Raw genomic sequence first — 948,735 nt, forward strand, 5'->3', positions numbered from 1 at the left:
AAAAAGTTAAGTAGAGACATGGAAAATATAGAAAAGATCCAAATATAAAGTATAACTTCCAGAGACGAAAACCAAGGTACCTGAGACACGAACACACTGTGCAGGATCGATGGCAGATGGAAGCTGCAGAAGAAAAGAGGAGGGAAGTTCCAGCAATAGAAAAGGTCCACAGTGAAACACGGGGACAAAAGAATTTTTAAGAAATTAAAAGACCATCAATGATCAGTGAGACAACATAAAGTGGGCAAATATATATGTAATTGCTGTGCCCAAAGGAGGAGAGACAGAAAAAATATTTGAAAAAACATGTCCCCAAATATTCCAAATTTTATGAAAACAACAAGCCCACAAAGCCAAGTTCAATCACCCCAAGTACAAGACACAGATGATGAAAACCACGCAGAGATGCATCATCATTAAATTGTTCAAAATTAGTGGAAAAGGGAAATCTGGCAAAGTCAGGAAAGGTAATCAATAAAGCAGCCAGGAAAAAAAAATAGACACTTTAGACAGAGGAGAATAAAGGACAACAGCAGGTTCATCCTCAGAAACAACGTGAGCAGAAAGGTTTTGGAGCAATAGCCTTAAAAGTCGACCTAGAATTCTATACCCAGCAAAACTATCCTTCACAAACGAAGACAAGCCTTCCAGCCTGGGCTCAATGAAGAGAGTTGAAAAGACCATCACGCCCATGCTTACAATGAAGGAAACATGGGAAAGCCTGGAAATGCGCACCTTCTGGAACTTATCAGAAAGCTCAGCTCTCAGCCAACCACTCATTCCAAATCTGTGGAGATACAGTGACCAGGCTCTGGATGCAAGACACAGGACCCGAGCCTTTGGTTGCCTGGCACACACTGCTGGATGCTGAATAAGCCAGGAAGAAGATCCGGCTAAATGTTGGCACATTCTAAAGTCTACGTGAGGCCAGTCTGACCCTGGGAACCTCCATGAAGACATGGGCGTGGAGGGTCTGCCTTTTGCAGGGCCCACCAGGGGCTCACAGGAAAGGTCGTGGAAAATTACAAGAAATCTTCCCTCTGGCACTAGCGGGTGAGGGGAATGGAAGCCACCGCCAGACAGCACCATCTCCTCACCCTCCTGTGAAGCACAAGACTCACTTGCAGAGGGAAGAGCGCAGAAACCGTCACCCCAGGACGCTGCGGTTGAACGAGAGGAAGCGAGAATGGAGAAGCCCTGGCCCTGGGGAACAGGATGGAAAACGCTTGGCTCAGCTCCGTGGCTGCGAAGGAACCGGCGCGCTCGCGGAGGCCACACCCCGAGACCCGAGGACACAGTGCCTGCCTGAGATGGAGCCAGAAACATTCTCCACCCTTTCACGCAAGACTAACAAGGGCTCCATGAAAATAAAACTGGAAGAGCTGAAAGAGAAGCATTCTCCCTGGGTGTGAAACCAAGAAAAGACACAAAGCCAAGGAAAAGCCATTGAGAAAACACCTGGCACACGGCCTATCCCCTAAACACAGAAGATAACCATAGAAACAACCTCAAACCAAGTCCAAGTCCTGACTTCATTGATAAAACCTCCACACCAAAGACCTAGAGAAGGAAGGGCAGGTCATCACCAAGCATAAAGCCGCTCATGGCAATATCTACTTTCCTCCACAAAATGCCTGCCTTCCTGTAAAAAATTATAAGACATGTGAAAAGCAGGAACAAACACACTCCCAAGAGGCAAAATAATCATCTAAACCAGAATTGGGCATGACACTGATGTTGGGACTATCAGGCAGGGAACTTAAATAACCTTGAGTAGTATGTTAAGGGCTCTAACGGAAAACGTAGACGATGTACAAGATGAGATGAGTAATTTCCTCAGGGAGATGGAAACGATAAGAAAGAACCAGATGGAAAGACGTCAAACCAGGCTACAGAGATGAAAAATGCTTTTGATGGGGCAGTAGACGCAACACAGTGGAGGAAAGGGTCAGTGAACATGAGAATAGATCAATACCTAATAACCAACACACACACATGCACGCACGTGCACGCCCACACACGCACACCCACACATGCACAAACATGCACTCACATGCACACCACACATGCACAAACTTGTGCACACACATGCACACGCACATGCACACCCGCACACGCACGTGCATGCCCACACACGCACACACATATGCACACACAGGCACACACATGCACACCCACACACGCACATATATGCACATGCATGTGCACGCCCACACACATGCATACACACATGCACGCCCACACACGCATATATGCACATGCATGTGCATGCCCACACATGCACATGCACACATATCCACACACCCACATATATGTGCATGTCCACACACAAATACATATGTGCATGCACACACAAGTACACACCATGCACGTGCACGCCCACACATGCACACACGTACGTACGCACACACATGCACGCACATGTACAAACGTGCACAAACATACATATGCATGCATATGCACAGTCACAGGTGCACGTGCAAGACCCGATGCGCATACATGCACACGTGCACAAACAGGCACACACACGCACGTGCACACACCCACCCACACATGTATGCACATACAAGCACAAACACGTGCATGCCCACACACACATGCACACACACGTACACACACACACGCGCACACACACGCCCCCACACACACATATGCACATGCACGTGCATGCCCACACACGCAAACACGCTAATCACACACATGCACAAGCACATACGTGCCCACACACATACACAGGCGCATGCACACACACACACATACACGTGCACACACGTGCATGCCCACACACACACACACACGCACATGTACACACAGCAGGGAGGGGAAGGCAGAGCATCCAAGAACAGAAGGAAAAGAGAAAATAGGGAAGAGCCATTTGGAGAATAATGGCTGTATCTTTTTCAAAATTAATGACAAGCACTAAGCCACACATCTAAAAAACTTAACACTAAGTAGGGCAAATACCAAAAATAACTGCCCCTAGGCATATCAAATTCAAACTTTTGAAAACTAAAGGCAAAGGTAGCCCTGGCGCAGTGGCTCACACCTGTAATCCCAGCACTTTGGGAGGCCGAGGAGGGTGGATCACTTGAGGTCAGGAGTTCGAGACCAGCCTGCCCAACATGGCAAAACCCCATCTACTAAAAAGACAAAAATTAGCCTGATGTGGTGGTGCACGCCTGTAATCCCAGCTACTCAGGAGGCTGAGGCACGAGAATTGCTTGAACCCAGGAGGCAGAGGCTGCAGTGAGCTGAGATTTCACCACTGCACTCCAGCCTGGGTGACAGAGCCAGACTCCATCTCAAAAAAAGAAAAAAAGAAAGCCAAAGGCAAAGTAGAACTCCTGGAGGCATCCATTGGCCTGGGAGTGCGGGTGTGGTGGGGACACAATATCTATAGAGGAACAGGATCTAAGAATCACAGCTGACTTCTTGTCATAAATCACTCAAGGAAGCAGACAATGGAGTAACACCTTTAAATTACTGAGAAACAAAACAAAACTGTCAACCCAGAATTCATTCGCCAGTAAAACTATCCACCAAATCTGAAGGATTCAGTCTTTCTCTGGCAAACAAAACCCGAGGGAACGCGTGGCCCTCAGATCTACTCGACAAGAAATGCTGAAGGAATTCTTCGGGCAGAGGCAGCAGCTTGGCTCTACACAAAGCAATGAAGAGTGTTGGAAATTGAGTAAAATAATTCAAAATAAAGTTTACTTTTTCTTACTTTTACTTGCTCTAAAATATAATTAACTGTCTAAAGCAAAAAACAGAAGCAAAGTATTTTGTGTTTATAGCACCTATAAATGTAAAATATGCAATAATTCCCAATATTGCAAAGGATGTGAAGGAGGACCTGAGACTGTTCAATTACTCCAAGAGAAGATTAAAAAAAAAAAAAGAGGCAAGAAGAAACCGAGCCAAATGGAACAAATACAAAATAGCTAGCAAGATGGTGGATTTTAATCCAACCATATCAATAATCACTATAAATGTGAGTGAACTAAAAGCACCAGTTAAAAATAGATTGTCGGATTGGATTTTAGGAAACAATATCTAACTATGGTGTGTGAAAAAAAGTCACCTTCAGTATAAAGACAAAGATAGGTAAAAAGCTGAAAGATGGAAAAAGATACACTATATAAACACTAAGCCAAAGAAACCTGGAGTAACTCTGTTAACATCAGAATAAGTAGCTTCAGAACAAAGGATATTATCAGGGATAAAGAGGAACACTTACCTCATGATAAAAAGGTCAGTTCTCCAAGAAGACATAACCATCCTAAATGTGTAGTCAGCTCATAACAGAGTCTCAAAATACATGAAGTAAACACTGAGAGAATTAAAAGGAGAACCTGGGAAATCCACAGTTATAGCTGGAAACGTCAGCACTCCCCCAGCAGTCACTGATGGAACACTTAGGTAGAAAATCAGTAACATCTTGGCCAACATGGTGAAACCCCATCTCTATTAAATACAAAAAATTAGCCAGGTGTGGTGGTGGGCACCTGTGATCCCAGCTACTCGGGAGGCTGAGGCAGGGGAATCGCTTGAACCCAGGAGGCAGAGGTTGCAGTGAGCTCAGATGGTGCCACTGCACTCCAGCCTGGAAGACAGAGCGAGACTCAAAAAAAAAAAAAGAAGAAGAAGAAGAAGAAAAGAATATCAGTCACAATACACATGACCTTAACAACCTCAACTAATTGGAACTAACTGACATGTATAAAACAAAATAACACACAGAGACCCAGCAGCACCTTCCTCTCAGATGCACATGGAGATTCACCAAGATAGCCTATATTCTGACCATAAAACAAACTTTAAAATTTAAAAGAATAGAAATCATACAAAGTATGGTCTTAGAACATAAAGAAATTAAACTAGAATTAAATAACGATATGTGTGAAGTCTCACAAATATTTGGAAATTGAATAGCACACTCTAAAATAATCCATGAAAGAGCAAGTCTCAAGAAAAATTTGAAAATATTTTGAACTGAAATGAAAATGTAAAGAATAACATCAAAATTTGTGGTAGGTAGGTAAAGCTGTGCTTAGAGGAAAATTTATAGTATTAAATTATTAGAAAAAGAAGAAATATTTCAAATAAGTAACCCAAACTTCTACCTAAAGAAACTAAAGATGAAGAGAAAATTAAACGTAAAGAAAGCAGAAGGAAGGAAGTAATAAAGATTACAGAAAAAATCAATGAAATTGAAAACAAAGTCAACCAAACCAAAATCTGGTTCTTTGAAAAAATAAAATTGATAAACCTTAGACAGACTGAGCAATAAAAAAAAAAAGAAAGAAGAAGGCTGGACAAGGTGGCTCACGCCTGTAATCCCAGCACTGAGGGAGGCCAAGACAGGGGGATCACTTGAGGCCAGGAGTTCAAGACCAGCCTGACCAACATGGTGTAACCTCGTCTCTACTAAAAATACAAAAATTAGCCGGACGTGGTGGCAGGCACCTGTGACCGCAGCTACTCGGGAGGCTGAGGCAGGAGAATCGCTTGGACCCGGGAGACAGAGGTTGCAGTGAGCTGAGATCACACCATTGCACTCCAGCCTGGGCAACAGAGTGAGACGGTTGCAAAAAGAAGATGCAAATTATATCAGGAACAAAAGAGGGGGACCTCACTCTCAATACTAGTTATTAAAGGAACAATAAAAAAATACTAGGGACAACTCTACACCCAGGTTCAACAACTTAAGTGGACTAATTCCTTGAAAGACACAAACTACCAAAACTCTTCCGAGGTAGTCCTATGCCTATTAAATAAATTGAATTTGTAGTTAAAAGCCTTTCAAAAAAGAAAATTTTAGGCTCCTATGGTTCCACTGGTAAATTCTAACAAACGTGTAAGGAAAGAGTAACCCACTGGGAAGTTCGAACAGACATATAAGGAAGGGGTAATGCCAGTGTTACACAATCAGGTTCAGGAAAGAGGAGTCGTTGTGTATCTGTTGCTGAGTAACAAATTGTGCTAAAACATAGTGGCTTAAAAATAATGATAACCATTTATCGTCTCAGTTTCTGCAGCTCAGGAGTCGGACGGCACGCAGCCGATCTCCACTCCCAACGTGCAGGGCCTCTGCCATAAGCCTTGAAGGCACTCATTCACTCACGCATCGGGGGCTAGTACAGGCTGTGACAGAGGCCTGAGCTGGAACTGTTGACCAGGACACACACATGGCCATGTGGCCTCTGGGCTTCCTCACAGCATGGTGTCTGGATTCCAGGAGTTGGCATCCTGAGAAACAACCATGCAGAAGCAGCCCTATGGATCCTGGCCTGGCCTTGGAGTCAGGCAGTGTCACTCCTGTGCCTTCTAACCTGGGCCCCCGGGCCCAAGGGGAGGAAATGGAGACCCCACCTCCCAGTGGAGGGAAGGCAAGGTCCCACTGTGGGGGTAGCACATGGGATACACCCATGTGGCTGCCGCTGGAGACGTTAGTTTGCCACACCCGTTTCTTCTACGTGAACATTTGCCTGCATCTCACCTTCTAACTCCTGGGTGCTGTTTGTCCATTTTCACTACACCAGGGGCCCCCACAGTATATGCAGACCAGGTTTCCTGGCCTCAGAGTCCTGGCAGGACCCGTCTGAGGGGAAGGTCCAGGTTGGTCCCCGGGCAGACAGACAGTCCTCTGAGCAGCGCCCACATCCCCACGGAGGCCACAGCACCCAGCCTGCCACTTAAAGAGGCCCCTCAGGTTCCCTCTGGCCTAGCCTGCACTGTGGAGGGTGGGGGTCTCACAAGCACAGAAGGAAGAACACAGGTGTGGCCCACAGACCTCCACCTCCTGGCTACATCTTGAGGGCTGAGCAGGGGCTGGGGGGCACTGGGGCCTGTGGCTCCTCCCAAACCCCTACAGGGGCTCCTCCATGCTCCCCTCACTCTGCCCTCCTCAGATTCAGCGCTCCTCAGGGCAGCCCAGGCAAAGCCCGCCACCCCTGAGAAGGCACAGGGTTGCGGAAGCACCTGCCTCCACACACACACTCTCCAGCCACGCTGGCCTGTGCTGGATCCTGGGACCTCACCCATTCACCTATGGCAGGAAGTGACCCCATCTTGGGTAGTGACCATCTGGGGCTGGTGTTGTGTGGGCCATAAAAAGAATTTACCAAAACAGTTGTAGGTAAAGAAAGGCAGATTTATTAGAGAAAGTAGAAAATGTGCATAGCACAGAAGCAACGGGCAGGTCAGCAAGGGAGGAGCCGAAGCAAGGGGCAGGTCAGCAAGGGAGGAGCCGAAGCAAGGGGCAGGTCAGCAAGGGAGGAGCCGAAGCAAGGGGCAGGTCAGCAAGGGAGGAGCCGAAGCAAGGGGCAGGTCAGCAAGGGAGGAGCCACTGCAAAGAAATGAGGGCTTGCTGGGGATGTTATAGGACGGCGCCTGTGCTGTGTGCTGGAGAGGGCCACAGGCAGTACTGATAACGCCAAGGTTGCAGTCAGCTAACATCCATTCTCCTATCAGCCAAGGGTCTGGCAATAGCCGGGCACAGGAAGATTGTGAGTTATTTCTTCAGGAGGGCTGTGTGTCCTGGACAGTGAAGAAGGGCAGACTTAAAGCTTCTTTGCTTCTTCTTTTTGCCTTCCCTCTGTCCTGCCAGCCCGACTCCTTTTCCCTCATTAGGATTCCACACCCCCCACCCCCACATGTCAGGGCACAGCCGGGCTGACCAGCTCCACCCGCTCTGCTGGGCCCTCACTGAGTCTCAGTCTTCTCATGTGTGACACAGGCAAGGTGAACATGGTGGACATGTGTCAGGCGGGCGCCTGGGCCTAGAGGAGGAAGGAGCAGGGCCATTGTGGGGGCGCAGGCTGGGCCTGGCTCCTGGGGCCTGGGCCCAGCTCCTGGGGCCTGGGCCCAGAGGAGGAAGGAGCAGGGCCGGTGTGGGGGCGCAGGCTGGGCCTGGCTCCTGGGGCCTGGACCTAGAGGAGGAAGGAGCAGGGCCGGTGTGGGGGCGCAGGCTGGGCCTGGCTCCTGGGGCCTGGGCCCAGAGGAGGAAGGAGCAGGGCCGGTGTGGGGGCGCAGGCTGGGCCTGGCTCCTGGGGCCTGGACCTAGAGGAGGAAGGAGCAGGGCCGGTGTGGAGGTGCAGGCTGGGCCTGGCTCCTGGGGCAATAATTGCTGTGGGCGGGGAGTGCCAGGGCTGGGCCATGGCCCCCTAGGCTCTCTGTGCACAGCCCCCCAGTAGGCCCGTGGGACTTGCAGGCTCTCAGCAAATCTCCCGTCAGAAGCTGGTGGCTGCAGGTTTGACACCCCGTCGTCCCATGGAGTTAGCGAGCACCCATTCTGCACCTGCTGTGTACGCGGCAGGATCCGGGAGGCAGTGCCAGCCCTCAGGGAGGACGGAAGGGTGGATGGATGCGTGGTGGCTGCTCCCGGCTGCAGGGAGCATACAGCACAGGCGGACTGGACACCAGCTGAATAGCCTGTCCTGCGCTGTGCTGGGGTGCAAGGGAATGAGCCACGTCAGCCCCGACCCAAGTGGAGCTGACCAGGGCTGCGTCCATGAAATGATGGAGGAGCCAGGTGTGGTCAGAATTTGCCAGGGAACAGTGACCCTCCAAGAGGGCCGCTCAGGGAAGCTTCATAGAGGAAGCAGCGCTTGGGCGAGGACTTGGGGTTGGGGGAGGGCCAGGAAGGGGAGCTGCGTCCTTCCAAGACAAGGGGGCTGGAGGGCTCGGTGGGAGCAGAGGCGGGGCCGCTCCATGAGCTACACAGCACCAAGTCTGCGCCTGGGTGGTCTCAGGTCCCAGAGCCTCCCTCTGGCAGGGCAGGCAATGAGGCAGGTGGCCCATCCGGGGATCACTGCCTGAGCAACCAGCAGGATTTGGTCTCCGGCCAGCAGCAGGGAGGAAGTTAACATAAATCCATTCCAATGCAAATGTCAAACCAACCGTGCGCAGGAAAACTTAGCAGCTCTGAATGTCAAGGAGGGAGTCCCGGCTCTAGCTGGTGGCGCGGCTTGGCTGAGCTGTTTCCTCCAGCTCCTGGGCTGTGGGAGGAGGCTGCTGGCGTGCGGCCACTGCCTGGCGCAGAGGGGCTGCCAGGACCTTTGAGAACTGAGGCACACCCGGGAGATGATCTGGGGACTCGTCGCTGGAGGGAAGGAGCCCCAGCAAACACAGCCCAGTCCAGGGACTCTTGTCTGCATAGCCTCTGAGACACGCGGGAGCTGGTGCGCCCAGGGGGCCTCCCCTTGAGACCAGGGCTGCTGATGACAGAGCCAGGATGCAGAGCAGAAGGCAAATCCTGCAGCGGCAGGATGGCATCTGAGCCAAGGCTGAGGAAGCAGCACCAGAATTCGCCATCAGGCCGGGAAAAGGCGGAGGCGCTGGTGGGCCTCAGTCCCCCGGACACCACCTGGCTGCATTATGAGAGATCTCCTGTTTGGACAGGGGAGGGTCTGGGGCCACCGCCTGGGTGTGGTGCCCGGGGTCCTGAGTCCAGGCGGGGGCTCCACCCTGAGGCGTGCGTGGGTGACGGGCTCCCAAGACATGACCACGCTGGGTGTGAAGACAAGGCCACGTGAGGCCGGAGGACAGTGCAGGCCAAACCGAGGCCAAGCGACCACTCCTCATGAGGCTGCAGGGACCAACCCGGCACGCAGAGAGGCACGAGGTGACATCCGAGGCAGGGAGCACATCCAGGGCCACGAAGGATGGCATTGCGGAGAGACCGGGCGCCGTGTGCTCTCCACCCTCAGAGCCACCCCCAGACCCTGCTCGCCCTTCAGTCCCCCTCCAGCAGGTGCGGCCTCACCTCTTTCCCTGCCCCCACTGCATGCAGCAGGTGCTCCATAGGTGCTCCTGCTCATGTGAGAGGCTGGTGCAGCTCCCTCTCTCTGCTGGCTGACGGCAGACCCAGGGGTCCCCGCCCAGGGTCACTCCAGGCAGGAGGCGACACTCGGCACAGTCCTTGTCTCCTGAGATGAACTCTTGAGATGAACCATTTTCCTTTTAAATTGAAAAAGAAATGAAGTGTTTTGCATTTTATTAAAGCAGACACGGCTGCAGCCGGGTAGGGCTCCCAAGGACTCAGCCAAGCTTGGGTGCTGGGACTTTCCGGTGGTCACTGTCAGAGAATCCCCAAGCCTGGGGACATGGCCCCGGCTGGAGGGAAGGAGGGGGAGCGGATGGAAACAGAACCAACACCCGCAGGACGCAGCTCCAGGCAGGGGACGGGGGGCGGTGTAGGGGGCACTGGTTCAGGGTAACTGGGGGGCTCCAAGGAGGAGGCGGGGCTGGAGGTGGACTGGGAGGGGCCAGGAAGTTCAGGAAGGTTCTAGAAGAGAGTAGAGAGGGAAGAAGGCAGGTATGGGGATGGCATAGAGAGCCGCCCTCGGAGGGTCCCAGTGCTGCTGGGATTTTCCCGTGGGCCATGCAGACTTCAGGGCAAGGAGCACCACAGTTGGGGGGTCCGCGGGCAGCAGCCATGAGGGAGGAGGCGGCCGGGGCTGCAGGAGGAGGTGCGGGCCCAGTGGAGGGGAGGGGCTGCAGGAGGAGGTGCGGGCCTGGCCGGGTGGAGGGGCTGCAGGAGGTCCTGGACAGACAAGCTCACAGGAGCAAGTGCGGAAGCCCAGCTCTGTACACACGGAAGAAGCTTCCGGTTAGAATCCTTAAACCGGCAGCTTGTGGGTTGGTCTGAGAAGATCCAGGTGCTTACAACTGGTGTGTGTCTTAGGGGCTCCTCCTCAGTGAACTCCTGTTCCGCCTTTGAGAGCACCTGGGTCTCTCAGTGGTGTGGACATCTGAGGTTGGTGGTTGGGGCAGGTGGGTGCTGGAAGGTGAGAGGTGCCTGTTGTCTGCCCCTCAGGGACCCCTGGTGACCTGGTGGTTCTGAGTCCTGCCAGGAGTGGGGACCGCGGGCGGCCAGACTCCGGGTTCTGCCCACAGACTGGCTATTTCCCTGGGCCCCCTTGTTCTACTTTTGGGCCTCAGTTTCCAATTCTTCAAACCAGCAGGTTGATGCTGTGGGCCCTTCCTACAGCACAGTGGTACCGCCCCAGAGCCAGGGGAAGGAGGCGAGGAGGGTGTGGACCAGGCGCAGGGCTGTGTGGGGTCAGCTCCCGGGTGTGGAAGGTGATGGAGGGGCAGAGAGTGAGGAGCAGGAGCTGACCGGGACAGGGGCTGGAGCGGGGCTGTGCTGGCATGTCCACACTGGACACAGGATGAGGCCATCTGGGAAGTGCCAGAAGGTGATTCCAAGACCTCCAGGCCATGAAGGATGAGGGAGCCCTGGAATCCCCGGCCCAGCGCCCAGGCCTCAGTATGCTCAAAACTGACAAAGTTCTTATAGCTGCTAAGCCCAGTTTTGGGCCCCAAGGAGATGACCATGGGCTTGTCAAGGTCCCCTCTGCTGGCCAAGACCCAGCCCAGGAGGAAGAGGGCTCTGCCCTTGTCGTTTGTTTAAATTGTGAAATACACAGCATAAAATGTACCATCATCACCATTTAAAGCATGAAGTTCAGTGGTTTAAGTACAGCACATTCCCACTGTTGTGTGAACTTTGCCACCGTCCATCTCCAGGACTTTCATCTTCCCAAACTGAGACTCTGCCCCCATTAAACACTCACCCCCATTTCTCCTTCCCAGCCCCTGGCACCCACCTCCTACCATCCGTCTCTGAACCCGGCTACTCTAACACCTCCTAGAGGTGGAATCGTCCTACCATCCGTCTCTCTGAATCTGAATCCGGCTACTCTAATACATCCTACAGGTAGAATTGTACAGTGTTTGCCCTTTTGCGACCGGCTTATTTCACTTTGTAAAATGTCCTCAAGGTTGTCAGTGTTGTGGCCTGTGTCAGGATTTCTCTCCTCCTGAGGCTGAGTAAATTCCATGGCACAGATGGACCACGCTGGCTCATCCTCCTGGGCTGCCTCTGCCTCTCGTGAATGACGCTGCTGCCTACCTGGGTGTGCACGTCTCGGCCAGACCCCGCGTTCAGGTGTTGGGGGCCTGTGCCCCGACGTGGGGTTGCTGGGTCGTCTGGTAATTTTATGCGGAATGTTTGGAGGAGCCGCTGCCTGTGTGTTCTCTGCAGCGGCTGCGCCATGTCACCTCCCCATCAGCAGCGCTGGGCTCCCGCGTCTGCACGCGCTCACCACGCTTGTTCCTGCCTTTCTTTCCACAGCTGTCCCATGGCCAGGTGTGTTTGTTAAGTAGGACTCAGCCCTGCACCCAGAGCACCCTCCCTCAAGTGCTCATCCTGCCCCCCACCCTGTCTGGCGGCGGGCCCCCAGCTCCAGCCACGGTCTCCTCCCAGGCATCGGAACTTCCCGGAAGCCAGTTTGCCCTCCCAGTCCAAGTTAACGTGCCCTGGGAAGCCCATTCAGACCCAGAGCCAAAACTGGGTCACCATGGGATGCTGGGTGTGCATGGCGAGCTCCGGGTCCTCCCACAGCTCCAGTTCTGAGGGGCCCACACCAGCTGCCCTCTGCTCCTCCGTCAGGAATGGGCCCCGAAGCTAGCCAGGATGGTCAAGAGAGGTCTTCCAGAGCACCCTGCTGAGCAGTGCCAGGCTGGAGGGACGCTGGCTGAAGGGCGCCAGCCGGGCACCCACCCGCCACCTCGGGCTGATGGAGAGATGACCCGCCCTGGCCCTGTCCTCGTTGGCGATGGATGCCCCTAGGGACAGCGGCGTGAAGCTCTGCCCCACTGTGCCCTCCCCCAGTCACCATCCGTGCACAGCCCAGCAATGGCCCGGGGCAGCTGCCCTGGGGGGCCCCGCACGTCCCTAGCGCCCTCCTCCCAGCACAAGTGCCCCGAGTCTTGAGCAGGCGTTTCTGTTCGCCTGTCCCTCTCCGGAGCAGCAGGCGGTGACCTGTTGAATTCTGTAATTCCTGCGCTGGGTCTGGGCTTCAGGCTCCGTGAGCCCAGGCTCCTGTTGGACTCAGTCTGTGGGAGGTCTTGGGGCGAGCGCCTGTTTGGTGAATGATGAATGAGTGAATGAATGAGTGAATGAGTGAATTCGTGCAGCCACCTGCTGCAATGTCTCTGGGCCTGTTTTCAGGCCTGTCATAATCAGGGGCAGAGCCAATTCTGAGAATTTAGGTCACAATTCTAATCCCACGTGTCCTTGGGCCTCCAGGTGCTGGCCAACCCCTGCATACCAGGGGTGCTGGTGTCCAGGTGGCTGCTGTGGCCTCAGCAGAGGGCAGGCAAGGAGCGGGCCAGGGGGACTGGACAGCCCGAGGCCACCAGGCCAGGACAGAGTCCAGGCTACAGCCGACTGAAGCCATGGAACGGCCCCTCCCGGTTCGGCCCCACAGGAGCCCCCACCCAGGAGCCAGGAGCCAGGCCTAGAGAGCCTGGGATCTGTGTGCCTGTCCAGCTTCACCCGCCTTGCTCGCGGAAGGGCACACACAGAGGGACGGGGACTAACGCATGCACCTCCGTGGTGTGCCCAGAGCTGCGGCCGTGGCCTCCCTGTGGGGCAAAGCCAGGTTGTCTCAACTCAGCTGTAGGTTTAGCCGAGCAGTTCCCGCCCAGGGTGCAGGTCGGGTGGGCCTTTCAGGGCCTCGGCTGCCAGGTGTAGTGGGTGCCCACGGGGAGGAGTGGGTGCCCACAGGGAGGAGCGGGTGCCCACGGGGAGGAGCGGGTGCCCATGGGGTTCTCCTCTGGGTGAGCCCTGCAACCAGGCAGGCTTCCTAGGCTTGGCCACCAGCTGGGGGGTGTGGGGTCTGTCCCTGGAGGGGGCCGTGGGGTCCATCCCTGGAGGGGTGTGGGGTCCATCCTTGGAGGGGGCCGTGGGGTCTGTCCCTGGAGGGGGCTGTGGGGTCCGTCCCGAGAGGGGAGCGTGGGGTCCATCCCCAGTGAGACCCCTGCAGGCCCAGCTCATGGTGGGGCTCCGCACTCTCTGGCTGGCCCTGGACAGGGGACTCTTGAGTTCCCCTGGAGACCCTTTGGGCAGATGGGCCCCCCACCATGCTTCCCATCACCACGTTGACCATGGCCCCCTCTAGCCCTTCTCAGACCCTCACACGTGCCTCTGTCCCCGTGTCCCCTTCAGACTGGAGCATTCGGGGGCTCCTGCAAATGCCCCTTTGTGAGTGAACCCGCAGGTGTGGGGAAGCGCCCAGCAGCCCTCATGGAACTCGGGATCACGGCAGGAAGGGGGCAACGTGGATGGACACCTGCACCCTGTGTGGGGGTATAAATCACCCTACAGGGCGCTCGTCACCTGGCCAGCCAGGTAGGATGTCAAGATCGCCACGGAGCCCCCCAGCTGAGGGCCTCAGCGAGCGTGGGGAACAGGAGGGCTTGTCCAGAGGCCAGAGATGAGCAGAGGAAGATTTGGGCAGGGAGTGGGGGCAGGGAGACAGACAAGCAGACGGGGGCCAGGCCAACAACAGGAGGTACCCAAGTGGACACATGGTGACCGGCGATCCTGCCCGGGCGAGCTGATGGACCACAGGTGCCCCAGCGGCAGGCCCAGGCCCCAGCATCTTTCTGGGTGGCTGCAGGCCTCAGAGGGGAGGGAGAGCTCGGCGCCCCAAGAGAGAGCCCAGGGACCACAGCAGCCCCACAGCGGCCCCTCCTCTGGCCAGAGCCCTAGGACCCAGCCGCCCCTGCTCCTCACTCACTGTGGCCCCCAGCCCCACTGTTTCACAACACCCCAGCTCGTTCGTGCCCTGAGGAGAGGGACCATCCGTCCCCACACCCGGTCCACAGCACCGCACCCGACTCAGCCCCAGCATCGACCAGAAGTCCCCGGCCCTCAGACCGGCCGCCCAGAGACAGTGGGAGTGAGGAGGCCACACACCGTCCAGGTTGAATCACTGCGTTTTACTGAGTGCACAGGTCCACCTGGCGTCCGAACTCGTCCCCGTGGCAGCAGGGATCCCCAGAACCTTCCACGGCCATCGCGGCCGCAGGACCCCACACCCGAAGTCCCCCGCAAACCCGCACTGGCGCATTCTTACGGCTCTGGCATCAACCTGTCCGTGTGAGTAAGTTAATATCTCAGCTAATCTGTTAGAAAACTAGAGTTCATTCCCTGGGCGTCTATCCCTAGAAAATGGACGGTGCACAAAGTTGAGATTGAAGTGTGCGGGGTAACACATCCACCAAAAAAAGGCCTGGTCACTACGGCACAAGGACACATACAAAATGGTCAGAAGTGTACGTCGGTACTGAAGGCATTATGAAATGTTCTTTGGAGCATGAACAAAAGTGCAGACAGCCAGAGGCAACGGCGCAAATGGGGAAGCTGCAGCCACCGTCACGGCCAGAGGATGGCAGACTGCAATGGCGTGGGGCGCGGGCATGGCGGGCACACGTGGGCCGTGTGGATCCCGGGCAGAGGGATGGCGTCCAGCGGGACCACCAGCTCTGGGCGCCTCAGTGCGAGACCCCTCCGTGAGACCCCTCCTGCCCTGCGCGTGTCTCTGGAGCCCGTCCCTTGGGCCCCTCGCCCGCCCCACCTGTTCGCAGGGTCCAGGGCGTCCGTACCTGGCACAGCCAGGGGGCATGGGGCGACCTCAGGGAGTTCCTGTCCACATGCATTAAGGCAACGACTTTGTAAAACCCAGGCGGAGTTGGCGTGTGGCGATGGCGATGTGCACGTGCCTGCCTGGTAGCCCCGGGGACCGGCCCCTCCTTGCTGGCGCCTGGCCGAGAGTCAGACGCTGAGGACCTCTCAGGACGGGGCCCCTGGCCAGAGCCAGTCTCCTCGGCCAGCCAGGGGCACCACGGCAAGTGTCCAAGCCCAGAGCACACTCAACTCCACCCCACAAACGCCTTTTAAAACTCTGAAGAGGCCCCTCCATCCCAAATGGTCCCCTCCCGTCTCTCCTCCTCCACCGTTGCCCACAACCTCCCCCGGCGATGTCACCTCCTCCCAGGGTCGGCCGTCAGCCCCCACCCTTACAAGACGGCAAAGTTCAGCAAACTGGAACCCCCATTCACTCATGCTCCCGGGTCATGGAAAGCTCCTGGGTGTGCAGCTTCTCTAGGTCTCCCGGAGGGACAGGAACCTGCGTATTCCCTCGACCCCGGAGTCCACCATCCCACATCCTTCAGGAAGCCGCCCTGGCTGTCTCTCCGGCTGCTTAGCGCTTTGCTGGGGCCGAGGTGGAGACTGCGCGCTGGGTGGGAATGCAGGATGGCTGCCCGGCACAGCCACACAGGCTCCCCAGGCGGCCATTCCGTCCTGCAGCCCCTAAAGGCCCTGACCAGGCCTCTTCACGCCACCCCCATGCCCTGGACATACGTGCATGTGACCTGGGAGTTCTGCATGGGTGTGGGGGTTGGGGGAGGCACCGGACAGGATCAGAGGACACTGGGGGCACCCGTGCACTGAGCACCCACCCCTCAGAGCTCAGCCCCCTGCTGGGCACCCTCCACAGCAGGTCCAAGCCTCGTGAGCTGTCCCTCTCACACCACGTCTGCTGGGCACCCTCCATGGCAGGTCCAAGCCTTGTGAACCGTCCCTCTCACACGTCTGCCGGGCACCCTCCACCAGGTCCAAGCCTCGTGAGCCATCCCTCTCATACCACGTCTGCTGGGCACCCTCCACGGCAGGTCCAAGCCTCATGAGCCATCTCTCTCCCACCACATCTGCCGGGCACCCTCCATGGCAGGTCCAAGCCCTGTGAACCATCCCTCTCACACCACGTCTGCCGGGCACCCTCCATGGCAGGTCCAAGCCCTGTGAGCCGTCCCTCTCACACCACGTCTGCTGGGCACCCTCCACCAGGTCCAAGTCTCGTGAGCCGTTCCTCTCACACCACGTCTGCTGGGCACCCTCCACAGCAGGTCCAAGCCTCGTGAGCCGTCCCTCTCACGCCACGTCTGCCGGGCACCCTCCACGGCAGGTCCGAGCTTTGTGAACCGTCCCTCTCACGTCTGCTTTGAGGGTTTGTGTCAATGGGGCTGTGCAGCATCAACCTGTGATCTTGCCAATGCCCCAGCCTCTGCTCTGTACGGCATTCATAGCTCAGGAGGGCGGGGACAAGGGCGTTTCTGCAAAGCTCTCACAGCTCCTTCTGCTCCTCGGCTTCTGGGAAGCAACTAGAAATAGCTGAGAGCCCAGCTCTTTCTAGAGAGAAGGGGGTGTCCTTTATGGGGGTCCCTGACTGTGGGGGACCGAGCCCAGCTGGAGTCCTCCTCCCCTTCTCTCCGGCAGCAGGTCTCTCTGGCAGCAGGGTCTGGAATCTAGAAACACTGAGACCTCCAGCCCCGAAGGGGGCAAACATTAAACCACACGCCCTGGCTGTGCCTCTCCTCCGGGCGGGACTTGGGGTGATCAGACCCACAGCTCAAAGGGTGCCCCCTGGAGAAGCCCTCACAGTGCCTGGGGTGATTTCAGCCTCCAAGGGGGGGCTTGAGACGAGGCCCCCCAAAAGGTAGGGGCATCGCTGAGGGGCAGCGTGTCCTCCGGTGGGGGGTGTTGGGCACCTGCCCTGCTCAGACGGCTGTGTGCAGGAGGCATGGGAGGAGCCCTCCCCCAGCGTGTCCCAGCCGTGGTGGCAGCTGGAAGACTCACGGACTGTGATTTTATGCAGAGGGAGAAGGAGAAGCTGGGCCAGGAAACCACAACAGGCAGCAGCACCTGCCTGGGCTGGGGCCTGGGATTCGAGGCTGAGCCACCCATCCCAGGAGGGCCCAGCACCTCCAGGGCAGACCAAACACAGGACCCAACCGGACACCCATACAGACACCGGGGCACCTTGGCATCTGGTAGAGCCCCTCCTCTGGATGGCTGCCAGGCTGTGGGAGGGAAGGGCAGCACGAGACCCTGATTGGGCTCTGCCTGGCGCTCTGCCACTGCGGACCAGGAGCCCGGACAGTCGGATACCCCACGACGGCGCTTGACATTCCAGCATCACCACGACCCCTAAAGCCACAATTACTCCTTGTAGCCCCTCCCCAGGCAGCTTACACTCAGCAGGGTCAAAGAGAAAGACCAGAGACAGAAGGGCTCCAAGGCTGGAAGTGCGAGGAGTGTGCATGCACGCGTGTGTGTGTGCATGTGTGCAGTGTGCTCTGTGCACTTGTGTGTGCTGTGTGGTCTGTGCACCTGTGTGCATGTGCTGTGTGGCCTATGCACTTTGTGTGTGCATGTGTTAGTGCTGTGTGTGGTCTGTGCACTTGTGTATGTGTATACTGTGTGTGAGCTACACGTGTGTGCATGTGTGTGATCTGTGCACGTGTACATGTAAGCGTGCATGTGTATGCCTGTATGCAGGCATGTGTATGCACGTATGTGTACTGTGCATGGTCTATACAGGTGTGGTCAGTGCACATGTGTGCTATGTGGTCTGTGTGCATGTGTGCAAGCGTGCATGTGTACGCCTGTATGCGGACATGTATGTGAGCACGTGTGTGTGCCAGTGGGCACGTAGGGATGTGCACTCTAACAAACACTGCGGGAGCTCTTTGCCATGAGGTGGCACTGGTCCTTGGCCACGCTCATTCACGCAGACACCCGAGGCAGCGCCGCACCACCTCCAGCCTCCTTCCCGCTGCACTTCTCTGAGGTGGGGCAGTAGGTGGCTGCACTGCTCAGGCTAGAGTCTGGGGGGGCCCAAGACAGACCCTCTACCCCTTTGTCTCCCAAAACAGGGCCCCGCAACCATCCCAGGACGTGCACCTTCCCTCTTCCCAGGGCCCAGAGACTTCCCAGGGGACACACCACACGTTCCTTGCTGGACATGAGTCTGGCCTCAGTCCCTCCTGCTGGGCGGCCAGCTTCTGGGAGGGAAGGGATTGGCCTGTCTTCCTCATCCTGCAGAGCCCCAACCTGTGCCCAGGTGCTCATGCCTCAGCGGCCCCATGGGAGGAAAGAGCAGGCGGGGCCTCACCTCGGGGGAGGAAAGAGCAGGTGGGGCCATACTGGGAGGGAGGAAAGAGCAGGTGGGGTCACACCTCGGCAGGGGAGGAAAGAACAGGTGGGGCCACACCTTGGGGGGGGAGGAAAGAGCAGGTGGGGCCATACTGGTGGGGGAGGAAAGAGCAGGCGGGGCCACACCTGGCGGGGGAGGAAAGAGCAGGCGGGGTCACACCTGCAGGGGGACACACAGCACAGCCTCCCTCCACTGCCAGGTCTCCCTTCTCCAGGGTCCTGGAGTCCAGGTAGCTGAGACGGAACTGGGGACACGGGGAGCGGTGGCCGGGGCTGGTGCTGCGTTGGGTGGGACGCACTCATACCCCTGCCTGTGGGCCCCGCTATGGATTCCCTGCCCCATGACGGGACGGCAAAGGGACATGGACCCCAGGCTCGAGCCAGCCCAAGGGAGACAGCAAGGGCACCGCCGTGAAACGCTGCCCCCAAAACACGTAGCGATGCCCACACCAGAAGGGATGCTTCATGCCACCGCAGGGCCCGAGGCCACACACGCTGCCTTTGGGAACAGAGCAGACAGGCAGTGGGAGCCTGGACAGTGGCTTCCGAGGCCTCCCAGTTGGCACCTTTTTGGGACAGGCTCCAGCACAGGGAGGGGTGAGGAGACAGCCCAGCGGAGGCACCTCAATGGCGACAGGGCCTGGGAGTGCCCTGGCCGGGCTGGGGGTAGGCAGAGAGGCCAGGGCAGCAGCTCCCCACAATGGACGCCAGACATGGCTCCCCGAACACCCTGAGCGCCAGGACCCCCACCAGCCAGGGGCGTACGACCCTCAAATGCTGCTTTCAAAGTCCTCTCCCTCAGGACTGGTTCCCCTGCTGGCCTCAGGGCCTCAGGACCTCCCAGCCAAGCCAAGTGCACTGAAAACGCAGGTGGAGGAGAAACGGGCCCAGGACTCCCCTGCACTTGCTCTGCAGGAGTATTTGCGCCCACGACCCCAGCCCTGCTCACTCCCAGGGAGGCCACTCTCCAGGGAGCCCAGGCCCGCCTGCGACGCCGTCACGCCAAATGCCAGATGCTCCCGGGGTCTGGTTCTTAAGTCTGGAGCTAGGGACTCGCTCCCGCATTAGAGCCGCCTGCCCCAAGGGCCACGGTGCCCACAACAGGACGGGCATGGGACGGTGCACCCGAGGCCCGAGACCCCAAGAGGCCCCGCTAAGGAATCGGTCAGTGGAGAAGGGGCCATCAGCTCCAGGGGGCAGGAGAGCTAGGGAGGGCGCACAGCTGGGCTGAGGTGGGAGTGGTTTCCTCCGGAAAGGCGGGGAGGGCGGCCCTGTGCTGACGGTGGAGGCTATCCTGGCCCGCTGCATCATGGCCCAGCCCTGCCCCAGGTCTGTCGGGGCACTGGTGGGACACAGGCGAGGTGGGGCCCTGGCTAAGAACTGTGAGGCCTGCTCACCAGGTGGGTCTCGCAGTGCCGGCACCCGGCCAGGGCAGTCAGGAGAGAGGGGAGGACTTGGGGTCCTGCCCCCCCGGTCTCCAAGGCTGGGGTGCTGCTGGCTCTCACGCACCCACAGAAAGGCCAGGGCGAGGCAGCTGGAGCCCCCAAGGACCCCCTTTTTGAAGACCCTTTGGAGCCGGCTCCCTGGCCCCACCGTGAGCCAGGCCCTCCCTCTGGAGGCCAAGACCAGAGGGCTGGACGTCCACTCTGGCTCCAGTTTGGTTCCCAGGCCCCACCCGCTCCTCGGCTGCAGGCGAAGGTCTCCACCTCGGGGCTGGCTTCCATGGAAAGAGCCCTCAGATCCCAGAAGGTACAGGGAGAAGACGCCAACCAATAGCTCTGTATTTGGGCGCCCCTGAGGTGGGGAACAGGAAAGCCCGCCGGGCAGGTCAGGTGTGAAGGCAGAGGCCACGCACAGCGGCCGGCCACACCCGCCTGTAGCTGCCCGGAAACCCCACCGGGACCCAAGGCCGCAGGTCCTCACCAAACAGGCCCGCCCTTTGCGCAGGTCCTCAGGGAACAGGCCTGCCCTTTGTGCCTCCCCTGGGCTCGGCTGAGACAACCCCCCGCCTGTTGCCACGCTGGCAACACCCCGTCATCACTCCCGCCCCTCCTCACACCGGGCTGATGTCGGCCGCGGCCCTGAGCAGAGTGGACAGGGCAGCCTTGCTCCTGCACGCTGCTCCTGGAGCCACAGGGCCCTGCCCAGCCCTCCAGCCCCTGTTGGAAAATAACTTTTGTAAAAGGTCACTGCCAGGAGCCCCCATCCTTCAGCCCACATGGGCCCCTCCAGGGCCCACCCTTCCCGCCACACTCAGTTACTGTAAGAAAAGGGCCCCAGAGGGTTCCCGCCTCAAAACCTCGGAGGCACCGTGCTGAGGAGGGCCGCGGGCGGGTCCACTGGCCCAGCGCCGCCTCACTTCCTGGGCCCGGCCCAGCCCACGTCACCAAAGGGACCCTCGCCGGTGGCCGAGCGTGGCGGGGGCCCGCACGGGGTACAGAGGTCGGAGTCGGTGTCTGACTCTCCCTCCGCAATGTAGGGCCTGACTTTGGCACAAGGCGCCACGGCCGCGTAGCAGCTGTTGAGAGCATCCAGGTTCTCCTTGGACTGGGAGATGCTGAAGCCGCTGAAGGAACGCTCCAGCTCCTCGTGGTCCACGGACGGGATGGAGATGGACGTGTCGCTGTCCCGCAGGTTCCCCTCGGGGGGCCTGCAGCCCGGGGTGTCCTCCTGCCGCAGGAACTCCATGCTGGCGCGGTTGCCCCCGCCGTAGGCGGACAGCGACCGCTCGTGGGCAGGCGGCGGCGGGATGCGCACCAGGGAGCCGTGGTCCCCCACGGGGGAGGTGCCGTGGCCCTGGCGCGGGTGGCTCTGTGGCTGCCAGGAGGTGGAGGGCGGACACTGGACAGGGGGCGCGGCCGGGGGCGCCGAGAAGTTCTTCTGGCCCGTGGAGCTGCTGGAGCGCACGATCTTGACAATGCAGCCGTGCCTGTCGACATGCTCCCGGCTGTCTTCCGGGCTGTGGTACGGCGGCGCCGGCTCCGGCTCTTTGGCCCCAAAGTAGGCCTCGGTCTCTGTCGGGGGGATGCCCATCCGCTGCATGTAGATATTCACCAGGAAGTCCAGCTTCTTCTCCATGGACAAGACCTGCAAAAGGGGCTGCTGGGCTGGGGTGCGAGGGCCCGTCCCAGGAGATGTGGGGACCCAGGCTGCTCCCAGGAAATGGGGGGGCCCAGGCTGGTTCCAGGAAACAGGAGAGACCCAGGCTAGTCCCAGGAAACGGGGGACCCAGGCTAGTCCCAGGAGATGTGGGGACCCGGGCTGCTCCCAGGAAATGGGGGGGCCCAGGCTGGTTCCAGGAAACAGGAGAGACCCAGGCTAGTCCCAGGAAATGGGGGACCCAGGCTAGTCCCAGGAAATGGGGGGGACCCAGGCTGGTCCTAGGAGATGGGGGGACCTGGACCACTCCCAGGAAGTCGGTCGACTTGGGCTGGTCCCAGGAGGTGGGGGGACCTGGGTTGCTCCCTGGAGAGGTACAGGGAGGGGGGATCCCTGCTCCCTGGAAGCTGGAGGAGCGGGAAGAGGAGGCCCAGGAGCAGCTCTTCCTCCTTCCCAGACCCCTAGGGGCAAAGCCTCCAGCTCCACGGTTGGGGCGTGTGTTCAGAGCCAGGCCCTCCTGCTGCCCACCGTGGAACCCCCTTCAGGAAAGCCCCACAGGGCAGGACCTGGCAGTTCCTTACTCACTGCTCAGGCCCGGCTCTCAGAAGCAGGCCCCAAAACAAGGGTCCTCTGCGGTGGTTCCTGAGAATGCACCCCCAGAAGACAGCGGCCAGGGTGTCGGGCAAGGAGGACAGAGAGGAGGAAGGCCAGGCAGGTACAACTTCCGGCACGTTCCACAAGGAACCCCTGAGGGATCCACCTCTCAGCAGCCCCCACCCAGGACTCCTGGGGACTTTGGCCCTTGGGTACTGTCAGGAGGGAAGGCACCCAGGCCGGGGGTGGGAGGCTCACGGTGGGGTGTGAGGGGTCTGCACAGAGCAGCTGTCAGTGGTGACAGGGCCATGTAAACCCTAGACTTGAGGAGCCCTCCGTGGCACCCAGCCCCTGAAGCCCACACTGCCACAGGTTGACGGCAGGCACCACAGCCCTCCAGCCCCGCACCCCTCCCGCCCAGCCTCTCGCACCTGCTTCTCCACCTTCCCGAGCCGTCCCATCATGCTGGGGTCCTCGGGCAGCTCCGCCTCGGCCGGGCCCTTGGTGCGGTCCTTGTCCGTGATCGCTGGGCCCCGCCCCACGATCTGGTCCACTCTACCGGGAACAGAGACCCCAAAGCATGAGTTCGGGTGGGTGCAGCAGGGCCCCTGCCCTCTCCTCCTGGACCAGGCCACAGTGCCCCTGGGTCTAGGCTGCAGGCTCAGCCCAGAGCCGACCAGGGGGCAGTGGGTGCCAGGACAGATGGACGGGGTGCGCCCCGTTCTCAGCCCGTCTTCTGGCACCGTGAGGTTCTGCTCCTGCCCGCTCTGTCCCCAAGGGGCCTGGCACATTAGCGAGGAGTAAAGTAAGGACGCTCCCACCAGGGCCGAGTCGCCCGGCTCCTCTCCGTGGGCTCCCGGCTCCATACCGCCCCCTCCAGCCAGCCCCACCTGCTCACCCTCTTCCCTGCCCAAGGCCTATTGGCCCCACAGCCCACGGAGGGTCTCCCACTGCAGGGCCTGGAGCCCACTCCAGAGGATGCCCCTCCCCCTACCCGTGCCCACCCCGGAGCTTTACTCCTACGTAATGTGCCACTGAAGCCGTCGGCCCCACCGGGTCTGATGGGGACGGAGTTAAATGTCTGCGGCGGGGACAACAGAAGCAGAAAAGGCGTGAGAGCTGCGGCTCCATGCACCAGGACAAGGAGAGAAGGCCCAGAGCAGCACAGGAACCAACGCACAAACCAGAAGAGGGGAGACAAAGCTGCGAGGGTCTGTGTGTGCACGTGTGTGTGCACTCGATGTGCATGTGTGTGCCCTCATGTGCATTGCACAAGTTTCTGTGTGCACGCGTGTGCATGTGTTCATGTGTGCAAGAGTGTGCACGTTTGCGTGTGTGCATGTGTGTGTGTAGGATGCAGAATTCAGCTGAGCTGATCTCCAATGAGGCCACAGGTCACTCATGACAATAAGAAGGGAGGGAGGCTCCTTTGCCCTCAGGGACGGGGGCTTCTGACCAGTCTGGTATCCACAGAGTCACGGCCACTGCTGGGCTGGCAGGGGCCACCACGGTGGGTGTGCGCTGAGGCCTGCAGCTACGTGGGAACTCACTTGGAAACAAAGACCCTGCAGTAAGTCTACAAAAGCCCAGCTGGACAAGGGCAGCTCAAGACGGGGTGTGGCTGAGCAGGACCCACCCAGGAGAGGCCACAAGCTCCCAAGTCTCCCCTGGACTGGGGCCTGGTACATGAAGACTGCCCCACACCAGCCGACGGGGCCAAGTCCTCACTTCCTGCCACTGGGCTGCCCTACCTGCCTCTGATGGTGGGGGAGGGACTTCCTGCCACTGGGCTGCCCTACCTGCCTCTGATGGGGGCGGGACTTCCTGCCACTGGGCTGCCCTACCTGCCTCTGATGGGGGCGGGACTTCCTGCCACTGGGCTGCCCTACCTGCCTCTGATGGGGGCGGGACTTCCTGCCACTGGGCTGCCCTACCTGCCTCTGATGGGGGCGGGACTTCCTGCCACTGGGCTGCCCTACCTGCCTCTGATGGGAGGGGGGAGGGTGGGCCAGGGGTGTTATCTTCTTTCTGTTGCGAGAAACAGAGAGGGTTTCAGGCTCGCGTCGGCCACAGTGCAGCTCCTCATGCTCCGCGGGGCTTCATGCTGGACTCATGCAATAGGGCCAGGAGGGCGGGAGGGGACGGCGGGAGGGGACCCTCTGGCTCCGAGCAGACGCCAGTGGCGATGGAGGAGATGGGAGTCCCTGGTGTTCGGGGCATCCACACAGTCCAGGCAGATGCTCAGCACCTTCGCCCCTGCCACATGACGGGCCGCCCGCCTGCTCAGTCCCAATAGGAGCCCTGGCCACGGGCTCAGCCTGGAGCTGCTGCTGGGGGCTCCTCCAAGGACCCTGTGCCCCTCCTGCCCTGGGCCCCTGGCTGGAGGAGACTTGATCCCTGAGTGCTCAGTGCCCCGTGAGGTGGGGCAAGCGCTCCAACTGTCTCCCTGGCCCCCTGTGTGAACCTGCACGTCTCCTAGCCACAAGACCGTCCGAGCTCACAGCTGTGGATGCCCAGCTGCTGTCTCTTGCGGCAAGGCACAGGAGGACGGAGGACCAGCCCCAGGGCACAGCACTCTTGGGCATGGGGGACACCACAGAGCAGGGAACCCGGCAAACTCCGTCCGGGGCTACCCTGGGTTGGGCAGTAACAGACACGGCCCTGCCTGCTCCCAGAAACTCCGTTCTCACGGGAGGAGCACGGGGCTGACATGTCCAGTGCACAGACACTTGGCCTCACAGGCAGAAACCCCACCACAGAGGGAGGAGGGGTCAGACTCACCCCAGACGCCGTCCCCACCAGCTCAGGCCTGGGCTTCATTTGCCCAGACACTGGCATTGGCTGTACCCAGAAACTGTCTGCCCTGAGCTGTCAGGGAAGGCCAGGGGTCTATGCTCAGCCTCCAGGCCTCCGCCCCAGGGGCTCTACCCTCCCTCAGCCAATCAGACTTGCCAGAAGACAGGGAACCACCGTCATCTGAATAGTCCCTGGGAGGCAAGAAGGCCTTGGAAAGTCTGAGTTAATCACTAAAGAACTGGCTTCTGCCAGCTCACGTGGAGCTGGGCCGCACCTCTGTTCTGCCCATCAGCCGGGGCTCTCGCCAGCTCCCTTATCAAAAACACTAATTAGGATGCTGGCAGCTTGAAAGCCAGCACCGGAGCTGCTGGAGCGCACGCCTGTGCCGGGCACCTGGCAGGCCTCTTCTCACGCTTCTTCCCGGTGGCTTAAGGGGTAGATGCTGTGACCGTCTGTATCTTCCACGAGAGGGAAGAGACACAGAGATGCGGCTCCACCTGCTCGGAGCCACCCAGGGCCCAGGTCTGGGCCGTGCACGTGGCCAGGCCCACCCCCACAGTGGGCAGGTGCTGAGGGGCAGGTCAGTGCCTGGGGAGGCTGGAGAGCCCTCAGCCAGGAGGGGCCTGTCCAGGGGGCACGGGCAGGGCCAGAGGGATGTCTGTGCAGGTCTGATGGCATCTGATCCTGGAGGTGCTGCCCGGGGGCCTCCCAACCCCAGAGGGAAATCTCACAGGGCATCCACAGAGCCCCCGGCTTCCCCAGGGCACTTGTCGAGAGGAGCAGTGGGGCCCCTGGCAGTCCTGATAGGGGCACAGCCTGCCTGGGGCCCTGGTGGAGGAAGGGCCTTCTCCCTCTTGTGGCTTTTTCAGGAACAGAGAAAACCCGAGTGTCCCCTCTGTCCCGGGGAAAGGGTGGTACAAGGTGCTGCCGTCATGTGGCCTGGAGCGAAGGGGCCGGCCATTCCACAGACACGTCGGAGAGGCGCTGGCATCCTAACCTAGGTGAGTACTGGGGTGACTCTCTCGGAGGGGCCGTGGGTCCTTTGGTGGGGTACTTCTTGTGCCGGGGAGTTGAAGGGGGCGGGGGACCCACAATCATATCTATCCTGGCAGAGTAAACAAGAAAAGAGACACCGGCGAAACGCATCGTAAAGCCACAGGAAATGAGGAGCTGGCCAGGAACTGGCGGAAACGGAAGCAACAGGGAGGCTCCGTCGAAACAGGTGCTCTCCCACAGAGGGTGTGGACGCCGCCTCGCTGGACCTTGGATTTGCCAAGTCCTTCCCGTGTTTCAAGCAAAGCTTTTGACTCGGGAGCGGGTGGCGGGCGGCCCCACTGCGGAGACCCGGGTGCCACGTCCCAGAGCGTGGAGTGCAGGGGAGGTGCCCGCAGCAGGAGCCGGTACCAGACAGGCCGCGGCGGGGCAACGGGAAACGCATTGTCAGGAGCCGGCCGAGGACTCCTGGGGTCCTTGGGGTGTTTGCTTTGTTTTGTTTGTTTTTCCAGAGAGAGAGGGAAGGAAAGGGAAAATTTAGGACAAGAGATCCTGGTGAACAAAAACAGCTGAAGTGAGAGAGATGTGGAGACAAAGCACAGAAGTCAAGACAGGAGGGCGTTCCGCACACACACGCACACGCACACGCAGCCAGGGTTGGCCGCTGCTCCAGAGAGGACGCTGGGAAAGAGGCCTCACAGCTGGAGCCCAGCGGGGTGAAGGGGATGGCTCAGTGGCCCCTGCACAGCAGGAGTGGGCTAAGGCCTGGAGGCGCCCCTTCCCTGGCCCCCTGAAGCAGGACTGGGCAGGAGCCCCAGGGTGGGGCTCTCGACTTCCTCAGATGAGAGCTTCACTCCCACTGGAGGGCCCGGAGTTGGGCTGTGACCCCCAGGCTGTCCCTGACCATCCCAGCCTTCTCCCTGTAACAGGGGCCCAGCCTCGCTTCCAGGGCTGAGAAACTGGTACAGCCTTGGTTGGGGGGCCTGGGAGAGGGAGGGGACCCTGATAGGCAGGAGCATGTCCCCTACTGCAGGAGAGACTCTCAACAGCCGTGTGTCCCCATTACAGGCAACATAAACACCCACTCGTGTGTATATCCTTGTTTGTATGTGCCTGAGGCTGCACATGTGTGGGCACGTGTGTGGACTTAGGGGACACCTATGCCAAGGAGGGCAGGTAGAAGAAAAGGTGCCAAGTAGCATAACTGATGCCTGGTGGGGCCCACGGGAACCCTGCAGCTTCATGTCTGAACAGAATTATTCCATCCCCAACACACATGCACACATGTGTACACACATGTATGCACCCCACACACGTGCATACATGGCAGAGCAGAGCCACACGTGCATACAACCACACACATACACCTGTGCAGAAGCATACATGTGTGCATGCGTGACTTACACACACACACATGCACACACACATTTTCAGGGACCCACACACACAGGTGCACGCACTTGCCCACCGCGGTGTGGATGGGGGAGAGATGGGAGAGACAGCAGAAATATTAAAACAGACTTTGTGAAGACACAACAGAAGCTGACAGAGGCCGACGTGGGTGGGGAGGAGGCCCCGCCCACACACCCCCTGCACTCCCACCATGGGCCACAGTGGGCTTTGTCCCAGAAGCCCACCCCGTTCTTGTCCCCTGCTGGACAGGCAGGCGGGGCTCTTGCCTGGACTGCAGGCTCTTAATTCGGGACAGCATGTCCAGGTGGCCGGCTGAGTACTGCTCGATGACGTCCATCACGTCGTAGGGCCGCAGGCTCTCCTTGAACTTCCGCTTGGACACCAGGAACCGCATGACACTGCAGGGGGGTGGGTGGGGCTGTGAGCCCTGGGCCAGAGACCCCCGGCCACAGGCACCAGGACCTTCCTAGCACCTCTGAGACCTCGGCGCCTGGAGATGGCTGGACTTGCCCCTCTTGTCTGCCGCCCACCAGCTCCACACACAGAAGGGCCTTTATGTGGCCCTGCTCTGCCCGGGACAGGTGGGGCTTGCAGGCCTGGCCATGCCCCCTTGGACTCCATGCCACAGCAGGCAGAAGGTGGCTGAGTTGCTTCCTAAGCCAGGTGGAGCCCGGCCTCAGGCCTCTTGCTGAACCGGCATCCCACCCGAAACCCGCCTGAGTCCCAGAGGAGTGCACTCCAGGACATTCAGCCAGGTCCACCCGTGTCTTAGCCCTTTCTTTTCCCAGTAGACTCTGTCTCTGGGCGGCTCTGTCCAGCACCATGAGCACCGGCAGCAGGCAGGACCACCGAGCGGGAGGCCCCTCCTCACTCCCCCAGGCTCCCGGCTGGGCAGGGGCCTCACCACACGGCTCTGATGCTGACTTTGAGGCCCGGGGTCAGGTCCTCGGTCACAAACTCGCAGGGGCAGCTCTTGTCATCCACAATGTCCTCTCCGGGGAGGCTTGCTTCTGGGGGGAAGGAGACAGGCCGTGAGGGGCCGAGGGGGCCGGGAGACCTATTCCCGGGGTCCTGCAGGGCACACCGGCTAGACAGAGCGCCAGGGAGCCCCTCGAGGCTCCCTGTGGTGCCCCTCGGGTGCACCTGCTTTTCTGGAAACCCACCCATCTGCACCCAGCTGCTCTCGAGTCAGGACCTTCCCCGGCAGGCTGTGGCCACAGGGAGTGGCCGATATGGGGCGTCAAAGGACATTCTGGCCAATGGATGAACAGAACATGGCGCATCCACGCACAGATGTTAACGGCGGAAGGTGCAGGCCTGACATCTGAGGCTCAGTGAAGGAAGCCAGACCCAACGGCCCCACGTGGGAGCCGCAGACACGCACGGCCCAAGAGCAGCGGGTGCTGGGGCTGAGGCGGGGAATGGGGTGACTACTGATGGGGTCATGGTTTCCTTCTGTGGTGATGAGAATGTTCTGGAACTAGGCTGAGGTGGTGGTGACAACTCCACCGTGAGCGTGCTACATGCCACTGAATTCCTACACTTTTAAATAGTTAATTTTAGGTTGCACAAGTCTCACCTCAATTTTAGAAAGGATAGGGGGTTCCCACTCCAAGAGCAAGCAAAAGCAGCTGCGACGCCACAGGGTGGCCACAGTAGCGTGGCCACCACATCCATCCCCGGAGAGGATGGACCAGGAGAGGATGCGGCCACACCCACCTTCTGAGTTCTGCCGTGACGCGGCACCCTTGATGCGGAAAGCCTGGCGTGCCCGGCTGCGGTCCCCGAAGCTCCAGCTCTTGGGCACCTTGCTGGGGCTGTCCTCGAGGCTCTGGTCGGCGCTGGGTGACCGCCTCACAGTCTGGGCCTGCGGGGACCCCTTCCCCTTGGCAGCCACGCCTCGGGGGCTGGAGAAGACACGATCTTTCAAACTGACCTTCTGGCTGCTCCCACGGGAACCGACAGACAGACAGAAAAACAGGGAGAGAAGTCACTCTGCAAAGAACACAGGCCGTGTCTGCTCATGGCCGACGCCGCCCATGCGCCGGAGGGAGACACAGGTCTGAAGAACAGCCAGCCACACGGGTGGCTCAGAGCAGGTGCCACGGGGACCGAGCACCCGGCGGGAGGGAGGGAGGGGAGGCCACGGGGACCGAGCACCCGGTGGGAGGGAGGGAGGGGAGGCCACGGGGACCGAGCACCCGGCGGGAGGGAGGGGGGGAGGCTACCGGGGCCGAGCACCCGGCGGGAGGGAGGGAGGGGAGGCCACGGGGACCGAGCACCCGGCGGGAGGGAGGGAGGGGAGGCCACGGGGACCGAGCACCCGGCGGGAGGGAGGGAGGGGAGGCCACAGACACTGAGCACCCGGCGGGAGGGAGGGAGGGGAGGCTGGGTGGGCAGCAAGCTCCCCCGGCTGGCTCAGGCGTGGCCAGAGGTTGGCCATGTGGGGAGAGTTGATGTCTGTGGACTCTTAAATCACTTTCCGCTACCACCACGAGGTGCCGGAGCCTTCCTCACACTGTCCTGCCAGCCCCTCACCCAGTGACACTCAGGGCAACGGGCATCCCAAACACCGGGGCTGTGGCTCTTCCTCGGGCACCTCTGTCTGCCCCGGCCCCGCCCGTGGTTTCCCCTGTGGCCTTTTCACACCCGTAACTGCTCCCAGGAAGCAGCCTCCCTCCTCCCCTCCCACGGCCTGTCCCTCTCCTTCTGCCCCAGAGTCGAGGGGCCAGGGGACAACAAGGACATTGGGGGCCAAGTCTGCGGTGGACCCTTGTTCAGCCACACTCCGGCCTTTCCACCCACCCCGGGGGCCTGCCTGGTGGGATGGGCTTCAGGAGGGCTCAGGCCTCCCCTGTCAGGCTCCCCTCCCACCAGGTCCGTGTCAGAGAACTGCTCCTTCCGGCTTCTGGAAGGAAGGAATGGATAACGGGGCTCCTCCGCCAGCTGGGCCTCACTATCCAAGTCCTGCCCCAGGGCAGGGGGAGGCAGCCTCCAAAGCCACAGCGCTGTGGCCCGGCCCCCTCGGCCTGCGAGGCGTGAAGCAGGATTTGCAGCTGTGTCTGGCTGGGTCTCCAGCTCCATACTCTCGGGGGGTCCTTGGGCCTGCCTTGCCCCCGAGTTTTTTGGTGACCGTGGAGATGGGTTTGCACCCGAGTTCTTCAACTCCAGCGTCCGCCGGGCGACAGTGAGGGGAGGGGAGGGTTCACTGTGGTTGGTGGTTGGGAGACGCCAGGCAGATGTGGCCTCCTGAGGTCTGGAAAGCATCAGAACCCCCTGGCTCCCTTGAGGACAGTGGGGCTCTCACGAACTGGGGACCCGCTCATGCCCAGCCATGCTTAGCAGCCACGGAACTTCTCAGGGTGGTTCTGGGCAGGGCCCAGAGCACTGTTGCTGGAGCCTGAAACAAGCCTTCGGGTGGGGAGGCCCCGCAGATCCCTGACACACTTCAGAGAGGAAGCCCAGTGCCTCACGGGCTCCCTGATCCCACGGCGGCTCCCCAGCCAACAGCGAGGGACTGAGGCCCCGGTCAGCAGCCACCATCAGCCCCGACTCCAGACCCACAGCCAGAGAGACACGCCCACCAGACGGCACAGAGATAACCAGCCACAGACATGAGAGCCCACCGCGCCCGTCTGCCTGGCCTGGACACGCGGATCGCTTGGCTGCCCCTCCCCACCCCATCCCCCAGGCAGCAGGTGACCGCCCAGACCATCTGTGCCCACTCAGCAGACCATCTGTCCCCACTCAGGCGTCTCTGAGAGAAAGAAAGAAGCCCCTGGGTGTTGTGCCCGCTCGGGGAAGCAGAGACGGAGTGGCCGAGATCCCCCGAGTCCCGAGGCGTCGCGTGCTTGGGGACGTCAGGAGCCGATGGTACAGGCTCGCTCAGGACCCCAGTCCTGAGTCCACACCCCTGCACTGCCTGAGGCCAACACACCGTGCCCATGGGGGCCAGGGGTGCTCAGAGTCCTGGTGCTGTGGGTGCCTCTGTCCCAACGGCCTCTGGTCCCCATCCCAACAACAAAAGCACAGGTGGTCGGGGAGAACCGGACGGGGGCCAGGGGAGCACATGGGCACAGGCTCAGCGGGACTCCTGGAATGTTCTCTCTTTCTCCACCGCACGAGCCATTTCAAAGGCAAGAATAGGCCCCTCCTGACCCCGCTCAGGCAGGCCTCAGGGCAAGTGGGAGTCACTGGAAGACTCAATTCCTCTCTCTGCGTTTCCACCCGAGGCAGGTCCAGTCACCAGAGAGAGAAGCAGCCACCTCCTTTCTCACGGCAGCTGGCAAAGCACCGGGTGGAGGACAGAGCCGGTCGGCCCAACTGTAGCTTCGGGGCTGCCCTTGGCTGGTCTCTGGGCAGAGCCCGGTGCTGAGGGCTTGCAGTGGGAAAGGCACAGCTTGAGGAATGGGCATCAGATTCCCACCTGCGGCCCCGGAGGGGAACGGGTCAAATACCCAGGCGGCCACACAGACGTGCGGGCCAGGAAGGGTCAGGCCCCACAGTCCGCAGGGAGTTGCAGGAAGGGAGTGGCGTGGATTCCACAGGCCCCAGGAGAGAAGACCCAGCCCCGACGTCTGCTTCCCATTTTTCAGGGGGGACCCCCCGCTGACCACGACAAGGAGCCACAGCCCCGCCAGCGGCAGACACACCCTGCTGGACCCGATGCCCAGCACAGCCCCAGGGGCCGCCGGGACGCAGCCCACGTGTACTGCCCCAGACAGAGCCGGCGGGAAGGAGCCTGCCCTGGCCTCGGCGCGGCCCTGCTGTCCCGGGTCTCGGGCTCCGCTCCCACCTCAGATCTGCGAGGGAGGCTCTGCCAGGAAGAGGAGGGTGGCGCGACCTGGACATGTCCTTCCCTCCCCTGGACCTCCACCATGACCCAAACTCTGCACCCTCCAAGCACAGCTGGTGAGGCTCCATGCTGCAGACACCCGACCCCGCCAGCCTGCCTCAGCTGCCAGGAGCACGCGTGGTCTCGCAGGCCCTCCCTCGGCCACAAGCCAAGAACAAGCGCACGCGAAAAGCTGCCGCCACCCACCTGGGAGGAGCCCTCGGCCAGAGCTGCCCTCTGTGTGCGAGGGGCGTCCGTGGCACCTACGCTTGGGGCTTACGGGGCCGGGGCAGGCTCAAGAAGCACCTGAGAGCGCGCCATCCCCACCCGGCCTGCCACCCTCCCTCCCAATGGTGAAATTCAGATGTGCGGTGCCCGCAGGAAACAGGAGGCTGAGGAGCATCCAGACCCCTGCCCAGCTGGTGTCCGGACCAACGACGCCCAGGAAGCGTGAGGATGAAGGGGCCTCCCGTGGGGGCTGCTCGCAGCAGGACAGGGCCTGCCCTGGGTTGTTCTCTGGCCTGGGCTCCCACCCCCACTTTCAAACCCCTCTGGTCCCCAAGCAGCCTGACCTCAGCCCCTGCCCTGAGGGACCAGCCTGCGGCCAGAAGCACCCTGAATAGATGCTCCGGACACGCAGGACAGCTGCTAGCGCCCCAGCAGGCCATGCCCCAGGCAGCCCACACGCCCGTCTCCCTCTCTGGAGCTGCCAACAGTCTCCCCGCAAGCACCAACGCCCCCAGAAGCACACAAGCAGCAAAGTCACAGGGAGAGGGTGGCATGGAGTCGCGGGCCCCCCATGGAGCAGGGTCCGAAGCATGCACGGATGCAGATAGGCAGCATGCAGCCCCACCAGCCCTCCAAGGCCAGCACCACCGGCGGCATGCACATGCCAAGGAGAGCCCCACAGGAGCACGACACAGCCACCTCCACCTTGCTGGGCTGTGCTGGCCAGGAGGGAGGGGCCCCCAGCGCAGGCCTGCACACACCCAACAGCAGACAGGGGACGCGGGGACAGGGGAGGTGCGGGTCACGGTGCAGGCCAGGAGCCCACGGTGCAAAGGGGGCGGCTCCTCCCCCGTCCTATTTCCACCTGCCCTAAACCAGGCCTGTTGTTGGGAGAGGGAGCCGCGGGCCTCTGGCTTTCTGGGGCTTCTGATGCATCAGGACCCTGAGGAGCCCGGCACACACAGACGGAGCTGCCTCCCGCGGTCGAGGCAGCCAGGAAGGCTCAGTCATCCTCAGGTACGCAGCAGAGGTGCTAGAGTGACAGCCCCAGGGGAAACGCTCCCTGAAGAGCAGTCGGGGACCCCAGGAGGCACGGACGCCTTGCTGGGTTCAGAGCCCCTGGCTGGCCCCTCTGGCTGTGCGCAGGACATCGCCTGGCGTGGGGAGCAAGAAGAAGCACCTTCCCCCAGCTCCGCCCTGCACGCAGCTGTCGGCTAGAATAGAGGGAGCTGAGCCCGCACCGCCAGGGCGGTGGGTCAGAATTGGGGTTGGGGCGCCAGCCTCCCCCTGGCTCCTCCAGAACCTCTAGTAAGCAGGGAGGGGCAGAGGAGCCGTGCAGCAGCCGTCAGTCCGTGCGGCGTGTTCCGCGGTACCTAGAGCGTCCGGGGCAGCATCCACACAGGGGCCCTCTGCACGGGCTGCCTTTACTGGAAATGAGGAGAGCACAGTTAGTCCTGGGCGCCGGCAACAGCACACGGCCGGGAGCAGGGAAACTGAGGCACTGCAACCACCCAGGGTGTTGTGTGCAGTCCCCAGCGGCAGAGCTTGCGCCCAAGCAAGGCCAGCGAGGAAGGTGCACCATCGTCTCCACCGTCCGGAGAAGAAAACACTTCCCTATTTCTGAAGGAAAAAAATCCCTGTTTTTTTTTTCCTCCAAAAATACCTTTTCCTTCCAAAGCCACAGTTTGGGTTCATGTCTTAAAAGATGTATTATTTTTTGCAGTATTCATGCTGACAAAACAATAATACATGTGGCCTCAGACGCCGCAGAAGCCCTGCTTGGGAAGGACGTGACCCCGGGAAAGGGCGTGGGTGTGAAGCACACACATTTGAGAGAGGAAAACGTGCAGTTGTCCCGCTTTGCAAACCAATCGGCGACGTTTGGCCATGCCAGCCAGTCCCCCAGTTGGAGGTGGGTCTCGGTTTACCCAGGAGGCGTGGCTGCCACTGCAGGCATGGCTATCTGGGGGTTCAAGGGCTCCCCTGAGGACAGTCACGTTGGGGCTCAGTGGATCCCCTCATTGTGAAGCCCTTCAGGAGCGCAGCTCCCCGCCGGGGCGTTCCTTAGAAAAGGCTCAGAAAACACGGAACGTTTTCCCAAGAATCTCCCCAAAAACCCTGGCGATTTAGCTCTGCATCACAATGTGCAAATGATTAAGCAAAAAATGAAACCAATCACCAAGAACTCAAGAACTCTTCCTTTTCCCCACCCCAGCCACCCCCAACCTCCTTGCCACTGCTTCCTGAGACAGCACTTCTCAAACTCGGTGCCCCAGGAACCCCAGCGTGGCGACGGCATCCACTCAGAACACACAGGCTCTAGGAAGAAAGCACCCAGCCTCCCGTCTTCCTGCGCACACGTGTGTTTAGACACCGATGTCCCTGCACGCACCCGCAGGCAGCTCTCCGAGCGGCGTCACAGACACGGCTAGCTCCAGTCACGGCAGCACTCAGCCGCCCGGGTAGGCTGAGGGCTCTGGACCCTTCCCCAAGCCCCACCAGCCTGCAAGACTCCAAGGGCGGGTGGCCGGCTTCCACCCCAGCCCCCGTGCCGGTCCGGCTTTTTAGTACACAAGCGACTTTGGGGTCCCCAGGCACGAAGGGATGTAGTGCAAAGGCTGGACTCTGTTTGCTGGTTAACCACGAACGCGACGGTGGGACGAGGCAGGAGGGAGCCGGCTCCCTGCGCCTGGCTTGAGGTTCTGGCTGCTCAGAGTCTCTCCCGCTGTGACCACCCCAGCTACGATGACACCCAGGCCTTCCTGGCAGGCAAAGACCTCAGACTCCCACCAGCACCACCCAGGCCCAAGCACAGAGCCCCTGCCTGGAGGGCCCCAGGAGACCTTCCCCACCCCAGGGAAAGAGCATGAAGGAGGCAGGGTCCCGCTTCCCCAAACCTCCCAAGGTCTCCTGTTTTGACCCCAGCATGATCGCCTTGACCAAGAGGCCCCTCCCGGGCCGGCCCTGCCGCCCGATTCTGCAATGGGATCGTCCTGTAGCCACACTGAAGCTCCGGCTGTCGCCACCAGGCACCTGAGACTCGAGAGTGAATCTCTAACCGTGCCCGTTATAATCCATGTTATTTTAACAGCCACATGTGGCTGGCAGCTCCTGTATGGGGCAACGTGGTCTGAGAGCCGGGGAGAGCTGGCAGGGAGGCGCTGCAGGCACAGCCCCCCAAGACCCCCAAAGCTTTGTGGGGGACCCGTGCAGCTGCACCTCCCCCTGGGGTCCGCAGCTGGCACTGGGCTTCCTTCCTGCCCCATCAGCCACAGGGAGCTCCACACTGCGTGAGAAGGCCCTGTGACCCGAGGTCGGACAGGCGGACAGGCCCACAGTGAGCTCGAGACCCACAGACACTGACCGAGACCCGACAGGACAGACATGCACCAAAAACACGCGGACACGTGTGCTTGAGAAGAGGAGGGGGAGCCCGAACAGGCACGGGGGAGCCCGCACAGGCATGAGGGGGCAGCCGGTGTTGGGGGCTCCTCCTCCAGCACGGGGGCAGGAGGCAGTGAGATGGGGTGTCGGACAAGACAGCACAAGTCAGAACCGCCGTGGCCAAAGAGACCCCCCGGGACCCCCCTGGGGCAGCACGGCCCGAGCCCCGCAGCCTGCCTGGCTCCCCACCCGACCCCAACGTAGACGCTTCCTCTGACTCCAGCACAGCCCCAGTGGTCCCTACGGGAACCGAGCCCCCGCCAGCCGGGTCGCCTGCCACCACGTGCCTGTGTTCTGAGCCAGGATGGGGGTGGGGGTCTCAGCAGTGAGTGAGGGTCCCTGTGTCCACACCATCCACCTGCCAAGACCAGCTGACACCAGCGGGGTCCTGCCATGCGGGGTGCGGGCTCCACCTCCAAAGGGCAGGCGGAGGCACAGGTCCCACCAGACTCACAGAGCCCAGGTCAGGCAGCAGAGGGGCGCCAGGAGCCGAGCTCCCCATCAAGCTTCGCAGAGCAGGCCCCTCACCCAGCAGCCCAGGGACGTGGCAGGCAATGATTGCGGAACAACTTCCTAAGCACGACCCTACACTGGACAGGCTGCGGCTGCCCCAGGCCAGGGAACAGAGATGCCACCCCGTGACCTGCCAGGTGAGCACCCCAGGATGGGCGGGGAGGGTCTTCAAGGGCAGAGACTGCTCCTCACTCCCACCGCACCCCAGGCACCTTCCAGAAGCCCCAGACCCAGCAGCCCCACGTCCCCCACCACAGGCGTCCCAGGAGGAGGGCCGGGGCGGGTGGGTGCTCGCCCGTGGGGGAGGGCGTGGGAGGCACAGGCAAGGACCCCCCGGACACATGGGGAAGAGACGGGGGAGGGGTGGGGAGCCACAGAGCTTACCGGAGAGCCCGGAGGCTCCCGCGTGTCCTCACCTGGAGTTCGCCTTCAGGGCCAGCACCTCATCCCCAAAGAGAGGGCAGACGAGAGAGGGGCCCGAGAAGGGCAGTAACAGGGATTAAAGCACTTGGGGGCAGCGGGTGTCCAGATGGGTGGAGTGGAGGGTGGGAGGGAGAGAGAGAAAGAGAGAGGCTGAGACGAGAACGTGGAGCGGGCCGGGCTGGGGCAGCGAGCACGAGGGGCCGTGAGGCACGGGGCGGGTTCCGGCGTCGCTCCCAGCAAGGGCGTGGGGCCCTGCCACGCGGAAGCCGTCGGGAAGCCTCGCGTCCACCTGGGACAGCACCGAGGTTCCGCCCAAATCACAGCCAAGGGTGCCCATTGTGGGGGGCACAGTGCTCATCCCCACAGCCACTCCCAGCCTCAGGGCCAGCAGCAGGGGCGGGGGAGGCAGTGGCAGCACTGGGGGCTGGCACCAGCAGAGGCTACGCTGCCGACCCAGCTCTTTCTGGGCCCTCGTCCGTTTTCTTAGCCTCTTTGAGAGGATGAATGAGCCCCTGGTGGTTTTCTTGGTTGGTGTGGGCCGGAAGCATTGCCCGTCTTTCCAGCTCAAGGCACTGACCATGACTCCCCTTCTGTGGGATGTGGGGTGGCTGGAAAAATGCAGCTCAGCCCCACTCCATCTCCCCGCACCCAAGCCCCGCAGTGTCTCGCCAGCTGTCACCCGCAGTCCAGGAGGGGCAGCCAGGCGTCCATCTCGGACCCCAGGTCCAAGGGGCCAGATTTACTCTGCAACATGTGGATGGGGCACAGGGGGCCCAGAGAAGCCTAGCACCTCCTCAGGGTGATGTGTCGGGGGCTGGGGCTCAGCAGACGTAGAATTAACTTGTGAAAGGATCTTGATTTTCTCTGTCTCCATCCTTCACCCCAGCAGAGCCCTTACACGAGTCCTGTCTCCAATCTGCCCGACCCACAGAACCTCGGGGCCCGGGAGAGGGAACCAGGCTAAGCACCTGCACCCTTGGCCCACTTTGACCTTGGCAAACAGGGAGAGGAGGCCAGCCAGAATCTCCACCCAGGGGCGTGAGACAGAGAGGATGTCCCACCCTCCTCGGAGGACGAGGGGCCCTGGTCTGTGCCACATGCTCCAGACACTCTGGACCCAGAGCAGCGGGAAGGCCAGAGGCCCACTTGGAGCTTTCACCCCAGCCGGCGTCGACTCAGGCCAGCTGTGAGCTCGGGCTATGTGCCTGCAGCTGGAGGGAGCGCACTAACAGAGACCCCCTGCCTCCGAGAACCCTGGGGCCAGACTTGTGGGCGGGGTGGGGGATCCCCCACCCCCGAGAAGCCGCCCAGCTGCCCGGATCCACAGTGCTGCAAAGTAAAACCGAATCACTGGGGAGGGGGTGAGCAGGAAGAGTGATTTAAGGGCCCACATCACCGCCAGGCGGGGGTCTGGACCCGCAGTCACACAGTCACACACGGAAGCACACACAAGGCCCTCACATCTCCATGACAGGTTGCGCACACGTGTGGGAGAGAGACCAGACGGCCGTGCACACGGCAGACACCAGGGTAGCAGCAGGGGGCACTGACCTTGGAGACGGCTCCGGCGGGGGGTCCTTCCTTCAAACAGAAGCAACAGAGAGTTAGTGGCCGCCCACTCAGCACCCATGAGGGTCCCCCAACCAGTCCAGCCCCCCACAGTCCCATGGGTCAGGGGCTGCAGGGGAGGGGGGTCTCAGAAAAGGCTGGGCAGGGGTGGAGCTGGCCCACCCACCCCAGAGAGCCCACGGCCCCAGGAACGGGCACCCCAGGGCCCACGGAGGCAGCTCCGAGAGGGAAGAGGGACTCCATGGGGCGGGGGCCTCTGCTCTTCTGACCTGGGGGTCTCTACCCCTCCACATTTACAGACACTCATTTTAATCAGAACCACACCAATATTAATAAAGTTCCAAAAAGCACGTGTTTGCTGAAGGAAGCTCTGGAAGGGAGTTTAATTTACAATCAATTTTCGAGACAGAGTGAGCTGCTCCGACTCTTTTTTCCACGCTCATCCTAATGGAATGATTCTCTTCCGCGTGACTTTCCAGGGGTGGCTCCACTGCGCCACAGTCAGTGAGCCCAGGGTTTGCACCGCTGACCAACTGTCCCGGCCTCGTCCTGCAGGCAAAGCTGTCTGGGCCTTCCGGCGTCTCATCTGGGGCTGTTTCCGCGGGTAAAGGCGTTATGGATTGAGTGAGAGATCGGCGGATCGTGATTTGGCTCATCCATGGGGAGGCCCCAGCGATCTCATTCGAACACCTGGGCTGGTGCCCCGGCTGGTACGCCGTGTTACAAGCAGGCTCTTTGGTGCACTTCCAAATACTTCATGTGACAGGGACCGTGTTGCCGTGGAACATGGTCCACGCTCTCGGGGAGGGTCCCTCATCACCTCCTGCAGCTCCCGGTGGCCCAGGTGTCCTTGGCTTGTGGCTGCACCGCCCCGTCTCTGCCTCCGTCTCTACACGACATTCTCTGTGTCTCTGTGTCTTCTCCTCCTCTACCTCTGTAAGGACAGCTGTCACCGGGCTAGGGCTCAAGCTGTCACCAGGCTCATCAGGATGTTCCAGGATGACCTCATCTCAAGATCCCAAGCTCAGTTACAGCTGCAAGGACCCTTTCTCCAAATCAGGTCACATTTGCAAATTCTGGGACATTTTGGAGACCAGCATTCAACCACTGCATTCCCCCGACCCCCCAAAATTCATGTCCATCTTACATCGAGAATACACTCACCCCTGCCAAGATCCCCCAAAATCTCCACCCTCTGCAGCATGGACTGTGTGTCCAAAACCTCATCGAAATCCCATCCGTTGGCCAGGCACAGTGGCTCACACCTGTAATCCCAGCACTTTGGGAGGCCGAGGCGGGTGGATCACCTGAGGTCAGGAGTTCGAGACCAGCCTGACCAACATGGTGAAACCCCGTCTCTACTAAAAATACAAAAATTAGCCGGGTGTGGTGGCAGGTGCCTGTAATCCCAGGTACTCGGGAGGTTGAGGGAGGAGAATCACTTGAACCCAGGAGGCAGAGGTTGCAGTAAGCTGTGATTGCGCCACTGCACTCCAGCCTGAGTGACGCAGGGAGACTCCGTCTCAGAGAAAAAAAAAAGAAATCCCACCCATTCAAAACGTCCCAAATCCCATCCTCTGAAGTCATGACAATCACTTAAATCAGGTATGTGTGAGACCGTGGGTGTGCGCCAACCTGGGGCTAAAGTCCTCCATGCATGGGCTTGTGAACTAGAAAACAAGCCATCTGCTTAAAGTATCAACAGCAGGACAGCTCTTCCCACTCAAAAAGGGAGAATGACAGAGGGGCCGCCGGCCACCACGTTTCCAATCCGGCGGGGCAAACTCCACGTGGCACAGCTCTGGGGACGCTCCTCGGGGGCTCTCAGCCCCGCCGGCCTCTGCGGGAGCCTCGGGATCGTTCCCCGTTTCCTAAAGGGCAGCTCGTGTTCACAGCTGAGGAGCGCCACCGGCCTGTTTCCTGCCTGCAGACTCCCGAAGTTCGATGCCCTCTTACCTTCGTCCAACGCTGTCTCTGCCAATCTAGTTTCTGCTGGTATGAAACTCCCCAAAACCTCTAGGGCCTCCTGAATATGCCACAGGCCGCAACGCCGTTAGACAAGAGGCCCCTCTGCACATCCTTCCCGATAGCTCCATCTTCAGGCCTCTGTGGAGACGGTGGAGGCTGCAGCCGCACACCTGGTGCCTTCAGCATGAGGCTGTCTGGCCACACCTGTGGGCTTCTCTCCAAAGCAGGCTTTGCCAACAGTGAATCTCCTAATTTAAGACCCTTTGCAAGCTGGACAGGCTGAGCACCTCCCAAACCTTCAAGTTCTGGTTTCTTACAGCAGTTCTGCCCTGAATGCCTTTTTTTTTTTTTTTAATAGTCTTTTGGCGGATCGGCCAGGTGCTGCTCTGAATCTCCCTGTTTCCTCTCATACTTTACTATGAGCAGCAGAAATAAATTAGGCTGCACCTTCCACACTTTGCTTGGAAATCTTCTTGGCTAAATATCCCAGTTCATCACTTAAAAATTCTGCCTCTGCCCAACAGTAGCGCACAGCCCAGTGGAGTCTCTGCCACCAACAACACAAGGACAGCCTTCCCTCCAGCTTCCAACACCTGCATCCTCACTTCCTCCTGAGCCCGCACCAGAAGCACCTTCAACATCCGTGTCCCCACCCACCATCTCTTCAGGACACCTCAGTTTCTTCCAGCCTGCACCTCAAAATACTCACGTCCAAAATCTCATCCAAATCCCATCAGTTCAAAAAGTCCCAAATTTCATCATCTGAAGTCATCAGAGGCCGGGCACAGTGGCTCACGCCTGTAATCCCAGCACTTTGGGAGGCCGAGACGGGCAGAGCCCTTGAGGTCAGGAGCTTCAGACCAGCCTGGCCAACATGGTGAAACCCCATCTCTACCAAAAATAACAAAACTTAGCCGGGCGTAGTAGCAGGTGTCTGTAATCCCAGCTACTCAGGAGGCTGAGGCAGGAGAATCACTTGTACCCGGGAAGTGGAGGTTGCAGTGAGCCAAGATCGCACCACTGCATTCCAGCCTGGGCGAAAGAGCAAGACTCCATCTCAAAATAATAATAATAAATAAAATAATAAAGTCATCAGAATCATTTAAATCAGGTGTGTGTGATTGCAGGTGTGCATCAGCCTGGGGCTGGAGTCCTCCACGCATGAACCTGTGATTCTAGGAAACGAGCCCTTGGCTCACCCGGTTCTGATGTCACACCCGCGCTTGTAGGCGTTTGCCACAGCCGCACGCGGCTCCCGGTATTAAAGTCTGGATTCATGTGCAACGGCTCCTGTAACTAAGTGCCGCTGGAGTGTGTAACAACAGATGTTTGTTCTTTCACAGTCCTAGACGCCAGAGTCCAAAATCAAGGTGCGGGCGGGGCCTGCTCCCTCCGAAAGCTCCAGGGAAGGGTCCTTTCTGCCTCTTCCAGCTTCTGTGGCTCCAGGCAGCCCTTGGCTTGTGGCCGCATCACTTCAGTCTCTCTCTCCATCCTAGCTGGCTATCACCTCTGTGTGCTTCCAAATCTCCCTCTCCTTGTAAGGACACTCGTTGTTGGACTCAGGGCCCGCCCGGAAAATCCAGGATGATCTGAGATCGTCCTGATAGGTTCCAGAGCAGAAGAGTGTCTCTAGGAGGCAGAAACCAGCATCCAACCCACTGGAAGCCCCTGCCCCACCAAGGGCTTTCAGACATGGAACTGCTTGGGGACGGCTCTGGGCCTGGGCAGGCCTGGCAGGTGCATTCGCCTTCCACCTCTCCTGCTCAGCAGGCCCTTCTGCAACCTACCTCGACAGCCGGCACTCTGACAGCCGTGGGCTTTGGGCCTGAAGGAGAGGCAGCAGGCGCCATCAGCACCTGAGTTACCACCAGGCACTCGAGAGGACGACGGGCTGGGACACTTTGTCGTACGACCCACGCGCCTGGGCCCCATTAGGAGCCATGCAGAGCCCCCGGCCCCATATCAACCTTCGCCCCTCCCTCTCTGCCCGTCCCCCGAACCAGCTGCCCCTCTGGGGGTGGGAGCCCAGACCAGGTCAGCAGACGCGAAAAGAGAAAGCACCACCATCACCAAGTCCAGCGTCCCCGCGCGTCCCAGCTCCCTGGAGTCCCTGGGGCACTGTCCTGGCGTGTCTTCTGTGGGCAGCTGGGGCCCCCAGGAGGACTGAGACGCCCACCCGCCCCACCTGGAGCTCCCCAGCTGACCTGAAAGCGAGTCCAGATTTACTCTTGAGGTTCCTCAGCAGCTCCAGCTGGTTCAGCGGGGGGATAAGTCTGGGGCAAGAGAAGGAGAGGGGAGTGAGCGTCTCACCCTCCCGAGTCCTGGGACACCTCCCTCTGCTTGCACAGCTCCATGGGCAGGCGCCTGCAGTGTCAGACACCCGGCGGCATGTGACGTGGCCAGGCTTTCAGGCAGCTGCCCACTGGGCCCTGGGCTCAGGCCCACCTCTCTTGGGCAGGCCTGGGAGCCATCTTCATTCTCTGGCTGTGCCTGGGGCCTTGTCAACCAGCAGGGACAGCAGGGAGGAGGGAAGAGGGCGCCTGGCCACCCATGCAGCCCCGACCCTGCAGCCTGGAGCAGGTGGAGGAGGGCGCGCAGGTAGGGGGAGGCGCTACTCCCCCTTCTAATCCCTGAACATCCTAGAGGGACAGCACGCGAATATATTTAGGGCCCCGGCCCCTCTCTACACAGCCACTTTCTCTGCCAAAGCTGGAGGAGTTGGGAGGTGGGGATACAGAAAAGGATTCTGCTTGGCAAAGAGCAGCTCATTCTGGAGTCTATAGGATGAGCCCAGCCTCATCAGGCCCAGATGCCTTGGGAATCCTCCGCAGGTGGCCCAGCTCTGCTCCGAGCCCCCTTCCCAGTCCTGGTCATACCCACCCCTGTCTTCCTGCCCTGCCGCCCACAGCCACCAGCAGGACCAAGTCCGGGCCCGCCGAAGCCCCCCAGGCAGGTATGCAGGCACCTCCTCACGTCTGGGTGGGACGTCCCCCTCTTCACCCCTCCCCACTCCCACCCACCTCACTCTGCCCACTCCTCCTCACCACCCATGCCCTCACAGCATTCCAGCTCGCTTCAGGAAGAGACACCCTCCTCTGGGGCCTCCCCCACCCGGCTCCCTGACCCACCTGAACCCCCTCCACTCCGCCTCCTCAGCCTCTGCTCCCAGGCCCTGCCATCCCATCCACGGCCTCCACCCCTCCCCACACCCACCTGTGGAGCACTCCCCACTGGGGCCACGTCCTGGTCTCTCCTCTGCGTTGGAGGCAGGACGGCCACCTCCCAGCCCAGCCCTCACCCAGCTGACTCCCTACGCGGCTATGGCCACGGCCACCCCCTGGAGATGCCCCTGCCCGTGTCCTCCCTCTGCCCCAGGCTGGGCCGTGGCCCACATCCTCCAGACTCTTCACCTGCCCTGCCTCTGCCCACCCAGGCTTACTTGGTCCTCCAGATGGGCATCCTTGCCACTCTCCTGACCAAACACTCAATGGCTCCCCACTGCCTCCAAAGCAAAAGGATGGCTGACTCCATTGTCCCTCAGGGCTTGGTGATCACCCTACTGCCGACTCCCACTTCGTCCAGCCACACTCCTCCCTCCAGAGCTGTCCAGAAGCCCCTCCCTGCACCCCACCAGCCTCTGGTGCCCCCCCACAGGCTAGGCAGGTGTGAGCTGGTAAAGCCGTGCCTGGCCCCTCTTTGTTCCCTCTGCAGCCCCAGAGGTGCCCCCAAAATGCTGGCAGGAGTGGGGCTCCTGTGAGCCCCCTCCCTGCAGAGGACAGTCCGCTGTCCAAGTCGGGATGGAGCAGGAACCAGGCAGCTGGTGAGCTGGTGTTGTGGGCGCAGCAGAGCCCAGCCTGGCCGGAGTCTGTCTGGGGGCCACAGGTGGCTCCCCACCCCTCCTTGATGGGACCCACACGCACGCAGGCCCAGGTGAGAGACACACACGTCAGCCCTCAGAGCCACATAGGAGGCCATGCCTCGAACACACAGAGCAGCAGCGCCAGGGCAGACAGGCGGGCGGCAGGGCCAGGGCAGGACGGAGCTGTGGGACGAGGGTGCAACAAGGGGAGGGGGCGGCCCTGGGAGAGAGCAGAGGCTGGGGAGGAGGCAGCCGGCTTCAGCGCCAGCCTCCTGGCCCCAGGGGCAGCAGGGCCTCTGCAGACATTGGAGATGTCTTATGGCTGAGCATGTCGGGGGCAGAGGAGCCCTGGACCCACCACTGCCCAGCACTGCACCCACTTCCTTTCTGGGAATGGAGAGTCAACATTCTAACAGTTCCCAGGAAGGGCAGCCAGGTCTCTCCTCCAGGACGGGTGACTGGCCCCTGGAGGAGTCATCAAGGGCTTCTGTGCAGGAAGCCCTTCTGGTCTATGTGGGGAGTGGCTGGCCCCAGGCTCTGCAGGGCAGTGTCATCACAGAGCACAAGCCTGCCCACCCGACAGGTAAAGGCCCTTTGTGCTGTATGGGGGTGAGGCTTCCCATAGCAGCTCAGCGCTCTCCAGTCTGAACAAACAGCCTTGTTTCCTGCTCTCAGCAGTGGGGACAGGGGTGGGACGGCCTGGAGCCCTGGGGTTCCCCTGTGATGCCAGGGCAAGACTCAGGAGAAACTTGAGTCCAGGGCAGGAGACCCTGAGGCAGACCCCTGAGGCTAGCTGGCCCGCAGAGGCTGCCCTGTGAGCCACGGTGGGACAAGGACTGTGGCTGGTCTGGGGGTCCTGGCCTGGGAGCACCCTTGGCCCCAGATGGGTGCCCAGCGCCAGGGCAGGGGAAGCCCCCCATCCATCATTCCTGCTCTGCTCACAGATGGGGCCTGTGGGGTGGGGATGGAGGCACGAGGGGAGCCAGGCCAGAAGCAGGACAGAACGAGACCACGGGGGACACAGGCGGGCTGGCAACAGGAAGCAGCGGCTGGGGGGAGGCAGGACGAGAAGGGTGGATGGGCCCTGGGAGGGCAGGGTTGGCACGTGGGCTCCAGGCAGGGGAGGGCCCAGGGTGATCTGGCCGCCCAGCATGGGGCCACGCAGGGCAGGGGGCATAGGGATGCTCGGTGGGCAGGGACAGTGGTCACTCTGCAGACCGGGTGGGCCACGGGGCTCCAGGGGCTTGCCCGGTCACAGTTCCAGACACAGAACTAGAACCACACACACACACAGGGCTTCTGTCCATGCATTTCCTACCTGGAGGCCCCGTAGGTTTGAGTTTGCGAACTTTCAAGTGTTTCCACACACACAAAGGGAAAAGAACGGAAAATTTCAAAAAGAACGGGATAAGAAAAAGAAAATGAAACAAATAGTTGAGGAAAGTAGGGGAAACAACAGAACAAAGAAAATTAGCACAAGGGCTGGTTCTGTCCCTGCCCTGGGCTGAGAGAGGTCACTTTGCAGAAACAAGGGCATGGCCGACATTCCCAGGAAAGACAAGCAGGGCCAGGCTCCTAAGGTCGGGCTTCCAGGAGGTGCAGGGGGGATGGTGCTGAGGGAGGGGTTGGGGCAGACCCCAGAGGGCGACTGCAAACATCGAGGACCGCCAAGGGCTCTGGCATCCTCCTCCCAAGTGACACCCTGAAAAGGCAGGTAGCAACTGAGGACTGCCGCGGGTCTGTCCACCCTGGCCAACTCAGGATCCTCAAGAAGAATCCTGGGCCCCACCCCAGCTTAGAATTCCCAGCCACACTGTGCACCTGCCCCACCCTCAGGGAAGGCCCCACCCTCAGGGAAAGCCCCGCCCACAGGGAAGGCCCCACCCTCAGGGAAGGCCCCACCCTCAGGGAAGGCTCCACCCTCAGGGTAGGATCCACCCACAGGGAAGGCCCCACCCGCAGGGAAGGCCCCACCCTCAGGGAAGGCCCCATCCACAGGGAAGGCTCCACCCTCAGGGAAGGATCCACCCACAGGGAAGACTCCACCCACAGGGAAGGCCCCACCCACAGGGAAGGCCCCACCCTCAGGGAAGGCCCCACCCTCAGGGAAGGATCCACCCACAGGGAAGGCCCCACCCTCAGGGAAGGCCACACCCACAGGGAAGGCTCCACCCTCTGGGAAGGATCCACCCACAGGGAAGGCTCCACCCACAGGGAAGGATCCACCCACAGGGAAGGCCCCAGCCTCTGGGAAGTCCCCACCCTCAGGGAAGGCTCCACCCACAGAGAAGGCTCCACCCTCTGGGAAGGCTCCACCCTCAGGGAAGGATCCACCCACAGGGAAGGCTCCACCCTCTGGGAAGGCCCCACCCACAGGGAAGGCCCCACCCTCAGGGAAGGCCCCACCCTCAGGGAAGGATCCACCCACAGGGAAGGCTCCACCCACAGGGAAGGCTCCACCCTCTGGGAAGGCTCCACCCTCAGGGAAGGATCCACCCACAGGGAAGGCTCCACCCTCTGGGAAGGCCCCACCCTCAGGGAAGGCTCCACCCTCAGGGAAGGATCCACCCACAGGGAAGGCTCCACCCACAGGGAAGGCTCCACCCTCTGGGAAGGCCCCACCCTCAGGGAAGGATCCACCCACAGAGAAGGCCCCACCCTCAGGGAAGGCCCCACCCTCTGGGAAGGCCCCACCCTCAGGGAAGGCTCCACCCTCAGGGAAGGCTCCACCCACAGGGAAGGCTCCACCCTCAGGGAAGGCCCCACCCTCAGGGAAGGCCCCACCCTCAGGGAAGGCTCCACCCTCTGGGAAGGCCCCACCCCCAGGGAAGGATCCACCCTCAGGGAAGGCTCCACCCACAGGGAAGGCCCCACCCTTAGGGAAGGCTCCAGGGGACAGAAACCCCCTAGGAGCAGGTGACGGGGGGCGCGGGAGCTGGGAAGTCCCGGGGCTCAGTTCCCCACCTCAGAGCAGAGGGCGGGCGGGCAAGGTGGTGCCCACACAGACGGACTCGAGGGGTCAGGCCCGCGTGGACCAGGAGAAAGGCCCTCAGAACCCCTCATCTCAGACCTTAATTTAAGCAAGAGCCAGGCAACGAAAATCCCAGCTGGCTGCCACCTGCCCTTTTGTAAAACAAAAAAACACGGGAAAGCCGCCCTCCGACCACACAGGCTCACAGGACCTGCTAGCACTGCCTCGACAGGCACTTTCTAGGCCCCCTTCTCTGCTGCCCGAGGGGCTCCAAGGTTGTCTGTGTGCTCTGTCCTGTTGGGGAACACCTGGGACCCCCAGGATAATTTGAGTTTCCTGGTCTGAAAGTCTCACTGTGATCCGGGGTTACTTTCCTGCCCCCCACGCCGGAGCCCTAGGTCCTTGATGGGGGACGGGGTCATGGTACTGGTTCCACTCTTGAAGCTTGGGCACCTCGAGCTGCCGGTCCAGAGCAGCCCGGGGAGCAGCTGTCGGTCCAGAGCAGCCCGGGGCGGGGGGCATTTACCTTGAGCTCCCTGGGGAGCGTCCTTGCAACGCACAAAACACAGCACGACCCACGGCCAGGACGATAAAGCAAAGGGGTGAGGAAATGAAAGTGAAGAGAAAGCCGCAGCTCTAACACAAAGGGCAGAAGCAACGCCTCGAAATAAACCACACACAGAACTCCTTTGTGAAAAATACATTTTAAAGAAAAAAAATCAATCAAAATAATGAACAACAAAAAGTGGGGTTTAAGAACAAATGGAAAATAAAAAATGAAACAGTTGCTTGGTGGCAGGTGCCCGGCGGCGGTACCTGTACATGGGCACGGTGACCGTTCGCTCGTAGTACTGCCACGTGGAGTGCAGGTCTGTGCGCGAGAGGTTGGTGGCGTAGAATCTCCAGGCCGACTGCGGAGGGAAAGACAAGGCAGTTGGCGAGGGGCAGGCGGCGAGGGGCGCGCCCAGGAGGGCCGGGCGTGGAGGGAACGGGGCAGAGGGGACCCCCATGCTGTAGGCCAGGCACTCAGGACTCTGGGCCAGCAGGCCAGGCCCCAGTGCTGCATCAGCCCCACAGCCTCAGTTTACCCTCTGTAGGACAGACAGGCAAGCCCGCTTGTCAGACGGTGGGGCCTGAAGGAGGGGAGCGGTTGGGGCTTGACTCGGGGCCCTGAGCGAGCTCGCAGGGAGGCTGTGTTCTTTCCTTTTCATGACTCTTACCTGGCCCCTGGCGGGTATCACCTGTCCTGGGGGTTACCTTCCTGACCTCCTGGTTGGGCCCTGGGCAACCTGAGGCGCTGGGAGTATGGGTAGGGCCAGGGACCTCAGCCTCCAACCTCCCAGGGCGGGGACTCAGCCCGGCTCGGGGCATGAGCCTGTACGTCAGACTGAACCTCGCCTGGCTGGATTTCCGTTCTCTATGCCTTTGTTTTGTTTTGCGGTGCTGAAATAGACATATCCTGAAGTTCACCATGTTAGCCATGTTAAAGCGTGCACTTCAGTAGCGCCTGCACACACAGTGCTGTGCGACCACTGCCCCTATCTAACTCCACACCTCTTCGTCGCCCCCAAATAAACCCCCTCCTACCCCCGACGTTCAGCAGGCGCTCCTGGTTCCTGGTCCCCCAGGCCCTGGCCACCGCCAGGGTGTACGGGGCTCCACGGACTTCCCCGCCCCGGGCATTTCCTGCCAAGGGCATCGCAAGCTGCACGGCCTTCCCCGTCTGGCTCCCTCCACTGAGCGTGACGTCCCCGCGGCCCATCCGCGTCGTAGCAAGGGGCAGCGCCCGCTCCTCCTGATAGGAGGATCGTATGGATAAATCACATTCCGTTCATCCATTAATAGACATTTCAGCTGTTTCCACTTTTTGGTTCCTATGAGTGGTGCTGCTGTGAAATTTGTGTGCACGTTTTTGGTTGAAGGTCTGTTTTCAATTCTTTTGTGTCTGTCTATACCTAGAGGTAGAATGGCCGGGTCACGTGACAACTCCACGTTTACGAACTTTCTGAGAAACAACCGAACTGCTTTCCAGGGTGACTGCATCGCTACATTCCTACCAGCAGGGGGGGCGGTGTCCACACATCCTCACTACGCTGATTTGCCATTTGCTAACATGTCAGCCGCCCTGGCCTGGCGCAGAGGCTCACAACACCTTGGAGGCTGAAGCAGGTGGATCGCCTGAGCCCAGGAGTTCAAGCCCAGCCTGGGAAACATGGCAAAACCCTGCCTTTACTTAAAACAAAAAATTAGCCAGATATGGTGGTGCACACCTGTAGTCCCAGTTACTCAGGAGGCTAAGGTGGGAGGATCGCTTGAACCTGGCAGGTCGAGGCTGCAGTGAGCCAAGATCACACAACTGCACTCCAGCCTGGGCAAGAGAGCAAGTCCCTATCTCAACAACAACAAAAAAAAAAAGTTGGCCATCCTAACGTGGAGCCTGAAGACGGGACTGAACTGCTGCCATCTCAGGATAAAACTCTAACAGGTGAGGAGCAGCATTTATGGATGAGCAAAGTAAGTGGTTTCTTGGGATGGACGGTGAACACTGCAGACAGCAGGGTAAGGTCACTTCTGTCAGGTCCAAACCAACCGAGGCCAGAGAGTACACGGCGGCAGGGCTCACGCCTGCATGGCTGAGATGAGGACAGTGTCAAAGACATTCTAAAATAACCCCACAAGGAATTCCTTATCAGGAATGCAGCAATTCAGACAAGATGCTCTAGGAAGAACACTGGCCCAGCAGCGGCATCTCAACCAGTGAACGGCTGCCAACTCTGGTTTTCAGCCTCAGAGCCAGTGAACTCTGTTTCCAAGCAGCTTATGTGAACTTCTCAGCCAGGGAGAGCTTCCCTGCCCCTCCCTCTCCGGCACATGGGTGGCTCGCCACACTGGCTCATCTCTCGAGAGTCCCCCACCCTCTGGCCACAGTGGTTCATCTCTGGTTATAATCCTTTCTTCTAATTCCCAAATACATTTGACATGTGTGTGGTTTCTTTTTTTTTTTTTTTGGTCGACAGAATCTACTCCAGGCAAAGATGTTGTGAACTGTGTTGAAATGACAAGGAATGAGAACATTATATAAACTTAGTTGATACAGCAGTGGCAGCATTTGAGAGGACTGACTGCGATGCTGAAAGGAGGTCCACTGGGTAAAACGCTATCCAACAGAATCGCATGCTGCAGAGAAATCTTTCGTGAAAGGAAGAGTGAATCGATGCGGCAAACCTCATTCTTGCCTTATTTTAAGAAATCACCACAGCCGGGCGCAGTGGCTCACGCCTGTAATCCCAGCACTTTGGGAGGCCAAGGCGGGAGGATCACGAAGTCAGGAGATCGAGACCATCCTGGCTAACACGGTGAAACCCCGTCTCTACTAAAAATACAAAAAATTAGCCAGGCGTGGTGGTGGGTGCCTGTAGTCCCAGCTACCTGGGAGGCTGAGGCAGGAGAATGGCAGGAACCAGGGAGGTGGAGCTTGCAGTGAGCTGAGATCGCACCACTGCACTCCAGCCTGGGCAACAGAGCGAGACTCCGTCTCAAAAAAAAAAAAAAAATCGCCACAGCCCCAGCCTTCAGCAGCCCCACCTCATCAGCAGTGGCCACCAGCATCGAGGTGAGACCCCCTACCAGCACAAAGATTGCAACTCGCAGAAGGCTCAGGTGATTGTTAGTATTTTTTTAGCAATTAAGTATTTGTAAGTGAAAGTACGTGCAGTGTTTTACTGTTTTTTAGACATAATGCTACTGCACACTTAGTAAGCTATGGCATGGTATAAACATAACTTTTTTTTTTTTTTTTTTTGAGACGGAGTCTCGGGCTGTTTCCCAGGCTGGAATGCAGTGGCGCAATCTCGGCTCACTGCAACCTCCGTCTCCCGGGTTCAAGTGATTCTCCTGCCTCAGCCTCCTGAGTAGCTGGGATTACAGGCGTGTGCCACCACGCCCAGCTAATTTTTTTGTATTTTTAGTAGAGATGGGGTTTCACCATGTTGGCTAAGCTGGTCTCGAACTCCTGACCTCAAGAGATCTGCCTGCCTCAGCCTCCTAAAGTGCTGGGATTACAGGTGGGAGCCACGGTGCCCAGCCTGTAAACATAACTTCCATATGCACTGGGAAACCACGAAATTTGTGTGACTCGCTTTATTGCCGTATCTCTACCGTAGTGGTCTGGAACCACGGCTGCAGGTCCTCTGAGGTGCGCCTGTGGAGAGGCCCAGCTGTGCTCTGGAAATGTGCACCAGCTGCTAAGAGTGACCTTCGAGGGAAGCAGGGCGCATGGGACCCTGGGTGCTCAGACGCTGCTTTTTCTGGCACTATTGTAACCTTTTCACCACACGTACGTGGTCACTTTTTAAACCGTCAATAGTGGAGTGAGATTTGGGGGCATTTTGGTTCTTCTTAAAACTCTTGCCTGGAAATAAATAGCTGTTTGTAGTTTTTATAGTGGAAGATAAATACACACCTTAAGGTAGGCTGGACCCAGAGCCAAGACCACAAGAGGCACATCCCCTGCAGTGGCCACTGACACTCCGCGGCTTGTGGCCACGTCTCCAGTCTCCGCCTTTGTGGTCACACTGCTTTCCCCTCCTCTGTGTCAAATCTCCTTCTTATAAGGATGCATGTGATTGCATTTAGGGCCCACCTGGGGTAACCCAGGATTATCTCCATCTCAAGATTTGCTGTCTAAGACAGGAGAGAGCCTATAGCCACATTCCGCTGGCAGGGATCCTGGTCAGCTCTGCGGGTCCAGTGGATGGAAGACTTTGGGGAGGAGCTGCAAGAATGGCTGGTCCCAAGGGGGTCCTGCTGTCTGTCCATATTTTCTCTTTTTTTTTGAGACGGAGTCTCGCTCTGTCACCCAGGCTGGAGTGCTGTGGCGTGATCTCGGCTCACTGCAACCTCCGCCTCCCTGGTTCAAGCGATTCTCCTGCTTCAGCCTCCCGAGTAGCTGGGATTACAGACGCACGCCACCACGCCCAGCTAATTTTTGTATTTTTAGGAGAGACAGGGTTTCACCATGTTGGCCAGGCTGGTCTTGATTTCCTGACCTCGTGATCCTCCCACCTCGGCCTCCCAAAGTGCTGGGATTGCAGGCGTGAGCCACTGTGCCCGGCCATTGTCTGTCCGTATTTTCAAGGTGGCTCAGGAATTACTTGTGGATGCCACAGTGGTCACTGCACGCTACCCACCCCCAAATGGTGGGACGGCACTGGGTGGGGTCCGGGCGGGCATCATGGGGGCCCACAGCCAGCATCAGGGGTCAGACGAGGTCAGGCACTGACTCACTGCAGTGTGTGGGCTCTAGGAGCCTTGGCCCTGCAGCTGCAGAACGGGTGTGCTCACCTCCCAGGGTGCGGTAGAGAGGACCTGATGGCCGGGCCCCAGCACCCACACAAGGCAAGGGCCACCCCAGCGTCCTCACACGAGCCACCCCTGTGCAGCCTCAGGGGTTGGAGCCATTTCTCAACACACACACTTCACATCCTCGCTCCTTCCACAGATTCCTGCAGAGGGTGAGCGCTGTGGCCCATCCACAGACAGGGCAATGCCAAAGCCCCAGCGGCCTCCACTCCTCAACAAGGTGGGACCAGGACAAGGGCTGTGCTGGTCCCCGGGGGACACCTGGACTCACCTGGATCAGGCCTGCTGCCGGGTTCCGCCTCTTCTCAAAGTGCTTCTGCCTGTGCTGCTCCTGAACCTTCAGGGCAAACCCAGACCCCAAGATGCCCTGCAATTCATCAGGGTCAGGTCACACCCCAGGGACCCCCCACACCCCAATTCATCAGGGTCAGACCATGCTCTGGGGCCCCACACCCCCCCCAATTCATCAGGGTCAGACCACACTCCAGAGACTCACACACCCCCCAATTCATCAGGGTCAGACCACGCCCCAGGGACTCACACACCCCCCAGTTCATCAGGGTCAGACCCGTCTCCACCGATCCATGCCTCCCCCACCTTCATCAAGGTCAGACTAATCCAGGAACCCATATCCCCACAATTTGTCAGCATCAAGAGGAAGGAACCCTCTGGCTTGCAGGAGACATGGCAGGACCCACACTGAACTCAGAGTGGCCTCTTTCCCTTCCACACAGAAGAGTCTGCAGGCCCATCTTGAAGGGCACACAGTGAAGGGGACACCGGGGCCAGCCTCTTGCCGTGCACCAGCTGCCCTGCCCTGCCCTGCCCTGGGGCAACAAGGGTTGACAGGGCCCCTCCACCTCCCTCTGAGCTGGGTGGGCCTCACTGCCTAGAGACCCATGAGGGACCTGTGTCACCAGCCGCCCTGCTCCTGGTCACAAGGACCTCCTGCTCAGCCCCACTCAGACTAAGAGGGGCCACCAGTGACTAACAGAGCCCCCTGAAGCTACAGCCGCAGCCTTGGGCATGCTCCTGTCGGGGCTGGGGAACCCCCACTCCAGTCCTTGGGGAACAAGGCCTCTGACCCTGAGCTGCCACCTCCAGCTCCTGGGGGCTGTGGACCTGCTGAGAGCTGCTCCTGCCCCAGGTCCCACCTAGGGAACTGTGCCCAGGGGCCTGTGGTCACCTCGGGAGCCTACAAGACCTCGTCCCCCTCCAAGGCAGGCAGGGGCAGCTGGACTTACTGCAGGCAGCGCGAAGAAGGAGACACCGATGAGGGTGAAGGTTGCCGCAAGGAGCCTGCCGTTCCAGGTCTGGGGGTACTTGTCCCCGTAGCCAATGGTGGTCAGCGTGATCTGTGGGACCGCAGGCTCTAGTCACACGAAGGGCCTGCTCACACCCCTGAGGGCAGGCTGGACGCCCGCTGGCGACTCGGGGCTTGGGATGGGACAGATGCGGGGCCACCCCCGTGTCACCATCCACACGGAGGCCCAGTGAGGCCAGGGTCGGTGTCGGCCGCCCCTCATCCCCTGAGCCCTCTCTCCTCTTCCCCTACAGGCCAGAAGCGGGGTCCAGCCAAAGGCTGTGTCCCCATCTCACATCGAGAACCAGAGGCCCAGCGACGTGACTCCCACGAGGCTCGGCTAGGACAGCAGCCCCCACTGCATCCCCGCCAGGTGAAGAGTGCAGCTGGGGAGAAGGGAGTGCCCAGAGGGACCCAGAGGAACGGGCAGGGCGTGCAGGGGGCTCGCTGAGCCTGAGCTGAGCTGAGGCCAGAGGAGAGGGGTGGGCAGGAGGAGGCCACCACAAGAGGCGGGGGAGTGGTCTCCACCGAGCCATGGCGGGGTGGGCTGCTCCTGGAGCAGGGACCCCAGGGGTTGTGCTTAGTTTCTCTAGGGGTGGTGGGCAAGGGGGAGGTCAGGCCAGGTTGGACCTCCCCAAGGGTCCCGGTGAGCCCAGGAGCACCCGACTCGGGGCCTGGATGAGGGGAAGCGAAGGACGGACACGTCTCCAAGCAGCTCCGACAAGAGATGCCTGTGCCGGGGCCGAGGAAGGCAGGGGCAGGCACCCTGCACTCAGTGCTGGACATGTTGGGGCCGCAGCCCACCCCCGCCTGCCAGAACCGCACGCACCACAAGCCACGGGCTCAGGACAGCCGCACGGAGGCCACTCTGGCTAGGACCAGAAGGTGGGCCCAGGACAGGCCCTGTGAGGGCAGAGTCTTAGATAAACAGACAGAGGGATCGAGGCCTGAGCGCAGACAGCAGGGCCGGGAAGGGGAGACCTCTCACCAGGACCTGCAGCCCCACCTTGGGGAGTTTACCCTGGGTTCCGAGGACGCTGCTGTGTGGTCTGAGGACAGGGTGGGCCGGCTGGGCCGCACCTGCTCCACACCGACAGGAAGCTGTGGCCTGGTGCAAAGCAGCGCCAGCACCTGGGGGCCTTGGCTGCCACCACCACGCGGAGCGCACAGGAGACTCTGGGAAGGAGGCTGCCACACAGAGTGGGCGGGAGGCTGGGCGAGGCCTGACCAAGAAACCTCTCCTGGGGAGACTAAGCCAGGGCCTCAGCCCTCTACACAATTTCGTTACCAAAGGAGGCGTGGTTTTTTGTTTGTTTGTTTGTTTGTTTTGAGACAGAGTCTCGCTCTGTCCCCCAGGCTGGAGTGCAGTGGCGTGATCCCGGCTCACTGCAAGCTCCGCCTCCCAGGTTCACGCCATTCTCCTGCCTCAGCCTCCCGAGTAGCTGGGACTACAGGCGCCCGCCACCACACCCGGCTAATTTTTTGTATTCAAGGAAAAGGAAGCCGGAGGCCTGGCAGATGGGGCCTGGCCTGCGGGGGAGGTGAGGGCGGGGTTCCCCCCACACTGCTGAAAACCCCCAAAGGCTGCAAGAAAGGGAAACTGGGGGTAGATCTCATCCCAGTAGGAGGTACACAGTCAGCGCGTTTGAATCAGGAAATACCAGCATCCCTATTTGCTATTTAAGACTAATCAGGTAAACCCCAAAGAAAAACACAGAAGCAGCCGCATCCGCTGCAGAGGGACCCAGAGGGGAGGGCACCGCGGCCACAGAGTGGGGCTCTATTCTCACCATAAGGCTTAGTAACTCTCTGACATTTAAAAATATACACAAGCATTACTCTGAAAAAACACCCAATCGTAAAGATAAGAAGGCTGTTGCCCACAAAAGACCTGGGGGATGGGCTTGTCCCCATCAAAAGTCCTAGGGCCCAGCAGTCACAGCTCAGGACGCCCCGGGCCCCACCCTGACCCTGTGGTGGGGCCTGAACCACACAAGATGGCTCAGTGAGTCCAGGTCATCTGTATGGTCCACAGCCTGGGCCCCGGGGCACGCTCAGCTCTCAACCCCCACCCAAGCCCCGACTGGGAAGACAGTGTCCAGGTCTCATGAAATTAATAAAATAACTTCGGATCAGCTGCATCCGGCTTAGGCACCAGGTGGAGCTGCCCATGCCTTCCCCGCAGGGCTGAGCCCACTCAGCCGGCATGTGCGGGGCTAGGCCCGGGGTCTGGTCTCAGCCTCCCAGGAGAGCACAGACCCTGCCCCTGTGCACCAGCAGCCTGAGGGTGTCTGTGGCCCCAGGTGAGGAGGAGCCCAGGGGCCAGATCTGTTCAGACCTGATCAGAGTGGGGCCTGCAGAGCCACCTAGTCTCCAAAAACTCAGGGCTGCCCAGGACAGATCTCCTAGGGATGCCTCTTCTCCCCTTTCCCCCAATAATCGGGACACGGAGCAGGTGGAGGGTCACTCAGGAGGAAGGAAGATGCCCACCACGGCTGAGCTCAGGAGGAAGGAAGATGCCCACCACGGCTGAGCTCAGGCTCTCTGGGGCCCAGCCCTCCCCACCCACTCCCCCGCCAGCTTGGCAACCACCACCCCGCCTCGACCACAAGCCATCATGACCACGGGCAGCCAGCAGGTGGCCCCAAAGAGATGTATGGAGCAGGCTCAGCCAGTGAGAGCCTGGTCCCAGCACAGGGACAGGGGTGTATCAGCAGGGAAAGGGAAAACCACAATGACCACAACTCACCAGGCCCCACCAGAGTGCATCCGCGTAGGTGTCAAAGTGGTCGTTCTCCCCCTTCTCTGCCAAGTACACCAGGAACGAGGCCAGGATGAGACAAAGGAAGCCGATGTACCAGGCAGTGACCAGCTCCTGAGAGGCAGACGGCACCACCATCATGACCACCATCACCAGAAGCATCACCATCACCACCACCAACACCACCACCATCACATCAACACCATGACCACCATCACCACCACCAAAACCATCACCACCACCATCACCACCACCACCACCACCACCATCACCATCACCACCATCACCATCACCACCACCACCACCATCATCACCACCTCCACCATCACCACCATCACCATCACCACCATCACCATCACCACCACCACCATCACCATTACCACCACCATTACCACCACCATCACCATCACCATCACCACCACCACCATCACCATCACCACCACCATCACCATCACCATTATCACCACCACCATCACCACCATCACCACCACCATCACCATCACCACCATCACCATCACCACCACCATCACCATCATCACCATCACCACCACCACCACCATCACCACCATTACCATCACCATCACCACCATCACCATCACCACCACCATCACATCACCACCACCATCACCATCATCAGCATCACCATCACCATTATCACCACCACCACCATTATCACCACCATCACCATCACCACCACCACTATCACCACCACCACCATCATCACCACCACCATCACCGGCGCCACCACCATCACATCACCATCACCATCACCACCACCACCACCATCACCACCACCACCATGATCACCACCATCACCATCACCACCATCACATCACCATCGCCACCATCATCACCACCATCACCATCACCATCATCACCACCACCATCACCATCATCACCACCACCACCATCACCATCACCACCATCACCACCACCACCACCATCACCATCATCACCACCATCATCACCACCACCATCACCATCACCACCATCACCATCACCACCATCATCACCATCACCATCACCACCACCATCACCATCACCACCATCACCACCATCATCACCACCACCATCACCATCACCACCACCACGATCACCACCATCACCATCACCACCACCACCACCATGACCATCATGACCATCACCACCACCACCACCATCACTACCACCATCACCACCATCACCCTCACCACCATCACCACCCGCCACCTGCCTCCAGGAGCACTGCAGCCTCGCCAGTCAGCCCACTTTGGGCTCTGTCTCCAGGGATATAGGGGCTGGATGGACCCGTCTCCTGAGGCCAGCAGAGGCTCCACGCCAGGGTCGGTGGCAGGGCTGGCACAGGGGAACCAGGAGGCGCCGCTGGCTTCACCATCTTAGCTACGGCAGCCCATTCCCCTGAGCCTCCTGGCCTGGGCAACAGTGGCTCGCACGGCCAGCCCACCGTGCCCTCCAGGGTCAGTAGCGTCTATTCTGGCGGCCAGCAGGGCTGGAGAATCTTGGGACTGTTGAGACCCTCCCCCAACCTCCCTGAGCCTCCGGGCACAGATGTGAAAAGGGTGCCCACTGCAGTCAGCACTCAACCCCCACAGCGTCCAGGGAGGGAGAGGGGCCACCGGGGGCTGACCCCTGCCCATTCTGCAGACAAAGCCACCACCCTGCCAGGGCTCAAGAGGGAAGAAAATGGGGAGGGGGCCATTTGAGCAAATGAGCCCACCCGTGAGCAAGGTGGAGGGACAGCACAGTCTGGCAGGATGGGGTCTCGGTCACTGGGGGGCCTGGGGCCCCTGGAACTCAGCATGTGTGGCCACAGCCACCCTCTGGGTCCCCCGGACAGCGGCCGCCGCAAGCCGCAGCTTAAACAACCACCAGGCAGGTGACTAGCACTTTGTATTGATCCAGGCACTAAAAACCCAGGAAAGAAGACACCCAACCACAGAGCCAAGGGTTCGCGGCAGGAAGGTGGGGGTGGCAGGGGCCAAAATGGCCTGGCCTGGCCTTTCGAAAAAGCAGCTTTCTGGAGACAGATGACAAAGATGGCCCAAGTCACGAGAAGAAGCACCGAGAAGAAAGGGGAGGGAGGCTCGTTCACACCTGATGGGCTCCAGCCAGAGCCACCACTGACTCCATCCCTCCACCCAGGGCTCTTGAAGCAAACCCCAGGCAGGGGTGGGGCCCGGTCTGGGCCAGGACTCTCGCTGGCTGGGGGCGCCCACCGCCAGCCTTGGGGCCGTGACTCACCTTGCTGTGGGCATAGACCACAGAGCCCAGCAGCTTCCAGGTGCCTCCCCGCCGGTCCATGCGGATCATCCGCAGAATCTGCAGGAAGCGCAGGCTCCGGAGCGCAGATGTGGCAAAGACGTTGCCCTGGGAGCCGGCGGCCAGCACCGCAATGGAGGCGATGAGCACCATGATGTCTACAAAGCGGGCGTGGAGCTGGTGAGCTGCTGGGCCGCTCCCCGCACCCCCTTGGAGAAAACTCCCCACCCCGCGTTCCAGGAGGATGTGCAGAGGGGCGGGAAGGTGTATGCCCAGCGCCTGGTGTGGGCTCTGTCAGGCCCCAGGAAGGACATTACTATCGTCCACCCTGCCTGTGGGGCCCAGGATGGGCAGCCCAGCGCCACATTCCTCTTCCTGACATTTAGGCAGAGTTAACCACAGCCTCTGACTCCAAGTCAGCAGGTGAAAAGAAACTTCCAGAAGGAGCCAGTCCTGCCCAGCCTCTCTGGCCCACGCAGACGCCCCAGCTCCCCCCAGGGCTGAGTCCGTCCCTGGGTGCCTGGCCCTGATTCTAGCAATACCACCCCCACCAGGCCTCACCAATCACACAGAACGGTTTCCGGGCAAACTTGAGCCGCCCCCTCCAGCCACGGTACCGGCAGCAGCAGCCTGCGGCCCAGATCCGCACGAAGTACTCCACGCCAAACACCACGATAGTCACGATTTCCTGCAGGGGAGGAAAGCTGAGGCCACCTTGAGGCCTGGGGGAGGGCCTGGGGGCCCAGCCTGGACACCCACAGGAGCAGTTCTGGCCCAGGGACCAAGCCACAGGGCAGGAGGCCCCCAAAGGAAACTGCAAGCTGACCCCCCCACCCCTCTCCAGCCTCTGGGCAGGAAGGGTTGGGCCCTCTGGAGACCCTGCATCCGGGAACACAGCTGAGCATGAACACCATGGGGCCACCCTCCCCACCTCCCTGTCTGAGCTGGGGACTCTATCTGGGCTAGGGGACCATGTCTGAGCTGGCAGGGCTGCCCTGTCTGAGCTAGGGGGTTCTATCTGGGCTAGGGAACCCTGTCTGAGCTGGGAGGCCCTGTCTGAGCTGGGAGGCCCTGTCTGAGCTGGGGGACCCTGTCTGAGCTGGGGGACCCTGTCTGAGCTGGGAGGCCCTGTCTGAGCTGGGGGACCCTGTCTGAGCTGGGAGGCCCTGTCTGAGCTGGGGGACCCTGTCTGAGCTGGGGGACCCTGTCTGAGCTGGGAGGCCCTGTCTGAGCTGGGGGACCCTGTCTGAGCTGGGGGACCCTGTCTGAGCTGGGAGGCCCTGTCTGAGCTGGGGGACCCTGTCTGAGCTGGGGGACCCTGTCTGAGCTGGGGGACCCTGTCTGAGCTGGTTGGGGAGCTGCCCTGTCCAAGCTGGGGGACTCTATCTGAGTTGGGGGCCCCTGTCTGAGCTGGGGGACCCTGTCTGAGCCAGTGGGGGACCTGCCTTGAGTTGGGGGGTGCACAGCAGGGCTGAGCTGAGGGAAGGCCCCAGGTAACTGCAAAGGGGGCCACAGTCTCCACCCAGACCTTGGGAAGCCCCAGAACAGAGGAGCAGGGCGGGCAGTAGAGGGAGGTGCATTTGGATGGGGACCAGTCTCCTTGAGGGCCCCCCACCCCGTTACCAACAGCAACACAGGAACTGCACTCCCGTTGCCATGGCGCCCACCCTGCCCTGGCACAGGGTTGCTGCAAGCGTCACAGCCCCCACCCCGACGCCCACGTCTGCCGTCTGCTGGGGACGCCCCACATCTCCGGCTCCAGAGATAAAGTGGGGATGGGAAAGGGAGGGTGGCCCACCCAGGGTGGGGGCGATGGAGGCGGGGCTGTCAGCCACTGTGAGGTCACCAGGAGGGGTGAGGTGAGGGCTGAGTTACAGCCAGGGTGGGGCTGGGGCATAGCCCGGGCTGTGGGGCTGGGGGCAGATGGGAACTGACAGGGCACAAAGACATGGCCAGAGCTGGGGCTGGGGGCGTCAGAGGCCCTGTAGTAACAGGAACGGAAGACAGACGCCCAGGCAGCTCCAGCTCCTTCCTGGGCACTTCCAGCCCCCGCCCTCCCTCGGGGCTCACCAGGATGTAGAGGGCCCCCTCCGAGCTCTTCTCATACTCCTTGATGGTGGAAAACACAGACAGCACGAGGCAGGAGAAAACCAGGAGGAACCTGGGGGCAGGGAACGCGCGCTCTCAGACAGGCCGCAGCAGGGCAGCAGCATGGCTGTGTCTCCAGAACTCAGGACCCCACTCCCCACCAGGCCGCAGCAGGGCACCAGCATGGCCGCGTCTCCAGAACGCAGGACCCCACTCCCCACCCACCCCACCAGAGCTCGCTCGGGCCAGAGGGCACCCCCATAGCCACCTCCCGGGACCCTGAACTCCACAGTGGCAGCTGCCCCCTCTATGCGCAGCTGCCCCCTCCAGGACGCACCCCCCTCTCCACTCTGGCCCCTGCCCCTTCTGTCTGGTTTCAGCCTGGCAGCCTCATCCTTTGGCAACGTCTCCAAAACTCTCAGTCAAATGGGAACAGCAAGGCCTGCCCATCAACTGCTACAAACACAGGAACAAGCAAAACCCCTGGGGCAGAAGGCACCGATCAGCCTTCCCCTCTCCTCACTCTCGGCCACCTCCTCCAGACCCCAACGCAGAGGGCTTCTCTCTGCCAGTTAAACCCGGAGCCAAGCAACAGGAGCTCCTCGGATCACCTTCTTTCCAGCCTCGTCCTGGCTGCCAGGAGGCTCCGTTTCTCCTTCCTCCCGGGTTGCAGGCACCTCCTCCCGCCAGTGACTTCCACCATGATTGCTCTTCCCATTCACGTCCCACGCGATTACCTCACTCACTGATCCTTCTTCAATTTCCCCTCAGATGCTCAAGTTCACACCCCACCAAAATTCCCCCAAATGCATGTGGGTATTTTTGTTTTTGTTTGTTTTGTTTTGTTTTGAGATACAGTTTCACTTGTCGCGCAGGCTGGAGTGCAATGGCGTGATCTTGGCTCGCTGCAACCTCCGCCTCCCGGGTTCAAGCAATTCTCCCGCCTCAGCCTCCAGAGTTGCTGGGATTACAGGCATGTGCCACCACACCAGGCTAATTTTTGTATTTTTTTAGTGGAGATGGGGTTTCATCACATTGGCCAGGCTAGTCTCGAACACCTGGGCTCAAGTGATGCTCCCGCCTCGGCCCCCCAAAGGGCTGGGATTACAGTCATGAGCTACCATGCTCGGCCCAAATGCGTGACTTTTTCTCAGCCCTGCATTCTCCTCTGATACAAGCGACTCTGCTACACTTGCTCCCTTGCCCACCCCAGGAAGCTGCAGACAGGAGGAGCCCGCTAGCCCCCGAAGACCCTGCCGCGGGAACCCGGCTTGTGGCTGCAACAAGGCCACCCACATAGAAGAGACATAGAAGATCTCCCAGCTCTTCCTGGGAGCAAAGCTGTGCAACCCAGAGCCTCAAGCTGCCGCTTTGGCAGGAAAGCCAACTCCCGCGTGCTGAAGTCACTGAATGCACACCAGAGAGAAACCCACTTCGCAGGAAGCAAATGCTTTGTCTCATTTACATTTTTCGCAGGTGTTCTGGGATGTGAAGGGGACGTGTCCAACGTCCAGGTCCTTCGTCACAGCCATAAAGGAGGCCATGCGTGGGACACGCCCTCATTCCAGGCAATGTGAGAGACGCCTTCACCTTGACCGTGTTGCTGCCTCTCGTTCCAACCGTGCTCAGAACCAGGAGCCGGCGGGGACGGAGCCACAGAGCAGCCGCTTCCCCGTGTCCGCGCCCCTGTACTGTCTTCACACTCGCCATCACCTTGCACACCCTGCGGCACCACACGACCGCCACGGAGCCTGTGGGGCCCTCCTGTGTCTCAAACCCGAGCCCTTCCCCGGCGCCCACATCCAGGTGGGTGTCAAGGGAGGGAGATTCCCCACACTCAGGATCTCCTTCCCTCTGTCCCCAAAGCAGTGCTGCAGTCCAGCCTGGGTTCCGGGCAGTGTCCCCGCTCCCCTCTCCCCACTCCCACAGAGGAAATATTCCCTGGATGCCCCGACCTGCAGGGCCGAGACTGGGCACAGGCACGGGCATCCTGGGGGAAGTCCCTCCAGCCCGGATACGCCCACCCCTGACCTGCTGGGCCGGGGCACTGGCCACAGGCATGGGCATCCTGGGGGGGAGTCTCTCCAGACTGGTCACGCCCCCTCATCATTGGAGCTTCGGAGCATCACAGCACCTGTCTAGACCCACCCCTCCTGTCTCAGCCTTGCAATTTCCTTTCCAGTCTGGGGGTGCAGGGATGCTCATGGGATCGAGGCTGGCCAACCACGGCCAGCGAGTGGTGGCCCCAGAATCTCTGCTGGAACTACCAGGAATAAGACACCCCCTTCCCACAAAGGTTGCCAACTAGGAGGAGGCAGGCCTGGGGCACTGGCAGGAGGACGGGTGGGCACAGGAAAACCTGCCTGAAGATGAGGTCATGAGGAAGGCAGCACAGAAGGATGGGAGAAGAGGCCTTAAGACACATAATGTGAGCACCTGGATCCAGCTGTGCCTGAAGCCCCTTGGACTTCCAGGTTATGTAAGCCCATTCCTTACAACCCTTTGCATTTGTTTTCTGCCCCTTGCAAATAAAAGACCATGACCTTTCACGCTATGAGCAGCTGACATCGGTGTGTCCCTGCTGCGAGCCCACGCCTGACTCCACCATGCTGTGGCCACATGCTACTCTGACCCACAGCTCCTCCCTGGGCAGACAAGCCACGCGGCTGTGACACAAGCTGCCACGGATCAAAAAGGAAAAAACAAGTCCTCGATGTGCGGAGCTATTTAGTGAGCACAGGTCAGCGTTGGCCGCAGTGCCTGGAGGGTCTGGAGGGTTTGGGGAGCAGAGGTCAGCATTGGCTGTGGTGCCTGGTGGGAAGAGGACCCCACTCTGCTCACGGCTTCACTGTCTTGTGGGAGAGCCCCTGGGGAGCACCGCAGAGAGAGGAGGGACTCACCAAAGGCCGAGCTCCACAGCCCGGGAGAAGAGGGAAAAGCCCCAGCGTCTGAGCTCCTGGGAGAAGAGGGAAGAGGGAAGCCCCAGTGTCTGCGGCCTGCAGGGAGACTTCTCAGACTTTTGGCCGCGGAGGCAGAAGGACAGGGCCAGGCCATCCGGGCACAAACCCGGGGCCCCCATCACCCCAGGCTCAGGCTCTGAGCCCCCAAACCAGGACCAGCCCACTGGGTGGTGGCAGCAATTGGAGCACGTAATTGGGCCCACATCTGACACACAGCACTCAGAGCAGACCCCGTCCCGCACCATCAGTGCCATCACCAGCACCCACACCCAGCACACAACCCTGCGCTGCCTGCGCCCCTGGAACCCGCCCGCCACCACACGAGCTCACTGCCTCTGCCCCTGCAGGCCCCTCACCCCGCCTCACCCCCTCCCTCACTTACAGGCCCCTCACCCCGCCTCACCCCGTCCCTCACTTACAGGCCCCTCACCTCCACCACCACTCCTCCCCCACCCCTCCCTCACCCAAAGGGACGAAGTGCCCCAAACCCTCTTCCCACTGCTCCGGAGGGACCTAGACGAAACCCTGGCTGCTCTTCCAGAGGTCACGGCCCAGCACACGTGCCGGACGAGGGCGGCCGCAGAGGCCCAGCAAGGCCACCACACATGAGGTCAGGGCTGGATCTCCCTCCCCAAGTGGCTTTAGGCTTCCAGGAATAAGGCAGCACTGATGCCTGCCCCCGCTCCCAGGGCCCTGGGGCTGCCCCAGGTGTGGGACGCTGTGGCTGCCCCATGCAAGGGCCAGGACTCCCTGAGGCAGCACTGGGCGCTGCAGTCACCCCTGGGGGCAGAGCCCCAGAAGACCTGCTGGGGGGTGGGGGAAGACTGCTGGGGGTGGGGGAAGACCTGCTGGGGGTGGGGGAAGCCAGGAGATCCCTAGCGCAGAGGTCACACAGGGTCAAGGTGGGGTCAAGGTTGAACAAGAGTGGCAGGCGCCCAGGTGAGAGCTGGCAGAGCAGCGTCTGTGGAGCCGAGGCTGCGGGGGCTTGGAAGCAGGGGAGGGCAGACCTGTGCAGAGAGCCCTTGGCATAACTAACTCCATCTTAGGAAAAGACTCCATTTTGTCTCACAGGGCACTCTACCAAGAAGGATAAGATGTCTGTTTAAAAACCAAAAAGCAAAAAAGAAGAAAACCTGGCCATGCATGGCGGCTCACGCATCAGCACTTCGGGAGGAGGCCGAGGCGGGCAGATCACTTGAGATCAGGAGTTCGAAACCAGCCTGGCCAATATGGTGAAACTCTGTCTCTACTAAAAATACAAAAATTAGCCAGGCATGGTGGCGCAGGTCTGTAATCCCAGCTACTTGGAAGGCTGAGGCAGAAGAATCGCTTGAACCCAGGAGGCGGAGGCTGCAGTGAGCCGAGACCATGCCACTGCACTCCAGCCTAGGCAATAGAGCAAGACTCTGTCCCAAAAAAAAAAAAAAAAGAAACAAACAAACAAAAAAATGAAGACCAAGTCCAACCAGATAAGGACACACACAAGCCAGTCCTCCGTGCTCAGTTCTCCCTGGAGGCCTCTGTCTTCACCGCCGCTGTCTCACAGTCACCTGCAGCAGCCCAGGCCAGGCCTCTGGGCTGGTATTAACCCTCTGTCTTGTGTCTTTTTCCTCATGATGTTAAACCTGGCTTTGGGTGGAAAGTGGAATTTGACCAGATGAGCACACGGCAATATACGGTCTGCAACACTGACCAACATGGAGTGGCCGTGACCGCAGCATGACCCAGAAGCTCTAGGGAGAACCTGCCTGCTTGGGGACTCCACGTAGCTCGTGGCTTTTGTGATTGAAACAGCATCAATAAAAGCCTGACCCTGTGGAAAGACACAAACCCGCGTGGACCTCGTGTCAAGCCCATCCTGTGTGCAAAGTGCCTCCAGGACCTGGGGACTTGGGCAAGCTCCCTTCAGCCAAGAACAAGAGGGTGGCCATGCTGTTCCAGGCTCGATTCACGACGGACACCCCCACGGCTTCCCTCTGCCCGGACCCAGTCATCTCCCCACTGAACACCCTCTGGATGTGGGGAGGCCAGCATGGCCCCCTGCAGCCCCCCTCCCACTCGCTGGAGACCCCCAAGTCCAGGCAGCCTGAGTCCTCTGGCCTGGGCAGGCGCAGTCCCCATAGCTCCACCTTCCGACTCCCCAGCAGCGGCCTCTGCTGCACGGCCCAGGGCGTCCAGGGCAGGGAAGGCGGGGCACAGGGTGGTCCTCCCAAGATCTGCCCCGGGAAGGACCACGGCCGTGCTTCAGAAGCACCCGGGACCACACAGTCTGAAGCAGAGGTGGAGGCTTCGGGCACAGGCGGCCCGGCCAAGGTCAGCCCCACCAACTGCCCATTCCAGCACCAGAGCCAACTGAGGCCTGGCACTGCTCAGCCACAGGCAGCGGCGGCAGAAACTGTGCCTGTGAAGGCTCTGGCCCAGCACCCAAACCAAAGATGAAGGCGCAGGGGCCAAAGCCACATTTTAAAGCGTCTCATGTGAAAACTGTCAGCATCTCTAGCGTGAGCCCAAGTTCAGATTCTACCCACGTACACCCCGAGGACGTCCCAGCTCCATGCCATTGAGAAGCTGTAATCCAGTGCCTGCCTCTGAGCTGAGGGCAGCAGGCTGGAAACTCAGCACGACTTCCATGTTGCGGTCTTGAGGAAAATCCTTTTTCTTCCGGAAACCTCAGTCTTTGCTCTCAAGGCCTCAGCTGCTGGGACGACGCCCACCCCCACGGCAGAGGGTCACTAGCTTCACTTGAAGTCCGCTGAGCTAAGTGTTCATGCCGAAAAACACCTGCACAGCAGCGTCGAGGCAGGTGCGTGGCCACCAGCCGGGCACCATGGCGCAGCTGCGTGTATACAGAGTGTATGCATACAGTGGGCATCACGGGCTGGGAGAGGACACAGGGGCCTCGGCCAGAGGCCTGGGACTGCAGCAGGAACGGGCTGATTCAGCGGTGCAGGCACAGAACACCCTGACTGATGCTGAAGGACAGTGGTGGGGAGAGCCAGGTCTCTCGCCGGCAGCTCGGCTCCAGGGCAGGTCCAGGCCACACACCTGCCCAGGACCCCACCAGCTGGCCTGCAGCCACAGAGAGAGGCCCCACCGGGACCCTCCTCGTGGGAACTGGGAGCCTCCACACAGGCCAGCCAGAATGCCTCAGCCCGGGACGACGCGCCAGCCGGAGCTCCAGCTGCAGGGGCAGGGGTTGGGGCGGGGGCTTCCAGGAAGAATAGTCCCTGCAGGCTGAGGGGAGGGTCCAGGGCCTAGTGAGAAGCTCAAAGCGCAGCACCGCGTGTGGAGGCCGGGTGGGTCCAAGAGCCAGAGCCTGCCCCACGCTGCACCCCTCCCCGCCACCCCCAAGACCACAAGCCACAGCCAGGTCCTGCCCTATCCAGCTGCCGCCCCGCGGTGGACGTCGGCACAGCAGCACCAGGAAGGCCCTGTGTCGGGCACCCCAGGAGACACCAGTCCTCCGCCCGCCGCCACAGGCCCACGGCTTCCAGCTCGAAGGCACTGGCCCTGAGGCACCGTCGCCAGGGGGCACTCGGCCCCGCCCACGTGTGCGACCCAGAGGCCTCCGCCAGGACCCCGAAGCTCCCGGCTCCAGGCAGGGGCGCTGGCAGTGGTGCCGAGGCCCAGGCAGACAAACCATACGCAAGGGACGTCCCATTTCCAAGCCGCGATTAATTTCCTGTGCTCGTTGGCCAAGTTCTTCAATTAACTGAGCCCTGGGAAAAATGCGCAGACATCTCGTGCGCCTTCTGCGGGCGATCCTCTGTCTGCCTAACGGGGTTTTCTCTGAACTCTCAGCGGGGTAGGAGCAGGGGAGGACGCGGGGGTCCCTGGCTTCCCAGTCAGGAGCCCAGAGGCTTGGGAGGCAGGAGGGGCGCCGCGGGGACACAGAGGGCATCACACATCACAGGAGGGGCTCAGGGACCCAGCTCAGCCCAGCAGAGCCACGCACATAATCCTGTGGGCTTCCCGGAGGAGGCGTGTACAGGGGCGGGGGGGCTACAGGATACAGAGGAGTTGGCCACAGGGGGAGAAGGGGAAGGGCATTCCCAGCAGAGGGAGGAGCCGCTGGGGAGGCCTGGCGAGAGAAGGGCAGGCGTATCTGCATCCCACCGAGGATGAGGCTGACCAGACTTGAGAACAGGGCGGGGTGGGGACAACGACAGCCCCACAGACTTGAATTCTGAGTCCTCAGTGCCGCATCCAGGAAGGCAGCTCCTCGGGCTGCAGGGAACCTTCCTCTAAACTAAAAAAAACGAGGCCCAGGTCCCAAATGTTCAGGACTCAGCCTGCTTCCTAAGGTGGCTCCGACCAGGCATCTCAGAGCATTCCAGAAACCCTGGAGACAGAATGCAGCCGGATGCGGCCGAGATCTGTGGCTCCTCCCAGCAGGCGTGGACCAGGAGGAATAAAGCCAGAATTCAGGGAGATGAATCTCGCAGCCAGGCCCTCAGAAGGCTCCAGCTCCTTCCAGCTCAGCTTCCGCCCATCTGCCCCCGCCTCGCCGGCCCGCAGACCCTGCATGAAGGAAGCAGCTGCCCCTCCCGCCGCTGCCCCTCCTGCCACAGCCCCACCCGGAAAGTGCAGGCAACAGCTCCGACTTTTGTTTTTTAAGTTTTTGGAACAGATGGCACAGATGGCGCTGCCGGGGGCGGCCGGTGCAGGGGAGGCAGAGAGACGGACGTGCGAGAAGAGCCTTGGAGGAGGGAGGAGGCGGCACGGGGTGCGTCTGGGCCCGTCTGGGGGACGCAAAGATCCCGGTGCCTCGGCCGTGGCTCCAGGCCCCAGGACAGACCAGGGAAGAAACCTCCAAACTGCGGATAGTTCCCAAACGCACTGGCCAGCCATCCGGTCGGCCGAACCGTGGGGAAGACACAGGGGCTTCCAGGCCTCCGCCTACAAACCGTGGTGTCCCCAAGACATCCACACTCATGCCCATCTTAGAGAAGGGGAAACTGAGGCTCACTGAGGCAGGTGAGGGCCTCTGCCTCTGAACCAGGGGAGGGAGAGGGCGGCAGGAGACCCCTGATGGCATCCCCCAGGCCTCGGGAGAGGAGGCTCCCCGGGAACACTGGGACACACTCCCTGCCCATGTGGCCTCAGGGTCCCAGGCACGACGAGCGTCCAAATGTGGGACACTCCCTGAGGGCCAGCTGCCAGAGGCCTCTCGGGACGGGGCCATCACCACCTCAGACCCAGGCCCACAGTGTGGGTACAGCCCCTCCTGCACTAAGCTGGGGGACACAGCCCACCACGGGGCACTCAGCTGAGGTCTCGCTGGCTCGGCAAGGGCTGCCCGCCCCCTCCTGCCCAGGCAGCGGCCAAGTCTGCAGGAAAAGAAAGAAGAGACTTCCTACGGGAGAATGGGGGAGGATGAGGGGAGGACGGCGGGAAGACGATGGGAGGATGGGAGGACGGTGGGAGGACGCTGGGAGGACGATGGGAGGACCGAGCAGCTTCTCTGCAGCCCAGAATTACAACACAAAGGGTTTCGAAGCTAATTATGATAATGGGTTCAACTTCCGGAGCTTCCCTGGCAGCCGTTGCCAAGGAGATAAGGCAAGTAGCTGGTCCCCAGCCCCAGATTCAGGCAAAGAGTCAAGGTGGGGGCAGGGAGGATCCACAGAGCCCTGGCACCCACCACTGAGCAGAGGGGCAGGGGGACACCTGGACCGCGGGCGTCGGCTGGGGCTCACCGCACGTCCCTGACGCACAGCCCAGCCCCGTGCCCATCAGACAGCCCCAGATCACAAGAGAGGCCATGGCGGGGATCAGGCACCCCGAATGCAGTCACAGACTGAGCATGGAGCAGCGGGGGATCTCCTCCTGGGACCTGGGACCCAAGTGCAAAGAGGAGAAGTTGGGGCAGGGAGGGGCCCATGGGAGGGACCAAAGGGTCACCAGGCCAGAGGGGTGCCCAGTTAAGGCCGGACCACAGTCCTGGGGCCCCCACCGCCCAGTTAAGGCCGGACCACAGTCCTGGGGCCCCCACGCTGGCACCCTCAGGCCTTGAGATGCAAAAACTCCTCTACTCACGGGGCCCCCACCTCCGGGAGACCCCTGTGCTCACGGACCCCCCACCTCCGGGAGGCCCCTCTGCTCACGGGCCCCCCACCTCCGGGAGACCCCTCTGCTCACGGGCCCCCCACCTCCGGGAGACCCCTGTGCTCACGGGCCCCCCACCTCCGGGAGGCCCCTCTGCTCACGGGCCCCCCACCTCCGGGAGGCCCCTCTGCTCACGGGCCCCCCACCTCCGGGAGGCCCCTCTGCTTCACGGGCCCCCCACCTCCGGGAGGCCCCTCTGCTCACGGGCCCCCCACCTCCGGGAGGCCCCTCTGCTTCACGGGCCCCCCACCTCCGGGAGGCCCCTCTGCCCACGGGCCCCCCACCTCCGGGAGGCCCCTCTGCCCACAGGCCCCCCACCTCCGGGAGACCCCTCTGCTCATGGGCCCCCCACCTCCGGGAGACTCCTGTGCTTCCAGGTCTCCCCCGCCTTCCTTCCCCATTCTGGTTGAAGGGGATATTTCTTTTCTGGGAAAGCATGACACAGACGCCGCCACCCCGCTCCTCACTCGCTTCATGCACTTGGGGAAGAGGACTCGACGCAGGAGGGGTCTGGGCCCCCCGAGTCAGTCCCACAGCCAGCCCCCTCGCTCTGCGACTCTGGATCCTCCAGTCAGGCCCCTTCCCCAGAGGCTGACTCCAAGTTGGCCAGGGCTGTTCATCTCATCTTGCGTATTTAGTTAAATGAAAACGGAACACGTGAAGGATGGGCGGGCAGGAGGGAAGGCGTCACCACCTCACCGCCACCCTCAGCCCCTGCCTCAGACAGAGCCAGGGTTGGGTCAGGAGGGGCCCCTGACATCAAGACCCCACTCCCACTCCACGGGCTAAGCTTCTCAGCACACCCATGACCTGCCAGGAGGGAAGCAGCCCTACAGTCACGTGCCCATTTCACAGTCGGGAAAACAGAGGCTCCGGAGACTCTCAGAGGCCCACGTGCGGATTGGCCAGAGCTGGCTGGCTGCACGGCCCCCACCATGCACCCCTCTCCCACTGCAGGGGGTCCTGGGGGGTCCCACGCAGCCTCCTTAGGCAGAAATTCCCTGTCCAGAACAATGTCCATGCTGATGAGGCTGCACCTCCCCGGGGCTGGGGACCTGGGAGCCCAGCAGGGCCCCGGGGATGAGCAGAAAGCCAGCGTGAGGCCGGAGTGGGCACCAGGTCCAGGACTGCTCGAGCCTCCCTGGGGGCCCCGCTCGCCTCGTCCATTAGGCAGCCGCCACGCTGCAACCTGGAATCTAATTTCACCATCTAATGAACTGCTCTGTTTCCAGGACACACGCCACCTCCCACCTCAGAAGTGACGGGCGCGGGCGCCGCTGACAGAGTCCAGGCGTGAACCGGGCATGAACCAAGCGTGATGGATCACTGCAGACCGCCGGGGCTGGAGGGGACAAGGGCCACGCTCCTGCAGAGCTGCACACAGAGACCTCTCGCGTGGAGCCGCCTCATGCTGAGCACTGCGTGGCTTGTACCTGCCAGGCCAGGGTCCACCCTCATTCGGAGCTTCCGGCAGCACCCACCTGAGCCTAAGGCCATGGGGCAGGGACGGGAGGTGACCCAGGTGGGACCGAGCCTCCCAAACACTGGGTGCTCAACTGGACCCTGACAGGACACAGGTCAGGAAGTCTCAGGTCCTCAGAAGGCCCAGCTGCTAGCCTGATGCTCACGGCCTCCAAACGGCCTGGGCCTGCCTATGCCCGCCTGCACCCACCTGGCACCTACAGCCCTCCTTCCAACATCCTGGGCAGGGAGGCGCTCTCAGGGGGCTCTCGATGCCCCACACTGACCATGGCCCCAGGATGGCCACTTCCTTCAGCCAGCTGTGGCTCCCTCGGGAACAGGAGTGGAGGAGCTGGAGGCGGGGGTCCTGCCCACCTGCACGTTGCTCCCTAACCACTCCCGCAGCAGACGCCCAAGGCCCACAGGGACCCCCAGCCCCCTGCATTGCTGCAGCAACCACAGGTCCTTCCAGGGCCTTCGCCCCGGCCCAGAAAGAGGGGGCATCCGCCATGCACCCCAGGGGCTCTGGGAGCTGCAGCTGTGGGCAGACTCCCAGGCCCTGGCAGGAAACCCGCTGGCTCAGCACGTGGTTAAATCAGCTCCCCGGGCACTGCCTCGTGACTTCGCAGCGCCTGCTCACGGTCCCTGGAGACGGAAGCTCCGCAGGGCTCATTTGTTCTCCATTAGTCACCTGTCCCACCCAGACCACAGGTGCTGGACAGAGACCCAGCCGGTGCACCAAGCAGGGCTGGCCAAAGTGCCCAGCCCAGCCCCATGCAGAGGTCCTGGCCCGCCCTCCCCGACCCCGCAACCTCCCTGGGCTCGCAGCCCCTGGCCTGGGGTCCCCTGGACTTTACTCTTCCTCCCGGCATGCCCCGGCTACCCACTCTCCACTGCCCCATCCCAACCCACTGAGCCCGCAGAGAAGCGCCCCTGTACCAGCCACTTTGATCCCAGAAGCATGTGGAGAAGCTGGGTGGGAATGGCAGCCAGCATAGGCGAGCCCCAGGCCCTGAAGATAGACCCCACCCTGGCCTGGCCCTCGAGGCCGCTGCAGTGCCTCATGGTGGACCCCACGCGACCCATCCACCCTGCTCCCCTCCTGCCCTCGGCAAACGCCGTCCCTGCCCCAGGGCCTTTGCACGTGCACTTCCTGCTGCCTGGAATCCTCTCCTACCCGCAGGTCCCAGAGCCGCCCCCTCATCCCCCAGGCTTCAATCTCAGGTCACTTTCTCTGAAAGGCTGCCCGACCATCCCTTCCCCGGGCAGCCCCCAAGTCTCCCTGGTGTATTCTCTCCAGGGCCCTGAGCCTGACCGAGCACTGTCCCCCCAGAGCAGCGGTCTGCTCGCCCTCCCGGAGGCAGGACCCCACATCCTCTGCTCAGACAGTGGCCCCAAGTGCCCAGCCCAGAACCTGCACAGAGGCGTCTCCCCACATCCAGGCAGGCGGCAGCCAAGACCCTGCCCTGGCCAAGTTGAACCTGCTCGAGAGCCCAGGCTGGCAGCTAGGCCTGGGGCCCACACTCAGGCGTCACTGCACCACCTTCCGCACAGCGGGAAGAGCAAGGCGAGGGCTCCGGGAGGGGGCCTGTGTGGGTCTGGGGGGCTGAGATGAGGAGGGCACGGCCCACCCAGGGCACCTGGCCACATGTGACGCAGGCTTCGTCCCAAGAGGAATGACGAAATGTCCAGAGACACTCACCGCGTGTCCACAGCAGCCTCACGGCAGACGCAACCCAACATCCAGTTGGTGGGTGGGTAGATAAACTGAGGTCCGTCCGTGCGGCCACAGGAAGGACGAGGCAGCGGCCCCCAGACACGGAGAGGATGAAGGAGTACCCTAAACACGAAGGAACCTGAGGGCAGGCTCGGCAAGGAAAGCCAGGCACAAAACGGCACCACGATGACAACTCCACTTACACGAAACATCCGAAGCAAACAGGCCAGGCCCGGCGGCCACGCCTGTACTCCCAGAGCTTGGCGAGGCCGAGGCAGGAGGACAGCTTGGGCCTAGGAGTTCGAGACCAGCCTGGGTAACACAATGAGACCCCATCTCTACAAATGATTTAAGTTAGCCAGATGTGGTGGGGCACCTGCAGTCCCAGCGACTCGGGAGACGGAGGCTGGAGGATGGCTCGAGTCCAGGAGGTCCAGGCTGCAGTGAGCTGTGATTGAGACACTGCACTCCAGCCTGGGCGAAAAGAGACCCTGCCTCAAAAATAAATAAATTAAATAAAATAAAATAACAGGCACGTCACAGAGACAGGCAGGAGACCGGCAACTGCCAGGGACAGGGTGGGGCACACGATGGCAGAGGGCAAGAGTGTCCACATGGGGTGACAAGTTTTCAAATAGGGCTGGTGGCGGCAGACCATCACTAAATTCTCCACTCTAAACGCCTCTGAATTACTCGCTTTAAAATGCTATCTGCATGTTAGGATAATTTAACCTCTATTTTTAAAAAACAAAATAAACCGTGTTGTCAAGGTCTGGGACAGCAAGCGCACACAGGTAACCTGCCTGCCCATCAGTGGCTCTGTGCCTAGGGTGTCCACCCACCTGTGCCTCAGTTTCTCTCTGAATAGGATAGCTTTGGGTGGGGAGAGTTAACACTCACCACACCTTGTCCCCTCCAGACTCCTCCAGTCCATGGTGCTGTTGTCTCGGTAGGAAGGCTGGAATGTGGACAGGTGCGTTTACACTACAGGAAGCAGACGGCACCCGGGGACCTTGTGAGCTGTAGAATCGCCCCTTCTTCTGTGGCTGAAGCTTGGCTCTGGCCCTGGCCAGTGTCCCCATCCCAGCCCAGCCTACTCCTCCCCAAACCCGAGCCCCGGAGCTTCCCTGTCATGCACACCCCCATCCCCAGCACCTTTGGGGACCCCTGCTTGGCCTGGCCTGGGCTCCTGACCCTGCAGGTCCCTCCCTGGCCTTACCCAAGCCCTTAGCAGCTTTGGGGAGCAAAGGCTTCATGAGGTCCCAGGGGAGCTGGGGTGGAGAGGGGCTCCCCCCACCCTCAACAAGGGGGCTCCTCCTGAGACATCCCACACTCCCTTCATGGGCTCAAGCTGCCTGTCAGCCCCACCCGAAACCCATTCAGGTGCTGAGGGCACCCCAACAGTGGCACTCCTGACCGAGGCTCCCAGCAGGCCTTCCCCCCCACAGCCCCCTGAGACAGCCACGCCTAACCCCCTCCCAAGCAGGCCAGTGCCCTCAGCTGGTCCACGGCTCACAGCTCCAGTCCCTGGCCCCCTACAAACGTCCTAGTGAGTGCTCTCTCTCGGCCTCCACTTGCACACCTCCGGCGACGGAGGGCTCACCCCACAGAAAGAATCTCGTTCCAACACAAGCCCCTCCTGGGCCAGCCTGCGTCCTCCCTCTCCCCTCACCAGCCTTCCTGGCCAGGGTGGCCTCATCACCTAATCACATTCAGGCAGACCCGGGGCCTGCAGGACAGCCCTGGATGGGACACATGTGGATTCCCCAAGCCTCATGTGGACACGTCCCCAGGACAGCTGTGGTGTCGACATCCACGCAGGGACACCACACAACACAGGGACTCTGCCGTCATCCATGTCCACAGGTGGCTGGACAGGTGCTGCGGCAGCCCCAGGTCAGAGACAAGCCAACTACCTGGCACGCGAGACTCATCTTGCCCATGAGAAGTGTGGACAGTATGCCGTTAACACCACAGCGGGACGGGACCGCCTGAATCCTATTCTGTTTAGAAACGCACAGGCGGGCGCAGACACCTGGAAAGAAACCAGGAAGAGCAAACGTCCTTCCCTGTTTTCCACGCTTTCCCAGTCTCCTGCGGTGGATGTGCTTACTTTGCAGTCAGAAGAAAATAAGCCACGACCAAACGTTTATTTAAGAAACGAGGGCGGCAGGGGCCGCCAGACCCCCTCACCCTGACAGACGCAGCCCTGTCCACCCGCCGCTCAGGCCAAGGCCCCCCCAACTTTCTTCACGTGATCTTAACTCAGCTCTTGGCTAATTAAATGGCACCCGTGGGAAGGGATGGTCTCAGATAAGCTGGCTCAGTGCTAATTGTAAAGGAGAGAAGCCGGTCGTGTACCTTGCCCCAGCAGCCACCCCCCACCGATCATTCCTCGGGCACCTCCCAAACACCAGCCCCTTCCCCATAGCTGCCCAGAGGTGAGCCAAGCCCCTGACTCTATGGCCTGGGCGGATGCCAAACAAGAATCACACAAGGGGATCCTCTGGCCCACGAGGAGCCGCAACTGCAGCTCCTGGTCAGGACCATGGCCAGCACCCCGGGGGCCGGCCCTCCTCCCCCATCCCCAAGAGTGGCCCCAGAGCCTAATCAGGTAGGAGGGCAGAAATATCACCTACCCCAGGCAGCAGGGAGGAGGAGGCTGCACCTACCCCGGGCAGCAGGGAGGAGGAGGCTGTACCTACCCCGGGCAGCAGGCAGGAGGCTGCACCTACCCCAGGGAGCAGGGAGGAGGCTGCACCTACCCCAGGGAGCAGGGAAGAGGCTGCACCCACCCCAGGGAGCAGGGAAGAGGCTGCACCTACCCCGGGGCAGCAGGGAGGAGGCAGCACCTACCCCGGGGCAGCAGGGAGGAGGCTGCACCTACCCCAGGGAGCAGGGAGGAGGCTGCACCTACCCCAGGGAGCAGGGAGGAGGCTGCATCTACCCCAGGCAGCAGGGAGGAGGCAGCACCTACCCCAGGCAGCAGGGAGGAGGCTGCACCTACCCCAGGCAGCAGGGAGGAGGCTGCATCTACCCCAGGGAGCAGGGAGGAGGCTGCACCCACCCCAGGGAGCAGGGAAGAGGCTGCACCCACCCCAGGGAGCAGGGAAGAGGCTGCACCTACCCCGGGGCAGCAGGGAGGAGGCTGCACCTACCCCAGGGAGCAGGGAGGAGGCTGCATCTACCCCAGGGAGCAGGGAGGAGGCTGCATCTACCCCAGGCAGCAGGGAGGAGGCAGCACCTACCCCAGGCAGCAGGGAGGAGGCTGCACCTACCCCAGGCAGCAGGGAGGAGGTGGCACCTACCCCAGGCAGCAGGGAGGAGGCTGCATCTACCCCAGGGAGCAGGGAGGAGGCGGCACCTACCCCAGGCAGCAGGGAGGAAAATGCACCTACCCCAGGGAGCAGGGAGGAGGTGGCACCTACCCCAAGGAACAGGGCATCTGCCCCCACATCAACCACCTGAGCAGCAGGCAGCCTAGAGTGGTGCCCCAGAGCCTCCTCTCCCTGCACACACCTTCTGTCTCCAGCCTGGACGGGTTTCCACAAAAATGTAACTTTTCAATGACAGGAAAAGTGAGTGTTAAACTTCTCTGCATATTTGGTCCTTTGGGATGAGAACATTTTTACAGCCACCAGGCAGCTTCTAGGAATTCATCCTGCCGACCTGCACCTTGCGTGAAGATGTGCATGGAGCCCCACGCAGCACCATTTGCAGCGGCAAAGTCCTAGCACCTGCTTCAAGGTCCATCACTGCAAACCGGTCAGAGAAGTCGTGAGCGCCCGACGGAGCCTAGAGGGGGACATGCAGGGAGAGGGGGCCACACGCACAAGGCAGGACACGGAGTGACTCCACACATGTGAAAAGAAGTGAGTGAACACACACAGACACACACATGCTGTACCGTGGCACGCATGCAGAGAACGGCTCCAGGAGATGGGCCATGGCTGACCCGGTACGGAGATGGGGCAGCGCAGAGGGGGCAAATCATACTGGCTGGACATCATTTTATATATTTCAGGGTTTCCGTGGGTGTCTTTTCTGTGTGTGTGTGTGTGTGTGTGTGTGTGTGTGCACATGTCATGTGAATTTGACCTATTCTGGAAGAACGGGTAAGAAGGGGGTCATCTCCCAGCTACTCAGGAGGTCAAGGCAGGAGGATCGCTCAGGCCCAGGAGTTCTGGGCTGCAGTGAGCTACAATCACACCACTGCACTCAGCCTGGGCCACAGAGCGAGACCCCCACACTTAAAATAAATAAATAATAGAATACGGACATCAGGCCCTGCCTGGCCTTATCTGGTCTACAAAGGGGACTCCAGGCTGCCTCCTGCTCCGTCCTGGGGTGGCGCTCCCCGATATCCCTGCCTCCCTGACCACCCTACTCCAGGAGAAGGAAGCCCAGCCGGCCGAGTGCTGCTGCCCTTCCCCAGGGCTCAGCCTCCATGACAAACTTTAAAGTCCCACACACGTGCCCTCTGCACCCTGAGTCCCAGCTTAGAACCCTGCACCCGCACACAGGGGCAGAAACACATTAACCAGGCGCCTCCGGCCTCCCGCCCACAGCCCCTCAGGGCAGACATCCCAACCTCTCATCCCTGCCCGAGGCTTCTCCCCACCTCCTCCCAGGACAGGGAGCCAGGCAGAAACTGGCCTTTTGCTCCCACTCACCCTTCTCATGTTTTTTCCAAACCTAAACAGAAAAGCAAGCTCGAAAGTTCTCAGGTGTTCAGCTTACGTCACGGGTAAGGGCTCCATGGGGAGGAACAAAACTAGAGAAGACCTGGAGGATGAGGCGGGGGCAGACAGAGGCAGCAGATGCCTCCACGCCACAGATACAGAGGAAGAATCTAGAAGGAGGCTCCCTGCAGGCTGGGCAGCCTGGAGCCCAGCCCCTGCCACACCCCCAGGAGCTGCCCGTCCGCCCCCACTGAGATGATTCAGGGATGGGAGACTCCGATTGTTCAACCCACTCCCCGCCGGACTTCCTGGAGCAACCATGCTCTCCTATGCATCCACAAAGCCATTCCCAGCAACCCAAAAAAATGAAAGACCTAATTTTGTTCAAGCTGGGTAGGCAGCAGAGCCTAATGTCAGTTCCAGAGCACGTCTGGAAAACATCCTCATCCCCAAAGCGAGGCAGCCACTGTCTGAAAACCACCACTCCCCCTGCGAGAGGCCGCCCAGCATCCCCTGTCTGGGGCCAGCACAAGCTGCTGGCCCTGGGCTGGGAGCTCTGGGCAGCTGGTGGCCAGAGAGAAGCCTTCTCAGAGGCTGGCCTCTCCACTCAAGCCGATGTCTCCTGTGGGGGTGGAGGGGCCGCCAAGTGCCCCGAGGCCTCGGGGCAGGTACCTTAGCCTCACCCACCCCAGCCCCTCACCTGGCACGGGGTCTGTGGTTTAGACAACAGAAGGGACATGAAGCTCTGTGGAGAGCTCCCGTCGCCCCGTCCTCCACCACACATCATCCTGGGGACCTGCGTGTGATGCCCCCCACGCACAGCAGCCTGCACCCCAGGGCTATGAGCCCCTTTCAAGACTGAAGCTCCCACCGGGGCCGCCTAACCCCACAGGGAGCACAGCACAGGCCCACTGCTAACAGGAGAAAGCACCTGCACACTAGCTCCCCGACGCTGGAACAGGGCCATGGCCCTGCGCCCCACACTCCAGCTCCACTCTCCACAGGAAAAGGCTCCCAGAATCCAGCCACTCAGTGTGTGGGGGCAGGGGCCCTGCTGACTTAGAAACAAGTGGCACATTGATCCGCATTCAAACTTGCCAGCCAATCAACCACAGCCCCGCGCACAGACTCTCCCAGGTGGGACTGAGGGGGTCTCCCCTGTCCTTGGCAGGGGCGTCTCCCCCACGCACCCCCAGTCCCGTCCTCTCCACAGGCTCCAGATGCCCACATCCCCAGAACACTCAATGGGACAACTCAGAGCAGGTTACAGAGAAAGAAAAGCCACACAAGCTCACCAAGGGCACGCTATTTCAGAAGTGCCTTCTCCTCCTGGAAATGTCGACCCCAAAGCTCTCACTGGGAAACCTCTGGCCTGGCCCCGGGAAGCGACAGGCGCAGGTTTGGGGCTGAGGCCGTCCCAGCAGCTCTGTGGCCTGCCAGACCTCAGAGCACTCCCATCAGGGGCCACAAGAGCAGAGAGCTCTTCAGCCCCATGTTCTCCTGGACGAATTAAAAGCACGACCCATCCCAGCTTCAGAAAACAAAAAGTCTAACCCTCCATTTCCCAGACTCCAGACCAACCTATTTGCTAAGCAGCATCCTGAGCCACTCCCTCCTCCAGCTCTGTGGGTACAGCTTTCTCAGGCTAAAGGGGAAACAGAGGGGCTTCTCAGGGCCCACCCGCCTTGTGCTGGCCGCCTCCCTCACACCCCCTCACCCAGGAGCCATCAAGGACAGAGCCTCCTCCTGCAGGGCCCACACTCCATCACCCGCTGCTGAGGCCAGCGGTCGGCAGGGCCCTGCCACTCAGAGCCCACTAGGGAGGCAGGAACCAGAACCCACTCCGAAATCAACAGAGAAAGCTCGGCACACGGGCTGGTGAGCGTAGGGGTCGCACGCAGGGGCCAGCGGGAGCCATTTCCAGAGAGTTCCTCGGCGACAAGCTCAGATCTGCAGGCCCCTCCTCCTTCGACCTTGCATCTGTTAGGCGTGTTGAACAGGTGCCGCCCACCCTACCCAGGACGCGCTTCCTCCTCTGAGGATGTCCAGGGCCCTCCCCTCCACAAAGGCACCGTTTTGAGACTCCCAGAGCTGTCAGCCAAGTGTTGTCGGAAGGCAGAGCTGAGCTCCAGCCCTGCAAAGGGCATCCGCGTTCCGGGCACCGCCGTTTCCGCTCGACGCTCCGTGCTAAAGGCGGCCTCATGGCTGGGCGCGTGTCGGTGCTGAGGCGTCCCGGCGGGTCCTCTGCTGCCGTCCCGAGGCGGCCCGGCGGGTTCTCTGGCGCGGTCTGCGTGGAAACTAGAAGCTTGCACTGCAGCTCTTTCACAGCTTAAGGGGTTCCCTGGTAAAACCTGCCCACAGTGGTTTCTCAAGCCGAAGATCATTCCTGTCCTCCAAGCCTCAACCCTCAGGATGCTGGGAACACGCCGGAAGCCACGAACAGGAAGACAATCCCCCAAACTACCCGGCACACACAGGGCAGGCACCTTCGTTCCAAGTGAACAGCCGGCATCTCCGCGGCCGGTCCCACACGACAAACAGGCAAGCTTCCCACGCTCGAGCCCGGGCCCCGCGCTTCAACCCACGACCCCCGCAGGCTTCCCACGCTCGAGCCGGGGCCCCGCGCTTCAACCCACGACCCCCGCAGGCTTCCGACGCTCGAGCCCGGGCCCCGCACTTCAACCCACGACCTGGCCCTCAACAGCAGCGCAGGCCTCTCCGTCACGGCCCAGCCGCTGACCAATGGGACTGAGAATCGGCCGGAGGGGCAGAGCGACGCCGTCCCGGACCGGCCAGCCATCCTCCCTCCTGGCCTCCACGCTCCGTCCGGGGTGAGGCCTTCCACTCTGCTGAAGGAGCCTCACGGTCACGGCGATGACAGCTACGAGCTTGGGGAACATCGCACGCATCAGGCATCGTGTGGAGTGACTCACACGTTGAATCCCGGCGGCCATCACGTGACACAGATGCAGACAGGTTACCCCCACCACGCAGACAAGGAAACTCGGGTCTAGGAGCCCGACGCTGGCCAGTCTCAGGATGACGCCCCCGGCCAGAGCCCCAGCCCTGCCCTCCCCGAGCCTCACGCCCCACGGGTCACGCAGGGTCTTCACAGGTCACGGCCACACAGGAGCACGTCTCACACGGGCGGAAGCACAGAGGGGAGCGGGGCTGCGTCCACAGACCGCGCACACACGAGCAGTTTCCCGTCTCAGAGCTGCCTGGCATGCACACTGGAAAATAGTTAAGACAGCCCCCCGTGAGGTAACACGCTTGGGCTCTGTCTGTGATGACAAGATGTCGGACACAAGGCCAAGGTCTCCCCCGGGGGACATCGCAGGCATCACCCCACCATCCTTGCCCCCCATCCTCCCAAAACGGGCACATTGCTCCCGCCTGAGCCTTTAACAGGACACGGCCTGGCCGCTGGCCCCAGCCTCCCGTCAAACCTCAAGTGGACCTTCGGAGGGCCCAGGGCACAGGCTGCCCCTCCCCTGCCTCTGGGCAAGGCAGCTCGGCCATCCCATATCCCTTCTCCCCATATTCAAGGCCCCCACAGGTCCCCCTTGGTCCTCCAGACTTGCCCATTTTCCTAGGAGGGAACCCACTCTGTGTAGCAGATTCATCTCCCCACACTGGAAGCAGCTTCAGGCCCAGCTCCTCTACGGCTCCTCTACGGCTGCGGAACGTCATTCCTACAGGGCTGAGGCTAGCCCGGCTCCTGTGCAGCTATGGAACGTCACTCCTACAGGGCTGAGGCTAGCCTGGCTCCTCTACGGCTGTGGAATGTCATTCCTATGGGGCTGAGGCTAGCCCAGCTCCTGTGAGGCTATGGAATGTCACTCCTACAGGGCAGAGGCTAGCCCCGTGCTCTTGCGAGCAGCTGCCAGACGGACTTGCTGAGTGTGCACACAGGGGCCATGGACGTGTCAGGAGCACAGGGACTAACGGAGATCCATAGATTCATTTGTTTATTGACTAAAACAAACTGGGAAAATCACTATGTTAAGCCACTCTCCACCACTGGACTCAGCCTGTGCCGTGAGAAGTGACCCCAGTTCTGAAACACTCCAGGATTTAAGCATTTTCAAAACTGGAGACAGGATTCCCACGTGGTCAGCATCCTGGGGGCCGAGAATCCTTAGTGCCCAGCAGTGCCCATATCCAGGGCGCCGGCACCTCTGGAGAGACCGCGTCTCTGCAGAGATTGGCTTGCAGTGATTTCTAATAAAACAGATTTTCTCTGCTCTCACTGTGGAATGGTCAGGAGGAGAGTTTCTGCTTATCCTTTAGCTCCTATCCTCTCACAGACACAGAATGTGCACAGAGATTGACTCCACTGTGTAACTAAGCAGCATCATGTACAATGTCTTATCACTCCAGAGTAATTTCACTTTAAATTATTTGGTGAGGGGCAGAAATCCTGCGAGGAAGCCCGAGACCTCCCAAGGGGTCCAGGAACCAGAGAAATCCAGGTTTCCCCAGAAACCACAACTCTCCGAGGCTTCTTCACCTTTTGGGAAATTTCCATAAGATTTCCTACACAGGAGGCTGTGGGAAGAAGGGGAATGTGGCCGTTCAAGCACTCGAGTCTCTTTCTCGGCACACAATGCTCCGTCAGCAGAGACTGGACCCTGGTCCTGCCAGGGCCCCGCTCTGTGCTGGGTAAAGCCCAGGCCTGCACTCACCCCTCAAAGCAGCCTGACCAAGAAGAGAGTGTCTGAACCCCACCACTGTGCCAGGCGCCTGCCCACCCCAGCCAGCCCTTCGAGGGCTCACACCAGCCCCAGAGCTGAATGAAGGGGTGGGAAAGAGGCCCAGCGGCCTGTGCTCAGCACCACCCGAGTTCTCCAGGACTGTGAGGGGAAGCGCCTGGGCCCCGGCACCGGGGGACTTGAACATAGGCCCTCCGTCCCAGGCCCTTCCCTGCAGTGAAATGGGACACAGCACCTGGTCAAGCAGCCCAGGGCCAGAGGCCCCTAAAACCCTGGACCCCAGCTGAGGCCTGGCGCAAAAGCCAGGATGGCACAGCGAGCCCCAGGGACAGGCCCTCCCCGGTGCCAGATTTCCCATCTGGCCTATTTTAAACACAGCTTCACTCTGGCCACTCCACGTGGCTGGGCTGCTGGCAAGATCAAGCAATCTGCACCCCCAAGCTCTCATCTCAGGCTGGGACCCCCCCTTTCAGTTAAGCAGGACAACTCTGGAGCTCACTCAACCTTCCTCTGCCTCAGTTTCCCCATCCACAGGAACCAGGCTGCGTGACCCTCTGGCAGGCTGTAACTAAGCGGTAACTGAGGTCCGCACCCAGCGGGAACAGAGCGGAGCTCCCTTTCCCACACCCAGCAACCCACGCGGGGATCCTGGACGAGGAGGTTCAACTCCGTGGTGGAGCAGTGCCCGGCTCCAGTCCTATGCGCAGATGGGCTGCAGGAGAGAGGCTGGAGCCCGGGATTCAGGCTCCGAAGGGCCCCCCATGGTGATCTGGCCCAGAGTCCCCTGCGGCAGCCCCAGGGGCACATCATCTGCTAGTTCGGGCCATTTCTGCAGCTCACACTCCCTTTGGGAGGTCTGGGAGAGGTGGCCCAGCACCCCGCCCCGACCAGGCAGAGAGCAGGTCTGACGCCCTTCTAACTCAGAGAAGGCCCTGTCTCCAGAGCCTCTGGGAAAGCACCCAGGCAGTGCGAGCAGAGGCCACGGCTCCCACAGAGGAGCAACAGTGGATGAAGTCCCTCTCTAACTCAGTGCTGGACGTCCCCACCTCCCCAGAGCGGGGGCAGCAGGGGCCTGGCCTGACGCCCACCAAGCCCTGGGGCCATGGGGCAGCAGCCACCGCCCTCTCTACCCCAGACAGTGGCTACCCCGGGTCCAACAGGGATGCCCAGAGAGGTTCTCACAACTTGACCTCTCCGAAGCCAGACACTGGTGGCAATAGGCAAAAGGCAGGTGGGCCTGGGGACCTGTATTCAGCCACAGCTGGGTGCGGCAGCACAAGGAGCCCTGGCCTTCCCCCCACTCCCGGCTGCCCCAGGCCCAACTGAGCTCCGTCTCCGTTTAGCTGATGAACAAACAGACCAAATGCTGCCTAACACGCCACACGGGCCAGTCCATGCCGGGCCAGAGGACATGGGGCCATCAGGCCTCCCAAGTGGAGGTGGGGGCTGCACTCCAAGGATGGGCTGGGCCACGGGGACAGCAGCAAACACCACACCAGGGGTCTGGGAGCCGGGCGGTGAGCTGCACCAGCAGTGCTGAGCCACATCCCCTTTCACAGAGGGCACTGGGCCGGCCTGGAAGAGTGTGATGCCCCCCAGCAGTGGTGTTCACAAAGCCCTGGGTTGAGAAGCAGCTGTGCCGACGTTACCGACGGAAAACTGAGGTTTGCAGAGGTTCTGAGACCAGCCCCCAGTGTCCAACCCGAGGCAGGACCAGAAACCCTGCTCTCCAGCCCCGCCGCTTAGAAAAAATCCCCCTCCCAAAGGGGCCGCCTCCCTGAGTCCAAGCCACCCCTGCCCACAGCAAAGGAGCTGAGGAGAGCCTGGGAGCTCAGGGAGGTTCAGGGAGCTCCGTGCCCACAGCAAAGGAGCTGAGGAGAGGCCTAGTGCAGGCTGGAAGGCGGGGCTGTTCAGACGTTGAGGGTCTCGCCTGAAGCCCCCGCATGCTGCTGCTCTATCTTAGAGGGGGCCCGTCCGGACTGGGGGTGGTCAGGAAGAGACGGCTCAGACCCCACATGTGCAAGTGTCCCCATGCTTTGCCCCAGTTCTGGACTGCTGCTCTCAGGAGGCAGAGACAGGAAGGAGAGACAGAGGGGCTGACCCACGCAGGCCCAGGCAGGGGGCGGCCATGCGGAGAGCTGCTGACCCAACGGGAAACCTCAGGAACAGCCACGCTGGGCCCTTGGATCATGGACTCAAAGCAGAACCAACCCTGGGTCAGACGCAGAGCGGGGCGCTGGCCAGGCTGTCAGGGCAGGAGGGTTGTGGGGGTGGGTTCTATCCTACCCTCCTCCGGGGAGTCACCTTGGGCAGGGACCTGGCTGACCAGTACCGGCCCACCAAGAGCCCCTTTGGCCCCCAGCCAGGTGGGGGCCATCAGGGGAGGCCATTCCTGAGAACACAGAAGCTCATCTGGGGATTCGGGAATGAACCCTGGACTGGAAAAGCTAGACTCACCTCCTGGGGGCCACAGGGCTTCCAGGACCCAGGAGGTCGGAGAAGCTTCTGCTTGGGGAGTCCCAGGCTGGGTGCCCAGGGGCCCTCCACGGAGACACCCTCCCTGTAAGCGGCCTGGCATTTCCCTCTGGGATCTTCTCCCTACCCCAGAACCCTCTCATATCACAGTCCACGGAGGGTCTGCTAAGGGCACACTCAAGGCCACACGCAGGCTGGGGCACACTCGTGGGGCACACACCCCTCTCGGCCCAGGTGGGCGCCCGACCAGCTTGTGACCAGTCTGCCCCTCACTCCCATCCCAAAATGCCTCTCACACAAAATGGCCGGTCCCGGAGCTCAGCGGGTCCCTTGTTCAGCTGGGATGGGAGAGCAAGCGCCCTGGCGCGGGGAGGCTGTGCACACCGGCCGCACAGGCCGCACACGCAGCGGGCCGTGCAATTCCACATGCGAACACCCAGGTGCACACGGACGCAGGCTTCGGCCGCCCCCCGCCAGCCCTGCCCCAGGAGGCAGCCGTTCCCTGAGCCTCGCCCGGGAAGAGGGGACAGCCCCTTCCAGGCCCAGGGCTGGGGGTCCCAGGTCTGCCGCAGCCCCTCCCCCGGGCCTCGCTCTGCCAAGGAGGGGTCCTGAGCCCGGGATGTGCACGGGGGCGGCCGGCGGCTGCAGAGATGGGACAGCGCAGGAGCTGAGCGCAGGAGCTGAGGGGGTTCGCGGGGCCAGGGAGGGGCGTCGGCGCCGAGGGGGCAGGACAGACAGCTGCGCTCAGCCCGGGCTGGGGTGGGGGGGTCATGGGAGGGCCCCTCCCCCATCTCAGGAACCCAGAAGCTCACCCTAGTCTGAGGGAGAGCGGCTCGGGAGGATGGCGGAGGACAGGCCAGACCCCTCCCCCCCGCCCTCGCTTGGTCGGGCGGCCCCAGCCCCGCGGGTCCCCGAGAGTCCCGGAGAGTCCAGACCCAGCGCTGCCGCCGTCCCTCCCCGGCCGGCCCTTTGTTCGGCGCAGAGGCCGCGGGGAGGGGCCTCCCAGGCTGAGGAGGGGGCTGGGGCGGCCGCACGTCTCTGTCCTGCGGGCCTGGAGCCCCCACCCCGACCTGAGCGGCCCCGACCCCGGAATCCTTCCTGCCCGCGCGCTGTACAATCGCTCTCCGGTCTCGGCCCAGCACTCCCGCCGGGGAGCGCCGGCCCCGGACCCAGACCCAGGGGCAGGGAGCCAAACCCGCCGCAGCCAGCCTGGCCGGGGTCGCCGATGGGGTCGCCGATGGGGGTCGCCATGGGGGTCGCCACGGGGGCCCCGCCGGCCACTCACACGTAGGCGTGGTAGATGAACGCCCAGCCGCGCGGCCGCTCCAGCACGTTGTAGAGGAAATTCTGCAGCTTGCGGTAGAAGGCGTTGCGCTTGGGGGGCTTCCCGGCGCCCGCGCCGCCCGCGCGAGGTTTGCTGAGGATGCTGCCGCGCTTGGGGGCCTCGGAGCCGGCGATCAGCAGCGCCCCGTCCCGGGTGGAGTCGGGCGCGCCGGGGTCCAGCCCCACGAAGCCCACCTTCAGCTTCTTCTCCCCGCTCGGGCCGGGGTATACGCCGCCGTTGCGCGACTTCTGCACCATGGTGCCTGGCGGGAGGCGCCCCGGGTCGGGCTCAGGCTCAGCGGGGGCGGAGCGCGGGGGGCGGCGCGGGCCCCAGCCCAGGCCCCCCGGCCGGGAGCCGCATGGCCGAGGCGGCGGTTCCGCACTCCTGCCGGGCTTGGGCCGCGCGCGGAGACGCTGCGGCCACCTCGCTCCGCGCGCACCTCGGCGCCTGGCCCGCGGCCGCGCCGGCTCCGCCCGCCGCCTCGCCCCGCCCCGCGTTAACCCCCGCGACGCCAGTCGAAGGAGAGGGGAGGAGAAGAGAGGGAGGGGAAGGGAGGGGAGAGGGAGGGACGGGGAGGGGAGGGGAGGGGGGAAGGAGAGGAGAGGGGAGGAGAGAAGAGGGAAAGGGAGGGGAGGGGAGGGAGAGGGGACGGGGAGAGGGGAGACAGGAGGGGAGGGGGAGGGGAGGAGAGGGGAATGGGAGGGGAGGAGAGTGGCGGGGACGGGGAGAGGGGAGACAGGAGTGGAGGGGGGAGACAGGAGTGGAGGGGGAGGGGAGGGGGGAGAGGAGGGGGAGTGGGGGAGGGGGAGGGGAGGGCAGGGGGAGAGGAGGGGGAGGCAGAAGGGACCAAGGCCCGCGGGACCAGAGCTCTGGGCTGAGCCTGCCCAATCCCCCGGCCATGTGCACACTGACCCTGCGGTCACCTTTGAGTCCGGTAGTACTAACCAAGTGGACCTGCCTGGTGGCCCCAGCGCTCCTGGGGTCCCAGAGCGGTGCCCAGCCGCCTGAGCAGGACTGGAGTCTTCTCAGCTGGGCCCTGGGAGTGGACGCCTCCGGGAAGGGATGGGGGTAGGGGCTCTCCCCAAGACTCTGTTAGGGCTCAGCCCATGGTGACCTCATGCTCTCGGTGTCAGGGTTGCCCAGGCAGTAGGACCCCCTAGACCCCAGGGTGTGTGCAGGGAGGGTCTGTGGAGGCTGGAGGCACCCTGCAAGGAAAGCAGCCCAGGGGAAAGGGGGTGGCCACAGAGGCCGGGAGGCAAGAAGAGGAGCAAGGGCCATGGGGTGGGGGATGGGAGAGAGTCACTCCTAGAGGGCCTTGAAGCCCCCCAAGGGGCCTGGACTTAGTTATGCAGACCCCAGAAGGGGCCTGTGGCAGGGGCAGGGACTGGAGGGTGGCCCCAGGGCAGCAGACAGGCCAGCAGGAAGCCCAGTGCCACACCTCGGGACAAAGGAGGCAGATCTGTGCCTCCTGGACACAGATGGGACGGTGTTTCCTTGGGGGCAAGTGCGCGGAGGTGGCCTCCCCCCTGCCGGCAGCCATGTGTCCTGGGAGGGGTCCCTCTGGAGCTGCTGCTGGGAGACCAAGGGACCCCTGCGGCTCAGTGCTGCCCGCCCTGTGAGGTGCCCCGCCACTGGGCCTTCCTCTGCACATCCAGGAGGGGTGTCATCTTCGAGTGCGTCTCTGACTACATCCAGCCTGTTTGCACGTTCGCCTGGCACCATGGGTTCTACCCAGAGAAAGGCCCTCTGCTGAATCGCTGGCGCCGTCCTCGCAGGTGACCTGCTCATAAAACAGCCCTAACCCTGGTGCAGAGTGAGCTCTTGAGTTGTGTTTGCCCTTTGGTTTCCAGAGCTAGTGGCCACGGGGCCTGTTTTTGTTGTTGTTGTTTTGTTTTTAACTAGGCTGAATACAGAAGGGTCGGTGCAGGCAGAATGCTAACCTGTACGTTATCCAGGACGTTGGGGATAGACGGCAACTTACACAAGCTTGTGCACATCCAGGGGTACTTTCTGGATCCCCGCCTCCCTGCCTCTGTGCCCACGCATTGGCTGTGATTACCAGCATGAAGTGGGCTTGCCCCAAGCGGCTGCGGTTTCTCTCGATTGTTAAGGGAGGAGGCACCAGCCTGGTGCTTTCAGGGGAGGGAGAGGACTTCAGTATGCAGAAGGAAGAGAGCACCGTGGCATCTCCCTGCACACGCTGGCTGGTGCCGCTGGTCTTTCCCACTCACCAGAAGACCCGAGGGAGCAGCCGTAGCTCAAAATGTAAACCCTGCAGGGCTGGGGCCCCTCATCCTGTGGGGGGAAGCCCCAGACTATCCGGTGCCCCTCGGCAGTGCCCGGGCTACACGTGACCTCTCCTGGGCAAGCAGTCATCTCAGGTTTGATGTCAGAGCCCAGTGGGACCCAAGGTCAGGGCTGATCCACAGAGGATGAAGGAAAAGTGACCCCAGTTCCCGTTTGAGCAGATGCACCAGAGCTGAGATGGGAGCAAGGATTAAGGTGCTCTGGTGTCCAGGACATTGGGAGAGACAAACCTGTTCATCTTATTTTTCAGAAAAAAAAGGGGAAAACCCTGCTGAGGTCTTGGGGAGCCATCGGCTGGCTTCACAGCCTCCTGGGGGTGGCCGAGAGTGGCATCCCCCGTGGGGATGCCGGGCTGGAGGGGCCGGCTCAGGATGCAGGTGGAGCTTTGCACCCTGCAGCTCGCGGTTCTCCCGTCTACAAATGGCGTTGGCTCCAGCAGCTTTGCCACACCTTGGAAGGTTCTGGAAAGTGAATCCTGCATCAAGGCTTGAAAATCCTTGCTTCCTCCTTTGTTTAGGATGTCCTTTCAAAGAGCTAGCTCATTAATCATTTATGTTTTTAATTTTGTGTCTTGCACACCCACGGGCTACATTGTCAGCAATCTGGTTACCCGCATGCCTGCCCCCTGTCCCCTCCTCTGCGCCCAGGCAAAGTGGGTCGTGAAAATGCCCAGTTGGGGTAAATTTCATCCAAGCAGGAGGAATTCCATTTATGTAAAAATAGATGGGAAAAGCGTTCAGGCTCAAACAATCTTTGCCAAGACCGCATCGACAGGACTCCAGAGAGGATGAGCAGAATTCAGACGTACGTGGTGCCCAGCTCCAGCGGAGGAGACAGTCAGTCTTCGCCCAGGCGGCCAGGGCAGCAGCGGATTCCACGCGGGCGCTGTCCCTTCAGCACCTCCAGCACCATCCTCTCCCCGGAACCTGCAAGCCCAGCCCCTTCTCTGGTCTCCTCCAGGCAAGTAACCTCAAGGCCTCCCCAGTGTCCCACGTCACTGGGCTGCACTAAGCGACCAGAGAACATGAAGATTGTACTGCCAGAACTGGCTGCTCCTGCCGATCAAGGCCAGCTCATCTGTCCCCAAAGTCCTCTGGTGGGCTCCCTCCCCAGCAGAAAGCAAACCACAGGGGCTGTGACCGCCTACTGCCCGGGCTCCCCCGGGCTTCCCGAACTGTCCTCCCTGGAGCCTGGCGCAGAGAGGGGCCCAGAGTCAATGGTTGTTGGAGGACAAACTGAAGCACATCTGGGTCACTGCCAGGGAGAACCCACAGGGTAACCCTGCCCATATGGTGCTGGTCACAGAGCAGACTCGGTGCCCTCCAGAACCCACGCCTGTGCTCTCCCTCAGGTGCAGGTGCAGTCCTGCTGGGTCATGACTCCAGTCTCACAGGCTCGGCACTGGAATGGTGGGACCAAAAGTGAAAAACCGAGGCCAGGCCAGGCGGCTCATGCCTGTAAGACCAGAGTTTTGGGAGGCTGAGGTGGGTAGACTGCTTGAGCCCAGGAGTTCGAGACCAGCCTGGGCAACATAGAAACCCTCTCTCTACAAAACTGCAAAAATTATCCAGGCTTGGTGGCCTGCCTGTGATCCTAGCTGCCCAGGAGGCTGAGGTGGGAGGACCGCTTGAATCCAGGAGGTCCCGGCTGCAGTGAGCCATGATGGCACCACTGCACTCCACCTTTGGTAACAGAGAGAGACCCTGTCTCAAAAAGAAAAAAAAATTAAAAATTAGCTGGGCTTGCTAGTGCATACCTGTTGTCTCAGCTACTCAGGAGGTTGAGGCAGGAGGCTCACTTGAGCCCAGGAGTTGGAGGCTACAGTGAGCTGTGATTACACCACTGCACTCCAGCCTGGGCAACAGAGCAAGACCCTGTCTCAAAAAAAAAAAAAAAAGAAAAGAAAAGAAGAAAGAAAGAAAAAATTAATTAATTAAATTCAAAAATGAGGGCTAGGAGCAGTGGCTCATGCCTGTAATCCCAACACTTTGGGAGTCCGAGGTGGGTGGATCATCTGAGGTCAGGAGTTCGAGACCAGCCTGGCCAACATGGTAAAACCCCGTCTCTACTAAAAACACAAAAATTAGCCAGGCATGGTGGCAGGCACTTGTAATCCCAGCTACTCGGAAGGCTGAGGCAGGAGAATCACTCGAACCCGGGAGGTGGAGGCTGCAGTGAGCTGAAATCATGCCACTGCACTCCAGCCTGGGCGGCAAGAGCAAGACTCCGTCTCAAAAAAAAAACAAAACAGGCCGGGTACAGTGGCTCATGCCTGTAATCCCAGAACTTTGGGAGGCCGAGGCAGGTGGAACACCTGAGGTCGAGAGTTCGGGACCAGCCTGACCAACATGGAGAAACCCCGTCTCTACTAAAAATACAAAATTAGCCGGGCAGGGTGGCGCTCGCCTGTAATCCCAGCTACTCGGGAGGCTGGGAAAGGAGACTCACTTGAACCCGGGAGGTGGAGTTTACAGTGAACCGAGATTGCATGATTGCACTCCAGCCTGGGCAATGGTGCGAGACTCCATCTTAACAACAAAAAACAACAACAAAAAAAACAAACGAACAAAAACCCCAGGAAACCAAGCATGGGTAGTGACTTGAGAGGCATATGAGCTTCCTCTGGCCGCCCTCCTGTGTGGGGCCGTCAGCAGCGGGATCGGGGAGGCGGGGACTGCCACTGTGAGTTTGTGCAAGACGGCTACATGGTGCTGGTGGCCCCCGCGGGTTGTGGCCCCTGCTAGAACAGGCCAGATTTTATGCTCTTTTGACGCTGTGCTGTCATGGGTGGGATCTGTGCCCAGGTGCTCAGCTTCACCTGCGTTCTGAGGGCCTCGGCACCAGTGACAATAGCCCCTGCGGACACTGGAAAGCAGGGCCTCCCAGGCCACCACCCCGTGCCTCCCAGTGGAAATGGAGGGAGCTGCTTCCCCGTCACTGCGCCTTCAGAAAAACAGACGACCCCACAGAGGCCTGGAGGAACAAGATTTAATCTGGGGAAATGAGGAGATGAGGAGAGACAGGTTCTCAGTCATCTCACCTGGGCCCGTGCCTCCCGGTGGAAACGGAGGGAGCTGCTTCCCCGTCACTGCACCTTCAGAAAAACAGACGACCCCACAGAGGCCTGGAGGAGGAACAACATTTAATTTGGGGAAATGAGATGAGGAGAGACAGGTTCTCAGTCATCTCACCTGGGCCAGAGCTGCTGCGGGTTTAACCCTGTAATTTGGGCGACAGGAAGTGCCTCCCCAGACAGGGAGGCCCAGCCCCCCCAAAGGAATTTTACATTATTAGGAGGAGGAAAGGCTGTATTTATCCGCTTGCGGGGGAGCAGGGGAGTGAGGAAAAGATTTAAGATATGAAAGCATTGATTTTTTTTAACATCTTACACTAAAGTCAATAAAAATTTAATTTACAGTTTTTTCTAAAGGACCAAGGCTCTCAATAAGCTTCCCTAGCCCCTGGCAAGCCGGCTAATTGCATGAGGGAGTTGACTTGTACTTCCCAGCCACCAATAATACCGTCAATTGAGGAGCCCGTGGTCAGCTGTGACGGCTGGGGAGCTACGGTGGCTCCGGAGGCATCCGGAAAGGGCAGAAATCCACCTGTAGCTCTGGGACCTCGAGGGAACTCTCTGCTTGATGCTGTGCCGTGGCATCCCCAAACCCCATATGTTGTCATCTCTGGTCCACAGGTGTCACAGGTGGCCTCCCACACGCCCCCTCCTATGCCTTCAGGCAAATGGAGAAGCTGTGGCAATCGTCCCCGTTCTGTGGCAGATATATCGTGAGGAACGCAGGCGCCACGCTCACTCGTGGGAGAGACCAGGCCCCACCGTGGATCTACACATCCAGACTCCCTGGCACCTCGACGCTACCCAAATGCTTTCCTCATCAAGGCCTCCTCGCTCCTGAGACCTGGCCCTGCCACACGCTCCAAGACCACCGACCCCTCTGCCCCCGTCCTCCCTTCCTGGGCACACGGCCACCCCGACATCCCTGAGCAGGCAAGGAGCTCTTGCATTTGCTGTCTCCTCTGCTCACCAGGATGGCAGACACTGCTTCTTCTCAGGGAGGCCCTGGCGCGGGGTCCCCTCCCCACCTTCTCTGGAGCTGGTCCTCATCCCGATGGGAAACTGTTTTGCCTGGCGCTGCTGCCCCACTGCACAGAGCGCACAAGGTGTGGGGGGAGGGGTGGGCACAGACACTCACAGCCCCACCTAGCCCAAGGAAGGTGCATGTCAACCTGTCAGATGACAGATGGCCACTTTGACCTGGGGCTGGACGTCGCTGGAGCCCCCAGCCAGATGTGGCCTCAGTCACAGGCCTGGGGCTTGTGTGGCTCAGGGCTGCCGGGGAGACCCCAAGAGGACATGGGCAGCTGGAGCTCAGGACTAGCGGAGCGGCCAGACGTCCTGCCCATGCAGGCTGCATCTGTGCCCTGGCTGCCCACCCACCAACGTCCTGCCCACGCTCACCAGGGCCTTGCTTGGCCAGATGTCCAGTAGGCTTTGGGCGGGGCCATCCAGCCTTGGCAAGGCCCATGGACTGTCACAGCCCTCCCCACCCCACATCCAGGACAAGGTCATCTAGCGCCACACCAGGTGGATGGTTCAGAAAGGCTGGGTTCTCCAAGCTGCACACCAGAGGCTGCACAGAGCTGAAGTCCGGCGAGTCCCAAGGCTCCCAGGGCGGCCCGCTGCCCCACACCCTCCGGCAAACACGAAGGCGCCACCCTCGGCACCCAGCAGCATCTGCCTCAGCCCCTGCAGAGGGCGGCGCTGGTGTGGGCTGCAGAGAGTATGGCCCGCAGGCAGCCGCCATGGGCCTGCCCGAGCTGAGTGGCTTTCAGCAGACCAGGCGGCCACTCAGGCCTGCGTGGACTGGATGTGTCCCCAGAATCCACATGCTGAAACCCTCACTCCAGTGTGATGGTGTTAGGAGAGGGGGCCTTTGGGGGTGACTGGGTCAGGAGGGTGGAGCCCTCGGAAGAGGACCAGCACCCTCAGGGGAAGAGACACGGGCGCTGGGTTCCCTTCTCTGCTTCGTGCCATGTGGGGACATGGGAAGGCATCGTCTGCAAGCCAGGAAGCCGGCCCTCACAGAACCGAGTCTGCCCGCTCCTTGATCTTGACCTCTGGCTTCCAGAACTGTGAGAAATAAATTTCTGTTGTTTAAGGCACCAAGTCAAAGTTACTCTGTTGTAGTTGCCCAAGTGAGACAGAACCTCATGCTACCCAGACAAGTGGAGAGAGTCAGCCCCCACCCCACGGGAGGGTGGGGATGGGAGCGAGACAGCGAGAGCCTTATTCTGAGAGGGCGTCAGGAGGAGGGCAGGAAGGTGCCCAGGTGAGTCAATTTCCCGGCTTGGACACGCCCCTCTTCCCTGGTCTCACACAGGAAGGTGCCCAGGTGAGTCCAGTTCCCGGCTCGGACACGCCCCTCTTCCCTGGTCTCTCTCGGGAAGGTGCCCAGGTGAGTCCAGTTCCCGGCTCGGACACGCCCCTCTTCCCTGGTCTCGCACGGGAAGTCGCCCAGGTGAGTCCAGTTCCCGGCTCGGACACGCCCCTCTTCCCTGGTCTCGCACGGGAAGTCGCCCAGGTGAGTCCAGTTCCCGGCTCGGACACGCCCCTCTTCCCTGGTCTCGTGCGGGAAGTTGCCCAGGTGAGTCCAGTTCCTGGCTCGGACACGCCCCTCTTCCCTGGTTTCTCACAGATCCTCCCACTGGTTGAATTGAAGAGAGCATGATGTGTCCATCCCTGCGGCTCGGACGAGCTGGCCCCATCCTGGAGACCAGCCTTTTGCTTAATCACACTTCCTGGCATCCCACCTACAGAGATGAAATCCATTTAGGTCAATTGCTCTCACCCAGGGGTTTTGTTCCCAAGGGAGCATCTAGAGAGTCTGGAGACAGTTTTGGTCGTCACAGCAGAGGGGCAGATGGTATGGCATCCAGTGGGTGGAGGCCAGGGGGGTGGGGGGGCACCAAGCACCCTGCAGGGCACAGGGCAGCCCCCACAGAGCACAGCGTCATCCAGCCCCAATGCCAGTCATGCTGACATTAAGAAAACATGGTGTAAGGCCAGTCACGGTGGCTCACACCTGTAATCCCAGCACTTTGGGAGGCTGAGGTGGGCGAATCACAAGGTCAGGAGTTCGAGACCAGCCTGGCCAACATAATGAAACCCCATCTCTACTAAAAATACAATAAATTAGCTGGGCATGGTGGTGGGTGCCTGTAATCCCAGCTACTCGGGAGACTGAGGCAGAAGAATCGCTTGAACCCAGAAGGCGGAAGTTGCAGTGAGCCGAGATCGCGCCACTGCACAGCCAGGGCGACGGTGCAAGACTCCGTCTCAAAAAAAAAAGAAAACATGGTGTAAGTTAACAATGTCCTTTCTTAAAATGCAAATAGGACGGGTGAGGTAGCTCACACCTGTAATCCCAGCACTTCGGGAGGTCAAGGTAGGTGGATCACCTAAGGTCAGGAGTTGAAGACCAGCCTGGCCAACATGGCAAAAACCTGTCTCTACTAAAAATACAAAAATTAGCCGGGCGTGGTGGTGGGCACCTATTATCCCAGCTACTCGGGAGGCCAAGGCAGGAAGATGGCTTGAACCCTGGGAGCGGAGATTGCAGTGAGCTGAGATCGTGCCATTGCACTCCAGCCTGGCGACAAGAGCGAGACTCCGTCTCAAAAAAATAAAAATAAAAAAAAATAAAAGCAAATAGTTCTGGTATGTTAGCCATTCACATTTTAGCATGAAACAGCATAAATAAATGGACTTCCTCCCAAGAGTTCCTGAATATGTAAGCCAAGGGCTGAGAATCTTCTTGAGAAAGGAGCCAGGAGTCCGGGCACTGGGTGGGGGAGCACCCAAGGAGTGAGGTTGGGTCGGGGCAGCAGTGGAGTTCAGCAAAGGAATCCTGGGCGTTCTGCATTGCTGGTTCCTAGCCTGATGGAAAAATGCTGCTTTTACATCATCGCAGGACACTGGAGCCATTGCTGTGTTTCACTCACTGTGAGCTTAGTTTGTGTGGCTCTGGGCAGCTGCAGGATCTCTCCGCACCTCCGCCTCTTTACCTGTGATGTGGGGGTGCTGACCATAGATAGACAATTGCGGTGATGGAGGAAGGGCGCAAGGTTTGTAAAGAGTCTCCAGCGGTGGCAGGAGGAGGCGTCACGTGAGCGGGAAGGTGAAGATGCTGAGTCAGCTCCTGGCTGCCCCATGGGTACCGCACCCCGCTGTGTGCCACCCGCCTCACACCCAAGATGAAGGCCTGGGTGTCGGGAGATGCAGAGTAAAGACAGAGCAGTGGGAGGCAGTTAAGGCCCCTAAAGTGCCAGAAACCCCCACCCCTGGAGGCAGCCACAGCCTCTGGGGAGGGCGGGGCCACAGGGACCCTTTTATACTTAAAGGTTCCTCCCCACACCCTGAAGGGTAAAAGGTTTACAGAGACTAGGAAATGGAGAGAGGAGATCTTACAGCCTCCCACCGTGGGACTCAGTGGATTTCTCCTTCCCCCTCGCCCGTTCCCTCCAACTGCCCAGTTCAGCACCGCCCCCTCCCCCCAGGCAGCTGAGCCCTGGAACCCCACAGCTGGCAGCTCGCTTGGCCTGACCTGGCTTCAGACAGTGGCTGGCAGGATCCTCATAGCCAGAGCCTGGGGCAGAACTGCCAGCCCATGACAGGCTGTGTGGCAGAGCCTGGGGCTCCTTCCCCCTAGATGTTCAGGGAGTGGGCAGGGCAGGGGGCGTGGGTTTCTGCCCCTCCAACCCCTCCAGGCTGGTCCTGCCTGGGAGCTCTGCCTCCTGCCACACCCACGGCTCCAGTCCTGTCCCTGCAGGAGGCCCGCAGGCTCTTAGGAACTGCTGTCCTGCAGCAGGAGGCCTGCAACCAGGCCCCACGTCTGGGCAGGGGGTCCAGGGGCAACGGCTTCCTTCCTGCTCCCACCCCACACCATCCAGGGCCCAGACCCTCTCTCCCCTCCTCTGGGTGTTGGTGCCTCCTGCCCCTGCCTCGGAGCCCCCACAGACCAAGCCAGGGCCCTGATTTGGGGCCGCTGACCCCACCTGCATCTGCTCTCCATCCTGGAGCTGTTCTCAGCCTCACACATCCTCCTCAGGGTCTTCCCCACCTCCCCCAGCCGACCCCCAAAGTAAGATGCCAGAGCGGCATGAAGCCAGGAAATAAGCCAGACCCCACAGCTCCTCCAAAGACCCCTGACGCTCCTGGTTGACCCTCTCATGGGGACGGGGCTTCTCTCCCCTCAGCAGAGCCAGGAGCTGCCTCAAGGCCCATGCACCTGCCAGTCCAGCCTGTCCCCCGGGCTGCCTTCTCCCTCCCTGGCTTCTGGATAGGGACCGTTGCCCAGTGCTTCCTGAGTCCAGCCACCTGGTGGGCACCCCCAGAGACTCAGCCCTGACTCCAGGCGGCCAGCCGGCAGCACAGGTACAGCCGGATGCCCGACACACAGACATGCAGGCACAAATGAACAGACGCACGAGCACATACATCCTGACCGTTTCCAGGGGCTCCAGGACACCCCGCCAAGTTCTCCCCTGCACCCCACACAGCCACCCACAGGTATGCACAGCTCACCCAGGTCACACACACGCACCAGGGTATGGATGTAACCCTGTGCCTGCAGCCCCACTCCGGGACACACTAAGTCACCCACAAGGACAGTCATTCCCACAGTCACAGCACATGGGAAATCCCCGGGGTCCCATTGTGGAGGCCTGACCGGCTGCCGCAAAGCCCAGCCCCTTGGCAGGGAGCCCAGAAGCCGCTGCTCAAACCCAGGACTGCCAGGGGCACCCAGGCCCTTCCAGCCACGCTGGGAACCTGCACGGGGTGGGAAGGTCCTTCCCGCCTGGGTTACAGGAGGGCACCGGGAGCCCGGGAGAGACAAGGGCAAGGGACAGATGGCATTCGGCCACTCAGCAGGGCCCCACAGCCTCTCGAGGCCTCAGGAATTTTTCGGTGACGTGCAAAGTGCAGACCAAAGCCGCCAACAGGGCGTCTTGGCGGACTCTGTTTTAAATTATTCACCAACCCGGCCGGGCGCGGGGGCCCACGCCTGTCATCCCAGCACCTGGGAGGCCGAGGCGGGCGGATCCCGAGGTCAGGAGATCGAGACCATCCTGGCTAACACAGTGAAACTTCGTCTCTACCAAAGATACAAAACTTAGCCGGGCGTGGTGGCGGGCGCCTGTAGTCCCAGCTACTCGGGAGGCCGAGGCAGGAGAATGGCGTGAACCCGGGAGGCGGAGCTTGCGGTGAGCGGAGATCGCGCCACCGCACTCCAGCCTGGGCGACAGAGCGAGACTCAAAAAAAAAAAAAAAAATTATTCACCAACCCAAGTAGGGTGGAGCTCCTTCCGCCACCCATGCCCTCCCTGACTTCAGGACCTGCTCTGGGGCCTCAGCGGCCCCAGGACTGACCCTGAGTCCCAGTGGCCGCCAGTCAGAGCCACTCTCTGGGCCTTGGCGCCCCCTTCAGCCAGACAGCAGCCCAGGTGTCCAGCCAGCTGCAAGCATCCATCAACACCCCGCTGGGGCCCTGAGGCTGCACGGTCCCACCCTTGCAGGGCTCCAGGGCACTGTCTGCCTGTGGTCCCCTGCCCTCACCCCGGCCACCGCCCTCCAGCTGTCCTCAGGCTCCCCAAGCCGACACCCACGGAGCGTTCTGTCCTGACCCCAACCCCAGTGAGCTCTGCCCCCCCACCCCCCTACCCCCACCTGCTATGGGGAAAAACCCACCCTCCTCTGGACCCCAGGGAGCAGCTACAGCTCACACCTCCACTGCAGCCCCTGTTCAGGGAGCTGGAGAGGCAGCCGCAGAGGCCGCGTGAGGCCGTGGTTTCCTTTCATCCTGGCCCGACCCTCAGGGCAGGTGCCACACAACCCCCTTTCACCGATGGAGAAGGGGCACCGCGGCGTCTCTGGCCCCATTGCCTGGCCTCAGGTGCCAGAGCTGGGACCCCACCCCTCGCCTTCCCCACTGCTCCGCCGCCTAAAGCCTCGGTTCACAAAGCACGGTCCAGGCCCCCCGGGGCTCCCGAGAACCTTCGAGAAAGCCCCAAGGTCAAAATCTGTTTTCACAATAATGCCAAGGCTTCTCTCTCCCGTCCTGGCTTGGACAGTGGAGTTCTCAGAGGCCATAAGAGGTGTGACACTCCCCTGCTTTCTCGTGTCTTAAATATCCACACGTTTAGTTTCTAGCATACTAAACAGTGGCAGATGCAACCTCCCTGACATTTAACACTGTGCAAGGGTCCTAACACGAAAGCTCTGAGCATTACTGTCCTGGAGGCAACGCAGAGCTCTGCCTGGTGTCCCCCCAGCCCCCCTTCCTGATTAACGAGCACAGCTTGCTTCCCTGGGTCTCTCACCCGCCAGAAGCTCCTCCTGCCCTCGGTGGGTCTCTCACCTGCCAGAAGCTCCTCTGCCCTCGGTGTGGGTGGCACCAGAACTCCCCAGAGACCGAGGGCTGGGGACCCCAGGGCGGCTTTGGCCAAGCCCCTGCCCTCCCCAGAGCTGACAGTGGGCTGGACACAGGGTATCCCCTGTCCGGCATCCAGCAGGGCAATCCTGGCACCCTGTGGGTGCTGCCCCCACCCACGATGGACACCAGGAGCCCAGTCCCAGATCCTGGCCTCCTCCAGCCACTGCCGGTCCCCACCCCACAGCCCCCCACCTGAGCACGAGGGGCGCAGCAAGGCCCGGAGCCCTGCCAGGCATCAGACCCAAGGACTTGGGCCTGCCTTCATTACCCCAGAAGGGGAGCCGAGGTCAGAGACCCTCCCAGGAGACCCACCCTCCAGGCTACCACGGCCAGGACTCTCATCTGCTGGGGACCCCAGTGGGAACAGGGAGTGCTCCCATCTCTCTGCCCTCCCTGTGCTCCTCCCCACCCCAGAAACACACCCACCTGGAGGGGGCCCTGTGGCCCCAGCACAGACCATGGCAGGCAGGCTGGGCTTGCCCCCCACCAGCAGTGCCTGGTGACCAAGGCTGCCAGAGTCATCCAGAGTTAGCAACTGCAACTGGGACATGGGGGTGAGGGGACCCCTGAGCACCTCAGGGACCACCCAAGGGGGATTCCTGCAACTCCAGCTGGGGGCTGTTTTTCACTTTTGTCCCATCTCAGGCTGGCAAATTTCTCCCATTTGGCCCCAGTTCTAGCCAGGTCACGTGTGAAAGGACAACTTCCTTCCAGACAGGCCCTGCAGGTCCCACTAGGCCCCTCCCATCTATGTGGCCCCACAGAGGCCCAGGATGGGCCAGGGTCCATCAGGAACACCTGTGTCCTTGGGTAGGGCCACCAGATAAAACACAGGACACCCAGTCAGATCAGAATTTTAGATAAATAAGGAGTACCATTTTTGTGTAAATATGCCCCAAATATTTTACAGTAAACAATTATTTGATATATATCCAAAGTCCCGACGTGACTGGGTCCTGTATCCCCTCCTTGGAGGCCTCGTGGCTCTGATGTTCGTGGGTTCAAATCCTCCCCATCTGGGGCCGTGGGCTGCCAGCACCACCTGGGGGCCCAAACTCCCTGGTTGCTCCACTCTTCCTCCCATTCTACCTCCCTTTTGTGTGGGTTTGAGGGACCCCACTTTGGGAATGGAGGGAGACATGAGCAGGCCCTCCAAGGGCGCCCCTAGACAGTGCCCCCATCACCACTGCCTGTCACCTGGGCTGCCTCGTTTCCGTCCTCACCTAGCACAGTGGGTCCAACATGCCCCAAGGGTATCAGGACCTCAACCCTGGAATCTGTGGCTGACTCCATGTGGCAGGAAAGGATCTTGAAGATTTGGTTGAGGATGTTGAGATGGGGGCAATCCCAGATTATCCCAGGTGGGCCCTAAGTGCAGTCACTCGCATCCTCATGAGAAGGAGATTTGACACAGAGGAGGAGAGAGCAGTGTGGCGACAGAGGCAGAGACTGGAGTGACGCAGCCACAAGCCAAGGGGTGTCGGCAGCCACGGCAAGGGGTGAAGCAGGGAACCGACTCTCCTGGGGCCTCCAGAGGAGCAGAGCCCCATCGACACCTTGATTTCGGCAGGGAGGCTGGTTTTGGCCTGACCCCAGGAGGCCTCGCCATTTGCCGTCATTGGTCGCAGCATCCCTAAGAGACTAAGGCGCTATGAGGCCCTGCGGTCAGCCTGCCTGCTCTGCGGAACCCTCCGAGTCAGGTACCCGGCTGCAGGCTGGGAGCTGGGGGCTGGGCGACAGAGAGGCCTGCCTCAGTGCTGTGTACAGGGTCAGGGAACCTGCCCACCCTCCACCCCACCCTCCCTGCATCCTCAGGGAACCTGCCCATCCTCCACCCTGACCTCACCTGCATCCTCAGGGAACCTGCCCACCCTCCACCCCACCCTCCTCCGCATCCTCAGGGAACCTGCCCACCCTCCACCCCACCCTCCTCCGCATCCTCAGGGAGCCTGCCCACCCTCCACCCAGACCCTCCTCTGCATCCTCAGGGAAGCTGCCCAACCTCCACCCCACCCTCCTCTGCATCCTCAGGGAACCTGCCCATCCTCCACCCCACCCTCCTCTGCATCCTCAGGGAACCTGCCCATCCTCCACCCAACCCTCCTCTGCATCCTCAGGGAACCTGCCCACCCTCCACCCCACCCTCCTCCGCATCCTCAGGGAAGCTGCCCACCCTCCACCCTGACCCTCCTCTGCATCCTCAAGGAAGCTGCCCACCCTCCACCCTGACCCTCCTCTGCATCCTCAGGGAACCTGCTCACCCTCCACCCCGACCTTCACCTGCTGCAGCATGACTGGCTGTGGGCCGGGGCCGCTTTCCCAGAGCAGGGAGGGGTGGAAAGGAGCTGTCCTCCCCTCTCCCCACCCCTCCACTCTTCCCAGCCAAGGTCGGGGCAGGTTCTAGCCCAGAGAGACTAGGGAAGACCCAAAGCCCCCAGCCCACTGACTGAAGTCACCAGCCTCCCGGGTTCGGGGGCTGGAGTTCCTACAACCACGTACAGAGGGCCTGGACCTGGGAGCAGGATGGATAGGTACAGGCTGCAGCCACAGGTGACCGGCTTAGCAGGAGAGTGAGACCAGGTGTGCGGGGCCAGGGGAAGAATGAGTGTGTGTGTGACAGTCACTCGCGGTGGAGGAGCCCTCAGCTCTCATGCGGCCCCCAGAGATCCCAAAACCCGCAGCCTGGTTCTGTGGATCTGAAGGCACCATTCTCTGCCCTGAGTAGCCATGGAGAAGCCCCTCAAAGCCACCCAGGCCACCTGGCCTTCGGATGGGGTCTTGCTGCTGGGCCACGGCCTGGGGGACACCAGGCCCTCCTCAGCGAGCGCTCAGCGCTCACCCTGTGCAGCGCAGGGGACCACTCTTGCAGGCCCACCGCCCACCCTGGGGTCCCCGGGCAGGGAGTGAAGGATGCTGGGCCGGCCACTTGGGCAGGGAGGGGGTCCGGGGGGCGCGGGGCCCACCCCCCAGCAGCAGGCGCACACGGCTCTGGGGTCGCTCAGTTTATTGGTAAAACGGGCACTGAGCGTGGCGAGCGCTGGGCGCGGAAGCCTGGGGCGGGGGCGCCTTTCCTCTTGAAGAACTTCCACTGGACCTTGATGGCGAGCATCCAGTCGCTGACCGAGGGCCTCTGGCAAGCGGAGGTGCAGACATGCGCCTGGCGGGGGTGCGGGGCGCCGGACCGGCGCGCGGGGCGGGGGCGGGGCGGGGGCCCGGGCCCGGGGTTCGGAGCGCGGCACCGCCGGGGAGGGTCGCGCCGCGGGCGCCCGCGCTTCACTTGCCCGCCTTCTGCGCCTTCTGCGCCGACTTGGTGACCTTGCCGGCGCCGCCGCTCTTCTTCTCCACGTTCTTGATGACGCCTACGGCCACCGTCTGCCTCATGTCGCGCACGGCGAAGCGGCCTGGGGGGCGGGGGGCGGCGTGTGGGCGGGGCCGGAGGACTTGACCCCCCCCAACCCCAGGGCTCTGGCCGGGCGGGGGCGCAACCGCGTCGGGAATGTCCTCGGAACACGCTTAGCGCAGAGCGCGCCCCTGTGAAGACGGCCGGCCTCGCGGGAGTCCTGCCTGGGCGGCTGCTCCACGGTCTGCGGGGCGGCCACGGGGCGGGGGCAGCCCTAACGCTGCCACTGGGCGACCGCGGGCCTTCCTCACTCGCGGGGCCTCCCTCACTTTCGGGGCCTCGTCTGCACACAGGGCCCACCCCAGCTCGTCTGGGCAGGGTCACCTGCACTCAGTGACACGGAGGCCGTGGCTCTCCTGCCATGCTCTGGGCCAAGCTCCGCAGGAAAGGGGGCCCACTGCTGTCCCCAGCGCCCCATCCCCGCAGTCCTCTGCCCTCAGCCTGGATCAGCCACAGCCTGGGGGCTGCACCTCCCCGGACCACCCCGGCTCACCGAGAGGCGGGTACTGGGAGAAGCTCTCCACACACATGGGCTTTCCCGGCACCATCTCCACGATGGCCGCGTCTCCAGACTTCAGGGACTTGGGGTTGTCCTCCAGCTTCTTGCCAGAGCGCCGGTCAATCTTCTCCTTCAGCTCCGCAAACTTGCAGGCGATGTGGGCTGTGTGGCAGTCGATGACCGGGGAGTAGCCGGCGCTAATCTGCCCCGGGTGGTTCAGGATGATGACCTGCGAGCGGAGCCACAGGCGGCCATCAGGCACATCGGCGGTGGGCACCGGGAGGGCGCCAGAGCGGGGCTGGGAGGCCCAGTCACCGGCGCCCCTGCACGGGCTCCTGGGCCCGGAGTGCTGACTGGAGGGGGCTCAGGCTCTGAGGACCCAGCCCCCAGACCTGAACCTCAACATCCTCATTAAGCAAAAGATAAACAACTGAGATTCATTGTTTCGAAGGGGCAGGGGCAGCACTTACACGGCCAACCCCAGCTGGAACTAAGGCGGGGGGGTGACAAAACTGGACCTCAATTCCTGTGTTTCAGTTGTATCTCAATAAAGCCACTTTTAAAAATCATATGAAGAGGCCAGGCACGGTGGCTCACACCTGTCATCCCAGTACTTTGGGAGGCTGACGCACGTGGATCACTTGAGGTCAGGAGTTCGAGACCGGCCTGGCCAACATGGTGAAACCCCGTATCTACTAATAATACAAAAATTAGCCAGGCGTGGTGGCACATGCCTGTAATCTTACCTACTTGGGAGGCTGAGGCAGGAGAATCACTTGAACCCGGGAGGCGGAGGTTGCAGTGAGCCGAGATCGCACCACTGCACTCCAGCCTGGGCAACAGAGCGAGACTCCGTCTCAAAAAAAAAATAAATAAATCATATGAAGAGGCCAGCAAAGAGGGGCAATGAAGACTGTAGAGAATAAAAGTATGACAGAGATGTCTCAGACAGTAAGTTAACAAAAGCGTTTTTCTAGGACGAATGTAGGACCTCAAAGGCTGGGCATCCCAGCAGTGCAGCGTGGAAGACAGACCCGCGATTGCACACAGGCTGGGAGCCACAGGGCCTGCACCCCTCCCAGAACTGATTGATCCCCTCGTTGAGTGCTCGGTGGCCCCCTCGGTGGTATGCGGGTCCCTTTTCTTTTTTTTTTTTTCTTTTGAGACGAAGTCTCGCTCTGTCACGCAGGCTGGAGTGCAGTGGCGCAATCTCGGCTCACTGCAACCTCCGCCTCCCAGGTTCAAGCGATTCTCCTGCCTCAGCTTCCTGATAGCTGGGACTACAGGCACGTGCCACCACGCCTGGCTAATTTTTGTATTTTTAGTAGAGACGGGGTTTCACCATGTTGACCAGGATGGACTTGATCTCTTGACCTCGTGATCTGCCCGCCTCGGCCTCTCAAAGTGCTGGGATTACAGGCGTGAACCACTGCGCCCAGCCTGAGGGTCTGGTTTTCTCCCCACGCCAGGCCACCTGCCGACAGCAGCCTCACCCAGGACAGTCCTGCTGCTGTCCAGCAGGCGCCAGCCCCCTGGACCCAGCGCAGCCCCCCACCTGGGAGGTGAACTGAGCAGCCTCCTGCGGCGGGTCAGACTTGCTGTCCCCACACACGTTGCCCCGCCGGATGTCCTTCACCGACACGTTCTTCACATTGAAGCCGACGTTGTCGCCGGGCAGAGCTTCGCTCAGAGCCTCGTGGTGCATCTCCACTGACTTCACCTCAGTGGTGATGTTCACTGGCGCAAAGGTCACCACCATGCCCGGCCGCAGGATGCCGGTCTCCACCCGGCCCACGGGCACCGTGCCAATGCCTGCAGAGGGGAGGGGGTGTGAGGGGAAGGTGGGGCCCGAGGGGATGCTGGGGCAGGATATTCGGGGACAGAGCCTGGAAACCAACAAAGCCTGGGACTGGATCCCCCCGACAGGCCTGGGGGTTGGGGCCACATGGGCGGAGTGCAGGGGAAGGGAGGCCAGGGACAAGGGCAGACACAGAGATTCCAAGGGAAGTGGGGGCTCTCCCACCCAGCTGGGGAAATAAGAGGCTGAGCAGCAGAGCTCCCAGGAACCCACGGAAAAGCCACAGGGACAGAGAAGCGGGAGGATGGGCAGAGAGGGGCTGTCTGAACCTGGGGTCCCATCCTTGCCCCCGGAGAGCACTTTCCCTCAAAGGAGGCACTATGGGACCCCTCCTTTGTCTGAGGACTCCTCCCTGTGAGTGTGGGCGGGGCGACTGACTGCTTCTGCCTGGGGCCTGGTGGCCCTGCTCCCTGCTCCCTGCAGGCCCTGCTCCCTGCTCCCTGCAGGCTCTCTGGGCCCCACTTGGATGCTGCAGGTCTCTATCACTAAAGGGGCCTCTCAGCCAGATGCAGCACAGGCACAGCGGCACATGAGCGTCCCTGGCATTTCTCATGGATCTACTTAAACCAATTGTGCAGCTGCCACATGGGGGTCTTGTCCCCCCCCAGGCTACTGGGTCTCCACCCTCACCTCCCAGGGCTGTGAGGGAGGCCTGTTGTAGCCTCCAGCCAACTTCACTGAGGCCAGTGGCTGTGCTCTGTGCTGGGGTGAGCATGATGCCCCCACAGTGCACACAGAGATGCCTGCAACATCTTTGGCTGCAGCCCACTGGCTGGGGGTCTCCTATCAGTGCCCTTCTCTAGGGTCTCAGATTTGTTTATGGTTTCTCTTCTTGGTGGGATGGATGGATGGATGGACGGATGGATGGGGAGGTGGGTGGATGGATGGATGGATGTATGAATGGGGTGGTAGATGGATGGGGAGGTGGATGGACAGAAGGATGGGTGGGGAGATGGATGAGTAGGGAGATGGATGGATGGATTGGTGGATGGATGGATGGATGGATGGATGAGGAGGTAGATGAGTGGATGGACAGAAGGATGGATGGGTAGGAAGGTGGGTGGATGAATGGATGGATGGGGAGGTGGATGGATAGATGGATGGATGGATGGATGGATGGATGGATGGATGGGGGGATAGATGGATGGATGGATGGATGGACGGACGGATGGGGAGGTGGATGGATGGATGGATGGATGGATGGATGGATGGATGGATGGATGAGGAGATGAACGGATGGATGAGATGGATGGATGGATGATGGAGGGAAGGATGGCTGGGTGGGGAGATGGATGGATAGAGAGGTGGATGGGTGGATGGGGAGATGGATGGATGGATGGATGGATGGGGAAGTGGATGGATGGGGAGGTGGATGGATGGATGTATGGGTGGGTAGGTGGGTGGATAGATGGATGGATGGATGGATGGATAAATGGATGGATGGAAGGATGGATGGATAGGTAGGTGGGTGGATGGATGGATGGATGGATGTACAGAAGGATGGATGGGTGGGTAGGTGGGTGAGTGGATGAATGGATGGATGGATAGATAGAAGGATGGATGGGTGGGTCAATAGATGGATGGATAGAGAGAAGGATGGATGGGTGGGTAGATGGATGGATGGATGGATGGATGGATAGAGAGAAGGATGGATGGTTGAGACAATGGATGGATGGATGGATGGATGGAGAGATGGATGGATGGATGGATGGACAGAAGGATGGATGGGTGGGGAGGTGGATGGATGGATGGAAGGATGGATGGATGGATAGAGAGAAGGATGGATGGGTGGGACAATGGATGGATGGATGCATGGATGGATGGATGGAGGGATAGAGAGAAGGATGGATGGGTGGGACAATCAATGGATGGATGGATGGATGGATGGATAGAGAGAAGGATGGATGGGTGGGGAGATGGATGGATGGATGGAGAGGTGGATGGATGGATGGATGGATGGATTGATGGACAGAAGGATGGATGGGTGGGGAGGTGGATAGATGGAGAGATGGAGGGATGGTTCGATAGAGAGAAGGATGGATGGGACAATGGATGGATGGATGGATGGAGTGAAGGATGGATGGGTGGGGAGATGGATGGATCGATGGATGGATGGATGGATAGATAGATGGATGGAGAGGTGGATAGATGGATGGGTGGATGGATGGACAGAGGATGGATGGGTGGGGAGGTGGGTGGATGGATGGATGGATGTGGGATGGACTGTCCCACAGAAAGTGTGTGGTAAGGGGAGAGATTGGAGACAGCCCAGTCTTGAGATGCCTTGTAGGGGCCCCTGGTCTAGGGCAGGCAGAGCTGGCCAGGCAGGAGCTCCAGCACAGCGCCCTTGCTCACCGCCAATCTTGTACACGTCCTGCAGCGGCAGGCGCAGGGGCTTGTCCGTGGGGCGCGTGGGGGGCAGGATGGTGTCCAGGGCCTCCAGCAGGGACACGCCGCTTGCGTTGCCCTCCTTACGCTCCACCTTCCAGCCCTTGAACCACGGCATCTGGACCAAAGGGAGAAAATCAATCCGTTAAGAGACATTGGTGGCCTCCCCACCCTCAGGCCTCCCCAGGGTGCTTCCAGGAGTACTGCTGTTCAGGCTAAACTTGCCTCGTGCCCTTTGAGATGAGGAATTTCCCCACCCTGCTCCTCCCCAGCCCATAGCCCCAGCATCACAGGGACTCTGGGAAGGAGATCCCTCTTAAAAGGAGGAGGACAAAGAGGGAAAGCACCCTTCCCAGCCCAGGCTGCTCAGGAGTTGCTGACACTGTGAACAAATCCCCAGTCCAGCCCCAAGTCCCCGAAACCCCGGGCCCCTGACCATCAGCTCCAGGCAGGGCAGATGACTTGACTAGGAGGATGCTGAGTCTGGCCAAGGGCCAGGCCAGGGACAGAGCTGGAGGAGCCTCGCCCCACCCTAGCTTCTGGACACCGTGCTGCCTCCGAGCTTGGCCCAGCCTTGTCCGGAGCTTCTCCTAGTGTGGCCCCCACTCCCATCCCATGAAGCCTCCCTCTGGGCCACCTGCCACAAACAGGGAGCAGGGGAGGGGGCCGGCAGCACAGTGCCCCAGCCCCCCAGGGCCTGTGTAAGCACGAGCCACCTAGCAGCTCAGGCCAGAGGGGAGTGCAGGGTCCCTGATGGCTGGAGGCCTCCCTGGGGAGGGGAGAGTGGCGTTCGCCACATGATACCCCATGAGGAAAACGCCATCACAGGTAAACAACACCGAGCCTCGTGAGATGGAGGCGGAGCTGGGGGAGTCCCTCCCAGTTCTGTCCCCAGACCTCAGCTCCAGGCTCAGTGCTGCTGGTCTGTCTCCCTGCTGTCTCTAGACTCCACACCTGCACCCTCACTGTGGGCAGCGACAGTGCTGGCAGAGCCTAGTGGTGGCCATTCTGGGGTCTCCTCTGGCTTGGAGAACCCTGGGAACAGTCTCAGGTTCTGCAAGTGTCTCCACGCGTCACCTCCAGCCAAGGCAGAGTCCCTGGGCTACAGACTGTTCGCACGTTGAGCTCCCAGGTGACCGGCCAAGAGCCAACCCTTGGCCATCCCAGCAAGCCCAGAAGCATGCACACTTCCCAAAGCCCAACCCTGCTCCAAGATCCCAGGGGAGGCAGCCAAGGAGGCCCCCACGGCCCAGCCCAAAGCCCCTGCACGGTGTCCAGGACCAGGACAATGGCCTGGCAGAGATGAAACCGACCGCCCCCATGGCAGGGCTCTGGAGACCAAGCACATGGGCCTGGTGCTGGAGGCCGCTGCCCCTGCTGTGTTGACATCGTAGATGGGCCCTGGCCCCGGCCAGCCGCGTGGGAGGCTGAGTGTAGGAGCAAAGCCCGGTGCTGAGGGGCATGGGGCTCCCCGCCGGGCCCTGAGCCAGTTAGGGAAACCCAGCAGGTTTCGAGGGGAACCTGCATTTCCCGGGGACAGGCCCTCGACCTCCCCGTGCCACCTGCCGGTGCCTCGCTCTGGGCCAGGGGGTCCAGCCAGCTCCCGTGGCCCGCCCCGCCCTAGCCGCCACTCACGTTGGGGGAGGGCTCCAGCATGTTGTCACCGTGCCAGCCGGAGATGGGCACAAAGGGCACGGTGGCCGGGTTGTAGCCGATCTTCTTGATGTAGGCGCTGACTTCCTTGACGATCTCGTCGTAGCGCTTCTCGCTGTAGGCCGGCTCTGTGGAGTCCATTTTGTTCACGCCCACGATGAGCTGCTTCACACCCAGCGTGTAGGCCAGCAGGGCATGCTCCCGCGTCTGCCCATTCTTGGAGATGCCCGCCTCGAACTCGCCCACGCCCGCCGCCACGATCAGCACTGCGCAGTCCGCCTGCCCGGCAGGGGACACAGTGAGCCCTGCCCCGCCTGCCTGGCAGGGGACAGAGCGAGCCTGGCCCCACCTCACTTCCAGGCCTCTCCAGGCAGCGGGCTGGGGCCTGAGCAGCCCACTGGGGCCTTGGGGAGGGAGGCATGGGGGTCCCCACTTCAAGGGCAGCATGGGGGCTCATCGCCAGGCCCTGGGTCAGGGGACCGAGGTTCAGCCCTGGCTCCACCACCAGTGGGCTGTGTGTCCCTGGACAAGTCACTCAGCCTATCTGCTCCTGTTCCTCACTTGAGGACGGATAGAAGTCACAGTTATCAAAGCAGTTTGGAGGTGGTGGCATGTGTCCTGCTGTCTGCAGGGTGCTGTGTCTGGGGTGTCCGTGCGTCTCTGTGAGTGCCCTGAAATGTCATACAGTCTACACCTGGCGGGTGGCACCTCTGCCCACTGCTCACTCTCCCCATCCTGGCCTCCAACCCCTCCATGTATGAAGGTGTGTCCACGTCCCCATCTGCCCCCATCTATCTGGGGACTCTGACACTGGCTGGATGCCTTCACAGGCACTGGTTCAGATGCCAGAGCACTGGATTCATCCTTAGGGGGGCTCTGAGCCAGACTGGGTGAGGGTGGCCCAGGTGAGGGGTCCCCTGCCCTCACAGGAAGCACAGGAGACCCTACCATCCCAGTGACCCCAGGGGCCCCCAGTGTCCCTTGAAGGGTGCAGCGGCCTCTCCCCCAGCCCCGCCTGCTGTGCCCTGCTCACCTGGGATGTACCCGTGATCATGTTCTTGATGAAGTCGCGGTGGCCGGGGGCATCGATGATGGTGATGTAGTACTTGGTGGTCTCGAACTTCCAGAGGGAGATGTCGATGGTGATGCCGCGCTCACGCTCCGCCTTCAGCTTGTCCAGCACCCAGGCATACTTGAAGGATCCCTTCCCCATCTGGAGCGGGTGAGGGTCACGGCTGAGGGCGGGACCCGGGACCCAGGAGTCCCTGGTGGTGCGAGCTGCTTGTTACAGCAGAGTGGCCGCGAGAGGCGGGAGATGGGCTCCAGCACCCCCTTGCTCTCCGTCGGGGTCCTGGGACGCCGGCCCCCTCCGTCGGGACCCCACACCCAGACCCTGCCCCCCAGGGCCGGCCTCCGCACCTGCTCCGAAATGGGCGCGGCTACGCAGGTCCACCAGCAGGTGGCGCAAGGGCCTGGGAGTCGCTCGCTCTACGAGCGAAGCCGCCAGATGGGATAAACCCCTCCCGGGCGAGGGCTCCCCTTTATCTGAAGCTGCGGACGCCCCCAGATCCCTTCCTCAACCAGAGGCCAATAATACCACCGTGTTTGGGGCTGTCAGATAAATAACCCTCTGTGTGTGTGTGTTTTTTTAAGGTAAGGAGAAAGGAAAACTGAATGAGGTCAGGAGGAGGGCCTGGCCACGCAGCTCCTTCCCGCTGCTCCAGCCTCCCCATCCCTCTGAGGCTTCTCCTCCCCTTCCTCGCTCTGCCGGACACGGGAAGCTGGGGGGCCTCGGCCAGTGAGACCCCCACAGAAGGGGACGGGCTTCAGTCAGGGCAGCAGCGGCGGTCACTACCCAGCTGGGCAGAACTCCTCGCCAGGGCCTCGCACAGACAGGACTCTGCCCTCCAGGAGGCTGCCCAGTCTGGAGCAGACCCAGATGGGACCCAGCTGGGGCCTGAAACAGCGGCCCTCTGAAACCCCCGCCTCCTCCTGACAAGGCCAGGTAAAGGGTGATGCAGCCCAAACTCAGGGGTGCAGCTCAGAGCACCCCCAACCCCGCCAGGGCAGAGGCTCAGCCCAGGACAGCGAGTGCCCCCACCTTGGGCCCTGGCCTCCGCCCTCATCATCCAGGTGAGAGCTCCCACAGGCCCTCCCAGGAGTGGGCTTCTCCCCAGAGTCCTGGGTGGGGGATGGGGATCAGAGAGCAGACCCCGTCTCATGACCGCTCCCCACCACCGTCTCAGCCACCAAAGAGAAATCGCTTCAAAAGGTCAGCTAGGAGGTCACCTCATCCAGGACCCCCACCCCAGGGCTGCCCTGGACAGCAGCCCTCCACAGCCCAGCACAAGAAAATGGAGCAGACGGGCCGGCTGCCCATCAATCAGCTATTAATAGTAGCGTGTGCCCTGGCAGGGCCCTAGGACAAGTGAGGGCAGTACCATCTCCAGCCCCAGCCTTGGCCCTGGGGGGAAGGGGGTAAGGCTCCAGCGCCCTCCAGCCCCAGCTCAACATGGCAGAGTTCCAGAGCCTTCTGCAGACCCTCCCAGGTCACCTCCCTCACCACAGGGCAAGTCCGGCAGCTCGATGGCCACCCCTCCCCCACCAAGCTCCCCCTAAGAGAGAGGCTGCCCCACCAGACCCTCTGAGGCCTGAGTGCCCCACAGCGGGGGTCCCTCCTGCCCTGGAGGAGGTCACCTGAGCCCCATGCCCTGGGGCTGGGAGATGCCAAGCCTGGCCACCACGGGAGTTGGGGGTTCCTTCTCAGGGGGCCAAGACCATAGCCTGGGGAGCTCACCTCAGCCGCCTCCTTCTCGAACTTCTCAATGGTCCTTTTGTCAATACCTCCGCATTTGTAGATGAGGTGGCCCGTGGTGGTGGACTTTCCGGAGTCCACGTGGCCGATGACCACGATGTTGATGTGGGTCTTCTCCTTGCCCATTTTGCTGGGAGTGTGAGGGGCTGGCGGGACCCGGGGTGCTCTGGCTCAGGGCGAGGGGGGCTGCAGTGATTCTGTGGGGCCAGTGGTGGTGGGGAGACCGGTGATGGGGAGCCCCAGGGGGAGACACCAGCAGAGACTGTCCTGGCACAGGCTGGACAGGCATCCCTGCCCACAAACCAAGCCCCCATGTTTGGTGGGGAGGGAAGGGCCCCCACCCACAGCTGGGCCTGGCCAGGGCAAGCAGAGGCTGTGCACTGCCCCCACCCCACACTTGAGCCCAAACAGCCCCATCTGCTGTAAATAACTGGGCGTTGGAGCCCGCGGGCTGCTCCTTGGGAAGGGGTTAGCCACCATTTGGAGAGACCACGCAGCGCCAGGCTGGGTACGTCCGTGACCAGCAGAGCCGGGTGATGAGTCACCTGCCCAGCGCTCCAGGGCCCTGTCCTGCACGCGCACTCCCCTCCCCGGCGGCAGGGCCAGGGACACGGCGCCCCACCCCCACCCGCTGCCACCGGGGAGAGATGGCCACTGCTCCCCACTCCCCTCCTCAGGCAGGGACGGCGCCATCTTCCCCTCATCCCTGCCCGGCAGGCTGGGCCAGAGCCCCGACGGAGATGCGCTGCCCAGATTAGGAACCCAGAATAGCTCTAGGCACCCCCCTCCCGGACTCTCACAGGGACAGACAGCGGCCGGGAGGTGGGGGTCCCTGTTCCAGCCTGAGGAAGGAGGACCCGGCCCTGCCGAGCCCAGCAAGTGCCAGGTGGAGATGCCCTCGGCCCCGTGGGGGTATAGGGGGCACCCTCCCTCCCCCCCTCCCTGTGACTCAGGACCCTGGGTCACAGCCCTGTCCCATCACAGAGGTCAGTGGAGAAACCCACGCTGCTCCTCGCGGACAGGTGGCTGGGGGAGGGAAAGAGGACAGAAGCCACCCTGGGGTGGGAACACGGGTGGGGGTGGGGAGGCCAGGGCCCCCAGATCTCACCACCTCCCTCAGCGTCCTCTGGCCCAGCGCCCCGAAGCCCGACCCCCATCAGCCCCCGGCCCGCAGGGTCCCCGCGGCCCCAAGGTCACGGCTACGGGGCGATCGCCGCCCAGGACCCGGCCCCGCCGCCCCGCGCCGCCCCCCACCCCGGGCCCAGCCCGGCCGACGCGGGGACCCCCGGAAGCCGGACTCCGGGCGCGCGCGGGGGCGGGTGCGGGGCCCGGCCACCCTCTGCCCCCCAGGACCGGCCCCGGGGGTCCCTCTTCGGAAGACGGGGGCGGGGGCGGAGGCCCGGGGGCCGAGCGTCCTTACCCGGAGCCGAGGTCTCAGCCAGAGGGACTGGCGGCGCCGGCGCCGGCGGTTTTATCTCCGGGAGGGGGTCCACCTATTGACGGTGGCGGCGCAGTGCACCGCGCCCTGCAGCACGCCAATGCGGAACCGCGCGGGAGGGGGCGGGGCGCGGACGCGCGCGGGCGGGCGCCACGGGGACGCGAGGCGATGCGGGAGGCGCGGGCTGCAAAGACGGACGCGGGAGGCGGGGGAGAAACGCGCCGCGGGCGGGGGCGGGGCGGGGGGCAGGGCAGGGAGGCGGCGGGAGGGAGGGACCGGGACGGAGACGGCGCGGGGAGAGCGCGGCGGGCCCGGGAGACGGGGCGAGAGCCGGCTCAGGGCAGGAACACGCTTGAGCCGCGAAAAGCGGTCCCCGGGGACAGGGCAGACGCCGAGGACCGGAGCCGGCAGGCGGGGGAGGGGAGCAGGTGGGCTGCAGCCTGGGAGACGAGCCTGGGTCTACCGGCCCCTCCCCGGCCCTGCTCATGGGGGACGCCCCAGAACCAACGAAGCCCGGCTCTGAGGGGCTCTCCCTAATGAGGCCCGGGGGTGCAGGCCTCAGGGTGGAAATCTGCTGGTTTCCAGTCCCTGTCCTCACGTGCCTGCCCTCCTGGGCGCACCATGACAGGCCCCGAGGATCCAGCGCAGAACCACCCTCCCCCTGAGAGGCTGGTCTCCCACGGTGCAGGGAACGCCGGAAGCCCGCTCCCAGACCCACTGACATCTTCCAGGGACCCTCCCCTCCGGGTGCGCCGACCTCCGGCTGCTGCTGGGAAACAGCGCCAGCCAAGGGCGAGTCAGATCCAGACAGACCCAGGCCCCCCCGCCCAGCGCCCCACCCCGCTGCACCTCAGCGCCTTGTAGCTGATGCTCATATGGGGTCAGGATGCCAAGCCAAAGACCGGGCCACGCTCTGTAGGAAGTGGGGAGTCCCTGAGGTCCTGGCACACGCGGGTAATGACCAACGTGGGTTGTGAGGAAGGGGATGTGGCAGCCATGTGTTGTGTGAAGACCAAGGTTAGGGGCTTTCTCCAGACCCCAAGATCCTGTCGTCTCACCCAGGTATTCAGGTCTTCCCTCCCACGCTGCCCCCCCACCCCCACGCACTCGGATCTTCCTGCCAGCGGGGTCTCGGGAGGTGTGTGCTGAGTGGGGGCAGAGCCCTGGCACCTGTCCTCTCAGCCCTGAGTTCCCACTGGGTGTTGACATGGAGGCCCCGGGTCGGGCCCAGCAGCTGCGACTGGGCAAATCCATGGGGATCCCCAGCGACTGGACCCCTACCTGGCCTGCTGGCAGGTGTGAGGAGGAAGGAAAGGTGGGGGCCCAGGGTCGGGGCCAAACAGTTCTCCCCAGCCTGTGGAGAGGGCCTCTCAGGAGGACCCTGGTCTGTGGCTGCGTCTGCCCCATAGGAGTCCAGGGACTTGGGCTCCTGGGCCACAGGCAGGAGAGGAGGCAGGGAGGGCCTGCTAGGTGCCCCGGCACTTCCGAGTGCTGCCGATGCCGTCAAACAGGAGCCAGGAATAAAAATAACCGCCTGGCAAGAAAGCAAGGCCCGCCCCACCCCACCCAGCTGGTCTCTATATTTAACGCCTCCCCTGCAGCCTGAAGGTTAGGCAGGGATTTGGAAGTGGGCTTGCTGCAGGTGCTCGAGTGGCCCAGGCCGGGGTCCCGGGGATGCCCACCCCACTCCCCCAAGGGATCACCAGGACTCTGGGCTACCTTTTCCAGACACCCCTTCCCCCTCGGCTCCCGGCTCACCCATAGCAGTGCCAGGGGCTCACATGTGCCGTGGGGCCTTGCCACCCACAGGAGTGGCCCCTGAGAGTGGAATGTGGCAACCTCCCCAAAGCACCTGTGTGCTGACTCTGGGCAAGGGTGTCGGTGGCTGCTCCAAAGGGTCTCCCAGGCGCCAGGACACGTTTGGTCCACGGTGTGGCCCCTCGGGGTCCTGGGAGCCACCGACTCAGTTCCGCAGACACTTGGAACACACAGCTAACGGGGCTGCGGTCACAAGGCTAAACACTAACACACTGATGGTTCCGAGCCACCGCGGAGACTGAACAGGACTGAATGGCTACTAACTACGGAATGCTAACTGCTGAATAACGGCAGTGGCCTGACCACGTCCCCAAAGTGCACGAGTTGTAACTTAATCCCCAATGCAACAGTGTTGGGGGCTGGCGCTTTCGGGAAGGAGTCTGGGTCATAAAGGGTTTGCCCTTCCGAATGGATTTGTGCCCTATAAACAGGACTCATGGCAGTGGGTTCTCTCTTGCTCTTCCGCCTTCTCCCATGTGAGGACACAGCAAGAAGGCCCTACCAGATGGCAGCACCTTGATCCTGGACTTCCTGGCCTCCAGACTGAGAAATAAACTTCTGTTTACTTATAATAATTTATAAATTTATAAAGCAAACTTTATAAATGTTTAAATTTAAGTAATGTATAATTACCCAGTCTCAGGTATTCTGTCATAGCACAACAAGCAGGCAAAACACTTGTCAATGGCCGGGTAGCACCAAATGACTTCAAGTACCAAGCATCCTAATTAGTCACAGCCAAGTCGCCCAGCTGTGTGAGTTCACAGTGTGGGGGACGGGGGACAGGGGGCCGTGCACGTGCACAGTGTGCGGGGATGGGGGCTGCGGGGACAGAGGCTACAAGGTAGGCCCCACAAGGCTGGCTGGAGGACCTTGAGAACCTGTGAGGCAACTGGGCACAGAAAGGCCAAGATTCCTGTCCAAGGACACGCAGCAAGTAAGGGGGCCTGTGGCCTGTGCTTTCCCTGCCCTCCCCCAGGTCAGGACTTGGGCCCCTCTTCTTGCATCTGAGTCCCTGGTCACAGTGCCGTCCTCACCAACAACCTGGGGGGGGTGGGGGGAGGGGAAATGGCGAGTCAAGAGGGCACCAGCCAATCAGGGCTTCCCTGGGGGCAGGCCCCGCCCCTCCTCGACCCCTCCCAGAGCCCCCAGGCCCCGCCCCTCCTTGCCGCCTCCCAGAGCCCCCAGGACCCATCCCTGAGCTGTTTGGGGAGACACAGGCAACCCCTTCTTTGGCTGGCTAGGGTTTCACGAGCCTCGGGAAAGAAGATGCAGCTAAAATTAACCGCTATCAAGCTGTCAGCCCTGGAAATAAACCTGCCTCCCATTGGCTGCCGGTGACGTCACTGCTGGGTTAATAATAGCCGCCGAGTGCCTAACGAACCACCTGTGCATGGGGCACAGCCAGGCCATCACCCCGGGGCCACCGTCGCAGGCAGGTGGAGGCTGGCAGCCCAGAGGCAGACAGGGGCTTGGAGGCAGGGTGGGGAGCAAGGCCAAGGCCGCTCTCTGGCCCCCAGTGTCACAGGATGACCTCAGCCCTGGCCTGGCCCCAGAGCAGGTGTGGATTCATTTTCCGGTCACGGAGCATCTCGTCTGCTGGCCCACCTGGGCCCCCTGGACGGCCACCAGGACAAGGCCCACCCCCGCGGCCATGCCTTGGGGCTGGCTCCCAGGGGACTGAGCATGCCCTTGAGGCAGCGAATTAAACAGTCTCCATGGCAGCAGAGGAGCTCCTGCCTCTGGAGCCTCCCTTAGAGGAGCAGCTCATGTCCCCCCAGATCAGAGAAGCTGGGGCTGGGCTGGCAGCGGGCAAACATGCCTGCAGGTCAGGCCACAGACCAGGGCCAGCCACGGCCCCGACAGCCCACCCTCCAACCCGGTATCTGGGTGTGCCTGAGGCAGACCTGAGTCTACCAGGGAGGCCCAGGAGGGATGCAGCCCCTCCGCCAGGGGGAAGGGCGGCCTGGCCTGCCACCCCGACCTGCAGGCCCCAGCAGGGAGCGTTGCCATGGTGAGAGGCAGCAGCAGCAGGATGCCCTCCCTCCAGGCCCTGCTGCCCGGGAGCCCAGCACCCACCCTGGTGGGGAGCAGACAGCACGTGCTCCTGCCGCAAGCAGCACTTTCTGGGCTTCTGGGCTTCCAGCTGCAGTCCCCGCTAGCCCCTCCCGGCCCCTGGCCATTACAGCCCATTGCAGGCTGGGAGGCTAAACAGGAGGCCGGGGTCACCGACCAGGGTGGGGTCACCTCTTGGACCCAAGAAGGGCAGCCCCTGGTGCCAGCACAGGGGCGCTGTGCCCTCCAGTGCCCAGAGGCAGAGGGGAGAGCCTGGGTAGGGTCTGCAGACCATTGACCCTACAGCTGCCTCCTCTGGGCCCTGGAGGAAGAGGGGGCCATCAATTGTGTCTCATTCTGCAGCTGGTCCAGAGAGAATGGGGGGTCCAACGTCTGTGGTCAGGTCTGGAGAGAATGGGGGGTCCAGTGTCTGTGGTCAGGTCTGGAGAGAATGGGGGGTCCAGTGTCTGTGGTCAGGTCTGGAGAGAATGGGGGGTCCAGTGTCTGTGGTCAGGGCCCCCTCAAGGGCCCACTAAAGCAGAGCTCCCTTCCTGGGCCCCACCCAAGGTCCCATCTCCTCTCCTATGTAGCCGGCACCAGGTTCAAGGGGGATCTCTCAAGGTGGGAAATTGCCCTGGGGAACCTGAAGTTCATTAGCAGCTCTGGAGGCCCTGTTTTCACCTCTTTGAATAGCCCTTCCCTCAATTAGGCAGCTGGGAATCTTATGAAGGGAATAACAGGACCCTGCCTGCACCCTGGGGATGAGCCTCCCAGGGGCTGCCGCCCACCATCGCCTCCCACAGAGATTCAGAGCCTCCCCACCCCTGGAGGGACCTCCCCACACGGCCAGGAACCGAGCAGCTGGGCCAGGGCAGGAGGAAGGGCAGGGAGAACACAGAGGGGACGTCTGCCTTTTTAAAGACGTGACTTTGAGCATACATAGAGAAAAGTGACACACTGCAAATGTGCCTGATGAGTTATCACCAGGAAAACACACCCAGACCAAGAAACAACATTCCCTCCTGCCCCTCGGTAAAGGTGACTTCTGACAGCACAGATCACGTTTGCCTGTTTTTAAACTTTATATAAAGGGAACACAATGCACAGTGTGTATCCTTTTGTGTGGCTTCTTTCACACACGACCGTGTCTGTGAGATGCCTCCATGCCGTCCCGTGCAGCAGGCATTTGTTCATTTTCATCACTGTACTGCATTCCACTTCCAGTTCTGAACGACTACAAATAAAGCTGCTACGAACACTTGTGTGCGTCTCTCTTGTGCGGGTGTACCTGCTCAGTACACACCCCAGGATGTTTCAGCCACATGATAGGTGCATTATGCCAACCACTAGTTTATTGTCTTTTGGCTCGAAATTTAACCTTCAATACCTGCTCCACAGCAGTGGACAGAATTACTTTAAGCATTTCTCCTTTACACTGGGCAGATTCATTTTTTTTCTTTTCTTTTTTTCTGAGACAGGGTCTCACTCTGTCCCCCAGGCTGTAGAGTAGTGGCACAATCATGGTTCACCACAGCTTCGGCCTCCCAGGCTCAAGCGATCCTCCCACCTCAGCCTCCCAAGTATTTGGGACTACAGGTACACACCACCACGCCCAGCTAATTTTTGTATTTTTTATAGAGATAGGGTCTTGCCATGTTGCCTAGGCTGGTCTCCAACTCATGGGCTCAAGTGATCCACCCGCCTTCGTCTCCCAAAGCCCTGGGATTACAGACGCGAACCACTGCACCCAGCTGAGATTCACTTTTTTGAGGAAGGCAATAAAGGGTGAATTTGCAGCTGGAAATAAATCAATTGATAATTGGCTTTTACCCCTTGAGCGTGGGTTGCATTGTCCTGTTTCTTCGTGTGTCTAGTGATTTTTGACTGAATACTGAACATCATGTGGAGAGTCTACTCTGCTTCCTCCTCTGAAGCTGTCGGTGTTTGCTTTGCAGGTTGGTTCACTGCTGGGCCCTGTGGACTTGTTCTCATGCTTTGTCAGTGTCGATGTCGAAAGCCCAAAGTGTTTCCCAAGTCCTGCTACCTTGGTAAGACTCAACCCTCAATCTCAGTCTCCCCTGCAGATCTCTGTGGGGCTTGGTCTGAACTTTCGTTAGGTGAGTGTGGAGTAGGCATTATTGTACATTGTAGTCCTTTCTCCTCAAAAAAAAAAAAAAAAAGTAAGGTCTCTCCACTCTAGCCAGGTCCAAATGCCAAATGCCAATGCCGCCCAAGTCTCTCCACTCTGGCCAGGTCCAAATGCCAAATGCCAAAATACTGCCCGACACAGCTTGTCCTCTACTATCTTTGTTCTGCTCTAACCTGGGTGGATACAACCTCAGGTAATCCCTGGTGAGTCGCAGCCTTGAGTACTTTCCTCCGAGAAACACTACGGTTTGTGTCCAGCCCATAGAACACAGAAAGGTGATAAGTCACTCTGTGATTGGCTGCATCATTCCAGGCTCTGTCCTGGGGGACGGAGCAGCAAGACACCCCTGCTGTCTGTGAAGATATGGCTGTTGGAAGGCATGGGAGGGGCCTCGTATCAGGGAACCAGTGAGTGGCCCCAGGCTGCCAGCCAACAAGAAAGCAGGGACCTCAGTCCTACAGCCACAAGGAACTGAATTCTGCCAACAACCACGTGGCCTTCAAAGAGGACCTCAAGCTTCAGAAAGAAATACCAACACCTTGGTGGCACTCTTGAAACCCCGAGCCACCCAGCGGAATTGTGTGTGGGCTCCTGACCCCCCAAAACTGAGAATAAATGCATGTTTTTTAAAGCTACTAAATCGGTGTTGATTGGTTATGCAGTGACGGATAACAGCACAGGGCCTATAGTCACTGCTCTCTGGTGAGCCTCCGGCACCTCCTCACCCTCAGCCACAGGCTTGCAGAGGTCCCAAGCACTCCCCACCAGCAACATGCACACCTAAGCCCCTCACTCCAGTCTCTGCCTCTCATCCCAGGGGGACTGCCGTGCTCTGCCTGGAGCCCTGCTTGTGGGGTTATGGCCAAGGAGAGCCGGGAGTGTGGGCGCCTCCAAGCACCCTCTCGGTCTTGTGCTGTCCTCACCCCACTGCCTGAAGAGAGCAGCGCACGAATTTTGTCTGGTCTCAGAGTCGTTTCTGGAGGGAGACGTACCTGGCAGCAGCTACTCCCCCGCAACTGGAAGCAGCGGTTGACTCCACATCAATACAAAGACAAGGTTACTTCAGTCTTTTTACTTTTATATTTTATTGTTTTACTATTTTCACGGTATATACATTGGGCCTGTCTTTTTAAAAATCTTTTATGACACTGAAACTTTTGAAGAATGCAAACCGGTTGTTTTGTAGATTGTCCCCGCATTGAGCGTTCCTGACATTTCTGCATGAACAGATTGGCACCAAGAGCCAGGCATCCTTCCCAGCACTCGGGACGCTGGCTGCCCACCAGCGGCAACGGTACCTTTGATCCTCTGGTTAAACTGGCATCCACAAGCTTCTCACAGTAAAGTTACCACTTTGCCCTTTGTAACTGATAAGTAAGCCGGGCACGGTGGCTGACACCTGTAATCCCAGCACTTTGGGAGGCCAAGGCGGGTGGATCACTTGAGCCCAGGAGTTCAAGACCAGCCCGGCCAAAATGGTGAAACCCCATCCCTACTAAAAATTCAAAAATTAGCCAGGTATGGTGGCACATGCCGGTATTCCCAGCTACTCAGGAGGCTGAGTCACGAGAATCGCTGGATCCCGGGAGGCAGAGGTTGCAGTAGCCAAGATCATGCCACTGCACTCCAGCCTGGGTGACAGAGTGAGTGAGAATCTGTCTCAAAAAAAACCCTGAAAATTAACAAGGAAGTACTTTTGATACTGGTGGCCAGGGGAGGTCCCCAAATGCGAATGGGACCTTGACCCAGGCCAGTGTCCTGCCTCTTAACACCATCACAAAACGAATTCAAGGATGAGTTAAAAAATAATGAAAGTAGAGATTTATTGCAAAGCAAAAAGTACACCCTCCAGAAAGCAGAGTGTGGCTGGGTGTGAAGGCTCACGCCTGTAATCCTAACACATTGGGAGGCTGAGGCAGGAGTTCGAGATCAGCCTGGGCAACATAGTGAGACCCTGCCTCATAAAAATAAACAAGCAAATAGAAAAAAAAGTCAAAGAAGAAAGGGGAGTATGGGTGTTCTCAAGAAAGTGAGTCGTGAGGCAGGGTTTGGGGCCCCTACCTTTAATGGGTTTCTTTAACCAAGGAGTGGAATATTCATAAAGATTTCTGGAAAAAGGTGAAGATTTCTAGGAACTGTGGTGCCACCCTTTTTTACACCAAATATGTGTGTTCCTGGAACTGTCATGGCACTGCCGAGTGTGATTTGTGTGTTGATGAGCATATAATTAGGTCACCGGTGAAACCCAGGTCAAGTCCGCTGCCATGTGGGTCCAGTCGTCTCGGCCAGCGTGGCCCAGTGGGTCCAGTCATCTTGTCCAGCTCGGCCCAGTGGGTCCAGTAGTCTCGGCCCAGCTCGGCCCAGTGGGTCCAGTCGTCTCGGCCAGCGTGGCCCAGTGGGTCCAGTCATCTTGTCCAGCTCGGCCCAGTGGGTCCAGTCGTCTCGGCTCAGCTCGGCCCAGTGGGTCCAGTCGTCTCGGCCAGCGTGGCCCAGTGGGTCCAGTTGTCTCGGCTCAGCGTGGCCCAGTGGGTCCAGTCCTCTTGGCCCAGCTCGGCCCAGTGGGTCCAGTCGTCTCGGCCCAGCTCAGCCCAGTGGGTCCAGTCGTCTCGGCCCAGGTCGGCCCAGTGGGTCCAGTCGTCTCGGCCAGCTTGGCCCATGTCCTGGTCTTCAGTGTCTGGTCACCCCCTGGCCTCTGCAGCTTTTTCAACAGCTCTCTTTTGATAGCCATGAAACTGCTACCTGGAATCATCTGTTCTCCTGCGGCCACCCTGTCGTAGTCCTGTCTCACTTTGGGTTAGGTAAATGTCCTGTCCCTCATCAGAATCCATCTCTGGACTTAGCATTCGTGGATGATTCATGGATCAGTGTTTACTATGATGGCTGTGCGTCTTAAATCATTGTTTTATCTGTCATTATTTTTTTGAATTGTCACACAGTAAGTTGACTTTTTTGGAAGATGTACGACTCTGTGAATATTCACACACACGTATTGCCACCGCCGCACTCAGGAAGCAGGACATCCCACGACTCGGAAATCTCCCCAGACATACCGTTTGCGGTCACCCATCCTCTTCCCCCTGGAAACCCCATTTGTTCTAAGAATGTCAGATGAGGCCCAGGACGTAGACGCACCGGGTTGCGTTGAGGTCTGGCTTTTCTGACTTGGCACATCGCTGTGGACACCCACCCAGGGGGTTTCACGGATCGACGGCTCGTTCCTTCTATCACTCAGCAGTATCTCGTACACGACACACCACAGTCTCTGTTCACCCGCAGAAGAACACCTGCAATGTTTCCAGGTTGGGCAGCTATGAATAGAGCTCCCATAAACATCTGTGTACCGTCCTTTAACGTAAACCTGTTTGAATTTGTCTTGGATAAATGCTCAGAAGCGGAATTGCTGGGTCATACGTCAGGCGCAGGTTTCCCTTCACCAGAAGCTGCCGACCTGGCTTCGGGAGGGAAACCCGCGCCGTCTGCACCCCCAGGGGAGTTCCCGGAGCCTCACGGCCGCTGCAGCACTTGGTGTCCTTGGTGTTTGGAAATTTTTTTTTTTTTTTCAGCTGCTCTCATAGGTGGCCTCTCATGGTGCTTTTAATTTGCATTTCCCTAATGTTGCTGAAGAACATTTCATGGGCTAGTTAGTACACGGTCTTTGGTGAAGCTCCCATTAAGTCTTTTATCCTTTTTTTTTTTTTTTTTTTTTTTTTGAGATGGAGTTTTGCTCTCGTCGCCCAGGCTGGAGTGCAGTGGTGCGATCTCGGCTCACTGTAACCTCTGCCTCCCAGGTTGAAGCGATTCTCCTGCCTCAGCCTCCTGAGTAGCTGGGATTACAGGCATGCACCACCACCCTGGCTAATTTTTTTTTTTTTTTTTTTAATAGAGACAGGGTTTCTCCATGTTGCCCAGGCTGGTCTCGAACTCCTGACCTCAGGTGATCCGCCTGCCTCGGCCTCCCAAAGTGCTGGGATTATAGGCGTGAACCACTGCACCCATCCTTTTATCCTTTTTTTAAAACAGCTTTATTGAGATATCATTTACATGCCATAATATTCGCCCATTTAAAGTGCATGATGCAATGGCTCTTAGCATATTTACAAAGCCGAGCAACCATCACCATAATCTAATTTTAGAACATTTCATCACCCCGAAAAGAAACCTTGTACCATTTAGTAATCAGTCCCCATTCCTCCTCCACCTCTAACCAAGCCCTGGGCAACCACTCATCTGCCTTCTGGCTCCATGCATTTGCCTGTTCTGGGCATTTTGTATGAATGGAACCGTGCGCAGTGTGTGGTCTTTGCTGACTGGCTGCTTCTGGGTTTGGTTTCTCTGCGTCGCAGCCTGCGTCAGTGCTTTCTTCTTTCTTATTGCCAAACAATCCTCTGCTGTAGGGACGGGCCACATTTTGTTCATCATTCATCAGTTGATGGACATTTGGGTTGTTTCCACTTTTTTTTGAGACAGAGTCTTGCTCTGTGGTCCAGGCTAGAGTGCAGTGGTGCAATCTCGGCTCACTGCAACCTCTGCCTCCCGGGTTCAAGTGATTCTCCTGCCTCAGCCTCCCAAGTAGCTGGGATTACAGGCACCTGCTACCACACTCGACTAATTTTTGTATTTTTAGTAGAGACAGGGTTTCGCCATGTTAGCCAGGCTGGTCTCGAACTCCTGACCTCAGGTGATCCGCCCACCTCGGCCTCCCAAAGTGCTGGGATTACAGGCATGAGCCACCGCGCCCAGCCTGTTTCCACTTTTTAGCTAACATGAATAATGCTCTATGGTGGTACAAGTTTTTTGTGTGTGGACACGTTTTCATTTATCCCGGGTAGATATTGAAGAGCAAAATCCTGTGACTATATTTAACCTTTTGAGGAAATGCCAAAATGTTTTCCAAAGTGGTTACACTATTTCACATTCCCAGCAGCTGTGTAGCAGGGTTTCCATTCCTCTGCTTTTATTATTGTGTGTCTTTTTATCAGAGCTCTGCTGGGTGTGAAGTGTTGTCTCATTGGGGTTTGGATTTGCATTTCCCTAATGACTAACCCTATGGATCTTTTCATGTACCTTTTAGCCATTTGCATGTCTTTTTTGCAGAAATGTCTATTCAAATCCTTGACTTTTTTTTTTTTTTTTTTGAGATGGAGTCTCACTCTGTTGTCCAGGCTGGAGTGCAGTGGTGCAATCTCGGCTCACTGCAACCTCTGCCTCCCAGGTTCAAGTGATTCTCCTGCCTCAGCCCCCCGAGTAGATGGGACTACAGGCACGCACCATCATGCCCAGCTAAATTTTGTATTTTTTTGTAGAGACAGGGTTTCGCCATGTTGGTCAGGCTGGTTTCGAATTCCTGACCTCCTGATCCGCCCGCCTAGGCCTCCCAAAGTGCTGGGATTACAGGCGTGAGCCACGGCGCCCAGCCCCTTGGCCAAGTTTTCAATTGAATTGTTTATTTTTATTTTTTGGTGTTGAGTCTTGAGAGTTTTCTATGTATTGTGGATACAAGTCCTTTGTCAGTTCTGTGACTTGCACATATTTTCTCCAAGTCTGTGGCTTGTCTTTCTAATCTCTTAACAGGATCATTCACAATACAAGTTTTTTATTTCAGTGAAGCCCAGTTTATCCATATTTTTCTTAAGTGGATCATGCTTTTAATATTGGCTGCTCAGGTCACAAAGATTATCTCTTGTACTTTCTTCTAGATGTTTTATAGTTTACATTTTATATTTAGATACATTATCCATTTGTATAGTTAATCTTTGTATAATATGTGAGATTTAGGTCAAGGTTTTTGTTTGGTTGGTTGTTTTTTGTTGTTGTTGTTTTGTTTTTTTTTTTTTTTTGCATGTGAATGTCAAATTCTTCCAGCACCATTTGTTGAAAAGATTATACTCTTTTTTTTTGAAACAAGGACTCACTCTGTTGCCCAGGGTGGAGTGCAGTGGCATGATCTCAGCTCACTGCAACCTCTGCCTCTCGGGCTCAAGCGATCCTCCCACCACAGCTTCCTGAGTAGCCGGGACTGTAGGCACGTGCCACGAAGCCCAGCTATTTTTTGTAGAGACAAGTTCTCACCATGTTGCCCCTGCTGGTCTCTAACCCCTGGGCTCAAGTGATCCGCCCGCCTCAGTCTCCCAAAGCGCTGGGATTGCATGCGTGAGCCACTGTGCCCGGCAGAAAAGATGATACTTGCTCTGTCAAATCACTGTAGTGCCTTTCTCCGAGAACATTTGGTCACATTTGTGTGAGGCTGTCTCTGGACTCCATCCTGTTACACTGATGTCTGTATCTGTCTCCTCACCAAGACCTCACTGTCTTGTTTTTTTTTTTTTTTTTTTTTTTTGAGACAGAGTCTCACTATGTCGCCAGGCTGGAGTGCAGTGGCACGATCTCAGCTCACTGCAACCTCCGCCTCCTGGGTTCAAGCGATTCTCCCGCCTCAGCCTCCCAAGTAGCTGGGATTACAGGCACACGCCACCATGCCCAGCTAATTTTTGTATTTTTAGTAGAGACGGGGTTTCACCATGTTGGGCAGGATGGTCTCAATCTCCTGACCTCGTGATCCACCCGCCTTGGCCTCCCAAAGTGCTGGGATTACAGGTGTGAGCCACCACTCCCGGCCCTCACTGTCTTGTTTTGTTTTATTCTGTTATTTTTGTTTTTCTAAGACATCTTGTTATCGCACACTGTGTTCAATATTGCGATTTTGTAGCAATTTCTAAAATAAGATCATGGCCGGGTGCAGTGGCTCACGCCATTAATCCCAGCACTTCGGGAGCCTGAGGCGGGCAGATCCCTGAGCCCAGGAGTTCGAGACCAGGCTGGCCAACATGGTGAAACCCCGTCTCTACTAAAACTACAAAAATTAGCGGGGCGTGGTGGTACATCCCTGTAATCCCAACTACTCGGGAGGCTGAGGCACGAGAATCGCTTGAACCCAGGAGGATGCAGTGAGCCAAGATTGCACCACCGCACTCCAGCCTGGGCAACAGAGTGAGACTCCATCTCAAAAATATAAAATAAAATAAAAAGTAAAATAAAATAAAATGAGGTCGTATATGGAAAGAATAGTCTTTTCAACAAATGACGTTAGAAAATCTGCATATCCACCTGCAATATAATGAAACCCGCTCTTCCCTCACCTGTCAATCAATATCATGAAGCCGGCTCTTCCCTCATCTGTCTATCAATATCATGAAACCACCTCTTCCCTCACCCGTCTATCAATACAATGAAACCACCTCTTCCCTCACCCGTCTATCAATATGATGAAGCCGGCTCTTCCCTCACCTGTCTATCAATATCATGAAGCCGGCTCTTCCCTCACCTGTCTATCAATATCATGAAGCCGGCTCTTCCCTCACCTGTCTATCAATATCATGAAGCCGGCTCTTCCCTCACCTGTCTATCAATATCATGAAGCCGGCTCCTCCCTCACCTGTCAATCAATATAATGAAGCCGGGCTCTTCCCTCACCTATATATCAATATGTGATCTAATAAAAATATACTACTATTTGAAGAAACCATAGGTGTAGGCTGGACACAGTGGCTCATGCCTATAATCCCCCAGCTGTTTGGGAGGCTAAGATGGGAGGATCACTTGAGCCCAGGAGTTCAAGACCAGCTTGGGCAACACAGAAAGACCACATCTCTACAAAAAAGTAAGAAATTAGCTGAGAGTGGTTGTGTGCCCCTGTAGTCCCAGCTACCAGGGAGGCTGAGATGGAAGGATCCCTTGAGCGTTGGAGGTCAAGGCTGCAGTGAGCCGAGAATGTGCCATTGCTCTCCAGCCTGGGCAACAGAGGAAGACTGTGTCTCGAAAAAAAAAAAGAAAAATAGGTAAATTGTTCATGACCTTCTTAGATAAGACACTAAAACCACAAGCAAAGTAAGAAAAGGTAGGTAACTGGACTTTGCCAAAATTAAAAACTTTTGAGCATCAAAGGACACTGTCAAGAGAATGAAAAGAGAATCTATAGAATGGGGGAAAATATTTGTGAATCACAGCAGATAAGGGTCCAGCATTCCGAATATACAAAGGACTCTTACAACTCAACAATACAAAGACACTCAATATCATTAGTCATTAGGAAAATGCAAATCAAAACCACAGTAAGACACCACTTCACACTCTCTGAGGTGGCTATAATCAGAAATATGAAAAATATCAAGGTTGGCAAAAATGTGGAAAAATGGGAAGCCTCTTCCATTGTTGGTAGCAACATAAAATGTTCCAGCCACTGCGGAAAACAGTCTGGCAGTTCCTCAGTAAGTTAAACATAGACAGCGATGTGTGAGCCAGCAATTCCACTCCTAAGTACAGACCCAAAAGAGTTGAAAACAGGTATTCAAACAAAAACTTGTACATGGAATGTTTGCAACAGCACTATTTATAATATCCAAAAGGTGGAAACAACTGACGTCCATAAATGGATGGAGAGAGAAATGTGGTCTATCCATACAAAGGAATGCTATTCAGCCACAAAAAATGAATCTAGAAAAGTGGGTGAAGAAACCAGAAACAAAAGGCACAACTCGTATGATTCCATTTGTATGATGTGTTCAGAATAGGTAAATTCAGAGACACAGAAAGCATATTAGTGGTTGCCAGGGGCTGGGGACGGGGACAGGGGAAGAGACTGTTTAATGGGTGTAGTTTCCTTTTGGGGAGATGAAATGTTTTGGAACTAGTCAGAGGTGATGGGTGCACTGCATTGCGAGTGTTCCATGATGCTACTGAATTGCATATTTTAAAATGCTTAATTTTATGATATGGGAATTTTACCTCAACAAAAATTATTGAGGTAGCATAATTTCTCTATATCATTATCTTTGAGATAGAGTCTCGCTCTGTCACCCAGGCTGGAGTGCAGTGGTGTGATCTTGGCTCACCGCAACCTCCACCTTCCAGGTTCAAGCAATTCTTCTGCCTCAGCCTCCTGAGTAGCTGGGATTACAGGTGTGCACCACCAGGCCTGGCTAATTTTTGTATTTTTTGTAGAGACGGGGTTTCACCATGTTGGCCAGGCTGGTCTTGAACTCCTGACCTCAAGTGATCCGCCTGCCTCGGCCTCCCAAAGTGCTGGGATTATAGGCGTGAGCCTCCGCACCCGGCCTCTGTATCATTATTTTCCAAAATTGTTGTAGTTGTTCTAGTTCATCTTTCCATTTTAATTGTGGGAACTGCTTGTCTATATCTTCAGAAAATGTGGCTGAGATTTGTACTGGAATTGCATTTAATGTATAAATCAACATGGCAAAAATCAGTATCTCTACTGTTGAGTCCAAAACCCAGGAACACAGCATGTCTCTCCGTTTGCCTGGGTCTTGATACTTTCATTAACATTTCATTTTTTTAAATTTCTGATTCTAACTGTACATTGCAGGTAGAAATACTGTATTAGTTTGTCCTTGCACTGCTATAAAGAACTACCTAAGACTGGGTAATTTATAAAGAAAAGAGGTTTAATTGACTCACAGTTCTGCAGGCTGTACAGGAGGCCTCAGGGAACTTACAATCATGGTGAAAGGCAAAGGGGAAGCAAGCACATCTTCACGTGGCAGCAGGAAGAGAGTGAAGGGGGAGTTGCTACACACTTTCAAACCACCAGGTCTCGTGAGAACTCTATAACCAGACAGCACTCGGGAATGGTGCCAAACCATTAGAAACCACCAACATGAGGCCGGGCGCAGTGGCTCACGCCTGACACCCCAGCACTTTGGGAGGCCGAGGCGGGCGGATCACAAGGTCAGGAGTTTGAGACCAGCCTGGCCAATATGGTGAAACCCCGTCTCCACTAAAAATACAAAAAAAAAAAAAAATTAGCCAGGCATGGTGGCGGGCGCCTATAGTCCCAGCTACTCGGGAGGCTGAGGCAGGAGAATTGCTTGAACCCAGGACGCGGAGGTTGCAGTGAGCTGAAATCGGGCCACTGCACTCCAGCCTGGGGGACAAAGCGAGACTCTGTCTCAAAAAAAAAAAAAAAAAAGAAAGAAAGAAAATAGAAACCACCCTCATGACCCAATCACCTCCCACCAGGCTCCACCTCCAACACTGGGGATCACAATTCAACATGCAGTTGGGGACTCACAGCCAAATCATGTCAAATACAATGGATTTTTGCATGTTGACTTTGTATATTGCCATCTTGCTAACCCCACTTATTCACTGAGTTTGCTTTTTTGTAGATTCCTTGGGATTTTCTACATAGACAATCATGTTGTCTGGGAATCGGGAGAGGTTTATTTCTTCATTTTCAATCTGTATGCCTGTACTTTGCTTCTCTTGTATTTTACTGACTAAGACTTCCAATAGATGGCTTTTTTGTTGTTGTTATTGTTTTTGTTTTTTGAGACAGGGTCTCACTGTGTCACCCAGGCTGGAGTGCAGTGGCATGATCTCGGCTCACTGCAACCTCCACCTCCTGGGTTCAAGCAATCCTGCCTAAGTCTCCTGAGTAGCTGGGACTACTGGCACGCACCACCACACCTAGCATGTTTTTTGTTTGTTTGTTTGTTTTTTAGTACAGATGGGGTTTCACCACCTTGGCCAGGCGGGTCTTGAACTCATGACTTCCAGTGATCCACCCGCCTTGGCCTCCCAAAGTGCTGGGATTACAGTTGTGAGCCACCGCGCCCGGCCGGTAAATGTTGATAATAGGAGTAGGAGTGGATGCGCTCGTCCTGCTCTCAGTCCTGGGAAAAGGATTCTCTCACCTCAGTACAGCACTGGCTGTAAATACTTCATCAGAGCTCTTTCTTAGATTGAAGTTGTTTTCTGTTCCTGCTTTGCCGAGATGTTCACCGTGAACGCACACTAAATGTTGTCCAATGCTCGCTCACTGTCCATCGCTTGATGTAAGGGGCTTACAACTGCAGGTTGGTGCATTTTTACAAATCCCAGCACCTGTGCCATCTCAGTGTTAGCATTTGCTGACTGTTTTTTTCCATTTATTTGTTTTTTCGGGGTTTTTTTGAGATGGAGTTCACTCTTGTTGCCCAGGCTGGAGTGCAATGGCGCAATCTCAGCTCACTGCAACCTCCACCTCCAGGTTTCAAGCAATTCTCCCGCCTCAGCCTCCTGAGTAGTTGGGATTACAGGCATGCACCACCACGCCTGGCTAATTTTGTATTATTATTATTATTTTTTTTGGAGATGGAGTCTTGCTCTGTCGCCCAGGCTGGAATGGTGTGATCTCAGCTCACTGCAACCTCCACCTCCCAGGTTCAAGAGATTCTCCTGCCTCAGCCTCCCAAGTAGCTGGGATTACAGGTGCCCGACACCATGCCCGGCTAATTTTTGTATTTTTAGTAGAGATGGGATTTTGCCATATTGGTCAGGCTGGTCTCAAACTCCTGACTTCAGGTGATCTGCCTGCCTCAGCCTCCCAAAGTGCTGGGATTACAGGCATGAGCCACCATGCCCAGCAACTGAGATTTTCCTGGTTCACTTATGCCAAGTAATTTTGGATTTTATCCTAAAGTGTAGGGTTTTATTCTTTTTTTTTTTTTTTTTTTTGAGGCGGAGTCTCGCTCTGTCACCCAGGCTGGAGTGCAGTGGCGCGATCTTGGCTCACCGCAAGCTCCACCTCCTGGGTTCACACCATTCTCCTGCCTCAGCCTCCCAGGTAGCTGGGACTACAGGCGCCCGCCACCACGCCCGGCTAATTTTTTTGTAATTTTTTAGTGGAGATGGGTTTTCACCATGTTAGCCAGGATGGTCTCGATCTCCTGACCTCGTGATCCGCCCACCTCGGCCTCTCAAAGTGCTGGGATTACAGGCGTGAGCCACCGTGCCCGGCCTCGTTTTCCATTTAAGTTGAGATTTTCCTGGTTCAGTTATGCCAAGTAATTTTGGATTTTATCCTAAGTCCAGGGTTTTATTCTTTTTAGAGATGGGGTCTCTCTCTGTCACCCAGGCTGGAGAGCAGGTGCCATCGTAATTCACTGCAGCTTCCAGCTCCTGGGCTCCAGTGACCCTCCTGCCTCAGCTTCCTGAGTGGCTGGGACCACAGCGCGTGGCTCTTTGATGAATAAACACTCCTTGGTTTGCTGTTTGCCTTTGGTTAAATTCCAAAGCACTGACATGGTTGTTTCTGACTTTTGTTTAGATTTACAGGTACATTTTGGAGAGAGGGTTTGTTGACCTCCTCACCCCTCCACTCTGGAAATCTTTAATATATTTTATTATGCAATTCAACCTTCCATCCAATATACATACTGGACGCCTGCCTCCTGCATGGCTGGCTCTGCCTCAGCCACTGGGACCCAGGGTGAACAGATACACCACCTTCTCCCACAGTGCTTGTGTAACCACCAAGCCAATGTCCTGAGTTACTTCCAACAGTGAAAGGTACAGGGATTAATAAGGAACTTTCGCTGAGCACCTGCCCCGTGCCAGATACTGGTCCAAGCACCTGCAGGAAGCATCTTACCCTCAAGGTGGCCACAGGAGTTAGCTATGCCCGTCTCACGCGCAGGGACACTGAGGAACAGGCAGCCTTGGCTGCTGCCCCCCGGACTTCACCTGCCACATCAGGTGCCGCCGGCATAGCAGGCCTTCATCAAATATTAGTCAGCACTTCTGTTTTCTTCTGCAGGTGGTGACACCATCTAAGAGGCACTGGCCAGAGAGCTGGGCAGCAGCTGCCACCTGGGATGAAGATGGGCAGAGCTGGGCCACCAGGGCCGTGGTGTGAACACACCACTCTCCCTCCAGGGGCCGACCAACGAGCTCCGGGGGTCCAACCCTGGCTCCGGCTTTGGCAGAACTCTCACCTCGCCCCCAGACACCTGTGGGAGGAGCACAGTGCAGGTGGCGACAGCTCCCAGGGGCCGAGCAAGGCTGTGAGCCTCCGCACTAGGGGCCTCTCCCATCTAGTCCTCCCCACACGCTGGGGTTAACGCATTCTTAACATATGTATGTTAACCCAACCATAACAAGGTGCCACCATCGTCCCGTCCACAAGGGAGGAGACAGTGGCTACAGGGTGGCAGGCAGCCCTTACAAGTGGGACTGGAAGCCTTTCCCTCCCGCCCTGTGGGAAGCCTGTGGCCGTCCCCGCCCTCGTCCAGCTGTGCCCTGTCCTCTCCAGCTGACCGTCCCCGTCAATCTCATCCCTGCCAATGATCACATCCTAGCAGCAACCGGGCCTGAACCGGCCTGCTATAGCTTGCGCACAATGCATCTTCCGTCCGCTTAGCTTTTCTGCCCCCATTTCCTACAGCCGGGGAGGCTCGGGTGCAGTGTCTCTCCTCGCTCCTGCTTCCTGACCCAGAGCCCAGACCTGGGACTTCCCAAAAGCCCCCAGACACACCAAGGGCACCGCCGAACCCCTCAGAGCCAAGGGAGAGGAGAGCTAGCGTTCCCTGAGCTCACCTTGCCTGGTGGCACGGGTCCCCTCTGTCTGCGGCCACTGTCATGGGAGAAGCCAGGCTCAGCCACTGGCAAGAGCAGGCAGCCAGCAAGAGGTGGATGTGGGTCCAAGCCCAGGCCACACGGCTCCCAGCAAGAGCCATGGCCAGGGGCCAGTCGGCAGCCCCTCTGCCCGACAAGGATGTGGGCCAGCGTCGTCTGCACTTCAGAGGAGACGAGAACCAGGAGGCGGCCCCCGAGGGCATCCCGCGGGTCCTCACGGAGGCTGCGTTCTCCCACCTTGGCCAGGATGCCCCGGGAACACCATGCAGCGTCTCTGAGGCTTCCTGTGCAGAGGGGCTCACAGAGCCCCCACCGGCCTGGTTTAGTAAATGCAGTTTTTACCTTTTCACTTTAAAGGAAAATGAAAATTCCTCCTTTCAGACGCTCTGTGACTGATGTTGACCGGTGTTGACTGGTGAGGTTGAGAATGAGGTGAGCTGGGTCAGGCCAGCCTAGAGGGAAGCGGGTGACCTGGAAGGCCGTGCTGTCAGGCGTGGTCGGCAGTCGGCCCCACGGCTCCTTCAGGGTGGGCCTGGACCACAGACACCTCACCAGGGTCTCCCGTCCCTGGGCGGCTGCATATGGGTCCAAGCAAGCCACAAAGGCTGTGCCAGCCAAGCCCAACGCAGGCCGCCCCTACAGTCCCTGCCCGGCCCTGCACCCTCCCCACCCCTTCCCAGGTGCTGATCACCAGTACTCACTCTGCACCCCAAACCCCAAACCCCGTCTCAGCGTCTGCCCCTGAGGACCCTCTGAGTGTCAACCCAACTGACCCGTCTGCCTCATCAGTGACCCCTCGGGGCTGCACACCTCTCCCATCGCAGGTCCTGGCACTGCTCTCCGGCACCGAGCTCCCCCTCCCAGGTGGGGCTCAGGCGGTTCCCTGCCCTCCGTCCTTAGACCTCAGCTGAAACCTGAGCTCTCCCCACCACCCGCCCCCGCCAGCCTCTGCACTGCTCCCCACGGGAAGGCCGTTCTCCCTTGGTTTACCGTTCCCTGCGCTTGGCTCGGCCATGTGCACATAGTAGGTGCTTACCACACTCGTGCAATGAACACACAGAGCGGTGCAGGGCCCAGGACAGCGCCTTCCCCACGTGCTCAGGGGGCACAAGGGCGTCCCTCCAAGTCTTGCTCAGGGGCCTCCCAGGGTCCCTGCCCAGCTGTGGGTCCTCACTGAGCACCCGGCGAGGACAGAGTACGGCATCCGTTGGCCTCGATCTCCGGAACAACACGGGCACACGGCCGTCCCAGCCAGCAACGAGAGCCACGAAACAAATCCACCCGGGCTGACTCCCGAAGCCCTCGGACTGTTCCGCCCCACGGACCTCCCGGACCCTCTCTTCCACGGGGAAGACACCGCCCAGCCAGGACCGGGTGTATAAAGAAACGGGATTTCCGTAGGGGCAGGCCGATTTCCCCTGCGGGGCCGAGGGAGGTGTGGGGAGGATTCTGCGCTGGGGGGAGGAGGAGAGGGAGGACGCCTTTCTGCCTGGGAAGGGAAAACGCGCCCCCTCCTGATTGGCATGGCGGGCCGTCCCCCGGGCCCCAGGGCCCTGCCGGGAACGCTCTGGGCTCCCCAAACATGGGGTCTCCGAGCAGTGGGGCCCAGCCTCTGCCTCCGGCGACTGGAGACTCACCTCACCCGCCCAAATCCGCCCCGCTCTCCGACTGGGCCCCGCCTCCCACTGCCCCGCCATCCGCCCACCCTTTCACCGCCCCCTGCGGGCAGCAGGCGCGTCCTGGGGCTGGGCAACCGGGGTGCAGGTTCCGGAGCTGCCAGAGCTGTGAGGGGGACTCGGGAGAGATCCAGGTTCCTCTGGCTGCGAAGTCCCTGGAGGCCGGGCCGGAGGGCTCCGCGCACGTAGCACTTTTTGGCCCGCCCGGCGCCCCCGTCGCCTCCACAAGGGCTGAAGAGGACGGGCGGGCTGGACCAGGCGGGGCTCCGAGACGCGTCCGAGACGGGGGCCTGGGCCCGGGAGAGGGGCGGGGGCTGGGCTCCCGGACCCGGGCGCGGGGCCTTTTAACCCCTGCAGACCCAGGACCGGCCGGGCCGCCCCAAGACGAACGCCGCAGGGCTGGGCTCAGCCCAAGCCAGACGGCGAGAGTCGCACCGAGGTGGAAGCTGGGGGCGCGGCCTCGCCGGGGCCAGGAAAGGGGCGGGGCCGGGTGGGGCCCGGGGAGGAGCCTGTGCGCCCCGCCCTCCGTGACGCGCCGCGGCCCCCGCGCATATAAGTGGGCGCGTCCGCGCGTGCGCACCCCGCGCGCGCCTCTCTGTCGTGGCGCGGCTTCCCGCGGTCTTCTCTGCAAATGGGCTCCGTGGCCTAGCGCCCCCGTCCCCGCCACCCGTGATCGTGCGCCGAGGCCCGCGAGGGGTCGCCGCCCAGGTGAGGGGCGCCGCGCGCGGGTGGGACGAGCAGGCCCGAGGGGCGGGGGGCGAGGGGCGGGGCTGGGCCGGGGGCTCCTCTCCTCTCCGCCTGGCGAGCGCTGGGCTCGGGGTCCCCGGCGGGCTCCTCTCGGGTCGGGCGGGTTGGGACGGCGCCCACCAGGTTCCCGACGTCTGGGCCGGGGCCCCGCGCACAAAGCGCCTTTGTTCCACCCGCTCGGCCGGTTTGGGCTGGTTGGAGCCGCCCGCGCCCCGCGCGGCGAAGGCGGTGCCGGGAGCTGGGGAGCCCCGCCTCGGTAAATAACCCAGCGCGGCGGCTCCACCCGCTGGGGAGCGCCCTTCATGACGGAAGGCCGCTGACCCGAGGGGCTCCTCCACCCCCATGCGCAGATCCCACCAGCCAGCAAGCTAAAGCATGGCGGCCATCCCCTCCAGCGGCTCGCTCGTGGCCACCCACGACTACTACCGGCGTGAGTAGCCCCTGCCCCCCATCCACGCGGATGCTCTGCTGGCGCCAGTGCCGGCCCCGTGCAGGCTGCGGAACCAGCGCTCGGCCTGAAGGCCGGTGGGCTGGGGGGCTCCGCGCCCCGCGTTGCTGACGGGACCTCTCCTCTCCAGGCCGCCTGGGTTCCACTTCCAGCAACAGCTCCTGCAGCAGTACCGAGTGCCCCGGGGAAGCCATTCCCCACCCCCCAGGTGAGTGCAGGATCGCCCCTTTCTCCCCCCGCTCCTCCAGGAGCTGGCAGCATCAAGACCCCACTTCGCTTCTCTCAGGTCTCCCCAAGGCTGACCCGGGTCATTGGTGGGCCAGCTTCTTTTTCGGGAAGTCCACCCTCCCGTTCATGGCCACGGTGTTGGAGTCCGCAGAGCACTCGGAACCTCCCCAGGCCTCCAGCAGCATGACCGCCTGTGGCCTGGCTCGGGACGCCCCGAGGAAGCAGCCCGGCGGTCAGTCCAGCACAGCCAGCGCTGGGCCCCCGTCCTGACCTGAGCGGTTACCACCAGCCCCAGGCCTGCGGAGGCGCTAGTCCACCAGAGCCCCTCCCCGCCCCTCTCCCCACTCCGCATCCCTCGCCCCCCTCCCCACCTCCCACCCCCCACCCTGTAAACTAGGCGGCTGCAGCAAGCAGACCTTCGCATCAACACAGCAGACACCAAAAACCAGTGAGAGCCCCGCTCTCTACCGCCCGGCCCCAGCACTCGCTAGCTTTCCTGACACCTGGAACTGTGCACCTGGCACCAAGCGGAAAATAAACTCCAAGCAGCCAGTAGCCCCGATGGTGTGTGCCTGAGCTGTGTGGCCCGAGGTTCCATTTGAGTGTGAGAAATGGCTGAATCCCTCCCGACCTCACTGCCTTGTGGGGGCTGGCCCTGCTCCCAGGCCTTTCTGGGCCTCCTCACGCTGTGAGGCTGTTGCTGGGGCTGATAAGGGTGGGGTTCACTGCTGCTTCTGGAGAGCCTTGGACAGCAGGCAGTCCTGGAGCTGGACAAGCAGGACCCAGGGCAGCCACTGAGGTGGGCCCCCGTGCCACCTTTAGCGGGGGGAAAGGGAGCAGGGAGGGCTGGTCCTCTGAGGGATTCAGGCCCCTTACCCGAGGGCCTGCGGGGCGGGGAGTAGCCTCTGGCTGTGAGCTGGGAAGCCCTCACTCTGGAGGGACCTGGTTCCTGCTGGTAGGTGTCTCCCAAGGGCCTCCCATAGGGGTGTTGCCCCAAGACAGGCTGAGGGGTAGGGGCTGCAGGCACCGTGGAGGGGTCTTCCTGCCACAGGCAGCCCAGCTTAAAGTGAGGGTGGCTGCATCATTCTGGCCTGGTATAGGCATGGAGTGTTGGAGTCCGGGAGTGCTGCAGGCTGGCAGGGATGGGGGTCCACACACAGGAGTGCATGGGCTGTGAGCTTAGTAGACTCCTTCATAACCAAGGTGGGTGGTGTCCCCACACCTCTGCCAGGAGCCTACAGGGATTGACTCAGTTCTGTTGAGAGGCAGCTTAGTGAGCAGGTGGGAGTCAGTGAGATAGCTGGAGACTTGATGTGTGGCCAGGGACATGGTGAGAGGAGGGGCCTCCGTGGGGTGGGAAAGGGTGGGGTTCAGTGGTGGGGGAGGGACTCTGGGGAGGGGTGGGGATCAGTGGGTGCTCCCTGCCTGGTACCCTGTTCCACTGCACTATAAATAGCTGTACTAGTTGGTGGGAAGCTGGTGGGAAGGCATCTGGCTTGTGGCCTCTGATGGCTGAGCCTTTGTCCTGTCCACAGGGTGGAGGCAGCCTCACCCAGCCATCCAAGCCGGTGGTCAGTGCTGAGGCTGGGTGGGGGAGCCTCCGATGGACCCAGGAGTGGGAGGCTGCTCCTAATGGCAGTTGAGCCCCCTGCAGCCTTTTGCAGTGTCCAGATGAAGCCCACAGAGACCCTCCTCCATGTACACACAGCTGTGAGGGTAGCAGGAGTTGGTGTTGAAGGGAGAGCCCAGCCACGCTCAGGTCCCCACCACACATGGCCTGGGGGGGCTCCGCCCTTGGCTGAGCTGGAGGGCTTGGGGTCAGGACCAAGGGTGGGTCCACCCTGCTTGGAAAGAAGCTGTCCTGGCTTTTGGAGTCAGCGGGGGAGGGGCACTGCCCGGGAGCTGGTGTCTTGTTGGAAGGGGCAGCTGGGAGTAGGGAGCAGCCGAGCCACAGGCTGCCCGCGGCATCGTCCCCTGCCTCGGGTCAGGGGGCCCCTTGACTGGAGGACCTCACAACCCTGGGGGTGTCCATGGCCTGTTCCTGGGAGCTGCACCCTCATCAGATTCTCTGTAGGGGGAGAAGTCATATCTTTTCCTCACCCATCACAAGCTTCATGGCTGAGACCTGTTAGAAACAAAATGCTTCCTCGGTGCCACAAAGAAATAGCACTCAAACATTAATTTTCTCAGCAAGGCAATTTTTACTTCTATAGAAGGGTGCGACTCGCGGATGGAGCAATGGTGAGAGCGCACCTGGACAAGGGAGGGGAAGGGGTTCTTATTCCTGACACAGGTAGCCTCTACGGCTGTGTCATTCCCCTGTTGGGTGGGGTTGGACTGCACACTCTAAGGTAATTCTGATTGACTATTTTAAAGAGAGCAGGGGTGTGACCCAGAGTGGTGGGGTGAGTAGTTTGGCAGGAAGGACAGGAACAGGTAGCTAAAGATGACTTAGGTCAGAGCAGGTGACCAGGGGCCGGGTGCGATGGCTCACGCCTGTAATCCCAGCACTTTGGGAGGCCGAGGCGGGTGGATCATGAGGTCAGGAGATCGAGACCATCTTGGCAAACGTGGTGAAACCCCGTCTCTACTAAAAATACAAAAAAAATTAGCCAGGCGTGGTGGCGGGCACCTGTAGTCCCAGCTACTCGGGAGGCTGAGGCAGGAGAATGGCAGGAACCCGGGGGGCGGAGCTTGCAGTGAGCGGACATCGCACCACTGCACTCCAGCCTGGGCAACAGAGCGAGACTCCATCTCAAAAAAAAAAAAAAAAAAAAACAGGTACCAGGATGAGTCAGGACGGAGCAGGTGACCAGGGGAACAGATGTGAACTATTGATTAAAACTGGTGGAAAAGGTTGTTTACTGAAACTATGCACGAGTTAAATGGAGAACAAAGAACTGAACATACATGCTGAGTCCTCTAAGAGAAATCTAGAACTCACTGTATCCAACAGACCCTTGAACAAAAGACAGATTAAACTGGGCGCAGTGGCTCACGCCTATATTCCCAACACTTTGGGAGGCTGAGGCAGGTGGATCACTAGAAGCCGGGACTTCAAGTCCAGCTTGGTCAACATGGCAACCAACACGGCAAAACCCTGTTTCTATCAAAAACAAAAAAATTAGCCAGACGTGGCGGTGCATGCCTGGAGTCCCAGCTACTGGGGAGGCTGAGATGGGAGGATCCCCTGAGCCCGGGAGGCGGAGGCTGCGGTGAGCCAAGATTGCGCTACTGCACTCCAGCCTGGGCGTCAGAGAGCAAGACTCTGTCTTAAAAAAAAAAAAGAAAAAGCATACAAACATTTAATGCGAGTTCCATGTGATGTGGGCCCCTTCAAAACAAAGACCAAAGAAATGGTCTATTTCACAGCGGAGCAGGAGTGAGCGGAGGATGGAAGGGTGTGATCAAGGCCCGACTTGACTCTGACATCCCTTTCCTCTGGTTAGGGGGCGGGACACCACGTGAGGGTCTGCAGGGAGAGGGTCTGGGAGTGGCCTTCCTGGGTTTTATGGCCTGCTTCAGGGAAGAAAGGCAGGGAGGTTAGAATGGCCTCAACGGTGAAATATTTATCTTTTTCTTCCTCCCTAATCCCAGAATTCAGAAACTGTTAGTGGGTTTGCATAAGTTCAATGAGAATCTGTTCTTGTAATAGGGCACAATTGAAAACATTGGTTATATTACCAAGGCTTTGACTGGAATGTCCTATTTTCAGATACGACTAAAGGAGTTAGGGTTGACTGCATGGTCCAATAAAGCCCCTTGGAAAAAAGCTGGCCTGGTACCTCACATACGTGGTTCCCTTACAGATGAGTAAAGAATGTCAATTCCTGGCAGGTCCCAGAATCTTAAGATACCTTAGGGACCTCAAGAAGAGAGGAATTCCCCTAAATCTGTACTTATTGCAGGCAAAGTCTGATGGCAAGTCTTTGCGATGGCTTCCTAGCCTCAAGAGGCTTTTAAAAGCCCAATCTCAGATTCCTTATAAAAAGTTCCAGTAGGCCAGGCACAGTGGCTCACACCTGTAATCCCAGCACTTTGGGAGGCCACGGTGGGCAGATCACGAGGTCAGGGGATCGAGACCATCCTGGCTAACACGGTGAAACCCCGTCTCTACTAAAAATAAAAAAATTAGCCGGGCATGGTGGCGGGTGCCTGTAGTCCCAGCTATGCGGGAGGCTGAGGCAGAAGAATGGCATGAACCCGGGAGACGGAGCTTGCAGTGAGCCGAGATCGCGCCACTGCACTCCAGCCTGGGCGACAGAGCAAGACTCCGTCTCAGGAAAAAAAAAAAAAAAAGTTCCAGTAAAGCAAATTTTAAAAGAGCCCACGTGTCCAGGTGTACCTATAATCCCAGCACTTTGGGAGCCTGAGATGGGAGGTTTGCTTGAGCCCAGGAGTTCAGGACTGGCCTGGGCAACATAGTGGGGCTCCCTCTCTACTAAAATACAAATAAATTAGCCAGGTGTGGTGTCACATGCCTGTCGTCCCAGCTACTCTGGAGGGTGGGGCTGGAAGGTGGCTTGAGCCCAGGAGGTCAAGGCAGCAGTGAACCATGATGGTACCACTGCACTCCAGCCTCGGTGACAGGGTGAGGCCCTGTTGGAAAACAAAAATGAGGAAGAACCTATGTGGTTAATCACTATTCTTGTTCCACTTACATAAATAACCACACCAGGTTTAATGAGGCCAAACTTACTCTGCAATCAAATCAATCTTTTATTATCTTTGATAGAAATGTGTTAATTTGAAAACAATCCTACTTTTATTATCTTTGATAGAAATGCGTTAATTTGCAGCCGGTCACGGTGGCTCACACCTGTAATCCCAGCACTTTGGGAAGCCGAGGTGGGCGGATCACCTGAGGTCAGGAGTTCGAGACCAGCCTGGCCAACATGGCAAAACCCTATCTCTACTAAAAATACAAAAATTAGTCGGGCGTGGTAGCAGGCACCTGTAATCCCAGAGACTTGGGAGGCTGAGGCAGGAGAATCACTTGAACCCGAGAGGCAGAGGTTGCAGTGAGCCAATATTGCGCCATTGCACTCCAGCCTGGGCGACAGAGCGAGACTCCATCTCAAAAAAAAAAAGGAAGAAGGAAATTTGTTGGCTGGGTGCGGTGGCTCACACCTGTAATCCCAGCATTTTGGGAGGCCGAGGTGGGTGGATCACCTGAGGTCGGGAGTTCGAGACCAACCTGACCAACGTGAAGAAACCCCATCTCTACTGAAAGTACAAAAATTAGCTGGGCGTGGTGGCGCATGCCTGTAATCCCAGCTACTCGGGAGGCTGAGGCAGGAGAATCACTTGAACCCGGGAGGCAGAGGTTGCCGTGAGCCGAGATCAAGCCATTGCACTCCAGCCTGTGCAATAAGAGCGAAACTCTATCTCAAAAAAAAAAAAAGAAAAAGAAATTTGTTGACTGTAGAGAGAAAAATTATGTTTCAAAATAAAACTCGTGCCCCCACTATTAGACTCTAGCCCGGTTTGCTGTCTGGAGGTTTTGTCGCCCACCTGTGGTCCGGACCGGGTCCTGAACTTCAGTTTCCTCCAATATTTGCCTACAGCTCACCAAACCACTCTTTCCAATTTTTTCTTCCACCATTCCTCATGGAGTCACTGAAAATTAAAACTGCTCTTTTCCCAAAGCCCTGTAAGCTGAAGCTGCCCCACTTGATACAGACTTCAGAGAAATTTCCCCAGCAACTCTCGTACAGACGGCTTTCGTGCCCAGGCTGGGCGCAGCAGCTCAGGCCTGTAGTCCCGAGGCAGGAGGATTGCTAGAGCCCAGGAGTTCGAGACCAGCCTGGGCAACATAGCAAGACCCTGAATCTCCTAAAAAAAAAAAAATTTAAAATTAGCCAGGTGTGGTGGTGCATTCCTGTAGTCCCAACTATTCAGGAGGCTGAGGCGGGAGGATCACTTGAGCCTGGGAATTCAAGGCTGCAATGAGCTGTGGTCACGCCACTGCGCTCCAGCCTGGGTGACAGAGCAAGACCCTGTCTTCAAAAACAAAAACAGAAACAAAAAACGTTTTCTTACATCTGGAAAACAAAATATTAAAGAACCGTAATGCTTCAGACAAAAGTCATTAAACAGTAAACATCCTCGTCAGTTCATTCATTCCCATGTCATTAATTCTTGTTCTGGTTGATCCTGGGACAGAACTTTCATGGACCTGCCAGGTCCCTCCTTCGAGTTCTGGAAATTTGCACCCAATCCAAGGCTATGACCTGAACCAGAAACCTGTGCTCCAGAGCACCTGTCAGAATCCTTCCCAGGAATCTCTTTGAAGAATAAACAATTTGGGACTAGCTGATTGCAAAGCTTTCAGAAAAAATCAAAGTAAGATAATAACTGTGAATGACCGAAGACTTAAGATAGCCATGGCTCAGGATCTGATGAGAGTTTATTATATTCGTGACACGGTTGGCAAGGAAACTTGGTTATTTCTGTGGCATGCAGCATTTTAATGTAATAACCAAAATTATGACTGATAACATTGCACCAGATTTCTAGGAATAGCATGTGAGATAGGATATATATCATAGGATAACGTATCAGATTTCTAGGAATTTTATAGAGTTTCTGCAACATTCATATCAAAACCAAACCCGTAAATAGAACCTCCAGAAGACTTAGTGTGACTTACTATTTCACACGCTTTCCATCTCATGTAGCACATCGGATAAGCCTGATTAGTCTGACATCTGTCTTTCACAAGGCAGAAGACAAATCCTTTTGAGAAATCCTAGTACCTTTCCAGAAACTCCCAAAATTATTTTTCTTTCTTTCTTTTTTTTTTTTTTTTTTTTGAGATGGAGTCTCGCTCTGTCGCCCAGGCTGGAGTGCAGTGGCGCGATCTCGGCTCACTGCAAGCTCCACCTCCCGGGTTCACACCAGTCTGCTGCCTCAGCCTCCCACGTAGCTGGGACTACAGGCGCCCACCCCCACCACCACACCCAGCTAATTTTTTGTATTTTTTAGTAGAGACGGGGTTTCACCGTGTTAGCCAGGATGGTGTCGATCTCCTGACCTCGTGATCCACCTGCCTCAGCCTCCCAAAGTGCTGGGATTACAGGCATGAGCCACCGTGCCCCGCCTATTCTTCTTTTAAACCAAAAAAACTTTCAGGTGAGTCAAAACCAAAACCAATAAGCTTTTTATGACTTAACCATGGATGAAAGAGACACCTTCAAAATCAGGTGCAAAGGAGGCAGCCCCCCCAGCCCGGAACCACCCCACAGACAGTAGAGAAGGGCCCTTGTCAGCGCAGGAGTGAGGGGCGCTTTCCAGCACTGACCCAGCGACAAAGGTGAAGGTGGGAAAAGCCCCTTGTGGACGTGGACGGTGAAACTGAGCTGGCGCCTCGGGCAGTGATGCTTGGGCTGGCAGAGACCAGGGAGAGAGTTCTCACTGGTCATAAGGCCAAGCTCTCAAGACACAAGACAAACAGGAAAGAAACACCTGCCCCTGGGAGGAAAGAACCCTTGAGCACCAAAACCAAATTTACATGAGCGTCCCGAGCCACGCGAATGACTTTCTCCCACCAAGCTGAACTGGGAAGAGCAGGAACAAGGCGTGTTTGCCTCCCACCCTCAGCCGGGCACTGCAGACAGACAGCCAGAGAGCGGGCTGTGGTCAGAGTCCCCTCTGACCTCTGCTGGCTTCGTGTCAGTCTCCCGGATCTCATCTGCAGGCTCCAGAGCAGGCTGCGTGTCAGCAGCTGAGACCCAAGGCACACACGATGGAGTAAGGAGAGGAGCACACGCGTGTATTGGACGCAGACACTCCACATTTGTGAACCTTTCCTGCACCCATCACCTCAGTAAACCCCAGGGAAGCGCGTGGGCCTTGATCCCAGGTCCAGGCCCTCTGCCCAGGCCCCTCCTCAGCAGGGCCCGGCCATGCCCGCTCCACAGCAGCTCAGGTCGGGTTCTCGTAGCTGGTGAAGCTGGAGAGCCTCTCCCGCAGGGCCTTGAAGCAGGGTCTCTGCTCGGGGTCCCTGCACCAGCATGTCAGCATCAGCTTGTGCACGCTGGGCGGGCACTCCAGAGGGCAGGGCATGCGGTAGCCGGCGTCCACCCTCAGGAAGGCCTCATGGTTGGACATGCCTGCGGCCGACAGGGATGAGAAGAGCTGGGGCCCACCTGCCTACCCTCCCCCAAGAAGCCACACCAGCCATCCACTGCCCCTTCCTGGGGCCTTCCCCGCAGCCTCAGCTGCCATGCCTTGGCGCCACCCAGCACACTGTCCACTGCTAACACCTCCCTCTGGACAGGGCTCCAACAGGCAGCTCCAGGCACCAGCCTGGGTGCTCAGAGAATGGTGCAGGTGTGGAGTTCAGGCGATGGCCCGCGGAGGGCCCTGAAGCCCGTGGGGGAGGCACCCCCCAGCGTCCCTGCCGGCTACCCAGGACCTCCCCCACTCTGCCTCTCATGCCCAGTCAGGGACAGTGGGGACAGTACCTGGGTAGGGCACCTGACCCCTGCTGAACATCTCATGCAGGAGAATCCCAAAGGACCAGACGTCGGATTTGGTGGAGTAATGGCCTCGGGAGAGCGCTTCAGGGGCCGTCCACTTGTAGGGGATATTGTGGTCATGGGAGAGGTAGACGTCCTCCTGCAATCAGCCTGGAGCTGAGTGGGCCGTGGGGGCTGCCTGTGCCCTGCCCCCGAAGCATGGACGGGCACAGCGGCCGCATTGCCCCAGCAGTGGGACGGTGATGACCCCACTGTCTGACCCACGCACGGCCGCTGCAGCTAAGGCCACACTGGGGCCTGACCACCTTCAGGAGCCCAACTTCCCCTGGGATTGCAGGTGTGTGGGGACCGGAGGGCCCGGGGGACAGGGAACTGGGAGGCTCCCAGGCCGTCAGAGGGGCCCAGGGCTGGGCCAGTGAACAAGGCACGTGAACAAGGCAGCGGCTGCGTGGTGGGCCCTGCTGTGCGTGCCATTCAGAATGGGGGCCCCACCGGACTCACGGTGGCTTCCCACCTCCCTGCCCAGCCTGGGCTCCCGAGGGCAGGGGCCGCATCCTGCTCCCAGCCGAGTCCCCAGCTCCACACACAGGAAGCCCCCAGCCCTCCGGCCACGCCCCGGCCACGACCCCAGCCACGCCCTCTGAGGGCCCTACCTTGATAAGCCTGGCTAACCCGAAGTCCCCAACTTTGCAGAGGGTGTTTTCCCCGACGAGGATGTTCCTGGCGGCCAGGTCCCGGTGGATGTAATTCTGCGACTCCAGGTAACACATGCCCTCAGCCACCTGCCAGGCGATGTCCAGCAGCTCCGAAACGGGCAGGACTTTCTCATCAGAGTCTGCAGAGGGGAGTGGAGCAGAGCCTGGGGTCAGCTGAGCCAGCTGAGGTGGGGAAGGGTTGGGGAGGCTGGGCCATGTCTCATCTGCCTCCAAGCTCTGCGGGCTCAGAGGAGGGGCCGGGGCAAAGGGCAGCTGGCCTGATTGAAAATTGGAACTGCAGGCCAGCTACCGCCCTTCTGGAAGGCAACTGTTTATCACGAACCAAGGAGCAAGCTGGGCGTGGTGGCTCACGCCTGTAATCCCAGCACTTTGAGAGGCTGAGGCGGATGGATCACGAGGTCAGGAGATCGAGACCATCCTGGCTAACACGGTGAAACCCCATCTCTACTAAAAATACAAAAAATTAGCCGGGCGTGGTGGCGGGCGCCTGTAGTCCCAGCTACTCGGGAGGCTGAGGCAGGAGAATGGCGTGAACCCGGGAGGCGGAGCTTGCAGTGAGCCGAGATCACGCCACTGCACTCCAGCCTGGGCGACAGAGCCAGACTCCGTCTCAAAAAAAAAAAAAAAAAATATATATATATATATATATATATATAATTAGCTGGGCGTGGTGACAGGTGCCTGTAATCTCAGCTACTCAGGTGGCTGAGGCAGGAGAATCATTTGAACCCAGGAGGTGGAGGTTACAGTGAGCCGAGACTGCGCCATTGCACTCCAGCCTGGGCGACAGAGTGAGACTCCGTCTCAAAAAAAAAAAAAAGAACCAAGGAGCAGTTCCTAGTGGTCTAGCCCAGCGATTTCCCTTCTGGAAGTTTGTGATGACGCGGGAGGAGCTGGACGCAGAAGGACCAGCGAAGAGGCTCATGACTGCGTGATGTAGGCAGTGGGAACTCGAACAGGAGAATGGCTGTCAGCGGCTTGCGGCCTGGTGGTGCCTGTTTTACCCCACATTCCCTCCCGGAGGACCCTGAAGGGCGTGGGGACTGTCTGAGATGATCAAGCCCTTTGTGTGAGGGCGAGGGGTACGGAGCCTTTCGCTCAGAGCGCAAACGTGCGTGGTGCCTCAGTGTAGCTCTCCTCAGACACACACGGCATTTTTCCTATACCACAACGTTCCCTCCCATTCTAACATCGGAATCCAAACTGCGCCTTCACGCACGGGCATCTCCATTCCCTGGCAGCGATTGTCTTTGGTTTTGGTGAGAAAGGAAATAATGGAACTTAGAGAGGATGAAGTCTTTGAGCCAATGTGATCTGTGTGTGTCTGTGTGTGTGTCTGGATCAGTGTGTGTCTGTGTGTGTGTGTGTCTGTGTGTGTCCGTGTGATCTGTGTGTGTGTCTGTGTGTGTCCGTGTGATCTGTTTTGTGTGTCTCTGTGTGTGTGTCTGTGTCTATGTGTATGTCTGTGTGTGTCATGTGATGTGTCTTGTGTGTGTGTCTGTGTGTGCATGTGTATGTCTGTGTGCATGTGTGTGTGCATGTGTGTCTGTGCGTGTGTGTCTCTGTGTGTCTGTGTCTGTGTCTGTGTGTGCATGTGTGTGTCTGTGTGTCTGTGTGTCTACGTGTGTGTGTGTGTAGACGTGGGGGGGGGGTGTGCACTTTATTTCCTCACGTGCCCCCGCTGCCTCCAGCAAGAGCCCCGGCCCATGCCACTCACCGCGGAGCAGCTCCAGCAGGCTGCCCTTGGCCATGAGCTCCGTGATGATGTACACGGGGTCCCCCACGGACACCACGGCGTACAGCGCCAGGATGTGTTTGTGCCGCAGCTTCTTCATGGCCTGGATCTCCGACTGCAGCATCTGCTGGTGCAGGAGGTTGTCTGCGGGGACGGGTGGCCTCGGTGGATGCAGCCCCTGACCCCCCAGGCCCCAAGGAAGAGGCCAAGGCCCTGCCCCCACACACAGCAGCCATCACACCCAGCAGCTGTGCAGGACACACAGACCTCCTGCCCCCGACAGGGCACCTGGCTCCCGAGGCCACGAAATGGCAGATGCAGCCGGCCCCACAGGGCCCCAGCCTGGCGTACCCACGGGGCTGTGGTGGCCACCCGATTTCTTCCTGTGCCCGGCCCAGACCTCTGACATAGAGGCCAGACCTCTGCTGGGGCCCAGACGGGTTCCAGGGAAGTTTTACCCATTTCCAGTGATCTATTTTAATGGCTTTCCATTACGTCAAGGATTTTAAATTTTCTTTCTTTCTTTCTTTTTTTTTTTTCCCAAGACGGGGTCTTGCTCTGTCGCCCAGGCTGGAGTGCAATGGCGCGATCTCAGCTCACTGCAATCTCCGCCTCCTGGGTTGAAGCGATTCTCCTGCCTCAGCCTCCCGAGTAGCTGGGACTACAGGCACATGCCTCCACACTCGGCTAATTTTTGTATTTTTAGTAGAGACGTGGTTTCCCCATGTTGGCCAGGCTGGTCTCAAACTCCTGACCTCGTGATCCGCCCACCTTGGCTTCCCAAAGTGTGGGGATTACAGATGTGAGCCACCGTGCCCGGCCTAAAATTTTCTTTTATAATAAATGTATTTAGGTAAAAACATAGGTGCAATTGAAAGGGAACCACTCTCGCATGGACGCTGTGGGTGCTGCTTGGGGCTCGAGGCCAGAGGTCCCTGTTGGCGGGGTGGGAGGGTGGCCCAGGGCAGGCACGGGGCCACACAGAGCCCTGATCGGGGCCCACTCACCTCGAGAAATCACCTTAATGGCCACCTGGACCCGGTCTTTCCAGAGCCCCTCGAAGACCTCCCCAAAGTAGCCGGACCCCAGCTTCCTGCAGAGCGTGAACTCCTCCCTCGGCCTCTCCCAGTCATCCCAATGGGGCAGGGGCTCAGGCTCGTGCTGGAGGAAGAGTCGGGGACACAGGGCAGGGGCTCATCCTTCAGGAAGTGCCAGTCTGAAGCCAGCACAGGGAGCCTGGATTTAGCCTCAGATTTAGGGCCACGATCAGCCTGGGTTGGGGGTTTCTGAGTGTCTGACACAAGGGTGGACTCTCCTGGGGGCTGCCCCCAGCCCAGCATGAAACACCCAGACAGACCGGAGCCAGGACCCTGCAGAGTGCCGCTGGCCTCTCCGAGAGTGGCCAGGCCCGGGGATGGTCTCCTGGCCCCACCCCCAACTCAGGCAAACACCTGTGCTCTGCAGAACCATGGGCTTCCCTCCAGTGGGCCCCAGGTCAGTGAGTCAGGACCCCTCCCATGCTGCCCGGCCAACCTCTCCCAGTAGGAAATGCCAGCCTGTGACCCCCCAGCCTGACCCCGCGTGACCAAGTCAGGGCGGAGCGGCTACCTTCCGGCAGGGCGCGGCCAGCCGCAGGCCGTGGGACAGGCTCTGGGCCCTGTGGTAGTTCACAAGCTCGGGCAGGCTGAGGAAGGACACCGCCTCGTTCAGGTGCAGCCGGCCCCCGGCACGCCGCCAGATCTTGTAGTGCCGCACAGCCTGCGTGTCCCGCACTGGGAGGGAGAGCGTGAGCTGTGTGGCCACCCCAACTCCGACGCCTCCCTGCGTCCCCAGCCCTGCTGGCCACACCTGCGCAGAGTTTCTGGGTCCCCACAGTTGCTGTTGGTGCTTCCTCAGTACCACCCCTGCCTCCCCTCCCTCAGAACGGCTCCCTCCTGCCCTGCACGCTCTGGCCAAGCTCTCTGGCCCCTCCTGCCCCCGTGCCAGGCAGCCAGTGGCCTCCGCCTGGATGGCAGCTGCCTAAAATCCCAGCCATGCTGAGATCCTCAGGGGCAGGGATGGGGTTTCTCTGCGCCCCGCACACCCCAGGCTCAGGTCTCATGCTGGGCGAGGTTCCCATGGGTGCTGAGGACCTCCCACGAGTGCCTCGGGCAGGGCTGGCTGGAGAAGCCCCTGCCCTCCCAGGGAGGGGCCCTGCCCCACGACTACCCTAGCAGCCAGTGACCCAGGCCCCAGGGAGGAGCGGGCCAGGTGGGCGGAGGGGATGGGAGCTCCCTGGAGAGGAGCCCATGTCCCCCGTCTCAGCCAGAGCGAGCCGGGTTCACCACGTGGCTGGGAGGGCTTAGAGCCAGGAGCCCCCGCAGGCAAGCACAGGCTCGGAGGCCGGGGCCGCACCCGACAGGACGTAGTCGGCACTCGGCTTCTCGCTGACCCTGATCAGGAAGGCGCCCGTGGCGTTGCCCTCGGCCTGCAGCCGACGCACAGCTTCCGAGCGGGAGATGCAGCCAAAGAACCACCTGCAGGGGAGGAGTCTGAGAACACGCGGACCTGGGCCCACCCCACGTGGACCCCACGCTGGCCCCAGCCTGCCCGCCTGGAACCCCAGCCGCCCTTGCCTGCCACCTCAAGCTCCCAGCCCTGACCACAGCTGCTCTCAGGAGCTGTCGCTGACCCAGACGCCCTGAATGTCCCGAAAGGCCAGGACAGGCCCCTGAGGACCCGGCGGGGGCAGGGGCAGGCGCTACCACACCCTGCCCTGAGTGGCCCGAGTCTAGGGGTCAGAGCCTAGGGTGGAGCTGGGGAGGGCAGCTGAGCAGGATGGCTGCCCAGAGCTGCCTGCACACACCCATGTGTGACGCACGCTCACACACACACAGTCACAAACCCCCACACATGCGCACAGTTCACCCGCACACCTGAACACACACGCGCATGTGTGCTCACTTGCCCACACGCTCACACGCACGCACACACAGCCACTCGCGCGCACTAACTCCCGGCTGCGGGGTGTGGGCCAGCCCTGGACTGTGGACTTCCAGGTGGAGCTTGCAGAAGCTCCAGGTGACCTGCGCCCTTTGTGTGTCTGACTCCCTCAGGTCACTGGAACACAAACCCCACACAGAAGACCACGGCCCAGCATGGAGCCCCTGGGGTCCACCCCCTCCACTTCCGCACACCTGGAAGCACTGCCCCACCTGCCCCTCCAACCACCTGGCCTCCCGCCCCCCCCCTCACCTGGCCTCCCGCCCCCTCCTCACCTGGCCTCCCGCCCCCTCCTCACCTGGCCTCCCGCCCCCCCCCTCACCTGGCCTCCCGCCCCCTCCTCACCTGGCCTCCCGCCCCCTCCTCACCTGGCCTCCCGCCCCCCCCTCACCTGGCCTCCCACCCCGTCCTCACCTGGCCTCCCGCACCCCCCTCACCTGGCCTCCCGCCCCCCCCTCACCTGGCCTCCCGCCCCCTCCTCACCTGGCCTCCCGCCCCCTCCTCTCCTGGCCTCCCGCCCCCTCCTCTCCTGGCCTCCCGTCCCCTCCTCTCCTGGTCTCCCGCCCCCCCCACCTGGCCTCCCGCCCCCCCTCACCTGGCCTCCAGCCCCCCCCACCTAGCCTCCCGCTCCCCCCCCCACCTGGCCTCCCACCCCCTCCTCACCTGGCCTCCTCCCCACTTCTCACCTGGGCGAGTTCTCAGGACTCAGGGTCTTTGCACCTGGGAGCTGACCAGCCTCCGGCCAGACCCCACCCCTGCACCCCTGCTCACTAACGAGGTCGTGGGTCTGCGCGTGACCCTGCTAACGAGGTCGTGGGTCTGCACGTAATAGAGGGGTCTCCACCATGGGCCCCTGCCCGACGGCCTCTTTACAGCCTCCCCTGCTTGTTGCTTGGGTCCCCCGGGAGCTAACCCTACACAGCCTGTGACTCACGCACACACACAGTGGGTGCCCAATCACTGATGAGAAACGCGGGATCTCAGGAGCGTGACCCTCCTCAGCCTGAGCTCCGGGCAGCTGTGGAAGCCAGGGCCAGGCCACACCAGCTGCTGTCTGGTTCCCCGCAGGGCACAGCAGGCAGGAAGTTTGCCCGGCAGCCGGCCCGCTCCCCTAACTAGGTCGTGTGTCTGGTTCCGGCACTTTGGAAACTGGGCAAGCTTCAAGCTTCGTTTCCCCCAAAGGCCCTGGAACGCTCCGACAGACCTTGTCACTGGCCACCGGGCCCCAGAAGTCCACCCTGGACCCTCTGTCCTCCCTGGGTCCCGGCAATGCAGCGTCCACCCCCGAGCTGTGACAAGGATGAGCCCAAGGCAGGGGCCGTGCCCTCTGACCCCCGTGCTCCAACTCCCGCAGGGACAGTCCTGGGCACTCCTGGGCGCCAGCGCATGGGGCCTGCAGGGAGGATCAAGCGGGATGCCCAGCCTGGACTTTGGGGTGCAGGAAGATGGAACCGGGGTCCCCACCTTCTTGGGCCTCCCTGAGCAGCCCAGAGCCCTGTCCCTCCCCTGTGCCTAGAGGGTGGCCTGTGCCAAAGCTCCCAGCAGCCTAGGACACGCACGGTTCCGACTCCACCGTCTCCCTCTCGGCCAGGTAGTTGTGGGGCACATAGCCCTGGGCCACGGCCCCACCCGCCTCGTCCAGCAGCGTGGCCCACCACCACTGCTCCTCCTTCCTGGCCACGTGGAAGACGTCCCCCGCGCGGAAGCTCAGCTCCTCGTCCGTCCGGGACTTGAAGTCCCAGAGGCCCACATACTTGGGGCCCAGGTGAGCCTGGTCCCGGGACACCATGGCGGGCGGGCGCAGCGGCAGGACCAGGCTGTGGCCCAGCTGGAGCACCCAGAGCTGGGCGTGGCAGGCGGGCCGTCCCACTTCCTCATGACAGGCCGGGAAGCAGCCACACCCAGCACCCACAGGCGCTCCAGAGCACCCCGGCTCCTCCTGAGGGCCCAGCCGGCCCCACAAGTCCTCAGGCCCACTGGGGCCCATCTGAGCACTTAGCGCCCGCACTATGGGAACCCACTGGGCAAGCACCGCCAGGGCCGGCCTGAGCGCAGGAGAGGGGGAGGAGGACCTCCCGGTTGGGGCTTCTTGGGGGTCCAACTTATGGACACTCAGGCACTCAGGGAAGCCAACGGCCCTCTGGGAACAAGCCTCGCAGCCTGAGGGCAGGAAGGTGAGGGCTGCAGGCGCTGCCTTCCCAACCCTCAGAGCTGCGGGGGCACAGGTGGGGGCCGCCTCTCTCCCCGCTTCCGGCAGCTTCCCCTCCACCCGTCGGTGCCCTCACCCAGCCCCAGACTCCACCCCTGAGCACAGGGCCCAATGTCAGGAGCTGCTGTGGGCAGGCGTCCTGAGAGCGGCCTCATGGGCAGGCCCGCCCTCGGGTAAGGGCCAAGCAGGGAAGAGGGAGTGGAATCAGGGCAGCGACAGCTGTGTGGGTCGGCCCGGAGGACTTCCCGGAAGAGGAGGGCCCGAGGGTTTTGGGGGATCCCCGGGGAGGCAGAGCCAGGGGCACCCACGGCTGAAGAAACGGGCACTGCCTTCCTCCACACGGACGCCAGGGGGCAGGCAAGGACCGTGAGTGCGGCCTGGAAGCGCCCATGGCGCTGGGGCCCAAGGCCACAGGTCCCTCCCAGGCAGCCCCTCCCGCCTCCAGCCTCTGCCTCCTCCTGTCCAGCCCGCAGGACCCCTGCCCCCTTCCAGCTGGCCTCCCTTCTCCCGACTCATGCCTGAGTGAGCCCTGCCGTGACCCCCACCTGCACCCGACGGCCGCCTGCCCCCCAGCCCCTGAGACTCGGGACACCCCCTCCCTGGAGGCCCCTCCCCGCCCCACCCTCCCACTGACCCTACTGTGTCCACCCGGGAGCTCCAACCCAGGGACCTGGACTGGCAGCCACAAGGGGGCAGGAAGGGGCGGGAAGGGAAATTCAAAGTCTGCAAGGGGTGGTAAGGAAAGTCCCTAAACTGCGTATTTCAACTTTTATTTTTATTGCAAAGAGAAATAATGGCACCTTCCACTCATTGTTTTGAGATTAAGAACAATAATCTGGATTATTTAACAGGCTCATAGATTTCTGGGCAGCCCAGCTCAGCGCTGACCAAGGTGGGGAGGGGCAGCGGGGTGCCGGCCTGGGCAGTGTCCCTCAGGCCCTCCCAGCTCTGTCTGGGGTCGGTTGGGGAGGATGCAGGGGGAGGGGTGGGGGGTGGGGAATGCGGAAGGAGGGTGCCGGGGCACCTGGCCGGGCAGCGTCCCTCAGAGCCCGGCCAGACTCTGGGCCCGTGAGTCTATGTCCAGGAAGCCTCGAGTATCCCTGAGTTCGGACGTGCAGGACTTTCAGTCTAAGCCACACCAGGAGGCAGGAACGTCCCCAGCCCCTCCCAGATACCCAGGAGCACCAAACCTGTTCAGCTGGTGGCTGGCGAGATGCCTAGGAGGGCACAGGTGCCACAGACACACCTGGTCCCCTTAATCCCAGTGGCGGCTGCAGAGAGCACAGAGGGCGAGGCCTTCTGTGCCAGAGGAGCCCCCAGGCTGCTGTGCTGGGGACCTGCCAGAACTGGAAGCTCAGCTCAAGGCCTCAGTGGGCCCAGGTACCAGAACCAGCCCCTCCCCTAGGTTCTCCCATGCAGATGGAGCTGGGCAGGTGGCCAGGGTCCCAAAGGCTCAGATAAAGCCTCTTGCCTCCACCATCTGCAGGGGTCCTGGTTCCTGCTGCTTCCCTCCGCTTGGCCTTGTTCCTCCGATGCACGGGCCCCAGGAAGCCCCCGCGCTGCCTCCGTTCTCGGAGCCTCCGAGTGGCCTCTTCCTTCCCCGGGGCCACCTGTCTCTGCACACGGGAGTCTCATCTCTTAGCTCCCTCCTGAGCCAGGCTTTGGCCGGGGCCTGTGGACGGCAGCCATCAGCACTTCGGCTCAGCAGGTACAGAGCTGACCCCAACTCTAGGGGACAAGGACTCAGTCAGGCCTGAACTTGTCTCCAAACTTTCTGTCCCCGAAAGCCTTCTGGGCACAGCTGCCAACCTGGGCTCCCAGGAGGGTGGGGGGCAGGGTCTCCGGGGGCCACAAACAGACCCCACCGGCCCCCTTGCTTCTTGACGTGTTTCACGAAGACCTGAGCAGAAGCTTCCCTGAGCCAGACGTGGGGAGACGAGGGCGGACCCTGCACATCCCTGCCCCCTCCTGCCTTGGTGACCCCCGAGGACTCACACCCAGAGGCTTCCTGAGCCACTTGCTGCCCAGCATACCATGGCATCTACCTCCGAGCCCCCAACCGACCCTGCCTGACCCTGCACAGGCAGAAGACTCCAAATCCCCCACGGCCCACCCTGAGGCCCCTGGAAATAGCCTCCAAGGGCAGCTCCCAGGTCACCAAGCCTCCCGGCCCACCCTTCCTGTGCCACCTGGAACCCACCCAGGGAGATGGAATCGGCAGCTCCTGCCAATGCCCTTGGGGCTCACGCTCTCTGGGCACCATGATGTCCTGGGCTGGGGGTCCGGGCGGCATGGGGGCCGCTCCAACCTGCATTTTCTAGCCACGTGGACCCGTACGCTCCAGCTCCTGGGTCTGGGTTTGGGGGGCTGAGCCTGTGTGTGATGTGCGCCTGTGTGCGTGTCTGAGTGGGTCAGTCCCGGCTTACTGAGTGCTGTGTGCGTGAGTGGGTTTGTGCACAGGCCGCCAGTGTGTCTGTGAGGGGCAGGTGACGGTGCCACCCCGTGCCTACATACCACACATCCAGTGGGGTCAACACCACGGTCTGCCTGGGAGTCAGCACTGGTCATTTCCACAAACCCAAGCTGGGACTAGGGAGAGAACTGGGCCTTTGGCTCTTCACCCTGGGAGGGAGTCCAGGGGACCCAGGCAGGAGACACACAGGGCTCAGGGTTCCTCACCCAGAGCCTCCGAGGCTTCTACCCACCCTCCTGTGCCGTTGTCTCTCTTGAGAGGCCAGGGACACGTGTCACACTGCACGGGGAACGTCAGCCCCAGCCCTCCGTCTGCACGAGTCACACTGCACGGGGAACGTCAGCCCCAGCCCTTCGTCTGCACGAGTCACACTGCATGGGGGACGTCAGCCCCAGCCCTCCGTCTGCACGAGTCACACTGCACGGGGGACGTCAGCCCCAGCCCTCCGTCTGCACGTCTGCCTGGTGCACGAACATGTGTGCACGCCAGGGCCTGAGGCCCACAGCCAGAGGCTCCTCGGTCCGGCAGACCGGCATCCCTTCGAGTTGGCGCTCTGCAGGGAGGAGGGGCTGGCCTGGCTGGAGCCCAGAGCGTTGGGTCACGTGAGGACTCAGGGGTGGCATCTGTGGATGGCGTGCAGCTTCTCCCGCAGCGTGGCGAAGGAGGGCCGTTCCTCGGGGCTGCTCCTCCAGCACTCCAGCATGAGCACGTAGACCTCCGCCGGGCAGGCAGCCGGGCGCGGCAGCCGGTACCCTCGCATGATCTGCTGCAGCGTCTCGTGGTTGGTCATCCCTGGGAGGCGCGGGGCAAGAGCTGCCTCGATTCTGCCTGGGGGTCCCTATGGAGGAGGCCTCCTGTAGCCCCCCATGTCATCTGCCTGCCCTTGGCCAGACCCTCCAACCCCTTGCCGACAGCGTCCAGGCCCGGGGCCAGTGACTCCTGGGCAGAGCCTGCATCCTCCCTCTGGCTGCCTGGGGACCCACCTTCATAGGGACACTGGCCATAGGTGAAAACCTCGTGCAGCAGGACGCCGAAGGACCAGACGTCTGACTTCTGGGAGAAGACACGATAATTGGCCGCCTCAGGCGCTGTCCACTTGACCGGGATCTTGGAGCTGCTGCTCGGGGAGTAGATGTCGTCCTGGGGGCGAGGGAAGGCCCCTGGTAGGGCAGGTGGACCGGGGTCCCCTCACCCACCCCCTCTGGGTCAGGGGCCCAGAGCCTCCGCTGACCTTGAGCAGCCGGGCCAGGCCGAAGTCAGCCACCTTGCAGGCCAGGCCGTCGTCCACGAGCACGTTCCGGGCGGCCAAGTCCCGGTGCACAACGCGCTGCTCCTCCAGGTAGCTCATGCCCTCAGCCACCTGGCAGGCAAAGCCCAGGAGTGGCGGCAGACGCAGGGCCCGGCCCTCGGGGGCTGCAGGAGACAGCGCGGGGTCTTTTAGGGCACGGGGCCAACGGCCGGTGAGGCCAGCGTCCACCCACGTCACCTTCCCCCATGCCTCAGCCTCCTCATCTCTAAGACGTGGCGAGGATGGCATGGCCGGCTAAGGCCACGGGAAGCCCCAAGTGAGACAGGGCGAGGGTCCTGTACTCACCACAGTGACCCGGCAGCCGGCCCAGGCCCCCGACAAAGACCAGGGCAGAGAAGAGCCAGAGGCTGGGCTGGGTCTATGTCACATTAGACCAAGGCTGGTGACCCAGATGGGACCGCGCCCCCCACCGCCCCCGAACACCAGCTCCAGCCCCGGAGCCACAAGGCTCTGGCCTGGCCCAGACCTGACGCCAGCCCCCTGTTGGCTGGAGACCAGACAGGGATGGGATCTGCAGCCGGGGCCACCTGCTCCCGGTAGAGAGGCCCGGTTCACCTCGGAAACCCCGCAGGTTCAGCTCTGCGCCAGGAGGGAAGGGGCGGTCGCAGGCGCGTCAGGGCCACGTGGCAGCAGGGAGGGGACTCACTGCCCAGGAAGGCCTGCAGGTTCCCCTTGCGCATGAGTTCCGTGACGATGTACACAGGCTCCCCGCCCGAGCACACTGCGTGCAGCCGGATGAGCCGCTCGTGCCGCAGGCCCTTCAGTGTCTGGATCTCCTTGGCGAGGTCAGTGAGCTTCATGTTGGCTGCGAGAGAGGGTGTGGCTCCAGGACCGGCCCACGCCACGAACATCACTGCCCTGGGGCTTGAGGGTTGGACAGCAGGTGCGGGGCCCGGCCGTGGCGCAGGATCTCGGGGCCTCACCTGACTTGATGACCTTGATCGCCACGGGCAGGGAGCCCAGCCACAGGCCTTCCCACACCTCCCCAAAGTAGCCTTCACCCAGCTTCCTCCCAAGGGCGAATTCGGAGTGTGGCCGCTCCCACACGTCCTGCCTCGGGGCCTTCTGCAGGGAGGGTGGGCAGGGAGGCTGGTCAGCGTGGGCCCCTGTGCTCTGTCCCAGGCACAGCCCCCCACACCAGGCCTCTGGCGGGCACCCCTGTCCCCAGCACACACTCACCCCACCCTGGCTGGGACAAAGGGGAGTGGGTGCCAGGCTTGGAGGCCCGGCCCAGCCCCGTGGGAGCTCATTGCTCTGGGGGCCTAAGTGGCACCTTTGCCCCAGCCGGATATCCGTCTACACATGCTCATTACTGCCCCTGGCCGCGCTGTCATTATGAGACCAGAGAAACCAGACTGCTGCCCTGGCCCTCGGCAGGGTGGCTCACATCGGGGACAGTCCCCGGGATCCAGTGTCTCCAGCCCAGGTGCAGCATCTTGTGATCTGCCTCTCCTCCCACACCTTCCGCCCTTGGGGCCTGGGGCAGCCTTGAGTGCCTTCCCCAAACTGGCCCCACCCTCCTGGCTGCTCCCCTGCAGAGCTGGGCACTGCTACAGGTCTCCTTTCCCCACTCCCAGCCCCCTAGGACCCCAGGAATCCCAACAACCCTCAGAGGCACCCGCAGAGAGCAGAATGTGCTGGAACCGCTGGGATGCTCCGATGCTCCCAGGCCTGGGCAGGGCCCTGGAGCTGCGCCTCTGACAGCCCCAGGGGTTTTGTGACGGGGTGGGGAGGAGCACCTAGAACAGGGCCATGCCTCGGGCCCAGCATGGGGCAGCTTGGCAGGCACAGGCCCACCTGGGGCATGCAGGGCTGCAGCAGGGGGTTCTGGATCAGCTTCCAGTTGGCCTTGTAGTAGGTGAGCAGCTCCTCCAGGCCGGGAAAGAGCCGTCCCTTCTGCAGGTAGAGGCTGCCATCAGCTGCCATGGAGACCCGGTAGTGGCAGACCTTGGCCTGGGCCCGGACTAGGAAGGGTTCAGAGATGGAGACCCCTGCCTTGGCTGCCAGCTGCCCCGACCCTCCCACCCCAGAGGATGCTGGCCACAACCCACTAAGGGGTCTGGCTCAGACCTAGCTGGGGACCCTGAGATGGTCAGAGCTGTGTGGAGGAGGGAGTGTGGGCAGCCACAGGCTGGGGCGGGGCAGCGAGAGCGGCCCAGGTTGGAGCTTTTCTGCTGACGGTGTGCACAGAGTAGGCACTTAATAAATACTTGTAGAATGAATGAGTCCATGAGTCAGTGAATGAATGAAGGAATAAGGAAGGAAAGAAGGAAAAGTGAATGAATGAATGAACGAATAAGCAAATGAGTGAAAGAATAAGCTAGTGAACAAATCAGTGAATAAATGAGTGAATTAGTGAGTGACGAATGAACGAGTGAATGAGTGGATGAATGGATGAATGAATGAGTGAATTAGTGAGTGAGGAATGAACGAGTGAATGAGATGAATGGATGAATGAATGAATGAGTGAATTAGTGAGGAATGAATGAACAAGTGAATGAGTGACTGAATGAATGAGTGGGTGAATGACTGAATGAATGAATAAATGGGTGAGTTAGCAAGTGCAGGAGGTGACCAGCATATCTGCTGTTGGGCCCTCAGTGGCGCCGGGTGTGAATCAGGAGCCAGCACTGCCTAGAGACCAACCACCCCAAGGTCAAGGGCCACTGACCTGGTGGGGGACAGAGGCAGGAGGGGCCGCCCCAGGTACCTGACAGTGAGTAGCCCCCGAGGCTGCTCTCGCTGGGCCGGATGAGGAAGGCCCCTGGTTCGTTGGGTGGGGAGAGGAGCAGCTGCTGTGCCTGGGTCCGACTGACCCCGCTAAAGTACCAGCTGCAAACAGCAGGTGCGGCAGTCACCTTGCAGGCCCCTCAGCCAGTGGCCCCACATGCTCTCCTCCGTGTTGCCGGCAGGGCTGAGCCCGGCTGTCCCACCGCCTCAGGGAGAAGGTCCACCCCGTGGACTTTGAGTCCCAGCTCAAGGTCTGCACTGCCTCAGCCCCCAGTGCCGGCCTCATCCTCCTGCTCAGCCCTGAGCATCCTCACGTTGGCCGTGGGCTCTCCGTTAGCCCTGCTGGGCGTGACCTCCAGTTCCCTGTTCATAGTGACCGCCAGCCCCAGCCACAGGTTAACAGTCAGCCCTGGCCATGGGCCATAGGCCTCCAAACTCGGCTTCGCTGAGCCCCTGCACAGACATGGAGCTGACGGCCTGGTGAGCTGCCCGGAAGCACTGCTGGGCTGTCGTGGCTGTACAGGGCCATGGGCATCACCTGGCTGGGCACGGCCCACCTGCCTCAGGCAGTTGGTTAGTGGAGGGGGCCCATGCAAGCTGTGTCCTGAGGAGGCAGCCTAAGCCAGGCTGTGCAGGAGGTCAGGAGGGGCAGCCAGTGGGCGGCTGCAGGGGGGTTGCTGTGCGAACGTTCAAAGCATCCTGCATCCCATGCTGGAGAGTTGTGCCCAGTACAGGACGGCCCTAAGCCCACTGGCGTCTGTTCGCACAGACACCCCCTCGGAAAAGCCAGGTGCAGGTGAGACCTCTCTGAACACGGTGGCAGGGTGGCAGGGAGCTCCCAGGTGCCCACTCCTCAGATGCCCACACACGAGGAGCCCACACCGGGTGTCGGGAGAGGGGCCGGCTGGGTCTCCCCTGTCCAGGTGGGCCGCCCACCAGGTCACATCTACTCATTCCTGGGAGCCGGAGGCATCCTTGGAAGGAAGACAGAAATGCTCCCAGCCCCACCCCGTCTGCATAACTCTGCTGCTGAAGTCCAAGGCGGGGACTCCACACCTGACTCAGCTTCCCACCCTGGAGCCTCCCACTTCCTGGAGCTTCCTGGGACCCGGAGAGGGATGCCTGCCACTCCCCTGCCCCAGGGCACACCCCGTAAGCACCAGGAGGAAGAAGCAGAGTGAGCCGGTGTCAGGGTGGGGCTGAAACCACCTGGGAAGCGGGACTAGGAGAGGACCCGAGGTGGGCCTCAGAGTCAACACAAGATTCGGGGCTGGGGCACGGCCATGCCATCCTGGCAGACTGGGACTGGGCAAGACGGAGGACACAGTCTGGCACCCCTGCCCCGGTGACCTAGGGGGCAATGGGGGCAGCAGGAATAGAAACTGACATGACCAGGGCCGTGGGGCTGGGCTTAAGTTGAAGGGAATGAAGATGGAGACAGGAAGAGGTGTGGGACCAGGGACAGAGAGGCAGCGGCCTGAGGCACTGACTCCATGGACGCTCTGTCCATGGAGCTCCTCCTGCAGCCAGGGCCCCTGCCTTCTGGGGTCTGCTGGCAGGGAGACGCAACCCTCTCACGTGTAAAGGGACTCAGGTCCCTCCCAGCACCGTGGGGTGTGGGGATGAGACACAGGTGTTTCCCCAAAACATCGCCAGCCTCCTCTGAAGCCCACATCAGGGCTTGGGGGTCAGAGGTGAGCCCCTGTGGGATCCTGAGATGCAGAGGATGTGTCTGAGGTCTCTCCCTGGGGCGTGGGGCCAGGTGTCTGGAGCTAATGACACCTGAGTGTGGTTAGTCTTTTAATCTCCAGCCTAGGCAAATAGTCATTAGCTTTGCCTATGGACCGCCCTGCTCCACCACGAGCCCTGCCCTCCAGGAACTGCTGAAGGGGTCTGTCCTCCACACCTGGGGTGACTGTGAGCCCCTTCCCATCACAAAGGCTGCTTGCCCCCCAACCACTGCTCAGGACAAGCGGGGCAGGTGTGGGGTGAGGGCCTGGGGCCCCTCAGAAGGCCCCTTCCTGTGACTCCGGCTTCACCCGCCCATGCAACCCCCAGGACGATGTGTGAGTGCCAAAGGGCCCCCAGGAGGCTGGAAGTGGCCCTGAGCAAGGCTGACCCCGAAGGTCTCCAGGGCTCAGGCCTTGCCCAGCTGGATGCCAGACCAAGGCAGCCGCTCAGAGCAGCCGCACTGGGCATCTGGACTAGGCGCCTCTGCAACCCCTGCTCACCTGCCCTCACCCAGAGCTCCTGGAGCGTGGGCCCCTGTCTCAGCCCCCAGTCCCAGCCCCTGCTCACCTGCCTTCACCCAGAGCTCCTGGAGCGTGGGCCCGTCTCAGCCCCCAGCCCCTGCTCACCTGCCCTCACCCAGAGTTCCTGGAGCATGGGCCCCTGTCTCAGCCCCCAGCCCCCAGCCCCTGCTCACCTGCCGTCACCCAGAGCTCCTGGAGCTCCTGTCATCTGGTGCCTCCCAGCCCCCAGCCCCTGCCCTCCAAGCAGTGACCGATCCATGAACACTGGACTCCCTGTGTGAGGGCGGGAGGGCCTGGCCAGCCAGGCAGGGTCCTGGAGGAACCGCCTGCTGGGTGTCCAGCTGGTGCAGCTGATGCTCCCCCCCACAGGACCTGACCACGCCTGCCGGAGCCTCCTCTCCCTCTCGGCAGCCCACAGCGGACACTGCTGTTTTCCTACCACACCTGCCGGCCCGGGGCCCATCAGCTGTCCCTGAATGAATGCGTGGATGAACGAATGAATGAACAGATAGCCACGGACATGCGATTTCCAACTCAAAATCCTGCCGTTGTTCTGGACTCCCCAGCTGGGGGCGAGGCAGGCTCTGACTCCGAGGCCGAGGTACTCACGGTTGGTCTGAGAGCGTCTCAGGAGAAGCCTTGGCCACGTGGGTGATGGGCACGAGCCCGGCGCTGGGCTGGCCCGAAAGCCTGCGTGCGAAGATGTAGCCGCCCCCCTCTTCGAGGGCACAGAGCCTGTCCCCGCGGCGGACACTCAGCTCCCCGCCACACCGCGCCGTGAAGTCATAGAGCGCAAGGAAGAGCTGAGGGAAGGGGCTGCAAGGCTCGGCGGGGAGCGTGGGCACTGGGTCAGTGTTGGGGTCCAGGGACCCGGGGGTGCCATGGTCCGGCTCGCCGCCCGCCGGCCAGATCTTGTCCCAGAAGAAGGACAGGAAGGCCAGCCGCCTCCTGAGGAACGGCTCCATCCCCCGGGGTCACCACGCTGGGCCCGAGGGCCATGGGAGCCCGCGAGCCCGGAAGAGGAACTGGCAGGGCCGGTGGGACCCGGTGTCCAGCGCTCCCTGCCCTGGCCGTGGGGTGACAGGGGACCCCGGCCCTGCGGTCACTCAGAGGTCCCCTGGATCCAGGAGGCACACGGTTCCCACCGGCGTCCGGGCTGGCGTTGGGGCTGGGTGGGGCGCAGGGCGGACCCCCTGCCTCAGGCACACCGACAGCACCTCCTGTCCTCGACCTCCTTGGCGTCTGGAGTGCACCGTCCCCTCCCCAACCCGACGGCAGAGGGCAGCTTGGGCTGGGGCGGGGGCGGGCTCCAGGAGGGGCCCGAGGAGGGCGGGGTGGGCAGGGCCAGCCTCTCTCCCGCCCTCTGCAAGGCCCAGGCAGGCGGAATGGCTCTGCCCAGTCAGGCCTGGCCCATGCCCAAGGGCACCACAGTCCAACAGCCGCCCGTGCCCACGGAGAAGTGGGGGTTCCACGGAGAAGCGCTGCTGTTCAGCACCTGCAGTGGTTGCCAAGCCTGAGCTGCACTCAGGTGAAAAATTGCCTGCTTATTTAAGTGTTGGCCAGATATTTTAACATCATTAACCCTGCACCAGGTGCCGAGCCTCCGGCCTCTGCAGTAAATTCTGAGGACAGGCGAGTGAGGGGGCTCTCAGCACCCCGGCTTTCATGCAGTAAAACGAGATGCTGATTGCAGGGAGCTCGGCCGCAGGCCAGGCACCCAGATGCCCCATGCTGCCCGATGACCGGCTTCTGAGTCAGTCAATGCCCAGGCCATACCCAAAGGCCACTGCGGGGAAGTGGAGGCTGCGGACGCCTGGCCCCAGTTCAGGGGGATGAGCACACGGAGAAGGGGCGGCGGGTGAGTCCCTGGCTGGGGACCTCCCACCCTCTCCCTGGACAGCGCCAAGCCCCCGCATGCTGAAGCAAACTCTGCCCGCTCAGGTAGGTCCCCAGATCGGGGCAGGACTGGGGGAGCAAATCCCAGCAAAACCCAGCAGCACGGTACAGGGTCCTGAGGCAGGAGGATGGGGTGGTGGCCATCTGCAGTCTCTCTCTCCTCCCACATCCCCTCCGGGTCCTGAGTGGGGTGGGGTGGGGGCCATCTGCAGTCTCTCACTCCTCCCACCTCCCCTCTGGGTCCTGAGGCACGGGGGTGGGGTGAGGCCATCTGCAGTCTCTCACTCCTCCTGCCGGCCTCCCCCAGCAGCCCCTTCCGCACCTGGGTGGCCTTCAGGGAGCCTCACGCCCCTTTCCCACATCTCACACGCATCCATGCCCCCACTTCATGCGTGTGGCTGAATGCATCCCTCCAATAGGCGTGACCAGTGTCCAGCCAATGACAAGCCCCTCGCACCTGCCTGCCCTGGAGTCACAGATGGGCTTCTCAGAAACCTCACGTCTGGGGACTGGTGTGTGCATTGTGGGGTGGCAGTGACACCCGTGGCCTGGCTCTCAGGGCACCCCAGCAGCCAAGCTGTGTCCGGGCTGATAGCCTGGAGCCAGCAGGGGCCCTGGGAGACTGGACATCGCCAGGCTCAGGGCAGGCTCTGCACCAGAGAGGTGCCCTGCTGGGGGTGGTGGGGGGTGTTGAGAAATGTGGAGAATTGTAAATACTACATTGGGGGTGGCCTTCGAGGGGCCCCAGCGCCTTCTCCTCCCGCGCTTCCCCCCGCCGCCCTCTCCTCCCGCCCCCGCCGCCCTCTCCTCCCCCCACCCGCTGCCCGTCTCCTCCCGCCCCCGACGCCGTCTCCTCCCCACAACCCACCCCCGCCGTCTCCTCCCCTCCACTCCCCCCGCCGCCGTCTCCTCCCCACACCCACCGCCGTCTCCTCACGTGCAGGTGAGGCTTTTGCCCACCATTTCTTTTCTTTACTTTTTTTTTGGAAACAGGGTCTCACTCTGTCGCCCAGGCTGGAGTGCAGTGGCAGCCTCGATCTCCTGGGCTCAAGCCGTCCTCCTGCCGGACTACAGGTGTGCGCCACCATGCCCAGATAAATTTTTTATTATTTGTAGAGATGGGCTCTCACTATGTTGCCCAGGCCGGTTTTGAACTCTTGGCCTCAAGCGATCCTCCTGCCTCCCAAAGTGCTGGGACTACAGGTGTGGCTACCAGCTCTCCCAAATCCTCCCTAGGACGTGACTCTTCCCCGCTAGAACGCCAAGGCCGCAGAGCCCCAGGGAGGCCTCCTCAGGCCATGGAAAGCTCCTGTGCCCACCACACCAGGGTCAGATGTTCAGGGCACTGAATGCAGATTCCTCCCAGACACTCCCTGCCCCTTAGAGCCACGGGATCATGGCACAGGACTCAGCACATTCCATGCCCAGCTGGAACCAGAGGCAGGCCTGGCCATCAGGGTTAGGGCCCCATTGGGCCTCTGCCCCGGCGTGTCTCACCCCCACCGCCCCACCTGCCCACAGATCAGCTCCCCACGTCTGCCCCATCTTCCCCCTCCTTGCACCTGCTGCCCTTGCACCGCACACATGCCAGGGTGAGTGTGGTCGGCAGGCAGCCGAGGCCGGCTTTATCCAGCTCCTCCCCGGTGGTCCTCAGAATCCCCGGCCCCGCATGCCCAGCTGCCCTGTCCCGCTGCCCTCCAAGTTGTGCCCGCCCGTCCACCCCTTCCTCACCTCACCCACCAGGCGCAACACAGCCCAGCATAGGGCCCCTGCCAGGTGTCGGTGTCAGCAGCCCCTTCCCTGCCTGCTGTGCCCCCCCCACATGACCTCACCTCCTCCCTCAGCCCTAACCGGGTGGGTGGCACAGAGGGGAGTGAGGAAAGGGGCCTGGGTACAGGATCAGTCTGGACGGGGTCAGGAGTCTGGGGCTTGGCCGGGTGAGGCGGCTCACTCCTGTAATACCAGCATCTGGGGAGGCCAAGCAGGAGGATCGCTTAAGCCCAAGGGTTCAAGACCAGCCTGGGCAACATAGTGAGACCCCCATCTCTATTTTTTTAAAAAAAGAAAAGGCTAGGCACGGTGGCTGACACCAGTAATCCCAGCACTTTGGGAGGCCAAGGCGGGTGCATCACCTGAGGTCAGGAGTTCAAGACCAGCCTGGGCAACATGGTGAAACCCCGTCTCCACTAAAATACAAAAGTTAGTCAGGCATGATGGCGGGCACCTGTAATCCCAGCTACTCGGGAGGCTGAGACGGGAGAATCACTTGAATCTGGGAGACAGTGGTTGCAGTGAGCTGAGATCGTCGCGCCACCGTACTCCAGCCTGGGCGGCTGAGCAAGACTCCATCTCAAAAAAATAAAAATGACCAGGGCTGGAATCCTGCTGTCAGACTCACTGTCCACATGACCTTGGGCATACAGTGCTGAACCTCCCTGTGCCTCAGTTTCCCCATCTGTAAGAGCACTGAGCTTACAATGGCAGTGAGGACACAGACCAGGGGGATGGGGTGCAGGGCCCTTCCTGGTGTTCAGATGGAGGCTTGTGGCAGGAGCTCTGCCACATCAGGCCACCCCCCATCCGGGTTTATGTGTCTGGAGGGCACAGCTCTGAGGGTCTCAGTGGTCAGCGTGCATTCTCTCCCCCAAGACTGGCCCCACTACCCCCAGGCTTCACCATCCTCAGGGCCCAGGGAAGAGAGCTTGTCCCCACCAGGGACAACAGATCCAAAGTGTTCACTGCCCGTGCCCTGGTGGCCACAAACAGGGTTGAGCAAGACTGAGCACAAACTGGCCCCTGGTGCCCAGCAGTGAACAGGAGTGACTGTTGACCCTGCACAGAGGGGACTATGCTGAGCGCAAGAAGCCAGTCCCAAGGCTGCATACTGAAAGCCTGCACTGATAGGACATTCTTGAAATGACCAGACAGAGCCGGAGAGATGAGTGGTTGCAGGGCTAGGGAGAGGTGGGAGGGAGCAGCGTGGCTGTAAAGAACATGTCAGGGTCCCGTGGGGGTGGCACTGCCTTGCGTCTGTATCGACGTCAAGGTCCTGGCGTGATTCTGCACTGCAGTCCTGCAAGATGCTACCACTGGGGATGCTGGATAGAGGGTAACGGGACCTCTGTGTTACTTCTTACAACTGCAGATGAATCTATACTTATCTTAAAAGTAAAAGTTTAACTTTATTATTATTATTATTATTTTCGAGACAGGCCTCTGTCTTATTGCACCCAGGCTGGAGTGCAGTGGCACAATCTCGGCTCACTGCAACCTCCACCTCCTGGGTTCAAGCGATTCTCCTGCCTCAGCCTCCTGAGTAGCTGGGACTACAGGCGCCCACCACCACGTCCAGCTAATTTTTTTTTTTTTTTTGAGACAGAGTCTCGCTCTGTCGCCCAGGCTGGAGTGCAGTGGCGTGATCTCGGCTCACTGCAAGCTCCACCTTCCAGGTTCACGCCATTCTCCTGCCTCAGTCTCCCGAGTAGCTGGGACTACAGGCGCCTGCCACCACTCCCAGCTAGTGTTTTGTATTTTTAGTAGAGACGGGGTTTCACCATGGTCTCGATCACGTCCAGCTAATTTTTGTATTGTTAGTAGAGACTGGGTCTTACTATGTTGGCCAGGCTGGTCTTGAACTCCTGACCTCAGGTGATCTGCTTGCCTCAGCCTCCCGAAGTGCTGGGATTATAGGCGTGAGCCACTGCGCCCAGCCATTATTATTCTTTTTAGAGACACAGGGTCTCCCTCTGTCACCCAGGCTGGAGTGCAGTGGCACCATCTTGGCTCACTGCAGCCTCATCCTCCCAGGCTCAGGTGATCCTCCGGCCTCAGCTTTCCAAGTAGCTGAGACCACAGGTGCACACCACCACACCCAGCTAATTTTTCAAATTATTTGTAGAGACAGGGGTCTCCCTGTGTTGCCGAGGCTGGTCTCAAACTTCTGGCCTCAAGGGATCCTCTCACCTTGGCCTCTCAAAGTGCTGAGGTTATGGGCCTGCGCCACCGAGCCTGGCCAAAAGTTTAACTTTAAAAAATTAGATTAGAAATCAGAAATTGAAAGAAAGGGGGTAGGGTGGAGCCCAGGAGAGGGGAGACATCCAGGACCTGCCTGGCCCCAAAAGAGAAGGGGAGGCTGCTCTGCCCCCACCCCGCTTCTCCGTCAGTGGGCTGCAGGGCCGGGGGTAAGGGGTCTAACTCCTACTGCTTCCCAACCCTCCGCGTCAGACAGCACCCCCTTCTCCAAACAACCCCGGCTTTGTCCCCTGGAGCCCTAAATAACAATAACAATAGCTGGCATTTATTGAGTTCCAGCCCAGGCAGGGAGGGCAGGGCAGAAACAGCACCCAACAGGACTGGGTGCAAGGCTCACACCTGTAATCCGGAAGGATCAGAAAGACCCAGGTGGGAGGATCACTTGAGCCCCGGGGGTGAAGACTGCCGCATGGGTGACAGAGCAAGACGCTATCTCAAAAAAAAAACCACCCACATCCACCCACTTCCTGCCAGGCCTAACCCCTGGGGCCTCCATGCACCAAGGGAAAGCTCTTCCAGGGTGGGGTCACCGGGAGGAGGGGGGAGGCTCAAGTTACAGAACAGCCTGGTAGGGGCTCAAAGACGCCCATCCTGGAAGAGGCCCCAGCACTGACCTCCGTGGGGGTGGAGATGAGGAGGATGGAAAGGGTGTCTTCCTCCAGCATCTTCCTGAAGGTGAAGGAGGGGCACCTTGGGGTGTCTAAGATTGTGACCCCAGGAGACCCCCAGCTAGCTGGGGTGTGCTGTGGGGGAACGGGGGGATCCCAGAGGCCCTGAGCCCAACTGAACAGATACAGACGGGACCAGATGGCCTCAGAGCTCCCCTGCGGGGCTCCCTGGAGCTATGGAGACCCCATTTATCCAGAGTCAGGTCGGTGCCTGAGCTTGGGCAGCCCCAGGTGGAAGGAGCCCATGGTGGGAGGAGCCTGTAGTGGGAGGAGCCTGTAGTGGGAGGAGCCTATGATGGGAGGGGCCGTGGTGGGGGGAGCCCGCGGTGGGAGGAGCCTGCGCTGGGAGGAGCCTGTGGTGGGAAGACCCTGTGGTGGGAGGGGCCGTAGTAGGGGAGCCCGCGGTGGGAGGAGCCTGCTCTGGGAGGAGCCTGTGGTGGGAGGGGCCGTGGTGGGGGGAGCCCGCGGTGGGAGGAGCCTATGATGGGAGGGGCCGTTGCGGGGGAGGGGGGAGCCCATGGTGGGAGGAGCCTGTGGTTGAGGAGCCTGCGGTGGGGGGAGCCTGCGGTGGGAGGAGCCTGTAATGGGTGGCATCTGTAATGGGCGGGGCCTTGCTGGGCAGAGCCCGCGGCGGGGGAAGCCGCCCCTCTCCTCTGTCCAGGCGCTGGGTGGTCCATCCGCCTGGTCACCGGCCACTGCCTCTCTCCCAAATTCCTCCGAGGGATTCCCGAGGAGTGCGCTCGGACTGGGGGGTTGAGCAGGAACTCCCTCCCAGTCACCCGAGGCTCCTGCGCCCCGCCCGAAGCCGGGGGTGCGTGGGGAGTGGTGCGCCCGCGGAAGGGCTCCGGGACGGGAACCCCCCTTGGAGCCTGGCTCTTGGACCAGCCACCCGCCGTGGCCCCTCAGTCGGGGACGCGGGCCCCCAGAAGTCTGGGGCTCTCCAGGAAGCGAAGCGGATGGAAGATTACTCGGCTCGGGGTCCCGGGTCCCCACCCCCGCCCCGCCCCCGGGCCGCAGCGTCACAAAGGCCGCTGGTCCCCAGGGCAACCCGCGGAGTGCGGAGGGAGGCTGGGCTCTGGGAAGTCCGCGCGCGGCTCCGCTTCAGAGGCAGGGCAAGTGGGCGCGGTCCTGGGGCGGCGGCGGGGGCCGGGAGAGGAGGGCTGGGGGTCTCGAGAAGGTAAGGGGCAGGCAGAGCGGCCGGGGAGGTGGGCCCGGGCCAGGGGAGCCAAGGGGAGTGTGGTGGAGGGGGTAGAGTGCGGGCACCTGGTGGTCTCAGGGAAGCGGGCCTGGGACCGGGGCGTGTAGGAAGCAGCGAGGGGCTCAGAACCACCTTTCCGGGTTCACGACCAGCCTCTCTGGGTGTTCCACCTGGGCAGCTGCTGGAGACTAGAAAACATCCCTCACACGTCACAGAGGCACGGTTTCCCTCCAGCGGTGAAATCCGCCCCAGCCTCCAGCAAGAGCAGGGCTTAGGCCTGGGGTCCTGGGGTCCTGCTCTCAGCTGGCACCTCACCCCAGACACACTCCCTGCTGCCCCCAGGGGCCTGTTCTCGAGGGATTCCCGAGGAGTGCGCTCGTGAAGTCATATCTGCCTCACGCCCAAAAGGGCAACCCTTCCCGGGCAGATATGACTTCACCACGTACCTGTGTGGCCCTGGGGAACTCAGCAACTGCTTAGCTCTCATTTGTGGGTCGTCCAAGGCCCAAGTGGCTGTGACAACCTGAGATCTCCAGGGTTGCTGGGAGCCGGGGCAGCAACCAGGGGTGCGGCTTGCTCTCCAGGGAGCTGCGGCAGAGCCTGGGGCCACAGCTGCACTCAGCCGGTGCACCCACGGACAGAGGGTCAGACTCGGCTCAGCACTGGGCTCAAGCCCTGGATGAGAACAAGAACCAAGCTTCTTAGCCTCAGGCTCCATCTGGGAAATGGAGTGTCACTTGTGGAGTCCATGAGCTCACCAGGGACAGGATCCCGGGTCCACAGCGAGGGCCCACAGCGTGGGAGGAGGGCTGCTCCTCCGGGCCCAGGCCTGGGCGCCCTCCTCCCATGCTGACCAGCCAGCTGGCCTCGTCTTTGGTGAGGCCTGTCTCTGTGCCCTACAACTGCGGTGAGGCGTGGAGCGTCCCCAGGGAGAACCGGAGCGGGAGGATGGCCCGCGAATGTCCCCGAGGGGGATCCTGTGCTGCTTAGGACCACGCCGTCCCCTCTCCACGGCCCCGAGGGGTGCCAGCAACCCCTTTCAGCAGCAGGGTTAGGAACTGGGGCCCTTGCAAGGCCACAGGTCAGGCGGTTCTGGCCAGAAGTCCGCAGTCCTAGTTCTTCCCTGTCCTGTCCCACAGGCCACTGGTTGTCAGTAGAGGTTTTTGCCCCTCAGTATAAACTGTGTCCAGATCTGTAGGCTGCCCATCCAGCCCTCCAGGCAGCCTCTTCCCATCGAGTTGTGCCCCCGAAGAAGGACAGAGGTCCAGCATGGGGTCAGTGGGCTGAATCCATCCCCCGAACATGCCACAGCCCAGGGGAGGCCAGCCTGCCTGGCAGCTGACACCCAGCCCTCCCCCCAGCTCCCGGATAATGAGCACCCATGTGGCAGGCCTGGGCCTGGACAAGATGAAGCTGGGCAATCCCCAGTCCTTCCTGGACCAGGAGGAGGCAGATGACCAGCAGCTGCTGGAACCAGAGGCGTGGAAGACCTACACCGAGCGCCGCAATGCCCTGCGTGAGTTCCTGACCTCGGACCTGAGTCCGCACCTGCTCAAGCGCCACCACGCCCGCATGCAGCTGCTGCGTAAGTGCTCCTACTACATCGAGGTCCTGCCCAAGCACCTGGCCCTGGGCGACCAGAACCCGCTGGTGCTGCCTAGCGCCTTGTTCCAGCTCATCGACCCCTGGAAGTTCCAGCGCATGAAGAAGGTGGGCACAGCTCAGACCAAGATCCAGCTCCTGCTGCTCGGGGACCTGTTGGAACAGCTCGACCATGGCCGTGCTGAGCTGGATGCCCTGCTCCGGTCGCCAGACCCACGGCCCTTCCTGGCCGACTGGGCGCTGGTGGAGCGGCGGCTGGCGGACGTGTCGGCCGTCATGGACAGCTTCCTGACCATGATGGTGCCGGGGCGGCTACACGTCAAGCACCGCCTGGTGTCTGATGTCAGTGCCACCAAGATCCCGCACATCTGGCTCATGCTGAGCACCAAGATGCCTGTCGTGTTTGACCGAAAGGCGTCGGCGGCTCACCAGGACTGGGCCCGGCTGCGCTGGTTCGTCACCATCCAGCCAGCCACATCGGAGCAGTATGAGTTGCGCTTCAGGCTGCTGGACCCGCGGACACAGCAGGAGTGCGCCCAGTGTGGCGTCATCCCCGTGGCTGCCTGCACCTTCGACGTCCGAAACCTGCTGCCCAACCGATCCTATAAGTTCACCATCAAGAGGGCCGAGACCTCCACGCTGGTGTACGAGCCCTGGAGGGACAGCCTCACCCTGCACACCAAGCCGGAGCCCCTGGAGGGGCCCGCCCTCAGCCACTCTGTCTGAGAGATGATTTTCTAATATTTATCCACTAATAAAGAAGAGTGTAAATGCACATATGGAATTAAAGAAGCAAACCTATTTATGTTTTAAAGGCAGCAGCCACCAGTGTTTTTCCTGGCTCAAAACATGCCAAGCCCCAGGCCTTCTGCTCCTGCTCTTTCCCAGGGGGAGCCACAGGCCGGACCTCCCAAGACAGCTGAGCCTGGAGCAAGAAGTACCAGCCCCTGACACCTACGGGTCCAACGACGACGACAAAAGCTGCTCCACGGGGCCTCTGCGGTCCTAGCCCCCGCCCCTCCTCACCACCCCCATCACCGTGACCGGGCTCCGGCCTTCCTTACCCACCTCCCTGGCTTGTGGGGCTCCCTCAGGGAATGACACTCCTAGGCCGTGATGCCTCCCACCATCCCCTGCCCAGCCTCGAGTGCTCATCAGCACGCCCGCCCGAGGAGGCAGCAGCACCACCGGGGATCCCTGGCTGTGAGCAGCTCAGCCGTGCCCCTCCATGCCCCGCCCCACCTTTTGTTCCTCAAGGGCCTTCCCGGCCCTGAGCTCCCTCTCTCCTCCAGGATCAGCTGCTTTTGCTAGGCGTCCAGCCCCTGCGTCCCCCCACCGCTCACCTTCAGGGCCGCAGCTGCCCCTTCCTCCCAGAAGCCTTCCCTGGCTGCAGGCTGGTGAGGTCCCCAAGTCCCCCTTCCTAGAGGCGCCTTCTCATCCTCTCTGCAGGCACTTCTCAAGCTATTGCAGAACTACTCTTATTTCATGACGGTCCAAGAATAGACATGGTCTTCAAGGCAGGGCCCGTCCAGCACACCAACGGGGCCACAGTCCTGGAGACTCCATGCTCCACCCCTCCCTCCACAGATGCCCAGAACCTCTTTTCCCACAGTGACCATAGCCCCCGCGACCATCTGACCCCCGAGCTGGCTCTGGGAGGCCACAGGAGCCCCTGTGGACGCAGCCACAAATGGGCCAGGTGCGGAGGGACCCCAGTCCACAGCGGCCAGGGGGTCCTGGGGAGCAGCTTTAAAAGTGGGACCAGCAGGACAGTCAAGGCTGGTGGCCTCAGGGACTTTGGACTTGGCCAGCCTGGTGACACCGGAGCAGCTCTGGAGCTGTGGCTTGTCCCCACCACACCAGGCACGGCCCTCCCCTCCCCACACAGGCAGCCGGAGACACCGGCCCTGCAGGGGGGGTCGCTGCCCTCCCCACGCTCCTGCGCCCAGCGCTCTGCAGTGGGCCCTCGACGGCCTCCACGGCCGCGTCCCAAAACCGCCCTCCCCACGCCCCTGCGCCCAGCGCTCTGCAGTGGGCCCTCGACGGCCTCCACGGCCGCGTCCCAAAACCGCCCTCCCCACGCCCCTGCGCCCAGCGCTCTGCAGTAGGCCCTCGACAGCCTCCACAACTGCGTACCAAGCACAGTGACCATCCACTTTTGCCCCCCAGCCAGACCTCAAACACCCAGAAGTGAGAAGAGCTTTCAGAGTGGTTTTATCATTAAATTAATATCTAATCACATAATTCAAAGATATAAAAATTGGAATGTAGAAGGTGGGGCAAGCCCCTCCCTCAGGACTGGAGGCGGCAGCAGGGACAGAGCCGCACTGAAGCGGGTGAGCGTGCGAGAAACATACAGCCGAGCAGGCTGCCCCGAACACTCAGTCCAGGGTGGAAGCATCGCCCCGGCACCCCCCAACCCCCGAGCCCACTGCGCAGCCCACAGGAAGAGTGCAGGCTTTTCACATTTCAGAGGGTGGGGTGGGGTGGGGTGGGGCGGGGTGGGCCCCTGGCTTTGGGCTGCCCTCCAGCAGCCCCTGAAGGACACAGGCGGTGATGGTGGGAGAAAGGCCCCCTCTCCCAGGGAGGCCTCCTTGTCCTGAGCTTGGGCTGAGGTCTCTGTTCCAGTAACAGATGCTGGTTTTGTTTTGTTTTTTTTTTTAAGACAGGGTCTCGCTCTGTCACCCAGGCTGGAGTGCAGTGGTACCATCAGAGCTCACTGCAGCCTGCGCCTCCTGGAGTCAAGCGATTCTCCTGCCTCAGCCTCCCAAGTAGCTGGGATTACAGGCGCCCGCCACCACGCCCAGCTAATTTTGTATTTTTAGTGGAGACGGGGTTTCACCATGTTGGCCAGGATGGTCTCGAACTCCTGACCTCAGGTGATCTGCCCGCCTCGGCTTCCCAAAGTGCTGGATTATGGGCGTGAGCCACCACGCCCGGCAGGATGCTGGCTTTTAGTTCATTTAAATAGAAAATAAACCTGAACTCCACAGACACCATCCAGAGTGATTACAGGTGGCGTCCAAAGGTCAAAGGGCAGCCTCCACAGGGTTTCCTTCCTGGTTCTGAGACTTCCCAGGGACAGCAGAACTTCCTTGCACTGGTCCCAAGGAAGCCCCTCTTGGCCACCCTGAGAGGTGTTCCTGTCCCCAGATGCCCAGGAGGAGCAAGAGTGTGGGGACCGGCCCTTGCCGTTCCTCCTCCAAGTCCACCCACTTCCTGCCCCAGGGAGATCCTGAGGCCAGGAGGCAGGCTGGCCCAGGCAGGCTGATGGCGGAGGGTGGTGGGGAGGGTGGGGGGGCCCTGGACTTTCCCTCCCAGTCCTGGCACCTTGCAGGTGGAGAGGGCTCTTCAGGAAGGCATAGTTGGCCTCCTGCAGACGCGCACCTGGCCGGCAGGCACGAGGGTCTGCTGAGCCTCGCAGAAGTCCAGGAGGCTACGCCAGAGGGGGCAGCAGCGCAGAAGGAGGTGGTCTCCTGTGAGGGTGGGAGTCAGATGGGAGTCAGTCAGGGTCAGGTGGGAGGAGTCAGGGTCAGGTGGGAGGAGTCAGGGTCAGGTGGGAGTCAGTCAGGGTCAGGTGGGAGGAGTCAGGGTCAGGTGGGAGGAGTCAGGGTCAGATGGGAGTCAGTCAGAGTCAGGTGGGAGGAGTCAGGGTCAGGTGGGAGGAGTCAGGGTCAGGTGGGAGGAGTCAGGGTCAGGTGGGAGGAGTCAGGGTCAGATGGGAGTCAGTCAGAGTCAGGTGGGAGGAGTCAGGGTCAGGTGGGAGGAGTCAGGGTCAGGTCGGAGTCAGGGTCAGGTGGGAGGAGTCAGGGTCAGGTGGGAGTCAGTCAGGGTCAGGTGGGAGGAGTCAGGGTCAGGTGGGAGGAGTCAGGGTCAGATGGGAGTCAGTCAGAGTCAGGTGGGAGGAGTCAGGGTCAGGTGGGAGGAGTCAGGGTCAGGTCGGAGTCAGGGTCAGGCAGGAGTCGGCAGCTCCCTAGCCCAGCCCTGGCCTCACCTGTGTTCCCACCCTGGAAGAGCCCAGCCCCGCCCTCACCGATCAGGCAGAGCCCCTCCTGGGCCCGCGTGACAGCCACATTCACTTGGTTGGGGTCCACAACGAAGCCCAGAAACTTCTTGAGCCAGCTCTTGGTGGGCCGCTGGTCCAGGTCGCTCTTGGCACAGGTGCGGACGGTGCTCACCAGCACATAGCGCCACTCGCTCCCTGCGGGATGGGAGGTGAGGCCCTGCTGCCGCTGCGCCCACCCTCCCGGCCCCACCCACGAGCCCCCAGCCTCACCCTGGCTCTTGGTGATGGAGGACACGGCCACCCCGGCGATGCCCTCTCGCCGAAGGGCCTTGCTGATCTCAGAGGCCTGCGCGTTGTAGGGCGTGAGGACGGCGATGTCCTGGGGCTCTACGGTCCTCCCCAGGGTCAGCTGCTTGGTGATACGGACCTGAGGAGCCGAGGGGGCAGGTGGAGCGGACCCTGGTGTCTCTCCTGCCCTCCTCCAGGAAGCCCTCCCTGACTCACAAGCACCAGACACTCACCACCTCAGCCACCTCCTCCAGAAAGCCCTCCCTGACTCACAGGCACCAGACACTCACCACCTCAGCCACCTCCTCCAGGTTGGCCTTGGAGTTCTCATTCCCTTCGTCCGTGGACACCAGCAGGCTCCGCTCGTGGCCCTGCACGTGGCCAAAGATGACAGGGCAGCTCTCCTTGCCAGCGTGGCCCAGGACACTGGGCGGCCTCCTCAGGCCCTGCCACGTCTTCAGCTTGCTCTTGTAGAACGCCACAGAGGGGAAGGCACAGATGCCCTCATGCTGCAGGCAAGGATGTGCGCTGGTCAGAGGCTGCCACGCGGGGTTGTGGCCCCCCAGGGGCTGCAGGTGGGCTGGGGGCTGAGTGGGGCGGGCTCACCATGCGGTACTGAGTGTCCAGCATATGTGCGTCCTCGTGGTACCGCTCGAACAGAGACCGGTCCAGACCCAGGTTTTGCAGCCGCTCATTCTTGACCACAGGCCGCAGCTGCTTGTGGTCTCCGAGAAGAACCACCTGGAGGAATAGGCAGGCCTGGCCCTGACACCCCTAGACCCAGAGGGACCCCAGCCCCACACGACACCCGCGTCTGCACACACAGGGCACCCCAGGTGGGAGACTGTGCCAGGGACGCCTGCTCATGCTGCCCACACCCCCCGCCGACCAACCTTCTCGGCCTGTGGGAACTGCACCAGGGGGATGAGGGTTTCAGGTTCCGTGGCCATGCCTGCCTCGTCAACAAGGATCTGCCTCACGTCCAGGATTTTGAGGCTGGCAGAGGCTGCACAGGAGCAGGTGCAGAGGATGACCTCATGCCGGTCCAGCTCGAACTTCCGAGCCTCCCACAAGACCTTCTTGTACCTGCCGGGGACACTGCTTGTCACCCCAGGGCCCCCATGCTGCAGGCAGCTCCACCCCCTGGCCCCTGCCACTTACCAGACCAGGTCCTCCCTGGAGAAGAGCTCCCCTCTCTGCAGCCGGGTGTCAAAGGCCTTGATTTCCGACGAGTAAGGGTTGGGGGCCTGCCGGATCCGGTGGTGCAGGGTGATGCTCCTGGGGGACAGGACACAGTGAGCCCTGTCCACGCAGGGCCATCACGGGGGCAGAGCTCAGTGAGACCCACCTACACAGGACTGTCTGGACAGCTCGGCCCCACTCCGCCCAAGCCCCAAAGACAGCAGGCACACCTGAGGCTCTGGTTCGGCCTCCCCTCCCGGGGGCTCTTCCTGAGCAGCTTCCTGCTGCCCACACGCGGCACTGGGAACTCGCTGGCCTCAGCCTGCTCACTGTACACACGGAGGGGCTTCAGCTCCATCCTTCTCAGGAGCAGTCCTGAGGGTAGTTGGGGGACGTGAGTCCTGCCCCGCGTGCCAGCTCCCCAAAGGCCCCCACCGCCGACCCCGGCGCACCTGCCAGGACATCCACCGACTTGTTGGAGGGGCCGCAGTACAAGATGCAGGGACCCCCCAGCCGCTTCTCCCCACGGGGGGGGCCTCCGGGCTGCACCTGCTCCTGGTTTGATTTATGAAACCAGAATACGATGTGGAGGCCCACGATCGTCTTCCCTGTACCTGCAGCCAGAGAATAGGAGATTGTAGCCCACCCTGTGGGTCCCTGTGGCCCAAGGCAGCCTGCGGCTCCCCCGGCATGGGCCCTACCTGGTGGGCCCTGAATGACCGTGAAAGGCTTCTCCAGAGCCTCCCTGACCGCCACGTTCTGGCTGGGGTTCAGCTTGTGGCGGCCTCCGGGGATGTTGTAGGTCTGCCGCTCCAGGAACCTGCTGGGGATCACTGAGAGGGGGCAGCCTCCCTGAGCACTCATGCAGGGTGGGGCTGGGGGCCAGAGGGGAAGCTGGAGGGGTGGGGCAGACCTACCTCTGCAGAGGGGCTGCGGGACAGGCCGGCCCAGTGCGATGCTGGTGACCAGCGGGGACGCCTCCTCTAGTCCACGCACGGCTTCCTCCTTGCGGCTGGGGGTGAAGGCAGACACTGGAAAACCAACAGGACTCCCAGGAAAGGGGCTGCTGCCCCACGAGCTCCCCCCTCCTGCAAGTGAGGGGCCCGGGGCGGTCCCCCAGCCCAGCCTCTGCTGGTGGAAGCCACTCACAGATCAGGAAGCTGCTTGGGCAGCAGCTCAACGGTGAACAGGGTGCCCGGCCTCAGCACCTCTTCCGGAACCTTCTCCATGCCCATGTGGTGGACGAAGAGGTGCACCCGTCTGGGAGCCTCCTGCCGGTCTGCCCGGCGCTCCTGGTCCCAGTCCTGCGTCTGCCCGTGGGCCACCCAGGTATACGTGCCGGGGTCAACATTCAGGCCAGGGCCGAGGCTGCTGGGCCCAGGGCGTGGGCTGGCCGTGGGAGCCGGCAGCCCCTCGAGCCGGATGCAGAGGTAGCAGCAGCTGAAGTTGATGTCGGCACAGTTCTCCTCGAGGAAGGCGGCCTCCAGGCGGAAGGCGCCCTGCAGCTGCCCCTGCGGCGTCCGTGACGCCTCCCAGGAGACACTCAGGTGCTGAAGTGTGACGGAGTCATTCTCGGCAACCGCGCCGGTGGCCGACTCCAGGGCGCAGAATGGTTCCCACACGCAGGCGTACTCATCCACGTCGCGGTACCGGTCCCTCGGGGCCCGGTACACACGGCCTGAGAAGCAGTCTCCGGGCCGCTCCACGTGCTCCAGGCAGAGGCTGAAGCCCGGTGCCACCGTCCAGAGCTGAGGGCTCGGTACCAGGAAGCCGTGCTGCAGGCTGGTGCCGAGCTGCACCTGCAGGGTGTCCCCACTGCCCAGCTCCCGGGCCACCTCCAGGAAATGGCCACAGTGGCTCCGCTGCACCTGCACCAGCTCCCGCCGCTGGGACGCCTCGCCCTTCTCCTGGATGAGAGCAGCCGCCTCCGGCCAGCGCTGCAGCTCCACCAGCTCCAGCAGCTGCTTCCACAGGGCCGTCTCCACGGCCAGGGTGTGTGGGTCCGGCACAGTGCCAGGCAGTGGCAGGGGCGGGCTGGATCCCTGCGCTGAGTAGACACGGCGCCGCCACAGGAGCCGCAGGCCCGGCCGGCCTGCCAGGGCGTGGGGGTGCTCGGCCAGCTGCAGGGAGCCGTAGGGGACGGGGCAGGGGTCAGGCAGCGTCTCCCGGTTGCTGGGGAAGAGCAGCCGGAAGCAGCGGGAGCCCGCCTCCACGTCCACCACGAAGCCCAGCTTGTCCAGAGGCTGGGCCTTGAGCTGCACGGCCAGGTGCAGGCTGCGCGCCCGCCGCTGATAGCTCTGGGCAAGTGCGTGCTGGAGGCTGAAGGCCTGGCAGAGCCCATCGATGTCCCTGGCAGAGTAGGCAGAGCCCCCATGGCCCAGCGCCAGCAGGATCTGCCGCTGCAACACCACGTCCAGGTACCTGCGGATGGGCGAGGTGGCCCACGTGTACCAGTCCACCTGCAGCGAGTAGTGGCCGCCCTGCTGCTGGTGGCCCCGGGCGCAGCGGCCGAACGCCGAGCGCTCCAGGGCCTTGCGGAGGTCGCGGCCTGCAGGAGCCAGGAATGGGTGCATGTCGTCCGTGGTGACCAAGTCCACCATCTGTTCGTAGTCCTGGGTGCGGGCAGCAAACTGGACCTGCTTCCAGAGGGAGGCCAGGAGGTGCAGCCGCGTGTCGGGGGGACTGCCCCCGCCGCCGTGCAGGTGGTGGCCGAGGTGCAGTGACAGGGGCACCCGGTCCCCATGCTTCTCACACAGGGCCTTGAGCTGCTGGCTGCGGGGTGCTGGCTGCCACCGCAGAGGCGTGACCGTCCGCGTGCACTCGCTGCCCACCAGGAACTCAGCCACGAGCCTATTAAACTGAATCATGTACTCCTTCACCATGATGTGGGCCGCGCGGAAGCCCAGGGTGCCGTCCTCGTCCGGCTGCTCATAGAAGCAGTCGGACCGCAGGCGGTGCCGGCGCAGCAGCCGAGAGAAGTAGCACGCGGCCACGACGCAGGCGTCCACGGAGTCCAGGCGGGCCGGCAGCTCACGGCCGGCACCCGGGTGCTGCCTGATCACCTCCTCCGCCTCCTCGTAGGACAGCTGGCGGTCAGACTGGACCACGGAGGGTGCAAAGCGCAGGCTCTTCAGCTGGCCACTGGCCTTCTCCATGGTGAGGAACAGGGAGATGGCCAGGCGGTCCCGGCCAGGCAGGAGGCTGAGGACGTCCTGGCAGAGGCTGGCCGGCAGCATGGGCACTGGCTCCCTGCCGGGGGCATAGAACGCAGCGCCCTGCCTTCGCGCCTCCACGTCCAGCACCCCGTCCCTGGGCACGAAGCTGGCCACATCAGTGATGTGCACAGCCACCTCGCACCTGGGACCCAGGTCTCGGACACTGAGGGCATCATCGAGGTTGCAGGCGCCCTGGGGGTCCACAGTGAAGGTCAAGAAGGCGCGGCAGTCCTCTCGGCGGCCGGCAACCCGGCCAAGCTCCGTGTGGTATTTCTGCAGCACCTTGGTGATGGTGGCCTGGTCCGACGGGGGCACCCTCAAGCTGTACTCCAGGCCGAGGATGCGGAGGCCCTGCTCCCAGGTGCTGGCCTCAGGCAGCACCTCCCGGACGATGCCCAGCGGGTAGTAGAAGCCTTGCCGCCACAGGACAATTTGGACCCAGAAGAGCCGGCTGTGCCGGGCCTCGGCGGTGAGCCTCTCAAGCCCCACACGCTGCAGCCGGCCCTTCCGGAGGCTGTAGATGGGGACCTGCGATGGGTCCTTCAGCTCGGCCACGAAGATCTTGGTCACGGAGCCATTGATGGGGACCATGATGCGCGGGTCCCACGTGTCCATGCGGCACACAAACGCCAGCTCGTGCCTCTTCCTCTTCAGCACGCCCAGCACGCGGCCCCGAAGCCGCCCCTCGGGCGCCTTGTCTCCCGAAAGGAGCTGCACCAGCACCTCATCCCCGGCGAAGGCCATCCCACAGTCCAGGCGGCCCCTGACCTGGATGGGGCCCGAGGAGGCATCGTCCAGCGGGATGGCTGACGCCCGCTCGAAGGTCTCTGGCACGAAAGAGCAGTGGCGGTACCGCTCGGGCTCCGCGTGCAGCAGCTTCCGTAGCGCAGCCGGGGGCAGGTTCTCGTACAGCCGGGCCTGCTGCAGGGACTCGGGCCTGGCGACAGTGTCCAGCAGCCCGTCCTCCCCGACGGTCACCATCACCTTCTGGCTCTCGTCCAGAAGCTCCCGTAGGATGGCGTCGTCAGCGTTGAGCTCCCCGTCCCACGGCCAGAAGTCAGCCTCTGCATCCTCAGCCTCCGTGGACTCCACGCCCGCTGCAGCAGCCGCTCCTGCCGCACAGGCCCCGGGCACCACGTCTTCCTTCACTGCGTCTCCTGCTGGTGCTGCCGCAGCCTCCGTCTGCGCTGTGGTTGCCGTGATGTCACGGGATGCTGGGCTCAGAGCCTCATCTCCCGGCTCTGCCTTCACCATGGCCGTCACCACAGCCGCCTGCTCCTCGGCCAGGTCCCCTACTGGCTCTGGGGCAGCCTCCCAGTTCCCCGCTGCCCCAGCCTGTGTGCCTCGGGGAGGCCAGCGCCGTCTCTGCGCCACACCCTGCTCGACCTGCTCCATGGACAGGCCCTCGGGGCAGACACTGTGCCGCTCCACGCACTCACGGATGAAGCTCTCCCAGAGCTTGCCGCAGGCCCCGAAGGAGCAGAGGGCCACGGCGTCCCCCACTACCACCAGCTGGGACTGGGCGCGGGTCAGGACGGTGTTGAGCACGCGGGCGTCGGTGAAGAACTCAGGGGCCAGTGCCCCAGGGCTGAGCAGGCTCTGGCAGGTGTGCACAGTGCTGAGCACCACGACCCGGAACTGCCGCCCTGCAGGGGGCACGCAGTCAGGTCAGGCTGGGTGCGCAAGACGGTGGGACCAGCCCCACCCCTGCCGATGCCAGGCTGAGGAGTGGGCCGAGCCACCCGGGGTATCCTGGGGCAGCTGGCAGCACCTGGCCCCGCTGGTCACCCACCTGGCAGGATCTCAAAACTGCCGACAGACACCTGGCCTAGGTCCCGCCTCCTCAGCTCCTGCCTCAGTGCACTGACCTGAAGACGCAGCAGGGCCGGGGATGAGTGCTGGACGCAGTGAGGACTCGGCCACCCCCGACAAGGAGAGGGCACCCCCACCAAGCTCGGGGATGAGCGCAGGACGCAGTGAGGACTGGGCCACCCCCGACAAGGAGAGGGCACCCCCACCAAGCTCGGGGATGAGCGCAGGACGCAGTGAGGACTGGGCCACCCCCGACAAGGAGACGGCACCCCCACCAAGCTCCAGACACCTCAGGGGCCGAGCCCCACCTCAGCCCTGGGAGGCAAATACTGCAGCCCCCTCTTACAGATGGGGAAACTGAGGCGGGGGCTCGTCCATCAGCCGGAGAGCTCCCCCTCCCCCAGCAGGGGTGCGGTCGGGGGCTGTCCCGGGCTGGCCGGGCTCACCTGGGCACCGTGGGAAACGACACAGATGCACCTCTGCTCGCGGCCGCCCCAGCAGCTGGGCCAGGTGTTGTAGGCCTCCTGCACCTTCTCGACGACCTGCGCAATCTCAGCCAGATTCAGCCAGGACGCCATGGACATGTCCCGGTCTGGGCTGCCCGCCACGTGGCAGAACATGAGCGGGTAGTGCCGGGGGTGGGGCGGAACCTTGCCCCTGGCGTGGATGGGGTTGCCCTTGGCCACGTAGAAGTGCCGCGAGATGAAGCTGACAATGGCGTCCGTGCAGCGGTAGTTCTCGTGGAAGACCAGGCGGCTCTGCCGCGCCACCTCGTGAGTCTCCTGCTGGTAGCACAGGAAGAGGCGGTGCAGCAGCGTGTGCTCGGCCGCCCGGGCCCTGGCCACACTGAACAGCCGGGGTGTGACCTGCATGTGGTCGCCCGCCAGCACGAGGCGGGTGCCGTGCGAGGCATAGGCCAGCGGGGTGAGGGCCTCGCACTCCAGCATCTGGGCCGCCTCATCGATGAGAATGTGGGAGAAGAAGCCGACCGGCACCCTGAGCTCACGGGCCTGGGAGGTGGTGGTGACCACCACGCGGTGCCGCGCCAGCTCTGCCCGTGTGGGCGGGCGGAAAGCCTGGCGGTCGTCGGTCAGGCAACAGTACTGCAGCGTGACTGGGTCCGTCTGGCTCAGCGGCCGGTCCGTGTACATCACACGGAGAGGAGTGGCCTCGGGGTGGCCGCCGCTGACGTGGCTGTGGAAATACTCCCGGATGTAGATGTCGGCGGCACTGCGGGAGGGGGAGGAGCTCATGGGCTTCTTGCTGGGGGCCTCAGTGCTGTCCGCTAAAGCACCTACTGTGTGCCCAGCCGAGCTGCCCCTGAGCACAGCCCTTGTCTGGCTGTCAGAGGTGAGCAGCAAACACTGGTGTCCCTCCTGTCAGGAGTCCAAGGGGCAAGAGGCCACGGAGGGCTTCAGGCAACACCTGGGCGAGCCCAGCGGCTCCTCTGACACTGCAGACACCTGCACCTCCCTGGTCCCCAGAACCCCCAATCCAGAAATCAGCCCGGGACGTATGGCCACTGTCCCAGGCTCTTCCTCCCACTCCCCACTGGGCAGGGATGGGAAGGCCCCGGCCTGGGGAGGTGGTGGTGGCAGGAACCAGAGGAAACCACATAAACCAAAGGGGAACCTTGTGGTTAGGACAAAGATCTGTGTTTCTATAAAAACGAAAAACAAGACTCATCCCCAGAAGTCCTGGGTGGGCCATGCTGCAGCCTTCCCCGTGACACTCTCCTTGGGCCAGGGCCCCGGCAGAGGCACCCAGCTCCTCACCTGACAGCAGACCCGGCCACCCTCGGTGCCCTGAGCTGGGCCTGATAAAGCCAAAGCCCAAAGCTGGTCGGCTACAGGGAGTGCAGAATCAGAGGACTGGAGCACATCCAGGGGGTGACCGCCTGCCCGGTGTAGACTTGGGCCGGGCGTCAGGTGAGGTGGGGGCAGGCCAGGCTCGGGCTTACCTGTTGGTGTGTGTGCAGATGAGCACCTTGGTTTCAGGCCTCCGGATGACCTCCAGGGAGGCCATGGCCAGCGTGTAGGTCTTGCCGGTGCCAAAGGGGCCATAGATGAGTAGCGGGGGGACACGCCTCCCATCCCCAGGGCCCCAGCCCGCGATGAGCGCCACGGCCAGCTCCTGCTTGCGGTTGCCACGCCGCAAGGGTGGGACAGACCAAGGTCTGGGCAGGGCGCAGGTGGGCAAGTCGGGCACCACCAGCTGCTCCTCAGGCAGTGTGTCCACTGCCTGGTGCCAGAGGCGGAAGGTCATCGGGTCAATCTGGAACTGCACCTCCAGGACCAGGCGGGCCTCAGGCTGCAGCCCCAGGGCCAAGCAGCAGCGGGCCGGAAGCAGCAGCCACAGCGCCTGCTCTGAGCTGGCCCGCCTCTCCAGCCGCACCTCGAACACCGTATTGTCGGGTGCAGGTACAGGGGCCACCAGGGCTGTGCTGACCGCCCGGCCCAGCAGGAAGCCCTGGTCTGTGTCTGGCATCAGGGAGGAGGGGACGGGGACCTCTGCGTACAGTGCTCCCGGAGGCGCGAAGAGCATGTTCAGCGCTGGCGTCTGCAATGCCGTCTTCAGGAACACCTGGCCCCGCAGGGTCAGCCTGGCAGGATGGCCTGGGTCAGCTCATGGGGCCACAGCTGCCAGCCCCGCTGCCAAGTCCACGCCCCCATCCGCTCCCGTTGCCCCAGCCGCTCCCATTGCCCCAGCTGCTCCTGCTACCCCAGCTGCTCCTGTTGCCCCCAGCTCACTTGGCCACCAGCTGCTGCTGAGCCGCCTCCTCCTCATAGAGAAACTGGTGCATCCTCTGCCGATAGTTGGTTGGTGAGATGGGGCCCGAGGCCACGCTGCTGCGGTTGAACTCCAGGGCCAGGGCAGGGCCCTTGTACTTGGCCATCAGGGCCGTCTGCTCGGCCGTCCGCTCCACGCCAGGCACCACGTGGCGGTTGCCAGTGTGCCAGCGCTCCATCTCCTCAGGGTGGCCGAGCGCCAGATTCCTGCAGGGTCCTGGGCGACGCCCCTGGCCCAGCTGCAGCCCCAGCTTTTGTAGCAGCACCGGCCGGCGGCCAAAGTCGAAGACCACCCATTGCTCAAAGGTGCCGAACGAGGCAGCCTGCACACGCACTCCCACCTGGAAGTCGGCAGTGGAGCTGGGCACACGGAAGCGCTCACCCCGTGCGTAGAGCCGGCCTGGCGGGAGGCCGGGAGCCACCAGAGAGAAGTCGGCTCCTGGCTCCTGCTTCAGCAGGGCCACGTGTAGCAGGGGCTCCTGGAGAGGAGGCCAGACGGTGAGGGGGGCCCAGGGCTCCCCCCAACCCTCCCGAGAGGCAGCCTGGCCAGCGTAGCCCAAGTGCAGGGTTCAGGTCCTGGCCCTGCCACTTCCTGGATAGAACGCAAGCAGGCCACCCGGCCTCTGCCATCCTCAGTTTCTTCCTGTGCTACATGGGGGTGGCTGAACCCTCCTGGGGCCCCTGTGGATGTCCCGTGGGGCAGTGTGGGCAGCTTGAGGCCTCACCACCCACTCTCCAGGTGCCAGACCCTGGTGAATCCTTGTTTTTGTTTTGGTTTTTGAGACGGAGTTTCACTCTTGTCGCCAGGCTGGAGTGCAATGGCGCGATCTCAACTCACTACAACCTCCGCCTCCTGGGTTCAAGTGATTTTCCTGCCTCAGCCTCCCGAGTAGATGGGATCACAGGCACCCACCACCATGCCTGGCTAATTTTTTTTTTTTTTTTTTTTTTTCAGTAGAGACGGAGTTTCACCCTATTGGCCAGGCTGATCTCGAACTCCCGACCTCAGGTGATCCACCTGCCTCGGTCTCCCAAAGTGCTGGGATTACAGGCGTGAACCACCGCACCTGGCCAAATCCTTGTTTTAACCCATATACTCCATAGAATAACCCTGCCAAGGTGGGACTGTCCTGGCCCCCTGTCTCTAGGTGAGGAGACTGAGGCAGAGAGGCTAAGGGACCTGCTGCAGGTCACGCAGGTGCTGAGCGGCAGTGCCTCGGTATTAGCTCCATGACCCAGGCTGTTGACGTCTGCCCGGGCTGAAGTCACCACTTCCCCAGGGCTCCCTCCGCCCAGTCGGAGCTGTTCTCCGCTCACCTCAGAGTGGACGGCAAACGTCCAGCTGTACTGGGTCTTCCTCTCCTGGGCCTGGTACATCAGGGGCTGGTTGCAGGTGACACGCACTCCATCAAGGGTCTCTGCCAGCTGCGTGGAAGTCTAGCCTTCAGCAAGAGGCCTGGACCCCACCCCACCCCACCCACTCCCAGGGCCCACTTACCACAAGGACCTCACTGCTGCTGCGCTGGTACTCGGCCAGCAGCCGCTCCTGGTAGGGCACCAGCCCGTCCTGCCAGGCCGCCTGCCCCCGCAGCTCCACAGCCTGCGTGCGCCGGACCCACTCCTGCAGCTCCTGTGCTGAGTGTGCCTTGGTGCAGGCGTCCCCATACTCACAGAGGTCAGGCCTGGGGGACAGGGAGGTCAGCAGGGCTACACAGAGGCACAGCCGCCGTGCTGAGTTCAAAGGCCGGGACCCCTCAGCCCAATACTGGCCTCTGTAGGGAGCAGGGGCTTTATTCGTCCCACCCACTCCTGTGCTCCCGGGACAAGGCCTGGCTCAAGCAGTTCCCAAACATGAACCTCCCTTATCCGGGTCCTCAGAGGCCACATGGCTTTAGCCCTCAGCAGGTGGCAGGGAGGCCCCCGTCCACTGAACCTGGGAGCCTCTGGCTCTGCCTACGGTGGGCTCCTGCCCCGCTCCAAGCTCCTGGGAACCTCTGGCTCTGCCTACGGTGGGCTCCTGCCCCGCTCCAAGCTCCTGGGAGCCTCTGGCTCTGCCTGTGGTGGGCTCCTGCCCCGCTCCAAGCTCCTGGGAACCTCTGGCTCTGCCTGTGGTGGGCTCCTGCCCCGCTCCAAGCTCCTGGGAGCCTCTGGCTCTGCCTGTGGTGGGCTCCTGCCCCGCTCCAAGCTCCTGGGAACCTCTGGCTCTGCCTACGGTGGGCTCCTGCCCCGCTCCAAGCTCCTGGGAACCTCTGGCTCTGCCTACGGTGGGCTCCTGCCCTGCTCCAAGCTCCTGGGAGCCTCTGGCTCTGCCTGTGGTGGGCTCCTGCCCTGCTCCAAGCTCCTGGGAACCTCTGGCTCTGCCTACGGTGGGCTCCTGCCCTGCTCCAAGCTCCTGGGAGCCTCTGGCTCTGCCTGTGGTGGGCTCCTGCCCCGCTCCAAGCTCCTGGGAGTCTCTGGCTCTGCCTACAGTGGGCTCCTGCCCCGCTCCAAGCTCCTGGGAACCTCTGGCTCTGCCTACGGTGGGCTCCTGCCCCGCTCCAAGCTCCTGGGAGCCTCTGGCTCTGCCTGTGGTGGGCTCCTGCCCCGCTCCAAGCTCCTGGGAGCCTCTGGCTCTGCCTACGGTGGGCTCCTGCCCCACTCCAAGCTCCTGGGAACCTCTGGCTCTGCCTACGGTGGGCTCCTGCCCTGCTCCAAGCTCCTGGGAGCCTCTGGCTCTGCCTGTGGTGGGCTCCTGCGCTACTCCAAGCTCCTGGGAGCCTCTGGCTCTGCCTACGGTGGGCTCCTGCCCTACTCCAAGCTCCTGGGAGCCTCTGGCTCTGCCTGTGGTGGGCTCCTGCCCCACTCCAAGCTCCTGGGAACCTCTGGTTCTGCCTATGGTGGGCTCCTGCCCTACTCCAAGCTCCTGCCTCGAGTATCCTTACTTTGGGCAGAGCTCGAACTTGGAGAGTCCCGGGGGTGGGGAACGGTGCTCCCAGGGCAGGGCCTGGTCGAAGGCCACCATCTGTGCGTGCTCCGAGGATGCGCAGTGGTTCTCGAAGGCCTCCTGAGAGTGGCAGGTGACCAAGCAGGCCGGGCAGTACAGCTGGGCCCCAGGGGGCTGGCCAAGGGGGGCCGTGCGCCCGTCGCCATCAGGGGCAGGGGGTGTGAGCAGGTCCCCCCGCTGGAGGCCACCCAGCTGCTCGGCCTCCCACACAGCCATCTCCACGGCGCTGTGTGCAAACTGGCAGCGGGACTCCCCACGCCAGCACGGCTGCCCACGCCCCACAAACCTGCAGTAGGCAGGAGGCTGGCCGGCCCGGGGCCGCGGCCTCACCACCACAAACTGTTGCTTGCGGCGGCCCTCGGCGCTCACGTGGGCCAGGAGGGAGGGGCAGGCTCCGTGCTCAGGGCACTGCCCCTGGGGGTCCACGCGACAGATGCATGGGGGACAGCGCCTGAAGCAGAGGGAGCAAAGCAGCTCGAAGCGGCCGCCAAACTCCGTAAGGATGGCGTCGGCCGCCCGGCCTGCCCCTCCCTGGGCCCCGCTGCCCTGCACCTCCGCCTTCAGCCATAGGCGCTGGAGGTTGTGCTGACGCTCGAAGGTCCAGACCAGGGCCTCCTCGCGACTGCGGGCAAAGGTGCACCGGTTTCGGTGGCGCCGGCAGCCGAGCCCAGGGCTGTAGTAGTGGCAGACTTGGTAGCACAGGGGCCTTGGGAAGGTGGGCCGGCAGCCCACCACGCGCCAGACCTTGCTCTTGGTGGCCTGCTTAAAGCGGGCCAGCAGGATCTCGCGGGAGCAGTCATGCTCCACCCTACGGAGGACGTAGGTGCTTTCATTGAGCCGCTGGGTGCAGCGGGAGCAGCCCAGACACAGGTCCACCAGGGCACACAGCCGGGCCAGGGACGGCCCTCTGGTGGCCGCGGGGCTGTTGGGCAGCAGGGTGGACCCTGGAGGCGCCACCTCGAACACCAGCTTGGCTCTCCAGGGAGGCGTCTGAGGCTCCTGAGCTCACGGGTCCACGCAGTCCACTGGAACTGTTGGCCACGGTTCGAAGCCTGCGACAGAAGGAGCAGGTGAGACTGAGGCCAGAGGACATCTGGTCCAGGCCCAGCTCAGAAGCACGGCCTCTCCACCAGGCAAGGAGCTGGGGATCTGCCTATCCTGATGCCCAAGCAGAGGCCTCTCCACCAAGCAAGGAGTTGGGACTCTCCCCACCCTGACGCCCAAGTGGAGGCCTTGGCAGTAGCTGTGTCCTGTCAGGGAGTACAGGGCTCACTGACCCGGACACAGCCAGACCCTCCCTCCTGAAGGGTCTCAGGCCCCACCTAGAAGGAGCCAAGGTGACTGCTTGTGGAGCCCTGGAGGGGGCAGAGCCCTTGGCACAGTGCCGCCCCCAGGAGGCCGCACCCCTCTGCCCCAGCCAGGGGTCCTGTGCACCCCAGGGCCTCAGGCTCCTGACTCTTCTAAGGACACAGCACCTCCTTTTCTATTGAATGACCACTGGCCCCCAGGAAAAGAGGACTCCACATCTGCACCTGGGGAGGGGCCTCACGGAGAGGAGGGTACAGTGCCCACCAGAGCTCAGGGTGCCAGGAAGAGATGGGTCCCCGGGTCCCCACCGCAGCTGGGATGCTACAAGAAGAGTAAGTTTAAAAGCAACAGACTGGAGGCAGACTTCAGTATGAGAACCCGGCACTCCCCGCGGACCCCTCTGAGAAAACATCCGAGTCTGCCATCCAGAAAGGACGGGAGCCGAGACCCCAAAATCCTGCGCTCCAGTGGGTGCAGAGACCACAGCGCTGGGTCTTGCTGCGGAGGGTGCTGGTCCTGGACGGGCTGCACTGCCCCGGGCTGGGTCTGTGGCTCCCGGGACTCCGCGCCCCCGGCTGCACTCACCCTCCCGGACCCCCCCCTCCGCCCCCGGCCCCGCCACCCTGGGACCCCCGCGCTCACCCTCCTGGAGCCGCCCCTGGACCCCCGCGCCCCCGCCCCTCCGCCCTGGGACCCCCGCGCTCACCCTCCTGGAGCTGCCTGCCCTGCCGAGCCTGCCCAGGAGCTCTCAGTTTCGATTCTGGCCCGGGCACTGACGCTGATCGCGGAAATTACCTCACCGCCCCCCGCCCCGCCCCGCCCTGCCCCGCCTCCAGCGACAGCTCGGCCCCCGCTGCGAGGGAACCTCGGGAAGCGCCAGCGAGCAGAGGACGCCCCTCCCTGAAGGGCCAGCGCCGTCGAAGGCGGAGGCGGCTGGGGGTGGGGGTCCTTTCCCGCACCCCTCCAGGGCCCCACGCCCCGTCCAGCCCTTCACACACCAGAGACGCCCCGATGATGTGCCAGGCGGAAGGGGTGAGACCCTGCCCGGCCCTGGACGGCAGGATGGTCTGGTGACTCCACCATCAGCCCCTGGAGAAATCCAGGCACAGCTGACCTGGAAGCCTGGGTCCCCTGACAGGCAGGACCTGCCCGTGGCCCTGGTGCTGCTGGGACCCCAAGTCCCTTCTGTCACCAACCAGGATATGGCAGGAATGGCTAAGTGGCCGCCGGGTCCCAGAGTCAGCACGCCTGGCTCTTGGCTCTCTGGACTGGCTCTGGGCCCTCAGCAGCCCTGTGGGGAGGCCCCATAGAGGAGCTGAGGCCTCCAGCCCACTTGCAGCTCGAGTCCCAGCCCCAGCCTTACTGCCATCTCAGGGAGACCCCAGGCCTAACCCTCCCACCTAGACCACGCCCAGCTGTTAGATGTCTATGTTTAAAATAAACGTCCCATTAGCCAGGGGTGGGGGCGGGCGCCTGTAGTCCCAGTTACTCGGGAGGCTGAGGCAGAAGCATTGCTTGAACCAAGGAAGTGGAGGTTGCAGTGCGCCAAGATTGCGCCACTGCACTCCAGCCTGGGCAACAGAGCAAGACTCCATCTCAAAACAAATAAATAAATAAAATAAACATCTGTGTTGTTTTAAGCCCCTGAGCTTTGGGGCGATCTGTTCTGCAGCAGTAGATAACGGACAGTGATGCTGCCCCTGAAACAAGGAAGCAAGGCTGCCACCCAAGGCCAGCACCTCGTGGGGAGGGCCAGGCTGGGGGCTCACAGCGACCTCGGGAGGTCGGCTGGGTGGGCCGTCAACCACCAGGGAGCCTCTCCGCAGACCAATCACGTTGGAGCTCCTGGGAGAGGGCAGGCCCTCGACAATAGCAGCCCCAGGGGCCGGGCGCTGAGCAGGGTCCATGTGCGTGGAACGCTGGGAGAATTTGTGTGGAACGCTGTGTTCCTGGATGGAGAGGCTCAACACCACACAAAGACGTGAGTTCCTCCTAAACTAACCTGCAGTCGCATGGTGGACACACTGACTTTCAAGTCCATTTGGAAAAGCATCACATCACCAAGAAAGGCTGGACAGGGCTTTTTTTTTTTTTGAGACTGAGTCTCCTTCCATTGCCCCGGCGGGAGTGCAGTGATGCAATCACAGTTCACTGCAGCCTCGACCTCTGGCTCAGACAGTCTTCCCCCCTCAGCCTCCTGAGTCGCTGGGACTACAGGCACACACCACCACAGTACAGGTGCACACCACCACAGTTAACTATTTTGGAGTTTTTTCTATGTTTTTCAGAGATGGGGTTTCTCAATGTTGCCCAGGCTGCTCTTGAACTCCTGGGCTCAAGCAAACCCCCCACCTCGGCCTCCTTGAGTGCCGGGATTAGATTACAGGCTTGAATCCCAACACCCAGCCCAGGATGATGACTAAAAAGGATTCCCAGCGGGTGCTGGCATGACTTACTAAACACATAACACACTGCAAAGCCACTGAACCCGGTGTGGACACACAGTTCCAAGGCAGAACAGAGAGTCCAGAAATAGAGTCACACTCAGGAGTCTGGGGTGGGATGAAAGATTGGCTCTCGGCCAGGCGCACTGGCTCACGCCTGTAATCCCAGCACTTTGGGAGGCCAAGGTGGGCAGATCACCTGAGGTCAGGAGTTCGAGACCAGCCTGGCCAACATAGTGAAACCCCATCTCTTCTAAAAATACAAAAAAAAAAAAAAAAAATAGCTGGGCGTGGTGGCAGGTGCCTGTAGTCCCAGCTACTCAGGAGGCTGAGGCAGGAGAATCCCTTGAACCTGGGGTCGGGGGGGGCGAGGCGGAGGTTGCAGTAAGCTGAGATCACACCATTGCACTCCAGCCTGGGAGACGGAACGAGACTCTGTCTCAAAAAAAAAAAAAAAGAAAGAAAAGAAAAGAAAAGAAAGCTTGGCTCTCACACCTCAGGGAAAAACAATTCATTGATGCATTCCACAAATTATTAGAACAACTGATTAGCAGCATCTGGAAACAAAAATGGGAGGGACGGTCTCTGCGTAGCATCTTACACCATATGAAATAATCAAACACTCTCACGGAAGGAAAAGCCAACCACAGAGGCACTAGGAGAAACCAGGGCTGAAAGTGTCTGATTCTCAGGACTCTTGGGATGTGAAAGGCCTTTCTAGGTGAAATCCAGCCCTGCGCCACTCGCCCCCAGCCAGGCTCAAGGACAGGGCTGGTGGCTTCACACATGCCGTGAGGGGCAAGCATACACCCCAGAAATCCACAAAACCTGTCTCCTGAAGCACTGTTTTTTTCTTCTTAGAGAACGAATTAAACATCTACCAGCACAACAGTGATAAATTCAATGACACAAAACAATTTCACATGGAAAAAAACACCACCATCAAAGGAGTCAAAAACCAAACATGAACAGAAAACAAAATTGCAGCTTATGTCACAGTGAAAAGTCTGATCGCTCTGATATATATTTTTTTTTCTTGAGACGGAGTCTCACTCTTGTCACCCAGGCTGGAGTGCAGTGGCACAATCTCGGCAAGCTCCACCTCCCGGGTTCACGCCATTCTCCTGCCTCAGTCTCCCAAGTAGCTGGGACTACAGGCGCCCACCACCACGCCTGGCTAATTTTTTGCATTTTTAGTAGAGACGGGGTTTCACCGTGTTAGCTAGGATGGTCTCGATCTCCTGACCTCGTGATCCACCCACCTCGGCCTCCCAAAGTGCTGAGATTACAGGCGTGAGCCACCGCGCCTGGCCCTGATCTCTCTAATATTTTAAAGATCTTATAAATTAAGAAAAAGATGTATAATTTAAAAGAAAAATAGGCAAAGGATGCAAATCAATACTTCACAAAACGTGGAAAGTGAAATTGCTGTAAATGGAGTGAAGTGTTCAACCTCGGCGTAAGGGAAACGCAAACCAGCCCCAGACAACCCGTCCACCCCTCTGACATTGCAGGCACTCGGCCAGAGTCTAAACTGGCAGCACCGCTCTGGAAACCAGCCAGGCCCGGGAGCACAGGACACGCGCCTTCCACGTGGCTCCACAGAGGCTCCTGCACAGAGGGACATCTGTGCCCACCAACAGCTCCCGGCAGCTCCTTCTACACCCAATGGACCGGGAATGCCCAGGGCCCCTCGCTCAGGGTCTATGTAATGGGCAGTCTCCACCCTGTGCCATGGAAGACTCTAAGGCCATTAAAAATGAGGTTGGCCAGGCACGGTGGCTCACACCTGTGATCCCAGCAATTTGGTAGGCTGAGGCGGGAGGATCACTTGAGCCCAGGAGTTCAAGACCTCAGTAAGCTGTGATGGTGCCAGTGCACTCCAGCCTGGGAGACAGATCAGGACTGTGCGGCCAGGACAGGAGGGAGATGTCCTGTTTCCGCCCACCTTTCACATCTGTGCACGTCTTCTTAACTCAAAACAAAAACAAAAAGTGCCACCTCGAGTCCACAGAGCATTGAAAACCTGCAGGTTGCCGTGGACAGCTCTCTGGCTCCCGTCCAGCTGTGCTCAGGCCACAGTGACCCCTAACACGGGCTGAGTGTGAGACCACGGGAGAGAGTTCCACGTACACACAGCACACGGCCAACACGCTCACACGGGCTGAGTGTGACACCACGGGACAGAGTTCCACGTACACACAGCACACGGCCAACAACACGCTCACACGGGCTGAGTGTGAGACCACGGGACAGAGTTCCACGTACACACAGCACACGGCCAACAACACGCTCACACGGGCTGAGTGTGAGACCACGGGAGAGAGTTCCACGTACACACAGCACACGGCCAACAACACGCTCACACGGGCTGAGTATTAGTAATATTATTGTATCCACGTCAGCTTCCTGACTTTGTAACAGACAGCTTCCACGTTCTGAGGAAACACACCTTGAAGTGATGGGGTAAAGGGTGAAGGGTGAAGGGTGAAGGGGTATCGTATCTGAAAGGTGAAGGGGTATCGTGTCTTAGTCTCAATTGCCTGGAACTACAGGCTTCTACAGAACCGGCAAATGGGCCAGAACAAAGCGACTGGTGAGTCCGCATAGAGCACAGGGAGTCCTTTGTTCTATTTTTGCAACATTTGTGTACGTTTGTTTAAATTATTATATCAAAATACAAAGTAAGAAATGTCTGCCCAACACCCTCAGCTTGTCTCATCCCGGTCCCTAGGTCCTCCTCACCCAGCGTCCCTGCCAGTGGGTTCCATGGCCCCCCAGTGCCAGCCTGCCGTCTGCTGCCCTCTGCCGTCTGCCATCACCTGAACCCTGCAGGAAAACGTACACACTGTCCCCAGCGTCACGAAGCAGGTGGAGGTCCCCAGGGCTTAGGGCCAGGCCTCAGTTTACCTGTGACTGTGGGCCATGTGCTCTCGGGCAGGAACTGACGGCCTCTGGGTATAACTCGCTTAAGCAGGTCTTTAACACCCGGTTCCCATCTTTCCAGAGACCCTCCCGGGCGCCCTCCCACCAGCCAAAAGCTCACACCCCTAGTGGAGGAGGTGATAGGGTCTGCAGTGGGAGGGAGTGGAGCCGATTTCAGATCTCCTCCTCTTGGCCTTGTGGGAGCCGTGCAGCCGGGAGGCCTCCTTCGAGATGAGCCCCTGGGGAGAAAGTCAGGGGGACCACACCTTCTCCTTGCAGGGGTGCCAGAAGGATCTGATGGGGGTTTAGTCCCAGGATGGGTCTACGCCCCCCGGGGCCTCCCAGCTGCTCTGTCCTCTCTCCCTGCCTGGCCTCTGCACACACAGCCATGTGCGTGTGACATTGTGAAATATACATTAACATATTTGGTCTCGTCCCGTTTCCTGGCAAAAACCCCTAAAATCCCTGGAGTAGCCAAAGTGGCAAGTGCCTTTTTGTGCTGATATTGACCGAAGGCTGGCAGCCTGGAGGCAGCCTCAGGATGGGGCTGGTCCTCAGAAAGGCCTCAGCAGGAGTAGAGGGTGGTACTTGCAGCCTTGCCCCAACCTCCAGGCAGGGGAGGGGAGAGGCGGCTGAAGGCGGTCCTCACCAGTGGCCAGTGACGTAATCAATCATGCCTGGGTAATGAAGCCTCCATGAAGTCGCAAAAGGACAGGGCTCAGAGAGCCGTGGAGGTTCCTGGACGGGGTGCCCTTGTGGGGTGAAAGCTCTGCGCCCCTCCCCTTACGCATCTCTTCATCTGCGTCCTTTGTAACGTCCTTTATAATAAATGGGTAAACATGTTTCCCTGAGTTCTGTGAGCTGCTCTAGGAAATTAATCTGACCCAAATATGGGGGTTAGGAACCTCAATTTATAGCCAATTGGTCTGAAGCACCCGGGGCTTGAGATTGGCATGGGGAGTGGGCAGCAGCCTTGTGTGGACATCTCCAGGTAGATGAGGATGTCTAAGGACAGATGGCGTCTCCAGCTAGATGGTGTCTCCAGGTAGACAACAACGTCTATGAATTGACGGTGTCTCCAGGTTAACAACAATGTCTCCAGGTTAACAACAATGTCTCCAGGTAGACAACAATGTCTATGAATTGATGGTGTCTCCAGGTTGACAACAATGTCTATGAATTGATGGTGTCTCCAGGTTGACAACAGTGTCTCCAGGTAGACAACAATGTCTCCAGGTTAACAACAATGTCTATGAAAAGACGGTGTCTCCAGGTAGACAACAATGTCTATGAATTGATGGTGTCTCCAGGTTGACAACAATGTTTCCAGGTTAACAACAATGTCTATGAATAGACGGTGTCTCCAGGTTGACAACAATGCCTATGAATAGATGGTGTCTCCAGGTTAACAATAATGTCTCCAGGTAGACAACAACGTCTATGAATTGATGGTGTCTCCAGGTTGACAACAATGTCTCCAGGTTAACAACAATGTCTATAAATTGATGGTGTCTCCAGGTTGACAACAATGTCTATGAATTGATGGTGTCTCCAGGTTAACAATAATGTCTCCAGGTTGACAACAATGTCTATGAATTGATGGTGTCTCCAGGTTGACAACAATGTCTCCAGGTAGATGATGGTGTCTATGGGTGGACAATGTCTCCAGGTTGATCTGGAATCCCTCCCACTGCAGACCCTATCACCTCCTCCACTCAAGGTGTGAGCTTTTGGCTGGTGGGAGGGCGCCCGGGAGGGTCTCTGGAAAGATGGGAACTGGGTGTTAAAGACCTGCTTAAGTGAGTTATACCCAGAGGCCGTCAGTTCCTGCCCGAGAGCACATGGCCCACAGTCACAGGTAAACTGAGGCCTGGCCCTAAGCCCTGGGGACCTCCACCTGCACTGTGATGCTGGGGAGGGTGTGTGGGTTTTCCCGCAGGGTTCGGGTGATAGCGGACGGCACAGGGCAGCAGACAATGGCTCCAAGTAGACGTCTCTAGGTAGATGGTGTCTTCAGGTAGATGGTATCGGAATTAAACTGGAGCACGCCCAGCCGGCGTCGGCTGCAAAACTGACTAATCTGTTGTTGGAACAGAACCCCCACCTGGTGTCAGCAGTGAGCTGTGCTGTGAGAGTGCAGGAGAAACAGCCTAGTTTTCTGACATCATTAGAGGTGATGAGCCACCTTCTCAGCCCCTGCTCACCTCTCCCCCACACTGAAGCCTGCTGGAGCCCTCAGGCCAGGCCCTGAGCAGGAGGCATGGGGTAGGTGTTGCAGGATCTAAAAGGCCTCCCAGGGGCAACAGAGAGCCTGGCCAGGGGCTGTGCCTTTCTCTGCTTGCCCCCACAGCACCCCCAAAGCTTGAGGCTTGATCAGATATCCCTGAGGTCTCCTGGCAGGGACCTTCCTAGTCCTCACTGGCCCCCAGTGTCCCTCTGCCATGTGGCCGCCTCTCCGGGATGACAGGGGGAGGGGCCACACTCCTGCTGGGGCTGGAGATGTTGGGGTCTGGAGTGGGTGTGGGCCTGCCCTGGGGCTGCTCTGGGCATCTGGTTGACACAGAGCCAGGTGCCTGTGCGCCCCGTGGGGCAGCTGTGCCCAGCCTGGCTGCCCTGGAGGAGGGAGCCAAAACCTGGGCCTTTCCACCCAGCCTTCCGGTCTCCCCTCTTCTCCCTGGACATACAGGAATGTGGCTTGCTCCTGACGCCCAGAAGTTCAAGTCCAGAACGTTACTGCAGATGTCGGGAGAGACAAGACAGGACAGAAGGGAGCCTGGGTCAGACCCAGGTCTGCGGTCTGTTGGTCCCCGAAGGGCCTGAGGCGGGGAAAGGACAGTCTTCAACAAGTGGCAGCTGGAACACGGAGTAAAGTTTCGGGAAAAACGAAGCTCAGCCCCACCTCGCATTGCACACAAAATTTAATTCAAGATGGAACATCTAAGCATCAAAGCTAAACTGTAACGCTTCTAGAAGAAAACAGGAGAAATCTTCACAACCTTGGGATAGGCATATATTTTTTTCTTTTCTTTTCTTTTTTTTTTTTTTGAGACAGTCTTGCTCTGTCGCCCAGGCTGGAGTGCAGTGGCGTGATTTTGGCTCACTGCAAGCTCTGCCTCCCGGGTTGATGCCATTCTCCTGCCTCAGCCTCCCGAGTAGCTGGGACTACAGGCGCCCACCACCACGCCCAGCTGATTTTTTGTATTTTTAGTAGAGACGGGGTTTCACCATGTTAGCCAGGATGGTCTTGGTCTCCTGACCCTGACCTCGTGATCCACCCGCCTAGGCCTCCCAAAGTGCTGGGACTACAGGCGTGAGCTACCGCACCCAGCCGGCATATATTTCTTTAAAAAGACATAAAAGGTAGAAATATAAGAGAAAAAAATTGATAAACAAGGTTATATAAGTAAAAAATGTCTGTACCAGTGAGAAAAATGAAAAGTCAAGCTATTAGTTGAGACAAAAATATTCAAAATACACATATCTGATGAACTATATGCAAACTGAAAATGTTTTTATCTTTGTTATTATTATTATGCTTTGAGACGGTCTTGCTCTATTGCCCAGGCTGGAGCGCAGAGGTGTGATCACAGCTCACTGCAGCCTTGAACTCCGGGCTCAGACAATCCTCCGACCTCAGCGTCCCAAGTAGCTGGGACTCCAGGCATGCACCAACACCCTCAGCTAATTTTAAAATTTTTTGTAGAGATGGGGTCTCACTATGTTGCCCAGGCTGATCTTGAACTCCTGGCCTCAAGTGATCCTCCTGCCTCGGCCTCCCAAAGTGTTGGGACTACAGGGGTGAGCCACCACTCCTAGAAGGCAGATTTTTTTTAATCTCAAAACTCAAAAGTCCAGTTTTTAAAAACAAACAAAATATTTGAACAGACACTCCACACAAGAACATATACAAATGACCAAAAGCACGTGAGAAGGTGCTTACCATCCAGTCACTGGGACACGCAAATGGGACCCAGCGAGAAACCACCTCACACGGGCAGACCGACTGCGTCCAGAGTGAGGACGGCTCGTGCCGCGGAGGGTGCGGAGCAGCCACCGCTCCCGTTGGTGCTGGTGGGGATACAAGACGGCACAGCCACCTTGGAAAACAGCTCGGTCATTTCCGATACAGTTAAATGAACATCTGTCTCAGGATCCAGCAGTTCGACTCCTGCAAATCTACCCAAGAGAAATGAAAAAAGGATCTTCATTCTTCACAACGCCTGGGCCAGGGAGCCCCTCCTGCTGGGGCCAGCGTGCTGACGCCCACACAGAGACACCCGCCGGTTCACAGCAGCCCCATTCCCAGCAGCCCCAGACTGAAAACAGCTCCAATGCGTATCACCAGGCGGCTGAATAAACAAACCGTGGAACGTCTGTACGACACAACACTACTCAGACAAAACCAAAACCGAACACGTCCGACCCACACAGAAGCATGGAGGAATCTCAGAAACAGTTCAGTGAAAGAGGCCAAACACAGACGAGTATTAAATGTGCGGTTCCGTTTCTATGAAGCTCAGGAACAGACGAATTCTAAAAACCAGGTCAGTGACTGTGAGGACAGGCCCGACTAGAGAAGGGAACAAGGGGAGTGTCCTCTGCCTGGTGCAGGCAGCAGGTACATGTGTCTGTATTGCTTAAAACTCATCCAAGGCTGGGCGCAGTGGCCTGTCATCCCAGCACTTTGAGAGGCTGAGGTGGGCGGATCACTTGAGGGCAGGAGTTCAAGACCAGCCTGGCCAACATGGTGAAACCCCATCTCTACTAAAAATACAAAAATTAGCCAGACATGGTGGTGCGTGCCTGTAGTCCCAGCTACTCTACTCGGGAGGTTGAGGCAGGAGAATTGCTTGAACCCAGGAGGCAGAGGTTGCAGTGAGCTGAGATCGCGCCACTGCACTCCAGCCTGGATGACAGAGCAAGACTCCGTCTCAAAAATAAATAAATAAAATAGGCCGGGCACGGTGGCTCATGCCTGTAATCCCAGCACTTTGGGAGGCCAAGGCAGGCAGATTGCCTGAGCTCAGGAGTTCAAGGCCAGCCTGGGCAACATGGCAAAACCCCATCTCTACTAAAAATACAAAAACTTAGCCAGGCATGGTGGCTCAAGCCTTTAATCCCAGCTACTCGGGGGACTGAGGAAGGAGAATCGCTTGAACCTGGGAAACAAGAGGTTGCACTGAGCAGAGGTCGCACCACTGTACTCCAGCCTGGGTGACAAGAGCAAGACTGTCTCAAAAACAGAAACAAACATGTCTAATAAGGGATCATTATCCAAAATATGAAAAGAACTCTTAAAACTCAACAATAATGAACAACCCGATTTTTTAAACAGACAAAAGATCTGAAGAGTCACCTCACCAGAGACAGAGAGAAGGCAAAGCAGCAGCTTGTGAAAGGGTGCTTCCCATCACACATCATTAGGAAATCTGCAAACCCAAACAGTGAGTTACCATCATACACCTGTGAGAATGTGCCAGGGCCAGGCGCAGTGGCTCACGCCTGTAATCCCAATGCTTTGGGAGGCCGAGGCTGGAGGATTGCGTTGAGTCCAGGAGTTCGAGACCAGCCTGGGCAACAGAGTGAGACCCTGTCTCCACGAATTTTTTTTTTTTTTTTAGAAGGAGTCTCGCTCTGTCGCCCAGGCTGGAGTGCGGTGGCGTAATCTCGGCTCACTGCAATCTCTGCCTCCCCGGTTTCACACCATTCTCCTGCCTCAGCCTCCTGAGCAGCTGGGACCACAGGCGCCTGCAACCACGCCTGGCTAATTTTTTGTATTTTTAGTAGAGATGGGGTTTCACCGTGTTAGCCAGGATGGTCTCGATCTGACCTCGTGATCCGCCCGCCTCAGCCTCCTAAAGTGCTGGGATTACAGGCGTGAGCCACCACAACCGGCCTCCATGAACACTTTTTAAAAAAATTAGCCGGGCGAGGCGTGGTGGCTCACATCTGTAATCCCAGCACTTTGGGAGGCCGAGGCAGGTGGACCACCTGTGGTCAGAAGTTCAAGACCAGCCTGGCCACATGGCGAAATCCAGTCTCTACTAAAAATACAAAAATTAGCCATGCGTGGTGGCATGCGACCGTAATCCCAGCTACTTGGGAGGATGAGGCAGGAGAATCACTTGAACCCGGGGACTGGAAGTTGCAGTGAGCGGAGATGGTGCCACTGCACTCTAGCCTGGGCGGCAGAGTGAGACTCAATCTTGAAAAAAATAAAAATAAAAATAAAGAATGTCCCAAACCCAAAACGCTGACAACGCCAAATGCTGGTGAGGACGTGGAACAGGAACCTCAGTCATTGCAGGTGAGGACGTGGAGCAGGAACCTCAGTCATTGCAGGTGAGGACGTGGAGCAGGAACCTCAGTCATTGCAGGTGAGGACGTGGAGCAGGAACCTCAGTCATTGCAGGTGAGGACGTGGAGCAGGAACCTCAGTCATTGCAGGTGAGGACGTAGAGGAACAGGAACCTCAGTCATTGCAGGTGAGGACGTAGAGGAACAGGAACCTCAGTCATTGCAGGTGAGGACGTGGAGCAACAGGAATCTCAGTCATTGCAGGTGAGGACGTGGAGCAACAGGAATCTCAGTCATTGCGGGTGGGAATGCGAGATGGTGCTGCCACTGGCGGAAGACACTTCAGTAGTTTCTTACAAAATGAAATACATTCTTACCACACAATCTAGCAGTTTCACCCCTTGGTATTTACCCAGATGAGTTGAAAGCTTAGGTCCACACAAAAACTTGCACGAGGGTTTTTAACAGCAGCTTTACTCATAATTGCCAAACCTTGGAAGAAACCAAGATGTCCCTCAGTCGCTGAATGGTATACTGTGGCCCATCCAAACAGTGGCATGTCACAAAGCACTCCACCCTCTGTGGGGACTCTGCCTTCTGGAGTGCCCTGGGCTGGACAGGCCACAGCCCACTCCCCACTCCTGTGTCCTCAGCTGAGGAGTGGCCAGTGCTGCACCGGCTCCTGGGGACACTCAGTGGGTACAAGACATGACCCCTTGTAGGTTTGTATCTTGTGGCCTCTGAAACCCCATGAAGTATCAGGAGGAGGAGATATCATGGTGGGATACTGAGGGGTGCAGCCCCCTCCAGGGGCAGAGGGAATGATGGGGGTGCTCAGGACGTGTCAGCAAATGGGAAGGGTCACAGCCGGAAGGGTAGCAGGAGGGTAGGAAGGGCCAGAGGTGGGAACCGGGTAGTTACATCGACCTGAGAGAGATGGAGGGGGCCTGGCCTCACAAGAAGGGGATGCATCGTGGATGTGAGGTTGCAGGAAGGTGGGCTGAGCCTGTGGGCAGGTGTTGGTGCTCCCCTCCCCGACGGGGCACGATGGGGACAGAGCATGGGAGGGAATATGAAGCAGGAGCTCTGTCTTGTACACATGGAATCTGAGGAGCTGACAGATGACCTGTGGGGAGGGTGGTCCCGTGCCAATGTGTGCTGGAAGGACATGCCTGTGCGTTTATCAGCTCTGGGCTGCAGCAGGGCACAAGCGTGGAAGAGCAGCCATGGCAGAAGGGCAGGTTTCAGAGTGGACTCTTGGAACCAGCGCCCTGTGCCCCTCCAGCCACCGTCCCGGAGGGCACCCAGTGACCCGGCTTTCGATGCCATTCTGCCTTGAGGGACGTGTCCAACTTTCCTAAGTGGAACCACGCGGCATGGACTTTTTTTTTTTTTGAGACAGAATTTCACTCTGGTCGCCCAGGCTGAAGTGCAGTGGTGCAATCTCGGCTCACTGCAACCTCTGCCTCCCAGGTTCAAGCGATTCTCCTGCCTCAGTCTCCCGAGTAGCTGGGATTACAGGCACCTGCCACCACGCCCAGCTAATTTTGTATTTTTAGTAGAGATGGGGTTTCACCATGTTGGCCAGGCTGGTCTCAAGCTCCTGACCTCAGGTGATCCACCCGCCTCAGCCTCCCAAAGTGCTAGGATGACAGGCGGGAGCCACCACACCCAGTGACCACACAGCGTGGACTTCTATGTCTGCCTCTTGCTGGGCCGTGAGTCTGGGAGGCTGGCCTGTGGCTGGTGTGCAGGCTCCTATGGCCTTGGGTGGACCATGGCAGCAGGGAGGGGAACAGCGTTGGTGACGAGAAGGCTCTGGGACTGAACCTGGGAGAGGGGAGGAAGGGGCCCCCCTGGGCGTGAGTCTGTTGAGCTCCTGACTGGCGGGCGCAGGCCCCTGTGCCACTGAGAGGTCTCCTTACCTGTGAGCGGCGGTGCCTCCGACGCCAGCCTCGGGTCAAGGTGGGGCCCAGGCTGTTCTTACTATTGTCCTCCAGCGATTTGCAGGACACCTTCAAAACCCTCACGAGTTACCGAATCGGCTGATTCAAAACCCTCACCAGGCACCAAATCGGCTGATGCTCTTGATCTCCGACTTGCCAGCGTGCAGAACTGCATAAATGAACCTCTGTTGCTTGCAAGCCCCCCAGCCTGCGGTATTTTGTTACAGTAGCACTAACGACTAAAACGGCCATGATCCTCCCACCAGGCCTCTTGAAAACTCCGATGCGTGCTGGGGAGAGAAGGACAAGGGCACAGGGCACCTGCTGTGATGAAAACAGCTTTGACCTCGGGACACCCTGGAAGGGTCCTGAAGCCCCCAGGCCACACTTGGAAGAACGAAGCATGTGGGTGTGAGTGGTCCGGGGCGGGGGTGGCAGCCAGCGCTGTTTGCGTTGGGCGTGTTTATAGACTTGATTTCTCTCCACACTTCATTCCAAGAGATAGACACTCAAACTATGAAAATTGTTTTTATTTTAAATCAAAGTACCAGGCAGATACTTGCAAAACAACATACAAAGCAAAACTCAAACATGGCCCTTCCCTAGGGCGCCTCTGAGCAGGCACAGAGAAGTTCTCACCCTCTGCAAAATCCAATCCAATCCTATCTTCTCAGAAAACCAAACCAAAGGCAGCCATGAAAACCCGTGTTCTGTACGTGGTTGAGAAGGTCCTCCTCTCTGAGTACTGGCTGGCCCCAAGGCGCAGAACTGGGAGGTCCAGGGAACCCTGCCCCCGAGGAGCCAGCAGGACCTGGAGGAGCCGGGGGCGGTGCTGACAACAACCTTCCCCACCCACTGCAGTGTGGTTCCCATGAGGATGAGGGCTTCTCCAGGGCCCTTCCCCACGCTGGGGCTTGGAGCCCCTGCCAGAAGCAGCTGGGTTGGCGGTAGATGTCCCCGAGGGCCTTGGGAAGCACTGGGAATGGGCTCCCAGCCCTGGTGGAATGGGGGATTGGGAATTAATTCTGAAGCTGGTTGTGGCTTATTTTTGTATGGCTCTGAAATTAACTTCCTCTCCCTATGCCTCAGTAGCTAAGGGGCAGGGGCAGAAAAGGTCCCAACCCTGTTCTTAAAAAGAAAGGAAATGAACCCACAACCCACTGGAAGTTCTGTTGACGAGGGCTGTCAAGGCAGACGCACTCGTGACTTTGACAAAGGGAAGCAGCTGGAAGGTTGCGGGTCCCAGGGTCACAGGCAGCTGTATTAGTGACAGGTTCTGAGCTGGTGGGTGGGGGCCGCAGGGCTCTCCTGACCCCCGTAGGGTCATACCGCTGCATGCTGCAGAACTCAACTAGAGTGGAAATGAGTTTAAAACGGAGTATGTACATCAAAAGATCAACATCACGCCGAAACCAGCTGACTGTGACAACAGCAAACAAAAATGTAACAGAGAAAACAAACAAGACACAGCCTCAGTAGCTTGACATGGGTGAGGGCAGCCAGGACAGGGCCCTGGTGACAATGGCGCAGAGGTGGGGTCTGGGCCGCTCACTGGACGGACAGCCAGCCAGTTCCCTTCGGAGCAGTGAAGTGGGACACAGGACCCTCGCATTGCGGGGCCTCAGACGGGCCTTCAACTGCCGACAGAATCAGCAGGAGCGTCCAGGGGAATCTGGCACTCAGGGTCCTCCCGGGACATGCCCTGTTGGAGACGGCAGGAGGCCTGGGCTGGCTGCTCCCTGAGATGCCTGCCCCAGGACCCTGGCCTGGAGGGGCCTCAGCCTGGTCTTCCTTGTGAGTCCAAGGCCAGGTCTCAGGACAGCCACAGACAGCCCTTCCAGACAGGCTCTGGGCTCCACCTTCGGCAGCTGCCCTGAGCAGCCCACCCGGGGCAGCCTCCTGAACACCCAGGGGCTCTCCCTTGGACAGAGACCACCAAGGGCCAGCCCAGGGGCTGCATGGGGGCCGGGGGCCAGGGAGCCAAGGGCTGTTCCGTGGCCAAGCAGCCCAAGCTGAAGGGCCCACATGGGAATCCTCGACCTCCATAGTGACTGGTTCTGTTTATGCCTCTGCCCCAGGACTGAAGCCCTAGGGACACACCTCATGGATCTCAGACCCCTGGGAGGGGCCGGCTCAGGGACAGGCTGCCCAGGACCTCCGCACCCGGTCAAGTGCACTCACAGGGGCTCAGGGGCCACCCAAAGAGCTAACTCGGGAAGCCTAGGCACTCACCATTATTTTGGTTGAAAATGCTATAAATCTGACTCTTCCTAGAAGCCTACTAAGCAATTCACTTAAAAACACCCTCAGTACATGTGCAACAATGCCTGGACCACGCCTCGTCTGTGCGGCCCCTGGGCCACCTGAGCACCGGCTGGGGGCGGGGGAGGCAGGCACCCATCAGGATCTGCACCCCAAGCTCCGGGTGCATGTTCCCAACTGGAGGAGAACGGGGCGCCAGCCACACTAAACCTACAGAAAACTGTGGGAAGAAACCAAATCCATAGGATCCAGAGGTTTCACACTTGGGCTTAGCTCCCAAGTCATGAGTTAGTAACGTCCCCAGGGACCTGGCTGGGTGCAGACATGGGGGCCTCGTGACCTGCTGCACCGCGTCCAGCACCTGCAGGGTCGCGCTCGGCACCTGGCTCTGCTTCCTCTGTCTCTGCTGCACCCAGGCTCCCCCTAGCCCCCGCCCACCTGGCTCCTGATCAAGGCCCAATGTGTAAACAGTATTAATAAGCAACAGATGGAAAAATATATTTCCCAAGAAAAAAGGGGGAGGAAACGTGGGACCTGAAGACCGATTTTCCAGGTTGCTCTCGCTGTTCTGTCCCCTTCTCTCTTCTCGTGATTTGTTTTGGCGATTCCTCTCTTTGGTTCTGCAGACCACGTGACCCACCTGCCCGAGCCAGCCCTGCGGCCTCTGCCCGCTCCCTGCTGCCGCGGCTGAGAGACAGCCAGCCCTGTCCGTCCCAGGGGCCTCGCCCTCCTGTCGGCTACTTCCGCTCGTGGTCCTCTGCCATGGCAGCCACCTCAATGGTGGCCGTGTGCTCCTCAGGCCCGGGGGCAGCCCCTGCGGGCACTGTCACAATTGTGCTGGAGCCAGGCGAGGCCTGGGCCACGTTCTGCAGGGTGGGGCCCAGGCCAGGCAACGTGAGCAGCTGTAGCGGGCTGACCACCTTGAACACCGTGCTACCGTCCTGCACGGCGGCCGTGCTCAGGACCGTGAGGCTGGACGCGTCCGGGTGGATCTCCACTGTGCTGGGGTAGGTGGAGCCGGAAGAGGCCAAGACTGTGTATCCCCCGAGCAGCGGGGAGGCCGGGGAGCTGGCGGGGGGCGCCTGAAGGGAACCCTTGCCCAGGACGGTGGACGGCAGGGTGGACACCACTTTACCAAGGGGCACGCTGGTCAGCTGGGGGACGGGCACGCCCGGGCCAAGCGCCAGCTGGGCAGACTGGGTGAGCACCTGCGAGGCCATGGCGGCCGGTCCTGATGTGGCACGTGCAAGCCGGGGCCGCTTCACAGGCGGTGGCAGGGAGACCGGCGTCAGCGTCATGAGCACGTTGCTGAGGTGCTGGGACTTGTGCTTCAGCTCCTTGGCTCGGCGACGATGCTCATCACACTGCTGCTCCAGGGCTGCAGGGAGGTACAGATGGCATCACACAGGGGACGGGGGCATGGATGGCGGCATGCAGGGGATGGGGGCAGACACGCCACACCATCTGGGTGGCCCCTGGGTCAGTGGCAACCCAGGTCTGCTCACCTGATGCCACAAACCCAGATGACCACATGGCCGCCAAAGGTGAGGTCTGTGGGAGACGGGGCCCAAGATGGCCCTCGGGGTAGACACCAGCCTGTGCTGACCCAGGGTCTGCACTGACCCGGGGCCTGTGTGCAAGCGTGGCAATCCCGTCTCAGACCCTCCTGCACTGACCCAGGGCCTGCGTGCAAGCGTGGAAATGCCGTCTCAGATCCCCGCATGAGCTTTCACACACCCAGCGTGGAAAGTTGCTCTTGTGACATATTAAGAGAGAGAGGAGGAAAAGCAGCACATGTGGCACATGTGTTTAAACATAAACATGCACACACACATGCAGAGTGCACACACACAATGAACACAAACAGTGAACACACAAAGTGAAGAGTGAACACACAGTGCACACACACTGAATACACACACACTGAACACAGTGAACACACACACTGAATACACACACATTGAACACACAGTGAACACGCAGTGAACACACACACACTGAACACACACACAGTGAACACACAGTAAGCACAGACCCCAAGAGGAGCATGGAGGAAACGCACCAATATCAGGGGCTTGAGCTCTGAGCGGGGTCAGGACCAGCCCTTCCCATTCTCTGTCATTGTTTTTTTTTGAGACAGGGTCTCGCTCTGTCACCCAGACTGGAGTGCAGTGGTGTGATCTCAGCTCCCTGCAACTTCCACCTCCTGGGCTCAAGCAATTGCCTGCCAGCCTCCCGAGTAGCTGGGATTACAGGCACACACCACCATGCCCAGTTTTGTTTTGTTTTTTTCAGCAGAGATGGGGTTTCACCACGTTGGCCAGGCTGGTCTCAAACTCCTAGCCTGAAGTGATCCGCCCGCCTCGGCCTCCCAAAGCGCTGGGATAACAGGCGTGAGCCACCGCGCCTGGCCTCTGTCATTTTCTCTTAAATAACTACTTGGTTCATCACAGAAATGCCGGTAAATGTAAGCTTAGTGCAATGGAGAGGTCTGACTACCTCACTTAAGCTTCAGGTTGTTTTCCTCGCACAACAGCAGTGCGGAGAAGCTCGCCGTGGTGGCGGTGACTCCAGGAAGTGCAGGTGGATGCACAGCCGTGGGGTGAGCCCGTGGGCTCCAGGTCCTCAGCCTACCGCCCAGGGGACGGGACGGGGGTGGTCTCAGCATACCTGCCAGGTCCCGGGCGTACTGCTCCCGCGAGCGGTCCATCTGGCACTTGTGGCTGGCCAGCACCTTCTTCACCAGGTCCAGCATGCCGAAGTTCTGCACGATGTTGTTGAGAAGTACAGCATCTTAAAGGGTAACGCGGACACTCAGTGAGAGCCCAAGCCCTTCCTAGAGAGCCACGCGGACGCTCGGTGAGAGCCCGGGACCTTCCTAGAGAGTCACGTGGACGCTCGGTGAGAGCCTGGGCTCTTCCTAGAGAGTGAGAACACCACCACTGAGGCTGCTCCTCAGGAACCCAGCCAGCCAGGAGCTCAGTTCAGAGGGAGAAGACTGAGATACATCAAGGCGATCCTCCCACCAAGTTCAGCCTCAGCACAGCAGGAGTCCCAAGCCTAGATTCAGCCTCCAACCCAGCAGCACAGAAGGGCCTAGGGGCAGGAGGGCCAGTGGCCTCACCTCCTGCAGAGACTCCTGGGCTGAGTAGCCAGCAAGAGGGAAGATGCAGCTTCTCACCTCGAAGCTGCAGGGGAGGGTCCTGGACCCGCTGCTGCAGGCCTCTCATGGTCTCCACCAGCTCCTGGTGGAACTCCTGGATGACCTCGTCCAGCAGGCCGGCGTCCTTCAGCCCCCGCCAGAAGGTAAATGTGTCATCTGTGAGGGAAGGAGTGGGTTCAGTGGGCAGGGAAAGTGCTGCTACACGGGGCAGCCACCACAGCCACAAGGACATCACCATAGCCACGAGGACACCATGCCAGAGCCGGCAGCGCCTGGCACTGTGCTGGGCTTGCACTGCCCAGACACATCCACAGTGCCAAAATCTAGCAGGTCAGCCTCAGAGCGCCCACGACAATGCTGCTGGAACCAGGCCTTTCTCCACAAAGACCCTGCCGGCCCCACCTGGACTCCTGGAGCCCCTGTGTGGCCCGAGGTGGGCAGAGACTCCACCACCCCGCCAGGGCTTGTGAGAAGCCCACAAGGAGGAACCTCGTACCTCCAATGGCCGCGGTCCAGTCGCCAGGGTCTTCACAGGTCTCTATGGTGATGGTCGCAGGAGACCCATTCACTGCAGCCGAAAGGGAACCTCGGGTGAGTGCTGTTTGGACCACAGTCCCACACCCCACATACCCTGTCCACCCTCCTCACACCACCTTCTGAACCTTTCCATCTGTCTTCACAAAACTGACAAACACAGGATACGCACTAGTACAGCCAAAGTGTACCTGCCTTATATTTTATGGCTATTTTTAATCACAGACGTTGTCAAACATACAAAGGAGAAACAACGCAGAAACAAATCCCTTGAACCCGTCACCCAATTTCAGCAAATCCTCAACACTTTCCTCCTCTTGTCCATTTACGATTGTACTCAACAAGCACTTTCGACTGGACCGTCAGGAGCGAGACAAGGTGATCCTTCTGCTTGACTTGTTTTCCCACCGAGAGCTCTGCGGCTGCGTCTGTCGCCCGTGGGGCTCGCCCTCACCTCGCCTCTTCAAGTGATGCTTCATTGAAGTCATCATAAATCTCAGTATCTATCATGTTTCCATTTTTCTACACCAGAACAAGTGGGGCTTTGAGAGACAGAAACCGTCCTGGCTCTTCCTGTGGGTCCCTCTCTCGCGCCTGCAGAACACAACTGGGCGTGTCGTTCATATGTGGCCATTTTGGGCGTTGCTGATAGAGACTTTATACACAGATCTGGCTTAAAAAACAAACCCGGGGCCGGATGTGGTGGCTCACGCCTGTAATCCAGGCACTTTGGGAGACTGAGGCGGGTGGATCACCTAAGGTCAGGAGTTCGAGAACAGCCTGGGCAACACGGCAAAACCCCGTCTCTACTAAAATACAAAGTCAACCGGGTGTGGCGGCGTGCGCCTGTAATCCCAGCTACTCGGGAGGCTGAGGCAGGAGAATCGCTAGAACCCGGAAGGCAGAGGTTGCAGTGAGCCGAGATCAGGCCCCTGCACTCCAGCCTGGGCGACAGAGCAGGACTCCTTCTCCAACACCACCACCAACGACCTGGAAGCAGTTGAATGTTTTGGGAATACTGGCCTTTTCCACATTCATCAAAGACATGGCAGTGGTGAGTATGACTCATATTACACATCTGGAATTATTTGGGGCGTGAATGAGTCGTTTTTCCGAGTTGGGGCTGGCACAGCATCTTTTACTAACTGCACAGTAGCCAAGTCAATGGTTCTCAGAGATTGCAGGTTAAAGAACCCAAATCATCTTCAGAAGAGCTGAGCCTCAGCCTAGCTGTGAGGCACTGACTACAGGGCGTGGAAGGCCCAGTTCCTTCCCTGGCAGGCGGTCAGGCAGGGCCAACACTAACGCGGTGGAGCCGCTGGGGAGGCCCTGGGGAGGACAGACAGGAGGCTGGGCTCTACCCAGCCCCTCTGACCACAGCAGCCCAAGTGTCCTGGGCTTCTCAGGACTCAGCACTGAACCTGCCAGGCTGCCCCAGCAGGACGTGGAAGGGGGCCCAGGAGAAGGGTGAGGCCTCCCTAGTGCCCTGGCCTCACTCTCCTACCCAGCGGGACAGGACAGGACTCAACTGGGTCCCACCTGGGCCAACAACAAGGACGTCCCTGGGCACACAGGAACACAATCTGGCCAGCAATGCGGAGTGGCAGCTTAGGGACAATGCATGTGGCATTGCTGGAAACACATCACCAAAGACCACCCAGAGATGTGACCAGGGAGCCCAGGACCTAACTTCACTTTAACTTCAGTTTTTTTGTTTTGAGATGGAATCTCACACTGTCGCCCAGGCTGGAGGGCAGTGGAGCGATCTCAGCTCACTGCAACCTCCGCCTCCTGGGTTCAAGCGATTCTCCTGCCTCAGCCTCCTGAGTAGCTGGGACTACAGGCATGCACCACCACACCCGGCTAACTTCTGTACTTTTAATAGAGACAGGGTTTCATCCTGTTGGCCAGGCTGGCCTCAAGTGATCCACCCGCCTCGGCTTCCCAAAGTGCTGGGGTTACAGGTGTGAGCCACCACACCCAGCCTAACTGTAGTTTTAAGAAAAATTTCTCTATTCATAAAGCTGGAAAGAATTCTAGGGAACAACCTCTCCACAGTTTAGAGCTACAGACACCAACGTGGAACAGTATCTAAAGCGTCACCCAAAAACCCAAGTGGCAGGAATACCTGCAGCAAGGCACCCAGCACGGAAGGCGGGAGCACAGGCGCGCAGTTCCGTAAACCGCCAGGTCAGGAGGGAAGCGGGTCCAGATTTGGGGCTGGGCCGTGGGGGTGGGAGGGAGGGGGCCGGGTGGGCGCCCAGGCACTCTCTGTTACTCGCTATACCCTTCCCCACACGTGAGTTATTATATTACAACCAAAATGGCTTAAAAAGAAAAGTGCTTCAATCTTCCTTGTCAATGAAAGCAGCAATTCTGCCAGATCTCCTCTGTGAGGCAGGAGGAGGCTGATCCCAGACAACTCAGGGTCCCAGGCAGGAGACCGGCAGTCCTGGCGTGAGCAAACGCCTGGGGCCAAGGAGGCCACCCAGGGGCATGTCACCCTCTGTGGCCATGGCCAGGGTGGGGCTGGGTCAGGACGAGCAGCCCTGTGCACCTACCGTCGGCTGCGGCGGGCGTGAGGGGAATGTACTCGGCCGACGTGGGGCTGCTCAGGGACACACGGGCTCCTGAGAGGTCAATCTTTGTGCTGCGGCAGGTGTTGGAGCAGACCTTGTCATGCTGGTAGAAGTCCAGTTCCCCGGAGTCCATGATCTTCCTGTGACAGACAGTGGCATGGAGCGTCCAGGTCGGCCCCAGAGCCGAAGGCACCTGGCCCGCCCACCCTGACCTGGGCCATCCACCTGCGTGGGGCAGGCCTAGCAGAGGCGCTGGCAGCTCCACAGGGCAGGGTGGGCTCTACTTCCCTCTTAGCGCGAGCTCGGCGTGCAGGACCCTGCTGCTGAAGAAGCAGCCGGCCCAGGCCCACGCTACGGCACTGTCCCCAGGAAGGGGGCAAGCGCTGGCCAGTGGGTGTCCTGGAGGTGCCCGTCAGAGTCTGTGGGGCTGGGCCTTTCTGGGATGTCCCACTACCCCAGCCCCAAGGGAGTGACCCACAGCTAACAAAGGTGGGCCCAGTCCACCTGCATCATGCGTGACTCATTCTGAAGCAGAGGAAGGTGGGAAATCACTTCCAGGAGAACCTTCCTCCTTCTAAAGGCACAGAGACAGCCAAGAAGAGTGATGAGGGCGCAGGACAGCACCAACGGCCATGGCTGCCGCTCATCCTCATCTTTACCAGGAAGGCTTCGTACGGCCCAAACTGCTGAGAGCCGCCCTCCCAGGGCCCTCTCTTCTGCCTCTCCGGAGGTCCAGGGTCTCAGTCCTGTGTGTCTCAACGAGCCTGCCTCGACCCATGAAACGAGGGTCAGAGGCTCCAGCCTCATTCAATCTTTGGGCAGCACTGACCTCAGGCACACACAGGCTAATGCTTCTGTGGTCAGCTCAGGACTTGCCTACCTGGCCGGTGGTCCCCACAGCTGTGCCACCAGCCACGTTCCAGAAAATCAGAGGCCAGTTCAGCTGGACAGGGAAAGGACCTGAGCCATGGGAAAGGACCCAGGGCTAGTCACTCGTGAGGTCTCAAACTCTGACTCCAGCACAAAGCAGGGGCCCTCCTTGGGAAGCAAGGTAGAGGCCAGGCCCACAAAGACTGAGACTGAGGCTTATGATTCACAGATAAGTGAAGGCCGGGCACGGTGGCTCATGCCTGGAATCCCAGCACTTTGGGAGGCTGAGGCAGGTCAATCACCTGAGGTCAAGTGTTCGAGACCAGCCTGGACAATATGGCAAAATCCCGTCTCTACTAAAAATACAAAAATTAGCCGGGTGTGCTGGCGAGCACCTGTAAACCCAGCTACTGGGGAGGGTGAGGAAGAGAATCGCTTGAACCCAGGAGGCAGAGTTCGCAGTGAGCCAAGATCATGCCACTGCACTCCAGCCTGGGCAACAGAGCAAGACTCCCTCTCAAAAAAAAAGTGAAAGAAAGGACAGAAATAAGGAGTAACATAAAAGGCCAAAATCTGATGCACAAATACCAGATTATACCTTTCTTTTATTTTTTATTTTCAGAATGCATAATTGGAACAGACCCTTTTCTTTTCCTTTTTATTCTTGTTTTTTTTTTTTTTTGAGACAGAGTCTCACTCTGTAACCCAAGCTGTATTGCAGTGGCACAATCACAGCTCACTGCAGCCTTGACTTCCAGGCTCCAGTGATCCTTCCACCTTAGCCTCTCGAGCAGCTGGGACCACAGGCATATGTCACCAAATCCAGATAATTTTTTTTTTATTTTTAGTAGAGATGAGGTCTCATTATTGTGCCCAGGCTGGTCTCAAACTCTTGGCGTCAAGTGATCCTCCTGCCTCAGCCTCCTAAAGTGTTGGGATTGCAGGTGTGAGCCATGTGCCCAGCCAACCCTTTATTTTACAACGCTGAAACAGTCACAAGTGCCTTCAGGTAAAGAATTGGTGGAAATTAAAATGACTGACAAAACAATTCTAAAAATCTGATAGTGTCCCTGTTGGCAGGAGTGTGGGAGACGGGTTTACAGTTTTGGGTGTGAGCAGGTGCAGCAGCCACCCGGGAGGTTGTCAGCACTCACCACATCTAAAATACGCCTCATCTTCAAAATCCCAAAACCCCACAAGAAAGCAAGAGCTGCCAGGGCCCCTTCCAGCAGGGAGGCTGACCCTGCGCCAGCGCCCACCTGAGCATGATGCCGTTCATGCGGATGGCTCTCTTCCAGTCCTTCAGGGTGGACTTCCCGGCCAGGTGCACAAATTCCTTTGGGCTGATTACATGCTCGTCGTACTGTGGGGGACACAGTCATGTGGGTCAAGCTTGGCCGGGACACCACATAGGGTGCCCCCATCTCCCATCCGACCCTGAGTCAGGCGCGCAAGGCAGGAAAAGCGCCACGGCACGGCTCTGACCGGTGCAGGCCTCCTACAGAGCATTCAGGTAAAACAAGGACATGACCCACAGGCACGGTGGCTGCAGTGGGGAGTGGTGTCTCCTCCAGCCCTGAGGGGGCAGAGCTGCTGTGTGCCTGGGGCTAGACAGGGCTGGGCTGACCACACCAGGTAGAAGGTGTGTGGCCTTCTCTTCCTCCAGGCAGACTAAGCAAACTGCTTCTGTGCAATGTATTTTATAAATACACGTTATTGCATACGTTACATCGCAGATGGCAACAGATGCCAGCACATGGGTGGAGCTGTGAACGCCACCTTCCTCAGGTCCCTCCTGACACCACCTTGCCCCGTGCAGCAAACACCGGCACCTGCTCTCACTCTGACACACACACACACACACACACACACACACTCATCTGTTTCTAAGCCAGGGGAACCCTCCTGCTTGCTAATTTCACCCATGTGGGAGCTCAGAGAAACTGAGAAGGTAAAATATCCTGTTCAATCTTGTTACACAAGCAATTATTGAAACCAAAAACTGGAATAAAACTGCATTTACTTAGAAAACAAGCAGGCTGGGGATGGAGGAGTCACGAGGTCTCTGCAGCTGGACCCAGGAGGCCCGAGTACGGGGGCCGCCTCCACCCCCGGGCCGTGCCCAAGTCTAGCTTGCTGAAGGAAGTGATGTTCCCAATCCCTGAGCCCACCCTCTCATGACCCCTGTGCCACAGACGGGAACACTAAGCCCAGCCAGTCTCTGGCTCTCCCTCATGCGGCTGATCAGGGAGATCCCATAGAAGTCCAGAAGGTGGAATCCAGAAGATTCTCTGGCCACTGTCGGAGCCTGGCAGGAAGGCTGCACTGGCTGTGACTGAGGCTGCTTCCGGCCATCACTTCTACCCAACGTGGCTCACACCTAGGAAACTCAACTGCACCCAAAGGGCCTGATCCTACCTAGGGCTCTGGGCTCAGCCAGCCTCACCTCCCTGCCCCTCCTAGGCCTGCCTCTTTCCTTTCTTGCTTTCACCTTTGTTACTCTTCTCACCCCAGGTTTTCCTCTCCCAGCTAGGAAGCTACATGCTGTACTCTCATGAGTGGCTCCAGGAGCTTCAGCATGTCACGCTTACCAGAGCTGCCAGAGCCCAGAGCTAACGCGGCCACTCCTGACCCCCCAGAGCTAACGCAGCCGCTCCTGACCCTCCAGCGCTAACGCGGCCCGCTCCTGACCCCCCGGAGCTAACGTGGCCGCTCCTGACCCCCCGGAGCTAACTCGGCCCGCTCCTGACCCTCCAGACCACAGCCACGTGGCCCTGCTCTCATCTCTGAGGCCCTCCAGGGCGTCTCTCTCGATGCTGAATAGACAGGACTGGTCGGGTGACCCACGTTTCCCCGACTCTTCACACCTCCTCACAGCACAGCGCTTCCATCTGGAGGCCTCCTATCTCCGCCTGCAATGCATATTTAGAACATCCTTCCATCATGATCTGCTGGTGGCAAACTCGTGTCTTTTTCTGGAAACGTCTTTCTTCCAGCATAATTTCAAAGACGACCTCACGGTGTCGTCACTCGCCACACAGTGAGGCTCTGGCGCTGCCACCTCTGCTCCTGCGCTGCTTTCGGGAGCTCACGGCCGGCGGGATTCTTGCTACTGAGCGATCCGTCTCTCCTCCTGGCTAGACTGAGGATCTTCTCTGTCCCCGTCCTTCTGGAATTTCATTATGATGTCACCTATGGTACATTTCTTTCGTGTTTCCAACTTCTAATTCTAATACAATTTCAAACTCACAGGGTAATTGCCAGGATAGTCCAGGGAGCTCTCACACGTGCGTTCCGGACTCACTGCCTGCTCCCGTCTGCCCCCTTGCCCCCGCCTAGACCTGTGCACGTGCAGCTACTGAGAGTGAAGCAGAGACGTCGGGCCCCTGGGCCCTCAACACTTGTGTATATTTCCTAAGAACAAGCTTCTCTTACGCAGCCACAGAACAACTCGCATCAGGAAATTATCATTCATACATTATTCTCTAATCCATTGTCCATAGTCAAATTCATGAATTGTTCCAATGATAGCCTTTATTGCAAAAAAAAAATTTTTTTTTTTGAGATGGAGTCTCACTCTGTCGTCCAGGCTGGAGTGCACTGGTGCAATCTTGGGCTCACTGCAACCTCCGCCTCCCGGGTTCAAGAGATTCTCTTGCCTCAGCCTCCCGAGTAGCTGGGAGTACAGGCACATGCCACCATGCCTGGCCAATTTTTTTGTATTTGTCGCAGAGATGGGGTTTCACCATGTTGGCTGCGCTGGTCTCGAACTCCTGACCTCAGGTGATTCACCCGCCTCGGCCTCCCAAAGTGCTGGGATTACAGGCGTGAGTCACCATGCCCAGCCTACATTTTTTTCTGATGCAGGATCCAGCCCAAGACTGTGGAGCATGCAGCTGCCTTGCTCTTCGGCTTTTGTCCCCATTAAGACTGCAGCAGGCCGGGCGCGGTGGCTCACGCCTGTAATCCCAGCACTTTGGGAGGCCAAGGCGGGCAGGTCACCTGAGGTCAGGAGTTCGGGCTCAGCCTGGCCAACATGGCAAAACCCCATCTCTACTAAAAATACAAAAATCAGCCAGGCATGGTGGTGGGTGCCCGTAGTCCCAGCTACTCAGGAGGCTGAGGCAAGAGAATCACTTGAACCCAGGAAGCGGAGGTTGCGGTGAGCCAAGATCGCGCCATTGCACTCCAGTCTGGGCAACAGAGGAAGACTCCATCTCAAAAAAAAAAAAAAAAAAAAAAGACGGAGCAGCTTCTCAGCCTGTCTGTGTTTTTCTTCACCTTGACGTTTTTGGAGCTTGTGGGTCAGGTATTAACGTAGGCTGTCTCTCCATGAGTGTCTGCTGTTTTCTCATGAGTAGAGTCAGGCTATGAACTGTTGGAAGAACACCACAGACCTGCTCACTGCATCAGGAGGCTCAAAGGGGAGGTCTGTCCCGAGCCTGATGATGTGAAGATGGATCGCTGGGTTAAGGAGGCACCTGCCAGCTTTCCCACCACAGCTACGACTTACGTCTGCAATGGCTGCATGGTTTACAGGGATGCTCTGAAACTAGTCTGAGCACCCGCTCATGACTCTGACCCCATCATTCCTCCCATGCTTTACTTCTCTCTATGCATTTATTTAACATAAATAAATAACATGAAATATATGGAGATAGGTATATAGACTCATAGATTTTATTTTACTCGAGTGATGACCCATGACTATCACTATTTATTTGGATGCTAAAAGCCACCCTACATGCAGGCAGTGGGGTCTTCATCCAGGCTGGGGTCAGTCAGGGCCCTTGCACTGTGGACCACTCTTTCTCAGTTATGAAAGTTCTCAGACTCTCTCTCCTCCTTCCAGAACTCAAATAGATGTGTTTGACTCTCGTGCTTCCTGAATAAATTGCTTTATTTCTATTTACAAGTCCTACTTCTCTCTTCAGCTATGGCTAATCTGCTGAAGACCTATCCACTAAGTGTTGAACTTCAATCCTATCTCTAGTCGTGTTTCTGCAGAATCTACTTATGCTTTACTCATGCTCTCTTTTCTTTTTTTTTTTTTTAAGAAGAAACTGGGGTCTCAGTATGTTACCCAGGCTGCTCTTGAACTCCTGGGCTCAAGCAATCCTCCTGCCTCGGCCTCCCAAAGTGTCAGGATTGCAGGTGTTAAGCCATGGCACCCGGCCTCTTTTATTTCTTAAAATAAATTATTAAATATAACGATTTTATCTTCTAAGCCTTAAAACCCCAACAGCCGAGGCTGCTGCAGGGCCGACTCTGCAGCCTGTGGCTTCTGTGGGGCCTGTGGCTTCTGTGGGGCCTGTGGCTTCTGTGCTGCCTGTGGCTTCCGTGGGGCCTGTGGCTTCCGTGGGGCCTGTGGCTTCCGTGCTGCCTGTGGCTTCCGTGGGGCCTGTGGCTTCCGTGGGGCCTGTGGCTTCTGTGCTGCCTGTGGCTTCTGTGGGGCCTGTGGCTTCTGTGCTGCCTGTGGCTTCTGTGGGGCCTGTGGCTTCTGTGCAGCTTGTGGCTTCTGTGGGGCCTGTGGCTTCTGTGCAGCCTGTGGCTTCTGTGGCTTCTGCTCCAGGAGCACTACTTCTTGTGTGTCCAGGGTTCTGTGGAAATTACTTGAAACCTGAGATAAAGGTGAATTCTTCCAAAAAGTACTTTTTGTTTGTTTCTGTCAGATTCCTGGGGGAACTGCCAGCTGGGAGCCACTGATAACGACACTCTCAGCTTGAGGCTTTCAGACCATCCAGACCACCTATGAATCCTCAAGGGGGTGTCTCCTTCCCTCTGCCAGGGACAAGAGGTATGGGAGTACGTGGTGGATTCACCCTTGGAGGTGCCAGCTTTGGAAGGGACAGTCACCACCCAGCACGCACACCTCAAGGAAGCCCTGGGCTTTGTCTTCTGATCTCCAGCCCTGCAAGGCTGGGAAAACCAAGCTCAGGCCAAGGCTCTCAGGGCAAAAGCTGGGCTTGGCACCCCATCTGCCTCTCAATTCTGTCACCATTAGGTCCCCAGGCCTCAGCACTTCCTCTTTCTTAGCCCGTGTGAGGCAGCATCTGTAAGATGCTTTATGGAAATGTCTTCACTGGCATTTTCGGCTGTTCCACCACAGGTGAGCCTGGGCACCTGACCTATCAGTATTGTCAGAAAGAGAAGACCTTTCCCACTCATCCTAATCCTTACCAAAGAGGCAGCCTTTTTGGAGCAGCTCTCACTGGATCTGCTGGGTAAAGCTCCTTGTCCAGGAGGGGCAGCCTCCTCCACACAGCGGGAGGGCCTCCCAGCCTCCCTGCCACAGTGCACTGTGGCCACAGCGAATTCCTCTTCCTGAAGGTTCTTCCCGCACCTCCTTCACTCTCCCCAGCCCTGGAGACCCTGCCTCAGGATGCACTCAGCACAGCTGCACCCCCAAAGCAGTCACAGACACCATGAGGCCTCTCTCCTGGGCCCTGAATGCAGCCTGTGCTCACCTGAACACATTTCACATTGATGCCGGGACACACAAACTTCCTCCAGATGAGGTTGGCTCTGCTGTCTCCACAGGTGATGGGGTACACAATCTCAGCTTCCAGGTTCTCCCCCTCTTCAGCCATCTTCACTTCTCACAGGCACATTGACAGGGAAGGGTAAAAGCAGAACATCAGTTACAACCTCTTCAAAGCATTTCCTGAAAATGCAGAAAATAGCTACCAACATGGAAACCAAAAATTAAAATCCAGGAAGGCCTGAGATAGAGCCAAGGTGGGCAGGGCATGCCCATCAGTGCCATTAGAGTTTCAGGGTTAAACCCACTAAACAGATTTAAATATCGTTACATTAACAGAATTCCATTAAACTATGGTTCAACTGAAGACCCACTTAGGAAAATAAAATCAAACTTTAATTGAAACAATTCTAGGGAAACCTAAGGTTTTAAAGGTTCTAGGGCCTTTAATCTCAGGCAAAAGAAAAATATTAAGAGTGTTATAAAGAATTTTTGTAATCCCAGCACTTTGGGAGGCCGAGGCAGGCGGATCACGAAGTCAAGAGATCAAGACCATCCTGGCCAACATGGTGAAACCCCGTCTCTACTAAAAATACAAAAATTAGCCAGGCATGGTGGCGGGCACCTGTAGTCCCAGCTACTGGGAAGGCTGAGGCAGGAGGCTGAGGCAGGAGAATGGCATGAACCCGGGAGGTGGAGGTTGCAGTGAGTCGAGATCGCGCCACCGCACTCCAGCCTGGGTGACAGAGCAAGACTCCCTCTCAAAAAAAGAAAAAAAAAGAATTTTTACTGGGCCAGGCGAGGTGGCTCACACCTGTAATCCCAGCACTTTGGGAGGCCCAGGTGGGTGGATCACCTGAGGTCAGGAGTTTGACACCAGCCTGGCCCAACATGGCAAAACCCCATCTCTACTAAAAATACAAAAATTAGCTGGGCATGGTGGCATGTGCTTGTAATCTCAGCTACTTGGGAGGCTGAGGCAGGAGAAGTGCTTGAACCTGCAGGGCAGAAGTTGCAGTGAGCTGAGATCATGCCATCACACTCTAGCCTGGGCGACAGAGTGAGACTCCGTCTCAAAAAAAAAAAAAAAAACAGAATTTTTACTGGCCAGGCTCAGTGGCTCACACCTGTAATCCCAACACTTTGGGAGGCTGAGGCTGGAGGATCACATGAGGCCAGGAGTTCGAGACCAGCCTGGGCAACAGTGGGACCCTATTTCTTGAAAAAAAAAAAAAAAAAAAGTTTTTTAATTAGCTGGGTATGGTGGCACATGCCTGTAGTCCCAGCTACTCAGGAGGCTGAGGTAGGAGGATCATCTGAGCCTGGGAGGTTAAGGCTATGGTGAACGGTGATCGTGCCACTGCACTCTAGCCTGGGCAACAGAACAAGACCCTGTCTCAAAAAACAAAACCTTCTTTTACTACCATTCACTGATCGTTATAATAAACAGACACAGGCAAAACAAGAGTACTGAAACAGTGAGAAGAAAACAAAATCCAAAAGAGGAGAGAGCTGCAAACTTGGGGCCAGGTGACTTTGCTCTCCTATTAGTCATGGGCAGAGAAAGGGCTGTCATTACAGACACATGGCAGGTTCCACCTGGGGGACCTGGGGCCTGGCCTCTCACTCCTAAGGGCACACAGCTTGGGAATCAGCCCGAACAAAGACCTTGTATATCTCTGGCTGTTCCTCATTTTGAGTGCAGGACTGTCCTGTCCCTGCTGCGGCAAGAAGGCAGACTTCCCACCTAGGACGGCTTCCTACCTAACACGGCTTCCTTGAGCTGGGAGGAGGCTGTGAAGGCCGCGGCAGCTGCTGCCGCTGCATTTTCTGTCTCCATGTTATCTTCCGTCAGGTCGCCCCTGGTGAAGTGAAGGGAGGAGAGAATAGAATCAGGATCCCGGAGGGCACAACCTGCAGGGCACTATTTTCCTGACAGCGCTTTGCTGACCTGTTACACTCTTCTAACTGAATTCAGAAATGGCAGAGGGGCCGGGTGCGGTGGCTCAAGCCTGTAATCCCAGCACTTTGGGAGGCTGAGGTGGGAGGGTCACTTGAGGTCAGGAGTTCGAGACCAGCCTGGCCAACACGGTGAAACCCCATCTCTATTTAAAAAAATACAAAAATTACCTGGACATGGTGGTACATGCCTGTAGAAGTTGGGGTAGGAGAACCGCTTGAACCTGGGAGGCAGAGATTGCAGTGAGCCAAGATCACACCACTGCACTCCAGCCTGGGTGAGAGAGCGAGACTCTGTCTCAAAAAACAAAAAGGCCAGGTGCGGTGGCTCATGCCTATAATCCCAGCAGTTTGGGAGGCCGAGGCAGGTGAATCACCTGAGGTCAGAAGTTTGAGATCAGCCTGGCCAACATGGTAAAACCTCGTCTTTACTAAAAATACAAAAATTAGCTGGGTGTGGTGGCTCGAGCCCGTAATCCCAGCTACTCAGGAGGCTGAGACCACAGAATCACTTGAACCCGAGAGGTGTGAGTGGGGATTGTGTCACCGCACTCCAGCCTGGGCGACAGAGCAAGATGCCGTCAAAATTAAAAAAAAAAAAAAAAAAGAAATGGCAGAGGCTGCGCAGGTCTGAGCACTGATGGGGACAAGCTGGTCTCGAGATCACACATTTTCTGTTTGGTTCATGGTGGCGAGCACCCAGAACGGCACCCAGCAGGTAAAGCCAGCAGGTGAGGCTGGGTGCAGTGGCTCACGCCTGTAATCCCAGTACTTTGGGAGGCTGAGGCGGGCAGATCACTTGAGGTCAGGAGTTCGAGACCAGCCTGGCCAACATGGTGAAACCTCATCTCTAACCAAAATAAAAAAATTAGCCAGGCGTGGTGGTACACACCTGTAATCCCAGCTACTTGGGAGGCCAAGACAGGAGAATCGCCTGAACCCCGGAAACAGAGGTTGCAGTGAGCCGAGATTGTACCACTGCATTCCAGCCTGGGCAACAGAGCAAGACTCTGTCTCAGGGGAAAAAAAAAACCCAGCAGGTGAAACCAGCAGGATTCATGGAGGCAGCGAGTGCCCCAGCAAGGATTCTATGCTTCCATTTCTGTCTTTAATAAAGTGTTTTATTTCCACAATAATTACTTCATATGGCTATAGAAACTATCAGAAAATACAAAATTTTAGAAGAAAAGTCACTATGGCCCAACCTCATAAAAAACTAAATTGTAGACAAAAGGGTAAAAGATGAAACCATAAAAGTATTAGAAGGAAAAAAATAAGTTTTTTTTACTTGTTTCAAAGTGACAAAGGGTTTTCTCATACAATACAAAACCAAGAAATAAAAAAAGATAACTTTGCCTTAAAAAATAAAAATAAAAACTTTCAATGCCAGGAAAAAAAACACCACAAACAATTTTTTTTTTTTTTTTTGAGACGGAGTCTCGCTCTGTCGCTCAGGCTGGAGTGCAGTGGCGCAATCCCCGCCCACTGCAAGCTCTGCCTTCCGGGTTCACACCATTCTCCTGCCTCAGCCTCCCGAGTAGCTGGGACTACAGGCGCCCGCCACCATGCCTGGCTAATTTTTTGTATTTTTGTTAGAGACAGGGTTTCACTGTGTTAACCAGGATGGTCTCGATCTCCTGACCTCGTGATCCTCCCACCTCGGCCTACCAAAGTGCTGGGATTACAGGCATGAGCCACTGCGCCCAGCCACCACAAACAATTTTTTAAGAAAAGAAAGAACTTGGTGGCAAAATGCTTAAAACATAAGGACAACAAACCACTTATTTCCTGATATGACATAAAGAGGTCCCACCATTGCACTCCAGACCAATGTCACAACACAACAGGGAAACGCAAAGGCCCCAAGCAGGGGCTCTGGAGAAACCCTGGAAAGACACTCATGACAAATGCAAACAGAAACCAGTACATGAGGCCACTTTCCCCTAGAGAGCCCACAGGAAGGAACCAGCGTTACCACGCGTACGGGAGAGTCTTGGGATGGTGGTGCCGGCCCAGGACGCAGGACTCCAATGGAGTCGTTGGTGAGAGCTATGAGGAGGGCACTCCGCCTGCAGCCTAGAAACATGCCCCTCTGACCCACCTCCATTTCTAGAAACATGCCCCTCTGACCCACCTCCATTTCTAGAAACATGCCCCTCTAACCCACCTCCATTTCTAGAAACATGCACATATGACCCACAAGTCCATTTCTAGAAACATGCCCCTTTGACCCACCTCCATTTCCAGAAACATGCCCCTCTGACCCACCTCCATTTCTAGAAACATGCCCCTCTGACCCACCTCCATTTCTAGAAACATGCCCCTCTGACCCCACATCCATTTCTAGAAACATGCCCCTCTGACCCACACCTCCATTTCTAGAAACATGCCCCTCTGACCTCACCTCCATTTCTAGAAACATGTCCCTCTGACCCACCTCCATTTCTAGAAACATGCCCCTGTGACCCCACATCCATTTCTAGAAACATGCCCCTGACCCCACCTCCATTTCTAGAAACATGCCCCTGTGACCTCACCTCCATTTCTAGAAACATGCCCCTCTGACCCACACATCCATTTCTAGAAACATGCCCCTCTGACCCCACCTCCATTTCTAGAAACATGCCCCTCTGACCCCACCTCCATTTCTAGAAACATGCCCCTCTGACCCACACATCCATTTCTAGAAACATGCCCCTCTGACCCCACATCCATTTCTAGAAACATGCCCCTCTGACCCACACCTCCATTTCTAGAAACATGCCCCTGTGACCCCACCTCCATTTCTAGAAACATGCCCCTCTGACCCCACATCCATTTCTAGAAACATGCCCCTCTGACCCCACATCCATTTCTAGAAACATGCCCCTCTGACCCACACCTCCATTTCTAGAAACATGCCCCTCTGACCCCACCTCCATTTCTAGAAACATGCCCCTGTGACCTCACCTCCATTTCTAGAAACATGCCCCTCTGACCTCACCTCCATTTCTAGAAACATGCCCCTCTGACCCACACCTCCATTTCTAGAAACATGCCCCTGTGACCTCACCTCCATTTCTAGAAACATGCCCCTCTGACCCCACATCCATTTCTAGAAACATGCCCCTCTGACCCCACATCCATTTCTAGAAACATGCCCCTCTGACCTCACCTCCATTTCTAGAAACATGCCCGTGACCCCACATCCATTTCTAGAAACATGCCCCTCTGACCCCACATCCATTTCTAGAAACATGCCCCTGTGACCTCACCTCCATTTCTAGAAACATGCCCCTCTGACCTCACCTCCATTTCTAGAAACATGCCCCTCTGACCCACACCTCCATTTCTAGAAACATGCCCCTGTGACCTCACCTCCATTTCTAGAAACATGCCCCTCTGACCCCACATCCATTTCTAGAAACATGCCCCTCTGACCCCACATCCATTTCTAGAAACATGCCCCTCTGACCTCACCTCCATTTCTAGAAACATGCCCGTGACCCCACATCCATTTCTAGAAACATGTCCCTCTGACCCCACATCCATTTCTAGAAACATGCCCCTCTGACCCCACCTCCATTTCTAGAAACATGTCCCTCTGACCCCACATCCATTTCTAGAAACATGCCCCTCTGACCCCACCTCCATTTCTAGAAACATGTCCCTCTGACCCCACATCCATTTCTAGAAACATGCCCCTCTGACCTCACCTCCATTTCTAGAAACATGCCCCTGTGACCCCACCTCCATTTCTAGAAACATGTCCCTCTGACCCCACATCCATTTCTAGAAACATGCCCCTCTGACCCCACCTCCATTTCTAGAAACATGTCCCTCTGACCCCACATCCATTTCTAGAAACATGCCCCTCTGACCCCACCTCCATTTCTAGAAACATGCCCCTCTGACCCACACCTCCATTTCTAGAAACATGCCCCTCTGACCCCACATCCATTTCTAGAAACATGCCCCTCTGACCTCACCTCCATTTCTAGAAACATGCCCCTGTGACCCCACCTCCATTTCTAGAAACATGCCCCTCTGACTCACCTCCATTTCTAGAAACATGCCCCTCTGACCCACACCTCCATTTCTAGAAACATGTCCCTCTGACCCACACCTCCATTTCTAGAAACATGCCCCTGACCCCACACCTCCATTTCTAGAAACATGCCCCTCTGACCCACCTCCATTTCCAGAAACATGCCCCTCTGACCCCACACATCCATTTCTAGAAACATGTCCCTCTGACTCACCTCCATTTCTAGAAACATGCCACTCTGACCCCACACATCCATTTCTAGAAACATGCCCCTCTGACCCACCTCCATTTCCAGAAACATGCCCCTCTGACCCCACACATCCATTTCTAGAAACATGTCCCTCTGACTCACCTCCATTTCTAGAAACATGCCACTCTGACCCCACACATCCATTTCTAGAAACATGCCCCTCTGACCTCACCTCCATTTCTAGAAACATGCCCCTCTGACCCCACCTCCATTTCTAGAAACATGCCCCTCTCACCCCACATCCATTTCTAGAAACATGTCCCTCTGACCCCACATCCATTTCTAGAAACATGCCCCTCTGACCCCACCTCCATTTCTAGAAACATGCCCCTCTGACCTCACCTCCATTTCTAGAAACATGCCCCTCTGACCCACCTCCATTTCTAGAAACATGCCCCTCTCACCCCACATCCATTTCTAGAAACATGCCCCTCTGACCCACCTCCATTTCTAGAAACATGCCCCTCTGACCCACCTCCATTTCTAGAAACATGCCCCTCTGACCCACACCTCCATTTCTAGAAACATGTCCCTCTGACCCCACCTCCATTTCTAGAAACATGCCCCTCTGACCCCACCTCCATTTCTAGAAACATGCCCCTCTGACCCACACCTCCATTTCTAGAAACATGCCCCTCTGACCTCACCTCCATTTCTAGAAACATGCCCCTCTGACCCACACATCCATTTCTAGAAACATGCCCCTCTGACCCCACCTCCATTTCTAGAAACATGCCCCTCTGACCCCACCTCCATTTCTAGAAACATGCCCCTCTGACTCCACCTCCATTTCTAGAAATTAATCCTGCAGACATGGTGTTCCCACACTGGCATGAGGGTTGTCTGAAACAGGGAACAAGTCTCCAGTTTCTGGAACCCGTGCGGGCAGCTGCCTCTGGGGAGATGATGTGGAGAAGCTGGGAGAGGTCTGGGTGGGGTTCCCAGCTGTGCACCTCATAACAGCCAACTGTATGATGTGTGCACTTCTAAACTTCCAGAAGTTTGCTTAAAAACACACGCACACCAGCCGGGCACGGTGGCTCACACCTGTAATCCCAGCACTTTGGGAGGCCGAGGCAGGCGGATCACAAGGTCAGGAGATCGAGACCATCCTGGCTAACACGGTGAAACCCCGTCTCTACTAAAAATACAAAAAATTAGCCGGGCGTGGTGGCGGGCGCCTGTAGGCCCAGCTACTCAGGAGGCTGAGGCAAGAGAATGGCGTGAACCCGGGAGGTGGAGGTTACAGTGAGCCGAGATCGCGCCATTGCACTCCAGTCTGGGCGACAGAGTGAGAATCTGTCTCAAAAAAAGAAAACAAAACAAAAAAAACATGTAGCAAGAGGAAGTCTCAATTTCCAGATGGTAGAAGAACAGATTTAATTCCCCACAAAAAAGAAGAGGATCTTTAAGTCCTTCAAGACAGCCCTGCCTCAGCTGCCACGTGGGGTTCTCTTCTCAGAGAAGAAGGCGCATGCAGACTCTCCACTGCTCCATAAGCCACTGTCCCGCGAGGGCAGAGCCTTGGCGTCCTGGCAAAGCAACTGCAGACTGAAAAATGCCCTCTGGTCCTTCATGGCTCCCTCCATCAAGACAGGGGGCTATTTCCCACCCCCTCCACTTGACTTTGGGCCAAGCTTTGAAGAGCTTTGACCAAGAGGCTGTGACGAGGCCCTACGAGGACTCTGGCTCTCCTCCTGCTAAGCACACCCAGGCAGGTGTCCTGGCAGATGAGGACCACATGCAGAGCCTCGGCCAGCCCACCAATGCCCGGATATGCAAGTGAGCCCAGCCTGGACCCCCCGGCGAGGCCCAGCAGCACCAGCCCAGGCCCGAAAACCTTAAGAAATGACCAGTGTCTGCTGCTTTAAGCCACCAAGCTCTGCGGTGGTTTGTTAGGCTGCAAGCATGGCTAATTCAGAAACTGCCAGAAACAAGCACTGCTGTCCCCAGCCTGGGACACACAGCACCGCCTCTGCGTGGGGAGAGGGCACAGGCTAAGGGCACAAATGCCATCCCAGACCCGGCTCTTGTGTGTGGAAGGGGCCACTGTGCCATGAGGCAGAGGAAACCTTGGCAGGACCTTATGCCACAGCAATTTAAAAGAGAAGAAACAGGCTGGGCGTGGTGGCTCATGCCTATAATCCCAGCACTTTGGGAGGCCAAGGTGGTGGATCACTTGAGGTCAGGAGTTCAAGACCAGCCTGGCCAATATGGTGAAACCCTGTCTCTACGAAAAATACAAAATTTAGGCAGGCGTGGTGGCGGGTGCCTGTAATCCCTGCTATTCAGGAGGCTGAGGCAAGAGATTTACTTGAACCCGGGAGGTGGAGGCTGCTGCAGTGAGCTGAGATCATGCCACTGCACTCCAGCCTGTGTGACGGAGTGAGACTTGGTCTCAAAAAAAAAAAAGGAAACACATCTGACTAGTGTGATCTCGCAAGGAACATTCCAGACACAGTGGAGCTAGAAGGTTCTTCTCCAAACAAGGAATCCCCAGGGGATCAAATTGTTTTGCATCGGCCAGACATGGTGGCTCAAGCCTGTAACCCCAGTGCTTCGGGAGGCTGAGGTGGGAGGACTGCTTGAGTCCAGGAGTTCAAGACTAGCTTGGGCAACACAGTGAGAGCCCATTAGCCAGGCGTGGTGGCACATGCCTGCAGTCCCAGCACTGTACTAAAAATCTACACGGGGCCGGGCATGGTGGCACATGCCTGTAGAGTCCCAGCTACTCAGGAGGCTGAGGCAGGACGATTCCTTGAACCCAGGAGGTCACGGCTGCCATGAGCCGTGACTGTGCCACTGCACTCCAGTCTGTGCAACAGAACGAGACTCTGTTTCGAAAAACAAAAAATCATTTCATGTCTCCAGTTTCTCCACTGGCAAAAGACTCTGTCAAGGTAAAAAATGGTTCTGACCCACAGAAATCTAAGAAAGGAAAAAATATAAAAAATAGAAAATTTAAAAAAGAGATGGTCTCAGAATAAAGACCAACCTGGGCTATGGTTGTCACTCTTCCCTCACACCTTAGAAAGCTTTCTGGCCGCATCTGGCCAAAGGGCCACCCTGCCCCATCTTGGATCAGTGAGGTGCCTTCGAACAAGCCACCTGCCCTGGAGCCCGTCCTGTCTTGTCTGCCACCGCACGCTCAGTAGGGGAGGGGAAGTCGCTAGGTTTTAGTTCACCAGTCTCTGGATCAAGACGTGCCATAACCAAGAAGCCCCAGCCACACCCAGACCCGACGTGGCCACAAGGGGTGAGCTGGGAAGGCCCAGGAAAAGGCGGGAGGCGGACGAATGGAAATGTCATTCTGTGGCCACAGAAATGATCTCAACGTTTTGTAACTTCCTACCAAGAGGCAGTCTTAGCTCTGCCCTTGAACCAGCACTTGGTGATGTCGCTTGCGTCAATCAAGGCAACAGAAGTGAGCAGGAGGCCCACTTTCCTCTGCAACTGTGGGCTTACGGGGCAAAGAAGTCCAGGCCTCCAGGTGGAGGATCACAGACCGGGCAAAGCAGAGGAGAGCCACCCAGCCGAGCCTACCTGTGCCTCAGACTGCCTCCCTCCAGAGACCCCTGTGGCCAAGGCCACCCAGACCAGCAGGTCCTTGCCAAGCTGTCAGCTGACGACAGGGGTTGGTGAGGCCGGCCCAGACCAGCAGAACCACGAACCAACCAACAGAATTAAAAATAATAACAACTATGTCTTGTCTTAAGCCACTAAGTTTTGGATGGTTTCTTTCTTTCTTTTTCTTTTTTTTTTTCGGAGACGCAGTCTCACTCTGTTGCCCAGGCTGGAGTGCAGTGGCGCAATCTTGGCTCACTGCAAGCTCTGCCCCCCGGATTCACGCCATTCCCCTGCCTCAGCCTCCTGAGTAACTGGGACTACAGGTGCCTGCCATTGGGTGTTTTCTTAAACAGCAAAAGAAAACTGACACAATCATAAACAGAGCAAGCAAGAGAACTTGGCAATTATTTCCTCTCTACTTCTCACTGTTCTTCAAAGAGTTAACTCAAGCATAAGATGTGAGCAAATTCTTTTAACATCCTAGAAAAAAAGCTCCTACTCAGTGTTCATAAAGCAAAGCTAACCTACAGGAGCCACCTTCCACAGTGACCACAGGAAACCAAGACAGCAAGTGGGACACCAGCCTCCAGGGCACTGCGCCAGCCGTGCGCCTGTGTCTGCCACTGCCCTGGTCCGTCACTGCCACCAGCCGGCAAGACACCCACAGAGGAGAGCTCTAAGCCACAACTGTGTACGAAGACAACTGTGCAGGATTTTATTACTACAACATTTTTGTTTTCTTTTTTTTTTTTTTTTGAGACTGAGTCTCGCTCTGTCACCCAGGCTGGAGTGCAGTGGCACAATCTCGGCTCACTGTAACCTCCATCTCCCTGGTTCAAGCAATTCTCCTGCTGCAGCCTCCCAACTGGATTACAGGCGCCCGCCACCACGCCTGGCTAATTTTTGTACTTTTAGTAGAGACGGGGTTTCACCATGTTGGCCAGACTGGTCTCAAATTCCTGACAAGTGATCCACCCACCCTGGCCTCCCAAAGTGCTGGGATTACAGGTGTGAGCCACTGCGCCTGGCCCATTTTTGTTTATCAATAAAAATGTACTTAATGTTGAACTCTCCACATTTCAAATGGGTAACTCCAGTGTCCTTGATGCTCCTGCGACATGTTCGTGAGACTTCTCTTGGGTGTGAGAGTCTAGCATGTGGGTGGTCTGGACAGGAGGGGGAGGGAAGAGTGCAGAGCAGGGCAGGGTAAAGAGACCCCCTAGGATGTGAAGGCCGCCCTGCATTTGTCAGACTGGGCAACACCCACTCCATCAGATGGACCCTGGTATGGGCGGCAAGCCACCTAGGTGCCGAGGCAAGAGACCGAGGGCACGAGCTGTTCCGGTGTAATAAAATGCATAAAATAAGAATAGTTATACTAGATATAGATCATAAATATGATTATATATGAATATCATTCATCATTAGTTTGTAGCAATTACTCTTTATTCCAATATTATAATAATCCTTGCCTAAGCATAACCTAGGAAAAACTAGGAAATCATAACCTAGGAAAAACTAGGCCATACAGAGATAGGAGCTGAGGGGACATAGTGAGAACTGACCAGAAGACAAGAGTGCGAGCCTTCTGTTATGCCTGGACAGGGCCACCAGAGGGCTCCTTGGTCTAGCGGTAACGCCAGCATCTGGGAAGACGCCCGTTGCCAAGTGGACCGTGGTCTAGCGGTAGCCTCAGTGTCAAGGAAAAACACCCGCTACTTAGCAAACCAGGAAAGAGAGTCTCCCTTTCCCCGGGGGAGTTTAGAGAAGACTCTACTCCTCCACCTCTTGCGGAGGGCCTGACATCAGTCAGGCCCGCCCGCAGTTATCCGGAGGCCTAACCGTCTCCCTGTGATGCTGTGCTTCAGTGGTCACGCTCCTAGTCCGCCTTCATGTTCCATCCTGTGCACCTGGCTCTGCCTTCTAGATAGCAGCAGCAAATTAGTGAAAGTACTGAAAGTCTCTGATAAGCAGAAATAATGGCGTAAGCGGTCTCTCTCTCTCTCTCCTCTCTCTCTGCCTCAGCTGCCAGGAAGGGAAGGGCCCCCTGGCCAGTGGGCACGTGACCCACATGACCTTACCTATCACTGGACATGGTTCACACTCCTTACCCTGCCGCTTTGTCTTGTATCCAATAAATAGCGCAACCTGGCATTCGGGGCCGCTACCAGTCTCCGCGTCTTGGTGGTAGTGGTCCCCCAGGCCCAGCTGTCTTTTTCTTTTATCTTTGTCTTGTGTCTTTATTTCTACACTCTCTCATCTCCGCATACGAGGAGAAAACCCACCAACCCTGTGGGGCTGGTCCCTACACCCTGGCTTTGTAGACTGGAGCCTAGGCACGACTCAGCTGCTGTAGTGAATTGCGATCCTCCAAACCCAGCAAGGCACCTGCAGGACATCTGGCCCAGTCTCCTCGTTGAGCCAGTTCACGAAAAAGAGACTTTTCTGAGTGACATGCTAATGGGCAATATGAGGACTAAATGGGATGGTCTCCAACTTGGACAAACCAACAGTAAAAGCCACTTTGCGGGGAAAGAAACTTTTCCTTTTTTCTTTTTTTTGAGACAGGATCTCACCCTGTCACCCAGGCTGCAGTGCAGTGGCATGACCTTGGCTCACTGCAGCCTCAACCTCTCTCAGGCTCAAGCAATCCTCCCGCCTCAACCTCCCATGCAGCTGGGACCATAGGTGCATGCCACCACACCCAAATAATTTTTATATTTTTTGTAGAGACGAGGTTTCACTATGTTGCTCGGGCTGGTCTCAACTCCTGGGCTCAAGCAACCCTCCCACCTCAGCCTCCCAAAGTGCTCAGATTACAGGCAGGAGCCACCAGGCCTGGCCAACATAGGAAGAAATTTAAATTTGAATTGAATATTAGAAGAGATGAAAATTCATCAACATGGAAAGACAAAGATCATTAACTAAAGCCAAACCAGAATGGAAGCTGTGTGTACAGTGGGGTCTCATGCTGGGAACGCGAGGGGCACGTGCAGGGCTCCACGGTGTGGCGACGCCCCATGCTCCCTTTGTGGGGGTTCATCCAGCGGAACATGAGGACCTGGGGTGCTTTTCAACATGTACGTGAGTTTAATAATAAAAAGGTTTAAGGAAAGAAAAATTCATATGTTTCGATATAAACAGAACATCTGGAAAGATCTATTCTAAGGTGTTGACAGTAGGAATCTCTAGGTAGTAGTAATATGGCCTTTTTGAATTTTTGCTTATCAGTATTTTCTAATTTTCTTTTTCTTTCTAAATAATTCTAGCTATGAAATAATTTTCTACCATATATATTTTGTAATAAAAATGGTTATATTTAATTTTTTAAAGGCTGTACAAACTTCCTGATAAAATGGCAAATTAGACACACACATGTGGGCCGGGTACAGTGGCTCGCGCCTGTAATTCCAGCACTTTGGGAGGCTGAGGCAGGCAGATCACCTAAGGTCAGGAGTTTGAGACCAGCCTGGCCAACATGGTGAAACCCCGTCTCTACTAAATATACAAAAATGAGCTGGATGTGGTGGCACACACCTATAGTGCCAGCTACTTGGGAAGCTGAGGCAGGAAAATTGCTTCAACCCGGGAGGCAGAGGTTGTAGTGAGCCGAGATCATGCCACTGCACTCCAGCCTAGGCAACAAGAGCGAGACTCCAACTCAAAAAAAAATAAAAATAACACACACGTGAATAGGCTCCTCATGGAAGTCATCACAACAATGCAGAGGGAAGAGCTTCCAAAGTGTAAACCCAGAAGCGAGGAGCAGGAGGGTGCGCGCAGACGCAGAGAGCAGCAAGGTGCAGACTGAGAGGCGGAGGCTGGCCGTGGGGAGATGACTGATGCTCAGTTTATACCCCAAATCCGTAAATCTAGAGGCGTGGCACATCAACTACCTCTGCCAGCAGGAATGAGGGAAAGGAGGGCAACCAAAAGATGTCCCACCCTCACCCATCCAGCTACCTGCCATCCTCAGCCCCACTGGCAGAAGACCCTGAGAGGTGGAGGCAGGCCCCTGCCTACAGGACCCTGAGAGCTAGGGGAAGGCGTTATCCTGAACTGTGTCCCCCGTAAAATTCATATGTTGAAGGCCTCATCCCCAGTGTGACTGTATTTAAAGATGGGGTCTTCAGGAGATAATTTAAATGAGGTCATATAAGTTGGCCCTCATCCAGTAAGACTTTGACCTTCTGGTGGTTTTTTTTTTTTTGGAGACTGGGTCTCACTCTATCACTCAGGTTGGAGTACAGTGGCACGATCACGGCTCACTGCTGTCTCCAACTCCTGGGCTCAGGTGATCCTCCTGCTTCAGCCTCCTGAGTAGCTGGGACTACAGGTGCTTACCACCGCACCCAGCTGGTGGTGCATTGTGTTTTTTGTAGAGATGGGGTTTTGCCATGTCGCCCAGGCTGGTCCTGAACTGGGCTCAAGTGATCTGTCTCCCTCGGCCTCCTGCAGTGCTGGAATTACAGGTATGAGCCACCGCGCCTGGCCGACCGTGACCTTCTAAGAAGTGAAAGAGAAAGATCTTTCTCTCTCCCTCCCTCTCCATCATGAGGACACAGCAAGAAGTCGGCCATCTGCAAGGTAGAAAGCGAGTCCTCCCAACAGCTGAACCTGGCAGACCCTGATCTTGGACTTCAGCCTTCAGAGCTGTAAGAAAATAACTCTCTGCTGTTCAGGCCACGCGGTCTACGGCAGCCCGAGCAGACTAAGACACACGCCATCTGGGGAGTCAGACCAGATCAGGAAGAAAGGCCTAGAGCTCAGGATACTGAAGGTCCCAACCCGGTGCTGGACCAGACCACCCCGGCAGCCGCGGCCACGGAGTCACGGCTCGGGTGAGGTGACCTGGACACCATCCCGGCAGCCGCGGCCACGGAGTCACGGCTCGGGTGAGGTGACCTGGACACCATCCCGGCAGCCGCGGCCACGGTGTCACGGCTCGGATGAGATGACTCGGACACCACCCCGGCAGCCGCGGCCACGGTGTCAGGGCTCAGGTGAGGAGAGTTGGATATGGGACTGGGCCTACCCCGAGGCTGCTTCCACCCAGACGCCTGGGTGGGTGACACGAAAGCTGGGCTCAGTTGGGATCAGAGCAGCCTCTCCCCAGGTCAGAAATGACCCTGGGCTCCTCACAGTAGCCCTAGGGCACCATGAGAAAGCTACGTGGACTTCTCTGACCAAGGGTCACTGCTGCCACACTACTCATTGCAGGCCATGTCAGGGCTCAGCTGAGGAGACGTGGACACCACCCCAGCAGCCGCGGCCACGGCGTCCCAAGGGAGGGACTTGGGCACTGCCTCTCTGGGCAAGAGTGGGGAGGTGTGGGGTGGGAGATGTCTGGAAACATCATGGACACATGCCGGGAAAACACGGAAGCTGTGCACCAAGGTGCTGACAAAGGAAAAAGGAGAATGGAGGTGTGAACATCCAGCTAGCAGGTCCCACTCAGAAACTCCTGCATTTCCAGACATGGCCACCAGCTCTGTGGATGAGACAGGGGAGGACAGGGTACCTCACACCAGGAACCCACACAGGTCCATGTCTTGCTCTGTGATCACACAACAGCCTCCACCACCCTGACATGCAGGAGGGAGGTCAAAGCCTCGGGTCCAACAACAGGCTCCACAGCAAGGGAAGAAAGGCAGGAAGGAACTCAGGGCCAGGTCCTCCCAGGCAGCAGCTGCCTGCACGCTGTCCACCAAGGGAGGTCTGACCTACACCGCACAGGGGTTGGCAGTCTAGAGTCGTCCTCTGTCAAACGGTGAGAAAGTCAAAAGCTCATGCTCAGTGATATGCTAGGTCAGCATGAAGATGCCACACATGAGACACAGCAAGGATGAGACCAACGGGAAGACTGCCCCAGACCAGAGCCCCAGAGCCCTCTGGGGAGGAAGAATAAGGATGGCAGCCTGGGACTGCCCGGGGCTGACTCTGCCTTTATTTCACCCCAGCAGAGGCAGGAGTGACACCGGCTCACAGCAGGAGCAGCTCTGCCACCTCCTAGCAGTTCCACCTACGGGCAGCAAAACAAAGCTGGCAGTTTGGGCAAATGTTAGCGTTTTTGCCAACTAACATTTGAATCGGACATCTGGTACAGAGATGAGGAAGAAAACACTCACAGTTTCATGAAGACTGTCAAGAAAATCACTGACTCTTCACTTCATTTATGAAAGGCCAGCTCTCTGACATCCCTACCACTCCCTCTCACATGAGAAATCACGGCCTTTCAGGACGTGGAGCCACGTGGCCATGCAGGTACGGGAGGCCTCCCCGCAGCTGCAGCTGGGTCTTCTGGTCCCCGTGCCATTTCTGCTTTTCTTCGCTCTCTACTTACACACACATTTGAGTCCAGTCTCAGAAGAACTGGAACTAGAAAAATCCTGACACTTGTCCCTTACTACGTTAATGCCAGCTGTGCCAAGGACAGCCCAACCCAAGCCCCCATCAGCCCCAATGGCACCGAGGCCCGAGCTTACCCGTGAGGGGCCAAGTTGGTCGTCACCAACACGGTCTTCACCCCCTCCACACCACTGCCGTCCACTGCAGTGTCCGGAGTTGTCACAACCACCACCTCCTCCATGTGCACACTCACGTCGGGAGTCGCCATGGCTCAGCGGAAGGGGACGCCCAGGCCAGCAGCGTCAGTCCTCCAGGGTCCCAAGTCCTGGAGGAAGCAAGGCAGGGCACAGGGATGGAGTCATCTCCACATCCACACAACATAGCACTCACAAAGGCATCTCTAATCAGCTCCAAAGACCCACCCTTGAGTCCCAGACTGCTACCTCCTGACAAAAACGAGCGGCAACAGAAGGGCTACTCCAGGCTCTGGTTCCGAGGGCGGTGTAAGCGCACTCCACCCGTTTTTCCCACTGGATAAGCCGAAACCCTTGGGTAGAAAGCACAGAGCCACTCCCTCCACGTGGGGCTCAGAGCAGGAGGACAGGAGGGGCCTGGAATTCCAAGCAACTTCCCTGGACGCAGGCTCCCGGCTTGCCAGTTCTTCCGTCTCTCCTGGCCTGAACTCAAAGCCAGCCCCAATCCCTGAACTGAGTTTCAGGTGCAGAAAGCACTCCAAGAAGTCCTCGCTGGTCTGTGGAACGGGAAGGGAAACCCATTCAAGACAGAAAGAGAGGAGGGAAACGCCCTGGGTTTTTTTGGGTTTTTGGGTTTTTTTTGAGACGGAGTCTCGCTCTGTCGCCCAGGCTGGAATGCAGTGGCACGACCTCGGCTCACTGCAAGCTCCACCTCCTGGGTTCAAGTGATTCTCCTGCCTCAGCCTCTCCAATTGCTGGGATTACAGGTTTCACCATGTTGCCCAGGCTGGTCTCAAACTCCTGACCTCAGGTGATCCACTCACCTCGGCCTCCCAAAGTGCTGGGATTGCAGGTGTGAGGCACCATGCCTGGCCTGCCCCGGGTTTAAAAATTATTATTATTTTGTCTTTCCTGGCTTTGCCTTCAGCAAGTCCAACCCCTGCTAAAACCCAGTGATAATGGCTGTCCTGGCCCAAAAAGCTTGGAGACAGGGGAATCTTCCTCCTGACTAAAGGAATGGTGGCCCAAGAGTGTGGGGGCTCCCTGTTGCCCTCTCACTCTCCATCCCCTACCTAGCACAGGGAACACAAAAGCCCCTGGTTTCCAGCCAGAGGGCAACGAGCCTGGAGTCAGAGTGTGGGGGAGGCGACAAGAGGAGAGGGGAGAAGAGAGGATGGCACACAGCTGTGTGTGAGCGCCTGGGTCGTCCCAAGACAGTCTCTACGTGGTCCTGACCCTAAAGGGCAAAGGGAAGAAAACTGACCTACAGGATAGGCCACTGCCCAGGTCTCAGATGGGCCCCAGTGGCGCATATGGGACAGATCCACAGTGCACTGGAAAGTCTCTAAAATAAACTGGCCTAAGAACACAGACACAGGAACGGGGTGCAAAATTTGCAGCCTGAACCTAACCAGGTCGATTTCTTGCTATGAAAAAAAAAAGTCTACATTCTCTGTGAAACTTAAAACAAGACCTAGAGTCCATAGCACAGTAGTCAAAGCATCCAGAACACGATCAAACTTCCTGGCAAAGGGTAGTCTGGTTGATTCTCAAAGGAACAAATACACAAGAGAAGCTGGCTCTTGAACGCAGAATCCAGAGACTTTCAGGTGCTATCGGACCAGCTCCAAGAGGAAAGCAAACATTGTCAACCAAGTGGAAAGAAAATCTTGGTATAGAAACAGGAGTTATAACCAAACAGAAATGTGAAAATTAAAAACGACAACCAAAAGAAAATACACAAAGCTGGGATAGTCTCAGCTACTCGGAAGGCGGGGCTGGAGGATCGTTTGAGCCTAGGAGATTGAGGCTGCAATGAGCTGTGATCACACCACCGCACTCCAGTCTGGGCAACAGAGTGAGAACTCTCTCAAAAAACGAAAAAGAAAGAAAGTAGAACAGAAGTGACCAGGGGCTGGGGGAGGGAGTACAGGGAGTTGTTCTTTAATGAGTACAGAATTTCTGTTTGGGATGATGAAAAGCTCTGGAAATGGACGGCGGTGATGGCTGCACAATCACTGTGGCTGTTCTGAATGGTGCTGAACCACACATTTAAAAACAGTTAAAATGGGCTGGGCGTGGTGGCTCACGCCTGTAATCCCAGCACTTTGGGAGGCGGATCGCCTGAGGTCAGGAGTTCGAGACCATCCTGGCCAACACAGTGAAATCCTGTCTTGACTAAAAATACTAAAAATTAGCCAGGCATGGTGGCAGGCACCTGTAGTCCCAGCTACTTGGGAGGCTGGGGCAGGAGACCTGCTTGAACCCAGGAGGCAGAGGTTGCAGTGAGCCGAGATCGTGCCACTGCACTCCAGCCTGGGCAACAAGAGCGAAACTCCATCTCAAAAAAAAAAAAAAAAAAAAAAAAAAAAAAGTTTAAAATGGTTAAATTTTATGTTATGTATATTTTACCGTAATAAAAACACTGTAATGCTACTATAATAGAATGACTCATTAGGATTAGATATAGACTAGAAAGTACAGAATATAAAAACTTTTTAAACAAAGAAAAATTTTCATGGCCAGGCATGGTGTCACACCTGTAATCCCAGGACTTTGGGAGGCCAAGGCAAGAGGAATGCTTGAGCTCAGGGGTTTGAGACCAGCCTGGGCAACACAGCAACACCCCATCTCTGCTAAATAAATAATAAAAAATAGCCAGGCATGGTGGTGTGCACGCCTGTAGTTGCAGCTACTCTGGAGGCTGAGGCAGGAGGATCACTTAAGCCCAGGAGGTCAAGGCTGCAGTGAGCCATGGTTGTGCCACTGCGCTCCAGCCTGGGCAACAGATCAAGACCTTGTCACAAAAAAAAGAAAGAAAGAAAAGAAAAAAGAAAGAAAATAAAATCTTCCAGAACTTTTAAAATCATCATTGTTAATATAAAAATAACATCACCTGCCCCTAGGACTGTAACAAACAAGTGTGTCTAAGGACAGGAGTGGGTCCACCCCAACCTGGCACGCAGTGGTCCCCTGCGGAGAGTCTGGCCCTGCACTCACTAAGGGGAGGCACTCATAGCCCAGCCAGGCCTCTGCAATTATGCCTTCAATGCCAGAACTAACTCACCCAAACTGAACAATCGATCACAAAATGTGCCTTCAGGTCTCAAGGTTCTTGCTAAATCTTACTCAACCGACATTTTCCAGCATGGGAACATTTTTCTGAATGTCTTAGGGAGAGGAAGTCCGCAAGAGAACAAAAGGTCCTCAGGCCACCCTAGCTTCTTTTCCTCCATTCCACAGGCTGTCTTTTGTCTGGGTATGCACTGGACCAGGGGGCTCTACTTCTTCCTACCTGGGCATGGGTCTCCACACAACTCCAAGGTAAAGGGCCACAGGCAAGATAAAGGGGAGAAAAGAAAGCTACGATTTCCTGGGCCACCAATCGCAAATGGCAGCCAGTCTCTGAAGTAACCCTTGACCAGAGATCCAAGGAACCAAGAAATGTAGGTGATCTGAACAGAGGGGATGGTGGTTAAACACCATGAAGGAAAGACCCATTCTCAAAGAAAAGGAAGCAAAAAGAAACCGTGGGGAGCTGGGTACCACCCGCAGCAAAGACCCCGCACGCGTTACTGACGCCAGCCTGGCCTGGGAGAGCAGTGAGTGTGGCGGACGGTGAGTGGCGGGGAGGGCTGTGGTAGGTTTAGGGTAAGAAGGGGCAGCGCCCAGAGCCCAGAGAACACCAGTGAGGGCTCCACAGGAACACTACTCAAAGTATTCACGGAACACATCTAAACACAAGCACTAAGGACTAAGTGCGAGGGACAAGAAAATATTCCCCGTTTCCTGTTTCAGGAGGGTATCGAAAATGAGTGATGGAAGGAAAATGTATTGTTTAAATGAGGAAAAAAAATTTTTACAAATTAAGAACATCCTGGAACATGATGAGCCGTTTACTGTCACTCAATTTAAATGGTGGCCATCTAGGACAGAGCGCCTAAGGGGAAAGGGGGCTCACAGGTGAACCCCTCCAGCTGCTGGTGGGCAATTTCCCATTAGGGCATCAGGGTCTCTGAAGACTGTCTTCAGATGCTTTTTAGCCAGGAAAGTTACAATGATGAATTCGTTTACACTGGCGGAATTACTTCGTATTTCTCAAATATAATGTTTTCACTAGCATAACTTTGTTGTTGTAGACTTAGGCTTCAAAATAAAGAACTTTAAACAAACATGAATAAAAAGCCACTTTAGGCCGGGCGCGGTGGCTCACACTTGTAATCCCAGCACTTTGGGAGGCCGCGGCGGGTGGATCATAAGGTCAGAAGTTCAAAGACCAGCCTGATCAATACGGTGAAACCCCGTCTCTACTAAAAATACAAAAATTAGCCGGGCGCGGTGGCAGGTGCCTGTAATCTCAGCTACTTGGGAGGCTGAGGCAGGAGAATCGCTTGAACCTGGGCAGCAGAGGTTGCAGTGAGCCAAGATCATGCCACTGCACTCAAGCCTGGGTGACAGAGTGAGACTCTCTCTTAAAAAAAAAAAGCCACTTTAAAATTTTACTCAGGCCAGGTGTGGTGGCTCACGCCCATAATCCTAGCACTTTGGGAGGCCGAGGCGAGCAGATCACCTGAGGTCAGGAGTTAGACCAGCCTGGCCAACATGGTAAAACCTTGTCTCTACTGAAAACACAAAAATTAGCTGGGCGTGGTGGTGTGCCCATGTAATCCCAGCTACTCAGGAGGCTGAAGTGAGAGAACTGCTTGAACCCGGGAGGCAGAGGCTGCAGTGTGCCAAGACTGCACCACTACACTTCAGCCTGGGCGACAGAGCAAGACCCTGTCTCAGAAAAAAAAAAAATTCAAAAATTTGGCCAGGCGTGGTGGCTCACGCCTGTAATCCCATCACTTTGGAAGGCCGAGGCGGGTGGATCACCTGAGGTCAGGAATTCAAGACCAGCCTGGCCACCATGATGAAACCCTGTCTCTACTAAAAATACAAAAAAAAAAAAACAAATTGGCCGGGCATGGTGGCGGGTGCCTGTAATCCCACCTACTTGGGAGGCTGAGGCAGGAGAATCTCTCGAACTCCGGAGGCAGAGGTTGCAGCGAGCCAAGATTGTGCCACTGCACTCCAGCCTAGACAACAGAGCGAGACTCTGTCTCAAAAAAAAAAAAATTAAAATTAAAAAATAAAAATTTCATTTAAAATACTACTGATCTCCCGTGCTGACTTCTCGGGGTTTAACTCTCACTGAGGAGACGCTGCTTTCATAAGGGTAAGCTCAGCAGGGGCAACTAAAGTCATTTAAGCAGAGAGCTGCAAAGAGGCAACAGCCTCACTGCAGGCAGGGGTCCTCGTCACAGCTTCAGGGCTTTGCAGAGGATTACGCAATGTACACGCACAAAACTGAATTCCAGCCTCTCCATTGGCAACTGCATACATACATATATTCTTTTTTTGAGACGGAGTCTCGCTCTGTAGCCCAGGTTGGACTGCAGTGGCCCGATCTCGGCTCAATGCAAGCTCTGCCTCCCGGGTTCAAGCGATTCTCTTGCCTCAGCCTCCTGAGTAGCTGGGATTACAGGCGCCCACCACCACGCCCGGCTAATTTTTGTATTTTTAGTAGAGACGGGGTTTCACCATGTTGGCCAGGACAGTCTCGATCTCCTGACCTCGTGATCCGCCCGCCTCTGCCTCCCAAAGTGCTGGGATTACAGGCGTGAGCCACTGAGCCTGGCCTCCAATGGCAACTATATTAAAGGTTCAAAGCAATATGCACAAAAGTTACCTCACAGAAAATAGTGCAAGTCCTTGATACAATGCTCTTTAGACACAGAAGAAGCACTATAGAATAGAGCACCTCGCCCTATTGCCTTCCCAAGGGCGAGCACCCCCTCCTCTCTCCACAGCTCCTTCTTTGTTTTTTTGAGATGGAGTCTCGCTCTGTCACCCAGGCTGGAGTGCAATGGCAAAATCTTGGCTCACTGCAACCTCCGCCTCCCGGGTTGAAGTGATTCTCCTGCCTCAGCCTCCCGAGTAGCTGGGACTACAGGCACCCAACACGCCTAGCTAATTTTTGCATTTTTGGTAGAGACGGGGTTTCATCATGTTGGCCAGGCTGGTCTCGAACTCCTGACCTCCAGTGATCCTCCCACCTTGACCTCCCATAGTGCTGGGATTATAGGTGTGAGCCACTACACCTGGCCTCTCCACAGCCCCTTCTGTGTTGAAGCCAAGACCCACCCAGCTTTGATCCCAAGGCTTGGGTTCCCCACTAGTGTGAAGTGAGTTTCCAAATTATTAGGTAAATCAGATATGAGAAAATATTTTATTTTACTTTTTTTTTTTTGAGACGCAATCTTGCTCCGTCACCCAGGCTGGAGTGCAATGGCACCATCTCCACTCACTGCAACCTCTGCCTTCTGGGTTCAAGCAATTCTCCTGCCTCAGCCTCCCAACTAGCTGGGATTACAAGTGCACACCACCACGCCCGGCTAACTTTTGTATTTTTAGTAGAGACAGGGTTTCACCGTGTTAGCCAGGCTGCTCTCAAACTCCTGACCTCATGATCCGCCCACGTCGGGCTCCCAAAGTGGTGGGATTACAGGTGTGAGCCATCACACCTGGCCCAAGAAAATATTTTTAAACTAGTATTCTTGACCGGCACGGTCAACACTGATGTAATTGAAACTGTTGTATTTGAAGTGTTAGCAAAGAAAGAGAATTCTGGTTCAACAGAAAAGTCAGTCACGACTTTTCAGTCACGCATGAATTACACAGTAACCAAATAGATAACATGCCATGACTGACGACGGGCCCACAACAAATCAGCTCCGACCAACAGGGTCCACACCACCATGGGTCTACACAGATCCAGGTCCCGCCTGTGAGCCTACAGTGACGCGGGCCCCTGTGGGGTGGTCCCTGCAGGTCAGGTCCCTGAGAGTGGGTCCCAGTGGGGTGATCCCTGCGGGTCGCGTCCCTGCGAGTTGGGTGCCTGCCGGGTGGCCCCTGCGGGTCGGGTGCCTGCGGGGTGGTCCCTATGGGTCGCGTCCCTGCGGGTCGGGTGCCTGCGGGGTGGCCCCTGGGAATCGCGTCCCTGCGGGTCGGGTGCCTGCGGGGTGGCCCCTGGGGATCGCGTCCCTGCGGGTCGGGTGCCTGCGGGGTGGCCCCTGGGGATCGCGTCCCTGCGGGTCGGGTGCCTGCGGGGTGGTCCTTGTGGGTCGCGTCCCTGTGGGGTGGTCCCTGTGGGTCGCGTCCCTGTGGGGTGGCCCCTGCGGGTCGCGTGGTGGCCCCTGCGGGTCGGGTGCCTGCGGGGTGGTCCCTGTGGGTCGCGTCCCTGCGGGTCGGGTGCCTGCGGGGTGGTCCCTGCGGGTCGCACCCCTGCGGCGTGGTCCCCCCGGGATGGGTCCACCGAGGAGGCCGCTGGAGGCCGAGCCCGCGCCCGCCCGCGGCGCCAAGATGGAGGCAGGAAGCGCCGCCGCCCGCGCCCGCCACCGCCCGCGCCGCCCGCCTGACGCCGCCGTTGCGCCTGACGCCGCCGCCCGCGCGGCCGCCCCTCCCCCGGCCCTCCCCTCCCCCCGCCGTAACGTCCTGACGCTCCGCAGGGACCCCTGACTGGACGGCGGCGCGTGAGCGGAGCGAGAGGCCTCGCCGCGGGGGGGCCGCGGGCTCGCCGGCGCCGCTTACCTGGGGCCGCGCCGGGCCTGCTTAGGCACCCGGCGGGGGCGGCGGCGTCGGGAGCTGCGGCGGCGGCGGGCGGCGGCGGCGGCCGCGGGCTTCGCTCCTTGTTGGGGATTCGGCGGCGGCGGCGGCGCGGGCGCGCGCTTCCTAGTGACGCAGGCGGCGGGGCCGCGCACGCACGGGGCTGGGAGGGCCGGACACTTATTTGGCGCTCGCGGAGGAGGAAGGCGGGGCCGTGAAATAAGGCCCGACGGGCCCCGGGGCGCGTGCGCGGACCGACACTGTCAGCTCCTAACGCCGCAGGTTCCTCCTGGTCCCCGAGGCCCCCGGTCGGGCGTTGCCTGCCCCGCGCGGGCGGCCGGGCCGAGGGACGATGGTCAGTGGACGGACGGCGCCAGGGAGCAGTGCCCACGCGCGGCAGGGCGGTACCTTCAGGCCTCCAGGTACGGGCGCTCCTCGCCCGGACGCTGCTGTGTGTGAATGGGCGCGAGGGGACTCCCCTGCGGGGCGGACGCCTGAACACGAGGCTGTGGAGGAGGACGCTGTAGGGTGCGCGGACTCACGCGGAACATGCCAGAGGCTCAGCCAGCCACGGCGCTCCCAGCGTGGAGGGCGAGGGGCATCCGGGAGCGGCCGGGAGGGCTCGGTCACCCCTCAAGCTGTCACCCCAGTCCCACAACCAGCACCCCGATCCTATCGCAGTCCCACAGCCGACACCCCGATCCCACCCCTGCCCAACAGCCGGCACCCACCCCAATCCCATAGCTAACACCCCGGTCCCACCGCTGTCCCACGGCCGGCACCCCGATCCCACCCCAGTCCCGCAGCTGGCACCCCGATCCCACCCCAGCCCAACAGCTGGCACCCACCCCGATCCCACCGCTGTCCCACAGCCGGCACCCCGATCCCACCCCAGTCCCGCAGCCGGCACCCCGATCCCACAGCCGGCACTCACCCCGATCGCATAGCATAGCTGATACCCCGATCCCACCCCAGTCCCATAGCCAGCACCCCGATCCCACCCCAGTCCCATAGCCAGCACCTCGATCCCATAGATGACACCCCGATCCCGCCCCAGTCCTATAGCCCGCACCCCGATCCCACCCGAGTCCCGCAGCCGGCACCCCATCCCACCCATGTCCCACAGTCGGCACCCCGATCCCACTCGGATCCGGCAGCCAGCTTGGATCCTGTGGCCCTCCTCCAGCCCCCAGGGCTCATTTATATGTTTTATTGGCAGAGGCTGGGGCTGGCTCTGTTGGCCTCTGTGCTGGGTTTCTTCCTCTGCACCGCAGGACTGGCTCTCCTGACCTCTCCAGGTGTCATCGAACACCCTTGTGCTTGCTGTCACCCGCTGCCTGTCTGCAGGATCCCGGATTCCGTATCAGGGGACCGAAATTAGTCGGAAAATAGGAAGCAGGTGCTCGCTTGGATGGAACCCTGACCCTGTGCTCACACTTGTAGGAGGAGGGCTCTGCAGGCCGCCTCCCGGAACGGGAGGTTCCCAAGCCACTGCACTTCGGAGGGGCTGTAATTAGAGTTGCACATTCATTCAGTTCCCAGTAAAGTAGAACGTGCTCCAGCCAGTGAGGAAAAGGTGTTTTTAAAAATTAGATTGGCCGAGTGCGGTGGCTCATGCCTTTTACCTCAACACTTTGGGAGACAAAGGTGGGAGGATCACCTGTGGCCAGGAGTTCAAGACCAGCCTGGGCAACAGAGCCTGTCTCTGGGGAAGAATAAAAAAAAAAATTGAGCCTTTGTCAGTGCTACTATTTTATTATCTGGTAAATATGAGAGGGTTCACGCGGTCTATGTGTGTCATTTATCTGAGTTTGCCTATCGTCACGTTTTGGAAATAAATGTCAATAAAGTCGAAGAGGAGTGCTGAGGGGGGCCTGGGGATGGGAGGGTGGCTACATCATGCCTGTGTGTTGCGCAAGCCCACCGAGGTCGGCCTGGGGTGAGCCCTGGGGCCTGTTCTGCCTCCTTCACTCTGGGGCTCCAAGAGACAAACTGGGCAACAAGAGAGAAACTCCATCTAAAAAAAAAGAAAAATCACCTCCAAGATAACTTAGCTTTCTTCTGCTGGCATAACAAATTATCTCAAACTTAGTCGCTTAAAAATGCAAATTTAGGCTGAGTGCGGAGGCTCACGCCCATAATCCTAGCACTTTGGGAGGCCAAGGCAGGATTGCTTGAGGCCAGGAGTTCGAGACCAACATGGCCAGAACTGTCTCTTTTTAAAAAATGCAAATGTGTCCGGCACGGTGGCTCACGCCTATAATCCCAGCACTTTGTGAGGCCAAGGCGGGCAGATCACGAGGTCAGGAGATAGAGACCATCCTGGCTAACACTGTGAAACCCCCTCTCTACTAAAAATACAAAAAATTAGCCTGGCGTGGTGGCAGGCGCCTGTAGTCCCAGCTACTCGGGAGGCTGAGGCAGGAGAATGGCGTGAACCCAGGAAGCGGAGCTTGCAGTGAGCCGAGATGGCGCCACTGCACTCCAGCCTAGGCAACAGAGCAAGACTCCGTCTCAAAAAATAAATAAATAAAACTGCAAATGTATTCTCTAACTGTTCTGTAGGTCGGAAGTCCAGCCCAGCCTCACTCCGCCAAAATCAGGGTGTCTGCAGGGCCGATTGCTTTTGGAGCTCCAGGGGAGAAGCTGTTCTGGCCTTTCCAGTTTCTGGAAGCACTTGAGCCCCTTGTCTCGTGGCCTATCCCACACCTGAAAGCCAGCCAAAGCCAGTTGAGTCCTCACCCTGTTGGCCCCGACACTGATCTCCTGCCTCCCTCATCTGCTGTCAAGGCCCCTTGTGATGACATGGGGCCACCAGCTGGCCCAGGGCACCTCCTGTCAGAGTCCGCCGACCAGTGACCTTCATTCCATCTGTCGCTGTAATTCCCCTTTGCTTGGAACCAACGTTCACAGATCCCAGGGGTTAGGATGTGAATATCTTGGGCAGGGCTGTGGGGGGGCTATTCTTCCTTCTAAAATATTTATCATTTTTGTTTTGGGGATTTTTTTGGTTTGGTTTTTTTTGAGACAGAGTCTCGCTCTGTCGCCCAGGTTGGAGTGCAATGGTGCAATCTCAGCTCACTGCAACCTCTGCCTCCGGGCAGACGTGAGCCACTGCACCAGGCCTGTTTTTGTTTTTGTTTGTTTTGTTTTGTTTTTGAGATGGAGTCTCGGCCGGGCGCGGTGGCTCACGCCTGTAATCCCAGCACTTTGGGAGGCCGAGGCGGGCGGATCACGAGGTCAGGAGATCGAGACCATCCTGGCTAACACGGTGAAACCCCGTCTCTACTAAAAATACAAAAAATTAGCCGGGCGTGGTAGCGGGCGCCTGTAGTCCCAGCTACTCGGGAGGCTGAGGCAGGAGAATGGCGTGAACCCGGGAGGCGGAGCTTGCAGTGAGCCGAGATCGCGCCACTGCACTCCAGCCTGGGCGACAGAGCGAGACTCCGTCTCAAAAAAAAAAAAAAAAAAAAAAAAGAGATGGAGTCTCACTTTGTCACCCAGGCTGGAGTGTAGTGGCGGGATTATAGGTACGCGCCATCATGCCCAGTTACTTTTTGTATTTTTAGTAGAGACAGGGTTTTACCATGTTGGTCAGACTGGTCTCAAACTCCTGATCTCAGGTAATCCACCCGCCTCAGCCTCCCAAAGTGCTGGGATTACAGACGTGAGCCACCGTGTCTGGCCATATTTATTAACTACAAAGGGAAAGATGATAATTTTTTTTTTTGAGATGGAGTCTCACTCTGTCACCCAGGCTGGAGTACAATAGCGTGATCTTGGCTCACTGAAACCTCTGCCTCCCAGGTTCAAGCGATTCTCCTGCCTCAGCCTCCCAACTAGCTGGGATTACAGGCGCACGCTACCAAGCCCAGCTAATTTTTGTATTTTTAGTAGAAACGGAGTTTCACCATGTTGGTGAGGCTGGTCTCGAACTCCTGACCTTGTGATCTGCCCACCTCGGCCTCCCAAAGTGCTGGGATTATAGGCATGAGCCACTGCAACCGGCTGAAAGATGGTAATTTTAAAGTAGAGAAACTGGGTTGGCTGGGCATGGTGGCTTATGCCTGTAAGCTCAGCACTTTGGAAGTCCAAGGCAAGAGGATCGCTTGAGTCCAGGAGTTTGAGACCAGCCTGGACAATATAGCAAGACCCCATCTCCGCAAAAGCTAAAAAGTTAGCCAGGTGTGGCGGCACATGCCTGTAGTCCCAGCTACTCAGGAGGCTGACGTGGGAGGATCACTTGAGACCAGGAGGTCAAGGCTGAAGTGAGCTGTTATTGTGCCACTGCACTCAGCCTGGGCAACAGAGCGAGAGTCTGTCTCCAAAGGTAAAAAAAGGTCCAGGCACAGTGGCTCACACCTGTAATCTCAGCACTTTGGGAGGCCGAGGCGGGCAGATTCGTTGAGGTCAGGAGTTCAAAACGAGCCTGGCTAAATGGTGAAACCCCGTCTCTACTAAAAATACAAAAAAATTAGCCAGGCATGGTGACGGGCGCCTGTAATCTCAGCTACTTGGGAGACTGAGGCAGGAGAATCATGTAAACCCAGGAGGCTGAGGTTGCAGCGAGCCAAGATCATGCCACTGCACTTCAGCCTGGGCGACAGAGCAAGACTGTCTCAAAACAAAACAAAAGAATCTTGAGTCCTGAGTTCCTCTAAGGGAAATTCCAGGCACCTCGCCACCCTTGACAGGCAAAGGAACAATCTGATGAGGAAGAAGATAGAAACAGCTTAAACAATAGTCTCCCGGCCGGGGGCAGTGGCTCACGCCTGTAATCTGAGCACTTTGGGAGGCCGAGGCGGGTGGATCACAAGGTCAAGAGATCAAGACCATCCTGGCTAACATGGTGAAACCCCGTCTCTACTAAAAATACAAAAAATTAGCCGGGCGTGGTGGTGGGTGCCTGTAGTCCCAGCTACTCGGGAGGCTGAGGCAGGAGAATGGCGTGAACCCAGGAGGCGGAGCTTTCAGTGAGCTGATATCGCGCCTCTGCACTCCAGCCTGGGCGACAGAGCCTCGAGACTCCATCTCAAAAAAAAAAAAAAATTAGCTGGGTGTGGTGGCTCACACCTGTAATCCCAGCTACGTGGCAGGCTGAGGCAGGAGAATCGCTTGAACCTGGGAGGCGGAGGTTGTAGGGAGCTGAGATCGCACCACTGCACTCCAGCCTGGGCAACAGAGCGAGACTCTGTCTCAAAGAAAAAAAAAAAAAACAAAAAAACAATAGTCTCCCAAGTAAGTCAGAGTCACAAGGTGTTTTGATTCCCTGTGGAAACTAAAATATAACAGCTTAACATATGTTCTTGAGTTATTTTTCAGAAACTTGGACATCCACCAGGTGGAAAATGCTGAGCTAGGAACAGTGGCTATAATTTCAGCCTTTTGAGAGGCCAAGGTGGAAGGATCACTTGAGGCCAGGAGTTAGAGACCAGCCTGGCCAACATGGTGAAACCCCGTCTCTAGTAAAAATACAAATATTAGCTGGGCATGGTGGTGCAACCTGAAATCCCAGCTACTTGGGAGACCTAGCTGGGAGGATCGCTTGAACCTGGTAGGAGGAGTTTGCAGTGAGCTGAAATTGTGCCACTGCACTCTAGCCTGGGCAACAGAGTGAGACTCTGTCTCAAAAAATAAATAAATAAAAAGAGAAAAAAGTGTTGCCTGCAGGCCGGGCACAGTGGCTCACGCCTGTAATCCCAACACTTTGGGAGGCCGAGATGGGCAGATCACCTGAGGTCAGGAGTGCAAGAACAGCCTGGCCAACATGGTGAAACCCCATCTCTACTAAAAATACAAAAGTTAGCTGGGTGTGTACATGTAGTCTCAGCTACTTGGGAAGCTGAGGCAGGAGAATCTCTTCAACCGGGGAGGTGGAGGTTGCGATGAGCTGAGATCACGCCACCACACTCCATCCAGCCTGGGTGACAGAGTGAGACTCCATCTCAAAGCAAAAAAAGAAACATAGGTGGGACCCTTGGTGTGTCCTTAGGGCATGATGGTTGAGGTATACTGCTGGTCCTGTCATGTAAAAGAAAACGAGCCGACTCTGTGTCTACTGGAGAAAGCACTGCATATATCAGCCACAGTCAATACCTCGCTTCTGCAGGGACGGTGGCTGCCAGAGTGGGAGGCTTTGGTAGCACCCATGTCGTGGAATCACAATGTTGTCGATAGCTCTGGGGTCTTGTACAAAATGCCAGATCCTCCCATTTGGTTTCCTTATGGGAAGGATCGCAGTACTATAATACATGGGCTTGTGCAAGGGATCATTATACCCTTTTCTCTTTTTTTGCTTTTCTTTGAGACAGAGTTTCACTCTCGTCACCCAGGCTGGAGTGCAATGGCGCGATCTTGGCTCACTGCAACCTCCACCTCCTGGGTTCAAGTGATTTTCCTGGCTCAGCCTTCTGAGTAGCTGGGATTACACATGCCCGCCACCAGGCCTGACTTATTTTTGTATTTTTAGTAGAGACAGGGTTTCACCAAGTTGGTCAGGCTGGTCTTGAACTCCTGACCTCAGGTGATCCACCCACCTCGGCCTCCCAAAGTGTTGGGATTTCAGGCATAAGCCACCAGGCCCAGCCTTTCTTTCTTTTTAAAATTAATCTTTGTTTAAAAATACTCTCATTTTTTATTTAATTGTAGCACTCCTAGATCCCGAAAGCAGATACACTCTTGTTATGGGTCTGATTCTTTTCATTGCTTCACGCCTTAGAGGATATTGTCCAATACTGGATAAAAGTTTACTCAGGTCTACTTCCACTTTAACGGGGATGGCTGAATATCTCTTCCACTTGGCTGTTCGTTTATAATGAACTGACAAACATACAAATTTTCTTGAGTTCTGTGAGACATTCTAGTAAATCATCTAACCTGAAGAGCAGGTTGTGAGAACCCCTGATTTAGAAAGCCCAGTGGTCATAAATATAAGTGGCTCTGGACTGGCTCCCGGGGTCTGAAGTGTGGGCAGTCGGTTAGGATTGAGCCCTTGTAATTTGTAGGATCTGACACACCCTCCAGGAAGGCAGTGTCAGAATTTACCTGTATTATATTGGACACCCAGTTAGCGGTTGGAGAATTGGTTGCTGGTATAGAAAAATACCAAATATTTTATGTCAGGGGAGTGAAAGAAAAAACAAAAACCCGGCCGGGCGCGGTGGCTCACGCCTGTCATCCCAGCACTTTGGGAGGCCGAGACGGGCGGATCACGAGGTCAGGAGATCGAGACCATCCTGGCTAACACGGTGAAACCCCATCTCTACTAAAAATACAAAAATTAGCCGGGCGTGGTGGCGCGCGCCTGTAGTCCCAGCTACTCGGGAGGCTGAGGCAGGAGAATGGCGTGAACCCGGGAGGCGGAGCTTGCAGTGAGCCCAGATCGCGCCACCGCACTCCAGCCTGGGCGACAGAGCGAGCTCCGTCTCAAAAAAAAAAAAAAAAAAAAAACCCATACACTTTAAGGAAAGCAACTGACAGCATTTGTTACCAGTGATAAAATTTGAGCTTTGAAGTAAGAATAACAATTTTGCCATTGTGCCCGGGCCAAGAAAAAAAAAAGAATTTTGCCATTGTGAAAGGCTTCCCAGTACTTTCTGATGAGCTTGACGGTGATATTAACAAATAACTTTTTTTTTTTTTTTTTGAGATGGGGTCTTGCTCTGTCACCCAGGCTGGAGTGCAGTGGTTCAATCTCAGCTCACTGCAACCTCCGCCTCCCAGGTTCAAGCGATTCTCCTGCCTCAACGTCCCAAGTCGCTGGACTACAGGTGTGCGCCACCACGTCCAGATAATTTTTGTATTTTTAGTAGAGATGGGGTTTCACCATGTTGCCCAGACTGGTCTCAAACTCGTGACCTCAGGCGACCCGCCCACCTCGGCCTCCCAAAGGTGGGAGGCCTTGCTGGGATTAGAGGTATGAGCCGCTGCACCTGGCCTCTTGTCCTTGTGTTTTGCAGTGATGCAATGACCATGTCTTACATTTGCAACCAGAAAAAAAGGTTAGTGTAACAATGTTTATCCTGTTTTTCCCAGAGTAGACATTATGAAGATTAAAAAAATTTGAAAGTGTTTTGAATATAATAAACTATGCTATACACACAACATTTTGGTGACTAGAAATACAAGTTTATTGTTTGTTGTTTGTTGAGACAGGGCCCTGCTCTGTCTCCCAGGCTGGGTGGCACAATCATGGCTCACTACAGTCTTGAACTCCTGGGCTTAAGCGATCCTCCCACCTCAGCCTCCAGAGTAGCTGGGACTGCAAACGAGCACCACCACGCCTGGCTAATATTTGTATTTTTTGTAGAGATGGGGTTTCACCATGTTGCCCAGACTGGTCTCAAACTCCTGGGCTCAAGCAATGCTCCTGCCTCGGCCTCCCAAAGTGCTGGGATCACAAGTATGAGCCACTGCACCCGGCTGAGTTTCTGTTGTTTTAAGCCGCTTCATTTGTGGTACTTCTTACAGCAGTCCCAGGAAACTGAGCAACTGCAGAACATCAAAATTGTTTTTCTTCAGCAAAAGGAGAAGCACTTGTGGTTGGCACCAGCTTTTCCTGTGCTCACTTCTGCATGGCCGCACCTTTGCCCGACACGAGTGCACAGCAGGCTGTGGGGGAGCAACTGGTTGAGTCAGGCCTCCACTTGTGCCGTATCCCCACCTGCTTTGCTGGACACCCCTGTTTGGGGGGCACCCACTGCTGCCCCAGACACCAAGCAAGCACCAGCTGTGTCCAAAACATACAGTCACTGTCTTGGCCCGTTTTGTGCTGCTGTAACAGAATGCCACAGACTGGGTAATTTAATACAGAACAGAAATTTATTTCCTCAAAGTTTTGGAGGCTGGGAAGTCCAAGAGCAAGGGGCCATCAGGTCAGGGCCTGGTCTCTGCTTCCACGATGGCACCTTGACCACCGTGTCCTCACGTGGTCAGAGAGAGCCCACTCCCAGGAGCCCTTTTAATAGAGCAGAACACTGCTGCGCTGCGGTTAAGTTTCCAACACGTGAACTTCGGAGGTGACACATTCAGATCATAGCAGTCACTCTAGGCAGAGTGTCTGATGTGGTTTTAAAATACGTTCACAGACTGGCCGGGCACTGTAGCTCACGTCTGTAATCCCAACAGTTTGGGAGGCCAAGGTGGGTGGATCACCTGAGGTCAGGAGTTCAAGACCAGCCTCACCAACATGGTGAAACCCCATCTCTACTAAAAATACAAAATTAGCCAGGTGGTGCATGCCTGTAATCCCAGCTACTCGGGAGGCCGAGGCTGGAGAATCGCTTGAATCCAGGAGGTGGAGGTTACAGTGAGTCGAGATCATGCCATTGCACTCCAGCCTGGGCAACAAGAGCGAAACTCTGTCTCAAAAAATAAAATAAAATAAAATACATTCACAAGGCCGGGCACTGTGGCTCACGCCTGTAATCCCAGCTACTTGGGAGACTGAGGCAGGAGAATCGCTTATAACCTGGGAGGTGGAGGTTGCAGTGAGCTGAGATCACACCGCTACACTCTAGCTTGGGCAACAAGAGTGAAACTCCGTCTCAAAAAAGTAAAATAAGGCCAGGCATGGTGGCCCACACCTGTAATCCCAGCACTTTAGGAGGCCAAGGCGGTCGGATCACGAGGTCAGGAGTTCGAGACCAGCCTGGCCAACATGATGAAACCCCGTCTCTACTAGCCTAGCCAACATGGGGAAACCCTGTCTCTACTAAAAATACAAAAATTAGCCAGGCGTGGTGGTGCGTGCCTGTAATCCCAGCTACTCAGGAGGCTGAGGCAGGAGAATCGCTTGAACCCAGGAAGCAGAGGGTGCAGTGAGCCAAGATTGCGCCGCTGCTCTCTAGCCTGGGCGACAGAGCGAGACTCCATCTCTAAATAAATAAATAAAATAAGAAAATAAAATATGTTCACAAATCCTTTGACATTCCTCACCTCAAAAGCTGGAACCCAACTCCCTCCTAAGCATGAGTCTTCTCAGTGACTCACTTCTAACAGCAGATCTTACATGGTTCCCCACACCCAGAGGACATTGGGTTCCTCCCAATATCCCCCCACCCAGCGACCCCCACCCAGGTCGCTGGCTTTGGGTCCCCCAGAGCCATGTTTCAAGGACACTCAGGCAGCCCCTGGATGTCCATGTGGTAAGGAATGAAGGCCTCCTGCCTGCAGCCTCGGGAGGGAGCATTCTCAGAAGAGGATGCCCCACCTCCTGCCCAGCCTTCAGATGGCCAGGACCTCGTCCAACGTCCTGACTGCAACATCATGAGAGACTCCGAGCCAGAAACCCCCAGGTTTTGTACTCCTGACTTATGGGAACTGACAGATAATGTTCGTTGTTAATTAAGGGGTGACTTGTCACACACAATAGGTCACTAAACAGCTCTGTCTGGCCTCCCAGGAGGAGCCTGCCTTTCCTTTTCTTCATGGGAAAAGTGCGATCAGTTTGTGAAGGAATGTCCGCCCCCACTTGATGCCAGAGGCTCCACATGGTGACTGTCATAAACTCCATCTGCCCTCAGTGCCTTGCCAGCACCCGGCCTGCGATCAGCTTGGTCTTGCGGGAGGCCAAGGCCCACGTGTGTTTGTGTGTGGTGTCTGTGTCTGCGTGCCCATGCATGCCCAGGGTACAGGGATGCCATATACAAATTCTTTCAATGTTGTATGTGGCATGTGTGTGTCTGTATGCCCAGGATACAGGGATGCTATATACAAACTCTGTTTTTTCGTTTTTTTTTTTTTGAGACAGAGTCTTGCTGTTTCGCCCAGGCCGGACTGCAGTGGCGCTATCTCGGCTCACTGCAAGCTCCACCTCCCGGGTTCACGCCATCCTCCTGCCTCAGCCTCCTGAGTAGCTGGAACTACAGGCGCCCGCCACCACACCCGGCTAATTTTTTGTATTTTTAGTAGAGACGGGGTTTCACCATGTTAGCCAGGATGGTCTTGATCTCCTGACCTCGTGATCCACCCGCCTCAGCCTCCCAAAGTGCTGGGATTACAGGCATGAGCCACCGCGCCTGGCCTACAAACTCTTTCTTTTTTTTTTTTTTTTTTTTGAGATGGAGTCTCACTGTCTTCCAGGCTGGAGTGCAGTGATGCGATCTCAGCTCACTGCAAGCTCCACCTCCCGGGTTCATGCCATTCTCCTGCCTCAGCCTCCCAAGTAGCTGGGACTACAGGCACACACCACCACGCCCAGCTAATTTTTTGTGTTTTTAGCAGAGATGGGGTTTCACCATGTTAGCCAGGATGGTCTCGATCTCCTGACCTCGTGATCCGCCCGCCTCGGCCTCCCAAAGTGCTGGGATTACAGGCGTGAGCCACTGCGCCCAGCCTGCAAACTCTTTCAATGTCTTTCTTTTCTCTCTCCTGCCATCTTCTCCCTTGCAGATTTCTTTTGTCTCTAGGTCTTCCCCAGCTGAGTCCGAGGTCCTGACTTGCCCACGCTCCCTGGACTGGAGGAGAGGTGATAGCAAGAGCTCCTTCAAGCCCAGGAATGCCACCAGGGCTGCCCTGGGAGAGGAGGAAGCTGGGTCTCTCGGGGTTGTGGGGACCAGACACCCTTCTAAGACATGGACTCAGCACAGAAAGTCTAGACATCCACTACAAACACATCTCCCTCCTAACAGGGGGCCCCTGGGCACCCCAAGTGGCTGTTTGGTGGGACAGGCATGTCCATCAGTCAGAATATCTTTATTTTTTATTTTTTATTTTTTATTTTTGAGAGAGTTTCACTGGAGTGCAATGGCACGACCTCAGCTCCCTACAACCTCCGCCTCCCAGGTTCAAGCGATTCTCCTGCCTCAGCCTGCCACGTAGCTGGGATTACAGGTGTGAGCCACCACACCCAGCTAATTTTTTTTTTTTTTTTTTGAGATGGAGTCTCGAGGCTCTGTCGCCCAGGCTGGAGTGCAGAGGCGCGATCTCAGCTCACTGAAAGCTCCGCCTCCTGGGTTCACGCCATTCTCCTGCCTCAGCCTCCCGAGTAGCTGGGATTACAGGCATGAGCCACCGCGCCCGGCCAATTTTGTATTTTTAGTAGAGACAGGGTTTCACCATGTTGGTCAGGCTGGTCTTGAACTCCTGACCTCAGGTGATCCACCTCCCTCGGCCTCCCAAAGTGCTGGGATTACAGGCCTGAGCCACCACGCCCAGCCCAGAACGTCTTCTTACTTTTTATTACTCTGTCCCCCATCCTGGGTCCAGACCTGTGACCGTGAACAACCGGCTGCCCAGGGGTGAATGGGGTGAGTGGGGTGAGTCCACAGAACAGTGGGGTGCAGCCCCAGGGGTCTCGTAGCACCTGCCCCCATGTCAGGAAGTCCCACAGCCTAGAGGCTCCAGCCTCAGATGCATACATATGTAGGCCCTGCCCTTTCCTCCTGAGCGGCGGGCCACAGAGTCCTGAACAACAGGAAGCCCCTGAGGAGGGCTCCGCCCTGAGGGAGGGCAGGGGAGCCCCCGCCAGCCCCACCCACAGCAGCGGGCCCTGCCACCCCCCACCCTGACACCTCACCCCTTGGATTCCAGAGAGGAAAGTGGGCTTGTGTGTAGTTTACATGCTCATATCTTAAAATCACTGTTGTCAATAGAACAATTCATAATCATGATGATAAAATAAGATTTATAACCAGCTTCAGTCTGGAGATACACACAGAGCAGATCTTCACTCCCAGACAGGGAGCCCGCAGCTGCCCCCGACCCCACAGGTGCAGGACACACACAGACAGTTCAACCATGTCTTAAACACACAGGTGTTTATTTAATTGTTCATTTGATTGAATTTTTAAGTTCACTTTACTACGTGGATGAGATGGGTGCATATTACAGTAGGCTTTCGCTATGAGCGCTGCCACCATGAGGAATATCCCAGCCCTCAGTTCTGCTTCCCTTTCTGAGTCCCACAAAAGCCAGATGTGGACAGCCTTGGGTTCCCATCCCAGCTGGCTGCTCCTTCTGGGGCTGTCTTGGTGGGGAGAGGGAGATGGGGCAGTGGGTCCCTGCTGACCCCTGAGCCCTGCAGGGGTCAGGATCCTCCCGTGGTCCCTGGGTGTGACTCTGGAAGACACTGGCAGTGCCCGGCCAAGGCCTCCCGCAGGATGGAAGTTGAGGGCCCTGGCTCTGGGTCCTAAGAGAACTCAGCCGCCCCCTTCACACTTTACAGCAAGGGGCCAGGCAGCAGCTTTGGGATGGGGCTTCCGTGGAGAAGTGGGGGATGCTGCAGTGGTACAAAGACAGCCTCCCCCACCGCCATCCTCCAGCTGACCGTCCTCCAAGGCCAGCACTGGGCGTCCAAGGGAAAGAAGGAACTCAGCCCAGAGGGTGTGGGCAGGAGAGGCCTGGAGTCAGGCCTCCACCCACAGCCCCCTCTGGGTGCCAAGTGGGAAGGGTGTTGGGGCTGGCTTGGGAACCTTACCCGCTGCCCTTCCAACACCTGGATCTGTGGGCAGCGGTCCCACAAAATCCCCCTTGGGGCTCCCTGAGGAGGACTTGTGGCTGCCGCTTCCACCAGGGCAGAGGGCACAGGAGGGGCCAGCACTCCAAAGGGCTCTAGGGTGGGTCTTTCAAGGACATCTGCAAAGCCCTGGTGGGGAGGGGCCTGGGCCAGAGGCTCTTTGGAACTCTTGCACTTCTGAGTGGGGGACTGTCCATGCTGCCCACAACCTCTAGACCATGCAGCCTGCTCATGGGTCCCTGGCAGAGAATGCCCACTCCCCAGCAGACTCAGGGCAGGCCCCCAACTGCAGGCTTCCAGGAAGGCCCAGGGTGTCCACCTCACGCCAGGTGGTCTCAGAGGACCCCTGTGCAACCACATTAAGGAAAGCTGCAGCCCCCACCCACCCGCCTGCCAGTTCAACAAGCACCGGCTGCACACGCAGGCTCCCAGGCACCATCACCCCCCTCCCCCGTCGCCCCTCCCTCATGGGGAGCCCCTTCCCCCTGGAAAGACAGCAGGTACTGTAGCCTCGCCTGCTGGCCAGGGGCGCCGGCTCAGAGGACCTGCCCTGACCTGCACGTGCTGACCAGACAGCCCAGCGTAAGGACCCGTGATCCCACGCCACCGCCCTGGGTTTACCACGGTCACCGCCACCTCTCTCACAGGGCCCCCGGGGGACCCAGCCGCGCCCGGCCTGGTGTCTGCACCGAGGGACCGCGTCTCACGCCCGGCGGCTCCTGCAGGGGAAGCCGTGGTCAGCGACTCACCACGAGGACAGGGCAGGGCGGCTGAGTGCGGAAGAGAAGCATGAAGCTGGGGGCGGGGGTGGGGGAGGAGGAACAAAAGTTGCATCTAGACAGAGGTGAACGAAACAAAACCAAAACCCGAACGTGTTCTGTCGCAGGATGGGCGCCGCCCGTCCCGGGCCCTTAGCCCGACATCTCTTCTCGCTGCTCCTTGTTCCTGCGCACCTCGGCCGCGTGCAGCTCCTGCAGGACAGGGGGCGGGAGGGCCTGAGGGCGGGGGTGGCTTGGGGCGACTCCGGGAACCCCCAGGCGCGCAGGCCGTGGCGCCCTGGCACCCGCCCGGCCTCATCCGGGCTGGCCTTCGGCAGGACCCTGACTGAGTTGAGGGGGCGGGAGCACCGGGGAGGCGCAGAGCAAGGCCAGGGACCAAGGACGGGTTTCCTGGGAGCTGGCTGGGCCCCGCTTCTAGCTCGTACCGGAGCCGAGCTTCCTTCAGGGCACTTTCAATATAATGAATTTAGCCATCTATTACTGCGGCTAGTTACTGTCCCGCCAGGACCAGACTCTGGACCTGCCTCGTGCGCTGCTGGGGACGCCCAGTAAACACGGGAGGAGCCCCCGACCCCCACCCCAGCTCAGCGCCTCGGAGTCCCCGGCCCCGCTCTGCGCCCCTCCGAGCTCCGCCCTAGCCCCGCCCCCGCCCAGTGCCCCGCCCCCTGCCTGCTGCTAGCCCTGCCCCCGCCCCGGCCCCTGCCCGCTCCGAGCTCCGCCCCGGCCCCGCCCCGGCCCCTGCCCGCTCCGAGCTCCGCCCTGGCCCCGCCCCCGCCCAGTGCCCCGCCCCCTGACTGCTGCTAGCCCTGCCCCCGCCCCGGCCCCTGCCCGCTCCGAGCTTCGCCCCGGCCCCGCCCCGGCCCCTGCCCGCTCCGAGCTCCGCCCCGGCCCCGCCCCCGCACCTTCTCGCGCAGCCGCTCGCGCAGTGCGGCCAGGTGTGCCTCGCGGATCTCCTTGCTGAGCTCCATCTTGTAGTTGAGCTTCTCCTCCGCCTGGCGGCTGAAGTTGTTATTCTCCTCCAGCGCCTTGTGCAGCACCTCGCGCTCGTGCTCGCGCCGCTCCGCCAGCTGCTTCAGCACCTGCGCCTCCTGCGTCTGTGCGGGGCCGGCGGGCGCGCGTGAGCGGCAACCCCGGGCCCTGCCCGGCCGGACTCCTCCCTGCTCTCCGCCTCCCGCCCAGCGCCCGCTCGCCTCACCTGGCGCCTCCACCTGCCCAGGCCTCGGTGGGCGCCGGGACCCCCGGGCGCTGCCCTGGGAACCCTCGCCTGCCATCCGGCCTGTGGTCGGGGCAGGGCCAGGGGGTCGCGATCCGCCGCCCCCGCCCCCGTCCCTGCCTCGCGCGCGGGTCCCGCGGTCCTGGCTGCGCCCAGGGCCCCCGCCATACCCTGCCGCCACTGCACACCCTGCCCTGCGCGTCTGCCCCTCCAAGGACCAGCAGCAAGAAACCCTAAACTTGTGGGCGGTCTCTGAGCTTTGTCTCTTCCTCGGACATCCGCCCACTGAGCAGAGTAGCTGCTTGTTACACACCGGGTTCCCAGCTCCCAATTAGGTGCCCAGGAGCGGAGGGTCCCCAGGGATGCTGGGGGAGGGGCCGGCTGGTGACCCCTGGGAGGAGAGCGGGGCAGCAGGACCCGCACCCACATGCCAGTCCCTACTAGTCAGCCCTGTGAACCCTGGTCTCTGGCCTCACCGGGAAGGGAACGGAGCCGCTTCCCCTGCCCAATGCGTTGGCCTCCAGGGTGGCACCCCCAAAAGGACATTTTTATCTCTGTTTCAGTCTCAGAGGGGCTGGTGGGAGGGGAGGCTGCAGGGAGGGGACCTGGAGCCCACACCCACCTCTCCCAGGGCCCCTCCGCCCTCCAGCAAGCCTCAGGGTCTTCACACATGAGGCCCTTCCTCCAGCTTCCCTGTCTGGGAGAGGGATGCCCCACCCGACGTCCCCAGGGCCCATCTGGGGACCACCCCCTAGCATCCTGCTGGCCCTGACAAGGGTGCCTCCCACCCTCACCAGAGGCTCCTGCTCCTTCCAGGTGGCCGCCTCGGAACCCTTCCTCCTCTCCATCCCTTTCTTTTTTTGTTCTTGTTTGTTTTTTGAAATGGAGTCTCACCCTGTCGCCCGGGCTGAGGAGTGCAGTGGCGCAGTCTCGGCTCACTGCATCCTCCACTTCTTGGGTTCAAGCAATTCCCCTGCCTCAGACTCCCTAGTAGGTGGGATTACAGGTGTGCACCACCACACCTGGCTAATTTTGTATTTTTAGTACAGATGGGGTTTCACCATGTTGGCCAGGCTGATCTTGAACTTCCAACCTCAAGTGATCTGCCTGCCTCAGCTTCCCAAAGTTCTGGGATTACAGGCGTGAGCCACCACACCCGGCCTCTCCCCATCCCATTCTTATCTCTCAGAAAGAGGCCCAGGGAGCCACAGCCCCTCCTGCTCCAGGCCAAGGCACTGACCAAGCCTGTCCGGGAGCACCCTGCTTCTTGCAGGCCCTGTCCCCGTGGGCCGCCTCCGTTGAAACTCCTGGGGGGTGGGGGATGGAGGACTCCTTGCCTTCCTCCGCTCCTCGGCTGCCTCCAGCCGCTTTTGCAGCTCCTCCAGGGAGGTGTCCTTCTTCTTGGGTGGGGAGGAGAGCATAGGGCTCTCTGGGGACAGGTCAGAAGGGGACTTGAGGATGACCTCGAAGCTCTGGCCTGAGGCCCGCTTGTCCAGCTGCTTCACCTCCATGTCTGCAGGGCAAGACCAGAGTAGAGCTTCAGAGGCCCGGCCAGGGCATGGCGTGGGCTGAGCGGGATGCTCCCAGCACACATCCAACCCCAGGGCTGGGCGAGAGGGGGTGGCTGCTCCCGCAGGAATCCCAGGCTTCAGCCCCCAGGATGGGCCCCTTCCCCCTAGAACCTCCCTCTCCAGAGGCAGCCAGGACGGGAGTTCAGAGAGACTGCCGGAGGCCGGGGGAAAAGGTGAGGTGGGCAGGCACCGCAGGGAAGGGCAGGCGGCAGCCAGGCACTCACCCCCGTACTGGTAGACGGTATTGGGGTGCGGCTGTGTGTAGAAGCAGGAGCAGATGAGCGACAGCACCGACAGCTCCTTCATCTTCTCCTTGTAGGCTGTGGGCACAAGGCTGGGCTGAGCAAGCACCACTGGGGCCTGCCCACCTGGGCCCCCGTTTTCCCTCCCCATGGCTGCCTCTATCATGTCTCTGTGAGACACGGAGCTGCCCAGCACGCTCTCTTGTGTGTCTCCACACCGCCGGCCCCTTCGTCTCTCCAGCTCTCTCGCTTCCAGACGTCGGCACTGTCTCCGTGGTGTGTCCCCTGCCTTCTGTCTCTCTCGCCCTCTGCCTCTCCCCGCTTTTCCTCTCTCTCGGCATTAATGTCTGTCTCATCTTCCACACTGACTTGTTTCTCCATCCTTCTCCTGCCTGCTGTGGTCTGAATGTTTCCATTACCCAAAACTCATGTGTTGAAATCGTAACCCCAAGGTGCCGGTGTGCGGAGGTGAGGCATTCGGAGGGAATTAGGCCATGAGGATAGAGCCCTCCTAAGTGGCCCCAGAGTGGGGCTTCAGAGAACTCCCTCACCTTCCATCATGTGAGGACACAGCCAGAAGACGCCACCCGTCTATGTACCAGGAGGCGAGACCTCTCCAGGCACCGACTCTGCCGGCACCTTGATCCTGGACTTTCTGGCCTCCAGAGCGATGGGAAATAAGTTCCTGTCGTCTATAAACCACTCAGTCTCAGGTACCTGCCCAGACTGACAAAGTGGCTACCCCTGCCTGTCTGGGTCTCTGTTTACCTTCTGTGTGTCTGACTCTGTCACTGTCATTGTATCTTTCTGTGTCTCTGGGGGTAGCCCCTGACTCTGTCTTTCTCCCTGAGTGCATCTTTCTGTGATTCCTTGTCACTGTGTGTCTTTCTGACTCTTACCTCCCTCTGTCCCGCTACTTCTCTCTCCCCTCCTCCTCCTTCCCACTCCTCGCCAGCTCAAGCAGGCAAGATTTACTCATGACGGGACCAGCACAGATGCAAACCCTCTGTGGGCAGGACTTTCTTGGGCTGTAAACCTGGATGAAGCCCTCAGACCCTCCTTTTTCCTTCCCAATGATTGTGTGGTCACCTTGAGATGAAACCAGGCCCTCTCCAGGCACATGCTCTCTGTCTATCTAGGGCTGGGCTTGGGCCACTGATGCCACCAAGGAGCAAGGGAGGGAAGCTGTCCGTTCAGCACCACAGCCAGCCCTCTTGCCCATTCAGGTCAATCAAGTGCCCACCAGCCAGTGTCCCTGCTGCCCAACCCAAACCAGAAGCAAGCCGGGCTCCTGTGGCCCTGTGCCCTGTCAGGGGAAGAGGAAGGCGCCTGCTGTCACAGTGAAAATAATTTAGCTCTTTTGGTCTATTCAGGGCGAACCTCATTCCTAAGCAGACACGCTGGCCCGGTTTCTCACTAGTGCTCGATAATCCTTTTGGCTGGGTGCAGTGGCTCATTTAACTGTAATCCCAGCACTTTGGGAGGCCAAGGCAGGTGGAACACCTGAGGTCAGGAGTTTGAGACCAGCCTGACCAACATGGTGAAACCCGATCTCTACTAAAAATATAAAAATTAGCCAGGCGTGGTGGCAGGCACCTGTAATCCTAGCTACTTGGGAGGCTGAGGCAGGAGAATCGCTTGAACCTGGGAGGCGGAGGTTGCAGTGAGCCGAGGTCGCGCCATCGCACTCCAGCCTGGGTGACAGTGTGAGACTCCGTCTCAAAACAGAAAGAAAAAGAGAGAGAGGAAGAAAGGAAGGAGGGAGGGAGGGAGGAAAAGAAGAAAGGAAAGGAAAGGAAGACAGACAAGGCAGAAGTAATCAAGCCTTTCATGGTGAGCTGGGTCTTCTGGTGACAGTGCAGAGAATGGTCTGTCCTGACTTAAATTTCCTGGTGACCTACACTTTTCTGGACAGAGCAGCACAGAGCCCAAGAGGGTGTAAGGAGGAGCAGAAAGGAATCCCAGGGTGGGCAGGCCCGTGCGAGAGCCTTTGGGGGAAGGAATGAGACTTTGAGCCGGGAAGCGAGGCAAAGCTACCTGTCTTGGTCATTGTCTTCAGGGAGGGAGATGGAGGGGGACCAGGTGGGGGAGCCTCACAGGGGACTTTGGTCTGACTTGTCAAGTTTTCTTTTTTTCTTTTTGAGATGGAGTCTTGCACTGTTGCCCAGGCTGCAGTGCAGTGGTGCGATCTCGGCTCACCGCAAGCTCCGCCTCCTGGGTTCACACCATTCTCCTGCCTCAGCCTCCCGAGTAGCTGGGACCACAGGCACCGCCACCACACCCAGCTAATTTTTTGTATTTTTAGTAGAGACGGGGTTTCACTATATTAGCCAGGATAGTCTCGATCTCCTGACCTCGTGATCCGCCCGCCTCGACCTCCCAAAGTGCTGGGATTACAGGTGTGAGCCACTGTGCCTGGCCTACTTTATTTTTTAGAAACAGGACTGTGCTCTGTTGCCCATGCTGGAGTGTAGGGTGCAGCTGTGCGGTTCACTGCAGCCTTGAACTTCTGGGCTTGACGGATCCTGCCATCTTAGCAGCTGGGACTACAGGTGCATGCCAGCACACCAGTTTTCTTTTTTTTTTTATCTCTGCTCACTGCAATTCCGCCTCCTGGGTTCTAGCGATTCTCCTGCCTCAGCCTCCCAAGTAGCAGGGATTACACGCACATGCCACCACACCCGGCTAATTTTTGTATTTTTAGTAGAGACAGGGTTTCACTATGTTGGTCAGGCTGGTCTTGAGCCACCGCGCCCGCCCGGCCTACACACCAGCTTAAAAAAAAGAAAAAAATAGCTGGGCGTGGTGGCTCATGCCTGTAATCCCAGCACTTTGGGAGGCTGAGGCAGGCAGATCACCTGAGGTCAGGAGTTCAAGACCAACCTGGCCAACATGGCGAAACCCTGTCTCTACTACAAATATAAAAATCAGCCAGGCGTGGTGGCGGGCTCCTCTAATTCCAGCTACTTGGGAGGCTGAGGCAGGAGAATCACTTGAACCCGGGAGGTGGAGGTTGAAGTGAGCCAAGATCGAGCTACTGCACTCCAGCCTGGGAGCAAGACTCCCGTCTCAAAAAAAAAAAAAAAATTTGTAGTGGTATGGAGGCCGGGCATGGTGGCTCACGCCTGTAATCCCAGAACTTTGAGGGGCCAAGGCGGGCAGATCATGAGGTCAGGAGTTCGAGACCAGCCTGACCAACATGATGAAACCCTGTCTCTACTAAAAATAACAAAAATTAGCCAGGCATGGTGGCGGGCACGTGTAGTCCCAGCTACTCGGGAGACTGAGACGGGAGAATCGCTTGAACCCAGGAGGCAGAGGTTGCAGTGAGCTGAGATCACGCCACTGCACTCCAGCCTGGGTGACAGAGTGAGACTCTGTCTCAAAAACAAACACAAACAAACATATATATATATACATGTATATATATAATATATATATACGTATATATACACGTGTATATATATAATATATATACACGTGTATATATATTATATACATATATATACACGTGTATATATATAATATATATACATATATACACGTGTATATATATAATATATATACGTATATATACACGTGTATATATAATATATATACGTATATATGTATATATTAATATATATACGTATATATACACGTGTATATATTAATATATATACGTATATATACACGTGTGTATATATTAATATATATACGTATATATGTGTGTGTGTGTATATATATATGTATATATATATATATATATACATATATATATACAGAGAGAGAGAGAGTAGTGATAGGTCTTGCTGTCTTGTCCAGGCTGATCTTGAACTCCCGGCCTCAAGAGACCCTCCCACCTCAGCCTCCCAAAGCACTAGGATTATAGGTGTAAGCCACAGTACCTAGCCTATTAAAAATTAATGTTAAACAAGAGGATGTGATGAGGGAGTTAGAGGGTGTGCCAGCCATGTGTTCCACAGCAGCAGGTCAGGAGACATTGGGGACATTTAGAGGAGCTGAAGAGGTGGCCAACCCTGTGCTCAGGAGGACGGGGGAGGGAGAGAGCAAGAGGGAGTTTGGGCTGGGGCAGAACGTACCTGGGTCCTGAGAGGATAAGAAGGTAGGGACTTGGCCCCTCCAGGCCTGACTCTGCCAGCAACCAGCTCCCTATCAGCAGACTCCAGGCCCCTACCCTTCAGCTCATCCTTCCTTATCACACATCCAAAACTCTGAATGTGGCCGGGCGCAGTGGCTCACGCCTGTAATCCCAGAACTTTGGGAGGCTGAGGCAGGAGGATCGCTTGAGAACAAGAGTTTGAGACCAGCCTAGGCAACATGGTGAAACCCCATCTCTACTAAAAATATAAAAATTAGCTGGGTGTGGTGGCACATGCCTGTTGCCCCAGCTACTCAGGAGGCTGAGGCAGGAGAATCACTTGAGCCTGGAAGGCGGAAGTTGTAGTGAGCAGAGATTGTGCCACTGCGTTCCAGCCTGGGCAACACAGCGAGACTCTGTCTCAAAAAACAAAAACTGGAATGTGTTTACCATAAAGGCCAGAAAATGTGATTAACAGCTGCTCAAAGCCCCTGTCTGCCCTAAGCCTGAAATTTTCACCGAAAAAAAGATCTGTAGGCTCATACAGAGGAAGGACAAACACCAGGGAGGCTCTCTTCCAGTTTGCTTCACCTCAGCAAGCAGACGGCTGGCAGCAATTTGGGGGCAGGTGTGAGCACCTGCATCATCAGGAAAGAAGGGGCACGGTGGGGACGCAGGTCAGACCTCTCACAGGTCTTGGCTCTGCCCAGGAGACACGTGTCCAACTGAGAGGTGAGGAACTGGGTTCTGCAGCTGCAGACACAGGTGCGGCTCAGCATCTGATGGCCACGGAGACCCCCTGGCTTGGCTTCTCCCAGCTGGTGGCCCATGAGGAGCTTCTATCCCAAGAGACTGTCCCTCAAGGAGCAAGTGGGACCAGGTACCCACAGGACGGAGCCTGGGAGTGAGGCCTGCCCTGTGGTCTGGCTACAGGGAGGAAGGGCAGATTGGAGGGGGCAGGACAGCAGGTCAGGAATTGGCCAACTCTGGAGAGAGCAAGCAAGGGGAAGTCTGCGCACAGGGCAGGGCTGGTCAGGGGCGAGGCAGGGCATTGGACCAGTATTTTCAGAGCTGGTGAGGCTTAAAGAGCATGTCTACTGCCTCTTATTACAGAGAGAGGATGCCGAGGCCCAGACCCATCCAGGCCACCTCTCCACAGACACAGCTGGTGCCAGGGAAGCCCCTCCCAGAGCCTCAAGGCATTGCTCCCTCTCTCTCTCTCTTTTTGTTTTTTTGGAGACGGAGTCTCACTCTGTCTCCCAGGCTGGAGTGCAGTGGTACAATCTCGGCTCACGGCAAGCTCCGCCTCCCGGATTCACGCCATTCTCCTGCCTCAGCCTCCCGAATAGCTGGGACTACAGGCGCCCGCCACCACGCCCAGCTAATTTTTTGTATTTTTAGTAGAGACGGGGTTTCACTGTGTTAGCCAGGATGGTCTCGATCTCCTGACCTTGTGATCCGCCCGTCTCAGCCTCCCAAAGTGCTGGGATTACAGGTGTGAGCCACCGCGCCTGGACTTTTTTTTTTTTTTTAAGACGGGGTCTCACTCTGTCACCCAGGCTGGAGTGCAGTGGCGCGATGTCGGCTCACTGCAACCTCTGCCTCCCCAGTTCAAGTGATTCTCCTGCCTCAGCCTCCCAAGTAGCTAGAATTACAGGCACATGCCACCATGCCCAGCTAATTTTCTGTATTTTTAGTAGAGATGAGGTTTCACCATGTTGGCCAGGCTGGTCTTGAACTCCTGACCTCCGGTGATCTGCCCACCTCAGCCTCCCAAAGTGCTGGGATGACAGGCGTGAGCCCCCGCGCCTGGCCCCCCGCAGTGCTGGGATTACAGGCGTGAGCCCCCGCGCCCGGCCCCTCCCTCTCTTTGACTCCCTTCTTTCTCACCGCCCCCTCCCCACCATCCTTCCCCTTCACTGACTTCAGGGAGTTAAAAACAATTCTCGCAGTGAGCTGGGCTTGTTTTGTCTCCCTGCTTCTCTTTGTACTAAACATTAGATACCGAGGAAATGCGGATTGGCCTTTGGATGATTCATGAGCAGGAGTCAGAAAAAGGCACCAGGTTGGCCTCAAGCAGCAGGGTATAGTAGTGCCCGCTCCCAGGGTCACACCTCACGCCCACCCCTCCCGCCGTCCAGGTGGATGGTGCCCACTCCCAGGGTCACACCTCACGCCCACCCCTCCCGCCGTCCAGGTGGATGGTGCCCACTCCCAGGGTCACACCTCACGCCCACCCCTCCCGTCGCCCAGGTGGATGGTGCCCACTCCCAGGGTCACACCTCACGCCCGCCCCTCCCACCCACCCGGGTGGATGGTGCCCGCTCCCAGGGTCACACCTGACGCCCACCCGGGTGGATGGTGCCCGCTCCCAGGGTCACACCTCACGCCCACCCCTCCCGCCCGCCCGGGTGGATGGTGCCCGCTCCCAGGGTCACACCTCACGCCCACCCCTCCCGCCGTCCAGGTGGATGGTGCCCACTCCCAGGGTCACACCTCACGCCCACCCCTCCCGCCGCCCAGGTGGATGGTGCCCACTCCCAGGGTCACACCTCACACCCACCCCTCCCGCCCACCCGGGTGGATGCCCTTATCAGCTCTCCTTCTCCTTCTCTTTCGTCTTCTTCGTCTTCCTCCTCTTCTTTCTTCTTTTTTTTTTTTTTTAGAAAGAGTTTCTACTCTTGCTGCCCAGGCTGGAGTGCAATGGCACAATCTCAGCTCACTGCAACCTCCCTCTCCCCGGGTCAAGCAATTATCCTGCCTCAGTCTCCCAGATTGCTGGGATCACAGGAGTGTGTCACCACACCTGGCTAATTTTGTACTTTTAGCAGAGAGGGGGGATTTCACCATGTTGGCCAGGCTAGTCTCGAACTCTTGACCTCAGTTTATCCACCGGCCTCAGCCTCTCAAAGTGCTGGGATTACAGGCATGAGCCACCCTATCTGCCTCACTTCTACAGAGGAGGAATGAAGGCTCAGAGAGGGCAAGCATTCCACCCAGCATCACACAGAGTGCCGGGTGAGAGCCCAGTCATGAGCCTGGGCCTGACTGCAGGCTCCTGTTGGGAGCTCGCGGAGGTGGGGGATCTGTCCAGAACTGAGAGGCCAGGGGACCACAGTGGCCTCTGACCCCTGGAGGGCCCTGGAGGCTGCTGCCGGCTCCCCCCGGGGGCAGATGGAGGTCACTGTCACCCAGGCTGCTTCTCATGGTGCCAGGAGCACAGCATGGCAGGAGCCACCAGCCGATTTGCCTTTCCCTGGGCAGGAAACTCAGAAATGTGGCTACCACAGTCAGGCTGCTTGACGTGCGGTGAGCACTCATCTCTTAGCAGGCAAGCGGCCAAGCACCTTTCCTGAAATATTGAGGCCTCAGAACAAGCCCCAGGAGAGGTGCCAGCACCGTCATCTCTACCCAGATAAGGAGACCCAGGTCCTGAGAGGTTAGGCAGCTCGGACAACACCACACAGCTGGAGGAGGTCAGACTCTGGGTTGCAGAAGGAGAATGTGAGCAGAGGCCACAAAAGAGCGAGGAGCCAGTGCCCAGATGCCGAGATGCCCTCGCCCTCCCAGCTCAGCCCCAGGAACCGAGCCCATGGGGAGGGACCGTCAGGGAAAGGCTGTCAGGAAGGGCAGGAGGCGGCCCTGGAGAGGACGGCGCTGCCCTCAGGGGCAGGAGGGGAGTCCCCTCCGCTGAGAGCCCCCCCACCCCCAGTATCCCCGGGGGTGTCCAGGAGGAGGCGGAGGGAGGAAGCGCAGATGGACAGGACTCCCAGATAGGGTGGGGAGGTGTGGCCGGTGACACACACGGTCCCCTCCTGGCAGGTGCTGAAGTCACCTGGAGCCTCCAAGCCCGTGGGGCCTGAGGGGCGGGGTCAGGTCGGGCACGCGTGGGTGGGCGGAGTTCTGCGCCCCGGGCCAAGGCGCCCGAGTTGAACCAGTCAGCTCGGGAGAGGGACCGCGGCGACCTGTCCCGGGGGCGTAAGAAAAGGTGGGAGGGAGTGCGGCTCGTGAACGGGGGCGGCGATGGGAAGGAGGTGCGGCCCTTCGTCCTGTCCTCCCAAACGTCGAGTGAAAAACGAAGCGGGTTCTGCGGCCTCGCGGCGGAGCAGAGCGTTTCGGGAAGGGCGGGCCCAGCGTCCTCGCGCCCGAGGTCGCCCGGCAGCTCCCCTGCGTCCAGAATCCGCCCCCCGCCCGGGCCTGCGCCCGCCCCTCCGCCTGAGCTCCGCGCGGGACGGGCCGGGAGGCCGGGGTGGGCGCTACCTTCGAAGGCGGTGGGTCCGCCCCGCGGGAGGTGGAGGGGCGGGAGGGGCGGAGCCCTCTGGTCTCCGGAGGGTTTGGGGATCGCAGTCGCCCCTCCCCCATCCAGACCCCGCGGCGCAAAGGGCAGTGGCTTTTCTGGCCAGAGCAGGTGGCGCGGGCGTCGCAAAGGGTGGTCCCCGAGGCCGCAGCGGTGTGGGGGGAGGGCGCGGTCCCCCTCACTCCGGGCTCCGCCGTGTCTGGCCCGCCCCCCTCCTTCAGCGCCCCCTCCAGCCCCTGTGCTGCACTGGCGCGGGGAGCGCCGGGTTCCCGGCTGGGGCTTTGGCAGAGGGTCCCACCCTCTCCCCGCCTCCCCACGAAGGCTCTGGCGGACCCAGATCTCGGGTCGCCGGACGCCCCAGGGACCCCGCCCGCACATCGCGAGCGCGCCCACCCGGTCGCGAGCCCACGCCCGGGTCTGGGAGCCACCCTGCGGCAGTCGCGCCCTGCGTGGCACGCTGCTCCCCCAGGGGCGAGGCGCCCCCGCCCGACGTCCCGGTCCCGAGCGCTCCCCGGCGCGGCGCCTCGCAGCCCAGCGCCCCACCAGCCCCGCCGGCGCCGCAGACCCCAGCCTCGGGCGGGTCGGGCCCAGGCTTGCAACGCGCAGGGTAGGAGAAGGGAAATTGGCGTCCGCTGCCGGCCGCTGCCCCAGGCGAGGCCAGACGAGGCCTCTGCTCAGATCCCGCCGCCCCACAAAGCCCGTGGCCCCGGAGCCTACCGGAAATGGTGCTGGCCATGGTGCTGGCGGCGGTTGGGCCTGCGGAGGCTGGAGAGGCGCAAGTGGCGGCCGGAGCTGCAGACGGCTGGTGCTGCAGTGCCGGGGAGGGGAGGGGAGAGGAGTGGAGGGAGCGAGGGCGGGCGGGAGGCGGGCGCGGCGGGAGAGAGAGAGGGAGGGAGACAGAGGGAGAGAGAGAGAGGGTTGGGGGAAGGAGCGGGGGGAGGAGGGAGGGAGGGTTGGGGGAAGGAGAGAGAGAGAGAGAGAGACTGCGGGGGCGGGGGAAGGAGGGAGGGAGGAAGGGAGGGAGGAAGAGAGAGAGGAGCAAGCGCCTGGCTGCGGAAGGGGCCGCGGCTCTCAGGGGGAGAGGGCGGAGGAGGGGGGCTACCCGAACTGCAACAAGACCCCCCACCCTCCAACCGCTCACAGCGGGACAGCTGCTTCTCCAACTTGGCTTTGTGAGGCCTGAGAGTGGGGTGGGGGTGGAGATGAGCCCCCATTCCCCAGGGCAGGCGGGGCAGGGGCAATGCCGGAGGAGCAGGTCCCACCCATGGGGTGGGGCCGCAGAGCTCTTCGCCGCCAAGGCCGCTGTAGGCTGGGCTGGCGCCAACAGGGTCCAGGTCTGTGCCTGCCATCGGAGAGGATGCCACAGCCACAGGGGTGGGCGCTGGCCTGGAGGCCTCCAAGGGGCATCTCCTGTGAGCCCAGGGGATGGGCAGGATCTGAGCGGAGAAGAGTGAAAGTGGAGGAGTGAGGCCAGAACAAAGGCTTTGCCGTGAAAGAGGTGGTTTCCCGCCTGGGCTCAGACCTTCACTCACTGTGTGGCCCAGGCCAAGGGCAAGCGTCTGACCTCGCTGGGCCTTTGTTTCTCAGGGGTAAGATGAAACAATGATGCCCCCAGACGATGGAGAGGAGGGGTGCCAGGGTTGTGCGCACTTAGTGAGTGGGGGGCAACCTATCCTGCCTCCCCCTCTCCTCATAACTCCCAAAGGGAAAGCCTGGTAGGCAAACGGAGCGTCTTTGCCATTGCAGGGATGAAGCCACCGAGGCAGGGAGAAAAGTGCTTTGCCCTACAAGCAACTAAGTCATAGGGCCAGGAGCAAAACCCTGAAAACCTCAGGAGACTTGCAGAGCCATGAGGCTGGCTCAGCAACACAAAAGCCAGGGGCAAGCCTCAGCTCTAGCAGTGCGGTGGGAGCACCCAAGGCCAGTCACATCCTAGGGTGGCCTGGAGAGTCCTGACCCCTGACGTGCAAGCCGGCATCATCCCCGGGACTGTGAGTCTGGTGGGGGTGATGCCCAGGAATGTGACATTGTGTGGCCCAGAGGTACCCTTAAGACTGGAGGATCACCAGGCGGGCCCTGACCTCATCACAGGAGCCCTTTAAAAGCAGTTTCCTTTGCCTGGTTGAAGAAATCGGAGGGATCAAACCAAAGAAGGTTTTCTGTTGTTGAGATGAGGGGGCCACGTGGCAAGGATCTGAGAACTGCTCCCAGCCAACAGCCAGCAAGACAACAAGACCTTAACTGCAAGGAAGTGAGTTCTGCCAACAAGAAGAGAATGGGCTTGGAGGCAGGTTTGACCCCAGGGCCTCCACACAAGAACTGAGCCCAACTGCCCACTTGGTTTCAGCCTTGGGTTACTAAGAATTAGGAGGTAATGAATGAGAGTTGTTTTAAGCTGTTGGTTTTGTGGTGATTTGCTATGAAGCCATATCAAACTAATATACACACAGAGGTGTTGGCCCCTGGGCCATTCCTAGGAAGCCAGCTCTGCGAAGGAGGAAGAAGGGCAGAGAGGCACACAGAGCTGCCCACCACAGCAGCTGTGTCCTCCCTGTTGGCCACCACAGTAGCAGTTGGGGATGGTCAGCATCCTTCAGGCAGACTCCAGCCCCGGGTGCTGGAGCTCAGGTGCTAGGGATCAAGAGAAGTAGCCCTCTCTGGGACCTCCAGAGTCTTCTCATGTGGGTGGGGTAGGACCCACCCAGTCAGGCTCAGAGCACCGCAATGCCTCACACTCATTGTGACTCTGGCCAGGCCCTCTCTGAGCCTCTGTGTCCTCATCTGGAGCACAGGGACCAGGTGTGTGGAAGCCCGTGGCATAGTGCCAGGAACACAGTAGATGTGCACAGTGTGCACTAGCAGGAACACACAACAGGGGTACTGACTGTCAGCACCTAGGCAGGCACACGCAATGGGGTACTGACTGTCAGCCATACTGACTGTCAGCGTGCTAGCAGGCATACACAACAGCTGTACTGACAGCACACTAGCAGGCACATGCCATAGGTGTACTGACTCTCAGTGCACTGGCAGGCACACGCAATAGGAGTAATGACAGCATGCTGGCAGGCACACAATAGCTGTACTGACTGTTTGCCCCAATATAGTGCCAGGTCTTGGAGCAGATTTTGACTTCTCACCAAGATCAAATGCAGAAAGTGCACGAGCATTTCAAAGATGTTTTTCACATGCACATTAGTGCTAGTTAAAAAAATGTTTTGACTGGGTGCAGTGGCTCACAACTGTAATCCCAACACTTTGGGGGGCCGAGGTGGGCAGATCACCTGAGGTCAGGAGTTTGAGACCAGCCTGGCCAACATGGTGAAACCCCATCTACCCTAAAAATACAAAAATTAGCCAGGTGTGGTGGCAGGTGCCTGTAATCTCAGCTACTTTGGAGGCTGAAGCAGGAGAATCACTTGAATCCAGGAGGCAGAGGTTGCAGTGAGCCGAGATCCCACCACTGCACTCCAGCCTGGGCAACAATATCAAGACTCCACCTCAAAAAAAAAAATGTTTTTCATAAAGTGTGACTTTTATCAGACCTCTGCATTCTTGAAATTAACTCTGGCTTGGCTGGGCGTGGTGGCCCACACCTGTAATCTTAACACTTTGGGAGGCTGAGGTGGGCAGATCACGAGGTCAGGAGTTCAAGACCAGCCTGACCAACATGATGAAACCCCATCTCTACTAAAAATACAAAAATTAGCCGGGCGTGGTGGCATGCACCTGTAATCCCAGCTACTCAGGAGGCTGAGGCAGGAGAATCGCTTGAACCCAGGAGGTGGAGGTTGCAGGGAGCCGAGATCGCACCACTCTATTCCAGCCTGGGCGACAGAGCAAGACTCTGTCTCAAAAAAAAAAAAGAAAGAAAGAAATTAACTCTGGCTCCTAGAAGGAGCCCTATATCTCAGCAGGACACTCAGTCATTCAACAGACATCTGTCAAGCACCTGCTGTATGCTGGAGCTGTGGGTACGTCAGCAATTAGAGGAAGAGGGCAGGGGTACAGGAGTTCCTGACCACCCCAGGCCAGCACGCTCCTATAGCAGCTGGCAAGGAGCAGATGACTCAGACTTCAGCTCAGTCCACAGGACAGCCTTTTCTGGCCACTGCTCTCAGGAGATGAGATGTGTGGCTGCAAAAGGTAAACTCCTGGCTCCTGAGCAGGCTCTGGGCAATCTGCTCAACGCTCTGTGCCTCACTTTCTCACCCAGAAAGTGTGGACAATGAGAGGACTTATCTGGCTGGGCGCGGTGGCTCACGCCTGTAATCCCAGCACTTTGGGAGGCCGAGGCGGGTGGATCACCTGAGGTCAGGAGTTCAAGACCTGCCTGGCCAACACGGTCAAACTCCATCTCTACTAAAAATATAAAAAATTAGCCGGGCTTAGTGGTGCACACCTGTAATCCCAGCTACTTGAGAGGCTGAGGCAGGAGAATCACTTGAACCCAGGAGGTGGAGGTTGCAGTGAGCCAAGATTGTGCCACTGCACTCCAGCCTGGGCAAAAAGCCAAAACTCTGTCTCAAAGAAAAAAGAATCATGGCAGAAGGTGAAGTCTATGTTAGTCCCAGTTCCCAGGTCGTACATGGCGGCAGGAGAAAGAGAGAGAGAAGGGGAAACTGCCACTTTTAAACCATCGGGTCTCCTGAGCACTCACTGTCAGAACAGCCTGGAGGAAACTGACCGCATGATCCAACCACCTCCCTCCAGGTCCCTCCCTCCACACGTGGGGATTACAATTCGAGGTGAGACTTGGGTGGAGACACAGAGCCGAACCATATCAGCATGTATGGGGGGCACTGAAACTTGTGCTTGGTGCCCATTCATTCAACGAGTGTGTGTGGCTGGTCTCCTCATCTTCAACTCCCTGCCGAGTCTCAGATAGGCAGCCTGCAGTTCCTTCACCACAACAGGCACATGGGGCTGGGTGCCAGTGAGTGCTGGGGCTTCTCCGAGCACTATCTCACACCCAGGAGCGTGGGCACGCATGGCATTCGCATGTGCCGTCAGTGGACATTAAACACAGCCATGAAGAAGCCACGAAGAAGTGCTGCCTGCCGGCCGTGCGCGGTCACGCAGCGCCAACTCCCTCCTGGGGCCTTCTGGGGCCTTCTGGGGCATGGGAGCTGGGGCCGCCTGAGACAAACATCCGTGACGCTGGGCTGACCCCACAGAACGGTGCGGGCCTCGCTCTTGGAGTCAGCCCTGCTGCCAGCCAGTGCCGGGTGCTGGGGACTCAGGGAGGCCCGCCGGGACCACTGCGGGACAGTGAGCCGAGCAGAAGCTGGAACGCAGGAGAGGAAGGAGAGGGGGCGGTCAGGGCTCTCAGGAGCCGGGTCCTGGGCAAGGCGCAGCCGTTTTCAAATTTTCAGGAAAGCGGTCGGCTCACACTCGAGCAGTAAAAAGATGCCTCTGGGGAGGAGGCCCGTGCAGCTCTCCGGGCAATGGTGGTGGCTCGGCCTAGAGAGGCGGTAGTGGAACGCAGACCCTGGTGGGGGAATGACATCAAGGGAGGAGACGGGCGGGACCCCAGATTTCTGCCTGTGGGCGATGGAAGTGAGGTTCACTGGCCAGCGGAGCCGGACACAGAACGCGCAAAACGCCGTGTAGGCCTGGAGGAGCCGAAGAGCAGGCGGACCCCCTCCGCGGGGGAACAGTTTCCGCCGGGAGCACAAAGCAACGGACCGGAAGTGGGGGGCGGAAGTGCAGTGGGCTCAGCGCCGACTGCGCGCCTCTGCCCGCGAAAACTCTGAGCTGGCTGACAGCTGGGGACGGGTGGCGGCCCTCGACTGGAGTCGGTTGAGTTCCTGAGGGACCCCGGTTCTGGAAGGTTCGCCGCGGAGACAAGTGAGCAGTGAGTCGCAGTGACCCTACAAGTGGTTCTTTTACCCGAGCGGCTCGTAGGCGCGTTGCGGTTTTTCGAAACTACAGCTCCCGGCAGGCCCCAAGCCGCCCTCGGGGCCGCGGGTCGGCGGATTGGCCGCGCTGCATTTTGGGACCTGTAGTTTCCTGCGCTCGTGGCGCTGGCGCCGCGGCGTTGGCTGAGCCCTTGACCGGGGCTGGAGGGAAGGGCCGACATTCAGTGTGTCCGCGTCTGTTCTGTTAGTCCCAGTTCCCGGGCGGGATTGAGGCTTAGAGAAGTTGAGTGATTTGCTGAGGGCTGCACGGGTTGGCATCCCGGCATGCTCTTTCGCTACTTTGGCTGCATCTGGTTGCCCACCCGGGCGGATGGGGAATGGACTCCAGCCAGCCAGGAGGGCAGAGGGCTGGAGAGGCAGGGCCGGAGGTTCAGACCCTCCGCTCTGACGTTGCGCCTGGTGAGGCCGGGAGGGGTGCCGCTTGCCTCTTCAGCCCTCACGCTCTTGTGGAAGTCGCGGAATTACTGCAGGCGGAACTTGCAGCACTGTGGGCGTCTTTTCCAGAGAAGGACGGAGTTGTGGGGCGGGAGGATAAGGCAAGGCCCAGCCACTTCGCATCTTCGCCCCGCCAGCTCCTCGAGATGGGATATACCAGGGTTGCTCTCCAACCCTCTCCGCAGGAGGGACTGATGGAAACGCCTGGGAAAGTAGCCCGGTACCCACAAAGGCTGTCTACAAACAGAGTCTTACTGTCTTTCCCAGGTCTGTGCCATAGGGATTCTCGAAGAGAACAGCGTTGTGTCCCAGTGCACATGCTCGCATCGCTTACCAGGAGTGCCCGAGACCCTAAGATGTTCGGAGTGGTTTTTTCGCACAGACCCGAATAGCCTGCCCCTCAGCCACGCTCTGTGCCCTTCTGAGAACAGGCTGATATGCCCAAGATAGTCCTGAATGGTGTGACCGTAGACTTCCCTTTCCAGCCCTACAAATGCCAACAGGAGTACATGACCAAGGTCCTGGAATGTCTGCAGCAGGTAGAGCACAGGCCCCGAGGAAAGGACTGCGGGTGGGTGGAGCTTCAGCCAGGACGGGGTGTGCTTCCCTCTCCCGGCCCATTCCAGCCAGGCCCCTCCGGGCCAGAGGCAGCGTCTGTCATAAAAAGGGCTGGTGTTCCAGGTGGGGTCAGAGAGAGGATTGACAAGTAAAAACGATCGTCCTTTGAAGGGGGCCGGCCCCTCCACACCTGTGGGTATTTCTCATCAGGCGGGACGAGAGACTGAGAAAATGAATAAGACACAGAGACAAAGTATAGAGAGAAAAGTGGGCCCAGGGGACCGGCGCTCAGCATACAGAGGACCTGCACCGGCACCAGTCTCTGAGTTTCCTCAGTATTCATTAATTACTATTTTCACTATCTCAGCAAGAGGAATGCGGCAGGACAGCAAGGTGATAGTGGGGAGAAGGTCAGCAAGAAAACGTGAGCAAAGGAATCTGGGTCACAAATAAGTTCAAGGGAAGGTACTATGCCTGGATGTGCACGTAGGCTAGTTTTATGCTTTTCTCCACCCAAACATCTCGGTGGAGTAAAGAGTAACAGAGCAGCATTGCTGCCAATATGTCTCGCCTCCTGCCACAGGGCGGCTTTTCTCCTATCTCAGAATTGAACAAATGTACAATCGGGTTTTATACCGAAACATTCAGTTCCCAGGGGCAGGCAGGAGACAGTGGCCTTCCTCTATCTCGACTGCAAGAGGCTTTCCTCTTTTACTAATCCTCAGCACAGACCCTTCACGGGTGTTGGGCTGGGGGACTGTCAGGTCTTTCCCATCCCACGAGGCCATATTTCAGACTATCACATGGAGAGAAACCTTGGGCAATACCCGGCTTTCCAGGGCAGAGGTCCCTGCGGCTTTCCGCAGTGCATCGTGCCCCTGGTTTATCGAGACTGGAGAATGGCGATGACTTTTACCAAGCATACTGCCTGTAAACATATTGTTAACAAGGCACGTTCTGCACAGCTCTAGATCCCTTAAACCTTGATTCCATACAACACATGTTTCTGTGAGCTCAAGGCTGGGGCAAAGTTACAGATTAACAGCATCTTAGGGCAAAGCAATTGTTCAGGGTACAGGTCAAAATGGAGTGTGTTATGTCTTCCCTTTCTACATAGACACAGTAACAGTCTGATCTCTCTTTTCCCTACAGTCCTTGAGGGTGACAGACTTAGGAGTGCCTTGGGGGCCTCTCTGAGGAGCAGCTGATATTCACGGGTCAGGAGGAAGCATTTCCATTAGAGGGGCAGCCGGTGGCCAGCCTCACTTGGAAGGTCTTTGAACCTCGGGGGTGCAGGGAGGTGGCAGTGGTGCAGGTTGCCTTCTCCTGGGTTCCTTGAGGTGCCCTCTTGTACCCGGCTCACACCCTTCCCCTCCCCGAGTTTCCTGCTCAGGTTCCCGTCTGAGAGCTTGTATGTAGGACGTCAGATAGGACAGCATAAATGTTTGGATCCAGAAACGCAGAACAGTTTCCTATTTTGAGACTTGACACCTAATTAGTCATCTTACTATTTAAGCTGAAAAATAGTGTCGTGTTTTGGGTAACGTTCTGCAAATCGTTTGCTAATGGCGGCTGAGTTGCTTCACGCCCTTTAGGGCAAGAGTGGGACTTGCCTGTGGACTTCTCCGCGGTCCCACAGGGCTCTCGCCACCTGGCAGTGGCCTCTGCATCTGCAAAGAGCTGCCCGCTGGCTGCCGAAGCTTGTCTCAGGGCAGCTTGTGTGGCCTCGCCTCTTCCTGGCTTCCCCGTAACCCTTGCTCCGAACTCCGTTCAGAAGGTGAATGGCATCCTGGAGAGCCCTACGGGTACAGGGAAGACGCTGTGCCTGCTGTGCACCACGCTGGCCTGGCGAGAACACCTCCGAGACGGCATCTCTGCCCGCAAGATTGCCGAGAGGGCGCAAGGAGAGCTTTTCCCGGATCGGGCCTTGTCATCCTGGGGCAACGCTGCTGCTGCTGCTGGAGACCCCATAGGTGACCCTAGTTCCCAGGCCTCTCCTGGCCTCCTGTGGGGATGGTTGGCAAGGGATGGCGCTGAGGGTGGGGTGGGCCCATGGGGACTCCTGCCGTCTCTCAAGCAGAACTCAAGGAGAATTTTTTAGCTGCTGTATAATTTCTCGCCATCGTGGGTGTAAACCTAGGGTTGGGCTTTTTTGCTGAATTAGGGCACGGCAGATGCCCACTTCACCCATTTTTGATAAACCAGTATCTGGGGTGTCAGATTCTTGGCTGTCTGCAGGGCCGAGTTAGCCGAATGCCACCTGCCTTTGATACGTGAGAACGTTGTCTGAGAACCGTGACTTCTGTGCTTGCTTGTGTCTGGTCAGCTTGCTACACGGACATCCCAAAGATTATTTACGCCTCCAGGACCCACTCGCAACTCACACAGGTCATCAACGAGCTTCGGAACACCTCCTACCGGTGGGTCAGACGAGTTTACACCTGTCTCGGGGTCCTCAAGAGAACCAGCTTGGCATGGTGCTGAGTCCACAGCCCCATGCTGTGCTGTGGTGGAGGGTGGTGGTCTTTCTAGACGCTCCCCCGAAGTGTGCAGAGCGCTGGTGCCCAGGGGTGGGGTGCGGCCTGGGCTGCCTCCAATGCCCATTACTTGTGAGGAAGCAGCTTTGCATCTGTGTGCTGACCTTGGGCGGGCGTCCTGAGCTCCTCGCAGGTGCTGTTGTAGCAGCTGTGCAGTAGGTCAGGGCTGGCCCCCAGTGCAGCTTTGCACATGAAGTAGGAGGAGGCCCTGCTGCTTGTCAGAGCCCAGCAGAGTCTTGGTGTTCTGTCGGGTTCCTGTGGCCGGACCAGTGGCAGGGTGCTGTGGAAGCTGTCGAATCTCCTCCCTCTGTCCAGTACCCCCGCTCGTCTTCTAGCTCCCTCCTACGCCCGGGCCACGTTTCAGTTATGCTCACTTCCTCTGACCGCCGAGGCTCCTGCGTGTCTCCATACAGCTCACGCTGCAGGGCCACGCTGTGGGTGTTGGAGACAGCTCCTCCTCGACCCACGGTGCTCTCTCCCACCAGGCCTAAGGTGTGTGTGCTGGGCTCCCGGGAGCAGCTGTGCATCCATCCTGAGGTGAAGAAACAAGAGAGTAACCATCTACAGGTAGGCTCCTGGGCTCCCGCTCCGGCTCAGTGTCCGACAGGCGAGTGCTGCTGGGTGTCCAGAGCCCCAGGCTGCGCTCCCGCTGGGCTAGGGTTTGAAGTTCACTGGGGGACTGCAGGGGAGGACCTGGTGGGGGTGGGGACTGGCTTCGGTCCTTTCTTGGCCGTGCTTCAGCTGCGCACTCTGCCCTTCCTCCCACAGATCCACTTGTGCCGTAAGAAGGTGGCAAGTCGCTCCTGTCATTTCTACAACAACGTAGAAGGTACAAGCAGCTGGGTGGGACCAGGGTCGGGTTGGAGTGTGTGCAGCCTCTCAGGGTGGAGCTCAGTGGTGTCACAGCCTGGTTGTGCTTGCCCGGTGGGGCGGCCAGTGCGGCCATGTACCTGGGCCCTGTCTTCTGACTCGGGGCCACCCATGTTAGACTTCTGTGTGGAAGAGCTCACACAGTGGTCTGAGACAGCCAGCCGGCAAGACTGCCTCTGGCTGGTGCCTGGGGCCTTGGATTTTGGGAAGGCTCCCTCCATTTCCTGATGAGAGGGTCTCCCTGCACCTAACCTGCTGGTGCAAACAGTAGGGGTTTTGCTGAACACCGGCTTTCTCTTCGGGGACTTTGTTGCTTGCCCAGCAGCAGGTGCTCCAGTGACCGGCCCTCATACCATCTTGGGAGGGTGTCCTGGAAGCCGTGTCTGGCCTCCCGCGACCCTGCCCCGTGTGTCTTTTTCCTGTGCTGACCTTGCTGCGGAAAATTATGGCCCTGAGTGTGACTCCAGGCTGAGTCCTGTGGGTCCAACACGGGATGCCTTGGGGCCTCTTCTGGAGACGGGATGTGAGTGACAGGAGCCGGCCGGGGCAGCTTGCCCTGTGACTGCACGTGGCCACAGCCTGTGAGGGCCGGGGGTGCTTCTCCACCCACGTGGCTGCCCCTCGGGTATGTCAAGGGCTTCTGGGGCTCATCACGGGGTCCTAGAGACAGTGGCAGGGTGCACCCCCGTTGGCTGCCCTTACAGTTTCTGTGACCTGAGGGTGGCATCTGTGCAGTCGGCGCGGTCTGTGCTTCTGTGGGATCAGGGTTCCCTCTGTTTCCTGCCTCAGTTGGGGCTCAAGCCTCAGGTGAGGTGGCCCCGGAGCACTCAGAAGGCATCGGCGGTCCTGTGGGCTGCTTTCTGCACTCACGTTTGCTGAGTGCTCAGTGTGCCAGGACTGAGGACCCTGAAGCTGCTCTTGTATTTAGGGCGGCGCTCCCCTGGCAGAGACTGAGCCAGGTGGTCCCGCATGACCCACTACCAGGCGTTTCTGGGCCCTGGCCCTTGGAGGGACAGGGTGGGCGGAACATGGGCCTGCAGGGAGGCTCCCGCTTACTGGAGGCATGTGCTGTGTTGCTGGAGACATCCTCTGTGTTGCTTCTTGTTCGCTGTGGTTTTTGGTCTGGTGGCACCAAGGACCCTCAGTCATCTTGATGTGTGGTTGTCCAGGCCTTTTTGTTGGTCCTAAGAAGGGGCTCTGCCTTTGTGCCCCCAGGTTCCCTGACAGGAGCTGCCGGCTCGTCCCGGTGATGCCTGCAGGACGTGACTCTGGGACGGGGGGTTGGGCAGATGTGCTGATGGAAATTCTCAAGCAGGCGTCATTTCCGAGGTCCTCACCTGGATTTCCAGGACAGGAGTGCCTGCTGGGTGTCCCCAGTCCCATGCAGCGGGGGTCCTTGGGATAGCATGGAACGCTGAGCATGGGCCTGGCCGGCCGTGGTCCTGGACAAGGGCAGTGCCCCGGTGGCTGCTGGGCCTGGGACCTGGTGGGGACGCTGGGCCTGGTACCTGGTGGGGATGCTGGGCCTGGGACCTGGTGGGGAGGCCTCTGACTGCCTCCTGGTGCTGCTTCCGTCTGTGTTAGGCCTCTGGGTATTGGGGCCCCCATCTGTCTCCTCCTCCAGGCCTGTGGACTCAGACCAGGAAGACACAGGCCAGCCCCTGCCTGTCCCCCTTGGCTTGGGCTCTCACTGCCCGACCTGGCGGGAGGTTGCCTAGCCGTGAACCTTCGCACCCTGTCTGCCACCGGACAGGCTGTGAGGGGGTGTCTGCAGCACCTGCACCGGCCTGAGCATCTTCAGAGTGGGCTGCAGCTCCTGGAGGGGTCTGAGAGGAAGGGAGGCAGGTATTTTGGGCGAATGAGGAGACAGCTGGAGAGCTGGCACCCTTCCTGGCCTGCGTCCTGTGAGGACTCTGGTTGGGGACAGCAAGCTTGGGGTCAGCCTGGGGCAGAGCCTCTGGGACGGCCCCGCCCCTCGTGCCCCTTCCCCTCGCAGCTCCTGTCCTCGCCCCGCCCTCAGCTCTCCGCCAGGCAAGGTTTGGCAAGTGCCGCTGTGCGGCAGTGCCTGCTGATTGGCTGGTCTGTTGCTATGGTGCTGCCCAGGGGTGTGCTTTTCCTCCCCTGCCTTCCCTGCTATCCCTGGGAGTATCTGGGGTTGGGTCATCGCTGGTGTGTGTGAGTGTGTGTGTGTGTGTATGTGCACGTGTGCATATGTGTGCGCTTCTGGCCTCTGCAGCTGAGTCCTGGCCCTCGGGGGGCCTGGCACCTCCTGGGGACAGGCACAAAGCAGCCATGATGGAGTCGGGAGCTGGGGGAGGCCCCATTGCCCCACGTGGCTGCCCTGTGACTCTGGGGTGCTTGTTAGAAGAGGTATCTGGTTCTGTCTGTGTTTAAGCAACTCCCTAAGGAATTCTTGTGGTTCCAGTTTGGGGGGCCTGTACTGTAGAGGCAAGGGAGGGGCAGGACATCCCCCAGACTCTGACTTCTGAAGCCTTTTCTGCCCGGGGCCTCTCCGCCAGTACAGGCAGTGTCCTTTGCCAGGGCTGCCATGCTGCAGAGGGGAGTGGGCCACTGTTTAGCCCAGGAAAACCTGGCTCTCCCTTAGCTGGAAGTTCTGGGCCTGTTGTGGTTGGCAGGGAAGCTGAGTGACGGTGCTAATCACAGGGGCACCTGCAGGGGTTTGTGGGAGATGCCTCTGTGGGTTGGGGCGATAGGCTGAGGGGCTGTTCTTCCCTGCCCTGAGGAGGGCTGAGTGTAGCCGCCACTCCTGTCCTGTCTTGGGCTGTCTCGGAGAGGATGCGTAGAACCCTCGGGATCCTGCTGGCCTCCGTCTGGTCCACCCTGAACCTCAGGCCTTCTGGGGGCAGAGGAGGATTCCCTCAGGATCACTCGGGTGGGGGCCTCTCTTGGGCACCTGAGACCCTCAGTGGGTGCTTTGTGGCGCGTTCACGGTTGGTGGGGGACGCCCAGCCCTGCCCGCCGTGTAGGAGCCGTTCTGTCCTGGGCATCCCCCTGTGGTCTGGGACTTAGTGGACCCTGAGGGTGTGTGTTTACCCCTGCCTCACACCTGCAGAAAAAAGCCTGGAGCAGGAGCTGGCCAGCCCCATCCTGGACATTGAGGACTTGGTCAAGAGCGGAAGCAAGCACAGGTGAGACCCCTCAGTGAGGCCACGACCACTGTCCTTCCATGGCCCAGCTCTCCTGTGACCTGTGGAGGCCCGGATATATTTCTTCACTTTTCTTTGTTCCTTTTTAAATTATGAAACTAACCACCATTCAGTACGAAAAAGTTTAAGCAGCTCTGAGGAAGATAGAGTAAAAAATTGTCTCCCTCTTCCCTGGCCCTCAGCCATCCCCGGTGGCCACCGTGGAGTGTGGACGGAGCCCTGCAGGCCTGTGTCTGTGCGGAAGCACGCGCAGTTTTGTCTGCACAGACTGTCCTGCAGTTGGCTGTTTTCACTCAGCGTTGTGGGTATAGCTTCCCATGCTGGTGCTGGCAGCTCGGCCTTGTTCTTTTGAGGACAGCAGATGTCTCCTATGTCTACCTCTTACAGCTTCAGAGATTCAAGTTATAATAAAGCTCTTCTTATATTGAGGGGGAAACCTCCCTCCCCCTTTTTTTTGAAACAGGGTCTCGCTCTGCTACCCAGGCTGCAGTGCAGTGTCACAGTCTTGGCTCACTGCAGCCTCAGCCTCCCAGGCTCAAGCGATTTTCCCACCTCAGCCTCCCAAGTAGCCGGGACTGCAGGCACACACCACCATGCCTGGTTAATTTTTGTATTTTTTGTACAGACAGGGTCTCACTCTGTTGCTCAGGCCAGTCTCCTGAGCTCGAGAGTTCCACCTGCCTTGGCCTCCCAAAGTGCTGGGATTACAGGCGTGAGACCCCATGCCTGGCCAGCTCTTTTTTTTTTTTTTTTTTTTTTTGAGACGGAGTCTCGCTCTGTCGCCCAGGCTGGAGTGCAGTGGTGCGATCTCGGCTCACTGCAAGCTCCGCCTCCCGAGTTCACGCCATTCTCCTGCCTCAGCCTCCCGAGTAGCTGGGACTACAGGTGCCCGCCACCACGTCTGGCTAATTTTCTGTATTTTTAGTAGAGACGGGGTTTCACCGTGTTAGCCAGGATGGTCTCGATCTTCTGACCTTGTGATCCGCCCACCTCGGCCTCCCAAAGTGCTGGGATTACAGGAGTGAGCCACCGCGCCCGGCCCAGCTCTGCTTTTTCTTAGTGGTTCTGCGTTGTGTTTGTTTCTATCCAGGAATAGGGTTGGTTTTACTTTTCCATCGAGTTTTTAAAGAGACGACGATTTACATGGTCGGAAACTCACGAGGACTCCCCATCCCTTGGTCGGAAACTCACATGGACTCCCCATCCCTTGGTCAGAAACTCACGTGGACTCCCATCCATCCCAGGCAGCAGCTTCCCACCTGGGCCCTACGTGCAGGATGAGGGCTCCTTCCGGGTCAGAAGACATGGCGGCCTCGGGGCACCGTCCCCTGCATGGGGTGCTCACAGGATCTTCTCCTCTCTCCTTCCCAGGGTGTGCCCTTACTACCTGTCCCGGAACCTGAAGCAGCAAGCCGACATCATATTCATGCCGTACAATTACTTGTTGGATGCCAAGGTGGGGGCTCAGTCCTGTAGCTGACGACTCCTGATGTCCAGGGGTGTCCCTGGGCTTGGGAACAGCTGTCCGAGCCTTTGCTGCTTCAGGGCCTTAGATCAGCAGGCCTGGGTGGGAGGACTCACCTCTGTCACTGGGCAGGGGCTCAACCTGGCCAGACACACTTGTGAGCAGCCCCAGGCCACAGGTCAGTTTTCTGAGCAGTCTGGGAGCGGGCAGGCTGGTGGGAGTGAGGAGAGACCTCCAGGCTGTGGTCCATAGGCCAGTGCCCGCTCTTGATCCTGACAGCTCAGGTTCTCTCCTTCACGTCAGGCCATGGGAGGCACCGAGAACACAGGAAGCCCACTGACTCCCCTCTTCCCAGCGCGTGCCCGGCCCCACACTCACTCCCCCTCCCAGCATGTGCCCGGCTTCACACTCACTCCCCTCTTCCCAGTGCATGCCCGGCCCCACACTCACTCCCCCCACAGCATGTGCCCGGCCTGACACTCACTCCCCTCCTCCCAGTGTGTGCCCAGCCCCACTCCCTTCCGCCCCGTGTGCCCAGCCCCACGCTCACTCCCCCCGCCAGCATGTGCCCGGCCCCACACTCAACTCCCCTCCTCCCAGTGTGTGCCCGGCCCTGCTGCCCTCCTCCCCATGTGCCCTGCTTTTGTGCCCCACACTTTTTACTTAGTGCAGGTGGGATCACACGCCACGGGTCAATGGTTTGTGTGTTCACGTGACGATGGCGTGGTGACGTTTCCAGATCCCGTCGTTGGTTCGCTCATTCTCGGGGTGTATATTTATTGAGAGCTCATCATGCTGGGTGCTATTCCAGGCATAGCAAGACTGGCTTCACTCACATGGAGCTTTGATTCTAGTGGTGGGGACAGGTGGACAGCAAAAGAGTAAGCACGTGAGCTGATGATACTGAAGGGAAATAGAGCAGAGGGAGGAGGCGGAGACCGAGCCAAGCGGGCCCAAGTGCGATGTCGGCGGGAGGTGGGGAATGCTGGTGGGTCTGAGGGGAGCCTCAGCAGGTGCAGCAGAGCAAGGGAAGAGGTGAGTGGGGGCGGCTGGGGGGCCGACTCCTGGGAAGCTGTAGCAGAACCCCACAGAGAGCTGGTGAGGTTTGCCGTGGTTGTGGGTGACTCGGTGCTTTGAGCCCTGGCTGCCCCTGGGAACCATCTGGAGAGCTTCTAACCCAACCAGGCCCCTCCCTGGGACAGTTATATCACAGCTGGTAAGCCGAGTCTAACACTTTCACGGAAACGCAGAAGATCTAAAACAGCAAGATGACCGTGAAGAAGAACAGAGCTGGAGGACTCACCTCGCTGGTTTCAAGACTCCTCTAAAGCTGCAGGAGTGGAGGTGGAGATGGCCCAGCTCAGGCACAGGCCTGCAGGCCATGGAGAAGGCAGCAAGCTCAAGCTGACCCACACGCATGTGGTCATTGTTTTTTTTTTCAGTTGGAATCTCACTCTGTCACCCAGGTTGGAGTGCAGTGGCACCATCTCGGCTCACTGCAGCCCCCGCCCCTAGGTTCTAGCGATTCTCCCACATCAGCCTCCCGAGTAGCTGGGATTACAGGCGTGCGCCACCATGCCTGGCCCTTGGTGATTGTTTTTTGACAAACATGCCAATTTAATTGAGAGAGGAAATGAAGGTTGATTTCTGGTTTTCTGAAAAAATGGTGCTAAGAACAGCTGGATATCTGTTCGGAAAACAGTGAATCTTAACTCTTGTTTTACCCTGTATAAACCTAAATGTAAAAGCTAAACTAAAAGTTATAGAAAGGAACATGGGGGAGGTCTTTGCAACTTTGGGGTAGGCAGAGATTTCTTAGTATGGATACACAAGGCACTAGCCATGAAGAAAAACATTAAAATTTAGACTTCACCAAAATTTAAAGCTTCAACTCTGTGGAAGAGTTGAGAAAATGAAAAAGCAGTTAAAGAAAGGGAGAAAATACTTCTTTCAAAGGACTTAAAAAATTTTTTCAGCCCTCCTCTGATTTGAAAGGACCTTTGACCAGAGTATGTAAAATTCTCCCATAACTAAGCAAACAACCCACTTAACCACTGGGAAGGGATCTGGACAGACGTTTCACCAAGATGGGTGGAATGGCCAGTTAACCACTGGGAGAGCATCCGGACAGACGTTTCGCCAAGATGGGTGGAATGGCCAGTTAACCACTGGGAGAGCATCCGGACAGACGTTTCGCCAAGATGGGTGGAATGGCCAGTTAACCACTGGGAGAGCATCCGGACAGACGTTTCGCCAAGATGGGTGGAATGGCCAGTTAACCACTGGGAGAGCATCCGGACAGACGTTTCGCCAAGATGGGTGGAATGGCCAGTTAACCACTGGGAGAGCATCCGGACAGACGTTTCGCCAAGATGGGTGGAATGGCCAGTTAACCACTGGGAGAGCATCCGGACAGACGTTTCGCCAAGATGGGTGGAATGGCCAGTTAACCACTGGGAGAGCATCCGGACAGACGTTTCGCCAAGATGGGTGGAATGGCCAGTTAACCACTGGGAGAGCATCCGGACAGACGTTTCGCCAAGATGGGTGGAATGGCCAGTTAACCACTGGGAGAGCATCCGGACAGACGTTTCGCCAAGATGGGTGGAATGGCCAGTTAACCACTGGGAGAGCATCCGGACAGACGTTTCGCCAAGATGGGTGGAATGGCCAGTTAACCACTGGGAGAGCATCCGGACAGACGTTTCGCCAAGATGGGTGGAATGGCCAGTTAACCACTGGGAGAGCATCCGGACAGACGTTTCGCCAAGATGGGTGGAATGGCCAGTTAACCACTGGGAGAGCATCCGGACAGACGTTTCGCCAAGATGGGTGGAATGGCCAGTTAACCACTGGGAGAGCATCCGGACAGACGTTTCACCAAGGTGGATGGAATGACCAGTTGAGCACATGGAAAGTCGCCCAGCATCTCCAGTCATAGGAGAAGGCAGATTAAAGCCACGGGGAGCCGACACTGTGGTCCCACTGGCATGGCTGAAATTCAGAAGCCCTGAGTGTGGCATGAGGATGTGGAACAGCTGGATCTCATCCATCGCTGTGAAGTTGTGTAGCCACTCCACAAACGTGTGGCAAACAGCCGAGCCGGGAGAAGGGAAGACGTGTTCAAAGATTCATATGTGGCCAGGCTCAGTGGCTCACGCCTGTAATCCCAGAACTTTAGGGGCCAAGGCTGGGGGATCGCTTAAGCCCAGGAGTTTGAGACCAGCCTAGGCAACATAGGGAGACCCCATCTCAAAAAAAAAAAAAAAGAAAAAAGAAAAGACTTCAGTGTGCAGGTTTACCAGAGTTTTGTTTGCAGTTGCCAAAACTGGGAAGCAGCCCGCGTGAGCCCATCCACAGGTGAATGGACAGACCGTGGTACCCGAACACTAACAGCAGCCACGGGCGTGGACTGTGGTCACACAGCAGCAGGGAGCCGATGAGTCTCGGACATGCTAACCCAGAGAGGCCCATTGAGGAGGACCTACTGTTTTTTGTGTTTTTGTTTTTTGTTTTGAAATGGAGTCTCGCTCTGTGGTGCAGGCTGGAGTGCAGTGGTGTGGTCTTGGCTCACTGCAGCTTCCGCCTCTTGGGTTCAAACAGTTCTCCTGCCTCAGCCTTCCGAGTAGCTGGGACTACAGGCACCCGCCACCACACCCGGCTAATTTTTGTATTTTCAGTAGAGACGGCAGTTCGCCATGTTGGCCAGGCTGGTCCCAAACTCCTGACCTTGTCATCCACTCACTTTGGCCTCCCAAAGTGCTGAGGTTGCAGGCATGAACCACCGCACCCGGCTGGACCTACTGTTTTATTCCATTTATGTGACACTCTATTAATAGAAAAGGCAGGGGTGGGGCTGGTGGTTATATGGTGCACATAACTGCCAGAACTCAGTACACTTAAAATGAACATCTTAATGTGTGAAATTTTTTTTTTTGAGACGGGGTCTTGCTCTGTCACCCAGGCTAGAGTGCAGTGGTGCGATCTCCACTCACTGCAAGCTCTGCCTCCTGGGTTCACGCCATTCTCCTGCCTCAGCCTCCCGAGTAGCTGGGACTACAGGCGCCCGCCACCACGCCTGGCTAATTTTTTTTTTTTTTTTGTATTTTTAGTAGAGACGGGGTTTCACAGTGTTCGCCAGGCTGGTCTCGATCTCCTGACCTCGTGATCCGCCTGCCTCGGCCTCCGAAAGTGCTGGGCTTGCAGGCGTGAGCCACCATGCCCGGCCAATGTGTGAAAATTTAAAAGTACCAAAGCTGGACCCCACCCCAGATTGCTCCCATGACACTCTGTGGGTGGGACCTGGGAGTTGGGTTTTGTTTTGTTTTGTTTTGTTTTTGAGATGAAGTCTCACTCTGTCGCCTAGGCTGGAGTGCAGTGACACAATCTCGGCTCACATTAACCTCTGCCTCCCAGATGAAAGCGATTCTCCTGCCTCAGCCTTCTGAGTAGCTGGGATTACAGGCACACACCACCACCCCCTGCTAATTTTTGTATTTTTAGTAGAGACGGGGTTTTACCATGTTGGCCAGGCTGGTCTTGAACTCCTGACCTCGTGATCCGCCCGCCTCGGCCTCCCAAAGTGCTGGGATTACAGGCGTGAGCCACCGCGCCTGGCTGGGAGTTGGGTTTGTAAATCTCCCTGAGTGGGGCTGGGGCAGGGAACTGCTGGGTCTGGGTCTTCCTGGCTCCTCTGGTCTGTGGCTTCCTGACTGCGGTGGCCGGGGGCTCCCAGGGCATCGTGGCCGTCTGTCTTGCTGAGCGTGGCACGTGCCTTTCCATGCTGTGGAGGAGCGTCTCCCGGTATGGCGAACTGCTGGTTAGGGTGGGGCGGTGTTGCCAGGTCATCCAGGTCTGGCCTCTGCTCTCGACATCGCCGGCGCTGTTGCTCATCTGCGCTTGTGATGTTCGATGCCTGCTGCACATGTCTTGGCTTCCCTCTTTCCCGGCCTCTGTGAGCTCCAGCGCTGCGTCCCTTCTCTTCCTCCTGTAGAGCCGCAGAGCACACAACATTGACCTGAAGGGGACAGTCGTGATCTTTGACGAAGCTCACAACGTGGTGAGTCTCCGCTGGCCTCCTAAACACCTCCTATTGCTTCTGGCCTTTTTGTCAAGAGCCACGCAAACCTTTCTGGAGGGGCTCTGGCCAAACTCCTGAAGCCCTAGGTGCCCAGGACTGGGGACTGAGCACACCAGGAGCTTCTGCCACCCCCTCCCGCCCTGATCCGATGCCTCTGCTGGGGCTGGAGACTGGCCAGCTGGGCCAGGGACCTGCCCGTCAGGCGCAGGGCCCCCACAGGCCGCTCACCAGACCCTTTCCCTCCAGCCAGCTCGGGGTCAGCCTGGGCCAGGGCTGTCTCCTCTGCCCTCGGCAGCAGCAGGCTTGTGGTCTTGCCTGCAGTGTCTCTGCCCTTCCGGCCACATGGCTTGAGACTGAGGCAGGAGAATCGCTTGAACCTTGGAGGCAGAGGCTGCAGTGAGCCAGGATCACACCACTGCATTCCAGCCTGGGTGACAAAGCGGGATTCTGTGTCAAAAAAAAAAATGTTGACTGGGCGCGCTAGCTCATGCCTATAATCCCAGCACTTTGGGAGGCTGAGGTGGGCGGATCACGAGGTCAAGAGATCAAGACCATCCTGGCCAACATAGTGAAACACCGTCTCTACTAAAAATACAAAAAAATTAGCTGGGCGTGGTGGCGTGTGCCTATAGTCCCAGCTACTCAGGAGGCTGAGGCAGGAGAATCACTCGAACCCAGGAGGTAGAGGTTGCAATGAGCCAAGATCACACCACTGTACTCCAGCCTGGTGACAGAGCAAGACTCCGTCTCAAAAAAAATAAAATCAAAAAGAATAATTGGCAATTCCAGTGAAATAATTGTTTGTTTGTTTGTTGAGACAGGGTCTCCTTCTGTCGTCCAGGCTGGAGTTCAGTGGTATGATCTTGGCCCACTGCAACCTCCACCTCCTGGGCTCAAGCCATCCTCCCACCTCAGCCTCCCGAGTAGCCGGGACTACAGGTGCACACCACCACGCCCGGCTAATTTTTGTATTTTTTGTAGAGGCGGGGTTTCCCAGCGTTGCCCAGGCTGGTCTTGAACCCCTGAGCTCAAGTGATCTGCCCACCTTGGCCTCCCAAAGTGCTGGGATTACAGGTGTGAGCCACCGCGCCCGGCCTGAAACAATCGTTTCTAAATATTGGTGTGGGCCACACAGTCATGTTTGGACCTACTTGTGGCCTTTTACAGACCCCAGGCCAAGGCTTTGGGAACTTGGCTGTCAGCCTCCTGTGCCTTCTGCACCCCCACCCCATTTCTGCTTTCTGGAACCCCCGATCCTGTCCTGTTCTGTGGTGATTCGGGTGTGCTTGGGCTCTAGGAGAAGATGTGTGAAGAATCGGCATCCTTTGACCTGACTCCCCATGACCTGGCTTCAGGACTGGACGTCATAGACCAGGTGCTGGAGGAGCAGACCAAGGCAGCGCAGCAGGGTGAGCCCCACCCGGAGTTCAGCGCGGACTCCCCCAGCCCAGGTGCGTTCATAGCCAGACTGCTTGGTCCTGAGGCCTGCGCTGCTGCAGGGTGAGCCCCACCCGGAGTTCAGCACGGACTCCCCCAGCCCAGGTGCGTTCATAGCCAGGCTGCTTGGTCCTGAGGCCCGTGCTACTGCAGTGGGCAGCCTGCCCTGTGGCTGTGTGTGGTCGGCCTGGGCACCATCTATTCAGGCTGGCACTGCAGGGCATCCGCTTCTCTCAGAGGCTTCTTGGGTGTGAATTCTTCAGGGTCCTGTAGCCTGTGGAAGGGCTGGTATTGTTCAGTAGTTCTGGTATTTTCCAAAGACCTATGTCTTCTCCCAGCCAGTATCAACTTGGCCTCTACTGTGTAAAACTGGAAAACTCTACTTTGTGAAGCTGAGTTGGGAGCATCGCTTGAGGCCAGGAGTTTGAGACCAGCCTGGGCAACATGGCGGAACCTCGCCCCTGCCAAAAAATTAGCCAGGTGTGGTGGTGTGCTCCTGTGGTCCAAGCTTTTCCGGAGGCCGAAGTGGGAGGCGTGCTTGAGCCTGGGAGGCAGAGCTTCCGGTGCCCCAGATGACTCCACTGCACTCCAGCCTGGGCGGCAGAGTGAGGCCATCTCAAAAAAAAAAAAAAGGAAAACTAAATATATTCACTGTAAGGGCATTTTGCATCTTTAAATGACCCACAAATCTGGCATGCATCAGCTGCTCTGCCTGTAGGTTCCTTCCCAGTGTTTGTCCAGAGGTGTATTTCCACACAGCGCTAGTCACGGCATACGTGGAAAACGTGGAAACCCTTCATGGATGTTGTCAGTTGGTCTATATTTTCTTTCTTTTTTTTTTTTTTGAGATGGAGTTTCACTTTTGTTGCCCAGGCTGGAGTGCAATGGCGCGATCTTGGCTCACTGCAACCTCCGCCTCCTGGGTTCAAGCAATTCTCCTGCCTCAGCCTCCCAAGTAGCTGGGATCACAGGCGTGCACCACCACGCCCAGCTAATTTTGTATTTTTAGTAGAGATGGTTTCTCCGTGTTGGCCAGGCTGGTCTCGAACTCCTGACCTCACGTGATCCACCCGCTTCGGCCTCCCAAAGTGCTGGGATTACAGGCGTGAGCCGCCACGCCCGGCCTTTGTCCATATTTTCTACATGGCTTCTGTAAACAGCTGACTAGGAGTCTGTGTGAATATCTTCATAGGTTCTGCTGTGACACTACTTGCTCGTGAGCATCTCCAGGTGTAAACAGCATCAGCTTCCCCCATTTTCCTTTAAAATCGCACATGTGGACGGACACCACGGGGACCCTGGACCCTGGGGAGCCCCGTCCTCACCCTTCTCACCAGGATGGCTGCTTGGTAGAGAGTGAGTTTGCAAAGTTGGCATTTGTTTAGTACAGAAGTTATCAGGTGTTCTGGCTTTAGAATCCCTTTATATATATATATATATACATATATTTAAGTGACAGGGTCTCACTCTGTTGCCCAGGCTGGAATGTGGTGGTACAATCAAAGTTCCCTGTAGCCTCGGCCTCCTGGGCTCATGGGATCTTCCCGTCTCAGCGTCTTAAAGCGCCGGGACCACAGGTGTGCACCACTGCCACCGGCTCTCAAGATTGCCACGCAGGGAGTTGCAGTGGGGGAAGGGGTTCCTGGGACTTTGAACGCTCCACCTCCCTCCTCTCCACAGTCCCCCAACCCCACCTCTCTAACGGGGTGGACGGCCGCCTCTTTCCATCCTTCGCTTGGCGCAGGGTGGGGAGAGTGACAGGTCTCCTTCCCTCATCTCGGCAGCTGCCATTTCATCGCTTACATAACGTGGGAGAAACATCCACCCACCCCCAGGCCTGTGTGAACATCACCACGGGGCCTTCTCCACTCTTCAGTTTTGTTAGTTACTTGATGTGCAGGGCTTTTTGTTGTAACTAGTGGGGGACGTGTGGTGGGGTGGGCTTCTGCCATCTCATTCAGGACCAGAACTTCAGTTTTCATCCCTATCTGTTCCCCCACCCCTTTGGAGATGGGGTCTCACTCTGTCACCCAGGCTGGAGAGCGGTGGTGCCATCACGGCTCACTGCAGCCTCCACCTCCTGCAGCCTCCACCTCTTGGGCTCAAGTGATCCTCCTGCCTCGGCCTCCCAAGCTCCTGGGACTACAGGCGTGTGCCACTGTGCTTGGCAGGGTCCATTCTTTTCCTCACACTTTATTTATTGAAGAGCCCAGGCCGTTTACCCTGCAGAGTCGGAATCTGTACAGGAGGGGCAGCCACACGAGTTCCCCGGTTTACTCTGAACTTAGGTGGCTTGAGGGCCCCAGTTAGACTGCGGCCACCGTTTGCCGGGCTCCAGATGGGACGTCCTTTCTATCAGAAGGCTCACAGTATCTCCTTTCCCGTTTCTTCCCATGTGAACATTGTTGCTGCTGAACACCTGAATATGTTAATCACTGGGGGCTTGCAAGATGGCAGTGTGCTAATTCCATCATCTAGTCAGTTAGCAGGAATAACTTAGGACCACGCCCTGCACCATATCAGCTATGTGGTGATCCCATTCACACAGGAAAGGTGGGACAAATGCTGGGGGTGGGCCGGGTGTGCTGTCTCACACCTGTCATCCCAGCACTTTGGGAGGCCCAGGCAGGCGGATCACGAGGTCAGAGATTGAGACCATCCTGGCCAACACGGTGAAACCCCGTCTCTACTAAAAATACAAAAAAATTAGCCAGGTGTGGTGGTGCATGCTTGTAATCCCAGCTACTTGGGAGGCTGAGGCAGGAGAATCACTTGAACCCAGGAGGCGGAGGTTGCAGTGAGCCGAGATCGCACCATTGCACTCCAGCCTGGCGACAGAGCGAGACTCCGTCTCAAAAATCAATCAGTCAATCAAGTGTCATCACTGAATGTTTGTGTGTGAACGTGGGGATTGGTCCTGCCCCATGCTCCCTCCTGAATCTCACTCCTGACCTCAGTTGCTGCACCTTGAGGTGTTTTCATGTGGGCTCTTGTGTCCTGACCCCGGCGGTTGTGGCCTCTTTGCTGTCTGGGAGTCAGGATTTTTCACACTCATGTCCTGCTCCAGACCTGGAATCAGCCAAGTCTCCAAGAAGCCCTGCTTTCTTTTCCTGCAAGACGGTATTTCAAGACCCGCCATGCGGCAGCGGGTTGGTCATGGTTACTGGGTTGGTCGTTGTTACTGGGTGTTTTCGTGGAGATACAGCCATACGCACAGGTGTGTTCACAAATGTTAATTCTAAAGGTCAAACACCCGGCCAGGCATAAGGGCTCAGCGGTAATCCCAGCACTTTGGGAGACCAAGACTGGTGGATCACCTGAGGTCAGGAGTTTAAGACCAGCCTGAGCAACAGGGTGAAACCCCATCTCTACTAAAAATGCGAAAATTAGCCGGGCATGGTGGCGCACACCTATAGTCCCAGCTAGTCGGGAGACAGACACGAGAATTGCTTGAACCTGGGACATGGAGGTTGCAGTGAGCAGAGATGGCGCTGCTGCACCCCTGCCTGGGTGACAGAGTGACACCCTGTCTCAAAAATGAATAGATAAATAAAGATAAAACACCTGCTCCTCTTGGTGTCTCCAGTTTGGATTTGGCCTGTGTAGCCTCTTCCTTCGCCTGTTGGTGGATTTGGCCTGCACGGATTCTGTGTGGCCTCTTCCTTCCCCTGTTGGTGGATTTGGCCTGCACGGATTCTGTGTGGCCTCTTCCTTCCCCTGTTGGTGGATTTGGCCTGCACGGATTCTGTGTGGCCTCTTCCTTCCCCTGTTGGTGGATTTGGCCTGCACGGATTCTGTGTGGCCTCTTCCTTCCCCTGTTGGTGGATTTGGCCTGCACGGATTCTGTGTGGCCTCTTCCTTCCCCTGTTGGTGGATTTGGCCTGCACGGATTCTGTGTGGCCTCTTCCTTCCCATGTTGGTGGATTTGGCCTGCATGGATTCTGTGTGGCCTCTTCCTTTCCATGTTGGTGTCCTTTTTTCCATGCCAGGAATCCTGGTTCTCAAGGGCGGGGTTGTTGGCACGAGCGTGATGCAGACTGCCTTTGCTGCCTTTCTCTTGCCCAGGGCTGAACATGGAGCTGGAAGACATTGCAAAGCTGAAGAGTAAGTGTTGCCCTCCCCGCCTCCTTGCAGCTGGGTGGGGCCTCCTCCTTGCGAGGAGGTGGGTGACACCTCCTCGACCCACAGTGATCCTGCTGCGCCTGGAGGGGGCCATCGATGCTGTTGAGCTGCCTGGAGACGACAGCGGTGTCACCAAGCCAGGGAGGTGAGAGGCGGGGAGCCAGCCCCTTCACTGCAGGCCCAGCCTAGAGCTAGAAACGGGCCATGGTGCAGTCCTGGGCTGTCACATCACGAGTGAGGCCTGTTTTCAGGCCTGTTTTCCCTTTTTGAGACCTGGGAGGAGCACCTGCTTTGCATGATCTGGTTGCTGAGATGTTGAGAGGAGCAGCACACACTCCCACGGGACAGCACACAGCCCCCCACGGAACGGCACACACACCCATGGAACAGCACACACACTCCCACGAACAGCACACACACTCCCACGAACAGCACACACACTCCCACGGAACAGCACACACACCCACGGAACGGCACACACACCCACGGAACAGCACACACACTCCCACGGAACAGCACACACACCCACGGAACGGCACACACTCCCACGGAACGGCACACTCTCCCACGGAACAGCACACTCTCCCACGGAACAGCACACACACTCCCACGGAACAGCACACACACCCACGGAACGGCACACACTCCCACGGAACAGCAGACTCTCCCACGGAACAGCACACACACTCCCACAGACAGCACACACACACCCACGGAACAGCACACTCTCCCACGCGGGGCCGCTGGGTTTCCTGCAGTTTCTCCTCCTCCAGGCCTTTCCCTGGACCCTGGTCCAGTCCGTCATTTGAGCACAGGTGCCTGTTAGAACGAGACCTTCTTGTTAGGACGATGAGTGTCCCAGCCACCACCTCTTTTGGACTCCGGGAGGCCTGGAACGTTCTGAACGCTCCGTGGGGCTCCAGTCTTCTCCGCAGCCAGGGCAGCAGGGTTTGCTGTCTGTCCTGCAGGCAGATGAGGAGTCAGGGCTGGGGCCTGTGTGGGGGCTCTCCTGAGCGCACAGCCGCCGAGGTGGAGCGTGTTCTGCCTGAGCGCCGACCTGGTCGGGGGAATCCCAGTTGCTTCCAGGTGGAGCCACTGTCCTCAGCGTAATGCTCAAGGCTCTGGCCTGGCTCCTCGGCCACCCTGCACCCTCAGGGTCCCCTCCTGTAGCTTCTGCTGCCCCATCACTGTCACTCTCCAAAGCTTTGGGGACTCTGCCCAGAGCCACCGCCTCCCAGAAGCCCCTGACAACCTCTTGACGACCCCCTAGTGACCCCATCCCTCCCCTCTGACGGCGGCCCCTGCTCTGAGGCGGCTTCTTTTCCTCGGTGCTGTTCTCGTGCTGGCCAGGCCTCCTCTCCCCACCTGGAGGCTCCTGAGGGCGGAGGCCTCTCACCTCCAATGCTGGCGTCCCCTGGAGGGCTGAATTTGTTTCCGAGGGAAGGAAACTTCCACAGTTGTTGCCTTCAGTTCCAAAGCTGCAGCCTGATTTCCCCCTCCAGGCTCGAGCCTGTTTTCTTCTCGGCAGCTACATCTTTGACCAGTGTCGTCCCCCCTCAGGCCCGAGCCTGCCTTCTTCTCCTCAGTTCCCAAAGCTGCAGTCTGGTCCCCCCGCCAGGCTCGAGCCTGCCTTCTTCTCCTCGGCAGCTACATCTTTGAGCTGTTTGCTGAAGCCCAGATCACGTTTCAGACCAAGGGCTGCATCCTGGACTCGCTGGACCAGATCATCCAGCACCTGGCAGGACGTGAGTGCTGGCACGGGGTCTTTGGTGCGGGCAAATGTGGCGTAGGGGGTGCAGCAGGCCTCCATCTTGGCAGTCAGGGCTCCCCTGGCCGTCACCTGGCCGTCAGCAGGAACAGGCCCACAGAACCTCATCTTCTGATCGGGGCGTGGAGGCGTTAGTGCCACTTGCCAGCTGCCGTAGAGCCTGTCCCAGTTCTGCAGCTGGCGGCTTCGTCCTACAGCCTCATCCCATTATTCTGCTTTTGAGAAAGAGCAGCCCAAGGCCCTAGCTGGCTTGTGGGGCCTCTGGCTTCTCCACACCACCCCGAGTTCTGCTTCTCAGAGTTGTGGGGTCCAGAGGCTTTGCCCAGAGGCGGTGTCCCCATGGGCTGCTCTGGTTTGAGACGCCGGGCCCAGCGGGGTCTCTCCTCTGCTGCGCTCCCGGGTGCTGGGGAGGGTGGCTTTTGCTGCTTCAACCCTTAGGCGACCATAGAGCCTCTTTTCAAGTCCCACTGACCCCCTTGGAGACTCTGTCCCTGCCTGGCTTCTCTCCTGGCTGCTGGGAAGAGCAGGCGAACTGCCCGCCCTGAATGGATGCTGCGCTCCACCCTGGGCCCCCCATTGGGCAGGAGATGGAGCTTGGCAGTCGGGCTGAGCGGGCTCATGCTGGAAGGGCCGGGGCTGGGGTCGGGGCCTCCCCTGCCTGCAGTGTGGGTGTCAGCGCCCTGCTGCCCTCCAGGTGCTGGAGTGTTCACCAACACGGCCGGACTGCAGAAGCTGGCGGACATTATCCAGGTGGGGCCTGCTCCTCTGTGGCATCTCCTTCCCTGATGGAAGCCGGGCGGGTGCCTTCTCCTGCTGTATTAGTTAACTGATTCTAGACTTGGGGATGGGAGAAAGGCCCCTACACCACCTGTTTCTGATTGGCAAACTCTCGGCTCCTTTCCAGTGCCCTAAACCCACACTGGGCCTCCTGCAGGGATGGGGGAGGACGAGGTCTGGTGGCACATGCCCAGGGTGATGCTGGTGAGGGAGGACGCAAAGGACAGTGGGGGCCGGGGAGCCGCTCCTGCCCTGTCCGGGCCCTCAGGCCAGGGGGGACCCACTGCTGGCAGCCCCAGCAGCCCCAGCTGCACGCAGATGAAGAGCTCTGGACACACGCGGCTTCCTGAACAGCTTCTCCAGGGACAGACAAATGGGGACCCTGCAGGTTCCCGGCAGGGGTGTCCCTGGGAGCCCATGATTGGGGGTGCGACCCTGGCCCCCTTCTCATTGGCCCCGTCCTGTCCTGCAATGCCCGTCCCATGTGAGGTCTGCTTCTGGCTCCATGCCTATGGCAGCACCTGCTTTCCCTGGCGTAGAGGTGCTTGTCCGGTTTGTGGAGGGCACGCCCCATTTTGGGTGCTCTGGGCACGTTGCCTCTCCGGGGCCTCGGTGGCTTTTTTAGAAGCAGACTCAGAAGTCCCTGACTGGGGAAGCCAAGGCACAGGTGGCTGTGTGGAGCCCTGTGAGGCCTCCTCTGTGCTGCCCACGCTGTACCTGCTGGCCACACGAGATCATGGCAGGGTTAGGCAGGGCTGCCCAGCGCTATGACAGCTTCATGAGTGTCCATCTGGCCTGTGGGGTGCTTGAGCTGGGGGAGGCCGCAGAAGAACCCTGGGATGCATGGCTGGCCTGTGCATGCTGCTGGGCATGGAGCTGCAGATCCCGGAACAAGCAGGCACTGCCTTCTCCTTCACAGACGCAGCTCTGAGCGGGGGCGAGACCTGGGCAGGGACCAGGTGGGGTGGGCACAGGGTGGTGGGGCCCAGGCTCAGCCCTCCCTCCACTGTGGCCGTCTCTGTGGCCAGTGACGCCACAGCCTGTGTCTTCTCTGTGCGGTAGCTGGGGCTGGAAGGACAGCACTGCCTTGTCCTCCCAACTCCTCCCCAAAGGCACGGTGGGCATCCCAGGCCCAGACCCCTCTGTCTGTGGCTCCTGCCTGCCAAGGGCTGCTGTGCTGTCCCGCATGGAGTGTGGTTGGCTCTTCAAGCAGGAGGCCGTGCACCTATCAGGCGGACCTGCTTCCATGTCCCTGATGGGTCACTGCAAAGCACCTCCAGCACATGGCCAGGCGAGGTAGCCCTGCAGCCCAGGGCCTGGAGGGCAGGTGTGAGCTGGCCCGGGCCTGTCCCTCCCTGGAATACAGCTTCCCAGGCTCCCACTTATGGAGAAGTCTCCTCCACACTATGGAACTGAATCCTAGAATGTGGCTTCTGAGGTTCCTACACTCGAACTGAATCCTGGAATGCGGCTTCCAAGGCTTCCAGCTATGGAGAAGACTCCACACTCTGGAACCGAATCCTGGAACGCGGCCTCCCAGGCCCCCAGCTATGGAGAAGACTCCACACTCTGGAACCGAATCCTGGAACGCGGCCTCCCAGGCCCCCAGCTATGGAGAAGACTCCACACTCTGGAACCGGATCCTGGAACGCGGCCTCCCAGCCTCCCACTTAAGGAGAAGTCTCCACACTCTGGAACCGGATCCTGGAACGTGGCCTCCCAGGCCCCCACTTAAGGAGAAGACTCCACACTCTGGAACCGAATCCTGCACACTCCATCGGTTTGGAATTTCCTTTGGCTGCTGCTCTAAGTAGCCGCTGGTGGATGACTCAGCTTCTGCCAGCCCTCGGGTGCCTGGAGGATGAGGGACTGCACACAGTGCTCACCCGCGTTGGCTCCTGAGCCCCTGCAGGTGTGGGCGGTGCCCATAGGGCTGGTGCTGGGTTGGGCCTGCAGCCCTGAGTCACAGGTGACCCTGGGGGCAGAGTGGGGCCAGTGGCCCCAGGAAGAGGATGTGGGATGCACAGCTCAGCTGGAGGCGAACTCCAGGCAGGGTCAGGCCGTGTGCTCGGAAGTCAGGGCTTAGCTGGAGGCAAACTCTGGGCAGTGCTGGCCCGTGTTGGGGAACCAGTTGCCCCTGGGCCCCCGTGAGACTGCTGGGTCCTCATCCCTCTCTGCCTGAGGCCGGAGCTGCCCTGGGCTGAGGCACAGGGGGATTTGTGGTGGTGTTTTTTTGAGAAAGGGTCTCGCTTTGTCACCCCGGCTGGAGTGCAGGGGCTTGATCACAGCTCACTGCAGCCTCAACCTCCTGGGCCCAAGTGATCCTCTTGCCTCAGCCACCCGAGGAGCTGTGAACACAGGTGTGCACCACCGCACTCAGCTAATTTTTAAAATTTTTTTGTAGAGATGAGGTCTTGCCATGTTTCCCAGGCTGGTCTCAAACTCCTGGGCTCAGGCAGTCTGCCCGCCTTGGCCTCCCAAAGTGCTGGGATTACAGGCAAGAGCTTCCATGCCTGCCCAGCAGAAGGCTTTTCGAAGGAAGCTGTTTCCTGAGGCAGACTCAGCCCTGCTCATGGCAGCCACCAGCGTGGGGGTGAACTTGTTCTGTTACTTCCATCCCCGTGGGCCAAATGCTTTGGTAAAACACAAGGCCCTGTGTTTAGCTGTCTTGACAGTGAAAATGGCTGGGAAGGAAGGAAGGAACGGAAGGAAATTTCTCTCTCCTTCTGTGCGTACCCAGGCACGTGCACATGCATGCAGAGTACGCACACACGCACGCACGCCTGCACAAATCCACGCATGTTGCCAAGTCTCTGTGTTCCAGCCGTGGTGTCTGCCCCCCGGTGTTCTCTAGTTCGGCTTCTCCGCATTTCTGTGAATGATTCCGGCTTCTTGGTGTTCCCAGCAGAACTCCCTCAAGTCTGCGGCGGGGCTCTGACGGCGGTGGCTTGGCTGACATGGCCACATTGCTGAGCCTGTTGGGGGCTTTGCGTTCCTGTTCTGGCCGTTTTTGGCTCGTTTTCCAGGAACGGTCGTCACGCGCTCCTCTCCTAGTGCAGGCATCATTCCTTTCCCATTGATTTGCAGGGTTCTCTGTAAGTTCTGAGGATCCCATATACATATACTCTCTGTAAGTTCTGAGGATCCCATATACATATTCTCTCTCTAAGTTCTGAGGATCCCATATACATATTCTCTCTCTAAGTTCTGAGGATCCCATGCCGACATACATATTCTTTCCTTGTCTCATGCTGGTCATTTTTTCCATTTTCATGACAGGTTTGGTGAACACATGTTTCCTTGTCAGATTTTTGTTCTGAGCTTGTGCCTCCCGACCAAGATGCTAAACCGGGTCTTGTGTATTCTCCAAACTGCACTGTAGAGTGACGGAGCTTTGTGTCTGGGCCTCCATGCCTTCTGACGTCACCTGTGGGGGTGTGAAAGGCAGACTCTACCTTGATTTTTCCCAGCACGCCACACCGGTGGTTCTGTGCGCTGACCGAGCGGCTCGGCTTCCCCCAACTCCACTGGGCACCTGCCACACTTTTCCTCATGTTTTTGTTCACTGTGGTTTTGTCGTAAGTCCTGGTGTTGGCCTGAACCAATTTCTTTTTGTTTGTTTTTGAGACAGAGTTTTGCTCTTGTTGCCCAGGCTGGAGTGCAGTGGCGCGATCTCGGCTCACTGCAAGCTCCGCCTCCCGGGTTCACGCCATTCTCCTGCCTCAGCCTCCCAAATACCTGGGATTATAGGCACCTGCCACCACGCCTGGCTAATTTTTTGTATTTTTAGTAGAGACGAGGTTTCACCGTGTTAGCCAGGATGGTCTCGATCTCCTGACCTCGTGATCCGCCTCCCAAAGTGCTGGGATTACAGGCATGAGCCACCGTGCCCAGCCTGATATTTTTAGTAGAAATGGGGTTTTGCCATGTTGGCCAGGCTGGTCTCGAACTCCTGACCTCAGGTGATCCTCTCACCTTGGCCTCCCAGAGTGCTGGGATTACGGGTGTGAGCCACCACGCCCGGCCTCTTGTTCTTTTGAAACCTGCCCTGACGTTTTTTCCATAGTGCATCTTGGAGTCAGCGTGTCTACTTCCTGTAAAAATCTTACTGTGATTTTGACTAGAATGTGTTGAATTCCTGTTTTTTTTTTGAGTCAGGGTCTCTCTGTTGCCCAGGCTGGAGTGCAGTGGGACCATCACAGCTCACTGCAGCCTCAACCTCCTGGGCTCAGGGGATCCTCTCAGCTCAACCTCCCAAGTAGCTGGGACCACAGGCACATGCCACCATGCCCGGCTAGGTTTTTTTTTTTTTTTTTTTGGTGAACACCCTGGGGTTGCACCATGTTGCCCAGGCTGGTCTCGAACTCCTGGGTTCGGGCAGTTTGCTCCTCTCAGCCTCCCGGAGTGCTGGGATTACAGGCCTGAGCCACTGCACTAGGCCATGTTGAATTTCTAGATTAATTTGGGGCCCTCAGGGGCACAGAGAGGAGGGCTGGGCCAGTTGGCGGGAGGAGAGGCCCCTCGGGCTGCCGCATTTTCAGTGCATGGAGATGGCCTATGTTGGGGGAACACAGAGCTCACCGGGGGTCCCTGCAGGGAGGAGAAAGGGTCAGGCAGGTGCCAGCTCCTGTCCATTGGCCTGGGGCTGCATGATGGCAGGGGCCGGTGAACCGATGACCCCTGGGTGTCCTGTGACCTTCTGTGTATGCGGCTGATGCTGCAGAAAGTCGGGTGGCCTCAGGCTCCTGACGGGGCTGCACTTCCTCTGCCTTTCAGATTGTGTTCAGTGTGGACCCCTCCGAGGGCAGCCCTGGTTCCCCAGCAGGGCTGGGGGCCTTACAGTCCTATAAGGTAGGGGCCACCTCCAGGAGGCAGGTGGAGGGCAGCCCTTGTTCCCCGGCAGGGCTGGGGGCCTTACAGTCCTATAAGGTGGGGGCCACCTCCAGGAGGCAGGTGGGGCTGGGGGTCTTCTGGTCCTAAAAGGTAAGGGGCTGCCCCCAGGACATGGGCGGGGCCTCCACACTCCTGGTCCTGTCCCCTCCAGGTGCACATCCATCCTGATGCTGGTCACCGGAGGACGGCTCAGCGGTCTGATGCCTGGAGCACCACTGCAGCCAGAAAGCGAGGTACAGACCTGGGCCCACACGCTCCCCGCCCGCCCGGGTGCAGTGCCCGGCACCACCATGCCACAGGCTAGGCACATGCCCAGCCGTGGATCTCCTGCCCCCATGGGCCTGGCCACCTTCTCCATATCCAGGCCAATCCAGAGCATTCTCCTCACTGTCCCTCTGAAGATTGGAGTTACTGAGAGACGTAGGAGATGGCCTGATGGCACCGTGACCTGCCCAGAGTCACCTGGTTGGTGGTGGCAGAGCCACAGCCCAGCCAGGCCTCCCTGCTGGGACACGCTCGTTTATGCCGAGGCCGTCAGCACAGAGCCTCCACAGTGAGGCACGGCTCTGCCTGCTGCCTCCACGCAGCGCCTGGCCGGGCCAAGCCTCAGGGTCACATCTGAAGGGGGCCCGGCTGGCCCTGTTGTCCGAAGCCCCTGGTGCGCTCAGCCCCGAGGCCCCACGTGCCTTCTTGGCTTCCTGTGCTCCGTGGCGTCTTCGAGTCGGTGCTGCCGGGGACGCTGTGTGGATGGGGTCTGTGAGTGTGCCCTCGGCTCCGTGTCCGGAGCCCTGTGGTTCTTGGGGTGTATCTGGCCCCACCCCCACTGCGTGGTGTCCAGGGTGGGGCTTCACGGCTGCAGCTGCGGGAGCTGCTGCCCCTGCCTTGTGCTCCAGTGGGGCCTTGCCTCTGGGCTTGGTTCGTCCCTCTCTGGAACATTCTTTCTCAGCTGCTGTCCGACCCATGGTGGCATGACGTGGCCCTGGCTGAAGCAGCCCTTGTGCGGTTGCTGTGGTTGGGTCTGCCTGGCCGAGCCGGAAGGGAAGGGCTGGGAGGGCGTCAGGGTGGCGTGGCTTGACCCCCGCTCGGTGATGGTCCTGCAGCAAGGCCTCTCCCAGCAGGAAGCGTCCATCCCGGGGGGAGGCCGGCGCCCCTCACGCAGTTGGGGTTGCGGGAGGCAGTGCGTGCCTGAGGCAGCCGGTGCACAGATTCCAAGGGCCTGGAATCTGTTTGTTCCATTGACCTCTGATGTCACTTGACTTCTCAGAAGCAGCCACTCCCTGCACTGGGCGTTTGTAGGAAATGAGCTCCTGGAGGAGGGGGTGGGGAAGTTCCCCCATTGCAGGGCACACTCAGCCCCAGGAAGGAAACGTGCCTCGTCCCTGCTGACTCCGAATCGCAGTCAGAGTCGTTCTGCTTGTGCCGTGTTGAATTCCCGGCATCCGGCATCCAGACTCAGCCTCCTCCCCAGGCCACGGCCGCCGTGGCCAGTCGGTCAAGCCCTTCTAGGAACTTCCTTTGAGCTGGCGCCCTTGTTCACTGCTGACGCCACTCAGAGGCTTGTGCACGTGTCCTGCTTCCAGGCAGAGCTGGGAACTCGCACCCCGTCTTCTGCACGCGGCCGTGGAATGTCGGGATGCCGGCGCTTCCTTCCCGTGTGCTCTTGGCGGGGTGGGCTTCTTGCCCTGAGCCGCATGTCACAGTTTCTGCAGAAGTTTAGGGTTGGAGTGGGCTGACCTCTCTGCAGGTGTCCCCAGCCTCTGCCTGGGGTCTGCCTCCTACTCCCAGGACCCCCTGTCCCCCAGAGGGGCCCCAAGCTGGCAGGCTCACACTCAGGGCAGCCTCCTTTGTTCTGACTTCTGCACAGTGGGCCTGGGTGGCTGCCCGCGGCTCGCTTGCTTGATGCCAGTGGGTGGAGAGGGTGATGGGCAGAGAGGCAGGTGGTCAGGCCCCCAGTCCCGTCCTCACACTCTGTGCCCTCTGCCGCCCCCCGCCCCACAGGGAAGGTGCTGAGCTACTGGTGCTTCAGTCCCGGCCACAGCATGCACGAGCTGGTCCGCCAGGGCGTCCGCTCCCTCATCCTTACCAGCGGCACGCTGGCCCCGGTGTCCTCCTTTGCTCTGGAGATGCAGATGTACGGGCCACCCCTGCCAGGGCCTGAGCACCGGTGACACCTCTGACATCAGCGGGGTGGAAGTGGTGGGGGTCCCCATGAGCCGGGTGCTGGGGGTCTCGGGCCTCGAGGGCTAAAGGGGTGCTGGTGCACTTCCCCACTGTCTGCTCCCTCTGGCCACGCTCAGCCCTTTCCCAGTCTGCCTGGAGAACCCACACATCATCGACAAGCACCAGATCTGGGTGGGGGTCGTCCCCAGAGGCCCCGATGGAGCCCAGTTGAGCTCCGCGTTTGACAGACGGTGAGGGCCTGTCCCTGGGCCCTGCTGGGGTGGGAGGTGGGGGAGCACTGAGGCCTGAGGTCCTGAGCAGTGGCCTCTCCGGCTCTAGGTTTTCCGAGGAGTGCTTATCCTCCCTGGGGAAGGCTCTGGGTGAGTGCCCTGAATGCCCCAGCTGTGCCCATCCTGGATCCTGGACCCCTGCTCCCAAGAGCTGGTAGGGAACCCTGCAGACATCCTGCCCCTGCCTTGACCCCGGCCCCTGCACTTCCAGGCAACATCGCCCGCGTGGTGCCCTATGGGCTCCTGATCTTCTTCCCTTCCTATCCTGTCATGGAGAAGAGCCTGGAGTTCTGGCGGGTGCGTCTCCCCTGTGTTCTGGGCGGGGTGGGTGAGGGCAGGGCTGGAGCATGAAGCAGGCAGTGGTCACAGCTCCTGCTTGCCCTCATCGGATCGGCGGCGTGACCAGGGCTGCCGTGTCCCTGCCTCTTCCTCCCACAGGCCCGCGACTTGGCCAGGAAGATGGAGGCGCTGAAGCCGCTGTTTGTGGAGCCCAGGAGCAAAGGCAGCTTCTCCGAGGTCGGCACTTGGCCGGGGCTCTGGGCCTGCTGCCCCCTCGTGCCTCCCCTGCCTCTCACAGCTTCCCCAAGGCTGACCACTGGCCCTGACCATGGGCTCCGGCGGCTCCCGCTGCCTCTTCAGGGCTCCTGCGTTTCCTTCCTGGCCCTGAGTGTTGCCTCTTATCTTACAAAGCCCCCAGCACCGGGTGGGTGTGGTAACAGTGGCCCTCCTGTCTGAGTAGCCCTAGTCGGCCACCCTGGCCCTGGGGTTCCCCGTGTTTTCTGGGAAGCACTGAGCAGGCGTGGGGTCAGCCTGGGATCCGTGCCAGGAAGAAGCTTCCAGAACCCGATTGGCCTTCCTGGCTAGGACGATCCTTCATCTTGGAGCATGAGACCTGGGTCTCCCTCATGGGGGAGGAAGGGGCTGGGGGGGGGCTCCAGGCTCAGCCTCACCAACTTTCCTTCCAGACCATCAGTGCTTACTATGCAAGGGTTGCCGCCCCTGGGTCCACCGGCGCCACCTTCCTGGCGGTCTGCCGGGGCAAGGTGAGCTCTCCAGGGCCCTCTGCCCTGACCTGGTTGCCTGTTCCCTGGTGGGTGCTTATGGCTCCCCAGCAGACTCTGGGCCCTGGGGGCTGCCCGGTCCCCTCCTTGGGTCCCACGAGAGCGACTGCTGGCCCTGCTGGGAGCGTGTCCTGCTCTGGGCCTGGGCAGGCAGGATGGGAGTTTCCTGGCCACAAGAGTTGGAGGTGGCGTCTGGGAGCTGTGGACCCCAAGTGGGGTCCTGACCCACAGATGGAGCTTCCTCCCACCCCTGGTTGGGGACGGAGCCTCGGGGAAGGTGGCTGGGCTGGGTGTGGGCACCAGGGAGAGGAGCCCCCACGGCCCCAGGCAGCTCCCTGGTGTGTCCCCTAGGCCAGCGAGGGGCTGGACTTCTCAGACACGAATGGCCGTGGTGTGATTGTCACGGGCCTCCCGTACCCCCCACGCATGGACCCCCGGGTTGTCCTCAAGATGCAGTTCCTGGATGAGATGAAGGGCCAGGGTGGGGCTGGGGGCCAGGTGAGTTACAGCAGGGTGGGGCTGGGGTAAGGCGGTCTGGTGACTGAGCCCCCGCCCCGTGGCCAAGGGAGCCCCCGTGACCGAGCCGCCTCGCCCCACAGTTCCTCTCTGGGCAGGAGTGGTACCGGCAGCAGGCGTCCAGGGCTGTGAACCAGGCCATCGGGCGAGTGATCCGGCACCGCCAGGACTACGGAGCTGTCTTCCTCTGTGACCACAGGTGCGTGCAGTCCGGTGGCAGGCGCGGCGCCAGGGGACACGCCCACACCCCACTGGGCCCCTGGACTCTCCTTCCCCACATGAGGCCCCGTCTCCTCCAGAGCCTCTCCGGCTACTCGGGGTCAGCGTGGGGCCCCTGCAGCAGATGAGGGTCTTCACTTCGGTGAACTGAACCCTTGAAGCGGCTGTGGGCAGGGCAGCAGGGCTATGGCCACCCCCCAGGTTCGCCTTTGCCGACGCAAGAGCCCAACTGCCCTCCTGGGTGCGTCCCCACGTCAGGGTGTATGACAACTTTGGCCATGTCATCCGAGACGTGGCCCAGTTCTTCCGTGTTGCCGAGCGAACTGTGAGTTCCTGCCCAGGGAGGGGATGAGGGTGTTGTCCCCAGAGGAGCCAGAAATGGGTCCACCCACCCCCATGGTTCTGCAGATGCCAGCGCCGGCCCCCCGGGCTACAGCACCCAGTGTGCGTGGAGAAGATGCTGTCAGCGAGGCCAAGTCGCCTGGCCCCTTCTTCTCCACCAGGAAAGCTAAGAGTCTGGACCTGCATGTCCCCAGCCTGAAGCAGAGGTCCTCAGGTGCGGACGGGCAGCGCTGGGTGGGCGGTGTGGGGGTGGCGGAGCGGGCGGCGTGGGGCGGGCAGCACCAGGCGCCCAGGGCGGAGGCGACTCACCTGGCTTTGTGCGCTTCCCCTCCCACCTCCAAAGGCTGCCTCTCCCTCCTAGGGCAGGGCCCCCACGGGCTGCAACCCTCCCCTACAGGCAGAGAACGCCCCAGGCAAGGATGCCCCCCGAGGCTGAGACTCCCCCCAATAGCAGGGAGGACACCCACAGGCAGGACCCCAAGTGCTGGGACTCTCCCCCAAGAGGGGCTTTGCCACAGGCAGGGACCCCAGCTGGGGCCCCCCGTGGGCTTCACTGCGCACTCGGGTGCCCCTGCAGGGTCACCAGCTGCCGGGGACCCCGAGAGTAGCCTGTGTGTGGAGTATGAGCAGGAGCCAGTTCCTGCCCGGCAGAGGCCCAGGGGGCTGCTGGCCGCCCTGGAGCACAGCGAACAGCGGGCGGGGAGCCCTGGCGAGGAGCAGGTACAGTTCCAGGGCCTTGGGATGGACACAGACCCTCTGTCTCCTGAGGCCAACCCGACCCCGCCCATCTGGCCTCAGGCACCTCCCCACACACCCCTGTAAATCCCCTGCCTGGCAGGCAGGCGGGCAAGCGGGCGGGGGATCCCAGCTGCCTGGCTGTCTGTGGGTCCTCCACCCCACCTCACCCACAGGCTGCTGGCTCCCAGGTGGTGCATGCCCTGGCCCTCCGCGGGTGCCCCCCACATCACTTTGGTTCTCTGGCGGGTCAGCTTGGCTCAGTGCACTCAAGGTCGGGTGCCCCTGCCACTGGCTGCGCTTGAGGCTGGCCTTTCTCCAGGAATGTGCTGCGGGTGGAACCCAGGTTCCTTCTTCCTTGGGGCCTTTTGCCCCAGAAGCCCATAATTCCTCAGGCCAACCCGAAATTTTCTCCCTGCTTCCTGCTGGGAGCCATTCCCCTCTTCCTGCCCATCCCTGCCCTTCAGGCCCCTGGAGTGAGCTCCAGGTGCAGGCACCAGGCACCTGTGTCCCCTTCCTGCCAGCCCCTCGCTGTGGTCGGACTGTCTTCCCTGGACCTGCTCTTACAAGTCACCACCTGCGAGCCTCATGAGCCGCTGGTGTGACTTGGACAGGACCAAGTTGTGGCACTGTCACCGGGGTGTGCTGTGCCCCCCTCCCCCGACCTCCATCTTGGCTCAGGGCTCCTTGGGACCATCTTCCCTGTGCGTCCAGGTGCTTTGGGACCCCAGAGTGTGTGGTTGGGGTCTGTGTGTGGTTGTGAGCTGTGTCCTCCTCAGGCCCACAGCTGCTCCACCCTGTCCCTCCTGTCTGAGAAGAGGCCGGCAGAAGAACCGCGAGGAGGGAGGAAGAAGATCCGGCTGGTCAGCCACCCGGTGCGTGAGCTGTCCCTGCACCTGTGCCGACCACCATAGACACGCATGGGAACGCAGCCGTGGGTGCCCCCAGCCACGGCTGGTCCCGATGGGACCAGGGAATCCACCCCCAGGAGCTGATGTCCAGGGCAGCTGTGATGCTGACGGCCAGGGGCTCAAGTGTGTGGTTTCTTCTGCAGGGGGCTCATGAGTCCCAGCTGGAATCAGGCCCCACCCTTGGGCAGGTTTGGCATGGGGCCTGCAGCACTGGGCTTGGCCCTGGCATTTCCCTCAAGTGTGGATGCACACCTGCCTCATGTGAGGGACACAGCCCATTCCTAGCCTTGGATCAAAGAACGGAGTTATAGCCGGAGCCAGGAAGCCCCCTGCCTGCTGGAAAACCCCAAGTGTGGCGGCCTTTGTCCATGTCCCTTGGCTTCTGGGAAGAACTGGGTGGTGCCCAGGCAGGGCTGGTGCCATCAGGAAGTGGGTGGCTGCTGAGGGGCCTGGGCTGGCGAGGGCCTGGGTGGGGAGTGCCTGGGCCGCCCCTGCCTTGGTTTCCACGTTTCCGTGTTGGTCTGGGGTGTGTAGAGAGATGGGCACTGCTCATCCGGAAGCCCCTCCTTGTGCGCTGCCATCCTGGGAGCCTCAGCCGCATCCGCTGTGGGGCAGGGGGCTTGAGGGAGGAGGAGAGAGACGGGCCATGCAGGACCCCTGGCTTGAGGCAGAGCCAATCTACCCTTTGCCCATTCACTGCTCTCAGTTCCCTGCCAGCCTCTCACTGTGTGACCTCAGACGGGCCCAGCCCCACAGCTTTCTTCCCGCAGCCCCTCCCTATGTCCATCCAGCCAGCCAGTTTCTCAGGCAGCAGCCCCACCTCGGCAGTCACTGTCCCAGGGAACGCTCAATGTTCCAAGGAAGGCTCTGCAGCCCCAGGGACCAGATGATGAGGCTGGCCCTGATGGAGCCTCGGGCCTGTGTCCTGCAGGAGGAGCCCGTGGCTGGTGCACAGACGGACAGGGCCAAGCTCTTCATGGTGGCCGTGAAGCAGGAGTTGAGCCAAGCCAACTTTGCCACCTTCACCCAGGCCCTGCAGGACTACAAGGGTTCCGATGACTTCGCCGCCCTGGCCGCCTGTCTCGGCCCCCTCTTTGCTGAGGACCCCAAGAAGCACAACCTGCTCCAAGGTGCCCTGGCTTGCAGAGGCCACCCACCCTGAGGGCAGTGCTGCCGCCGCGTGTGGGGTGGGGGCCATCTGGGTCCAAGGTGGTCTCTGTTCTCTAGAGAAAAAGGGGCAGATGGGGACAGACGCCCCTTCCTCTACAGGCTTCTACCAGTTTGTGCGGCCCCACCATAAGCAGCAGTTTGAGGAGGTCTGTATCCAGCTGACAGGACGAGGCTGTGGCTATCGGCCTGAGCACAGCATTCCCCGAAGGCAGCGGGCACAGCCGGTCCTGGACCCCACTGGTAAATGGGGCCCCAGGTGGGACCCTCAGACTCCTGCGTGGAAGGCAGTGTGGGCCAGAGTCCTGGGCTGCTTGGGGTGGGCATCCTCGGGCCCTGCTTGGCCCCGCCTCTCTGTTCCCCTATGGGAGTGATGGGGGCCTCCACCTCCACCACCAGCACCAGCAGCACCACCTCCACCTCCACCTCCACCTCCACCTCCACCACCACCTCCACCTCCACCACCACCTCCTCCACCACCACCACCTCCACCACCACCACCACCACCACCACCTCCACCTCCACCACCTCCACCTCCACCACCACCACCTCCACCTCCACCACCACCACCTCCACCTCCACCACCACCTCCACCACCACCACCTCCACCTCCACCACCACCTCCACCACCACCACCACCACCACCACCACCACCACCACCACCTCCACCACCACCACCTGCACCACCACCTCCACCTCCACCACCACCACCACCTCCACCTCCACCAGCAGCAGCATCACTTGTTGGGGAGACCCTGTGCAACTCCATGCACAGCCCTGTCCCTGCCATAGCCCCGACCCCTAAGCACAGCCCTGTCCAACTGCCACACGTCCCCTGCCTCCCATGCATGGTCCTGGGGGGTCAACTGCACACGCCAGGGTCCTAGGGTCCTAGACCCCTGTCCTCCCTGTTTCTGCCTCTGTTTGGGGTGGAGTCCAAGTCTCCAGAGGCGGAAGCATCTGTGTTCGTGTGTTAATGAACAGCCCCTACAGAGTTCCCCTAGTTCACCCAGGGGGGAACCTAGCCTGTTGGGACGACCCCAGATCCCTTCTGGGCTTGGTACTCACTGGGATATCCTCATGCCTGCACCCAGCCTACGGCTCTGAGCTCCTGAGTGGGGCTTTGGCCTGCCCGCCACTGTTCCAGCCCCCATCCAGCAGGCTGGTGTCTCCTCTGATGCCCCCAGCACCCAGGCGTGTACCTGCCTGGGTTTTCCCGCCCTGGTCTGAGGTGGGTGAGGCCTGGCCTCCCTAGCCAGCCCTGCCCCCCCACCCCAGGGAACTTTCCAGATGCTCTCGACCAGCTTTGTGGCTCTACATCTCTTCATCAGGAAGAACGGCGCCGGATCCCAAGCTGACCGTGTCCACGGCTGCAGCCCAGCAGCTGGACCCCCAAGAGCACCTGAACCAGGGCAGGCCCCACCTGTCGCCCAGGCCACCCCCAACAGGTAGCTGACTCCTGAACCGTGTGCAGCCTACGACTTGGTGGGTCCCTCAGTGGCTTCACGAGGCTAACTCTTGAGTGTGGCCGGGGCTGCCCCTGTGGGGAGCCATCTCATGGTGGGGACTGCTCCCGGTTCTGCACCCCGCAGTTGTCCTGAGCAGCTCTCCAGGAGTTCCTGGAGGAAGGGCGGGCAGGGCGGTGGGACTCTCAGTCCTCCACCCCAGCGCCACTCTGAGCCATGCTACTCCCACACCAGGAGACCCTGGCAGCCAACCACAGTGGGGGTCTGGAGTGCCCAGAGCAGGGAAGCAGGGCCAGCACGCCGTGAGCGCCTACCTGGCTGATGCCCGCAGGGCCCTGGGGTCCGCGGGCTGTAGCCAACTCTTGGCAGCGCTGACAGCCTATAAGCAAGACGACGACCTCGACAAGGTGCTGGCTGTGTTGGCCGCCCTGACCACTGCAAAGCCAGAGGACTTCCCCCTGCTGCACAGCAAGTGGCCCTGGCGTGGGGAACAGCCGGTGGGGTGGGGGGCAGGGGACAAAATGGGGGCTGTGCCGGGTCTGATTGAAGCTCCCCGCAGGGTTCAGCATGTTTGTGCGTCCACACCACAAGCAGCGCTTCTCACAGACGTGCACAGACCTGACCGGCCGGCCCTACCCGGGCATGGAGCCACCGGGACCCCAGGAGGAGAGGCTTGCCGTGCCTCCTGTGCTTACCCACAGGGCTCCCCAACCAGGTAGGGCACCTGCCTGGCTGCTCCTGGCAGCGCCCCAACCGCACGCAGCCCTGGGAGTGAGCAGCAAAGCCCCAGGCCCCCCTCAGACTCAAGTCTCTGTCTCCAGGCCCCTCACGGTCCGAGAAGACCGGGAAGACCCAGAGCAAGATCTCGTCCTTCCTTAGACAGAGGCCAGCAGGGACTGTGGGGGCGGGCGGTGAGGATGCAGGTCCCAGCCAGTCCTCAGGACCTCCCCACGGGCCTGCAGCATCTGAGTGGGGTGAGCCTCATGGGAGAGACATCGCTGGGCAGCAGGCCACGGGAGCTCCGGGCGGGCCCCTCTCAGCAGGCTGTGTGTGCCAGGGCTGTGGGGCAGAGGACGTGGTGCCCTTCCAGTGCCCTGCCTGTGACTTCCAGCGCTGCCAAGCCTGCTGGCAACGGCACCTTCAGGTTGGTGCCTGGCCACTACAGTTCCTGCTGGGTGTAGCCCCAGGTGATGGGCTGAGGGGGAAAGGGCAGGCCCTTGTCCTGGTGGCAACGCCTGGCAGACGTGTGCAGTGGGCCGGTTGTCTCACAGGCCTCTAGGATGTGCCCAGCCTGCCACACCGCCTCCAGGAAGCAGAGCGTCATGCAGGTCTTCTGGCCAGAGCCCCAGTGAGTGCCCACGGAGGCCCCCAGCACACCCAACGTGGCTTGATCACCTGCCTGTCCAGCTCTGGTGGGCCAAGAACCCACCCAACAGAATAGGCCAGCCCATGCCAGCCGGCTTGGCCCGCTGCAGGCCTCAGGCAGGCGGGGCCCATGGTTGGTCCCTGCGGTGGGACCGGATCTGGGCCTGCCTCTGAGAAGCCCTGAGCTACCTTGGGGTCTGGGGTGGGTTTCTGGGAAAGTGCTTCCCCAGAACTTCCCTGGCTCCTGGCCTGTGAGTGGTGCCACAGGGGCACCCCAGCTGAGCCCCTCACCGGGAAGGAGGAGACCCCCGTGGGCACGTGTCCACTTTTAATCAGGGGACAGGGCTCTCTAATAAAGCTGCTGGCAGTGCCCAGGACGGTGTCTTCGTGGCCTGGGCTTGGTGGTGGGAGTTGAGGGACAGGGAGTTGGCAGAGGCCCCTCCCAGCCTGCCATGTGACACTGTACTTCCTCCACGGTGGGCTCAGCCCTGCCCTCATCCTCACAGCCGCAGCCAAGCTGCAGTTGGTAGGGGATCCACCGACACACCAGGCTGCCTGGGCTGGTCTCTGGGTTGGGAGCTGCCCCAGGTGCTGAGGAGGGCAGCTCCCTGGCTGGTGAGGCCCCTCCCAGAACCACCCTTGGACTGAGCTCTGGGGAGGGATGGTACCAGGTGGGTGAGGGGGGCTGCCTGGGGAGGGAGGGGTTCCTATGGGGCGTGGCGAGGCTGGCCCAGCCCTCTCCCCGCCCATATATGTAGGGCAGCAGCAGGATGGGCTTCTGGACTTGGGCGGCCCCTCCGCAGGCGGACCGGGGGCAAAGGAGGTGGCATGTCGGTCAGGCACAGCAGGGTCCTGTGTCCGCGCTGAGCCGCGCTCTCCCTGCTCCAGCAAGGACCATGAGGGCGCTGGAGGGGCCAGGCCTGTCGCTGCTGTGCCTGGTGTTGGCGCTGCCTGCCCTGCTGCCGGTGCCGGCTGTACGCGGAGTGGCAGAAACACCCACCTACCCCTGGCGGGACGCAGAGACAGGGGAGCGGCTGGTGTGCGCCCAGTGCCCCCCAGGCACCTTTGTGCAGCGGCCGTGCCGCCGAGACAGCCCCACGACGTGTGGCCCGTGTCCACCGCGCCACTACACGCAGTTCTGGAACTACCTAGAGCGCTGCCGCTACTGCAACGTCCTCTGCGGGGAGCGTGAGGAGGAGGCACGGGCTTGCCACGCCACCCACAACCGTGCCTGCCGCTGCCGCACCGGCTTCTTCGCGCACGCTGGTTTCTGCTTGGAGCACGCATCGTGTCCACCTGGTGCCGGCGTGATTGCCCCGGGTGAGAGCTGGGCGAGGGGAGGGGCCCCCAGGAGTGGTGGCCGGAGGTGTGGCAGGGGTCAGGTTGCTGGTCCCAGCCTTGCACCCTGAGCTAGGACACCAGTTCCCCTGACCCTGTTCTTCCCTCCTGGCTGCAGGCACCCCCAGCCAGAACACGCAGTGCCAGCCGTGCCCCCCAGGCACCTTCTCAGCCAGCAGCTCCAGCTCAGAGCAGTGCCAGCCCCACCGCAACTGCACGGCCCTGGGCCTGGCCCTCAATGTGCCAGGCTCTTCCTCCCATGACACCCTGTGCACCAGCTGCACTGGCTTCCCCCTCAGCACCAGGGTACCAGGTGAGCCAGAGGCCTGAGGGGGCAGCACACTGCAGGCCAGGCCCACTTGTGCCCTCACTCCTGCCCCTGCACGTGCATCTAGCCTGAGGCATGCCAGCTGGCTCTGGGAAGGGGCCACAGTGGATTTGAGGGGTCAGGGGTCCCTCCACTAGATCCCCACCAAGTCTGCCCTCTCAGGGGTGGCTGAGAATTTGGATCTGAGCCAGGGCACAGCCTCCCCTGGGGAGCTCTGGGAAAGTGGGCAGCAATCTCCTAACTGCCCGAGGGGAAGGTGGCTGGCTCCTCTGACACGGGGAAACCGAGGCCTGATGGTAACTCTCCTAACTGCCTGAGAGGAAGGTGGCTGCCTCCTCTGACATGGGGAAACCGAGGCCCAATGTTAACCACTGTTGAGAAGTCACAGGGGGAAGTGACCCCCTTAACATCAAGTCAGGTCCGGTCCATCTGCAGGTCCCAACTCGCCCCTTCCGATGGCCCAGGAGCCCCAAGCCCTTGCCTGGGCCCCCTTGCCTCTTGCAGCCAAGGTCCGAGTGGCCGCTCCTGCCCCCTAGGCCTTTGCTCCAGCTCTCTGACCGAAGGCTCCTGCCCCTTCTCCAGTCCCCATCGTTGCACTGCCCTCTCCAGCACGGCTCACTGCACAGGGATTTCTCTCTCCTGCAAACCCCCCGAGTGGGGCCCAGAAAGCAGGGTACCTGGCAGCCCCCGCCAGTGTGTGTGGGTGAAATGATCGGACCGCTGCCTCCCCACCCCACTGCAGGAGCTGAGGAGTGTGAGCGTGCCGTCATCGACTTTGTGGCTTTCCAGGACATCTCCATCAAGAGGCTGCAGCGGCTGCTGCAGGCCCTCGAGGCCCCGGAGGGCTGGGGTCCGACACCAAGGGCGGGCCGCGCGGCCTTGCAGCTGAAGCTGCGTCGGCGGCTCACGGAGCTCCTGGGGGCGCAGGACGGGGCGCTGCTGGTGCGGCTGCTGCAGGCGCTGCGCGTGGCCAGGATGCCCGGGCTGGAGCGGAGCGTCCGTGAGCGCTTCCTCCCTGTGCACTGATCCTGGCCCCCTCTTATTTATTCTACATCCTTGGCACCCCACTTGCACTGAAAGAGGCTTTTTTTTAAATAGAAGAAATGAGGTTTCTTAAAGCTTATTTTTATAAAGCTTTTTCATAAAACTGGTTGTAGTTGCACAGCTACTGGGAGGGCAGCCGGGGACACCTGAGCCGCCCGCTGTGCCCAGATCCCTCAGGCTGCCTGCCATCAGAACTGCTGCCCGGGGCTTCCCCTACCTCAGACAGACCCTCCCTGGGAGGATCAGTGGGGAGTGCCACCTCTGCCCCCAGTGGCTGTGGCACGTGGCAGGGGCCCCTGAAGCTCAGCGAGGGTCAGGGCCTGGGAGGGTATCATTGCTGGAAGAACAGGATGGGGCTCAGGCCAGCCCTAGTCGCCGGGGCCCACACTAACCCCCCACTTATGAATTCCTCCCACTCCCAACTCACAGGGGATTTCCCGAGAGGGGACCTGCCAAAGACCTCCTCCAGGCCTCCCATGCTTTCCGGGAAGTGAAGCTTCTCCCTCTCTGGGGCAGGCTCTGAAGCCTCCCGATGCACCCAGAGCAACCGGGGGGCTGCACCAGCCACTCGCCTCCCCAGCACGGCCAGGTTCCCGGGGCTGGAGGTCCCCCCCAGGTCCTGGGAACCAACCTGCAGAACACACACAGGGTCCCCTGGAGAGGACGCGGGGACTTCCAGGGCCCGACTCCTGTGAGTCACAGCCCCGCAGCTGCTGCGCCACCCCCACCCTGACTCATGCCCCTTCCCAGCAGCTCCTCCCAGGACCCCATGTCCTTCCCACATCCGCAGGAAGGGAGTGCCTGGACTCTCCAGGCCCACCTGGGGAGCCCCTCACCTGCCCACCAGCCCCTGAGCAGCCCAGTAACACCATCACCGTGTCCAACAGCCAGGAGCCTCCACCCTCCAGGAGGGAAGGGATGGACAGAGCCACACTCGCCGTCTTTATTTTGCACTCACCCTGGGTGACACTGGGCAGGCCGCTCCTGCCCACAGCCAGACTGAGGAAGAACACAGCACTCGGCAGGCCCAGTGGGGTCCGTGCAGGGAGGACCCCAGGACCAGCCTTACTCCCGAGCAGGGGACACAGGGCCCCACAGAGAACCCCTCCGGGAGGTTCTCTCCTGGCTGGGGGAGGGCTCTGGACCCCCACAAACACTCCCCAACTTGCGGGGCTGGGGCATAAAAACAGCCACTCCCAGCAGGCCCCCTCAGCTTTTTGCATCAGTCAGCTCCCTCCCGGGGGATTAGGGTGAGGTGAAGCCAGGCCCAGGCGTGGGGTATAGGTCTTCCCCCGCAGGCCTCAGCCCTGTCCCGAGGCTGCATCACAATCCAGGGCCCCCGCTGGCCTTTGGGAACATGGCCTGGGTCTTCCTCAAGGCAAGATCAGCCCCAGACCACTTCCGGGGTCACGGGGTCACGGGGTCACAGGGCAGAAGCCAGATGGCAGCCATGGCTGACGGGCCTCCTCCTCGATGGGGCGGAGACAGCCACGGGGTCTCCCGAGGGTCCCACAGGGCTGTCCTCATGCAGCCCAAGCCAGCCTGAGCACTGGAGCCCCAATTCCCAACCAGGTCTCCCTCAGACCCCCCAGAAAGGGCCTCGAAAGGCCGCCGCTGCGCCCTGTGGAAAGGCTGCCGCTGCAGGGCCTGGGCCAGCCGGGCTGCCAGACTCCCCTCCAAAGCCTCCGGATGCCTACGCTTTTCCAGACATAGAGGAAAGTTTGTCTTCGAGAAAACAAAGTAAATAGAAGAACCCCAAAGCAAAGCAAACCCACCCCCCAGATCAGCAGCATGGGAGCCAACAGGAGGCCACTCCTCCAGCACCAGGGGACCAGCCGTCCCGACGGCAGCGCGGCTGCGCCTACGTGATGTCCCTCTGCCGCGGCGGCCGGTGCACATTCCGCACGACACACTTCACCATCCACTCGATGCCCTCGCGCACCCCTTTGCTGTGAAGACAGCGGGTGTGAGGCGGGGGGTCTCGGTCCCCAAAGCCCCCGCAGGTGCAGCCCCCACTCACCCTGTGAGGGCCGAGCAGGCCTGGGTCAGGCAATCTCGCCTGCCGATCTTGCTGGTGCAGTCGCTGAAGGCCGTCTTGATGTCAGGGATTGAGAGGCACGTCTGGGGGAGGTAAGGCCGTGAGGAGCAGCCCCCACGTCTGGCCCTGTCCTGCCTGTGGGCCCGGGACTCTCAGAAGGGCGTATGCCCTTCACCCCAGGGAAACAGCCAGAGCTCCACCAGGGTCCCAGTGTCTCCCACAGAGACCACAGCAGTGAGGACCCTGTGCTCAGCCCGAGGCTGAACATGGCTGGTAGTGCCTGAGACAAACTAGACGTCCACACGGCTCCAAGGAGTCCACCCCCCATCCCCTCCCTGGGGGACACCCTGAGCCCCGAGGTGGGGCGCTGAGGACTGAGGCCTCCTGGGCAGTGGCGGAGGCAGGTCCCAGGGGCCCACACAGCCGGGGATGATGGAGAGGTGGGAGCCCTGCATCAGTGATGGAGGCAGTCTGCAGTCATGGTGGCTTCTGCTCACAACCACCTGCCCAGTCTTCAAAAAGCAGCCCTCCCCTCCCCTTTTCCTCCGAGGGGAGACCCCTGCCCCGTACCAGATGTCCCTCTTGTCGGCTGAGATTGTAGGGGAGGCCAGCCTTACAGGCTGGGGGCAACAGAGCCACCCCAGAGAAGGCAGGAAGTGAAGATTCACCTGGCCCTCTGGACGCCGGGCTGCTTCTGTGCAAAGCCACTCCAAGAGAACAGCTAGAACTCAGCGTGGCCAGTGCTCCCGGGGGCAGTGGCACCTCAGAGGGGTCTTGAGGGGCTGCCCTGGGGGTGGGGCTGGCACAGATGCCACCTCCAAGGGTAGCAGGAACAGGTAAGGGTCAGAGCTGACTCCCACCAGGGCCCCAGCATCACTTCTTTGAGCTCTGAGTTTCACCTGGGTGTCCCCACAGCTTGGCCACACACTCCTGAGACACGGCCGCCCTCCTGGGGAGAGGTGCCCTGCATAGCAGGAAGAGGCCTCTGGGCGCCTGCCCTGAGGTGGGAGAACCTCCAGGGCTGGCAGCAGCAGGTCTGGAGAGGAACCAGGCTTGGGAAGCTGCTGGGGGCAGGGCAGGCCTTGAGAATGGCTCTGTACCCCCTGGGCAGTCACTGGGCCTGGGGTGTCTGGGTGCACACCTGCTCCCCTTGCTGTGGGGGAGGCTGGGGACTCGGGAAGCTGCTGCGGGAGGCAGGGGTGGGGCTCACCTCCACATCCTGCTTGTTGGCCAGCACCAAGACGGGGACACCGCACAGCGCCTCGCTGGTCACCACCTTCTCTGGGGAGGGCAGGAGAGGCAGCGCCTCACACCCAGCATCCTGCCTCTGACTGCCCAGGGGCCCACAGGCGTGGACACTGTGACAGCCACTCCCTCTGCCCCCCCCCCCCCCGTCACCCACTAGGCAGGAGCACTTCTGACCAGACACTGAGCCTGCCCCAGGCACAGAGCTGCCCAAGCTGGACCTGCCCCCACTCACCATCCATCCCTCCCAGAGCAGCCAGGCCGCACTCACCAAACGCCTGCTTGGACTCAGCCAGCCTCTCCTCGTCGGTGGAGTCAATGACGTAGATGACGCCGTGACACTCCGCATAATACTGGGAGGAAGCACCAGGAGTTGGGGCTCAGTCCCCACCCTGCCAAGGGCCAGCAGAGCCAGGCCTGTGTCATGGCCACAGTGAGGGGCTCACATGAGGAAGGGGCAAGAGGGCAGCCCCCAACTGCAAGACCCTTCTGGGATGCATTCTGGGGTTGCGGGGAGATCTGGTGGAGGTGTCCCCAGACGCTGCTCCTGAGAACCTGCCGGCAACCTTTGGCCTGATGGTGGCCAAAGGTGAAAGACAGGGATTGGGCCAGGCGTGGTGGCTCACACTTATTATCCCAACACTTTGGGAGGCAGAAGCAGGAGGATCACCTGAGCCCACTTCACGGCCAACCTGGGCAACACAGTGAGACTCCGTCTGTACAAAAGCTTATGGTAATGTGCGCCTGCAGTCCTAGCTACTCGGGAGGCTGAGGTGGGAGGATGGCTTGAGCCTGGGAGGTTGAGGCTGTAGTGAGCTCTGATCACACCACTGCACTCCAGCCTGGGTGAGAATGAGAGACCCTGTCTCAAAAAAAAGATAGGGTTTGGGGGCTGGAGGAACCTAGACCACAGCCTGGCCCGTTGAGGGAGTGCACCTGTGGGGCTCTGTGCCAGCACCTCGCACAGGGAGGGAGTGTGGCCATGCGGATAAGACTGACCAGCGCCATCTACGAAGCGAGCCTTCCCTGCCAGGACAGGGCCAGAGTCACTGAGCTCAGACCTCTGCAGCCTGGGCTGGTCAGTCCTGGGCTCGCTGGCAACACTCCTGGGCAAGACAGGGCACAGCCCCTGCAGCCTCAGGTACAAGTGCTGAGCCCTGGACCAGATGAGTGCACCTCTATCTCAATCAGAAAAAAACACAGCAAACTCCGCGTCCACGTGGAGCAGACAACAGCTCACATTTGCCACTTTGCCTCCAGGCTGTGCCAGCTCTCCTGTCCAGGCATGAGTGCCCAGAGACCTAGAACTGGATGCTGACCAGGTAGGACAAGCTGGTGGTCAGTGTGTTAAGACACACACACCCGAGAGCATGAGAAGCCAGGAGGCACAGCCCAACTCTCCGAAATCCTTAGGGTGTCTGAGCAGGGAGTACCAGACAACCCCATCCCAGTGCCAGACAAGCTTGTGCACCTGCACTTCCCACAGAGGAGAGAAGCCTGTGCACCTGCACTTCCCACAGTGGAAAGGAGGAGGCCCAAGGCCAGGCCCCCCCACCCCCAGGAACTTCCCACAGTGGAGAGGAGGCCCAAGGCCAGGCGCCCTCCAGGGTTCTGCAGGTAGCGAGGCCCCCCCACCCCCAGGAACTTCTCTGGCCTACAGACAGGTCCCACACAGAGGCCGCCAACCCCTCAAGGGACCCTGCAGTGTGCCGGCTGTCTGCTGCTGACACAAGGGAGCAGGCGGACCCTAAGGTGGAGACCTCTGTGGCAGGAGGGGCGGCTCTGTGGAGGCTGCAGCAAGCCCAGTGAGAGAATCTCCACGTGGCTCCTGGGGCTTCTGAGCAGGGTGGCAGAAGGTTCATGTGCAACCGGGTCCTGGACCATGGGACCACGTGGCCAGAGCCACCCATCACACCTACCAGGCACAAGGTGCACAGCCCAGCAGGGCCGCAGTGGACGGGAGCGACACCTCAGGGCTGAGTGCGGGCAGGACCCAGAGCCCCACGCCCCAGTGGAGGCGTCACAGCAGTGGTCATTGTGGGGTGCCCCACAAGGAGGGGGAAGAGGGAGGTGTCCAAGCGTGGCTCCTGGCTGGCCAGCTGACCCCAGTGGAGCAGTCAGAGGGACTGTGGGTCTGAGTTTTTCTCCCCAGCAGCAATGGGAGCTCCCCAACTGCAAAGTGCCAGCCAGCCTGAGAGACTAGTGTTACAGCAAAGAACCCAGGAGCTGAGGTCCTGGCACATGCCACACATGTGGACACCAACCCAGGGTCCAGCCCCAGGACGAGGCCAATTCGCAATGACGCCCCTTTCTGTGGTGCTGGCTCTGCACAAGGATGCAGGATACAGGAAACCAGGGTGGGAGCAGGGGCCTCCCTTCCGGTCCCTCCCAGTGACCTAGGGGGGTCCCTGCAGCTGATCCTCCCAGCTCTGAGCTCAGCAGGGTCAGGGGTCCCGGCCACTAGAGCAGCACATACTCAGCAGACACGCTGAATGACGAGCCACAGCTGCCTCATGGGCATGACTTGCACCTCATGTCTAGGAGACCCTGGTGGGCAGGAGATGGGGCTGCCATCCCACAGCTGTCCCACAGCTGGGGACCCAGGGAGCCACTGGCCCCACCACGGTGGTGTCTGGAGAAGGGCTCAGACTGCCAGGAAGTCGCACCCCAGCAGAAGTGGTAGTGAATTGGGAGGGCACTCAAGGAAGGGCTGTGCAGCCCCAAGACCAGCAGCAAGGATGGGCTACAGTGGCCCCCTTAAGTCTCCCTCTTCCAGTTTCGCCTTAAGAGAGGCCCTCAGGACCTTGGAGGAACCCCTCTCCAACGTGGAAGTGTGGGTCCACATAGGGCTGCAGCTGTGGCCAGTGCAGGCATCTCTGGCCCCACTGTATTCTTGCTTCATGTTGGAGAACACTGCACCAGCAGATGGTCTCATTTTGGTTTCTGTGGGACCCACTTTGGCTGCAAAGAGCCACACTGCCAGGTCACACCTGCCCAGGGCAGCCCACACTGGGGACCCACCAGGCCATGGTGTGAAGTCCCGGCCAGCCTGGCCCCACATGGCACAGCATAGCCAGTTCTCCTCCAGGGCTCCCTGCTGGGCCAACCACAGCTCTGTGGATCCTGCTGCCTGAGTCGACCTCTCCTCTCCCGTCCTCCCTGCCTTCCTGGTGCCGACCCCCAGTGTGCATCCTGTACCTCGACCTGTCTCAGCATCTGTGCCTGAGACACCGGCCTGTGACAAGATCATCATCATCTGTGTCACTCCCCAAGCATGCTGCGCACTGGACACACAGGCCCTGACTCAACTTGTCCTGTCTGACTTCAGTGGTCCTACAGGATCTATCAGAGATCACTTGGCCATGGGAGAAATGTCTTCTTGGCTAGAAGTCACAGCAGGAGGGGACACTTTGGGGGCGCCTAGGAAAGGGGAACTAGGATCAAAAAAGAGATCAGGACCTGGGCACTCAGCTCTAGAGATGGCATCAGGGCAGCCAAGGCACTGGGGACACCCCACACCCACTGTGCCAGCCTAGGGCAGGGAGCCCGAGGAAGCCACAGGCTCTGCCCTGCTCAGTGCTGGACTCAGTGCCTGGCCCAGGCTGAGAAGGAGATAAACTGCAGCCTTGGGGGTGTGGGGAAGGGGCACCACACTGGGATCTCAGAAATGCCCAAAACCTGTGTCAAAATAGGAGACTGCCGCTGTGAGACCCTGAGGAGTCTTCTGGTGATCATGGAAGAACAAATGTTAAGCTAGAACTGAAGGAACCTCATCAGGGGAGAGGCAGCCATCCTGCCGTCCCCACATCTGGTCTTTGCCATTTCTGTGTCCTGTGGTGGTCAGCAGCAAGGTCTCTGAGCCGAAAGGAGGCACTCACTTTGGAGGAGTGCAGGGTCCCCAGGTCCCCACACTTTGTCTTGTCCTGACTGAGAAAGAAACAGACTGCCCTGACCTCTCTGACTTGGCCAGCGAGGTTGCCCTTAGGCTCAAACCCAAGCCAGGGTTTGAACATTCCCAGACACTTGTAAGATGTTTAGGTTGTTAACATAATGTTCAGGTTTCAAAACATTGAAAGAAACTAGCCCCAGCCCTGAACCCAGATCCCCCCCGGCTTCAGGCATGACCAGTGAACACGCCCTTCTCTCACTGGTCACCTGAGGATGCCGCACTCTGTCAACAGGTTCCCCTAATACATGCTCTGATCTGATCGCCTTGGCATTTAGTGATTCTTTCCCTGGAATTCTCCACTGGCCCCATCGCAGGGAACTCCCAAGTGGGAAACTCCCCTACCACCACTTTTGGGGCAACTTCAGCTAAGGGTTCAGCTGGGACAAAACAGGGAGCCACTCGGGAACCTGGGACAGGACCAGAGAGAAAACCCGAGGGACAGAGTGGGTAAGGAAAACTGCTGAGGAAGGGCCCAAAGGGCACTCTGGAAAGAAGTGGCACTGGAGGGCTGGGGTGGGGGTGGTCCTGGCCAGGGAGTCTTACCTTGTCCCACAAAGACTGCAGCTCTTCCTGCCCTCCTAAGTCCCAGAACATGAGCCGAGCCTTTCCCACATCCACAGTGCCGACTGGGGAGAGGAGGAAACAGGCAAGGCTCATGACCTTGGTCCTCGACACACCCAGTCCCAGCTCTCCCAGGGGATGGGGCAAACCATGCTGGTGCCACTCAAATGAGACTTGAGAGGGGCCCGACAGGGCTGTGGCCACGGGCCAGCTGGACTGTGAATATCACGGCATCCTCAAGGCCCCAAACCCACAGCCTGCTATTGAGACCCTTACTGTTTAGGCCCACGGTGGTGGTGATTTTGGATAGACTCATCCCCTTGTAGTTCTTGTTAAATCGGGTTTTCGACTGCTCCAGGAAGGTCTGAGGAGAGAGGCAGAGGCGAAACACATCAAGGAGGGGCTATACTGGCTTCCAAATATCCTTACTCAGGTCTGTTCTTTAAAAGACAGAAACAGAAACAGAGCAACACTCTGCTCTTCAGGAGGCTGGTGGTGACTATCCTGCCGTCTCAGGTGAAATTTGGCTTCCGTCTGGGTAGTGAACGTGCAGCTGACAGCACAAAACCGAAGGGGGCGCCGCCAGGCCGTGGGAAAGGTGCGCGCAAGGGCGTGGGCACTCACCGTCTTCCCAGCATTGTCCAGGCCCAGGATCAGGATGCAGTACTCGTCCTTCTGAAACATGTACTTGTACAAGCCCGACAGCAGCGTGTACATCCTGCCCTGGGCACCCCAACATAGGTCAGTGTGCAGCCAGAAAGCACCTCCCCTCCCCCGGGCTTCTCCACGGTGGTCAGTGGCGCCCCACGTCCAGCCGACCGCTCAGGACGAGAGCCTGGGGGCCATTCCCGACTCCTCGTCCCTCTCCCACCCCGTCCCTCTGTAACTTCTCCCAGGTCAGCCGCCACTGTGTCCTGCTCACAGCAATGACTGCGACCTCTCCGCATACACATCGGTTCCGGCCCCTCCCCTGCTCGCGGGACTACCCAGCCGGGTGTTCACAGTGAGCTCAGCCGCGCTCCCGCCCTCCCCCGAGGCTTCGCTCCCACGCTTCACGCGCGCGGAACGGGGAACACACTCGCTGCAGCCCCGCCTGGGCCACGGCACCCTCGAGCGCCAGCCCCGCGCCCCACCCGGGAGCAGCGAGCCACCGGCGCGCTCCCCAGGAGCCCCTGCAGGCGCCGGGTAGGGACGCCCCATCACCCCATTTCTTAAAACGGGGACGGCCCTGGGGGGAGCGGACTACAGGGCGGGTGAGCAGCGGCGCGGCTGCTCCTGGAGTGCACCTGGAGGCGGCGCGCGGCTGGCAGGGAACGACTGCGAAGGAAGAACCTGGGTCGCGGCCCCCGGCTACGTCCGCCCCAAGCCGCCGCCGCCAGGTCTGAGGCTCCCCGACAAGCAGCCAAAGCTGGCTCCTGTCACACCCGCGTCCCACCTCGAGTCCTGGGCCGCCCCTCGGGCCTCGCGCCTCACCGCACAGCCTGCGGCCTACCTGCGTCCGCCGCGCCCTCGGAGCCGCTGCTGCTGACCCCCGCTGACCTCCGCTGACCCCGCGCTAACCCCGCGCGGCGCCTGACGGGACGCGGGCCGGCCTCAGGGAATGAGCTGAACCGCGTCCCAGCGGCCTCCGCGCTCCGCTTCCCGGCTGCCCCCGCGCGCCAAGCACTTCCGGAAGCGGCGGCGCTCGGGAGGAAGTGCCGATCGGCTGCTGGGGCGAAAAGGGGGCGCCGGGCCGCTCTAGCCGGTGAGGCCGGCGGGCTCTCTGTGGCTGCGGCTGGGAAACCGCGCGGAGGAGGTGCCCGGCCGGGGACCAGGTGGCCGCGGTTTGCGGGGACGCGGCCCTGGCCAGACAGAAGAGACGCCGGGCGGGGGGGCGCGGCCGGCCTGGAAGGCGGCGGGCGCGGCGGGTGGGCTCGGCGGAGGGTGAGGCGGCGGGGCGCCCCGCGGGGAAGGGGCTCCGGAGTGACGCGGGACCCGGCTAGCGGCGAGCCCACGGCGGCTCGGAAGGGAAGCGCGGAGCCTGAGCGGGGGTACCCGGGCTGCGACCTCTGCGCTGGGAGCTGTGCCTCTGAGCCGGTGTCTCCCCGAGGGAAAGGGGACGTGCCCGTGCCCGTGCCCGCCCTCAGGCTGTGGGGTCGGTCCCGAGACGCGGGGCTCAGCTGGCTTCTCTTCTTGCAGCCCTGGTCCAGCGCCTCCCTCTCTCAGCATGGACGAGGAGAGCCTGGAGTCGGCCTTGCAGACCTACCGTGCGCAGCTGCAGCAGGTGGAGCTGGCCTTGGGCGCCGGCCTGGATTCGTCTGAGCAGGCTGACCTGCGCCAGCTGCAGGGGGACCTGAAGGAGCTCATCGAGCTCACCGAGGCCAGCCTGGTGTCTGTCAGGAAGAGCAGCTTGTTGGCCGCGCTGGACGAAGAGCGCCCGGGCCGCCAGGAAGATGCTGAGTACCAGGCTTTCCGGGAGGCCATCACTGAGGCGGTGGAGGCACCAGCAGCGGCCCGTGGGTCCGGATCAGAGACCGTTCCTAAAGCAGAGGCGGGGCCAGAATCTGCGGCAGGTGGGCAGGAGGAGGAAGAGGGAGAGGACGAGGAAGAGCTGAGTGGGACAAAGGTGAGCGCGCCCTACTACAGCTCCTGGGGCACTCTGGAGTATCACAACGCCATGGTGGTGGGAACGGAAGAGGCGGAGGATGGCTCGGCGGGTGTCCGTGTGCTTTACCTGTACCCCACTCACAAGTCTCTGAAGCCGTGCCCGTTCTTCCTGGAGGGAAAGTGCCGCTTTAAGGAGAACTGCAGGTAAAGCCCTTTGTTGTCAGATGCCAACCTTAGGGGCGTAAGGGGCACGCACACAGGGTCGGGTCAGGATCGGCCCTCCCTTTGCTTTGCAGTTTTGTCTCAGCTTCCTGGGGCAGGCGTGCTTTGACAGCTGTGTCTGTGTTCAGGCGTCTACGTCTTCCTTCTGGGGTGAATCAAGAAGCATGGAAGGAGGCCAGGCGCGGTGGCTCACGCCTGTAATCCCAGCACTTTAGGAAGCCGAGGCGGGCAGATCACCTGAGGTCAGGAGTTCAAGACCACGCTGGTCAACATGGTGAAACCCCATCTCCTTAAAAACACAAAAATGAACCGGTCGTGGTGGCGCGCACCTGTGGTCCTGGCTACTCAGGAGGCTGAGGCAGGAGAATTGGTTGAACCCAGGAGGCCGAGTTTGCAGTGAGTGGAGATGCAGCCACTGTACTGCAGCCCGAGCAGCAGTGCAAGGCTTATGTGGAAGAGAGTAGGTCTCCAGCCTATCGTCAGTTTTTTTTTGGTGGTTGTTTTAATTTTTTTTGAGACAGGGTCTTACTTTGTCAACCAGGCTGGAGTGCAGTGGCATAGTCCTGGCTCACTGCAGCCTGGACCTCCTGGGCTCAACCGATCCTCCTGCCTCAGCCCCCCTAGGAGCTGGGCTACAGACTCACGCTACTACACCCAGCTAATTTTTATATTACTATAATTTTTTATCTTTTTTTTGAGATGGAGTCTTGTTCTGTTGCCCAGGCTGGAGTGCAGTGGCGTGATCTCGGCTCACTGCAAGCTCCGCCTCCCGGGTTCACGCCATTCTCCTGCCTCAGCCTCCCGAGTAGCTGGGACTACAGGCGCCCGCCACCATGTCTGGCTAATTTTCTGTATTTTTAGTAGAGACGGGGTTTCACCATGTTAGCCAGGATGGTCTCAATCTCCTGACCTCGTGATCCGCCCACCTTGGCCTCCCAAAGTGCTGGGATGACAAGCGTGAGCCACCGCGCCTGGCCTTTTTTTTTTGGAGACAGAGTTTCACTCTCCTCACCCAGGCTGGAGTGTAGTGGCGCAATCTCAGCTTACCGCAACCTCTGTCTCCCGGGTTGAAGTAATTCTCTACCTCAGCGTCCAGAGTAGCTGGCATTACAGGCGCCCGCCACCACACTGGGCTAATTTTTTGTATTTTTAGTAGAGTCGGAGATTCACCATCTTGGCCAGGCTGGTCTTGAACTCCTGACCTCGTGATCCACCCACCTTGGCCTCCCAAAGTGCTGGGATCACAGGCGTGAGCCACTGCGCCTGGCCCTGTTGTTAGTTTTATTCTCTAGAGTTCAACTTTTAAATTTTACTTTCATGGAGATTTTCAAACATACCCCAAATTAGAGAGTTTAGCATAATCACCGCCCACGGTCCATCATCCAATGTCGTCATTTATTAATATTTTCCCAGTCTCATTTTGTCTGTTCTCCCTGCCCTATTTTTTTCTTTCCTGGGCCATTTTAAAGCAAATTCCAGAAGTTACTGGTTTTTTCCAATTATGAATACTTCATAGTTGCATCTCTAATCTAACTGATTAGGAAATTACTTAAAAAGTAACTTTTTGGAAGTCCAAGTCCGATGTGAGGACAAAAAAGAGTAACTTCTGTGTCATAATAGGTAACACATTTAATGGTAATACCTCTTCCATATTCAAATATGAACAATTATTACTGTAATGTCTCTATTTCCCTAAGCGCATAGCTTTATTTTTCCTCCTTTTTACTTTTCTCTTAGAAGAAATATTTACCAAGCCTTCTAGTAGGTAATTTTCTTTTTTAGCCAATAGTTCAGGCTGACCGTGTAACCATCCCTAGTTCTAGTTCTAGTTCTTTGAATGTCTTCCTTTTTTTTTTTTTTTTGAAACAGCGTCTTGCTGCTCTGTCACCCAGGCTGGAGTGCAGTGGCACAATCTCGGCTCACTGCAATCTCCGCCTCCCTGGCCCAAGCCATCCTCCCACCTCAGCCTCCCTAATAGCTGATACTACAAGTGTGCACTGCCACGCCCAGCTAATTTTTGTATTTTTTGTAGAGACGGGATTTCACCATATTACCCAGGTCTCGAATTCCTGATCCCTTTGATGAGAGATCTGACACATCCCTGTGGTGCTCCCTCTGGGCCAGGCACTGCTCCAAGGGTTTCATATACTTTCATTCATCTGTGCAACAGCCCTGTAGGTAGGCCCTGCAGTCACACCATCTGACAGAGGAGGAAACAGGAGTAGAAGAACTGAGTGGTCCAGGGCTTCAAGGCTCAGAGGGCTCCGGTTGCCCCCAGCCCTCGTTCCGTCCCCTGCTCCACCCAGTGCTGCTTGCCATGTCGGCATCAGGCCTGATCTGAAAGCTTCCGGAGCATCTTACAGACGTCCACCTTGCCACCATTCAGGACTGATAAGTTCTCTTGGATTTGCGTTGGACCTTTTTTTTTTTTTTAAGATGGAGTTTCACTGTTGTTGCCCAGGCTAGAGTACAATGGCATGACCTCCACCTCCTGGGTTCAAGGGATTCTCCTGCCTCAGCCTCCCAAGTAGCTGGGATTACAGGCGCCTGTCACCACGTGGTGCCCAGCTAATTTTTATATTTTTAGTAGAGGCAGGGTTTCACCATGTTGGCCAGGCTGGTCTCGAACTCTTGACCTCAGGTGATCCCGCCTTGGTTTCCCAAAGTGCTGGGATTACAGGCATGAGCCACCACACCCGGCCCAGGATTTCTTTATATATTCTGGATATCATCCCTTATGAAGTATATAGTTTGCAGATATTTGCTCCCATTGTTTGGGTTGTCTTTTCACTTGATATAGTGTCCTTTGATGCACAAACATTTTAAATTTTGATGCAGTGCAATTTATTGTTTCTTTATTGCCTATGTTTTTGTCATCAGGTTTAAGAAACCACCTCATCCATAGTTATGAGGATTTTCACCTATGTTTTCTTCTAAGAGTTCTGTAGTTTTAGCTGTTAAATTTAGGTCTTTGATCCATTTTGAGTTAATTTTTGTATATGTTATTAGGTGAGGGTCCACTTTATTCTTTTGCATGTGGATTTCCAGTTTTCCCAGCACCATTTGTTTAAAAGACTGCTTTTTCTCCACTGAATGGTCTTGGCACTTTTGTCCAAAATCAATTGGCAATATATGTAAGGGTTTATTTCTGAGCTCTCTCTCCTGTTCCATTGGTGTATATGTGCCAGTACCACACTGTTCTGATTATTATAGCTTTGTGATAAGTTTTAAACTCAGGAAGTGGTAGTTATTCACCATTTGCTCCTCTTTTTCAAGTTTGTTTTGTTTCTGGATCCTTTGCAATTTCATATGAATTTTAGGATCGGCTTGTCCAATTCTGCATAAAAGACAGTTTGAATTTTGATATGGATTGCATAGAATGTGTAGATCTGTTTGGGGCACATTGTCATCTTTACAATATTAAGCCTTCTGGCTGGGTGTGGTGGCTGACGCCTGTAATCCCAGTACTTTGGGAGGCTGAGGCGGGCATATCACTTGAGGTCAGGAGTTCAAGACCAGCCTGGCCAACGTGGTGAAACCCCGTCTCTACTAAAAATAAAAAACAAATTAGTCGGAGGTGGTGCACACCTGTAATCCCAGCTACACGAGAGGGTGAGGCAGGAGAATCGCTTGAACCTGGGAGGAGGAGGTTGCAGTGAGCTGAGATCATGCCACTGCACTCCAGCCTGGGTAACAGAGGGAGACTCCATCTTAAACAACAACAATAACAGAAGAAAAAAACAGTATTAAGTCTTCCAATTCATGAATGAAGGATCTGTCCATTTATTTACGTCTTTAATTTCTTTCAACAGTATTTTGTACTGTTCAAGTCTTGCACATTCTTGGTTAAATAAGTATTATTTTTGATGCTTCTCTAAGGAATTGTTTTTCTTTTCCTTTTTTTTTTGAGACAGAGTCTTGCTCTGTCACCCAGGCTGGAGTGCAATGGCACAATCTTGGCTCACTGCAACCTCTGCCTCCCGGGTTCAAGCAATTCTTCTGCTCAGCCTCCCAAGTAGCTGGGATCACAGGTGCCTGCCACCACACCCAGCTAATTTTTTTTTTTGAGATGGAGTCTTGCTCTGTTGCCCAGGCTGGAGTGAAGTGGCCCAATCTTGGCTCACTGCAAGCTCCACCTCCCGGGTTCACACCATTCTTCTGCCTCAGCCTCCTGAGTCGCTGGGAATACAGGTGCCTGCCACCACGCCCAGCTAATTTTTTGTATTTTTAGTAGAGATGGGGTTTCACCATGTAGCCAGGATGGTCTCGAACTCTTGACCTCAGGTGATCTGCCTGCCTCGGCCTCCCAAAGTGCTGGGATTACAGATGTGAGCCACTGTGCCCGGCTGGAGTTGTTTTCCTTAGTTACATTTTCAGGCTGTTTGTTGCTAGTATATAGAAATACAAGCTGGGCACCGTGGCTCACGCCTGTAATCCCAGCACTTTGGGAGGCCAAGGCGGGTGGATCACCTGTGGTCAGGAGTTCGAGACCAGCCTGGCCAACATGGTGAAATCCAGCCTCTATTAAAAATACAAAAATTAGTCTGGCATGGTGGCAGGTGCCTGTAATCCCATCTACTCAGGAGGCTGAGGCAAGAGAATTGCTTGAACCTGGGAGGCGGAGGTTGCAGTGAGCTGAGATCGCGCCATTGCACTCCAGCTTGGGGAACAAGAGTGAGACTTCATCTCAAAAAAAAAAAAAAAGAAATACAGTGGATTTTTTTATGTTAATCCTGTATTGATTGCTGAATTGGTTTATTAGTGCTAATAGGATTTTTTATGCACTATTTAGGATTTTCGATATATACAATCATATATATTCAATATATACAATTAATATATATGTGAATAGAGATAATTGTAGTCTTTGTTTCTAGTTTGCATGGCATTTATTTCTTTTTCTTGCTTAACTGCCTTAGCTAGAACTTCAAGTACAATGTTGAATAAAAGTGACTAGAGCGGGCCGGGGGTGGTGGCTCACACCTGTGTTCCCAGCACTTTGGGAGGTGGAAGTGGGCAGATCACTTGAGATCAGCAGTTTGAGACCAGCCTGGCCAACACGGCGAAACCCCATCTCTACTAAAAATACAAAAATTAGCTGGGTGAGGTGATGTGCACCTGTAGTCCCAGCTACTTGAGAGGGTGAGACATGAGAATTGCTTGAACCTGGGGGGCGGAGGTTGCAGTGAGCCAAGATCATGCCACTCCACTCCAGCCTGGACGACAGAGCAAGAACCCTGTCTTTAAAAAAAAAAAAAAAAAAAGTGGCTAGAACAAACATCTTTATCTTGTTCCTGATCTTAGGTGGAAAACTTTTTTGTTCCTGATATTAGGTGGAAAACTTTTAGTCTTTCACTGTTGAATATGATGTTACTTGTAGGTTTTCTGTAGATTCCCTTTATCGAGTTGAGGAAATTCTCTTATATTCATAGTGTGTTGAGTGTTTTTTATCATGAAAGGGTGTTGATTTTTTTTTTAAAGATAGGGTCTTGTTCTGTCACCCAGGCTGGAGGGCAGTGGCATGATCATGGCTCACTGCAACCTCGAATTCCTGGGCTCAGGGGATCCTCCTACTTCATCCTCCTGAGTAGGTGAGACTACAGGCATGAGCCACCATGCCCAGCTAATTTTTTAATTTTTCTGTAGAGGTAGGGTCCTGCTTTGCTGCCCAGGCTGGTCTTAAACTCCAGGGCTCAAGCAATCCTGCCTCAGCCTCCCAAAGTGCTGAGATTACAGGGGTGAGTCACTGCACTGCACCCAGCTGTGTGGGATTTTTCAAATGCTTTTTTCCTTTAGATGATCATGTGTGGTTTTTTTCCTTTCATTTTGTTAATGTGGTATATTGATTTTCGTATGTTGAACCATCCTTGAATTCCTCAGATAAAGCACGCATATTCATGGCGTATTATCTCTTTATTATTATTATTTTTGTAGAGATGAGATTTCACTCTGTTGCCCAAGCTGGTCTCAAACTCCTGGGCTAAAGTGATCCTCCTGCCTCAGCCTCCGAAAGCGCTGGGATTATAGGCATGAGCCACTTGGCCCTATCTTTTTTCTTTTTCTTTTTTTTTTTTTTTGAGACAGAGTCTCACTCTGTCGCCGGGCTGGAGTGAGTGGCGCGATCTCGGCTCACTGCAACCTCCATCTCCCGGGTTCAAGCAATTCTCCTGCCTCAGCCTCCTGAGTAGCTGGGACTACAGGTGCCCGCCACTATGCCCAGCTAATTTTTTGTGTTTTTAGTTGAGACGGTGTTTTGCCATGTTGGACAGGCTGGTCTTGCACTCCTGACCTCGTGATTCACCCACCTTGGCCTCCCGAAGTGCTGGGATTACAGGCGTGAGCCACCGCAGCGAGCCTTATCTTTTTAACAGTTAAAAGTTTAAGGCCTTATCATGTAATAACATTGCTGGATTTGATTTGCTGCTGTTTTGTTGAGAATATTTGCATCTGTATTGATAAGGGATATTGGTCTGTAGTTTTCTTTTCTTGGCATGTCTTTGTATAGCTTTGATGCCAGCATAATATTGGCCTCATAGAATGAGTTAGGAAGTATTCTTTATATTATGGGAAGAGGTAAAAAGGGATTGGTGTTAATTCTTCTTCAAATGTTTGATAGAATTCAACAGTGAAGTGATATATACAATCATATATAGAGAGAGAGAGAGAGAGAGAGAGATGGACTTTTCTTTTGTTGGAAGTTTATTGACTATTGATTCAATTTCCTTATTGAAATTGACTTTTCTTTTTGGAAGCTAAAACGTATAACTGTAGTGAAAGTTTCTGAACTTTTCTTTCATTGGAAGTTTTTTGACTACTGATTCTTTATTTGTTATAGGTCTATTCAGATTTTCTGTTTCTTCTTGAGTCAGTTTGGTCTCGCTCTGTCGCCCAGGCTGGAGTGCAGTGGTGCCATCTTGGCTCACTGCAACTTCTACCTCCCGAGTTCAAGTGATTCTCCCACCTCAGCCTCCCCAGTATCTCGGACTACAGGCGCACGCCAGCATACCTGGCTAATTTTTGTATTTTTAGTAGGAACAGCATTTCACCATGTTGGCCAGGCTGGTCTCGAACTCCTGACCTCAGGTGATCCACCCGCCTCGGCCTCACAAAGTGCTGGGACTACAGACATAAGCCACCGCGTCCAGCCTTGAGTCAGTTTAGATAGTTTGCATGCATGTTTCTAGGAATTTGTCCATTTTGTTTATGTTATCTAATCTGTTACCATACAATTGTTCATAGTATCCTTTTATAGCCCTAGTTATTTCTGTAAGATCAGTAGTAATAGCTCCACTTTCTCTCTTGGTTTTAGCAATTTGAGTCATCTCTTTTCTTCCTCTTTTTTTTTTTTTGAGATGGAGTCTCACTGTGTCACCCAGGCTGGAGTGCAGTGGCATGATCTTGGCTCACTGCAACCCCTGCCTCCCAGGTTCAAGCAATTCTGCCTTAGCCTCCTGAGTAGCTGGGATTACAGGTGTGAGCCACCACACCCAGCTAGTTTTGTTTTGTTTTTTTGTTTTTGAGACGGAGTCTGTTTCTGTCTCCCAGGCTGGAGTGCAGTGGTGCAATCTCACTCATTGCAACCTCCGACTCCCAGATTCCAGCAATTCTCCTGCCTCAGCCTCCTGAGTAGCTGGAACTATAGGCGTGCACCACCACGCCTGGCTGATTTTTATATTTTTAGTAGAGATGGGATTTCACCATGTTGGCCAGGCTGGTCTTGGACTCCCTACCTGAGGTGATCCGCCCACCTTGGCCTCCCAAAGTGCTGGGATTATAGGCATGAGCCACCATGCCCAGCCAGTTTTTGTATTTTTAGTAGAGATGGGGTTTCTCCCTGTCGGCCAGGCTGGTCTTGAAATCCTGACCTCAGGTTATCCACCAGCCTTGGCCTCCCAAAGTGCTAGGATTACAGGCATGAGCCACCACGCATGGCCTGTCTTTTCTTCTTGGTCATTTTCGCTAAAGGTTTGTCAATTTTGTTGATCTTTTTTGTTGCTGATCTCTATTGTTTTCCCATTCTGTTTCATTTATTTCCATTTTAACCTTTGTTTCCTTTTTTCTGCTGGTTTGGGTTTAATTTGCTCTTTTTTTCCCCTAATTTTTCAAGGTATACAGTTAAGTTATTGATTTGAGATCTCTTTTTTCTTTTCTTTTTTTTTTTTTTTTTTTTTTTTTGGTTGCTGTTGAGATGGAGTCTCCCTCTGTCACCCAGACTGGAGTGCAGTGGCATGATCTCAGCTCACTGCAGCCTCCGCCGCCCAGGCGATTCTCCTGCCTCAGCCTCCTGAGTAGACGTTTCCCGGCCAAGGTGTTTCTTTTTGAATGTAAGCATTTACAGCTACAGATTTCCCTCTAAACACTGCTTTCACTGCATTCCATAAGATTGTTTTTTGTTGTTGTTTTGTTGTTTGAGACACAGTCTCACTCTGTTGCCGTTTGGAGAGCAGCGATGCGATCATAGCTCTGTAGCCTTGAGCTCCTGGACTCAATCAGTCCTCCTGCCTCAGCCTCCCAAGTAGCTGGGACTACAGGTGTACACCACTGCACCTAACTAATTTCTTTTATAAGTTTTTGCAGAGGCCAGGCACAGTGGCTCACACCTGTAATCCCAGCACTTTGGGAGGCCAAGGTGGGTGGATCACCTAAGGTCAGGAGTTCGAGACCAGCCTGGCCGACAGGGAGAAACCCCATCTCTACTAAAAATACAAAAATTAGCTGGGCGTGGTGGCAGGTGCCTGTAATCCCAGCTACTCAGGAGGCTGAGGCAGGAGAATCGCTTGAACCTGGGAGGCAGAGGTTGCAGTGAGCCAGGATCACACCATTGCACTCCAGCCTGGGTAACAAAAGCAAAACTCCATCTCAAGAAAAGAAAAAAAAAAGTTTTTGCAGAGACAGGGTATCACTTTGTTGCCCAGGCTGGTCTCAAACTCCTGACTTGAAGGAGTCCTACTGCCTCGGCCTCCCAAAGTGCTGAGATTATGGGCAAGAGCCACCGCACCCTGCCACTTGGCTGTTTTGTTCTGTTGTATTTCCATTTTCATTGATCTCAAGACATCCTAATCTCCCTTTTGTTTTTTTGTTCGACTTACTCGTTATTCAAGAGTGTCTTTATTTCTGCATATTTGTAAATTTTCCAAAAAAGTTTTTCTTTCTTTCTTTTTTTTTTGAGAAAGGGTCTTGCTCTGTCGCCCAGGCTGGAGAATGGTGGTGCACAATCTTGCCTCACTGCAACCTCTGCCTCCCGGGTTCAAGTGATCCTCCCACCTCAGCCTTCCCAGTAGCTGGGATTACAGGCACACACCACCACACCTGGCTAATTTTTGTATTTTAGTCTTAACGTGCTGGTCAGACTGGTCTCGAATTCCTGACCTCAGGTGATCTGCCCGCCTTGGCCTCCCAAAGCACTGGGATTACAGGCGTGAAACACCATGCCCAGCCCCCAATTTTTTTTTTTTAATAGAGAGAAGGTCTCACTCAAGCCCAGGCTGGTCTTGAACTCCTGAGCTCAAGCTGTCATCCCTCCTCGGCCTCCCAAGGTGCTGAGATTACAGGTGTGAGTCACAGTACCTGGCCTTCTTTCAAGACTTTAAAAATGCCATCTTGGCTGGGCACGGTGGCTCACGCCTGTAATCCCAGCACTTTGGGAGGCCGAGGTGGGCAGATCACGAGGTCAGGAGATCAAGACCACCCTGGCTAACATGGTGAAACCCTGTCTCTACTAAAAATACAAAAAATTAACCAGGTGTGGTGGCAGGTGCCTGTAGTCCCAGCTACTCGGGAAGCTGAAGCAGGAGAATGGCGTGAACCCGGGAGGTGGAGCTTGCAGTGAGCTGAGATCACACCACTGTACTCCAGCCTGGGCAACAGTGCGAGACTCCATCTCAAAAAAAAAAAAAAATGTCATCTCACTGCCTTCTGGTCCAATAGTTTCTGATGAGAAATTGGCTGTTAATCTTATTGAGGAACATTTATATATTGACTAGTCACTTGTCTCTTGCTGTTTTAGGAGATTCTCTATCTTTGGGTTTCAGCAGTTTGATTATAATGTATCAGTGTGGATCCCTCAATTTATAAGCTACTTGGAGTTCATTGGACTTCTTGGATGTGTAAATTCATGTCTTTCATTAAATTTGCAAAGTTTCAGCTACTATTCTTTGCATCTTGAAATACTAGTTTTGTTTCTTTCTGTCTGTTTGCCGCTTATGGAACTTTATGCATACATTGATGTGCTTCATGGTGTAGCACAGGTCCCTTGGGCTCTAGGCATTTTTCTTTGTTCTTTTTTTCTTTCTGCTCCTCATTTTGGATAAATTCAGCTGACCTGTCCTCAAGTTCACTGTTTCTTTCTTCTTCCTTCTCAAATCTGCTGTTGAAACTTCTGGTGAAATTTTCACTACAGTTACTGTACTTTTTAGCTCCAAAGTTTCTATTTGGTTTCTTTCTGTAGTAATTATCACTTTACTAGTATTCTCTATTTGGTTAGACATGGTTCTTTTGTTTTCCTTTAGTTCATTATCCATGGTTTCCTTTATTTTTAAATTTCTTTTTATTTAGTTATTAATTTTTTTTTTTTTTGAAGCGGGGTTTCACTCTTGTCACCCAGGCTGGCAGGCAATGTCACAATCTTGGCTCACTACAACCTCCGCCTCCTGGGTTCAAGTGATTCTCCTGCCTCAGCCTCCCAAGTAGCTGGGATTATAGGCATGTGCCACCACACCCACCTAATTTTTGGTATTTTTAGTAGAAACTGGGTTTCACCACATTGGCCAGACTGGTCTTAAACTACTAACCTCAGGTGATCTGTCCGCCTCAGCCTCCCAAAATGCTGGGATTACAGATGTGAGCCACTGTGCCCAGCCTCTTTTTTTAGTGTATTTAAGGTAATTGATTGAAAGTTTTTGTCTAGTCATTCAAATGTCTAGGCTTCCTCAGGAACAGTTTCTATTAATTTCTTTATTTTTAAAAAATTTTTTTTAATTTTCTTTTTTTTTTAGATGGAGTCTCACTCTATAGCCTAGGCTGGAGTGCAATGGCTTGATCTTGGCTCACTGCAACCTCTGCCTCCTGGGTTCAAGCGATTCTCCTGCTTCAGCCTCCTGAGTAGCTGGGACTATAGGTGCGTGCCACCACTCCTGGCTAATTTTTTGTATTTTCAGTAGAGACATGGTTTTGCCGTGTTAGCCAGGATGGTCTCGATCTCGTGACCTCATGATCCTCCTGCCTCGGCCTCCCAAAGTGCTGGAATTACAGGTGTGAGCCACCGCGCCCAGCCTATTTTTTATTTTTTGAGACAAAGTCTCCCTCTCTCACCCAGGCTGTAGTGCAGTGGCACAACCCTGGCACACTGCAGCCTTAACCGTCCAGGCTTAAGTGAGTCTCCCACCTTAGTCTCCTGAGTAGCTAGAACTACAAGCATGTGCCACCATGCCTGGCTGGTTGTGTTGTTACTGTTTTAGACACAGGGTCTTGCTACATTTCTCTGACTGGTCTTGAACTCCTGGGCTCAAGCAGTCATCCCACCTTGGCCTCCCAAGGTGTTGAGATTACAGGTGTGAGCCACCGCACCCGGCCTGTTAATTTCTTTATTTCCGGTGAATGGGCCACACTTTCTTGTTTCTTTGCATGCCTTGTAATTTTTTGTTGAAACCTGCACAATTTGAAGATGATAATGTGGTTACTTTGAAAATCAGATCCTCCGCCCTCTGCAGGGTTCATTGTTGCTGTTTGTTGTGGATTGTCGTTTCTCGTTTGTTTAGTTACTTTCCTGACCTTTTTAAATAAAGATTATATTCTGTCAGGGGTGCTTGTTTCTGTTCTTTTAGGTTAGTGGTTAGCTTGTGCTTTGAAAGAGATTTCTTTAAATATCTAGTGGCAAAAAGGATAAAGAGGCCGGGCGCAGTGGCTCACGCCTGTAATGCTAGGACTTTGGGAAGTGGAGGCGGGTGGATCACTTGAGGTCAGGAGTTTAAGATCAGCCTGGCCAGTATGGTGAAACCCTGTCTCTACTAAAAATACAAAAATTAACCGGGCATGGTGGCACCTGCCTGTAGTCCCAGCTACTGGGAAGACTGAGGCAGGAGAATCGCTTCAACCCAGGGGGCGGAGGTTGCAGTGAGCTGAGATTGCGCCATTGCACTCCAGCCTGGGCAACAGAGCGAGACTCTGTCTCAAATAAAAAAAAAAAAAAAAAGGATAAAGAGTGTCTTCCATCCTTTCCAGGTTGCCTCTGTACTGGGGCAAGTCCTTCAGTGTCCGCCAGGCTGTTCACGGCTTTTCCTCAGCCTTTACTTCTTGCTCCCATGGAGCCTAAGGATGAACCAGAGGTGAAAGTTGAGGGCCTCCTCAGGTGTTTCTGAGCCCCTGTCTAGCCCCAGCTGTGTGCATGGCCTTCTGGATTTCCAAGCATGAACAGGAGCTTTCCAAAGCCCTTAGACCTTCATGTAGCTCTTTTCCCAGCCTCTTCCTTCCTAGGCTTTTCTGTCAGCTCTTTGCCCATCTGTTGTTGTCCCTCCCCCACAACTTCAGGTAGTATCTACCTGTAAATGCCTTCAGGCCAGGCGCGGTGGCTCATACCTGTTATCCCAGCACTTTGGGAGGCCGAGGCGGGTGAATTGCTTGAGGTCAGGAGTTCGAGACCAGCCTGGCCAACATGGTGAAGCCCCGTCTCTAGTAAAAATACAAAAATTAGCTGGGCGTGGTGGGTGCCTGTAATCTCAGCTACTCGGGAGGCTGAAGCAGGAGAATTGCTTGAGCCTGGGAGGCGGAGGTTGCAGTGAGCTGAGATCGTGCCATTGCACTCCAGCCTGGGCGACAGAGTGAGACTCCATCTCGGGGAAAAAAAAAAAAAAAAAATGCCATCAACAGCACGACCCTGGAGGCTGCCCCAGCCCTGAGAGAGTTCGAGGGGGTGAAACAAAGGCAAGCCCTTCAGGGAGACACTAGAAAGATCCAAATGCATAAGCAGGATTCCTTGAGAAAAGGTCTGTATCATCCCTTCTGACACCAGCAAGCCACATCAGAAATACAGGTTGCCTTCCCCATGGCTACATGTGAGCTGGTAGTAGTGGCTGAGCAGAAATAGCCCAGCTGTCCTCCTGAAATTTAGCAGGGTCTTACTTCATTGAGCAGTCATCTGGTTCGTAGACACCAGAGTTACAGAAAAGTTTATTGGGAGGTTTTGACAGTTTAATAGAAAAAAGTTTATTGTGACAGTTTTGACAGCTGAATAGAAAAAAGTTTATTGTGACAGTTTTGACAGCAGAATAGTTGCTTTGCTGGAGAGACGGATCTTTGGAGCTGCCAACTCCATCATTTTGGTGATATCCAGCTCTGTTGCTGAATTTTTAGCTATGCTGTTTTAAGTTATTTTCTTAGTGGTTGCTCTAGAGATGACAATGTACATCTTTAACTTACCACAATGTACTTCAGATTATTACTAACTTAACACTTAAAGTACAGCATTTTTTTTTTTATGGAGTTTCACTCTGTCACCCAGGCTGGAGTGCAATGGTGTGATCTCGGCTCACTGCAACCTCCGCCTCCCAGGTTCACGCCATTCTCCTGCCTCAGCCTCCTGAGTAGCTGGGACTACAGGCACCCCCACCACACCCGGCTAATTTTGTATTTTTAGTAGAGATGAGGTTTCACCATGTTGGTCAGGCTGGTCTCGAACTGCTGACCTCAGGTGATCCGCCCATCTTGGCCTCCCAAAGTGCTGGGATTACAGGTGTGAGCGACTGCACTGAGCCTAAGTATGGCAACGTGTCTATAACATAGATCTACTTCCGTTGTACTATGACATAGTTCCCCCTCCATTTTCCTATAGCACAGTCCCAACCTCCCTTTTCCTCTGACATAGTTCCATCCTCCCTCCTCCTATGACGTCCTCCCTTCTCCTCTGGCATAGCTCCATCCTCCCTTCTCCTATGACACAGCTCCATCCTCCCTTCTCCTCTGACATAGCTCCATCCTCCCTTCTCCTATGACACAGCTCCATCCTCCCTTCTCCTCTGACATAGCTCCATCCTCCCTTCTCCTGTGTCATAGCTCCATCCTCCCTTCTCCTCTGACACAGCTCCATCCTCCCTTCTCCTCTGGCATAGCTCCATCCTCCCTTCTCCTATGACACAGCTCCATCCTCCCTTCTCCTATGACACAGCTCCATCCTCCCTTCTCCTATGACACAGCTCCATCCTCCCTTCTCCTATGACACAGCTCCATCCTCCCTTCTCCTATGACACAGCTCCATCCTCCCTTCTCCTCTGGCATAGCTCCATCCTCCCTTCTCCTCTGACATAGCTCCATCCTCCCTTCTCCTCTGACATAGCTCCATCCTCCCTTCTCCTCTGACATAGCTCCATCCTCCCTTCTCCTCTGACATAGCTCCATCCTCCCTTCTCCTCTGACATAGCTCCATCCTCCCTTCTCCTCTGACATAGTTCCATCCTCCCTTGTCCTCTGACATAGCTCCATCCTCCCTTCTCCTCTGACATAGCTCCATCCCCTCTTCTCCTTCATGTATTATTGCCATATATACATTTATGTATGTTATAACTTCAGCTCTTCAGCGTTATAATTATTGCTTCAAAAGTATTTTGAAAGAAGTTGCCTGGAGGCAGTGGCTTATGCCTTTAACTCCAGCACTTTTGGGGGCTGAGGTGGGCAGATCGCCTGAGCCAGGGAGTTGGAGACCAGCCTGGGCAACATGACGAAACCCATCTCCACCAAAATTACAAAAAATTAGTCTGGCATGGTGGCACGCGCCTGTAGTCCCAGCTATTTGGGGGAGGATCCCAGCTAAGGTGGGAGGATCACTTGAGCCTGGGAAGTCAAGGCTGCAGTGAGCTGAGATTGTGCCACTGCACTCCAGCCTGGGTGCAGATCTTATCTCAGAAGTAAAGGGACTAGGAATGGTGGCTTTTATCTCTAATCCCAGCACTTTGGGAGGCTGAGGTGAGTGGATCACCGGAGGTCAGGAGTTTAAGACCAGCCTGGCCAACATGGTGAAACCCCGTCTCTACTAAAAATACAAAAAGTAGCCGGGTGTGGTGGTGGGTGTCTGTAATCCCAGCTACTCGGGAGGCTGAGGCAAGAGAATCGCTTGAACCTGGGAAGCGGAGGTTGCAGTGAGCAAGATCGCACCACTGCATTACAGCCTAGATGACAGAGCGAGACTCTGCCTAAAAAAAAAAAAAAAAAGAAAAGAAAAGAAATTAAGATCTGGACACTGTGGTTCATGCCTGTAATCCCAAAGCCTTGGGAGGCCAAGGCAGGAGGATCACTTGAGGCCAGGAGTTCAACACCAGCCTGGGCAACATAGCGAGACTCCATCTCTATTTAAAAAAGAAAGAAATTCAAAGAGAAAAAAAGTATACTTGTTTTTTTGTATCATCCATATTTTACCTTTCTTTTTTTTGCCCCTTTTTCTTTCCTGTGAATTTGAGTTACTGTCTAGTGTCATTTCCTTTTAGTCTGAAGAACTTCATTTAGAATTTTTTTTTTTTTTTTTTGAGACAAAGTCTCACTGTGTTGCCCAGGCTGGAGTGCAATGGTGCAGTCTCAGATCACTGCAACCTCTGCCTCCCTGGTTAGAGTGATTTTCCTGCCTCAGCCTCCCAAGTAGCTGAGACTGCAGGCACCTGCCACCACCCCCAGCCAATTTTTTTGGTATTTTTAGTAGAGACAGGGTTTCACTATGTTGGCCAGGCTGGTCTCGAATTCATGACCTCATGATCTGCCTGTCCTGGCCTCCCAAAATGCTGGGATTACCATGAGCCACCACGCCCAGCCCATTTAGAATTTCTTTTTTTTTTTTTTTTTGAGATGGGGTCTCGCTCTTGTTTCCCAGGCTGGAGTGCAGTGGCACGATCTCGGCTCACTGCGAGCTCCGCCTCCCGGGTTCACGCCATTCTCCTGCCTCAGCCTCCCGAGTAGCTGGGATTACAGGCGCCTGCCACCACGCCCACCTAATTTTTTGTATTTTTAGGAGAGATGGGGTTTCACCGTGTTAGCCAGGATGGTCTTGATCTCCTGACCTCGTGATCCGCCCGCCTTGGCCTCCCAAAGTGCTGGGATTACAGGCGTGAGCCACCGCGCCCGGCTAGAATTTCTTGTAGGACAGGCTTGCTAGCAACCAATTCAGTGTTTATTTGGGAATGTCTTTATTTCAGCTTCATTTTTTGAAGGATAGTTTAGCTGGCTATAGAATTATTAATTGATCATTCTTTTCAGTGTTTAAAAGTGTCATCATGCTACCTTCTGGGTTCCATTGTTTCTGATGAGAAGTCATCTGTCAAATTGTCCCTTTGTACTTGAAGAATTATCTTTTTTTCTCTTGATGTTTTCAAGATTTTCTCTTTGTCTTTGGCCTTTAGTAGTTTGTGATGTATCTAGGTGTGGATCTCTTGGTGTGCATCGTATTTGGGCTTCAGTAAGCCTCTTAGATTCATAGATTAATGTTTTGTTTTGTTTTACCAAATTTGGAGAGTTTTTACTCATCATTTCAACAAATTTTTTTCCTGCCCCTCTCTCATCTCCTTTTGGGAGTACCACTGCATGTATGTTGGTGTGCGTTCTCTAAAGCTTTTTTTTTTTTTTTCCAACCTTTTTTCTCCTTATTCCTCAAACTGGATTATTTATTTATTTATTTATTTATTTTTTAATTTTTTGAGACGGAGTTTTGCTTTTGTTGCTGAGGCTGGAGTGCAGTGGCGCGATTTCGGCTCACTGCAACCTCCACCACCTTCGAGGTTCAAGCAATTCTCCTGCCTCAGCCTCCTGAGTAGTTGGGACTACCGGAGTGTGCCACCACCATGCCCAGCTAATTTTTGTATTTATAGTAGAGACGAGGTTTCACCATGTTGGCAAGGCTGGTGTTGAACTCCGGACCTCAGGTGAACCACCTGCCTCAGCCTCCCAAAGTACTAGGATTACAGTCGTGAGCCACTGCACCCGGCCAGGATAATTTTTAATGAATTTTTTTCTTCTGCCATCTCAAATCTGCCGTTGAGTACATCTAATTAATTTTTTTTTTTTGAGTCGGAGTCTCACTGTGTCGCCCAGGCTGGAGTGCAATGGCGCGATCTTGGCTCACTGCAACCTCCACCTCTCAGGTTCAAGTGATTCTCCTGCCTCACCCTCCCAAGTAGCTGAGATGATAGGCGCCCGCCACCACGCCCAGCTAATTTTTTTGTATTTTTAGTAGAGACAGGGTTTCACCATGTTGGCCAGGCTGGTCTTAAACCCCTGACCTCAGGTGATCCGCCCGCCTAGGCCTCTCAAAGTGCTGGGATTACAGGCATGAGCCCGGCCTTGAATTTTTTTTTAATAGGCTTTTTGTTTGTTTGTTTGTTTGTTTTTGAGATGGAGTCTTGCTCTGTCGCCCAGGCTGAAGTGCAATGGTGCAATCTCGGCTCACTGCAACCTCCGCCTCCCAGGCTCAAGCGATTCTTATGCCTCAGCCTCCCCAGTAGCTGGGACTGCAGGCACCCTCCACCACACCTGGCTAAATAATTTTTGTAGTTTTAGTAGAGACAGGATTTCACCATGTTGGCCAGGCTGGTCTTGAACTCCTGACTTCAGGTGATCTGCCCACCTCGGCCTCCCAAAGTCCAGGGATTACAGGCATGAGCCACTGCTCCTGACCATGGCTTTAGTTTTTAGAGTAGTTTTAGGTTCACAACAAAATTGGGTGGAGGATACAGAGATTTCACATATACTCCAGACCCCCACACATGCAACAGCCCCTCCCCACAACACCATCATGCTCCCTCACCAGACTGGTACGTTTATTACAATCCATAAACCTACACAGACCCATCATTGTCACCCAAGGTCCATAGTTTACATTAGGGCTAACTCTTGGTGGTGTACATTCTATGGACTTTGACACATGTATAATGACAGGCATCTACTATTGTGGTATCAGACAGAGAAGCTTCACAACCTCATTCTCTGTACTTTACCTGTTCATCCTGCCCTCCCCACTACATTCACTAAAAATGTCCTTTCAGTGATTGTCCTTTTTAACTCTGGAATTTCCATTTGATTTTTTTTTTTCTTTTTTTCTTTTTTTTTTTAGACAGAGTCTGCCTCTGTTGCCCAGGCTGGAGTGCAGTGGTGCCATCTCGGCTCACTGCAACCCTCTGCCTTCTGGGTTCAAGCAGTTCTCCTGTTTTAGCCTCCCAAGTAGCAGGGAGTACAGGCTCATGACACCACGCCTGGCTAATTTTTGTATTTTTAGTAGAGACGGGGTTTCTCAATATTGGTCAGGCTGGTTTTGAACGTTTGACCTCAGGTGAGGCACATGGTGAAACCCCATCTCTACTAAAAATATAAAAGTTAGCTGGGCGTAGTAGCTCACACCTGTAGTCCCAGCTACTCCAGAGACTGAGGCCTGAGAATTGCTTGAACTTGGGAGGTGGAGGTGCATTGAGCTGAGATCATGCCACTGCACTCCAGCCTGGGTGAGAGAGTGGGACTCGGTCTCAAAAAAAAAAAAAAAAAAAAAGGATTCTCTATTTCCTGAATCATTGCCATCATATTTTCATTTAATTATTTGAACATACTTATAGTAGCTGCTTTGAAGTCTTTGCTAAACTCAACATCTGGGCCCACTCAGAGTCAGATTATATCAACTGCTTTTTTTCCTAAATATGGATCATGGTTTCCTGTTTACCTGTCTTATAATTTTTTTTGTTGAATACTGGACATTTCAGATGATCTATGTCTGGATTCTGAGTTGTTTTCCTGAGTCTTGTGTTCTGTTTGTTTTAGTTAAGTTGTTTGGACTTAAACTGCAAAACTTGCCCACCCACCCCTGCAGCCTCTGATATCTCTGCTCAGATTTTTAAATTCTTTTTTTTTTTTTTTTGAGATGGAGTCTTGCTGTATTGCCTAGGCTGGAGTGCCAGTGGTGCCATCTCAGCTCACTGCAACCTCCACCTCCTGAGTTCAAGCAATTCTCCTGCCTCAGCCTCCCAAGTAGCTGGGATTACAGATGTGTGCCACCATGCCTGGCTAATTTTTTGTTTTTTTAGTGGAGATGAGGTTTAACCGTGTTAGCCAGGATGGTCTCGATCTCCTGACCTTGTGATCCGCCCACCTCGGCCTCTCAAAGTGCTCGGATTACAGGTGTGAGCCACCACGCACGGCCTTAAATTCTATTTTTTAGTCTGGCTTCCTAGCAGTTGCTTCTGTGTTTGCATATGGTAGTGGTCAGCCAGGGATTTGGGCAAGAGGGTGTGCTCAAACACTCCTAACCCAAAAGGCTCCCCACCACACCATGTGGTTTCAGAGCACGTTGTGAGTTCAGCCAGCCCCTCTCTCTTTGCTTTCACTTCACCCTGGCCTCTCTTGGAGCTCCCAACACCTGCAGTGGTTTCCTCAAGAGCCAGGCCCTTCCTGGGAGAGCTGAGCCCTTCTGTGGCTCTCATTTTCAGAGTCTTCCTGTTAAGTATCTGGCTGGCCCAGTGCTCACTCCAGCTGGGATCACAGCCCCAAATGATCAGGGCTGTCAGTTTTCTTTGTAAGTGTTTATCGAGTCACCACTTTTAACTACGAGGCCTGGGTTTTCCCTTCTGTCCCACATCCACCTCTGCTGCTGCTGGTTTTTGCAGCCAGCCTTGACCTGGTAAATCACTCAGATTTGCTGACTCAGGAGTAGGAGCCAGGGGCAGCCCCAGGTGCAAAGGCTGTAGACTTCCCAGTATTCTGGCCCAAGGCCCAACATTTTTCAAGAAGAATCTCTTCTCAGTGAGTTCTCAGCTTTGGTCAGTTTCCAGAACTCTGAAAAGTTCTAAATCAGTGAGTTTTGATAATTTTGTCTAGTTTTAGATTATTTTTTCTTTTTTTCTTTTTTTTTTTTTTTGAGATGGAGTCTCACTTCGTCACCCAGGCTGAAGTGCAGTGGTGCGATCTTGGCTCACTGCAACCTCTGCCTTTTGGGTTCAAGCGATTCTCCTGCCTCGGCCTCCCGAGTAGCATAATTATAGGCGCACGCCATCACACCGGCTCATTTTTAAATTTTTGGTAGAGGTGGGGTTTCACCACGTTGGCCAGGCTGGTCTCAAACTCCTGACCTCAAGTGATCCGCCTACCTCAGCCTCCCAAAGTGCTGGGATTACAGGCGTGAGCCACCGCTCCCGGCCCATATTCGATTCAACGACCTCTCTACTTGAGTGTGGCTGGAACTCAGAAGCTTCTTTTAGTTTTAGATGTTGTTTGTTTTCAGGGTTAAGTCTTTACTAATTCTGGAATGTATTTCTGTCAATGCTGTGAGGTAGGTGATTGGGTTGGGATCTTTTATGTATGAAAACCCAGTTTTTAATTTTCTCTTGTGAAATCCATCGTCTTTCTCCTTGCACCCCATCTGTGATGCTTCCTCTGCCACACGAGGCTTTCTGTGTGAGGGGGGGCTCTTCCTGGAGGCTCTCTTTTGCTCCATTGATCGATTTGCCTGTTCTCTTGGTTTTCAGTTAACTTCATGGATATGCCATTAACTTCTCTCCATGGTTAGAAATTTAGGTTATTTCCAAGTTTTTCATATTTGGTTAATATCTTTGTGGCCAAATCTTTACATACATTCTCCTTAAAAATCATGTCACTGAGGCGGAAGGATTACATGAGCCCAGGAGTTCAAGACCAGCCTGGCCAACATGACAAGACCTTGGCTCAACAAAAAGATTCAAAAATTAGCTGGCATGGTGGCACACTCCCATAGTCCCAGCCACTTGGGAGGCTGAGGCAAGAGGATTGCTTGAGCCCAGGAGGTCAAGGTTGCAGTGAGCTGTGATCCTACCATGCACTTCAGCCTGGGCAAGAGAGCAAGACTCTACTGCGCACACACACACACACACACACACACACAAAATAATAGAAGCACTTTCTGGGTTAAAGAGTTTACAAATTTCAAGGCTTTTAATATTGTCAAATATTCTAGAAGAGGTTTTACTAATGATGGTGTGGGTGTGCTGAAGGGGCGTATTTAATCGAATTCACTCTGGGTTTAACCCTCTCTTTTTGAACATGTTCTCAGTCTCCTTTCAGCCAGTCTCTGCTGCAGTGCATTTGAGGCACAGTCCTGTAGCCCCTGGCGCCCCCGGTCATTGGCAGGGCCCTGTGTGCCTAAGAACAGTAGGCACTAGAAGGAACCGCCCAAAATCCTGGCCTGGGGAGGTGTACGAGGCCACCTTTGTCTACGCATGAGACAAAATCCCTGTTCCACCTCACTCTGCTCCACCCACCCGTTCCTACTGGAAAGACAGCCTTGGCTCCATGTCACGGGCTGAAGGCCTGTCCTCAGTTGCTCCTTTTTTGTTTTTTTGAGACAGTCTCACTCTGTCTTCCAGGCTGGAGTGCAGTGACACAATCTCTGCTCACTGCAACCTCCGCCTCCCGGGTTCAAGCGATTCTTGTGCCTCAGCCTCCCGAGTAGGTGGGACTATAGGCACGCGCCACCACACCCGGCTAATTTTTGTATTTTTAGTAGAGACGGGTTTCTCCATGTTGGCCAAGCTAGTCTCGAACTCCTGACCTCGTGATCCACCCGTCTCGGCCTCCCAAAGTGCTGGGATTACAGGCGTGAGCCGCTGCACCTGGCCCCTCAGTTGCTTTTGTGGGGTTGAAAGAACTTCCTTTTTGAAACGATGGCATGGCAGCAGTGGATGGCGGTTGGTTTTTCATGTCTTTATTTGGCAAAGTTGAAGATTGCAGTTCTGTCTGTCCCCACATTTCCTCTTCATTCTCTCTCTCTCTCTCTCTCTCTCTCTCTCTCTCTCTCTCTCTCTCTCTGTGTGTGTGTGTGTGTGTGTCTCGGTTTTGGTTTTAATTTTACTGGTTCACTGATGCCTAAAAGTCAAGGCATCACTATTTCATAAGCAGGTTCTCCTAGTTTGGGGGAGGACTCAGTCATGCACATACACACCCCCAGCACATCTGCCTTGATGCACTGGTGCTGTGGCCTGTGCAGTAGTGAGGCTGTGGGAGCTGCTGTCAGAAGGCTGCTGCCACACTGTGACTCCAGCAGAGGCGATGGGACACACGGGGCATATTCTGGAGCAGCCAAGTCCATCCCGAGAGAGAATGCGGGTGTCTGTGTGTGTGATGTGTGTGAGACTGTGTGTGTGTGTGCATGTGCATACATGTGTAAAGTGTACAGTTGGCCCTTGTGTGTGTGAGATTGTGTATGTGCATACGTGTGTAAAGTGTACAGTTGGCCCTTGGTGTGTGTGTATGTGTGCATGTGCATACGTGTGTAAAGTGTACAGTTGGTCCTTGGTGTGTATGTGTGCATGTGCATACGTGTGTAAAGTGTACAATTGGCCCTTGGTGTGTGTGTGATTGTGTGCATACGTGTGTAAAGTGTACAGTTGGCCCTTGGTGTGTGTATGTGTGCATGTGCATACATGTGTAAAGTGTACAGTTGGCCCTTGGTGTGTGTGTGATTGTGCATATGTGTGTAAAGTGTACAGTTGGCCCTGTGTGTGATTGTGTGTGCATATGTGTGTAAAGTACAGTTGGCCCTTTGTGTGTGTGAGATTGTGTGTGCATACGTGTGTAAAGTGTACAGTTGGCCCTTGGTATCTGCAGGTTCCATATCCATCATTTCAACCAATCTCGAGTTGAAAATAATTGGGGAAGAAAAGGATGGCTGCGTCTGTACACTGTATAACAACTATTTACATAGCATTTACATCGTATTAGGTACTGCAAGTAATCTAGGGATGATTTAAAGTACGTGGGAAGATGTGCGTAGGTTATATGCAAACACTATGTCATTATATATAAGGGACTTGAGCATCCTTGGATTTTGGTTTGCACAGGGGGTTTCCCATGGATACCAAGAGACTACGTGTGTATGCAAGTGTGAGTGTGTATATGCATGTGTGTATATGCATGCCATGTGTGTGCATGTATGTGTATATGCATATATGAGTGAGTGCACGTGACAGTCTACACGTGAGGGTGCATGTGTGTGCGCGTGTGGGTGACTGCATATGTGTGTGCATGTGTGGGTGCGGGTGCATCTGTGTGTGCATGTTTGGGTGCGGGTGCATGTGTGCGTGCACGTGTGTGTGGATGAGAGGTCGCATGTGTGTGGGTGAGGGCGTGTGTGTGTGCATGTGTGTGGGTGAGGGGGCATGTGTGTGCACGTGTGTGGGTGAGGTGTGTGTGTGCATGTGTCAGGGTGTGTGTGCGCGCATGTGTGTGGGTGAGGGCCTGTGTGTGCGTGTGTGTGGGTGAGAGATGTGTGCGCATGTGTGTAGGTAAGGGTGCTTGTGTGCGCATGTGTGTGGGTGAGGGCGTATGTGTGTGGGTGAGGGCACGTGTGCGCGCGTGTGGGTGAGATGGCGTGTGCGTATATCCATGTATGACTGCATCTGTATTTGCATGAGTTCATGTGTGAGTGCATGTTTATACGCGTGTCAGGGTCTCTGTGTATGTGTATGACGTGTGAGTACATGTGTTAATGTGTGTGTACATGTGTATATGCCTGTGTGCATGTGTGTATGCATGTGTATACATGTGTACTTGTGTATGTGTATATGTGTATGTCTGTATATGTGTGTGTATGCCTGTGTACGTATGTATATGCGTGTGTGTATGCATGTGAGTGCATGTTTATGCGTGTGTATGTGTACTTGTGTGTGCCTGTGTGAGTGCATGTGTGTGTACATGTGTATATGCGCGTGTGCGTATGCGTGTATGTGTACGTGTGTATATGCATGTGTGTGTATATGCCTGCATGTATATGCACAAGTGTGTATATATGTGTATGTGTGAGTGTATGTGTGCATGTGTATCTGTATGTGCGTGTGTATATGTGCATGTGTGTATGTGTGCGTGAGTGTGTGCATGTGTGTGTGTATGTGTGCGTGTGTATGTGTGTGCGTGAGTGTGTGAGAGTGTGTATGTATACGCACGCGTGTGTGTCTGTCTCCCTCAGGACAGTGCCCAGGCGGATGGGTCAGTGCTCCTGGGTTGGTTTGCCCCTGGTGGCCCATGTCTGAGCCCTGCCCCTTACGGCTCTGTCTGCAGGTTCTCCCATGGGCAGGTGGTCTCTCTGGATGAGCTGCGCCCCTTCCAGGACCCAGACCTGAGCTCCCTGCAGGCCGGCTCTGCGTGTCTGGCCAAGCACCAGGATGGCCTCTGGCACGCAGCACGCATCACCGGTGAGGCTGGCCGTGGGGGCCTCCCGGGAACACCCTCCCAGGCCCCACGTGTGTTGTCACTGTGTGGCTGCTCCCTGCTTCCTTTGGGTTGAGTGTCGGGACTCTGGCTCTGGGCCCGAAATGAGCACACCTACCCTCAGCCTCTGCCCTGCCTTGCTCCTCATGTCCAGGGTGGTTCCCTTCAGTGGCACCTGCTGTCAAGGATTCTGACCTGCAGCTTGTCTCTGCCCCCAGATGTGGACAACGGCTACTACACAGTCAAGTTTGACTCGCTGCTGCTGAGGGAGGCCGTGGTGGAGGGGGACGGCATCCTGCCCCCACTGCGCACAGAGGCCACAGAGTCCGACTCAGACAGCGACGGTACGGGTGACTCCAGCTATGCCAGAGGTATGGCAGCAGCTGCGGAGCCCAGGAGCCAGGAAGGTGGGGTCACCCTGAGAGGCTCCTGGCCGGTGAGGGCACCAACCATCTAACCAAACTATTGGAGAGTGTGTGACTGCGGCGAGGGTGCCACCTGTGCCTGAGGAGGCCGTGTGGGTAGGGGTAGATCCGTGGCGGCCTTTATCTTCAAGGAGTGTGGGTGCAACAGCTACAGTCTCATTGATGGGAGGCCATGGTCGTGGCTGTGGCCATGGGAGAGGAGGGGCCTGGAGTTGCCGAGGAAGTCACAGAAAATGACCAACTGATGGGGCCTGGAGTGCAGGAGGGGCAGCTCCTCTGCATGGCTTCTCAGACTTGGGACCTGGGTGCCTGGGATCCTGGCAGACAGAGGTTGTGTCCAGACAGCCAGCATGGAAGTTTCGGGAATGGGAACTGGTGGGCAGTGTCCAGCTCTCCAGAGGGGTGTGTGTATGCGTGTGCGTGTGTGTGTATATATGTGGGAGGTCACCTGACCCAAGCATGGCGGGCTGAGTCCAGGAGGGGTCTGCATGTTGGAGGTGTACCCAGGGATCAGTGATGGTGGTTTCTGAAGCCCCATGTCCCTGGTGAAGGAGGACTGAACCAAGGACTCTGTGAGGGCAGGTGAGGCGCTCACAGCCTCGCGAAGGTGGAGAAGGGCAGGGGCAGGAGAGGGCTGCGGAGGAGGGGCCACGGTGCAGCAGGCCGTGGGGACTGCCATGCACTCTGCCTGGTGTCACATGCCCACAGCAGCCTCGGTGACGAGAGCACGGAGCCCAAGAGGTGGGGTGTCGTGGCTCTGCCCAGGATCTGAGCTCATTGGTCAAAGCCCGGGTCACCATGCACAATCCTCTGGCCTGGCTGGGCCACTGCCCTCTGTCCATCTCTTGCAGTGGTGGGGTCGGACGCCGTGGACTCTGCACAGTCCTCTGCCCTCTGTCCGTCTCTTGCAGTGGTGGGGTCAGATGCTGTGGACTCTGGGACCTGCAGCTCTGCCTTTGCTGGCTGGGAGGTGCACACGCGAGGTATAGGCTCCAGACTCCTCACCAAGATGGGCTATGAGTTTGGCAAGGGTGAGTACAAGCTGCCCTGGAGAAGTGGGCAGGCTGCTGCAGCATAGCCCAGGTCCAGCAGCCATCAGGTTCCCGGGGTCCCGCAGCCATCGGGTTCCCAGGGTCCCGCAGCCACAGCACTGCCATCCCCGTGCTCCTCAGATTCCCGGGGTCCCGCGGCCACAGCACTGCCATCCCCGTGCTCCTCAGATTCCCAGGGTCCTACGGCCACAGCACTGCCATCTCCGTGCTCCTCAGATTCCCGGGGTCCCGTGGCCACAGCACTGCCATCCCCGTGCTCCTCAGATTCCCGGGGTCCCGCAGCCACAGCACTGCCATCCCCGTGCCTCCGCAGGTTTGGGCCGACACGCGGAAGGCCGGGTGGAGCCCATCCATGCTGTGGTGTTGCCTCGAGGGAAGTCGCTGGACCAGTGTGTGGAGACCCTGCAGAAGCAGACCAGGGTTGGCAAGGCTGGCACCAACAAGCCCCCCAGGTGCCGGGGAAGAGGGGCCAGGCCTGGGGGCCGCCCAGCTCCTCGGAATGTGTTTGACTTCCTCAATGAAAAGCTGCAAGGTCAGGCTCCTGGGGCCCTAGAAGCCGGGGCGGCCCCAGCGGGGAGGAGGAGCAAGGACATGTACCATGCCAGCAAGAGTGCCAAGCGGGCCCTGAGCCTGCGGCTCTTCCAGACTGAGGAGAAGATCGAGCGAACCCAGCGGGACATCAGGAGCATCCAGGAGGCTCTCGCCCGCAACGCTGGCCGGTACGTGTGGGGCCCAGCTCAGGGCAAAGGGCGACCCAGGGTGGCCCTGCCCCCGGGATACATGCTGGAGGTCACCTGACCCAAGCATAGCGGGCTGAGTCCAGGAGGGGTCTGCATGTTGGAGGACGGGCAGCGGGCACACAGGCAGTGGGTACGGCAGACTGGGGTTGGTGGCATGGCCCAGGACCCCACGCTGACTAGTGAGCCCCTCCGCAGGCATAGCGTGGCGTCAGCCCAGCTGCAGGAGAAGCTGGCAGGAGCCCAGCGCCAGCTGGGGCAGCTCCGGGCTCAGGAAGCCGGCCTGCAGCAGGAGCAGAGGAAGGCAGACACCCACAAGAAGATGACTGAGTTCTAGAGACCCCACAAGCACTATGGACGAAGCGTGGGACCCCAGCACGGGCTGCCCTCAGGAAGACCAGTGTTGCCCGAGGAGGGGCCGGCCTGCTGGCCTGGGGCGTGCAGACACTGCTGAGTGGAGACAGAGCTGCGGGGTCCCATCTGGACACTTACTTGCCCACCTGCCAGTGTCTTGGGCATTTCCTTGGCAAGGACATTAAAGTGATTTCATCACAGTGTCATTCAGTGGAGATCAGCTGGCTGCAGGGTCTCTGGGGAGAGAAGGGTCTGTGCAGGGCTGTGGTGAGAGACGGGCTGGGCTGGAGGGGCCTAGGAGGCCGGCATTCTCCCTTCTTACCCTTCTCTGACCAAGGCAGATCGGAGGCCAGGGTGCCCGCCAGGCTGCCTGACACCCACAGATGGGTGGAGCTCAGTGCTGCTCCAGCGGGCGAGACGGGCGGGAGAGGACTGTGGCCCACCACGTGGGGCACTCTTGGTGAGGCAGGCGGACCTGGCCCTGTGGGTTTGGGGGTTCTGTGCCAGCTCTGCTCACGTCTTCGTGTGTGGAGGGGTTGTGAGTTAGGCTGTCAGAACAGTGCGGGCTAGAGGCGCACACGTTTCATCTAGGCTTCGGGCGGGGCGCAGCAGGTGGGTGAGGCTGCGGTGGTGGCTGCTGCCCAGGGTGGGAGGCTCAGGGGAGGCGCTTGGCGACAGGAGCAGGAAGTGATGAGGTGGGGAGCTCAGCCGAGGGCTGCACAAAGACCTTCCTGGCCTGCCCCAGACAGAGCTGAGGACCCCTGGCCGTGGGCTTGGTAAGTGCCCTCCTGGGGGGCAGCTGGGGTCTGGGAGGCCTTGGGATGTGGCTGCAGCTGGGTCAGTCAGCCAGGCTGAAGCCCACTCCCTGGGTCTGAGCAGACTGGCCCCAAACTCCAGAGACCACCCCTCACCCCCCAGCTTCTGTCTCTGCTGCTGGACTGTGCTGTTTGTAAGGCATCCCCCACCCCGAGAAGTTCTGCTAAGATCCCCAAGAAGGGGACAGATCCTCTCTGGCAGAGACACTGGCAGACAAGAAGAGCCAGAGAGAAGTGGGGTGGGGGCATCAGCACCCCCAGCAGCTGCTGCTGCCTGCTGACCCAGCCTCCAGCTCCTCCGGGTGCAGGGTCCCTCCTGCTGACCAGCCTCCAGCTCTTCCCAGTTCTGGGCTCCGCAGCGAGCGGCTTGGGGGCACTACCTGACACAGGAGACCATGTCTGGGCAGAGGGTGGCTGCAGGTGGAGTCTGTGGCCTGTGGCGCACACCCAGGGGCTCCCCCGATGCTGGTTACTATCTGGGCTATGGTGGCCACAGCTGTCTTGCCCCTCCTCACGGCCGTGCTGGGTGTTACCGTGGTCACCCGCAGGGACACGGAGGGGCCAGGCAGAGCAGCCCTAGTTCACCTCACCGGGAGCCCCCGCCAGAAGGTGGGCACCTCTGGGAGGGAGGGACTGCCAGGCCTTGGGGCTTCCTGTGCTGAGTCAGAGCTGGAACGGGAGACGCAGGAGCCCCGCAGCCGCGGGAGGTGCAGATTTGGGGCTGCCAGGTGGCGCCAGGTCCCCTTGGCCAGCCCCCAGCGCCCCTTTCTTCTGTCCCCAGGGCCTCGGCTTCACAGGATGGGGCTGCCAGTGTCCTGGGCCCCTCCTGCCCTCTGGGTTCTAGGGTGCTGCGCCCTGCTCCTCTCGCTGTGGGCGCTGTGCACAGCCTGCCGCAGGTAGGTCCCTCAGCCGCGTTCTGTCTGGGGCCTCGCTGCGGCTGCCATTCACAGCCCAGCGCGGGAAGGGGCTGGAGGCAGGTCCGCGCACCCAGCTCGGCACGCGCGCCTGCACCGGGCCTTGGACCCGAGGCTGACGACCCCGCCCCCCGCCCCCCACCTCTACCCCCAAGGCCCGAGGACGCTGTAGCCCCCAGGAAGAGGGCGCGGAGGCAGCGGGCGAGGCTGCAGGGCAGTGCGACGGCGGCGGAAGCGGTGAGTGCCAGGCTGTCCCGGGGACCAGGGTGGGGTCCGCAGGGCACCGACCAGCCTTCCTCGCCCCCAGTCCCTACTGAGGCGGACCCACCTCTGCTCCCTCAGCAAGTCGGACACCAGACTGCACGAGCTGCACCGGGGCCCGCGCAGCAGCAGGGGTGAGCAGAGGGCGGGGCGGGGGCGGCCGGGCGGGGCTTACTGTGCAGCGCGTGCCAACCCCTGGGCCAGACCCGCTCCTGCCCCCTGCCCGGAGTGAACTCTGCCCTGACCCCACCCCCAGCCCTGCGGCCTGCCAGCATGGATCTCCTGCGCCCACACTGGCTGGAGGTGTCCAGGGACATCACCGGACCGCAGGCAGCCCCCTCTGCCTTCCCACACCAGGAGCTGCCCCGGGCTCTGCCGGCAGCTGCAGCCACCGCAGGGTGCGCTGGCCTCGAGGCCACCTATTCCAACGTGGGGCTGGCGGCCCTTCCCGGGGTCAGCCTGGCGGCCAGCCCTGTGGTGGCCGAGTATGCCCGCGTCCAGAAGCGCAAAGGGACCCATCGCAGTCCCCAAGAGCCACAGCAGGGGAAGACTGAGGTGACCCCGGCCGCTCAGGTAACGTGGGCCAGGGTAGGGCGCTGTGGGTGGGGCCGGCAGATCCTCAGCAGGTTGGATGGTGCTGACCCCTCCTCGGGTTGGCTTCCTGTCTCCAGGTGGACGTCCTGTACTCCAGGGTCTGCAAGCCTAAAAGGAGGGACCCAGGACCCACCACAGACCCGCTGGACCCCAAGGGCCAGGGAGCGATTCTGGCCCTGGCGGGTGACCTGGCCTACCAGACCCTCCCGCTCAGGGCCCTGGATGTGGACAGCGGCCCCCTGGAAAACGTGTATGAGAGCATCCGGGAGCTGGGGGACCCTGCTGGCAGGAGCAGCACGTGCGGGGCTGGGACGCCCCCTGCTTCCAGCTGCCCCAGCCTAGGGAGGGGCTGGAGACCCCTCCCTGCCTCCCTGCCCTGAACACTCAAGGACCTGTGCTCCTTCCTCCAGAGTGAGGCCCGTCCCCCGCCCCGCCCCGCCTCACAGCTGACAGCGCCAGTCCCAGGTCCCCGGGCTGCCAGCCCGTGAGGTCCGTGAGGTCCTGGCCGCTCTGACAGCCGCGGCCTCCCCGGGCTCCAGAGAAGGCCCGCGTCTAAATAAAGCGCCAGCGCAGGATGAAAGCGGCCAGCCTCGCAGCCTGCTCTTCTTGAAAGCTGGGCGGGTTGGGGCGGGGGGCTTCTCTGGAAGGCTTGGAGCTGTCCCCTCTGGCCTTGGGGGACTGGCTGCCCCCGGGGCGCCCGGGCCTAGCCGAGGCGGTGCTCCTGCCGGCCAGACTCTCGGTCAGTGCGGGCACGGGGTCCCAGCCACTCCTAGGGGGCAGCGCAGCCGGCAGGGTGGCCGCCCCCGGGTGGGACTTGGACCCTGGACTCCACGGGAGGGCTCCGCCACCCAGCCTGGTGTTACATAAGGGGTGGTGGAGGTGGGCAGTCGAGCGTTAAAGAGTAACCTGCTGCCGGGAAGCCCGCCAAGCAATCGCGGCCCCTTCCCCGGCTCTGGCAGCTCTGCGAGCGCGCCCGTGGGGAACGGGCCCTCCCCGGCGGGGCGCGCGGGCGCGCGAGGTGGGCGGAGGCCTCGGAGCTGTGCCGGGCCGGGCCTCCCTCCCTAGGCCAGCGCGGGAGCGACCCGGAGGGGGCGGGCCCGGGGCGGGGCCTCGAAGCGCTGGCCGGCGGGAGCGCGGCCGGCCGGGCCCGCCCGCCTGCGGTGTGGACGCCGCGCGGCCAATGCGCGCGCCGGGACGGGACGGGACGGGGCGGGGCGGGGCGGGACGAGACGGGGCGGGGCGGGGCGGGCCGGGCAGCCTCCGGGCGGCGCGGCGCGGGCGGCGGCCGGATCCAGGGCGGGGGTCGGCGGCCCGGCCAGCCCGGCCCGGCCCGGGGCCGCGTCCTGAGAGTCAGCCCTCGCCGCTGCAGCCTCGGCGCCCGGCCGGCCGGCCATGGAGCGCCCCCCGCCCCGCGCCGCCGGCCGGGACCCCAGTGCGCTGCGGGCCGAGGCGCCGTGGCTGCGCGCGGAGGGTCCGGGGCCGCGCGCCGCGCCCGTGACGGTGCCCACGCCGCCGCAGGTACCGGGCGCCGGTGGGCGGGGGCGCCGACCAAGTTTCTCTCGCTGCAAAGATGGCGTCAGTGCTGCCCAAACTTCGGGCCCCCGGGGGCGGGGCAGCGGGGAGGGCGGCCGCGTCGGTCCGCGCGTGTCCGTGGGTCCCGCCGGGGCTGCGCCGGGCGGCCGGGGAGCCCTTCCCGCCGCGCCGGGCTGGGGGCGGGGCCGGGGGCGGGGCCGCGCCGTCCACACCGGCCGCAGCCGGTTTTCGAGGCGGGCGCCGAGCGGATCCGCGGCGGAGGTTGAGGGACCCCCCTCCCCCGGCCACCGCCTCCGCTGAGTCTGCCCCCTCCCCATCCGCAGGGCTCTTCCGTGGGCGGCGGCTTCGCGGGCTTGGAGTTCGCGCGGCCGCAGGAGTCGGAGCCGCGGGCCTCGGACCTGGGGGCCCCCCGGACGTGGACGGGGGCGGCGGCGGGGCCCCGGACTCCGTCGGCGCACATCCCCGTCCCAGCGCAGAGGTGAGCGGGAGGCCCGGTGCCTCGGGACTCGGTGTGCGCAGGGGCGGTGGGTGGGGTGCGGAGACACCGGCCCCGACGGAGGCCAGGTCAGGGCCCCAGGTTTGTAATTACCAGCCACCCCCAAGCTCTTCAGCCCTGGAGGAGCTGAGCAGAAATGATCGATGACTGGGAGTCCCTACACCTCCCTCCACCGCAGTTCCTCGGGGCTAGAGCTCAGAACCCGGAGCGGGTGGCTGTGCGTCTCTGTGCAGAAGAGGCTGCGCGGTCGGCATGGGGCGACTGTCCAGGAATCCCTGGGGCTCCTGACCGCCACCTCCCAACCCCTGCCAGGCCGGACACCTCGGTCTGGCTGCCAGGGCAGGGGCGGGCCCTGGCCTGGCTCGCTGGGGCCTGGGGAGCTGCCCGTGCTTCCAGCCCAGTCTCCCCCTGGCTGCTGCCGGCTGCTGGCCACTCCCACCTCCCAGGCCTGGCGTGAGGCCCACAGCTGCTGTTGCACAACCCTGGTTAATGTGTGATGGGGGGAGGCCTGGGCCTGGCCCGCCCCTCTGCCAGGGCTTCAGACCCCTGCCCAGCCCCAGTATCTGAAGGAACCACAGTGGAGCCAAGCCCGCGATGTGGAGAACTCAGGCTTCAGGAGACCCTGGCCCTGCTCCTGGCGGCTCCGGGTGGCTTTCAGCTCTCTCTGCAACCTGAGCTGGGGGAGGAGCCAGGCCTCATGCCCAGGGCTGGGAGTGGGGAGCCTGGTGTGCACGCGTGCCCAGGCCTGCACGTGGACCGACCAGGGGAGGGGCCCAGAGCTCTGGCTGGGTCACCCGCACCCCGCCCCCATCTCCTCCAGAGCCACCCCAGGAAAAGCCCGGCTGGACGAGGTCATGGCTGCCGCTGCCCTTACAAGCCTGTCCACCAGCCCTCTCCTTCTGGGGGCCCCGGTTGCAGCCTTCAGCCCAGGTAAGACTCAGATGTCTGCATTTAGGGGTGTGGGTGGGGACAGGGCTCAGAACCTACAGCCACCCAGCCTCTGTGGGGCAAGCAGAGCCCTCAAACCTGGGACTCCTTTCTAAAATGGACTCCCGCACCCTCAGTGCCCCCTACTGAGGCCAAAGCGGCAGGACCCAGGCCTTCTGGCCTCCCTGACCTGCTCACCTCCACGCGGCTGGCCACACACGTCTGCCAACCCTTTCCTGTGCCGGGGGGGTTTCTCCCCAAGCCCTGGGGCCAGCTCCTCCAAGACGCTCTGCCCACCAGTCTCACCGGACTTGGTGAACAGGGGCAGCTCAGGATTAGGGACTCCCTGGACCCACCCGAAGTTCTAAGGCGGGGGGCCCGTGTCCCCACAGAGCCTGGCCTGGAGCCCTGGAAGGAGGCCCTGGTGCGGCCCCCAGGCAGCTACAGCAGCAGCAGCAACAGTGGAGACTGGGGATGGGACCTGGCCAGTGACCAGTCCTCTCCGTCCACCCCGTCACCCCCACTGCCCCCCGAGGCAGCCCACTTTCTGTTTGGGGAGCCCACCCTGAGAAAAAGGAAGGTGAGCTTGGGGGCGGCCCCCAGGGAGGGGCGGGTGTGGCGGCTGAGCCTGACCCTGGCCCCTGTTGCTGCAGAGCCCGGCCCAGGTCATGTTCCAGTGTCTGTGGAAGAGCTGCGGGAAGGTGCTGAGCACGGCGTCGGCGATGCAGAGACACATCCGCCTGGTGCACCTGGGGTGCGGCGGGGCCTGGGGTGCGGCGGGGCCTGCGGGTTGGCTGGGGTTGTGAGGCCCGGCCAGGCCACCCCTTCAGCTCCCACTGGCTGGCTGTGTCTCCCGCAGGAGGCAGGCAGAGCCTGAGCAGAGTGATGGTGAGGAGGACTTCTACTACACAGAGCTGGATGTTGGTGTGGACACGCTGACCGACGGGCTGTCCAGCCTGACTCCAGTGTCCCCCACGGCCTCCATGCCGCCTGCCTTCCCCCGCCTGGAGCTGCCAGAGCTGCTGGAGCCCCCAGCCCTGCCTAGTCCCCTGCGGCCGCCTGCCCCGCCCCTGCCCCCGCCCCCTGTCCTGAGCACCGTTGCTAACCCCCAGTCCTGTCACAGTGACCGTGTCTACCAGGTGGGTGAGGCCACGGGTGGCAGCTGGGGCGGGTCTCAGGGCTCTCTGGAGGGGAGTGAAGCCCTGGCTGTGTCTCCCTGTAGGGCTGCCTGACGCCCGCCCGCCTGGAGCCGCAGCCCACGGAGGTCGGAGCCTGCCCACCCGCCTTGTCCTCCAGGATCGGAGTCACCCTGAGGTGCGTGTGGGCTGAGGGCCTGCGGCTGGCACCAGGTGGGGAGGGTCCTGGTCTCACAGCACCCCATGTCCTGTGACCCCCCGCACAGGAAGCCCCGCGGCGACGCGAAGAAGTGCCGGAAGGTGTATGGCATGGAGCGCCGGGACCTCTGGTGCACAGCCTGCCGCTGGAAGAAAGCCTGCCAGCGGTTCCTGGACTAAGTCCGGCTCGTTCAAGAACATAAGCTACCACCTTCTCCCTCCCCACCCCCTCCAGGCCCGGGGCTGAAACAGCCCGAGGACAGCCCCAGGGGCTGGCTTTCACCAGCTGCAGGGTCTGCTTTTACTTGGGGTGGGGGGGCGGGGCTGACCCTGAACCCTCCCCCCCGCCAGGTCGGGGAGGGGTCCCACCACTCAAAGTGCCTCTAAAGAAACCAGCTTTTTGCACTAAAGCCAAACCACACCGCTGTCCCCTTAGCCCCAAGGGCCCTGGGGGCAGCCACCCTCCCGCCTGTCGGCCCGTAGATTTATCAAGGGTGTTATGGGCCCAGCTTTGGGGGGCCAGTCCCGATGCACTTTGAGGGGTGTTGGAGAGGGGACTCCCCCACTCGCACTTAACTCAACGGCTCTCGGGCCCTGGGGCTGTTTTTACCATGTTTGTTTTTGAAGCTCAGGTGTCTCACGTCTGGGCTGCACCAGGCGAAGAGAGAAATTAAAGATTTGAGGTTTTTCCAGAAGCTTTGTCTGCCTCTCGGGAGGAAGGCCGTGGGGCTGGGACCCTGTGGTGGGCAAGTGGGTGGAGTCTGGCAGCTGCCCACAGAGGGCCGAGGGTCACCCGTCGGCCGCCGCCACCCCAGGCGAGGCCGGAGGAAGGATCATCTGAGACGCAGGAGGCATCTGCTGGAGCAGCAATTTCCCAATTTATTGAAAGTGATCGCTTTGCAAGGATGTCTAAGCTAATCCCGTCACAGAAAGGAAACGCACAGGCGCCTAGGCAGAAACTTGGAGACTCACCGCAGAGGCCACGTGAACCCACGGCCACAGAGAGGCAGGACGGCAGAGCCATGATTTCCCACCGAGCGATTACGAGAACCTCTTCCCCCAATAGTAGACACATCTCCAATACAAACACAGGTTTATAATAAGTAATAGGAAGTCAATATAATATAGATTATCCCCAGAAAAAAATCAACAATCTTCAAACACTGCCCTTTTTTTGTGTGTTTTGTTTTTGTTGACAGGTTGAAAGCATGTTGAAAAAAATAAATATTTAAGAAAAGCACACACAGCACCCTCACTACAAGTAGTTCTAAAAGGGCTGCATACAAAACACAATATAAGATCTAAAAAAAACCACCACCATTAAGTATGGCTTTCTTAAGAGTCGCACATGTCACAGAATGAGCTAAAATAAGATTACTTCTTTTATAATATTGCAAAAAGTTCCAGTTTTTGCATTTTCTCAGTTTTTTAAAGAGGAAGATGTGCAAAGTTGGAAGCAGTAAGCTGCGTCTTCTGAGTCAGTTCCCTACGTAGCCCTGGCAGTGTCCTGTGTCCCAAAGCTCAGAGAGCCCCAGTGTACAACCTGGTCAGGATCCAGAGCTTGACAGAAAAATCGTGGTGTCCCTGCCCCCTCCCCGCCCCCAAATAACACCATCCCCAATGGACTGTATTTCCCACTTTGGTGTTGTAAACACCAAAATACAAACAGACACAAACAAAAATACAAAATGTGAAATGTAATCTACACATTTTTCCTCTTCATAAAAAAATATTTATTAGTTTGAACATCGATTTAAAAAAAAATCAGTCACATAAAAAAAACCCTTCATGACATGTCTTTTCCCTCCACGCCTCCTGAGATGGACGTGCTCACCTGGGCCTCGGAAATCCCACACTCTTCAGTCGGCAAACTGCGAACAAGAACAGGAAATCTGCCACGCAGCAAACACTTGGGGAGGTCAGTGGGACACTGTTGGTTTTAGGGAAGAAAATGCCCCTGTAGCTCCGGCGGGGAACCCCAAAACGGTCAGCAAAGGCAGGCCACACGGAGTGAGCCGGCCAGATGGAGCAGGACATCCTGAGTGTGGAGGGGGAGGCGGGCCTGGGTCCTGGGCAGGGTGGCCTGAGAGCAGGGACTGGTACAAAACCCAGAGACATTGGTGGGTAGCAAAGGTCTGGTTTCCAAATGCATTTTGTAAGAAAGTCAGTCTGTTTAGAAAAAGGGTTTAAAAATCAGGGGAAAGGTACAAAGTTCTGAGAATTCTCAAAGAGGCCGGGGTGGGGCTGGCCTGGGGTGAGGGCTGGAGGGCTCCGCTGCAGCTCCCTGGTAGCCATGCTCTCCCCCTGGGGGACTCGTGCCAGAGCCACCCACCTTGCTCGGTAAGAGTGGGCAGGGCTCACCGCTGAGGGGCCAGCGCTTGGCCCGGCTCCTATCCCCACACTCCGTGTGCAGAAAAATCTTGGCCTCTTTCTCCAGCTTTGAGGAGCCCACAGCCTCCGAGCTGAGGGGTGTGTGTGATGACAGCTCCAGCCAGGGCACCCTGTCATTGGTAGAACCGGGGGCCAATGTCAAAAAACAAAAGCCGTGACTCCTGCGCTGTACCTGGAGTCCTCCATGTACTCCTCCACAGGACCCCCGGCCAGCCCCAGCCCTCCCCGAGCAGCAGCGGTCAGGGAAGCTGGTGCTCTACCTGACAATGTGGGGAAAAGCCTGGTATACAGGCTAGAAAAAGAGAGTAAAAACTCTTTCCACGCAGCCCTGAAGCTCAGCACTCCGGGGGGTCTTCACACGGGCAGGTCCTGGAGGGAAGGAGGAGGCCACCGCGCCCACCTCCCATCTGAAGGCACAGCACCGCAGTGGTGGCCTGTGCCAGAGGAGGGGGTGAAGGATGGAATGTCCTCATGGTGAGTGCTGTCAGAGGCAGGCCTGAACGAGAAGACAGGCCGTGGCAACGGTCCCGAGGCTGTGAGTCTAGGCAGCCTGCCTCCGGGACCCCCAAAGCCAGGCGGTGCACCACAGCACACACCGTGGGACCTTTGCTTTTCACTCAGGAAAAGAAAGAACATGTGAGTGCTTCTGAAAACACAGCAAGAGGACTTGAGCACAAGCTAAAGGAAAAACAACCCTATATAGTTTCTTCGAGTGAGAAAAATAATGCCAAACAAAATAATTTTATGTAACTACCTCGATATGTCTCTGACTACTTAAAAATTTGGTTACCCACGCGGGGAGGTGTAAGCAGCACACTGCAGTTAGGAACACCGCCTCCAGTGTTAGCAGCAAAGGCAGGAGCCCAGCTCCAGCCCGTCCAGGAGGGGTCAGCAGGAGCGGCCGGGCTGGGCCATGGGCAGAACAGGACGGGCAGAGCCCGGGGTGGACGTGGCAGCCCAAGGCTCTCCGAGGAAGTGCACACGACTGAGCCGAGGCCCTTGCAGAGGGAACCTGGTGTGGCCTGAAGTGGTGGGGGGCACAGGGCTGAGGGTCCCCTCCTGGAAGGAGCCCCCAGGGCTGTGTCCACCTAAGATAGCACCTGGAGCCCTCGGCCTCCAGCAGGGTCTGCAGCTGTGTTGTGTGTTAAGCACCAAAGCCCAGAGGTAAGACGGTGGCAGGGCTCTCTGTGCACCTGGATTCTACAGGCTGCCATGGGCCACGGCTGCACCACGGGCCACGGCTGCAGCCACAGGCAGTGACCTGGCTGCTAGGGGAGGGGAGGGCGGGCTCCAGCCGGGCTGACCGGGTGTCTGTAAAACTCTGCACCTGCTCAGGCCAGGGGCCTCTGGGCCGAACACACCACCCCGCCCAGTGCCCACTGGACCCGGCCACAGGCCCATCACGTGTCCAAGCCAGGCTGGCCATCACAGGGGCCACTCACACACCCGCACCACCTGCTGGGGACTTAGGACCGTGCTCTCCCTTCACTCAAACCCACCCTGTGCCCTCCCCCAACTCACTTCATGTCTGGTCCCAGAGCACCCCTCTTGCTGGGGTCGCACCTGCTTAGCCCGCAGGGCTGGTTTCCGTGGGGGGTGGGTTCAGGGGGAAGCAGAGGAGGGGCCGCGAGAGGGGTGAGCGTGGCCCTGGCCCCGCAGTGGAGACCCACCGGACACACACACGGGTGGACGGAGCGAGGCAGCCACCGACCCTGCCGGCGGGCGGGCCTAGGAGAGCCAGGCGAAGTCCTTGTCAGGGCCTCCTGGGGGGCTGCGCGGCCGCGGCGAGTCTTCCTCATCCTTGTCGTCCGCCAACAGCGCATCCTCAGGGGCCAGGCCCTCGTCGTCCTCGCCCAGCTCCTCCGCCTCCCCTCGTGGGTCCTCAGGGTCCTCCAGATAGGGCCCGTCGCCTGGGAACAGCGCCTCTGGAGAGCCCTCGCCGCCTCCGCCGCCATGGTCCAGGGGCCCGGCCATGCCGCGGCCAGCACAGTCGGTGCACACACCGTGGCGCCTGGAGCCATGCCTGATGCCCACGCTGGCGGCGGACATGAAGACGCGGCTGCACACCTTGCACACATACTTCTTGTCCTTGCTGTGGACCTGCAGAGGCAGGGCAGGGGGTGAGCAGGGCCTGGTGGGTTGGGGGGCGGGGCAGGGGGTGAGCAGGGCCTGGTGGAGGTGGGGGGGGCAGGTGGTGAGCAGGGCCAGGTGGAGGTTGGAAGAGGGGGCAGGGGGTGAGCAGGGCCTGGTGGAGGTGGGGGGGGCGGGGCAGGGGGTGAGCAGGGCCCGGTGGAGGTTGGGAGGGGGGCCAGGGGGTGAGCAGGGCCTGGTGGGTGGGGGGGGTGCGGGGGTGAGCAGGGCCCGGTTGGGGTTGGGGGGGCACAGCCTCCCGGGCCCTCCGAGTGTCTGCACAGGCAGAGACTCCTGGTGGGGGAGGTGCGCAGACAGGAGTGCTCAGACCTTGAGCCCCAGCTCCTATCAGAGCCACACAGCAGAACTGCAGGTGGCACCAAGGCAGCCCTGTCCCAAGGGGATGCTGGCACGAGGGCGGCAGTGCCCCTCCCCCGCAAACCCAGCCCCTAGGTGGGCCAGTCTCAGCGTCTACACTGTGTGTCCAAGCACCCCCACCAGAGGCCCCCTGGGTTGACACACTTCTCACGGGGGTCACACCACCGGCCTCTGCCTAAAAGCCTGGCTTCCTCCAAACCTCCCTGCAGGACAGGCTGAGGGCCCCGCATTGGACTGGAGCTCACAGAGCTCTTCCTGTACCCAGCCGTACAGGGACGGGCCGGGGTTGGGGCTGCCAGCCGGGCAGGTGGGCCCACACCTCAGCCTGGCTGCGTGGACACCCCCTCAGCCCCTGACCCCCTCAGTCCCTGACCCCTCAGCCCGACCCTGACTCCAGGAACGTGTAAAGGAGGCAACTCCCCCACTCTCAGGCTGTTTCAAGGTCGACTGAGACATGCAAGAAGAGAGATGAGCACTTATGGTCAGAGGAGGAGGTGTGGCTGCCAGGGAGGGCAGTCGTGCTGTGCCCTGTGCTGGGCCCGGCAGGGAGATGGGGCAGCACCCTGAAGAGGGCCCATGTGGCAGGACGCGAGGTGCTGGGTTCCTGGAGGGTCTCAGCACTGGCCTCAAGGCCTGAGGGAACTACCACACACTGCTGGGGACATGTGGCCCCAGGTGGGCTTCCGCTGAGGGTGGGTGTGGACACCTGTGCTGTGCAGAACCAGACCTCAGACATGGCCAGGGATGGGGAGAGGTGGCCCTTGTACCCACTCACGGGCACCCTCGGCCACGCCAGCTAGAGGAGGCCTTGGGGGGCTGGCCCTGATCCCTCACAGCACAGCCCCTGTCTCTGCCCTCCAAGGACCGAGAGGGCAGGACCCACAGAGGACCCCAATAGCAACCCCTGGCCCCTGGCCAAGTCCACACGAGGGGCTTCTCTGAGGTGGGCTGGCCTCAGGTCAGTCCTCCAGGCTGAACCCGGCAATGACCCCAGGCTCCCCTCGGCTCCTCCCTCCATCCACAGGGCTGTCTCCCGGGGCCTGCAGCACCTCTGAGGCTGCACGGAGAACTGAGGCTGGGATGTGCTTGTGAGTTTAGCTCTTCCTTAAACCATTCCAAACTCACCAGTTTTCTCCCATGAGCAAGTACATACATAATCAATGTGTGTCATGGCGGAAGACGGTCCTGCTACACTTGCAAAGACCTCTGACGGGCAGGCACCACAGCTACCACCTCCCCATCCTGGGGCTGGACCCGGGCCCTTACGTACTTCCTGCCTCAGTGTTCCGAATCCACAGGCCGACAGGCCACCCAGCACGGCCCGACCTCCCCTTCTAGACCCGCTTCCTTGAGGGCAGAGGTGCCTGTAACTTCTTCCACAAAGCCGGGAACCATAAAGACCTCACTTCTCAAATGTCTGCTTCCAGAGCAACTGTGTGAGCTCTAAGCCTGGACCGGGATGGGCGCTGTCCAGGGATGTGAGACCTTCAGGGGCAGCTGGTGGCTTTCAGGGCCAGGGCAGCACCACACAGCACACCTCAGATGCCCAAACACGCTAACCCTAGAAACAGAGCCTCAGACAACTTGGTGCCAGAACTGCTCCTTTGGGCTTTTGTTTTGCTGTATTTTATTTATTTATTTTTTTGAAACAGAGTCTCGCTCTGTCACCCAGGCTGGAGTGTAGTGTTGCCATCTCGGCTCACTGCCAGCTCCGCCTCCCGGGTTCATACCATTCTCCTGCCTCAGCCTCCCAAGTAGCTGGGACTACAGGCACCCGCCACCACGCCCAGCTAATTTTTTGTATTTTTAGTAGAGACGGGGTTTCACCGTGTTAGCCAGGATGGTCTCGATCTCCTGACCTCGTGATCTGCCCGCCTTGGCCTCCCAAAGTGCTGGGATTACAGGCGTCAGCCACCGCGCCCAGCCTGTTTTGCTGTATTTTAAACCAAGGACTTCCAGAACAAAAATTCAAGACAAGCCACAGTAGAAACTTCCCAGCACAGTAACCTGGTGCACACAGGCCCAGGAAGGGTTGGAGCGGGGCTAGTGAAAAACACTGAGGCCCCTTGAGGCCTAGGCTCCCATGTGTGCAGGGGCCAGGGCACCTGAGGAGGCAGCAGGGGCAGCTTGGGGTGGCACAGGGACCATGTGGCCAGGGCTGGATGGCTGGGAACTCATGCAAATGGGCAAATGCCCTGGAAGGAAGCAAGAAGGAAGACGGGACACCTTGGCAGCCCGCCCAGGCTCTGGGGCACTGTGGCTGCAAGAGCACGGCTGGCCCACCCTCCAAATGTGGCCCTGCCAAGGCATGGGGGGCCCTGCCCCAGCCACTGGTGCTCTTCCTGGAGCGGGTGGAGGGGCCACCCAGGCCAGGGAAGGGCTGACAGTGCTCGTAAGTGCCATCGTGAAAGTGGAGGCTGGACCGGCTAGAGCTGCTGTCTCACACTCGGGTCTCCACGCTCTCAGGTCCAGGACCCCAGAGAAGGCCACACACAGAGCCTCTCCTCAGAAAAAGTCAAGCCCCATATGCTTGCTTGTGTTTGTTGTTCTTTAGAGACAGGGTCTCACTCTGTTGCCCAGGCTGGAGTGCAGTGGTGCAATCACAGCTCACTGCAGCCTGGACCTCACTGGGCTCAGGTGATCGTCCTGCCTCAGCCTCTCAAGTAGCTGGGACCACACTTGGCTAACTTTTTTTTTTTTTTAATTTTTTGTAGAGACAGAGTCTCGCAATTTTGCCCAGGCTGGTCTCAAACTCCTGGCCTCAAGCTATTCTCCTGCCCCAGCCTCCCGAAGTGCTAGGATTACAGGCATGTGCCACCACACTTGGCTTTCCATATGTTATAAGTACATTTTCCAGGGAATTATGACCCCCTGAAGCCCAATCATGAACCCCAGGACAAAAATCCCAGCCCTGGTCGGACACAGTGGCTCACACCTGTAATCCCAGCACTTTGGGAAGCAGAGGCAAGTGGCTCACTTGAGGCCAGGAGTTCGGGACTAGCCTGGGCAACACAGCGAAATCCCATCACCACAAAACGCAAAAATTAGCTGAGCATGTTGGTGCACACCTGTAGTCCCAGCTACTTGGGAGGCTGAGGTGGGAGGATCGCTTGAGCCCGGGAGGTCAAAGTTGTAGTGAGCTGTGTCACGCCACTGCACTCCAGCCTGGGTAACACAGTGAAACCCTGTCTCAAAAAAAAAACAAAAAAACAAACCCTAACCCTATCCAACGAGAAGGAACAGGCAGCCACACTGAACCTCAAACAGGATCAAAACGTTTACTGAGAGGTTAATACGGATTTGCTGAAGAAAGACGTTGCAATCCATGTTGTTAAAACGTGTTAGCACCTATCAGTTTAAAAAACAAGATGCGATTTTCTCTGAATAGGAAACATGTCGGCCTGGTGCAGCTACCCCTCCCCCCGCCCCCGCGGCTTTTTATAAGTGGTTTGTAAGATCAGCCCTGTGGCCTGTGTGAACAGAAGCACATCCTCCGCTACGGAAAACAAGGCTGGGGCCCCGGCGGCTCCGCGTGGATGTGGGTCTGCTTCTGGCCTTGCAGACCTGCCATCTCGTGGTCCAGGGGCCCCCTCCCAGGACTGTTCCTTCTCTACTGTCCTCCACCTCGCAAAGGCAAATGTGGGGGCATCAGGGAAGGCCAGAGCCCAGCACTAAGCCCCGCTCCATATCCACTCCAGCACACATCCCAGGCGGCATCCGAGGGCCTGGAGTGGCCCTTCGCCCACAGCCGGCCAGGCAAACACGGGGAGGCCAGGGCCCTGCACCCCTCTAGCTCTGCAGCTTGACCTCAGGGAGCTCCCACAGGGGTCGTTACCCCAAATGGGTATCCACCACTGCACTGGAAAAGCAGCAACCAACAGAACCTGACCTCTGGCGCTCGGTTCCGCCCCCCAGTGGGTCTCCCCATAAAGCCCCGCCCCCCGGTGGGTCTCCCCATGAAGCCCCGCCCCCCGGTGGGTCTCCCCATAAAGCCCCGCCCCCCGGTGGGTCGCACCATGAAGCCCCGCCCCCCGGTGGGTCTCCCATGAAGCCCCGCCCCCCGGTGGGTCTCCCCATGAAGCCCCGCCCCCGGTGGGTCTCCCCATGAAGCCCCGCCCCCCGGTGGGTCTCCCATGAAGCCCCGCCCCCCGGTGGGTCTCCCGGTGGAGCTCGGCTCCTGCAGGTCCGCTCCGGAACCTGCTGACTCTCCTGCGATTCCTAAACTGGCAGCGATGCTCCAGAGCCTCTTCCGCCCCGACAGCAGCCCCACCTCTGCCCGGAGCCCGGGGCGCCTCCACTGCCTCTCCTCACACAGCTGCCCGCCGCGAGCTCCCCCTGCACCCTGCGCCTCGGGGTGGGCGTTCCAGGACTCCCCGAACCCTTGGGGCCGCCCCGCTCTGGGCTGCCTGTGCCCCACCCGCCTCACTGGTTGATCTCACCCACTTGAGATGCCCTCGCCAGGCCTTTTTTGGCAAATCTGCCTCCCTGTTCCCAGGCTGCCTTTTTCTATTATTTCCTCCCCAAGCAAATCCATCCACTCCACACCTGCTACCTGACAACGACCTGCCAGTGCTGAGCTCCAGGGTGGGCGCGGTGGGTGCAGACAGGTCGGCAGGCACAAGGACAGGGTTCTCCCTCCCGAGGCAGGGCGGGGGCGGGGGGGCGCAGAGGTGGCTGAGGGTTGGGGGCTCCAAGCAGAGCGAGCTGAGTTTGCCGAGGCCTGGCTGCCTTGGCGGCCAGCAGGTGAGCAGGGTGGGCCGAAGCCTCTGCAGGGGCCATGTGGCCCAGCCACACCCAGGAGGCCGGGGCAGAGCAGACAGGGGCCCGGGGCGGATCTCCCTGCCCTGCTGTCGTCCCCCCTGTGCAGAGTGGACCCGGTGTGGGGTCCGGGGCGGTCTGCGCCCTCATCAGGACCCGCCTGCCCGGACATCGTGGCCACGCGCAGCGCGCGGCACGCGGACCCTCCCCGCACTCACCAGCGTGTGGCGCTTCATGTGCTCGCGCCGCGTGAACTTCTTCCCGCAGATCTCGCAGGGGTAGGGCCGCTCTCCCGTGTGCGAGCGCATGTGTCGCTTGAGGATGCACTGGTGCATGGCCGAGAAGCTGCAGTACGGACACTTGAACTTCTTCCTGATCACCGTGAACTCATTCACTGAAAGAGAGGGACCCGCGAGGCGTCAGCAGGGCTTGGGATGTACCGCCCTGCGGCCCACAGACCACGGCTGCACGCCGCAGCCCAGCAGCCAGGACGGGCTGTCTCCCACGGCCACCCACTGGGGGCTGGTCAGCACTGCGACAGGCCAGGCTCCCCCACCATCTGCATAAATTGTCCCACCCACTGTCTGGCAGGGGCGGTGCCAGCAAGGCTGAGCCCCAGGGAGCTCAGGAGCCCCAGCTCTCAGGAGATCTTTCCATCCAGGCCAAAGGCAGGAGGCAAGGGGTAAGAACGGCCAATGCTGAACACAGTGCCCGGTCCCTGCAGGACCCTCCTTCCAGCCCTCAGACCCCACTGGGCATGTGTGGGTAGCAGGCCCTGGGCGTGGTGTCCGATCAGACGCCTCCCTGGAGGCAGAGAAGAAACAAACACTGTGGAGTAATACGGACCCAAAAGTGTGCAGGCGAAATGGGAGATGTGGGTGCAACTCAAAGTCCTGGGCTCTTCTTGCTGGACGCCGGAGAAGCAGCCAGACCCATTTAATCAAGTTCTTTTCCCCCAACCCTGAGACCCAACGTCACTCAGTGGCAGGAACTCCACACCACCATCTCCATGGTGCGTGCCCTGGGGCCAGGCTCAAAAACCTGGGGGACCCTCAGCACGCCCAGTGCCGTTATGCTACTCAGGCCCAGATACCAGCACGTCAGACCTGGGCATGGGCCACTGAGAGAGCCCGGAGCAGCCACGTCCACGGGACCCTACGGGAGACCCACCTGAAGCCCGGTGCACGCATGTGCCGAGGGCTGCTCACCCTGGGATTACCATGTACTTGCTGCTGTGCAGGACATCTTCCCCTCTGCATACTGTGACCACCTTTCAGTGCTGGGATTTTTAACTACACAGCTTTTGGATGTCTGAACACATCATAATTAATTAAACAGGCACTACTGCTGAACACGTTTCTGTGTTTTCACCCTTGTGGACCCTTCAGTGAGGCTCCTACAGATGGGTCTTTGCAGCCCTCTGCCACCTCCTGAAGATAAATTCTGACAAGTGGGATAAGCACCTGCCCTCCTGACCAGCAGTCCCCACTTGCCCTGCAGGGAGGGTCTACTGAGGCTCTGGGGGCTCCAGTGGACAGGCACACCCCCATGACAAGGATCTCCCAAAAGGCAGCTCTAACAGGAAACTCAGCATCTGCCAGGAGCGCTCATTTTGTGAGACTGGAGCATGTCTGTGTGGCCAAGACACAGAAAACCCCGGAGGCCCCGCCTGGCACGGCAGCACCTCTGACCAGCTGGCTGTGTTCGGACGCATGTCCCCGCCGCACATCCCCCGAGTGGCTCCTGACGAGGAAATCCCAAGCTCTTCCTGGCCTGTCCTCTGTCAGCCACACTGTGCCCCTGGCTCTCCTCCGTGAGTCAGTAACAAGAGACTTCTCCTTACCGCCACCGTCCCCCAGGCCACCCTTCTCACCCTGACAGCGCCTGGTTCTCGCATTATCACACCCAACAGAGCAAACGCTCCACACATTCTAGGCTAGAAAAGGAGAGCAAGGAAATGAGTTTTTCTATTAGTTTATTTAAAACAGCATTTTTTTTCTCTTTTTTTAAACAAGATGAGGTCTCGCCATGTTGCCCAGGCTGGTCTTGAACTCCTGGGCTCAAGCGATCCTCCCGCCTTGGCCTCCAAAAGTGATGGGGATTATAGGTGTGAGCCACTGTGCCTGGCCCAAAACAACTTTTTTTTTTTTTAGACGGAGTCTCACTCTGTCACCCAGGCTGGAGTGCAGTGGCTCGATCTCAGCTCACTGCAAGCTCTGCCTCCCGGGTTCACATCATTCTCCTGCCTCAGCCTCCCGAGTAGCTGGGACTACAGGCGCCCGCCACCACACCCAGCTAATTTTTTGTATTTTTAGTAGAGACGGGGTTTCACCGTGTTAGCCAGGATGGTCTCGATCTCCTGACCTCGTGATCCGCCCGCCTCGGCCTCTCAAAGTTATGGGATTACAGGCGTGAGCCACCGCGCCTGGCCAAAACTCTTTTGAGAATATATTCATTCATGGTTTCTACTCTTCCTATATAAACATGAAAATTAAAATTTTGAATTATATATTTTAGCCATTTTTATTTAATTCAGACCTACATGTTAAATATTTATCTCTGTATAGAAACCCTGTATTTTTTTACCTAGAAAAACAACTTAGAATGGACATGAGCAGGACTCAGCGTTAATAACCCCGTGAGAATAAACGCCACGGACCCAGGGCAGAGCCGCAGCTGCGGACGGTCCCCTCACCACCTGCATGTGCTGAAGCTGCCTGCGATGCACTTCGGCTTCTTCTTAATGCTCTGTTTTCCGGTCACTACCATAACACAGCACCACAAAGCGTGAGGCTCAGAACAGCCCGGTCCACTCTCTTGCAGTTCTGGAGGCCAAAGGTCAGAGATCAAGGCATCAGCACGGGCTGGCTCTCTCCAGTAGCTCCGGGGAGGGTCCCTCCGGCCTCTTCAGCTCCTAGTAGCTCCAGCTGCCCCTTGGCTTGTGACCGCATCGCTCCAGTCTCTGCCACCATCTGTGTGGCCTTTTCTCTGTCTGTGTCTCTTCCTCTTCTCTTAGAAGGACACTTGTGATTGGACTTAGGACCCATCTGGACAATGCAGGAGGACCTCATTTTGAGATCCTTTATCACATCTGCAAGACCTTTTTCCAAAGAGTCACATCCACAAGCTCTGAGGATCAGGACGGAGTGTTCACTGCTCAACCCACGACATTTGACTGACAGTACTGTGATCATTGAGGGAATTTCACTGGCTGTCATTACTAAAATAATTTCTTACTGGAAACAACACCTTCCATGATTTATTTGTGATTTACAGTCTATATATCTTAGAAAAAACTTACATCACGTAGCTTCATTCTCATAAACACTGGGAAGCCTTTAAAGTCCATTTGGTAACAGGAATTAAATAAAAAAGCATAAAGATCATTACACGGAAACGGGCACTCTCACGACCTGTCCTAAAAACGGAACCCTTTGCCAGGAATCAGGTGTTCTCGCAAGGAAAAGGCCAACTTCCAAAAGAGTAACTGAGAAGCGATGCTATCAGAGCTGGCGTGGACCCCCTAAAATAGGACATTCAGCGACATCCGGCTGCGACTGTACAGAATTGCCCCTGTGAAAACACTGCAGTCATTCGTGCCGGACTGGAGGCCTCCCCTAAGCTCAGGGAAGAGCAGAGGTCTCTGGCCTCCCTGCACCAAGCCAAGTCGGCTGCATGGCCACCTGCCCTTGGCCCTTCCTCTGTCCCCTCCCAGTGCGCTTTCCGCTCCAGGAGAATCGGACCTGTCCTAAATAGCCACTGTACCAGGGAACATTCCAGAACCTTTTCATGATAGTGTCAAAGACTGCAAGAAACCAGCCGTGAAGCAAATGGACTGGCAGTTGGCTTCAGACGGGCAGACAGGGGACAAGGCATCTTCGGAGGGTTCAAGTTTGCTGCTTCCTGAGTCTTCATCACAAAACCATCTGGATATTGAATTGGTCTGGATATAATTTTCAAAAGACTGCACTTTGAGAGCATCTCCGAAAGGGATCCAAACATCAACTGTTCTTTGTTTTTTTGTTTACAAATGTATTAGGCTGTCACTTAACTCTGTGTTAGAATGTGATGAAATTGTGATCTGTCCAGATTATTTTCAAAAACGTTTTAAGCCTTATGTAAAGTGCAAATACGTATACAGCTCAATGAACTTTATCTACATACACCACACATCGCCAAACAGGCACTGCGTGTTCCCAGCACCCTCGAACAAGCCTCTGGCCCTCCCCTAGTTGTAACCCCCAGAGAGCACCCTCTGCCCTCAATCACCACACGTTTTATTGCCCTAGGGCTTCGTATACGTGGGATCCTACCCTCGTGTTGGGCTTTCTTCACTAGATGTGGCCCGCACTGCTGCCTGGAGGAGGATGTGGTTGTTTGTGGTGCGTGGTACTCCATGACACCACTAAGCCACATGTCCATCCTGTAGATACCAGTTTGGGCCTATTGAACAATGGAGATCTGATGGCTCTTACATGTGTCTTTTGGTGACTTAAGTTCTCATTATTTCTGTTGGGCATGCCCTGGCGGGGAAGGGGGGCTTCTGGACCACAGGGTGTTCACCTGCTTGGCTTCCGCAGATATTGCCAATTTTCCAAAGATTTATGATTCCTCTCAAAGTAATTTTTGTGCTTGGTCAGAACTAGGGGTCAAGATTCCCTATTTTTGGGGAGGGGAACAGAATCTTGCTCTGTCACCCAGGCTGGAGTGCAGTGGTGCGATCTCAACTCACTGCAACCTCCGCCTCTGGGTTCAAGTGATTCTCCTGCCTCAGCCTCTCGAGTAGCTGGGATTACAGGCACTCATCGCTACACCAGGCTGATTTTTGTATTTTCAGTAGAGACGCGGTTTCGCCATGTTGGCCAGGCTGGTCTCGAACTCCTGACCTCAGGTGATCCACCCGCCTCGGCCTCCCAAAGTGCTGGGATTACAGGTGTGAGCCATCGCGCCTGGCCACGATTCACTTTTTTCCTCCATGTCAATGTCCAGTCACTCAGCACCATATCTTGAAAAGACCATCTGTCCCACATTGAGTTGCAGAGTGGGCTTTCTGGTGCCTCACGGGCCCTGGCGGCGTGTCTACCCTGCATCACCACCACAGCGTCTCCACGACGGCAGCACTAGAAGCCTTGATGTCTGCATCTGTCAGTCCTCCAGCTTTCTCCTTCCTTTCCAAGATCACCTTAGCCATGTGTAGGAACCCTGGCTTTTATTTCCAGGTTTCTGATGCCCTGACATCTGGGGTCTCCATGACCCTGCAGGAACTTCCCCTCCCAGTTCCTAGAGATAGCAGTCGGAATCACCTTTGAGTGCACCTTTCACAGGTGAACCAACCCATCCAGAGCTCACACTCCCTCCACCCGCCCCGTCCAGGGCTCACACTCCCTCCACCTGCCCATCCAGGGCTCACACTCCCTCCACCCGCCCATCCAGAGCTCACACTCCCTCCACCCGCCCCGTCCAGAGCTCACACTCCCTCCACCCGCCCCGTCCAGAGCTCACACTCCCTCCACCCGCCCATCCAAAGCTCACACTCCCTCCACCTGCCCATCCAGGGCTCACACTCCCTCCACCCGCCCATCCAGAGCTCACACTCCCTCCACCCGCCCATCCAGAGCTCACACTCCCTCCACCTGCCCATCCAGGGCTCACACTCCCTCCACCCGCCCCATCCAGAGCTCACACTCCCTCCACCCGCCCCGTCCAGAGCTCACACTCCCCCCACCCGCCCCGTCCAGAGCTCACACTCCCTCCTCCTGCTCCATAGGTTCTCACACTACAGCCAGTATCCCCTCCCCTAATCACCCCTGGGCCATACAACTAGACACAGCTCCTATGCCCAGAGCCTGCTGAAATTATTCAAATCACACAATCCCAAACCAGCTTACCCTGCCTTGCCCGTTCCTCCCCACAGAAACCAAACAAGGCTCCGGCCTGCATTTCCCCCTCTCCCTCTGCCTCCTGACTGACCCTGGTGCTTCCCCATGTGTCTCTGCCTGGGCTGGTGGGCCTGCTATTCTGGAAATTGGTGAGTGTAACAAACTTCTTCCCTTTATGAGTTATTTCTGTGTCTGTGTCCTACGACACCAGATTAACACAAATCCCCAGGTGCCCTTAGATCCCTATCCTAGATCCTTTGCATCTCCAAATATATTTAGCAGTCAGTTTACTCACACACGCACGCGCACGGGCACTCACACACCCCTCTGCTGGGATCTTAACCAGAATTGTGCTGACCCAATATATCAACTTAAGGAGAGTCACATCTTTTTTTTTTTTTTTTTGAGACAGAGTCTTGCTGTCGCCCAGGCTGGAGTGCAGTGGTGCGATCTCAGCTCATTGCAAGCTCCGCCTCCCGGGTTCACGCCATTCTCCTGCCTCAGCCTCCCGAGTAGCTGGGACTACAGGCGCCCGCCACCACGCCCGGCTAATTTTTTTGAATTTTTAATAGAGACGGGTTTCACTGTGTTAGCCAGGATGGTCTCAAATCTCCTGACCTCGTGATCCGGCCGCCTCGGCCTCCCAAAGTGCTGGGATGACAGGCGTGAGCCATGGTGCCCAGCGGAGATTCACATCTTAACAATAGTGAGTCTTCTCCTCCATGAACATAGTATCTCCCTTCATTTATCATTATCTTCTTTAATTTCTCCCAGCAATATTTTATAGTTTTCTGTGTAGAGGTCTTTGCATATTTTTTGTTTAATTTATTCCTAGGCATTTGATGTCCTATAAAATGAAACTCTGTTATTTATAGAAATACAATTGACTTTTGTATATTGAGTTTCGTACATTGGCTGTATATCCAGTATATTTAATTATCCTGTTAAAAATCTAAGTTTCTAGATTCTTTTGAATGTTCTATATGCATAGTCATGTCACCTACAAATGATGCTTTTACTTATTCCCTTCCATTCATTTCTTTTTCTTTTTTTTCTTTAGTAAAGACAGGGTCTTGCCATGTTGCCCAGGCTGGTCTTGAGCTCCTGAGCTCAAGTGACCCACCCACCTCAGCCTCCCAAAGTGCTGAGATCACAGGCATGAGCCACAGTGCCTGGCCCCTTTCATTTATCACTGTATTGCACAGCTTGGGACAAGGGGTAGGACTCAGGGAGGAGGGGGGCAAGGGAGGTTCCTGACATGACACAAACATTAGGAAGGCAAGAGCTCTCAGGGGCAGCCCTGCACACACAACCCGGGCAGGATCTCCAGCCAACTCTGAATATAAGTGGTGACGATGGGCGTCTGTGTATCGTTCCCGTGCTCAGAGGCTAAGTCATCATGATTTCACAATTAACCAAAAGGTTAACTTTTTTTTTTGTAGATACTTTTTGTCAGATTTAGAACATTTCTTTATACTCCAATTTGCCGATTCTTATCACGAAGGCTACTGAATTTTATCAAAAGTGTTTCCTGCATTTATTGAGGTGATATAGCGGGTTCTCTCCTTTATTCGGCTAATGTGGTAAATTCTACACATTGATTCCAAACACTCACTTAACCTTGAGTTCTTGGAATGAGCCTGCGGACCATGCAACACGGTTCTTCCTCTGTCTCACTGGATTCAATTTGCTGGTATTTACTTTAATAGTTGCACATCTCTGCTGAGTGATAATTTCCTTTCTTGAAATGCCACGTCAGGCTCTGGGATCAAGACCATGCCAGCTTAGATAGGCTGGAGACTGTTCCTTTCTTCTAGTATTTGGAAGATATGTCTAACGTTGGCGTCATTTTCTTCCGTTAAAATTGGAAAGAATTCACTAGTAAAGGCACTCGCCCTGAAGCTTTCTCTGTGGGAAGGCTTTAAAGTTATTAATTCAATTTTCTCAGCAGATCATAAAACCATTGAGCTCTTCCTGTTTGCTCCAGTTTTGATAAATTCTGTTTTCCAGGAATTTTCCCATTTCCTCCAATGTGTCAAATATATTCGCATAAAGTTGTGTATAATAATCTTATCTATCCAATATCCGTTGATCACTTTTCACAGGAGTTATATCAGTGTTTTTGTTTTTTTTTTTTGAGACAGAGTCTCACTCTGTTGCCCAGGCTGGAGTGCAGTGGCACAATCTCGATTCACTGCAAGCTCCGCCTCCTGGGTTCTCCTGCCTCAGCCTCCCGAGTAGCTAGGATTACAGGCGCCTGTCACCACACCTGGCTAATTTTTTCTATTTTTAGTAGAGACAGGGTTTCACCGTGTTAGCCAGGATGGTCTCGGATCTCCTGACCTCGTGATCCGCCTGCCTCGGCCTCTCAAAGTGCTGGGATTACAGGCGTGAGCCACCGCGCCAGGCCGAGTTATATCAGTTTTATTATCTTTTCAACACACTGGCTTTGGGCATTGTTCACTTTCGGTTTTGGGGTTTGCCCAGGCTGGAATGCAGCAGTGCAATCATAGCTCACTGTAACCTTAAACTCCTTGGCCTCAAGCGAGCCTTCTGACTTAACCTCCCGAAGTGCTGGGATTACAGGTGTGCACCACCATGCCAGCTACACTGTTGATTTTTGTATGCCTGCTTTCTACTTCATTGATAGCTCTTTTTTTTTTTTTTTTTCAGATGGAGTCTCGTTCTGACATCCAAGCTGGTGTGTGGTGCCATGATCTCGGCTCGCTGCAACCTCCGCCTCCCAGGTTCAAGCAATTCTCCTGCCTCAGCCTCCCGAGTAGCTGGGATTACAGGCACCCACCACCATACCCGGCTAATTTTTGTATTTTTAGTAGAGACAGGGTTTCACCATGTTGACCAGACTGGTCTCGAACTCCTGACCTCAAGTGATTGACGCACTTCAGCCTCCCAAAGTGCTGGGATTACAGGCATGAGCCACCACACTCACCCTGATATCTATTCTTTATTTCCCTTCTGTTACTTTCTTTGGGCTTAATTTGCTATGCTTTTTCTTCTTGACAAAGAAATTTAGAACCTTTCTTCTGTCCTAATATATAACTAGAGCTGTAAGTTTCCCTTAAATATTGCTTTAGATGTGGGCCTAAAAGTTTTGATACAGCATTTTTTCATTATCATTCAGTTAAAAATATTTTGGCCAGGCACGGTGGCTCACACCTGTAATCCCAGCAGTTTGGGAGTCCGAGGCAGGTGGATCACAAGGTCAGGAGTTCGAGACCAGCCTGGCCAATATAGTGGAACTCTGTCTCTACTAAAAATACAAAAATTATCCAGGCGTGGTGGCCGGTGCCTGTAATCCCAGCTACTCGGGAGGCTGCAGCAGGAGAATCACTTGAACCCCGGAGGCAGAGGTTGCAGTGAGCAGACATCGCACCACTGCACTCCAGCCTGGGTGACAGAGCGAGACTCTGCCTCAAAAAAAAAAAAAAAAGTTTATCATTTCCATAGGGATTTATTCTTTGACTTGAGGGTTGTGTAAACGTATACTATTTGATTTGCAAGCATTTGGGGATATTCTAGTGTCTTCTTGTTACTGATTTCTAATTCCAGTTTGCTAAGGTCAGAGAATATACTCTCTGATTTCAATCCTTTGATATTTGTTGAACCTGAATTATGGCCCTGGTTGGTCTATTTTGGTAAATGTTTCCTGTCCATTTGGAATATCCTGCACTTTTGGTGTAACGTTCAAACTGGGCTAATTGTGCTGTTACAGCCAGTATCTCTATGAACACAGATGCAAGACTCAAACCAAACATTAGCTAACTGAATCCAATAATACAGAAAAAGAATAGCAGCTTGTGACCAGATGTGTTTATTTCCAGGAATTCAAGGTGAATTTAACATTTGAAAACTGTGTTCAAATATTCTCTATCCTTACTGAGATTTTGTTTGCTGTTCTATCAATTACTGAGATAAGTGTTTTAAAACCCCCAATTGTAATTGTGAAGTTATCTCTTTTTTTAGTTCTGCCAGCTTTTACCTCATGTATTTTAAAACTGAGCTGTTGCCGGGCACAGTAGCTCACACCTGTAATCCCAGCACTTTGGGAGGCCGAGGTGGGTGGATCACGAGGTCAGGAGATCGAGACCATCTTGGCCAACATGGTGAAATCCTGTCTCTACTAAAAATACACAAAAAATGAGCCAGGGTGGTGGCACGCGCCTGTACTGCCAGCTACTTGGGAGGCTGAGGCAGGATAATTGCTTGAACCTGGGAGACAGAGGTTGCAGTGAGCCGAGATCGCGCCACTGCACTCCAGCCTGGGCAACAGTGAGACTTCTCTCAAAAAACAAACAAACAAACAAACAAACAAAAAAAAAACCAACTGAGCTGTTAGGAGCAATATGCATTAGGATTGTTATATTTACTACTGAATTGACTAATTATCATTATGCCAGTCCCTCTTGAGTAATACTTCTCAAAGTTTACTTTGATATTAAGATTGCTATACTGACTTTCTTTTTGGTTAGTGTTTGCTTGATTCATCTTTTTCTTTTCTTTTTTTCTTTTGTAGAGATAGGGTGTTGCTCCGTTACCCACGCTGGAGTACAGTGGCACAATCATAGCACATGGTAACCTCAAACTTTTGGGCTCAAGTCATCTCCTGCCTCAGCCTCCCAAGTAGCTTGAATCACTGGTGAGCACCACCAAACCCAGCTAATTATTTAATTCTTTTAGAGATGGGGTCTTGCTAAGTTGCCCAGGCAGGTCTCAAACTCTTGGCCCCAAGTGATCCTCCCACCTTAGCCTCCCAAATTGCTGGGATTACAGGTGTGAGCCACTGTACCCAGCCAATAAATAGTTTTTAAAAACAGGCTATGTGTTTTGTTCATTTTTAATAATGTAATTATTGATGTGGCTGGTGTAAGGCTATCATCTTGTTTTTTATTTGTCCTTTATGCTTTTTGTTCTTATTCCTCCTTTCTTGCCTTCTTTCAAATTAATCACGTATTGTATCGGGCCATTCTTGCACTGCTATAAAGAAATACCTGCAACTGGATAATTTATGAGAAAAGAGGTTTGATTGGCTCACGGTTCTGCAGGCTCTACAGGAAGCATGGTGGCATCAGCTTCTGGGGAGACCTTAGGGAGCTTCCAATCATGGCAGAAGTCGAAGAGGGAGCGAGCGTTTCACAGGACAGGAGCAGGAGCAAGACGGAGGGTCATGGGGGAGGTGCCACACGCTTTTAATCGACCGGATCTTGTGAGACCTCACTATCATGAGGACAGCACTAAGGGGAGGGAGCTAAATCATCCATGGAAGGTCCCACCAGGCACCACGTCCAGTATTGCGGATCACAGTTCAACATGAGATTTGGGTGGGGACAGAGATCCAAACTGTATCAAGAATTATTCCATTTCTTCTCCTCATTGAGCCTTTGAATCACACCACTTTTCCTATTTTCAGTCATCATTCCTGTGACTATAAAGAGTCAGAACCACACGACAGTTAACTCTCATCCACCCCACATGCTAATAGTGTCATATGTTTTGCTTCTATTTAGGTTTAAAAATCCCCCAAATTATAATTGTTGCTTTAAACAATCAAGATTATTTTCTATTACTCACACAGTTGCCTTATCTGGTGCTTTCTTTTTTCTTTTTCTTTTTTTTTTAAATAAGAGACGGCCTTGCTCTGTCATCCAGGCTGGAGTGCAGCAGTGCAGCCACAACTCACACCAGCCTCGACCTCCTGGGCTCAAGCGATCCTCCCACCTCAGCCTCCCAAGTGGCTGGAACTACAGGCATGAGCCATTACACCCAGCTAATTAAAAAAAAAAATTTATAGGCCAAGCACGGTGGCTCATGCCTGTGATCCCAGCACTTTGTGAGGCCAAGATGGGTGGATCACTTGAGGCCAGGGGTTCCAGACCAGCCTGGCCAACATGGTGAAACCGTCTCTACTAAAAATACAAAAAATCAGCTGGGCATGGTGGCTCACGCCTGTAATCCCAGCTACTGGGGAGGCTGAGGCAGGAGAATCACTTGAACTCGGGAGGCAGAGGTTGCAGTGAGCAGAGATCGCACCATTGCACTCCAGCCTAGGTGACTGAGCGAGGCCCTGTCTCAAAAAAAAAAAAAATTGTGATGAATATTTTTGTTGGGTATAGAGTTCCAGGTTGGCATCTTTTGCTTTCCAGTACTTCAAAGACGTCATTCATTGTCTTCTAGCTTCTGTAGTTTCTGGGAAAGTCAGCCATCACTGTTGTTCTTCTGAATGTTAAGCATTTTTTCTCTGTTTTTTTTTTTTTTGAGACGGAGTTTCGCTCTTGTTGCCCATGCTGGAGTGCAATGGCTCGATCTCAGCTCACCGCATCCTCCACCTCCCAGGTTCAAACAGTTCTCCTGCCTCAGCCTCCCGAGTAGCTGGGATTACAGGTGTGTGCCACCACACCCGGCTAATTTTGTATTTTTAGTAGAGATGGGGTTTCTCCATGTTGAGGCTGGTCTCGAACTCCTGACCTCAGGTGATCTGCCCACCTCGGCCTCCCATAGTGCTGGGATTACAGGTGTGAGCCACTGCACCTGGCCCTCTGGCTGCTTTTAAGATTTTTTTTTGTTTTTCTTTTGAGACGGAGTCTTGCTCTCTCACCCAGGCTGGAGTGCAATGGCGCGGTCTCGGCTCACTGCAACCTCCACCTCCCAGGTTCAAGTGATTCTTGTGTGTGTGTGCGTGCGTGTGTGTGTATGTTTGTATGTGCATGTGTGCGTGTGCATGTGTGCATGTGTATGTGTGGTTGTGTGTGTGTGTGCGTGTGTGTGTGTGTGGGGCTTAGAGGCTTGGGGTGGGGGGCAGTTGTATGCAGAAGCTGGGGTCCTCCTCTTTGTTTCTTGCTTCTTGGGATTTTGCCCCTCAAGTCCCGGCTCCTCTGGCTGCCCCGAAGGACAATCTCTATCTGTACACTGCCGTCCGCTCAGGGTCCACTTCCTGCTCCAGGGTTTGGGAAATATGCCAGCAACACCACTGGGGTGAAGGGCAGCTCATCTGTGTTCTCTCTTCTCTCAAGGATCACAGCGTTGTCCCACCTGCACTGGCCCCCTTCCCGGGTAGGTTATGTGTGGGCGTTTCTTTTCTTTTTTGATACAGGGTCTCACTCTGTGGCCCAGCTGGAGTGCAGTGGTGTAATCATGGCTCACTGCAGCCTCGACCTGCTGTGCCCAAGCGATCCTCCCTCCTCGGCCTGCCGAGTACCTGGGACCACACGTGCACAGCACCACGCTCAGCTAATTTTAAACTTTTTCTGTAGAGACAAGGTCTCCCTATGTTGCCCAGGCTGGTCTTGAACTCTCAGGCTTAAGCAATCCTCCCGCCACAACCTCCCAAAGTACTGGGATTACAGGCATGAGCCATTGCACCCACTTCATATGCTGAATGAATGTCTGTGTAGTTTCAGGGGAAAGAATGTTAGAAGTAGGGATAAAGTCATACTGCTATCTATTCTAAAAATGTTCTTAGAGCCCTTATCATTTTACTATCTGCCACGAGCATATTTTTTTAGGTTCTATGGCACATGTCTACAATTTTTAAATTGTTTTCAAAAAGTTAACCAAACTCTTTCAGCAAAATGGTACGGAGAGAATCTCTACAACCAGGCCTCCTTATCAACCCCCAAGACAACTCTCTCCCCGCTGGGCCCACCTGCTGCCCACCCTGGAGAGCAAAAGGCAAAGCTGTCATGCGGCCTCTGATGTACCTGCTTCAACAGCACTAGGGTGTGCCCTGCCCATGAACGCAGAGCCCAGGCGTGGACTAATCTCACAGTCAGATGCCACAAGTTTCTTCTGTCATGGTGCCCAGGTTGAGACATATCATCTCAGGCCCAACAGCTGAGAGATCCTTTTTTTTTTTTTTTTTTTTTTTTTTTGAGAGGGAGTTTCGCTCTCGTTGCCCAGGCTGGAGTGCAATGGCATGATCTCTGCTCACTGCAACTTCCGCCTCCCGGGTTCAAGTGATTCTCCTGCCTCAGCCTCTCAAATAGCTGGGATTACAGGCGCCCGCCACCACGCCCAGCTAATTTTTCTATTTTTAGTAGAGATACGATTTCGCCATGTTGGCCAGGCTGGTCTAAAACTCCCGACCTCAGGTGATCCGCCCACCTTGGCCTCCCAAAGTGCTGGGATCACAGGCATGAGCCACTGCACCTGGCCAAGAGATCCCATTTTGACCAAAAAAAAAAAAAAAGCTTCATTTTCTCTACAACTGATATTAAAACTCCAACAGGCATTTGCATAAAGAGGCGTCTGGCAGCTCAGAAGGCACGGCCTGTGTGGACTGCTCTCCCGACCCTCACAGATGCCAGCAGAGCGCGGTCACCTTTGGTAAAATGCCCCAAACCTCACTAGAAATCCCACTTTTCTCCATCTTCAGAAACTCATCTCAGGAACATAAAGGAACATAAAGATTTGAGGAACCAGGGGAGGCTCCAGCAGATGGTTCCAGCTGCAGTGGAGATGGGGACCGTCCGGAAAGGGGATGGGCTGTTGGGCAGATGGTGGGACGCGTCTCTGGCCTGGGAGCGGGCTCCCCCGACACGCCACCTTCCCTGCCAGATGGTGCTTCTGGGTATTCCAGAATCTGGAATGGGGGATGCCTATCCCCCTCCTGAGCCCACCTGCTGCTCTGGGTCCCTGGAGCCCACCAAGTCCACAACCACCTGCTCTGAATAGAAAGCTGACATTGAACCTAACACGTCCGACGAGGACGGGCAAGGGCACCGCGGGGCGCTCTTTCTGAAAAGCAGCACATTCCCGTAATTCCACGCCGACACGTGGAGCGCCGCGCACATGCCAGGCACACACCGCCAAGGACGCCGTGGCAGGCTTTGTCTTTCGATCTCCCTAGAAAGTTGCTGGGTCGGAGCCACGTGGCTCCACTTCCCACGGATGGGGACATGTTTTCCCGCCCCTGAAAGCCCCCCGTCCCCACACATTGGCAATCCCGTAGGATCTCGGTCATCTGAACCCCGTCGGGCAGAAGCTGGAGGTCCACCCGCCCCAGCTGCCCACCGGCTGGGCATGGAGATGCCTTCACCTGGCAGCAGCCGGCAGAGGACTCGAGAAATGACCACAGAAAGGCACACACCGGCTCCCAGTCACAGCTCTCCGCAGATATCCCCCTCCGACGCGGCTGTTCGGTCACCCAGTTCCCCTCCTGCTCCCACACACTTGAGAGCTCTCTCGCCTGGGCAGCTGCACCCAGCTGGAGCCCGGGACCCGGACGCCAAAGCTCTGGCCGCAGCACTGAGGTCAAAGCAAACGCCGGCTCCAGCGCACAGACCAGAGGCACCCGCAGTTCTGTCCCAAACCACTTCCAGCAGGGGAGGTGCCTTCGCTGCTGTCACTTGCTTCACAGAGCTCCTTAGCTGGCCTCAGGGTAAAGCTGTCAGCGCCCAAGGAGCTCCAGGCGAGGCCAAGCCGTCCTGGCACTGGCTGCCCCCAGGGCTGGGCAAGTCCATCCAGGGCTGGGCAAGTCCATCCAGGCCTGGGCTGGAAGAAGACTCCTCAGGCATCCTGGACAGGCCACAGGCCCTGCAGAAACCCACCCTCATGCCAGCGGGAGCCAACTCTGGAAGAGGACTGCTCCGCCCAGCTCTCCACGCCATGAGAGGTGTCGATCTGGAACCAGAGACAGACAAGTTACAGACCGTCAGGATGGGATAAAAGCAGCAAGACTTCTAGTGTGGACACTCTGCTGCCCTCACTCACCTGGGATGTTGTCCAATCACTACTAAGACAGCCTGTCAACAGCCATCTGGAAAGGAAGACTGTAATTAATTCTCAATAAAGAGACACTCAAAAATATATGCATTAACAAAACATTAACACCTGCCACCAAAACTATCCTGTGAGAAATGAGAAACGACTCGTGTGGGAATAGCAATTAATTTCAAAATCCAAAATGTGTGGTTAAGGCTGGGCACCGAGGCTCATCCTAGCACTTTGGGAGACCAAGGAGGCTCATGCCTGTGATCCCAGCACTTTGGGAGGCCGAGGCAGGCGGATCACCTGAGGTCAGGAGTTCAAGACCAGCCTGGCCAACATGGTGAAACCTCATCTCTACTAAAAACACAAAAATTAGCCAGGCGTGGTGGTGTGCCCAACGGGATACCCTAACCTGTAATCCCAGCTACTTGGGAGGCTGAGGCAGGAGAATCTCTTGAACCCCGAAGGTGGAGGTTGCAGTGAGCTAAGATCGCACCACTGCACTCCAGCCTGGGTGACAAAGCCAGACTCTGTCTCAAAAGAAAAAAAAAAAAAGTGGTTGAGCTCTTGTTAAAGAATTTTTTTTTCTCCAGGGAGGTACACACCCCATGGCCCTTTCTTTATAGAAAAGACTCCGCGACTTCAGGCACAGGAAGGAGAATGCCTTCCACCAGGGCTCTGCGCGGCTCGGGCTGGGGCAGTGGAACGGCTTCCACCAGGGCTCTGTGAGGCTCGGACTGGGGCAGTGGCCTCCGAGTCGGGGGTTGGCCAGAAATGTGCAGTGACCAGGCCTGGAAGGGACCGGCCACCACCACTGAGCTCTAGGAACTGATGTTTCCAACCCACTGCAACATGAATTGAATGTCTTTACATTAAGGGAAAAAAATTGCTCAAAATATAAAAACCAATTCAACTTCATACAACCTGTTGCTGTGGGAGTGGAACAATTACTATTGCAAAAGCGAATAACTCGGCTGACCTAAAATGGGTTTTCTCTGTACCTGGCTGAGTTGAGGGTGGGAGAGGAGGGCACATGGAGAGCAGGTGCCACCAAAGTGCCTCCTCGGAGGTGCCCGGGCTCATCTGGGCCGTGGCCACGCACACATGGGTGTCAGGGACACCATGCCCCAAGTGTTTGGCCCAGTTGCCCCAGACAAAGCTGGCCACCCTGGTGTCTTACCTGAGCTGGGGGAGGCTGTGCCGGCTCCCTGGGCTGGGTCTGGCGGTTCCCCAGAGCTCATCCTGTGGCTCTGAGGGTGGAGGGTGGAGGGGCTTCTGTTCTGCCATCAGCGACCCTCACAAGGGACCCAGGCCCTGGGAACACAGGAAAGGAGGAGTCTCACCCACAGGAACGCGCACCAGCTGCTGGGTTCTAGAGAGTTCCAGAAGCACTGACGATCTTCCCGGCATGCGGTGTGAGCCCGGTGATGCCCCAAGGGTCTCGCTGGAGGCAGGTGTTTGAACGCTTTGATCAGCTGGCCAACCCCAAATGCCCGAGGTCTCCACCCATGACTTCTCTGCGGTGTGTCTCTTTCCTAGGAGCCAAGTGATTCCAACAGAGGGTTTTGGTGGAGGAAGTCGGAGCGTGAACACCTCTGGACTGCAGAAATGCTCTCCTGATGAGAACGCCAAGGCACGCTGGCCTGGACCACCTGAAAGTGCAGCACCATGTCCACCAAATGCCCTTTAGTCGGCAACTGTTCACAATTCCAGTCTCGATCCAGAATCAAGTTAAAGTTCTCGATTCATCCTTTAAATACCACAGGGAAACAGTCTTTAAACCACAACCAAAACAAAGACAAGCTGCAACTGTTCTCTGCAAAACGCCTCCTGACGCCCGGGCCCAGCCGCTCCGCCATCTCCACGGCCACCTTCTCCAGTAACGAGCTGGTCAGAAGCCGTCCCCGCAGGAAAGGACTGCAGGGAGCTGGGGTGAGCTTCACGGGAGGCGGCACCGCACCGCCATGGCTGTCCCTAGAATCCTTGACTCTTTAAAAGAGTGAGGGGGGTTACACCAGCAACGCTCCAGAGGCCGCGTCCCACATTTCCGGGCACGGCTGATGCGGGGCTTACAGTCTCCTGTCCCCGGCCGACCGGCCGGCGGCGCATCCTCGGCTTGTCAGTGTGAAGTTGGCTTCCTCGTGCTGTTTGGAGACACGAAGGCAGCACACACCTCAAGGCCCCAGGAGATCAGCGCCAGCCCAGCACAACTTGTGGGCAGCCATGTTCTGAGCCTAAATGACAGTTTTCATGGTTTCTACTGGGAGAACAATGTCTAGTAACAGAGAGGAGGCCCGCCTACTGCTGAAAAAGGAATAAAAGTAAGCACGAAGTTCAACAGAATTGAATGAGAAGTATGGCAAGTCCTCTGACAGGGATGTCAGAGATTGATGGTCTAGTAATGAAACTGCCATCTGTTTAATTTAACAGCCAAGCCAAGGTTACTGGTCCTACAAATCCAAGGAAACTAGTTCAGTTTTTCTAGAATGTTCCAGAACCCATCCCCAAAGGCCCTCTGAGTGTCGGCTGCTCTGTGCTGCTGGCCTGCTGCCTGCATATTTAATGGTTCTCTAAATTCAGAAATCTGCGACCACCATCCCATTTTTGTGCAGAATTGCCACGGCCGGACGCTGTTTGTTGAACCACGGCGCATTCATGACGAGGAGAACTGGGCAGGCGGTGGGATCCCCACCCGGCACCCCGTACCGCAAAGGGGCAGTGGACACACAGTGAGGACCGCCGTGTCCCCATTTCCTGCACGATGCGCCAGCCCACGGGGAGGTACACTCGACAGGACACCCTAGAGACCACGCTAACAAGAGGCCCAGCCCTGGAAATGCTCATCGCCTGCAACCAGCACATGGAGATGGTCGCAAGTCAGCACCGGCCACGCCCGGCACAGCAGCCACGCCGCTCGAACCACAGCAGGGGCCACGTCAGCAGGAGGTCGCAAGTCAGCACCGGCCACGCCCGGCACAGCAGCCACGCCGCTCGAACCACAGCAGGGGCTACTCGCCCTCCCAGGCCCTCTTCAGAGCTGGCCTGAGTTGAAGCTGCGTTCCTCCTGCTCTGAGGGCTGGGTACCGGGGACCCTCGCCCAGCCGAGGCCGCTCTTGTCTTCTTCTCTCTTCCGACAGGGAGCGGAGGAGAGAGGAGCCGGCGGCCCCCGGGGCTCAGGGGCGCATTTCCAGAGCTGCAAGATGGCGGGGGGGCTACGCCACAAGCTGCAATGAGCTGCCCCCACTCTCCGGCCCCCACAGTCACCCCCACATTCAGCAATGGGAGGACACGGCTCTGCGTCCATGACCCTCCAGAAGGAGGGGAGGGAGAGAGGGGGGCCACGCGGTCCCGCCGGGCCTGGCGCTCCCGCACGGTGTTGAGAGACTTAGAAGTCCGTGAGTTCAACGCTTCAGATCAGCAGACGGCGTCAGACCCCGGGGCTCAGTTCTCTCCCCCGATCAGCGTCCACCTGGGTACCGGCGAGTGGGGCTACGCCGTGAACTCTGAGGCGCTCCTCCACCGCGGCAGCCCCCCGAGAGGCCAGGCCCCCGGACCCCACCTTCAGATCACACCGAGGCGCCTCGGCTAAGGCTTCCCTGGACGCAGGCGCTGGTGTCCACGGTTTACTCCCGCGCGGATTCCACGGGACCACCTGTCGGGGACAGAAGGCCTACGGCAGTGAGGGAGGACCACAGAACTTTGGAAAATCCAAGTTTTTTCTGAGTATTTCCATTATTTACCTCAGTGCATGCCGGAAACAGGCAGGGGCCACACAGGATGCCAGAAAATTACGTTTTAAAATAACCTGTCCCCCGCCGAGTTCTACAGCCACTCTGCTGGGCAGGCGTCTGGGGCATCCAGTTCACAGCCCGACAGGCGAAGGATGCTGACAACTTCTAAACCGTGTTTACAGAAAACAAAAGGGCAAATTCTTTTTTTTTTTTTTTTCTGACGAGTTTCGGTCTTGTTGCCCAGGTTGGAATGGCATGATCTCGGCTCACGGCAACCTCCTCCTTCCAGGTTCAAGCGATTCTCCTGCCTCAGTCTCCCAAGTAGCTGAGATTACAGGTGCCCGCCACCACACCCGGGTAATTTTTTGTATTTTTAGTAGAGACAGGGTTTCGCCATGTTGGCCAGGCTGGTCTTGAACTACTGACCTCAGGTGATCCACCTGCCTTGGCCTCCCAAAGTGCTGAGATTACAGGTGTGAACCATCATGCCTGGCCCAAAAGGGCAAATTCTTACAAGAGAAATAGAAAATTTAGAATATTAAAAATGAGGTTAGAACTTAAGAGAAATAACAAAAGACCCACCAGCCAACTTCACCTGGAATTAGTCACAGATGAACTAAAAACTGAGTGAGATGGGGCCAGGCGGGATGGCTCACGCCTATAAACCCGGCACTTTGGGAGGCTGAGGCAGGCAGATCGCCTGAGCTCAGGAGTTCGAGACCAGCCTGGCCAACATGGTGAAACCCTGTCTCTACTAAAAATATAAAAATTAGTGGGGTGTGGGGGCACCCATCTGTAGTCCCAGCTACTTGGGAGGCTGAGGCAGGAGAATTGCTGGAGCCCGGGAGGCAGAGGCTGCAGCGAGCTGAGATAGTGCCAATGCACTCCAGCCTGGGCAAGAGAGCGAGACCCTGTCTCAAAAACACACACACACACACACACACACACACACACACACACACACACAGAAGTGCGGGGTGTGCCCTCACCCCACCTTCAGGATTTAGGACACACTCAGGATGCAGAGGACACAGCACTCTCACTGCAGGGAGAGGCCCTGGGAAAAAGCCAGAACCACTCAAGGTCCCAGCCTCAGGCTCCGCGGCCACTCCCTCCACGTGCTCCGGGGCTCGCTTCCGGAAAGGAGGGGCCCAGAACAGAAAAGCCCCGAGGAAGGGGAGAAACTGCCAGGGCCACCAAGGCCGAGCTGGGGTATGTGTTCCCCAAGGTCAGACCTGGCACCACAGGGCCCACAGCTCGTATGCCACGGGTGAAATCGACATCTTCTGCCAAGCCGTGCCCTCCGACCCCATCTGCTGCACACACAAACCAGCAAAGGCTTCATGGACGGAGCCACACCCAGGGAGGGCTGTCAGACGCAGAAACAGTAGAAAAAGCACAAACAAATTGTTTCCCCTCAGTCCAATGGCTTTTTTTTTTTTTTTTGAGACAGTGTCTCACTCTGTCACCCAGGCTGGAGGGCAATGATGCAATCATGGCTCACTGCAGCCTCAACCTCCTGGGCTCAAGCGATCCTCCCACCTCAGCCGCCTGAGTAGCTGGGACTACGGGCACAAGGCACCATCATGCTGGGCTAACTTCTTGTAGGGATGGGGTTTCCCCACGTTGCCCAGGCTCCCAAAGTCGTTCTTAATGACCAAGACACACCAGCTGTACCTGGGGTGCTGCAAAGGAACTGGGTGTGTTGGGGTCCCTGCCCTGAATGAGTGTATACGACGGTCTGAGAGATCCACAGGAAACAGCACCCAAGCCCCTCATGTGAAAAGGCGCTCGGAGGGGAGGGTAGTGAGGGAGGCCTGGGATCCCCCTCCGACGGCACCCACGGGCATGTGCCACCGGCCGCACCCAAGCTGCTCATGTGAAAAGGCGGTCGGAGGGGAGGGTAGTGAGGGAGGCCCGGGATCCCCCTCCGACCGCACCCACGGGCATGCGCCGCTGGCCGCACCCAGCCTGTCCCTCCTGACGCCCACGAAACGTGCCCAGCGCTCCATCTGACCGGCTGGCCGACTGCAGGATGCCCACATGCCCTGCCACCGCCTCCTGGAAAGGCCCCAGTACCCCGGGGTTTGCTCAAATCCAACCATTTCTGCTGACAAGTACACTTTTGCATTTGAGAGGGGACGGGGCCAACATCTTGGAGCATAAATCACAAACACTCTGCCTGCACCGTGTTTGATATTTTAGAAACGCTATTTTGTTTGAATTCACAACAGCTGTGTAAGTGGCACCCCCCGCCCCCCCCCCCCCCCCCAGTTTTTCAGATGTGGGAAGTGAGGCCTCAGGATGTCTGTGACAGCCCAGCACCCACAGCTTGTCCCGTCTGTGCAGTGCTCAGCCCTGAGCCTCACTTTCAGGGCCAAGACCCTTCGACGGACACGGCTCCTCACTGAGTACACGGAATAAAGGGAAGGTGAACACCACTTTCCACATGTAGTCTTTATTACCCACAAACAGTTGGCATCAGTGCTCACACCAACGCGAAAATTCGAAAGAATATTTTAGTGCTTATGAAAACAAAGTTGTAAAAATATTGTTTTTTAGAGCAGCGTAAAGAAACAGAGAAACAGATATACTTCCCAAATCCCAGCATCAAGGACAGCTGGCACGTTTCCTTCCTTCACTTCCCTCAATACTCAGCAAACAATGTGTCCACACCACTCAGCACGCCTGGACCCCAGCCGCGGAGGTGGGGGCATCTCATGCCGGACTCGCTCCCTCCTCCCCTGGAGAGAAACGGGAGGCGCCTCACTCACTCTCAGCCGCATGCTGAGTGCCAGCTATGTGCTAGGTGCCAGCACCAGGCCTTGCCCGGGGGCCCACATGAGCGCGAGACCAGAAGGCAGCTGGCTGGGGGCTGGCTGCGGTGGGTTTTTTTTGTTTTTTTTTTTGTTTTTTTTTTTGAGACAGAGTCTCCCTCTGTCGCCCCGGCTGGAGTGCAGTGGCGCGATCTCGGCTCACTGCAAGCTCTGCCTGCCGGGTTCACGCCATTCTCCTGCCTCAGTCTCCCGAGTAGCTGGGACTACAGGCGCCCGCCACCACGCCCGGCTAATTTTTTGTATTTTTAGTAGAGACGGGGTTTCACCGTGTTGGCCAAGATGGTCTCGATCTCCTGACCTCGTGGTCTGCCCGCCTCAGCCTCCCAAAGTGCTGGGATTGCAGGCGTGAGCCACCGCGCCCGGCCCCTTTGTTTTTTTAAACTCCGAAAGCTGAATGCCCCCGTCTTGTCAGGAAGTCAGTCAGTCTGGGGTGAGCCCGACACGCAGCAGTGGCTGAACTTTTGGCCACATCTCGGCAGGCGCGTCGTCGTTTGGATTCAGCTGGGGACATTTACGTTTTAAAGACAACCTCCGACGCATCTTTAAAAGTCACACGCCACCAGCATCATCCAGCGAAGGCAACGCAAGGCGAGGCCCCCAAGTGCAATCGGCTCGCAGCGGCCGCCCCCATCTCCCTTGCGCGAAACGAGCCTCAGCACGAAGGCGACAGAGGGGCCGGCAGGGGGCGCCCGAGCCCGTCTCTGGAGCACAAAGACCCCCGGCCCCTGCGCGACCCGGACGAGCTCGCATTCAGCCAACGACTCCTGTGAGAAACATTCCAGCAAGCACTCGGCTGCTCCCCTGCCCGCCGCGCTCACAACCGCGTCCATTCCCTCCTCACTCTAAAGCCAGCCCCCCGTGCACCTGAGAGGCCAGTCCAGGCTGTGACGCCGCATCCTCACCTCCCGCAACAGGGAGGTCAGCAGGCGGCCGAGCAGCAGGGACAGACCCTCAGCCTCATCTCATCTTGGCCCGGGACCTGCAACCCTCAGCCTTCAAAACCACACCAAAGCCAAGCGGCCCCCAGGGCCTGCACTTACGGGACAGCGAGTGGGCCCCTCTGGGCAGGTACTCGAACAGCAGGGAGCCGTCATCCCCCAGCACGTCGGCCTTCAGCGACAGCAGGCTGTTCTTACTCATGAGCGCCGCGCGCAGGTTGGCCACCGCGGTGGCCTGATGCAGGGCGTCGTCCTTCTCTGGGGTGAGGGGAGGGCCCAGATAGCTGGCTTCTCCTCCCAGGAGACCCTCCTCCACCTGTGCATAGAGCTCGGCCCTCTCTCCTCGGCTGTCGGAGCTGCTGGCTTCGGTGACGGACAGGTCCGCATCTGGGGACAGAGGGACACACGTCAGAAGACACGGGTCGTTCCCAGACTCTCCAAGTGGGACAGGCGACACATTTAGAAGGACAGCGACCAGCTTCTGCCTGAGCTACAGAGCAGCATCAAGTCCAGCCCACCCTGGGAGCCGGGCACCTGCCCCAGCAATGCAGCAGCCTCGGCCCAGCCCGGCCTTTCCTGCCCACCCAGGTCCCATGGCTGCGGTGGAGTCTCAGCCAAGGCTTTGGAGGACGGCTCAACTCAGAACAACGGGGTTGCCCTCCCTGGACGAGGCGCTGCAGACCTGGTACCTGCTCTGCTCCAGGGCCGAGGGCCTGAGAGTCAGAGGCTCCTGGGGCGGCAGTATTTCCATCTCGCAAAGACGAGGAGAGGCTCAAAATGGATCAATGACGTTAGAGCTAAATCTATAAAATTCTTAGAAGAAAATCCGCATGATCTCAGATTTGGCAATAGGTTCTTAGATACAAAACCAAGCACAAGCAACAAAATAAATTGGACTCATCAAAATTAAATGTCTGTGCTTCAAAGGATACTACCAAGAAAGTGACGCCGGGTGCGGTGGCTCAAGCCTGTGATCCCAGCACTCTGGGAGGCCGAGGCGGGCGGATCATCTGAGGTCAGGAGTTCAAGGCCAGCCTGGCCAACATGGTGAAACCCCATCTCTACTAAAAATACAAAAATTAGCCGGGCGTGGTGGCACGTGCCTGTAATCCCAGCTACTCAGTAGGCTGCGGCAGGAGAATCGCTTGAACCCAGGAGGTGGAGGTTGCAATGAGCCGAGATCACACCACTGCACTCTAGCCTGGGCGACAGAACAACGCTCTGTCTCAAAAAAAAAAAAAAATTGCAACCTATATATCTGATAATAAAAAGGCAAATACTGTAACTCAATATAAAAATGGGCAAAAAATCTTACTAGACATTTGTCCAAAGAAGATGTATAAATGGCCAAGACGCACAGGAAGAGATGCTCAGCATCACCCATCACTAAGGAAACGCAAAACACAACACGATTCCACCACACAATACGGTTCCAGCACACGCCACGGTTCCACCACACGCCACGGTTCCACCACACGCCACGGTTCCAGCACACGCCACGGTTCCACCACACGCCACGGTTCCAGCACACGCCACGGTTCCACCACACGCCACGGTTCCAGCACACGCCACGGTTCCAGCACACACCCACTGGGATGGCTGGATATAAAAAGGCCAGGCACCGTGGCTCACGCTTCCAGTCCCAACATTTTGGGAGGCTAAGACCGGAAGATCTATTGAGAACAGGAGTTCAAGACCAGCCTGGGCAACACAGCAGGACAAAAAGTTAAAATAAAACAAAATTAGCTGAGTGTGGTGGGTTGTGCCTGTGGTCCTAGCTACTCAGGAGGCTGCGGCGGGAGGATCACTTGAGCCTGAGAGGTTGAGGCTGTGGTGAGCTGTGATCGAGCCACTGTACTCCAGTCTGGGTGACAGAGTGAGACCCTATCTCAAAAACAACAACAAAAAAGATCAGATAATATTGGCAAGGATGGGAAGAAATCAGAACCCTGGAACCTTGCTGGTAAGAGTGTAACATGGTGCCCTCCTGCGGAGCAGGTCGGCAGGTCCTCACAACATCAGGTACAGGAATCACCACGGGGCCCAGCAGTTCCACATGTACGCATGCAGATACCCACGAGAAATGAAGACACAAAAGCTCACAGAAAACCTCGTCCAGGACGCGCGTAGCACGTTATCCATAACAGCCAAAAGGTGGAACAGCCAACAAGTCCATCGATGGACGAATGGATAAACATAACAGGTCCATCCCCACAATGGAATATTATGTGGCCATGAAAAGGCATGAAGAACAGACACAGGCCACCACACAGAGGAGCCGTGAAAACATGCTCAGCGGACGAAGCCAGACACAGAACCACGCAGAGGAGCCTTGAAAACTGCTGAGTGAACAAAGCCAGACACAGAAGGCCACATGCCATTTCATTTCCATTAAATATCCAGAACAGGCAAATCAAGACAGAAAGTAGGTTTGTGGCTGCAAAAAGGGGCTGGGGAGGGGTCTCGGATGAGGGCTAAGTGGTGCAGGGTTTCCCTCTGAGCCGAGGAAAATGTTCTAAGGGGACTGTGCTGATGGCTACAGGATGCTGTGAATATACCATACCAAAAACCTCTGAACTGCAGACTTTAAATGGGTGAGTGGGGTGTGAATCATCTCTCAGTAAAGCTTCTATTTAACAACAACAACAAAAACAACAAAAGGTGACGACTTGAGTCATGAATTCAACGGATTCCTCCGAGTGTCAGCTCAGGCCAGCCAGGGCTTTGTGGAGTACCCTCCCTCTAGTGGGGCTGTATGCACGATATCAAAACACCCCCAGAACACGCTGAGCGATGATGATTTGCAGATATTTTCCCACAGCAAGAGAATGGATTTTCCACCGTGGTCGTTGACAGGAATCGGGATCAGAACCACAGAAACACAGGGGCATGGGGCAGGGGGCACTTGGAGCAGGGGCAGAGGTGACGTCTGCAAACACCCCTGGAACAAACATGCACACGTGAGGCCCAGCAGCTGAGAGCTGGGTGTGGCAGGTGGGCAGGGCCCCCGTCAGGCAGCACACGGGGTGAGTCCAGCCTGGCAGGAGCGGGTGGGAGTCTCCAGGGACAGTGACATTCGGACCGTCGAGCTACCTATGACTTCTTCTGGAGGCCTCTAAGGGATATGTTTCCAAACTCTACTCTTTTTCCAAACTATACTCCTTTTTATATTTTTTTACAAATCCCTCGATGACACATCATATTAATTGTGCATTTCTAGGAACTAAATATACAGGTTATATCCAAACTTATGTTAAGGCTTTGTCTTAGCTTGGGATGCCATGACAAAATACCACAGGCAGGGCGGCTTAACAACGAAAATTAGTTTCCTCACGCTCTGGAGACTGGGAAGTCCAAGGTCAAGGTGCCAGCAGATCTGCTGTCTGGTGAGGCCCCTCCTGACCTGCAGATGGCGGCAGGTGAGCCCTGGGGGCCCCTCCTCAGAGTCTGGGAGCAGAGTGGGTGGTGGGTGCTGTGTGCTCACGAGCGTGTTCAGGGATCAGGGCCCCGCCTGTGACTTCACTTTATCACTTCCTTCAAGGCCCTCCCCAGACGCAGCCACACGGGGGCTGGGGTTTCAACACATGAGTGTGGGGGTGCACATTCAGCTCATAACAGGCTTCAAAAAAAATCACCCAATTTTATTTTATTTAATTAATTAATTAATTTATTTATTTATTTTGAGACGGAGTTTCGCTCTTGTTGCCCAGGCTGGAGTGCAATGGCATGATCTCAGCTCACCGCAACCTCCGCCTCCCGGCTTCAAGTGATTCTCCTGCCTCAGCCTCCTGAGTAGCTGGGATTACAGGTGCGTGCCACCACGCCGGCTAATTTTTTTTTTTTTTTTTTTTTTTTTTTTTTTGAGACGGAGTCTTGCTCTGTCACCCAGGCTGGAGTGCAGTGGCATGATCTTGGCTCACTGCAAGCTCCGCCTCCCAGGTTCACGCCATTCTCCTGCCTCAGCCTCCTGAGTAGCTGGGACTACAGGGCGCCTGCCACCACACCTGGCTAATTTTTTGTATTTTTAGTAGAGACGGGGTTTCACCGTGTTAGCCAAGATGGTCTCGATCTCTTGACCTCGTGATTCGCCCCCCTCAGCCTCCGAGAGTGCTGGGATTACAGGCCTGTGAGCCACCGCGCCCGGCCGCTAATTTTTGTATTTTTAGTAGAGACGGGGTTTCACCACATTGGTCAGGCTGGTCTCAAACTCCCAACCTCAGGTGATCTGCCCACCTCAGACTCCCAAAGTGCTGGGATTACAAGCATGAGCCACCATGCCTGGCCAAAATCACCCAATTTTAAAGCCAAATTTTAAATCTAAATTATTGTAACAAATCAAGGTGAAAAACACATAAAAGAAATCAGGATAAGCTGAAAGAACTCTCCCTTGTGTGAAATGCTAAAATTTGGGTTTCCGCCAGGCACAGTGTCTCATGCCTGTAATCCCAGCATTTTGGGAGGCCGAGATGGGTGGATCATGAAGTCAGGAGTTTGAGACTAGCCTGGCCAGCCCGGTGAAACCCCGTCTCTACTAAAATACAAAACATTAGCTAGGCATGGCGGTGCGTGCTTGTAATCTCAGCTACTCGGCAAGCTGAGGCAGGAAAATCGCTTGAACCAGGGAGACAGAGGTTGCGGTGAGCCGAGATCACACCATTGCACTCCAGCCTGGGCAACAAGAGTGAAACTCCATCTCAAAAAAAAAAAAGACAGATAAAAGAAATTCTCATTAATTTTATGTATATAGTAGTTAGCAAGGTAACTCAATGGATAAAAGACAGGTTTCTTAGCAAGCAGCACTGGAACAACCTTATAATCCTATGTAAAAAGTGAACCTCAAGCTGATCTCACGCCACATACAAAAAAACCAACTTGAATCATGGAGCTATGCGTTATACTTAAATTGATAAAAACTCAAGAAAAACCATAGGAGAAAGTCTTTGTTGGCTGGGCACGGTGGCTCATGCCTGTAATCCCAGCACTCTCGGAGGCTGAGGCGGGCGGATCACGAGGTCAGGAGTTCAAGACCATCCTGGCTAACATGGTGAAACCCCGTCTCTACTAAAAATACAAAAAATGAGCCGGGCGTGGTGGCGGGCGCCTGTAGTCCCAGCTACTCGGGAGGCTGAGGCAGGAGAATGGTGTGAACCCAGGAGGCAGAGCTTGCAGTGAGCCGAGATTGCACCACTGCACTCCAGCCTGGGCGACAGAATGATACTCCGTCTCAAAAAAAAAGGATCCTCCTGAAGAGACACTGTTAAATGAAAAAAGGAGGCCATGCACAGTGGCTCACGCCTGTAATCCCAACATTTTGGGAGGCCAAGGCGGGTGGATCATGAGGTCAGGAGTTCAAGACCAGCCTGACCAACATGGTGAAACCCCATCTCTACTAAAAAAAAAAAAAAAAATACAAAAATTAGCTGGGCGCGGTGGCGGGTGCCTGTAATCCCAGCTATTCAGGAGGCTGAGGCAAGAGAATGGCGTGAACCCAGGAGGCAGAGTTTGCAGTGAGCCAAGATGGTGCCACTGCACTCCAGCCTGGGTGGCAGAGCAAGACTCTGCCTCAAAAAAAAAAAAAAAAAAAAAAAGAAAGAAAAAAGGAGCCAAAGGCCAAGAGAAAATATTTTCAAAGCACATACTTGATGAAGGACTTGGAACGAGAACACCTAGGAACTCTCACCACTCAGTAATAAAAGATGGGCAGAAGATCTGAACAGACACTTCCCCAAGGAAGAGACCCAGATGTGGAGCAGGTGCCCGATGCTCATCACCGCCAGCTGAGCCACGACACTCACTCGGCCAGAGCCTCACGGTCACCACGTAGACAGCCCAATCGAAACACGGCAAAAAGACCTGGACAGACACTTTACCAAAAAAGATATATGAATGGCATCATCCGCCATCAAAGAAATGCAAATCAAAGACCATAGAGAAGCCAGGTGTGGCGTCTCACGTCTGTCATGCCAGCACTGTAGGAGGCCGAGGCAGGCGGATCACCTGAGGTCAGGAGTTCGAGACCAGCCTGGCCAACACGGCCAAACCCCGTCTCTACTAAAAATACAAAAAATCAGCCAGGGGTGGTGCTGGGTGATTGTAATCCCAGGTACTCGGGAGGCTGAGGCAGGAGAATTGCTTGAACCTAGGAGGCAGAGGTTGTAGTGAGCCAAGATCGTGCCATTGCACTCCAGCCTGGACAACAGAGCGAGACTCTGTCAAAAAAAAAATAGAGGCCGGGCGCGGTGGCTCACGCCTGTAATCCCAGCACTTTAGGAGGCTGAGGTGGGCAGATCACAAGGTCAGGAGATCGAGACCATCCTGACTAACACGGTGAAACCTCGTCTCTACTAAAAATACAAAAAAAATTAGCCAGGCGTGGTGGTGGGTGCCTGTAGTCTCAGCTACTCAGGAGGCTGAGGCAGGAGAATGGCATGAACCGGGGAGGCGGAGCTTGCAGTGAGCCGAGATGGCGCCACTGCACTCAGGCCTGGGTGAAAGAGCAAGACTCCGTCTCAAAAAAAAAAAAAAGAAAAGAGGCGTGGCGATTTTCACCAAAATCCCCGGCTACTGTATGCAAACCCCCAGTGGTGAGCCAATGACTCCTGCAGAGACGCCCAGGCTGCAACCCCCGAGCCGTGGTTTTGCCACCTTGTGGCAGAACGACTCCGCAGACCTGATTCGGTTCAGGATCTCACGATGAGTCCTGGATGAGCCACGTGGGCCCTAAACGGACCCACCAGGGCCCCGTCAGCAGAGAAGGAGGCAGGAGGGTGACAGAAGCGAGGATGGGAAGGGGCAGGAATGATGTCGGGCCACGAGCCAAGGATGCTATGGCTTCCAGAAGCCAGAAGAGGCACATGGACTCCCCTGGAGCTCCAGGGGATGCAGCCCTGCCGGCTGCTTCAGACTTCAGAGAACCGTGAGACAAAACGTGCATTGCTCTGACAATAAGTCTGGTCATTTATTACAGCAGCCATCAGGAGCCAGGTGCTTGCCAAAAGCACAAAAGCCACAAAAGACACCTGCAGGAGAGCCTCACAGCCCTGAGCCTGACACCCAAACGCCCACATCCAGACAACCACAGAACAGGCTGCAGCCACGCCCCATGCCCCACGACCCACGCCCCACACCCACAGGTGAGGAGCAGTGTTGCTGCTGGCTGCGGCCGTGAGTCCCTCCCACACCAGGACAAGGAGCAAAGCCAGAGATGCAAGGACACCCTGCCGAGTGGCTGCGTTAAAAGTTCAGTTGGCCAGGCAGTGGCTCACACCTGTGATCCCAGCACCATGGGAGGCCCAGGCGGGAGGATCGCTAAGCCCAGGAGTTTGAGACTGGCCTGGGCAACATAGTGAGATCCCGTCTCCCGTCATAGTGAGATCTACATCTCTATAAAAAACATTTTTAAAAATTAGCCAGGCGTGGTGGCGCACGCCCATAGTCCCAGCTACTCAGGAGGCTGAGGTGGGAGGATCACCTGAGCCCAGGAGGTTGAGGCTGCCGTGAGCCGAGATTGTACCACTGCACTCCAGCCTGGGCAAGAGAGTGAGACCTTGTCTTAAAAAAAACAAAAAACACAGCTGGGCGTGGTGGTTCATGCCTGTAATCCCAGCACTTTGGGAGGCTGAGGTGGGTGGATCACAAGTTCAAGAGATTGAGACCAGCCTGGCCAACATGGCAAAACCCCGTCTCTACTAAAAATACAAAATATCAGCTGGGCGTGGTGGCACGTGCCTGTAGTCCCAGCTACTCGGGAGGCTGAGGCAGGAGAATCACTTGAACCCGAGAGGCAGAGATTGCAGTGAGCCGAGATCGCGCCATTGCACTCCAGCCTGGCGACCGAGCGAGACTCCGTCTCAAAACAAAAACAAAAACAAAAAATACTCTGTCCAGTGCCGAGTGCAGAATTTTTTTAAAAATAAAACAAAAACAAAAAACAGCACGTTCCTGTGAAGGGTGTTATTGTCTCTGTCCCCGTCACCAGCTGCTCCCCAACAGACTGTAATGTGATCAAAGCTGATTGCAGGTAATTCTGTTCATACCTGAAAGCAAAAACATCTAGAGAAGGCGCAGCTGAGTTCTCAAGCTTCCCAGGACAGGACTGAACAGGGGAGTGGATTAAAAGAGGCCAAGCCAAGCATCTCCCGAGCAGCTGTGGGATCGGGGTGCGGAGCCGGACGCCCTTCCCACCCCACTACTGACCAAAGCACATGATGTCATCTTTTGGTTGAAACCCTTCCACCCAAAAAATAAAAAGACCATCCCAAGTGCAGGAAATTTTCTTCAACAGAACAATCAGATCTGCCGTGCTGCTGAAACAGGCTGTGAAAGGTGTTCAGGAGGCGAAACATTGTTCAGGAGGCCAGGTGGGGGAACCTCACATTCCGTCGGGCACCAGGAGGGCCGAGATGCCACGCACACTCAGGACAGGAGTCCCTGCAGGGACGTAACCTCAGAGGTAACTCCCTGCCCTCGTGTGATCAGGACGGCTGAGACCGTGGTGGGGGTCCTCCTCCCCAACCTTCGTGGAGAGAAAGAGGGAACACCAGAAGGGGACACAGCCACGGCCCCCTCCGCTCACCAGTTCCTGCTTTATCCCCAGCAAAGAGCTCTGGGGGCGGTGAGGAGCTGCTGTCAGCACAAGGGAGAGAAACCCTGAGACCCGCCGGAGGCAGGCCGGCCTGGTCCAAGAAGCAGCTCGAAGACCACCCTACCCTGAGAGCTGGGACCCTCACTCCCCTCCCGGAGCAGACAGGAGGCTTGCAGGCAGTGCTAGGCACCCGAGAGGCCATTGTCCCCCATCTGGAGCTCCCGCAGTTCTGATGTACGCTTAAAAATCCCAACATGTCAAGCTCCCACCTCACCAGGGTTCAAGTACACACTTCACAGAACACACAGATCCTCCTGTAGCAGCACCGCTTAGGCATGTGTGGGGCCATTTAGTTGGGGCACCTGGGCTGTTTCTTTACCATCTTCTCATGCAGTAGCTACACATCCACTTTGTCAAGGCCTCACCAGTCACCTCTCAGGTCCTTACTGTGCTCCCTCCGCAGATGAGAAGGAGACGCCAGGGCCTGGGGAGGCACGGGCCTGCCTGCCTGCCCCATAGCTGCAAACATGAATCTGAACATTTTAATGCTATTTCCCACAAGCTCTCATAGAAGTGAACTGCTGTAACTCAGAAATAAATTTCAAGGGATACTGTTTCTTGGAAGCTGCTCAGTTAGAATGAATTTGGCCTCCCTGCCTAGAAAATCACTCTTAAAAGCAAACAGGCCTCAGGGTCACCAGGGGCCGGGATGATGCACAGAGGGGTTGGGGCATCGGCGTCGAATGATCCACGGTGACCACTTGACATGTGTCCTTAGAAAAGAGACTTTGTGGCCGGGCGTGGTGGCTCACGCCTGTCATCCCAGCACTTTGGGAGGCCGAGGCAGGCGGATCACGAGGTCAAGAGATCGAGACCGTCCTGGCCAACATGGTGAAACCCCGTCTCTACTAAAAATACAAAAATTAGCCGGGCGTGGTGGTGGGCACCTGTAGTCCCAGCTACTCGGGAGGCTGAGGCAGGAGAATGATGTGAACCTGGGAGGTGGAGGTTGCGGTGAGCTGAGATTGCACCACTGCACTCCAGCCCGGCAACAGAGCGAGACTCAAAAAAAAAAAAAAAGAAAAGAAAAGAAAAAGAAAGAAGGAAAAGGGACTTTGTGGCCCGGCACACTGGCTCACGCCTGTAATCCCAGCACTTTGGGAGGCTGAGGCGGGCGGACCGCTTGAGGTCAGGAGTTCGAGACAAGCCTGGCCAATATGGTGAAACCCCGTCTCTACTAAAAATACAGAAATTAGCCGGGCGTGGTCACGGGAGCCTGTAATCCCAGCTACTCGGAGGCTGAGGCAGGAGAATCACTTGAACCCAGGAAGCGGAGGCTGCAGTGAGTCGAGATCACACCACCGCACTCCAGCCTGGGTGACAGTGACGCTCTGTCTCAAAAATAAAAAAAATTTAAAAAAGGGCCTTTGCTTCTATAAATGGGATGAAAATTAAAAATCCTCTTCTCTAAGATAGAATAAATCTTTAATGGAAACAAACTGACCTCCATGGGATCATGATCTACTTCCAAACCCCAAGCTTCCAAATCCCAGCCTGAGGGCTCAGACGGAGGACGCAGCTCAGGGAGTCACTGGCCGCCACAGCGTGGGCAGAACCATCCTCCATCCTCACACAGCTCACAGCCTTGTGTCCTCATCTTAGCAACTCGGAATAATCTAATGGAAGAGTTTCACAGTTGCCTTGGAAACCCAAGGGATTTAAGACTCTAACAAAAGTACACAGCCAAAATCACTTGTTGGATTCTAAAAACACCTTCTGCTCGACAACTGCATTTAAAGCATTCAGCCCACAGGCTTAAGGAGTGCACTATTTCTCAGTGCCTGCATCGACTCTCATAATACAAAGGCCTCCAGCACGGGCACCTGCCAGCGAGTTACGTGCACGCACAGGGAGGTGGCCTGGGACCACTGGGAGGGGCCTCGCTGTGCTGACAACGGACCCTGCAGCGCATCTGTAAACATCAGAATAAACCCCCCAAAGCCGTGTCTCTTGCCAGGGACCACTGCTTCTCAGATTTTAGTTGGAGCTAGTGGAAGATTATAAACAGTTACAAGCAGATGGAAAGGCCACTGGCCCTGACCTGCTGCCTGTACACTCTCCACACGCACAGCAGCACATAGAGAAACGATTTTCCCAACTGCTAATGTCTGGAGACATTTTTGGTTGTACCAACGGGGGATCCAAAGGCAGGTGCTCCTGGCATCTGTGGGTGGAGGCCACGGCTGCTGCTAACATCCTGCAGTACCCAGGACAGCCTCACGATGGAGCACAACTCAGCCCGAGGCTGAGTTAAACCAACTGCTGTTTTTTGTTTGTTTTGAGGTTTTTTGATTTGTTTTGTTTTGTTTTGAGACAGGGTCTCAACCCTGTCTCCAGGCTGGAGTGCAGTGGCGCGATCTCAGCTCACCGCAACCTCCGCCTCCCTGGTTCAAGAGATTCTCCTGCCTCAGCTTCCTGAGCAGCTGGGACTACAGGCGCGCACCACCACGCCCAGCTAACTTTTGTATATTTAGTAGAGACGGGGTTTCACCATGTTGGCCACGATGGTCTCGATCTCCTGACCTTGTGATCCGCCCGCCTTGGCCTCCCAAAGTGCTGGAATTACAGGCGTGAGCCACCCCGCCCGGCCTCGGATAACTTTTGTATTAGAAATGGGATTTCACTACTTTGCCCAGGATAGTCCCAAACTCCTGGCCTCAAGGGATCCTCATGCCTCGGCCTCCCAAATTGCCTCCAAAAGGGATTTTGGGCCTGAGCGACTGCACGTGGTCACCAACTTTTACTGAACATCCAGGGTCTGGCCGTAGCTCAGTGCAGGACGCACAGCAACAACAGATGAGAATGAATAAAATCTACATTGTGTCAAAGTAGAACAGCATTTACCCGCAGGTGGGGTAGAGGCAAGAGGAAGGTACTGTATGACGGATACAGTTTCCCTTTGGGATGATGGAAAAGTTGTGATCGCAGAACTTCATGCGCCACAGAAGGGCATTTTGGTCAGGGATGGACCACAGATAACCACTGTGGTCCCGTAGATTAGAACGCAGCCGGGAAATTCCTGTCACCTGGTGGCGTGACAGGAATAGCCATCGCCATCCTAGCCATCGCCATCCTAGCCATCGCCACATCCTAGCACAACTTTAAAAAATCAGTTTAGTGTAGGCCACGCCAAGTGTTTATAAAGTCTGCAGCAGTGCACAGTTCTGTCCTCAGCCTTCATGTTCCCTCAGCACTCGCTCACCCAGGGCAACCTGCAGTGCAGCAAGCTCTGTGCATGGCAGGGGCCCTACCCAGGCATGCCGTTATCTTGTATACCCTATTTTTACAGCACCCTTTCTATGTTTAGACACACAAACACTTCCCATGGTGCCACAGCTGCCTGCAGTGCTCAGCACCGTAACTAACACTGGCAGGTTTGTGCTGGGCCTATAACCGGCTGCACTTTCTAGTTTTGTGACGGGCGCTCCATGACGCTCCCAGAGCAACAGAATCGCCTAGCGATGCGTTTCTTGGAACCTATCCCTGTCATCAAGCAACGCGTGACTTTAATGCCAGTGAAATGTACATTTGAAAATGGTTAAAATGGTAAGGTTTACATTATGTATGTTCTACCACAATGATAAAAGTTAACGTATTATCGAGCTGTGTTCACTCCCGGCTCTCGCAGATCTCTCAGCGACGGAGAGGAGGGACCAGGGTCAGGAGAAGAGGCCACACCCGCCCTGCCCAGGAAGCCCTCCAGCCAGGGGGGCAGGCAGCGTCTCCCACTGCGCCACCCACACACGGCATCTGCGACATTTTTCAGGGCCTCCCACCCTGCGGCTTGCTGTCTTTCGTCCTCCTCTGTCCACTCACGCCCTCCCACGTTCATTTCCAGGCTTCATCCTGGAGGAACCTCCCCACGGGCAGCACCTGCTAGGACACCTCCATTTCTTCTTTCCTTTAATTAAGAGACAGGGTCTGGCTCTGTCGTCCAGGCTGGAGGGCAGCAGTGCAATCACGGCTCACTGCAGCCTGGACATCTTGGGCTCAAGCCATCCTCCCGCCTCAGCCTCCCAAGTAGCTGAAGTACAGGCACAGGCAACACCACACCCAACTCCAAATATCCTTCCTTGACTTGGGCCACAGCCTGGGGAAAAGAGCAGAGGCCAAATCCCCACAATTATTATTAATATCACATGCCCAGCACCATGAATGGTGGCCAGTATTCAGCAAACATTTAATTTATTATTTACAAATATGGAAGACACATAAGGGACAACCATTCAGGTGGTGACGTCCAGCTTCAACAGAGCTAAGCTCAGAGCCCCTTTGCAGTGAGTAATAGGCAGGACCCAAGGGGAGACCCTGTATCATGAGGTGTAAGAAAAAACATCAGCCAGGCGCGGTGGCTCACACCTGGAATCCCAGCACTTTGGGAGGCTGAGGTGGGTGGATCACCTGAAGTCAGGAGTTCGAGACCATCCTGGCCAACATGGTGAAACCCTGTCTCTACTGAAAATACACAAATTATCTGGGCGTGGTGGCACGTGCCTGTAATCCCCAGCTAATCGGAGGCTGTGGCAGGAGAATCACTTGAATCCGGGAGACAGAGGTTGCAGTGAGCCGAGATCACGTCACTGCACTCCAGCCTGGGCAACACGGTGAGACTGTCTCTTTTTTTTTTTTTTTTGAGATGGAGTTTCGCTCTTGTTGCCCAGGTTGGAGTGCAATGGCGCGATCTCGGCTCACCACAACCTCCGCCTCCCAGGTTCAAGCGATTCTCCTGCCTCAGCCTCCCAAGTAGCTGGGATTACAGGCTACTTTTCTGTATTTTTAGTAGAGACGGGGTTCTCCATGTTGGTCAGGCTGGTCTTGAACTCCCGACCTCAGGTGATCCACCCACCTCAGCCTCTCAAAGTGCTGGGATTACAGGCGTGAGCCACCACACCTGGCTGAGACTGTCTCAAAAAAAAAAAGAAAAAGAGAAAAGAGAGGAAACAAACATCGCCTGTTGGCTTCAACAGCAGAACCCACAGGTGTCAGCAGACACAAAATCCACTTGCCGGGAAAGGCTGCTTCTTGGCTGTAACCTCTCAGGTCCCCAGGTCAAGGCAAGCTGAGCCACCAAGGACAAAGTACATTCACATGGTGTTTCCATTCAACATTCACTATAGCAACAGTGACCAAAGGCAGAAGTCCAGGATGAAAAGCCTGGAGCTGAAGGCCACCCTGGCAAGCGGCCAGTCGAGTTACCCCAGTCAGGGCTCATGGGAGGGTCCCACAGGCCAGGGGAAGCCGACCCTGCAGGCCACGCCCTCACCAGGGCTGAGGGGTCCCCTCCCGGTGTCACCCACCCCCCGGCTCACGTCCCTGTGGCTTCAGAGGGGCCCAGCCCAGGCAGCCCCCGTGTGTGGGTGACACCAGTGCCGTGCTGATGGGGACAGATACACAGGGTCTCCAAGGGCCCTGGTGATGCCCTGCCCTTTGAGATGCATTGGCTGCATTCCCAGCGGTCACGACAACCTCCTGTAAGAGGAAGTGACCCTAGAAAGCCACCAGTGTGAGCCTGGACATGCGTCACTGCCTCCGCACAGCACGCGGCCGTGAGGCCTGGACACACTGGGGCAGCTGAGCCCCCGTAACGAGTGAAAGGCTTACTTGAGTCTCGGCTGCTGAACGGCCACCCCGACGTCGGCAGGAAGGACGGCACCGGGGAGCTGGCCCGGCTGTCATCTTCCACCTGCTGTGTGATGTGCCGGACGGTCTCTTTGTTTTTCCGATTCTTCCTTCGGCCCGTGGGCTGCCAGGCATCACCAGCACTCTGCTCTGAGAAAGAGTTCTGTACTGCACCGTCCTTGGCAGAAGGCAGCTCGCTCCCTCCGTACTGAGACGGTGAAACCTGCTCTTCCTTGATGCGCAGAGGCCCGTAGCCCACGTCTCCAGGCCATAGAGGCTGTGAAGAAACATCATCAGGGCCATCGGCCTTGGGCTCCTGATCCTCTTTCCCGTAGCTGCTCCCTCCGTCGTGACAGCTGGCGATGGCCGAGTCTCCGGAAGAATTGGCAGGACTCGTTCGCCGTGCCAGCCACGGGGAGATGCTCCTCCCAGCCATCACGGCCGAGATGAGAGCTTCCGTGCTGCTGCTGGACGAGGCGCCGATCTCGAACTCCGCAAGCTCATCTGAGGCGTCCGACTTGATGCTGATGTCCAGCGCCGCCTTGATGAAGTCGTGGCAGGCTTGCACGATGTCCGTCATCTGCAGGAAGCTGGCGGCTGACATCACCTCGATGACGTTCCTGCTGGTGAGCGCCAGGTGCGCTGAGTACATGAAGTCGATGATGGCCTTGAAGCCCTGGGCCGTGACGATGTCCAGGTGCGTGACCGTGGCCTGCTCCGACGTCTTCTGCACCTGGCAGTAGAGCGTCTTGAAGTAGCGGCTGCTGCCCAGCAGGACGTTCTTGTGCGCCTTGAAGACCTTGCCCTCCACGACCACGCAGACGTCGCACAGGACGCCGTGCTGCCTCTGCTCGTTGAGCTCCCGCAGCAGGTGCCGGTAGTGGGACGTGATTTCCATATCTTCCTTTCGGTTGTTCATTTGGAAGCCCTGGTGTCGCCTCTTCTACAGACTCTGTGGAGGTAAGAACAAGAGTTACCCAAGCTCAGCACAGACAGAGGCCGTGAGAGGACGCCGGGCGGGGCGCAGGAGGGCCATGGGGCACAGAGTGCGGCCAGTGGGAGGACGACCCACGCGAGAGCCCATCCACAGGTGTGCAGCGGGAGGCCTGTGTCTCCGCCTGAAGCAGGGCAGCAAACACCGGAGGGCACCAGTGCGTCCAGGGTGGGACGTCTGCCACGTGTTTCCGTGCTCGAGGCTAATGGGGTTCTGAACAGAATCCCACATACGGCAACTGGCATATCCCAGGAACGATGAGAACACCCAGCCGTGGCTGAGCAACTCTTACCCAAACTGAGAACTCGGTTAAATGACCTACACTGTGGCCATCCCTCACGCTTGAAGAAACATTCTTAAGGAAAAAGAATAAAACTTCCAGGCTGGGCGCGGTGGCTCATGCCTGTAATCCCAGCAATCTGGGAGGCCGAGGAGGGTGGAGCACAAGGTCAGGAGATCGAGACCATCCTGGCCAACATGGTGAAACCCTGTCTCTACTAAAAATACAAAAAAAGCAGCTGGGCATGGTGGCGGGAGCCTGTAGTCCCAGCTATTCAGGAGGCTGAGGCAGGAGAATGGCGTGAACCCGGGAGGCGGAGCCTGCAGTGAGCCGAGATCGCGCCAGTGCACTCCAGCCTGGGCGACAGGGCGAGACTCCATCTCAAAAAAAAAAAAAAAAAAAAAAAACTTCTTACACAAAAAACCACAGAATAAGGAATTAAAGCATTCATAGCCTTAGTCCTGAAAATTTCCAAAACTCTGAGCTCAAACGAGCTGAAGTCTTCTGGAGGAGGGAGGCTTCCTGGCTTAGGCCTGGGTCCCTGCCCAGCACTGGGACAGGGCAGGAGGGAGCTCAGGCCCTGCGGCTGCCAGCGCCCTGGACGTCTGAGACACGACTGGTCTCTGGGTCCCCCTCATCAGAAGACAGCCCTGCCTCACAGAGTCACAGGACACACAGAATCATTTCTGAATTGGGTACACCCCGTCCCGGAGTCTCTCCTGTCTCTCCTTAGACTCAGGGATGTGAGTCCTCCGCCTGTTCTCGTCTGCTGGGGCCGCCCTATCAAGCCTGGGAGGCTCAAACAACAGAAACGTATTCTCAAGTCCAGAATCAGGATGTCGGCCGAGCTGGTGCCTGTTCCAGCCCCTCCCCCAGCCGGCGTTCTGTGTGGAGGCATCGCACGAGCTCTGCCTCTGTCTCAACACGGCTTCTCCCGGTGTGCACGTCTGTGTCCAAATGTCACCCTTTCACAAGGACACCAGTCGTCCGGGAGTAGGGGCCCACCCCCACGGCCTCATCTTAATTAATCATATCCACAGTGACCCTGTTTCCAATAAGGTCACATTCTGGGGTCCTAGGGGGCTAGAACTTCCACAGACAAATCGTAAGGGGACACGTTCACCCCACAGCCCTGCCTGGGAAAGAAACAGTGGTTGGGTCTCTCCCGTTACAAACCCCATTCTCCAGCTGATAAGTCAAGTAGGACTCACCTGAAATGCTAAATGTGTTTAATAGGAGAAAACTAAGCGAGCGTGGGAGTATTACATGTCCTTCCGGCAAGGAGCCCCCACATGCAGCCCTCATGGGGGACGGGGTCGGGGGCTCAGCAGTTTTGTATCACACACTCCTGGGCTCCGACTGGTTACGACATACACACCTTCACTTAGTCATGACAGAATATTTTCTTCTTTTTTTTTTTTTGAGACGGAGTCTCGCTCTGTCCCCCAGGCTGGAGTGCAGTGGTTTGATCTCCGCTCACTGCAAGCTCCGCTCCCAGGTTCATGCCATTCTCCTGCCTCAGCCTCCCGAGTAGCTGGGACTACAGACACCCGCCACCACGCCTGGCTGACATTTTTGTATTTTTAGGAGAGATGGGGTTTCACCATTTTGGCCAGGCTGGTTTCAAACTCCTGACCTCAGATGATCCACCCGCCTCGGCCTCTCAAAGTGCTGGGATTACAGGCGTGAGCCACCACGCCCAGCCTAAAATGTCCTGAGAAAAGTAATTATTCTGTCTCACATTTCACAGGCCGGGAAGATGAGGTAGAAAGGAGAGAGAAGCTTTTGTGCCTGTCTCTGCCTTCAGGGTCCTGGGCCATCCCCTCCTTGGATGGTGTGGGGTTCCCAGGCCCCCACAGCCGGTGTTGCCTGCCGGGAGACGCGCTGCAGAAGACCGGGCCCAGCCTCCCCTTCACTTCCTGCCCGCCGGGCACGAGGGCTGTGACGGCGGTGACCGCTGACCATTACAGGAAGGGCCTCAAGCCCCCAAGATGCCAAGACCAGGCCCCCGCCTGACTCCAGGTGCTGCCTCAACGGCGGCAGAGAACAAAGGCCCCATCCCGCCCCACACTGGCCCCGGGCTTGAGGGCTGGAGGCAAACGCGTGTGGGTGCGAGCAGAACAAGGAGCTGCCGAAAAGGAAGAGATGACATTCGGAGCAGGCTGTGGGGAGGGGGTCATGTGCTGAGGCCGCCCAGTGGTTCTTGACCGGAGAGCATCTCAGAGCCCCAGGAGGGCAGGGCAGGTGTCCCACCAGGCACAGCTTCACCCAGATTAACTAGGCATCGGGGAAGTGACCAAAACACACTTCAAACCCAGGAAAACAACCATTCAATCCCGAAGCTGGGGGGTCCACAAGTGACACCTGGCTCCGGGCCACGTGATGGGAACCGTCAAAAGCTCCAGGCACCCTGTATCCAGGCTAGGAAGCTGACCGATCATATTTAATTTCCTACGTGAATAAAACGTCTCTTTATTCATCAGGAAAACAGAGCCTGTAAGAATTAAGGAGAACTATGAAAACAACAACAAAAAAAATGCCAGAGATTTTATAGAAGCAGCGGCTACCTCACAACGGTCCACACCTCCACGTAAGATTTTATAGAAGCAGCGGCTACCTCACAACGGTTCACATCTCCACATAAGTTCAACTTAAATCAAAAGTTCTGAAATACATTTAATAATGTATTTCAATCCAATCAGGGCAGCTTAAAATCAGTTATATACTCAGAGATTTTATAGTTAAAAAAATAAATAAATAAAATTTTCATTTGGGAAAAAAGTTATCTGTCAGGCCAGGCGCGGTGGCTCACGCCTGTAATCCCAGCACTTTGGGAGGCCGAGGCGGGTGGATCATGAGGTCAGGAGATCGAGACCATCCTGGCTAACACGGTGAAACCCCGTCTCTACTAAAAATACAAAAAATTTGCTGGGCGTGATGGCGAGTGCCTGTAGTCCCAGCTACTCAGGAGGCTGAGGCAGGAGAATAGCGTGAACCCGGGAGGCGGAGCTTGCAGTGAGCTGAGATCGAGCCACTGCACTCCATCCAGCCTGGGTGACAGAGCAAGACTCCGTCTCAAAAAAAAAAAAAAAAGTTATCTATCCACTAAAAGGAAAAAAGTAACAATCTTTTGCAGTGGCACGATCTCGGCTCACGGCAGCCTCCAACTCCTGGGCTCAAGCAATCCTCTTGCCTCAGCCACCCAAGTAGCTAGGACCACAGGTGCACACCCCAATGCCTGGCTAACTCTTTCATTTTTTGTAGTGACAGGAGTCTTGCTTTGTTGCCCAGGCTGATCTCAAACTCTTGGGCTCAAGCGATCTTCCCACCTCGGCCTCCCAAAGCACTGGAATTACAGGCGTGAACCACCACACCCTGACAAAAAACGATAATCTTCAAAAGAGATTAGTCAGCTACGGAAATATTAAGAATACACATAATCTCTCTAAGCCCAGAACAGGGAAGTTCTAGGAGAATATTTGAATTTACATTTCAAATTCAATAATCTCTCAGCATCAGAAATCTGCTCGTGGGGCCACGTCAACCCCACTGTGGTAGAAGAGCAGCTGCAACCCCAAAACAGAAGCACCCGGGGCTACTCAGGCTCGACACGCAAGCAGCGGACTTGAGCTCACAACCCGTATTCTGTGTGGGAAGCACCTGCCCTGGCCTGGAGGAGCACAAGATCTAACGGACACACCCCTGGCCACAGGACACACCTGTGGGCAGACAGCTGCATCCACAGGACACACACCTGTTTGCTGGGCACACCTGTGGCTGCGGCAAAGGCTCACAAGCACTTGGTACATCTCAGGTCCCCGTGTGGCACCCCCGTGCGCGAGGTGCCCCTTCAGAGAGGAGCTCCCGATCCACACTGGGGCACAGGTGCCAAGTCTCCAAAGAGTGGGTGCTGCGGGCTGCAGGGACCAAGGGGCACCCGCGGCTGCACTGATGTCAGGTTGCCCAATAGCTACCCTAGACCCTCAGAGGGACGCCGCCTCTGCTGTCTCCTCCAAACACCGCCTCAGCTTTTTCTGAGGCTTCTTGGTATCTGCTTTACTTATATATCACGAATCTCAAGATCCTTCCCTTCAAACAGAATCGCTTATGAAACGGGCATCAGCATAACCACTCTGGTGACCACAACAACCTGAAGCCATGCTCCAAACTCACAAGCCGCGTCACCGTGCAGGTGCTGGGGGCACAAACCCACGCATGGCTCTGCCTCAACCGCCGACAACCAGGTGCACGGGACGCTGCGCAGTTACACCGTGCAGGCTCTGCCCCAGGTGCACAGGACGCGGTGCAGTTACATTGTGCAGGCAGTGAGGGGGGCTGCGTGGGGCCTGTCCTGCCAGGCAGGCAATGCGCCAGCACACTGTGCTTTTGGGGGCTATTTCAAACCCCAATAGCCACCAGGAGAGGGAGAGGTGGTCTCCACAGTGCACGCTAACGAACTGAGGGCCTCAAAACCAGCACAGCTGGGAGGGATTCAGCGGCGAGCCTGTGCTTCTAGGTCCAAAGCCCGGGTGCTCCCACCCATCGTGCCGTCCTGTGCTGGCACCAGGTCGGCCAATCCTCCCTGGGATCCGGGGAGCAAGGTCATGCACCTGTGTCCCCAGCAGAATGACCACCGGCAAACAGGCTCCGCCAAACGTGGCTTCTATCCTCCTCCTCCCTGGGTCAGCTGGAGTGAAGGAAGAGTGGCCTCTGCCGAATGCGCATAGGAACGGCCCAGCCTCTAGGGCCATCTTGGAAGTGGCGGTGCCCATCCCAAATCCTCTCTCCAACAGACTCCCGGAAGGTGACGGGTGTCCATCATTGAGCGCCTTTGAAGACTGTAAACAGGCGCGCTGCTGTTGAGGACGCACACTTCCCACTCACTCCAATCCTCTCATTTGAGGACGAATGTGCCCTGGCCACAGCCTGGATAGATGCCTGTGTCGCAGGACGCAGACCAAGGAAATCTGAAGACCGCGATGAATATACTCCATTTGCTGCACTGTGTGTTCAAAGTATTAATTTAGGGGGCAGACTGGGGTTATTTTTCCCCGCGTCCCTAAGGAGCTCTGCCCGGAAGGCTGTTTGTTCTAATAAAAATGTAAAACAGCAGGCGTGATTCAGGCGGTAGTGTGTCTGCCGCATCCACCGGACGCCCGATCCGCGTAGGGCACAAGGCAGGGAGGGCGGGAGGCCTCGGGTGCCCCCTGCTGGCAGCGCCTGGCACGCGGCGTCCCGGGCCTCCGGCTCCTCCCCTAGGGCCCATCCCTGCGTCTAATTCCAAACCACTCAGCGGGCAAGAACGACCCTCTCAAACATCAACTCACACTGTTTTACCACATTCACACTTGATCTCTCTGTTTTGCCTCTGACTTGAAACCTGCATTTCCGTTAGGCTCCACTTAAACCTTTCATTTAAAATTCTGCTTAAGGCCGAGTGCGGTGGCGCACGCCTGTCATCCCAGCACTTTGGGAGGCCGAGGCGGGCGGATCACCTGAGGTCAGGAGTTCAAGACCAGCCTGGCCAATATGGTGAAACCCCATCTCTACTAAAATACAAAAATTAGCAGGACGTGATGGCAGGCGCCTGTAATCCCAACTACTTGGGAGGCTGAGGCAGGAGAATCACTTGAACCTGCGAGGCGGAGGTTGCAGTGAGCCGAGATCATACCATTGCACTCCAGCCTGGGCAACAAGAGTAAGACTCCATCTCAAAAAAATAAAATAAAATAAAAATAAAATAAAATAAAATTTTGCTTAAAATGTAATCTAACAGGCCAGGCACGGTGGCTCAGGCCTATAATCCCAACACTTTGGGAGGCTGATGCAGGAGGATCACTTGAGGTCAGGAGTTCAAGTCCAGCCTGGGCAAAATGGTGAAACCCGGTTTTTGTTTTTGTTTTTTTATATATACTTTAAGTTCTAAGGGTACATGTGCACAACGTGCAGGTTTGTTACATACGTACACATGTGCCATGTTGGTGTGCTGCACCCATTAACTCGTCATTTACATTAGGTATATCTCCTAATGCTATCTCTCCCCCCTCCCCCCACCCCACAACAGGCCCTGGTGTGTTCCCCACCCTGTGTCCAAGTGTTCTCATTGTTCAATTCCCACCTATGAGTCAGAACATGCAGTGTTTGGTTTTCTGTCCTTGTGATAGTTTGCTCAGAATGATGGTTTCCAGCTTCATCCATGTCCCTACAAAGGACATGAACGCATCCTTTTTTATGGCTGCATAGTATTCTATGGTGTACATGTGCCACATTTTCTTAATCTGGTCTATCATTGATGGATGTTTGGGTTGGTTCCAAGTCTTTACTATCGTGAATAGTGCCACAATAAACATACGTGTGCATGTGTCTTTATAGCAACATGATTTATAATCCTTTGGGTATATACCCAGTAATGGGATGGCTGGGTCAAATAGTATTTCTAGTTCTAGATCCTTGAGGAATTGCCACACTGCCTTCCACAATGGTTGAACTAGTTTACAGTCCCACCAACAGTGTGAAAGTGTTCCTATTTCTCCACATCCTCTCCAGCACCTATTGCTTCCTGACTTTTTAATGATCACCATTCTAACTGGTGTGAGATGGTATCTCATTGTGGTTTTGATTTGCATTTCTCTCACGGCCAGTGATGATGAGCAGTTTTTCATCTGTCTGTTGGCTGCATAAATGTCTTCTTTTGAGAAGTGTCTGTTCATATCCTTTGCCCACTTTTTGATGGGGTTGTTTGATTTTTTCTTGTAAAGTTGTTTAAGTTCTTTGTAGATTCTGGATATTCGCCCTTTGTCATGAGTAGATTGCAAAAATTTCCTCCGATTCTGTAGGTTGCCTGTTCACTCTGATGGTAGTTTCTTTTGCTGTGCAGAAGCTCTTTAATTAGATCCCATTCATCAATTTTGGCTTTTGTTGCCATTGCTTTTGGTGTTTTAGACATGAAGTCCTTGCCCATGCCTGTGTCCTGAATGGTATTGCCTAGGTTTTCTTCTAGGATTTTTATGGTTTTAGGTCTAACATTTAAGTCTTTAATCCATCTTGAATTAATTTTTGTATAACGTGTAAGGAAGGGATCCAGTTTCAGCTTTCTCCATATGGCTAGCCAGTTTTCCCAGCACCATTTATTAAATAGGGAATCCTTTCCCCATTCCTTATTTTTGTCAGGTTTGTCAAAGATCAGATGGTTGTAGATGTGTGGTATTATTTCTGAGGGCTCTGTTCTGTTCTATTGGAAACCCGGTCTTTACAAAAAATACAAAAATTAGCTGGGCGTTGGCCGCGCGTGGTGGCTCACACCTGTAATCTCAGCACTTTGGGAGGCCGAGGTGGGCGGATTACCTGAGGTCAGGAGTTCAAGACCAGCCTGGCCAACATGGTCAAACCCCGTCTCTACTAAAAATACAAAAATTAGCCGGGCATGGTGGCACATGCTTGTAATCCCAGCTACTCAGGAGGCTGAGGCAGGAGAATCACTTGAGCCTGGGAGGTGGAGGTTGCAGTGAGCCAAGATCATGCCACTGCACTCCAGCCTGGCCAACAGAGCTAGACTCTGTCTCAAAAAAAAAAAAAAAAAAATTAGCTGGGCATGGTAGTGCACACCTGTGAGTCCCAGCTACTAAGGAGGCTGAGGTGGGAGAATCACCTGAGCCTGGGAGGCAGAGGATGCAGTGAGCCAAGATGGTGCCACTGCACTCCAGCCTGGGTGACAGAGCGAGACTCTGTCTAAAAAAAAAAAAAAAAATGTAATTAACAGATAAATCACCATTTTAAAGTGGAAGCAAGATACCCTTGGCTCTAGAATCAAACTGCCAGTGGCCAGGAGGGCTCTGGGGAAGACAAAGGTGGCCGCAGCCATCTGTCCAGATCAAGTTTAACTCACCTACTCTAAGAACTGCTCTCCACAATTATTTTGGTGAAACTGTTTTGTTTTCAGACAAGGTGTCACTCAGTCACCCAGGCTGGAGTGCAGTGGCATGATCAGGGCTCACTGCAGCCTCCACCTCCCGGGCTCAAGCAATTCTCCCACCTCAGCCCCCTGAGTAGCTAGGACCACAGGTGCACACCACCACACTCAGCTAATTTTTTTTTTTTTTTAATTTCTTACAGAGACAGGGTTTCACCATGTTGCTCAGGCTGGTCTCGAAGTGCTGGGCTCAAGCCATCCACCAGCCTCAGCCTCCCAAAGTTCTGGGACTACAGGCGTGAGTCATCACGTGTGGCCTGGTGAGACTAACTTTTTTTTTTCTTTTAGATGGAGTCTTGCTGTCGCCCAGGCTAGAGTGCAGTGGTGCAATCTCAGCTCACAGCAATCTCCACCTCCTGGGTTCAAGCGATTCTTGTACCTCAGCCTCCCAGGGAAGCTGGGATTACAGGTGTGTGCCACCACACCCAGCTAATTTTTGTAATTTTAGTAGGGACAGGGTTTCGCCATGTTGGCCAGGCTGGTCTCGAGCTCCTGGCCTCAAGTGATCCTCCCACCTCAGCCTCCCAAAGTGCTGGGATTACAGGCACAAGCCACCACGTGTAGCCTGGTGAAACTAATCTTTTAGCAGGAAAACGTTTTGAACAGACACATCACAAAGAAGAAGCATCAGCAGGCACACATGGACAGAGGCTTCCCCAGCTGTCGGGGAAGTGCGCCCGGAACCACAGCAAGCTCCCCCATGAGAGTGGCCAGGACTAAGAGGCAAGGCCACACCATGTGTCCTCGAGGACACGAGCACCTGGAGCCTGCTCAGCTGCTGAGGGCACATGGAACGGTGCAGCCGCTGTGGAAAACAGTTCAGCAAAGCTGAACTCCACAGGACCCAACAACTCCGGTACCTACCCGAGAAGCAAAACCACCTGTCCAGACAGACTCATGCGTGAACGTTCACACCAGCTTCGCTCAGAACAGCCAAGGTTTGGGAACAACCCGAATGTCCAAATGTGCATCAACAGGTGAGCAGGTAAACACGGGATGCTTCCAAACTGCAGAGGCAGCTCAGGCACAAGAAGGGGCTGCTGGGCTCCGTCCCGGCCTCGGCACCCTGGGGCACCTCCCTGCTCAGCCTTCCGTCCCCCTATACAGGTCACATCCACGCCACACGGATTATCCCACAGTTACGCTGAGTAAGAGAAGACAGTCACCAAGGAAAGCGTGTGATTCCCTTTATAGGAAACTCTAGACAACAGAAGTGAGTCCACAGTGGCAGACAACCGGCCAGGGGCTGCCTGGGCTGGGGTAGGGGGAGAGGCTGCGGGAAGCTCCTGTGGTGATGGTGAGAGTTGACAGCATGCTGGCAAGCCCTCACAGCCCTCACTCACTCTTGGCGCCTCCTCGACCTCAGCGCCCACTCTGGCTGCACTTGAGGAGCCCTTCAGCCCGCTGCTGCACTGTGGGAGCCCCTTCCTGGGATGGCCAAGGCCGGAGCCGGCTCCCTCAGCTTGCGGGGAGGTGTGGAGGGAGAGGCGTGGGCGGGAACCGGGGCTGCGTGCGGCGCTTGCGGGCCAGCTAGAGTTCCGGGTGGGTGTGGGCTTGGCGGCCCCACACTCGGAGCGGCCCAGGGCAATGAGGGGCTTAGCACCCGGGCCAGCAGCTGCGGAGGGTGTCCGCCAGCAGTGCCGGCCCACCGGCGCTGTGCTTGATTTCTCGCCGGCCCTAGCTGCCTCCCCTCAGGGCAGGGCTTGGGACCTGAAGCCCGCCATGCCTGAGCCTCCCCCTCCCCGCAGTGGGCTCCTGCAGAGCTTCCCTGACGAGTGCCCCTCCCTGCTCTACCGCGCTGGGTCCCATCAACTGCCCAAGGGCTGAGGAGTGCAGGTGCACAGAGCGGGACTGGCAGGCAGCTCCACCTGCAGCCCCAGTGCCGGATCCACTCGGTGAAGACAGCTGGGCTCCTGAGTCTGGTGGGGACTTGGAGAACCTTTATGTCTAGCTAAGGGATTGTAGATACACCAATCAGCACTCTGTGTCTAGCTCAAGGTTTGTAAATGCACCAATCAGTACCCTGTGTCTAGCTCAAGGTTTGTAAATGCACCAATCAGTGCTCTGTGTCTAGCTGATCCGGTGGGGACTTAGAGAACCTTTATGTCTAGCTGAGGGATTGTAAATACACCAATCAGCACTCTGTATCTGGCTCAAGGTTTGTGAACACACCAATCAGCGCCCTGTATCCAGCTCAAGGTTTGTGAATGCACCAATCAGTGCTCTGTGTCTAGCTATCTAGTGAAGACTTGGAGAACTTTTGTGTCTAGCTCAAGGATTGTCAACGCACCAATCAGCACCCTGTCAAAATGGGCCAATCAGCTCTCTCTAAAACAGACCAATCAGCTCTCTGTAAAATGGACCAATCAGCAAGATGTGGGTGGGGCCAGGTAAGGGAATAAGAGCAGGCTGCCCCAACCAGCAGTGGCAACTTGCTGGGGTCCCCTTTCATACATTGAAAGTGTTGTTCTTTTGCTCTTTGCAATAAATCTTGCTGCTGCTCACTCTTTGGGTCCACACTGTCTTTATGAGCTGTAAGACTCACCGTGAAGGTCTGCAGCTTCACTCCTGAAGCCAGCCAAGACCACGAACCCACCAGAAGGAAGAAACTCCAAACACGTCTGAACATCAGAAGGAACAAACTCCAGACACGCCGCCTTTAAGAACTGTAACACTCACCGCGAGAGTCCATGGCTTCATTCTTGAAGTCAGTGAGACCAAGAACCCACCAATTCCAGACACAATGGGGACGGCCTGTGTCTCCAAAGCCACCGGCAGCTCCACCCAAGAGTTCGAGCTCATCAGATTATGCTCGTTAAACAAGTGCTGTTTGCTGCACGTAAATTATGCCTCAATAAAGGATTAGTTTTTGTAAAAATATTTTTCCTCAGCTATAATCCTGTGCTTATCCAAGGACCTCACTGCCATTTGTTACGGGTTGAACCCCCCGCCCCCGCCTCCCAAATTCATGTTGAAGCCCTAACCCCTCATATTTCAGAATTCCACCTTATTTGGAAATAGGTCATTGCAGATGCAATTAATTAAGATGAGGTCGCTGGGGCTGGACACGATGGCTCACACCTGTAATCCCAGCACTTTGGGAGGCAGAGGCAGGCAGATTGCTTGAGGCCAGGAGTTTGAGACTAGCCTGGCCAACATGGTAAACCCCCGTCTCTACTAAAAATACAAATATTAGCCGGGTGTGGTGGCGCACGTCTGTAATCCCAGCTACTCAGGAGGCTGAGGCACAAGAATCACTTGAACCGGGAGACGGAGGCTGCAGTGAGCTGAGATTGCGCCACTGCACTCCAGCCTGAGTGACAGAATGAGACCCTCTCAAAAAAAAAACAATGAGGTTACTGGGGGCCCCTAATCCAGTATGATAAGTACCCTTAAAAGGGGAAGAAATTTGGACACAGGTCGGCACAAAGCGGCAGCGGCGGAGGCCCCGGCAAGAGGCTGGAGAGAGGCCTGGAGCAGACCCCCAGCACCCTCCCAGAAACCGCGGCGGGCCGACAACCGAACCTCAGACCCCCAGCACCCTCCCAGGAACCGCGGTGGGCCGACAACCGAACCTCAGACCCCCAGCACCCTCCCAGGAACCGCCGCGGCCGACGACCGAACCTCAGGCCCCCAGCACCCTCCCAGGAACCGCGGTGGGCCGACAACCGAACCTCAGGCCCCCAGCACCCTCCCAGGAACCGCCGTGGCCGACGACCGAACCTCAGGCCCCCAGCACCCTCCCAGGAACCGCCGCGGCCGACGACCGAACCTCAGGCCCCCAGCACCCTCCCAGGAACCGCGGCGGGCTGATGCCCAAACCTCAGACCTCCGGCCTCCAGGACTGGAGGGAACAGATGTCTGTTGTTTACGACGTTCCCTTTGTGGCCCTTTGACATGGCAGCCCCAGGTCACTGACGCCCCGTTTCTACCACCAAAGAGCGCGATGCCACAGACGCCAACAGGAGGAAACACGTTTCTGGGCAGCTCTGCCCACTCTTGCGAAGAAACCCACCAACCCGGCTCCCCCAGGGCACCTCACCAGCAGGAACCAGGCGTGGGCACCATCCCCCAGGATGCCATCCAGGCAGGGACCAGTGTGGGCACCATCCCCCAGGGCGCCTCACCAGCAGGAACCAGGCACCTCCCCTCACACCAAGGCGTTCATGGTTTACCTTCTTCTGAAAAAATTAAGGTTAAGACATGAATACTGTGAAACTGTCGTACAAATTAAATTTCATATACATCATATTACCATTGTTCGTGGTCGCATTTCAAAATTTTTAAGTGAGCTCCTGACTAGAAAACACTCCAAGACATGTTAGCAGAGTCGTCTTTCGACAGCGAGACCGGTGGTACTATCCACATCATCTCCAGTGAGCAAGTGGGTGCTGGCGATGAGGACTTTAGGTTTTCCACATGGCAGCCCCCATGTGGCCATCTGAAGATGCAAAGCCATGTCTGCCGGCCCCGGGCTGCCCAGGCCCCGGGCTGCCCAGGTCTCTGTCGGAGGCCCTGCCAGCCCCGCCCCTCCCTGCCCACTGGCCCCTTTCAGTTCCTTCATCTCCAGCCCGGCTCTGACGCCCAGGCCGCCTCCTCCGCCTTCCCGAACCTGGCTACCGTCACTTCCTTCTTTTTGTTTTTGTAATGGGGTCTCACTCTGTCCCCCAGGCTGGAGTGCAGTGGCGCAATCTCGGCTCACTGCAGCCTCAACCTCCCAGGCTCAAGGCATCCTCCCACATCAGCCTCCTGAGCAGCTGGGACCACAGGGGCACGCCACCACACGGGCTAATTTTTTTGTTTTGTAGAGACGGGGTTCTGTCGTGTTGCCCAGGTTGGTCTTGAATTCCTAAACGAACCTGCCGCCCTGGCTTCTCAAAGCGCTGGGATGATAGGCGTGAGCCACTGCACCGACATAACGTCACTTCCTTCTGTCGGGCGTCCCCAGCCAGAGCCCAGCACGCTTCCCCTTTCCAAACACCTCTCACTGCCCTGCGCTGTCCCATCTCAGCCCCAGCCACCAGGGTCTCGGTGGGCTGTGGGGTCCCTGAATGGAGGGGCTTCCACTCCCACCTCAGCAGCTCCAGGCCTCAGCATCCCTCCAGCTCCAGCCAGGTGCCCACCAGTCACACGCAGGGGAAGCCTGGAGCAGTGCCTGGCTCGGGCCATGTGTGAGGGTGGCAGGGGTGCCTCCAGATGGGCACAAGGTGCTCTGGGCACCCAGGAGGGGGCCGGGGCAGCTGAGCTCCTAGTCTGTCATTTGGGTTATAGATGACACAGTGGAACAGGTCAGATCTGTAAAGGCGAATCCTGCCATGAATCACAACAGCAGTCCTGAGCCCTCTCAGCCAATGGACACAGCCTCCCCCTCCTCCAGGAAGCCCTCCCGGGCGTCACTGTTCTTACACTGACAGCACACATGCCACCTCGCTGCCTGACACTGCCCTGCCCTCCTCTCAGCCCAGGGACCACATCTCAATGCTGGACAGGCCCAACACATACACTTGGGGTCAACAAAACTACAGTACCAGGCCGGGCACGGTGGCTCACGCCTGTAATCCCAGCACTTTGGGAGGCCAAGGCAGGTGGATCACCAGGTCAAGAGATCGAGACCAGCCTGGCCAACATGGTGAAACCCCGTCTCTACCAAAATTAAAAAAATTAGCCAGGCGTGGTGGGGGGCGCCTGTAGTCCCAGCTACTCGGGAGGCTGAGGCAGGAGAATCGCTATAACCTGGGAGGCGGAGGTTGCAGTGAGCTGAGTTGGCACCACTGCACTCCAGCCTGGGCAACATAGTGAGACTCCGTCTCAAAAAAACAACAACAAAAAAAACCTACATGACTTTTTTTTTTTTTTCTCAGAAGGAGTCTCGCTCTGTTGCCAGGTTGGAGTGCAGTGACACGATCTCAGCTCACTGCAACCTCCACCTCCCGGGTTCAATTGATTCTCCTGCCTCAGCCTCCTGAGTAGCTGACATTACAGGCTCACACCACCATGCCTGGCTAATTTTTGTATTTTTAGTAGAGACGGGGTTTCACCACGTTGGCCAGGATGGTCTCGATCTCTTGACCTCGTGATCCGCCCACCTCGGCCTCCCAAAGTGCTGGGATTACAGGCATGAGCCACCACGCCCGACCTACAGTACCTTTTGAAAATTAAATCTGTAATACTGATTTACAGTATTTCAAAAATGTCTCATACTAAGTGCTGATAGAAGGTAAAATGAAACAGCAGCCGGGCAGTGTGGTACACACCTCTAATCGCAGCACGTTGAGAGGCTGAGGCGGCAGAATCACTTGAGCCCAGGAGTTGCAGGCTGCAGTCAGTGAGCTCCGATTGCACCACTGTGCTCTAGCTGGAGTGACAGAGCAAGACCCCCATCTCTAAAGGAAAAAAAAAGACACAGGGAGGAGAGAAGGTCATGTGACCACAGGCAGAAACTGGAGTGACAAAGTCACAAGCCAAAGGATGCCTGGAGCCACCAGGAGCTGGAAGAGGCAGGAAGGACCCTGCCTGGAGTCTCCAGAGGGAGCATGGCCCTGAGACACCCTGAGTTCCAGCGCTGGACTCTGGAACTGAGAGGAGACACCTCTGCTGCCGCGAGCTGCCCAGCAGGTGGTACTTTCACAGCAGCCCCAGGAAACTAATACACAAAGCCATGCATCAGCTTTTTTTTTTTTTTCCTTTTTTTTGAGACGGAGTCTCGCTCTGTCGCCCAGGCTGGAGGGCAGTGGCACGATCTCGGCTCACTGAAGCCTTCGGCTCACTGCAACCTCCGCCTCCTGGGTTCAAGTGATTCTCGTGCCTCGGCCTCCCCAGTAGCTGGGATTATAGGTGTGTGCCACCACACCCGGATAATTTTTTTGTATTTTTAGTACAGACAGGGTTTCACCATGTTGGCCAGGTTGGTCTCGAACTCCTGACCTCAGGTGCTCTACCCGCCTCCGCCTCCCAAAGTGCTGGGATTACACGCATGAGCCACCATGCCCGGCCCCAACTTTTAAAAATATTATAATTTTCTCAGAAAGCTAATCAGCTGGCTGGGAAAGGTGGCTCACGCCTGTAATCCCAGCATTTTGGGAGGCTGAGACGAGCGGATCACCTGAGGTCAGGAGTTCGAGACCAACCTGGCCAACATAGTGAAACCCCGTCTCTACTAAAAGTTAAAAAAAAAAATTAGCCTGGCATGGTGACGGGTGCCTGTAATCCCAGCTACTCGGGAGGCTGATGCAGGAAAATTGCTTGAACCCGAGAGGCAGAGGTTGCAGTGAGCCGAGAACATATCACTGCACTCCAGCCCAGGCAACAACAGTGAAACTCCATCTCAAAAAAAAAAAAAAAAGAAAGAAAAGAAAGCTAATCAGCTTAACAAGGCAAGAAAACTATTTGTGTACATTTTAAATCTGAGATACTGCTATGGCTAACTCTGACCTGAAATGGTAACTTCAAAAAAAATAGAACCTAAATAAGAAGGTTGTAATACCTGCTTAAAATAAAGGCAACACTATGCTCTCAAGGAATATGATGGAATCTTTCTCTTTTTTTGAGATGGAATCTGGCTCTGTCACCCAGGCTGGAGTGCAACGGTGCGACCTTGGCTCACTAAAACCTCCACCTCCCACGTTCAAGCGATTCTCCTGCCTCAGCCTCCCATGTAGCTGGGACTACAGGCGCCCACCACCACGCCCAGCTAATTGTTTTGTTTTGGTTTTTTTTTTTGAGATGGAGTCTCGCTCTGTCGGCCAGGATGGAGTGCAGTGGCGCCATCTCGGCTCACTGCAAGCTCCGCCTCCCAGGTTCACGCCATTCTCCTGCCTCAGCCTCCTGAGTAGCTGGGACTACCAGCGCCCGCCACCACACCCGGCTAATTTTTTGTATTTTTAGTAGAGACGGGGTTTCACCGTGTTAGCCAGGATAGTCGCGATCTCCTGACCTCATGATGCACCTGCCTCGGCCTCCCAAAGTGCTGGGATTACAGGCGTGAGCCACCACGCCTGGCCAGGATTGGTGTTAATTCTTAAAATGTTTGATAGAATTCAACAGTGAAGTGATATATACAATCATATACATATATAGAGAGAGACAGAGATGGACTTTTCTTTTGTTGGAAGTTTATTGACTATTGATTCAATTTCTTTATTGAAATTGACTTTTCTTTTTGGAAGCTAAAAAGTACAATAACTGTAGTGAAAGTTTCTGAACTTTTCTTTCATTGGAAGTTTTTTGACTACTGATTCTTTATTTGTTATAGGTCTATTCAGATTTTCTGTTTCTTCTTGAGTCAGTTTGGTCTCGCTCTGTCACCCAGGCTGGAGTGCAGTGGCGCCATCTTGGCTCACTGCAACTTCTACCTCCCGAGTTCGAGTGATTCTCCCACCTCAGCCTCCCCAGTATCTCGGACTACAGGCGCACGCCAGCATACCTGGCTAATTTTTGCATTTTTAGTAGGAACGGGGTTTCACCATGTTGGCCAGGCTGGTCTCGAACTCCTGGCCTCAAGCAATCTGCCCGCCTCGGCCTCCCAAAGTGTTGGGACTACAGGTGTGAGCCACCGCGCCCGGCCTTCAGCTACTCCATTTTTTAACATTTTGCCGCATTTGTTTACATCAAGCAATATGATAGAATCCCTAACCAGTTACTTTTTGCTTAAAAGCTGTACTAGGCCAAAACAAGCGAAGCACCCGTCTGTGTGAGGCAGCGGGTCTGGCTTACAGGCGGCGCCTCAGGGCTCGCTCCCCCTCCGAGCGGGTCTCACTCCCAGAGCGGGGCTCGCCCGGTGTCTGGCCTCCGAGGCCGTGTGCCCAAGTCCCCACCTTGTGCGGCACAGGCCCTTCCCACAGGGGACACTCACGGAAGCTGAACGGACCTTCCCACAGGAGACACTCACGGAAGCTGAACGGACCTTCCCACAGGGGACACTCACGGAAGCTGAACGGACCTTCCCACAGGGGACACTCACGGAAGCTGAACGGACCTTCCCACAGGGGACACTCACGGAAGCTGAACGGACCGACGGAGGTGGCGTGGATGAGCAGCAGCCGCCTGAGCAGTGAGGAAACCCCGCGGACAGCGCGGTAAGGACCCCACCCAGATTACTGGATTTCACCACCGGCCGCCTTCGATGGAGGAGTCCTCAGTCTCCACATCCGCACGGCACAGACGGAGGGGGGGCCCATGGGGCCCCAGCGATGAACCTGTCAGGGGTCCCCTGTACCCTGTAGGCCAGTCAAGCCATCCTTCCCAGCCCTTGCCCCGGGGGCTGAGCGCAGGGGAGGGCCCGGAAGGCAGACGCCACGGAGCCCGGGGCTTCAGGGGGGCGTGGGGCGGAAGCGGGGCCAGGGCGGAGGTCACGGACAGGGTCATCCGGACCCACAAGGAGTCTCAGCCCCGGGCCCGGCGGGAGGGAAGGGGGAAGCCAGGCTCTTCCTCCTAGGGCAGGGCCTGGGCTCCGGGGCAGTGTGACCTCCCGCCCCTAAGCGAGTCCTGCCTCCCCATGAGACCTGAGCTCCTCCAGCGTGGGTGGGAGGCGGACAGAGCCTCCCCCAGAGAAGGCCCTCCTCGGTCCAGCGCTCGGCCAGGACAGGCGCCAAGGCCGCCTTAAGAAATAAAACCAGCAGGCGCGGTGGCTCACGCCTGTAATCCCAGCACTTTGGGAGGCCGAGGCGGGCGGATGGTGAGGTCAGGAGATCAAGACCATCCTGGCTAACATGGTGAAACCCCGTCTCTACTAAAAAATACAAAAAAAAATTAGCCGGGCGTGGTGGGGGCGCCTGCAGTCCCAGCTACTCGGGAGGCTGAGGCAGGAGAATGGCGGGAACCCGGGGGGCGGAGCTTGCGGTGAGCCGAGATGGCGCCACTGCACTCCAGCCTGGGCGGCAGAGCGAGACTCCGCTTCAAAAAAAAAAAAAAAAAAAAAAAGAAAAAGAAAAAAAAAAAAGAAAGAAAACTCCATGATTCATGAGGTAAGACCTGGGAGCTGGCGGCTCGGTGCTCCGGTGCTGCAGAGGCACTCAAGGGGCTCTCCACGTTCGCCTTCCACGTTCCCCTTCGCAGGGACCGCAGCGCCTGGGGCACTTCGCCATGGGCTTGGCCGAAGTGGGCACTAAAGGTGCAGACTCGGTGGAGCCAAGGGGGGCAAGGTCAGCAGCCCTGGGGGCGCAGCCCTGGGGGCCCCGCCGTGGGCCACGCCCAGCGCGTCCAGTCCTCATGGCCGCGTCTATTCCAGGAATGGGGTCCTGGGGTTCGGCACAGGCCTGCTGGGGTGGTGGCCCCACATCTTGCCTGTGTCCCCCCATATTATGCCCAAGGGAGCAACAAAGGCCACCCCTGGGTCCAGGCCTCAGGAGCTCACAGGAGCCCTGAGCCCAGAAGACAGCAGCGCCCTCACGCGGTCCTCAGCAAACCTGCCAGAGCCCAGCAGGTGGAGAGGACTCCGGGAGACAGCAGGAGCTCCGCGACCTCCCTTCCTCTCCCCTCTTCTCCCTTACGAAGTTAGCCGTGTGGTGGCCAGTGTGGCTTAACTCAATGATACAATTTTAAAGATTTCTGGAAAGGACTTAAAAGACACGTGCTTAACTCTGAGAAAAGATTTCAAGGCCAGGCCAGAATGGTGGCTCATGCCTGAAATCCCAACGCTGAGGGAAGCCGGGGCGAGCAGATGGCTTGAGCCCAAAAGTTCAAGACCAGCCTGGGCAACATGGTGAGACCCCATCTCTACAAAAAATAGAAAAAATTAGCCGGGCATGGTGGTGCACACCTGTAGTCCCCGCGACTCTGGAGGATGAAGTGGGAGGATCCCTTGAGTCGGGAGGTCGAGGTTGGAGTGAGCCAAGATGGCACCACTGTACTCCGGCATGGGTGACACAGCAAGGCCCTCTCTCAAAAAAAAAAAAAGAAAAGAAAACTCTAAATACATGGAACTGGCAAACATTAACGTAATGTCAATTACAAAGGTGGCCGTGACACAGGAGGCCCAGAGTGGGGCGGCCCTTGAAGCAGCCTGCAGCGTGGGGATGAGGCCTACAGATGCCTCTGCCTCTTTGACTAATTCCACTTCTGAGACTCTGCCCCAAGGAAATAACCCAAAAAGCTAATTGGTTCCAAGATGTTCCAAGCACTGCTATGGCTAACAGTGACAAACAGAAAAAGACCCAAACACTCGACAATTCGAAGATGGCCCAGAAAACCGTCAAGTATTAAAACTGAGCAAAACCCAATTCCAGGAACATTAAAAATGCCAGTCACGTGGATGCTTAGAAGTTTATCAGAAATTAACGGGAAGAAATGAGAACAGAAAGCCCAGCTGGTCGTGTCTGCACAAGCTCACACACACCGACCACACTCAGGATAGGCACCAAAACCCCCCTTCCCCTCGCAAACCAAGGTCCTTATTCATAAAACACAAATGTAATCCTAGCACTTTGGGAGGCTGAGACAGGTGGATCATATGAGATCAGGAGTTTGAGACCGTCCTGGCCTACATAACGAAACTCTGTCTTTACTAAAAATATTAAAATTAGCTGGGCGTGGTGGCACGCACCTATAATCCCAGCTACTAGGGAGGCAGAGGCAGGAGAATCGTTTGAACATGGGAGGCAGAGGTTACAGTGAGCCAAAATTGTGCCACTGCACTCCAGTCTGGGCAACAGAGTGAGACTCTGTCTCAAAAAACAAAAAAATAAATAAAAATAAAACACAAACGCGAGAACGTGCCCACCAGCACAGATGCAGGGTAGGATGACGCCACAGGAAATCAGCACCCAGGAGGTGAACAGAGCGCGAACATGAGAGCAATCTACGTTTCTCTTTCCTCACTCCTACGAGGAGCTCCAGCAGCAGAGCCGGAGAGCACCAGCTGGCGTCCAGGCTCCACTCTCTTTCCTCACTCCTACGAGGAGCTCCAGCGGCAGAGCCGGAGAACACTGGAGAGCACCAGCCGGCGTCCGTGTTCCACTCTCTTTGACTTTTCACAAACCCAACAGGCAGGCGAAGAGTCTGCCTCTCTGGGTCCCAGAACCCCACAGGATGGGCATGAGCCCCACCCCGCCCAGCCCACAGAGGCGAGTCTGGGTCCCAGAACCCCACAGAATGGGCATGAGCCCCACCCCGCCCAGCCCACAGGGGCGAGTCTGGGTCCCAGAACCCCACAGGATGGGCATGAGCCCCCCTAGGGGCAAGAGACGACAACAGGTGGACAAGATGCGAGCCACCAGCCCACTAGGACCTCGGAGCTGCCATGGGGTGGGTCTCCCTGAAGAAGAGTCAAGCAGCCTTCCTCTCCCCAGCCCCACCCCACCTCTCATACAGAAGACACTACAGCCCCAGGCCTCCCAGCTTCTGACTTCCAGGAGCAGAAGTAAGTTCTTCCACAGGGCAGGAGGGGCCCTGGAAGGATACGACTGTCACCTCCTCTGAAAGTATTTCCAGGAAGCCCACTGTGCTCATAGCCATAGGCAACGCAGAGAGCAGGAAGATCTCGGGGGTGCAGAGAGGGGGTGGCCCATAGGTGACGCAGACAACTGACCCTGACCCCTGGGCCCAGCAGAGATCTGCACGTGTGAGGGTCAGCTCTGAGCTGGGCGACGGGCCAGCCGGCTCACCTTGCAGCCAGGTGAGCTCTACCCCGCTGGGAAGAGAGCTGCTGCTGTCTGACTCCCTGCCACATGAGGACTCAGGACTCACTGGGCAGGTGAGCCATGGTGCAGGAACAAACCCCTTTCATCCAACTCTGCCATAAGACAAAATGTTAGAATCACAGTCCCTGTCACTAAGTAGCACATCTATTTCACCAACTCCCACTTTTCTGCCAGGTCTGGCTCATACATCGTTCAGACCAAGTACTTGCCTGGGAAAAAAAACTAAAGTAAAAATAGCTCTTAGACTCCAAACGTGGAAGCATTAAAATATTCAAAAGAACTGACCCTGCAGATATTGAAACAAGGCTTTAGTGCTGACCCACCAAAGTGGCGGCGATCTTTTCGGAACAAAACTCTCACTAATAGGAAAACTCCAAATTCAGGCAAAATTTGCATCAACTTTTCCTACATAAAAAAAAGAGAAGCAACGGTAAACTACATTTGCATTTTTAGTAAAAACTAAATGAAAATCAACTTGAAATAAGAAAATTAACATTAAAATTTTTCACAAGGCCAGGCAAGGAGGCTCAGGCCTGTGATCCCAGCACTTTGGGAGGCTGAGGCGGGCAGATCACGAGGTCAGGAGATCAAGACCATCCTGGCTAACATAGTGAAACCCCGTCTCTACTAAAAATACAAAAAATTAGCCGGGCAATGTGGTGTGCACCTGTAATCCCAGCACTTTGGGAGGCGGAGGCGGGCGAATCACGAGGTCAGGAGTTCGAGACCAGCCTGGCCAACATGGTAAAACCCCGTCTCTACTAAAATACAAAAAATTAGCCAGGCAATGTGGTGCGCGCCTATAATCCCAGTGCTTTGGGAGGTGGAGGCGGGCGAATCACAAGGTCAGGAGTTCAAGACCAGCCTGGTCAACATGTGGAAACCCCGTCCCTAGTAAAAGAAATACAAAAAATTAGCTGGGTGTGGTGGCAGGCGCCTGTAATCCCAACTACTCGGGAGGCTGAGGCGGGAGAATCACTTGAACCCGGGAGGTGGGGGTTGCCATGAGCCAAGACCACCCCACTGCACTCCAGCCTGGTGACAGAGCCAGACTCCATCTCAAAACAAAAAACAAAACAAAACAAAACAAAAACTACGGCTGGGCGTGGTGGCTAATGCCTGTAATCCCAATACTTTGAGAGGCCAAGGCAGGTGGATCATGAGGTCAAGACATTGACAGCATCCCGACCAACATGGTGAAACCCCGTCTTTACTAAAAATAGAGAAAAATATTAGCTGGGTGTGATGGCGCGTGCCTGTAGTCCCAGCTACTTGGAAGGCTGAGGCAGCAGAATTGCTTGAACACGGAAGGCGGAGGTTGCAGTGAGCCGAGATCGCACCACTATACTCCAGCCTGGTGAGAGTGAGACTCCGTCTCAAAAAAACAAAACAAAACAAAAACAGGCATCAAAATATGAAACAACCCGTGTTTTAAAATACATTAAGTTGGGGCCAGGCACGGTGGCTCACACCTGTAATCCCAGCACTTTGGGAGGCTGAGGCGGGTGGATCATCTGAGGTCAGGAGTTCGAGACCAGCCTGGCCAACATGGTGAAACCTCGTCTCTACTAAAAATACAAAAATTAGCCGGGTGTGGTGGAGCGCGCCTGTAATCCCAGCTATTCGGGAGGCTGAGGCAGGAGAATCACTTGAACCCAGGAGGCAGAGGTTATAGTGAGCTGAGACTGTGCCACTATACTCCAGCCTGGAGACAGAGCAAGACTCCATCTCAAAAAAAAAAAATAAATAAATAAATAAAATACATTAAGTTGGAAATTCCAATGTAAGCATTGTGGCTACACACCAGAGTAACTGCTCCCCTGCCACTGCCCTGCGCGGGCGAGTCCCAGCCCTCCCGCCTCTACCTGGTTCTACTGACGGCTCAGGCAGGAGTTCAAGGTCACAAGGATGCACCCAGCCAGACCTTCAGGTAGGAAGTGTCACAGAACCAAAACTGATCCTTCAGCAAATAAGTAGCATGAAACAGAGAGAAGAAACGCAACTTCAGGGACATCACCACCCACAAGCAGCACATGGCCCTCATCCCAACTCTGATTCAAGTAAAGCCACAGTGAAAATGTGCAGGCCACAGTCAAGAACGCTGAGCCCAGCCCAGCATCGCGACGCTGAGGAAGTGTTGCGGGGTGCCCGGCTGCGTGTGAGCCACACACAACGAAGCACCGAGGGTAAAACTGAGATTTGCTTTAAAACACTTGAGAGAAAAAACAGTGGGAAGGGCCGGGCGCGGTGGCTCACGCCTGTAATCCCAGCACTTTGGGAGACCGAGGCGGGTGGATCACAAGGTCAGGAGATCAAAACCATCCTGGCTAACATCGTGAAACCCTGTCTCTATTAAAAATACAAAAATTAGCCGGGCATGGCAGTGGGCGCCTGTAGTCCCAACTACTAGGGAGGCTGAGGCAGGAGAATGGCATGAACCCGGGAGGCAGAGCTTGCAGTGAGCCGAGATCACGCCACTGCACTCCAGCCTGGGCAACAAAGCAAGACTCCGTCTCAAAAAAAAAAAAAAAAGAAAAGAAAAAAAGAAAGGAAAAAGAAAAAACAGTGGGAGAGAGTGGGAGAGATGAGTAAGACAAGAGCAGAGCACTGGGGGTTCCCGCAGCCAGGCGACGTGGACGTTCTCTCTAATTTTGTGTATGTTTGAAAAGTTCCAAAATAAGTTTTTAAAAATATAATTAGGTTTTAAAATAATAATATAACTTTTACAAAACTGGGAAAATATACAATCCAGCGGTGCAAATGCGGTGAGAGAGAATCTCATCTGGAAACCCACAGGCAGCCCCACCCCTCAACAGGAGGCCCAAGACCTGCCTCTGCAGGGGGAGAGAACCCCAAGACCTGCCTCCTCCCACCCCCAGGCAAGGGTCCTCATTTGGGGTTGACCTCCCAGAGGAGTGCAGCAAGCCTGGGCCTCAGGAGTCTGACTGTGGGTGACAAGCCACAGACACAGCCATGTCCACATCGCACCATGGCCACCGCAGGCAACTTAGAATGCTCGATACTCACCCTACTTCGGAATTAGGAATATCAGATGCACCATTCACAATGCTATGTGCTAAATTAAAGTTCCACATGTTACTACCTCACAAATCAAACTTTCCTGAATTTTAGCAATGATATTTCAGTAGTTGCTACCCTTCATTTTCCAGGGATCTTACTGGATGCACTAAAAATGCTATTGTGAGCTGATCATGGTCTCACATGCCTGGGGTCCCAGCTACTCAGGAAGCTGAGGCACAAGGATCGCTTGAGCCCAGGACGTCGAGGCTGCAGTGAGCTGAGATTGCGCCACTACACTCCAGCCTGGATGACAGAGCAAGACCCTGTCTCAAAATAAACAAACAAAACATGCTATTCTGAAAAGGGGCCACAGCTCACCAGCTGCTGAGAAGACACAAAAGGCCGAGAGCCCAAGTCTGAGCTGAAGGCACAGGTGCAGTGGGCCCAGGTGCAGTGGGCGCAGGTGCAGTGGGCACGAGTGCAAGTGCAGTGAGTGCAATGGGTGCAGGTGCAGTGGGTGCAGGTGGGCACCGGTGCAGTGAGTGCAGGTGCAGTGGGCAAAGGTGCAGTGGGTGCAGATGGGCACAGGTGCAGGTGGGCATAGGTGCAGTAGGTGCAGGTGCAGTGGGTACAGGTGGGCACAGGTGCAGTGAGTGCAGGTGCAGTGGGCAAAGGTGCAGTGGGTGCAGGTGGGCACAGGTGCAGGTGAGCACAGGTGCAGTGGGTACAGGTGGGCATAGGTGCAGTGAGTGCAGGTGGGCACAGGTGCAGTGAGTGCAGGTGCAGGTGGGCACAGGTCCAGTGGGTGCAGGTGCAGTGGGTGCAGATGGGCACAGGTGCAGGTGAGCACAGGTGCAGTGGGTGCAGGTGGGCACAGGTGCAGAAGGTGCAGGTGCAGTGGGTACAGGTGGGCATAGGTGCAGTGAGTGCAGGTGGGCATAGGTGCAGTGAGTGCAGGTGCAGGTGGGCGCAGGTCGAGTGGGTGCAGGTGCAGTAGGTGCAGGTGAGCACAGGTGCAGTGGGTACAGGTGGGCACAAGTGCAGAAGGTGCAGGTGCAGTGGGTACAGATGGGCATAGGTGCAGTGAGTGCAGGTGAGCACAGGTGCAGTGAGTGCAGGTGCAGGTGGGCGCAGGTCCAGTGGGTGCAGGTGCAGTGGGCACAGGTACAGTGGACACAGGTGGGCACAGGTGCAGTGGGTGCAGGTACAGTGGGCACAGGTGCAGTGGGTGCAGGTACAGTGGGCGCAGGTGCAGTGGGCACAGGTGGGCACAGGTGCAGTGGGCGCAGGTGGGCACAGGTGCGGTGGGTGCAGGTGCGGTGGGCGCAGGTGCAGTGGGCACAGGTGGGCACAGGTGCAGTGGGCGCAGGTGCAGTGGGCGCAGGTGGGCGCAGGTGCAGTGGGTGCAGGTGCAGTGGGTGCAGGTGCGGTGGGCACAGATGCAGTGGGCACAGGTGCAGTGAGCAAGGCAAAGGGGGTGCCCAGAGGAGGGCCCGAGTCCTGCTTCGGATTGGGAGGCACAAGCAGCCGCAACACTCAGCTGCCCCTCTTGGCTCCATCTCTGCTCACCCTCAACATGACTCCCTCCCCACCCACCCCGTGTCTCTCCTCACAGGCTCACATCACCCAAGATACTCAAAGCATCTCCCCCATCTGCATAACCCAGCAAAGCAAGGACTCCATGACCTGCTGTGTACCCAGGCCAGGAACCTGACCTGCCACAGGCCCAGGGCTGCGTGCACACTGGCTGAATGCATTAGTTAATATTTTGGTGACGCTGGTTACTTGCCACCTCTGCTGTAAATAACAGCAGCGTCAAGGATACAGTGGCCACGAGAGGTAGCAGCTGCTGATGTGTGGAGAAGCCTCCATAGAGAAATACGTGTGAAAGATGCATCAAGAAAACCCAAGCTGTGATGCTGTTAAGGGCTGAAATGTGTCTGCTGAAGTCCTAAACCTGCAAACGTGACCTTATTTGGAAATAGGGTCTTTGCAAATATAATCAAGTTAAGATGAGGTCATAGTGGATTAGGGCGGGCCCTCACCCAATAGGACCAGCTTCCTTAAAAGAAAAGGAAAAGGCCAGGCCTGGCACGGTGGCTCACGCCTGTAATCCCAGCACTTTGGAAGGCTGAGGCGGGCAGATCATCTGAGGTCAGGAGTTCGAGACCAGCCTGACCAACATGGAGAAACCCCATCTCTACTAAAAATACGAAACTAGCCGGGCATGGTGGCGCATGCCTGTAATCCCAGCTACTCAGGAAGGCTGAGGCAGGAGAATCGCTTGAACCCAGGAGGCAGAGGTTGCGTTGAGCCAAGATCGCGCCACTGCAGTCCAGCCTGGGCAACAAGAGCGAAACTCAGTCTCAAAAAAAAAAAGAAAAGAAAAGAAAAGGAAAGGGCCAGATGTGGTGGCTCATGCCTGTAATCCCAACTCTTGGGGAGGCAGAGGCAGGAGGATCGCTTGAGCCCAGCATGGGCCACATAGGGAGACCCTGTCCCTACAAAAAGTAAAAAAATTAGCCAGGTATGATGGTGCATGCTTGTAGTCCCAGCTACTTGGGAGGCTGAGGCAAGAGGATCCTTGAGTCTGGGAGAAGGAGGCTACAGTGAGCTGTGCTTGTGCCACTGTACTCCAGCCTGGCCCACAGAGTGAGATCCTGTCTCAAGAAAAAAAAATAGAAAAAGAAAAAGAGGCCGGGTGCAGTGGCTCAGGCTTGTAATCCCAGCTCTTCAGGAGGCCAAGGTGGGCGGATCACCTGAGGTCAGGAGTTCGAGACCAGCCTGGGCAACATGGTGAAACCCTGTACCTACCAAAAATACAAAAAATTAGTCAGGCGTGGTGGCACACGCCTGTAATCCCAGCTACTTGGAAGGCTGAGGCAGGAGAATCGCTTAAACCTGGGAGGTGGAGGCTGCAGTGAGCTGAAATGGTGCCACTACACTCCAGCCTGGGCAGCAGAGTGAGACTCTGTCTCAAAAAAAAAAAAAAAAGGAAGAAGAAGAAAGAAGAGGAAAAAACCTGGACACCCGCAGGGGAGACTGTGTGAAGACAGAGGCAGAGGCTGGAGCGAGGCGTCTATAAGCCAAGAGGCACCAGGGACTGTGGTCAACACCTGCAGCTGAAGAGGCAGGAGGACCCTCCCCTGGAGCCTTGGGAGGAAGAGTGGCCCCGTCCACCCCGATGCTGGGTGTCAGCCTCCAGCCCTGTGACAGAATAAGGCTCTACCGTTTTCAGCCACTCAGGCCATGGTCCCATGTAACGCAGCCCCAGGAACTCGCCCAAACAGCAAGCTCACCTACAGAGACTGCACGGCACCACGCTCTGAGTGGTGGCACTGGGGGTCTTCACCCAGGACTCACATGGTCCCATCCGCCAGGGACCCTGCCTTTTGAGTCTGTAGTTTTGAGGTACACTGCAAGGGGCCCTTTGTAGAGCTGGACAAGGGCGCTGGGGTGAGAGCCACTGGCGCCATCCACGCTGCCCCTGCCAGGTGAGGCATGCCTTGACCACGGTCCTGCTGGAAAGCACGTGGCAAAGCCACCCAGAAACCAGATGCAAAGCCCAGAAGCCCTCGGTGCAGCCCCTGCATCCAAGTCACGGTCCCCTCCAGCTGGGCTGCGTAAGGAGGTCCAACCCTGGGTCTTCGTGAGGAGGAGAGCAGCGCAGTGCCGCCCCGCAGTCAGTTCTGCAGAGGGAGGGTGGGCCAGGCCAGTGCGGACCCCCAGGGCATGTTCTACAGCAACAGTGGCCACAGCTCCAGCCAACACCTGGGCACTCGCCATCTCTCCTGATAGTTATGTATTCATGTCAGCATGTCAAGAAAAGCATCACTGGCTGGTCGCGGTGGCTCATGCCTGTCATCCCAACACTTTAGGATGCCGAGGCGGACAGATCACAAGGTCAGGAGTTCGAGACCAGCCTGGCCAACATGGTGAAACCCCGTGTCTATTAAAAAAAAATGCAAAAATTAGCCGGGCATGGTGGCAGACACCTGTAATCCCAGCTACTGGGGAGGCTGAGGCAGGAGAATCGCTTGAAACTGGAAGGCAGAGGTTGCAAGGCAGAGGTTGCAGTGAGCCGAGATCGCGCCACTGCACTCCAGCCTGGGTGAAAGAACGAAACTCCAGCTCAAAAAAAAAAAAAAAAAAGAAGGCCAGGCGCAGTGGCTCAAGCCTGTAATCCCAGCACTTTGGGAGGCCAAGGTGGGCGGATCACAAGGTCAGGAGTTCAAGACCGCCTGACCAACATGGTGAAACCCCGTTTCTACTACAGAATACAAAAATTAGCCAGGCGTGGTGGTGTGCGCCTGTAATCCCAGCTACTCAGGAGGCTGAGGCAGGAGAATCGCTTGAACCCGGGAGATGGAGGTGGCAGTGAGCTGAGATCGCGCCACTGCACTCCAGCCTGGGCGACAGAGTGAGACTCTGTCTGAGAAGAGAAGAGCATCACTGAGACACCAACTCATGACTTCCTGGATGCGCTTCCTTCTTAAGACAAGGCAAAAATTAGGTGAAGTACAAAATGAGGTTGTTATCAATAACATTAAGCGAACAGAGAGCGCACCCGGGATGCTAATGGATGCTGCCTGCCAGCTTTGCTCCCTCCAGGAGCGCATCCCGAAGAAGACGAGCCAGCCCTCACCAGGGTGCAGGTGTGTGTCTCACTCAGACCCTTCCTGACCCTGAATCTCAGGCTCACCCGGAGGCGTCTGTGATCACAGCTCTGCTTCCTGTGAGGGCTCTGCCATGGGCACTCGACATGGCCTTACACAGACACAGGGTCCCACAGACGATGGGACCTCCTACCCTCCCTTCTCCCAAGGTCTCTAGCAATTTCCACACTGAAGAAAGCAAAAACAGCAACAGTGTCCCAGGGGCCAGACCAGAGGTAAACGGATTAAAACAACCACTTCTCGGCCTCCCTGAATGTTACTGCAACGTCTAGTGAAATCCAGTGAGCAGCCGTGAAAATGGCTTTAACTAGATGGGATATCAGAGTTAGTGCCACCTCGTAACTCCCTGCCTCACTCCGCCAACAAGTAAGAAAAGCAACTGGGACGCTCGGAGCACTGACAGCCGCTTTGTCAGTCACGGGACACGCATTTCACCGTCCAGCAGAGGGTGTCTGCTAATGATTTCCGAAAAGTTCTTCAAAACACTCCGAAGTACAGAACAAGTCTACATACAAACTAAAATAAAAGCAACGAAATACTATAGATGTATTTCCATATATCACCGTAGGCAGCGAAACATAACCATTTCCTCAGGCAAAAACATGCAAACTCCCAGTGTATGACGTTAGCAACGTATAACGAAGAAAAGAAAGCAAAAGTCATAAAAACAGTAAACAGGCACACTTTTTTTTTTGTTTGAGACGAAGTCTCGCTCTGTCACCCAGGCTGGAGTGCAGTGGCACGATTTCGGCTCACTGCAAGCTCTGCCTCCCAGGTTCACGCCATTCTCCCACCTCAGCCTCCTGAGTAGCTGGGACTACAGGCACCCGCCACCACACCCAGCTAATTTTGTTTTTTTGTATTTTTAATAGAGACGGGGTTCCACTATGTTAGCCAGGATGGTCTCGATCTCCTGACCTCATGATCCGCCTGCCTCGGCCTCCCAAAGTGCTGGGATTACAGGCATGAGACACCGCGCCTGGCCAATGTAAACAGGCACACTTTTTAAGAAGTATATTATATATATATATTTTTTTTTTGAGACAGAGTTTTGCTCTTGTTGCCCAAGCTGGAGTGCAGTGGTGCAATCTCGGCTCACACAACCTCCACCTCCCCAGTTCAAGCGATTCTCCTGCCTCAGCCTCCCGAGTAGCTGGATTACAGGCGCGCCACCATGCCCAGCTAATTTTGAATGTTTGGTAGAGACCGGGTTTCTCCATGTTGGTCAGGCTGATCTCGAACTCCCGACCTCAGGTGATCCGCCCACCTGGGCCTTCCAAAGTTCTGGGATTACAGGCGTGAGCCACCGCGCCCAGCCTATTTATTATTTTTTTAGATGGAGCCTCACACTGTTGCCCAGGCTGGAGTGCCACAGCACGATCTCGGCTCACTGCAATCTCTGCTTCCCAGGTTCAAGCGATTCTCCTGCCTCATCCTCCCGAAGATCTGGGACTACAGGTGTCTGCCCCCATGCATGGCTAATTTTTTTTTTTTTTTAGATGGAGTTTCGCTCTTGTTGCCCAGGCTAGAGTGCAATGGTGCGATCTCAGCTCACTGCAACCTCCGCCTCCCAGGTTCAAAAGATTCTCCTGCCTCAGCCTCCCAAGTAGCTGGGATTACAGGCATGCGCCATCACGCCCAGCTAATTTTTGTATTTTTAGTAGAGACGGGGTTTCACCATGTTGGCCAAGATGGTCTCAATCTCTTGACCTCATGATCCGCCCGCCTCAGCCTCCCAAAGTATTACAGGCGTGAGCCACTGCGCCCGGCCTTTTTTTTTTTTTTCAGTAGAGACAGGGCTTCACGATGTTGGCCAAGACAAACTCCTAACCTCAGGATCCACCCACCTCAGCCTCCAAAGTGCTGGGATTACAGGCCTGAGCCCCTGTGCCTGGCCATTATTACTATTATTATTTTTTATTTTAGAGAGGGTCTTGCTGTGTTGCCCAGGGTGGCCTTAAACTCCTGGGCTCAAACGCTCCTCCTGCCTCAGCCTCCTGAGCAGCTGGGACTACAAGCAGGCACGCTTTTTTTTTTTTTTCTGAGACGGAGTTTCCCTCTTGTTGCCCAGGCTGGAGTGCAATGGTGCGCTCTCAGCTCACTGCAACCTCCACCTCCCAGGTTCAAGTGATTCTCCTGCCTCAGCCTCCCAAGTAGCTGGGATTACAGGTGTGTGCCACCACGCACAGCTAATTTTTTTGTGTATATATTTTTAGTATAAATGGGGTTTCACCATGTCAGCCAGGCTAGTCTCAAACTCCTGACCTCAGGTGATCTGCCCACCTCGGCCTCCCAAAGTGCTGGGATTACAGGTGTAAGCCACCATGTCTGGTCCAGGCTCACTTTTAATAAGGTGATGCTAAACAGAAATACTTAAAGTACAGAGTAACATTAACCTGAAATGTTTCATTCACTTTGGAAAAAAACAACAGCCACTGTTTAGGAAGCACCGAGGCGGTTTTAAATATCCTGACTCCCTTAGTTTCCCTTCAGAAATAAAAACCTTTGTGATATCACTAACAATTCTCAGAGCACAAGGCTGTCCCGCAGCCTGCCCCAAGCACTTACTCACCAGAAAAACCCAGCCAGTCACTCAGCACACTGCGAGAACTTACACCTTTAACTTCCCCTATCTAAGAAGCTTTTTGCGGGAAAAATTACCATCTGTGCTTTTACTCAATAGTGAGCTCTTACCATTAACATTTTAGAAACATGAACACAGCCCTGATCAAGCGGAACCGATACACTCCCGAAACAGGCAGAAAATCCTAAACACACTTGCAGCACCAGCCAGCAAAGCTGCACTCACAGCGTCGGGAACCGGAGGTGGCTGGGAGAACCGGGAATAAACGACGGGACACACGTCCAGCCTTCCTGAGTTCAAGCGCCCTGAATTCACCCACCAGCACACCCATGGGGGAGACGGGCACTTTTGTATGTGACACGGGCCCCCAATGAGAAAAGCCTGGGGTGCTCTCCCTAGAGCTGACACGTGTACACGCATGCAAAACCCAGCCCTGGGACTGATGGGCTCTAGGCCCCGACAAAGGAGCACAGGAGGCCTATTCCATTTCAGTACAATGGGTTCCGTGATTGGCCAAGGCTGGGCTCAGTCCTACACCAGACTGACAGCTTCCTCACCCTCCCACGCTTGGGTTTAAAGACATGTCCACAGGAAGATGCACCATCAGTCAACGGCTGCTGTTAGGAGAAACAGGAACAGCACTGACCACACGGCGAGCACAGGACACGGCCAACCCGGCAAGCACGAAAACATGAGAGTGAAGCCTACAGTGAGTCTCGGAATTCCAGACCACGGGCCAGGTGCTATGGCTCACACCTGTCGTCCCAGCACTTTGGGAGGCTGAGGCAGGATGAATGCTTGAGCCCAGGAGTTTGAGACCAGCCTGGGCAACACAGCGAGACCCTGTCTGTACAAAACATGTTTTAAAAATGGAAACAAAAAGTCGGGAGCGGTGGCACACACCTGTCATCCTAGCACTTTGGGAAGCCGAGACGGGTGGATCACTTAAGCTCAGGAGTTCGAGACCAGCCTGGGCAACATGGACAAACCCCGTCTGTACTAAAACTTAAAAAAAAAATTAGCTGGGCATGGTGGCGCGCACCTGTGATCCCAGTTACTCAGGAGGCTGAGGCAGCAGGAGAATCACTTGAAACCGAGAGGTGGAGATTGCAGTGAGCCAAAACTGCACCACTGCACTCCAGCCTGAGCGACAGAGCGAGACTCCACCTCAAAAATACATACATAAAATAAAAATAAAAATGGGAACAAAAGGCCAGGCACAGTGGCTCACTGTCATCCCGGTACTTTGGGGGTTCCAGGTGGGCAGATGGGGGTGCACTCGCGCTCAGGAGTTCAAGACCAGCGTGGGCAACATGGCAAAACCTGGTCTCTACTAAAAAAAGTACAAAAATTAGCAGGGTGTGGTGGCACACGCCTATAATCCTAGCTACTCAGGAGACTGAGGCACAAGAATCACTTGAGCCCAGGAAGCAGAGGTTGCAGTGAGCCAAGATCACGCCACTGCATTCCAGCCTTAGCGACAGAGTGAGACCCTGTCTCAAAAAAATAAATAAATAAATAAGATAAAATAAAAATAAAACAAAAATAAAAAAATTGGCCGGGTGTGGTGGTGCGTGCTTGTAGTCCCAGGTACTCAGGAGGCAGAGGTGGGAGGATCACCTTAGCCCAGGTCGAGGCCGCAGTGAGCCATGACTGTGCCACTGCACTCCAGCCTGGGCAACAGAACGAGGCCCCTTCTCAAAAAAAAATTAAATAATTCAGACCAGAAAAAAGGACAATATCCACGTCACACTGCATCCCTGACCACACACTTCCCAGAACAAGTTTTCTCGTTGTGGTGTCTTCCAATTCCTTTTCCTCTGTCCTGATTCCTGTCCTGACCTTTGTCCTCTAGGAACCTTGTGTGTGTGTGTGTGTGTGTGTGTGTGTGTTCTTTGGGACTGCTCCGTTTTCTGTTTGTAAAAGGAAATGTAAACCGTTGAATGGGCTCCCCACAGGACTAACGTAAACGACCAGATTACACTTGAGAAGTGGAGATTTTGAGTGCAGAGAGGAGGCTGTAGGCGAATCAAGGCTTCTTTAGAGACCAGAGGCTCAGGGCAGGGTCGCTGGCCAAAGTCCTCTGTTTCCTTGAATGGGTAACAAGCAGACACGTCCCACCTAAGCATCAGGGCCACCTTCGAGGTTGAGCAGCCGGCCTCCCTGAAGCATGGGAAATTCCGAGTCTTGTGGGTCTGCAGATTCCACACTGAAATGGGAGGAGGAAGAAATGGGGCTGGACCTGGACAAACAAGTGCCTTCTTCAGCCAGTCTGTCCTCCACCCCTAAAGGAGCTGAATAATCTCTACTTCTTTCGAAAATACCTAAGCTGGCTTTGAACTTGCCAAATAAAAGGATACTGCCATTCACCAGATTCAATAATTTAAATGGCATGGAAAGAGAACACCCATTTTATTCAAATAGGGCCACACCAAGACAAGAAAGACTACAGACCATGTTGTCTTGAAAGCTAATTTAGCAAATATCAGAAAAACTCACTTGGCGGTTGCCACAAAAGCCCTGAACCACGCCCTTTTTCCTGAAAGCTCAGGGTCTGCAGGACAACTCAGAGGTTCTAATCCCACCCAAAATTTCACGTGGCCAAGGAACACTTACCGCCTTCCCCCACCCCCGTTCTTCTGGGTGCTCTGAGAGGTGATGTTTCCATCACTGCACCCCCATCTCACCGTCATCAAACCCTCCCTCCCCCATCTTCCCATCACTGCACCCCCATCTCACCGTCATCAAACCCTCCCTCCCCCATCTTCCCATCACTGCACCCCCATCTCACCGTCATCAAACCCTCCCTCCCCCATCTTCCCATCACTGCACCCCCGTCTCACCGTCATCAAACCCTCCCTCCCCCATCTTCCCATCACTGCACCCCCGTCTCACCGTCATCAAACCCTCCCTCCCCCATCTTCCCATCACTGCACCCCCGTCTCACCGTCATCAAACCCTCCCTCCCCCATCTTCCCATCACTGCACCCCCGTCTCACCGTCATCAAACCCTCCCTCCCCCATCTTCCCATCACTGCACCCCCGTCTCACCGTCATCAAACCCTCCCTCCCCCATCTTCCCATCACTGCACCCCCATCTCACCATCATCAAACCCTTCCTGGCTGGGTGCAGTAGCTCATGCCTGTAATCCCAGCACTTTGGGAGACCGAGGCAGGCGGATCACTTGAGGTCAGGAGTTCAAGACCAGCCTGGCCAACATGATGAAACCCCATCTCTACTAAAAATACAAAAATTAGCCGGGCGTGGTGGCGGATGCCCATAATCCCAGCTTCTAGGGAGGCCAAGGCAGGAGATTCGCTTGAACCCGGGAGGCAGAGGTTGTAATGAGCCGAGATCTCGTCACTGCACTCCAGCCTGGGGGACAGAACAAGACTCCGTCTCAAAAAAAAAAAAAAAAACCCTCCCTCCCGCCCACCATCTCACTACCATCAAACCCCTCCCTCCCGGCTTCCCAGGGCCAGTTGTCCCCATGCTGCACAAACAGCCCTGGGCACTTTGTGTCAACAACTCTGTTTTCTGGTTCTATCCCTGCACTTGCTGTTCCTCCAACCAGAACAGCCTTGCTCCACTTCTCAGCCTCTGCAAAGCGGCTGGCTATGGCCAATGAGTGGATTATGAGTGTGTTTCTAGAAAGCCTGTGTGTCTGGATGTGCCCCTCCACAGCCCAGAAATCAACAACCAGGCCTTCGAGTTTCTTCATAACTCAGAAGCTTCTAATCTCTGTGACTTTTTGTGGGATTCTTTCAGGGAAGTCAGTTGGGAAAGCGGCGAATCAACACTGCGACAGGTAATGCTTAGCTTGGGCCGACTTCTCGTTCTTCTGCCCAGTTAAGAGCCATAGTTTTGCTCCCCATGCCCCAGCAGATAAGCAAAGCCTCTGTCCATCCGGCGGGTGACCCACACTAAGAAGACGACTTGCCCAGAGTAACGTGGGCCACGCGGTCCAGGTGTGTCCACCTCTCACAAAGGCAGCTGTCAACACCGGGAGTTCCTAAGCCCTCTGCACGTAGCCCAAGGCACAGCAGTGCCCCTCTCCACATCTCCACAGAGGAGCACCGACGCAGGCCTCGTGTGCAGCGATATGCCAGCGAATGGGAAGGCTTTCTGTGCAAGAGGCTTCATTTTCTTCATTTTCTTCAGAGTGGTTGGAAGAGATGATGTGATGCACTTTTGTAAACGAAAATGTCTTACAAACAAAGTATCTGTGTGTCCCATGCAAGCAGCAATGCTGCCCGACTTTCAGATAAATGAAGACATTTTTAGAAACTGATTGTTCACACACATATGTGGCTCTTTTCCATTTTGGGGGAAACTGAGAAGGACTGAGTCGCTAGTAAGTCAGAGATGCTCAAAGAGAAACCAAGAGGAGCCCGGGGGCGACACCTGGGCCGACAATGACAGGCCCAGAGAAGAAATGCTTTGGCTGGGCACGGTGGCTCATGCCTGTAATCCCAGCACTTTGGGAGGCCGAGGCGGGTGAATCATGAGGTCAGGAGATCGAGACCATCCTGGCTAACATGGTGAAACCCCATCTCTACTTAAAAAAAAAAAAAAAATTAGCCGGGCATGTTGGCAGACGCCTGTAGTCCCAGCTACTCCGGAGGCTGAGGCAGGAGAATGGGGTGAACCCGGAAGGTGGAGCTTGCAGTGAGCCGACATCGCGCCGCTGCACTCCAGCCTGCGCGACAGAGCGAGACTCCCTCTCAAAAAAAGAAATGCTTCACGGATGACTTTTCCAAAAAGACAGCGAGTGTCCTTGGGAAGGCATTATGTGTGCTGAACCAAGTCTTCAGAAGGTACAACGTGAAACTCAACTGCTCCTCATGCCTACCCCCACAGCTGACCAGCTCCCAAAAGCTGCCTCCTACGTACAGTGGCCCTGCCCTCCGGCCAGCAATCCACTCTCCGGGAAGCAGGGTTTGGAATATGACTCGCTCCACCAGGACCGGATGACTGCCAGGTCTGGAACCGTGCGGGTGGATCTCCGAGTGGACTCCCTTCCCTCGAGTCACCTTTGGGCTCCGGTGCCACTCCCCACAGCAGTCCCCACAGCAGTCCACACAGCAGTCCAGGCACCCTCCTCCCAGCCTTGGGCCGTTTCTTGCCAGCCTCTGCCAGCCACCACACTGGGTCACATCAGTGGTTTCTGCGTGCCCCCAACCCACCTCCGTGGGAACTTTGTCACCAACCTGGCCCAAAGTCTGGTCCACAGCAGGCCCTCAGTAACACCAAAGAGCTGTCATGAATAGGAAACCCCGAGTGTCTCCGGTAAGACGCAAAAGCCCATCTGTCAAAACACAAAAGATGGCCGGGCGCGGTGGCTCACGCCTGTAATCCCAGCACTTTGGGAGGCCGAGGCGGGTGGATCATGAGGTCAGGAGATCGAGACCATCCTGGCTAACAAGGTGAAACCCCGTCTCTACTAAAAATACAAAAAAATTAGCCGGGCGCGGTGGCGGGCGCCTGTAGTCCCAGCTACTCGGGAGGCTGAGGCAGGAGAATGGCGTGAACCCGGGAAGCGGAGCTTGCAGTGAGCCGAGATTGCGCCACTGCAGTCCGCAGTCCGGCCTGGGCGACAGAGCGAGACTCCGTCTCAAAAAAAAAAAAACAAAAAAAAAAAACCACAAAAGATCTGCAAATGCTTTTGAAAAATACACTAATGTTTCTCAACTTTCTATTGTAAAATAGCTATGGTAGCAAATTTTTAATCCAGATAATGATGTTTAGAAGCATTTAATAATTTTAAATTGTAAATTAGAGTAAAACGGCACTGCTGATACTCAACTATGCAACAGAACCATTCAACAGAACACTTTGCATAAATCATACTTAGGTCAAATTTCACTGGTTTCATTTGTTTTTATGCTTTAACAGGACAATGTTTTATTTGTTTATTTATTACTTAATTTTATTGTTTTAGAGACAAGGCCTCGCTCTGTTGCCCAGGCTGGAGTCCAGTGGCACAATCATAGTTCATTACAGCCTCAAACTCCTGGCCTCAAGCGGCCCGCCCGCCTCAGCCTCCCAAAGCACTGGGATTACAGGCGTGAGCCACCACGCCCAGCCTCAGAACCACTTTTAGGTTGTTAAAAAACATCCTTTCTCTTTTCCATCTATAAACAACACCATTGGGGCCCTTTGTCATCACCAGCAAACCAGAACACCAAGCCTGGGTCTGTATATGTGAGGCACTCAAAGGGTCTAAGTGATAACAGAAAAGCAGGAAAATCCCTCCCATGGACCCCATGGCCTAAGACCCCAGCACTCCGCACAAGTTCACAGCTACGCCGCAGCCGCGGCAGACGGCAAGAGGACCACAATCAGGATAAGGCGGCGGCCTCTCAAAGCCCTGAATAAGTCTGTGGCCTTAATAGAGATTTTGAATCAAACATTTATTCTTAGGAGTCAGGCCATTCAAGCAAACTTAGCAGCAACAAGATGAATTTTTCCCCCAGGGGAGGGGACAGATTCAAAGGGTATTTTTTTTTTTAAATCTGCTAGAAAAACCAGTAGAGGGAAGTATCAACCATCACTCAAGGTCACTCATGAGACTTCCAGGTAAAACATGCAAAGCCCAGGGAGAAGCAGCAGCCTGAGTTTTTACAAGAACGGTACTTAGGCAAGAACACGAAGTCCCCAGGACAGGGAACCTACCACGGCAGACGCCGTGACACTGGGTGTGCGGATGGGAAGGGGCAAGGACTTCTAGACCTTTCCTCTCACTTTAACTCAGCAGTGGAGCGGGTGCCTGGGCACCAGTCACGGCAGTGGGAGGAACCGGCTCCAGTTCTCAGGCTGTGGAGCCGTCTAGGCACCGTGCACGAAGTGGGTCTCCAGGGCTCTGAGAGGCCGGGCTAAGACCTCTGATGGAGAACAGAGCACTGGAGCTGCACCGCTGTCCCAGAAACACAGGCCACAGGGACAGAGTGGCCCAATTTCCCTTAATTTAAAAACCCCACGTCAGGGCAGTGTTGGAAAGTTCACTCTGCTAAAATTTAATTCAGTGTTTGTAAATAGTACATCGTCTGACAATAACAACTGTGTACCCCCCACGGCATTTCCTCTAAATCCTTGGAGCAGTTTCACCGTTCACAGGGTTTACCTCCTGACCTCTGTGACCACCAGGGGCTGGGGAGGGACGGAGGACGCAGGGCACTGGGTCAGCCTGGCCCTGGTGGAACTGACCTGGGGGCCCTTAGGTAACAGTCCACCCAACCCGAACATCCGAAACAGGAGTGGAACTCAGGTCTGAGCACAGAACGACTCATCCTCACACAAAACAGCTAAACCCGAACAGAAATCACCTCATCTAAGCAAAAGAAAACTCTCACGTTCAGGATAATGCTGTCAGTGAGAGGCTTAATTAAATGCTTGTCCCCAGGCTGGCCTGAAGGCAAGGCGGAATTTCGGATTTCTAAACACCTCAAAGTGAGTGCATTCCACGCCCCAAGGAGAAATCTGACAGTAACTCCCCAGCCCTCTTCCTTCAGTTACGGAGAAGATGTCTAGCTTTTTAGGGGACACAGTAAGTTCCCACCTAAATTTGCAGTAACTTGTGCCCAAGTACTCCCCTCACTCCTCAGTCCTTTCTGCAGTGGTAACCAGGCTGAGGTGCCCAAAAGTGCCAGTTGGAAACACGTAAAACACACCGAGCAGAAAGGTTCTACTCTGATAAATACTGTCGCTTGCTTCATTATTCATGTGAAAAACCCCTTCTATACATTTCCTTTTGATGAACAAACTATTTTCCACTCTTGTAGAGTGAAATAGTGCCTTGCAGAGGCAGCGTGAGTGCCAGCAGCAGAGATGTATCCAGTCTGTTACCCAAACGGGAAGTTAGCTCTGATAATAGAGCCAATATGAAAGATTCTACAATCGATACAATTAAAATGCCCGTGAGTTCTCGGCGCACAGGTGTCTGCGCCCAGGCCGCGCGCTAAACACGTTTCTAATTAGCATTTCTTTAAACAATGCTGATCACAATCTTGCCACCGTAATCCACTCCAAATGCATCGTTGAGATTGCAGCACGGAAAGCGAGAGAGGAAATTCGCTGCGAATCTCAAACTTTCTTTTGTTTATATTTCTTCGCTGTCAGAAAATATCCGTTCTTCGCCCCATCTGGTCTGTACCCTGGCTCCTCGGTCCAGCCCTATTGTGTGTGCTTCGTTAAACCTACAAACAGTGAATCTGTCAGCGGGGCCAGGGGAACCCCAACTAGCAGGAGCCCTCCCTCTGGCGCAGAGAATTCCCCGTTTGCCTTAGGGATTGAGTTGTCAGACACCGGCTCGCGCTCCCCCGCGAAACTGACATGTCTATTTACAGAGAAACAAAGACGCGGCTCGCAGCGGACCCCGCTTCCTCCGCGCGCCCCGTCCGCCCCGCGCGCCCCGAGCCCTCCGCGCCCCGAGCCGCCCCGCCCCGAGGCCCCTGCGCCCCGGTTCGGCCGGCGATTAAGATGGAGACCAGGCCGGCGCCCGGCGTCCGGGGAGACAATGACCCCCCGGCCTCAGGGCGCCGGGACCCGCCCGCGCCCACCTCCCGCAGTTCCGACTCTTGGCAAACTCGGCGCGGGCGGCTCCGGGTGCGGCTGGGCTGTGCCGGCGGGGGGCGCGGGCGGGGGGCGCCAAGACGCCCCCGGGCTGCCTCGGGGCCAGGCGTTGACGCAGCAGAAATTACCAGCTGGAAAATTCCCCTCTCGGAGGTGCCGGGGAGGGAGCGCGGCGGCGGCGGGAGGTGCCGGGGGCCGAGGGGCCGGGGCAGCCCAGCCGCCTCCGCGCTCAGCCCCGCGGGGAACCCGCGCCGCCCCCGCGCGCCCCGCCCCGCGCCGCCGGCCTGGGGGGCACCCGCGGGGGCCGGGCCGGGGTCTCCGCCGCCGCCCCCGGAGCCCGCGCCGCAGCTGGGAGCGCCGATGGCCCCCGGGAGGGCGCCCCCGCGGGGCGGGGCGTGGCGGGGCGGCCGGCGGCGGGGGCGCGCCCGGGCTCGCAGCGGCCCCGGCTCCCGGCTCCCGGCTCCGGGCCCGGCCCCCGCCGCGATGCGCCCGCCCGGCCGCGCGGACAATGAGCCGGCGCCGCTTACCTGTGACCCCATGGGGCGCGGGCGAGGGCGGGCGCCGCGGCCGCCGGGCCGGCGCCGGTGATCGCCGCCGCCGCCGGGAGGGCGCTGCGTCCGGGCGGGTCCGAGCTGCGCGCTCGCCGGGGCTGCTCGGTCCGTCCGTCCGTCCGTCGGTCCGTCAGGCCGGCGCGCGCCCCCGCGCCCGCTCCAACCCCGCGGCCCCCGCCGCCCGCGCGCGCGCGCCCCGCCCGCGGACCCTGACCCCGCCCCCCGGCGCGCGCCCGGCCGCCGCTGATTGGCCCGCGCCGCGCCCCGGCCGCGGCCACCGCCCCGGGCCCCGCCCACGCCGGCCCGGCCGCCGGCCCCGCCCCTCGCTCGGCTCCCGGCGCCGCGCCGCGGGGTCGCAGGGGGCCGCGCCGGGGGTCCGTTCTCCCCCCCGCGGGCAGCCGGACAGCGGAAGTGCGGGCTGGAGCTCGCTGGGCATTGTGGGAAGCCCCCTCCCCTGGGCTGGCGGGGGGCTGGGGCGGCGCGGCGCGGGGGTCCCCCTGGCCCCCGCTGCGCCCTTGCCCCGCGAGCGCGGAGCAGCCTGGAAACACCCCACGGGAGCGGCGACCCCGGCGAGGGCACCCGCTCCCTTCCCGGGCCGCGCACCGGGCGCTGCCCACGCGCAGGTTCCTCGGGGGCGCGCGGGTGCCCAGGTCACCGGCCGTCCCCGCGCCTGACGCGCGGTTGCACTGCGCGCGTCTCGCAAACTTGGCGACTCCCCCAGCCCGGCCGGGCATCAACGCGGGCCGCTCGCGGTGCGGAAAAGGCGCCCCCAAGGAAGGCCGCCCGGGGTGCGGGGTCTGGAAGGGCCTGGGCACCGCGCGCGCCTACCCTCGGGGGCCTCGGCGCACCCGGAGATCGGCGCACCTCGGGCGCAGGCCTCGTGGGGGTGCCCGCCAGTGGGGCTCGCTTTTGGCTGACTAGGGGCACCGGCGGCCGCGCGTGGGTCCCTCCCGTCGTGTTGTCTGCGGGGGACGAATGGCTCCGGGAGGGGGCGGGAACCAGCGGCCCGGGCCTCGCCCCAGCCCGTGTGCAGCCCCGATCCGAACGGCCTGGGACGCGTCTCCACCACTCGGCGCCCGGACTCTGCGCGTCGCTTCTCGCCTCCGCCGTCCTCAGCCCTCGGGCGGGTAGAGTGGGAAGCGCGGCCCCGCATTCCTGGCCGGCCTGCGCAGGGGTAAAGGCCACCTCGCTTCCTCTCCCCGGGCGCGGCGGGAAGGGAGGTGAGCCTGTGGCCGGCAGCCGCGCGAGGGAGTCGAGCCCGGCCCGGCCAACCAATGGGGAGGCGCCCGGGCCGTCCAGCCTGCCTCCCTGCGGGCCCAGCGCAGCGGATTCCTCGGGAGGTGGGAGGCGGCGGCCCTATGGGTGCTTTCAAATCTGGATGTGTGAGGCGCATTCAGGAGCGGCAGTGGGAGGCGGCTGAGGGCTCTCCATGAGTGAGCAAAGGCGAAGCGAGGTGTGGCTGCCGGGACCAACGCCTGGGACACTCCCTTACTGCCGTCGCGGGCGCCTGGAAATGGCTGTGCGGACACCCCGTTCCCATCCCCTCGCCAAGGTCGCCGGGATGGCACTGCGGCCCAGGAAGCCCCGTCGCCGGCCTACCTCGCGCGGCACCCTCTCGGTGGCACTGCCTGCTCTGGTCTGAAACTGTAGCCCCAGCCTCACCGACCTTCGGGAAGTGGGGGCTGAGCACAACCACCCTGAGAAGAGGCGGCTTCCAGGAGGGTCTGGCGGGTCACGTGCATCCCCCTTGGAGAAAACAGCACTGCCTGCAGGAGCCCCCACCTGCCCACCCAGAGCCCAGTTGTACCCCACGGAGGAAAGGAGGCCTGGGGAGACAGGAGAGCTCGGGCCCACCGAGCCAAAGCAAGGAGGACCAGAGCCCTGATGCCTGCCCCAAGGGCCTCCCGCAGAGCCTGCCCATGCTCTCTTGCGCAAAAGAGAACCCCAGTCTCTCCCAAGATGTCTGGACCTCCCTAGACAGCCTCCAAGGAGAGCAGTGTTGATGGTTTGCCATGTCCGTTGTCCATGCAGGGATGGAGAGCAGCAGCAGCTGCCTGGCGGAACACACAGTGGCACTCAGTCATCGCTTAGGAGGCCTGCCCATAAGAACCAAACCTTGATCTCACCACGACCCAGGCCAACCCCACCTGCCAGGTTAGGGCTGCCTGTCTTGGTAGAAACTTGCTGAGGGCCGGGCGCGGTGTCTCACGCCTGTAATCCCAGCACTTTGGGAGGCCGAGGCAGGCGGATCACGAGGTCAGGAGATCGAGACCATCCTGGCTAACACGGTGAAACCCCGTCTCTACTAAAAATACAAAAAATTAGCCAGGCGTGGTGGCAGGTGCCTGTAGTCCCAGCTACTCGGGAGGCTGAGGCAGGAGAATGGCGTCAACCCGGGAGGTGGAGCTTGCAGTGAGCCAAGTTCGTGCCGCTGCACTCCAGCCTGGGCGACAGAGCAAGACTCTGTCTCAAAAAAGAAAAAAAAAGAAACGTGCTGAGTTCTAGAATGAACGGGGCGGATGAGGCTCTGGGCCCCCTCTCACCTGGGAGCCCCACTCCTCCCCGCTTCCCCCTCGGCAACACTGCCAGTGACGGGACAGAGACTCCTGACTTTTCTGCTCCAAGAACCAACAGAAGGTCAAGCAGCCTGGAGACGAAGACAGTATGTCAAAAAGGAAGAACCAAGACCGGTCTCAGAGACAGCGCCCTGATTAAGTCCTACAGACCGTTATTCCAAGAGCTGATAAACCCCATTACTATTTAAAAGAAAAACAAACAAAAACCAGCAGCAGCAGCTGCAGCCTCTCAGCCGAACTGGGAGGACGAGGAGGGTGGAGTAGTTGGACTCCTACAGCCACGTGGAGTGTCTGCTCCGACGGGCATGCTGGCCCCGTGGCCCAGGAACCTCAGGTTTGTTGGAGCCCAGCATCTACTGAGCTGCTGCTGGGATTAGACATGAGACGGGGGGATGCCAGGCTGGGCCGCGGTGCCCCCTCTTCCTAGGGCCCCGGGACACTTGTGCAGGTGACGCACACCAGGCCTGGGGGCCACAGATGCAAGGAGGGATCTGCCGCCTGACAGCCGGCTGGGAGGCAGCTCTGGGAACAGAGAATGTGAAGTGTGGCCTCAGCAGCATTGGGATCAGGGCTGGGAGGCCAGCACATGGGTGTCTGGGAGGGTCCAGAGGGTGGGGCCCCTGAGGGTGACATGATGAACTGGACATGGTCCCTGACCTCGCCAAGTGGGTGAACAAGACAGGTGAACAAAAGGTCAGGTCTCTGTAGGGCACACTTGTCCACGCTGCATTACGTGGTCATTCCTGAAAGTCACCCCCAGCCATCTGGGTGAGCACGTTGGGAGCCTGTCCAAGGGACCCTGAGGCCTATGAGGGATGAGCGGCAGCAGGCCAGGAGTTCTGGAGGACGGGGGGCTCAGGGCAAGGTGCAGAGGCTGGGCAGCCCCACGGATGTACCTGCTGAGGGACGTGCCCCCCACAAACCCCTGGGAAAACTCAACCAGAGACACAAATGGAGAGCCATCTGGCTGGCAGGGCCCCCCGAGGGTCCTGGCACAGCCTCGCGCTTATGGCCTCTCCGCAGACCTGTGTTCACAGACTCCCTGCACCACTTACCCTGCCAGCCGGCCACCTGCCCTCCACCCTCACTGTGTGGCTTCTAGGGGATGGGGATCTGGGAGGGGACCCAGCCCCATTCCAGGTGCTCTGACACCACCAAGAGAGTAGGGATCTGCCTCTCATCCTCAGGAAGGATGGCCTGGGAGGAGCTTTGGGAAAGAAAATTCCCGAGGAACAAGATACCCCTTCCTGTCTGTGTCCCCACCCCCCCCCAAGCAGCTCCCCAACCTCGCCAGGGCCTTTACTGCCACCCCCTCTTCTCCCAAGGAGGCATTTCCTTGTCCACCCCCAGCTGGGATTTCTGTGGTTGTCTTTGTCTCAGTCACTGGTCAGGGAACCTGCCTGTTTATTCACCAGCCAGTGGTGTTGCTCAGTCGTCCCCATGGCAACAGCCCTGGGAGTCCTGCCCCCTCCCAGGGAACTGCCCAGAACCTGTCCCTGCCCTCTCCAGGCCTCTGCTGGGAGCCCAGACAGAGGGAGAGGCAGAGGGCAGGGCGGGGAGAGAGGCCCGCCACCAGCCTGAGGATGCTGGGGCTGTCCAGGGAGCCGCCCACCACACGTCATCCTGGGTCCTGCGGGTGGACTGGAGGCCGGCCGTGGGCTGCAGGAGAGCCCCACCCACGGGCTGGGGGAGGTGGCCTTGTCGAGGCTGGATAGAGGTGGGCCTCCTCTCGGGCTTGGCTTGGCCAGGTCCAGTGCCAGCTGGCCCTGCCCTCCCACCCAGGCCTCCCCAGGACCACCCTCCAGAGCTGCTCTGGGGCCAGGGGCTACCTGCCAACCCCACGGCTGCCCCACCCCAACTGTCCTCCGGGCCTGCGCCCCTGCCAAGCCCCAACTGCCGCTCCAGCTGCCACAGCCAACTGTCGACCGGTCTCCATTCCAAGCGCCTGCTCACCCCCAATCGTCCTTCCAAAATGCTGCTGCCAACTGCCAGCCCCCTCCCTTCCTGAGCCCTGGCTCCCACCACCACTCCAGGCCACCACACCAGGGATCTGCATTCCAGACCTTCCCTGGGACAGAGGCCAGGCCACACCTGCCGTGTCCCTAATGGGATGGGATGGGGCGGGGGAGGCACTGCACTGAAGGTCTGAGACCTGAGGCCCCAGCAGACAGAAGGCAAGGGGCAGGGAGAGCGCGGGCAGGGCAGGGGAGAGGGCAGGGGCAGGGAGAGCGCGGGCAGGGCAGGGGAGAGGGCAGGGGCAGGGAGAGCGCGGGCAGGGCAGGGGAGAGGGCAGGGGCAGGGAGAGCGCGGGCAGGGCAGGGGAGAGGGCAGGGGCAGGGAGAGCGTGGGCAGGGCAGGGGCAGGGGAGAGCGCGGGCAGGGCAGGGGAGAGGGCAGGGGCAGGGAGAGCGCGGGCAGGGCAGGGGCAGGGGAGAAGGCAGGGGCAGGGAGAGCGCAGGCAGGGCAGGGGAGAGGGCAGGGGCAGGGAGAGCGCGGGCAGGGCAGGGGAGAGGGCAGGGGCAGGGAGAGCGTGGGCAGGGCAGGGGCAGGGGAGAGCGTGGGCAGGGCAGGGGCAGGGAGAGGGCAGGGGCAGGGAGAGCGCGGGCAGGGCAGGGGCAGGGGAGAAGGCAGGGGCAGGGAGAGCGCAGGCAGGGCAGGGGAGAGGGCAGGGGAGAGGGCAGGGGCAGGGAGAGCGAGGGCAGGGGAGGGGGCAGGGAGAGCGCGGGCAGAGCAGGGGCAGGGAGAGCGCGGGCAGGGCAGGGGAGCGGGCAGGGGCAGGGAGAGCGCGGGCAGGGCAGGGGCAGGGAGAGTGCGGGCAGGGCAGGGAGAGCGCGGGCAGGGCAGGGGCAGGGGCAGGGGAGAAGGCAGGGCAGCCCATCCTCAGTGCCAGGGGCCACGTCAGGCCCAGCGCAGGGGTGGGAAGGCAACCAGAGCGCAGCTGGAGCAGGCCCTGGGAGCTGCAGGGCGGAGCTGGACCTTCCCTCAGAGGGTCTGTGAACAGCTTGGCCTAACCACAGACCCCGGGAGGGTCCTCCCAGCCATGTTGGGGGGAACGGGCCCCTCCCTACCAGCCTTGCACAGCTCAGGGTGGAACCAGCTCCCAGGCCTCAGCTGTCCCAGGCCATCCTGGACTCCCTCCTGCTTCACCACCTGGCACCCGGGGCCGGCCTGAGTCCCTTTAAGTTCCAACGTGTGGCTTCTCAGTCCCAGCCCTGGCCTTGCTGCCCCTTCCCTCCTTGGAGCTTTCTCTCTGCATTCATCCCAGTGGTCCCTGATCCCCACCTCCAACATAGGACCCCCCTCCATATCCCCCAGCCCGCTAGACCGTATCCCTCAAACACAGCGGGTGCCTGCAAGTTGGCTCACCAGGCCTAGGGGAGGCACGGCTGCCCTTGCGGGTCAGACCTGGGGCTGTAATTCCATCCCAGGCTCTGGACCAGCCGGTCAGCACCAGGAGGTGATGGGGGCCGGGGCCTCAGTCCCGGCTGAAGGGACACAGCTGCTCCCCAGGGGCCCCTGGCCTCTGAGGGCTCGCGTTGCAGAGGCGGGTGATGGCTCTGCAGATAGCCACTGCAGGTGAAATGGACACCTGGCTCTCCCTGGTGTCCCCTCCAGGAGCTGTCACTGGGCAGTCCGCCTTCCAGGATGGGACATAGTGGAGCAGGCACGGGGGGCCATGTCAGCCTGTCAGTCGGGCTGGCCCTGGAGGAAGGTTTGCACCTATGGTGTACCAGGAATCTCCCTACTTGGGGAACAGTGAGGGGAAGGACTCTCCAGGGTCACCTGGTCCCACCTCCGGTGCTGGGGCCTGGGAAGGAGAGAGAAGGGAGGTGGCTGTGGCCCGTCCCCTTCCACCAGAGGGGGGCTGCTGGGGTTCCCTTGGTGGATATGGAGAGGCCCCAGCCCTGCACAAGGCCAGCCTGTTGCCTCAGCCTCATTCACTCACTCACTCACTTGCAGGGTAGCATTCACGGATCATGGCACCTACCGCGTGCCAGGACGTGCTAGGTCTGGAGAGCCAGAAAAAACCCCTTGTATTGCAAGAGTGGAGAGTCGGTGACAGGTCAGCAAATTCATAAACGAGCTCTTCTGAGATAAAAAGGAACTGGGAATGGGCCCCTTGGGGACATGGCTGGTGCTGGGGCAGAGCAGGAAAAGGCAAGCTGAGCTCCTGGCCATGGTGGGATGACAGGGGGCAGGAGGGCCAGAGAGGAGAACAGCAGAATCATATAGTGCTGGCTTATGACCCCAAGCTGGAGCGCGTGCTGATATAAAAAATAAGAACAATTAAATGCAAGAAAGACACCAACCTCCCCTACAAAAGAATTCCCAGTAATACCTGTAGGTTCCGAGAGCAGAGATTACCCCTATGCACACACCATGAGTGAGGACTGGGTCTAGGGACTCCTTTCCAAAGAGCGGAGTCAAGACAGGCAAAGAGGAACTTGGCCGAGGAGGCGACTGGCAGGCACCACCTTGGCCAGGTGACCAGGTGAGCGTCGCCAGGTGATCGCACGGATGCCCCACAGCTCTGATAAGAGGTGACTCAAAGAGCACCCCACCTCTGTGAAATCCTTCCCAAACCCAAAACCTCAGTCTACTGCTGAGAAAGTACATCAGACAAACCCAAACTGAGGGGCTTTCTTTTGTTGTGGTTGCTTTTGTTTTTGAGACGGAGTCTCGCTCTGTCGCCCAGGCTGGAGTGCAGTGGCAAGATCTCGGCTCACTGCAACCTCCACCTCCTGGGTTCAAGTGATTCTCCTGCCTCAGCCTCCCAAGTAGCTGGGATTACAGTTACCTGCCACCACACCTGGCTGTTTTTTGTATTTTTAGTAGAAACGGATTTTTAGTAACAAGACCATGTTGGCCAGGCCGTTTTTGAACTCCTGACCTCAAGTGATCTGCCCGCCTCGGCCTCCCAAAGTGCTGGGATTACAGGCATGAGCCACTGTGCCTGGACACAAACTGAGGGACTTTCTACAAAAACACCTTGTCGGTGATCCTCAAAGGTCACCAAGAACAAGGAAATCTGAGAAACTGTCAGACAGGAGAGCCCGAGGAGACGGGACAGCTCTAAACATTGTGGCACCTGATAGGGCCCTGGAGCCGAAGAAGGCCATCAATGGCAGGACTGGTAGACTTCAAATAAAGTCCGTTCTGCGGGGGAGATAAACGGACCCCAACGTGGGCTTCCTAAGGCAACCCAGCAACACAGGATGGCGACGTCAGGGAAGACAGAGGCTTCGTGACAGGTGCATAGGACTCTGTGCTTTGCAGTGTCACACATTCTACTGGCCAGGCTGGAGTGCAGTGGCACGATCTCGATTCACTGCAACCTCCGCCTCCCGGGTTCAAGCGATTCTCCTGCCTCAGCCTCCTGAGTAGCTGGGATTACAGGCGCCCGCCACCACGCCCAGCTAATTTTTGTATTTTTAGTAGAGACGAGGTTTCACCATCTTGGCCGTGCTGGTCCTGAACTCCTGACCTCTTGATCCACCCGCCTTGGCCTCCCAAAATGCTGGGATTACAGGTGTGAGCCGCTGTGCTCGGCCAATTTTTTTATTTTTAGTAGACACAGGGTTTCACCATGTTGGCCAGGTTGGTCTCAAACTCCTGACCTCAAGTGATCCACCACCTCGGCCTCCCACAGTGCTGGCATGACAGGTGTGACCCACCGCACCCCTCCTGCAATGTCGCCCATTTTCTGAAATCTAAAATTATTCCAAAATAAAGTTTGTTTTTTAAAAGGGGAAAATGCAAAACCAAACAATCAAAGAAAACCACCTTCTTTTGACCCTGGCGTTGGGAGTTAAGCAGCCTCTCCAGGCCTGTCTCAGGCAAGATGCTCATTTTTGGTTTTAGAATTCGGGGGTTCAGGGTGCTCCTGGCTCTGCCCAGCTTGGAAGCACACACAGGCCACAGGGACCACAGAACCTCCAAGCTGAGTCAGGGTACGCCCCGTGGAAGGACGGTTGGTCCCCGCGTTCACACCTGCGTGTTACGAACTGTGAGCCCTCACACTGCGGAGGAGACCTACCAGAACGCCGTCCTGAGAGACTTTGACAGAGCTCAGCCTGGCATCGGCCTGCAGGAGCCTCATCCCTAAAGGTGATTCCAGCTCTGTGTTGGTCTCTGCTCAAGGTAACAAAGTGCTGCCAAAATGCAAAGTGCAAACTCTATCCCAGTGCAAACTTTCCACAGCTAAAGCACTTTCCCTGTTTTCCACTCAGTCCTTCTGTGATTTTCCATTTCCCCAGCGCCTCTTGGGTTACCCCTTCGTTACTTCCCCATACCCCTTTTTTGCTCCTTTTCTGTTCTCCCTTTAAAAACCTGGGTTGGCCCGGTGCGGTGGCTCACGCTTGTAATCCCAGCACTTTGGAAGGCCGAGGCGGGCGGATCACGAGGTCAGGAGTTTGAGACTAGCCTGGCCAACATGGTGAAACCCTGTCTCCACTAAAAAATACAAAAATTAGCCAGGTGTGGTGGTGGGTGCCTGCAGTCCCAGCTACTCAGGAGGCTGAGGCAGGAGAATGGTGTGAACCTGGGAGGCAGAGCTCGCAATGAGCCGAGATTGCAACTGCACTCCAGCCTGGGGGACAGAGCAAGACTCCGTCTCAAAAAAAAAAAAAAAAATACTGCAGTCTGCCCCCACACCGCAATCTGAGTAAAACCTGTCTTTCCGCCTTCAGGTGTCTGGGATTGGGTCTCATTCCGGGTCCCATGCCTCTGCCTGAGTCTCAGCCGCGTGTCTGTGCTCCTGCCAGCGTATGCTTGCTCATGTGTGTCTGTGGATGGTGACTGTGTCTGCCTGTGTGCACCCATGTGTAGTGGGTCTGTGTGCTTGCTTGCTGGTGGCTAACCATGTCTGTGAGCGTGTCATGCCAACTGCATTGCACTTTCTGATGTCATCTGCCAGCCACGTCCAGTTCAGGACATTGGGCAAAAAATGGTCCTGCCCTTCAGGGGCCCGCCCTACCAAGGGTGAGCCGTGAACCAAGTCTCAGGATCGAAGGCAAGGTGCCCCTCTGGAGGGAGGTGGGGCTCTGGGAAGCTTGGGGGCCGTGGCCATGGAGATGCGGGGGGATGGGGAGTGCCCAGCCTGAGCTGGACAGGGTTGGGCCAAGCCCTGAGCACGTGCACGAGGAGTACAGATGAGGCTCAGAGGCCTTGCTGGGACCATGGGAATGAGCCAGTTTCCAACAACTTGATGTCAAGCCAGGGCTTCTGGGCTTTTCCTTGGGCTGAAGATGCTATTAGGACTATGTTTATTTATTTATTTATTTATTTATTTTTTTGAGACGGAGTTTCGCTCTTATTGCCCCGGCCAATGGCACAATCTCGGCTCACCACAACCTCCGCCTCCCAGCTTCAAGCGATTCTCCTGCCTCAACCTCCCAAGTAGCTGGAATTACAGGCGCCCCTCACCGCACCCAGCTAAATTTTTTTGTATTTTTAGTAGAGATGAGGTTTCACCATGTTGGCCAGGCTGGTCTTAAACTCCTGAACTCAGGTGATCTGCCCGCCTTGGCCTCCCAAAGTGCTGGGATTACAGGCGTGAGCCACCACATCCAGGGTATTTATTTATTTACTTATTTTATTTTTTGAGATGGAGTCTCGCTCTGTTGCCAGGCTGGAGTGTAGTGGCGCGATCTCGGCTCATTGCAACCTCCACCTCCCGGGTTCAAGCAATTCTCCTGCCTCAGCCTCCCGAGTAGCTGGAACTATAGACGTCCACCACCACACCCAGATAATTTTTGTATTTTTAGTAGAGACAGGGTTTCACCATGTTGGCCAGGATGGTCTCAATCTCTTGACCTCATGATCTGACTGCCTTGGCCTCCCAAAGTGCTGGGATTACAGGTGTGAGCCACTGCATCCAGCCCCTTATTTATTTTATTTTATTTTATTTATTTATTTATTTTTTTGAGATGGAGTCTCGCTCTGTCGTCCAGGCTGGAGTGCAGTGGCACGATCTCGACTCACTGCAAGCTCCACCTCTCGGGTTCACACCATTCTCCTGCCTCAGCCTCCCGAGTAGCTGGGACTACAGGCGCCCGCCACAACGCCTGGCTAATTTTTTGTATTTTTGGTAGAGACAGGGTTTCACCATGTTAGCCAGGATGGTCTCGATCTCCTGACCCCGTGATCCACCCTCCTTGGCCTCGCAAAGTGCTGGGATTACAAGTGTGAGCCACCGTGCCCGGCCTATTTTTTGAGACAAAGTCTCACTCTGTTGCCCAGGCTGGAGTGCAGTGGCGTGACCTCAGCTCACTGTAACCTCCACCTCCTGGGTTCAAGTGATTCTCATGCCTCAGCCTCCTGAGTAGCTGGGATTACAGGCACACATCACCATCCCTGGCTTATTTTTGTATTTTTGGTAGAGACAGGGTTTCAACATATTGGCCAAGCTGGTCTTGAACCTCTGACCTCAGGTGACCTGCCTGCCTCAGCCTCCCAAAGTACTGGGATTACAGGTGTGAGCCACCGCGCCCGGCCGCTATTAGGACTTTAGAACGAGAGACAGACTTGATCTAATAATGATTAGTCAGATAAATTTTTAGGACGTAGGGCCGATATGCCCTGGGATTGTGCAGAAGTAGGAGATGGGAGAGAAGTCAAAGGAGGGCCAACATCTCTTCACAGCCAGTGTGGGTGATGGCAGATGGTTCATGGTACAGGAAACAGAGGGGTGTGGACATGGTACCCAGGCTGGAGGAGAGAGGCCAGGGCTGCAGGTGCGTCCTGGGGGGAAGAGGCTGGGGAAGCCCCCGGAGGAAGCCAGAGGGAGCAGAGCCGTGACCCCCGGGGTGCACAGGGGCTGGGGTCGGGGAGGCCGTGCAGCGGTGAGGGGACCTCAGAGCACTGCTTCCTCTTCCCTGTTTGGGGTTTCAGAGGTCCCTTGTGCAGGGGCTAGGGCAGAGCCCCATCCTTAGGACACCTAGGCCCCAAGTGGGGCTTCCACAAGCTGCTTCCGGAGGATGGAGATGTAGCACCCAGTCCAGATTATAGCTTGACCCAGGGCTCTCTCCCTACCTTGGCTGGGGTTTGGGACGGCAGAATCTGTGCTCTGGGCTTCTGGGTCCCCATCAAAATGGAACAAAGTGACCTGCAGCCCCAGTCAGGTAAGACTAGCCCATTCTTCTCCTGCACAGTTCTGGCTAAAGCCTCCACCCCCAAGCAGGTGATATTCCCTCCCCAGATATCCCACACAGCTCGGACTCTGGGGTCCCTTTCAGATTAGCACAGTCTGATGGGAGAAGAAAACACCCGAATTGAAAATAGAACGAACGCCTGTAATCCCAGCACTTTGTGAGGTTGAGCACAGGAGTTCGAGACAAGCCTGGGCAAGATGGTAAGTCCCGGTCTTTACAAAAAATATAAAAATTAGCTGGGTGTGGTGGCACATGCCTGTGGTCCCAGCTTCTTGGGAGGCTGAGGTGGGAGGATCACTTGAACCCAGGTGGTTGAGTTTGCAGTGAGGTGAGATTGCGCCATTGCACTCCAGCCTGGGTGACAGAGCAAGACCCTGTCTCCAAAAAACAAAAAAAAGCAGAACACCACCTCTCTCTCCTTGCTGCCCATCCACCTGCTCGGATGGCCTTGGCTCCACCTCTGATCTGTACCTGTGCACGCCTCATGAAACATGAATGCCAGGCCTGCACAACCTGCTTCTGTTGAGAGAGGTGGCCGGCTGAGCCGCTGTTCGTGGCCCGCTTGGCCGCAGCCTCCGTCTCTCCCACCAGTCCGGCTGCACCACCCACACTGCTGCCCAGCGTCTTCCCCACTCTGGGCTTTGCACCTGCCCTTCCCTCAGCCTGGAACAGCCCTCCTGCCCGCCTGGTGATTCCCAGCATCCGGGAAGACTCACCTCCAGCCCCAGCTCCAGGCCATCATGATATAGCCCTCCCCTCCTGCCTGAGGATCCCACAGGCCCAGACCCCAGCCCTGCCTGCACTTTCTCTCTATCCTTCCCCTTCCCCTTAAAAATATCCCGGGGCCTCTGGAAGTGGAAGGGGTGGGATGGAGGAAAGAGAGCAGGAGGCATCCTGGCTGCCCAGCCGAGGGCTGATTCCCCAGGTCCCATGCCAGTGCCAACCAGCCTGGCTCCAGCACGGTGAGCCCCACATCTGCAGCCCCACCTGTGTGGCTTGTGTGTGCCCCTGAGTCCTGAGGGCTCTGAATCTGTCCTGGCTAGAACTGGAGTTACCACCCGCTGTGGGGCGGGGCGAGTCTCCCGCTGCTCTGAGCACCAGGCTGCACCAGGGAACCCACCTCATGGAGCAAAGCTGCAGAAACACTGCCTTTCTCGTGGGCGTTGTTACCCTAAGTGGGTCGGCAACTGCAAGGTGGACGGTGGGGCGGGCGCCGAGGGCCGCTCCCTGGCTGTGGGCTGTGCTCGCACGTCTTGGATGCCCTGTGGGTACTTCCTTTCTGTTGGGATTTGGGCTCAGGTTTATCGCTGGCTGCTTCTGGGAACCCTGGGGGCTAAAGGACCCTGCAAGACGGCTGGGTTGGAGGAAAGGGGCTTGCCTGGTCCTGGGAGCTGGGCAGATACGTGGGTGGTGAGCAAAAATTGGGAGGGCTTCTCATCTGGGCCCCCCGCCCCTGAGGGACCATCATGGTACAGAATCAGGGAGCATCAAAGGGAAAACCTAGGATGAGGGACTGGAGGGGGACTGGGGACTTGGCCAAGGCCTGGGTGAGGGGGTGCCCTGCCCAGGGGTGGGGCTGCAGGAAGGAGCGGCCATTCCACCTGAGTTGGCCGCCCCTGCCTCATAGCCCCCAGACCCAGGGTGCTCAGAGCTCCCCTCTTCTTTCGGAGCCTTGCGGGAGGCCCTGCTGCTCAGGGGCTGGTGGACACCACCAAGAGTTGGGTTCTGTAGCCCCCACTGCCACAGGCTGGGCGGGCTCTGGCCCCTCCTCCCTTGGGGGGTCCTGGTGCCGGGGTGGTTTTGAAAACCAGAGACTGGAGGCCTTATCAGACCACAGGTTTTCCTGAGGAAGGAAGGGTGGGTGTGGGCCTCCAGGATGGGCGCCTCCTCTGGGTGTGCCCAGCCTGGTGGAGGGCACACATGCACTGCCCATCCCTCCTGGGGGACCCCAGTCCAAGGCCCTGCCCCACCAGAGACAAGCAGACTGCAAAGGCTGGACCCAGTAGCGTGTGGGTCCAGGGCTCAGGCCCAGGGTGGGGTGTGAACTCCCTGAAATCACAGCAGATGCCAGCATCCTCCGGGATAGTGTGCCTGGCTCCCCCAGCCGAGGCTCAGAGGAATTTGCAGCCAGTTCACGGGCAGTTCCACTCCGAGGGATATGTCCAGTGGGAATCTATACTTGGGCACCAAAAAACAAGCAAGAATGTTCCAAACGACCCTTTTCATAATAGCCCCAACCTGGAAAACCCAAATGCCCATCAGTGCTGGGTGTGGCCTGTCATCCAGGGGACAGTGACTGTAGCCAGGAGGAGCCACCTTCAACGCCAGGCACCACCTGGCTTCCACCATGGCCCCTGCTTCAGACAACGGGAAGCAGAGGCCAGAAGCACAGGCAGAGCTGGTGCCCAGCACGGATTAGGTTCGGGAACAGGCAGGACCAGTGCAGGTGGATGGGGTCCATGAATGATGGCCTCTGGGGCATTGGCCAGCAGTGCCTTAGGGGCCACCTGGGTTTGGCAATGTCCTGTTTTCTTGATCCAGGTGCTGGTGACAAGAGGCATTCAGTCTATGGGAATTCAGGAAGCCACATACTTAGGATGAGTATGTTTTTCTGCATGTATGTGATACTTCTGTGATGCTTTTCTGCCTGTATGTGAAACTTCAATAAAAAGTTTCACACACAAGCCAGGCGCGGTGGCTCACGCCTGTAATCCCAGCACTTCGGGAGGCCGAGGTGGGTGGATCACCAGGGTCAGGAGACCAAAACCATTCTGGCTAACACGGTGAAACCCCGTCTCTACCAAAATATAAAAAAATTAGCCGGGTGTGGTGGCGGGCGCTTGTAGTCCCAGCTACTGGGGAGGCTGAGGCAGGAGAATGGCATAAACCCAGGAGGCGGAGCTTGCAGTGAGACGAGATCGCGCCACTGCACTCCAGCCTGGGCAACAGAGCGAGACTCCGTCTCAAAAAAAAAAAAAAAAGTTTCACACACAGGCCTGGCGCGGTGGCTCACACCAGTAATCCCAGCACTTTGGGAGGCAGAGGTGGGCGGATCACAAGGTCAGGAGTTCAAGACCAGCCTGACCAACATGGTGAAACTCTGTCTCTACTAAAAATACAAAAATTAGCCGGGCGTGGTGGCGCACATCTGTAGTCCCAGCTACTTGGGAGGCTGAGGCAGGAGAATTGCTTGAACCCAGAAGGTGGAGGTTGCAGTGAGCTGAGATTGTGCCACTGCACTCCAGCCTGGGCGACAGAGTGAGAGGCGTCTCAAAAAAAAAAAAAAAAAAAAAGTTACACACACAAGCAGAAACCCTCCCCTGACCCCTCCAGAGGGAGGAGCATTCATTCCCTGAGGCCCCTGCCTTCCTCCTGCCCTGTCCCATCTGGGCCCCTAAGATGACCTTGCTCCCTCCAGGGAAGTCGCAGGGCGGACTGGGCTGAAAGCCAGGGAGAGACTGCCGGGTCATGGCCCCAACCCTTCGTGGAGGGAACGCAGAGGAGGCGGCAGGAGAGAGCAGCCCCTGAGGGAGGTGCGGGTGGGGCTGGGCTCAGAGCAGGGCAGCCAGGCTGACGCCCCGGGGCCCGCTCTGCCTTTCTTGGAAGAGTCTGGAGGAGCCATGTGGGGTGGGGGTGTCCCACAGCCGTGCAGGTGGGGCTGCGGATGTGGGGGCTCACCCTGCTGGAGCCGGGCCGGCGGGCCGGGGAGCACTGGCTCGGGACCTGGGGAACCCGCCCTCCGCTGGACAGCCAGGATGCCTCCTGCTCTCCTCCCTCCATCCCAACCCTTCACTTCCAGAGGCCCCGGGCTATTTTTAACTTGGCTTAGCAGCCGGAGCCGAAGGTGGACCCAGCCCTGCAGGGAGTGGGGAGGAGGGAGGAGCTGCAGCTGCCGTCCCGCCCCCACCCCTCCCAGGGTTCAGGCTTTCTAGTTGGGTGGGTTGGGGGTGCTGGTCATTCTTGACCTTAGAGGAGAAACATCATTCATTCCACTCTGCAAATATAGTCACACTCAGAGGCCACACAGATACTCCAAGATTCAGACACAAGCCTGAGACACAAACTCAAAAACACACCTGGGGGTACACCCAGGCTCACTCTGTCACACACACACCGAGACACACACACACACACAAACACTGACACACACAGACACACACACGCAGAGACACACACAGACACTGACACACACACAGAGACACACAGACACTGACACACACAGACACACACATAGACACTAACACAGACACAGAGACACACACATGCAGAGACACACACACAGACACTGACACACACAGACACACAGACACTGACACACACACATGCAGAGACACACAGACACACACTGACACACAGAGACACACACACAGACGCTGACACACACAGACACTAACACACATAGACACTGACACACACAAGCAGAGACACACACACAGACACACACACTGACACAGAGACACACACTGACATACACAGAGACACACACACACTCTGCCTAGGGACAGCTGAGGAGTGTGTGAGACTCAAGGACCCTCAGGACACAAGGGCAGATGTGTGTGGACGCTGTGGGCAGACCTCACCAGATGCCTGGAGACTCAAACACCCTGAAGGCGAGCCCCACCCCTTCATGGACACACACAGGCACAGATGCCCAGAGACCACCAGCTGTGGGGCTTGTGGGGAGGGTCGGACCCTCCGGTCACACCCGGAGGCCGAGGTGGGGGAAGCTTGGGGGTGGAGCTGCCCATGCTGCCTGCTCTGCCCCTTCCCCCAGCACCAGCCCAATGTCCCTGAATCCCCCTGAAGTGGACGGACAAGCTCCAGGGGTCTCCACACCCTTCCCACCAAAGGGCGGGCTTGTGAAGGGCGGGCTTGTGGCCTCCCCTTTCCCCCATGCTCGCCCCCACACTCTCAGGGCAGGAAGCCCCAGGAGAGGATGGCTGCAGGGGAGGCAGCGGAGAGCTGACCTCAGAATGTGCTCAGCCCGGCCCCTTCCTTTCCCTGCTCCCCACTTCCCCTCTCCTCCCCCAGCCTTTGTTCCGTGGAGCAACTGCCCCCTGACCCCCGCTGAGGGAATTGGAGTCAGTCCTGGAAAAAAACCCCAGGTGCTGGCTGGGGCCACTGCCTCCGGATCCAGCGAGAGGAGGGAGCTGGGGGCTGGGAGAATTGGGGCTCAGGTGCCAGGGTGAGGGGCAGGGGCTAGCTTCCACCTCACACCCCACCTCCACCCCAGGAGGCCCAGGGCAGCTCCTAGAGGAATGCGGAGGGCAGGGGAGGGGACAGGACATCCTCTCGGCAGGACACAGGACGCCCAGTCCGGAGGTTCCCAGCCCCGGGCAAGGCCACGGGGGAAAGGGTCACTGGGGCCTGGGGCTCACCAGTTCCACCCTCAGCCAGCAGTGTCCACAGACAGTCCAGGTCACCTCCAGTGGGGGCTGGAGGTGTTGGCGGATGAGGCCTGTCATGGCCGGAGTGGAATGGCCGCCCCCGCCCCCAGGGGCCCCACGTGTGTGGGAGGCACCGGCAGGCCTGGGTTTGTCCTCAGCTCTGCAAATCTTGGGGTCGCCACCTCCAGGAGAGGCCTCAGGCTGGCCCTGGCCCTCCCAGGCCCAGGACAGGAAGCCCAGGGACAGTCGATGGGGTGACAGCCATGGGGACCCCAGCTCCTGGGGGCTGAGCAGCAGTAGAACCCGACCTCTGCTCACTGCCCTGGAAGATGAGGGACCCTGGAGGGGCCTGAAGGCACTAGAAGGAGAAAGACCTCCTGCGCTCACCTCACCGGTTCAGCCAGGACCCAGGAGACCCTGCCGGTCTGGGAGGCCTGGAGGGTTCCACCCCTGCTCCCACATGATCTCCTGGCTGCAACTTCTTGCCCAACACGCCAGCTGGCTGGTCATCTGTGAGCGCTTCTGCCAGAGTCTGTCCCAATCACCTGAGCAGCAAATGATGCTAAATGTCATCTAAAAGCAGCCTTTCAAACGAATGACCAAAGGCCGGGCGCGGCGGCTCACACCTTAATTCCCGCACTTCGGGAGGCCGAAGTGGGTGGATCACCTGAGGTCAGGAGTTCGAGACCAGCCTGCCCAACATGGTGAAACCCCCGTCTCAACTATAAATACAAAAAAAAATTAGCCGGTGTGGTGCCGCGCACCTGTAATCCCAGCTACTCAGGAGGCTGAGGCAGGAGAATTGCTTGAACCCGGGAGGCGGAGCTTGCAGTGAGCCGAGATCACACCACTGCACTCCAGCCTGGGTGGCAGAGCAAGGCTCCGTCTCAAAAAAAAAAAAAAAAAAAAAGAATGACCTCAACACAGACCTTGAGTGTCAATTTGCCTCTGTTTCCCTAGGAGTTAAAATTACCAGAGGGGATCGTGGGCACAGTCACCATTTGACCCAGGATTTCTGCTCCCCGCATCCAAACAACAGGAATGCTTGCCCCGAAGTGAGGTGCTCCAGATGACACCTCTGCCAGGGACGCCGTCTCCTTCCTCCGCCACCTCTCCCGTTGTGTTTTTTGAGGTTCGACTCAAAATCTTTACATGTTTTTAAAAATTGAGTTTTGCCGGGCGCGGTGGCTCACGCCTGTCATCCCAGCACTTTGGGAGGCCGAGGCAGGCGGATCACAAGGTCAGGAGGTCGAGACCATCCTGGCTAACATGGTGAAACCCCGTCTCTACTAAAAATACAAAAAATTAGCCGGGCGTGGTGGTGGGCGCCTGTAGTCCCAGCTACTAGGGAGGCTGAGGCAGGAGAATGGCGGGAACCCGGGAGGCAGAGCTTGCGGTGAGTCGAGATCGCGCCACTGCACTCCAGCCTGGGCGGCAGAGCGAGACTCCGTCTCAAAAATAAAAATAAAAATAAAAATAAATAAAATAAAAATAAAAATTGAGTTTTATTGAAGCATAATTTTACATACAACGATATTTACCAATTTTAAGCATCCTACTTGAAGAGCCTGGACAAAGGGAAAGCAGGAAACCACCTCCGCTGCCGCCGGGTCCCCTGCCCCGCCAACCAACCACGCATCTGCCACCTCCGCTGCCGCCGGGTCCCCTGCCCCGCCGACCGACCACGCATCTGCCACCTCCGCTGCCGCCGGGTCCCCTGCCCCGCCGACCGACCACGCATCTGCTTTCTGTAAGGATAGTTTGGCCTTTGCTAGGATTTCACGTAAAGGAGGCCCTAAGCACGTGGTCTTTTGTGTGTGGCTTCTCTCACTTAGCATCCTGTTTTTGGGATTCACCCCGTAGCGGCGGCCTTGTCTTCCCACCGTAGGGATGAGCCACTGTTCGCTTATCCACTCGCCAGCTGATGGATACTTGGTTTTCTCAGCTTTGCGAACGCTGCTGCTACAAAGGTTTGAGGCGAGTCTTCCTGCGGACGTGTTTCATCTCTTCTGGGTAAATACCTGGGCGCGGGATGCTGAGTCACGCTACGTCTCCTTTCCTGAATCTCTTTTTTTTTTTTTCTTTGAGACGGAGTCTCTCTCTGTCGCCCAGGCTGGAGTGCAGTGGCGCGATCTGGGCTCACTGCAACCTCCTCCTCCCGGGTTCAAGCAATTCTCCTGCCTCAGCCTCCCGAGTAGCTGGGACTACAGGCGCCCGCCACCACGCCCGGCTAATTTTTTGTATTTTTAGTAGAGATGGGGTTTCACCGTGTTAGCCAGGATGGTCTCGATCTCCTGACCTCGTGATCCGCCCGCCTCGGCCTCCCAAAGTGCTGGGATTACAGGCGTGAGCCACCGCACCCGGCCTGAATCTCTTTATATGTTTTGGTCACCCCATGACTGCATCCCTAAGAGCAAGGACCTTGCCTGTGCTGCTTGCTGCAGTGACCAGAGCTCAACACGACTGCTCGCCTGGAGGATCTTCTGAACAGACACTCACCCACTGGGTGAATGGGTGGATGGCAGCGGTGCCAGGACAGTGGGTCCTGGTGATGCCAATGGGGAGGTGACGATGGGCTGGAGGCACCACAGAAGATGCCAACGGTGACTGCGGTAAATGAGGTGGCAGCGACCGCGGCCGTCAGCAGTGATGCAGCCGTGGGTGGATGGTCGTAATGGGGAAGACCTCACATAGCCTGGAGACGCCTGCTTCAGCCCTCCTTGAAACTGAACTCACCTGGGGAGATGTCATGTGGCCCCTCCACTTCCCCCTACTTCAGGCACCCATGCTCACTCACACCTTGGAGCCAGCTGTCACCAAAACCCACGCACTCTGAAATGACTACTTGCAGTTTCCCCCTCTGTGGTGCAACTGCCCCCCTCCCCGGCTGTTACACCTCACCAAGCGCTTCGCTCCAGGACAACCCTCCTTTCTCCAAAACAGGCGGCCTTCCCCTTTCTTTGGCTTCCTTCTTATCCAGTTCAGATTTTGTGGTCCACTCTTAGTCACTCTCTCGAAAATGTGGGAAGTCTTCAAATGTCCCTCCTTTTGTGGCACCCTTCTGAGAACTTCAGCCTTGCCAGCACCTAAACCACTGCCCATTGTAGGGAAAATCAAGCCAGGAAGATGGGGGCCACCCAAAACCCATGTCTGGACGTTCTGCTGCACCCGGTCCTGGGGAGTCCACACCTGGCAAACGGAGACGTCTATCCACTCAGTCCCCACCCGCTGCACGCCGTGGTCTTTCCCAAGCACTCCGGACTTAGTCTCTGGATGGTTTGTATGTTAAGCTGTTCCCTGCTCTCCAGCCTTCCCACCAGCATTTACCACCCATTACCTCGCTGACATGCAGACAGGAGCTGAGAAATGTTTAGCTGAGAAATTTTCAGGAGCTTCTTAGAAGTGGCTTCCTTTCAGCCGGGCACGGTGGCGCACGCCTGTAATCCCAGCACTTTGGGAGGCTGAGGTGGGCGGATCACGAGGTCAAGAGATTGAGACCAGCCTGGCCAACATGGTGAAACCCCATCTCTACTAAAAATACGAAAATTAGGCCGGGCACGGTAGCTCACACCTGTAATCTCAGAACTTTGGGAGGCCGAGGTGGGCGGATCACAAGGTCAGGAGTTCAAGACCAGCCTGACCAACATGCTGAAATCCCGTCTCTACTAAAGATATAAAAATTAGCTGGGTGTGGTGGCGTGTGCCTGTAATCCTAGCTACTGGGGAGGCTGAGGCAGGAGAATCATTTGAACCCTGGAGGTGGAGGTTGTGGTAAGCCGAGATCGCGCCACTGCATTCCAGCCTGGGTGACAGGGCGAGACTACATCTCAAAAAAAAAAAAAAAAAAAATACAAAAATTACCCGGGCGTGGTGGCACACGCCTGTATTCCCAGCCACTCAGGAGGCTGAGGCAGGAGAAGCACTTAAACGAGGGAGACAGAGGTTGCAGTGAGCCGAGATGGCGCCCCTGCACTCCAGCCTGGTGACAGAGCGAGACTCCGTCTCAAAAAAAAAAAAAAAAAAAAAAATTGGCTTCCTTTCCAACTCCTTGCACCAGTTTGCAAAGCCCTACCCATCTCCCCACTCCCCATCCCTAGCCTCATTCCTCCTGGTCCCTAAGGTCCCAGCCACTCTGGCCTCTGTTCTTATTCCTTCAGCACTAGGGCCTCTCCCAGGGTCAGCCCCAACTCCACAGCCTAATTCACAGGGTGAATTCCTACCCATCTCTCTGGTCTCAGCTCCTGATCCACCTCCCCTCCAGGATGGCAGCTGCTGGTGTTTGCTTCCTGCAAAACCCTTCTTGGCCGGGCGCAGTGACTCATTTCTATAATCCCAGCACTTTGGGAGGCTGAGGTGGGCAGATCACCTGAGGTCAGGAGTTCGAGACTAGCCTGACCAACATGGTAAAACCCTGTCTTTACTAAAAATACAAAAATTAGGCTGGGTGTGGTGGCTCACACTTGTAATCCCAGCACTTTGGGAGGCCAAGGTGGGTGGATCACCTGACGTCAGGAGTTTGAGACCAGCCTGGGCAACCATGGCCAACATGGTGAAACCCCGTCTCTACCAAAAATACAAAAATTAGGCCAGGCATATTGGCTCATGGCTGTAATCCCAACACTTTGGGAGGCTGAGGTGGGAGAATCACCTGAGGTCAGGAGTTGGTGGCACGAGTCTGTAATCTCAGCTACTCGGGAGGCTGAAGCAGGAGGATTGCTTGAACCCAGGAGGCAGAGGTTGCAGTGAGCGGAGATCGCGCCACTGCACTCCAGCCTGGGCAACAGAACAAACTCTGTCTCAAAATAAATAAATAAATAAAATTAAAACATAAAATAGGCCAGGCTCAGTGGCTCATGCCTGTAATCCCAGCACTTTTGGAGGCCGAGGTGGGTGGATCACCTGAGGTCAGGAGTTTGAGACCATCCTGGCCAACATGGTGAAACCCCGTGTCTACTAAACATACAAAAATTACCCGGGCATGGTGAGGGGCGCCTGTAGTCCCAGCTACTTGGGAGGCTGAGGCAGGAGAATGGCTTGAAACCGGGAGGCGGAGCTTGCAGTGAGCCGAGATGGCGCCACTGCACACCAGTCTGGGCGACAGAGCGAGATTCCGTCTCAAATAAATAAATAAATAATAAAAATAAAATAAAATAAAACCCCTCTTTGGGTTAAATCCCTACTTGCTCACAGCAAATACCCTGAGGGCAAGGATGGGACCGGCCAGTGCTTCGTCCAGCCCAGCAGGCCCGTGACATACGTCCGCCGAATGAATGATTCCCGTTAGGGATGGTAAAGGGGGAAGGTGGGGAGATCAGGTCATCACCAGATGCAGAGAATGACTGAGGTAGGGAGAACTGCCTTCATCCTGCCCTCCTGGTATCCATGGTGGGAGACCACCCAGGCCCAGAAGGACATCAGCTGGTGGAAGGGGAAGCCCACCTGGAATGTGACAGGCTCCAGCCGCCTTCACCCTCCTGGTCCCGGCCTCCACTCAGGTGAGCCACCCTCACCCTCCTGCTCCCCGTCTCCACTCAGGTCATCCACCCTCACCCTCCTGGTCCCTGTCTCCACTCAGGTCATCCAACCTCACCCTCCTGGTCCCGGCCTCCACTCAGGTCAGCCACCCTCACCCTCCTGGTCCCTGTCTCCACTCAGGTCATCCACCCTCACCCTCCTGGTCCCTGTCTCCACTCAGGTCATCCACCCTCACCCTCCTGGTCCCTGTCTCCACTCAGGTCAGCCACCCTCACCCTCCACTCAGGTCAGCACTGCCTGGGACTTTCCAGGGGGCTGAGCGGCTGACCAGGAGCCTTTGCTGGGGCGGCCTGGGCACCCGGGCACTTCCTGCAAGGCCTCCCTCCTTGCAGCCCCAGCTCCTGGCCTGCTCCTTCCTCCTCCGCCCCAGGGGCTTTCCACAAAGCCTGAGGCCTGCTATTTTTAGCTGAGGGAGAGGGCCCAGTTCCTGGCCCCACTGCCGCCCTGAAGGAGCCTGGGCTAAACTGGGGCTGGGGTTGGGTCTAGGGGTTGGGGGAGAGGCTGCAGTCCCCAGCCCAGGCACACCTGGAGTGCAGAGGGGACGCTGCAGGCTGGGCTCCCAGCCCAGTTGGTGGACCAGGCGCTTACCCTGGGGAGGTGGGGCTTAGGGCCTGGGTGGGCTGCCGCCCACTTCCTGTGGCCGCACCCCAGTACTTCAAAGGCTGCTGGCCGCCCTGTGGTCAGTCCAGGCTCCCACGCAGCTGGAGGGGCTGGGCGGGCACACGCACCCCTGGCAGCTGGCCCCCCCTCCCCTCAGGGCAGCTTCAAAGCAGCAGGGGTGGGCAGCCCCCGTGATTAGCACGGATCCCAGGGCTGGGACGGGAGACACAAGGCGGTAATGGAGGCCCTGGCAGAGCCCCTCCTCTGCTCCTATGCTGCCCGTCCCACTGCCTTCCTGGGTTGGCTCAGGGCAAAGGCCCAGGTACCTTCCTGGCCCCCAGATCCTGTCTTGAGGCAGGGGCCACCTTTAGGGGTACCTGCGTCTCTGCTTGGTGCCTGTGGGTTTCGGTGGCCTGGCCACGGAGTCAGTCCCAGTCAGAGAAGCGACAGGAACCGTGGTGGGGGCACCCCTGCGGGACCCCTCGGGACAGCCTCTCTTTCTTACTCCTTTCCTCTCTTCCTTCCTCCCCACTTTCCAACTGGAAGGGGGGCGGGAGGGGAGGGGCCATAAAGGAGAAGGGGCTCCTTGTCCAGGCCTCGGGCTGTGGTGGGCTTGACCTGGCGCCAGCTCCCCAGGGACGGCCTGGGCGGAGGTATTGGGGGCGGGGACCTAGAAGCAGCCGCCCCAGAGTCCGGCAGACGCTGAGAACAGAGAGTGCCTGGGGGGCGGGGGGCAGCTTTCAGGGTCCCCTGGGGTCAGCTCTGGGACAGTTGCCGTTTTTAATCTGCACAAGTGATTTAGAAGGAGCCGCCAGGGCTGCAACCTAGATCCACTCAGACCCAGCTCGGGAAGTGCGGGGAGGCGCGGCCCAAGAACTGTGCCCTCCCCCCAGCTGTGGCCACAGGGCAGCGGGGACCCTGGATGAAGCTTCCACCACCCAGCTGTGGCCACAGGGCAGTGGGGGCCCCGGACGAAGCTTCCTCCCCGAGCTGTGGCCGCAGGGCAGTGGGGACCCCGGACGAAGCTTCCTCCTCTCCTGCCAGCCAGAACCCGGGTTCATGGTGACCTTGCATGCCCGAAGTCTGTCCATCCTGTCCCGGACTGGCTCTCCTCTCCCCTCCCCTCCCCTCCTCCTCTACTCTCAGGCATCCAGGGACCGCCGCCCAGCCCAGCTTCAGGGCCGGAGGCTCCCCCAGATCTAGGGCCTTGAAGGAGCCCCGGTCCCTGAGCTCACAGCACAGACGCCCGGACCCTGGCAGATGCCGGCTTTCAGCCCACCCACCCGGCAGCTGGGAGCCACCCACCCCAGGAAGGAAGGGCTGGGGGTGGGCTGCGCATCCAGCTCGCCGGGGTCCCCACCAAGGACCTTGACTTGGCTGCCAGCGACCACCCCACCCCTGCTGACACAAGCTGGGCGCGCCTCCCTCGGTCTTTGGGCGCAGGGAGGGAGGGCTGGGTCTCCAGTCCTTCTGACCACTCCGCTGCCTGCTTGCGGCCCGTCCCCACCACCCACCACCCGAGCTGCAGGTGCGGTGGAGACGGGGAGGGGAGAAGGTGCAGGGGCACACGGGCCGTCGCCCTGAGGGATTTTCGATGGTTCCACGACTTGGGGGAGCCAGGAAAAAGGGGCAACTTCTGTGGCCTCCCGTGGACTTGGGACCCCTGGTGGAGTCGGAATCCTCACGAGAGACTCCTGTGGGGAAACACATCCTAGGCCCTCTGGGCTGGGCCCCTGGTCCACCTGGGACGCAGGCTGGAGAGGCCAAATGCAGGGGCCAGGAAGCACCAAACTGGCTCTTAGGCCAAGAGCCAAGGGACCCCCACCCTTTCCATGTGTCCCCCAATCCAGGCCCAGCGTCATCCCCCCTCCTCACCCACACCCGGGGCTGACTGTCCGAGATACAGGCTGTGTTTTCCATCTGGTCACCACGCGCCCCCCCAGGTGAGGGTCTCCGAGGGGCAACGCGTGAAAAGCCGGAGCGGATCGCCTCACGGGGCGGAATGGCTGCTGGTGCCGGCCTGGTCAGAGGCCGGGATCGGTATTTGCTGAATATACAACACAGAGGGACCAATAAAAATACAGAGAAAAGCACGGAGCCGCCGGCGTGGCAGAAGAGCCTGCGGAGAAGCTCCCTCAAAGACTGGCAGGCGACACAACCACAACCTGTGGAAAAGCAACTGGGGCAAAGCTCTTGGCTTTAAGAATACCCCCTTGGGGCCGGGCGCGGTGGCTCACGCCTGTAATACCAACACTTTGGGAGGCCAAGGTGGGCAGATCACGAGGTCAGGAGCTCGAGACCATCCTGGCTAACACGGTGAAACCCCGTCTGTACTAACAATACAAAAAATCAGCCGGGCGTGGTGGCGGGCGCCTGTAGTCCCAGCTACTTGGGAGGCTGAGGCAGGAGAATGGCGTGAACCCGGGAGGCGGAGCTTGCAGTGAGCTGAGAACATGCCACTGCACTCCAGCCTGGGCGACAGAGCGAGACTCCGTCTCAAAAAAAAAAAGAAAAGAAAAGAAGAAAAGAAAAGCCCCTAGAGGCCAGGGTCCTTGAACAAAAGTGCGCGATGCCCTGTGTCTGCAGCGGGGAGAGGTCTGGAGCCCGTGTGTCCGACAGCAGAAGTGGACACAGTGGTGCCAGGGCAGGAACCCTGGGGGCATTTGCAGGCCTGTGCTGCGAGACTGCAGTGGCGCTCAGGACACACCTCGGAGAAGAGCAAGCCTGCTGCAGAGTGACATGAACACCAGGTCTGTTTCTGTACGAGCCAGTGACAGAAGACCCCTAGATAAGACTCTCTGTACGTATATGTTTGTAGGCAAATGGAAGGTGAGAAAGACACGGTCCCGACTAGCAAGTCTGGATGTCTACGAGGAGTGTGGGAAGAACGGTTAATCGCTTCACATCCCTGCGTCACTGTGTATGATGAGAATGTTACATTTCGAATAACAAAAATGAGCACTTATATCAAAAACTGGTTATTGCAGTGAGAGAAAGGACCCTGCTCTAGGGTCTTCCAAGCCGGGGTGAGCCTGGGCCTTGAACATACCCTTCAAAGTGTGTGTATGGGGCCCAGGGGACGATCTACCATTTCTGCACTGGAGTCTGCAGAAATGGTGCAGACTGCCCCAGAAGAATTCAGCCTACATCACACAGGCCAGCAGGACTTTTTTTTTTTTTTAGTGCAGCAGTGCGATCATAGCTGACTGCAGCCTTGAACTCCTGGCCTGAAGCAATCCTCCCGCTTCAGTCACCCAAGTGGTTGGAACTGTAGGCTCGACCCACCAGGCCTGGCCCCTGCAGGGCTCTTGACCCCAACCCAGACTTTACCTTGATGTGGGGAGCTGTCCCCACTCCCTCCCCTGACAATGCAGGGCACTGTGTCAAGGATTCTGGAGAGACCCTGGCTCATTCCCACAGGAGACGGGGAACAGGCCTGGGGAGGAGCCAAATGCCAGTGTCGGGGGGCCGGAGGCTGCAGTGGCAGTGCTTGTAGGCAGGGAGGACAGTGAGCCCTCCACATATACATAGCATGGCCCCCAGGGGTGTGTACTGGGATGGGTGTTGGGGGGTACTCTGGGGAGGGCTGCTCACTGGTGTCCTTCATCCCGGGCAGGAGAGAGGCCCAGAGCACAGGCCCTGCAGGGAGCCAGGACGGAGAAGGCTCCAGTGTACGCCACTCCCCCACCAACCCCACCGTCCTTGAGGGCTCTGAGCAATTAATTCTCTGTGACTCCAGATGTTCAGCAGCTGTCTTGGCCATTTCCGCCCCTTCTCCTGACCCTGCGTCCTCCAGGAAGCATCCCCTCCTGTCCTTGGGCTCCAAGCCACCCCCACCTTCCCTGCACCCCATTTCCTGAGCAGAGGCGTTTGTGCAGACTCAGCTCCCGCACCCACCAGGGTAGCCTCAGTTTTCCCAAGGCCTGGGCACTGCTCCCTGAGTCCAGGGCTGCTGGGGTCGGCTCACTCCCTGACGGATGCCCTCTGCCAGGGGCTCTGATCCTGGTTCCTGCCCCTCCGGCCTCTGGGACTGGTTTTCTCTCTCTCCTCTCCTTCCTTCTCCAAGGTTGGCTCTGCAGGCTCCACTGGCATAAATCAAGGGCCTCCAGGGAGGGTTCAGTGCAGGAGGGTTGGCAGGACTGGCCAGGGGGAGAGCCCTGCCCCAGTGCAGGAGGGCCCAATGCAGGAGGGTGGGAACCAAGGGGTGGAGGGCTCAGAGACTGGCAGGCCCTGTGGGGGTGGGTGCACGCTCAGATGTCGGCGTGGAGGGCACCGGGGTGGAGGTGGGGGTTGCCTCCACAAACAGATCAGCAGGGACACAGCCCCCACCTCCACCTTGTGGACACTTCCCTGAGCTGATGGCGGTGGAGGCACAAGAGGTCATGGCTGCTGCAGCTGGTCGTCTGGGGGCTCTTCTGGAGAGGGGACAGCTCCCTTCCTGTCACATGCTTTCCTGTCTCAACAGAGCCGGGGGTTCTGGGGCACTTGGACTCCCGTGGGCTGGTGGGATCAGGGGCTGGGCCAGACACAGGATGAGGCATGGAACCCCTGGGGGCCAGCGGCTCCAGCCCGCTGACCTCTGCCCCTCAGAATCCGGTCCCAGGCTCTCCCCTCCTCCTCTCAAGAACTTCCTGCTCTGTGTGTGTGTGTGGGTGGGTTGTTGTGGGGGAAGCTAAGGGCAGGTGGGCCTGGCTAAAGAAAAGCCTGCATTTCCAAACAAGTCCCAGAGCAGATCAAGCTGGGAGACTGCCCCCAGGAGGACGAGGCTCCTCCAAGCAGGATCTGCTCAGGGGAATCAAAATAAGGTTTAGTGCGTCCAACATCCTGCGTGGACAGTCCTCCAGGACTCCTGCCGCTGCCAGGATCTGAACTGAGGTGGCAGGGACACCTCCTGTCAGAACTTCGGCTCTGCTGCTGGGTTCACTCCTGTGGTCTCACACAAAATGGGCCGGTAGCCTTTGGGCCCACAGCCCCAACCTGCCTAGAGTAGGCAGCCGCTGAGTTTATGAAAGAGGCTCCTGGGAAAGGAATCATCTCCCACCCTCTGCAGAAGTTTCCATCCCCACCCCTATCCACCAGGCTCCTTTCCCCACAGGGTCAGGGGTGGACACTTGAGCAGGACCAGAACCACCAATCCCCAGGGGAAGCCTTGCCCATCCCTTGGCTGCAGGGGCAGTACCCTGTGTGTTTCCTCCTGGGGCAGGGCTCCTGTTGCTGCCCAGGACCCAGTGGAAAGGATGGTGTGACAGGTGCACCAGTGGACCCTGAGACACCCTCTTTGTCCTCAGGCTTTGACCAATGAGCACAGTAGCCAATCGGAGATCAAAGCTGGATAACCAGGAAAATCTGGATCTCAACTGTGTGTGTGCCTGGGGGTAGGACTGCCAGATTTAGCAAAACAAAAACAAATTTAAAAACAGGGTATATCTAGACCGGGTGCGGTGGCTCCTGCCTGTAATCCCAGCACTTTGGGAGGCCAAAGCGGGTGATCCACCTGAGGTCAGGAGTTAGAGGCCAGCCTGACCAACGTGGTGAAACCCCATCTCTACTAAAAGTACAAAAAGTTAGCCGGGCATGGTGGCGGGCACCTGTAATCCCAGCTACTTGGGAGGCTGAGGCAGGAGAATTGCTTGAACACCCAGGAGGCAGAGGTTGCAGTGAGCTGAGATTGCACCATTGCACTCCAGCCTGGGCGACAAGAGTGAGACTCCGTCTCAAAAACAAACAAACAAACAAACAGAAAAAACAGGATATCCAGTTAAATTTGAATTTCAGATAAACAATTTTAAAATAATGTCTCAAGCAGAAGTTGGAACATACTTATACCCAAAAAGTATTTGTTTATTTGTAATTCCAATTTAACTGGCATATTATTCTGTATTTTATCTGGCAACCTAGAATGGGGGTAATAGCCCCCCAAATCGCTCCCTTTGTTAATTGGTCCCTGTCTTCTGTCCCCCAACCCCTAAAGGCAGCAGCTGACTCCCCCAACTAGGGGCGGGGCCTGTTAGGGTCAGGCAGTGCCTCTAACCCAGACGCTGAGCAGGAGAGCAGAGAGGGGGTGCTTCAGCCTGAAACTACCCCTTCCCCAGAAGGCTGGGGTCCCAGGCGGGCCTGGCACCTGGGCTCAGAGGCTCTGGCTGGATTTGCCAAACTCCCTGATTGTAGCATGTTTGTTTCTGGTCTGGGGAGCTGTTGAGTACCTGGAGCTGCCCTCTTCCCTGGGGCTCCTCCTGGCAGGCGGCTTCCGACCCTGCCCTCAGGTGGGCTGGCCCTTTCCAGGGCAGGAGAAAAGATACCTCTCCAGAAAAGAGGGAGGCGCAGCCTGGGAGTGGGGGCTCGACCCAGGAGCGAGAAAGAGGAACCCCAGCCAGGCAGGACCCGCCCCAGAAGGTCACTGCTGTTGCTGGCAGCCAGTGAAAAGAGGATCCAGAAAAGGAGAGGGCTTGTTTCTGGTCAGCACCGAAGAAGGAAGGTGTGGAGAGGAGGGGCCGGGCCGAGAGCAAATACCGCCTTTTTGGTGCAGCAGCAGCCCTGTCTCTGACCCCGGCCGTCCTGGGGAGATGAGGTTTAAACCAGCAGACCCTGAAGGGAAACTTGCAGGACCCACAGCAAGCCTGGTACAGGCGGAGGAGGCCTTGCTGTCCCTTTTTGGCCCGTGGGGCTGTCCATCTTAAATTTAAGGAAGAGGGAGGCGGGGTGCAGGGACTCACACCTGTAATCCCAACACTGTGGGAGGTGGAGGCGGGGTGCAGGGACTCACACCTGTAATCCCAACACTGTGGGAGGTGGAGGCGGGAGGATCGCTTGAGCCCAGGGGTTCAAGACCAGCCTAGGCAGCATAGTGAGACCCCATCTCAATTTAATAAATAAATAAGGAAGAAAGAGGGAGACAGTAGCTGCTCAAATCATGGGTGGGAAAGCTGGGCCTGGGAGCGTTTAGCTGGTGGGGTCTTGGCGAAGGCGGGGGACGGGCAGAACCTTGGGTTCATCATCTCTGGGAACCCTTTGTGCACCCATCACCTAGCAACAGGATGCAGCCTTCCCTCCGCCCTGGAAGGCCAGGTCACAAAGGCCATCAGGGCTTGTCCGGGAGCCGGTATCCCCTAAGACTGCCCTGTGCCTCTCGCGGCGATCCCGGCCCAGCGGCTGGGCGTTAGGGCCACCGCTCATGTGCGTCATCTGCTTCGTGAAGGCGCTGGTGCGCGTGTTCAAGATCTACCTGACCGCCAGCTACACCTACCCATTCCGCGGCTGGCCCGTGGCCTTCCGCTGGGATGACGTGCGCGCCGTGGGCCGGAGCAGCAGCCACCGGGCGCTGACCTGCGCGGCAGCCGCGGCGGGCGTGTGGTTGCTGCGGGACGAGACGCTGGGCGGGGATGCGCTGGGGCGGCCTCCACGTGGGGCGCGCAGCCAGGCGCAGTGCCTCTTGCAGCAGCTCCGCGAGCTGCCCGGCCAGCTCGCTAGCTACGCGCTGGCCCACTCGCTGGGCCGCTGGCTCGTGTACCCCGGCTCCGTGTCCCTGATGACGCGCGCGCTGCTGCCGCTGCTGCAGCAGGGCCAAGAGCGCCTCGTGGAGCGCTACCACGGCCGGCGCGCCAAGCTGGTGGCCTGTGACGGCAACGAGATCGACACTATGTTCATGGACCGCCGCCAGCACCCGGGCAGCCACGTGCACGGGCCGCGCCTCGTCATCTGCTGCGAAGGCAACGCGGGCTTCTACGAGATGGGCTGTCTGTCTGCACCGCTCGAGGCCGGCTACTCCGTGCTGGGCTGGAACCACCCCGGCTTCGGCAGCAGCACTGGCGTGCCCTTCCCTCAGCACGACGCCAACGCCATGGACGTGGTGGTCGAGTACGCACTGCACCGCCTGCACTTCCCGCCCGCGCACCTGGTGGTCTACGGCTGGTCTGTTGGCGGCTTCACGGCCACCTGGGCCACCATGACCTACCCGGAGCTGGGTGCACTGGTGCTGGACGCCACCTTCGACGACCTTGTGCCGCTGGCGCTGAAGGTCATGCCCCACAGTTGGAAGGGGCTGGTGGTGCGCACCGTGCGCGAGCACTTCAACCTCAACGTGGCCGAGCAGCTGTGCTGCTACCCGGGGCCGGTGCTGCTGCTCCGACGCACGCAGGATGACGTGGTCAGCACTTCGGGCCGCCTGCGCCCCCTGTCACCTGGTGACGTGGAGGGCAACCGGGGCAATGAGCTGCTGCTGCGCCTGCTGGAGCACCGCTACCCCGTCGTGATGGCGCGAGAGGGCCGCGCCGTCGTCACCCGCTGGCTGCGCGCTGGCAGCTTGGCGCAGGAGGCCGCCTTCTATGCACGCTACCGCGTGGACGAGGACTGGTGCCTGGCGCTGCTGCGCTCCTACCGTGCACGCTGCGAAGAGGAGCTGGAGGGCGAGGAGGCCCTGGGGCCACACGGACCCGCCTTCCCATGGCTGGTGGGCCAGGGCCTGAGCTCGCGGCGGCGCCGGCGCCTCGCACTGTTCCTGGCTCGGAAGCACCTCAAGAACGTGGAGGCGACTCACTTCAGCCCTCTGGAGCCTGAGGAGTTTCAGTTGCCCTGGCGGCTGTAACCTATATGCCCCAGTGGGGGATCACGCACTTGAACTCCTGGCCTTCTTGGTTCACCTCCCCATACCGCCAACCATTGCAGGGGGCCGGCGCCGACGCGGGGCGGGGCGGGGGGGGGCGCGCGGGGTGCTCCTGATCTGCTGTCTGGGGGAGGGTAGGCAGAACACGGGGACTTGGTGCTCTCCTTCCTTCACAGGGGCGTTCTGACCGTCCTCCCATTCTTCCTAGCTCTGTCCCCTCCTTTCTCTCTTCCTCCTACAAATACTTTTGGCTGCCCCCACCCAGCTCCTAAGGGAATGAAAGGTTAACCTGACCCGGTTTATGGCAATACTGTGTGATGGGTGCCTTGATCACCACAAAAGGATGATGGGAACGGGGCTGTGGGGTCCCAGGGAGGAGCCCTTCACCTGGCCTGGGTTACAGGATGGCTCCTGGGAAGACAATGCCAGCTGTGCGCTGAAAGTCTGTGCAAGCTGCTCCCGTGAAAAGGAGGACATTGGCATGGCAGGGCTGTGGGCAGGTCTTAGTGGCTGGACATTCCCAGGAGTTAGCACTGGCTATCATTCTGTAGGGCTCCCTCCCACCTCCAAACTCCTGGCTTCTACACCAGGGCATTCACAGACAGATTGCAGACTCACATGGTGGCATGTGAGGCTACAGATACACTTGCACAGGCCAGAGGATACTACTGCGTGTCCCCTGGAGCCAGGCCTGGGCTGGACTTTGTTCCTGGCTTAGGGATGCAACACAGAATGGGACAAGGCCTCTGCTCACAATGGTCTGTAATGTCACATCTCTGTGGTCTGCCCTGAACTGCCTGAAGCAGGGACTATTGTCCCTACATGTCCCTAGTCCCCGGGCTGGCCTGGTTGGGTTGAGCAAGAATCTCTGGAAAGAATGAAAGGCAGCAAATGGAGAAAACATTACTGAGAGCACGAGAGCAGGCTAAGGCCGTGGTGGTAAGGGACTCGGGCCTGTGCAAGAGTACCAGGAAGACACCTGTGGGAGGAGGTGGCCGGGTGAAGGAAGGGGCAGTGGGAGGAGCTTCCATGCCTAGGGACCAGTACCACCCCAGGCTGGAAGCCCAGAGTGGAGTCCTAGGACATCAGATCCTAAAGGGCTTGAATACCGTTTAAGGCTTTTCTTCCGGGAGCAAGTAGGAGCCAAAGAAGGGAAGTTGCGGGACTTGTTTTCGTGGGGCCAGTTGCCTGGTGGTTACGCGCCTCTCCTCTGAAGTCAGGCATCCTGTTCCAGAGTATCCTGGTTGCGCTTCAACTTGCGGAGTGACCTGGGGCAAGTGACTTTAACCTCAGCTTCCTCATCTGTGGAGTGGGGAGGGCGCAGCGCTGGTCGCCCTGAACAGGAAGTGAGACAACCTCGGGGTGCACACGCGCAGGCCCGAGCCGCAGGGTCCACGCCCGAGGCGAGGCGGCAGCGGCGCCTGCAGGGCGAGGGGACGAATCGCGATCTTTTTCAGAGTAACCCGCGTACAATAAAAAGTCCCCATGAAAAGGACAAACTAGCCAGGCGTGAGGGGCGGTGGCTCACGCCTGTAATCCCAGCACTTTAGGAGGCCGAGGCGGGTGGATCACCTAAGGTCAGGAGTTCTAGACCAGCCTGGCCAAGGTGGCGAAACCCCCGTCTCTACTACAAATACGAAAATTAGCCGGACGTGTTGGCGCGCGCCTGTAATTCCAGCTACTCGGGAGGCTGAGGCTGGAGAATCGCTTGAACCCGGAGGGCAGAGATTGGAGTGAGCTGAGATCGCGCCATGGCACTCCAGCCTGGGCAACAAGAGTGAAACTCCGTCTCAAAAACAAACAAAAAAGGACCAACTAAAAAAAGAATATAAATACAATAAATAACAGGACTTACGGGGGCAGGCTGACCCCTAAAGTAAGGGGTCGGGCTGGAAAGGATCTCAAGGGGTCAGAGTTTGAGCCGCCGAGGCGCGCGAGCCCCAGCACTCCTAGGCAGCTGCATCCGCCCCGGAAGATCCCCTGGGGCCCTGCGCTGGCTTTCCACAGCGCCATGTTGGACGGTCCTCCCACTTCCCACCTTCCCAGTCCTCCCGCTACTCTGACCGTTCTACCTGTGATTCTCGCTGGTGGAGTCAACCTGGAATGGATTCCCGCCGAACCACGCCTCCCTTTCCTGGTTCGCCCGCAGTTTCGGCCTATCAGGTTGAGTCGGGTAAACCAGGACGGGCCAAGCGGCACTCTCATTGGATATCACTGGTGGGGGCGGGAAGAAGGCGGAGCACGTGCCCGGGCGGAAGTAGCCGTCGCATCGCGGATTACGAAACGCCGCGGAGCTGAGGCAGTTCCGCTGGCTAGTGTGTACGCGGCGAGCTTCTCCCGGCGCCGCCCGCTCGGCTCCCATAGCGCCCGCGACAGCGGTCCGGACGCCGCCCGAACATGGACTCCGCCGGCCAAGGTACCTGCCGGGCCCGGCCCCTTCGCCGCAGATGGGCCCAGGCTGCCCGTTGTTCTCCGTCTCCCGGGGTCGCGTCTGCGACTCTCTGTCCTCTCGGTCTCGGTTCACCCACCCCGCGGCCCCTCTTCAGCTCCCGGGGCCACTGACCTCGAAGCTTATGATGGTCGTGGTGTGTTTTTTGCCCGCGGCCCAGACCGCTTCCTGGGCTCTCTCCAGCCGCCCTCCTGGTCTCCCCTGGGACCGTTCCGAGGTGTGGTTCCCTGGCGCCCGCCGTTGCTCCCGTAGTTTGGGTTCTGTCGCTCCCAGCAGGTCTCGCTTATGCCGCCCACCCCGTGCCCTGCTCTTGCTTGCTCTGCCACCCCCCGGTCCCTGCGCGGGGCCCTCGGGTTCACGCTGTCTGGCCCTGGACCCAGTCCGAGGTGTTGAGGGCGGCTCCCGAGCAGAGAAGGGGTCTTCGCGTTCAGCAGAGCTCCCCTTGGGCAGCAACTCTGCTCGGAGCTCAGCCTGCTTAGGGGTTGCCTCATGGAGAGGGGGTGGAGTGAGTCAGGGGCACACCCAGCATACCAGGCCTGTTTCCAGAACAGTCTCCCCAGAGCAGTATGAGATGGCCACTGAGGGGCGTGGAGCGAGCCCAGGAGATTAAAATCTTGAGAAGATGATAAAAGTCTGCCTTGCATTTTGGGGCTCTAGAGAGGGATGCTAAATTTCTTTCTTTCTTTCTTTCTTTCTTTATTTTTTTGAGACGGAGTCTTGCTCTGACGCCAGGCTGGAGTGCAGTGGCGCGATCTCAGCTCATTGCAACCTCGACCTCCCGGGTTCAAGCGATTCTGCTGCCTCAGCCTCCTGAGTAGCTGGGACTACAGGCACGCGCCACCAGGCCCAGCTAATTTTTGTATTTTTAGTAGAGGCAGGGTTTCACCATGTTGCCCAGGATGGTCTCGATCTCTTGACCTTGTGATCCGCCCGCCTCAGCCTCCCAAAGTGCTGGGATTACAGGCGTGAGCCACTGTGCCCGGCTACATATTAAGCTTTATAATTCCTAGGTGCTGCATTATTCTGGAGGGTGTTTTTTGTTTGTTTGTTTTTGTTTTTTTGAGATGGAGTCTCACTCTGTCGCCCAGGCTGGAGCGCAGTGGCTAGATCTCGGCTCACTGCAAGCTCCGCCTCCCGGGTTCACTGCCATTCTCCTGCTTCAGCCTCCCAACTAGCTGGGACTACAGGCGCCCGCCATCATGCCCGGCTAATTTTTTGTATCTTTAGTAGAGACGGGGTTTCACTGTTAGCCATGACGGTCTTGATACCCTGACCTCGTGATCTGCTTACCTCGGCCTCCCAAAGTGCTGGGATTACAGGCGTGAGCCACCGCGCCTGGCCTTTTTTTTTTTTTTTTTTAATTTTTTTTTTGGGGACAGCGTCTCCCTCTGTCTCCCAGGCTGGAGTGCAGTGGTGCAATCATAGCTTACTGCAATCTTCAACTCCTGGGCTCAAGCGATCTTCCTGCGTCAGCCTCCCAGGTAGCTGGGACTATAAGACTACAGGCGCACCATGCCAGGTTAATTGGTCTTTCTACTTTTTTTTTTTTTTTTGAGACGGATTTTCGCTCTTGTTGCCCACGCTGCAGTACAATGGCGCGATCATGGCTTCCCGCAACCTCTGCCTTCTGGGTTCAAGCGATTCTCCTGCCTCAGCCTCCCGTGTAGCTGGCATTACAGGCGTGCGCCACCATGCCCGGCTAATTTTGTATTTTTAGTAGAGATGGAGGTTTCTCCATGTTGGTCAAGCTGGTCTCGAACTTCTGACCTCAGGTGATCTGCCCGCCTTGGCCTCCAAAAGTGCTGGGATTACAGGTGTGAGCCATTGTGCCCAGCCTCATTTGTCTTTTTTTAAATAGAACAGAAAGGCTGGGCTCGGTGGCTTACGCCTGTAATTCTAACACATTGGGAGGCCGAGGCCAGTGGATCACTTGAGGTCAGGAGTTTGAGACCAGCCTAACCAACGTGCCAAAACCCCGTCTCTACTAAAAATAAAAAAATTAACCGGGCATGGTGGTGTGCTCCTGTAGTCCCAGCTACTTGGGAGGCTGAGGCAGGAGAATCGATTGAACCCAGGAGGTGGAGGTTGCAGTGAGCGGAGATCGTGCCACTGCACTCCAGCCTGGGTGACAGAGTAAGACTCGTCTAAAAAAAAAAAAAAGAGAATCAGTGGATAAAAAAGTGGATACGCTTCGTTTAGTAAGCGTTTGTGGAGCGCCAAGGAAGTGCACACGGCTCCAGTCCTATGGGACATTTGAAGGGAGTGAGATGCAGCCAGCTTTTAAGAAGAGTATCTTTGTTAAGTGCATTTAATCTGGTGTCTTTGTGTTGTCTTTTAAAAGGCATAGTTTTTTTTTCTTTTTCTTTTCTTTTGTTTTTTTTTTTTGAGACAGTCTCAAAAAAAAGAGACGGGGTTTCACCATATTGGCCAGGCTGGTCTTGAACTCCTGACCTCAGGTGATCCGCCCGCCTCAGCCTCCCAAAGTGCTGGGATTACCGGCATGAGCCACCCCGCCCGACCAGTTTTTCTTTTTTTTTTTAAAGAATTTTTTTTTGGCCGCGCGTGGTGGCTCAACGCCTGTAATCTCCCGGGTTCAAGTGATTCTCCTGCCTCAGCCTCCCAAGTAGCTGGGAACTACAGGCGCGTGCCACCACGCTAACTAATTTTGTATTTTTAGTAGAGACGGGGTTTCACCATTTTGGTCAAGCTGGTCTCGAACTCCTGACCTCATGTGATCCACCTGCCTCGGCCTCCAAAAGTGCTGGGATTATAGGCATGAGCCACTGCGCCTGGCAGTAAGCCTGTTTCTTTTCAGAATGTTTTGGTCAACAGGGAAAGTGTTACAATAGTCATGTGCTTGGATTTGGAGAGAATCGAAATAGACTGTTTTTCTTTATGTGAAATCTTGTAGACTTTTAGGGTAGTCAGGAAGATGCATTTGACATGAAGAAAAAACAGTGGCTGCAGGAATTTGAATGTGATCTGGGTGTAGTTGAGGTGTGTGGTGGCAGCACACCGCTCTGCACCTCTCTGCCTGCTGGCGGCCTTCTGGCAGTGGGATGAGAATCGGGAGGTAAGTAAAGGGAATTTTGTTTTGCTGCCTCCCTGAAGGAGCTGAATGAGCAGCATGTGCTCCTAGTACGTAATTTTAGCATGTGCTCTGTCAGATGTGTTGAGAGGAAAGTGATGCTTATTGTGTATATTAACCATATTAGGTTCCTTTTTTTAAAAAAAGTGGAAATTTGTCAGGGTATGGTGGCTCACACCTGTAATCCCAACACTTTGGGAGGCCAAGGCGGGCGGATCACCCGAGGTCGGGAATTGGAGACCAGCCTGGCCGACATGACGAAACCCCGTCTCTACTGAAAATACAAAAATAGCCAGCGTGGTGGCGTGCGCCTGTAATCCCAGCTACTCGAAGGCTGAGACAGGAGAATCACTTGAACCCGGGAGACGGAGGTTGCAGTGAGCTGAGATCGCACCATTGCACTCCAGCTTGGGAGGCAGAGTGAGACTCCATCAAAAAAAAAAGGTGGAAGGTCTGTTAGATTGAGCTGCTTTCTCTGTAGCAAGGGTTTCCTGCCTCTGACGATAGTATTCTCACTGGGAAGCCAGAATTCGGGTTTGCCTGCCTTGGGCCGGCATTTGTCGTGCCCTGAAGCAGCACAAGTGGCATTGGCTTTTCAGCTCAGGTGGTCTGAGGTGTGGCTGCCCTCGTCTACTGCCCATGCTGTCCTCACAGACCTTTCAGAGAAGAGGTGTTAGTCTCCAGGGTCTCACCCACTCCCACCTGTGCTTTTGTCCTGCTAGAGACCTCTACCGTATTTACTTGGAACTAACTTATTTGACACTTTGTGGCCTCATTTTGTCTCTGGCAGATATCAACCTGAATTCTCCTAACAAAGGTCTGCTGTCTGACTCCATGACGGATGTTCCTGTCGACACAGGTGTGGCTGCCCGGACTCCTGCTGTTGAGGGTCTGACAGAGGCTGAGGAGGAGGAGCTCAGGGCTGAGCTTACCAAGGTGCTGTGGCTTGGCTGTCTGTCCTGGGGTGAATTGGAGTTAAGGCCCTCTTGGATTAGTGAGAGGCCAGGGTACTGGCCACGCTCGGGAGGAATTGCCCTGGGTGGTCACCTACCCTGCTCTGTGTTCCGACTGATAACGGGGTTCTCTTTGTATGTGCCCAGCTCCATGCACTGGACTCAGAGCCACCTGGCAGTGGAGACAGGGCATGACTCCCTTCCCATACCTCTGTGCCTGGCCCTTCCTAAGTGCTCCCTGAGGAGTGTTCACACATGAACCGCCTCTGAGCAGCCATCTGCTGGGAGTGTCTCTGTTGGAATTAACACTTGATAATCATTTTTAAGACCCCATGAATCTTTCTTGTCCTGGATCTTAAGTTTTCTTTTAAACATATTTATTTTGGCTGGATGCAGTGGCTCATGCCTGTAATTCCAGCGCCTTAGGAGGACAGGGTGGTAAGGTGGGAAGATCACTTGAGCCCAGGAGTTTGAGAGCAGCCTGGGCAACACAGTGAGACCTTGTCTCTACCCCCAAAAATTAGCCAGGTGTGGTGGCATGTGCCTGTAGTCCCAGCTACTCAGGAGGCTGAGGTGAGAGGATTGCTTGAGGCCAGGAGGTCAAGGCTTCAGTGAGCTGTGATTGCATCCTGCACAGCAGCCTGGGTGACAGGGCGAGACCCTGTCTCAAAAACAAAACAAAAACTTCTTTTCTAAAAAGTATTTATGTGATCTTCTTTAAGTGAGAGTCCCTTAAGAGTAATGTAGGAATTAAGAACAAAAGCCTCCAACCATAATTTTTAGTCAAACCAACTGCCAAGAGTTTTCTTTTCACCCTGTGATGTGGTTTAATTCCAGAATCTGGGTCCAGGCCTAGGTCTGAGTAAGGTTGGTTGTGCCGCTGAGTCTGAGGACCAGGTTTCAGATCCTGAGGACATCACACAGCTATTTCTAGCCTAGAAGATTAAAGGAGAGTAGCAGGAAGTCCAAGGACACTTTGCTTTCCATTTAACTTCAGAATATGTGAGTTTAGAAACTAAATCCACAAGGTTTTTTTCAGAGTTGAATTACAATAAGGTGAAGTTTTTTTTTTTTTTTTTTTTTTTTTGAGTCGGAGTCTCTGCCGCCCAGGCTGGAGTGCAGTGGCGCAATCTCGGCTCACTGCAACCTCCAACACCCGGGTTCACGCCATTCTCCTGCCTCAGCCTCCTGAGTAGCTGGGACTACAGGCGCCCACCACCACGCCCGGCTAATTTTTTTGTGTTTTTAGTCGAGATGGGGTTTGTTTTTTTTTTTTGGAGACAGAGTCTCGCCCTGTCGCCCAGGCTGGAGTGCAATGGTGTGATCTCGGCTCGCTGCAATCTCCGCCTCCCAGGTTCAAGCGATTCTCCTGCCTCAGCCTCCCGAATATCTGGGATTACAGGCGCGTGCCTCCCTGCCCATCTAATTTTCGTATTTTTAGTAGAGACAGAGTTTCACCATGTTGGCCAGGCTGATCTCAAACTCCTGATCTTGTGATCCACCCACCTTGGCCTCCCAGAGTGCTGGGATTACAGGTGTGAGCCACTGTGCCCGGCCCCTACAAGGTGAAGTTCTGTATTGCTTTTTTTTGTTGTTTTTCTTGAGACAGAGTCTTGCTCTGTCGCCCAGGCTAGAGTGCAGTGGCGTGATCTCAGCTCACTGGAGCCTCTGCCTCCCTGGTTCAAGTGATTTTCATGCCTCAGCCTCCCAAGTAGGTGGGATTACAGACGCCTGCCACCACACCTGGCTAATTTTTGTATTTTTAGTAGAGACAGAGTTTCACCATGTTGGCCAGGCTGGTCCCGAACTCCGAGTCTCAAGAGCTCCACCTGGCTCAGCCTCCCGAAGTGCTAGGATTACAAATGCGAGCCGCTGTACCCAGCCAAGAAAGAGAATTTTTTTTTTTTTAAGGACGGAGTCTCACTCTGTCGCCCAGGCTGGAGTGCAGTGGCGTGATCTGGGCTCACTGCAGCCTCCACCTCCTGAGTTGAAGTGATTCTCTTGCCTCAGCCTCCCGAGTAGCTGGGATTACAGGCGCACAGCACCATGCCTGGCTAATTTTTGTATTTTTAGTAGAGACGGAGTTTCACCACGTTGGCCAGGTTGGTCTCGAACTCCAGACCTCAGGTAATCTGCCTGCCTCAGCCTCCCATAGTGCTGGGATTACACGCAAGAAAGAGTTTTTTTTTTTTTTTGAGACTTTTTGCTCTTGTTGCCCAGGCTGGAGTGGAATGGTGCGATCTTGGCTCACTGCAGCCTCTGCCTCCCAGGTTCAAGTGATTCTCCTGTCTCAGCCTCCCGAGTACCTGGGGTTACAGGTGCATGCCACCACGCCTGGCTAATTTTTGTATTTTTGGTAGAGACGGCCTTTCATCATATTGGTCAGGCTGGTCTCGGACTCCTGACCTCAGGTGATCTGCCCGCCTCGGCCTCCCAAAGTGCTGGGATTACAGGCATGAGCTATCGTACCCGGCCAAGAAAGAGAATTTTTAAAGAGAAGCTAGTCATATATGAGCTGAAGATACTGAGAACTCATTCTAAAGTGGTAAAGCTTTGAATGATGCCCCTTTCAGAGGTCATGTTCTTTTTTTTTTTTTTTTTTTTTAAAGACCTGAGAAAGTTCAAGTCTTCATGATCAGGAATCTTTCTGTTGCTCAGTTCTAACTACGTTAAGCACAAAAGATAATTTACCTTTTGGTTCGTGTAACTGACTCTTGCCAAGGTTTGGAACTGACCTCAGGAACACAAGTGTTTTCTTAAGGGTGTTTTTTTCTGTCACCTGTGTCACTGTCCATCTGCCTCCTCCTCTCTGCATATGGAATTCTATGAGTGCAGACGGTGCCCGGCTGCCAACAGTTCCAGCTTCTATTGTCCAAGCCCAGACTGAGAGCCCTGAGGGAAAAGGATCCTCACTGTTTTTTGTTTGTTTGTTTGTTTTTGAAACAGTCTCGGTCTGTCACCTAGGCTGGAGTGCAGTGGCATGATCTCGGCTCACTGCAACCTCTGTCTCCTGGGTTCAAACAGTTTTCCTGCCTCAGCCTCCCGAGTAGCTGGGGTTACAGGCGTGCACCACCATACCTGGCTAATTTTTGTATTTTTAGTAGAGACGGGGTTTTGTCATGTTGGCCAGGCTGGTCTCAAACTCCTGACCTCAGATAATCTGCCTGCCTTGGCCTCACAAAGTGCTGGGATTACAGGCGTGAGCCACTGTGCCCGGCCAGGGTCTTCACCATTTTTTTGTTGTTGTTGTTTTGTTTTGTTTGAGATGGAGTCTCGCTCTGTCACCCAGGCTGGAGTGCAGTGGCACAATCTTGGCTCACCCGCAAGCTCTGCCTCCTGGATTCACACCATTCTCCTGCCTCAGCCTCCCGAGTAGCTGGGACTACAGGTGCCCGCCACCGTGCCTGGCTAATTTTTTGTATTTTTTAGTAGAGACAGGGTTTCGCTGTGTTAACTGTGTTAGCCAGGATGGTCTCGATCTCCTGACCTCGTGATCCGCCCGCCTTGGCCTCCCAGAGTGCTGGGATTACAGGCATGCGCCACTGCGCCCGGCCGGTCTTCACCTTTTTAATACCATGCCCAGTCCTAGTAAAGAGCTCGGACAAACCTGGCATGGTCATCCTGGGCCATTCCTCATGACCACAAATGGACATGGTGATTGGTAGCTCTCCCAGAACCATTTAGTTGTGGGGCATGGGATAGTTCCCTGGAGTCAAGTTCCTAGTACCAGATAAAAACAAATGTCTGCTGGCTGGGCGCGGTGGCTCACGCCTGTAATCCCAGCACTTTGGGAGGCTGAGGTGGGAGGATCACCTGAGGTTGGGAGTTTGAGACGAGCCTGACCAACATGGTGAAACCCCATCTCTACTAAAAATACAAAATTAGCCGGGCAGGGTGGCACACGCCTGTAATCCCAGCTACTTGGGAGGCTGAGGCAGGAGAATCACTTGAATCTGAAAGGCAGAGGTTGCGGTGAGCCGAGGTCGTGCCATTGCACTCCAGCCTGGGCGACGAGCGAAACTCCATCTCAAAAAAAAAAAAAAACCAAAACCCAAAAATCAGATGTCTGCTGTAGATGCTGTTATTCCTAGGACGAGTTAATGCTTTGGTAAGCGGAAAGTTCTTGTGTAACTCATGGCACTGTGCATGAGGATGTTAGTCACTTCCTGCAGTAGTGATGGCTCATCATGTCAACTGCATGCTTTGCAGGTGGAAGAGGAAATTGTCACTCTGCGCCAGGTCCTGGCAGCCAAGGAGAGGCACTGTGGAGAGCTCAAGAGGAGGCTGGGCCTCTCCACCCTGGGGGAGCTGAAACAGAACCTGTCCAGGAGCTGGCATGACGTGCAGGTCTCTAGCGCGTAGGTACCTGCCCCAGGCGCACCCCTGGGGGCTGAAGAGAACGGGCACCACACGTGCCCCGGCATGTGGGGGGGCGTCGTCATGCCCAGGGACGAGTTGCAGCCGTGGAGTTGAGTGGCCTGTTTGGAAGGATCCAGAGAGAGGCTCTGAGCCCTTGGCCCAGCGACTGTGCCTTGTTTGTTCAAAAAGCTTGGTGTCTACATGTGTTTTATTTATTTTTAAGTTTTTGTGTACTTTATTATTATTTTTTTTGAGACAGAGTCTCACTCTGTCGCCCAGGCTGGAGTGTAGTGGCGTGATCTTAGCTCGCTGCAACCTCTGCCCCCCGGGTTCAAGCGATTCTCCTGCCTCAGCCTCCCAAGTAGCTGGGATTACAGGCGCCTCCCACCGCGCCCGGCTGATTTTTTTTTTTGTGTGTGTGTGTGTGTGTGTGTGTGTGTTTTTAGTAGAGATGGGGTTTCACCATGTTGGCCAGGCTGGTCTTGAACTCCTGACCTTGTGATCCACCCACCTCAGCCTCCCAAAGTGCTGGCCACCACGCTGGCCTTTTTTTTTTTTTTATTATTATTCTTTTTTGAGATGGTTTCGCTCTGTCACCCAGGCTGGAGTGCAGTGGCGCAATCATGATTCACTGCAACCTCAACCTCCTGGGTTCAAGCAATCCTCCCAACTCAACCCCCCTCGTAGCTGGGATGACAGGCGTGCGCCACCATGCCTGGCTAATTTTTTCACGTTTTATAGAGACAGGGTCTTGCTTTGCTACCTAGGCTGGTCTCAAATTTCTGGGCTCAAGCAATCCTCTTGTTTTGGCCTCCTAAAATGCTTGGGATTACACGTGTGAGCCACCACATCCGGCTTATATACGTGTTCTAAAAAGGCAGACACACTGGCTAGTTGTCCTGGTGGAAAATGATAGGAAGACTGTTTCAGGGTCCAGACTTGAGAGAGCACTGATCAGGTCCTTGGCAAGAGCGGTTTTTCTGTGGTCCTTGTTGTGGGTGTGGCATGGTCACAGCCTCTGACCCAGATATGGCCATATGGGCCGGGCATGGTGGCTCATGCCTACAATCCCAGCACTTTGGGAGGCTGAGGCGGGTGTATCACTTGAGGTTAGGAGTTCAAGACTAGCCTGACCAACATGGAGAAACCCTGTCTCTACTAAAAAATAAAAAAATTTAGCTGGGCGTGGTGGTGCGCACCTGTGATCTCGGCTACTAGGGAGGCTGAGGCAGGAGAATCTCTTTAACCCGGGAGGCGGAGGTTGCAGTGAGCCAAAATTATGCCACTGCCCTCCAGCCTGGGTGACAGAGCAAGACTCTGTCTCAAAAAAAAAAAATATATATATATATATATTTATATATAGGACCATATGGTCCCACAACCCTAGGGACTCTGACCCTCCCCGATGACGACGTGGTCCTACATGACGACGTGGTCCTATAACCCTGGGACACCTGTCCCAGATGTCGCTCAGCTCTGAATTTGGGGAGTGCTGCTTTCTCACTTGGCCCTGTCCACGTGGCTTCTCTGAAACATACCCTTCAAGGTTGGGGTGGCTGTGGAATGTTTCCCAGAAGACATGTTCCTATACAAAGACAGAACAGGTCACATTTCATAAATCTCACATATGAGAGGCCCATGTTTTTGTCCTAGGACATCGTAAGTTTTGAATCCCAAGGGTGTTTTGGAGCTGTGGGCTGTGCCCTTCCAGTCCCCCACAGCAGTGCTGTTGCCCAAGAATCTCCTAGCGAGAGACCAGGGGCTACTGCCAGGTGACAGAAAAGGGAACATCAGTTCCGCTATACCCACAGCTCACCTGGCGGCCTGGGGCCTGCACAGGGCCTGGTTGAGGCAGTGGACCCCATTTTTGGGCCGTCTGTGGAGTTGATGTTCCTGCCAGCTGGTCCCTCTCTGTCTTCCCTGGAACTTCACCTGCAGTTTGATGCCTGAGTTAAAATTGTTCTTCTAAATAATTCACTGTAGACTTTCTGTTTTTAGCTATGTGAAAACTTCTGAGAAACTTGGAGAGTGGAATGAGAAAGTGACCCAGTCAGACCTGTGAGTGCCTGTATCATCAGCACCTCCTCCTTCCTCCTCTCCGCCTCCTGACACTCAGTCGGGGAAGGGGGCTGTGCACACTTGGCACAAAGCTTGTTTTGGTATTTGCTGGCTATTTTTTCTTCCTATAACTTTTCTTCTCTCAGGTAAACTATCCTTTAAACTTTTGTGGAACAGGGAATAGTAGCTGAGAGAAACTCACTCAGCCACCTGACCACACTTAAAACTCCCCTCTGCCTGATATGCGTCCCTTATGTAAGAGGCCTGCACTGGTCCTGGCTGTATCTCTAACTAATAGAGCTCCTTGGCTTCCGGCAGTGCACAAGCTGGACAACACCACTTGGCCTGGGTTTGTTGGTGGCGAATTTTTGTTTGTTCTAACCCTAACCCTTTTCCCTGCTTAGCTCCAGCTGTTGGGTTCTCAGAATTCCTTTCCTCCTTTAGGGGTAGTTCTTGAGTGGAGGGCATGGTGTAGGATATGCTGGTGGAAATTTGAAATCCTCACGATCTGGGAGGCACTGCATTGTCAGAGCATCAGCCAGTGTGGATCAAGTGTGGATAGTTTTGTATGTGTGTGTCAGTGGTGTTGTTCAGAGTGACTCCTAATATTTGGAGATCCTTAAACTAGATAATAGCACTTCATTTACTTGTGCTCTGATCTGATTATAACGTCTTTAAACTGAGGAGGGGAATATTTTTAAATAGTCTCTGTGGGATTTTTTCATCTGTTATTTAGAAGGAAGCGCTGTAATCGTTGCCACAGAACATGGGCAGAAAGTCCTCCCATGTTGGTCTGAAAGGAAGCAGTTGCTGCCGAGCTTGTCTTGAAGGTCCTGGGGGACCAGGCTGGCACTGCGTGCACATGGAGCCTTTGCGTCTGGTGTCACGGTGGGAGGCTGGTGTCAGGAACCCCGGGCGGTTCTCGGCATGTTGCCCCGGGTATTCCAGGGACCCGGGTGGTTCGTGGGCATGGCTACAGCAGCCAGCTGTACATCTGGGTGCTCTGGGGACCCGGGCGGTTCACGGCATGTTGCCCTGGGTATTCCAGGGACCCGGGCGGTTTGTGGGCATGGCTACAGCAGCCAGCTGTACATCTGGGTGCTCTGGGGACCCGGGTGGTTCATGGCATGTTGCCCTGGGTTTTTTTTGTTTGTTTGGTTTTTTTTTTGAGACAACGTCTCGTTCTGTCTCCCAGGCTGGAGTGCAGTGGCGCCATCTGGGCTCACTGCAAGCTCCGCCTCCCGGGTTCACACCATTCTCCTGCCTCAGCCTCCCCAGTAGCTGGGACTACAGGCGCCCGCCACCACGCCCGGCTAATTTTTTCTATTTTTAGTAGAGACAGGATTTCACCATGTCAGCCAGGATGGTCTCAATCTCCTGACCTCGTGATCCGCCTGCCTCAGCCTCCCAAAGTGCTGGGACTACAGGCGCCCACCACCACGCCCGGCTAATTTTTTGTATTTTTAGTAGAGACAGGGTTTCATGGTGTTAGCCAGGATGGTTTCGATCTCCTGACCTCGTGATCCGCCCATCTCGGCCTCCCAAAGTGCTGGGATGACAGGCGTGACCCACTGCACCCGGCTTGAGCAGGGTGTTCTAGGGACCCTGGTGGGCTGTGTCTCGGGCTGTTGAACAGTGACTTTGCTGGGCAGCAGATGGTTCCTAGGTTGGGACAGTGACGGTCATCCTTGCAGTTTGGGCATCAGGCGGACGCACAGTGCAGACTCAGTCTGAAAATAGTCTTAGGAGACTTCAGTGCTGTTTTGTAAAACCAACTGACATAAAGCTGCCGGGATCCTATTTCAAATAAATAGTGTTTTAGAGAGCTTATTACAACACTCAGCGTCCCGACCCCTCTGGAGAAACCTGTGGCTCAGCATGGAAGCATATGGCCAGTGCATCACCTGGCCGAGGCCATTCCCCTGAGTTCTGTGGCGAGAGCTGTCAACTGACGGTTCCAGAGTGGAAGCGTTTCTGCCGGGAAGGCCCAGGCCGAGGGCGATGGTTTCTGCCGGGACGGCCCAGGCCGAGGGCGATGGTTTCTGGTGGGAAGGCCCAGGCCGAGGGCGATGGTTTCTGCCGGGACGGCCGAGGCCGAGGGCGGTGGTTTCTGCCGGGACGGCCCAGACGGAAGGGATGCGGCTTGGGAGGTGGGGCCTGAGGATGTGGCCATGGCGCGTGCTCTTCCTGGCTGGTGCCTCTCCTAGTCAGCTTCAGGAGATGGGCTGTAGATGTACCTCCACTGCCCAGAGCTCTGCAGGGGAAGGCAGTAAAAGCTCCCTGCATCCTGACCCACGTGTTTGTAGATCCTTTCAGCTATTGGCGCCCTGGAGGATGGACGGGAAGGAGAACGTGGCCGGTGGGTGGAGGATAGCACTGGTGCCTGGCCCCATGAGGCTGCAATGCGGCCACATTCTCAGTGGGTCATGTCTGAATGCGAGAGCAGCTGTGTTCTGCGAGTGGTGAAACAATTGCCTGTTGCATTCTATTTATAGGCAGAGGTAACTAAAAACCTCAGTGCTGAGAGGGGCATCATATAGATCCTGCAGTTATGAGCTGGTTCACTTGGAGTTGTTTTGGTTGCAGGTGACAGAAAGCACGACTCAAGGTAGCATCAACCAAACAGGGAGGTGGGAGCACTCACCAGGCAGAGAAGTCCCTGCCCCCACTGCTGCAGCCCAACAGTGTGGCCCCATATGGGTCTCCCTGGACTAATGGCTGCGGCCTTGGAGGTGGTGTGCTCTGGCCAGGCCTGGATCACTTGTCCATCCTGAGTGGGAGTGGGGGCAGCCCCCAGAGACAGACTCAGGAGAGGGGGAGTGCAAGGATGTCCCCCAGATGCCCTGTGCTGCCCAGGGGACAGCTCACTGGCAGTGGGACGAAACCGCTGTCTGTCCAGGGCTCTCTTCCTAGAAGGTCTTAGGAACTCCCAAATGGGTGCTGGCTGGGGTTGCCCGGCCCGGTGCTCTCAAGGAGAGCTGAAGCTAGTTATTGGGTGCAGATGCTGGCTCTGACCCCTGCCCCTTCCTCCCGGGCTCAGCTTCCCCATCTGTCATGGAGTAATAACAACCCAGCCTTCTGGTCCACTGAGGAATGTGTGTGCCTGTGTGTTTGACGCTCTCAGAACAGGCCTGCAGCGCTGTGAGCCTTGGAAGGGGGCCTCACAGCTGCTGCCGCCACCTTGGAGGCCCAGGATGGGACTGAGAAGGGGAAGGGAGAGGTCAGAGCCACAGCTGTTGGGCAGGGACCTGCTGTAGGAAGAGAAGGCCAGGGAGGCGCTGGTGGTGGCCTCAGGCTATGCAGGTGATGCCCATTGTTTCCAGGGCCATCCCAGTTTGGAGGTTCCTGTTTCTAGAGGAGGTTCCCTTGTGACCCCCTCATTTCCACACCCGAGCAATGCTGAGGGCTGTGGGGCCCCCAGGGGCTTGAGTGTGGTTTATGGCACAGCAGGGACTGATCACAGTGGCACCGGGTGTCAGTGGCCAGTGGTCAGTGGCCAGGAACCCTCAGGACCCTCCTCCTTGTGTGGGTGGCATTTACCCACCCACAGGTCACGCTCAGGACCCGCATCTCATTCCGATCCTCCTTGTGTGGGTGGTACTTACCCACCCACAGGTCACGCTCAGGACCCCACATCTCATTCTGAAGGCCGGGCACAGGCGGTTGTTTTCTCTCCAACTTCGGTTTCCCCATCCCCACTCTTAGGGCACAAATGCAGGTGTAGCTTCCCCATGCCCACTCTTTAGGCACAAATGCAGGTGTAGCTTCCCCATCCCCACTCTTAGGGCACAAATGCAGGTGCAGCTTCCCCATCCCCACTCTTAGGGCACAAATGCAGGTGCAGCTTCCCCATCCCCACTCTTTAGGCACAAATGCAGGTGCAGCTTTCCCATCCCCACTCTTAGGGCACAAATGCAGGTGCAGCTTTCCCATCCCCACTCTTAGGGCACAAATGCAGGTGCAGCTTCCCCATCCCCACTCTTAGGGCACAAATGCAGGTGCAGCTTCCCCATCCCCACTCTTAGGGCACAAATGCAGGTGCAGCTTCCCCATCCCCACTCTTTAGGCACAAATGCAGGTGCAGCTTCCCCATCCCCACTCTTTAGGCACAAATGCAGGTGCAGCTTCCCCATCCCCACTCTTAGGGCACAAATGCAGGTGCAGCTTCCCCATCCCCACTCTTTAGGCACAAATGCAGGTGCAGCTTCCCCATCCCCACTCTTTAGGCACAAATGCAGGTGCAGCTTTCCCATCCCCACTCTTAGGGCACAAATGCAGGTGCAGCTTCCCCATCCCCACTCTTTAGGCACAAATGCAGGTGCAGCTTCCCCATCCCCACTCTTAGGGCACAAATGCAGGTGCAGCTTCCCCATCCCCACTCTTAGGGCACAAATGCAGGTGCAGCTTCCCCATCCCCACTCTTTAGGCACAAATGCAGGTGCAGCTTCCCCATCCCCACTCTTAGGGCACAAATGCAGGTGCAGCTTCCCCATCCCCACTCTTTAGGCACAAATGCAGGTGCAGCTTCCCCATCCCCACTCTTAGGGCACAAATGCAGGTGCAGCTTCCCCATCCCCACTCTTTAGGCACAAATGCAGGTGCTGTGAGCGCTTTAGAATCCTCTGCTGCAGGTGACTTTGCTTCAGCGAACCACAGAATGTTCACATGGTTTTATGCATTTGTTATTTCAGGGAAAATCAAGGTTAAAGATGTCTTCAGAATTTGTATTTTTGGGCTGGGCACGGTGGCTCACACCTGTAATCCCAACACTTTTGGAGGCTGAGGCAGGCGGATCACGAGGTCAGGAGATCGAGACCATCCTGGCTAACACGGTGAAACTCCGTCTGTACCAAAAATACAAAAAAATTAGCCGGATGTGGTGGCGGGCGCCTGTAGTCCCAGCTACTCGGGAGGCTGAGGCAGGAGAATGGCGTGCACCCGTGAGGCAGAGCTTGCAGTGAGCCGAGATGGTGCTGCTGCACTCCAGCCTGGGCTACAGAGCAAGACTCTGTCTCAAAAAAAAAAAAAAAAGAATTTGTGTTTTTGAAACTAAATATAGCAGGTCATTAGTTACTTATAACTGGTGTTTTATTAATAAAAGAAGAAAAAATTTAAAAACAGCCATGATTCCAGCTGCACGGAGCCTGGATGGGAAAGTGCATCCTCTGGGCTGAGCACGGTGGCTCACACCTGTCATCCGAGCGGGCTGGGCGCAGTGGCTCACACCTGTCATCCCAGCACTGCGGGAGGCCGAGGCGGGTGGATCACCTGAGGTCAGGAGTTCAAGACCAGCCTGGCCAACATGGTGAAACGCTATCTGTACTAAAAAGACAAATTTAGCAGGGCGTGGTGGTGGGTGCCTGTAATCCCAGCTACTTGGGACGCTGAGGCAGGAGAATCTCTTGAACCCGGAGGCGGAGGTTGTAGTGAGCTGAAATTGCACCACTGCCCCCCAGCCTGAGTGACAGAGCGAGACTTTGTCTCAAAAAAAAAAAAAAGAAAGAAAGTGCATCCTCTGGTAGGCCTTGGGCCGGGGGCGGGCATGAGAGAGCTGCGCTGGGATGCGCTGCCAGGGCACACTTGGTGGGTCACACACTCTTGTCAACTGTTTGGGGGCTGGAGAGTAGTAGCACTCAGCTCACACGGGCCTTCTGCAGGGAGTGGTGGGAGGGCCTGTGAGTAAGGGCTCCGGAAGGCCCATCATTGGGACCTGGTGCCGCCAGTGGGAGCAGGAGGAGCCTGTGCCTTCTCTGGCGCCAGTCATCCCAGATGCCACTCAGGGCTTGGCTGGGTTTGCCAGCTCTCCAGGTTGGCACTGGTAACGCCAAGATGGTCCTGGGAGCCCATCTCCATTCAGCCTCGAGTTCCCTGGCTTCACTGAGGGAGGAGCCGTGATAAGGTGGCTGTGGGTTCGCATTTTGGACTTTGTTATGTCAGAGTCTGCTGTGTTTTGTGTTTATGGTGGCAGCTGGATGAGGGCCAGCGACTTCAGGTGTTGACTGTCATGGTGGGCCCAACAGTATCCCTGCAGCCACAGCATCCTGCCTGCTGCCCTTTGCCTGTCCTGCAGACGCCAAGGCCCTAGAGCTTTGCTTTGATGGGATGTACCCATGTGGGTGGACACTGGAGGGAGCTGGAGGGGATAGAAGCGGGGCCTTCACTAGGGGCCAGGACAGACCCTTGCACTGTGAAAAGAGGCCTGGGAATGGAACTGTCCGATGTTCTGAAGGCACACGGGGCCCCGCCGTCTGGAGCAGGGGCACCTTGCGGGCTGCATGGCCACTCTGTGACGCTCGTTCCCCACAGACGTGGTTGAGCTTGCATTTTCTCCCCTCAGCACAGTCTCATTTGGGAAGAGGAAAGGGAAACTTGCACGCATGGGCCGGTCAGGGCACTGAGAGGCCTTTCTGCTCTGGCACTGCCTGCCAGGCGTGCACCTCAGGGGGCCCGTCCGCTCTAGCAGGCAAATGGGGCGTGTTCTCTGTAGTCAGAGGGGCTGTGAGAAGACAGGAAAGCGAGCTTAGTGGGTATCAGGCAAGGGGGTGAAATTGGGTTGTGAGATGAGAAAGCAGCGTCATTGCAGGGCTGGGGGGCCGAGACTCGGCAGGGTCGCCGAGAGCTCAGTGAGCGAGCAATGCACAGGCGGCTCCTCGCCGCAGGGGCCTCTGGGGGCCGAGGGGCTCTGGGCCTGCACCCCCTCTGTAGACACCTGGCGAGTGTCCACCCCTTGGCCCAGCTCCTTTCCTCAGTTTTCCTCGGGCGTGCTCCCAGTGCTTTGTTTGCTTGGCTGTGGGTGGTGACCCGCCCATGCTGTCTGGTTGATTTAACTGGTGTGTCTTCCAGCTACAAGAAGACTCAGGAAACTCTTTCACAGGCAGGACAGAAGACTTCAGCTGCCCTGTCCACAGTGGGCTCTGCCATCAGCAGGAAGCTTGGAGACATGAGGTGAGACGCAACCCTGACTCTGCTGCCCTGAGACCTGGCCAGGAGTGAGGTGAGGTGTTGGAGGTGCTACAGGAAGCCTGCCTGGAGATCAGGGCTCAGATGCACTGGCTCAGGGATGTGGCCATCCATCATGGCCCCGACCAGTCTGTGTGCAGACCCTTGCCTGGGAGGTTCGTCCATCCCCGTTGGCTGCTTTTCTGCCGTTGCTGTGTTCTTCAGGGAGGGTTGGCTGCCAGTGCTGTTGGGTAACTTGTGGTGCTCGGGGTTGGTGAGGGAGGAGTCTGCACCTTGAAGCTTCACTGAGTGGCAGCGACTCCAGCCCAGGGGTCAGAGTCAGGTCAGTGTGGGACGGCAGTCCTCCACCATCTCTAGGACAGGGGCTCGGCGTGGTACTTCCTCAGGCTGTTTCCCAGGTCTCAGAAAGTGCAGTCAGACGCCAGGAGGCCCTGAATGAGCCTTCTCTCCCAGAGGCTGGTGAAAGCCTCCTGGCCATCAGAGGTCCCTCAGCAAGCAGGGCTGGGGCCAAGGAGTGAGCAGGGGGCCGGCGCTTTGTGGCTGGCATGTTTGCTCTTCCTTCCCTGTTCTAGGCTCCCTGACTACAGCATGGTGATGAGGGGATTGAGCCAGAAGCCTGGGTATGATGCTTGGCTGGGCTACCTCCTGGCTGGGCACCCCAGCTGGGCCTCAGGCACGCCTTCTTTCACAGGGGTTGTAGGAGTGGATGATATAGGTTGTCACCATCAACAGCATCCTGGCCCCAACTTCTGGGTGCTGCTGCCCACCCTGCCCTGACCCCTTTCCCATTCTCAGAACTGGTCTTCTGGCTTTTGGATCTCAGGGAGTGCCTCCCTGTAGCTCTGACCCAATCCTGGCAAAGATGGGTGCAGGCTTCCTAAAGGACCGGTGTGTGGAGCACAGTGCTGACCCCACCCAGCCCTCCCCTCTTCCCCTCTTGTGGCCCCTGCAGGATTCAGAGATACGTACATCTCCTGCTGGGCTGCCTGCCTGCCTGCCTGCCTGCCTCCCTGCCTGCCTGCCTTAGGTTAGGTGTGTCCTGCCTCCCCGCCTGTGGTTGCCAGGTGGGGGTCGTCCTGCGCCAGTGCTTTCCCCTGACCACTAAGCCACAGGCCAGGACACAGACGGCCACACACACCCAGGGACCCACCCTGCCAAGCAGAGGGGATGGCCACTGCCCAGGAGCTGTGCCCACTTTTATTTTTGTTTTTTTGAGGTAATCTACCTTCCCATCCCTGCAACTTCTATTTCGAGAAGTTTTAAACCTCTGGAGAAGCTGCAGTCATCAGTATGCAATGTGTGTGTTTCCTCTGTGCACCCTCACACGCCCAAGGCTCCACACTCCCCAGCAGCTGTGACTTGGGGGGGTCCTTGTGGGGCACCCTACAAATGCAGGTCTTCCCTACCACTGCTGAGCTTTGGACCCAGGAGGGACCCCCTGAGTTTCAGCTGAACTCAGCCTCGCAGGGCTGTTTTCTTCCCGAAAATGCTGGTCTCACCACAGAGCATCTTCAGGAAGTAACAGGTGTTTGTTGTGCCTAAATTATGCCGGCCATCAGGAGGCGTTTGCCCACTCTTAGTGTCCACACTCCCTTTTGAGTTTGTTCAGACCATTGTGGTGGAAATCCAAGGGGCACGTGGAGCCCTTGGCACTGATTGGAATAGCCGTGCACAAGCCAGTCCTAGGGTTTTGATCTGGGCATTTGTTTGTATGGCCTGTTTTTCTCTGGAAGCACAGGGACACGGTCCTGGTTCTCTGTCTGCTCCTCCTTCTCTGATGGGGAGAAAGGCTTTCGCTCTCTGCTCAGTCCTGGGGTTGGCAGCTGACCCGTGTCGTGTAGCCTCAGGGCATGGCTGGCAGTGAGCAGAGTTCCTGTTGCAGTGACGCTGGCACAGCTGTCAGTGTGCCCAGCCACACTGTGCCACGTGTTTGCACGTGTGCCCTGGTACATGGGGCCAGCTGGGGGAGCGGGGCCTCAGGCTGACCTGGGACGAGCCAGCTCGCTCCAGTTGGCTGGCCGTGTTCACGGTGCCCGTGGAGGGTCCTGTTTGCTGGTGTGTCTTGCCCTGCTTGCTCCTCCATTTATGTTTGTAGTGGTGGTGGGAACTCTGACGTCTGGAGCCCCTGGTGTATCCCCATCATCTCCCCAAGCAGTCACAGGTGGTTTCTGAGGTCTGGGCCCATTCACCTCGAGTTAGAGACTGAGGTTGAGAGCTCACTACTTCCTGAAAGTGAAAATTGGGTTCTGGGAGGTTTATGTCATGAGTTTAGGGCTGGATGAACCCCGGCGGACCCCTGCTAACTCTTGGGCGGAAGCCCCTCTGGACAGCTGCCCAACGCCCGTGTCCATGATGGGCCTGTCCCAGGGCAGCCCCGGTCTGTGAGGCCTTTGGTGTGCCCTGGGGCATGGGTGATGGGGATGGGAGGAAGGGAACTGGATTCAGGTCAGAGTGGGGGTTTACAGCAGGGTCAGGTCACCGTCTGACTCCGTGGTCTCAGATGAGGCATCGGCCCTCTCAGGACCTCGGGCGAGTTGAGTGTTTCTCAGTTCTTCAGTGGCTCCCTCCATGTCAGAGTGGGCCTGGCTGCAGTGAGTGGCAGCAGCTGCCCTTGGACACACAGGTTTCCAGGTTGGCGTCTGTGGGCACGGATGGAGCGCAGAGCAGAAATGCTCGGCGCCAAGGGTGTCCCACATCCTCCCACGGTGCGTGTGCTCCCTCAGCTGACGTGATTTGGGGAACACGGGCCGCTCTCGTTCTGTGGAGCTGGCCAAGCCCAGCTGTCATGCTGTGGCACATTTCACACCTTTGCGCTGCTGGATGGGGCTGGTTGTGCTCCAGGTGCTGTGGCTTCTCCAAACAGGTGTGCCTTGGGGCATAAGGCGTGGACAGGGCGTGGACCCAGGGGCCTCTTGGGCACAGCCGTGAGGCTGAGCAGTTGCTAGTCATGATCTTGCGAGAGCCTCCTGTTGAGTCAGGACTTGAGGAGACTGGAGACAGTGCTGCTGTCCCCGGTGGTGTGCGGACTGGAGGAGCCGTCCTGGAGGGTCTTCCCCTGCTGGGCCTGACTGAGCACGAGCAGGGGGCCTCCCCTGGGGCTCCCCGAGGAGGGCTGTGAGTGGGTGCTGGCCTCCCTTGCTTACACTTCGTTTCCTCTTCTCTCCTGCTGCCACCTTCCAGGGCTCATCCATTTTCACACTCCTTTAGGTAAGGCTGAGCCTGGACACACCTGTGGAAGACTTTTCTCTGAATTGGGGCAGGGTGGACTCCGGCAGGGCCCTTGGGCGGCTGTGCTAGTAGAGGGCAGTGAAAGTGGGATCACCCCTTCCAGGACAGCAGTGCCAGCCAGGTGGTTGCTGCATCTCAGGGAACAAAGCAGCAGCGTGGGATCGACGCAGAGGCCCCCCGGAACCCCCCGGCCCTTCTGTGTCCCCTCCTCGTGCTTCCCTTCAGGCTCACAGACCGCCTGCTGCCGGGTCTGTGAATAACTGGCCTGGCGTCCAGGCCTGAGTTTACTCCTGAAAAGGAGCTTTTTTTTTTTTTTAGACGGAGTCTTGCTCTGTCGCCCAGGTTGGAGTGCCGTGGCGCGATCTCGGCTCACTGCAAGCTCCGCCTCCCGGGTTCACGCCATTCTCCTGCCTCAGCCTCTCCGAGTAGCTGGGACTACAGGCGCCCGCCGCCACGCCCGGCTAATTTTTTGTATTTTTAGTAGAGACGGGGTTTCACCGTGGTCTCGATCTCCCGACCTCGTGATCCGCCCGCCTCGGCCTCCCAAAGTGCTGGGATTACAAGCGTGAGCCACCGCGCCCGGCCTTTTTTTTCTTTTTTTTGTTGGAGTCTCGCTCTATCACCAGGCTGGAGCACAGTGGTGTGATCTCGGCTCACTGCAACCTCCAGCTCCCTGGTTCAAGCGGTTCTCCTGCCTCAGGCTCCTGAGTAGCTGGGATTACAGGCATGAGCCACCACGCCTGGCTAATTTTTGTATTTTTAGTAGAGACGGGGTTTCACCATGTTGGCCAGCATGGTCTCGATCTCCTGACCTCGTGATCCACCCGCCTTGGCCTCCCAAAGTGCTGGGATTACAGGCGTGAGCCACTGCGCCGGGCCCTCAAAGGAGCCTTTTCACGTGGGAGGGCTGTGCCGACTCTCACCACCTTCCTGTTCAACATCTGTCCTGTTTCCTTGTTTTCCTTCAGATGGAGTTTTGTCTTGTTTACTACCCGAGAGCCCATAGGTGTGCCTCCCAAAGGGCCCTCCTGCAGACCAGAGCAAGCTCCTCTAGGCCAAGCCGGGGCGCCGCCAGCACGTGCCCTTCTGCTGGAACCGGGAGGTCTAGAGCCAGGCCCAGAACAATCTGTGATTTCTTGTGTTTTTACTTGACTTGGTGGTTTCTCTTTTGCCAAAAGGTCCTTACTTGACTTCTGAAGGCTGTTTGTACCAAATACTTTTCAAAAGCCCAAGCCTGGTCTCCTCACAGCTTCCTATGGCAGTGCTCTCCCCCCTCCCAGTGCTATGCGCTGGGCAACTTGGGGTGCCCCCCATGAGGCCAAGGGAGGACCCTGGGGTCGAGTTTCCTTCGGGGGCATTGTGTGGAGGGGCAGGCAGCTCGCTCCAACTGCTGGGAGTGGGGGAATCCCAGCTCTGCCCATCCCTGCCAAGTTGGGGTTGTGTGTGGATCTTGGTGTTAACTCTTGCTTCCTTCTCTGCTTCTGCCATGCTTCCAAGCAGCAGCTACTCCATCCGCCACTCAATAAGTATGCCAGCCATGAGGTAATGTATGCCTGCTCGCTGCGGCTCCAGAGCCGGGTGTCTCTGGTGGGGGTTGGGGCAGCTCCCGCCGGTTACACCTTGCCCTTCCCATATTCCTGGATTAATTGAGGACTCCATTCCCTTGGCAACCTCTGATGACTAAGGGCCGGTAAAAACCCCCTCTAGGCTGACGAGGAAGAGCTGGTAGGGGGTCAGGCTCTTCACCTGCAGCCTCCAGAGGAGATCCTTGTGTCAAACTGGGCCGTGTCCTTTCCAAGTCCTGACCCTGGCTGCCTGCAGTGGGTGGGGTGGGGTTCGAGGGGCTCGCACACAGATCCTGGCACTTGCCCTGGTGGGCTGTCACTCAGGACACTTCACGGTCTCAGCCTTCACGGAAACACCCAGAGCTGTGGTCCTTATTCTGTGCCTGTCAGGCACCACCCTGATTCTCAGGATTCTGTGCCTGTGCCGTGAGGCACTGCCCTGATTCTCAGGAGAGCCCAGAACTGTGGTCCCTATTCTGTGCCTGCGCCGTCAGGCACCGCCCTGATTCTCAGGAGAGCCCTGTTCTCCTTGTGGGGACTCTGGCTGGGTGTCGCAGACGTGCTGGCCTCTAGAGTCCCCGGGCCTGGGAGGGGTATCTGTTTGTGTGGGAGGGACTGAGTGGGATGGAGCTGGCCTGCTTTCTCCTCTTGTCTCCTTATCACTCTGCTGTCCCAGAAGTGTCCTTGGTCTTCCGTTTGCTTCTCTGAGAGATGTGCATGAAGAACTGCACAGACTTTTCATAACTTCAGTACGAGAGCCCAGGGTGTCCCTGTAGGGGACAGCAGAGAGGGGCCGACAGCCCCCCAACTGCGCAGACTTTTCATAACCTCAGTACGAGAGCCCAGGGTGTCCCTGTAGGGGATAGCAGAGAGGGGCCGACAGCCCCCCAACTGCACAGACTTTTCATAACCTCAATACGAGAGCCCGGGGTATCCCTGTAGGGGACAGCAGAGAGGGGCCGACAGCCCCCCAACTGCGCAGACTTTTCATAACCTCAGTACGAGAGCCCAGGGTGTCCCTGTAGGGGATAGCAGAGAGGGGCCGACAGCCCCCCAACTGCACAGACTTTTCATAACCTCAGTACGAGAGCCCGGGGTATCCCTGTAGGGGACAGCAGAGAGGGGCCGACAGCCCCCCAACTGCGCAGACTTTTCATAACCTCAGTACGAGAGCCCGGGGTGTCCCTGTAGGGGACAGCAGAGAGGGGCCGACAGCCCCCCAACTGCACAGACTTTTCATAACCTCAGTACGAGAGCCCGGGATGTCCCTGTAGGGTATGACAGAGAGGGGCCGACATCTCCCCAGCTGCACAGTCAAGGGGTTTCCAGTTGCCTTGTGTGACGTCTGGACCTGTCCCTGTGGTTGTTGGGCATGGCCGACCTCACTTTTGACCTGGGGAGTCTCCGGAATGACCTGGCTGTCTCACAGTTTTGCCATGAGATCTTGGGATGTTGTTAGGGACCCTTTGGAGGCTGGCCCTAACCCTGAGGCCCTTCCGAGTTAGGAGAGCAGCACAACCCTCTCCTCTTGACACCGACACTCTTCCCTCTCTCTTTAAAGGAACTCTGCGACCTTCAAGTCGTTTGAGGACCGAGTTGGGACCATAAAGGTAATTGTACCTGGACTGTTTGATGGTCTTGGCAAGGTGTGACCTGTTACAGCAACTTGTTTATTATTAGTCATTTAGTTATGGTAGACTCACATACAGTTGTGGGAAGTAATGCAGAGAGGTTCCTTGTGCCTTTTACACAGTTCTCTCCTGTGACGACATCTTGGAAAATCCTGTAGTGCAGCCTCCCCACCAGGACATTGGCACTGACTCAGGACACAGAACGCCTCCACACTGCCCTTCCTGGTCCCCACTGCCCTTCCTGGTCCCCACTGCCCTTCCTGGTACCTTCTTGGCCATGCTGACCTTCCTCCCGCCCTACCCCCGGCAACCCCTAGTCCACTCTCCCTTTGTATAATTGTGTCATTTCAAGAATGTCACGTAAATGGAACGATACAGTGTGCAGCTTTTTGGCATTCACTGTCTTCATTTGGCATCGTTCTCTGGAGACCTGTTGGGGCTGGTGCCCGTCCGTGATTTGCTCCCTGTCCCTGCTGAGCAGTGTTCGTGTTACATAAGCTTTTGTAGAGCATTGAGCATGGGCCTGGGATCTGCCTTGTGTTGTGTGCTCTGTCTCAGGTTTTTCTGTCTTCATCTTTTCTCTCCTGTAGTCTAAGGTTGTGGGTGACAGAGAGAACGGCAGTGACAACCTCCCTTCCTCAGCGGGGAGTGGTGACAAGCCCCTGTCGGATCCCGCACCTTTCTAAGCCTGTGGTTGCTTCACCCGCTGCAGAGCACACGCAACCCAGCCTCAGCATCACAGCCGCAGCTCTGTTCAGCGGAGCAGCCAGCCAGGGCGGATGAGCAGAGCCGGCCCTGAGGACAGTCCTGCCCATCCACGCGGAGATGTGGCTGCCGCGTTTGCATGAATTTGAAGAACACAGGCTTGTACACAGATGTTTTACACTCACGTTTGTAGATGAAACAGATCACTGTGCTGTCCTTCCTAGGGGTGCAGGAAGTGGACAGGGCGGAGGGTTTGAAAGAATATTGAGCCAAAGCCCAGGCTCCCTTTGGGAATCATGTTAGCCCATCAGAATGTTGAAGGATTGAAGAGTTCTAAGCATAAAATAAGTGGCATTTTCTGACTTCTTCCTCCTCCTCCTTCCCTGACTCACAGAAGGAATGCAATCACCCAGCAAGTCCTACCTGTTACGCAATTTTTTATCTCAAAATGCCGAACGAGAAAACTGTCCATTTTCTGAGACCCCCAGAAAGGAAACTGACCCTCAGCAGCTGCCTGATTGTTACGCGAATCTAGCTTTAACGGAAGCAAATTCATTATTTTTTAAATGCAGTGGACTTTTCAAAAAGTTTAAATTAGGCAAAGCAGCTTTAGCCTCATAGAATATTATTTCTTTGGACTCAAGCTGAAATACAAGCCTTACATTGCCTTATGCTTTATTTCTTTCTAATTTTTATATGTATATAGATGAGGGTTCCTTAATGGTTGTGAGCATTGTGTGGAATTTTACACCTGGCCTGCGTGGCAGCCTCTTCCAGTTGAGGTGTTTTATGTCACGCACACTCCATCCCAGTGTACAAAACCTGCTTCTCTTCTCAACCGTGGCAGCTCCCGCTGGCTCCTATGCCCTGCCCTAAAGGGCTCTTGAGCCTCTGGGAATGGGAGGGGCCAAGAGAAGGAAAACCCTGTCTTTAGCACCCTTTAAAAGAACTGTGCCCCCCTTCTCAGTGCTGCCTTTGCATGGGCCTGGCCCGGCTCACATTCGTCAGTGACTCCAACCCTCCTGCTTGCTGTACTTGGGATGAAACGACCCCACAGGTCAGGTGGAGGGTGGGGCGTGGGCATCAGCCAGGATTGCCGTTACAGTCTTTTTCTCAGGAGCTACAAAGATCTCTTCCTGTTACTAAATAGTCGCACCCCAGCAGCCTCTCTCGCACACCGGGGCCCTGCATGTCAGATGGCGTGGTCTGCAGGGGGAGCTCTGTGCCTTAGTGGCTCTTGGCAGGACACTGAGGGCCTGCCTGTGGTGTGCCCGGCTCTGCCACTCCCGGGAGGGGAAGGGCTGCTCAGCTCAAGGTGTCCTGTTCGGTAGAGCAAGTGTCCTCTGACAGCCGTGTCCCCGGACAGTTCAGACACCCTTGGGGATGGCACTCCACACACGACAGAGATGCAGGGGCCAGGGAAGCCCAGCGCTCGGTGCCCTTCGTCCAGGGTTAAAATCGGCCTGTGGGGTGTGGTGAGAAGGCAGGTTGTGCGGGTGTTGACCGATGTATCTTTTCCTTAAAGTTATTATAATAATGGGTAATTTGTCAATAAAGCATTCCTTTGGGGGAAAGTCCGCCTCGGCTTGTGTGATGTATCGTTCGGGACCATGATAAGAGTGGTAAATGAACTGGCACACGGTACCTGCCCTAATGAGTCCGCACCCTTGGGAGAGGCAGGCAGGGGACAGTGCTAAAGACAAAGGGCAGGTCCTCAATGCTGGGACAAGGGGAGCCAGCTGTGAGGGGAGAATGGTATATGGCCAACCTGTGAGGTCAGACCCAGCGTCTTGGGAAGAGGAGTTGAAACTGAGCCCCAGGAGGCGGAGGAGGAGCTCACCAGGCTCCAGGTTGGGCCGGGAGCTCCAGAGGCTTCGCCAGCTGCCCCTGCAAGCACTGAGCTGCTGCTGAGCACACCTGTAGTCCCCGCCATTCTGGAGGGTGAGGCAGATCACCTGAGCCCAGGAGTTCAGGACCAGCCTGGGCAGCATACCGGGATTCCATCTCAACTAAAAACAGTAGGCTGGGTGTGGTGGCTCATGTCTGTAAGCTCAGGACTTTGGAAGGCCAAGATGGGAGGATCACTTGAGCCTGGGAGTTTGACACCAGCTTGAGCATCGTAGCCAGGCCCTGACTCTACAAAAAAGTGAAATAATTAGCCGAGTGTGGTGGTTCACACCTGTAATCCCAGCTGCTCAGGAGGCTGAGGTAGGAGAATCATTTGAACCCGGGAGGTGGAGGTTGCAGTTAGCCGAGATCACGCCATTGCACTCCGGCCTGGGCGATAAAGCGAGACTCTGTCTCAAAAAAAAAAAAAAAAAAGAAAAAGAAAAAGGAAAAGACCCTTGAGGGGGAACCTCCACTCTGCCCCTGGTCTGGCGCTTTGCATGTATCCATTCCTAGTCTTTGGAGTTCCCACTGGAAAACTAGTGGGAGCACCAGTCTTCCTTTGGAGGTCAGAGGTAGCTGGGCTCACCCCAGATGTAAGAGCAGGGAAAGTTAGGTGACCTCGAATTGTATGGTACATAAGCCCCAATACAGCAGGGAGCTGGTACCAATAAAGGGTGAAATGCACTATTGCCGCCTGCAGTCAAGATTTACACTAATTTATTTTGGAATGAGTTCATGTGTTCTTCATTTATTGAACAGATACTGTAACTGCCCTGCGGGTAAGAGTCTGCTAGGTTTTGTGGGGTACAAGGGTGAATCTGATGTGGACCCAGTGCTCAAGGACTTTGCAACCCGTTTGTTGGGGAAGACAGATTCCCCTAAGTCACTGGCTTGTGTTTGACGAGGTGAAGCGCTTGGAGAGCTTCGAGGATGGAGCAAGTGGAGTAAGTGGACCTGAGGAGCGGGCAGCAATGCCTGAAGGCTCAGTCCCCTCTTCTCAGAGTGAGGGTAATGGTATCTGCCTCATCATATTGAAAGGCTTAACCTTATAAAGCACTTAGCACAGGGCCTGATGTATCAGAGGTAAACATCAGACTCTTCCCAACTGTAGCCACTGTCAACTTTCCTGTCTTCTTTTTTTTTTTTGAGACAGGGTCTCACTCTGTCGCTCAGGCTGGAGTGCAGTGGTGCAATCTCAGCTCACTGCAACCTCCACCTCCTGGGCTCAAGCGATGCTCCTGCCTCAGCCTCGCGAGCAGATGGGATTTACAGGGGCATGCCACCACGCCCAGCTAATTTTTGTATTTTTAGTAGAGACAGGGTTTTGCCATGTTGGCCAGGCTGGTCTTGAACGCCTGACCTCAGGTGATCCGCCCACCCCGGCCTCCCAAAGTGCTGGGATTACAGGTGTGAGCCACTGTGCCCGGGCGTACCTTCCTGTCTTATTTTCTCCAAGCAGGCTGGAATGTTCATGGATAGATATATGTGTGATAATATACTTTTTACATATCATGCATCGTGCTCATTTTAGTTTCAGGAGTTCTTTGCTCCTGTGTAGCCTTTCTACACATTATCTTTCTTTTTTTCTTCTTTTTAAATAAGAGATGGGGTCTTGCTCTGTCACCCAGGCAGGAATGCAGTGGCACAATCATGGCTCACTACAGCCTTGACTTCCCACCCGATCCAGCCTCCTGAGTAGCTGGGACTACAGGGGCATGCATGCCACTGTGGCCGGGCCAATTAAAAAAATTTTTTTTTATAGAGATGGTGGTCTCACTATGTTGTCCAGGCAGGTCTCAAACTCCTGGGCTCCAGTGATCTTCCTGCCTTGGTCTACCAAAGTGCTGAGATTCCAGGCGTGAGCCATGGGTCCCGTTGTATACATTTCAGTAACTATATTATTCCATTTGAGTGCTCACTTGTGCAGTTGGGCAGGTTTCCATTCTCGCTATTAAAAATAGTGCCTTCATGAATATTTCAGTGCATATACCTTTTTCTGTATTTAGGAATATTTTCTTTGGAAGAATGTCCCTAAAGTGGAACTGCTAGGTCTCAGAGGGACTCACTTAAGGCTGGTTCATTCATTCTTGCAGCTCCCAGCACAAGTGGAATATAGCTTCAATCTGAGATCGGTACCAGGCCCATTTCATTCTCTCATCCCTCCAATTCTGGCCTGAAATATTTCATTCTCTTGGAATCTATAGTTGTAGATATGAACCTGGCCTTTCTGCTTCTTGGGTTCCATAGGCCTTTTCTTGCTGCCTGCTTGATGTTGCGCAGCTTAATGACTGCTAGGAGGCTTCCCAAGCTCTGACACTTCCAGGCTGTGAGACTGGAACAAGCTTGGCAATTCAAGACCGGCATTATGGCAGTGAGTTATGAGGGCAGAGGAAGGAGGCCAGAGCGTGTTGAGAGAGAATTTGGGTTTCACGCAGTGTGTCACGGGAAGCCTTGGATGCTACTGGGTTTGTTTTAAAAAGATGACCGCACTGAACTCAGGTAAACGGGCAAGGGTGGAAGCGAGGAGGCAGGAGCACCGGCCGCAGAGGTCTGGGAGCTTCTAGGATGGGAAGTGGCCCAGGCAGCCTACGCGGGGCAGGCCGTCAGTGAGTGGCGGAGCGCCTGCAGTTACAGGGACAGGGAAGGGTGGCCGACGGGATGGGCAAGGGCAGAGGGAGGTGGAGTGGACGTTCGTGGTCCTGCCTCTCCACGCTGCTGTTTGGAGATGATTCCGGGAGGGTGGGAGGGCGCTGGCGACGGCATTTCAGTGGTTGGACAGGAAGGAAGGAAGGACGTCCCATCTCGGCGCTCCAGGGTTGAGCAAATGTCAGTCCCAGGACGGTGGCTCCGGGTGGGGGCGGGGGCGACGGTCCGCAGCCGTCTCCCACCAGCTCCCTGTTCAGTTCTTTGATGAGAACGATTACGTTTTCTCAGTCTTACTTAAAGCGCTGAGTAAACTCACCTGCAAGACCAGCAAGCCCTGCGCTTCTCTTTCTGCGCGGTTCCCCGCAGCACATGGCGTGTCCACCCGGGACCCACCTGCGGCCACCTGAAGACTGGGAGGACTGGCTCCGCCCCCGCGCTTCGTCCCCGCCCACTCATGGGCGGAGCCTCCACAGGGCGCCTCGGCCCCGGGCTGTCACTCGGGACTCCGCCCCTTCATGGACGGAGCCTCCGCTCGGCTCTCTGAGCGCATGCGCAGCCGGTCCCACCCGCGGCTCCGACACGCCGGAGCCCACGTCCTTCCGGGAGCGCGCGCGCCGGTGCGGGTGCGTGCGTGAGCGTGCTCGTCTCCGCTGCCGCTGCCGCTGCCGCTGCCGGTGCCGCACCCGCGCCCTCTGCCGCCGCCGCCGCCGCCGCCCGGGGTCTCCAGGCTGAGGAGTGCGTCGGCCGCTGCCCAGCAGCGCCGCGAATCGGGGAGCGGAGCCGCGGAGCCGGCGGGAGGGCGGGCGGGCGGGCGGACGGGCAGGTGAGCTCGCTGCGGGTCGGGCGGGCGGATCGGCCCACGTCAGGCCCGGGCAGGCGGGCGGGCGGGCGCGGGTGGGGGGCGGGGGCGGCACTCCAGAGCCGGAAATGGCGGCGACCCCCGGGCCGGGGCTGCGCGGGCGCTCGGGGCCGGAGCTGCTGCGACGCCGCGGCCTGGGCCGGGGCGGGGGCGCGGGAAGGTCGGCGCCGGGGCCTGCGGGAGCCGGGCCGGGCCGGGCCGGGGGTCTGAGCACCGTGGTGGGGGCTGGGGCGGCGCTCTCCGCGGGTCTCTTCGGGCCCGGACGCCCCCTCCGCTCCCCCAGGTCCCCGCGGCCGCCCCCAACCCCCCGGGGTCTCCTCTCCTGCGGGGGGACTGGAGAAGCTGGGCCATCGCTGGTCTTAGGGAGGCAGATAATTTAGTCCCTGGGTCGTTGTGTTTATAGCTCGGGGAATTGAAAATTGTTCTGTAACGCATCGTAAATTAATCTTTCCGACGTTGTAAATTCCAAAAAGCATTTGGTTTGTTAGAAAAAACCTGTTTTCTCCGCTTTATAAAAACATTTGAAGCCATGCTTTATATTGAACTCTTAAGGAGAGTATTAGGAACTCGTCCGTTCAGGTTCTAACTTGTTGGTGTTAAGTGTCTGGATTAAAGACTCTCTTTTTCGTGTGCCGAAGCCATGATTTCTCAAATTCATTCAGTTGTGTCATACAGGAAAAGGAAGCAAAAATTTCAGCTTTATTTTTGTTTTCCGGCTTAGGCTTGGTTGGGAAGATTTGATGGTGGTTAGACACGTCTGCCCTTATTTGCCTGTTTAGAAAAACCTATTCTAATGACAAAAACAGTTACATTGCTCCCACTATTGTCATGGTTACCTGAAGGCAAAAGTTTACTCAAAGCTTCTGAGATTTTATGTTCGTTTATTTGCTTCTCTTTTTAAAAAAATGTCAGCTGAGTTTCAGGAATGAGTAGTCTGTCAAACAAGAGATGAAATTAGAAGCCTGGATCTAAGGGCTTTGGGGAAGTTTCGGTTGAGTTCCCCTTTCACTTGTGTCGGTGCTGTAGGACTCGGGGTGGCTCCAGCTGGCGTCTGGCCCAGCAGAGAGCTGTAGGGGCCCGCTCTGGTTGCTGGCTGTGTGGACTCTGAGGGACACCCCTGGCGAGGGTGTTAATGAGCCTGCAGCGTCTGAGTCCACCCACCCTCAGACTGGCCCCTGACTCACTCTGCACCTGCCATATCAGCCTCCTTGCTAGTTCTGAACAGAGCCACATGCTCTGTCCTTGGATCTTCCTGGAATGCCTGGTTCCTTAACCCCCTAGCCTGGCGACTGCCTGCCTGCCTTGCCACCCAGTTCCCTTCCTCGCTTAATTTTCCCACAGCGCTGAATCCTCCTAGTGTCCTGCTTAATGCATTTATCATACTTAATATTTTACTGTGAGTTAGTAAGGTCCGTGGAGAGAATGTTTTGTGAAAAAAACAGTTGCTGGCACATGATCGGGGCCCAGTAAATATTTGTTCAGTGAATGAACGTGAGGAGCTTAGCAGCAGCTGTGCGTGGTGCTGGCCTTGTCACCCGGAAGTCCTTGTCGGTGAGGACTGAGCATGTAGAGGTAAGGGTTCCTGGAGTGTTGGCCCTCAGGACAGAGAGCCACCATCTCTCACCTGCCCAATGAGGAAAGACAGCCAGGTAAGGGGTGGCTTGGAAGGGTGCATGGGACCCTTGTAAATCTTTTCGCAACTTTGAATCTATAATTATTTTGAAGTTAAAACGTTTCTAAAAAGTCAGATCTGTTGGGGGCACAGTGGCTCATGCCTGTAATCTCAGCACTTTAGGAGGCTGAGGCGGACGGATCACTTGGAGTCAGGAGTTCGAGACTAGCCTGGCCAACATGGTGAAACCCCATCTCTACTAAAAATACAAAATTAGCTGGGTGTGGTGGCGTGTGCCTGTAATCCCAGCTACTAGGGAGGCTGAGGCAGGAGAATCACTTGAACCCAGGAGGCGGAGGTTGCAGTGAGCCGAGATCGCGCCACTGCACTCCAGCCTGGGCAAAAAGAGCAAAACTCCATCTTATAAAAAAAATAAAAATAAAAATTAGCTGGTTGTGGTGGTGGGCGTCCGTAATCCCAGCTACTCAGGAGGCTGAGGCAGGAGAATCCCTTGAACCTGGGAGGTGGAGGTTGCAGTGAGCAAAGGTCACGCCACACTGCACTCCAGCCTGGGTGGTAGAGCAAGACTCAGTCTCAAATAAATAAAAATAAATAAAAAGTCAGATCTGCCAGTGGTAATAATGCTTTTAGAAATTTTGTCTTTGATTACCAGGAAAAACCCTACATGCTAGTCCTTATACTCCGTCGTGACATTTGGTAATTAAGTAGAGTGAGGTGGAATGATCTCCCTGGCTCTTAATTCAGGAGGACTGCCTGAGAGTGACTGTGGCTGATCCCCTTAGCATGAGGCCCTTCAGCTGTGGTGCTGTGACAGAGCCACAGAGGCTGCTTGGTGACTTGCAGACTCTGGAGTCCTTTCCACAGCCTCCACCTCATGCCTACATTAACTCAGAGTGAGTGGGCTTCAGGGCCTTCCTGCATCCCTGAAGATGGTTGTATTAACGTGGTTCAGAGATTGAACAGACGCTGCACGTTTCTCAGGCATTTTTCCTCAGTTCCCCTTGCTTGGAGGGTGGATACCACTGAGCCTGGTTGTACAGCTGCCTCCGTGACCAGCACCTTTGCCCAAGGTCTCCCTGTTAACAATCGTCAGAGCTGGAACTTGAACTCGAGTCTTCTCTAGACCAGGTTTCTTCTAAGTATTTGGCATCACCAGGAAGAGCCCTGTACAAGGTGCTGGTGGTTTTATCCTTAGAGCCCAGATGTGAGGTGCTCACGTGTGTGCCTGGGGTTAGCAGTTGGTGTTTGTTGAATGAATGACTAAAATGCAGTGGGGCGGGGAGTCATGATAAGGTAGAATTTTATCTGAGGTGGAGTTTGCTTCTGAAATCAGGCAGTAAGGTGAATGTGATACCCAGTTAGGAGTATGTAATGCTGCAGGTAAACTGTAACAGCAAATGAAAGCAGTATTTCTCCAGGAAGGAAACAGACCCCTGGGTCCTCGGGCTGGGTTGGAAAAAGCCATTTGTAGAGAAATGGAACATGGTGGCTAGCCCTGCACAAGACATAGAGAAGAGACCCTTAACACTCCAGTTATCTCCAAGTGGGCAGTTAGAATGAGTGCTTCTAGGCCGGGCACGGTGGCTCACACCAGTAATCCCAGCACTTTGGGAGGCCGAGGCGGGCAGATCTTGAGATCGAGAGATCGAGACCATCCTGGCCAACATGGTGAAACCCTGTCTCTACTAAAAATACAAAAATAGCTGGGTGTGGTGGCGGGCACCTGTAATTCCAGCTACTAGGGAGGCTGAGGCAGGAGAATTGCTTGAACCCGGGAGGCAGAGGTTGCAGTGAGCTGAGATAGCACCACTGCACTCCAGCCTGGGCGACAGAGCGAGACTCCCTCTCACAACAAACAAACAAACAAACTGCAGTGCTTCTAAGGTGAGACTCATCGTGATGTTCTGATTAGAACGTTCTCGTGCCACAAAGTCCTGAGATGTGTCCAAGAAGCACCGTCTTCTGTCAGACACACCTCCTGCCCCGCCATAGGCCTTCCCACTGTGGCAGCAGAATCTGTGCTAGGCCTTCCTTCGTGAAAGAGGACAAGATCAGGGCTCACGTGACTGGGGCCGCTGTGACTCTGAGCCTCTGCGTTCTGTCAGATGAGGGTAGTGGTGCTTCCCCTGCGTCCTGCTGGGAGAAAAAAGGAGGCAGTAAATGAAAGGTGTCTCATCACCTGCTTCCTAAATAGAAGGGACAAAGAGGCTGAAAAACAGTAATAGTCTTGTTTTATGAAAATGCCACCCCTAATCTAGGAGCTGGGACTGCCATGCCAGGACCCCTCAGATAATGACATCCCTGAAGAGGATTAGCAGCTAGTCTGTTATCAGTCACAGGCAGTTCAACCCAGAAGATTTAAGGATTAGATTACCCAACAACCTTGAGTGTAGATTTTGTCTCTCATCACCCTTTGCATTAACTTTGGGTGCATGTGTGTTAATGAGGAAGTGTGTTCTGCTTTATTCTTGGTACATCACAGACATTTAATAGATACAGGTCATTAGAAATAAAAATTGTTTTAACTTGTATGAGTTTTGCAAGCATTGATATTTCAAATTGAAATTGCAGAAATTAGGACAGCATTTCATTTTCTTTTGTTTTTTTGAGACGGAGTCTCATTCTCTCACCCAGGCTGGAGTGCGGTGGCGTGACCTTGGCTCACTGCAACCTCTGCCTCCTGGGTTCAAGTGATTCTTCTGCCTCAGCCTCCCGAGTAGCTGGGACTACAGGCGGTCGCCACCACGCCAGGCTAATTTTTTGTATTTTTAGTAGAGACAGGGTTTCGCGGTGTTAGCCAGGATGGTCTCGATCTCCTGACCTTGTGATCCGCCCATCTTGGCCTCCCAAAGTGCTGGGATTGCAGGTGTGAGCCACTGCGCCTGGGCTTTTTTTTTTTTTTTTTTTTGGTTGGGGGACGGAGTCTCACTCTGTCACCCAGGCTTGAGTACAACGGTACGGTTTCCGCTCATGGCAACCTCTGCCTCCTAGGTTCAAGTGATTCTCCTGCCTCAGCCTCCTGGGTTGCTGGGATTACAGGCGCCTGCCATGACACCCGGCTAATTTTTGTATTTTTAGTAGAGATGGGGTTTTGCCATGTTGGCCAGGCTGGTCTTGAACTCCTGACCTCAGGTGATCCACCCACTTTGGCCTCCCAAAGTGCTGGGATTATAGGCGTGAGCCACTGAGCCCAGCCCCAAGTTGGTCTTGAGCTCCTGGACTCAAGTGATCGTCCAACCAGCATCTCATTTTCTAAAGAAAGAAGTACTTAGACCAGGTTTGGGACATGTCTCTGAAAATTCTGGGCTGGTGCAGTGGCTCATGCCTGTAATCCCAGCACTTTGAGAGGCCGAGGCAGGCGGATTGCTAGAGTCCAGAAGTGAAGACCAGGCTGGGCAACATAGCAAAACCCCATCTGTACTAAAACTAGAAACAATTAGCCGGGTATGGTGACATGCAGCTGTAGTCCCAGCTACTCGGAGGCTGAGGTGGTAGGATCACCTGAGCCTGGGAGGCTGAGGCTGCAGCAAGCCATGATTGCTCCACTGCACTCCAGCCTGGGCGACAGAGCAAGACACTGTCTCAAAAAAAAAAAAAAAAAAAAAAAGGAAGTTCTGTATTGATCAATAATTTCCTCCTCAGGACAGACCTGCATATGCCACAATTTAACTTTGTTGCAACATCATTCTACATTTTGCATGAATGGTTTCAAAAAACTTATTTCTATGACAGAGAACTTTGTCATTTATTCTTGACATATTAAACCTGAGTGACATTTTTAAATTTTTGTGTTGTGTTGTGAGTGCTTAGTGAAGATTCCTTGAATATGGATGTGAATGAATCTTATTTTTCATGGGTTTATAATTGTATTGTCCCTTTAAATATTCTACATTGAACATGTATCACCAGCAGAAATAATCATTTACGAGGTGAAGTGTCCAGAGCCATGTAGTGTCTGCATTGCTGTGTCCAGGGATTCTTTGTTTGTTTGAGACGGAGTCTCGCTCTGTCATCCAGGCTGGAGTGCAGTGGCACGATCGTGTCTCACTGCCGCTTCCACCTCCCGGGTTCAAGTGATTCTTCTGCCTCAGCCTCTTGAGTAACTGGAATTACAGGCGTGTGCCACCACGCCCAGCTAATTTTTGTATTTTTAGTAGAGATGGGGTTTCACCATGTTGTCCAGGCTGGTCTCAAACTCCTGAACTCAAGTAATCAACCCACCTTGGCCTCCCAAGGTGCTGGGTTTACAGGCATGAGCCACTGTGCTCAATCTGCGTTCTGAGGCATTCTGTGCCTGTTATGAAATCATGATGCTGGCAGGTCGGAAGATGGAATCGACTTCCCAGCCCCATCGGCTGTGCCCTGCCCTCCTTGCTGTCTCTAGAGCGCGGCTGACTTCGGGGAGAGCTCTCCCTGCCCTGTGCCTCTATTTTTTCACCAGGTAGGGTGGAAATGTGTTCTAGTGAAACTGCAGAACGAAAATATCCCGTCTTACTCTTGACCCTTGAAGAAGCAGGAGCTGAATTCAGGTGCCAGAGGCTGCGTCCGCGCGCTCCACATCAGTCTCAGAGTGGAGGCGAGCCCAGGCCAGAGGCCTCTACCCCGGACGAGGCTGCAGGTGCCTGACGGGAGGAGTGACTGCAGCTCAGCAGAGGGAGTGTGTGGAGTGTGCGGCCCTGCCTGGCTTTTATTTTGCTCCTCCTGTTATTGGGAGGGATTAGCAGCAGAGCGAATGTTTGGATCTTTGCTGAGCAGTCCCATCGGATTTTTCTTTATTAAATAGGATTGTGTTTTATTGTAAGAAGGTTTCCCTAAGACAAATAACGAAGGAAATTCTGGGTCCAGGAGTACAGACTGTAGCTTCTGTCATCTCTTGCCAAGTTCGTAGCCCTCAGATGGTGTCTGTCTTTCCCCTTTGCTTGCGGGGCCTTTTACCACAGCACTTTGGTGTTCTTTTAGCTGCTGCGATAGGACTAGCTGTTAAAATCTGAGATTTTACATTTTTGCCAGTCGCAATAAATTTTGTTAGTTCTTTCTTGATGTGTTCTTTAAAATAATAATGCTTTTTTTTTTTGGGTGGGGGACAGAGTCTTGTGCTGTCGCCCAGGCTGGAGTGCAGTGACGCGATCTCGGCTCACTGCAAGCTCCGCCTCCCGGGTTCACGCCATTCCCCTGCCTCAGCCTCCCGAGTAGCTGGGACTACAGGCGCCCGCCACCACGCCCGGCTAATTTTTCGTATTTTTAGTAGAGATGGGGTTTCACCGTGTTAGCCAGGATGGTCTCGATCTCCTGACCTTGTGATCCGCCCAGCTCGGCCTCCGAAAGTGCTGGGATTACAGGCGTGAGCCACTGCTCCTGGCCTCATCTTTTTTTTTTTTTTTTTTTTTTTTGAGACGGAGTTTCACTCTTGTTTCCCAGGCTGGTGGAGTGCAACGGTGTGATCTTGGCTCACCGCAACCTCTGCCTTCTGGGTTCAAGTGATTCTCCAGCCTCAGCCTCCTGAGTAGCTGGGATTACAGGCGTGTGCCACCACACCCAGCTAATTTTGTATTTTTAGTAGAGATGGGGTTTCTCCATGTTGGTCAGGCTGGTCTCGACCTCCCAACCTCAGGTGATCCACTCACCTCGGCCTCCCAAAGTGCTGGGATTACAGGCGTGAGCCAACGCACCTGGCCTCATCTTGTTTTTTTTTTTTTTTTTTGAGACAGAGTCTTGCTCTGTCGCCCAGGCTGGAGTGCAGTGACTCAGTCTCGGCTCACTGCAAGCTCTGCCACCTGGGTTCATGCCATTCTCCTGCCTCAGCCTCCCGAGTAGCTGGGACTACAGGCACCCGCCGCCACGCCCAGCTAATGTTTTTTGTATTTTTAGTAGAGACGGGATTTCATCGTGTTAGCCAGGATGGTCTCGATCTCCTGACCTCGTGATCTGCCCACCTCGGCCTCCCAAAGTGCTGGGATTAGAGGCGTGAGCCACCGCGCCCTGCCACATCCTGTTTTTTTTACAACAGGGTGTCACTCTGTCTCTCACCCAAGTTAGAGAGGAGTGACACAGTCTTAGCTCACTGCATTCTCCCAGGCCCAAGCAATCCTCCTATCTCAGCCTCCCAAGTAGCTGGGACTTTAGGTATGTGTCACCACAGTTGACTAATGTTTTAATTTTTGTAGAGATGGGGCCTCCACATGTTGCCCAGGTTGGCCTTCCTGGGCTCGATCCTCCTGCCTCAGCCTCCCAAGGTGGTGCATGCCTACAGTCTCAGTAGATTAGAATCACCCTAACCCTCAGTAACTGAGATTGTAGGCACGCACCACCTCACTGACTCACCTCAAACTCTCTTTTTTGAGATGGAGTCTCTGTCACCAGACTGGAGAGCAGTGGTGCGATCTTGGCACACTGCAACCTCCGCCTCCTGGGTTCAAGCGATTCTCCTGCCTCAGCCTCTGTAGCAGCTGGGACTACAGGCATGCGCCACTACGCCCGGCTGATTTTTGTATTTTTTAGTAGAGACGGGGTTTCACCATGTTGGCCAGGATGATCTCGATCTCTTGACCTCATGGTCTGCGCACCTTGGCCTCCCAAAGTGCTGGGATTACAGGTGTGAGCCACTGCGCTCGGCCCATCTCAAACTTTTAATAAGGCTCTTCGTATAGAAATTTTTAAAAAATTAAAAACATTTTTGGCCAGGCTTAGTGGTTTAAGCCTGTAATCCCAGTGCTTTGGGAGGCCAAGGCAAGCAGATTACATGAGGCCAGGAGTTTGAGACTAGCCTGGCCAACATGGCGAAACCACGTCTCTACTAAAAATACAAAAATTTGGGCAGGTGCAGTGGCTGACACCTGTAACCCCAACACTTTGGGAGGCTGAGGTGGATAGATCTCTCGAGTTCAGGAATTTGAGACCAGCCTGGGTAACATGAGGAAACCCCATCTCTGCAGAAAATACAAAAGTTAGCTGGGCGTGGTGGTGCATGCCTGTGGTCCCAGCTACTCGAGAGGCTGAGGTCAGGCTGAGGTGGGAGGATCCCTGGAGCCTGGGAAGCGGAGGTTGCAGTGGGGGATGAAAAAGAATACCCCGTGTCCAAATAGCAAAACACTCTGAAATGAGGCAAACCGTGGTTTGTTGAACAGGTGTTCTGGGACAAGGTTGCCGAATATGCATTAGCCGTAATCCCCAGGACAGCCATGCAGGGTGGGTCTTAAACAGTTTTTTAGATTCTCGAGTATAAAGGTATAATATTGAAGAATAAGCACAAATAATGTCATCATACATGTTAAAGTGACAACACAGGATTTACAAAATTACCCTTTTTTCCCCAAAATTACCTCTTACGATGTGGTTTCTGTTGGTGCTGTTTTCTCTTGCATCATCCCGCCAGGTTGGGTAACCCTAACTGATTGTCACCAGCAGACCAACAGACAGACTCACAGCATCCTTCTCCCTGGTGTGAGCACTGCTTAATTCACATTTATGAAAATACTTTAAGACAAGGGCACTGTAACTCACATAGAATCTGAAGTGGCCTTGAACAGGGAGCTGGTCCAGCTGCCTCTTAGTGTGTCTGACCTCCAGGTGGGCGGACTGAGATGCGTGCAGGTGTTCATGGTATAGGCATCCTTGTAAACCTGCTCTGGTTAAGGATAAATAGGCAAAGTTGTGCTAATGCTGTTCCTACAGCAGCCTTTGCCCTGGACTGACTCCAGAACAGCTGGCTGACTGACAGCTGCCTCCCAGTAAAGCCTTAAACAGGCTTATCTTATATTTTTAAAAGGCAAAGGACAATAAGGCAGATTAATAAACTGTGGGGGTTTTTTTGTTTGTTTTTGTTTTTCTTGAGACAAAGTCTCGCTGTTGTACCCCAGGCTGGAGTGCAACGGCGCGATCTCGGCTCACTGCAACCTCTGCCTCTCGGGTTCAAGCGATTCTCCTGCCTCAGCCTCCAGAGTAGCTGGGATTACAGGTGCCCGCCACCACGCCCGGCTAATTTTTGTATTTTTAGTCTAGACGGGGGTTTCACCATGTTGGCCAGGCTGGTCTCGAACTCCTGACATCAGGTGATCCGCCTGCCTCGGCCTCCCAAAGTGTCAGGATTATAGGGTGAGCCACCGTGCCTGGCTTTTTTTTTTTTTTCCTGTCTTTTGTGTATGTGATGGGGTCTCGCTCTTGTCGCCCAGGCTGGAGTGCCATGGCACGATCTCGGCTCACTGCAACCTCTGCTTCCCGGGTTCAAGTGACTCTCCTGCCTCAGCCTCCTGAGTAGCTGGAACTGCAGGTGTGCACCACCATGCCCGGCTAATTTTTGTATTTTTACTAGAGATGGGGTTTCACCATGTTGGCCAGGCCGATCTCGACCTCCTGACCTCAAGTGATTGACCCACCTCAGCCTTCCAAAGTACTGGGATTGCAGGTGTGAGCCACCACACCCGGGGCTGGATTTTTTTGTTTTAAGAGACAAGGTCTCACACTCTTGCCCAGGCTGGTTTACAGTGGTGCAGTCACTGCAGCCTTCACCTCTGGGCTCGAGTGATCCTCCCACCTCAGGTTACAGGTGTGAGCCACCACACATGACCGCACATGGCAGATTTTTTTTTTTTTTTTTTCACGGAGTCTGGCTCTTGTCACCCAGGCTGGAGTGCAATGATGTGATCTCAGCTCTCACTGCAACCTCCGCCTCCTGGGTTCAAGCAATTCTCCTGCCTCAGCCTCCCGAGTAGCTGGGATTATAGGGGCGTGCCACCCTGCCCAGCTAATTTTTTTTTTTTTCTGGAGACAAAGTCTTGCTCTGTCACCCAGACTGGAGTGCAATGGCACCATCTTGGCTCACTGCAACCTCCGCCTCCTGGGTTCAAGCGATTCTCCTGCCTCAGCCTCCCGAGTAGCTGGGATTACAGGCACGTGCCACCTCACCTGGCTAATTTTTATATTTTTAGTAGAGACGGGGTTTCACCATGTTGGCCAGGCTGGTCTTGAACTCACTGACCTCAGGTGATCCGCCTCAGCCTCCCAAAGTGCTGGGATTACAGGCGTGAGCCACTATGCCCGGCCCAGGATTTTTTTTTTAATTAAGGAAAATACTTTTTACATCTAAAATTCTACGCGACAATAATTAATGTGTCTTCAAGCTGAGAATTAATTAAAATATAGCCAATAAAACATGTATTAAGCTTTGTAAACTTTGTCTATATATGTACTTATTTTACTTTTATTTAAAAATATGGGGCCAGGCACGGTGGCTCACACCTGTAATCCCACCACTTCGGGAGGCCAAGACGGGTGGATCACTTGGGGTCAGGAGTTTGAGACCAGCCTGGCCAACATGGCGAAACCCCTTCCATCTCTACTAAAAATATGAAAATTAGCCAGGTGTGGTGCAGGCACCTGTAATTCCAGCTACTCAGGAGGCTGAGGCAGGACAATTGCTTAAACCCAGAAGGCGGAGGTTGCAGTGAGCCGACATTGCTCCACTGCACTCCAGCTTGAGCAATAGAAAGACTCTGTCTTAATAAATAAATTAATAGCCGAGCACGCTGGCTCACGCCTGTAATCCCAGCATTTTGGGAGGCCGAGACGGGCAGATCATGAGGTCAGGAGATCGAGACCATCCTGGCTAACACGATGAAACCCCGTCTCTACTAAAAATACAAAAAAAGCCGGGTGTGATGGTGGGCGCCTGTATATAGTCCCAGCTACTCGGGAGGCTGAGGCAGGAGAATGGCGTGAACCTGGGAGGTGGAGCTTGCAGTGAGCCGAGATCGCGCCACTGCACTCCAGCCTGGGTGAGTGATCGAGACTCTGTCTCAAAAAAAATTAATTAATTAATTAAAATATGACAGTGGCCTGGGTGCCATCGCTCGCACCTGTAATCCCAGCACATTGGGAGTCTAAGGTGGGAGGATCACTTGAGCTCAGGAGTTTGCCTAGCCTGGGCAACTTAGGGAGATCCTGCCTCTACAAAAAATAAAAAATTATCCAAGTGTGGTGGTTGCACACCTGTAGTCCCAACTACTTCGGAGGGTTGCAGGAGTCCAGGAGGTCAAGGCTGCCGTGAGGTGTGATTGAGCCACTGCACTCCTACCTGGGTGATATAGTGAGACTCTGTCTCTAAAATAAAATAAAATAAAATAAATGACAGTGGTCCATATAGTACCTTATTCAGAAAAGGCTTGATGTACAAGAAAATAAGTTATTTGTGATCAGGACAGAGAAGAATTACTGCCTTTTGTGAAATGGATGCTGAGAATCAGTTACGATGTACGGTGCTTGGGAGGCTGACTTTGATTTCAGTTACAGCCCTGCTGATCCTTAGCACGGTGACTGCAAATAGGTTACTCCACCTTCCTGAGTCTCAGTCTTCTTAGCCGAAAAGCACAGATCATCATCATAATAGCTAACATTAACTGTGTGCCTGGCATAGGGTCTGACCGCTTTATTCAAGCCAGCTCCCAGACATACCTTGCTGGACTGTTTAATGCCCATTCGACAAAGAGGAGATCGACATGGGGAGGTGTTGAGTAACTTGCCTGGCCACTGAGTCCCTGTCAATGGCAGCTCAGACAGGTGACCCCAGAGCTACCCTCCCACCCCCTGACCAGGCCCGTCTCACAGGCCTCTTAGGAAGGGCTCTGTTCAGTAGATGGCAGGCACGTGGTAAGTGTTTCCTAAGCTGCAGCTGCTGTGTAGATAAAACTCAAAGCAGATATCACAAGTTTTGTCAGATCATACTGTCTCAATTTTGAGGTGAATGCATGTGTTTTACTACTTAACTACCTCTGAAATTTAGGGGTTTTTTGTTTGTTTTGAGACGGAGTCTCGCTCTGTCGACAGGCTGGAGTGCAGTGGCGCGATCTCGGCTCATTGCATCCTCTGCCTCCCGGCTTCAAGTGATTCTCCTGTCTCAGCTTCCCCAGTAGCTGGGCCTACGGGCATGTGCACCATCACGCCTGGCTAATTTTTGTATTTTTAGTAGAGTCGGGGTTTCACCAGGTTGGCGAGGCTAGTCTCGAACTCCTGAGCTCGTGATCCCCCCACCTTGGCCTCCCGAAGTGCTGGGATTACAGGCGTGAGCCACTGCGCCTGGCCCTGAAATTTCGCATGTTTTACGGTTGGCTTGTTAGGGTTAAATTGGTGCACCTTATACTTGGTTGCATACTAGACTCACTGGAATGATTTGACTTTCGTCATAGTTGCAGAGGCACTCTGAAACCCTATGTATGTGCTTCACCAGGGACAGCCCCACGCATGGGAGGTGGTGGCCAGCCATCACCCCAGGGTGAATTTCTCTAAGAGCAGTCCTAGGCCAGGGGGTGAGTGTGGGAAAGTCAGGGCCGTTTCCATCAGTTAACGTTTCAGAGCGGGTTCCCGCTGGAAGTGCTGGAAATACCCAGATGCCATCTGTAGCATTTTATGAACTGTGGCGGATCCACTCTCTGTGTCTTGAGCTTCTGCTCTGTGGTCTGCTCAGTGGAAGCATCCTGTCAGTCCACTGTACAGTGGGGTGGAGCCGCAGCCAGGGTGGGTGTGCCGTTTGATTGGTCACGGAATGAACAGGGCAAAGGTCACTAAGTAGATATGATACTGCAAGTAGGATTGTGGTCATAGGTATTTTTATGAATTTGTGTTATGTGAAGTTGAGGATTTGAATGTTGTGATTATTATATCCAGATAAAGTTCTAGCCTGGCACAGTGCAGGCACGTGCCTGTGGTCCCAGCTGCTTGAAGTGGGAGGAGAGCTTCAGCTCAGGATTTCCAGGCTATAGGGAGCTGTGGTCCCACCATTGCACCCCAGCCTGGGTGACAGAGTGAGACCCCATCTCAAAAAGAAAAGAAAAGAGGCTAGGCGCAGTGGCTCAGGCCTGTAATTCAAGCACTTTGGGAGGCTGAGGCAGGCGGATCACTTGAAGTCTGGAGTTCGAGACCAGCCTGGCCAACATGGTGAAACCCCCCCATCTCTATTAAAAATACAAAAATCATACTTACCCGGCAGGGGAGATACCATGATCGCGAAGGTGGTTTTCCCAGGGCAAGGCTTAGCCATTGCACTCCGGATGTGCTGAGCCCTGCGTTTTCCCCAAATGTGGGAAACTTGACTGCGTAATTTGTGGTAGTGGAGGGACTGTGTTCACACTGTCCCCCCCGCCCAAAAAAATAAAAATACAAAAATCAGTCGGGCGTGGTGGCTCACGCCTGTCATCCCAGCACTTTGGGAAGCCGAGGTGGGTGGATCACCTGAGGTCAGGAGTTTGAGACCAGCCTGGCCAACATGGTGAAAATTGGGAGGCCGAGGCGGGCGGATCCCAAGGTCAGGAGATCGATACATCCTGGCTAACACAGTGAAACCCCGTCTCTACTAAAAATAAAAAAAAAAAAATTAGCCGGGCGTGGTGGCGGGCGCCTGTAGTCCCAGCTACTCGGGAGGCTGAGGCAGGAGAATGGCGTGAACCAGGGAGGCGGAGCTTGCAGTGAGCCGAGATGGCGCCACTGCACTGCAGCCTGGGCGACAGAGCGAGATTCCGTCTCAAAAACAACAACAAGAACAACAACAAAAAATTAGCCGGGAGCAGTGATGCGTGCCGTAGTCCCAGCTACTCTGGAGGCTGAGGCAGGAGAATCACTTGAGCCTGGGAGGCAGAGGCTGCAGTGAGCCGAGATTGTGCCACTGCACTCCAGCCTGGGCGACAGAGCAAGACTCCGTCTCAAAGAAAGAAAAAGAAAGAAAAAAGTCTTCCCCGTGAGAGTAGATTTCTACTGAATCGATTGCTGGTTTTATGCCTTTTCTTCCGTGATAGGAAGTATGTCCAGACTCATCTGGCTGGGGATCCTCAGGAGAGCCTGCGGGGGGCAGCAGAGGCCCGCCTGGGCCAGGGCGTGCACCAGACCAGAATCCTGCGGATTTAGTATTGTGAGGGTAGAAGACCAGCAAGCAGCATGACCTCGTGGTTACTGATCTTATGAAGAACACTTGTCTTTCATATTTGGGACTGTGTTAAGGTTTTCTGGAATATTTTTGGTTGTAGTAACGATTCTGCTTTAGGAGCTTTCTTCTCTAGTGTTGCACAGACCTGAGTGATTTGACCAGCAGTGCTGCGGTAACGGAAGACCACTCGTGTCTTCAGACTCGTTCTGTTCCTGGGGGTGCTTGCTTGTTCTAGGCCCCCTTTGTATGGAGAGGTTCAAACCTTGATTGAATAGTCGCTACCCAGGTGTCATAACCTGTGGCCTCATTGGTGTCACCTGGACTTTTTGTCTGCTGTTTGCACCATCGAAAGTGATGTGCGCTGGCCGGGCGCGGTGGCTCACGCCTGTGGTCCCAGCACTTTGGGAGGCGGGGGTGGGCAGATCACAAGGTCAGGAGATGGAGACCATCCTGGCTAACACGGTGAAACCCCATCTCTACTAAAAATACAAAAATTAGCTGGGCATGGTTGCGAGTGCCTGTAGTCCCAGCTACTCGGGAGGCTGAGGCAGGAGAATGGCGTGAACCTGGGAGGCAGAGCTTGCAGTGAGTGGAGATCGCGCCACTGCACTCCAGCCTGGGCAACAGAGCGAGACTCCCTCTCGAAAAAAAAAAGTGATGTGCGCTTGGGACTGGGAGGGCGAGGCCCGAGGTACCTGGGTGCCCGATGCCCAGGAGGGCATGAGTGTCGTGTTGGATAACCTGCTCTCCAAGTAATAGGGTTTTGAGAATGTTTTTTTTTTTTTTTAATTGAGACAGAGTCTGACTCTGTCGCCCAGGCTGGAGTGCCATGGTATGATCTCGGCTCAGTGCAACCTCTGCCTCCCAGGTTCAAGCGATTCTCCTGCCTCAGCCTCCCAAGTAGCTGGGACTACAGGTGCCCGCCACCACACCCGGCTAATTTTTGTATTTTTAGTAGAGACGGGGGTTCACCATGTTGGCCAGGCTGGTCTATCTCCTGACCTCATGATCCGCCTGCCTTGGCCTCCCAAAGTACTGGGATTATAGGCCTGAGCCACCATGCCCGGCCTGTTCAATTCTTTGTATTCAAATGTATATCTGGAGTTATTTTGTTCAACTTCTGATCTGCTTTTCTTTTTGAATTACTGTATTCTAAGCATCAGTTTACAAGAAAAAAAATCTTTATTAGGTTTCCAGACCCAAGTCAATACCAATAAAATTAATGCAGCAAACATTCACTGAATGCTCTATTAGGACCTGGGGCAGTAGATGAGTCTGTGAATTAAAAGGGCTTCAGCATGTGGGGTTTGGTTTTGTTTCTCTGTAGCTAATCATACCTTTGGAATGGTTTTATAGTTTCAGGAAACCGTGGTTCTGGGCAGGGTGGCAGCTATGGGTTGAGGCAGTTGATCCTTCCTCAGGTGTGGCCGCTGGTCTTGTTGCTTCTTGACATTAACTTTGTGACTCACGAGGGCAGGCGTTCGTTTTCTGTGGCACTCTGTGTGTGAGCGAGCATGGGGCTTGTTACTGTGTGAAAAGGGCCAGCTGCCCTGCCTGTCTGCTCCTCCCTGGCTCGGCCGGGCGCTGCCATGGCTCCAGCTCAGATTCACTTCCTCTCGTACTTGGATGCTTGGTGATGGTCGTGGAAGCAGTTTTATTTTCTCTTGCTGTTCTCGTGTTGCGTTAAGCTCAGCATCACTGTTGCTTTTTATTCTTAGAATTAAGGAGGAAAGCTGAAATCTTTTGGGGATTTCTGTGTTTCCAGGGACTTTAGGAATTCTTTTTTTTTTTTGAGACAGGGTCTTGCTCTGTCAATCAGGCTGGAGTGCGGTGGCGCGATCTCGGCTCCCTGCAGCCTTGACCTCCTGGGCTCGAGTGATCCTCCCATCCCAACCACCTGAGTAACTGGGACCACAGGTGTGCACCATCACGCCTGGCGAGTTTTTGTATTTTTTTTTTTAATAGAGATGGGGTTTCACCATGTTGCCCAGAATGATCAAACTTCTAGGTTCAAGCAGTCTCCCCACCTCAGCCTTCCAAAGTGTTGGGATTACAGGCATGAACTGCCATGGCCGGCTGGAAAGTCTTTACATTTGAAATTCATTTTAAGTTAGGAGGAAAGGCCTAGCACACTGGCTCATATCTGTAATCCCATCACTTTGGGAGGCTGAGGTGGGCGGATCACTTGAGGCCGGGAGTTTGAGTCCAACCTGGCCAATATAGCAAAACCTCATCTCTGCTAACAATACAAAAATTATCTGGGCATGGCGGCAGATGCCTGTGATCCCAGCTACTCGGGAAGCTGAGGCAGGAGAATCGCTTGAACCCGGGAGGCGGAGGTTGCAGTGAGCTGAAAGTGCACTACTGCACTCCAGCGTGGGCGACAGAGTGAGAATCGGTCTCCAAAAAAAAAAAAAAAAGAGTAAAGGTGAGGGACACCTGTGATGTGGCACACAGCGTCTTTTCTCTAGCTTGCTTTGTTGACTCTTGTTTATAATTTCTTCAAATGTATTTACAGAGTTAATTGGGTTTTTTTTGGAATAGATAATATCTATTCCAAATAAAAATCCAGAAATACACATTCAAACTGTGGGGCTTTTACCCTTTTAACTGTGTTCCAAGTCCCTGTCCCTAGCATGCTCTGATTGTCAGTCCTTCCCTTGCCTGACCTACCTGTCTGAGTATCCTTTGGCAGTCAGGTTTTTGTTTGTTTGTTTTTGAGACGGAGTCTCGCTCTGTCGCCCAGGCTGCAGGCTGGAGTGCAGTGGCGTGATCTCAGCTCACTGCAACCTCCAACTCCCGGGTTCAAGCGATTCTTGTGACTCAGCCTCACGAGTAGCTGGGACTACAGGCGCCTGCCACCACGTCCAGCTAATTTTTGTATTTTTTAGTTGAGACGGGGTTTCACCATGTTGGCCAGGATGGTCTTGATCTCCTGACCTCGTGATCTGGCCACCTTGGCCTCCCAAAGTGCTGGGATGACAGGTTTGGCCACCGTGCCCGGCCGGCAGTCAGTTTTTACATGGTTCATCACAGATTTTAAATTAAGATTCCCCAGCAGGATAAAAGAAATGCCAGTTGTATTTTATTTTTCGTATTTGTATTTTTAGCAATTTTTTTTTTTTGTATAGAATGAGCCAAGGGCATCTAGAGCAAAGAGGTAGTTCCCTGCCCCGTCTCCATCTCCCTGTCTGCACTGTCTCTCCCAGAGGTGTTTGCTGGTGCCTTCTTTGCAGTTCCCTGTGCTGTGTCATGCCCGTTTGCTGACCCAGCCCCTGCTGTGTCTTCCCCATCCCAGTGTGACTGTCGCTCTTGGTAGTTCCTCCGTGTTTCCTTTGTTTCCTTAGGTGACTTGTCTTTGCCCCACTCCCTGCAGTCCGCAGCACCTGTTGTCTCCTTCCCTCTCCTCCCGCTTCTCCTCAGACGTCATCTGTTCTTTCTAGAGTTGTTCCCCTTGCCCCAGGGTCCAGGGTTCCTAACAGCCTGTTTTTTTTCTTTCTTTTTTTTTTTTTAGTGAGACAGAGTCTCGCTCTGTTGCCCAGGCTGGAGTGCAGTGGTGCGGTCTCAGCTCACTGCAGCCTCTGCCTCCTGGGTTCAAGTGATTCTCCCGCCTCAGTCTTCTGAGTAGCTGGGACTATAGGCGTGCACTACCATACCTGGCTGATTTTTGTATTTTTATTTTTTATTTATTGTTGAGACAGGGTCTCTTTGTTGCCCAAGCTGGAGTGCAGTGGTGCCATCTTGGCTCACTGCAACCTCCACCTCCTGGGTTCAAGTGATTCTCCTGCCTCAGCCTCCCAAGTAGCTTACAGTAGGGATTGCGGGCACCTACGACCACGCCCAGCTAATTTTGTATTTTTAGTACAGATAGGGTTTCACCATGTTGACCACCTGGTCTCAAACTCCTGACCTCAGGGGATCCGCCCACCTTGGCCTCCCAAAGTGCTGGGATTGCAGGCGTGAGCCACCGCGCCAGGCCCTAACAGCCACCTTCTTAGCATCTGTATATTCAGACCGTCCATTGCAGGATGTGTGATCTTTGTGGCCTGGAATGTCTCTCTCTGAGCACTCCATCCTCCCACCCCTCAGGCAGTGTCTCTTGAGGCCACCTGCCCAGCCACCATCTTGGGGGGACCACAGGAGGCTGGGGAGAGAGCGAGGCAGTAGTGAGAAGCCGGGACGCTCACCGTTGGCCGAGTACCTTAGAGCAGCCCTGACGCCTGCTTCTGTCTCTTGGTGAAAGTGGCGCCCAGACTTCAGTCCTTACAGCCCAGAACTCAGAACCGTGGAGGTGCTGTGACCCACAGGGTTTACCTTGTAATTGTTGTTAAAACCCTTCTGGGCTTCATAATGGAATGCTTATGTTGAAATATTATTTTAAGTACTATTATCTATGATGTGGTTAGAAATGCCAAAGAATTTTTAGCTTTTTTGAGACGGAGTCTTGCTCTGTTGCCCAGGCTGGAGTGTAGTGGCGCGATCTCCGCTCACTGCAAGCTCCCCCTCCTGGGTTCACGCGATTCTCCCGCCTCAGTCTTCCGAGTCGCTGGGACTACAGGCGCCTACCACCATACCTGGCTAATTTTTTTTGGTATTTTTTGTAGAGACGGGGTTTCACGACGTTACCCAGGATGGTCTCGATCTCCTGACCTCGTGATCCACCCGCCTCGGCCTCCCAAAGTGCTGGGATTACAGGCATGAACCACCGTGCCCGGCCTTTTTTTTTTTTTTTGGTAGATGGAGTCTCGCTCTGTCGCCCAGGCTGGAGTGTGGTGGCGTGATCTTGGCTCACTGCAGCCTCCACCTCCCTAGTTCAAACGATTCTTCTGCTTCAGCCTGCTGAGTAGCTGGGATTACAGGCACCTGCCACCACGCCCTGCTAATTTCTGTATTTTTAGCAGAGATGGGGTTTCACTGTGTTGCCCAGGCTGGTCTCAAACTCCTGACCTCAGGTGATCTGCCCTCCTCGGCCTACCAAAATGTTGGGATTACAGGTGTGAACCACCACGCCCGGCCAGAGTGTGTAGCTTTTGTAAAAGTTTTGGAAATGGCCTCAGATAATTTCAGAGGTTTTTAAATAAAGAACGCTCAAAATGGAGCAAAATGGAGAGCCCCTGATAGGCCTCCTGCGTGGAGGTTTGCAGTAAGCCAGAGGCACCTGTGGGTCCCAGGGAGAGACGGGCTGCTCCATGGATGCTCCTGGGACCTGGGGCACTGGGTGGGCCTCAGGCAGATAGGAGCTGGTCCGTATCTCTTGCCAAGCCCAGGCCAACTCCTGATGAAGCAGATTCCTGTGGGTGACAAGTGTCAGAAGATAGAATAGGACCTTAGGGTCAGGAAGGATTTCTTGAACAAAAAAGGGGAAAAACAGATTGAGAGATTCAGAAAGCTGTAATATATTCTGTGACCTCAAAGGTGACTTGGAGGAGGGCTGTTGTTCAGCGACGGGCGTGTAGTGAACACTGGGGCATTTAAACGGTTCAGATGCTGAATTTAATGTTATATGTTTTTTACTACAATTGGTAAAAAAAAAAAAAAAAGCTTGTGCTCATCAAAAGACACACCATAATAAGTAAAAAAAGAACTGTGAACTGGAAGATACTTGTAACATTTTTAACCAGTGAAGGGTCGGTGTCCTGGATATGTCCACTGGGCACCACAGACAGAACGGCCTTGAAGGTAGGCTGGAGACGCCTACCCTTATCAGGCCAGGCAAGCACTGGGGAGCCTGGCCGTACCAGTCATTGTTGAGGCTGCAGGAATGGCAGGGAGCCCTAAGTTCCAGTGGCCACTGGTGCAGTCCTCAGAGAGCAGTTGGCACACCGCCTCAGGCTGAGCCTGCCCATTCTTGGGCACCCAGAAGTTCCACTCTTAGGTATACACCAGAAGAATTCTTCCTCGACTGTTTGTGCTGAAGGACAAGGTTTAAGTTTTTAAAATTTCCAGTGTCACAGACTGATGATATTTTTGTAAACTACAACAAAAGTGACTAGCTAGTAAAGGAAATCACAGAACATAAAATACAAACCCATGTCATTATTATTAATATTTTGAGGCAGAGTCTCGCTTTGTCACTCAGACTGGAGGGCAGTGGTGCGATCTCGGCTCACTGCAACCTCTGCCTCCTGGGTTCAAGCGATTTTCCTGCCTCAGCCTCCCAAGTAGCTGGGATTACAGGCGTGCACCACCATGCCTGGCTAATTATGCCTGGCTAATTTTTGTATTTTTAGTAGAGATGGGGTTTTGCCGTGTTGGTCAGGCTGGTCTCAAACTCCTGGCCTCAAGCAATCTGCATTCCTCAGCCTCCAAAAGTGCTAGGATTCCGGGCATGAGCCATCATGCCTGGTTATCGGGGGAACCCGCCCCCAATATTTCAATGTAGGTTCTTTCTATTTTCCATAAGTGTCGGCCAGCTGAGAAATAAAGAGAAAGAGTACAAAGAGAGGAATTTTACAGCTGGGCCCCCCGGGTGACATCACATATCGGTAGGGCCGCGATGCCCGCCTGAGCCACAAAACAAGCAAGTTTTATTAAGGATTTCAGAAGGGGAGGGGGTGCAAGAACAGGGAGTAGGTCACAAGATCACATGCTTCAAAGGGCAAAAAGGAGAACAAAGATCACAAGGCAAAGGGCAAAAGTGGAACTCCTGATAAGGGTCTGTGTTCAGCGGTGCATGTATTGTCTTGATAAACATCTTAAACAACAGAAAACAGGGTTCCAGAGCAGAGAACCAGTCTGACCAAAAATTTACCAGGGTGGGGTTTCCCAATCCTAGTAAGCCTGAGGGTACTGCAGGAGACCAGGGCGTATTTCAGTCCTTATCTCAACCACATAAGACAGGCACTCCCAGAGCAGCCTTCTGTAGACCTCCCCCCAGGAATGCATTCCTTTCCCAGAGTATTAATTCTTGCTAGGAAAAGAATTTAGTGATATCTTCCCTACTTGCACGTCCGCTTATAGGCTCTCTGCAAGAAGAAAAATATGGCTGTATTTTGCCTGACCACACAGGCAGTCAGACCTTATGGTTGTCTTCCCTTGTTCCCTGAAAATCACGATTATTCTGTTCTTTTTCAAGGTGTACTGATTTCATATTGTTCAAACGCACGTTTTACAGTTTGTACAGTTAACACAATTATAGTGGCCCTGAGGTGATGTACATCCTCAGTTTATGAAGATAACAGGATTAAGAGATTAAAGTAAGACAGGCTTAAGAAATTATCAAAGTATTATTTGGAAACTGGTAAATGTCCATGAAATCTTCACAATTTATGTTCCTTTGCCACAGCTCCAGCCGGTCCATCTGTTCAGGGTCCCTGACTTCCCACAACACCTGGCTTCTATTACTTTTTTAAAATTAGCTTTTTTCTTTTTTTCGAGATGGAGTCTCACTCTGTTGCCCAGGCTGGAATACATGGTGTGATCTTGGCTCACTGCAGCCGCCGCCTCCTGGGTTCAAGCGATTCTCTTGCCTCAGCCTCTCGAGTAACTGGGACTGCAGGTGCAATACAAAAAATGCAGAACTTTTGTATTTTCTGTAGAGATGGGGTTTCGCTGTGTTGTCCAGGCTGGTCTCAAACTCCTGAGCTCAAGTGACATGCCCACCTTGGCCTCTCAAAGTTCTGGGATTATAGGCATGAGCCACTGCATCCAGCCTTATTATTATTATTTTTTTTTGAGATGGAGTCTTGCTCTGTCGCCCAGGCTGGAGTGCAGTGGCGCGATCTCGGCTCACTGCAACCTCTGCCTCCCGGATTCAAGCGATTTTCCTGCCTCAGCCTCCTGAGTAGCTGGGACTACAGGCATGCGCCATCACACCGAGGTAATTTTTGTATTTTTTGGCAGAGACAGGGTTTCACCATGTTGACCAGGCTGGTCTTGAACTCCTGACCTCAAGCCATCTGCCCACCTTGGCCTCCCAAAGTTCTGGGATTATTTTTTAAGCAGTTTTGATAGGTGTGTACCTAGTAGTGCTCTGTGGTTTAATTTGCATTTCCCAGGGAGTGGGGGCACTGCCTGTCTTCTCACGCCTCAGTTGCTTGTTGCTGTGACGGTCGCCCACTCCTCCTGCCAGTGTCTGTGCTGCTCACGGTAGCTGCATCAGCTTCACGCTGTCCGCCCTTCGCCACCCACCGCGCCTGCTGCTCAGGAATGTTCCAAGCAACTTGGTGGTAACAGAAGCTGAGAACAGCCCAGATGTCCTTCGGTGCAAGAGTGGATGGATCAGTTGTGGTCTATTCACAGAATAGAATGTGACCACACTGGAGATGAATGAATTGTAGCTACAATCTGCAGTGTAGACGAATCTTAGGAACGTAGGCGTTTCAGAAGCAGATCAAGCCAGGCACGATGCTGTGTGCCTATAGTCCCAGCTACTCAGAGCCTGAAGGTGGGAGATCACTTCAGCCTGGGAGTTTGAGGCCAGCCTGGGCAACATAGCAAGACCCTGTCTCAAAGGAAAAAAAAAGCAGATTACAGAAAAGTAAATCCAGTGCTAGGCCGTATTTTTAAGCTCAAAAAATTAAAACTAATTAGCGTTTAGGGATAAACATGAGGTAATTTTTTAGAAGCAAGAGAATAGCATTGAATTTAAGGTATATATGGGGAAAATGAAACTTCCAAGTTATTGATAATTTTCCAGTTTTTAAATTAGAGACGGGATCATGGTGTTTATGCGTCATAATTTATATGTTCCATATATTTTTTGTTGTTTTTTTGAGACGGAGTCTCGCTCTGTCACCCATGCTGGAGTGCAGTGGCGCGATCTCGGCTCACGGCAAGCTCTACCTCCCAGGTTTACACCATTCTCCGCCTCAGCCTCCCGAGTAGCTGGGACTACAGGCGCCCACCACCATGCCTGGCTAATGTTTTTGTATTTTTGTAGAGACGGGGTTTCACTGTGTTAGCCAGGATGGTCTCGATCTCCTGACCTTGTGACCCGCCCGCCTTGGCCTCCCAAAGTGCTGGGATTACAGGCGTGAGCCACCACGCCCGGCTGATATGTTCCATATATTTCTTTCTGTATTTCACATAATACATAGTAAAATATTTAAAACAGAACAAAAATAGACTTCCTTTTAAGATGTTTTCATATCTGTTCTTACAAAGTTGGCCACAGTTTTTCCCCAACAGTAGTTTGAGTTCAGCAGCAGCTCTTTTATAAAACGTTTGCTGCACACACTGAGATTGCACCTGGAAGTACAGAAATAAGAACACACGTATTTTATTTTATTTTTTTACCCCTGAAGATCTTTAAGTCTTCTGAGGAGCATGGACCTGCTAGACTGCAAGCTGCTGCATTCTGAGGAGCAGGGACCTGCTAAACTGCAAGCTGCCGCAGGCGGAGATTTTTGCCTGTTTGGTTTATTTTGTTACCACTGAGTCCCCAGCTCTGAGAACAGAGCGAGGCATGTGATCGATGCATCGTAACTGTTGAGCAAATGAATGCTGAGCTGTGATGGCACCGACGTGTCCGGGGAGAGGACGCACCCGGCTGTGTGGACATGTGCCCAGGGCCCAGGACAGCGCCACGGAAGAGGACACACCCGGCTGTGTGGACATGTGCCCAGGGCCCGGGACAGCGCCACGGAAGAGGACGCACCCGGCTGTGTGCACATGTGCCCAGGGCCCGGGACAGCGCCACGGAAGAGGACGCACCCGGCTGTGTGCACATGTGCCCAGGGCCCGGGACAGCGCCACGGAAGAGGACGCACCCGGCTGTGTGCACATGTGCCCAGGGCCCGGGACAGCGCCACGGAAGAGGACGCACCCGGCTGTGTGGACATGTGCCCAGGGCCCGGGACAGCGCCACGGAAGAGGACGCACAGGACAGCGCCACGGAAGAGGACGCACCCGGCTGTGTGCACATGTGCCCAGGGCCCGGGACAGCGCCACGGAAGAGGACGCACCCGGCTGTGTGCACATGTGCCCAGGGCCCGGGACAGCGCCATGGAAGAGGACGCACCCGGCTGTGTGCACATGTGCCCAGGGCCCGGGACAGCGCCACGGAAGAGGACGCACCCGGCTGTGTGCACATGTGCCCAGGGCCCGGGACAGCGCCACGGAAGAGGATGCACCCGGCTGTGTGGACATGTGCCCAGGGCCCGGGACAGCGCCACGGAAGAGGACGCACCCGGCTGTGTGGACATGTGCCCAGGGCCCGGGACAGCGCCACGGAAGAGGACGCACCCGGCTGTGTGGACATGTGCCCAGGGCCCGGGACAGCGCCACGGAAGAGGACGCACAGGACAGCGCCACGGAAGAGGACGCACCCGGCTGTGTGGCAGGGGAGGTTCCCAAGAGCAGGCTCAGGGCTCTGGGGTCTGAGTGAGGGCTCTCCAGCCAGCAGGGAGCAGGGCAGGGTGTTGAAGAGACGGCAGGTGCGTCAGGGGCTGACGTGGGACCCGGCACTCTGTGCTCTGTGTCTGCCCGGGAACAGGTAGTCCTGCGTCGGACCGGGAAGTGTGGTGGGTGTGGTGGGGGAAGGGGCTGGCGTCAGCAGGGCTCTCGTCCGCCAACGTCTGGTGGGGATGCCCGCCATGCGGGGGCCTCAGGCTACAGCCAGGGCTGTGAAGGAGCCGAGGTCATAGAGTGGCTGCCCTGGCGTAGGGAGGGAGGACACGGGTCCCCGCCATTTCAGAAGCTCAGCGTCCCTGCACGTGTGCGGTCTTGTCTGCCTAGGCATGTGTGCGGGCCCTGGGGCTGCTGCCAGCAGAACGGACTGGGATACGCTGGATTTGTAAAACGTGACCCTTTTTGTTTGCTTTTAATTTTTAATTTTTATTTATTTATTTATTTTTGAGACTGAGTCTGACTCTGTCACCCAGGCTGGAGTGCAGTGGTGAGATCTCGGCTCACTGCAACCTCCCCCTCGAGGGTTCAAGCGATTCTCCTGCCTCAGCCTCCTGAGTAGCTGGGATTACAGGTGTGTGCCACCACACCCAGTTAATTTTGTATTTTTAGTAGAGACAGGTTTTCTCCATGTTGGTCAGGCTGGTCTCGAACTCCTGGCCACAAGAAGCAATCCACCTGCCTCAGCCTCCCAAAGCCTTGTTTGCTTTTTTTTATTTTGTTTTGTTTTGAGACGGAGTTTCACTATTGTTACGCAGACTGGAGTGCAACGGCACGGTCTCAGCTCGCTGCAAACTCCACCTCCCGGGTTCAAGTGATTCTTCTACCTCAGCCTCCTGAGTAGGTGGGATTACAGGCATGTGCCATCACGCCCGGCTAATTTTGCATTTTTAGTAGAGATGGGGTTTCTCCATGTTGGTCAGGCTGGCCTCAAACTCCTGACCTCAGGTGATCCGCCCTCCTCAGCCTCCCAAAGTTTTGGGATTACAAGCTTGAGCCACCGTGCCCGGCCACCTTGTTTGCTTTTTAAAGATAATGATGTCACTAAAAGAGTTCTGACTGAGGCCGGGCCTGGTGGCTCACACCTGTAATCCCAGCACTTTGGGAGGCCGAGGCTGGTGGATCACGAGGTGTGGTGATCAAGACCATCCTGGCTAACACGGTGAAACCCCGTCTCTACTAAAACTGCAAAAAATTAGCCGGGCGTGGTGGCGGGTGCCTGTAGTCCCAGCTACTCAGGAGGCTGAGGCAGAAGAATGGCGTGAACCCGGGAGGCGGAGCTTGCAGCAAGCCGAGATAGTGCCACTGCACTCCAGCCTGGGAGACAGAGCGAGACTCCGTCTCAAAAAAAAAAAAAAAGAGTTCTGACTGAAGGTTGGAACTTAGCCCTCCAGAAATGAAGACTGCGAATAACGCTGATGGCAGCTCGTCACTTGCAGCAGGTTGCAGCACGTGCTGCTCGTGTAGCTGCGGCTGCACACCAGGCCTCTCCTTTAACTGTGTTATAACCTTTCTGTTGACATGGGATCCCCTTGAAAGTTTTTTTTTTGGAGACAGGGTCTCACTCTGTCACCCAGGCTGACGTCCAGTGGTGCAATTTCAGTTCACTGCAACCTCCTCCTCCCGGGTTCAAGCCATCCTCCTGCCTCAGCCTCCCAACTAGCTGGGATTACAGATGCACACCGTCACACCCAGCTAATTTTTGTATTTGTAGTAGAGATGAGGTTTCACCACGTTGGCCAGGCTGGTCTCAAACTCTTGATCTCAGGTGATTCAACCACCTCAGCCTCCCAAAGTGCTGGAATTACAGGCGTGAGCCACCACTCCCGGCCCCCTTGAAATTTAAACCAAGTTTAGGAAGAATGAAGTTGTGAGGTGCTACTTCAAACATCAGGTGGCAAACTCCCGGACTCATTACCCCAAGGAAATAGGCAGTCCAGGTTGGTGGCTCACGCCTGTAATCCCAGCACTTCGAGAGGCCGAGGCAGGCGGGTCACCTGAGGTCAGGAGTTCAAGACTATCCTGGCCAACATGGTGAAGCCCATCTGTACTAAAAATACAAAAAAATTAGCTGGGTGTGGTGGCGCGCGCCTGTAATCCCAGCCACTTGGCAGGCTGAGGCAGGAGAATCGCTTGAACCTGGGTGGTGGAGGGTGCATGGAGCCAAGATTGCACCATTGCACTCCATCCAGTTTGGGTGACAGAGTGAGACTCTGTCTCAAAAAAAAAAAAAAAATAGACATCAGAAAGGGTTGGCTCCTGTGATCTCGGCACTTTGGTGACCATGACCCAAGGCAGGAGGATCACTTGAGCCAAGGAATTCAAGATCAGCCTGAGCAACATAGACCCCGTCTCTGCAAAAAATTTCTAAAAACTTAGCTGGCATGGTGGCTCACGCCTGTAGTCCCACCTATTCAGGAGGCTGTGTTGGGAGGATCACTTGAGTCTGAGAGGTTGAGGCTGCCATGATCCCTTATCACACCACTGCATTCCAGCCTGGGTGACAGAGCAAGACCCTGTCTCCAAACAAACAAAAAAGCAAAAAATGGTGTTTTACCTAGGTATTTACCATTTCCAGTGGTCTTCATTCCTTTCTAAAAATCTAGGTTTTAGCCGGACATGGTGGCTCATGCCTGTAATCCCCAGCACTTTGGGAGGCTGAGGCGGGTGGCTCACCTGAGGTCAGGAGTTCCAGACCAGCCTAGCCAACATGGCAAAACCCAATCTCTACTAAAAATACAAAAATTAGCCAGGCGTGGTGGTACGTGCCTGTAGTCCCAGCTATTCAGGAGGCTACGGCAGGAGAATCGCTTGAGCCTGGAAGGTGGAGGTTGCAGTGAGCTGAGATTGCACCACTGCACTCCAGCCTGGGCAACAGAGTGAGACTCTGTCTCAAAAAAGAAAAAAAAAAGAATAAGTCACATTTTGGTGAGGAGCAGTGGCTTGCACCTATAATCCTGGCACTTTGGGAGGCTGAGGCAGGAGGATCACTTGAGACCAGCCTGGGCAACAAAGCCAGACCGTGTCTCTATAGAAAATTTTAAAGTTAGCTGGGCATGGTGGCACATTCCTGTAGTCTTAGCTGCTTGGGATGCTGAGAAGGGAGGCTTTCTTGAGTCCAGGATTTCAAGGCTGCAGTGAGCCAAGATCGCACCACTGCACTCCAGCCTGGGCAACAGAGAAAAACCTTGTTTCTAAAAAAAAAAATTAGGCTGGGTAGGGTGGCTCACACCTGTGATCCCAGCACTTTGGGAGGCTGTAGCAGGCGGATTGCTTGAGTCTGGGAGTTTGAGACCAACAAGATCCTGACTCTATAAAAATTTTAAAAAATAGCTGGGCGTGGTATTGCACACCTGTAGTCCCAGCTACTCAGGAGGCTGAGGTGGGGGGATCAGCTGAGCCCAGGAGGTCAAGGTTGCAGTGAGCTGAAATGTGACCACTGCACTCCAGCCCGGGCAATAAAGTCAGGCGGGGAAAAGAAAGAATGAGTTAACATTTTCTCAGCTTTATGTGTTGAGTGATTTTGGATTCTATCCTGAAATGGTAAGAATGAAAAGAAAATCTGCCAAGTCCATCCGTTCCTACACTCTCACTGCCTCCAAGTCATTCTGCGCTCTTGAGCCAGAACGACCTGGCCGTTTTTAAAAATGGAGTTTTTTGCCTTAGTAATTGACTTGTGTAAGAGTTCTTTATTCCACTTGTGAATTGTTTTTTATACGTACATAATGTAAATATTTTCTCCCCTTCTGTGCCTTTCAGTATGAATCTATCTGAACTCGATTCTGCTGTTGTGTGTGTGTCTTTTCCTCAGTACCAGATGGTCTTGATTACTGTAGATATATAGTATATGTCTTGAAATCAATAGGGTAAATTCTCTAACTTTTGTTCTTTTTATTAATGTTGCTGTGGCTAATCTGTCTGCTACATTTCCTTATACATTTAAAAAAATCAGTATCAGTTTCTGCAAAAAAAAATCCTCTTGGATTAGGGTTAGGCTTCTGTCAAGTCTACAGATCAGTTTGGGGAGAACTGACTTCTTTATATCGAGGCTTCTAATCCGTGAACATGAGGAATCTTTTTCTTATCTTTAGTATCTTAGCAATTTGTGGTTTTCAACGTACAGATTTCATAGGTCTTGTTATTTCTTTTTCTTTTTTTGAAACAAGGTCTCACTGTGTCACCCAGGCTACAGTGTGGTGGCACGATCATGGCTCACTGCAGCCTCGAGCTTCTGGGCTCAGCCATCCTCTTATCTCAACCTCCTGTGTCACTAGGACCACAGACATGAGCCACCATGCCTATTTAACTTAAAAACAAAAACAAAAAACCGGGCACGGTGGCTCATGCCTGTAATCGCAGCACTTTGGGAGGCCGAGGGGGGGATTGACTGAGGCCAGGAGTCCGTGACCAGCCTGGACAACATGGCAAAACCCTGTCTCTAAAAATACAAAAATTAGCTGGGTGCAGTGGTGCGTGCCTGTAGTCCCGTGCCTGCGGCATGGGAATGGGTTGAGCCTGGGAGGCGGAGGTTGCAGTGAGTTGATGACTTAGGATTTTTCTTCTCGGTCACTTTGCAAGCCGGGGACCCCTGGCCAGTGATGCCCCACCTGGGCCCTGCTTGGCCACACTGGCGTGCCCCAACTCACCTGTGTTATAGCTTGTACTGTGTTCGGCCATTCCCGAGCTCATGTACCGCACTCAAGATCAAGGATACACTGGACATTGAAGGGTGAGGAGGGCGGAGAAGAACTTTATTGAGCAGTGAAACAGCTTTCAGCGGACCAGGGGATGCAGGGGTGGTTCCCCTACCTGAAGGCAGGAAAGTCCGCCTGTGTGGCTGGGTCTGGGGCTTTTTATGGACTCAGGATGCGGAGTGCTTGCAGAGCTTGCTGATGGGTTTGTGAGTATGCAGAAAAGGTTAAAGTGGGCATGACAGTGTAGAAAACCAATTATAAGAGGCCGGGCACGGTGGCTCACGCCTGTAATCCCAGCACTTTAGGAGGCTGAGGCAGACGGATCACAAGGTCAGGAGTTCAAGACCATCCTGGTCAATGTGGTGAAACCCCATCTCTACTAAAAATACAAAAATTACCTGGGCGTGGTTCGCGTGCCTGTAGTCCCAGTGACTTGGGAGGCTGAAGCAGAAGAATCGCTTGAACCCGGGAGGCAGAGATTGCAGTGAACTGAGGTCACACCACTGCACTCCAGCCTGGGCAAACAGAGCGAGACTCCACCTCAAAAATAAAAATTAGGAAAGGGTAGGTATGTGTAAAATAGGTGAAGGATGGGGATCAATCAGAGGAAAGTGTGGCAAACAGGAAGGCAAGTTCTTCATCTAGTCTGAGGATTTAACTTGTAGCTCAGCTGTCAGGCTTTAAACTGTCTTTGGCTTGGAGGTGGGTTTCACCGGGAACCCGCCCCATCTGCCTGGCATTCAGCTGCCTCCTGCCAGTATCACCGAGATCGCGTCACCGCACTCCAGCCTGGGCAACAAAGCGAGACTATCTCAAAACCCCATATTGATGTCATTTCCTAAATATTTGGTTAAAAAAAAAATCTGGGCCTGGAATTTTATCTGGTTTTTTTTTTTTTTTTTTTTGAGACGGAGTCTCGCTGTGTCGCCCAGGCTGGAGTGCAGTGGTGCGATCTCTGCTCACTGCAAGCTCCGCCTTCCGGGTTAACGTCATTCTCCTGCCTCAGCCTCCCGAGTAGCTGGGACTACAGGTGCCTGCCACCACTTCCGGCTAATTTTTTTGTATTTTTATTAGAGATGGGGTTTCACTGTGTTAGCCAGGATGGTCTCAATCTCCTGATCTCGTGATCTGCCCGCCTTGGCCTCCCAAAGTGCTGGGATTACAGGCGTGAGCCACGGCGCCTGGCCTTCTGGGGATTTTTTATTACAAATATAACTTTATTAACAGATGCAGGCCTATTCAGATTTTCTATTTCATGTCAGTCTTGGTAAATTGTAATTTTCAAGATATTTGTCCATTTCATCTAATTTTTCTAATTTCTTGGCATGAAGTTGTTCGTATTTTATCCTTTTCACGCCTCTAGGATCTGTAGTGATGTCTTTCCTCATGTTGCTCAAAGAACCAACTCTTTTGGCTTTGTTGAAGTTATCTGTTTGTTTTCATGGATTTCTGTTCCTTATGATTTCCTTGCTTGCATTTATGTTGGGTTTATCCTGTTACTTTGTAGCTTCCTGAGGCGGAGCCTTAGGCCTTGATTAACGTGTTGTACTAGTCAGCATTCTGCAGAGGAACGTTGCCATTATCTGTGTCTCTTTCTAAAGGAGATTTGTTATGAGGAATTGGCCCACGTCATTATGGAGACGGAATCTCATGCTCTGCCATTTGCTGAAGATTGAGGAAAGCAGTGGGATAATAACAGTCCAAGGACAGGAGGAGACACGTGGCCCCGCTCAGGCTGGCAGGCGAGAAGGAAAACCCAGGCCAACTCCTCCTCCCACCCCTTTCTATTCGGGACCCCCGTGGACTGGGACGACACTCACCTGCACAGGGCAGCGCAGTTGGCTTCATGGAGCCCCCAGCTCAGGTGCTGCTCTTACCAAGAAACACCCTCCCAGGCACACCCTGAAGTCATGTTTCATCTGGGTGCCCCACGATGCAGCAAAGGAGACATGAAATTAACCGTCATGTACACTGTATTTATTATTCAATTCAAAACATTTTCTAAGTTCCCCTGGGATTTCTTCTTTGAGCTACATGTTAGCCGGAGGTGTGTTGTTGAATATCAAGAGTATCTTCCTCCTGGGTTTCCAGTTTGTAGCTAAGTCAGGGATAGTGCTGTGTGTGACCTCATTCCATTACGTTTATTGAAACCAGCTTGAAGCCCTAACATGTGGCTTGTCTTAGTGTACAGCATTCAGTTAAAAACAATGTGTGTTCTCTAGATGTTGGGTGTTCTGTGACTGTCACGTCATGGTGGTTGATTAGTTAGAAACAATGTAGAAACAATGTGTATTTGCCAGGCGCTGTGGCTCACACCTATAACCCCAGCACTGTGGGAGGCTGAGGCAGGCGGATCACCTGAGGTCGGGAGTTCAGCCTGAGGTCGGGAATTCAAGACCAGCCTGGCCAACATGGAGAAACCCCATCTCTACTAAAAATACCAAAATTAGCTGGGTGTGGTGGCACATGCCTGTAATCCCAGCTACTCCTGTGTGAGGCTGAGGCAGGAGCATTGCTTGAACCGGGGAGGCGGAGGTTGTGGTGAGCCGAGATCGTGCCATTGCACTCCAGCCTGGGCAACAAGAGCAAAACTGTCCCCCCCCCCAAAAAAGAAAGAAAGAAACTGTGTGTTCTCTAGATGTTGGGTGTTCTGTGAAGATCAGGTCATGGTGGTTGATAGTGTTGTTCAGAACATCGATGTTTTTCCTGATTTTTGGTCTGTTCTGTCGATTTCTGAGAAAGTATTAAAATTAAAGTTGGGTCTTGCATTTTTATCCATTCTGTCAGTCCCTTACTTTAATTGGAGTTTTTTGTCCACTAACATTGAATTTAATTGTTGATATGTTTGGATTTAGATCTTCCAACTAATTTTCTATTTGTTTCCTGTGTTGAGTTACTTTTTCATTTTTCTTGTAACTTTTTAGCTTATACCTCTTTGCATTTTTTATGCAGAGGTTGCTGTAAGGATTACAATATGCATGTTTATTTTAATTAATTAATTTATTTTGTTTATTTATATATTTGTTTTTAAGGAACAGGGTCCCTGTCTCCTGGGCTCCAGTGCAGTGGAGTGATCATAGCTCACTGCAGCCTCAAACTCCTGGGCTCAAGCGGTCCTCCCGCCTCAGCCTCCCAAAATGCTGGGACTACAGGTGTGAGCCCCTGTGCCGGCCCACAGTACACAGCTGCAGTTCTTCAGGATCTCTTGGGGTGGCCGTATTCTGCCGTCTCACACTTCTCCATGCCATGGCGTCTGTCTGTGCACGTGGCAAACTCCACAAGGCAGTGTTGGATTCTTTTGCTTTGAACGGTCTTATGGAATAAAGTCCATCAGCTCTGCCCTTGGTACTTTCATCTATACTTTGTGATACTTTCTTTTTATTTTTTCTTCTAGAATAGCCTAACATGGCAGACCAGAGACAGCGCTCACTGTCTACCTCTGGGGAGTCATTGTACCACGTCCTTGGGTTGGACAAGAACGCAACCTCAGATGACATTAAAAAGTCCTATCGGTAAGTGGACAAGTGTGGCCCCCACATCCCCCCAGGAAGACACACATGCCCCGTGTGGTTTAGTCTGCATTTTACCAAGAACCATTGCACATACTTTATCCTGGCCGACTCAGCGTTGAACTGGTCACAGCTCGGTAACACCTTTGTATGTGTAATGTGCTCCTTATAGCTTAAAGTTATGGTATTCATGTTCTCTTGCCAACAAAAAATAGCACTTAGTAGAAACTGACACACTGTCCACAGTTCCATAGGGAGTCAGGGTCTGAACCTGTTTGAGGCCTCACAGGAGCCGCAGAGCGCTGGCATGGTCCTGTGGTCTCCTTGTTTTAGCACAGTGATGACAGAGACCCCTCACTCTGTTGTGGCCTTCTGATTGAGCTTGAAGAACTGCACTCTTGGGTACAGTTTCATTGAGTAACCTGTAAGAGACACCATCACTAATCCAGACAATTCAGATAGTCCTCCTCTCGTGTGCTAGCATCGTGTAGTTCATAAAACACTTCTTAAAGTGCCATCATTACGCCCCGCCGTGCTTACCGTTCACTTGGCACTTGTGCAGTTAGCGGCTGGGACACCAGGGCTGGCCTTGGTGCCGCTGAACTTAGATGTGCCGTGGCACTCACAGCCCTTGGGGCTCCCTCCTCTGAGGCTGGGTCAGGGTGAGGAGGTTTACCTGAAACAACCGCGGAGCTTGCTTTTGTCCCTGGCCCCTGCAGCCCTGGAGAGTCGGACAGTGAGGTGGCCTGGGTGGACCTGCCTTCCACTGCACCCGGCAGTGCGTGCGGGTGGGATGGACGCGGCGGCGGGTGCGGGTGGAACAAAGTCCAGGGTAGAGCCAGGACATGGTTTTGGTTTGCAGGAAGCTTGCCTTGAAATATCACCCCGACAAGAACCCCGACAACCCGGAGGCCGCGGACAAGTTTAAGGAGATCAACAACGCGCACGCCATCCTCACGGACGCCACAAAAAGGAACATCTACGACAAGTACGGCTCGCTGGGTCTCTACGTGGCCGAGCAGTTTGGGGAAGAGAACGTGAACACCTACTTCGTGCTGTCCAGCTGGTGGGCCAAGGTGAGGGCGAGCTGCCTGCCGTGCGGGCACCCGAGTCACTCCTGCCGTGCGGGCACCCGAGTCTCTCCTGCCGTGCGGGCACCCGAGTCACTCCTGCCGTGCGGGCACCCGAGTCTCTCCTGCCGTGCGGGCACCCGAGTCTCTCCTGCCGTGCGGGCACCCGAGTCACTCCTGCCGTGCGGGCGCCCGAGTCACTCCTGCCGTGCGGGCACCCGAGTCTCTCCTGCCATGTGGGCACCCGGGTCACTCCACGCCTGCAGGGTTCCCAGCATTGCAGAGCCCATGCGTTGATGCCAGCAACTCTACACTCCTGAGAAAAGGCTTCTGGGCATATGGAGCCTTTCTCCTCACCTGTGTGATGGGCGAAGCTCTGTCACTGGCTTGGTGTCCTGCCTGGAACAAGCCATAGCGTACAGATTGTCCCAGGGAAGAGCCGTGCGGAGCCGCCAGGGTTTCTTCTGTAAATGGCTCCCAGTCCTTCGTGAGACAGGAGGAAATAAGCCTCGATGTTACATCCGCATTTCTTCGTTTCCTCGTTTTGTTCCAAATGTCATATATGAGGCCAGAGGGTTGGAATCACTGCATGGCATTTGTGAGAAGCCTGTATTTGGCTTTGACTGGTCGGCCTCCTCACTAGAATCCTTATAAAGTACTTTTTATTTAGTTAATGTTAGACAGAGTCTCGCTCTGTTGCCCAGACTGGAGTGCTGTGGTGAGATCCTGGCTCACTTTAACTTTGAATTCCTGGGTTCAAGTGATCCTCCCACTTCAGCTCCAGAACTGCAGGAGTTGAGGCGTGAACCACTGTGCCCAGCCTGGAGGCTGCTTTGTTTTTTTTTTGAGACGGAGTCTCGCTCTGTTTCCCAGGCTGGAGTGCAGTGGCGCGATCTTGGCTCACTGCAAGCTCCACCTCCCGGGTTCACGCCATTCTCCTGCCTCTGCCTCCCGAGTGGCTGGGACTACAGGTGCCCGCCACCACGTCCAGCTAATTTTTTGTATTTTTAGTAGAGACAGGGTTTCACCGTGTTAGCCAGGATGGTCTCGATCTCCTGACCTCGTGATCCGCCAGCCTCGGCCTCCTGGAGTGCTGGGATGACAGGCATGGGCCACCACGCCCGTCTTGGAGGCTGCTTTTCTTTAAGCTGCGGGTTTCTTTCTGTCTCTCCTCCTCCCTTCTTCAGTTCTTTCCTTCTGCTTCCTGTCTGGAAGGCAGTATCCCCACCTGGAACGCACCCCCTGCCTTCTGCTGAGGGCATTTGGGAGTCCTGCGCCTCCCTCTCCAGGGGCCTCGGAGGCCATGCAACACCACCTTCTTCTCCCCCCAGGCCCTGTTTGTCTTCTGCGGCCTCCTCACGTGCTGCTACTGCTGCTGCTGTCTGTGCTGCTGCTTCAACTGCTGCTGCGGGAAGTGTAAGCCCAAGGCGCCTGAAGGCGAGGAGACGGAGTTCTACGTGTCCCCCGAGGATCTGGAGGCACAGCTGCAGTCTGACGAGAGGGGTGAGTGCCCGCCCCAGGGCCCGTGTGTGTGTGTGGGGCAGAGCCAGAATGGGCCCTGAATGGTGTCAACCTGTCTTGTCAAACAGGAGGGCACTGACACTGTGCCGCGAGTGTTTGTGGTGGCAGCTGGGACTGTTGAGGTGTGAACGTGGACCCTGAGGTAAAGCAGGCGCATAGAGCTGTCCCCGCCGTGACCTGCGGTAGCCGTAGATCCCAGGGACTGCGAGGCGGGGCAGGGCGGCAGGCAGTTGGGGCGGGGCTGAGGGCCGAGGGCTGGCGGTGACCCAAGGCGACGGAGGAAAGCCGTGTGGGGTGGAGGTCAGCGAGTAGCCTCTCCCGGTGGAGAGTTTGTCCAGGTGCCCGAAAGTCGCTCCACAGGACCAGCGTTGGGTGCGCGCCAGGCTGTGGCCCTCGTGCAGTGCCCTGTGTGCTTGCTTTTCAGAGGCCACAGACACGCCGATCGTCATACAGCCGGCATCCGCCACCGAGACCACCCAGCTCACAGCCGACTCCCACCCCAGCTACCACACTGACGGGTTCAACTAAATCCAGGAGGAGCTGTGGTCAGAGGAGGAGCCGGCGCCTGGCCACGCCAACCTTAGAATCATGAACTGTAGTCACAGAGATGGGAAGGCAGCCTCCTGCCTGCCCTGGCCTTGCTGGGGCCCCTCCTGCCTCCACGCCCACCCAGCGTCGACCCTTGACCCACGAAGTGCGTAGCATGCAGTATTTAAAGCAGTGTAGCTACGGTCTTCTGTTTTTTTCCCTTTTTTAATAGCATGTATGGGGTTCTGTTCCATGTCTGTGTTGTGGACATTCCGCGGCATGACCGCGTGAACTGCACGGTGGAGCTGCCTCAGGGCTGTCGGTCAGGTTGGTCCAGTGAGGGGTGACTGCAGCCGGTCAGGTGGGCGAGGAGAAGGGGGGCTGCCCCTTTCCTACCTGTGCTTGAGGGGCCGGAGGCAGGTGCTGCCTGGCAGAGCTGTGTTACCGTCTTGGCCTCGGGGTCTGGTCCACACTCTGTGCTCCCAGCCTTGAGGCTGCAGTAGGACTCTGATCTCACCTGCCAGAAGAGAGGCGGGGCCGCGTCCTCCTGGCGTCACCGGCGTCACTGTCATTCCTTGGTGTCTGTGCTGGGCATGGTTGGCTTGGGGGTCTGTGGTTTCCTGGGCCTTGTGGCAGGGTTTCTCCCGTGGGAGAATTTGGTGTGGAAAGCATAGGAGGCCCCTTCCGAGGTTGACACCGTGTCCTCCGCGGTGTTTCTCGCCTGGTCGTCTCGTCGTGTGGACGCTGCCGTTCTGGTTCTCGGAGGTGTGTCCTTCGCCGTGTTGGGGTTATTTGTCTGTGTTCCTGCACTTTTCCCGGGCTCTGAGCTGGATTGATGGGGCCAGTCTCCCCCCTCCCATCTTGAGGTCGTTCTCCACATTCCTTCCAGCACACCTGTCCTTTCCATAGCCCTTTTTGGACCTTTAGAACCACAGATGATAGGACCAGCCCAATGAGCCACAGTCAGAGAGTAGATTGTGCATGTGTGAGCACCCAGCTACTGGGGACGGGGGCTCTCCCACGACCCCTCCTCCTGTGTTTGCCAGAGCTCCCATCTGCCCCACTCGCCTTTGCCCCGTCATCGATGATTCAGGCAGAGCCAGATTCGTTAGGTCCCTGGAGGAAGGACTGACTGGACCAGAGGGACCCTCTGGCTCAGGAGGGTTGGGTCCCTGGGAGGCCGGCAGCCAGGCCACAGAATCCACACGTGGACCATTGTGGGTCCCTGGGAGGCCGGCAGCCAGGCCACGGAATCCACACGTGGACCATTGTGGGTCCCTTGGGAGGCCAGCAGCCAGACTACGGAATCCACATGTGGACCATGGGAAGTCAGTCTCTTGCGTGTCCTAGACCTTGTGGGTGGCGCCCTGCATAGGGGAGCAGGGGGAACGGGTCTGATGTCCCTGTGCTGGCTGAGGGCTCAGAGCTGCCCGCACTCCGTAGCTCATGGGATGTGCTGGGCCTGCCTTTGGCGCCATGCTGCAGACTCCAGTGGGCCTGGTTTCTGCAGAATGTCCATGGTGGCCGCTGCAGAGTTGCAGAGGTCCCTGTAGAGATAAAGCTGAGGAGGAGGCTGTGTGTGATGGCTCTGGCTCGGACCAACCAGATGAGCCTCCTGAAGCCCCCTTCCCTGCCTGCCTGCTGACCCGTGGCCCCAGCTCACTCATTGCCCTCAGCAGCCACCCGAGGCTGTGCAGAAGGGTAGGTTCAGGTTGACCAGGAAGCTGCCAAAAGGGACATGGATATGAGGATACATCTGGACGTGCTTAGGAACAGGGTGCTGGTTGAGGGCCCCCAGCTGACCCCTACTGCAGATCCGCATGTGGACCATGAGCCGGCTGCCAGCACTAGGTCCTGGGCAGCTTTGTTTGTCCCACTTTTCTTTGTTTCTTCTCACTAAAATGATCACGAAGACCTTTGACAAGAGGAGAGATATGCACTGTGATATTAAATTAGAAATAATTTATCAAAATCAGACCTCTCCTAAAAGAATAAGAAATTCATTGTTTGGCCCATCCTGAAAGGTGAGGTGGCGAGACAGTGGGGTGCCTCCGTGCCGCTTCGTGCAGCAGCAAGTTCAGCCTGAGATGCTGGCTGTACTCAGCCTTTGCAATTTTTGTAGATGTAGCTTAGGACGTGAGTTATTTTTCCGCAGACTGGCCAAGAGCCAGGTTCTAAGCTTGGACCTAAGGTAGAAAGCTGCCCATCGGGGGCCCTAGCTCAGCCCCACCAGGCCCTCTGTTGGGCCTGCACACAGCTCTGTGGCTAGAACACTCCAAGGCCCTTCGGTACCCATCAGAGTGGGCCCCTTGCCAGGTGGCTTTTCAGTTACAGAGTCCAGTGGACCATTTTGTAGAACCATGCAGCTCCCTGCGGAAGGTGGGGTAGGGTGGGAAAGAGGAGCAGGTCTGGAGGTTTGTGGAACCCAGTCCCCTGCAGAATCTGTAAAACCTAATAAATCATGGTTGTGGCCATTCTCACGGTGGTGATTGTGATTAGACGACCCCCGGGAAGCCCAGACACTCGGGGCCTGGAGTTCCTCCCCCTGCCTGACCTAGAAGCAGAACCGTTTTCAGCGCTCTGCCCTGTTGGCTTTAAGGCTTTGTCTTAATTTAAGGAAAAAGATCCTCCCGGGTTTTATTTCTCTCTTTCTTGAGTGGACTGTTTCCCTATAATTAAAAGAGGTGGTGAGTCCTGGGGCAGCTTCCGCGCCTCCCTGTCCACGTGCTAACAGATCAGGACGCCCCCAGCACCCCTGCCTGCTTTTGCTGGTGGCAGTGACGGGACCCCGACTCCTCACTCTCGGGCCGCAGACAATGCTGTGAGCAAGTGTGGCCATGGGCACAGAATGTCCCTTTGGACGCCGCTGCTGGGGGCTGCCAGGGGCCCTCTGGGGTCGTGCTTTGAGGCCCGTCCGGTTCACGAGGGGGTCCGGGCAGCACTGACTGCTTCCGACCTGCAGGAGGCGTAGGAGCGGCCCTGCGGGCCCTTTCACGGCAGCTGCTGCTGTATAGATTTGTCTCCACTCAGTGACGTGGGATTTTTTTGTCTTCCTTTTGGCTTTATTTTTAAACTGCTTTAGATATTACTGCTCAGTGTTTGTGAACTTTCCTAGTTCTCTATGTTGTTAGTGCAGCCAGCACCCAGTGGGGACCTACTAGAAAAAGGAACTGGCATGCACACGTGCCCAGCAGGAAAAGCTTCGTCTTCACGTCGGCTGCTGCCATCCAGAAGAGGCCCTGGAGCCTCACGCCGTCGAGGCTGCTCTCAGGCGTTCTGTTCCGGGCGAGGCTTGTGCTGCAAGGAAGGGCACCAGCATGCAGGCTGCCACTGGAGGGTCCGGGTGCTGCGGGCAGAGTTCAGCGCTTGTCCACCCTCCCTTAGCTCTGACTCAGTGCATCCTACTGTGGGGACATCTCGTGAGGGGACACGAAATGACTGATCTCACCCTTTCCCAGTATTCAGAGCTGTGAACCCCTGTGGCGCAGGACTGGCCTGTGTCTGTTATTTTGGTTGTAAATCATTCTCCTGTGGAATTGGCAAAAGCTACATTTTTACTGTCCTTACCAGCAACAGTTTGCGTCGTCACATGCTGTGAGTGTGGGCTGTGGTGTGTCCGTGTGTGTACATATGTGTATATGTATATATCACGCAGCAGGAGTGTCATTCATGCTGCTGTCCCCTGGTGAAGTGACAAGTACAATTAAAGGTGGCTCTGAAATGGCCTCTGGTTTCTTGGGAGTCGGGCAGGGACCTGCAGGAGGCTTTCCCAGCAGGTGCACAGAAGGAAGCGCTGAGCCCACTGTGTGCAGAGGGTGTGTGCCCAGGGCACTGCCACGGCCCCCACCAGCATTGGCCTCTGCTCTGCAGGGTGGGGTGCCCATCCTGGGGGCTGTGTGTCATGCTCACCTGACCCAGGTGTGTGTCCCGGTGTGAAATCGAGGAGGGGACTGGAAGCCCTTCCCTGCCTTGAAACATGAAAGCTGATTTTCTGAGCAGCAGATACGGTCAGTGGCAAAGCTGCATCTGAAGGGCGGCCTGGGAAGGGGCCCTGTGCTGGCCCCGGGTCCGCCCCAGAGGAGTCCACACAGCACCACCTCCAGAAGGGGCTGGGCCCGGGGTCCTGCAGGCGGCACCTTTTGGTAGAGTTTGTTTCCCTGGAAAATGGGGAAAATGTTTCAAGCCAGGTGAGGGGGGAAGTTAACACTGAAATATGTATTGTTTTTAAAAATCAAATGCACACGCATGGAAGCTGCTTGTCCATGCACTGGTTTTGTCACTGGCGTCCTGGAATCCGACCGTGTTGGGGTGCAGGCGCTGTCAGACTCCGGCTGATCCTGGCTCGAGCACACACATCTAAGGGCCAGGCTGGTTCCGCATGGTGATCTCCGTCTTGTATGTCTGAATGTTGGCCTAAAATAAAGATTACTGTTGTAAAATAAATGTTTTCACTGCGGACCCCACGTATGTCTTACTCGCTAGTCCCGCAGATCCCTGGTTTTGGAGAGCAGCAGCTGATCTCAGCCCTCCACACCCCTTGCGGCTGGAACCTTGCTTCCCTCCTGCCTGGTCCAGATGTGGATAAATGCCCCCTCCTCTTGATTGTGTTTTCACCTCCGTTTTCTAAATACCAAGACTGGAGCAAAGAGGCCAAGCGTGGTGGCTCATGCCTATAATCCCAGCACTTTGGGAGGCCAGTGTGGGAGGATTGCTTTGAGCCCAGGAGTTCAAGACCAACCTGGGCAACAGTGAGATCGTGTCTCTACAAAAAAGAGTTTAAAATTATCTGGGTGTAGCCGTGCCTGAGGTCCCAGCTCGTCAGGAGGGAAATCACTTGAGCATGGGAAGTCCACGCTACAGTGAGCTGTGGTCACACCACCGAACTCCAGCCTGGGTGACAGAGGGAGATCCTGTCAACAAACTAACAAAAACTCAGAATAACGTAACAAACATCTTGAAATCCTCTATTCTGACTTAAGAAAAACGAAGGAAGGGCCAGGCATGGTGGCTCACGCTTGTAATCCCCAGCACTTTGGGAGGCCGAGGTGGGTGGATCATGAGGTCAGGAGATCTGAGACCATCCTGGCCAACATGGTGAAACCCCGTCTTTACTGAAAATACAAAAAAAATTAGCTGAGCGTGGTGGTGCGTGCCTGTAGTCCCAGCTACTCAAGAGGCTTAGGCAGGAGAATCGCTAGAACCCGGGAGGTGGAGGTTGCAACGCACCGAGATCGTGCCACCGCTCTCCAGCCTGGGTGGGAGAGCGAGACTCCGTCTCAAAAAAAAAAAAAAATTTGAGTCAGATTTTCCATTTTAAAAAAATGGCAGCATCCAAGACCGTTTTGCGTCTCTCCCCATTTCCATCCTCTGCTTCCATAGCTTTAAACTCTGTCTACCACTGTCAGGTCCAGTAAGACGTACTATTGGTTTATACCTTTTTACATAAATTGTACTACACCATAGTACTGAGTACACCACCTGCCTTATGAGTTTGTTTGTTTTTTTTTTTTTTGAGATGGAGTCTCGCTCTGTCACCCAGGCTGGAGTGCAGTGGCGCGATCTTGGCTCACTGCAACCTCCGCCTCCTGGGTTCACGCCATTTAGGAAAACGCATGCCTCACCCTCCCGAGTAGCTGGGACTACAGGCGCCCGCCACCACGCCTGGCTAATTTTTTGTATTTTTAGTGGAGATGGGGTTTCACCGTGTTAGCCAGGATGGTCTCGGATCTCCTGACCTTGTGATCTGCCCACCTCGGCCTCCCAAAGTGCTGGGATTACAGGCATGAGCCACCGCGCCCGGCCTGTTTTTGTTTTTGAGACGGAGTCTTTGTGGCCCAGGCTGGAGTGCAGTGGCACAATCTCGGCTCACTACAACCTTCATCTCCTGGGTTGAAGTGATTCTTGTGCCTCAGCCTCCTGAGTAGCTGGGATTACAGGCATGTGCCACCACGCCTGGCTAACTTTTTGTATTTAGTAGACGGGGTTTCACCATGTTGGCCAGCCTGATCTTGAACTCCGGACCTCAGGTAATCCGCCCGCCTCGGCCTCCCAGGGTGCTGGGATTACAGGCGTGAGCCACTGCACCAGGCCTAAGTTTTTCATTTGATACAGTAGTAGTTAAGAAATCAAGCCGTGTGGTTATATTAGGTCTGGTTCATTTTAGCTTCTGTACAGAACAGTCACGAATTAATCACAGTCGGTCCTGGGCAAACTGACCACAGGTTTTTAGTTTCTCACTGTGGAAACAAAGCTGCCTGAATGTCGCTGCTGAGTTGTCTCGGGTGGGATCGCTGGGAGCGGGATCTGGAAGCCTTCCCTTGACTGGTGGCCCCACACTGCCCTGCAAAGAGGCTCCCCATCTTCTCGCTGCCCCTTCTAGCCTTAGCGTTGTCAGACGTTTTTTTCTGGCTTGGTCTTTGAATTTTCTTAATTAAGTAGAATCCACGTTTATTAAGTTCAGTTTTTTTTTTCTTTTTCCTTTGAGACAGAGTCTTGCTCTGTCATCCAGGCTGGTGTGCAATGGCGCGATCTCGGTTCACTGCAGCTTCCGCCTCCTGCGTTCAAGCGATTCTTGTACCTCAGCCTCCCGAGTAGCTGGGACTAAAGGCGCGCCACCACGCCCAGCTAATTTTTTGTATTTTTAGTAGAGACGGGGGTTTCACCATGTTGGCCAGGCTGGTCTCGAACCTATGTAGGCCTCCCAAAGTGCTGGGATTACAGGTGTGAGGCAGCGCGCCCGGCCTATGTTAAGTATTTTATATATGGGATTCTTACAGAGAAATGTTAACAGCAAGCCGAGCACTGGACACTGGGTGGCGGGCAGCAAGACCCTTGCCAGGGAGGGTTGTCGGCCCTGTTTCTCCTGGTCCAGGGGACCGCGGTTAACAGGCGCTGCGGCAAAACTCTCCGTCCGCCCAGCGCCCCAGGAATCTCCTCCGTCTCCAAGACGGGGTCGGACCACCCTCCCCGCTCCCCCCGGCTATGCCTTCCTTGCGCCCCGCTCTCCGTGACCGAGGAACGCCAGGAAGGGACCACTTCTAGCGCCAGCCCCGCTGCTCAGGGTCGGGTGGGGGGCGGGGCCAGCGCGGGGGCGGGGCCGGCTCAGGGGCGTGGTCACTCGGTGGGGCCCAGCGGGACCTGGCCTACCAGGCGGAGCGGGGGCTGGGCAGGGGCGTGGCCAATCGGGACCGGTGGGGCGGGCGAGTGGCGGGAGCGCTGCACCCGCAGATGGGCCCCCCACGTGGGGACCAGCGCCCACCCGGCCTGGTCGCATGGGCAATGGGAGACCCCACTGCAGCGCAAGGTCTCGCGGCATCTGGGAAGACCGGCCTTACGCCGTCCCTCCCTTCGTCAGCAGACCCCTGTCCAGGATCCGGGATCCGGCATAATCGAGGTGCCAGGCTCCGAGGACGCCACGCTTTTGGCCGTGGACTTCCACGCAGAAAGACACTGGCGCCTGAGAGGACGGGGACGACCGTGTCCCGTGTCAGATGCGCCTGGCCCACGGCTGAGTCCCCAGCATCAGCCCTCAGCTCCACGGCTGAGCCCCGGGAGGCTGATTCAGTTATCTGGGCCTCTCCGGGGCCCGACGTGTGGGCGCCGCGCGTGCACCTCCTCTTCCTCAGTAAACCACGGCGGCGACTCCTCTCGGGGAGCCCGGGGGGGGCCTGCTCGGAAAGCAGGGTGGGCAGGACCTAAGGGAACCCACGCTTGCGGGCGTGGGCACGGCAGAGAGCACGGGATGCGGGTGGGCCTCCAGGTCTGGAGGGGTGAGCGAGGCGGGCCCTGAGCAGCAGTGGCTCCGGGCTCGTGGGCCCCGGGTGGCCCCGCCTCCAAGCGCAGGCCCCCACTTCCGCCCTGGTCTGCCTCCTGGCTTTGCTGCCTCCAGCGACTTGTCCTGACGGGAAGGACCCTCCCCCCCCCCAACTGTGGGGAGGACCCTGATGGTACAAATTTGTGGGTGGGGGCAAAACAGCCTGCCTCTTGTGAGACCCAGAGCACCAGGGGGCCCTGTCCCCTCCCTAGGTCCAGGCCAGGTGGCCACCAAGCTATGGGTTCTAGGGGCCCCATCTAGCAGAGCTAGGAGCTGCAGGGCCCAGTTCTACCCCTTCCTTCATCTGGCACAAGTGCAAGACTGGGAATGCTTGGTCCTGCAGGGGAGAAGGCAGGGCCCTCAGCTCCCTCCCTCCCTCCCCATGGGAGTCTCCACAAATGCATGCCTCAGCCAGGACACCTCTCCTGTGCTGTAACCAATCACACCTTCATTTTTCTAAAGCTTTATTTATTTTATAAAATGCATAGAATAAATTATACTAGTAACATTTTAAAAATTAACATCTTTGTATTCAGCAGTCCTGGGTCAGGAGGCAGGAGGAGGGTGGTGGGGACGGGATGGCTCACTGGGCAGCTAACCCGTGTAGGCCACTTCCTCCTCGTCACTGCCATCGGGGACCGCGTCTGTCCCAAAGTAGCGGTCGCCAAAGTTCCCTGGAAAAAGGGGGGGGGGGGTCCAGTGTGGTGGGGCCTCCCAGGGCCACCCACCCTGCCCTCATGTGCGGCTGAAGGGCCCGGGCAGCCTCACCAATGCCTGGGATGATGCGGAAAAGGTCATTGACCCGCTTGTCCACCGCCGTGGTGATGATTCTCACTCGCGGAAATGCATAGGCCACTGAGTGCACGCCCATCTCTGCCATGAGCAGCGACAGCAAAAAGATCTTGTCCTCAGGCACGTCGTGGTCCTACCGAGTGTATTGGGCAGGTAAATCCCACCTCTGCCTGAACCTGCCCCGCCTACCCAGGGCTCACTCACCAGGAGCACGCGCACTGCCATCATGGCCGCCGCGCCCGTGGACACGGTGCAGTCCATGAGGATCACGTGGTCATCGCTGATGTCCTTGGGCAGCCTCAGGTAGTGGAGCTGCGGGCAGCAGGGGTCAGGCTGCAGGTGGGGCTCCCTGCGTCCCCTTGCTGTGAGCTCCCTCTGCCCCCTACCCCCGGGCTCATCACCCCGGCTGCCCCCAGGCACCTCGGGCTCCCCGGTAAGCTGGTTGGTCTGGATGAGGATGGTGCCGATGCGCACGTCTTTGCACACAGCGCGCAGCGCGGGCTCCATGGTTTCACCGGCGCGCAGAATGGACACACCGGTGATCTGCGGGGAGGGGAGGCTAAGCGCCCACATCCCGCCCCAGCAGCCTGTCCCGCGCCCAGGTGTGCCCAGGCAGGTACCTGCTTCCCCGCATAGCACTTGCCCGCATAGTCCTGCCCCTGCGGGGTCTGTACGACGCAGTCCTGTGGGGTGCAGGGTGAGGACTCCGGTGAGCGCAGGGAGCTCGCACCGGCTCCAAGACCCACCCTCCACCTCGCGGGCTACGGGCTACGAACCTGAAAGGGCAGGAAGGAGAGCGCGTGCTCGATGAGCAGCCGCATCAGTCTCTTGGAGTAGAAGATGAACTCGTCGCGACTGGTCTCCTTGTCCCTGTGGGGCCAACAGTTGAGCGGGAGCACGCGCCCGGGGCCGCCCCGTCCCCAGGTGGGCCCTCACCTGATGATGGTGTGCATGCCCCGTACCTGCGGCGTGCTCTTCAGGACGCTCAGCGTCCGGGGCAGCGGGTGGCACTGGTGTGCCGAGGCCAGCGCAGCCCTGGGGACAAACCGATGGGGAACACTCAAGAAGGGGGTCTTTTCCCAGAGCCCTCCCTCCCCACAGGACGGCTGTGCGTCACTGTGAGGGGAACACACGGGCCAGGCACAGCACGAGGTGCAGAGCGGGCCTGACTTCTGCCTGGGGCTGAGCTGGGGGGAGACGTCGCCCTACCTGAGCTGTCAGGCAAAGGCGAAAGATGGCGGCGAACAACGGGGCAAGCTCACCATCAGGCAGAAAGCTAGCGGGGTAGGCTGTGAGGGCCCCTCCCAGTGCGGGACCCCTCCTGCGCTAAGAGGAAGCAGAAGTGGGCCGGGCACAGGGCGGGCTCACACGTGCTGATAGGTGTCATACCCCAGAATGGGTAGCTTGTCCCCAGCCTCTCCCCGGGGGAACTAAAGCTTTGTGGGGTCAGGCCCCGCCCTGGCTCCTCCCCGAGGTGGTGCGCGGCCCCTCAAGAGAGGGGGGTGGGGGGCAAAGCTGGCTCAGTGTCTCTTGGCTGTCCCGTCCCGCCCCGCTGCCCAAGCCTGGGGATGGCCGGGGCAGCAGCAGGTCTAGGAGCGGGCAGGAAAAGGGCGGGGTGGAGGCAAGAAAGAGGTGGGACAGGGAGGAGGCAAAGCCGGAAAGGGGCATGACAGGGGCAGGGAATGGGGCGGGGCAGGAAAGGGGGTGATGCAGGGGCAGGAAGAGGAAAGCGACAGGCCACAGAATTGGGTGTGGCAGGGGAAGGAAAGAGGCAGGGCACGGAATTGGGTGTGGCAGGGCAGAAAAGAGGCGTGACAGCGGCAGGGAAAGGGGCGGGGCCGGGAATGGGGTGTGGCAGGGCAGAAAAGAGGCGTGACAGCGGCAGGGAAAGGGGCGGGGCCGGGAATGGGGTGTGGCAGGGCAGAAAAGAGGCGTGACAGCGGCAGGGAAAGGGGCGGGGCCGGGAATGGGGTGTGGCAGGGCAGAAAAGAGGCGTGACAGCGGCAGGGAAAGGGGCGGGGCCGGGAATGGGGTGTGGCAGGGCAGAAAAGAGGCGTGACAGCGGCAGGGAAAGGGGCGGGGCCGGGAATGGGGTGTGGCAGGGCAGAAAAGAGGCGTGACAGCGGCAGGGAAAGGGGCGGGGCCGGAAATGGGGTGTGGCAGGGCAGAAAAGAGGCGTGACAGCGGCAGGGAAAGGGGCGGGGCAGGAGCAGGAAAGAGGGCCTAGCGGGAGCAGCGGGGCAAGGGGCTACGGGAAGGCGGGTCACACAGCAGCACCACGGAGCACACTGCTCACATATCCCAACGTAGCTTCCTCTGCTTGCCAGGTGAAGAGCATGTTCAGGGAGGGAACAAGGCAGGAAACGGGGGTTTACAGAGAGAAGGAAGAGAACAAAGAGAAGGCTGCTTAGTTGGGGAGCAGGGCGTTCCCCGCAGGCCTGAGGAGGAGTGTGGGCGGTCAGGCCCCCAGCCCTGCCTGACCCTCCCTCCTGCCCCCGACCAAGGCTTCCTGGGGCTGAAGGAAGTGAGTGCAGCCACAGGCCAACACTTCCTTGGCTGACCAGACGACGGAAAATGTGTCTGGCTGCGTTCAGGTGTTTTTCCAAGTTTGAAACCCTGGAAAGTTTTTCCTCTCAGAACAAAAGCTTCAGGAGGAACCTGACGGGACAAGACCTGCGGGTTCCTAGGCCGAGGAGAGGGCCAAGCGGAGACTCATGCAGGCACCGGAAGCTGGACGGCTGGTGGACGGGCCCTGGAGGCATTTCCAACATTTGGCAAACTCTTTGGAGGGCTCTGAATGTGAGGGCTCTCCCTCCAGGTGGCTCAGTCAGGAGCCTCCCAACCCACAGAAGGCAGGGAGAAGGGCAGGTCCCTTGTGGCTGACCCCCCTGCATGCCTGCCCTTGGGGAGGGACAGTGGGATGCGGCCCCGGCCCAGCCCAAGCTTCTTGCTGCAGTTGCCCAGTTCCTGCTGGCAGAGCTGTGCGGGCTGCGAGGACAGAGCTGGGGCAAGCAGGACCCGGGTGGGTGGGAGGACAGGCGCGAGGCCCTCCACCTGCAACCAGGGAAAGCTGACTGGTCCGTGAGGCTGGGCACAGGAGGTACAGCAGGCTCCCTGGCTGCTGGGACATGTCTGTAGTCACTGCCCCAGAGGCCTGGCAGTGCTGGCTCAGGAGGACAGCTGTGCTCTCTGGGGTCAAATCCCATAGACAGACTCAGGAGTCAGGGGAGCCTCCAGCAAAGTCTGGCCAGGACAGGGTCAGGACTCCGTGACGCTGGGCAAGCTACTTCACGTCTCTGTGCCTCAGTGTCCTCATCTGCCAGCAAGGGGAGGCAGAAGCAGGGCTGGGACCACTCCACACCACCCCTTCTGTGACTGGGGAAGAGCCAGCTGCCTGGCTGGATCACAGCCCAGACCCCAGAGCTCCTTGGAGGTGTTGGAAGTGCCTCCATCTGTGCAGACAGCTGTGCAAGTCTTACCTGACGCTGAGTTCACGCTGTGGCAGCAACACAGGAAGACACAAGGGAACGGTGGCGCGTCAGTGACCAGGGCAGGCGGCCAGGCCACCCCCACCCAGGAATGGACATGCTGCAGGCCCGCGGGGACACAGCCAGCCATGGGGGGTGGCAAGCTTCTAATGCCTGTAACCTGGGGACCACCTGGGCCAGACCTGCAGTTCTGCGTTGGGGCAATCAGAGCCAGGACCCTGGGCTCTGTTCTGCAGGCCTCAGGCCTTCAACATCCTGGTAGGGAGTGTGTTCAGAGCCACTCAGGCTCCAAGGCCCAGCCATAGAATGCCTCAGGGAGCAGGGGACCTCTGGTGGGGGTGTCGCTCCTGGGGTGACCCCCTGAGAAAGAGAGGAGCCTGGCCTGGCGTGGGACTCAGCAGTGAAACCCCACAATCCTGGGCCAGCAGGTCATGCCTGTCTTCCCAAAAGCTCAGGCTGGGTGTGCTGAGCGGGCTGCACCCTCGGCTGGGTCCTGAGCACCTGTACCCCCACCCCAGCTTCCTCAGGGAACCCAGGCCCTGCACAGCACAACGGGATGGGGTCTGGGCTGGACAATCTGACTGGCCAAGCAGGCTCAGGACACTCAGGGCTGGCACCTGGCAGGGGACAGTGAACGCAGGGGGATGAGGTGACCAGGCCACTGGGGGTGGTGGCAGCGGAGAAGTGGGTAGAGGGGCTGGGGGCTAGGCCGTGGGGACGTGGGACCCCGCTCACCTCCTCCAGCTGGCTGTGCACGTGCTGCACAATCAGGTCGATGGCCACCGTGTTGCCGCTCCCTGGGGCGGGATGGGGGGGCGGGTGACCGGGGGCTGGGCCGTTGGCCTGCCCGACACCCACCCAACAGGCAGCCCAGCAGGCTCACCTCTGGGGACCACGATGTCTGCCAGGCGCATGGTGGGCTGGATGTACTGGTCGAAGGAGGGCTTGACAAACTTGTTGTACTGCTTGATGACACCCTCGATGTCCCGGCCGCGCTCACTGATGTCCCGGCGCAGCCGCCGTACCAGGCGGATGTCGGAGTCTGTGTCCACAAAGATCTTCATGTCCAGGAGCTGGTGGAGACAGCGGGCCAGTGAGTGGCCAGATGCCAGCAGTGGGCATGGAGACACTGGGACCAGCCCCTGCACTGAGGCCGCCTGGTCCGTGGGCCTGGCCAGAGCCACTTCCCCAGGGCACCCTGGCAGGTGGGGAGGAGTGGGGAGGTGGGGGTGTCTGCACCTGGTCCGTGGGCCTGGCCCGAGCCACTTCCCCAGGGCACCCTGGCAGGTGGGAAGGAGTGGGGAGGTGGGGGTGTCTGGGGATGCGGTGCTGCCCGTCAGGGGCTTAGGTGAAGAGGCATGGCATGGTGGCTGGCTAAGGAATCAGGCAGGAATGGGGCTGGGCACATGTGATCTCCTTACTTTGCTTGGGGTAACTTGCACCAACACACTGGGGAATGGGGGACGTGGCGAGTTTAGGGTCTGTCCCCATGCTCAGCACACAGTAGTTGGCCCGTGAAGAGGCCTTGTGGAGGCTGGGGGCTGCTATGTGCCGGATGATGGAGTCCTCTGGGCCTGTACAAGGGGCAGGACCTGGGCCCTGGGATCAGGCCAACCTGAGTCACACTCAGCTGTGTCCTGAAGGCCCCCTTGAGCTACAGCAAAATCTCTCAAACACACCAGCCCTGGGTCCTCACCTGTCCGTCAGGACCACGGCAAGGGACGAGAACGCCAAGGACACTCCAGGTATGCGCACAGGCCTCAGCCGGTGGAGAGGAACCACTGCCTCAGGCAGCCACGCTCTGCCTTTTGGGGCCGGCAGATGGACCCAGCTGTGGCATGCCTGGGGTTGGGGTTGGGGTAGGGAGTGGCTGGCCTAGGCCTATACAGTGTGGAGGCCTTGGGGACAGGGCAGGAGGACGCACACCTCATGGACAGGGCGGCCAGGGCTGAGATACCAGCGGGGTGGGTATTCCCGGCGGGTGCTTACCTCCAACAGTGTCTTGTCAGCAAAGGCCATGATGCCCTCAAAGATGATGACGTTTGCACCATACAGTGTTTTCTGTGAAGAAACCCAGGAGTTGCGGAGCCTGGCTCATGTGCCTGCAGCCCCCCGAGGCCCCCTCTGCAGGGCCCTGGCCTACCCAGTCCTTCTTCCGGCTGTGCGTGGTGAAGTCATAAATGGGCACCTTGACACTCTTCCCCTGCTTCAGCTTCTTGAGGGTGGAAATGATGAGGTCGAAGTCAAAGGCATCTGGGTGGTCGAAGTTGAAGTTGTTGTGTGCGGCCTGTTCCTGCTGCTGCTCAGTCAGCACCTGGTGGGGGAGGCTGTGGAGCAGCTGTGGGCACAGTAGGGCCCTCACCCAATGCCAGCGGACAGGGGCTCTAGGCCTCCCAGGAGCAGCCACGCTGGGGCTGAGACCAGGGACCTACTTTTGCAGGGGGTCCAGGGTCAGGGAGAGGACAAAGGGGTCCTCGGGGGAGCTGGGCGGGGGCCCACCTTGTAGAAGGAGTCCATGGACAGCAAGACCACCCAGGGCACATCCAGGGCCTCGATGATCATTCTGGCCACAGTGGTCTTCCCAGAGGCACTGCCGCCTCCCAAGCCTGCCGGCGGGAGTGGAGACCCTCTGTGAGGAACAGGCAGGCTGCCGGCACAGATAGGTCCCAGAGGTGCCCATCCCGCTGCCGCTGCCTGCGGTTGCCCGGCTTCCTTCTCCTGCTCCACAGGCACTGGAGGGGAGCCGGAGGCAGGCGTCCGGCAGCAGGTCCCACCCCCCCGCTGCTCTCACCGATGGCGAAGGCCTCTTTGGATTGCGTGCCGTGTTCATTGTACCAGGGCGGCCGCCCGGCGGTGTAGATGGTACGCTTGCTTGTACGCAGCAGGGGAGGCTCTGACTTGCACTGGCTGGTGGTCCGCTTCCGGGGAGAGCGCCCAGTGCCCACAGGTGGCAGGAGCCTGTCCAGGGACTCTGCATTGCTGCTGCAGAGAGGGATGTACTCGGATGTGGCCCAGAGCTGCCCACCTCCCAGGTACCCGCTGGCATGGCCGGCCCACAGGGCACCCCCCCCACCCCCTCAACAGGCATGGCTGAGGCGGGCAGGCTCATTGGGGGTACATAAGAACTCTGCCTGGGCTGGGCGTGGTGGCTCATGCCTGTAATCCCAGTACTTTGGGAGGCCGAGGCAGGTGGATCATTTGAGGTCAGGAGTTTGAGACCAGCCTGGCCAACATGGTGAAGACCCGTCTCTACTAAAAATTAAAAAAAAAAAATTACCTGGGTGCGGTGGTGGGTGCCTGTAATCCCAGCTACTAGGGAGGCTGAGGCAGGAGAATGGCTTGAACCCGGGAGGTGGAGATTGCAATGAGCTATCGTGCCACTGCACTCCAGTCTGGGTGACAGAGTGAGACTCCACCTCAAAAAAAAAAAACCCTGCCTCCTGCCTGCAGCTGGGCCACAGGACACACAGACCCAAGTGCTCAGCCTGGCACAGGGCCTCAGATCATCACTGTCCACACAGCAAGGACAGAGGAACAGCAAACAAGGACAAGGGAAGGAGGAGAGGCGCTATCTTGGGGCCATGCTCATCCTGCTGTGTGGACAGGCACTGGCTGGGCCAGGCTCTGTCCCCTAGGGGACTCAAGGTGGGCCTGTGAAAGGCAGGTGAGACCCCAAAATGGACCACGTTCCCTTGCAACCCGGCACACTCTCTGGGCAGCCAAATCGCTGCCATGCTGAAGGCTGGGTGCCCAAGGAGACGTGAGGGCGGCGTGTGGGTGGAGGCGAGACCAGACCAGGTTGTGCGCACACACCGAGGGTGAGGTCCCCAGACAGGACCAGGCTGAAGGGCTCAGGGAGAGAGGCAGAGGGCTCAGCCAGGACCTGATTCTCCTGCAGTGACAGCAGGCCCAGCACAGTGCCTCGGCCTGGCCTCTCTGGCTGTCAGAGTGCCGGATGGGGGACCCTGCGCTGGGAGCCTTATTGGAACCCCATTCATTCTTGCTGTGGCCCCTCCTGGGTCCCCAAGACAGAAACCTCCGGCATCTGGCAAACACCAGAGAGGAAAGTGCTGCCACCTGTCTGGGCTGCCGTGAGCCTGCCCAGGGTAAGGGGGAGCCCCTAAAGTCTGCAAGGGGGAAATCAACGGGAGGAAGACACAGGCCTAGGCTGTGTGGCATCTACATGCACTGCACGTGCTGGACCGGCACTCAGGCGCCTGCCAACTTCTCCGTCAGTTTACAACCTCAAGTGGGCAGGGGGCCGTGACTGGCCATGGAGCCCTGGGAGGGGCAGCCTCTGGGGAGGCTCAATATGGCCGAGTGCCCTGCTGGGGGGTTGGGGGGGCATCAACGTGGCGCCTGCCCAGTCTGTTCTGAGAGGCTCAGATGCAGAGCCTGGTGTGAAGATGCCATGAGACAAGACACAGGTCCGGCAGAAGGCACTTGTGGCCACTGCCCAGGAGACACCGAGCTGGCTGTGGTGGCCTCAGCACCATGTTTCAGGTCTCCCTGGGAAGCTCTCAGGGGTCAGCACCTTGGCCCTGCAGGTCATGGCCCACTCACATGGGGAGCAACTCAGAACCACAGTCACTGTCTGTGCAGGGCAGAGCCCCCGGGGGCAAGAGGGAAAGCTCCGCAAACGGCAGGACCGCCTCTTTGTAGCTTCCTGCAGCGGCACAGTCTGTCCACCGCGCTCCGGAGTTCCACAGGAAATGGAACGCTCCACAGATGCCAGTTACGCCCGAAAACGACACAGAACACAGGTGCGGACAGGGAACGGCATCCTCAGAGCATGGTCAGGGGAGAAAAGCAAGCTGGAAGGAGAGATGATTCCATCTGTATAAAATCCAGGAAACGAAGGACGCTCACCGCCATGCGCCTCGGTGTGAGGAGGGAGGCGTGTGTGAGAGGGAGGGGATGTGTGTGAGAGGGAGGGGGCGTGTGTGAGAGGGAGGGGCGTGTGTGAGAGGGAAGGGGCGTGTGTGAGAGGGAGGGGCGTGTGTGAGAGGGAGGGGGTGTGTGTGAGACCGAGGGGGCGTGTAAGGGAGGGGGTGTGTGTGAGAGGGAAGCGTGTGCACACACCAGCCCTAACCATGATCACTCTCTGGCCACCAAGATTTGGAACAGCAACTTCTGTCACATTTGAATGTTTTTAAAGCAGGTGCCACTTTGTTGCCATAAACCAAACCGTAGTCTGTCTTTGAAGGTGGCATCTCCAGCGTGGGAACACTGATTCCCACCTGGGCACTCCTCCCCGTGCACCCGTGACACCCACAGCCAGGAGGACAGTGTCCGTGTGCACACACAGGGGGCAGTGGAAGGAGGGAGCCCAGCCCGACACGTGACAGCTCTCCTGGGCCCAGAGAACAGTGTGGCAGCATTTAAAGCAGCAAAGAGACCCGCCGTCTGCACCTGACGGGGAAAACGCGCTGTGCCTCTCCTCAGAGACAGACAGGTCTGCCTGTTTCCATGCCACCATCAGGGGAGTGAGCACGGGGAATAATCAGCCAGGCAGCCTCACTCAGCCTCACCTCGGCTCCGGAGATCGTTCTGGAGCTGAGTGGTGACGTCAGCAGCAGGGCTGAGCACAAACAACAAGGCCAGGCGCCAAGACGACCAGGCGAGGGCGGCCCGGGGGACAGCACCACTGCACGGTGCCCTGAAGGGGGAGCAGGTGCCACGGCACTTCCCCGAGACCGCATGCGGGGGCTGCAGCTGGAATGGGACCTGCACCCCACTCAGGTCTGCCTGAAGGGCTGTCAGTCAAGAAGGAAGACGGGACCCAGCAAACAGAAGCCACGACCTCCCAGCGGCCCTGGACACACATGACCAACGCACCAGCAGTAAACAAAAGGGCCTGCAAGGGTCACCCCCGGGGCCACCCCTCCCAGCAGGTGGTGATGGATGGCCCGCAGCTGTGCACAGTGGGGCAGTCCTGCTTAGGTTCAGCAGCAGGTTCCCAGCAGACAGAAACGCTCTGGTGGCCCTGGAGGCCGTGGTGGGCAGAGAACAAATCCAGGCGGCCCCTCCCCTCTATGCCTAACCCCAGCATCTGCAGGGAATCACCCACTGTCTTCAACCTCAGGGAGGAAGCCCCGACACAATCTGACTTGCAAAGAGGCTCCCCAGCGAAGCTCCCAGCACCGCCCTTGCGGCTGCCTGCACTTCCGCCATGCACCCTGGATTCCGAGGGTGAGCCCGCTAATGCACAAAGCTGGGACTAACTTGAGGGACAGACACCAGACGGCAGAGGCCGGGCTGGCACCGTGCCTGCTCCCCATTGGTAGTCTCCTGGTGCTCAGTCCTCTCCAGCAGGAGCCTTCCAACCCCGCATTTGTGACTCTTCCTCATCCTACTGAAGTAACAACCCCGTCACCGCAGATCCCTCCTGAGGCACACGCTGCTGACAGCCAGGCGCTGGCCCTTCTGCTGGGAGTGGTGCCCATGCAGCGGAACGGTCACAAGCAGGCCAGGACGATCTGCCAGAAGCCCGCCTCACCGCAGGCCTGTGACGGCGTCAGGCTGAGTCTGCACCGAGCCCAGCCCCACTACCTTCTCCAAAGCTGGTCTGTCTCAGAGCCAAGGACAAAGCCTCACCCCACGGTTCACAAGCAGCACCCCTTGACAGGAAAGTTGGCCGGGTGTGGTGGCTCATGCCTTGAACAGTCCTTTGGAGGCTGCAGTGGGAGGACTGCTTGAGGTCAGCAGTTCGTGACCAGCCTGGGCAACATGGTGAGACGGTCTCCACACAAAAAACTTTAGAATATTAAAAATAAATAAAAACAGAGGAGAAAGTTGCACAGCAAACCTCACTTCCTGTGCACAGATGGACAGGAGTGCTTCTGGCCACAACAACAAAAGGTTAATTCCAACCCGGAGGGTTCCAAGCCGTAACCAACACAAGAGAGACGCGCCCAGACCAACAGCCTCAAGCAAAATGGCACCTTCGACCCTGGGCTCTGCCCGGTGCCCGAGAGCACCTGCCAGCCTGTTTGATTCCTGATATCCACAGACATGCACCAAACACAGGTCTGAGTGGCCAGGACCACAGCACAAGTGGGTGCCCCTCACGGCAGAGACCTCCAGTCGAGACTCACCTGCCTTCTGCTCCAAGGGCCCGGCACCCTGAGATCCTGATGCCAGGGTAAGCTGGGGGGCTGCTCATGGTCGAGGACACGGGTGGGTGCTCCTGAACAGCAGAGTGGCCCCAGGGGTGGATGCGTGGGGGCTCAGGCGCAGGCAGCCGTGGGGGACATCACCACCTCAGACCCACAGCAGTCCCCTAGGGCAGCTCAGGAGCTCCGGCCACCTGAACTGGCCCTTCCATGGGCAGGACCACTCCTGTGGGCAGCACAGTGGGTGCAGAGCCGGGTGGCTGGGGTGAGACCCTTGGCTGGCAGAAGCTGCCTGCCAAATGTCAGCAGAGGCACAGCAGCTAGGAGGCCCTTGAAGCCTCCACCGTACTGAGGGAACAGCACTCACTGCCGTCCTCAGAGGCCAAGGCCACAGGCATAAGAGGATCACCCAGCTGGGGGCTTGTGTATGCCTGATATTAATAGCGCTGGCTTTGCCTGGTGTGGCCCTGACAATCCTCGGGCCAGCCCTCGGTGTGAACTGCCCCCTCCTGTGTGTGGGCTGGCACATTCGGCCAGCCTAGGACCGCAGGCCTGCGGAGGACCACTGTGCGCCGTGTGCCTGCACCCCTCCTGGATCCCCTGGAAAAAGCTACAGTACCCCGGCCTGCCTGGGGCTACAGAGTGAACCCCCCGCAGCAGGACAAGGATATCTGAGGCGCCTCTTGGCCAGGTGTCCTGAACGTCAGTGCTGAGCTGGGCACCCCATCCCTAGCCCCAGAGTGCTTCCGACAGGCATAAACAAATCTGAAACTCCACCCTCTGGCACCATCTGAAAATAACTGCCTTGCCCTACCCCCACTCACGGGGGATCCTGCAGGGACCTGCAGCCACCCAGGGCTCACCACCCAGGGCTCAGCAGAGCACAGGGGACACAGCCACCTCCCCGCCCAGGGCTCAGCAGGGCACAGGGGACACAGCCACCTCCCCGCCCAGGGCTCAGCAGGGCACAGGGGACACAGCCACCTCCCCGCCCAGGGCTCAGCAGGGCACAGGGGACACAGCCACCTCCCCGCCCACAGAAACAGGGTTTCGGCCCCACCCTCCGCAGAGTCAGTCAAGGATGTGCACAGAGAAGTCCTGGCAGCCCTAAGCTCTCTCCCAGGGGCAGACAGGTCAGCCATGGGTGTCAGCTTCCTCCTACCATGGGTTTCTCTTGGAGCTTCTAGTACTGAGGCAGGGGCTGCCAGAAGCTCAGGGAAAAGGGAAGACTCCACATGGAGGTCATACTCCTCAATAGTAGGCCACTCCTGGGAGCTGCCTCAGAGGCAGGACCGGCCCATCTGTCTGTGTCCACAGGTGCTTCCTCTCCTCATTCTGCTCCCAGGAGGCGGCTACATCCCTCACTTGGGAAGTGGGCAGGAGACAGCCCAGGGTCGGGGAGGCGGAGGCTGTCCTGAGCAGGGGCGCAGAGTCCGGGCTCCTGGGGGCCATGCCACTGGCTGGGCTGTCTGAACAGCAGAGTGGACGCAGACTGGTCTTGCCTGGCATGGGCATGCACCCTGGCTGCCCTAGCCGGCCAAGAGGCAAGGCTACAGGCCTGGGGAAGCCAGCACTGTGCTGGCCAGGCGAGGGACGGAGGAGCCCAGGCACGCAGCTGTGAATGGAACCACCAGGCCCCACCCTGGAATCACGTCGCCTCGCTGCAGGCCACGTGGTCCCCAACATGCCCCTCCACGGGGCTGCTCTCGGCCACAGCAGCCCACGGCAGGGAGGGGCCGCTCACGGTGGGGAGGGGTAGCCTGCCCTGGTCCTATTCACTGGTGTTCCTCCCAGGTTCTAACTTCCTGAGCTGGGCCGGTCCAGAGAACTCCCATTCCCACGCCACCCACAGGTGCTGATGCCGCGCTGGGGTAAGCGCTGCCCAGAGCACCTTCTGCCTAAGGCTTCCTCCTTGCAGGTGGGGCTGTCTGAGGCCCGTGGTGCTGGAGGCTGCCTCAGTCACTTCAGGGCACCCCTTGCCCTTCCCTCACCTTCAGCCATCCTACTCTGGGCCACAGCACAGTCGAATGTGGCTCAGTCCCCTCCACGGAGCCACAGCTTGCCTCAGTTTCCTCCTCAAGGACTAACAGCAGGTTCATTACAGGTGGGTCAGCTCATAAAGTCCAAGGCAGATGCCTCATCGGTGATCAGGCCCCATAACTGATGTCATCGTCAAGAAATAGGCACAGGTGGCCGGGCGCGGTGGCTCACGCCTGTCATCCCAGCACTGTGGGAGGCCGAGGCGGGCGGATCACCCAAGGTCGGAGTTTGAGACCAGCCTCAACGTGGAGAAACCTTATCTCTACTAGAAATACAAAATTAGCTGGGCACGGTGGCACATGCCTGTAATCCCAGCACTTTGGGAGGCCAAGGCAGGTGGATCACCTGAGGTTGGGCGTTTGAGACCAGCCTGACCAACATGGAGAAACCCTGTCTCTACTAAAAACACAAAATTAGCCGGGCGTAGTGGCACATGCCTGTAATCCCAGCTACTTGGGAGGCTGAGGCAGGAGAATTGCTTGAACCCGGGAGGCAGAGGTTGCTGTGAGCTGAGATTGCGCCACTGCAATCCAGCCTGGGCAACAAGAGCAAAACTCCATCTCAAAAACAAAACAAAACAAAACAAAAGAAATACACACAGGCAGCCGGGTGCAGTGGCTCACGCCTGTAATCCCAGCACTTTCAGAGGCTGAGCGGGCAGATCATCTGAGGTCAGGAGTTCAAGACCAGCCTGGCCAACATGGTGAAACCCCGTCTCTACTAAAAATACAAAAAATTAGCTGGGCGTGGTGGCGGGCGCCTGTAGTCCCAGCTACTCGGGAGGCTGAGGCAGGAGAACTGCTTGAACCCGGGAGGCGGAGGTTGCAGTGAGCCGAGATGGTGCCATTGCACTCCAGCCCAGGACTCTATCTCCAAAAAAAAAAGAAAGGAAGAAAAATAAGCACAGGCATGTGTGGAGACCTGGAGGCAGGGCTGCCCCTCACGAACCATCCACAATGCCAAGGAAACCAGAAGCAAACGTCCAGCAGCAGGGAGCGCAGGGCATGTGAAACCGACACTGAGGAAACAGCCACGGGAGAGAGCACACAGGGAGAAAGGAAGGCTCGGGCACTCCCTTGCTGTGGTTCAGGCCTGTTCTACCACCCCTGGGGTCACCATCGCCCACGGACCTTCCTGCTGGGTGCCTGTAGCACGGCACCTCCTGACAGGTCAGGTTTAAGGGAAGTTTGCTGGATAACTAAAATGAGGCTGGGGGGAGGAGGGAGCAGGGAGGAGCTAGCCCACAGGAGCCAATGCAGGCCTGACCCCACTGGTGCCGGACTGACTCAGGGAGAGTCATTAGGGCTGCTTTCTCAGGCTGGATGAGCACTGGGGGTTGGGGGCTTGCCCTGGCCCACCCCACCACTCAGGAAACCTTCCCTCAGCAGGACCTGCCCTGCACAGATCATGGGCAGCCTCCCTCTGCTCCCCACTTCCACAGCCCCAGACTCCATCTCAACCGCAGCCAGGAGTCACTGCTAACACCACAAAGGACCTGTTCCTGCACCAGCACGGGCCAGCTCTGGGGGCAGGTGCCCAGGACAGAGTCACGAGTGGCAAGCAGACAATAAACAACAGGCAAGATGGACAGACTGATTGCCGGGAGGATGTGGCAGGAGGCACTGGAACGGTGGTGGAGGAACCCCAGCCCTGGGGACAGACCTCCACCCGTGCACAGACCTCCAAGCTGGAGCCTGCTCTGGAACACTAAGGGCAGCAGCAGAGGTTGAAGAGGGGCAGACGCAGGAACGTTGGGGACACGCTCGGGGAACAGTGAGAAAAGCCCTAGGCTGGGGCAGAGGAAGTCCTCGATGGCACAAGCATCAGGACACAAAGTGCAAGAAATGTGCCTAAGACAAGAGGCAGTTCCAGGGCAGACCGGGGCCCCTGGAGAAGGGTGCTGCAATCTATCCTCACTGCCTGGAGCTTCCCTCCTGTCCCTTGGTAACCACACCAAAGAAAGATAACAACAGTCTCTGCCTCGTGGGACACAGCGAGGGCCACCGTGCCCAGCCCACCGTCTGTGCACAGGGCAGGCCCAGATGGCTGCTGCCACCAACCTGTGTCATCCAGGAGTGCCTTTCTCAAGAGCTCTCAGTGCTTATCTAGCGTTGGCCTGCCCCACCTCGGGTTAAATCAAAACCTCTTTGGTGGCTGGGCGCGGTGGCTCACGCCTGTAATCCCACGGAGGCCGAGGCGGGCAGATCACCTGAGGTCAGGAGTTGGAGACCAGCCTGGACAACCTGACAAAATACCTCTCTACTAAAAATACAAAAAAAAATTAGCCGGGCGTGGTGGCGCACACCTGTAATTCCAGCTACTCGGGAGGCTGAGGCAGGAGAATTGCTTGAACTGAGCTCGGGAAAGGGAGGTTGCAGTGAGCCGAGATCGAGCCACTGCACTCCAGCCTGGGCGACAGAGTGAGACTCCATCTCAAAACAAAAAAACAACGCCTCTTTGGAACCAGCAGAGGAACAGACTCAGGCCCTATTAGACTCCAGCCATGCAAAGTTCCTAGTCACTGCCCACTGGGAGGGTGTGGACCTGAAGGGACGCAGGGCCAGGGGAAAGCTCTTTCTGCTCAGCAGCTCCTGGAGAGGAGCGACCCTGTGCCGGGACACCCTTCCCCCTGCGGCATCCAGCGCAGCCCATCTCTGAGGGAGTCCTGGCTCACAGCGTTTCTGACAGGAGTCACAGCCTGAACCCAGGCAAGAGGCGCCTGAGTGGGAACAACCCCTTCCTGGGGACCCCGCGGGCTCCCCAAGGGACACTTCAGACCCGGAAGGGAGGGGCAGCGCCCAGAGCGCCCTCTTGCAGCCCCGGGCACTGCGTGGCCACCGCCCCCTGACGGCCACGGCCCCAAAGGCGCCGCGCAGGGCCCGGCTCCCAGAGGGGCCACTCGGGGTGACGAACCGGGGTGGGGGCGGGTTCCTCCCGCTGCACCCCCACAACTTCCCCACTTCATGCTCTTGCAAAGCCCCCGCAGAGGCTCGAAGGTGCCACGCGCGTGCGAGGCAATCCGAAGGCACCGTGCGCCGCAGCACCTCCAAATCCTAAGCCCTGGCCTCGCGGGTCGGGCAGGGCCACACCCCGAGCCGACAACATAGACCAACTCGCACAGTCGAGCAGGCACACAGCCCGCCGGGCGCTCGAGGCCGAGGGCCCCACCCACCGGGGGCAGAGACCAAGGTCAACGCTGGGGGTGCGCACCCGGACTCCTTCCCCGAGCCCCGAGGAGCCTGCCGGCTTGGGCCAGGTCCGTCCTCCCGGCCGCTTCAAGCCCGCGGGGTTCCACCCGGCACGTGGGAGAACGGGGCGCCGCCGCCTGGCCTCCGGGAGTGGGGGACTTGGGCTCGCGGCGGGGACGGACCACCCGCCCAGCTCGGCCGGATCTGCAGCCCCTTCCCGCTCGCCAGTGGAGTGGAGGCGAGGCCCACGCCTACCGGTCCTCGCACGCGGTCTCGCTTTTCTCAGCCTGCCGGCCTGGTGTGTCTCGGGCCGTAGGTGGCGACGTGGGCGAAGGATCAGCGTCCGCGCGGGCCGGGGGCGCAGCCATGGCGCTCGGAGGCCTCTTTGCGGGCCTGGCCGGGCGGCGCGCATGGGCCGCCGGGAGCTGGCGGGTCCCTCTCTTGCCCACCGCGGACTACAAGCCCCACAAGGCCGCGCGTCGCGGACTACAAGCCCCACAAGGCCGCGCGTCGCGGACTACAAGCCCCACAAGGCCGCGCGTCGCGGACTACAAGCCCCACAAGGCCGCGCGTCGCGGACTACAAGCCCCACAAGGCCGCGCGGCGGGCATGGGGGACCCGTAGTTCGGCAGCCTCCGCCACGTGCCTGGAGGGCCCCGCCCCCTGTTTTTCACCACAAACTGAGCCGCACAAAAACCCTGGAAAAAAATCAATAAACATTTATTTGATACAGTCATTTTAATACATACAGTGATGGCCCGTCCCCACGCCACTCGGGACCAGGGCGCGGGGCGGGGACGAGGACCGGGGACAGATGGTCACAAGGCGGGCGGGGCCCGAACTCACCGTTGAAACATCTCGCAAATAAACACTTTGTAGATAGAATATATATGTATATATATATGGTTACAAGTGATAGCTGGAACCTCTTTCAAAATGCACTTATGTACTGAGAACTGGCATTAAAAAACCCAAACCAAGAAACCCAAAGCACGGGACGCCCGGCCGCGAGGCAGGGGAAAGCCTGGGGCCCCAGACCCGGGCCTGGGGGAGCCGCCTGGGGCCCCGCCAAACGCGGCACACGGGGACGGCCCCTCCCGGGGTCAGGCTCACTGGCTCCTTCCCTTCAGCGCCACCAGGCAGGAGGGCCAACGGTCACACAGGAGGCACCCTCACCTGCCTTTGCACCAGCAAATAAAGTGCATCCCATTTTCGTGTGAGCGTCGGCCCGGTGAGTCAGCCCTTCCGGGCCCTTTCCTGTTCTCAGGGCAGGGGGCGTGCGCTGAGCCAGAGGTAGATCTGCAGAAAGGGCCCCGACTGGGCCTCGGGCAGGGCCGGCGCCCACCACACTCTGGGGGTCAGCTATGCTGGTCCCTCTCACTGAGGGCTCCTGGAGGCCTATGTGGGCCAGCGTAGGGAGTGGGCAGACCCTGCTGAGCTCCACCCAGGGCCCCACCCCTTGGGAGGAGGGCTCTGCGGACCAGCATGTGGCAGAGGGAGGGCAGAAAGGAGGGGGTCAGACCCAACAGCCACTTCTGGCAGTAGCCCCCACGCCTACCTTAAAGACAAAGGGGGTTAAAGTGCTAAACATCAAGGTATCCAGGACTCCTCTTCCCACACCAGGGATTATCTGTGGGCTTTGGGAGTGTCCCGGAAACTCACCCCCAGCAAAAACCAGACCCTCTTCTCTTCTCCCCAAGGGCCAAGTACCTGAGAGGCTGGGGCAGGCACCACACCCTGCAGGTGTTCAGGTCCACCCTCCTCCCGCCATTGGTGGCAAGGACAAAGTGCACCTAGGCCCCCGCCCAGTGCCTGCTCCCCTCCCCTCCCCTCCCCTCCCCTCATGAGGCTGCCCCAGCAGCAGCTGCCAGACCCCACCCTCCACCTCCGGCTCCTCCAGCTCCACCAGTGAAGCTCTGGGACACAGGAAGGAATGCCTCCCCCGACCCTCTGACGCTGGGTCACGCCCATCTCTGCCCCAGCCTCCATCCTCTCATCAGGCCGAGGTGTGCGTGGGTGGGGGGAGTCCGGGTCTCCACACCCACTCCCTGGCACATCTGGCAAGGGCTGCTGAGGGTTGGAGCCTTCTGGCCCAAGGATGAAGCCAGAGACAGGAAGTGTTCTGCAACCCCAGTCCCCAAAGTGCTCCTGGAACTTGTCTCCCTACTACTGCAGGCCAAGCCCAGTGGGGCCCCTTCTCCCTGGGGAATGGGGGAGGGTGGGTGCTGGGGGCAGAGGCAGTGCCCAGTCAGTACTGCCTCCCTGAGCAGCAAGGGACCCCAACCCCAGAGACCCACGCCCTGGTCCAGCCCAGCCCCCAGGCCCACCGTCTGCACCAGGAAACCCTTAGCACCAAATGTCGGATTGCGAGTGTTTGTATAAAAAACAATTTAAAAAAAAGGTTGTTACTTGTCACAGCAACAAGACTGGCATCCACTACACCCAGGAGACACACGCACACGGGCAAACATCAAAATTCTCATCGTCCAGGGTCAGTGGGGCCGAGCCCTCAGCCCACTCCCACCCACCCTGGAAAATGGCCTCCCTCCAAACCTACCCCCTCTGAGCCTCATCCTCCCTGCAATGCCGTGGTTGGAAGGCAGGACCCCAGGGAGGGAGCCACAGGCTGTGGCCACCTCTTCCAGGCACCCTGGACTCCCTGCCTGACCCCTGCCCTACCTATAGACCCAGCCGTCCTCAGGGCCACAAAGGGGCAAAGACAGCTCTGGAGCTGCCATCAACCTGCTGTGACTTTGGCCAAGCCCCTCCCCTGGCTGGCCTTCAGTTCCCATATCAAATGACCACACAACCAGAAACAATGGGGGCAGGTTAAAAAAAAAAGTGGGGAGGGGGCTCCCATGAGAGCTTGGCCACTGGGCCTACCCAGATTGGCAGACAGAAGGCTGCCTTTCCCCCAGTGGCCACTCAGAGCCAGGCCAGCTCTGCCCAGCTTCCTGCCCCACATGCCTATGGGCCCCAGCAAGACCCCAGGGCCCGAACTAGTCCGTCCCTACTCCACGAGGCTGCTCCAACCTAGGCCTGCAGTGCCAGAAGGCTGAACACTGGAGGAGAGCACACTCCAGGGGCCCCACACCCCCAGGGCTGGCAGCTGTGTTGAAGGGCATCAAGCTTCTGCTGCCCTGTAGGTACAAGAAGCAAAACCCCTCCCTTGCCCCAAGCTGGGAGAATTACAGACAGGCCTGGGGGGCAGGGCCTGAGCACAGCAGGGATCGCACTGACAAAGGAGGAGCAGGGGTGGGGGTAGTGGGCAGGCCTGGAGAGGTAGAAAACAGAAGCAAGGGGACCAAGTGGGTGGCCAAGGGCAGGCCGGAGCCTGTCAGGTCAGCATGGCAGTGGTCAGACAGGGGTCTGTCCTGGGAGGTAGCTGGGGGTGCTGGAGTTCCAGTGTTGGGTGGAGGTGAGGCCAGGATGGTGGCTGCCCGTGCCAGGTTGCTCAGGTGCCCTCACCAGCCCAGAACCACAGGTCACCAGGGATGCCTGAGCCTTGGGGTAGCCAGGGAAGGGACCCGGCAGGGCCTGAGGAAGCGGAGCCGGGGGGCCAAAGGCCATCTGCCTACTCTGCGCTGCAGCCCCTGTGGCACCAAGACCCCAGACACATTCCCATGAGGAGGGGCAACCCTCCTGGCTATTGCACTTCTGCTGGGCACACCTTGGGGAGCCCCAACCCAGGTGTGCCCTGTGGCAGCCTTAACAGGGGAAGGGCCACCTTCAGGGAAGGGAGAGTGGCTGGCTGCCCCACTGGACGGATGAAGAGGCGGGGGTGGGGGATGGAGAACTGGAGGACAGAGGTCCCGGAGCTGGCCCTGCCTTGAACAGAGGGCGGTGTGGCGGCTGCATGGGGGCCAGGCCCCACGCACCATGCTCACTTTTCAGGCGCCTTGCTGACTCCCACCTTCCGGCCGGTGGAGCCCCGGGCCCCCTTGTCTCTGCATCCTGGAGGCCAGTCGTCCCGGCGCGGGGGCAGCTTGGCCACAGGCTCCTCTGGGGTCCGCTCCTTGGGCTTTCGGCCCCGCTTCTTTCCACCTGCCAGATTTTTCTTCTTTTCCTTCTTGGGCACCAATGAGTCCTGGCTCCTGTGTTTGGGAGGTGGGTCTGCTGATGTTCGGAACCAGTTCTGGGGAGAGAAAAGCGCTGATGAAGACCTGGGACTGGATGCTGAGCACCTGAGCCAGGCATAGCCTGAGAGCTGAAGACCTGTCAGCCTTCAGGACCAGGCAAGCACCTGCAGCAGGGCTGGACACAGCCTTTAGGACCAGGCAGGCACCTGCAGCAGGGGGCTGAACACAGCCTTCGGGACCAGGCAAGCACCTGCAGGGGGCTGGACACAGCCTTCGGGACCAGGCAAGCACCTGCAGCAGGGCTGGACACAGCCTTCGGGACCAGGCAAGCACCTGCAGCAGGGCTGGACACAGCCTTCTGGACCAGGCAAGCACCTGCAGCAGGGGGCTGGACACAGCCTTCAGGACCAGGCAGGCACCTGCCGCAGGGCTGGACACAGCCTTCAGGACCAGGCAGGCACCTGCCGCAGGGCTGGACACAGCCTTCAGGACCAGGCAGGCACCTGCCGCAGGGCTGGACACAGCCTTCAGGACCAGGCAGGCACCTGCCGCAGGGCTGGACACAGCCTTCGGGACCAGGCAGGCACCTGCAGCAGGGGGCTGGACACAGCCTTCGGGACCAGGCAAGCACCTGCAGGGGGCTGGACACAGCCTTCGGGACCAGGCAAGCACCTGCAGCAGGGCTGGACACAGCCTTCAGGACCAGGCAAGCACCTGCAGCAGGGCTGGACACAGCCTTCAGGACCAGGCAAGCACCTGCAGGGAGCTGGACACAGCCTTCAGGACCAGGCAAGCACCTGCAGCAGGGGGCTGGACACAGCCTTCAGGACCAGGCAAGCACCTGCAGCAGGGGGCTGGACACAGCCTTCGGGACCAGGCAAGCACCTGCAGGGGGCTGGACACAGCCTTCGGGACCAGGCAAGCACCTGCAGCAGGGCTGGACACAGCCTTCGGGACCAGGCAAGCACCTGCAGCAGGGCTGCTGGGGGCTGGAAAGGCGGACACCCCGAGGGCAGCTCCAGCTCAGGGTGCAAGCCTCCCAGTTCTCCCAGGGAAGCCAGACCCCACTTTGAGGAGAAACTACCAGATTTCTCCACATTGGCCACTCTCCCAGGCACACCCCATGCAGGCCACTGACCTCTCTACCCCCAAGGGGTGCCCAACCCCAGCCCTGTCCCCTCCTGGGCTAGCCCCCAGCCACAGGCCCTGGTGATGGCCCTCGCACCTCTGCGTGGGTCTTCAGGATGTGGTATTTGACGCCACTCTCAGAACTGAACTCCTTCGGACACAGCAGACAGCGGTACTTCCCTGCCAGGTGGGCCCCCTGCAATGCATAGGCAGGCCAGTGCCCCAGCCCTTGGAGGACCCAGATCTGTCCTAAGCCCCTACTCATGGCTAAAGGGTCAGAGTCAGCGGTGGCCCAAGGAAAGCTGTGGCTGTCTGTGCCAGACAATGCAGGGGGCCACTGAGTTACCAGGGCGGCAGGGGTGGTAGGGGAGAGGAAGGGTAGGGAGAGGCAGGTGCCCAGGGGAAGAGTTGCAGACCTTTGCCGAGCATCCCTTATTGTAAGCCAGTGTGCCATCTGCGTGGGTCGGGGTGCCCACCCATGCCTACATGGACGCAGAGCTCCAAGGACAGGACTAGGACTCGTTGTCTTGTGGCTGGGGTTGGGGCGAGGGAGGTGTCCTAGGCTGGCCATCAGCCACCGGCCAGTCTCTGGGTTCGTGGAAGAGGAGGCCACGTAGAAAAAGTAGGGGACAAGGCAGGGTCCCTCACTACTGTGTGGGAAGCCCGCGTGGGGTGAGCTGGGAGCTCTGAGTGCAGCGCACCTGGCCGTGGGGCAGGCCCCAGAACTGACCTTACTGCAGCTGGCGAGATGAGCCTTGAGTCCGGACACGCTGGAGTAGATGGCTTCACAGCACTGCAGGGAAGGGAGCCGTGGGCGAAGGCCTCTGGTGGGCACCCCACACCAAGATATACCCCTGCCCTACCCCAGGGGATCTCTGAGGCTCTTTGGGGCAAGTGAGGGGGTGTGAGTCCTGGGGACTGGGCAGGCTGGGCATGTGAGGCCTGGGGTGGGCTTGGGCACCTCCTGAAAGCTCTCAGCCTCTGTTCCTGCTCAGAGGGCCACACCCAGGCTCTGGCCCTGTATGGCTCCCCACGCCCCCCACCCGGCTGCCTCCGCTCACGTCGTTGGGACAGTTGACGTGGCCTTTCTCCTTCACTTCATTCTTCCATGCCTCTAGCAGCTGGGGGTTCAGCGTGGGGAGCCCTGGTCGAGTGTAGTTGAGCTGTGAATTCGACAGCACCAGGGTGAGCCTGAGGCCAGAAGACACCCCAGCTGCTCTAAGAACACTCGCCTCGGCAGCAGGCGACACTCGCCGCAGATGGCGGGGGCAGCGGGTGGCCCAGGTCACAGCAGTGGCTGTCCCAAGTCTCAGGCCAAGGCATGCCCCACGCAGAGGCCACGGCGCTGTCCACAGCCCTGGGGGGGGCAGCTCACCCGTGCGGTCTCGGGCACAAGGTCATCCTTCATGCGCCGCTTGGTCCAGTCGCGGGCCAGCTCGTCCTCCGCTATCTCCTGCAGGTGGAACACCGCCACCTGGGCCGACGTGCGGCGGACACGCCCGCTTGGGGTCCGCTCCACACCCAGCGGGTCCTCAGCCTCAGGGGACTTGTCTGTGGGCTCCTCAGGGGGCTGGAGGGCAGGAAGGCATGGAGGCTAGAGTGAGCCGCGGGAGCAAGAGTCAGGTCAGCGCGCGGCGAGGCCACCCTAAGGCCGGTGGACCCACAGGCCTCCCAGTGTGCTGGGGACATGGCTGACGCAGGCAACCCGAGGGAACACGGAGGTTTCACCCTCCCGCCCACCAGGACACACGTCTCTTACAGAGAGGGGTGGGAAACACACGCGTTGGGCGGTACATGGACAAATACAGTTGGCACCCAAGGCACACGGAACACACACGGCACACAGGAACAAGCACTGTGCCACAGAACAGAGAGCCACTCACGGGGGCCGTGTGCTCCGAGCGCACGTGGTAGTCGTGGCCAGCCTTGGATCGGTACGTCTTGCCACAGTGGGTGCAGGGGAAGGAGGGGCTGTCCACCTCGCAGGGCGGCTTCCCGCAGCGCCGCTGGTGGTACTGGTAGCCCATGAGGCTGGAGAAGGCAGCCCCGCAACCCTGGGGGTCAGGCCAGAGGGTGGGTGAGTGGCCAGCAGGGCCCCCCCACCCCACACTGCCGCGGCCCCCCACTGACCTCCTGGGGGCAGCGCAGCCGTCCCATCTGCTTCAGCACCTTGCGCAGCCTCTCGCGCTCCTCCTGCTCGCCCCCTTCGGAGGCCTCGGCGTCAGAGGGCTGGGGACAGGGTGAGCATCGGTGACCCGGCACCATCGCCACGGAGCCCTGCCCTGGCCCCGCCCCGCCCAGGTGTTGGGCCACCGTTGTCCGAGGTTAGAAACCGGGGGCACTGCGGTGAAGGTGGGGTGCGAGGTCAGAGGTCACGCTGGACGGGAGCTGGGGGCCCGACGGTACCTTGGCACTGTGCTCGGCCATAGTGTGGTAGTTGAGGCCGGCTTTGGACTTGAACTGCTTCCGGCAGTGCTGGCACTTGAGTGCATCCTGAAGCTGCAGATGGCCCACATGTGAGAAGCCTGCCTGGGGCCAGGGCGCCTCCCTCCCAGCGCCTTCCGGGAGCTGCCTTACCTTCTGACACACCTCCATGTGCTTCTTAAGCCCCACGAGAGTCTTCCGGGTGACCACGTTGCAGGTGGGGCAGACGGCTTCCCCGCGCTCATGGATGGCCCTCTGCCACTGCTCTTCAGGGCCACCTGTGGGTAAGGCAGGGGCCTCGAAGGCTTGTGGGGGCTGCTGGGTGGCCCAGACGCCAGGCACAGAATCCAGTCTCCACACTCAGCCCCCATCCCTGTGCTGTGGGATCTACCCGCCGTCTAGAGCTGCCCTGAGCCCCTGCCAGGCAGCCCCTACCTGGAGCTGGGTGGGCCACAGGGGCCGGTGCCTCCTTGCTGACAGTGATGGGGGCAGCTGGCACCTTCTTCCGGGCGTCCTCAGGGCCTGGCCCCTCCTGCTTCTTGGAGCGGTGAACTCGGGCCTTGTCCTCAGCTTTGACCAGGCCTGTGTGCACACATGGGGTGGAGAGAAACAGGGATGGGCTCAGGGGCTGTCACTCGGTGGACAGCCCCAGCCCTGGAGGTGCACACCGGGCTGGGGTCTTACCTTTGAGCCCAAAGGTCCCTGAGATGGATGGCTGCTCCCCTGTAAACTTTTTGGGTGTTTTCTGTTTCCTTCCTGACTCGGGGAGAGAAAACGGGGGCCAAGATTCTGGTGAAATAACCGTCAGGAGGCCGAGCCTGCCCCGGCCGCCACCCCTGGAGCTCTCATCTTACTGTGCTTTGTGCGCTCCGGGTCCTCCTCAGGCGGGGACGCAGGGCCTGCAGCCTTCAGTGCCTCCATGCCCCCTGACGGCCTGCTGCCTGGCGACAAGGAGCCACTGCTGGTGTCTGCACTCAGCTGGAAGGCCGAGCTCTGGCCCATGGAGGAGGGGCCGTACTCCCCATTCTCTGGCCTGGCCTGCTTGGGTGGAATTGGGCAGGTGTCCAGGCTGTCCGCAGCCCTGCAGGGAGCAGGTGAGGTGAGGGCCAGGAGGGCCTAACTGTGGGCCCCATTACCCCCAGGCCGTGGCCGAGGAGCACCCTGACCTGGAACGAGCCCCCATACCTTTTCTCACCACTGTTCCCCGACCTGGGACAAGCCCCCATACCTTTTCTTACCACTGTTCCCTGACCTGGGACGAGCCCCCATACCTTTTCTCACCACTGTTCCCTGACCTGGGACGAGCCCCCATACCTTTTCTCACCACTGTTCCCCGACCTGGGACGAGCCCCCATACCTTTTCTCACCACTGTTCCCTGACCTGGGACGAGCCCCCATACCTTTTCTCACCACTGTTCCTCCCCGACCTGGGACGAGCCCCCATACCTTTTCTCACCACTGTTCCCCGACCTGGGACGAGCCCCCATACCTTTTCTCACCACTGTTCCCTGACCTGGAACGAGCCCCCATACCTTTTCTCACCACTGTTCCCCGACCTGGGACGAGCCCCCATACCTTTTCTCACCACTGTTCCCCGACCTGGGACGAGCCCCCATACCTTTTCTCACCACTGTTCCCCGACCTGGGACGAGCCCCCATACCTTTTCTCACCACTGTTCCCCGACCTGGGACGAGCCCCCATACCTTTTCTCACCACTGTTCCCCGACCTGGGACGAGCCCCCATACCTTTTCTCACCACTGTTCCCTGACCTGGGACGAGCCCCCATACCTTTTCTCACCACTGTTCCCCGACCTGGGACGAGCCCCCATACCTTTTCTTACCACTGTTCCCCGACCTGGGACGAGCCCCCATACCTTTTCTTACCACTGTTCCTCCCCGACCTGGGACGAGCCCCCATACCTTTTCTCACCACTGTTCCTCCCCAACCTGGGACGAGCCCCCATACCTTTTCTCACCACTGTTCCTCCCCGACCTGGGACGAGCCCCCATACCTTTTCTCACCACTGTTCCCTGACCTGGGACGAGCCCCCATACCTTTTCTTACCACTGTTCCTCCCCGACCTGGGACGAGCCCCCATACCTTTTCTTACCACTGTTCCTCCCCGACCTGGGACGAGCCCCCATACCTTTTCTTACCACTGTTCCTCCCCGACCTGGGACGAGCCCCCATACCTTTTCTTACCACTGTTCCCCGACCTGGGACGAGCCCCCATACCTTTTCTCACCACTGTTCCCTGACCTGGGACGAGCCCCCATACCTTTTCTTACCACTGTTCCCTGACCTGGGACGAGCCCCCATACCTTTTCTCACCACTGTTCCTCCCCGACCTGGGACGAGCCCCCATACCTTTTCTCACCACTGTTCCCCGACCTGGGACGAGCCCCCATACCTTTTCTTACCACTGTTCCTCCCTGACCTGGGACGAGCCCCCATACCTTTTCTTACCACTGTTCCTCCCCGACCTGGGACGAGCCCCCATACCTTTTCTTACCACTGTTCCTCCCTGTGGCACGAGGTGCTTTGTTCTCCGACCTGGTCAGCAGCACCATTTTGCAGGGCGGTGTGTGTCTGCTGATAGCAATGGGCCTGCTGACTGTCACCGGCTTGCTGACCACAATGGGCCTGCTGACTGTCACTGGCTTGGTGACCGGCACGGGTTTCGTAACTGTCACAAGCTTTGTTACCGTAATGGGTTTGGTGACAGGTACGGGTTTGGTGACCGGCACAGACTTGGTGACTGTGATGGGTTTGGTGACCGGCATGGCCTTGGTGACGGGCATGGGCCTGCTGACTGTGACAGGTTTGGTGACTGGCACGGGCCTAGTGACCGGGATGGCCTTGGTGACTGGCATGGGTCTGCCGACCGAGACTGGCTTGCTGATGCCAATGGGTTTGCTGACACCCACAGGTTTGCCAATAGTGACAGGTTTGCTCACTCCGATGGGCTTGCTGACCCCAACAGGCCGGCTGATGGTGACCGGCCTGCTGATGGGCCCAGGCTTGGAGGCAGGCAGGGGTCGGTCCATGTGGTTCCAGATCCGGTGTTTCTCCAGCTGGGTCTTAGAGGTGAATGCGGCCTCGCAGAAGGGGCAGGGGAAGGCCAGGCGATCTGAGATGGCACCCTGGGCAGGGAAGGGAAGGTTTGGGACAGGGCCCCAAGGGCCTCTGCCCAAACACACCCCGAGGCCTCCTCTCCCCCGACCCACAGTCCCTTACCCCTTGGCACCGCTGGTAATGGTACTTGAGCCCGTAGATGCTGGGGAACTCCAGCCAGCACCCTGAGTTTGGACACTTCACCCTCGAGTGTGCCTTGAACTCATCCTTCCAGTCGTTCATCAGGGAGAGCTAGGCGTGGGGAAAGGTGGTGCTGCTGACCCGCAGCCACCTGGGCCACTGCCAGCCCGAGCCCCAGACTCAGAGCCCCCCCGGGCCTGCAGGGCACACACACCACATGAGCCCCTCAACCTCGGGACTGCAGTGGGAATTCAAGCCACCTGGCAGGGGCCATGCACAAGACCCGTTCTAGGAGCCCACCAACGCGATCCCCCGAATCTCCCGGCACATCAGATACAAAGCCAGGCCACGTGAAGTCTGCCAGGCCAGTGCCCACATCTTGAGGCATAGAGTTGGTACCAGATGTGCAGAGGACAAATCAGGGCAGGGCAGTGGCTGGATAGGGAGACCCCAGCATGAGCCCCACCATGGCCCTGAGGGAGCTCACAGGAATGTCTCGGAGGGCCTGGTTCTCGGCTTTTGGCCGCCCCTTTTTCTTCCCTTCTGTCTTGTCACTGGCTGGACTTCCCGGGTCAAAGCAGAGAGGGGCCTGGCCGGGCACTGTCTGTCCACCACGGACCACCGGCATCCCTGCAGCACACAACACAGCAAGGCTCGGAAGCTGTGTAGCACCGCCTACCACCGGCGGCTGCACAGGCCCACAGTGAGCACCGCTGTCCCAACACGAGGGCACCGGGGGCAGGGGCTGCGGCCAGCTGAGGACAAGAACCCAGGACCCTGGGCTATGTCCAAGGCAACCCCTACCCTGGTAAGGTCCTTGGGAACTCTAGGGGCCTAGCTGGGTACCTGGAGACAGGACGCCCAGGGCAATGGTCCACTCCTACCACTTGCTGCCCAGAACCATCTGGAATTGACTCTGGCCCTGACTCCTCTTACCCATCTTCGGTGGGTCATGCAGCATTGGAAGTCGGACCTCCTTTCGGCTGCCATCCTTCCCGGGACCACTCTTGCTGGACCCCGGGAGCCGACGGCCTCCAACGCAGAAAGGATCCGTCATCTCTGCAGAGCAAGTAGACAATCTGTGAAGCCTGACGGGCCCCACTTGGAACACGTGGTGAGGCTGCCCTGGAGCCCTGCCCTTGGCAGGTCCTCTCTGGTCAGGGAAGAGGGGCCTGCCTTCCTGTGGTTTTGTTCACGTGGGAAAAGCAAGTGATGGGGGCTTCTGACTTAGGGGAGGGGCTGCCAGCCAAGGTCTCCCCAGATAACCCAGGAGTCATCATCAGTTTGATAGGATCTAGTCCTGTCCTGAGACCCTCACCAACTTCCAGACCCCCTTCCCAACACGCAGCTCTACAGTGTACGCAGCTCCACAGTGTGCGTAGCCCCACAGCTGCGAAGATGATGCCGAAGGTGATGCACTCCTACCCAGTGCTGGGAGGGGGTGTGCCCCTGGGAGAGGTGCCTTGCGCAGGAGGAAGGAGGCTGGCAACATTCCTCCAGGGGCCAATTATGTCTCTGATGATGGCTGCTGGCTCACAAGCTGCCCAGGCCCAGCAGTGGGGGCACAGCTTCTCACTGGGGCCCTCATACCTTCCCATGCTGACTTGATGCAATGCCAGCCTACCCAGGCAGGTACCCTTGGAATCTTCTCTCCAGACACAGATGGAAAACAGCCAAGGTGGGCACTGAGGACCCCTGGCCCAATCTGGCACTGCACCAAGCTCCCGTCCCTGTGCCGGCTGAACTATCCTACCTGATGCTCTTCGCAGACTTGTCTCCAGGCTTGGCAGGCTGACCCGCCCCCCACCTCTCTCTGGATCCTCTCAGTCCTCTGCCTACAGACCCACCACTACCACTTCAGCCAAACAAGTCGTGGAAGCACCAGCAGTGAAGGCCCAGGATGCTGGCCAGAGAGAACGCCCTGCTGCCCAAGGCTGGGGCCCCCGAGGGCCTGTGCTGCTGGGAACCCCATCCTGAGAGCTGGGGAGCAGAGGAGACTCTGGGCCCAGCCCTGTGGAAAAGCCACGGAAGGGGGTGGGACAGGAAGCAGGGTGAGGGTTGAGTGGGCAGGTGGCCCCCTCCTGATAGCTTCTAATTAACTTGGATCCGAGGGGATGGGAAGGGGCTGCTGTGTCCAGGAGGGCCAGAGAGCTGAGGTCAGAGGTCAGGACAGTCACTGCCCATTGCCAAGGGGGAGGCCAGTGTCCGGGGACAAAGTTCTCTGGAAGTCCTCACTTTGCAACTTTTGAAAGGAGACAGGGCCGGCATGAGTCATCCCAGCACCTGATGACCCCGGTGGCCTGGGGTGCAGGTGCCTGCTGAGGCCCCACTTCCAATTTTTCTGAAGCCTGGGAGAAGAATTCAGAATAGTGGGGCCTGAGGCCAGGGCCAGCCTGGGAGGCAGAGACGCGACTGGCGCCCCGGATGAGAAGGGGCTTCGGCCCTCCCGAGCCCAGCGGGGACACAGAGCCCTCGCGGGGAGAGGGGGCTCCGCCGCGCTGCGCGCAGGAGACGCCAGCAGCGGGTCCGCCGCGTAGGCCGTTCGGCCCGGGACCCCGGCCCAGGCCTGGCGCGCGGGTGAGCGCGGCCAGGGACGCGCACCTGGGGCCAGCCTCGCCACCCACCTGTCACCTGGGGCCGGGAGCGGGCGCGGGGCGCGGGCCTCGGCCTGGCCGGGCAGGGCCGATCGCGGGCGCGGGGTGGGGGGGCGAAGGCAGTGAACCAAAATGGCGACTTTTTCTGGAGAAGGAGGAGGCAGGAAGACGGCGCCGGCGCGGGGCGCGGGGGCTCGGGCGCGGCGGGGGGCGGGGGGGCTCCGGGCCCGGCCCCCTCCTTGGCCTGCGCGCAGGGTCGAGATCCGGGGCGCGGTGGGCGCCGGGGCTGCGGCCAGAATGGGTCCGGGGCGCGGCCGGGCGCTTACCTGCGGCGCCCAGCGGGGCTGCGGCCGGGCCGGGCCGGGCCGGGGCGGGGGGCGCGGGGCGCGGGGCGCTGGGTCCGGGCGGCGCAGGCTGCGCGCCGCGCTGCGCACATGCGCGCTCCCGCCCCTCCCACCTTTGACAGTTTTACTGCGGGGGGGAGGGGGCGAACTCTCGCGTTATTCCCGCGGCCGCTCCGCGACGGGGAGGGGGCGGGGAGGGGGCGGGGGCGGGGGCGGGGGCCCGGCGCTGGCCTGTGGTTCCCCCGCTCCGCGGTTCCGCCCCCGTCGGCCGGGCCCGCAGTCCAGAGTAGCCGGTTCTGCCGTCCTGGGGCGGGGGACGTTTTTTGGACAGTGGGGTAAACTGAGGCCCGATAGGGGCGCTAGGCACTGCCCGGAGTCCGGCGCGCACGGATTGAGGCGACCTGATTCCGCCGCATCCTGGCCCGCGCGGCGAGTGTGGTCTCTGGGCTCGGGACCCTGACCTCTGGCCCTGGGGGCCGTGCACCGGCAGCGCAGGATTCAGCCTTCTTCCAACTGGCCCTGAGACCACTTTTGCGACTGACCCCCGGAGGTGCCTGGCGGCTTAAGGCCATGGGGTTTTACTGGGGTCACTGACCATTGGGTCACCCTTTCCCAGCTCTGGGGGCAGTGGTTCTGAACCAGTGCCAGGGCCTTCTCTGCCCCACAGCTTGGGCTTCTGCAGGCAGGGGGCACTGGGGTCCGGTGTGGGCTGAGTGGTCTGGAGGTGGCGGGGCACTGACAGCACAGGACTTGGGAATGAATGAGACAGAGAAAGGTTGGCTCTCCTAAAGAGGACTGGTAGGAGGCACCACACGGGACTGGCACAGGACCCACAAGAATCTCCCCCAGGAGAGCCTGCCTGCCTGCCTGCCTGCCTTCCTTCCTTCCCTCTCTTACTTCCTTCTCTCCTTCCTTCCTTCCTTCTTCCTTCCCTCCCTTCTCTTCCTTCCCTTCCCTCCCTCCCTCCCTTCTTCCTTCCTTTCCTTCCTTCTTCCTTCCTTCCTTTTCTCTTTCCTTCCTTCTCTTCTCTTCCCTCCCTCCCTTCCTCCCTTCCTTCTCTTCCTTCCCTTACCTTCCTCCCTCCCTTCTTCCTTCCTTTCCTTCCTTCTTCCTTCCTTCCCTTCCCTTCCTCCCTTCCTTTTCTCCTTCCTTCCCTTCCTTCTCTTCCCTCCCTCCCTTTCTCCTTCCTTCCTTCCTTTCTCTCTCTTTCTTTTTCTCCCCTCCCCTCCCTTCTCCTCCCCTCCCTTCCCCTCCTCTCCTTTCTCCTTCTCCGTTCTTTTTTTATTCTTGAGATAGGGTCTCGCTCTGTCATTCAGGCTGGAATGCAGTGGTGTGATCTTGGCTCACTGCAGCCTCTACCACCTGGGCTCAAGCAATCCTCCCACCTCGGCCTCCCAAGTAGCTGGAACTACAGGTGTGTGCCACCCCACCTGGCTAAGTTTTAAAGTATTCATAGAGACGAGGTCTTTCTGTGTTGACTAGGCTGGTCTTGAACTCCTGGGCTTAAGCCATCTTCCTGCCTCAGCCTCCCACAGTGTGGGCATTACAGGTGTGACCCACCGCCTCTGGCTAGGAGGGCATTTTTTTTTTTTTTTTTTTTTGAGACAGAGTCTGGCTCTGTAGCCCAGGCTGGAGTGCAGTGGTGCGATCTCGGCTCACTGCAAGCTCCGCCTCCTGGGTTCATGCCATTCTCCTGCCTCAGCCAACCAAGTAGCTGGAACTACAGGCGCCCACCACCACGCCCGGCTAATTTTTTTGTATTTTTAGTAGAGACGGAGTTTCACCCTGTTAGCCAGGATGGTCTCAATCTCCTGACCTCGTGATCCGCCCACCTCGGCCTCCCAAAGTGCTGGGATTACAGGCGTGAGCCACTGCCCCTGGCCTTAGGAGGGCCATTCTTACCTGTTCACAGCACCCATCTCCCAGGGAAGGCCTCAGGCCTCAGGAGGGAAGAGTCAAGGAGACTCTGGGTTTTCATCTTGTGCCCATAGAGCATTTTTTTTTTTTTTTTTTTGAGATGGAGTCTCTCTCTGTTGCCCAGGCTGGACTGCAGTGGCGCCATCTCTGCTCACTGCAACCTCCGCCTCCTGGGTTCAAGCAATTCTGCCTCAGCCCCCTGAGTAGCTGGGATTACAGGCACGTGCCACCATACCCAGCTGATTTTTTGTATTTTTAGTAGAGACGGGGTTTTACCAAGCTGGCCAGGCTGGTCTCGAACTCCTGACCTCGTGATCCACCCACCTCGGCCTCCCAAAGTGCTGGAATTACAGGCATGCGCCACCGCACCCAGCCAGCATTTTTTTTAAAACCATGTGCATATATTACTTTTATAATTAAAACAGACTTTTAAAAGTTTCGTAATGCCCCTTTTTGCATACTACAAATATTCTGGACTCCTTAAAATTGATGTGGGCTGGAAGTTGCTAGTCAGGAAATGGAACTACCAGGTGTGCCTCCTTCGCTGGGGCCCTTCCGGCCCAGTCGGCCCCTTTCCCTGTACCCCGTGGAGCAAGCTCAGAGGCACTGCTAGGGGGTTGGGCAGTAAGATTTTTGCCTTTCCTCAAAGGGGCCTGGGATCTGCTTCACTCAAGGCTGGTGCAGAGCACTCACATGGAGATTGGAGGTTGGCTCTTATAGAAGAGGCAGTCAGTCAATCCTTCCTTCGGGAATCTGAGTCAGAGAGGCCAGTGCACACCAGCCTGTGTGACCCGAGGAGGAAGGGGAGGGCATTCCCTGTGAGGCTAGCGTCATCACGTCCTTCCCTTGTTGACCTTTCCCACCCTGGGGACGGGACCAGCAGGATTTCCTGAGGGGTCAGTGTGTGTCCCCTTAGGTGCAGCCAAGGCCGTCAGCTCTCCCTGTGTAAGTCTGGGTGTCCATACATGCGACCTGTTTGGACATTGCCGTGTCAGGATATGACAGTGTCCCATGCTAGGTGAGACCAATGCCTGTCTGTATTTTAGCATCTGGGCGACTAGACCTCAGGGTACCTGGGGACGATGTGTCTGGATTTCAGTATCCATGTGTCCAGGCTGCGGCATGTCTCAGTGTCAGGGTGCTGGTGAGGGACGGCTGTTTTCTGTGAGCATCTACATGCCAGGGTGTCGTGGAATACAGTGTGTTTGTGTGCACCGGGGATGTGCCGTGTCCCATGTGTTTCTATGTGTTAGGAGGTCGTTGTGTGTCTGCATGCTAGTATTTGTGTATTTGTGTAATGACATCTTTGTATGGGGGCATGCTGTTACATACCTTTGTGTCTGTGTGCCTGGCCAACTACATGCATGTGTTTGTGTGTGTTGGTGTTTGCTGGTGTCAGTGTCATTGAGTCTCTGTGTGTGGTTTATGCTCTTATGTGTCTGATTGCTGTGTGTGTGTGGTGTGTGTGTGTGTGTGTGTGTGTGCTGTGATCTGTGTTTGAGACAGGGTCTTGCTCTGTTGCCCAGGCTGGAGTGCAGTTGTGTGGTTAGAGCTCACTGTGCCTTGAACTCCTGGGCTCAAGGAATCTTCCTGCCTCAGCCTCCCAAGTAGCTGGGACTACGGGTATGCGCCACCATGCCTGGCTAGTTTCAAAAGTTTTTTGTAGAGATGGGGTCTTGCTATGTCACACAGGCTGGTCTTGAACTCCTGGCCTTCAGCGACACTCCTGCCTTGGTCTCCCACAGTGCTGGGATTGCAGGCGTGAGCCACCGTACCAGGCCAGATGTTTGTGTTTTATCCCTGAACGTGTGAATGGGATCTTATTGGGAAAAGGGTATTTGCAGATGTGATGAAAGATCTTGTGATGAGGAGATTATCCTGTATTACCCAGGTGGCCCCAAATCCAAGCATCCTTATAAGAGAGAGACAGAGGGAGATTTGAGAGACAGAAGAGGAGGAGGTGATCTGATTACAGAGGCGGAGACGGGTAATGCCCATGCGCCCGAGTTCCCCCGGCAGCCACTGGAAGCTGGAGAGGTGAGGAGTCGCCCCAGGAGGCCCTGAGGGAGCTGGATTTTGGACTGCGGCCTCCAGAACTCCAGAGAGAATGAATGTCTGCTGTTCTCAGCACCCCTCCGTGGTCCTCTGTCACGGCAGCCGCGGGACCCTCACGCGCTGTCTGGGCCGTCCCTTCCAGCGTGTCGGGCGTTGTGTCCAGCACTGGGGACCGCCCACAGGCGTGACTTGAGCCCTGTTTCCAGCCTCTGCGCGGGGTTGCCCAGACGCCCCTCCAGGGCGTGACGCCACTGCCCCCTGGTGGCCGCGGCTGCCCAGACGCCCTCTCCTCGCAGACCCAGCACCGCCAGCACTTGGGAACCAGCTTTATTTCTGATTTTTTTTTTTTGTCAGAGTATAAAAAAGTGAGTGCAGCAAAACAAGGAAGACGAGACAGGCGTGCGTGGGCCAGGGCAAGACAGAGGAGAAGGGAGGGAAGCAGAGGCAGAAGGGCCCCTTGGGCGAAGGCTGATGGTGGGAGGCGGGCAGAATACTTGCGCAGCCACACAGGGGCAGGGATGAGGGTCTCCCCGTGGTGGGGGCTTACAGGATGGGAGCGGCCAGGCCAGTTGTCCAAATTCCACCTGGGACCTGCAGTGACCAGCCTCGAGTCTGGAGGCTCAAAGCACACAGAGGGGACTAGGGGCTCAGCCTCATCTGTCCCTGAGATTTTCAGAAGCCACAGGGGGACTGGGAGAGGGCAGAGGCGCAAGAGGGTGGAGGCGGCTAGGGCCGCCCTCACTGTCCTTCCGCCAGGCAGCACCAGCCCCAAACCACCCAGAGAGGGGTTGCTCAGGCCTCTGGGAGGGTGTAAGGGGAGTGGCCCTGGGAAGGCCTCTCCCCTGAATCCAGGCCTTCTTGGGAAAGCAGCAATGGGAAGGCCCACGCACAAGGCCCTTGTTCTTGAGGGCGAGGGGGGAAGACCATAAAAGCAAGATTTTCCCAAAGATAGGGCAGGGAGCACTGCTAAGCCTGGGCCCTGGGCGCGGAGCCACCTGGACAGGGCTGGGGTTCTCGTTGTGCCACATTTTGTCTCTGGCGCTTGGTCAATCTGGTCCTTTCTCAGCTTTACTTCTCATGAATAGAGGGGGTGTGGTGACGATGTATAAATAATGATGAAAGTGCTTGGCATGGTGCCCGTTAGGCGGGTGCTGATGGCCACTACTCTAGATGATGGGTTGGCCTGCTGGGCCCTGGCAGGTGCATGGGCACAAGCCACAGGGAGCCGAGGCAGCTTATGGTACCTGTGTGGGCCAACCTGGAGGTGCTGGGGAACGACCTAGAACTGGGCTGGGTGGGTGGACAGACAAGTGACTCAGCAGGCGATGGGGGACCGACATCACGTGGAGAGGGGAATGTAAATAAACAGACTCCCTGGGAGTCTAGGGGGGACATCCAAACCGGTTCTGGCTCCAGGCAGCTGCCCCACATGCTGCCAGCTGCACCAGGGGAGGGCTTGGGCTCAGGTCCCAGGAGGTGGGGCCACACTCAAGCAGCCCCCTACCCACCCAGCCCCAGGGCACGACCTGGAATGTCCAACCAGAGGCGCCTGGAGGTGTGATCCTGGTCCTGTCTGTCCGTTGGGCCAGCCTGGCCGCCCCGGCATCCCGCAGGGTCCAAGAGGCGCTGCGGGGCCAGCTTGGCCTCCTCCCTAGCCGTGGACTCCCATCACAGTGCTGGGGTCTGGGTTCAAGCCTCAGCAGCAGCTAGGACATTTTCCCGAAGGAAGCTGTGTGATGGAAGAGGGTGAGAATGGGGTGGGGTCTTTGGCATCATCTGCATTAGGGCGCTTACTGGGGCCTGCAGCCGACCTCCTGAGGTCATCCCACCCCACACTCAGAGGGGCTTCTCCATCAGCCCCCAGGCCTCTCTGGCACCTCACACTGACCTTGGCTGAGCAGCTGCAGGCTCCGCCCCTCCTCACGCACCTGCAGGCGGAGCACCTGCTGCAGCACCTCCTGCCTCTGGGCCTCCTGGGCCAGCCCCATCCGCTGCAGCTTCTCCGCATTCAGCCGCAGCAGTGCCCGGCCTGGGGAGAGGAAAGAGGGGCTGAGCTGAGGCCAACAGAGGCATCAAGAGCCAAGGCAAGGCTGGTGCCATGGCTCATGCCTGTGATCCCAGCACTTTGGGAGGCCGAGGCGGGCAGATCACTTGAGGTCAGGAGTTCAAGACCAGCCTGGACAACATGGTGAAACCCCGTTTCTACTAAAAGTATAAAAATTAGCTGGGCTTGGTGGTGTGCGCCTGTAGTCCCAGCTACTCGGGAGGCTGAGGCGGGAGGATCACTTGAACCTGGGAGGTGGAGGTTGCAGTGAGCTGAGATCGTGCCACTGCACTCCAGACTGGATGACAGAGCGAGACTCCTTCTCAGAAACAAACAAACAAACAAACAACAAACTGAGCCAAGGCAGAAGCAGGGACTGAAAGAGAAAAAGGGAGGAGAGAGAGAGGAAGCGGGAAGCACGGGCACAGAGAGACTCGGAGAGAGGGAGGAGAGAGAGAGGAAGCGAGGTTCAGAGAGACTCAGAGGGAGAAAGAGAATCAGCAAAACACACAGAGACTTAAAGGAGAGAGGCAGAGGGAAAGGAAGGAGAGCAAAAGGCAGGGACGGAACAGAGAAAAGCCAGATGAAGACAGCACAGAGAGATGGGAAGAGACACAGAAGAAAGGCAGAGAGGTCCGGACGCAGTGGCTCACACCTGTAATCCCAGCACTTTGGGAGGCTGAGGCAGGCGGATCACCTGAGATCAGGAGTTCGAGATCATCCTGGGCAACACAGTGAAACCCTGTCTCTACTAAAAATACAAAATTAGCCAGGCGTGGTGGTGCATGCCTGTAATCCCAGGTACTCGGGAGGCTGAGGCAGGAGGATTGCTTGAACCTGGCAGGCAGAGGATGTGGTGAGCCAAGATCGCACCATTTCACTCAGCCTGGGCAACAGGAGTAAATCTCTGTCTCACCAAAAAAAAAAAAAAAAAAAAAAAAAAAGAAAGGCAGAGAGATAGAAAAGACAGATTCTGCGGAGATGAAGAACAGAGGGGAGGTTGATTCACAGGAGAAACTAGACAGACGAAAACAACAGCAAGAGAAAGGCAGGCTGAGTGTGGGGAAGAGACGCTCTGAGGCAGGTTAGCCCCACTCCCACAGCACCCTCAGCGCCACTGTACCGGTGATGGCATGCTGGGAGAAGGCCTCCACGTAGACGAGGTAGTTGTGGGGACAGTGCTTCTTGAGCCACTTGCAGACGTCCTGCTGACTCCACAGGACCACGGGCCGGGTCAGGCCACCCAGCGAGGGGCTTGTATGGTACAGGCCATAGTGGTCAGAGTACAGCCGGCCCTGCAGGGGAGGGGCGTGGCAGGCAGAGTGAGAGTGGTGGAGAAGGAGGGCAGGGACGGAGGTGGGTGGAGTGGGTGGGTACCTGGGGGGTGTCTGTGCCGGGCTGCTGCAGGAGCTTGATTGGCCTGCTGCTGGCCGCCCTCTGGCTGCGGGAGTCATGCCACGTGAGGCTGGTGCCAGGTGTCCGAGGCAAGTGGCAGGGGATGCTCTCAGCTGACACCGTGTGCTCCAGGAGGGTCCGGCAGAAGCTGAAGTGGGCAGTGGCTGTGTGTGGGGGTGCCTGGTCAGGGCAGTCAAGGGCAGAACCAGAGGCTTCCTCTACTTGAGAGCTAGCTCCCTGCCCCATCTCCTCCACACTAGTGCGGGAAATCACCTCCCCAATGAGGGGTTCCCAAGCCTCCAAAGGCAGAAGGAAGTGTGCAGGACCTGTTTCGAGGACCTCACCCAGCACAAAAAGAGAAGAACTGGAAACACCTTTCATCTTGCAAGTCTACAGCCCTCACCCAGGGGAGCAGGATGGATTCTTAGATCAGAGGATGTGCCCTCTAGGGAAGGGAACCTGAGACATATGACAAGAGGAGCTATCCTGGGACAGCCCTGACCTCACCCTTGCCTTGGGCTGGCCCACAAGTCTTGCACACACCACACCAGACCAGGAAGTGCACACACGGCCTGCTTTGAGGAAAGGCAGATCCCGAGTCCGGGGAGGTCGTCTGTGCTGGGGAAACCGGGCTGAGGATGCTGCTTGCCCATCGCCACTGAAGGCACCCAGTTCACACAGCCCTATCTGGTGTTGGGGCCCGACTCACTGACTATGACTCATTGACAGCCTGAACTGTGGGCCAACTGACAAGCAGGGCTCACTCCGCAAACACGCGCTGGGCTCTCCAGCTGTGCCGCCCCCCACAGGGCCTGCAGCCCGGGACAACACCGGCCATGTGAATGGTGGGTACCCATTGGATATGGGCGGGTCAGCACAGGTATGTGGGGTGCAGCCATTGCTTGGGGACCCACGGTGATGCTCTGTGCTCCCTCTTCCCACAGTAACTGCATTAAAGTGTTTCATCTGAGCTTTGTCATCATCTCTGGGGGCACTGCTGACCTGAGTCTGGGGAGGCAGGCGTCTTGATCCAGGTCTGGTTACAGAGGGGCACCCCACATTCATTGTCAATGAATGAATGAATGAAGGCTCTGTATGGTATCTGCAAGTGAACAGAGCCTGTGGGGAGACAGAAGGTGGGCACAGGCCTGCCCCTGTCTTTACAGCACCCTAGCACCCAGGCCTTCAGCAGGGCAGGTGAGGTTCCCACGCTAGGGCCCTCATCCCATCCACCCTAGAGTGAGAGACCCTCCCGGCCTCAGACTCAGCCACCCACTCCACACCCAGGGCAGGGGTTGGGGATGTGTCTAGGAGGTCTAAGTATCGGTGAAAACCACATCCTACTTCCCCGTCCTCCCACGCCTGTAAGACTTAGGAGACATAACACCTTCCGCCCCCATTCTTGCAACTTTCAGGAACCGGACCCCTGGGTGACTCCAAATTTGAGGTCTGGGGTCAGCAGAGGGTGTGCTCAGTGGGCCACCGCCCCGAGGTGGCCCCTAGTGCTGTGGGAAAAGGCTTATTCTAAGCCCGCGCCTTCCAGCGGACAGGCGCCGTGGTCGCCGGGCTTTGCAGGGCCTCGAGCGGCGGGGCTGGTGCAGAAGCGCGCGGCAGTCCGGGGAAACCCGTCGGACTCCTCAGCCCGCACGGCACCTGCCCCGGCCAAGCAGGCTCCGCCCATTTCCTGCCTGCACTCCCGGAGGGAGTTCCGTCCGTCCCGCGGTCTGTCGGTCCGGTCCCTCCCGCCCCAACGTCAGGATTCCAGAAGGAAATGGGGCGGGGGCACCGAGGCGGGATGTGACCTCGGCCCCCTTTCGGCCCCACTGCAAAAGCGGGGGAGGGTTTTCCCCGTGCGCAGGAAAAGGTGACCCGAGCGTAGTGCCAGCCTGGACACAGGCGCCCCGGCTTGACACCCCCTCACCCCAAGCCAAGGGCGCGCTGACCCCCAAGGCCTGAGGCTGGCTGCCCCCTAAAGCAGGACAAAGGCTACGGGACCCCGTTGAGCCGAGACATCCGCCGAATACCCCCAGCCACCGCCGCTCGAAGCCCGCCGGGTCCCGCCCCGCCCCCGTGCCTCTGGGTCCCTGAGACCCCCGCCCGAGAAATCCCCGCTCCCCAATCCAGCCCCGCTCACCGTCCACATCCCGGCGCTCCCCGAAGCCCGCGCGCACGGCCCCGGCGCGGCCACGCGGGGGGCTCAGCTTGGACCTCAGCTCGGTGAACATGGGGCCCGCGGGTGCCAGGCCCGCGCACACGCCCCTCGCCGAGTGCAGGGCGGCCGGTGTGGCCGGCGGGGAACGCGCGCCGCCGCCCCGCCCCGCCCCAGCCGGCCCCGCGCCCGAGCCGGTCCCCGCGGCCCGCGAGTGTGCGCGACGAGGCACCTGCCGCCGAGCCCTGTGTGCCGGGCGCGCTCCGGGAGCTCCGAGGTGTGTCGGCGGCGCGCGGGCCTGCGTGCACCAAGGCTGTCCGCCAGGGCGAGGGGCGTCCGTGCGCCCCTGGGCACGGCTCCGCGGAGGAGAGTCCCCGTGAACCTGCCGGGCGTCCTCTGAGGTCGGGCCCCTCTGTGCGTGGGGGTGGGCTGAGGGGCATCTCACAGGGGTCTTCTACCTACCGGGGCCAGGACAAGGGGCAGGTCAACGCCTCCCACACACTTTCCTCGGTCTCCTACGTCTTTACTCGCCTTCAAATAGGCACCCGCTTCCCCGGAGAAACCAGCTTGACTCTTGCTTACCGCCCACCCCACTGTGAACATCAGGGTGGTTCTCCCTTCCCTCTGCAGCCCCAGAACCTGGCTCAGTGCCCGGGGGAGAGGGGGCGGTACAGTGCTCTGTAACTGAAAGGGGCTTGGCTTGCCTGGAGATGGGGCAGAGGGGAACTCCAAGGAGGCTGTAGCAGGCCGGAGCGGTGTGTTTGCTCCAGGACTCCAGTGAGAAGTGCTGAGATGGGGCTGGGCTAGGGAACTGTGGTTGCCTGGTGCAGCAGCAGGCCAGGCTTGCAACCAGCTATTCGGCTTGCTCTGCCCAGGAGCCTGGGTGCTCTCCCTGGGTGTATGTAGGGGCTCTGGAGGATGTCTTACAGCAGGAGGACCAGAGATGCACACAGACATGTAGAAATGCATGCACAGAGTACAGTCATGCACTTGCACCCAAAACACGAGCACACGTGACCTCTGTGCACACACCCCACTAATCACACACACAGAATTCACCCACATGCTTGACAGCCATGTTCATGTACTGACGTGTTCCCGACAGCTCAGCTGCGGTTATTTATTTCGTCAATTAGCTCTCCAGGAGCTAAGGATGTGGCCCTCACCAGAATGTCCAAGGCATGTTGGCGGGCGTGGGTGGGGTCTCTAGTCCCACTGGAGGGACAGATGCCTGAATGGGGGTTCAAGAATATGAGTGCTAAAAGCGTAGGGCAGCAGTGTGCGCACAGGACGCACACAGACAGGTGTGCCCATAACCAGTACACACAAGCTCTACACAACTGGACAGGGTACAGCTCTGCTCGGACAGGGCGCACCAGGGGCGAGGGCGGGCAGCTGGGCTGGTTCAGAGGGAGGGGGCCATGGGTTCAGAGGGAGGGGACCATGGGTCCCACTCTCACAGACAGGTCTCCGGACTGCATCAGAGCACTCGGGAAGCAGCAATGCCCCAGGCTGTTTTTAGCCCCCAGGGGCCAGTTAGGGTCCCAGTGCAAGCTCGACCTAGCTTCTTCCGCCTCTCCACGAGGAGGCGCTCCCGCGCACGCGCCTACCACGTTCCTGCCCCCTAGCCGCGGCCGGAAGTCGTCGAACCAGGACGTCGGGACTTCCGCCCAGGGAATCAAAAGTGGGCGGGGCGTGTGCGGACTGAGCGCTCTGCTTCCGGGGCGCGGGTGACGCGACGACGGCGACACTTTGCTACGGAGTGCATCGGACGTCGAAGCCTAGAGTCTCTGCGTCTTTCCCTCTTCCGCTGCCTCATTCCTTTCCTTCCTAGCCTTGGTCGTCGCCGCCACCATGAACAAGAAGAAGAAACCGTTCCTAGGGATGCCCGCGCCCCTCGGCTACGTGCCGGGGCTGGGCCGGGGGTGAGGCCTGGGGCGGCGCGCGAGGGGCGGGGACCCGGCTACAGGAGCGCAGTGCTTTGGGGCGTGTTTGGGGGCGGGGGTCTATGGCCGCGCAGTCTGAAAGACGCTTGGTGGATCGGCTTAATCCCTGCAGGAAGCAACGGGCTTTGGGGTCAGGACATACCTGTGTGTGCACCCTGCTTGCCGCCTAGATGTGACACATTGACTCTCAGCCCAGTGTTTTGGTCTGTAAGATGGGTAATGCTGTATACGGTCTGCAGTGAGGAGTAGAGGAATCTGACGTGTAGTGGAAACACGCGACCACCTTCCTCAGGTCGGGCTGACACTCCCCCCCCCCGCCCGCCCGCCCGCCCCGCCTTAAGCGTGCCTGGGTCCTCTATGCCTGCAACACAGATGACCACCGTGCGTTGCTGGATAAGTGAGCAGTCGTTATTATCCTATTTGGCTATTCATTTGATGAGGAACACTACTGGGTTTTTCTTGGTGGTGGTATTATATTGGAATCTGTGGGGCACACACAAGCTCACTAAGGAGGGTTTGCTATTACCATAAATAAGTACGTAAAGAGGACCAGATTTAGAACCCAGTGCTTAATGGAGAGTAGCATTGGAGCCAAGTTTAGTAAGAGAGCTGGACTTAGGGCTGTAGAAACGGTGACGATAGAAGAGAAACTGACATTCTGCGTGTGGGAGTTCAAAAAAAGTGAGGCAAGGAGGAAGCCCAGGGAACAGGAGGGAGTCCAGTGTGAGTGGAATGTACAGCGAATAGAATAGAGCTCAGGAGGTTGGAGGGGCCTTGAGCGTCAGGCTAGAGCTCCTGGAGACGTTAGAAAGATCATGACCCTTCAGAATTATTATTATTATTATTATTTTTTGAGACAAAGTCTTGTTCTGTCGCCCAAGCTGGAGTGCAATGGTGCGATCTCAGCTCCCTGCAATCTCTGCCCCCCGGGTTCAAGCAGTTCTCTGCCTCAGCCTCCTGAGTAGCTGGGATTATAGGTGCCCGCTACCACGCCCGGCTAATTTTTGTATTTTTAGTAGAGACAGGGTTTCACCATGTTGGCCAGGGGGGTCTTGAACTCCTGACCTCATGATCCACCCGCCTCCGTCTCCCAAAGTGCTGGGATTACAGGCGTGAGCCACCACGCCCGGCCCAGAATTTTTTACTCAGAGCTGTGTTTTGGGAAGAATCATCTGGCAGAGCATGGGTTGAAGTAGAGGAAGGCTAAAGGCAGGGAGAGGTAACTTGGTTTCCAGCTGTGATGGGAGTCATAGTCTGGGAAGGAGGGATTTTGAAAGTGGATTCATTAGTACTTGGGGACAGACAGGATGGGGAAAGTGGGAGAGGGAGGCAAAAATTACATCATGGTCCCGTGGCATCTGGGACAGCTGTTATCAGCTGAAACCCCCCAGAGCAGCTGTAAGGTGGGCACGGAAGAGCTCAGTGTGGGCCAAGTTGGGTTTAAGGGCCTGGTTGGATGTGGAGGGGGAGATGATCGAAGCCTTAGGGTGGAGAGAGATTGCCTTGGTAACATCATCAGGGTAGGCTGAAACTTTCAGGTAAGCAGAGAAGATCAGAAGTGTTTGAGACTGCAGTTCATTGTCACCAGGATCTTTGGAGGTTTCCCAAAGGTGTTAGAAAAAGAGGTGTTAGTAAGTGATAACCAGGAGTGGAGAAGAGCACAGGAACAGAGTTATTCAGACACCCGGTGTCTTGGGGGTCTCCTGCAGCGCCACTGGCTTCACCACGCGGTCAGACATTGGGCCCGCCCGTGATGCAAATGACCCTGTGGATGATCGCCATGCACCCCCAGGCAAGAGAACCGTTGGGGACCAGATGAAGAAAAATCAGGCTGCTGACGATGACGACGAGGATCTAAATGACACCAATTACGATGAGGTGAGATGTGTCCGGCTTTCGTGGCTCCTCCAGCCAGTCTCTGGGAGCAGCTGACCTAACCAGTGTGTGTTGGTGTCTGTAATGAATGGCTTGGAGTGGCTCATGCATTTAAATTTTAGCTATTCATGGAACATCTTTACTGAGAGTGAGAGGGAGCAGGAAAAACACGGAGAAATGTGCACTTTTTGTCCCTCAGAAGAGATGTTCTTGCAGGTGTTAGGACCACTGCCTTGGCATTTTCTATTGCCCAGTCTTTTTTTTTTTTGAGACGGAATTTCGCTCTTGTCGGAAGAGATGTTCTTGCAGGTGTTAGGACCACTGCCTTGGCATTTCCTATTGGCCAGTCTTTTTTTTTTGAGATGGAATTTCGCTCTTGTCGGAAGAGATGTTCTTGCAGGTGTTAGGACCACTGCCTTGGCATTTCCTATTGGCCAGTCTTTTTTTTTTTTTTTTTTTGAGACGGACTTTCGCTCTTGTTGGCCAGGCTGGAGTGCAGTGGTGTGATCTCAGCTCACTGTGACCTCTGCCTCCCCATTTCAAGCGATTCTCCTGCCTCAGTCTCCAAGTAACTGGGATTACAGGCATGCGCCACCATGCCTGGCTAATTTTGTATTTTTAGTAGAGACAGGGTTTCTCCATGTTGGTCAGGCTGGTCTCGAACTCCTGACTTCAGGTTGTCCGCACGCTTCGGCTTCCCAAAGTGTTGGGATTACAGGCGTGAGCCACTGCGCCTGGCTGCCAGTCTTTAATGATAAAAACTTAAAGTGGAATTGGTGATAGTATTTGCTTTTTTTAGCTTTAGTGATTGCCCTCTAAACAGACATCTAAAGAAAAACTTCAGCTGACTGAATACCGATTAACTGTCTTCTAACAGATGACATTTTTCCTCTGAGGAAAATTTTTAAAAATAATTTTAGTTTTGAGGCCAGGTGCGGTAGCTCACACCTATAATCCTGGCACTTTTGGAGGCCGAGGTGGGCGGATCATGAGGCCAGGATATCGAGACCATCCTGTTTAACATGGTGAAACCCCGTCTCTACTAAAACTACACAAAAATTAGCCGGGCATGGTGGCATGTGCCTGTAGTCCCAGCTACTCGGGAGGCTGAGGCAGAAGAATGCTGTGAACCCGGGAGGCGGAGGTTGCGGTGAGCCAAGATTGCGCCACTGCACTCCAGCCTTGGCGAGAGTGCGAGACTCTGTCTCAGAAAAAAAAAAAAAATTAGTTTTGAAATAATTTTAAATTTGCAGGAATTTGCAAAAATAGTGCCCCCCCAAAAAAAAGTTTCTGCATGTCTTTCACCAAGCTTCTCCCGATGTTACATGACCTTAGTGCAGTTATTGAAACGAAGGAGTTAACATTGACACAGTACTATTAACTAATTTGTCAGTCGTATTTGCATTTCATGTTTTTCCATGAATGTCCGCTTTCTGGCTTAGGCTTAGTCCAGGATCCCCCATTGCATTTCGTCATGTCTCCTTGGTCCCTTCCAATTGGGGGTCTCCTCTGTCTTCCATGCCCTTGACGCTTGAAGAGTAGTCACCAGTTATATGGTAGACTGTCCCTTGATTTGGCTTCGTTGGCTGAAGAAAATAATTTAGCAAGTATTTCACAAGTAGAGATCTCCGTTTCGCTGGTGGGGATGGTGTTGAAGGAAAAGCTGACCTCTACACGTGTTGTTTGCTTCTCAGTTTAATGGCTATGCTGGGAGCCTCTTCTCAAGTGGACCCTACGAGAAAGATGATGAGGAAGCAGATGCTATCTATGCAGCCCTGGATAAAAGGATGGATGAAAGAAGAAAAGAAAGACGGTAAAAGAAATTGTTGCCTTTCACAATATTTATCCAAGTTTAAAAAAAAGTTTTGTGGCCAGGCGCAGTGGCTCACGTGTGTAATCCTAGCACTTTGAGAGGCTGAGGTAGGACGATAGCTAGAGCCCAGGGGTTTGAGACCAGTGTGGGCAACGTAGGGAGACTTAATCTCTACAAATAATTTAAAAATTAGCCAGATGGTACACACCTGTAGTCCCAGCTACTTGGGTGGCTGAGGTGGAAGGACCGTTTAAGCCCAGGAGGTAGAAACTGCAGTGAGCCATGATCATTCCAGCCTGGTTGGCATAGTGAGACCCTGTCTCAAAAAAAAAAAAAAGTTTTGTTTTGAATTGTTTTATATTTGGAGAAAAGTTGCAATAGAGTATGTGTGTCTGCTTAGCTTTTAGGCCACCTGAGGGTCTTGGTCTGTCGTAGCCATGCCTGGATAAGCACTGGGCTGTTACAGAACAGCCTTAGGGCCTGGGGGCTGCAGTGGAGAGCTTAAGAACTCTTAAGTTTTTCCAGAAATCAGCAGAATTTTGTGGATTACTTTTACGATACATCAGGGTTACCATCTTTGAAATGAAAAGGGCCTACTGACTTGATTATTATATGTTGAGTAATTTGCAAATGAATTAAAGATGTTAAATGACACATACAAGCTACCAAGATTGAACCATGAAGAAATCCCAAACCTGAACAGACCAATAAAAGGTAATGAGATCAAAGCTGTAACAGAAAGTGTCCTAGCAGAGAACATCTCAGGATCTGATTGCTTCATTGCTGAATTTTACCAAATATTTGAAGAAGAACTAATACCAATTCTACTCAGACTATTCTGAAAAATAGAGGAGGGAATACTTCCAAACTTATTCTACAGAACCAGTATTACCCTGATACCAAAACCAGACAAAGACACACTGAAAAAAGAAAATGTTAGGTCAGTATCCCTGATGAACACTGATGCAGAAATCAGCAGAATACTAGCAAACCATATTCAACAACACATTAGAAAGATGGTTCATCGGCTGGGCGCAGTGGATCACGCCTGTAATTCTAGCACTTTGGGAGGCCGAGGTGGGCGGATGATGGGTCATCTGAGGTCAGGAGTTCAAGACCAGTCTGGCCAACCTAGTGAAACCCAGTCTCTACTAAAAATACAAAAATTAGCCGGGCATGGTGGGTGGTGTACGCCTATAATCCCAGCTACTTGGGAGGCTGAGGCAAGAGAATCGCTTGAACTCGGGAGGTGGAGGTTGCAGTGAGCCGAGGTCACAACACTGCACTCTAGCCTGGGAGACAAGAGCAAGACTCCATCTCAAAAAAAAAAAAAAAAAAAGATCGTTCATCATGACCAAGTGGCATTTTGCCCAGGGGATACAAGTGCAAGGGTGGTTCAACATATGCAAATTAATCAGTGTTATACATCATATCAACAGAATGAAGGACAAAAACCATATGATCTTTTTTTTTTTTTTTTTGAGACGGAGTCTCGCTCTGTTGCCCAGGCTGGAGTGCAGTGGCGCAATCTCAGCTCACTGCAACCTCCACCTCCTGGGTTCAAGTGATTCTCCTGCCTCAGCCTCCTGAGTAGCTGGGACTACAGTTGCCCGCCACCACGCCTGGCTAATTTTTTGTATTTTTAGTAGAGACGGGATTTCACTGTGTTAGCCAGGATGGTCTTGATCTCCTGACCTCATGATCCACCTGCCTCGGCCTCCCAAAGTGCTGGGATTACAGGCGTGAGCCACTGCGCCCGGCCTAATCATTTTAATTGATTCTGAAAATGCATTTGATAAGATTCAACATTCCTTGATGATAAAAACTCTCAAAAAACTGCATATAGAAGAAACATACCTCAGGCTGGGTGTGGTGGCTCACGTCTGTAATCCCAGCACTTTGGGAGGCTGAGGCGGGAGGACTGCTTGATCTCAGGAGTTTGAGACCAGCCTAGGCAAGAGGGTAATACCTTTTCTTTACAAAAAAATACAAAAATTAGCCAGGCTTCGTGGCACACACCTGTAGTCCTAGCTACTCAGGAGGCTGAGATGGGAGAATTACTTGAGCCCAGGAGGCAGAGGTTGCAGTGAGCTGAGATCATACCACCACACTTCAGCCTGGGCCACAGAGCGAGACCCTGTCTCAAAAAAAAAAAAAAAAAAAAGGGGGGGGGAGCATAACACAATAAAAGCTATATACAGCTGGATGGGGTGGTTCACGCCTGTAATCACAGCCCTTTGGGAGGCCCAGGCAGGCAGATCATTTGAGGTCAGGAGTTTGAGACCATCCTGACCAACATGGTAAAACCCTGTCTCTACTAAAAATCCAAAGATTAGTTGGGTGTGGTGGCTCAGGCCTATAATTTCAGCTACTCAGGAGGTGGAGGTTACAGTGAGCTGAGATTGTGCCACTGCACTCCAGCCTGGGCAACACAATGAGACTGTGTCGCAAAGAAAAAAAAAAGCCACATATGGTAGGCCCACAGCTCGTATCATACTGAATGGGGAAAAACTGGAACGCAACAAGGATGCCCACTTTCACCACTGTGATTCAACATTGTACTGGAAGTCCTAGCTAGAGCAGTCGGACCAGAGAAATAAATAAAAGGGCATCCAGATTGGAAAAGAAGAAGTTAAATTATCCTTGTTTGCAGATGATATGATCTTATATTTAGAAAACCCTAAAGACTCTACCAAAACACTATTGGAACTGACAAATTGATTAAAGTTGCAGGCTATGCCCCCAGGTGTGGTGGCTCACACCTGTAATCCCAGCACTTTGGGAGGCTGAGGGTGGGTGGATCACCTGAGGTCAGGAGTTTGAGACCAGCCTGGCCAACAAAGAGAAACCCTGTCACTATTAAGAATACAAAAATGGCCGGGCACGGTGGCTCACGCCTGTAATCCCAGCACTTTGGGAGGCCGAGGCAGGTGGATGACTGGAGGTCAGGAGTTCGAGACCAGCCTGACCAACGTGGTGAAACCCTGTCTCTACTAAAAAAATTACAAAAGTTGCCAGGCGCTGGGACTCACGCCTGTAATCCCAGCACCTTGGGAGAGTGAGGTGGGTGGATCACTTGAGGTCAGGAGTTTGAGACCAGGCTGACCAACATAGTGAAACCCTGTCTCTACTAAAAATACAAAAATTAGCTGGGTGTAGTGGCACACGTCTGTAATCCCAGCTACTCAGGAGGCTGAGGCAAGAGAATTGCTTGAACCTAGGAGGCAAATGTTGTAGTGAGCTGAGATTGCACCACTGCACTCCAGCCTGAGTGACGGGGCAAGACTCTGTCTCAAAAAAAAAAAAAACCAAAAAACAAAAATTAGCCGGGTGTGGGGGTGCACGCCTGTAGTCCCAGCTAGTTGGGAGGCTGAGGCAGGAGAATCGCTTGAACCCAGGAGGTCGAGGTTGCAGTGAGCTGAGATTGCACCACTGCACTCCAGCCTGGGTAACAGAGTGAGACTCCATCTTAAAATAAAAGAAAATATCCATACTACCCAAAGTAATTTACAGATTCAATGCAATCCGTATCAAAATACTGGGGACATTATTAACAGATAGTGAAAAAATAGCCAGGTGCAGTGGCTCATGCCTGTAATCCCAACACTTTGGGAGGCTGAGGCAGGTGGATCACTTGAGGTCAGCAGTTCGAGACCAGCCTGGCTAAACCCCATCTCTACTAAAAATACAAAAATTAGTTGGGCATGGTGACAGGTGCCTGTAATCCCAGCTACTTGGGAGGCTGAGGCAGGAGAATCACTTGAACCTGGAAGGCAGAGGTTGCAGTCAGCTGAGATCGTGCCATTGCACTCCGGCCTGGGCAACAGAGTGAGACTCCGTCTCAAAAAAAAAAAAAGAAAAAGAAAAAATAATTCTAAAATGTACATGGAGCCAAAAAAGACCCAGAATAGGCAAAGCTATCCTGAGCAAAAGGAACAAAACTGGGGGAACACTTGACTTCAAATTATACTACAGAGCTGTAGTAACAAAAACAGCATAGTACTGGCAGAAAAACAGACACATAGACCAATGGAACAGAATGGACCCAGAAACAAATAGGTACCTCTACAGTGAACTCATTCTTGACAAATGTACCAGGAATATTTATTGGGGAAAAGACAATCTCTTCAATAAACGGTGCTGGGAAAACTGGATATCTATATACAGAAGAATGAAACTAGACCCCTCTCTGTCACCACATACAAAAATCAAATTAAAAGACTTTAAGACCTCAAGCTGAAACTACTAGAAGAAAACATTGGAGAAACTCTACAGGACATTGGACTAGGCAAAGATTTCTTGAGTAATACCCCACAAGCACAGGCAACGAACGGAAGCCAGGTGTGGTGGCTCGCTCCCGTGAGCCAAGAGTGCGCTACTGCACTCCAGCCTGGGCCACAGAGACTGTCTCAAAAAGGAAAAAAATAAAAAGTTCTCATTATAGAATATTAGGAAAATAAGAGTAAGTATGGGTAAAAGCATAACATTTATTCATAAGTCTAGAAAGTAACAGTTAACATTTTGGCTCATTTCCTCTTTCTGTTGCTTTTTTTTATCTTGGCTCACTGCAACCTCTGCCTCCCGGGTTCAAGCAATTCTCCTGCCTCAGCCTCCCAAGTAGCTGGGATTACAGGTGCCTGCCACCACGCCTGGCTAGTTTTTGTATTTTAGTAGAGACGGGGTTTCACCATGTTGGCCAGGATGGTCTCAAACTCCTGGCCTTGTGCTCCATCCACCTCGGCCTCCCAAAGTGCTGGGATTACAGACGTGAGCCACTGCGCCCAGCTCTGTTGCTTTTTATACATGTAATCATAACTTCCTGTGATGTATGTAGAATGTTTTATTTTTTGAAGATAATTTTAGAATAGTAAAATATAGTTCTTCTGGAATTTTATTTATTTTTTATTTTTTTGAGTCTCCCAGGCTCAAGTGATTCTTCTGCCTCAGCCTCCCAAGTAGCCGGGATTATAGGCACGCGCCACCACACCTGGCTAATTTTTGTGTTTTTAGTAGAGACAGGGTTTTACCATGTTGGCCAGGCCGGTCTTGAACTCCTGACCCCAAGTGATCCACCCGCCTCAGCCTCCCAAAGTGTTGGAATTACAGGTATGAGCCACCGTGCCCAGTCTTGCCACACACTTTAAACAACCAGATCTTACGTGATGTAAACTTGCTGCCTCGAGGACAGCACCAGGCCATCAGGGGTCTGCCCTCAAGACTCAAGTGGCCTCCCACCAGGCCCCACCTCAAACATTGGGAATTATAATTCAGCATGAGATTTCATGGGGACACAGATGTAAACCATATCCTTTGGCCTCCCAGAGTGCTGGGATTACAGACATAAGTCAATGTGCCTGGCCTGGACATCTTTTTAGAAGCTCGTTATTAAATCATTGTGCATAAATTTTATACCTATAGTAATTAAACGTGAATGGCATTGCATTTCACTTTTTTTTTTTTTTGGATACAGGATCTTACTCTGTCACCCAGGGTGGAGCGCGGTGGCTTGATTATAGCTCCCTGTAACCTTCAATTCCTGGCTCAAGCGATTCTCCTGCTTCAGCCTCCCAGGTAGCTGGGATTACAAGCACGTGCTACCACACCCAGCTAATTTTTCTTTTTTCTTTTTTTTTTTTTGAGATGGAGTCTCACTCTATTGCCCAGGCTGGAGTGCAATGGCGCAACCTCGGCTTACTGCAACCTCCGCCTCCAGGGTTCAAGTGATTCTCCTGCCTCAGCCTCCCAAGTGGCTGGGATTACAGGCATGCACCGCCACGCCCGGCTGATTTTTGTAGAGATGGGTATTTTTAGTAGAGACGGGGTTTCACCAATGTTAGCCAGGCTGGTCTTGAACTCCTGCCCTTGTGATCTGCCTGCCTTGGCCTCCCAAGGTGCTGGGATTACAGGCTTGAGCCACCACGCCAGGCTCACACCCAGCTAATTTTTGTCTATGTTGCCCAGGCTGGTCTTGAACTCCTGGCCTCAAGTGATCCACCTGCCTCCCCTAACCTTGGCCTCCCAAAGTGCTAGGATTACAGGCATGAGTTACTACACTCAGCCCTACATTTTAAAAATTGATTGGAACCTCCAGGGTTAATGCATTTTAAAAAACATCAGGCTGGGTGCAGTGGCTTACATGTGTAATCCTAGTACCTTGGGAGGCCAAGGCAGGAGGACCACTTGAGTCTAGGAGTTCGAGACCAGCCTGGGCAACATGGTGAAACCCTGTCTCTACAAAAACAAAATTAAAATTAGCCAGTTGCACATGCCCGTAGTTCCAGCTACATTCCCAAGGCTGAGGCAGGAGCATCGCTTGAGCCTAGGAATTAGAGGCTACAGTGAGCTATGCTTATGCCACTGTGCTCCAGCCTGGGCAACAGACCAAGGCCGTGTCTCTAAAACAAAAACAAAACAAAAAACAGCAGGTGACACGGACCCATGAAGAAAGCCATTAAATTAAATGTTTTTAAAAAGTAGTGTACTTGGCCGAGCACGGTGGCTCACACCTATAATCCCAGCACTTTGGGAGGCCGAGGCGGGCAGATCATGAGGTCAGGAGATCGAGACCATCCTGGCCAACATGGTGAAACCCCGTCTCTACTAACAATACAAAAATTAGCTGGGTGTGGTGGTGCATGCCTGTAATCCCAGCTACTCAGGAGGCTGAGGCACGAGAATCACTTAAACCCAGGAGGCGGAGGTTGCAGTGAGCTGAGATCGCACCACTGCATTCCAGCCTGGTGACAGAGTGAGACTGTCTCAAAGAAAAAAAAAAAAGTAGTGTACTTATTAAAACTTTTTATTCTGAAAACTGTCGTAATACAAACAAGTAGGAAGAACAGTACTGTGAATACCATATCCTCACATGTAGTCTCAACACCGAAGTGCAATTACATGGGTTATGTTCTGGCACATAGAGCTGTGCAGCTGAGCTGAGTTGGTTAGAGGTGAACTATTTACTTGGAAGAGAAGGAAGCAAGGAAGGAAAGGTGGGATGAGTTCAGTAGAGTGTTTGGAGTGTTTGGTGGTAACTAGGATAGTTACTGTTTTTCCTTGTAGGTGTTTTTTTGTTTTGTTTTGTTTTGTTTTGTTTTGCGACAAGGTCTCGCTCTGTCGCCCAGGCTAGATTGGCTCACTGCAACCTCCACTTCCTGGATTCAGATGATTCTCCTGCCTCAGTCTCCCAGGTAGCTGGGGATTACAGGTGCCCACCACCATGCCCAGCTAATTTTTATTTTTATTTTTATTTTTTTGAGACGAAGTTTCACTCTTGTCACCCAGGCTGGAGTGCAATGGCATGATCTTGGCTCCCTGCAACTTCCACCTCCCAGGTTCAAGCAATTCTCCTACCTCAGCCTCCTGAGTAGCTGGGATAACAGGCATGCGCCACCACGCCTGGCTAATTTTCATATTTTTAGTATAGATGGGGTTTTACCACATTGGCCAGGCTTGAACTCCTGACCTCAGGTGATCTGCCCACCTCGGCCTCCCAAAGCGTTGGGATTACAGGTGTAAGCCACCACGCCTGGCCTTCTTAGGTGTTTATGGGATGGTCCTACCTTTGGGATTTTGTGAATTTTCAAGCAGTAAATATACACATGTCCAAATGGAGGTATTTAGATCAAAGTAAGATCTTTTTTTTTTATTTTAATGAATTTCTACATGTTTTTATTTGGTGGATAATTGAATTAGTAGACTTACGAATGTATTTATATTTATTTATTTAGAGGCAGAGTCTCTCTGTGTTGCCCAGGCTGGAGTGCAGTGGTGCGATCTTGGCTCACTGCACCCTCTGCCTCCTGGGTTCAAATGATTCTGCCTCAGCCTCCCAAGTAGCTGTGATTACAGGTGTGTGCTACCATGCCCAGCTAAGAATGTATTCATAGTTACCTTAAAATATATTTGATTTGGGCTGGGTGCGGTGGCTCACACCTGTAATCCCAGCACTTTGGGAGGCCAAGGTGGGTAGATCACAAGGTCAGGAGTTCGAGAACAGCCTGGCCAGGATGGTGAAACCCCGTCTCTACTAAAAACACAAAAATTAGCTGGGAGTGGTGGCGAGCACCTGTAATCCCAGCTACTTGGGAGGCTGAGGCAGGAAAATCACTTAAACCCAGGAGGTGGAGGTTGCAGTGAGCTGAGATTGCGCCACTGCACTTTAGCCTGGGTGACAGAGCAAGACTCCATCTCAAAAAAAAAAATGTGTGTGTGTGTGTGTGTGTGTGTGTGTGTGTGTGTATATGTATATATATATATATATATTTGATTTAGCTACTAAGAGTATGGAATTGTTCTTTTTGGTGATTTAATTGAGATGGATAATAAATTTGCTTCAGAACAGACATGCAGTGTTTCTGATGTGTGCATGTTTTATTTCCTAGGGAGCAAAGGGAGAAAGAAGAAATAGAGAAATATCGTATGGAACGCCCCAAAATCCAACAGCAGTTCTCAGACCTCAAGGTGAGCCGATGAAGCGGTGAATGGTGTGCGGTTTCTAACGCTCTCACCCTAACCCGCAGAGACTCAGACTGCTCTTACGTGGAATTTATGAGACTTTACGTTTTTAATTTAGGGGGTCATTGCTTAGAAGAAGAAAGTGTTTGCTTCAGTATGTTTAATTATATGTGTGTAAAAAAAAACCCTTCCCCTACTGTAAAAGGTAGGACAAATGAACTTATTTTCTTTGTAATTTTGACTCCATTTATACCTAAGATTTTCTTTTTTCTTTTTTCTTTTTTTTTTTGGAGGCAGTCTGGCTCTGTTGCCCTGGCTGGAGTGCAGTGGCGTGGTCTCAGCTCACTGCAACCTTCACCTCCTAGGTTCAAGCAATTCTTGTGCCTCAGCCTCCTAAGTAGCTGGGATTACAGGTGCCTGCCACCATACCCAGCTAATTTTTGTATTTTTAGTAAAGACAGGATTTCGCCATGTGTACCAGGCTGGTCTCAAACTCCTGAACTCTAGTGATCTGCCCACCTCAGCCTCCCAAAGGGCTGGGATTACAGGCGTGAGCCACCACGTCTGGCCCCATTTATACGTAAGATTTTCTAAACTGTGTCCCCTGGGCTTTGAGAGAATAATTTACATTTTAGTGAAGTTGAACAGATCCAATAAATTGATTTTTCTTTTCTTTTTCTTTTTTTTTTTTTTTTGAGACGGAGTTTGGCTCTTGTTGCCCAGGCTGGAGTGCAATGACGCGATCTCAGCTCACCGCAACCTCCGCCTCCCAGGTTCAAACGATTCTCCTGCCTCAGCCTCCCTAGTAGCTGGGATTACAGGCATGTGCCACCATGCCCGGCTAATTTTGTATTTTTAGTAGAGATGGGGTTTCTCCATGTTGGTCAGGCTGGTCTCGAACTCCCGACCTCAGGTGATCTGCCCGCTTTGGCCTCCCAAAGTGCTGGGATTAACAGGCATGAGCCACCGTGCCCGGCCTAAATTGATTTTTCTAAGTGAAGTAGAAAACTATTTTTGGGGCTGGGTACAGTGGCTCACATCTGTAATCTCAGCACTTTGGGAGGCTGAGGTGGGAGGATCACTTGAGCCCAGGAGTTTGAGACCAGCCTTGGGGAGAACCTGTCTTTACAAAAAATAAAAACTTAGCCAGGCATGGTGGCCCACGCTTGTGGTCCCAGCAACTTGAGAAGCTGAAGTGGGAGGATCACTTGAGCCTGGGAGGTTGAGGCTGCAGTGAGCTGTGATTGTGCCACTGAATCCAGCCTGGGCAACAGAATGAGACCCATCTCAAAACAAAAGTAAAAAACAGTTGCTGCATCCAAATCCCTTCTAAAGCTTGGTGATCTGGAGGCTAGGGGTGAGAGAGGGCATGGTCCTACCTGGGCACATGAAATTCTGTCAGAGAATTAATGTTTTTGGGGGCTGGATATTTCCAGAGGAAGTTGGCAGAAGTCACAGAAGAAGAGTGGCTGAGCATCCCCGAGGTTGGCGATGCCAGAAATAAACGTCAGCGGAACCCACGCTATGAGAAGCTGACCCCTGTTCCTGACAGTTTCTTTGCCAAACATTTACAGACCGGAGAGAACCATACCTCAGTGGATCCCCGACAAACTGTGAGCTTCCAAAAAAGGGCACATGTGGCCCATTTAGTCCTGTTAGATCAGTGGCAGGAATGGTGGGTGGTGTTGGATTCAATGCTTCTGCAGGTCATGGCTATGCTGTGGCCGAGTCTGTCTGCACAGCTGTGCATATGTCAGGCCACTGGGGAAGTATTTCAGAGAGTAAATTTCTTGGGCATGCAGTGCAAACCGTTGTTTTATTCTTGCCTTTCCTCTCTTCCCCTCCAGCAATTTGGAGGTCTTAACACACCCTATCCAGGTGGACTAAACACTCCATACCCAGGTGGAATGACGCCAGGACTGATGACACCTGGCACAGGTGAGCTGGACATGAGGAAGATTGGCCAAGCGAGGAACACTCTGATGGACATGAGGCTGAGCCAGGTGAGTTTGTCACACAGCATTTTCCTGTGGACAGGTTTAGACAGTTTAATTTTGTTTTGTTTTCTTTTTCTCCTTCTTCTTCTTCTCCTTTTTCTTCTCCTCCTTCTCCTCCTCCTCCTTCTTCTCCTTCTCCTTTTTTTTTTTTTGGCTTGATTTTTGCCTGAATAATTCCGCAGATTTTTAAAATTTTGACCCAGAGTCTTGCTGTGTCACTCAGAGGCTGGAGTGCAATGGTGTGATCTTGGCTCACTGCAACCTCCACCTCCTGGGTTCAAGTGATTCTCCTACCTCAGCCTCCTGAGTAGCTGGGATTACAGGTGCCCACCACCACACCCGGCTAATTTTTGTATTTTTTGTAGAGACGGGGTTTTACCATGTTGGCCAGGCTGGTCTTGAACTCCTGACCTCAGGTGATCTGTCTGCCTTGGCCTCCCAAAATGCGGGGATTACAGGTGTGAGCCACTGCACTTGGCCTTTTTTTAAAATATAAAATAATAATTTTTTAAAAAGTGTGTTTTTTTCCTGCCTCTCAGTAAATTGTCTTGTGGCCCTGCATGGAACGTGTACTTTGATCTGGAGACTAGGTGCTCTAGACACCAGTGAAGTACAGAACTCTTTCTGATATGCATATCAGATACCACGAAGGAACATACTACTTTTGGCCTGGCCAACATGGTGAAACCCCGTCTCTACTAAAAATACAGAAATTGGCCAGGTGTGGTGGCGGGCGCCTGTAATCCCAGCTACTTGGGAGGCTAAGGCAGGAGAATTGCTTGAACCCGGGCGTTGGAGGTTGCAGTGAGCCGAGATTGCACCAGTGCACTCCGGCCTGGGCAACAGAGTGAGACTGTCTCAAAATAAAAAACAAAAACAAAAACAAAAAGTGGCACAATCATGGCTGGCTACATACAGCCTTGACCTCCCTGGGCTAAGGCGATCCTTCCACCTCAGCCTGCCAAGTAGCTGAGATTACAGGCATGTGCCACCATACCCAACTAATTTTTGTATTTTTTGTTGAGATGGGGTGTCACTAGGTTGCCCAACCTGGGCTGGAGCTCCTGGGCACAAGTGATCTGTCCGCGCTGGCCTCACAAAGTGCTGGGATTACAGGTGTGAACTACCATGCCCAGCCTGAAATTTGTTTACATAGAAATTGTAAAACTTTTTGGGCCAGGCACTCATGCCTGTAATCCTAGCACTTTGAGAGACCAAGGTAGGAGGATTGCTTGAGGTCAGGAGTTCAAGACCAGCCTGGGCAACATGGTGATGGTGAGACTCTGTCTCTACAAAAACTAAAAGAAATAGCTGGGCCTGGTGGTGCCTGTAGTCCCAGCTGTTCGAGAGGCTGAGGTGGAAGGATTGCTTGAGCTAGGGAGTTTGAGGCTGCCATGAGCTATGATCGCGCCTCTGCACACCAGCCTGGGTTACGGAGTGAGACTGTCTCAATAAATAAATAAAACTGTCACAGTAATTTTTTTGTGGTAAAATATATGTAACACAGAATTTACCATTTTAATCATTCTTGACTGTACATACCTTCACTGACATAATTATGTTCATGTTGTTATACAACCTCATCACCATTCATCTCCAGAACTGTTTTCATCTTCCCAAATTGAAACTCCGTACCTGTTAAACATTGAGTCCCCGTGCGCTTTCTCCCCAGCCCCTGGCATCCACCGTTCTCTCTGTTTCTATAAATGTCACTACTCTCTGGATCTTATATGACTGGAATCATACAGTATTTACCTTACTGTGACAGGCTTATTTCAATTAGCTCATGGTGCAGCATGCGTCAGCATGTTCTTTTTTTTTTTTTTTTTTTTGAGACAGAGTCTCTCTCTGTCACCCAGGCTGGAGTTCAATGGCATGGTCTTGGCTCACTGCAGCCTCCGCCTCTCGGGTTCAAATGATTCTCCCACCTGAGCCTCCCAAGTAGCTGGGACTACAGGTGTGCACCACCAAGCCCAGCTAATTTTTTTTTTTTTTTTTGAGACGGAGCCTGGCACCGTCACCCGAGCTGGAGTGCAGTGGTGTGATCTCGGCTCACTGCAACCTCCACCTCCTGGGTTCAGGTGATTCTCCTGCCTCAGCCTCCCGAGTAGCTGGAACTATAGGCGTGTGCCACCATGTCTGGCTAATTTTTGTATTTTTAGTAGAGACGGGGTTTCATCATGTTGGCCAGGATGGTCTTGATCTCCTGACCTCGTGATCCACTCGCCTCAGCCTCCCAGGATGCTGGGATTAGAAGTGTGATTTTTTTGTATTTTTAGTTAGAGATGGGATTTCACCATGTTGGCCAGGCTGGTCTCGAACTCCTGACCTCCAGTGATCCACGTGGCTCGGCCTCCCAAAGTGCTGGGATTACAGGCATGAGCCCCGGCGCCCCGGCCAGCATGTTCTCAGTTTAAGGCAGGATGAGACTTGACTCTTTGGTGTGTGTGGACCGCATTCGCTCATCTATGTAGACCGCATTCGCTGACCTGTTTATTCGCTGACGGACACTTGGACCACTTTCACCTTTTGACTATTGTGAATAATGCTGCTGTGAATACGGGTGTACAGATATTTGTCAGAGACCCTGCTTTCTATTCTTTCTTTTTTAATAAAAATTTTATTTATTTTTTTTTGAGACGGGGTCTTGCTCTGTCACCCAGGCTGGAGGGCAGTGGCGTGATCTCGGCTCACTGCAGCCTCTGCTTCCCAGGTTCATGTGATTCTCCTGCCTCAGCCTCCTGAGTAGCTGGGACTACAGGCATGTGCCACCACGCCTGGCTAATTTTTGTATTTTTAGTAGACACGGGGTTTCACCATCCTGGCCAGGCTGGTCTCGAACTCCTGATCTTGTGATCCACCCACCTTGGCCTCCCAAAGTGCTGGGTTTACAGGCGTGAGCCACCACGCCTGGTCAAAAATTACACTTTTTTTTGTAGAGACAGAATCTTGGGAGGCTGAGGCAGGAGGATTCCTTGAGCCCAGGAGCTGGAGGCTGCACTGAGCTATGATTGCCACTGCACTCCTGCTTGGGTGACAGAGTGAGACCCTGTCTCAAAAAAATAAATAAAAATATAGATCTTGGACAGACGCGGTGGCTCACGCCTGTAATCCCAGCACTTTGGGAGGCCGAGGCGGGCGGATCACGAGGTCAGGAGATCGAGACCATCCTGGCTAACACGGTGAAACCCCGTCTCTACTAAAAATACAAAAAAATTAGCCAGGTGTGGTGGCGGGCGCCTGTAGTCCCAGCCACTCGGGAGGCTGAGGCAGGAGGATGGCGTGAACCTGGGAGGTGGAGCTTGCAGTGAGCCGAGATTGCACAACTGCACTCCAGCCTGGGCGACAGAGCGAGACTCCATCTCAAAAAAAAAAAAAAAATAGATCTTTTTCCATACAGAAGAAATTTGTTATTATCACAAGGTGTTGTCTGAGTGAAATGAAGGCTGTTTTCCTTCTCCTTCTGACTGCTCTCTCAGGGTTGTGGGAGGGGCACCAGGGACCCTCTGAGAACTTTGTTTTGCACCTGGTCATGTCCAGCTGACTCTTAGCTTGGCCTGTCTCACAGGTGTCTGACTCCGTGAGTGGACAGACCGTCGTTGACCCCAAAGGCTACCTGACGGATTTAAATTCCATGATCCCGACACACGGAGGAGACATCAAGTGAGTGCTTTGCAGAATCGCTGGGCTGGGATGGAGACTCTAGTTGCCTAGGGTATTTTGGATTTTATATGGACAGTATGCTGTCAAAATGGGACATGGCGGTTCTAAGAAATGTAAAGTGGAGTAGTTTGTTTTTTCCATTTGAAATGTATCTGTATCCATTCATTGCGTACACTCAATGTGTTACATATGATACTGCAAAGTCCCTGCCTGTGCTGGGCAGGAAAGCAGCTGGCTGTGTCCCACATGTCCCATCTGGACCTTCGGTTCTCAGCGTTTGTCTGCGGGGAGGCTACAGAGGCTTGGAATAGTGCGCACTGAGGTTTTGAGTTGGTTTTTGTAACTCAGGACATCAGGACTGATAGTTCTTACATTGTGACTGTGAAGTGGGTGCCCTCATCCCAGGTCTCGGGTGCACCCCTGACAGCATGGCCTGATGCCGTGTGCACTCTCCCTCTCATAGTGATATCAAGAAGGCGCGACTGCTCCTCAAGTCTGTTCGGGAGACGAACCCTCATCACCCGCCAGCCTGGATTGCATCAGCCCGCCTGGAAGAAGTCACTGGGAAGCTACAAGTAGCTCGGAACCTTATCATGAAGGGGACGGAGATGTGCCCCAAGGTGAGGTATTTCCTGGGAGGCGTTTCCTGGGAGGCTGCGTGATTGTGGCCCCTACGGGAGTAAACTTGTTAGAGCAAATCTCTTTGTCTTTTGGTATTGAAACTACAGACAATAGGGCAGGCTGGGGGAGGATGTGAAAAGCAGCCAAGGGCTTTTTCCTGCTTGTTTTCATGTGGAGTGAAGGCTAATCCACCACTTTTTTTTTTTTTGGAGACGGAGTCTCGCTCTGTCACCCAGGCTGGAGTGCAGTGGCACGATCTCGGCTCACCGCAAGCTCCACCTGCCAGGTTCACACCATTGTCCTGTCTCAGCCTCCAGAGTAGCTGGCACTATAGGCGCCCGCCACCATGCCTGAATCCACCACGCCTGAATCCACCACTGGTTTGACGGCAGGCTAAGCTTCATTATAAAGAGCTCAGTTGGTCAGCTCTTCACCCGCCTAATGGTGGCCAGTCACGGTGGCTCACGCCTGTAATCCCAGCACTTTGGGAGGCTGAGGCGGGTGGATCACTTGAGGTCAGGAGTTAGAAACCAGCCTGGCCAACATGGCGAAACCCCGTCTCTACTAAAAATATGAAAGTTAGCCAGGCGTCGTGACAGGTGCCCATAATCCCAGCTATTCGGTAGGTGGAGGTTGCAGTGAGCTGAGATTGCACCATGCTGCTCCAGCCTGGGCGACAGAGCGAGATTCCGTCTCAAAAAAAAAAAAAAAAACAACAAAAAAGAACGACCCGAGCAGATGTGCAGTCTCTGCTTTGTCCATGGAGTTGTCCTGAAGGAAATCATGCTCTTTTCACAAAGTGGTGTTTCATTTTTTTTTTTTCTTTTTTTTTGAGTCTCGCTCTGTTGCCCAGGCTGAAGTACAGTGGCGTGATCTCAGCTCACTGCAACCTCTGCCTCCCGGGTTCAAGCAATTCTCCTGCCTCAGCCTCCTGAGTACCTGGGATTATAGGCACCTGCCACCACACCCGGCTAATTTTTGTAGTTTTAGTAGAGACAGGGTTTTGCCATGTTGGCCAGGCTGGTCTCAAACTCCTGACCTCATGATCCACCTGCCTCGGCCTCCCAAAGGGCTGGGATTACAGGCGTGAGCCACCGCGCCCGGCCATTAGGTGTTCTTCAGTCAGACATATGGTAGCCATGTTCCCAAGTGTGGTTATAAGGGGGCGACTCCTGGTGCAGGTGTGTTAGAGGCTGAGCTAATTGGCTTTCGTAAATTCTGGGGCCCGAGGATCTGCTCTGGAGATCTGTGCCTGCTGCCCTGTTGCGGCTTCCAGCCTGCACTGAGCCTTATTGGTCTTATCTCTTGCCTCACAGAGTGAAGATGTCTGGCTGGAAGCAGCCAGGTTGCAGCCTGGGGACACAGCCAAGGCCGTGGTAGCCCAAGCTGTCCGTCATCTCCCACAGTCTGTCAGGATTTACATCAGAGCCGCAGAGCTGGAAACGGACATTCGTGCAAAGAAGCGGGTTCTTCGGAAAGGTGAGCCTCCCTCGGAGGTGCTGCTTTCTCCCTCCTTGGGGCCCCTCCTCTCAGCAGCTTTCCTGCTCCTGGCTCAGGCTTTTGGTGAGAGTGGATAAGGAACCAGGGACATTTTTCAGGCCTTTTCTCAGGCTGGGTTGCCTCTGCCCTTGGACCCCCATGGGGGAGGGATACTGTGGTGGGCAAGTTCCCATCCTGGAAGGGATGCTTGGGTTGAGCCCTCACTCCTGCCTTTTTCCAGTGTGTGATCTTGGATGCTTGGGCGGTCACTCTGGTCCAGGCTTCCCTCATCTGCAGGGTGAGAACAACGGTAGCTCAAAGCCTGTGTCCTGGGGCTCTGGAGATGGTCTGTGTGAAGAGCTGAGCCGGCACCTGGCACGTGCAGACCCGTTGTGGGTGTTACTCATTTTCTCTCCTGAGAAGGCACCAGAGCCACACGTTGATTGAACTCTTTCCTGCTGCTGACGAGGCTGTGCCTTCTGCTCCCGCGATGCAGCGTGTGCCGTCAGCTCAGGTCAGATAACGACAGACGGTGTGCCTACCAGGCAACCTGATTCCATCCAGGGATTCCTGCCAGGGTAGAGCTTTTGTGGGTAGTTTGTTTATTTTTATTACTGTGGATTCATAAAAGGAGCACTGTTTCTCCTGTCACTGGAAGTGTGTAGTAGATGCTGCTCTTGAACTGGGTCCAGAACGAGTGCTAGTCAGGGGGCTGTTCTGAAGCTAATCTGTGCAGGTGGCTTCTTTTTTTTCATTTTTTGTTTTTTTTTTCTGGTTTTTTTTTTTTTTTTTTTTTTGAGATGGAGTCTCGCCCTGTCGCCCAGGCTGGAGTGCAGTGGCGTGATCTCGGCTCACTGCAAGCTCCGCCTCCCGGGTTCACACCATTCTCCTGCCTCAGCCTCCTGAGTAGCTGGGACTACAGGCGCCTGCCACCACGCCTGGCTAATTTCTTTTTGTATTTTTAGTAGAGATGGGGTTTCACTGTGTTATCCAGGATGGTCTCGATCTCTTGGCCTTGTGATCTGCCTGCCTCGGCCTCCCAAAGTGCTGGGATTCCAGGCGTGAGCCACTGCACCTGGCCTATGCAGGTGGCTTCTATCCATTTTTTTTTTTTTAGACAGAGTCTCGCTTTGTCGCCCAGGCTGGAGTACAGGGGCACGATCTTGGCTCACTGCAGCCTCTGCCTCCCGGGTTCAAGTGATTCTCCTGCCTCAGCCTCCCGAGTAGCCGGGATTACAGGTGTGCGCCTCCATGCCTGGCCAATTTTTGTATTTTTAGTAGAGATGGGGTTTCCCCATGTTGGCCGGGCTGGTCTCAAACTCCTGACCACAAGTGATCCTCCTGCCTTGGCCTCCCAAAGTGCAGGGATTACAGGCGTGAGCCCCTGTGCCTGGCCTTTTCTTTTCTTTTTTTTTTTTTTTTGAGATGGAGTCTCACTTTGTCCCCCAGGCTGGAGTGCAATGGCACCATCTTGGCTCACTGCAACCTCCGCCTCCTGGGTTTAAGCAATCCTCTTGCCTCAGCCTTCTGAGGAGCTGGGACTACAGGCACCTGCCACCACGCCTGCTTAATTTTTGTATTTTTAGTAGAGACGGGGTTTCACTGTGTTGACCAGGCTGGTCTTGAACTTCTCACCTCAAGTGATCCACCCACCTCGACCTCCCAAAGTGCTGGGATTACAGGCGTGAGCCACTGTGCCCGGCCAGATTTTTTTTTTTTTTTTGAGACAGCGTCTTGCTCTGTCACCCAGGCTGGAGTGCAGTGGCACGATCTTGGCTCACTGCAGCCACCACCTCCCAGGCTCAGGCGATCCTCCCAGCTTAGCCTCCCAAGTAGCTGGGAGTATAGGTCCCACCCCCATGCCCAGCTATTTTTAATTTTTGGTAGAGATGGGATCTTGCTGTGTTGTCCAAGCTTGTCTCAAACTCCCATCCTCAAGTGATCCTCCTGCCTTGATCTCCCAGAGAGCTGGGATTACAGGCATCAGCCGTCGCATCCAGCCTATTCTTCCTGAATTTATAGCCTAGGAAAAATAAAGTGTATTTTATGGAATCAAGGGCAGTTTTCAGTGAGAGCTTTCCAGCTCTTGTTTTTCCAAATGTCTTTAAGCGAAATATCCCATTGAGGCTTCTGTGCTGATAGGACCGTGCAGATGAGGGCTCTTTGGTAGAAAGCCCCTTATCAAATATAGTTTCATTCACTTACTGTCTACGTCTGTTAGAAGACAGGTGAAGGCTGCTTGCCTGTGATGCATGTTCCCCCGACCCTGTGCACTCACATGTGAACGTGCTTTCCTCTGTCGAGGCTGGTTTCTTGACCGCAGCCCAGCTGCTCAGTGAATGCTCAGAGACAGCCTCTTTTATTTTTTTTTATTGAGACAGAGTCTCGCTCTGTCGCCCAGCCTGGAGTGCAGTGGCACGACCTCGGCTCTCTGCAAGCTCCGCCTCCCAGGTTCACGCCATTCTCCTGCCTCAGCCCCCCAAGTAGCTGGGACTACAGGCGCCCGCCACCAGGCCTGGCTAATTTTTTTTTGTATTTTTATTAGAGATGGGGTTTCACCATGTTAGCCAGGATGGTCTTGATCTCCTGACCTCATGATCCACCCGCCTCGGCCTCTCAAAGTGCTGGGATTACAGGCGTGAGCCACCGCGCCCGGCCAGAGACAGCGTCTTATAATGAGGTGGCCAGGAACAGAAAGTTAGCACCTGTCTGGGTTTGTAGAAATCAGTTTATCTTTTTTCAGCTAGGAAGAAATAGTTCTTTGATGAAGAGCCCATGAAAGTCTGGGTAATTAGTATTGTTTACTTAGAAAAGCTCTATTGAATTCTTCCTGCCACAGTTTGATGAATGATCATGAATGTCTTTGTGGCCACTCCCTGCTCACCACCAGATTGTCTGGGTTCATTTCCAGTTGGTTTGGATTTGGAGATGGGAGTATGCTGTTGGAGGCGGGGGCCTTCGGGGAGTGTTGAGGGACTGTGTTTCCACGGCTGTTCTCTCAGGGAGTGGCCTCCTGGCTGTGCTCTCTCAGGCAGAGAAGCTGGGCTAAGGTGGAATGAACCCAGGATCTCCAGGATGGCCTTTGCCGCTGCCCTAATACTGGTCCTGGCCTGCCCTTTCCCAAGAGTGTTTCCAAAAACTGTATTCTTTTCCTGGGGTGAAGCCCAGCACTGCTTCATTTGGTTATTAGCAAACACTTACACGTTGCTTGAAGGGTCTGGTTTTTGAAATTAAGATGACAGCTACTTCCACTGGTGACTTAGGACACCTGCCAGCCAGGGAGCCTGGCAGTGCATGGTCTCTGTGAGCTCTGGGTCGCTGTTGGGCTGAGCTGACACCTTAGTCCTTTGTTGGGAGAATGGGCGTTTTGGGTGCTGATCTTGAGACCTGAGGAGGCTGAGTAACCTTAGGCATGGTGCTTGGCCTCTGAGCTTCCATGTCTTCCTCTGTAAAAGGGAAGAGGGCTTTCAGGATTGGGGAGGGTGCAGCATGTGAGCTTCCTGGCCAGGGTGGGGTGTCCCACGTGCAGAGTCCCCTGGGGAGGCCCGACTGGCAGCTCCCCTACAATAATGCACTCACATGCTGTGTACTCCGCTAGTTAATGCAGATGTGTGGAAGTGGAGTTATTTTACACTAACGCCATATGCTCTGGCCTGTGAAGCGTGGCATCCTTCAGTGGCCGTCGCCAGCGTGTCCCTCTGGGGGCACAGGAATGGCACAGTTCAGGTTGAGGGTCTTCCCTGCAGTCACGTGACCCCCGGAGAGCATGTTGGCCTCTGCACGGTCACGTCTTCATGGCTGTGTCTAGCATTCAGAATACTCTTCTGTTCTAGGCCAACTTCAGGGGTGTGTGCTTCCTCCACTTCTGCTCATAAAGTCACACTCCTTGAAGGCCATTGTATCATGGTGTGCCATGTGGCTTCCGAAAGCACCTGGGGAAGGTGACCTTGTTGGTTTTAGTGCCATGCCTGTGGGCTGCTGATGAGATGCCATGGAGATATGTCAGCTCTCTCCCAAAACTTGAAGACACAGAGTCCTGGGAGTCGTAAGTTAATGACTCCATAAATTGAGTCCCGCATGAATATTCTGTTCTTTAGAGACGCGAAGTTCATCTCCACCAATGTACAAAGTATTAAGGGAAGTAGTTCATATTTAGACAAATAGAGCACTCATCTCCCACGCAGTCGAGGTGAGAGCGCACAGGAAAAACAACTGGGTCGTTCTGTGTCTTCTCTCTATGCCTAGTCGCCTGGTTGGAGGTTAGGACTTTCCTTCTTTACTGCTGTGCCCTCTGCTGTCACCCTGCTTGGTCAGGGTTCTTGACCTGGATGAGTAACCCAAATCTTTTTTTTGTTTTAGACAGAGCCTCGTCCTATTGCCCAGGCTGGAGAGCAGTGTTGCAATCAGCTCACTGCAGCCTCAACCTCCTGGGCTGTAGTGATCCTCCTGCTTCTGGCTCTTGAGTAGCTGGGACCATAGGTACATACTACCATGCCTAAATAATTTTTATTTTGAGACAGGATCTTGCTCTGTTGCCTAGGCTGGAGTGCAGTGGCATGATCATGGGTCACTGAAGCCTCAACCTCCCAGACTCAAACTATCCTCCAGTCTCAGCTTCCTGAATAGCTGGGACTCCAGGGACATACCACCATGCCTGGCTGAGTTTTTAATTTTTCAAAGAGACGAGGTCTCCCTGTGTCATCCAGGCTGGTTTTAAACTCCTGGGCTCAAGTGATCCTCCCACCTCAGTCTCCCAAAATGCTGGGACTGCAGATGGGGGCCACTGTGCTCAGCCAGGACCCATATCTTTATCCCCAAAGGGTCTGACTTGTTGGTAGTTTTGCTTTTTTGGTGGCTGTAGTTCCCATTAACTTTTACTGGTAAAAGCAGAAATACTAAACTGTTTTTAGGACTGGCCTCTAGATAGTCTCCCACAGTGGGTGGCAGCAACTCAGTCTCGCTTTGGGAGTCAGGGTTAGCCTCTCCAGCCAGGGCTGGTACATGAGGAGGCCAGAGGGAGCTGTGGTCTGCACCCTGGTTGGCACATACTCCCTTTGGAGTAGCTCGTAGCTTGCTCTTTTTTTTTTTTTTTTTTGAGACTGAGTCTTGCTCTGTTGCCCAGGCTAGAGTGCAGTGGCGCAATCTCGGCTCACTGCAACCTCCGCCTCCTGGGTTCAAGGAATTCTCTTGCCTCAGCCTCCCAAGTAGATGGGATTACAGGCACCTGCCACCACACCCGACTAATTTTTGTATTTTTAATAGAGATGGGGTTTGGTTTCACTGTGTTGGCCAGGCTGGTCTCGAACTCCTGACCTCATGATCCACCCGCTTCAGCTTCCCAAAGTGCTGGGATTACAAATGTGAGCCACCACACCCGGCCTTTGGACCAGCTCTCTTGACAGGAGGGTCCAAGGAGGCGGAGACGGGACTCTTGGCAGTGGAGACGGGACTTGTGGCAGCGGAGATGGGACTTGAGCCATTCAGACATCACTGTTTATTCCTAGACCCGTGTGTTCTGGCTGTGAGATCCAGCCGGGATTGGTGTCTATTCACAGCATTTGTGGCATCCTACTGGGCTGCCAGGCCATGGCTCTGAGTGATGGGCACATGGTAAGACCATGTTCTGCCTGAATCGGTGAATTCATATAGCTTCGTCTTCTGGCCGTCTTTCAGTTGGTCAAGTGGACATCCAGATAATAAGGCCAGGGGTGTCAGTGCCAGTGTGCTGTGCAGAACCATGCGTAAACCACAGCAGACTTTTGTCTTCTCAGTCCCTTGACCCTAAGGGACTCCCCAGAGGTTGTCAGTGTGGGCTGAGGGAGGAAAGCGGTTGAGCAGCCACCAGTGCAGGAGGCATCTGCCCCATAGCTTAGGCAGCTGTGCTGCACCTGCCTTCCTTCCACACCATCTCCTGGGTGCCATTTCCACCCTATGAGGCCACTGCTGCATCTGCCCAACCTTGTGGCTTGGTCTGTCAGTAACACCTGGAGTGGGCAGCAGGTTGCTCAGTCATTTTATGTCCCTTAGCTGAGTGTTCATTCCCTGCCAGGGCCTCACAGCCAGCCTGGGGCTGTTTCTCAGCAGGAGAGCAGGTACCTGCAGGAGAGCTAGCTCACTTGCCCTCTCCCCTCCCCGCCTCCCCTCCCCTCTGCCTCCCGTCCCCTCTTCCCCTCCCCGCCTCCGCTTCCCTCCCCGCCTCCCCTCCCCTGCCCTGCCCTTTTCCTCTTTTTTTTTTTTTTGAGACTGAGTCTCCCTCTTTTGCCTAGGCTGGAGCTGGAGTTCAGTGGTGCAGTTTTGGCTCACTGCAACCTCCACCTCCTGGGCTCAAGCGATTCTCCCACCTCTGCCTCCCAGCTAGCTGGAACCACAAGTACATGCCACCACGCCCAGCTAATTTTTGTATTTTTTGTAGAGACAGGGTTTCGCCATGTTGTCCAGGCTAGTCTCGAATTCCTGGGCTCAAGCGATCCTCCCACCTCAGCCTCCCAAAATGCTGGGATTATAGGTGTGAACCACCACAATCAGCTGCCTGGCCTAATTTCTTTTTCTTTTTTTTGAGTTGGAGTCTCTCTCTGTCACCCAGGCTAGAGTGCAGTGTCACAGTCTCAGCTTATTGCACCTGCGCCTTCTGGGTTCAAGCGATTCTCCTGCCTCAGCCTCCCCAGTAGCTGGGATTACAGGTGCATGCCACCATACCTGGCTAATTTTTGTATTTTTAGTAGAGACAAGGTTTCACTGTGTTGGCCACGCTGGTCTCGAACTCCTGACCTCAGGTGATCTGCCCACTTCGACCTCCCAAAGTGCTGGGATTACAGGCGTGAGCTACGGGCTGTACCTGGCCCGGCCTAATTTCTTAACATCATTAAATGTCTACTGCATTCATATTTTTCCAGCTGTCATGTCAGTACCTGCACGGGCACATGCATGCATAACCACATGCACACATGGTTGGTTTGAATCAGGATCTAAGCAAAGTCTGAACATTGCCGTTTGGTTGATGTCTTCTCTCGGTTTGTTGATGGAATTGGGTTGTTTTTCCTTGAGATTCCTCACATCAGGGTTTGCTCACTGCAGCCTGTGAGATTGTTTCATGTGGGTCTCGTTTCCTGTATCCTCTGTTTCCTGTATCCTCTTGTAAATTGGAAGGTAGATTTGGAGACTCATAAGAGTAAGCTTTGTGTTTTTTTTTTCTTTTTTTATCAAGGAAATATTCGTGGCAATGCAAGCAGCGTCAGGAGCTGCAGAGGCTGTCACTGCTCAGTGGCCCCAGTGTCCTTCATGGAGTTCTCCACAGCCTTTCAGCTCCTGCCTTTGGCAGTGGCTGGTGACCCGTGCCCGCATCTGTTCCTTCATTAGGGTGTGCAAAACGGTGACATTATAATTAGGTCACTCTTTGCTTTTATTGCCAGAATTATTCTTAAGAGAAGAATTTTCCTATATCCATGATTTGGTTATTCTGAGTTTATTTGGGAAAGACAGAATAGATATTTGATTTGCTTCCTTTCAACTTTCGGGATGATGCGTTGATTCTCTAGCATTCTCCAAAGGTGACTAATGGTCTCTTGGAGCTTTGTTATGAACTATTGAATGCTGTGGTATTTCATGGGTTTGAATACATTGCAGGTAATATTCTTAATATGCTTATTGACCTTCAGACTCTCTGATCATTGTCCAGTGGAAGTCTCTTCTAGTTTGCTCTTGAATTTTTTTTAAGTTTTAGGTATTTTTATTTAAGGGAAAACATGTAATAATGAGGTATTTTAGGTCGGGCGTGGTGGCTCATGCCTGTAATCCCAGCACTTCGGGAGGCCGAGGCGGGCGGATCATGTGGTCAAGAGATCAAACCATCCTAGCCAACATGGTGAAACCCTGTCTCTGCTAAAATTTCAAAAATTAGCTGGGTATGGTGGCTGCACGCCTGTACTCAGCTACTTGGGAGGCTGAGGCAGGAGAATCGCTTGAACCCGGGTGGCAGAGGTTGCAGTGAGCCGAGATCACGCCACTGCACTCCAGCCTGGCGACAGAGCGAGACTCCATCGCAAAAAAAAAAAAAAAAAAAAAAAAGAGAGGTATTTCAGACACTGGCATTTTTTCGTAAATATTTGAAGTGAATTACGTAGATCTTAAGTGTGCAGTTTGATGTCTTCACAAGTGCATGCACCCCTGTAACCCACACTCGACCAAGGCATAGAGCATTTCCAGGGTGGGCACCGTGGCTGACGCCCATAATCCCAGCACTTTGGGAAGCCGAAGCGGGCGGATCACTTGAGATCAGGAGTTTGAGACCAGCCTGGCCAATATGGTGAAACCCCGTCCCTACTAAAAATACAAAAATTAGCCAGGCGTGGTGGTGCGCACCTGTAGTCCCAGCTACCTTAGAGGCTGAGACAGGAGAATCTCTGAACCCAGGAAGCGGAGGTAGCAGTCAGCTGAGATCGTGCCATTGTACTCCAGCCTGGGCAATAGAATGAGACTCTGTCTCAAAACAAAAACAAAAACATTTCCATCCCCGCAGAAAGTCCCCTGGTGCCTCTCAATCAATCCATACTATCCCCATTCGTTGGCAGTCATGCTTCTGACTTATTTTACCAAGATTAGTTTTGCCTCTTTTCAGACGTCACATAAAGGGAGTCATATAGTATAAACTGTTTTGGGACTGGTTTCTTTTGTTCAGCATGTTTTTGAGGTTCATTCCCGTGGTCACTGGTTTCCTGAGTCCTGTTGATATGACCCTGGCAGTCTTCAGTCACTTCCTTGCTTTCTGCTACCACAAGATGCTCCGTTTGTCCTTGTTTGTGTCTGCCCCAGACCTGAAGGAAGCCACATAAAGGGCAGGTGTGTGGTCCCTGACTGTCAACCAGGGAAGTCCGTCTCATCCTGACCAGCAGCATGCTCACCACATGAGCCTCCTGTTTTTATCTCCTTTTCTGTGACGTGGTTTCTCGTTTGACCTTTCCTAGCCCTCGAGCATGTTCCAAACTCGGTTCGCTTGTGGAAAGCAGCCGTTGAGCTGGAAGAACCTGAAGATGCTAGAATCATGCTGAGCCGAGCTGTGGAGTGCTGCCCCACCAGCGTGGAGGTGAGTCTGGCGGGCTCAGGGCCACCAGAGCCCAAAGTGGCCAAGGCCTGAGCCCAGGTTCAGTGTCTGGAAGTGATGATACAAGTGGAGCATTGAGCTCACTCAGGCTGCAATTTCTGGGAGCAGAAGGCCCTGTGGAACCCCAGGATGCCGTTCTGTACATAGCCGCTAGGCAGGGTGGTCAGTGGCCTCAGCTAGCTGTGCTCTTAATGGACGTGCAGGGAGAATCTTAGCTCATACCTGACCACTGCAGAAAATTCTCTGTTGGGCAGTTGCTCAGGGGCCATTTCCTCTCAGCAGCCCAGAGTTTGTCATGGGAGCCGAAGGTGGCAGCGTGATAGAAAACATTGCTTTCTGTCAGCTCCGCATGACTGCTCTTTGCCTCTAAGCTAAGTGGGATTTCTTTGGTTTTAAGCATTCCAGTTCACAGCATTCTGTGCAGTGATTTTTAGTCTTGGTTTTATGATACCTAGTATGTCTTTAATTATCCTAAGGGGTATTGTGAAATTCTCCAAACAACATTAATCTTATTTTATTTACATAAAAATGAATAAAGCCCGTACACATCTTAGGGATGGAATGCTGCAGAACCAAGGGTCTGGGAACTTCAGGAGGCTGAACACCCTTCTGTGTGTTTAGCCTGTGAGGGCAGTAGCCTCATCCTGCTCGTCTGTGCCAGCCCCTGGTATCAGGTCTGGCGTGCTGTGTGCCTGGAGGCTGTGTTTGTGAACATTCAACTGAGAATCTTTTGATGCTCACGAGAGTCACTAAATGAGTCAGAAGCATAAAGGAACAGTTGGTCAGGTGAGAAGTGCTGCTGTGGACACTTCTCAGGCCATGTTCAGATGGTTCTCGAGAGCTAAGAAAGAACGTGGTGGCCAACGCTGGAGGGTGGGTCGCTGTCTGGCCTGCAGCTGTCCCCCCAGCACAGTGTCCTCTCCTTTTTCTCGTGTCCTCTCCGCGTAGCTCTGGCTTGCTCTGGCAAGGCTGGAGACCTATGAAAATGCCCGCAAGGTCTTGAACAAGGCGCGGGAGAACATTCCTACAGACCGACATATCTGGATCACGGCTGCTAAGCTGGAGGAAGCCAATGGGAACACGCAGATGGTGGAGAAGATCATCGACCGAGCCATCACCTCGCTGCGGGCCAACGGTGTGGAGATCAACCGTGAGCAGTGGATCCAGGTGGGCCGCAGGCGGGTGTCGTGGTGTCTGCTTTAACAGTGCACATGCAGCACGTGAGAGTCCCACGCAGGACTGGGGGTTGCTGGATGGTACTGGGGAGTCCTGTGCCAAACCAGAAGCAGGCACAGGTGTGAATGGGCCCTGAGGGACCTGGGCATGCCCACTGTCGCTCTTGATGGATTCAGGCCTGGAGTTCGTCTTGGGGTGAACACTTCAGAAGCCCTTTCAGTGTGTGCACACCTGACTGCATTTCTTTGCTAGTAGAAATGATACACCTACGAGAGGAGGACAGGAAGTCTCATGGCTTCTTTCTTTGCTAGTAGAAATGATACACCTACGAGAGGAGGACAGGAAGTCTCACGGCTTCTTTCTTTGCTAGTAGAAATGATACACCTACGAGAGGAGGACAGGAAGTCTCACGGCTTCTTTCTTTGCTAGTAGAAATGATACACCTACGAGAGGAGGACAGGAAGTCTCACGGCTTCTTTCTTTGCTAGTAGAAATGATACACCTACGAGAGGAGGACAGGAAGTCTCACGGCTTCTTTCTTTGCTAGTAGAAATGATACACCTACGAGAGGAGGACAGGAAGTCTCACGGCTTCTTTCTTTGCTAGTAGAAATGATACACCTACGAGAGGAGGACAGGAAGTCTCACGGCTTCTTTCTTTGCTAGTAGAAATGATACACCTACGAGAGGAGGACAGGAAGTCTCACGGCTTCTTTCTTTGCTAGTAGAAATGATACACCTACGAGAGGAGGACAGGAAGTCTCACGGCTTCTTTCTTTGCTAGTAGAAATGATACACCTACGAGAGGAGGACAGGAAGTCTCACGGCTTCTTTCTTTGCTAGTAGAAATGATACACCTACGAGAGGAGGACAGGAAGTCTCACGGCTTCTTTCTTTGCTAGTAGAAATGATACACCTACGAGAGGAGGACAGGAAGTCTCACGGCTTCTTTCTTTGCTAGTAGAAATGATACACCTACGAGAGGAGGACAGGAAGTCTCACGGCTTCTTTCTTTGCTAGTAGAAATGATACACCTACGAGAGGAGGACAGGAAGTCTCACGGCTTTCTTTGCTAGTAGAAATGATACACCTACGAGAGGAGGACAGGAAGTCTCACGGCTTCTTTCTTTGCTAGTAGAAATGATACACCTACGAGAGGAGGACAGGAAGTCTCACGGCTTCTTTCTTTGCTAGTAGAAATGATACACCTACGAGAGGAGGACAGGAAGTCTCACGGCTTCTTTCTTTGCTAGTAGAAATGATACACCTACGAGAGGAGGACAGGAAGTCTCACGGCTTCTTTCTTTGCTAGTAGAAATGATACACCTACGAGAGGAGGACAGGAAGTCTCATGGCTTCTTTCTTTGCTAGTAGAAATGATACACCTACGAGAGGAGGACAGGAAGTCTCATGGCTTCTTTTACTCTTCCCCTCTCCCCCACACCCTTTTTTTTTTTTTTTTTTTGAGAGGGAGTCTTTCTGTCACCCAGGCTAGAGGGCTAGAGTGCAGTGGCACGATCTTGGCTTACTGCAACCTCCACCTCTTGGGTTCAAGCAGTTCTCCTACGTCAGTCACCTGAGTAGCTGGGATTACAGGCACCCGCCACCATACCCAGCTAATTTTTGTATTTTTAGAAGAGACAGAGTTTCACCATGTTGGCCAGGTTGGTCTCGAACTCCTGACCTCAAGCAACCTGCCCGCCTTGGTCTTCCCTGTCTTTTATCTTTGTCTGTAGACTTAAGGCTATAGAAAAGTTTCCAAAGATGATCTAACTTAGGAAGTAGGGCTTGGGTTCCCTCTAATGCCTTCTTTTAAGGAGTCACCCACTGAGTTATGTTTCTCTCAAGAAAAATAAATAATGAAATTACTATTTTCTGTTATATTTTATGACAGTTTGTCTTTCTTTCCTTCCTTCCTTTCTTCTTCTTTCTTTCTTTCCTTCTTTCTTTCTTGAGACAGGGTCTCGCCGTGTTGCTCAGGCCGGAGTGCAGTGGTGCAGTCATGGCTCACTGCATCCTTGACCTGGGCTCAAGCAATCCTCCCGCCTTAACCTCCCAAGTGGCTGGGACTACAGGCGTGTGCCACCATGCTTGGCCAATTTTTTTTATTTTTATTTTTTGTCTTGTTATGCTGCCCAGGCTGGTCTTAAACTCCTGGCCTTAAGCAATCCTGCCACTTCAGCCTCCCAAAGTGTTGAGATTACAGGCATCAGCTGCCATACCCAGCATATGACAGGTTATTAAGCTATAACTAGCGTTCTACAGAATCCACCCATTTAAAGTTTACGATTCAGTGGTTTTAGTATATTCACAGAGCTATGCGCTATCACCACAATCCTAGAACCTTCTCATCACCCCAGAAAGAAATCCTGTGTCCGTGAGTTGTTGCTCCCCATTTTCATACCTCTGTAGCCTTTTGTTTTTGTTTTTGTTTTTTTTTTGAGACAGGGTGGGTCTCTGTCTCCCAAGCTGGAGTGTATGGTGCAATCAATCTTGGCTCTCTGCCACATTTGCTTCCTGGGCTCAAGCAATTCTCCTGCCTCAGCCTCCTGAGTAGCTGGGACTACAGGCATGCGCCACCACACCTGGCTAATTTTTTTCTATTTTTTGTAGAGACGCGGTTTTGCCATGTTGTTCAGGCTGGTCTCAAACTCCTGAGCTCAGATGATCCACCTGCCTCGGCCTCCCAGAGTGCTGGGATTACAAGCGTGAGCCACCGTGCCTGTCTAACCTTGTTTTTTTACTTTCTTTCTCTACACATTTTTTTCTGGACATTTTATATACAGATGTTCAACTTATGGGCTTATATCCTGATAAACCCATTGTAAGTTGAAAATATCATAAGTCTAAAATGGATTTGAGGCTGGGTGCTGTGGCTCACACCTATAATCTCAGCACATTGCGGGGCTGAGGCGGGTGGATCACTTGAGGTCAGGAGTTTGAGACCAGCCTGGCCAACATGGTAAAACCCTGTCTCTACTAAAGATACAAAAAAATTAGCCAGGCATGATGGTGGGCACCTATAATTCCAGCTACTCGGGAGGCTGAGGCAGGAGAATTGCTTGAACCTGGCGGAGGCAGAGGTTGCAGTGAGCCGAGATCGTGACACTGTACTCCAGCCTGGGCAAAAGAGCGAGACTCTGTCTCAAAAAATAAATAAAATAAAATAAAATGAAATAAAATGCGTGTGATACACCTAACCTACTGAACTTTACAGCTTAGCCTGCCTACGTCAAACATGCTCAGAACACCTACCTTAGCCTACAGTTGGGCAGAGTCATCGAACGTAAAGTGTTGAATAACTCACGTAATTTATTGAATGCTACGATGAAAGTGAAAAACAGACTGGTGGTTTGAGTCAAAGTATTGCTTCTACTGAGCGTGGTGGCTTTTGCATCGTCCGACACCGTGAGTGGAATCACACGACACGTGGTCTTTTGTGACTGGCCTTAACTTAGTGTGTTTTCAGGGTTCCTCCATGTTGTAGCATGGAGGTATTGAAATCCTTTGCCTACTTTTACATTGGATTGTGTCTTTATTATGGTCTATGTATTATTTTTGTCTGTTGTTTTATTATTGAGTTGTAAGAGATGTTTTTATATATTCTGGATATATTGTCACTTATCAGAGACATGATTTGCAACTACAGATGGTCCCTGACTTCCCATGGTTTGACTTTTGCCGTGGTTCAAAAGCAGTTTGCATTCAGTAGAAACTGTCCATGGAGGAAGAGCCAGCGCAGTTTGCGTTCAGTAGAAACTGTCCATGGAGGAAGAGCCAGCACCTTTGCCGCAGGCCCCTGAGGGTCTGGGTGCTGGGTCCTTGCCCCACGCATTCTTCTCACCACTGACCTTTGTGCCAGCGTCTCTGCCTCAGATCCTTGCTCTTGGCTCTGCTTTCTGTCTGGGATGGTTTTCTGGTGCTGGCAGGGCCCTGGGAGGGTCTGGGAGGCATGTGGCTCCGGTTGCACTTTGCTCACGGTCCATGTCGTGGTCCCCCATGTTGGCATGCCGCAGTGGTGCCTGTGCTCCTGCACCCTGTTGCTCTGGCTGGGTTATTGTTCTCTTGTTGGTAGACACATTCTCTTGCACACATGGGAATATATTTGTCACATGAATGCCTTAAAGTAGAACTGCTGGGTCAAATATGTGCCTGTTTTATTTTGATAGAGAATGAGAAATTGCCCTCCATAGAGATATGTGCTTCTTTGCAGTATAAGATTTATGCCCCCTTCACCAAGTGAGCCAGTCAGCACATGTTTCAATGTTGCTCATCTGATACGTGCACAATGGTACTTAGAATAGTTTAATTAGCATCTTGAAAATAAGAATAGGGGCTGGGTGTGGTGGCTTATGCACTAATCCCAGCACTTTGGGAGGCTAAAGCAGGAGGGTTACTTGAGACCAGGAGTTTAACACCAGCCTAGGCAACATAAGGAGACCCTGTATCTATGAAACATAATGTACCATTGAGCATGGTGGTGCATGTCTGTGCTACTCGGGAGGCTGAGGTGAGAGTATCCCTTGAGCCTGGGAGTTGGAAGCTGCAGTGAACTATGATTGTACCACAGCACTTCAGCCTGAGTGACAGGGAGAGACCTTGACTCTCTCTCTTTTTTTTTTTTTTCTGAGACGTAGTCTTGCTCCGTTGCCCAGGCTGGAGTGGAGTGGCGTGATCTTGGCTTACTGCAACCTCCGCCTCCCGGGTTCAAGTGATTCTCCTGCCTCGGCCTCCCGAGTAAGCTGGGATTACGGGCACCCACCACCACGCCTGGCTAATTTTTGTATTTTATTTTTTAGTAGAGACAGGGTTTCACCAGGTTGGCCAGGCTGGTCTCGAACTCCTGACCACGTGATCCACCCTCGACCTCCCAAAGTGCTGGGATTACAGGTGTGAGCCCCCACACCTGGCTGAGACCTTGTCTCTTAAAAAAATAAAATAAAAAGGCTTTACATTTCTTTTCACATGTTTGAAAGTTGTTTGTATTTTTATTTTCTAGTGAACAGTGTGCCTATGTCCTTTGTGACATTTCTCTATTGTTTTTTCTGATTGGCGTGCAGTAGACTCACTTCCTCAGATCCCCAGTAGGCAGTGTCAGCATCTTGTGCTGATGTCTGTCAGTTTTAACCGTTCAGGAACTCCGTACTCCCCGTTGGGAATCTGCAGCTCTGATTTCCAAAATCACAAATAAGTTTTGTGTTCCTCTTTCAGGATGCCGAGGAATGTGACAGGGCTGGGAGTGTGGCCACCTGCCAGGCCGTCATGCGTGCCGTGATTGGGATTGGGATTGAGGAGGAAGATCGGAAGCATACCTGGATGGAGGATGCTGACAGTGTGAGTTGGCAACAGGGGCCTTTGTCCGTAATATGGAGTCTCTGCTTGTGGGAACAGCAGGCACCTTATAAACTACTAGGCTATTTTAAAACTCTTTTTTTTTTTTTTTAAATCTGAGACGGGGTCTTGCTCTGTCGCCCAGGCTGGAGTGCAGTGGCGCTATCTCAGCTCACTACAACCTCCACCTCCTGGGTTCACGCCATTCTCCTGCCTCAGCCTCCCGAGTAGCTGGGACTACAGGCATGTGCCACCACGCCCAGCTAATTTTTTGTATTTTTAGTAGAGACGGGGTTTCACCGTGTTAGCCAGGATGGTCTTAATCTCCTGACCTCGTGATCCACCCCGCCTTGGCTTCCCAAAGTGCTGGGATCACAGGCGTGAGCCACCGCGCCCGGCCTCCCAGAGTGCTGGGATCACAGGCGTGAGCCGCCATGCCTGGCCTCCCAAAGTGCTGGGATCACAGGCGTGAGCCACCGCGCCCGGCCTCCCAGAGTGCTGGGATCACAGGCGTGAGCCACCGCGCCCGGCCTCCCAGAGTGCTGGGATCACAGGCGTGAGCCGCCGCGCCCGGCCTCCCAGAGTGCTGGGATCACAGGCGTGAGCCGCCCTGCCCGGCCTCCCAGAGTGCTGGGATCACAGGCGTGAGCCGCCGCGCCCGGCCTCCCAGAGTGCTGGGATCACAGGCGTGAGCCGCCGCGCCCGGCCTCCCACGGTGCTGGGATCACAGGCGTGAGCTGCCGCGCCCGGCCTCCCACGGTGCTGGGATCACAGGCATGAGCCGCCGCGCCCGGCCTCCCAGAGTGCTGGGATCACAGGCGTGAGGCGCCACGCCTGGCCGCAGATTTGCTTTCTTACTCTGTTCGCTCTCATGCACTTACCTCTTATTTTTTTTTCTGGAACTGTTTGACAATGAATGAGTTGCAGATGTGGTGCCCTTTACCTTAAACACTTTGGTGTGTATTTCTTTAAAAGAGGACGTTCTCTTACACAGCCATAGCTCAGTTATCAAAATCAGGACATTGATGTTGGGACAGTGCTGTCAGGTAACTTCAGACCTTACTCAAATCTCACCCACAGGCTGGGCATGGGGCTGACGCCTGTAATTCCAGCACTTTGGGAGGCCGAGATGGGCAGATCGCTTGAGCTCGGGAGTTTGAAACCAGCCTGGGCAACATGGCAGAACACCATCTTTACAGAAACAAAAGCCAGGCATGGTGGTGCACGCTTGTAGTCCCAGCTACTCAGGAGGCTGAGGTGGGAGGATCACTTGAGCTCAGGAGTTTGGGGCCGTAGTGAGCTGTGATTGCGCCACTGCACTTCAGCCTGAGTGACAGCAAGACCCTATCTCAAAAAAAGAAAAAGTCTCACCCGTTGTCTCTGTGTCCTTTTAGCAGAAGAAAAAACCAACTGTCTTCTGTGAGGAATACAGGGTCATCCTCAGGCTAGTCTGGAAGAGAGCCTCAGCCTTTGTTGTTCCTGAGTGTGAATTTTTTGAGGACCACGGGCCAGTGATGCTGTAGACTCCTCTTTCATCTGGTTCTCTGTGGTGTCTCCTCCGGGTTGGGTTGAGGCTTCTTGGTGCATCATACGGAGAGGTGTGCACCTGTTCAACTCCGACCGTCTGGTGCGGGCAGTGGCCGCAGGTGTTTCCACTGTATGGTTGCTGTTTGTTTCTTTGTTATTATTAATAAGTATTTTGAGGATCCATTAATGATGCTTCTTGGCCTGAATCAGTTATTTCTGTGGTGTTTGCTAAATGGTGATTTTTTTTAAATCTTTTTTTATATATTAAATTTTTTTTGTAGAAACAGTATCTCACTATGTTGTCCAGGCTGGTTTCGAACTCCTGGCCTCAAGTGATCCCACCTCAGCCTCCCAAAGTATGTAGGATTACAGGCGTGTCACTGTGCCTGGTCACACCTGCATAATGATTTTGTGAACAGTTTCTCTTACATTTTATTAGTTGGAATTCTACAGTAACGAAGAGCTTCACTTTCTCCTTCATCCGTGTGCGTTCACTTCCTTCCATCTGGATTGGTCAATGGCTCCTCCTTTGGTCCTTGGAATCAGACCCCACTGCTGGCATTGACCGTGTGATACACACATGATTCTTTTGCACCCCGTGTGGCGTGACCCAGAGCTTGTGTGCCGGCTGGGCCATCCTCCTGCCCCATGTATGCTAAAATACACACATCAATCCTTAGGTGAGTTAAGACGCAGGGCAGCGGTAATAGTTTTTGTTGTTGGTTTTTTTTTTTTTTTTTTTTGGGACAGAGTCTCACTCTGTCTCCTAGGCTGGATGGAGTCCAGTGGCACGATCTTGGCTCACTGCAACCTCCGCCTCCCAGGTTCAAGGGTTCAAGCAATTCTCCTGCCTCAGCCTCCTGAGTAGCTGGGACTACAGGTGCCTGCCACCACACCTGGCTAATTTTTATATTTTTTATAGAGATGAGGTTTCGCCATGTTGGCCAGGCTGGTCTCGAACTCCTGACTTCAGGCCATCCACCTGCCTCAGCCTCCCAGAGCCACTGCTCCTGGCCTGTTTTTCTCTTATTATTTTGTCATCTCTTTCACATACACTGGAGTAAGCACAGCTGTTTTTCAAAGTGCTCGTGATGCTAGAGTAAGGAGGACAGTGTTTTCTGTGCCCAGAAGTGTGCTGTGGTGCTGCTTCCCTCCCGGACACCAGGGCCCTGGGCACAGCATCACTTGATCCTGTGGGTGTTCAGGCCACTCTCGGGTTGCTTGTGAAGGTCCAAGGAGGCGATGGAGAATCTGAAATGCTTTGTCACCAACCCTCAGGACTTGGATCAGAAATCACAGAGAGGGGCATAGACCAGAGTGCTCTATCCAGGGCCTGACCCTCACCGGCATCCTCCCTGACCCCCTCAGATGCTCCTGGTCAGGACACAGTGCCTGAGGCAGGGCCCTTGCTGGTTTCTGTGCTGGTTGAGTCAGACTGAAGCCATGTGACTTGGGAGGCATCAGGTCTGAGTGAAGAAATCTCAGTGACATCCCCACTCCTCGTCCTCCTGACCCATTTTCATGCTGGGGCTCCTTAACTGGGAGGCTCACTGTTGTCCCTTCCTCTCGTAGAAGGCAGCTGTTCCTCTGGGAACTGTTCTTGGGTGCCCCTGTGTGGGGACTTGGACAGCTTTGAGCTGCCAGTCCAGATCTTTGCCATTGTCATGTTCATAGTTGCAAAACTTTGTTCCTGACCCACTTCCTGGTGGCCTCTCACTTACCTTCAGCAACAAACTCCTTCTTGGTACAAGAATCCTTTCAGCGGCCGGGCGCAGTGGCTCATGCCTGGAATCCCAGCACTTTTGGGAGGCCGAGGTGGGTGGATCACTTGAGGTCAGGAGTTCGAGACCAGCCTGGCCAACATGGTGAAACCTCGTCTCTACTAAAAATACAGAAATTAGCTGGGTGTGGTGGCAGGCGCTTGTAATCCCAGCTACTTGGGAGGCTGAGGCAGGAGAACTGCTTGAACCTGGGAGGTGGAGGTTTCAGGGAGCTGAGATCGCGCCACTGCACTCCAGCCTGGGTGACAAAGCGAGACTCTGTCTTTAAAAAAAAATCCTTTCAGCATCTGCAGGGCGCAGAGGACGGTGACTTGCCCCTGTGTGAGGCTGAGTGGGAACAGGTGTCTGAACCTGGCCCAGTGAGTCTCCAGGTGTCATGATCGCCAGTCAGACGAACCCCCAGAGGCTTTAGCGCTGCAAATGGTGACTGGCTTTTTTGTTTTCTTTTGTTGTTGATGCTAACCAAAAGATAAAGTCATTCTTGAGTATAGGGAAAAAAAAGCCTGAAGAAAATAGAACTGTGTTTACTGTAGTTCTGTTGAGTGGATGGGTTTTTTCCTGTTTGTATTCACTTGTCTTTTACAGGTTTCTAATTAATGTAACTTTTTATCGTGGTAAATATATACTATACCTAATTTTTTTTTTTTTTTTTTTGAGACAAGGTCTCTCTCTGTCGCCCAGGCTGGAGCGCAATGGCGCAATCTTGGCACCCTGCAACCTCCGCCTCCTGGGTTCAAGCAATTTTCATGCCTCAGCCTCCCAAGTAGCTGGGATTACAGCCATGCACTACCATGCCCAGCTAGTTTTTGTATTTTTAGTAGAGACAGGGTTTTACCATGTTGGTCAGGCTGATCTCAAACTCCTGACTTCAGGTGATCCACCCAGCTTGGCCTCCCAGGGTGCTGGAATTACAGGCGTGAGCCACCGCTGTAGCCACTATACCTGATTTTTAAAAAAGAAACCAATATGTTTGATCTGCAGTTACAGCATGTGTGTGTGTGTGTACACGTACATATGCCTGGGCCACAGCCCTCTGTGTGTGTGTGCACTTGTATGTGCATATGGCTCGGCCACAGCCCCATGTCTGTGTGTGCGTGTGTGCGTGCACGTATGCCTATGCCTTGGCCACAGCCCCGTGCGTGTGTGTGTGTGTGTGTGCATGTATGCATATGCCTCAGCCACAGCCGTGTGTCTGTGTGTGTGTGCGTGTGCATGTGTGTGCATGTATGTATATGCCTGAGCCACAGCCCTGTGTCTGTGTGTGCGTGTGTGTGCACGTATGCATATTCCTCGGCCACAGCCCCCGTGCATGTGTGTGCATGTATGCGTATGCCTCAGCCACAGCCCTGTGTCTGTGTGTGTGCATGTATGCATATGCCTCAGCCACAGCCCCGTGTCTGTGTGTGTGTGTCTGTGTGTGTGTGTGCACATATGCATATGCCTCAGCCACAGCCCCATGTCTGTGTGTGCGTGTGTTTGTGTGTGTGCGTGCACATATGCATATGCCTCAGCCACAGCCCCGTGTCTGTGTGTGCGTGTGTGTGCACGTATGCATATGCCTCAGCCACAGCCCCGTGTGTGTGCGTGTGTGTGTGTGCACGTATGCATATGCCTCGGCCACAGCCCTGTGTGTGTGCGTGTGTATGCGTGCACGTATGCATATGCCTCGGCCACAGCCCTGTGTGTGTGCGTGTGTATGCGTGCATGTATGCATGTGCCTCGGCCACAGCCCCGTGTCTGTGTGTGTGTGTGTGTGCACGTATGCATATGCCTCAGCCACAGCCGTGTGTGTGCGTGTGTGTGTGTGTGCACGTATGCATATGCCTCGGCCACAGCCCTGTGTGTGTGTGTGTGTGTGTGTGTGTGCATGCACGTATGCATATGCCTCAGCCACAGCCCTGTGTGTGCATGTGTGTGCACACCTCCATCACCTGCAGCTAGTGACTTGTGCACCTCTCGCAGGCCAAGGAAGCAGCAAGCAGCCCCATGTGCCCCTTTTTCAGTGTTCTTGTTTCTTGTCCTCATCCTCAGGCTTGTCTCTTTCATGTACACTGGAGTAAGCACAGCTGTTTTTCAAAGTGCTTGTAATGCTGGAGTAAGAACTACAGTGTTTTCTGTGCCCAGAAGTAGGTTTCCCAGTCCTGGATTGTGGTTCTACTTTCTTTCTGGAGGGGGAGGACAGAGTGTGACTCTGTCGCCCAGGCTGGAGTGCAGTGGCGTGATCTCGGCTCACTGCAACCTTTGCCTTCTGGGTTCAAGTGAATCTCCTGCCTCAGACTGCCGAATAGCCGGGATTACAGGCGCATGCCACCACGTCTGGTTAATTTTTGTATTTTTAGTAGAGATAGGTTTTCACTATGTAAGTTAGGCTGGTCTCGAACTCCTGACTTCAGATGATCCACCCGCCTCGGCCTCCCAAAGTGCTGAGATTACAGGCGTGAGCCACCGCACCTGGCCTGGATTGTGGTTCTAATTAGATAAAACACTGTGGTACACCTTCTAGCAGATATCATCTTTCAGAATCGTATGAGCCTGGGGAGGGCATCATGCCACTTGTTCTGTGGCCAGTGCTGGGCTGCCCATTCTCATGTCTCTCTCTGCTCTAGTGTGTAGCCCACAATGCCCTGGAGTGTGCACGAGCCATCTACGCCTACGCCCTGCAGGTGTTCCCCAGCAAGAAGAGTGTGTGGCTGCGCGCCGCGTACTTCGAGAAGAACCATGGCACTCGGTATGTGGTGGGACCCGCCTGCCCAAGGGTGCTAATGAAACCTCCAGCTCCATTTGTGTAGCCCTGAATTTAAACCTCTCATGTCTGCTCATCCAGTCTTGTGCCCATTTGAGGTCTGGCCCTCTGGTTGTGATGAAGGATTTTATGGCATTTGGGACTTTGCAACTGGATCCATCTTTATAGCCCCTTCTGGGACAGCAATGATACCATTTTCTAGCTGAGAAACAAGGAACCCCGGGGGCCCGTCCTGCTAAGTGTCCTGTAGCCTGAGGAGTGGCCTGGGTATAGACTTGAGGCTGGAGCCCGCGTGGCCCATGGCCGAGCACTGGCTGCAGCGGTGGGTGGGGCAGCATCTGGGCTCAGGCAGGCATATTTTCCATTTAAGCTGTGCTGGCTTTGGGTTTTGACTGGTTTTTGTGCTCAGAGGAGGTCCTTGACAATTTTATTTAACTGCACTCTTTAATTGAAAACATCTTTCAGGTCCGCTTTATTGGCTGTAAATGCTGATTAAATTTGGCGTTGCAGTTTATTGTTTTAAATGGATAGCTCTCAAGGGCATTGGGCTCGTGTCCCCACGCACCCTCTGTCCGTCCTCTCCCAGGTCCTCGGGTGATGCTCCCTGTACCAGGTGAGGACAGGCCCTGCTGGTTTCACTGGGGCTACAGCTGAGAATGTTGAGCCATTGTCTCTTTGCTTTTCTGGTGTGATTTAATCTCAGCCTCTTCAGGGTGTCTTTCCATGTGTCCTCCTGAAGACCTGGCCCCCTCCCCATGCCCACCAGCTGGTCTGTGTTTGGGAGTGATCTCCTTTGGGGACGTTTTGAAATGGCTGCCATGGTGCCCCTCTGTAGAAGGTCACCTGGGGCAGTCTGAGTGAAGAACAGGGCGGTGCCAGGTGTAGGCTGAGGTCTCTCGGCCCGTGACCTGAATATGAACTGCTGCCCTTGACCCCTGGGCACAGTGGGCAGTGCCCTCCGACTTCCCTGCCTTCTCCCGAGTGCATGCTTGCAGGGATGAGGAGAGGCAGTAGTGCTGGGGGAGCTGGTCCTCTGGAGAGCACGGTTGCTTTGCTGGCCCTTGCTCCACACAGTGTGATTGTGTGTGGTCACTTTGTCTTGCTGTCGCACTCACTGAGGCCCAAAGGGGTCATTGATGTGACTGAGGGTGGTGGGCCACATGAGAGTCCAGGAGCATCAGACCTGATGCCCACGGCTGGCAGTTTTGCTCAATAGTGACCTGAAATCACTTTCTTCCTATAAGATAATTCTTTTGGATGCCGGGAGAGTGAACCTGGGATCATAATCTTTATCAGTGGGTCCGGGGTGCGCTTGTGCTCTGTGGTTCAAGATGAAAAGGCCTCCCCTGTCACAGACTGAGGTTATTGCTGCTTCCAGGACACACGGCTGTAAAAGGTTCTCTTGTGAAGTTCGTCTCTCCAGCTCTGCTATTTAAACAATGCATTCCTTTGTAGAACCCTCTTCAGTAGTTGATTTTAGAACCTTTATGGAGAGGAAAGATTTCCCCACACTCTCCCCATTGTAAAATCTGGTCAATCATTTATAGCATCGAACTTTGGAGCAGTAACTGTCTTTCTGGCGTGCCCACGCCATGGCTGAGTGTGATGTGTGTTCTGGTTTATGGCCCTGCCTCTGGTGACCGTGGCCTCTTATCTTGCAGGGAGTCCCTGGAAGCACTCCTGCAGAGGGCTGTGGCCCACTGCCCCAAAGCAGAGGTGCTGTGGCTCATGGGCGCCAAGTCCAAGTGGCTGGCAGGGGATGTGCCTGCAGCAAGGAGCATCCTGGCCCTGGCCTTCCAGGTGGGTGAGGGTTGCCTGTGTGGTGAGGGGCCTGTGCACACAGGAGCTGACCTGGGTGCTGACTGGGGCCTGAAAATCTCCCACATACAATGTGGCACGTGCTGTTGTTGGGGTGCACTGGAGTCCAGGGGCTGCTCCACAGGAGCAGGGGCCGTGAAGGGGCCCGAGAGCAGGAAAGCAGCCCACCTGGCAGATACTTACCTCTCGGTCCCCCCACTCAGTGTGACCACGGGTAAATGTTTCAGAACATGGAACACGGGGTCACACAGGCTGAGGGCGCCCTTATGTGAATGGATGTATTCAGACCGCCTCACTGAGCCAGGCCTGAGGGTGCCTGGTTGTCATGAGGGGGGTGTGTGTTTTTTTTAAGTACCTTGTCTTTATTTTCACATATAACATCCTAATAGTTTATAACATACTTTTTAATAAGCTATAGAATGCTATATAAAAGTCTGTTACTGTAGCTCAGGCTAATATCATAGAGTGTGCCCTTCTTTGAGCAAATACCATGAGAGGGGACTGGCCTGGGTTTAACCTTTCGCTCTCAGCTGCCTGTTTGAGATGGCATCACTCCTGTGAGTAACTGCAGCGTCCCCTCCACCTGCCCGCTCTCTGCCTGTCACGTGGCTTCCTTCCACCCGCTCTCTTGGGCGGCTGTGCTGATTGGGACGCATTCAGACAGCCCTGGGCACCGGGCTGGGGAGGCTTTGAGGGCAGAGCCTGCGTGTCCACTGGGCTCTGGGCTGTGTGAGCTTCCGTGGCTTGTGGACGCCTTCTCCACATGTCAGTGGCACCCTGGGAGTCCTCTCTCCTGCCCATGTGGGCTCATGAGGACAGGACAGCTGGCTTCCCTTCATCAAGCTCAGGGGAAAGAGCGAGGTTGCGTGTGATGAGTCTACCAGTATAGGATGCGAGTGCCCCATTCAGGGGCTTTGAGAGGGCGTGGGTGGATCCTGGGTAAGATGGCCCTGCACCTGCCCCCGTTATTGCTCGAGTGCTTTAGCAGCCTCTTCACTGTCCTCACTGTACCAGAGTGAACATGGGCCTGTGTGTTTCCAGGTGAGTCTGGATTCTTGCACTGGAGTCGGCTCTGTCATCTCCTCCCTGGGAAGGGCTTGGACCAGACTAATCCTGTAGCAGAGCAAGGCCTGGCTCAGTTCCTGCCTGCCTGCTTTTGATTAAGTGTGATCAGGCGCTGGTCCCTGTGTTCTGACCCCTCTTGACGCTGCTGTACTTGCCCTTCAGGCCAACCCCAACAGTGAGGAGATCTGGCTGGCAGCCGTGAAGCTGGAGTCCGAGAATGATGAGTACGAGCGGGCCCGGAGGCTGCTGGCCAAGGCGCGGAGCAGTGCCCCCACCGCCCGGGTACGCAGTGGCAGGCAGGGCTGGGCCGTCTGGGGTGCATGGTGTGCACATGCGGGCCCCACGCCTGGCTTGGGTGGTGATGGGAGTGAGATGACGGCAGGCAAACGAGACCACAGCACACTCATCTTTGTGATGTGACTAAAACATTCATGTGGCCGGGCGTGGTGGCCGGGCGCGGTGGCTCACGCCTGTAATCTCAGCACTTTGGGAGGCCAAGGCGGACAGATCACCTGAGGGTGGGAGTTTGAGACCAGCCTGACCAACATGGAGAAACCCCGTCTCTACTAAAAATACAAAATTAGCCGGGCGTGGTGGTGCGTGCCTGTAATCCCAGCTGCTCGGGAGGCTGAGGCAGGAGAATCGCTTGAACCCCGGGGGTGGAGGTTGCGGTGAGCTGAGATCGCGCCACTGCACTCCAGCCTGGGCAGCAAGAGGGAAACTGTCTCAGCAACAACAACAACAACAAACATGTTCATACGGCCGGGTGTGGTGGCTCACGCCTGTAATCCCAGCACTTTGGGAGGCCAAGGCAGGTAGATTGTGAGATCAGGAGTTCGACACCAGCCTGACCAACTCTGCTAAAAATACAAAATTAGCTGGGTGTGGTGGCTTGCACCTGTAGTTCCAGCTACTTGGGAGGCTGAGGCAGGAGAATGGTGTGAACCCAGCAGGTGGAGCTTGCAGTGAGCCGAGATCGTGCCACTGCACTCCAGCCTGGGTGACAGAGCGAGACTCTATCTCAAAAAAAAACAAAACAAAACAAAAACATATATTTATCCCCACCTTTTGTGTACACAAACAGGCTATGAAAAGCTTACAAAAGTACACACAGTACTGCAGGTAACAGTGTTGAGGATGAGTGTACCATGAAGCACGTACCCTGGAGCTGATGCCCTGCGTGACAGTGCATGTCTGCCCCACAGGTGTTCATGAAGTCTGTGAAGCTGGAGTGGGTGCAAGACAACATCAGGGCAGCCCAAGATCTGTGCGAGGAGGCCCTGCGGCACTATGAGGACTTCCCCAAGCTGTGGATGATGAAGGGGCAGATCGAGGAGCAGAAGGAGATGATGGAGAAGGCGCGGGAAGCCTATAACCAGGGGGTACGTCTCTGCCTGCACCCTGGGGCTGCAGCTGACCCGGCATTCACAAAACTGAGCCCCCTGGTGCAGGGTCATTGCCCTTCGCCTCTGAGGAGATGTGGAGGGCTGGGGGTTACAGCTGATGGAGCTGCAGACTCAGGACCCAAACCCTGGTCCCCTCGCTGAGTTCTGTGCTTTTCCTTATATGAAGCTGCACACACTGCTCAGAAGTGCAGAGTGTGGCACACCTGCAGTAAAGGCTGGTACGTACAGACCTGTGTGCACAGGTCCACAGCACCACCGCACACCTGTACACCCACAAATGCAGAGTGTGAGGGGTGTTTTTCCATGGACATGGCAGCCCTGAGGGACTCGGTCACCCACTGCAGATGAGAAGCTGGGCATGGCTGTGTCCCAGTTCTTCATAGACACCACCTGAGCTGCTCTCTTACTTGTTGGTTGCAGTTGAAGAAGTGTCCCCACTCCACACCCCTGTGGCTTTTGCTCTCTCGGCTGGAGGAGAAGATTGGGCAGCTTACTCGAGCACGGGCCATTTTGGAAAAGTCTCGTCTGAAGAACCCAAAGAACCCTGGGCTGTGGTGAGTCCTGGAGGGGGCAGCCTGGCCTCTGGGCACAGCTTCCCCATCAGGTGGGCCGCCGTCACCCAGCTGCTTGTGTGGAGTCACTCGTGCAGTGCTTCCAGGCTCAGGGGCTTGGGGGGCGGTAGGTGCTGGCCATGAAAAATCACGGTCCCTGCCTTAGGAGAGTTCGGCCTAGGTACTGTGACAGGCCTGTAGATGGTTTGATGCAGTTTAATTTGTGTTCTGATGGAGGGCGCCTGGGAGAGGGAGGGGTTAATGATGGCTGGGACGAGGGAAGGATGGACCCCGGAGAGCCAGCTCCACAGAGGAGGTGGCGTGGAGAGCCCTGGAGGTGGACAGGAGCCTGCTAGGTGCAGGCTCTGTTCATGGAGGTGCTGCGTCCAGCTCAGGGTGACGGGGCTGGAGCACTGTGCAGGCACTGCCGCAGACAGGCAGCTTCTGGGTGCCTTGTGCGGCCCTGGCTCTCCCAGTCTGGTCTTGTTTGTTCTGGATGCCTTCACCTGCATCTGGACAGCGTCAGGATCTGAGGTCTTGCCTTGGGGCGGTTGCCAGTGGGGCTGGCAGGGATGTGGGCCCCAGCGCCTTGTTTCTGTGGTGGATGAGCTCTGCTGTGGAGGGAATGGAGTTTTTGCTGCTGTGACTGGGTGGAGAGCCCTTTCAGACAAGGCTTCCCAGAAGCTACCAGAATATGTGCTGTTGGTAGACGGCTGTGGGACCTCCGGGGGCCTGTCTCCTCAGGTTGGAGTCCGTGCGGCTGGAGTACCGTGCGGGGCTGAAGAACATCGCAAATACACTCATGGCCAAGGCGCTGCAGGAGTGCCCCAACTCCGGTAAGGGGGTGCCCCGACTCCGGTAAGGGGGTGCCCTGACTCCGGTAAGGGGGTGCCTTGACTCCGGTAAGGGGGTGCTTCCTGGCTTCCCAGACTCCGCAGGGCTGGCACTTCCTGAGGGAGTGGGGGCTCAGGCTTCAGACGGACTTTATTAAAATGTGTAGTTTGTGTGAATCATTTCAGTCAAAAGTTTCAGCTATACTCGGCCGTTAAGACAACTTAATGAAATTCTTGGCCTCAAAATGGGAGAATTTGATTTCATTTCTGAAGTGTTATCATTTCTTTTTCTTTTAAAATTTAAAAGAAATTGGCCAGGTGTGGTGGCTCATGCCTGTAATCTCAGCACTTTGAGAGACTGAGGCGGGAGGATTGCTTGAGTCCAGGAGTCCATTGCTTGAGACCAGCCTGGCCAACATGGTGAAACCCCGTCTCTACTAAAATACAAAAATGAGCTGGGCATGGTGGCGGGCGCCTGTAATCCCAGCTACTCGGGAGGCTGAGGCAGGAGAATTGCTTGAGCCCGGGAGTGGGAGGTTGCAGTGAGCTGAGATTGCGCCATTGCACTCCACCCTGAATGACAGAGTGAGACTCTGCAGGGTGTCCAGTCTGTGCCCTCAGGGCTGCCATGGTTTTGGGTGGGCCAGAGTGCTCATCCTTTGTGGTTCTCCTTGCACAAGTTCTGCGAGCCGTGTGTGGGAGGCCCCTGTCGTGGTCTGAGGACGTCCCGGGTTAGAATCTGTAGGCTGGGCACCTTTCCGGAACCAGAGGCTGGAGTGCAAATCTTTGTTCTTTGTTTCTGAATTATAGGTATCCTGTGGTCTGAGGCCATCTTCCTCGAGGCAAGGCCCCAGAGGAGGACCAAGAGCGTGGATGCCCTGAAGAAGTGTGAGCATGACCCCCATGTGCTCCTGGCCGTGGCCAAGTGAGTGGGGCCCCCACAGGATTGCTGAACCTCGGGGTCCTAATGGGCTCTTTTTCCAGAGTCTGTCTGCCTCTTCCTGGTCATTGTAAAGATGCCCGGCAGCAGGGTGGGCTTCCCCGATCCTCGGCTGCCGTCGCTCCTGCTGTGGTCTGGGGCAGGCGCCTCTCCTGGCAGACACACCTGAGGGTGCCGTGGTCAGAGACTCACTGGGGACGCATGTGATTCACACTGGTGCGCTGGCCGCCGGGTCACAGACTCACTGGGGACGCGTGTGATTCACACTGGTGCGCTGGCCGCCAGGTCAGAGACTCACCGGGGACGCATGTGATTCACACTGGTGCTCTGGTCGCCGGGTCAGAGACTCACTGGGGACGCATGTGATTCACACTGGTGCGCTGGCCGCCGGGTCAGAGACTCACTGGGGACACATGTGATTCACACTGGTGTGCTGGCCGCCGGGTCAGAGACTCACTGGGGACGCGTGTGATTCACACTGGTGCGCTGGCCGCTGGGTCAGAGACTCACTGGGGACGTGACTCTGGAACCTTGCAGGCAGCAGCGGGTAGCCATGGGGCAGAGCATGCAGACTCTAGGCACATGTGGGCAAAGACCCGCCAGGTGTGGGGCACAGCAGGGAGCTCAGGGCCATCCCCGACCCCCAGGGTCCCTGTTTCCTTCTAGAAAGAGGATGACAGTCTGGGAAGGAGCTGGGCCTGAGTGTGGGTCAGGAGGCTGGGAAGTGACCATGTGGGGTGAAGGGAGTTCTTGGAAGAACCCTGGGTTCCTGAGGCTGCAGCTCAGGACGTGGGCTCACCTGGCAGAGGTGGCGTGTCTGGCCCCAGGAGCTCTCCTGTGTCCGGCTTCCCCTCCACCTGCCCCGCCATGGGTCATGCAGAGACAACAGCCTTCCTAGTGCTGGCTTTTGATTCTCTCCATCCCTTCTCCCCAGCACTGGGTGGCAGTGGTGCTTGGTCTCCAGAGGTCTGGGTGCCGCCCCCACAGGCTTGCCTGTAGGGGCACCTCCTCTCCCCTGCCCGCAGGCCCCCGACAGATGAGAGAGGCTCCCCACAGGGAGGCTTGTGTCTGCCTGGTGCTACCTTGGTCCTGCCCTGTGCGTTCACCTCCCAGAGTGACTTCTGGGTGACACTCTGATAGTGCAGCCATAAAACCTTATAAAAGGCTTTGCTAAAGTAAATAAGTCACTCCTTGCTATTCCCAAGCCAGTGTTTTGTGTGTCTGCTATCTGGGTTTGTGCTCTTTAAATCACAGTTTATCTAACACCGGGCAATTAAGAATACCACAAGGCTTAAAAAACAATCAGGTTATCAGAGTGTGAAATTATTCCGTTTGGCAACTGAGACGAACCCGAACAGCTGCCCGGAGTGGAGGCTCCTCGTGTTGTCTCTTGACTACGGTGCCTCTGGCTCCAGGGGGAGGTGACCCTGAGGAGAGGGTGGCAGCAACGCAGAGTCCCGGGCCTGCCAGCATGCTCAGCAGCCAGCGCCCGCCATCCCTTCTCCAGCAGCGGGTGGGGGTGCCATGCACACCCTTACCTGGCCTCTCATAGCATGGACCTCTTCGGGCCCGGTTTTTCAGGTGTGCATGTGTCTGGCAGGCACGGCGGTGTGAATCCAGTGGCCTGAGGGCTGTGGGCTGCAGGCCCAGGCCCTTGTGCTGCCTGGAGCCCATCTTCTCAGTGTTCACTGGGGTTGCTGCTGGAGGCCGGGTGGGGCAGGATGATCCAGCAGGTGTCTCAGTGAGGAGCTGAAACTGTATAACTTTCCCTCATCAAAGTTGCAGTTTAATTTTGTGTCAGGTTTAGTTTCATCTCCTTGTATCTGACCCTAATTTTACGGAGTTGGAAGATCTTTCCCTGCGTGTGAATTTTTTAAGAAACAGTTTGGGACAGGTGCGGTGGCTCATGCCTATAATCCCAGCACTGGGAGGCTGAGGCAGGTGGATCATGAGGTCAGGAGTTTGAGACCACCCTGACCAACACAGTGAAACCCCATCTCTACTAAAAATACAAAAATTAGCCGGGTGTGGTGGCGCATGCCTGTAATCCCAGCTACTCAGGAGGCTGAGGCAGGAGAATCGCTTGAACCTGGGAGGCAGAGCTTGCAGTGAGTCGAGATCGCGCCACTGCACTCCAGCCTGGGCGACAGAGCGAGACTCCTTCTCAAAAAAAAAAAAAAAAAAACAACAAAAAAAAACCAATTTGGTTAGACCCGTGAAGGGCAGCTTCAAGTTAATGATCTGGGGTAATTATTTCTGGATCAGCCGAGGCCCTGATCCTCAGGCCTTCTTGAGGGGAGCACCAGGGCTGCGGGTCAGGGATGAAGCTGATGGCCCTGAAGCCGTTCCCCTGCCCCAGAATACCGTCCTGCAGCCACTCACTCTGGGTTCACGTCCTTCTGCTGGAACAGGCTGTTTTGGAGTCAGCGGAAGATCACCAAGGCCAGGGAGTGGTTCCACCGCACTGTGAAGATTGACTCGGACCTGGGGGATGCCTGGGCCTTCTTCTACAAGTTTGAGCTGCAGCATGGCACTGAGGTGAGGCCCCTCGACAGACCGCCGCTCAGTGCCTTCTGGGACTGTGGCGGGGAGTTCCGCCAGCCCTGGGGGCTCTAGGAGGTGGCCACGGCCAGCGTGACTCTGCCCGGGGTCGGGAGGATGGACCGGGTGTGTGGGGCACAGAATCCTCGACACCTCCCCACAAGGCAGTCTCTGCCTCCACATCCGTTTTCTGGTTATAGCCTCACAGCTCCACACCCTGGAATTGAGGCACCCTGTCCGTTAGGGTGGCCTGTCTGCTGGAGTATTTTAACGAGTTATTTGCTGGCTGGAGCCTGGGCTCACTTTAGGAATGGGAATGGAGTTGGCCTTTTTCTTGGGCCTGAGCCTGAGTGTGGCTTTCTAGGACAGCCTGGGCAGCAGCCCCTCTGCTCCCACCCGCCCCGCTAGAGCCAAGCGTTGTCTGAGCTGTGCTGGAGGCAGTCAGGCTGTCCTGGTCCTCCCTGGAAAGTGTTGCCAGCCCACGTGAACCCTAACTCCTTGTTTGGAGAAGGCAGACGTGAGCACTTGTGTGAGGCACAGACATGGGGAGCCTGGCTCAGTTCCTCATCTGTGGGCTGAGGCTGGTGGGGTCCATGCTCCTCAGGAGGTGGGGCTCCTTTGAGGAACACACCTGAAAGAGCCTTGCCTTCCGGTGCAGGGCCTGTGCCCTCTGGCCCGCCAGTTGGGGTTGGTGCTGCCAGGGCCAGGTCTGCAGGGGCCAGGCGAGAAGCAGGCGAGGTCCGGGGAGTAGCGTGGGAGGACCCCTGCCTGACGTGCCCTGTGGTCCCCCCAGGAGCAGCAGGAGGAGGTGAGGAAGCGCTGTGAGAGTGCAGAGCCTCGGCATGGGGAGCTGTGGTGCGCCGTGTCCAAGGACATCGCCAACTGGCAGAAGAAGATCGGGGACATCCTTAGGCTGGTGGCCGGCCGCATCAAGAACACCTTCTGATTGAGCGGTTGCCATGGCCGGTCTCCGTGGGGCAGGGTTGGGCCGCATGTGGAAGGGCTCTGAGCTGTGTCCTCCTTCATTAAAAGTTTTTATGTCTCGTGTCAGAACAGGCAGCCTGCTGGTTTTCTCTGGGGCCCTTCTCTGGCTCCTGCTTCTGCTGCCCCAGTCTGGCCTGTCCTGGCCTGTCCCATGCCGTCCTGGGGTGGCTGTGATCGCCCTTGCTTGGACAGAAGCCTCTTGCAGACAGCCGGTGTCTCACAGAGGAGGCACTGTGGAGGTGCCCGGGTTCCCCAAGACTGTGGAGAAGGTGGTAGGGGTGCAGATGTTCTGGCCAAAAGCCCTGTGAGGACAGCTGGAGACAGTGGGGACCAAGCTGCATGCAGGACGCAGGTGCTCGCAGGAGCCTGGCAGCCGCCTGCAAGGGTCTTGGTCAGGGGACAGCTGGGGCCTCCCTGGGGTCTGAGTGCAAACAGGAGAACCCAGCTCTGCGCAGGGCCTCTCCACACAGCCTCCCGGGCCCCTCAGGCATGTGCTGAGTGACAGTGTCACCAGTAAGAGGCGTTCTTTCTTTTGGAGGTGAGTTCATTTTTTTATTTTTGAGACAGTCTCGCTCTGTCGCCCAGGCTGGAGTGCAGTGGCACGATCTCGGCTCACTGCAACCTCTGCCTCCTGGGTTCAAGCAATTCTCCTGTCTCAGCCTCCCGAGTAGCTGGGACTACAGGCGCCCGCTGCCAAACTCCTGACCTCAGGTGATCCATCTGCCTCAGCTTCCCAAAGTGCTGGGATTACAGGCGTGAGCCACCGCACCCGGCCGTGAGTTTATCTTTGCTAATTTATCATTCGCAGTTTAACCCTAAAGCCCTTGTAATGGTTCTCATCTCCAGGTTGAACAGTGATGGTTCTCATCTCTAGGTTGAACGTTGATCACCCGAGAGACTTGGCTTCTCTTCAGCCTTAGCTGTGTAAGGATAAAGGACGTCCTCAGGCCTGGGATCATGTGTGTGCATTCAGTTGGGAGCCAGCTGGTTCTTGTGTAGGCCGGGGCTAGAGACATCTGGCTGGAGGTCATGGCTGGCCCAGAGGGTGTGGGTGGACAGTCGTTGAGGCCAGCGGGCGGGGAGGAGGGCGCTGTCATGTGGGCTGAGGAGGCTGCTGGAGAGCAGCTGTCCCTGGATGTTCCTTGTGAGAGGGGAGCCCTGGAGGGTCCCGGCCTGTCTTGTGGTACCGATGGCAGGGCCTGTGGTGGTGGTCAGTCACTGACCCACAGCTCTGCCCACCTGCACATGGGGGCCTGTGCTAGGCCTTGTGGTCTGCCTGCCCTGCTCCTGACGAGTGAGAATGGCTGGGGTGGGAGATCCCTGCCTGCACGTGGGGCGGTCCTGGTAGACCAGAATGTGGGTGTGGGTCCCCCTTCCCTGTGGTTCTGGGGACCTTGAGGACATGGTCAATCCCGGGCAAGGGACCTGCCACCCCTGTATGGGGTCAGGAACTGCTGGTTGGTCTCTGCTGGGCAGGCAACCTGGGGTCCAGCTCAAATCGTTGGAATGTGGAAGTCCTTCCTCTCGCCCCGTCCTGAGGAGCAGCTGCAGGAGCTTCATGAGTGTTTTCACTGGAACTTGTGGAGGAGTTTCCTTTGATCCCTCATGGAGAGACGGAAGCATGAGGGAGCCCTCAACATTTATTCTGAAGATGAAGAGAGTCCTGCAGCTTTTTGGAGTTTGTGAAGTCAGCCCGGCCCTGTACAGATGTGGAAACCGAGGCCCAGGAAGTTTGTGAGCCAGCCCGGCCCTGTACAGGTGTGGAAACCGAGGCCCAGGAAGTTTGTGAGCCAGCCCGGCCCTGTACAGATGTGGAAACCGAGGCCCAGGAAGTTTGTGAGCCAGCCTGGCCCTGTACAGATGTGGAAACCGAGGCGTAGGAAGGAAGCCCTTCTCTGACCTCAGAGCTGAAATGGCCAGTGCTGGGTGGGCATTGAGGGGTCACACAGAAAAGAATGTTTCAGGCCATGTTCAGGGGATACTTCCTGCAGGGCCCTTGGAAAGTTCCGGAGCGCTTACATTGTCCATGTGTGAGTGTCTCCTCTTTCTTGCCTGTGTGGGGTTTTCTCAAATGCTTTGAGTTGGCCAAACCACAGTTGTGCGCCACTTAACAGTGCGGATACATTCTGAGAAAAACCTCGTTAGGTGATGTCGTCTTGCAAACATTAAAGAGTGCATTTACACAAGGCTGGCAGGCACGGCCTCCTGCACCCCCAGGCTGTGTGCCCGGGTGCCAGAGCCTGGGGCTCCTGGGCTGCAGACCTGCACAGCCTGTCACAGCATTTAATCACATCCAAACACGGAAAAGGCAAAAACGTAAAGATGCAGTGTTACAATCCTAGGGGACTCCTGTCACCTGTGTGGTCTGTTCTTGACTATTGTGAGTCACTGACTTTTCCCCCTGGGAAACTACCTTAACTTGTCTTCAACTGAAATTTTTTCAGCCTGCAAAGATGAGTTGTGCCTCAGAGGTTGCTCGTGTTCTGAGGTGCCTCTTCACCACTGCCTGTCAGGCTGCTAACCAGAGTGCCCCAGACCACAGCAGAAGCGACAGCAGCCAAGGATCGGGGGAGCCCACCCTGCTCCTGGGTATCTTTACGGCAGGCAGCAGAGTAACAGCCTCAGACTTACCTCTTCAGCCAGAGACCCCTCAGCCCAGGAGGAGTGAGGCCGGGCCAGCAGCGGGGGCCCGGGAAGCCCCATGTCTTGGGACCTGCTGGGGCAGGGCCCCCTGGATGTCAGGCTGCAGGTCCGGCAGCTGGGGAGGGGATGAGGGCCTCCCACCAGCTCTGCCCATCAGCCAGATCCCTGGGAGAGGCAGCACTTGCTGGCCACAGAGTCGGCCCCAGTCTCACCTGGCTCCCCTCCCCCACCAGCTGGGCCCTGCACTGCCCCAGCCCACGCGGCGCCTCACCCCTCCTTGACAGAACAGTATCTCTGGGACGGACAAGTTAATCCAAGACCCACAGTAGCCCTGGATCCCCTGGGAGAGGTGGCTGCCCAGCTCCAGGGCCAGGTTAATTGAAGTGATAGGGAGTGGAGAGAGGGAGGGGGCAGGGCTGGGATTGCGTGGCCTTTCCTTCCCTCTCCTGCTCCCTCCCTCAGCTTGGAGGAGCCAACTTCAAAAGCCTCCGCCTGGCCTGCCCCTCTGCAGTCCTCCAGGCAGCCTGTCCAGGGAAGCGGTTGGCTGGTGTTGGACCTGGTGCGGCAGTGCACACCCTGCCCAAGGACCCCAGGATCATGTGCGTGGCCTGCTGGCGGGAGTGAGGGAGGGCAAGACCCTGAAAGGCCCATGGTGAGCAGCTGTGGGCCTCCTCTAGGGAGGGGGCTTACTTGGGTGGAGGGGCTGGGGGTACACACAGCTCAGGAGACACTGCTTGTTCCCCTGAGCCCCACCAGGAAATCTCCGGTTGGCTCTGGTCACTGCGTCCCTGTGGGTGGCACTGGGTGCATGTGCCCTGGCTTCTGGCAGTTGGGGGAGGGGGGCTCCTGGGTGCCGGGCAACCCTGTTCTAAGCTGGGCTGAGGCTTGAGCCTGGAAGTGGTACTAACAGGCCAGTTGGGACTCCCAGGGCAGCCAGTCTGCCCCACCTGGGTGGGACACAGCAGGTGCTGGACATCCTTGCAGCTCCAGCTGGCCTGCTCAGGAGTCAGGCTCTGGTTCTCGCTATGACCTCTGACCCAGAGCAGGCAGAGGGAATGACGTGGCAATTCTGAGCCCACCAAGTTGGCTGTGGCGTGTGTGGTTGGGGGGGTCAGGTTTCAGGAAGGGGCCACAGCAAGCCATCTGCTCTTCCAGCCATTGCTGCTTTGTGCTCTGAGCAGGAGCTGCCACCGCCCACCAGGCCCCCAGCTCTATGCAAGGGTTGGGGTGCTGCTTGTTCAGGCTCCCCTGACAGGGCTAGGAAGCCGAGTCGAGTCCTCTTATCTTGGTTGGGTTCGCATGATTAATTTCCAGCCCTAGATCTGCTGTCTGACTCCATCCTGGGGGCCCAGGGGAAGGGTTGGGGCTGGCCCCTTTTGGGTGGCTGGGAACCTGGGGGCCGTCAGCTGTCTCCTTGATGTTTGGGCTTTATCCCTGCGGGCGCAGGCCCTCCATTTTGGGTCGGGGGAGGCCTGTGGCACAGGCTGCCCGGAGGGATGGCGTGGGGCGGCTGGTACAGGCAGAGGGGCCTTTTGCGACTGTTGGTTGGGGCTGGATGTGGTGGCTCCTTCCTCCTCTATAGCTTCTGGGTGTCCCCCTAGCTTTCCCCTTCCAATAGGGTGTGGCTTGGAGCTCTGAGCCCCTGCCCCAGTTGGGTTGGGGGTACAAGGAGTCCCCAGTTCCCACGTCTCTGTGAGCTAACCCAGAGGGCGCCAGTATGGGAGGTGTGGAGTTGAATGGGCATGGCCATGAGTGAGACAGGCTGTACTGGGACAACTTCCTACTGTACCCCCAAGAGCCTGCAGACCAGCCCCACTAGAGCTGTACGGGGCTGGTGGGGGGCCCTGCTCTGTGCGGTCCTGAGGGTGCTCCACCCCTTGCTGGCCCCACTCCCACGTGGACCACAGAGCCAGGCTCTCCTGACTCTGGGCCTGCCCCCTCTATCTCCTGATGGGTTCTTCAGGACTCAGTGACATCGCCTCCCAGCCGACATCACTCACCCCTTTCACATCTTTGCAGGGAGCATAGAACTGTCTGGTTTGCAGACCTATCTCTTGTGTCTCCTGATTTATCCCGCCAGGCCTGTGCCTACAGCCTTTCTTGATTGGTGACACGTCCATTTCATTCGCTCAGAGATCCCGTGGGGTGGGGCAGGGGGTGGGGCTTCTACGGAAACAAAGTGCAGGTGGGCTGGCTGCTCCCTGTGCTGGGAACACCCCCCAGGCCTAACCCCAACCTGCTGTCTCCTCCAGGTACCCCCTAAGCCTGCACTCTGGGCGCTCCTGCTGGCGCTGCTGGGGACCGCGCCAAGCCGCGCCTATTCCCCGGCCTGCAGCGTCCCCGACGTGCTCCGCCACTATCGCGCCATCATCTTCGAGGATCTGCAGGCCGCCGTGAAGTGGGGCGGGGCGGGGGCCGAAAAGACCAGGCCAGGCTCCAGACACTTTCATTTCATACAGAAAAACCTGACTAGACCCGGGAGCTCGGGACGGCGGGGACGGCCTCGGGCCTCCTGTGGCGCCCAGAAGGTATGGAGGAGGCGCCCCTACCCAAGCTCGCCGGCCTGCTCCTCTCTCAGTTTCCCCCCACCCCCACCCCGCCTTCCTCCCTTCCCTCCCCAGGAGCACAGTATCCTCCTGTCCATCTCGTCCCTGGGTCGGACCCTGCGCGGGGCGGTGGCCGGGGGCCGCCGCGGGGCCCTGGAGAGAGCTGCTTGGACCGTGGCTGTGCGCACCGAGGCGGTGATGCGGCGCCACTGCAGGACGCTGCGCCAGGTGTGCGTCCCTGAGTGCACCCAGAGCCAGACCTCCCTTAACCCCCACAGGGCCGCCGCGCGTCCCGGGGCTCCACGGCCCTAGGCTGAAGTCGGGCTGGGTCGCGTCTCCCTTCCCGGGCCGGGCCGGGCGCGGGGGCCGTGCGCATTCGCTGACCGCCCTGTCCCCGACAGCGGAGCCGGCGGCCCAAGATGCGCCCTGCCCGGCGTCGCGGCGGCCGAAGGCAGCTCCTGCTGCGCGCCCTGGACGCCGTCGCCACCTGCTGGGAGAAGCTCTTCGCGCTGCGCGCCCCGGCCTCCAGGGACTCCTAGCGCGGCCCGTCCTGGCCCTGCGCGGGGAGGAGAACCAGCGGGGCCGCGGCAGAGCCTGGAGACGCGCCTCGTTCTGTAGACTTGTTGGTGACCTCGGCCCCTCGCTCGACGCAGCCCGCGCTCCCCGGAGGGCCCAGGACTTGGAGAAGGGAGCGCGCCTGGCCGCCGCTGGGTCACGGAGGAGGCCCGCCCTCCACGCGCCGAAGGCCTCAATAAACGGAGCTGGCGCTGCGGGTCCGGCACTCCCTTCGCCTGCCTCTCTGTGGGCCTAGGACCGCCCCGGGATCTGCGCCTCGGTGGCGGGGGGCGGTGGAGGGGGAATGCGGAGACCCGCACTTCCTGTGGCACCTGGACGGGGCGGAGCCGCCGCTCCCAGCCTCGGGCAGCAGAGGGCGGACGCGGGACGCTGGGCGCGCTCCGGCTCTGTCAGCGGCTCCCGGCTGGGCGGAGGGCAGAGCGGGGGACTCCTGGGGCCCCTAAAACGTCACGTATCCGTCCTGCTCCACTTTGGACCGGGGCCGGGGGTGGAAATTGAGGGGAGGGGAAGGCTGGACTTGGTGAATTCGGAGCAAAACAACCGGATAAAGGAAACGGGCCCGAAGGGAAGCGGGAGCTGCGGGCCTTGGCTGTGAGCTTGGCCAGGCTATTTCCTGCTGCCTCCGGAGGGGTGACCACGGCCTGGGCTCAGAGACTGCCCAGCCCCCTCTGCAGGACTGGCCAGGCTGGGGCCCGCTTTCTGGCCCCTGGAACCCTCCATTTGCTGGGGGACTGTCCCCTGGTTCCCCCATCTGATGCGCAGGTCTGGGAGTCTGTCACCCCCCTCCCCCAATCTCGGCCCATGGAGGAGCAGGGGAGGTAAAGTACCTGACACCTGTTACCCTCCCCTTCCCGGAAAGGCCGCGAGCAGGCTGTGCCTCTGGCATTCTGTGGGATCAGGGGCAGCAGCAGAAGAAAGAAGTAACCTCCCAAGCTGACCCTGACCCAGCCCCACACTCTGTGTTAATGTATTTAGTCTGTGCAACGGGAGCTACTGTCTCTGTTTTATAGATGGGGAAACTGAAGCACGAGGAGGCTGAGACTTGCCCCAAATCACAGCCAGCAATGTAAGAGCTGGCCTCAGACCCAGGCCCAGGGCATGGGATCTGCCACATGTCCCCTGCCTGGAGGCTGGGGGCCAAGCTTCCTGGACTTCAGAGCCTTGGATTCCCCTGCAGAGTTAGCACTTCTGACAGAGTCCCTGGCCATGCTCTGAGCACAAACACCTAGCAAGCATTCCCAGCCCTAGTTCTGCATTGCCTGCTCCGTGGGGGCCAGTGGGGGCAAGTGTGGGAGGGATGAGGGGGAGATGCAGGGTGCAGGAGCCCCAGCTGGAGCCAAAGCACTTGAGGGGGGTGCTTGGACTTATCCCGAGGCAGCGGAAGGTCTTTGGTGAAAGAGGGATGTTAGAGTTGGAATCTAGAAAGGTTCCCGTGACTTGTGTGGAGGGTTGGTGAGGACAAAGGGGTGGAGAGAGGTCCAGGCTGCCCAGGGTCCTGGCTGGAGTACCTGGGTGGGTCTGTGGGGAGCCTGAACATGGGAAGCACTAAAGGGGGAGTGGGTCGGTTTGAGGGCCCTGAGGGAGCTGGGGAACTGTGGACGTGGCTGGGCTCAGCTGGGCGTGCTGGTGTATGGAGCATAAGGTATGGACAGCCGAGCATGGCTGGGAGGCAGCTGAGTTGGGGCCTGGAGAGAGTCCAGGGTTCTGGGCTGGGCTCAGGGACAGGATGGGGACAGGCCCTCCATGAAGGCTCCCACTGTCACATTGCCCCAGGGGCAGCTGACTTTTGCACTTGGACCTGCCCCAACCCCTGGGCCATGGGGAGGGCACTCCTCTCCTGTCCATGCATGACCTCCTGGGCGGCCCCTTGGCTCCTGCCCACCCGCAATGCTCCCGTTCTGCTGTTGAGAGCAGTCAGAGGCTGGGGATGTGGGTGGGCAACAGAAACAGCTCCCTCTACCCTGACTGAGAAAGGTTCAAACAAACCACAGCCTCTTGGGGGCAGGAGGAGGAACAGAGGCCTCAGGATTTTGGGGACACATGTCGGTGCCTAGTCCTGGACCACGACCACGTGGGTGGGTGAGAAGTCCTGCATCCTGGCCCATGGCTCCTCTCCCTCATGCAGAATGGGAGCAAGGTGGGCTTTGGGCTTCTGGGACAAAGTTCACTTGTCCAGGGTGGGGACAGCCCAACCAGACTAGGTCTAGGGGCATGTGTGGAGCTACACGAAGCGGCCCAGAGCTACCGAGAGCCACAGAGACTAGGAGAGAAGCCGCAGGTGCCTGCTCAGACCTGAGAGGCTCAGGTCCTCTTTGGGCTCAGCACTGGGACCGTAGCTCTTCTGTAGCTCCATGAGGATAGAGGCATGTCTCCCTCAGCATGATACACCAGCACCTGGCCCAGGCCAGCACACGAGCTGCTCAACAAATGTTTGTTAGCTGGAACTGACCAGAACCAACCCAGAGATGGAAAGAGACTCACTGGGCCCACGGCTGATAGGGACAGAGCCATTGGCCACGGAACCACTGAGGGCAGATCCCATGGACTGGCCCTGTATGTCTCTAGACCGACTGGTGGTGCCTTCCCTGCAGAGGCCCAGGGCAGGTGGCCTGAGCCTGGTTCTTCGTAAAATACTGTTTCTGGGTTGGGGCTGCACACAGTACTGTCCCGTCCCACCCTCATGCCTTTTCAGGGCTTGGCTGCTCCAGGGAGGTGGGGGCTGTGCCAGGGTAACAGATGGAGCCTGCAGGGCGCTGGCTGGGGTTGTGCAACTTCCCACAGCCCAGGAGCCAGGCCCCTCCATGTGCCGCACTGGGAGGAGGGGGCCGGGCAGGCTTTGAAGGGGACCTGGGTCCCGAGGCCTCCCCAGACTGGGAGTCTTTGAAAGAACATCTGGAACTCGGGCAACTGGCTGACTAGTGTCTGGATTTGCAAAACCAAAAGTTAATCCCGACTTTGCCTCCTGTGTGTTCCCCACCCCTGCCCCCAAGCTCCTCTCTCTCCCCAGCCCACCTCCACCCCTTCAGCGGTGGGGCGCGCAGCCTCTCAGGGTCTCCCAAAGCACCTTCCCCCACCACCGCCACCGGCCCCCACCCCAGCCTGGGAGTTTTGCCGAAGCTGACCAGAGGGAGGTGGTGGGGAAGATGGATGTTTTCTGAGTGCCTGCCATACCCAGGCCCTGTGAGCGGACGGGACAGACCGTCACACCGCGGCTGGAGATGGCTGGGGGGCAGTGTGAGTGGTCCTCAGAGGAAACAGCTGCGCCCAGACCTGGGAGGTGCCCGGCCTTGCGTGGGCTCTGAGCCCTGCAGGTGTGCAGGGAGGCCCCCCTGCTCCAGCTGTGGCTGACTCGGAACCAAGTCCCCCCAACTCCAGGAAACACATACTCACTGGTGGGGGGATGTCAGGTGCTGGGGCCCATTGTCTCTGCCAGTGCCTTCAGGACCCTAGGGGGGGCCCAGCGACAGCCCCCATCCTGCCCCCTCCCCAGGAAAAGACGCAGCTCCGTAAACACAGAAACAACCATCGCTCCCTCCCCGCTCTTCCCCTCCCCATTAAAATCCGGAAGAGCCAGCGGGAGGTCGCACCTGCTGGGGGAAGTGAGTCCTTGTTTTGGGGGAAATGAGGAGGTCAGGCCTCTGGGCGCAGGGCAGAGCCGCGTGCGCTGGGGAGGTGGGCAGCCCTGGGGCTGGACGCGGGTTCCCGGGTCGCCTTCCGGCCTCGCTCCCGTCGGGAGGTCCCGACACGGGCTTCCTCGCAGCCTCCCCGCCTGGCCCGGCCCGATTTTGGCCGCTGCGGTCAGGGGAAGAGGCGGCCGGGGCTCCCCACCAGGTGAGCAGGTCCTGCCCGGCTTGAGGCCAGGGGTCCGGGCTGCGGCCCGAGATAAGCGTCGCGCCCGCCGCCGCTTCCTGCGCTTCCAGCGCCGCCACTTCCTGTTTTCTCGCGCTGGCGGGCGGGGTCGTGGGAGACGGGACGGGGGTCGTGGGGGACGGGGCGGGGTCGTGGGGGACGGGACGGGGGTCGTGGGGGACGGGGCGGGGGTCGTGGGGGACGGGACGGGGGTCGTGGGGGACGGGGCGGGGGTCGTGGGGGACGGGGCGGGGGTCGTGGGGGACGGGACGGGGGTCGTGGGGGACGGGGCGGGGTCGTGGGGGACGGGACGGGGGTCGTGGGAGACGGGACGGGGGTCGTGGGGGACGGGGCGGGGTCGTGGGGGACGGGACGGGGGTTGTGGGAGAGGGAGCAGGGTCGGGGAGGATGGGGTGGGGTCCCGGGGAACAGGAGTTGCGGGGAGCGGGAGCGGGCCAGAGCAGTCTCAGCAAGAATGAACCTGGCCGGGCGCGGTGGCTCACGCCTGTGATCCCAGCACTTTGGGAGGCCGAGGCTGGTGGATCACTTGAGATCAGGAGTTCGAGACCAGCCTGGCCAACATGGTGAAACCCCGTCTCTACTTAATACAAAAATTAGCTAGACGTGGTAGCGGGCGCCTGTAGTCCTAGCTCCTCGGGAGGCTGAGGCAGGAGAATCGCTTGAACCCGGGAGGCGGAGGTTGCAGTGAGCCGGGATTGCACCACTGCACTCCAGCTTGGGCGACAGAGCGAGACTCTGTCTCAAAAAAAAAAAAAAAAAAAAAAAAAAGAACGTAGGTGAGACCCTGCGCCTTCTGCACGCCTGGAGCTGGCTCCTGGGGCTCCCCACCTGGCCTGGGACAGAAGTGGTGGGTGGGCTGGATGGAGGGTTGAGCCAGTCCCTGTAGGGCCTTAGTTTTGAGGGGGCCTGTTTGGGATTGGAGGTTTGCAGCTCTGGACCCCCCTTTCCAGGGCAGCTGTTCTAGCATGGGTTCCAGGTACTTAACATATTGTTCAGACTTTGTTATTAGAGATACGCATTTTTGTAATTTTAATAAAAACACATCTACACAAAACATTGTACACAAATGTTCATAGCAACATTATTCATTATTCATTATCATTATCAATAACACTATCATTATTCATGATAGCCGAAAAGTAAAAACCATCAGTGTCCATCAGTCGCTGAATAAATAAAATGTGATATATTCATACAAGGAGGGGATGTTACTCAGCCACAAAAGGAATGGAACGCTGACAGGCCACCGCATGGGCGAACCTTGAAAGTGTGCAGGGTGAACCAAGCCAGACACGAAAGGCCACATATAGTATATTATCCCACTTACAAGAAATATCCAGGCCAGACACTGCAAATCCACAGAGACCAAAAGCAGTTTAGTGTTTATCAGGGGCAGGGGGCAGGAAAGAATAGGGAGTAATGGGTTTCTCTTGAGGGTAATGAAAAGCTCTAAAATTAAAGATGGGTGTGGGGGCGCACGCCTGCAGTTCCAGCGAGACAGGGAGGGTCACTTTTCGAGGCTGCAGGCGCTGAGATCGTTTCTGTGAATAGCCCCTGCACTCCGGCAGCCTAGGCAACATAGCAAGACCCCTCTCTAAATAAATAAATAAATAAATAAATAAAGGCCAGGTGTGGTAGCTCATGTCTATAACTCCAGCACTTTGGGAGGCCAGGTGTTCAAGACCAGCCTGAGAATCATAGGAGTCTCTACAGCAAACCAACAAGGAGCATAGCTCCGAGGTAGAGCATTTGACTGCAACAGACAGAATGCTCTAAAATAAGACAGTGGAGATGGTTTCCAGCCTTGTGACTACAACAAAACCACTCCATTGTATCCTTAAATTTTATGTAGGTTTTGTAGAACGTAAGTGGAGCGGTTGGGTTTTCTGGGGTGCTTTTCCTGCTGAGAGGTGGGGGCGGAGTGGTGGGGGGCTAAGGTCTTCACATGTGCCCTCCTTGCCTGCCCCAGCAGGACCTTGCTGGGGTGAAATGTGCTCTTCGTCTGGTGTGTGGCTGGGTGTGTATGTGTGTCTGTGCTGGTGCTGGGAGAGGGGTGCACCATAGCCGCTCTCAGCCCCCATTTTCTCTGACTCTGCCCCTGGGCTGCCTGCTGGGGAGAGTTCAACACCTCGCTCAGTTCACTCTAGGGACAAGCTGGGTCCTGGGCATGGGGGACGGGAGGGGAGCTGTGGCCAGTGCCAGGCAGGGCTGCTAGAACTTCTCACCAGGATCTAAGGCCTGACTCAGCAGGAGGAGGGTGGAGACTTCCCTTGGAGCCTCAGGGAAGAAGGCAGACAGGGCCAGGAGCGGGAGGGGTGTGCAGCTGGTGCCAGGGATGGAGCACCCAGGCCCTGGGGCTGTTCAGCCTTTGGCGGGTAGAGGGGAGATAGATCCCTGGGCTGGGCCCTGGGAGAGGCCCTGTAAGGAGACCCCACCCACCGCTGCCGAGGAGCCGCTATTGGAACCCGGTGCCCTCAGTGGAAGCCTCTTTCATGTCCCCTTCTGATCCTTCTCCTGGGCATTTCCAGCCTCTGGGCTGGGACTTGCTTCAGCTCGGGCCCCTCACTAGCCCCCCACCCTGGCACTTGGGGGAGGGACTTCTCACAGGTACCCACTCTGTCCCCTCCTCACACAGACCATGAGGCTGTGTTGCCACCCAAGGTATCTTCCAAGCTCTCCACCCCATTGGCCTAGAGGGGGTTGCAGTGGGGGTGAGGAGTCCAGAATAGGGGATGTGTGCTGGCCATGGGACTGCCACTGTGGCCTCCCCAGGCTGTCTGTGTCTGTGGGAGTTGCCGGGGAAGGCGTGGCTGGGGAGATGCCCAGCCCAAACAGGGAGGCACTGGAGGCCGGGGGCAGGGGCTGTCCACATGAATTTAGGCAGCAGGACAGGCTGGGTCTGTTGTCTCTCCTGCCTTGGTTGGGGGTTGGGGGAGGGGCAGGTGGTCTCATGCCTGGGCCAGCCACTTGCGGATTCTGGCTGCTGGGTCGCCCTCTGGCTGAGGTCCCCATGGAAGGGGGTGCATCTTGGGCTTGCTGACCCCAGGGCTCCAGGGGGTGGGCCAGAGCAGGAGTTGGTGGGCACGAGAGCTGGGTGTGGCTTGCATTCTCACAGGTGTGAGCATTTATCTCATGGTATGATCCCAGGAAGAGTCCATGTTGGTGCCTCAGAGACCCCCCTCCCCCCGCCTCCACCGAAAGACAGATGTGGCTTGTGTCCCTTTGGGTCTCACCGTCTCTGCCTCCCTGCTGTGTGCTGGCAGACTGCTTGGAAGACATGGGCGATGACCTCGGTGTCCTGTGGGCTGTGTCTGCCTGCCTGGTGCATCTCTGTCTACCTCTGAGCCTGTCTCCTGCCCTCTTCAGCGTGTCTGTGTCTGTCCCCTCTGCGTGTCTCTGTTCCTTTGTCTTTGAGTTCTGTGTGCTCTGCTGCCAATGGGGTGGGGAAGGGGCCCCAGGTGCAGCCCCTACTGGGGGCCCATCTGAGGGGTGGCACTCATGCTGATTAACACAGAGGTGACATGCCCTGCTTGAGGGGAGGGTACCTGTAAAATAGCCCCATCCCACCCCCTCCACACACACACTCAGGTAGCAGGCACATGTCCATCCCGCCCCAGGCTTGCTGCACATCCATATGCCACACACACACTGTCACCTGCATGAAGGGCCACACTGGGAGTCTCATTCACACGCATGCAGAACCACAGACACACTCTCAGAGGCGTGTGCTCCCCCGTACCTGGGAGGCTGAGCCGCGAGTGAGTTTCCACACCAGGGCAGTAAAGGTTCAGCTCTCCCCACCGACTCCCCACCTATGCAGAGGGGGTGCTGGGGCAGGATATGCCCTTCCCCCAGGAGGGAGGTGCATGCCCCTCCTCTTGGCTTATACCTGCCAGGCCCTAGGGAGTGTGTCTGTGTCTGGGTGTTCACTTTTGGGGGTGATTACTCCAAACTTCCCTGAACACGTGGGTTTGAGGTCGAGAGGACCAAGAGGTCAGCATGGAAAGACGGTGTCCAGGCCGGGCGCTGGGCTCACACCTGTAATCCCAGCACTTTGGGAGGCCGAGGCGGGCGGATCACGAGGTCAGGAGATCGAGACCATCCTGGCTAACACGGTGAAACCCCGTCTCTACTAAAAATACAAATTAGCCACGTGTGGTGGTGGGCGCCTGTAGTCCTAGCTACTCAGGAGGCTGAGCAGAATGGTGTGAACCCAGCAGGTGGAGCTTGCTGTGAACCGAGATTGCTCCACTGCACTCCAGCCTGGGTGACACAGCGAGACTCCGTCTCAAAAAAAAAAAAGAGAGAGAAAGAAAAAGAAAGAGGGTGTCCAGTCCTCCTGGGGGCTAGTGAGATACGACTCCAGAGTTGGGGGGTCTTGGGATGTGAAGCCTGTGCTCTCCTGCCTTGGCCATCGGACCTGTCTCTGGGCAGAGCTGGACAGGTCACCCGGGTGGGGGGAGCGCTGTGGGTGTAGCATGGTGCTGTCCTCCCTGGGGTGAGTTAGAACAGCTGACGGAGACCCTGGAGTCTGTGTCTGCATGTGGGCTGCCAACCTGCCAGCCTCCCTCAGGAAAGGGGGCCGTACTGGGCAGTCCTTGGGCATGGAAGTTTTAAGGTGGAGGCAAGGGCGATGAAACCCTAGCGGGGGTGTGACAGGATTGCTGGTATAGTCTGACCTCCGATAGGCTTGAGTTAACCTGGGGGTGGGACAGGAGGGGAGTGGAGGGCTGGGGGGGAGTGTGGACCCATGCCTGCTACCCACGCTCTCTGGGATGTGTCACGGAAGGATGAAGGAGTGCTATGAGGTTCAAGCTAGGAGTCAGGCTCCCTGGGGGCGATTCGGAGGGAAGGGGCGTCCAGGGCTATTTGGGGAACTGCTTTTCCCTCCCTGCAAACACCACAGATGTCAGTGTGCAGAGGAAAGGCCCGAGGATTTATTGTGGCCTCTCCGTCCGGGGACCCAGCTCCAGGCTCCTCCTTTATAGAAAGCAAACATCTGTATTCCTCACATTGCAAAAGTCTTTGCCACAGTGACGCTTCTGATCACTGAAACTTCTTGGAAGAAAAGTTTAAGAGTTTAATTAAAAATTAAATATATTGTATTAGGTATATTTTTTAAAAGGGCAAAGTAAAAAATATTAATACAATCTGGTTGTAGAAAATACACTGCAAGAAAAGGAGCAGGTGCTTCAAAAATGTAACCCTGGCAACTCTGCCAACAGGTCCTGGGCTCGGGCTTCCTGGAAAAGCCCCGGGACACGTGGGAACTCCAGGCACCCTCGCAGGGGCCCCCCGAGGGCAGGTGGCCCAGAAGCCCAGGAAGGGTGGCCTGGGAGGTGGAACGGGCGCAAGGCCGAGCATCACTGGCTCCTAGGGGGCTGTGACATGGAACCAAACATACACGCGTATGAGAGAGCAGAGCGGCAGCGACGCGGTCGGATCGGTCGCGGGGGCTGCGGGAGGAAGCGCTGCAGGGACCCGGGCGGCGCCGGCGGCCTAGCCGGAGATGCACGCGCTGTAATAGACCGCGCTGCTGGCGTCCGACAGCGCGGAGATCAGGCTGCTCTCCTCTGGGCAGGACATGGCGCGCGGGCCCAGTTTGGCCAGTGCCACGTGGTACGGGAGCCCGGGGGCGTCGGGCCGAGTCCGGCTGCAGTTGAGGTACTGGTCGAACTCGGTGAGGTCCACGTCGGCCCACAGATCGGCGGCGGGCCCCAGCGGCTCGGCGCTCTCCAGCGGCGGGGCCTCGGGCGGCGGCGACAGCGGGCCGGGGTACGGGCCGGGCGTGCCCAGGGTGCCGTAGTACAGGCCAGCGAGCGGCGCCGCGGGGGGCGCGGTCCTGAGCGCCTCCGCCAGGGGAGCCCCGTAGCAACCGCCGGGGTCCCGCGACAACTCGGTGGGCGCGTAGGGCGCGCGGAAGGGCCGCAGCGCGCAGTCCTCGGGCGCCGCGGGCGGTGGGAAGAAGGCAGCCTCGCCGGGCTCCAGGCCGTCCAGAGGCGAGCGCTCGGGCGTGGGCAGCCCCAGGCCGTCGAACTCGGCGCCCAGCGGGGGCAGCTCGCGGAAGGCGCGAGCCGAGCCAGACGCCGCGGGGAAAGGCTCGGGCGGTGGCTGCGGGGGCGCTAATCCCGGGAGCAGGAGGCCGGGCTCCAGCCGCCGGGCCTTGCGCGCCTGCTTCTTGCGGCGCGGCCGGTACTTGTAGTTGGGGTGGTCGCGCAAGTGCTGCACGCGCAGCCGTTCGGCTTCCTCCACGAAGGGCCGCTTCTCCGCCGCGTTCAGCTCCTTCCACGCTTTGCCTGCGGGCCGTGGGCGCCAGTGAGTGGAACGCCGTCGGGCGGGTGGGCGCCGAGCCCTCCGTGCGCCCGGGACGCCCCGCGAGGGTTTGGCGCAGCCCCCGCACCCCGCGGCCCGGGACCCCTGCCCCCCCCGCCCCACCCCGGCCCGAGCCCCCCCCGCCCTCTCCCCCTTCTCTGCCGCCCTCCCGCCGCTCACCCAGCATCTTGCTGAGCACCGCGTTGTGCAGGTCCGGGTTCTGCTGAGCCAGCCGCTTGCGCTCGTCCTTTGCCCACACCATGAAGGCGTTCATGGGCCGCCGGATGCGCGACTCGTCTGCCGCCTGGCGTTCCCCGCGGCCGGCCGGGCTGAGGCCATAGCGCCCCGGCTCGGGGCTGCGCGGGGGACTGCGCTGCGGGCTGGGCGGCGAGGCGGGCGCGGCGGGCGCGGCGAGGGCGGCGGGGCCGGCGGCGAGGCCGCGCGTGTCAGCGGCGGCCCCGTGTCCCGGGGCCCATGCACAGTCGCGGCGGGCGGGCGGGTCGTCCTGTGCGCCGTAGCCGGGCGGCGATCTCTGCATTCCAGCTGGGCGCGGCCTGGGCGGAACGGAGCGCGGGAGCGCGGCGGGCGGGCGGCGGGCACTGGGGAGCCGGGCGCAAGGGCAGGCCAGGCCGGGAGGGCGGATGGCGGTGGGGACGGCGGTGGCCTCGGGCCGGGCGGGCGCCCAGATATAGCGGCTCAGGGCCAATCGGCGGCGGGGCGGGCGGGCGGGGGCGGGTCGGGGCCGCCTCCTCCCCGGGGGCTCCCTTTCTTCTCAGGCCGGGCGGGATTCCGCTGAGGCCTCCCCCGCGCACAGCCCCCCCACCTCCCCCGCGACCTCTCAGAAGGAGAGACCCCCCGGGTGGGAAAGAAAGGGCTGCTGATGAGGGCCGGTGCTGCCAGACTTTCGGAGGCGAGCTGCCACCCACCCACGGAGTCGGACCCCCGGGCAGTAACTGGGGGAGGGCGGCAGTGTCCCGCTGGTTGCCGTTCCCCGCCCCCCGCTGGGAGGCTCCATGGGGAGGAGAGGGCCCTTTTTCACACCAAGTTCTGGGGAGGCTGCCTTCCCAACAGCCGGTAAGTCCTTCCTGGAGTGCAGCGCCTTCAGAAAAGGCCCCGTCTTTGGGGAGGCGCTCTGAGTCCCCAGGGGCGCCCATGCTGGAAACTCTACACCCATGTGTAACCGTCAGCACCAGGGACTTTGAGTGCCTTTATGGGACAAGATGGTCTTCTGTCCTCACTCCCAAACCAACTCTGGCACAAGGCAAAGCTGACACAGGGAGGGAGAGAGCAGAGGCCCTGGACGGAGCCCACAAAGAGAAGGGGGAGCAGGGACGCAGAGGCTGTGGCGTCCTCCCTGCCCCCCAAGGGCCCTTGGGGAAGGGGCTGGGACCCTCAGTGGCTTGCTGGCTCCCCTGCCCAGCCCAGGCCACCGCTGCAGCAAGAGGCAGGGCCTACCTGGGTCCTTCCCACTGGCCCCTCCCTGGACCCTCTGACCTGGGCGGGGGCGGGTTCCGGAGGAGCGTCCAGCTTCCTGAATTTTCACTGTCCCCTTCCTACTCCATCAGGAGGGGATCTGGGCTCCAGAGCTGAGGGTCTCCCTCTGGAGGTCCTCCCCTCCCACTGCCACGCATGGTTCTACTGGAGAAGGGTTGGGTGTCCCCAGCAGCCCTCCAGGCAGGGTCAGAATCTCGCCACCTCGCGGCACATCTCCTCATAGCCTGGAGGCTCCCCAGCTCCCCCCGCCACACTATGCCGGGAGCCCCATGGGTAGAGGCCACAGGTCTTGTGACCCTGAGCCTGTGTGGCCAGAAGCTCTTGGTTCTCTGTCCCTGCCAGCCTCGCTAGGCCACATCCAGCCTGTGTTATGAATGGGGTGGGCCCCACGTGGGCCTTGCAGTGCCCCTTAGAGGCTGTTCCTGAACTGTCCCCAGGGGCACTCCTGCCCTGAGGCCAGCACCCCCACAGGGGCACTCCCACCGAGGGCTGTCGCGGTCGGTGTCCAGCCCTCCCCAAAGCCCCACATCACAGTCTGTCTCGACGCCCATCGTCCCAGCATACGGGGCTGGGTCTCCCAGTCTGGTCTCCAGATCTCCCGTCCCTCCAGTTTGCCCCACGGGCCTAGCACCTCGTTCACAGACACTGAGCCAGTGCTGGCTAATGGGGGGCCCGTGGGGCACCAGGAGGTGCGGCCCCTGGCTTTTCTGGGGAGGCAGGCAGGGTTGTGGCCACAGGGATGGAGGGGCTCACAGGCCTCTGCCGGATGCTGCTAGTCCTCCTTTAATCTCAGTATGGGTGGCTGGACCCTTGGCCGAGTCTCAGTGTGGGTGGGCCTCCTGGGCAGCTGGCAGGAGGGTGCAGGGGGGGTGGGGAGCCGTGCGAAGACCCCAAAGGGCTACCACTTGGCGGAAGCTCTCTCTACTCACAACCTTAGGGTTGCAGTCAGGGGTCACCAGGGCCTGGCTCAGCCTGGGCAGTGGCTGGTCACTGCGGCCTGGGAAAGAGGTCCTCGGGGTCCTCTGCAGTAGCCCTCACACGTGGGGAAGGATTTGCAGTTCCCTGGGGGCCCTGCTTGGTCCTCTGCCACCCCCGAGAGCCCAGAGTCACTGGAGCTGCTCTAAACATAGTGGCAGGCAGTGTCCGGCATGACCTCATCGCCTCCACGTCCCCCACAACACCCACCAGCAGCCGCCTTGCCTGGCGCCAGCCAGTGACCCACCCTCTTGGCTGGGCTGTGGACTCAGGTGTCCGGCTGTCATGTCCTGTGAGTCGGGGCTGGGCGGGGAGCCTCCTGAGGTGCTCCTCTCCCTCTGCGTGGCAGGGAGGAGGCTGGCAGCCCTGGCCCAGTGTCCAGATGGGACAAAGTGGGGGTAGGGACCACAGCCAGGGTGGCGTGATCTGGAGCCGCAGGGCTGGGGGGACTTGCCAGGGCTGTAGAGGGGATGGTGTGGGTGTGGCCAGCTGTGCTGAGGGAGGGGCATCCGATGTGTGTCTGTGCATCTGTGTGTGGCCTGTGTCTGTCTGTCTGCCTGGGTGTGGGGTGAGGGGGACTCTAGTGCTGGAGGCTGCCCAGGGCCTTGAGAGCCAGGCAAGCTGGACGTTCCCAGGAAGAGATGAGGACCCATAATAGGTCCAGGACCAGGGGTCCTGCTCCGTGAAGTTTGGAGGGTCCCCAAGGCTTCTCTGGCCACTGAGCTTGGGCCCCAGCATTCTCCAAAAGAGGGCAGGCAGTTCATGAGTCTAGGGGCATTCCTCTGCCTCTGGAACCCCACCTCAGTCTGTCCTGGACTAGGTGGGCTATGGCCCACCCTTGGGAAGGAGCCTATCTGTAGCCCCCAAGCCCCAGTCAGAAAGGCAGAGTTTGGGGGCAAGCTTTCTCTACAAGGGTGGGGCTGGCCTGGGCACTGAGTGGACACTGTCCTCCTGCCTGCCACCTGCCCCTCTCCCTCAGCTTGGACAGGAACCCCGGCCTCTGAGTGAGGTCCGCAAAGGATGCTGGGTAGTCCCCCTCCGTGGCTCTGGGTGGGAGCTTGGCTTGGCGCGGCTCTGGGCCGGGATGGCAGGACCTCCCAGCCACTGCCTGGGCACAGACCTCCCAGGATCCCACCAGCCCAGCCCCTGCGGCTGCAAGAGCAGCGAGGCTGGGACCAATTACCGAGTCCCGCAGGGCCTGGACCCTCCTGCTCCTCAAGGGTGAAGGTGGGGGTTCCTGTTGGATGCAGTTTCAGGTGGAGGGGGCTCTCTGGCCTCCCGAACCTCGGCTCTCTCCAGTTCAGATCCTACCTTCTGCCCACAGCTGAACACCTCTTCCTACAGGGAGCCCCCGACCTCCCAGCCACTGTCCTCCAGAGGCCATAGCATCTTGGTCTCCTTCTGTCTGCTGCCTCGGTAGGCTTCCTTTGGGACCCGTGGAGGCATGTCTGACTCCTCAGGAGCTCTGTATTTAGTGGGCCTTGTCCTGGGGTGGCGGCTCCAGGCCTAGTGAGACATGGCAGAGGCCAGGGCAGGGAGAATGTGAAGCTGGGGCGAGGGTCTGTGACGAGGCCGCCTGACGCCTCAGCACCAGGTGGACACAGTTGTGTGCATGTCCCTCTTGGCCAATGACAGGTCCGGTTCAGGTGGCCCTTGCCCAGGGACAGAGGCTTCTCCTGGCTCCGTGCCTTCCAGCTCTCAGTCCTGGTGTGCACAGCGTCACCGGGCTTCCGATAGCTGCCGGCCTCAACTCTGGGAGAGGGCAGGTGGGGCGGCAGGAGGTGCCTGTGCTTTCCTAGGCATGAGCAGGCATGAGAGGTGCACATGCTCCTGCTCACCTGGGCGGCGCCTCTCAACTGTTAGGTGTGGGGTTAGGGTTCACCTGACGATTTGCCGCAGTCCAGCGGACCCGAGAGTTGCATGCAGAGCTGGGGTTGCGGTGCGAGTGGGGAAGGGTCTGAAGGTGTGGGTGCAGGGGGCTGTGCTGGGGCCTGCAGGCTGGGGTGTGCGGTGTGAGTGGGGTGCTTTTGTAGTCTAAGGGGTGATGTGCCAGTCGTCGTGTGGTGTCAGGTGTCAGTCGTCGTGTGGTGTCAGGGTCTCTTCTACTCGGTGCTAAGGGCCAGCAGGACCGAGAGGGGTAGGGGCTTCTCTGGGTCGAGGGCCACAGGGGGCTGGTGGGGGTGGGAGTGCTGAATGCACAGGGTGATGCTGGGCTTCGGGTAGCAGATGTGCTGTGGACAGTCGGGGTCGGGTCATCTGCGGCGAGCGGGGCTTCTGTAGGTGCTCCCAGGGCCCTGGTGATGTGGAAGCTGTTCTCAAATTCTGGGGTGTTGTGCTGTGGTGGGCATGTACCTAGGGTGTTATCAAGGGCTGTGCCCACTTTTAGGGGCACTGGGCAAGAGTCGGGGTGTCAGAGCAGCTGCTTGAGCTCCGTGGGGGCCATTGTGTGGCCCTTGGGGTGTCCTGCCCTGGGGGCGGCTGCAGGGCCGCTTGTGTCCCTGGGTGTTGCTGCCTGCTGTGCGGCCTTCCCAGTGATGTTTGTGTGTGTGTGTGTGTTGGGGGGGTTCCATGGGAAGCAGGCTGGGGGGCTGGGCTGCTCCGGGTTTCTGAGGCAACAGCAGGGAGGGGCCAGGAAACTGCAGCTCAGGAAGGAAGGCCGGCCTTGCAGGAGGGGGCCTGGGGCCAGCTTGGGCTGAGCAGGCGCCAGACATTCTGTGCTGCGGCCCCGGCCCCCACTGGCTGGGAGCTCCTGCCCAAGTTCCGCTGGCCCCACCCTTGTCTCCACCTCCATGCTTGTATGGCTGCCTTTATTCAGACCGTGGTGACTTGGGCTTGGGTCTGTGGGTGACCTGGTCCTGTGCTTATGTGAGCCCCAGTCCATTTGTGGCTCTGTAGAGGCCCAGATGGGGCTCTCAGTGTACCCTGCACCGTGGGGCATGTGTTAGCACACTCCGGTCCCCAGGGTCCCTGGAGGGCAGTGTCCACTCTGACTACCCTGTCCTGGGCTGGCCCAGCCTCCTTCTCCCCTGCCAGGCTGGTAAGTCGGGAGAGGGAGAACATCCTCAGGGGTCATCTGTCTCCCAGCCACGGAGGGGCACTGCAGGGCCGGATGCCTGAAGCTGTGTGTTTCTTTTTGTTGCTTGTCCTGGCATTGGTGACAGCCAGCTGGGGCTGCCACATAGGCTGGAGGGGGCAGGCCTGTGTTCTGGGGGCTCATCCACCCCTTCTTGCTCAGGGACAGGCAACATCTATCCATCCATTTGTTATTGAGCACCTGTTGTGTAGTAGACCCTGTTTTAGGGGTTAGGAATTTGGCAGAGAACAAAACAGACAGGTCCCTGCCTGTGGGAAGCTTCCATTATGGTGAGAAGAGACAGACAATCAACAAATCCACAAACAGGTGTGGTGACTCATGCCTGTAATCCCAGCACTTTGGGAGGCTAAGGTGGGCGGATCACCTGAGGTCAGGAGTTCGAGACCAGCTTGGCCAATATAGTGAAACCCCTGCCTCTACTTAAAAAAAAAAAAAAAAAATACAAAAATTAGCCAGGCGTGGTGGCGCATGTCTGTAATCCTAGCTACCCTGGAGGCTGAGGCATGAGAATCGCTTGAACCCAGGAGGCAGAGGTTGCAGTGAGCCAAGATCGCACCACTGCACTCCAGCCTGGGTGACAGAGTGAGACTCTGTTTCCAGACAAAAGCAAAAACAAAAAACAAAAATTAGCTGGGCGTGGTGGCACATGCTTGTAATCCCAGGTAGTAGGGAGGCTAAGGCACACGAATTGCTTGAGCCCGGGAGGTGGAGGTTGCAGTGAGCCGAGATCGCACCACTGCACTCCAGCCTGGGCGACAGAGGAAGACTGTTTCAAAAAACAAAAACGAAACAAAACAAACCTAACCAAAAACAAATCCACAAACAAGCCAGAACTTGGGGTGCCAGGTGTAGGGAGGGGGGCTGTGTCAGGGCCACACATGGCTTTTGCCCTTGGGGGTTCATCAGGTATAGGGAGGGGCTGTGTCAGGGCCACACGTGGCTTTTGCCCTTGGGGGTTCATGGGAGGAGTCTTTTCACAGAGGGAGGAGCATGTGCCAAGGCCCTGGGGCAGGGAAGTCTGCTGGTGTGAGCAGAGCAGGGGGTGCAGAGAGGAGGGGATGAGGCTCAGAGGGAACAAGGGGCTGAGTTGGCTCTGGGAGGGTCTTGCATTTTCTGAGTGAGGTGGGACCTTGGGAGGTTCTGAGTGGAGTGTGATCTGCCTCAGCTCAGCTGCTACGTGAAGACGGGGCTGTGCGGGGCAGGAGGGACGGGCAGTCCCCTGCCAGAAGGCAGGGGGCTCTGCTTCTGCCGCGGCGGGAGCCTGGCCAAGGTTTGCTCTCAGACCCCATCTGGCTGCCCCAGGAGTCTCCCTGGTCTCTCTCTGGGAGGCCTGGGCCCCTGGGAGGTGCCGCCTCAGGGAACCCTGGTTTTGCTGCCCTGTGAGTCAGGTCTCTAGGCTTCACCCATAGCCCCGACCCCACGGCTGCCTGGGGCCTCTGGGGAAGGGGAGGGTGGAGTGGCCGCCAGGCTGGCGGGCTGGCAGGGCTGCATTTCTGGGAATTGTGTGGGGGAAGTGCATTGTTAGAGCAAGCCTGGAGCAGGCCGCCAGGGCCGCCACTGGCCTCTGGGGATGCCTCTTGCCTCCCCCAGCGTTGCTTCTGTGGGAGGGAGCTGGGACTGGGCCAAGGCTATGGGCTGGGCTGGGGACTTTCCGAGAGACGCTGCCCTGGGCAGGTGGCTCTTCCCATTCTACAGACTGGGCGACTGAGGTCCAGAGAGCCGGGTGCTGCAGTGGCATAGCCAGGAGCAGTGGGCCCAGTCCCCATCCCCTGCCCTCCTCTGCTGGCGCATGGGACAGGGGAGCACTTGCTGGACCTAAGCCCCGTCGCTGCCCTGCTGGTGGGGGCATCCAAGGGAGGCCTGGGTGGGGTCCACTGGGGTCACAGCTCGGCAGAGCCCCCAAGGTGGGCTGGAGGGTCTGATGGAAAGGGGCGCAGAGACGGCTCCTAGGTGCTTGGGCTGTGGGAGGGCTGCCCATGGGGTGGCAGGGGGTGGGGGCTCCTGGGGCTGCAGGATCCCCAGCCCCCGCTCTGTGGTTGCAGGAAGCAAGGGGGGCTCCGTGTGAGTTTGGCAGCGGGAGCCTTCCCACCACGGCGCTGCCTCAGCCAGAGGGGAAGCATGGATAGCGGCCACTGGGGTCATGGCCGGCTTTGGGCGGGCAGGGGGCAGGGGACACAAATAGAAAAATAAATGGCCTGAGTTTCCGACGTTTCCTGGACTCAGGATGGGGGAGGGGCAGGCCTTTGGGCCAAAGGTGCGGCTGGCCCTGTGGGGTGGACCAGGGGTTTCTCCCCAGACGCCTGTTGGGGCCAGGGCTGCCCCCTCAGACCTCCAAGGTGGGTCACATCTCCCCCTTAGAGCCCTCAGGACAGGGCCCCGTTGCCCACAGAGAATTCCTAAAGGCCTATCCATATGTCCCTGTCCATAAAGACGTCGAGTGTGGAGGACACCCTGGAGGAGGAGATGGAACCCTCCTGTTTGCTGGGGCTCGGCCCCCGGTGAGGCTGGCTGCAGGTGACCACAGAGACCTAGCCTGGTGTCGTGCGGCCGCTGGGTCCGTGAAGGGGAGTGAGGCACTCCTCACCCTGTGGCAGCTCCTAGTCAGGAGGCCTCTCCCCTCCACCTGCACGTCATGTGGCTGTGGCTCCCAGGACCAGCGCCTGGAGCGGGTGAGTGAACGTCCCTCTCCTCCGTGGGCACTGCCTCCGCTGTGAGCCACCCTTCAGGCTACGTGCATTTCCGCCTGTTCTCAGGGTTTAACCGAAACCGAACATTAACCGTAGCCCTAACGCGGCTGAGGGATCCAGGCCTTGCCTCTGGGCCGGGTGAGAGACAGACACTCGCCAACCAGTCCGCAGTGGCTCCCCGTGTGTGCGAGGCTCCCGCCTGCGTGTGTGCGTGTGCATGTGTGCCTGCGCACAGGGGAGGGAAAGTTCTTCAGCTGCCGAGGGCGGGAGTAGGGGCTGGAGCAGCACCCTGCGGCGAGGCCCCACAGGAGAATCGATGGTTCTGATGCTGTCAGCCTCTGGGTGCAAATTCTGAGGGCCCGGGAGCGTCTGGCGGCCCTGAGCAGCTTGCTGGGGAAGCTCCGTGGAGGAGGAAGTCCGGAGGTCGGTAAGCTCCAGGAGGGGTCTGCTGGGGGGCGAGAATGCTCTGAGCAAGGTCCCAGAAGTCCAGAGCTCCTGAGGGACCCGGGACCAGGGGCACTGGGGAGTTTCAGGGTTGGTCGCCGCCACAGCCCTCACAAACGAGGCCACTCTCTAGGACTGGCCACCTTCTCACCTCGGCCACTTCACAGTCCTGGGGGGCAGCTGTGGCTCTTGCTGGGAACCACCTGGACCTCCCTGGGGCTTGGGGGTGGGGTGGTGGTGAAGTGAGGCCCACCCGTCCGTGGCTCACTCCTGCCACCTAGAGGCCACTGTTCCTCACAGGCTCTGGGGCCAGTCACCTGCCTCTGCCCGGGGGCGGGACCATCCCACCGGATTGCAGGTTCCCTGATCACCAGGATGGGCCTACACCTCTCCGCCTGCAGTAGTTGCTTCCACGCAGGACTAGAGCATGTCAGGGTTCGGGGCTCCTGTCATAGCGGAGTGGCTGCGGCCCGCAGGTCAGAGGCACCCGACCTCTTCTGCTAACCCCCTTCCCTGCCTGTCCCGTCCGCTCCTTTCTCTCCATCACCTGCCCCTGCCATGAACCAGGCCACCAGTGACCCCATCCACACCTGTCCGACCAGGCTCCCCACGTGCCCTAATGCAGCCCCGTAGGCTGGGCCCACGGCTGACACCCCTTCCTGAGGGATCCCCGACCTGCCAGCCGTTGTCCTTAAGACGCCACAGCATCTTGACCTCCCCGTCTGCAGCCTCTGTGGGCCTCCACTGGGACCCACTGAGACATGTCAGGCTCCTCACGAGCTCTGTCTTGTGTGGCCATGCCCAGGGCCCCAGGACGTAGAAGACCACCTGGCATCTCATGGAGGAGGAAACAGGGCCCAGAGTGGGACCTCCACTCAGGCTCAGCAAGGGCCGAGTCCCAGTTCCTGGAGTCCTAGTTGAGGCCCCTCCTACACAGAGCACAAGGTGGAATTCACGGGGTCATAAAGGCAGCCAGTTCTACCAACACACAGTTATGCAAATATTTTCTTAAAGTGTGATATCAAAACCCAAGTGCTTCTTTACCAATCTGCTGAACAAGATGTGACTCACTGAACAGCCTCTGCAGTCCCAGCAGCAGCGAGTGTGGGGGTGCGAGGCAGTTCCCATCTGTGCCGGGTCAGCCACGGGCCCAGCTGACCAGATTTGGTTCATGGCCTCGTTCATAACTGAACGAACGACACCTTTCTGCTAGAGGTCGGTATAAAGGAGATGATGGGCCGGGCACGGTGGCTCACACCTGTAATCCCAGCACTTTGGGAGGCCGAGGCGGGTGGATCACCTGAGGTCAGGAGTTTGAGACTAGCCTCACCAATATGATGTAACCTCGTCTCTACTAAAAATACAAACATATTAGCCGGGTGTGGTGGCGCATGCCTGTAATCCCAGCTACTTGGGAGGCTGAGACAAGAGAATTGCTTGAACCTGGGATGCGGAGGTTGCAGTGAGCCAAGATCGTGCCACTGCACTCCAGCCTGGGCAACAAGAGTGAAACTCTGTCTCAAAAAAAAAAAAAAAAAAAAAAGGAGATGATGGTTTCTTCCCACCAGTTTATTTTCTGTCAGGGGTTTGGTCTCTGGGTCTCTGACCCCCTGGATTGTTGAGACGCCTCGCACTGTTCCCTCCCATCTTGCCCGACCGCCCCCCACCAGCTCCCAGGCCCAGTATGTCTCTGTCCCACCCCATCGTCTCTATAGGCCCTGTCCTGCAGTGGGTTCTGTCCCTCCCTGCAGCTTGGTAAGGTTGTTGAGGCTTCAATACACACTCCAGACCACATCCCTCTCCCTCCCAACTCTGGGACACTCTCTGCACCTCTGAAAAGAAACTCCCAGCCCTTCTTGTGCCTCTCCCTTCCTCTGGGCACCCCTTGTTCCTTATCCATCCTGGCTGGCCTGTGGCCTGTACTTCTGATCTGCACACAGGTATCACAGAGGACAGAGACCCCAGGGCCCCAGCCCCTGGTGGGGGCGGGGAGTGCAAGGGGGCAGTCGTCTTTGTTCTCGACCAGCTCCCAGCTCCCTAGGTAATGCTTTAAGAGTTACCGTGCTAGGGGATCTTTGTGGCTGAAAACATTCAGATGAACCAGATATTTAAAAGCATCCCTCATGCAAAGTCCCTCCACTGGTTGGGCCGGCCTGGGGAGGGTCAAGGCTGGGTCTCTAGTCTGGTTTTCCGGGGGCGTCTGTGTGCACTCCTTCCCCAGAACCTTGCGCTTGTCCATCCCAGGGAGAAATCAGGTGGGGAGCGGCCTCACTGCTGGCTCCTTGATAGTGACTTGCTCCAGAGGTCCGTGCTGATACCCCAGACCCCGCCCCACCAACACTTCAACTGGGACTGCGGCGTATGCACAACTGCACAGCCTCCTCTGGCAGCTCCTTGATGCTTCTGGGACGTTGACCCTCTCTCCTTTGCACCTCCACTCTTAGGAACTTGCAGCTCTCTGGGGTTAGTTCTCCTCTGTGCTGTCTGGGCTGCACCTCCTGCCCAGGAGGGGCCTCTCTGTGCTGCAGCCCTTACCAGCATCTCAGGATCTGCAGTCCTGATACTTGGAGGTCTCCCCCCCACCCCCAGCTTGAGGGCTGGCTTCCTTTCGGTGGTCTTCAAATCAACTCACACTCGGCCGTTGGAGAAGCCTATGTGTCTGGCCAGGCAGGCTCCATGGATGTGGCCAGTGTCTTTGTGGACGGTGGGAACCAGCTTTGAAACCCTGGCCGCCCGGACCTCCGAAGCCAAACTTTCTGGGGTTCCTGCACAAGGGCAGTTCCAGTGTGGCTTCTACAGGACCCTGACCAGCTCCTTGGTCTGGCTGTCAGCCATTGAGACAGTGGTTGAAGGCTGGGTGGCTCTAGCCTCCCCTCGTGCCTCTGATGAGGCTGGACCCTTCAAGTCTTCATATATGCCCAAACCATGGGATTCTGACCACGAGGACTTGCTTGGATGGTCTAGGCTGGAAGCTATGTCCCCAGCTCACTGTGAGGGGCAGAATCAGTCAGTATGGAAACCGTGTTCATCTATTAATAATAATAATAATATAATATCGCGGGGCCTCTGTCTTAGAAAGGCTTTGCTCCTCACAAGGAATTCTATGCTTTTTCCCTATGATTGAGCTTTTTTTTTTTGCGACGAGTCTCACTCTGTTGCCAGGCTGGAGTGCAGTGGCATGATCTCGGCTCACTGCCAGCTCCGCCTCCCGGATTCAAGCGATTCTCCTGCCTCAGCCTCCTGAGTAGTTGGGACTACAGGCGCATGCCGCCATGCCCGGCTAATTTTTTTTTGTTTTTTTGTATTTTAGTAGAGACGGGGTTTCACCCTGTTGCCCAGGCTGGTCTCAAACTCCTGAGCTCAGGCAGTCCACCTCCCAAAGTGCTAGGATTACAAGCATGAGCCACCGCGCCCAGCCTGAGTCTTTTTTTTTTTTTTTTTTTTTTTGGAGACAGTCTCACTCTGTCACCCAGGCTGGAGTGCAGTGGCACAATCTGGGCTCACTGCAACCTCCGCCTCCTGGGTTCAAGTGATTCTCCTGCCTCAGCCTCACAAGTAGCTGGGATTACAGGCATGTGCCACCACGCCCGGCTAATTTTTTTTTTGTTGTTGTTTGTTTTTGAGATGGAGTCTTGCTCTGTTGCCCAGGCTGGAGTGCAGTGGCATGATCGCCGCTCACTGCAAGCTCCGCCTCCTGGGTTCATGCCATTCTTCTGCCTCAGCCTGCGGAGTAGCTGGGACTACAGGCGTCCGCCACCACGCCCGGCTAATTTTTTGTATTTTTAGTAGAGATGGGGTTTCACCGTGTTAGCCAGTATGGTCTCGATCTCCTGACCTCGTGATCCGTCTGCCTTGGCCTCCCAAAGTGCTGGGATTACAGGCATGAGCCACCATGCCCGGTCTAATTTTTGTATTTCTAGCAGAGACAGGGTTTCACCATGTTGGCCAGGCTGGTCTGGAACTCCTGACCTCAGATAATCCGCCCACCTCAGCCTCCCAAAGTGGTGGGATTACAGGGGTGAGCTACTGTGCCCAACCAAGATGAGTCTCTCTCTCTCTTTTTTTTTCTTTTGAGACGGAGTCTCGCTGTTGTTGGCCAGGGCTGGAGTGCAATGGTGCTATCTTGGCTCACTGCAACCTCCGCCTTCCGGGTTCCAGCAATTCTCCTGCCTTAGCCTCCCAAGTAGCTGAGATTACAGGTGCCCGGCACCACACCTGGCTAGTTTTTGTATTCTTTGTAGAGACGGGGTTTCACCATATTGGCCAGGCTGGTCTCGAACTCCTGACCTCAGGTGATCCACCCGCCTGGGCCTCCCAAAGCGCTGGGATTACAGGCATGAGCCACTATTGCCCGGCTAAGATGAGTCTCTTAACTGACCATATTTTCCTTTTCATTTTGGCTGCGGGGAAGCTCAGTTATATGTGATTAGTGCCACAGACAGCCCAAGAAATGCTCAGCCCATTCCACCTGCCACCTGGCCTCATAGTTCGTTGGCCTGAACTTGAATGACTACAGGCTCCTTGATCCACACCCTCCCCCAGGATTGTGCCCTCTCCAGGAAACCACCCAGCATCTGCATTACTGGGGAGCTGCCAGGCAGTGGTGGGGATGCTGGCCCTGCACCTGTCCCCGTCCTCAACCCTCCCTAGGCCTGGGCCATCTCTCTGGCTGCCTGCAGTCTGGCCCTACCTAGGGACCTCCAACAACAATGTCAATGAACACTAATTGTCATGCTCCATCCCCTCTCTGTTCTCAGGCATGTGATGTGAATCAGCTGACATCATCTTGACGGGAGCCCTGTGAGGCGGACACTTAACTCCAGTTTCACAGGTGGGGAGACTGAGACACAGTGGTCAACGTGCAGAGCCCAGAATCTGCTCCCTGGTAGCTGACTTTGCAGGCAGGGGCCTTGCCCACGCAGCCTCGGCAGAGGCCCCCGCACTTCGCGAACCCCAGCAATGGCCCCTTCCAGACGCCACGTCCAGCTACCGCGCGCTCACACCTGCAGGGCCCCACAAGAGGCCTCCCAGTGTGCGCGGGCCTCTTGAAGAAGTAACTCTACTCAGAAGCCCGAATGACCCAAACTGGGCTCTGGGAGGCTGGGGACGGCCTTCTAGGCCAAGTGGGGCGCGCGCAGGGCTCAGCGGGGCCCAAGAGAAGGGCTGAGGGCACTGGGTCCTGAGCCACCCACCGAAGGACGCCGCGGGACAGCAAGGCCCGAAGCAGGAGGAGAGAAGGGAGCAGATTCCTGGGCCTCCTGGGGCCCGGTCGCTCCGGGATGTCTGAGCTCTGGGAGGGGCGTGCCCGGGGCGCCTCCCTCGCGGGGTATTGTGGGATCACGAGTCACTGGCGACGGTGGGTCAGGACTACACTTCCCAGGAGGCTGTGCGCGCCGCGTGGCGCCTGGGAGTTGTGGTCCAGAGCGCGGGCGCGGCGGGCGCGGCAGGCGGGCGCGTGGACTACGCATCCTAGGATGCCGCGCGCGGCCGCGGGGCCGAGGGTTTGAACCGGGGGTCTGTCGTCCGCGGCGGGGCTGCGTCGGCTGCGGCGGGTGTGGGAGGTGGCGACGGCCGGGGCCGGGGTCCTGCCCGGCTGCGGAGGCGGGCGCGACGGGCGCGGGGGTCGCTGCTCCTGAGGCGATGATGGGCAAGGAAGAGGAGATTGCGCGGATCGCCCGGAGGCTGGACAAGATGGTGACCAAGAAGAGCGCGGTGAGGGGCGCGGGCCGCCAGGACCCCGGGAACCCCGCCCCGCCGAGACCCCGTCGAGCCCGCCGACCCCCGTTAGGGCCGGAAGACGACCTGAGGGGCAGGACGAGACCCCTCCCCGGCAGAGACTAACCGGGACGCAGGGGAGACCCCCACCCGTGGCCGAGACCCCTGCCCCGGGCCAGCCCTGCCGTTCACTCCCGCAACCCCGGCAGAGGCCGCGATCAGGCCTGGACCTTGTCCCGGGAGAGCCACCCGCTCTGGACTCAGACCCCTCCCTCGCCCGCAGTCACAGGCTCCGCACCCTTCCCTGTCCCTTAACTCCAGACCCCCAGCCTGGCCCGTCGACTCCTTCCTTGGCCCTGTCCCGCCTCTCGGAGCCCCCGGGGTGTTCGGGCCTCCTCTGCGGGCCGCGCCAGCCCCTTGCCTTCCTCCATCCCGGCCTGGGCATCCTCACAGGCCGAGCCCCGCCCCCCAACTCAGCCCTCTCCCACGCTCCGTCTCTTACAGCGTTTGTCACCCTCCGTCTCCCATAGCATTTGTCGCCGGCAACAGTTTGGAGTCTGAGGTTGGATCCCCTTTTCTTCTGGAGCTTCCGTGCCTCCCCTGCCTCTTCCCAGCCCTTGTCATCCTCCTTCACAGGCCAGCCAGATACCTGTCTTGCCTGTGGGCCCATTTTCTTCCCTGTCTGTCCCCACCCCACAAGAACCAGGTTTCTCTAATAAATTCTCTCCCTTCTTTAGCCAGGACTTAGCCCGCAGCAACTTGGGTTGTGGGTAGTTATGTGGACACCCTCCGAAAAGAGCCGGTGTGCTTATATAAGAGCCAGGAGGTCGGGCAAGCCTCCTCTGGGAGTGTCTGGGCGCTGGAGCCTCTGGCCGGCTCTGTTCACTGCGGCCTGGGCCTCTGTTGTCTTGCGGCCACAGCGAGACTTTGGAGGAGGCTGTGTGTGAGGACTTTGAAGGGGCCAGGTCAGTGGGGGTCCAGTTCCAGCGTCATGACCTTGGCAACCTCTGCACCCTCCCACAGAAGCATCTTTAGAGGATGCTGCCTGCCTCCTGGGGGGTGGGGAGGGGTCTGGCCGCAGGTCATTTGGAGCTCCTGGCTGGCTCAATAAACGTGACCTGTGCTTTCCCACCCAGACTGTGAACTCCTGGGGCAGGGCCAGCTGTGTGTCTGCCAGGCCAGCCCAGGGCGGTGAAGGTGGCTGAGTCATGGGCTTTGGGTGATTTGTGCAGCCACCCCAGGGCTGTGTGACTGCAGTGGGGGTTTGGGGGAAGCTTTTTGGGCTGAGCAGGGTTGAGTCTGGGTTCCTGTGACCAGCGTTCTGGACTGGGGTCTGCCCTGGGAAGGGGTGGGCTCCCACTCATTCCTGCTGGGTGCAGCACCCCCATCATTGCGTTCACACACACCCCGGAAAACTGGTCAGCACAAAGTAGGGGTCTGCGAACCATTCATAGCTGTTTCCAGAGATGACCCGAGAATGGAGTTGTTCCCCTTCTTAAAGGAGACAAAACACAAACGATAAAAGCTGTAGGTGGGAGAAGCAAAGATGGGTCATGGAGCCAGGGGAGGGCTGGGTGGGGCTGGGCAGAACTGATGGGGGGTTTCTGGTGGAAGAACAGCTTGAGTAGAAGCCCCAGGGGAGAATGAGGAGGGGAGGCGGGCGCTGTGCAGTGGGGAGTGGGAGCCAGCAGAGCCTCCTGGGGGTCCCAGTGCCTGAGGTCCCCTCGGGGACCTGGGGGCCAGGTGTGGGGGTTTTTTTGCCTCTGGACCTGAGCCCACTGAGAGCCACGTAAGCAGGTGCAGGGCTTTCAGGGGACAGTGGCCTTGGCTCTGGCTATCACCTCAAGGCTGGACTCTGTACAGCCCAAGAGGCAGGGCCTGCCTGGGAGGGCTCAGGAGGGGCTGCAGCGTGAGCAGACTATGCCACCCGGATTGCTGGGGTTGTGCGGGCGGTAGGTGGGACAAGCCCCTCCCATGGCCTGTGGGTCGTGGGACTCTGATCAGGTCACCTTAGGGCAGAGGGAATGATACACACGTGGAAACACATGCACGTGTTACAGAGGAGATGGGGTGTTGCAGGGCACAGTTGCAGTTTTAAACAGGAGAGGCCTTGCTGAGAAGGTGTTGTTGAAATAAAGCCCGGGAGGGAGGGAGGGAGGGAGGGAGACGTTGTGGGAGGCCGCCCCAGGCGGTGGAGCTGCAGGTGCAGAGGGCCTCGGTGGCGGCTCAGCGCCCTTGGGGAGCACTGAGTTGCCGGGCCTGGTGTGGAAATGTGACCGGTTTGTGCCTGGCCTCGTCAGTGTTGAGGACCTGGAGGAAACGCAGATCTTGGGTGGGGAGACAAGGCGGAGAGAACGAGGTGCATTGGAACAGTCCAGGCGAGGGGTGCTGGCCTGCTTGGGGGCAACTCAGAGGCCTGGAGGATAGATGAGGAGGGGGGCTGTGGGCCTTGTAGGTGTTGGCTGTGGCCGTGCCTGGAGTGGAGGGACCCTTGAAAGTTTGGCCTCAGCTCGGGACACTGATGTTCCCGGGTTGGCCCTTCATGAGAGTTTGGCCTCAGCTCGGGACACTGATGTTCCTGGGTTGGCCCTTCACAGCTGGTGGGCGGGGGGTGCTTTGGGGAGAGGCTGCCCTGCGCATCAGGGCATCAAGACACAGGGGAGTGAATGAACCTGGGGCTGCAGTTTCACCTGGGTGTGGCCCTGGCTGCTGGGGAGGGGCCGTGGCTCTGAAGCCTCATGATTGGCCAGGGGAGCTGGCATTTCTGTTCTGGTTTGGGTCAGTGACCTGAGGTGGTTACAACGAAGTCAGTGAGGTCATTGCCACGGATGTGGGTTACAACTTGGAATGCTTGAGGCTGCAGAACCCCTCCCCTTCTTGACTGAGCAGTAAGGGTTCCCTGCTGTGGTGCAGGAACATGTGGGCAGAGCCCTGGGTGTCTCCAGGTAGAGGAATTTTGGTTTCTTTTTGACCCCAGGTTGAATCTCCAAATTGTCACTGCCTTGTGTTCTCCTCCAGTAGGCAGAAGGAGGTGATATTGTCTGTTGAGATCTAAAGTCCTTTATGAAGGTCCTCCTTCTCCTTCCAGGAGGGAGCCATGGATTTGCTGCGGGAGCTGAAGGCCATGCCTATCACGCTGCACCTGCTCCAGGTAGGTCCCTGCCTGCCCCAGGTCCAGGACAGCTCCTGGGTGCAGCCCAGGGGATGGCAGTTCTGAGGGCACCTGGCAGGGCTTCCCCACCCTCCCCACCAGGCCTTAGTTGGCACAAATGCCTGTTCCTGAGGAGAGGGTCTCTGCCTTTCTCTGGGCTCAGTGGGACAGGGAGGGGAGTCTGAGGATAACCCATCTTGTCCTCCGTGGCTGAGGCTCCTGGGTTCCAAATGGGACAGTCGCCATTGGGAGAGGCCTCTACCTCCCTGGGAGGTCCCGGGCTCCTGTCCTGTGGGGGCCACCAAGGCTCTGCCAGGAGAATCTGACCCCTAGGGTGGGCCCCTGCCTCCCCCAACCCAGACCACTTGCCTCGTAGTCCACCCGAGTCGGGATGTCTGTCAACGCCCTTCGGAAGCAGAGCTCGGATGAGGAGGTCATTGCACTGGCCAAGTCTCTCATCAAGTCCTGGAAGAAGCTCCTGGGTGCGGCTCAGGCGGTGCCCACTGAGTGCTGGGGCAGGGGTCCCAGAAGTGCTGCCTCTTGCTGGTCAGCACAGTGTAGAGTGCTGGCAGTGTCCACCCTGAGCCAGGTCGCTTGGGAGTGGGGCAGTGGCAAACCCAGACCATGAAGCGCCCAGCTTGGGGCTGGCAGTGGATCAGTGGGTGCCTGTCAGCATTGGCTGGGAGGTGTGGCCTAGGAGGCCAGGGTGTGTGCTGGGGGCAGGGTTCCAGGTAGAACAAGGAGAGAAGAGAGTTGAGGCCAGGACTTGAACTGACAGCACTGAGAGACTGGGGTGAGTTGGGAGGTCACACAGAGGGGAAGGTCATGGCCAGGAGGCTGGGAAGTGCCGGGAGAGGGGAAGCGGGAGGGAGAAGGCAGGGCCACCTCAGCTACTCAGAGGGAACAGAGGGGCAGCCCCCTGCCAGGGAAGGGAAGGGCTGGGCTGGGCTGGGCTGGACTGAAGGCTGCCTCTTCCTGGAGACAGTGGGGTGACTGGGGTTGCAAAGATGCTGCTGTCTGGGATGGAGGCAACCCTCCTAGCTCTGTCCACACCCTTGTGAAACAGTCTCTCTCCAGCCCTGTGTGGCCCTCAGGCTGTGCATGGCACAAGCATGTCCTGGTCCCCAGCCCTTGGGCCTGGCTCTGGGCTTTCAGGAAGAGCCTTCTTGGGGACATGCTTGGTCTCTCTGGCCAGGACAGGCAGGAGGGTGGGCCCCAGAGAGGCCCCAGAGGTGGCCTTTGTGAGTGGGTGCTTGTACGGGAAAGGGTTCTGGGGAGGCAGCCTCAGGACTGCAGAGATGGACAGGTTGCTGGGGAGGGTGAGGACCTGTTCACAGAGGCTGGGCAGCCTCCTGGCCCCTGGCTCCCCTGGCTGGGTGAGGGGCTGGGGGCGGGGGCTGGGGCTGGGGCCGTGTTGGTGGTCGGGCTGAGGCTGTACCTTGGTGGTGGTCTGTGCCCCTCCCTCCTCTGCCTCCCCTTGATCAGCCCATCCCCGATCTTTCCTGCAGATGCTTCCGATGCCAAAGCCAGGGAGCGGGGGAGGGGCATGCCTCTGCCCACGTCCTCGAGGGATGCCTCAGAGGCCCCGGATCCCAGGTAGCACACCTGGAAGGCAGGTGCACACACTTCTGCTTCCCAGCCTGTTTCCTTGCCAGAGAAAGGGTGCCAGTCTCCATGTGCCTAGGCACTGCTTTGAGGCTGCACACAGAGTCGGTCAGCCTCATGCTGGACACCAGCCTTGTGGTGTGTCCCGCCTGCACTGACCACTTGAGATGTGGGTCTGTGTCCACCTGGCTGTCAGCCAGCCATCCTGGCCTCTTCCTCTGCCAAGAGCTGCTGTATACCCTGAGTGGGCCTGTGGGAGCCCCCTGGCCTCTTCCCCCAAGGCCCCCTGCTGGGTCTGGTTCTTGCTGGCCCACTCTGGCTTCCCCCTCAGCCTCACTCAACGACGGTCCCTCCTTCCTGCAAAATTCTGCCCAGAACCAAAGGCGGGGGCCAACTCCCCTCCTGCCCTGCATGTGCACGTGTGGTCACTGCTGCCAGGGGGTGATAAGGGCTCTGTGGCCTGCAGCTGGGAGCTGGGGGTGCTTATTGTGGCAGGCTATAGCCGAGAGATGGCTTTGCCCTTGACCACACTGGGTTGTGGTGACTGGGCCACCAGGAGCTCAGGGACACCTTTGCAAGTTGATTTTCCTCCAGGAAGCTGCCTGCTTCTGCCAACTTCCACAGAGGGGATGAGGGGAGGGCTAGGTGGATGCAGCCTGGTCGTTGGGCAGCCCCATGTTGGGGTCCAGCCCTGAGGGGCATCCTTCTCCCATTCTGTACGTGCCCAGGGGTGTCGTCTGTGACAGCAGAACCTGGCCTTGGGCGGCCCCGCCTTGTCTCCCCCCAGACAGCTGTGGGTCTCTCCCTCTCCCTGACCAGGCAGCAGCTGCAGCTGCCCTCAGCAGAGTATTTGTGTTGCGGCCCAGTGGGTGGGCACCCCAGAGGTGGCAGGAACTGCCAGGTTCATTCTGATCGACTGGTAATGCTGCCCAGATGCTGACTGCTGGGTCTGGGATCCTGTTCCCACCTGGAGAGTACACCCTGACCCACTGGGGACCTCATGGCCCTCTCCCTCCTGGCTGCTGGGCACACCCCATGGACATCTGGGCTGGACTCAAGATAGGCAGGGCCACAGGCCACTGTTGGACTCTGGCAGAGTAGAACAAGCAGGGGTTGGTGGGGGATTATGCTGTGGCACCTGCTGCTTCTAGGACCAGTGTCTCGCTGGGGTGCCTGCAGCCTTGAGTCTGAACCCAGCTGGCCCTGGCTCTCTGCAGCCGCAAGAGGCCGGAGCTGCCCAGGGCACCGTCGACTCCGAGGATCACCACATTTCCTCCGGTGCCTGTCACCTGTGATGCCGTGCGCAACAAGTGCCGCGAGATGCTGACCGCTGCCCTGCAGACGGACCGTGAGTGCGGCCGGCCCTGGCTCCTGACACCCGCTGTGGTTCACAGGGTGGCCCGGGCCCCTGCCTGCCCGCAGAGGCCTGCTTCCAGCGGGGTGACTGTCCTCCCCCAGCCCATTGCTGTGGCCCTGGCAGGGGCTAGGGGCCTGTGCCTGGATCGTGGGCCTCTTGCAGGGACCCGGATGTGCCCTCTAAGCTGCCAGGGTGTTTTGCAGGCAGAAGGGGTGGCAGGTGGAGAAACCAGTGGGGGAAGCTAGTCAGGGCTCCCTCTTGCAGATGACCACGTGGCCATCGGTGCGGACTGCGAGCGCCTGTCGGCTCAGATCGAGGAATATATCCTTTGGGTAGGGGCTGTGGGCCTGGGTTTCTGGTGGAGTCAGGAGGCTGCCTGGCCTGGTGCCCTCTGGTGGCTGCTGGATGCCACTGCCCAGCTGTCCAGGGGTCACCTGCCTGGGTGGTCACCTGCCTGGGTGGTCAGGCTGTCTCACCTCAGGAGGGCCCCCGGACCAGCTGAAGGGCTGATTCTGTCTGCTTGTGGGGCCTAGGTCCCCTGGGGCTGTAGCCTGAAGCTGGGTCTCAGTCAGGAATGGGCCTGGGGCAGGCTTGGCCCTGCAGCCCTTCACCTCTCCACCAGGTGTGGGTGGGCAGACCGACCCCTGTGTGGCTGGGCAGAACCTTTCCAGCCCCCACCCCAACATGGCCCCCAGCGGGGCAGGTGGTAGGTGGAGGGCAGCGACGTTGTCCTCAGGTGGGTCCTTAAAACACTTGCACGCATCTTCCGGGACGTTGGAAACACAGACATGAAGTATAAGAACCGTGTACGGAGTCGTATCTCCAACCTGAAGGATGCCAAGAACCCTGACCTGCGGCGGAATGTGCTGTGTGGGGCCATAACACCCCAGCAGATCGCTGTGATGACCTCAGAGGTGAGCCCCTGTTGGAGGGGCTGGAGGGCTGCTCCCTCGGAGCGGTGGGCTAAGCCACTGGCCCCGTGCTCCAGGAGATGGCCAGTGATGAGCTGAAGGAGATCCGTAAGGCCATGACCAAGGAGGCCATCCGAGAGCACCAGATGGCCCGCACTGGCGGCACGCAGACAGACCTGTTCACCTGCGGCAAGTGCAGGAAAAAGAACTGCACCTACACACAGGTGAGCGGCCGCTGGGCACCCTCCCCCGGGCCCGGTGTCTTCAGGGCATCTGGTGCCCCTCCTTGGAGCCCATGCCTATTCCCGCCTCTGCTGCATGAATTTCCCGAGCCTCTCAGTCCCTGAGTAGGCTAAGGCATGATGGCCACCTTCAGGGACCACTCCCCTCTACCCAGGACCTCTGGGCTCCACGGGGCGGCGTCTTGGGTGGTGGGACCCACTTGTTGCGGATACTCAAGTCAGAGGGCCTGGCCTGGCCCAGCCCAGCCTGAACGGAGGGCCCTCGAGGTGTTGATGTTGGTGGGAGGGCCGTGCTGCCTGCTGCCTGGCAGTGACTGCAGGACCCTCAGTCCCTGCCATGGAGGTGGACACTGAGTGTGCTGGGGAGACTGTGGATCCCATGAGATGGCAGGGACCCTGTTAAGAGGGGAGTGCGGCTGGGTGCAGTGGCTCACATCTGTAATCCCAGCACTTTGGGAGGCCGAGGCAGGCGGATAATGAGGTCAGGAGTTCGAGACCAGCCTGACCAACATGGTGAAACCCCGTCTCTACTAAAAATACAAAAATTAGCTGGGCGTGGTGGCGCATGCCTGTAATCCCAGCTACTCAGGAGGCTGAGGCAGGAGAATCACTTGAACCCGGGAGACAGAGGTTGCAGTGAGTCCAGATCGTGCCACTGCTCTCCAGCCTGGGCGACAGAGCGAGACTCCGTCTTTAAAAAAAAAAAAAAGAGGGGAGTGTGTCGAGGCGGCCGCTGCACCTGGCAGATGGGACTCGTGAGGGGCTGCAAGGACAGCCTTTCCTTCCCCTCGAAGGCTGCATGGGGCCTGGGTCGGTGCAGAGCCTGCCTCTCTCCTGCTCCCAGCCACTGGTCAGAACAGGCTCTGCCTGTGGCCGGAGGCTCACCCTTGGGCCTTCCGGAAGGCAGCCGCGGGCACTGGGGACCCCTGCTAGTTCCCCCCACCATTGGGACCCTCTTGCCCTCAGCCAAGTCTGGGCCCTCCTGGTCCCCAGCCAATGTGAGCTGCTTCAGGCTCACACAAGGGCCTCTGCCCCGATAAACTCTGTCTCCCTCCCCCGGAGGCTCAGCTTTGGAAGGTTGGAGTCACGAGGCGGCCTCGGATCAGGTCACCTGTGGGAGCTCAGTGGCTGCGAGGCCCGCACTGCCCATGTTGAGGGGATGCCGTCTGCAGCGGAGCATGGAGGTGACCCTGGGTTCACCCAGCCCTGTTCACAGGTGCAGACCCGCAGCTCTGATGAGCCCATGACCACCTTTGTTGTCTGCAACGAGTGTGGAAACCGCTGGAAGGTGGGTGAGCAGGCTCAGGCTGCCCCTCCCAGCTCCATTCTCTGGAGGTGGGGTGTCTCAGCCTCTGTGGGGTCTGTGGTGTGAACTGGGGATGGCCCTGCCCAACCAGCCTCCTGGGAGTCTTGGGCATGGTGGGTGGAGAGCCCAGCCTTGGGTGAGCCTGTGCGGCCTTCCACTCTGGGGGATCTCATGTGGCCACAAGGCTGGAGGCCTCACCCCCTTTCTCGCAGTTCTGCTGACCCCTCGTGTAGATGTGCTGCAGCCTTGGGCCCTCCCCGGCCCACGTCCTCCGTTGACACAGCTTCTCTGGAGACCCTAGAAGGCGGCATGTCCTGCCCTCAACCTGCCTGCCTGGATTGCACCTTTCTGCCCTTTCCCCCTCATTATTAAATGTTTCTTTTTGCCATCTTGTTCTCCTCAGCCGTTACTCCTGGTGGGCCCCTGTCCCCCATGTTTGACCCGTTTCCACTGCTGTGGACAAGGCCCCTCCCTGGGGTTGGGCAGTGCTTGGGTTTGGCCCTGGTGGGTCAGCCCCAGGAGAGGAGCTTGGCTGACCTTCAGAGATCACCTGGGGCGGCTCTGCCTGTGAGGGCAGGTGGGGAGAGGGTCTTGTGTGCGTCCTGTGCAGGGCAGTGTCCTCCCCAACGCCTCAGGCATGGGCAGCTCGGGACCTCTCGGCACTTCAGGACAGCTTGTCCCCATGCTGCCTTCTCTGTTCTTGTGGGAGTTGTGGTCTCAGGGCCCTGAGCCAATTTCAGCTTCAACTCACTTAACTTCCCAGAAATGCAGGGGATGGGCTGGTGAGCACTCAACTCATGGGGCCTGTGAGATGAGAAAGATGACATTGGGCCTGGCACCAAGTGGCCCCTCCTGCCCCAGCCAGCCTGCCTCTGGGGACCCCGTCCGGCTGGGCCTGGGCGGCACCTCCTGTTGCCTCTCGACTTCTGAGGTGCTGTGGGTCACTGTTCTGGCCCGACTTTCAGCTAAGGAGGCTGAGGCCGAGGGCGTGGAGCTCATGCCCCGGGCAGGGTTAAGCACAGCCACCCACTGGGACCACTGTTCTGAGGAGGGGTCTGGTGGAGGCCAGGGCATGGGAAGAGGGCAAGCACACGGCTGTGTGTCCCCTCCAAGGGGCACTGGAGCCCCTGCCCTGGGACAAGGACACTTCTCCCCAGCCCTGAGTCTGGGGCCACTCATTCTCCAGTCTCTCCCCAGACTTGGACAAAAATGAGTAGAGACTTTGCTTTAAAAATATCTTCAATAATAAGACATCCTATTTTTGGGGGGTTAGGGATAGAGATAAATATGAAAACTTTTTTTTGATAAAACACCTAGTAAGGACATGTTTCCAGGTTTAAAGTTCATGAACATATAAAACAGAAATTGGGTCCTGCCACCTTGAGTGCAGGATTCTGAGGTCCTAAATCTGGTTCTGAGGTTCTGTGTTTGATTCTGGGGTACAGACAGCTCAAGTAGGAGGTCTCCTTATGTCACAAAACTACACGATGCGGAGGTTCTGTTCCCCACCAAAGGCTTGTCTGGGGCCCATTGGCTGCCTGGGGAGGAGGCCCCAGCGAGGCTCATGGGTCCAGCATGGCTCCTGGGGGGACCCCTACTCTCACCACGCAAGAGCCCCCAGCCAGGAGCACTGGGCCAGCCAGCTGCGGGCCGATGAGGGGGCTTCTGGCCCGCCCTGCACCTGGAGGCCCGCCCTGCACCTGGAGTTCCTGCTTGGCCACGGGTGGGCAGACCCAGGAGACACAGCACTCCCCACTGGGTCTAGGACCGTCTCCGCGGGTGGGGACCCCAGCCGGCCAGGCATGTGCCCTGACAGCCCTGCCGACAACAACACCTGAAGGGAACCCAGAGTCGGCCGTAGGAGGCGGCGGGGTCTGTGCTGCTGGGGGCGGCCTAGGCCTCGGAGGAGGACTGTGATGGCCCCTGCAGCAGCAGGGCACGGTAGGTGGGAGAGCTGAGGAAGCGGGGGTAGGAGTCCCGGTGCATGAGCGTGTAGATCTGCAGCTGCGCGTCGTCGAACGTGTGTGCGGACGGCTCCTGCATCTTCTTGTTGATGCCCTCCCGCACACGGGAGTCCAGGCTCACCTGCAGGACAAGACACTGAGGTCAGGGGGTGCGGGAGCTGCCTTCCCCACCTAGTGCCTGGAGCAGGCGGCCCCCGGCCTGTTCTGGTGTCTGGCGCACCTCCTTGGGGGACAGGATGGATACGTAGTCCTCGTAGATGAGCCTCGCCTTCTCGTCTACCACATGCTGGTTGGCCTCGGCCTTCAGCTCCTCGCAGGCCAACCAGAAGAGCATGTTCTCCTCGCTGTACTCTGTCCGCAGGAACGCCCGGAACACGCTGCGTCCCGCTGGGCTGTGCATCAGCTTGTCAAAAGACTGCGCCCAGCTCTGCACCTCCTCAGGACTTGGCGTGGCACTGTGGGCACGGGGGCCAGGCTATGTCAGGCCCGAGTCTCCCGGTCTGGGGCCCCCCCAGCACGCACACACCAGCCGGCTGGACTCACCATACTTCACAGCTGGGGAGGGGCTGCAGCTTGCTCTCCCGGGAGGCCTGCCACGCGCGCCGCCGCTCTTGGTTCCTAGTGGCAGAGAGGAAGCAGCGCTGCCGTGGGCACACACGCCTCCACGGCCACACAGGCCCTCAGCACATGGGCAGGCACCTGACACACATGGGCACCCACTGCAGGAGGGCAGCCCCTGCAGGCACCTGACACACATGGGCACCCACTGCAGGAGGGCAGCCCCTGGAGCTGGCTCTTCCCACACTCTCCCACACTCCCAAATTCCCCACAGAATCTGCAGTCCAGGTTACTGTCCCTGCCACAGTGCCCAGACCACAGACTCTGCCGTCTTCCATTCCAGCAGTGTGACCCAGTGCCCGCGAGTCTCTGGCCTTCCAGGAGGGGCCCTTCGGCTCCTGGTGTGCTCCTCCCCATCCCTGGCCCACTGGGCAACCTCCTCCACCCACCCATGCCCACCCCACATGAGGTTGAGAAGCAGGTATGCCACCTCCCCTTCTGCCTCTGCTCCCCTGGGGGAGATGGGGTGGGGCAAGATGAGGGGCCACAAGGAGCTGGGAGATCCCTGAACACCTGGGAGGCCAGAAGGGTCATGTGCCTGGGAACAGGGCCACCCATGGGAATGTGCCTGGGAACAGGGCCACCCATGGGAATGTGCCTGGGAACAGGGCCACCCATGGGAATGTGCCTGGGAACAGGGCCACCCTGCTCCTGGGCCTGATCTTGGCCTGTCCCTGTCCCACCGATGGGGTCACACGCTGCAGGTCTGGCGTGTCAGCAGTGTCTCTCGTCGGCTGACGCAGGTGAGAGCCCCAAACCCGTGTCCACACTCCTTCAGGTTCTGGAGCCTGATCCCCGGTTGTCTCAAGGGAAGCAGCTTCTTTGCCTTGGCTCCTAGCATCCTGTCAGTGCTGGACCCAAATCCATACCCGGCTGACCTCTCTCCAGGGCACTTGGATGGCTGGCAGACATCGTGCACCCAAACGTCCTGACAGAACTAGGCCCCTGGGCTCCTCCCACCCCCTTTCCCGACTGCCCCCTGGCCACCCCCAGCTTGCCCGTGGGTCAGCTGACGCCACCTTGGATCCAGAAGCGCTGTCCTCTCATCAGCCAGGGCCTGAAGCCTGAATAGGGCCAGGCTTCTGCAAGGTGTGAAAACATCCACCAGCTCCCCTACACTCCTAGGAAATCTGTTACCATCTGGGAGCCCCACTCCCACCCTCACAGGGATGCCCAGAGACGTCCCCGCCACCGCCCCCTGCTCTTCTTCCCCCACGCATGCTGTCCGGGAAGCTCTTGGCCATCGCCCCAGGGCCAGCAGTTCCCTTATTGGGGTCTCTGTTCAAACGTCCCTCCACCCCACACACTGTATGGGGTCTGTGCCTGTCTTTCTTTCTTTCTTTCTTTTTTTTTTTTTGAGACGGAGTTTTGCTCTTGTTGCCCAGGCTGGAGTGCAATGACGCGATCTCGGCTCAACGCAACCTCCGCCTCCCAGGTTCAAGCCATTCTCCTGCCTCAGCCTCCCGAGTAGCTGGGATTACAGGCATGCGCCACCACGCCTGGCTAATTTTGTATTTTTAGTAGAGACAGGGTTTCTGCACATTGGTCAGGCTGATCTCGAACTCCCGACCTCAGGTGATCCGCCCACCTTGCCCTCCCAAAGTGCTGGGACTACAGGCATGAGCCACTGCACCTGGCCTGTGCCTGTCTTACTCCACCGCAGGCCCCCAGGGCCTAGCCTGGGCTGGCTCACAGCAGCATGGATAAAGCACATGCCGCGTGAACGGGCACATGCATGTACACAGCACACGGACACACCCTTGGCAAGACAGGTACGAGAGCCATACATGAGCTCCCTGGGGCCAAGGCACCGGCCACTCATCACCAGGGCCCAACAGACCCTGGACAGGACAGTGCTGTGAGGTGGCAGGGGCATCCTGCCTGCGGGGATGCCTCGGAAGCCACCACTGGGTCCCCTCCTGGGTCTGCTTGGCCCCATGCCCTCGACCCCCTCGCCAGCTGGGCACCCCAGGCCCTACTCACCAGGAGCAGCTACAGCAGCAGCACCAGCACAGGCAGCAGGGGTTGCGGCTGGGGGCCGCTGGAGAGGCTGTATCATGACTGGACATTGAAGGGGGCCGGTCCGCCTCCTCTGGCCCTGTGATCTGGGGAAAAGTGGGGCTACCTCAGCTTTCAGGTCAGAACCCACCAGACTCTCCACCTCTCCCCCACCTTCCCATGGGTAGCCCTGTTCCCAGGCACATGACCCTTCTGGCCTCCCGGGTGTTCAGGGATCTCCCAGCTCCTTGTGGCCCCTCAGCTTGCCCCACCCCATCTCCCCCAGGGGAGCAGAGGCAGAGGGGGAGGTGGCATACCTGCTTCTCAGCCTCATGCGGGGTGGGCATGGGTGGGCGGAGGAGGTTGCCCAGGCTCCGTGGTACCAGCTCTCAGACCCTCACCACAGCCTGGGGGTCTGGGGAGAGGGGCCAAGGTTCTGACTGAGAACCTGAAACCCCAGCCCCTGCCTACCCCTTAGGAGGGGTCCTGAGAGGGTGTCTCCCTAGCGGGGCCTGCTCCTGCCTCTGGACCCAGCTCTGCCTAGGGCTTCTACCCCGACCCCAAGCTTACAGCAGGGCTGGGAGGGGGTCCAGGATCATTGAGGAGGGAGCTGCAGCAGCTTCTGGCCCCTCCTCCCAGGCTGGGCCCCAGATGAGGCCCCCACTGGAGGTTCCGAGACACCCCCATCCGCTCACTCCCTGGGAAGCCGGAAGCCTGGGTTCCTCTTTCTTGGTTTCCGGCTCCCAGCCCCTCCCAAAGGGGCCCCGAGAGTCTGGGGCTACCAACTGGTGCGTGCGGGTGGTGGCCAGACTGGCTTCTAGGGTGTCTGGGGTGGGGAGTGGGCAGAGTGGCTTCCCACCAAGAGTCCAGGTCTGTCTGTGGGTCCCAGAGGTCTCAGCCAGGGGCAGCAGGCTAGACCTGCAGCAGTGAGGATTTAAGTGGGACTCAGGCTGGACTTGCTGAGGGTGTGGGAAGGGGGGCAGGGCCCCGGTGAGGAGGGACATGCCCCCCAAACATGGTTCTTTGGTCCTGCTACCTCCCACCCAAGACTTCCCTCCCTCCTTGCCCACTGCCTCTAGGCTGTGAAACTGCTGTGGAACCAAGGCCCTACCACAGGGTGCGCCAGCCAGGGAAGTGGGGGTGGCAGGGGTGGGGGGCACCCTGCTCCCCAGTCGAAGCCTCGGAGTCCCTGAGGGGGGTGTGGTGTGGTGCATGTCCCTCCCAGCATTTGGTTGCACCGTCTGCAGGGGAGGTGCACCAGGAGCGCCAAAGCTGTGAGTGGCCCTCATGCCACCTAAGATGCCACTTCGAATCCCAAGTCTCCTTGGGCGATGGTACAGGGGGGCCAATCAGTGCCCCGGAGGCAGTTGTGAACACCTGCGCCCACTTCTGCCCAGGGCAGGGAGGGGCCTCCGTGCACATCCGCCACCCTCCTCATGTGCCGCCACCCTCCCTGGCCAGGAAGCTCACAACTTGATTCTACTTTATTTTCTCAATCTTCATCCCCCCGCCACGCCTCCCCTAGCTCGTGGCCTTTGAATGCTTGTTTCTGGCTGGTTGGCTTCTCTTGGCCTCCTGGGACGGTGTGTGAATGGCCCTCAGAAGAGACAGTGCTGGAGTTCTGCACTCTTAGGGCCCCCAATACCCCCGAGGCCTGGGCATGCAGAGGCCACTGCCCTGGCCCAAGTCTGGGGCAGGTGCAGCATCCCCTGGGACCTTGGCCCCTCACCACCGGCCCAGTTTCCTCTGAGACTGGGGGTCCCACGGGCTCCTAGCAAGTAGATGAGGAGACCGAAAGTAGCCCTGCAGCTGGGCTTTCTTTCAGGGGTCAAGTTTCTAGGGAAAGGAAGGGGCGTGGCAACCTGAGGTTTGGTAGCTGTACCCAGACGGGGCTGTCTGTGGCTTCCCCAGGCAGCAGTTCTTCCTCCTCTCTGTCCCCACCCAGGGTCCTCCCCCACACTCTAGCACCCCTGAGACTGTCCCCCTGGGCTACCATCTCCACCCCAGCTCTGAACTGGAGGAGGGGACGTGTTTAGGGGTGCAGGGCCGGGGTGCTAGGGGCTGCATTTGCTGCAGAGCAGGGAGCCAGCCCCTTCTTTCCCAGTTGCAGGCCCTGGACCTGGTCACCTGTCCCTGGACCTGGCTTCCTGTACCCTTCTCAGGTCAACTGGGGCAACCCATGTCCCCAGGCTACCCTCCCCCCGTCTCTCCTGGGGGATACAGAGTCTCAACTAGGGTCCTCCTGCTTGTCAACCTGGCATTGGGGACCCCCTTCCCCAGCCTCCCAGGCTTTGGCCCCCAAGTCTGGGATGGGATAGGCTGGATAGGCGGCACGTCTGCTCTCTGGGGATAGAGGATCCCTTGGGAGTGGCTGCCGCTTTGCTCCACAGAAGGAAAAAGAACGTCCCAGAGCCTGCCCAGTCCAAAAAAAGAATAAGAAAATGTGACAATCCCAGAAAAAAATGTCATAACCTTTGGGAGGGGGGTTGAAGAGGGGCTCCATTCTCAGTCCTTAGCTCCTACCCAGGGCCTTTCCCATCTGCCACCCTCCACATCTGGCTGGTGGGCGAGCCCTGGCCTGGCCCCTCCAGGGAAGGCCAGCTCTCCCCACCTCTGAAATGGTGGTGGTGGCCCACCCACCACGCTCCTCTCTCTGCTGTTAGGGTCCAGTCTGGAGAAGCCTGTGTTCTCCTCCAGGTGCCTCTTTCTTCAGCCTCTGACGCCCCCACCCCTACCTCAAAGCTCCCTACTCACCAGCGACCCAAAGGCGGGGTGGGGGCAGGAGGGGCCAGGTTGGGTCTGGGCCCCACCCTGGCTGCCGAAGGGGCGTGCACTGCAGCAGCAGGGACTCAAGTCAGACGGCAGGAGGGACTCCTGCGGCGCTCTGGAGGGAGGCTAGCGCCAGGAGCCCCCGATCGGCTGGGGCCGGGGGCGCAGCGCCTCCCCTACAGCTCGAAGGGCTGAGTGGCTGCCAGATCCAGCGGGGTGGGGGCGGGGGCGGACAGGGTGTCCCGCCCCGGCCCCTCCTCACCGGGCTGAGAGGGGGAGGGAGACGCGGAAACCTGGGTTCTTCCGGCCCCCACCTTTGAGCAATCACTTCCCCAGGCTTTGAGCTCCAGAAAAAGGGGAACCCGGCTGCGGCGCCCCCTCCCCCACGCGCGGGGGGCGGGCTCCACTTCCACTGCGGCCCAGGGTCCACGTGGACCTGGCGGCGGGAGCCCTTGGGGTTCGAGTCCCGTGCGCCGGCTCCCGAAGCTCCCGCCCAGCACGGTCCCCGGGCCCGGGCCGGGAGGGGCAGGGCCGCTGTCCCCGGCGCTGCGCGCGCGCACTCACCAGCCGCGCTCCCGAGCCACTCGCGCCGCCGCCGGCCCGCGCGCTCCAAGGTCCGGCCCGACAGTCGGGGAGGGGGCGCGGGGGCGCAGTGCGCAGGCGCCTCGGCGGCACTTCCCCAAAGCCAGGGGCCGGGACTTCCTCGCGCCGGCGGTCGCCGGGCCCGCCCCGCCCGCCGCGCCCCGCCCCGCGCTCGGCCGGCTCCGCACCCCACCCGCCCCGCCCGCGCGTCGGCCCCCACAGTCGCCTGGGGGTGGCCCGGAGAGTCGAGGTGCTCATAGTGGAGCCCTGGCTCCCGGGCGGACGGAGCCGCACGGTAGTAGATGGGGGTGTGGCCGTGGCCCCCGACTCTGCTCGGCGGGGCCGTTCCTGCTTTGCCATCCGTGTGGGACTTCCACGACAGTGGAGGCACGAGAGCTGGGCCCCATATGCTGCTTGCCCAGCTTGGGAAAGAGGAGGCTGCTGCAAAGGACCGATCGGCGGGTACGCCAGCCCGGCCCACCCCTCGCCTCCGTGAGCCGCGTCTGTAAAACTGGGTTAAGAGCCGCCTGTCTGTGCTGTGGGGGGTTCCCAAGGAAGGGGGAGATTCCTGTGCTGCGGGGCTGGGGAGAACTGGGGGTGCGGGTTCTTGCATCCGGAGTCATGCCGAATGTCTCCTGTGGGGCCTGGCAGAGTCCCTGCTGACCCGTGTGTCCCAAGATGTCCTAAAGCTTAAGGCCACACTGTCCCCTTTGCCACGAACGCCCTGTCCCTTTGGCCGACTCTTCTCATCCTTTATGACTCGGTACAGACGTGGGTTAGGCTTCTCATCGCAGCATGCTTTGGCCCTGTGTCAGGGTGGCCCTGACCCTGCTCTGGAAGTGTCTGCAGAGCATCTGTGCCCCCCGCCCCTCCCCTGGCCCGGCTGTGTGCAGCTCCTGTCCTCCCCAGCACAAGCACTCCACCCGGATAGTTCCCAGTGTCGGGATCTGTTCATAAAATGCCTTCCAGTTGCACAGGTCAGGTGCACACCTTACACCTTCACAGAACTCTGAGGGGTGCAAAGGCAGCTGGAGATTCTACTTGTATTCCTCATTCAACGGACAAGTATCAGTATCTGGGTGCCCCTGTGGGCCAGGCAGTAGGACCAGAAGCCAGCAACATAGATCAGCCTGGATCTTATGCTGGGGGGCGCAGAGTGAGTTGTGGGGAGCAGGCAGGGAAGGCCTGGGTGAGAGGGGGGAGGGCTGAGGAGGGGAGGGTATTGCGCTGCTGAGCGGGGGCGGGGGCCCGAAGGGGGAGGTCAGAGGTCAGAGGGCCCTGGAGGACAGACAGGCTGCCTCTCGAAGCTGTACCCAGAACCCTGTGACTGCCATGTTGTCAGGCCAGGCAAGGAAAGGCAGGGGCCAGGAAGCCCACAGGGACAAGAGGCAGGCTGCTACTTATTCAGCCCACATAACACTCCTGAGCGGTGGGCACAGGTGAGGTCAGGGAAGCTCAACGAAGATGGGCCAGCACCTGGCCCAGGCCACACACAACCAGGCTGACCCCGCTGAGCCGGCCTGTTGTCTCTGCTGTGGGAAAATGCAGCTGTGGGCAGCTGGCAGGGGGTGAAGGTCAGTGCCCTCCCTGCCCCCTCGGGTCACTCTACAACCCCCCAGTCATTCCCCCGTCTCCTCTGGCCCCTTGGGCCTGCTCTCCACCGCCCTGGCTTCTGCCTCTCGGCACACAGCATCCTGAAGTCCATGGGTGGGGCCAGGTGAGCTGGGCAGTTGATGGCGGAGCTGGGATTTGAACCCAGGACCCTCTGCGCCCTGACAGCCCTCAATATATTGGGCTTTGGACCACATGCCTTCCTTCCCATAGAGCTTTCTACAGGCAGGCGTCCCTCCAGGCCCCATTCCCCAGCCTCCTTTGCACATCCAGCACCCCCTGCGCCTTTTCATGGGGATCAAAGGGCCCGAGTGCCGGCCTGACCCTGGTGCAGTCACTGAGGTCACTGTCTTGCTGGCCTTCTCTGGGTGCTGGGTCTGCTGTGCCTGTCTCTGCCCCTCTTCCCTCTTGCCTGTCTGATGCAGAGTGACCCATCCCCTTTGGAGCACTTGCTGCTGTGGGGTACTGCACCAAGACCCTTATTTTAAAGATAAAGAAATGGAGTCTCAGAGAAATGGTGAAATAATATGTGATTCTCCCAGTAGATGAACTCATTCTAGGCACTCAGTCAATCCCCAAGACACAGAATCCTGGGGTCCAGGCTGCAGGGAGTTTGGCCAGACGACACCAGGGCTGGCTGTCATCACATGTCACAAGCACATCAGGGTGTGAGTGGCTGCCACTCCTGGACAGACTGCCTCCCTTCCCTGTCTGTCTGCCCCTGCTCAAGCCCCTTCTCCCTGGCCTCCTTCCTCTCTACCCTTCCCTTCCTGAAACCCCTCCTGCCATCTCTCTGTCCCCTCCTTGTCAGCTGACTTCTGAGCTCTGTATACAGTCTGGGCTTGGGTCAAGGCCAAGGGCAGCAACAGCCCAGAAAGAGTAAAGTGCTCGGTGCACGGGGAGAAGGGCTGGCTGAGGGGCGAGTGCGCAGGGCTCCACCCCCTGGCCGGGGCTGGGGAGAAACACTGGCTGCCATGGAGCAGGATCCCTTCTGGACCCCAGTTCTGACCTCTGCCCCTCCTTCCAGTCAGCTGGAGCCCCCTAGCAGGAGGAGCGGTTTGTCTGAGTTCCTGCGGTCCCGCTTCTGTGCAGCCTGCTGGGCAGGGGGCTGGGAGGGAGGAAAAGGAAGCGGGGGCCTAGGGAAGCCCCAGCGTCTGCAAAGAGCTCACGTCGGGGAGAAAAGTAAGGTCTGCCCAGAAACCTCGGGGCTTTTCAGAGTCCAGGGATTTTGTAGGTCGTGGGCCTGTTTGTCAGAATGGGACAGGGGTGGCTTCCTTTTGTACTGCATGCGTGAGTGTGTGTGGGGTGTGTGTGTGTGGGGGGGTGGGTGTGGGGGTGTGGCATGGGGCATTAAAGGGGTCACAGGAGGCTATTCAGGATGGAAAGGAAGGCCAGAGGGTGGGATTTTTGTCTGGGGGCCGCAGGGGTTCCCCTTGCCCAGTCTCTTGGTCCTCTTGGGCACAGCTGCTGCTTCTTCAAAGGCCAGCTTAGGTCACTTCCGCTGCCCACAGCACTGCCCTCTCCCTGGCCCCCTGGTGGGATGACTCGCACTCGAGACCACTGCAGCCTGAGGCTACCCTTACATCTGGGGGTGACTTCTGCTGAAACAGGCTCTTTCTCCGTCCTCCCCAAGACTGGGGGCCTCCCATAGACCCACAGAACGCCAGGTTGCCAGTGGGGGGCAGATCGGGATTAGGGGTAGGCGTGTCCCTGACCTGTTACTTTCACACCCACCCACTTGCGTCTCCCCACTTTTTTGGGAGAGGCCCCACTCTCTGTACCCTGATGTCTGTGAGGTGCATGGGAGAGGCAGCGTCCATACTCCCCGCTTCCCTCGGGGTCCTGGGGAGTGGCAGCAAAAAGACCAGCGAGCCTTCGGAGAATTATAACTTTATGTGGGAGGCTGGGGCGCGTCGCACACTCTCAGTCGCCGTCACCGCGGGAAGATGGTGCCATCCACGTTCTCCTCCAGGATGGTCTCCACGCGCCTCCGCTGCCGGGGAGAGAGGCTGGGGTCCGGCGTGTGCGGAGGCGGGCAGGGCCCCTCCCCTTTCCCCGCCCCTACCGGGGCTTGTCTGCACCTCTTGGCGGTCCAGGGGGTCCGGGATCCGCGCGGGCTTCAGCTGCGGCGGCAGGAACAGCTCCAGCCGGATGGCGGCGCGCGCGGACTTCTGCCGCTGGATGAGCAGCGCGATCTCCTCGGCCTGCGGGGCCCGGGTAGCTGAGCGCGCGCCGAGCCCCGCCCCGCCCCGCCCCGGCCGGCTCCGCTCAACGCTCCCGGTGCGCCCCCTCTGCCCTCCGACCCCCTCGCCTCACCCGCATGCGGGTGTAGCGCAGCCGCAGGGCGCGGACTCGCCCGCGGGCCTCCGCTGCCTTGAGGACGCCGAGGAGCCGGTTCTGGCGCTCGGCGGGCAGCTCGAGCGACTGCGTCCACGGGCGCGGGTCGGGCATGCGGTACCCCGGTTCCACCGACCCGCACGGGAAGGTGGAGGCCGCCGCGCCCACGTCCTCCAGCAGGTCGCCGAAGAGCAGATGGCGGTGGCGCTGCGCAGGGAGCATGGCCGCCAGTCCCTGCGGCGTCAGGGCCCAGCCCGGCTTGGGGGGCTCTGTCGCGGGCGCCCCCTTGGCACGCTCCTCACCCTGCGCCGTGCCTGGCGCGCTCTTCCCGCTTCGCTCCCGCGGGCCCTTGCGCCCGCCCTCCTTCGCTGGCGGCGGCATCCTCCCGCCCTGCGGAGGGAGGAGGGCGTCCCGTCGGTGCCGGGGCTGGCACCGGGCCCTGCCCGCCCCTCGGCAGGGCCCCAACGTGCGCCCCAGCTCCCGCCCGCTGGGCTCTCCGCAGTCGGTTTTGAGTTCCGCACCCCCAGCCTCTGAGCTTTGCCCAGGCGCTCTCCCTCTCCCAAGCGCACGTCCCCAGCAGCTCTGCCATCGGCTGATCCTGCTCAGTCCTGCAGTCAACTAGGACTTTCTGATCAACTCAGTTGTAGGAAATATCTTTCCTACCCGATGGACTGTTCTGTTTGAATTGAGAAAATGCTGAGACCCCACTGGGTTGATCTCAGGCCCTGCCACATGGAGAGCTCTAGGTGACGCCTGGGGGACCTTCGTTGTGCCCCTATGTCTGCGGTCCCCGACAGTCAGGGTCTCCCACCAGACAGCTCGCTCTTGCCCTTCGAGGCCTAGATGGTTGTGGGGAGCAGAGCCTAGAGGGCAGGTGACAGAGGAGGGAGGGTCCAAAAGCCCAGCTGGCTCCTCCCTTCCCGGCCCCAGCCTACAGCTGCCACCTTGTCCAGCCAGGGCTGGGCTCGCTGTGCCAGAGGCAGAGCCACGGCCAGCCCCAGCGGCGGCTAACGCCCCCGCCCCTCCTTAGCTCCTGCAGCCGAGGCCCAGCCCCCACCTCTTGGTCCCTACACCCCCTGCTTGCTGCCTTCTCTGGTCGGAAGAACCTCCGCCGTAGCCCAGACTCTTTGGGCTTGTTGACGCGGTTGCCCAGCAACCGGGAGTCCTGCCCCTCCCTCGACCAGGTGGGGCGGGTCGTGGCGGGGGGCAGGGTCCCCTCCGGAGGGCCCTGGGTTAGAGTCTGGGCGTGGACGCGCCCCTCATAGGGGTCATTGGGGCATAGAGGCATAGAGCCGGCTTCTCCAGCTTGGGTGAGCGTCCTTTCCAGGCGGCCGCAGACGCGCCATCCTAGGGGTTGTGGGCCCAGGTTCCTGGCTTGAGGGGTCTTTGGGGTTAGTTTTGTGGGTGGGGCCCTCGGCTATGAGGAGACCTTTGTGGTTAAGGCCCATTCCCTTCTGATGGCCAGGGGGCTCTGGCCCCAGCCACTGGTGTTCACAGAAAGGGATAATGGGGCAGAACTCAGGACCCCTCACCTCTTCTAGGGCAAGTTTGGGGTCTCAGGGGTCCTGGTGTCCCCAGGACTAGAGCTGGGTTTTGCTGAACACTGTGTCTTGGGATCTTGGGTCCTAGATACTAGATTTTGGAAATCTATTTGTGCATTCCTTTGTTTTGTAACTAATTCTCAATTAACTACTTAATCATTTTATAATTTCTTCAGGCACTCATAAGTGTGTTCTAGAATTTCCTAATTCACGTGCTTATTCCACAGTTTAAATTAGGCAAAAATTAGTGCAAAAAGTCCAATCTGTTACGTATCTATTACTTCCACGAGATGTCTGTACTCTCTCTATATTCACAGACCTGCCGCTGGGACACCTTGCTGGGAGTTTGGAACCTGTGAGTTTGGGAGTAGGGCTGTCCCAGCTGAGGAGCAGGGTCTTAGCTGAGCTTCTGGCCTTTTGGCAGGAGGCTGTTGGGTGTTCCCATTGTTTTTGGGAGACTGCCCTGGCCTCTCAGTAAGAGGGTAAATTTTGACATTCAGCCCTATGTCCCAGAGCCGGCACCCCATCCCACAGCTAGGCCCATCCTTCCAGCCCTCAAGCTTTTGCTGCTCCCCAGGAAGGCCCTTCCTGGTGCTGTTCCCTCCCCTCCTGCAGGTGCCTTTGGGGTCCTGCCTGGGCTGCAGCACCAGCTTGGCTTGAGGAAGGTCCCTGGTCTCCAGAAGCAGCAGTGACTGCTTAGGGATGCTCACCCAGCAGCCGCTTTCTCTGGGCAGCCTTTGTGCTCCCATAGGGGTGAGTCCTTTGAGACAGGGACCTGGGCCATCCTCTCAGCTTCCCTGGGTCCAGGCCAGGGGGACACATGGGTGGGGCACTTTCTGGCTCTTGGCGTTTGTGGGGGAGTCACGCAGGGAGTAGGGGAATATTCTTCTGTTCTGCAAGAAGGGGCTTGTAACCTCTTTTTATAGGACTGGAAAACCTTGACACCCCCTAGTCCATAATTTGCAGCAGGTACTCCCAGGGCCTACCTGGCTCACATTCCTCACCCCTACTGTTTCTCCACACGTTTGCAGTTCTGCAAGAAGGGAGGTGTTCTCTGTGTGTTTGGGGTCCAGCAACTGTGAGGGACCCAGCAGGCCGACACCTCCCATCTGTTTCTGTCCCCAGGATTCACGTGTTTTTCAAGGGCTAACGGAAATGCTGAGATCTAAAAGCATGTTTATTGCTGCCAAGGCCTGACGATGAAACTTCAAGTCAAATTAGTAAGCTTTATTAATGACTACAAAATTTAACATGATATTGAGAAGCTACAACTCAATTTTTTTTGTCATTGTATATAGATTTTGTAAAGTTAAAATCACAAGGACAAAGTAATTTATTTTGATGAAACTCAGAATTGTTAAAAATTCTTTCACTTTTTTAATAGCACAAATGTGCGGCCTGGTGACTGGCTTCCCTGGGGGATGGCTGCTCTGTGAGGGGCTGCCAGACCCTCTGCCTTGATTCCTGTTCTTGGCCAGCCCAGGGTGGTGAGCCTGTGGAAGGAGGAGGGTAGACTGTGCCTGCCCTGGGGGTGGGAGTGGGGAGGACAAAAGACAGTGTTCCAGCTGCCGTCTGGCGTTTGCTGATTCTGAGTCACTGGATGAGAGTGAGGTGTGTGTATTTGCCTGCTGAGTGGGTGTGAATCTCACCCCGGAACCCAGGCCTGCCCAAATACCCAGGAGCTCCAAGAGCAGCCTGTGTCAGGCTTTAATCTGTGGACACAAGCTCTGTGCTGTCATTCGCGTGTCATCGTTCGTGTCTTGGGCTATCCCTAGTATCCTCGCACACAAGCTCTGTGCTGTCATTCGCGTGTCATCGTTCGTGTCTTGGGCTATCCCTAGTATCCTCGCACACAAGCTCTGTGCTGTCATTCGCGTGTCATCGTTCGTGTCTTGGGCTATCCCTAGTATCCTCGCACACAAGCTCTGTGCTGTCATTCGCGTGTCATCGTTCGTGTCTTGGGCTATCCCTAGTATCCTCGCACACAAGCTCTGTGCTGTCATTCGCGTGTCATCGTTCGTGTCTTGGGCTATCCCTAGTATCCTCGCACACAAGCTCTGTGCTGTCATTCGCGTGTCATCGTTCGTGTCTTGGGCTATCCCTAGTATCCTCGCACACAAGCTCTGTGCTGTCATTCGCGTGTCATCGTTCGTGTCTTGGGCTATCCCTAGTATCCTCGCACACAAGCTCTGTGCTGTCATTCGCGTGTCATCGTTCGTGTCTTGGGCTATCCCTAGTATCCTCGCACACAAGCTCTGTGCTGTCATTCGCGTGTCATCGTTCGTGTCTTGGGCTATCCCTAGTATCCTTGCATATTGTTTCGCCTGCCCAGAACATGTGTGTTTGAGGTTGTCTTGCTCTCTCATATAACATGTGCCTCTTGCTATCTCTTGTGTAACATATATGTTCTATATAGGACCCTGATTCTACCTTCCCCCTTCTGGAGGGACCACCCCACCCTTGGCAGGTTGGGGGAGGGCAGGACTCTATTAGGGGTCTAGAGATACCTGGGCCATTTCATCTGCACCACCAGTTCTCCTCCGTGGGAGCGTTTCTGGGTCCAGGGCTGGGCCCCTGCCAACCCCAGGGAGCACTGTCAGTGTCACACCTGGCCAATCCCCTAGCCAGGTGACCAGGCCTGTCTTTCACTCTAAGACTGCGCCTGTGAGGGGCCAGGTGCCTGCCTCCTGCGGGGCTCTGCTGACCACACTCTCAGAGGATATCTGCTGAGACCAGAGCTCACAGGCCTAGCCTGGCAGCCGTATTACTGAATAATGGCCAAGTTAGGAAGGTTCCCAGGGCTGGGGGTCCTGGGGTAGGCTTCTTGGAGGAGGTAGGACTGGAGCTGGCTGGGGTGGGGCAGGATCCATGCAAGGGGCCAGAATCTGCACATGGGCCAGGATCTGTGCATTGAGGCCAGGATCTCTGCATGGGGGCAGGAGTCTCTGCGGGGAGGACTTTTAGGGGGTAACAGGATCTGTGCAGCGTGCAGGATCTTTGCAGTGGGGCCAGGATCTGTGCAGTGGGTAGGATCTACATTGGGAGTCAGTGTCTGTTCAAGGGAGTCGGGGGACAGGACCCGTCCAGGGAGGGCAGGATCTGTACAGAGGGACCAAGATCTACGCACGGGGATAGCATCTATGTGGGGTGGGGGCACGGTCTGTGCCAGGTTTTGGGGGCACTAGATCTTTGCAGGTGTGGCCAGGATCTGTGCAAGGGGTAGGATCTGTGCAGAGTGGCCAGGATCTGTGCAGAGTGGCCAGGATCTGTGCAGGGAGGCCAGGATCTGTGCAGAGTGGCCAGGATCTGTGCAGGGAGGCCAGGGTCTGTGCAGAGTGGCCAGGATCTGTGCAAGGGGTAGGATCTGTGCAGAGTGGCCAGGATCTGTGCAGGGAGGGTAGGATCTGTGCAGAGTGGCCAGGATCTGTGCAGAGTGGCCAGGATCTGTGCAGGGAGGGCAGGATCTGTGCAGGGAGGGCAGGGTCTGTGCAGAGTGGCCAGGGTCTGTGCAGAGTGGCCAGGGTCTGTGCAGAGTGGCCAGGATCTGTGCAAGGGGTAGGATCTGTGCAGAGTGGCCAGGGTCTTTGCAAGGGGGCAGGATCTTTGCAGGGGGGACAGGTTGTGTGCAGGCAGGTGCGCAGGGTCAATGCAGGGGGCAAGGTCTGTACCGTGGGCTAGGGGTCTATGTGGGTGGGGGGCAGGTTCTGCGCAGGGGGCCTAGGCTGTTCAGCATGCCAGGGTCTGTGCTGGGGGTTTGCCGCAGGCACAAGGGAGGGAGAAGCTGTCCTGGGTTCTATGGTTATGAACATGTCAGGGCAGAATGACACAGAACACACAAGAAGTTCAAGGGAACACATTATGAGATTGTGAACACCTGGACTGGGGAGGCCACGGCCTTCTGCTGGACCCTGAACGGCTCCCACAGAGGGAGTTGAGGTCTCTATTGACTCCTGAAAGGCCAGGCAAGGCAGAGCTGGGAGCTGCCTTGGTGGGGGTGCAGGTGGCTGGTTGCTATTGCTGGGTGAGAAGGCTTGGGGTCAAAAGAGGTGGGGGTCAGGGAGCTAGGTCTGACCTCGTCCCCCCTCCTTTCTTCCTGTCCTCCTATCCCCAGCGTGTTTTCCTCCCTCTTCTCCCATCCTTCCTTACCCATCCTCTCTCTTGATCTCTCCATACTTCCTCCCCACTCCTTTCCCTTTCCTCCTCCTCCCCATCCCAACCCCTCATCCTCCCTGTCTCTGCCTGTAGGGAGGAAGCTGTGGGGTGACCCAGGTGGAAGACAGACATGCGAAGGGAGAGGTGTCTGCAGTAGCAGGGATGAGGTGCTTGTGTCCCACACTCTGCCCTGGCCTCTGACACTGGTTCCTGGTCCGGGGACATCAGGTTGGGCTCCTTTGTCCTTCCCTTACGAGGTCTCTGCTCTGCCCACCCTCAGTGCCTACAGTGCCCAGGCTGGGTCCCAGGCTGGGAGGCAGGCTCAGGAAGCTCGGGTAGGAGGGTCTAGGGTCTCCTGCTCAGACGTTGGTGAGCCCAGCTGGGGCGGAGGGCTGCAGGAGTCCGAGCCTGCCTGGATTCCTGCCCCCTCTCGGCTCCTGAGGTCAGGGGGCTCACCCTCGAGCTTTGCCTGGAGAGCGTGTTTGTGCATGTGTGTGTCCTCTGGGTGTCGGAGGGCCTTGGTCTGTGTCTGCCTGTTCCCAAAGGTGTCCATGCACACTCTAGGTCTACCCATGTGCCTGCGTGCACGTTGGCGTCATCTTGCATGTGTGTGGCCCGTGTGTTTGTGCATCCCTGTGAGTGTCTGCATTTCTGAGTGTGTACCCATCCATGTCTCTGTGTGTTCACCCGTATGCCTGTCTGGGCATCTGTGTGTGTGTTTGCAGGAATGTGTGTCCCCATGTGTCCCTTGAGTGTCTCTGTTGACGTGCCCCGTGCCTTCACACGTGTCCCTGAGTCTTGGTTGCCGTGAAGATGCAGGGAGAAATCCTGGGGGACAGCGAGGGATGCTGGGTCCTGGGGCATCTGCCTGTTCCGTCCTCTCCTGATTTGCCAGGTATCCTAGCAACGCTGCTGCCAGTTGCCTAGCAACCAGGTCCCCACTCATGGAGAAGGTGCTCGGAGCAGGGTCTGAGCTGTGTGGGGAGAGGTCTGGTTTTCCTGCAAAGCTCGTGCAGGAAGTACAACCCCATGACCGGGAGGGAGCTGGTGATTCAGCTCAGGGGTCACCCACACAGCCTTGACCTGTGACCTTTCATCTCAGTGGATCAGGCATGGGACCCCCGTGCTGAGAAGGAGGCAACTCTGAAGGGGCCATTCAGCTGTGTGGGTGCCAGGGGCCTGTCTGCAGGAGTGATGCTCAGCCACTGATCTGGGGCCCAGCTGTGGCAGAGGTGCCCTGGGCACTGATCTGGGGCCCAGCTGTGGCAGAGGTGCCCTGGGCACTGATCTGGGGCCCAGCTGTGGCAGAGGTGCCCTGGGCACTGATCTGGGGCCCAGCTGTGGCAGAGGTGCCCTGGGCACTGATCTGGGGCCCAGCTGTGGCAGGGGTGCCCTGGGCACTGATCTGGGGCCCAGCTGTGGCAGAGGTGCCCTGGGCACTGATCTGGGGCCCAGCTGTGGCAGGGGTGCCCTGGGCACTGATCTGGGGCCCAGCTGTGGCAGAGGTGCCCTGGGCACTGATCTGGGGCCCAGCTGTGGCAGAGGTGCCCTGGGCACTGATCTGGGGCCCAGCTGTGGCAGAGGTGCCCTGGGCACTGATCTGGGGCCCAGCTGTGGCAGAGGTGCCCTGGGCACTGATCTGGGGCCCAGCTGTGGCAGAGGTGCCCTGGGCACTGATCTGGGGCCCAGCTGTGGCAGAGGTGCCCTGGGCACTGATCTGGGGCCCAGCTGTGGCAGGGGTGCCCTGGGCACTGATCTGGGGCCCAGCTGTGGCAGAGGTGCCCTGGGCACTGATCTGGGGCCCAGCTGTGGCAGAGGTGCCCTGGGCGTGTCTCCAAGTGACGAACAGACCCGGGTTTCACCCCGTCTCTGCCACTGTGACAGGTGGCCTCACACCTCTGAGGCTTCGTGCTCTCAGCAGTGGCCGGGTATGGTGGGGGTGACTGAGCTCCAGGAGCACACAGCAGGTGCTGGGCCAGTGCCGTGTCCTGGACCCAAGCATCTTACCCGCTTGTTTACGACGAAGCTTTGATCTGTCGAGAGCTGGCCGGGTGGGGGCATTTCGGTGTGCCGGGAGCCCAGCTGGGGGGTCCGGGCCAGTCTGTCCAAGGCTGTGTCTCCGTGTGAGTCGTGGTCCCCGTGTCTGTGTGTCCTTGTGTGTGTCTCTCTGTCCTGTGTCTCCAATCCTGTGTCTGTGAACCCGTGGGCATCTCTGTCCGTGTGTCCTGGCCTGTGCGTGTGTGTCTGTCTGGGGTCTGTGGGTCTGAGCCTCCTTTTTCATCTCTGTGTGTCCTGGACTGTGTGTCTGTCCCCGTCCAGTGTGGGGCCGGCGCAGCCCTGGGTGCGGTGACCCACCTTCCCGCAGCCCCCACCTCCTCCAGCCTGCATAGCCCCTCCCCTTCTGGAGCTGCAGCCTCCTCCCCCTCCCCCCCAGCTTCGGGCTGCCGGCTCACTCGGCTGCTGCGTCTGGTCTGGCGTCTGCTGAGAAGATCCTCTTCTACCCTGCTCTGCACCTGTGCTCGACTGCCAGCCGGCTGAGGGCGGGGGTCTCCACGGTGGTCCCAGCTCCCAAGGAGGTTGCAGAAGTAAGGGCCTGAGCCGCTGGAGGTCGGGTGGGGGTCCTGCTGACAGACTGCAGCAAAGCAGGGCGGGTGGAGGGGGCAGGAGGAAGCTGGGTCCCAGGCGTTTCTGGGTGTGTCTCAGTCTCTTTTGTGCCTGCGTGTGCGTGAGGGCAGGTTTGGGCATTTCTGTGTGTCTGTGTGTGTGACTTGTGTCCCTGCATCCCTGTGCCTGTGAACACGCGAGTGGCTGTGTGTTCATCAGTCCCTGTGGGTGGACACGTGTCCTGGGGTGTAGCTGCCTCCAGGCACCCTGTGTGTGAGTCTCTAAACCAAATGGGACCGTGTCCTTGCGGGTGCATGTGTGTCTTTGTGTTCTGTGAGTCCCTGTCTGTGCACACGTGTCCTCGTGTCTCCATGTGTCCCTGCATGTGCATGTGTGCCTGTGTGTTCTGGTGTGTGTGCCCGTGTGCCTCAGTGTCTGTGGCTGCCCAGCGTGGGGGTCCATGTGCCTGCTGGGCTGCACGTGCTGGGTTGTGAGGCCTCCGCTGGGCGTGTGTCTGGCACTGCAGCCACTTGTCTCTGCGCTCTGTCCCAGGTACCGTACAGAGTGGATTTGCAGGGCAGTGGCATGGAGCCCCTCTTCCCCGCGCCGTTCTGGGAGGTTATCTACGGCAGCCACCTTCAGGGCAACCTGTCCCTCCTGAGCCCCAACCACAGTCTGCTGCCCCCGCATCTGCTGCTCAATGCCAGCCACGGCGCCTTCCTGCCCCTCGGGCTCAAGGTCACCATCGTGGGGCTCTACCTGGCCGTGTGTGTCGGAGGGCTCCTGGGGAACTGCCTTGTCATGTACGTCATCCTCAGGTAGGCTGGGCCCCAAGGTTCCTGTCTGGTGAGTCCCACACGGCTGCAGAGGGGGAAACTGAGACGGGGTCTGTTCTGGATGGGCCTGAGCAGGTGTTGATTTCCTGCTTCCCCCATTCAATGTTTTTGACCCTGTCCAGGAGGCAGGGTCAGTCCTGAGGCCCTGGGTGCTCCCCTCCACAGGGAGGGGAGGGGAGGGGGCTGGCCCTGGCCCACCGCGCTCTGTCCCAGGCAGAGACGTCACCACCCTGACCTCTGGTTTGAGCTGTGGACCAGGCTCTGTGTCAAGCTGTCTGCTTGAATGACCTCATGAGATCCCACAGCGGCCCTGGGAGAGTCTTTTTTCAGCCCATTCCCTAGATGGGCGAAGGGAGGCGCAGGGGCTGGAGCTCGGACCGTTCTGAAACCCCTCTCAGGCTCCAGGGCTCCTGCTCATGGCAGGTGTCTGTGGCTGAGCCCATGATCTGTTGGTGCTCAGAGATGGGAAAACTTGTGGGGGCCATTGAGAGAGCAGCTGATAGTTGAGATTGAGGGGGCAGTGTGGGGGCAGTGTGTGGGGGGCGGTGTGTGGGCAGTGGGTGGGGGTCAGTGTGTGGCAGTGTGTGGGGGGCAGTGTGGGGGCAGTGTGGGGGTCAGTGTGGGGGTCAGTGTGGGGGCAGTGTGGGGGTCAGTGTGGGGGCAGTGTGGGGGGGGCAGTGTGGGGGCAGTGTGTGCGCAGTGTGGGGGCAGTGTGTGGGGGCAGTGTGGGGGCAGTGTGTGGGGCAGTGTGGGGGCAGTGTGGGGGCAGTGTGTGGGTCAGTGTGTGCGCAGTGTGGGGGTCAGTGTGGGGGCAGTGTGGGGGTCAGTGTGGGGGTCAGTGTGGGGGCAGTGTGGGGGGGGCAGTGTGGGGGCAGTGTGTGGGGACAGTGTGGGGGCAGTGTGGGGTCAGTGTGGGGGTCAGTGTGGGGGCAGTGTGGGGGGGGGCAGTGTGGGGGCAGTGTGTGGGGACAGTGTGGGGGCAGTGTGGGGTCAGTGTGGGGGTCAGTGTGGGGTCAGTGTGGGGGCAGTGTGGGGGGGCAGTGTGTGGGTCAGTGTGGGGGCAGTGTGGGGGCAGTGTGTGGGTCAGTGTGGGGGCAGAGTGGGGGCAGTGTGGGGGGCAGTGTGGGGGGCAGTGTGGGGGGCAGTGTGGGGGCAGTGTGGGGGCAGTGTGGGGGGCAGTGTGTGGGTCAGTGTGCGGGCAGTGTGTGGGGGTCAGTGTGGGGGGCAGTGTGGGGGCAGTGTGGGGGGCAGTGTGGGGGGCAGTGTGGGGGCAGTGTGTGGGTCAGTGTGGGGGCAGTGTGTGGGTCAGTGTGGGGGGCAGTGTGGGGGGCAGTGTGGGGGTCAGTGTGGGGGCAGTGTGGGGGCAGTGTGTGGGTCAGTGTGGGGGCAGTGTGGGGGCAGTGTGGGGGCAGTGTGTGGGTCAGTGTGCGGGCAGTGTGTGGGGGGCAGTGTGGGGGGCAGTGTGGGGGCAGTGTGGGGGCAGTGTGTGGGTCAGTGTGGGGGCAGTGTGGGGGGCAGTGTGGGGGGCAGTGTGGGGGTCAGTGTGGGGGCAGTGTGGGGGTCAGTGTGGGGGCAGTGTGTGGGGGGCAGTGTGGGGGCAGTGTGTGGGGGCAGTGTGTGGGTCAGTGTGCGGGCAGTGTGTGGGGGGGGACAGTGGGGAGCAGCCAGGGACATAACGGGGGACAGCGTGGGGGGATAGTGTTAGGGACAGTGGGGGCAGCCAGAGGAATAGCAGGGGGATAGTGTGGGGGACAGTGGGGAGCACCCAGGGGGATAGCGTGGGGGGATAGCATGGGGGGACAGTGGGGGTGGCCAGAGGAATAGCGGGGGGATAGTGTGGGGGAGATGGTGTGGGGGGGATAGTGTCGGGGAGATCGTCTGGGGGGATAGCGTGGGGGAGATGGTGTGGGGGGGATATCGTGGGGGAGATGGTGTGGGGGGGATAGCATGGGGGAGATGGTGTGGGGGGGATAGCGTGGGGGAGATCGTCTGGGGGGATAGTGTCGGGGAGATGGTGTGGGGGGGATAGCGTGGGGAGATGGTATGGGGGGATAGTGTGGGGATAGTTGGGGGGAGCTGGGGCGATAGCGGGGAGATAGCATCGGGGGGATAGTGTGGGGGATAGTGGGGGGATAGTGTGGGGGAGATGGTGTGGGGGGAGATGGTGTGGGGGGATAGCGTGGGGGAGATCGTCTAGGGGGATAGCGTGGGGGAGATGGTGTGGGGTGGATAGTGTGGGGGATAGTTGGGGGGAGCTGGGGGGATAGTGGGGGGATAGCATCGGGGGGATAGTGTGGGGGGGATAGTGTGGGGGATAGTGGGGGGATAGTGTGGGGGAGATGGTGTTGGGGGAGATGGTGTGGGGTGGATAGTCGGGGGGGAGCCGGGGGATAGCATTGGGGACAGCATGGGCACAGCATGGGGGGCAGCGTGGGGGTGGGCAAGGAACCCTTCACGTGGATTGTGGATTGGGCAGGTAGAAGATGGAGATGACTTAAGCAGAAAGGGAGGGTTTTCTGGGCAGAGGAAATGATGGACCTCAAATCTATCCAGAGAAGAGAGAACTGAAGGGGCTGGGGACAGCAGGTGGGATCTTGAAGGCCCGGTTGGGGGAACTCTGTTCTTCAGGCAGTGGGGGGTTATGGGTGGTGCTTTAGCAGGAAAATGACTGACAGCTGGAATGAGGTTTCTTATTGGTCCAGGATGTTTGCCTGGACCCGGAAAAAGGTGATTCTGAAGAAAGTGCCCAGGGATCTAAAGCAAGTGTTCCCTCCTTACAACCTCAAAGGGCCCCAACCGGAGGTGTTATGTAGGTAGAGGCGGGACAGGGTAGTGGGGGTGTTCAAGCTGCCACCATCCTAGCCCTGTCCTCTTAGTGTCCCTGAGAAAAGCTGTTCCCCTCTGGGCCTTGTTTTTCCCATCTGGAAAGTGAGCAAGGTGGACCATGCAGCCACGTGTATATGTATGTGTGTGTACATGTGTGTGCAGGTGATGCGTGGTCAGACGAGACAGTGGGAAGAACAGCTGTCCCTCCCCACTGCTGACTCCTAAGGGAGGCTCCTGGGGAGGTTGCCTCGTGATGTGCATGTCCCATTGTGGCTGGCGGGCGTGTCACGGCTGAGGAGTGCGGCAGCCTGGGGAAGTCCCTGGGCTTGAGCACCTTTCCTGATATGATCGCTTCTCTACTGTGTTTCTCCTCTGCATTGAGGCATTTAATCTCTCAGAGGCACTTCCTGGATTAGAGCAGACAGGGAAGGTCCTCTGCTGGCCAGAGTCCCCAGAGAGAGCAATGCTCAGGAGCTGCCGTGGCCACACTGGCCCGAGAGGCCGCATGCAGCATGTTTCCAGCCAGTGGGCTGGGGTGACCATCTTGGGAGTCAGGACACTCCGTTCTGAGCCCTGCTCTGCTTTTTACCAGCTCTAAGGCCTTAAAAAAACAACATAGATCCTCTTGGCCTCAGTTTCTTCCTCTATAGAGTGGGGATCAAAGTAGTATTTTTGCAAATCTTCAATGACATAAATTCCCCCTGAAGAGCTTGGCACAGGTATTTGCCATGATCATTGTCATTGTTGTTGTCTCTTCGTAATTGCGGCCTCTTTGTGCTTATTCATAATCCCTCTCTAACAGGCAGAATGGAGCCCCATATTTCCTCACGGCAGCTACACTGACACAGAATAGTGTCATCTTGGGTGCTGCTGCCACTGCCAATATCGCCGCCACCATCATCATCACAATCATCACCATCACCACCATCATCACCACTATCATCATCACCACTATCACCACCACCAGCACCTTCATTATCACATTCACCATCCTCACCATCCTCACCACCACCATCACCACCATCATCACCATCATCATCATGACCATCACCACCATCACCACTATCACCACCACCACCATCATTACCATCATCATCACGACCATCACCACCATCATCACCATCACCACTATCACCACCACCACCATCATTACCATCATCATCACGACCATCACCACCATCATCACCATCACCACTATCACCACCACCACCATCATCACCATCACCATCATCACAGTCATCACCATCATCACCATCATCATCATCACCACTACCATCACGCTCACAGTCATCACCATCACCACCATGATCACTGCCATCATCACCACCACCATCACCACCATAATCCCCCCCAACTATTACAACCATTAACTTATTTAACAAAAATTTATTAATCACCAACGATTTTCCCAGCCCTTTCCAGCACCATTTCAGGTGCTTGGATACACTCATACCTTATTAGCATCCCTCCTGTCCCCCCGTCACCATTTTCGGTCTCCATTGCTAGGCAGCAGTGTGGACTTGGAAGCCTTTTGATATGTTCTTACAGATTCTGGAGCCCTCAGAAACCTCTGGCAACTGTAGGGTCAGCATTTGAGTCTGTGAGGGGTCATGGAGGGGACTCAAAAGCAAGGGGAGCAGACTCTTTCCCTTAGGGCTCTAAACCTTTGCTCCTGTGCAGAATCCGGGGTGTGTTCTGGTAGCCTACATGCCCTGACTCCTCTAAAGTAGACCTGTGTTTAAGGCTTGGAATCCTTCTGTGTGTGTCAGAGTCACTTGAGGAGCTGGTTAAGACGTTTGACCCCAGGCCCTACCCCCTGAGACTGACTCATGAGTCTCAGGTTGGGTCCAGGAGCTATCACTTACCAAGCCCCCATGGGAACTCTGATGTTAAGGGACTCAGGGCCACTGTAGCTTGTGGTGGCCAAGAGGAGCCCCTTGCCCTTTGCTGCCTGGTCCAGCCAGCATGGCCAAGTGAAGCCTTTCTTCTCCCTCTACTCCGCAGGCACACCAAAATGAAGACAGCCACCAATATTTACATCTTTAACCTGGCCCTGGCCGACACTCTGGTCCTGCTGACGCTGCCCTTCCAGGGCACGGACATCCTCCTGGGCTTCTGGCCGTTTGGGAATGCGCTGTGCAAGACAGTCATTGCCATTGACTACTACAACATGTTCACCAGCACCTTCACCCTAACTGCCATGAGTGTGGATCGCTATGTAGCCATCTGCCACCCCATCCGTGCCCTCGACGTCCGCACGTCCAGCAAAGCCCAGGCTGTCAATGTGGCCATCTGGGCCCTGGCCTCTGTTGTCGGTGTTCCCGTTGCCATCATGGGCTCGGCACAGGTCGAGGATGAAGGTCAGTGGGGTGTCCCCTCCTCCCCTCACCAGGCTCCCTGGCTCCCGGGTGGCTCCTCTGGGCCCACGTGCCCTCCACGTCTCCTGGGCCCACTCTGACCCCGTTTCTCTCCCTGCAGAGATCGAGTGCCTGGTGGAGATCCCTACCCCTCAGGATTACTGGGGCCCGGTGTTTGCCATCTGCATCTTCCTCTTCTCCTTCATCGTCCCCGTGCTCGTCATCTCTGTCTGCTACAGCCTCATGATCCGGCGGCTCCGTGGAGTCCGCCTGCTCTCGGGCTCCCGAGAGAAGGACCGGAACCTGCGGCGCATCACTCGGCTGGTGCTGGTGGTAGTGGCTGTGTTCGTGGGCTGCTGGACGCCTGTCCAGGTCTTCGTGCTGGCCCAAGGGCTGGGGGTTCAGCCGAGCAGCGAGACTGCCGTGGCCATTCTGCGCTTCTGCACGGCCCTGGGCTACGTCAACAGCTGCCTCAACCCCATCCTCTACGCCTTCCTGGATGAGAACTTCAAGGCCTGCTTCCGCAAGTTCTGCTGTGCATCTGCCCTGCGCCGGGACGTGCAGGTGTCTGACCGCGTGCGCAGCATTGCCAAGGACGTGGCCCTGGCCTGCAAGACCTCTGAGACGGTACCGCGGCCCGCATGACTAGGCGTGGACCTGCCCATGGTGCCTGTCAGCCCGCAGAGCCCATCTACGCCCAACACAGAGCTCACACAGGTCACTGCTCTCTAGGCGGACACACCCTGGGCCCTGAGCATCCAGAGCCTGGGATGGGCTTTTCCCTGTGGGCCAGGGATGCTCGGTCCCAGAGGAGGACCTAGTGACATCATGGGACAGGTCAAAGCATTAGGGCCACCTCCATGGCCCCAGACAGACTAAAGCTGCCCTCCTGGTGCAGGGCCGAGGGGACACAAGGACCTACCTGGAAGCAGCTGACATGCTGGTGGACGGCCGTGACTGGAGCCCGTGCCCCTCCCTCCCCGTGCTTCATGTGACTCTTGGCCTCTCTGCTGCTGCGTTGGCAGAACCCTGGGTGGGCAGGCACCCGGAGGAGGAGCAGCAGCTGTGTCATCCTGTGCCCCCCATGTGCTGTGTGCTGTTTGCATGGCAGGGCTCCAGCTGCCTTCAGCCCTGTGACGTCTCCTCAGGGCAGCTGGACAGGCTTGGCACTGCCCGGGAAGTGCAGCAGGCAGCTTTTCTTTGGGGTGGGACTTGCCCTGAGCTTGGAGCTGCCACCTGGAGGACTTGCCTGTTCCGACTCCACCTGTGCAGCCGGGGCCACCCCAGGAGAAAGTGTCCAGGTGGGGGCTGGCAGTCCCTGGCTGCAGACCCCGAGCTGGCCCTGGGCCAGCCGCACCTCTGAAGGTTTTCTGTGTGCTGCACGGTGCAGGCCTCATCCCTGACTGCAGCTTGACTCTGGGCCCAACCCCCATTTCCCTTCAGGAGACCAGCGAGAGGCCCTGGCCCATTCCCTCCAGCGGTGCAATGAACTATCATGCTGTGGACCGTCAACCCAGCCCTGCTTCTCAGTGTGGGGCAGGTGTCTCAGGACGAAGGCGCCGCGTGACCACATGGGCAGCTCTGTTCACAAAGTGGAGGCCTCGTTTTCCTGGTCTTGACTGCTCTGTTTGGGTGGGAGAAGATTCTCTGGGGGTCCCCACATCCTCCCAAGGCTCCCCTCACAGCCTCTCCTTTGCTTGAAGCCAGAGGTCAGTGGCCGTGCTGTGTTGCGGGGGAAGCTGTGTGGAAGGAGAAGCTGGTGGCCACAGCAGAGTCCTGCTCTGGGGACGCCTGCTTCATTTACAAGCCTCAAGATGGCTCTGTGTAGGGCCTGAGCTTGCTGCCCAACGGGAGGATGGCTTCACAGCAGAGCCAGCATGAGGGGTGGGGCCTGGCAGGGCTTGCTTGAGCCAAACTGCAAAGGCTGTGGTGGCTGTGAGGACACTGCGGGGGTTGGGGGGGGGGCGTCTGTACCTCAGGGGATGCCCCGCTGTGGTCACCCAGAGAATCACCCTTCCTGGTCTACAGATGGAAGCTGCAGGTTGGTGACTTTGCAAATGCACTTCCTACAGATGAACTATTAAAAGACCTGCAACATTGAAAAAACTCATTTTTTCCACCAAAACCTTGGCCAGGTAACCTACCTTAGGCACCTGCAAAGAACAGGAAGTGATGGCTGTCTCGCAACAGAGCCTGGGCTGCTCCTCCTGCTCTGGGGAGTCTAGGCCGTGGGGACTGTTCTGGGGAGGCTCATGCTGTCTCCATGACGTCTGTGGCAGGAGTCCCTGAGGACGGGAGCTGCCTAGCTACAGTTTTCTTGCCAAGGCGAGGTGTTTTGTGAATCTGTGCTGATGTAATGTGCACCTTCACGTATTTATGCATGTGGCAAGCGTTACTTCCTGTGCACGTAGCCAGCCCTGGGTCTGTCTCTGGGGTAATGAAAAAGGACCCTAATAAACACCTGCTCACTGGCTGGGTATTCTTTGTAACCAGTGTTTCTGGCTCCTGCCACCTGGGGATTTGCTTCTGGAGTGACTTTTCTGGGATTGGCACGTGGGTGGGAGGAGGCTATGGGTTTAGGCTGAATTCTTGTACCTGTCCTGTGCTGCTCAACAGGCTGGGCTCTGCCCTCAGTGAAACGTCCCCCAGGAGGCTGCAACCCTGGGGAGAGTTGAAGCCAGTTAATGGTGTGTTGGCCGGGCTGTTACCTTTTCTTCAGCACACACGGTTTCTCTCTAAACAACCGATGGCTGCACCTCTCCCCTGCCCCCTGGAAAGAGAGGTTTCCTGAGGATACAGTGGGAGGGTGCTGCTCCCACCCAGGTTGCAGGGTTTTCTTACCCCCATTTCATCTCAGAAGAACCCCTGCTCCTGCTCATTTCCCCTTCCTTGAGCAGATCTGAGGGGAGTTTTGGTGAAGGATGAGCAGACGGCCTCCTCTAGGGCTGGGTACACTCTTGCCATGGACATCTGCCTCCTGGTTCCTGTTTGGCCCAGTTCAGCCCAGGCCGACCTGCAAAACAGAGCAGCTTTGGAGGGTGGGCACGGGCACACTCCAGTCCAAGTACTCGTCTCCAGGGCATGGGCAGATGGGCAAGTTCTGTAGGATTTTCTGTAGGTTTGAATGACAGACACTGTCTTATCCTGGACTGCTATAGCAAAGTACCATAGACTCAGTGGCAATAGAGACATCAGATGTTTATTTCTCATGGTTCTGGAGGCTGGAGATCTGAGATCAGGTGCAGGCACGGTCAGGTTCCGGGGAAGACCCGCTCCCAGGCTGCAGAGGGCCATCTTCTCACTATGTCATGACATGGGTTTGACAGCTGGAGAGCGTGCCTTTCCTAAAGGCACTCATCCCATTCAGGAGGGCTCTGCCGTCATGACCTGTCATCTCCCAAAGGCCCCCCTCTCCTGATACCATCAGCTTGGGGGGCTGAGATTTCAAAATGCAAATTTTGGAGGAACACAAATAGTTCATAACAAACACATTGCCATCAAAGCAAAAATATAGCATCAAGGGACAATTTGGGAGGGAGAGGCTGCACCGGGGCAGTTACTGTGCCCTTGGGCCCGGGAGATGGTATGGTCTTGGTAGAGGAGGCTCACACATGGTGCGGACTGTCCTGTCTTCGGGTGGGTGTGGATCCAGGGCTAAGCCCACAGCTAGTGTCTTCCAGAAGGAGCTGGCCAGACAGGGGCCAAGGGCCGTAGGAGGAGTTGGGGGGCGTTGGAAGCTGACTAGCTCCCTTGCCCTCCAGGACTGGGTTCCACCCCGGCCCACTCCACCCCTCCTCTGACCGCACCCTGGGTCTCCTCTCCAGCCCCCGGCTCCCCCAGCCCACCTCTGCTGTCGGGCTTGGTCAAGTCGCCTGGCTTTTCTGAGCCTCGGTTTCCTTCCGTGTGCAAAGGGGACCGCAGAACCCTCTTTGTGGGGTTGTGGGGGAAGGCTGGGGCGCCCGGGAGGGTCCCGGGTCGCGTCCGACCTCAGGAAGGCGGGGCTTCAGCAGCGGCCTCGGACCCTCCCTCCAGGGGGCGCTGTGGGCTCACGCGGGCCCAGCCTTGGGCCCCGGGGCGCTGCGGCGGGAACCGCGGTGACTAGCGGGGTCTTAAAGCGGGTGGCGGGGCCGGGCTCTCCTGGGACCAGGAGCCCAGAGCGTGGAGACGTGGCGGGCTGAGCCGCTCAGTGCGGCCCCTGCCCCGCGCCCACCCCGCCCCGTGTCAGGAGGTCCGCGGAGCGGGAGGACCCGCCTCCCGGGGAGAGCTCGCCCGCCCCTCCCTCCCGGCTGGCCGCGGGGCGGTCTGCAGACCCTTTGGCCGTGCCGGATCTGCCTGGTCCCCGGGGAGAAGACGCTGAGGATCCCATTGCTGGTCTGTGGATGGGGACAGGAGACGCCCGAGGTAAGAAGGGGTCCGGGTTCTTTGGAGGAATCCTGGTTGGCGCCTTCTCTGCAGCAGAGACGCCCGGCTGGGGCCGGAGGGCAAACTGGGGGCAGGGTGGGAGACCTCGGCCCTGAGGGCTGTAGGGGCTCTTGCCTGGGCGCTCCTTAAGCTCCCCCGCCCCCTCCGCCCCCCACCCCGCGGTGCTCACTCTCAGTCCTGCCTTGCGCACATTCCCACGCCCGGGCCTCTCCTGCCCGCCCCTCGTTGTTCACTTGCTCATTACGCCTCACACCTGGCTCTGCCGCGGGCTTGGAGCGGGTGTCTGGGAAACACAGTCTCACTTGTCTCCTCAAGGGGCTCCGGGGCACCGTAACAGCGTGCAGAGCGCAGTCAGGCTGCCGTGCTGCTGCTTTGCGAGGTGTGACTGCAGCGCAGCCAGGAAACAAATCCAGGGACAGCTTGTTCTTCCTGCGGTGTCGGTGTTGGTGGTGGCTTAAAAATTGCCCACAGACTGGGCTCATGCCTGTAATCCCAGCACTTTGGGAGGCTGAGGCAGGAGGATCACTTGAGCCCAGGAGTTTGAGACCAGCCTGGGCAACATAGTGAGACCCCGTCTTTCAAAAAAAAGAAAAATTTGCCTGGCGTGGTGGCGCACGCATGTAGTCCCAGCTACTCCAGAGCCTGATGTGGGGGGATTGCTTGAGCTCAGGAAGTCGAAGCTGCAGTGAGCCGTGACCCCACCACAGCACTCCAGCCTGGGCAGCAGAGTGAGATCCCTTCTCAATTAAAAAAAAAAAAATTGAAGCAAAAGAAAAATAAACCGTCTACAGCCCCCGAGTGTGGGCTGGACATGTGACTTGCTTCCAATGCACAGAATGTAGTAGAAGGGAAGGCAAGTGGCTTCGGAATCTTGGCCTCAAATGTATTGAGGCTTCCTCTTGGCTCCCCCCTGGGTCGCTGGCTCCTCCCTGGGTCGCTGGCTCCTCCCTGGGTCGCTGGCTCTGGGGGACCCAGTGCCATGTTTCGAGGACACTCAGCCCCTGAAGCATCCATGTGTTGAGGAGCAGAGGCCTCCTGCCCATAGCCATGGAAGGAAGACTTCTCAGAAGAAGATACCCCAGCCCCTGCCCAGCCTTCAGAGGGTCAGGGCCTGGGCCAAGGTCCTGACTGCAACCTCAGGAGAGACCCTGAGCCAGAACCACCCAAAAAGCCACTTTAATTCTTGAACCACAGAAGTGAAATAGTAGAAGTTGTCTTAAGCGGCTAAGTTTTGGAGAAATTTGTTATTCAGCAACAGATATCTAATACAATGTTGTCAGGGAGGATAAGTGGATGGAGATGGCCGTGGCGTGTTTGGCTGGCTAGCACGGAGGAGGGGCACTGCTGCAGGCCTGAGCCGAGTGGGCTGGAACGCTGGAGTATTTGGTGGATGGGTGGAGGTGGGCATACACCCTGGGACACCTCGTGGGGCGGTGAATGGTGGGTCCTGTGTGCCGGCTGGACAGATTGATCAGAGCTCTGGGTCATGAGGACTGAAACCAACCCAGAACACTCACACCTCACTGCCAGGCTGGAATGCCAGGCATGGAACCAGCTGAGAGCCATGGGGCCAAGAGTCGGGGCCTGGCCACAGCACACCTGGGACCAACCCCTGGCCCCTCCCACCTGACAGTCAGCGGTCTCTGAACTGCCTGCATTTCATTACCACCCCTCACCCTGCCCCCACCAGAGTTTCAGCATGCAGCTCCTGCTGGCTGATTACAAGCCCCTGGCCACACCCCGGGAGAGAGAGTTCCAGGTGCCAGCCTGTCCAAGTGATGGATGGTCCCTAGGCTGTGGTGGCCCAGAGGTCCTGGCAAAAGGGCCCTGTAGCCTCTAGTAAAGTATGAGAGGAGCATCGGCCACAGCAGGGGTGTACAGGCCATGGCGAGGACCGTCGGCCACAGCAGGGGGGTACAGGGGAGCACAGGCCATGGAGAGGACCGTCAGACACAGCAGGGGGGCACAGGGGAGCACAGGCCATGGTGAGGACTGTCGGCCACAGCAGGGGAGCACAGGCCATGGAGAGGACCGTCGGCCACAGCAGGGGAGTATAGGGGAGCACAGGCCATGGAGAGGACCGTCAGACACAGCAGGGGGGTACAGGGGAGCACAGGCCATGGAGAGGACCGTCGGCCACAGCAGGGGAGTATAGGGGAGCACAGGCCATGGTGAGGACTGTCGGCCACAGCAGGGGGGCACAGGGGAGCACAGGCCATGGTGAGGACTGTCGGCCACAGCAGGGGGGTACAGGGGAGCACAGGCCATGGAGAGGACCGTCGGACACAGCAGGGGGGCACAGGGGAGCACAGGCCATGGAGAGGACTGTCGGACACAGCAGGGCGGGTACAGGCCATGGCAAGGACCGTCGGCCACAGCAGGGGGAACACAGCAGCACAGGCCATGGCACATGGGCACGGCGGGGCTGGGCCTCCTGCTGGAACTCCACTTGGGCTTCAGGCCACGAGAGTGGATTTCTGGGTCTCATGCGGTGCAGGTGTCCGCCTTTGCAGCAACACAGCATCGCTGCTGCCTGAGGTGCCCGCACTTACCACCCCCCGGCCCCATCTTGGGGAGAGACTATGTAACGTGGCCCAGGTCAAGATCACAGTTCAGGTTCCCTCCCCTCCCGACCACTGTCATTAGGGATCCTGAGTCCCAGAGCCTTCCAAGGGGCTTGTCCATCTGTCTGTCTCTCGTGGGTAAGTGGGCCCGGGATGCTTGCTGTGTGGGGGCCTCTGCCAGGACCTGGATCCCTGCTGCTGTCCACCCAGGGGCTGTCCAGGAAGCAGAGACATGGGAGGTATATGCCCACGGCTGTCTGTAGGTCTGGTGGCCAGCGTGTGAGGGTCTGTGTCTCCTTGCGTGGAGAGGACAGCACTGGGATGTGAACAGGCCGGGCGTCCCCTGAAAGAGACAGCCGGAACTGGGTGGGGGTGGGCGTGATGATGGGGGTGATGGTGGGGGTGGTGGGGGGGGTGGGCGTGATGATGGGGGTGGGGGTGGGGGTGGGGGTGATGGTGGGCGTGATGGTGGGGGTGGGGGTGATGGGGGTGGGCGTGATGGTGGATGTGATGGGGGTGGGCATGATGATGGGCGTGATGATGGGGGTGGTGGTGGGGGTGATGGTGGGGGTGGTGGTGGGGGTGGGGGGGGGTGGGCCTGATGGGGGTGTGGGCATGATGATGATGGGCGTGATGATGATGGGGGGTGATGATGGGCATGATGATGGGGGTGATGGTGCCCAGGCCCTTCAGCACCGCAATATGCTGCGGAAGTTCTTCCGGAAGTTGTCATCTAGAAAGGCGTAGAGGAAGGGGTTCAGGCACGAGTTGGCGTAGCTGAGGCTGGTGATGACGTAGGACATACTGATGACCAGTGGGGTCTGGGGCAGGTCCGTGGTCAGGGCCACGACAGAGGCCAGGTGGAAGGGCGTCCAGCAGAGGAGGCACACGGCCAGCACGACGAGGACCAGGACGGTCACCTTCCGCCTGGCCTTGCCTAGAGCCTTGGCTCCAGAGCGGAGCCGCACGGCCCGCAGCCTGCGCAGGAGGTCTGTGTAGAGCACACAGATGGTGCACACGGGCAGCACGAAGCCCAGGACCAACGTGTAGACACGGCTGGCCTTGAACCAGACCTGCTCGGGCCACGGGAAGCTCAGCCCACAGCTTGGGACCTGCAGCTCGTTGCTGTAGACGCCAGCGAAAGAGAAGAAGGGCAGAACCAGGACCGTGACGCCCAGCCAGACACACAGGCTGGCGACCTTCGCCCCCCGGTAGGTGCGCCAGGGCATGTGGCGGGACCTCACGGTGGCCAGCACCACCAGGTATCGGTCCACGCTCATCACGGCTAGGAAGTAGATGCTGGAGAAGATGTTGTAGTGGTCGACGGCCAGCACCAGCTTGCAGAGCAGCTCCCCGAAGGGCCAGTACTGCAGCAGGTGCTCCGCGATGTTGACGGGCAGTACCAGCGTGAAGAGCCCGTCGGCGACGGCCAGGTTCAGGATGAACACGTTGGTCACCGTCTTCATCTTGGGCGCCCTTAGGATTACAAGGATGACGGCCGTGTTGCCAGTCAGCCCCACAGCACAGATCCCGGAGTACACGGCGGGCAGGAGCACATAGAGGAACGGCAGTGGCTCGGAGAAGGTGGCATTGTGGCCAGTGCCATTGTCCTGAGAGACGTTGGCACCCATCGTGGGGAGGGAGAAGGAGCCCCTGCTGTCAAGGGGCTCTGGGTGCCCAGCGGCCTGCATTGTAGCTGGGACCGTTGACGATTTGCGCCCTGGGCAGGTGGGAGGTGCCTTGGAGTTGGGTATCTGGTTGGGGGCCTCCTTGGGCTGGATTCTAGGAAAGAAAAACAACCAGAGACTTTGAGATCCGGCCGTCTGTTAGGGCACAGCCACTCCAGGTTCTCTGGCAGAGACTGCGGCCACTTTGCCAGGTCAAGGACATGGGGCCAGAGGGAGCCTGGTGGGGTGTGTGGGGGCCTCCTCCCGCCTCTTCCTGGTGAGACTTCAGCAGATCAGTTCCCTCCTCCCGCAGAGAGCAGCTGCTGGCCACCCTCCTGGGAAGAGATGTGGATCCGTCCCTGCCCCAGCAACCCGCAGATGCACGGGCTGCGTAGAATCAAGCGGTCCCTTTGGAAACACACCTCCCAAGCTCATCTCTGGCTCCCTTGAATCTGAAGGTCCTTCCCTCAGGGGTCTTGGAGTCTGCACCCTCCCTCACACCCTCCCGAGAGATGCTGCAGACCCTGCTGGTCCAGCTACTCTTCTCTCCACTGACCTGTCCAGTGCTTCGAGTCCAGAAGTTGGTAGCCTTGGTGTGTTCCTGGTTTTGGCCAGTACAGGCAGTCGCAGGGATGGAGGGCGAGGTGTGGTCCTCACTGACAGACCTCCAGCTGAGGTTTCAGGAGTTTCAAGACCTGCCCTGCTGGCTGCCTCAGCCCCGGCTGCGAGGTTCCCAGCCTGGTGTCAGTGCTGATGCTGGTGAGGGAGGGAGGCGGATCCCCCTTGCTGACGTGGAGCCCGGAAGGCAGGCCCCACCTTCCCCTGAGCTGCAGTAGCGCCTGCAGTCGGCTGTCCCAGGGTCTCCTCAGCATTCACTTACCCAGGCAGACTCCTCAGTGGGCGGCTGAGGCACGTGTGCGCCTGTGTGTCAGGAAGGGACTCCATGCAGGGGCCTCTGGGTGTGCCCAGGTCTTCGGGCAGAGGGCACTGAAGGCATCTGTGCCTCTGTCCGGGAGTCACTGTGGGCCTGGGCACCCTTATCTGTGAACATGGGTGTCTTGGTGGGTCTCCTGCCCCACCCTGTGTGTGTACATGGTGTGTTCCTGTGTGTGTGTGCCAGTTAGGACATGTACGTGTGTGGGCCTGTGTCTGCCTGTATGGGGGTCTCTGTGGGTGAGCTCTGCGTTGTATCTGAGTGGGTCTACATGTCCTTGGCTGAGTGTGGGCATCTGGGGGGTCTGTATGCCCTCATGTGGAAGCAGAACTTGTTGGCCATAGGCAACCCACCTTCTTTTTTTGTCTTTTGCTAAAAGAGGAACTCAGCCTAGGCAAGCTGTGAAAGGCTGCAGAGAAGACGTTCTCACGCTGACACGTAACTCTCCCGCCGTCCTGCAGAGGTGGTGAGCATCACACTCTGCTCTGGGTTGGTCTTTAAGTCCTTCCCTTCTCCCTGCTTTTCTTCCTTGCTGGACGCACCCTGGCTTATCCAACCCGTGTGTGTGCAGCTCGGCCGCATCTGGACCTGCTTTGCAGGCAACGCCACAGCTGACACGAGCAGTCGCCAGTCTCAGAGCCGCTCCTCAGCGGAGACGTGTTGGGTCAGAGGGTCTGTGTTTTCTTTCCTTTCTTCTTTTTTGAGACAGGGTCTTGCCCTGTCACCCAGGCTGGGGTGCAGTGGCACTATCATGGCTCACTGCAGCCCTGACCTCCCTGGGCTCAGGTGATCCTCCCACCTCAGCCTCTCAAGTAGCTGGGACTACAGGCATGTGCCACCATGCCTGGCTAATTTTTGTGTTTTTTTTTGTAGAGACGGGGTTTCACCATGTTGCCCAGGCTGGTCTCGATCTCCTGAGCTTCAGCCTCTACCTCAGCCTCCCAAAGTGCTCAGGTTATAGCCATGACCCACCGTGCCTGGTCACTGTGTGTTTTCAGTCTGGGGAGATGTGTCTGCCCATCGAGACTGTGCCCGCTGCCTGTGGGGTTGCAAGGATGTCACCGCACACTCATGGTCGGCCTTCTTTCCTGAGAGTTGCTCTGTCAAGTCTATTGGTTAGGACAGGAGCCTGGGCAGTCGCCCTGAGTACCCTGATGTCGCCAGCCTGAGGGTACACTGTGGGTGGGCCCCGAGCTACCCTTCTATGGGCTGTGCCATGTGGATGTTGAGTCCGGGGTCAGGGAACCCTGCTGAGATATCTCACACTCCTCTTCAGCCAGTTTGGGGATGGCGGTGGGGGGGATCTGTGGGTGTGTCTCGAGGGAGCGTGGGGCTTGTAGCCACAGTTTGTCACATAAGTGGAGCTTGACGCCCACAAGGTCAGGGGATGGTGATTAGCAGCCGTGAGGAGAGGGTGCATTGGGGCTGAATTTTGTGATTTGGGGTGTTCGTGGGGTCGGGAGGGGTCAGTTCACAGCTCCTGGAAACCAGAGGCGTGACACAGAGAGGCCAGGCCTGGCATGTGGTGGCCCAGGCATTGACCAGGGTGTGGGCTGGGCCAGGCGGTCACTGGTCTTGGCTGGGGAGCGGCCGACCATGGCCTCAGCACCGGGCACTGGGAGAATGTCCCAGGCCTGCTGTCACCGAGCTGCTGTCCTGGGGTGGGGCTGGCCACGCTGGCCTGATTCTGGGCCTCCCTGGGGGCCTGCTGTCACCGAGCTGCTGTCCTGGGGTGGGGCTGGCCACACTGCCTGACTCTGGGCCTCCCTGGGGGCATTGCTGGGGGCCTCTCCCTTCCATGCATTTTGGGAGGGGCCCAGGCTAGTGCCGGTGCCTTCCTCTGCCCCCCAGGGCTGGCTGGCAGCCTGCCCAGTGACCCCCGTGTGGCCTGAGCTCTGGGCACCCCTGCTGGTCTTTGCCCTGCAGGATACCGACTGCCACCCACACCTTCTTCAGAGCAGGGTGTTCCAGGAGGGTCTTCCCTTAAGCCTCAGTAGTGGGGAGCCCAGTGTCAGAGGCATCCCTCAGAGCACAGAATCTTCCCATGCAAAGATCCCACTGTGTGTCTGGCTTCCTCTGAAGCCAACCACGAGTCTGGGTCCTCTTCCCTCCACCGGTATCTGGTGAGTCTGGGAATCGGAGCCCCTCCCAGACTCTAGCTCTGCTCTCCTGAGCCTGTCCTGAAGGCTGGTCTGGCACCACCGCCCGCCGGTCACATTGGAGGTGGGGTGCGCATGATGGAAGGGATGGGGACCCTGAGGGCAGTGGGGATGGGGGAGACTGCCAGGTGCTGAGCTCAGGACCCCGGGGAGGCCGGCTGGAGGTGTCAGGTCCTCCTGGCCACAAAAGCAGCAGCCCCAGGGGCCTTTTCCTCCTCCCAGAAGCACCTCACCGATGCCCGCTGCAACACCAGGGCCTGAGCCGGGGGTGCTCCCCCGTCTGTACCCCCAGCACTCAGGGCTCAGAAAGGCCCTTTGCTCTGTTCGTGGGCTGGGCATTGTTCCAGCCAGCTGTGAGCTTGTGAGAGCATCGTTCTGTGGAAATGGTTTCCATTTTCAGAAATAAATTGGCCTTTTCAAATGAACCTGTGAGGCCCTTTGGGTGAAGAGAGGAGAGGCCAGGGAGGGAGGGAGCCGTGGTCAGCTCTGTTGGGCAGAACGGTGGTGGGGGCCTGACAGCAAGGCCACTGACATGGCACATCCTCTGTCTGGGGTGTGGGGTGAGGGAGTGATGGGTGCCAGTCAGTGTGCATCTGAGCATTTTGTGGGGCTGCGTGTGGGGGTCTTGCAGGGACCTGAAGGAGACCCCTAGGGCAGGGGCCAGGGAGAAGCGCCAGGACCCTGGGACAGCCTGAGCAACACACAACATAGCTGTGCTGGCTTCACGCTTGTTGCCGCTTCACATAGGTGTGGCAGCTGCCCTCCACCTGTCCCCCTGTGTGCAGGGACACCTGTCCCTCAGTCCGTGCTGCGACTTGGATCTTCACACGGGCATGCATATGTGTAGCAGGCATACAGACCCAGAGATTCATACAGACTCCAGTGTGCTTGTTGACCATCTCATCTCCAGCCAGGCAGGCCCTGGTAGGAGGGGTGGATTCTGCCCTGTGGCCAGAGTCCAGGCCTGTCTGCCCTGCTCTCTCTCCTCCATCAGCTCTCCAAGATGAGCCTCAACTGTAGCTGTGGCCCTGCAGGTTAAGTCCTCCCAAGAGGCCTAGGCCATTAAGACCAGTGAGAGGGCCGGGGGCGGTGGCTCATACCTGTAGTCCCAGCACTTTGGGAGACCAAGGTGGGCAGATTGCTTGAGCCCAGGAGTTCGAGACCAGTCAAGGCAACATGGTGAAACCTCATCTCTACAAAAAAAATACAAAAGGCCGGGTGCGGTGGCTCACGCCTGTAATCCCAGGACTTTGGGAGGCCGACGTGGGCAGATCACCTGAGGTCAGGAGTTCAAGACCAGCCTGGCCAACATGGCGAAACCCCGTCTGTACTAAAAATACAAAAATTAGCCGGGCGTCATGGTGGGTGCCTGTAATCCCAGCTACTCGGGAGGCTGAGGCAGGAAAATTTCTTGGACCTGGGAGGCGGAGGTTGCATTGAGCCGAGATCATGCCACTGCACTGCAGCCTGGGGGACAGAGCGAGACTCTGTCTCAAAAAAAACAGAAAAACAAACATTAGCTGGGTATGGTGGTGCATGCCTATAGTCCCAGCTGCTTGAAAGGCTGAGGTGGGAGAATCGCTTGAGCCCAGGAGGTCAAGACTGCAGTGAGCCGAGATCGTGCCACTGCACTCCAGCCTGGGTGACGGAGTGGGGCCCTGTCACAAGGAAAAAAAAAAGACCAGCGAGAGTTCCAGGCCTGGTGTTCTCTAAGCAGGTAATTGGGCAGCTTAGCTCTCTCGAAAGAGATAAGTAATTCAGGGCCAGTTTCCCTCAGAGTGGGAGGTGAATTCTCCAGGGAAGCTGGGAGAAAACACACTTTATTTATAAAACTGGGAAGGGGCCATTTCTCATTTAAATTCAGGATTCCCCACCATACCTCGGGGCACCCGCTGCCTCTCTCTTTCCCCGTCCAGTCAGCAATGAACTGTCCCCAGGGGAGGTCATGTTAGACAGGACCATAGACACCGGGCACCTTAGCTCAGGGCAGGTGAGAGGGGCCAGGGTAGCCAGACTGGGTCCTCAGCCACCTCCCAAATACCCGAACTTAGGCCCTGAGTCATTCATCTGCTGCACAAACACTTGCCCAGGAGGACTGCGGTGAGCACAGGGAACAATTCCTGCTCTCGTGGGGCTGGCCCTTTGGTGGGGGAAGCAGATGGTAGATGAAATAGTGCAGTGCACTGTGGAGCAGGAGGAAGGGGAGCTCTGGGGGCAGCAGGAGGCCACTGGGCCTTGCAGAGAAGGCAACGCTTGTGCTGAAACCCGGAGTGGGTCGGGGAGGCTGGGCGAGTGGGGGCAAGGCCCCTGGGGGAAAGAGGGCCCTTGGGACCAGGTCCTAAAGCCAGAGGTTCTGGAGGTGACAGCTGGGGGAGCAGAGGCCTGAGCAGGTTGGGGAAGTGGCTGTTGCAGGGAAGCCGGAGGTCACGGTGGCGTGTAGGTCTGCCTGCCTGTGGGCAGCCCCCACCCTGACCAAGGCCTTCTGCAAGTAGGGGTTTACAGGGCTACTGGGGCTGGGGCACCGAGGCCTCCCTCTCATCTCTGAACCTCATCTGCTAAAGCTGTGCCTGCCCTACCCACATGCCTCCTGCCGCCCCAGGCGCGTGTAGGCGGCAGGCTCAGGGAGCCTGGTGCAAAGATCCCATCGTGACTGAAGCACGCAGACAGGAAGGAGGGCGACTGTTCCCTAGGGCCCAGGCCTGTCTCCTCTTGGGGCTGGGAGGGTTGCTTAAATCAATTATCAAAGCGCTTGCAGCCTCCTGCTCACTCACAAAGACCCGAATCCAAGCACAGGACAGCAGGCCCCCAGGACAGTCTTCCCCAGTGGTGACTGCTCCCTGTTCTCCTTGCCTTGTCCAGTCCCAGGCCCTAATAACCAGGCATAGGCCCTGGAATGGGCCCGCCCTGAGTTTGGAAGCTTCCAGGTGCTCTCTGGAGGCACAATCCCAGAGGGCTTCACTGAGGAGGTGTCACTGTGCCTGGCCTCAGGGCCGTGTCCCTGGGTGATCTCAGTGTGTCTGGAGATGTAGGAGAGGGCTGGAGGGGGTCTCACTCTGTCCTCAGGGCTGGGAGCAGCTGTGGCCACTCGGAGATCGTGGGCAGAGTGGGCAGGCAGGTGCAGGCGCCTTTGAGTCTCCAGGGGAGGGGGTTATTCAGGTGTGTCAGTGCGTGTGGACACACATGTGGCTGGGCGGGAGTGTGTGTATGTCCTGTGACATCCTTCACCGGTGCCTGCAGTGGCAGAGCGCCCTGAGCCCCCATAGAGGGCCCAGGAGTGTCCGAGACCTGACGTGGACTATGTCTGGCTTTCTCGTCAGGCCGTGAATTCTTGCTGAAGGATCCTCAGATGGGAAAGGCTGATGCATGCCCAGATCTGGAGGCTTTTGACTCGCCTGTTGGCTCCTGGCCTGGAGACAACCCTGTAGGCCGGCAGTCCGTGTCCCTCCACAGGAGGACCGTGCCTACGTGGCTGGTTTCTGGGCCTGGGGAGTATGGGCTGCAGCTCTGGGATGCTCCAGGGGCTAGATTTGTTGACCTTGGACCGGGCTCTCCGTCGTGGGCAGATGAGGAGGGGTGGGAAGGTTGGAGGAGAAAGGCTGGGTGAGGCAGCCCCCACCACCCTTTCTGGATCTCTCACCTTGGGGACATCCAGACAGGAGAGAACAGATCCAGGCTGGCAGCTGGTAGGGTCGGAATGATGGGCCCTGTTGGAGGTGAGGGAGCTTCTGACCTTGCCCATTCTCTTCCCCTTCTAACCTGCCTGGCACAAACCCCGACCTCAAAGGATGGATAGTGGCCTGAGCCTGTGGCAGAAGCTTCAGCTACCCCCGGGGACTGGCTGATCCTCGTGCTGTGACTGCAGTACACACACACACACGCACATACACACCTGCTCACAGATTCCAGCACACACAGACCTTAGCACACACATACACACAAGCACACAGATGCCAGCACGTACACACCTGCCCTCCCACACATGGTCACACGCTTACACTCCATTGTTGCATGACCTTCTCCAGATCAGCACCTGCCATGTCCTGCCTGCCAGGTCGTCTTCAGGCCAGGAGCCATTGCTTGTGGGTGGTGGGGTGGGGCTCTCTTGAGCTGATTGCTGTGAGACGAACTGGGCTGGGGAAGGCTGGGTGGCGGTGTGGGACCAGGCCCTGCTGGAGAGGGGTCAGGGGTGGGGTGGAATGTTAGAGTTAGGGGCAGTGGCCGGGTCAGGGTCAGAGTCCCACAGCCACATGCTTGCTGCCCTGCATCCTTGCAGCATTGGCGTCGGTGCACACGCATGTTTCATTCCCCGTGTTCATGGCATCCAGCCCCCATGTGTCATGTTCACATGCCCTGTCTCATTTGCTCATGCAAGGCTAACATCGTTGTACCCACACACGTCTGCATGCATGACTCGATGCACTTTTGGGCCCCACTTCAGGCTTCATGTGCTGGCTGCACACATTCCTGCTCACACGTCCCGTGGACATGCCCTGAGTCTCTCTGATAAGGTTCAGAGCCCAGGAGGGCACCTCTCACTCGGGGGAGCCTGTTCCTGACCCTGTTCTCTGCTCGAGGAGCCTCGGGAGGGTCACTGGGCAAGCATCTAGGAGGAGCCAGCAGCTGCAGGGCTGGAAGGGCCATGGCCCACGCCTTTCTGTGGCCAGTGAGCAGGGATCCTGCTGTGATGAAATCTCAGGCAGGCTGTGGCACGGGGGATGCCGAAGGTGAATCTGTGTAGCTGTGAGGACCCTGAAGAAGAGCTTTGCCGGGCGGGCAGCTGGGGCAGTGCTGGGAGGTGGCACCTGGCTGGTGCATGTTGTATCCTCTGTCTCCAAATCCCCGTTCTCTGCACAGAGCTAGACATTTTGCTGCACCGGCGAGGACTGGAGTGGAGTCACCCTCAGCTCTGGGGACCCCGCTATGGGCCAACTCCTCCCTGGACCTCCTGCTGATGGGCTGCCCTGGTTCCTATCTCCACCCCTTTGCTCCCAGCACCTCTGCTGGTCCATGTAACCAATGTGCCCTGCATGCCAGGCCCTGGGCTCAGTGCTGGGGGCTCAGACTGGGCTGGGACCTGGCAGGGGTTGGGGTGGTACCTCTGTCCAGGGCTTGTGGATGGGACTCTTTTGCTACTGCCTTGGCAGCAGCCAGGAGGGGGCCCAGCTGAGGACTGCAGCTCTACCCAGTCCAGAACGTTTGACCATGCAGGGGGATAGGCTCCACTTCCAGAGTCTGTGATGGTTTTTTTTTTGTCAGAGGAACTGAGCTAGAAAGAGCTGTGAATGATGGTTCAGCTCTGAGAAGCAGATAAACCTTTATAAGTCAGAAGGGGCCTCAGTTTCTCCATTTGTCCTGGCCCTGTTTGTCACATGCCCTTCAGGACACACACATCTGTCTCTCCTGCATAGCCCTCCATGGAGTCCTGGGCCAGGTTCCGGGTCCACCCTGTCCCCATCCCAGTGTGCTCAGCCCAGGGCAGTAGGCCACATCACACCAGGTCTTCAGTGGCCTCCCTCCTCCATCCCCAGGGATGTCGCAGGGATGGCAGGTGGAGGAGGCTTTTACCAGGAGAGGCAGCACTGGCAGGAGCAGGTTTTTAAAGTCTTGAGGTTGTCATAGCAACTGCATCCCTGCTGAGGTTCTGAGGTTCGGTGGCTGTGCAGACGTCCATGTGCTGGAGCTGGGCATGTACAAAAGCCACGTGGTGGCTCCAGGCTGCTGCTGTGGCACAGGTGTGCCTTGGCGTTGGTGAGGTGTGGCACGGCTGTGCGGTGGCGCAGGTGAGGTGAGGTGTGAGGTGGTATACGTGGCCTTGCGGGGCAGTTTTCCTTGCCTGTGACCTCAGCCTATATCCAGCTCCAAAATGTGGTCTGCAGTGGGGAAGGGCAGGAGCTGGATCTGGCCCTCCCCTGTGCTGACCTAGATTCTGCCCGGCCTGCAGGTCCTGCAGCAGACGTGCCTGTAATGAGTCTAATTGTGCAGGCTCTGTGGTCACCATAGCTTTCGGTACCCAAGGGGGTAGACAGAGGTTTGAATCTAGGACTGGGCAGCTCCCTCACCTTCCACCCCCACAACCGTGGCCTCAGTCATCAACGGACGAGGCCAAGTCAGTAGCGGAAGCCGGGCCGTGCCCTCGGCTGGGTCCTGTGGCCTTCGGGCTGCCACCCTGTGCTGGGGATGGAGGTGGGGGCATGGGGCTGCTGCCAACACCCGGCTGGTGCTTGCAGCTGTGGTGCCAACAATTCTCACGCCGCGCTGTCGTCTTTTTGGCTTCTGGAATTTTGAGCCAATTCGGGCTCACCGGGTTGATGCCGCCCCTCATCTGGCCGAGGCTTCTGGGAGCCTGAGGGAGTCGGGACCCCACCCTCAGCGGGGCATGGCGTGGGCCACGTCACCATCCGCCTTGTGTTTATGGGATGATTTAAAAGAACACGGCAGTCTTGGAAGAGTGGTGATGGCGTTTAGCTTAATGGCTTTTGATGCAGAAGCCAAAAGCGTGGTCTGGGCCAGACCTAGGCAGTCAGGGCTCTGGGCTGGGCAAGGGCACCGTATGAAAGGCTGGGTGGGGATCAAGGGGAGCCAGGGTTCAGGCTGGAGGCCCCCTGAAGGGAGATGAGGGTCTGCAGGGGCTGTGGCATGAGGATCTTCATGGCTGCAGTCTTGGAGGAGAGCAAAGTCCAGACAAGCCTAGGGACGGGACAGAGGAGGTGGACAGAGGTGGACAGAGGTGTGGGAGGCCGGCCACGGCCCACTGCACAGGGGGTCTTGGGGACGCCAGCTCAGCCCCAGGCCTCAGCTGAATGGTTGCCTCCCGCCCAGGTCGGGCCCCACTTCTTGTGCCCAGGGCCCTCTCTAAACTCTTCATCATGGCCCCTCTCCGCCTCCCCCCGGACTCCAGGCCAGCGCTGTGTCTGTGCTGTGCGTCTTTTGAGCTTTGTCTCCAGCCCTGGACCCTGGGGCTCCTCCTTCTCGGGCCTCTTCCTGAAGCCTGAGGAGCCACCCTCTGCTGGGGGAGGCTGAGTGTCCCTGCCTAGTCTGGGTGAGGGGAGTCACAGCCCGGCCCAGACCCCACCCCGCTTACATGTATGGCAAGCCATGGCCTTGCTCTCCAGAAGCCATGGCAGCCGGGTGAGGATACTGTGAGCACAGGACTTGGTGTCCATCTTGGCTGTGCCCTCTCAGGAGCATCAGCCTGGTGACCTTGTGACCTCTTATGTCCCCTCTGCAGGAAGGGTGACCAACAGTCTGGATTGGCCCAGGACTGTCCAGGTTTTAGCACTGAATGCCCCACATCCCAGGAAATCTCTTGGTCCTGGACACACTGTTTATCAGTAGGGCCTACCCGGGGGACATATGAGAAAGTGTTCCCTCCAGGAGAAGCTGTGCTGGGCATGAGGGCACTCTGATGTGTGTGTGGGTGGCCTGGGCAAAGCTGTGCGGGGCATGAGGGCACCCTGATGTGGGGGGGGGCCTGGGCAAAGCTGTGCGGGGCATGAGGGCACCCTGATGTTGGGGGGGTGTCTGGGCAAAGCTGTGCAGGGCATGAGGGCACCCTGATGTGACGGGGGGGCCTGGGCAAAGCTGTGTGGGGCATGAGGGCACCCTGATGTTGGGGGCGGTCTCTGGGCAAAGCTGTGCGGGGCATGAGGGCACCCTGATTTTGGGGGTGTGTCTGGGCAAAGCTGTGCAGGGCATGAGGGCACCCTGATGTGGGGGGGTGCCTGGGCAAAGCTGTGCGGGGCATGAGGGCACCCTGATGTTGGGGGGGGTCTCTGGGCAAAGCTGTGCGGGGCATGAGGGCACCCTGATGTTGGGGGGGTGTCTGGGCAAAGCTGTGCGGGGCATGAGGGCACCCTGATGTGGGGGGGGTTGTCTGGGCAAAGCTGTGCGGGGCATGAGGGCACCCTGATGTGGGGGGGTCTCTGGGCAAAGCTGTGCGGGGCATGAGGGCACCGTGATGGGGGGGTGTCTGGGCAAAGCTGTGCGGGGCATGAGGGCACCCTGATGTGGGGGGGGTGTCTGGGCAAAGCTGTGCGGGGCATGAGGGCACCCTGATGTGGCGGGGGGGGGCCTGGGCGAAGCTGTGCGGGGCATGAGGGCACCCTGATGTTGGGGGGGGTGTCTGGGCAAAGCTGTGCGGGGCACGAGGTCACCCTGATGTTGGGGGGGGGTGTCTGGGCAAAGCTGCGCGGGGCATGAGGGCACGCTGATGTGGCAGGGGGTGTCTGGGCAAAGCTGCGCAGGGCATGAGGGCACCCTGATGTTGGGGGGGGTGTCTGGGCAAAGCTGTGCGGGGCATGAGGTCACCCTGATGTTGGGGGGGTGTCTGGGCAAAGCTGCGCGGGGCATGAGGACACCCTGATGTGGGGGGGGTGTCGGGGCAAAGCTGTGCGGGGCATGAGGGCACCCTGATGTTGGGGGGGGTGTCTGGGCAAAGCTGTGCGGGGCATGAGGTCACCCTGATGTTGGGGGGGTGTCTGGGCAAAGCTGTGCGGGGCATGAGGGCACCCTGATGTGGGGGGGGGTGTCTGGGCAAAGCTGTGCGGGGCATGAGGGTACCCTGATGTTGGGGGGGGTGTCTGGGCAAAGCTGTGCGGGGCATGAGGGCACCCTGATGTTGGGGGGTCTGGGCAAAGCTGTGCGGGGCATGAGGGCACCCTGATGTGGGGGGGGTGTCTGGGCAAAGCTGTGCGGGGCATGAGGGCACCCTGATGTGGGGGGGTCTGGGCAAAGCTGTGCGGGGCATGAGGGCACCCTGATGTGGGGGGGGTGTCTGGGCAAAGCTGTGCGGGGCATGAGGGTACCCTGATGTTGGGGGGGGTGTCTGGGCAAAGCTGCGCGGGGCATGAGGGCACCCTGATGTGGCGGGGGGGGGCGTGGGCGAAGCTGTGCGGGGCATGAGGGCACCCTGATGTTGGGGGGGGTGTCTGGGCAAAGCTGCGCGGGGCATGAGGGCACCCTGATGTTGGGGGGGGGTGTCTGGGCAAAGCTGCGCGGGTCATGAGGGCACCCTGATATGGTGGGGGGTGTCTGGGCAAAGCTGTGCAGGGCATGAGGGCACCCTGATGTGGCGGGGGGGCCTGGGCAAAGCTGTGCGGGGCATGAGGGCACCCTGATGTTGGGGGGGGTGTCTGGGCAAAGCTGTGCGGAGCATGAGGGCACCCTGATGTTGGGGGGGTGTCTGGGCAAAGCTGTGCGGGGCATGAGGGCACCCTGATGTGGGGGGGGGTGTCTGGGCAAAGCTGTGCGGGGCATGAGGGCACCCTGATGTGGTGGGGAGGGCCTGGGCAAAGCTGTGTGGGGCATGAGGGCACCCTGATGTCGGGAGGGGGGCAGGCCTGGGCTCAGCCAGAAGACAGCCCCAGTTCCTCCAGCATGGCTGGGCCCCATCCCACCTCACTTCCTTCCATCTCCACCTTTGCCGACTCCTGGGATCTGAGCCTCCTCCTGGTCTGTCTCTGGTTCTGAATGCCTCCTATGTGCCGGGTGCTGACAGCTAAAGATACATCCGTGTTTCATTTTGTCTCCACAATGGCCAGGGGCAGTACTACTGTCATCCCATCTAGCAGATGGGAACAGGAGGCTCTGATGGAGTTTCCCTGGAGCGTGCTTGCTAACCGTGGAGCAACAGGGCACTCAGCTTCCGCACGGAGCTTCCCAGAGCCTGTGGCTTCCTCTCAGGGCTCCGGCAGTGTTGAATGTGGGGAGCTCACACTCTCACCAGGGAGACCTCATACCTGCTGCTTATCACCTGGGAGATGTTTTCTGCCCACAGAGGCTCCGTCACATCTCTGGCTGCTCGGGGAGGTGAGTGGGGCCCTGCTCACTCAGGACAAAGGAGGCTGAGGTGGAGCTCTAGGCCCCTCTTCCCCACCCACTTGAGTGCACCCCGAAGGCACGTGGAGTTCCTGGGGTGCTGCCTGTGGTCGGGCCAGAGACTGCTCCACTGTCCAAACTGTGCTCATAGGTATGTGGCCTGGGGACTGTTGCCGTGGAACCGGGTAAAGAGCCCTGTGGACCTGTGCTCCCAACTCAGGCCAGTCAAGGGTGCCACTGTGGCCTAGATAGTCTCCTGAGGGGAGCAGACCAGGTGGAGGTCAGGAGTACAGGTCTGGGACTGGCTTTTTCCTTGCTGTGTGGCCCAGGGTGAGTTACCCAACCTCTCTGAGCCTCTGTCTCCTCACTTGTCAAATGGGGATCGTAATTTTCCTGCCTCAGGCTGGAGGCTTGCACGTGTTGGGCCAGCCCCATCTGAGGTCCCACCTGCCCGTGCTGCTCTGGACCTGGTCTGGGGTTTCGGCCTTGGGCCTGGGCAGCTCAGGTGGATGCTTGGAGGGAGCACTGACCTCAAGTCAGCTGTGAGTAGGACGGGAGGCTGGTGAGCGGCAGCAAGCTGCAAGCCACAGGCAGGGAGAACTTCCCGGAGGTAGAGAGAGAGAGAGAGAGAGAGAGAGAGAGAGTGTGTGTGTGTGTGTGTGTGTGTGTGTGTGTGTGTGCGCCCTTCTTAGCCTGGGCAAAGAATTGGGAGACCAGCAGGCCAGCGCTGGCTCTGCCATGGAGGGGAAGCACTTTGAAGCCCCACTGTTCCTGGACTAGCTCTGCTGAACCACAGAGGGGCCGCCGTTTTCCCTTGGCTGGGGTAGAGGAACAGGGTCCTTCCTGTGGCTCCTGGCTGAGCCAGGTTCTGTGCGACGCGGACCAACCCTGACCCCCAGTGGCCAGTTCCGAGAACTGCTGCAGAGGAAAAGGGACCATTCAGTAGGGTGGGGGTGGGGGCTTGCGCGGCATTCATTTTCGAGTGGACATGGGGGCAGGCAGGCCAGTCTCTGATGATTTAAGGATGCTGTGGTTTGAATATTTGTCACCTCCAAAACTCAAGTTGGAATTTAATCCCCAATGTGGCAGTATTGAGAGGTGGGGCCTTTAAGAGGTGATTGGGTCACAAGAGCTCTGCCCTCATGAATAGATTAATTTATTTATAGATTAATGGGTTATCATAGGAGTGGGGCTAGTAGCTTTATAAGAAGAGAGAGACCTGAGCCAGCACGCTCAGCCCCTCACCATGCGACGCCCTGCACTGCCTTGGGACTCTGGGGTTCCCACCAGCAAGAAAACCTCACCAGATGTGGCCCATTGACCTTGGACTTCCCAGCCCGCAGAACTGTAAGAAATACATTTTGTTTCTTTTAAATTACCCAGTTTCTGTTATAAGCAGCAGGAAACAGACTAAGACAAGGGGCAAGCCAGCCTCTGCCCACAAGGAGCTCCATTCTGGTGTGGAGAGACCCAAACACACAACTATGCTCTTTGTCTTGCTAGAGACTTGTTTTGTGGTGGCCCCAACCTCAACTTGCCAGCAATTTGTAAAAGAACCAAGTCAATTTTACACAGCAAATTAAACCCCAGGGTAAATGTGTGTACCTGGATTCCAATAGTAGGTAAAGATTCTTAATGGTGAAAACTATGACTCCTGTTAAAACTCTTGTGTTCTGTTCTTACCACTGAGTTTAAACAACAACTCTGTGCTAATCGTATAAAGAATATTTTTGTCTGGACTGTCTACGGCCAAGTTCTCCACCCTGGATGTGCACAGAATCCCCTGGGGACTTCAGGAGCTCACTGGAGCTGGTTCCACCCCCATGCCCAGGCTCTGATGTGCTTGGTCTGGGCTGGGGCCTGGGCACCAGTGTTGTCCTAGTTTTGTGTTGCTATGAAGGAATATCTGAGGCTGGGTAATTTCTTTTTCTTTTTCCTAGGTGAGGAGAAGGATAGAGGCTGGGCCATTATAAAGAAAAGAGGTTTGTTTGGCTCACGGTTCTGCAGGGTGTACGGGAAGCACGGTGCCGGCACCTGCTTCTGGGGAGGCCTCAGGGAGCGTGCACTCATGGCGGGAGGTGTCTCATGGTAAGAGAAGAGGCGAGAGAGAGGGGCGATGCCAGGATTTTTTTAAAACAACCAGCTCGTGTGGGAACTAATAGAGCAAGAACTCACTCATCACCATGAGGAGGGCACTAAACCATTCATTCTGGATCCTTCCCTATGACCCGAACACCTCCCACCAGGCCCCGCCTCCAACATCGGGGATTAAATTTCAACATGAGGTTCGGGGACAAACGTCCAAACTATAGCAGGTATTTCTGAAGAACACCCAGGTGTTTCAAAGCTGGGGTGAAGCCGTGGGTTAACACTGTTTTTCAGACATGGCTGGAGACCTGGGGTTCCTACACCACAGAGTCTCCCTGCCAGAGTTCTCAGCTCCTGGGGAGGCTGAGGTGGGTGGATCACTTGAGGTCAGGAGTTTGAGATCAGCCTGGCCAACATGGTGAAACCCCGTCTCTACTAAAAATACAAAAAATGTAGCCAGGCGTGGTGGCACACACCTGTAATTCCAGCTACTCAGGAGGCTGAGGCACGAGAATCACTTGATCCTGGGAGGCGGAGGTTGCAGTGAGCTGAGATCTCACTACTGCACTCCAGCCTGGGTGACGGAGTGAGACACTGTCAAAAAAAAAAAAAAAAAGAAAGAAGAAAGAGAAGTATCATGATAAAAGAAATAATATTTTAAAAAAAGACAGTGTGGTATTTGCATCAAGATAGACAGATCAATAGAACAAATTAGAGATACCAGAAATAGACCCACAAATATGAGCAAGTGATTTTCAACAAAGCTGCAAAGGCAATTCAATAAAGGCAAGTTTTGTTCTCAGTAAATGATGCTAAACAGTTGGATATCCATATGCAAAAAAATGAACTTTGATCCATACCTTGTACTATATTAAAATATTGTCAATATGGATCATAAACCTAAATGTAAAAGCTAAAATTATAAAACTTCTATAAGAGGACATAGAAGAAAACCTTTGCAAACTTAGATCAGGCAAAACATTATTAGATAGGATATCAAAACATAATCCATCAAATAAATAAGATGTTTCATCAAAACTAAGAACTTCTGCTATTCCAAAGACACTGCTAAGAAAATGAAAAGACAAGCCCAAGGCTGTAAGACAATTTTTGCAAATCACATATTTGATAAAGGACTTGTATCCAGAGTATATCAAGAACTCTCAAAACTCAATAACGTTAATGGAAAAAAACAGATTCTGTAAAATATTTTAAAGAGGTTTATTCTGAGTCAATATGAATGACCATGGCCTGGAGAAAACAGTTTCGAGAGGTTCTGAGAAAGCCTGGAGAACACAGTTTCGAGTTTCCTGAGAAAGCCTGGAGAACAGTTTCGAGAGGTCCTGAGAAAGCCTGGAGAACACAGTTTTGAGTTTCCTTAGAAAGCCTGGAGAACACAGTTTCGAGAGGTGCTGAGAAAGCCTGGAGAACACGGTTTCGAGAGCTCCTGGGAAAGCCTGGAGAACACGGTTTCGAGAGGTCCTGAGAAAGCCTGGAGAACACGATTTCGAGAGGTCCTGAGAAAGCCTGGAGAACACGGTTTCGAGAGGTCCTGAGAAAGCCTGGAGAACATGGTTTCGAGAGGTCCTGGGAAAGCCTGGAGAACACAGTTTCGAGTTTCCTGAGAAAGCCTGGAGAACAGTTTCGAGAGGTCCTGAGAAAGCCTGGAGAACACAGTTTCGAGAGGTCCTGGGAAAGCCTGGAGAACACGGTTTCGAGAGGTCCTGAGAAAGCCTGGAGAACACAGTTTTGAGTTTCCTGAGAAAGCCTGGAGAACACAGTTTCGAGAGGTCCTGGGAAAGCCTGGAGAACACGGTTTCGAGAGGTCCTGAGAAAGCCTGGAGAACACGGTTTTGAGAGGTCCTGAGAAAGCCTGGAGAACATGGTTTCGAGAGGTTCTGGGAAAGCCTGGAGAACACAGTTTCAAGTTTCCTGAGAAAGCCTGGAGAACAGTTTCGAGAGGTCCTGAGAAAGCCTGGAGAACACAGTTTCGAGAGGTCCTGAGAAAGCCTGGAGAACACAGTTTCGAGTTTCCTGGGAAAGCCTGGAGAACATAGTTTCGAGAGGTCCTGAGAAAGCCTGGAGAACACAGTTTCGAGAGGTCCTGGGAAAGCCTGGAGAACACAGTTTCAAGAGGTCCTGGGAAAGCCTGGAGAACACAGTTTCGAGTTTCCTGAGAAAGCCTGGAGAACATGGTTTCGAGTTTCCTGAGAAAGCCTGGAGAACACAGTTTCGAGAGGTCCTGGGAAAGCCTGGAGAACATAGTTTCGAGAGGTCCTGGGAAAGCCTGGAGAACACAGTTTCGAGAGGTCCTGGGAAAGCCTGGAGAACACAGTTTCAAGAGGTCCTGGGAAAGCCTGGAGAACACAGTTTCGAGTTTCCTGAGAAAGCCTGGAGAACACAGTTTCGAGAGGTCCTGGGAAAGCCTGGAGAACACAGTTTTGAGTTTCCTGAGAAAGCCTGGAGAACATAGTTTCGAGAGGTCCTGAGAAAGCCTGGAGAACACAGTTTCGAGTTTCCTGAGAAAGCCTGGAGAACACAGTTTTGAGAGGTCCTGAGAAAGTGTGCCCCCAGCAGTCAGATTATACTTTGGTTTCATAGTTTTCAGAGAGGCAGGAGTTACAGGCAAAGACAGAAATCAATACATAGAAGGTAGACATTGGTTTGGCCCCAAATGGCAGGGTATCTTGAAGCAGGGTGTACAGGTTATATGTTGATTCAGAGATTCTTTAATTTGCAACTGGTTAAAGGTATAAAGTTTAATTAAAAAATTGGAGTCAGCAGAAAGGAATGTTTTGAGTTAAGATATAAGCTTCTTAACCCATAGGGGTGTGTGACTTAACTCCTGTCTGGCACAGCCTTAGGTCCTGTTTATAATTTGATATCTTATTGTCACAAATAGTTTGTTTTGTTGGTCTTATGAAATCTATTTTAACATTAATGCCTGAGATGTATGATGAGATGTGTCCAACTTCCCTTCCCATCATGGCCAGGGATTCAGTTTTTAAGGTTTTCTGGGGTTCCCTTGGCCAAGAGGGGGTCTGTTGAGTTGGTGGGGGCCTTAGGATTTCATTTTTTTTTTTTTTGAAACAGAGTCTCCCTCTATTGCCCAGGATGGAGTGCAGTGGCGCTATCTCGGCTCACTGCAACCTCTGTCTCCTGGGTTCAAGCGATTCTCCTGCCTCAGCCTCCCAAGTAGCTGGGATTACAGGTGTGCACCACCACACCCAGCTAATTTTTTTGTATTTTCAGTAGAGATGAGGTTTCACTGTGTTAGCCAGGATGGTCTCGATTTCCTGACCTCATGATCCACCCACCTTGGCCTCCCAAAGTGCTGGGATTACAGGTGTGAGCCACTGCGCCCGGACACACTTTGCTAGTTTTTTTTTTTTGTTTTGTTTTTTTAGTAGCAGTGCTGGGATTACAGGTGTCAGCCACCATGCCTGGCTCAAATACTACACTGTCTTGATTACTACAGCTTTATACTCAAATACTACACCATCTTGATTACTACAGCTTTATACTCAAATACCACACCGTCTTGATTACCACAGCTGTATACTCAAATACCACACCGTCTTGATTACCAAAGCTTTATACTCAAATACCACACTGTCTTGATTACCACAGCTTTATACTCAAATAACACACCGTCTTGATTACCACAGCTTTATACTCAAATACTACACCGTCTTGATTACCACAGCTTTATACTCAAATACCACACTGTCTTGATTACCACAGCTTTATACTCAAATACTACACTGTCTTGATTCCTATAGCTTTATACTCAAATACCACACTGTCTTGATTACCACAGCTTTATACTCAAATACTACACTGTCTTGATTACTATAGCTTTATACTCAAATACTACACTGTCTTGATTACTATAGCTTTATACTCAAATACTACACTGTCTGATTACTACAGCTTTATACTCAAATACCACCCTGTCTTGATTACCACAGCTTTATACTCAAATACCACACCGTCTTGATTACCACAGCTGTATACTCAAATACTACTGTCCTGATTACTACAGCTTTATACTCAAATACCACACCGTCTTGATTACCACAGCTGTATACTCAAATACTACACCGTCTTGATTACCACAGCTTTATACTCAAATACTACACCGTCTTGATTACCACAGCTTTATACTCAAATACCACACTGTCTTGATTACTATAGCTTTATACTCAAATACTACACTGTCTGATTACTACAGCTTTATACTCAAATACCACACTGTCTTGATTACCACAGCTTTATACTCAAATACTACACTGTCTTGATTACTATAGCTTTATACTCAAATACTACACTGTCTGATTACTACAGCTTTATACTCAAATACCACACTATCTTGATTACTACAGCTTTATACTCAAATACTACACTGTCTGATTACTACAGCTTTATACTCAAATACCACACCGTCTTGATTACCACAGCTTTATACTCAAATACTACACTGTCTTGATTACTACAGCTTTATACTCAAATACCACACCGTCTTGATTACCACAGCTGTATACTCAAATACTACACCGTCTTGATTACCACAGCTTTATACTCAAATACTACACCGTCTTGATTACCACAGCTTTATACTCAAATAACACACTGTCTTGATTACTATAGCTTTATACTCAAATACTACACTGTCTGATTACTACAGCTTTATACTCAAATACCACACTGTCTTGATTACCACAGCTTTATACTCAAATACTACACTGTCTGATTACTACAGCTTTATACTCAAATACCACACTGTCTTGATTACCACAGCTTTATACTCAAATACTACACTGTCTTGATTACCACAGCTTTATACTCAAATACCACACCGTCTTGATTACCACAGCTGTATACTCAAATACCACACTGTCTTGATTACCACAGCTGTATACTCAAATACCACACTGTCTTGATTACCACAGCTTTATACTCAAATACCACACTGTCTTGATTACTATAGCTTTATACTCAAATACCACACTGTCTTGATTACCACAGCTTTATACGCAAATACCACACTGTCTTGATTACTATAGCTTTATACTCAAATACCACACTGTCTTGATTACTACAGCTTTATACTCAAATACCACACTGTCTTGATTACTACAGCTTTATACTCAAATACTACACTGTCTTGATTAACACAGCTTTATACTCAAATACTACACTGTCTTGATTACCACAGCTTTATACTCAAATACTACACTGTCTTGATTACTATAGCTTTATACTCAAATACCACACTGTCTTGATTACTATAGCTTTATACTCAAATACTACACTGTCTTGATTACCACAGCTTTATACTCAAATACTACACTGTCTTGATTACTATAGCTTTATACTCAAATACCACACTGTCTTGATTACCACAGCTTTATACTCAAATACCACACTGTCTTGATTACCACAGCTTTATACTCAAATACCACACTGTCTTGATTACCACAGCTTTATACTCAAATACCACACTGTCTTGATTACTATAGCTTTATACTCAAATACCACACTGTCTTGATTACTACAGCTTTATACTCAAATACCACACTGTCTTGATTAACACAGCTTTATACTCAAATACTACACTGTCTTGATTACCACAGCTTTATACTCAAATACTACACTGTCTTGATTACTATAGCTTTATACTCAAATACCACACTGTCTTGATTACTATAGCTTTATACTCAAATACTACACTGTCTTGATTACCACAGCTTTATACTCAAATACTACACTGTCTTGATTACTATAGCTTTGTACTCAAATACCACACTGTCTTGATTACCACAGCTTTATACTCAAATACCACACTGTCTTGATTACCACAGCTTTATACTCAAATACCACACTGTCTTGATTACTATAGCTTTATACTCAAATACCACACTGTCTTGATTACTACAGCTTTATACTCAAATACCACACTGTCTTGATTACTACAGCTTTATACTCAAATACTACACTGTCTTGATTAACACAGCTTTATACTCAAATACTACACTGTCTTGATTACCACAGCTTTATACTCAAATACTACACTGTCTTGATTACTATAGCTTTATACTCAAATACCACACTGTCTTGATTACTATAGCTTTATACTCTGTTTTGAGGTCAGGTAGTGTCAGTCCCTCTAACTTCATTTTTCAAAGTTGTTAGGGGATTATAGGTTCTTTGCAAATTTCTATGCAAATTTTGGAATCAGTTTGTTAATTTCCAGAAAAAAGCCTCTTGCAATTTTAATTGCATTAAATCTATAGATGAGTTTGGGTAGAATCGGCATATGGAGTTTTCTGATGCATGAACACAGCATAACTCCTATTTACATCTTTAATTTCTCTCAGCAGTTTTACGGTTTTTAATGTATGGCTTCTGTCAGTTGTATTTCTAGGTATTTCATTTTTTGATGCTATTATAAATAGCATTGTTTTTAAAAATGTTCATTTGATTATTCGTTTCTAGGATATAGAAATCCCATAGATTTTTGTGTATTGATTTTGTATCCTGAAACTTTGCTGAAGTTGCTTATTAGTTCTAGTAGCTTTTTTGTGGATTATACCCAACTTTCTACACAGATGATCATGTCTGTGAATTAGACAATTTTTTATTTCTAACCTGGACACCTTTTATTTCTTTTTCTTGCCTTATTGGTTTGGTTAGAGTGTCCAGTACAATGTTGAGTAGAATTGAACATCCTTGCCTCCGTCTTGCTCTGAGGAGAGACATGGATTAAGATTTAACTTGGGTTTTTCATATCAGGCTGACACATTCTCCTATTCCTAGTTTGCTGAGAGTCTTTATGAGGGATGGATTTTAGATTTTGTCAAATGCTTTTTCTGCGTCTATTATGATAATCATGTGTTTCCTTTTTTAGTTTGTTAATATAACGAATCACACTGATTTTGTTAAACTAACCTTGCATTCTGGAATAAACTCTGCTTGGTCATATTATAGTATTTTTTCAAATATTGATGGATTTTGATTTACTAAAATGTTGTTAATAATTTTTGCATCTGTGTTTATGAGGGATATTGGTCTGTAATTTTTTTTCTTGTGGTGCTTTTGGTATCAGAGTAATCTTGGCCTCAATGAATGAGTTGGGAGACAGTCCCTCTTCTTCAGTTTCCTCAAAGAGTTCTGTGAAATTGGCATTCTTTTCTTTTTGGAGACAGAGTCTTGCTCTGTTGCCCAGGCAGGAGTGGCGTGGGTCACATCAGGGCTCATTGTAGCCTCAACGTCTGGCAAAGTGATCCTCCCATCTCAGCCTTCCAAGTAGCTGGACCAGAAGTGTGAGCCACCACACCTGGCTAATTTTTAATTTTTAGTAGAGACGGGGTCTCGCCATGTTGCCCAGGCTGGTCTTGAACTCCCCACACTCCAGGGATGACACCTTCACTCAAATCACAGCCCCTCTGGCTGTTCGTTCCTGGAGCCCCTTGTGCTGCGTTGGCCCCTGCTTGGTCCTGGTCTGTCTGGCCACCCTCAGGCTCCTGCCTGGTGTGTCACACCTCCCGCATCTACTGTCCCTCCTGGCTCCAGGCACCTGCCCAGATGCCACTCCACCGTCTCCCCTCCTGTCTGAGATGCAGGGCATGACCACGGGTGCTGCTCTTAGAGCTTCATGCTCCGTCTGCCCCACTGGGAAGCAGCTGAGACCTCAGTCAGCCACCTTGGGGGCCCAGATTAGTTTGAGACACTTGAGACCTGTTAAGTCCCGTTCCACAGACCCCTCTGAGCCTCCTCCATCACCACACATGTGGGAAGATCCAGGCCAGTGGGACCTGGCCAAACTGGTGATGGGGAGCATCCCAGGGGCTTGGGGACACTTGGTGGCCAAAGGTTGGAGAGGGTGGAGGATGCTCAGCCAGAGCCGGAGCAGCCCCTTTGGTGGGACAATTGCAGAAAACTGATAGTAACGCAAACAATTCTTGTTCTAGAACTGCAAAGGAGTTTTGTCCAGAGGAATGAAGTAGATGAGTGTTTTGTGGATGTCTATTTCACACCCTGGATTGTCGATCGTGGTTTGGGTCCTCCTTGGAACTGGGCTCCTAACGCTCAACAGGCTTCTTCATTCATTATTGTTGGGGGTTGAGTTGTGTCTCCTAAAAGATATGTTGGAGCCTCAGCCGGGCGCGGTGGCTCACGCCTGTAATCGCGGCACTTTGGGAGGCTGAGGCGGGTGGATCACGAGGTCAAGAGATCGAGACCATCGTGGCCAACATAATGAAACCCCGTCTCTACTAAAAAAATACAAAAATTAGCCGGGTGAGGTGGCAGGCGCCTGTAGTCCCAGCTACTCGGGAGGCTGAGGCTGAAGAATCACTTGAACACGGGAGGCGGGGGTTGCAGTGAACCGTGATTGTGCCACTGCACTGCAGCCTGGCGACAGAGTGAGACTCCGTCAAAAAAAAAAAAAAAAAAAAGTTGGAGTCTCAACCCCCAGCACCTGTGAGTGTGACCTTGTTTGGAAGTGGGGTCTTTGCAGATTTAATTAGTCCATTTGAGGCCATGGTGGACTTGGGTGTCCTTACAAGAAGAGGGAAATTTGGACACAGAAGATGCAGAGGACAGTGCTGTGTGAAGACAGAAGTGGTGGAGGCTGGAGGGATGCGTCTGTGAGCCAGGGAGCATCCAGGATTGCCAGAAACTAGAGGAGGTGAGGAACGGTCATCCCTGGAGTCTTCGGAGGGAATGCAGCCCTGACAATACTGGATTCCAGACTTCCGGCCTCCAGAACTAAGAGAATAATTTTCTATTGTTTAAGCCAGTCTGTGGTCCTTTATTATGGAGCCCTAAGAGACCATGCAGTGTGCGTGGAAGGGGCTGCTCCAGACAGAGGAAACCACACACGCAGATGTCCCAGGAATGGGGGGTAGGGGAAGGAGGTGCTGGGTCATGGAGAACCTTTGAACTGTTTTCCTAAAGGCAATGGGAGGCTTCTTTAAAAAGCCTAATTCTGGAAAAGGTTAAAGCACACATTTTGAAGACGAAACTATGACCCTCAGGCCAGAGGTTTTATTTAACTTGTGTTGGTTTTAACCCCTGGGCCTGAGAACAGAGAACAGGGTGAGTGTGACAGAGGCATGCCCGCTTCTGGGGAGGCCAGTGGGGCCTCTGCGCCTCCTGGCAGGGGTCACTCAGGAAGAACAAGAGGTCGAGTGGAAGACTATGCTGGATGTTAAAGGTGGAATTTTGGTGCATTTGTCCTGGACCACTGACGCTTTCTTGTTCAGCACAAGGGCGATGGCAATGGCCACTGGCAATCCTGGGCTCCAGGTGTGTGCATGTGTGTGCGTAGAGGCACTGGAGTATCCAGGCATGTTCATGTGTGTGAGTAGAGGCACTGGAGTACACTGGAGTATCCAGGCGTGTGCGTGTGTGAGTAGAGGCACTGGAGTATCCAGGCGTGTGCGTGTGTGAGTAGAGGCACTGGAGTATCTAGTCGTGTGTGTGTGTGAGTAGAGGCACTGGAGTATCCAGGCGTGTTCATGTGTGTGAGTAGAGGCACTGGAGTATCTAGTCGTGTGCGTGTGTGAGTAGAGGCACTGGAGTATCCAGGCGTGTTCATGTGTGTGAGTAGACACACTGGAGTATCCAGGCATGTTCATGTGTGTGCATAGAGGCACTGGAGTATCCAGGCGTGTGCGTGTGTACGTAGAGGCACTGGAGTATTGACACGCTAGGGGTGGACATGCCCAGTGTGGATGCCCTGCAGTGCTACCCTGGGAAGCAGATGATCTGGGCCATCTGGTGGCCACACTGGTACTGTGCTGCTCTGTGTTTAGCTGGGCATGTGCTCTGGGCTGGGCATGAGACAAAATGAGGATAGCTGCTGGGCTGTGGATAGTTGTTCACAGGGGTGCAGGCTGTTGTAGGTGGGCCAGGAGGGGCTGGGCAGCCCATGAGGGTGAGGCTGAGACTCCACACTGAGCCCAGGTTTAGGGGACCTGGTGGGGGTCACAGCCTCCCCTGTCCCAGACTTCTCCTGGCCTCTCTCATGTCCTATGAGACCCCCTCACTGTCCACCCTCATGTCCTGTAGAGACCCCCTCACTGTCCACTCTCATGGCCTATAGAGACCCCCTCACTGTCCACCCTCATGGCCTGTAGAGACCCCCTCACTGTCCACCCTCATGTCCTATAGAGACCCCCTCACTGTCCACCCTCATGTCCTATAGAGACCCCCTCACTGTCCACCCTCATGGCCTGTAGAGACCCCCTCACTGTCCACCCTCATGTCCTATGAGACCCCCTCACTGTCCACCCTCGTGTCCTATAGAGACCCCCTCACTGTCCACCCTCATGTCCTATAGAGACCCCCTCACTGTCCACCCTCATGTCCTATAGAGACCCCCTCACTGTCCACCCTCATGTCCTGTAGAGACCCCCTCACTGTCCACCCTCATGTCCTATGAGACCCCCTCACTGTCCACCCTCGTGTCCTATAGAGACCCCCTCACTGTCCACCCTCATGTCCTATAGAGACCCCCTCACTGTCCACCCTCATGTCCTATGAGACCCCCTCACTGTCCACCCTCATGTCCTATAGAGACCCCCTCACTGTCCACTCTCATGTCCTATAGAGACCCCCTCACTGTCCACCCTCATGGCCTATGAGACCCCCTCACTGTCCACTCTCATGGCCTATAGAGACCCCCTCACTGTCCACCCTCATGGCCTATAGAGACCCCCTCACTGTCCACCCTCATGGCCTGTAGAGACCCCCTCACTGTCCACCCTCATGTCCTATAGAGACCCCCTCACTGTCCACCCTCATGGCCTGTAGAGACCCCCTCACTGTCCACCCTCATGGCCTATGAGACCCCCTCACTGTCCACCCTCATGTCCTATGAGACCCCCTCACTGTCCACCCTCATGTCCTATAGAGACCCCCTCACTGTCCACCCTCGTGTCCTATAGAGACCCCCTCACTGTCCACCCTCATGTCCTATAGAGACCCCCTCACTGTCCGCCCTCATGTCCTATGAGACCCCCTCACTGTCCACCCTCATGTCCTATAGAGACCCCCTCACTGTCCACCCTCATGGCCTGTAGAGACCCCCTCACTGTCCGCCCTCATGTCCTATGAGACCCCCTCACTGTCCACCCTCATGTCCTGTAGAGACCCCCTCACTGTCCACCCTCATGTCCTATAGAGACCCCCTCACTGTCCACCCTCATGTCCTATGAGACCCCCTCACTGTCCACCCTCATGTCCTATGAGACCCCCTCACTGTCCACCCTCATGTCCTATGAGACCCCTCACTGTCCACCCTCATGTCCTATGAGACCCCCTCACTGTCCACCCTCATGTCCTATGAGACCCCCTCACTGTCCACTCTCATGTCCTATGAGACCCCTCACTGTCCACCCTCATGTCCTATAGAGACCCCCTCACTGTCCACCCTCATGGCCTGTAGAGACCCCCTCACTGTCAACTCTCATGTCCTATGAGACCCCCTCACTGTCCACCCTCATGTCCTATAGAGACCCCCTCACTGTCCACCCTCATGTCCAAAGAGACCCCCTCACTGTCCACCCTCATGGCCTGTAGAGACCCCCTCACTGTCCACCCTCATGGCCTGTAGAGACCCCCTCACTGTCCACCCTCATGGCCTATAGAGACCCCCTCACTGTCCACCCTCATGTCCAAAGAGACCCCCTCACTGTCCACCCTCATGGCCTGTAGAGACCCCCTCACTGTCCACCCTCATGGCCTGTAGAGACCCCCTCACTGTCCACCCTCATGTCCTATAGAGACCCCCTCACTGTCCACCCTCATGTCCAAAGAGACCCCCTCACTGTCCACCCTCATGGCCTGTAGAGACCCCCTCACTGTCCACCCATATGGCCTGTAGAGACCCCCTCACTGTCCACCCTCATGTCCTATAGAGACCCCCTCACTGTCCACCCTCATGGCCTGTAGAGACCCCCTCACTGTCCACCCTCATGGCCTGTAGAGACCCCCTCACTGTCCACCCTCATGGCCTGTAGAGACCCCCTCACTGTCCACCCTCATGGCCTGTAGAGACCCCCTCACTGTCCACCCATATGGCCTGTAGAGACCCCCTCACTGTCCACCCTCAGGACCCTCTGCATTTGCTCCTTGGGTTCCCGGAACTTGAGCTTGGGTCTTGGTCCACAGCAGCTTTGGGAAGGGCCCTCGGCTGCTTTTTGCTTCAGCAGCTGGGGAGCAGTTAACTTTCAGACCCGGCCCTCCCCCAAGGCAGCTCAGGGAGGGGCTGGACACTCGGTTATTTATGTATTTACTTATTTTTAAATCAAAGCACAGCAAACATGACCATGTGGGGGTGGCCCAGTGGACCCTCACAGTGAGCCCTGGGCCACACAGAACATGGCCCTGGAGCACCCCTATGAGGTTTTAACAGGGTTTTGGGGGACCTTGGTGCTTCCTAAAGTTTCGGGATGAGTCCCCGGGGTCTCCAGACTGCGTCTGCCTCCTCGTGCACCAGAGGGTGGCAGTAACTGTTCATGTTTGCCCCATCCAGGGGTTTTTACCAGGGGTACCTCATCCTTTCTGGGGAGTGGGGAGAGCACCTGAGGGGGTCGGCCTGGAACAGGAGGTTGCAGCCCATTGCCTGAGTCTTAAAGTGTGCCCTTCCCCACAGCACTTCAGGATCACTCTGGGACCATCCTAGGATTAGGAATTTTAAAACGTTTAAAAAAAATTATTTTCCTTTTTTTGGGGGAAATTGGTTATACATCCAGATGATTCAAAAAGTAAAAGTTTAAAAATAAATAATAGTTTAAAAAATGCGCAAAACAAAAAAACTGCATACAGTGAAAAGGAAGCATTTCTTTTTTTAAAAAATTTTATTATTATTATACTTTAAGTTCTAGGGTACATGTGCACAACATGCAGGTTTGTTACATATGTATACATGTGCCGTGTTGGTGTGCTGCACCCATTAACTCATCATTTAGCATTAGGTGTATCTCCTAATGCTATCCCTCCCCTCTCCCCGCACCCCACAAAAGTCCCCGGTGTGTGATGTTCCCCTTGAAAAGGAGGCGTTTCTGCTTCTCCTCTTTCCGGTCCTTGACAGTGATTCCGTGCATCACAAACACACACGCTCCCTCAGTTACACGAATCACAAACACACGCTCCCTCAGTTTTGTGCATCACAAACGCACACGCTCCCTCAGTTTTGTGCGTCACACACACGCTCCCTCAGTTTTGTGCGCCACAAACACGCGCACTCCCTCAGTTATGTGCGTCACAAACACAGACGCTCCCTCAGTTTTGCGCATCACAAACACACACGCTCCCTCAGTTATGGACATCACAAACACACACGCTCCCTCAGTTTTGTGCTTCACAAACACACACGCTCCCTCAGTTATGGACATCACAAACACACACGCTCCCTCAGTTTTGTGCTTCACAAACACACACGCTCCCTCAGTTATGGACATCACAAACACACACGCTCCCTCAGTTTTGTGCTTCACAAACACACACGCTCCCTCAGTTATGGACATCACAAACACACACGCTCCCTCAGTTTTGTGCTTCACAAACACACACGCTCCCTCAGTTATGGACATCACAAACACACACGCTCCCTCAGTTTTGTGCTTCACAAACACACACGCTCCCTCAGTTATGGACATCACAAACACACACGCTCCCTCAGTTTTGTGCGTCACAAACACAGACGCTCCCTCAGTTTTGCGCATCACACACACGCTCCCTCAGTTTTGTGTGTCACAAACACACACGCTCCTTCAGTTTTGTGCTTCACAAACACACACGCTCCCTCAGTTTTGTGCATCACACACACATTCCCTCAGTTTTGTGCGCCACAAACACGCGCGCTCCCTCAGTTTTGTGCATCACAAACGCACATGCTCCCTCAGTTTTGGGCATCACAAACACATTCCCTCAGTTTTGTGCATCACAAACGCACACGCTCCCTCAGTTTTGTGCGTCACAAACACACACGCTACCTCAGTTTTGTGTGTTACAAACACACACGCTCCCTCAGTTTCGTGCATCCCAAACATGCTCCCTCAGTTATGTGCGTCACAAACACGCTCCCTCAGTTTTGTGTGTCACAAACACACACGCTCCCTCAGTTTTGTGCATCACAAACACACACATTCCCTCAGTTTTGTGCGTCACAAACACGCGTGCTCTCTCAGTTATGTGCGTCACAAACACAGACGCTCCCTCAGTTTTGCGCATCACACACACGCTCCCTCAGCTTTGTGCTTCACAAACACACACGCTCCCTCAGTTTTGTGTGTTACAAACACACACGCTCCCTCAGTTTCGTGCATCCCAAAGACGATTCCTCAGTTTTGTGCATCACAAACACATATGCTCCCTCAGTTTTGTGCGTCACAAACGCGCGCTCCCTCAGTTATGTGCGTCACAAACACAGACGCTCCCTCAGTTTTGCGCATCACACACACGCTCCCTCAGTTTTGTGTGTCACAAACACACACGCTCCCTCAGTTTTGCGCATCACAAACACACACGCTCCCTCAGTTGTCAGGGGACTTTGCACTGTGCCTTTGCATGAAACACCATGGCTTGAAGAGGTCCCGCATCGTTAGGGCCCCCTTGCCCATGGTGTGGCGTCCCCTGACCGATTTAGCCGTTATTGAGGGACATCGAGGTTGCTTGGTGTGGCGGCCCCTGACCGATTTAGCCGTTATTGAGAGACAGCCAGGTTGCTTTCAACGTTTTCTTTTTCACAGACAGTGGTGCCAAAGGCGTCCTTGGACATGAGTCGTCTCCCAGTGGGTGAGCACATCTTAGGGCAGATTTCTGAAGGAAGATGTGCCAGGCAGAGGGGGTCTGAAGTTTTAACTTTGAAGGGCGTATTGTCACACTGCCCTCCACAGAGCTTGTACCACGGAGGTGGTGGCAGTGTCTTGCTGCCCATGCCTTCCTAATGTGTGTGTTGTGAAGTCTCTCGTTCTTTCTTTTTAAAAATTTATTATCTTTAATTTTTTAAAATGTAGAGACAGGGCCTCACTATGTTGCTCAGGCTGGTCTCGAACTCTTGGGCTCTAATTTTTGTATTTTTAGTAGAGACAAGGTTTTGCCATATTGGCCAGGGTGGTCTCGAACTCCTGACCTCAAGTGATCCGCCTGGCTCGGCCTCCCAGAATACTGGGATTACAGGCCCTTGACCCATTTTTCTTATTGTGTTGTTGGATTTTGTCTTATTGATTTGTACGGGGCGTTTACATATTAAGGAACTTACACCTACATACTTGCAGATATTTTTTTCATTTTTTTCTTAAAAAATTTTCTTTTGAGAGACAGAGGTCTCACTGTGTTGCCCAGGCTGGTCTCAAACTCCTGAGCTCAAGGGATCCTCCCATCTCAGCCTCTCAAGCAGCTGGGTCCACAGGTATGTGGCACCACCTCCCCTGGTTTGTTATTTGACTTTTGTCTTTGCTTAAGGAGTTTTGCCATAGAGAATTTTCTTTTTATTACATGAGGTAATTAATCTTTTTCATAATATCCCCCTTCCCCCATGCTTTCTTCTAGTACTATTTAAATTAAAAACTTTTAAATCTTTTTAAATCTATCCAGGCTTTATTTTGGTATAAGAGCCAAGGTCGTGATTGATTGGTGTCAGTTAGCATCCATGGAGGAGACAGATGTCACCCTCAACTTGGGAAATTTGAGGAGAGATGAATAAAGGGACTAAGATGTGGTTGGCATGTAGAGAAACCACTAAGGCTAATGCTGGGTGGGACCCCTCAGGCCTCGGAGGACACAGGGAGGCTGCAAGGGAGGTGGTCCTGCAGGAGCAGAGACCTGGGTGTGGGGAGACTCGAGTGCAGGACCCTACAGGGAGGGCTGGGGAAGCAAACACCCACTCCCAGTTGGCTCCCTGCAGGCCAGTCCCACCCAGCAGCCCGGAGTCAGGCAGCCGCAGGTGGCCCTGCAGGTCACAGAGGTGGAAAGTGGGGTGGGCCAGATGCTGGACAGGTGCAGCACAGGACGCTGGGATGAGCTTTGCCAGATGTGGCTCCATTACTGAACCAACAACAACCGACTTGGGGGATGGGCACTTCCAGAAGCTCCCCAGGGCACCTGGACTCAGCCCCCAGGGGTGCAGTGTGCGGTTGGGTGTTGGAGGCCTCAGGTCTGGGCCTAGTGGAGGCCAAAGGGTAGGGCCAGTGTGGAATGAGCTGACCACAAGCTGTTCTAGACAAGGCTGTAATCTGCCTTTGTGACCCCAGGGCTGTCCATGGGGAGCTCTATGGACCTCTCAATGTCAGCGTTTTGGGGTAAGGGTGGGGGTCAGGTGATGCTGGGATAGATGGGGCAGGGTCTGTGGGGGTGGGGAGGGCCGGGGAGGCTGTTGTCATTCATTCATCCAGTGCACACGGGTGAAGCCCTGCTCTAGCCACGCCCTGGAACAAGGCCATGAGGAATCAGACACTAGCGGTTACTTTTAACGAGCACCTACTGTATGCAGGTTCCTTGTGTTGACCTTCAGGAGCTCATTTACTACTCACAACAACCCTGCCGTCTAAGTGAGGAGACTGAGTTTCAGAAAGGTTAAGTAACCTGCCCGTGGTCACACCGAGCTGGGATTCGAACGCGGGACTGGCTGACTCCAGGCCTCAAGCTGTGTTCTGCTAAGCTGTGCTGCTGCCTCTGGGAAGTCTCACAGAGATGAAGGCCAGCCTGTCTCCACTTTTGGGGAATTCACCCTCCATTGGGTGGGCAGAGGCCTCATTATCAAATAAGGACAGCGGAGAGATTCGTGCTGAGCCACATGCGCTGTCCTGCACTCACCCATTCTTGCGGCACGGGAACTGAGCACGTATGTTGAGCTCCTGCCAAAAAGTTATGATGCTTCTTTTTTTTTTTTTTCTTTTTGAGACGCATTCTTGCTCTGTTGCCCAGGCTGGAGTGCAGTGGTGCAGTCTCGGCTTACTGCAAACTCTGCCTCCCGGGTTCACGCCATTATCCTGCCTCAGCCTCCCGAGTAGCTGGGACTACAGGCACCTGCCATCATGCCTGGCTAATTTTTTTTTGTATTTTTAGGAGAGACAGTGTTTCACCATGTTAGCCAGGATGGTTTTGATCTCCTGACCTCGTGATCGGCCCGCCTCGGCCTCCCAAAATGCTGGGATTACAGGCATGAGCCACCGTGCCCAGCCAAGTTATGATGCTTCTTGACATAAAATCTTTAAGCATTAAAACAATATTAAATCATAAAATCAGTATAAGAAAGTCTAAAACATTGCAGATTTTCCTGAGGTCAACTTAAACACTTAAAAAAAAAAGCCAAATTCTTAAAACAATTGTTTTTGGTGTCCTGCTTTGATGGTTCCCTAAACACTTGCTCTGACTATTAGAAATTCTGTACCTGGGTAGCTGGGGCCCCCGTGGAGAGGGAGCAGCTCGCCCAGTGAGAGAGGCTTGGCCATTGTCCTGCAGGGACTCTGCTGTTGGGGGAGCGGGCAGGGCATGTGCAGTGTGGGGTGTGGCATTCAGAGGGAGTGGCCTCCACAGCCCTGTGGCTGGGGTAGGGAGCCCAGGGGGGCCATCCATGTTTCTCTTGAGGTACCTGGCAGAAGGCGGGTGGGGGGGGTGCGGGGGGTGGTCCTTGACAGCAGAGCAGAGAGAGATGGTGGTCAGAGGCCCAGGCGGGCTCCGATTAGGCCCAGGCCAGGGTCCGGGATCCATAGGAACCCCTCGACCACCAACAGGGCCTTGAGCACCCTGGCCAGGGCGGAGGTAGTCCAGGACAGAGGACAGTTTTGCCAGTGGTGAGTGGAATTTGGGTTAGGGGTAGGGTTAGGGTTAAGTTCAGGCGCTTGGGAACAGACAGTGACCAGGAAGCCTCCGGCAGCTGTGGGCCCCAGGGCTGACCTGCTGCTCGTCCTGCTGCTCGTCCTGCCCCGTGCTCCACCGTCCTGGTTTGCCCAGGTGAAGGGGTTTCCAGGACTCTCCGTTTTAAAACCAGCACAATCTGGGCCAACTGGGACACACTGGTCACCTTGCTAATGTGTCCCTGTTCCTGAGGGGGAAAGCGGATAGGCAGTTGTCCCCCAGGGCCCAGGGAAAGAAGCCAAGGCAAGGTGCAGACAGATTTCCCTGCCCCAGACTAAGGGAGCTGTGGACAGAGGCCTTTGCTGGGAGGTGCTGGGTCCTTTCCTCCAGGCAGCGCTGGGATTTGGGCCCCGAGACCTCGTGTTTCTCTGACCCAGGGAAGAAGCCTCTGTCCACTCTGGGCCTTGCCCTTCTTTTGTTTTCCTTGGTGGAGGGAGGGAGAGGAGGTCGCCAGCACTGTTTGCCCGAGTGAGGCTCATTTCTCCTTTGTCTGCACAAGGCTGGACTGCCCTGCATTTTCATGGTAAGTTTGTTTCTTCAAGCCGTTGTTAAAATCCTGGAGGCAGAGAAAATGCATTTGCTCCATCACCTTCCCTGAGGTGACAAGTCCTATAAAACCTGTTAAAGCCTTTAATGAAATCCCTGCTCAGAGCTGCTCTGTGAATGAATGTGGAATCAGAATTTAAATTAAAATGTTGCTCTTGTTGTCTGGAGGCTTTGCCTGGGAAGAAATGAAAGGGGCAGCTCACCTTTCTGCCACCGTTCTCAGGCCGGGTGGGCGCCATGACTAGCCACCCTCTGACCCAGGGCTGGGGGCCCACCTGTGACTCACGGGCTGGGTCAAGATGCTAGCTGGATTTCAAGGCAGTGGCTCTCCCCACACCTGAGACTGTCCCTGCTGCAGGCCCCACAGAAAATCCCACTGAGGGGGAAGGTGGGTGTGCCTGTGGACCAGGTAGCCACTTGGGACTGGAGGTTTTATGTACTCAGAAGCAGAGTCAGTCCCTGAGCTCACAGGCTGATAGCAGGGGTGTGGGCAGACAGCCGCCCTGGAAGAGGAAAGAAGAAAGTGAGAGCGACTAAGGGGCTCTGGGGTGTGTGAGTGGGTTGGTGCAAGGTGGAAAGGAGGCAGGGAATGTCTTCCCAAATGAAGGGAGCAGGTGGGAGGCCAAGGCAACGGGCATGAGGCCTGGAGGCCTCGTGGCTTGGCTGGGGGCAGTACCAGCCCCGCTCCTACCTGTTCAGCCTCCCCGCTGCAGCTCTTCCCTCTTTCCTTCACGGAGTCCTGCTCTTTGGACTTAACACACTCAGGAGTCTGTTGTTAAAAAACAAACCAAAGGCTCTCTTAGCCTCGACCCCATCACAGCCAAGTTCTGGAGAGCTCTCTGCTCCATCTCCTCTTGTCTCCCCCTCCTCCTCCCTCTCCACTTCTGCGTGTCCCGGAGAGACAGAGACCCCCAGGCACCCTTGGCTGGTGGGAGAGACAGCACAAACATGAACGGCTCACGGGCCGCACATAGTTGCCTTCACTGCGGGGCGAGACACAGCTGTGTGGAACCGGCCCAGGCCCTGAGAGGTGCTTTCCTCTCCTGTTTTCCAAGTTGGCAGCGCTACCCTATTTCTTCTATGATGAAAAGGAACTCTAAAAGCATTCAAAACATTTAAAAAGTGTGTGTAAGAAGTGTTTTCATCCCTGCATAGATTACCTCCAGTGAAAAATCAGCTATGCCCCCCCCGCCACTTAAAGTGCTGTGAAGCTGTTGCAGGGAGGGCCCCGGGTCCCAGGAGGAGGCCAGGGGACCCTCGGGGAGGGCAGGGAAGGTGCTGCAGGGAGGGCCCCGGGTCCCAGGAGGAGGCCAGGGGACCCTCGGGGAGGGCAGGGAAGGTGCTGCAGGTGGAGAGACTTCGGGACACGTGGCTCTGGGAGCAGGTGCAAAGGGTTATAGCTGAAGGAAGGAGAGGAGCCATAGCTGATTATTCATTGACGGTAATGCTACACAGGGATTAAAATCAGTCAACTTGAATAAACCTTAAGAATAAGGCTGAGGCGGGGCGCGGTGGCTCACGCCTGTAATCCCAGCACTTTGGGAGGCGGAGGCGGGCCGATCACAAGGTCAGGAGATGGAGACCATCCTGGCTAACATGGTGAAACCCCCGTCTCTACTAAAAATGCAAAAAAATTAGCTGGGCGTGATGGCGGGTGTCTGTAGTCCCAGCTACTCGCGAGGCTGAGGCAGGAGAATGGCGTGAACCTGGCAGGCGGAGCTTGCCGTGAGCCGAGATCGTGCCACTGCACTCCAGCCTGGGTGACAGTGAGACTTCGTCTCAAAAAAAAAAAAAAAAGAATAAGGCTGAAGCTGGTAGGGCGCAGGGTGCGTGCCTAGATTTAGTCCCAGCTACTTGGGAGGCTGAGGCGGGAGGATTGCTTAAGTCTGGGAGGTTGAGGCTGCAGTGAGCTATGACTGTGTCACTGCACTCCAGCCTGGGTGACAGAGCGAGACTCCATCTCTTTAAAAAAAGTTGAGCTATAAAAACAAGTTGTAAAGGGTTTTGTTCTGTATGATCACATCAATGTAAACTGAAAAAAATAGTATGTGTTGTTATTGGATGTGTATGTAGATACAAAAACTGTGAAAACATGCAGGGAGATGATACAAACCAATTTCAGAGATGCCCCCGCTGGGGAGGAGGGCACAGGACAAGCATTCTTCATTGTCTGTCTGACAGTGTGTTTTGAATGCGTGTTTGAATATTTTCATGCTTAAAAAGTAAACAACAAAAGATGATGGGAGATAGGATGAGGAGGCAGCGTGCTGAAAAGGGTCCATTTCTAGGTGGCGAAGAGAGTGAGTTGGGGCAGTGGGCTGGGCAGAGGGAGGGCTTCGAGGATTCCAGGAAGAATTCTGTAGGAAAAGGAGCCAGGCAGAAGGGTGGGAGAGCCACAGGGGCTGGAAGCGGGGTGGTACTTCCAGGAACCTGAAGCCCAGGTGAGGACAGGTGCTTGTGCCATGCCACCGTGGGGGTGAGAACTTGGGCAGAAGAGGCCGTGTGTGCCGAGGGAGGGGTCGGGAGAGGGATGAAGATCTGAATTGAATGGATGCTGAGAGGAAGCTTAGTCATGCATCGCCAAAGACGGCTCATGGAGTAAATAGAGCACTAAAGGCTGGCTCACTCGCGGAGAGCTGTTTCCTGTGGCTCAACAAGTTTATAATAAACACAGTTAAACTTTTATTTATGGCACAGCTGCTAATTGCACCATAAACACTTTTCATCAGGCAATTGCTGTTTACTCATTTGCCAATCAGCTCATTATCCAGCTACCTCTCCTTGTTCCTGCCTTCCCACTTCCCAAATCCTACTGCTTCTAGGGCGTCCCTCTGCAACTGTACCCCCACCCAACTGCCTGGCCTGACTCCTGGCAGGTAGGCCCCCTCTCCAGTCCGCCCAGGCTTTGGTAGGTGTGCCTGCCCAGGCTAGGCTCTGTTCTGCTGCTGACCATGGCCAGCCCCGACTGTCCAGCATCCTAGTGTTTGAGGCCCTGAACAATGCCCCTGCTGGGCTCTCCTGACCACTCTTTTCTCTGGCTCCCAAACCTCACGGCCCCTGGGGATCCTCGCCTCCCTCTTTTCCTGCGTTTATCCCAGCCCCACTCAGCATGCCCAGAGGTCTCCCCACCCATCTCTCTCCTAGACCAGGGGTTACATAAAACTTAAGCCAGTGTTCCTGAGGGTCCTTCCTTTCCTTAAGAGGGAGCGTGTTCCGAATACTCAACTCCTGCCGCTTGTTTGCTGGGTTCAGTGTGGCCCCTCGCTCACCATTACCTCGCAGAGCACTGAGACAGAGCTTACACTTACTCATACCTTGGTTCATTGGTTCACCCGACCATGGCCACCTCCACACAGGTCATGGTGTGAGTCGCCTCCCCCCATGTTCCCTCTGCAGAGCTGGCTCCAGGATGAGCCTGAGCTGGGAGATCCTCTGGATGGAAGGAAGTTCCACCCTGTATCCAGTTACTGTGACACCTGCCCCCCTATGAGCTAACAGGCCCCCAGGTGGGTGGGGACCAGAGTCTTAGGGTGTGTGCTCTGTGTGCTCTGCAGCACCCACTTTGCAGACATCAGCGTTAGCGGACATGTGTGTGAGTGAGAATGCTCATGTGAGTGCATGCATGTTTAGGTGAGTGGGCATGTACATCTACGTGTGAATGGTGTCTGCATGTACACACATGCACAAAAGTATGTATGTGTAAACGTGTGCATATGTGAATGACATGTATATGCTCATGCAGATACGCTAATGTGTATGTACATGCGTGCATGTGTGTATGTGTAAGTGGTATATGCATGTGTGTACATGTAGGTTTTTGTGAATATACAAGTGTATATGTGCACATAAGCAGTGTGTATGTGTGCATGTGTTTGCACATGTGAGGGGTGTGCATATATATATGCATGTATATGCATGTGGGCAGTGTGTTCACATGTGTATATGTGCATGTGTGCATGTGTGTGCACATGTGAGGGGTGCGTGTATATATGCATGTATATGCATGTGGGCAGTGTGTTCACATGTGTATATGTGCATGCGTGTGCACATGCGAGGGGTGCATGTATATATGTGCATGTACTCACGTGTGTATATGCATGTGGGCAGTGTGTTCACATGTGCATATGTGCATGTGTGTGCACATGTGAGGGGTACATGTATATATGTGCACATGCATGTGTGCATACAGCTATGCACATTGTGTGTACATGCACATTGTGTGTACATGTGTATATTTCAGGATGTGCATATGTGTAAAAGTTGTGTACATGTAAGTAATGCATGTGTGTGTGCATGTGTTCAAGTGATTTGTGTGTGCATATGCTACACATGTGTGCTTTCATGAACATATGTGTGTGAGTGGTGAGATTAAGTGTATGTGCACAGAGGCCTCAGACTGAGTCTGATGGGGGTCCCTGCTAGCTCTGGAGAGAATGTGGTAGCAGGGCTGAGGCCCTTGTCTTCAGCTGAATGAGTCTGCCTGGCGTGCGCTCAGTGCTCTCCCGCTCTCCTGCTTCTCTTCTGAGGTCAGTCACAGACCTGGACATCCGGCTTGTGGGGAGTATTGAGTTGCAGTGGCTGTGTGTGCTTTTGTATGTGAACACATGTGCTCATGTGTTGCATGTGTGTGGTGTGCACTGTGTCTGGATGTGATCATAGGCAGCATTTTGGGGTATTTTTGGGTGTCAGGGTACTCACTGGGGGCATTGAAGATGCAGTGGCAAAGCAGGTGTCCAGGAGTCTGAGCTCAGACTTGACTTTCTGCCTGGGTCAGCCTAGATTTTCTACATGGAAGTGAGGTGAAAGGGAGAGGAATATTTGGGAGCCCTTCTCTGTCCCTTAGGTCCCTAGGAGCCCAAGGATGGTGAGAGGGCCCAGCCCTTGGTTTTTGATCTATTTGAGAGGAACCGAGTAATCTTCTGGGGTCTGCTCTTGGCTTCTTCAGTACAGTGAAATTAGCTGAGCAGTTCCTCTGGGCAGAGCCTCTGCTAACATTCCTTTGAAGCCTCCCTCCATGCTGGGAATCCAGCAATGTCCAGTGATAAGCTTGGGAGGAGGACATACTTGCAGTGGAAGAGACACCATGCCTGTCCCACCAGCCCCTTCACTTTTGGGGTCAAGCATTATTAGAGCCCTGCCAATGGATTGTGTGTGTCGTGACAGATGTCAGCTGGGAGGAAAAGACACTGGGCCCCTCCTGCACAGGGGCCTTATTTCTAGAGAAAGGGAAGACTGAGGTGCAACGTGGGCCTGTGGTTAGGGAGACTGCATTCTGAACACCGTGGGAAGAATGCTAGAAGCTCTCAGCCTCTGCCTTCCTCTGCCATGCTCGAGCTGGTCAGTCATGGTCCCCGAGGCCCTACAGCAGCCTGCAGGGATCAGGGCAGCAAAGGTGCTGCAAAACCAGCAAGACCAACAGGACTGTACAAGACCGGTGTTCCACGGCGACACCTTGTGGTTGCAATGGCAGCAGCACTGCCTGTGGAAGGACAAGGCTCTCCTGCAGCTCCTCCCTACCAGGCTTTGGACTAAGCCTCCAGCATTTTTGGACAGTTGGCATGCATGTTGGAGGAGAGTACTTGAGAAGGAAATAATGGGCTGGGTGCTAATAGAGGATTTGGAGGCTCACACACTAAATGGGGAAGGACTCATTCATACCCATTCCTTCTTCCGAAATGTCTCCTTCCATGTCCTGCCCTCGTACCCATTCCTTCTTCCGAAATGTCTCCCTCCATGTCCTGCCCAGGCCTGCTCTTTGGGTCTCCTGGCTGGTGGGGGAACAGATGTGGCGTAATCACGTCGAGATGCAGCAGGTGCACCAAGCACTGTGCGCACCGCTGTTAGCCCCAGGACCCCCAGTGTCAGCACTGGTGGGGCTGGTGTTTGTGGAGTGTGTCAGTGGACTGGCAGGCCCGTGGATTCCACGTGTGTAAGAGAGACTGACAGCCCTTCCTGTCTCAGAGCAGCCCCTCCTGGGTCCCATCCTGGGTCCCATCTTGGGGTTGGACATGCCCTTGTTTGAGCTTGGCCCCTTCTTGCTGGGCCACCAGCCCTGACCCTAAATCTGAGAGGGGGCTTGGCTGGGCCTGGGGTCAGGGGACAAACAGCCACCCTGGCTGAGGCCCTGGGCAGCTGAGGAACTTCAGCCAGCTTTGGGCAGCTCTTGGGTTGGGAGATGGGCTGCTGTTTTCTCGGACAACGCCCTCCCCAGCCCCTCAAGACTCTGTTTTCAGTCAGTTCAATTAGTACAACTTTAAAGCAATTAGGGAGAATTAGTGGCCAGGCTGCTGCAGGCAGATGCTGAATACACTCATGCCCCCTCCCCCAACCTCCCTCACCGAACCTGACAGCTGCTGCGGGGAGTGCCTTTCTCTGCTGGCTCTGTCCTTTCTCCCAGAGATCCAGCCCCCATCTCTCCTTCTCTCAAGGGTCTGAGGAGGGGAGGGTGGGCAGTCTAGGGGACAGACCCAGAGACAGGGGCCCTGGGACTGGGAGGGTGGGGCAGGCCCGGGGAAATGGGCCAACTTCCCCTCAAGACCCCAGGCCTGGGCCTGCTCTAAGGAGAGAAGGGATGGGTGCTGGTTGGAGGCTCAGCCCCTGAGTGAGGGTGAGGGTACTCAGCGCGGATTGGGAGGACTGACCAGGATTGTGGCCCAGCCTCTGGCCCTGTGGCCTCCAGGAGCCCCCAGCTCTGGTGAGGGCACCCTTTGGTGGGGCTGGGGGCTGTTCTTCAGTGGGAGGCCTCTGAGAGGCTGGGCCTCTCCCACTAGGTGTGGGGTGGCAGCGAGGCCCTGCTTCTGAGCCAGTGCTGGAGCCACACCACCTTCTCTGCCTGGTAGTGAAGGAGGTGGCCCCGTGGGTGCTGCAGACCCTGGGCCCTCCCTGGTGCCCCTTGGGCTGCTCTGTGGGGAGAGCTCCAGGTGCTTGCTTGCGTGGATGGGGCACCAGGGCAGGTGCAGGGCTGACTTCGCAGATGGAGCCCTTTGTGCGGGGACCCTGTCTTCCGGCCTTGCCCCTCCCTACTCCCCCAGCTTCTCAAAGAAGGTCTGTTTTCTGAGCCTCCTCTGTGATGCCCCCACCAGCCGCAGCCTCCCTCAGATGTGTGGGGGGTGTCCGCGGTCCTAACCAATGTCTTTTCTGCATGTGTCCACGTGTATCTGGCACTTTCTCTGAGCAGGCTCTGGGCTCAGCACCGGGTAAGGCAGATCCATGCAGCCCCTCACCTTGGCCGAACACTGAACAGATGATGACATGTACTTGTGCAATTCCAGCTTCAACAAGGGTCACCAGAACAGCTCTGAGCAATTCCAGCTTCAACAAGGGTCACCAGAATTGCTCTGTGCAATCCCAGCTTCAACAAGGGTCACCAGAACAGCTCGGAGAAGGGCTGTGACCCGGTCTGAAAGCTTCCCAGAGACTGGCTTAGCGGGATGACCCTGGGGAAGGAGATAGTGGGTGGAGCAGAGAGGCTGATTAGAGGCTGAGTCTTTATACGGAAGTGATGGTGCCCTAGAGGCACAGGAGGGAGTGAGTGCTGCCAGTGGGGCAAGGAGGGGCGGCTCCACCTGTGACCCTAACCCTAACCGCGTAGGGAACCTTCAGTGGGCCCATGATGGTGGCCCAAGCACACGAAGGTGTCTGTGCTCTGTGCCTTCGCTGAGCAGTGCAAGTCTGGGCCCAGGGGCTTCCCCTGAGGAGGGGAAGCCAAGGGTGTCCATGAAAAGAGTCAAACTCTGTAAAGTATTTGAAGAGATTTATCCTGAACCAAATACGAGTGACCATGGCCCATGACTCGGCCTCAGGAGGTCCTGGTGACATGTGCCCGAGGTGGTCGGGACACAGCCTGGTTTTATACATTTGAAGGGTGACATGAGACATCAATCAATATGTACAAGATGTACATTGGTTTGGTCTGGAAAGGCAGGACAACTCAAAGTGTGGGCTTCCAGGCCATAGGTAGATAAGACACAAACAGCTGCATTCTTTTGGGTCTTTGATCAGTGTTTCACTGAACACACAATTTACATGTGAGAGGGGGTAGAGAAATAGTCACTTATGCCTTAGGCTGACTCAGTGAATCTGCATTTTTACATAAGCAGTAGGGCAGAGGAAGCCATCAGATGTGCATTTGTCTCAGGTGGGCAGTGGGATGACTTTGATGAGTTCTGCCTGTCCATTGTCCCGCACCTGTGAAGGGAAGCTATCCATTTACGTTGCCAGGGTGAAATTCAGCAGAACAGTTTTAGGGCAAAGATCTTGAAGCCCAAGAAGAGTTTCTCTGTGGGGAAATTGTGAGGGAGGATGTAGACTTCCACACAATCCTTGTCACTATCTTATTCGGGAATAAAATGGGAGGCAGGTTGGCCTGACGTGCTTTGGCTTAGTGATTTTGGGGTCCCTAGATTTATTTTCCTTTCCCAAGTACTTATTACAAAGTAGCAGGCTTCAAACTTGGAGATCTCACAACCCCAAGTAACATTCTGTTAGAAACCATGGGACCACCCACACCGTTGCTGTGGACTACAAGCTCGTGTCACTGGCAGCTCAAAGTAGAAAGTATCAGACACCCCCCACCTCGGGGGACCTCTGTTTCAGATCTCAGGTGACTCTTCACCTTGAAGACATTCAGCTTAATCAAAACCTCTTTTCTGACCCTTTGTGCCAGCCTTCCTGGAGGGGGCTCCCCAAAGAAGGGTCTACTTCTTGTCCCCTACCTCCCCACATCCGCTAAGGGCTTCTACACAAACACAGGATGAAATGAGAGGAAGGTGGCCACCGGAACGGTGCTTAATGGCCAGGATGTTCTCTCCCTGATGTGTGCTGTTCCCATTACAGGTATTCACTTCTTGATGAAGCAATTTCCTATATAATGGCCCCACATGGCAGGCTAAATGTGGAAAACCACCAAATAGAGGCAGAAATATAAAGACACTTTGGATCATCATTTGCAGAAGGCAAAATAGCTGCAGGCAGCTTGTGGTTGAGACACTCAGTAATGGTACTGGCCAGGCACGGAAAGCATCCACAGACACAGCTCACAGGTGCAGCGTGGAGAATTCCAACCAGCCAAGGGGCCCAGGCAGGCCTCCGAGGAAGGACGCTTGACCTGAGACTTCCCCCTTATCATGGTCAAAGTGAGGGTGTCCCTGCTGGAGCCCCTGCAAAGGCCCGAGGGAGCCGGGACCTTAGAGTCTGGGGACTGCATACAGCCCACTTTGAGGAAGCCTTCTTGGTTTGAGGAGGGGGTTGAAGGGCAGCATCATGGACCCTGGGTTGAGAAGGAGGTGGAGACCAGCGGGGTGAGGGGCTCCACCTTGACTCAACTCCCTAGATGGCAACTGATGGGGGCTGGTCTAGAGGGCTCTCTCCTAGGTGAGGGGCTAGACCTGAAGCTCTTGTGCTTCCTCAGCCCTAGTCCCCTTCATGGGGACAGGAATGGTGTGTGATGGTGCATTCATAGATGTGCATGCACACATACAGGCATGTACATTTGTACACAGACATGCACACAGAAATGTGCATGCATAGGCCCACACAGCAGACAGGCACATGCACACAGGTGTGTACACAGAGATGCACACACACGTACACACAGATGTGTACGCAGAGAGGCACGCACATTCACACACAGATGTGTACACAGAGAGGCACACGCACATACACACACAGATGTGTACACAGAGAGGCACGCGCACATGCACACACGTGTACACAGAGAGGCACGCGCACATGCACACAGATGTGTACACAGAGAGGCACGCGCACACGTACACACAGATGTGTACACAGATGCACGCACACACGTACACACAGATGTGTACACAGAGGCACGCACACGCACACACAGATGTGTACACAGAGAGGTACGCACACGTACACACAGATGTGTACACAGAGAGGCACGCACACATGCACACACAGATGTGTACACAGAGAGGCACGCACACACACACACAGATGTGTACACAGAGGCACGCACACACGCACACAGATGTGTACACAGAGGCACGTGCACATGCACACACATGTACACAGAGAGGCACGCGCACATGCACACAGATGTGTACACAGAGATGCACACATGCACACAGAAATGGGCATGCACATGCACACAGATGTACACACATGGATGTTCACACACACACACATGCACGCAAACACAGCCCCTCTGCAGCTCTGCTGTCTGCCTCAGGTGGGGGCCATGCTGGGTGAAACTGTCATTTCTCCCTGTCTATAAGCTCCTGCCTTGAGGCTATGAAGACAAGAGGATGTGAACTGCTCTCTGGAGGCAGAAGACGTGGGTTCAAATCTTGGCTCTTCTCTGGGCCTCAGGTTTCTGGTCTGTAGACTAGGATATTGGAGTTTTACTCACGTTACTGGAGGGATGAGGGCCCTAAATCAGGAGCTGGGAACTGGTGCATGGTAAGTTGTGGGAGTGGAGGACTGTGGAGAAGGACAGGCCTTCCCTAGGTGAGGTGCTACTACTGTGGAAAGTGGTCTAGTTTCCCCTCTGCCCCTATGGGCACCCAGTGGAAGAAGCTGGTGGTCAGTGATGGGCGGACTAGTCCTGAGGTCCTAAGACTGGAGTGTCTGGATGATCAGTGTGACCTCTCAGAGAAGAGGTGCACACCTAGGGGTCTGGCTAAGGGAAGGGGAGGGTGTCAGTACAGGAACTGCAGGGACTAGGTCAGGCTGGGTACACAGAGGCAAGGACAGGGTCGTGAGGCTGGTGCTTGATGAGAAAAGCTCAGTCTAGACATCTGGGCCTAGGCCCCAAGAAGAGTGGGGATCAGGCCTTCATGGGTGGTGTTGGAGAGCCCTGAACAGGATGTGACTTGGTCTTCCCTGTGGAGAACTCAGGAGACTAGCTGGACCATTCAGGTATTTAAGGAGCAATGTCAGTGTGCCAGGAACTCTCGGGGAGCTTATATCCCAGTGGAAGAGACGGCTCACCTCTTTGAGCTTTCTGGCAAAGTCAAGGGTGCTGAGTGCTGTGTCAGGGCCATCCAAAGGTCCTGAGATGAGTGGGACTTGGAGGAGGTCAGTCAGGACCAGCCTCGTTGTGGGTGTTGAAACACAGGAGTATCTGTGTGGAGGAGGCCTGGGGGGCTCCTGGCAGGGAGCGGGGCGCAGAGGAGCACGAGGTCCTCAAGGTTCTCAGTGGTGGCATCAGGAGTGCCCAGGTCAACTTGTCCTGGGCAGAGGATGGGTTCAGAAGAGAACATCGGCTGTGTATCCTTTGTATCTTCCAGAGGTACACAGCCCTCCCCAGCCGCCCTCCAACCTCAGGACAAAGTGTGGGTGTGCGTTTGGCTCCTGCGTTCCCCTGTCTCCTTTGTCCACAGGATGCTCTTGGCTGCCAGGAGGTTCCCACTCCTCATCTTTCCAGGCCCGGGTCAGAGGCACTGAAGTCAGAAACAGAGGTGGCAATTCCAACCTAAAAGCACAAATTACAGACAAGTCTCCCTCCTGCAGGTTTCCATTTGCATCTGGCTTTTGTGTGGCACTAGAAGAGATCAGCTTTTTGCAAGCATGGGGCTGATGAACGCATTTGCACAAAGGGAGACGGCGGAGTAGCAGGAGTTTGCAAGCTGCTTCATTAACTTGGAGCCAGTGGAATGTCTGGGATCGTCTGTGATTTGGAAACCGGTGGCAGAATGTTCCCGCGTTTCTGGTCCTCATCAGTCAGGTAGGTTGAGGGGAGCCCAAGACGAGCTTGTGGCTGCAGCGAGGGTGCAGGATGGGTACACATCTCGGTGGTCCAGCTGGGTCTCAGCTACCTTGAATCTGACCCACGGGCTTTGTGTGGTCTCAGGGCTTGTGTGTGTGTGTTTGGTCCGCTGTGTACCTGGTGTGCACACATTGCCTGTCACGTGGGTCTCTGTTGGAAGCTCTTGCCCGTCGGTTCTTCATGTGGTGCTGTCGGACATCTACTGGTCTTTGAGCCTCCAAGTCTGTGTTGGCTGCTGCAGGTCGGGGCCTGGGACTTTGTGTACCAGTGACGTGGCCCCACTGAGGCCCCGTTCCTGACTCAGCCATGCTGTCATGGCCCTCAGAAAAGATCTATCATTTCTTTGATCCTGTAAAACAAGTAAATTCAGTCTTCCTGTGAGGCACGGTGATGATTCACTGGAATCATCCCAGTGTGTAAGGGTACTTCCTCCTGCCGGGACTGCCAGGCGGGACGGCTTCCTGCAGACTCAGAGGGTCCAAGGCAGGGTTTCCAAGCAGACTTTGCAGCTGGATGAGAGGAGGGGTCAGCGCACCTGCTTCATACAGAGACTGATGTGCCTGGGCCCAGGCAGGCCCGTGCTCCAAGCACCCTGTTCCTCAGGTGGGACAGCCTCATCTTCTTTTTCCTTTTTTTTTTTTTGAGATCGAATTTCACTCTGTTGCCCAGGCTTGAATGCAGTGGTGTGATCTCGGCTCACTGCAGCCTCTGCCTCCCGGGTTCAAGCAATTCTCCTGCCTCAGCCTCCCGAGTAGCTGGGACTACAGATGCACAATGCCATGTCCTAGTTTTTATATTATTAGTAGATACAGGGTTTCACCATGTTTGCCAGGATGGTCTTGAACTCCTGACCTTGTGATCCGCCCGCCTTGGCCTCCCAAAGTGCTGCGATTACAGGCGTGAGCCACCATACCCAGCCTGACAGCCCCTTCTTTAGAGCCGGTGCCTCGGGCTCCCAGGCTCGGGGTGGGGCTCACACCCCTCCTCTCATGATCTTGCTTATCCCTTGGGGTGGGGGGGGGACCTGTGTCCTCCCAACCCCAAGCACACAGCTGTCACCCCAGGTCACCTCCTCTGCCTTTCTCCCAGCACCCTGCATGCTCTGGCCTGGGCAGCCCCCTCCCCCTGTGCCCTTGGTGGCATTTGCATACAGGTGCCCTTGCAGCTGAAGTGTTGGGGCAGGGCCAGCAAACCCACGCCCGAGAGGGCCAGTGGCTCTTGGCACAGGTGGTGGGACAATGGCCACTCAGAACACGGCTGCGCTCCCCTGCCGCCTCCTTGGGGCTCACACCTTGCTCGGTTTAGTCGCTGTCTGAGCCTTAGTTCCTGGTCATAACTGGGCTGTGCGGGGCTTGGGGCCTCATATGAGGAGGAACTGATGGCCTGTGTGTGCTGGCAGAGGAGGCGGTGTCATCCCGGCGGGTCTCTGCAGATCCACTGCACAAACACTGCATGTGTGTATGTGCAGTGTGTGTGTTTATGTAGTGTGTTTGTGTGTCTGTATATATGCGTGTGATGTGTATATGGTGTGTATGTGTGTTTGTGTTGTGTGTATGTGTGTGGTGTGTTTGAGGTGTGCGTGTATTTGTGTGTCTGTGTGTGTGTGGTATGTATATGGTGTGTATGTCTGTGTGTGGTGTGTGTGTGTGTCTGTGGGTCTGTGGGGTCTGTTTGATGTATGTGGTGTGTGTATGTGTGTGTCTGTGTGTGTGTGTGGTGTGTATATTGTGTGTATGTCTGTGTGTGGTGTGTGTGTCTGTGGGTCTGTGGGGTCTGAGGTATGTGGTGTGTGTGTGTTTGTGTGTGTCTGTGTGTGTGTGTGGTGTCTATATGGTGTGTATGTCTGTGTGTGTGCCTGCATGTGTGGGGTGTGTGTGTGGGGTCTGTTGTGTGTATGTGGTATGTGTGTATGTGTGTGTGGTGTGTATATGGTGTGTATGTCTGTATGTCTGTGTGTCTGTGCATTTGTGGGGTGTGTGTAGGGTCTGTTGTGTGTGGTGGATGGAAGGGCCTCCCGGGGCTCTTGGATTTGGAGGGCCCACGCTGCTCTGGCCTGGGAAGGTGGGGTTATCTGGAGGGTATATTAGGCTGGGGTCCTGGGGAAGGTTCTGGGGCTCTAGGCAGAGCTCCTGGTCGGGTGCAGGCACATGGGCTTGTTGGGCAGTCCCAGGCCTTCCAGGCTCCATGGCCCGTGTTCCCTGTTGTTCTGGTGGGTGTGCCCTTTAGGCACCTGCCCAGGGTCCCCTGTGCCATCCCAGCTGCCCCAACACTGTGTGCCCCGGCTCTGCTCCTGGACCCCACGCCGCGTGCCCCGGCTCTGCTCCTGGACCCCACGCCGTGTGCCCTGGCTCTGCTCCTGGACCCCACGCCGCGTGCCCCGGCTCTGCTCCTGGACCTCCGCATGCCTCCTGCTCACTCCAGGGCAGAAACCTCCTGTCCTGGCTCTGCCTCCCTTTGAAGCCTAGCAGGGGACCCCTCTGGCCCTGGGTCTGTCCCTCCTGAGCTCTCATTTGAGGAAGGCACCAGTGAGGCCCTTCTTTGGCTCAGATCCAGCCTTTGGTGCCAGACGGTCCAGGGCGTCAGTCCCAGCTTTGTCTGGGAGCTGCGGGCCCTCGACCCTTCTGAGCCCACCTACAAGTTGGGAACAACATTGTGGACCCTCAGGGGACTAAAGGATGAAGCTGCCCTGTGCCCGGCACCAATAGGAGCATCCTCGTTCCTCCTCCTCAGGGGCTGGACCCATAGCTTGAGTGGCAGTGGGGACATCCAACCTGGCTTCCTCAGTGGGGTTTGGCCATGGAGGTGCTCAGGGTGTGCTTGTTGGAATGATGGGGGATCTCGCTCTGGGATCTGTCTCCTAGACCCTGTCCAGGGCTCCAGCTGCCCCTTCCCTCTCTGGGCTCCCAGCTGGGATGGGAGGGCCTTGGGCACAGGCTGTAGAGCCCCTGTGGTCGGCTCCCACCCCTCCCCAGAGTGCTGCATGTGAGGATGGGGACTGCCTCACTCAGGAAGCCATCCTGTCATCCCAGAGTGTGGTGTTGGCCTCGAACTGGCTCTTGATCTCCCATGTGGGGCATGGCTGGAACCATCCCAGGGTCAGTGTGTCTCAGGCTCCAGCTTGGGCATCTTGGGACAGAGACTGGAGGGGTGTTTCTCCCAACATGGCCAGGCCAGCGTGGCTGTCATCCTTGGACATCAGTCAGCAGCTGGCCAGTGCCTACCGGTTCCACCAAGCTCCATTCTTGGGAATGCAGGGCCCGGACATTCAGTCCAGAGACTTTCCCTCCCGGGGCTCTGCTGGGGGTGCCCCTCCCCATGAGCCCATCTTGACATTTGTGAGCCCTGCTCTGTCTGCTAATGAGCGATCTTCACCAGTCCAGCCTGCCATGGCAACCGCCCGCAGCCTCGCTCTCTGTCCAGGCACCCGGTAGCTTTATCTCCGAGGCCATCTGTTCTGGGAGCACAATTCCAAAGCCATTTAAACAGAGCCTGGAGCAGGGCAAGGCGCTGGGCCCTCTGTCCTCACACGTGTCTGTGCACACACTCAGGCACACACACGCACATGCACATGCTGATGTGGTGTGACCCCTGCAGGGTGGAAGGTGATGACAGGGACAGTCAGGGTGCCCCACCGGCTGCTCCCTTTTCCTGCTGTCACCGAGCCGGTTCCTGGGCACCCTGGTGGTCGGCCAGTCTGTGTCCTCCTCTCTTTCTCTGTGTTCCTCACCTCTCTGTCCATCTGTGTGTCTGAGCCGGCCTGGTTTCTGCCTCACCTCTCTGCCTGTGGGCCACCTCTCCCTCTCCATCCTTTGTCTCCTTTCCTGCCCCTGTCTGTGTCCGTCTCTGTGTTTAATCGCCTTGACCCTGGTCCCTGGACCCCCTCCCTGGCCATTGCCTCTGTTTCTTTGGCCTTTGTCTCCAGCTCGTATCTCTCCTACTGGTTCAGCTGCTTTTTGCCTTTGGCTATCGTTCTGTGCTGGTAGGACCAGGACATCAGGGGGTTTCCACCCCTGCCTCACCCTCTTGGATGCTCCTAGAACAGTCAGGCAGGGGCCTGTCCCTCACTGTTCTCCTGGTCCACTCTGGGCGCACCTGTCTCTCCTCCCCACTTTCCTCTGCCTCAGGGTGGCCAGGTCATGAGGCGGGTGGGGGGGCGGGGGTACTTTCTCGTACTGCTCTTAGCTTCCTGGGCCCAGTGCCCAGGGTAGTGCCTTCAGCCTGAGCTTCTTACTCTCCAAGCCCTTCACTCTGAGCTCCTCCCTCTGAGCCCAGTCCCGCTGTTCATTGAATGTGCTTCCGTTTCCCGCCCTGCGGCCTTCACTCATGCTGTGCCCTCACCCTTTCCTGGTCAGGCCTCCCTGTCAGGAGCTTCTGTCTCTCTCTCCACAGGGCTGGACAGATGCAGCATCCTGGGCTCAGCATGGAGCCTCCTGGCTTCCCCAAACCACGCATGGCTGAGCTTGCAGCCTTGTTCAGCTGACCCTGCCCTGCAGGCCCCTCTGAGCTCCACAGAGCGTTGACACCAGTCTGACTTCCAGGGGGATGGGAAGGAAGCCCCTCTGCAGCTGCTTCCAGTTCTTCCTGAGGCCTGGCCTAGGCTGCCCCTGCTGCAGGGAGCTGTCTCCTCTGGTGCCACAGCAGTCACGGTGACTTTGCCTTCTCCTGCCGGTGCCCCCAGCCCTCAGCTGTCTCTCCTCTGTCTTTCCTCTGTCCCCACATCCTTTGTCTCCTGGGCTGGGCTGTTGCTGAGGCTGCTGTGAGATGCACAGATCCCCAGGACCCTTGGGCTGGCCCCCTCAGAGGCTTGAGGGCCTGGTGACCTGGGTCCTCTGAGCAGCTTCTGTCCTCCAGGTCACTCTGCTGTTTCAGCATCCCCACAGCCCAGCCAACCCCCTAGGATGCCGCCTTCCAAGGTCATGGCCCTGGGTCAGGGCAGAGCAGGCAGAGGAGCCGTATGGGCAGACCAGAGGGGCTTCATAGGTGCCCCTGTATTGGGTGCCCTACTAAAGCAGAAACCAGTGCCAGCCTAGACAGCGATGACCAGCAGCCTGTGACCTCTGGAGCCCGGGATGTGTCCGGACATATCACGTCAGCCCAGGTGGCGCTGAGTGCTGGGAACCCAGCTATGGTGGGTGATGTCCAGACGGCTTCCCTTGGGTCAGCTGCAGCCCGGCTTCCTGTTGAGGGCAGGGAGGTACAGTGGCTACACGCAGCCCTGAGGGAGGCTGAGGTATTGCCACCTTCAATAGCCAGAGCTGCATCCCACACACGGGGCTGGACTCTCCCGGCTGTGGGGTGAGGCTGGGCCGCATGGCCTATGGCAAATGCCCCTCAAACCCTAATGCATCCACGGTCAACCTGGTGAGTTCTGACTCAGCCTGGCCAGGTTCCCCTGGAGCTGGCCCCCTGAGCACGTGTTGAGTTGGGGTGGGGGAGCTGGAGGGCCTTTCTCGAGCAGAACTTCAGAGAGGAGCGCTGGCCCTGTCTTTCCTGATTCTGAACGTGTCCAAGTCGTTTCATCACGTGATGGATTACCAGGCTGGTTGGTTCTACCGAAAGGCAGCAGCACAAGCTTTTCCTGGATTTCTCACCATTGTTCCTTTAAATAATCAGTCTTAATTAACTCCATCCGAAGAACATATTTTCCCCAAGGGTAGGGAGTCCCAGTCAGGTGGAGCAAGTTGGAACTGCAAACTGCATTTGATAGCTGTGGTGTTGGGAGGAGCCCCCTGGCTACTGCGAGGGGTGTCTCCGTGATGGGCGGGCAGATGGATCAGCACCAACCCCTGCTGGCACTTTCTGACATTTCTGTTGCCCTCATTTGATAGATCGGGAAACTGAGTCACAGAAAGGTTTGGCAATCTGCCCCAGGTCACTTCCCCTAAGCACAGACGTCCTTGTGGACGAGGAGAAGAGGCAGAACTCACAGGGGAAAACCCTTCTTCCACACAGCATCTGCTGTGGCCAGCTGCCCCCACCTGCCCCTGTCCCCACCTGTCCCTGTCCCCAACCTGCCCCACCTGTCCCCGTCCCCACCTGCTCCTGTCCCCACCTTTCCCATCTGCCCCTGTCCCCATCCTGTCCCCACCTGCCCCACCTGCCCCACCCATCCCTGTGCCCAACCTGCCCCACCTGCCCCTGTCCCCACCTGTTCCTGTCCCTACCTGCCCCACTTGTCCCTGTCCTCACCTGCCCCACCTACCCCTGCCCCCACCTGCCCCTGTCCCTGCCTATCCTTGTCCTGCCCACCTGTTCATGTCCTCACCTGTTCCTGTCCCCCACCTGCCCCTGTCCTCACCTGCCCCACCTGCTCCATCCCACCTGTCCCTGTCCCCACCTGTCTTTGTCTCCACCTGCCCCATCCCCACCTGCCCCACCTGCCCCTGTCCTCACCTGTCCCACCTGCCCCTGTCCCCACCTGCCCAACCTGTCTGTGTCCCCCACCTGCCCCTCTGGTCCCTGCCACCACCTGCCCCACCTACCCCTTTCCCCTACCTGCCCCACATGCCCCACCTGTGTCCCCCACCTGCTCCACCTGCCCCACTTGTCTGTGTCCCCCACCTGCCCCACTTGTCTGTGTCCCCCACCTGCTCCACTGGCCCCTGCCACCACCTGCCCCACCTACCCCTTTCCCCGACCTGCCCCACCTGTCCCTGTCCCCACCTGCCCCACCTGCCCCTGTCCTCACCTGCCCAACCTGTCTGTGTCCCCCACCTGCCCCACTGGTCCCTGCCACCACCTGCCCCACCTGACCCCGCCCCTCTTCTACCTTCCTGACCCCATCCCCTCCCCTCCCCCTACTTGCTCCACCTGTCTCACCACTGCCATATGCCCCTCCTGGCCCCACCTGTCCTACCTGTCTCCCCTGCCTCCAACCTGCCCCTCTTTTGCCCCCCACATGTCCCCCCTCCCCCCTCCTACCTCCACCTGCCCCACCTGTCTCCCCACCCCTACCTGCCCCTCTTGGCCTCCCACTTGTCCCCCCTGCACCCACCTGCTTCCTCCTGCTTCTCCTGCACGCTCACCAGCCTCTGAGCACCTTCACCCCTCGATGTTCTCTCCTCTAAACAAGATGACTCACCATTTATTTCCAGCCTAATCTCTGCCCCCAGCCTCAGCCTCCATACTGTCACCCTTGTTGACGGTGTCACCTGGTGACTAACAGGCGCTCAGACATCCCAGCAGAGCCAGCAACTCCCACAAATCTGCCCTCCTTCAGCGTCTCCCTCTCAGGGGGTGCTGCCGCCCACCTCATGGCTCTGGCCAGCCCTGGAGTCTCCTGTGGCCTCTCTGTCCCTACCACATCCAGACCCTCAGCAACCCGATTCATTCCTGAGGGGGTGTCCCAACTCGAATGCAATTCGTCACTTCTCTTGGGACACCCTTTACCGTCTATTGCCGCCCAGTAGCACTCACCATAGACCTCACTGAAGATGTAAATGTTAAACATTTTGCTCTTGGTCACCCAGCTGGGAGGGGCCGGTCAGGGGTCAGTCCAGATCTGCCTCCTCCAAAGGTTTGAACCCTCCATACTCCGGGCCTCCCCCTCAGTGCTGCCCTGGATGGGAGAGACTAGCCTGGACTTGGCCACGTGTTGGTAGAGGTAAGCCAGCATCACCTGGGCCTCCACCTGTCCCCTGCAGGGACAGACACCTGCAGAACCTGAGGACCAGGAGGTGACCCTGAGCTGCCTGGGGTGATGGGAGCTTCCCTCGGCATCAGGGGAAGCTGGCCCAGAGGACAGCCGGGCTCCATGGTGAGGCCAAGTTCATCGTTTCAAAGGGCCCCTGTGGGCAGTGAAAGGTCGTGGGCCCAGTTCGAGGGACTAGGAATCATTCTGGAAGAGGCCTCTGCAGTGCCCACCTTCACTCCCATCCACACACCCTGCCCCTCCCTGGCCCTGGCGCGGCTGTAGCTGCTGGAAGGTCCAGGTCCTTCTGGGCAGCCCTCTCTCCCTGCCCTTTCCTTCCTGCACACCCCACCCTCTGCCTGCAGGGCCTGAGGTTGTCGAGGGATTCTTGACTTCTACAGTTTGCCTCCCCCTGGCACCTCCCACCATACCTTGTGCCTGGGATCTGGTGGTGGGGAGTCAACCACACCAGCTGAGGGCCCTCAGGGGCCTTGTCTCAACAGGCAGTGATTGGGTTGTAGGGAGCGAGACCTGACCCCACTCATGCATCCTGGCTGGTTCCCCACCAGGTTTCAGGCTGGACCTAGTGTGGCAGTTCCGAGAGAGGAAGCGGGGGAAGGGATGCATCTTCAGGAAGGGCCCCCTCCCCTCACTCACTGTGAGTCCATTACTGTGTGGGAAGGGCTGTGTCTCTGCCTCCCCTCACTCCCCTTCCCTGGCCCTGCGGGGTGGGGGAGAGATTGTCTGGGGCCTGAGCCCATTGTGTGGAGAAGAGAGCCTCATTGGCAGGCAGCCGGGGCATCAATTTGTGATTATCTGCTCCCTGGTCTTGATTGGCTGGATGCAGTGGGGTCTCCCCAGGGCCCTGGGACACAAGTTTGTGCAGCAACTTTTTCCAGCATGAAGTGACGTGTGTTCCCAGAGAGAAGGTGCACCCCCTGGCCAGGATGACGCTCTGCGGGACCTTCCTGGGTGCGTACCACCCCCAGCCCCTCGCGTCCCTCCCTGGTCTGTTCACAAGTTTCTGCGAAGATGCCAAAGGGACTAATTAGCTGTGTGTGTCCCCCCCTCAGAGCTCAGTGCTCTTTTCTGGGCAGCCAAGGAGGTGACAGACATGCTCCCTCCTGAACAATGGCCAGGGCCCCTGGGGAAACAGCCACCTCCCCTTCTAGCGGATCCCGTGGCTTGCAGAAGTGCTGACGGCACAGAGCCCTGTGAACGCTGCCCTGCAGAAGGTTGGAGGTGGGAGGGCGGTGGGCAGGGTGTGTGCAGAGGCCAGCTGGGCCTTCTTTCTGTTGATTTACCTGCCTGGATCTGCCTGGCAGGCCATATAGCTGGTGGGTGTCAGGAGCCCTTGGCCTGGAGCAAGGCTCTGTGAGACTCTGTGAGAAGGTGGCAGAGAGAATGTGTGTGCGCGCGCGCGTGCGCGCGACAGATGTCCCCTGGGACTTAACTGTAGCTAAGGGGCTTTGGCCAGGGCCGCTGCTGCTTGCGTCCTCATCACACTCAAAGTTGCTGTGTGTGTGAGTGCACGTGTGTGAGTGTGCATATGTATGTGAGGGTCTCACAAACTGGATGCCAAATGTTTGTGAGCGTCTGCGTGAGTGTGAGACAGAAACACAAAGTCAGCCCCGAGTGTGGCGGAGAGTGGATCCCGGTTTTGTTTGCTCCATCTGCCAGGGCCGGCCTGGGGCAGCACCCCCGCCCTCAGCTGTTCTATACAATATTAATGCTCACCATCTCGGCCTCACACAACGGCCCTAATTGTCGTCTGCAGCATTAAGGCAGGCGCCCATCTGCGGGGAAGCTTTCAGAAGGAAACAAGAAAACCCTCACCCCCAGCTGGTCACCGGAGAAGGTGGTGCCAATTACAGATGCAGAAAGTTTAGACCAAAATTACTTGAAAGAGTTTTTATGAAGCAAATGAACTGACACTTGGAATGTCTGTGTGCAGATTTGCACAAGTAATTACACTTTATTTGAAATGATCTTACCAGCTAAGCGATCATTAAGCCTGCTCCCCCACTCACACAAAGCGCTTTCTCAGCGAGTGCGGCTGCGGCGTAAGTTTGGTTTTGCAAATCTCCCGTTTCCCTCCCCGTGTGGAGTCTGAGGACCCGCCAGTCAGACAGGAGTTATTTCCTGGTGGATCTTTCCAAACATATTATTAAAAAGTCACATGTGACTTTCCCACAGACTTTTATGAAATAAAACCCAAAGGAACAGCGTGCAACATGCTCAGTTATGGAAGAGAAAATATTTTATGATTTCAAAAAGTCCTGACAAATTTTCACCCTCTCTAAGAAAGGAAGCTTAAGACTATACCTTGCTGTTGTCACTTACAAGCAGGGATCTGTTGGGGTTTGGAATTCTCTGTCTCAGCCCGGAGCCCAGAGTTCAGCGATAGCTGAATACTGGTGCGAGCTCAGAAGCTTCCGTGTGCGGAGAACAAAGACTGAGGCGCTCTGGGGGGAGAGCGCTGTCCGAAGTGCTGATCAGACTTCGGATCCACCCACCGCTCAGGCCGCCTCCCAGGGGCTGAAGGGCGGCAGCCGAACCGGAGAGACGTGCCGGCGGCCGCTCTTCTGTCCTGCTCTTTTCCCTGGACTCCTTTGTCTTGACGGGGTCAGCTAAAGACTTCGAACCTTTACTCATCAAAGCTCATCTTCGGAAACTGCTCATAGCACTTTAACCTCCCGGTGGGAGCTCCCAGGGCGCCCTAGGTCCTGCCAGCAGGCACCGATTTCAAGTTTCCAGGCACATTCTGAATGCTCCTCCTGGCAGCGCCACAGAGGGTCTGGGGGCCCATTCCCGACCCCCGGAGCGCCACACCTCAGGAGGCCTGTGATTGTTCAAAAGGGGAAGTGAGAAATGCCGAAAGACTTACGTTTTCACAAATACAATTTCTATTACCTGAAAAAACTGTTGTGCCCCACGAAGCCCGTGTTGCGCAGGTTCATCTCTCCTGCTGCCACCTCCGCTTCGCTGTGGTTTCTTAGGTGTGACTGTTGCATATCTGAATTAAGTCGCTTTCATGAAACCTTGGGTGTCGTTGGGAAATAAGGCTGATTCAGCAACGGCCCTCCCTTTGATTCTGTATTCATCATGGAACAATGGCCCGCAAGCCTGCCCGGAGCCTGCAGCCTGCCGATAAGAGTTTAATAGAATTTCTGAATGCCGAAGGTTTGGGGTGTAAGACATCCTAGCACTCACAGCATGTCCAGAGGAGACAGAAACGGCTTTTCAGGAGTGCTCTCAGCTGAATGTGTCCTTTTATACTAATGGATATAAGTTTATGACAGAAATTAAAAATGGTAGGCAGTCATTGTGGAAACCTCGAACTGTTCTCATTTGACTAATTAATATTTCATCCTCAGTTTGACCAGTGCAGGCTTGCATTTATGTCCTTGTGCTCAATCTGAACAATTGCTCTGTGTGCATTTTGTGTTTTATTTGTTGAGGATAATGTGTGCGTATAAGAATCTAAGATACTTGCCTTTGGGGTGAAGCTTTTGGTTTGTATGTAACGTGTAAAGCACAAACTGTATGTTAAAAATAAGCCACTAAGATTTTCAAAACATGCTCTCTTAGAGAAAGCTGTGTTCAGTTCTGCCTCAGTCACACTTTTGGTGGCCCGAGCCCTTTAGCGCTAATTAAGTTGGGGTATTGTGCTCTTGCATAATTTACCAAGAAATGATGTTTACTGTCTGTTGAAATCTCTGCACTGAACTTCTGAGATGTGAGTTTTCTGCTTCTCCAGCTGCCCTTGGACGGCGGCATCTTTGCAGGCGTCTCACATTGAGTTTTCACCCTTGTGTTTCACAGTTTCATTTCTAACATCCTGATTATGATAATGGACAATCGTTTGCCTGATTTATCAGTACAAGAAGGAGATTTGGGCCGCAAACAAGAATACTCTGGCTCTTGAGTTCTCTTACTGAAGAAATTCCCACTTTATCCCTGAATGTGGGGGAAAATATCACAAACTGGCAGATGAGAAGGCAGACAGTCAGGCTGCATAGAGAGTGGGTGAGCACTTCTATTGTGTGTGTTATGGATTTTTCTCTTCTTGATTTTCACTGGATAGCTCCTTTCAGGCCGTTTATAAAAGAATCAGGAAAAGAGCAGAAAACTTGGGCAGTGTGCTTCGCTCTGGTTGCAATAAACTTAGTCTTTTTGTGGGGGGGTTCCCATGCCCAGGAATCCCTGAGTTCTCTTTGGGAAGGTTTTTATTATTGTAAAAATTAAAGTGAAAAGGGAAAGTGTGAGAACAGAAAAATGTCTTTTCCTGATCTATTCTTTGTGTGCATGACTCTATTTTTTGGTCTGTGGCTATAGTTACCTTTTATGCCGTTAAAAAATACATATCCATTTAAGTCAGGGGTACTTGAATATGCAGATGAGCCGATATGTAATATTCCTGGTTCATTTGAGTAATAAATTCTGCAGCCCGCTCTTTATGATGGTAGATCATATTCCTCACCACCAATAAATATTGTAAAGTACTTTCGCTGTAGCCATGCTAACCCGGGGCATCTGTCATTCCGGTTGCTGCTATTAGGAATTATTGGACTGAACCACTGGCAGAGAAAGCAGAGGGGGGTGAATGTGGTGGTTGTGATGCTCTCTGCCCTTTTGTGTGTTTTGCTTTTTAAAAAAACTCAATCATGCTGCACATTGAGTATGAATCAGTGTGGACAAACATAGGCACCTTCTGTTGGCCGAGGCTCAGAGCAGGACACAGGACTCCACCGGACTGGGACACCTCTCACCCCCAATTCAGCAGATCCATCTTTCTGATGCTATACTGTAAATTTATTTCACCTCAGAGAGTAAACAGATATATTGGAGCCCCAAGGGTTCATGGGTAGCGTATTTACAAAGGAGCCTCCTCCGCCAGCCCGTGCCACCGCTGCTAATGAGAGCAGTCATTAAGTAAATGAGACGTCGCCTTTAGCTGGCTTAGGAGTTCGCACACTAAGGGGAGAAGATATTTAATTGAAACCCGCACGCAGGCTTCCCCACATGTGACCGCTGTACGGGAGGCAGCTGCCTTCCCTCTCCTCCCCCAGTCCACCCTGCACCCCCCATGTAAATTTCATGATTGCTTTCCGTGATGTCATTTTGAAAGAGGACAGACAATAGCTGTGGGGAAAGGTAAGTCAACGTTACGTTCTTTCTGACAAAGGCAGATACCCAACGCTTGGCTTTTCCTCTTGGACAGAGACAGGGAGAGGGCGCGCGGGCAGAGTTAATTTCTAAGATGAAGGCTCTGTTTGCAGGAAAAGCAGGTCTGAGGATGGCTTTTTGAAACTGCTCTGGAGGACGGGGGCTTTCTTCTCCTCCCTGGCCTGCCGTGTGCTGTTTTTCTCCTGTCTCTCTGTTGTTCATGCTCCTCTGAGATTCCAGGGGACATGTTGTGCGTCTGACAGAGGAGACATTAGGGGAAGGGGAGCGCATATCAAAACCAGAAACTTTATGCGCATTTCTGGAAGAGGAACAACGGATATGTCTGTGGCCGTGGGACCCAGCAGCCCCGTACCTGGGGAGAGCACTGGCCGCTTAAGCAGAAGACCTCTCTGAAGCAGGGTCTCAGAGTCTGGGGTGTGTCATGTGTGACCCCCACCCAAGGTACTGAGGAGAGGTGCTCACGTGAACGTTTTGTCTGCATGTCATGCATTTCTCAACTTAAGGATCAATATCTAGGGTGCATGCGTCTGTGGGATAGATGTGCAGAAGTAAATATCGGCCGCTCCTCTCAGCCCCTTTTTTCGCTACGTGTCCGTGCAGCTGTGGAGTGTGGTTGTTTATGGTGGTAGTGTAACTGGATTTTTGTATTTAAAACTAAAAATCAGGGTTAGCTAAGAAGTTGAACACCCTAATGCCATTGTCTGTAGTTCTGGGGCCGTGGACTTTGGTTCTGTCTATTGAATTCACTTTCTTCTCTATAAACCAGGAAAATAAACAAGTGCTGGTGGCTTTGTGTTGGAGTGGTGGGTTCTCACTGCTCCTCCTGAGTCACCAAGGGCTTTGCTTGTCTCAGCATCACCTTTGAATCAGTGGACACCATTGGCTGGTAAAGTTGGGTGTTTAATTTTGGAAACCAAACATTTGCGGTGGTGCGGGGGGTTCCGTGGCTGCAGGTGGGTTTGGTCCTGGGCATGGACTCTGTCACGATGATGATAATGGCAGCGATGATTATAATTATCCTTTTGGGAGAGGTCGGTGGAGAATTTTGCCCTTGCAGTTTTTTTTTTTCTTTTAAATCACAGAAAACTGAGGACACCTCTAACGCCAGTGGCTGAGTGCACAAAAGGTGGGAGGGATGTGGGGCAGACCTGGGGGGGCCCACTCGGTGCTGAGGGGTATGCTCTGCCTCTGTCTCCTCTGAGGTGCCAGCAGAGCCTGTCCTGGCCTCACTCTGGCCTGGGGAGTGGGGGTGCTGTATCCTCTACAGGGCTGACTGAGGGAGGCTCCCCTCGGCCCCCAGCCTCCCTGCCACCCCGGGCTCCCCTCCCATTGGTCCTTGGCTGTGATTATCGCCTCCTTCCATATGGCCCTGTTAATTAACGGTAAACAAAAGAGTAAGAGAGCAGGGATTGGAGTCCTGTGGTACCAGCCAGGGTGCTGCTATCAGTAGAGGCAGGACCCTGCCCTGTCTCCCTCGGTAGCTGTTCCTTGTGCAGAGGAGGCTGGGTCAGGGCTTAGAGGGCAGTTTGTTTTCAAAGAGAAGGAGGCAGTCTTATGGATTCTTCTGTCCCGTAGAGACTGAGACTCCTACAGGGTCCCCCCGACCCCCTGGGCACCTGGACGTTTGCCGAACTTCCCAGGGGTACTTGCTGATCCAGGAGCTTGAGCAGGAGCCACAGAGAGTTGGACAAAGAGGCCTTTCTGCTCTGGAACAGCCTCGGCTCTGACCTCCTTGGGCCATGAATCCCTGAAGAGGGCCTGGTAGCCCTCTTCAGAGACCCGAGGCAGGGGGGCTGCTTCTGTCCAAAGTGCCACTCGAGGGTTTTTGTGACCCTCAGCCATTGCCCACAGATCTGGAGGTAGCCTCAGTTGTTCAGAGCTAATGCTCTGGCCCCTCTTGGAAGATTCTGGCAAAGGCAGTGGTCACCTACTCCCTTGAATGCCCCTGGTGCATGAGTGGGGAAACACTCTCTGAGATGACCCCTTCTAGCCATGTGGGATGCAAAGTTGCTCTGGTCTGGGGGTTGCAGCAGCCTCTACTTGGAAGCTCTGTTAGTGCCGGAGATGTCAGGGAGAGGCTGGCAGAGGGTATGCGGCCACGGGGGTGCATGCTGGGCAGCTCTGGCAGCTGACCAACGGCAGCCTGGATGGTGGCTGGAGCTTGGCCTGTCCCTGCTGTGGATGTGGTGGGCGCTCTCCCTGGTGCTGCTCAGAGACTCACTCCCTTCCTCTCTGGCCTGGGGTCACTGAATGTGCAGACAATGACATTTGTGGTGGTGTGGTGGGTAGAGGAGACCCACACCACTCTGCACTGGGGAGACAGGGGTCAGAGCCTGACTAACTGTCTTCCTGGTGCTGCTCAGTCTGGTGATGTCTGGGCCGCTTGGAATGCCAGTTTGCACAACCCAGTACTGTGCAGAGAGAGCAGGAGAGGTTCCTGAAGACTGACAAAGTGCCAGAGAGAAACCCGGGGCCTCCAGCCGCTGCTCGGTGGCAGTGGGCGGGCTGGTGGGGGCTGAGCTCTTCCTGGACGGACTCAGTGCAAAAGGTGCGTCTACTTTGGAAAAGACTGAGCAAGGCTTGTGTCCACCCAGTCCCTCTGTCGGGGCTCAGGGTGGGGATGAGACCGGGAACAACCAGAACACTTTGGTCAGCACCGGGCCTGGAGTAGATGAGGAGGTAGAGAACTGACCCAGCTGGTGGAACAGGGGTCAGGAGGTTAGCTGTGGGGTGGGTGGGGGCTGCTGGCGGTCACCTGATCTGCGAGCAGGCAGGGTACTGGACGGTCAGCCAGACTTTCATGTTACTCAGGCATCTTGAAGAGTGGATGCTCTGCCTGTCCCAATGCTGGAAGACACATCTCAGAGCCCCTCTTTTGTTGCCTGTTCTCTTGTAGGAACCTGGGCGGGAGAGTGGAGCAGGGTGCCCGCAGGGGCTGGGGGGGCTCTTCTCTTTCTTCCTCTCTCCCATCTTCCTCATCTTAGATCCTCCCCCTCTGCATTTTCCGTGTGAACTCCCTCATGAATAAACCAGAAGTTAGTTGTCTACAGATGTAATTTTAACAGGAATGTTGTGGTGTGAGTTTACAGGAAAATGGTCTTTGGGAACCAGCATCATTAGATTAGTCAGACCGAGAAACGCCGTGTTTCCCAGAAGGGAAGAGAGCAGTGGCTGCCGTGCTGCTCCCCCGTGGGCTTCCTGCTCTTTGGGGACTGCGGGACCCATCCCCGCTCCAGGACAGCCCCACTGGGGAGCCCACTGCCCAGCCCGGAGTGTCTGCTGGAGGCCTGGGGGGTGGAATGTGCTTTCACGGCCTCTTGAGGTTCCCGGCATTTTTCTGTCTTTCAGACCAAATTTCCCCAAACATCACTTTAAAAAACTCAAAACAAAAATGAGCAAGAGGAATTTCACCGGAATTAAAATGTTTTTGATCTCAGGCTTCCACGGAGCCAGCTTCAGAGAGAAGAGATTAATGGATACTTGCAAGTGGAAAGTGTAGTTTGAAAATGTCTTCCTGTTTCTCTTCAGTGTTACTGGAACTAACCAGATACAAGTGTGGAGTCTTTTCTCCCCAGGGTTAATGCCATTAGGAGCGTTCCTTGTGGGAAGATTGGTTTCACCCATCACTTCATCCTTTTTTTTATTTTACAATTTGCACTTAAAAATGCAATGTTATTTTAATCGGGAACGAAAGTAACTCAGCGTGCTTTAATCTGCCCTGGCTGAGTACATCTGCCTTGGCCAGGATTGGAGTCCAGGCCTTGCAGAGGAGAGAGGATGTCGACACAGCTGTGGGTGTCTGTGGTCCTCCTGCCACCCCTTGTCCTGCAGCACCGGAAGCCTCCACTCAGCAGCCCCAACCTTCAAGAGAGTGACTTTGTGCTCTGGCAACTGAGTGTGTGGTTTGCCCTGGGGTTGCTTGGAGTTGATTGGATATGTTCCCTGTGCCTTGGGGTTTATTTGGGACTGTGGCCTGGGAGCACGGCCTGTGCCAGGAGGGTGCAGGTTGGATGGTCCTCAGGAAGTAGGCTGCAGCGCTCTGCAGGAGTCAGGGTGGCCAGGCAAGGTGGGGGTGAGCACTGGGGATCTGGATGCTCGGGAGGAAAGGTGGAGGCACCATATGGCCTGAGCTGCTGACAGATGAGCCTGCTGGCCCCACCTCTCTCTCACGCCTGGCTTCACACCTCCATCGTGTTCAACACTGGTCTGAGGGCTGGGGCAGAAGCCATCTGGGTCCTCTTCTTTTTTTCCATTTTGCTGCCTGCAATCCACACATCAGAGGAGGAGCGTGAGAAGAGGGGGCCCTGGGTCAAGGCGGTTGGAGCCTCTCACCTGGTCCTGGGGGACCCTCCATGTCTCCCTCAGGGACCCACAGAGCTGCCAGTGGCTGACCTGTCCTGCCTGAGTGGGAGGAGAGTGGGAGTTTGGATGCTCCATGGTGCACCAAGGCCTGCTTTAGAAGGCCCTAGAAGGTCCCTGAGACTCTCGGACCGCAAACTGACAGCAGCAGGTGCCTGGGGTGGCCTCCCAGTGAGCCAGAGCCACAGACCCGAGGCGCGTCCCCAATCCCGGTGTGCGCCTCGCTGAGCTAGCTTGTCAAAGCGCTTGGGTCTTTACACCTACAGGGTTTTTGGGTTCTGAAAATCAAATGGCTTTAGCAGTCCTGCTCTGTGGGCAGCCAAAGTGGCTCCTAACTGAAGGTGCTGCCCATTCTTTACAAGACTTAGAGCTGGGGGACAAGTTCCCTCTTGGCTCTGAGTTTCCCAGGATAACTGCCGTCCCAGGGAGCCCGGGGATGGTTCAGAGCAGCCTCCCAGTTACTGCTGACTGAATACTTGGTTGTCAGTCGCTCGTCAGCATGTGGGATTGTGCTCACCCTGCCCTTACCAAAGTTTTGTTTAGGGAAAAACAGAGATTTGAAATTGGGACGACTTACTATGGTTAACATTATTTTCATTGAGACTGGGCCTTAATCTTCGAATGGAACAAAAAATCTGACTTAGGTCGTAAGGGGCAGAGAAACACGTTTGACGCTGTTATTTTAATCGTTGAGACCGTGCTAACTTGTTCAGTTCTCATGAACGTGTTCTGTACTGGACACTGAGGCTGGGAGGCAAATTAGCTTCCCAGGTGAGTGGTGTAGCTCGAATCTAAGATCTTTCCAGCACAGCCTCCCTCACAGTCCCACCCAGCCCCACCCAGCCTTCCTGCCGAGTGCCCCAGGCTGCCATGGAGGCTGCCCGCAGGCCACAGTATGACCCTCACTGCCCTCGTGTCTCTTCCTCACAGCCTGGGACATATCTAGAGCCTGTCCCCAGCATACCCTCCAACCTTATTCTCCGTCCCAAACTGGGTTGTTACCCACGATTCCCAAACATGCCTCCCTATCTCCCTTCATCTCCTGCAGCTGAATTTTTGCTTCTCTTTCAAGGCTTCTTACAGATGCCACCCCGGGCCCTCCTTTACTTACCTTTACTCTCACGTGTCTCACATTTGAAATCCCGCTCTCGGGATGCAATGTCTCTGCTGTGACATTGCATCAGACTGATGGGTATCCCTGCTTGCTTTCCGGGAGAGCCTGCAGGCAACCAGCTCTGGGGGCTGCTGGGCCTGAGGAAAGCATCCCAAGTCAAGGGGCTGCTGGACCCAATGGGGCACTGCAAGTCTGGACCAGGGAAGGATCCACATTTTAGCTTTGAGGTTGGAAGGACACTTGTGTTGGGAAGAAAAGCTACTTAAATGCTCAGTTGAGCAGTTCTGAATTATTCCTCCACTCTGTTCCTTCTTGAGGTTGAGCCCTGCCTTCTGGTTATTTGAGATCAAGTCCGCCTAGATAAAATGTTAGACTATTACTGCACATTAAAGAGGTACCTCTTACAGTCATTTTTTTTTAAGTGGTCTGATTTTGTTTTGGCTGGCTTATTTAGAGTTTTGTGCTTCCTCATTTTATTTCCACGAAGGCTGTGCCCAACCTTAGCCTCGGTGAGCCGTGACCCAGCCATGTCACCGATGCGTCAAAGTGGGTTGGCTGTGAGGCATTCATTCTCTCCCCATGACACAGATAGACAAATTGGTCATATATATATATATATATATATATATATATATATATAGAGAGAGAGAGAGAGAGAGAGAGAGAGAGAGAGAGAGAGAGAGAGAGAGACGGAGTCTTGCTCTGTTGGCCTGGCTGGAGTGCAGTGGCGCCTTCTTGGCTGCAACCTCCGCCTCCGGGTTCAAGCAATTCCGTCTGCCTCAGTCTCCCAAGTAGCTGGGACTGCAGATGCGTGCCACCAAGTCTGGCTAATTTTTGTATTTTTTTTTTTTTTAACAGAGATGGGGTTTTGCCATGTTGGCGAGGCTGGTCTTGAACTCCTGACCTCAGGTGATCTGCCTGCCTCCGCCTCCCAAAGTGCTGGTATTACAGGTGTGAGCCACTGTGCCCGGCCAAATTTACCCAATTTTTAAGAGTTATGACGTGCTGCAAGCTTGCTGCCTTCCCTCATCCAGCGGTAAGTCCTGTAAGGAGTCTGCTTCCTAGGTGCATCAGCCAGATAGGGAAAACAAAGGGATTTGTTACTGAATGGCATTCAGGGAAGCAATCCCTAGAAGGCTGCCTGGAGCCTGTCTCGGGGAATCCGTTCCAGGACTCTGGGCCCTGCACCTCTTCCCTGTGGAGTGTCACCCACACCGGTGGCCTGGGCTTTGTCTGGCTGCAAATCGCACATGCGGCTTCTAAGTCAGAACCTGCTGCTGGATGTGGAGCTCCCTTCATCCCCAGGGTCTGAGCCTTTGTCCTTGGCTGACCCCTATCCTCTGGCATCTGGAGGAACCCAAACCCTAACCCCTAACCTCTGGCATCTGGAGGAACCCAAACCCTAACTCCCTACACCTCTGGCATCTGGAGGAACCCAAACCCTAACCCCTAACCTCTGGCATCTGGAGGAACCCAAACCCTAACTCCCTACACCTCTGGCATCTGGAGGAACCCAAACCCTAACCCCTAACCTCTGGCATCTGGAGGAAGCCAAACCCTAACCCCTAACCTCTGGCATCTGGAGGAACCCAAACCCTAACCCCCTACACCTCTGGCATCTGGAGGAACCCAAACCCTAACCCCCTACACCTCTGGCATCTGGAGGAACCCAAACCCACTTCAATATAAGAGTTAGAGTCCAATTCCTCTTCCTGGAGAGCCCTCTGATGGCCTTGGGACCCTGGACCTGGTGAGCTCTCCCCCTGCCAGCCCCTCCTACTGGCCACCCACTTCCTGCCCAGTCACCCAGAGGCCAGGCCACCTCTGGTGTGGGTAAAGCGTTTGTGTTTTCCCCAAATGTGTTCTGTGTTGGCTCTCGTGTACTGACCACTGTCCATCCAGGCTGGGAAATTACCATACACATCCCCCCGCCCCCCACAATTTTTCTAAGCCTGTAGAGCAGCAGAGGGGGCTGCTCTGAGCCCTGGAGCTAGGGCTGCAGTTGGACCCATCAGAGAGCAGCTGCCTGGGCTTACCCTACCCAAGCAGGGATTTGGGCAGGGGTCCTGCAGTTGGAGAGCCTGGGATTGGAGAAGGAAAACAGAACTGTTGTGAAAGCCAAAATCCCCAAGGGCTTTGAGGCCTGGGGATCTTCCCTCGAGCTCTCTCCCTTCTGAACTGGGGATGAGCCAGCGTGTGGGCTCATCCTGACCCTAAAGGGAATGTGAGATGCCCCTCCTAGTGGAATTTTGTCTTCAAGGCCTCAGTAAAATGTGGTTTTAAGGCAGAAGGAGATGGCCATTTCCTTTCTTTTTGGGCTGGAAAGCTGAACGGTTCTAAGAAAAATTTCTGGGACCAAGGAACGAAAATGCTGGAGCAGAATTCCAGAGCAGGACCTCTTGATCCCGCGAAGCCGACGTGTCTTCTGGGGAGTTCCCAAAGATCCATGGGGAAGACGCCCCCAAACCCAGTGCTGCTGGCTCTGGCCATACCCTCTTTTTTTTTTTTTTTTTTTTTTTGAAGATGGAGTCTCACTCTGTTGCCCAGGCTGGAGTGCAGTGGCGTGATCTTGGCTCACTGCAACCTCCGCCTACTGGGTTCAGCAATTCTCCTGCCTCGGCCTCCTGCATGTGCCACCACACCTGGCTAATTTTTGTATCTTTAGTAGAGACAGGGTTTCACCATGTTGGTCAGGCTGGTCTTTAACTCCTGCCCTCAAGTGATCCACCCACCTCGGCCTCCCAAAGTGTTAGGATTACAGGCTTGAGCCACCATTCCTGGCCTCATACCCTCTTAATTCTTATCTTGCATCTGGAATACCTGTTGGACCAGGCCTGTTTCCATCACAGCCCCTTCTTATTGCCTTTGTGTTCTCTGTGTTCTACCCCTTCCCATACCCCAGGATTCAGGCAGGCGAGTCCAGTTGTGCCTGATTGGAAAAAGTGTCTCTGATGGTGGCCCAGTGAGGCAAGGCCCATGGGTCAGCCTGGCCAATTTCCCTCCCCTCCTGAGCACCGTGGGAGGGTCAGGCCTCAAGCAGCCCTCGGAGGCAGCAGTCACAGACAGAGGTGGGCTGTTGGACAGGTGCGGCTGATAGAGTGGGTGTCTTTTGTGGGCTTCTCCCCAGCCTGTGGCCTGGCCTAGTCAGTAGAGATGGTCAGGGGAGCAGGAGGGAGCCCATACCCCAGTGCCTGTAGTTGTGTCCATTTCCCCTCCCTGACTTCTCCTCCTGCAGCATCCTTCCCTTTAGTTGTGTCCATTTCCCCTCCCTGACTTCTCCTCCTGCAGCATCCTTCCCTTTAGTTGTGTCCATTTCCCCTCCCTGACTTCTCCTCCTGCAGCATCTTTCCTAGTTGTGTCCATTTCCCCTCCCTGACTTCTCCTCCTGCAGCATCTTTCCTTGTAGTTGTGTCCATTTCCCCTCCCTGGCTTCTCCTCCTGCAGCATCTTTCCTTGTAGTTGTGTCCATTTCCCCTCCCTGACTTCTCCTCCTGCAGCATCCTTCCCTGTAGTTGTGTCCATTTCCCCTCCCTGGCTTCTCCTGCAGCATCTTTCCCTGTAGTTGTGTCCATTTCCCCTCCCTGGCTTCTCCTGCAGCATCTTTCCCTGTAGTTGTGTCCATTTCCCCTCCCTGGCTTCTCCTGCAGCATCTTTCCCTGTAGTTGTGTCCATTTCCCCTCCCTGGCTTCTCCTGTAGCATCTTTCCCTGTAGTTGTGTCCATTCCCCCTCCCTGGCTTCTCCTGTAGCATCTTTCCTAGTTGTGTCCATTTCCCCTCCCTGGCTTCTCCTGCAGCATCTTTCCCTGTAGTTGTGTCCATTTCCCCTCCCTGGCTTCTCCTGTAGCATCTTTCCTAGTTGTGTCCATTTCCCCTCCCTGGCTTCTCCTCCTGCAGCATCTTTCCCTGTAGTTGTGTCCATTCCCCCTCCCTGGCTTCTCCTGTAGCATCTTTCCTAGTTGTGTCCATTTCCCCTCCCTGGCTTCTCCTGTAGCATCTTTCCTAGTTGTGTCCATTTCCCCTCCCTGGCTTCTCCTGCAGCATCTTTCCCTGTAGTTGTGTCCATTTCCCCTCCCTGGCTTCTCCTGCAGCATCTTTCCCTGTAGTTGTGTCCATTTCCCCTCCCTGGCTTCTCCTGCAGCATCTTTCCCTGTAGTTGTGTCCATTTCCCCTCCCTGGCTTCTCCTGTAGCATCTTTCCCTGTAGTTGTGTCCATTCCCCCTCCCTGACTTCTCCTCCTGCAGCATCTTTCCCTGTAGTTGTGTCCATTTCCCCTCCCTGGCGTCTCCTCCTGCAGCATCTTTCCCTGTAGTTGTGTCCATTTCCCCTCCCTGGCTTCTCCTGTAGCATCTTTCCTAGTTGTGTCCATTTCCCCTCCCTGGCTTCTCCTCCTGCAGCATCTTTCCCTGTAGTTGTGTCCATTCCCCCTCCCTGGCTTCTCCTGTAGCATCTTTCCTAGTTGTGTCCATTTCCCCTCCCTGGCTTCTCCTGTAGCATCTTTCCTAGTTGTGTCCATTTCCCCTCCCTGGCTTCTCCTGCAGCATCTTTCCCTGTAGTTGTGTCCATTTCCCCTCCCTGGCTTCTCCTGCAGCATCTTTCCCTGTAGTTGTGTCCATTTCCCCTCCCTGGCTTCTCCTGTAGCATCTTTCCCTGTAGTTGTGTCCATTTCCCCTCCCTGGCTTCTCCTGCAGCATCTTTCCCTGTAGTTGTGTCCATTTCCCCTCCCTGGCTTCTCCTGCAGCATCTTTCCCTGTAGTTGTGTCCATTTCCCCTCCCTGGCTTCTCCTGTAGCATCTTTCCCTGTAGTTGTGTCCATTTCCCCTCCCTGGCTTCTCCTGCAGCATCTTTCCCTGTAGTTGTGTCCATTTCCCCTCCCTGGCTTCTCCTGTAGCATCTTTCCCTGTAGTTGTGTCCATTCCCCCTCCCTGGCGTCTCCTCCTGCAGCATCTTTCCCTGTAGTTGTGTCCATTCCCCCTCCCTGGCTTCTCCTGCAGCATCTTTCCCTGTAGTTGTGTCCATTTCCCCTCCCTGGCTTCTCCTGCAGCATCTTTCCCTGTAGTTGTGTCCATTTCCCCTCCCTGGCTTCTCCTGTAGCATCTTTCCTAGTTGTGTCCATTTCCCCTCCCTGGCTTCTCCTGCAGCATCTTTCCCTGTAGTTGTGTCCATTTCCCCTCCCTGGCTTCTCCTGTAGCATCTTTCCCTGTAGTTGTGTCCATTCCCCCTCCCTGACTTCTCCTCCTGCAGCATCTTTCCCTGTAGTTGTGTCCATTTCCCCTCCCTGGCGTCTCCTCCTGCAGCATCTTTCCCTGTAGTTGTGTCCATTTCCCCTCCCTGGCTTCTCCTGTAGCATCTTTCCTAGTTGTGTCCATTTCCCCTCCCTGGCTTCTCCTCCTGCAGCATCTTTCCCTGTAGTTGTGTCCATTCCCCCTCCCTGGCTTCTCCTGTAGCATCTTTCCTAGTTGTGTCCATTTCCCCTCCCTGGCTTCTCCTGTAGCATCTTTCCTAGTTGTGTCCATTTCCCCTCCCTGGCTTCTCCTGCAGCATCTTTCCCTGTAGTTGTGTCCATTTCCCCTCCCTGGCTTCTCCTGCAGCATCTTTCCCTGTAGTTGTGTCCATTTCCCCTCCCTGGCTTCTCCTGTAGCATCTTTCCCTGTAGTTGTGTCCATTTCCCCTCCCTGGCTTCTCCTGCAGCATCTTTCCTAGTTGTGTCCATTTCCCCTCCCTGGCTTCTCCTGCAGCATCTTTCCCTGTAGTTGTGTCCATTTCCCCTCCCTGGCTTCTCCTGTAGCATCTTTCCCTGTAGTTGTGTCCATTCCCCCTCCCTGGCGTCTCCTCCTGCAGCATCTTTCCCTGTAGTTGTGTCCATTTCCCCTCCCTGGCTTCTCCTGCAGCATCTTTCCCTGTAGTTGTGTCCATTTCCCCTCCCTGGCTTCTCCTGTAGCATCTTTCCCTGTAGTTGTGTCCATTCCCCCTCCCTGGCGTCTCCTCCTGCAGCATCTTTCCCTGTAGTTGTGTCCATTTCCCCTCCCTGGCTTCTCCTCCTGCAGCATCTTTCCCTGTAGTTGTGTCCATTCCCCCTCCCTGGCTTCTCCTCCTGCAGCATCTTTCCCTGTAGTTGTGTCCATTTCCCCTCCCTGGCTTCTCCTGCAGCATCTTTCCCTGTAGTTGTGTCCATTTCCCCTCCCTGGCTTCTCCTGCAGCATCTTTCCCTGTAGTTGTGTCCATTTCCCCTCCCTGGCTTCTCCTCTTCTAGCATCTTTCCTGCTCCCTGGTAGCCTCTTGGGAGCCACCTATTTCTGGAGGTCCCCACTCTGGGTTCCTTGTCCTGGGTGTGGGGCGAATGTGCTGGACTGGGGTCACAGCATTGAACCCCACTTGGAGCTGAGGATGTTCTCGCCCCAGAAGGAAAAGCTGTGTGTGTCTGCGTGGAGCAGTGTGGAGTGGTTTCCTTGGTGCCGCCTGGGTTCCGGGCACCCGGCCTGGGTGTGAGGCCTGGTCACATGGCTGAACTGCTCTCCCAGGCACCCCGGGAGGGATGAATGTGACACTATTGGTGTCCCTCCCAGCACACTGCCTGCCCTGGGCTGGGCACACTCCTCCCCTGTTGGCAGCCGGGGATGACAGGCCGCCTGGAGAGCCCGTCCTGTGATTTGGTTTGGAAAGTCATTATTACTGCAGAGCAGTTTAGCTGTTGTTTTTACAGCGTTGGTAAGGTTAAAAGAAATAATGATAATAATATAAGAAAGACTCAGCCACAGTAACTGCCTGCAACATGCTATTTGCATTTTTAAGGAAACACTTCTTTGAGACAGCCTGGGTGAAAGGTCACTATTTGCATATAAATGGAAAAGAAAGTGTATGATGCTGGAAGTTACATCTGTATTATTTTCTCAGCAGTGAGCTGCTGTTGGAGAGATTAGAGGACATGGCTTGCATTTGGCTTTTATTGAATAGAGAAAGTACCAGCGAGGCTGATTTAGAAGCAAAATAATGAGAGAAATGTGCAAAGCTATAGAATTGCCAACTCCCTGCCCCCACCTCTCCCTTCTCTCATTTTCACCTAAACTCAGCAAAAGCTGGTCTGCCTTTGCGCCACTCAGCAAGTCTTCATTTTACTTCTCTCTGGATTCCAGAGAGGAAAAAAAAAAAGGAAAGAAAAAGAGCAAAACTTGCCCTCATTTTCCCCTCGGTCCCATTTGTGTTTCCTGCCAGTGTTTCCTCCAGATGCCCCAAACCCCGGAGCAGAAGCCCCTGTGACTGTGGCCCCCCAGGGTGTGGAGAGGAAGAGGCCCTCGGGGCGGGGACAAGAGGGCACCCCTCTCCAGGGTGGGGACAAGAGGGCACCCCTCTCCAGGGGTGGGGACATGAGGGCACCCCTCTCCGGGGGCGGGGACAAGAGGGCACCCCTCTCCAGGGCAGGGACAAGAGGGTACCCCTCTCCGGAGCTAGTGGGCCTGTTTTGGACCCGCTGCTGGGAAAGGCTGGGGGCAGGGGCAAATGTGGGGGGTCCTGTGTGGGCTGAGGGAGTCCTGTTCCACCTTCCCCTCAGCCCCATGGGACCCGCAGTTTCTAGGGCATGGGTTCCACCTTCTTCATGGAAATTTCCAAGCTTGTCAGACTTTCTCAGGTGCCTGGTCCCCTGGGCTTTCCAGGATGCCCCCAGGAACAAAGCCAGCCATCCCTGAGAGAAACCCTGGGTGGGGCTGGGGCCGGCACCTGCCCAGCCAGCTTTGGAAGCAGACTTGGCTGAGCACATCATGGACTTCAGGGTCTTCCAGGAGCAGTCCTGGGACAGAGGGAGGTGGAGCGTCCTGCCCGGAGGAGGCACCTCAGGATCCTCCTTGGTCCCAGCTTCTCTCTTCACAGAGGCCTCCACTGACCACTGGTTACTTAAATCACAGTCCCCCATCCTCATTATTTTCAAAAATACATTTTGAAACAATCTCAAAGCCACAGAAACGTTTCAAGTAAAGGGCCAAGCTGTTTCTCCTGAGCGTTTGAGAGCGTGTTGCTGATGCGATGCCATCACCAAGGACACTTGCATGGGTGTTTCCAGCAGAGAGGCCGCTCTCCCACTGCTCCACCCTCACCTTCTCGGCCATCTGGTCCTCAGACCCATTCAGGGGTGGGTTCAGAACCACGTGCTGTGCGTGGTCCTGGTGTCTCGTTCGTCTGAAGTCGTTTTTAGCACTCCTCGCCTTTCGTGACCTTGTGCTTTTGGAAGAGCGCTGAGCCGTTATTCAGTGGGATACCCTTCAACGTGGGAGCACTGAGCCGTTATTCGGTGGGATACCCTTCAACGTGGGAGCACTGAGCCGTTATTCGGTGGGATACCCTTCAACGTGGCAGCACTGAGCCGTTATTCGGTGAGATACCCTTCAACGTGGGAGCACTGAGCCGTTATTCGGTGGGATGCCCTTCAACGTGGGAGCACTGAGCCGTTATTCGGTGGGATACCCTTCAACGTGGGAGCACTGAGCCGTTATTCGGTGAGATACCCTTCAACGTGGGAGCACTGAGCCGTTATTCGGTGGGATGCCCTTCAACGTGGGAGCACTGAGCCGTTATTTGGTGGGATGCCCTTCAACGTGGGAGCACTGAGCCGTTATTCGGTGGGATACCCTTCAACGTGGGAGCACTAAGCCGTTATTCAGTGGGATGCCCTTCAACGTGGGAGCACTGAGCCGTTATTCAGTGGGATACCCTTCAACGTGGGAGCACTGAGCCGTTATTCGGTGAGATACCCTTCAACGTGGGAGCACTGAGCCGTTATTCGGTGAGATACCCTTCAAGGTGGGAGCACTGAGCCGTTATTCAGTGGGATACCCTTCAACGTGGGAGCACTGAGCCGTTATTTGGTGAGATACCCTTCAAGGTGGGAGCACTGAGCTGTTATTCAGTGGGATACCCTTCAACGTGGGAGCACTGAGCCGTTATTCGGTGAGATACCCTTCAACGTGGGAGCACTGAGCCATTATTCGGTGGGATGCCCTTCAACGTGGGAGCACTGAGCCGTTATTCGGTGGGATGCCCTTCAACGTGGGTTTGTCCAGTGTTGCCCGTGATGCAGGAACACCTGAGTGGGAGGTTCTCCCTTCACCTGATGCTGATTTGTCCCTTAACTCATAATGTTGACTTGGTCACTGGATTAGATGGGGCATCCCAGCACCTCTATGCCAGAGGGAAATGCCAGTCATTTTCCCTTTGCAATTAATAAATATTTGGGGGGAAGGTACTTTGAAACTATGGAAATATCTCCATCCTCAACAAACCATCACTTAACTTTGATGGATATCTCTATAGACTCGTTGTTTCCTGTTTTACCCCATGGGCTGAAAGCCTTCTTTGGATGCTCAGATTGTCCCTGATTGACCAGTGGAAGCCCAGTACAGAGGCTCCTGCAGCCTCGGTCCAGCTCCCCTGTCCTTTCTTGTTCTTGCCTTTCCTGCTTGGGGCCTGGAACTCTGGTTCCTTTTATTAGAAAATGGTGTTAGCCTGAGACCTGGGTGTTGGGCCTCTAGTGGACATGGCTGGGAAGACGTATGTGTGTACACACACATACTCACATGCTACACACAGTTACACAATGCTACACACACACAGTTACACACACATACTACACACAGGCTACACACAGTTACACACACGCTACACAGTTACATGCATGCTCTATACAGTTATACACACATGCTACACACACAGTTACACATTTGCACACAGTTACACACTCACATGCTACACACAGTTACACACATACGCCACACACGCTACACACATGCTACATGCAGTTACATGCCACACAGTCACACACAGTTACACACCACACGCAGTTACACACACATGCTACACACAGGTACATGCTACACACACGCTACACACAGTTATACATGCTACACACACGCTACACACAGTTACATGCTACACAGTTACATGCATGCTCTATACAGTTATACACACATGCTACACACACACAGTTACAGACACACGCCACACACACACCCTTTTTCACCTAGGTCTGTATTTACTTCTCCATCTATCGATGTTTATTGAAAAACACAAGTTCATATTGATAACCTCTGATTCCAATTCCCACACAGGGTTCATTCTAAGGTTCTGCCTTTCCGTAGGCATAACGTCCTCTTCCAACAGTGAGAAAGCTGGTTTCCATTATCTTTAATGTGTTTACTTCTTTGATCCACCTCTTTCCCCATACCAGCACCCTCCTTACTCCACACAAGTGCTGACCCCTTGCTGAGCCCCTCTCTGCAGGCCAACCTCTGGGTCGCCACAGGACAGCCCCACCCTCTGTTCTAGGCCTTGGTGGGGACACCTTCTCCCCTGCAAGGGCTCTGGTGCTGGGGAGCCTCACTGGCCAGTTGCCCAGGACTTTGGGGTTCACAGGGTGTGGGCCAGGACAATCCAAGTATAATGGGCTGATTGGCCTCCCTGTGGCTCCAGAACTGGACCTTTTCGGACACTTGTGCTCACAGTGACCAGCTAGCTTCCTTTGTAGCGTTGAGCGTTATCTTTCTTTATCTTCAGTGTTTCGCTGGTGGACCAAACAGTTTACCAGTGTTATGTCTCATACAAGATTTTGTGGTTTGTTTTTCTTGTAGACAGTGATCACCACCCCTGCCACATGCACCTCCCTGCCCTCGCTTCCCTTACTCGCGGTTCAATGCTCAGTTTTTGAGGCTGTGCATATCTGGATTTTTTTATTCTTCTACTTCCTGTGATCAGTGTTTTGCCTGGGCATAGAGGACATGCCCTGAAGTTGAATGTCAACTCCCTTGAAATTGGGAAGAGGCTTTCTCTACTGTCTGTGAATGCTGCTCTGGAGCAATGTGATCCTATTCTAGTTATCGGTTTTGTTTGTGACTTTTTCCCACTTCAAAAGCTTTTAGGGTCTTTTTTCTATTCCTGGTGTTTTAAAATTTTATAGTGCCGGGCTTGGTTGGATGTGGGTCTCTTTTTATTCACGATTATGGGCACTTAATGGGCTTTTTAATCTAAAAATATAATTTCCTTTAGTTCTCGGAAAATTTTTTTTATTATTTAACTTACACTTTTCCTTCCCATTTTCTTAATTCTCTCTTTCTGGAACTCCCAAATCGGGTGTCAGTCCTCACTCAGCGTTTCCTCCGTCTCTGCTATCTCTTCGTCCTTTTGTTCACTTTCCTAGTATATTTCTTTGACTCTATCTCCCAAGTCTTCTGTTGAATTTTTCATTTTGGTTTTACAATTTATTTCCAAGTTGGGGAGGATGGACACAATGGTATTAAGCCTTCCCAAACAAGTCCTCCTGTCACTGTCTGGGCTGGGCCATATCTGCCCTGTCCACATGCGTCTGGAGAGTCTGTGTCCTGCCTCCTGGTTTGTCCTTGTTCCTGCTCTAACCGCTGCCCACACTGTTAGTCGAGGGAGCCTGAAGGAGCCTCCTGAAACACTCATTTGCTCATCCAGTGCAGGTTCCTCCCACAGGCCAGGAAAGGTCCCAGGAACAGCCATTATTGAGCACCCTGGCAGTTCTCAGACTGCGGTGGGGACCTCGCTTTGAACTTTGAGAGGCAGATGCTGGACCTAGTATTTCTGCTGCCTCCTCCAGGAGCCATGTGACATGGATGTGAGTCTGTTTGCCTCCTAGGGCCTTACCTTCCTATGTCTGGGGGTGTAGCCTGGACCTCAGGGGTGTCCCCTTGGGTGTCAGAGGCTCTTTGGGACTAGAGGGAGGAATCCTGGGCTGTGGTCCCCCAGGAGTCTACTGTGACCTGTGACTGGTTTCGTGTGGGCCTTAAATTGTTTCTAAATTTTTATTCTAACCGTTTTCTTGCTGCCTTGCCAGGCTCTGATTTAAACCCAAGTAGCAGCAAGAAGGGGATAAATGAGGGATTGAGAGGAGAAGCAGGAAAAAAGTTTTTTGTTTTTTGTTTTTTTTCCTTTCGAATGGCAAGATGTAAGTTTATACTCAACCCTGGGCCCAGCTTTTCAGTTTCACTCTGCATGAGGTATGATGAAAGCTAAGAAGGCCTGCCCTCTCCAGGGAAGTGGCGGCTGGAGCAGCCACGGTGTCCCAGGGCGTGGCAGGCCCAGCCAATACGCACGCACAGGCAGAATGGGGGGCTGTTGCTGCTGGGTTAGCTACCAGGTGGGATTGGCCCTGGCCATCGGCTCAGCTGCATGGATAGCTGTGGACACATCCTGACATAGCACTGGCCGAGGTGGGAGGTGAGCTTGGGCCGTTCTGGGTCCCGATGCCTCCTGGCTGTGCAGAGGCAGGTCGCCTTCCTTTGGCCCTGTTGAATGAGTACAGCTCTAACTGCTCTGGGGAGTGGGAGGGTGAAGTGGACCCAAGAGCTCTCACTCTGACCTCCGTGGCCTGTCTCGTGTCACTCGCATGACCCATCCTCCTGTTGTATCCCTGGACCCAGCCCTCCCTGGCCTCCAGGAGCAGGGAGTGATAGGCATCAAGGTGGTCCAGTTTGGGGTTGAGGCGCAGCGGTCCAGAGGCTGGCCCAGGACACAGGCTCACAGAACCCAGTCTGGAGAACCAAAGGGGACTTGCTGGGACCTCCTGCCCTAGGCAAGAGTCCCCAGAGTGTCTCACTGACCATCCACATGCCACTGTTTAAAAACAGCGTTATTGGAATGTAATGTGCACATCACAGAATTCACCTATTAAAAATATACAATTCAGTGGTTTTAGCGTACGTGTAGGGTTGTACATCTATCACCACAGCCCAAGTTTAGACCGTTTTGATCACCCCAGAAAGAAACCCCATGCCCGTTCACAGTCGTTCTCCATTTTCTCCTCCACCAGTCCTAGGCAACCACGAATCTACTTTCTATCTCTACGAATTTGCCTGTTCTGGCCATTTCACAAATATGGAATTGTTCAATATGTGGTCTTTTGTCCCTGGCCTCTTTCACTGAACACGAAGTTTTTGAGATTCACCCACATTGTTGCATGTATAAGCAACTTCATTCCTTTTTATTGCCAAAGACTGTGCCACTGTATTTCGTATCACCCATTCAGCAGTTGATGGACATTTGGGTTTTTCCACTTTTTGGCTAGTATGAATAAAGCTGCTATGAATAGTTGTGTACAAGCCTTTATGTGACATATGTTTTTATTTCTCTTGGGCAAATATCTAGAGTGGAATTCCTGAGTCATGTAACTCTATGTTGAACATTTTGAGTAACTGCCATGCCATTTTCCAAGTGATTGTGCTATTTTACATTCGCATCAGCATTCTATGAGGGTTCTTGCCAACACTTGTTACTATCTGTTTATCTTTAACATTACAGCCATTTTAGTGCAATGGTATCTGAGTGTGGTTTTGATTTGCATTTCCTGGATTACTAGCTGTTGGGCATCTCTTCATGTGCTTATTGGCCATTCCCGTGTTATCTTTGGAGAAATGTCTGTTCAAGTCCTCTGCTCATTCTAAAATTGGGTTATTTGTCTTATTATGAGTTATGAGAGTTCTTTTTTCCAAATACAAGCTCTTTATCAGATTTACGATTTGCAAATATTTTCTCCCAGTCTTTGGGTTGTCTTTTCACCATATTGATAGTGTTATTCATTTATTTATTTTTGAGACAGAGTCTTGCTCTGTCACGCAGGCTAGAGTGCAGTCGCATGATCTTGGCTCACTGCAACCTCCACCTCCCAGGTTCAAGTGATTCTCCTGCCTCAGCCTCCTAAGTAGCTGGGATTACAGACACGCACCGCCATACCCAGCTAATTTTGTATTTTCAGTAGAGACGGGGCTTCACCATGCTGGCCAGGCTGGTCTCGAACCCCTGACCTCAAGTGATCTGCTTGCCTCAGTCTCCCAAAGTGTTGGGATTACAGCCGTGAGCCACTGCTCCCGGCCGACAGTGTTATTTTAACTCCGAAAGTTTTAAACCTTGTTGAAGTCCAATATATTACTTTTTTTCTTTAATGGCTTGTAGTGTTGTTGTCATAGCTAAGAAACCATTGCTGAACCCAGAGTCGGAAAGATTTACCGCGGTGTTTTCTAGGAGTTTTGGTTCTTACATTTACATATGTGATCCAGTGCGAGCTAATTTTTGAGAGAGGTCCAACTTCATTTTTTTTTTTGATATCTAGTTGTCCTGGCACGTTTGTTGAAAAGACAGTTTTTTTCCCATTAAATTGTTTTTGTGCCATTGTCAAAAATCAATTGATCATTAATAGAGGGGGTTACTTCTGGACTCTCAATTATGTCCCACTTATCCATATGCCCGTCCTGATGCTAGTAACACATTGCCTTGATTACTGCAGCTTTGTAGTAAGTTTGGAAACTGAGAAGTGTGTCGTCCAACTTTGCTCTTTTTCAGAATTGTTTTGACTAGTCTATATTCCTTGAATTGCCATACAAATTTTTAGAATGAGTTTGTCAGTTTTTGCAAACAGAACAAAACAACACAGCCAGAGAGGTCAGAAATGGTCAGATTCTGGTGAGATTTAGAAAATAACATTGGCAGGATTTGGGGCCAAGGATGACCCTCAGGGTTCTGGCTTGAGGAGCTGATGACTGAAGAGGGGAAGAGGAAAACCCCACGTCACGTAAGAAGCAGATATTGTGGGCAGCGAGGAAGCAAAAAGGAGAAGCCATCTGACATGGGGTGGCCGGGTGGCCAGGAGGAGCCTGTACAGGTGACCGACAAGGTCAGGGGCGAGTGTTTGCCACAGAAGGGGGTGAACAGACACGCACCGCAGTGATGTCTAGTGGGCCCTCACGTGCCCTGTGAACATGAAGCCGCCTGTTGTTCCAGTAGAGGGATGTGGGTGGAGGCCAACTGTGGTGGGGAGTGAAGCGTAGTTATGAAGCAGGAGGAGATGGAGAGGGGGCTGGGCAGGGGCGTGAGGTCCAAAGAGACTGTGTTTTTAAACATGGATGCCTCAAGCCAGTTGAAGAGTTGGGAAGAGTAGTTCAATATTCCAGAAGAATGGAGGGAAGAGTTGATATTCCTGGGAACTTTCATTGACAGTGGGAAGGAGGTGGGTATAAAGTCCAGATGGACAAGCTGGCTCAGCAGGGAGGCAAGACCCCATCTCCTGTGCTGGAGACGGAGGAGGGCTGAGGGGGTGCATGGGAGAATGGAGGTGTGGGCTCCTCTCAAGTGACTACCCTTCCCCTCTTTGCTGAGGGGCAGGTGGTAACAGCTCCTGGCCCCAAAGGCAGCCCTAGTTACCAGAGATGCAAAACCTAGTGAAGACTGAAAACATGTGGCTTTCCACACTTACCACCTGGCCTCTCACTCAGTCTTCCTGTTATTTTGTTCTTGTTTTCAGAGTGGGGAGGTTTTACACAGTGGAAGGGGGTCAGGTTGCCAGGGCTGGAGTGGATCAGAGCTAACTGCCACAGGGACTCCCATCCGGAGGCCCAGGGGATGCACCATGGGGGCAGGTGGGCTCAGGCCAGATTCCAGGCTACCGAGCCAGCATGAAAACAGCCACGGTCGCCCGCAGGGGGTCCCCCATGGGGTTGTGCGTGGAGTGGCCACAGTGCCAGTGCAAGGAGGAAGTGTGTGCTGGCAGTGGGTCAGCCGGCAGCTGGGGTGTTAGCTCTGGGACAAGGGGGCTCTCCTTGCCATGACGACAGAAGGAAACCTTGGGGTAGGCCAGCAGCACTTCCTGGGAAGAGCCCAGCAGAGCACTGGCTCTCAGTGGAAGCGTCCTGTCTGGGGCCTGGGTCAGGCTGGTCTCCAGTTTGCAGTGCTGCTGAGTTGGAAAAAGAGGGCTTCATTAGGAGAAGACAGACGGGGGGCTACAGCTCAGCACTGCACATCTCCCTGGCCTGTGTTGGAGTCTCTGGCCAGTGAGGGGTGGTTCCCTCTCCTCTGGACCTTTGTGCATCAATCTCAGCTGAGGAGGCCCTGTTTGTTTCCTGAGTTTTTCTGCCCACAAGAGCCCCATAAAAGTGAGTGTGGGGCCACCATGGGGACAGATGTGGGGGTTACCTTGAGCAGGCAGGACTCCAGGTGCAAAGATGCCGGGTCCCTAGAGAGGGGTCCCAGCCAGCGCCGCCCTCTGGGTGCCGGGAGCTGATCCCGAGAGGCTTGTTTTCCAGGAGACGTGCTCAGGATGGAGCGGTCTCTGATGTTCCGTTTCCCATTCGCATCCACGAGCAGGGATTCAGATTAACTCACTAGAAACTCAATAACCCAAGAGAACAGGCTCGTCTGGATGAAAACCTCCACTTCACTTCAGATTCCTGACAAGAAAGGCCATGGTGATGACAACAGCACTGACGTCCTCATGGGTTCACTTCCAGGCTCCGTCCACACATGTCTCTCCATCTCCAAATAATTCTTCCCCTCCCACTTTGTGGGTGAAGGACTTAAGTCTCAGAGAGGGTAGTGACCTGCTGCTCAGGTCTGAGTTGGTGGCAGTGCCCTGTGTGAGCTTTGGGGACCCTTGTTCCCACCACAGAGTGTCCATGGAGCAGCATGACTTCTGGAAGGGCGTCTTTATGGAACACCTCCACGTTTCCGTGGAGAGATTTCCTGTAGCCCGTGGCCCCGGCATCCACGTTTCCGTGGAGACTTTTCCTGTAGCCTGTGGCCCCGGCATCCACGTTTCCGTGGAGAGTTTCCTGTAGCACGTGGCTCCGGCATCCACGTTTCCGTGGAGACTTTTCCTGTAGCCCGTGGCCCCGGCATCCATGTTTCCGTGGAGAGTTTTCCTGTAGCACGTGGCTCCGGCATCCACGTTTCCGTGGAGAGTTTTCCTGTAGCCTGTGGCCCCGGCATCCACGTTTCCGTGGAGAGATTTCCTGTAGCCCGTGGCCCCGGCATCCACGTTTCCGTGGAGACTTTTCCTGTAGCCCGTGGCCCCGGCATCCATGTTTCCGTGGAGAGTTTTCCTGTGGCACGTGGCCCCGGCATCCACGTTTCCGTGGAGAGTTTTCCTGTAGCCCATGGCCCCGGCATCCACGTTTCCGTGGAGACTTTTCCTGTAGCCCGTGGCCCCGGCATCCACGTTTCCATGGAGACTTTTCCTGTAGCCTGTGGCCCCGGCATCCATGTTTCCGTGGAGAGTTTTCCTGTAGCACGTGGCTCCGGCATCCACGTTTCCGTGGAGAGTTTTCCTGTAGCCTGTGGCCCCGGCATCCACGTTTCCGTGGAGAGTTTTCCTGTGGCACGTGGCCCCGGCATCCACGTTTCTGTGGAGAGTTTTCCTGTGGCACGTGGCCCCGGCATCCACGTTTCCGTGGAGACTTTTCCTGTAGCCTGTGGCCCCGGCATCCACGTTTCCGTGGAGAGTTTTCCTGTGGCACGTGGCCCCGGCATGTTGTTTGGGTGCATGGGGACTTAATGTGCTGCTAGAGATGCTGATTGAGCAGAGCCTACAGACAGGAGAGCTTTGTCTGGGGTGGAGCCTACTGAGCCCATGGGGCAGGGTTTGGCCATACACAGGCCCCAGTAGGGGACCAAGAGGGCCACAGGAGAAGAACTGGCATACCTTACTGGGCTTCTAGTAGTGATAGCCGTTTGCTGCCAAGACATTTCCTAGGAGAGGGAGGCTATCATGTCAAGGTTGAGCCGGGTCCTCAGGCCCTTGTAAAGGAGGGTCTACGCTTGGGGGTTTGTGGTTACTTGTGTGCTCTGTACCCAGGGGTATGGTGCACAGGTTTCACCGGGTGCCATTCTGCTCTTTTGCCCAGAGAAGCTCAGCGGCTTTGCTGCCTCAGGGAGGCAGGAGTGGCTCTTTGGAGGAGCAGTTGATCCCCGGGATGCTAGTGCTCTGCCTGAGCAGATGTGGGGCCTCAGGGCCTCAGGACTTCAGAGCCCAGGGCTGACTGACCTAGGGACAGGAGTGTAAGGGATGTGGGCAACGAAGAATTCCACAGGGCTGTATTTCCAGACTCCCATGGGTGGGTGTGGGTGGAGAAGCCCCAGTGAGCTGGTTATCTCCCACCAAACAAAACTGGAGGTCCCTTTGCAGAGACTCTTGCAGTTCATGTCCACATGACTTCTCTGAGAAGCAGGAGAGACTCAGCGCAGAACTCAGGGGAGTCGCACTCGGGAGAGGCAGCGTCTCCTCTGGAGCACACAGACCTTATGTCCTTCCCTCCAGCTGTCAGCCAGACATGCCCCAGTTGTCTTGCATATATACATATGTAATGGTAACAAGGAATTCTGCTTGAGCCTTGCCAATCAGCCCAGTGAGCAGGTTTCTGCAGCATCTTGTCTCCTGGGATAGATACTCAGAAAGTGAACCCTGTGCACTTTGGGGCCTTGTCTCTCAGCTTCTGTTGACACATAAGAAAAGAGACACACAGAGGACCCCACGCCCCATCTTCAAAGTGTGAAGCACACTCCCCGGCTGATACGATTCTTGTCGATTCACTTACGGAATCTTCCAATATGCTTTTCCTCCCTATACCCCACATCCCTGTCACAGAGTTGAGAATTGGATTACCTGGTGGGCAGGTGGGCCCCAGTTAGAGGCCGCTCACACCGGCTCAGTGCAGATGACCAGTGGCAGATGGGAACCCAGGAGGCCTAGAGATCTTGGGTGATAGGGAAGCTCCCGCAGCTCCCTCCTCACTAGTCCAGGCACCGGAGCCTGCGGTGGGAGCCCTGTCATCTCAGCGACGGCCTGCGGGTGACTTACAGCTCAATGAGGGGAGGCACAGAGTAGGTGCACACAGTAGGTGCCGAATCTGAGTGGTTTTATTCGTTCCTCTGTAGACCTCGTATTAGGCTGTCTCCTTGACTACCAAATCTGCTTTCCTCTGTGTTTATGCTCTGGAAGGTAATCCGAAGCCCTTTAATGGGATGGAAGCATTTCCAGATAAGAAGAGGGTGCTGTGGCCAGAGGCACAGGGCTGCCTGGGGCCAGGAGTGGCCAGAACCCTAGAGAAGAATTGCATTTGGGGATGCACATCAAAAACACGAGGAAAAGAAAGAAAGTGGGTGGGAATAGCGTGCCTTCGGCAGAATCCAAACTCACTTCCAAGGCAAAGCCAGGGCCCAACACGAGAATATTCATTTCCTGTTTCATTGTTGGTTACTTAATGACCTTCCTTTGAAATGCTGCAGTTATGTAGAAAGCAGGTTGTCATGGAAACGGGGAGTGACGTGCAGGGAATAGGTACACAATGCGTTTCTTTGTCATGTCCAGCTGATGCGTTCAGCCTCTGCTCAGACATGGGAATTTATGTGAGGAATTAAATATTAACTGGAGGCATTGCCCTGGAGAGAGGCAGAAACACAGGGTGACAAAAGATGCTGGAAACCAGGGCAAAGAGCATGCTGGGGCCCCCGGGATCCTGCGGGAGGCAAAGCTGATTTGAGACCATGGGTGGATCTCACTTTCTTCAATCAATGGGCTCCAGAGAAGTCGTGCAAAACAATCTTCTTTTTCAAATGCATATGTACTGTGCATTCTTTTGAGGGGCAGAAGGATCTGGTTGTAATGCGAATAATTACTCATTAGTCAGCTCATTTTCAAAGTTGGAGGGGTGACATGCCAAGTTTTCTCAAGGTGGCTCTCAGCTGCCTTGTCCCAGCACTCTGCTGGCCGTGGTTGTCAGTGGGAACCAACACCTAGAGCTGGGACAACAGTGCAGGGGACTGCAGGAAGACTCCAGGGAGGCCCCAAGTCAGAGAGAAATTGTCTCTTGTTCCTGAAGCAGCCATGGAGCCATGACCTTGTCTGTTTCTCCGGTGGATTCCAGGAAATAGGCATTGAATATATGATGTTAAAAAAGTGCCTCAAGTTTCTCACTTTCTCCCCTTGAGCCAGCACGGCTGGCACCCACCAAGCTTTCCTTTTCTGACCTTGAACCTTTTTAAACCCTCAGAAAATGAGTTCCGAGGTGAGCTGTTAAATCAGAGGTGGACACACGGAGGCAAGGCCAGCAGCTGCAGGACCTCAAGACACCTGGGCAGACACTGCAAGGTGAGACGTGAGAGGGCAGCCCCTGTCGTAGGGCCCCACCCCATGGCTGCCTGCACAAAGCCTCTCTTCAGCTGCAGGCATGAAGCATGGAGGCGACTTTTGGTCTGATCCTCACCAGAGTCCGGGTTAGGTGAAGGGTAAATGGGGACTAGGATCAGCAATGATCCGGTCACTTTAAAATTAAGGGAAGAAAAATGACTCTGAGTAGATCAAAACTAAAATGTGACCCCAGGCTGGGCCCGGTGGCTCACACCTGTAATCCCAGCACTTTGGGAGGCTGAGGCAGGTGGATCACTTGAGGTCAAGAGTTCAAGACCAGCCTGGCCAACATGGTGAAACCCCGTCTTTACTAAAAACACAAAAATTAGCCGGGCATGGTGGCATGCGCCTGTAATCCCAGCTATTTGGGGGAGGATCCCAGCTAAGGTGGGAGGATCACTTGAGCCTGGGAAGTCAAGGCTGCAGTGAGCTGAGATTGTGCCACTGCACTCCAGCCTGGGTGCAGATCTTATCTCAGAAGTAAAGGGACTAGGAATGGTGGCTTTTATCTCTAATCCCAGCACTTTGGGAGGCTGAGGCAGGTGGATCACTTGAGGTCAAGAGTTCAAGACCAGCCTGGCCAACATGGTGAAACCCCGTCTTTACTAAAAACACAAAAATTAGCCGGGCATGGTGGCATGCGCCTGTAATCCCAGCTACTGGGGAGGCTGAGGCAGGAGAATCACTTGAACCTGGGAGGCAGAGGTTGCAGTGACCCAAGATTGTGCCACTGCACTCCAGCCTGGGTGACAGAGCAAGACTCCATCTCAGAAAACAAGCAAGCAAGCAAACAAAAAAAACCCACCAAAATGAAAATGTGACCCCAGAGTCTCACTTCCTTGCTTTGAGGTGTGACCACGTCTGGGCTCTGTGATAGGCCTGAGCAACTGTTCTCTATTCACCCTGCTTTTACCTGGCCAGGCTGAGAATCCCTACAGGATCTGACAGCAGAGATTGCTGGCAGGAGCTTATGAAGTCTGTTGGCCTTGTTTTATTTCGATCTTCCTAAGGGGAGGCAGATGGTGCAAGCCCTTCTTATACCTTCCCAGGGTATAAGATCTCCCTTCGGGGACACTCCCGAACTGTGACATCACATGTGCTTACAGCCACTGTTCTCCACCACCAACCCTCTAATTCTAGAACTTCCCACCAATACTCTCTGGATGAGGCCAGGTCCCCAGGGTCAGGTGACCCTCACAGCTGGAAGTAGAGGCTGACAATAGGCTTAGGCTGAAGCCCTTCCCAGAGATCCGATTCTGACCTCTCTTTTTTCTTTTTTGCATGTAGATGCTCTCCAGCAAGGATCCAGCTGTGACTCAGGGCATGGCTCAAGGACAGTGATGGCGTAGGGTGTAGGCAAGGAGGGCTATGCAGTTGTAGTGGGAACTTCATTTGGGGGTGCTTGTGTTTTACTCTCAAAACCCAACCTTTTTCTTTTGAATCTGGTGGCGAGAATGTACATTTTAATGGGTCTGTTATAGACAACTTGCTGAGCACCTCCGCTCATATTTTGGCTCCCGCAGGATTATCAGTGCTCTGCTGATCCATGTTGGAGCCTGGGGCACAAGGAAGAGTCAGTAATATGGATCCTGTCTTTATTTAAGGTTTTGGTATCTTGTTTATTAGGGGTTTTTTGCATCATGTTGATGTTTCTAAATATTGAATTAAAATATTATTTATCTTGATCATTGAGTTTTTGGCCTCATTCCCCTCACCCTACCCCAGATCCTGAGGATTCACATAGCGCTGTACTGGCATGAGATCATGTGAGCATGAACGTTACTTGACTTGAGGCCAGGGGCTCTGCATGCAGCGTTATCTACAAATGTCTGGTGCCATGTCAGGGGTGGGTCGGAAGACTTTTGTCTCCCCCTGGCCCAGACATGACAAACTCAGAGAGTTTGGGACCTACCATGACAACCCATGGCTGTTCAAAGTGCTGCTTCTGTGAACAAAGCCAGGGACCCGTGCCCAGGTTCTCGTGGCATCACCAGCTCTTTCATCACTGCTCTGTTTGAGGGTCATTTCCCTTCTTTTCTTGCAGATAGGGCCGAGTGACTGCTCTGAATAGAGAAGCTAAGATGAAAAGTGTGCCAGAGAAGGCGAGAGGATGAGAAAGGGTCGACTGCCTAGAGGACAGTGGGGCAGCAGGTGCAAGTAGAATCTCCTGACTAAGAGGCTGAGGAGGGTGGCAGCAGAGGGCATAAGCCGTGGTCACAGTGTGAGAATGTCACACAGCCACAGCAGCATCGGGGTCAGCCTTCCAGAGGCTGGCTTCGGACAGGAGATGGGTGGTGAGGAGCCAGCATGGGAGGGCAGTGAACACACAAACCCTGTGCATGGGACCGTCACAGCCTGCGGCGTGCCTCTGAGTTCAGCACCAGGCATGTGGACAGCTCAGGACCGGTTGGAAGGGGCTGCCAGAAGTCAGGTGGTCGTGTGTCGGGGTATGCAGGAGCTGATGGTAGCTCCTCAACCCCCTTCTTGCCAAATATTCAGAGATATGGAATCAAGGAAAAGATCAGTTGCATGGCCATTCAGCCAACCCTTCTTCCTGCCACCCAGGGCAGGAGGTGCCTCTGGCAAGGACTACTGGACAGAGGCTCCTGCAAGGGAAGGAGCTGCCACTGGGTATGGCCCTTCTGGCCTCTCTTTATGTTGTTGGATTCTACCCTGGGTGGGTATAAATTCCATTTATGCTGGAGTTTTTAACAGACGGTTGCAGATATGGCTGCTTCATCAGGGTATCCATTATGTAGCTCTAATTTTTGATTTGGGAATGAAGTGAGCCAGTATCCCATGCTTAGAGCTGTCAAGAGAACCCCTTCTCAGACATGTGTTAAATAATGCCCCATGGAGGTGTCCTTTCTATACCCCAAGGAGGAGGCTGGTCTATTCTGCTGAATTTGTTGGGAGAATTTCAGAATTTCAGACATGCAACAGGACATCACCCAATGTGAGGACAGAACTATCTCTGCAAGGAACCAAGGGTACTGTGATGGCTGCCAGTGGGGATCAGGGGTGAGGGCATATGGTTTAGCCTCAGAGATCAAGAGAGTGGAAAGCAGGATGTGTGCTGAGGTCACCGACTTTCTATATCTGTTCTGTGGGCTGAGCTGGCAGGCAGGTCCATGCACCAAAGAAAGGGAAGGGGAGGGCTGTGGATGCAGCAGAAGATCCTCCTGGGATACTCGGGAGGGGAGCAACACAAATGCTTGAATGCTGCTCTTAGATCGTTGAGTGGGAGCTTGGATCTTCCACAATACTGTCTGCTGTAATGGCTTCACAGCAGTGACAGGGAAGTTGATGCTGCCCTCAGTACATAAATGAGAGAAGAAAACAGGCCAGACCATGGCTCTGTCTTTCTCCCCTCCCCTCACTGCAGAGAAGTGAGACTGAATGTGGTGTGAGGTACTGCTGGAGCCAGGCAGGGTAGGGGACAGCCAGTTTCTGGCCACCTCCTCACCCCCCACTCTTCACTGGCCCCTTCCTTCTGGGAAGTGGCTGCCTATGGTCCGCTGGGACTCAGCAGGTGCTCTTCCTCTTCTTCTAGGTCTCTGGGAGGAAAACCATTATGCAAGAGGCTCAACCGTCCCACCGAGACACTATAACCTATGTAATTTTATGGATTTTTAAAGAATAGTTGTAAGTCCATTCTAATTCTCCAGATTTGCTGGCTGTCAGAACACATTTTAAATAAAATAAAACACTACCGTGTCTCCTTCTCTGGCCCAGCGCTGGGGTGAATGGCCCCCGTGGTGTCAGAATGCCCGGAACCCCCCAGCTCAGCGTTCCCACATATGGCCTCTCTGCAGCCCCTCTGACCACGGCTCTCCACACACCCCAGCCCCAGGGTTTCAGAGATGTTTCTGACTGTCCCCATTTATTCATTCATCCACCTGTCCATCCACCCATCCTTAAATGACATGCACTAAGCAGCTGTCTGGAGGAGAGACAATGACCTTACAACCATGAATGAATGAGCTCATTTCAGATTGAGATGAGGACTGTGAGGGAAACAAACAGGCACAAGGTGGAGACTGAGAGGAGCTGGGAAGAGGCAGGGTGCTGGCCACCTAAGAATGCTCCCAGCTCTACCTCTGGAGTGCCTCCCACCCCAGATGTCCTCAGGTCACTGATCCATTCACCCTCCCCATCCCTACCTGGCTCTCAACCCTTAGCAGAGCTCTCTGTTTCTTGAACTCTCCCCTGAGCACTCCCTGCCTCCCTGGGGTGATGTACAAATCTTGGAATGCCAGGCTGGTGCCCCTCAGGGCCAGAACAGCTCCTGCTGGGGCCAGGACACCCTCCTGCTGGGGCCAGGCTTCAGCCAGGATTCTGTCCTTTGACTGGCCCTGGGCCATTGGTGCAGAAGGGATGTGATGGGGGTTGAGGGAGGAAGCTGTTCAGCTCTGAGGGCCCTGTCCTGGGAGGAAGCATGAAAAAGGAATGAAAGAGGCAGAGAGAGACAGAGAGGGAGTCCGTGAGTGAGTGAGGAGAAATGGGTAACCCTGAGCTGGGGCCCGGGAAGGAGTGGGGAGACGCAGCCTCTGGGGGCAAAGGTGGAAGTTGGCACAAAGCCCGTTGGGCTTCATGGAAAATCTCCAACCCTGATATCTTTGGAAGCTGAGTCTACCATTTCCCCTTAGAGGTTAGACACGAGTGGTTTGTTACTGGCTATGTGTCTGGGTTCTTTTCATTTTTTATTTTTTTTGAGACGGAGTCTTGCTCTGTCACCCAGGCTGGAGTGCAGTGGCGTGTTCTCAGCTCACCTCAACCTTTGCCTCGGGGGTTCAGGTGATTCTCCTGCCTCAGCCTCCCAGGTAGCTGGGACTACAGGCGGCCGCCACCACACCCGGCTAATTTTTGTATTTTTAGTAGAGTCAGGTTTCACCATGCCTGCCTCGGCCTCCCAAAGTGCTGGGATTACAGGCGTGAGCCACCATGCCCGGCCCTGTTTCTGGGTTCTGAGTGGATTTGTTACAGCTGCAGCCTCAGCGCAGATCCCTCTAGGTTTCAAGATTGCTTACTGCATTGGCTTGTTTTGGTTCCTGAGTTTGTAAACACCCAACTCAGGGCACTCTGTTTTGGCCAGGCCAGCATGCAGATGAGTCTGGAAAAGGGGCTGGTCTTCGTACCATGTCATGGTGAGAACTGTGTGTGTGTGTGTGTGTGTGTGTGTGTGTGTGTGTGTGTGTATACTTTTTTTTTTTTGAGACGGAGTCTCACTCTGTCGCCTAGGCTGGAGTGCAGTGGTGCAATCTCAGCTCACTGCAACCTCCACCTCCTGGGTTCAAGTGATCCTCCTGCCTCAGCCTCCCAAGTAGCTGAGACTACAGGCGTGCACCACCACACCCAACTAATTTTTGTATTTTCAGTAGAGATGGGGTTTCACCCTGTTGGCCAGGCTTGTCATGAACTCCTGACCTCAAGTGATCCACCCGCCTCAGCCTCTTAAAGTGCTGGGATTACAGACGTGAGCCACCGTGCCCAGCCAGAACCATGTATATTTTCAAAAGAGCTTACATGATTAATCCTGACTTTACTAAACAGAAATATAAAACAGAACAAAGCAAAAACACACTTTTGAGGAGACTGCTTTTATATGGCACTAAGAAAGCAAGTTAAATGGATGGACAAAGAGACAGTTCTCTTGGGTTAATTTGGCAATATACAATGTATTTGCATTTATGAATTATTCTCCTCCCCACAGTTTTCATGGTTTTCCTATCGAAGGCAGAACTATTGAAATATTAATTAGAGCCTCAAGACATGCTCGCAGTGGCAGAATGAAGCTGGCATTTGGAGAAACAGAGCAGACGTTCTTGAGAAAGGTTGCCGGCCCAGCAGTAAGAGTGGGTGATGGGGTCGTTCTGCCTTTTCACTCTCAAGGGGAGAGGTCACCGGGCTATCTGTGGGTTGCGCAAAAAAGGGACCTGGTTGGCTTGTGTTTGGAACAAGTAAAGTGTGTTTTAAAAATCAATGAAAAATTGAGAAGTGTTTAATTTTCTTTGCATCATTGAGCTGCCCTTTAGGGCCCAGCTGTCATTGTGTGGTGGGGGCAGAAGGTCTGGGGGGCTGCCGTCCAGGGATCACCAAGGTGAGCCTGGGTGGTGCTGGGCACAGGGCCGCCCCCAGCACCCGCTCTCCATCTACCACATCGTGGTGCCGATCTTGCGGCAGGAGGAGAGCAGAGAACTCACCTCTGAAGTGCTTTGACTTCTTTCGAAAAGAAAAGTGATGTAAATCAAGCAGTGCTGGTTTTGTCCAGATGCTTTCGCGTCAGCCGGCACTGCTGATTTCAAATAGCTCAGAAACCAGTGTCCCAAGTCACCCAGCTCTTACGGGTTCATTCTCGTATTAAAGAGCCTGGTTTATTTTTTCTTCGGTAGTTCAGTTTTTTTCCCTTTAAAAATCAAAGCTACACGCTCCTAAGAGAACTTCTCGCTTATTGACCAGTCAATGCAGATAAATTGCAAATGGTAAAAAGGTGCTCAGCAGAAGGAGCGGCAGAGCTGTCAGCTTCATCAACGGGAGCTCACAGTTTTCAAGCAGTGCCCATTACACATCCCTGCAACCCTCTCTATTCTCTGCTCTTTGAATAATTTATCTGCAGGAAATCCAAATTGCCAAGGCACGCTTTAACCTAGCAGAATGCTTGCCAATATCCTTGGGAAAACTGGCAATAAATAAATAAATAAATAAAGCCGTAGATTGCATTTCAGCTGAGTGCAGGCACCGCACAAGTCCCATTGTACGTCCTGCATCGGAAGGCATTGCACACGGGCTCAGAGCAGACGACATTTGAAGGCTCATAAATGTAATGAAGTCCCTGTGACACCTGCTCCTCTATTCACTTTAAATGTGAGCCATTTGTCCATGGGGAACCTCCGCTTTAAAAATAGAAATTGTAGTAATTGTCTTCCGTTCTATTGGAAGGCTGTAATAAACGCACGGCTCACAGCACTGTGCTCCACAGCCTGGAGTCGGCAGGTTGCATAAATTACCCAGGTTTTGATTTTTCTTCCTTAACAAATCACATACATCATTGTATGTTAGTGCTGCTGCATGGGGGAGGTTCAATTTGCAAATTTCATCTTACTAATTGGGGGAATTCCTTTTTCTTTCTTCCCAGGTGGTTCTGTAGACATTTGTCTCTTTTTCTGGCTTTCAGGAGCAAAAGCCCCATTTAAGACGTGGGGGCTTCTGAGCCCCCTCCTGCTGCCTCTCTTCCTTTCTTCTGCTACTTCTTTCCACTCCCCTGCTTTCCCTTTGACTACCTCACGCATAGAGCCCTGGCAGCTCTGGTGTCTGTGGCCTGGGACAGGTGTGGATTTGCTGCCTCCCCTTCCTGACCACAGGTGATGGTGGTGGAGTCCAGTGCTCTCCTCTTGGGCCTCCCCTGTCCGGCTAGAGGTGCCCTCCCCCGCCTGGTGTGGCTCCCCGGGAAGGATGTTTTGCATAGCATGGAGTGTGTAGGATTTACTTGCCTGCCCAGATTTGTCATGAGTGACACAGGACAAGGATGCTGTGTGTGACCCTCACCACTGCCCCACATGTCCTTTCTGTGATTGTCACCCTCCTGGGGGCTCCCCCATGACTCCCTCGCCGGACAATGCTGTGGGCAGTGTCCCCACAGAGGGTGGTCAGATTCAAGGATCACAGGTGGGGAGGGACACCGATAGGCTCAGGCAAGGCAGCCAGGCCCTCGAGGCCTGGAGAACATATGGGCTGGGGCCGCTCCAGGTTGCCTGTTTCTCACGGGATGACCCTGGTGCGTGAGGGGCATTAAAGCCTTCTGCTGGGCCGGGCGCGGTGGCTCACGCCTGTAATCCCAGCACTTTGGGAGGCCGAGACGGGCGGATCACGAGGTCAGGAGATCGAGACCGTCCTGGCTAACACGGTGAAACCCCGTCTCTACTAAAAAAATACAAAAAATTAGCCGGGCGTGGTAGCGGGCGCCTGTAGTCCCAGCTACTCGGGAGGCTGAGGCAGGAGAATGGCGTGAACCCGGGAGGCGGAGCTTGCAGTGAGCCGAGATCGCGCCACTGCACTCCAGCCTGGGCGACAGAGCGAGACTCCGTCTCAAAAAAAAAAAAAAAAAAAAAAAAAAAGCCTTCTGCTGTAGTGGGAAGAAAGGGCCCATGGGAAGCTGTGCTCTGGGGACACGTTGGGGTCAGAAGCCACTGGACGACCCAGCACTGCCGCTGGTGGCTGAGTCTGTGGTGAGCGACCTGCCCTGATGCCTCAGCACCTGCCTGACCAGGTGAGCAGTGGGTGCTGCTCTGTGTCGGGCCAGGAGACCCTCTTGGATAACATACGGACATTCATCAGGCTTCAGTGGCGCAGGGCCCATGCCTCAGCACTTGTTGGCAGGTGCAAACCTGGGGGCACGGTGCACTGTACCCTCCTTGCCAAGGCCGGGGACATGCTGATGGGACACTTCCAAGCCTTGTAGAAGGTCCTTTCTCTACACCCTCCCACCTGCTGCTCCTGGCCCCAGGCCTTTCTTGTCCTGTGAGCCCATCCTTGTCATTCTGTGCCCAAAATCACCTTTGCTGTCAAAGCTTGAGCCAGAAAATGGCCAGACATTCCTGATGGCTCTGTACTCCAGAGGCACTGGCTGGGTTTTCTTGTTAACGTCGTGGTTTTTTGCTTGCAGATGAGCTTAGAAAATGAAGACAAGCGAGCTCGCACCCGATCCAAGGCCCTGCGAGGTGAGTGCCGCCCTCCCCTCCTCCAGGGCTGTAAATGCCACTTTCCTCCGCGGTCTTCCTCAGGAGCACAAACCCCTAACCACACATGTGCAGAGATGCCCTGGGGACCTCAGGCCTCTTCAGCCTCATTCATCCTCAGGGCTGCTGAGCTTTGAAGCTGGCATCTAAGAGGGCTGCTGAGGGGCCTTTGGCCCAGATGAACCTGCCTTGAGGGCAGAAATGTTGAGGTAGACCCAGCTCCATGGAGTGGGAGTAGCAAGGCTCAGTTACGAGACCATTCTGTTTGGAAATGAGAGGCCGCCAGCCTTCCACCGCCAGCCCCCTTCCTTCCCAGGCGATCAGTCTTGGTGCTAATGGGGCATAGGAGGTTGTTGGGTTGAGCTGGAAGTGCAGTGGGAGGAGAGGAGGCTGACTCTGTTAGGATCTGAGCCCCAACCCCTGGCCAGACTTACCTCCCTGATACGGGCGGGGGCTTCCTCTTGTGCCCAAGCATCTCAGGTGTGCCTGCCCCGGTCAGAGCCCCGTGCATCTTGGCAGCCATCACTGAAGGACCAGTAACTCGGTCCAGTTGTTCTCTTCTCTGTCCAGCTTGATCTGGTGGTTTGTGTTTCCTGCCAAAAGCTGACTTCTATCTGCAATTAGAGAAAGAGATACCATCCCTGGCCCTGAGGTCCCAGAGATCCTGTCTGAGGTGGAGCATCTGTCCCACTTTGTAAAACTGCCAGGCTGCTCAGGGGAGCTTCTGCGGCGAGCACCAGGCTTGGGGGAGCAGCTCACTCTGTTGACCTTGGAGGACTCTCTGGGAGGTCAGGAAAGGGTGAGCGCCCTGGGGAAACGGCTCAGGTCTCACTGAGATTTGCCTCCACTCGTCCTTGGCAAACCTCTCGGCTGTTTAACTTAGTTTATGCTGTTAGGGCAATGAGCCTTTAAAATCACAATTCCCACATGTTTTCCCTGTTTCTGTCTTTTTCCCAGGACCCCCAGAGACCACAGCTGCAGACCTCAGGTAAGGAAGTCTTCCTGTTAGCACCAAGCATCGTCTATGTGCCTGTGACCCTGGAGATATCCTAAATGTCCCAAACGGGGTCTTCTTGGATTGACCAAACACCCCTGGTGAGCCCCTGCTTTCCCTAAGGAGACTGCCTTTCTCCTGGCCACGTGTCCAGCTATCTTGGCCCCATCTCTATCTGTTCTCACCTCTGTCCTGGCCCCATCATGTGGCGCACCAGCATCATGGCAAGGACACGGATGTGCCTACACCTGGTCACCACGAGGACCTGGACTGTCACTGCGGTCCCCCAAACCGAAAACAAGCCGCTCTCTTACCGGACCCTCACAAGTGCTTCTGTGTCAGATGGTTGGAGGCCCAGTTCGGGGATGAGATGAGAGAAGGGGTCTTCTACATCCTGAGTCTTCCATTGGCTCGGGATGCAAACAGCAGTTCTGTGTGCTGATGACCCGGCTGGCTGAGCTCTGTGACCGTTTCCTTCCTGCTTCTCAGGGATACAGATTCTCAGGGCAGGGACCATCTTACTGTTCAGCATACAATTGAAGAGTGGATGGCTTCTGCCAATCAGGAAAATGAGAGGACTGCAAAGTTCACTTTGTAAACCTTTTGCAGAGGTGGGACAGGAAGACAGTGTCCCTCTGACACTTGAGGCCCCGTAACTTGGAGATGAAGGGGGAGGACTACGGGAGGGAGTTGGGGTGCTGCAAGCCCCAGGCTCTGCGTCAGTCACACATCACAGTCTTGATCTCTGGGAAGGTCATGGAAGCACTGCCTGGTGATGTTATTATCCTGTTTGTGAAGTGGGGAAACGGACTCAGGGGTTAACCTTCATCTAACCAGAAGAGCTGAATCGCATGTGCTACTTGCTGGAAGCCCCACCCTGGGTAACAGGTGGGAGGGGTGGGGTGGAAGCTCAGCCAAACAGGTCGTGTGCCAGCACTTCCGGTCTGGGGTCCTCAGCATCACACCGGGTGCTCCCCAGAACACAGTCCCCGGAAGCACAGGGGTCGGCTCCCTGGAAGGGAGACATTGCCTGCTTGGCCAGCCTGCTGAAGAAGCGGTGATTGCGACGGCGAGAGATGCTCAGAAGGACCCCGAGTAAAGGGAAGAGGAGGTGCCACGTGGAGTCGCCCAGGGACACGGTGGAGACAAAGACGGAGGAGAATCCCAGGCGAGGGTGCAGTGAGTGAGGCACAGGAGTTGAGGAAACTCCAGGCTTTTTTGGTAACAGATGGAGTGTGGAGGAAGTCGAAAAGGCAAATACAAATGGCAGGGTGCTCTCTTGTAGCTTTGAAACAGCAGAAGGAAAAGTGACTCTCAAATAGATTTGTTCGTTTTTAAACATTCTGAGAGGACCTGTCCAGTCTAAGTGAGGGGTTCTGTGAGCATTTGGATTTTGACGCCCTCATCATGAGCCTTGTGGTCTCAACTGACATATTTGGTAATAGTGAGACCCTTAAACTTTTTAATGGAGAAACTAGGGGAAATGTGTTGACATCTAGTGTTCCAACAATAATTTCTTCAGCAATTCTTCATTGCTAACATGCAATGTGATGCTTAGAGTAAAATAGGACAAAGATTATGTTCCAAGGAATCAAATACATTCTGCACGGAAGGTACCATTCATTCCTGTATTCTCAAACATCTGTTGGCCACACGCTTCACGTGGGCATGCCTGTGGCTCGTGCTGGCTGACTGCGTGCCCCAGCCATCGTGGGAGCATTTACACCACAGAAATGGACTGATGATGTTCCCCCTCCCAGAGACCTGTTTACCAGCACACGCTGGGCTCTGACCGGACAAGCAGACGAGACCTCTGTCCTGGTGGGGGCCACACCGTGGGTACCAGAACAGGAAGCATGACCCACGCAGAAAACGCACCGTTGTGGTCTGTGAGAGGAGCATCGCGTCCTGTGTGCAGACCATGGCACTGGATGAGCTCACAGACACAGAGTCACCTGTCGGGAACCCCCGTGTGTCGGGAACCCCCGCGTGTCGGGAACCCCCGCGTGTCGGGAACCTCTGCGTGTCGGGAACCCCCGCGTGTCGGGAACCCCCGCGTGTCGGGAACCCCCGCGTGTCGGGAACCCCTCGCGTGTCGGGAACCCCCGCGTGTCGGGAACCTCTGCGTGTCGGGAACCCCTGTGTGCAGGACTTTCTCTGTGGATGACTTAACACTGCATTGGCTCAGAACTTCACAGCCTGCAGTGCCCCTAACCCCAGCTCGCCTCCCCACCAGCTCAGGCAGAGCTCCCAGGAAGACAGTCCATTGGTTGTTTACCAGGTGAGCTGAGGAGAGGTTGGACTTGGATCGAGCAGGACCCTGAGCTGCTATTTCCGACCTCGGAGCCCACTGGGAGTGCCTGAGCGAAGAAGCAGTTTGATGGTTTTTCCTTTCACCCCATCGGGAGAACTGATGACGTTTCAGCTTGTATTTTTGCCTGGGTCCATCTGTTGTCACATGGCCTCAGACTGGCTCTGCCAGAGGCGAAGACTAGGGAAGGTTAGGGTTGGGGTTAGCATCTTTGAGACAGCGAGGCGCTGACAACACCGAGTTCAGGACCATCTCCAAGTTCAGAGAGAGAACACGTCTGTAGCTCACCCTTCTTCTTCTGGCGCCTTCCTCCTTGAGCCACTGGCCAACTCCCACCCAGATGACTGCCCCAGGAGAGGGAGGGAAGGCAGGGAAGGCAGTGTCTTCAAAGGCTAGTAGCTGAAGCATGGGGCTCCAGGCTGGGATTCAGTTCCTCTCCTGACTTGTCTCCTTTGACGCCTACTTTTCAAGTTTGGGTCCCTCAGAGCTGTCATGCAGGATGCCAGCTGAGGGGTGACTGTGGGCCACACCCTCTTCCCAGCCTCACGTGCATCCTTTCCTCACATCTCTGACACCAGCCCTAGTCAGAGCTGGGGAGTCAAGGCTGGGGAATTCCCTCCTCCCGGAGAAAAGAGGCTCGGGAGTCCTGGAGCCCTGGCCGTCTTCCTCTCCCTACAACTCTGGCCCTGAGCACCCAGAGGACATCAGGAAATAAGAGCTGAGTGTGCTTGCAGGTGAACTGCAGGGCTGGCATCTGCTGGCACGACACCCTTGGAGGCCCTGGCTGGGTCTCTTGTCCACTCGGCTGTGGGGTGGGGAGCAGGCATCTAAGGGGTTTCCAGCTTCCTGTCCCCGAGCGGCCTTGTCCGCTCCACGCACTTGGGCTCACAGCCGTGTCTCACACCCTCTGAGGCTGGGGCCGGAAGGTGCAGGCCCACCTTCCTGGGGACCAGGACTCTTCTGAGCTGAGGGTGACGTGTTCAGGGCAGTCCGGTCCCCACAGGCCTCCACAGCAGCTGTCACCTAATTGCCTGATTCACTCAGTGATGTCATCGGCTAATTGGGACCTTAGCTTCAAATCCCCATTAACAAGGAGCTTTTTTGTGAAAAGTCCCAAAGCTAGTTCTCCAAAGAGTGAAAGCAAGTGTGGGCCTGGATTTTAGAAGAGACTAGAGGCAGGGAGAGGTGGGTGGCAGCGGCGGCAACTCCCTCAGTTTGGAAAGGGAGCCCCCAGTCGAGTGTGGTGTGCCCTCCCTCTCTCGCTCTCTCCCTCTTCCTCCCTCTTCCCCTCCCTTCCCGTCTGGGTTCCCTCTTCCCTCCTCCCTCCCTCCTTCCCTCCCTCTCTGTCTTCTTGTTAACACACTGAAAACCCCACCCTGGAAGGCTGCAGAGAACATCCCCCTCCCCCACCCCATGGCTGCTGTTGAGCCAGGGGATAGGGTAAGGCCTGGATTCTGCTGACGGTTCTCCCAGAGGTAGTCGGGGAGGGTGGCCTGCAAGCCCACTGGGCCCCACAGTTGTCTGCAGTCAGGCCTGTGATCAGTCGAATTAGAAACGATCAGAGGTGTCTGGATAGAGACTGGGGATGGCGTTCTTTTCCCCGGGTCCCAGGTATGGGGGCACCAGCCCTTACCTTCCTCCCTTCACAGGCTCCGGAAGATGTGCTTGGGTTTTGGAAAGAGCTCAGACTCACAATGCCAGTCCTGTTAAAAGCAAGGTCTTCCCATCTTGGCCAGGAAAGCCTCTCTCTTCCCACAAGGAGCGCAGGCCTGCCCCTCCCACCTGCCTTAGGTGACCTGGCACAGGCGTCTGGGTCTTACAATGGCAGCTCCTTGTAGTCCTTGAGCCGTGGATGCATCCGACAGCCCACAGGAGCCTGATACATGGTGAACTCTGGCCTTACACTCCACACTGGCCCCTTTGTGCCTGAGGCTGCTGTGGGAGCTGTGGTCCTGCCGCCACGTTGGTTGGCATAGTCAGTACTCATGCTCAGAAGTTTCCAGAGCTTCCTGCTGGTTTGGTTATATAGGGAGACAGATGATGGTTAAGGAAGAGGAACTCCTGGGTGTCCTGCCTTGTGCTTCTAGGGTGAGAGATGCAGGAGGGTCAGTGTCACCCCCTCCCCAAACTGCCCTTCTTAGCACAGCCCAAAAGTCTTCCACGAGGCAGATGCTGTTGGTTCCTGGTTCACGGGCCCTCCCGGCTTCTTTTCCCTGCGTGGAAGCTGGGACCCACACCAGCTACAGGCACTGGTGGGATCTTCACCACTGTCTGTGGCTTGGGCCACAGATTCCTTTCTGCCTGTCAGTCCTGGCTCCGTTTGCTGGGGCACGAAGGTCACAGCTGGCAGGGAATGCAGAGACTGTTACCCTCGAGGGCCATAGGCCTTATGGCATTAGTGATGGCCACAGAGAATGCCAACTTCTGTGCTTTGGACTTGGGACCTCTTTAGAGAGGGGTGCCGTGTTCAGGGCACCTCAGAGCGTCTCGTGTCCAAGCTCCTGGAAACCTGGTGGCAGCTAGTGGAATGCCTGCCGTGGGGAGCGGTCTGGGAGACTCTGGCGCTAGAAGTCTTGCTCTTATGTATACACAGTCTTTAATTGAACACTCGTAAAACTGTAATGAGCCATTTATTTATTTGAATGGGGCGAGTTATTAATTTTCAGCAAACTGCAGGCAGCCATTCTGAGGTGAATCGTCTGGAGACATTCTGCTCCCCAGGGTGAAGGTCTGCGACAGGCTCTGAGATCTGAGCCCATCGCCTGATGTGGCCTTGCCTTTTTATTTCCCCTCAGCTGCCCCACCCCAGGATGCACAGGCTCAGGGCACGTCCGGGGCAAGTACTCCAGGCACCGAAGGTAAGAGGACCCTTGGATCTCACGGAGATTCCTGGGCGGTAGATTTGGAGCCCCTGCCCACTCTGCAGATGGAGAACTTTCCATCTTTTTCCATGGCTCCCAAGGCCAGGCTGCTGACCCTTCTGCGAGGCAGCGACCTCCCACTCTAGCGTGGAGATCTGTGTGGCCATGGGCGTGCCATGTGGGGGAAGACAGACCATCTGACCTCCCGCGAGGCAGCGACTTCCCACTCTAGCATGGAGGTCCGTGTGGCCATGGGCGTGCCATGTGGGCGAAGACAGACCATCTGACCCCCTAGTGCTGCACTTTGCTTTTTTTGTCCGGGTTCCCTGCAAGGACTGGATGAGTCTGTGGGGAAGGGAGGGAGGGAGGACCCTCGGGAGGGGCTCATGGGGTGTCTGAGGCCTCTCGTGGCCCTAGCCTGGTCCTCTCCACTGCCTACTCCTCCCTCCCAGTTTACAGAGCTGCCCCCTGGCCAAGAAGAGGAAGCTGGAGGGCGCTGAGGCTGAGCACCTGGTGTCCAAGAGGAAGTCACACCCCCTGAAGCTGGCTCTGGACGAGGGCTATGGTGTGGACAGCGACGGCAGTGAGGACACTGAGGTGAAGGACGCCTCTGTTTCGGATGAATCGGAAGGAACTCTGGAGGGGGCCGAGGCTGAGACGTCAGGACAGGACGAGATTCATCGCCCCGAGACAGCTGAAGGTGCTTTGTCGCTCTTTCTTCCCCGAATAAAGGGCGCTTAGTGTGGCCCTGGAGAATTGCAGCCTGTGAGCGGGGAGGGGCTCACTCCGGGCAAGAGAAAGCCCTTCCTGAGAACAAGGCATGTCTTGTCCCAACATGTGCTGGGCTTCCTGGGAGAGAGGTCTGCCCATGGTGTTTATGGGGCCTGTGGTGTGTTTGTGTGTGAACACTGTGTGCGTAGGAGAGAGGCAGGACAGACAGAGACACGGGGCTGGTGTGTGTGTGTGCAGTTGTAGTGTGTTTTGGCAGGTGTGTCTGCATGTATATGAGAGAGACAGACAAGGCTGTGTCTCTGTGTGTCTGTAAGTGGGGAAGGGAGGATCTTAGACTGGCCCTCTGTTCTGCCTGGCCCTCTGGGAGACCTGCCTGGGGGCATGGGTGAGAGGTCTGCGTTCCCCTGAGGTACTCACAGGCAGATGCTGAGGAAACACCTCAGGTTGAGCTTCAGGTGATTGAGGACCAGATGGAGCCTCTGAAGACGGGGTGCCCGGGGAGGCCAAGAGGGGAAGGAGGAAAGCAGACGAGTCCCCCACTTCCTTGTGGGGTCTACCAGGACTGCCATGTTGGAGCTCCTAGCCCTTGGCAAAAGTGCATGAAGCAGGTGCTTTGGCCCCTGGGTCCCGGAGGGAGGGGTCTGTGCCCCTGAGAGCCCTGGCAGATCTGTAGAGACCTGGGGTCAGATGAGGCCCAAGGTCCACTCCCCCCACCATCCCCACCACTCACCCAGCACTCCCCAAGCTTCTGCAGTGGGGAAGGGTCTGAGATGGATTTCAGAAGCAAAGCCAGAGAGGGTCCTCAACCCCAGCTCCCTTGGGGGGCTCTGGAGTGAGTGCGCTGTCCCGTGGAATCAACATAGTCCTAGATCCCAGGTAGAAAAGACACACATTTTCCTGCTTTCTTATCAAGAAGGGCGTCTGGGGTTCAGCTGTCAACCTGGGCTTGGACTTTCCCCTCCGAAGTAGGTGGATGGCAGGGCCCATTCCTACCACTGTGGGACGTGCTGGCCCAGGTGTCCTTGCTGACAACCCTACGGGGCCTGCATGTGGTGAGCACCTACCATATCTTAGTTTCGTTTTGTTTTTGTTTTGAGAGAGTCTCACTCTGTTGCCCAGGCTGGAGTGCAGGGGCACGATCTTGATTTACTGCAATCTCCTCCTCCTTGGTTCAAGGAATAGCTGGGACTACAGGTGTGCACCACCACGCCCAGCTCATTTTTGTATTTTTAGTAGAGACAGGGTTTCGCCATGTTGACCAGGCTGGTCTTGAACTCGTGACCTCAGGTGATCCGCCCGCCTCGGCCTCCCAAAGTCCTGGGATTACAGGCATGAGCCACCGAGCCCATTCTTATTTACTGATTTTCAATTATGAAACAATTATTATTATTTTTTTAAAATCTGACTTGCTGCTTAAGCTCCATTGTATACAATGCAGGTTTATCTGATTTGGGAAAGTAAACGTGATGGGAGAGGAACATTAAGAAAAAGTATCAAAGTAATTCTTAGTTTAAAAAATACATCAGTGGCCCATGACCTGCCTCCTAAAATATATTCACCGTGATTTCTGGATTCAGGCAGAAGGGTTGACAGAAAGGTCCATACCAAATCCCCACTTCTGGAGTTTCATGTTTCCCCTTGGCTCCCGTATAAAGAGTGAGTGGTAGGTCAGGTGGAGGGGTGGTGGGTGTGTTGGGGACTGGAGACCTGGAGTCTTCCCACGTGCTCTCTGGCCCCCACGTTGATTTTGATTTTGTGCAGGAAGGAGCCCCGTCAAGTCCCATTTTGGATCCAACCCCATCGGCAGCGCCACTGCCTCCTCCAAGGGCAGCTACAGCAGCTACCAGGGAATCATCGCAACTTCTCTCCTGAACTTGGGTCAAATTGCTGAAGAGACCCTGGTGGAAGAGGACTTGGGCCAGGCGGCCAAGCCAGGTCCTGGCATTGTGCACCTGCTTCAGGAGGCTGCAGAGGGAGCTGCCAGCGAGGAGGGTGAAAAGGGCCTCTTCATCCAGCCAGAGGATGCCGAGGAGGTCGTCGAAGTCACCACCGAGCGCTCCCAGGACCTGTGTCCCCAGTCCCTGGAGGATGCAGCCAGTGAGGAGTCCAGCAAGCAGAAAGGCATCCTGAGTCACGAAGAGGAGGACGAGGAGGAGGAGGAGGAGGAAGAGGAGGAGGAGGAGGATGAAGAAGAGGAAGAGGAAGAGGAGGAGGAAGAGGAAGAGGAGGAGGAGGAAGAGGAAGAGGAGGAGGAAGAGGAAGAGGAAGAGGAGGAGGAGGAGGCAGCTCCTGATGTGATCTTTCAGGAAGACACCTCTCACACCTCTGCCCAGAAGGCCCCTGAGCTCCGGGGCCCAGAATCACCCAGTCCCAAGCCTGAGTACTCTGTTATTGTGGAGGTCCGCTCGGATGATGACAAGGACGAGGACACCCACTCCCGGAAGTCAACAGTCACTGACGAGTCGGAGATGCAGGACATGATGACCCGGGGAAACCTGGGCCTCCTGGAGCAGGCCATCGCCCTGAAGGCTGAACAGGTGCGCACAGTCTGCGAGCCGGGCTGCCCGCCTGCCGAGCAGAGCCAGCTGGGCCTGGGAGAGCCAGGGAAGGCAGCAAAGCCCCTGGACACTGTGCGGAAGAGTTACTACAGTAAAGGTAGGGCTCAGGGGTGGCCTGGCCCTGCAGACTCATCCTTTCACCCCTGCCCCAGGTGTGCAGATGCAGGCTGAGAGCCCTTCTAGGACAGGGGGCTGGGGGATGGCAGAAAAGCAGACAAAAGGACAAATACATGACACAGACTGTGGTCAGATACTGAGCAAATGGGTTCCCACACTGCTTTACATAGAGCGATCTGGAGCGAGACACAGCGGAGACGTGTGAGAAAGAACCAGGTGGGAGAGAGGAGGTGGGAGGGACAGTGACCCACCCACAGTGACTGGTCACAGCAGCATCTGGGGTCTGGAGAGGGTGGGGACCGTCCTGTCCCTTCCACCCCAACTCACACTCGTGGCAGGGATTGTGCTATGACAGAACCCGCTGTTTCCTACAGCCATGCTGGGTCATCCTGATCCTCTCGTGGGGTGGAGACCAGCAGGCAGATGTGAGGGGTGCCCTTGCTCCTCAGAGGGAGCAGCCTGCCGCTGGCTCTGCATCTGTCTCTGGATTTGGCTCTAAAGTGTGCAGGGTACAGGGGAGCCATCCCCTGATCGCACGGAGTGGCTGATGTTGAGGTGAGGATAGACAAGGAGGGCTGCTTGGAGGGGCCTGGGGCTGGGCTGACGTGGTTGGGGAGCAGCTGGGAAGCAGCTGATGTGGTTGGGGAGCAGCTGGGAGCCTGGAGTGCTGAGGTCTGAGGACGAATCCTGAGTAAACGGTTACGGCCTTCATTGTTACTGGGGTGTCAGGGTCTGGACAACAGGCTGGCTCTGCTCTGCTGACTGCCCATCTCAGATTCCTCCTGGGACAGGGGTCTGGGGAGCAGGGCTGGCCAGGGGCTGCTCCCTCAGTGAGCCATGCCAGGGAGGCCAGGCCTTGGACAGGTCAGCTTTGACCCAGCCGGCCTGGTGCGGAGGGCCTCCTGCACCTGGGCACTTGGCCTCTATTCTCCTAAGACTAGGGACCTGCCCTGATCTCGGCCTCTTTTTTCCCCATGTCTAGTCCTGCATCTCTTCTCCAGGTGGACGGGGGCAGTGGGAGTTCTTGGTGCTCTTCCAATGAGTGCCCCCAGGAAGAGTTAGCTGAGACCAGGGAGGGAGCAGATAAGGAGAGAGAACTGGGATGGGAGATGACTCAGGTGCTGGAGCCACGAACCAAAAATGCAGGAGACACGGAATTGCCAACCCTGGGAAGATGCACTTGGGTCATGGGAGAGACAGACCTGAGTGAGACATAATTCAAGGGGCATGATAGGCAGGTCAGTGGAGACACGAGGGACATGTTTTCCGGGAACACCAGGCATATGAGACAAGCTCAGGGGAAAGATGCTAAGGGGACACAGGTGGGGACATGGTTTCAGGGTGAGATGGACCCAAAGAATGGCTTTGCGGGGACACCCTTTAGGGCAACCCAGATGGCGGGACAGCTCTTTGGGGACCCAGATTTAGGTCGGCAGTGTCATGCTCCGGCCTTGTGGGGCCATGGGCACAAAGAGACACAGGCTGAAGGTGAGACTTAGGGACAGGTGTCAAGGGCCCGGGGTGGTTACTAGCCTGGCTGTGGTGTGCTTGGGCCGCACAGATCAGCGCAGAATTTGGTGGGACACATATGAGGAACACAGACACCAAGTGACAGCCCTAGGCCCAGGTTTTTGAGGGTCTCAGACCTGTGGGACAGACATAGGAGGACCCAGATGCAAGGCATCCTGCCTTCAGGGATAGATTTTCAGTGCATGGACCCAAAGGGACACGGCCCCGGGTGACACAGGTGGCCAAGCTGAGAACACCAGGCAGTGCCCAGCTGGGCTGTGAGTGTCTGTGCAACGTGAACGTGCGGTTCTGGTTCTGAGGGACTGATGTTGGGGCACAGATGCTGCGAGAATTCTGGACAGAGGCCGTGGGACAGGGGTGGCAAGCCCAGGAGGCCGGTGTTGGGCACGGGTTTGGAAGCCCCTCAGGACACCCCTGCCTGTCCACATGGGTGGAAGTCTGACTCCTTTGAACTTGGGGCAGCAGAGCAAGAGCTCCTTCCCTTTGGAGCCCCCTCCTGGGACCCTCCTGCTCTGAGGTGGGAGTTCTGAGTTTGGCTCTGTGACCTCTGCACCCTCCCAAAGGGGACAGCTCTCGTCCAAAGGTGTTTCACTGAGATGTCAGCTCTGCTCTGAGGGTCCTCCGTGTTCCTGCTGGTCCCTATACTCTATAGTGACCGGCCTGGACCTGCAGAGGCTAGAAGAGGTCGATAACTGAGATTTGGGTTTACATTTCTGCCCAGGCATAGATTAGTCATGCAGCCTTGGATAAGTTACTCAACTCCTTTGTCTTCCTCGTTTTGTCAAATCCCAAGGATATCTCCTGGCAGGAATATTGCCAAACGCCTTGACCTCTCTAGGCAGAAGGCTGACCCATGAGGCCTCCACACTGTCAGAGGAGAGAGGAAAGAGGACTCCAGCGGCCGTCTGGGTTGTTCTCCTTAAAACGCTGCACAAACTGCTATTTGGGATTGTCAGGGCAGCCTCAGGGCTTCCGCACAGGCAGCCAGTGTGGGCTGGTTTCTTCAGGGTCTCCTGACTGTCCAGCCCCAGTCCCTGTTCAAGCTCATGGGCAGTCTCGCCTCCCTTCTCTCTGGACAGCCAGAGAGAGGGTTCCTGAGCTACCCCTGCCCCCTCTCTGCTCACCACCCAGCTTCCTGGCTCTAACTGATGTGACTTGTGTGTTTTAGATCCTTCAAGAGCTGAGAAGCGTGAGATCAAGTGTCCAACACCAGGCTGTGATGGCACTGGCCACGTTACCGGGTTGTACCCTCACCACCGCAGCCTTTCTGGCTGTCCCCACAAGGATAGGATCCCCCCAGAGAGTGAGTAGCTCTGTGCAGCGTTAGCCCTAACTGTGAAGCTCACGCTGCCTCTGTGGTGTTTGGGTGGTGTCTATGGGGAGGCGTGGCCTGCCCAGGGCCATAACCTTCCCCTTTGGTTTGTCCAGATGCTCATCCTTACATCTCCCCGCTTTCCCCCACAAACTCCCTCAGCCCAAACTTGAGCCCTTTGAGGCTGGGGCCCTGCAACCAGCCCATTTGTCTACCTAGAGACGCCAGTCCGGGTCAGAGCCCACAGTAACAGATCGATGGGAGGGGGACAGGCTAGTGCCATCCAAGCTGGGAAGGGAGAGGTCTTCTTGCAGCAACCTCTGTGCCCTGAAAGCTTAGGAAGCAAATACTTGTTCTTATGTTTAGGCTAGAAGCAGTAATTGTGAAAATTAAATTTAAAGGAGCAAACCACAGAATGAGAGGTTTTAAAGCTGAGTCTGGTTTCTGCCGCAGGAGGGAGGGACCACAGTGGTGGTGGCGGTGGGGGGCATGCCCTGACCAGGCTGAGGGTGGGGAGTTGTGTCTGCAGGCTCTTGGGGGCTGGAGCTGCCCTGCGTTGCTGTGTCCCCCACCTGCCTACCAAGCAGCAGCCTTTGGACAAGGCTCCTGCACCCTCCTCAGCCTGTGCTCCCCACACAGCTGGCGCTCCCCAGATTCTCTGACAGCCTCGGCTCCCTCCACCCCCTGTTCTCTTACAGTCTTAGCCATGCATGAGAACGTGCTGAAGTGCCCCACTCCTGGCTGCACAGGCCAGGGTCACGTGAACAGCAACCGCAACACGCACAGAAGGTACTTGGACTGAGCTGGGCCGTAGTGGGGGCCAGGGTGGGGGCCGTGGTGGGGGCCAGGGTGGGGGCCGTGGTGGGGGCCAGGGTGGGGGCCGTGGTGGGGGCCAGGGTGGGGGCCGTGGTGGGGGGCTCCACGTGGGGTAGGGCACCTGGGTTGGGCCTGTGTGTCCCTGCCTGGGCCGTGAGCCCGTGACCTGGGACGGGGCTCTGGCCTGCCTGGGGCTCCCTGTGTGCTACCCTTCTCCCAGCCTGCCGCCCTGAGGAGTGGGTACAAGGTCAGGGCACACCTGGGCGGTGAGGGGCCTTTGTGAGGGCAGAGTGGCAACTGGAGGTGCAGTCACCCAGTGGTGTTGCTGCCTTAACCCTACGAGCTCCCGAGAGAGCAGGGGGCGGCCTGCAGAGGAGGGAGCAATGCACCCTCTGTGAAGAGAGGTACAACAACCATGTGAGAGCCAGGTGAATACTTTGTGTCCTACCCACATTCAGAAAACCTCTGCACACTGGCTCTTGCTCCTGAGTGGGAAGGGCAGACATGAACAGTAACCTCGGCAGGCCAGGACTGTGCTCTGGGCTGCTTTGTGGGAGTTCTGAGGCCCAGGTGGAAGTGAAGCTTCCCGACCACCCTCGAGGTGTAGTTGTTGACTGGTCTTCTATGGTGAGGGGGGACTACTCCTCCAGCCTTACCCTAAGTGCCATGGGTGGCCGTGGCCTCGGTGGGATATGCTTTCCCCCAGCAGGCTTATGCTCAGCTGAAAGGACTGCCAGAGCTTTTGAGGTCACTTCATTTGAAAAGAGGCCAGTTCCCCATTACGTCACCTCCCTGGGCTGGCTGAGGGACTGGCGCTGGAGCTCACAGTTAACTTTATTCTGACAGATGAAGCTGCTGCCTCCGTGTCTTAGACTGAGTACTTTCCTGGGCCTGTGTCATCCAGGGTCAGTGCCCAGGCTGTGGTCCAAGTGGGGCCCTGGGCTGCCCCAGAGCAGCTAACAGAACAAGCGCCAGAGAGGGCTGCAGAATCCAGCCCTGCAAGCTGGGAAGGGAGAGGAAGGGGGTGAGGGCAAGCCTGTCTCCCAGACCCATGCAGAGGAGGCATCTTTGCCCAGAGCTTTCAAGGCCTTTAGGATATATTTCATCTTTGTGTGTCCTTGGCATAGAATGTTCCAAAACAGAAACTGACTGGGCAGCTTGTACTGTGAGGGCTCAAGAACAGAGCCAGAGAGAAAACCCCTGTCCTGCAGAATGACAGGGTTATTCCCGGCTCTGGGCTTCTCTGGAGTTCACCTGGAGTTCTCACATCTGAATGACCTTGCCGTGAGACACCCACACACACAGACACCCAGGACAGGACAGGCATGGAGGGGAAGGCTCAGAAACCCCTCCTCTTCCTTCCTCTAGTTTGTCTGGGTGTCCCATTGCTGCCGCCGAAAAATTAGCCAAATCCCATGAGAAGCAGCAGCCGCAGACAGGAGATCCTTCCAAGAGTAGCTCCAATTCCGATCGGATCCTCAGGTGAGTGAGATGAGCCACAGAACTGAAGAGGCTGCCTCCCAAATGCCTGCAGAGGGCTTCTCAGTCTCCCGCAGGCTGTATGTGCATGTGTGTGAGTGCATGTGTGTGAGTGTACGTGCATGTGAGTGTACGTGCATGTGAGTGTGCACATGCCCCGGGCCCCCCAGGAGCAGAACTGCGGGGCAGTTTTGGAGCCACACAGGACAGAGTCTCATGTCTACCACATTCGCCAGTGCCTCAGCCAAAGCGCAAACTCCTGCACAGTTGCCTCTGCCTCCGACATGGGGCTCTGCCTCCTTGGAGTCGTCTGATGTGACCACTTGAGGCCCCTTGGGGATTCATTTGTGGAGATGCTGGTCCTGTCTGGAAAGAGCAGACTGCACCAGCCAAGGACCACGGACGTCCAGGAAGCACCATGAGCCACTAATCCTTGGCCGTCCTGCCTGTCCCTCCCCGACCCCAGGGATAGACCCCAAGTCAAGGAAGAGGGTGGGTGCAGGCTTTGCTCCCCAGAGTGCTTTGTGGCCCCTGAGGTTCTGAGATCACAGTAGGTGTGTGTGAACATGTGGGAGCGTGTGTGTGCATGTTCACACGCCTGTTTGTGTTTGCATATGTGCGGGTATGTTTACATGTGCGTGCAAGTCCATGTGTATGTGAACACGTGGGAGCGTGTGTGTGCATGTTCACACGCCTGTTTGTGTTCGCATATGTGCGAGTATGTTTACATGTGCGTGCAAGTCCATGTGTGTGTGCATGTGTAAATTTGGCTCTAATCAATAAGGATCTTTCAGAATGTGTCCCATTAGTGTCCCCTCCTTCCATGTGGCTCTAAGAAGTAAGTGCCACAAATAAGGCCAGAGGCTCAGAGAGTTGCCCAAGGCCACCCTGCCCATCCTGCCTGGCTTCAAAGTCTCTCCTCTATGGAGCTGAGTCCTTGGACCACGGTACCCACTGTCGAAGAGGACACTTCCACTGCTCCTGTCTTCACCTGCAGACACCCTGCTCCCCACTCCCGTGAGGAACTAGAACTCACACACAGCTCCTCCTCCCCAGCTCTCAGACCCCTGTTCCATATCTGTCTCACCAGACAAGAGTGTAGGAGACCCCGGCTGGGGTGAGCGTGAATGACTGCATAGCCCCTTCCACTGTCCGCCTCCTTTCGGGGCCCACCTGACCCCGGCCCTTCCTGGCACATAATTGGCAAAGTTCCAGCCAGATGATCTTCGCTGCTCACCTTGGCTGTGTCATGCCCAGGCCCTTCCCTGGTCTGCTCCAGAGTGTTCCTCTGAAGGTGCAATTCCCACACGTGGGATCTCTGGGCAGAGCACAGAGACTTGCCTTCCTGCTCTGTGGGCATGCTTGCCATCCCACACACAGGCACCTTCAGCCCTGCAGGTCCCAGCAGGCTGCTTTCCACCAGCTGGCTCTCACAATGGTTTGAAGCTGCTTTTTTCCTCTATCTTATTTGCTGTTCCCTCCAGCTTCCTGTCAGTTGCTAATTCAATCCTTTCCCTCTTTGATCTAAATCACCGATAAAATGTCAAACCGCAGATTTGGCCCCCGTGTGAGGCCAGGCAGGGGTGTCAAACAGGCTCCAACTTTGGAGACTGCACTCCCTGGGACTATGACCTCAGTTTGTTCACTTATAAAAGTAGGACAACAAACTAAGTCGCTCATGAGGCTCAAGTGACACTCTGCCGCCCTCAGCCCATGGTGAATACTCACTGAACGCTAGAGAGATTGTGGCTAGGGTGGAGGAGGCCTCCCGTTAGGCCCTTTTGATTCTATCCAGCCCACATTTCTGGCTATCGAACTTTGGGGTGTGAGGACGGGCTTTGCAAAGCTTCGTTGGCATTGTGGACAATAAGTGTACAGATTCTGACTGAAGCCTTGGTCAAGGAAGCCATCAACGGTGGTACCAATGTTAAGCTTATTATTATTATTATTATTTTTAGTGACAGAGTGTCACTCTGTTGCTCAGGCTGGAGTGCAGTGGTTTCAATCATAACTCACTATAACCTCAAACTCCTGGTCTCAAGTGATCCTCCCACCTCAGCCTCCCGAGTACCTAGGAATACAGATGTGCCATCATACCTGCCTATTTTTTTTGCGTTTTTTTTTTTTTCTTTTTTTTGTAGAGAGGGTCTCACTAGGTTGCCCAAGCCGGTTTCTTACTCCTGGCTTCAACAGACCTGCCTTGGCCTCCAAAAGTGCTTGGATTATAGACATAAGCCACCATACCTGACCCAATGTTAAGTTTAAAGTTAGTTTTTTCCCTCCTGGCCTCACTCTTGCAACTTTTCTATCTGCCACTGGGGTCAGGATCCATCCTGGGGCTCCCACCCTTCCTGGAGAAGGAGAAAACACCCACGTCCTGGTAGTGTTCAGTTCTTCCAGGCCCATCAGAGCTGGCCGTGGTTGCAGGGCTGGCCTGGTGGTCCTCTGTGCTGGGCTCTGTTCTTAGTCCACACTTAAGTTCTCGTAGCACCCAGCACCTTGGAGGCTGTCATTGTCAGCTCCTTCTTAATTCCACTGATTGTACACTTTCCAGACTGAAGTCATTGCTTGGTCCAGACAGGAACAAAGAAAGCCATGGCTGCTTGCCAGGATCTCCTCTTCTCTGAGCTGCCAGGTTCAGAAGCTCCTCTGTGCCTGTGTGGTCACCAGCATCTACCACCAGTCTTCCTGCCCCTGTGCCTTCTATGCCAGTTTCTTCGTGCCATCTTTTGTGCATGTAAAATCCTGAAGTATTCCAAGAGCATTAGTGGCAGTGAACTGAATGCTTGCAGTAGCTTTTTCGTGGCTGTTGCTGACCCTTCCAACAGTTCCTTGAGGGTCCACCTCAACACAGCTTTAAGAAGAGGGCAGCTGAGGGCTGAGTCCCTGGCTGAATGAAGAAGGGTCAGGCCTGGCCCTGAGGCCACTCCTCAGAAATGCACCTGATACAACTAGCGTCTCCTGTAGATTCCTCAGCTTCCTCCTTGCTGGGGAGTTCTAGGTTATGCTGCCTTGGAGTGTCTTGCTATTGTCCTGGGCTATGCTACTCTTTGGCCCTGCCTGATACTCACTCCAGTTGCAGCTGAGCTGTTTGAAACCTGCTCTCCTAAGTTCTGGGGAAAATCTTAGGCCCTCCTCTATCTGATGCTGTCAGCAGGACAGGCCATTGATTATTTGAGGGTCCTATTGCTTCCTCCCTGCAGGCCATTCTTCACCGGCCTGCTCTGGGAGCCCTTGACCCTGGGAGGTGGAACTCTGCCCAGCTTTAGTGGTGGAATATGCAGGGGTAGTGTCTTCCTGAGTCTCCTTCCTCACCAGACGCTGTGAGGCCCCTGCCTGGGCTGCAGATTGGGGTTGGGGAGGGTGGCACGGGATCCCCAGGTCCCATCTCACTGGCTGTGCATCCCTGTACTGCACCCCAGGCCCATGTGCTTCGTGAAGCAGCTCGAGGTCCCTCCATATGGGAGCTACCGGCCCAACGTGGCCCCCGCCACACCCAGGGCCAACTTGGCCAAGGAGCTGGAGAAGTTCTCCAAGGTCACCTTTGACTACGCAAGTTTCGATGCTCAGGTTTTTGGCAAACGCATGCTTGCCCCAAAGATTCAGACCAGCGAAACCTCACCTAAAGCCTTTCAATGTAAGTTGGGGAGAATTGTTCTTGTTTCTCTTCTGTGTTGCTCCTGGGAGGGGCAGGATTCAAGGGGCAGTGGAGGAGGGACCCTCTCGAGGAGCTACTAGGGAGGGAAACTCTACCCTCATGGGAGGACCACGATGCAGGCTGGAGGTCTCAGCTGTCCCAGTGGGCACTGTGGTGGCTTTCTTGGGGCCTGCATCTCACTCCTGCTGCCACCTTCATGTTCACCATTAACATTTATGTGTCTCCTAGTTATTTGTGAAACAAAACCCAGATCCGTTACGGGCGTGTGTGTCCAAAGACTTCAGAGCAACCCCACCAGCATGGTTCACACTGGGAGACGCCACTCTCCCCACTGTCCTCCTGCTACCTGTTTAATCCCAGTGCAGCCGGCTGTCCATTTCCCAGCCCTGCCTCTGGGGAGGGTCAGACTGTGGGCTGGGTGGGGCCAGATGACTGCGGGGCTGGGCCCAGTGCCCTGGCAGGAAGCCATTGCTCTCCTGGTGGGGACCATCTTACTGGATACAATGTGTTATCTGTGACATTAGTAACAAATTTTCTGGGTAATTGTACTGACAAAAATCATTCCTACAAATCTTTAAGAACAATCCTTTCTGTCTTGTCTTGTCACTTACTGCCCTAATTTGTGGAATAAGCCCATTAGCCCTGGAAGTGCATGCGAAATGGAAAAGCATTCAGTGTACACATGAGATTGGGAGTGGCATCGCGGGGCAGATGTTGTCAGCCCCAAACATGACGTGACGAGTTTCCTACATGAGAATAATAAAAGTACTGATTGATGCGGCTGCCAGTGGGGTGTGAGCCTCTCTTCCTAACTTTGACAGAACCTGCTCTTTAGGATGGAGGACTTCCTGCCTCCAGGCACACATGCCTACTTGGATGAGGGAATGCAATGGTGCCAGTGGAGAGGGGGACCTCACGATAAGCTTTCCAATATATCTAGACCTTTCTGGATATACTGGTGACATCGTGATTGCTGAGAACATCGTGCATGAGAGTGATTTTGCAGCTACAGTACAATTGCTAGAAAAGATAACATTCTGTGCCTTCATTTGTCATGTTCATTTGAGCAATAATGTTACTTTTTTAAGGCAGTGATGGTTACCGGGGACACCAAGTCAGCCTAAATATGGGTACACCCTTTTGAGATCATGGGACAAAATTTTCCTATTTGGGCGATATGGCAAACACTCATCCTATTCACAGAATGCTTCAGTTTCTGATAGACAAGTTATTTTTGTTTGAAATATCAGGGCTGCTGGAATGTCTTGGAGGCTTTTACTCCTTTTGCCCAAATTTTCACTGAGCCAGAAACAAGATTGTCTCCTCAGTCCCCTAGAGGAGGGTGGGTGGGAGTGAGGTGTGTGAGGACTTGGGACTGGGACGGGTGGCCAAGCCCCTGGCCCACTTCGATATAGCTGTGCCCTGGGCCCTCCCATCCCTCCCAAAGTGCCCCCTCCCCACTGACTTGTCTGCATTGCTGCCTCTTTTCAAGTTGTATATCAGCCTGGTGTTGTTCCCTTTTTGCAGCCAAACCTTTCCCAAAGGCCTCTTCCCCCAGGCACAGCCCCTCCAGTAGTTATGTGAGGAGCACTTCATCCTCTTCTGCAGGCTTTGACTACTCGCAGGACGCCGAGGCTGCACACATGGCTGCCACTGCCATCCTGAACCTCTCCACGCGCTGCTGGGAGATGCCTGAGAACCTCAGCACGAAGCCACAGGACCTCCCCAGCAAGGTTAGTACATCTGCCACAGAGCCTTTCTTGGGAGAGGTGAGTTGGTGGAATTTGCAGTCAGGCCCACCTGCTCTCTGCACAAAATGTCCCTAGGAATGGCTTGTGCCTAGCTGGCAATTCTCATTCTTAACTTTTTCTCCCTCCTGGCCATGGCCCCAAGGACCGCAGAGCTTGGATGGGTCCACCAGGAGAACCTGGTGTGCTGAGTGAAGGGGGACCAAGGGCTGCGAACACAAGTTCCCACGTGTTAGGTTGTGTGCACACCATGCGCCCGCGTGTCTCCCTCTGAGCCTGAGGGTGGTGCACACACATGCCCATGTGTTTCCTTCTGACTCCAGGGCGGTGCACGTGCCCTGTTCACACGTGTTTCCCGCAGTCTTGTGGTTGCTGACACACTCTCCTTGCTCAGAGGACCTAGTCTTACCCGTGTTTATGACATGTCCTGAGGGACTGGTTTTTGTGCTGTTGGGAGGCAAGAGGAATTGTAGGGCCCCCTTCATGGGAAATCAGGAAATGGCAGCTGGATTTTTTCCCTCTCGCTGCCTGTCTGTCCCCGTTGTCCTGCTTCCTTCTATGGGAACCAGTGTTCTGGACTCTGTACGTTTGATTCAAATGGACCAGAAGGCACACATGGGAAGGGATGGAATCGCTAACAGATCTCACCTTTGCCATTGCAGTCTGTGGATATCGAGGTAGACGAAAATGGAACCCTGGACTTGAGCATGCACAAACACCGCAAACGAGAAAATGCTTTCCCCAGCAGCAGCAGCTGCAGCAGCAGCCCCGGTGTGAAGTCTCCCGACGCCTCCCAGCGCCACAGCAGCACCAGCGCCCCCAGCAGCTCCATGACCTCTCCCCAGTCCAGCCAGGCCTCCCGCCAGGACGAGTGGGACCGGCCCCTGGACTACACCAAGCCTAGCCGCCTGAGAGAGGAGGAACCTGAGGAGGTGGGTGCAGGCGCCTGGGCAAGCAGTCAGGCGGCTGCAGCCAGCTTGCCCTGCCTGAGGCTGTTGTGATATTGGCTTTTCAAGGAAGCTTCTCCTCACAGGCTTCTGGAAGAGCCTCGGGGAGCCATCCCTTTTCGTGAAGGGTCCTTCATCTTCTGAGCAGCTGGGACTCAGGGGCTCACCCTCTGGGTGGGATTTTCAGCAGCAGGGTCATGCTGTGCCCTTGTCTGTCAAGAAGGAGGTGGTCTTCTCACCCCTGTGGAGCATGGTGGCCAGCACCAACGTGGGCACTGTGGAGGCATGGGGAGGAGAAAGGCATCGTTCAGATCCCAGGAGTTGATTGGGGAAAAGCTCAGGTTTCTTGGGTTTTGAGCCTCCCACCACCCTGCAGAGCTAACCTGCTGTCCGGGTAGGGGCAGAGCCAGTGAGAGAGCTTAGGACCTGGGCTTAGGATCGCCCATGGTGGGCAGTTCTACGTCCCCGAGACCAGGACCAACCTGGCATGGGTGCTGGAACTGTGGTCTGGGAAGCAGGGGATCCTTCCCTTTTTAGTTCCTTAAAACATGTGAAAGAAGAATCCTCCGAGGCCACAGCCGGTTCTGGGCTTTTTCCCAAGGAGGTGTGTGTCCTGAAGAGCAAAGTCCAGCTGTGAGGGCAGCCCAGGGTCCAGGCGGCAGCAGCCGCGTGTGTGAGACTAGCAGGCCCCTCTCCCTCTCCTTCCCCTCCCCCAAAGCCCCTCAGGAGGTGGAAGGGGTCCCTGTGGAAGGAGCAGGGCCAGACCCTCAAGGAGGAATGAGGGGGGTGGGGCTAGGCCCCTATGAAGGGTGGGGGCTGGATCAGGCCCCTATGAAGGGTAGGGGCTGGATCAGGCCCCTATGAAGGGTGGGGGCTGGATCAGGCCCCTATGAAGGGTGGGGGCTGGATCAGGCCCCTATGAAGGGTGGGGGCTGGATCAGGCCCCCTCCACAATCCGGCCTCAGTGGGAGGCAGACTTCCTTACCGGCCCTCACACCACCCTCAGGTCACCCCATTTCATAGACGAGCAGCCTGGGAACCCACAACGAGGTCCAATTATCCGAAGACTGTTATTATGCTGGGCTGTGGGCTTCACGGGCATTTCCTCATTTGACCCCCAAAAACCTTTGAGGGGCTGCTGTTATCTCAAGTTGGACAGAGTGGCACCTGGGCCCCAAGAGCCTGAGCCACTTGCCTGGGACACATGCGAGTGCCTGTCAGGACAGGATTTTGAGCTCTGGTTACAGCATCCTGCAGAATGTTGGCCTTCTGACCCTTCCTGGACCCCTGGCCCCTCCGTGGGAGGGACTACGCCCTGCTTATCTGTGTCCACAGCTCTGAGCCTCCATACCCAGCATTCAGTTCGAAGCCTTTATCAAGCACCTGCTGTGGTCAAGGCATCGCACTGGTGGGCGTGTCGGGCCAGGTGGTTTCGAGGTTACTGCGATTGTTGTAATTTGTATGTTATTACCCTCGTTGTGCCATCTCATCTTCATGGCATTTCGGTAACACTTATTTAGTGCCTACTGTCTATTGAGTGCCATCCCTGGCTCTGAAGGGAACTGTATCCTGATGTTTACGCTGCGGAGTGATGTGGCGGAGGGAGGCCAGGGAGGGTGTCAGGAGCCTGCCACACTGGGCAGCACCAGGCCTCATTTCTAGGGCAACGCAGGACCTCTGGCTGAAGCAGGGGAGGGATCCAGCCCCTCAGGGGTGTTGTCTTCTGTGTTTTGCTGGGGGGAGTTAAGTCTTCCTCCCTTATCCAGAAGATAGGAGACTCCGGGAGATGCTTCTGTGGACACTGTCCTGAAGGGTCCCTCTCCCTCGCCCACTGGGTTGGGCGCCCAGGCCTCCCCGCCAGCCGGTTAAAACATCTTCCTGCTGGTTTTTTGCAGTCAGAGCCAGCAGCCCATTCTTTTGCTTCTTCTGAAGCAGATGACCAGGAAGTGTCGGAAGAGAATTTTGAGGAGCGGAAGTATCCGGGGGAAGTCACCCTGACCAACTTTAAGCTGAAGTTTCTCTCCAAGGACATAAAGAAGGAGCTGCTCACGTAAGTCCCTGTTTGGCTGGCACAGCTCCTAGGGGACCCTCTGTGGCCTGGGGAGGAACAGGCCCTGGTCCCAACCCATGACGACCGGGTCTGCTCAGGCTTTCCCCGACCTGTCCTGACCACCTCGAGCCAGGCAGCCTGTGACAGGAGCCAGGGTATTCAGAGGTTTCCCAACACCTTTGTGTTGTGCTGGGCTTTACTGCAATCTTCTAAAAGTGATTAAGAACAAAGAAATCCCCTGGCCAAGCTCACCAAGCAGGACAGAGCAGGGCAGGGGCAGAGTGGAGGAGAGCTCCTCAGAGAGCTCTGCAGGAAGCCCTCGGGGCACCCAGAGGCCTGGCCCTCTCCCTGAGGCCGCAGCTGGGCACGTTCTGCCCTGGGCTCCATGGCCAAGGCCTGGAATGTACTGCCTTAGGGCTCACCACCCTCAACTCTGTCAGCCTGGCTGGCCCAGAGGCTGCGTGTCTGAGCTGGTCCGCATGGGGTTGGAACAGACAGAGTTGCTGATGGATATGAATCAGATGTCAATGACCTTCTGGTCAGCCTTCATTGCCAGCCACCTGTCCTAGGGGACTGTGAGAGGCTGTGCCTGGCACCTGCTCCACAGGTGATCCAGCTCTCACATGTGCTCAGAGTACATTTCTGGGGTCCCTCTTCTCCCCAACCTGAACCCCTCTTGTACCCTCACACTTGTAGCTTGCCCTCCTGGGAGTGGCTGGATCCAGGGAAGGCCTTGCTTCAGGGCCTGGAGAAGGGAAGGAGCTCCTCTGCCTAAATATTCGTGGGCACATACACGTGCACACACAGCACATGTGCGTCAGAGGCATCCTAACTTTAAGCTCAACTTTAATTTGGTTACTTTTTCTTCTTGAGTTAAGTTGTGTGGGAGAAACTTCCAGCCTGAGAGGCACCGGCTGTCCTCCAAGGACTGAGTGGAGGAGGGGCCACCGCTTGGCTCGCGGGTGAGCCAGGAGTGGGCACCAGTCTCCCTCGCAGAGCAGGCTCAGCCTGGGGGGCAGGTACACACCACTCTCCGGTCTGACACTCTTTTTCCTTTGTCCAGCTGTCCCACCCCTGGCTGTGACGGCAGCGGCCACATCACCGGGAACTACGCCTCCCACCGCAGGTTTGTCTCCTGCTCGGGTCCGTCTGGCCTGGGTGCTTCGTGGTGGGTCTTCCTCCTCTCCTCCTCCTCTGCTCTCCCTCTTTGGCTTACCCCAATATCCCATCTCTTCTCTTTCAGCCTCTCTGGTTGCCCTCTTGCTGACAAGAGCCTCAGAAACCTCATGGCTGCCCACTCTGCTGACCTCAAGTATGTTTGCGCTCCCTGACCTCCTGTCTCTTGGGCGGCACCCTCGCTTTGCTCTCCTTCCATGAGGCTCCTGCCAAAATCAGCCTTCTCCAAGGTGCCAAGCCTCAGCTGGCCCCAGCTCTCCTGAGATGGGCAGAGGGGCAGGGCCGTGGAGGGGCCGATTCTGCTTGGCTGGGGCTGCTCTGCCTGTGTGCACCTGCTCTGAGCTCTGCTGTTTGCCTCTCCGCTGGGGGCTAGGGGTCGCTGCAGGCTCCTGCGCTGCTCTTGACCCATCCCCCACCCTCCAGCCTCTCCTGAAGATCCCCGACAGGGCTGTCTGGGCCTGCTTTCTTACTGCCCTAGAGATTTGGGAAAAGCCCAGAACCGACCAGGGAACGTAAGCCCTGCCGTGGCTCGGCAGGCCACAGGCTGTGCGGCTCTTGCTAAATGAACTGAACGCTGATAATGAAGAGAAAGCTCCTTCCCCTCCCCTCTCCTGTCACGCTCCAGCTGCTTCTGCCTTGGCCCTGATGCCCTCCCCCCATGCTCATGCCTTCTCTTTGCTGGGCTCACCCGTTTCTGCTTCTGTACCTCCCTGCCCCTACCTAACACATGGGCAGGGCAGGCCCTGCAGGCACCAGCTATAGCTTGCTGGACAGTCCTGCACAACCAGGCGCAAGCACCCAGAGGTTTCCAGGGGTCAGTGTCCTCCTGGGGCTGGAGTCAGGGACTGTTACTGCCTTTGGTTTTCATGCCTCCAGTTGTGCTGTGACTCCTCAGCCTGTGTGACCCTGAGCCATGGGGAGCTCCTCCTGGGCACCGGGGCCGAGCTGAGGCCTTGGAGGAAGGGGGTCCCATTCTTGTCTCCTCAGGTCACCTCTCTCCAGGGGTGTCCCTCCCTCCCATAGGCCTCTGTGTTGGGGGCCCTGAATCCAGGTCAACACACCCTGGCTTATTCCATTCTGGGGCCAGACAGGATCCTGGGCACTGGTGCCTCTAAGATGAGGAAATGAACTTGCTGAAGGCTTCTAGGGACCTTGGCTGGCTCAGACCTGGACAGAAAGCTCTAGGTCTCCCAGAGCCCCCACCAGCAGCCTTGTCTCTGTTCCCCTCTGGAGGCTGGTCTGGCCCCAGCAGCCAGGAGGAGTGTGTCATGAGGCCCTTCAGTTCCCACAGAGTGGGGTGCAGCATCTAAGTTTCCTTCCTGGAAGTTAATAGCTTCAACATAAGCATTTTCTGAGGCTGAGATCACCACAGCAGCTGCACACATTGACTTATTCATTCATTCTGCCGCCCACTTTGTCTAGTCCTAGAAACCCAGGAAACACTCAGTCCTGCAGCTTCTGGGACTGTCCTCTCTCCCTCTTTCCTTCTTCTCTTGCCATCTTTCTTGCATTCCTTTTTCCTTTTCCAATTCTGCTTTCTTTTCCGTGATTAGTCTCCATGGTTTTTCCCATTTGGGCCTGAATAATTTAAGAGGAGAAATGTGGCTGCAGGCACTCAGTGGCCCCAAATGTCACCATGTCCTTTCTGTCCTGTGAAGTGGATGCTTGGGCGGATGAAAGGAGCTTGGCACAGTTCGGGCCTGGAGACATGGCCGTCTGGGAGAGTTAGTGCTTTTTTAAGACTAAGAGCCTGTGAAGAACCTTAACGCCAAACTTCTTTAGAAATAACGACCAAAAGCCTCCCCTGTGTGAAAGTGAACCGCTCATCAGCATCAGCAGGGTTTGGGCAGGCAGCCACGGCCTCCAGGCTCCTTCAGAAACTCCACTCTCCCCCAGGGGCCTTTCCATGGGAGGCCACTTCCTTTCCTCCCTCCGACCACTGCATGAGCTTGGGACGATGGTGGTCTCCCCCCGCCACGTGTCCTGGTGTACCAACCTCCTTGCTCTCTGCCACCTCCTGTGTGAGGCGGCATCGGGCACTGGCCCCTCCTGATCAGCCTCGTGGCAGCCATGGGTGACGGTGGCCTTGGGACAAACGAGGTTCCTTTCATGACTTCCCTGTCCGCACCTGGCTGCAGCGACAGTCAGATGATGTGTGTTCTGTGTTTTAAGTGAATCCCAAGGGCGTTCACTCTTCCCTCCCATGTGTCTGATGTGGTCAAGGGCTGTGAGGACATGGCCGCCTCGGGCCACTCAGCTCATCTTGTGTTGGGAGTTGAGCTGCAACCACACACACCTGCCAGGGCATGACAGGCTTTGTGCAGGGTGAAGAATGCCTGTCCACAGCACGGGGATGGGGCTTAGAGAGGTGAGACCTGGTGTGTATTGCCAAGGTAGAGGGTGCCCCTCAGACACGGTGTTCCCTTCTGCCCAGATGGGGCACTCAGAAGCAGGTGGTGGGAGGGGTGGATGTGGCTCCAGATTCCTGCAGCTGACCCTGGGGGTCCACAGAGCCATGAGGGGCATGCAGAGGGGACACCTGCTCCTCTGACTATGTGAGTACTTTCCTCTCTGGGACACAACTCTTGAGAAAAGCCATTGAATCGGGCCTTAGTGAGGACTGCAGGATGGCCCCCCCTGTGTGTTAGGTACTGCCGGCCCCTTGGGAGTTATACCCCCACCTGAGACTCACTCACAGATGCCATCGGGAAGTATCTCCTCTGCTGTTGATGCCACTCACAGTCCAATGCTGTGCTTATCCCCGTTGAGGCCTAGAGCTGCTGTGGGTCTGTCACTCTGGCCACCTGAGTGGCCACTTGCCCACCGCACTGAACCTGAGCTCTACCTGATGCTTTGCTGCCACTGAGACAAGGAGCTGGAGCCCCAAGTGGCCACTTGAACAGCTGCCAACCCAGGAAGGAGAGGCAGGCCATCTTCAGTTCTCTTGGCTGGCCAGCAAGGTATCCAATGTGTGGCCCACAGGGCAAGGATGAAGGAATGTGAGGCTCCCCAGGAGGGCACCCCAAAAAAACTCCTAGGGGCCGAAGAGAAGGTTGCAAGAGGTGGGGCCAGCCCTGCTGTGCCGCCACAGCCCTTTGGGTGCCAGGCTGTGCCCGGCTTCATCTTCCTCCAAGCGAGGAGATGTCCTGTCCCAGTGGCCGGATGTCACATGTGCTGGTGGAAGACTCCGGTGAGGAAGGGCCAGCAGCATGGAAAGTGAGACGTCCTCCCTGGGGTCTGAGCACCACTGCAAAGTGCCTTTGAGCAGCAGGTGATCTGGACACAAGCACTGAACTCTTGCCTGGCTCCTGCAGGGTCAGGGGTCAGGAGGGGTGAGGCACAGAGAGCAGGCCTGACGGGGGATGGATCTACCCGCAGAATCAGGTCACCTCCTCCCACTCTCTAACATCAGCAGGAACTCACATATTTTTTCCTCAGTGGACATTCGGAAGAAAATAACATCCGTGCTTGTAATATTAAAGTGGAATTTTGTACCACCTTATGTGATACATTCGTCAAATAGTTTTGGGTGTGTAAAGTTGGACTTTTGTGTTTCTCCTCCTTACTCTCTGCTGTAAGCCACTGGCTGTGTGAACTCTGCAGTCATGCTATACAACAGCCAGGCCTGGCATGGCCAGCGCCATCTGCTCTGCAGCAGGTGTGCAAAAAGGCCTCTGTTCATTTACCAGCCCATGGTGGCCACGCTTTGTGAGGGCAAGCTCCCAGCCCATCCAAGAAGATGAACTGGTCTTAGGCTGTGCTTCAAGTTATGGCTCAGATATGCTCTGAATGCCTTTAGTCCAGACCGGACCCTACAGAAGTCCAAGCTGGGAGCCCTTCGTGTCCTTGGCTGCAGTGGACCCTGTAGGCCTGTCCCAGTGCCCAGGTTTGGTGTCTGGGTGTAAACCGATGCTGGAGCAGCAGTTGGCTGCTCTCCTCTCAGACTTCCTGGTCTCCCTCGGGGAGACGGGGGAGCAAAGCACTGAACCCCTGAGATGATCGCATCAGACCCCTGTTGCTGGCAGTCGGCAGCCGGGGTGAACATCGGCGATGCTCCTCTGCGGACAAGGGAATGTGGGTGGGCGCACTCAAGGGCTGAGCCCAGAAGGCTTTCCTCTGGGGGTCCCAGGGCTCTGGGCCGGGGCTAAACGCCTTCACGGGCTCCCGTTCCAGTTCTGCTTCCCTCTGCAGGTGCCCCACGCCCGGCTGTGACGGCTCTGGCCACATCACAGGGAACTACGCTTCACACCGGAGGTGAGCCTGCCACACCCTCAGGTCCTGGGCCCCAGGGGTGGGCAGGGAGTCTCTTCCTTATATGAAGATTAGAAGACACTAATGTTGCTGACAGCTAGAGTCCATTCCCATCTCTTTAATCTGAATTGTTGCCATTTCCAGAACCTGATTAAGTTGTCCTCTGCAGTAAGATAAAAAGACAAGGGGTCAGGGCTAGGGGCTCGTGGTAATGCTTCTCCTTCCCGACCCTGCTGCCTCGTGTGAAGGCTGTGTCTGTGGATTCTGCTTCTTACAACTGACCCATCGGTTGCCCTCACTCCCTCCCACCCCACCCTGGGGTCACAGAGCTTGAGGGGAGAGGGTGAGATGAACGGGTGTGAGAAGCTGCGGTTCCAGCACTAAGGTGGCCTTTTTTCCTCTTTCGAAATCAGCTTGTCCGGCTGCCCTCGTGCAAAGAAAAGTGGAGTCAAGGTGGCACCCACCAAGGACGACAAGGAGGACCCCGAGCTGATGAAGTACGTTGGGCCATGCTGGCTCTTTCATTGCATTGCGGAATTGAGATTTTCGTGTGTTTTATAATGTAAAAAAACTCCTACTAGATTCCCTTTTCATTAATACAACGGGTCACCTAACTGACCAACGCCAACTTTCGTTTCTTTCATTTTTATGGAAGCTCTCATACGCTACACGTTGATACCTGTGAAGATAGGAGCCCTGGATGTCGCGTGGAGGGCATGGGTGCCAGATTTTCTGGGCTTTTCAGGTCTGGAGTATTTGACGGGGCTGGGAGAGGCAGAGCACCCTTCTACCTATGTCTTAGGGCCACCTGGGAGTGGGCCCCAGGGCCTTGCAACCTGCAGAATTTGTCTGGCAGGAAAGGTGAGATGCAGGAGTCAAGGAGGAGAAGGTGGTTAGAACAATGTTGAAGCTCCAAATCCCATGTGTCCATCCACCCACACACCTGTGCAGAGAGCTGGTAGATTGAGAGAGCCAGGAGGATCTAAACTGGGAGCCAGACACTGTTGGGTGAAGGAAAGAGGACATCTTGGGCCTTAAGTGACCCAAGTCCTTGAGGAGAAAAGATTCTCCTCTATTGCTCTTCTCACTGGGGCAGGGTGGGGGCTCGTGTGTCTTTGTGGGGCTTATAGGTGAACCCTGACTCTGTGTGTTATCCTACTTGGTGGGGGTTTGTGTCCTTACAAGCTTATTCTCCCAATAGGGAACGGGTCCCCTGCACTGCCCACTTTTAGGTGGGGGGAATGCTTTGCTACAGACTCAGACCAGGTGACCCACTGGCCATTTTGCCCAGGACCGAGGTACTTTCAGAGCTGACATCTGGCAAAATGGGCAGTGGGTTCCCCAGCAGGTGAGCAGAGTGGAAATGATGGCTCTGGACACCTTGTTGCCCAGGGTTAGGGGCCGGCTCGGTCGGGACGGGGCCCTACTATGCCCGCAGGAAGCAGGTTGCCCTCGTTGTGTTACCTGCTGGGCCAAGAGCAGCCAGACCTCACGCCCGGGGAGGGGCAACTTGGCCTGAGATTGGGTTGCTCCTCCTGGTAGTTTGCTCCAGCTGTGCCCAAACACCCGGCCACACTGGAGGAGCCTAATTGACCAACATCACATCCTTCAGACGGGGATGGGCCCACCAGCTGTTTGGTGTAATAGGCTGTGGCTTGTTTATTTATTTAATTTTTACAATAAAACTGTAATGAATGCTAAATTAACAATGCAAAATTTTGGTTGTTAGTACTATGAAGGTCGCACACTAAATGCTGAGGTGGATAAAAAGCATTTTGCCCCTGAGAATCCAGGAATTTGCCTATGATCATATAAGTGCAACACCTTTATGGATTTGGCAAGGATCCTGCTGGCAGGGATATTATAAGTGAATCGTGCTGCATTTGCAAATGATTAAAATCAAGATCAGCATTTTTCAAATTAACCAGGAAAAATGGTTTTCCTTTCTAATGTGCTGTCAACTGAGCTTTAAAAAAAAACAAGAGTTCTGCAGCCGAGTGGAGACTGTGACTTTCAGAAACACTTCAGCATTTGCAGGATAGAGGAAGGTCCTAGAGGCTCCATGGCAGAGGGAACCTGACTACTGAACCCTCCGTTTTACAGGGTTCCTTCCCAGCCATAAACTTTAACTGCACTTGTAATTGCCTAGCATATTTAAACAGATGCATATCAAAGCAGAAACTGGAATGGATGTGTCAGGTCATGCTGAGGGATGGGATTTCGTCAGCATGCATGAGCTGTGATTTGGGGAGCCTGGTGGAACAGGAGTCCTTTTTATGATATCTCCTGCCTGCGCTATTTAAAATTAAGTCACATCAGGCGCTTGGTGGTAAATCCCTTTGCCACAGCTTTATAACTGGTCATAAAAGTCTTGCGGAGGTTCCAGCATGGGAGTCAAGAGGTGAATGCTCCCCTTGCCCTGCCCACTGTCCCTGGAGGGGACTTCTGGTCCTGGCCATGTTTCTCATGTCACTGGCACACACGGCTTCTGCCCCCCAACACGTGATAGGAAACACTAGCTCACCCAAGAAGCACAGAGGCCTCACCAGCTCAGTGCCTGCCCCCACCGCCCCAGCACCTCTCAACATGATGTCCCTGACAGCTTGAAAGTCTCCACACCAGGTTTTGTGAGAAAGAGAACATACCTGAAATCTGAAATCCTCTCCATGTATGCGATTCAAGGGAACAAAAACAGTTTCCCTTGATGAAGGGGAGTAGTGTTTTGCAAGAAAGGGAGTGAAAATAACTCAGATTTGGGCCGGGCACTGTGGCTCATGCCTGTAATCCCAGCACTTTAGGAGGCTGAGGCGGGTGGATCACCTGAGGTCAGGAGTTCGAGACCAGCCCGGCCAACATGGTGAAACCTCATCTCTACTAAAAATACAAAAATCAGCCGGGCGTGGTGGCGGGCGCCTGTAATCCCAGCTACTCGGGAGGCTGAGGCAGGAGAATCGCTTGAAGCCGGGAGGCGGAGGTTGCAGTGAGCCAAGATTGTGCCACTGCACTCCGGCCTGGGCAACAAGAGCGAGACTCCATCTCAAAAATACTACTACTACTACTAATAATAATTCAGATTCGACTGTGTAGAGTAGCTGAAGAGCCAGCCACCCCCCATTTGGCCACAGAGCCTCTTCCCAGCCAGTCTGTGCCTGGTGCAGGTGTCCCCCAGGGTCCCATGGCTGGGCCATCCCCATCAGAGGGGGGCTGGACATTGAATGTGAACTTCCCAAAGCTCCCATAGGGGCCCCTGGCAGTGTCTCTGCTCTGGACGGGGATGAGGTGACCTCGGACTGGCTCAGGGAATGTCCTAAAAGTTTCTGAGGGCCAGGTGGGTGGGATGAGTAACAAAGGGAAAAGAACCAAGAGAGGGGCCTGTGGAGAGAGAGAAAGCAGGGTCCTGGCCGAGTTGGCTGGGAAGGGTCTGAAACGGCAGCTTCAGAGACGAGGCCAGAGTGTGGGGGCAAGGAGCCGGACGCTGCCCTCCCTGTCCAGGCCTTGTTGACCTTCCACTGGGCAGCGCAGCCCTGAGCCGCCTCTCACCCCTACGGCGGGAGCCTCTGCCCCCGCCCCCGCCCCCTGCTACCGTCCTCCCGAGCGCTTCCTGCGCTGACAGTGACTTCCCTGTATGCCCATGAATCTCCTCGTAAATGGAGCCATGGTGACCTCTCGGGGTCTTGTGTTGCCAGGTAATCAGCACACAGGGAGTGTGTGACAAACGGTAATTTGGATGAGTTTCATTTATGAAGAGATAAGAATGAGCCTTGCAGATTGAAGATCTTGTCCTGGGTTTGGCGTGGGTTCCTGGATGACGTGGTCCCTCAGCTCCCCAAGTCCTGGTCCAGGTCCTTCCCTGAGGCAGTGGGGACAGACACTCAGAGAGGTCATGGGCCTGGGCCCTCTGCGCTGTCCTGTTTGTCTCTGACCCACACTGAGCCCAAGGCATTTGCCAATCTGAATTTATGTTATTTTCATAAGGGCCTCTATCCCTCTCCTGGAACACCCAGAACGAAGGAAAGGAAAACACCATTTAAGGCCAGCCTCAGGCACGAGTGATTATGGGTAGCGAGTCTCCCCCACATGAGGTCTGCGTTCTTCCTTCTAGAACATAGATCTCAGTGGTGGCAAAGCTGCAACATCTATGGGCATTGCCCCCTGATTGCACTGGCCTCAGTCTGGGAGGCTGTGGGGTGACAGGCCTCTGCTGTCCCTGAGCTCCCCTGCTTAGGGGACCTTGTCATTCTTTTGTGATCCATAGGCCCCCAGGCCTATGCTTGATGCAAGCTCCCAGGGAGTGGCCTCTAGGTGGTCTCAGCTGACAACATGGCTCCACATTGCTGAGTGACACACAAGTGACTCCAGCAGCAAGGCTTGGAGGGAACCTGAGAGCAGCCCCCAGGCCCAGGGTCACGGCTGCTGGAGGGCACGGAAAGAAGGTGGCTGTGGAGACCCCAGTCATGCAGGGGCTGTGAGGCCAAAGCGGAAGAGGGAGCGTGGCCCGGGTCTTCACACTCAGCCCGGAAGGGCCAGTTCTTCCCTGAGGCTCCAGGACCTCAGCGGCCCTCCCTGCCTCACTCAGAAGCCCTTTAACGGCTCTGAGTTGGGCTCCCCTTGTGTCTGGCTTGAGAGAGTCTCCAGGCTTCTCCTCCCAACCCTTCGCCCCTGTACTCACCCCGGCCTCTCTGTACCCAGGTGCCCAGTTCCAGGCTGTGTGGGGCTCGGTCACATCAGCGGGAAATACGCCTCTCACAGGAGCGCATCCGGCTGCCCACTGGCCGCCCGCAGGCAGAAGGAAGGGTCCCTCAATGGCTCGTCATTCTCCTGGAAGTCCCTGAAGAATGAAGGACCGACCTGCCCCACCCCGGGCTGTGACGGCTCTGGCCACGCCAATGGGAGTTTCCTCACCCACCGGAGGTAACTGTGCCTGCAGGTCCTGCCCCTCTGTGCAGTCAGTAGGGACCCTCGCCTGGGGCCTGGGGCTGAAGCTCCTGAGGGAGGGCCAGACCAGGGCTCCGTGTGACCAGAGTTGCTCAAGGGAAAGGCCAGGCCACATGGGTAGCGGATGGGGGAGGCTAGCGGGTCTGTTGGTGCCAGGTGATGCTGTGGGTTATGTCTTCGCCATGCGTCTCCCCTCATACGCCACCCTTCCACATCCTGATGGAGTCCTTCCTGGCTGGGTGTTATGCTGGACACAGAGGCCACACATGAGCAGAGCCCTGGGTCTGACACTTACGTTCTCTTAACAGGCTGACAACTTCTCAGGAAAAGTTTGTCTCCTACACCTTATGCCCTGTCCCTCCCATTCATACCTTCTCAGGAAAAGTTTGTCTCCTACACCTTATGCCCTGTCCGTCCCATTCATGCCTCTTCTTTGAACTCTGGGCAGAGACCCCTGCCTGCCTTGCAAGGGAGCTGGTAACCCCTCTCTGTCAGGCAGTGGGCCTGGGCAGCATTCACCAACTCTCGCCTGCCCTCCAACACCTGCTCCAGAGCCGAAGGACCTTGCTTCACCAGCCCCACTTCCTGTCTGTGTCCTATGGTGACAATGAGTGCCTGGTCCCATCAGAAACCCTGTGTCTGGGCCTAGGGCCAATGCTGACTCTTCATTCCCTCCCCTGTCCCTCCCCTCCCCTTCTTCCCTCCTCCTTCCCCTCCCTTCTCCCTCCTTTCCTCTTCTCCCTCCCTTCCTCCTTCCCTTTCCCTCCCCTCTCCCCTTTCCTCCCCTCTCCCTTCCCCTATCCCTCCCCCTTTCCTTCTTTCCCCTCCCTTCCCCTTCCCCTCCCCTCTCCTTCCTTCCTCTCCCCTCTCCCTTCCCTTTTGCCTCCTCTCCCCTCCCCTTCCCCTCCCCTCCCCTTCCCCTCCCCTCTCCTACCCCTCCCCTCCCTTCCCTCTGCCCACCCCCCACCTCCCCCACTCCCTCCCCACCCCCTCTCCTCCCCTTCTTCCTCTCCCCTCCCCTCCCCCCTCACCTTCCCCTTCCCTTCCCCCACCTTCCTCCCCTTCTCTTCTTTTTCTTCCCCTCCCCTCCCTTTTCCCTTCCTTCCTCCATCTACAAGATTAATTAACTCACTCATTCAACAAAAGCATTTGCACCATGTACCAAGCCTTGGAGAGAGAGCAGAGAAAAAAAGGACAACTACCCCTTATCCTTGTAGAGTGCATTTTGGGCAGAGTAGGTGGGACAGCCTGTAAACAAATAAATACGTAAATTACTTAGTATGGTGAATGGTGGTGCGTGTGCTGGGCAAAAAAGAAGCAGGGAAGAGGACAAGGAAGTCCTCTTTGAGAAGGAAGTAGCAGCTTGGCCTGAGGTGTCTGGGGCACAAGCCCTCAGCGAAGTGGCTGGAGCTGGGAACAGCCTGGCCCGCTGGACAAGGTTGGAGGTGCTGAGGGCCTGGAGCCAGGGAGAGGGAGCAAAAGAGATGAGGTAGAAAGTTCTAAGCCAGGGCTTATCTGGCTGCCCGCTGGCAAGGACTCAGCTTTCACTGTGAGTGAGGGCCCTGGCAGAAGGCAGAGGAGAGACTAGATCTGGCATGGGCAGCTGGCATGGACACAGCTGCAGAAGCCGGGAAGGCCACTAAAGGAGACTACTGCAGCCGGGGTCAGTTGGGCAGAGACTTATGCTGGGCTTCCTAAGGACATCTTACCTTGCCTCAATCAACCTTTACTTATGGTGTGGATACAATCACTTCATAAATGAAATCATGCTTGAGAATGCACAATTGTAATGCATTTTTCTGCTTGAGTGTCTATATCCGAGGAGTGATCTGTGACTGTCATTATCACCACAGCCTAGAGGGTATCTCAGAGGCAGACGCAGCTAGGATGGGCTCCTCTGGGAGGTCAGGGCTGCAAAGTACCGGCAAGTGGGTCATGTGGACCTCAGACCCCAGAGGGAGCCCTGCTGAGAGCAACGGTGCCCTGGCCCCCCGAGTATCAGGCAGGGTCAGCTATGGCTGTGCCAGATGAGGTGAGCTCTGGAGTGTCCCCTTCCCAGCCTCTGCCCTGCCTAGATGTAGCTTCTTTTTCCCCATAGAACACAGTTTGGCCATAGGGAGGCCCTCCAGGTCATCTAGGTGAGGTGGAACATGCCTTCTGTTAACCCGTAATGTGTGACCCTGGGCTGGCCGTGGTGGGTGACCCTGGGCTGGCCGTGGTGGGTGACCCTGGGCTGGCCGTGGTGGGTGACCCTGGGCTGGCTGTGGTATGTGACCCTGGGCTGGCCGTGGTGGGTGACCCTGAGCTGGCTGAGTGACCCTGGGCTGGCCGTGGTATGTGACCCGGGGCTGGCCGTGGTATGTGACCCTGGGATGGTCATGGTGTGTGACCCGGGGCTGGCCATGGTGGGTGACCCCGAGCTGGCTGTGGTGGGTGACCCTGGGCTGGCCGTGGTGGGTGACCCTGGGATGGCCGTGGTGGGTGACACTGGGCTGGTGGTGGTGGGTGACCCTTGGCTGGCCATGGTGGGTGACCCTGGGATGGCTGTGGTGGGTGACCCTGGGATGGCTGTGGTGGGTGACACTGGGCTGGCTGTGGTGGGTGACCCTGGGATGGTCATGGTGGGTGACCCTGGGCTGGCCATGGTGGTTGATGCTGGGATGGTCATGGTGGGTGACCCTGGGATGGCCGTGGTGGGTGACCCTGGGATGGTCATGATGGGTGACCCTGGGCTGGCTGAGTGACCCTGGGCTGGCCGTGGTATGTGACCCGGGGCTGGCCGTGGTATGTGACCCCGGGATGGTCATGGTGTGTGACCCGGGGCTGGCCGTGGTATGTGACCCCGGGATGGTCATGGTGTGTGACCCGGGGCTGGCCATGGTGGGTGACCCCGAGCTGGCTGTGGTGGGTGACCCTGGGCTGGCCGTGGTGGGTGACCCTGGGATGGCCGTTGTGGGTGACACTGGGCTGGTGGTGGTGGGTGACCCTTGGCTGGCCATGGTGGGTGATGCTGGGATGGTCATGGTGGGTGACCCTGGGATGGCCGCGGTGGGTGACCCTGGAATGGTCATGATGGGTGACCCTGGGCTGGCTGAGTGACCCTGGGCTGGCCATGGTATGTGACCCGGGGCTGGCCGTGGTATGTGACCCCGGGATGGTCATGGTGTGTGACCCGGGGCTGGCCATGGTGGGTGACCCCGAGCTGGCTGTGGTGGGTGACCCTGGGCTGGCCGTGGTGGGTGACCCTGGGATGGCCGTGGTGGGTGACACTGGGCTGGTGGTGGTGGGTGACCCTTGGCTGGCCGTGGTGGGTGACCCTTGGCTGGCTGTGGTGGGTGACCCTTGGATGGCTGTGGTGGGTGACCCTGGGATGGCTGTGGTGGGTGACACTGGGCTGGCTGTGGTGGGTGACACTGGGCTGGCTGTGGTGGGTGACCCTGGGCTGGCCGTGGTGGGTGACGCTGGGATGGTCATGGTGGGTGACCCTGGGATGGCCGCGGTGGGTGACCCTGGGCTGGCCGCGGTGGGTGACCCTGGGCTGGACGTGGTGGGTGACCCTGGGATGGCCGCGGTGGGTGACCCTGGGCTGGCCGCGGTGGGTGACCCTGGGCTGGCCGCGGTGGGTGACCCTGGGATGGTCGCGGTGGGTGACCCTGGGCTGGCCGTGGTGGGTGACCCTGGGATGGCCGTGGTGGGTGACCCTGGGCTGGCTGTGGTGGGTGACCCTGGGATGGTCGCGGTGGGTGACCCTGGGCTGGCCGTGGTGGGTGACCCTGGGATGGCCGTGGTGGGTGACCCTGGGCTGGCTGTGGTGGGTGACCCTGGGATGGCTGTGGTGGGTGACCCTGGGATGGCGGTGGTGGGTGACCCGGGGCTGGCCGCGGTGGGTGACCCTGGGATGGCCGCGGTGGGTGACCCTGGGCTGGCCGCGGTGGGTGACCCTGGGATGGCCGCGGTGGGTGACCCTGGGATGGCCGTGGTGGGTGACCCTGGGCTGGCCGTGGTGGGTGACCCTGGGATGGTCGTGGTGGGTGACCCGGGGCTGGCCGTGGTATGTGACCCTGGGCTGGCCGTGGTATGTGACCCTGGGATGGTCGTGGTGGGTGACCCTGGGCTGGTGAATGATATGTGGCCTCTGCTTCCAGTTTGTCAGGCTGTCCCAGAGCAACCTTTGCTGGAAAGAAGGGAAAACTGTCAGGGGATGAGGTCCTCAGTCCAAAGTTCAAGACTAGCGACGGTAAGGATGGCTTCCTGGATTTCCCTGCTCATGGCTGGGTGCCAGGGTAAGTGAGAGCTGTGCACCTTTTGTGCTGGTGGGAAGAAGGTTAGGGAGATGAAGCCCCTCCTGGAATGAGTCACGGCAGAGGCAGATCCCTTCACCTAAGCTGACAGCCTTTCGGACCTTGGCTCTGAAGCTCTTGACACCTGTGTCTGGGGTCCCTGGCCCTGAGGAGGTCATGCCTGCTGTAACCTGCGGCTTTGGTGACCACTGGGATCAGAGTCCAGTGGAGCCCATGTGCTGTGAGTTTGTGGAGAGGTGTGGCTCATTCCCCCTTAGGTGAGGAAATTCAGCATTGCCTGAACAAACTTCCATCTTTAATGTAGCATTTAATACCTCCCAAAGAGATTTAAGCCTTTCCACCTGCCAGCCAGCTCGGAAGGCAAACTATAAACACTCATCTCACAATTTTCAAGACAGATTTCTCCAGCGCATAATGTGGGGTATGAGCCCCAGAGAGAGATGAGCTCGGAAAACCAGGAGGGGAGACCTCTGCTGCACAGGGGGTTTCAGTTCTAGAAAGCAGGCTTCCCCACAGCACTTTGGCCCAGGCCTGCCTGAGGCCCAAAGCCACAACTGAGGTTTCTCTCTGGGTCAGTGTTGGAGAATGATGAGGAGATCAAGCAGCTGAACCAGGAGATCCGAGACCTGAACGAGTCCAACTCGGAGATGGAGGCTGCCATGGTGCAGCTGCAGTCCCAGGTAGGTGGTGCCGCCCCCCGCTCCTGGGCTCTTTGCCCACCCAACCCAAACATTCGTCTTGGGGACAGTGAGGCATCCGTCGGCACTCATCAAGGTTGCTGTCAGGGCTGAGCTGACGGACAGCGCAGTGGCTGGCACACAGGCACACTTAGGACGTGCTGGCCGCTCACAATGCGGAGTCCGTGAAGTCACACTGTGAGTGCCAGTGGGCCGCCGGAGCTGGTTGTCCCGCCAGGGCTGTGGTCTCATTAGTGTTAATAACACTATTAATAATACTAGTCCCATTAAGATTAGCAGCACTGTTTCTCTTACTCTCATTAGAATGAGTAGTCCTGTCAAGACCAGCGGTCCCATTAGGATTACCAGTCTTGTGAGTACCAGTGGTCCATGAGCGTGGTGCGGTAGAGCCAGGTCTCTGGAGCCGGGTTTCCTTCCCAGCACCCAGCACAGCCACATGTTTGTCACAGCTGAGGGACCTGACAAACCTTTCAGCCTCTTCCTCAGTCAATTCCTCCATAAAATGGAGGTAAGAATAGGATTCTACTCCAGCCAGTTATTGTACAATGAACGCATTTCTATGAGGAAAACATTCAGCATAAGCACCTGATCCAGAGTAAGTGCCGTCGATGAGAGCTGCTGTTGCTGAGGGTTAGGATTACAAATTATTTTAAATGTTTGTGTCATATTTCCTGATTTCCCTAAAATGAGCATTTGTAATCAGAAAAAAAAAAGCAGTAAAGATCTTATTTTGAAAATAAGAGCATGCCCCACCTGTGGCTGCTGAGTGGAGTCTGCAGCCGTGCTGGGGGAGACATAACTGTGCCCCTAACAGCTAGAGGGACAAAGGGACAAGGAAGTGACCAGGTCCCACAGAGAATTTGGGCAGAGCCCCTCTGGGCAGGGACAGATGGGGAGATGGTGGCCTCCACCAAGGCAGCAAAAAATGAGTAACATCCTCCAGCCCCACGTGTCTCATTACTCTGCTCTTGTCTCTACTGGCAAACAGGCTCATGTTGACTCTGCTCTGGTCTCTACTGGCAAACAGGCTCATGTTGACTCTGCTCTGGTCTCTACTGGCAAACAGGCTCACGTTGACCGCTTGTTACTCAAGAGCCTGTATAAAAATAGCATCACCCCACAGGGATCAGGAAGGATTTTCGCTGTCATGCACATGTCGATGTTGCATCCCCCCAGGTTCATAGGCAGTGACGACAGAGAAGGAGTGATGGCCCTCCCGGCGGAGCCATCCCCGTCCCCTCCTGGTGTCTCTGAGTGTGGAGATGCACTGTTGTGTGGGTGTCCATTTTGTGCTCCCTGCTCCTCCCCTTCTCAGAGTCCCCAGGGCCTTCATCAGTGTCAGTGTCGTTGGGGTAGCACCTCTGATTTCTTTTTATTTGCCAAAACCAATCTTTTTAAAGACAGATTATTACCTTTTACTAGCATCCCTTTGGAAGGACTCAGAAACCCCTGTCCATCTGAGGGAGTTTGGTGACTGGTGCCCTCTGCGGAAGGGCAAAGGCAAAGGGAAGGCAGGTCCCTATCCCCCATGCAACCCTTTCAAAGCCACATGCTTGTCACCAGGTGGCAGAAGAAGCGTGCTTGACCCCATCCACAGCCTCCCAGGAATGAGCTCCCCACTCCTGCCTCGTGTGTCACCCACACTGTCTTTCTGTGAGTTTAGCCTCTGCCCCCGTGGCTCCCTGCAGATGTGCAGTCAGGCTGGGGGCTATTCCTGGACACCAAAGGCCTCAGGGCCAACACAACCCTGGGCAGGTTCACCGCCATGGTGGGGAAGTGAGAAGACTTGCCTGTAGTTGGCCTGGGGAAGTCGTGCTTGGGAGGCCCTGAGGAGGCTCTTTGTGGGGATTTCTGGTGAGGGGAAGACCCAAAGGCAGTCTGACACTCCACGGGGGGGTGCAGTGATTTCCATCTTACAGATAGAAGCAGGAAACATGGTGAAGCTAAGACCACAGCAGGTGGAGTCTGAGATTGAGACAGGGCGCTGTGAAGTCTGTGCTCCCACCCCATCCCCTCAGGACAGAGGGGCTCAGAAAACCAGGAGTGGGGACTTCTCCTGCACGGCGGGTTTCAGTTCCATCTAGAAAGCATGGCACAGAGGGACGTGCCACACGAGCCCCCTTCCTGGCTTCCCTGGAGTCAGCCCATGTCTCCAGAGGGCCCTTGCCTTTCTCTCCTCTGCCAGCCCCTCACCTGTGGCAGAACCCCCTACAGGAAGGCAGGGTCCCTGCCTCTTCCCCCACCCCAGGGTTCTGCATTCTCCCAGAGGGTTGTGAGAGGCAGCCCAGAGAGGACCCCCAGGAGGATGGGGGCCAAGGGCAGGCGGCACTTCGAATCTCTCTCTGGCACAGATCTCCTCCATGGAGAAGAACCTGAAGAACATCGAGGAGGAGAACAAGCTCATTGAGGAGCAGAATGAAGCCCTGTTTCTGGAGCTGTCCGGCCTGAGCCAGGCCCTCATCCAAAGTCTCGCCAATATCCGCCTTCCGCACATGGTAGGCAGCACGCGGGCCTGCCGGCACCACAGCTACCCCCCAGGGTCTCTTCGGAAAGCAGGAGGGCAGGGCATCTCCCACCCCCTCTGCCTCTGGGTCCTGCCCTAGGGGCCCTGTGCCCTTGTGGAGATTCTCTCCACCCCGAATGGCCCGGGCTGTTGGCTGTGGTGGGTTTAGCCACCATAATGAGTAGCTGCCATAAAGAGTAGCTAATGAATCCAAAGCAAAATGGTGATTCCATGAGCAGAGAGGCTACTGCTGGGATGGCTGCAGAGAGGAACGCCCAGTGCTGCCTCTGGTTGGTGTGGGCTTGTCTCAGGTCACGTGGGGACATAGGTTTGATGCTCCCACATCAGGCTCTGCGGTGTGGGGCCCACTGCATGGACGGAGCTTGCTAACCTGGTTCTGTTCTCTAGGAGCCAATATGCGAACAGAATTTCGATGCCTATGTGAGCACCCTCACCGACATGTACTCCAACCAGGACCCGGAGAACAAGGACCTCCTGGAGAGCATCAAGCAGGCTGTGAGGGGCATCCAGGTCTAGGCCGTGTGGTACCCAGAAGTGTCCCAGCCCACCACACCGTTTACCTCCCTCGCCCTGCCCCGCACCGTGGGGATGCCCAACTCACAGTGACTTCCCGTTTGGGGCCCGGTGTGGCCGCGGGCGGGTTTATCCAAAGGGATGGCTGGAAATTGGCCGCTCCCACGAGGCTCCCTCCAGGCTTGGGGCCGTGGTGGCCCTATCTGTGTGCATAGGGGCACTGAAGAATTACAAAGTGATTTATTTTTGTTTTCTGAAAGAAATCTGAAGAGCAGCTCAAAGTCTCCAGTGGAAGCTCATGGACAAGGTTCTCAGGGAAGTTTTGGAGTTTGCAACCACAGTATTCCTTTGTCTGTCGAGGCTGGGAGGGTAGCCGTGAGCGTGGTGGGTGGGTGGTGTGAGTGGCATCTTGGCCTGGAGGACACGCCTGGGGCAGCGTGTCTGTGCTCAGTGAGGGCCGATGAAGAAAGTGCGTTTTCTGTTTTCATTTAATTCAGTTTTGTGTTAAGGGTGGAACAAAGCTCTGTTCTAGAGGGAAAGTTAGGAATAGGCCTCCCAGAGGATACTCCAGACAGTTGACAAGCATCGCAGCCCCTGTCAGGTCAAGGAATTTTAACCTGGGAGACTCCTGAAAATCAGCCTAATGTCTGGGGGCAGCTGGCGCTGAGGCTGTGCAGATGTGTATGGCCTTGGGTCACAGCTCCCTACTGGGGCTGCAGCCTTTAGACCCTGGGTCTGGGATCCACGTCTAGGGACCACTCTGGCTTCTGTGCATCCACCCAGGCCCCCGACCCATCACTGCCACATTCTCCGGGTCATGGCCGAGCTTGACCTCTGCATCCATGGTGACGGAGGTGGCAATGACATCATCAAGGTCAGAGGGTAAATTCCTAACAGGAGACCACAAAGGTTTCACTTCTTTTAGATCCATCCAATATGCGAAAAAAGGGTACATTTTAATTTAATGTGTTAAAAACACAATGTCCCTACCGTGTAAATAGAATCCAAGTCAATTGTGACTGCAATTCCAAGTTAGTATTTAAAAATAGAGAAATTGCACTTCCTGGAAAAAATTAAAAAGTAGTTAGTTTAATTATTCTGTAAATTATTTAATTTTGTCAAGATGTAAGTATTTATATTCACAGCCTCTTATGTTAACGTTTGCTATTTATTTAACATTTTTATTTATTAATTTTATACTATTTCAACTAGACCCCACACCAGGGCACCCTAAGAGGGGAAAAAAGTGAATTCAAAGCAAAAATAACTATTTGACTATAATATAGGCCACAAAAAATCTTGATATAACTCCTAGTTATAATTTTGATGCAACCAAGTTATTTTTTATATATTTTGTTATTTATTCTTTTAATAATGGAATTTTTTTAAAAAGTATTTTGTAACTGAGGAATTTTGATAATTTGGGGATTTTGTTTTCCCTTGGTCTAATGGAGAGAAAGACATTTTGGTTTTCTTTTTCCATTTTGGGTTCCTTTTGTTTCAGGCACGGATAACAGCAAATGGAATTCTGTATTTATTATTATTTAAGTGTAGCGCAGATGTGTGTGCTTGGGCGTGTTTCTCGTGTCGCGTTTGCGTGTCGGCTCTTGCGGTGGAGTCCTGTTGCTGTGAGGGAGTGCTGGCCGCAGGCAGCCTCGAGTCACCGCCAGGCTCACAGGCTGTGCCACCCGTCCCTCCGACAGCTCCAATACTGTGACCCTCCTTCCTCAGGAAGCGCGTTGAACCCACAGCACTCCGTGGTGTGTTTGCAGGGTGATTTCCTAATAAAAGTCCACTCTGACTGTGAATCGGTGCTGTGGTCTGTGGGGAGGACATTGTCTCCATTCTTGGTGAGCTCTATCATGCACCCTCCTGGGAGCACATGCCCAGGAGGGGAATCTTCCATCTCTGGTCTCCCCTTGATACCACACGTGGGTCCCCTCTGGTGTCAGCTTAGCCAGTATCTCCTTTTGAAACTACCCTACCTCACCGCCTCCACGTGTGTTTCTAGAAGGTGTAAATCATTGTATCTTGCCCCTTCCCACATGACCAGTCATATGCAAATTGAAGTTTTTCCCAGGAGTCTTCTCTTAGGGTCAGGGAGAATAACTTTTCCTGCTGAGGTTGTTAGACTTGGGGGTGTGGAACTGGGGTTGCCCTGGGCTATCTCTCCTGGCCACAGGATGAAGCCATCAGTAGTAGGAGAGAGTTCAGACATTCTGGAGGGGGGCAAAGCTGACAATGGAGGTAGATGTGAAGGAAAAGGGAGCTCTCTGATGATCTTTTTAGAGCTCATGGACCCAGCCATGTCTGAAGGCACTCCACCCTTGAACTGCCCAGTTATATAAGGCAATGGTTTATTTTTTTTTTTAAGCTGGTATACAAGGCCAAAAAGCCAATGCATACCAGCTTTAAAAAAAAAAAGAGACTTCTCCCCTTTTTCATTTTCGTACTTTTGTGTCAGGTGGAGCTCTAGTGCTCCTAGAGTAAGACCTGGACTTGGGACTTCTAGTCACATTCAGCCTAAACTGTCAACATGCTTTTGACCTCCCTGGAATCTGGCCCTGGTGGTAGTCCTGGAGCGTCCATCTGATATGCAAACAAAGGATCCATCTTCACTGACAAATTCTTAGAAATTCTGGACTGAGTTTCCACCCTCTGCTGTAGTCAGACAGGGTCCACAACACCTGTGGAGGACATTTGATCTGCCTTCAAGGCTCCAACTGCTGGTTGTGGGGGCCCAAGCAGGTGCCAGTGCCCACTGGTGGGTTATGCAGAACATGTTCAACTGTGAGGAAGGGTTCCTGGGGGTCCCCTTTGGTGAGGCCCCATTTGTGATGGGGAGACCAGTGGCCTGGAGTTGTACCCCTTCACGTCAGCACAGCAGATGCTGGGGTGGGTGTGAGCAAGACCGATTCTGAAGTGTCCCCTCAGCAAGCTGAGGTAAAGTCATTCTGGGGGGTATGAGAGTTGGCTGGAGAGGTGGGGACTATGATGTTCCTGCTAGGGGACACAGGCTGTTACCATGATGTTAGAAAGCTGCACAATCCCATAGTTTGATAATGGCACGAGCTGGTCACCCCCAAGAAGATTCTCTCACTTTTCGCTTAGAGGCACTGGCTGGGCCACCAGCCTACTGGGAGCTGAGAGAAAGAGCGTCTAAAGTCACAGGCATGTGCTCTCTTAGGATTTATTTTTGGTATGGGACCCCACAGCTAGGCCTTCTCTACCAGCCTGCAGACCCTCCTGTTTACTGTATCCAGAGGATAAAGCTCAAGGTTTCATCCAGAGGGAGGGGAGTGTTTGCCAGGCTCTCAGAGTCGGGGTGGAGTTCTGGGGAAGGGGGCTACTGGCTCCCGAAACACTTTCTACCAGTTGTCTTCTCCCATCTCCAACAGAATCTGGTGCTACCAGTTATTGGGGGTTCTGAGGTATGGACGGTGTTGGCTCTGAACTTTCTACACTCTGGCTAGAATTCAGTGTTTTGTGTCTCCTAGGCCATTTATTTTGCATCTGTGAATTTTCTGGCTTCTAAATTGCATTGTTGTCCCCTCTTTCATCTCCTCACTCCTGCCAATGTATGCCTTAAAATCTGTCATTTTAGGCAGGTGTAAGAGAGAACAAAGGTAAATACACATGTGCACCTGCTTTCCTTACCTGAATGGGTATGCTTCCAGTTGATGAGCACACGACTGTCTCCCTGAACAGACGGGAAGTCAGCTTAGTGCTGGGTCGACATCACCCCATGAGTAAGGGAAGCCTCAAGTTCAGGTGAGATTTTTCCTATTAACCACTCTGTCTCCCTGAAGCCAGTAGCCTCTCAGAGGCTGCTAAAGACATGGATGTGGAGGGTTTCCTAACTGTCAGCTGATTGTGAATCCTGCAACACAGGCCATCCATGCTCCCAGGGGTTATAGCATCTGTGCCATTCCCTCTGTCCTTCTTAAAATATGGAGGTGGAGTGTGGACTTCTCTAATGGAGTCTTAAGTCTTCACAAGGGCACCCTTATCCATGATCGTGGGTGGCCTGGGCTGGTGCCAGGCAGCTGACCTTTGGCAGAGCTATGCTCTGAGCCACTCTGGCCCTCACTGCACCCCAACCCTACCATCCCTCCTGGCTGCTCCCATTGTCTCTGCCTCTCTTTCTTTCCTCTCAGTGTCTGCAGCATGCAGGTCTCCGTGTGTGCTGACTTTTCTAAAGCCTGGCCTCTCCTCTTCCAGCACCTGCTATGGCTGCCTCCTCCTCTCCCTCTACTGTATCTTCCTCCCACCTGCTTATGTGCTCCTGGCCTCTCCTCCTTCCTGATTTCCACCCTACCCTGCAGCTGCCTCAGGGCTGTCCCAGCCTATGTCCCAGCCCCTTTCTTCTCATTCCCAAGGCTGATGTCTGCTGTGTGCAGAGAACTCCCATACTGTCCCCCAATCCTTTCTTCCCTGGCTCTAGTACCTTCTGGGTATGCACTTGGATGCCCCAGAGGCATCAGGACACATGCCTGGGTGACCACAACAGCCTGCTCGCTACGCCCACCTGGTCCTCTCTGGGCCCAGCAAGATACCAACCCCCATCAGCCCCTGGTCTTCACTCACCCAGCTGAAGGTCACATGGCCATACGGGAGTTGCCAACAGGGGCCACAACTGCCTGATGTGCCACATGAATGTGAATGCCCCTGTGGAGCACCCAGCTTGTGCTATGTGCCACCCCATGGGGCCAACCATAGAGCAGCCCTGACTAGGGCAGGTGTATGATGTGGGGGAAGAATGGATGGTTATTTTGGATCCTGGGGAAAGCCACGCAGGGATACGTGCACAACAGCACAGTCTGTGCCCTGCCCAGCATGTGGACACAGTGACTCCCCTGAGCTCCTAGAGAGCCCCTCCCAGTAACTGGCATCACAGTTTCCTGAGCTGTCTACTTGGGCTGATTGTAGCTCCTGAGAACTGGCCACACCCCTGGCAGCCTCGTGAGCCAGTGTAGGTCTTGAGGGGCACATTGGGAGCCCCACGAGGTTGGAGGAAGTGGTACAGTCTCAGCCCTGCAGAGCCATCCCTGAGCACCCACCACTCCCACGGTGAGAAACCTTGCTGGGGGGGCAGGGGGTGCCTGTGAAGCCTTGTCCCCTGACCCACAGGAGCCCAGGGGCAGGAGGGTGAGCAGCAAACTGCAGCCACCACTCCAGCACCCAGCGAACCCTCTTCATGGGACCCATTCATCTCTGCTCATGGGGCACCTTTTGCCAAATTAGACACACTTTTGCCTATTTATTTCATACACTGTCAAAAGTGTTTTCCTTGTCTTTAATTCGGTCACAGCTCTCTCTGTAGAAGTTGTCAAAATAGCAGAAGTCAAATCTGGTAATATTTATGACTAAAGATGGCGAGGAGCCATGTGAGAACCAACCTGCTGCCTAGGAAAGACCAACGAGAAGTGCTGCGGGTTCCACCCCATATCCCCTGGGCCACTGCTTGGGACCCCTGATGGGTGGATAATCTCAGAACCCATCAGGCACCAAATCTAGAAGGGTTCCATTATGGCTGCCCTAACTCCCACCCCACATAGAAGTCCTACTTGGCTCAGCTCTGAGCAGATAAGGAGAAATAAAGACTGACCATTATTGAATCTTATCCCTTTCTACACATTTGGGCTCCTTCCACCTCTCAACCACCTGTGATACAAGCAATAGGATTGTCCCCATCATGCAGATGAAGAAACCAAGGCCCAGGGAGGCCCAGAAGGCCACTCAGAGTCACACAGGGCTTGGCTGTGCAGCCGGGGTTTGCCGCAGGCCCCTGACTCCAGAGCTGGCGCCTTCGGAACCACATGATGGTGTCTGCAGCATATTCAGGAGGAGAAGAGCGGATCTGCACAGAGCAGTAGGATCCAGTGGGTATCCAAGGGGCCAGAGGAGAAGGGGCTGCTGTGGTCCCTAGTCCAGTGGGAAGGGCAGGAGGCACCAGGAAGAATCTGCCTGGCAGGGCAGGGAAAGATGGGAGCTCATTGCTGGGTTGCTCCAGCCTCAGGAGAGTTGGGAACCATCTGGGTCCCCAGTCAGGATGCCTAAAGAAGAGGCCAGGGGAGGCCAGGTAGATGTCATTGCCTCTGGGGACAATCTGATAATTCCCCAGAGCAGGTGGGACTGGCTGGAGACCACGAAGGCTCCTCGAAATGGAGGCAGATTCTCCAGCCTCATCTGCCTCCATATTTGGTGAAGAGAGCTACACAGAAAGCATGGGGAGAAAATGGGGCACAATGGTGGTCACGGGTGCCCCCCTGAGGGAGTTTGCACTTGACCTGAGGGAGGCGCGGGCCAGCCCTGGGGGTGTCTGAGGCAGGGGCAGGGACCCTGGTGGGAGGGAGGAAGGGTGCCAGCCAGTGAGGCTGGCCAAGGGGCAGGGGCAGCGGGAGGCATGAGGGATAAGGGAGTTCAGCCACGGCCAGACTTTGACGCTGTGTGAGATGCAAACACTGCGGGTCTGGGGCAGTGGAGTGATCTTGCTGATGTGTTTTCTGGTTTATTTGTCTGCACAAGATCCCTGAGATGAGGGTCTTGTCATACTAACCCTGGATGCCCAGGGTCAAGAGAGCAATCTGCCCTTGAGGCAAACAGTGCTGAGTGGAGGGAGGGAGGGGAAGTCCAGGGCCGGCCTCAAGTCACTGGGGACATCTGGATGAGTGCTGAGACAGGGCAGGGGGCTCCACATTGCATTTCCTCACCCAGATCCCAGGACTGGGCTGCCCGGGAGAAGCTGACTTGGAGCTCGCTCTCCAGACAGCTGGCAATTGGGTACCTCTCCCTGTGCCTGGCACCCCTGCCTGCCACATAAAGCCATCCTGCAAAGGTGCACTGTGGTCCCAGCTCACCCACCTATGACACTTCAGGGACATCCCTGCATCTCCCATCTATACCAGCCGCTCCTCTTGGCTTCGAGATCTGCCCCTGGTGGGTTGCTGGCTACCGGATGTCTGACAACAGCTGCCAGCCTGGTTCGGAAGTGCTACCCAAGGCCCTCCTGTTTGCACCTCCAGGTCCAGCTGCCACTCACCTGGTGCCCAGGGAGTGGAAACATCCTCTGCTACCACCTCGTCCTCACGACTAGTCTGGTCCACCACCTGTTGCAGTAAGACGTTTCTGGGGCGGCCCCTCCTTCTTCAAGGCCGATACCCACTCACATGTTCCCCTCCGGGTTTTCCTTTCACAATTCACAAGAGGCAGTGAGGAGTGAGGAGTGGTGGAAGAGCTGGCACAGGGGACAATGTCACCAGGAACCCTGGGTCCCACATCCTAAGAAGTGTGGGTGTCAGCTCAAGGCACTCCCACCTCAGGTGTGCTGTGGACAGGGCTCTGGGCCCTGGGTCTGACACCACTTCTTTGTGAGGACCCTGTATTAGCCAGGGTCCCCAGAGAAACAGAACCAATAGGGGATACATATGTATCTCTTACATAGGCCCAGCAAAGTTGATATAAAATTGGCTGCTGCAGACCTCTTCCCTATGCCCACGTAAAGTGGTTTGTTTTAAGATGAGAAATAATTTTTAAGACAGTTGGGAATGCCCAACCGTTTTATGTACGTGAATACATTCGAGTTCACCGGTATTTTCAGATCAGCATCAAGCTGCTGTCACCTGTGTGGCATGAATAGCACAGAAGCTTTGACGGATGTCGGAAAACAGACTGGCTTGTTCCACTCTGGCTACGGGGCTTAAGATGAGGAAGAAGGACTTCCCCTTCCAGATGACCCCGTTTGTCTCCTCCCAAGACAGCAGCTGTTCAGCGGTGACACCTTGCGGTAAATTCCTCATATGAGCCCCCCCCCCGCCCCCCGCCCACCCCAGCCACCCAGAGGTGCGAGAGACCAGGCGTAAAGGTAAATTCCTCATGTGAGCACCCCCCGCCCACCCGGAGGCGAGAGAGACCAGGCGTAAGGCCATTCCTTAGCAGTGCCGGTCCCCTGCCCCTGAGGCCCTGACAGAGCCGGCCTGCATTTCATAAGACCGAGGGCAAGTATCTCAGAGGCCCAGGACACCTAGAGCGGGCATGAGACCTTGCCCCTTCACTGGACTGCAAAAAGCACCCAGGAGACGTTGGAAGAGTGGCAGGGAAGGGGCTGAGGACGTAGGGCGGCTGCTGCAGGGGCCTATCCACACATCCACCCACTTCCCTTGTGAAAGCTTTCTGCTCAGCATGGGGGGAGAACCCCTGGCACAGCGTCCATCCGAGCGTCTTGTTCTGATTCGCCTTCATCCAGCCACTCCTGTCTCAGCCACCCCTGACCACCACCAAGTACTGAGCAGGGAAATGGCGAGGCAGCCACTGTCTGGTACTCAGGAGCGGAGCTCCTCCTCAGGAACAGGGTGCTGTCCGGGCACAGTGGCTCACGCCTGTAATCCCAGCACTTTGGGAGGCCAAGGCCGGTGGATCACCTGAGGTCAGGAGTTTGAGACCAGCCTAGTCAACATGGTGAAACCCTGTCTCTACTGAAAATACAAAAAAAATTAGCCAGGCATGGTGGCGGGCACCTGTAATCCCAGCTGCTCGGGAGGCTGGGGCAGGAGAATCGCTTGAACCCGGGAGGCAGAGGTTGCAGAGATCGCACTACTGCACTCCAGCCTGGGTCACAGAGTGAGACTCCATTAAAACAAACAAACAAACAAAGAATGGGGCACTTGTTGTAAAACCCTTAGAGGATAAAAAAAAAATTTTTAATTGTCATTGCAAAAGCGACATTGTCCATCATACAAACAAACATCACAGAAGTAAATTAAATGAGAAGTTGTGTCCTTAGCCAGAGCTGAGACATGCTAAGAAATTAACCTTACATATTTACCCATGGAGTCTCATTTCCAGAGTCCCTTTTTAAATGTAGAGCTACTCTTCCATCTGCTTCATTTGCTATCTGCCTGAAAAATTCCCTTTAACATTTCACATTGTGTTGGTCTGCTAATGAATTCTTTTAGCTTTGTATGTCTGAGAAAAATCTTTCATTGTTTAAAATAAATGACAAAGTTTATTTTTGAGAGCAGTTTGGGTTTACACAAAATTTGAGCAGATAGTACCAAGAGTTCCCATAGACCCCTCTCCTTATTATTAACATCTGGAATCACTGTGGTATGTTATAACAACTAATACACCAATATTGATGCATTACTATTAACTAAAGTCTAGTCTACAGTTCACATTAGGGTTCACTCTTTGTGTTGCAGTTACATGTTTTGTTGTTGTTTTGTGGGTTTTTTTTTGTTTTTTTTTTGGAGACAGGCTCAGGCTCTGTTGGAGTGCAGTGGCACAATCACTGCTCACTGCAGATTTCACCTCCCAGCCTCAAGCGATCCTTCCTACCTCAGCCTCCAGAGTAGCTGGGATTACAGGCATGTGCCACTATGCCCGGCTAATTTTTTTTTTTTTTTGTAGTGACGAGGTCTCGCTATGTTGCCAAGGCTGGTCTTGAACTCCTCCTGCCTCAGCCTCCCAAAGTGCTAGGATTACAGGCATGAGCCACAGCACCTGGCTAGTTATATGGGTTTTGACTAAAGCATAATAACATGTATCCACCATTACAGTATCATACAGAATAGTTTCAGTGCCCTAAAAACCCTCTCTGCTCTGCCAGTTCATCTCTCCCTCTCCCTCCAACCCCAATCCCTGGCAACCATTGATCTTTTCACAGTTTCTACAGTTTTCAGTTTTCCCGAATGTCATATCACTGGAATCATATAGTGTTAATATGTAGCCTTTTTATCCTGGTTTCTTTCATTTCGCAATAAGCATTTAAGTTTCCTCCTTGTCTTTTCATGTCTCAGAGCTCATTCTTGTTATCATTCATTCATACTCCATTGCTTAGCATGTATGAGTTTGTTTATTCATTCACCTGTTGAAGGACATCTTGGTTGTTTCCAAATTTTGGAAACTGTGAATACAGCTGTTATAAAAATCTATGTGCAACTTTTTGCATGGACATAGTGGTTGAGTAAGCACCTAGGAGTGCAAATGCTGGATCATAAGGTAAGACTTGTGTCTTCCACAGAGCAGAAGTTTTAATTTTAACAAAATCTACCTTACCAATTTTTACTTTCACGGATTGTGTGTTTGACTTGTCAAAAGAGTCATCACTAAACCCAAGACCACCAGGATTTTCTCCTATATTATTTTGTAGAACTTTTATGTAAAAAGTTTGAGATCTATGTGTAGTTTTTTGGTTTTTTGTTTGCATATGGATGTTCAGTTGTCCCAGCATCATTTGTTGAAAAGACTATTCTTTCTCCATTTAATTGCTTTTGCTCCTTTGTCAAAGAACAGTTGACTGTATTTGTGTAGGTGTATTTCTGGGTTTACTATTCTATTCCATTGATCTGTTTGTCTCTTCTTTTGCCAACACCACACTGTCTTGATTACTGTAACGTTATAGGTCTTGAAATCTGGTTGTGTCAGTTCTCCAACTTCGTTCTTCTTCAGTACTGTGTTGGCCATTCTGGGCATTTTGCCTTTCCATATGCACTTTAGAATCAGTTTGTTGATATCCATGAAATAACTTGCTGAGATTTTGATTGGTGTTGCATTGAATCTACAGATTAAGTTGGAAATAACTGATAGCACTGCTGAGCTTTCCTCTCCATAAACATGGAATATCTGTCTATGTAAATATTTGATGTCTTTTATGAGAGTTTGGTAGTTTTCCTCATATAGACCTTGTACCTATTTTGTTAGGTTTATGCCTAAGCATCCCATTTTTTGGTGCTATTGTAAACAGTATTGTATTTTTAATTTCAAATTCCAATTGTTAATTGCTGGTATATAGGAAAGCAACTGGCTTTTGTTTATAACCTTACATAGTAGTCCCCCATCTGTGGTTTTGCTTTCCATGGTTTCAGTTACCTGCAGTCAACCACAATTCAAAAACATTAATTGGAAAATTACAGAAATAATTCATAAATTGTAAATCATGTGCTATTCTGAGTAGTGTGATGAAATCTCGTGCCGTCCTGCTCCATGCTACCCAGTACGTGTGCCACCTTTCTGTTCAGCATATCCATGCCATATACACTACCTGCCCATTAATCACTTAGTAGCTAACAGAGAGACCACACTCATGTAACTTTTATTACAATATATTGTTATAGTTGTTCGATTTTATTATTAGTTATTGTTGTTAATCTCTTGCTATGCCTAATTTATAAATTAAACTTTATCATAGATGATCCATATGTAGGAAAAAACATAGTATATATAGGGTTTGATTCCATCCCTGGTTTCAAGCATTCCTATATGTACTATAGAGTTTGGTACATATCCCCAACAGTGTCTTAGAACATATCCCCTAAGGATAAGGGGGGGGACTGCTGTATCCAGCAACCTTGCTGTAGTCAGTTATTAGTTTCTGGAGTTTTATTGGAGATTCTTCAGGGTATAATACACAGTTAATCTTACCACCTGTGCAAAAAGACAGTTTTATTTCTTCCTTCTAAATCTGTAACCCTTATTTTCAAGTCTTATTGCATCAGCTAGGACTTCTATATGATGTTGAACAGAAGTAGTGAGAGGGGACATTCCTGCCTTGTTCCTGATCTTAAGGAGAAAGGGTCCACTTTCTCACCATTAAGTATGATATTAGCTGTTGGTTTTCTGTAGATGTTCTTTATCAAGTTGAGGAAATGCCCCTCTCTCTATTACTAGCTGGGTGAGAATTTTTTTTTTTTTTTTTTTGAGATGGAGTCTCACTCTGTCGCCCAGGCTGGAGTGCAGTGGTGCGATCTCGGCTCACTGCAACCGCCGACTCCCTGGTTTAAACTATTCTCCTGCCTCAGCCTCCCAAGTAGCTGGGATTACAGGCATGTGCCACCATGACCGGCTAATGTTTGTATTTTTAGTGGAGACGGGGTTTCGCCATGTTGGTCAGGATGGTCTCAATCTCCTGACCTCGTGATCCGCCCGCCTCGGCCTCCCAAAGTGCTGGGATGACAGGTGTGAGCCACTGTGCTCAGCCAGCTGGGTGAGAATTTTTAACACGAATGGGTATGGAGTTGCAGTTAGGCATGATGAAAAAAATGTGGAGCTGGATAGTAGTGAGGTTGCACAATAGTGTAAATGTACTTCATGTACACTTAAAAATGGTTCAAATGATAAATGTTTTGTATACTTTACCATAGTAAGAATAGTGTATTTCGAAGACAACAACACAACCTCCCACATGTGGCTCTAGCTACTTGCTCCCCAGATACCCAGCCGCACCCCTGCCTCAGGCCCTTGCATGACCTTCCCTCCGTCCGAGGCTCCTCCTGCAGATACAACACAGATGAGTGGAGAGATGCAAGGGGATAGGCGAGGGGACACTGAAGACATACTCAGAAAGCTCCCCGTGGCTGGGTGTGGGAGAAGCCTGGAGGAGGGTGACAGCAGCAGTTGGATTCCCATCCACCTTCCTGTGCTTACTACTAGCTGGTAAGTACAAGAAGCCAGCGAACCTCTTGCAGTTTCAGTTCCCTCATCTGTAAAATGGAGGTATCAGTGTCGTCAAGCCAAAGGCTGCCAGGAACCTGCCTGTAATTGAATGAGTTGGGATTATCACTCATTGCAGCGAGAGGGATGCAGATCATGGAGAACTGCAAGGCATCTCAGTAAGAGGTGTCGGGAAAAGTTACTAAAGGTTATGGGCTTGAGTTGGGTGATTTTTTTCATGGATTAGATGCTGTCAGGAATTGGGGGAGTGGATGGGGGGAAAGGGTGGTTCTCTGGGCATCTCAGTAGATGTTATCTGTGAGGAGGCCAGGGCAGAGGGAGGCTCAGCTGTAGCTGGTAGAGGAGCGGGGGTCATTGTTACTAACTTGGAGATGATATGTCTTAGATTTTGTGGGTGGCACAGTTACCCTGTTTTTGTTTGTGCTTAGACAAAATTATGACGTGGCCTTGGATCATGATGGTGCTCCTCTACAAAATTATTTATGTCCAACAGGAGACCCCATGGCCTCGATCTGAGTGCCAGGCCAGCTCCTGATGTCACGGTCCACTTTTCTTCTTGGAGGTCATACTAGTACCTATTTCATGGAAATAACCCATGTAGAGTGCTCAGTATATACCCTGTGAAGGGTTATGAATGCTGATGGTAGTGGAAGCTGATGTGGAGGGGAATGGTGGAGACACCTTGGAAAACCAAGCAAGAGTCTGAAGTTGTGGCAGGCCGGGTCTCACTAACGCAGGCCTCCATTACAGCTGTCCCAGCACGGACTGAGTAGCCAGGTTAAACATTAAAAGCTGATTGAGCCAATGCCCTTATACAAAGGTTGGAATGTAACAAAGAGCCCACCAAGAGTTTTGCCTAGGCTCTTCCTGGGCCTTGAAGCATGACAAGATAACGAAGGAACTCTTAACAGGACCCTTTTTAGGATTAAACAAGTTGTATTAGGGATCTGAAGAAACTCCCCAGGCCTCCACAAACAAGTTTATGGGGGTCTAAAGGAATTCCCCATATCATTATGATTTAGCAGGAGACAAGATAAGGGTAATCACCCCAGCACCTAGACCCATTTAGATTAAGTAAACTTACTGAGGCTCCAGAAGAGGGTCTTCAGGACTCAACCTTAGTCATAGATTAAAAGAAGTTAATCACTTATGTCTGTAGATGAATGCACACTTACATGTAGACATACAGCTTAGAAGGTATACGAGCTTTGGAAAACTTTGTAATTTTGAGTTGGTATGGTGATAATTTCCAGGCCTTCTCCTTGTAACCGGTTACAGAAATAAAACCTCTCTTACTCTCCAGCTCATTTGCATCTTGTTATTGGGCCAGGAGAAGTAGTAGCCCGACCCTCAGTTGGGTCCAGGAACAAAGGGAGTGTCTGAAGACAGCAGTGATGTGATCACCTGTTTTAGGAGGACCACTCGCCAGAGCCCAGGGGAATGGTGGGAGGGGTGGGGAGAGGTGAGGGGAGCTGGGACAGGGCAAGGAGGGATGTATGGAGGACGTGTCCCCTGGCAGTAGGAAGAGAGTCAAGGATGACTCCAGGGCTTCTGTAATTTGAAACAGTCACAAATAACCACAAGCTCTCAGGTGGAAGGACACTGAGAGCCCCATGAAGGTCATGAGGTGGTGGGCCACCTCAGGTCCGTGGATCCAGGACCATGGATCAACAAGAGAAGTGAGGTCTCCCTGGGACCACATAACGTGGTGAAGGCACCGGCCTTTGGTTTTCAAACTCTGCTCCTAAGTGGAGCTCCAGGGTCTGGGGAGGAATGCCGAGTTAGGAGGGAGGCGGGAACCGGAGACCCAGGCCCACTCGTCCGCCCCAGCGACGCTGGCACTTGCACATATGAGGCGGCTTGCATGGCTGTGCTTGAAGAAAGGGTTCTGCAGCTACAGCCTATCTGCAAAGCCCCACGCGAAGTTTGGGCAATGGGCTGTGTGAACCCAGAAAATGGGAGACAGGTCTCAGTTAATTTACAAAGTTTATTTTGCCAAGGGTGAGGACGCGCCCGTGACACAGCCTCAGGAAGTCCTGACATGTGCCCAAGGTGGTCGGGGCACAGCTTGGTTTTATACATTTAGGGAGACAGGATACATCCATCGATACATGTAAGAAGCACATCGGTTCGGTCTGGAAAGACGGGACAACTTGAAGCAAAGGCAGGAAGACTCCAAGCGGGGAGGGAGCGTCCAGGCCACAGATAGGTGAGACACCAACGGTTAAATTCTTTTGAGTTTCTCATTTGCCTTTTCAAAGGAGGCAAATCAGATATGTATCTATCTAAGTGAGCAGAGGAGTGACTTTGAATGGAATGGGAAGCAGGCCTGCCCTAAGCAGTTTCCTGCTGGAGTTTTCCTTAGTGATCTTGGGGGCCCAGGATATCTTCCTTTCACAGCTGATTTCACAAAGCCGGCTGGGTAGGAGGGCCCCAGGGCCGGGTGGCCGTCCGCGTGGCAGGGCGGGGGTCCCAGGGCGGCTGTGCTTGGTGCTGGGAGGCCGCCCGAGGGCAGCGCCGGCCCCGAGTCAGCAGCCGCAGGGCACCCTGGAGATGCGGAACGCCCCCAGCCGTGGGTCAGCAAAGGCGTCTCAGGTGACCCTTAGGGAGGGCTTCTGAGGCAGCCCGTGCGGGGTCCGTCCTGGCTGAGCACTGCGCGGACGGCGCGCCCGCGAGACTCGGACCCGGCCTAGGGCTCAGCGAGCTCTCAGCGGGGCGGGCGGACGCAGGCAGCCCAGGGGAGTGGGGCCCGCCCTGCGCCGCCATCACCCCTTTAAGTGCCAGGCCCGCGGCGCATGCGCAGTCAGGCCGTTGTGCGCAGGCGCAGAGGCGGCGGCGGCGGCGGCGGCGGCGGATGTTTACGGCGGCCGAGGTTGGAGCGGCGCTGCTCGGCCGCGGACACACGAGGGACGCGCCCGAGGAGCTGCAGGTGGCAGCCCAGGCGGTCCGAACCCGTCGGCCGGCCGAGCCTGGAGGTAGAGCCGCCGCCGCCGCCGCCGCCCCTCGGTCCGGCCTGCGGCGAGCGGGTGGTGTGTCCCCTCGGCCCCTTCCCTCCTCCTTCCCCACCCCCGGCACCCCTGCGCCCGGAGCTCTCCTCTGGGGGCGTCGCTCCTCCCCACCTCGGGCACCCTCACCTCCCCCCAGCGGCCTCCAGGGCGTCCCGCGTTTCTCTCTCCGAGCGCTCGCGGTTTCCCGTCGGTCTCTCCCGGTGCCCGTTGCTCACTCACACTCTTGGGTCTGGTTAGTCCAGACCTGCAGCTTGTCTTTGACTTCCCAAGTGGGAAACGTTTGCAGTTCCAAGGCAAGCCAAGAGCTAAGGTTTAGAACAAAGTCTGCCTTGGACCCTTTCAGAAGATGACAGGATTTTTTAAAAAAATAATTGCGCCCCCCCGCCCCGTGCCTTGGAGATAGTAAGAATTGGAGCAGAGCACTGGGACTTCAATTCACGCATGGAAAGAGATCTTTGTTAGTTGGAGGAAGGAGAACTTGCCTGAGCTTCGGGCCTTTGTTTTGTTTTTGTGAGAGGGACGTGTCTCCTAAATGAATGTTTGCTCCAGCGTTGCACCTCAAATAAGTCACCTAAATATCCACGCCCTCTTTATCCACCCCCTCTTTACTCGTGTGACTAGAATAGTTTTCATTTTTCTTCTCAAGGGAATGGCTAAACAGCTCCTATCTGGGCGTTTGATAGACTGTCATTCAAGAATGAGTGAAGTTGAGGTGCCTATAAGCAACTCAGAAATTGTTGTGGCCACGCTTGGGGGAAATAGAGCCCTACACTCAGGTGATGAGAGGAGACCTCAGAGGTGACCGATCCAGGGCCTTGCTCCCTGCGCCACCCCAGCTCGTACCTCCAGTGGAACTTGGCTGGGCTTATCAAGAGCTCCTTTCATTCATTGCAACTTCATTTGTTAGAAAGCTTCTCTGTGTATTTAGTAGGCATTGTCTCCAACATGTACCACTGGTCTGGCTTTTGTTAGGCCCATTAATAGTGTACATGTGACAGCCTTTCAAGTATAGGTGCTCCCCGGCTTACGGTGGGGTCGCATCCCAGTAAACACATCGTTAAACCTGAAGTCGAACCATCCGAAGTCGGAGACCATCTGTATTTGAAAAAAGTCCCTTTGCATTGCTTGTAAGAGTTCTGGTTTTCAAGGTGAGAAATCTGTTTGTGTGTTTGTTTGATCATTCTGCCCAAAGGAGATGTGGCTTTGGGTCCTTTTCCCCACTCATCTTCCACAATGAATTACTTTGTCCATATTACCCTAAAGAAGTGACATCCAAGTTGGAATGTGATCTTCCGTATGTCGCCTCCCAAAACCCCACTACCATAGCTTCATGCTTGTGTTGACACAGCCACAATCACAACTCAGGTGTCAGTTCTGAGACCTTCCCATGCCTGTCGCCACTCAGCAAGTGTTCTTCATGTGCCCTGGCAGTTCGCATTGTAAGGAGCAGCCAGGTTGTTATGGACTGTTGCTAGTTACCACAGAGTAGTGAATTATATTAAGGATTAATTACAGCAGACAATGTGCACAGTATCATCGAGTGCAGCGTTCTAAAAATGATTCTACACTTTTACTTTGAAAAATTGGATTTGACCAGATTGTAGAATCTGGGTGAAAATGATAGGATTTGGTTTGGCGAAGAGCTTTGTTGTCGGTGTTTTTGGTGACATCATGACTGATCATATCGATGGTTTTCAGTGCGAGGGAGTGTTAGATTACCAGACAAAGATGGTAATAAATATCAGACCCCACAGCTATTCACATGGATCCTACCAGTGGCAATAGGTATAGATAGGGTTACCCCATCGTCAAAAGGTTACCGGTGTGTTGTGTGGTAAAGAACGTTGCTGTCTTGAGTATTTTTAAAAGCTGCACTGGTGTGGTATTAAAAACACAGGCCTTTTGCCATACAGTCCTGGGTTTGAATGCAGCCCCCTCCTCACAAACTGGCTATGTGATCATGAACAAATTAACCGGCCAGCTCCAATTTGCTTCTTAATGTTGTGAAGTGTAAATGAGGCCATGACTGGCAGGTGGTACCTGGAAAAAGGTGCTTGTTTTTACTAAAAAGCTGTCTGAACTTTCAAATTAAGGCAGAGTTCAAAATAAGTGATAGTTACTTAGTGGAAAATGAAACCTATCCAACATACAGTTTGAGGTTACCTTCTAGAGATGTGGCATTGAGACAATGTTGGAACATTATATACAGGCTTCTGGGTGAAGAGGTGGCTTTGACTGAGGACGGTATGCGATTTTCCAGCTCTTTTCCTAAATAGACCCTTAAGCATCCAAACACATGATTCCGCTTTTAACCACTGACCCAAATTTTAAGATGACTGTGGTAGGCTAGGGTGCAGCCTCAGAACTGAGTGGCTTATCCAGGATTAAAGTTGACCTCATTAGGACTTAATTCCATCTAAGTCTAAGTCAGCTGGCTGTGGACCGTAATCTAACAAGGGCTCCGAAACAATTCAAAAAATTCAAAAAGGGTGTGAAAATTTAATGACTGGACCATCCTATTGATTTGCAAAACCTAATATTCAGCTCTAAAATCTTGAGTGTGAAGATTGAGTGTTCCACCATAAAAATAGAAGAGAATTTGTGTTAAGCTATACCCTTCACACTTTTTGTTCACTTGTAAGAAACTATGTGATTATTTTCATTCCTGGGAAAACCTCCCACCGCTGTCTCCAGTTGTGTACGTGGGTGTGTATGAAATCCGCCCCAGGCCCCTTGTCACCCCACAGTATTTCTTTACGATCCTCATTCTACTGTTAGAAATCCAGAGGAATGTGAGGAGGAAAGCAAGTATAAACTTCATCATAATTATAACAAGTTGTTAAAAAGGTTGTGTTCATTTCAGAAAATGTCTTCATGAGGTCTGGTGGTCTTTTTCCCTGACAATTTGTATCTGGTGTTTTGTAAAGCATTACCATTTTATATGAAGTTAAAGCAGTTACTTTGAAAAAGTTACATGGGGTAAGTATAAAATTGGAAAGGATATTTTTGTAGTTTTAAGAAGAGTAAGACTTCTCCGCGTGAAAAAGTGTTTTCTTGTGAATTAGCTGAAGCTACCCTGTATTTTAATAGTTAGGCTCAGAGGTGACACATGCTGTGCTTTTTCTTCTTGAAGGCAGGTTGGGAGAAGGTAAGACAAGTAGTTGTTATTTTTAAAGAGCTGGGAAAGCTGCGTATCATGCAATTGAGGAGGGGCTGTAGGAAGTTCTGGTAGCAGCCCCTCCTACACTTAAACTTTAGCCAGGAAGCTGATTTTGCATTTGTTAGAAAAAGGTATTTGTCACAGTACGTTCAATTTGGGAAGAGTGTTTTCTTGCTGTTTTTGTCTAAAATTTGAACATCAAAATATCCAAATCAACAGGTCAGATGGATTGCTTGACTTGGGTGGGTACTTTTGTGTATGTTGGGGATATAGAATTCCCAGATGTAATATAGGACACCACCTAAAGTTTTTTTTCTTTTCTCTTTTTTTTTTTTTTTTTTTTGAGACAGAGTCTTGCTCTGTTCCGCAAGCTGGAGTGCAGTGGTACGAGCTCTGATCACTGCAACCTCTGCCTCCCGGGTTCAAGTGATTCTTCTCCCTCAGCCTCGCCAGTAGCTGGGATTACAGGCATCCACCAGCATGCCTGGCTAATTTTTGTATTTTTTAGTAGAGACGGGGTTTCACCATGTTGGCCAGGCTGTTCTTGAACTCCTGACCTCAGGTGATCCAACTGCCTCGGCCTCCCAAAGTGCTGGGATTACAGTCATGACCCACCGCACCCGGCCTAAATTTGAATTTCAAATAAACGTCAAATAACTTTTAGTATTGTTGTTTACCTTAATTTCCAATTGAACTGGGATTTTTTTTCCTTCTAAATCTGGCATCTCTGGGTGGGGCAGGGGATGAGGTGGGTGTTGACAAAAGATAATCTATTATTTTCAGAATTCAGAATTTCAAATTGGTATCTGTTTAGAACTTCTATTGTTCTGCTCTTACCTTTAACATAAATCGCTCTTTTTAAACATTTTTAATTATAGTATTGCCTAAGTGTAATCTTGAACATGGGCGGTGCTGTGAGTGCTGGTGAAGACAATGATGAGCTGATAGATAATTTGAAAGAAGCACAGTATATCCGGACTGAGCTGGTAGAGCAGGCTTTCAGAGCTATCGATCGTGCAGACTATTATCTTGAAGAATTTAAAGAAAATGCTTATAAAGACTTGGCATGGAAGCATGGAAACATTCACCTCTCAGCCCCGTGCATCTACTCGGAGGTGATGGAAGCCCTAGATCTGCAGCCTGGACTCTCGTTTCTGAACCTGGGCAGTGGCACTGGGTATCTCAGCTCCATGGTGGGCCTCATTCTAGGTAAGTGTGGAAGGAGAGTCTGAAAACTCATCTGTCTCAGGGAAGGAGGCATCTCCTTTGACAGAAAATGTAGTCTGCTAATGGCCTGCCTGGGTCGAGACCGCAGCCTTCCCAGTAGTTATCTGACATTGACACATCACTGGGTGGTGGATAGAGGGATGAGGGAGGAAGGCCTGCATGCATCTCATGGGCCCCGGATTCTCCAGAGGGACCTCTCCTGTTCTCTGTCCCCTCTTCCTGTGCTGCCACAGCCTGTACTGCGCACCTGCCCTCTGGACAGCGGAGGATAAAGACAGTTGTGTAAATCTTGACCCCACTGTGATTTCTCGATTTAATTTTATCACTCATTCTTCCTTGTCACTCCTTCTCTAAATCGATGGTAATTAACTTGAAAGTCCTTTCGGAGTACTTCTAAGCAGTTTTTGTTTTGTTGGTTTTTTTTTTTTTTTTTTTTTGACAGTTGTGCCCCATCGTCTAGGCTGGAGTGCCGTGACACGAGCAAGGCCCACTGTAGCCTTGACCTCCTGGGATCCAGCAAATCCTCCTGAGTACCTAGGGCCACAGGCACGCACCACCACCCCTGGCTGATGTTTAAATGATTTTTAGAGACGGGGTCTCGCCATGTTTCCCAGGCTGGTCTCAAACTCCTGGGCGCCAGCTCTCCACCTGCCTCAGCCTCCCAAAGTGCTGGGATTACAGGCATGAGCCACCATGCCTGGCCTACTTTTTTGTTTTAATACTAAGAGTAATACCTGTAGATTTTAAAATTAGTTTCAGGGATGGAAGGGATTTCACTATGAAGCTATTTAGCCTATTTTCCAAACAAATGAGTTGTGAGACTGCACATGGAAATATGGCTATTTTTAATAATAGCAGATAACTAAGGAAAAACATCACTTGGTGCCAAATGCTGTGAGGGGCGGGGAAGGCATCTGTTTTTAACTCAGTAGGGTGGAAAAGTTTTGCCGGAGGGGTGATAGGAGCTGATCTGTAAACAGGAAGCAGGGGCCAGGCTGCTGAGGCAAAGCTGGCTGAGAAGACGCTGGATGAAACCAGTGCAGAGAAGCTGGAGTCTGTATTTTTTCTAAATCCTGTTAGAACTGACAGGATTTACGGGTGGACTGTATATGCTTGTGAAAGAAACGTCAGGAATGTGGCTTGGCTTGGTGGTTCATGCCTGTAATCCCAGCCCTTTGGGAAGCCGAGGTCGGAGGATCGCTTGATCGCTTCAAGATTGCAGTGAGCTATGATTGCACCACTGCACTCCAGCCTAGGTGACAGTGAGACTCCGTCTATAATTGATTTTTGTGGATATGGAATGATAATTTTGTTTTTTTTTTCTAAGTCTGTATAAATTGGAATTTGGTGAAGTTTTGAGACCGATTATTTTGGCTTTATGCTATAGATTGCTACCTTCAGGTGTAAAAGTGTGTAGATTTTTATAATGCTTTTTGACCGTAACTTCTCTTCAATTGAGACTGTTGTGATCCCTGTGCTTTGAGAAGAGAACACAGTGCCCAGATTATTTATCATTTTTGAATTTGGGAATTGTGATTTCCTCCAACGTAGCTGAAAAATAGGGGCTATAGCTAAGGTAGAACCTTGGGGAGAAATAGGTGATCAAGCTGACTAGATTAGAAATACTATAGGAAAGAGCCAAAATGCTTAGGAAAAGATGACTTAAAGTAAGCCTGAAATGGTGGGGCGTGGTGGCTCACGCCTGTAATCTCAGCACTTTGGGAGGCCGAGGCAGGCAGATGGCTTGAGGTCTGGAGTTCAAGACCAACCTGGCCAACGTGGTGAAACCCTGTCCCTACCAAAAGTATAAGAAAGTACCTGGGTGTGGTGGTGCACACCTATAATCCCAGCTACTCAGGAGGCTGAGGCTGGAGAATCACTTGAACCTGGGAGGCGAAGGTTACAGTGAGCAGAGATGGTGCCACTGCACTCCAGTCTGGCTAACGGAGCCAGACTCCATCTCAAAAAGAAAAAAAAAAAGTAAGCCTGAAATGGCCTTGCTGTACTTGACATCCCCTAGAAGTTATAAGGAAAGGCCTTCCAACTTGATACAGTTGCTTTTCTTTCCTGAATCCCCTGTTTACTGGAAATTTCATTGGATTTTGGGAGGAGAGAGGTCTGAAGGAAGGAAAGGCCTGTTTTCTGCTGTAATGGATGTAACATGCTGCTTTGATGCAGTTGAAGGAAGTGACTTCAGGGTTTGCTGTCATGGATGCGTGTCTTGGCTGTGTCTCCAGATGCTGCAGCTTTTATTCAAGCTTAATAGCACTTGGTGCAGAGCACTCCAGAGTGAAACCTCATTGGCTTCCCGGCGCCTGTGGATGTGGGTCTCTCATCTGACGGAGTTCTTTACTGTGACCCCCGACTGCCTTTCGCATGGCCTGAGCGGCATCCTGGGTCAGCCCTGTTCCTGTGCTTGCTCTGTGGGCTCCTCTCCCCTTTGCTCAGGGCTGTCCTTACCTTTGTTTGTCATCAACCAGGGGAGAATACAGTAGCTACTAAGAGATGGTGGCTCATAAGTCACCTACCTGAAAAGTGCTGGGTGATTCGGAAGCAGGGCAGACCTAGGAGCGGCTCTGCCAGGGGGGCCTCGCTGCTCTGGTTTCATGCCGTGCTCCAGTGCTGAGTCCCAGGTGCCGTGTTCCTGACACCCCCCGGCCACCCTGTGTCCTCCTCCCCTGCTAGTCATCTTTGTATTAAGCAGGTGGGTCGAGGTATTTGTGTTACTACTGTTTGGTGTTAAGCTTCTTGGGAATAGGAACCATATCTCATATCTGTTACTAGAATTAACTGCTTATTAAGTGTTTGATAGTGAAGGTGAGGGGTCAGTGAAAATAAGATGAGTGGGAAGAATCAAGCGCTATTTTTGGTCTCTGGCAGAGTCGGGAATTGAAGTCGGAGTTGTCAGAAGGTCTTGACGTTCAGAGTAATTCAGGATTTGATGTTGTAAACAGTGAAAAGGGGAACTCTCAGGTAGGGTGTATTTTGACGAGGTAATGTTTTAGCAGCAGCTCTGTGTATGAAATACGTGGAGAGAAAAGAGCAGCAGGTACAGTTGTCCAAATGGGGGCCAGGGAAGCCTTGGCCTGGGCTGGTGGCTGTTGTACTAGGAGGGCCCACACGGTGCAAAGGTGTGGGATGCACAGAAGGTTGCCCATTTCTTAGCATTTCTGTTAGATTGTAGGGTCCAGTGCTACATGATCACTGTAGTAGTATATCTGTCTACCAAGTAAAGTCCTACGTGCCTTGTGATTTTTACATGTAGATTTAAAAAGTTGACGTGTAACTTACCCATAGTAAATGAACAAGTGTGAAGTGTGAATTCTGGTGGACTTTTACATATGCATCCACCGCCATATAAACTCCAGCCACAGCAAGATGCAGAGTTGAATCAGCACCCCAAAAGGCTCCCATGCCCCCTCCTCCTCCTAGAAAGTTCACCAGTGTTGCATCTTCCAGAAAGGTGATGACCGTTTTGCCTTTGTCGGCAAAGATGAATTTTGCCCGATTTTTACCTTCATGTAAGTGGATTCCCGCAACAGAGAGACCCATTTAAGTTGAGTGTCAATACTGTGTTCCCAGTTAACGTAGGGGCAGTTTTATATCGGGGGAGCACTGTCATCATTAAGTGGACTTGTAACATTTCTCAGTTGTATTTCAAATTACTGATAAATATCCTTTGATATAAAAATGTTTCATTGTGACTTGGAAGCATAGTTTTATCTTAATGATGATGATTGAACCCTGTTTTGTGAATATTATAATGCTCACATCTGAGTGTTCTGGGCAACTTTTCAGGGAAAACAGAATCGTCTTAAATGTTACCTCTGGACAAACAGGTGAGGCCTGTGTCAGTTCCATTTGCAAATACATGTTTCTTCTTTAGTTCATTAGTAAGACCTGAACACTTGGTTTGTCTCCATTTTCAAATGATTCTTTAAAAGTTTGTGAGCAGAGAAGCCCAGGCCTCAAGTATTTACGATGTGGTGAGCCGTGATACTGTGATGAGACTTCAAAACTTTGTGAATGTCTGTAGTTACACATGTTAAGTCAGACGTGTTACAGTTGGTAGAAGTGAACAGATGAGCAAGAGTTCTTACTCTGGTTCTACATGTTTTCTTATTCTTAAACCTTTTAGGTCCTTTTGGTGTGAACCATGGGGTGGAACTTCACTCAGATGTGATAGAGTATGCAAAGCAGAAACTGGACTTCTTCATCAGAACAAGTGATAGTTTTGACAAGTAAGATGAAATACTATCCATTGGCTCAGATGATGTGAACTGTAATTTTACAAAGTTTTGATCAGATAGAAAGAAATCATGTGGTAGGAAACATAATTAAACTGTGGTGGGATGATTCTATGTGCCTGTTCTAATTTTCAGAAAAGATTCTGTGTTTTGAGGGTTTTAGGGTATTTCAAACTGTTACACATACATAAGGTGTTCATTTGCTCAATATTCATGTTTCCTGTTGAAGACAACTGTTTACCACCTAGTTTTTCCTAAAATAAAATTGTTGCATTTGTCTCTAAACAGTATATGTAACTAGCTTTTGCCATTTTAAAAGAAGGCATTAAAGTTCTTATTTTAGGGATTAAAATTTTTAGAAACACCAAGTGCAGTTTCACCACCCCCACATCTCACTCATTGTGTAGTATTAATAGATCTTACATAAGATGATAAGAAGATGACAGAGACAGCAGCGACTGGAGATTGTGTGAAATTTGGATAAAACTTTTGATATTCACTTTCATACTATTTTGTTTGGTATTTCTAGAGTTCTAGTTATATAGTATAATTCTTTTTGGAAGTAATTCTTGGACATTTGTAATTCTTTTCTTCCAGCTCCTCACACTGTAAACTGTGTTACATTGCTGTGGGATTTTAACCTGTGGTTAGCATAGATTTACTGTATAGACTTGTTGCAATGTGATACTTTTAGTTGCAGGAAGCATTTTTTACTTCCAGGTTTGACTTCTGTGAACCTTCCTTTGTTACTGGGAATTGCCTGGAGATTTCTCCGGATTGTTCTCAGTATGATCGTGTATACTGTGGGGCTGGCGTGCAGAAAGAGCATGAAGAGTACATGAAGAATCTTCTCAAAGTGGGAGGGATCCTTGTCATGCCACTGGAAGAGAAGGTCAGATTCCCTTCATAACTGACATTTCTGCACACTGTGTGCCAAGGTCTGTTCTGGGCAGTGTACGGATACTTACTCTTTTAACAATTTCCTGCATTTCACAAATGAGGAAACAGAGGCAGGGACAGGTGAGGGAGATGCAGGGTCACGCACATGCCCTAGCTGGGGCCAGAAGCTGACTCAGGTGGGTGCTTCAGAGCCTGCACGTGAAACGCTTTTCTCCACCTTCCTTCTCTGTCTCTCTCTTTTTCCTTCTTCTGTCCCTTCCCCCTCACCTCCCTCTTCCTTCCCCTTCTCCTTCCCCCCAGCTGTTCTGAGTTTTAATTCTAATTGTTAATCTATTATAATTGTTCTGCTGTTAGAATTATATATAAAATAGAGTCATTCTATTCTCATCATTAGTCTAATTGTTACATGCCTTGATGTTATGCATTTGACAGGAATCCTTTGCCTAGTGAGAGTCTTGTCCAAGTTTGCTGTTTGGTCATGCTTGTTTGTCTGTGTTACTGTATGTCACTGGGAAAAATAGTTTATAGTAAATGAACAGATTAATCAGACATGAATTGGTCACCAAGAAGAATGTCTCCCAGTCACAAAGAACTAGGAAAACACAAATAATAAAAATTAGGAGGTTTTAATTGTTTTAATAAAAATTTGGAGATGAGATCTTGCTCTGTCATCCAGGCTGGAGTACAGTGGCATGATAATAGCTCACTGTAACTTCAAACTCATGGGCTCAAGTGACCCTTCCGCCTCAGCATCCCAAGTAGCTGGCACTATAGGCACGTGCTGCCATGCCCAGATAAATTTATTTTTTAAATATTTATTTATTTATTTATTTATTTAGAGACAGAGTCTCGCTCTGTCGCCCAGGCTGGAGTGCAGTGGCGCGATCTCAGCTTAGTGCAACCTCTGCCTCCTGGGTTCAAGCGATTCTTCTGCCTCAGCCTCCTGAGTAGCTGGGATTACAGGTGCGTGCCACCACACCCAGCTAATTTTTGTATTTTTAGTAGAGACAGGGTTTCACCATGTTGTTCAGGCTGGTCTCAGAGCTCCTGACCTCATGATCCGCCCACCTCGGCCTCCCAAAGTGCTGGGATTACAGGTGTGAGCCACCGTGCCCGGCCTAATTTTATTTTTTTAGTGATGGGCTCTCACTGTGTTGCCTGGGCTGATCACAAACTCCTGGCCTCAAGCAATTGCCTCACCTCAGCCTCCAGAGTTGTTGGCATGAGCCATCACACCTGGCAGAATATTGTTTTAAATGTCTTTGCTTATACAAGTGATATTACAGATCTTTGTTGCTATACAAAATGCATTGGATTTTTTATTGGAATTGTATCATCTCGATAATTTGAGGATTGTGGCCATCTTTACAATGTTTCATCTGCTTATCTAGAATATGAAATAGGGGTTTATATAGTTTTATTTAAGGTTTTATACATCATTTATTGATTCTATTGAAATACTTGTTTTTCATTGTAACTAGAAATTCTTTTAAAAATGTTTAAATAAACATATGTTTTGCTGGTATACAAGAATGTTTGTTGATATTTACTTAGTACGTGGCGACTTAATCCTTTTAGTTATAAGATTCATGACATAGAATCTTAGTTTTTAGAGGATTTACTGACTTAGATATTTTTAGAAAAGGCCAGCATATAATCATAGCATGAAAGAACTGACCAGAAATAGTTTTGTGACCTGTGTAGGCCACTTGGAGACTGACCCAGCCACACAGAGTGCACAGAGGGTCATGTCTAATTGTGGTCTCTGGTGCTCGTAATACTTTAATTCAAAAGAAATGTTTTGATGGCCTACACTGGAGTGTGTTAAGCCACCAGATTCCGGTGCTTTCGTGGGGGTGATATCAGGGCAAGGCTCATTTAAACACTTCAGTATTTGTCTCCAAAGCATGAGGATAATTGCCCAGGCATCCAAGATGACAAGTTTGCATTTAAAAAAGTAACAGGGATTCTGTAACAGTATCTGTTACTACAGTGCCTATCAGGACTTAGCCACCCTCCCAATAACAACAGGTCAGGATTCAGTTGGTTGGTAACGTATCTGTAATTACTTTTTGCTTTAGAACAGACCCCCTTTTCACCCTCAATATTGACTTTTTTGGAGAGTGCTAGAGCATTGTCTTATAAGAATCCCCACACTGTCTATGTGGTTGTTTCCTCTTGCTATCCTATAACTAGTTTCTCTATAATATATAGTTTCTGTAAACAGAAGTTAGGCCTAGGGCCTGAATATATTCAGGTTAGCATCTTTGCAGGAATATTCATAAGGTAGATGTACTTCATGGCACATCACATTAGGGGTCCGTATGTCAAGATATTTCATTTTATTGTAAGCATTTCTATGTATTTTTATAGTATGTATAGGAATGATTAAATATGAGCTAAATAGTAGCCAATTCTTTTGAATATTCTCATTTTGTCTCTGGGATAGTTGACTAAGATAACACGCACAGGTCCTTCAGCTTGGGAAACCAAAAAGATTCTTGCTGTTTCTTTTGCTCCTCTGATCCAGCCCTGCCATTCAGAGTCAGGAAAATCAAGACTTGTCCAGTTACGTAAGTATACCAATCTTTACTTATTTTATCTTTTAGATCTTTTCTCTCTGGTTAGATTTTAAAAGGAAACAAAATTTACAACAAACCTTTTGATATTAAAAAGCACCACTCCCATGCTGAAACTGTAAAATTCTACAAGCAATTTCAGGCATTATAAAAATTATAATCTATTTTTAACCTATTTCAGGTAATTTTAGCCGTCTTTTAAATCTACAAAGAGCTGTTGCCGGTCACACCATTGAAAGCCGAGGACGCACATAAAAGGGAGCTCATTTTGCCATGTGGGAGACTTAGCCTATTTGCCGCCTCCACTGGGAGGGGCTTACAGAAAGAGCCATCAGCCAGAGGGCTCCTACAGAGTCATGGGGCTTCTGCTCCCCAGGGCGCCAAGCGCCTGCTGCCTCATGGGTAGACAAGGTTAGAGAACACATTCCAGCTAATCTGCTGGGGTGTGGATAGGAGACTTTCCGTGGAACCTTACACAGCCGAGCCTTTGTGTTTCACTATTTCAGGATGCAAACTGAGCAAGGAACTGATACCAGGGCCAGCACGACAGCAAAACCTCCTAATGTTTTAAAATTTAAACGGCTCACACAGAAATGAGAGTTCCAATTGATTTTATTTAAAATAAAACTATCAGGATGCTCTCTGATCATTTAGAAAATTTGGAAAATGCAAAAAATAATAGGAAGGGAAAAGTTTTGCATAGTCTTACAAAAAAAAAAAAAAGTTTTGCAAAAAGTTTTACATTTTGGCAAATCTCTTCCAGAAAGGTTTTTTGATTTATTAGGAATCACCTATGAAATGATTACACTTTGCTTTGGTCTCTACTAAGTACAGGTTCTAAGAACTAGACACGGTTCTTGAAATTTGATAATGAGCAACAATAGGACATGCAAAACGGTTAATTAGGGAAGGTTTGGCAGAGGGTGATGTCTGTGCTTGGCCTTCAAGGGCAAAAAGGAGTTCCCTAAAGAGAGAAGAAAGGGGAGAAAAGTACCAGCAGTGGCAGGACATAAATCAAAATGCGTGTTCCCCGTGTAGTCAGAGTTGGGACTGATGGGAGAAACTACTGGTATGTAGGTTAGAATTGGGTTTATCATGTAGGCTGGGGAGAGCTATCAGATGCTTTAAATAAAAGATACAGTGCCTGTGTATCCTGGATAAGCCTGGTTGTCGTCGGGTGGAGGGTGAATCTGTCAAATGCGTGCTCTGAAAGTCTCATCAGAATAACCTTTTAAGTAACTGCCGCCCTTGGCGGGGAGGGCACCAGCTTCCAGAGCCTTAGCAGAGTTTGGGAAGGCAGGGGCATCTTCGGGGTATTTATGAGACTTTTTGAGGGTCTGGTTGAAACGAGCCGTTCCCTGTGGGGTTCGTCTGGCCGATGAAGAATCATGACAATGTGGTGGGCAGTTTGGATGCTTGTTTTGAGGAGATGGCTTTGAAGAGAGTGTTAGATGATCAACAGTAATGTGATGCTTTTAGAGTTTCTGAAGTGACCCATTGAGTTACTTGCAACTTTTCTTTTCCTGGGCCAGTTTCCTATACTAGTAAATTCATGTTGGTAAAGACAGTGGAGTAGAAAACTCTGTGAGTGTAGACATACGTGATATGGGGTCATGTGAGTGTAGATGCGTGGTGTGGGGTGTGTAAGTTTAGACCTGCACAATATGGGGTCAAAGTGAGTGTAGACGTGTGTGGTGTGGGGTCGTGAGAGTGCGGACATGCGCAATGTGGGGTCATGTGTGGACATTTGCAGTGTGGGGTAATGTGTGTGTGGGTGTGCGCGGTGTGGGGTCATGTGAATGTGGGCACGCGTGGTGTGGGGTCATGGGTGCTGGCGTGTGGGGGGTGTGGGCGTGCATCGTGTGGGGTCGTGTGAGTGCGGGCATGCATGGTGTGTGGTGTGAGTGTGGTCCTGCACGGTGTGGGGTCCCGTGAGTGAGGGCGTGCACGGTGTGGGGTCCTGTGAGTGCGGGTGTGCACGGTGTGGGGTCGTAAGTTCAGGCGTGCACGGTATGGGGTTGTGTGAGTGCATGGCGTGGGGTCTTGTGAGTGCGGGCGTGCACGGTGTGGGGTCTTGAGTTCAGGCGTGCACGGTATGGGGTCGTGTGAGTGCATGGTGTGGGGTCGTCAGTGCGGGCATGCACGTTGTGGGGTCGTGTGGGTGTGCACGGTGTGGGGTCGTGAGTGCGGGCGTGCGTGGTGCGGGGTCATGTGAGTGCACGGTGTGGGGTCGTGTGAGTGTGGGCACGTGTGATGTGGGGTCATGTGAGTGCGGATGTGCACAGTGTGGGATCGTGTGAGTGCACAGTGGGTTGTGTGGACGTGCACGGTGTGGCGTCGTGAGTTCAGGCATGCAGGGTGTGGGGTCGTGTGAATGCGGGCCTGCACGGTGTGGGGTGAGTGTGGGCACACGTGATGTGTCATGTGACTGCGGATGTGCACAGTGTGAGGTCGTGTGAATGCGGGCGTGCATGGTGTGCAGTCGTGAGTTCCGGCGTGCACGATGTGGGGTCTTGTGAGTGCGGGCGTGCATGGTGTGGGATCGTGTGAGTGAAGATATGTGTGGTGTGGGGTGGACGGGTTAGCTTTCAGATTGAATGGAAGCAGGAACAAGTGGAAAGCTGTTGAAATTTTCCAGGCGAGAGATAAAGATAAAAACTAAGACACTGGCTGCTACAGTGGAGAAGATTCAGTGATACATAAAATGGTACAGTCCTTCTGAGGAAGGGCACGTGAGGTGTTCGTTGTGATACGTACAATGGTACAGTCCTTCTGAGGAAGGGCACGTGAGGTGTTCGTTGTGATACGTACAATGGTACAGTCCTTCTGAGGAAGGGCACGTGAGGTGTTCGTTGTGATACGTACAATGGTACAGTCCTTCTGAGGAAGGGCATGTGAGGTGTTCGTTGTGATACGTACAATGGTACAGTCCTTCTGAGGAAGGGCACGTGAGGTGTTCGTTGTGATACGTACAATGGTACAGTCCTTCTGAGGAAGGGCATGTGAGGTGTTCGTTGTGATACGTACAATGGTACAGTCCTTCTGAGGAAGGGCATGTGAGGTGTTCGTTGTGATACGTACAATGGTACAGTCCTTCTGAGGAAGGGCATGTGAGGTGTTCGTTGTGATACGTACAATGGTACAGTCCTTCTGAGGAAGGGCATGTGAGGTGTTCGTTGTGATACGTACAATGGTACAGTCCTTCTGAGGAAGGGCATGTGAGGTGTTCGTTGTGATACGTACAATGGTACAGTCCTTCTGAGGAAGGGCATGTGAGGTGTTCGTTGTGAGACGTACAATGGTACAGTCCTTCTGAGGAAGGGCATGTGAGGTGTTCGTTGTGAGACGTACAATGGTACAGTCCTTCTGAGGAAGGGCATGTGAGGTGTTCGTTGTGAGACGTACAATGGTACAGTCCTTCTGAGGAAGGGCATGTGAGGTGTTCGTTGTGAGACGTACAATGGTACAGTCCTTCTGAGGAAGGGCATGTGAGGTGTTCGTTGTCTGTGGTAGACCTGGGTCTGTGGGAGGCTCAGGATTCTGGTCCGGACTGGAGTAGAACCTGGGGAGCTATTGGCTGGCCTCTGTTATTTAAAGCCACAGAATGGATGTAAAACCAAGGACTAGCAGTCATACTGAGACGGTGAAATGGTGGAAATTGGAACCTTAGGGAGCAGCACTGGGCTGGATGGAAGAGGAAGAGCCTGCAAGAGAAAAGAGCTGCGGAGGTCAGAGGGAGCGGCTGTGCCTTGGGCCAGGGGAGCAGTGAGCCACGTTCCTTATCCCAAGCAGACTCCTTGGAGATCTGGAGAGGCCGGAGCTGAGGGCCGGGACCCCGAGGGCCTCGGAAGGAGTTGTTTCAGCCTCTTGGGGCAACAGCCAGATCCCAGTGGCTCTGGAAGTAATCTGTCTAGATGTGAGATGATGAAGGAAGGAAGGATGGCTGTACTTGAGGAGGGAGCCGGGTCACAGATGGGGCAAGAGGCACGATCGTGGTGTTGAGTGAAGAGAAAGGACTGAAGACAAAGGAAGTGCCGGAGCCTGTCCTGGAGAAAGGAGAAGGGACCTCTTGTCTGTGGAGTCAGAAAAGCAGGAAAGGTTGAAGGGAGAAGGTGCTACTTACTCACTACCAGGGGCCTGGGACACAAGCCTGTTTGAGGGTTTCTGAAGAACAGTGGAGATGCTGAGATTCTGTGCAGGCCTTTCTGACTTTGGTAATAAACGTTGTGCACAACACAAGAGCTCTCCCTATAGTGCAGACTGTTATTATTTGGAGAAGTTGAGTACTGGAGGGGAAAAGTGATGCTGATTTTCAGTTTAATGTAATTTTCCCTTTGAGAAATGTTGCCTGCATGAAATCGTGAGCTTTAATTGTCAAATGTTCTTTCTCCTTGGTGTGCTTTGGAGTTTTTGTTTTTCCTGAAAAATGTTTGGATTTGCATTTCCCTACTTTAATAAAAATGGAGCAAATGTTCATTGTGTAAATAACTATGAAAATATTAACAGATAAAAGAATATTAGGCCGGGCACAGTGGCTCACGCCTCTAATCCCAGCGCTTTGGGAGGCTGAGGTGGGCGGATCACTTGATGTTAGGAGTTTGAGACCATCCTGGCCAACGTGGTTGAAACCCCGTCTCTACTAAAAATACAAAAATTAGCTGGGCGTGGTGGCGCATGCCTGTAATCCCAGCTACTGGGGAGGTTGAGGCGGGAGGATCACTTGAACCCAGGAGACGGAGGTTGCAGTAAGTCGAGATCACACCCTTGCACCCCAGCCTGGGTGACAGAGTAAGACTCTGTCTCCAAAAAAAGAATGTTGGAGACATATTCACTGTATTACTAGTAGGTGGGTATTAATATACACATGAACACAGCAAATAATAGAATAATGAAACTGGGCTGTGTCAGGAAGACAAATTGTGACCCAGGTGTTGATTCCACCACTGATTAATATAGCCAAGCAATATTGCTTCCTTTCCCTTTCAAAGTTAAGAATTGATGCATTTGGAAATATCTTTTGAAAAGTACCATATGATTGTAAATTAGAGCACTAATTGACATTTGCTTAGCATGCTCTCATATTCTTGTAACATATTCATAAATTTGCCAGTTAATTGAAATGATGCTACGGGTCTTAGGTGTGTAGGCGTTGTGGTGGTGTCACTCCGATGCATTTGACTGTGTCTCACTCTTCTGTGCTGCAGCACCAGTGGCAGTTCGCAGCCTCCAGGACTTGGCTCGCATCGCCATCCGGGGCACCATTAAAAAGATTATTCATCAGGAAACTGTGAGCAAAAACGGAAACGGACTAAAGAACACCCCCAGGTTTAAACGAAGGAGAGTTCGCCGCCGTCGAATGGAAACGATTGTCTTTTTGGACAAAGAAGTCTTTGCCAGTCGGATTTCCAACCCCTCAGATGACAACAGCTGTGAAGACTTGGAAGAGGAACGGAGGGAAGAAGAAGAGAAGACCCCGCCGGAAACAAAGCCAGACCCCCCAGTGAACTTCCTACGCCAGAAGGTCCTGAGCCTCCCTCTGCCAGATCCCCTGAAATACTACTTGCTTTATTACAGAGAAAAATAAGTCTCCTGTTTGAAAGGGGGAAATAGGAAGAGCAGATTGCTGAGTGTGAAGTTCGTGCTGCCTGTGTGCTGTTGAAGGGTCACCTGGAGGCAGACGTTGTGGGGAAGGGAACTGCTGGGCTCATCCACACCATGGTTTTCTTCTAGTTCCTGATTGACCTCTAAAATTCTATTCAGTTGTATGATTTGTTTACATAGTTCCACAAGACCTTCATTGCATAGAAGATTGTTTTCCCAAAGTGGAGAGAATCTTCATAGAGAAAAAGAGAAGGCTGTTTCTTTTTCGGCTCTGACGAAACACTGAAGTCTGCGTAAGAGAGACTGTTTGATGACCGTCCCTCATGCAACATGCACGGTACTCACTAAAAATGAAAACTGAAGTGGAAACTAACCTGTGTTGCTTATAAAGTGTGAAAGCACAAGCTTATAAATGTATAAAATCTTTTCTGGGTGTGACGCACCTGCGTCCAAGTTTGAATTTTTATGATATGTACCACTTAATTACTGGCACTGAGTATCACTGAATTTCTTAGTTTTCTAGTGGGGAAACATTATTGAGAAGCCCTCCCTTATTTTAAGTAAGTTGATTAAATCTTATGTGAGTTGCCAGTTGTAATTTTTCAAAGGAAAAATTTTGATGGGGTGGAGGAATGAATTGCCAGATAATCTTTCTGGAATTCCGAGAGAATTCCAAAGAGGGTTTTTTTTTTTTTTTTTAGGACATCTTTTGATACCTTTAAAAGAACCACTGTCAAGTAATCCTTAAAAGAATATCTTGGAAAAGGAAACAGATTTTTTCCTGTGTGTAAGCAATAAGTGAAGTTACATTTGCCCTAACCCTAGGGATGATTCTTTACCCAGTTTTAAAGCCCATCATGGTATTCTAAGGTGTTGACACCCTCCATCCTCAGAGCAGGTCGAAAATATTAAATAGACTGGGGACTCTATGATGGGCAGCCTGTGCTTTTTGACTTCAGTTTGCTATTTTTCTGTGATCACATTAGTACTGATTCATAGATTCTATCTTTTATAATTCTGGAGAAAAAGATTTGTTAGTTTTGTAATTTTTTTGTAAGACCAAATGTATGTATTTTAGTAGCTCCATTGCATGAGAAGAGTGTAACTCACACTGACTTGTGATATCAGCCTTCTCTGGGCCTTGTGTGTGGAGAGCTTTCTATCTTACCAAGTGGTAGGGCTAAAAGAACAACAGCCTTTTTGGTAGTCACATAGCAGAATGATCAGAGTTACATTGCTTATTCCAAAACATTGGTTCTTTTTAAAACATTTTTTTTTACCCAAAGAAAAGAATAATAGAAATTACTAACAATAAATATAAATTCAGAGTGTTGATATAGGATTCAGTATCCAGAGTTTATTTTTAATCTTAATCCTCAGCTTCTTGGGAGTTGCTGGGCTTCAGTGTCTCTGTGGTTTCACCAGCTTAGCTTGAGCTCTGGTTATTTTGGATCTTTTCTGCTTTTTTTAAGTAACTGAGTCATTTTTACCACACAGTCCAGTTTGCATGTATAGCTAGGAAACATGTATTGCTCTAGATTGGGCAGTTTAAGTCATTTTAAAGAAAGTTAGTTCATAGTTGTTGCCTTTTAACTCATAGTCAAGCTTCAGTCTTTCAAAGAGAAATGTGTGATTTTCATTTACTTGCTGATATTTTGTAGTTTGGAGATCCTTGTGGGCATTATTCTAACTGATACGTAGACACTTACTTGGAAATTTTTGGACATTATATTAAATGAGTGCTATCTGTGAAATTGGTTATATTAGGTGGCTTGACTAATGTTTTTTCTATAATTGTATATGGACTGCATTTTTAAAAAAACCGCATTTGCCTTTATGCTAGATTGTAAAAAATTATATTAGAATGCATAAGACATGTTTTTCCTTCATATGCTAGACTTTTCCTAGCATTTCGTATTTCTGTGTTGTCAGTGTGTGATTTTTAAACCGGAATTTGGTTTAAAAAAAATCTGGTGGTAATATATGTGAGAAATACTTTGGTGTTTACCTTATGAAAATAAAGGATTGTAAGTAAAGTTTCCTGCGCACCTTATACCAGAATTCAGTATAATACACTACTTTCTGTTTTCAAACAGATAAATCATAATATAGTCTGTATTATCTGTAAGATCTGTCTTGTAAACCACATTCTTGACAACTATTTGCTTTTGAGTAGTTTGTATTTTAATATGTGACTTTTGTCTTGAAAAGTAGTAAAGCCATAGACTTGTGCAAAACAAGTTTCAAGTTTATAGATATTAAGTTTGTAATGTGAGCATCAAATGTGTATGTAAAAATACTTTTTACCAGTCTGGAACTTGGGAAAATCCAGGGAATTTGAAACATAGATTTTAATGAGCTGGTAAACACAAATCATGTCAATAAAGGTAGTCAGGATATTTTATCCTTAGCATTGCTTCTGCATCCTGTGTAGGATTCCAATTCTTGAATATGTTCTTTTCAAAATCTTAAGAAAAGAACCTTTTTTCTTTATTAACATCATGTGTTTACTTTCAGCAAATATTTGTATTACTGCTTGATTCTGTGACAGTCACAATAGATGTAGAGAAGGCATTATTTTTCATTAATAAATGTGAAATTGGAATGGACAAATGGAGAAGTGGCTGGCTCCAAGTACATAAGAGAATAGGGCCTTGAAGATTGCGGTTAACGTTTTTGGCATAATTTTCCCACATTCAACTTTCTAAGGGGCAGAAAATATTTTTTTTTCATTCTCAGTTATCTGTTCAGAGCACAGATGTTATTTAGATCTTGAAATTCTGGGACCAGTCTCCCAAAGAGCTTATGTTTTCTCTTTTATTGTATGTGCTTGTTGGGATATTTTTTACATTCTGCCTTCCAATTTTTTATTTTGGCAGTTATATATTTTAAGATAATTTCATGCTCTCTTTACTGATCTCTGAATTTTCCTTCCTGCTGTATTCGTCAGGGTTCTGTAGAGGGACAGGACTAATAGGATAGATATATATATATGAAAGGGAGTTTATTAAGGAGTATTGACTCACAGGATCGCAAGGTGAAGTCCCACAGTAGGGCATCTGCAACCTGAGAAGCAAGGAAGCCAGTCCGAGTCCCAAAACCTCAAAAGTAGGGAAGCTGACAGTGCAGCCTTCAGTTTGTGACTGAAGGCCCAAGAACCCCTTTCAAACCACTGGTGTCAATCCAAGAGTGCAAAAGCTGAAGAACTGGGAGTCCTGTGTTCGAGGGCCGGAAGCAAAGCATGGGAGAAAGATAGAGGCCGGAAGACTCAGCCAGTCCAGTCCTTCCGTGTTCCTCTGCCTGCTTTTATCCTAGTCGAGCTGGCAGCTGAATAGATGGTGCCCACCCAGACTGAGGGTGGGTGTGCCTCTCCCAGTCCACTGACTCAAATGTTAATCTCCTTTGGCAACAGCCACACAGACACACCCAGGAATGATACTTTGCATCCTTCAAGCCAATCAAGTTGACACAGTACTAATCATCACACCTGCATATACTGTTATTTTCTGTGGTTGCAGTACTATAGACTTTTCTGAGGATCCTAATTAGAATTTTTAAAAATTTTACTTCATCGGAGGTGGGAACGTGGATTCTGGCCCTTCCTTGAACAAAGAAGGAAACGGCCAGAAAGAGGAAGGGATGTGGGGACTTACTCCTCTAGAGGTGATTTATCAGTTTGATCATGTTGATCTTTCATTTCTTGCTGTATCTCTTTTTTTTTTTCTTTTTTAACTGTTGTTGGAGACTCACGTTTGCCTGTCTGTAATTACAAACCAGGCTGGAGTAGGGACAGTCATTGGCCAACCTCATAGTGGGATGAGGAGAGCTGGTCTTCAAGCCAGGGGCCTGGACATATGAAGGGTAATGGTCTCTGGGAATCAGTGAGCCTCCTTGATCCGTCTGCAGAAACCCCTTCCTTCTGGTTCCCTGCTGCTGCTGGGCATCAGGATGCTCTCCCACCATTCGAGCTCCTTGCAAACCTCATCCTAACCCTAACCCTGCTGTGCCCCAGCTCTCTGTCAGATGCCCGTCACCAGGGGCTCCACTTGCAACCTGACTCTGAACAACTGTGGACCTTGTGCTTATGTCTTTCCCTTCTCTTTCTCTTGGAGACAGAGATGCTCTGAACAACTGTGGACCTTGTGCTTATGTCTTTTCCCTTCTCTTTCTCTTGGAGACAGAGATGTAACCCATTGCTCCACTATGTTGGAACCAGAATGTCCAAATTAGCACTTGAGGTTCTGCATGAAAGAGGAAATAGCAGAAAGCGGGGATAGAGTCATAGACCACACGGGCAGGACGTCCCTTTGACCTAGGAGGGCCCTGGGCAGCTGGGCACTGGGTGGTTAGAGCAGGGGTGGAGTCATAGACCACACGGGCAGGACGTCCCTTTGACCTAGGAGGGCCCTGGGCAGCTGGGCACTGGGTGGTTAGAGCAGGGGTGGAGTCAGACCACACGGGCAGGACGTCCCTTTGATCTAGGAGGGCTCTGGGCAGCTGGGCACTGGGTGGTTAGAGCAGGGGTGGAGTCATAGACCACACGGGCAGGGCATCCCTTTGATCTAGGAGGGCCCTGGGCAGCTGGGCACTGGGTGGTTAGGTGGTTGTTCTGATGGTCAAGAGGGAGAACAGCATGAGCCCTGCCCCAGGCCTGTTGTTCTGTGTCAGAGATCAGGGCTGTCTTAATGCCCCATATCCCCCACCTGGCCAGCTCCCCCAGACTCAGAGGGCAGCAGCAGTAACTACTGTGCCTTGATCCGCTAAGGTGGTGGGGGCCACCCCTCTGCCATCCCAGGAAACACGCAGAGCCTGGGCCATCCCAGCCCTTGCCGGTAGCCTTTCCTGTGACCAGCAGGGCCCAGAGACTGTGTGAGGAGGTGCTTGGGTGGTAGCTGGTCACAGGCAGAGGCACGGGCTACATGAGGACCTCCAGGGGGTGTTGCTCACTCCTATCAGGTAGCAGGGTCACTCCTGAAAGTTCTAGAACCATGACTTAGCCAGCTGCATCATGTCCATTTTGGGGAAAATAAAATCTCTGGAGCTGACCCTTGGCTGGGACTGGACCTCCCAAGAAGTGGCACCTATGCAATGGTTAGAGGTCTGGTCCAGATGGAGGCTGAAGGCTCCTCCTCACCCACTCCACTTGGCACCTGTGGGGAGGGGCCACTGCCCTCAGCATCCTCTTCCCACAGCACTGCCACCCCTCCGCCCCAACACTTCCTCCTGTCCCCTTTCTGGCCTTATCCCTGGCCTCTCTGAGAAGAGGGATGTGATCCCACGGCCTGCCCTCACCTCCTTAAAGGGCCAGCCTGGGCCCAGTGGACACAGTTGAGACACCATCTTGTGCCTCTTCCTGTGCCTTCCTGAGGCACCTTTCCTAGAGATTAAAGGGACATAACGGCTGTTCCAAAGTGTTGATAGCTGGAGGAGGAGCCCGGGGAGATGTGAGGCACGGGGTTTGGGCAGCCCTGGGTTTTCCAGGCTCCAGTGACAGCAGGATGGAGGCTCAGGGTCAGCTCTGGGTACAGTGGGGTGGAGACTCAGGGAACATCTTCAGGGAGGCCACCTCCACCCCATCCCTCCTGGTCCACAGAGATCTGTTGTCTCGAAGTTCTGAAGTCCAGAGTCTGGAATGAGGGTGTTGGCAGGGCCGGCCCTAGGGAGGCATCTGTTCCAGGGCCTTTCTCCAGCTTCTGGTAGTTTCTTTGCTTGTGACAGCAAAGCTCCAGTCTTCACAAACCTTCTTCCCTGTGCGTGTTTCTGTGTCCACATTCCCCTTTTGATAAGGACATAATCATCATGAATGAAGCATGGCCCTAATGACTTCCGAACTTCATCATTTGCAAAGACCCTATTTCCATATAATGCCATACTTGTAGGTACTGGGTGTTAGGGCTTCAACATATGAATTGTTAGGGATGGAACTCAACCTATAACCTTGTCCCTGCCTCTGCCAGTGATCTCCACATTCCTGCTGGCCCCAAAGGCACCATGGCCCCTTCCAGGGTGCCCCAGGCAGATCACGGGAGGGCCTGACTGCTGGGGATGGGGCTGGTGCTGGGATCCTCTGCCCAGTGAGGGCTGGGATGAGACTATTATGGGGTTGGGGGTGCTGAAGTTTTGAAGGCAGGGTAAAACAGAGGCTGGGTCCCTCTCTGGACCCCAGGCTCCAGGGAACACCTCTCCTGGGAGTTCCCATGCTCCCTGTGGCCTGGGCAAAAAAAAAAAAAAAAAGTACTTGCAGTCCGAGGCCCCCCAAAGGCAAAAGCCTGGCTCCGATAAGCATCCTCCCCACCCTGTGTGCCTTTCGAGCCCCTGAGGTTTGTGGGGAGTCTCAGAGGTTTTGTGGGGAGCCTCAGACCAGATCCTGGTCAGCAGGGTTGAGGCAGGCCTGAGAATGTATCTTTAGCATCCAGAGATTGGGAGGGTGTGGACGGAAGCAAGGTTCAGGCATCCTCAGCTCTAACTAAGTATCAAATACTAGTGTGAATCCACTTCCTGGAGCTGGCCTCTGGGGAGCCTTGGGTTGGTGTACATAAACAGGGTCTGCCTGATTCATCAGGTTTCTCATGGGGCCTGGACCACCTCATGATCACAAAAGTGACCGCACAGCTTCAATGCCTCTCCTGTGTGGGCTGGACACACGTTCATCTGACTCACAAACTTTCCCTGGGTGGCACCTGGAGCCCTGGCTCTGGGCTGGAACCTGAGTGTGAAGCCACTGGAGGCTGTGGGATTGCAGGTCAGGTGAGTCACTCAGCCACCTGAGCCTGGCCCTCCGCTCTGCACAGGGGACTAGCTATAGATAGCAGGGAGTTCACCTGAGCAAGACACCAGCACACGTTGGTGCTCAGAAAACTCTGATTTCCTTTTATTGAGATGGGACAACCCTTGGAGACCATGTGTCAAGGTCTGGATTACAGTAGGACAAGGTTCAAAGGGCCCTGTGAGCCCTGAGGTGTTGCTGATCCCTGGGTGTCTGTGAAGGCGAGAGAAGGTGACCTGGATCTGGAATGAGGAAACGGCCATGGGTTTAGGAGCTGGCAGACATGTGTCCAGAATGTGGTTGGCCAGGCCTAGACAGCGCTGGGCTGTGGAGGGCCTTGAACCCCAGGCTAAGGGAGCATGTGGGAAGAGGGCTCACCCTGGTGAGGGAATGCTGGGGTGGGATTTTGTTTTTTTATTCAGGTAAAATCCACATAATATAAAATTAACTGTTTTAAGATGTAAAATTCAGTGACATTGTGAACCTGCAAAATATTGTGCAACCATCACCTCTTAGTTCCAAAACCCCAAAAGGAAGCCCCCTACCTATTAAGCAGCTGCTACCCAATGTGCCCTCCCTCCGACCCCCGGCGACCACTAATCTGCTTTCTGTCTCTGTAGATTTACGTATTCTGGATATTCTCCATGAATGGAATCATGAAGTATGTGACCTTTTGTGTTCAGCTTCTTGCTTTTAGCATGTTTTGAGGTTCGTCCACATTGTAATGTCAGTGCCTCAACCCTTTTCACAGCCGAATATTATGCTGTTATAGAAATAGACCATATTTGACTTTCCTGTTCATTTGTTGGTGGACATTTGGGCTGTGTTTTGTTGTTGTTGTTGTTGTTTTTGAGATGGAGTTTTGCTCTTGTCACCTAGGCTGGAGTGCAATGGCGTGCCCTCGGCTCACTGCAACCTCTGCCTCCCAGGTTCAGGTGATTCTCCCGCCTCAGCCTCCCGAGTAGCTGGGATTACAGGCACCTGCCACCACTCCCGGCTAATTTTGGTACTTTTGTAGAGATGGGGTTTCACCATGTTGGCCAGGCTGGTCTTGAACTCCTGACCTCAGGTGGTCCGCCCGCCTCTGCCTCCCAAAGTGCTGGGATTACAGGCATGAGCCACCGCACCCGGCCTGTTTCCAACTTTTTAAAATTGTGAATAACACCGTTATAAACATGTGTATACAAGTTTTTGTTTGAATACCTCTTTTCCATTCTTTTATGTATATATATCTAGGAATGAAGTTGCTGGGTTCTATGGTAATTCTGTTTAGCGTTTTGCAGAACCACCAAACTATTTCCCACAGTGTCTGCACCATATGACATGCCCATCAGCAATGTTCACGTTTCTCTACTTCCTGACACTGCATGTTAGTTTCTGTTTCTTTCTTTTTTTGTAATAACCATTCTAATAGGTATGAAGTGGTATCTTTTTGTAGTTTAGATTTGCATTTCATTTCCCTAATGGTTACTGATGTTGAATATCTTTTCATGTGTTATTTCTGTATCTTCTTTGGAGAAAAGTGTCTTTAATTCTTCTGCCCATTTTGCATGGGAGGTGGGTGGGGGTTGTTTGTCTTTTTGTTCTTGAGTTGTAAGAGTTCTTTGTATATTCCGGATACTAGGCCACTGTCAGATTCTCAGTTCTCAAGCATCCAAAATGATTAACAAAATGACAATTTCTAGGGCTTCTGTGGGAGAGTATGGAAGGTCTTTTTGAACTTTTTAATGCTGTCAACTAAAGAATGATGAGGTTCATAAATATGGAAAGGAGAGATTTCTATATTTTTGTTTATTTTTATTTTTTTGAGACGGAGTTTCACTCTTCTTGCCCAGGCTGGAGTGCAATGGCGTAATCTTGGCTCACTGCAACCTCCACCTCCCAGGTTCAAGTGATTCTCCTGCATCAGCCTCTCGATTAGCTGGGATTACAGACCCTCACCACTATGCCTGGCTAATTTTTGTTTTTTTAGTAGAGATGAGGTTTCACCATGTTGGCCAGTCTGGTCTTGAACGCCTGACCTCAGGTGATCCACCTGCCTCGGCCTCCCAAAGTGCTGGGATTATAGGCACTGCACCCAGTGAGGTATTTATTTCCTGTAAAGGGTTGCAGCCTGCAGGGTAGTCCTTCTGATAGGCTGGGAAGCATAGCCTCCAGCCAGAAACTAGAAACAAGACACTTCAAGGAAGAGGTGAAGGAAACAGTAATTTATGCTGAGTGGCATGGCCAAATACACATCTTTAATAAGCTCTAGGCGGAGTCATGAATATTTATGAAAGGGGAAATGCGTGCATGCACAACTGAGTTCCTTGGTTCTTCATGGGTCCCATGTACAAAAAATAGCAGTGTTAGCATCATCCCAGGGTGGAGTTTTCAGCCCTCTGACATTAAAAGGTGAAGCAGAGGACATGAAAACTCGCTCTGTGCATCCTCTGTGTGCTGTCCAGAACCTCTCCGTCATGGGTGGTCTCTTATCAGGCAAGAAAGGAGAGGTTGATATCAGTGGTGATTTTGAAAGGGCTGGTTTCTGTTAAATCCTTAGGGAAGAAAGCCTCATCATGGTTTGCAAAGCAGGGGGTATAATGGGGTGTACCTGACTCCCATCATCCCATTCTGGCCAAGCTGAGAACTCAGTTTTGAAAGTTACTCTGGGGTCCCCTCAGCCAAGAGTGGGTCTGTTCAGTCAGCTGGGAGCTTAGGATTTCATTTTCATTTATCAATGCTAATGGGAATGAGCAGTCTATCTTCATGGCAGCTGAATTTGCAAGAAACTTCGTGGATGGGGTTAACGGCAGCTGTATTTTCTGGGCGCTCCATGGATGGGGTTAACGGCAGCTGAATTTGCAAGGAACTCCGTGGATGGGGTTAATGGCAGCTGTATTTTCTGGGAGCTGTGCTTTAATTGGATAAAGTAAGTTCTGGTAAGATTTCTTCCTTCATCTTCGGTATCTCAAATGTTTTCATTTAAATAATCTTTATAATAACTCTTGATGTCTGAGGGGGTTCCCACACAGTCATCTATTGTAAGACTTTCTGATTCCTTTTTTTCCTTTGGTCATTATGAATAGGGCTTCTGTACATAATTGCATGGTAGCTTTTGTTTGGAAATCACATCAAAGTGGTTGTCAAAATACTTAGGAATGTCGTTTTTGGATTGTAAGGAGAGACTTATTTAGCTTTGGAAAAAACTGCCCAACTTGTAATAGGTGAGGAAAAATAATTTTCTCTCTATCTTTTCAGAATTCTTAGATTGGACCCTCTGTAACAAATGACAGATTAAAATGAGAAAAATGTAGAAAAGTTTAAAAACATGTATACCTTATGGATACATGGGCGATACTCAGGGAAAAATGAGTAAATCTCCAGCAGGTGGTTTTCAATTCAAGTGTAAATACTATCTTCAACTTGAAGATTTGAGGCACAGTAGTGGGGAGTTAACCAGCAAAACCACATTAGACAAGAGTAACGTTTGTTATGCAGACTGAAGTCCATGCGTCCTCCATTGATAAGACTCTAGTGATTTAGTTATCCTTCTCTTCTTGGTGCCGAGAGAGAGGTAGCTTTTAAATGGGGATTTCCTTTATAGATGTAAATTTTCCTTACAGAAGGGTAACTTCTACTCTGGTTTTGGAACTTCCTTTGTTAGCATTTTTTTTCAAAATAATCATCTTGGAATAATTCTTATGCCAAAGGGACATATTTTGGGGTGGCATATTCTGGTCTTATACACTGTCTTCCACCAGCAATGAAAAGAGTTATTGTCTTTCTTGCAGCAATTTGTGATTTTTTTAGAGTTTAGCAGTTCTAATAGATATAGACCAGCTGTGCTATCTCCTGGTTTTCAGTTCTGTAGTATGTTGAGCATCTTTTTGTATGTTTACTTGCCATCTGTAGATCTTCTTTGGTGAGGTGTCTGTTCAGATCTGTGTGCATTTTTAATTGTGCTGTTTAACTTGTTTAGTTTTAAGAATTTTTTATATATTTTGAATACAAATTCTTTCTCAGATCTGTATTTTGCAAATATTTTCTTCAATATGTGGCTTGTCTTTTTGTTCTCTTAAGAAGGTCTCTTCCAGAGTATAAACTTTAAAGATTAAGAAATCCACATTGTCATTTCTTCTGTGTATATCAACCTTTTGTGTCATTTGTTAAAATTCATTACCAAATCCAAAGGCACATAGCTTTTCTTCTATAGTTTCTTCTAGAAATTGTATAGTTTTGCATTTTTAGTGTAAGGATGATTTTGAGTGGTTATTTGTGCAAGTTGTAAAGTTTTCATCTACATGCATATCACTTCTTATGGTTTCCAATTAATCATTCCCTCACTATTTTTGGAAAGACACAGGATAGTGGGCTCTGTTAGAGTTTATATATAGCTAGACATGAACAGGAGGGGAGCTCCTAGAAAAGGGAAAGTCTGGGAAGGCTCACCTGGAGGGACCACCAAAAATTCACATATTAGTAGCATCTCTAGTGCTGGAGTGCATGGGCACTTGTCAATTGTGAGTAGGAGGGAGAAGAGGTACCTATGCAGAAAGAAACACCCTAGAACTCCTCTTAAGATGCCCCAATCATCATTCACTCTGCAATAAAAATGTCAGAATATTGCTAGCTACATGCTGATAAGAAGGACAAAGGGGACATTCTTAAGAGAAACCTGGCACCATAAGTGCAGATTAGGGCAAAGAAGGACATTCAAAAGAGATAGGCAGGCACACTAGGTACAAACGTGACCGCTGTCAGCCTGCCTGGGATGGCGGGAAGGAGGCTGGTGCCAGAGTGGATTCGGATTGATACCACACATGTACCTCAACCAACAGTGAGGAGGTCCCACAAGCCTAAGTGTGGCAAGTCGGGGACCTAAGGCAGTAGCAGGAAAACCAGACAAAGAGAACAGGTGGAGACTTGAGACAGAGACAGGAATGTGAAGAAGTCCAAAATAAAATTCCCTGCACAGGACTCCTAGGATGTTTTCATGCACGATCAGCCCACTCCTCCCTATTTTTCTACAATGAGCTCTTTACACTGTATTTCTTTTCAATGAAGTTGTCTGCCATTTTTGTACTGCCTCTTGGTGAAAATCTTTCTTCCAAGTTAGACAAGAACTGGGACATCAGCTCTCCCTAGTACTAGCTCCGTTTCAGTTGAATTTACAGAACTGATGGGGCTTAAAAACTGATGCTCTGACTTTAAGTGGTGCAGGAGGCAGCCAGTAGGGGACGCCAACCGTCACACTGGGAGCAAGAGACCCCCGCCTAGTCCCCATCTGCCTGCAGGTGGCGTGCTGCCTCGACACTGCCACCAAGAGGGCCAGGCAGTGTCTCCAGCTGCCAGCAGGCGGCGTACGACGACTACACTGTGAGCAACAGGGCCCTGCAGTGTCCTTAGCTGCCAGCAGGTGTCATATGGGCACCACACCATGAGCAAGAGGACCCCGCAGTGCCCTGGTTGCCAACAGGGGGCGTGCTGCCACTACACTGTGAGCGAGAGGTTCCTGTAGTGCCAGCAGGTGCCAGAAGAGGGCGTGCCCCCACTGCACTGCAAGCAAGAGGGCCCGGCAGTGTCCCCAGCTGCCAGCAGGGGAGCCAGCCGCCACTACACTTTGAGCAAGAGGGCCTGGCAGTGTCCCCAGCTGCCAGCAGGGGGGTGTGCTGCCACCACACTGTGAGCAAGAGGACCCTGCAATGTCCCTAGCTGCCACCAGGCGGCGTGCCGCCGCTATACTGTGAGCAAGAGGCCCCTGCATTGCCCCGGCGCCAGCAGGGGGCGCTGGCCACCACTATAAGCAACAGAGCCCTGCAGCTGCCCTAGTCGCCAGCAGGGGGTGCACTGGCACAGCACCGTGACCAAGCCAGTCCTGTAGTGCCCAGCTGCAAGCAGGGGGCGGTCGAGCCCGGCTTTTCGAATTATTGAGGTTCCTCCCGTCTCTGCGCCACGCCGCTGCGACGGGCGTCTCCGCGCCTGCACCGCGCTCCCCTCCCCAGCACAGGGGCGTGCGACTGTGCTCCTGCACCACGCCACCCCAACCCAACCCCCGCCCGGCAGCGTGCTCTCTGCGCATCCGCCGCGCCTCCCCCGCACGTCGCGCCAGCCTGTGCGCGCCTGCGCCGGCGCGGTGGGCCTCTCTGTGCCCGCGCCGGCGTGGGGTGCCTTTGCGGGGGCAGAGCTGCGTTCTGCTTAACACAGACCCGGGGCACACCGCAAAGGTGGAGCAGCTTTCTCAGCACACACCTTGGGGGCACAGCCTCGCTTTGGGACAACTCGGGGCCGCATCGACAGTGAACAAAATCCTTTCTGTTTGCAGCCCTGAATAATCAGGGTTAGGGTTAGGGTTAGGGGTTAGGGGTTGGGGTTGGGGTTAGGGTTAGGGTTAGGGTTGGGTTAGGGTTAGGGTTAGGGGTTAGGGTTTAGGGTTAGGGTTAGGGTTAGGGTTAGGGTTAGGGTAGGGTCAGGGTCAGGGTCAGGGTCAGGGTCAGGGTTAAGGGTCAGGGTCAGGGTCAGGGTCAGGGTCAGGGGTTAGGGTTAGGGTTAGGGTCAGGGTCAGGGGTTAGGGTCGGGGTCGGGGTCGGGGTCAGGGGTCAGGGGTCAAGGGTCGGGGTCAGGGGTCGGGGTCAGGGTGAGGGTGAGGGTGAGGGTTAGGGGTTAGGGTTAGGGTTAGGGTTACGGTTAGGGTTAGGGTTAGGGTTAGGGTAGGGTTAGGGTTAGGGGTTAGGGGTTAGGGTTAGGGTTAGGGTAAGGGTAAGGGTTAGGATTAGGGGTTAGGGTTAGGGTTAGGGTTAGGGTTAGGGTTAGGGTAGGGTTAGGGTTAGGGTTAGGGTTAGGGGTTAGGGGTTAGGGTTAGGGTTAGGGTAAGGGTAAGGGTTAGGATTAGGGGTTAGGGTTAGGGTTAGGGTTAGGGTTAGGTTAGGGTTAGGGTTAGGATTAGGGGTTAGGGTTAGGGTTAGGGTTAGGGTTAGGGTTAGGGTTAGGGTTAGGGTTTAGGGGTTAGGGTTAGGGTTAGGGTTAGGGTTATTGGTTAGGGTTAGGGTTAGGGTTAGGGGTTAGGGTTAGGAGTTAGGGTTGGGGTTAGGGTTAGGGTTCAGGTTCGGGGTTCGGGTTGGGGTTGGGTTTGGGGTTATGGTTAGGGTTAGGTTTTGGGGTTAGGGTTAGGGTTTGGAGTTAGGGGTTAGGGTTAGTGGTTAGCGTTAGGGTTAGGGTAGGGGTTAGGGGTTAGGCTTAGTGGTTAGGGTTAGGGTTAGGCTTAGGGTTAGATTACAATTTCTAACCTGTTTTATTTTGTTTTTTTTCTGAGACAGGGTCTCCCTCTTTTGTCCAAGGCTGGAGTGTGGTAGTGCTATCACAGCTGACTGCAGCCTCAACCTTCCAGGCTGAAGCGATCCTCCCATCTCAATCTCCTACGTGGCTGACACTACAGGTGCTTGCCACTATGCCCAACTAACATTTGGAATTTTCGTATACGTGGATTCTAGAGGGGTGACAGCGAAACGTGAGTAAGCATGGATTTTGGTATATGCAGAGATGGAGGGCTGGAACTAATTCTGTATACTGAGGGACGACGACTGTATATGTTTTTACAATTACGCTGTAGGATACATACTGTTGCATAGCCTTGAAAATAATAATTTTTAATTGAGTGGAATAAGAATAATATTGATAAAAGTAGCAGCTGGCCAGGTGTGGTGGCTCACACTGGTAATCGCAACACTTTGGGAGGCTGAGGCAGGAGGATGGCTTGAGGCCAAGAGTTTGCGATAGGCCTTGGAAACAAAGGGAGTCACCATCCCTACAGAAAAATACATGAATTAGCCTAGTGTGGTGGCATGTTCCTGTAGTCCCAGCTACTTGGGAGGCTGAGGTGGGAGGATCACTTGAGCCCAGGGAGGCTGAGACTGCAGTGAGTCATGATCAGGCCTCTGCACTCCAGCCTGGGTGACAGAGTGAGACCCTGTCTCTAAACAACAAAAAAGTAGCAGCTAACATCAACTGACCTTTTACTGAGTGCCTATGGATACCATAGTTTAATTTCTTATAACTGTTTCTTATTTTACTTACCAACTCTGTCTTCAGTTACTCCCAGATTTTTACTGTGTGTGTACAGATGACCTTTTGGAGGAGCCTCAACAGGCACAGCTCCTCCCTCATAGTGGCCCATTTAGGCCCAACTCATGACTGTCGGGCTATTTCCAGGCCTAGTGTCTGCCTCGTGGCTGACTGTTGAAGCCCAAAACTTCCTCAAATCAGCCTTTTGCCCAACTTCTGTCTACTGTCGGACTCTACAGGCCAGCCTCTGCCTCACAGTGGACCCTCCAGACCCAGATGGTGTCTCACTGTGGCATCCTCAGGCGAAGCTCCTGCCTTTTGGCAGCCTCTCCAGGCCCAGCTCCTCCTGCCTCCCAGTGGCCTCTTTCGGCCCAGCCCAGCTCATGGCTCTCGGCGGCCTTCCCAGGCCCCGCTTTTGACTTTTGGCAGCCTCTTCAGGCGCAGAACTTGATCTCCAGTCGGCCTTTGCAGGCCCGGCCTCCTGCCTCTCGAAGGCCTGCACGGGCCTGGCCTCGGCCTTGGCCTCACAGCGGACTCTCCACGCCCAGCTAGCTCTCGCCTCACTGTGGCCTCCCCAGTCCAAAGCTCCTGCCTTTCGGCCACTTCGGCAGGTCCAGCTCCTGCCTGCCAGTGGCCTCTTTAGGCCCAGCTCATTCCTCACGTCGGCCATTCCAGGCCCCGTTTTTCCCTTCCGGCAGCCTCTTGGCCTCTAATTTGTTTATCTTTTGTGTATAAATCCCAAAATATTGAATTTTGGAATATTTCCACCATTATATATTTTGGTAGGTAATTTATTTGGAGTGAGTTTCTGCACCATGCCCGAATTTTTTATTTTATTTTCCTTATTATTTGGTGTTAAACAGGTTTAATGACGGTCATGGCAACTTTTTGGCACAATGAAAAATATCGCCCATGATCAACGTGTTCTGTTCTGGGGAAGGGGGCAAAGGCAGGGTGAATCACTTTCTTAAAAAGTATAGCTCAAGTTGGGAGTGCAGAGGGAATGGGGAGAAAACCCTCCCGCTGCCTGTGTCGAAGTGCAGGAGCCCCCACCCCCATACTCACCTGAGTCCAGCCCCTCTGGGGAAAGAAGGGGTGCATGAACTCCCCCTAGTCCACAGGCGCCTCCCTGTGGCCCAAGGCCCTCTTCACACTCCATCTTGTAGCCCCAGCAGGAGCTATTTTCCGAAAAGTGAAAAGCTCTGAAGGTCCCACAATTCATGGTATGTACAGGGGCTCGGAGGAGGGAAACTGCCCAGCTTTCCCCCGGCACAGCTGCAGGGGTAGGGGGTATAGATAAGAGGAGCAGGCCTTGGCCAGGCGTGGTGGCTCACGCCTGTAATCCCAGCACTTTGGGAGGGGGAGGCAGGCAGATCACGACGTCAGGAGATCGAAATCAGCCTGGCCAAGATGATGAAGCCCCGTCTGTACTAAAAATACAAAAATTAGCCGGACGTGGTAGCGTCCACCTGTAATCCTAGCTACCCGGAAGGCTGAGGCAGGAGAATGGCGTGAACCCGGCGGGAAGAGGTTGCAGTGAGCCAAGATCGCACCACTGCACTCCAGCCTGGGCGACAGAGCAAGACTCGGTCTCAAAAAAAAAAAAAAAAAAAAAAAGAGGAAGGCCTTACTCTGTCCCAAACTGAAAGGATTAAATGGCTTCACCTGGGAGAAGATAACCATCCTGCCCTCCATTGCTACCCCCACATACTGTCCATGTTCTCAGGGGGTACTGTGAGTCCTGGGATCTTTGGGGTTGCCCACCTGCCTGTGGTAGTTATGGAGACCCCCAGGTGTTGAGGCAGGGCTGGGGTGTCCCCTTCCAACCAGGCTGTCAAGGCCCCAACTCTGGGGCAGAGGCAGTGGCAGGGCAGCCAGGGTTGCGCCAGAGCCTGAGCAGGTTGAGGTGGGGTCAGGCAGGGCTGGGAGTCAGGGCAGGGGCAGCAGCAGTGGACCCGCTATGCACACATCTTCTTCTCCAAGGTTTGTGTGCAGAACATCCTGCCCATGCTGACCCAGGAGCTTCAGTTGGCACCTGCCCCAGTCCAGCCTCTGGGAACCATGCAGCAGCTCCCAGCGGCCCTGCACCCACCACCAGCATCCGTTTCACCTGCAGTTGAAGATCCGTGAGGTGCCCAGAAGATCATGCAGTCATCAGTCCCACGGAGCAGCCCGCGAGGCTGAGGCTCCTCCCACTGGACCGCCCCCCAACTGGCACCACTGCTGCCCCTGCCCCTACTCTCAGCCTCACGTGACTCTCGGGCAGAGGCAGTGGTGGGGCAGCCAGGGCAGCGTCAAGAGTCTGAGCCAGGTGAGGTGCGGTCAGGACCCCCACAGGGCTGGGAGTCAGGGCAGGGGCAGAACAAACCTTGGAGGGGAAGATGTGTGCATAGTGGGCCTGGAGGGCGGCTGTGGCCTAGTGGACAGGAAGAAGCAGTGGGCCTGGAAGAGCTGCATGATCAGGGCCGGCACTGGTCCAGGGCACGTGCAGTGAAGAGGACAGCTCCTTCTCGGTCTCCGGTTCCCTGAGCCTGTCCTCGGCTTCTCCACCTGTACAGGCAAAGGGGAAGCTGTCCGCATCACACATGGCACACTTGGGGGTGTTGGGCTTTGGACTGCAGCTGGAACATCTTCTCATCTTGCATTTGGGCGCGGTGGGGTCCTCCAGTGTGGGATCCATGTCCGTGGGGTTCCCTCTGCCCCGACCCCGAAAGCCCAGTCAGTTTCTCTTCAGGCTCTGCTCCCCGGGTGGCTCAGCCCAGCTCCTGCCTAGGAAAGCCTTAGTGTTGGGAGGGACCCTGATGACTGAGGAGCCTGGTAGCTCCAGGTCGCCCACACTTTCAGGTCTCTTGCACCAGAAGGTGGCAGGATCCATTGGGAGGAAACAGGCCACCTTGGAAGGTGTCCCTGGGCCCCCATCCCCAGGGGTTGAGGCCGTAGGGGGCCCGCTCTGCTGCGTTGACCAGACTCCTGGGCTTTGAAGGCTCCTGGGCCCAGTAAGAAGGAGGTGGGTGCCAAGGTTGAGGAGGAAGCATCCGAGTATGTGTAGGAGGAGGACAGGGTGTGACCATAGACTGCCAAAAGCTGCAGGTGGATCGGGGGACCCTGGGGGCTCAGGATCCAGCAAGGGGCGGCAGGAGTAAAGGAGGAAGGAATGACAGGTGCAAATACCTTCCCACCAAAGCCCTTGTTGCCCTCTGGCTCCTCCCCAGAGCTGTCCCCACTCTCAGTCGGTCACCCACTCCTTGAACTTGAGATCGGTGTCGGTGGTGCTAAAGCCATCATCAGCAATGACATCATCACCCCCTCCTCCTCATGGATGACCGTGTGCTCCTCGTCACTCGCTATGTCCTCACTGGCCATGTGCTGGGAATGAGCAGCTCACGTGGGCGGCAGCAGGGCTGCCCACGGGTCACCTCCCTCACCAGGGGCTGCAAAGTGGCCTGGAGCTCCATGCTGAGTAGAAGGCTTTGGGCCAGAGTATGATGCAGTGCCAGACACCACCTGTGTCAGTTCCCGTAGTGCCTGACGGTCTATTTCCCTGCCGTCCAGGCTGTGTACCCCGCTGTGGGAGAAGGCTTGGGCCAGGCTGAGCCAGGTTCCCTGACTGTGTGCAGCCGTTCTGCCCCACAGAAGCTGCTCCTTGGCATCCGAGCTCTGGAGTGTTTGGGCTGCAACTGACAGGAGTTCAGAGGACGCCCCAGGGGCAGTGGCAGTGCCCGTCTCTGATATGCTCCGCTCCCACGAGCCCTTGTTACACTGCTGCTAGCCCCTGGCTTGTGGGCTTGGCCTCTGAGCTGGACTTCTTTCGGTCCTTGTTGCAAGTGGGCCACCTTCACCTGGAAGGCCAGGTCGTATTTCTGCATCTCACTGGGCCCCAGGGTGTACCACCGCTCGCTCAGCATCTGGCTGACGGTCCGGTTATCCTGGTTGGGGTGACCCTGCTGCGCCCCGCCAGGGCCTGGTGCCGCTTGCTGAAGATCATGAGCGCCACTCATGGGCCACCAGATGTGGTCCTTGTCCCATTTGTTGGGGCTGCGTCCATCCTTCTCAGAAGATGAGTCCTGTTCCTTGCGCAGGGCACTGAGGGACTGGGCCTGACATCATCTGAGTGGTAGAGGCAACTGGGTGTCAGGAGACATGATGGAGAGGAAAGCATCATCATGGTCATTCTCTGTCTCACTGTCCAGCAGGGACTCCCCTGAGGGGCCCAGGGCTCCTCCTCCATGGTGGGAGGTGAGCTTTTACCAGGTTCCACCACCCCCAAAGTGTGTGGGGTTGCGGGCCCTGGGCTTTCAGGGCAGGTGGCTCCAGGGGGCCGCCCAGGGTCAACACTCCCTGTCCCACCTGGTGGACGCTCATGAGCAACAGCTGGCAACTTGGCAGGTTGTTTTCTCTGGTTGCAGGCCACTGAGTGACTGGCAGGTTGCTGGGCCTCGTGTGGCTGCAGGGAGGGGTCAGGAAGGGGATGGAGTACCAGGGGAACACAGCCGCAGAGTGACCTTCCACATTCCTCCACACGAACATGCTGACGCCACGGGAGGCCTCACTGAACGCAGGCCTGGGGGCCGAGTACTTGGTCCGGGCAGGGGGTTCCTGGCAGGGGCTCACACCTCCTCGCCCCCTCCTCAGCCAAGGTGGCTTGGGCCCAGAGAAGGGGAGGTTGGAGAGGAGCAGAAGGCCAGGCCTCAAGTTTTGTTTTTTTTGTTTGTTTTGTTTTTTGTTTTTGAAATGTAGTTTGACTCTTGTCACCCAGGCTGGAGTGCAGTGGCACGATCTCAGTGGCCTTCATACCTGTCTAATTTTTTGTATTTTTACTGGAGGTGGGGTTTTGCCATGTTGGCCAGGCTGGTCTTGACCTCCCGACCTCAGGTGATCCACCCACCTCAGCCTCCCAAAATGGGATTACAGGCATGAGCCACCGCTCCCAACTTCATTCCTTTTTACTTGAAAAACTCCGTTAAGCATTTTTTTAAGGTAGACCTAGTGGTCCTGAATGCCCTCAGCTTTGTTTGTCGAGGAAACACGTTATTTCTTTTTTCTTTCTGAAGGACAGCTTTGTCAGACATAGTATTAGTTGCTGGCAGTTTTTTTCTTTCAGCACTTTGAATGTATTATTGGATTCTGTCCTGACCTGCAAAGTTTCTTTAACTTTTGACTATTTGATTATATTGTGACTTGGTGAGTATCTATTTGGTTTGAACCTCTTTAGGAATCTTTAAGCTTCATGGATTTAGATGTCTAAATCTTTCCCATGATTTAGGCAGTTTTCAGCCATTCTTTAAATAAGCTTTCTTCTCCTTTCTCTACTTTCCTTCTCAAACTCCCATAACCTGACAATGGTTTGCCTAATGGTGTCTTGTTGGCTTTCTTTTCTCTGTCTCTTTTTTTTTTTTTTTTTTTTTTTTGAGACAGAGTCATGCTCTGTCACCCAGGCTGGAGTGCAATGTGTGGTCTCGGCTCACATTGCACTCCAACCTCCGCCTCCTGGGTTCAAGCGATTCTCCTGCCTCAGCCTCCCAAGTAGCTGGGACTACAGGTGTGTGCCACCACACCCGGCTAATTTTTGTATTTTTAGTAGAGATGGGGTTTTGTCATGTTGGCCAGGCTGGTCTTGAACTTCTGACCTCTTAATCTGCCTGCCTCGGCCTCCCAAAGTGTTGGGATTACAGGCTTGAGCCACCACGCCCAGCCTTCTTTTCTCTTTTTTATTCTTTTTTTCTTTGTCCTCTGACTGGATAATTTCAGAAGATCTATATTCAAGTTTACAGATTCTCTCTCCTGTTGAAGTTTACTATTGTGTTATATCACCCAGTCTGGTCTTGAACTCCTGGGCTCAAGCGATCCTCCCACCTTGGCCTCCCAAAGTGCTGAGTTTACAAGCATGAGCCACTGCATCCAGTCAGTCCCAGCACTTTGGGAAGCTGAGGTGGGAGGATCACTTGAGCTCAGGAGTTTGAGACCAGCCTGGGCAACATACTGAGAACTTGTCTGTATATTAAAAAAAAAAAAAAGTCTTTGGGAGGCCAAAGCGGGAGGATCACCTGAGGTCAGGAGTTCGAGACCAGCCTGGCCAACATGGCAAAACCGCATCTCTACTAAAAATACAAAAATTAGCCAGGTGTGGTGGCACACACCTGTAGTGGTGGTGCATGCCTGTAGTCCCAGCTACTCAAGAGGCTGAGGCAGGAGAATCACTTGAACTGGGAGATGGAGGTTGCAGCGAGCTGAGATTGCACCAGTGCACTCCAGCCTGGGCAACAGAGTGAGACTCCATCTTATAAAAGGAAAAAAGAAAGAAAAGAAAAATTCCATATCTGAGTGTTTACTCCTGAGTTTTTGAGATTGTTATTAAGATCGTGCTCTACTGTGATGATTTGGGTTTGTTTGATAATCAGAAAAAAGCATATTCTTTTGGGTGTTTAGCCACACTGCTTTGGTGTCACAACTGCACATTGGTTTCACAGCTGCAGGACAAATTCGAGCATCTTAAAATGATTCAACAGGAGGAGATAAGGAAGCTCGAGGAAGAGAAAAAACAACTGGAAGGAGAAATCATAGATTTTTATAAAATGAAAGCTGCCTCTGAAGCACTGCAGACTCAGCTGAGCACTGATACAAAGAAAGACAAACATCGTAAGAAGCAATAGTTTCTCTTACTATTCTGAGAGCCTTATCATTCTACATCCCATCTTCCTGTGAGATTGTCTTTGTAGCATTTAACTCTAATTGCAGTTCTCTTTTTAAAAATTGGCTTGCTTATTGTATATTTTCCCCAACTAAAGCGTGAACTCCTAGCAGGGCGTGGTGGCTCATGCCTGTAATCTCAGCACTGTGGGAGGCCGAGGTGGGTCGACTACCTGAGGTCAGGAGTTCGAGACCAGCCTGACCAAGATGATGAAACGCTATCTCTACTAAAAATACAAAAATTAGCTAGGCGTGGTGGCTGGGACCTGTAATCCCAGCTACTTGGGAGGCTGAGGCAGGAGAATCACTTGAACCCTGGAGGTGGAGGTTGCAGTGAGCCGAGATCTCACCATTACACTCCAGCCTGGGTGACAAGAGCAAAACTCCATCTCAAAAAAAAAAAAAAAAAAAAAAGGTGAACTTGAAGGCAGGTCCTGTGTCCATCTTTTCAGATTCTGTATCCCAGCACTTAGGACATAGACAAACAAGAAGATGACAATCAATATTTGCCAAAATGAAAAAACAAAAGAAACATGTAACATCATGTAAAAGAAGCTGGTTAGGTGGAGAAATTTATTTACCATAGTCTTGCTTGTGGATCCAGTAGTGACTTTTACATTTTATATCTAAATAGACGCTGGAGGCTTTGTTGGGTACTCATAGGCATAAAATATTATGTTATTTATTATAGAGTTAAATGCTACAAAGACAAATCTAATTAATAGGCCTATTTTCCTGTTTAAGTTCTACTCATAATTTCTTCATAATTTTTATGATAAAAGGTTGGATTTTGATTAGAACTCCCATGCTTTTGTGTCAGAATTAAAACTGGTATTAGAATAAATAATTCAAAAGCTAGAGAAAGAGTACAATGAGAAGCCATGAGTTGCATTTGAATTATAATATTATGTCTTACAGATTTGGGGTATATGCTAAAGTTACCAAAGTTGTAGAAAATAAGGCCGGGCATTGTGGCTCACATCTGTAATTCCAGCACTTTGGGAGGCCGAGGTAGATGGATCATTTGAGGTCAGGAGTTCGAGACCAGCCTGGCCAACATGGTGAAACTCCGTCTGTACTAATAGTACAAAAATTAGCCAGGCGTGATGGTGTGCACCTGTAGTCCTTGCTACTCAGAAAGCTGAGGCAGGAGAATCGCTTGTACCCAGGAGGCAGAGGTTGCAGTGAGCAGAGATTGTGCCACTGCACTCCAGCCTGGGTGACAGAGTGCTATGAGTCACCACACCTGGTATGAGCCACCGTGCCTGGCCCACAATGACTTTTACACATGTTGTTAAACCATCTTACAGATTTTATAATTTGGGGGAAGAAAAGTTTTACTAAATGGTCTTTTAATGGAAACTCTACAAGAACCAGAATCTTTGCTTTGTTCACTTATGTATCCATTCCTAGGCCTAGAAAAATGCCTGACACATAGCGGCAATTATTCATTGAATAAATGGACCCAGCGATAGTACATTAGCTATGCTATATGCATACATTAAAGATGTAGATTATCGACTTTCAAAAGATAATTAATGTAACTTCTTACTGCTTCTGAACATGTTTGTGAGTTATATTGCTGAGGGACCTTTATCTTCTCATTCTTTCATCTTAACCCAGTGTTATAAAATTGAAATCACCAATATTATTCCATATCTAAAATTAATATCTACCTTGTAAAAAATATCACTCTGCTGCATTTGACAATAGACTTTTTAGGTAATAATGATGCAATCCATAGGGTTTTTTGGGGGCACAGAGGGATTCATGCTAACAGAACATTTTATTTTCTATTTTCCCAGAGCTGTAAAACATGAAATTACGGTAGTATAAGGCATATTTTTACTCTTTTTATAATTTTTTCTAAAAAAAATTAGTGTTTGTTCCCTATATAACTTTTAACTTTATAGGTAAATATTTGTCTCTTTCAGCTCCAGTTTTATGTGAAATAGAGTTTTCAGATGTATGTAGCATGGAAAGTTTTAATACGTCAGAGTTACTGATTTTTGCCATTTTCTCAATTATTTCTTTTTTATCTTTAGTTGATTTTTTTGTAGTGACACATTTTGTTTCTAGTCTCATTTCCTTTTGTTTATATTCTATGTATATTTCGTTTTTGGTTACTATGAGAATTACATATAACATCCTAGATTTATAACATTTTAATTTGAATTTATTTCAACTTAAGTTCAATCACATACCAAAATTCTACTGCTATACATATAGCTCTACTCTTTTTATGTTATTGATGTAACAAATTATATCTTTATTCATTGTATACCAGCTAACAGATTTACAATTACATTTTACGCATTTGCCTTTTAAATTATGTAGAAAATAAAAAGCAGAGTTAGAAACCAAATTACAATAGGACTGTTTTTATGTTTGTTTATGTATTTACCTTTACCGGAGAGCTTTGTATATTCATACAGCTTGCTTATTTACTTATATAGTTATTGCCTAGAGTTCATTTATTTCAACCTGAAGGACTTAACACCTCTTGAATGGCAAATTCAGGAATAAACGGATTTTTTTTCAGTTTTAAAAAAAAATCCGGAAATGTCTTAATTTCTCCCTCATTTTTGAAGGATAAGTTTTCCAGCTATAGATTTCTCAATTGACAGGTTTCTTAATTATTTTAAATATATAATCCACTGCCTACTGGCCTTCAAGCTTTCTGCCGAGAAATCAGCTGCTAATGTTATCTGGATCCCTATCTGTGAGAGTTGCTCTTCTCTCTGAGTTTTCAACATTCTCCCATTATCTTTTGTTTGTTTGTTTTTGAGACAAATAATTGTACATATTCATGGGATACAGAGTGATATTTTGATACATGTATACAATGTCCAATGATCAAATAAGGATAATTAGCATATCCATCACCTCAAATATTTGTCATTTATTTGTATTGTGAACAGTCAACATTCTTTCTTCCAGTTTTTTAAATTTATAAACATTTAAATTTTATTACAGAAATTTAAATTTTTTGATTCTGAAAAAGTTATATACATATGCAACATCGTTTTATCATTTATTTATATATTTATGCATCTTTCCTTTTAGTTTTGACAGAGATTTTCTATTTAATCATTATTTCAAAAGAACTCTTACCTGTATTTATTTATCAATTATATTTCCCTTGTTTTTTCCTAGTATATTAATTTATTTACTTATCTTCTAAAAATCCTCCATATAATCTGTTTGTTTCCTTTCTATAATTTCTTCAATAATTAGTTCTGTTCTATTTTCCATTAAAATATTTAAATCTTGTATGAATTTTTATCAGATTAGAAATTTAGGGCGTTTCTTAATTTCTCTATACTCTAGCTTTTGACTTTTTTTTTTCTGACCTAAGAGGTATTTAGAGCACATTTTAGATTTTTTATTTTGACTAATCATTTAAAATGTATACTAATCTTCAATTTAAATAAAAAACTGGTCTATAGTGACAAAAATTACAAATGAGCCTAACTAATAAATTATCAGCTGTGTTTATATGTATAGGCATGCACAGATTTTGGTAAATATGTACATAGTATATTGGTGAGCTTATTTTTGTCGTTCTTAACTCATTGTGTAGTCTAAACGTTGGGGAAAAAATAAAATACAATAATCAGATGGCGTGAATAAGAAAATTGTTCTAATGTTTGTAAACCAAGCAACGGTTTTAACTGCTCCCCTCTTCCTGATTGACTTCCAAAAGGGATTAATCCATATTAGGTCCTGTCGTATATGTCACGGTATAACATCTCCAGCTATAAAATGGAAATTTGAGAATAACTTTGCTGCTACTCAGATACATTTTATTTCAAAAACATACACTAAGGTGTTGCTGTTGGATCTTTCCAAAAACATATTCACACAGAACTTTCAATCACACTGAGCCATATTTGAACAATCTTTCAAGGTCAGCTCTGGCATAAGCTAACATTATACCATTTAACTCAGAAATTTCTGTAGTATTTGATTAATGGGTTTATGTTTGATATGTAATGTAATTTTCTAATGCTAAATCAAGTGGTAATTTTGTTAGTCAAGTTGATTTAGTGGCTTGGGAAGAAAGCTTTTAATGTTCCCCTAATTTTTCTTACCTTTGACATGATCCTTCACATGTCTTATTTTGCTTAGTGATTTTTCTTTTTTTTTTTTTTTTGAGACAGGGTCTTACTCTACCACCCAGGCTTGAGTGCAGTGGTGCGATCACAGCTCATTGCAGCCTTGACCTCCCAGACTCAAGCTATTCTTCCACCTCAGCCTCCCAAGTAGCTGGTACTACAGGCACATGCCGCCAAACTTGGCTAATTTTTGTATTTTTTGTAGAGACAGAGTTTTGCCAAATTTTCAGGCTGGTCTGGAATTTCTGGGCTCAAGTAATCCTGCCTTGGCCTCCCAACATGCTGATATTACAGACATAAGCCACAGTACCCGGCCAGTTTTCTTTTTTTAAAAATCTATTGGTTATTAATTTGAAGCCTTCCTTTTCATAGCTGTGCTCCTTAATTGGGAGCAAACATGAATGGACCACAACTTAGCCAATTTTCTATATACGATCTTTGCCATCCTAATTTAAAGGAATATTAATTCTTTCTTTTCCTCTTTCATTCCACAAACCTGTATTGACTACATCTAAGTTCTAAATGGTGCACTGGATGTTGAAAAAGTTGATGATGAGCAAGAACAAAATTCCACCTTTCAGGAGACTTACAGTTCAATATGGGAAATATAATTTGTTAAAATATAAAAGTGCAATTGTGTTACATGCTGTACGAAGTACATGTTGACATGTGAGCATATAATAAATGGGCTGGAGGCCAGAGGATTGCCAAAGAGAATGGGCCTCCTGCTGAGATGAAAAGTTGAGCAGGGATTAGTTGGCGAAAGTGGAGGGACGACCCTTTCTAGGCAGGAGGAAGAACATGTACAGAATCTCTGAGGTGTGATGCGACAAAGTCTATATGAAAAACTGAAGAAAGGTCTAATGTGGCTTAAATACAGAAGCCAGTAGGAGAGGAGTCGAAAAGAGGCTGGAGAAGTAGAAAGTGTCTGCATTCTGCAGGAACTTATATTGTATAAAAAGAATTTCTCTTTATTCTAAGTGCAATGTGAAGCCAATGAAGTGCCTTAAACAGGTGATGTGATTTGATTGAATTTATTACTTCACTTAACAAATATTCATTACATGCCCACTGTTTGTCAGATATTGCTGTAGCCCCTGGTGATACAGTAGGGAATAAAACAGGCAAAAATCCCTGTCCTCTTGCAGCTTATAATGGACTGCAATGTTTAATATGTCAGAGGAGGTCCACGGAGGAGTGACTTCTAAGCAAGAATCTGAAAAAAATGAGGATATCTAAGGAGGGAACAAATGGTTCAAAAGCCCTATAATTGCAAGCAGGCATGATGAAGCAATTGCAGTTGTCCTGACTCTCAACACCGTGGAACTCAAAGGAGATGGAAAGATTCTTTCTCTCCCTCATATATTTTCTCTCTGTCTATATATATAGAATATGAGACATTTCCCTAATCATTATGTGTAATTACAATTACATATATATATATATGTATGTAATATATAAACATATATATGTAATTGTAATTACACATAATGATTAGGGAAATGTCTCATATTCTACTCAAAAATAAGCAATATAGCAATTACTGTTTTTTACATTTTACAGTTACAGTTTCAGAGAAAGTTTGATATTTATCTAAAATTTTTCAATGTATGAACTTTTTCATTTGGCAAACCATAATTGTACATATTCTTGGGATACAGAGTGATATTTCTTTACATGTATAGAATGTGTAGTGATCAAATCAGGGTAATTTCCACTAATTTAAAATGCCACCTTTATGTTATTGTAATTTATATATATACTATATATATACACACACACATATATATATACATGTCCACATACAGTGTGTGTGTGCACATGTACACACATGCATATGTGTATATAATGCCCAGTATAAGCAATGTGCGCAAATAAAATTAGCTAACAGAGATAGTATAGAGTGAGAGGAGAGGCAGATTAATCTTTGAGGAAAAGCACAATTTTATGGCTGAATGGAGAAAGCTGAGGTGGTTTCTAAGATGGAGAATAAGATGAAAAATGTAAGTACGTTGTTTGACTGAATTCAAGAAAGAAGGGTAAAAGAGAAGAAAGTAGTGGTCTTATCATTAAATGCCACAGAGAGGTAAAGATAAAAACAACATATTGTTTTGGGTTTAGTAATTTAAGGGTTACCAAATTCCGTTTTGGAGGAGGAACAGATTCCATGTCCACTAGAATGGAATGAACAAGAAATGGAGGAGGAAAATAGGTAGTTTTTCAAAAGTTTTCAAAAATATGAAAAGAAGAAATGAAATGGTACTTGGAAGAGATTGTTGAAATGGGAGAGACTATGGTGGCTTGTTTAGAAGCAGTTGAGATAGATCCAATTGAGATAGAGATATTGACTATATAAACAAAAGAATGACAAATTAATAGTGTAATGGATAACTTGACTTTGGCAAATATTGTGAATTTTTGTGAAAGTACAACTAAAAGGCAATGTCACTCCAATAATCACCAGAGTAATCAATTTGCTTATTGCTGTCCCTTTAAATATAGTTCTCTGGTATCAACTAACATGTTTTTAACTAATGATGCTTCTTAAAGAAAAGGGAAAAGACCTTTTTCTTTCTTTCAGTCTTCAATGATTCACTGCTTCATCTCGCTCCACCAAAGATAAATGAAATCTACATCTCTTATACATTAACAATGCATGACAATTTATAAATAGCTAAATTTTTGGAGCTAACTTGAAGTACCTGAATGGAATTTAATCAACCCACTAATCTCCTTCTCACTTCTCAGTTATTTATCAAGTTTATGTCAAGGGACAAGGAAAAATTATCCAAACATTGTTTAAAACAATCATCATTAATTAGTAACACTTATCCAGGGGGGTTTTTAACCTTTCCCCCACTCAAGGATTATTCTAATGTCAGAGTAGAATAAAAAATAAGTGCAGCGATGCTGACTCTTCCAAGCTTAACATTTCTCACAAGTCAATTAGCTTTGTACTGGGAGGAGGGCGTGAAGGGCTGCTTGCGGTAGTTGTGTAGCAGCAGCACAATGGCCGCAGACAAGGAAAACAGTTTCTAGGAATTCCTCGTATATAATTTTATATTTTTGACAAGATTAATGACCCATGCTCCCTTCCTCTCCATTTCTTTTTTTGGAATTCTGTTGGTATGTAGTTACTATATTTTATTAAAGGAAATTAGCCTTATCTCTTATTATATTTTATTAAAGAAAATTATTATTCCTTTATATTTTTATTAAAGGATTTTATTATTATTATTAAAGGAAATTAGCCTTATCTCTTATTATATTTTTATGACCTTCAAAGTAGTGTCTCTGCTTAAAAGTGTACCTTGGCCGGGCGTGGTGGCTCACACCTGTAATTCCAGCACTTTGGGAGGCCGAGGCGGGTGGATCACGAGGTCAGGAGATCAAGACCATCCTGGCTAACACGATAAAACCCCGTCTGTACTAAAAATACAAAAAATTAGCAGGGCATAGTGGCGGGCGCCTGTAGTCCCAGCTACTCGGGAGGCTCAGGCAGGAGAATGGCGTGAACCCGGGAGGCGGAGCTTGCGGTGAGCTGAGATCGCACCGCTGCACTCCAGCCTGGGCGACAGAGCAAGACTCCGTCTCAAAAAAAAAAAAAAAAGTGTACCCTGAAGCACACATCAAGCGACATGTAGAGTTCATAAATTCTGGCCAAATGGTCATACCTCAAACCTCATCAGCACTAAGGCTCTTTACTTGCACTGACAAATGTGAACGCTGGGGAATTTGGAAATGATATATAATAGATATATAATATATAATAGATATATAATATTATATATGTAATAGATATACAATATATAATATATATATAATAGATATATATTATATATAATAGATATATAATATTATATATATAATAGATATATAATATATAACTTTCCATGTGATTTTCCTCTTAATTTTTTTCTAGCTGATCCATATGAATTCCTCTTATTAAGAAAAATAAAGCATCCAGGATTCAATGAAGAACTATCACCTTGTTAATCATTCAGAAACATATTGCAGACTTAAGCCATTTTTGATACAGATACTGAAACAATTACTTTCTAAGAGCAAACTTGAAGGTATGGATAAGGCCCTGAGTCATCTTCCTGAGCTGAATGATAGTTAAGCTGAATGTACGTATAAAATATGATTTTCTAACCACTTGCTCGCCAACAAGGAAAACTTTTAAGTAGAGCAGAACCTGAATAGACAAGACATTTCTTTCTTTTGGTAGAAAATGATTTACCATCACTGTGTAGTTAATTGTAGACTAGGTAATTTTAACTGTGATTTATTGCCGGAGACATTTTCTTCTGTACTGTAAAGTGTGTGTCAAAAAAAAAAATAGCGATTTTGGAGGATTAGGGGAGTTTGATAAATTGCCTGCAATTCTGGCAGTATGAACTGCATATTAATTTCTCTCTTTCTAGAACATTTTTATTTATTAATTCCTTACAAAAACTCCCTAAACTTTGGAACAGCTCTCAATTGCCTGTATTCTTTTTTTTCTTATTATGGTACTCTTCTAGAGATTTGGCTTGCATCTATGAATAAGCCAGGACATCTTCAGAAATTGTCTGATTAAAAACACCACCAATGGAGTTTCATTAAATTTGTATTGATCTGACTAGTGAAACACACACATCTATGTTGCTGAGGATATTTTACTGCAGTTTGAGTTGTAATAATAGCTCTGTTTAAGATCCGTCAGTCACTTGAATCTTCTCTAAGGCTTTGGATGTTAGAAGTTAATTTGCTTTCTTACAAGGCCACATTCTATCTTGTAACTAAACAACTGAATTTTATGTCTTAGCGTAGATGGTTTATTACTTTCTGGTTTTTCTTTAGTAAGAATCCTATAAAAACACTAGTATTTTTCTCTGAGTTTAAAATTCAACACATGCCTACTGATATGGTTAGGCTTTGTATCCCCACCTGAATCTCATCTTGAATTGTAATCCCCATAGCCCCCATAATCCCCACAGGTCAAGGGAGAGACCAGGTGGAGGTAATTGAATCATGGGGGCAGTTTCCCCTGTGCTGTTCTTGTGATAGTGAGTTCTCACGAGATTTGATGGTTTTATAAGGGATTCTTTCCCCTTTGCTCGGCACTTCTTCATGCTGCCTTGCGAAGAAGCTGGCTTGCTTCCTCTTTGTCTTCCGCCATGATTGTAGATTTCCTGAGGCCTCCCAAGCTGTGCTGAACTGTGAGCCAATTAAACTTCTTTCCTTTATAAATTACCCAGTCTTGGGCAGTTCTTTATAGCAGTATGAAAACAGATAAATACACCTACTATGTAAAACTTAAAATACAAAAAAAAAAAACATTATCTCACTAACATAGGAGCTAATATTTTGGTGTACTTTGTTTAGTATTTTATATTAAAAATATGTACATATATATTTATATATAATTAAGAACATGTATGTACAATCGTGCATACATCATGTACATACATCTACTTAAGAAAATAGCTATGTAATATACCATTACTCAACTAGATTATAATTTTTCTCCATTTCTTTATTGTAATTTATCATTTTCTACTTTTTTGTTTTCTCATTTTTATTGCATATTTAATTATGCAAAAAATACATTAAATACATTGAAAATATATAGTGTAGCTATAAGAATAAAGAACGATGGTAAAACAAATGCTAATACCCACTACCTGACTTAAAGAATATGATACTATTTTTTTCCAATTGAAATCCCCTCAACTACTCAGAATTACTGCTATCCCTTTTATCCTTTCATTAATTTTCTTCTAGTTTTCTCACATGTGAATCTATTTCTAAATACATTTCTTTATTTTGCAAGTTTTTGGACTTCATATAAATGTAACCATATTGTATATATTCTTCTTCAGCTTCTTACTTTTTCACTAAACAATATGTTTTGCTGATACTTACATTCATATGTACAGTAATAGTTGATTTATTTTAATGGCTATATATTATTCCATTGTTAGAATACACCAGGATTTATTTTTACTTATTTTTTTTGCTGGAAAATTGGGTGTCTTTTTTATTTTTTGATATAACAAACAATGTTGTAATCATTTTGTATTTACTTCCTAGTCCACTCCTGTAAGTTTCTCTTGAGTACATACTAGCAATGAAGATGCTGAGTCACTGCATATACATACTCACAACTTTATTCTATAATGTAATATTCTATAAAGTAGCTGTATCAGTTTATACTTTAACCAGTAATGGACAAGATTTTCTGTTACTTCCCATCTTTGTTAATTATTACTTTTAGACTCTAACTTTTATCAGGCTCATGGATGTAAAAAGCATCTCAGGGTGTTTTTAATTTGCATTTATCTGCTCATCTATGAAGATGAGCTTCTTTTCATATAATTATGAGTCATTATTTTTGTTTTGCCTTCTTTTGTTTATGCATTTTGCTTGTTCTGTGTCTTATTTTTCCTGTTGATTTTTGGGAGTTCATATATATTCTAAATGTATATTCACTCATATATATGTTGCAAATATTACAGTTTATGATTTGTCACCTTATGATATCATCCAAATAGAGAAGCTTTATATTTTGATGTAGTCATATGTTCATTTTTCCTCCTTAATGTTTGTTTTTCTTGGTTCTATGACCTACCAAAAGTAACAAAAATTCTCATTTATTTTTAATCTAAATGTTTTAAGTATTTTCCTGGAATTCACCTTGAATTGATTTCTATTGGAGATAGGTATCCAATCTAATTTGCCTCATATGGATAACCACTTGTTCTATTACTGCTGTAACAAATTTCTACAAACTAAGTGACCTAAAATAACACAAACTTGTCATCTTACAGTGTACACAAGTCAGAAATCAGGCATGAATTTTAGTGAACTAAAATCAAGTTGTCGACAGGCATGTTTCTTTATGGCGGCTAGGGTAGAATCCATATCCTGGCCTTTTCTATCTTCTAGAGAACATCAGCATTCCTTTTCTCATTGCCTCTCCTCTCTCTTTTTAAAGCTGGCAATGTCACATTTCTCTGACCATTCTTTCATTGTCACATCTCTCTCTGGACTCAGCTAAGAAAGGTTCTCCATTTTTAAGAACTCATGTGATTAGACTGGGCCCATCTGGATAACCCAGGAAGATCTCTCCATCTCGGTTTGCATCCTTAATCACATCTGATAAGCCTTTATTGCATTCAGTGTAACATATTCACAGGTTCCAGGGTTAGGCATGGGCATCTTTGCGGGCCATTATTCTCCCTACCACATTATTTGCCTAGCATCTTTCATTACATTGTCCATCTATTTACTTACTGATTTCTAATGACATCCAAATCAGTTACAACATTTTATGTAAGCATTGTTTTTATTTTTATGTTATTCCACTAGTCTATTTTTCTACTCATGAATTATGGTACATGAGTTTATTTTTGCAACTTTAAGCTCAATAACATGTTTTAAGATTTCCTCAACTTTCTTTTTCCACTTCTTCAGAAGTTGACTCTTTTGGCCCTTTGGTCTTCTATACACATTTTAGAAATGCTTTGTTGAGGACTAAGAGGAATGCTAAGATTTTGATAGGAATTTCATTGAATTTTGAGTATATTGGCATGCTACAATGGTTAGTGTTTTATACATGAAAATAATATATCCCTTCCTCTTTTCCTAGTATCATGAGATGTTTGTTAGGCAGACATGAATATTGAGTTGTATCAAATGTGTTTTTCTGCATTATTGTGGTAGTGATGTGATTTAGCTCCTTTAATTAGTTAATGTAATGAATTACATTTGTAGATTGCTCTAACTATTGAAACAAGCTTGAATTTCTGGAATAAGCCCAATGTGATATTTATTCAACAAATATTCATTGAGTATACCTAGTATGTAACATGCTTTAAGAATACACCAGTGAACCAAACAGAAATATCTGACATTACAGAACTTAACATTCCAGTATTTGGAGACAGACGATAAAAAAGTGAACATGTATATTTACAGTTTGTCAAGGAATGATAAATGAAGACTCTTAAAGTAGATGGGGAATTGGGAGTGAAGTCTGTAATTTAAATAGGGTGGGCAGGAAAGCTTCACAGAGAATGGGACATTTAAGAATAGACTTGAAGGACAGGCAAGAGCAATCTCTATGTTTATATGGGAGAAAAGGTTCCAGGCAGATGCAGTAACAATGGCAAGTATCCTGAAGTAGGATCATGCTGGAGTTTTTGTGGAGCATCAAGGAGGCTAGTGTGACTGCCACAGAATCACCCAAGGGAAGATGAGAAGATCAGACCAGAACAGCACTTGGGCATCTAATGGGAAAAGTTTCTCAAGCCATCATAAAAATTTCACTTTTACTATAAATACTACGAGAAACCATGGGATGTTTTACAGTAAGAAAGGTGGCATAATATGTTACATGTTTTAAACAAACTCTATAGCTTCTGAGTTGAAATAGATTGTAGGGGCTCATGGCAGAAGCAGAGGGAACATTTAGGAGACTACTGTAAAGAATATCATGAAAAGAACAAACAACGCTATGTAACATGCTTAAATGGACTGAAGAAGATGTATAAAATCAAAATGATGTTACCTTCACACCTTGAATCAGTATGATAAACCCCCCTCCCCAATCACAAAAGAAAAACTAAACACAAAAACCAGGCTTTGGTTGCTCAGACAATTTTACAGGTGAGTTCTAGCAAACATGCAAAGAACGTTTAATTGCACTGTTACAGAAATTCTTCTGGAGACAAGAAAATACGACACATCACCCAACCAATTTCATAATAACAATGTCAATGTATAATAACAGAAAAAGTGGATCTCCGAAGAAATAAATTTATTTGGAAATAAACAAGTTTTATAATCTGAGATATTTGTGCTATGATCAATCATAGGTGCATCCCAAGAGGTTGAGGTAAGGAAAATATGTAAAGACAAAAAGAAGTCTATGCAAGCTGTTTTGAAACAAACATCATTGGTCACAGGGTCTGATGCAGGAGCTGGTGTTAACTTACTGGCAGAAACAGCCATTGCTAGGCAAGTGTTCTTGTGAGGGTGGCTTATCTGAAATGCTGCAGTCTTGAGGAATTTTTTATGATAGGTCCTATTATAGAGACACCTACAGGATGAGCTGGACAAACAGAGTGTGCTGGGTGGGCAGAAATTTCTTGTGAGTTTATAGAAAGTCCTTGTGATAGTGCTTATCGTGGACACACACACAAGATCCCCTTTTTCATGACCCGGCTCCACTTTGCTTTGGGTCTGATGTAAGTGACTTTGCCTTGTCATTGGCAACTTTCACTGTAGTATAATCTGCACATTAAAGTTACCTAACAATAGTACAAAGAAAGAAAATTAAAGGTATATCTCTTTCAAAAATATAAACCCCAAAATTGTTAGGAAATTGTAGTGAGTATAAAAGATAATTCATTATAATAGACATCTCAAGCTTCACAGAATTCTGACCTTTGCTACACTCTCATCCACAATCTTTTCTCCTAGTAAATGGCAGCTCCTTCTGTTAAGTTGCTGAGGCTTCTTATTGCTTTTTTCTTCAAATAACAGTCAGAACTGAACAACTGTAATCATCCTAGTCCATACAATTGTTATATTTTCATTTAAAGAAGATCAATGTGTGGTTCTTTTTTATATATTTCTGGACAATTCTTTATATTTTAATAGTCAGAATTTGATCAGGAAAACAGAAGACATCCTATGTATTATAATGATAAAAGTTTAATATTAATTAGGGCCTTATGCTATTATTGGAAGAGCTTGGTGAATAGATATTAGAAAAGCAGCTAGACAAAATCAGAAGAGGTCTGTTTTATATCAGAGATCTTAGCCTGAGAGTCTAGAGTGTGGGCACAGAACCCAAGCTTATAGGAATTTCTGAAAGGTCTGTAAATCTTATCCAGATGGACAGTGGGAGCTCATAAAGAATTCTGCAAGCCATCACATCTGTCAAACCTGCTATGTCTAATCCTTAAGCCTGCTTTATGTGAAGACCTCCTCTTCACTCCTCACTTCCAGCTCTCATGAGTTTCTTTCATAGGCAAACCCAAACCTGGAACAATGTGCCTGAAGACTTCGGGTGACACAGTACCCAGACTTAAATAGGAGGGGAGCCATGGTGGAAGTGGCCATCCAGCACAGTTTTCTTGGTCTTTACTCATAGTTTTGATTCCTTAAAAAAATTAACCACATTAAAATATGTGTTTCATAATCTACATCTAATAATAAAAATATTTAAAGTCTTTTCAAGTGTGAATATGCTACCCATGTTGCTGCTACCCCCATTTTGTGTGTGTGATTTTTGTGTGTGTGTTAGAAGCTCATGACCTTTGAAACCTACTCTTATGAGCTTGCTTTGATGATTTATTTGTCCAGAGAGGATTTTTTTTTCCTACCTAGCATTTTGGACTGCTATCAACCTGAGACCACTTTGAATTAAATTCTCAGCTTGCAAATTTGGAAGCCACACAGATTGTATGAGTTCAGGCTGAAACCTGTTTGAGAGCTGGATTCTGGCTATAAACTCCACAGGGAACATTTTCTCTCTCCACTCAGAGCTGAGACCATAGGGAAATTTATTTGCTAGCTCTCTTTGAAGGTTTATTTTATTTATTTTTTTAATTTCTAGTACACGTGCTCACTGAAGGTGTAATACTTATGTGAGAATCTCAAAATCAGTTGTGTTCTTTGTATGACCCTGGTTTTGTTTCCTCCTGCTCTCTTACTTTCAGTGTGTCTCATTATGTCTGCTCAATATGTCATCTTAAATTTCAACTGAGGGTGGATCTTCTTCCCAGCTCACTCACATGGTTCTTATCTAGATTCAGTTTCTCTCCATTTGTAGGACTGAGGACCTCAGTTCTTCACTTAGGGTTGGCTACAGGTAATCATCAATTTCTTGTAACAGGACTTACACTGGGCCACTGACAGCATGCCAGTTGGCTTCATTCAAATGAGAGGGCAAGAGAAAGAGAGAGAGGGAGAGGGCACAAGATGAAATTCACAGTATCTTATAATCTAATCTCAAAAGTGGCATCTCATTACTTTTGTTCTATTCTATTCAATAGAAACAAGTACCTGGGACCAGCTTATACTATAGGAAAGAAATTATATAAGGGTATAAATACCAAGAGGTAGAGATCATCAAGAGCCATTCTGGTAGCAGCCACAATATCTTATCCAGAATATTTCTTATTCAGGCCTTCAAATGTGCTGTCTTTTCTGGTCTAATGGAAATGAACCTTCCTTCCATACAATTTCTTCTCCTAAACTGTACTCTGGCTCTCTTATCACATACAAACGTCTATGTTAGGTATTTGTGTCTGTCTTGATTCTTGGTAGGCTTTTAAACTCTGTGAATGTTGGACTGTGATGTAGACATCATTTCACCACACACTCTGTAACCACCAAACCTTAGCAGCTTATTCAGTAAGCACATACTTGGCTCTTAATGAGTATTGCTTAAATTGATGAATTGAATTAGTATTTTACCTTCTCTGTTGCTTAGCTAAGCAGAAGAATTTGTCATTTTTTTAATTTAGTGACTGGTTCTATTAAAAGTTACCTTTGTCTATATCATTTTGTTATACTAAAGCACAAATGTATAAGGTCAAAAAACATTCTCAAGATTTTGTTTAAACCACAGCCCTCAGTTGTGTATATTTATCTCTTGTTTTCATATGCAAGATTTCTCCTGAAATGGGCAACAATTTCAAGAGTTTTTTTCCTCTTCTGAACTAAGAAAATAAATATTTAATTCACAAGTTTAGAAAAGTGAACCTGAAAAATCACAGGGCTAGGTGGGTTATGAGGCCCACTGGTACATGATAGTGTTGAATGTGGATTAGAATGAACTCCGTGGATTAGAATCTCAGACCATAGGCAAACATTTACTTGTTTTAGAATAAGCACATTTGAGTCTGCAATAAGTATTACTATTTTTAAGTTGAAAATGTAATTGGTTTCTAATAATAACCATATTGGCTAGCATTATTTCAATCGTGTTTAATGTTTTCCAATGTCATTTCATGTCAGATATCTCTCTTGATTCTTAGTAACAATTTGGACAAGACAGCAAATGCTATTGTCCAAGTTTTCTAAAGAAGAATCTGAAGTGAAATGACATCAAGAGACCTATCAAGACCTGTATCCAGGAAAAGGTAAATCTGAGCTGAAACTGTAGCCCTTGTAAATTACCTACGTGACATACCAGATAGTGTTCATGATCCATTTAGTACTCTGTTCTAAAAACGAGACAATATCCATTTATTCACTTGTTCATTTATTTAGTGTTTGTTCAGCCCTTACTGCATATTCCAGGCACTATTCTGACTGTGGCAGGAGTGAACAAACAGGCATGGTTCTTACTTGCATGTAATTACAGTCTTATAGTGAAAACAAGTGTTAAACAACAAAATCTCCCAATTATTTTAAAATTATAAACTTGATTCGATACTATGTGGCCATATAATTGTTCCTAATTTGGTTGGAGAAGGGAGGCAGTTAGGGAAGCCTTCCCTGAGTTAGTGCCATTTAACCTGATTTATGATAGATGATAAGTAATTTGTCAGGGGAAAAATACTCCAGGAATAAAGAACAGGTACAAAGGTCAGGTTCTGGGAAGAGCTTGTCTTGGTCCAGGAACTAAAAAATGTTAGAGTGGCTGGATCTGGGAAAGAGACAAAGAGTTATTAAATGAGGCAGCAGGCTTCAGCAGGTGCCACATTGCTCAGGGCCTTGTAGGCCATGCTAAGTATTTGGGATGTTAATGTCAGTACAAACAATTGAGTCATAAGCAGAAAGTAAAAGCATGATTCCATCAAATGTTATTCTCTAAACAGTCATTTTATAAATACAGGTTAAATGTGTGTGGTTCCAGCTACTCAGGAGGTCCCAGCTACTCAGTATTCCTTTTCAACAAATATTAGGTGCCTACTATTAGCCAGGTACAGCCCTTAGCTACTTTGAATGAAGCATATATTACAAACTGGCAGAATTTCTTAAACAAAGAATCTAAAGTTGTTTATACACCATAATCTCGGTATTTTATAAATTTCTTGAAATTATTTTTATTTACACTGCTTTGCAGAATTTTAACTGGCTTTGAAATAAACAATGACAATAGTCCTCCATGTTACTAGTTTCAAATTTTCCCAATACCTACTAAGACATTACTTAATCCACAGATTTACTGTCAATAGTTTGTATCAAATTGTGATAACATATTTGAAATTAATATTTCAAATTAAAGCAAAATCACAAATTTATACTTTATATTATGAATGAGATTCACAAAAGGAGCATGATAATATATTCTGTTGTCATCGCATACAAAATAATAACATATAGAGTATGAATCAATAATTTTTCAAATACAAAGCTATTACAATTAGGAATACAAAGAAATCATAATTAGGAATACTTCTACAATATTAACACACAATAGTGGTAACACTTGCAAAATGATGGTGGTGTTTTTTTGTTTTTCTTTTTTGTTTTGTTTTTTTTCCCGACAGAGTCTTGCTCTTGTTGCCCAGGCTGGAGTGCAATGGCGTGATTTTGGCTCACTGTAAACTCCACCTCCTGGGTTCAAGCGATTCTCCTGCCTCAGCCTCCCTAGTAGCTGGTATTACAGGTGCCTGCCACCACACCCAGCTAATTTTTGTATTTTTAGTAGAGATGGGGGTTTCACCATGTTGGCCAGCCTGGTCCCGAACTCCTGACCTTAGGTGATCCACCAGCATCGGCCTCCCAAAGTGCTGGGATTACAGGTGTGAGCCACTGCGTCCAGCCAGTGGTGGGTCTCATATCTCAATGTGGGCTTTTACTAACTCCCGATGCCTCAGTTTCCTCATCAGTTGAAAGGAATGAATGAAAGATATGTGTTTTTCATATTACCAGGTAGATGATAAGGAGATTTTAATTTTCTTTTTTTTTTTAACTTTTATTTTAAGTTTAGGGGCATTTGTTACATAGGTAAACTGGTGTCACAGGGGGTTATTGTACAGATTATTTCATCACCCAGGTATTAAACCTAGTACCCAATAGTTATCTTTTCTGCTTCTCTTCCTTTTCTCACCCTCCACCCTCAAGTAGACCCCAGTGTCTGTTTTATTCTTTGTGTTCATTAGTTCTCATCATTTAGCTCCCACTCATAACTGAGAGTATGCTGTATTTGGTTTTCTGTTCCTGCATTAGTTTGCTAAGGATAATAGAAGGTCCATCCATATTCCAGCAAAAGACATGATATCATTTTTTAATGGCGACATAGTATTCCATGGTGTATATGTACCACATTTTCTTTATCCAATCTGTCATTGATGGGCATTTAGGTTGATCCTATACTTTTGCTATTGTGAACAGTGCTGCAATGAACATTTGTATGCATGTGTCTTTATGGTAGAATGGTTTATATTCATCTGGGTATATACCCAGTAGTGGGATTACTGGGTCGAATGGTAGCTCTGCTTTTAGCTCTTTGAGGAATCACTATTCTTTGTACAATGATTGAACTGATTTGCACACCCACCAACAGTGTATAAGCATTCCCTTTTCTCCATAGCCTCACTAGCATCTGTTATTTTTTGACTTTTTAATGATAGCTATTCTGACTGGTGTGAGATGGTATCTCATTATGGTTTTGATTTGCATTTCTCTAATGATCAGTGATGTTGAACTTTTTTTTTGTATGTTTGTTGGCTGCATGCATGTATTCTTTTGAAAAGTGTCTGTTCATTCCCTTTGCCCAATTTTAATGGGGTTGATTGTTTTTCTTTTGTAAATTTCTTTACATTCGAAATGTTTTATTATTAAGTTGAGCTGCCTCATTCTTAGTATGGTTTTTCACTTTAAAAAGCATAAAGGTGGACATGGTGGCATATGCTAGTAATCCCAACTACTGGGGAGACTAATACAGGAGGGTTGCTTGAGCCCAGGAGTTCAAGGCTATAATGTGCTATGATCATGACTGTGAACAACCACTGTACTGCAGCCTGGGCAGAGTGACATAGTGAAACCATCTCTCTAAAAAAAGAGAAAATGTAATTTAAATCTTTAAATACATATGTATATGTGTGTATATATGTATATATGGTGCATATATCAAAAATAGTTTGTAGTTTCCATTCACAGCACATAGTAAAATGTCTTAACCTCCTCCCTCCTCCCTATGTGTGTTTTTCTAAGTGTGTGTCTTTTTTACCTTAATTTTTCTCTTAGTGTCTCATACTCTTCTTAGGTCTCCCTCTTTCTTCTGTCTTTCACACACACACACACACACGCATACACACATGTACCTTGAAAAATAGCTTTTCTTTTTCTTAAAACTTCCCAAAGCTTTCATAAAATTAGCCCTCAGGCACTCTTACGTATCTCATCCACTCTTCTTCCTCTCTCCCCTTCCTGAAGCCATTTGTAACTTAGTCTATTACACTAGGAAGGGGAAGCAAATATTCATATTATTTTCTTGTTATATCCTTAGCATTACTAGACCTTTGTGGTTTCTATGGATGAGGGACATAATATTTATTAATTTATTCTAAACTTCAGTCACTCATAATATACCCTTTTATTCCTCCTTCTTCTGTGATATTGGGAGTGTATAGTTGTCATTGTGACAAACCCTTTGCTGTCAGTATCTATAGTGGATGGGGAGAAAAGGAGGGCTTTGCCAATCATCGTCTCCAGTGCATTTCCCACTGTCAGCGTCATTGTCTAATGCTGTTTGCATCCACACAGCCTAAGGGAACCGTTTAAGTGAGTGACTCCCTCCCTTCACTTCAGCCCATCACTTGAGCATTTCTCTCCCTTGAAAAAAGACAAGTGGTGCTTCTAAGACTTGAGTAATTCTGAATATAATTGAGGACTAGATGTTCCTGTTTTATATCCTACAGGGCTGGCATCTCTAATGCTGAAAGTACAACAAAGTGCAGTGGTAGTCACTGAGTGTTCAGCCATGCTGGGTCATCAAAATAAAAGGAGATCGTCTTCCCATTCCTATCAATGGCCTCATCTCTACCAGATATATAACTGGAAAAACAATGCATTTGCTTAGACATCCACAGTGAGCCACACTTGTTCGGTGTTGTGGGGAAATGATGCAGAAGCATCCTTGTTTATTAAGGATCCAATTTTGATAGGCTGAGGCATATTTTTCCTCCCAAGTCTGCACATGGTCATGTATTAAATATTAATGAGCATCTTCTCTCTATCAGGCTTTGGGGGATATGTTCACCTCTTGGGAGGTGAACATGATAAATAAGATCCTTTCTCTCATGGAGCATTCTCTCCATTCTTTTTTTTTTTTTGATAGGGACTAGCTCTGTCACCTAGGCTAGAGTGCAATGGTGCAAACATGACTCACTGCAGCCTTGACCTCATGGACTCAAGTGATCCTCAAGTGATCCTCTTGCCTCCACAACATCCAGCTAACTTTTAAAAAATTTTTTGAAGAGAAGGTTTTGCCATGTTGCCTCAGCCTCCTGAAGTGGTGGGATTACAGGTGGCAAGGGAAGGGAAGGATGGCTATCTGCCTTCAAATATTTGAAAGGGTGTGAAATCAAACAGGGAAGGAGTCCTGTTCAGAGCCCCTTAGAAGATGCCGGGGTCAGGGTGGGGGGTGGTGAGGCCTCTCACCTTCAAAGAGCACCTTCTGCCACTGGAAGGGTCCCAAAGTGACAGCAACCACCCCGCGTCGAGCCCTCACTGCGTGCCAGGCACTCGGCTTGCCTGACGCTTTACTGGCATCACCCCTGAATTTTCCCAGCAATCCCAGGAGGGTGGTACCATTCGTATTCCTTATTTTACGAACGGGAAACGCGAGGCTCTCACTGCTTGAGATCACACAGCTAGTGAACGACTGAGTCGAGATTCAAACCCAGGGCCCTGCTGAGAACTATTATGCTGCACCGTAGGCTGAGGAGACCTACAGCCCTGGGAATTCTAAGACTGTGATGCGATAAAACACAAATATAAACATGGGAAGGCCAAGATAAGGCTGGGAGTTTTAAATTTATTTTTTTTTTGCTGAGGTGTCTTGGGTACAAGGAAGACAGGAAAGGTGGATGCTGAGTAGAATTTGTACCTCGGTGTCACCGTCCTCATCCCCGACCCCTCCTAGCCGCCCCCGCCTCAATGTCCCCTTCTTCTCCAAGGGAATCTACTCGCACCATCACACTAGCCCCGGCTGCGGCCCGTGGAGGCCGAGGAGGGCCGCGCACCCAGCACCCAGCACCCAGCACCCAGCACCCGGCCCGAAGGCCCCGCTGCTCCCCGGGCTGGCGGCGGCAGGAGCGGCATCGCGGAAGCCCCTTCCGAGCCCCCTCGGGCCGGGAACGCGGGAGGAGGCGGCGCCCTGCGCCGGGAGGCCCCAGACACCGTGGGCGGGCGGCTGTGCGCGGCCAGGCTGCGTGGGAGCGGGCAGCGGCGGCGGGGGGCGCTCCGCGCGGGGGTTGGGGCGCGGGGGTTGGGGAGGCGGGGGCGCCCGGGCCGCGCTTCCCTTCGCGGGTGACTCAGCAGCCGCCTTCCTCAGCGGGGCGGGGCGCGGCGGGGGCGCGGGGAGGCTGTGGGCACGCGGCTTCCCCGCGCCGGGGTGCAGGTCCTCGCCGCCGCCCCCGCGAGGAAGTGCGAGGCTGGACGCTGGGAGGCGCGCGTGGGCCGGGAGATTCCTTCTCGCCTGCCGGCTACCAGCCGGCCCGCCCACGCCGCCGAGATCCCGACTCCACGTTCCCTCCCCACGGAGGAGTCGGGGCAGCGCACGGAGGCGGAAAGGCTTTCCCCAGGCTGGCCCGGCGAGGGTCGGGGGCGCAGGGACTGAGGGGACACCCCAGGGGGGCCAGCTGCACCCCCGCCCTCCCCTCCTGCTGCTCCCGGGTTTTACGCACTCACGGTCGGAGGGAGCCGGCTGGAGATTTCTGGGGTCTTAGATGTGGAAGTCCGTGCAGAATTTACCTCGTTCTGCCCCAGGGCCCCCGGGTACCTGCCACCTTTTGTTCTTGAAAGGGAGAGATGCCCCTCTGCTGAGCCAGCTGGAGCGTCCTTTCTGTGGCTCTTGCCGTGTAGAAGTCTTTTTTCGTATCTAAGCTCGGTCCCTCCTGCTGCGGTGACCCCCAGACAGCTCTGCTTCGCCAGACTCGGCGACTGGGTAGAGTGGGCAAGAAGGAGGACCAAGAACGTCCCCACTGAGCAGGAGGGGAAATCAAGGCCCAGAGAAGGGGAGGGGTTTCCTTCAAGCTTATAGCTGGGGGTGTGTGAGAGAGGTGCTGACCTCAGTACTCAGGAGTTCCGGCTTCTAGGTCAGAGTCCAGCTGCTTGAAAAGATAATATTCCTCCCTGGTGCTGCCCAGCGCAGTGCCTCTACCTGTCTCTGGAAATCCCTTTCACCTTCTCTGATGGGTTCTTACCATGCGTTAAGTCGCATCAAGACTGTCGGAGATGCCAGATGATGCCGGTTCGGAAGCATCCAGGGTAAAGACCGGGCTGTGCGCGGGAAACACGGAGGCTGGACCCAAGCAGGAAATTCCCACCCGCTTTGCGGAGTTTTTGTAGTGCTGTTTTTAAATCATCATTGGTTGATTTGATGCATTGAATGAAAATTGTGGTAGATAGGAATCATTCATCAAGGAAGAAATTGTGGAACTCCCTTGTCTCTCTGCCTGGGATGGGGCGTGCATTCCTGATTGGAGGCAGGTGGTTGGCTGGTTTGACCTGGTGCATCCAAAGCCCTGAGAGGTCATTGGTACCAGGCCCTGGCCACAGCTAGGCCGAGATATCCTGCAGGGAAACTCACACTGCAGCTTTGTGTGTGTCTCGCCGCCCCGTACCTGAGCTTCCAGACACTATACCTCCGTAGAGTTCCAGTGGCACAGCTCCTGTACCTGTCCCCTTCCACACAGCCTTCTTCCCAGGAGCTCACGCCTCTGGGGCCTGGTCTCCCGCATGCTCCAGACAGAGTGGGTATGGAGGCGTGGTAGACTTGCCCCATTTTACAGAGGGGAAGAACCAGGAGGATCTGGCTAGCCAATGGAGATGAAACACTTCATGCAGAGAAAGGAAAAGGAACCGGGAGTGCTGATGGCGTGACCAGGCCAGGGGTCATTGGGAGATACTGAGATAAAGCTATGCTGATCTTTGCTGTGAAGCCTATGCATCTTTAGTATAGTGTGGGTTGTCCTCCAACTCCCCCAGCCCAAGTCAGTAACACACAGTTGCCCATGCAGAGTCGTGCCCACTCAGGTCCACAAACGCCTGCGCACCACCTGCTCACCCTCCCGTCACGGTATTGACACTTCCCTGAACACAGCTGATCCTGCCTGGTAAGGGGCCTGGAATCTGGGTGCTGCTGGTTCATGACCCCGGAATCCAGCTCTTTCCTCTCTTTTCCCCCAGAGATATGGCCACAATGCCAGCCTCCTTTCCCTCCTGCCTTCATAGGCCCATTGCCCGCTTCTCACTCCACCTGCTGAGGCCTTGTGTGTGTGTGTGTGTGTGTGTGATGAAACTCTCACTGCAGAGATTTTGCAGCTTCCCGGGCTGACAGACTGGTCAGAGGCTGGGGGCAGAGGGAGTAGAGGGCTCTCCCTGCTCATAGCTAGGATTGGGGTCGGTTCTGTTTATTGCCGGGGGCAGTCTTCTCCTCACCCCTCATCCGTCTCACACCCCAACCAGCCTGAAGAGCTGAGCCTCTGAGTCCAGCTTTCCGCATGGGCTCAGCTTCAGGACAGTGAGCTGTGCTGTTGGACCCAGGGGTCCTCCCTTCTGCCCAACTCTTCCTCAGCCCTGATACCACAACCCACCTCCACTCAACAATCCATGAGCCTGCCTGGGCCCTACAGATGGAGAGTTTATGTATTCAACCAGTATTTATCATGCACCTTCTAGGTGTTGAGTTTGACTCTCATCTCCCATCCCCTTCAGGCTCATGCGACACCAACCTCTGCTGCCTGCCAGCTCTTCCTGCCCACATCTTCCTGCCCCATAGCAAACCCCAACAGAGTCATGTGACATTTCACCATCCAAAAAATTATTTTAAGATCCTAGAAAGGAGCAAACAAGCTTATCACACATCATGATGCTCTTTAACTTCTTGCTTTATGTCTTCCACACATGAAGTTCGTTGGAAAAGTATCCCTTCTACAGCCCAAAGACTTACTATTCCATGACCAGTCAGTGGAAGTGCCCTGTGTCCCTCCCCTTTCCTTACCAGAGCCAAACAAGGCAATTCCAATTCTCTGCAAAATTTAGTTGAGCTAAAAATACATTTAGACTGAACTGCCTCCCTCATGAGCCCTTCAGCTCCTTAGCAGCCTCCTTCCCTGGCCTTTAGTTAACCACTGCTACCACAGTATCCTCCCTTCTTACCAAACCCTTCTCTGGGAGATTGCTCAAATAAACTCTTTCACACTAAAGTATAAAAGACTGATAAGGATAAATGTGTTGATTTTTCCCCCTTCCTAGGAGAATTTGCATTTAAACAAGGAGGATAACCTTGAAGTACCTAAAGTGGTCTCTGACTGTGGAATTATTAACATAGTTGAGATATCCTGGAAGGCACAGGGACCTCCCTGGGGTTATGGGACTAGCTGTAAGTTTGGCCTTGCACACCTGTGAAGCAGCCGTGATGGGCTCTTTTGGTCCGTCGTCACATAATGTTGAGAGCAGCGGATGAAGAGTTAAGAGAATCTGAGCTCTAAACCTAGTTCTGACACTAGCTAGTCTGGAAGCAACAGTCACTTCCTCCTCAGGCCTTAGTTTTCTCATTTGCCAAATGAGAATTTTGAACAGTTTACCTTAAAGAATCCTTCTAGCTCTGATATCTGGTTAACTCCCCAGTGGGGCTAGGAGACCCTGGCCCAGCTCCTAAAAGCCTCTAGCCCCTGAAGCTGTGGCTTAGAGGGAATGGTCTGATGCCAGCACAGAGCATGGGGCCCTTCTCTGGGCAGGGACTTGGACAGGCTGCCCCCATGACCATAGCAGCCCACCTGCCAGGGAGGAAAGGTGCCGCTCAGCACACACACCAGTCTTGAAGAGTTACATAACCCTCCCAGATCCCTTATTCCAACCAAAGAGCAACAGCAAAACAGTCTGCCCTCCACCCCCACCCCGGCACACACACACATCAGCAGTCTTTGCCTATGGTGGCCTCACAGTCACAAACACCCTGGGAGAGAATTTTAGAAGGCCACCATCTTTTCTTTTTCATTTGTTTTCATTTTCCTGGAAGATATCTCATGTAAGAAAAGTCTTTAAGAGAAGAAAACCCACAACCACACATCAGGCCTCTTAGTCCCTCCCTGCTGTTCTTTTCAGCTTTCTGACCTCAGAGTCCTGAAAAGTACAGGTCTACCTTCCATCCCTAGGAAGGAGGAACTTGGAGAAATTGATTCAGCCTCATTCTGAAGAAGTGGGAAGCACTTCCTGGGTTCAGATGCCATTTCCCTCACTCTCCACTTTTGTCCTTGACAAGTCAGTGTACCTTCTCCTAGATGAGACTGTAATTTTCCTAATTAGGAAATAGGGGTGATTGTTCTCACCATGGGGCATCGGGTGATAACTCAGATCTCTTTGATATCCTTAAGAGAAGTGCAAATAATCTTAAAATGCAACAGAAGAGGTTTTAGTTGGGCTTAAAGAAGATTTTGCCAACTAGAAATTTGTGAGACAGCATTACAGATCACAGAGGGATGGTGGATTTGTGCTGCTGGTTGCTTTTCAGGGTACGCTCAACATTCCTGTGTCTGGAATGGCTAAATGAGAATAGAGCACATGTAGAAAGGTGGCCTGGCAGTGTAGAAGAAACCCTGAGCCTGCATTCTAGTCTGTCACTGTCATCTGACAACAGGTGAACCCTTTATCTTTCTTGGGCCCTGGTTTCTTTTTCTTTTTCTTTTTCTTTTTTTTGGGGGCATGGAGTCTCACTCTGTGGCCCAGACTGGAGTGCAGTGGCGCAATCTCAGCTCACTGCAACCTCAGCCTCCTAGATTCAAGTGATTCTCCTGCCTCAGCCTCCCGAGTAGCTGGGACTACTATGGACCACCATCCCTGGCTAATTTTGTATTTTTAGTAGAGACAGGGTTTCACCATGTTGGCCAGGCTGGTCTCAAACTCCTGACCTCAGCTGATCTGCCCATCTTGGTTTCTTTATCTGTAGAAATACTGCAATGTATTGAGCACTTACTATGTACCCCAAACAGTACTAAATAAATGATATGTAATTTTTAAAACTTTACAAGTCTTTAAGGTAGATATTTTCCCCATTTTATAAGTGGAAAAACAGAGGCTAAAAGAAAGTAAACAGTGAAGGCAACGTCTCACAGCTGGGGAGGTACCAAGATTTCTCCCCAGGCGTGCTTGCCCAAAGCCCATGTTCTCAACCATCTGGATCTTGAACACTGTGTGATCCAGTGGTTACCTGAAATTCCTTTCAGCCTGAAAGATTTAGCTTTGCCCTTGCCTTACTCCTGATTCCCTTTCTTTTTTATTTATTTATTTATTTATTTATTTATTTATTTATTTATTTATTTTTTAGGCGGAGTGTCGCTCTGTCACCCAGGCTGGAGTACAGTGGCACGATCTCAGCTCACTGCAAGCTCTGCCTCCTGGGTTCACGCCATTCTCCTGCCTCAGCCTCCCGAGTACCTGGGACTACAGGCGCCCGCCACCATGAGCAGCTAATTTTTTTGCATTTTTTAGTTGAGACGGGTTTTTACCATGTTAGCTAGGATGGTCTCGATCTCCTGACCTTGTGATCTGCCCGCCTCAGCCTCCCAAAGTGCTGGGATGACAGGCGTGAGCCACCACGCCTGGCCCTGATTCCCTTTCTTTTTGTTAATGCCCTCATTGACTGAAATAAAGATGACCACCCCTTTCTTCCATGGAAATAAGCAGCCCTTTGGAGCCTCTGTGGGAACCTGCACTTTGTGCTTTTCCAGAAGCAGAGGAGCAAGTTGCTACAGTGGTCCCAGCCTTGGAAACCCTGCCAGATGGCCTCACCTCCGAGAGTCTGCTGGGTGCAGTGAGAGTGTCCCCAGGGCCTCTTACTAAGAACTCCTTACTAAGCTGCCGGCCTCACCTCTGAGAGTCTGCTGGGTGCAGTGAGAGTGTCCCCAGGGCCTCTTACTAAGAACTCCTTACTAAGCTGCCATTGCCCTGTGCCCAGGGCCACTGAGATATGCTTAGGCTCCAGTGAAAAAAAATGTTCAGGCTTCCCAACAAGGCAGCTTGTCCAAAAATCTTTACATGGGGTGTAAATTCAGCAGTTGAGTCTCTTTCCAGATTGTGAGCCCCGATGTTTGTCCCAGCCCTTCCCTCTTTTTTAATGTTACCCTCCCTTCCATTCCCTCTCCACCCAGCCCCGACCCCAGCTGCCTTTTCTCATAAGTGACCTTTGAAACTCGGGCTGCGCAGAGATTTGCTGAATCAGCAGGACCAACTGTTGTTTCCTTTGCTTCGTTTTGGGCCAGCAGGAAAATGTGCCAGGATGCCTTTGTGAGGCCCTATGGCATTCACTGCATTGGTCTGGGGAGAGATTGGGAGTGAGGGAAGAGGGAGCTGGAGGCTGGTAAGGAGGAGTGAGACAATCAGGGTTTCCCAGAGACCAGGGGATGACTTGGTTCTCTTAAATGCATTATTTTTGGATGAAAAGAAAGGAAGAGCAGTGACCTAGGCCTTCAGGAAGGCAAAGGGCAGCAAATCTTTGCAAGTGGTCACACTATGCCAGCTTCTAGGTATGAATAAAAAGATGCACACTCCCTTCTCCCAGTGAGCCTTCATCCTGGCCCCATTTCTTAGACCAGAAACTCTCTCCCTGCTGGGGATAGGGGAAGAACAAGAGGATAGGCAGATTGATGAGCATGGGCCATACGATGCCACCTCAGCAACCAGGCCTTCTGGGCACAAGGTAGACAAAGTCCCTGTGTGTTGAGACTGTCCTCACCTAGTGATAGGGTTTGGCCTCATGGGTAGGGACTTAGGATGAGCGGAGGGCTGTATCATCAGAGGCTGGAATGAAATGGACATGCAAAACAGTTATCTCCATAGATTGAATTTTCTGCTTTCTGTTCCCTTTCCAGCTATCCTTGCCTCTTACAATTCTGACATAAACCTTTGACTTCAATGAAGAAAACCTGCTCTTTGGCCGTTAACATAATTTGTATACTCACCCTTTTTACCTTGTGCTGTTCTGATAGAGGATTGCTTTAGGCAGCTGCAATATGCTTACACTTGTTTAGGCATTTCTAGATATGTGTCTCTTTTATTTTGAGCAAGGACTGTTTGCTTCTTTCCAATCTTTCCACAGCACTGAGTGCAGGGTTTTGAATAGACTGGATACTTCATACATATAGTTGACTGACAGACCTTCACACTTTCTTTCTTAATAGTTTCCAGGATGGGCCAGTCATGAGCTATCACCTTCAAGCATGCAACTCTGACTCAATAGGAGCAGAGATCCCAGTTCCCACCAGCATCTTAGACAAATCAGGCTAAAAAGCACATCCAGAACTCTTCTAGCTATCCCCAGCCTCCAGCCAGTATGAGAACAGGGAGCTCAAAAGATACTCAAGATTGATTTTGTGTTTAAAGGATAAGGGTAGAGAGGAAAGAGATTTCCCTGTGTAGCTTATGTGGAAGAAGGATAGAAGGAAGAGAAGATGGGAGAGATAAAGTGTTTGGGGGAGAGGTAGAAGGGGAGAAGAGAAGGAAGGAAAAAGGGTAGTGAGGCAGAGGAGGGATGTGAAAGGAAGAAACAATGTAACAGAGAGAAGACAGGAGCTGTGGAGCCCTTCAGACTTCATAGTCATATTGAGGTTGGGATTTGGAGTAGGAGATGAATTTGAATTGGGATGCAAGAATTTATCCTCCAGCAATCATCTGCCTGTGGCCTTGGAGACATGGACAAGTCCTGTCATCCATGGACACTAAACGCATGACTGGTGGTTGGGCAAATGTGCTTAGAAGCCACTGAAGCCAGCAGCTTCAGATAAGTTCATGTGCTTCCATGGCAAGAGGATTTGTCAGGTCAAGTTGAGGTTCTGGCACCAGCCAGGAAAGGGATAGTAATAAATTCTGTAGATGCCTGAGCCTTGACTGAAAAAATAAAGAGGAGGAAGCTATGTTTGCTGCTTTCATTAAGAGGCAAAAGCAGTGGGGGTCAGAGCTTAGCAAGAATCAAGAAGCATGCAGAGAAATAATTTTAACCCTTCAAATGTTTTTCTTCCATAATATCTCTACATTCACTCACCCACATATTGCTGCTTTCTTGGACTGACCTCCAAGACCACCACCTTTGTGTCTCCCTCAGCTGAAGGAGGGAGAGAGGCCAGACTATGTATTAATACAGATAAGACGGCAATTAAATGATTCATTATTTTCCAGTTCCAGTTCTCTAGGGCTTCTGCCTCTCCTCGAATTGGGTAGGAAGAGGAGTTCTGGGGATAAAAGTCAAACTGTGTGAGGACATAATGCATCTACCAGAGTGCCTGGCCTCTGGAAACCCTCACCCACTCTTCAGCCACCTCAGTGGGGCGCGTTCTTGCTGAAATGAGGCCAGAGGAAGAATGAGGGAGGATTCACAGGAAACCCATGATCGGAAGACCCACTGTGCCATCTCTTCCTCCCGCTTCAGCACTCCCAGTAGAGAACCAGTTCTGCAGGGAGCTCCCCAGGAACAATACCAGGGAGGGGGCTGCTGGCTCTGCTCTCCTCTTCCTCACCTCTCCCTCTCCATGGAGATCTCTCTCTGCCTGCTGGCTCCATCTTGTCCTGCATCATGGACAACTATGGGCAGAGGAGAACAAACATACAAAACGGGCCACGGGCAGAGAGCAGGGTAGGATGAAACATGTCATTAGCAATGGTGATTCCGTCCTGAGCTCTGTGGGGAAATTGGTGTTGAAGTTGGGCCACTGTGGGGAAAGAAATGAGTGGTCCAGAAGATATTCAACCAGCCAAGATTACCATGTTTTCACATCTAAGGAAAGAGAGCTGCAGGGATGAGGGGAGGCGGGCACATCTATGGTCTCTATGTTTCTGGGTGTGCAGGCTTGGGGAGCAGGAGAAAAAACTGGAGAATCTGGAGAAAGTAAGACATTACTGTTAAGTGCCTGGGGCAACTTTCTAAGTGAAAGATTCCAATAACTTCCACTCTGCTCCACCATGCTAATTATTTCTTATTTTTGTTCTGCTCCTTTGGGAAGCAAAAGCAGGACAGGTGAGAAGGAAAGGTGAGGATGTTATAACTCCTCTCCAGAATTGACATGTGGGGCTGGACAGGAGCCCAGATGATTCCTAAATCCCAGGATTCTTAGCAGGACCAACTGAGTGAAAGGGTTTGGGTTCCGTAGACCACTCTGAAGGCCATGGCTATGTCTTTGTCTAAGAAAAATAATCTTTCCTCAACTCTTCTTGGCCACACAGTGCCCTGAAGAGATGCAAAGAAAGTGGAGTTGCAGTGGGAGAGAAAGGAGACACCAAAAGTCATGAGGAGAGAAATCATAATGACCAGGTAGCTGTGGCTGCCCTCAGGGAAGGGGACTGGAAAAATTCATCCCCTCATGTGGGGGAAAAGACCACTTAGTATCTTGGAACAATGTTGCCTTTTGCTGAGCCTTGGGCATTGAGGGAAAACTGACTTTCTGCTTTTTATGCCAGATAAGGAAAAAATAAAAATAAAAATGTGAAACTGAGGGAAGTACAAAGGGGTTTTGAGGGAGTTGGGGTAGAAAACTGTATCTTCTTGGGACTTGAATCAAATGTTTTAAGTCTGCCAAGCCAGATCATGTTAGACCTTCACCTCTTAGATCCTGTGGTTTTGATCAATGTGCTCTGTGAGCTACCCTGCCCTAACCCAACTTCTCTAACTCTACCACAGATGGTAAAAGAAAATGAGTTTTGAAGGAATACAGCAAATATTCACAAGTATCTCCCAGACTTAATGCACCTGGATGAAGATGAGATTCTCAGCTCTACTTCCCCCTCCCCATTCCCTTATGTATCACCATTGTCAAGGTCAGGTGCTGACCAGGGACAATTTCCCTTGAACTGTTCTTTATTTAGTTCTCCATCACTTGCCTAATCAGAGAAAAGAAGCGGACATGGCCACAGCCTTTCCAGTACAGAGGAGAGAACATCCCAGACACTTTCATATCTTCTTCCCATATTCCTAGTTCATGGACCTCCTGAGTGAAGAAAGAGCTTGAAGTTCTAGGAACTGAGAGGTTAACATTTCTCTCAGGACCCAAGGCAAGATTTCAGTGATCACCAGATAACCGGGAAAAAAGGGTTTGCAGTTGCTGGCCTTAACGGGGAGATTTAAACAGGCATGGCATCTGAATACCAACTCCATCTGCCAACTGTCCCCCATGTCATTGCTCCCTTTCAACAACGGCCAAACACCCTGTATGAAAAACCCTCCTTGAGTTGGAGGAAAAAGCTGTAACCAGACTGAGTCCTCAAGCCATGCCTGAGTCCTCCATTGGTTTGATGGGATGTTCCCTTGCACCTCTTCGGCTCTGCGGGAATTCAGAGGAAGGGTGTCCAATCAGGTCAGAGAAGAGAAAGCTTCCCTAAATGAGCCACTCCTAGCTGTGGCTCCCACTTCACCAGCTAAAGAGCCACATTTTCTCTTCCTCTGCCTCCAGCTCCCTTGGTTTCCCACATCACTCCTGCTTTTCAGGTTTGTCCCCGGCCTCCTGGATTCCCCTCTACCCCAGTCCTACTCTTCCTGGGCCCCAGCCTTTTTAAAGCTCTTCACATGCCTCTTTTCAAGCCTTCAGCTTTTCTCACATCTCAGTCTCCATGCAAATACTTTTACTACCCAAACTTCCTTCCAAATTTTTTCTCACTTAAAAAGATTCCTTCAATGGTTCTCTTTTCTACAGTTTAATCTTCACTCGAACTTCAACCCAGCCTAACCCCGTTTAAATGCTGTCAGTTCCCAGTATCACCAATCGCTTAACACCCACTTCCTTCCTCCTTTGCTCCTACTAATGGTCTGGTTACTCCTTTTTGCTCCAGCATTCCCCAAAACCTTCTCAAGCAGGGATATCGTTCCCTCATTTACCCAAAATCTCCTTTGCACACTTCTGGCGCCTTCAGGCCACATCACTCCGGTCCTTTAGACTCCTACGCACCCAACGTCCCCGTCTCTCCCTCACACCCACTTGCTTCCCTTGCTCCCACCACAACAGTGCCCATCTCCCCTCCCCGCTCACTCAGGTCTCCTGCTCAGGACGCCCTTGCCGAGGGCGGAGGGGGATTTGTGCTGAAGGAGGGCTCCGGCAGCAGCGCAGCAACTCGGGGGACGCTCCTTCTCCTTGTCAGTCACGGCCCCTTGTGTCCCCAGATGCTTCTGGGGCGACTGGGGTGTGTGAGCCCTGCTGCCAGGGCCCCGCTGGGGCTGCTCCAGGAGCTGTCCGTGGTGCTGACGCGGCGGCCGATCGGGCGCGGGATGCGGCGCGGCTGCTGAGCGCTGTCCCTGGTCCTGGAGAGGTTCCTGGGCCCTGGCGGCGGCGGCAGGAGCGGTGGCCGGAGCGGCCGGCAGCGGGGCCGATGACGGGGGGACGAGCCCGGGCGGAGGCTGGGCTTGCAGCAGCTGCTGGTGCTCCCACAGGCTGCGGTTCTCAGTGCTCAGCTCGTCCAGCCGCCGCTCCAGCTCGTCGATACGCTCTCGCTGGGTGTGGATGAGGCTCTGCTGCTTCTGCACGATGGCCGTGAGCTCCTTGAGGCAGAGCACGGCGCGCACCGGATTCTCCAGCAGGCTCTCCATGCCGCCCGCCGCCGCCTGCGCCCTGCCTGCGCCTGGGGTGGCGGCGGGGAGCGCGAGGGCGCGGGAGCCCAGCAGCCCAGGGGTCGGCTCGCCTCCCTCTCCCACCGGCCCAGCCTCCCTCCCCCCGCCGGCGCCGCGTCACTGCCACCCCGACCTTCACACACGCATCGCGGGGCGGGGCGGCTGCGCAAGGCCCCACCCCCACCCCACCCCCTACCTCCAGACCTCCCCAACTCCTCGCCTCCCCACCTCCCTGCCTCTTGGCGTCAGCGAAGGCTCTGCTGCCTGCAGGGCAGAGAGGAGAGGGAGGAGGCCAGCGAGAGGGAGCCTCTGTCGGGGCGTGGGAGGAAAGCAAGATAACGCAGGCGACCCGAGAAGGACGGTGAATCTGACTGGCCAGACTGGGAAGTAGGCGAAGGGGAAGCAGCGATACTGGGAAGGTGCGGTGGGACCTGTAGGAGAAGAGAAACAGAAAAGAAAGGAAGAGAAGGGGAGAGGCCAGCAGAGAGGAAGCAGAAAAAGGGAAGGTGGGGCCAAGAAAGAGAAATGTGCTGGAGGAGAGGAAGGTGTGGGGCCCTGAAGGGACGCGAATTCTTTTTTCCCAGGTCCAGGCCTTCCAGAGGCTGGGGTTCATCTAGAGACCTGCTGAGGAGGGGCCACACTCGCCTCTTTTGCTCGCAGCAATCTATTCTGCCAGGGGATTCCCTGGAACACAAGAATCCTGGGGCTCTAAGGGACCCTAAAGAGCGTCTGGTCCTGCTCCTTCCTTCATCCGTGACGAAACTTGGGATGGGAAGGCTGTTCCTGCTGGGTTTCCTCTGGGAGTGAGACCTCAAGACAACTGTGGCAGTTCCTGATAGAAACACTAAATAAACGAGGTCCTCTGTGGCAAGGGCTGACGCTTCCAGAAGCTTCTGAATAGATCATTCTATTTGACAAACAGTTATAAAATGCACACTATTACCAAACACTGGGCTAGATGGTGGTAAGAGAAGCATGACCAGAATGGAATCTTAGGCTTTTTGAAGCTTATAAATAAGTGGGTGAAATTGGTCATGATTAACTTTGACGTATGATAGTGGTGGTGAGTAATCAGGCAGAGGTTTGCCCAGAGTGCTATAGGAGCCAGCAGCTTGGAGATCCAGGGAGGCTTCTTACAGGAAGTGACCCTTGATGTGGGAAGGGTTTTCCATAAAGGGAAGACAGCATGAGCAAAAGCTCAGAGACATTAATCAGCATCGATTGAATCATTCATTGATGTCTACAATAATCACCACTCACTAGGTGCAAAGTAATGTACCAGAATCTATGCAAGCCACATCTAGCATAGATAATAAGTTATCATTTCTATAATCAAGTTGATTCCAATCTCATAGAGTAGATATGCCATGCACATGAATAAGTAAAACACAACTCAAGATTTCTGTAAGAGCTCTTCAAGCCAAGTGCCATAGAGTTCAGGGGAGGGAGAGGATTCATTTGACTGTGTTGATCTGATAAGTTCTGACAGAGGTGTTATTCAAGTTGGGCCATGAAGAATGGGAAATATTTCAACAGGTAGACAGAACAGGGGGCCAGATATGAGAAAGATACATCAGGCAGCAGGGAAAAAACTAATGAATGGAAATAGAGCACTTGGTTTAAATTAATTTGGCAGGGAAATGACCCTTTCCTTTTCTTTTCCTTTACTTTTTTTTTTTTTAAGTCTTGTCTGTCACCGAGGCTGGAGTGCAGTGTGGCAGGATCATAGCTTACTCCATCCTTGAACTCCTGGGATCAAGGAATCCTCTAGCCTCAGCTTCCTGAGTAGGTGGGACTACAGATGCATACCACCATGCCCCGTGAAGGAAGTGAGTTGTTCTTTCCTCTTTTATAGGAATGGGATGGGAAAGAGGAAGGGCTATGAGTACGCTTCGCATGTTTGTTATTGTGTTGTTCCGTTCTTCACACACATGTCCATCAGGCTCCCTGTCAACCTTCCATTCCCCCAGGGTAGGCATATTTATGGGTACCATGTGCCCAGTGAGCTGGCCCACCCCCCACCACCACGTGGTGCCAGACTTGAATGACCTTATGAGAAGGAACTTGTGCTCTGCACATATATTGGTTTATCTGCATTCGTGATGTGTTTTTATTTTGCTTTTCTCCCATTTATCTTCCTAGCAAACTTTCTTTGGTAAAGAATGAATAAAGGAAGCTTATCCACAGCTGAGCTCACGGTTAGGGGAAACAGCACACAGGAGGATGCTTTGGTAGTGACCAGCATTCCAGCTAAAGAATGGAGGTTGGGGGATGAAACAAGGGCACACAAAAACTCAAACTCTTTTTTCTGAATTTTCTTTGTTTGCCTAGTTGATTTGCTGTCCAAGAATTGGGTGCTTGGACAGCAAATTAGAGACGAATACGATAAGTGAAACAGCCTGCAGCATAATTATCCATGGGGATTGTTGAAAATGCAGATTTCTGAGCCCTATATTGTAGCAGGACAAGCCGCAGACAAAATTCCTCAGACACCGAGTTAAAGAAGGAAGGGGTTTATTTGGCCGGGGGCATCGGCAAGACTCCTTTCTCAAGAGCTGAGCTCCCCGAGTGAGCAATTTCTGTCCTTTTTAAGGGTTCACAACTCTAAGGGGGTGCGCGTGAGAGGGTCGTGGTCGATTAAGCAAGCAGGGGGTACGTGACTGGGGGCTGCATGCACCGGTAATTAGATCGGAACACAACAGGATAGGGATTTTCACAGTGCTTTTCTATACAATGTCTGTAATCTATAGATAACATAACTGATTAGGTCAGGGGTCGATCTTCAACTACCAGGCCCAGGGTGTGGCGCCGGGCTGTCTGCTTGTGGATTTCATTTCTGCCTTTTAGTTTTTAGTTTTTCTTTCTTTGGAGGCAGAAAATGGGCATAAGGCAATATGAGGGGTGGTCTCCTCCCTTAATACCAGTCCTGCTGTATTGGAATCACTAGGAATGGGGACCAAGAATTTTTATTTTAAAAACTTTTTTCATTAAAAAAATCAACTTTGTTGACTTATAATTTATATCCAATGATATGCTCCCATTTTATGTGCACAGTTCAATGAATTTTGACAAATGTTCATGCCCTATTTTAGTCAGTTCCTCTCATCCTCAGCTCCAGTTAACCACTGACTTGCTGTCTGCCAGTATATGTTAGTTTTGTCTGTTGTGGAATTTCACATAAAAATCATACAGTATACACTACTTCGTGTCTTTCTTTTTAAATTTTTTATTATTTTAAAAATTACTATGATGATTTTTGTTTTAATAGTTTCTGGGGAACATGTGATGTTTGGTTACATAGATAAGTTCTTTTGTGGTGATTTCTGAGATTTTGGAGCACCCATCACCTGAGCAGTGTACACCGTACCTAATGTGTAGTCTTTTATCTCTTACCCCACTCCCACCCTTCTCCCAAGTCCCCAGAGTCCATTGCATCATCCTTAAGCCTTTGAGTCCTCATAGCTTAGTTCCCACTTACACACGAGAACATAAGATATTTGGTTTTCCATTCCTGAGTTACTTCACTTGGAATAATGATCTCCAACTCCATCCAGGTTGCTGCCAATGCCATTATTTCATTCCTTTTTAAATCCACTCATTGATTGATGGGCATTTGGGCTGGTTCCACATTTTTGCAATTGTGAATTGTGCTGCTATAAACATATGTGTGCAAGTGTCTTTTTTTTCATATAATGATTTCTTTTCCTCTGGATAAATACCCAGTAGTGGGATTGCTGGATCAAATGGTAGATCTATGTTTAGTTCTTTAAGGAATCTCCATACTGTTTTCCATAGTGGTCGTACTAGTTTACATTCCCACCAGCAGTGTAAAAGTGTTTCCTTTTCACCAAATTCACGCCAATATCTATTATTTTTTGATTTTTAAATTATGGCCATTCTTGCAGGAGTTAGGTGGTATCACATTGTGTGGTGTTTTTTGTTGTTGTTGTTTGTTTTGTTTGTTTGTTTTTGAGATGAAGTCTTGTTCTGTCACCCAGGCTGGAGTGCAGTGGCTCGACCTCAGCTCACTGCAACCTCCACCTCCTGGGTTCAAGTGATTCGTCTGCCTCAGCCTTTGGAGTTCAAGTGATTCTCCTGCCTCAGCTTCCCAAGTACCAAGTAGCTGGGACTACAGGAGTGTACAACCATGCCCGGCAATTTTTGTGTTTTTAGTAGAGATGTGGGTTTCACCATGTTGGTCTCGAACTCCTGACCTCAGGTGATCCACCTGCCTCAGCCTCCCAAAGTGCTGGGATTACAGGTGTGAGCCACGATGCCTGGCCAGCACTGTGGTTTTGATTTGCATTTCCCTTATCATTAGTGATGTTGAGCATTTTTTTCATATGTTTGTTGGCCATTTGTATATATTCTTTTGAGAATTGTTATTTATGTCCTTAGCCCACTTTTTGATGGGATTATTTGTTTTTTTCTTGCTGATTTGTTTGAGTTCCTTGTAGATTCTGGATATTAGACCTGTGTTGGATGCATAGTTTGTGAAAATTTCCCCCACTCTGTGGGTTGTCTGTTTACTCTGCTGATTATTTCTTGTGCTGTGCAGAAGCTTTCTAGTTTAATTAAGTCCTTCTATTTATCTTTGTTGCATTTGCTTTTAGGTTGTTGGTCATGAACTCTTTGCCAAGCCAATGTCTAGAAGAGTTTTTCCAATGTTATCTTTTAGAATTTTTATGATTTCAGGTCTTAGATTTAAGTATTTGATTCATCTTGAATTGATTTTTGTATAAGGTGAGAGATGAGTATGCAGATTTATTCTTCTACATGTGGCTAGCCAATCATTCCCAGCACCACCTGTTGAATAGTGTGTCCTTTCCCTACTTTATGTTCTCATTTGCTTTGTCAAAGATCAGTTGGGTGTAAATATTTGGCTTTATTTCTGGGATTGCTAGTCTCTTCCATTGGTCTATGTGCCTATTTTTATACCAGTACCATGCTGTTTTGGTGATGATAGCCTGGTAGTATAGTTTGAAGTCAGGTAATGTGATGCCTCCAGATTTGTTCTTTTTCTTTACTCTTGGTTTGGCTATGTGGGCTCTTTTGTTCCATATAAATTTAAGGGTTTTTTTTTTCTAGTTCTGTGAAGAATGATAATGATATTTTGATGAGAATTGCATTGAATTTATAGATTGCTTTTGGCAGTATGGTCATTTTCACAATATTGATTCTATTCATTCATGAGCATGGGGTATGTTTCCATTTGTTTGTGTCATCTATGATTTCTTTCAGCAATGTTTTGTAGTTTTCCTTGCAGAGATCTTTCACCTCCTTGGTTAGGTATATTCCTAAGTATTTTATTTTATTTTTTGCAGTTATTGTAAAAGGGGTTGAGTTATTGCTTTGTTTCTCAGCTTGGTTGCTGTTGGTGTATAGCAGTGTTACTGATTTGTGTACATTGATTTTGTATCCTGAAACTTTACTGAATTCATTTATCAGATCTCAGAGCTTTTTGAGTGAGTGCTCAGGGTGTTCTAGGTATACAATCATATCATCAGCAAATAGCAACAGTTTGACTTCCTCATTACCAATTTGGATGTCCTTTATTTCTTTCTCTTGTCTGATTGCTCTGGCTAGGACTTCCAGTACTATGTTGAATAGAAGTGGTGAAAGTGGGCGTCCTTACGTTGTTCCAGTTCTCAGGGGGAATGCTTTCAGCTTTTTCCCCTTCAGTATAATGTTGGCTGTGGGTTTGTCACAGATGGCTTTTATTACCTTAAGGTATGTTTTTTTCTATGTAGATTTTGTTGAGGGTTTTAATCATAAAATTTTGTCAAATGCTTTTTCTGTGTCTATTGAGATGACAATGTGATTTTTTTAACAAAAATTCTGTTTATGTGGTGTATCACATTTATTGACTTGTGGATGTTAAACCATGCCTGTATCCCTGGTGTGAAACCCACTTGATCATGGGGGATTATCTTTTTGCTATGCTGTTGGATTTGGTTAGGTAGTATTTTGTTGAGGATTTTTATATCTATGTTCATCAGGGACATTGGTCTGTAGTTTCCTTTTTTGTTATGTCCTTTCCTAGTTTTGATATTAGGGTGATACTGGCTTTATGGAATTATTTAAGGAGGATTCCCTCTTTCTCTGTCTTTTGGAATAATTTCAGTAGAATTGTTGAGAATTCTTCTTTGAATGTCTGATAGAATTCCGCGGATC

The 948,735-nt window shown here is 55.8% G+C and overlaps 33 protein-coding genes, 16 long non-coding RNA genes, 9 other non-coding genes and 5 pseudogenes across 255 annotated transcripts, besides 336 other annotated features; 36 read left to right on the plus strand and 27 right to left on the minus strand.

Annotated features, from left to right (window-relative positions):
- Nucleotides 8,440–9,201: an enhancer, noted in NCBI's record as "H3K27ac-H3K4me1 hESC enhancer chr20:62025225-62025986 (GRCh37/hg19 assembly coordinates)". NCBI's record gives its function as "activates a minimal SCP1, AML or CMV promoter by ChIP-STARR-seq in naive H9 embryonic stem cells {active_cell/tissue: H9 hESC(naive)}" and the evidence as "EXISTENCE:reporter gene assay evidence [ECO:0000049][PMID:30033119]".
- Nucleotides 14,776–87,223, minus strand: KCNQ2 (potassium voltage-gated channel subfamily Q member 2). Of its 14 annotated transcripts, none has more exons than XM_017027841.3 (17): nucleotides 86,736–87,223; nucleotides 61,315–61,405; nucleotides 59,806–59,932; nucleotides 59,227–59,402; nucleotides 56,974–57,099; nucleotides 54,166–54,276; nucleotides 53,193–53,288; nucleotides 48,377–48,471; nucleotides 45,908–45,937; nucleotides 42,935–43,003; nucleotides 38,745–38,774; nucleotides 29,471–29,694; nucleotides 28,656–28,758; nucleotides 28,018–28,149; nucleotides 26,343–26,450; nucleotides 22,981–23,104; nucleotides 14,776–21,943 (listed from the first exon to the last, which is right to left on the minus strand). In XM_017027841.3, the coding sequence occupies exons 1-17, from the start codon at nucleotides 87,029–87,031 to the stop codon at nucleotides 21,212–21,214; spliced, it is 2,670 nt and encodes an 889-aa protein (XP_016883330.1). In that variant the 5' UTR covers nucleotides 87,032–87,223; the 3' UTR covers nucleotides 14,776–21,211. The 14 variants fall into 14 exon arrangements, with proteins under 14 accessions (XP_016883330.1, NP_001369164.1, NP_742105.1 ...); NM_001382235.1 differs by having other exon boundaries at nucleotides 28,656–28,761; NM_172107.4 differs by lacking the exon at nucleotides 26,343–26,450 and adding an exon at nucleotides 34,187–34,240 and having other exon boundaries at nucleotides 28,656–28,761.
- Nucleotides 19,702–20,653: an enhancer, noted in NCBI's record as "H3K27ac-H3K4me1 hESC enhancer chr20:62036487-62037438 (GRCh37/hg19 assembly coordinates)". NCBI's record gives its function as "activates a minimal SCP1, AML or CMV promoter by ChIP-STARR-seq in naive and primed H9 embryonic stem cells {active_cell/tissue: H9 hESC(naive and primed)}" and the evidence as "EXISTENCE:reporter gene assay evidence [ECO:0000049][PMID:30033119]".
- Nucleotides 24,464–24,758: a silencer, noted in NCBI's record as "tiled region #327; HepG2 Repressive non-DNase unmatched - State 20:ReprD, and K562 Repressive non-DNase unmatched - State 10:DNaseD". NCBI's record gives its function as "represses a minimal TATA promoter and a strong SV40 promoter by Sharpr-MPRA in HepG2 and K562 cells {active_cell/tissue: HepG2 | K562}" and the evidence as "EXISTENCE:reporter gene assay evidence [ECO:0000049][PMID:27701403]".
- On the plus strand, nucleotides 25,833–27,918 carry LOC105372724 (uncharacterized). The gene is made up of 3 exons (XR_937002.3): nucleotides 25,833–25,925; nucleotides 26,215–26,346; nucleotides 26,458–27,918. It is a non-coding gene; the product is annotated as an uncharacterized LOC105372724 (long non-coding RNA).
- Nucleotides 32,124–32,771: an enhancer, noted in NCBI's record as "H3K27ac-H3K4me1 hESC enhancer chr20:62048909-62049556 (GRCh37/hg19 assembly coordinates)". NCBI's record gives its function as "activates a minimal SCP1, AML or CMV promoter by ChIP-STARR-seq in naive H9 embryonic stem cells {active_cell/tissue: H9 hESC(naive)}" and the evidence as "EXISTENCE:reporter gene assay evidence [ECO:0000049][PMID:30033119]".
- LOC105372721 (uncharacterized) lies at nucleotides 49,914–50,659 on the plus strand. The gene is made up of 2 exons (XR_937000.1): nucleotides 49,914–50,045; nucleotides 50,578–50,659. It is a non-coding gene; the product is annotated as an uncharacterized LOC105372721 (long non-coding RNA).
- On the plus strand, nucleotides 63,009–63,958 carry KCNQ2-AS1 (KCNQ2 antisense RNA 1). Of its 2 annotated transcripts, XR_007067714.1 has the most exons (3): nucleotides 63,009–63,138; nucleotides 63,629–63,760; nucleotides 63,868–63,958. It is a non-coding gene; the product is annotated as a KCNQ2 antisense RNA 1 (long non-coding RNA). The 2 variants fall into 2 exon arrangements; XR_001754758.2 differs by having other exon boundaries at nucleotides 63,629–63,886.
- Nucleotides 69,040–69,903: an enhancer, noted in NCBI's record as "H3K27ac-H3K4me1 hESC enhancer chr20:62085825-62086688 (GRCh37/hg19 assembly coordinates)". NCBI's record gives its function as "activates a minimal SCP1, AML or CMV promoter by ChIP-STARR-seq in naive H9 embryonic stem cells {active_cell/tissue: H9 hESC(naive)}" and the evidence as "EXISTENCE:reporter gene assay evidence [ECO:0000049][PMID:30033119]".
- Nucleotides 69,904–70,767: an enhancer, noted in NCBI's record as "H3K27ac-H3K4me1 hESC enhancer chr20:62086689-62087552 (GRCh37/hg19 assembly coordinates)". NCBI's record gives its function as "activates a minimal SCP1, AML or CMV promoter by ChIP-STARR-seq in naive H9 embryonic stem cells {active_cell/tissue: H9 hESC(naive)}" and the evidence as "EXISTENCE:reporter gene assay evidence [ECO:0000049][PMID:30033119]".
- Nucleotides 71,018–71,941: an enhancer, noted in NCBI's record as "H3K27ac-H3K4me1 hESC enhancer chr20:62087803-62088726 (GRCh37/hg19 assembly coordinates)". NCBI's record gives its function as "activates a minimal SCP1, AML or CMV promoter by ChIP-STARR-seq in naive H9 embryonic stem cells {active_cell/tissue: H9 hESC(naive)}" and the evidence as "EXISTENCE:reporter gene assay evidence [ECO:0000049][PMID:30033119]".
- Nucleotides 76,011–76,211: a silencer, noted in NCBI's record as "peak4316 fragment used in MPRA reporter construct". NCBI's record gives its function as "represses an SCP1 promoter by STARR-seq MPRAs in K562 erythroleukemia cells {active_cell/tissue: K562}" and the evidence as "EXISTENCE:reporter gene assay evidence [ECO:0000049][PMID:32103011]".
- Nucleotides 83,589–84,321: an enhancer, noted in NCBI's record as "H3K27ac-H3K4me1 hESC enhancer chr20:62100374-62101106 (GRCh37/hg19 assembly coordinates)". NCBI's record gives its function as "activates a minimal SCP1, AML or CMV promoter by ChIP-STARR-seq in naive H9 embryonic stem cells {active_cell/tissue: H9 hESC(naive)}" and the evidence as "EXISTENCE:reporter gene assay evidence [ECO:0000049][PMID:30033119]".
- Nucleotides 84,322–85,052: an enhancer, noted in NCBI's record as "H3K27ac-H3K4me1 hESC enhancer chr20:62101107-62101837 (GRCh37/hg19 assembly coordinates)". NCBI's record gives its function as "activates a minimal SCP1, AML or CMV promoter by ChIP-STARR-seq in naive H9 embryonic stem cells {active_cell/tissue: H9 hESC(naive)}" and the evidence as "EXISTENCE:reporter gene assay evidence [ECO:0000049][PMID:30033119]".
- Nucleotides 90,055–90,255: a silencer, noted in NCBI's record as "peak4318 fragment used in MPRA reporter construct". NCBI's record gives its function as "represses an SCP1 promoter by STARR-seq MPRAs in K562 erythroleukemia cells {active_cell/tissue: K562}" and the evidence as "EXISTENCE:reporter gene assay evidence [ECO:0000049][PMID:32103011]".
- Nucleotides 92,553–93,365: an enhancer, noted in NCBI's record as "H3K27ac-H3K4me1 hESC enhancer chr20:62109338-62110150 (GRCh37/hg19 assembly coordinates)". NCBI's record gives its function as "activates a minimal SCP1, AML or CMV promoter by ChIP-STARR-seq in naive H9 embryonic stem cells {active_cell/tissue: H9 hESC(naive)}" and the evidence as "EXISTENCE:reporter gene assay evidence [ECO:0000049][PMID:30033119]".
- Nucleotides 93,366–94,177: an enhancer, noted in NCBI's record as "H3K27ac-H3K4me1 hESC enhancer chr20:62110151-62110962 (GRCh37/hg19 assembly coordinates)". NCBI's record gives its function as "activates a minimal SCP1, AML or CMV promoter by ChIP-STARR-seq in naive and primed H9 embryonic stem cells {active_cell/tissue: H9 hESC(naive and primed)}" and the evidence as "EXISTENCE:reporter gene assay evidence [ECO:0000049][PMID:30033119]".
- EEF1A2 (eukaryotic translation elongation factor 1 alpha 2) lies at nucleotides 102,582–113,651 on the minus strand. Its single transcript, NM_001958.5, has 8 exons — nucleotides 113,626–113,651; nucleotides 112,188–112,402; nucleotides 110,424–110,603; nucleotides 109,373–109,669; nucleotides 107,705–107,855; nucleotides 105,047–105,303; nucleotides 103,486–103,720; nucleotides 102,582–102,993 (listed from the first exon to the last, which is right to left on the minus strand). Exons 2-8 carry the CDS (start codon nucleotides 112,329–112,331, stop codon nucleotides 102,866–102,868), a joined length of 1,392 nt encoding a protein of 463 aa, NP_001949.1. The 5' UTR covers nucleotides 112,332–112,402; nucleotides 113,626–113,651; the 3' UTR covers nucleotides 102,582–102,865.
- Nucleotides 109,429–109,598: an enhancer, noted in NCBI's record as "experimental_60987 CRE fragment used in MPRA reporter constructs". NCBI's record gives its function as "activates a minimal promoter by MPRAs in K562 erythroleukemia cells, with activity observed for both the introgressed and non-introgressed 20:62126299 variant alleles {active_cell/tissue: K562}" and the evidence as "EXISTENCE:reporter gene assay evidence [ECO:0000049][PMID:34662402]".
- Nucleotides 110,272–111,067: an enhancer, noted in NCBI's record as "H3K27ac-H3K4me1 hESC enhancer chr20:62127057-62127852 (GRCh37/hg19 assembly coordinates)". NCBI's record gives its function as "activates a minimal SCP1, AML or CMV promoter by ChIP-STARR-seq in naive H9 embryonic stem cells {active_cell/tissue: H9 hESC(naive)}" and the evidence as "EXISTENCE:reporter gene assay evidence [ECO:0000049][PMID:30033119]".
- Nucleotides 110,662–110,871: a silencer, noted in NCBI's record as "silent region_13154". NCBI's record gives its function as "represses an Ori minimal core promoter by ATAC-STARR-seq in GM12878 lymphoblastoid cells {active_cell/tissue: GM12878}" and the evidence as "EXISTENCE:reporter gene assay evidence [ECO:0000049][PMID:35858748]".
- Nucleotides 111,865–112,034: an enhancer, noted in NCBI's record as "experimental_60996 CRE fragment used in MPRA reporter constructs". NCBI's record gives its function as "activates a minimal promoter by MPRAs in K562 erythroleukemia cells, with activity observed for both the introgressed and non-introgressed 20:62128735 variant alleles {active_cell/tissue: K562}" and the evidence as "EXISTENCE:reporter gene assay evidence [ECO:0000049][PMID:34662402]".
- Nucleotides 112,660–113,455: an enhancer, noted in NCBI's record as "H3K27ac-H3K4me1 hESC enhancer chr20:62129445-62130240 (GRCh37/hg19 assembly coordinates)". NCBI's record gives its function as "activates a minimal SCP1, AML or CMV promoter by ChIP-STARR-seq in primed H9 embryonic stem cells {active_cell/tissue: H9 hESC(primed)}" and the evidence as "EXISTENCE:reporter gene assay evidence [ECO:0000049][PMID:30033119]".
- Nucleotides 112,850–116,036, plus strand: LOC124904955 (uncharacterized). Its single transcript, XR_007067719.1, has 2 exons — nucleotides 112,850–113,191; nucleotides 115,893–116,036. It is a non-coding gene; the product is annotated as an uncharacterized LOC124904955 (long non-coding RNA).
- Nucleotides 113,716–114,285: an enhancer, noted in NCBI's record as "H3K4me1 hESC enhancer chr20:62130501-62131070 (GRCh37/hg19 assembly coordinates)". NCBI's record gives its function as "activates a minimal SCP1, AML or CMV promoter by ChIP-STARR-seq in naive H9 embryonic stem cells {active_cell/tissue: H9 hESC(naive)}" and the evidence as "EXISTENCE:reporter gene assay evidence [ECO:0000049][PMID:30033119]".
- Nucleotides 116,382–116,887: an enhancer, noted in NCBI's record as "H3K27ac-H3K4me1 hESC enhancer chr20:62133167-62133672 (GRCh37/hg19 assembly coordinates)". NCBI's record gives its function as "activates a minimal SCP1, AML or CMV promoter by ChIP-STARR-seq in naive H9 embryonic stem cells {active_cell/tissue: H9 hESC(naive)}" and the evidence as "EXISTENCE:reporter gene assay evidence [ECO:0000049][PMID:30033119]".
- Nucleotides 116,626–120,300, plus strand: LOC105372725 (uncharacterized). Of its 2 annotated transcripts, XR_937004.3 has the most exons (3): nucleotides 116,626–117,022; nucleotides 119,472–119,564; nucleotides 119,923–120,300. It is a non-coding gene; the product is annotated as an uncharacterized LOC105372725 (long non-coding RNA). The 2 variants fall into 2 exon arrangements; XR_007067713.1 differs by having other exon boundaries at nucleotides 119,472–120,300.
- Nucleotides 116,888–117,393: an enhancer, noted in NCBI's record as "H3K27ac-H3K4me1 hESC enhancer chr20:62133673-62134178 (GRCh37/hg19 assembly coordinates)". NCBI's record gives its function as "activates a minimal SCP1, AML or CMV promoter by ChIP-STARR-seq in naive H9 embryonic stem cells {active_cell/tissue: H9 hESC(naive)}" and the evidence as "EXISTENCE:reporter gene assay evidence [ECO:0000049][PMID:30033119]".
- Nucleotides 120,301–131,825: 11,525 nt separating the features above from the next.
- Nucleotides 131,826–135,241, minus strand: LOC102723814 (uncharacterized). Its single transcript, XR_430332.4, has 2 exons — nucleotides 133,040–135,241; nucleotides 131,826–132,453 (listed from the first exon to the last, which is right to left on the minus strand). It is a non-coding gene; the product is annotated as an uncharacterized LOC102723814 (long non-coding RNA).
- Nucleotides 132,712–133,589: an enhancer, noted in NCBI's record as "H3K27ac-H3K4me1 hESC enhancer chr20:62149497-62150374 (GRCh37/hg19 assembly coordinates)". NCBI's record gives its function as "activates a minimal SCP1, AML or CMV promoter by ChIP-STARR-seq in naive H9 embryonic stem cells {active_cell/tissue: H9 hESC(naive)}" and the evidence as "EXISTENCE:reporter gene assay evidence [ECO:0000049][PMID:30033119]".
- Nucleotides 133,590–134,466: an enhancer, noted in NCBI's record as "H3K27ac-H3K4me1 hESC enhancer chr20:62150375-62151251 (GRCh37/hg19 assembly coordinates)". NCBI's record gives its function as "activates a minimal SCP1, AML or CMV promoter by ChIP-STARR-seq in naive H9 embryonic stem cells {active_cell/tissue: H9 hESC(naive)}" and the evidence as "EXISTENCE:reporter gene assay evidence [ECO:0000049][PMID:30033119]".
- Nucleotides 134,467–135,343: an enhancer, noted in NCBI's record as "H3K27ac-H3K4me1 hESC enhancer chr20:62151252-62152128 (GRCh37/hg19 assembly coordinates)". NCBI's record gives its function as "activates a minimal SCP1, AML or CMV promoter by ChIP-STARR-seq in primed H9 embryonic stem cells {active_cell/tissue: H9 hESC(primed)}" and the evidence as "EXISTENCE:reporter gene assay evidence [ECO:0000049][PMID:30033119]".
- Nucleotides 134,467–135,475: a biological region, named in NCBI's record as "H3K27ac-H3K4me1 hESC enhancer GRCh37_chr20:62151252-62152128".
- Nucleotides 134,616–134,865: a silencer, noted in NCBI's record as "silent region_13155". NCBI's record gives its function as "represses an Ori minimal core promoter by ATAC-STARR-seq in GM12878 lymphoblastoid cells {active_cell/tissue: GM12878}" and the evidence as "EXISTENCE:reporter gene assay evidence [ECO:0000049][PMID:35858748]".
- Nucleotides 134,926–135,475: a silencer, noted in NCBI's record as "silent region_13156". NCBI's record gives its function as "represses an Ori minimal core promoter by ATAC-STARR-seq in GM12878 lymphoblastoid cells {active_cell/tissue: GM12878}" and the evidence as "EXISTENCE:reporter gene assay evidence [ECO:0000049][PMID:35858748]".
- PPDPF (pancreatic progenitor cell differentiation and proliferation factor) lies at nucleotides 135,309–136,774 on the plus strand. Of its 3 annotated transcripts, none has more exons than NM_024299.4 (4): nucleotides 135,333–135,462; nucleotides 135,852–135,931; nucleotides 136,080–136,157; nucleotides 136,236–136,774. In NM_024299.4, the coding sequence occupies exons 2-4, from the start codon at nucleotides 135,877–135,879 to the stop codon at nucleotides 136,445–136,447; spliced, it is 345 nt and encodes a 114-aa protein (NP_077275.1). In that variant the 5' UTR covers nucleotides 135,333–135,462; nucleotides 135,852–135,876; the 3' UTR covers nucleotides 136,448–136,774. The 3 variants fall into 3 exon arrangements, 2 of the variants coding, with proteins under 2 accessions (NP_077275.1, NP_001340352.1); NM_001353423.2 differs by having other exon boundaries at nucleotides 136,273–136,732; NR_148427.1 differs by lacking the exon at nucleotides 135,852–135,931 and having other exon boundaries at nucleotides 135,309–135,462; nucleotides 136,236–136,739.
- Nucleotides 135,586–135,785: a silencer, noted in NCBI's record as "silent region_13157". NCBI's record gives its function as "represses an Ori minimal core promoter by ATAC-STARR-seq in GM12878 lymphoblastoid cells {active_cell/tissue: GM12878}" and the evidence as "EXISTENCE:reporter gene assay evidence [ECO:0000049][PMID:35858748]".
- A 5,794-nt stretch (nucleotides 136,775–142,568) lies between the features above and the next one.
- On the minus strand, nucleotides 142,569–151,944 carry PTK6 (protein tyrosine kinase 6). 2 transcript variants are annotated; one of them, NM_005975.4, is made up of 8 exons: nucleotides 151,653–151,944; nucleotides 149,506–149,627; nucleotides 148,720–148,883; nucleotides 148,119–148,272; nucleotides 147,094–147,255; nucleotides 145,314–145,495; nucleotides 144,646–144,799; nucleotides 142,569–144,291 (listed from the first exon to the last, which is right to left on the minus strand). In NM_005975.4, exons 1-8 carry the CDS (start codon nucleotides 151,880–151,882, stop codon nucleotides 144,104–144,106), a joined length of 1,356 nt encoding a protein of 451 aa, NP_005966.1. In that variant the 5' UTR covers nucleotides 151,883–151,944; the 3' UTR covers nucleotides 142,569–144,103. The 2 variants fall into 2 exon arrangements, with proteins under 2 accessions (NP_005966.1, NP_001243287.1); NM_001256358.2 differs by lacking the exon at nucleotides 149,506–149,627.
- Nucleotides 143,704–143,998: a silencer, noted in NCBI's record as "tiled region #4884; K562 Repressive DNase matched - State 8:EnhW". NCBI's record gives its function as "represses a minimal TATA promoter and a strong SV40 promoter by Sharpr-MPRA in K562 cells {active_cell/tissue: K562}" and the evidence as "EXISTENCE:reporter gene assay evidence [ECO:0000049][PMID:27701403]".
- Nucleotides 152,043–152,132: an enhancer, noted in NCBI's record as "active region_18226". NCBI's record gives its function as "activates an Ori minimal core promoter by ATAC-STARR-seq in GM12878 lymphoblastoid cells {active_cell/tissue: GM12878}" and the evidence as "EXISTENCE:reporter gene assay evidence [ECO:0000049][PMID:35858748]".
- Nucleotides 152,253–152,402: a silencer, noted in NCBI's record as "silent region_13158". NCBI's record gives its function as "represses an Ori minimal core promoter by ATAC-STARR-seq in GM12878 lymphoblastoid cells {active_cell/tissue: GM12878}" and the evidence as "EXISTENCE:reporter gene assay evidence [ECO:0000049][PMID:35858748]".
- Nucleotides 152,733–153,002: a silencer, noted in NCBI's record as "silent region_13159". NCBI's record gives its function as "represses an Ori minimal core promoter by ATAC-STARR-seq in GM12878 lymphoblastoid cells {active_cell/tissue: GM12878}" and the evidence as "EXISTENCE:reporter gene assay evidence [ECO:0000049][PMID:35858748]".
- On the minus strand, nucleotides 153,057–162,317 carry SRMS (src-related kinase lacking C-terminal regulatory tyrosine and N-terminal myristylation sites). The gene is made up of 8 exons (NM_080823.4): nucleotides 161,676–162,317; nucleotides 158,795–158,916; nucleotides 157,882–158,048; nucleotides 157,008–157,149; nucleotides 156,731–156,889; nucleotides 156,007–156,188; nucleotides 155,759–155,915; nucleotides 153,057–155,567 (listed from the first exon to the last, which is right to left on the minus strand). The coding sequence occupies exons 1-8, from the start codon at nucleotides 162,029–162,031 to the stop codon at nucleotides 155,386–155,388; spliced, it is 1,467 nt and encodes a 488-aa protein (NP_543013.1). The 5' UTR covers nucleotides 162,032–162,317; the 3' UTR covers nucleotides 153,057–155,385.
- Nucleotides 154,551–154,720: an enhancer, noted in NCBI's record as "experimental_61036 CRE fragment used in MPRA reporter constructs". NCBI's record gives its function as "activates a minimal promoter by MPRAs in K562 erythroleukemia cells, with activity observed for both the introgressed and non-introgressed 20:62171421 or rs310652 variant alleles {active_cell/tissue: K562}" and the evidence as "EXISTENCE:reporter gene assay evidence [ECO:0000049][PMID:34662402]".
- Nucleotide 154,636: a transcriptional cis regulatory region, noted in NCBI's record as "Neanderthal adaptively introgressed variant 20:62171421 (GRCh37/hg19 assembly coordinates) or rs310652 in the experimental_61036 CRE". NCBI's record gives its function as "modulates activity of the experimental_61036 enhancer by MPRAs in K562 erythroleukemia cells {active_cell/tissue: K562}" and the evidence as "EXISTENCE:reporter gene assay evidence [ECO:0000049][PMID:34662402]".
- Nucleotides 157,217–157,276: a silencer, noted in NCBI's record as "silent region_13160". NCBI's record gives its function as "represses an Ori minimal core promoter by ATAC-STARR-seq in GM12878 lymphoblastoid cells {active_cell/tissue: GM12878}" and the evidence as "EXISTENCE:reporter gene assay evidence [ECO:0000049][PMID:35858748]".
- Nucleotides 157,567–157,716: an enhancer, noted in NCBI's record as "active region_18227". NCBI's record gives its function as "activates an Ori minimal core promoter by ATAC-STARR-seq in GM12878 lymphoblastoid cells {active_cell/tissue: GM12878}" and the evidence as "EXISTENCE:reporter gene assay evidence [ECO:0000049][PMID:35858748]".
- Nucleotides 158,664–159,217: an enhancer, noted in NCBI's record as "H3K27ac-H3K4me1 hESC enhancer chr20:62175449-62176002 (GRCh37/hg19 assembly coordinates)". NCBI's record gives its function as "activates a minimal SCP1, AML or CMV promoter by ChIP-STARR-seq in primed H9 embryonic stem cells {active_cell/tissue: H9 hESC(primed)}" and the evidence as "EXISTENCE:reporter gene assay evidence [ECO:0000049][PMID:30033119]".
- Nucleotides 161,390–162,031: an enhancer, noted in NCBI's record as "H3K27ac-H3K4me1 hESC enhancer chr20:62178175-62178816 (GRCh37/hg19 assembly coordinates)". NCBI's record gives its function as "activates a minimal SCP1, AML or CMV promoter by ChIP-STARR-seq in primed H9 embryonic stem cells {active_cell/tissue: H9 hESC(primed)}" and the evidence as "EXISTENCE:reporter gene assay evidence [ECO:0000049][PMID:30033119]".
- Nucleotides 167,539–167,628: an enhancer, noted in NCBI's record as "active region_18228". NCBI's record gives its function as "activates an Ori minimal core promoter by ATAC-STARR-seq in GM12878 lymphoblastoid cells {active_cell/tissue: GM12878}" and the evidence as "EXISTENCE:reporter gene assay evidence [ECO:0000049][PMID:35858748]".
- Nucleotides 167,588–171,276, plus strand: FNDC11 (fibronectin type III domain containing 11). 8 transcript variants are annotated; one of them, NM_024059.3, is made up of 2 exons: nucleotides 167,588–167,669; nucleotides 170,222–171,276. In NM_024059.3, the coding sequence occupies exon 2, from the start codon at nucleotides 170,232–170,234 to the stop codon at nucleotides 171,186–171,188; it is 957 nt and encodes a 318-aa protein (NP_076964.1). In that variant the 5' UTR covers nucleotides 167,588–167,669; nucleotides 170,222–170,231; the 3' UTR covers nucleotides 171,189–171,276. The 8 variants fall into 8 exon arrangements, with proteins under 8 accessions (NP_076964.1, XP_047296424.1, XP_047296422.1 ...); XM_047440468.1 differs by having other exon boundaries at nucleotides 167,611–167,865; nucleotides 170,222–171,263; XM_047440466.1 differs by lacking the exon at nucleotides 167,588–167,669 and adding an exon at nucleotides 168,244–168,473 and having other exon boundaries at nucleotides 170,222–171,263.
- Nucleotides 167,909–167,968: a silencer, noted in NCBI's record as "silent region_13161". NCBI's record gives its function as "represses an Ori minimal core promoter by ATAC-STARR-seq in GM12878 lymphoblastoid cells {active_cell/tissue: GM12878}" and the evidence as "EXISTENCE:reporter gene assay evidence [ECO:0000049][PMID:35858748]".
- Nucleotides 167,909–168,298: a biological region, named in NCBI's record as "Sharpr-MPRA regulatory region 13995".
- Nucleotides 167,924–168,218: an enhancer, noted in NCBI's record as "tiled region #13995; HepG2 Activating DNase unmatched - State 4:PromP, and K562 Activating non-DNase unmatched - State 1:Tss". NCBI's record gives its function as "activates a minimal TATA promoter and a strong SV40 promoter by Sharpr-MPRA in HepG2 and K562 cells {active_cell/tissue: HepG2 | K562}" and the evidence as "EXISTENCE:reporter gene assay evidence [ECO:0000049][PMID:27701403]".
- Nucleotides 167,989–168,138: a silencer, noted in NCBI's record as "silent region_13162". NCBI's record gives its function as "represses an Ori minimal core promoter by ATAC-STARR-seq in GM12878 lymphoblastoid cells {active_cell/tissue: GM12878}" and the evidence as "EXISTENCE:reporter gene assay evidence [ECO:0000049][PMID:35858748]".
- Nucleotides 168,159–168,298: a silencer, noted in NCBI's record as "silent region_13163". NCBI's record gives its function as "represses an Ori minimal core promoter by ATAC-STARR-seq in GM12878 lymphoblastoid cells {active_cell/tissue: GM12878}" and the evidence as "EXISTENCE:reporter gene assay evidence [ECO:0000049][PMID:35858748]".
- Nucleotides 168,569–168,818: a silencer, noted in NCBI's record as "silent region_13164". NCBI's record gives its function as "represses an Ori minimal core promoter by ATAC-STARR-seq in GM12878 lymphoblastoid cells {active_cell/tissue: GM12878}" and the evidence as "EXISTENCE:reporter gene assay evidence [ECO:0000049][PMID:35858748]".
- A 1,377-nt stretch (nucleotides 171,277–172,653) lies between the features above and the next one.
- On the minus strand, nucleotides 172,654–188,807 carry HELZ2 (helicase with zinc finger 2). 3 transcript variants are annotated; one of them, NM_001037335.2, is made up of 20 exons: nucleotides 188,752–188,807; nucleotides 186,676–187,789; nucleotides 185,253–185,436; nucleotides 185,072–185,179; nucleotides 183,716–184,233; nucleotides 182,926–183,567; nucleotides 181,412–182,195; nucleotides 180,946–181,021; nucleotides 177,088–180,799; nucleotides 176,856–176,950; nucleotides 176,640–176,771; nucleotides 176,391–176,552; nucleotides 176,169–176,313; nucleotides 175,918–176,034; nucleotides 175,650–175,842; nucleotides 175,363–175,497; nucleotides 175,047–175,265; nucleotides 174,739–174,895; nucleotides 174,496–174,663; nucleotides 172,654–173,938 (listed from the first exon to the last, which is right to left on the minus strand). In NM_001037335.2, exons 2-20 carry the CDS (start codon nucleotides 186,951–186,953, stop codon nucleotides 173,814–173,816), a joined length of 7,950 nt encoding a protein of 2,649 aa, NP_001032412.2. In that variant the 5' UTR covers nucleotides 186,954–187,789; nucleotides 188,752–188,807; the 3' UTR covers nucleotides 172,654–173,813. The 3 variants fall into 3 exon arrangements, with proteins under 3 accessions (NP_001032412.2, XP_024307774.1, NP_208384.3); XM_024452006.2 differs by lacking the exon at nucleotides 188,752–188,807 and having other exon boundaries at nucleotides 176,640–176,950; nucleotides 186,676–187,742; NM_033405.3 differs by lacking the exons at nucleotides 182,926–183,567; nucleotides 183,716–184,233; nucleotides 185,072–185,179; ... (1 more) ...; nucleotides 186,676–187,789; nucleotides 188,752–188,807 and having other exon boundaries at nucleotides 181,412–182,322.
- Nucleotides 178,802–178,971: an enhancer, noted in NCBI's record as "experimental_61120 CRE fragment used in MPRA reporter constructs". NCBI's record gives its function as "activates a minimal promoter by MPRAs in K562 erythroleukemia cells, with activity observed for both the introgressed and non-introgressed 20:62195672 variant alleles {active_cell/tissue: K562}" and the evidence as "EXISTENCE:reporter gene assay evidence [ECO:0000049][PMID:34662402]".
- Nucleotides 181,826–181,875: an enhancer, noted in NCBI's record as "active region_18229". NCBI's record gives its function as "activates an Ori minimal core promoter by ATAC-STARR-seq in GM12878 lymphoblastoid cells {active_cell/tissue: GM12878}" and the evidence as "EXISTENCE:reporter gene assay evidence [ECO:0000049][PMID:35858748]".
- Nucleotides 182,346–182,415: an enhancer, noted in NCBI's record as "active region_18230". NCBI's record gives its function as "activates an Ori minimal core promoter by ATAC-STARR-seq in GM12878 lymphoblastoid cells {active_cell/tissue: GM12878}" and the evidence as "EXISTENCE:reporter gene assay evidence [ECO:0000049][PMID:35858748]".
- Nucleotides 182,826–182,895: an enhancer, noted in NCBI's record as "active region_18231". NCBI's record gives its function as "activates an Ori minimal core promoter by ATAC-STARR-seq in GM12878 lymphoblastoid cells {active_cell/tissue: GM12878}" and the evidence as "EXISTENCE:reporter gene assay evidence [ECO:0000049][PMID:35858748]".
- Nucleotides 182,986–183,075: an enhancer, noted in NCBI's record as "active region_18232". NCBI's record gives its function as "activates an Ori minimal core promoter by ATAC-STARR-seq in GM12878 lymphoblastoid cells {active_cell/tissue: GM12878}" and the evidence as "EXISTENCE:reporter gene assay evidence [ECO:0000049][PMID:35858748]".
- Nucleotides 183,096–183,145: an enhancer, noted in NCBI's record as "active region_18233". NCBI's record gives its function as "activates an Ori minimal core promoter by ATAC-STARR-seq in GM12878 lymphoblastoid cells {active_cell/tissue: GM12878}" and the evidence as "EXISTENCE:reporter gene assay evidence [ECO:0000049][PMID:35858748]".
- Nucleotides 185,785–186,141: a silencer, noted in NCBI's record as "fragment chr20:62202570-62202926 (GRCh37/hg19 assembly coordinates)". NCBI's record gives its function as "represses an EF-1alpha promoter that drives an FKBP-Casp9 reporter gene in an ReSE screen in phorbol 12-myristate 13-acetate-treated (for megakaryocytic differentiation) K562 erythroleukemia cells {active_cell/tissue: K562(+PMA)}" and the evidence as "EXISTENCE:reporter gene assay evidence [ECO:0000049][PMID:32094911]".
- Nucleotides 188,152–188,211: a silencer, noted in NCBI's record as "silent region_13165". NCBI's record gives its function as "represses an Ori minimal core promoter by ATAC-STARR-seq in GM12878 lymphoblastoid cells {active_cell/tissue: GM12878}" and the evidence as "EXISTENCE:reporter gene assay evidence [ECO:0000049][PMID:35858748]".
- Nucleotides 188,852–189,131: a silencer, noted in NCBI's record as "silent region_13166". NCBI's record gives its function as "represses an Ori minimal core promoter by ATAC-STARR-seq in GM12878 lymphoblastoid cells {active_cell/tissue: GM12878}" and the evidence as "EXISTENCE:reporter gene assay evidence [ECO:0000049][PMID:35858748]".
- Nucleotides 188,852–189,643: a biological region, named in NCBI's record as "H3K27ac-H3K4me1 hESC enhancer GRCh37_chr20:62205701-62206428".
- Nucleotides 188,916–189,643: an enhancer, noted in NCBI's record as "H3K27ac-H3K4me1 hESC enhancer chr20:62205701-62206428 (GRCh37/hg19 assembly coordinates)". NCBI's record gives its function as "activates a minimal SCP1, AML or CMV promoter by ChIP-STARR-seq in primed H9 embryonic stem cells {active_cell/tissue: H9 hESC(primed)}" and the evidence as "EXISTENCE:reporter gene assay evidence [ECO:0000049][PMID:30033119]".
- Nucleotides 190,241–190,426: a silencer, noted in NCBI's record as "fragment chr20:62207026-62207211 (GRCh37/hg19 assembly coordinates)". NCBI's record gives its function as "represses an EF-1alpha promoter that drives an FKBP-Casp9 reporter gene in an ReSE screen in K562 erythroleukemia cells {active_cell/tissue: K562}" and the evidence as "EXISTENCE:reporter gene assay evidence [ECO:0000049][PMID:32094911]".
- Nucleotides 195,698–195,877: an enhancer, noted in NCBI's record as "active region_18234". NCBI's record gives its function as "activates an Ori minimal core promoter by ATAC-STARR-seq in GM12878 lymphoblastoid cells {active_cell/tissue: GM12878}" and the evidence as "EXISTENCE:reporter gene assay evidence [ECO:0000049][PMID:35858748]".
- Nucleotides 197,161–197,661: an enhancer, noted in NCBI's record as "H3K4me1 hESC enhancer chr20:62213946-62214446 (GRCh37/hg19 assembly coordinates)". NCBI's record gives its function as "activates a minimal SCP1, AML or CMV promoter by ChIP-STARR-seq in primed H9 embryonic stem cells {active_cell/tissue: H9 hESC(primed)}" and the evidence as "EXISTENCE:reporter gene assay evidence [ECO:0000049][PMID:30033119]".
- Nucleotides 197,662–198,162: an enhancer, noted in NCBI's record as "H3K4me1 hESC enhancer chr20:62214447-62214947 (GRCh37/hg19 assembly coordinates)". NCBI's record gives its function as "activates a minimal SCP1, AML or CMV promoter by ChIP-STARR-seq in primed H9 embryonic stem cells {active_cell/tissue: H9 hESC(primed)}" and the evidence as "EXISTENCE:reporter gene assay evidence [ECO:0000049][PMID:30033119]".
- Nucleotides 202,046–202,215: an enhancer, noted in NCBI's record as "experimental_61137 CRE fragment used in MPRA reporter constructs". NCBI's record gives its function as "activates a minimal promoter by MPRAs in K562 erythroleukemia cells, with activity observed for the introgressed 20:62218916 or rs13043255 variant allele {active_cell/tissue: K562}" and the evidence as "EXISTENCE:reporter gene assay evidence [ECO:0000049][PMID:34662402]".
- Nucleotide 202,131: a transcriptional cis regulatory region, noted in NCBI's record as "Neanderthal adaptively introgressed variant 20:62218916 (GRCh37/hg19 assembly coordinates) or rs13043255 in the experimental_61137 CRE". NCBI's record gives its function as "modulates activity of the experimental_61137 enhancer by MPRAs in K562 erythroleukemia cells {active_cell/tissue: K562}" and the evidence as "EXISTENCE:reporter gene assay evidence [ECO:0000049][PMID:34662402]".
- On the minus strand, nucleotides 202,173–241,669 carry GMEB2 (glucocorticoid modulatory element binding protein 2). Of its 6 annotated transcripts, XM_005260202.5 has the most exons (11): nucleotides 241,216–241,310; nucleotides 234,141–234,448; nucleotides 233,835–234,022; nucleotides 219,311–219,408; nucleotides 217,533–217,660; nucleotides 212,325–212,428; nucleotides 210,178–210,335; nucleotides 207,579–207,650; nucleotides 207,101–207,238; nucleotides 206,590–206,712; nucleotides 202,173–205,297 (listed from the first exon to the last, which is right to left on the minus strand). In XM_005260202.5, the coding sequence occupies exons 3-11, from the start codon at nucleotides 233,963–233,965 to the stop codon at nucleotides 204,657–204,659; spliced, it is 1,593 nt and encodes a 530-aa protein (XP_005260259.1). In that variant the 5' UTR covers nucleotides 233,966–234,022; nucleotides 234,141–234,448; nucleotides 241,216–241,310; the 3' UTR covers nucleotides 202,173–204,656. The 6 variants fall into 6 exon arrangements, with proteins under 6 accessions (XP_005260259.1, NP_036516.1, XP_047296062.1 ...); NM_012384.5 differs by lacking the exons at nucleotides 234,141–234,448; nucleotides 241,216–241,310 and adding an exon at nucleotides 241,524–241,669; XM_047440106.1 differs by lacking the exon at nucleotides 234,141–234,448.
- Nucleotides 202,809–202,978: an enhancer, noted in NCBI's record as "experimental_61148 CRE fragment used in MPRA reporter constructs". NCBI's record gives its function as "activates a minimal promoter by MPRAs in K562 erythroleukemia cells, with activity observed for the introgressed 20:62219679 variant allele {active_cell/tissue: K562}" and the evidence as "EXISTENCE:reporter gene assay evidence [ECO:0000049][PMID:34662402]".
- Nucleotides 204,896–205,065: an enhancer, noted in NCBI's record as "experimental_61158 CRE fragment used in MPRA reporter constructs". NCBI's record gives its function as "activates a minimal promoter by MPRAs in K562 erythroleukemia cells, with activity observed for both the introgressed and non-introgressed 20:62221766 variant alleles {active_cell/tissue: K562}" and the evidence as "EXISTENCE:reporter gene assay evidence [ECO:0000049][PMID:34662402]".
- Nucleotides 212,374–212,543: an enhancer, noted in NCBI's record as "experimental_61169 CRE fragment used in MPRA reporter constructs". NCBI's record gives its function as "activates a minimal promoter by MPRAs in K562 erythroleukemia cells, with activity observed for the non-introgressed 20:62229244 variant allele {active_cell/tissue: K562}" and the evidence as "EXISTENCE:reporter gene assay evidence [ECO:0000049][PMID:34662402]".
- Nucleotides 221,216–221,385: an enhancer, noted in NCBI's record as "experimental_61181 CRE fragment used in MPRA reporter constructs". NCBI's record gives its function as "activates a minimal promoter by MPRAs in K562 erythroleukemia cells, with activity observed for both the introgressed and non-introgressed 20:62238086 or rs4809313 variant alleles {active_cell/tissue: K562}" and the evidence as "EXISTENCE:reporter gene assay evidence [ECO:0000049][PMID:34662402]".
- Nucleotide 221,301: a transcriptional cis regulatory region, noted in NCBI's record as "Neanderthal adaptively introgressed variant 20:62238086 (GRCh37/hg19 assembly coordinates) or rs4809313 in the experimental_61181 CRE". NCBI's record gives its function as "modulates activity of the experimental_61181 enhancer by MPRAs in K562 erythroleukemia cells {active_cell/tissue: K562}" and the evidence as "EXISTENCE:reporter gene assay evidence [ECO:0000049][PMID:34662402]".
- Nucleotides 225,061–225,230: an enhancer, noted in NCBI's record as "experimental_61184 CRE fragment used in MPRA reporter constructs". NCBI's record gives its function as "activates a minimal promoter by MPRAs in K562 erythroleukemia cells, with activity observed for both the introgressed and non-introgressed 20:62241931 variant alleles {active_cell/tissue: K562}" and the evidence as "EXISTENCE:reporter gene assay evidence [ECO:0000049][PMID:34662402]".
- Nucleotides 228,527–228,696: an enhancer, noted in NCBI's record as "experimental_61189 CRE fragment used in MPRA reporter constructs". NCBI's record gives its function as "activates a minimal promoter by MPRAs in K562 erythroleukemia cells, with activity observed for both the introgressed and non-introgressed 20:62245397 variant alleles {active_cell/tissue: K562}" and the evidence as "EXISTENCE:reporter gene assay evidence [ECO:0000049][PMID:34662402]".
- Nucleotides 231,738–231,937: an enhancer, noted in NCBI's record as "active region_18235". NCBI's record gives its function as "activates an Ori minimal core promoter by ATAC-STARR-seq in GM12878 lymphoblastoid cells {active_cell/tissue: GM12878}" and the evidence as "EXISTENCE:reporter gene assay evidence [ECO:0000049][PMID:35858748]".
- Nucleotides 232,532–232,701: an enhancer, noted in NCBI's record as "experimental_61197 CRE fragment used in MPRA reporter constructs". NCBI's record gives its function as "activates a minimal promoter by MPRAs in K562 erythroleukemia cells, with activity observed for the introgressed 20:62249402 variant allele {active_cell/tissue: K562}" and the evidence as "EXISTENCE:reporter gene assay evidence [ECO:0000049][PMID:34662402]".
- Nucleotides 233,896–234,395: an enhancer, noted in NCBI's record as "H3K4me1 hESC enhancer chr20:62250681-62251180 (GRCh37/hg19 assembly coordinates)". NCBI's record gives its function as "activates a minimal SCP1, AML or CMV promoter by ChIP-STARR-seq in primed H9 embryonic stem cells {active_cell/tissue: H9 hESC(primed)}" and the evidence as "EXISTENCE:reporter gene assay evidence [ECO:0000049][PMID:30033119]".
- Nucleotides 235,825–235,994: an enhancer, noted in NCBI's record as "experimental_61208 CRE fragment used in MPRA reporter constructs". NCBI's record gives its function as "activates a minimal promoter by MPRAs in K562 erythroleukemia cells, with activity observed for both the introgressed and non-introgressed 20:62252695 or rs6089940 variant alleles {active_cell/tissue: K562}" and the evidence as "EXISTENCE:reporter gene assay evidence [ECO:0000049][PMID:34662402]".
- Nucleotide 235,910: a transcriptional cis regulatory region, noted in NCBI's record as "Neanderthal adaptively introgressed variant 20:62252695 (GRCh37/hg19 assembly coordinates) or rs6089940 in the experimental_61208 CRE". NCBI's record gives its function as "modulates activity of the experimental_61208 enhancer by MPRAs in K562 erythroleukemia cells {active_cell/tissue: K562}" and the evidence as "EXISTENCE:reporter gene assay evidence [ECO:0000049][PMID:34662402]".
- Nucleotides 241,031–241,570: a silencer, noted in NCBI's record as "silent region_13167". NCBI's record gives its function as "represses an Ori minimal core promoter by ATAC-STARR-seq in GM12878 lymphoblastoid cells {active_cell/tissue: GM12878}" and the evidence as "EXISTENCE:reporter gene assay evidence [ECO:0000049][PMID:35858748]".
- Nucleotides 241,661–242,110: a silencer, noted in NCBI's record as "silent region_13168". NCBI's record gives its function as "represses an Ori minimal core promoter by ATAC-STARR-seq in GM12878 lymphoblastoid cells {active_cell/tissue: GM12878}" and the evidence as "EXISTENCE:reporter gene assay evidence [ECO:0000049][PMID:35858748]".
- MHENCR (melanoma highly expressed competing endogenous lncRNA for miR-425 and miR-489) lies at nucleotides 241,803–243,392 on the plus strand. Of its 2 annotated transcripts, none has more exons than NR_132417.1 (2): nucleotides 241,803–241,960; nucleotides 242,758–243,392. It is a non-coding gene; the product is annotated as a melanoma highly expressed competing endogenous lncRNA for miR-425 and miR-489 (long non-coding RNA). The 2 variants fall into 2 exon arrangements; NR_132418.1 differs by having other exon boundaries at nucleotides 242,837–243,276.
- Nucleotides 246,133–246,302: an enhancer, noted in NCBI's record as "experimental_61211 CRE fragment used in MPRA reporter constructs". NCBI's record gives its function as "activates a minimal promoter by MPRAs in K562 erythroleukemia cells, with activity observed for both the introgressed and non-introgressed 20:62263003 or rs67114507 variant alleles {active_cell/tissue: K562}" and the evidence as "EXISTENCE:reporter gene assay evidence [ECO:0000049][PMID:34662402]".
- Nucleotide 246,218: a transcriptional cis regulatory region, noted in NCBI's record as "Neanderthal adaptively introgressed variant 20:62263003 (GRCh37/hg19 assembly coordinates) or rs67114507 in the experimental_61211 CRE". NCBI's record gives its function as "modulates activity of the experimental_61211 enhancer by MPRAs in K562 erythroleukemia cells {active_cell/tissue: K562}" and the evidence as "EXISTENCE:reporter gene assay evidence [ECO:0000049][PMID:34662402]".
- Nucleotides 250,095–250,144: a silencer, noted in NCBI's record as "silent region_13169". NCBI's record gives its function as "represses an Ori minimal core promoter by ATAC-STARR-seq in GM12878 lymphoblastoid cells {active_cell/tissue: GM12878}" and the evidence as "EXISTENCE:reporter gene assay evidence [ECO:0000049][PMID:35858748]".
- Nucleotides 250,345–250,394: an enhancer, noted in NCBI's record as "active region_18236". NCBI's record gives its function as "activates an Ori minimal core promoter by ATAC-STARR-seq in GM12878 lymphoblastoid cells {active_cell/tissue: GM12878}" and the evidence as "EXISTENCE:reporter gene assay evidence [ECO:0000049][PMID:35858748]".
- Nucleotides 253,205–253,965: an enhancer, noted in NCBI's record as "H3K4me1 hESC enhancer chr20:62269990-62270750 (GRCh37/hg19 assembly coordinates)". NCBI's record gives its function as "activates a minimal SCP1, AML or CMV promoter by ChIP-STARR-seq in primed H9 embryonic stem cells {active_cell/tissue: H9 hESC(primed)}" and the evidence as "EXISTENCE:reporter gene assay evidence [ECO:0000049][PMID:30033119]".
- Nucleotides 254,009–254,098: a silencer, noted in NCBI's record as "silent region_13170". NCBI's record gives its function as "represses an Ori minimal core promoter by ATAC-STARR-seq in GM12878 lymphoblastoid cells {active_cell/tissue: GM12878}" and the evidence as "EXISTENCE:reporter gene assay evidence [ECO:0000049][PMID:35858748]".
- On the minus strand, nucleotides 254,280–267,992 carry STMN3 (stathmin 3). 3 transcript variants are annotated; one of them, NR_075070.2, is made up of 5 exons: nucleotides 267,895–267,992; nucleotides 258,782–258,877; nucleotides 258,227–258,499; nucleotides 256,676–256,867; nucleotides 254,280–255,965 (listed from the first exon to the last, which is right to left on the minus strand). NR_075070.2 is itself a non-coding variant. In NM_015894.4 (5 exons), exons 1-5 carry the CDS (start codon nucleotides 267,911–267,913, stop codon nucleotides 255,906–255,908), a joined length of 543 nt encoding a protein of 180 aa, NP_056978.2. In that variant the 5' UTR covers nucleotides 267,914–267,992; the 3' UTR covers nucleotides 254,280–255,905. The 3 variants fall into 3 exon arrangements, 2 of the variants coding, with proteins under 2 accessions (NP_056978.2, NP_001263239.1); NM_015894.4 differs by having other exon boundaries at nucleotides 258,324–258,499; NM_001276310.2 differs by lacking the exon at nucleotides 267,895–267,992 and adding an exon at nucleotides 267,141–267,334 and having other exon boundaries at nucleotides 258,324–258,499.
- Nucleotides 255,486–256,244: an enhancer, noted in NCBI's record as "H3K27ac-H3K4me1 hESC enhancer chr20:62272271-62273029 (GRCh37/hg19 assembly coordinates)". NCBI's record gives its function as "activates a minimal SCP1, AML or CMV promoter by ChIP-STARR-seq in naive H9 embryonic stem cells {active_cell/tissue: H9 hESC(naive)}" and the evidence as "EXISTENCE:reporter gene assay evidence [ECO:0000049][PMID:30033119]".
- Nucleotides 255,924–256,233: a silencer, noted in NCBI's record as "silent region_13171". NCBI's record gives its function as "represses an Ori minimal core promoter by ATAC-STARR-seq in GM12878 lymphoblastoid cells {active_cell/tissue: GM12878}" and the evidence as "EXISTENCE:reporter gene assay evidence [ECO:0000049][PMID:35858748]".
- Nucleotides 256,374–256,523: a silencer, noted in NCBI's record as "silent region_13172". NCBI's record gives its function as "represses an Ori minimal core promoter by ATAC-STARR-seq in GM12878 lymphoblastoid cells {active_cell/tissue: GM12878}" and the evidence as "EXISTENCE:reporter gene assay evidence [ECO:0000049][PMID:35858748]".
- Nucleotides 256,554–256,753: a silencer, noted in NCBI's record as "silent region_13173". NCBI's record gives its function as "represses an Ori minimal core promoter by ATAC-STARR-seq in GM12878 lymphoblastoid cells {active_cell/tissue: GM12878}" and the evidence as "EXISTENCE:reporter gene assay evidence [ECO:0000049][PMID:35858748]".
- Nucleotides 256,554–257,311: a biological region, named in NCBI's record as "H3K27ac-H3K4me1 hESC enhancer GRCh37_chr20:62273358-62274096".
- Nucleotides 256,573–257,311: an enhancer, noted in NCBI's record as "H3K27ac-H3K4me1 hESC enhancer chr20:62273358-62274096 (GRCh37/hg19 assembly coordinates)". NCBI's record gives its function as "activates a minimal SCP1, AML or CMV promoter by ChIP-STARR-seq in primed H9 embryonic stem cells {active_cell/tissue: H9 hESC(primed)}" and the evidence as "EXISTENCE:reporter gene assay evidence [ECO:0000049][PMID:30033119]".
- Nucleotides 256,914–256,983: a silencer, noted in NCBI's record as "silent region_13174". NCBI's record gives its function as "represses an Ori minimal core promoter by ATAC-STARR-seq in GM12878 lymphoblastoid cells {active_cell/tissue: GM12878}" and the evidence as "EXISTENCE:reporter gene assay evidence [ECO:0000049][PMID:35858748]".
- Nucleotides 258,661–259,230: an enhancer, noted in NCBI's record as "H3K27ac-H3K4me1 hESC enhancer chr20:62275446-62276015 (GRCh37/hg19 assembly coordinates)". NCBI's record gives its function as "activates a minimal SCP1, AML or CMV promoter by ChIP-STARR-seq in naive H9 embryonic stem cells {active_cell/tissue: H9 hESC(naive)}" and the evidence as "EXISTENCE:reporter gene assay evidence [ECO:0000049][PMID:30033119]".
- Nucleotides 262,804–263,098: a silencer, noted in NCBI's record as "tiled region #12780; K562 Repressive DNase matched - State 8:EnhW". NCBI's record gives its function as "represses a minimal TATA promoter and a strong SV40 promoter by Sharpr-MPRA in K562 cells {active_cell/tissue: K562}" and the evidence as "EXISTENCE:reporter gene assay evidence [ECO:0000049][PMID:27701403]".
- Nucleotides 266,125–266,695: an enhancer, noted in NCBI's record as "H3K27ac-H3K4me1 hESC enhancer chr20:62282910-62283480 (GRCh37/hg19 assembly coordinates)". NCBI's record gives its function as "activates a minimal SCP1, AML or CMV promoter by ChIP-STARR-seq in primed H9 embryonic stem cells {active_cell/tissue: H9 hESC(primed)}" and the evidence as "EXISTENCE:reporter gene assay evidence [ECO:0000049][PMID:30033119]".
- Nucleotides 267,670–267,759: a silencer, noted in NCBI's record as "silent region_13175". NCBI's record gives its function as "represses an Ori minimal core promoter by ATAC-STARR-seq in GM12878 lymphoblastoid cells {active_cell/tissue: GM12878}" and the evidence as "EXISTENCE:reporter gene assay evidence [ECO:0000049][PMID:35858748]".
- Nucleotides 267,780–267,829: a silencer, noted in NCBI's record as "silent region_13176". NCBI's record gives its function as "represses an Ori minimal core promoter by ATAC-STARR-seq in GM12878 lymphoblastoid cells {active_cell/tissue: GM12878}" and the evidence as "EXISTENCE:reporter gene assay evidence [ECO:0000049][PMID:35858748]".
- Nucleotides 267,972–268,651: an enhancer, noted in NCBI's record as "H3K27ac-H3K4me1 hESC enhancer chr20:62284757-62285436 (GRCh37/hg19 assembly coordinates)". NCBI's record gives its function as "activates a minimal SCP1, AML or CMV promoter by ChIP-STARR-seq in primed H9 embryonic stem cells {active_cell/tissue: H9 hESC(primed)}" and the evidence as "EXISTENCE:reporter gene assay evidence [ECO:0000049][PMID:30033119]".
- Nucleotides 268,652–269,330: an enhancer, noted in NCBI's record as "H3K27ac-H3K4me1 hESC enhancer chr20:62285437-62286115 (GRCh37/hg19 assembly coordinates)". NCBI's record gives its function as "activates a minimal SCP1, AML or CMV promoter by ChIP-STARR-seq in naive and primed H9 embryonic stem cells {active_cell/tissue: H9 hESC(naive and primed)}" and the evidence as "EXISTENCE:reporter gene assay evidence [ECO:0000049][PMID:30033119]".
- RTEL1 (regulator of telomere elongation helicase 1) lies at nucleotides 272,378–310,821 on the plus strand. 4 transcript variants are annotated; one of them, NM_032957.5, is made up of 35 exons: nucleotides 272,880–273,034; nucleotides 273,801–274,072; nucleotides 275,866–276,064; nucleotides 276,418–276,511; nucleotides 277,042–277,195; nucleotides 277,397–277,457; nucleotides 280,572–280,647; nucleotides 282,037–282,121; nucleotides 287,124–287,189; nucleotides 288,508–288,661; nucleotides 292,713–292,751; nucleotides 292,836–292,914; nucleotides 294,417–294,514; nucleotides 295,232–295,287; nucleotides 300,091–300,165; nucleotides 300,359–300,440; nucleotides 302,206–302,338; nucleotides 302,505–302,618; nucleotides 302,707–302,747; nucleotides 302,869–302,954; nucleotides 303,096–303,173; nucleotides 303,623–303,700; nucleotides 304,070–304,216; nucleotides 304,318–304,433; nucleotides 304,655–304,778; nucleotides 304,862–305,009; nucleotides 305,373–305,515; nucleotides 306,310–306,405; nucleotides 307,373–307,571; nucleotides 307,711–307,851; nucleotides 308,940–309,056; nucleotides 309,309–309,542; nucleotides 309,634–309,789; nucleotides 309,896–310,048; nucleotides 310,346–310,813. In NM_032957.5, exons 2-35 carry the CDS (start codon nucleotides 273,971–273,973, stop codon nucleotides 310,351–310,353), a joined length of 3,732 nt encoding a protein of 1,243 aa, NP_116575.3. In that variant the 5' UTR covers nucleotides 272,880–273,034; nucleotides 273,801–273,970; the 3' UTR covers nucleotides 310,354–310,813. The 4 variants fall into 4 exon arrangements, with proteins under 4 accessions (NP_001269939.1, NP_116575.3, NP_001269938.1 ...); NM_001283009.2 differs by having other exon boundaries at nucleotides 277,114–277,195; nucleotides 309,896–310,218; NM_016434.4 differs by having other exon boundaries at nucleotides 277,114–277,195.
- Nucleotides 272,378–313,266, plus strand: RTEL1-TNFRSF6B (RTEL1-TNFRSF6B readthrough (NMD candidate)). The gene is made up of 38 exons (NR_037882.1): nucleotides 272,378–273,034; nucleotides 273,801–274,072; nucleotides 275,866–276,064; nucleotides 276,418–276,511; nucleotides 277,114–277,195; nucleotides 277,397–277,457; nucleotides 280,572–280,647; nucleotides 282,037–282,121; nucleotides 287,124–287,189; nucleotides 288,508–288,661; nucleotides 292,713–292,751; nucleotides 292,836–292,914; nucleotides 294,417–294,514; nucleotides 295,232–295,287; nucleotides 300,091–300,165; nucleotides 300,359–300,440; nucleotides 302,206–302,338; nucleotides 302,505–302,618; nucleotides 302,707–302,747; nucleotides 302,869–302,954; nucleotides 303,096–303,173; nucleotides 303,623–303,700; nucleotides 304,070–304,216; nucleotides 304,318–304,433; nucleotides 304,655–304,778; nucleotides 304,862–305,009; nucleotides 305,373–305,515; nucleotides 306,310–306,405; nucleotides 307,373–307,571; nucleotides 307,711–307,851; nucleotides 308,940–309,056; nucleotides 309,309–309,542; nucleotides 309,634–309,789; nucleotides 309,896–310,218; nucleotides 310,346–310,422; nucleotides 311,328–311,759; nucleotides 311,896–312,090; nucleotides 312,848–313,266. It is a non-coding gene; the product is annotated as an RTEL1-TNFRSF6B readthrough (NMD candidate) (long non-coding RNA).
- Nucleotides 272,575–272,814: an enhancer, noted in NCBI's record as "active region_18237". NCBI's record gives its function as "activates an Ori minimal core promoter by ATAC-STARR-seq in GM12878 lymphoblastoid cells {active_cell/tissue: GM12878}" and the evidence as "EXISTENCE:reporter gene assay evidence [ECO:0000049][PMID:35858748]".
- Nucleotides 272,845–272,934: an enhancer, noted in NCBI's record as "active region_18238". NCBI's record gives its function as "activates an Ori minimal core promoter by ATAC-STARR-seq in GM12878 lymphoblastoid cells {active_cell/tissue: GM12878}" and the evidence as "EXISTENCE:reporter gene assay evidence [ECO:0000049][PMID:35858748]".
- Nucleotides 272,955–273,114: an enhancer, noted in NCBI's record as "active region_18239". NCBI's record gives its function as "activates an Ori minimal core promoter by ATAC-STARR-seq in GM12878 lymphoblastoid cells {active_cell/tissue: GM12878}" and the evidence as "EXISTENCE:reporter gene assay evidence [ECO:0000049][PMID:35858748]".
- Nucleotides 273,235–273,304: an enhancer, noted in NCBI's record as "active region_18240". NCBI's record gives its function as "activates an Ori minimal core promoter by ATAC-STARR-seq in GM12878 lymphoblastoid cells {active_cell/tissue: GM12878}" and the evidence as "EXISTENCE:reporter gene assay evidence [ECO:0000049][PMID:35858748]".
- Nucleotides 273,455–273,504: an enhancer, noted in NCBI's record as "active region_18241". NCBI's record gives its function as "activates an Ori minimal core promoter by ATAC-STARR-seq in GM12878 lymphoblastoid cells {active_cell/tissue: GM12878}" and the evidence as "EXISTENCE:reporter gene assay evidence [ECO:0000049][PMID:35858748]".
- Nucleotides 285,924–292,943, minus strand: LOC124904954 (uncharacterized). Its single transcript, XR_007067717.1, has 2 exons — nucleotides 292,212–292,943; nucleotides 285,924–287,117 (listed from the first exon to the last, which is right to left on the minus strand). It is a non-coding gene; the product is annotated as an uncharacterized LOC124904954 (long non-coding RNA).
- Nucleotides 291,081–291,225: an enhancer, noted in NCBI's record as "145 bp 20:62307938 sequence used in MPRA reporter constructs". NCBI's record gives its function as "activates a minimal TATA-containing promoter with rs79981941 allelic activity by MPRAs in C283T melanocytes {active_cell/tissue: C283T}" and the evidence as "EXISTENCE:reporter gene assay evidence [ECO:0000049][PMID:36423637]".
- Nucleotide 291,153: a transcriptional cis regulatory region, noted in NCBI's record as "rs79981941 or 20:62307938 MPRA-significant variant associated with a GWAS melanoma risk locus at 20q13.33". NCBI's record gives its function as "allelic transcriptional activity by MPRAs in C283T melanocytes {active_cell/tissue: C283T}" and the evidence as "EXISTENCE:reporter gene assay evidence [ECO:0000049][PMID:36423637]".
- Nucleotides 296,556–297,280: an enhancer, noted in NCBI's record as "H3K27ac-H3K4me1 hESC enhancer chr20:62313341-62314065 (GRCh37/hg19 assembly coordinates)". NCBI's record gives its function as "activates a minimal SCP1, AML or CMV promoter by ChIP-STARR-seq in naive H9 embryonic stem cells {active_cell/tissue: H9 hESC(naive)}" and the evidence as "EXISTENCE:reporter gene assay evidence [ECO:0000049][PMID:30033119]".
- Nucleotides 298,007–298,731: an enhancer, noted in NCBI's record as "H3K27ac-H3K4me1 hESC enhancer chr20:62314792-62315516 (GRCh37/hg19 assembly coordinates)". NCBI's record gives its function as "activates a minimal SCP1, AML or CMV promoter by ChIP-STARR-seq in naive H9 embryonic stem cells {active_cell/tissue: H9 hESC(naive)}" and the evidence as "EXISTENCE:reporter gene assay evidence [ECO:0000049][PMID:30033119]".
- Nucleotides 303,817–303,961: an enhancer, noted in NCBI's record as "145 bp 20:62320674 sequence used in MPRA reporter constructs". NCBI's record gives its function as "activates a minimal TATA-containing promoter with rs16983884 allelic activity by MPRAs in C283T melanocytes and UACC903 melanoma cells {active_cell/tissue: C283T | UACC903}" and the evidence as "EXISTENCE:reporter gene assay evidence [ECO:0000049][PMID:36423637]".
- Nucleotide 303,889: a transcriptional cis regulatory region, noted in NCBI's record as "rs16983884 or 20:62320674 MPRA-significant variant associated with a GWAS melanoma risk locus at 20q13.33". NCBI's record gives its function as "allelic transcriptional activity by MPRAs in C283T melanocytes and UACC903 melanoma cells {active_cell/tissue: C283T | UACC903}" and the evidence as "EXISTENCE:reporter gene assay evidence [ECO:0000049][PMID:36423637]".
- Nucleotides 310,515–310,564: an enhancer, noted in NCBI's record as "active region_18242". NCBI's record gives its function as "activates an Ori minimal core promoter by ATAC-STARR-seq in GM12878 lymphoblastoid cells {active_cell/tissue: GM12878}" and the evidence as "EXISTENCE:reporter gene assay evidence [ECO:0000049][PMID:35858748]".
- TNFRSF6B (TNF receptor superfamily member 6b) lies at nucleotides 311,220–313,252 on the plus strand. The gene is made up of 3 exons (NM_003823.4): nucleotides 311,220–311,759; nucleotides 311,896–312,090; nucleotides 312,848–313,252. Exons 1-3 carry the CDS (start codon nucleotides 311,336–311,338, stop codon nucleotides 313,129–313,131), a joined length of 903 nt encoding a protein of 300 aa, NP_003814.1. The 5' UTR covers nucleotides 311,220–311,335; the 3' UTR covers nucleotides 313,132–313,252.
- Nucleotides 312,325–312,374: an enhancer, noted in NCBI's record as "active region_18243". NCBI's record gives its function as "activates an Ori minimal core promoter by ATAC-STARR-seq in GM12878 lymphoblastoid cells {active_cell/tissue: GM12878}" and the evidence as "EXISTENCE:reporter gene assay evidence [ECO:0000049][PMID:35858748]".
- ARFRP1 (ARF related protein 1) lies at nucleotides 313,215–322,544 on the minus strand. Of its 18 annotated transcripts, none has more exons than NR_051957.3 (8): nucleotides 322,435–322,544; nucleotides 321,567–321,660; nucleotides 321,219–321,306; nucleotides 320,925–321,007; nucleotides 316,704–316,785; nucleotides 316,398–316,463; nucleotides 315,170–315,270; nucleotides 313,215–315,098 (listed from the first exon to the last, which is right to left on the minus strand). NR_051957.3 is itself a non-coding variant. In NM_003224.6 (8 exons), the coding sequence occupies exons 2-8, from the start codon at nucleotides 321,657–321,659 to the stop codon at nucleotides 315,011–315,013; spliced, it is 606 nt and encodes a 201-aa protein (NP_003215.1). In that variant the 5' UTR covers nucleotide 321,660; nucleotides 322,435–322,544; the 3' UTR covers nucleotides 313,215–315,010. The 18 variants fall into 18 exon arrangements, 13 of the variants coding, with proteins under 13 accessions (NP_003215.1, NP_001254476.1, XP_011526785.1 ...); NR_051954.3 differs by having other exon boundaries at nucleotides 316,398–316,466; NR_051956.3 differs by having other exon boundaries at nucleotides 321,567–321,665.
- Nucleotides 313,470–313,519: an enhancer, noted in NCBI's record as "active region_18244". NCBI's record gives its function as "activates an Ori minimal core promoter by ATAC-STARR-seq in GM12878 lymphoblastoid cells {active_cell/tissue: GM12878}" and the evidence as "EXISTENCE:reporter gene assay evidence [ECO:0000049][PMID:35858748]".
- Nucleotides 313,760–313,939: an enhancer, noted in NCBI's record as "active region_18245". NCBI's record gives its function as "activates an Ori minimal core promoter by ATAC-STARR-seq in GM12878 lymphoblastoid cells {active_cell/tissue: GM12878}" and the evidence as "EXISTENCE:reporter gene assay evidence [ECO:0000049][PMID:35858748]".
- Nucleotides 314,010–314,059: an enhancer, noted in NCBI's record as "active region_18246". NCBI's record gives its function as "activates an Ori minimal core promoter by ATAC-STARR-seq in GM12878 lymphoblastoid cells {active_cell/tissue: GM12878}" and the evidence as "EXISTENCE:reporter gene assay evidence [ECO:0000049][PMID:35858748]".
- Nucleotides 314,108–314,989: an enhancer, noted in NCBI's record as "H3K4me1 hESC enhancer chr20:62330893-62331773 (GRCh37/hg19 assembly coordinates)". NCBI's record gives its function as "activates a minimal SCP1, AML or CMV promoter by ChIP-STARR-seq in naive and primed H9 embryonic stem cells {active_cell/tissue: H9 hESC(naive and primed)}" and the evidence as "EXISTENCE:reporter gene assay evidence [ECO:0000049][PMID:30033119]".
- Nucleotides 314,130–314,209: an enhancer, noted in NCBI's record as "active region_18247". NCBI's record gives its function as "activates an Ori minimal core promoter by ATAC-STARR-seq in GM12878 lymphoblastoid cells {active_cell/tissue: GM12878}" and the evidence as "EXISTENCE:reporter gene assay evidence [ECO:0000049][PMID:35858748]".
- Nucleotides 321,610–321,669: an enhancer, noted in NCBI's record as "active region_18248". NCBI's record gives its function as "activates an Ori minimal core promoter by ATAC-STARR-seq in GM12878 lymphoblastoid cells {active_cell/tissue: GM12878}" and the evidence as "EXISTENCE:reporter gene assay evidence [ECO:0000049][PMID:35858748]".
- Nucleotides 321,820–321,869: a silencer, noted in NCBI's record as "silent region_13177". NCBI's record gives its function as "represses an Ori minimal core promoter by ATAC-STARR-seq in GM12878 lymphoblastoid cells {active_cell/tissue: GM12878}" and the evidence as "EXISTENCE:reporter gene assay evidence [ECO:0000049][PMID:35858748]".
- Nucleotides 321,960–322,199: a silencer, noted in NCBI's record as "silent region_13178". NCBI's record gives its function as "represses an Ori minimal core promoter by ATAC-STARR-seq in GM12878 lymphoblastoid cells {active_cell/tissue: GM12878}" and the evidence as "EXISTENCE:reporter gene assay evidence [ECO:0000049][PMID:35858748]".
- On the plus strand, nucleotides 322,010–350,710 carry ZGPAT (zinc finger CCCH-type and G-patch domain containing). 5 transcript variants are annotated; one of them, NM_001083113.2, is made up of 7 exons: nucleotides 322,010–322,127; nucleotides 323,121–323,732; nucleotides 347,787–347,920; nucleotides 348,155–348,307; nucleotides 349,273–349,392; nucleotides 349,727–350,132; nucleotides 350,349–350,710. In NM_001083113.2, the coding sequence occupies exons 2-7, from the start codon at nucleotides 323,149–323,151 to the stop codon at nucleotides 350,485–350,487; spliced, it is 1,536 nt and encodes a 511-aa protein (NP_001076582.1). In that variant the 5' UTR covers nucleotides 322,010–322,127; nucleotides 323,121–323,148; the 3' UTR covers nucleotides 350,488–350,710. The 5 variants fall into 5 exon arrangements, with proteins under 5 accessions (NP_001076582.1, NP_115916.3, NP_001182583.1 ...); NM_032527.5 differs by lacking the exon at nucleotides 322,010–322,127 and adding an exon at nucleotides 322,607–322,756 and having other exon boundaries at nucleotides 349,213–349,392; NM_001195654.2 differs by lacking the exon at nucleotides 322,010–322,127 and adding an exon at nucleotides 322,607–322,756 and having other exon boundaries at nucleotides 348,155–348,280.
- Nucleotides 322,532–323,492: an enhancer, noted in NCBI's record as "H3K27ac-H3K4me1 hESC enhancer chr20:62339316-62340276 (GRCh37/hg19 assembly coordinates)". NCBI's record gives its function as "activates a minimal SCP1, AML or CMV promoter by ChIP-STARR-seq in primed H9 embryonic stem cells {active_cell/tissue: H9 hESC(primed)}" and the evidence as "EXISTENCE:reporter gene assay evidence [ECO:0000049][PMID:30033119]".
- Nucleotides 322,620–322,679: a silencer, noted in NCBI's record as "silent region_13179". NCBI's record gives its function as "represses an Ori minimal core promoter by ATAC-STARR-seq in GM12878 lymphoblastoid cells {active_cell/tissue: GM12878}" and the evidence as "EXISTENCE:reporter gene assay evidence [ECO:0000049][PMID:35858748]".
- Nucleotides 322,720–322,879: a silencer, noted in NCBI's record as "silent region_13180". NCBI's record gives its function as "represses an Ori minimal core promoter by ATAC-STARR-seq in GM12878 lymphoblastoid cells {active_cell/tissue: GM12878}" and the evidence as "EXISTENCE:reporter gene assay evidence [ECO:0000049][PMID:35858748]".
- Nucleotides 331,063–331,564: an enhancer, noted in NCBI's record as "H3K4me1 hESC enhancer chr20:62347847-62348348 (GRCh37/hg19 assembly coordinates)". NCBI's record gives its function as "activates a minimal SCP1, AML or CMV promoter by ChIP-STARR-seq in primed H9 embryonic stem cells {active_cell/tissue: H9 hESC(primed)}" and the evidence as "EXISTENCE:reporter gene assay evidence [ECO:0000049][PMID:30033119]".
- Nucleotides 343,022–343,341: an enhancer, noted in NCBI's record as "active region_18249". NCBI's record gives its function as "activates an Ori minimal core promoter by ATAC-STARR-seq in GM12878 lymphoblastoid cells {active_cell/tissue: GM12878}" and the evidence as "EXISTENCE:reporter gene assay evidence [ECO:0000049][PMID:35858748]".
- Nucleotides 343,022–343,676: a biological region, named in NCBI's record as "H3K27ac hESC enhancer GRCh37_chr20:62359961-62360460".
- Nucleotides 343,177–343,676: an enhancer, noted in NCBI's record as "H3K27ac hESC enhancer chr20:62359961-62360460 (GRCh37/hg19 assembly coordinates)". NCBI's record gives its function as "activates a minimal SCP1, AML or CMV promoter by ChIP-STARR-seq in primed H9 embryonic stem cells {active_cell/tissue: H9 hESC(primed)}" and the evidence as "EXISTENCE:reporter gene assay evidence [ECO:0000049][PMID:30033119]".
- Nucleotides 346,374–346,917: an enhancer, noted in NCBI's record as "H3K27ac-H3K4me1 hESC enhancer chr20:62363158-62363701 (GRCh37/hg19 assembly coordinates)". NCBI's record gives its function as "activates a minimal SCP1, AML or CMV promoter by ChIP-STARR-seq in naive and primed H9 embryonic stem cells {active_cell/tissue: H9 hESC(naive and primed)}" and the evidence as "EXISTENCE:reporter gene assay evidence [ECO:0000049][PMID:30033119]".
- Nucleotides 346,918–347,460: an enhancer, noted in NCBI's record as "H3K27ac-H3K4me1 hESC enhancer chr20:62363702-62364244 (GRCh37/hg19 assembly coordinates)". NCBI's record gives its function as "activates a minimal SCP1, AML or CMV promoter by ChIP-STARR-seq in naive and primed H9 embryonic stem cells {active_cell/tissue: H9 hESC(naive and primed)}" and the evidence as "EXISTENCE:reporter gene assay evidence [ECO:0000049][PMID:30033119]".
- LIME1 (Lck interacting transmembrane adaptor 1) lies at nucleotides 350,269–353,671 on the plus strand. Of its 3 annotated transcripts, none has more exons than NM_001305654.2 (6): nucleotides 350,269–350,754; nucleotides 352,101–352,215; nucleotides 352,389–352,470; nucleotides 352,576–352,628; nucleotides 352,751–353,067; nucleotides 353,166–353,671. In NM_001305654.2, the coding sequence occupies exons 2-5, from the start codon at nucleotides 352,118–352,120 to the stop codon at nucleotides 353,046–353,048; spliced, it is 531 nt and encodes a 176-aa protein (NP_001292583.1). In that variant the 5' UTR covers nucleotides 350,269–350,754; nucleotides 352,101–352,117; the 3' UTR covers nucleotides 353,049–353,067; nucleotides 353,166–353,671. The 3 variants fall into 3 exon arrangements, with proteins under 3 accessions (NP_001292583.1, NP_060276.2, NP_001292584.1); NM_017806.4 differs by lacking the exon at nucleotides 350,269–350,754 and adding an exon at nucleotides 351,232–351,280 and having other exon boundaries at nucleotides 352,541–352,628; NM_001305655.2 differs by lacking the exon at nucleotides 350,269–350,754 and adding an exon at nucleotides 351,232–351,280.
- Nucleotides 350,658–350,837: an enhancer, noted in NCBI's record as "active region_18250". NCBI's record gives its function as "activates an Ori minimal core promoter by ATAC-STARR-seq in GM12878 lymphoblastoid cells {active_cell/tissue: GM12878}" and the evidence as "EXISTENCE:reporter gene assay evidence [ECO:0000049][PMID:35858748]".
- Nucleotides 351,417–352,333: an enhancer, noted in NCBI's record as "H3K27ac-H3K4me1 hESC enhancer chr20:62368201-62369118 (GRCh37/hg19 assembly coordinates)". NCBI's record gives its function as "activates a minimal SCP1, AML or CMV promoter by ChIP-STARR-seq in primed H9 embryonic stem cells {active_cell/tissue: H9 hESC(primed)}" and the evidence as "EXISTENCE:reporter gene assay evidence [ECO:0000049][PMID:30033119]".
- Nucleotides 351,417–352,487: a biological region, named in NCBI's record as "H3K27ac-H3K4me1 hESC enhancer GRCh37_chr20:62368201-62369118".
- Nucleotides 352,268–352,487: a silencer, noted in NCBI's record as "silent region_13181". NCBI's record gives its function as "represses an Ori minimal core promoter by ATAC-STARR-seq in GM12878 lymphoblastoid cells {active_cell/tissue: GM12878}" and the evidence as "EXISTENCE:reporter gene assay evidence [ECO:0000049][PMID:35858748]".
- Nucleotides 352,533–353,127: an enhancer, noted in NCBI's record as "LIME1 eExon fragment used in the reporter construct". NCBI's record gives its function as "weakly activates a pGL4.23 vector minimal promoter by reporter assays in HepG2 cells" and the evidence as "EXISTENCE:reporter gene assay evidence [ECO:0000049][PMID:25340400]".
- Nucleotides 352,558–352,707: a silencer, noted in NCBI's record as "silent region_13182". NCBI's record gives its function as "represses an Ori minimal core promoter by ATAC-STARR-seq in GM12878 lymphoblastoid cells {active_cell/tissue: GM12878}" and the evidence as "EXISTENCE:reporter gene assay evidence [ECO:0000049][PMID:35858748]".
- Nucleotides 352,788–352,847: a silencer, noted in NCBI's record as "silent region_13183". NCBI's record gives its function as "represses an Ori minimal core promoter by ATAC-STARR-seq in GM12878 lymphoblastoid cells {active_cell/tissue: GM12878}" and the evidence as "EXISTENCE:reporter gene assay evidence [ECO:0000049][PMID:35858748]".
- Nucleotides 353,852–354,351: a silencer, noted in NCBI's record as "silent region_13184". NCBI's record gives its function as "represses an Ori minimal core promoter by ATAC-STARR-seq in GM12878 lymphoblastoid cells {active_cell/tissue: GM12878}" and the evidence as "EXISTENCE:reporter gene assay evidence [ECO:0000049][PMID:35858748]".
- On the plus strand, nucleotides 354,344–358,618 carry SLC2A4RG (SLC2A4 regulator). Its single transcript, NM_020062.4, has 8 exons — nucleotides 354,344–354,606; nucleotides 354,945–355,099; nucleotides 355,938–356,047; nucleotides 356,437–356,624; nucleotides 356,698–356,798; nucleotides 356,904–357,183; nucleotides 357,267–357,358; nucleotides 357,447–358,618. The coding sequence occupies exons 1-8, from the start codon at nucleotides 354,481–354,483 to the stop codon at nucleotides 357,556–357,558; spliced, it is 1,164 nt and encodes a 387-aa protein (NP_064446.2). The 5' UTR covers nucleotides 354,344–354,480; the 3' UTR covers nucleotides 357,559–358,618.
- Nucleotides 354,602–354,751: a silencer, noted in NCBI's record as "silent region_13185". NCBI's record gives its function as "represses an Ori minimal core promoter by ATAC-STARR-seq in GM12878 lymphoblastoid cells {active_cell/tissue: GM12878}" and the evidence as "EXISTENCE:reporter gene assay evidence [ECO:0000049][PMID:35858748]".
- Nucleotides 354,762–355,461: a silencer, noted in NCBI's record as "silent region_13186". NCBI's record gives its function as "represses an Ori minimal core promoter by ATAC-STARR-seq in GM12878 lymphoblastoid cells {active_cell/tissue: GM12878}" and the evidence as "EXISTENCE:reporter gene assay evidence [ECO:0000049][PMID:35858748]".
- ZBTB46 (zinc finger and BTB domain containing 46) lies at nucleotides 358,238–448,463 on the minus strand. Of its 12 annotated transcripts, none has more exons than XR_936500.3 (6): nucleotides 445,665–445,832; nucleotides 404,389–405,358; nucleotides 390,246–390,530; nucleotides 367,254–367,429; nucleotides 361,440–361,869; nucleotides 358,238–359,879 (listed from the first exon to the last, which is right to left on the minus strand). XR_936500.3 is itself a non-coding variant. In XM_011528548.3 (5 exons), the coding sequence occupies exons 2-5, from the start codon at nucleotides 405,323–405,325 to the stop codon at nucleotides 361,498–361,500; spliced, it is 1,770 nt and encodes a 589-aa protein (XP_011526850.1). In that variant the 5' UTR covers nucleotides 405,326–405,358; nucleotides 446,553–448,463; the 3' UTR covers nucleotides 358,238–361,497. The 12 variants fall into 12 exon arrangements, 10 of the variants coding, with proteins under 10 accessions (XP_011526850.1, XP_005260254.1, NP_001356670.1 ...); XR_001754167.2 differs by lacking the exons at nucleotides 358,238–359,879; nucleotides 361,440–361,869 and adding exons at nucleotides 382,641–382,686; nucleotides 383,818–383,951 and having other exon boundaries at nucleotides 367,411–367,429; XM_011528548.3 differs by lacking the exon at nucleotides 445,665–445,832 and adding an exon at nucleotides 446,553–448,463 and having other exon boundaries at nucleotides 358,238–361,869.
- On the plus strand, nucleotides 358,393–360,519 carry ZBTB46-AS2 (ZBTB46 antisense RNA 2). The gene is made up of 3 exons (NR_186425.1): nucleotides 358,393–359,296; nucleotides 360,096–360,243; nucleotides 360,391–360,519. It is a non-coding gene; the product is annotated as a ZBTB46 antisense RNA 2 (long non-coding RNA).
- Nucleotides 366,359–367,309: an enhancer, noted in NCBI's record as "H3K27ac-H3K4me1 hESC enhancer chr20:62383144-62384094 (GRCh37/hg19 assembly coordinates)". NCBI's record gives its function as "activates a minimal SCP1, AML or CMV promoter by ChIP-STARR-seq in naive H9 embryonic stem cells {active_cell/tissue: H9 hESC(naive)}" and the evidence as "EXISTENCE:reporter gene assay evidence [ECO:0000049][PMID:30033119]".
- Nucleotides 367,310–368,261: an enhancer, noted in NCBI's record as "H3K27ac-H3K4me1 hESC enhancer chr20:62384095-62385046 (GRCh37/hg19 assembly coordinates)". NCBI's record gives its function as "activates a minimal SCP1, AML or CMV promoter by ChIP-STARR-seq in naive and primed H9 embryonic stem cells {active_cell/tissue: H9 hESC(naive and primed)}" and the evidence as "EXISTENCE:reporter gene assay evidence [ECO:0000049][PMID:30033119]".
- Nucleotides 368,262–369,211: an enhancer, noted in NCBI's record as "H3K4me1 hESC enhancer chr20:62385047-62385996 (GRCh37/hg19 assembly coordinates)". NCBI's record gives its function as "activates a minimal SCP1, AML or CMV promoter by ChIP-STARR-seq in naive H9 embryonic stem cells {active_cell/tissue: H9 hESC(naive)}" and the evidence as "EXISTENCE:reporter gene assay evidence [ECO:0000049][PMID:30033119]".
- Nucleotides 385,040–386,617, minus strand: LOC124904956 (uncharacterized). The gene is made up of 2 exons (XR_007067720.1): nucleotides 386,378–386,617; nucleotides 385,040–386,289 (listed from the first exon to the last, which is right to left on the minus strand). It is a non-coding gene; the product is annotated as an uncharacterized LOC124904956 (long non-coding RNA).
- Nucleotides 385,204–385,378: a silencer, noted in NCBI's record as "fragment chr20:62401989-62402163 (GRCh37/hg19 assembly coordinates)". NCBI's record gives its function as "represses an EF-1alpha promoter that drives an FKBP-Casp9 reporter gene in an ReSE screen in K562 erythroleukemia cells {active_cell/tissue: K562}" and the evidence as "EXISTENCE:reporter gene assay evidence [ECO:0000049][PMID:32094911]".
- Nucleotides 386,971–387,887: an enhancer, noted in NCBI's record as "H3K27ac-H3K4me1 hESC enhancer chr20:62403756-62404672 (GRCh37/hg19 assembly coordinates)". NCBI's record gives its function as "activates a minimal SCP1, AML or CMV promoter by ChIP-STARR-seq in naive H9 embryonic stem cells {active_cell/tissue: H9 hESC(naive)}" and the evidence as "EXISTENCE:reporter gene assay evidence [ECO:0000049][PMID:30033119]".
- Nucleotides 392,488–393,025: an enhancer, noted in NCBI's record as "H3K27ac-H3K4me1 hESC enhancer chr20:62409273-62409810 (GRCh37/hg19 assembly coordinates)". NCBI's record gives its function as "activates a minimal SCP1, AML or CMV promoter by ChIP-STARR-seq in primed H9 embryonic stem cells {active_cell/tissue: H9 hESC(primed)}" and the evidence as "EXISTENCE:reporter gene assay evidence [ECO:0000049][PMID:30033119]".
- Nucleotides 396,908–396,967: an enhancer, noted in NCBI's record as "active region_18251". NCBI's record gives its function as "activates an Ori minimal core promoter by ATAC-STARR-seq in GM12878 lymphoblastoid cells {active_cell/tissue: GM12878}" and the evidence as "EXISTENCE:reporter gene assay evidence [ECO:0000049][PMID:35858748]".
- Nucleotides 416,752–417,253: an enhancer, noted in NCBI's record as "H3K4me1 hESC enhancer chr20:62433537-62434038 (GRCh37/hg19 assembly coordinates)". NCBI's record gives its function as "activates a minimal SCP1, AML or CMV promoter by ChIP-STARR-seq in primed H9 embryonic stem cells {active_cell/tissue: H9 hESC(primed)}" and the evidence as "EXISTENCE:reporter gene assay evidence [ECO:0000049][PMID:30033119]".
- Nucleotides 422,644–437,583, plus strand: ZBTB46-AS1 (ZBTB46 antisense RNA 1). Its single transcript, NR_110081.1, has 3 exons — nucleotides 422,644–422,723; nucleotides 435,318–435,439; nucleotides 436,690–437,583. It is a non-coding gene; the product is annotated as a ZBTB46 antisense RNA 1 (long non-coding RNA).
- Nucleotides 429,583–430,333: an enhancer, noted in NCBI's record as "H3K27ac-H3K4me1 hESC enhancer chr20:62446368-62447118 (GRCh37/hg19 assembly coordinates)". NCBI's record gives its function as "activates a minimal SCP1, AML or CMV promoter by ChIP-STARR-seq in naive H9 embryonic stem cells {active_cell/tissue: H9 hESC(naive)}" and the evidence as "EXISTENCE:reporter gene assay evidence [ECO:0000049][PMID:30033119]".
- Nucleotides 430,334–431,084: an enhancer, noted in NCBI's record as "H3K27ac-H3K4me1 hESC enhancer chr20:62447119-62447869 (GRCh37/hg19 assembly coordinates)". NCBI's record gives its function as "activates a minimal SCP1, AML or CMV promoter by ChIP-STARR-seq in naive H9 embryonic stem cells {active_cell/tissue: H9 hESC(naive)}" and the evidence as "EXISTENCE:reporter gene assay evidence [ECO:0000049][PMID:30033119]".
- Nucleotides 443,576–444,267: an enhancer, noted in NCBI's record as "H3K4me1 hESC enhancer chr20:62460361-62461052 (GRCh37/hg19 assembly coordinates)". NCBI's record gives its function as "activates a minimal SCP1, AML or CMV promoter by ChIP-STARR-seq in primed H9 embryonic stem cells {active_cell/tissue: H9 hESC(primed)}" and the evidence as "EXISTENCE:reporter gene assay evidence [ECO:0000049][PMID:30033119]".
- Nucleotides 445,850–445,989: a silencer, noted in NCBI's record as "silent region_13187". NCBI's record gives its function as "represses an Ori minimal core promoter by ATAC-STARR-seq in GM12878 lymphoblastoid cells {active_cell/tissue: GM12878}" and the evidence as "EXISTENCE:reporter gene assay evidence [ECO:0000049][PMID:35858748]".
- Nucleotides 449,604–449,898: an enhancer, noted in NCBI's record as "tiled region #10064; HepG2 Activating DNase matched - State 4:PromP". NCBI's record gives its function as "activates a minimal TATA promoter and a strong SV40 promoter by Sharpr-MPRA in HepG2 cells {active_cell/tissue: HepG2}" and the evidence as "EXISTENCE:reporter gene assay evidence [ECO:0000049][PMID:27701403]".
- Nucleotides 449,604–449,898: a silencer, noted in NCBI's record as "tiled region #10064; K562 Repressive DNase unmatched - State 8:EnhW". NCBI's record gives its function as "represses a minimal TATA promoter and a strong SV40 promoter by Sharpr-MPRA in K562 cells {active_cell/tissue: K562}" and the evidence as "EXISTENCE:reporter gene assay evidence [ECO:0000049][PMID:27701403]".
- On the minus strand, nucleotides 457,830–462,880 carry C20orf181 (chromosome 20 putative open reading frame 181). Its single transcript, XR_001754451.1, has 2 exons — nucleotides 462,794–462,880; nucleotides 457,830–458,476 (listed from the first exon to the last, which is right to left on the minus strand). It is a non-coding gene; the product is annotated as a chromosome 20 putative open reading frame 181 (transcript).
- Nucleotides 458,476–459,153: an enhancer, noted in NCBI's record as "H3K4me1 hESC enhancer chr20:62475261-62475938 (GRCh37/hg19 assembly coordinates)". NCBI's record gives its function as "activates a minimal SCP1, AML or CMV promoter by ChIP-STARR-seq in naive and primed H9 embryonic stem cells {active_cell/tissue: H9 hESC(naive and primed)}" and the evidence as "EXISTENCE:reporter gene assay evidence [ECO:0000049][PMID:30033119]".
- Nucleotides 460,981–461,130: a silencer, noted in NCBI's record as "fragment chr20:62477766-62477915 (GRCh37/hg19 assembly coordinates)". NCBI's record gives its function as "represses an EF-1alpha promoter that drives an FKBP-Casp9 reporter gene in an ReSE screen in HepG2 liver carcinoma cells {active_cell/tissue: HepG2}" and the evidence as "EXISTENCE:reporter gene assay evidence [ECO:0000049][PMID:32094911]".
- Nucleotides 465,554–465,713: an enhancer, noted in NCBI's record as "active region_18252". NCBI's record gives its function as "activates an Ori minimal core promoter by ATAC-STARR-seq in GM12878 lymphoblastoid cells {active_cell/tissue: GM12878}" and the evidence as "EXISTENCE:reporter gene assay evidence [ECO:0000049][PMID:35858748]".
- Nucleotides 465,794–465,893: an enhancer, noted in NCBI's record as "active region_18253". NCBI's record gives its function as "activates an Ori minimal core promoter by ATAC-STARR-seq in GM12878 lymphoblastoid cells {active_cell/tissue: GM12878}" and the evidence as "EXISTENCE:reporter gene assay evidence [ECO:0000049][PMID:35858748]".
- Nucleotides 468,068–468,921: an enhancer, noted in NCBI's record as "H3K27ac-H3K4me1 hESC enhancer chr20:62484853-62485706 (GRCh37/hg19 assembly coordinates)". NCBI's record gives its function as "activates a minimal SCP1, AML or CMV promoter by ChIP-STARR-seq in naive H9 embryonic stem cells {active_cell/tissue: H9 hESC(naive)}" and the evidence as "EXISTENCE:reporter gene assay evidence [ECO:0000049][PMID:30033119]".
- Nucleotides 469,165–469,214: a silencer, noted in NCBI's record as "silent region_13188". NCBI's record gives its function as "represses an Ori minimal core promoter by ATAC-STARR-seq in GM12878 lymphoblastoid cells {active_cell/tissue: GM12878}" and the evidence as "EXISTENCE:reporter gene assay evidence [ECO:0000049][PMID:35858748]".
- Nucleotides 473,114–473,273: a silencer, noted in NCBI's record as "silent region_13189". NCBI's record gives its function as "represses an Ori minimal core promoter by ATAC-STARR-seq in GM12878 lymphoblastoid cells {active_cell/tissue: GM12878}" and the evidence as "EXISTENCE:reporter gene assay evidence [ECO:0000049][PMID:35858748]".
- On the minus strand, nucleotides 475,783–479,641 carry ABHD16B-AS1 (ABHD16B antisense RNA 1). Of its 4 annotated transcripts, none has more exons than NR_165198.1 (2): nucleotides 479,609–479,641; nucleotides 475,783–478,957 (listed from the first exon to the last, which is right to left on the minus strand). It is a non-coding gene; the product is annotated as an ABHD16B antisense RNA 1 (long non-coding RNA). The 4 variants fall into 4 exon arrangements; NR_165314.1 differs by having other exon boundaries at nucleotides 475,783–478,838; nucleotides 479,392–479,641; NR_165313.1 differs by having other exon boundaries at nucleotides 479,392–479,641.
- ABHD16B (abhydrolase domain containing 16B) lies at nucleotides 476,066–477,556 on the plus strand. The gene has a single exon (NM_080622.4). It carries the CDS (start codon nucleotides 476,109–476,111, stop codon nucleotides 477,516–477,518), a length of 1,410 nt encoding a protein of 469 aa, NP_542189.1. The 5' UTR covers nucleotides 476,066–476,108; the 3' UTR covers nucleotides 477,519–477,556.
- Nucleotides 478,566–478,795: an enhancer, noted in NCBI's record as "active region_18254". NCBI's record gives its function as "activates an Ori minimal core promoter by ATAC-STARR-seq in GM12878 lymphoblastoid cells {active_cell/tissue: GM12878}" and the evidence as "EXISTENCE:reporter gene assay evidence [ECO:0000049][PMID:35858748]".
- Nucleotides 478,889–480,088: an enhancer, noted in NCBI's record as "BRD4-independent group 4 enhancer chr20:62495674-62496873 (GRCh37/hg19 assembly coordinates)". NCBI's record gives its function as "activates an origin of replication core promoter dependent on BRD2, P300/CBP, MED14 and CDK7 cofactors, and independent of BRD4, by STARR-seq in HCT116 cells {active_cell/tissue: HCT116}" and the evidence as "EXISTENCE:reporter gene assay evidence [ECO:0000049][PMID:35650434]".
- Nucleotides 479,128–479,848: an enhancer, noted in NCBI's record as "NANOG-H3K27ac-H3K4me1 hESC enhancer chr20:62495913-62496633 (GRCh37/hg19 assembly coordinates)". NCBI's record gives its function as "activates a minimal SCP1, AML or CMV promoter by ChIP-STARR-seq in primed H9 embryonic stem cells {active_cell/tissue: H9 hESC(primed)}" and the evidence as "EXISTENCE:reporter gene assay evidence [ECO:0000049][PMID:30033119]".
- Nucleotides 479,256–479,305: a silencer, noted in NCBI's record as "silent region_13190". NCBI's record gives its function as "represses an Ori minimal core promoter by ATAC-STARR-seq in GM12878 lymphoblastoid cells {active_cell/tissue: GM12878}" and the evidence as "EXISTENCE:reporter gene assay evidence [ECO:0000049][PMID:35858748]".
- TPD52L2 (TPD52 like 2) lies at nucleotides 479,838–506,106 on the plus strand. Of its 11 annotated transcripts, NM_199360.3 has the most exons (9): nucleotides 479,838–479,952; nucleotides 483,864–484,009; nucleotides 488,236–488,384; nucleotides 490,384–490,443; nucleotides 497,287–497,388; nucleotides 500,584–500,610; nucleotides 502,132–502,173; nucleotides 503,758–503,806; nucleotides 504,418–506,106. In NM_199360.3, the coding sequence occupies exons 1-9, from the start codon at nucleotides 479,934–479,936 to the stop codon at nucleotides 504,511–504,513; spliced, it is 690 nt and encodes a 229-aa protein (NP_955392.1). In that variant the 5' UTR covers nucleotides 479,838–479,933; the 3' UTR covers nucleotides 504,514–506,106. The 11 variants fall into 11 exon arrangements, 10 of the variants coding, with proteins under 10 accessions (NP_955392.1, NP_955394.1, NP_955393.1 ...); NM_199362.3 differs by lacking the exon at nucleotides 500,584–500,610; NM_199361.3 differs by lacking the exon at nucleotides 490,384–490,443.
- Nucleotides 480,570–481,289: an enhancer, noted in NCBI's record as "H3K27ac-H3K4me1 hESC enhancer chr20:62497355-62498074 (GRCh37/hg19 assembly coordinates)". NCBI's record gives its function as "activates a minimal SCP1, AML or CMV promoter by ChIP-STARR-seq in primed H9 embryonic stem cells {active_cell/tissue: H9 hESC(primed)}" and the evidence as "EXISTENCE:reporter gene assay evidence [ECO:0000049][PMID:30033119]".
- Nucleotides 492,737–492,906: an enhancer, noted in NCBI's record as "experimental_61287 CRE fragment used in MPRA reporter constructs". NCBI's record gives its function as "activates a minimal promoter by MPRAs in K562 erythroleukemia cells, with activity observed for both the introgressed and non-introgressed 20:62509607 variant alleles {active_cell/tissue: K562}" and the evidence as "EXISTENCE:reporter gene assay evidence [ECO:0000049][PMID:34662402]".
- Nucleotides 495,498–495,667: an enhancer, noted in NCBI's record as "experimental_61295 CRE fragment used in MPRA reporter constructs". NCBI's record gives its function as "activates a minimal promoter by MPRAs in K562 erythroleukemia cells, with activity observed for both the introgressed and non-introgressed 20:62512368 variant alleles {active_cell/tissue: K562}" and the evidence as "EXISTENCE:reporter gene assay evidence [ECO:0000049][PMID:34662402]".
- Nucleotides 496,209–496,378: an enhancer, noted in NCBI's record as "experimental_61302 CRE fragment used in MPRA reporter constructs". NCBI's record gives its function as "activates a minimal promoter by MPRAs in K562 erythroleukemia cells, with activity observed for both the introgressed and non-introgressed 20:62513079 variant alleles {active_cell/tissue: K562}" and the evidence as "EXISTENCE:reporter gene assay evidence [ECO:0000049][PMID:34662402]".
- Nucleotides 500,800–500,970: a silencer, noted in NCBI's record as "fragment chr20:62517585-62517755 (GRCh37/hg19 assembly coordinates)". NCBI's record gives its function as "represses an EF-1alpha promoter that drives an FKBP-Casp9 reporter gene in an ReSE screen in K562 erythroleukemia cells {active_cell/tissue: K562}" and the evidence as "EXISTENCE:reporter gene assay evidence [ECO:0000049][PMID:32094911]".
- Nucleotides 508,907–509,076: an enhancer, noted in NCBI's record as "experimental_61338 CRE fragment used in MPRA reporter constructs". NCBI's record gives its function as "activates a minimal promoter by MPRAs in K562 erythroleukemia cells, with activity observed for both the introgressed and non-introgressed 20:62525777 or rs73151756 variant alleles {active_cell/tissue: K562}" and the evidence as "EXISTENCE:reporter gene assay evidence [ECO:0000049][PMID:34662402]".
- Nucleotides 508,907–509,536: a biological region, named in NCBI's record as "H3K4me1 hESC enhancer GRCh37_chr20:62525794-62526321".
- Nucleotide 508,992: a transcriptional cis regulatory region, noted in NCBI's record as "Neanderthal adaptively introgressed variant 20:62525777 (GRCh37/hg19 assembly coordinates) or rs73151756 in the experimental_61338 CRE". NCBI's record gives its function as "modulates activity of the experimental_61338 enhancer by MPRAs in K562 erythroleukemia cells {active_cell/tissue: K562}" and the evidence as "EXISTENCE:reporter gene assay evidence [ECO:0000049][PMID:34662402]".
- Nucleotides 509,009–509,536: an enhancer, noted in NCBI's record as "H3K4me1 hESC enhancer chr20:62525794-62526321 (GRCh37/hg19 assembly coordinates)". NCBI's record gives its function as "activates a minimal SCP1, AML or CMV promoter by ChIP-STARR-seq in naive H9 embryonic stem cells {active_cell/tissue: H9 hESC(naive)}" and the evidence as "EXISTENCE:reporter gene assay evidence [ECO:0000049][PMID:30033119]".
- Nucleotides 509,536–509,775: a silencer, noted in NCBI's record as "silent region_13191". NCBI's record gives its function as "represses an Ori minimal core promoter by ATAC-STARR-seq in GM12878 lymphoblastoid cells {active_cell/tissue: GM12878}" and the evidence as "EXISTENCE:reporter gene assay evidence [ECO:0000049][PMID:35858748]".
- Nucleotides 509,694–550,579, plus strand: DNAJC5 (DnaJ heat shock protein family (Hsp40) member C5). 7 transcript variants are annotated; one of them, XM_047440509.1, is made up of 5 exons: nucleotides 509,694–511,576; nucleotides 542,903–543,020; nucleotides 543,880–544,093; nucleotides 545,419–545,590; nucleotides 546,033–550,579. In XM_047440509.1, the coding sequence occupies exons 2-5, from the start codon at nucleotides 542,914–542,916 to the stop codon at nucleotides 546,134–546,136; spliced, it is 597 nt and encodes a 198-aa protein (XP_047296465.1). In that variant the 5' UTR covers nucleotides 509,694–511,576; nucleotides 542,903–542,913; the 3' UTR covers nucleotides 546,137–550,579. The 7 variants fall into 7 exon arrangements, with proteins under 7 accessions (XP_047296465.1, NP_079495.1, XP_047296467.1 ...); NM_025219.3 differs by having other exon boundaries at nucleotides 509,694–509,891; XM_047440511.1 differs by lacking the exon at nucleotides 509,694–511,576 and adding an exon at nucleotides 532,142–532,286.
- RNU1-134P (RNA, U1 small nuclear 134, pseudogene) lies at nucleotides 523,523–523,687 on the plus strand (annotated as a pseudogene).
- Nucleotides 524,924–525,423: an enhancer, noted in NCBI's record as "H3K4me1 hESC enhancer chr20:62541709-62542208 (GRCh37/hg19 assembly coordinates)". NCBI's record gives its function as "activates a minimal SCP1, AML or CMV promoter by ChIP-STARR-seq in naive H9 embryonic stem cells {active_cell/tissue: H9 hESC(naive)}" and the evidence as "EXISTENCE:reporter gene assay evidence [ECO:0000049][PMID:30033119]".
- Nucleotides 526,845–527,345: an enhancer, noted in NCBI's record as "H3K4me1 hESC enhancer chr20:62543630-62544130 (GRCh37/hg19 assembly coordinates)". NCBI's record gives its function as "activates a minimal SCP1, AML or CMV promoter by ChIP-STARR-seq in naive H9 embryonic stem cells {active_cell/tissue: H9 hESC(naive)}" and the evidence as "EXISTENCE:reporter gene assay evidence [ECO:0000049][PMID:30033119]".
- LOC124904951 (uncharacterized) lies at nucleotides 532,327–535,003 on the plus strand. The gene has a single exon (XM_047440634.1). The coding sequence runs from the start codon at nucleotides 533,968–533,970 to the stop codon at nucleotides 534,904–534,906; it is 939 nt and encodes a 312-aa protein (XP_047296590.1). The 5' UTR covers nucleotides 532,327–533,967; the 3' UTR covers nucleotides 534,907–535,003.
- MIR941-1 (microRNA 941-1) lies at nucleotides 534,017–534,088 on the plus strand. Its single transcript, NR_030637.3, has one exon. It is a non-coding gene; the product is annotated as a microRNA 941-1 (primary transcript).
- On the plus strand, nucleotides 534,073–534,144 carry MIR941-2 (microRNA 941-2). The gene has a single exon (NR_030638.4). It is a non-coding gene; the product is annotated as a microRNA 941-2 (primary transcript).
- On the plus strand, nucleotides 534,129–534,200 carry MIR941-3 (microRNA 941-3). The gene has a single exon (NR_030639.3). It is a non-coding gene; the product is annotated as a microRNA 941-3 (primary transcript).
- Nucleotides 534,322–535,024: an enhancer, noted in NCBI's record as "H3K27ac-H3K4me1 hESC enhancer chr20:62551107-62551809 (GRCh37/hg19 assembly coordinates)". NCBI's record gives its function as "activates a minimal SCP1, AML or CMV promoter by ChIP-STARR-seq in naive H9 embryonic stem cells {active_cell/tissue: H9 hESC(naive)}" and the evidence as "EXISTENCE:reporter gene assay evidence [ECO:0000049][PMID:30033119]".
- Nucleotides 534,324–534,395, plus strand: MIR941-4 (microRNA 941-4). Its single transcript, NR_040032.3, has one exon. It is a non-coding gene; the product is annotated as a microRNA 941-4 (primary transcript).
- On the plus strand, nucleotides 534,436–534,507 carry MIR941-5 (microRNA 941-5). Its single transcript, NR_128719.1, has one exon. It is a non-coding gene; the product is annotated as a microRNA 941-5 (primary transcript).
- Nucleotides 546,804–547,305: an enhancer, noted in NCBI's record as "H3K4me1 hESC enhancer chr20:62563589-62564090 (GRCh37/hg19 assembly coordinates)". NCBI's record gives its function as "activates a minimal SCP1, AML or CMV promoter by ChIP-STARR-seq in primed H9 embryonic stem cells {active_cell/tissue: H9 hESC(primed)}" and the evidence as "EXISTENCE:reporter gene assay evidence [ECO:0000049][PMID:30033119]".
- UCKL1 (uridine-cytidine kinase 1 like 1) lies at nucleotides 554,397–570,984 on the minus strand. Of its 47 annotated transcripts, none has more exons than NR_148437.2 (16): nucleotides 570,828–570,984; nucleotides 561,021–561,208; nucleotides 560,729–560,835; nucleotides 560,373–560,482; nucleotides 560,219–560,290; nucleotides 559,113–559,302; nucleotides 558,965–559,026; nucleotides 558,221–558,237; nucleotides 557,038–557,057; nucleotides 555,678–555,776; nucleotides 555,518–555,611; nucleotides 555,362–555,424; nucleotides 555,162–555,284; nucleotides 554,946–555,053; nucleotides 554,718–554,874; nucleotides 554,397–554,623 (listed from the first exon to the last, which is right to left on the minus strand). NR_148437.2 is itself a non-coding variant. In XM_047440232.1 (16 exons), exons 4-16 carry the CDS (start codon nucleotides 560,789–560,791, stop codon nucleotides 554,544–554,546), a joined length of 1,329 nt encoding a protein of 442 aa, XP_047296188.1. In that variant the 5' UTR covers nucleotides 560,792–560,835; nucleotides 561,021–561,208; nucleotides 562,793–563,043; nucleotides 570,828–570,984; the 3' UTR covers nucleotides 554,397–554,543. The 47 variants fall into 47 exon arrangements, 34 of the variants coding, with proteins under 34 accessions (XP_047296188.1, XP_047296187.1, NP_001340410.1 ...); NR_148439.2 differs by having other exon boundaries at nucleotides 560,373–560,543; NR_148438.2 differs by having other exon boundaries at nucleotides 555,704–555,776; nucleotides 561,021–561,211.
- Nucleotides 556,033–556,112, minus strand: MIR1914 (microRNA 1914). Its single transcript, NR_031735.1, has one exon. It is a non-coding gene; the product is annotated as a microRNA 1914 (primary transcript).
- Nucleotides 556,886–557,599: an enhancer, noted in NCBI's record as "H3K4me1 hESC enhancer chr20:62573671-62574384 (GRCh37/hg19 assembly coordinates)". NCBI's record gives its function as "activates a minimal SCP1, AML or CMV promoter by ChIP-STARR-seq in primed H9 embryonic stem cells {active_cell/tissue: H9 hESC(primed)}" and the evidence as "EXISTENCE:reporter gene assay evidence [ECO:0000049][PMID:30033119]".
- MIR647 (microRNA 647) lies at nucleotides 557,199–557,294 on the minus strand. The gene has a single exon (NR_030377.1). It is a non-coding gene; the product is annotated as a microRNA 647 (primary transcript).
- Nucleotides 557,600–558,311: an enhancer, noted in NCBI's record as "H3K4me1 hESC enhancer chr20:62574385-62575096 (GRCh37/hg19 assembly coordinates)". NCBI's record gives its function as "activates a minimal SCP1, AML or CMV promoter by ChIP-STARR-seq in naive and primed H9 embryonic stem cells {active_cell/tissue: H9 hESC(naive and primed)}" and the evidence as "EXISTENCE:reporter gene assay evidence [ECO:0000049][PMID:30033119]".
- Nucleotides 562,272–562,321: an enhancer, noted in NCBI's record as "active region_18255". NCBI's record gives its function as "activates an Ori minimal core promoter by ATAC-STARR-seq in GM12878 lymphoblastoid cells {active_cell/tissue: GM12878}" and the evidence as "EXISTENCE:reporter gene assay evidence [ECO:0000049][PMID:35858748]".
- Nucleotides 563,323–563,861: an enhancer, noted in NCBI's record as "H3K4me1 hESC enhancer chr20:62580108-62580646 (GRCh37/hg19 assembly coordinates)". NCBI's record gives its function as "activates a minimal SCP1, AML or CMV promoter by ChIP-STARR-seq in primed H9 embryonic stem cells {active_cell/tissue: H9 hESC(primed)}" and the evidence as "EXISTENCE:reporter gene assay evidence [ECO:0000049][PMID:30033119]".
- Nucleotides 563,862–564,400: an enhancer, noted in NCBI's record as "H3K4me1 hESC enhancer chr20:62580647-62581185 (GRCh37/hg19 assembly coordinates)". NCBI's record gives its function as "activates a minimal SCP1, AML or CMV promoter by ChIP-STARR-seq in naive H9 embryonic stem cells {active_cell/tissue: H9 hESC(naive)}" and the evidence as "EXISTENCE:reporter gene assay evidence [ECO:0000049][PMID:30033119]".
- Nucleotides 563,882–563,941: an enhancer, noted in NCBI's record as "active region_18256". NCBI's record gives its function as "activates an Ori minimal core promoter by ATAC-STARR-seq in GM12878 lymphoblastoid cells {active_cell/tissue: GM12878}" and the evidence as "EXISTENCE:reporter gene assay evidence [ECO:0000049][PMID:35858748]".
- Nucleotides 564,002–564,051: an enhancer, noted in NCBI's record as "active region_18257". NCBI's record gives its function as "activates an Ori minimal core promoter by ATAC-STARR-seq in GM12878 lymphoblastoid cells {active_cell/tissue: GM12878}" and the evidence as "EXISTENCE:reporter gene assay evidence [ECO:0000049][PMID:35858748]".
- Nucleotides 564,401–564,939: an enhancer, noted in NCBI's record as "H3K4me1 hESC enhancer chr20:62581186-62581724 (GRCh37/hg19 assembly coordinates)". NCBI's record gives its function as "activates a minimal SCP1, AML or CMV promoter by ChIP-STARR-seq in naive H9 embryonic stem cells {active_cell/tissue: H9 hESC(naive)}" and the evidence as "EXISTENCE:reporter gene assay evidence [ECO:0000049][PMID:30033119]".
- On the plus strand, nucleotides 567,952–571,553 carry UCKL1-AS1 (UCKL1 antisense RNA 1). Its single transcript, NR_027287.2, has one exon. It is a non-coding gene; the product is annotated as a UCKL1 antisense RNA 1 (long non-coding RNA).
- Nucleotides 570,071–570,380: a silencer, noted in NCBI's record as "silent region_13192". NCBI's record gives its function as "represses an Ori minimal core promoter by ATAC-STARR-seq in GM12878 lymphoblastoid cells {active_cell/tissue: GM12878}" and the evidence as "EXISTENCE:reporter gene assay evidence [ECO:0000049][PMID:35858748]".
- Nucleotides 570,431–570,480: a silencer, noted in NCBI's record as "silent region_13193". NCBI's record gives its function as "represses an Ori minimal core promoter by ATAC-STARR-seq in GM12878 lymphoblastoid cells {active_cell/tissue: GM12878}" and the evidence as "EXISTENCE:reporter gene assay evidence [ECO:0000049][PMID:35858748]".
- Nucleotides 570,581–570,950: a silencer, noted in NCBI's record as "silent region_13194". NCBI's record gives its function as "represses an Ori minimal core promoter by ATAC-STARR-seq in GM12878 lymphoblastoid cells {active_cell/tissue: GM12878}" and the evidence as "EXISTENCE:reporter gene assay evidence [ECO:0000049][PMID:35858748]".
- Nucleotides 571,081–571,140: an enhancer, noted in NCBI's record as "active region_18258". NCBI's record gives its function as "activates an Ori minimal core promoter by ATAC-STARR-seq in GM12878 lymphoblastoid cells {active_cell/tissue: GM12878}" and the evidence as "EXISTENCE:reporter gene assay evidence [ECO:0000049][PMID:35858748]".
- Nucleotides 571,170–572,057: an enhancer, noted in NCBI's record as "H3K27ac-H3K4me1 hESC enhancer chr20:62587955-62588842 (GRCh37/hg19 assembly coordinates)". NCBI's record gives its function as "activates a minimal SCP1, AML or CMV promoter by ChIP-STARR-seq in naive H9 embryonic stem cells {active_cell/tissue: H9 hESC(naive)}" and the evidence as "EXISTENCE:reporter gene assay evidence [ECO:0000049][PMID:30033119]".
- Nucleotides 571,272–584,498, minus strand: ZNF512B (zinc finger protein 512B). 7 transcript variants are annotated; one of them, XM_047440326.1, is made up of 18 exons: nucleotides 584,382–584,498; nucleotides 583,697–583,809; nucleotides 582,398–582,520; nucleotides 581,949–582,091; nucleotides 581,444–581,572; nucleotides 580,709–581,349; nucleotides 579,058–579,284; nucleotides 578,888–578,959; nucleotides 578,639–578,785; nucleotides 578,357–578,481; nucleotides 578,186–578,278; nucleotides 577,910–578,008; nucleotides 577,663–577,833; nucleotides 577,155–577,349; nucleotides 576,841–576,942; nucleotides 576,510–576,572; nucleotides 575,877–575,975; nucleotides 571,272–574,707 (listed from the first exon to the last, which is right to left on the minus strand). In XM_047440326.1, the coding sequence occupies exons 1-18, from the start codon at nucleotides 584,489–584,491 to the stop codon at nucleotides 574,456–574,458; spliced, it is 2,904 nt and encodes a 967-aa protein (XP_047296282.1). In that variant the 5' UTR covers nucleotides 584,492–584,498; the 3' UTR covers nucleotides 571,272–574,455. The 7 variants fall into 7 exon arrangements, with proteins under 7 accessions (XP_047296282.1, NP_065764.1, XP_047296283.1 ...); NM_020713.3 differs by lacking the exon at nucleotides 583,697–583,809; XM_047440327.1 differs by lacking the exons at nucleotides 583,697–583,809; nucleotides 584,382–584,498 and adding an exon at nucleotides 584,086–584,225.
- Nucleotides 571,541–571,750: a silencer, noted in NCBI's record as "silent region_13195". NCBI's record gives its function as "represses an Ori minimal core promoter by ATAC-STARR-seq in GM12878 lymphoblastoid cells {active_cell/tissue: GM12878}" and the evidence as "EXISTENCE:reporter gene assay evidence [ECO:0000049][PMID:35858748]".
- Nucleotides 572,058–572,943: an enhancer, noted in NCBI's record as "H3K27ac-H3K4me1 hESC enhancer chr20:62588843-62589728 (GRCh37/hg19 assembly coordinates)". NCBI's record gives its function as "activates a minimal SCP1, AML or CMV promoter by ChIP-STARR-seq in naive H9 embryonic stem cells {active_cell/tissue: H9 hESC(naive)}" and the evidence as "EXISTENCE:reporter gene assay evidence [ECO:0000049][PMID:30033119]".
- Nucleotides 582,850–583,387: an enhancer, noted in NCBI's record as "H3K4me1 hESC enhancer chr20:62599635-62600172 (GRCh37/hg19 assembly coordinates)". NCBI's record gives its function as "activates a minimal SCP1, AML or CMV promoter by ChIP-STARR-seq in naive H9 embryonic stem cells {active_cell/tissue: H9 hESC(naive)}" and the evidence as "EXISTENCE:reporter gene assay evidence [ECO:0000049][PMID:30033119]".
- Nucleotides 583,388–583,923: an enhancer, noted in NCBI's record as "H3K4me1 hESC enhancer chr20:62600173-62600708 (GRCh37/hg19 assembly coordinates)". NCBI's record gives its function as "activates a minimal SCP1, AML or CMV promoter by ChIP-STARR-seq in naive H9 embryonic stem cells {active_cell/tissue: H9 hESC(naive)}" and the evidence as "EXISTENCE:reporter gene assay evidence [ECO:0000049][PMID:30033119]".
- Nucleotides 584,606–584,685: a silencer, noted in NCBI's record as "silent region_13196". NCBI's record gives its function as "represses an Ori minimal core promoter by ATAC-STARR-seq in GM12878 lymphoblastoid cells {active_cell/tissue: GM12878}" and the evidence as "EXISTENCE:reporter gene assay evidence [ECO:0000049][PMID:35858748]".
- On the minus strand, nucleotides 588,684–594,712 carry SAMD10 (sterile alpha motif domain containing 10). 4 transcript variants are annotated; one of them, XM_011528565.3, is made up of 6 exons: nucleotides 594,422–594,712; nucleotides 592,813–592,912; nucleotides 591,793–591,974; nucleotides 591,539–591,710; nucleotides 590,260–590,400; nucleotides 588,684–590,100 (listed from the first exon to the last, which is right to left on the minus strand). In XM_011528565.3, the coding sequence occupies exons 1-6, from the start codon at nucleotides 594,560–594,562 to the stop codon at nucleotides 590,078–590,080; spliced, it is 759 nt and encodes a 252-aa protein (XP_011526867.2). In that variant the 5' UTR covers nucleotides 594,563–594,712; the 3' UTR covers nucleotides 588,684–590,077. The 4 variants fall into 4 exon arrangements, with proteins under 4 accessions (XP_011526867.2, XP_006723768.1, XP_005260256.1 ...); XM_006723705.4 differs by lacking the exon at nucleotides 594,422–594,712 and adding an exon at nucleotides 593,945–594,210; XM_005260199.5 differs by lacking the exon at nucleotides 594,422–594,712 and adding an exon at nucleotides 593,945–594,210 and having other exon boundaries at nucleotides 592,813–592,929.
- Nucleotides 593,364–593,658: an enhancer, noted in NCBI's record as "tiled region #2003; HepG2 Activating DNase matched - State 1:Tss, and K562 Activating DNase unmatched - State 1:Tss". NCBI's record gives its function as "activates a minimal TATA promoter and a strong SV40 promoter by Sharpr-MPRA in HepG2 and K562 cells {active_cell/tissue: HepG2 | K562}" and the evidence as "EXISTENCE:reporter gene assay evidence [ECO:0000049][PMID:27701403]".
- Nucleotides 593,644–594,159: an enhancer, noted in NCBI's record as "H3K4me1 hESC enhancer chr20:62610429-62610944 (GRCh37/hg19 assembly coordinates)". NCBI's record gives its function as "activates a minimal SCP1, AML or CMV promoter by ChIP-STARR-seq in naive H9 embryonic stem cells {active_cell/tissue: H9 hESC(naive)}" and the evidence as "EXISTENCE:reporter gene assay evidence [ECO:0000049][PMID:30033119]".
- Nucleotides 593,644–594,324: a biological region, named in NCBI's record as "H3K4me1 hESC enhancer GRCh37_chr20:62610429-62610944".
- Nucleotides 594,005–594,324: a silencer, noted in NCBI's record as "silent region_13197". NCBI's record gives its function as "represses an Ori minimal core promoter by ATAC-STARR-seq in GM12878 lymphoblastoid cells {active_cell/tissue: GM12878}" and the evidence as "EXISTENCE:reporter gene assay evidence [ECO:0000049][PMID:35858748]".
- Nucleotides 594,755–594,814: an enhancer, noted in NCBI's record as "active region_18259". NCBI's record gives its function as "activates an Ori minimal core promoter by ATAC-STARR-seq in GM12878 lymphoblastoid cells {active_cell/tissue: GM12878}" and the evidence as "EXISTENCE:reporter gene assay evidence [ECO:0000049][PMID:35858748]".
- PRPF6 (pre-mRNA processing factor 6) lies at nucleotides 595,700–647,668 on the plus strand. 3 transcript variants are annotated; one of them, NM_012469.4, is made up of 21 exons: nucleotides 595,700–595,884; nucleotides 597,615–597,783; nucleotides 599,475–599,593; nucleotides 607,975–608,053; nucleotides 609,484–609,660; nucleotides 609,895–610,050; nucleotides 613,613–613,707; nucleotides 614,171–614,327; nucleotides 615,645–615,807; nucleotides 624,768–624,886; nucleotides 625,853–626,071; nucleotides 631,291–631,413; nucleotides 637,325–637,446; nucleotides 639,123–639,261; nucleotides 640,507–640,626; nucleotides 641,550–641,726; nucleotides 642,171–642,304; nucleotides 643,046–643,137; nucleotides 643,945–644,059; nucleotides 646,486–646,612; nucleotides 647,409–647,668. In NM_012469.4, the coding sequence occupies exons 1-21, from the start codon at nucleotides 595,814–595,816 to the stop codon at nucleotides 647,559–647,561; spliced, it is 2,826 nt and encodes a 941-aa protein (NP_036601.2). In that variant the 5' UTR covers nucleotides 595,700–595,813; the 3' UTR covers nucleotides 647,562–647,668. The 3 variants fall into 3 exon arrangements, 2 of the variants coding, with proteins under 2 accessions (NP_036601.2, XP_006723832.1); XR_007067448.1 differs by lacking the exons at nucleotides 646,486–646,612; nucleotides 647,409–647,668 and adding an exon at nucleotides 644,360–645,376 and having other exon boundaries at nucleotides 643,945–644,253; XM_006723769.4 differs by lacking the exon at nucleotides 625,853–626,071.
- Nucleotides 595,885–595,994: a silencer, noted in NCBI's record as "silent region_13198". NCBI's record gives its function as "represses an Ori minimal core promoter by ATAC-STARR-seq in GM12878 lymphoblastoid cells {active_cell/tissue: GM12878}" and the evidence as "EXISTENCE:reporter gene assay evidence [ECO:0000049][PMID:35858748]".
- Nucleotides 614,219–614,721: an enhancer, noted in NCBI's record as "H3K27ac-H3K4me1 hESC enhancer chr20:62631004-62631506 (GRCh37/hg19 assembly coordinates)". NCBI's record gives its function as "activates a minimal SCP1, AML or CMV promoter by ChIP-STARR-seq in primed H9 embryonic stem cells {active_cell/tissue: H9 hESC(primed)}" and the evidence as "EXISTENCE:reporter gene assay evidence [ECO:0000049][PMID:30033119]".
- Nucleotides 619,662–619,834: a silencer, noted in NCBI's record as "fragment chr20:62636447-62636619 (GRCh37/hg19 assembly coordinates)". NCBI's record gives its function as "represses an EF-1alpha promoter that drives an FKBP-Casp9 reporter gene in an ReSE screen in phorbol 12-myristate 13-acetate-treated (for megakaryocytic differentiation) K562 erythroleukemia cells {active_cell/tissue: K562(+PMA)}" and the evidence as "EXISTENCE:reporter gene assay evidence [ECO:0000049][PMID:32094911]".
- Nucleotides 626,010–627,209: an enhancer, noted in NCBI's record as "BRD4-independent group 4 enhancer chr20:62642795-62643994 (GRCh37/hg19 assembly coordinates)". NCBI's record gives its function as "activates an origin of replication core promoter dependent on BRD2, P300/CBP, MED14 and CDK7 cofactors, and independent of BRD4, by STARR-seq in HCT116 cells {active_cell/tissue: HCT116}" and the evidence as "EXISTENCE:reporter gene assay evidence [ECO:0000049][PMID:35650434]".
- Nucleotides 631,267–632,466: an enhancer, noted in NCBI's record as "P300/CBP strongly-dependent group 1 enhancer chr20:62648052-62649251 (GRCh37/hg19 assembly coordinates)". NCBI's record gives its function as "activates an origin of replication core promoter dependent on BRD2, BRD4, P300/CBP, MED14 and CDK7 cofactors, with strong dependence on P300/CBP, by STARR-seq in HCT116 cells {active_cell/tissue: HCT116}" and the evidence as "EXISTENCE:reporter gene assay evidence [ECO:0000049][PMID:35650434]".
- On the plus strand, nucleotides 648,277–653,569 carry C20orf204 (chromosome 20 open reading frame 204). Of its 2 annotated transcripts, NM_001348090.2 has the most exons (7): nucleotides 648,277–648,374; nucleotides 648,474–648,523; nucleotides 649,076–650,615; nucleotides 650,705–650,894; nucleotides 652,495–652,770; nucleotides 652,864–653,016; nucleotides 653,190–653,569. In NM_001348090.2, exons 4-7 carry the CDS (start codon nucleotides 650,892–650,894, stop codon nucleotides 653,325–653,327), a joined length of 570 nt encoding a protein of 189 aa, NP_001335019.1. In that variant the 5' UTR covers nucleotides 648,277–648,374; nucleotides 648,474–648,523; nucleotides 649,076–650,615; nucleotides 650,705–650,891; the 3' UTR covers nucleotides 653,328–653,569. The 2 variants fall into 2 exon arrangements, with proteins under 2 accessions (NP_001335019.1, NP_001373939.1); NM_001387010.1 differs by lacking the exons at nucleotides 648,277–648,374; nucleotides 648,474–648,523; nucleotides 649,076–650,615 and having other exon boundaries at nucleotides 650,750–650,894.
- Nucleotides 649,913–650,142: an enhancer, noted in NCBI's record as "active region_18260". NCBI's record gives its function as "activates an Ori minimal core promoter by ATAC-STARR-seq in GM12878 lymphoblastoid cells {active_cell/tissue: GM12878}" and the evidence as "EXISTENCE:reporter gene assay evidence [ECO:0000049][PMID:35858748]".
- Nucleotides 651,030–651,623: an enhancer, noted in NCBI's record as "H3K27ac-H3K4me1 hESC enhancer chr20:62667815-62668408 (GRCh37/hg19 assembly coordinates)". NCBI's record gives its function as "activates a minimal SCP1, AML or CMV promoter by ChIP-STARR-seq in naive H9 embryonic stem cells {active_cell/tissue: H9 hESC(naive)}" and the evidence as "EXISTENCE:reporter gene assay evidence [ECO:0000049][PMID:30033119]".
- Nucleotides 651,093–651,192: an enhancer, noted in NCBI's record as "active region_18261". NCBI's record gives its function as "activates an Ori minimal core promoter by ATAC-STARR-seq in GM12878 lymphoblastoid cells {active_cell/tissue: GM12878}" and the evidence as "EXISTENCE:reporter gene assay evidence [ECO:0000049][PMID:35858748]".
- Nucleotides 651,624–652,217: an enhancer, noted in NCBI's record as "H3K27ac-H3K4me1 hESC enhancer chr20:62668409-62669002 (GRCh37/hg19 assembly coordinates)". NCBI's record gives its function as "activates a minimal SCP1, AML or CMV promoter by ChIP-STARR-seq in naive H9 embryonic stem cells {active_cell/tissue: H9 hESC(naive)}" and the evidence as "EXISTENCE:reporter gene assay evidence [ECO:0000049][PMID:30033119]".
- Nucleotides 652,863–652,932: a silencer, noted in NCBI's record as "silent region_13199". NCBI's record gives its function as "represses an Ori minimal core promoter by ATAC-STARR-seq in GM12878 lymphoblastoid cells {active_cell/tissue: GM12878}" and the evidence as "EXISTENCE:reporter gene assay evidence [ECO:0000049][PMID:35858748]".
- Nucleotides 653,033–653,352: a silencer, noted in NCBI's record as "silent region_13200". NCBI's record gives its function as "represses an Ori minimal core promoter by ATAC-STARR-seq in GM12878 lymphoblastoid cells {active_cell/tissue: GM12878}" and the evidence as "EXISTENCE:reporter gene assay evidence [ECO:0000049][PMID:35858748]".
- Nucleotides 653,543–653,822: a silencer, noted in NCBI's record as "silent region_13201". NCBI's record gives its function as "represses an Ori minimal core promoter by ATAC-STARR-seq in GM12878 lymphoblastoid cells {active_cell/tissue: GM12878}" and the evidence as "EXISTENCE:reporter gene assay evidence [ECO:0000049][PMID:35858748]".
- Nucleotides 657,062–657,121: a silencer, noted in NCBI's record as "silent region_13202". NCBI's record gives its function as "represses an Ori minimal core promoter by ATAC-STARR-seq in GM12878 lymphoblastoid cells {active_cell/tissue: GM12878}" and the evidence as "EXISTENCE:reporter gene assay evidence [ECO:0000049][PMID:35858748]".
- Nucleotides 657,142–657,241: a silencer, noted in NCBI's record as "silent region_13203". NCBI's record gives its function as "represses an Ori minimal core promoter by ATAC-STARR-seq in GM12878 lymphoblastoid cells {active_cell/tissue: GM12878}" and the evidence as "EXISTENCE:reporter gene assay evidence [ECO:0000049][PMID:35858748]".
- Nucleotides 660,086–661,006: an enhancer, noted in NCBI's record as "H3K4me1 hESC enhancer chr20:62676871-62677791 (GRCh37/hg19 assembly coordinates)". NCBI's record gives its function as "activates a minimal SCP1, AML or CMV promoter by ChIP-STARR-seq in naive H9 embryonic stem cells {active_cell/tissue: H9 hESC(naive)}" and the evidence as "EXISTENCE:reporter gene assay evidence [ECO:0000049][PMID:30033119]".
- On the minus strand, nucleotides 662,150–664,207 carry SOX18 (SRY-box transcription factor 18). Its single transcript, NM_018419.3, has 2 exons — nucleotides 663,727–664,207; nucleotides 662,150–663,530 (listed from the first exon to the last, which is right to left on the minus strand). Exons 1-2 carry the CDS (start codon nucleotides 664,082–664,084, stop codon nucleotides 662,734–662,736), a joined length of 1,155 nt encoding a protein of 384 aa, NP_060889.1. The 5' UTR covers nucleotides 664,085–664,207; the 3' UTR covers nucleotides 662,150–662,733.
- Nucleotides 663,897–663,946: a silencer, noted in NCBI's record as "silent region_13204". NCBI's record gives its function as "represses an Ori minimal core promoter by ATAC-STARR-seq in GM12878 lymphoblastoid cells {active_cell/tissue: GM12878}" and the evidence as "EXISTENCE:reporter gene assay evidence [ECO:0000049][PMID:35858748]".
- Nucleotides 664,078–664,759: an enhancer, noted in NCBI's record as "H3K4me1 hESC enhancer chr20:62680863-62681544 (GRCh37/hg19 assembly coordinates)". NCBI's record gives its function as "activates a minimal SCP1, AML or CMV promoter by ChIP-STARR-seq in naive H9 embryonic stem cells {active_cell/tissue: H9 hESC(naive)}" and the evidence as "EXISTENCE:reporter gene assay evidence [ECO:0000049][PMID:30033119]".
- Nucleotides 664,078–665,192: a biological region, named in NCBI's record as "SOX18 promoter region". NCBI's record gives its function as "regulatory_interactions: SOX18".
- Nucleotides 664,084–665,192: a promoter, noted in NCBI's record as "1.0 kb promoter". NCBI's record gives the evidence for it as "EXISTENCE:reporter gene assay evidence [ECO:0000049][PMID:24269235]".
- Nucleotides 664,087–664,347: a promoter, noted in NCBI's record as "255pCAT6; PvuII/StuI fragment for core promoter". NCBI's record gives the evidence for it as "EXISTENCE:reporter gene assay evidence [ECO:0000049][PMID:20054233]".
- Nucleotides 664,087–664,984: a promoter, noted in NCBI's record as "892pCAT6; PvuII/PstI fragment for optimal promoter". NCBI's record gives the evidence for it as "EXISTENCE:reporter gene assay evidence [ECO:0000049][PMID:20054233]".
- Nucleotides 664,249–664,284: a protein binding site, noted in NCBI's record as "EGR1 IV". NCBI's record gives its function as "positive regulation of transcription" and the evidence as "EXISTENCE:protein binding evidence [ECO:0000024][PMID:20054233]".
- Nucleotides 664,249–664,284: a protein binding site, noted in NCBI's record as "SOX18-A1F". NCBI's record gives the evidence for it as "EXISTENCE:protein binding evidence [ECO:0000024][PMID:18496767]".
- Nucleotides 664,249–664,284: a protein binding site, noted in NCBI's record as "SOX18-A1F". NCBI's record gives the evidence for it as "EXISTENCE:protein binding evidence [ECO:0000024][PMID:18496767]".
- Nucleotides 664,249–664,284: a protein binding site, noted in NCBI's record as "SOX18-A1F". NCBI's record gives the evidence for it as "EXISTENCE:protein binding evidence [ECO:0000024][PMID:18496767]".
- Nucleotides 664,458–664,483: a protein binding site, noted in NCBI's record as "SOX18-FG4". NCBI's record gives the evidence for it as "EXISTENCE:protein binding evidence [ECO:0000024][PMID:26588701]".
- Nucleotides 664,528–664,558: a protein binding site, noted in NCBI's record as "SOX18-FG2". NCBI's record gives the evidence for it as "EXISTENCE:protein binding evidence [ECO:0000024][PMID:26588701]".
- Nucleotides 667,508–668,197: an enhancer, noted in NCBI's record as "H3K27ac-H3K4me1 hESC enhancer chr20:62684293-62684982 (GRCh37/hg19 assembly coordinates)". NCBI's record gives its function as "activates a minimal SCP1, AML or CMV promoter by ChIP-STARR-seq in naive H9 embryonic stem cells {active_cell/tissue: H9 hESC(naive)}" and the evidence as "EXISTENCE:reporter gene assay evidence [ECO:0000049][PMID:30033119]".
- Nucleotides 669,578–670,267: an enhancer, noted in NCBI's record as "H3K4me1 hESC enhancer chr20:62686363-62687052 (GRCh37/hg19 assembly coordinates)". NCBI's record gives its function as "activates a minimal SCP1, AML or CMV promoter by ChIP-STARR-seq in naive H9 embryonic stem cells {active_cell/tissue: H9 hESC(naive)}" and the evidence as "EXISTENCE:reporter gene assay evidence [ECO:0000049][PMID:30033119]".
- Nucleotides 670,164–686,915, plus strand: TCEA2 (transcription elongation factor A2). Of its 22 annotated transcripts, none has more exons than XM_047440433.1 (13): nucleotides 671,366–671,445; nucleotides 671,540–673,455; nucleotides 674,181–674,281; nucleotides 674,485–674,703; nucleotides 676,998–677,071; nucleotides 681,044–681,106; nucleotides 681,483–681,588; nucleotides 682,615–682,702; nucleotides 683,929–684,059; nucleotides 684,333–684,389; nucleotides 684,828–684,982; nucleotides 685,057–685,203; nucleotides 686,438–686,915. In XM_047440433.1, the coding sequence occupies exons 6-13, from the start codon at nucleotides 681,053–681,055 to the stop codon at nucleotides 686,591–686,593; spliced, it is 894 nt and encodes a 297-aa protein (XP_047296389.1). In that variant the 5' UTR covers nucleotides 671,366–671,445; nucleotides 671,540–673,455; nucleotides 674,181–674,281; nucleotides 674,485–674,703; nucleotides 676,998–677,071; nucleotides 681,044–681,052; the 3' UTR covers nucleotides 686,594–686,915. The 22 variants fall into 22 exon arrangements, with proteins under 22 accessions (XP_047296394.1, XP_024307749.1, XP_047296389.1 ...); XM_024451976.2 differs by having other exon boundaries at nucleotides 671,540–672,223; XM_047440432.1 differs by having other exon boundaries at nucleotides 671,540–674,281.
- Nucleotides 670,268–670,957: an enhancer, noted in NCBI's record as "H3K4me1 hESC enhancer chr20:62687053-62687742 (GRCh37/hg19 assembly coordinates)". NCBI's record gives its function as "activates a minimal SCP1, AML or CMV promoter by ChIP-STARR-seq in naive H9 embryonic stem cells {active_cell/tissue: H9 hESC(naive)}" and the evidence as "EXISTENCE:reporter gene assay evidence [ECO:0000049][PMID:30033119]".
- Nucleotides 671,648–672,337: an enhancer, noted in NCBI's record as "H3K27ac-H3K4me1 hESC enhancer chr20:62688433-62689122 (GRCh37/hg19 assembly coordinates)". NCBI's record gives its function as "activates a minimal SCP1, AML or CMV promoter by ChIP-STARR-seq in naive H9 embryonic stem cells {active_cell/tissue: H9 hESC(naive)}" and the evidence as "EXISTENCE:reporter gene assay evidence [ECO:0000049][PMID:30033119]".
- Nucleotides 672,338–673,025: an enhancer, noted in NCBI's record as "H3K27ac-H3K4me1 hESC enhancer chr20:62689123-62689810 (GRCh37/hg19 assembly coordinates)". NCBI's record gives its function as "activates a minimal SCP1, AML or CMV promoter by ChIP-STARR-seq in naive and primed H9 embryonic stem cells {active_cell/tissue: H9 hESC(naive and primed)}" and the evidence as "EXISTENCE:reporter gene assay evidence [ECO:0000049][PMID:30033119]".
- Nucleotides 677,147–677,276: an enhancer, noted in NCBI's record as "active region_18262". NCBI's record gives its function as "activates an Ori minimal core promoter by ATAC-STARR-seq in GM12878 lymphoblastoid cells {active_cell/tissue: GM12878}" and the evidence as "EXISTENCE:reporter gene assay evidence [ECO:0000049][PMID:35858748]".
- Nucleotides 677,287–677,336: an enhancer, noted in NCBI's record as "active region_18263". NCBI's record gives its function as "activates an Ori minimal core promoter by ATAC-STARR-seq in GM12878 lymphoblastoid cells {active_cell/tissue: GM12878}" and the evidence as "EXISTENCE:reporter gene assay evidence [ECO:0000049][PMID:35858748]".
- Nucleotides 677,667–678,026: a silencer, noted in NCBI's record as "silent region_13205". NCBI's record gives its function as "represses an Ori minimal core promoter by ATAC-STARR-seq in GM12878 lymphoblastoid cells {active_cell/tissue: GM12878}" and the evidence as "EXISTENCE:reporter gene assay evidence [ECO:0000049][PMID:35858748]".
- Nucleotides 680,363–680,412: an enhancer, noted in NCBI's record as "active region_18264". NCBI's record gives its function as "activates an Ori minimal core promoter by ATAC-STARR-seq in GM12878 lymphoblastoid cells {active_cell/tissue: GM12878}" and the evidence as "EXISTENCE:reporter gene assay evidence [ECO:0000049][PMID:35858748]".
- Nucleotides 680,613–680,712: a silencer, noted in NCBI's record as "silent region_13206". NCBI's record gives its function as "represses an Ori minimal core promoter by ATAC-STARR-seq in GM12878 lymphoblastoid cells {active_cell/tissue: GM12878}" and the evidence as "EXISTENCE:reporter gene assay evidence [ECO:0000049][PMID:35858748]".
- An 833-nt stretch (nucleotides 686,916–687,748) lies between the features above and the next one.
- RGS19 (regulator of G protein signaling 19) lies at nucleotides 687,749–694,532 on the minus strand. Of its 7 annotated transcripts, none has more exons than NM_001039467.2 (6): nucleotides 694,441–694,532; nucleotides 691,425–691,522; nucleotides 691,093–691,214; nucleotides 689,035–689,109; nucleotides 688,712–688,946; nucleotides 687,749–688,612 (listed from the first exon to the last, which is right to left on the minus strand). In NM_001039467.2, the coding sequence occupies exons 2-6, from the start codon at nucleotides 691,452–691,454 to the stop codon at nucleotides 688,421–688,423; spliced, it is 654 nt and encodes a 217-aa protein (NP_001034556.1). In that variant the 5' UTR covers nucleotides 691,455–691,522; nucleotides 694,441–694,532; the 3' UTR covers nucleotides 687,749–688,420. The 7 variants fall into 7 exon arrangements, with proteins under 7 accessions (NP_001034556.1, XP_047295780.1, NP_005864.1 ...); XM_047439824.1 differs by having other exon boundaries at nucleotides 694,191–694,532; NM_005873.3 differs by lacking the exon at nucleotides 694,441–694,532 and adding an exon at nucleotides 693,862–694,086.
- Nucleotides 691,523–691,578, minus strand: MIR6813 (microRNA 6813). Its single transcript, NR_106871.1, has one exon. It is a non-coding gene; the product is annotated as a microRNA 6813 (primary transcript).
- Nucleotides 693,988–694,667: a silencer, noted in NCBI's record as "silent region_13207". NCBI's record gives its function as "represses an Ori minimal core promoter by ATAC-STARR-seq in GM12878 lymphoblastoid cells {active_cell/tissue: GM12878}" and the evidence as "EXISTENCE:reporter gene assay evidence [ECO:0000049][PMID:35858748]".
- Nucleotides 694,650–715,211, plus strand: OPRL1 (opioid related nociceptin receptor 1). 13 transcript variants are annotated; one of them, XM_047440154.1, is made up of 6 exons: nucleotides 699,567–699,716; nucleotides 701,073–701,167; nucleotides 704,193–704,327; nucleotides 707,256–707,521; nucleotides 712,370–712,725; nucleotides 712,844–715,211. In XM_047440154.1, the coding sequence occupies exons 4-6, from the start codon at nucleotides 707,289–707,291 to the stop codon at nucleotides 713,365–713,367; spliced, it is 1,113 nt and encodes a 370-aa protein (XP_047296110.1). In that variant the 5' UTR covers nucleotides 699,567–699,716; nucleotides 701,073–701,167; nucleotides 704,193–704,327; nucleotides 707,256–707,288; the 3' UTR covers nucleotides 713,368–715,211. The 13 variants fall into 12 exon arrangements, with proteins under 13 accessions (XP_047296111.1, NP_872588.1, NP_001305782.1 ...); NM_001200019.2 differs by lacking the exon at nucleotides 704,193–704,327 and adding an exon at nucleotides 706,534–706,684 and having other exon boundaries at nucleotides 712,844–715,201; NM_182647.4 differs by lacking the exons at nucleotides 699,567–699,716; nucleotides 701,073–701,167; nucleotides 704,193–704,327 and adding exons at nucleotides 694,650–694,920; nucleotides 706,534–706,684 and having other exon boundaries at nucleotides 712,844–715,201.
- Nucleotides 695,061–695,234: a silencer, noted in NCBI's record as "fragment chr20:62711846-62712019 (GRCh37/hg19 assembly coordinates)". NCBI's record gives its function as "represses an EF-1alpha promoter that drives an FKBP-Casp9 reporter gene in an ReSE screen in K562 erythroleukemia cells {active_cell/tissue: K562}" and the evidence as "EXISTENCE:reporter gene assay evidence [ECO:0000049][PMID:32094911]".
- Nucleotides 697,944–699,521, minus strand: LKAAEAR1 (LKAAEAR motif containing 1). 6 transcript variants are annotated; one of them, NM_001386971.1, is made up of 4 exons: nucleotides 699,480–699,521; nucleotides 698,386–698,796; nucleotides 698,151–698,273; nucleotides 697,944–698,062 (listed from the first exon to the last, which is right to left on the minus strand). In NM_001386971.1, the coding sequence occupies exons 2-4, from the start codon at nucleotides 698,785–698,787 to the stop codon at nucleotides 698,003–698,005; spliced, it is 585 nt and encodes a 194-aa protein (NP_001373900.1). In that variant the 5' UTR covers nucleotides 698,788–698,796; nucleotides 699,480–699,521; the 3' UTR covers nucleotides 697,944–698,002. The 6 variants fall into 6 exon arrangements, with proteins under 6 accessions (NP_001373900.1, XP_047295919.1, XP_024307617.1 ...); XM_047439963.1 differs by lacking the exon at nucleotides 699,480–699,521 and adding an exon at nucleotides 699,070–699,142; XM_024451849.2 differs by having other exon boundaries at nucleotides 697,944–698,273; nucleotides 699,464–699,521.
- Nucleotides 698,059–698,118: a silencer, noted in NCBI's record as "silent region_13208". NCBI's record gives its function as "represses an Ori minimal core promoter by ATAC-STARR-seq in GM12878 lymphoblastoid cells {active_cell/tissue: GM12878}" and the evidence as "EXISTENCE:reporter gene assay evidence [ECO:0000049][PMID:35858748]".
- Nucleotides 698,299–698,378: a silencer, noted in NCBI's record as "silent region_13209". NCBI's record gives its function as "represses an Ori minimal core promoter by ATAC-STARR-seq in GM12878 lymphoblastoid cells {active_cell/tissue: GM12878}" and the evidence as "EXISTENCE:reporter gene assay evidence [ECO:0000049][PMID:35858748]".
- Nucleotides 701,490–701,690: a silencer, noted in NCBI's record as "peak4324 fragment used in MPRA reporter construct". NCBI's record gives its function as "represses an SCP1 promoter by STARR-seq MPRAs in K562 erythroleukemia cells {active_cell/tissue: K562}" and the evidence as "EXISTENCE:reporter gene assay evidence [ECO:0000049][PMID:32103011]".
- Nucleotides 706,475–707,208: an enhancer, noted in NCBI's record as "H3K4me1 hESC enhancer chr20:62723260-62723993 (GRCh37/hg19 assembly coordinates)". NCBI's record gives its function as "activates a minimal SCP1, AML or CMV promoter by ChIP-STARR-seq in primed H9 embryonic stem cells {active_cell/tissue: H9 hESC(primed)}" and the evidence as "EXISTENCE:reporter gene assay evidence [ECO:0000049][PMID:30033119]".
- Nucleotides 707,209–707,941: an enhancer, noted in NCBI's record as "H3K4me1 hESC enhancer chr20:62723994-62724726 (GRCh37/hg19 assembly coordinates)". NCBI's record gives its function as "activates a minimal SCP1, AML or CMV promoter by ChIP-STARR-seq in primed H9 embryonic stem cells {active_cell/tissue: H9 hESC(primed)}" and the evidence as "EXISTENCE:reporter gene assay evidence [ECO:0000049][PMID:30033119]".
- Nucleotides 715,998–716,499: an enhancer, noted in NCBI's record as "H3K4me1 hESC enhancer chr20:62732783-62733284 (GRCh37/hg19 assembly coordinates)". NCBI's record gives its function as "activates a minimal SCP1, AML or CMV promoter by ChIP-STARR-seq in naive H9 embryonic stem cells {active_cell/tissue: H9 hESC(naive)}" and the evidence as "EXISTENCE:reporter gene assay evidence [ECO:0000049][PMID:30033119]".
- Nucleotides 718,370–722,133, minus strand: NPBWR2 (neuropeptides B and W receptor 2). Its single transcript, NM_005286.4, has 2 exons — nucleotides 721,932–722,133; nucleotides 718,370–721,490 (listed from the first exon to the last, which is right to left on the minus strand). The coding sequence occupies exon 2, from the start codon at nucleotides 721,397–721,399 to the stop codon at nucleotides 720,398–720,400; it is 1,002 nt and encodes a 333-aa protein (NP_005277.2). The 5' UTR covers nucleotides 721,400–721,490; nucleotides 721,932–722,133; the 3' UTR covers nucleotides 718,370–720,397.
- Nucleotides 721,681–722,181: an enhancer, noted in NCBI's record as "H3K4me1 hESC enhancer chr20:62738466-62738966 (GRCh37/hg19 assembly coordinates)". NCBI's record gives its function as "activates a minimal SCP1, AML or CMV promoter by ChIP-STARR-seq in primed H9 embryonic stem cells {active_cell/tissue: H9 hESC(primed)}" and the evidence as "EXISTENCE:reporter gene assay evidence [ECO:0000049][PMID:30033119]".
- Nucleotides 724,165–724,348: a silencer, noted in NCBI's record as "fragment chr20:62740950-62741133 (GRCh37/hg19 assembly coordinates)". NCBI's record gives its function as "represses an EF-1alpha promoter that drives an FKBP-Casp9 reporter gene in an ReSE screen in K562 erythroleukemia cells {active_cell/tissue: K562}" and the evidence as "EXISTENCE:reporter gene assay evidence [ECO:0000049][PMID:32094911]".
- Nucleotides 734,816–735,315: an enhancer, noted in NCBI's record as "H3K4me1 hESC enhancer chr20:62751601-62752100 (GRCh37/hg19 assembly coordinates)". NCBI's record gives its function as "activates a minimal SCP1, AML or CMV promoter by ChIP-STARR-seq in naive H9 embryonic stem cells {active_cell/tissue: H9 hESC(naive)}" and the evidence as "EXISTENCE:reporter gene assay evidence [ECO:0000049][PMID:30033119]".
- Nucleotides 734,984–735,278: an enhancer, noted in NCBI's record as "tiled region #6051; K562 Activating DNase unmatched - State 5:Enh". NCBI's record gives its function as "activates a minimal TATA promoter and a strong SV40 promoter by Sharpr-MPRA in K562 cells {active_cell/tissue: K562}" and the evidence as "EXISTENCE:reporter gene assay evidence [ECO:0000049][PMID:27701403]".
- Nucleotides 737,682–738,881: an enhancer, noted in NCBI's record as "BRD4-independent group 4 enhancer chr20:62754467-62755666 (GRCh37/hg19 assembly coordinates)". NCBI's record gives its function as "activates an origin of replication core promoter dependent on BRD2, P300/CBP, MED14 and CDK7 cofactors, and independent of BRD4, by STARR-seq in HCT116 cells {active_cell/tissue: HCT116}" and the evidence as "EXISTENCE:reporter gene assay evidence [ECO:0000049][PMID:35650434]".
- Nucleotides 743,860–751,337: a meiotic recombination region, noted in NCBI's record as "this region was identified as a recombination hotspot within the HapMap YRI population". NCBI's record gives the evidence for it as "EXISTENCE:nucleotide sequencing assay evidence [ECO:0000219][PMID:20981099]".
- Nucleotides 743,968–743,980: a nucleotide motif, noted in NCBI's record as "nucleotide motif; similarity to the predicted 13-mer PRDM9 A binding motif (LD hotspot motif), CCNCCNTNNCCNC".
- Nucleotides 744,148–744,160: a nucleotide motif, noted in NCBI's record as "nucleotide motif; similarity to the predicted 13-mer PRDM9 A binding motif (LD hotspot motif), CCNCCNTNNCCNC".
- Nucleotides 744,911–744,923: a nucleotide motif, noted in NCBI's record as "nucleotide motif; similarity to the predicted 13-mer PRDM9 A binding motif (LD hotspot motif), CCNCCNTNNCCNC".
- Nucleotides 745,692–749,504: a meiotic recombination region, noted in NCBI's record as "meiotic double-strand break mapped by DNA meiotic recombinase 1 chromatin immunoprecipitation followed by single-stranded DNA enrichment and sequencing in the germ cells of some male individuals with the PRDM9 A/A, PRDM9 A/B and PRDM9 A/C genotypes". NCBI's record gives the evidence for it as "EXISTENCE:chromatin immunoprecipitation-seq evidence [ECO:0000229][PMID:25395542]".
- Nucleotides 746,097–746,112: a nucleotide motif, noted in NCBI's record as "nucleotide motif; similarity to the predicted 16-mer PRDM9 C binding motif, CCNCNNTNNNCNTNNC".
- Nucleotides 746,336–748,553: a repeat instability region, noted in NCBI's record as "repeat instability region; instability of the B7.6 VNTR region has been observed". NCBI's record gives the evidence for it as "EXISTENCE:polymerase chain reaction evidence [ECO:0000082][PMID:10196378]".
- Nucleotides 746,403–748,523: a minisatellite, noted in NCBI's record as "B6.7 VNTR, 34 nucleotide repeat".
- Nucleotides 746,422–746,434: a nucleotide motif, noted in NCBI's record as "nucleotide motif; similarity, but not exact identity (7/8 nucleotides) to the predicted 13-mer PRDM9 A binding motif (LD hotspot motif), CCNCCNTNNCCNC". NCBI's record gives the evidence for it as "COORDINATES:motif similarity evidence [ECO:0000028][PMID:19165926]".
- Nucleotides 746,456–746,468: a nucleotide motif, noted in NCBI's record as "nucleotide motif; similarity, but not exact identity (7/8 nucleotides) to the predicted 13-mer PRDM9 A binding motif (LD hotspot motif), CCNCCNTNNCCNC". NCBI's record gives the evidence for it as "COORDINATES:motif similarity evidence [ECO:0000028][PMID:19165926]".
- Nucleotides 746,490–746,502: a nucleotide motif, noted in NCBI's record as "nucleotide motif; similarity, but not exact identity (7/8 nucleotides) to the predicted 13-mer PRDM9 A binding motif (LD hotspot motif), CCNCCNTNNCCNC". NCBI's record gives the evidence for it as "COORDINATES:motif similarity evidence [ECO:0000028][PMID:19165926]".
- Nucleotides 746,524–746,536: a nucleotide motif, noted in NCBI's record as "nucleotide motif; similarity, but not exact identity (7/8 nucleotides) to the predicted 13-mer PRDM9 A binding motif (LD hotspot motif), CCNCCNTNNCCNC". NCBI's record gives the evidence for it as "COORDINATES:motif similarity evidence [ECO:0000028][PMID:19165926]".
- Nucleotides 746,558–746,570: a nucleotide motif, noted in NCBI's record as "nucleotide motif; similarity, but not exact identity (7/8 nucleotides) to the predicted 13-mer PRDM9 A binding motif (LD hotspot motif), CCNCCNTNNCCNC". NCBI's record gives the evidence for it as "COORDINATES:motif similarity evidence [ECO:0000028][PMID:19165926]".
- Nucleotides 746,592–746,604: a nucleotide motif, noted in NCBI's record as "nucleotide motif; similarity, but not exact identity (7/8 nucleotides) to the predicted 13-mer PRDM9 A binding motif (LD hotspot motif), CCNCCNTNNCCNC". NCBI's record gives the evidence for it as "COORDINATES:motif similarity evidence [ECO:0000028][PMID:19165926]".
- Nucleotides 746,626–746,638: a nucleotide motif, noted in NCBI's record as "nucleotide motif; similarity, but not exact identity (7/8 nucleotides) to the predicted 13-mer PRDM9 A binding motif (LD hotspot motif), CCNCCNTNNCCNC". NCBI's record gives the evidence for it as "COORDINATES:motif similarity evidence [ECO:0000028][PMID:19165926]".
- Nucleotides 746,659–746,671: a nucleotide motif, noted in NCBI's record as "nucleotide motif; similarity, but not exact identity (7/8 nucleotides) to the predicted 13-mer PRDM9 A binding motif (LD hotspot motif), CCNCCNTNNCCNC". NCBI's record gives the evidence for it as "COORDINATES:motif similarity evidence [ECO:0000028][PMID:19165926]".
- Nucleotides 746,693–746,705: a nucleotide motif, noted in NCBI's record as "nucleotide motif; similarity, but not exact identity (7/8 nucleotides) to the predicted 13-mer PRDM9 A binding motif (LD hotspot motif), CCNCCNTNNCCNC". NCBI's record gives the evidence for it as "COORDINATES:motif similarity evidence [ECO:0000028][PMID:19165926]".
- Nucleotides 746,727–746,739: a nucleotide motif, noted in NCBI's record as "nucleotide motif; similarity, but not exact identity (7/8 nucleotides) to the predicted 13-mer PRDM9 A binding motif (LD hotspot motif), CCNCCNTNNCCNC". NCBI's record gives the evidence for it as "COORDINATES:motif similarity evidence [ECO:0000028][PMID:19165926]".
- Nucleotides 746,761–746,773: a nucleotide motif, noted in NCBI's record as "nucleotide motif; similarity, but not exact identity (7/8 nucleotides) to the predicted 13-mer PRDM9 A binding motif (LD hotspot motif), CCNCCNTNNCCNC". NCBI's record gives the evidence for it as "COORDINATES:motif similarity evidence [ECO:0000028][PMID:19165926]".
- Nucleotides 746,795–746,807: a nucleotide motif, noted in NCBI's record as "nucleotide motif; similarity, but not exact identity (7/8 nucleotides) to the predicted 13-mer PRDM9 A binding motif (LD hotspot motif), CCNCCNTNNCCNC". NCBI's record gives the evidence for it as "COORDINATES:motif similarity evidence [ECO:0000028][PMID:19165926]".
- Nucleotides 746,828–746,840: a nucleotide motif, noted in NCBI's record as "nucleotide motif; similarity, but not exact identity (7/8 nucleotides) to the predicted 13-mer PRDM9 A binding motif (LD hotspot motif), CCNCCNTNNCCNC". NCBI's record gives the evidence for it as "COORDINATES:motif similarity evidence [ECO:0000028][PMID:19165926]".
- Nucleotides 746,862–746,874: a nucleotide motif, noted in NCBI's record as "nucleotide motif; similarity, but not exact identity (7/8 nucleotides) to the predicted 13-mer PRDM9 A binding motif (LD hotspot motif), CCNCCNTNNCCNC". NCBI's record gives the evidence for it as "COORDINATES:motif similarity evidence [ECO:0000028][PMID:19165926]".
- Nucleotides 746,896–746,908: a nucleotide motif, noted in NCBI's record as "nucleotide motif; similarity, but not exact identity (7/8 nucleotides) to the predicted 13-mer PRDM9 A binding motif (LD hotspot motif), CCNCCNTNNCCNC". NCBI's record gives the evidence for it as "COORDINATES:motif similarity evidence [ECO:0000028][PMID:19165926]".
- Nucleotides 746,929–746,941: a nucleotide motif, noted in NCBI's record as "nucleotide motif; similarity, but not exact identity (7/8 nucleotides) to the predicted 13-mer PRDM9 A binding motif (LD hotspot motif), CCNCCNTNNCCNC". NCBI's record gives the evidence for it as "COORDINATES:motif similarity evidence [ECO:0000028][PMID:19165926]".
- Nucleotides 746,963–746,975: a nucleotide motif, noted in NCBI's record as "nucleotide motif; similarity, but not exact identity (7/8 nucleotides) to the predicted 13-mer PRDM9 A binding motif (LD hotspot motif), CCNCCNTNNCCNC". NCBI's record gives the evidence for it as "COORDINATES:motif similarity evidence [ECO:0000028][PMID:19165926]".
- Nucleotides 746,997–747,009: a nucleotide motif, noted in NCBI's record as "nucleotide motif; similarity, but not exact identity (7/8 nucleotides) to the predicted 13-mer PRDM9 A binding motif (LD hotspot motif), CCNCCNTNNCCNC". NCBI's record gives the evidence for it as "COORDINATES:motif similarity evidence [ECO:0000028][PMID:19165926]".
- Nucleotides 747,030–747,042: a nucleotide motif, noted in NCBI's record as "nucleotide motif; similarity, but not exact identity (7/8 nucleotides) to the predicted 13-mer PRDM9 A binding motif (LD hotspot motif), CCNCCNTNNCCNC". NCBI's record gives the evidence for it as "COORDINATES:motif similarity evidence [ECO:0000028][PMID:19165926]".
- Nucleotides 747,064–747,076: a nucleotide motif, noted in NCBI's record as "nucleotide motif; similarity, but not exact identity (7/8 nucleotides) to the predicted 13-mer PRDM9 A binding motif (LD hotspot motif), CCNCCNTNNCCNC". NCBI's record gives the evidence for it as "COORDINATES:motif similarity evidence [ECO:0000028][PMID:19165926]".
- Nucleotides 747,098–747,110: a nucleotide motif, noted in NCBI's record as "nucleotide motif; similarity, but not exact identity (7/8 nucleotides) to the predicted 13-mer PRDM9 A binding motif (LD hotspot motif), CCNCCNTNNCCNC". NCBI's record gives the evidence for it as "COORDINATES:motif similarity evidence [ECO:0000028][PMID:19165926]".
- Nucleotides 747,132–747,144: a nucleotide motif, noted in NCBI's record as "nucleotide motif; similarity, but not exact identity (7/8 nucleotides) to the predicted 13-mer PRDM9 A binding motif (LD hotspot motif), CCNCCNTNNCCNC". NCBI's record gives the evidence for it as "COORDINATES:motif similarity evidence [ECO:0000028][PMID:19165926]".
- Nucleotides 747,166–747,178: a nucleotide motif, noted in NCBI's record as "nucleotide motif; similarity, but not exact identity (7/8 nucleotides) to the predicted 13-mer PRDM9 A binding motif (LD hotspot motif), CCNCCNTNNCCNC". NCBI's record gives the evidence for it as "COORDINATES:motif similarity evidence [ECO:0000028][PMID:19165926]".
- Nucleotides 747,200–747,212: a nucleotide motif, noted in NCBI's record as "nucleotide motif; similarity, but not exact identity (7/8 nucleotides) to the predicted 13-mer PRDM9 A binding motif (LD hotspot motif), CCNCCNTNNCCNC". NCBI's record gives the evidence for it as "COORDINATES:motif similarity evidence [ECO:0000028][PMID:19165926]".
- Nucleotides 747,233–747,245: a nucleotide motif, noted in NCBI's record as "nucleotide motif; similarity, but not exact identity (7/8 nucleotides) to the predicted 13-mer PRDM9 A binding motif (LD hotspot motif), CCNCCNTNNCCNC". NCBI's record gives the evidence for it as "COORDINATES:motif similarity evidence [ECO:0000028][PMID:19165926]".
- Nucleotides 747,266–747,278: a nucleotide motif, noted in NCBI's record as "nucleotide motif; similarity, but not exact identity (7/8 nucleotides) to the predicted 13-mer PRDM9 A binding motif (LD hotspot motif), CCNCCNTNNCCNC". NCBI's record gives the evidence for it as "COORDINATES:motif similarity evidence [ECO:0000028][PMID:19165926]".
- Nucleotides 747,300–747,312: a nucleotide motif, noted in NCBI's record as "nucleotide motif; similarity, but not exact identity (7/8 nucleotides) to the predicted 13-mer PRDM9 A binding motif (LD hotspot motif), CCNCCNTNNCCNC". NCBI's record gives the evidence for it as "COORDINATES:motif similarity evidence [ECO:0000028][PMID:19165926]".
- Nucleotides 747,334–747,346: a nucleotide motif, noted in NCBI's record as "nucleotide motif; similarity, but not exact identity (7/8 nucleotides) to the predicted 13-mer PRDM9 A binding motif (LD hotspot motif), CCNCCNTNNCCNC". NCBI's record gives the evidence for it as "COORDINATES:motif similarity evidence [ECO:0000028][PMID:19165926]".
- Nucleotides 747,368–747,380: a nucleotide motif, noted in NCBI's record as "nucleotide motif; similarity, but not exact identity (7/8 nucleotides) to the predicted 13-mer PRDM9 A binding motif (LD hotspot motif), CCNCCNTNNCCNC". NCBI's record gives the evidence for it as "COORDINATES:motif similarity evidence [ECO:0000028][PMID:19165926]".
- Nucleotides 747,401–747,413: a nucleotide motif, noted in NCBI's record as "nucleotide motif; similarity, but not exact identity (7/8 nucleotides) to the predicted 13-mer PRDM9 A binding motif (LD hotspot motif), CCNCCNTNNCCNC". NCBI's record gives the evidence for it as "COORDINATES:motif similarity evidence [ECO:0000028][PMID:19165926]".
- Nucleotides 747,435–747,447: a nucleotide motif, noted in NCBI's record as "nucleotide motif; similarity, but not exact identity (7/8 nucleotides) to the predicted 13-mer PRDM9 A binding motif (LD hotspot motif), CCNCCNTNNCCNC". NCBI's record gives the evidence for it as "COORDINATES:motif similarity evidence [ECO:0000028][PMID:19165926]".
- Nucleotides 747,469–747,481: a nucleotide motif, noted in NCBI's record as "nucleotide motif; similarity, but not exact identity (7/8 nucleotides) to the predicted 13-mer PRDM9 A binding motif (LD hotspot motif), CCNCCNTNNCCNC". NCBI's record gives the evidence for it as "COORDINATES:motif similarity evidence [ECO:0000028][PMID:19165926]".
- Nucleotides 747,502–747,514: a nucleotide motif, noted in NCBI's record as "nucleotide motif; similarity, but not exact identity (7/8 nucleotides) to the predicted 13-mer PRDM9 A binding motif (LD hotspot motif), CCNCCNTNNCCNC". NCBI's record gives the evidence for it as "COORDINATES:motif similarity evidence [ECO:0000028][PMID:19165926]".
- Nucleotides 747,536–747,548: a nucleotide motif, noted in NCBI's record as "nucleotide motif; similarity, but not exact identity (7/8 nucleotides) to the predicted 13-mer PRDM9 A binding motif (LD hotspot motif), CCNCCNTNNCCNC". NCBI's record gives the evidence for it as "COORDINATES:motif similarity evidence [ECO:0000028][PMID:19165926]".
- Nucleotides 747,570–747,582: a nucleotide motif, noted in NCBI's record as "nucleotide motif; similarity, but not exact identity (7/8 nucleotides) to the predicted 13-mer PRDM9 A binding motif (LD hotspot motif), CCNCCNTNNCCNC". NCBI's record gives the evidence for it as "COORDINATES:motif similarity evidence [ECO:0000028][PMID:19165926]".
- Nucleotides 747,603–747,615: a nucleotide motif, noted in NCBI's record as "nucleotide motif; similarity, but not exact identity (7/8 nucleotides) to the predicted 13-mer PRDM9 A binding motif (LD hotspot motif), CCNCCNTNNCCNC". NCBI's record gives the evidence for it as "COORDINATES:motif similarity evidence [ECO:0000028][PMID:19165926]".
- Nucleotides 747,636–747,648: a nucleotide motif, noted in NCBI's record as "nucleotide motif; similarity, but not exact identity (7/8 nucleotides) to the predicted 13-mer PRDM9 A binding motif (LD hotspot motif), CCNCCNTNNCCNC". NCBI's record gives the evidence for it as "COORDINATES:motif similarity evidence [ECO:0000028][PMID:19165926]".
- Nucleotides 747,668–747,680: a nucleotide motif, noted in NCBI's record as "nucleotide motif; similarity, but not exact identity (7/8 nucleotides) to the predicted 13-mer PRDM9 A binding motif (LD hotspot motif), CCNCCNTNNCCNC". NCBI's record gives the evidence for it as "COORDINATES:motif similarity evidence [ECO:0000028][PMID:19165926]".
- Nucleotides 747,701–747,713: a nucleotide motif, noted in NCBI's record as "nucleotide motif; similarity, but not exact identity (7/8 nucleotides) to the predicted 13-mer PRDM9 A binding motif (LD hotspot motif), CCNCCNTNNCCNC". NCBI's record gives the evidence for it as "COORDINATES:motif similarity evidence [ECO:0000028][PMID:19165926]".
- Nucleotides 747,734–747,746: a nucleotide motif, noted in NCBI's record as "nucleotide motif; similarity, but not exact identity (7/8 nucleotides) to the predicted 13-mer PRDM9 A binding motif (LD hotspot motif), CCNCCNTNNCCNC". NCBI's record gives the evidence for it as "COORDINATES:motif similarity evidence [ECO:0000028][PMID:19165926]".
- Nucleotides 747,766–747,778: a nucleotide motif, noted in NCBI's record as "nucleotide motif; similarity, but not exact identity (7/8 nucleotides) to the predicted 13-mer PRDM9 A binding motif (LD hotspot motif), CCNCCNTNNCCNC". NCBI's record gives the evidence for it as "COORDINATES:motif similarity evidence [ECO:0000028][PMID:19165926]".
- Nucleotides 747,800–747,812: a nucleotide motif, noted in NCBI's record as "nucleotide motif; similarity, but not exact identity (7/8 nucleotides) to the predicted 13-mer PRDM9 A binding motif (LD hotspot motif), CCNCCNTNNCCNC". NCBI's record gives the evidence for it as "COORDINATES:motif similarity evidence [ECO:0000028][PMID:19165926]".
- Nucleotides 747,867–747,879: a nucleotide motif, noted in NCBI's record as "nucleotide motif; similarity, but not exact identity (7/8 nucleotides) to the predicted 13-mer PRDM9 A binding motif (LD hotspot motif), CCNCCNTNNCCNC". NCBI's record gives the evidence for it as "COORDINATES:motif similarity evidence [ECO:0000028][PMID:19165926]".
- Nucleotides 747,901–747,913: a nucleotide motif, noted in NCBI's record as "nucleotide motif; similarity, but not exact identity (7/8 nucleotides) to the predicted 13-mer PRDM9 A binding motif (LD hotspot motif), CCNCCNTNNCCNC". NCBI's record gives the evidence for it as "COORDINATES:motif similarity evidence [ECO:0000028][PMID:19165926]".
- Nucleotides 747,934–747,946: a nucleotide motif, noted in NCBI's record as "nucleotide motif; similarity, but not exact identity (7/8 nucleotides) to the predicted 13-mer PRDM9 A binding motif (LD hotspot motif), CCNCCNTNNCCNC". NCBI's record gives the evidence for it as "COORDINATES:motif similarity evidence [ECO:0000028][PMID:19165926]".
- Nucleotides 747,968–747,980: a nucleotide motif, noted in NCBI's record as "nucleotide motif; similarity, but not exact identity (7/8 nucleotides) to the predicted 13-mer PRDM9 A binding motif (LD hotspot motif), CCNCCNTNNCCNC". NCBI's record gives the evidence for it as "COORDINATES:motif similarity evidence [ECO:0000028][PMID:19165926]".
- Nucleotides 748,002–748,014: a nucleotide motif, noted in NCBI's record as "nucleotide motif; similarity, but not exact identity (7/8 nucleotides) to the predicted 13-mer PRDM9 A binding motif (LD hotspot motif), CCNCCNTNNCCNC". NCBI's record gives the evidence for it as "COORDINATES:motif similarity evidence [ECO:0000028][PMID:19165926]".
- Nucleotides 748,036–748,048: a nucleotide motif, noted in NCBI's record as "nucleotide motif; similarity, but not exact identity (7/8 nucleotides) to the predicted 13-mer PRDM9 A binding motif (LD hotspot motif), CCNCCNTNNCCNC". NCBI's record gives the evidence for it as "COORDINATES:motif similarity evidence [ECO:0000028][PMID:19165926]".
- Nucleotides 748,069–748,081: a nucleotide motif, noted in NCBI's record as "nucleotide motif; similarity, but not exact identity (7/8 nucleotides) to the predicted 13-mer PRDM9 A binding motif (LD hotspot motif), CCNCCNTNNCCNC". NCBI's record gives the evidence for it as "COORDINATES:motif similarity evidence [ECO:0000028][PMID:19165926]".
- Nucleotides 748,103–748,115: a nucleotide motif, noted in NCBI's record as "nucleotide motif; similarity, but not exact identity (7/8 nucleotides) to the predicted 13-mer PRDM9 A binding motif (LD hotspot motif), CCNCCNTNNCCNC". NCBI's record gives the evidence for it as "COORDINATES:motif similarity evidence [ECO:0000028][PMID:19165926]".
- Nucleotides 748,137–748,149: a nucleotide motif, noted in NCBI's record as "nucleotide motif; similarity, but not exact identity (7/8 nucleotides) to the predicted 13-mer PRDM9 A binding motif (LD hotspot motif), CCNCCNTNNCCNC". NCBI's record gives the evidence for it as "COORDINATES:motif similarity evidence [ECO:0000028][PMID:19165926]".
- Nucleotides 748,171–748,183: a nucleotide motif, noted in NCBI's record as "nucleotide motif; similarity, but not exact identity (7/8 nucleotides) to the predicted 13-mer PRDM9 A binding motif (LD hotspot motif), CCNCCNTNNCCNC". NCBI's record gives the evidence for it as "COORDINATES:motif similarity evidence [ECO:0000028][PMID:19165926]".
- Nucleotides 748,204–748,216: a nucleotide motif, noted in NCBI's record as "nucleotide motif; similarity, but not exact identity (7/8 nucleotides) to the predicted 13-mer PRDM9 A binding motif (LD hotspot motif), CCNCCNTNNCCNC". NCBI's record gives the evidence for it as "COORDINATES:motif similarity evidence [ECO:0000028][PMID:19165926]".
- Nucleotides 748,238–748,250: a nucleotide motif, noted in NCBI's record as "nucleotide motif; similarity, but not exact identity (7/8 nucleotides) to the predicted 13-mer PRDM9 A binding motif (LD hotspot motif), CCNCCNTNNCCNC". NCBI's record gives the evidence for it as "COORDINATES:motif similarity evidence [ECO:0000028][PMID:19165926]".
- Nucleotides 748,272–748,284: a nucleotide motif, noted in NCBI's record as "nucleotide motif; similarity, but not exact identity (7/8 nucleotides) to the predicted 13-mer PRDM9 A binding motif (LD hotspot motif), CCNCCNTNNCCNC". NCBI's record gives the evidence for it as "COORDINATES:motif similarity evidence [ECO:0000028][PMID:19165926]".
- Nucleotides 748,306–748,318: a nucleotide motif, noted in NCBI's record as "nucleotide motif; similarity, but not exact identity (7/8 nucleotides) to the predicted 13-mer PRDM9 A binding motif (LD hotspot motif), CCNCCNTNNCCNC". NCBI's record gives the evidence for it as "COORDINATES:motif similarity evidence [ECO:0000028][PMID:19165926]".
- Nucleotides 748,340–748,352: a nucleotide motif, noted in NCBI's record as "nucleotide motif; similarity, but not exact identity (7/8 nucleotides) to the predicted 13-mer PRDM9 A binding motif (LD hotspot motif), CCNCCNTNNCCNC". NCBI's record gives the evidence for it as "COORDINATES:motif similarity evidence [ECO:0000028][PMID:19165926]".
- Nucleotides 748,374–748,386: a nucleotide motif, noted in NCBI's record as "nucleotide motif; similarity, but not exact identity (7/8 nucleotides) to the predicted 13-mer PRDM9 A binding motif (LD hotspot motif), CCNCCNTNNCCNC". NCBI's record gives the evidence for it as "COORDINATES:motif similarity evidence [ECO:0000028][PMID:19165926]".
- Nucleotides 748,408–748,420: a nucleotide motif, noted in NCBI's record as "nucleotide motif; similarity, but not exact identity (7/8 nucleotides) to the predicted 13-mer PRDM9 A binding motif (LD hotspot motif), CCNCCNTNNCCNC". NCBI's record gives the evidence for it as "COORDINATES:motif similarity evidence [ECO:0000028][PMID:19165926]".
- Nucleotides 748,442–748,454: a nucleotide motif, noted in NCBI's record as "nucleotide motif; similarity, but not exact identity (7/8 nucleotides) to the predicted 13-mer PRDM9 A binding motif (LD hotspot motif), CCNCCNTNNCCNC". NCBI's record gives the evidence for it as "COORDINATES:motif similarity evidence [ECO:0000028][PMID:19165926]".
- Nucleotides 748,476–748,488: a nucleotide motif, noted in NCBI's record as "nucleotide motif; similarity, but not exact identity (7/8 nucleotides) to the predicted 13-mer PRDM9 A binding motif (LD hotspot motif), CCNCCNTNNCCNC". NCBI's record gives the evidence for it as "COORDINATES:motif similarity evidence [ECO:0000028][PMID:19165926]".
- Nucleotides 749,382–749,394: a nucleotide motif, noted in NCBI's record as "nucleotide motif; similarity, but not exact identity (7/8 nucleotides) to the predicted 13-mer PRDM9 A binding motif (LD hotspot motif), CCNCCNTNNCCNC". NCBI's record gives the evidence for it as "COORDINATES:motif similarity evidence [ECO:0000028][PMID:19165926]".
- Nucleotides 751,870–752,371: an enhancer, noted in NCBI's record as "H3K4me1 hESC enhancer chr20:62768655-62769156 (GRCh37/hg19 assembly coordinates)". NCBI's record gives its function as "activates a minimal SCP1, AML or CMV promoter by ChIP-STARR-seq in naive and primed H9 embryonic stem cells {active_cell/tissue: H9 hESC(naive and primed)}" and the evidence as "EXISTENCE:reporter gene assay evidence [ECO:0000049][PMID:30033119]".
- Nucleotides 752,372–752,871: an enhancer, noted in NCBI's record as "H3K4me1 hESC enhancer chr20:62769157-62769656 (GRCh37/hg19 assembly coordinates)". NCBI's record gives its function as "activates a minimal SCP1, AML or CMV promoter by ChIP-STARR-seq in naive and primed H9 embryonic stem cells {active_cell/tissue: H9 hESC(naive and primed)}" and the evidence as "EXISTENCE:reporter gene assay evidence [ECO:0000049][PMID:30033119]".
- Nucleotides 754,450–758,250, minus strand: LOC105372727 (uncharacterized). Of its 3 annotated transcripts, XR_937006.2 has the most exons (4): nucleotides 758,104–758,250; nucleotides 755,481–755,558; nucleotides 755,076–755,292; nucleotides 754,747–754,799 (listed from the first exon to the last, which is right to left on the minus strand). It is a non-coding gene; the product is annotated as an uncharacterized LOC105372727 (long non-coding RNA). The 3 variants fall into 3 exon arrangements; XR_937008.2 differs by lacking the exon at nucleotides 755,076–755,292 and having other exon boundaries at nucleotides 754,450–754,799; nucleotides 758,104–758,208; XR_937007.2 differs by lacking the exon at nucleotides 755,076–755,292 and having other exon boundaries at nucleotides 754,781–754,964; nucleotides 758,104–758,208.
- Nucleotides 754,708–755,621: an enhancer, noted in NCBI's record as "H3K4me1 hESC enhancer chr20:62771493-62772406 (GRCh37/hg19 assembly coordinates)". NCBI's record gives its function as "activates a minimal SCP1, AML or CMV promoter by ChIP-STARR-seq in primed H9 embryonic stem cells {active_cell/tissue: H9 hESC(primed)}" and the evidence as "EXISTENCE:reporter gene assay evidence [ECO:0000049][PMID:30033119]".
- Nucleotides 765,484–766,163: an enhancer, noted in NCBI's record as "H3K4me1 hESC enhancer chr20:62782269-62782948 (GRCh37/hg19 assembly coordinates)". NCBI's record gives its function as "activates a minimal SCP1, AML or CMV promoter by ChIP-STARR-seq in primed H9 embryonic stem cells {active_cell/tissue: H9 hESC(primed)}" and the evidence as "EXISTENCE:reporter gene assay evidence [ECO:0000049][PMID:30033119]".
- Nucleotides 766,164–767,363: an enhancer, noted in NCBI's record as "CDK7 strongly-dependent group 2 enhancer chr20:62782949-62784148 (GRCh37/hg19 assembly coordinates)". NCBI's record gives its function as "activates an origin of replication core promoter dependent on BRD2, BRD4, P300/CBP, MED14 and CDK7 cofactors, with strong dependence on CDK7, by STARR-seq in HCT116 cells {active_cell/tissue: HCT116}" and the evidence as "EXISTENCE:reporter gene assay evidence [ECO:0000049][PMID:35650434]".
- Nucleotides 773,267–773,987: an enhancer, noted in NCBI's record as "H3K4me1 hESC enhancer chr20:62790052-62790772 (GRCh37/hg19 assembly coordinates)". NCBI's record gives its function as "activates a minimal SCP1, AML or CMV promoter by ChIP-STARR-seq in naive H9 embryonic stem cells {active_cell/tissue: H9 hESC(naive)}" and the evidence as "EXISTENCE:reporter gene assay evidence [ECO:0000049][PMID:30033119]".
- Nucleotides 775,898–777,378: an enhancer, noted in NCBI's record as "VISTA enhancer hs2609". NCBI's record gives its function as "enhancer in: hindbrain (rhombencephalon)[2/4] | midbrain (mesencephalon)[2/4] | forebrain[2/4]" and the evidence as "EXISTENCE:transgenic organism evidence [ECO:0001131][PMID:17130149]".
- MYT1 (myelin transcription factor 1) lies at nucleotides 779,020–856,821 on the plus strand. The gene is made up of 23 exons (NM_004535.3): nucleotides 779,020–779,307; nucleotides 804,631–804,728; nucleotides 813,430–813,484; nucleotides 814,460–814,490; nucleotides 819,603–819,665; nucleotides 820,121–820,368; nucleotides 822,162–823,055; nucleotides 825,774–825,908; nucleotides 826,616–826,706; nucleotides 828,102–828,215; nucleotides 831,635–831,849; nucleotides 833,479–833,603; nucleotides 834,281–834,550; nucleotides 836,461–836,615; nucleotides 837,679–837,741; nucleotides 837,859–837,927; nucleotides 841,983–842,045; nucleotides 842,456–842,539; nucleotides 846,732–846,953; nucleotides 851,123–851,214; nucleotides 851,855–851,958; nucleotides 854,328–854,471; nucleotides 854,888–856,821. Exons 3-23 carry the CDS (start codon nucleotides 813,430–813,432, stop codon nucleotides 855,014–855,016), a joined length of 3,366 nt encoding a protein of 1,121 aa, NP_004526.1. The 5' UTR covers nucleotides 779,020–779,307; nucleotides 804,631–804,728; the 3' UTR covers nucleotides 855,017–856,821.
- Nucleotides 792,902–793,602: an enhancer, noted in NCBI's record as "H3K4me1 hESC enhancer chr20:62809687-62810387 (GRCh37/hg19 assembly coordinates)". NCBI's record gives its function as "activates a minimal SCP1, AML or CMV promoter by ChIP-STARR-seq in naive H9 embryonic stem cells {active_cell/tissue: H9 hESC(naive)}" and the evidence as "EXISTENCE:reporter gene assay evidence [ECO:0000049][PMID:30033119]".
- Nucleotides 802,360–803,297: an enhancer, noted in NCBI's record as "H3K27ac-H3K4me1 hESC enhancer chr20:62819145-62820082 (GRCh37/hg19 assembly coordinates)". NCBI's record gives its function as "activates a minimal SCP1, AML or CMV promoter by ChIP-STARR-seq in primed H9 embryonic stem cells {active_cell/tissue: H9 hESC(primed)}" and the evidence as "EXISTENCE:reporter gene assay evidence [ECO:0000049][PMID:30033119]".
- Nucleotides 803,298–804,235: an enhancer, noted in NCBI's record as "NANOG-H3K27ac-H3K4me1 hESC enhancer chr20:62820083-62821020 (GRCh37/hg19 assembly coordinates)". NCBI's record gives its function as "activates a minimal SCP1, AML or CMV promoter by ChIP-STARR-seq in naive and primed H9 embryonic stem cells {active_cell/tissue: H9 hESC(naive and primed)}" and the evidence as "EXISTENCE:reporter gene assay evidence [ECO:0000049][PMID:30033119]".
- Nucleotides 825,908–826,407: an enhancer, noted in NCBI's record as "H3K4me1 hESC enhancer chr20:62842693-62843192 (GRCh37/hg19 assembly coordinates)". NCBI's record gives its function as "activates a minimal SCP1, AML or CMV promoter by ChIP-STARR-seq in primed H9 embryonic stem cells {active_cell/tissue: H9 hESC(primed)}" and the evidence as "EXISTENCE:reporter gene assay evidence [ECO:0000049][PMID:30033119]".
- Nucleotides 838,106–838,961: an enhancer, noted in NCBI's record as "H3K4me1 hESC enhancer chr20:62854891-62855746 (GRCh37/hg19 assembly coordinates)". NCBI's record gives its function as "activates a minimal SCP1, AML or CMV promoter by ChIP-STARR-seq in primed H9 embryonic stem cells {active_cell/tissue: H9 hESC(primed)}" and the evidence as "EXISTENCE:reporter gene assay evidence [ECO:0000049][PMID:30033119]".
- Nucleotides 840,908–841,407: an enhancer, noted in NCBI's record as "H3K4me1 hESC enhancer chr20:62857693-62858192 (GRCh37/hg19 assembly coordinates)". NCBI's record gives its function as "activates a minimal SCP1, AML or CMV promoter by ChIP-STARR-seq in naive H9 embryonic stem cells {active_cell/tissue: H9 hESC(naive)}" and the evidence as "EXISTENCE:reporter gene assay evidence [ECO:0000049][PMID:30033119]".
- Nucleotides 859,129–859,629: an enhancer, noted in NCBI's record as "H3K4me1 hESC enhancer chr20:62875914-62876414 (GRCh37/hg19 assembly coordinates)". NCBI's record gives its function as "activates a minimal SCP1, AML or CMV promoter by ChIP-STARR-seq in primed H9 embryonic stem cells {active_cell/tissue: H9 hESC(primed)}" and the evidence as "EXISTENCE:reporter gene assay evidence [ECO:0000049][PMID:30033119]".
- PCMTD2 (protein-L-isoaspartate (D-aspartate) O-methyltransferase domain containing 2) lies at nucleotides 870,316–890,794 on the plus strand. Of its 2 annotated transcripts, none has more exons than NM_018257.3 (6): nucleotides 870,316–870,438; nucleotides 874,510–874,840; nucleotides 878,997–879,099; nucleotides 879,826–879,997; nucleotides 882,455–882,578; nucleotides 887,789–890,794. In NM_018257.3, the coding sequence occupies exons 2-6, from the start codon at nucleotides 874,534–874,536 to the stop codon at nucleotides 888,166–888,168; spliced, it is 1,086 nt and encodes a 361-aa protein (NP_060727.2). In that variant the 5' UTR covers nucleotides 870,316–870,438; nucleotides 874,510–874,533; the 3' UTR covers nucleotides 888,169–890,794. The 2 variants fall into 2 exon arrangements, with proteins under 2 accessions (NP_060727.2, NP_001098395.1); NM_001104925.2 differs by having other exon boundaries at nucleotides 882,536–882,578.
- Nucleotides 884,420–884,921: an enhancer, noted in NCBI's record as "H3K4me1 hESC enhancer chr20:62901205-62901706 (GRCh37/hg19 assembly coordinates)". NCBI's record gives its function as "activates a minimal SCP1, AML or CMV promoter by ChIP-STARR-seq in naive H9 embryonic stem cells {active_cell/tissue: H9 hESC(naive)}" and the evidence as "EXISTENCE:reporter gene assay evidence [ECO:0000049][PMID:30033119]".
- On the plus strand, nucleotides 884,467–887,058 carry LOC124904957 (uncharacterized). The gene is made up of 2 exons (XR_007067721.1): nucleotides 884,467–886,023; nucleotides 886,078–887,058. It is a non-coding gene; the product is annotated as an uncharacterized LOC124904957 (long non-coding RNA).
- IL9RP5 (IL9R pseudogene 5) lies at nucleotides 892,874–893,129 on the plus strand (annotated as a pseudogene).
- Nucleotides 900,723–900,915: a silencer, noted in NCBI's record as "fragment chr20:62917508-62917700 (GRCh37/hg19 assembly coordinates)". NCBI's record gives its function as "represses an EF-1alpha promoter that drives an FKBP-Casp9 reporter gene in an ReSE screen in K562 erythroleukemia cells {active_cell/tissue: K562}" and the evidence as "EXISTENCE:reporter gene assay evidence [ECO:0000049][PMID:32094911]".
- On the plus strand, nucleotides 904,953–917,922 carry SEPTIN14P20 (septin 14 pseudogene 20; annotated as a pseudogene). Its single transcript, NR_040415.1, has 3 exons — nucleotides 904,953–905,302; nucleotides 909,459–909,627; nucleotides 917,719–917,922. The product of NR_040415.1 is annotated as a septin 14 pseudogene 20 (transcript).
- CICP4 (capicua transcriptional repressor pseudogene 4) lies at nucleotides 905,779–907,608 on the minus strand (annotated as a pseudogene).
- Nucleotides 916,799–917,299: an enhancer, noted in NCBI's record as "H3K4me1 hESC enhancer chr20:62933584-62934084 (GRCh37/hg19 assembly coordinates)". NCBI's record gives its function as "activates a minimal SCP1, AML or CMV promoter by ChIP-STARR-seq in naive H9 embryonic stem cells {active_cell/tissue: H9 hESC(naive)}" and the evidence as "EXISTENCE:reporter gene assay evidence [ECO:0000049][PMID:30033119]".
- Nucleotides 917,300–917,800: an enhancer, noted in NCBI's record as "H3K4me1 hESC enhancer chr20:62934085-62934585 (GRCh37/hg19 assembly coordinates)". NCBI's record gives its function as "activates a minimal SCP1, AML or CMV promoter by ChIP-STARR-seq in naive H9 embryonic stem cells {active_cell/tissue: H9 hESC(naive)}" and the evidence as "EXISTENCE:reporter gene assay evidence [ECO:0000049][PMID:30033119]".
- On the minus strand, nucleotides 941,982–942,656 carry IQSEC3P3 (IQ motif and Sec7 domain 3 pseudogene 3; annotated as a pseudogene).

The sequence above is a fragment of the Homo sapiens genome, chromosome 20, assembly GCF_000001405.40.
Source record: "Homo sapiens chromosome 20, GRCh38.p14 Primary Assembly".
Lineage (NCBI taxonomy): Eukaryota > Metazoa > Chordata > Mammalia > Primates > Hominidae > Homo > Homo sapiens.

Bases quoted from the DNA above. Each gene is read 5' to 3' on its own strand.
- ZGPAT (NM_032527.5), top strand. From the start codon at position 323,149: ATGGACGAGGAGAGCCTGGAGTCGGCCTTGCAGACCTACCGTGCGCAG. The intron at 323,733-347,786 runs GTAAAGCCCTTT...CTCTGTCTGCAG, and splicing joins CGCTTTAAGGAGAACTGCAG to GTTCTCCCATGGGCAGGTGG. The intron at 347,921-348,154 runs GTGAGGCTGGCC...CTCTGCCCCCAG, and splicing joins GCACGCAGCACGCATCACCG to ATGTGGACAACGGCTACTAC.
- STMN3 (NM_015894.4), bottom strand. The intron at 256,868-258,323 runs GCAAGGAGTCCT...GGCCCCGCACAG, and splicing joins CAGCCGAGGAGCGGAGGAAG to ACGCAGGAGGCGCAGGTGCT. The intron at 255,966-256,675 runs GTGCGGGGGCGG...CCTGTCCTGCAG, and splicing joins GCGAGCGGCTGCGCGAGAAG to GAGCTGCACGCGGCCGAGGT.
- ARFRP1 (NM_003224.6), bottom strand. From the start codon at position 321,659: ATGTACACGCTGCTGTCGGGCTTGTACAAGTACATGTTTCAGAAGGAC. The intron at 321,307-321,566 runs GTGAGTGCCCAC...CTCTCTCCTCAG, and splicing joins TGGACAATGCTGGGAAGACG to ACCTTCCTGGAGCAGTCGAA. The intron at 316,469-316,703 runs GTGAGTGCGGCC...TGCCCTCCCCAG, and splicing joins TGAGTCCAAGCAGGCGTTTG to AGAAGGTGGTGACCAGCGAG.
- TCEA2 (XM_005260229.5), top strand. From the start codon at position 677,881: ATGATGGGCAAGGAAGAGGAGATTGCGCGGATCGCCCGGAGGCTGGAC. The intron at 682,703-683,928 runs GTAGCACACCTG...GGCTCTCTGCAG, and splicing joins TCAGAGGCCCCGGATCCCAG to CCGCAAGAGGCCGGAGCTGC. The intron at 684,390-684,827 runs ATATCCTTTGGG...AAACACTTGCAC, and splicing joins GTCGGCTCAGATCGAGGAAT to GCATCTTCCGGGACGTTGGA.
- DNAJC5 (XM_047440509.1), top strand. From the start codon at position 542,914: ATGGCAGACCAGAGACAGCGCTCACTGTCTACCTCTGGGGAGTCATTG. The intron at 543,021-543,879 runs GTAAGTGGACAA...TTTGGTTTGCAG, and splicing joins GACATTAAAAAGTCCTATCG to GAAGCTTGCCTTGAAATATC. The intron at 545,591-546,032 runs GTGAGTGCCCGC...CTTGCTTTTCAG, and splicing joins GCTGCAGTCTGACGAGAGGG to AGGCCACAGACACGCCGATC.
- LIME1 (NM_017806.4), top strand. From the start codon at position 352,118: ATGGGGCTGCCAGTGTCCTGGGCCCCTCCTGCCCTCTGGGTTCTAGGG. The intron at 352,629-352,750 runs GTGAGCAGAGGG...CCCCACCCCCAG, and splicing joins GGGCCCGCGCAGCAGCAGGG to CCCTGCGGCCTGCCAGCATG. The intron at 353,068-353,165 runs GTAACGTGGGCC...TCCTGTCTCCAG, and splicing joins AGGTGACCCCGGCCGCTCAG to GTGGACGTCCTGTACTCCAG.
- HELZ2 (XM_024452006.2), bottom strand. From the start codon at position 186,953: ATGGCTGTGTGGGAGGCCGAGCAGCTGGGTGGCCTCCAGCGGGGGGAC. The intron at 182,196-182,925 runs GTAAGCCCGAGC...CCCCTCCCGCAG, and splicing joins ATCTGCACACACACCAACAG to TGCCGCCGACATCTACATCC. The intron at 175,843-175,917 runs GTAAGTGGCAGG...TGTCCCCGGCAG, and splicing joins TCCAGGGAGGACCTGGTCTG to GTACAAGAAGGTCTTGTGGG.
- PRPF6 (NM_012469.4), top strand. From the start codon at position 595,814: ATGAACAAGAAGAAGAAACCGTTCCTAGGGATGCCCGCGCCCCTCGGC. The intron at 626,072-631,290 runs GTGGGCCGCAGG...TTCCTCTTTCAG, and splicing joins ACCGTGAGCAGTGGATCCAG to GATGCCGAGGAATGTGACAG. The intron at 637,447-639,122 runs GTATGTGGTGGG...CTTATCTTGCAG, and splicing joins GAGAAGAACCATGGCACTCG to GGAGTCCCTGGAAGCACTCC.
- SRMS (NM_080823.4), bottom strand. From the start codon at position 162,031: ATGGAGCCGTTCCTCAGGAGGCGGCTGGCCTTCCTGTCCTTCTTCTGG. The intron at 157,150-157,881 runs GTGGGCCTGTGC...CCCTCCCTGCAG, and splicing joins TGCAGCCCTGCATGCCCCAG to AAGGCCCCGAGGCAGGACGT. The intron at 155,916-156,006 runs GTCAGCGGAGGC...CCTCGCCCCCAG, and splicing joins GCCTGGCCCGGCTGCTCAAG to GACGACATCTACTCCCCGAG.
- RTEL1 (NM_001283009.2), top strand. From the start codon at position 273,971: ATGCCCAAGATAGTCCTGAATGGTGTGACCGTAGACTTCCCTTTCCAG. The intron at 295,288-300,090 runs GTGGGGCCTGCT...TCTGCCTTTCAG, and splicing joins AGCTGGCGGACATTATCCAG to ATTGTGTTCAGTGTGGACCC. The intron at 310,219-310,345 runs GTTGGTGCCTGG...GTTGTCTCACAG, and splicing joins GCTGGCAACGGCACCTTCAG to GCCTCTAGGATGTGCCCAGC.
- PTK6 (NM_005975.4), bottom strand. From the start codon at position 151,882: ATGGTGTCCCGGGACCAGGCTCACCTGGGCCCCAAGTATGTGGGCCTC. The intron at 149,628-151,652 runs GTGCGTGTCCTA...CCTCCCCTGCAG, and splicing joins GAGACGGTGGAGTCGGAACC to GTGGTTCTTTGGCTGCATCT. The intron at 148,884-149,505 runs GTGCGGCCCCGG...TCTCCCTCCCAG, and splicing joins TGCCGACTACGTCCTGTCGG to TGCGGGACACGCAGGCTGTG.
- KCNQ2 (NM_001382235.1), bottom strand. From the start codon at position 87,031: ATGGTGCAGAAGTCGCGCAACGGCGGCGTATACCCCGGCCCGAGCGGG. The intron at 28,150-28,655 runs GTGAGGCCCCTG...ACCCCCCTGCAG, and splicing joins GTCAGCATCAGAGCCGTGTG to TGTCATGCGGTTCCTGGTGT. The intron at 23,105-26,342 runs GTTAGGATGCCA...TGTTCCCGGTAG, and splicing joins TCACCCCAGTACTCACCTAG to AGTGGACCAGATCGTGGGGC.
- LKAAEAR1 (XM_024451849.2), bottom strand. From the start codon at position 698,787: ATGCCGCCGCCAGCGAAGGAGGGCGGGCGCAAGGGCCCGCGGGAGCGA. The intron at 698,274-698,385 runs GTGAGGCGAGGG...CGGGCCCCGCAG, and splicing joins TGCGCTACACCCGCATGCGG to GCCGAGGAGATCGCGCTGCT.
- ZBTB46 (XM_011528548.3), bottom strand. From the start codon at position 405,325: ATGAACAACCGAAAGGAAGATATGGAAATCACGTCCCACTACCGGCAC. The intron at 390,531-404,388 runs GTAAGCCTTTCA...CTCTGTCCCCAG, and splicing joins GTTCAGCAGCCGAGACTCAA to ATGCGGACCTGTCCGTCACC. The intron at 361,870-367,253 runs GTGAGTGCGGGG...CTGCCTCTGCAG, and splicing joins ACATGAAGCGCCACACGCTG to GTCCACAGCAAGGACAAGAA.
- ZNF512B (XM_047440326.1), bottom strand. From the start codon at position 584,491: ATGTGCGCAGCGCGGCGCGCAGCCTGCGCCGCCCGGACCCAGCGCCCC. The intron at 581,573-581,948 runs GTGAGCTCCCTC...CCCCACGCCTAG, and splicing joins AGGCCCTCCGAGACATTCCT to CTCTCCCTGATGAACGACTG. The intron at 577,834-577,909 runs GTCAGTGGGGGG...CCTGACCCCCAG, and splicing joins GGCTGCGCTGCCCCCAGGAG to GGTTGCGGGGCTGCCTTCTC.
- UCKL1 (XM_006723806.3), bottom strand. From the start codon at position 570,940: ATGGCTGCGCCCCCGGCCCGCGCGGACGCTGATCCTTCGCCCACGTCG. The intron at 560,836-561,020 runs GTGAGAGCAGCG...TCCCGCCGGCAG, and splicing joins CAAAGAGGCCTTCGCCATCG to GCTTGGGAGGCGGCAGTGCC. The intron at 555,054-555,161 runs GTGCCTGGGGGC...TGCTGCCCGCAG, and splicing joins AGCTTACCGGGGAGCCCGAG to CTCCACTACCTGAGGCTGCC.
- EEF1A2 (NM_001958.5), bottom strand. From the start codon at position 112,331: ATGGGCAAGGAGAAGACCCACATCAACATCGTGGTCATCGGCCACGTG. The intron at 109,670-110,423 runs GTGAGCAGGGCA...CCTGCCGGGCAG, and splicing joins TGATCACGGGTACATCCCAG to GCGGACTGCGCAGTGCTGAT. The intron at 107,856-109,372 runs GTGAGTGGCGGC...CCTTTGGTCCAG, and splicing joins TGCTGGAGCCCTCCCCCAAC to ATGCCGTGGTTCAAGGGCTG.
- MYT1 (NM_004535.3), top strand. From the start codon at position 813,430: ATGAGCTTAGAAAATGAAGACAAGCGAGCTCGCACCCGATCCAAGGCC. The intron at 820,369-822,161 runs GTGCTTTGTCGC...GATTTTGTGCAG, and splicing joins TCGCCCCGAGACAGCTGAAG to GAAGGAGCCCCGTCAAGTCC. The intron at 846,954-851,122 runs GTAACTGTGCCT...CTCTGCTTCCAG, and splicing joins AGTTTCCTCACCCACCGGAG to TTTGTCAGGCTGTCCCAGAG.
- FNDC11 (XM_047440466.1), top strand. From the start codon at position 168,262: ATGGGCGGGGCCTTGCTGGGCAGAGCCCGCGGCGGGGGAAGCCGCCCC. The intron at 168,474-170,221 runs GTGCGTGGGGAG...CCCTCCCCCCAG, and splicing joins CGCCCCGCCCGAAGCCGGGG to CTCCCGGATAATGAGCACCC.
- PCMTD2 (NM_018257.3), top strand. From the start codon at position 874,534: ATGGGCGGTGCTGTGAGTGCTGGTGAAGACAATGATGAGCTGATAGAT. The intron at 879,100-879,825 runs GTAAGATGAAAT...TTTTACTTCCAG, and splicing joins ACAAGTGATAGTTTTGACAA to GTTTGACTTCTGTGAACCTT. The intron at 882,579-887,788 runs GTAAGTATACCA...TCTGTGCTGCAG, and splicing joins ATCAAGACTTGTCCAGTTAC to CACCAGTGGCAGTTCGCAGC.
- RGS19 (XM_011528484.3), bottom strand. From the start codon at position 691,794: ATGGGGGTGTCTCGGAACCTCCAGTGGGGGCCTCATCTGGGGCCCAGC. The intron at 691,215-691,677 runs GTAAGCTTGGGG...ACTTTTCCCCAG, and splicing joins GACCCCCTCCCAGCCCTGCT to ATCACAGGGCCAGAGGAGGC. The intron at 688,947-689,034 runs GTGAGTCCAGCC...CCGTGCCCACAG, and splicing joins CTCCCCAGCTGTGAAGTATG to TGCCACGCCAAGTCCTGAGG.
- C20orf204 (NM_001348090.2), top strand. The intron at 652,771-652,863 runs GTATGGAGGAGG...TTCCCTCCCCAG, and splicing joins CCTCCTGTGGCGCCCAGAAG to GAGCACAGTATCCTCCTGTC. The intron at 653,017-653,189 runs GTGTGCGTCCCT...TGTCCCCGACAG, and splicing joins ACTGCAGGACGCTGCGCCAG to CGGAGCCGGCGGCCCAAGAT.
- SAMD10 (XM_011528565.3), bottom strand. From the start codon at position 594,562: ATGTTCACAGTGGGGTGGGCGGTAAGCAAGAGTCAAGCTGGTTTCTCC. The intron at 592,913-594,421 runs GTAGGTAGAAGA...GTTCACTTGCAG, and splicing joins TGCCCCTTGTCCTGGCCCCG to ATACCATACAGAGCCTTCAT. The intron at 591,711-591,792 runs GTACCCACCCAC...CCTCCCCTGCAG, and splicing joins CCGGCACAGACACCCCCCAG to GGCCGGCTGTACTCTGACCA.
- SLC2A4RG (NM_020062.4), top strand. From the start codon at position 354,481: ATGGAGCGCCCCCCGCCCCGCGCCGCCGGCCGGGACCCCAGTGCGCTG. The intron at 354,607-354,944 runs GTACCGGGCGCC...CCCCATCCGCAG, and splicing joins CGGTGCCCACGCCGCCGCAG to GGCTCTTCCGTGGGCGGCGG. The intron at 357,184-357,266 runs GTGGGTGAGGCC...GTCTCCCTGTAG, and splicing joins ACAGTGACCGTGTCTACCAG to GGCTGCCTGACGCCCGCCCG.
- ABHD16B (NM_080622.4), top strand. From the start codon at position 476,109: ATGTGCGTCATCTGCTTCGTGAAGGCGCTGGTGCGCGTGTTCAAGATC.
- PPDPF (NM_024299.4), top strand. From the start codon at position 135,877: ATGGCGGCCATCCCCTCCAGCGGCTCGCTCGTGGCCACCCACGACTAC. The intron at 135,932-136,079 runs GTGAGTAGCCCC...TCTCCTCTCCAG, and splicing joins CACCCACGACTACTACCGGC to GCCGCCTGGGTTCCACTTCC. The intron at 136,158-136,235 runs GTGAGTGCAGGA...CGCTTCTCTCAG, and splicing joins AGCCATTCCCCACCCCCCAG to GTCTCCCCAAGGCTGACCCG.
- LOC124904951 (XM_047440634.1), top strand. From the start codon at position 533,968: ATGTGCCCAGGGCCCAGGACAGCGCCACGGAAGAGGACACACCCGGCT.
- OPRL1 (XM_011528828.4), top strand. From the start codon at position 701,147: ATGAAACTTCAAGTCAAATTA. The intron at 701,168-707,255 runs GTAAGCTTTATT...GCTCTGTCCCAG, and splicing joins TGAAACTTCAAGTCAAATTA to GTACCGTACAGAGTGGATTT. The intron at 707,522-712,369 runs GTAGGCTGGGCC...TCTACTCCGCAG, and splicing joins GTCATGTACGTCATCCTCAG to GCACACCAAAATGAAGACAG.
- TPD52L2 (NM_199360.3), top strand. The intron at 484,010-488,235 runs GTGCTGTGGCTT...CATGCTTTGCAG, and splicing joins TCAGGGCTGAGCTTACCAAG to GTGGAAGAGGAAATTGTCAC. The intron at 502,174-503,757 runs GTAATGTATGCC...CTCTCTTTAAAG, and splicing joins ATAAGTATGCCAGCCATGAG to GAACTCTGCGACCTTCAAGT.
- TNFRSF6B (NM_003823.4), top strand. From the start codon at position 311,336: ATGAGGGCGCTGGAGGGGCCAGGCCTGTCGCTGCTGTGCCTGGTGTTG. The intron at 311,760-311,895 runs GTGAGAGCTGGG...TCCTGGCTGCAG, and splicing joins TGCCGGCGTGATTGCCCCGG to GCACCCCCAGCCAGAACACG. The intron at 312,091-312,847 runs GTGAGCCAGAGG...ACCCCACTGCAG, and splicing joins CCTCAGCACCAGGGTACCAG to GAGCTGAGGAGTGTGAGCGT.
- GMEB2 (NM_012384.5), bottom strand. From the start codon at position 233,965: ATGGCGACTCCCGACGTGAGTGTGCACATGGAGGAGGTGGTGGTTGTG. The intron at 217,661-219,310 runs GTAGGAAGCCGT...GCCTGTGAGAAG, and splicing joins GCTCAAGGAAGCCGTGTTAG to TGAAGATGGCTGAAGAGGGG. The intron at 206,713-207,100 runs GTGAGAAGCTGC...TTACCCTTTAAG, and splicing joins CCCTCCCCTGCAGCTTCGAG to ATGCTGTACTTCTCAACAAC.
- NPBWR2 (NM_005286.4), bottom strand. From the start codon at position 721,399: ATGCAGGCCGCTGGGCACCCAGAGCCCCTTGACAGCAGGGGCTCCTTC.
- SOX18 (NM_018419.3), bottom strand. From the start codon at position 664,084: ATGCAGAGATCGCCGCCCGGCTACGGCGCACAGGACGACCCGCCCGCC. The intron at 663,531-663,726 runs GTGAGCGGCGGG...CACGGCCCGCAG, and splicing joins GGTGCTCAGCAAGATGCTGG to GCAAAGCGTGGAAGGAGCTG.